This window comes from Camelus bactrianus, chromosome 4 (genome assembly GCF_048773025.1).
Source record: "Camelus bactrianus isolate YW-2024 breed Bactrian camel chromosome 4, ASM4877302v1, whole genome shotgun sequence".
NCBI classification, from domain to species: Eukaryota; Metazoa; Chordata; class Mammalia; order Artiodactyla; family Camelidae; genus Camelus; species Camelus bactrianus.
Window position 1 is genome coordinate 50,254,866 of NC_133542.1, and position 1,153,433 is coordinate 51,408,298.

The 1,153,433-nt window shown below is 39.2% G+C and overlaps 11 protein-coding genes, 4 long non-coding RNA genes, 1 other non-coding gene and 1 pseudogene across 37 annotated transcripts; 7 read left to right on the plus strand and 10 right to left on the minus strand.

The window, feature by feature from the left end:
• Positions 1-9,800: 9,800 nt before the first annotated feature.
• On the minus strand, positions 9,801-24,589 carry LOC141577471 (uncharacterized). Of its 2 annotated transcripts, XR_012506469.1 has the most exons (4): positions 24,461-24,563; positions 24,150-24,352; positions 17,913-17,969; positions 9,801-10,327 (listed from the first exon to the last, which is right to left on the minus strand). It is a non-coding gene; the product is annotated as an uncharacterized LOC141577471 (long non-coding RNA). The 2 variants fall into 2 exon arrangements; XR_012506468.1 differs by having other exon boundaries at positions 24,150-24,589.
• An 8,374-nt stretch (positions 24,590-32,963) lies between these two features.
• MSANTD3 (Myb/SANT DNA binding domain containing 3) lies at positions 32,964-57,313 on the plus strand. 3 transcript variants are annotated; one of them, XM_045515250.2, is made up of 3 exons: positions 32,964-33,102; positions 44,490-44,940; positions 51,903-57,313. In XM_045515250.2, the coding sequence occupies exons 2-3, from the start codon at positions 44,523-44,525 to the stop codon at positions 52,310-52,312; spliced, it is 828 nt and encodes a 275-aa protein (XP_045371206.1). In that variant the 5' UTR covers positions 32,964-33,102; positions 44,490-44,522; the 3' UTR covers positions 52,313-57,313. The 3 variants fall into 3 exon arrangements, with proteins under 3 accessions (XP_045371206.1, XP_074218012.1, XP_010951251.1); XM_074361911.1 differs by lacking the exon at positions 32,964-33,102 and adding an exon at positions 33,323-33,509; XM_010952949.3 differs by lacking the exon at positions 32,964-33,102 and adding an exon at positions 33,555-33,680.
• Positions 57,314-71,134: 13,821 nt separating this feature from the next.
• TMEFF1 (transmembrane protein with EGF like and two follistatin like domains 1) lies at positions 71,135-142,872 on the plus strand. The gene is made up of 10 exons (XM_074361910.1): positions 71,135-71,738; positions 88,841-88,950; positions 96,887-97,016; positions 100,095-100,121; positions 101,076-101,172; positions 115,273-115,421; positions 117,659-117,724; positions 128,981-129,104; positions 138,188-138,346; positions 141,753-142,872. The coding sequence occupies exons 1-10, from the start codon at positions 71,546-71,548 to the stop codon at positions 141,835-141,837; spliced, it is 1,140 nt and encodes a 379-aa protein (XP_074218011.1). The 5' UTR covers positions 71,135-71,545; the 3' UTR covers positions 141,838-142,872.
• On the minus strand, positions 130,688-145,168 carry LOC123616280 (uncharacterized). Of its 2 annotated transcripts, none has more exons than XR_012506467.1 (4): positions 145,078-145,168; positions 138,990-139,271; positions 132,176-132,458; positions 130,688-131,501 (listed from the first exon to the last, which is right to left on the minus strand). It is a non-coding gene; the product is annotated as an uncharacterized LOC123616280 (long non-coding RNA). The 2 variants fall into 2 exon arrangements; XR_006724250.2 differs by having other exon boundaries at positions 130,689-131,501; positions 139,163-139,271; positions 145,078-145,164.
• On the plus strand, positions 142,052-152,954 carry CAVIN4 (caveolae associated protein 4). Its single transcript, XM_010952950.3, has 3 exons — positions 142,052-142,191; positions 143,333-143,788; positions 149,867-152,954. The coding sequence occupies exons 2-3, from the start codon at positions 143,381-143,383 to the stop codon at positions 150,542-150,544; spliced, it is 1,086 nt and encodes a 361-aa protein (XP_010951252.1). The 5' UTR covers positions 142,052-142,191; positions 143,333-143,380; the 3' UTR covers positions 150,545-152,954.
• Positions 152,955-174,508: 21,554 nt separating this feature from the next.
• Positions 174,509-660,508, plus strand: PLPPR1 (phospholipid phosphatase related 1). Of its 7 annotated transcripts, XM_074361920.1 has the most exons (15): positions 174,509-174,598; positions 183,890-184,034; positions 220,411-220,549; positions 368,971-369,057; positions 370,504-370,561; positions 372,216-372,308; positions 425,940-431,392; positions 551,706-551,813; positions 618,512-618,719; positions 618,871-619,059; positions 631,931-632,063; positions 649,173-649,423; positions 652,564-652,740; positions 656,252-656,383; positions 659,385-660,508. In XM_074361920.1, the coding sequence occupies exons 9-15, from the start codon at positions 618,702-618,704 to the stop codon at positions 659,415-659,417; spliced, it is 933 nt and encodes a 310-aa protein (XP_074218021.1). In that variant the 5' UTR covers positions 174,509-174,598; positions 183,890-184,034; positions 220,411-220,549; positions 368,971-369,057; positions 370,504-370,561; positions 372,216-372,308; positions 425,940-431,392; positions 551,706-551,813; positions 618,512-618,701; the 3' UTR covers positions 659,418-660,508. The 7 variants fall into 7 exon arrangements, with proteins under 7 accessions (XP_074218021.1, XP_074218017.1, XP_074218020.1 ...); XM_074361916.1 differs by lacking the exon at positions 618,512-618,719; XM_074361919.1 differs by lacking the exon at positions 425,940-431,392 and having other exon boundaries at positions 618,403-618,719.
• LOC105067403 (large ribosomal subunit protein eL31-like) lies at positions 275,222-275,594 on the minus strand (annotated as a pseudogene).
• LOC141577472 (uncharacterized) lies at positions 560,006-615,975 on the minus strand. Its single transcript, XR_012506470.1, has 3 exons — positions 615,385-615,975; positions 570,437-573,150; positions 560,006-566,452 (listed from the first exon to the last, which is right to left on the minus strand). It is a non-coding gene; the product is annotated as an uncharacterized LOC141577472 (long non-coding RNA).
• Positions 660,509-668,466: 7,958 nt separating the features above from the next.
• Positions 668,467-714,551, minus strand: BAAT (bile acid-CoA:amino acid N-acyltransferase). Of its 5 annotated transcripts, none has more exons than XM_045515253.2 (7): positions 714,394-714,551; positions 705,663-705,939; positions 694,472-694,538; positions 681,492-681,516; positions 674,603-675,102; positions 674,161-674,363; positions 668,467-671,928 (listed from the first exon to the last, which is right to left on the minus strand). In XM_045515253.2, exons 1-7 carry the CDS (start codon positions 714,483-714,485, stop codon positions 671,329-671,331), a joined length of 1,764 nt encoding a protein of 587 aa, XP_045371209.2. In that variant the 5' UTR covers positions 714,486-714,551; the 3' UTR covers positions 668,467-671,328. The 5 variants fall into 5 exon arrangements, with proteins under 5 accessions (XP_045371209.2, XP_045371208.2, XP_074218016.1 ...); XM_045515252.2 differs by having other exon boundaries at positions 694,472-694,541; XM_074361915.1 differs by lacking the exon at positions 714,394-714,551 and adding an exon at positions 699,397-699,488 and having other exon boundaries at positions 694,472-694,541; positions 705,663-705,792.
• A 170-nt stretch (positions 714,552-714,721) lies between these two features.
• ZNF189 (zinc finger protein 189) lies at positions 714,722-725,097 on the plus strand. Of its 3 annotated transcripts, none has more exons than XM_074361912.1 (3): positions 714,722-715,106; positions 715,823-715,949; positions 722,435-725,097. In XM_074361912.1, exons 1-3 carry the CDS (start codon positions 715,074-715,076, stop codon positions 724,153-724,155), a joined length of 1,881 nt encoding a protein of 626 aa, XP_074218013.1. In that variant the 5' UTR covers positions 714,722-715,073; the 3' UTR covers positions 724,156-725,097. The 3 variants fall into 3 exon arrangements, with proteins under 3 accessions (XP_074218013.1, XP_074218015.1, XP_074218014.1); XM_074361914.1 differs by having other exon boundaries at positions 715,868-715,949; XM_074361913.1 differs by having other exon boundaries at positions 714,724-715,106; positions 715,865-715,949.
• Positions 725,098-733,091: 7,994 nt separating this feature from the next.
• Positions 733,092-746,476, minus strand: ALDOB (aldolase, fructose-bisphosphate B). The gene is made up of 9 exons (XM_010952954.3): positions 746,319-746,476; positions 741,842-741,963; positions 740,822-741,033; positions 739,648-739,702; positions 738,529-738,689; positions 737,565-737,648; positions 736,502-736,676; positions 735,890-736,089; positions 733,092-733,619 (listed from the first exon to the last, which is right to left on the minus strand). Exons 2-9 carry the CDS (start codon positions 741,951-741,953, stop codon positions 733,524-733,526), a joined length of 1,095 nt encoding a protein of 364 aa, XP_010951256.1. The 5' UTR covers positions 741,954-741,963; positions 746,319-746,476; the 3' UTR covers positions 733,092-733,523.
• A 27,455-nt stretch (positions 746,477-773,931) lies between these two features.
• On the minus strand, positions 773,932-788,905 carry PGAP4 (post-GPI attachment to proteins GalNAc transferase 4). 4 transcript variants are annotated; one of them, XM_010952955.3, is made up of 2 exons: positions 788,671-788,905; positions 773,932-779,110 (listed from the first exon to the last, which is right to left on the minus strand). In XM_010952955.3, exon 2 carries the CDS (start codon positions 779,031-779,033, stop codon positions 777,822-777,824), a length of 1,212 nt encoding a protein of 403 aa, XP_010951257.1. In that variant the 5' UTR covers positions 779,034-779,110; positions 788,671-788,905; the 3' UTR covers positions 773,932-777,821. The 4 variants fall into 4 exon arrangements, with proteins under 4 accessions (XP_010951257.1, XP_045371212.1, XP_010951258.1 ...); XM_045515256.2 differs by lacking the exon at positions 788,671-788,905 and adding an exon at positions 788,276-788,595; XM_010952956.3 differs by lacking the exon at positions 788,671-788,905 and adding an exon at positions 788,006-788,594.
• On the plus strand, positions 786,526-786,630 carry LOC123616310 (U6 spliceosomal RNA). Its single transcript, XR_006724298.1, has one exon. It is a non-coding gene; the product is annotated as a U6 spliceosomal RNA (small nuclear RNA).
• Positions 788,906-801,386: 12,481 nt separating the features above from the next.
• Positions 801,387-817,025, minus strand: LOC141577473 (uncharacterized). 2 transcript variants are annotated; one of them, XR_012506471.1, is made up of 3 exons: positions 816,665-817,025; positions 805,738-812,397; positions 801,387-802,570 (listed from the first exon to the last, which is right to left on the minus strand). It is a non-coding gene; the product is annotated as an uncharacterized LOC141577473 (long non-coding RNA). The 2 variants fall into 2 exon arrangements; XR_012506472.1 differs by having other exon boundaries at positions 801,387-803,780.
• Positions 817,026-817,131: 106 nt separating this feature from the next.
• On the plus strand, positions 817,132-838,756 carry RNF20 (ring finger protein 20). Its single transcript, XM_010952958.3, has 20 exons — positions 817,132-817,278; positions 818,313-818,467; positions 821,063-821,230; positions 821,351-821,498; positions 821,652-821,834; positions 824,693-824,811; positions 826,864-827,010; positions 827,194-827,271; positions 827,463-827,582; positions 828,674-828,853; positions 829,780-829,915; positions 830,238-830,359; positions 830,481-830,851; positions 832,117-832,234; positions 832,786-832,935; positions 835,036-835,248; positions 836,129-836,254; positions 836,423-836,563; positions 837,312-837,413; positions 837,673-838,756. Exons 2-20 carry the CDS (start codon positions 818,339-818,341, stop codon positions 837,847-837,849), a joined length of 2,928 nt encoding a protein of 975 aa, XP_010951260.1. The 5' UTR covers positions 817,132-817,278; positions 818,313-818,338; the 3' UTR covers positions 837,850-838,756.
• A 3,046-nt stretch (positions 838,757-841,802) lies between these two features.
• GRIN3A (glutamate ionotropic receptor NMDA type subunit 3A) lies at positions 841,803-989,443 on the minus strand. Of its 2 annotated transcripts, none has more exons than XM_074361922.1 (9): positions 987,904-989,443; positions 938,556-939,160; positions 921,904-922,951; positions 889,006-889,151; positions 884,722-884,837; positions 876,627-876,778; positions 853,806-853,970; positions 852,413-852,489; positions 841,803-841,919 (listed from the first exon to the last, which is right to left on the minus strand). In XM_074361922.1, exons 1-9 carry the CDS (start codon positions 988,600-988,602, stop codon positions 841,907-841,909), a joined length of 3,021 nt encoding a protein of 1,006 aa, XP_074218023.1. In that variant the 5' UTR covers positions 988,603-989,443; the 3' UTR covers positions 841,803-841,906. The 2 variants fall into 2 exon arrangements, with proteins under 2 accessions (XP_074218023.1, XP_010951261.2); XM_010952959.3 differs by lacking the exon at positions 841,803-841,919 and adding an exon at positions 843,879-848,158 and having other exon boundaries at positions 987,904-989,440.
• PPP3R2 (protein phosphatase 3 regulatory subunit B, beta) lies at positions 863,604-865,662 on the minus strand. Its single transcript, XM_074361429.1, has one exon. The coding sequence runs from the start codon at positions 864,355-864,357 to the stop codon at positions 863,845-863,847; it is 513 nt and encodes a 170-aa protein (XP_074217530.1). The 5' UTR covers positions 864,358-865,662; the 3' UTR covers positions 863,604-863,844.
• Positions 989,444-1,153,433: the final 163,990 nt, after the last annotated feature.

Sequence of the window (1,153,433 nt, forward strand, 5' to 3'; positions counted from 1 at the left end):
TTATTACTTTAATTTTACCTGAAATTGCCATTGTGCTTCCAAGTAGCTTCTGACAAATTTACTTTTTTTCCCCAATGAACAAACCTACTGTTCTCACACAGAGTATGATTTATTATAGAAGAATCAGATTTTAATATTATCCTTAGGGGTATATATACATAATATATTTTTAAAATAAGATTTTTATATAGTAATTGCAAAGCAGTTTGATTTTACTATTTCTCATCTGTTCATTTTAAAACACTGAAGTGATTTTCAAAAATTTGCCTCCCAAACAATTGATTTCTTTGTGGGAGTTTTTCATAGTTTTTAAGAGTTTGACTATTTCATCAATTTTATTTTCATGGAATTTTAAAAACCATTTTAGAGATATGTTTTCTTTTTTCATCACTAGAGGCCATTCCATCTGCAGGATAGGAAGATATTTTTTAAAAAGCAGAAGAAAATGATTTGTGTTCTTATGCTTTTTTTTTTAACATTTTTTTATTGAGTTATAGTCATTTTACAATGTTGTGTCAAATTCCAGTGTAGAGCACAATTTCTCAGTTAGACATGAACATACTTCTGTAAAGTAACACATGGCAATCTTTTTTCTTTTCTAGGAGAGAAAGGCTCTCTATAAATTTATTTCATTATATTTCAATGGATTCATGAGATGAGCAGCAACTGTGTCGATGTTTTGAAAGGAAACTATGATGCAGAGGTCTTTTGGGGTGTAAATGCTGCTAATCTGTACCATTAACTTGATAAGCTGACTACCGTGCCTGCAGGATCTGACTCTTACCCCTCGAAGGTTTAAAGGTTAGCTTAGGCAGGCTTAGAGTAAGCTTACATTAACCAACCTCAAAGCGGGTAGTGTACAAACGCTGAGTGTCAATGTTTGGATTTGTAATAAAACTTCAGTGGCTACAGAGACCAGAAAACTCAAGGTAATAAGCCTAGCACATTCTCTTCTGACAAGCACACCTCCATGGGAAGAAAGAAAAATTATGACCACAGGGCTGAACAGTGGACACGGAAACAGAACAAAAGGAATAAGTTAACCTGAATGATAGTTAGTAAGAGACTTGATACAACCACTTTCAAAATTGGGTTAGATTTGCAATTGAGAAAGTGATTTCTGAAGTTTTCAAGTAAGTTTTTTCCCCTGAGCACTGTTAAATGAGCAGAGCCAAAATTTTCTTTAGGAATTTTCCTTTTCCTTTGTTTAAAGTGGCCATCAATTCCTCTTCTGATGGGCATATTCTTTCTTTAGCTATAAAAATAAATTCAATTTCTCTTCAGTCTTGCAATCCTAGAAGCCTGTCTTTCTTTTTAAGTGACACATCCCTAAATCAAAACCAATACATACTGTTTCTGTATTTTAACTCTAAAAAAATTAAATTTTATTTCCCTGTTTATAATGTCTATTTGGGCCTCCTCATCACCACCACTTCTCACACACATATAAATCTGCTCCTATCATATGATCATCACCATTAATTCTGCAGTTGTACAAAACCTGAACTGGGAATTAAAAAATTTCTTTTTGAGTACTCAGGCAAAACAAACTGATTTTACTGTGAGATATAAGATATGCTCAGAAATGCTGAGACTTTGTAATAATATCATCTTTATAATTTATGAATCTTAATAGATTTGTAATTTTACTATCACTAAATCTAAATTCCAAATTTTGTTTCTGTTTTCAGTGTGGACCTCAGATAACAGAAAACACAAATTCTCTCATTTGTCTTCATGGAATATAGGAAAGAACAAAGAAAATCTTCAAGCAAAATATATTTTGTTAAGTTAAATAAATAAATACATACAAGCACATTCATACATTTACAAATATATGCACATTTTTATCAGTTACAAACTAAAACCAGAAAAATATTTCAAATTAATGTCTTTCCTTTTCTGCATCACTTATTCTTTTTGCATGAAATATAATTACAGGGACTAATAATTATAAATAAGAAAACTAACTTTTCTTTAATGTTAGTCAAACCAAACCAAACCAAAGCCAAACGCAGAAGCCTGCAAATAAGAAAATAATTTATTTGGGGTCTTAAGAATCGCAATTAGGGAGGCACAGATTCATGTAAAACCAAGAGTGCTCTGGGGAAGAGAAAGGGTCAGGAGCTTATAAAGGCAAAAGCCATGAGGCTGAACTTTGACACAAACAGGGAAATATTTGTCCTTAAGGGATGGCTGTCACTAGTTGTTTTAGGGTAAGGGTCAGATAAACAGATAGGCTGTCATGAGTTATTTTAGGGTAAGGGCTCCATAGGTATCATGGGTTTCTGGCAGATGTTCTGGAGGCCTTTATTCAGACAATACGTGGTCAAAAGGTCAGATTCCATTCAGGCCAAGCATTGCGTAAGTTACACGTCCTCAGTGGCCTCCTGGCTTCATTTTAGAGTGCTCTCTTAGTGATACCAACTCCATTTTTATTTTCCTTCCACATTAGCAAATGGTTCACACACACTTCCTACTTATGCAGAAGTCCGTTTCATTGTAAAGAAGTAAATCGGATGTTTGGAGTTGAGAGATGACCTAAGAGCATCGTCACTCTGCCGTGACGCAACAGCCATTTCTCAGTCTTCCTCCCTTCTTTGGAATCATCTCCATGACCCAGGATGGAAAAATACACCTAAGCGTCTAAAGCTTTGCAAAATAACCAGGATGTTTGTGACAGGCAAAGGGTACAAGTGTCAAATTCATAAGATCATCTATTCAGGGCTATTCTCATTTTTACATAAGAGTGAAGTAATGGGATTACATAAAATACATATGTGTAAAATATGATACAGTATATGCTAACTGTATATTACAGCTCTCTCTCAGTACAAGCTATACCTGGAGAGCCAGTGAGCCATGAGTGAGAGGCAGGCTACCAGTTTAAATTCCCTGCACCATAATTTGAAAGTTGTATGACCTTGGGCAAATGATTTCATATTTGTGTACGAGTTTCCTCATCTATAAAATGTGAGTGAAATTAATACCTATTTTATTGGGTCACTGTGAGGATGAAACAGGTATATACAGACAGAAAGTCAGAGGGAAAATTGGGCATAATCCCTCTTGTAAAAGAGGCAAAACTTTACTCACGTTAGGTTTTCAGCTTGGACTCTACCAAAAAGAGTTGTTAATCTTAACAAGAGAAAACCAGTTTATTAACACCTGCAGGGCACACCACATATCACAGGGGAGAAACCTAAGCAAAAGTAACTGGAAATGGCAGCTTAGAATTCCTGCCTATATAGCATCTTGAACAAAGAACAATAAACTCGCAGAGAAATGACAAGATAAAAGAAACCAGTTTAGGCTTCCAACGTCGGCCAGCTGTGGGAAGGTAGAATGGAGTAAGATTTGTTTGCAGATTGCTCCAGTCTCTGGGCTGATAAAAAAGTCTTCTTTCCTCTTGGTACATGGAGGGTACCTTTCACACGGGAGTTTTAACTCCTACTTTTGAAAGGAAAAGGAGGATCAGAGTGTCTTTTTGTACCTGTTGCTTCTTAAGTGACTTTCATTCAAAATACTCAGCATATTTTGGGGTGACATATTCTGATTTCCTTCACTGTCATACAATATGACAACATCAAATAGTTAGCAAGGAAGTGGAATAACAAGAATTCTCATATTTTGCTGGGAGGTCTATAAAATGGTATGTTCACTTTTGAAAACTGTTCTTCAGTTTTTTATCAAGTTTAATGTATATTTACAATATGACCCAGTAATTCCACTCCTAGGTATTTGCACAAGAGGAATGAAAACTTACGTTTATGGGAAACTTTGTTCAAAAGTACTCATAGCAGCTTTATTCATAACTGGAAACAACCCAAATGTCCATCAACAGAAAAATGAATAAATAAATGGTGATATATTCATACTACTCAGCAATATAAAGGAACAGCTAAAACACACAACATGGATAAATCTCACAGACATTATTTTGATCAAAAGAAGCTAGATACTACATTATAGACTGAGGTTATGATACAATCCCATAACTGGAACAAATCATGTTAACTGTAGTTCATTGTTACATGTATTTAAAATATTATTGTTTTAACAATATCCAAGGCATAGTAACAACCTAAGTGTCCACTGATGGATGAATGGATAAAGAAGTTGTGTGTGTGTGTGTGTGTGTGTATATATATATATATGTATATATATATATACACACAAATATATATAATGGAATATTATTCAGCCACAAAAAGAAGAAATACTACTATTGTGACAACATAGATGGAACTTGAATACATTATGCTAAGTGAAATATGTCAGACAGAGAAAGACAAACACTGTATGATCTCACTTACACGTGGAATCTAAAAAAAAATTAAAACAAAAACAAAAAACCCCAAACTCATAGAAAAAGAGATCTGACTTGTGGTTGTGGTGGGGACTGGGGGGAGGAGGAATTAGAGGAAGGTGGTCAAAAGGTACAAGCTTCTAGTTATAAGATAAATAAGTAGCAGGGATATAATATACAGTATGATGACTATAGCTAACACTGCTGTCTGATATATAGGAAGGTTCTTAAGATGGTAGATCCTAAGAGTTCTCATCATAAGGAGAAATTCTTTTTTCCAGTCTTTTCTTCTTTCTTTTTAGTGTTCAATATGAGAAAATGGATGTTAGCTGAACCTATCCTGGTAGTCATTTCACAATATATGTAAATCAAACCATCATTCTGTATGCCTTAAACTTATGCACTGATGTATGTCAAATTATTTTTCAATAAAACTAGAAGAAATATTTTTTAAGCATTTAGATGTAAGTGCAGACTTCTCACCTGCAGAACTGTGAGATCATAAGTGGATATTATTATAAGCCACTACATGTATGTCTGTGGTATTTTGTAACAGCAGCAATAGAAAAATAACACAGATGTCTTGCTCCTTTTTAGACTGGGCACCAGTCACTGCCAAAGCACTTTTCAAGCAGGATGGTTTGGTAACACTCCATCATCCAGTACTGTGCAATATCCACATTAGATGTTAAGTGCACTTTTCAAAAAACAATGTTTTACTGAAGGATCTTTTGGTGGCTAGGAGCAGAAAGCCAGTCAAGCAACTAAAATTAAAGGGAGTTTTTGGTAAAAATATGAGAGGAAATCTCATGGGCCAGCAGCACAGCTAATGAATCTAGCCATTCTACAAAGGAAGGGGGATCCAACAGTATTTCTCGAAAAGATTTCCCTCCCATCTTCAAGCCAGAGCAGAGTCAGAATAAACATCTGAAGAGATAATTATCAACAAATTAGTTAAAATTAAATGCCTCATTTCCCTGCACACTTGGCACATTCATGGCTCATTTGATAAAGCCCTTTGTAAACCTGATTATATAGGATCTACATAATTTAGGATTTTAAAAAATATCTATGGTGGTGACACTGGTGAGAAAAGGAAGGAGGGGTGCAGAGCAATACTTTGGCTGAAAGTAGAACTCATGAGGCTTTGTGATGAATTGGGTGTAGGGTGAATGAGAAGGAAGAACTACATGATTCTCAGGATTTAGGCTCCTCTGTAAGCTCCAGAAGGACAAATACAGAATCTTTGTTTTCCTTCTCATTGTATCTATAGTATTCATCCCCTAATAGGTTCATAATAAAAATATTTGGTGTTCAATGATAGGAAACCACTATATATTTCTTTAAGCAGGGGAATGACATGATCAGATTTGGGATTCAGCTAGCCAGCATTGATAGCAGTGTAGAGGGTAAACAAGGCTGGGATGGGTGGTGGCAGAGACTGAGAGCTGTCTGTGAAAGTCTAGGCTCCTTTTCTTCCTGAGCACACAACTAGACTACATCCCCCAGCCTCCGCTGGGTTAGGTATGACCGCTTAAGCATGTTCTATAGAATAAGAGATGGAAGTGATGGAAGTGTGTGCGGTACTCCCACACTAGCACCTACAGATGAGACTGAAACTTGTTTTACTTTCTCTTCCCACCAGCTGAAATATGGACATGGTAATCCTGCCTCAATTGGACAAATGAGGAAAATGTCCCAGCAGATGACTGAGACCCAAGATGGAAGGAGTTTGGCTCCCTGAATCTCTAAATGAAGGAGAGTCACCCGCTGACTTGAAAATCTACTCTGGATGGAGATGAGAAATGAACTTACTGTTCTTCAAGCCACTGAATTTTGTGAGTCTTTTTTTCTAGCAACGTAGCCATCCTTATTAATTCAGGGTAGGAGTTACAGAGTTATGCTAAAAACAAGGATATTTTAATAACCCAGGTAAGAGATGATGGATACCTGTGATAGGATTTAAGGGTAGGTGAAAAAAAGATATGGAGCTATTTATAAATATATTCAACATGGCTGCTTTAACTTCAAATTTCTTAAAATGCTGACACTTCTTCAGCACATTACTTGGCTTCCTGCAAGGAGAGTTTTATGCCCACCAGTTAATTAAAACTTACCTTCCAAAAATCATTAGAGACCTAATCACACATATTCAACTTCCTAGCGAGGAAAAAAGAGTAGAAATCCAAATCTAGAGGCATTTGGAAAATATAATACTGAAACAAATGAAAGACATTATTGACAAGGAATAGACCCAACTGTTGAAACAATATAATAAAGGACAAAAGAACACAAATTCTATATAATGATTTGAAGTGGAGGAAGATGTGGAAGGCTCTTCTTTTTTTTGAGGGGGAGATAGCAGACATTTGTTAATATTTGTAAAGATTATTTCCCACCCTCCTTTAGTAGACAATAACTATGGGCTATTTACAATGTCCCCAATTTAAAAACAACCTAAAGTTTCAGCAATAGGGGTTCAGCTAAATCAAGTATAATAAATTTGCATAAGGAAATAGTCTGCAGTCATTTCAAGTTGCACTGTACTTAACACTTATTAAAATGAAAATATTAAGAGTGATATGTTTTTAAAAGGTTAAAACACAGTAAATATAGCATGTTCCTATTAATTTGCATTTTTATGAGTATGTAGAAAACAGTCTGGATGAAATCTTACAAAAATATTAGAGGTGATTCTCTATGCTTGTGAGATTAAAGGTGACTTTCTTTTCCTCACTTTTATTTAGATGAAACTTTCCTATTTTTTCTAAATTAACATGTGTTAATTGAGTAATTAAAATTAAAATTAAAAGATGCTCAACATCACTAATCATTAGAGAAATGCAAATCAAAACCACAATAAGATACCACCCATTAGAATGGCTACTATTAAAAAAAATAGAAAATAACAAATGTTAGTGAGAATATGGAGAAATTGGAACCCCTGTATAGGTGGGAATATAAAATGGTATAGCCACTATGAAAAGCAGTATGGCAAGCCCTAAAAAATTTAAAATAGAATTACCCTATGATTGAGCAATTCTGCCTCTGGGTATATACCCCAAAGAATTGAAAGTATGGTGTCAAAGAGGTATTTCTACACCCATTCTCATAAGAGTATTATACACAACAGCCAAAAGGTAGAAGCAACCCAAAATAGTCATCAATGGATGAATGAACGAATAAAATTAGTTACATACATAGAATGGAATATTCTTCAGCCTTAAAAAGGAAGGAAATTCTGACACATACTACAACATGGATAAACTTCAAGGACATCATTAATGAAAATAACACAGTCACAAAAAGACAAATACTGTATGATTCCACTTGTATGAGGTGCCAAGAGCTGTCAAATTCATTGAGACAGAAAGTAGAATGGTAGTTGCAGGAGGTAGAGGGAGGAGGGAATGAGGAGTTGTTTACTGAGTGTAGAGTTTCAGTTTTGCAAGATGAAGACCATCTGGAGAGACTGGTTGCACAACACTGTGAATGTATTGAACAATACTGAACTGTACACTTTAAAATGATTAGGATGGTAAATCTTATGTATTGTATATTTTACTGAATTTTAAAAATTTAATTGAAAATAAACACAAATGAAGGAGTTCTTTAAAGGAGAGTGAGTATATGAGAAAATGAGTCACAACAACCAGTTCAGGAAACTTTCCCTGACCAAGCCAGTTCTGCTGTGATCACTCTTTTCTGTGCCTTATCTATTTATTGTGTATTTAATCACTTTGATCTTTTGGATGAATACCTGATCTTTTCATGTTTTTGCATGAATTTAGATTACAAACACTTTTCTGATCAGACATTCTTTTCTACTTTCTTCTCTGTAAATAGTGAATGTTTAATTATATTTTAGAACTATGCAGATTTTGGAAATTTAAACTTTCCATTGTGAATTACTAATAACAAAAATGATTAAAAATAAAAACTAAAGGGGAGGGTATAGCTCAGTGGTAGAGTGCATGCCTACATCACAAGGTCCTGGGTTCAACCTCCAGTACCTCCATTAAGGATAAATAAATAAATAAATACCTAATTACCCCAAAATTTAAAATAAATAAATAAATAAAGACTAATGTTTCCATACAAATTAAAAAAAAATTTTTTGTTCTAGTCCTGTGAAAAATTCCATTGGTAATTTGATAGGGATTGCATTAAATCTATAGATTGCCTTGGGTAATACAATCATTTAAATAATATTGATTCTCCTAATCCAAGACATGGTATATCTTTCCATCTCTTTGTGACATCTTCAATTTCCTTCATCAGTGTTTTATTGTTTTCAGAGCACAGGCCTCTTGTCTCTTTAGGTAGGTTTATTCCTGGGTATTTTATTCTTTTTGCTGTGATTGTAAATGGAATTACTCCCTTCATTTCTCTTTATTTGTATGGAAACACAAAAGACCCTGAATTGTCAAACAATCTTCAGAGAGAAGAACAGAGCTAGAGGAATCATACTCCCTGAATCCGGACTACAAAGCTACAGTAATAGTATGTACAAAAACAGACCCATAGATCAATGGAACAGGATAGAAAGCCCAGAAATAAACCCATGAACTTATGGTCAATTAATCTATGATGATGAAGACAAGAAAATACACTTGTGAAAAGACAGTAGCTTCAATAAGTGGTGCTGGGAAAACTGGACAGCTACATGTAAAAGAATGAAATCAGAACATTCTCTAACATCATATACAAAAATGGACTAAAAATGGATTAAAGACCTAAATGTAAGACTGGATACTATAAAACTCTGAGAGGAAAACACAGGCAGAACACTCTGAGATAAATCATAGCGATATTGTTTTGGACCCGTCGCCTAGAGTAATGGAAATAAAAACAAAAATAAACAAATGGGACCTAATTAAACTGAAAAGCTTTTGTACAGCAAAAGAAACCATCAACAACATGAACAGACAACCTACAGGTTGAGTGAAAACATTTTCAAACGATGCTACCAACAAGGGATTAATTTCCAAAAATAGAAATAGCTCATACAACTTAACAGCAAAAAAGTGAACAACCCAATCAAAAAATGCACAGAAAAATGATTATAAATCAATAAAAAATGTTAAAAATAAATAAATAAATAAATAGAATTAAAAAAAAAAATGCACAGAAGACCTAAGCAGGCATTTCTCTGAAGAAGATATACAGGTAGCCAACAAGCACATGAAAAGATGCTAAATATTGTTAATTATTAGAGAAATGCAAACCAAAACCACAATGAGGTATCCCCTCACACCAGTCAGAATGGCCATCATTAAAAAGTCTACAAATTATAAATGCTGGAGAGGGTGTGGAGAAAAAGGAATGCTCCTACACTGTTGGTAGGAATGTCAATTGGTGCAGTCACTATGGAAAACATTCCAGAGATTCCTTAAAAAACTAAAAACAGAGTTACCATACAATCCAGCAATCCCACTCCTGGGCACATATCTGGAGAAAACTCTAATTAGAAAAGATACATGCACCCCAGTGTTCACAGCAGCACTATCTATAATAGCAAAGACATGGAAGCAACCTAAATGTCCATCAACAGATAAATGCATAAAGAAGATGTAATATATATATATACATATATATATATAGACACACACACACATATATATATAGACACACACACATATATATACAATGAAATACTACTCAGCCTTAAAAAAGAATGATATAATGCCATTTGCAGCAACACAGATGGATCTAGAGATTATCATACTAAAGTGAATTAAGTCAGACAGAGAAAGACAAATATCATATGAAATCACTTATATGTGGAATCTTAAAAAAAATGATACAAATGAACTTATTTCCAAAACAGAAATAGACTCACAGACATAGAAAACAAACTTATGGTTACCAAAGGGGAAAGTGGGGGAGGGATAAATTAGAAGTTTGGGATTAACACATACACACTACTATATATAAAATAGATAAACAACAAGGACTTACTGTATAGCACAGGGAATTATATTCAGTACCTTGTAATAACCTAAAATGGAAAAGAATCTGAAAAAGAATATATATATATGAATTACTTTGCTGTACACCTGAAACTAACAATAATTAATAATACTTCAATTTTTTAAATGATTTAAAAATAAAAAGATAAAAACTAGTGGAAGCACCAGCTACAGGTTCTGGATTTTCACATTCCCTAGTCTAAGATATTCTTTTAAGGTCTGCTCAGTTGTTATTCAGGATTACAGTAAATGACACAAAAGATTTAATTCACAAATAAAAATTTAGCTCTTCCTCACACAGTCAACTAGTGTAAATAACAAAATTCCATTAAAATCGATCTGGAGAAAGGGTTTAAATCCCTTGTCTTTTGCCTGCAATTTGCCTGAGGCCTGGTTGAGACAATTGCCTGCTCCTGTTACTCTGTAGTTCCCTTCCCCTCCTTTCTCAATCATCGAAATTTATTCCCTTCAGCTTGGGTCATCCAGGAGGGTTGGAAGTCTCGGTTACAATAGTATGTGTGCTCAATGCTTGCTGAAATTTTTCTTCTTTAAATAAACCAAAAATACCATATTTAATAAGAAAAATTCAATATAATAGAGAGGAGAGAAGAAGAAAGGAAGGCAATTGATATTTGTCAAGACTATACTTTGTGCCAAATTCCATGTGAAAGTATACTTTAATATCATAACATAGTTATTGTTATGCAACTCTTACCGTTAAGAGTACAATGCTTGTTTCCTCATTTGGTGCATGAAATTTTATCTATTTATCCTATGTGTACTAAGGGAAATTAAACTTCAGTTTATTCACAGATTTTGTAATACTTAACTAGCTACTATGCAACTTTACAGATCCTGGTTATAATTAACGCAATCAATATGAAAGACTATTTAGACTATCTCCAGTTGAGGAAAAAGGCACTTGTATTTGTTTTAAAATCAATTATGGTGCATGTAAAAATAAATGATGATTATAGGAGAAATATTTTTAAAATGCATTATAGAACTAGACTTCTTCTGTGACTGTTTCCTGAACTCACAACCCTTCCCAGCAGAATAAACTTATCAATTAACCTTTATTTGAAATGTGTTTAATTATTTCATCACAGAATTCTTGTAGCAAGTATGCTAATGAAGTAGGAATATTGCCTCTCAATGAAATTTATGTGTCAATTAGGTGTTATCTGGGGTAAGCTAATGCAAATGCAACCTATTTTTTGTTACAATTAAATATTCACCGTAATAGAATTTAAAACGTAGCTTGGAAAAAACCTCCTAAATGTAAACTATTTGTGCAATAATTTTCTAGTACCTCCCTCCTCAGACTGATAAAAGCCACATTAGCACATATCTAAGATAGCAGCATTCCAAGTTCTTTCTGGTTTCTCCTAGGAATCACACAGCTTCATTTTTCACTTAGAAATCCCATTAACCCAACCAAATTATAGCACTTTAACATTGCCCCAAGTCCCTTGCACATTGTACAAACATGTTCACAAAATGAACATAATACATCTATGTTAAATCACATGCTTTTCACAAAACGATTGTATGTGGTGTATTTACTAATACCTGATATTAAGGCATTTAGAAAATATTTTTTGATGAATAGATACTGTGCAAATGGCAGTCAAAAACAGTGAGTTACATAAATCAACATTGTAAATAACTTCCAAAGGTAAAAAAGAACTTTTGTCAAAAAGTTTCTTCTTCTAATTGTTATTTCTAGGAGCTTCAATCTCAGGGGGAGGGTTCAGTCCTCTGTGCCAAAGGATGTAAATTGTTTTCCTTCTAACTAAATGGAAACAAAGATATTCTATGTGGTCTGATTTGGAAGACTCAAATATAGTGATGTTTCTTTTGCCCAAATTAAATCTATAAATTTCAAGGCAACTCCACTTAAAATCCCAATTGGATTTTTTAAAAAAATAGAACTTGACAAGATAATTTTAAAGTTCCTTTGATTCACTGGAGCATTGTTTGTTATGGCAAGGGACTGGGAACTACTTAAATGTGCTTTGGAAGGAAACAATAGGATGCTAAGTAGTTATTAAAAAGAATGAGGCAGAACTATAAATATTGACATTGAAAGCTTTCCAAGATCTATTGTTCAATGAAAAAAGCAAAGTGCAGAACAGAACACAATCAGGGCCAAAAAGGAAAGGATTTGTATATGTATCTATGTACATGTACACACACACACAACACACATACATATACACATATGCATATGTGTATATGTACACATATGTGTATACATGTGTGTATTTATATCAGAGTTTAGTACATGATAAAGTGACATTTCAAGTCAGTGAAGGAAAAGATGATTCCGTAAATGATGTTGGGATCACTGGCTATGGATTTGAAAAGTCAAAATTTTATTTATATCCCAACCTAACAACTAAATGTTTAGGAGTGAGGGTATAGCTCAGTGGTAGAGTATGTGCTTAGCATGTACGAGTTCTTCGGTTCAATCCCCAGTAACTCCATTAAAATAAATAAATAAAAAACTAATTACCACCACCCCCCCGAACAAAAGGAGAAAAATTTAAAAGTTACCTGGATTAATTATTATCTTTGGGAGGGAGGGTATAGCTCACTGGTAGAGTGCATGCTTAACATGCTTAAAACTTTAAAAAATAAACCTAATTACCCCCCTCCATTAGAAAATCTTGTTCTTGGCTTTAAGAAATTCACAATTAGCAGAATAAATAAAGTCTTAAGAAATAAATGTTTTTTAAAAATGTTACAAAGAAAATATAAAACAATATTTTCTTGGGCATGTAATGTTTAAGGGAATAACTAAATCTGATATCCATAAGAAAAAGATTGACCATCAGATTTCATAAAAATTTCAGGCTTTGATGTGGTAAAAAGATATAACAGATAAAAAAGATGTAGATTATTTACACACACACACACGCACACACACACACATACACACAGGCACATGCACTTGCACCACACAGAAACCATCCCAAAAAATGATCTTGAAAAAGAAACTTAAATCATCTGAAGCCTATGAAATGTTGTACTTCCCACTAGTAATTAGGAAAATGCCATTTTAAAATAATGTGATGTTTTCGTTATCCATGCAAAGATTTTAAAAATTGATACTATCCTGTATTAATGAGAAGTGAAGAAAAAAAGCACTCAGATATTTTGTTTTAACAAAGTGTAAATTCATGCAGCATTTTTGGGGAGGCAAATTGGACAATGATCATCAAAATTTTAAGTGTCCATAAGTATTAACTCAGAATGCCAAATCTAGAAATTTGTCAACGAAAAATATTCACACATATGCACAAAAATGCATGAACAAGGATGTTTAGTAGGAGCAATGCTTGCAGAAGCAAGACACTGGAAACAACCTAAGTGATTGTCATTAGAAGACTATTAAAGGAACATTAGAGGATATAAATGATTGTGGTTACACAGAATGTATTCCGTATAGAGTAAGTGGTTGTACTTACATTCAATATATTACATTTTATGGAATATTATGAATCCATTAAAAAGAAAAGAATACTATAGCTTTACATATATTAATATGTAAAGGTCTCTAAGGTATACTATTAAGTGAAAAATCAATGTCTGGCACAATGGTATAATGATTCCTTTGTGTTAACTTTTAAAACAAAAGAAAAACCTATGTAGATAGTATATGTTAATAAATATAATTTTTTTCCAGGAAGAATCACATTCTATCATGTTGTTCTTTTCTTTTTTTTGTTTTTAATTTTTGGTTTTTTTTTTTTTTATTGAAGTATAGTTGATTTACAATGTTGTGTTAATTCCTTTTTTTTTTTTAACTGTTTCCATTTTCTAGCCATGAGTGGTTGGTTACTTTTTATTTTAAAAATATCAATAGATGGGCAGTGGGATTATCGGCTCCTCTTTTCTCTGAATTTGACAAAAATTAACAAACATTATTTTTAAATAACATTTAAAAGAAGAAAAAACTTTAAAGTAAAAAATAAAAATGAATCTGACCCTTGCGATGTATTGTTACATGAAGAGAGAAAGTTGTATAGCAAATGTATTGTAAGAGCCACTTTATTAATTAAAAACAAAGAAAACACACACATGGAACTACATATTTGTATAAATATGGATAGCTAGCTATAGATATAGATAAATGTATAGATATTTATACAAATATTGATATATATGTACACCCATAAACCAAGCTGTAAATAGGGATGATTAATGGAGACGGACGTGATACTGGGGGATTAGATGAAGGAGGACCGCATACACTTTGTACTTCTGTATTGTAGTCTTTAAGTTTTTCTTATTCCTTATAATTTTACAGATTCACTAGTGTATATCTAGGACTTTCTCTCTGATCTATTTTTTAATTTATTTTTAGGCAGCTTTATTGAGATATAATTCACGTAACATACATAATTATTCACCCCCTGTTAATTATATATTTGGAATGTCTCAAACTAGCCTGCATGTTTCTCAACTGCTTTTTCATATTTTTAAAGCAATCTTTTTGACTCTGTGGGTTCTTGGGATGAATTGATCTGTAGTATTTCCCAAGTCTTTTTTTTTTTTTTAATACAGTGTTCATTCCAGAATTTATCTTGTTTATTGAGATTTTTATTTCACTATGATTTTCCCTTCCAGTATATTTCATTATTCTGTTCTCTTTCATGAACGTTCTTCCTTCACTCCTTTGGGAATCTTAAACTTTTTTTCTTTTCTCTATCCTCCGTTCCCTCAGGAGTGCATCTTCCATTTGTACTTTGAACTTTAGTTTGCAGATTCATCCTGTGGAATGTTTCTTACTACTGTTTTCCATTGTTTGGTCCCACCCATCCATGTTGTCATCTTGCAGTGTCTTCCCCACGACTGACCAGGGCACCCTGTCAATAGACAGAACCCAACTCCTAGTTTAGCCCACTTGTGATCCTGCCTTAGAAAGAGCAGCCAGTCCAGAACTGATTCCCCACTTCCCTCTGACTGTCTTAGGAGACTTCTGTGGGAAATACAACCTTATAGAAATGCTGCCTTGCAGCTTCCTCCCTCTTGTAGAATGGTGTCCCTGGACGTCTGGGGCGTGTCTGCCACTCCCCTGTCCCTTGCTGCAACGATCAGTAATCTGAATATAGGCTGTAGCTAATTAGGCTTTCACAATATAGTATCGCCTTCTGCAGCACAGAATTGGTTTTTGTTAAATGGGCATCCTGAGGCAGAGTCCTCCAGCTTTTACGTACCTGCATATCTTGGGCCTCACTACTTAGAGACCGCAGTGGAAAGCCTCAGGACTAGTAGGAAAATTAATGGTCTTAACTTCTACAAGCCCATCCCTGCTTATTTGCCCCTCATTTACTCCTCCTTTCCTTCACTTGTATTATTGCGGGAAGTCTGTCCTCAGCTCTCACTAAAACGAAAACTCTGAGAAGGCAGGACTGAAGTCTCATTCATCTTTATACACTGCACATCACACAATCCTTTGGTCAAAGGATATGGTCTTCTTATATTTTTATGGAGATGGGCCTTGCTATTTGCTGGGAACTGTGTTAGAGCTAAGGATTTCATTATGGGCAAGACCCAGTCTCTGCTCGCAAAGCGCTTACAGTCTGATAGAGATTTCTGAAAACCAAGCTAGCAGTTGTAAGAGCTGATGGGTTTAGAAAAGAATGCTGTTGAACATGGTGCAGGGGATCAAATAAAGATTTGTGGGAGCTTCCATTTTGGCAAACACCTGGAGATTCAGGGAGAGCGGCTCATTCAGAGAGCACGGTAGCTCACGGCTCCTCTCCCCATAACTTGCTCTGTGCCCTACCTCTTCCACCTGGCTGTTCCCAAGTTATATCCTTTTTTGTAGTAAACCAGTGATGTAATACTGAAGTGGGAAAACATAATAAAAAAGTAGAAAGAAGGAAATGTCACCGTAAAGGTATCAGTGAATGAAATCAATTTTCATCATATATACTGGGATGAAGAAAATTGATTAAAATAATAAAAGAGAAAATACCTTAGGAAAAAAAAAGAATCAATGTAAAATGAGAACAAAAGGAATTCAAAATAAAGATCTCTTTAAAAAAATATTTGTGGACTCAAAGGACACTGCTCTGAGTGTCATTGCCCTGACATGTTTATATTTGGACCCTGACCTATACCAGCTCAGTAATCCCCCTTCCTCACCTCCCACCCAACCCTGACCCCTCACTCAAGTTTTTGCTCTGTTGTACTCATTCCAGCATCCTGTTAATGCTTGTTCTTTCAACACCTGCAGATGGGGAAACAGGGAATGCACCCCTCTTGCTTACTGAGAGTCTGCATATAGTAGACACTCATGTTTATTTCTTGAATGACTAAATGAAAGGAAGTATTTGGAACTGAAGCTTTATGTCATTCGTTCCACACAGAAACTTGTCCCCACCATTCCACAAGCCCAAAGTAACTCTGTAGTCTCAACCAGACTCTGCCCACTTCCTGACGCTCCCCCATGTTCCCAAGTGTGCTCCAGCACTACTGGGCCTGGAAGCATTTTTAAATCACTTAAATTGTGATGGTTGCACAGCAGTATAAAATTACTAACACTCATCAAACCATACACTTACAATAAATGGATTGCATGGTCTGTAAATTATAGCTCAATAAAGCTTTTAGAAGTTAAAAAGAAGAGCAGATTATGAATAGCTCTGGGAGCCAAGCTGCAGTGTCTGCCACAGAAACACTTGGGGTTTTTTTCCCCATAAATAGAATTATATTTTGTGTATTTTTTGCAAATTTAACTTTTCATGTAATATGTACCAGAAGAGATCTTGTTGTGTAGCACACATATTTTATCAATTTTAAATATACAATTTTTCACATTTTAATGTGAACACCTCTTATAACTGAATTTACATGTGTATTAAAACCTGAGAATGGGTGTCAGTGGCTTGGTAGAAACTCCTAAGAACTCCTAGAAGCTGTAACAGAGGAACACATGGTAAACAAATGCTGATCAAAACTACAATGAGTTTTGTACACCAGTCTGAATGGCCATCGTCAAAAAGTCTACAAATATCAAATGCTGGAGATGGTGTAGAGAAAAAGGAACCCTCCTACACTGTTAGTGGAAGTGTAAATTGGTGCAGCCACTATGGAAAACAGTGGGTTTCCACTGGAAGTCCCTTAAAAAAATAAAAATAGAGTTACCACATGATACAGCAATCCCATTCCTGGGTATGTATTCAGAAAAGATAAAAATTCTAATTCAAAAAGACACATGCACCCCAACGTTCATAGCAGCACTATTTACAATAGCCAAGACATGGAAGCAACCCAAGTGTTTATCAACAGATGAATAGATAAAGAATATGTGGTATGTATATACAATGGAATATTAGTGAGCCAAAAAAAGAGAATACAATAATGCCACTTGCAGCAACATGGATGGAACTAGAGATTATCATACTAAAGTGAAGGAAGTCAAATTATACAACATCACTTATATGTGGAATCTGAAAAAATGAGACAAATGAACTTATTTACAAACCAGAACAAGACTCACATAGAAAATAAACTTATGGTTACCAAAGAGGAAAGAGAGGAAGGGATAAATTAGGAGTATGGGATTAAAAGATACTCACTACTATATACAAAATAGATAAGCAACAAGGACTTACTGTATAGCACAGGGAACTATACCCAGTATCTTGTGATAACATATGATGGAGAAGAATCTGAAAAAGAATATATATATATATATCTGAACACTTTGCTGTACACCTGAAACTAACACAATATTGTAAATCCACCATACTTCAATAACAATAAAGAAATAAAGAAATGCTGTATTACCAGTGTTTTGAGTGGCACACAGAACAGCTTGATGGGGAAAAGCATATCACTGATGACTGAATCAAAAGTATAGCAGAAGCATTAGATGCACAGCGTGAAGTTGTTTTAGGAATTCCACAACCAATTTATTCCGTTGCTATTTTCCCTTTTGTAAGTATAAAAGTATTATATGATCTAGGGTCAAGTAAGTCTAAAAGACCTCTTTCACTAAACATAAAATATAAATTCTCTGTAATAAGAAAGCATTATGTCATGGTTTGATTGACAGCATTTTTTTCCTCATTTTTTCTGTTTTGGTTCGTTTTGTTTTCCAACTTTATTGAGGTATAACTGAAAAATAAAAATTATATATATATTTAAATTATATATTTTTAAACACTATTTATCAACTTTAATGCTCTAGTGACTCCCTCATATGTGCTTTTTGGTGCATATGTGTAAGAATTGCTCTAGAATAGTTATATAGGAGTGGAATTTCTAGATTCAAAGGATTACACATTTAAAATTCTAACTCCTAGGTACTGTTCTCCAAAAAAGTTTATATCAATTTAAATGTGCATTAACAATGTACCGAGGTACCCATTTTGTCACACAACAGGTGTTTTTTGATTAATACACTTTTGTGAATCTGGTCCTGAAAAATGGTATTTCATTGTTCTAGTCTGCTTACCTTTTAACTTTGCTTATGATCTCATGCAGAAGACAATTTTTACATAGTTAATTGTCGTTCTTTTGCATTTGCATAAGGTATTAAGGTTATAAACAAATTTCTTATATTTGCTCTTAGCACTTATACAAATCCTTATTTTTTTTAATTTTTTCTCTCATTTATTTATTTAATGTATTTTTAATTAATTAATTTTGGGGGGTAATTAGGTTTGTTTATTTATTTTAATGGAGGTACTGGGGATTGAACCCATGACCTCACGCATGCTAGGCACACACTCTACCACTGAGCTATAACCTTCCCCCTATAAATCCTTACTGTTAAGCTCTATAATCCATTCAGAATTCATTTTTGTCTTAGTGTATGGTAAGAATTTTCTTTCTTTTCTAAATGGATAGATGGCTGTTTCAATACCATTATGGACTTGTATAGCCTCTCCCATGTGCTTATATTTTTATTTATGCTTGAACTCTATTTTATTCCTTTGTTAAAATTGCCTATTTGTCCACAGTAATGTACATATTAAATTACATATCTTTAACATCTGGTAGAACAAACCGTATAAATTTGTTCTTTGCAAAAGTCTCTGGACTGTTCTTGAGCAGTTCTTCCTTTAGACAAGTATTAGAATCAGCTACTCAAATGCCATGAAAAATGCTATTGGAAATTTGATTAGTATATATTAGTCCCTCCTTTCCTATCTCTCTACACCCTCTCTGCATGATTTTGTCTATTCCCATGGCTTTAAATACTATATGAATTCTAGGAAAGGCAAGTTTAATAGGAGCATAAATGTGAAAGGTAAGCCTAGAACTTTTCTAGGAGACAACATAGGAAAATGCTTCTTCATGACCCTGAGGTAGGCAAATATGCAATTCACTAACTGATGACTTGGACTTCATAAAAATTAAAAATTTCTGCATGTTAAATGACACTTTAAAGAAGTGAAACATTGAGCTACAGACTAGAAGAATATGTTTGCAATAAATATATCAGACAAAGGACGGTTAGCAGGATATTTAAAGAACTTTCACAAATCAATAGTAAAAAGGCAACACAATTTTTCAAGTGGGCAAAAGATTTGAACAGAGTCCCCACAAAAGAAGAGATCTGAATGACCACTAAATTTATGAAAAAGTGCTCAACAAATTGAGATCTTAATGAGATACCACCACACACACACACCAAAATGGCTAAAATTTAAGATTGGTAATTCTAAGTATTGGTGAAGACGTGGGGTAATGTGAGAGAGCATAAAATATAACAGCCACTTTGAAAAACTGCTTGGAAGTCTCCTATAACCTGAAACATGCACCATGATAGAGCAATTTCTGTGATAAAGCATTTCCACTCCTAGGCGTATACCTAAAAGAAATGAGTGCACAGGTCCAAAAAATGACTTGTACAGGAATTTTCATAGCAGCTTTATTTATAATAACCCAAACTGGAAACAACCCAACTGTCTGTCAACAGAGGAACTAATAGAGAAACTATGGTATATTCATACAGTAGAATACTACATAGTAGTATATAGGAATGAACAATTAATATACATGATAACAGTACACACTGTATGATTCTGTTTTTAGGACATTCAAGAACAGACAAAGCCAAGCACTGAAATCAGAATAGTGGCTGTGTTGTGCCCTGGCAGGGGGCCAGGGAGAGGGGTGCATGGCATGGAAAGACAGGAAGGAAACAGGAGGGAATTTTCTGACTGAAAATTTTGTTGACTGAAAGAAAAATGAACAATGCAAGAGCTGTGAGCTAAGTTCCATTTAGGGACTTGCTGAGAACTATAGCCCGGGAGACAGAATTTCAGTAGCTCTGAGAAACTGCTCTGAAAAGGTCGCCGGGGGAGGTTAGTTTACATATGATTTTTGGCTGGGGAATACAGGCGGTATTCTTGGTAACAGATTACTGCTAGTCAAAAAAAAAAAAAAAAAGATACAGTGAGTCAATGATTTTGGTGCTTTTCTGTGTATGGGTAGGTGCAAGAAGTGCATTCCTTAAAATTCTTCCTGAGATACATGTAACAATCTAAGGACCTATCTGTCGAAAGAACAGAGCATCCTGTTATCATTTTAATTTCCTCTGTCTGAAGCACAGAGTACACAATAAATCAACGACTGCAGCAGCTTAATCTAAGAACTGGTTGATGAGCAACATTCTCCATCTTTCTTTGTTTATAGCACATTTCTTTATCTTGATCTAGACAATGGTTGCATAAGTATATATGTTTGTCAAAATTCATTAGGCTTTACACTTAAACCTGTCCATTTTTAATATATAAAGTATACTTCACCGAAGTACTCTTAGGATAAATAGTTGGAGAAACGTGACAATGAACATTTGTGTGATTTCTGAAGAGGGCTACAATATGTGTTAATTGGCTCTAAAAGGTGATAGCATTCATTCTTTACTAAATTTAATTTTACTCTGAGACTTTCTGATTTCCTTTTTACTGTGTTCTATCACTAGTATTTATTTCACTTGATTAGTTCCATTTTCAGAATCAAAATAGAACTGAACCAGAGAGTGAAGAAAAAATTGTACAGGATGTACTATGATAAAGATAGAAATAGACTTAATTACTTAACAAAAAGCCTGTAATAGAATTAACGAAGTTGTGGGTAGTGACAAATACAGGAAAAGAAGTATTTCTCCAGAGGGAAGGAAAGATATCTTAGAGGAAGTCTTTAGAGAGAGAGGGTGAGCTGAGAGCACTAATTAGCTGTATAGGACCTCAGGGAAGTCACTTAATCTCTCTGGGGATGATTCTATTTTACAGATTTTCTTATATGTTACATGATAGGATTGAAGTAACTGAGCTCAGAGCATCATGCTAGTAAAGTACAATATAACAATTAATATTCCTGAGTCATTCAGAAAAGGCTAAATTCTATTCTCTGTATTTCGTTTCATAATGTAGAGAAGTATATAAAATATGCTTTGTAATAATAAATTATTATTGACATACTGAATGCCTACTCTGTGCCACGTATTAGGCACATATGCTAGACAGTATACTTTCATTGTCTTATTTAACTTTCACCTTAATTAATTAATGATTTTTATAATGTGTATAATTTGATCAAGTGAAATGTTTAAAAATAATATATATATATACACTTCATTATAATAACAATGTAGTATTATTGCAGACAACTGGGAAAAAATAGAAAACCATAAAGAAAAAAATAATCCTGTTACTATAAAAGCAACTATTACCATTTTGGGACCTATCAGTTGAGACTTTTATACATACACATTTGTTTGTTTTCTTTGGTTTTATAAAACTGAGATCAACTCAACATATTATTTGTATCCCGTTTTTATTTTTTAAAAATGTGATTTTTCAATAACCAATAGCGTACTATTTTGTAAATAATATAGGTTAGGCTATCCCTTATTGTTGGCCAGAGGAAAAGCTTTGACACCAATAACATAAATTTTAGTTACATGAAAAATTCCCAGGGGCACTGTCTCAATTAGGGTCCCTGGGAAAGGGGGTGGGAATAGATGGCACACTTTAAGAGAATAATTTGAGGAGTGTTTAACACAAAACCTGTTTACAAAAGAGTGGGCAGAGATTAGAGAAACCACAGTAATAATGCAGTCTGTGACCCTACTGCTGAAGGCACCTGTTGGCTTGAAGGGGCTAGAGGAGGAGGGAGAGGGCAGTTACAGGAACCTGGAAACAAAGAAATCTCAGTGGAGAGCCCTGCCTGACAGAAGCTGTACTAAGCACTTGGTTGAGGGAGCAGCCAGTCTTCAGGGAGCCCAAAGGAGGAGACAGGAGGATAAAAGCCAAGACACCCGGCTGGCTTTGAGCTCCTGCCTACGCGCTCCATTCAGATTGTTCTCCCCAATAAGAAGCCATGGGGCCAGGGAGACTTTAGTGTGGTCCAAACAGGTTGGCTGCCTTGGGTACAACGTAGGGTAGAGAAAAGTGAAGAATACATCCGGAGGAGCAAATGGAATTCCAAACACATGCACTTCCTTGCTTTAATCATGCTTATTTGGCAGAATTTATAACGACCTGGTCTGGGAATCGGAGAGGTTTTCTCTTGAGACGTGATATTGAATCTGAGATCTAAAAGATTTGTAGGTGTTTAGAATGTGATGAGTTCAAAGGAGACATTCAGATATGAAAAGGTGCTCAACATCACTAATCATCAGGGAAATGAAAATCAAAACCGCAGTGAGATATCACCTTACACATGTTAGTTTGGTTATAATGAAAAAGACAAGAGAGAACAAATTTTGCAATGGATATGGAAAACAGACACTGTACATTGTTGGTGGGAATATAAACTGGGACAGCCATTATGGAAAACAGTATGGAAGTTCCTCAAAAAATTAAAAATAGAGCTACCATATGATCCAGCAGTCTCCTTTCTTTGGTATCTATCCAAAGGAAATATAATCAGTATCTCAAAGAGATATATGTATACCCATGTTCACTGCAGCTTTATTCACCATAACCAAGATACGGAAACACCTAAATAGCCAAGCTATGGAAACAACATCCATCATTGATGGATGAATGAGTAAAGGAAATGTGGTATATACAGACAGTAAAATATTATTCAGCCATGAAACAGAAGGAAATCTCGTCATTTGTGGCAACATGGATGAACCTGGAGATCGTTATGCTAAATGAATAAACCAGAGAGGGAAAGACAAATATCGTACAGTGCCATTTATATGTGGAACCTTTAAAAAAAAAAGCCAATTTAATAGAAACAGAGAATAGGGTTGTGGTTGCCAGGGGTTGGGGTGAGGGGGAAATGGGGAGATGTAGGCCAAAGAGTACAAACTTTTGGTTATAAGAAGATTAAGTTCTGAGACTAACGTATAGCACGGTGACTATAGTTAATAATATGGTATTGTATACTTGAAAACTCCTGAGACAGTAGATCTTAAGCATTCTCATCACAAAAAGTTAATTATGTGAGGTGGTGGATGTGTTAATTATCTTGATCTTGGTCCTCATTCCACAATATATCAAATCTTCTCATTGTACAATTTAACTATATACAACCATATTTGTCAATTACTCTAAACAGTGGTTCTATCATCACCTAGTTTCTCTGAATCACCTAGTTCCTTCGTGATAATTCTAGGGACCAGTGTGAGGATTAATCGTCTGCTTTCTATAGCCGCATCTCTCGCTATTTGCGCCTCTGTTGAGTACCTGTTTTCCTCATCTTATATCACGGTGGAGCAGTCTAACCCTGCTTGAGTGTAAGCTTCTAGAAAGCAGGACTGACAGGACTCAGAAAGAAGTCCGGATGGGGTAAGTACAAGTGCCTTGGAGAACAGAAGAGAATGGACTGACAAGCCTAGAGACAACCTGGGGGCCACCTCCCGAAGGTAGATGTGAACTTACCTGGGCCCATTTGTCCTCCTACAGTATTAGGAATTCTCTTGTGTGAATGTTGGGTGTGGGGTTCAAGGAACATCTCTCAGGTCTCCCGGTAGCCCCCTCACCAGCTCTCGCACGTTCTCTTCTATCGGTCAAGTGCGGAAGCCCTGGGAGGGCAGTCTTCATGCCATGGGGTTCCCGCACTCAGTGGCCACTAACACACATTTCTGGAATAAATGGATGGGTGGATGAAACACTTGTGCAATGGAAACCTCTTGTAGCTTCTTCCCGGCGAGTATAATCCGTAAAATCTCCGCCCCATTCATTCCACTAACCCTAACTCCGCCCCTAACACGGAGGCTCCAAAACCCGCGCCACTCCGCCGCCAAGTCGGAGGCCCCGCCCACCTCCGGGCGCGGACCCGCTCGGCGCGCTCCCTCCTCACGGGCGCCGCCGCACGCGGGGACACGCGGGGCAGCAGTCAAGTTCCGGGCCACAGTGCGCTTGCGCAGGAGGTGCTACCGGCTAGAGGAGGGGCGGAGCCTGCAGAGCTCAGATAGAGGTGATGAGGAAAATACGGAAAGGATCAGAACGGCACTCAGCTCTGGCTCCCCTGGCCTAGTGGAGGAGGGGCCGTTTAGTGGGTATTTCCAGGGTACTCTGAGAGAACCTGTTGGGGACTGACCTGAGTTTACACTTATACTGATTTTGCTTTTTTTTCAAGTCAGCTTGGTGGTCAAGAGCTGGTTCTTTGCAAGTCCCAGTCTGTTGTGACATTGTGTGCCTTTGTGTGGACTTAGGCAAGTTACCTGCCCAAGCTTCACTGTCTACCTCTATAAAATGGAGCCTCACAGGGTTTCTGTGACGATTACATGTAACAGTGTGTGTAAAATGCCTACTTAGCACAGTACATGGCACGCAGAAAATGCCCAGTAAATGGTAAGTCCATTACTATCATCAATATTAACAGCATAATAATCATCATAATGTGTTTTTGTGTGTGTGTATGCCAGGATCTTTTGTATGAAACTGTTATGCTGGTAATCTTTGGGAAGTATCAGAGAAAATGAGAAGTAACAGGAAATTAAAGACCAGAAAATGCTCTGATTTTAGAAAGGAGAAAAAAGTAGATCTTGAAGAAGGGAGTTGTAATCTTGACCTTTCCTGAGAGCACCAATACAAACCCAGGATGGATCATATCAAAGGTAGTTTGTGAGCCTTTAGAAAAGGAATGGGTACGCACTATGAAGAAGCCTGCACTCTCTGAAAACAAATAAAGCTAGCCAGATTAACTTTTTTGAATGGATAGTAAACTGATAGCCCAGTGGAAAAACTTTTTGTCTTTTCTGGAGTTCAATCATTTGAAAAAAGATCTCAGCCTGAGATGCTGCCCCCATTGTAAGCTCCTTTCTTGTCAGCAATTCTCATTTCTGACATAAATCTTACAAAAATAATTTTTTTAGTTACTTATGTAATATGTGAACACCTTTATGTTGTTAAAAAATCAAATGAAGTTAAAGTCCCCCAACATCCTCTCTCAATTCTACTCCCACCTCTACTTATCAATTTAGTGTGCATTCTGTTCAGATATTTAAAAATCTATCTCTAAACTGACTTGTTGCAGTTAGAACTTTATTCAGCCAACTGAATACCCAACAAAAGAAAGCAGTTCATTAGTCTCATTTGAAAGGAAGTCCAAGGGCAGCTCAGGGCAGCTCAGTGATGTCATCAGGAGCCCAGACTCTTTTTTTGTTTCATCTTTCACAGATTTGTCCTCATGGTCACAAGGTGATTGCTGCTTCTCTAAAAATGTGTCCACATACTAGACAGGAAAGGACAAAAGTCACTGTGTGATGTTTTATATTTTAATTCAAGAAAGGAAGCCTCCCAAAACATCTGCCTATAACTTACTGGCTAGACTCTATTACATGACCCATCCATCAACAGGGGAGTCTAGGAAAGTAACTTACCTTTCAAGTATCTAAAGTATAGAATGGCATAGTAAAAAGAATTGAGAATATCTTTTCGGTAACCAAATTTTCAGTGTCTGCCACAAAAATATAGAGGTTGATTTTGCTTTTTCCATAAATGAACTCACACTATATATTTTTTGCAACTTGCTAGTTTTCCTTAGCAATATGAATTAGAACTTTTGATGGTGGCATATAAGAAACTTCCTTGGTTCCTTTAGCTGCTGCATAATACCCTTGTTTCATTATTCTAAGGCACACTTTTTCATTCACATTTTATTATCTCTAAAATTGGTATGCATCTTACAATTCCTGTTAGCTAGGCAATAATAGGGATGTAGTTGTCATTGCCTGCTGAATATGCTTCAAAACTTGCAGAATGGATGTTAGCAGCCTGGAATATTGATAATTCTGAATCTAAACATGATTCAGAAGGTTCAGACTCTGAGAAGAAAATTTAGATATGCCCTAATCAATTTATTTTATGAATACTTTCATTTTAATGTATGCATGAGGATGATATGGGATTAAAAATCCATGTCTTAAGTCTCATTTGGCTTTTTGAATAATTATAAAATAAAAATTATTAATGATAAGAAAGATTTGTGTCATAGTTTAATTAAGAGCATTTTTCTTTCTCAATGATACTAAAGTAATGATCTCTATAATTGATGACTCCTGAAGCCTATGAAATAGGATGTTCTACACTATGGGTATTCCATAGTTTAATCATTTCCCTATCATGAGATGTTACATTTTTACTTCCTTTTCCAATAATGCTTCAGTAAACACTTTTTCATGCCCTTTTTTCCCGTATGTGCAAATAATATTTCTCTAGATACTTAGAACAGCACATTAAAAAAATTTAATAACTAATGCCTCCCTGAAATCCATAACTTCAGTCTAATATTGAGGAAAACTAAGGGACATCCTATGAAATATGTAACTGATACTCACTCCTTGACAATGTCAAGGTCACAGTGAACTAAAGATAGTACAGTGTTCCCATATACCTCCGTGCTCAGTTTCTTCTATTGTTAACACTTACATTAGCATAGAAACTTTGTCACAATTAATGAACCAACATTGATATGTTATTATTAACTAAAGCTCATACTGTATTAAGACTTCTTTGTTTTTTTATTTTTATAACATTTTTTATTCAGTTATACTCATTTTACAATGTTGTGTAAATTTCTATTTTAAATTTAATTGATTAGCTTTTCTGACATTTTGAGTGCTAGTTTATGATCCATATTTCTAGCAAGTTCTGTTTTCCCAAGTCTAAGTTAGCAGATCTGACATTTGCCATGTGCAGTTTTAGCCATAGTCAATTTTATTTTGTATTATTAATATCAGAAATATTTATTGTGAACTGGACAAAATACTGGCATTTTATACTTAATTCTTAGTTAATTTATAAGAGTAGTGTAAGCAAATCCTTTCAGATGCTCCAGAGGAATAATATTTTCTTGTCGTCTTCCACTGGTCTATTGCTTTTTTAGCTCTGCCTATAGTACTAACTACTCATATTTACTATAGAGTTAAGAGCAAGCTCTTTGTTGGATTAAAATGTCCTTGGGTGACAATATGCCCAGGACTAAAGTGTTCACCAGGTTTAAAATTGTGAAGTCAAATGACTTGGTAAAATAAAACAAATGAAACATAAGCAAACAAAAAGCTGTATCATACAATGCTTTGTCAGTCCTATAAAATACCATAGTTTATTGAAGCATTCCCTATTAATGGACCTTTAGGTTGCTTCCAATGTTTCTTTCCTCCTCCCCCTCCTCCTCCACCTTCTTCCTCTCTCTTTTCTTCCTTCCATCCTTCCTTTCTCTCTCCTTCTCCCCATCTCTCTCCCTTCCTCTCTCTTCTCTCTGTATCTTCCTTTACTTTCCATTATCAAAGCTGCAGCGAACATGCCTCTTTGTAATCACAGGCAAATATTTTTCTAGGAGAGGCACCTGAAAGTGAAATTGCTGAGTTAGAAATTTGACGGTGAAAAGACGAGAGTAGTAGCAACTAATATTTAAGCAACCACTAGGGAGCTAAACCAAACTTCATTTTTCAGACACTAAACCTCTTCCCCAAGGTTTCACAGCCTATTAGTGGCAGAGCAGGTCGAGAAATACAGAACAGTTTCAAGCAGCTTTATGAAAAGTAGTGTCTGCTGACATTTAGAAGGGGTTAGACCTTGTGCAGCTGTGGCAGCCGGTAGAAGTCTGTGCAGGCTGCTGTGGCCTTGAGTCTCATGTTGAGCCTGAAGTTGCTGTAGGTCAGCCAGACTGCAGTTGGGAAGCTGGGTGTGGACGAGATCAAAAACAAACTAGAACCTTCGAGAACAAACGTGGGCTCATAAAGAACCCTGGGACCCTCGCAGACAAACTGGAACCTGCCTCTTGCCCCATCTGACCTCTTAACTGTGACATGAGAGACCCCAAGACAGAACTCTTTAGCTAAGCTGCTTGCTGACCTGAAACTGTGAGATAATACATTTTTGTTGGCTTAAACCTCTCAACTTTGGAGTAATTTGTTACACAGCAATAAGTAACTAGTATACCTAGGTACCAATAGCATGTTCACCAAAACCACCTCCTTGTCAAATTGCTGTGGCAGTTCCAGTGGCCAGAAGCTTGCCAACCCAGCCACTTTAAAGGAGCCGAGATGCATCTCAGGGAAAGGTAGAATGTAGGCATTTGAAGTCCATGAGTTCTGAAATTTTCATGCAGCCTGGATTTCACGCTGGCCCTGTTCCGCCATTGCTTTCTGACCTGGCACTCCTCTAGGTTGCTCTCTCAGCACTAGCTTTTGGTCTTCTAACTGCTCTATCTGTACCCTCTCGTTCAGCACTCCAGGCTCATCGCCTCTCATTCTTTCCCTGGACAACTGGATTGTGTAGGTTGAGGCGGTTTTTGTTTTTCTCAATGCCCATGTCTTACAAAAGTTAAATATTTGGATCTGTCTAGCCATCTGAAGAATAGTTTGCCCTTCTTCAATTTAGGAAAAGGGATGTCCAGATAGAAAATCAACTCTGTGCACTCAGTAAGGTAAGATCCCAGGAGTCATCACTGCCAGTCCCTGAAGCTTCCTAAATCTATCCTCCTGCTTGTCTGGTGTTTGATGTTATATTTAAAAAGAAATGTGCCAAGAGACAGATTGACTAGCAGCCAGAGATTGCCTAACAGTATAGCTGTATCTTAGTGAGGTAACCATAGATTAAGAATTATTGAGTCTTCCATTATGTGATAGTAATAGTTAATACTTATATAGGAACTACTAAAGTGATTTATATGTGTATGTGTGTGTGTGTCAACAATCCTGTCAACAATTCTATGACATAGGTGTTCTCTCTTTAAGATCACTTACCATTTTATAGCAACTAAGATTTTTCAAGAAAGTCTCAATTTCAAAAATCTTGATTCATTATTGTCATTGGCTATCAAAATGCTTCAGAAGTTCTAATATTTCAGACTCTGAACTCTACCTCAGACAGCCTCTACCATTAGAGAGTGGGTTGCAAATACTTTTTATACTATTTATTCTGATACTTGGTTTAGAAAGTATGGTCCTATTAATAAAATGATTTCAGTGCCAGCTTCTGGTGAATACCCCTACTCCTAGTCTCTGCTGTGCTGGGTGGTACTTTTTGTACCAGATGAAACCTCTCTGCCATCCCATAACAGCTGATTGAGTTAAAGCAGACTTCTCATCCAAAAGCAGTCATTTCATAGACTGCCGGCTTGCATCCTTTCTTAAAATAATGAGCTGGGTCAATCACATTTTTGTGTGTGTGTTGGAGGGGTGGTGGTAAATATGAACCAAGAGACATGGAGAAGGTTTCTACCCTAGGCTGGGGGTCCATGATGGCCACGTGCAGATGAGTAAGCAGAGGGAGCAGGCTGGGAGGTAGGGAAGAAGGAGCACATATACAGAGAGACACAAAAGTGTAATGAGACAAGGAGACTGAGAGACAAAGGCAGAGAGGCAGAGACATAGAAAGTCACACTGACCTCAAATGAGAGAGAGAAAAAAATTGGTTCCTAGTGGCTCTTAGGCTCTTGCGAGGCCCTGCTTAACTTGGATTGTTCCTATCTTTCAACTCACCTAAAATTCAATAAACACCTTTCCCTTTAGCAAGTTTGAATGAATCTCTGTTCCTTACCACTAAAAGAGCCTGATGAAAGGAGTCTCTAATGGCCACACTTAATTCGATTTTAGGGAGACTGAATCTGGCCAGTCAAAATGGATGGATAAACTAAGCCCTAGTGTATTAATTTACCAAGAGAATTGTATTTTCTCAGAACTCTGGAGTATTCAGATTGGATGATGACTGCGTTTTCCCTCCCTTAAGAAAACTTCTGTAGGAACCAACTCCTACGTCAAGACTGTTTGGTGAGACTGGATCTGAGCAGAGGGGAGACTATTTTGAGAGTTATTCTCAACAAGCCATCAGAGTACAGTGCCTCACTCATCTCCATCGTAGAGATGGACCTCCTGATCTTGAGGAAGGGACATGTCACACAGATGGGTTCTCTTTTATGGCTTCCTTTTATTAGACTCTATGTAGACTCAACCCTTCTGTTAACTCTTTCTGAAAAGAAGTTATAACAGCTTTATTACTAATAATAAATAGTAACTAACATTTATTGAATATTTTCTATGTAACTTGCACTATCCTAAGTTCTTTACAAATACAATACCTTATTGAATCCTCAAACAACCCTATTAAGTAAGTATTTTATGTGACTTTACAGATAAGACTCAGAAAGGTTAAGAAGCTTGTCCAAGGGCAGGGAACAAGGAGGGAACTAAGTTAGGGAACAAGGAGAGAGCTGGGAGGGCAGTGACCACATCACACTCATCACAAGATACCCTTGTCAATTTAGTTTTGGAGATAGTTTACTCTCTGGATTGGAGGAGGAGACACATGATTGAATATGAGTTTTCTATTTCCTTAGTGGCATTTCTGCCTGCGGCTTATGCCAATCATCATTACTTTAAATAAGTAAGACAACAATGATACTGATACTGATCAGTTATCAAAGTTAAGACTAGAAGCTTTCACCCACCCTGCCAGGTAGCTATCATTATCCCCACCTTAAAAATGAGAAAACTGAGATTTTAGGAGGTTAACTTAGGTCAAAAAGATATAAGCAGTAAAGTCAGGATTCAGACCCTGGTCTGTCTGTTAAATCCAGTGTTTTGCCCAGACTGTACCACCTGTCAGTCATATTTTCAATCTGAAGTGAATTTCTGTTTTCACACCCTAGTAGTTTTCCCTTGACTGTATCCTCATTTAAGAAGGAAATCTTCATGGATGTCTAATGTGGAACTAGGGTAGAAAACTTTAAGTGGAAATGGTGCATTGCCTTGGTTTCCAGTGAGGTGAGTGTCAGAAAGTTTGCCAACAGCAGCTCCTTCGGGATGGTCTTGGTTTCCAGATTCTCTGGAAAATTTCAAAGCTACTTAGATGCCTGACAAGTTGTTGTTAAAATAATGAACAAAGAGCAGTATAAATCTAAGTTAGAATAAAGGTCTTTATTTCTATTGGTACTTCTGAACCCTAGAAGTGTTTGAGGGTTTTTTGTCATCAAAAAGACCTGGCTCAGCCTCTCAGCCTCTGAGCCAGGTGCACCTGTGGGTCATAGAAGCTGGGAGTGTGGCAATAACCTCACATATATTCAAGGAATCAAAAAAATGGAAAATAAGGGGGATGCTATAGCTCAAGTGGTATAGTGCATGCTTAGCATACGCAAGGTCCTGGGTTCAATCCCCAGCACCTCCTCTAAAAACAAAACAAATAAGTAAACCTAATTATCTCCCTCCCAAAACAAAATAAACAAAACAAATGGAAAGTAGTGAGTGTTGGTGAGGTTATGGAGAATTTGGAACCCTCATACATTGCTGGTACGCATATTAAATCATTTGTTTAGCCACTATGGAAAAACTTTTTGGTAGTTCCTCAAAAAGTTAAATGTAGGATTATCATATGACCCAGCAATCCCACTCCTAGGTATATACCCCAAAGAATTGAAAACCGTTACACAGGCAAATACATTTAAAGGCACGTTTGGAGCAGCACTATTGACAGTAATCAAAGGGTGGAAATAACACAAATGTCCATCAGTGGAGACATGTAAAAACACATTGTGGTATACATACAATGGAATATTATTCAGCCATAAAAAGGAATGGAGTACTGATACATGCTATAATCTGATGAACCTGGAAAACATCATGCTAAGTGAAAGAAGCCAGACACGAAAGACTGCATATTGTATGATTCCATTGAAATGAAATGTCCAGAATAGGCAGAGACAGAAAATAAGTTAGTGGTTACTCAGGGTTGGGGAGAGGAGAGAATAGAGAGTGACTGCTTAATGAGTGAGAGATTTCCTTTTGGGGTGATAAAAATGTTTCAGAATTAGGTAGAGATGGTGTGGTTGCTCAACACTGTGAATGTAATAAATGCCACTGGACTGTTCACTTTAAAGTGGTTATTTTTATGTTGTGAGACTTTCACTTTAATTAGGAAAACAAGAAAAAGTTCAACAGCCCTCTCCGCCCTTTTGAACTTGGGATCTTCCCAGTAGATACAGGGCAAAAGAAACACCTAGCCCCCATCCTTGTGGGGACATGATAAAATGTGCCTTGTGCTACAGTTGGATCTTTGTGCATTCACTCATCTGAGCATAAATTCCCACTTACTCAGCCCATGGCCTCTGAACCAGGTCCTGGGCTGCAGAGGGTACAGCCTAGGGGGAGACACATCCCGCAAATTAAAAAACAAAACAAAACAAAACTCCGTGATGAACCCAGCACAAGAGGGTTGGCTACTCAAGTAGCAGGGTGTCTCGAAAGAAAAGGGGCCTTTCTCAGACAGCGGGCTTGGACTGAGCTGATTCGTGTCATTGGCCGCCAAATCCCTTGCGACAAATGCATTCTTTTGTTGTTCATGGAAATGAAACATTTTTTTCAGGGCCTTCAGGAGCTCGTCTGCAAAGGTGGGAAGAGGGAACTCTGAGCACAAGGATATCGGTGCAAGGGAGAGGGGTGGGTAGGAGGGGTACCCCCTGCGCCCCGCCCCGAGACTCAGGGGAGCCAGCGGCCGCGGCTCGGGGAGGTGGGGACTGCGCGGGGCCGCGCTCCCGCCCTCCTCGGCGCCGGCGGACCCGCAGGCGGCGGGCGGCCCGCGAGGGGGCGGCGGCTCCTGGGCTTTGTGGCCGCTGCGCGCGCGGCGGGGCCTGGCCGGCCGGGGGCGCGCCGCCGCCGCCGCCGCCGCCGCCGCCGCCCGGCGCTCGGAGCCCGTGGCCCTCCCGGTGCCCAGCCTGAGAGAGGAGCCGAGGCCGCCCGCGCTCGCTTCTCGCCGGCCCCTCCCCCGATCGCCGCGGCCGCCGCGCCGCCGCTGCAGGTAGGAGGCTCCTCCGCCGGGCTGGCCGCAGCGGGGCGGGGGCGGGTGGGAGGGAGGCGCGGGCCAGGCGAGCGGGGGCCTAGGGGCTAGCAGGGCGGGCTTCCGGCCCAGGCGCTACGACCCCTGCCCCGCAGGCCGGGCAGCCGCCTCCGCGCGCCACGATGGGACTTGGTGAGTGAGGCCGGCCTGCGGCGTACAAAGCTCCAGGGCGCGGACCTCGGGAAGATTCAGCGGCGTACCCAGGGTCGGGGGACTCTGGATCCCCGGGGACAGAGGAGCCGCTTGGGAGGAATCCAGATGGCCCGCAGTGCCGAGGTCTCCCCATCCCAGGGTCCCCACTGTATGCCGAGCACTGTGCTCAGCGCTTTTCCGTACTTGTCTCCTTTAAGACCCCTTGTGCCCAGTCCAAGGGTGTAATGGGAGGGGACCCCCCACTCGGAGGCCGAGGGCCGAGCATCACACTGGTGCCCGCCTGACCTTGGGAAAGCACCTTTACTCTGAGCCCTTGGATGCTGCTTCTGTAAATGGGGGTGAGGTGGCAGGGGCGGGGATGGTGGCGGTGGAGTGCGTGGTGTAATGCCTACCCCCAGGTAGTATTGTGAGAGATACTGTGGGTAAATGATCATAGCTAAATTTTGAGCACTTTCTGTGTACCAGGCCCTGGGTACCAAACAGTTGGCATGAGTTATCTAATTAAATTATCACACTGGCACTGTGATGTAGCTACTGTAAATTGCACGAGTAATCTTTATTTGGGAGTAGGAAATAGTGAAGAATTTAGTCTCCCTATTCTGATTCATGGGATTGGGTGTCTCTTAGGTATGGTAACATTTAAAGCCAGTTAGTAGGATAATATCAGGGCCAGGGGTGTACATTTCAGCATGTCAGATAAGTCAGTTGTGTTACCAAGGAAATTGTTGAATGTTAATTCAAAAGCACAGTTCCTGAGTTAGCACTGAGGACTGCTGTGGGAGTTTGGGGCCAGTGAGAGGCAAGGGGTGGATTGGGAGGAGAAAAGAGGATTCTGAAGTTCTGGAAGAGAGTATGCAGGAAGGGGCCAGTGTCTACCATCTCAGCAGCTTTCTGGACCAGCATTCCATCCTGCTTTTAAGAGATCAGGCATCCAGCCCTTAGAGACCAGGCCTCATGTCTGGGACTGGGAGGGAGGGGGCAGCATCCTGGGGAGAGATCACTGGGTTGTCCTCTTATTCCCAGGCCACCCTAAAAGTATTCAGATGGGTTGAGAGCCAGATGGTGGTGCCTCCTAAAATGCCATGGTCTCTTCTCATGAGTCTTGAAAATTTTTTAATGTTTGAAGAGATTGGTAAGATACTTAAAATACAGACACCTAAATGATGTAATGAAGGATTGTGTTTTGAATACAACTATATTCACTTGGTTAGAGAAGCAGGAAATTATTTTGGGGTTCAGTTTGGGGAGAACTGGAAGGCTTTGGACTCTGAAGAAGGAAAAGAGAGGCGGGAAGGCCCAGGGACTGCACCTTGGGGAAAGACGATAGAAGAGCCGAGGACTCCGTAAGACCCTGTGCAGAACATCAAAACACCCTACTCAGTGTTCCGCTACCCAGGAGGCACCCCTTCCTCTCCCAGTTTGTGATGGTGTCTTACTTGAGTGTAGTAGAAGGTCGGGGCTGCACTCAGGCTGCCTTTCCTTTTGAGTGAACAGGAAAGGCTTCTTGGATAAGGGTTATTTTATTTTATTTTTAAAATTTATTTATTTTTAAAACTTTTTTGGGGGGGTAATTAGGTTTATTTATTTTTTAATTTATTAATGAAGGTCCTGGGGATTGAACCCAGGACCTCGTGCATGCTAAACACAGGCTCCACCACTGAGCTATACCTTCCCCTGGGGGAAGGGTTATTTTAAAACCAGGCCTTGAAGGAGAGGGTGTTTGGGCACATGGTGATGGTGAAAGTAGAGAGCAGTGTGCCTAGTGGAAAAAGCAGTTGCTTTGGAGAGACAGTGGGAGATTCAAATCCTAGCTCTGCCATTTCTCAGCCATGTAATATTTTGTAAGGCTAAAACAATGTTTTTTTCAATGCCTGGTAGGGAACTCAACAAGCACTAGGACCTTTTTTCCTGTCCGTGGTGACATTTGTTTAACACTTGTCTGCTGAGCACCAATCTTATGCTGAGTCATATGCTTCGTGCCGGGGATACGGAGATGAGTCAGAAATTATGTATTTCCCTTAGGAATTTCCCAGTCTAGTAAGGGAGACAGACACAGTGAGCAAATTACAGAAAATATGGGAAGTGCTGCAGTACAGTCATATACAACTGGCAGTGAGCTCACAGAAGAGTATCTCATTCATTTTGGATTCATTCAGGGCCAATCTGCCTCTTTAACAAGATGAGTATGAGGCATTATCATAGAGGTTTTGAACACTACACCACCTCCTAATGTCTACCTTTTTTACCTTTGCCTTGTCTTTGCCCTGATATTCTGTCTCTTTAAGAAATCTAGTTGCAGTGTGTGCAGAGTTTGTTAGCTGCCTCAAACTCATTTAGGAGGACGCTGTTATAAAGAAAATAAATGTAACAGCCTGGGTGTTAGTTGAGGAAGGCTTCCCCAAAATTTCATGAGAATTAGGCCTTGAGAGATGAAGATGAGCCCTTGGCAGACCTTAGGGTAAAGTATTCCAGCCAGAGAAAGCCCCATGTCCTGAGGCATGAGAACACAGCAGGTCCAAGGGCATGAAGGTGAGTTTGGTCTGGCTGGGTTGAAAGATACATGGAAAGGGTGGTTTGGGGTGGGGTGGAGGGGGCACTGTAATCGGAGCAGATCTGGAAAGGCCTTGAATGCCATGTGAGCAATTTGGACTTTATCACTTCAGCAGTGGGGGAGATGTCAGAGTTACACGCAGGACAGTGGCTTCATCACCGTGTTTTAGGAAGATCCTTCTGGGAGTTGTGTGGAAGAGGGGCTGGAAGTCTGGGAGATCACTTGGGAGACTTTGGACCTGACCTCAGACAGAGGCAATGAGCATGGGAGAGAAGGGATATTGAGGTAAAACGTATAGGTTTTGATGACTGGTTACGTGTGATTGAAGAGCACATTGAGGTTTCTGCTTTGAGCCAAGTTAATGTGGCTGAAATCACCAGAAATCAGGAGGTTTGTAGGTGGCGAATAATTTGTTTGCTTTTGGAGATTTCTGAGGTCCCTGTAATGGACAGCTAGATAGAGGTGGCTGGTAGACAATTGGAAATGTGTGTGGTGCAGAGGAGAGGATGGGGCTGGAGAGAGGTTCTCCCTGACACCCCTACTTTCTTTTGAACAAACACCAAGAATCAACTGTGTGCCAAAGATCCAGATAAAATGTAGTTCCAAGCCTTAGGATCTCACGCTCAGCTAGGGGAGACCCTCCAGCATGTGGATAGACTGCAGTACAGAGTAATTCTGGTGGCTGAAGTAAAAGGTAGTTATCTGGGACCCTTGGCCCAGAGATGTTGTTGCTGAAGTGGTGGGAGTAGAGGAGGGAGTGCACACAGATGGAGTGTGAACACCTACAAAAGGGGACTTTCTTTGCTTTTTCTTTTTTACACAGCTGGAACATTGATTATAAGAGTACAGTGGTGTAACATGGGTGCTGATGGGCAGCACGTCTTTGTTCTTTCTTTCACAAGAGGATTTTCTGTATTGTAAAAGCACTTTCTGTGGAGGGTGCTTTAATCATGATTCTAAGGGAATTACAGGGAGACTGGGCTGGGGAAGGGGAGATGGTTTGGGATGGAGCTATGGGGGAGGGGGAGGAAGGGGTCAGGACTTTTAAGAACCTGCCTTTGGTTTCCAGAGGGAACTGTGGGAGTAGGAGGACGGGAGGTGGGAGCTCTTGCCTTAAACACAAGGCTGGTTCTGCTGACAGCCACACTCAGACACAGATGGTAAAAATAAACACTTCCGAGTTACATGGTTGCCTGAAGTGGGTGGTGAAGGCGAAGAGGGAGAACATTAGAGGAAGCAAGTTTAGCGCTAAGTTTAAGGCTGGAAAGCCCTCTTAAGGAAGGGAAGAAGATGGAGAGGGCACAGGTGAGTGGACATCCTGGGCAGACCAGTCTGAACATGTGAGAGCAGGGACTTGGGAAGGTGTGTACAGAACAGTCATGTCTGATTACTCTTACCTCTGGATGAAATGAAATCAGAAGGTATCACAGTTGTAGAGAGGCTCTTAAAAATGTGGCATACAATACAACGTACAAGAAGAAGCCAGGAAATGATTTTTGTTATGATAAATCCTTTATAAAAGGAGAAATTTAAGATAATAGAACATCTAGATATGATTAGTGAAAAATGGAAATGGCGAGCCGGTTAGTTTCAACATATATTCCACAAATATTTATTGAGTGTCTCCTGTGTACTTGGTGCTCTTCGAGGAGCCGGGGCTACAGTAGTGAACGAGAGATCTAATCACCTGCTTTAGACATTCACTTGGAACTACTTAACCTTCTGAGTTAAATCTGGGCATGGGTCTTAAATTGTCTAAATTGCTAAGATCACTTTGTTCTGTTGCAGTGTTCTTTCATTGGCTAGCAGCTCCACTAGCCTCGTAAATAATCAGAAACTGCCATCCATGTGCATTTGGCAGAAAACTGTGGAAATTAGGTTGCAGAAAATCCACTGTAGCAGCAGTGCTAGTATGGACTGCCAGCACTGGATGGGGCTTCAGAGAACACCCGCTTCAGCTTTATAATTTAGAGGAGTCAACAGTCAGGGAGAAAGGGGGACTTGCCTAATGTCACACAACGAGTGTCAGAGTTAAGAGCAGTGCCCTCGGAGTTTTCAGATAGGATAGTGGAGAAGGCTTTAGGGTACCTAGCAAAAGGGCATCTGGCTGGTGAGAGGGTTCCAGCGAGGAGGTGTGCGGGGAGGGGTTGAAAACAAATCCTGAGGCTTGGCTTTTAGGCCCTCCTTGGTGACTAGGACTCCAGGAAGCCCCAGACTTTGCTCTGAGCCTCAGTTTCCTCATCTGGAAAATGAGAGGATTGGACTGAAGTACCTTCCTCATTTTAATATGTTAGGCTCTATGTTGTTTCCAGAAGAGGTTGTTTGGGGGACGCTGAGTCAAAAGACCAGGATAGGAAATTGCCTCTCATCTCTTTAGAGCAAACTGATCACCCATAACCTCTTTGTAAACCCTGGGGTTGGACAGGGGGTACAAGCTCTCTGGTGTCTTTTCATTCCTTATCCTCTTGAAACAGGGCCCCACCCTTACGATCTCATTTGATCTTAATTACTTCCTTAAAGGCCCAGTATCCAAATACAGTCACCCTAGGCGTTAGGGTTGCAACAAATGAATTTTGGGGGGGGGGAGGGTACAAACGTTCAGTCCATAACAGATGGATTTTTAAGGTGGATATTGAATATACTTATTACAGCGCCTTCTGGTGGTTTAGTCAGTGTTATTGTTTTGGAAATTATGCTGATTGCTTCCTATTTGTTCGTTTTTTATATTGGAATCCTGCTCTTTTATTTCATTCTGTCTCTGGGTCTTTGCCTAGCCCAAGAAGAGCTTCCTTTGCATTTGGATTTTGCTATTTTTATTTGACCATTTTTACTTTAATGCAGGTTTTGGCGTACTGATTGTTTTATCACGTATGATACTCATTCTCTGTATGGGAGGCAGTTTTACATCTATATCAAAATACACTCATTCGCTAAATTTTGCCGAGGGCCCACTATAGGAGGGTCTCTGGGCTGCTTGTACTACAGCCACACAGAAGGGTGGGTAGCACTCTGTCTAGTGGAACAGCAGACGGAAAAGATGATCCATACTGAGCAGAGTTGGGGGCCTGGGAGGGGCAGTTTCTAATAAAAGCTGATATAGCAGAGAAGGCTTGTTGTGTTGCCATCTATAACCAATTATGGACATTCCTGAGCAGTTTTAAGCTAGAATGTGTTGTCTAGCCTCGAAGTTTCTATTAATAAGCTTTGCCCAGAGATCTCTTTCTTCAGGAAGTGTTTGTTTACTTAGGACTGTCAATCAAGTGCTCAAGCAGAATGTTAGTGTTCAGTTCCCCTGAGGCGTGGACCGTTTTAAAGCTCCATGTTATTGCTGCAGTTACTTTTCAAATATGCATTCTCCTCAGATCAACAGTGGAAATTATTTCAGAACTCTGGTTAGAGTGAAAGAAGTGCATCTGGGGCAGATGAGGGGATGTGGACTCTAGGTTTGAGACATAGAAGGGGGAGGTGATGGGAGTAGGGAGGGAAGGGGAGGGGAGGGAAAGAGCCCACAAATGGAGACAGAAGCAGGTACAGCTCCTGCTAGGTAACTCTAACCTAGGACTTTGCCCTGCTGATAATTAGATTACTAATTGACATGTAATTTGAGCAGGGGCACTAGGGGCTGTCACTAGGTCTGAAAGAAGAGGGCTGGGCCAAGAGAGAGCAGCATGGGTGTGGAGTCAGACGGGTTTGAATCCTGGTTCTGCTCCTTACTATTTGTGTAACCACAGGCAAGTTACTGAGCCTCACTTTTCTGATCTGGGAAATAGGAATAATAATTGGTTAGTGGAGATAAACAGCCTGCTTCATGAGGCTGTTGGGGATCCATAGGGGACCTTTAGGGTGCACCTTCTCATACCAGAATCCCTTTAGAGCCCTGCAGGATGCAACCACATGGCCAAGGGAGGCCTGCTGTTCTACAAAATTTAGCACAGTAAATTGGTAACTCTGGATTTACTTAGCTAGTGATTAAATAACAATTTAGTTAATAGCCTATTAATGGTTCCCAGGTGTTGGTAATTCTGAGTATTTGCTTTTGAGAGCAGTTGTATAATTTCTTCCGGTACTTTCATAAAGTTTTTTTTTTTTTTTAACAGTGTGAAAAACGATGCTCTTAGGGGCTATTTTTGGGAGAATTAAATGATACAGTGCATATTAAGCAGTTAGAATAGTGTCAAACCCACAGTAAAGGCTCAATAAATGTATCTGCTATTGTCATTATTGCTGTTATTAGAGACTCAGCTGACCACACACTTAAGGTCCTTTGTGAGTTTAGATTCCCCACCATCCCACCACCACCTGCTGGCAGCTAGTGGTACTGCACACATTGTGAGAAAGAATTATTAAATTGCTTGAAACTATGTAGTTTCAATTCCACTAAGTATAACAGGGACTTAGTTCTGTCAGAGTGTGGCTTATTTGCCTGAGAGCTGCAGTGCATATATCACTAAACAATGAAGGGACATTTCTCATCTCCCCAGTTGGCAAAGATTTAAAAAATGTTAACAGCAAAAGTCAATGAAGTGGGAACGTCAATTGGTACACCAACCCTGGAGGACAGATGGTGATGGAACAAAAGTCTTATGTGTTTTTATCTTTTGTGGCAACCATTCCTCTTCTAGGAATTTATCTTGAAGAAATAATCAAGGATAGAAAAAAAGATTTATTTAGGAAGAAAAATATATAATGTAAAATAGCATTACCTGTAATAGAACAAAACAGGGAACAATCCCTTTTCTATTTGTGAATCAGATTCTTAGTCTTCATGACAGTGATTCTGAAAAGGAGTGGGGCATTGGAGAAGGTAAACATCTCTTGGGGGCAGAAGAGTTGAGATGGGCATTATTTCAGAATCTGCTTTGAGGGCTGTGTAGTTTAAGAACATTCAGTATACCTATCGATTCTGTAGTAAAAACTATAGGACATAAAGTTGGACATAGACATCTTGGCAGATAGAGATAATACAGAAAGACATCTTGGCAGATAGAGATAATACAGATAGAGGTAATAAGAAAGATATATTGTAGGGAGTGTGTGTTAATAAATTTGTTTGGGAACATTGATGTATAGGATATAGAAATATTGATGAAGGTGAAAAATTAATTTTTGACCTTTGGGGAAGGAGGGGCCTGGGTTGAATCATCGTAGGAACATTAGAGCATCATGACTAAAGCCCAGGCCTGGGAATTTAGGGGTGCAGGGACTGTCTCCAAAGATAAATCCCCCCTTGTTTAGCTTTGTCCAAGATCTGAGGACCAAACCACCTTTGACTTGTCTGAATCTTTTGATTTCTGATATTGCTGTGTCCATGATGAACGTGAGGCAGGTTATCTTGAATATGGAGACACTGATCACGCTAACCTTAATTCTGGGGAGGAGGTGGTATTTAGTGGGAGACCCTGATCAGGTTCTGCTGCCCTCCTGTAAAGCCCACATTCCATGGCCTCAATTTTAAGGTTCTCTGATCTGGCGAGGACCCTTCCAACCTGAGGTCTAACAGATTTCAGTTATTTACAACTACAGTAACCTCTCCCCAGGAGTAGCTGACTTATAATAGTGTGATTTTAAATCGGTGTGCTGTAAACTTAAAAGCCACAGCCTTTCCCTACTTTTTATTATGGAATTCCTCAAATGTGCACAAGGATCAAGAGAAAAAAATTCAGTGAATCTTTGTATACCCATCATTCTTGTCAATATTCAGATGTCCCATTTTTGGCCAGTAGGACTCTTTTCAAGTTAGTTTCTAATTCTTTTGATACGGGTTGGTCAGTTTCAAATGGACTACATCATCAGTATCTTGATGCTTGCCTGTAATCCTGAAAAAATCAGAGGCTTAGGGAACGTAAGGAGGACTGGGCATGTTGGCCCTTTCCACAAAGGGGACATGCACCATTTGCTTTATTGCTGCATTCTCTGTTGCCTAGCTACATTCTTGCCATAATTTATCTGAGATTAATTTTTGTTGGAAGTTTCCTGGGATTAAAAGGTGTAGGAAAGTGTAGGGTCATAAAATGCACATAGGTTTAGTGGACTAAGACATTTACTAAGCACCTATTGTGTGAAAGATGCTGGTGCAGCACTGGGGAGGATGGCAAGATGACCCAGGGAGTCATGGCTGAGTAATTTGAAGTCACCCAAGGTGAAAGCCCAAGAGATAGTTGTGAAATGATAATCGGAATACCAGACTTTTCAAAGCCTAGAAGCAGAGAGTAGAACAGTGCTTACCAGGGACTGGAGATAGAGGGTGGGGGAAATAGGGAGATGCTGGTCAAAGGGTACAAAGTGCAGTTACGTAGGATGAATAAGTCTAGAGATCCAATCTATGGGAATGATGACTATAGCTGATACTACTGTGTTGAATATTGGAAATAGGATAGAGTAGCTTTTAGGCACTCTCATCACACACATAAAAAGTAACTATGTGAAAGATGATATCTAGTTTGTGGTAATCATTTCACTATATCAAATGAAATTTATGTATGTTAAATATATACAATTTTTATTAAAAATGTAATAAAGTATGTAGACTTTAATAGTGATAAGGGAGAATATGTCATTTCAAATTTTTAAAATAAAATTGATACCTCTTACTATAATGTGAACAGAGATTTTAAAGGACTATGTATAATAAAAATGGCTATTTTTTGGTATGTTTAAAAAAAATGATTAGTAAACTATTAGGACAGTCCAGGTTCTTGACTTCTCAGGTCACCATCTTTGTGATCTTGTGCAATCCATTTCACCTTACTGGCCCATTGTTCCCTCAATTGAAAAGAAGGATAAGGAGGATGTGGTAGTATATGTACACAAAGGAGTATCATTCAGTCACAAAAAAGAAGGCTATCCTGCCATTTGCGACAACATTGATGGACCTTGAGGTATTATGCTAAGTGAAATAAGTCAGACAGAGAAAGACAAATACCATCTGATCTCACTTATATGTGGAATCTTAAAAAAAAATCATTGATATAGAGAACAGGTTGGTGGTTGCCAGAGATGGGGGTTAGAGGGAGGGAATGGGCAAAATGGGTAAAGGTGGTCAAAAGGTACAAACTTCCAGCTATAAAATAAATAAGTCCTGGGGGTGCAATATACAGCATGGTGACTATAGTTAATAGTATTGTATATTGGAAAGTTGCTATGAGAAGAGATCTTAAAAGAAAAAAAATTGTAACTTTGTGGTGATGGATGTTAACTAGACTTACTGTGATGGTCATTTCACTATACATATATTTATATAAAATCATTGTTATATACCTAAAACTATTATAATGTTATATGTCAAGTATATCTCAATTTAAAAAATCCATTGATTAGTAAATGGATATAGACTGTGCTACAACTATAAAATGGAATATCATTCAGCAATGAAAAGGAATGAAGTATTGATACGTGGTACAATGCAGACAGACTGAAATCATTATGCTCAGTGAAAGAAGCAAGTCACAAAAGACCTCATATTGAATTACTCCATTTATATGAAACGTAGGGGGGAAAAAGTGGTGTTGGACTCAAGCTCTAAACATCCAGGCCCTTACACCTCTGAAATTATATAAATTACTTACAAAGAACTGTACACTTGTAAAAGAGGCCCTTAGACCTTAAGGATCACAGACTCCAAACCGTCATTTTAAAGATGAAGAAACTGAGGTTCCTGTAGGACCATGGACCTATCCAAGGTAACAGACAGAGTGATGGAAATGTCAGATCTTTTAGGGGTGATTTCTTGATGATTCTAAAACTTTGATAGTATTTACATTATCTGTTATATTTGACCACACGGTGACTTCTCTTGCCTTCAGCTGTGATAAAACTTTGAGAGAACTGCCTAACATTATGAATTTGGGGAATTGTCAGTTCCCTAGCATTAAGCAGAAATAAATGATCACATTAGAATTCCACATAGATGTTCCAGCTTTTCTTTTTTGGCTGCTCTGTACCAGATAATCATAAAATGGCCAAGATCCACAGCAAAGGACCTACTTGAAAATCTGCTTTTAAGTAAAACCTCATTCTTGGTAAACTTTAAAATTTTTTTCTTTTTTTTTTTCTTTTCCCGTTTGTCTCTGTGTGGTATAATTATGAACGTTTTCTTCAGAATATCATAATTCACCATTCATGGAAAAGAAAGTATTGGATGTCAGAGAACGGAATCAAGACAGGGATTAAGCTTGAGTGATTCGCCGACGTTTTTATTGCTAGAGTTAGTAATGATTGTTTCAAACTTCCTGTTCCAGGCTAGCTAACAGCCAGAAGAAACATAGTGGAAAATGCAAAACAACGAAATTATAAAACCTGCCAAGTACTTCTCAGAATTGGAAAAGAGCATCCTGCTTGCTTTAGTAGAAAAGTACAAGTATGTGCTGGAGTGTAAGAAGAGCGACGCGCGAACTATTGCCCTCAAGCAGCGCACCTGGCAGGCGCTGGCCCACGAATACAACTCTCAGCCCAGCGTGTCCCTGCGGGATTTCAAACAGCTGAAGAAGTGCTGGGAGAACATCAAGGCTCGGACCAAAAAGATTATGGCCCATGAGAGGAGAGAGAAAGTGAAACGGAGTGTCAGCCCGCTGCTGAGCACGCACGTCCTGGGGAAGGAGAAGATCGCCAGCATGCTGCCCGAGCAGCTCTACTTCCTGCAGAGCCCGCCCGAGGAGGAGCCCGAGTACCGCGCGGATGCCGCCGCCCAAGGTATGGGTTCCTGACGCCAGCTCGCACGTTCCCCTGGGGGGCCCGGTGCACGGTGCAGATTTCAAATCCTTAATTTCTAGGGAATTGATAAAAAAGAAACTTTCCTATCAAACTTGCCCTTCCCAACTCAAAACTTCTGACTATACGAGATGCTCAGGTCATGTTGTACATAAAAACAGAAGCTCTTGCTTACCTCCCATGCCGTCTCTCTTAAAGAGGCCTCACTTATCTCTTAATTACCTAAGAACGGAAAATAAGGAGCTCCATTAAAGTAGTTAACGAAGTACCTTAGTTGCTTATCTCAACGTATCTCAGATATATGACAGAGAATTTGTTTGAGGATTTGTATTTATTCCCTCGATCGTATTTTTTTATTAAAAAAAATTATGTGCAAAGTACTGCCGTTAAGGTACTCAAAAGGCCACGTGAAGAAAGTGAACTATTTCAAACTTAAGGGAAGTACAGAGACTAGGGTAGCAAACTTCCATGGAACAGTCACCCAGATTAAAAACCAGCATTCGTCCCATTATAATATTGTGATCTATAGTTTTGGTTTGTGGCACTCCAGGAAACTTGAGAAATTCTGGAAAAAAATCATTTTAGTTTTAATATACTTCCAATGAAAAAAGAAAAATATATCATACATAATTCCTAGGGAAGAGAGAGACTGTCATATAATCAAGGCTGTAATGAAAGTGTGTCATGGCTTTAAAAAGTTGGAATTAAGGGGCTGTAGAAATGTCTCCAGGCAAAGGGAAGATGAGAATGCATACAGATTAACTGCTGATAACTCCTGCCTCTTTTAAGATAGGAATGGCCAGTTTATATAAAGAGTCATTGCAGTTTGTGGAAAATATACCTTGAAAGCAGAGGAGGATTCTTGGGAAGGCCAAAGGGTTGCTCATAAGGTGCTCCAAGTACCCAAGAAGCATTTGCCTAGGAAAATCCAATTTTTGGCTTGCAGGATGAGAAATTCACTTATTAGTGTCCCCAGAGTAAACTGAGCTCTGAGGGACTGGTTAATTAAAAGTTACTAAAAAATTATTTAAAACTAAGAATGTTATCCTTGTAGGGTGGAAAAGATAATAACCAAGCGAACAGAGTACACGTTTTTGATTAGCACATTATTTTCCCCTGTTGGCAGATCATCCTGGGAAGTTAAATTACGATCAATTTTTTTTTTTTTTTTTTTTTTTGCTGATCATTGACCAAAGTTAAGTCCAGGGGGCCAGTTGGGCAACTGTTGCAGTGAATGTCAAGAAATCCATGCATTGTTTCCCAGGGTAGGAACCCTGTGGCTGAGTTTTGATTCTTGGGTTCCCCTGCCAGGGCACCTCCCGGAAGACAGTGTTTATGTGGACACTGCCAGCTCTCTCTCACCTCTCCTCGCTGCTGCTTCTATGGTGGAGGGGCCTGCTGCTAAGTGACAGTGTCCTTGCTTTGGAGGTGTTTATAGCTTCAGCTGATTCCTCTCCATTATGCTGGCCTTGGAGCAATTCAGTGTCTGTGAGGCAGTGAAAGGAGAGGTGCTGGTGGAGGGAGGGAGTGAGGGAGGTGAATCAGCAGGGCTACTTTTCAAATTGCTTATATTCCCTGGGAGATGTTGCCCAGGAAGATGGTGGTGTGGACTGCTTTCAGTTCACTTTGCAAATCTTTGATCTGGATTATTGCGTATTGATTTCTTAGGGTTATTCTAAGAGGACAGTCTTATTCCCCACTTTCAAATTCTAGGGTAGGATCTAGAAAGTCCATTACACAAATTTTTTTCTCTTTCTTTTTAGAGGAGATGATGTAATTCATTTAGTCATAAACAGAATTTATAAATTTCCAGCAAAAAGGGAATAAATATGGATTCTCAGTGTCCTTCCTGTAGGGACGTTTGCTAGACAGTCACTTGTAAAAGAGATTTATTTTAAATTGGATGTTTGTATGTATATGACAGGTGAGACTTCTCTTTTTACTGGTGATTATTAAAGTACAGCCATATGCTGTCTGGTTCCTGTTTCCAGGTCAGATCTGGAGGGAGGTGGAGAACAGGGCTGCTTTGCCAGTTGGGAACTGTGTCCAAAGTAACCTGTTAACTCTAGTAGTTAAATACTGGAACTCTTTCCGTACAGTACAACAGCTTTGAGTTTACCTCACTCATTTTGCATTTCAATTTACTTTTAAGAAAGAAAAAGAAAGCTGGAATTGTTAATCATCCCTTCTGGGTCTTGTTGGGAAAAAGGTTGAAAACCTGCAATAGGGTTATGACTCTCATTCCATTGTGTGTATTTTGATACAGGGACTCGTGTGCGCGTGCATGTGTGTGTGAGTATCGCTAACGCAGTGCTGTCCAATACAGTAGCCACAAATCACATGAGGCTGATAAGTACTTGAAATGTGGGGAGACTGAATTGAGATGTGCTCAAAATATACACACTATATCTTGAAGATTTAGTACCCCCCAAAAGAATGTAAAATATCTTACTAATAATATTTATATTGATTGAATGTTAAAATGATAATACTTTAGATATATTGGATTAAAAATACATTACTAAAATTAATTTCACCTCTTTTTACCTGCAAAGGTGGCTATGAGAAAAATTTTAATTACATTTGTAGCTCATATTATATTTCTATTGGACAGCTCTGTTCTAACACCTTATAGGGTGCCTGGCAGAATTAGGTGCTCAAAGATTTGTTGTAATTAGACAGGAAGGAGCCTAGCAGTATTCCACTAGAGATCTCCCTCCAACTCTTTCTTCTGTGAGGTGGTTTAAACTGTGTCTTCTTGATCACTGTCCCCCACAAATTCTTAGCTTTGTCAATGACTTTCTTGAAATGTACATCTGTATTTGAACACAGTATTCTTAAAATTTAACACTTAGGAATGTATTTGTAAAAATACGGTATTTTCCCCTTATATATATATTAGAACTTATACCCTGTAGACTTAGGATATGTGATAATTTGGCTTTGACACCCATCTTCCATTATCTTTGGGGGAACAGATTGGCAGAACAAACTAAGGGAGCCAACAAAATTTGCTAGGGGTGCTTGGGAGGGTAGGATGACCAAATGTCAAGTCTATTTTAAAAAACTAAGCTTTCAAGTAGCACTCAAATATCTCAAGAGAACTTACATTTAATTTCATGTGCTCTGGTTTCTCTACTATAAAGCTATAATCCACTAATGCAAACACAGGTACTCAAAGCTATATTAAATAATGCAAGCATTTTTTAATAAATTGCATTATTATCACTGTTTAGTCCAATCCTGTTCTTTTGGGGTGGGATCTCCAGTGCAGGGGACTGACATATTTCCAGTCATGGCACACGAGCATCATTAGTCTAGAAAAGCCCTTTTTTGTGTGTTACTTACATGTTTATTCCTTTTTTATCCCCATTCACTAGTTTCATTCTTTTCTCCTGCACTCTGATCATTCTAATGTGCTTGCATAATCTCTCACATGTTCTTGAAAGCATGCATTGGTGTTGTGTGTGCATGTATTTTAAATTTACATAGACTAAAAATAGTACTACAGATACCATTCCTTTTTCTCCTGCCTTTTTTCACTTCGAATGTTTTTAAGATCTGTTCCCATTGCAGTGTGTAAATCTGATTTGTTTCTCTTAGTTGTTGCATAATATTCCATAGTATGCCTCAACCATATCTTATTTATCCATGCCTCCTGGTCAGTCCTGTTTACTTTGTTCCGTTGAGAAGAGCTAGGCTTTGGCATGTATGCAGTTTCCATCCCATCTTTTTCCTGCTATAGGAGGTTTTCCTGCTGAGATTAAACTTAGTCAAATTGCCCCAAGTGGAAGAATACCCCCTTGATTGTGTTTTCTGATCCCAGGAAAGCCTTCAGGCCTTCCTGTCCATTTGGCCCAAGATCGAGTTGGTTTTCTGTTTCGGGTGGTTTTGTTTTACCTGGAAGAGAGATTGCATGGTATGGGTCTGCAGCAGGTGGCTATTCTCAGGATAGTCATTTTCCAATTAAAAGGAGATTCTCCCCATCTCAACACTAGCTTCCATTCATTGGAGCTAATGTTTGTGTGAAGTTAATTAACTACTCCATCGGGTTTCTCTAGTTTTAAGCCCTAGCTTCTGCTAGAGTCTTAAGGGGCCTGGCTTTTTAAATTTAAAATATGTATGTTAGCACACATTTAAACTAAAAAAATTAATAGTTTTAAAGTAGAGTCATTTCTCTGCTCCCAGATGTAAACATACTATCTTCATGTTCACAAATTTGGAGATCAAAATTTGGAATATACATCCATTTTCTTAATAATAGATGGTCTTGTAGTGGATACAACTTGGAGACTGTATTTCAAGATACATAAGTGATCAGCTGAGCAAGCAACATAGTGAGAGGCTGGGTGTTGTAGTGGTTGAGCTTGGACTTTGGAGTCATGCAGACCTGAGTTGGAGTCCTGGTTTTTTCAACTACTTAAATAACTTTGGATATTGTGTTTGGTTTTCTAATAATACCTCCCTCAGAGGGTTGTTGTAAGGATTTAATCAGTATTGCAAAGCACTAGCCTAGTGCCTGGTTAGCTACTCAGAACATGGCAGCTGCTGCCATCATCATCATCATTGTCGGAAGGCCCCTAACACCAAGAACTACTGAAATAAAAATGAGCATTTAGAAATTGGGAGAGATGAGTAGCATTGCTAAGGTGTGAACTTCAAAGACTCAGAGGAGTATCCAGAACTATTATCTGGAATGAAATCAAAGAGAAAGAGGCTAAAGGTACCAAAAAAACATCTAATGTATCCAGTCTTCAAAGAAGACAATTTCAGATCTGAGACTGGAAAGGAAACGGATGAGGTAATCCTCTTTGCATCTGATCACATCTGATGGACGCTATTCTCAGTGCCCAGCCTTTCCCATCCCTTTGTCCCGTGCCTCAGCTCTCCACTCAGAACACGTTCTTTCTGCACAGTTGTGCTGTGTTGAGAGGGATGTGAGCCACTGCAGCCGATTCAGCCCGCACACGTTTCTTACATGCCCAGCAGTGTATTGGGCCCTGGGCTGGGTTCTCCAGGAGGATGAATTAGAGGCAGTCTGTGTCTTCAAAGTGTTCAGAGACCTCAAGGTGAGGTAGTTAAACCGCCAGTTTTAACAAGTTCTGTGCCAGAGGCAGGCTCAGAAGGCAGTGGGAGCCCTGAAGGAAGGACATCTAATTGGGGCTACAGCTGCTGGAGCTGGAAAAGATTCCTAGGGAGACATTTTCATTATCTCTGGATGACACAGAAGTCCTTTTTAACCTTCTCTTTCGAAAGTAAGTTTTTACCTTTTCTTTTATCTTAATTAGGGACTAGTTATGGTTGTTACCTAACCCCTTGGAGTGAAATCATCTAAACAGTAGCCATTGTCCTTTTATTAACGGAGTGTTACAAGTTAGGTTCCCCCAGTAGCCATTAACATTCCCGGCATCCCATCTTCTGGAATAATGGAGCGGACACAATAATGTAATCAACTCTGTTACTAAATTGATATTATTTTTCTCCAAGGAGATGATTCTCATTATTGGAAATGTAAAGCTTCCCAAGGAAGCACTGGAGGCACAGCTAGAAGGCTCCACAGGTTAGTGGAGTTAGTGGTTTCCTTATTGAAACTCCCTAATTGACACTCATATCATTGCCCTATAAAATTACTAGTGCAAACATGGCACCACCAAAGTGACATCCTTTTGTATCCTTTTTTTCCTCTTGTGTTCAAAGCTTCAGCCTATAAATATTTACTAGGCATCCGCTATGTACCAAGCACAATAATTGGTGCCCAAGGATAAAAGAAATGAATAAGGCATGGTCCCAAAATAATACCCGAATGTGTTAAGTGTTGTAACAGAAGAGAAAGGAGAGAGCTGAGGTTTCACGGAGCAAGTGGCATTGATCCTGAAGTACGGGTTAGGTGGGAGACTGGAGTAAGAGTGTGTATTTGAGTGAGGGGGTGGGACAAATAGTGAGCCCAACTTCAGGCTGAAGGAACAGTGAGACAGAATTATGAGAGGGGAAAAGCATGGCCTTTAAAGATTGTGGTAGGATTGAAAGATACACAGGGTATTTTGAAGAGTAAGGCAAGAAAGATAAAGGAAGGTCAGAACCAGATTATGAGGGTTTAGGGTGGACTGAAAATAGAGCCAAGGATAGGAACCCCAAGGGAATATTTAAGTCTGAATCCTGAAAGAAGACCTCAGAAGAAACAATCAGAGAGGAGGCTGTAAAAAACTTGGGAGAGAGCAATAGTTCAGAAGCTAATAGAGAAAGAAATTTCAAGGATTGTCAAGTGCTTGGGAGAAGTTACACAAGAGGGACAATAGAACATGTCTTTGGGATCTGAGTACTGACCCCCCGATGGCAGTGCTAGAGGCAACCGCCAGATGTAGGAGACTGAAGGGAAGTCTGAGGAAGTTAAGCCAAGGAGTGTAGGCTCATCTCTCAAGGAAGAACCTTTGTAAGATGGCTCTCCAGGGGAGGAGTTAAGATCTGTGACCAGGACCCAGAGCAATGGTGCCTTTGTGGAGACTAAGCAGAAGTGTTCATGACTGAATGAGAAACTGACAAAGGGAGATCAGACTGAGGGGGAACTTAAACCCACCGTTGGCCTCGTACGGAGGTCTTTTGCTCCCTGGGAGTTGGGCACATTTCATTTTAGAACTTACATCAACATACCAAGGTCTCTGATCCTTGATAAGCATGGTCTCTGACTATTGTTCCTGTCGTTTGCAGTGCCAGGAATGATCTGATGAATGAAACCCTTTATCATTGCTTCTTAAGGGAAAATTGCTTTTGCTTTATGGGTTTTTAAGAAGTCAGATGATGTAGCAAGGGTTTCTGTAGACGTGCAGACCAGAGCAGATGCTGTGTTAGATCATCCTGTAACGGGGGAGCCTGTCATTTGAAATAGGATTGATTTACTCTCTGCCTGTAAAATCTTTGAACATATGTTTTCTGCTACTGTTTTTCAGAATCATTTGCTGTTTCAAATAGAGAACTGTGCGATGATGAGAAAGAGTTCATACATTTTCCAGTATGTGAGGGGACCTCTCAACCTGAACCCTCGTGTTCAGCTGTCAGAATAACAGCCACTAAAAACTACAGGAGCAAAACCTCTCAGGAAGGTGCTTTAAAAAAGATGCATGAGGAAGAACACCATCAACAAATGTCCATCTTACAGCTGCAGCTGATACAAATGAATGAGGTGCATGTGGCCAAAATCCAGCAGATAGAGCGAGAGTGTGAGATGGCAGAGGAGGAACACAGGATAAAAATGGAAGTTCTCAATAAAAAGAAGATGTATTGGGAAAGAAAACTACAAACTTTTACCAAGGAATGGCCTGTTTCCTCATTTAACCGGCCCTTTCCCAATTCACCCTAAGACTGTGGGGGTGGCTCCCTTGTAATTAACCTGTGTTGGCAAAGAAAGTCTGGAACGCGAACGTGCGATCAGTAACCTGTAACAGCTACAACTAGGAAAATTAGAGCAGTAGTAGTCACTTACTTAAGAATATATTCAGGTAAACAGCTGCACCCTACGTACCCCTGAAGTGGCAAAGAAGCTGTTAGAGTCTCCTGAAAATTATCACTATGAGTGCTATCATTCTGAATGTAACGTCTCTTAATTAGAATTCATACAAGAACCATGTGTGAGTGTTGTTGTTGTATTTTTTAAATCAAATGCAAGTGTGACCATAAAGGAGCGTGGCTGGTTTTTGCGGGTGGTTTTTTTTGGTTTGTTTGTTTGTTTTAATAGACAGAAGACCTTTTCTATCCAAACAAACACCCTCCCATTGACAGTGGCTGTCCTAGGAGGACACATGTTCCTCCAGCGATGATGCTGTTGCTCAGGACTTGCCAGAGGTCTTTCCGGAATCTCCACAAGAGCTGTGGCACACTTTTCATTTTTTCAGTGTCATCTTTTGAGTGTGGATTTCCTGTTTTCAAACAGCCCAACCTATGGAAGGATTTTTTTTTCCTAATGTGGCTCATAAACTGCCTTTTAAGGCTTTCCTTTCCCCAGAGAGGAGTTCCAAATAATGTCTCCAACAGGGATAGCTTTGTTGGAATTAAGGGTGTAACTGCTTTGAGGGAGAAATGTTCATTTAGATTTCTACATTCTGTCCTGCTTGTTTTATTAAAAGATAAGACTTGCAATTTTATAGTCACACACTGTATGTTTTTCAGAGGTGCTGTCTCCCCCACTGTGCTGTAGTTTTCGCCTCCCCACTGTAGAGTCCTCCCAGCTTTGTTCCACTGGGTTAATGGGTGCCCTTGATTTTCATCTTCAGCCACCTCAGGAAAGGCCCTTCCCTCGCCGTGCTCCTGGTGCTAGCTAATAGGAATGCTGCGTAGTTGCATTACACAGTTAGCATTGGCTTTTGCAGAATCCATTACCGGTATATTTGGGACTGTGATTGAGAAATGGATATTTTGCCTGAGTGTGATATAGCTTCTCCTGTAGCCTAATGTTGAAAACAGCCTTGAAAGTTAGGCACAGCAGTAGCTGGAGGAAGCAAAGTGACACTTCAGTGCCAAGGCAGGTCAGCAGTTTCTGAGAATGAAATTTCAAGGCCACGTGGGGGGCGAGGGGGAGTATGTGTGGCAGAGGCTGCATGGGGCGTATAGGACTGGCAGTGAGGGCCTGAATTCTGAGCTTGGCTCTGCCTCAAGTGCTGTGTGACCTTGAAGAACTCCATTTAGTTCTTGGCCCTGGTGTTTCCTGTCTGTAAAACAAGGGAGCTGGTCTAGATAACGTTCAGCATCTGCTGTGACTCCTTGACCGTGATGTGGTCTGCACGGTCTTGAATGGGCACCACTAACATCATCACTGTTCAGAGGGCAAGGGCCAACAGGGAGAAGTTGTTTACTGCGTTGGCTGAGTGTCCCTCCTTTCATAATTTTGGAATTTGGGCCCAGGATACTGTAAGCTTAGTAAATTACGTACATACTCATACATGTACTGCATAAAACGTAAATGGCTATCAATTTATTTTATACATTGATCATATTTGAAATATCTTAGAGGAGCTGGTTATTTAAAGGAACACTGGGAAGACTAGTCTCCTTTCAAAGGAAGGATCCTTTTTGTAAGGATCTGTATTCTTAGTTTTTACCAAATGGACCCTTTAGAGAAGCAGCATCTGGAAAAAGTCCCAAGCTTAACTGATTCATGGGAGACATTAGGGCAGGGACTGGCAGGGCCTCAACACAGGTGTGAACTGAGAAGAGCTTGCCTTTGCTTTGCCTGTTGCTCCATCTGGGAATCTCCTTAATCTTCAGAGTCTGGAGTGGGGCCTGAGACTCTGCATTTTACACAAGCTCCCGGGTTCTGCCAATTCAGCTTGTCTGGTCAACACGGGACCCTGCGAAGTTTTCGCTTTATTCTCCAAAAGGGCCATTGGGTTAGGTATATTTTTGTGCACAGCATTGTGCTGGGTATTATTCCTCTCAGAATTTACCACCTAAGCACACAAATAACAATGTAGAACAACACAAAAAATGCTCACATACATAACGGAACTATAAAAAGCATCGAACTAATTCCTAACTGAACAAATAAAAGCTAATTAAACCAGCAGGCTCAAGTACCGTGTTCTACTGTTAATGGTATTTATGAGTTTATACTGGTTTTCAACCTTGGCTATGCATTAGAAACTGTATCTTATAAATAGTTAGTCTCACTGGGTCCCACTCCCAGGGGATTCTGATTCAGTTTACCTGGGTTGGGGCCTAGTTCTCTATATTTTTCGGAAGCTTTAAAGGGGGATTATAATACACAATTAGGACTGAGAATCATTGATATAGAGTTCACAAATGTGTCTCACTTGGTCCTTACTCCTGTGAGGTCCTGCAGAAGTGAGGAAATGATGCTCAGAGAACTACCTGCACCAGGCTGAAAGCTAGTGAACGGCAAAGCAGAACCTCAGTCCTAGGTCTCTCGACTCGAAAACAAATAGCCCTACCTGCTAGCCCCCCACGCCATCCCTCAAAGCTATATCAAGGATTTGCTGTATCCTGAGAGCCAGATCACATATACAGGATACTTGTAATGCCTCCACTCGTGAACAGGTATATCCCAATTCATTCTAGTTTTGAGCAGTTCCTTGCCTGAGGTGGAAATGCAGTAACTGTTTGTTATAGGTACTGTAGAGGATTGATAGATCAATATTAAGACACAGTTCACCATCCCCCACCCTGCCAAATCATGGACCCAGCCCAGTATGGGAGGTAAGACATGTATGCAGCTGTCATGTGCTTGATCAGTGCACATCTTCTAGTGCATTTGTATCTCAGAGCAGGGAACAAAGAAGCTTGAAGGAAGGCCTCCTGGAGGAGGTGGCATTTGAGCTAAGTCTTTAGAGTTGGTATTTTTGGCTTGGAGATTCAGAAAGGAGAGGAACTTCACTAGACACAAAGTCCTGTTGAAGATTCAGGATGAGACACACAATTGGGAGAACATGGGGAATTTCCAAATTGGGCAGTAACCTGATCAAAATTGTGCTCCAGGAGGAAGATTAGAAGATGGAACTGAGTTTAGAGAAGAATGTGAGTCCAAGAGACAAAGCAGGAGCATTTGGCCCCTGTTAGGATGAGATAATAGGAGGACCTGGAGGAGGCTGTAGTAAAAATGAGGGAGACCCACGTGAAGGGCATTGCAGAGTGGAATCAGGTTTGGCAGCAGATTGCGTTTGTTGGAGGCAGGGGTAAAGTTTTAAAGCTAGATGCCTGAAAGAATGATGCTGCCAACTGAAATAAACAAAGAATGCATTTCTGGTGACATCCTGGGAGAGCCCTAGACACAGACTACTGCAGTTGTCTCCCACCCAGCCTCAAACGCCAGCACACCTCCTCCCTCTGCCTCTTTAGCTATCACCCCTTTCCCTGACTTCTGTCTCTTTAGCTGCCATGCTGCCTCTTCCACCTGTTCAGTGGACACTTTAACCCCTCCCTGCTGAGTCCTCCACCCCACTCATTTGGTGCTGCCTCTGCCATCAGTATCTCCATCACAGCTGGTGATGCGTCAGTCACCATCTCTTATGATAGCTTCACACTTGAAAGATCAAAAAAGATTACAGTTGACCTTTAACAACCAGGGGCTAGGGGTCCCAACCCTCCCCCAGCAGTGGAAAATCTGTGTATAATTTTACAGTCAGCCCTCCGTATCCACATCTGGGGATTCGGCCAACCACAGATGGTATACGGTATGGTACCCTTTTATTGAAAAACATCCAAGTGTAAGTGGATCTGTGCATTCAAACCCGTCTTGTTCAGGGGTCAACTGGGTATCTTTACCTTGAGCTCCAATTATTTTCTAGTTGGCATCCACAAATTTCAGGGTTTCTTTTTGTGTGTGTGTGTGTGTGTGTGTGTGTGTGTGTCCCACGGGTAAAGATGCCTTGGCTAAGAGGTGCTGTTAATTCCCATGTTTGACTATTACAGCCCCTTTACAAATCTGGAACACAGAATCCTACCCTATTAAGCATGAAACGACTAGGAAATATCTTAGAAATTTTTCAAAGAGAATCGTAAAATGCATTGGCCTTTTTTTTTTTTTTTTTTTAAACAAGAAAGAGAAAGGAAGAAGAGAGGTGGCATGGTGGGGCAGTGCATTTCAGTTGTCAACAGCTTCTGCAGTGTCAGGTCAATTACATCAGCACTTGGTTTAGACCTGGGGAAAGGAATGGTTTTGCCTCTTAGGAATGTCAGAAGGACCTGATGATTACATTTGGCAAAGCCATGAAGAGTGGCTCTGTAATGTCATTGCTAAGAATTACCCTTTCAGTAGCATCTCTTGATGTCTGATCTGTTCAGATGGAATGACACTTCTTTTCTGCTGTGGCTTTCCTTTCTGTCGGGCTACTTCCCAGCTGGTCCTCTTATTCTTGTTTACCCTTACTTCTATATCATTCAGGTTTTCTCTTCTGTCTTCCTCCTTCCCAGCCCTGTTTCTCCAACCCTTCCTTCTGCTCCCACAAGAGTTTCCACTCTCCCCTGTTTTAGAGTTGGAGTCATGTGAGAATGTGTGTGAAGGAAATACTTGCCAAAAACCAGCAGAGCCGCCATTTATCAACAAGGTGAAGTGTAGCCGTTAGATGAGCCAAAATATCAACCATCTACTTCCATGTTGCATCTGCTACTTTTGTGTTGGTGGGACTCAGAAGTCATGGGAGAGGTCACCAGTGATTGGTGACTGCAACAGATTCTTTTCCTAATTGTGCTATGTATTATGCCCTTCAACACGACTTACTAATGTCTGCCTCAGTTTCCCCATCTGTGAAAGTGGTGTAATACTTATCTACCTCCCTTGAATGTTGTGAAGATTAGTCTATGTTAGTCAAGCACTTTTGAAATAAAGAGTGATTGATGTAAAGCATTTTAACATTATTGTTGTCATTGTGATATGGATGCCCTCCTGTAGAGATGCTGCCCTGTAGGGGACGTACCTACATATACCATGGTTTAGGAACACCCAATATAGAGGATTTCCATAGCAGATACAAGGGTGTGATTTTTTTGTGAGTGAAAATTTTCAACATGGCATTTCCTTAAACAGCCCTTTGGTTCATTTCGAATGAGATTCAATTATAGAAGAGTGATTTATGGAAGATTTTTAAAGAACATATCTATTGAGCCTCCATTACCTGATATAATAGTTGGGTTTGCAAGCTGATTATTAACCTAACAGTGCAGTTTATCATCATTAGGTGGAAAACTTCAATTTCTATATTATCCAGATGCCCAGATTGTGCGTGAAGGTTCTTTCACTCTTGCCGCTGATTAGAATGGACAGAATGGTGATCCTGCTACTTGTAAGTCAGAGGATCGCAGCTCGTTTCACTTGCAAAATATCCTCATAGCACTGCCAAAGGGGGGCAGGGGGCAGACTCACCATGGATGTCCATCAGAGTTGGGGGGGTTCTCCAGCCATAAACTTGGGCTCCCTTTCTTAACTCCTGCTGACTGCTAAGAGATTTAATTAGGTTCTGGTTTTGAGTTTTCTCTTTTATGGGTTTGTTGGGGAAAAATTCCAAGCCCTGTTATTTAAAAGAATGTGGTTATTTTTAATGAAAAGGACACTTGTTATAGTGGAAATACTGTAAGTAGCAGCAGAAAAAATTTCCAGTTCCTTTTTGTCTCATTATCTGGCTTAGCTTCTAGAGTGACCAAAAAGGAAACTCAGGCTGGTCTTCCACTGGTGAGGTGCATGTGTATCTAGATTTGTATCCTTGAGTGTCAGAGAGTGTCTTTGGATGGGCTGGGACTACACTTTCTGCATTAATGGAGGGTAGTCACTCCAGTCATTCAGCCACTGGGAAATCTGGGGGGCCGCTGGGGCAGATCTGCTCTCATGTGGTCACTCTGAGCCCCAGACTGAGGGGGCAGGAGCTATCCAGGGGAAGCCCTTCTCACTGTAGATGGGAGAAGTAGGAGAGGGCAAGCCCTCCTGTAGAAGCATATATTTTTCAAGTTTCAATGTCAAACCTGCTAATATCTCCTTGGCCAGGGCAAGTCATGTGACTGATCCAGAAGACACAGGGAAGAATAGACGCCTCCGAAGAAGGTGAGGGGAGGATGTGAATATTTTGAGCAATTATCTCATCTACCACAATGTCACAAGTGGGCAGGCAACGAGAGGGATCCCAAGGAGTTGAGACTCTATTATAAACTGAGGAACAGAGACTCTAGAGGGGAATGCATCCCTGTTCCCTCTTCTTGCTCTTTTTTTTTTTTTTGGAGGAGGGAGGCTTTTAAACAGTGATAATAATAGAATATATGTCATAGAGATGTTGGATTAAATGAGTAATAAGTATTTTGTTGTATATATTTAGAATAGAGCCTGGCACAAAAACTGTAAGTTTTAGACTTACTCTTCTCTCTTAAGGTCACATGGCTTCTTAGGGTCCAGAGAGATTTGAACCCAAGTGCCTGGCTCTGGAGCTCATGCTTTTAAAATCAGAATAGATAGCCTTTCTGTTCAGAGCCTGAGTTCAAATCTTTGCTTTGCAAAGAGCATGGGCTCTTGAGTATTAGACCATCATCTGTAAAATACCTACTTTCCAAGATTGCTATAATGATTATATAAGAATACAAATAAGAAAGGGACACATAAACTATAAAATCAACTCCCCCCCCAAATCCCTAAACCTTTCTTCTGATATTCTGTGTTACAAGACAGTCCAAGACTCTCTTCTCCCATCACAAAACTTCATCTTAATCTCTCCTTCCAGCCTCTGCACTCCGTAAACATCCCTAAACACACTCATCATCTCTCGGTTTCAGAGCCAGGCTGTGTGAAATTACTTCTGCTGATCCCTCTACCTGGAGTGCTCTCAGCCTCTCTACAACCTCTTCCCATCACCTATGCTGCCGAAGTGTCACCCATCCTTCAAGGTCCAGTGATATCAGGATGCACTCCTGTAACCTGGACTCTGGTTCCAGCTTTGCTGATAACTCATCACTCTATTTTAATTCAATTTCCTTGTTTATAAAATAAGGGTGTCGAAGGAGAGGAACTCTAAATTCCCTTCCCCATTCTCATTAGTCTAATTCTGAAGTTAAACTATTTTTTTTCAATTTAGTGCATGTAACCCGAGTTTTCAATTTAGCCTTCTCCTTACAAGATAATGTGTACATAAATGGGATTCAAATGATGCATCCAAGTGGATCAGCCCCAAGGTTGAAAGTGCCATTTGTGAAAGTTATTGATATTAGCGTAATGATTGTACTTAAACTGTTTATAAAAGTTTAAATATAAGCAATTCAAGAATTTCTATATAATGGGCACAGAAAGGTTGTTGCTTCCCAAAATGTAATTTTTCTAACAATTTCCCAATAATTGGCTGCTGTTTACTTTTGCTCTTTTAAATTGTCCAATTCTATAGATTATAGAATACTTCTATTTTCCAAATTGCCCTGTTCTAAAAGGCAATAATGTGCCCAGAATATATAGATTTTTGTATATGCTTTTAAAATTCCTATCAGTTGACAATATCTGTTGTAAATATCCAGGGATGCCTGAAAAAACTACTTCAAGTGGAAGGAAGTTAGCATTTATTGAATATATTCTATGAGTCTTAAGCATGTTCATTTATTATTTCATTTTATTCTTAAAATAATCTGGAGGAATAGGTAATGTGATTCATATTTTATAAAGATAATGAAATGAAGCTTGGAGGTTAAGTGACTTGTTCAAAATCACATACCCAAAGTTATGGAGATGGTTGCACAACAATGTGAATGTACTTAATGTCACTGAACGTTACACTTAAAAGTGGCTAAGATGGTAAATTTTATGTTATTTCACCACAATAAAAAGGAAGACTAAAATCACATCCCTCACTTAACTGGATTTAGATCCCAAGTTAGTATGCTTTGATTTGTTTATAACTGGTTATGTTTATCAAGACCTGCTAGGACTGATGAGCCAGAAACAAAGAGAAGCAGAGAGAAGAGCTAAATGAGGTTAAAGATATCAGCAACCGCAAAGGTGGTACCCCGATTCCATCTGACAGCAAGCTGAGAATCAGTGACCAGGGCAAAAAAGAAAGGTCATCACTCAGTCTTGCCATTTAGTGTTTCTCAGGTATTAATTTCCCCACGTGGGCATCTTACTAAAAATGCAGATTCCGACTAGGTAAGTCTGGAGTAGGACCAGATTTTGCATTCCTAACAAGCTTCTAGGTGCTAGTGATGTCACTGGTCCATGGACCAGACATTGAGGAGCAGGGATTCTAGATCACAGTGCTCTCCACAGCAGCTCTCTAGGTGTTTCAGATATCTTGCACCAGAGAATATGTGGTGCTTTTCCACAGCAAATTCTAGGCGCCTACCCAGGCCTATTGAAATCAGAATCTCTGAGGTCAGGACTGGGAATCTATACTTTCAACAAGCTTCCCGATGGCTTGTTAGGTATAATAAAGTTCAAGGACCCCTGCTAACAGGACATCACCATAGCACGATAACAAAAATCACTTGACTTCTGTTCCCATTTCCAGTTTATAAAGTTTTTTCATATCCTGTGTCTCCTGTACCTGTACATCAAAATGATGAAGGTAGTGCCATTAGCCCCACTTTGCTGATGAGGAAACTGACATCTCCAGTGGTTAAGTGCTAGACCCAAAAGGTCTTCCGACTCCCAGAAAGTTTTCTTGCTATTATTTCGTGGCTCTCTCTCCCACTTTACCAAATCTTCACTTACACTCCTACACAAATTAGAAGTTCTTTTATGTCTAAAAAGCTTTGCAGAGCAATTTTCTTGCTATGATGCTTTTAAAGATTTCAATCTAATTTAGCATATTACGAAGCACAGTTTATGCTTATAAGCATAAAGCTATTCAAGGTCATTGCAAAAAAAATGTTTGAAGTAATGCAATAGACTGCACTGAATTTTTAAAAAATCCTTTTTTTTTTATCCTTCACCTAGATTCACCATTGTTAACAGTTTGCTTTTCTCTCTCTTTCAACCACTTGAAAGTTGCAGGCTTTATGACACTTCACCCTAAATTCTTTAGCATGCATGTACTGAGGATAAGAACATTCTCCTACATTACCACAATCCTATTATCACACCAAAGAAAATTAATATTAACTCAGTAATATCATCTACATTCAAACTTCTCCAGGTGTCTTAAGAATGTCTTTTATTTGCTGTTTATTTTCTCAGATCCAATCAAAGTTTATTGGTTATTTGGTTGTTTTGTCTCTTTAGTCTAACTTAATCTAGAACAAACCTCTCTCCTTTGTTGTTTTTCACGACATTAAATTTCTTTTAAAGTCTAGGCCTTGTCAATATGCCTACATTCTGGATTTACTTGGTTTGTGATTAGATTCAGGTTAAACTTCTTTGGCAAGATTATCTTGTAGGTAACGTCATGTATCATTTCAGGAGCCACGTGGTTGAAAGCTGCCCCATCATTGGTGAGACTAAATTTGATGAAGGCAGTATCTGCTAGCTCTCTCCATTTTAAAGTGTTTTCTTTTCACTCATAGTTAATAAGTTATCCGTGGGGTGATACTTTAATACTGTGACGTTTCACCCTATGGTATTAGCATCCATTGATGATCATTATTCAAATCAGTTATTTCATGGGGAATGCAAAATGGTGATTAAATCAGCCTGGACCATTTGCCAGCGTTTATATGGAAAGAAGGTATGCCAGATTAGAGAACATCTGAATTTAGGTCACTTCAAGTCACACTGGCTACTCAGAAAGCCAGGGTCCACCTTGTTCCAACTTTCTTAAGGGGCCATCTCCCTTAGAACTCCTGAGCCAGAGGTGAGCAGAAGGAGGGGTTGTTTTTTCCCCAATGCTGATAAATGCCCACCTGAGAGAAAGGACTCCTGACTTCCTTCTCCTAAGCACCCCTGCTCCAGGGTATCTGTGGTGTCTCTGCCTCTGGTGCTGTCCATCTCTTCTGAGCTCTACTGGGGAAAATCATGTGCTTTCTCTCCCCTAATCATCAATGACCACTTCAAATTTTCCCCACCTTTCTTACATCTGACCTCAAATTTCTGTGTAGTTGGGACTTGGGGCAACAATCTGGTTGAAAGGGAGGGGTCAGGGCACTTGATTTGAGGTGGTATCTGTTGTATATGTTGCATGTCATAGGTCATTTGTTTTTTTAAAGTAACTTTTTACGTAAGATTGAGAGAATGCACCTGCTCACAACAAAGATGGTAATGAAGATTGGGATGGAAGGTCAAAGAGAGAGCTGATGGAGATTATAGTGGAGCTAAAGCCACCTTAAGCCACCTTTTGATGCAGCCCCTCCCCCACCATCTCCACTCCATCCTACCCCCTCTTTCTCTTCAGACAACATTGAAGCTGAGATCCAGGAACTTCCTCAGTATTTCAACAGCATATCTACACCCCTCTGCGTCAGCCTCCATTCCCTGTACCTTCCCTCCTGTAACAAAGAAGAAACCATCTCTCAAAAGTGAGTCCCTCCATCTGTGCTTTGAATTCCATCCCTCCTTGTTTTCTCGAGAATCTTACACTGCTGATTATCCTTTTTCCTGTCTTGTATAGTCAACTCCCCCAGCCCAGGCTCTTTGTCATCATTGTTTAAATATTTTACAGTCTCATCTCAAAAAGTCCATCCTCCACCCAGTCACCTCTAGCTTTGTTTCTCTTCCTGTCTTCACAGCCAAGCTGTCCAAATGTTGTGTCTCCACTTCCTCTTTCCTACTCATGTCTCAGAAGGCTCCAGCCTGGATCCTGCCCCAACCACTTTACCAAACGGCTCTTGCTAAGATCACTGATGACTTCAAGTGACTATATCCATTAGACGTTATTCAGCACTCATCCTCCTTGACCTGTTAGCAGTATTTGACCAGTTGACCATGTCCTCCTTCTTAAAACACTTTTGTTCCTTGGTCACTGTGACCCCATTCTTTCCTGGTTTTCCTCTTAATTTTCTGGCAGTTCTTTCACAGTTCCCTCCATTGGAGTTCCTCAGGGCTTCAGCCTAGGCCCTCTTCTAATTTCACAGTACAGGTGATCCTTGAACAACACTGGGGTTAGGGGGACCAACCCTCCTCACAGTTGACAATCCAAGTATTACTTTACAGTTGACCCTCTGTATTCACAGTTCTGCATCCAGGGATTCAACTAACCTCATATGGTGTATTTCTTTAATACGTATTTACTGAAAAAAACTTAACCTATTTAAAAAAACTTTCTTAAGAGAGTTCAAATGTATGTAAACGTATGTTTACAGTTCAAACGTATGTTGTTCAGGGGTCAACACTTATCTTGCACACTTTCAAGTCATCATATCCACCTCCATGAGTTTAATTTTTCCTCTGATGACTCCCACACTTAGTATCCAGTGTAAATCTCTTACGACCACCAGATTTATAAATCCAACTGCTACTGGATGGCTCAGTACAGATGCTCACTGGCCCCCTCAAACTCAATGTGCCTGCAGCTGAACTCATCATCCTCTCTCCAAACCTGCTTCTTCTCCAGGGATGGCTATTTTAGTAAATGTCCTTGAACCTAGGGATGACCCTGGCTTGATACTTCCTCTCCCTCAGCTCCCATACCTAGTCAGTCCCCAAATTCTGTTAATTTTACCTCCTTAATCTCTCTAATTCACTTACTTGTCCCCATCTTCCCTAGTTCAAGCCAACCCCGTCACTCACCCAGACTGCTGCAGCTCTGTCCTGGTTTTCTTGGGAACATTTTGCCTTTCCAGTCAATCCATTCTGCACACTGCAGCTCAAGTGATTTCTTTCAACAGCATCACTGAGATATAATTAACATACATGTTTCATATATTTAACTAAGTAATCTTTTAAAAACACAAATCTGAGCAGGTTATTCCCTGTTCATAATCTTAGGGTCAAGTCTGAATCCCTATCATGGCTTAAAAGGCCCTGTGTGCTTTGGTCTGTAACTTCATCCTTTGTGTCATTTGCTTCCTTGCTCTCCAGGCTTCAACCACAGCTGTCTTTTCTCTGTTTCTTAAACTTTATCATTCTTTATCATTTTTACATGCTGACTTTCTTCATACTGTTCCCTCTCTACCTGCCTCTAACTCTTCATCAGTCTTCCAGCCATAGCTTAAATATCACTTCTTAGCGAGAGCTTTCCTTGATACTAGGATCCAGCCCTAAGGACATTAGGGGTCCCCATCTGATGCTTTCACACATCCTTTGCAAAACCCTTCATAATTATAACTGCTTAAAGTCTGACTCCCTGTTAGACTGTAGGACAGGGACTGTGTCTATCTGGTCACCTCTGCACCCTCACTGCCTAACACGGTTGCCTGGCACGTAATGGGCAATCTCGAAGTACTGTTGGATGAATGGTGCTACTGTCACCACTCTCCATGCCCTGCCCTGCCCCTGCCCCCATTGTTGTTGAAGCCACCACGATGAGAGCTGCCCAGAGTCTCAGCACTATTGTTCTGCTTTGAGAGAAGCAGCTATAGAACGTGGTCTTGCTCTGTCACCTTTACAACTCCCTTAATTAGGAACCCAGATGAAGTGCCAAGTCTAACTACATTGACCCTGATGCTGAGTGCTGAGGCAATCAGACTATAGGGAATAATTTTCAACTGGTTGCCAAGGGAGAGTAGGTAGAAAACCACTGACTCAATTTAAGCTTACATGTACACATACAGAGGAGTTGCTCTGTACAGTAATGTGTGCATGGATACATGTAAATGTGCTCATACAAACCCAGGGCCCAGCTGTCACACTCAAATACGCATGCATATACAGTCTCATGGAGGCAACCTTATACATACTCATTCCTTCCATGTGTACACAGAGAGGAAAAGGACATATGCTTGGCACTTATGCATATGTACAGAGGCAAGCTGATACACTCATTACATATATACACACAGGCAAATGACATATGCTCAGTACATATGTGTACATACAGAGTCAAGCTGACATACTTAAACATACACAGTGGTGAAATAGAATTATTTAGCTCCATTCAACTCACTCTAATTCCTCTGTGTATTTAACTCCTTGCTTTCTTTCTCTTTCATGATTCTTAGCCCAATGGATACCATTCTCAAGTTCCCAGGCTCTTGCCTGTAACCTCGTGTCTCTCCCCTTTGACCCACCTGGCTGGTTGTTACAACCTTCCCTTCCAGTACCTTAGCTGGCCCTGCCAGTCACCAGACTGCCCTCCTGCAGTCTCTTTTGTAGCTAGCCGGCTCAGATGAGCTCTTTAAAGACTGCCACCTTTAACTCTTAGGGTGACCAGAGGCTTTGGAGTCAGATAGACCTTGCTTTGAGTCCCGGTCCTGCTGCCCACTAGCTGTGTAACGTGGGACAAATAATTAACTTCTCCAAACCTCAGTTTTCTCATCTACAGAATGAGGTTAATAATAGCACCTTCCTCATTGGGTTTTTGAGAGCATTACATTAGATAATACATGTGGAGCTCTTAGCCTGGTATACTAATGCAGTTAATGGCTACTGCCACTCATAATAGCTAACTTTTATTTGCTTATTATGCTACTACTTCTAGCCAATTATTTGTTGAATACTTGCAATGAAATAAGCATTGTTCTCAGCACTTCACCTACAAAACCCATTTTATCCTTACAATAACTCTATGAAGCAAATAAAAATTTTATCTCCATGTTACAGATTATGAAACTGAGGCACAGAGGACTGAAGTAACTTGCCCAAGGTCATTAAGCTAGCAAGTGGCAGAATTAAGATGCAAAACCAGATGGTTTAGTTCCAGAGCTTACACTCTTAATTACTATGCTATACCTCACACTACAATTTATATGTGATTGTCTTTGTCAGAGAAGCTAGTTCTTTGGTACATTCCTTTATGAGTTAAACCCTTGGAGAACTTTCTGAATTGCAGCTGAAAATTTCCATTTGCTGAAAGATGGAAAAGATCTTAATTTTGTATTCAGAGCAATACCGAACAATTGAATGACAAGAAGACCTGCAGGAAAAACCCAGAGATGCCTCCTCAGTCTGTCTACCCACTCACAGGGACTGTTTGGGTGAGAAGCCTTTCAAATTGACAGAATTATAGCGGTGAAGCCTGCTCTCCTCCAGGCAGAGTGAAGCTACCTTGTTGGATTCCCATAGCACTTTTTGTTCAGATATCTGTAACCCTTGCCTCCTTGGCTTTTGCCCATCTACGTAATTGAGGACCATTAAGGCGATGTGGGTAACAATAATGGTGCATTCAACCAGAGTTGTAATTACAAGCAATGTAATCACAATAATCCCTGCATGTAATCACAAGAAGTCCCAACAAAAGGGTTCAGGATGGCTAGTGCACACTCCTTGGTGGCTGTAGTCCTAATGGTGCCAATCTTTGCTCTATCTTATGTCAGGTGATGCTGCTGCAGGATGTGATGAGGCTTTGGAGTCAATGGGGCCAGGTGACTCCAACTTCCTAGCTTCGTGGTTTAGGTAGTTCACTTAATCTCATGAGCCTCAGTTTCTTCATCTACAAAATGGAACCAGTACCTACTAACAGTGTAGGTGGGAAGATTAGTGACAACAAATATGAAGTGCCTGGCAGTATCTGGGATGTAGCAGGTCTTCAGTGAATTATAGTTACCATTGTTATGGCTCAACCCAACAATTATTGTCTTCCAATATTATTATGGGGTCTCCCCTACTAGGCTATAAGTTCTATGAGATGCAGAGACTTCATTTTGTTCACTGCAGTTTCTCAGCATGTAGATTATCTCTCAGTATACAGATCAGAGTAGGTGCTCAGTAAATGTTTCTCGAATGAAGTTTAAAACAACTTGACCTTGTTCTCTGTCCCCATTATGCAGGCCTGTTGTACTCATCACTGTATTTTCAGGGACTAGGAGTAGACCTTCAGTATAAATCTGCTGAATGAATGAATGAATGACATTATCCACTCTTCCCATTTTTTTAAAAAAGACCCCTCTCTCTAGGAAGTGGGGTCCAATTTCTCAAGATGGGCCAGAGGTCAGTCTCACAATTACACCGGTGCTACACCATAAATCATTCCAGTATTTCTGGACTGAACTCAAGTACTGTGATTCTCTCCTACCAGGGCCAATTTGTCAGTCCCAGAGTGTCTCATTACCACTTATCACGGCTTCATTATGCTGCTAGACCCTCCAGCAGGAGGTCCAGAAAAGCCAGAATTTTGGCTGGGCAGGAAGTGTGAAGTAGGATTTGCCATTTACTACTGTTCCCCCGGCCCACTACCCCCTCCATTTCTATTTAGTGTTTATCACATTGAGTTGTAATGAATAAATTTTTAGATGTCTCCCCCTGCTGCCCTATTCCCATCCCTGCCGACAGCCAGGTGGGACTATCTCTTGCCCCTGAGGCTGCTGTGATGCTTAGCATGCATCCTGATGCTCATAGAGATTTCTTGAAGGAATGCAATGTTTTCCATGAGTGAAGCTTTACTGAGAATAAAACCAATTCAGGCGAAGGTACTACTTCTGGCTTTATTTTTTTTAAACCTGAGCTAGTAAGTCTTTTCTTGTTTAAGCTAATTTGGGTGAGGTTTTTCTGTTACTTGGAACTGAAAACATTCTGATAGAGCGTAACTAATGGTGTTCAAGCATAGGGTCGCTGATAGATTATTAAGAAATATTCATTCCATATTCACTGGCTCTTACCTCCATAAGAATAGACTTCTCTACTTCTTTGTCTTTGGACTCAGCTATGATACTCGCTTTAGCCCCTGGGATGTTAGCAGACATATACAAACAGGGGTGTGAAAAGCGTTTGCACAGGTGGGCAAGTCCCTTGCACCACTGCCACCTCCGTGAAAAGAGTTCCTCCTTGGTAGGTGCTGCTCCTTCAGCTGGGGCCCCAAAGGGAATATTCCTGCAGAAGAACAGAACTCAATCTACACACAGGAGCCACACCCCGCTGAACCGGCAGTTTAGAGCAGAGCCATCCAGCCAAGCCTACAGATAGTCAATCCCCAGACATGTGAGAAATGAATGTTTATTATGGCATGTTGCTGACATTTTGTGGTTGTTTGCTATGGAGCAATAGCTGACTGATAAGGTTAGGCCAGGGGTTTCCAAAACTGGCAATGCATCTGAGTTACTTAGAGAACATGAAAATAAAAATAAGGGATACTTGAATGTCTGGCGTGGTATTCAGAAATTCATTCTTTTAAAACTCTCTGGGTGGTTTTTATGTAGTGAGCCCCACACTCTTATACTATCTGACCTTTTGGGGTCACCAATATTAAAGCATGTAATGGGGGTTCTATTAGATGACCACTAAGATTTTTTATTTTTACTTAAAAAATTTTATTGAGGTATAGCTGATTTACAGTATTAGTTTCAGGTATATAACATAGGGATTCAAAATTTTTATAGATTATACTTTATTTAAAGTTATTCTAAAATGTTGGCTATATTCCCTGTGCTGTACAATATATCCTTGTAGCTTATTTATTTTATACATGGCAGTTTGTACCTCCTAAGATCTTTTTTCCTCTCTGAGATTGGATGACTGAAGCCAGAGAACTCCTGTTTCTGAAGTAGAGTCCTTTTGAATTTGAAAACTTTTGAGAAATCTGTGTCGAATTTTTCTTACCTGGTTTGGAAAAAGATGCAGAAGTGAATTATCTCTGACTTATGGCCATAGAGATTTTGCTTTTTATTTAAGGATAGTCTCCTCTTATTATTTCTGCCTGGCCTATGGTTAGCCATCAGATGAAAATGAAAGGCAAAATACTGGGGTTGGGAGAACCAAAACACAAGGCAGGAAAGAAGCATTGAGGAGGTCAAGCTTAGCTGAGAGGCTGCTGATGGAATGGTCTGAGGAGGAGCTTTCAGCTGTGGCTTGGCAGTCAGGAACCCGAGATCACACCTGATTTGGAAGCCAGCTGAATTTTAGCTGGAACAATTGCCAGGCCACTGCACAGTTTAGAGGTTTGAATCAATCCTTAATAAAATGTTATAAAGGTGCATTTATATAGAAAGCATGATGAAAGGCTAATTTAAAAGGAAATTGCTTTTGAAAGTGATAGAAAACATTTTCATTGAAAAAAATTTGGACAATTCAGAAAATTATAAAGGACAGGGATCTTTTATTCATAAGCCCATCTTCCAGAGATAGTCACTGCTAATGTATTTCTGTATATGCTTCTGGACTTTTTTTCCCTGCAGATGTGTACACACACACCTATTTTAGAAAAATAGGATTTTCTTATACATAATCAGTAGTATCCTTTTATCATGTCAGTAAACACTAATCTAATCATCATTATTAAAGCTGCATACTTCATTGTACAAAGAGGTACCATACTTTAGTTCCCACAGATGGACATTTAGATTATATTTATTCTTATAAAAAGGCTGTGATGAATATCTATATATACATTTTGTGCACCTGTCCAATTATTTCTTTAGGAAAAATTCCAATACATGGAATTGCTAGATTAAAGGATAAATATTTTAAAGGTTTTTGATACATAGTCAAATTGCCCTCCCCAAACATATAAATTTATAGTGCTTAGTTTTGTCATTTCTTTTAACTCTTTGTTAGTCATCAACAAGAAAGAAAATCTTGAGTTTTAATCTGTCTTTTACTATGTGAGTTTAAATCTGTCTTTTACTATTAGTGAGTTTAAATATCTTTTCACATACTTATTGCTTGTATTTTATGTGAATAAGAAAAGTCAGCTTCCCATTTTCCCATTATATCAAGTTTTTCTTCCTGATTTACATTACTTATTTGTATTAAGAATACTATCTCCTATTTACATTGAGGGTATGATCCCTAATGTGGCTTTGCCTGTTGTGGCTTTTCACACGTTTGAAACATTTTATGAGTCAAATTTATCAGTTTTTTTAGTGAGATTTAAAAATTCCATCCGAGGTGAGAGGCAGCATAATAGAATGAAAAAAAAACAAAAACAAAAACAGAGGAATTTCAAACAGTTCAGTCCATAATCTTACCGCCTGTTGCTGGGTCTCACTTGGCACCACATGGTAGAAAGAGCACTGGATTGGGAGTCATATCACTTTACCTCTTCGGGTCCCAACCTCCTCCTCTGTAGAATGGGGATGAGAATGAAAATCCCTTGTTGGGCTGTAAAAAAGAACTGGAGAGAATTCACGTAAAGAGCTGTGTCCAGGTCTTGTATATAGCAAACGGCATCTAAACATTAGCTATTATTAGTGGTAGAGGGCAATATAGAGTTTAAAAAACTATTTTAAATTCAGTTGGCGTTTGTGGGAAGAGAATAGGGAAAAGGGGTGAGGATCGGAGTAATTTAGCCATTTACTCCCATCTCTAAAAACTACAGAGCTGAAGTCAGAACTTGAGATCCAGTTCCGGTCCTGCCCGTCTCCTCGTAGGTGACCTTGGACAAGTCACCTTCACTTCTCCGCGGCTGTTTCTTCACCTAGAAAATAGCTATACAGTAGACCACCTGCCCTTTTTCAGCCCGCTTTTGGGCCAAGGAAACGCTTCAAAAATGCTTACAAAGGGCGGCAAAAATGTCTGTTAGGGTACTGCCTTCGGAGCCTCCTCGGCGCCAGCCAGCCCCCCGAGGCCGGACCGAACGGCTGCCGCGTCCCCCCGCCCCCTGAGCTCCGGCCCCGCGGCAGGAACAATAGCTCCCCTGGAGGCGGCGCCGGCCGCGGGCGGGGGCGGAGCTGCCGGCGCGGGCGCTAGGGGTGTGCGCGGGGCGGGGTCGCAGCCACCCCTCCCGCCCGCGGCTCTGTCACGCGCCCCTCACCGGGCGGGCCGGGGTCTTTGTGACGCGGCGGCGACGGCCGCGGACACAAAGGGAAGGCGAGGAGGCGAGCGAGGGGCTGGGCCTGCCCCCAGCCCGCGACCCCCGCCCGCCGCGCGCGCGCGCGCGCCCGCCCGCCCGCTCGTCCCCCGGCGTCGGTCTTCCCCACGCGGGCTCGCACCTTCGCGCGCACCCGCCCCTCGCACACGGTCCGACCCTGCGACTCCGTCCCGAGCGCGGCGGGCCGGGGCCTGGCGGGCGCTGCGGGTGGGACGGGGATGCTGAGGGGCCGCTCCCGGGCGCAGCGGCGCGGCTGCTAGGAGGCGCCGAGGCAGCGGCGGGGCTCCCGGCGCGCGGCTGGATGCCCCGGGCCTGCGGCTCCCTGCGCTTCCCGCCGTCCAGGGGCGCCAGTCATGGGCGCCGCGGCCGCTGAGGCGCCGCTTCGGCTGCCGGCCGCGCCCCCGCTCGCCTTCTGCTGCTACACTTCGGTGCTTCTGCTCTTCGCCTTCTCGCTGCCTGGGAGCCGCGCGTCCAACCAGCCTCCGGGTGGTGGAGGCGGCGGCGGGGACTGTCCCGGCGGCAAAGGCAAGAGCATCAACTGCTCAGGTAGGACCGGCCAGAGCGCGCCCCTGCAGCCTCAACCTCCCTCCGCTCGGGCGCCGCCTCCCTCCCGGTCCCAGCGACCGGGTTGGAACAGGCCCCGGCGTGGGGGTCCCGGGAGCGGGGCCAAGGGTGGTCGAGGGCGGAGGGTAGGGGGCGAGCGCGCGGTGCTTGAAGACCGGCGTGGGGCCGGGGAGTGGCTGTGCGTGCATCCTTGTGCCAAGTGACTGGGTGCGGGCGGCCGGCGTGTTGGGAGGTGTTGAGGCCCGGCCGGCAACGGGGAGGTAGCCCGCCGGGGCTCCCGGTATGATCGTGGGTGTGCACGCGGGAGCGCGTGTTTGTGTTGTGAAGGCTCAGGGGAGGGAGGGCGGCCCCCGGCAGGGATTTTCTGTTGTATGTGTGACGGTGAGGGACCAGGAGAGTGACCGTGTACTGGGGAGGTTCTTAGGGCACTCGGGTCTCAGAGGGGTCCTGTGGGTAAAGGGAATGGGTGGCCCAGAGGATGCAGATTGACGATGTAGTGACTCTGTGTGTGTGTGTGTGTGTGTGTGTGGAGAGGTGGGCGCGGGGGCTTGGAGTGGCCCCAGGTCTGTGGTTTCGAGCAGGGAAAGTCCTAGGGTTCAGGAAGTGACCGTCTGTTTTTTTGTGTGTGTGTGTTGTTATGAGTGAAGCCTGGGGCTCAGGGATGTTCCGGGGTTATGCATTGAGGAGGAAGGATGGGGATCCTGGAGTGAACCCTGTTTGTGTCGTCTCAGAAGGAGGTTGGCTAGGGAATCATCCTGTGTAGGGTTTGGGTAGTAGAAAGAGGTAATTATGTCTTACGGTGTGTCTCTGTGTAGCAAGGTGTGACACGGGTTAAGGTGGTGTGGAAAGAGACAACCAGTTCCAAGGGAATGATTCTGTGTGTGCGTTTGTATGTTTTGCAGGAGGGCCTGGAGATTGGCAGCAATGGGAGCAAGGGAGTGACCTCTCCCCTCTCCCCAAGGCCGTCCCCCCCCCCCCCAGCTGTTGGAAACAAAGAGCTTGCTGGAGCTCTAATGGTTGAGACTGGGGAGAAGGGTATCCCGCCTGTAAAGTTCCCTCTTCCTTTCACCACGGGTCCCAGAGGAGCCCTGGGGCTAGGAGAGGCTTCCTGGTCTCATTTAGGCGAGGGTAGGTCCTGGTGGAGCTGGCCTAGCAGATGCTAGTGATCATAAGCCATAGCCTTGCTAACTTGCCCTTTTATCAATTCTCATTCTCCAGTTGCTTTCTTTAAACCAAGGTGGGTGGGGAAAGGGGGGACAGGGGGAGGGAGGATGGACATCAGGCCTCTGGGAATCCACTAGTGCGCCTGTCAGACAACCTTTGTAACCAAAGGGCTCTTGAAGGGGCATTGTTTCTGGGGTAGTGAGGAGACAAGAGGGCCTCAGATGCTTACCCTAAATGAAGAAGACCTTTGGCCTACTGTTTAGGTTTGAAGATCTAAAATCTTTTAATAATTTTCATAATGTTTTATGATAGGGGAGGGGTTATGAGTCCAGTAAACAATGGCATGTCCATTAAAACCTTTTCCATCCGTGCAATAACTTTTATTTTATTTTTCTAACGTTAAGTGGAATATGGGATAAGACTTTAATAAATAATCACACTTTAATGGTTAAGAATAAAAACCATTTGTATATTAGAGTGCCTTTTTATAATAAATATTGGTTATCAAATTTGTAAATGATCACACCATGTCAAAATATTTTACTGGCTAATGTGCTTTGGTTATTTGTTCTTGCTGAGCTAATTTGTCCTTAGCAAAATTAAGTGTGTTGATGAATGTTCTTGTGTATGCTTTCTCTTTAGTGCATAGTGTAAGTTTTAAGAAAGGACAGAGAGGGCTGGAAACCCACATGGAGTGGAAAAAAGTAACTAATTTGGGGATTATGTCCCTTGCTAAGCAACTGTGTGATTTGGAGCAAGTTATTTAATTTTTCTTAGTTTCTTTTTTTTTTTTTTTGTATTAAAATAGGGATTTGGATTTAATAATATCTGAGCCTTCTGTCTCAAGGATATATTGATGTTTTTGTATATAACGCCAATAAATTAGGCTCATCAAAGAAAATATTTTCTAATGCCAAGATATACTTGAATAACTCTGGGTCTAAAGCTGAGTTTTAACTAAATGATATTTGTAGATTCTTGTCATAACTGTCTCTAGGATGACGGTCTGCAAATAATTCATATGGAAAATAAATTTTTTAAGGTTGATTAATTAGAGAACCATAGTACTCCAGTCTGGACATACACATCTATTAATACAGCTTGAGGTTGTGTGTAGATTTTTTTTTTTAGTGGCTTTTATTACCCAGGTATTTTCCACAAAAACTTTACTACTTCACATGTTTGTGTTTTAACATCTAAATGCTGGCCTTGACTCCCTGTTGATTTTCAGTTTTGGTTTTGGACCATCTTTTCAGCCTCCTCTGACCTGTTTGGAGCCTGATCCTGTCAGGCTGTGTGAGTTGGGTCACTCACAGCTTTGTGGCCCTTGTAAATGTGAAGAGCAGCTGTGCGGCTTTATTAAATTAATAGAAGTTGCCTAGATCCTAGATAGTGGCAAAGGATGAAACTCTGTGATGTTTTACTGTACACTTCCTTCCAAGTTGGTTGATGTTGATACATTAATCAACCAGATGTTAACCAGCTATGCATCCTCCAAGTTGCGTTTAACAGATTTTTGAGCTTCTGCCGTTCAACATTTTTCCATTTTGTTCACCAGCCTATCATTAAAAGATTCTGTCAGATTGTCTTGTTAGAATCGATATATATAGGTCTGTATCATTCCTTTTTCCATTTTAGTAATCCTATCATAAAGCAAATGTTGTAGAGCCTGCCTTAATCAAGAGCCCATGGTAGCTTTTTCTTTTTATTGTGATCCAAAATTTATTTGCCCATTCTAGAGTTTTTTAGTGGGTATGTGGCAATTTTACATAGATACTCTTCCTGGATTTCCTTTTTCAAAAACTGAGAATGCATTATTTTATTTCTGATCTTCTGGCACCTTGTCAAGATAGCTTAGGTAATCAGCAGTCAGAACTAAAAGTGTTTTCAGTACCATAGAATGTGATTTGTTTGGATCAGAAAGCAAATTCTTTTGAACTAGCTCTCTATTCCATTACCGTCCACTTTCCATGCCACTTACCTTAGATGTTAGCTCCCTCTTTTCCAGATTCTACCTTTCCCCGTTTGAAGATCAGGCCCCTTGGTGAACATTAGTAAAGCAAAGAAGAAGCTCAAAGGGTCTGCATTGTCCTGTCATCACTTGATATTACATCTTCCCTGAGCAGCAGGCCCTTTGTTTCTCTCTTGTTCTAAACAAGCCTATTTTTTTTTAAATGTCCTCTTGCCTCAGCTTTCCACTCATTCTATACTTTATACTTATTGTCTTGTTTTATATTTTTTTATTTGTACTTACTCTTTTTAAAGTCTAACTTATCAGAAAGCTCCATGTTCATCCAAAGAGAAAAAAGTTTGGAAATGATTTATGTGAAGAAAGATGAACTTTGAATCCAGGAGACCACGTGACCTTAAAAGTGACACTTTTTTCTCAATTGTAATGGGAAGATAATGATAATGGTCCTCCTCATTTGAGAAGAACAAATGAGGCTGAACATGTGAGACATTGCTATCTTAGGGAATGGGGTTAAAGAGGTGTAAAAACATTCTGAGAGATCAAGAAGCCACATTGGTGAGAGACATAAGGTGGATTTGAAGTAGGTTTTAAAAAAATCATGGGAATTAAAAGTCAGTCCTATGGATTGTAGTATAGTGGTAAGAGTTGTATAAATGGATGATTTAAGCTTCAGATTAGGAGGAGTGCCTTGTTAGTGGCAATTCAGGATTTTGGGGAATAAAAAGTGGGTTTTTCCTAATTAGTGTAAAATCTTGATCAAGATACTTCTAGATCCTTGGTGTGTAATATAATTTATTTAGTGAACATTGATTGAGTACCTACTTACTATAATCAAATAGGTTAGATATTAAGGGAAATATATGAGAGAACATCCCTGCCTTCAAGGGCCTTATATTCCAACAAAAGTGGTTCATTAGCCTCTTATAAATATATGCAGGAAGTTTCTATTGAATACATCTGGGCTTTCTTCCCCTTCCCCATCTCCCTCAATAATAAACACTTATTGAACCCTGACAGCACTGGAATTTTTTGAAGGTGTACAGTTAAGTGGTGTTTTGTATATTTACAAAGTTGTACAGCCATCACCACTGTCTAATTCCAGAAGGTTTCACCCCAAAAAGAATATCCTATTTCTGTTAACAGTGACTCTGTGATCCTTTCTCCCCTCAGCCCCTGACAACTACTAATCTTCTTTCTGACTCTGTGGATCTGCCTGTTTTGGATGTTTCATATGAATGGAATCATACAGTATGTGGCCTTTTGTGATTGGCTGCTGTCACTTAACATAATGTTTTCAGGGGTCATCCATGTCATCGTGTGTATCAGAACTTTATTCCTTTTAATGGTTGAGTAATATTCCATTGTATGATACATAGCACATTTGGTTTTTCCATCAGTTGATGGACACTTGAGTTGTTTCCACTTTTTGGCTATTATGAATAATGCTCTATAAGCATTCACGTACAAATTTTTGGATGGACATATGTTTTCAGTCCTCTTGTTTAACTCTGCTTAACATTGTGGGGAATTGGCAAACTATTTTCAAAAGCAGCTGGATTTTAGATTTTTCCCAGCAATGTATGAGGGTTCCAGTTTTCCCACATCCTCTCCAACACTAGTAGCTGTCTTTTTGATTATAGTCATACTAGTTGGTGTGAAGTTGTGGATCAGTGTGGTTTTGATTTGCATTTCCCTAATGACTAATGATGTTGAGCACATTTTTATGTGCTTAATGGCCATTTATATATCTTGCTTGGAAGAATGTGTATTCAGGTTTTTTGCTGGACTTGATTTTAACATTCTGCATTAGACATTCCTGTAGTAAATCATACTGTCCAAATCCCACAGCCCACAGATGCTCCAGGTAGGTTAGCTCTGGTTTGTCTGTTTATCATTTGATTTCTCTGCTTACCAAGAGTCTGTTGTGTTTGTTTTTAAAGTTTTTTATACCAGTGGTGCTTGTGAGTGTAAATTAATAAATATTACTCAGATAGATGAAATGTGAATGCAAAGGAAATTGTTTTTATGAATCTCTTTGGAAAGACTTGATAAAGGCAAGAAGCTGAAAGAATTGCCTTTCAATTAGGTGGTGGTCAAGACAGCTGAAACAGATGGAGGAAACCTTATAATCTCTGGAAGGAGTCTCCTCCTAGAAAACTTTGCAAGTATTTTTAAATCTTCTTGTTCTTTAAAAGAGGAAAATGGACATGGTGGATAATGGATTATGAGTGTGGTTTATCCAAGGAAGTGGGGAGCTGCATTTGGCATACCCATACTCAAAGAAAAAGTCTTGGTGCCACGTGGGGGAAACGAATGTACATTTATATATTTGAAGTTAAAAATGGTTAAAAGATGTGTGTGATTTTAAAAATGATTCCTTGCTCTATCTGACTCTTGATTTAGTGATCAGTGAGGGTTTCCACTGTACACGGTGCCCTAAGGAAGATACAGATACAGCATCCAGGGAATGAATAATTCTGATTTATAGGAATCAAAAACAGTTTCTCTGAATAGGTGGCCCTGGAACTGGGCTTTGCAGGCAGAGCGGAATGTCAGCATGAAACACCAGCCACACTTTTGCCTGAGGCCTTTTGCTGTTGATGTTCCCTTTGCCTGGAACCTTCTTGTCCCAGCTGTTTATCCCCTCAGCTCCTTCAGGTCTTTAACATCACTTTCAAAATGATGCTTTAAAATTGCATCCTTTTCCACCTTCCATCCGTTTTGTGCCTCTCCCACCCTAACCTTCCTTTATGCTTTTCTCCTGCTCCAAATCACCTTTTCCTGTGAGATCTATGATACACGTTACTAATTATCTGTCTCTTCTGTGTAGCTCCATGAGGGCAGGGAGTCTTGTCTGTTTTGTTGACTGCTGTATCAGCTGTGCCTAGAACTGTGTCTGGCACAAAATTTGATGCCATCCCATATTCATTTGTGGAGTTAGTGACTGAATGAACATTGATACTGGGAGAGTTGGGAAGGGTGTTTAGTCCAGGTGAGGGAATGGCGTTGGAAAAGGTACAAAGATGGGGCAGTGAGAGGACTACTTGGGGATTCTGGGATGTGGGGATTAAGGCAGGAGATAAGTCACACACCTGCCACAAATTGTGCAGCCATCGCCACAGTCAATTTTGGAATGTAATTGTCCTCCCCACCAAAAACCTCACATTCTTTAGCAGCCACTCCCCAGACCCCAATCCCACAGCCCTAGACAGCCACTGATCTATCTTTTGCTATAGATTTGCCAGTTTTGGACATTCCATATAAATGAAATCATCAAATATGTGGCCTCTTGTTCCTGGCTTTCACTTAGAATGTTTTCAGGGTTCATCCATGTCATAGCATGTATCAGAATTTCATTCCTTTTTATGGCCAAATAATATTCTATTGTATGGATAATACAACATTTTGTTTATCTGTTCATCAGCTGATGGTCATTTGGAACTTATTTCCACTTTTGAACTACTATGAATAATGCTGCTATGAACATTCATGTACAAGTTTTTGTGTGGACGTAGTTTTCCATTTTCTTGGGCATATACCTAAGAGTAGAATTGCTGGGTCACATGGTAAGTTTAACATTTTGAGGAACTGCTGAACTGTTTTCCAAAGTGGCTGCACCATTTCACATTTTCACCAGCAGTGTCTGAGGGTCCTAATTTCTCCACATTCTGGCCAACACTTGTTTTTGTCTTTTTTATTATGACCAACCGTATTTTAAGTTCATATTTGTTAGTCCTCATTTTCCCTGTATAAGTGGTTTCTTTAATGGCTTGCAAATTTTCAATTTTTTAAAAGCTGATTTGGGAGATAATGTCAACCCATTCCTCCCCCCCCCTTCCCTCCTTTTTTCATTTGTTGTTAGAAACATTGTTTTAACAGAACTGTTTTCATTATTCCTACTATTAGTTCCATTTTTAGCTTCTCTCATGGGAGAAATGAAACATTTAGGAGTTGACATACTTCTCATGCACTTTGAAGTTCTATGTTTAAATCTTAAAATTCCCTCAGTATTTGCTTTTAGTTTATTAGATGATTTACTGTTAATCTTTTGTTACTATTTGAATCTATTTCTTTTTTACAAGTGTCATGTATTTTTCATGGCTCAATAGTTTCATCATTTTTTGAAAAGTCATTTCAGATTCTGAAGTTCTTAACATATTCTTCTGCCTTCAAAAACTTCGGCAGGTATTATATTTTCAGCCATGGCTCCATCCCTCTCATTTTTGTGCAAATATTCTGAGTCTTTCTTCTCCATAGTTAAAAAAAGGAAAAAGAAAAAGAAAACCGCACCTTTTTTCTTTGTTATAAAAGCAGTATTTGTTGGATGTAAAAAAATTTGACGAGTAAGGAAAAATGCAAAGAATAAATCTGTGATGATTGCCCTTCTCCTCCACAAGATCTAATGTTAGGGTTGTGCTGAAATTATTTCATTTTATACCAGAAAACTTTGGAACTTTTTTTTTTGATATCAGTGTTTGCTTTGACATTTTCTGATTAATCTGGAGCCACTATTGTTCACAGGTCAGATCTTTTGGGATTAAATTCAGTTTATTTTGCCTTGTCAGCTTTCATCTAATACTGTTTCTTGAGTGAATCTAAGCTGCTGATATTTCTATTTCAATTCAGATGTTGATAGCCTTATTGATATATTTAGATCCTCTACTGTTCACAAATCAGCTCAGTCTTTGTTTAGTATCTTGTGTTCATTTTTCATAGTTTTTTTCCTCTTTAAAGTGGTTTAAGTTATTTTTTAGGTGGTGCGATTGTGTTTACCATCGTTTAGACCGTTAAGTGCTTCCTAATTACCATTTAATTAAACTTAGTTTTTTTTAATTGACTATTTTATAACAATTTGCTGGGGCTTAAGGTTATAGTTATGTAAAAATTTTGGTTTTGGTGGTTTTAACCAAAAAAGAGAAATATCCTTTATAGTTTCCAGTGGTATTTTGTAAAGATTTCATTCAATCCTTACAATCCTGTGAGGGATTATTATACCCATTTTTACCCAGGGAACTGGGATTTCTCAGAGATTTAGTGCTTGGCCAACATCATGTAGTTACTTAACCAAATAATCAAAGCTCAGAATCTGGAACTTTTTCTAAAGCACAAGAGTTTTGTGAAGTCCTTTTAAAATTCTCTTTTAAGATAGTATCCGGTTCTTCAGTGCCAACTTGCAGGTGGTTTTGTAAAATTTTGTCTTTGTGAGTGACTTCCTGGTTTCTGGCTACCACCCATTCTATTTGGTATTGCAGAACTAAGGAACAGTGGATAGAAATAGAACCAAAGAATGTTCTTGTGTTTAGATTTATTTATGGATATTTTACAGTTTTTGATAGAGGAAGTATATTGAATATATTTTCACAATCTTAAAATACTTATTAGGTAAACATGTATACTTTGCAAAATATAAATTGCGTTGTAACTGTGTAGTTTTATAGCTTTTCACTTCACAGATCTTGGTCTCTCCATATCAATATATGTATTCTGCCGCATGCTTTCATGGCTGCATAGTATTTTATCAATAATTTAGTTAATTCACAATAGATGGGCACTTAGGTTGTTGTCCACTTTGCTGTTATTAAAAAAAGCTGATGTTACCAATCTTGTGTATACATTTTTGTGTGTTTTGTCTTCTATCCCTAGCATAATTTCTTAGAAATAGAATAGTGGGGTTAAGGCATAGAGACAATTAAAATTTTAATATATACTGCCACATTATTCCGTGAGAGGTTCTGCCAGTTTATACTCAGAAGAGTGTTCATTTTCCACAGGTTCTCCAGAGCTGGTGTAAATAAAAAAAGAATGAAAAAAGAATAACACTTAATATAGCCCTTATGATGTATCATGCATGACTCTGAGTGCTTTCCCTACCTTTATTTAAACCTTCACCAATGTTATGAGATGGGTACTCTTACTGTCCCTACTGTTATTGTGCCCATTTTACAGATGAGGGAATGGAGGCACAGAATGGTAAATTACTAAGATGTCAACTAGCTGAAAAGTGACAGAGTGAGGATACTGATTCAGGAGGTCTGATTGTAGGATCTGCCTCTTAAAAATAAAATTATAAGGCTTGTTCTCTTTTTTATCTCAAAATTTTAATAACATAATTGTATTTTCTGAGTTTTGAAGTTTTTGATTTTTGAGATATAAGTCACATAACAAAATTCACCATTTTAAAGTATACAATTCAGTGATTTTTAATATACTTAGTATGTCATGCAGCCATCACCACTATTTACTATATAATTACAGAATATTTCCATTGCCCTCAAAAGATTTTCCATACCTATTTACAGTCCTAATACTCCTCTGTCTCTGTCCCTTGGCAACCGTATAGAGACTTCAGTTTATGGATCTATGAGAGGGAAGCACACAGATTTGCCAAGCTAGTCAGAAATAGAAGTAAGGGAGAGAGTATTGAAGTTGGAGATCTTTGGTTAGGACTGGATAGGGCTAGAAAGACCCTGGGTACCATTAGTGCCCAGCTCAGGATCTAGATCTTTCTGATCCTGCAGTAAATTTTCCTCCCCATCACCTTGCCTGAGGCATCCTGGCACAGAGGCGTTTAGAACTGAAGTAGGCAGTAGGGAATGATTGTAGGTGTTGGGGTGGGGGAATGAAACCATCAAAGTGGTATTTAACAAAGAGTGGTTTGGCAGTAGTATGCAGAATGGGATGAAAAACATTGAAGTCAGATAATTCTGTGGCACATGTGAAATTTCTTTTGTTAAATATAGCTTGGAGGACTTTTAGTCGTCTCTGCTGTTAATGCTGTTTAATATTAATGTAAACTGTTTTTGGTTTCATATTATATTGAGCCCTCATCTTTATAGCAGAAGATAACTAATGTAATATGGTTAATTTAGTAAACAAGTTGAAGAGAATTTCATTCCTAATTCATCTCATTTGCCGAGACAGAAGTCAGCATTTATTAGATCTGTTTGATTTTCAGTGATTTGTGTCATTAAAGGTATCTCTCAGATTGGTCTGGGGAAAGGAAGTGAATCTTTGTTGTATACCTACTTATTCTAGACATTGTTACTTTCTAATGCATTATCTTGTCTAATCATTACAATAGGGAAGGTGGTATTATTCTAAAACATGAAGAAGTAGCATGTCATCCTGTCCTGTATTGACCCCCAAACTTGTAATTTGTCCATTGTATGGCAAACTGTCTCTGGGGTTGTTTGAAATCACACTGAATCTTTCCCTCCCTTAAATATAACTGATACAGAAACTTTTTCCAAGAAGAAGATAATCCATGTTCAACTGGTGCAAACATAGTCCCTATTACTATTTTTTGTTTTTTTCCTGGCTGAATTTTCCTATATATGTTTTTTAATCTATTACCACAGTGTATAGCTTTGTCTTCTGCCTTTTAACTTGATATTCATCAGCGTATTTCCATATTTTTGCGTAATAGACACAGCCTTTTAAACAACTGTATAATATTCCATGGCTGTGCCACACCATTTCCTGGTGTGGGATATTTTAAATGTTTGAATATTTTTAATATTTCCACTGTTTTCAGTGTGGAGATTGTGGAACTGTCTTTAGGCAGTTGGATACAGGGTCATGAACAAGCTGGGCTTCTTTGGGGAGTAAAACCATCCAGCAGGGGTCCTGTCAGATTGGATTGGTGTACAGGTTTTCCCAAATTAACATCTAGACAATGAGAATAAACCCACTGAAATTTGCTTAAGAACAAAGTACAGAGTTTGAACATGTCCTAAAGGGGAGTCAGTAAGGAATCAACTAGAGATGAACATTTTCACATGTTAATAAGTACTTAAAGAGTATTTGTCATTAAGTACTCTCTAAGTATTAACGTATAGGACTTTTCCCTAGCGATGCTCTGACGAGTGGAAGTAGTACTGGCAGAAGCAGATGAGACGTCCTTAATAAGGTTAGGGAAGACCAGCTGCAAGGACTTGTGGTGGGAGTGGATGAGAATGCTGAGAGAGAAGAAGTAAAGATGAGATATCACAATGGAATGGCTAAGGGCAAAGTATTTTTATATATAGTAGGAACCCTCGTGTCTCAGTGCCTTAAGATTCTGGTAGTTAATTGGTTAATCAAGAAAGTTTTTTATGTGAGGCATCACAAAATGATTTATAAATGCATGTAGCATTTTATCTTAAAAATATAGAGTATATTTATTAAACAGTATTTTGAAAGAGGACCCCAAATTTTACTTTGAGAAAAGCTGGAGTTTCCCCTTTCTTGAATAAACCGCATTCATAATGCATTGAGTACAGATTCCAGTTTTAATATCTTTAAAAAGGAACTTAAAGACTTGTGGATACAAAAAAAATCTAGATTTTTATCTTGCTTACACCTAAGGCAACAGCTAGTTTTAAAATGCAGCTCGTCTTAAGTCTTTCTGTAGCATTCAATTTTGTTTTCATAGAAAGTTTATTTTCACTCTTACGAAAGGTTGAAACTGCGTAATTACAATAATAAATACAGTTGGCATACACAGGCTGGATAACACATATAACTGACTCTTGAGGCATAAGAGCAGCTCTCCTGGTTGGAGCTAAAATAGTTGTGAATGTTCCAGAGAGTGACCTAGCAGCACTGAGGATTCATCATGCCGTAGGCATTGGTTGGTATGTTTTACAGAGAATAGCACACTTTCGTTAATCTGGAGAGTTAATTAAATTGGGGTTAAATTCTAAGAGTGCCATGGACATGGACCGAGCAGTAGGAGAGGGAACAAAGAGTGACTGAAAGAAATGGTCAGAGAGTTGGGATGGATAATCAAGATGATTAGGTTGGAAGGGGAAGCCAGATGTGTCAGCTGCTGCAGAAAGGTCAAGAAAAGAGTGGGAAGATTAAGATAAAAGGTATGGGATCTTTAGATTAGAGGTCTTACTGACTTTTGATAGAGTTTTGATAGGAAGAGAGGGGAAGCCAGTCTTACTGGAGGTTAAGACATTATTAAAGGAGGGGCACCTATTCTAAGCCAGGACTTGATATTTGATTCATTTTCTTTATAGCAGTTGTGTTAGAGACTTAAACATAAATACTTTGGTTTTATCTTTTATAGTGGATCTTGACTGGGGGTAATTTTGTTTCCCAAGGGATGTTTGGTAGTCTGGAGAGCCATGTATGGTTGTTAGAGCTGGGATGGTCCTACTGGCTTCTAGTGGGACCTGAACATCCCCCTGTGAACAGGATAGCCCCCCCACAACAAAGAACTATCTAGTCCAAAATGTCAGTAGTGTCAAGGCTGAGAAGCCCTCAATTCTACTGTAACATCTCGCAAAGTTTATTCAGTTTTGTCTTCCATAATTATTGGCTAACTGATAAGATCCCCAAATCTACCTTCTGTGTAATGGAATGGTGGTAGGAAAGCCTCATCATATTGGAGGGCTAATGGGTCTTATTTTGAACTGCAGTCTGAACCTAGTAAGTGCTGCCAAAAGGTAGGGATTTGGCCAGTTGAGGTTCATAGTAAGTAGGGTTCCTTCCCCTACTTTGTATTGTTTCCCAGCTCTGATATGTTAATGAAAATTGAGAGAAGTTTTACATTTAGAGAACTGTAGGATGGGCACATTTGTAACCAGAGCAAAATATTTTTATTTTGACCCACTCTTCCAAGTGTTTCTTTGTGTGAAATATTTCTGTTTGAAGAATTGATTTTTGAGGGCCTTCGAAACGGCTCATCCTTTTTGCTGAATTTCCATTTTGGGCTCAGGAAGGCAGGTGTCTAATCATCATCATTGACAGGTCAGAGTGCCCTCTTGATGCCCCGTACTATGCAGAACACTTGAAAAGAAATGACATACAGAAGATGATCCCCAAATAGAATTCCTTCTCTACTGAGTTTGAACTAAGGCATTGGTTCTCGAATTTTTGCGGAGTCAGAGCGCCGGAAAGTCATGATGCTCATGATAAATAATTATACTGTAGCCCCAGATTATTTAAGACTTTGCTTAGAAATATTTATCCTGAATTTGTGTGCAATCATTATGTCAGGATTGTCTATAACTACGAGTATCAGTGACCTGACCAATAATGCCTTAAATGATAAGGGTTTAATTTATGTGTTCATTTCCTGTAACAGTAAGTCTGGAGGGATGAAATCCAGGATAGGTGTGGTGATTCCATAATCCTCTCCATGCTCTTGCTCCTGTCTTTCTGGTCTACCATCTTTAGCTTGCAGCTTTCACCTTCATGCTTGTAGGATGGCTGCTGCAACCTTAGGAGAGAGGTTTACTTTCCAAGCAGGACAAAGAGTGGAAGGAGGAAGGAGGAAGGAGGAACGGATAGTGCTTGTGTATTAACTGTGGTACAGAGTCTGGGAAATAGATTACTTAAATGAGTACCTTGTTTCCCAGAACAAAATCTGGGGGTCCCTTACTAAGTAAGAAGGGGAGAATAGAGCCAAAGTAGGCAATTAGCCATGATTTCCACAGTTACAAAACAATCTCAAGTGTATGTTTGTGAGCTTGTGTTCTCATAAAACACTTTTGGCATTTTTCTATCAATGTTATTTGTTGAACATTGGTTTTGTTGATAGCTAGTAAGGAAGTAATCTCAGATAGTGAGGGTTTAAGTAATAAAAGTGGAAAAAAAAACTCATTTAAAATGAGAAAATTCTTTCCATTGACTTTTTTTTCCCTTTCAAATGAGAAATTAAAAATTCTTGCCTGATTTTAATGAAGGTACACTGTAGTCTAGGACACCAGTTTTCCTAAGGAACGTTGTTTGGAAACCACTGATGATATTTATATGTACTATTAACTTACTTGTATCTCTCCTTTCACTTATATTGTTTTCCTAGACAAGAACATTCTTTTGTCTCTTTTAAAATATTACTCACGTTGTGGGCAATTAAAACAGTATTTTAAAATGCCATTTCTAGATTCTGTGTAATGATCCTTTATTAGTTTTATAATCAAAAAGAGACTAATTTTTCAATGTCAGTGCAAGTCTTGCCGTTTTTGACATTGTACCTTATACTTCAAATCCATTTTTATCTCCTCCTTGAAACTCCTAGAGCAAACATAGCTTATACAACATAATTTCCCCCTTATTATTGACTATATTTATATTGAATTCATCACTGATTGTTCCATATGTTAGCAAGGTCATAAGCTCTTGTGTTTTTTTAAGTGTGTCACAAATTCTTAGCATAGTGTTAGATACATAGTAGATATGTAATTGCTTCCTGGTCAACTACATAATCACATTTAACACATTAACACACATGAAAATAGCATGGATTTGATAGCAAGATGGGCATAAAATAAAACATGACAAATAACCAGTGTGATCAGTATTTCATGACTTTCACCCTTACCTAGGACCTCTCACTCCCCTAGAATACCTCTTCACTGGGTTTATTCTTGGAGTTACACAAGGGTGTTCCACGTAGGCTCACTAAAGTTTTCTGGCCACTGATAACGTGGTGTGTCATTTTCTTCCTGTGATGTTTGTTGCTGCCCCTGAACTTGTGCATTGGTACCTCCCCCTAGAGATCCCCTATCTACATCTCGGAGGTGTACCTCTGAATCTGACATCACTATCTCCAAGGCCTTGTGCTGCTCTGCCCAGTGTGCTGTTGAGGTGTCCCAGCCCCTTTTCTCCCCCTCTGTTATATCTTGTTATGTGGGCATCAAAGCAGAGCTCTTTATATCTGTTGCTTCGGAGTTTTTAGTGAAAGCCATTCTTTAGTTTCTCGTTGTTAGTCCATCTGTCTCTGTCATGATGACCCTTTAGGGCAGTCTGAGTGATACATACCACCCTGTGCCTGGGATCACTCCTCCTGTCCAACCAAGGCTTTGTTTATCGGGCTGAGCTTTTCTGCCTCACTTTAGTATGGATGATTGTTCTCCCAGAATGTTTCTTAGTTCCTCACAGAAATAGATGCCTGAACAACTCTCACAGACATATGAGAATCTTAGTGGCAGGGATGGTTTAGGCTCTAGATGGCAAACCCATTGTACTTTTAGAACACAAGAGGTAAAATATTCCAACTGAAAAGCCAAGATAGCAAGCCTTAACTCATGCATGATCTTGGCCCACAGACAAAACAAAAACTTTACTTATTCTTGTTTGATATGTCTGATTGTGTTGGAACCTAGTGTGAAGTTTAAGGCTACAAAGAAAAGCAGTAAGAGAAATACACTAAATTTTATTTCTCAAATTTTGCAAGCCTTTTATTTCTATGGCCCCTAAAATTGATCAAGCCTGTAGTTGAGCAAAGATTCTATACATTCCTATTCTCTTTTCTAGAGTGATTCTTTATTAATATTTACTTATCTTCCTTGGGCTTCAAGATGTACATTAGACAGTAACTGAAACCCAGACCTTGTGCAAGTTCCTGGTAGGAATGTAGGTAGATAGAAAAAAAGCAAACCCCACACTTAGGATTGAGCCTCAGGAGCTGATGCAGATGGTTAAAGAGGGTAGGGGAGAATGAGCAAAATTTGGGAGATGAGGAAAACCAAGAACATAAAGTGTCCAGAGCCAAGGTCAAAGAAATTGCAAGATGGTCATCTGTGCTGTAAATGGTGTGTGAAACATTGAGAGTGACAAACAGCTGCATTAGTTTCCTGTTGTTTTCATTTCTGCTCATCATTTTTTTAATTTTACACATATGTTTGAACTTTAGAGCAGTCCAATTTTGTGCACCTGGGATCCATTTAAGGAAAAGAAGAAAAAAATTTTGTAACCTATAGTTACATAGACATATGCTTACTTTAGTGCAGGGCTTGATTCAGAGTGATTACTCAAATAATGGCTCTCACTATCAACTACTTGGGCATTTTAGGTACTTGACTGCCAACTCCTCACAGGGTCAGCTGGGAGTAGGAGACCTAGGACACACTGCAGAGCTTTGAGGACAAATGGGGCAGAGGCAAAGAAATGTCAACCAGGACAGATGTCACTAGATATAGAAACAGAACCTCCTTGACTCAGTCCACCGAGCCCTACTGTGAATTCTAGAAGTAAAAAACAACCAGGAATGAAGGATTGCTGAAGAAATGCTCCCTGAGATCTGCTTCTAAGACCTCATCTCGATCTAAAGCTGCCAGGGGCCACATGCTCTTCCCAGAGTCTCTCAGCTACTGAGGGACAGGGTCAGAAGCTAACTTGGGCCTCTCTCCTCCTGAATGCATGTGTTTGCCTCTATGCTATAATGGGTTTTTTTAAACAGTCATTTGTTTATTGTTCATATAAGTGCATTTGTTGTTGTAGCTCTCATCCCCGGTAAGGGGGATATGAAAATCGGCTTTGTAGTGGTTTTCACCATTCCACATGATTGGCAGCTTCACTTAACACTAACCTGAAACAATTTATTGGGTTTCCTAGAGAGAATAATTTGGTAGTTCCAGAACAAGACTGACAGTCTTGGAACAGGCACCGAATGACCACAGAATGCTAGCATTGTTGATAGGCTCTGCTTCCTGTGGTAGTAAAGTCATTTAAAAATTTTAAGTCTAGGGAGATATTAAATCTTTTTCTTTGTATGTGAATGTTCCATACATACCTACTGTATGAAATTCAAATTTATTTTATAATTCTTTTGTAATTAAAACTGTAGAGTGAATAATGATTGTCTGAAGCTTATTCTGGGTACCAAAAGAATCAAGATTCCTTAAAAATAACTTAATCACTAGAAAAATAATCTAGAATATTAAGACAATAGTAAGAAGACTGTCTTAAGCGCTTGGCAGGTAAAATAGGAAAATTCTATAGATTTACCTTTGGGAATTATGTGAAATCCTGAAATTTTGAGTTTTGTTTTGTTTTGCTTTATATGCTTTTAGGCATATTATGCAAGACTCTTTGGGGAATCTTGAACATTTTGTGTCCTGTAGAATTTGTTTTAATATGTTATGTCTTATATTTGTGAATGAAGTATAAGGATTTTATCTCTATATACATTTGTATTAAAATATATATGAAAACAGTTTTTCCTCTTTTGCAGAATTAAATGTGAGAGAATCTGATGTAAGAGTTTGTGATGAATCATCATGTAAATATGGAGGAGTCTGTAAGGAAGATGGAGATGGTTTGAAATGTGCATGTCAGTTTCAGGTAGGGAAACCAAACTTCTTTTAAAAAATTTTACATTTGTCATATTTTGTAATTCTACATTTTTCAAATTAAAAAGCTTTTTAAAACACCTTGAGCCCCGCAAGAAAGTTGGATTCACAGCCCACTGATTCTTTTTCATCTGATGAAGCGCTATTATTTGTACCATCCATGCTGCTTTTCTTGAATTACAAGGACAGACTGGCACTAATAGAATGTGAAAATGCTTTGAAAAAAATTTTAAAGTTCTATTCAAATATAAGATATAATTGTCATTGAAAGGAAATAAGGTACAGGTTGCAGTAGAGTCACTTATTTAAAATATTGGCCTTTTCCCCATTTCCTTCTCTTCCTAGTCTTTCTCTTTCCCTTCCATTACTATTTGCTACTGTCCCATCTTTTTAGGCCAGCGAACACGACCAATTTGGTATCTCAGGGTAGATGGGGGTTAGAGATGGACTGGAGAGGGTCTACCTCAAGTGAAGAGTATGAATATCTTTGCTTTTTAGATGCTGTTTTAGTTATAATTCTTTTATCTAAAAAAGAAGGAAAGTGAAATGTGTTACATTCAATTCTTTTTTGTTTATTTTCTGTGATTGAACTATATAATCTGGCTTCAGAATGTTGTTCACAAAATGGTCCCTGATTCAGGATTTGAGATGAGACAAAGAAGGAACTAGAATTTTTTTTTTTCATAATCTTATTCTAATGTACCCACCATTTTGGATTTTAAAGGGAGGAAAGGGTGCAGAGATCAGGAATAAAAGCACAGGATAGTCAGTATTTCTAGTAACCCTGTAACCTCAGGCATGCTTCTGTATGATCTGAAAAGAGAGGGCATGATTCTCACCCTTTCTTATGATAGTGTAATGAGCATCTGAATCAGAAAAGGAGCTTGCTTATGAAGCCTCTTTGAGAAGTATTAACTGTCATGTTTATTTTTATTAAAAGAAGTAGAAAGTTTAAGCAAAGGAGGGAGGGTTGGGGAGTATACTGTCTACCAGCCAGAAAGGTTCTTCTTGGTCCAAAGGGACTTTACAATCCACTGTTTATTCACAATAGTCACACTTGAAATGGCTTAGCTAACCTTGTGCCCACCTCTCCATGGTTACTGGTGTAATAATAGGCCATTGTTGTGTCTGGCAGCCCTCCAGCTCCCCAGACCCTCTTAAAAGGGATTGTAACTGAAGTGGGCTTCTTTCCTTAAAAGAAGGTGTTGGTGTACATAGTGTATAGCAATGAACTTTTACTTCTTCCTGTTCCTCACAATAGATAATTTTTATTGACCTATTTTTATTGACCTATCTCAGGCTTCACTAATCTTATTCTTCTGTCACTCCATTCTGCCCATCCAGTGAGTTTTTAACTTGAGATGTTTTATTTTTAGAATTTACAGGTTCTACATGTCTCCTGAGATTTCCTGTCTTTTCACTCATTAGAGCCATATTCTCCATGAACATAGATATTACTGCTTCAAAAATCTTTGCCAGGGGGGAGGGGATAGCTCAATTGGTAGAGTGCATGCTTAGCATGCACGAGGTCCCGGGTTCAATCCCCAGTACCTCCACTAAGTAAATTAAATAAATAAATAAACAAACAAACAAACAAACAAACAAACAAACAAACAAACCTAAATACCTCCCCCCTCAAAAAATTTAAAAAAAAAATTAAAAAAAAATCTTTGCCAATTTCAGCATCTGAGACATCTCAGGGACCATCTCTGTTGATTGTGTTTTCTTGTTTTTTCATATTAATTTTGAATGTATACTACACATTATGAATGATATGTTTTCGAGGGTTTGAATTCTGTTATGTCCCTCTTGAGTATTGTCATTTTGAAACAGTTAAAGTGGCTGAACTTAAATTGCAGACTCTCTGTTCTCTGTTGTGAGTAGCAACACAAATATCATTTCTTTTAGCCTTAGCTGGGCTGCTTGGAGCATGTCCCATGACTGGTTGGTTTAGAGGTCTGCCACAGAATCTGGACTCCCTGCTCACTCTCTTCTTTCTCTCTCTCTTTCCATTGGCTTTGGTTGCCCTGAATTCCATCCTCTGGTTCTTTATGCCAGAAAAATTGCAGAATTTTTGTTGGCAATTTAGCCATCTGGTATGGGGAAAGCTGTGGCTGTTCCCTTCCTCCAACTGTCTTATATGTCCTTAGGTTAAATTCCTTGATGTGGAATTGCTGGGCCAGTGGGATGCTCATGTACAGATTGACATTCTCACCAATAGCAATGTATCAGGCTGCTTGTTTCCTTTCAAACTCTTCATAGTGGATTTTGTCAGTCCTTTTAAATTATATAAATCCGAAAGACAAAAAAAAATTTTTATTTGCGTTTGATTACTAGAGAATTTGAAAATGTGCCATAAACTTATTGACTTTTTTTGTGAATTAATTTTTCATATTTTTTGTCCATTTTGGGAAGTGTTTTCTCTTTCCCTTCTGTTGATTTGTAAAGACATATGTATGTATATGTGTATTCTCTGTATATACTACTCATGTTCTTATAATACTGTATGTGTAACATATGTATACATGCTATATATACTATTCATAGTCTTATAATATTGCTTATTGTACTGAGCATTTTATATCCATTAACTGTTCTAAATATTTAATATATATGTTTATATAACTCATGAACTCTCATGAGAACCTAATGTTGTAGGTACTGTTTTGATGTTTTTTAAGAGTGACATATGCTCATAGTAAACAACTTGAACATTATATAAGATATATAACATATTGAAAAAATGTCTGCCTTTCACTTCAGTCTACCAATTCCTCTTTTCAGAGGCAATGTCTGTTACTTCTTGTATTTCCTTCTAGAAATAGTCTGTGTGTTATACGAACACACAGGTATTTTAATTTCTTTTTCAAGTACTAAATCACCTAGTAGTATTTACCTTATAGAGGGTTCCTTTTTAGTTTATATAGATTACAGAAAGAGAATTCTATACTTTAAAGAAGTTATCCTAGTGTCATTTTCATTTTTGTTTAGTTTATATTTTTTGATATGAGGAAGTTTCAAATTTTCATTTCTTATTTATCTTTATGCTTCTGCCTTTCATTCTTTGAAAGTCTTTCCCTGCAACTCTACGATTATAAAACCTTTTTGACCTTTGAACAGGTAGGAAAGTCTTCTCATGATCTGTCTGAATCCCTCGCAGTCTTACCTTGTGGAGAAGCAGGAGAGGAAAATAAAAGTTAGGAGCTGAGATCAGTGGACATTTATCCAATGCTTGCTTTGTGCTAAGTGCTAGGCTAGATGCTGGGGATATAAAGATGTTTAAAGACAAGTTGCTTGCCTTGTAGGAGCAAACTACCTAAGGGCTTACAGCAGGATTTGATCCTGCTGCTGAGCAAACCTTCCTTTGACTACTCTGCCTTCTTATAAGCTTATAAGTCTGTTCAAGTTAGACTTAGGTTTTTTTCAGCTTAAGAACAATGACCTCGTGTGCCCGTTAAACACTTCTCTGCTGGATGCTGTAGCAGTGTCTTTCAATTCATTTAAAAAACTTGCATATGATTCAACATGCTTTCAGTGTTAATGTAAGGTTTCTGGGACATAATGTAACACATTTTAACAGATAACAGGGTTTTAAATTCTAAAATTGTTTTGTTCACCGTGGTAATAGGAGCAATTACATCTTACCACGTATATAAGCAAAGCTACTTTTGTTAATTTTGTACAAAGAAACATGATCAGTATTGCATCTTTCCATTAAAACTTGGTTAATAAAGAGAAGTGCCTATGGCTTTTTTCATGTTTTTGTTCTTCCTCTATGTCCTTCTCTCTGGAGTTCTCTGGACTATGTGTCTTTTTTCCTGAGTTTCTCAGTATCTACTCTTGCTGGGTACCGTACCCTCTTATTAGACCTTTGTATTAGTCAGGGTTCTCCAGAGAAACAGAACCAACCGTATATATGAGAGGGAGAGGGAGAGGAGAGAAAGAGATTTATTATAAGGAATTGATTGGCTCACTCAATCATGGGTGCTGAGAAGGCCCGCAATCTGCAGTCTACAAGCTGGAGGCCCAGGAAGGCTGGTGGTGTGGTTTCAATCTGAGTCTGAAGCCCTGAGAATCAGGGGAGCTGATGATGTAAGTCCTAGTCTGAGTTCGAAGGCCCGAGAGCCAGGAGACCAATGCCCCACTGCATCAGTCAGGCAGAGAGCTAATTCTCCCTTCGTTCACCTTTTTGTTCTGTTCAGGCCCTTAGTCGATTGGATGATCCCACCCACATTGGGGAAGGCATGTATTCAGCCACTGATTTAAATGTTGATCTCATCCAGGAACACCCTCACAGATAAATCCAGAAATAATATTTAATCTAGGCATCCTGAGGCCAGTCAGGTTGACACATAACATTAATCACAGCCTGGTTAATATTATTTTTTATATTCAGTACAGTTCCTGACACACAGTAGGTGCACAGTAAATACTTGATTAAATGTGTGGCTGCAGAGTTTTACAGCCCTGCACCTTTCTAAACTACTTCAAATTACATTCTTCCAGCTAAAGAGAAGGTATAGGGGAGAATTCTTTTCCCCAGCAAGAGGCAGTAGAGAGGAGGTAGACCTTAGGTTAGAGCCGGTGCCTAAATCAGAAGTTGCACATTGTTAAAATTGCCCAAATCCCTTAAGTTTTCCATAGTATAATGAGAGGCTCCTAAGAGAGACCCCTGGAAACAGACTGACCAAGGAACTTCAGGTCTGCTTGTTCTATCTCATGCTCACTCCTAAGTATGTGCTTGTTAGATCGAATTTCAAGGAGATTGCCTGCACTATTTTAAGTCCCTTGCTCACTACCACCAAGTGACATATAGTGAGGTCCTGCTGAGTAACTTGAGTGTGTAGTGGTTAGAGTACATCAGTTGTCAGGAATCGTGGGTCCTCCATTGATTAGCTGTGACCCTGGGCGATGACTTCAGACATAGAAATGGTAATAGCAGTAGCAAAACCAGCTAACATTTGTTGAGAATTTATTTTGGCCAGATATAAATGCTAAAGGTGGGTTTTGTTTATTTTATCGTCATAACAGTTTTACTGGGTGGCTATTATTATAATTATAATTACAGATAGGGCAAATGGCCGTGGTGCCAGCCCATAGTCACACGGATGGTCAACCCAGGATTTGAACTCAACATTCGACTTCAGAGCCCTGTCTCTAAGCACTAAGTCACATGCTTCACAGCGTTTTTATGATATTTAAGTTAGTTTAGTACATTTAAAGTTGTAGCCAGTGTTTACTAGGTAGAAACTCTTCAGTAAATGTTCATTATTACCATAGAGATTGTCAGCCCTATCAGACTTAATGACCTTTTTATAACCAACAATTTGCATTCCATTTCTTTGCTGTTCTTTAAATGAAATTCGTAGGTAATGTAACCTACATAAACACATAATTAAAGAAATCAATATAATGTACAATCGTAATGTAAAGGAGAAATAAAAATAGTTTATAGTAAAATAAGTATTTCAAAGTGTAAATGCTTGGGCAGCTTACACTAGAAGACAGTATAGTAGTAAGATACTTATGTCTACTTATAATGAATATTTGGCTTTAAAAAAACAGCAATTTCATATCAGAAGTACTTGAAAAAAAGTAGGTGCGGTGGATGCTAGAATTTAAAACTGTTAGAAGTTTGAGCCGTCTTACTTGTACATGGTCTTATCATAGTCCTATGTGAATGGCTAAAGGTGCATTCAGAAATAGTACGGTGCATATGTTATGTGGAACTGCCCTTTCCTTTGCAGTACATCTTGCATCCTTGTAGTCCATTTGCTAAATGACAGTAATGTCCTTTTGTCATTGTTGACAATGAAAAATGTTTCCATTAGGGCACCCACCCCTAGGGGGCGATGTTAGCACCTTTGCGAGCACTACGTTAACAAACTTACTAAGCATCTGAGTGAAGAGTTGCCTTGAAAAGTCCGTAGACTTAGCGTTTGACATCTTGGAACGTATGGTCTTTTTTTTTTTTTTTTTTTTTTTTTTGCTAATTATACATAATTATACGTTGTACACAGTAACATCAGCTCCTCCAGTTATCATACAAAGTTCTTGTGTACATTTTCGGGAAAGAGAATAAAGGAATGTGATCCTTAAAAAACGAGGAATATAGGAAGACACCTAAAGTAAAACTTTAATTATTTTTTAAACTTTTTTTTATTGAGTAAAACTTTAATTTTAACTGAAATTGATGTAGGAACCTGCTGATAATGTATAGCAAATCAACTTGCTTATAAAATAAATTAGAAATTGTTTTACCAGTGTTTGACCTGGGGTAGCATGCCATATTTATGGTTCATAAAGTAAGTTGACTACTTTTTTAAAAAGTAGATAAATGATACAAGTATTGTTATTGCAGAATGATTGAGAAATACAGAAAATTATAAACGTGGAAATAAAAAACCATGATGGCAAGTAATGTGAAAAATTTATTGATGTTTTCTTCTAGTATTTACTTTATGAATATTTATTTTTTTCTAAATTGAGAGAGAGATATAATTTATTTTCTGGCTATATTTTTATTTTATATTATCATTATTTTAAAAATCTGCATTCAGTTTCGTGGACTAGATAGTACATTTTAAAATGGCACAAAATTCTCAGAGTTATATATGTGATGTTATTGCCTGCTCTTCACCTAACATTGTATTATCTTTTTCTGTCACACAGTATTCTTAAAAAAGGTAATTCTCAATGACTGCAATATTAATTCCTGGAACAGATATAACATGCTTTAAATAAACATTGCCTTGTGGGATATTTAGGTTGTTTCTACATTTTTGATATGAATACATTTCCATTTGAAATGGCTGTAATAAATTTTGATCTACAATAGTTTCCTTCAGATAGATCCCTGAATGTGATTCTAAATCAAAAACAGCATTGCTTTTATGGGACTTTTGAAATGTATTGTTAAATTATGTTCTCAAAAGATTGAGCCAGTTTAAATTACCACAGCAGGTATATGGGTTTGCTCACCAAATTGAATTTTTTGTTTGTCTAGTGGCCAATTTTATAAACTAAAAATAGCATCTCATTTTAGTGTATAATTCTGCTACTGAAGATCAGCATTTTTAATGTACTGGCCATTTGTAATTTTTCTATAAATTTGTCTTTTGTCCATTTTTTATTAATCTGTACTATATTTTAGTAATCATAACTTGTGTCTTATTAACAGTGTTTTCCCCAGAGTTTAAAACTTTAGTTCTTTATGATATTTTTGACATATAGAAGAAGTTTTAAAGTTTTTAAAACATACCAATTTAGTGTCATTTTTCAAACCTGTATCATCTTTTTTCTTTTCATCTGTCTCATTTCTACTAATTGTTCAAGGCCCATTCACTTTTCACTTTCTCTGAGGAGGCTTCTCTTGAATGCTCCAATTTAATGGGTATTAGATATTATACTTATTGTCTATCCTTTTGATTTAGTGCATGATCTAATATATGTACATTTTTTTTTCCCATTTGGCTCTCTAACAAGATTGTAAGTTCTCTGAGAACAGAGCTCATAGGTCTTCTATAGCATTTACCTTGGGACTTTGTGTACTAGAGGTATTGAATAAATGAATTTTGATAATAAAATGACATTACATAATTAGTACAAACTAATTGGCAAGTAAACTCAGTACAAACATTGGCAAGAATTTCCTCTTATATTATCTCCCTGGATCACAAACAAGTGAAGTAGATAGGGTAGGGATTTTCACTTCCATTTTTGTGGGTAGTTGATAGGTATTTTCATTATGAATATGAGAAAGGGTATGAGAAAGTAACTTAACTCTTCTTTTTTAAAAACCAGATAAAAGAACAAACTCTTTTGTAGTAGAAGTATGTCATAATACTATGGTATTGCACTCATGAATATGAAATAAACTATTAATATTCATGCCTAGTTCTGAGAATTTATTTTTGTTTCTTTTGCAGTGCCATACAAATTACATTCCCGTCTGTGGATCAAATGGGGACACTTATCAAAATGAATGCTTTCTCAGAAGGGCTGCTTGTAAGCACCAGAAAGAGATAACAGTAGTAGCTAGAGGACCATGCTACTCTGGTATGTGTGATACTCTTTTGAAGAAATGTTGGAAGTGGTTCCGCTGTATTTTCTAAAAGGCCGTTTTCAGTCAGAGGTGTATTCCCCAAACTACTGTATGAATTGGTGGTGATTATGTGGGGAGTGGGGAGGTCTTTTTGTTCACCCCCATTTCATGTTGCTTTTTAACTCCAGGTGGTCTTGTACTGACTTCATTACTTCTTAGTGCGTTTTTAATGCCTAATGCCTTTTTTGGTGGAGATGTCATGTATCTTTTGCCTTATGGTTTGAACATTGGACAGAATAAGGTTAGGGATGGGAAATGCTATGGTATCAGTTTTGTTGCTTTTTATCCTGGGAGGTGGGGAAGGGGTGGGGACTCTCCCTAGAAATTCATTAGTGTTACGTGTCTCTTTTTATATCTTCTCTTTTCTGTCCGCAACCCGTATTACCTACCTCCCCCTGGTTATTTGTATTTATTTCCTTCTCTTGTCTTTCCTAAATTGGTAGTGGTTAATCGGGAGGCATTAACATTAGTTTCTTACTCACGTTTGCATTTAGGGGCCGGAATGCAAGCTGAGGTATTGTAATAGAATTATTGTGTGAAGGTTTGCAGTAAAGGTGGAGACTAATGATTACTTCATTTCCTTTCTTTTCCTATATGTTACAGTACTGTATTCGGAATTTTTATTGGGGCTCCATTACATAAGCATGATTGCTTGATTGTCCATGTGGTTGATCTCAAACTGTAGTTTCACTAATAACATATGACCCAGAGCCCCTACTCTGAATTGTGTGGTTGGTCTTTCTGGTGTGGCTGGCCCCACCCTAAGATCTGATGTGGTCAGCACCTCTCCTAAACATCAATTGCCTTCCAGAAGCTGAGGGCAAAGGCCAGACCTCTCTTTGGGCAAGGCCAAATTATTTTCCATACTCTAAATAATTAGGTGCATGGTATCATTATTGCATTCTCAGGCCAGTGGACTGTTGTTTGATATGGTCCTTAAATACTTCTCTAAGTACATTGTGTTTCACAGACTTGATTTGGAAACTAAAAAGAATATGGAGTTATTTACAATCCCAAATTAATTATGCATCATTTATGAGGAGTCTGTGTTTAAGACACCAACTGCTTTGATACGCAGTGAATGTTAAACATTAGGAAGCAGAGTGGTAGGTTGGAAAGAGCACTGCACTAGGGTAAAAAGACCTGACTGTAAAGTAACTCCAGCTCTTATTTACTGTGTGACCTTGGGCAAGTCACTTAACTGCTCTGAGCCCTAATTACATACCTAAATTGTTAAATGGATATCATCTCCTGGGGTTGTTGAGTGAGGACTGAATTAGCTAAGCTATGAGGTGCTGTATTGATCTTGTTATTTGCTGGGTGGAGCCAGTGTTGTTCATGTCATTTGGTCTGGTATTAGTCCTGTACCCTGTGCTGGAAGTAACATTCTCTCTTGCTCATTTGAAAACTCCTTTCTTATGCTTTGAGGTTGAACTTAAGCCTTTTCTCGTGGCACAGTTTGTTCACACTTTGAGCATAGCTCTATGTATATTACATACTGATTTCATTTATCTGACATGTCTGCCTTCAGTCAGATCTCAGGAAGGTACTTTGCCCCGCCTAGGAAGGTAAATCATAATCTCAGGGTTGGGATGGGGGATGGTGTGTGTCCAGTGAAAATATGATCTACAAGAGGAACTCAGCCTCATTATCAGAGTAGTCACAATATTTAATTTATTTCAGAATTTTAAAAGACCCTTAAGGAAAGTGTGAGATATTATACTTAGTAAAATTGGATGTGAGTTGAAAAAGAGGTTGGGAATGAGTATCTCATGCACTGGGACTGTCTTATTTATCAGTTTATTCCTATCACTGACCGTGTTGTCTGGCACATATTATGTATCCAGTCAGTGTATGTGGACTAGAAGGAAAAAGGAGTTTTCCTAAGTTTGGTCATAACAATTTAAAATTGAGTTCCCTTCTTCCTTGTCTTTTTTCCTGCTCTTTTACTCTTTCTTTTCCTCTTACTTAGAGAAGATGTAATTTTTTTTATGGTTGATCAATCAAAATTGAACACAGTTTAAGACTTAGTATAAAATCTTATGAAGATTTGCAGTGGGTGGTGCTACATAAAATACATATTCTTGTGGTTCCTCCTGTTCTACTGTGTTTGGGAATTTATTGTCTGCAGGAGATTGAAGGGAAGGGAACGTTACTGTTTAGGGTGACTCTCATTCTAGAAAACTATTTGAAGAACTGATACGGGTTCTCTAGGAAATCATCCTCCCTACGAGGTGCTGGATAAAGTGTCAAGTTCATCATTTGCCATCTCAGCTTTTTTGCTGCTCCATGCTGTTGATACTACAGTGTTACCCTCTTTTCAACATGCTCTGTGCTAGATGTTGGTTCTTTTAGGATTATAAAATAAATATTCTAAATTAATTACACTTTAGACTGGCTTCTTGCTGGTAACTTTAAGGGGGAGGCTCTTTAATTTCACTAGTAAGTTTCACACCTACACCTTGGTGAGATTCCTTGTTGTTAGGTTTCCTAGAGGAAGTTAATTTCATCAGTAATATGAAAATGTCTAAATCTTGGGGCTTATCATACCTTTTGGCTTTTGGCCTTTAACCACAGATTTCATTAAGAAGGTTTTTGAAGCAAGACCCAAAGCTCTTTTCCTGTTTCTAATAAAAGTAGTTTATTAATTATTCCTCTCAAGCTTTAACAAAATTAAAAATTTCTTCTACCTTTTAAATGAGTTGATTAAAATTATTTCTATTTAGCCATTTACTTTACAATATTTTTATTTTACAATATTTACAATTCTTCTACTCTGTGCAAGGCACCTGGATTTTCCTGAATGGGCTGCAAAGATGTATGAGGCATAGATGATTATGTGTCCAAGGAATTTATATGCAGAGAAAGGTACGAAATAGGTATATAAGAATAAACTTAAATATCAAGAAAAATGAAAAGAGGGCTTCATGAGAATGGATCTCAAGATTTGATTTTGGAGAAGAAATTATACTATTTGATAAGATGAAATTTCAGGAAAAGTGTTCATGTTCATTCTTTGTTTTTCTTCTCAGATAATGGCTCTGGATCTGGAGAGGGAGGTAAGTTCCAAGCACCCTTTAAAAGGTTTGTTTTTCTTTCAGTTTTTTAGGTAGACACCCAAAATAGCAAGTTTGGAAAATTACCAAAGAGGCATGTTAGGTTTGTGTACTTTCCTTATAATGCCTTCTCTCCTGATTGACACCTCCTGAGAAAGGTGTGCTTTCCCAATCAGACTGGAAATCCCTTGAGTAAACCTAGATTGGCCCCAGAACTGATCTCCTTGCCCGGTTTGAGATGATCAGGATAGGATCCACTTTAGTTGAGACCCAGAAATGTAAGGTCCCCTAAATGTGGGGTGTGAGCTGAGTTGGGGGCTGGTAGTGTGTGCTGTGTGTTGTGCTGGATCATAGGCAACCCACACCCTTCTGCATCCTGGGTGTTTTTGGCTGTGCTACATGGCAGAGTAGAAAAGGGCAAGTCCTTTGTAAAGAGAGCCCTTTCCTTTTTAAAATTTAGAGATAATTTTTTTTAAACTCTGGAATTGCCTGTTATGTAGTTATAAAGGTAGGTGTGAAATTGATGTGATGAAAAGGTGGTGGTTAGACTTTGTTGTGTTTGATCACTTATCTGCCAACCAGCATTGCACAGGCTATTTCTGTAGGGTAATCACTGGACTATATTTTGCAAATTTATTGCTCATGTTTTCCCCCCCTCTCTTATTTAATGTTATAGTAATTCTTTTAAAGATTTATCAAGACCTACCATATTATTCCATTGTACATAGACTAAGGGTTTATTCTGGTAGCCGCAGTACTTGTTTTTTCACAGAATATGTTGTACTCGGTGTTGACAGCGTTTTTGGACTCAAGCATCGATAGATTTTTGGAACTGATTGTTTTCAAGAGCTTGGGTACATTTTCCCCAGGGATAGGATAATGGCTGCTGAAAACATGAAGCATATCTGGAAAGGATCCCAACTTGTGGTTGAAATTTTAATTTTTCTTTTTAAACAGAAGAGGAAGGGTCAGGGGTAGAAGTTCACAGAAAACACTCCAAGTGTGGACCTTGCAAATACAAAGCTGAGTGTGATGAAGATGCAGAAAATGTTGGGTGAGTTGATGGAGGGAAAGGGATAAACTTACTGGGAGGTTAATCATCAGCATTATATTATAGAAAGGTGTCATTTAACCTGCTTCTGTGTATTTTGTGTGTGCCTTTTATTTTAATGCTAATCTGTTGGCTTTTAAGTTGGTATAATACTATAGCTATTTAAGTGAGTTTAAGTGTTTTAGAACAAAGCCATTTATAGTTTTTTTGGTTTTATCTCTGCCTTATTTTCATTGATAGTTTTATATATTTTATACCAGATGCTAATTTTACTTATCAGAAATACTCTTACTCGGAATTATCTTACTGTTGTATTTTCAGCTGGTATCAATAATAAACACTTTTTCTTGCATTTTTATACACAAGCTTTTCAGAGCTATCAATGTCTTAAAAAAATCCAAAACTTTCAAAATTTTAAATATAGTAAGTAAATATTACATAGTAAGTAAAAAGTATATTATGGAAGTGTCATCTGCAGAGACTGACATTATATTGTTTTATTTTCTCACTCATATTCAGCCTTCACTAAGTGGGTTTTGTAGCTGGACAGCATTGTCTGTCCAATTTGCAGAGCACTCCGGTTGTTTGGTGGAGTAGTAACAATATAGACATTGTCAACGCATTCGTGTTTGTTTCTTCCTTTCACCAGGTTCCTGTTTATTCCCAGTCTCACCCTTCTTTCATTTCCCTGTGGTGCTTGCCTTCTGCTTAGTTGATTCCAAAAGCTTTAGTGCTGTCTTCAGGGGCTTATGTAGCACAAATGGGTCTTCTTCATTTCCTCCATGTCCCCTTAGTGCATATTTTCAAGCACTTTTTTAAAAATAGAGATTTCCACTTTCTTTCTTACTCATAACATATTTGCCCTATGTATTTTCCAGTCTCATGTTTTATTTAGCCCTTACATGCATATTTGAGCCTTTCACTGAACCATGAGAATATGATTTAATTAACATTAATGCCCAAAGTGAGTTTTACAAATTAGGATCACCATGTTTTCAGAATTTTGGTACAGAATCAGCTTTTTGCCTGGCACTTAGTAAAATTAAGTGTCTGATGATTTGCTTCAAAGTAGGTGAGAATTGGCAAAAGACAAGTTCAGTAAAAAGTGAATTCAGCAGAACCCAAGTTTGCTGTTTCTGCATATTGGTCACTTGGATTGATATGTGTCCATCTAGTTCAAACAGAGTGGTTTGATTTGGAATAACATGTTTCCAGAGTAGATTCTGGTCTGTAGAATGTGAGAGAAATGATAGCAATGTGAACTTGCAGAGAGACCAGGTAGATGTTATTCTGTCTTCTTGCTTTGTACCAATGATATGTTGTGATGAAGTGCGCGCGCGTGTGTGTTTCTGTAGAGATTTAGTTCTTTTCATTGTTTTTTCTTAGGACTGTTCTATCATAGTGTTCAGAGTCAAAACAGCTGTCAATGATTGACCTGGTCTGTTGATCTGTTGTTATTCCTTTGGTAGTACCTCTGTTCAGTCCTATTTTATATATTTCCTTGCTATCATTTTTCATCCCTTATCTGAGGGAGAGAGAGAGAGAGAGATCTTTTTCTTGGAAGTAGAATGGATTCCATCTAGTTTCAGAGGTGGTCCAGTATGACATCTACATGGTAAACTGTACATTTTTCTACGTACACCTCCTCATGATACAATATGTAGCCTGTGCCCAATCAGAGCAACTCTGTTGTATATATTAAATTAATTTTGTGTGTGTCTGTTTGAGAGCTTATAACTGTTCTTGCAGACACAGGCTGTAAGCTTAAGGAATGGGGGCATAATAGACCAGGGAAGGACTTACCAGTAGTAAGGAGCATGCAGGCTGAGGAGCCTCCCAAGAAGCACATAGACCAGGACAGGCAGCCAAGTCCAGGCCAGGACATTGACTCAGTAATAGGAAAACATTAAGGAAGCATTGGCACCTTTACTTGGAAGATAAGTGCATATACACATAGTAATAATACATAGTAAGTAAAAGAAAATGCTATGAAATAATACTTAACCTTTATGAAAAGTAATGTACTCTCATATTTTCTATCCCATTTTCTTAACAAATGCTGGTAGTGGCCCACTAAATTGATTTCATAATCCACTAGTGATTATGAGCTAGTTTGAAAAATATTACTCTGTAATGTAACTATAATAGATATTTTATTTCATATTATATTTCTAGGTATGGGTATTCATTTTTCATTTTAAAATATTTTACCTTTTCTCATTTTGAAATGCCTTTCCTGTCAGAGGAAATGCTATATAACCTACCTGGTTTCCAAAGGGCAGCTAAAATTTTTCTTTTTAAAATATTTCCTTTTTTCTTGCTAATAGTTTTTTAAAAATCTGGCAAATTGGGGGAGGGGATAAATGATACAATGTAAGTTAATTTTCTGCTACTAAGAGAAGTGCTGATTTTTTATTTAGCCATTTAAATGTGTTGCAGAAAAATGTGTTACAGCTCAGTTGGGACAGTAACCTGGATCTGGGCGAGAGACCAAGCAGCACTCGGAGAGTTGGAGAACTCAGGTTTATTACGCCAGCGAGCCCAGAGGAGTTAACACTCCAAGCTCTGGATCCTGTCTGTAGGTTTACACAGGCCTTTATAGGCTGTCAGTTTTACACTTTGCAACATCATATGCAAATAAAGTATAACAGAAGTTGACCAACTAGGAACAAGGTTTGTAGAAAATAGACCAATCAGGAGTGAGAGAAACAACCAATCACGAGTGAGGGGAATGGACCAATCAGGAGTGAGAGAAATATCTAATCAGGAGTGAGCTCCATGCAAATGAAGTACTGCAAATGGGCCAATCAGAAGTTAGGGAAGTGGACCACTCAAAAGTGAAGGAAGTAACCAATCAGAAGTGAGCTCAGGGAACCAATAGAATTTTAGGGGTAAGTAAGCTGTTTCAGAGGCAAAAAGTGAGATAGAGCCTCTGGGCCAGGGAACCAGATGGTGCTGGCAGGAGAGTAGTGGCCCTGCTTGGGGGTCCTGCTGGTCTTTTTATGGGCTTCCAGCCTCAAATGGAAATTTATTTAAATATGTTGTCTTCTTAAACAGTATACAGAACGTATTTTAACATATTCTTAAAGTCGCACATTGTACAGTGTGTTACAGTTTTCAAACATTGTTATATAAATTATTTTTTCAGCTCTTTATGCCTGTCTGTCTGGTGAGTAGGGCAAGTAAGTATAATCCTGATTTTACAGGTGAAGCTGTGTTTAGAAGAGGCTGAGTGGCTTGTGATTAAGCAACAGAACCAGAACACAGGTCTCATGACAAGGGATTTATCCATCGTATTGTGCACACTTGAGTGTAATGCTGTGATGTTCTCAGAGGCCACTGATGTTCTCTGTGGTGGTTATTTCACCCCTACACTTAAATATCCATTCTGCTTTGTGTTTTGGGTTGTTACATCTGTTTTTTAAAAATGTTTTTTCTTCTGTGTTAGGCTCTTAGCTGCTGCTTCTGGGTGCTGCCAGTGTCCCTTGTCAATGAGCCAGACTGTAGATGACTACAATTTATTAATTTGCTTCTCTGCTTCCCTGGAATGGGAAACAATACGCTTGTAGGAACTGTAGCTAATGTAGGAATAAATTCTAAATGTAAAAAGACTAAGTAAGTTCTTCTAAGTGAAGTCCATTAACTTCACATAGTGCATGTATTTTGTCTTGTCTGCTTGGTGGCTATTTTGATTTATTTATGATTTAAATTATTTTTGCTTCTGAGAGGCACATAGGTGAGGATTCTGTATTCCATTGTGACTGTTGTGAAATAGTGGATGGACTTTCTGCTTAAGTGTTACAACTTGGAAACAGTACCTGCTTCACAGTGAATTATATTTATTTTTAGGGGGGAGGTATTTGGTTTATTTATTTTTAGAGGAGGTACTGGGAATTGAACCCAGGAGCTCATGCATGCAGAGCATATGCTGTACCACTGAAGCTATACATCCCCCACCCCCGGAAATTGTATTACTTAAACCATATATTCTTAGCAACCACACCCCCTCTTTAACTAATCAGTATTTCTAATCTGCCCAAGGCTGAGATTATCAGTAAAGATAGCCCTCAGCTTTTGTCCAGACAGTGGGGCCAGATAGTCATAGAACTCCTTCACCCAGCTAGCTAGACCTTTTATATTCTTGACCTAAATCCCTGCCATGAATGGTTTGAGGAGTCTGTAAAATCACCTGGCATAATTTCAATACAAATGAGTTATAAAAATCCTCCAATTATTCATTTGAACTTTGTTTGCCATGTGATTTATGGAAATTGTTCCTGCTCCCCTGCCTCTTTGATGTCAATCTCTTTGGAGATGCTGTTCCCTTTTTCCCCCTGAGTGATATAAGCTCTGAGTTGCTGAGAGAAAGAACCATGTAGGTGTGCAGTATGACAGGCAATGCTGAGAAGCAGTTAATCCACCTGCTGGACATCTTTGTCATCTGTGGTACCATTTTCCATTTGGACACAATTGCTGGCCACTGTTAACAATCTGATAAGCCTCTCCCTAGGAACATGCAAAGAAATCTTTTTCCTTGTTTAAACAGAGTAATGCACTGCATCTGGGTCCTCCATTACGTCCTCCTTTCTGGAAGCTGCATATGCTTTTTAAAAGAATAAGCAATGTACTTTCCTACCATTATCTACTCTTGACCTCTTACTTCCTCCTAATCAGAGATGATGTTAATTTTCATCATTTAACATTGCTTGACTCTGGATATTTAGAATATAACACTTTTAAAATGATTTAAATTTAATAAATTTTTATCATGGCCCCTTAGATTATAATGGAAAAATAATTGTATGCTATCTCTTTTCCTCTGCTAACAGGGAATAAACACTATTAAACATTATTTTATACAAAGTATAACCCAGATGTTAACAATGACAGGCTCCTTTGTCCAGAAATACCTTCCTGTAGTTTTATACAACTGCCAGTTAGTTTCTTTTGAGAGGTTAGACTGTTACCCTTTGATAATTTGCCTCTATTATTCTCTCTGCCTGGGGTCCCATCACCATTTACCAGCTTGTTTAGTTCCTATTCATCCTTCTAGACTTGGATGAAGCATGACTTTAGCGCCTCTTCCCAGCAGCCTCCCTTTCTCTTTCTGCTGTCCCTGTGAGTTAGGTGTCCAACTCTGTGTTCCTCCTGGTACTTGTGAAACAACCTCTGCATAGCACTAACTGTTGGGATCACTAACAGGTTGTGGTTTCCCTGAGTGCAGGGACTTCGTCTTACTAATTTCTATATTGGATGAACTTGCCGTAAGAATGGGTATCTTAGGGTCCCTCTGTAGGTCTTGTTCAACTCTTGGCAGTTCCCACAAGGGCTTACTTACTTAGAGCTGCATACAGGGTCGATGCGAGGATTTAGCATTTGTGAGAAAAGACTAGTATTATTGTAAAGAACTTGCTGTAGGTGAATTGTTGCAGGCTTTGTTAGGCGTTTGTTAAATCTGAATAATATCACATGAATTAGTTTAAACCAGTGTTTTCCTAACTGCCAAATAAAACTTAACCATATGGAGAAGGAATGACACTTTCTGTGTACTGTGAGGAGAAAGGAAGAGACAAGGGGATATATATTTTGCAATAATAATACCTTTCAGATGTACATAGTATTTGATGGTTTCAAAGGGCTTTTTACAAAAGCTTATTTGATTCTGTCACCAGTGTTTGAGGTATTAGCCCTATGATCAAAGACTCAAGAGTTGTGATTTGCTAAAATCATAGAGCTAAATTAGAGAAGTCATTGAATTTATTCATTTATTTATATATGTATGCATTCATGCCTTTGAAATTCACAGTGTCAGAAATTCAGAAGCTTTAAAAGGCTTTACAGGAAAAGGTCTGTTTCCCACCCCTGTTCCACAGCTACACAGTTGTCTGCACCAGAGACAGTCACTGATCTGTTTCTTATTTAATCTCCCAGAGATATTTTTCGCTTGTACAAGCTAGTATGTACACGTATTCTCTTCCTTTCCTTTTTTTAAACTAATGGCAGCATGCTCTAACTTCTGCTCTACTCTTCATTTAAAACTTTTTTTTGTAAAATGTACATTTTGCATACAGATGTGTTTAAAACATACACATGCAATTTAGAGAATACTTCACCTGGGTACCTAACACCTAGGGTACAAAATAGACTATTGCCAAATTAATGGTACCGTGTGTTGACCTAACCGGCAACATTAGCTGAAGGGTTGCAGGAAAAGACCCATAAAACAGTCTTCAGGTCAGAGTCTGGCTTTAGTCTTCCTGGAGAGTTTATAAGATTCCCTTCTGAGGAAGCCAGTAGGCAAGACCATGAGTGAGTCATGGGGAACATCATAGCGGTCACAGCTGAGACGTCTGGCTGGACTCTAGTGTCACCAGGTACGGATGGGTGACTGGCAGAAATGCGGTCAGAGAGTGGACTGCTCTGTGTTCTCTACTTCTAGTCCCACTGTAGCTGACCTCCAGCTCTAAGAAGTATGGCAGTTAGGTGAGTGTGCTTTGGTTTGGGCAGTTGATTTGGAAGGGAGAGTGGGAACTTCATCAAGGCAAGTACAGATAAGAATCGGGACCAAGCTTACCTGGACATCCTGTCCTCTGTCTAATAAGAGGGCGCAGTGGCACTAGGCATCTTGGTAACGGCAGCCAGCAACACATCTGTCCACAGAATGAAACTATTTCAGTATGAGATCATTGCCCTCTTAATAAAGCTGTCATCCTGGGGTCTTCCTTCAGTGTTGTGTCTTTCCCGACAACAATCAGTTCTCCAGTTCTCCTACACCAACTGGGTATTCTCCAATTTAATTCTCCAGTTCTGATATGCTCTACTTGGAGTTAGAATAGACCCCACAAGTTAGAGGTTCAGACCCTCAAATTGTACCCTCTTTAGACACCAGCTGCCAGTGAGGTCTCCTGCAATTTCTGCTCAACAAACTACTAATTTGGAGGTTCCTACGACCTCCCATAAGGTTCTATAATTTGCTAAAATGACTCACAGAATTAAGGAAGGAGCCATGAGTCATCTCATTAGCATAAAGAAGACTTTTATCACTCAAAGATCTAAGGGTTTTAGGAGCTCTGCCAGGAATAGGGGACAAAGATGCTTGTTATACCACAAGCATCAGCCTAGAAATTCCTTTATGTCTCTCTTATACAGGGTACTCTGTTTCTTTGTGTATATATATATATATTTTTTTGCCTTTAACTTCTTGGTTTTACTCTCATTTTAGTGTATCTTTCAGGAGCTTCTTGAGAAAGGGTACAAGATGAGATCGTATGTTTAACATGTTTTTATCCTACACCTAGTATTTGATTTATAACGTGGTGAGTGCATAATTCTAGGTGGGAGATGATTTTCCTTCAGAACTGTAAAAGCATTGCTCTGTTGTCCTCTAGCTTCCAGGTGAAGTCTGAAGCCATTCTGATTCCTGGTCTTTTGTATATGATTTGTTTTCTCTTTCTTGAAGTAAGTAGAATGTTCTTTTGGTCCCCAGTATAATGAAATTTCACAGTGTTACACTCTTTCCTAGAAACTTACTGACTTCTGATTTGAGAAGTTTTCTTCAGTTAGTTCTTTGCTGATTTACTTTCCTCTCTTTTCTGTTTCTGGCACTTCTGTTATTTGGATGTTGGACATTCTAGACTAGTCCTTTAATTTTCTTTTCTCTCCTGTTTTCTATTTTAAAAAATGTTTGCTATGCTTTCTGAGAGATTTCTTGAGCATTATCTTCCAAGTCTTTTTTTGAGTTTGTCATTTCTCCTGTACTTTTTAATTTCTAAGTGCTCATTTTAATTCTCATAGTGCTTCCTTTTTACAACATCTTATTTTTATTTTATGATTGCAGTATCTTTTTCTGCCTGTGCATTACTAGTTGGTAATCTATCTACTATAAGGATGAGATTTTCTTTTACTCACTTTTATTCAATGAGGTATAATCTGTTACTTTATTTTTATGTGGATATATGGCCTTATAAAATGAATTAGGAAGTATTTTTTCTATTCTTTAGATGATTTTGTGTAAGAATAAAATTATCTATTTATTGAGTGATGGAATTAATGTGCTTGCGAATTCTCTTTTTAAAAAAAAACCCCTGGATCTGATGCTATCTTCGAAGGACATTTAAAAAAACTGATTTAATTTCTTTAATGATTATAGTACCATTTAGGTTCTGTTTCTTTTTGGTCAAATTTAATAGTTCGTTTTTTTTTAAGTTACTCATTTCACCTAAGGTTTCAAACTTGCAGACGTAAAATTACAATAAACTTTTATTATCTTTTAAACCATGATTTGTGGTTTTTTTCAGTCCTGATATTGTTTTCTCTCTTTTTCTCTCATCCTGCTTTGCTGATTTGAAAGTCTTTTCAAAGAACCAAGTTTCAGTTTTATTGATGTTCTCTGTTGTAACTTTGTTCTCTGTTTCTGCCGAGATGTATTTATATATCTATATCCATATCCATGTCATCTATATTTTTCCCTTTTTTGTTTTCATTGGATTTATTTCATTGCTCTTTTTCTAATTTCTTAAATGGATGCTTAGTGATTTAATTTTTGGCTATTCTTTTAGGATTTGAGACAAAACTTGAAGGAGGTGGATGTTAGAGTGAAAAGTGTTTGGGGAAGAGGGAAGCCCTGAGTCAAGAGTGGCCCTGGTGTGTTTGAGAGAAAAGCAGGGCCAATTTAATGAAAAGATTTTCATCATATCAATGTGGAGAACAACCACTTACCTCCTTCCATTCGTCTCTTTCCCCGCTGAGATGTCTGTTTTATGTGACAGCTGTGACGAGTAGAGAGAACACCATCCCAGTCGCTTGTTAGGTTTGTGATCTTGGGCTCTTTAACTTCTTTCATGTTCAGCGTCCCTGTTCATAATTTGTCATCAGGATTAAAGACGCAGATGTGACTATACCTGCACAGTAGTTGCTGAGTAAATGGTTGTTAAATGTTTTGAATTTGGCATATTTGCTGAAGCGATTTCTTTCCACTTCTGTGCACTCTCCTGTGTGGGCATCCTGCCCTCTACAAATACCTGTAATCGTTGTAATCAGTAGTATCAGTGGCCTTTAGGGTCTGTTACAGTCCTCCTTTGCTGACTGTTTCACTGAGCTGGACATTCCTTGAGATGGTCGTTTCATTTTCTTTCCTCACGTGCTACTGAAAACAGTTGCTCTCATGTTTTCTGATCTTAAACACAGTGATACCATCCCATTGAGGAGCACTGACTCTCCCTACGCTCAGTGAATGCAGTTCCTACTGAGCTGCAATGCCCTCTGCTGGGTCACTCGTTTCTCCTTATGAGATTGGTGTGGTATCTTGCCTTTGACGCTGGGCCTTTTCTCATTCCTGAAACTGTTCTATGATAACACTCTTATATTAGCCACTATTTCTATTTTACTGCCACCCCAGTTTTGCCCACTTTTATCCCTTAAACCTTGAGTTGGCAAAGTTTTTCTATAAAGGGTCAGATGGTAGATATTTTGCACTTGGAGAGCCACATATGATCTTTGTCACGTATTCTTGTTTTTTCCTCCCACTCCTACCCCTTTAAAAATGTAAAAGCCATTTTTGACTTGTTAGTAAATATTCTTATGAATTTTAAATGTTTTCCTGGTGCCTTAATTTAAATTATGAAATAGAGCATACATTCAAAAGTTTGTGAAAACTTAACACGTTTGGTTTAATGCACAAAAATGAAACAAACTATGACTCCAAGTCAAGAAATTGGGTATTGTCAATGCTTTCAAGCTGCCCACCATGACCCTCCCCAACCACATTTTTCTTTGATCAACCCACTCTACTGCATTTTGTGGAAATCATTCCTTTGCTTTCTTTATAATAGTTTTATCACATGATACATGTCTTAATAATTATTATTTGGCTTTTGATTGATTTTGAGTTTTGTTTAAGTGGAATCACACTGTATGTACCTTCTTTTGCTCAGCATTATGTTTTTGAGATTTATTCATGTTAAGCCACATAGCTCCTTATGGAATTCAGTTGCTTGACACATCCTTTTACAGGCCGTTTTACAACTGATGGACATTTGGATTCTTTCGATCTCGTGAATAATGCTCTGTGAACATTCTTAGCATGTCTTTTGGTGTGCATGTGTAAGAGATTTTCAAGGGCTTTACTCAGTAGTGAAATTATTGGGCATGTGCAAGTCCAGCTTTTCCTGGTAATAATGCCAGTTTTCTAAAGTGGTTATACCAGTAAGTTCTCCCTCTAGCAGAGGATAAGAGTTCCCTTTGCTCCTCATCTTTACCAACACTTGGTATTGTTCTCTTAATTTTTGTCTATTTAGTGAATGTGATGGTGTCTCCTTGTGGTTTATGTTTTCTTGATTATCGAACAGGTTGAACAGCTTTTCACATATATTCTTATCTGCTTCCAAGTCTTTTCAAATTAATTTTTGTGTGTATTCTGGATACTGATTATTTGTTGGTTACATAGGCTGTAGTAATTTTTTGGTTTGTAGATTCTTTTTTATGCTCTTTGTGAGATTTTCTTTATTTCAGTGTTACATTTGTTAGCCTTCTTATATTTGATCTTCTAAGTGTTTTGTAGTTTGCCTTTCACATTTAGGTCTTTAATTCACCAGGAATTAAGGAAATCTTTAAACATACAGAAAATGAGAAGAAACAAAAGAGGGCCCCTCCCCATATACCCATCACTCAGTTTTAGTTAGTGTAAAAAAAAATCCAACTTTGTTTTGTCTTTTCTTCTCTCCACCTTTTTTTAGGGGAAATATTTTGAAGCAAATCCCAGCTTCATGTTTTTTCATCTGTAGATATTTCAGTTTTATTGATATTTTATCTGCTTGATACATGAGTTATAGAGAGACGCATGTTAAAATCTACTATGGTGACTTGGCTGTTTCTCATTGTGGTTTTTATCAATTTTTGCTTTATAAATTTTGAGACTATTTAAAAATATTTAGAATTATTATATCTTGCTGGTGAGTAAAAGTTTTTATTATAAGGAACCTTCTTTCTTTCTCATAATCTATTTTGCCCCGAAGCCTCTTATGTCTGATATATACAGATATGTAGCCGTACTAGGTTTTTTCTATTCCAGGTACAGTGTATCTCTCCCTATCCTTGTATTTTGATAAAATACACATAATAAAATTAAACATTTTAACAATTTTTAAGTGTACTGTTCAGTGGTATTAAATAGTTTCATAATGTTGTGCTACCACCACCACCATCCACCTGCAAAACTCTTTTAATCTTATGAAGCTGAAACTGTACCTATTAAACAGTGACTCCCCACTCCCTCTCCCCCAGGCCCTGTCAACTACCCATGTCATTAACCATAAGGTTAACATGGACCTTACAAGCAGCATATAGCTGGCTTTTGTATTTTATCCAGCCTAACTCTGTTTTTTAACTAGAAAATTTAATTCACTTAAATATATTATAATTACTGATATATTTTGGTTTTTGTTATCTTATTTTGTACTTTTGTCTTGCCTTTCCTTTGCTTCTTCCTTTCTTGCATTCTTTTGGATTTTTTTTTCCTGTGTTAGTTTCAGTGTTATGGATGCTCCTTTTGGTGGTAGTCTTAGGAATTTTAACATGCGTGTTCAACTTATCACAGTCAAAGGTTCATTAATATCTCTGTTTTTCTTAGAACACTGATTTCAGTTCTTCCTGATTTGTATGCTATCATTATAATATTTTAATTTACTGTTTTAAATAAACTTAGCAGCACACAGCATTGTTGTCAGTAGTTTGTTACCGTTACTTACATATTTATACTTTTGTTCTTCTTTTGTGTTTGCATCTCAGATCTTCCTTATACGATCACTTTTTCTACTGCCTTTATAATTTCCTTGACTGACAGCTAGCAGTTGACAAACTCTCTAAATTTTTACTTCTTCCTAATTACTTCTATTTCACACCTGCTCATGAAAGATATTTCTTTTTATATAGAATACTATTTTATCTCAGCACATTGCAGGTATTATTTCACTGTCTTTTGGCTATAAATAAACAGTTCAGCTTCAGTATTGCTTTTGAAGACACCTGTCTTCTTGCTTCTTTGAAGGTAATCTTTCTCTTCTTTCTGGCTGCTTTTAAAATATTTTTTGTTGTTGTTACAAAAATTGCACTGTGATGTATTTTGCTGTCAAGATTCCTTTTTAATAATCCTCTTTAGAAATTATTAGGCTTCTTGCATATTTAGATTGGTATCTTTTTTCAGTCTTAAGATTGAGAAATTTCCCTTGCCTCATTCTTTTAAATCCTTCTGAAACTCCAGTCAGATTTTTATTAAATCTTGTGATTCTGTCTTCCACATCTCTTAATTAATCTTTTTTTTTTTTGTATGTTCTTTCTCTTTGACTCTACTATGGTCTGGGTGATTGTTTCTGACCTGTATTCCAGTTCACGAATTCACCTTTAGTTTATCTAAATCTTCCTGTTAAATTTTTTATTTCTAGTAATACATTCTTTATTTATTAGAAGTTCTCTTTGGTCCTTTTTCACTTGGTTTGCTCTGCCCGTAGTGTTGTATTTCCTTGTCTGTTGTGGGTCTGGGAGTGAGCGAGCGTGTATGTGATTGCTTGTTTTTCTCAGAATTGTATCTTGGGAAATGTTTGAGGTCTAGGATGATCAAGTTGGGCTTCTCCAGAGAGGGTCGCATTTACTTTTGTTAGTTGCCTAGGGCCCCTTCTACTCCTTGACTCTTAAAATAAATTAAGGACTTGAGGTTTTTCTGAACACTCAAGTAGTGTTTTAAGTTGTAATTACCCATGTGAGGGCTGGCTTGTGGTTTTGAATTCTCAGGGGAGATGTTTTTCTTCCCACTCTTCATTGCCATGGCTCAGGACAGATTTTTTTTTTTTTTTCTCCTTTAAACAGTCCCCTTGGAATATGGCAACTCATTTCTACTTTACTCTCATACTTTTTTCCAGGGTCTTCAGACTCCCCACCTTAGGTAGATCAGTATTCTTTGCCTTCTTTTCCCAGAGGCCTGCAAAGCCAGAAAGTTGAGAATTGAATTTATTACCTAATTAGCAAATGCCTTTAAGGTGAAAATCAACTTCAGTAAATGTAATCGACCTTTCTTTATTCCTGTCTTCATTTAACTTTTGTTCTGCATATCCCTTGCTTTCTTGACAACTTACAAATACATTTGAGAATGTTTTAAAATATTTTATCCAGTATTTTTGTTTTTGTTGTTTTCAGTGGGAGGATTAGTACAAGTTCTGAGTCCACCATGTTGTTGGAAATAGGAGAGTCTATGTTTTTTATTTTTATGTTCCCAATTAGATTTTACTTTCCTTGAGAGGAGTGGCCATGTGTTGAACTTCCTTGACCTTCTCTGTAATGCATTCTCAGTGTTCAGTGGACTTCAGTTATCCAGGTGGATGTGCAGCTCGGAAGCACTTTTGAGGGGCTTCTGTCTGGCATGTTTCATATGTATTATGTTTTTAATCTTCCTAATTATTTGGTAAGGTTAGGTATATTATCATCTCTGTTTTACAGATTGTTAAACTCAGACTTGGAGAATATGGACACAAATCTAATTATTAGTTGGGCTAGGATTTAGATTCATGACTTTTGACTCATAGTTCTGTGCGCTTTCTCTATCATGTTGCTTTTTAATTCGTACTGTTGACATTTGACATCTCTTGATTGTTGTCTCCAGATATGAAAATTCTGGAGAAACCAGTGGGTTAATAATATCTGGTTGAAATTATCTCTAAATTCTCACTTGAAAAAGAAATTGTTAGCCAAACATTCACTTTGCTTAAGTTTTTAATCAGTGAGTTAAAGCAGTGTATTGACTTCTGTTACAGAAAGCACACAAAAAAGAAAGAATTGCTTACAGATTACTGTGTATAAGATAAAGAAGCTATAAGGATATATTGTACAGCATAGGGAAGATAGCCATTTTGTAATAACTTTAAGTGGAGTATAGTCTATAAAAATATTGAATCACTATGTTCTAAACCTGCAACTAATAGAATATTGTAAATCAGTTATACTTCAGTTAAAAAAGTTAAAGAGTAAAAACAAGCAAAAATTGCTCTTTTTTGCTGTTGCAGCATTGTGAAATAGTTTTGTTGTGAAATATTGGTAATTTTTGGTTTTTTTCGCCAGGTGTGTATGTAATATAGATTGCAGTGGATACAGTTTTAATCCTGTGTGTGCTTCTGATGGGAGTTCCTATAACAATCCCTGTTTTGTTCGAGAGGCATCTTGTATAAAACAAGAACAAATTGATATAAGGCATCTTGGTCATTGCACAGGTAACATTCATTCTACTTATCTAGAGACCTGTCTTTAGTATCACATGTCTTTAGTCTTATTTGTACATTTTGGTGGTGTTTCAGATATGTAAAATGAGGAATCTTTGATGCTGTACTTTTTCAGTACTATGTATATTTTTTAATTTTTATTTTTTATGGGTATGCAATGTTTATTTTCTTTTCTTATTGAAGTGTAGTCAGTTACAATGTGTCAACTTCTCATATACAGCATAATGTCCCAGTCATGCACATATATATGTATACACACACACACAGTCATCTTCATATTCTTTTCATATATTTTAGAATTTCTTCTGTTACTAATTTAGCTTTTTTTCATTTATTTTCATTATCTCAAGATACAAATGGTGTTTCTTTGTTGTTTATTTAATTACTAAGTTGATCTATAGATATATTTATAGTTCTTAAAGGGTGTCTCAAATTTGTAATGATTATAGTTATTTAAGAATTGGTCAACTTATTTTAATTACAGTAAAACTGTAAGTATTGCCATGTATTTCTTCATCTTTTTTTCTAGAGTATAATAATTTACTTTTCACATTCTCTGTAGTTTATGCCCCTGCATGTAATGTACTGTTAGAGATTTTGGCATGGAGTTAAGGAATGTAAGGAAAAGTTACTACCATCAGCTTAAAATTCTTTTTCCCCTTCTTGCTTTTTGTCATAGTTTAGAAGCCATGATACCAACTAAAAATGAATTTTTGTTTTCTAACTCTAATAGAAATACTGAGTCACTAAAGGAGAGGTTTTCAACCTTTTTTCCTAGTAATACACAATAAGCCTGGATAATGTATCATTTCATAGTCACAAACAAGGGCCAGATACATTTTCATGGACTAGGATTGTGCATCTTTCCTGTTTACTAGGCCTAACCCTATTCCTTCTAATCCCCTCTCCTATTTTTGGACTTACTAAAAGGATGTGTCTTTATCTGAGCTAAGGGAAAAAAGTTGTAAACCAGAGTTTGGTGTTTTATACTGATAACAAGCTATTTGTGAAATATTGAACAACTGATGGCAGTATCTGTGGTCTAAGCTACCATAGGATGCCCAAGAAGCTTGTCAGAAGATTTTTAGGTGGGAGTTGGTGTGTAATGGTAAAAGAAACTGTTTGCTGATAGGGACCTCTTGTAGGTGGACAGTCCACTTAGCTTTGATCTTGAAGAAGTAATGTGGTTTGTTTTCTTTCATGGAGTGGCATTTATAGCCTAATGTTGAAAAGGTAACTTAGAGAAAGAATATCTTTTCTGGGGGGAGGGTATAGCTTAAGTGGTAGAGCGAAGGCTTACCATGCGCAAGGTCCTGGGTTCAATCCCCAGTAATTCCTCTAAAAAGAAAGAAACCTAATTACTCCCTGCCAAAAAAAAAAAAGAATATCTTTTCTGAGGAACTGGTGCGTGGTTGAATGGTACTACCTGGAATGTCAAATTCAGAATAGTGGGTCAAGCTTGAGGATTTTGTTAATTGAAACCATGCCAACTTAGAATCCTTTGGAGTCCTTAAGTTTTATCTTGATTCCCATTTACACTTAACTATACCTTCCCTACCCCTCCATGTGTACTGGGAAGCTGAAGCTTGTGCTTCCCAACAGGTATTTTCTGGTTTATGTACAGTCGTCCCAGTCCTAATACAATTCACCAGTCAGGGGGTCATTGTTATAGTAAATTTTGTCTGTTAACACAATTGAGAGTCCACATTTGTCTTAATCTGGTGTATTTCCAGGGAAACAGTGGTGGGAGAAGGTAAATCTTGAGACCATTGTCTCTTGGAGAAAGGGCTAATCCTTTCTCTTCAGGGTATGTGTTATTCCAGTTTGCTCGGGGAAGGCTTTTTAAGAAGATGATATTTGAGCTGAGTCTGAATGAAATCAGACTGTTCATCATGCAAAGTGCGTATGTATCTGGGGTGCCTTGAGGCCTGAGATAGAAGTGGCAGCATAGATGAAGCAAATGGTGGAAAATGGGAGCAGGATAAGTGGAAAAAGAGTTGGTGAGGACATTTGGAATATTTAGTAGTTTCATGGTGTGAGTTAAACATCATATGTCTCTTTTTTTGTTGTTTTTGAGGGGAGGTAATTAGGTTTTTATTTATTTATTTTAATGGAGGTACTGGGGATTGAATCCAGAACCTCATGCATGCTAAGCACATGCTCTACCATTGAGCTATACCCTCCCCCCCTTATAGGTCTCTTAATATGAAAACTATTTTCTCTTACAGACACAGATGACACTAGTCTGTTGGGAAAGAAAGATGATGGACTGCAGTATCGACCAGATGTGAAAGGTACTGAATCACGGTTTCCCAAACTTTGGTCAAGTACTGAAATATGGTTACTAGCTCACCTTAATAGTTTTATTTCCATTGTAACGACCTTTCCAGCTTTGCTCTCTGTAGCAATATACATTATGCAATTGATTATTAGTAATAATACCAACTGAAATAGTTAATGTGCATCTCAGTTTACAGAGTACTCTCACAAATTTTTTAATTGAAATTTTTATTGAGATAATTGTAATTCAAATGCAATTGTAAGAAATTATACAGAAAGGTCTCTTATATTTGCTCTTAATCCTCTTTACTTCTCTAGCATCTACTGTTAACACTTGCCCCCTGTGCATGTGTCTTTGAACTTTGTTCTCTCTTCTTGGAACTCTTCTTTGCCTAAAACTCATCCTTCCAGTCTCAGCTTAGAAGTCATTTCCTTTTGGGAAGTGTCCCTGGACCCTTAAATCTAGGTTAGGGGTGTGTCTTACATACTCCTCTATCCAGACACTTAACCTACTCGAAGTATAATTGTCTGTCTTACTTACCTGTATTTCCCTCTAGGCTATGAGTTCTGCGAGGACAGGAGATTGTATCCATCACATTCACTTTCGTATTCCTAACACTTAGCAGAATGTCTGGCACATACGTAGGCGATTCACACTTGTCAATAGAGTGGATGTGGCTCAAAGAAGCTGTAGGATTTATCTGTACAAAGACTTACATGTAGTAAATGTCAGGGTGGAGATTAGATTCTAGGTCCCTTACCCTCAAGTCCAGTGCTCTTTTACCTCTCATTTCCATATCTGTTATTTCATTTGATTCTTACAACTATGAGGAGTAAGGACCAGTGGGAACATTGAGGCTCAGTGAGGTTATACCTAGTGAACCAAAGCGGGTCTTAGTCTGGGAGTCCTAGACCAGGGCTTCTGGGTAATTGCTTTTCTGCACATGCATCTTCTGACCGTTCGTTTGGTTATACTAATGGACAGTTTTTCTTAGATGCATGATCTATCATTTATGCCTGATTTCTAAATATGTAAAATGAGAATAACAGTACTGATCACATAGAGTGGCATAAAAATTTAATGAGATAATATAAAAGTATTTAACAGTAGTATCTGAAATACTCATAAGTGCTCAATAAATGATAGTTGTTATTACCATCGAATAATTTATTTCTGTCACTTGAATCATATTAAACTTGAATCAGTTATATCCCATGAGGCCCTGAAATACCAGTTTGCTATGTTGATCCAAAGAGCTGTATTTAAAATAGACAATCTCTGTATTCCCATAGGAGACATAATAGATCGGTGCCAGTTTTAGTCTTTATACTGATAGTACATGACCAGAATAGGAAGGATATTTTTTAGTAGTTTGAAGCTCCTACTTAAGGCAATCTGGGGAATTGCATATACATAAAATATCTGTCTGCTTTTGAAAAAATTACAGGGATAATTTAGTGGCCTTAGCCACTTTTGAGATAACTGAACATTCTTTACACATGAGTAACTCAAGTGAAATTATCATAATCAGTAGATATAACTATTAAGTGTCTATTTTGTACTGGTCATTTTATCAGACACTATTGGTAGAAAGATATCTAAGACATGACATCCATCTTTGAAGGGCTTGTGATACAATGAGAAATGAATATAAACCTACTTCTAACAAAGCAAAAATTGGTTATTGTCATAAATGTAGTGTGGTTAAAAAGTGCATTGAGAACTCATAAAAGAAGAGATTACTGTTTGGTGGGGGTTAGTGAAGACCCGAGGAACTCATGGAAGAGGTGGAATTTGAGCTGAACCTTGAAAGATGGTTAGGATTTTAACAGAGGTCAGAAGGGTATTTAAAGAGCATGGAAGAACATGCAGAGAGGTGTGGATACAAACATTATGATAGAATGTACTGAGAATGGTAAAGAATCCTTTTTTTGGCTGGAGAGTAGGAGGCTTAAGAGGTAGAAGGTAGGTAGCTTGAAAGGTAGCTTGGGGCCAGACTGTGTACTGACCTGATGGCTGTGTTGTCCTAGAGAATTTAAACTTCACTGGTGGGCAGTGGGGAATCATTATATATTTGAAAAAGGCAGGGCCACGAAGTTAACCAGTTGAATGCATGATACCTGGCAGGAATTGTGCTTTTATGTGCATTGGACTGGAGACAGGGAGATCAGTTAAGTAACTCAAAGGGAATAGACTCCTGCTTAGATATGAGGAATAGACAGTTCAAACTCAGATGACTTGGATGATGAATTCTGTTTACAGAACTGAGGATGTTGGGAGGGGAAAGGTGTTTATGGGTAAGGGAAGGGAAGAGATGATGGTGGAGGTGATTAATTTTATTTTCTAGTACTCACCCAGGTCACTTTGCTCAGTCCTCGAATATGGAGGTGATAACTGAAGTCATGAGAATGAGAGAGAGAGATTATAGGGCTGCATTGTCTAGTACCGTAGCCACTGGCCACATGTGGCTATTTAAATTTACATTAACTTAAATGAAATAAAATTAAAAGTTTGTTTCTCAGTAATAACTAGCCCTATTTCAGGTATTCAGTAGCCACATGTGACCTGTGGATACCATGTTGGACAGCACAGATACAGAATGGATCATGAGTTGCAGAAAGTTCCATTGAACAGGACTGTTACTTGCAAAGGAGAGGAGGCCCAACATAAGATGAAGTGGAAAGAAGATCCAGAGGAAGAAACCAGGAAGAGTACAGTAGCACAGCAGTCAAAAGGGAAAGGTTAGCTAGTACTTTAAAATGCTGCACAAAGGTGTTAGAGAATGAGCATTGAATTTGAAGGCAAGGGGATCATTGGTAATCTTGGACCAAGGAGTTTCTATAGTTATGACAATAAAATCCAGATTGTGAAAGTGTTGAGGGTGGGTAATAGCTCAGTGGTAGAGTATGTGCCTGGCATGCACGAGATCCTGGGTTCAATCCCTAGTACGTCCACTAAAAAAAATCAAAGACAAATATATGATATCACTTACATGTGGAAGCTAAAAAAAAAGTGACACAGATAGTGAAAGAGTCAAAAGATGTTCTAATAGTAAGGAACAGTAAGGAACAGAGATCAAAAGGTAACTATTTTTTACATTCACCCCATTTGCTTTTGTCTTTTTGTTCTCACAAGCATTTGTAGGAAGCCCTTAGTAAATTTTCAGGTCCCCAGTACACAAGCAGGACTAGGTAAGTAGGATCTAGGGATGGAGGCTACAAAGTGAAAAGCAGGGACACAGCATCAGCAAGAAAAATTGGAAGATAATGCTCAGAAAGAAGTCTTTTCAGGCTGAGCTCTTGGACAAGAGTGCTCCTGAAATGGAGCATTTGAATGTCCAGCACAGGCGCTGAGTTAGTGCTTCTCTTGGGCTGCTGGAAAATCTGTGGTAAATATTGAAATTGCAATGTTAGGAGCTTTGGTGCAGAGGTCGAAGTTATGAAGGATGTGATGGCTGAGCATGAGGTGTGTGGGAGCTGGGCATGGCACATTTTAAAAGCTTGATTATAGAAAATTTCAAACATACATAAACAGGATATTATAATGAACCCTCATGTATCCAATCACTTTCAACAGTTAACGGCATCCTGTCCTTCTTGTTTTGTCTGTATACCTCTACCCACTGGATTATCGTTATTCTTATTATACAGGTGTTTTTTTGAGGTGTGATTTACACACACTGAAATGCACAAATGTTAGCTGTCAGTCTTGACAAATGGATAGAGCCCATATGCACTACACCTTATCACGATCCAAAACATTTCCATCTATCCTGGAAGTTGCTTTGTGGCAAATGACATTTTAATGTGGCCATTTTTATCCAAAGATATTTTCATACATCCTGAAATCTAACCATAACACTTTTTTATTACCAAGGCATTCCTGCTTCATTCCTGATCTTCACCTTACCCCAGCCCTCACCCCACCTTTGACTTCTTTCTCTCAGTAGTCTCTACTCATGCTGATCAGGGACACCAGAGACCCCGAGATATCAATATTGTTGTTTCCATTACTTGGTGGCTGTTGTGTATATATTTAAATATAGGTTGTTGATAAGCCCTTTTAAAAACGGTCTTGATAAATTTCTCTCTTTAAAAGGTAAGACTGAGCCAGTTGCTAGAACCAGTGAAGAAAGGCTGAGAGTGTGTGTGGTGGAGCGTGATAGAGAGTCATGATGAGGCAGGTTAGAAGGCTGTGTGGGTGGATGGCACAGACCCCTCTGAGAGGAAGGTCGTGGGATGCTGATCTGGAGGTGACAGGTGGTGAGAGCAGCAGGAGAAGGTGGAAGGAAAGGGATGTGTGGGAGTGATGTGATTTTGGTGTATCAGGGAGATGAAAGGAGTACTTCCTAAGGGAATAGCAGAGGAGGTGGATGGGTTTATTCACATTAGAAAAGGTGTTTCATTGGGCAGGATAGAAAGACTAGGAAAGAAAGAGTTTGGGTTGATGAGGAAAAAGGTGGGATTTAGACGTATGGGAGAGCTGAAAGGGAGTTTATACTTAGGTGGATAATTCTCTGATGGGATCTGAGGGAAGGGGTTAGGAAGGATGTGTTAGTGACGAAGCTTGGGGTCAGGGTAGAAGCAAGAAAGAGTATATTGAATTTCTTAACCATAGGGATTTATAGCCCTAGAGTTTTCAGTGCAGTGCTGATGTAGTTGTGGCCTCAGCAGCACTGTCTGTGTGCATGTCTTGGTTGTTAATAGCAACTCCTGATGCTTTATTTGGGTGATACATGGATGGACTAGGACAAACAGCCAGTTTACATGCCTTTGCAGATAAGCCATCTGGAGCTGGGTTTTCTTACAACATCATCGCTTAGAACCATACTCTTCTTTGTATTTGAAAACACTGCCGCTGGTGGCAAATTTGTTTCTGAATGCTACTGTGGGTGGAAGGAGCCACTGGGTGACCAGGCATACTTTTTATATTACGCGCGCGCACACACACACACACACATTGTTCAGAGACTAGCATTTGCAGCTGTTATTCATGGAGCCTGTCACCACTTGCCTGAGGGCATTGTTTAGACAGAACCATTCTGTGCCCAGTTCTTGCTGTGCGAGGTTACATCTCTGCCATGGTTTCTGAAACCGTGCTTTATTACATTTTAAAAGCCTTTTTAATCTTGCCTTTTTGAAGTTATCTAATTTACTTGGCCCAGACAGCAGGTGCTTGGACATTCTGCTTTTGTGCATTCCCTACCCATCTCCCAGGGTAGCTTGGTGAAATAATAGTGTGACAGTTAAGAGCTCGAGCTCCTGAAGTCAGACTTGGTCCACACTGAAAGGCCTATTTCCTCTGAGCCTTAATGATCACATCTATAAAGTGGGGGTAGTAATATCTACTGCCTAGGATTACTTTGAGTATTCAAGGCCGTATCACTGAATTCCTTAGTGAGGTTATTATGGTGATCGTCAATATTTTTGTTTTCTAATTTCATTGTTGGTAGCCTGGCTGTGCTAAAAGTTCTCACCCTGGGTGAGTCTGCCTGTCTACAGCATGTTTAATATGGCTCCTGAGTGACACCAGTAGGCTGTACATCCCACAGTTCTTAATCAAGCGCCCTACTGTATGCCAGGTGCTTTTATGGACTTTATCCTCATCACAAGTGTGTTATCTTCATTTTGCAGCTGGAGAGGCTGAAACTGTGAGAGTTTGTGGCTCATGTAGAATGACAGAGCAACGACCAGAATTCAGACTTTCTGACTCTAAGCCCTGCTGCTCTTTCTTTTGTATCACAGCTGTTCCAGAATTCTGTTCTGCCCTCTTGTTTGCCTGTGTTAATTTCCTCCAGAATATTTAATCTGCTCTCAGCTGTCACCTTGGCAAACCCAAGTCCTCTACCTTTAATCTTTCTCTAAGCGTTCGTTTCATATATTCAACTGCCTGGTGAGGATTTTGTTGGTACTGCCCTTTCCTGAAACTCCAGAAACTACCATAGTGCCTGGAACATGGTAGGTGCTTAATAAATACCTTTTGAGGGTCTGGAGCTCTAAATTTGGACTCAGTTTACCACATTCTCTCTACTGAACCTCCTGTCATTAGGCTCACATTTAGACCCCATTTCTGTTGCAGTTTTTTTTATTGTGGTGAAGTTTATATAACAGCACTTAACCATCTTAACCAACTTTAAAGTGTACAGTTCAGTGGTATTAAATAAATTCAGGATGTTGCACAACAGCCATCACCACCATCCATCCCTAGACCTCTTTTCATCTTAGGAAACTGGAACTATGTCCGGTAAACAGTAACTCCTCACCTTCCCACCCCCTCAGCCCTTGCAACCACCGTTCTTCTTTTTGTTTCTATGACTTTGACTAAGCACCTCATACAAGTAGAAATCATAACAGTGTTTGCCTTTTTGGGACTGGATTATTTCAGTAAACATAATGTCCTCAAGGTTCATCTGTGTTATAGCATATGTCAGAATTTCCTTCCTTTTTAAGGCTGAATATATTACATTGTGCATATATACCAAATTTTGTTTATCCATTCATTCATTGATGGGATACTTGGGTTGCTTCCACGTTTTAGCTGTTATGAATAATGCTACCATGAATATGGGTATATAGCTATCTCTTTGAGACCCTGCTTTCAGTTCTTTGGGGTATATATCCAGAAGTGGAATTGTTGGATCATATGGTAATTCTGTTTTTAATTTTTTGAAGAAACATTGTATTGTTTTGCCGAGTGGCTGTACTGTTATATACACTCTCACCAGCAGGGCACAAGGGTTATAATTTCTCCACATCCTTGTCAGTACTGGTTATTCTCTGGTTTTGGAGTAGTAGTCATCCTGGTGGGTATAAGATGCTATCTTGTAGTTTTGATTTGCATTTCCCCAGTGATTAGTGATGTTGAGCATTTTTTCATGTGTTTATTGACCATTTGTTTATCTTCTTTGAAGGAAAGTTGTTTTACAGAACTCTGTATTAAGAGAATCGTCAGTAAAGAGACCCGTTCCATTGTACTAAGTGCTTGAATGTTAGTAGGTTGGTTGTTGCAAACTGTATAAAGGATGGAACTTGGGAAGTTTGACCTCAAGAAGAGAATTGGTGGGCAGTAGGTTTAGGTGGTGAATAGACACGGGGAAGTCCACTGAAAGGTAAAGAAAGAGAGGTTTCTCTCAACATAAGGAAAATTTGATACTATTGAAATTAGCTGTATTTAATGTTGAGTTCCTTATCTCTGGAAATGTTCAAGTAGAAACAGTTTCTCAGGATTATAACTAAAGAAATTTCCGCATCAGACTGAATGGCCTCCAAGGACCCTTTCAGATGTGAGTTTTTGAGCTCATTTACTTTCCAAAGCATCTTCAAGCTGTATTTATTTTTTCTGTGTCTCTAATATCTTATTCCTGCTGCTGAACCCAAGCTTTTCAGTGCCACAAATTTAGATTATGTCGTAATCTCCTAATTGGTCACCTGGTCGTCCCAGTTCTTCTGCCCCTTTATCTTCTAATTAATTTTTAACAGCTTTTTGAGATATAATTTATATACCATTTAAGTTCACCTGTTTAAAATGTGCAGTTCAGTGTTTTGGGTTTTTTTAAAATATATTTACTGAGTTGTTCAAGCATCACATCATACTCTAATTTTAGATCACTTTCATTACCCTCAAAAGAAACCTCACACTCATTAGCAATCACTCCCCCATTCCCTTCTAACCAGCAGCCCTAGGTAACCTCTCCCAGTTTTTTGTGTAAAATATGGCTTTCATTGTGTTCCTCTCCAAATAGGAGGAGTTCAGTGTCCTTCTTGTCCATGTAATTAAGAAAATGTTCCTAACTTGAGGTTCAAATTTTTCCATCATCTGATTTCAGCTTATTTTTCCAACTTTTGACTTAAACTTTTCCTCAGTCTGAATGGACAGCTCTTGCTAGGTCCATTTACCTCTTGTTCTTGAGAATGCTCTGTGCGTTATACCTGCCTTTTGGTTTCTACCATTCCTCTGTCTAAATCTGTCAGTGCTTTGAGACCTAACTTGAATCTGACCCTTTCTGTGAATCCTTCCCTGGATTATTTTGCCTAAAATGAGTTCTCTTTGAACTTGAATGTCCATAGCATCTAGTATTATAAAACCTTCTTTTATTATATTTTATTTTATTGTAAACCATCCTGTGGGACCCCTTCCCTTGTGTTGTTCAACTTTTTATGTGTGTTTCCCTAAACTGATTATAAGCTTCTAAAGGGCAGGGACTGTGTACGCTTTTTCTTTATACCTTCTTTAGCTCAGCCAAGCATACGGCTGTACACAGAAATAGTAGGTAAGTATAACAGAGTGAATAGTGTTGGCCTTGAGCAGGATGCTGAATTTGGACTCTGTGACAGACACAGACTTCAAAGTCTTCATAGACAGGTCCATGTCTCATATGGCTTTGCTTTGTGTAGAGCTTGAAATCGCATCCTTTAATTCAGCAAATGCTGTTGGTGCCATTTGTCTATTAATGCTGTTTGTCTATTAATTTCTCAAAACCCGGTGTTAATTTAGTTAACTTTCTCTTCTTGCTGTCATGCAGCTGAGTTCTTTTATCACTTTCAGCTCTGCATTATTCTTGAAGTTTCCTGCTGTTTCTAGGACTTCCTTCTGGCAGATTAGTACATTTCCGCAGCCTCTGTAGACCTATATGGCCCTTTTGTTACACACTTTATAGGATTTTATTTTTATAGGTTGGTACATAACCTCAGTCTCTATAGTCATATTATTATATACTTCATAGTGTATCACACCACAAAAATACCATGTTCTGAGAAGCTGCAGGGTGGTAAGTCCTGTGGGAGGCAGTTGGATTCCTCAGGTCACTTAATGGCTAGATCGTGAAGTTAGATTAGCTTTTCTGGTTTGAAACCAGAGCAAGAAAAGTACTATGTTCTAGGTGTCGGGAGTTATACACAAATGAATAATACAAACATCTAGATTCTCAGGGAGCTCACTGTCCTGTAGTAGAGACTGATTTAAAAAACCGAAATCGTTGTGAGATAGTCTCCCGGGTGTTGTCTTCCAGGAGTAGATGCTCAGGTTACAGCAGCCTCACGGAGGGCTGGTTTCTTTTGATACAGCAGAGCTATAGTGTAGGAGCTGGAGGAGACCTTATCAGTCCTTTGAGGGACAGGATATATCTTAATTGTTCTTCTATCCCTGGCACGTAGCAGAGTGCCTGGCATATGGAAGGTGATGAATAAATGGTAAAGAAGTCAGTCAGTCATCTATTCCGTGCTGTCCAGTATGGTAGCTACTAGCCACACGTGGCCGTTGAGTGTTAGAAGTGTGGCTAGTCGGCCTTGAGCTGTGCTGTGAGTGTGCAAAGTGCTCACCAGATGTTGAAGACCTGTTTAAGAAAAAAGAATGTAGAATATCACAATTTGTATATTTACTGTATGTTGAAATATTTATTTGATATATTAGGTTAAATAAAATATATGATTAAAATTAATTTACCTGTTTTATTTTTTAAAAATATGGCAACTAGAAAATAAATTATGTACATGTCTCAAGTTATGCTTCTGTTAGACTTTGCTGATCTGATTCAACTCTTAGAAGAAATGATTTGACTAAGGTTACAAAACAGCAGATATACCCTTAAAATTGAGAATTTACATGCTGGCTTTTTTCTAGTTCAGTTCTCTTTCTAGGCATAAATTAATCTGATGTAAATACATGAAATTTGAGGTAAAGTGGCATAAGTTTGGTCTTGTTAGGGATGATATGATTCTCTGCTGAAGTTACCCTATCTTGAGCTTAATAATCATTAAAAGTTTTTCCTTTTATATGTAAATTTTCATCTCCAGAGAAATCTGCATTTTTAGTTATCAGCTTTTTTACACTTGGCACCTCTATTCACAGCTCTCCTTTGATTTCCCCCTTCGCATATGTGTATGTGTATATATACACGTAGCGTCTTACTTCATTCCTTCTTAATTTGTTTCCATTGACATTCCTCAGGTCATATTAACACCTTTATTTGTATTTTGGGGAGATAAGCCTTTCCTGTTGCATGATGTGCTACCTAGAGAGATGGTTGGTTTAGTGGTCTTGTACATGCATTAATTATCTCACATAGTCCTCTCAAAACTGCAGGAAGTGTAGTCCTCTTCTGATCCTGCCTTTACAGTTGTGAAATCTCAGGCATAAAGAGGGTGGTATGCTCAAGGTCACACGGCTAATAATGCACAGAATCTGTAAGCTGGAACTGTAAGAAACAGTGGGAAGCCTGGAGATTTTTCCTACACGTGAACAGGCCTATAAACATTGGGGAGATCTGGGTCCACAGAGCTGAGGATTAATGTGCTAGGTACATGCCAGAAAAAAAGTGGAAAAAATCCATTCTAGAATGTGTAGGTATGTGAATGAGTATGTGCGTGTATAAATACACAAGAGAAAGTGAGCCATAGGGATAGAGAATGGATGAATGAGTACCATTGATTTTGTAGACTGGGTCCCCCTGCCTTCATCTTCGCTGCCTTTTTCTAGTTTTCCATCCTGATTCTCTTCCCAGTTCTCGTAATGGAATTCCTCACCACCCTTCTATTTTCTTCAGTTCAGCACAGTTCAGTTCAGATCAGTATACTTAAGTCCAAACAGATGTTCATCAACGTTTACAGTGGTTCTCTTTGGGTAGAGGGAACTAAGGTGATTTTAAATTTGTTTTTCATTTGTTCTGTTATTTGAATTTATTTTTATAGTAACTTATACTAAGAAAAACTATATATAAAAGAAACAGCGAAACTATTTTCATTTGGGGAAAAAAGAGAATACACTTGATAGTTTTCATTCCAAAAGAAACCTTTTACCCTAAAACTTCAGAATGCGTACTTGTCCTCTGCCATTCCAGTGTTTTTGGCCTCAGTTTCATAGCCTCAAGGTGAATGGTTCAAGTAAGTTAATTCTCTAAAGCCAGTGCTGTGTACACCATCTCTTTTTCACAGAGGTGAGCTTTCTAGAAATAGCAGTTTTTTTTTAGCAAGATGTTTTGTTTAGTTTTTGGGGTTTTGTTTTTTTTTTTTTTGGCAGATTGTTTTAAACAGCAGTAGCTCACAGTGGTCACATCTTGCAAATATTTTTAAATGCTTTGAATCTAAACATTCTACCTGCTGTGTTTGTGGCATAATGAGACTTTAATTATTATCCAGCCTCCTATCTGAAATAAATTTCCTTTCCACATTACCCAGCAAGGGGTGAATTTATTTGTTGTCTTAGAACCTTTGAAAAGTCCCTATTTTTCAATTTGCTTTTCACTATTTATTGACCTGGTTTATGTTCTTTTAAGATGCTAGTGATCAAAGGGAAGATGTTTATATTGGAAACCACATGCCTTGCCCTGAAAACCTCAATGGTTACTGCATCCATGGAAAATGTGAATTCATTTATTCTACTCAGAAGGCTTCTTGTAGGTAAGTCAGTACCTCCAGGTCAGAGGTGAGAAATTTTTTCCACTGCTTTGTAGATGGCAATGAACTGTGGACTAAATATTACTAAAAAGTAGTTTTTATTTGCTGTTGAGTTAAAAAATAAATTAGCAGCATCGTTTGGAGAAAACTGGCAAGTAATATGCAAAACCAAAAATGTATTAGAGTTTTGAGGTGATGGGCTTAACATTTTTAATATTATGCTGTGTATTTTTTAATATAAAAATATGCCATATTACCAGGACTATTTTGGTTTTTAGGCAATCTGTCCCATGGTGGTTGAGGGACTAAAGAATGTGTTAAGAACCAAGAATGTGTAACTCACATAAAATATGTAGTAAAATAGATTTCTAAAAATAAGAGGATAGGGATGGCGAACCGGGTGTGATATGAGGGATGGGAAATGGAAAGGATGTAAGCCTTCAACTGTGTGATTCCCGAGAGGTTATGTGGCTTGTTCAAGGTCAGCAGCAAGTTAGAAACAGAGCTGAGACAAAGCTAGATCTCAGATTTCCGGATGCTCAACTTCACGATCTTAGTGCTTTTTGCTGTTCCTTGTTTGTACTGATAACACTTCTTTCCACTGCTGCTGGAAGCTCGTCCTCCACCTCAGGTTGGTCTCATTGGCCAGGTTATGTTTCCATGGACAGGGAACTGTCTGCTCACTCCTGCTCCCTGTAGTTGGGCCAGAATTTTTTTTTTCCTTTCTTAGTCAAAACATGAAAACATGGAGAAATATTATAGTTTTATTCTGTCAGCCTAGAAGCCCATGAATCTTTCTCTCTAAGAGGTAAAAGAAAGCTGTTTGAAATCAGATCTTCTGGTCCCTCTATTCCTTCAGCTTCATTCTCCTGACTCTTTTTTTCCCCTCTCCTTTCCTCCTGCTTAAAAAACAAAACATGATAAACTGTTTTAATGGTTATTAATAATTCCTTGTTAAGCTTTCAGCTTTTTCCTGATTGAAAGTTTTCCTTGTCTTTCCAAGAGCTAATGCCAGCCAGCTCCTCCCCCAACCCCCGCCTTTTCCTGAACATTAAAAAAATGCAGCCGTCAAGGGAGAGCAGGCCAGTCTTAAAATAGAACCATACAGTGGATTCCTCACACTTTCTGACAGTGGCATACATAGCTTGATAGAAGTTCAGATTGTGTTGTCTTCTTAGGACAGGGCATCTTTTAAGATGCGTAATAGTGAGGGATGAGAGAGGGTGATACCCTGATAATGAAGTGACATCACATCACTTAATAGTATTTACTTATTGACAGTAGGAAGATCAGTGGTTTAGTAGTTAAAGGCTTTGGAATCAGGTATACCAGATTGGCCAGTTATTTTGGCTGTGCCCTTTGGAAGTTACTTAAAATTTCTAAGCCTCATTTTCCTTATTTCTAAAATAATAATACTAATGGTTCTATCTCTTAAGTGTTGTAAAAATTAAGTGAGATAATATATGCGAAGTGCTTAGCACAATGCCTGGGACACAATATATATTTTAATAAATAGCAATTGATATTATTAAACTATATGCACCATTAGGTTAGGGACCCTGCTTTGCTAACCACTGTCCACTCAGTGTCTAGCATAGGACCTCTCCCATAGCTACTCAGTAAATTTTTGTTCTTTTTTTCATTGACGCATACAATGTTGTGTCAATTTAGTAATTATTTTTTTTAACTTTTTTTTATTGAGTTATAGCCATTTTACAACGTTGTGTCAAATTCCAGTGTAGAGCACAATTTTTCAGTTATACATGAACATATATATATTCATTGTCACATTTTTTTCGCTAGTAATTATTTTTTTGAATGACATGTAGTGATGGCCAACTTTTCCCTCTTTGCCAGACCAGAAATGTTTCTTAAATGCTAAAGAATCTCTTTTCTGCATATTTCTAACTCTAAAAAGCAGCTGATTTTTTGTTTTGTCTAAGCATTTACAGTGTCTACAGAAACCAGGCCATTGCATCACAAGCACTTCCACTATAGGTATATGTCTTTGGGTAGCAGTAAACAGGCAGGGATGAACACCCTTCAGCTTCAATCTTATTATTAGGTTAAAATCTTCTAGCATTATCACACCATTAATGTAGTTTTTTAATTTATTGTCCTTCTTGGCAGTGGGGGTCTCAAATTCAAATATGACAGGCATCCAGCCTTCTAAATAACATACAATCTGGTGGCAGCAACTAATAAGTAATAAACAATTAAAATATAATAAGAGAAATGCTATCATACATAGATATAGATGAGATGATTCAGGACGTCATACAAGGCACTTCAACCTGAACTGGGCCATGGGGGACATTGTGGGAGGAGGGGCAGGTCTTACAGGAACATCTGTGACATCCCAGGATGCTGACCTTCATTTTAAAGGCAGTGAGAAGCCATCTAAGGATTTAAATAAGAAAGACACGATCAGATCTGAAAGCCACCCTGGTGGCTTGGTGGAAAATGGGTTAGAAGAGTGAACGTTCGGAAACTGTATATTAGTGAGGCTTGGGAGCCTGAACTAAGTAAAGGAGCTGTAGTGGAACTGAGATGAGATAAGTAGATGTATTGCAGAGGGAAAATGAGGTGGTTGAACCCATAGGTTTTGTGGACCAGTTGGGTATGAGGATGGGAATGTGGGAGCTAGTGGAGGGTTGTGGGAAGGAAGAGGCAAGAGAGTGTCCCAGGTTTCTGGCTGAGGCACAGATGAGTGGGGAAAGGAAAGGGGAGGAGGCGGGAGGTTTGGGGGATGCGGTGTATTGAGCTCAGTCCTGCTGGTCTCAGGTGCCTGCCGGATACCCGCTTATGGATGTCTAGCACGCTTCTGGGTATCTGCGGTTGTAGAGCTCATGAGACAAGCACGTTGAAGACATATGTTTGGGAATCACTCCATCTCTAGCATATCCTTTCTCATTTCTACCCAGCAGTCCTTCCATCCCACTAGGCCTCCAGTTTATTCATCCTCTCATCCCCCTTTTCAGTGTCCCTCACCCTGCACATCCCCTTCACCTCCTTACCCACCTGAAATTCCATGGACAATCCTTGTAGTCCCTTTCTTGCTTCATCATACTCACCTGACAAAACTAGAATCCTGGTTCATTGCAGCTTCCCGCCTGCTGCATGCCTTCACCTGTCCAGCTGAACAGGCTGTGTTGAAAAGCACACCAACAGGTTAACTGGTCTCTCTGCCCTTTACTCGGTGGGCCCTCCATGCTGCCAGGCAGTCATTCTATACCTGTGGTCCATTCTTCCTCCTCTCCGAGGTGACTGCATTATATCGTCCCCTCCTCTGTTCAGACTGTCAGGAGCTCCTCTCAGCTGATGACCTTGTTTCCAGGGTCACAGGAAATTGAAGTGCTATGAAGAGAACATCCACAGACCTTTTACTACCAATTCCAGCAATTCTCACCCTTTCTCCAAATCATGTATCTTTGTATATGTGTATTTTTATTTCTTTTATATTGAAACAAGATATGTGTCTCATTCTCACTTGTACCAGCTGCTGTCCCATTTCTTTCCTTTTCTTTGTAGAAGAACTGGAAACAGTTCTGCAGTCTGTCTCCAGTCTCTCACTTCCCATCTCTCATGTATCCACCCCAATAAGCTTTTGCCCCCAGCACCTCACTGAGACTGTTCTTGTTGCTCAATCCATTAGTCAGTTCTTAGGCTTAAACTACTTGTGAACAATCAGTAGCCTCTGACCTGTGTGATAGGCATTCTTCACCTGGCTTCAGGGGTTACACTCTCTCAATCTTCTCCTACGTCACTGGCCATTCCTTCAGTCTTCTTGCCTGGATCCTCTTTTGCTTCATGATCTCTCAGGGTCGGCATGCCACCAGGGTCCAGTCCTGGTCCTTTTCCTTAGTGGTTCTGTCCAGCCTTGGGGCTCCACATGACCTATGCTGATGACTCCCAGACCTCCCTCTGCAGCGTGGAACTCTAGGTCCCTCTCCCTCCTTGCCGTTTTCACGTGACACCTCAAGCTCAGCAGGGCCTGAGCTGATGTCCTAAGCTGCCTCCCCTCCCCTAAACCTGTTCCACCTCTAACTTCTGCATCTCTGTTGATGCCAACTCCATCTTTGCATTTGTTCAGACAAAACACCTCTGATAACTCTTTGACCTCTCTCCCTCTCTCATAGTCCATAGTTAGTCAGTTGAGGAATCCTGTTAGCTCTCTTTCAGAATATATCCAGAATTTGATTCTCACCATTCTCACTGCTACTCCCAGTCAAGGCCACCATTTTTTCTCCCTGGCTTTACTGCAGTAGCCTTCCTGATTGTATCCTACAGTCCGTATTCACATAGCAGCCAGAGTGAGACTTTTAACATGGAAGTCAGTTCACGTCCTTCCTGTGCTAAAGCCCTTCCAGCGACTCCTCCATCTGGCTGAGTGCAGGAGCCCAACACAGTGGGACCCCTTCACCTCTCTGTCTTGGTCCCCTGCTTCCCTTTGGCTTCTGCACTGCAGCTACACTTTCTGTTCCTTGAACAGGCCATGCACTTGTGTTTCCACCTCAGGGCCTTTGCACTGACCCTTCCTTTGCCTGTTATGCTCTCCTCCCACTTGTCCACATGGCAAACTCCCTGACCTTCACATCTTTTCTCACATGTCACCCTACTGAAGCCCACCTTGACCACCTTACTTAAAGTTGCAGCCCTCCCTCCTTGACCCACCCTTGGCACTCATAATATCCCTTAATTCCCTCTCTTCTCTTTTTGTAGCACATATCACATTCTAACATAACCATTTAATTTGCTTATTGTGTTTACTGAACCTCCCTCTCTGACTAGAGGGTAAGCAGGCCAGAGATCTTTTTGTTCACTGATGTATTCCAAATGCCCAATGCAGGAATTGGCACATGTCAGTTGCTCAGTAGACGCGCTAAATGGATGAGTGAGTGAATCAGCACATGAGGCCTTGAGAGTGAATGAGATTATTATGGAGGGTGTCGGGGTGAAAGAATTAGACACTAGAGGAGCAAATGCCTAGACCGCCTTTAATCAGTAACAGAAGTAGCGCTAACTGAGAAGTTAATACTCCGGGTATTTGGAGAGTATAACCCAAAAGTCGGGTGTAGAAAATAATGTCCAGGGAGGATTGCCTGAATGATATATGGCCTATACATTCTTTTTGATACTCTGGTTTTTAATCTTTTGGATTAAGCTGTACCATCAGAGAACTGCGTATCTAGGACATTGTTACAGCTCCCTGTGGAACTGTTTCTATTTCACTGAGCTGTGCCTTTTGGCCATTAGCCTCCCATGAAAGAGATGATTTTCAAAATCCTATGAGACTTCATTATATTATTGAATTTATTGCAGCTGTATTGTTGAGGATGATCTCTGTATCAGAAGGTGTGCTGTTTAAATGAGGGCCAGTGAGATACAGTTCCCTTAAACTTAGTAACTGTAGTAACCATGATTCTTTTTTTTGTTTTGACTGGAGTCTAATTGATTTACACTATTATGTAAGTTTCAGTTATATAGCATAATGATTCGGTATTTTTTTTTTATAGATTATGCTCCATTAAAAGTTATTACAAAATAATTCCCTGTGCTGTACAATATACCCTTGTTACTTACCTACTTTATATATAGTAGTCTCTGTCTCTTAATCCCCTACTCCTAATTTGTCCCTCCCTTCTCTCTCCCCACTGGTATCCACTAGTCTATTTTTTGTATCTAAGTCTTTTTTTTTGTTATATTCACTAGTTTTATTTTTTTTAGATTTCACATATAAATAACATACAGTATTTGTCTTTCTCTGACTTACTTCACTAAGCATAATATTCTCTGTGTCCATCCATGTAGCTGCAAATGGCAGAATTTCATTCTTTTTTATGGCTGAGGAATATTCCATTGTATGTGTATATACCACATATTCTCTATACATTTGTCTGTTGGTGGACATCTGGATTGCTTCCATATCTTGGCTATTATAAATAGTGCTGCTGTGAACATTGGGGTGCATGTATCTTTTCAAATTACTGTTTCATTTTTTTCCATATATATATACCCAGAAGTAGGATTGCTGGATCAGATGGTAGTGCTATTTTTGGTTTTTTGAGGAACCTCCATACCATTTTCCATAATGACTGCACCAAATTACATTCCCACCAACAGTGTACAAGGGTTCCCTTTTCTCCACATCATCACCAACGTTTGTTTTTTGTAGACTTTTTGATAACTATTCTGACAGGTGTGAGATGATATCTCATTGTTTGGATTTGCATTTTGCTATAAATAGCGATATTGAGCATCTTTTTATGTGCCTGTTAGCCATCTCTGTGTCTTCTTTGGAAAAATATCTATTCAGGTCTTTTGCCTATTTTTATCTTTTGAATTTTTTTTTTTTTGATACTGAGGTGTATGAGCTGTTTTTTATATTTTGGATGTTAACTTCTTATCGGTCACATCATTTGCAAATATTTTCTCCCATTCAGTAGGCTGTCTTTTCATATTGTCAATAGTTTCCTTTGCTGTATAAAAGCTTTTAAGTTTAACTAGGTCAATCATTTGTTTATTTTTGCTTTTATTTCTTTTACCTTAGGAGACAGATCCAAAAAAATATTGCTGTTTTATGTCAAAGTGTGTTCTGCCTATGTTCTCTTCAAGGAGTTATATGGTTTCAGGTCTTATATTTAGGCTTAATCCATTTCAAGTTTATTTTTGCATATGGTATGAGGAAATGTTCTAATCTCATTCTTTTACGTGTAGCTGTCCAGTAACTGTGATTCTTTTTAAACAACTGGTTCGACTTTATTTTGTGGAGATTGTGTTTTGTATCAGTGATCTTATCTCTTTTCCTTTCCTTCCCTTCCCATTCCCTTTCCTTTTCTTTCTTTCATGCAGTGGTTTTTAGTGTAGTCAGAGAGTTGTGCAGTCACCACAGTCAATGTTACAACATTTCATCACCCCAGGAAGAAACTCTGGCCCCTTTAGGTATTACTCCCAGATCTCTCCATCCTCCTCAGCCTTAGACAACTGCCAGTCTGTTTGATCTCTGCAGATTTATCTATTCTGGACATTTCATTTAAGTGGATTCATGTAATATGTGGTCTTCTGTGTCTGTCTTCTTTCACTTTGCATAATATTTCCAAGGTTTATCCATGTTGTGGCATGTATTGGTATTTTGTTCCTTTTTGTGGCTGAATAATATTTCATTGGATGGGTAATACCACTTTTTTAAATCCACTTAAGTTGATGAGTGTTTGGATTATTTCCACTTTTTGGCTATTATGCATTATGCTGCCCTGAATAATTGTATGCAAGTTTTTGTGTGGACTTTTGTTTTAATTTCACTTAGGTAAATGCCTAGGAGTGGAATTGCTGGGCCAAATGCTAATTCTATGTTTAACTTTTTGAGAAACTAACAGATTGTTTTCAAAAGTGGCTGCATCATTTTGTATTCTGTACAGTATCCTTGCCAACACTTGTTACTATCTGACTCTGATTCTAGCCAAACTAGTGGGTATGAAGTATCTTACTATGGTTTTGATATCAGCGTTTCTATGATGACTAGTGACGTTACTACTTATTCATCATTTATCTTATCATGTTTGGAAAAGTGTCTGCTCATATCTCTTGCTCATTTTGTAATTTTTTTTCTTTTTATTAATGAGTTGTAATAGATTTTTTTTTATATATTCTAGGTACATGTCTCTTATCGGATACATAATTTGCAAAAATTATCTGGGGTTATCCTTTCACTTTCTTGATAGTGTCCTTATGTATGGAAGATTTAATTTTGATTTAGCCCAATTTAACTTTTTTGTTGTTGTTGTTGCTTGTGCTTTTAATGTCATATCAAGAAATCATAGCCTCATTTAAGGTCATGAATGTTTACTTTCTTTATTTTCCCCAAAGTTTTACATTCAGATCTCTGATCCATTTGAGTTAATTTTTGTCTATGTTGTGAGGAAGAGGCCCAACTTCATTTTTTGTATGTGGATGTCCAGTTGTTGAAGAGACTCTTCTTTTCCCATCAGATTGTCTTAGCACCCTTGTCCAAAATCAGTCAATCATAGATGTATGGGTGTATTTCTGGGCTCTCAGTTGTGTTCTGTGATCTGTATATCTACCTTACTATTTTTTTTTTTCTGTCTGCTTAGAATCTTAGAACCCAGTGTGAAACCTTCTGGCAGGTAGCTAGGAACCTCAGAGATGGGATGGGGGGGCTCACATCTCCCCTGGCTGCCCCCTGTTTCCCTGCTTCTAGGTTTCTTTGTTGTTATGTGTACTTTATTAAAAATTATTTTTTGTAATGAAATATGGGACATTAATAAATATTCTCTTCAGATGTTTTATTAATCAGTTCTAACTGAAGGCTGGCTAATTTACACATTTCACTTCTGCCAACTGAAAAATGTGAATTTTCTGTTAAATGTTTACCCCTGTCACATTATTATCATCAGCTGATGTTGTTGCCTTTTTATTTACTTTTAATTGGAATTCAGATAATTTCCAAGATTAGCACCTACTTGACTGCTTGGCTCTGTTTCTGTCATTAATAACTTATTTTCATCTCTCCCTGCATCTTGAATGATTGTGTTTTACACACTGAAAAGTGTCTTGAATGTAATTTGGTGTTACGTTCAGAGAACTGTGAATGTTATATCTGTTCATTCAGTACTCCCATTTCTAAGTATCTAACCCAAGGAATAACGGTAAGTATAGAAAAGCGCACATTCATCATAATATCCACCACACCTAATTCATGATTGTGATGCATGAAAATAACTGGTATGTTTTAGAGTAAAGAACAGATAAGGTAGCTGTATTCTAGCCACTCAGTGGAATATTATGTATCTGTTTTCAAATGGCAGTAATAAAGGCTGCTTGGCAGCTTTGAGATGTGCTATAGTGATGAAAGCGGTGAGGGTGAGAGAAGCACCGTGTAAAATAGACATACCGACAAGGCTGTAAGGAAATACAATAATGGCAATTTTTTTTTTTTTGGATAGTGGGAGAGTGCCTGATTTGCCATTACTTAAGTGTATCATTCTTCTGTATGTTTTAATTTTAAAACCTGGAATTATTGGAATCTGTAATTCTCATAGGAATCCCTTTCTTTTTTCCCTTTTCAGGTGTGAATCTGGTTATACTGGACAGCACTGTGAAAAGACGGACTTTAGTATTCTCTACGTGGTGCCAAGTAGGCAAAAGCTCACTCATGTTCTCATCGCAGCAATTATTGGAGCCGTGCAGATTGCCATTATAGTAGCCATTGTCATGTGCATAACAAGGTGGGTAACGACCTAAGGAACACCAGCTCTCACGTAGAGGTGGGTGGCTGTTAAATCAAGGAACCTTGAAGCACTTAAAATGACAGGACTTCACGTCTGCCAGTCAATCAGGAAGAAATCCTAGGATAGGTTCACTAAGGTTTCCATGTGGGTCTGACCTCTCCCTGTCTTGCTGCTTTAGAATTTGGTCAAGAGCTCATTGCCAGGGTTACTGGTAGATCTGAGCTGCAGGCAGAAGGAGCGTGAGAATTTCGAGGTCTTAGAACTGTGTGGCAGTTCTGGGACATTCAGGGACAATGGTGGCAGCAGAACAGTCTGCCCATACACAGAAGAACTGTGCAGAAACTTAAGTCTTGCAGATTGAGTTTTATGCCCTAAGAATATACTTTATCCATCAGTAAATACAATAAGAAAGAAAGAAATCAGAGGTTAAAGAAAACTACTTTTCTTATATTGTTGTCTTTAACATTACTTCATTTTCAGGAATACAGTAATAAGTTATAAGCTTTAAAATTCTCTATCATAACTAAAACCATCAGAGTATATCATAACTAAACTCAAAATTAAAGGGTACATTTAGAGTGCAGTTGGCCTGAAATGGGCGTTTTCCAGGTTGAGTGGAAATGTGTAAGTCAGAACTGACCTGGACCTAGAGAAGTCAAAGCAGATTAAGTTCACGTTGTCTTTATGCTCTCCAGTCTGATGTCTTTTCTTCTTGCTTGCCTTGACCTACCTCCCTGAAGGTTTAGTTCAGAAGTCCTATGGACATATCTCTGTACTCCTCTGCATTATTCTGGGCAGAGGATTGGAACATACCAAGTGCAGATATTGGCAGGCCATCATGGATTTATGGCTCTTCTCTCTGAGGTCTGGATGGAAGCCAGATCTTCAGTGGTCTCAGCCATCTGGAGTTGAAATGATAAATCTAAAAATGATTGAAAAAATGTTTTCTGAGTAACAGATATTTTTCATAAAATTTAGGTGCTAAAGCCAGTGAGCTTCATTCTATAGAACAGATGATCTGCCCTTAGGCAAGACTGCTGAGTATAAAACTGAGCAGTAGATTAAAGGAGGGACATAATGTTATAAAAAAGTAATGACAGCAGAAAGAGAAGATGGAAAAAAAAATGTAACAGCAGAGCTGCCTGTGGGTGTTTAAGATTGGCTCAGAGGTTACACGATTTGCCTGTGGTCATCCGGCTAGTAAGTGAAAGTGCCTGGGTTTGGATTCGGTGATTCCTGCACCACTCCTCTTTCCACTGAACCATCAAGAGGAGGGCCCATGTTGAGTCATCTTGGGAAGTATACTTGCCAATTGTGACCATTGCCTGGGAGCAAGGTTCAAACTTGATTTTGTAGCAGTTCAGGGTTTTTTGAACAGAGGAGGGGTTTGGTATGATCCGTTTTTCCAGAGCGTTAATCTAAGTATCGTCTGAAAAATTCACTGGAGGAGAGAAAATGAGGTTGGGAGAGATCATTTAGGATGTAATTAGAGCAAAGCAGGAGTGGAGTAAAATTGATTTGGAAGGTGAAAGAAAGAAAGAAGATAATAAGGGGAGATTTTGAGGCCCAGTGATAGTGCTGTGTCTTTAAGATCAAAGGATGTTAGAGTCAGCAGGAAGTTACTCTGAGTTGAACCCCTTCATTCTAGAGAAGTGAGGATACCGGAGTCCTGGGGTGGGAAGTACCTTACCCAGGATCACAGAGATAGTGATGCCCTTTACAAATCTTATCCAGCCTTATGTCTAGCACTCTGCTTCAATTCTCACTGTGCTGTAATCCTCAACTACTACATTAAAATTACCTGGCAGGTAGTTTTCAAGTTAGTACCCTCCAATTTATACCCAAATCCATTTGCTGCCTTCACAGACACGTAGGTATCTCAGTAGGTTTGCTTTTAACTGTATTATAGTGTCTTCGTTGCCCACCGTCTTAATGACTGAAGGGCCATCTCATTGAATTTATCACAGCTCTCTCCCTGAGGCCTCTTTATTGTACTGTTTTCTCCCCTAGAATGTCTTGCTGCCTTAGATTTAGAATATTATAATTATGTACTTGGACTTTGCTCCACTGAATTTTTAAGGAGTGCCTCTCCCACACAGTCCATTATGGGACAGCTGTTCACTTCTTCTCTGGTGGCTGTTGCATGTCAGGAATCTTCCCACTGACCCACTTATCAAGACTGCATGAGTAAACTTGATGTTTGGAATCTTCTTTCATGTTGAACATCATCCTATCCCAACCCTCTTTATTACACAGAAGAGAAAAACGATGGCCCCAGGATGGGAATTAGTCCCCTGTCATGGTGAGTTAGTGACAGTTAAAGAGGGTTGCTTGACCTCTCAACCAGTGTCCCCATTTATGAAATGGAGATGATTCCAGCACTGTCTACCTCAAAATGTTTTTACGAGGATAAGTAAGATAAATTTGTGAAGAGCAGTATGTAAATGGAAGTGTTACCAGCAAAGCTTTTAAGTCAAGAAAAAGTAGTGCTCTTTGAAATTGAATAAAAACCTGGGACTTTAGGAGTACTTACTGTCTCAAGGCTTTCTTCCCATTAGATTATACACTCCTTGCTGGCAGTTAGCCCAACTCTTAATATTTTGCTTATAGGAAAAGGAGGCTGTATAGCTAGTTTCTGGCAGAGTTAGTTAACTCAAAATTAACTGGAATGCATCCCAGTCCCTTTATTCCGCATCACATAGAATATGCTTTTTGTGCCTATGAGAGCTAGCATGTTTGCATGCCAGTGGGCAGGTACAAGAGCAGTTGCGGCCCGGTGAGCTTTATACCACCCTGGAGAAGTGTGTGCGGTACAGTGAGAGCAGAGTGGAGGAATATCCCTGATCACCAGCATGGCAGTTCTGTCCCGGGGTCTAGGGTTTGCCCAAGCAGGGTGTGGAACGACTTCTCTGAGTCATTGTCTAAATCACTAGGCATTTCCTGTGTATTCAGATCTGTGGTTGATAAGCACATTTCTTCCTGATGTCTCCTTCGGCTAAGCTGTCCTCGTCATTTCGGGGTGGTCATCATGCCTAGGGAGAGTACATAGTCCGGGATCCTTTCTGCCGTCACAGTCACAAGTTTACATGTTAGCAGTCACTGTGGCTTGGGAGTTGCCAGACCAGAAGGGTGGGGATCTCTCTCGGGTACATATGCAGCAGGGGAGACCCTGGGAGTGAGTTTTGTTTGTGTTCATACCTGTTAGATATATTGTATATCTAACGCTCTCCCCTCCCAGCTTTGTAGGGAAGAGGGCAGTCTGACATGCTGGTCTGTCATCAGATAGCATCTGTTCACCTGTCATGTGATCACCTGTGTTGTGTGTGAAGTGTGCATTACTTTGGATATATATATATATATATATCTCCTAAACAACATTTTTCTTTTTTTTTTTCCTCAATAGAAAATGCCCTAAAAACAATAGAGGACGACGACAGAAGCAAAACCTAGGTCATTTTACTTCAGATACGTCATCCAGAATGGTTTAAACTGATGATTTTATATGTACACTGACCATGTGATGTACATTTATTATGTCTTTTTTTAAAGAATGGAAATATTTATTTCAGAGGCCTTATTTTTGAACATTTTTGGTGTAGTGCTGTTGGCTCGTATTTAGAATATTCAGCTACAACAGTTTTGGACTGTTTAGTAGTCTTTGTTTTATGTTTTTAAATACAGAAACCGATTTCACAAATTTGTACCACATGGTAATTCTAAGACTTGTTCTTTACCCATGGAATGTAATATTTTTGCAAAGACGGACCACTTCACAAATGGTTATAAAGTCATACCCACTTCTTCCACAATGACCACAGCAAATGACCAAGCATGAACTAAAGGTAAAGATGTTTACAGATTACTTTTCTTACAAAATAAAATCTAGAAGACACTGTGTTTAGACATTTAAATGTTTTTGAGATTTATTAACTGATTTTTTAGACACTGCCTATCGCATGAACTGTAAAGCTGTGTGTGTTAGATGTAAAATATTTATGATGTATGGACTGGAATTTGACCATTTCTCTCTTTGAGGAAAAAAATCCTGAATTAATTAAAAAAAAGTTTCTGGTAGCAATGATGGAACAGATTACTGAAAAGTAGATTTAGTTGTTGTGAAAATAGTCTGTTTAACAAACAGATTGGAATAAAGCCTATTCTGTCATTTAAACTACTTTAATACACACTCATTTTTAAAGAAAATACTTGTTTTAACATAAATAAACCAATTGTATCAGTGTTTGTGAATAAAATGCAAAAATAGTTGTTAATGATTGGTGCTCTTCAAGTGAGCTTAAAAATCATCTAAGACCTCTATCCAAATTTGTCCTGTAGTAATAGCTGTATTAATAGATTGTTGGTGTTTAAAGATCTAAAGTGTGAATAGAATGTATTCAGCTGTTTAACATGTAGTTTAGATATTCAGAAGTATGCATGTAGAATTTAAAAATATGTTCAAAATTAAATATTAATTTTAATATTTGGTTTGGAAAAGCATGTTATAATATAATGTTTTCACTATATGGCCTCTGCTTTGGTGTGTTTATTTACTGCATTCTTTGGTATTGATACATCAGTACATTTAATGTGTGAAACTAATAGAAAAAGCAGGCTTCAGTTCAAAATTCCCATTTGCTTTTACCAATACTGCTTGAAATTGTCCAAAGGCAAAAGCTTCACCCAGCGTTTGGAATTTGCTTTTTTTGTTATTTGGCTTCTTGTCGCAATATTAGTAACATTGGTGGTTTTAGGGAACTTTATTTTAAAAGCTTTCCTCTTCTACCCCCACAGTCTTATTTGAGCCCCTTAGTCAGTCAGTAAGCATGTTTGGAACAGCACCCAGTGCTTTGCAAGGGTTCATATTGCAGAACAGTCACGTCTGGGTATTTGTAGTTACAAATACTTGACCAGTCTCCAGGGGTGGGGTTTCCAACCCTTTAAACAACCCAGTTGCCTGTTATCAAGCTAACTTTTTGCTCTTAGTGCCAGAATTGATTGTGGTAAGACATCTTTCACTGAGAAATAACTAAAATGGAACATAATGGGTCTGCTTCAAATACTGATAAGATCCACCAGAATCGCCTGTCGGGTGTCACAGAAGATGAAGACCAAGACGCCGCTCTTACCATTGTGACTGTGCTGGACAAAGTAGCTGCCATCGTGGACAGTGTGCAGGCAAGCCAAAAGAGGATAGAAGAGAGACACAGGGAGATGGAAAATGCCATAAAGTCCGTCCAGATCGACCTGCTGAAGTTCTCACAGTCACACAGCAACACGGGCTATGTCATTAACAAGTTGTTTGAGAAGACCCGAAAAGTCAGTGCTCACATTAAAGACGTGAAGGCCCGGGTGGAGAAGCAGCAAACTCATGTTAAAAAAGTTGAAGCCAAGCAAGAGGAGATAATGAAGAAAAACAAGTTCCGTGTGGTAATATTCCAGGTAAGCTTGCGCCTCTGTTCAGCTTGATTACTGCAACTTTTGCATCCTTTAACTGCCAATAGGTCTGATCAGCGGTTTCCCGTGTCACGTCATAACTATTTGTGTGTATTCGTGTGGTGGAGTTCCGTGTCGTCAGAAATGTCAGGGTAAAACCGTTTCCATGTTAACTAATGTACTATCAGGTTGGTGTTTAGAGCTTCTCAACCATTTCATGTAATCTGAACTGTGGAGCACAGCAGAATCTATTTCTTGCCTTTGAAACTTAATATTGGTAAGCCTCTTTCAGCACATTAGCCAAGTTAGCATTATGCCCTCTCATAGCCTCGGAGAAGTTCAGAACTAGAAGATATCTAAGAAGCCTCTAGTTTAAAACGCCTCTTTGTTGCATAAAAAAGAAACTGAAGACCAAGAGCCCCACCGTGGGGTTCTTCCCCTTATTATGAAGAACCTGGAAAGCCCTAAACAGTACAGTGTAAACTTTTCAGAATATAATTTGTCCATTGAAATTTTTGCATACTACACTGAGTCACAATAATACGAAAAATGATCTATTTCTTAATGAACAGACAGTTGTTCTTGTTTTTCTTATTGTTACAGTTACACAAATGTAGGAGTCACCTAAGTATTCCTTTTATTTGATTGCAATGTCTTTTTACTTAGTTGATTTAACATGATAGTTTTTGTAGTTTCATTAAGCTGTCCTGTCTCGCTCTACGCTTGACACTCATTTTTTGAAGTAGGAACACATCCATCGCAAATGCCTAGTATCTATAATATATTTAAAACCTCTTACAAATCAAAAGGAAAAAAGTTGAATTTTCCTCTCATGGTAGAACAGTCAGAAAGTCATTATCAGTCAGTTCACAGAAGACAAAATCAATGAGCAAAATTCCACCTTCACCTATTTAAATGTTTGCAGTTATTAACACACGCTCTCAGAGTTTAAGAGTAGGAAATAACAAGCACTTTCATATTTCTGCTGGTTAGGGTATTAATTGGTACATTTCTGGAGGGCAGTTTTGGTAGTATGTGTTAAGAACTTTAAATATTCACAAGCCTTTTGGCCCCAAATTTCATGTCAAAGAATTTGTTGTAAACATAAAATCAGGAATGTGTGCAGGGATGTGCATATATGCAGTGTTATCTCACTGTATTTTTTAAATGGATGGATGTCCATATGCATAGGAGGAAAAAAAAACCTAGAAGAATAAAAACAAAATGAAACAGGAACACAGTTGGATTATGTAGGCAGTATTTGTAAGATAGCCAGGATGTGGGCTGTAACTCACCGGGCCGTTCTTTTCGCGTTAGTCAGGTTTCTGTCGCCCACTATTGACTGTAAGGTTACACTGGGATGGCAGAGTGGTACTTTGTTTTTAAAAGCCTGTTGGTTATTTAGGAGGAGGAATGGGGAGGAGATTTCAAAAATAGACAGGTTGGACTAAGCTATCTGAAGGCCTTTACCATTTCCTGCTCCTTCCAGATCCCTGGAAGTCTTTCTCCGGACTTAAAATTTTGGGGAACAATCAGTCATCTTACTCTCAGAGGCCAACCTCAGTATCAGTGTATGTAATGGGGATCTAGGTTTGGTAGTGGTGAATGCGGTGTCCATCTTTGAATTCACTCTTCCAAGGGCATTAGCAGTAATGGGTATCTCACCCTTTGCTTGCTTGAGGCATGGCAGGAAACGTTCTTGGCATCCAGCATTTCTCCTGAGAACCCTTGTGCGAAGAGTAGACTGGGTACCGATCAATATTTACAAGGCTAGATAAAGCAAAGAAGTCTCTGAAAAGTTCTAATTGACTCTTGTTTGTCTCTTGACATAACTTTCTTTTGAAGTTAATGTTTCTATATTCACCTGTTTATTCCCTGAAACTTGCTATTTTTTCTTTTCTTTGAGCCCCTACAGTTACTTGAATGAATGATGGTATCAAAAAGCAACAGAGAGGCACTAGTTTCTGTCAGCTCTCTTTCCTTGTAAGATATAATGCTATTAAAGAGTCTGTGAAATTAAGTTGTTCAGAGAAAGCCGCATTTTGCTGGTTAGCCATTGCTCTCTTATAATGGGAGAGCTTGTAAAGAAGAGATAAAGGCAAATAACAATGGATTCGATGATTCATTAGATGTTAGAACGCTGCATACAGCATTCACGTGGCTTTTCTTGGCGGTTAAAATTCTTGTAATTCATTCTCATAGCTAATACGTTTAAGTGACTATATTGAGATTGCACCTTCTACTAAAATTAACTTGAAGCTGAGTAATTCAGCTATAGTATACTTTAATTTCCTTTTGGGTGTTTCCTCAAAAAGTTTTCCCTGGATATATCTTTGGTGGCAGTCTTTGTTGGTATTTTATCTCCCACAGTTGTGTACAGCTGAGCTTTCCCCTTATCTGGGACTCTGGCATTGAAAAAGCTATCTGCCTTATCATACAATCACAATTTCTCTTTGAACATGCTCTCACCTTGGTGACCTTCTCATCATGAAAGCTGGGAAGCTTATCGTATCTTCTAACAGTTTTTCTTACTAACCACATGCTGTGGAACCTGTGCTTCCTAAATGAGCTATTTTGGCCATTTCCTAGTAAGTCCCAGACTTCTATGTATTCAAAATTCCCCTACCTGTATTATTTTGATACTCAATAAGGCCACTAGACTCTGACTCATAGTACTCATTTTGTTACAAAAATCATCTTTTTACCTAGACTTCTGCATGAAAAGATAAGTAATAGTTGTATTTGGAAATCAATTATAATTCAGCCCTGTAATCTTCAATTATTATTACAGTGTATTCATCTCCAGTCGTGGTATCTCTGGCTCCTAGGCGCTGCAACAAATAGATTCACGTGACAGGTATTTTCCCTGACTCTACCTCTGTTCTTTAAGCCTGATTTTGTAGAGTTGGTTATGCAGTTGAAGAAGGTATGTGATTCCTGAGTGAAGCTATGTCTGATTTCTTCCCAGCAGGATTGTGAGGGTTTTCCCCACCAAACAGTAATTATTCCTCGGCTGCTTTTCTAATTATACTTACTCAGGCCATATGAATGCGTCAGTGCTGCTGAAGCTACTCCCGCGGCAGGTATCAGGAAAGGAGAGGAATAGTGTTGCTGCTTCTGATTCATCAGAGAGCTAGCAGACATCCACCCTGCTCTCCCCCCACCCCCAATAGCTCCTGGACTCCCCAGTCCTGTAGCCAAAGAATTTAATTGTAAGTAATATCCAAAGAAATAAGGTTCCAGAGATACCTTCTTGACTATCAGGCTGATAGGTTTTAGAATATGTGTAAATGTATTTCTTACATAGTAAATTGTTTTGGTTGAACAGATTGAATCTGGATCTCAAGTAGAAGGACAGTTTCTTTTAGAAATTTTAACTCATGGGTTCAGTTTAAAAATCTCATCATCTTTAAAGTTTTTCCTGTGTAGTTTTAAAAATAATCCCTAAATAGTGAGTTGGGTTCCTTTAGCAGCTGTGTTTCTGGGCTGGTTCTCAAGGTTACCAGTGCCTCCCATATTCCCAAAACCAGTGCCCATTTGACACATTTGACGTGATTGGTCCTTCCCTCTCTTGAAACTTCTTTCCCCTTGGCTTCTGGGGGTGCCACTCTCTCTTGGATTTCCTCCTTCCTCACTGGCTGATATTTCTCCTTTTTCATTCTTTCTCATCTCTTCCTTCTTATCTTCAGGTCCAAAATCCATTTATCTATAACACCAAAGTAGAAAAGTTTCTAAAAATAAGCTTTTTTTTTATAACTCACTTGGTAGGAAGACCTAGCTTGACCTGAGCTCATTTGATGGTTAAACTCCACCTTAAGTAGCATGAGGCTGTTTATACTCTTTATCCCACCTTGGAGTGAATTTTTTTTTTTTTTTTTTTTTTTTTGCCACAAAAAAAGTTTCTCCCCAAGATCTCACTGGGAATGTTATGTAATATATTATTTCCCCCAAATATGAAGTATTCTTTCTGAAATGAACCTTGGCTCCCAGGAGTTTTGAATAATGGAGTGTAGATCCATTCACTCAGTCTCTTTGTGATCTCTTTAATCTGGTCTCATGATTTTTAGTTTCATCTTTATGTTAATGTCTCCTAAGTTTATGTCTCTAGTCCAGACCTCGCACCTGAATTCCAGACTTACATACTCAGCTGCCTACTCCACATCTCTGCGTGGATATTCGGTGGGCATCTCAAAGTCAGTATGTTTGGAACCCGTCCTTCCCCTCCAGTCTCTGCCCCCTGCTCTCTTCCTCATCTCAGTTAATGGCAAATCTGTCCTTCAGCTGCTCAGGCTATGTACTTGAGAATCCATCCTTGACCTGTCTAACACGCCACATCTAAATCTAGCAGCAAATCCTGCTGGCTCCTACCTTCCAAGTGGATCTGGAATCAGATGGCTTAACACCACCTCTGCCAACATCCTGAACTATCTCTCACATGACTGAGCTCAGTGGTCTCTAACTGCTCTCCCTGCTTCTTGTCTTGCTCTCTATAGCCTCGTTTCAAGAGTCATCCTTTTACAACAAGGATCAAATCATGTCACCATCTTCCTGGAAACTTTTTAGAAAGCTTCCTATCACACTCTGAATAAGAGCCACGGTCCTTATCATTGGAGACAGAGCCCTCCATGAACTGGCCCTCCCTTGCCCTCTCTCCTCCTCCTCTTGCCCCTTGATCACTCTGATCCAGCCACACTGCCCTCCTTGCTGTTTCTCCTTTCCTTCCATGTGTATGCATTACCTTTGGGTCTAGGCTTGGATGTCACCTTATTGGTGAGGCCTTTCCGAGCATACTCACCAGTCACTCTGTGTCCCCCTTCCCTGCTTTAGTTTTCACCTTAGCATGTGTCACCATCCAACATAAGTATGAGTAGCTTGTTTGTCTCTCCAAGAGTATAAGTTCTTTTACTGTTTCATTCACAGGAGATTCTTAGTTCCTAGAATACTAAGTGATGCTTGGTAGCTGCTTAGTAACTATTTGTTGAGTGAAGGCATGTGCTTCCTCTTTGTTCCAACGGCCATTTATTACACATACCTACTTAAGTACAAGGCAAACTGGGATAGATGCCGGGCATAAAACATAAGTAGGATCCATCTCTGCTCTCGTGGAACCTACGTAGTGAAGGCCTCAGGGAGACATATAAATGAGTAGAGTTCCAATTCGTTCATTCACGGGATAGATGTTTTAAGGAGAGGCATCTACATGTCATTTTAGTATAAGTTGGAGACAGAATTGGTCTCTTGGGGAGGTTGAGGGATATTTGAATTGACTCTTAGAGAAAGATTTTGTTCACAAAGCTGAAAAGAGGTGACGTATTTAGGGTAGCAGAAATGACTTACACAAAGGCGTGGGGAAGAGTGTGTATGTTTGAGGAACTTAGAGTGGTTGTGTGCTGTGGACTGGAGGAGTGGGAAAGTAGGTGCAGCTCACACAGAAGAGCCCTCTAATCGTACTGAAGAATTAGGACTCTCTCCTTCAAGTATCAGGGAGCTCCCAGATGTTTTAAAGCAGAGAAAGGATGTGATCAGAGCTCTGTTTTAGAAATATTTCTCAGGAAATACTTAGATGATGTTTGTAGGTACAGGTGTCGCACAGCTTCTGGCCTGAGATGATGTGGACCTGAATTAAGATGGTGGAGGCGAGGAGGAAGGAGGAGAAAACAGAGGACTCATTAGTTATTAAGCAGTGTTAGCAGCAGCACTTGGTGACCAGTTGGAAAGGGGATGAGGAGAGGAAATATTTTGGACAGTGATTCTGAGGTGTCTCTCTGGGTGGCAACTGGAGGGTGCTGTGCTGAGAGGTCCAGGAAAGGATGATGGCCGGGCTTTGGTTTTTGGACATAAGTGGCAGGTGCCTGTCTTACATGGAGGTGGAGAAGTATGTGTCATTTAGGAATGTGTCTTCATCTTAGAAGAAGGGGAGAGGTGAAGGTAAAATACGTGTGCATTTACTTACAACTGGATCTGAAGGCTGAGGTTGCTATTAGGAAGTACCAACATGTAAGGAGAGGGCAGAGGAGACTGAAAAGGTGTGGCTGGAAGGGCAGAGGGCCGGTGGCTAACTCGCTCGCTTTCTCTCTCCTGCAGGAGGAGGTTCGGTGTCCGACGTCCCTGTCTGTTGTTAAAGACAGGAGCCTGATGGAGAGTCCAGAGGAGGAGGACGATGTCTTCGACCCCCCAGCTGACCTGTCATCGGACGAAGAATATTCCGTTGAAGAGAGCAGATCTGACAGGCTTAGAAAGTCAGGCAAGGAGCGCATTGATAATATCAGAAAGGCCTTTTCCAAAGAGAACATGCAGAAGACGCGGCAGAATTTTGATAAGAAGGTGAACAGAATTAGGACTAGAATAGTGACCCCCGAGAGGAGAGAGAGGCTCAGGCAGTCGGGGGAGAGGTTAAGGCAGTCAGGGGAGAGGCTGAAGCAGTCAGGGGAAAGGTTTAAGAAATCTATTTCAAATGCAGCGCCCTCCAGGGAAGCGTTTAAGATTCGTAGCCTTCGGAAAACTAAAGAGCCAGCGGCTGAGGGTCCGGAAGAGGTCAGGGAGGTGGGTGTGGACATCGCGGCTGGGAGCGAGGCGCTGGGTCCCCTCGGTGAGCTCTACACCCAGACTCTCAGCAAAGCAGACCGCAGGGAGCCCAGCACCACTGGGCATCCTCCCCAGGTAGGCGGGGAGGTCTCCACCCCCGAGCCTTTAAAAGTTACTTTTAAACCCCAGGTGAGAGTAGAGGATGACGAATCTCTTTTGCTAGATTTAAAGCAGTAATCATAAGGAGGAATTAAGTATATTATAATTGTAAGTCTCCTCGATCACACAGTTTTAGTTGAAATAGTAGAGTCCCTTACACTTAATGTGTCATATAGGGAAATGTAAATGGCATGGCTCTTTGATTACTTAGACTTAAAATCTTAAAGGTAATACAAATATATACATTTCCTTGTGACTGCCTAGGGAATTCGTTTTTTCCCTCACCCAGGGCTTGTGATTCTGTTAGCTTTCTCTCATGTCACTCTCACAGCAGCTGTGGATTTGTCAGTTCCCTTCTCTTGCCACCAGAAAAATAGTTTCCAAGCAAAGGCCAACTAGGTGTTCGGCTGTCGACAACACATGAAGGGCAGATCTATAGCCGTGATTTGCAAGTGAACTCTCGATCCTGGTCCAGATTAATGCTGTGGCCAAGCTCAAAGGGGGATATACAGATGTGTGAATTTATATCATCCCTAGGTTCAAATCGACAGATTTGTTAGTAAGTTAGCAGACGGACCCCTTTTTGATGCTTTTGCATAAAAAGATTGAAGTTCTGCTCCTGAGCATTTAGCTCTGGTCACAGCTTTGCTCACAGGGAGCCCCTGGGCAAGGCATCTGCTCGTGAGCTCGTCAGTAAAGTGGAGAGGGTTTGCCTGCCCTGCCCATCTCAGAGGACTGCTGTGAGGATCGAGGAAACGTTCTGGGGGAACAAGAACCATTTCCAGAGAAAACAAGGCTCATTAGCTCCTTAAAACAGACTCGAAGTGATTACATCTTGTGAAAAAGCCCTGAGCTCCAAGCAGGGAGGGCCTAGGTTGGACAGAAATAAAGTTGGTCTTCAGAAGCCTTTTCACAGAATCAGGAATGAAAAATAAATGTTTGACCGGCATCTTTTTCATCAAAGACTAAAACCAGACCTTGGGTTTGAGTTGGGTCTTAAAACGTTTCCTGGAAAGTTCTTTCCCAATTTTTTCCTGATTCAGATCTGGGGTGGACTAGAGCAACACTGATGTGAGCAGAGTGAAGCCTGCAGCTGTGGCTGTGTCTTCAAGTGGCCTTTCTGAAGTCAGCTCTGGTGCAGTGCTTGGGAATGACCTCGGATGTTTCTGATTTCCAGAGTGAACCCCTCGGGGCCCGTCTGTCCAAAGCAGCGTTCATAGGCGTTCATCATAGTTGCTTTGGGAGGAAGCCAGATTCCACTTGTTTGTTAGCTGTAGATCTAGCCAATCCAGAAGCGGATATTACTGCTACAGAAAGAGAGAAATGGTCATACTGGTTCTGCACTTGGGTGTGTTTAAATCTAGTTTGTAATGTGAAGAAATGATGGAATTGTAGAATTTGAAGTTTGGACAATAGCTTTCAGATCAGTTTTGGATATTCATGTAGTAGTTAAAAATTGTGATACATGTACACACACATACACACTCACACAAATCAGCTTTAAAATATTTAACTCAGTTACCCAGATTTTTGGGTTTGGTAGTTTGATTCAGCATCCTTTCCTCTTCACTCTGCATGAGTAATTAAATCATAAATTGTTAATCTCATTATCTTTTTATATTGAAAACTAAAGTATATACAACTTTGAACAGTACTTTGAAAGGAGTAATTTTTAAAATACTATAGTTTAGAAAGAGCTTGCATGCCTAACCACGTTATTTCCTTAAAGCCATAATAAATTTGAATTTTAAAAAGACATTATCACCAAGTGTAATGTTAGTGTCCTATTTGTAAATTTTTTTGCTGACAGTGAGTACAGACAATATGGCTTGAATTTAATATAGTAACCTTTCTTGTGTTTCTAGGTTAAGGAAAACATAAAGAAGTTATGTGCTTTTTCTTTTTTCTTGCCCTATGCAGAGTAAATATCCATTGAGCTGACACATTTTTCTGCAGATATCACTGTCCAGGAATTTTTGTAACGTCTGTTTGCTTACTGACCCATTATATAACCAGGCCTGTCATATTATGGAACATCCCTCACGTGGGTACTTCTGAGTTTTGAGGTAGAAGGCATTACAACCTGGTCAGCTGTTTGTTACGGTAGACCGTGCAGCCCCAGAAACCACTGAAACAATTTCATGTCCCCGGAGGTTCTCTGTAACTGACACTGCTTTCTCAGTGCTGGGATTTTTGCCCCCTCTTGCTGCTGGGTCTCAGTACTTTCCCCCATATTTAGAGCATTCCTCGGTTCCACATTCATAATTTTTTCTTCTTTCACCTTGTTTTCTTGACATAAAGAATGTTCATTACAGTCTGCAAAATCACACATCCCCATTTAAAGTAAGGGATAGTCTAGTCAACCTTCTCTCTTTTTAAGGTTTCAGACAACACGGAACAGATTTTCTGCTCATTGTACTCTTCTGTGTTTTTGAAATTATACATGTTAGATTTTAACCAGTTTATTCAAATAAAACCATTAGCAAGACTTGTCCCCTTTCCTTTCTGTGAAGCAGAACCATGCACCCAACATCCATGGACACCCAGGGCGTGGAGCCCCCTCTCAAGCTCTGCGGGAAAGACACACGGGAGGAGGGAGGCGCAGCTCTGTCTCCTGCGCTTGATGCATCTGGAGGCTTTCCTCTCAGGGTCTCTGGTGGCCTGGTTCTGGCTCAGAAGTTAGAGAGACAGGCCCGGTATGAAACAGTGATAAGCTGGCATGAAAATCCAGCTTGCTGAGAATGTATCTGTGGTATGTGTGAACTCCCTTGAGCAAGTTTTCATAAATTAAAAATACAACCCCAAATACAGTATTTTCATTTTGACTTTATGCTCTGCCCTCCAGGCACATGTAAGGGTTTGGTGAACTGTTTGAAGTTCATTGTGATTCTATTAGCTGGAGAGCATGGGTCATGTTATATAAAATGTTTCACAGAATCATCATTAACGCTGCAAATCCCATTACATGAAGTGACTGGGCCTGTTGTTTTTCTGAGACATGTTTTCCATAGCTTTTATTGGACCCTACTGAAAAATTATAGATTATAATACCAAAAGAATTGCTCTGATATATCCAAGTCAAGACTACAGGGAATGATCACTGTGGTCTCATCCTCAAATCTGTTGGAATTTGGGGCATGTTAGTACCTGGTCTGTCATCAGAAAATGGAGAAAGCTTAGTGCTACATTGTGTGTGTCATTCTTGTGATCACTTCTGCGCTATGTGATTTCTGAGGACTTATGGCTGTCCTTACCAAGTCAGAATACTTCAGTGTGTTTCATGAGTGGGTAGGAGATCTCGGATAACTACACCTTCCTTGTGAGTCTCTTAGGACATCCAAGGGTCCCTGAGAGGATAGAATGGAGTGGCAGAAAGTCCTCAGGCTTTGGATTTACATTGGGCATCTTCCTAAAATCGGCTGTGCCTGTCAAGGGCTCTCCCAGACCACTCTGTCACCTGATGCCTTTGTTCATGCCGTTTGTTTCCCTTTCACTCTGGGAGACGACTGTCAAGTTCAGTGATGTCCATTTCCTCCTTTTAGCCTTCTGTGGTCACCTCCCACCCCTTAAAAGGGTGTGACTAATTACTCCATAAATATTCAATATACATAGCACCTTTTTATGCCAGATTCCATGTGAGGCTGTGAGGATTCAAAGATGAATAGAACACAGCCTTTGTCCCCACCTCCCCTCCCTTTCCATTTCCTAACCCTTATCTCGGGCTTATCACATTCTAGGAGACAGTCAAGCAAAAATTCAGCAACATGACTGGTGCTGTGTATAGAAATGGAAGATGTTGATATAGAATCTGGATTGTACATCTGTCACAGCACTTAACAGTGTATTTTAGTTCATTTGTGTAACTGTCCTGTAGACTAGACTGTGCTTCTCAGGGACAGGAACTCTGTTCTACTCATCTTTGGGTCCCTAGCACTTGTAGAGCCTCCCAAGTGGTAGCCGTCTTCCAGTTTCGTGAATCCAGAGATGAAAGGCGTGGGCCCTACACTTAAGGAGCTTTTCCTCTGGTGGTAGAGGTAGACCTGTAACCCAACACCATTGCACAATGTGACTGGCGCCTCAGATTTAAGAAAGGATGATGAGAGTGTCGAGGAAGAGCATCTTAACAAGCTGGGGAGGCGGTGTCAGGGAAAGCTAGAGGAAATGGTGCTTCAGTTGACATTTGAAGACCAATCAAGAGTCAGCTAAATAACACAGAAGTCAAGGCAAGATGCAGCTTGAGAGATTCTGTGAAGGTGTTTGGGTTTTCTGTCAAAGGCCATAGAGAGCCATTGCAAGTTGAAGCTGTGGAGTGTCATGATGGGAGGGATGCTCTGCCGACACAGCCGGGGCAGAGAGACCAGTTACTCGGGCTTGTGCGTTTTTCCAGGTGAGAGAGTAGCACCTGACCTCAAGCATTAACAGAGCTCTGAACGGGATAAACTCGGATGTGGGTTGTGTTGGGGAGCAAATGAAAGCCAGGTTTCTGACTTGGGTAAGTGGTCCTGCCCTTCACAGAGAGAGGAAACGTGGTTTCCCATCCGGGGACTCAAGACAGCACTGTGCTGAGGCACCTCTCGCTTCCTGCTCTACAGCCTCGGCTGCTATTCCGAGTAGCCTGAGAACCAAAGTGGGGCCCCGCATCTACTCCAGAGGCTCCCACGCTAGAGGTCGGCCGGGTCTAGCCGTTGTGGCTCTCACCCATGCTTGAGGAGAGCCTGATCTGGAGTGATCTCCTGGTTCTAGCAAGAGCCTTGCCCTCTCCACCAGGACTCAGAAGTCCCTGGGAAGCAGCATTGCCTTTCAAGTCTGAGGCCATCCTGAGAGCTTCTCTCCCATCTATGTTTCTGCCAAGGCCAGATTTCTACCTGCTCATTGTGTGGTCCAAAGAAAAGCTACCCCTGATTCTTAGGATGATTGTTTTTCGGTTGTTTGTTTCTTTTTGTCTAATTGCAGTTGTTTGGCACCTGAGGATTCTAGCCAAAGCTGTGCCTGGCATTGCAGCTGATACTACAGTAAAAGCGGCTGTAACCTGGTACCTTGGTCAAGGCCAACCGTCCAGGGTCATGTAGTTACTCATATTGGCTGCCATGGTTGCAGCAAGAGCCTTGATCTCATTGTGGGTGCTTTGGTTTCAGATCTCATCCCTTGGTGTCTGTCATGTTAGATCTGAGGCATGGTGTCACAAATGTGTTAGGGGCTCAAGATAGGGTTTGATGCACCCCATTTGCCTTCTCCTTCCAGGTTTTGGCCGATGGAAGAGTTCATATAAGGATCGCCAGCACAGTGGATACCAGAGTGTCATCTTAACTGCCTGGGCAGATGTCTAGTAAATCCTGCATCTGGTAAATTCTGTTGGAGAATGTGGCTCAGACCTAAAATGGGAGATAGACCCTCCTGTGTCCCCGTGACCTGCATGCTCTGGTGTGGCGGCAGAGAGAGCGAGGTTTGTGGAGCAGAAGCAGGGTCCACTTTATCAGCTACCAGTGAAGCCCACAGGCCAGCCTCACACACTCAGCCGGGGTGAGCAGGGGCTGGAGGCCCCCCTCTCAGATGGGCAGGTGGTAAGGAGACAGGAGGCAGAGAGGCTGGGGTTCCTGGCCCAGAAAACCCACCAGGCCAGAACGAAGGGTCCAGTGTGAAGCCTGGTTTGTGCTGTTGAGGCCTAATGTGCAGAATTAAACACGGCCCAGTGAAAGTAGCTACTCCCTCTAAGGCCTGTTCTGGACACTGAGTCGAGGTGCGAATCAGAGAGGACCGAGAGGAGGGTTGGCAAGTAGGATGTCGCAGATCCCAGCCTAGCGGAGACGGCTGGAGAAATAACACTTGTCAGATGAGTACAGGTAAGTGAAGCTGTGGGTTTTCACAAGAAAATTCTGGCACTTTGAAAGAAACAAGGGAAAAAGATCTCTGAAGGAAGGAATGGGTAAAGAAGTTGGCTGACTTGTAAATTTAGCAATTCTTCTCAACAATTCTTCTTGGGCTCTCATTTCAAGAACTCTCTCCTGATCAGTCTGTGACTATTACTCCCTCTGTTAGGGCAAGAATTCTGTATCAAATACTGTCTGGTTTTGAGACCTCCCTGATGTAATTCACTTTAAGATAAGAGAAACAGTGAATGTTGCTCTAAGCTTAAATTTAGAGCTACAGTGATTACCACAGCCTGGGGGTTTTGGTCCAGTTTCTTGCTGTGAGTCCATTAAGGTATCACTCCTGGCTGAAGTTTGCTTACAGCACAATATTGTAAGGCAGCCAAGTTACCTCTATAATCTCATGGGCTAATATTCATTAGGCCTTTTATCTGAATAAGCTTTAAATTCTCAAACTGGTAATGTAGATATGTTGTTTTAGGGTAAAACAAAATCCATTGAATGAGTTTGACGCTTTGATTGTATCAGCACCTTTCAAGTGGCCACATCTACTTGGAAAGTTTCCATAAGGAGAAGAAATAAAGTAACAGATTAATGCATGGGATGTGCTTGGCTCTGGTTCAAAGCAACGAGAGGGTTTTAGAGGGAAACATTCATCTACTTGTCAACTGTTAAGAAATAGGACTGAATTTTCTTCAAGAGGAGAGAAAATACCCAATTAAACCATGGGCTGTAGATGCACGAGGAGGATGTCCCAAATACTCTCTACTTGAAACTCGTACGTCTTTCTCACATAAAAAGAAATCACCAGCATTACAGGCACACCTGTGTTGGCGGGTGAACTCACTTAAGATTTGCTAGTTATTCTCCTATATTCTCAAAAAAGAAAAATCATCTTCCAGTGATAATCTACATAAGCATCTCTCACTCTGCCTACCCCCCCCCCCACCCTGCCCCGCCCCGAATGACAGCAGCTGTGAAGGTAGAGGGACTGGAGACAGGCTGAAAAATTGGTTCAGGTTCTTTCAAAATTGTGTGCAGAAAAGGCAACGATTATTACATTTTCCCCACCAAGGGCACACAGTATAGGATTGGGGAGAATGGACATGGAAATCACGAAACTTAATCGAGTCTTCGGGGCAAAAAACCCAAGTCAGCTGCAAATTAAAGATCAAGGCCAGGAACACCTTTAAATAGTGCATGAAGAATAAGGGAAACTGGGTGGTCTCCACTGAACAGTCTTCTGCCTGGGGGCAGGGTAATAACAGAAGTGCCTAGAGATGGATGCATGCATCAAATTTTTGTTGTTCCATAGTTTCTTACAATGTGCAGCCGTAATTACCATATTCATATTCTTTTTGTAAAACCTCTGAAAATACTGTGCATGCCTTCTTGCTGGGATTCTGTGAGTTAAAAGCTAGAGACTTACTGTATTTCTCATCAATAAGATAATGTCTTATCTTGTACATTCCATAATTCAATGCCTCCTTTAAAAAATTTTTTTTGTTTTATTTATTTTTGGGGGGAGGTAATTAGGTTTGTTTGTTTATTTTTAATGGAGGTACTGGGGACTGAACCCAGCACCTCGTAAACACTAAGCACACTACCGCTCAATGCCTTCTTTATAATAGGTTTTTAATAAGTATTTATTGAAGGAAAGCAAATGAATGTTTGAAGTGTGACAACTTTTTGGAATATCTTTGAATTAACGTCATTTATTTATTTGGTATTTATTGAGCACCTCCTATAAGCCTGGTATTTTTCTAGGCTCTGGGTAAAAAGCAGCGAACAGCACAAAAAGTTGCTGCTTTCAGAGGGCTAACGTAATACTCAAGAGAGAGACTAAGAGTAAGTAAAGATGTGTTAGGTGGTGAAAAGTGTTATGAAGGAAAAGCAGTCAGGGTGAGGGGGTGCGGTGGTGTCCAGGAAGGCATCTCTGAGAAGCTGGCCGTAGTCAGCGTCCTGAATCTAATGAGTCACCTGTGCAGGGACTTCTGGGAGAAGCATTTCAGGTGTGTTCAGGGATGGTGTGGCTGAAGTGGGTGAGGATGGAAGAGAGATGAGTAGGGTGTGGTAAGGGGTTCAGTTGTTTACTCTGAGTGAGAGGGAGACATACTGGAGCTCACTGAGTAGAGTGGCATGATCTATTACTATATTTATACTCATTGAAAAATCAAACCACTGTGTTGATACAAAAAGCTAACTGCAGTTCCTATCTTAGTTCATGCTGCAAAGGAAATCATCCAAATTCCAAATATTTTCTGCTTCATGCTCTCTCCTACATAGTTTACACCTTTGCCACATCCTGGAAACCCCGATGCAGTTCAAGGCTGACACCTAGTGGGTATTTTCATAATTGTTTATAAACCTGCAATTTGGAAGGTACCAGCTCTTGATTAAGAATAGAGGGTAAGCTTTAACCTAGAAAATCACAAACAGGACGATAAAACAACTATAGTATTCTTAGGAGAAGATTACGGTAGCTTTGCCTCCTTGTTTTTCTTTGGCTCATATTCAGGTAAGTTTGCATTCCTCTAGCAAGTATTTGTTAAAACTGTTAGGTTTAGCTGCCAGAAGATTGCGGCACCAGCTGATAAGGGGAGAATAAGTCAGGACGGGGTGGAATCAGCAGGAGAAAGTGCTCTGGTTCTAGGGGTGGCCCTCAAAAGGTAGCCTGTGGTTTGTGGTGTGGTACCCAAGGGTGCATGTGTTCCATTCCAGACCTGGCCAGGAGTCAGGTTGACACTATTTACTAAAGGGGTCTGAGCTCACGAGCAGGGCATGATGGGAGGAAGTTCAAGGCAGTGGGGAAATACTGTCAGGTACCGTCAGGTGTTTCCCAAAGCATAAGTGGGGTATTTCATACAGCAGTCAAGAGCTTTAGTATTATAATAGTTAATATAGTTTTATAAGACATCTGGCTTCATGTCTTACTCTGCCGTTTACATACTGACTGCGAAAACTTGGGCGAGCTGCCCTCTATGTATCTCAGTTTCTAAACCATACCCACTTTGTAAAGGTGTTTTATTAAGTCAGGTAATTTACGCAGAGCACTCAACACGCTGGCATTTAGTCAGCAGTCAGAAACAGTTAGGTGTTATTTTTCAGAGGAACCAGGAGTAGCCATTAGAGGTAGAGAAACAGGATATTGTAGTAGTAATAATATCTGCATTAAAAAACTTTTAAAAAAACCCCCAGCACTTAGCATTAGCAGAATTTAGGTTTTAACCATTTTATATAGCTATATGATCCATTTTATCTGCATTGATTGTGGTAGTTGAATATTCTGTTTAACTGAGGTATATCATTCATACTACATAAAGATTAAAATTGTTCAGTGGCTTTCATTCCTTTTAGGGGAAAAGACTGAAATTTTTAGCTCTGAGGGATCTGGGTCCTGCCTGTCCCTTCGTATCATCTCTTACTACTTTCCCCCCTCAGTTTCTGCACTCCAGACATGCTGAGACATGCTGGCCTTCTTTTGGGTCCTCCAACATCTTGTCCCATCTATGTCAGGACCTTTGCATGGGCAGTTTCCTTAGCGGGTCCACATCTCTTTCACTCCCACTCACCCCAACAACCACACACCTAGTAACACCTACTCATCTTTCATATTCCGGCTGGAATGACATTTCTTCAGGGAAGATTTCCCTGCCTCCACCTTGCTCCCTGGTTGGGCAAGCCTCCCTTGTTATAAGATCACATAGAAATCTGCACTTTTAATTTTTCTTAGAACACTTATAGTTTTAAAGTATATATTTGGATGATTATTCACTTCCCAACTAGATTGGAAGCATCTTGAAAGCTGGATGGTGTCTGCTTGACCATCACTCTGTCCCTGCCAACGTGCATTTAGACTCATATATATATATATATATATATATATATATATATATATATATATATATATATATATGAATAATAAAGAGTAGTGTGAAGGAGGAGGGATCTGATTTGAAAATTAAAATACAGAAATAGGTAAAGCACTTGGTGACTAACGAGAGTGTGGGGTGCAGTGGGTACGTGGTGTGATGCCCAGGTTCCCTCCTTAAGACTAGGCACTCGCCCCTCCAGATGCGGGGAGTTTTGATGGCTGATGCCGCTCAGCCTAGGCCCTCTGCAGGAATTGCCCTCAGCAGAGAGAGCCACTTCACCTAAGGTCACACCCCCTCCTGAGAGCAGCCCGTCACATCCAGTGACAGCTTAATTGGGGGGTATGTGGGACAATTCTGAAGGGCCATTCCAGGACCAGGGCTCGCCACAGGATTGGCTTAGGCTACTGTTGTAACTGCATCAACTGTTCAACTCCCTCCCTTCTAGTCTTCCCTCCCTCAGCCCTCATAGGTGCTGTGTCTGAGAGCACCCCAGTACCCCCAAACCACCTGCACACAAATCTCAGAGTCTGATTCCTAGGGAACCCAACCCATAACTGGGTGTGAAGGAGAAGGAGGAGTCTAAGCTGGCTCCTCGATATCTGGCTTGAGCACACAGTGCCATCCACCGAGATGGGGAGCACAAGAAAAGACAGTGTATAGAAGTTGAAACAGGTTTTCTGGAAAGAAAAGTTTTGGAGGTGCTAAGTCTTAAGTTCCTGTGGGATAGCCAAGAGTCCGGAGCTCAGAAGAAAGATCTGGGCTAGAGAGGTATGGACTTGGGAGTCACAGGCACAGCAAAACAACGACAGAAGGAGCTCGCCCATGCAAGCGTGGGAAGTGGAAGAAAAGAGGACCAATGTGACCTGGGAATCGGCAGAGGGAGGCAGGGCGAGGAAGACAAACTCGAGACAGATAAAGAGTGATCAGAGAGGTAGGAAAACGTCTCAGGTGAGTGAGTGTTGTGACTAGCAGAGGGAGTGGCAGAAGGGTTTACAGCAAGTACAGACAGATGTGCTGTAGTTGCTGTAGGGAACACAGCACGGAAATGTCCACTGGATTTAATGACACGGCCACTGAAGACCTTGCTGGGGACGGTTTTAATGGCATGGCTATAAGAAGCCAGATTCCAGTGAAGTAGATGAGGTTGGAAGAATGAAGAAGAGACGGATGTGGTAACTTTTTAGTTTTTAAGAGACAAGGAGAGGTAGATACAACAATGATGAGTCAAAAGACAACAGGATATTTGTGTATACATGATGGGGAGACAGGCTAAAAGAGAAGGTCCAGTTAGAAAAGTATAAAGTGAAGACCACAAGCGTTGACGACTGGTTAGAAGTTCTTGAGAAGGTGAAAGATGACTGTGCAAGATGAATCTCGGGAGAGGCAGAGCCAAACTAGTGAAGCCGGAAGGAAAATGAGTATACATGTAAATGGTAACAACAGCTACAACGTATTTATGCTCTTTAAGCATGAGGAACTTTTAGTACTTTCTTTAATCCTCACAAATCTTTGAGTAGAATAGCACCCCTACCTGTGTCAAACAGGTGATGCGAAGAGGCGGGGCCTCGGCTCTGATAGGCTCCTCCCTCCCCGAAGCCCCTCCCAGTCCAGGCTGGTGAGCACAAGCCTTCGTGAGGGCAGGATGTAGGGGGCGTGCTCTCCAGGACTGGGCGGTTCTAGAAGCCACCCCCAACCTTCTTGAAACAAGTTTCGCTGTGAAGCAGGAAGAAAGAAAGCTGCATTTCTCCAAGGAGGCATACGGGAGCCGGGAAAATGGATGTGAAAAAGCAGTCTGGGTGACGCATGCACGCTGCAGGAGCGACAATGCGAGTCGGCTCCAGTGCGCAGGAGCCAAGGTCTGCTGGGCGTGGCGCTTCTCTCTAGCGCGCTTCAGAATGCCACCTCTGCACGAGACTGGAGCCTGACATGACTCTGCAATTTGGTTTACAGGAGTTCTGTTAATAAAGTAAGTTGGTAGCAATCTAACTGTCTGCCAATGGGGAATTTGTTAATTAAAATAGTGTTATGTATATAGTGGAGTATTTTCCAGCCCAACCATGCAAGCCAGAAATCTAAATTGTGCGTGCAGCGGACACGTACGTGTGTGTGTGTGTGTGTGTGTGTGTGTGTGTGTGTGTATTTTGGTCTCTTTGCAGTCTTCCTTCGAATTATTATTTATGGCTAGTGCTCAAACTGTGAATTCACACCTCTGAGGGTGGGACAAGTGCCGTTTCTTTACCTAGGTCGAATTAGATTATGAACAGGTTGTAGTTATGAGAGAAGGGCGATGATGAGTGAGTTTTCCCTGTGCCAAGTTGGTCTGTGGTAGGGAGCTGGAGTGGTGGTCACTTGGAAAAGAACTCTCTTCAGGGGCCTTTCTCAGAGGCGAGGAGACCTCTGCAGAGGGCCTGTTAGATGCGGAAGTTAAGGCGGGAGAGTGTAGTCAGGCTTACTGAAGGAGAGGCATTGCAGGAGGAGCCTCTGAAAGACCACAAGAAAAAGAAGCATCCACCTGTAGAAGTCACCACTGTTCTCCAGATTTCCCAAGTGGGAGTCAGACAGCAATCCACTGGGACTCCTGAACCATAAGCTCTTTGGGTGATCTTGGGGAGGTCCCCTTGCGAAGCTTGAAGTTAGAGAAGCAGGCCTCTCACAGCCACCGCCTCTGGTTTAAAGATCAGCAGGGCTTCTGAAAAAAATCCTCCATCCATCGCCCTTCCAAACTTTACTCTTAACCTTTTGTATCTTCTTTGTGGGCAAGATGATTGATTCAGAAAGTTTGTAGCCAAGTCCGTCTTTGCAAATCCAGTAGGATGGTCTGTTTCTGGACTGATTCGTGCCTTCAAATATTTTGGTATGTTGATTCACGTCTGCAAAACAGGAAGAGTTTCGGTTTGGTGCTGCAGCATTATCAGAATGAACCTGCAAGAAGCAAGCACAACTTCCGTGGGGAAAAATTTTTTTCCCCACGAAAGTTGTGCTTGCTCAACTCTATCTCAGGAACCAAGGCCACGCGTCGATTTGGTCTTGTCCAAACCCTAGTTCCACCAAACAAGCAGAGCTCAGTTCTCTCAGTTCTAAGTAATTCTTTCTCTTCCTCTGGGCTCCACTGTATTGAGAGATGAAATCAAAGGGGATCCAGCAGAGGGAAAGTCTTCTTTCCCCTCTGACTGTCTCAGGCAGATCTTACAGCTTCTTTAGCTTCTCAGTCAGAAGTCCTCAAGTCACTTTCAGAGCCAAGAGTAATTTTCTTGGAGTAATTAAAATTCCAGTCCAGTGTCATAAGAATCTAACAACTTTCTCTTACCTGTTTGAAAGATTCTCTCCACTTTCCTTTCAGGCCTGGTTAAAAAAATAGCAAACCACGTAGAGGTTTGTTTAAAAATCACTACCCTACTCCTCTCCCCATTCTCAGTCCCACTGCCCAGAAGGAGCCATTATACACTGTGATTTATTTCTGTGTTGAATTAGTAAATTTTAGTTGTTGACAAATTTACTTCAACCCTGGCCTCTCATTTGGTACTCAAGTTCTACTACTTGGTGACATTCCTCTTTTGGGAAAATGTGGGGGTGACTCCTTACAGACAAGCTGTGACACTTTATCCCCTTCACCAGGACCCTGCCCCCTTGATTATCTTGAGACAGTGGGTACACTGAAGATCTGTGTGAAGGACCAGAAAGCCAGACTTGCTGGCTGTTAAAAAAAAAGAAAGACCATTTATTTAAAAGCTTTTTAAAAATAGGAGCGATGGTTTGTCACAAATCACAAGCATTTTTCTCTAGTAACTTTTGAGACCCAAAGGCCCCTCTTGCAAGCCTGGCTGTGGGAGGACTTGCACGGATTGGGTGCCGCTTCGATTGCAGCTGATATGTTTGTTAAGCCTGGCCAGTCTGTCTTTTGGGAGCAATACTGTTCCTGTGCCTTTTGTATATAAAGAATTGCCTCAGGACAGCTGGTGCTGTTGGTCTCTGGTCCTAGGACCCATGTCAGCTGACCCTCCTCGCTCTCTTAGCCAGGCCTTCCGAGGCAGCTCTTCTGCCAGCGCAGTGAGCACAGGGACAGAAACCATGCTGTTTGGTGTCTTTCCTGTAGCCCCTGGGGGTCTTGCATGTGTATTTTGTCCAGCACCTTACTTTCTCTTCTCTCTCCTGGACTATTTAACTGGGCTGTTTGCTCCTTTTCTAGAAGGTTCACCACATAGAAGCCAGTGTGTGCTGGTTATCAATTTATGGCTTCTCAGCTTCAAATCCATTCTGCCTTCCCTGCTGGGTCCTTTAAATGCTTTCCTTTGCCAGCTGGCACGATGCTAAACTTTGTCAGTAGAGGGCACTGGAGAGACACTAGAGGAGGGAAGTTTCCTTTTCTGGTTGGGATGTCCTGCTCTCTGCAGGTTCCTGCTCTGAGCATGGCTTCTCCAGCACCAGGTTCCTGAGCCCAGCTCCTGTGGTGCACTGTGGCCAGCAGCAACCAGTAGCCAGAACCTTCTTGTCCTGCCGCCTTTGGGTGGGTTCATAGCGGAGTGCCTCCAGAGAGTTTCTGCTCTTTGAACACCTTCCCCTGGCAACCTAGAGGGGGTGGTCAGCAGTTTCCAGCACCGCAGCTTCTGTGCTGTCCAGGGAGCCATAGAGGTTCCTTGTCCAAAGAGGTCTGGGTCTCAGCCCTGGAGGGGGAGGCCCTCCTTTGGGGAGTGGCTCCTTCTTGTAGCTGCTACAGCTATATTTTTTAGAATTCTCTTTGTGTTACAGGCCAGTCCCTCATTACTCCAGTCTCCTGTTAAGTAGTTAATAATTATTTTTTTGGTGTGTGTTTTTTAATTGAAGTGTAGTTGGTTTACAATGTTGTCTTAATTTCTGGTGTACAGCATAGTGATTCAGTTATACATATATTCTTGTTAATAGTTCTTGATATTAACTCTCTCTGCTCAAATTACTATGTAGTTTCTGTGTCCTCATTTGACCTTGCCTGATACACAGTAAAATGTAAATCTGATTTTGTCACACCTCCTTGTTTAAAACCATTTTATGGTTTCGCTCTGCTTATAGGATAGAGAAAACCTCATCTGCATGGTTTCTGAGGCCCTGCCTAAGCTGGCCCCTCTCTCCCTCCCTGGCCTTATCTTAGACCAGGGCTCCCCTGGCTTTCCTACTGCTGCAGAGTTTTTACAGATGCTGTTCCCTTTCTCTGAAATCATCTTCCCTCACCTTTTCACCTGGTAAGTCTCACCTCACTTTCAGGCCTCAGTTTAATTGTCTCATCTCCAGGGAGGCTTTCTCTACCTTTCCTGCCTCAGTCCTTTTTATTTACGTTCAGAGCACCTGCACATGGCTCCTTCAGACCATTTTCCATGATTGTAATTTTACATATGCTTGTGCAATTTAAAAAATCTCTTCTCCTCCTCACAGAGTGTAAGCTCCTTGAGGACAGGGATTGTGGGTTTGTTGGCTCCCTGTGTAGCCCCAGGTCTAGCACATGTTGTAGAGTGGCTGCTATGAAGCAGGCCTTCCAGCTTGTCGCCCTTGTCTTGATCCAAGGATTTCCTTTTCCAGACTCCAGTTTGCCACAAGATGGCAGGCTGAGACATTCTGGTACTTGATTTCCTTTGAGAAAGAAGTGGAGTTTCAGGTTAAAAGGCCTTTCTCTGAGCCAGAAGAGGATCCCTTTGAAGTGAGATTGTCTCGTATTAGACAAGATTTATCTGAAAATGTACTCTGCATCTTCACTTCCTCACTGACTCTGAGGAACAATCTGGAATGCTAACAAGCAAGACAAAGGAGAGATGCTTATCTGCTTGCCTGAGGGGCTACTGTACTATCCAGAAAACAGTTCTAGGGAGAACTCAAGAAACCTGAGCTCTGATTCACCTGGAAAAGAGGCATGGGGTGTGGAGTGGCGTGGGGAGGACGCTTTGTTCTGCACTGACTGTGAGTTCTAGAGGAGAGGTCCAGAGCAAGGGGTCAGCAAACTGTGGCCCTAGGGCCAAGTCTGGCTCTCTGCCTGTTTTGGTAAATAAGTTTAATTGGAGCCCAGCCATACCCAGTTGCTGATACATTGTCAGTGTTTTGTACAGCTGTGAATACTATGACAGGGACCAAGAGGTCTGCAAAGCCCAAAATATTTACTATCTGATCCTTTAGGATCAAACTGGCGGACATTTGGTCTAGAGGCATGTAAACTTTTTTAGAAGCCTTAATATCTGTTTAGCATTTAGCTGACTTTTCATAAAAAGTAGTGATTCGACCTTTTTGGGGAAAGACCTGTCTTTCTTTCTAAGAAGCAAACATTCTGGGTGGAAATGATATGGATTCCCTGAGGTTATTTAGTAGGTAGTTGTACCCATGTAAGGCAGAATTATATTTCTTATTTCAAGAGTCACACATTTAAGTGTCCTACCTAGTTTTTAAGTGGAAATATGGGCATACATGATATAAATTCCTTGTAGCTTCTTAGCATGCTTTCCCATAGCAGGATTAGCAAGTCACTGTTAGGCTAATGACTTCATTTTTCAAGATTCCAGCCATAGGTCTTGTAGCTATTTACCTTTCATTCAGTAAATATTCTTGGTATGGTTGGTGTAGCCTATTTATGAGTTTGTAAGTCCTCAGACAATGCTGAGTCCGAATCACATTAATTCATTTTGCACATTTTAGATAGTAAAGTACATTTTTTTACAGATCCAGAGCTGTATTTATTTATGATTTAAATTTAAGAAATTTCAGTATTAAACTTCACTTCTTTGCTATTCTAGAGGTCTTCATGTTGATTTATGCCTCAGTATGCTGATTTCTTCAAGCACTTTTAACAATGAAGTTAGGTGTGTTCTATATTTTATATATAGATCTGTACCCTTGCATGTGTGAGAATATCTTTGTGTTGTTTAAAAACAAAGTAAACATTTTGACAACGTAATTATAGTGTTTAAGGATACGTTAAAAATGGAATCATGATTCTCATACAAATATAAAATAAAATGTATATCAAGATTTTATTTAATTCATTAGTTAATGAGAGAACAGTTAAGACATTACTATTGGTTCAAAGGTAAATTCAAATAACCACACATTATATAGGCAAGTAAGGAAAGCTGTAATGAACCTGCAAATAGATTCCAAAAAGGTCTATTCATGAGCCAATGATTATATTCAGCTAGACACAATTAATTTGCACTTTTATGGGCAAGGATGATTTAAAATTTCCCCCATTTCCTATAACTTACAGAGTTGTGAAATAGCTCAGTGACAGTGAAAGGTTGATGTAACTTGGAAGGGTGTGCTATATGGGGCAGTCAGTAATGTCTTTGGTAACTTTCAATGCCTTTACCGATTTTTCCCTACAATAGTAACATTTAATAGTATTTAGTATGTCTGGTATAGTTATACATACATTTTATACCTGAACTCAATAAATGCTCACAAAATTAACTTTCTTTTACAGATGAGAAAACTGAGGCATTGAGGTTTTAATTTGCTTATGGTAAAATGGAAGCATCAGAAGTGAAAAAAATAACCTGCATACGATTTCAGCTATGTACAATTATATACATATATACATACATACATATATATGTGCACAAAAATACTAGAACAAAGAAATTTGACCTTTATCACTGGCTGATGAGATGTCCATGCTTTGTGTAAAGAGAAAAAGGGGAGGTGTAGAGTAATGTGTATAGAATTGTTTTACTTCTATAAAAACAAACTAATCTGGAGCAACAGGAACTCTCGCTCATTGCTGGTGGAAAAGCAAAGTGGTCCAGCCACTTTGAAAAACAGTTTCTCACAAAACTAAATAACATACTCTCATCATGTGATCCAGCAATTAATTGCTCTCCTTGGTATTGACTCAAACGAATTGAAAAGTTATGTCCACACAGAAACCTGCACACGGATGTTTATGGCAGCTTTATTCATAATTGCCAAAACTTGGAAGCAACCAAGATGTGTTTCAGTAGGTGAATGGATAAATAAACTGATATATACAGACAATGAATATTATTCAGCACTAAAAAGAAATCAGCTATCAAGCCGTGAGAAGACATGAATATTACTAAGTGAAAGAAGCCAATCTGAAAAGGCTGCATACTGTATAATTCTGATTATATGATATTCTATAAGAGGCAAAACCATGGAGACAGTAAAAAGATCAGTGGTTGCCAGGGGTTGCAGGAGAGGGAGGGATGAATAGGTAGCACGGAGGTTTTTAGGGTAGTGAAACTATTGCGCATGACAATGGTGAATACATTTGTCAAACCCATGAATATACAACACTGTTGCATTACAACTGCAATGTAGACTATGGGCTCTGGGTGATAATGATGTGTCAACGTAGGTTCATTGGTTGTAACAAAAGGACCATCCTGGTGGGGATGTTAATTGTGGGGGAGGCTGCATGCGTGGGGCAAAAGGGCTTATGAAAACTCTAATTTCTGCTCACTTTTGTTGGGAACCTAATATATATTATATTATATTATATTATATTATATTATATTATATTATATTATATTATATTATATTATATTATATTATATTATATTATATTATATTATATTTACACCAAATATATATGTACCAAAACAAAACAAAAAGCCAGCATATTAACCAAACAACTAACTAGCAATGAAGCCAAATCCCAGTGTATGTGTTTGTATGCTTGTGTATTTTTGTGACTAGAAGAATGTGGAGAATATTCCCTTGATGATTAACAGTGGTTTCATTAGGGATCAGAGGATGGGGGTGGAATACTAGGTATGGATGATTGTTTTCCTTGTATTCCTTTGTTATTTTTTCTTATTAAATTAGCATGTGGTATTTCTGCCATGTGAAAATCATTAAGAAAAGGATGAAAACAAGTACGATTCTCTTCTGTGGCTCTCTTTAGCAAGCTTTTTGTTTTAAGAAATTTCTTTAGTCAATTTTTTTTTAATTGAAGTATAGTCAGTTTACATCTTTAATCTCTTTTTAAAACTTAACTCTTCTGAGTTTTTGTTGATCTCTCTAAATGTGATTGCAAACTAATTTTTGTTAGATTTTTGCCATAGTTTAGTTCTATAATTTCTATAGTTTACAGTTTTGCCCAAGGGGAAACAACAGTCATGACAAGGTGATCAGTTTCAGCTTCTTCTGGAGATGTTCCTGAGTCTTCATTTCAACTGGATTTTGTGAGATGGTGCTTATGGTTGACCTTAATGACAGCTGTTTCAGGGGACTGGTAGGAGTAGAATGCAGATTGGAATGAGTGGGTAATGACAAACAGAAATAGTTAACTGTATGTGACACTCTCTGGCAAACTTTCTGTGAAGGCGAGAAAAGAGAACAGGGTAGATGGAGCTGGAGTGGAGAGAGAAGGTGACTTGTTGGTTTGTTTGTTTGTTTGATGGCAGAATATGCCTTGGACATTGTTCAAATGCTGACCCAAGGAGTGAGCAGGGAAGAGAGACATGGGAGATAGGGTTGCGGTGAGGGTGAGCTGTAATTTACCACCCATGGGGATGGGATTTAGACACAGATGGGAGCAATTGTTTTTAGACAGGAGAGAGCTCTTTTAATTACAACAGGAGGGGGAGAAAGTGGAGGTAATTCCCATCTGATAGTGTGTTTTTTCTGTGTAGTTGAAGGTGAGATGATCTGCTGGGAGTGAGAAGATTAAGGGGAGATTGGAGGTCTGAAGAGGGTGGGAAAATGTTTCAAAGTCATGATAGCTCAGAGTAGGGAACCATGCTTTTCTCAAGTTTGGTCAGAAGGTCAGGTACCTGCATGAGGAAGGTGGATGGTTGGATGTATCCAGAACTAGAGTTTAGTCAGGGAAGTGTGAGGAACTGGAAGAAATATGGAAACACTCTTTCTTAGAATGTGCATTGCATAGGGTGAGCAGGAAGCCAGGAGTGGGCTGATGGGCTGGGATCAGGGGGAGGGGCCAATGGACCGGAGGTTTGGATGAGGTCAAAGACTAGGAGGTTACGGTCTAAATTAGTGCTGATCTTTCAGGAGATGACAAGGTCACTCTGTGACCATAAAGGAGATTAAGGAAGGAGAGGATTTGAAGAATGTAATTCATAAAGGCTATTCTGTGTTGACAGTACTGCGTATATTTTCCATAACTTATTCTATTTATATCCTCCTAAAAAACCCTGTGTGCTTCCCCACATATTATTAAACAAGTAACATTTAAAAATTGCATAGTTCATAAGTATCCTAAGAGGGAATGACACTAAAGAAGAAATAAAAATTTTATCTTTATCCAGTGGCCAGGCTCAGTTCCCTATTGGATTATGAAGAGAGGGAAAGTACCATGAAGGTGAAATTGACTAGAGAGGCATCTGAATTGTGAGAAAGTCTCACTGGCCATGAGAAAGAGGAGAAATGGTTGTCACACTGGGAGATTTGCGGTTATCTGCATAATGAGTGGTTCCCTAATCTTTTACTTCTCACAGCAAATCTGCCCTCCTAATAAGTTTTTATCTGGCTTAGGGCAGGTTCAAAGTGAGATGGAGGTGTAACAAGTATTTTGGATGGCTTTCATTTACCTTTTGGTGGTCCTTCCCTTCTTGTTACCTACTTGGGAGATGGTTTCTGATCAAATTCCATGACTTCCTGCATCAGGGATGGGCAGGAAGTCCAGGCATCCTCAGAACATCCTGTATGTGTGCTGTGCAATTGGCTACCCGCTGTGGTTCTGGACCGTGTCTCCTGAGAAGTGAGGCTGCGTAATATCCCCTCCTAACTGTGAACACAATCCAGTCTCTTAAATTTCCCAAATCCCAATTAAAGCAGAACTTAGTATTTAATAAAAATGCCCTTTTAAATAAAAAGACTTTGAAATAGCAAAACCAAATTATCTCCCTGTCACTCCTCAGCCACTGCAGTTTGGCTTATGTCTCCTTTGCCTCAATTTTCAAGTTAAGGGAAAAGTATTATTTAATCCCTATGTCCCATCACCCAGCCTCAACAATGATTAATCTTTTGTTAGTAACATTTCATTGATCTTATCCCTTTTCTGGAGTGTTGTAAAGCAAATCCTAGATATGATGTTATTTTACCCATAAATGCTTTAATACATATCTCTAATTGATATATATATAAATTTTTTTCCCCACATACCACCATGGCATTATCACACCTAACAAAATGTCCCCTTATCATCTATTGTACTTTTTTTTTTAATGGAGGTGCTGGGGATTGAACCCAGGACCTTGAGCATGACAAGCATGCACTCTGCCACTGAACTATACCCACACCCCTTCCCATATCATCTAATACGCAGTCCTTATTCACATTTCCCTGCTTGTCTTAAAAATGCCTATTTACAATTGGTTAAATGAGGACCCGACAAGCTCACTTGTTCAGAGATTCCTTCTCTTCTTTTTCCTTCTTTTCCTGTTCCAGCTTCTCCTCCTCCTCCCCCTCTCCTTCCTTGCTTCCTCTTTTGAAATACAACTTTTTAACCATTTCTTTAAAAGTCTCCATACAGGAAAAAGTGAGGAGAGCAGCCACAGCCAAAAGCTAGATGCCTTAAATCCTAAGTTTTCTGGGTTACCGTTAACTTGTGACTCCCCGCCACCTCCATCCTTTCCGGAAATCGTTTTGGGATCCACTGAGGAGGGAAGTCTTTGTACTCATAAGAATACTTACCAAATATATTCTAAAAGTGACTTAAGCAGACTGTGAAAATGGGGGAATAATGACAAAAAGGATGAAGTATACATTTGAATGGTATACAAATACACCTTTTGAAAAATAAGAGAAGTCATAGTAAACAAGATTAAGGTTGCATCAAAGGAAATTCAGACATATATTTGAAAAGAAAAGTAGTCGCAGTGTTCCCATGGCTTATAAATTTTAGAGTGAGAGATTTAGAACTCCTCTGATTGTGGCTGTGCTGATTTTTCTCCTCGCTCTTCCCTATGTGTACAGTCCACTCTGCACACTGATAGCTCAGTATCTGTTAGGCTATAGTTATACTGTGAGAGACACTTCAGGGAGGTTAGCATAGTGTAACTGTTCTCCCACACTGATTCTGACCACCTGCTTCTGCCATTCTACGCTGCAGCCAAAGCAATCTTTGTAAGGTAGATAAGCTAATCACCCTCGTTATTGGTTTCCCGTTGCACTCAGAATAAAACTCACATTTTTTAGCTTGGCTTATAAAGCCTTGGATGGTTCACCTTCTGCCTGTCTTCTTTTCTTTCTTTTGCTTCAGACATAGTGTTCCCTGCTGGAACACAGACTTCCAGAAAATCAGGACAGTATCTTTATTTGTGTACCACTTTCTACCTGGCACACAGAAAAACTCAATATACATTCATTGACTGAATAAATAAATAGCTACCAGAGATATCTCTTATTGAGGCCCATTTCTCTAGCTTAAAAAAAATTAAAGTCCTAAAGTTTCTCTGACTCATTTATATACATCCTCTATTCTTGCTATTCACTGGTAATTATAGTCTATAAGTTTGTCTCGAGCACTGAATTAGTGAATACTGTGTAATTGCTCCTAAGGGAAATACAGGGTTAGGTTCCTGTGAGCCTTTGGTCACAGCATTTTTGTCAACTGATCAATATAGAACCTTGTTTTATGTATTTCTATTTAAAGACACTTTATTTAATATCATTGTTGATTTATTAACGTTGAACTCACAGCCAGCAGCACTATACCTCATGCCTGCACAAAGCTTATGTAACACATGTATTTTCTCCATCAGACATACCAGAGCCTTCTTGCATTTAGGAACACTAGATGGCACCCAGCACTATGTTTGGAGCTCACGGAACGTCCCCAATTAAAAGCACAAAGATGTGAAAAACATGGCACTAAATAAACCATGAAAGGGACATTCGTTTACAGTAGGAGAGCTGAAACAAGAAGGAAGAATGTTGCCTTGTTCAACCTCAGCTGAGAAAGAGAGCATTGGCAACTCAAAACGTTCTCCACTTTTCAAATGTCAGTGAAATGAGACCACAAGAGTATTGATTTTGGGGTTACAAATGAATTTTGGCAAGTAGACAAATTTGCAAATATGAAATCCAAGAATATGTATAACAAAATATATACTATGTAAATACATTTTACATATATTTATATGTAAATAAATATATAAAATGCATACTAACACAGTTGTTACTGTCTTATACATAGTGTTGCACTACTTGACATTATACTGTATGCATGTCAATCAGCATATTCCAAATTGTGTCCCCAGACCAATGTTGTATGTGTGTTTGTTGGGTTATAAGGATTCTTTGGGAAGTCAGTTTGTGGAATGCTGATGTCAAGAAATCCTCTATGTCTGCATTTGAAAAAAGTCAGTGCCTCAGATTCTTATATAGTTATGCTTTGACAGGAACAGGTTAACATGTGCCAAAATAGAGGCTATCGTCAGTCTCCCTTTGACACTTTTATCTTTTGCCTGTCTTTTGTTACTTTGCTTTTCCAAGCTCTCACAGCCCATTACACTGTATCTCATTGGATGGGGCACAATTTGATCTTTTGGACAAACATTGATAAATACGATTGAGCACAGTTAGGGTTGCATGTTTTTCTCATGTTTTCTCATGTATTGCACAGATTTTACATGTAGCTTCCACCCGAAAAGGTGCCATGTAAAAGTTTAGTAAATACCTCAGTGCAGTCGGTGCTTCAGCCTTGTTCATCAAGTTCATCAAATCTTGCATTCCTACTGGCCTTGTTCTGGGCTTTCTCATGCCCCATCTCTCTAGGCATCTAACAGGAGCTTAACTTAACAAGAAACCATGGCTGTCCTCAATTGGAATAATTTCAAAATCTCTCATCAGATGGCTCTTTTGGAAATGTCAACAATTTCTAAACTGTCAATGCAACAATATAAACAATGCTACATACACTGTTAATCATGGAAGTAATTTCTAGTTTCAGTAAAACAGACCCCAGGGAAGTGTGTGGTGACATGTTTTTTACTTGAGATCACTGAAGACTCAACGACAGCTGGTGTCTGTCCACAGCCTGGCATTGACTTGTCTCACTTCCTGAGGCCTAAGCATTATAGATTACATCTGGTAGTTAAAACACTATTTGATAATGAGTGCAGTATCATTTTGAGTACATACATATCTGCCAGTGAATATGTATAATTTTTGCTTTTAGAATTTATATGCTCTCCCTGCGCCTATATTTTTCCTTTTACTTTTGAATTAGGAAAAAGCCCAACCACTCTAGCCAAGAATATCCTCATGGTATGGTTTTTATGTGCTTTGTTTAGTATTCTATAATAATTAAAGAAGCAAAACCTAATAGGTGATGTGCATGGTAATTGTGCTGTTCTGATTTTGTTTTTCTTATATTATGCAGTAAATCCAGACACTATGAAAAACAAACTGCAGATTCAAAAGTTGAGAAGATAATGATAAAGAGAAAACTCCCTGTAAGTACCATAGCATATAACCCAAACTACAACCAGAGACAAAGCCTTGGCCTTAATACTTTTGTCATTAAATGAGCATGAAAGTAGATAAACTTAGGCAAGATTAAAAAGTAAACAACAAACTCTATAAAGAGTTCTTATAAATCAATATGAAAAAATACAATATCCCAGAAGAAAAATGGATCAAAGGAGTGTTGTCAAGAAGAAGGCCCAGGTGCAAACAATTTTGGGGTTCCCAGGAAGGGAAGACTAGATTAAAATTTTTCAGATGGTATTATTTGGAGAAGGTAATTGAGAGGATGTGACCGCTGGTTGGGCCCCAAGCTGGACGTGGGCAATCAGAGTCTCCTCACCCCTCTCCTGTCCTTGGAAGGTCCAGTTCCACCCACCGTTCCCATGTGGGAGCCTTTTCAAGGATGTAGCCTTGGGAAAGTGATGTGTTGCTGAGACCATCTGGACAGTGTACGTGACTGAACCCAAGGCTTCCATATAAACTTTAAGTTTCTGGTAGGCAATGGGGAGATCTACTTGTCTTACAGCCGCCTAAGACAAGTCTCATGAGTGAGTTCCCTTGCTCTTTTTTTAAAAATTCTTATTTTTTATGGAAGTGTAGTCAGTTTACAATGTTAGTTTCATGTGTAGGGCAAACTGAATCAGTTATACACACATATATATATGTGTATACACACACACACACACACACACACACACACACACACACACACTTTTTCAGATTCTTTTTCATTATGGTTCACTACAGGAAGTTGAATATAGTTCCCTGTGCTATACAGTAACACCTTGTTGTTTATCTGTTTTATACATAGTGGTGTGTACCTCCCACTATCAGTCTGGAGTGCTCTGCCTCTTCTGTCTCTGCTTGCCTTCTGAGTACAGGGCCAGTTTGCAAACCAATGTGTATTTGCCTTGGGACCCTTGACCATCAGGACTTCGTAATTTGCCAGTCTTCTTCCCTCTCTCCTGCTCTGGTAAATGATAGGAAAAGGCAGTTTATGAAGGGACTATTACAGATGCCAGTAGATCTAATAGATGTTCATACTTAATAATAAACAAAATGCAAAATAATATGATACTGATCTGCCAAATTTGCCAATCCTGCCAAATTGACAAAAATATAAAAGGATAATGTCCAGAAGGACAGGGGTGTAGGGAAATGTTTTTGGCAGTGCAAGCTGATTGAGCTTTTTCAAAGGACTGTGGGCACTTTGCATCATGAATCTCTTTTTGTCCATCAACTTCACTTGCAGGATTTAAGCCTGAAGAAATTAGGGATATGTACAAAGGTAGATAAACAGGGATTTTCTTGTAGCATTTATAAGAAGGGAAAATAGGTTACTGTACAGTGATAAAACATACTCATTGCTGTCCTTACCAGCATTTCTTAGATCCATGGCATTGTACTAAGTAAATGTAATATCCCACCCCTGGAGTCAGTATTTTAAAAAAATGTAGCATGAAAAAGTTATAATAAGTTATCAAAGAGCACATGGTTAAGAATTAATAAAGGTTAAATGCAACCCCAGTCTTAATCAACTACTATAATAAATGTTCTCTGTCACTGAATAAGTGGCATAAGGAAATATTTATATAATGTATTGCTATATGAAAAAAATCAGGCTATATTCAGTTTCTCTAATGGGTGTGGGACTATGCAGATGTTCTGATATTTTTGCTTAATTACGTCTTTCTAGGAATTAGTCTATTTAATTTATGATTTCAAATGTATTGGCATAGAGTTGTTAATAATAGCTACTTATATTTTAATGTCTCTAGACACTGTAGTTGATGTCCCTTTTTACTTCTTTTTTTGCCTTTTTTTGGTCTTGGCAACGGTTTGTTAATATTATTAGGATTTGCAATGAACCAGCTTTTTGCTTTGTTGATTCTCTCATTTTTTTTTTATTTAATTAATTTCTAATCTTTATTTTTTTCTCTTTGGATTTAATCGATGTCCTTTTTTCTCTTTCTAACTTCTTAAGACAAGTGCTGAAATAATTGAGTTTTAGCCTTTCTCACTTTTTGACATTTTAAAATTATTTATTTCTTTATTGGGGGGGCAGGTAATTAGGCTTATTTATTTACCTATTTTATTTTAATGGAGGTCCTGGGAATTGAAGCCAGAACCTGTGTGTGCTAAGCATGCACTCTGCCACTGAGCTATACCCTCCCCCCTCACCTTTCTCATTTTTAAAATAGGCACATTTGAGACCATAAATGTCCTTTCAAGTGTAGCTCTAGTGCTTCATCTGCAAACATGCATATGGAATTTTTAAAAATTGTCATTTACTTCATTATCTTCTTTAACCCATGAGCTATTGAGAAGGGTGGTGGTTCATTTCCAAACATATGGGGATTTTATAGTTATCTATTTGGTATTAATTATTACTTAATTTCTCTGTGGTTAGTCAGGACATAACCAGTATTACTTAAATCTTTTGAAATTTGTTGAAACTTGGTTTTGGCTCAGATTTTGGACAGTTTGGTAAATGTTCTGTGGTATTTGAAAAGAAGGTATAATTGATCCTAGTGGAGTGCACTGTTCTGTCTGTATCTGTCCATTAGGGTCATGTGTTAATCTTGCTCAGATCTACATTCTTACTGATGGTATATTTGTTTTTTCTATCAGTTACTGAGAAGGATGTGTCAAAGTCTCTAACCATGATGTGGATTTTTCTGTCTCCTCTTTTATTTCTGCCAGTTTTTTGCTGTATATGTTTTTAGAGTAAGTTTGTTAGATTCATACCAATTTAGACTTACTGTATTTTCCCTTTAGATCTGCTCTTTTATCGTCATAAACATCCCTCTTTATGTCTGTGGAGTAATGCTTCCTGCCTTAAAGTCTGCTCTGTCCTGTAGAAGTGACAGCACACCAGTTTTCTATTGGTTAGTCTTTGCGTGGCATATATAATGTTTCCATCCTTTTGCTCTCCACCTCATTTATTTAGGGTGTATCTTTTCTATGTGATCAAGTTGCTTATTTTTAATCTGACAGTCTGACAACCTTTCCTTTAAATTATGTATTTGATCTATTCATGTTCAATGTATTATTGATGTATTTGGGTTTAAACTTATCATCTTAATACTTACTTGTCCTACTAGTTTATACTCTTCTTTCCCCCTCCTTTCTAGCCCTTTTTTTTTGTATTTAATTATATAAAATGTGTTATCAGTATACATAATTTTTCACATGCTTATTTTAATTCAACAGTAGATTTCTGTCTGGTTCTGTCTTATGAAATACGGCATAATATTCCAAAGTACAAATATGCCAGTTTAGCAATTACCTTCTTAAAATTTTTTTGTTTTTGCTTTATTTCTTCAATAAAAATCCTCTTTCACATCTGGTTGTAAAAATATGTGAATATTTTTCTAAGAAAGATGCTTCAAAGAATTACTGGATCATGTGGTATGCGTACTTTGTATTTTGACAGCAATTCCAAATTGCCATTCAGTTTCCCTGTACCAGTCGGTGCCTGTCCCCTCCCCACCCCCAACAGTGTATAGGAGTTTCAATTTCCTAACAAACTCAGCAAGACTTGATATTATCAAACATTTGAAAGCCAGCATTCTGGTACATGAAAAATGGTTTAATCTGATTTCTCTGATTGCTAATAACATAAAAAATCTTATTCAATGTAGTATTACAATTTTTTTCTTTTTTGCCTTCCTTTTGATTAATCAAATACTTATTAAAGTATTGTATATCTTACTACTTTTACTAGTTCTGAATAATGCAAAAAGGATAGAGCAGCCCTTTCCTGCCTTATGTACTACTGATGTCAAGGTTATTAATGACGCATTTTAAGCTCCATATGGTGTTATTATTATTGTTATTATTGTGTAGTCAGTTTGACTTAGGTCTACTGACATACTTCACCCTTTCATTGTTCTACATTTTATTCTGCATCGTGATGCTTCTTTCTGGGATTATTTTCCTTCTCTTGAATTGTATTTCCATGAGTGTATTTGGGCTGATCACAAATCCTCTCAGCTTTTGTATTCAATGCATTTTGCCTTAAACTTTGAAGGATATTTTTGGAGGAGAGAGAGTTCTGTGTTGGGAAGTATTTCCTTTTAGCATTTTGAAGATTTCATTCCAGTATCTTCTTGCTTTTTTTCTTTCCTGTTGAGAAATCAGCTGATGGTTTTAGTGTTCTTTCAAGGGTAATGTATCTCTTTTCCTCTGGGTGACATTAAGGTTTTCTCTTTGTCTTTGTTTTTCAGCAGTTTGACCATGATGAGCTTAGGTGTGGTTTTCTTTTGTGTTTTTCCTTCTTGAAGTTTGTAGTACTTCTTGGTGTTTTGGTCACTTGGGGAAAAGTTTTGGCAGTACTGTGTCTCCAAATATTGCTTCCGCTTTATTCTCCTCTCTTATTCTTGCAACTTTCACCATATCCCATGTGTTTTTTGTGTTCATGTCTGTATTTTTTCCTTTTGATGCTCCATGCTTCAGCCCATGTGGTATCTTCTGATGTTTTACCCTGCTAATTGTCTCTTCACTTATATGTAATTGCCTATTAAGTCCATCTCTTATCAACTTATATTGTTTTATTTTTCAGCTCTAAACTTTTATTTTGATTTATTTTCTGTTTTCCAATTCTTTGCTGAAATTTTCCATAGGACATTAAAATGAGTGTATGTAATAAGATACTAGTAGCAGCATGTATTTTAATTGTTTAATGATATTATTATAACAATAATAAAAGATATATAAACCAGAACATCACACATAATCTCCTCACTAAACTTACCTTTTTTATTTCCCAGTCTGTGCCTTTGTTTCATATACAGATTAAGACAGTGTACATGTTAAGTGAATATTCATAGCATTGAATTTTAATGGTATATTTTGTAAAAAAAAATAACCTCCATATATTTTTTCTAATACCATATTTTAAATTCTGGTCTAACATCTTATTCTTTGCTTAGAATGATAAAGATTGGCAATGTATAGGTTTCTTGTTCTATCCACCAGGTATATATTTACTATGTCAAATAAAACGGTTAAGAAGATTAACATCACCAGAAGACGTATATGGTATCTTTCTACAGATGTTTTCCTTTTCAGATCAGAAGAGGCATTGGAGAATTTTGCTTCAGAATATTACATTTGACTTTGCCTGCCTTTAAAAGCTTACTTTCAACCTGGATAGATTACTCGCGCTCTTTGTTTGAAAGCTATTCATCAAACTCTAGATGTATTTCCCTTCCCAGAACAATTGCCTGTGTGTCATTAATGGTGGCAGTATTGATCTTTAATGATGGTAGACTCTGATGACTTGAAATCTTTTTGATGATATCTCTATTATCACTTATAAACTTTTAAAAAAGACAAATTATTAGTCAGGTTCACATTAATATTGGTAGATTTATAGGCATCTTGATGAAACTCATGGCAATATAAGAGGAAGCTAAATTTTAATTGCAGATTGCCCTTACAAATGGAAGAATTCCAAGATTTTTGGTAGTTAAGTGATTTAAGTAGTTGAAAATAGGAAATAAAAATGGACTTGTTCTCTGAAATAAAAAGTTTTAAACATTAGTGAACTGAAAGAGAGTCTTCTCTGAAAATGGTTCTAATAATTCTTGGTACATTAAAAACATCAGTCATATTATGAAAAAACATAGGAGTTAAACTACGCCAGATATCCACACCCTTGAAAACGTGGTGACTATAAATTATGTAGTGAATCTTATTTTCATAAAAGGCTGCAGAAAGGAACTCATAGAATGCCAGCTTTGAAAACTTACTTAGAGGTCATAGAACCTTAGCCTCTCATTTTCTAGATGAGACTCAAGGTGTTATTCCAGACATCAAGGTGGTGGGCAGTGTCATGGTAACTCCCAGAACAGGGGTTGGCCTAGAGCACATGTTCTATAAATGTTAGTTTCTTTTCCTTTTTGCCTAGAACCCAGAAACCTAGTTTCCCCCTTCTTGGGATCATTATAATTTGTTAGTTGTATTAATTAATCATCTAACCTGTAGTAAAAAGCAACCTCCAGTGACTCTCTCTCTGTCTCTGTCTCTGTCTCTCTCTCTCGCCTTCTGAGATGGCTCACACTCTGTCTATGGAGTGTGTTAAAAAAAAAAAGAAAAAGAAAGGAAAAGAAAAGAAAAAAGCAACCCCCAAATCTCAGTGGCAAATGACAATAAGGATTCCTGTCTTTGTCTCCTTGCATGTACTCTGTGGGTGGGCTGAAGATCTCCCCCTCTAGCTGTAGGTCGCCTGCGGCTGCAGCTGGGGCTGGGGCTCTGTTCCATATGGCTCTTTCCCATGAGCCTTCATTTTGGAACCCAGGCTAATGGAGCATCCCATCTAGGATATGCTGTTCTGCAGTTAGAGACTAAAAAGCAAGAGCAGCCCTCTTCAAGAAGCTCTTACTTGGAGAGAGCGCACTGTCGTATCTGCTGACATTCACTGGCCAGTCAAGTCCATGGCTGCGTCTGACAACATGCAGCAAGATGTGCTCCTTTTGCAGGAGTCATGGTGAACAACGAAGATGTGTAAGTCTTGCAGGGTAGGGAGCAAATAGTTGTCAATAATAATATGAACTATCACACAACTGACAAATCTTTTACTCTGGTACCTTAATTGGGTCTACTATTCTTTCTCAATTCCACATTGGCAGAAATGCAAGATATTGGCTCTTGCTTCATTTTCTGTGGCTCAGTTGAATTCTGGTTTTTTCACAGGGCAGATCACTTTTTGGTTACTCAGGAAGAATGTTTTCAAAGCTGCAACAGAAATCGAGAATCAGTTGATTTTCCTTTGAATCAAATTGTTCTTACTAAACTTGAGGATGTTTATTTTCTAAAAAAAAAAAAAGCTTGATGGAAGGGGGACATGGTGTGCAGGAGACTTGTCTTTTATCTTCTGAAGGAAGACTTGCAAGGCCTTCAACTTAATCCTTAGAGAAAGTTTAAACTTTAGGTGGTTAAGTATTACTGGTGGTAATCATATAAAGATGAAAAGCCATGGAAAGAAAGGGTATGTTTTCCATAAGTTCTTTTAAAAATGTTTTAAAGCTCAATTTAACAATCAGTGGGGTCTTAACCATCCCTCACGAGCCTTCTTTAAAATTTATTTTTAAGAACAGGAAGGCTCTGTATAAAGTCGGGGAAAGGAATGGAGAAGAGAGGGGAATGGGCTGTTTAGAGTTTACTAGATTTCACCTACACTTCAACAATGCATTTGAACTTCACATCAATCCTTTAATGGATAGATGGGTGAAGACAGGAGGGACAGTGAGAGAAAGGGAGAAGGGTCACCTTTCTTCTGCCAGAGAATTAGATGATCTCTCCAGATTCTTAGCATTACAATCTGTTCACCTATCTAGTGAGTGGTAAGTATATTCACTTGCAAATTCTTTCCCAAGAGCAGAAAGAATACAACTTAGAAAGTTATAAAAGGGACTATAAGAAGAAGTCTTCTTGCCAAGGTCCCTCAGGCATCCAGTTCCCTTCCAAGGAGGCAATCTGCGTTGTCTGTTTCTAGAATATTTTAGGCATTTACAAGTAAATACATTTAACTAGATATTTCTGCCTTTTGTGTACAAAATATGTCTATTCTACACTTAGCCTTCACTTAAAATGTTTTAGAGATCATTTCAAACAAATGTATAATGAGTCCCCTCCCCTTACCCTCATACCCTCTTTTTATTTTGTTGTTGTTTTTTTAAGGCAGCTTGGGTCTTAACTTTGTAAAGATATTCCATAAGCTGCAAAGTAGTAGTGCATCTTTTCTTTCTGGAAATGTACATTAAGTCTTCTGAATTCTCAGAATGGTGCCACCCAGAGGACACTTAACAGGGGACCTCGGGGGTCTTACCAGTTTGTAACTTACATGTAATTGTTACTGTGGCTAACTCCTGCTTGTTTCTTCAGGGTGATAAACAGCAAGACCCTCAGGAATGCTCCTCCGGCTTCCTTTGTGAGATCACACACCAGGGAAGGGGGAGGACCTGTACCGCAGCACCAGGGGAGAGTTTCCCTGAGCAGCGGTCCAGGAAGTGGTAGCTCCAAAAAGGAAAGGAGAGCAGGCGAAGGGTGAGCCGGGCTCAGAGGTGAAGAAGGCAGATGCAGGGAGGGTGATGATAGGGCAGGCAGCTAACTAAAGCCAGAGTCCTTCTGCCTCCCTTGTACGCTCACCTTTACCGCATGCGTTATCATTATGAGTGGTCCTTCAGAAGACCACACTGGTAGAAAGAGAATGTGCTGTGATTTTAAATGTAAATTGGAAACGTGCATCTGATCAGAGTGCTGTTGAAAGGAGAATCACATCAAATTATAGGGTATGAAACGGGAAGTCATTTGAGTGAATTGCCTGTTAAATGTCAGCTATGACCTAACGTTTTCCTTCATGTATAAAGGCAGTGCTACCCCTTTGCTGTGGCAGGGCTCTTTGCTCCCTCTCTCTTGCTTTGTCCCCTGTGCCACCAGCTGGGGTGAAGGGTTGGGTGGAAGTCATGAAACACAGTGACCCTGAAGAGTCTTTCCAAGAACTGACCCTGGCCATGGCTTCATTAGTACCTTGTCTGGCGTTGTCCTGAGATTAATCAGCCTCAGGCAATAATCTGATAGTTTAATAATTGTATCATGCTTATTTCCATAATACTCAGGAGTATGGGTTATTATTAAAGAATGTGTACAATGTATAACTGAATAACTTTGCTGTACACTTGAAACTTGTCAATCAATTACATTTCAAAAAAAATTAAAAAAATAATGTATACAATTTTTTCTCTTAATTGTCCTAGGTAGAACTTTTATGGATGGCAAATAGTGGTATAAACAGTTAAAATGAGATTTTCAAGGCTGAATAACATATTCAGTGCAGATGAAAGAATTTTATTATATCCCATTTAGTCTGAGGTTTTGAAAATACCTTTGCTTTAGAAGAGGTTGCATGTGCTAGTAAGCGGGCACGAGCATCCTTGATGCTTGTTTGCACTGATCACCTATCTACTTAATGACTTAAAGGTACCACTCAGGAGCTATAGGTAAATTACCCTTAGCTTCTCATGCTTTCAGCTCAACAGACCTTCTTCTGAACTTGTCTTTTGTGTAACATCCAGGAAATACACATTTTGCTGAGCTGTGTCCTCCAGACCTAATTGCAAATACCATGGCACGTTGTGAAAATCCTGCAGGCACTAGGTGGTGGACTTCAGAGTCTCAGTGAACTTTGGTGTAACTGGACTGGCTTTCTGAGCTTTCATGTCTGCCCCTCCCACAGCCTCTCCAACTTTATTTTCTCGCTCAACTCCCTGCAGCTGGACTCCTGAAAGCCCAGGACTGTTCCAGCCCCCAAGCCGGTTCCACTGAGGGCATGGGAAGCAGTCGCCTCAGCCTCTCTGTTTTGTGAAACTTGGAATGAAAGCTTGCTTCAGACCAGACCTTGGACGTGTCTTCCCTGAGGTGGGTTTCTCCAGCAGGTTATCTACTCTCACCCATATTTTATGCCCAAGTGAATGAGGAACCACAGGATCTCAGTCTGGTATCTCTTTGTTGGCTTTGTGTTGTTACTTTTGCTCCATGCCTGAGTGCTTTGAAATTTGTGTGTGACTGTAATATAGCCAAGTGGGTTGAGCGTTTGGGTGCTGGAGTGCTAGTGATGTAATTCTAAATTCTGGGTCTGCAGTTTACTTGCAGAGTGACCTCGGGAAAGTTATCAGTCTCTCTACAAGGGTCTGCTTTCCTCATCTATAAAATGGCGATAAGAATAGTATCTCCCTTGGGATGTTGAAGATTAAGGGAAATGATTCGTGTCACACGCTCAGCACCCAGTGATAGCTCAGTAAGAGTTAGTTGTTATTATGACTGGGATGTTGATTGTTTTTCCCAAACAGCACAGGTAGGTTTGACTCTAAAGCTCCTTATGGCTAGAGACTATGAGAGGTCCACCTGGCGTGTTAGTTCATGTTTGTTAAATTACCAAATAATGGAAATGTTCTTGTTACACCGTTAGCTTGGAAATTAGAGGCTCCACTAAACATGAGCTCATAATCTAAAAGTACAAAACACACATGGGAGCAATTCACCTGGAGTAAGAATCACCAGAAACAACAATCAGCAGCACTAGGATTTCAAGAATTTGAATGATACAGTTATTATCATTAAGATGCTCTTTTAAAAAAGAGTGGAATAGAGAACATGAGAAAAAATATGTGCTCATAGGATAGTAATTTTTTTACAACCTGCTTTTTCCCCACTTACGGTTTCCTCAGAATCATTTTATCATCTTTAGAGAGCACATGGCCGGAACATGGTCAGCTTATCACTTCAGCATCACATAAACAAGAGAAAGGAGAAACACACTCATATGCTGCCCTTTTATGCATGGTGGCTCCACCCACGAGCAAATATGGTCTGATATGTGTCCTGGAATATGACTTAGAATTACCCCTCTTTGGAGAGACTGGGGTGGGGGCAGGGTTCAGAGCAAGGGTGTGAGGAGGGTTAGGGGAGGTAAGAGAGATGCTGAAAAAAGGCTGTCTTCTCCTAAAACACTGCAACATCAGAGAATGTGCTTGGGGGAAAAATGATTTCATTGGATGGTTTAATTTTAATGAATTTACTCTTGCTGTTTATATTGTAATTATGTTAATTAAAAAACAATTTCAAAGTGCATTTCAGTAATGAAGACCCTGACCTGCTTATGTGATGATTAAAAATGAAATGATCTATAATCCCCATTTGTGGAAGTCCTCAGCAGTGCTTAATTTGAGAACTGAAAATAATGAATGTTTGCCAGCTTGTGGCAACACGAGAAAACGTCATGTGTGAACACTGAGCAGCATTGGCTGCTGTGTGTTCCTTGCCAGCCTGGGGCTTCTGCTCCTCCTCTCCCATGTTGCTGACTTGGTTTTTGATCCCTCAGTAGAGAAAAGGCACTGTGCTGTTGATGTCGCATTTCTAGTCTGCTTGGAGGTTTAGGAATGCTCCCTTATCCCTTAGGAATTCAGAGGTATGCCAGCTTCTTCCTGCTGAGGGCGGTCTGCCCCTCCAGGTGGACAGGATCTAAAAGGCTTAGGCTAGCTCCTGAGTGTGATCCACAGGAAATAGTCCTTTATGTCACAAACCCTGGAGATGGAGGCTGCCCTGAGCTGCTGCCTCACATTTGCTTTTCTATCCAAGTCTCTAGCCAGCTGGCTCTTGCCCGTTTGATTTTTCAGGTAAGAGTCAGTCTATATATCCCCATCTCTGGAGGCCGAACATCAGACTCTCCAAGGGGTCTCCTTAAAGCCCCTCTATTTTGATTTGCAGTGGTGGGGGAAACACCCCTCAGTTTACTACCCTGGCAGCAGGGTCAGATCTCTTGATGCACCAACAGCTTTCTCCAAAATCTCATCTTTGACTTCTGAGCCTTTTATATCCTGGATAGAGCTGAGGGGGTAGGAAACAGATAACTTTTTTAAATTGAACTTTTTATTTTGACATAGTTACAAATGCACACGCAATTGTAAGAAATAATCCAGAGAGAGCCCATGTACCCTTTACCTTGTTTCCCGCAATGGTAAAAGCTTCTAAAACTATAGTATAGTATCACAGAGTTCTGACATGAGCAGAGTCAAGATCCAGTGACGTTCCATCCTGACAAGATCCTCTGGCTGGAAAGCAAAGGCTCTTGGGAGCTTTTTAGTCTGAGCCCATTGGTGTTTCTGGGTTGCTGGCTTCTACAGCCTCTGCTCTGGGATTAATGAGGCAAAAAGAAAAGCCAGGAAACTTACCACCGTGTTACTCCCTAGCTGGTCTGTCATCTTCTCTGCCCCTTTCATCTGTTATATATATATAATACCCAGGGATTTTAGTTGCACTTAGTGGGGAATTTAGGGAAAAGTATGTCACCTCCGTCTTCCCAGAAGTGGAAATCTATGTAACTGTTCCTCCCCACCTCCCCAAACAAACAACTTTTTATTGAGGTATAGTTGATTACAATGTTGTGTTAGTTTCAGGTGTACAGCAAAATGATTTAGTTTTATATATATATATTTCAGTTTCTTTTCCATTATAGGTTATTATAAGATTGAATATAATTCTCTGTGTTATACAGTAGGGCCTTTTTTAAAAAAAATCAATTTTATATATAGTAGTGTGTATCTGTTCATCCCAAATTCCCAATTTATTCCCCCCCCCCCCATTTACCCTTTGGGAACCATAAGTTTGTTTTCTATGTCTGTGAGTCTATTTCTGTTTTGTAAATAAGTTCATTTGTATCATTTTTTTAGATTCCACATATAAGTGATATTATATTCATCTTTCTCTGACTTCACTTAATGTGATAATCTCTAGGTCCATCCATGTTGCTGCAAATGGCATTATTTCATTCTTTCTTATGGCTGAGTAGTATTCCATTGTATTTATATATCACATCTGTATGCCTTCATCTGTCGATGGATATTTAGGTTGCTTCCATGTCTTGGCTATTGTAAATATTGCTGCTGTGAGCATTGGGGTGCATTATCTTTTTGAATTAGCATTTTTCTCTCTTCTGGATATGTGTCAGGGGTGGATTGCTGAATCATATGGTAAGTCTATTTTTAGTTTTTTAAGGAACCTCTATACTGGTTGCATTAAACTACATTCCACCAACAGTGTAGGAGGGTTCCCTTTTCTTCACACCCTCTCCAGCATTTATTATTTGTAGACTTTATCATGATGGCCATTCTGACTGGTGTGAGGTGGTACCTCATTGTAGTTTTGATTTTATGTAACTGTTTTTTGATCACATTTTTTGCAAGTTCTCAGCATAGCTTTGTACTTCACTTGGAATGTGATATTAATTGTCTTGGTGCCTCAACTAAAATTTCCTATTAGCATTTAACTGTATACATGTGAAGAAGAAAGGGTTATAAAATACATTCTCAACAATTATGATTATGAAAAGTACCTGGGTTTTCATTGTTTTAGTAACAGTATGTAAACATGTTCCTAGATGATTCTTTCTTCTGGCTCTAGAGAGAACATTCTGGAAAGGTAGGTCTTGGGAAAATTATTAAAGAAGTGACTAAATTCCACTAAATTGTTGAAAACATGAATATTGTTATTATGCATTCTCTTTCACTTGTTACAACTAACTAGAGAGCTATATATTACTTTTGGTAACGTGGCAGTCAGAGGATAGTATAGATAGTGGTGGTCTGGAGTCAGCTTGTACCGGCTTGTGAGAGGTGATTGTCTTCAGGAATTCTGCAAGGTAATAAACAGCCATTATTAAAAATGAAAATCTAAAATTTCAATAAATTATTTTAAAACAAAGGTAACCAATACTCAAAATTGACCACATCCTAGTTTTTTTTTTTTAACTACATTTTACTATTATCTATGTTCTTGAGATTATTTGCATTTCTTGTATGTGTGGTGGAAATACTGTATAATGGCTTCCTACTGTGGATGTCTTTCCAACTCTGTGTTCAGTGATGTCGCATTGGTAGCTTGAAATCAGCCTTGATGGGAGTATTTACACCACAGAAATTGGAAAATATTACAAATCAAGGTTTTCCCCGGGAAAGCCTGTTGTTAAACATTTTGTAGAATACCACTGAGTATAAGCCATTTTCCCAGATTCTCTTTCCTTGAAGATAACTGTTTTTATTCTCCAAGAACATTCTCCTCTCTCGGGAGCCTTTGAATTTCCAGACATAAATTACTTGCATTTTATATAATGCATTAGCAAGATAAGAGCAAGTATTTCTTCAACCCTCACAATCCACGGTGGGAAACAGATATGTTTCCTGTTATCCTGCCTTTCGAGGAGCCTTGAGGATGGAGCCGATGCTATGTTCAGATTAACTATGTGAGCAGAAGAGTTGGGGGGAGGGGGAGGACAAATGACTTGTTTTTCCAATACAGCTGCTCCAGCTATTGTCTCTAATTACACTCCTGCTGGGCTGATAAGGAAACTGGCTTCTCTCAGCTGTGAGGAGCTGCCACACCACCAAGCCTAATATTTCTTTCTGGGTTTAAGTAATGTCTTGTGTGCTAAGCAACATAGACATGAATTATTTTTTGAGGATCGTGATTGGCTACGTTTCTACTATGCTTAGGCCCGTAATTTTCTTTAAGCTACATCGTGTCCATTTGGAAGTTTACCTATTGCCTTTACTGAGGCAGGCGATTTTAGTGGTTAAAGCGTAGATGCATTTTTTTCAGCTTTTTAACATTCTCCTTATTCATATGTCTTTTTATTCGGCATTTAAACAGTAGGCTGATACCTTCTTGAAGACGTGACTGATACTATCTTGGTGCCTTTCCAGTTTGGCCAGAATTCACCCGGGCTGTTCTGAATATCCCCAGAATGTGAACCCAAAGCAAAGATATATAATGTTGAGACCATGTGCCTTTCAATATTTTCTTTTTTTCTGGTAGGGAAAAAAAGGTAGCAAGATTGCACATTTTGGTCTTTTACCTCTGCTGTCCTTTGTGGTAAATGGCCAAATACCAAAGCAAAAAAGCAATCTAGAAAAGACATGCGTGTGTGACCCCCATGCCAGGGGAGTATGACCTGGAGAAAAGGTACAATGATGCTCTACTTACGAGCTGCAGGGTAGAAATCCTGAAGCAATGTAAGCACCTGGTGATTTCATCTATTAAAGTGTTTTCAATTTAGAATCTACCAAATTGATTAAAAAGCCCTGTTCTCTATTAGAGTACTCGAGAATAACCTATGCACAATTGGGCATGAAGTGATGAAACATTTTATGTGGGGTTTTAAATGGCATTTCATAGGAAATGTCACTGCCTCTGTGTTTCTGTCCAATGAGGATGTCGTTTTAACTGTCTATACTCTTCATGTCAAAGGGCCTTTGCAATATGCTAATCCAGCTGCCTGAGCTCAGCTACAGAGCAGGGGACATCAGGGACAAGAGAGCCCACTGCAGGGCACTCAGGGTGAGAGCCAGGGAGCTCCAGCACCAAACAGCCATGCACAGCAACCCCCAGCATCTGCAGGAGGGAAGCCAAGGCGTATGTGTAAGACTTAAGATATGGTAAAATCAGTCCTCTGAATAAATCCTTAACTGAGGACTCCAGTCTTAATAAGAAGAGCCCTGAAGTAAACATAAGACACGCAGACATCCCAGCAGAGGACAGCTAGGTGGGTGGGAGCCACATATACTAAGGCAATCAGAAGGGGATCCAGAGAGAACCATCTGAGAAAGTCTGGCCAGTTTCTGGCCTTTCTCGTTACTTCAGGCTAGTGTGGTGGTGAAGTGTGTGGGCTCAGGGGTCAGAACACCAGATTTATATTCTGGGTCTGTCATGTAATAACCATTTGACCTTGTGTTTCTCAAACTCAGTTATCTGTAAAATATAATTAATGATAGCACACCTCGTGTCAAGCTCTTAGCAAAGCTTCTGGAGCCTAGTAATTTCTCCCTAAATGTAGCTGCATAAATGCTGATGCAATTATATTAATATTAGTTCCATAGTGATACGAGACCTCTATCAGAATCCACTTAGTATTTTTTATGGCTTTTGTTGTATTAGTATAGTTAGTGAACTGTATCCTGTTCTCATTACAAAATGAGGGTTCAGTGGGTAGGAAATAGCTCAGTGGCAGAGCGCATGCTCAGCATACATGAGGTCCTGGGTTCAATTCCCAGTACCTCTATTAGAAAAATGCAAAATGAGGTTTCAGGAATTCCCCCAAAACCCTTTTGTCCTCTTCATGCTGTTCCTAAGCAGAGAATCCTGAGGGTGCTACTCTACGCTGATACCTAGTTCAGGTGGACCCTACCTGGCTATTGGACTGAGCAGCATGAAAACCAGAGCCAAATAAGCAGCCCCCTTGCAGAATGCAGGCTGAACTGAGTCTGCTTTTGTCTGAATTTGCTACCAGTTAACTTGGTTTATATATTATGTGCCCCTCATGTGTGGTGGGGCCACATGAGGATACAGGTGACAGAGCAAGGCTACTCTCCTCCCCACTCACTCATTAATCATTTGTGGAGTCATGAATTGATTGATTCACTCATTCATTTATTAATTGAACTATGGTGATTGACTGCCTTGAATGCATCTGTCACGGCACCAATCTCATAATCCTTATTTTCAAGGACTTCACATCCAGCAGTGGAGACAGAAAAAGTAAGCAGGAAAATCAAATATACTTGTTGGGAATAACAGTAGTGAAGACATTTTATACTAATGACTAGGTGAGAGTGGCTCATAATTGCAATGACAGGTCTTGGGGAAAAGTTTCACTCATATGACAGATGTTTATTTAATACCTACTATGTGCCAGACAGTTTTTAAAGAACCGGGCACATGGCAATGAAAAAGGTAAGGCCCCTGCTGTCATAACTTCTACATGATCCTGGGGGGAAACAGACTAAACAGTAAAAGAAAAAATATCAGATAGGAATATACACTATGCAAGTAATTAAAATTCAAATTAAAAGAATGGAGGTGTTTGGGGGGGATGATTGGGTGTCTATTTTATATAGGGTAGTCAGGAAAGACTCAGGGAGGAGGTTACATTTGAGATGAGACTTAAAGTCTTAGAAAGAAAATCAGCTGGAAAGTATTTTTCACAGAGGGAAAAGCTGTTAGAAGTGTCCCAATGCAAAATGGAGATTGGCATGTTCAAAAGAAAGGCAGCGTGGCTGTCACATGGCAAGCCAGGTGTGGGACAAGGATGGAGAGTTAGGAAGAGGCAAGAAAGCCAGGAAGGCTCTGAAAGCCAGCAAAAGAGATTGCCTGTCATTCTACATGCAACGAGATGTCACTGATGGTTTTTAGGTAGGGGAGTGACATGGACTAATTTACATTATGAATGCACTTCCTGTTGCTATGTAGAGAATAGATCATTGGAGGTGGTGGCAGTATTCTGTGTGAGAGAGGGTGGTGGCTTGAATTGCAGAGGAAGTGGTAGATGGGGAGATGTAAATGCATTTGGGTGTGTTTTGGAGATTATAAGATTTGATTAGAGGCTGAATGTGTCAAATGAGAATAAAAATGAATGCAAGATAAACTCTTAGGTTTTTGGCATGAGCAACTGATGGTGCAGTTTACTGTGAGGAAAACACCTGGGACAGGAACAGCATGGTTTTTTGGGGGGGGAAGGGCAGAGCAGATGTTGGTGTGGGATGAGGTGGGGAAATTAGGGGTTCCCAGCTGGTGGTGTGGAGTTTGAGATCTCTTAGATGCACAAGAAGGAACATCCTTTGTCTACTCATGGGACTGGCATAGCAACTGGCATGTTCAGTCAGGTCAATAACAATATTTGGATAAGAGAATGAATGAATGAAGTAGATGATGTCCTGCTCTGTTACATCCTCACTGTCATCAGATGCTGCTGCATCACACACAGGGAGCACAGAAAGATACAGACTAGTTCAGCAAGTCACACATTCAGGCAAAAACAGGCTTAGAGAAGCCTGCATTTTGTAAAGGGGCTGCCACTTGTTTTTTTGTTTGTTTGCTTTTTCCCCACAACTAGTAATCTGGATGTACGAATAAGGAATCTAGGGGAGAGGTCAGATTTGCTGAGAAAGAGTTGGTAGTCTTGGAGTACAGATAGTTTTTTAAGCCACAGGATGCCTTTGGGTTCCTTTGGAAGAACATATAGATGGAGAAAAGAATGGGGCCTGGATTAGTGTCCTATTGCGACTACTACACACTTAGTAGCTTAAAATAACACAAACATATTATTTTATGGTTCTGGAGGTCAGAAGTCAAAGCTGGATCTCACTGGGCCAAAATCAAGGTTTTGGCTGAACTCTCTCTGGAGACTCTAGGGCAGAATCCATTCTGTCACTTTTCTAGCTTCTTGATGGAACCTGCTTTCATTGGCTTGTGGCTCCTTCCTCATATTCAGAGGGCATCACTCCAGCTTCTGTTTCCATTGTCACAACTTTTCCTGACTCTCTTGCTTCGTTTTTACCTTTATAAAGATTCTTGTGGTTTGATTGGGCCCATCTGGATAATCCAGGATAATCTCCCCATCTCAAGATCTTTAATCAGATCTGCAAAGTCCCCTTTGTCATCTAAGGTAAAATATTCACATGTTCTGGGGATTAGGATATGAACAACTTTGGAGGCCAGTATATTGCTACTGCCGGGCCCAAGACTGATCGCTGGAGGGCTCCTAGGAGGCTGAACAGAGATTTAGCAAAGAAGAAAAAGAGGAAGATCCCATGAGAAAGGAGGAAAACCAGGAGAATGTGGTGTCACAGTGTCACAGAAGCCAAAGGTAGACCATTTGACCAAAGAGGAAGTATAGTTGTTTTGGTTAGCTCTGAGTTTGGCTGTGAATAATGGAAAATCCTGTTACAGTGATATAGCCAAAGAATGGGTTTATTTTTGTCCTGTAGCAGTAAGTCTAGAAGAGGCCCTCTATGGCTGGAGTACTAGCCCCAGGTGCCTCTGTCGTCCTCCTGTGCTGCGTTTGATGTATGGTTTCCTTTATCACATTTCCAAGATGGTGGCTGCATCTCTAGGCTTTGAGTTTGCCTTTCAGTCAGAAGAGTGGGAAAGCGTAAAGAGCAAAGGTCAAAGGGTAAAAGGTCAGCTAAGTGGGGTTCCTTTTTGAAAAACTTCTTCAGAAGCTCCTTTCAGTCACTTCTGCCTATGTCTCATTGGCCAGGTTACATGGCCATCTCTAGCAGAGTGAGAGGAGTCTGTTGGCCAGGAAGTGGGAAGAGTGAACATCAGGTAGGCAGTTAATGTCTGCTGCTGTCATGTTTGTTAATATAGAACTTTTGTGAAAAAAAAATGCATTAAGTGATCTTTCATTTAAGATCACTTCTCCCAAAGGGATTAGGGCTTTAAAAATAGATTTAACTCCTTTTTAGAGAACTTTGATGGTTGGTGTTCTCTACCCTTCATAGGAACTCTTGTAGCATTTGATTTATACACTTACGAAGCTTTTTCCTTCCATCTTAGAATTTCCTCTCAGAGGTGATTTAATTCCATTTCCTTTTGTTCACTCTTCTGGAGAGACGAAGTAATAGGAGTGAGAATCAATCGTCTGGACCCTTGAAATAGTTTGAAGTAGCAGTCCTCCAGTGAATTAGTGGAAAACAGCACTGAGAGGTAAAACATAGGTGTAATTCTGTCAGAGCTTCTTGGGGACACTGGTGAAATACAAAGTGAGGGAAAGCACACTCTGCTTTTATGGGAAAGAATTGGTTGAGTAAATTTTCATACAAATTGAAGAGGGTGTTATCTATGGTCTTTATTGATGAGGATGGAAATTGGAATACATAAAAATGGAAATGAAATAAATACTTCAAAAGACTGCAGAAAGATGACTTCAAGGCAGGAGCAAATTGTTGGCTGTGTTGAAGTGTCACCCCCAGGAGGAGGGGGAGAAGAGAACAGGGTGCTCCAGCGAAGGCCCTTCTGTGCCTGAATTAATGGAAGTTGCCATGTGTCAGCCTCTTTTGACAGTTGGTGTTTTTCTGGGTTAGTGGGTTTTACCTCCTGTACGTGCTCATTGGCAGGATGAAGGCTAGTATTGAGCAACCGTTATAAAGGAGAAACATTTTTTTTTTCGAGAAACATTTTTAAATGTCATCTTTTGGTGAATTTTCCTAGTATGCCCTAAAAGGTGGAGACAAATATCCTTTGAAATCCATTTTATTTTCTTTTACAGGCTATTCTTGGCCAATCTCTCAGGCTAGAAAATTGCTACTTTCTCCTTCCCTCGCCACCAGGGATCCAAGCTGCAATTTTGGAACTTTAAAAAAATGTTTTCAAATGGTCCCCATAATCCCAGAAATTTCTTCCAGTCAGTATGTGTTACTCCCCCTCATTCCCCAACACACACACGCACGCATGCTGCTGAGTGCTGATTACGTTAATCCTGAATTGAAACTCCATGTTACACACACACACCCACACCCACCCACACACAGAGTTCCCTGTCAGAATGGAGTTGAGTGAACCTCTGCCAGGTAAAATGGCTGTCTCTTGTTAATGAGACTTGCCCACAGTTGATCCTAATTAGAAGGCCAATGAATAACTGATGCTTTGATTTTGGATTGATTTGATAGCAGAAGCGAAAATGCCTGAGTATTTGGAAATGTTAAAGGGCTTTAACCTTTAGTATTCTACGGACTGATTTTCATCACTGATCATATCTTCATGGCCCACAGAAGGTAGTATTTGAGTTGGTGCTGAGGGATTTTTGATACAAAGGAAGGGAAAAAGAGGATTGCAAGCTAAGGCCACAGTGTAAGTAGGGAGGCAAGACTTTGCATTACATACACAGCAAATGGCAGATAGTCTGATGAGGCTAGGGCATGTGGTTTGGGTAATATAATATTGTGATGGGACATGAAATTGGAGATATACTTTAGAATCATGTTTCGGAAGGTGTTGAATGCCAGACTATGGGGTTGAATTTTATTTGTTGGGCAAGAAGATTTGTGAAGAGGGAAATAGTCTGACCCATGCATTAGGAGGATAATTTATAAAATAACAGAAGTAATTTTAGGGTAAGAATCCTCATGTGTGTACAGAGTTCTGATGTTTACATAGCTTTTCCACCTACTTTAAAAAAACATGTGATCTGGTAGAATGAAGTACATGAGGAAAGCCCTTCGTGAGGTTTGGAATTCATGTCATGCAAAGTCTGTTTGAAATCACTGGAACAGACCCGCACTCTTTGAAGGGTTCTATATAGAAAGGGTCTCTACAGGAAAGGCATAAACCTGAGATTATTTCAACTCCTCCAAAAAAACCTTTAAATTTAACATGACAGAAAATCCAAGTAAGTAAAGAATAACTTACAGACACCAAAGGTTATCTCACAACGACAACCATTCTTAAAAATTTGTTGCATTACTTTCCATTCTTTTTGGTACACATATTCATCTGTCCACCCATTCACTCACTTACATAACAAATATTTATAGATTTGATGGTAGATTATATAAATATAAGACAAACATGATTCCTGTTCTTTTGGGGCTTATGGTTTAGTTAGTTTTTTTTTCTTTTACAAAGCTATTATCACATACTCACATCCTGTTTTTTATAATTAAACTTCTAAATGATTGTTACATCATATGCATTTGCTATATACCATTATAGACAAATCATTTGCATCATATTTTACCCTGTGGATACCATGTATTTTCTCCTACTGTTAGACATTTAGATGGCCCTCAGTGTTTTCGCTATTATAAACAACTTTGTTGTAAACAATATGCCTTCTTTTCCTACATTTTAGACTATTTCCTTAGAAGAGACTCCTATAAGAATTGTAGAGCCAAAGGGAATAATTGATAAGGCTTTTGATAATGGTTGTTGCTTAACAAAAAGTGCATAAACTTATTCTCTATTCAGCACTACAAGAATAAGTCCATCTCATAGCAACATCACTGCATTGGTCATTACTATGAAAAAAAATTAATTTGACTTGAGAAAAGGAGGCCAGTGTCCTGAATCTTCTTTAGAAAGGGCTATTAGATGACTCCAGTTGTCAGAAAATGCAAAGGCATATCTTATGCTGCTGTGAACTCCTTGTGACTGAAGGTGTGCCAGTCCAGACTATATAATCCTGTGACTATCAGTCTAGAATCACTTGGACATCTCAATTATTCCTATGGAATTCTGCTTCTCTTCTATGGCAGTGGTCCAAAGTGATCACTAATGAAAATGTGTTATTTTATTGATCATGGGGAGATGGTCATTTGACATGGAAACATGGAATATGTGTGAAAAAAAGGAATTTTAAATAATCCCAATTGAATATAATTAGAAGCAGCAAAGAGACACGTAAGAGTTGGTGAAGGGAAATACCACAAAGAGAAGCAGAAGCACCTTCAAAATCACAAAGGAAGCATACACGAATGCTTGGCAGTTCCAAGAGGCAGAACAGGTCACTGGGGCTTCGGATACAGATATGCCACCAGTATTAATTGCTTTGTTAGAAGAGAAATGGCCTAAAATTATATGAAGGAGGCTGGGCCCTAGAGGTACTAATGGCAGTGGAAATGGTTGCCATGACAACGGCAAGGAAAAGTCAACCAAAGAAATTACTAATACCAATGAGTGTAAATGTGTCTGACATTGAATAATGTGAGCCGATTCCTTGGCAGATTCTAACATTATTCTTGAACCTGAAAAAGAAAATGTTTCAGCATTTATCACGTGCAGGTTTCATTTTATGGATTCCACAGTAAGGGGTAACTAACTTTTTCTGAAGAGGTGGGCTTTGATTTTTAAAATAACTTTTATTATAATAATATCATAGGAATATGAAAGGGTATTTTCAAAAGGAAAAAAATTGCTTATCATCCTCCCTGTCAATACAACAGCTTGCCTTTTCCTTCTCTGCATCCAACTGCATTTTCACATATCTGTATTCTCAGTGTTCTGACAGCTTTGCATTCTGCTTTTATTATTTAACCTCATGTCTAAAGCATTTTCCAGATTTTAAAATCATCTTTGTAATTAAAAGTTAAAATTTCTATGCAGTGATTTATCAACTGCATTGTATCATTTACTTAACCATTTACCTGTTAGAAGGAATTTATTATTCACAAGTTGTGTTACTGGCAATGCAGAGGGAATAGGTAGAGTTCACATTAATATTACTGAAACTCTGGCTCTCGATTTTATGCAGAGTTCAGTTTGTGTTTGGGCCATGGTGCATTACAGAACACAGATATCTGCTAGCCGGAGGGTGGGAGGGGTCAGTAATTCTTGATTATCAGGTAGTGCCAACAATTAATAGGATAAGGAAGAGTGCTTTTCTCATTACGCCACATATTGCTTTATAATGCACATCTGCTCCCATACCCCGGGCTCTGCTGCAATCCTCCAGTGTTTTTCTGAAAGACCATTTCTTACCCCAAATGAATCTGTCAATAATCATTGTGGTAAAAGTGAAAAACCCAGCTAACATGATTGAAACACTTCCTCATAGTCTGTGGTGAGGAAAAGTAACTCTATATCACAGGAGACAATTGTCTCTTGCATTCACAGTAAATCAGGTGTCTTTTTCATCCTGTATTGGAAGGGTTTCTGCTTGGCCTCCTGTACTGTACCATTCATCTTGTTTTGTGTACATAATGGTGCTGTTGTCTCGGAATGACTGTGCCGGTGTTTCAGGTTGTTAGTGGAGCTGTTTCCTTCCAGGAGGATGCCTTCTGAACATAAGTCTATTCTATTGTCAGCCTGCATGATTAGCAAATCAAAGGGCAGCTCCATAAGTCACTATATAGAGATTCATCTTGAACTTGGGAAATTCGGTGCAAGCTTAATGCTCCAATGATGGATTAATAGCAGATTGAAAGTGGAAACAATTGTTATTCAAACAACTGTTTTGATGAACATTCAATTACTGAAGAGTTGTGCTAATTCAAATGAATTAAAGGATGTTGGTTTTGTGTAATTGTCATTAAAAATACATGATGAAGAATTATAAATTAGCATTTTGTGTTCCCATAAGTTATCTGGCTGGAAGGAAGAATAGAACGATTTAAGGAGGTGAAGGAATAAGCAAGGAGTTGGGAGAGAAGGCTAAACACAGGAAAGCCAAGAAAGAAACAGGGTGTGGTAATTAATCCCAATTGCCAGACAACTCACTAAGGAAATTTTTTGGATACTTAGTTATTAGCAAACCACCTGGTGACAGGACAGTTCTGGGCTTTCTTCTATGTCCAGAGTTGCCAGGGGCAGCATTTGAGAATCAGATTAAATTTTTGCCGCTTAGTTTAAGGACACTTTGATGTGAAAGCATTCTTGGTTTATTTTCCTCGAATCAGAAAGGGCCAGTAAGGAAGAGTTTATTTTCTTGTGATGGGTGTATTCCTAATGTCTTTGCAAGGAAGCTAAAATCCCGGGAAAAGGGCATTCCACTTCACACTGCAAGAGGAACAAAAAGAGTGGAAAGGGACCTCAGAGATCTCAGACGAAAGGGTTGGAGGAAGGAGGGGTTAGCACAGTGACATTCAAACTTTGGCCCCAGCTCACGGTAACACATTTTCCATGGTGACCTAGTGTGGGTGTGCATAAGCACATAACAGCAAACTTATTATAAAACAATAATTATACTTACTATGCAAGACTGACATCTTTTCATCAAATGCATCACTACCACTAGTCTACTGATAAGACAACATACATTAGTTCATCTAATTTTGTCCTCACACAACCCCAAGGAGATATTAGGTTACTGTTTTCCAGATGAGGAAACAGGGCTTCCAGAGGTGAAATCACTGGCCATGTTCACATGACAGTTAAGTGGAGGAGCTGAGATACGGGCCTATATCTGCGATCAGAGAGGAGCCATTCTCCACTGTGCTAAATAACCTTTCCCCAGGAAGCCCTGAAAAGTGGTCCTGACTTCCTTAGCAACTAAAGAAAGGAGAGAAAGATGATCAGTTAAAAGAATTGTAATATCCCAAGAACCACTCAGAAACCCAGTTTTCAGAGTCAGTATGGTGGCAGCAGAGTCCTGGGAGTCAAAGCATGGGCTTCAAGGGTCAGACAACCCAGTCTGACTATGGCTGCCCCATCCTGACCAGCTGTTGCACCTTGGGCAAGTTAAAACTCTCTAAACATCACTTTCTTCATTTATAACGTGCTAATGTTAATAGTAGCCTCCTTGTAGGTTGCTGTAAAGATGAAAAGAGGGCACGCATGGAAGTATTTAATGTGGTGTTGAGAATGGACTTGGTGTTCCATGAATGTGAGTTGTTACCCCTTCATTGGCTGAAGAAACCCCTTCATGCAAAGCCAGGCCCCTTCAGCTATAAGTCAGTAACTTTTTTTGGTTTGTTTATGGCAATCCAAATCCTGCTGAGAAGCCAAATGTGTTATTTGAGCCAATTAGGGCTGGATGGAAATTCCTAATAAACAGTTGCTAATCATGTGAAGACCCCTAGGCAGGGACTGAGATGATGGGGACAAAATTGCCTCTAGGTCATTATTTTCATTATAGCTGCTATAATTCTGACTAAAAACAATCATGAGTTCTCTTGCTGATAGCCCCGTTTATATGAACTGGTGGCTTCAGTTCAGTTTCCATTACCTCAGTCTCTCAATCACCAAATTATAGGTCCCCAAATGTGAAACATATTCTAAAATGGATGGAGTAAACTTTGAAAGCTTGGGAGAAACTTAGGATCTCTGCTGTGACAAACTGCTACAAGAATTTGTTCCTGACATTGCTTTTAGAACAGCAGAGGGGTGATGTTCTTTGATTTTGATTGTACTGTAAATACTTTCTCAAACTAGGCACCTGTGCTGAGCAATTTGGACAGACTGCAGAAGTGAAAACAATGTCTTTCTCTCTTGTTGAAGCACCCCCAGTTTTGTCAGCTAGAGACAACCCAGTCCACAAGGTATGGGAATGATCATAAAAAACTGGTAAATAATACTGTCTTTGGTCAAAAAGAAACCAAGCTATTGAGATAACTCTGTACATGAAATTTCAGTTTGTGAGCTAGATCTTATCAGATAATATTCCCATCCCTGTCTCCATCTTAGGTAAGTTGTATAAAGCTTGGCAAAATCTCTCCTCATGATCTTCTCAAATTCTTGAAACAAATTATTTGAGACTTGGGTACTTCACCATTGAGAACCTCTAATGGGCCCACTTTTTGGAATGCACTGGAGGGGAACAAGTGCAAAGCCTTGATCGATATAAACCAATTTGAATCTTGTTACGATCTCATAATTTCCAGAACATTTTCTGTCCCATTTGGATGCTTTTCCTCCAAATCCATACTCTGTGGCATTGACTGGTTCTTAAGATATCAAGAATTGCAATATTGGTGATAATATTGGTTATATTTTTTGAGTGCTTACTATGTGCCAAGCTATGCTAAATATTCTGCATTCAAATTCTCATTTCCTATTCCCTGCAATTCTATAATGTAGGTCCTATTACTATCCCCATTTTACAAATGAGAAAACCAAGGCACAGAGAAGCTACTCATTACCCATGGTCATAACAACCAGCACTGTCTCATGTTGACAAGCTATCAGTGATGCTTTACCTCCTATTTCTCATCCTTGATTGGCCCTTCCTACAGCTTCTGAAAAATAACCACTCATTGCAGTGCTTCCTAGCGACCCAGGAGGTCTTCTAAAGTATATTTCATCTTTGCTTTTTTACTGTCACATGGATATCACTAACAATTGTTTGTGGATGAAAGCCATAGCCTGCATAAGCCATTGGTGCCAGGCCTCCTGTTCCACCAACTGCGGTATTTATTGATATGAGCTTCCACCCCTGCAAAAGCATCTCTGATTCTAAAACCCAGAGGTCACTGAGTCCTACTACAATAGATAGGCCTATGTGCACAGTACTGCCTCAGTGATCTCTGTACCTGCCAGGATCATACCTGGAGTTGCTTCCATCTCCTTTCTTTTAAGACTCAGACAAGGAACTCTGCCTCTGTGAAACCCTCCCTGACTTCTCCAAGGCTTCCCCAGCTGTGGTGGTGGGATGCTCTTTGACAGGCTGTCTGGTATACCTGGATTACAGTGTACTTGGCAGGGGTATCAATAGAAGATGGAGGAAACTGATTGATTAAGGAGGGCCTGGCATACTGTTCTAGGAAGTCAGGATTTTATCTAGAGGGCAAGTGGGAACCACTGGTGGGTTTTTATCAGGGGACTTGACATAAGCATATTTGTATTTAGGAGGGTCATGGAGGGAAGATACGGAAACAGAGACGGAGGCAAGACAGGAGGCAGGGAGATATACTCAGATGCTATTACAGTAAATCAGTAGTTCTCAAATCAGTAGGTGTCAGAGCCTCCCAGAGAGCTTGTTAAAACACAGTCAGCTGGAGCCCACCCCAGAGTGTCTGACAGAGCGGGTCTGGGGTGGGGCCTGAGAACTTGCATTTCCATACAGTTCTCAGGTGATGCTGATGTTACTGGTCTGGGACCCCCACTTTGAGAGCTATGAGAGCTACTGTTGTAGAGAAATAGTGATTATTTCAATCAAGGCTGTGACAAGTTAGGGATGGGGGACACATTTTGGAAGTATTTAAGAGGTTGCACTTGATGGTGTTGATGATGAGGTGGAGGGAAGTGAGGAGGAGGAGGGCCTTGAGCTGGGTGACTGGCGGGCAAGGTGCCATCCATGCACTGGGGCCTCAGGGGAAGCAGAATCCTGACAAGTGCCAACCTCTCAGGATTGATGCTTTTTGTTTTACCTCATTTTGAGGGTTTCTTTTTAAAGATGACTCCATTTTTCCACTTCAGTGGCTTCTACATTTCCAAGTATTATGGGAGTGTTTTAGGAGGCTCTCTCAATAAATTAAGTGGTTTCTGTGGATGGTTTTTTGCTACCAAGAAGGAATGTGCAGGGGAGAGGAATTCCAGGATCATCAATGAACGAGGCTGTCTGTCGGAGGGGATGTGTGGGGGGCTCCATCGCATTCTTTTCACCTTGTCCCCTGCGGTGCTGTGGTTACAGCGGCAGTGGGAAATACTCCACACAGATTCTCCCGGTCAGCAACAGTGATGAGTATTATCACTCAGCAACCACAAAAGTTGTTCACCATTTAAAAAAGTGATTACCAATAATTTACTGTTCAAATATGGTGTAATGGAAATAGTGCTTGAAAATGAACCAGAAGTGGGAATTGTCAGTGGAAATTGGAGTCAGCAGCAGCAGAATTTGCCTGTGTTTGCAACCAAGCAGGAAGCCCCCCGTTCATCTTGGCTTTGAGAGAAGAACATAAATACACTGCCTGGTAAACTCTCAGGCAAAGGATTGGTCAGCAGACGGAGAAGCTCTTTTCACCCAGTCAGTTCCACCGGAGGCACCTCTGTGACTGCGAATGAGAAAGAATGTGCTCATGGAAAGATGCTTGCCGGCCAAGCTGCTCGTAATTCATGCTCCAGCGACACTATGCCTGGAGGAAGAGGAATGAAACATTTATGAAAATAGCTCTTTCCTAGCTGTACGTCATGTTTATCAAAGGCAAGAAGGCAGAAAAGCAGGAATCATCTCCCAGGAAAGGCCATGCTCGTTTTGATTTGTTTGTTTGTGTCTTTAGGACTAGCCTGCCTGTCTGAGGTTTTGAAAGTGAACCCACGGAGTGGTTCATATCCTTGACTACTGTTTCACTGTAACTCAAATCATCCTCCTGAACTACCCACAAGGGCAGAAGAGCGTGAACTTAATCTCTAGAGAGTGGAGGTGTAGCCTTACGTGTCCTCATTGGAAGCGAGAAATTTCTTTGCAATGTCACTTTAAACCTTAAAGAAAAAAGCATGCACATTTTGCATTCTATCCCATGATATCCCCACGTTTGTTGTAACAGTAACAATCGTCTTACGGTCCCATTGGAAGCATAAAATTGAAGACACTCTCCCTGGGTGACACTAAGGTGATTTAACATTCTGTAATTCTTCCTGCCACTCTTTATGCAATTAGAAGCGTTTTCTGAAATTCACGATCATTGGATCCAAGGAGAAGGGCACAGTGGTTCACTACAAGGAGTAGAACCCAACTTTGGTCAGAAAATAATGAGGTCTCTTATGAATAAGAACAGTGATTTAATCAGCCTTGCCCGGTGCTCACACAGTTTTGCTGACATTTTTTTCCTACAAGTAATTTGAACAATGCTCCAGCTTTCTGGAGTTATCAGAGTGTGTGGAGAGACCACTGGGTTGGCAAATGAAGCTCTGTCTTGAACCAGCCTCATGCCCTCAGAAAGCACTTTGCCTTCATTTCCTCACCCATAAAATGAGAAGGTTAGACCCAGTGATCTCTGAAATCAACTCTGGCTACCAAATCCTCGCTTCCAGAAGAGGGAACAGTGTTCACTATCTGTAGGCACTGACTATACAAATCCTTGGTGAAAACAGTTGGGGAAAAAAAGCAGTGTCGAGAGTTCAAATTGAAGCTGTATTTTCTTCCCTCTTGAATGATGTGGCTCAGGTTTGGGGCTTAGATAATATTTATTCTTCAAACATATTTTACTACAAAAGTTTCATTAGTGCCAGGTACTCTTCTAAGTTCTTTACAAATGCTGCCTCATTCAGCGCTCATGTTCTCATGATGGGGTCGGGGCTTTTACAGTGCCCATTTTACAGTTGAGAAAACTGAAGCATGAAGGGGTTCAATCACTTGTCCAAAGTCACAGCTGGTAAGAGCAGGGACAGGTTTTAAAGCCAGGCAGTCTGGCCCCGAGTTCGTGCTCCTCACCGCCAGACTGTGCTATCTCTCTGTGTCATAATAGAGATTATAGTCTTCCCTGTAGCCAGGTTAGGCTGCAAATTGTGCCATGGTATCTATGCTCATGGCATGAAGATGACTAAGATTTGGCCCCTACCTTCTTGGAGTGCACAGTTCAGTGGAGGAGAGAGACACGTGAACAGCCAAGTAGAGTGGGATGCTTGCAGAGGCATCTGTAAAGAGCTGCAGGAGGGGGAGGAGGGGGTGATCTGTCTGGTTAGGGGAAGATGGGGGCAAGGTGACGGACGCAAGGAAGGCTTTGAAGGAAATGTGGACTAAGAATCTTAGGATGCTAACAGATTTATCAGTGAGAGAAGGGAGCATGGGTGTGTCTAGATGGGAATTCCAGCCAGAGGGAACATGTGCACTGAGTATAGTAAGGGTAGCAGGTAAATGGATACAAAGCTTAAGGATTCCCACCCGAGTTGAGCATTTCCTGGAAATGGGAGTTAACACTTCTGTCTTATTTAAACTTTTTTACACTGAGCATGTACTTCTTTTATAAAACCCAAGATAAAGCTATGTTGTTTTAAGGTACAATTGTTCACTTTTAAAAATATCAACTTTTCCCTGTTCTTTTAGAGAAATCAAAGAAACATTATGTACTTGACTTTTTTTAAAAATATGAGCTTTGAAATCAAATCCAAGCCCTGCCGCGCAGTAGCTGTATGTCCCTGACTTTTCTGGGCTTCAGTTTACCTTTCTAGAAATTGGGGATGTTCATAACTACTCTGCTGGCTTGATGGAAAAAAAAAAGGAGACAATGAACATAAAATATGAAATAGCTACCACAGCTTGACACATGGATGCCATCAATAAATATTATTTCCCATCCCCTCACCTTTTAAAAGTTGCCCCACGTGTGTTGGGTCAAATCTTGGATAATTTACTTAAAAGGCTGGTGAGTGCTGAGAGCATAGCTTCATGGCCACAGCTGAACTTGTCCTTGTAGCCACTCAGCTCCTGTGGTATCGAGATGGATGATCAGCAGGAGCTTGAGATGCAGATATCTTGGGTAGATCCTAATTAGCTTTCTCAGCTTGGAATAGCTCGTGGACAAACCCTGACATACAGCCAAGAGCACTTCTCCCAGCACTGGGGAACTCTCCTGAACCTCATGCAAAGCAGTGACAGGAGAACCATCTAACCCGATGCCTGTGCACGCCTCTCAGCTTTCTCCCTGACAGCAACCCAGGGATGCTGTCCTATTGCCTCTTCACAAGGCTGCATTGCAGAAACATGCATTTGATTTCCTATTTGTAATTATCCACCTATTTTTCTTTACAGTTATTTTCCAATATGCTCTTAGGAAAGACTGATAGGGCCCAAGCCATCCTCAGGGGAACTAGTCTATTGCCTCCTCCTGCAGTCCTCTTCCCCATAAGCTCTTCTCCACCCGGCAGCCTGAGTGATCTTTATGAAAGCCTCGCCCTGCTTAAAGCACTCCAGTGGCTTCCCGCACACTAGAAGAAAATCTGAACACTTTACCCTGCCTTATGATGCTCTTCCCAAGTTCCGTTAGCATTGTCATTTGAGAAACTGGAGCAGGACAGTGGCCATTTTTTTTTTAATCCTGTACTATAATAAAATACAGAAGTTATTTTGCTCCCAGAGTAAAGATGTTTTTATGAAATGACAGCTTTCTCTTGAAGAGTCTGTTGTTATGTTGGAGAAGCAGAATGAAGCTCTAGACAGAGACAGAAAAACACATACACACATTTCTTTGACATAAAATTGCTTGCAAGTTCCCGTTAGGGTGGCCTTATAGAAGATCAGCGTTTAGAACATGTCACCACAGTGCAGTTGTGACTGCAGTCAGATGTGTGTTTGTGAAACCAGATGCAGAGGGCTGTATAGGTTGTCCAGAGAACTGCCAGGAACAAAAACCTGCTTTGTATTTTAGCTGATATGTTGTGAATTGTGATCTTTAAGCTGTGAAGCATCCATTGAGTTCTTACTGTATTTGACATAGGGAAATTGATCCTATGGGGCAGTGGAAGGGACTGTGTCCAAAAGATGGAATAGGTACTTTCCTGACAGCATTTATGGTTAAGGAGAGAGAAGATATAGGTGTACCATAAACAGTTTGAGAGCAACTATAGAGAAGGGAGGCTAGACATTTCAGGGCAACTAGCACAGACCTAGTGTGTGTGTGTTGAGGGGTAAAGATAGGTGGGGAGAGATGGCACGCTGCTGGGGAAAGATTCTCACAAGAGGCGAGTTTTGAGCTGGGACTTAAACCCAGTTCAGATGGTTGTAAACGACAAGGAGGTGATCTGAGGCGGAGGTAATGGCTTGAGCAAAGATAGTGAGAAGGATCCTAGGGAGAAAGTATAGGAGAAAACTCAGAAAGACAGAAGCTGGGTGTATGTGTGTGTAGGGGGTGTATGTTGGCAAAGAAAGTTGTGCTTTCACAAACCACTGTCAAATATCTAGATAAGGATGATCATTATGGAAACAAATGAAAGGTACGAGAAGTCTCCTGGTACTTAAAAACAAGCGGATTCCTTTGGGGTTTGAGTATTTTGCAATATAATTCCTGGGAAAGAGGTTCTGAGTTGCTTGCTGAATCATTCATTCCTCGCAGTACATAGTTGGGTGCTCTGTTCCAGGCATCAGGTTAGGTGCTCCATCCTAAAATATCACATAAACACAAACCTGTTTTTGGAACGAGGAATGGTACCAAAGACGAACGAATGCATGCCCACCCTACCGTTGGTAATAATGCAGCCATTCCCAGAATAACATGGTGGCTGTATGAATAAGGAAGAAAGATATATTTTAGAGAGCTTCCCTCCCTCTTTTGGAAGATGGGGACCACACCTGCCAAATCTGGCACCACGTGATCACTGCTCCCCAGCAGACATGCACACGAACAACTGACTTAGCCATGCGGGGTGATTTCAAAACCGACAGCAATTTCTGGTCATTGGATTTCAGCTCTCAGTGCCTGTGGCAACCCTGTGCTAATTCCTTCAATATTTTTAGTAACCTGTAGTTGCAAGTACAAAGCTGTTAATAGCCAGAGTGTAAAGGACAGATTGTATGACCCCTGGAAACAAAATACTGCACTTCAGTTTTTGAAGAATCAAGTCGAACTTTTTTTTAGAGAATATTCTTTCTTAGGCTATGCTTAATTAACCTGTAATATGTCACCAAATGACTTGGAAAAAGTAAAATGCGTTTTTTGGTCCATTGTATTTAGCTCATTAATGAGTGATCCTCATCATTTAATGGTATGAGCTGTTAATTTATAACCCAGATCATTTTCTGCTCCCTCAGCATTCTTTTTTATTAAAATAATATTTTTTTCTAATAAAAATATCTAAGGAACATATTCACACATGAAAAGGAATACTGGACATGGGTACTAGTTATTTTATTTTTCCTCAAATTCCTTAGTTCAAGTGGAAAATTATTTTAAAAAACTCACATAAATAAAGATAATTATACCAGCAACTATGAAAAGAACTAAGTGACACCAAGTCTTCTCTGTCACCTTGAATGACATACTCTGAATGATCTTTCCTTCAGGTTAGAGGAAGTATTTGGCCTCATGACAAAACTCATCCTTCTAATTAACCACAAACTAATGCATGGGGGTATTTTTTTAAACTGTGGCTGAGTGCTTGCAGCAAATTTCCCCCTTTTGATCTCTGGGAGTTCCCAGGTTAGTGTGTCTACAACCCGTGTGGAATAGGCTCAGGTGTAGGAGAGTGTGGGAAGGTCAGTATGCATCATATATTTCCCTGGTGCTCATCGACCCCCTAATTGAGCCTAATGATAGAAAACTGCAATGTTAAAATAGTATTAGGTTAGCTGGCTCTGACATAGCCTTTCCCAACCTTGCATGAAAATGCCTATGAGGATGCAAAGAAAACCCTAAAGCTACATCATACCACCTAAGAAGACTGAAGGGAAAAGCTTAACAGAGGGTAGCTTAAGAAATACTCCCTCATCTTCCCTTTCTGGCACACCCATGCCTTACCTTATGAAACAGACCCTATTTTTTTTTTAACATTTTTTATTGATTTATAATCATTTTACAATGTTGTGTCAAATTCCAGTGTTCAGCACAATTTTTCAATTATTCATGGACATATACACACTCATTGTCACATTTTTTTCTCTGAAACAGACCCTATTTGAAAACAGAAAACAGAAAAAAAGAAAAACACTGCGATTCCTCCTACTCACCATCTTCCCTGTCTTAGGGACCCAGTGTTTGATCTTTTCTTCGTAGTTGATGATTTTTAAGATGGCAAAAATATAAATTTTTTATACATAAGGGTAAACAAAAAACCTTCATTGACACAAAAGTTTACTAGAAAACAACTGAGTCGGAGGAAGGCGGTGGGTGCTGGCAGCAGCACGTGAAAAGAAACCCACACTTAAACACGGACCAACAAAGTTTCTGAATGAAGGGAAAATAAATTCTTATGTATTTAGCCTCCCCCTCTTACCCCCAAAGAAAGGAGGAGAAAAAGAAAATCCAATGATCTCAGGTTTTTCCTTTATCATTAAATATGAGAGGACAATGGAACAACAGGTACAGAATTTTGAGGGAAAGAGGTTATGACCAAAAAATTTTGGGATTAACAGATACACATTACTATATATAGAATAGATAAACAACAAGGATTTCCTGTATAGCACTGGGAACTATGTTCAATTTCTTGTAATAATTTATCATAGAAAAGAATCTGAAAAAAAAGGTATGTATATGTATAACTGAATCACTTTGCTATACACCTGAAACTAACATTGTAAATCAACTACACTTCAATAAAAAACAAAACAAACAAACAAACAAACAAAAACGAAAAAGAGACAATAGGGAAAAAAAGAGATCTTCCATGTGGTGGAGTAAAAAAAAAGCAAAATAAAATTAATGTAGTCAAAGACTCAGAAAATATTCCACTTCTTAACTAATGTTTGAAGGCATATTCTAAACGACACATAGATGAAGCAAAAATAGGGAATTTGCAGTGACAAATTAAACAGAAAACACAACTGGTTGGCAAATCAGATAGTCTGCATAAAACCACAAAGTGCAAGTCTGAGCCCAATTTGTTTTAACATCCGCAAACTAAGAGCACAGACAAACTGTTTTTACAGCAACTCCACATAGGTTTGTGTTCCAAATAAGAGCACTGATTATTCCAGTAACTAGCAGAGTTATACATTCTGGCCAGTTCCTGCCTGGACCACATTTACTTCCATCCTGAAACTCTATGACTAACAACCAGCCTCGAAAACCCTGAAGTTCTCCTTAACCTCGTCTTGGCATTTGGAGACCCTGCTGAGTCTTCCTCAAGGTGGCTCTCTTTTCTGTTCTGAAAGTTTAATACAACCCAGTTTTCCATGATCACTAGGCTTCTCCAGTGTCTTTATGGAGATATGAAAAATCTGGTAATGAGCACTGGAGCATATTAAGCACAGAAAATCAGATGACAAAACTGAATGCAAATGTCAAAACAGTTTTCATGAAAACAAGTATACTTAAGGTAAAAAGAGTAACAGATGAAAAAGAGAAAGACTAGAAAGTTAGATGATTAGAAAAGTGGTTTTTAAAATTATGCTAAATATTTATTTTAAATATGGTGGACTTGAAATACAGTTATTCATTTTGGTTTTTATGGCTAGTGAAATGAAAATTTAAAATGTTTTGAAATGTAAATGTAGCTAATGGAATTACAAGCAGATCAGTGCTTCCAAAACACTCATGAAAATCTAGTAAAGCCACATTCCAGGGATAATAAAGAATAAAAATGGATAAAACTTTCCATCAACAGATGAATATATAAAGAAGATGTGTGTATATATATACACACACACAATGGAATACTATTCAGCCATAAAAACAACATTTGAAATAACATAGATGGACCTGGAGGGTATTATGCTTAGTGAAATACATTAGCTAGAGAAAGACAAAAGCGTATAGTGTCACTTATATGCGGAATCTAAACAAAGAAACAAATGAATATTATAACAAAAAAATCTCCCTACTAGGAAACTAAGGCTCTCAGATTGCATATAAAAATATAATCTAATTATTTGTGTCTGTCTAGAAACTGGTTTATTAAAGTTGAAAGAAGAAAAATAGGCAAAAAATACTTTGCAAATAAAAATAGTTTGTAATATTATCAGATAATTTAAATATTTGATAAAAATGTTACTTTTATTGATAAATAGTATTTTTACAAAAAAAATTTTAACCATCATAATATTTTATGTGTTGGATAGAAATGATTAAAGCAATAGTGAAATTTGATTTTTTTCCCCATTAGATTGGCAAAGATTTAAAAGACACTTAATACTTAGTTTTAATACCCAGTGATATGCCTATGAATAGACAGGAACTCTCAATGTTTATGTGACAGTAGAACTTGGAATCAACTTTTACAAGTTTGTTTGGCAATATCTATAAAGAGCCTGAATCGTTTATATACATGTTGACCCATAAATTCCACCTCTAGCAAGTTCCTTCAAAGCAAATAATTGGAGAACTTAGCAGAGGTGAACATACAGGATATACATTGTGAAGTTATGTATGTGGTAGAAGAATAGGAGCAGCCGTCTCACTCTAACATAGAGGGCTGGTTAAATAAAGTGTAGAACATCCATGTCATGAAATATAATGCAGTCATTGACAACAATGATATAGAATTATCATTGCCTTAGACAAATATTAGGCAATAGAACCAGGACTTAATTTCTTAGAAACTGGACCAGATAAGTGTATGGTTTTTTTTTTGGCATGGAAAGAAATGCACAATATATTATTAAATGAAAATAAGGTTTATGCCATGTAAAATATGTAATTCAGTGGTGTGTGTGTGTGTGTGTGTGTGTGTGTGTGTGTGTGTGTGTATGTGTATACATAGAAAAGAAGACTAGAAAGATAGACACCAAAATGCAGGTTATCTCTGGGTAATGAAAGTAGGGTGGCTTTCACTTTCTTCTGTAAGCTTTATATATTGTATGATTTTTAAAATAATGAGAATCTTTTACTTTAATAATCCACTATATGGATTATTAAATAATAATAATAAATAAAACATAATAATAATCCATAAAACACTATATGACTTTTTCCTTTAAAGAAGCCCTTTCTGAAGGTCATGAAAGGGATACTTGAAAACATGTACAGACATTCCACATTCTTCAATGGGAAGTTATATCAAATGATATCAATTGTTTTCCAAATTTTGAGGAAAACTTTGCAAAAGAGTGATAATTTTAGGAGAGTGTTTCCCAATAACATATTAAAATGTTTTAAAAATCAAAATGTGGAAAAAAAGAGTGCCAGTAAGAGACATATCCGTGACTAGAAGGAAGAGTCCTAAAACAGACTCATGTGATAAAAGTTACATTTAAAGTCAGTGGGAAAAGGATGAATGTATCACAAATCATGCTAGACAGCAGGCTAAATAATTCGGAGAAAAGGTACCTTGTACCACATCAAAATATATTCCACCCACATTAGGGATAAGTGTTTAAGAAGAACTGAAGAAAACAGGATATAGAATAAGTAAATAAACGTGGAAGAACTGAAGTGAGTATAGGAGACGATCTAGCTATCTATCATGTGGAGGTACAAAAATCTAAGTATGTCATCATAGGCAGAAACCATAAAATTTAAGATGGAAAGATTTAGTACATAAAGAGCAAACTGTTCTCTACATCAGAAACACCGTAAATAAAATAAAAGTGATATTGCTTTTGTAATCTCTGTTTTCTAATTTTTCTACAAAGAGAATGGCACTTGGTGGTCTGTAAGAGGACCAAATGTACACATGATGACTGAGAGGCAGACAGAGCATGGAGGTTAAAGGGATTTGGGTGCCATGTCTGTGTACCAACCTCTGTTCCAATCCTAGAATACTTATTGTGTGACATTTAACCTAATCTCTCTTACCTCAGCTTCCTGATTTTTGTAATGATGACAGAACCTACCTTAAAGTTGTATGGATTCAATGTGTAAACAAATATGAGTTGCTCTTTAGAATAATGCCTATTCTATAGAGAGTACTCTAAGTGATAGCTGTTATTCTCTAAGACCTTCCTAGTTCCAACATGCTGCAATCCTGTGGAGGACTGGAGAGTAAACAGGAATTAGGAACAAACTACTCCTTGCCCAGTGGAATAACTGATTTCAAAAGAGGGCAACAGATCCTTAACAAATTGTGCTTTTAGCTCAAGGTACAGGAGAAGCATGTATGTCTAGGCACTGGTCAAATACGGCTAGTTGACAGGGCTAAAATTACATTACTAACTTAGAAGAGGAAACAACAAGAAACAGCATGTCTCCTGTATTATCTGCAGGAGCAAACCAAATGTATAAAATCATAGCACAAGTTGTATGGAGTTGGGAGGGAGTAGGTGAGGAGAAAAGTTCTCTTTGTTTGTTCTAACACATGGACAGTAAATGCGATTCCAATTTCCCCTAATTTTCTTCTCTACATGAAAGCTGAAAGTCTGGTTATACCTGCTACAAATGATGCCTTTTCTCAACTTAGTCTTTGATTTCCTGTTTGACTCTGTGGCAGCGTTGATGAGTGGGTTCATTGTTTCTGCATGGTTGCCCGCATGACACACACCTACCAGAGTGGCGATGCAAATAATAGATATGCTGAGGAGAGGACCAGTAATTGTAAACTCGCACGTACCCACGTGATATCTGCACCAGGGAAGAGAGAAGTAGCAATTAACTGAAATACAGCTGTTTTGAAGTCAATTGGGAAGAAGCATGACCAAAATACATACTGGGTTTAAAGTCTCTGCCTTTTTTCTTTTAAAATTATTGTATTCTTTTCCTAGTACAAAAGCAACATATGGTAATTGTACAGAAAAAAGGAAATGTAGACAAGAAAAGTATCATTATCTATAATCTCAACTCCCAGTCTTGTAGAGGATTAAAGAATGAATGGGAATAGGGAACAATTTGGTGGATATCCCTCAGATACTTGATCTGTTTTGCAAAAATGTAGTTAAATGATATTTGGTGTTTTATATTTCTTTTTCACTTAATATATTGCAAATATGAAGCAACAGAATTATAAAACACTTATGAACCAAATTTTAATAGCCCCATAAAATTCTTTTATAAAATATATTATAAATATCATATTTTATTTTACCTACTTCCTGATTTTGGATATTTAGATTACCTCTGTCCCATGACTATTGTCAAATAGAAACCTTGGGCCATGAGTAAAGTCCTTAGTGTAAATTCTTAGACATTAAATTGCTAGTTCAAAGTTTGTATATATTTCAAGGAACTTGATACTTTGCCAAATTGCTCTGAAGAAAGGTACGATCTATTTATGATTTGCATTTATATAGCAGCTTGTATAAGAATGCCTAATTCTCCTTATCTTTGGCAAGTCTAGGTATTGCAATTATTGTTTATCTTTTCATTCTGATTGGACTAGTCTTGCCCTCACAAAGTAGCAGTGATGAAGACTGACCCACAAAGCTAGAAATATTTACTCTCTGGACTTTTAAAGAAAAAGCTTGCTGACCCTTGAACTGTGCTTTTTGAATTTTAATGTACAGATGACTCACCTGGGGGTCTTGTTAAACTGCAGACTCTAAGTCAATGGGCCTGCAATGGGGCCTGAGATTCTGCTTTCTGCTTCTAGGTGATCCTCAAGTTGCTGGTCTGTGGACCACACATTGGATAGCAAGAGTCTAGAACAGTGCTGCCCAGTAGAAATACAGTGTGAGCCACAAATGAAAATGGTATATATGATTTTATTATTTATTCTTTTTTTTATTGAAGTATAGTCAATTACAGTGTGTCAGTTTCTAGTATGCAGCATAATGTCCCAGTCATGCATATATATACATATATTCATTTTCATTAAAGGTTATTACAAGATATTGAATATAGTTCCCTGTGCTATACAGAAACATTGGTTTTTTGTCTATTTTCATATATAGTGGTTAACATTTGCAAATCTCAAACTCCCAACTTTATCCTTTCCCACCCCGTTTCCCCTGGTAACTGTAGGATTATTTACTATGTCTGGGAGTCTGTTTCTGTTTTGTAGATGAGTTCATTAGTGTCCTCTTTTTTCTTTTTAGATTCCATATATGAGTGATATCATATGATATTTTTTTTTTTGTTTTTGGCTTATTTCACTTAGAATGACGATCTCCAGGTCCATCCATGTTGCTGAAAATGGCGTTATTTTATTCCTTTTAATTGCTGAGTAGTATTCCATTGTGTAAATATACCACAACTTCTTTATCCAGTATGATCTTTATATGATTTAAAATTTTCCAGTAGCCACATTGAAATTTTTTTTAAAAAATACAGTTAATTTTAGTAATCTATTATATGTAACCCAGTGCACCCAAACTATTATCATTGAAACATCTACCTAATGTTCAGAGTATTAATGAGATATTTTCATCCTCTCTCTCTTTTTTTTAAGTCTGAAGTCCAAGTGCTCAATTGCTAGCTGTGACTAGTGGCTACCAAATTGGATAGTGTAGTCTACAGCTCAACTGATGGCTGGAGTGGTGGGAGACTTTGTATTTACTTAAGTATGAGGGCAATAGAGAGATGGGACTAAGGAAAAAGGTGCCAAGTATGACTTAACTCCCTTCAGAATTTTGCTCATGGCTGAGCATGTTAACCTCTTCTTCTTTACTCTGTGCCCTGGGATGCAGGGCAATTCTATAGCTTACTTATAGGTAAATGATGTGTTTAATGGACTGAGTTCGTACACTGTTATTTATAATATTATTATAGAAAAATGAGATATACATTTGAATCTTCAAATACTTCTGTTAAGAAAGAGGATATATTCCAACGAGGCACTGCATTATCAGGATCTTTAAGTTTTTTAATTCTTCTATTGTTGAGCTGAGAAGGGTCCCGAGCAGAGGAATAAGGGCAGTTTCCATGAAATGGGGAGAATTCTAGGGCTGGACCAAGGGGAATTTTAGTTCTGGGTTACCAGTCTATGGAGACACCATGGCAGGAAGAAGCATGCTAGGTGGAGTTTAGAAAACTAAGCCAGAAGATCAAGCACCAGTCAAGGCCAGATTGATGAGTTAGTCGGGCTGGAAGTGGGAGGGAAAATGGAGAATGAAGATTGGGTTGGCAAAAAGGAGAGAGTTGCAATGGGATAGCCAGAGGCAGGATGGGGTACTGATAGGTTGGAGGGGAGTTTGTTTTAATAATCTACTCTGATTATCCTGCTGCCCTATCCCTTTGAATGAGAAGGGAGAATACATAGAAGAGTAGCAGACATAACAATAAGAACGAGGGATGGGAGTCTGTTCCAAAATGTGGATGCCTTGCTTGCTCTGCTTTGGTCACAGAATTGAAGTCAAGGTTTTAAGTGAAAACATAGTTCTTGGTTTGAAGAACCTGCCTACATAACTTTAGGCAGGGATGTGGCTGGTTGGAAAGAGGGAAGAGAATTTGGACAGAGGGAGAATACCTATTATTGAGGGGAACTGGAAGGTATATTTGTTTCTTATTGCTGCTGTAACAAATTACCACCAATGGAGTGGCTTAAAACAACACTCATTTATTATCTGATGGTTCTGGAGGTCAGAATGTGAAATGAATCTTATGGGGCTAAAATCAAAGTGTCAGATGGGCTGGGTTCCTTCTGGATGCTCCAGAGGAGGATCTGTTTTCTTGCCTTTTTCTAGCTGCTAGATGTCAACTGCATTCCTTGGCTTGTGGTGCCTTCCTCTATCTTCTGAGACATCAATGCAACCACTGCTCTTGTCCTCACATCTCCTTCTTCTGACTCTGATCCTCTTGCCTTCTTCTGATAAGCACCCTTTTGATTACATTGAGCCTACATGGGTAATCAAGGATAATTTCCCCATCTCAAGATCTTTGACTTAATCACAACTTAAATCCCTTTAACTGGTTAAGGTAACATAGTCACAGGTTCTGGGTATTAGGTTGTGGACATCTTTGGGAGCCAGTAGTCAGCCTGCCACAAGGCGTCAGCACTGAATCTGTCTCAGTTATTGGTCCTCTGGTCAGTGTTATGGACTTGTGTCTGGGTCTCAAGAAGGGAGCCTACAACAGGGGACTTAAACTCAGAAGCCTACAGGAGTCAGGCAGGTAATGACAACGTGAGTGTGGAGTGTCAGACAACAGGGAGTGGTGAGGACTGAGCATGAACTGGAGACTCTGTGCCTGTCTAAAGAGGGACAAGACGTTAATTCAACTCCAACCACCTCCAGGTACTAGGTGGGCATATAGGTACAATTTTACCAGATTTGAGTTTTTAAGAGAAGCTTGAAAATGAGGATACTATACTATGATGTGCTGGTGTTTAACAACAAAAAAGTGTGTGCCTTTGTATACATATATATACAAATAAATACACATATATAATATGTATTATAAATTTTACTGATATAAAGAATATATAGTAGCATGCAACTATTTACAATAGCCAAGACATGGAAACAGCCTAAATGTCCATCAACAGATGACTGGATAAAGAAGATGTGATATATTTATACAATGGAATACTACTCAGCCATAAAAACCGACAACATAATGCCATTTGCAGCACCATGGATATTCCTGGAGAATGTCATTCTAAGTGAAGTAAGCCGGGAAGAGAAAGAAAAATATTGTATGAGATCGCTCGTATGTGGAATCTAAAAAAAAACAAACAACACATAAATACAAAGCAGAAACAGACTCATAGATGTAGAATACAAACTTGTGGTTGCCAAGAGGGCGGGGGGTGGGAAGGGACAGACTGGGATTTCAAAATGTAGAATAGATAAACAAGATTATACTGTATAGCACAGGGAAATATATACAAGATCTTGTGGTAGCTCACAGCGAAAAAAAAATGTGACAATGAATATATGTATGTTCATATATAACTGAAAAATTGTGCTCTACACTGGAATTTGACACAACATTGTAAAATGACTATAATTCAATAAAAAAAAGTTAAAAAAAAAGAATATATAGTAGCATACAATTTGCAAATACCCATGACATTTAACGTACTATGTGTGACTTGCTATTTCTTCCCAAATCCACCTTCAGTTTTTATAATTTTATTATCAACAGTAGGGTAAAAAATAAGACTATGAATAAAAGCTTGATTATGAATATAATTCTGACACATGTCTTTGTTTCAGTTTTGTCTGGCTTGTTAAAGTACGTGAAGATATCAACTAACAATCCTAAATACACTTGTTCATCAGTGATATGAGTGACTTCTGGATTGGATAATAATTTTCAAATACTGAAAGAACATTTTTTCAATTTTGGTGCTATTCATAATATAAAGACTACAGGCACAACACACTTTAAAGTTTTATCTGCATAATATTAACATTTCCCTCCATTACATTCATAAGTCTAGATAATCAACAAACAATGAACCAAGACTTGGTCTGAAATATTTGCCTATTTCCATGCTGTTAATAATTCATCATGGCTTATTTCAAGCCACCAAGGGATGTTACAGAATGTGGGAAGGGCTGAGCATTCTATTGGGTGGCATTTCCACCCTACAGATGCAACTGATGTAAATAACTTCAAGAGCATAGTAAATTTTAATAATATAATTAAGAAGTGATGACTTTTGAGTATTTTTTCCCTTTAAATTTTTATTTTTAATAGGTTTATTGAGATATAATCTACATACCATAAAATTCACTCTTTACATATTTATGTGTTCATTTAAGTTTAATGAATTTTAGTACATTTTCTGAACTGTACACCCATCACCAAAATCTAATTATTGCCTTTGTTTTCAATATAATTTATTTAGGTATATGTTTATATAGTTTAAATTTTAATAATAGCTGTGTTTAACAAATGCTTACAAAATTGTTGAAAATGTAACATTCAGTTCTAAAAAGCTTTTCTTTGGCCCATCAGTGATTTTCTGTGAAATCTCCTGGTTTTAAAATGTTGGCTCAATGCAAAAAACAAAAACGTGGTGGGTCCAAAGAAACACACCTGTAACGTAGGTTGGCTGACAGGCTGTCATGTTGTGGTCTCTATAACAGAAGCAGTAATGCTAAGTGTTATGCAAGGAAGTTGCTGGGAGCCTGGGCTCACACTGCTTCCCAGGCCTTCTGCCTGTGGGTGACAACAGCACGCGTGTGGGATTCTCCACCTCCAGGATGCAGAACTGGGGACAGTTTGGGTAGCTGCTGTGCGAGAGCCACTGTGCCGGCCTCCACTGGTAACCCCTTCGTGGTGGGAAGTGGAGGAGCTGTGGTGAGGGGTCTCTATCCAGCTTCTCACTGTGAGAGAGGCCTTGAACGAGGCAGAGCAGGGGAGGAGGAAAAACGGAAACTGCCGTGTGGAGGCTGAGACACTTGTGAGGTAGTCTGTTCGGGAATCTTAAAATTATATGGGGAGATTTTTGTGGGGAAGAATCTAGAAGTCCTGAACTCGTTGGTGAGGACGTGTTAAAGTCACATTAGATCCGGAGGGGACCTTATAGAGAGAGACCATGTATTTTACATTCCAAACTGGGACACTTTTGAGAGTAAAAGGGAATGTTATTAATAAGATAGCCAGGACAAAAGATGTAAGTTGGGATTGTCCTAGATGAACCGGGTAGATATGATCAGTCTGCTTATCAAAGATCTAACCCAGCAGTTCTTGGCGAGGATGTGAGACAAGCCATGCGGAAAATTTTCCAAAATAAACATGCGGTTGGGAATAGGGGGAGAGTGAGGTGGAGAGGGCCGTTATTTACCAGAATTCGGTGACAGGGTGTGTAGTTTATAACAGCTCTCCAGGTGGTGTCTTGTCCCCTCGACCCTGAGACCCACACTGAGCATCACAGAGATATGAGGGTCACAAGGTGGCACAGGCAGGACTAGAACCCAGAGGCTAACCCTGCACTTGGCGTTGAGAAGGTGATGGTTGCGCGTTTACTGATGGACTGTCTGATGGAACTCTCCTGTCTTGGTTTCTAGTTCTGTCTGTTCCTGGAGCAAAGCTGCTTCAGTTCGCGCGCGCGTGCGTGTGCGTGTGCGCGTGCGCAGACTCCAGGGGGCGGGGAGGGGGCGGCGCTCCCACGGTCCTCGAGGCGGTTCTCTCCTCAGGCTGCGACCTGCTTGCTTCCCTGTGACTCACCTGTGTAAGTTCCTGAGAAGGACACAAGCCCACCCCGCAGGGCCAGGCGGCCTTTGTTAGAAATTGCTTTGCTCACAGAGACTCTGCTTGTCCTGGCAGCCCCGTGACTGCGAGGTGCTGCGGGGAAAGACGGCGGGGGAGAGCGGGAGGTGGAAGCAAAGGGCGGGAAGCCTGCGTCTTCAGGCCGCAGTCTAACAGCCCACGCGATGCCGGGCCGCCGGCGAGGCAGGCGCCATGTTTCCTGGGTCTAGTCTGTCAGAAAACAATATGGCACAGATGTTGCTGAATTTTTTATGATGCACTTGCCCCAGGAGTCCCTAAATGTTTTATAATTTATGGGGAAGGAAAGCAAGCATCCAGGGCTGCGTGCTCTTAGCAGCAGGTTCGGCATCATTATAATGCCTCAGAGAGGAGACGTTCCTTCTTCCCACAGTCTCACTTTTAAAAGACAATAGCCGTAAAGGTTACAGCTTCAGTGCAATGTGAACATTGCGAACACGGGAAAATAACATCTAACAGGAGGGGATTTCAGGACCGTTATAATGATTCCTTGGCTTGATTTTGGACGCAGTCTTGAAAACTGAGTTTGATGTCTCTTGCTTTCTTGGGTTGAAGGCTTTTGGAATTGACCTACGGAGCAGGAGTGTTTTCTTTATGATGGGAAGGTACAGTTGTTTGTTTATAAGGGACAAATTCACCTCAAGATTTGGTCAGCTCTGAATCCGGAAATTCCTGTTCTTAACCAACCTCTGCATCGTCTAAACAGCAGAGGGCGCCCTACTGACAGCAATCTGAGGGTCTCTCCCCAAAGTGGAGACCAGGTGAACTGAGGTTGTGTATGCCTGTGTCTGCTCTTAATTTACCTCTTCATATATGTTCAGTGAACTCAAAGGGGGCTCCTGCTCCAAAGATCAAGGTCAGAAGTGTAGGGGTGTGGGAGGGAGACAAGATTTAATTAGAGAGTGGGGAGGAATGGCAGTGCAGTGCAGGGTGATGGTGAAGCTCATGGACTTAGGAGACATGAACTTGGATTTAGGTTCTGACACTGCTTCTTACTAACTGTGTCCATGAGCAGTTACGTTTCCTCCCTGCAGTTTCCGCGTTAATAAAGATGGTGATAAATACTAACTTATTTGTAAAGTTCTTGGCACAATGCCTGGCTCATAAGACGTGCTAAATAAATATTAGCTTTAGAAACAAGCAAGCAGGGAAACAAACAAATGTTCTCAGGTTCAGGCTAGGGGAAGGGAGAGACGGAAAATGAGTAGGGAGCCGGCTCACCTATCATATTGGAATAACTCATTTTGGAGCATATTACAGAGACTAAGTTTTTATATATGTTTATTAACTGATTAAAAACAGTCCTTAATAAGGTTTGGATAGCTTTTGCTTATTTCATATTGGCTTTCTGTTTGGGAGGGGCTTATTATCTTTCACATCTAAATGATTTGACAGTGTGAAATTCTAAAATAGAAGTTTGAAATCATTCTCTAAAATAATCCAATGCTTTTCAGGGAGAAGCTTGATACACCTAAGAATAAAACTAGCTTGAAGAGTGATATAAACTGTTCGGAGGTGCTTTCCAGACCTTGTTCCAGATTTGGCGTCTGAAGATGCAAAGGAAATGGCTTTTACCACGCTTCTCTTTGAATGGTAGGAATCTTCTTTGACATAGTTGATAGAATTTCAGAGCCATAAGCTTTTCATGCTTTAAAAAATAACTTACCTGTCCCCTAGGTGAGCAGCACTTGTACAAGCTTCTCAGGTGATCCTCATATGCAGCCAGCATTGTGAACCCTTGATCTACACCAGCTCATTTTACTGATAGGGAAAGTACTTTTTGTTGGTGAGGAAAGTACTTGTCCATTTTCCATGCAGCCTCCAAAATAGGCTTGAAATGGAAATCCAACAAATTGAAAACCTTCAACGACTCTCCCCCCTCCCTTTCTGCCATTTCCCTTCAGTTTTCAGGACAAGGTTCAGGGTCTCCAGCCCAGCTCATAACTCTTCAATATTTGCCTCTTGCTACACATCTCATCTCAATTTTTCTTTCTCCTCCACTTCCCTCCTACGCCCTCTGTCTAGTCCTGCCCAACTGCTTGCAATTCTAGAATGTGTTATGATGGTTCACGGCACCACATTTTAACACATGCTTTTCCTTCCTCCTGCTGGACTGCCTTTATATCTCTCCTCGTTTTCAAAATGCAGCTCAAGCTGAGATTCTCAAGTAAAGGAGCCACAAGGGAGCATTAGCTGTGACTGATGGGTCAGAACCCTGTAGATATTTCTTTTAAAGACTGGGAAAGACTCTTTGAGATTCTTTAATTTCAATCTCAAATACTTTCAGGGCTGGACTAGTAATATCACAAATGTGTGAAGGAGGACCAGATTTGAGCCAAAAACAATAGTTATAGAGCTCTTGCTGCCAAGAGAGCGGATGCCCCATTTAAAGATGGTTAAATTAAACTCTGGGAGAAACAGAGCAGTCAACCCAGGGGTTGCCAGTTCACAACCCTTGAGATCACCTTGTTTGACAGATGAGGAACCTGAGAGCCAGGGAGAGTGCAGGGAACTTGGTAAAATATGGCAGTGTTAAATCACAGGTCATATGAATAGCAGTCCAGTTTTCTTCCCATCACACTATAAAACTTTGGCACATTTCCCTTTTAAGTGAATTTATTCCGGATAATAATAATACTCACTAATATTTGTACAGTGTTATACAATTGGAAAAGAAAGCAGTAACTTCATTTTATAAACTACAGATCAGGAAGGTGCTATAAAAAGATGTCTTTCCTGGGTTAGACTTCTTGCCTGCAGAGGCAGAAGACAATCTTAGGTCTACTTGGAGTGCCCTACTGTGGACAGAGTCTCAGCTCCATGATAATCTAGTCTGAGACCATGTAGAGGGCAGGTGGATTCCTGAAACCCATCTCTCCCAGCTCACAGTTGCTATACAGTGGAATCTTAGCTCTGCTGTCTGATCTATTAATTTCCCTCTCTAGGCTGCTTGGGTTGATTTTATCCCTTAAGAATATCTCAAAAAAAACCAAACAAAAATATCTTCCTCAGGCTTCTTTTCTAGAAGAAAGAAGTTTATTCACCCAGACAAAAGGCTACAACTGAAATGTCAGTTTTCCTCATATGTGGCTGAGTCTGAGGCTGGACATATCCTCTGGCCTGGTAGAGAGCTGAGTTCTGGAAGCTTCCCTGCTTGGAGAAAGATAAGGCTTTATTCTGACGCATGAACACCCTGGGCCCATTTGCCTGCTTCAGGGGTCATTGTCCAACCTAAGATGTGGACAGTACTTGGTTCTGCTGTGGCTCTTCTAAATGGAGCTCTCCTAACTCCTGGTTCCTATACATCTCAAGAGACAACTTAAAAAAAAAAGTTATGTTTGCTTCTTTGCCAAGAGACTCACTGTTGAGGATGGAGGAAGGCTGACACATCATGCCATCAACAGGGATGGGAAAGAGATAGCAGAAATAATAAGCTGTGAAGGGCATGGTGTGTAGGATAAAATCATACTCCTAGTTGATCAAGAGAAAGCACTGGTTTGGAGAGGAGAGGCTGGGAGTTTGGGATGTCCATTGTCTGACAAGATGACTACCCCTTGCCCCTTATGTTAAAAGCATCTCACAATAGATGGGAGATTTCCTTCTTAGCTCCTGGACTCTTGCCATCTCTCTGTCTTGTCCTTATGTTGAGGTGATCCATAGTGGTTTATGAGATGAAGACAACTTCCGGGCCCAGTGTGACTGGATGGCCAAGTGTGTCTTCATTCGTGCTGTAGTCACAGAAGGGATAACTCTCCTTGCAAAGCAGGAAAGTCTGTGTTTAAGGCAAACTTGCCTCAGTAACACTTTCTCACCTTGAAGGTCTTGGTTGAAGAAAGATAAATATTTACATAAAAAGGAAAAGTATAAATTAAAAATAAAAATAAAACAATAGGAACTGAGGAAGAGTGAATGATTTATCACTTAATAAAAGGGAAGGGACAAGCCATAGGTTTACTTAAAATAGCAAGATCTCTAATAATTTTTAAAATGTTTCCTCTCTATACAGCTTTTAAGAAATAATGTTACTTTATTTATATTTGTATATTATTTATACTTTTCTCACTTCTTTTAAATACAAAGCAGATCTTGAGATATATAGAAACCTAAGCCATCTTTAAAGATGAGGAAGTTCACATTTGTAAAGGCCTTTCTATTTTGATTTTATGATTTTCATAATTGTAACTAAACAGATATGTTATATGCCATGCTTACAAGTTTCAGACTTGTATCCCCAACTTGATAAATTTGTAGTTAGACATTATAGTTATATAGTCTACTCCCTGTGTTGCGATGTCTTTATGTATCTAACACTATGGCAGTGACATTTTCTGGATTTACTGCTGGAGATACCTGTCCTCACAGTCCAGTTCTTAGAAAATCCTTAATATTCAAAAGGATGAGTGGGAGGCATCACATTTGTTCTTTGAAAAATTTTAAATAAGAAATGAATCCATTAAACAATATTCAAGGAAAGCCATATTTCTTGGTGGTTTCCAGGTTCGTAAAATTCCCCAAATGTGCAGTTTTTCCTTGGTAATTTAATTTCTGCTGCAGATGTCCATCCAATGTATTTGTGATTTATCATAGATTTTAATTTATAGTGAAAATGCTGGGCCAGATTTGCAGAGTGATAATATTTTTTTCCTAACCTCATTTCAGTTTCAACGAATAATTGGTTTTTCCCATTATTGTTAATTTATCTTTGGATATAAATGCTTTTGGACAATGACTAGTTTCACAAAGTTCTTTTCCAGCTGTCATGTTGCAAACCTAACATACCTGGAACCTTCTTGTACCAATGTAGCTTTATCTTAATGGAACAATTTTTTACTAGTTTTAAGACTTTGAGTCTCTCTATGTTAAGAATGGAGTTACGGAATCAAAGGTTTGAAAAGAATCTTAGAGGCAAATAAAGCATGTAATTTATTTGATTCATATGCGATATCTGTATTATAACTAACCTGAAAGTTGACTGTCTTACCTCACTATGACCTTTTTCTGAGATGAGGAACTTTACTCCTGGTTACAGACACCTCTGGTCAACATTCAGGCCTAATTTTTCCAAAATAGAACTTGTGAGTCCTTGGCAGGTTGCTTACCCTTAGATGAGTCAGAATATTCTCATGTATATCATGAAAATGTAATGCTTGCCCTGCCTACTTTAGAAAAGAGCTGTATAGCCCGTTGGCTGAGAGAAATAAGTTCTATGGTCAGATGGACCAGTGTTTAAGTCTTAGTTCTGCTACTTAGTACAGTGTGATTCTGGGAGTTACTTAACTTTTCTGAGCCTCAGTTTCCTCATCTAGACCATGGGGTTGTTGTTAAGATGAAATTCAGCCATGTATTCGATGTGCTTAGTGCAATACTGGACATAGTGTGAGTTTCTTCAATTAATTGTGGCATATTTTTGCATCTCTAGTATGTATTTGTGAAAATCAAATGAAATATACATGAAGTGGTTTATAAGTGTTAAGGAGCTATTCAGATGTGTTGGCATCATTATTTGAACATTCTGGCATTTTCCCCAGCCTGGACCTTGAGTTTAAAACCTTCCAGAACCTGAATGAAGCAACCACTGAGCTACAGGAAGGCTGAGCCTTGTCCACCTTCTATTTCTGGCCCCAGGTAGCATGTGGCCACTGTAGGGCAGCCACTGTATTCCAGGTCCCGTGCTTTGCCTACTTTATTATTAACCCTCACAATAGTCCTCCCAGGTAGATATGATGATTCACAATCTACAGTATAAAATACATGTAATAACTTGTTTAAGAGTTATCTTAAACAGCTCTTAAGTTGGGGAATTAAAATAAAAACCTAAGTGTGTCTGGTTTTTCACTGTATTGTGTCTCTCGGTAGGAGTGTAACAACAGTCATGAGTCAAACAGACTTCTACCTTGTCCTGGATCTGCCACTCACAGGCCCTGTGTTCCTAGGGAGCTTGGCTTACTACTTGAGCCTAGGTTCCTTCATCTATAAAAGGGCAGTAACTACCGCACAGGAGTGTTGTAAGTATTAAATTAGAAAGCGTATAGTATGTGACAGTAAATAATAGCGGTTCATATTTTGTCTTCTATCTCCCAAGGGGGTGCTGCAGAGCTGCTCCTCCCTCTCCAGGTCAGCAGGGGGCAGTAGAGACCATAAAGGATAGGACCAAACCAGGGCTATAGCCTTAAACGTGACCCAACTGGTATGCACCTACAGCTAAGAATCTCTGAATCAGATCAGGTCCTTAGCGGTCTTTGGTTCCGGCCATTAGAGGGAAAAACCCCGTTGTTATACACAATAGTAGAGAAACCCCACCAAAACAGTTGTAATTCCTAGTGTTTGCGTATGACTCAGAATAGATGGTTTTGTATTATACACGAAGCCATTCACAGTTGGCCTATGTTAGCACTTTCATTAACCTCATGAAGACATTAATATCATTAGGAAAACAGAAGAATACCTCCAACTCCTCCATTAGACCCAATTAGCAGAGCACTGCAGCACAGAGGAGGTCCCTGCCCTGCCTGTCTGTGCTCGTGCCTGCAGCTGCTCTGATCCCTGTTAGATTACCACTGGTCGGAGTCATTAAATCAGCCTCATTTGTAATATGGAGCCATCCTTCCCCAAATAGGTTGCTTTCAAGAAATGAAAATTGGTAAGTGATAATGATAATAAATTAATACAAGATAAACAAATACAAAATAAAGTAAACACAGTACAGATTAGACCAAATGTTGATAGATGGAGTGTGTGTGTGTGGGGTGGGTGGTAGATCCCAGTTGTTTGAAATATTATTTATTCTTCATTTCTTACAACAACCCTATGAGATCCTTATCATTTTTATTTTTCCTCTGGTTTCTATGGCTTATTCCCACTTGCTGTCATGAGCCCCTCCAAAATCCTTTTGTGTTTTTCTGGTAGTTCTCAAAGGTGGCAGTGGTGTGGGTGGCCCACGTGTTCCATGAACAAATATGACAGATCTCAACGTGGAACTTGGAGTTTTATACCCCTTCCATCTGCTCTCATGTCCCCGTACGCTGGAGTGAGCTATTCCCACTGGTCACAGCTCCCTCTTGCTCTGTAACGTGGCTGCTGCAGCTGGTTATTGCTGTGGGGACTCTCCAGCCCTGGAGGTGCCAGACTGTGGTGTTTATGTTTGAGTGTGTGTGTGAAGGTGGTGCCTGTTTTTTTTCTTTTTTTTAAAATCACATTGTAGACATTGTCAACACAGTCCCAAGAGTCCCCTGGATTCTTTATGAAAATAGACATCTTTTGGTCCATCCTTTCAATTTCTCACCCTTCAAGATTGAGCTTAGCTATCTTATTCTCCAGGAAGTCTTCTGCAAATTCCAGGTGGCTGAGTGATCATCCTCTACTCTGGTCCCAAAGCACCTTGCTTATTGCTGTCTCTGTCCACTGTGTCCACCAAAGTCTAGCAGGGCCGACCACACGTAACTCCATCTTCACTTTTGTCCTTCCAGTACCTGGAACAGTGCCTGGTCCATGTTCACAATGTGAACCTAATCTCCTCTTTGGTTTTGCTCCTGGTCCTCTTCCTGCCACCCTCTTAAGCTTCTCTAATCAGCTCTGTCTGTTGCCTCCCTTCTTCGTCATCACACCCTGAGCGCCTCTGTTTACCTAGACTGGATTAGTGGCCTGATTTTCAATGGTCCACCAAGTTTTAAGCCAATACATTCTTTTGATGCTTTGTTAGTTCCTTGGGGTTACTGCAACAAAGCACAAGAAGTTCGGTGGCTTAAACACCAGAAATGTGCTGTCTCACAGTCTGGAGACTGGAAGTCCAAGATCACGATGTCAGTAGGGTTGGTTCCTTCTGAGGGCTCTGAGGGAACACGAGTTCCATGCCTCTCTCCTAGCTTCCAGTGGCCTCACCGTTTCTTAGTTTGTAGGTGGTGTCCTCTCTGTCTTTGCATCGTCCTCCTTCTGCAGATGTCTGTCTCTGGGTCCAAATTTCCCCTTTTTAGAAGGACACCAGTCATACTGTATTAGTTCCCCCTCCCCCAATGATTTCATCTTAACTCAATTATCTGCAACTATTTCCCAATAAGGCCACATTCACAGATTCTGGAGGTTAGGACTTCAGTGTCATTTTGGGAGGCACAGTAATAATAATATACAAATATTATTCACCCATAATAGATTCCTCCTCTGCTAACACCTCAAGGGGAGATAGTGCCACGTGGCTGGCCTGGGTTTGGCCAAAGCGTCCCATAGGAGCTTCTCTTTTCCAGGAGAGAGTTCACGCAGTGTCGAGTAGATGCTAGCTCACTTTCCTTTTCCACCCTCTCAAGGAGAACACAGAGCTCAGATTAGAACCTCTTTCTTGTATTTCACACTTCAGGTGAACTGGGCTGTGCATTGATTTTGAGAAGTGAGAAAAATTGCCCAGGCTAATCAGCTTTGGCACCCAGCTGAACTCAAACTCAGTAATACCCTGGGCGCTTCAGGGCTTCTGTCCTTAAAGCCCATTCATGGGAAGACAATGTATTATTAACTGTAATGTTCTAGCAGCCTCCTGATAATATATTCCAGTGTTTTATTAGTTTGCTACTTCTGAATGAATTGGAAATCCTCTGAATAATCCCACTGAGGCTGAGTAAAATCTTAGAAAGTATCTTAACAGCAGTGAATCCATCAGAATAAGCTTGTTTGGCACAATCCACAAGGATCACCTCTAGAGAGAAAACGAAGGAAGAACAGAAAAAACTGAGTGGAAGAAATGAAACCAGAAGATTTAGTTCATTTCCATTTTAGATTTGAATCCCTGGTTTAATCTTGGCTATTGTTCTTGAAGTTGCCTGCATTGCTTTCCTTTTCAGTTTGATTTTCAGTTTATGCACTGTCTGTGTGGTCTATTGTTTCCAGTTCATTTCCTCTCTGGCCTTTACTCCCTGTAGTGATGGTTATAAGAAAAGTTGCAGCGGAGGTGGGAGCCTCTTCATAGCTGATGCAGAAACATGTACGTTTGAAAGGTGTGACTTTACGCTAGTGGCTCTCGGTCCTGGCTGCATTTCTGCAGGTTCTGCTGCAGTTTGGGTTGCTGGGCATCAGTGCTTTTAAAGGACTGATCGGGTGATTCCAGTGTGTCGAGGACCACTAACTTACACCTTTCTGGTTTGTTTGATTTGAAAGGCAAAAGAGCAAAGTTAGGGGACTATTTGAAGTGTAATGTCTGCCTGAATCCCTTGAGGCCACATCTTCCCCTTCTCCAACCCTTATCCCTAGCTAGGTACATTGAGGCCAAATCCCACCCCATCTCCTGATGATGGCCAAGGTAATGGGAAGCCATGCAACTCCATAACCATTGCTTCCTGCCCACAGCTTTGAGCCCATCTCATAGTCTGATTTCCTATTCACTGGGTTTTCAGTTCCTGGTGACATTGCCTTCTACTTCATGTCCTTTTGTCTGGGTTGGTAAGTTATGTGACCACTTTTAAGCTTTTTTCCTTATCTGGAAAGCAGAAACAATTGGCTTCTTCCCTTGTGTTGTTGTGAAATGAATACAAATATCCTGAAGTTGCAGAAATTGCTTGAAACTGTCATCTTCCATTCCCATCAACATAACCTCTGTGAGCCCGGTTTCCCTGCTATGAAAACGCAGAAACAGTTCAGCTATACATACCCCACTGGTGTTGTCAGTCCAGTCTAGATGTGATCAGTCAACAAAGAATCCAGTTCATTTGTTTCATTAAAATGTTTATCAGGAAGAGAAAGACAAATACCATATGATATCACTTATGTGTGGAATCTAAAAAAAATGACACAAATGAACTTATTTGCAAAACAGAAACAGACTCATAGACATAGAAAACAAACTTATGGTTACATAAGGGGAAAGGGTAGGGAGGGATAAATTAGGAGTTTGGGATTAGCAGATACAAACCATATATAAAATAGGTGAACAACAGGGTCCTACTGTACAGCACAGGGACCTATCCTCAATATCTTGTAATAACCTATAATGAAAGAGAATATGAAAAACAATATATGTATGTATAACTGGATCACTGTGCTGTACACCAGAAACTAACACAACATTGTGAATCAACTATACTTTAGTTAAAAAAAAAGTTTAAATATTGATGTATACTGTGTTTGTTTATATATTGCAGATAAGATTTTCATAAGGAGAATCTTTATTTCATGAGGATTAATGAGATGATGCATGTGACTGTACCACGCACAGTGCCTGGTGTTGAACCAATGCTCAGTGCACATTTGTTTATTCATTTATTAATTCCTGTACCGTTTTTCTAAGTATGGGAAGGTGCAAGAGTCTGGGTTCATTGAAATTATTCCTTTGATGTACACCTTAGCTATCTAGGGACAATATCCTGTTCTTTCCCATCCTAAGTCCCCTCAGGGGGCACCGTTGTGGGTGGCTGCAGTGGCCCTGGGCTTGGCAGCAGCAGCCTGCTTGACTCTGTCCTGAGTTCCCTCAGGCTCACTGAGGTGGGGGTGGTAGTGGCTGATGGCTTGATGGCCGCAGCATCCTTTTTTTGTGGTATGTCAGGCAACAGTTTTCATTTACAGAGTATGTTCTCATCTTTTATTTTCCAAGTAACTGCTTGAGAATACATACATGCTATTAGGAGAACTCCAGAGTTTCTACTGATCTTTATTATTTAAATATATTTTTTCTATTTATCAAGTATTAAAAAGTATTAAAAAGTACCTGCTTCCATCAATGGATGAATAGATAAAAAAGTGGTGTATATATATGATAGAATATTATTCAGCCTTAAAAAGGAAGGACATTCTAGTACATGCTGTAACGTAGATGAACCTTGAAAATGTTATGCTTAATGAAATACACCAGATACAAAAGAACAAATGCTGTGTAAATCTACTTACATGAGGTACCTAGAAGAGACAGAGCGTGGAACAGTGGTTACTAGGGGTTGAGGGGAGGGAGGAATGGAGGTTATCGTATAGTGAGTGCAGAGTTGCAGTTTGGGATGAGGGAGAAGTTGTAGAGATGGATGATTGTGAGGCTGTTTGCGTACTTAATGCCACTGAATTGCATGCTTGAAAATGGTTGACATGGTAAATTTTATGTTATGTATGTTTTACCACAGTACAAAAAAAAAAAAAAAGGAATACCTTGCTGACTATACCCTGTGGGGCAGTGGTGACTCTCTGAAAAAGAAGTTATTTGTAGCATTCACTGATTTCTGTGGTGTAAATGCTTCCCTCATGGCTGATTTCAATCTACTGACATGATGACTTTGAACTTGGAGTTGATAAGAGAGGAGCAGCAGTGGCTCTTCTGAGCCCTCTCCTGCCTGTGGAAAATGAGAAACTCCATGTGCCTTTACTCCTTCCCTTTCTCCCCACTCGCTCTTTCTGTTGTAAATTGTAAATTCACATTCTTAGACAGTTATTTTTACATCGGGCAACATATAGCCTCTAATGATAATTTGACAGATGCATTAATTTTTTGTGTGTGTATGTTAACTATTTAGACTATATTTCACCAACCACTTTCTTTTATAATCTTGATTTTACCTTTCTTGAATTTTTGGTTCCATTTCATCTTTAGTTGTTTATACTCTAGACATTTTTTCATAGAGAGTTCATGCATGTTTTAATTTCACAATATTTAAATGTCTGAAATTTCTTTTTTTGTCTTTGAAGATAACTACTTGGGTAGATACAATAAACTTGTTTCCTTCAAAGCTCAGTTGGTAAAGACTGAGACCAATATTTGCTCTTTGCACATCACTTTTACTTCTGATTGTGTTCTTGTGTGTTTTCCCACTAATCTTTGTGGAGCAGGCTGGCGTTCTCTGAAGCCATTTTAAAGTTAAAAAACCCCTACCCCAGGTTCTCTATAGAGACACCTTAATTCCCACTCCCCACTGCAGGACCCTCGCATGCCTGCATTTCTGCAAGATAAAAACATCTTCCCTTGAACAAAACTCATCGCCCCAGGAAATAGCTTGTCTCCCAATACTCTAGGCGGACAGGCCTCACATACTGCCCTTAATCAAAGTCATAAGTTCTGTTATTCAGAGAAGTCCCTGACAGATCTTACAACCAATCAGGTACCTGTGTGTGAATTGATCATGCATCCCCCTCCTCCTTGTGTTCCCAGCCCCCTCCCCCCAATAAAAGACCCTGCACGCCACCCCTCCCCAATCCCTGCTTTTCCCTTTCAGTGGGTTCTACTGAGTTTTCTTCCACTTACTTCTTTTGTAAATTTGTCCAACACCTGAAAGAAGTTACTGGAATGGTCAACCCTTCCTTTCATCTAGTTCCCTCTGCATAGTAGTTTGAAATATCTCAGTGTTTCTTATGTGAAGATGTCACATGCTTTTTCTATTAAATTTTAAAAAATAATGTAAAGTGGCACTGAGAATGAGATGTGCCCAGATTTCTACCTTATCTGGAAATCTAACATAGAAGATAATAAACTAAATGTTTGGGTTCAGAAGGTGGAAATTCCACGTGTTGAGAGATTGATGCATGTTTCCTGCCAGTGTGGTGTCATCAGTAGGCTAATGTTGCTCCTTCTTTAAGTTGGGCTGTGTGGATCCTGCCTTTGCATCAGTGTAACCATTTAACTTTTTAATTCAGGGCACAAATATGCTCATATCACTTTAATTTTATTAAATTAAAAGGTTATGACTCCAGGATTCTAGTAGTAGGATGTCCAGTGTTTGCCTTGAGGCCTATATCCCCACTTAAAAGTTTACAAGAGCTCTGAAGGTTTACTTTGTCCAAATTGGGGAAAGGATTATCTCTCCTTTTAATACCAGAACTAGATGGAAATGGGAAGCCTGATCATCGCTTCCTGTTAACTCATGGTTCTGCTGGTGAAGCTGGGTCCTCTAGTGCCCCCTGGATGCTGGTGTTTCCCTTTGCAGTATAGTACACATCCAGGTTCCTGTACAGACCACTGTGGTGGCTCACAGGTGGGCTCCAAGTTCACTATTCCCTTAGTCCATACTCAGATGTCCTCCAAACACATTGTGCAAGGATGGCTGGGTCCCCAGGGGCTTCCAGTATCCATATACATTGTGCTATTACCAGGCCTCCTCACTTAAAATTTTAGGCATTTTGAGCCCAGATCACTAACCTAGATTACCTCTTTTCACAGGTAATTTTATTCTAGAGGGCTTGTCTTTCTTTCCTGTGGGCCTTATTCTAGACCACCCTGGTCTGCCCTCATGGGTCTTAATGACTTTGAGTCAGGGAGCAGGATTTGGGGGATCAGACCGTTCTCCCTTGAGGTATGCAATATGCAAATAAGCCCACCTTCTCCCCAGCAACCAGCCCTAGTTGCCAGTGGATATCTTGAGGGATCTGACTTGGTAAAACATGAATGTTTCTATTATACTCTTCTGCCAGAGCAAAGAGTGGGCTCATCCTTCTTAAGAGATATAACTCAAATGGTTCTTTGAAGGACAAGTGTTTAGTTCACAGTGCCACTCTGCCTCTGCCAATATTGAAAAGCAGTGACTTTCAGTGACAGTGCTTCAGTGGCAGTGACCATGAATACAACAGCTAATGCATTCCCTGTTTCTCCTGGTATTCTTCTATAATTCCATTCATTTTGTAAGATAGCAGGACCAATGAGGGTATAGAGAGTCACAGAATTAGAAAAGGGCAACAAGTAAGTGGTAGAGTCAGAATCTAATTCCATCTCCCTGACCTTAAAGCCAGCGTCTCCTCAGAGAGACAACAATCATTATGGGGCATCTGCCATGTAGCAGACACTGTGTTTGGTAGGTGCTGGGGTTTCAAGGATAAGTAAGGCATGGTCCTAGTGAGGGACTTAGACTACAAGAAGGGGTTAAGTGCAACCTTAGGGATACCAACAGGGTGCCATAGGAGCATGTCGGACAGGGCACTGGAAGGATGGTTTCCTGGACAATGAGATGTCTAAGCTGAGTCAGGAAAGGAGAACTGGCTAAGGCAGGTGGAGGGAAAGGAAACAGGCTCCTTTTGGTTAAAGGAATCAGTAAGTGCGGACTGTAGAGCTTTCTGGTGACCAGATACACTTCATGTTTGGGGTAGAGAGCCCCTGCTATAGTAAAGGCTTTCTAAGTGTTTCTATTTCTTTCTTCTTTGAAAAACAGCTTTCTTGAGGTAAAATTGTTGTACCAAAAAACTGTACAGTTTAATGAGTTTGAACATATACATCCACTCTGGAAACCATCAGCACAGCCAAGGTAATAAACATATCCATCACCTCCAAAAGTTTCCTTGTGTCCACACTTCAAATTTTTTTGCAGTAAGAACACTTAATATGTTATCTGCCGTCTTAAGAGATTTTTAAGTGTACAGCACAGTGTTACTGTATTAACTAGAGGCACTCTGTTATATAGCAGAGCTCTAGAACGTACTCATCTTGCATAACTGAAACTTCAACCCATTGAACATCAACTTGCCACCTCCTCCTCCACCCAGCCCCTGGCAACCACCACTCTGCTCCCTACTACTATGAGTTTATTTTAGATATTTCATGTAAGTGCAGTGTTTCTTTATAAGGACATATTTGCACTTAATGGGACTTAATTTGTTATAACTAGCTACCATTTGAATTTAGGGGACAAGCTAATTTTTGTAAAACTAAAACCCAACAGTTCTGAACCCATCGTTGTCTGGTTTTCATTCCCATTCTTTAAGTCCCATATGATCAAAGTTATAGTTATTTTAACATATTTTTGAGCACTGGTCATAAATGAACTAATGCTTGTTGAGTACATGCTCATTAGACTTTTTATATCAATATTTTCATGAGGTGAGTATTGTTATCTTTGTTTATAGTTAGAGAAACCAAGGCTTAGAGAGATTAAATAATGTGCCAGTGTGCCAAAGGTCATATAACTACCAAATATTTTAGCTGGAACATAAACCCAGGCCTGGCTCACTCCCAGGGAATAACCAGAGCTCTCATCATGAAACTGTCAGTTGCTGGAAGTTTGAATTATTGGCATAGAATACAATTAATTAAACATGCATGAAAATAGACTGGGGGACATTAGGCAGGTGTGACCATAAAAACTGCTCTATTTCAGTGGATTTAATTGTCTACCAATATTGGCTCGAATTGGTTGTGAACACACTGATAGAAGGTAATCAAAGAGCTGAATGAACCTGGCAGTTGTAAACGGAAGCACCAGGTCCCCATTGGGCCAGCAGAGAAGTGAATGAGTCCATTGTTTTTAATAGGCCAAATATTTCTCTCTTGTTCCCTAGGAGGCAATTGGAAGAGACATACTGATAGCTCCCCTTGGGGCATTAACCTGAATCAAATTAGTGAAGTGAGGCTTAAGTTGGTCATTTTATTCCCAGTCCACAAAAACAGGAAGTGAATGGTAGTGGGAGCAAAGACTTATTTTCTAGTTCATCAACGATTGCAAATTGAATTAGCATGATATTTTCATTGTAGTAATTACTTTGTGGGCATAGTAATAGAAAAGTATCACTTCAGATAAATTCCCACTTTTCTGCTATGGTTCTTTTAAGTCATATCTTTCAACTGTAATGATGATCTTAATAGCCAACACAGACATGTACCCTTGCTTTGGTTACTGATTCCTCAGCGACATTGTTCCATGATCTACATCCAGTTCGTGTCTTTTGGGTGATGAGCACTGCTGCCCTGTCTGTAGGATTTGGGTAGCCTTTCTAAGAGTGAAGTGTGTACACCCTCATGAACTCAGTCCCAGAGGTTTTGGATGTCTTATGGTCATGACTTAGTTTTCAATACCACATGTGAGGAGTCAAAGAAAAAAAGTCAGTGTATCCCATCTGTTCCTTTACTGTTATTTTCCCAAGATCAAGACAGAGAAGTTGAAATATCATAAATCAGAGCAGAAATTCGTGGGCACTGGAAAGCAGTTTGGAGATACTTCCATTCTAGGGGTTTGGAGATGTTTGACGTGCAGGTAGCAACCATCAGCAAACCTCTAAGGATCCCTGTAAATAGAGGCCTGAGAAGAGAAACAAGACAGGCTTTTAGTGCCTCAGTGCACTGTGCATTTTTCATCATCCTCTAAATTATGAATTTAATGAAGTTACTCAGATACCTATGAAGTCAAATGAGAGTTCAGTGGATTTTCAATTGAATTATCCAGCTTGACTATTGGCATGTACAATATTTAATTTAATTTATTGCTGCTTATATGGTTATGGACACTCAGTATAAATGAAAACAATAAATTTGGTTTCATTTTCAAACAGTAGCCTCACCCGGGAATATGAACCATAAATGGATGTGGCAGCTCTCAAAAGGAAAGAAACTTTTTTTCACTGATATCCTGTCTCAGGTCATAGTAATATTTATGTAACTATTTAGTTGAACAACCATTTATTTTAGAGCCATTATCCTGTTCCTAGTCTTGTGCTAGGTAGTGTCTGAGGTTCCTGCAACGAGTAAGAGACTTCTTCGCTTTCAAAAAAGCTCATAGTTCTTTATTGAAAGATTGAATTATTTATCCTTAGTAAATTGAAATATGTCTTAAACTTGTTAACACAGCTAATGAGTGAAGTTTCTGGGAGTGATAACTTATTTTGTAAATAAAGGATTATTTTTATAAAAAAGAAGTGTTACTATATACATGGATCTTTTAATATGTGAGAGCCTACCTCTAAAGTAGCTGCTTCTTAAAGCAGGTGTTTCAAATAATGAGATGGAGGCGCTTCAGGCTTGCTGAGCCTTCAATCTTCTGGCCGCTTACTATTCCCTGCCTTTACCCCTGCCCTTCTCAGGCTGCTTTCCTTATAGGTTTTCAAACAATTAATTCTCATATTTCTTGATCATTTGCTCAGTATCTCTCTTTCCCTCAGAATTTCTTCTTTTCTCTGATAATACAAATCTTTCATTGGTTTTAATGTTTAGTTCATTTCCTCTTCCTCCTGAAAGCTCTCTCTACCCTTATCCAGAACCCTCTTTTTATTCATTAAATTCTAGGAACTATGTCAGATCAATTAGCACTTGGTCAGTTTCTAGGATTTTAGTAACATTAATGGTAACAAAAACAAGAACAGCTTTTACTAAGTGTTTACTGGGTCCCAATGTTACAACCACCTAATGTGTAGGTATTATTATTATCCGTTTTTTGAGATGAGAACATGAAGCCCACAGTACTTTAGTGGTGTGATCAAATTCAAAGTGGTGAAACTGGGAGTCAAACCCAGACTGACTCCTGAGTCTCAGTTCTTTATCCACTGGCGTTTCTCAGGGTGTAGTCTCCTAATCACGTGCATTAACTAGAATCACCTAAGTGGATGCTGTTAAAGATGCAGATGACCGATCCCACCTCAGATCGACTGTCTTAGAATCCATGGGTCTAGGGGTGGAGCCTGGGAATCTGCATCGTTAACAAGCTTCCTGAGTGATTCTTACAAACCGTACTTTGAGAATCACTGCATACGCTTTGCTGACTTTTCATTTTTGTATTTACCTCTAATCAGACTGTAAACTTCTTGAGATTATGTTGTGTGCTACCTTTGGAATCCCAAGGTCTGGCAGTAAACATTTAGCCACATACTTTGTCCTCATTCAATACTTGCGTTTTTGATGTAGGCATTGAAATTAAATGTATTCATATACCATTTGATATGATAGAACTTCTAATTAAAGCATCTGGTAGTAATTGAAGGCCTCACAGACTTTGGACCCAATCTCATGTATACTTCTCTAGCTTCTGACACCGATTCACTGCATCTTCATTTCCTTTTTCAGTTTACCTGCCTTTGAAATTGAGGAGGTTTTAATAATAAATGAACAGAAATTTGGTGGGAGCCAATAATTGTAATTAGAATATAGAACTTTATTTTATTATTATTATTTTTTAGAACTTTAAAAGTGATAAGACTAACATACCCTTTCATAATTCAAGGCAGTAAGTGAAATTAGCTTATTATTGGAGTGAGATGAAATAGGGGCCAGAAAAGCCCACTTCTAATCCACTGTGACAGAACTTCGTATCAATTCAATTAGATAGATACTGAGGGCCTGGCAGTAGTTGGGTAAGACACTAGAGGTTTCTCAATACTGTATGGTGACAGGTGCTCCCCTTGGTCACACTGTCCTGTCCACTGTCTTATACATCGTCCAGTCTAGCCTCCTTGTTTTAGAGATGAACTATGTCATTTTCCAAGGTCAAGCCAGAATTTTAACCCAGACCTTAATAGCCAAATTCAGTGCCCAACCTGGCCACATTGCCTCCTTTGCAATACATGTTATTGAACATGTGAGTCAAAGTGTAGCTCAGATAAGATCCAAATAAGGCCAGTAACACAAAAAAGAGAAGACTTATTTTGCTCCCCACTTGTTTTGCCAGATAATCTCTTATGTGGCATCAGCTCCTGAAGGATTGTTGAGAGTGTATTAACCATTTAAATCTTATCCAGTTACATTCAGAATTGTGACAATTCAGAACTTTATTTTTAATCTGAATGCCAACTAAATCACTAGGTACTTGTTACCATTAAACCTTAGCAATGGCTAATGTTCAATTAATAATTTAAACCTGTGGAACCTTGTGAATTACTATCCTGCACTTAGGATATGACGTTTAGTGTTGCTAATTCTTATCAAAATCTTGTTTAAGGAATAGTTTTGAGAACAACGACAAACAAAAAATATGCACATTACCTTCCATACTCTATTGAGGATGGAAAATATCTAATATTTATTTAGAGATCTAATGGACTGGGGATAGATTGTCAATAGTTAACATCCACATATGTGTCCTTTGTCTTTCTGGAAGTCATTTGTTAAGGTTTTGCCATGATGTCTCTGTGTGCCACCTGCCTGTAAATAGGTTTTCACATTGACCTGAAAGAAGCAGTGTAAATATAATAAAAATATATAATTAAATAATTTCTTAAGGAAATACTCCAAAAAGCTGCTCTTCTCCTTAGAGACATCTTAGGATGAGTTAGCCAGTGTGAATGCTTTGTTGAAGCCCATCCAAATAAAAGATGAATTTGGCAGCCTCATTCCTTTAATGGCCTCCTGCCCAAAATAAGACTGTCCAGCAAGCAATATTTATTTTAGCCATGCTGCCATTTCGCATCACAAAGTGACCGCGTAGTCTCATATACATTGTCCAAAAGTGCTGACTTTTAAAGACAGTTGATTTTTTAAGTTGCTACTGTTTTATAGCTTTGCATAAAATGCTAATGCCATGGCATTTGTGGAACTATTAAATCATTTTAATGAAAGAGTAACAGTTATACAACTAATTCGTTTGAGTGCATTTCTCTTGCAGAATCCTTTAGTAGTGGATTATAAAGGGAAGGGGTTTTTTTTTTCAGCTTCATAATTTGTTCTCCCGTGGAACCAAATGCCATTATTTTGGTGTGCTTTGTACCCAAGTCTAATGGAGCCAAATCCATCAACAGAATTTGTTGTCCCAAATCTAGGCTCATTTGCCTCATGGCCCCCTACTTAATTTGATACAGCTTTTGCACAAGCCAAGTCTGCTCTTCTTAAGAAATAGGGCTTTCTGTTTCCCTTCTAAGTGTTTAGGGATAAATATATAGTCATATATTTTCACCTACTGAAAATTGAGCTCAATTGCCATAACTCCAAATCAAGGAAAATATTTGGGCTTTAGAAATTGTCTTGTGATCACATCAGAAGATAGCTGGGATTGATTCTCATCCCTGAATGGTCATCCCATTCAGTGTATACTGATATACTAGGGCTGCTGTCAAAGGAGATGTCTGGAAATTCCGGGACACATGAAGCTGTGAGCAGCAGAATTAGACCTGCACTCCCCAGTAGATCATCACTGTCCAAACCTGCATCTTTCTCCTACAGTGGAAATAATTCTTGTTTCTCACTCTCTCTCTCAGTCTTTTCAGACAAAACCCTCATTTATAGATAATTCTTATTTCTTGAACAGAAAGTTTCTTTCAGGCAGTTGCATTCCCTGGTGCCCTCAAATGCTTGGGATATATAGAGAACTGACTTTACTGTCAACATATTTTTTACCCCTTAGGAATATGTGTGTTCTCTTGAAATGTGGGAGCTTGCATCCACTTTGCTTGCCCTGACTTTTGTTTACTTTCCATAGTTCTGATGTTCTTCTGAAGCAACTAATCTCATTATTATTATGCTATGAGTTAAAGGCTTTTGCTACTGAGATGTTCAACAATTCAGTCATATCTTTTTCTTCACCTGAAGCTTTTCTTAAGCAGAGATGTAAAATTTTGCAAAGAGGGATGTGGAAACTACAATGTACTTCCTCAGGATGAACTGATTCTTTTTTTAATCTAATACCTGAAACAACAATGCTTTTCTGCATTTTTATCTAGTTTTGATTAATCACTTTAGGACAGATTTTTTTTTCTGAAATAATGCCCATATAATATCACTCCAAGAATATAACAATGAAATTGATGTCTTTTTGGTTTACTGATTTTCAGTAGTTTTACCATTCACCCAATGTTATTAATTAGATGAAACAGATCTGTTGAAGCTCTCATTGGTAGCTTAGTTTACTGTATCCATTCACAATGAGTTTCTGTTTTTATTTATGTAGGTACTGAGTTGAACATGTACAATTTTAAGAATATTTTTCAGCTAGCTCATCAGAATACAAACTTTGTCTGTTAAAATGTCACATATTGCTTTGGGTTAATGTCATAATCATTTATTATTTTTTATTAGCTATAGTAAAAGTGAAATGAAAATTGCTTTGCCACTTATTCCGATGTATCATTAACTATACATTTAAGCCCTAGAGGTCTGGTACTACTAATACCAACTAACAATTATATGGTAATTGAAAGTTTATAAAACACCTCTACAAATATTTAACCCTCACAATAACCCTGTAAGGTGCAGTTGTAATCTCAGCTCTCCTATTGAGAATACTGAGGTTTCTAAGCAGGTAATCAGCTGGATGTTTTTCTTCTTTCTTTTCCAGCTTTATTGAGGTATAACTGACAAATAAAATTGAATATACTTAAAGTGTACAATGTAATAATTTGATATATGAAATGATGATCACTATCAGATTAATTAACATGATCATTCCTGATCAGTGTATTGTATGTTGCTGAATGACCTGAAAAGTTACATCTGAATTGTTACCAGAATTAAGAATGAATATAAAGGCAATTTGCATGGGATATTTTGGCCACAGGAGGACTAGTGTGTTTTCAGAAAGTTGTCATCCAGGTCTCCTGCATAATATTAGCAGTCATCTTGGTTGCCATGAACTCACATGCACCTTAGGTGGTGACTGTGCCATTGCCAACCCAGCATCAGCCCATGGAGAGGCCAGGATTTAAACAAGATATAAGTTACGCAAGTCCTTCTGAGAGGAAAGCCTTATAGGACTGCAGATTCAAAGAGCAGAAAAGACCCCACAGAACATTATCACTTTCTCATTCTTTCAGGAAGACCTAGAGTGTAGCTGCCTGTCAATGTGGGTATATTTGAGTGCAGAAAAACGAAAAAAGAAAAACTTTTCAGTACTCTTCCCTTAAGCATGATCTGTCCCTCTTACCCTACCTACTTCAAATGTAAGAATCACTCTATTGGGTAATGCCCTTTTGGCTGAAATAATCACTTTCCTAGTCATGATGCATCATTTCATATTAGTGAAATGTAGTCTTCCAGGTTCTGCCTCTTCCTCCTTGCCACCCAGACATTTTCCCTGGGTGATCTTGTGCATTTCCAAGTATCCAAATATTACTAATCTACTGGATTTTAAATTCTATAGCACAACCTCACTCTGATGTTTCAGGTTTTTTGTTTTTTCGTACTTAAATTCAATTCACAATCTTGTCTCTCAAATCTTCTTTTATTTCTTTGTCTTCATTAGTGGCACTCCTGTCTCATCTGTCCTCAGTTGCTTAAGTTGAGAACCTTAGTGTTTCTCTTCTTCCATGTAAAATAGGTTAAGTCAGGTTGATTCTGCCCCACAAAGATTCCTGAAGCTATCTTTTCCTCTCCATCTCCATGGCCACTGCCCTGCTTTGGCTCCTCATCATCTCCTGCATGGATTGTCATAACTGACCTTTGATGTGTCTGGTCTCTGTGCTGTGTTTCTCTCCTTCCTCTCCATCCTTTGCTGGATGGATCTTATCGCTGATTTCACAAAACTGATTATGCTTTTCTGCTTGATTGAAATCTTTGAATGGGTTCCCTTAAAGTCAAGTTCAATCCTTTAGGGGTTATAGTCAAAGACCTTCACAATCTGATTATAGCTTAACAGTTTTACAGTTTAACAATAATATATATATGTATGTGAGTGTGTGTGTGTTCGTGTGTGTATTGCTATTTCCTACCATGTTGCCCAAATACTAATCACACTGAACAACCCGTACTTCAAGTATGATGTATATTTTCAAACCTTGCCTTTGCTCATGCTTTACCCCTGCTTGCAATATCTTTCTTCCTATATGATAAAATTCTATTTATGCTTAGTAACCAACCTCAAATGTTATCTCCTTTGTGAAGCCTCTTTTGACTGTTCCTCCTCAATTCCCTAACCTTCTGTTTCCAGGCAGAACTAATCTCTGCATATTCCCCCTACTCTGCCCCCTGGCTATAGAACGGACTTGGGTTTTGTGTTGAGAATGGATTCGATCATTGCAGCTCTCCCTGTACTGTAAGTGTGCCCTATCCTGAAGGACGGGAATAATCAAGGTTTGTTTCTGAGGCTTGGTCAACGGTCTTCTTATCCTCAGCCCCTCAAATGCTGTCCAGCTACTCCTTGTCTAAATCTATCACATCCCTTTCATTCTCAGACTCCTGTGGTTAAACCAGACCTGGATAAAACTATGCCAAAACTGGGGAGGGAAGTGGCTCAGCCATCCAGGCTCTTCAGGTAAAATTATTCAGTTTTCATGAATTCCTTATTTCTCAGACTTAATATTACTGGTTTTTTGACCCTGTGTTTGACCTGACTTTAAATAGCTGAGCCTGTGCCGTTAGCCACCTGCCTGGTTATTTTCTCCTGTCAATTAACTGCCATCTGAATCCCTAGGTACTAGACTGTTGCCGTCTGTACCTGCCATATCTTTTGGCCATCTGCCAAGCTGTCCAACCTTCTGTGTTTTTGAGGTCATCTGAAATCCTTTACCTTAACTCTCCTTGTTCTGACCAGTGACTTCTAGCTTCCAATCTTGGGAGCCAAACTCATTTGTCACCTGTGAGGGGAGATATACTAAGGCATTTATAATTAGAATATATTCTGGATTTTTTTTTTTGGTTGGAAATAAAAAATTTGACTGAGAAAAAGAGATCCTGGACAGATAATTTTGATAAGGACAAAAATGGGAATGGGAAAAGTCTGGCATTTAAGGATCTCTGTGAACACATCTGGGTGACATACGACAGTAGTAGGGTGTCTAGAGAGGGGTACCACAGGAGAGGTGAGGAGACATCAAAGACAACTCCAGCTCTTTCAGCATTTGGTGTGTAAGCCTGGCCTGAGTCCCAGCTGTATATGTCCTCATTATGCAACACAAAACAAGAATCTCTTGTAGTTGTGGTCAGGATAAATTCACTAGACAATTGATGCAAACTTTTGGAATTGGGACTAGGTTTAATTATTTGAACACATAATAAAAGCTCTGTGTTTCTCTTTGTGCATACTATGACATCTTGCAGGAACTCATAGTCGAAAACTATTATTTACAAAGTAATAATTTCATTGGAATGTTTAATTTCATTGAAAAATTCAAATTTAATTGCATAAATTCATATTATACAATTGATTATTAAAGAGTTGTTTAAGGTGGGACAGTGTCCTTCTTTTGTGTTGGTGGGATTAAGCATTCAAACATTTACAGTGAAATAATGTGACTCGAGTAGATGTGGTTTGGATATACTAGATATTCAGAAATGCTGGGCTGTCAGGGAGGGGATAGGTTCTGTTCACCAGGACACAAGATAGGGGCTGGAGACAGTTGTCCAACAACAGAGGCTTGGCCTGGAGCAAACACCTGGGCTGCTCTAACATGGTAGTCTCAAGTTCATTCTGGAAGGAAAAGGTGGGCATAGCTCCAGGTAATCCAAAATCAGTGCAGAGAATCCACTGCCAAGTGGTCACTGTTTTGGGAAATTCTCTCATATCCATATGGAGAAATTGGAGATAAATTCAGACTCTAGGGGAAGAGGCTTGGAAAGCACTAGAATCCAGGAGGCAGAATGGTGCAGCGGAAGGAACACCACCTTCTTACCAGCAGTGTGAACTTGAGTAAGTATCTTAAGTCCCTAAGCCTCAGTTTTCTTATTTATGAGATGGTGATAGTAGCACCTCATCTGTGGTGCTGCCTTGAGGTGAAAGGAATAATACGAGATAACCTATGAAATATATGAAGAGCTTAACATAGTGCCTTACTCCTACTAGTAGATTCTCTCAGTAAATCATTCACTATCCACACCACCTAGTCATCCTCAAGTCTTTTTATTGAGCCTGGAAATCAAAGTCACCTTCATTTAATAGGACTCTAGCCAAAAATAATGGAAATGTGGGCAGAGCTCCAGTCCTGGAAGCAAGTCTGCCACCATGGAAGGGGTAATAAGTCAGAATGAATGGGATGAAGGTGGGTGGGCTGCAGCTGCCTGAGGCTTTTGTAATGTGCTGGTTTCTGTTTCTGGCTAGCAAAATGAAGGAGTCAGATAATAGCTGATCATTCATATGATTTATGGATGCCATGTATACATAGGAGACGATCTTAATAAAAACAACAATTGTCAAAAATGGCCACATCATTCTTCGGAGTTATGTTTCTGAGCCCTAGAATGAAAAGAACCATCATTTTTTATACTCTAAAATAATATTGTCTCATTCTTTTTGCCAGGAATGAGAAAATAATTTTTTTCTGTTTAATGCTATTATTATTATTATTATTATTATTATTATTATTATTATTAGCACTCTCATATCTCATTTATGAAAGAGGACACTATATAAATCTCTAGTGGCCAGTCTAAACTCAAGGAAGACACTTCAAATCAGGCCAAGCAAAGATGCCTTCCTTTATGACCCTGCCAGGGTGCTTACGTGATATGAGAAGAACAGCCGTGCTGGGGTGATCTCTAGGGGAAGATAACAGGGATGAGCACAGAGATGAATGGGGTACTGCCCTGTGCTGGGGATGCCGTGTCCATGGGGATTACCAGTTGTCAGTGGAAATGTGATTTCAGGTCGTAATGCATTGTTGGTTAGGCTGCCTACTGCTATGAACAAGGCTGATTCCCCCTCGTATAAATTAAAAGTGGGAATTAAGAAATTTAGAATCACTTATTTTTAAAGCAGTGCACATTGGAGATTCTGTTGAACACTTTATTAGAAAGGACGACTCAGGAAACATTAGTGAGGTCTTGAAAGTTTCCATTCACTTATTGAGGCTTAATCAGGTGACTGAAGCATGTAGGGTAAAACAGTAGGTTCCATTTAGTAAATGGCTTGTGGGCCATATGTGGCTTGCTGCTTGTTTTTGTATAACCCAAGAGCTAGGAATGTCTTTTACATTTTTATATGGTTGAAAAAAAATCGGAAAGAAGACTATTTTGTGACATCTGAAAATTACATGAAATGCAGATTTCAGTGTTCATAAATAAAGTTTTATTGCGGCACTGTCACAGTAATTAATTTTCTTGTCTTGTCATCTATGGCTATTTTTGTGCTACGATGTCAAAGCTGAGTAGTTGTAACTAAGACCTTATGGCCTGTAAAGCCTAAAATATTTGCCATCTGGCCTTCTACGGAATGAGTTTGTTGATTCCTGATAAAGATTTCAGTATAGTTAAAATGACATTACAAATTATAACTATTTTACTATCTCCCAGGTATAAAAATATAATACAGATCCTTAGAGTTTTAAGCACATTGGATGACAAGGATTGACAAGTACCTGCACTTATCAGTTGAGAAAATATGAAATGACAGTGTATGACACATAGTCTTTCGATTATTATTATTAAAACAATGAAGTGACTATGACTTTTGAGGCAGATAACATGCTTGTGCTAAATATGAAATTATGGTTTTTGATAATAGGAAAGAGGATAGAAACTGGAACATGATATATATTTTCTTATGCTGTTTATCTGAGTGATGGAATTTGGCTAATATTTCTTCCTTAGAATGTTGATGGGAACTGAGACGACGTGTAATAGCTGTGTTAAATAATGGTGGTGTTCTTAATATTAAGAAATGACCAAGGATCAGTTTCATTTGTTTTGCAAGTAGTGCTTATAATCTCAAACTAAAAGGCAACTAACCCTTTCCCCAAACCTACTGTATCAGTAAGAAATATGTTCTGCTCCAACTGCTGACAGCCAGGCTAACAGAGGCTTAAACAACAGGTGTTCATTAGTTTATTTATTTATCTTTTTGACTCAACTGTATTGTTGGGGACATAAACCTTTTCTGTCTTTCCCCCTTTGTCCTTGGTGTGTTGACTCGAAATGTCATGGTTGCACTATAGCTGTTGCACGCTCAATAGCACCTGTATTCAGGGAAGGAAGTGCTGTGAGATGGCTTGGGATGGGTTTGGGATGGGTCATGGGGAATGTATAAACTTCATCAGAATAACCAGAAGTTCCCAGAAGCAGCTGTCTGATTTCTGTTTATGTTCTAATGGCTAGAATTATGCCATATGGCCACTCCTAGCTTCAAGAATAGGCTGGGACTGTATTTAAAAGTAAGTGAAGGCAGGTGGGTAGAAGAGGAATGACAGGCAGGAACCGCTATCGGGAGTATCTGCTATGCCCACCTATAAGTGTACCAAACACTTTTGGTGAAAAATTGCTCCATTTTCTTGTTTGTTTAAATACACTTTAAAGAGATATAACTATTCTCAAGGGCCAAAGCCAGAAGGGGAAATGACCATAGCAAGATTCAGCGAGCACCTGCTGACTCAGGTACCAGTGATAGCTATTTCAGAGAATTCGTCCGTGTTCGTTTCCAAATTATCCCCAAACACCATGTTTTCTATATTGTACAAGCATAGTTAATAGTTATATTGGAGAGGAAAGAGGCATTGAATCATCTTTGTGACTTCTGCAAAGCAATTAAACATTCTTGTGCAGAAACATTTCACATGAAACTGGGACTGAGTGTGAAAAATGTTCATCTGTTTCTATTTTAACCCTCATTCTACAATAAAAATGTAAATCACAGAATGTTGGAGCAAGTAGGCAGGCCTTCACAGATTGGTTAGTCCAAATCCTCGTTTGTGATTCAAAATGGGCATCCTTTTGCCAGCCCTACGGGAAGGTGTCTGTGTCTTACCCAGGACAATGGGACAGACAGAGATGCCTGCTTTGTTATTGTTGCCTTAATGACTTCCCTGAGGTGACACCTCAGGGATACAGGTTAGTACTTTCCCTTCCCTGGGAACCTTGAAACCTATAGCAGATGGAAACTTCTGAAATGCCAAATATTCTTTCTTCTTTCACTGCTTCTCTGTATCCATTTGAATGGTGAGTGATTTAATTGTACCCAGATGCAAGTCCTACTGCTGCTCTGGAATCACTTTTGAGGGGAGGAAACTTTGTGTTACCACTAATCCAATCCATAGGAAATCATAGATGCTGAAGAAATTGAAGAGATTATCCAGTGCAACCTCTTTATTTTTTGGATGAAAAAACAGAACCTAAGGTTTGAGTCATGTGCTCAGGGTCACACAGATCTTTAGTGCCAAATAAAAATTTGGTTCTGATTTCTAACCTAGTGATCTCATGATACCATGTTACAGCCAAGACTATATTATTTGAGGTTATCCAGAGAAGGAAAGGCAAAATAAAACAAAACAAAATGAAAAGGGGTCTTGAGATCTGAGACCAAGATGAAAATCTATGCTCTTGTATTTGACCTGCCCTTTCAAAAACACCTTTATTGAGGTATTGTTGACATACAATAAGCTGCACATATTTCAAGTGTACAGTTTGGTCAGCTTTGACTTACATACACAAACACACACCCACACCCAGTTGTATACGTATATAATACAATGTGAAATGATAGCCTGAATCAGGATCATGAACATATCCATCACCTTCTAGAGTTTCCTAGTACACCTTTGCAAATCTCTTTCTCTCTTTTAAATTTAATGTGTCTTTTTACTGGCTACTCTTAAACTTCAGCTTTTTCTTTTTCGCAATTTGATTATGAAGTACTTTGATGTAATTTTGTTCACATTTCTTTCATTTGGAGTTCTTTGAGTCGACTGGATCTGTGGGTTGATTCTTTGTTTTGTTTTGTTTTGTTTTTTAAACAAAGTTGGAAAAATTTCAGCCACAAGTTTTTTTTCAAATATTTGTTGTCCTCTTTTTATTCCTCCTCTTTTCAGAGCCCGAAAACACAAATATTAAGACACTTGAATTTGTCCTGCAGTTCATTGATGCTGTGTTATTTTATTCTTTATTCTTTGTTTAATTATTCTTTATTCTTTTTTCTTTATTTTTCTTTTTGGATATTAGTATGTCTTCAAGTTCACTAATCTTTTATTCTGCAATTTCTTTTCTTTCATTAATCCCATCAGTGTATTTTCATTTTGTGCATTATGGTAGTAATCTTTAGAAATTCACTTTGAGTTTTAAAAATATCTTCTGTGTTTCTACTTAACTTTTTGAATTTGTGGATTACAGTTATAACTCTTTCCATGTCTTTGTCTACTAATGCTAACAATTCTGTCAGTTCTGATAGATTTTTCTCCTTACTGTAGATCACAGTTTACTGTTTTTTTAATAGGCATGGTAATCTTTGATTGGATTCCAGAAAATTTGAATTTTATTTTGCAGGATTCTGGGTATGCAGTATGTAATTTGTGGAGGTATCCTGGCTAAAGAATCAATGAAACCGTCAAAACTTAAATATCATTTACATGCAGAATTTAGTTACATGTGCATTCATCAAGTATATGTGCAATTTGCATATGATGATAGGGAGGACGAATTAGTATATTTTTTCAGCTTAGTTGCCATCAAACATAAACTCTAAAATTTACAAAACTATGGATAATTACATTGTCAAAGATGTGGTTTAGAGTTAGCTTTGCATAGGGATATCTTCTGATAGTACAGCTACAGTGACAAAAATATTCTGCAGTAGTTACTCAGATTGTATGAATTTATATATTACATGCATATTTATTTATTTTTCAAGTAAACATGTTGGCATCACACTATACCTATAGTTTTTAAACCTGTTTTAGACACTACCAAGATAGTAGTTATTTACCAATATTATATTGGCATCTTTCTCTGTCATCAGAATATATTGTTGGAGGAGATCATTGAGAAGATGTGACTGCTAATTGACCTTCAAGCTAAATCTGGGCTGATGGAGGCTCCTTACCCTTAGAATGTACATTCTACCCACCATTCCCATAGCCAGAGCTGATTCAAGGACGTAGCCTTGGGAAAATAAGGTGGTGTTGAGACTATCCACTGAACCTAGTTAAGACTTCTATATAAACAGTTAAGATTTTTGTGGTCAGGTATGGAGATTTATTGTCTTGTGGCCATTCAAGATAAGCTTTGTAAGTTTTGCTCATTAGAACTGCCACCTGCCAGTCAGGAATGGTCTTTCTTTGGTCTCTCCTGTTCCTTCAGGTATGGGGGCCAATTTATGAAGCAATATTTGTAAATATTATATAATATTCCACTGTAGGTTTTTTCTTATTTATTTAAGCAGTCTGGTACTCTCAAGCAAGTTGTGCCCTTTCAAATTTTTTTTTTACTCTTTTAAATAGCCTTTTAATGAACATCCTTATACATATGTCTTTATGTTCTTCTCCAGTTTATTATGCTAAACTTCTATAAGCTGGGGAATGAAGCCAAAGAATAGCATACATATTGCCAAATGTGCCTATATGCACTCTTAGACAATGGGAATTACTCAGTTTAGTCTTAACCATGTCATAAGAAAAACTGATAGCTCATAATTGTTGCAATATTTGTGGCCTTCATTAATTAGGAGGTTGCTTGCTTTGCATGTTTATTAAGTATTTGTTTTCACTCTTCTGTGAGATGTCAGATCATATGCTTTGCTCATTTAAAAAACAGAGCCATTGTCCTTTTCATTTTGATTTCTATGAGTTCTTAGATTATCTCCTGATCATTTATATTCAAATATTTTCTAAGTGTGTTATTTTACACTACCTTTCGTATATTGTGGATAATAACCCCTTATCAGATACACAGTTTGCTAAAATTTTATCCCATTCCTTAGGCTGTCTTTTCATTTTGTTGATATTTTCCTTTGCTGTGCAGAAGCTGTTTAGTTTGATGCAGTCTCACTTGTTTGTTTTGGCTTTTGTTGCTTGTGTTTTTTGAGTTAATATCCAAAATGTCACTGCTAAGATTAACTTCAAGGAGCTTTTTCTCTAAGTTTTGTCTAGGAGCTTTATGGTTTCAAATCTTGCACTTAAATCTTCAATTCATTTCAAATACGTTTTTTTTTTTAGTGTTGTAAGATAGAGGCCCAGTTTTATTCTTTTGTGTGTGGGTATCCAGCTTTCCCAACATCATTTATTGAAAAGATTGTCTTTATTGAGTATTCTTGGCTCTCTTGTCTAATAATAGTTGACTGTATATGCATGGGTTTATTTCTGGGTTCCCAATTCTGTTCCATTAGTCTATGTGTTTGTTTTCATTCCATTACCAAATTGTTTTGACTACTGTAGCTTTATAATACAGTTTAAAATCAAGAAATGTAATGTCTACAGATTTGTTCTTCTTTCTCAAAATTACTTTAGCTATTTAGGATCTTTTCAGGTTTCATAAGAATTTTAGGATTGTTTTTCTATTTCTGTGAAAAATGCCATTAGAATTTTGACAGGGATTGCATTGAATCTATAGATATAGATGGCTTTGTGTAGTATGGACATTTTAACAATATTATTTCTTCTAATTAATGAGCATGGAATATCTTGCTATTTTTATGCCTTCTTCAGTTTCTTTCATTTGTGTCTTATAGTTTTCAGTGTAGAGATCTTTCATCTCTCTGGTTAAATTTTTTCCCAAGTAATTTATTGTTTTTGATGCTGTTGTAAATCAGATTTTTTTCTTTTTTTCCCCCCAGATAATTCAGTGCTAGTGTAAAAAACACAACTGATTTTGTATGTTCATTTTGTATAGTGCAACTCTACCAAATTCATTTATTAGTTCTAACAGTGTTTTAGTAGAGTCTTTGGGGTTTTCCATATATAAGATCATATTATCTGTAAACAGAGATAATCATTTTACTTTTTCCTTTCTGATATTCATGTATTTTATTTATTTTTCTTGCCTGATTTCTCTGGCTAGAACTTTCAGTATTATGTTGAATATGAGTGGTGAGAGTGGGCAACCTTGTCTTGTTCCTGATCTTAGAGGAAAAGCTTTCAGCACTGAATATGATATTAACTGTGGACTTGTCATATACCACCTTTATTATGTTGAAGTACACCCTTCTATACCCAATTTGTTGAGAGATTTTTTTTTTAATATCATGAAAGGATGTTGAATTGTGTCAAATGCTCTTTCTACATTTATTGAAATGACCATTTGATTTTTATCTTTCATACTATTAATGTGTTGTAGTACGTTTGTTGATTTGTTTGTGTTGATTTGTCCTTACATCCCAGGGATGAGTCTCACTTGATTATATTGTATGATCTCTTTAATGTGCTGTTAAATTTAGTCTGTTGGTATTTTGTTGAGAATTTACAGCTGTAGTCATCAGGGGCATTGACCTGTAGTTTTTCTTTTCTTGTAGTGTCCCAGAGTAATTCTGGCCTCATAAAATTAATTTGGAAATATTCCTTCCTTTATATTTTTGGAAGAGTTTGAGAAGGATTGGTATCTATTCTTTAAATGTTTGGTAGAATTCAGCAGTGAAATGTTCAACTCCTAGGCTTTAAAAAAATGTTTTTTGTTGGGAGGTTTTTGAGTACTGATTCAGCGCTTTATTCATTATTGATCTGTTCAGATTTTCTATTTCTTCATGATTGAGTCTTTGTATGATTTAGTAGGTTGTATATTTGTAGGATGTTTTCCATTTCTTCTAGGTTGTTCAATTTATTGGTATGTAAGTGTTCATAATAGCGTTTTTGATTTCTTGCATTTTTGTAGTGTCAGATCTGAGCACTGGTTGTTATTAACCCTGTCCCCTTTTCTGTCTCTATCTGATCCCCAGTGGTTGGGCCCAGCACATTTCCCCAGTGATCCTTGCAGGCTAAGACTTGATTGGACCTCCTGGAAAGTGTCCTGCAAAGCTGGGGAAGTGCATGTCCACCATGGGATCTCTTTTAAAATCTGTAGAAAATGTAGGCCTTCAGTGCCAGCCTAGGGGAGGGGCAATGTGTTCAAAGTGAAACCTTTCCTCCTACCCTTCTAATGTGGTCCTTCTTGGTCTCTGTGGTCCAGGGTATATTTCAGCCTTACCCCCAGGATTCTGGGATTTTCACAGTGGTGAACTCTCTATGGATAGTTGATAGCTGGCCTTCTTGTGTCGAGGAACTGAGGTCAAGAACAACCTATGTCACACCATCTTGAGGATGTCATTAACCTGTTTTTCATTATTTTCATCTCTTTATCTGGATTTCATTTTGGGTGTTTTAAAAATATGTATTTTGTAGTCTACTGATTCTCTTTTTAGCAGTGTCTGTTTATTTTATCCCTCTGTTGAGGTTTTAGTTTCATTTATTTTAATATCTATTTCTAGAATTCTATTTGATTCCAGTTCTATATGCTTATTGCTTAATTATCCTTTCTGGGCTCTGTTTCTTTCTCATATTTTCAAGCCTCTCTTTTATTTCCTTAAATTGTATTCAATATGGTTATTTTTATTTTTGGTGCTTGAGAATACCATTTGCAGATCTTTTTTTGGGTCTTGTTACATCTTTCTCACTCATATTGCCTTATTTTCCTTGTGTGTTTAGTAACTTTTCTTTCTACTGTGATCTCTTCATTTTCTTTGGAATTTTATCTCTGGGAAATAGTTGAGCTCTATATTGAAGCTGAGTTCCTCTAGGCAGGATTAACATTGGCTTCTGCCATTTGCTTAGTAGAACTACCAAACTGGGACCAACTTGAATAAAATTCTCTGCTTGAGGATTTTTGCCCTCATAGGTGGTGTGAATTTGGACTTTAAACTCATGTGCAAATTAGCTTGTTGTTAAGTATCAGGGGATTTTTTTTCCACCTCTACCTAGTACTAAAGTAAAAACAGGCAAGATTTTGCCATCCCTTTTTGTGCAGTAAGGCTCGTTTTGCTGAGACTAAGGTGTTCCAGCTTCTATGTAGGTTTTTTTTTTTTGTTTTTTGTTTTTTTTTTTTTACCTTACTCATTTTGAGTAGATCCTAGGAATGACCTTTCCATTGAGATCCTGGCAGGCATCAAAGCAGAAACTTAAGGTCCCTAGGGTTCAGCAGAAACCTTAGGATAAAAGCCATCTTTGGTGTGTGCTTATCTGCGTAAACCTGTTTTCACTGCATGTTTGGGCTTTGTATCTTACTTTCTTACCTGCTTAGTTTTACACTGAATTGAACTTTAAAAATATTTCATAATTTTATCCAACATGTTATTGTTTCAACCCCAAGGGGGCTGTTCATCTACTCATCCACCATAGTGCCATAATGGAAATTCTGGTGATCTTTATTTTCTCTTTAATCTTTTTTTTTCTGTATTTTTGGCATTCGCTTTGATAATAAGAAATTTCAATGGAACTATGAAATGAGATTTTCCAGTGTTTAAATGTTAAATATTTGAAACTCATAGAAATACCTTTATTTATTAACCATGATAATTTTCTTAATATAGATGAACTTCCACCTCCCCTAGGACTCTTGGTAAACTTTCTGCAACATTGACTTATAAAATCATTTATTTTCATGTTGACTTTCCATTTCTTTCTTTTTTAGTATTAAATGATTTTTAATTAAAAAGAGCCACCTATTCTCTACTAGGTCAATCCTTGATAACTTTAGTTTCCTCTGCCACATAGTCATACTTAAAGCTTTAATTCTAGTGATGTTTATTATTTAGCCAGGAGCATTAAAATCATCAGTTCCCTTCAAAAGACCTCATGTAATCAACTGCATTAGTAACCTACTTAATGCAGTCATAGGCTAATTAAATAGGAAAAAGAAAATAAGTACATTATGTTGCTTAAACTATTAGAATCTGTAGAATTTGATGGGAAAACACAATTAAATTATAAAATCTTTGTTATATACTCTACTTCTTCCTCAGTGGGAGAGAATCTGTATTATGGCATTACTATTATGTAAAATACTTAATGATGCCAGTAAGTGTGCAAAGCGCGTTTACAGTATTTGTGTTCATGCCATACTCTGATAGAGAACTATCTGCATTTAAAAACATGTTAAAGGTAGTTTAAGATAGGAGATTAGAAAGATAAAAGCTGATGAGATTGTTTTTCTCAAGAAATTTTTTTTCAGGTCATAGCCAGAGAAGGTATATCTGGTCTAACCCCTCCTCCCCCAAACCATCAGGTTATTTTAAGCTTAGATTACCTCAGTTTTCATAGGAGTGCATCTTTCTTAGGTGGTCAAAAGCATTATTATATCACTAAGCACATTACTGTAAAGTGAAGAGCATTTTAAAGTTTGGGTATCTTACTGCTCTGATATATTGAGTTAGTTTAGCACAAATTTCCAGGTAAGTAAGTAGAAGAGGCTGAAGGAGGGTTTTCTCTACCTGCCTGTGGTTTTCACCCAAAGATTTTCAACATTGGCTTTGGCATTGCCTGAGAAGATGTTTCAAATGTTGCCCTTGACTTGGAGAGCCAGCCAAAATATTTACTTGCATAGTGATACTTTTGTTCTGCATGTAATTTAGTCAAGAGGTGGTGCTCCAGCTGGGTTGGGTGATCCTCCTGTGCTCCCTAGCTTCCTATAGAAAACATAAGTCACAGAATCCTGATTTCTAAGTGTCTCTTCCACTGGGCTACAACGTCCTGTGCCCTGTAAGGTATCATGCACATAATAGGCATACAGTAAGTGCCCATTAGATAACTAACTATATGAATGTTTGGACTTTTTGGGGGGAGTGGGTTTCTTATAGTCATCCTTTTGGCTCTTTCTTGCTTTGTCTCAGAATGACCCCTACAGAAAGCTAAACCTAGAGAAATTCTTTACCATTTTCAGCATGGATTTGCTGGTCAAAAGAGGGTTCCTGTTTCTTCGAACTGGCATTTGACTCTGTATTCACACTCATATTTGGCTTTTGCAACATGTAAAACTAAAGCCACATGCCAGTGCTTCACTTACTTGGTGAAAAAGTAGCTCCGCAGTCATATTATTAAGGCCCTTTACAGCTAGCTTTTATAAGTTTGTTTTATGTGGTGAATCTTGATTCTTGCTTTGACTTTAACTGCCACTTTGATTCTGCATGTTTGTCATGCATGGAACACTGAATATTCCATGTGAGACACAAAGAGTTAAGAATTAGACTCTCCTTATTCATGTTTTAGAACTAATGGACAAGGAGGTGGTTGAAGTTAGAGAGCTAAGAAAGAAAGGTGGGCATGTGCTTGTCATTAACCTGTTATGATTAAAGCACTAGAGAGGGGCCAATACTCTCTCTCCCCACTGTGAACTCCTTTTCCCCAGAGGGGCAGGGCTAGGAATTTCCTAGGTTCTTTGGGTTCCTTTTTTCTCCTATTCAACAAAGATCTATTGAACATATAGCACGTGCTAGGGCTGTGCTTAGGGCTTGGAACTGGTACATTTGCAGTTGTTTTCTCACTGCTGGGGAAGTGCAGGCATTGTTAGCACAGTGTTTGGCACAGAAACTCCATAAATAGTTGTGATAGTTATTATTCAAGTAGCCCCACATTGTGCACAGACCAACAATGTCAGTTATATGGTGATTCCATCTCAGAGGACTGGACCCAGGGTAGCCAGGTTTTAAGAAGAAAATGTGGGAACTCCATTGTATTTGTTTATTTCAAATTATTTATTTTAAAGAGAATCCTTGCACCAGGAAGAGCAACAGCCCGCATTTGCTGAGTCAGTGCAGCAACTTCAGGGGAAGTCCAATAAAATCAGAGGCTCCTTGGGGGCCAGTCCACAGCAGGAAGTTTAGTAAAGAACTTAAGAACAGTATCGTATAGCCCTCCTCATTGTTGCTCGACTATTCAGGGCCCCTCATCCACTTGTTGCAGTCAATACCAGCAAGTTCCCTGGCTCTCTATTTCCCTGCTCCATGATGCCTACCTCTGTAGTAGCCCACACCGTATCCGGGTAGTCCTATATGCTTTAGTATATTTGTTATTATTCGTTTTTCTTTCAGAAGGTGCTCTTACTTAATTCTTTTGGGAGATCTTTTCTTTCCTTTTATATCTTGACTGCAAATTGGAATTCCAAGACCTAATACAGGTTGTAATACTGGTGCCTTAATTTATGAGCTTCTCATCTTAGTTAGGAGCATTCTGATTTTAGATGGCATGACCATTTTAATATGAATATTTTAGTTCTGAGATTCTGCCTTGAAAATCATACCAGTGTGTTAAACTCTTAGGGATGTTTGACACATGCTAATCTTGGTCTGAGTTGATGTGGCAGGAAAGGAGTGGAACAGATTCCAGTCACCACTTTGTCATGTCTCTAGTACCTCCTGTGTAGTGTTCCCCAACATATGACTTTTTGAATTTTCACTGTGAACTTTCAGAAAAATGTGATGTTCTGCTTTTTTTCCTATTTGAAATAAATAGCAGTATTGATTTAGCAGTAGAGAAGAAACTTTATTAATAAAATGACAGCATATTTTTTAGAAGGCTCAAATTAAGGAAAACTCTGTAGGATACACACCAAACATAGTGATGTTCTATCAAAAAACAGTGAATTAAAATTATGATCATATCTTTAGCACATTATCAGAAATGTCACCTGTAGGGATTCCCATGTGTAGTGGTGATATTGTCCAATAAAATATGTCACTTTAATATGTTTTATACTCTTTTAAGTAAAAAATTCTTTAAAATAAAACATGCATGTAATCTCATTTTCCTAAACATTTCCAGACTATCAAATTTACGTGTCACTCTACTTGTCTTTATTTTCAGTATTAAATGCCCTGGTTCAATTTAACTCAATCAACCATTGATAGCACATTTACTATATGTCAGTTATATCTTTCCTCCACTTCTAAGCTCCAGTAAAATGTGCTGTCTGAACCACTTACATAGCAGTAATTGATATATTTTGGGTTTTTCGAGTTTAAATCTTATCTACTCAACTACATTTCAAGGTCAAATTTAGGGAATAGTTTTTATTTCCTTTACAGAGTCTAATACTTGTATACACTGTGGGCAGTCAATAAATATTAGCTGATTGGATTAAATAAGTTAATCTATGTAACAGCACTTAGAACAATTCCTGGGACAAGATCAGCAATGTTTGTGACTGTTAAGTAAAATATGAAATTATAACTTAACTAAATAAAAAATCCCTAAGTTCGGTATATTTTGGGAAGTATAGTTAGGGTCTGACATGGTGTTGGGCACACAGAGTGGACAATAAATTTTTGGTAAATCATTCAATTGATGCTTCATATAAATCTACATAGTGGTAATTTCACTGAGGTTAGATCTGTTTGGAGTCAACCAGACAGGGCAGCAGTCACTTGGTAGAAATATTTGGGCCAAGAAAAAATTTAGTGGGGATTAATCAGAAGGCGATTGGATAAAGGATAATTTATCCTTGGCTCCTTGGCTGAGCACGTGTTGATAAAAATGAGGGATGTTGGAATGAAGCAGAGACGAGGACTGGGTTTCCATCCTGGTTCAGGCAGGTGGGTGGGTGAGTGGAGAATCAAGTGCTAGGAGGTAGTCAGTTCTACCTACCAACATTCAATCTTAGATTCTATCCAGTAGGTGACTCTCAACTGGCATCATGGAGATGGGGGTAAGGAATCTAATGGGATCAGATGCCTGAGAGACCCCCAAATATAGTCTCAGTAGTATAGGTGGAGTCATTCTAGTTGGCATCTGCTGGGGAAGTTCGTCACTTGTGCTCACAACATCCTTTTTTGGAGAGCTCAGTTCTTGATATTTATCATCAGTTAATGTGTCCTGAAGCTTGAATGAATCAATTGATGGACACCACAAATTGAATCAAACTTCCATATTCAGTGCAGTTTGTCACCAGCAAAAACAGAATCTGATCAAAATTTTAATGTGTAACAAAACCCCTTTCCATTTCCTTTGTGTCAGTAGATGTGGATATATTGAGGGCTGATGGGATTTTCTATCACTCACGCACAACACACACACACACACACAGACACATGTGAGTGCATACAAATCCAACAGATTTAATTTTTTTCGAGCTTTTTTTACTAGCGCTTCAGCTGCAGCATGGTTTTCTTTGAAATTGAATGCACTGCTTTTTGTTTTTTGTTTTTTTAATCCAAACTAAATTTAAAATTTCCTTTTATAATTTTAACTGGTTATGTGCCTCATCAGTTTGTGAGAACATATTTGCATGAATATCCTATACTACAAAGTCTTCATACTTCTACTCTGGCTTCCAGTAATAAATATAATCTTCACCAGGTTCTGTGGAAACCCAGATGCTAAATTTTGTACTAAAAAATATGTCCTGTTGTCAAGCCATCTGGCTTTGGAGTTTTGGCTTCTGTGTTTCTCTGTGTAGACTTTTGCTCAGTCTGCTGTAGGTCACCATAAGATTCCCGACTGGCAACTTTTCTTTTACTTCTTTGAATGAGTATAGACACATGCCTTTCCCAGAGTGTGTTGCCATGAGATGGCTGAGACTAGACCACAACATTGCCAAAACTAATGAAGATTCAAAAACAGTGGAATAGAAGTAGTCAACATGGAGTGTAACCTAAAACAGCTTCTAGATAAGAATTCTCTTATTTCCCATAGGCCTGGATCCATGATGTGGGTCCCTGATGGTATCCTCGAGGCTGGTGACACCTTGGAGGCTGGATCCAGTTTCCAGAGAGAAAAGATTTTATCTATGCCTGCCTTCTCAATCCTCATTTTCTGCCCCAGGATCTGTTCCTTCTGAGAACAGTTGGCAACTGAAATACGTACTCCTTTTAAAGAAATCCCGTAGACAAGTAATCTTGACCAGTGCCTCCCACCAGGGTAATTATTCCAAATAATAATAGTTCATTATCAGCACACTTAGGGGTTTTCAGCTTTAAGTAACATGGAATATCAGAGGAAGGTGACAGTATTCCTGTCCAGATTGAGCCGTGCTGAGCTCAGTTTAATTTGCTTTTAAAGTGTTTGGAGGTCATGCCTACTGCCTTTCTGCTGTCTTGGGAATATAATATCCTTATGACTGTGAGCAGTTCTCAGTACACCTGTCTTTTGCTACTCCTCAACCCACCTATTTACATGGTAAAAAACAATGGTATTATTTAAATCCACGTAGGAAAGAAATAGTACTGTAAAAATGAATAGGAAAGAAACCTCCATACTGTTCTCCATAGTGGCTGCATCAATTTACATTCCTACCAACAATGTAGGAGAGTTCCCTTTCCTTCATATCCTCTCAAACATTCCTTAAAAAAACTAAAAACAGAGTTACCATATGATCCAGCAATCCCACTCCTTGGCGTACATCTGGAAAAGACAAAAACTAATTTGAAAAGGTATGTGCATCCTAATGTTCATAGCAGTACTATTTACAATAGCCAAGACAGGGAAACAACCTAAATGTCTGTCGACAGATGACTAGATAAAGAAGTTGTGGTCTATTTATATAATGGAATAGTACTCAATGATAAAAAAGAATTAAAGTAATGCCATTTGCAGCAACGTGGAATGGACCAACATGAAGTGTCAGAGAAAGACAAATATTATATGATATTGCTTATATGTAGAATCTTAAAAATGATACCAATGAACTTATTTACAAAACAGAAAAAGACTCACAGACACAGAAAATACACTTATGGTTTCCAAAGGGGAAAATAGGGGCGAGGGATAAATTTGGAATTTGGAATTAACAGATCCAGTACTACGTATAAAATAAACAACAAGGACCTATTGTATAGCACAGGGAACTATATTCAATATCTTGCAATAACCTATAGTGGAAAAGAATCTGAAAAATAATATATCTGTATATATATATAAAACAAATCACTTTGCTGTGTACCAGAAACTAACACAATGTAAATCAACTATACTTCAATTAAAAAAAAAAAAGAGTAAAGCCTTAGAGACATACTCCTGGCAGAGGCATTTCTACATTGGCATTGGTGATTGTAATCTTCTCAAACTAAATATCTACATTTGTGTTATTTTACCATTTCCCTCAAGGATTATGCGTGAGAATATTTGATTAACCAAAGGCCTCATCTGAGATTATTTTTCCTTAAAAAAGGTAGAAGCAATCACAAAGGTGAATTCACATCTTCTTTAGAGACACCAAAATGACCTGCAGCTGCTTGACTAGCTATTGTGTTTTCCTTCCTCCTTTTTGCTTCTTTCTTCTCTCTTTTTATCCACTTTCCTTTCTGTGCTCTTCCTGTCCGTCCGTGGATTGTGTTAATGGGGATCAAACTAAGGGAACAACTTGCCATAGCAGTTCTCCCCTCTCTCTCTTTTGGATCCTTTTATTATGGGGTATTTCAAACCTACATAATAGAATAGTAAAATGCACCTTGATGTGCCCATCAACCAGCTTAAACAATGATCAGATTTTTGCTCATCTTATTTTATCTATTCTCCCCACATCTTTATTTTTTGGTCACATTTTTAAAGCAAATCTATGACATATTATTTCACCCATAAATACATCAGTATGTTTATAATAGATAAGAACTTTAAAAAACACTATTATACATCAACAAATATTTTATATCATCTGATTAAACAGTACCTGTGAAAAATTTTATATTTGTCTCCAAAGTGCCTTTTTACAGTTGTTTCGTTTGAAATAGGATCCAAACAAAGTTCACATACTGCATTTGTTTGCTGTCCTTCTAAAGTCTCGATCACTAAAAGCCCTCCACCCTGCCACTTTTTCATGCTGTTTATTTCTTAAAGAAATCAGGACATTTTTCCTGTAGAGTTTTTCTTATTTTGAAGAGTCTGATTGCATCCTCGTAGTGTCATTTAACATCATCCTCAATTTTATGTTTCTTGTGAACTGGTAACTTGATCTAGAGGCTCAACTAGATTTAGATTCAATTATTTTGGCAAGAATAATTCACAGGTGGTAACACAGAATTTCTACTTTTTCTACTTTTCATGGTGTTTTAAGGTTGATTACTGGGTTCAGGTGGTTTAAGCTAGATTGTGTGTTATAAAGTTCACCATCAGCCTGTCACTTTATGGTTTTAGCTTCTATTGGTATTTGAGGTCCAGATCCTTTATTCATTAGTATTTACATAAAGGGTGATTTTTCAAATTCTCTTCTTTCTTTTGCATTATTAGCAGGGATTCTTCTGTGAAGAAGAACTTTCCGTCATCATCTCTTTGGCCTATAAAAAAGATTTACCAATCTAGATAGAGCATATAATGCTTTGGCTTTTGGTAGGCTGCCTCTCCCAGAATTGGCTCTGAAGGCCCTTCCCATCTCGATGAGCTTGATGGAACACACCAGCTGCTCCCTCACATCTCACCACTGCTCAGTGGCTTCCCTCTTACCACATATTCTATTCCCTGGCAGTCTCTTTTTATAACCAACTGCTGCCCAGAGGGAATTAAAAAGCCTTCTGACAAAAGAGGCTTTCCTAACTAAAACTATGGAGTGGGATGTCTCAAAACACTCACACCTGTAAAGATTGCCTGCATTCATTTAGTTGCCTGCATGTTCTTGACATGTGTGTTGCAGTCCCCAGCACTGGGTGTTTTGTGAATTTTCAGGGTGTTACTGGAGTAGACAGGCATGACATGAACTTTGCATTGTTGTTTAATACTGTCTGGAAAGCTCCCTGCTCCGTAACACTGGAGTCGAGCCTGTCAGCCTTCTGCTTTGTGATTTCTCTGTGTGGGAGGACTCCTTTAGCTGCGAGCTTATAAAAGTGCCTTGATCTGTAGTTAAAGAGAAAATTTATTGCTCTATTAATGAATAAAGGTGACTCATAAATTCATATTCTGTATTGGTGCAAGTAAAAAGGAGAACAAAGAATTCACAGCTTCAAATTCAGCTGCTAATGCCATAAGTTTGTATATATATATATATATATAATACACACACACACACACACACACACATATATATATATATATATATATATTTCCTTCCAGAATGGAGCAACTAACAAGGAGCTCTCTCACAAGCTAGTTCTTACCCAAATTCTGCAGTACACCGGAAAGCTCCAGTATATTTCATTACAATTCCAGAGATTCTGACATTAAACTCCTTTCTTCAGATTCTTTCTTCAATTGAAGGTAAGTGGAAAGAGTGGTTGCTTTACAGAGACAAAATCCTCTCTTCTCCCACCCAGTTTTTATAGTGTTTGCTCCATGGTCAAATTGAGTGCCACCTCTTTATACTCTAGGACGACTTTTAAAATGTGAGTCCCAGGGTTTTCAGCACATTCATACATTGCTATGTTTGAATTAAATTTAAAAAATTCCGAGCATTCTGAGTTCTTTGTTTTTATATTTTTCTATGAATTTCTTTAGGTTAAAACTTAATTTGAATTGAGAAGGGTTGATGGCTCTGCCATTGCTTGACTAATAATTATATATATTGAAAGCTTCGAGCAAGGTAGATATCTTCTTTCCCAGTTGCCTGTTTCCCAGAGTCCCCCCCATCTGAGACAGTTGGAAAAGGCATGAAAAATGAATGTGACAGGAAGTGGTGTTGGCTCCCTGACATGCTCATATTCTGGAACTGCTTGGGATTTATTGAAGCAGACTTAGTGGTAAGAAGTGCCCAGTGCAGCCAACATATCCAGTGGGCTAAGGCCCTATAAATCTATGAAATAAATAGCTGCCTGGTAGTATTTTTTCACCTGTTTATTAACTGGTAGACGTCTCTTTGTTGCCATGGCAACATGAGTGTGGAGAAAGGAAATAGTTGGCAGGTTGTTATAAAGTAGCAAACTACTTTTACTCCTTCCTATATTTAAAATTTTTTGGTTTTGTGGGTTTATGGCTCTCCTGGCTTCAGTATGTTTTTGAAAAAGGCATTCTTTAAGAATTCTTGATGTTATCTATGGCATGTGAGGAGCTCTACTGGAGGCCCCTGAAGACTGAAGCTGTTACCCTGGAGCAGCTCACACTGAGAGCTGTGAGACCTGACATCTCACAAGACACAGGGGCCTGGGAGGACTATTTACGGATAAAAGAAATTTTCCTTTGAAAGTTGTCCTTTGATTAACAGAAGAGAAATGAATTTTCTGTAGCAGAGCCTTAATACCTAAAATTGGATTTTCCTAAATATGTTAGTATTAGGACTCTAATATGTAATAAAAGTGTTCATGTATCTATTTCAAAGAACTTTCCCATCCTTTTCCAACCTAAGCTTTCCTAATTCCACCATGGTAAAGGTAAGCCTTATCTCTACTTCCCAGGAAGAGATGCTGAGGCAGTATGTGTAGATGAGTAGATACAGAGTTAGAAGCATGATTAGTGTTTTCTGTGTCTTGAACCAAGGCCCATACTGTTAGGATTTTTCTTGTTCCTTTCTTCCCATCCAGGATACACAGAGTATAAATATTCTTTGATGATGCTGAATACATTTTGAATGGTTTACACAGGGTGTAACTTTCAGTTATGTTTCAACTACCAGTCACACTCTAGGTTCTGTTCCCTTTGACTCACTGTGAAAGATTGGATGCACTTGTAACTTCATAGTTTCTTTGTTTTGTTTTGTTTAAATCAAGGTTCAACAATTCAAATGCTTATAGGGCTGAGGCTGTGTAATTGAGTGTAATGGGTTTTGTGTAACACAATAGAGTGGTTGTTGCATGGCTTGTGGCTAATTGGACTGTCTACTTAGTATTCAAATAAAAAAAAAATTAGAGCAAGGCTCAAATAAGACCTTTGTCTGAATTGAATTCAGCCAGCTGTTCCAAGACTGGAATCTCCAGAAAGATTTAAATGCTTGAAAAATGATTTGCTTAATAAAAAAAGTATGACTCAACTATTTACATTACTTTCTTAAACACTGACAATTATATTGAAATTATTGAAAAAATTAAAATACATATTTTTTTTAAATGTTGAGAGAACACAATTGATTATGCACTTTAAAAGTCATACATTTCCGAGGGAAATACATAACATACCCCAATATTGGATATAATAAAGCCAAACTGTGCTTACGTCTTTAAAATTATACTAAGAAAATTACTTGAGAAACTACAGGTTATTTGTTAGGTCTTGAATTTCCAGTTTTCCTAGTTTCACTCCTTCTGTCCTTTCTTTCCTTCGTTTCTTTTTCCCTTCTCTCTCCCTTCTCCTCTGCCTCTTTTTCACTCTCTTTCCTTTTCCTTTTCTTTCCCTTCCCTCCTTTCCCTTCATTCTTTCCTTCTTTCCTCCCTCCCTCCTCCTCCCTACCTGTAGAGAAACTGCTTTTAGTACTATTTTTCACAGACACACGTCAGATGTTCTAAAATGTCTCTCCTGGAGCAAACAGTATCACTTGGAGACCCCAGTAATTGTGCAGTAAGCTTTACGCCGTGGACGGATATCATCCTGGGATATTTCTTTGTTGCTCTTGTGTTGGAGTCCTTATATTTTCTGTTCTATTTTCAAGCTAACTTCCTTATTTTGCTGGAATGCTTTCTCCAGTAACTTCCTGAGAAAAGGCGTATAGAGGTAATATATTTTTGCATATTGTGCTTGAAAATGCATGTATGCTATCATCACACTTAATTGGTAGTTTGGCTAGTATAGAATTTACATTTGGAAATAATTTTCCCTCAGAATTTGGAAGGCAGTGCTTCATTAACATCTAGTTTGCAGTACTGGTTTAGAGAACACATTCTGATTTCTGTGGTTTTGCATGTGACCTATTTTTTGTCTATTCAGTGTTCTAAACTTTTGGAATAGTGTGCCTTGGTGTGGGTCTGTTTCATTTACTGTGTTGAGAACTTGAGTGGGCTCATTCACTATTAGAATATTCTTGTATTATTTATTTGATAATTTCCTCTCCTTAATTTTCTGTTTTTTTTTTTCCCCTGGAAAAATGTCAGGGGCTGTACTTCCTAAAATGATCCTTTTCTTAATTATTCTTTCTTGATACCCATTTCCTACTTTACCCACGCATCCCTCCGACCCCCTACTTTCTGGGATCTTTTCTTGGCTTCATCTTCCAAATCTTCCATTGCATTTTTCACTTGTTATCGTATTTTACAGTTTTTAGAATTCTTTCTAGTTCTCTGCTTGTTCCTTTCCTTGGGTTACATCATCCTGTTTATTCATGGGTGTAATTATTTAACCTCTCTTAATGTATTTCAGGATATTAGTTATAATTTTTCCCAAAGATTTTTCTGGTGCCTTAAATTTTTCTGTTATTTTCATCTTCTTTTTATCTGTTTGTGAACTTCCTTGAGTTAGAGCAGCCTTTCTCAATTTTTTTTTTCCCTCTGAAGGAATCCTTGAAATAATTTTCAAGTCTCAGGGAACTTCTGCGTAAAATTATTACATCTTCAGCCCAAGATATATAACACGATCACTAAGTTTTAGGTATAATAATTCAATAATAATTTCCAATGCTCTTTTGAGTAGAGAATAATATTTTTCTACAGATTTGCTTATTTTGCCCAATATACTAGCTTACTCTTTGCATGTAGTTCCCCTTTCCCATATAAAATGTTGACTCTTATGTAAGTCAGTAATATAGACTGTGGTAACCAAATTTTTTTCTTTAAACATTTTCTACTTGATTTTTAAAACTTTACCAAGTAGCCTAAAGTCTTACTATACATTTCTGCTATATAAAATGCTAATGAGTTATGATATATGGTATAACATGTATGGAAGAGTAGTTTTCCTCCCAGTGTAAACTACAAATGGTTATTTTCCAATTTTGTTTTTGAAACAACCAGGTAGTAAAGCTGAGCTTATCTTTCTTGAAATTAATATCTTTCCCTCTTTTTAAGATAAATTTTAAAATCTCATGAAGCAAACGTAACAAATTCTGTTTAATAATTTGTTTAAGCCAACATGAGATTTGATTTTTCTAAATATAGGCTCAGTAAATTTAAGAGCTTATGAATTGATTTTAATTAGTGGTATTTACAACATGAAAATTTATTGACAATGTTGAACAGTAATGCTATTACAACCATAAACAAAAACCTTATGAATAAAATGCATTATAAGATGCAACTGTATACAAGGCTTTGAAAAAATATTTTCTTACTGCATTAACGACCAGGATTAATTTCAATTTTAGCAATTATAAATTATAAAAATGCATTGGTTTCTCTTTCTCTCTTATGGGGGTATATGGGCATAAAAGAGTTATTATTTTTGAAACTAAAAATAAAGAAGGAAATTTATCTAATTTATTTGAAACCTGTGCTGCTTTCTTCCTGTACAAATATTCAAGTCTGGGTCAAATTTGAGACAAGAACACATGGATTTCATTTTCAACAAAATGAAATGATCTCTTGATAATTGCTAAATAAGAGAAGTTTGCTCAGGCATGTTGAAAGTTGAAAACTACAGCAAAATATTCATTGTCTTTCTGTGAATGACTGGCCTTTTTTTCAATCACCTGTTGCACAGTTGCAGTGAAATGCCTCGAGATTGTAATTCTTTATCCCTGCCTTACTGGAAATGCTCATTGACTTAGGCTTAGACTTCTCCTTTTCTAAATCTTACCTCTTCTTCAAAAATAACCATCTTGGGCCATCAGATATATTTGTTACATAGAATGCTAGTAAAATACAAGATAAAGACAACAATAACTACAAAAAGTATCACAAAAAATGAAAGCGTCGCAATACAGTTTATTTCTAACCTCTACAACCCACGTTTTGCATGTTTAAAATAATAGCAAAATGGCAGGGAGTCAATTGAATCACAGCACACAATGAATGAAAATTTTCCTCTAATTTTTTTATTCAACTAGCAGAACTTATTAGATAAGAAACCCATAATAAAGGTTGGTTGAAGTAATTTGGAAGAAAGAGACTGATGGCATCAGCCTACCATAGTCACCTCCCTGCAGTGTAGCACTCACCAATTATCTACAGCCTTCTCTATTTCAAGTCAAAAACTGAGAATGGGCTTAATGCAATAAACATGATTCTGTAGTGCACTGCTGAAAGATCTGTCACTAAATTGCTAATGGAGCTGCTGGGTCACTGTCCATCATTTTATCACAAGGTATGTGACATTCAAAACTGATGTTTATTATTATTTTTTGAATCATGATCTTTCACAGAGCCCCTGGTGCCACCTTGCAGAGCCCCAGGGTTCCATGTTAGAAGTGTTTTTCTACTCTTTGAGGTCAATTCTACATCAGGTTTCTGTGAAATATTATTGGTTGGAACCTTTATTTTGTTGGAGGTCCCCATATTTCAGTACCTGTGTCTTTTCTTGGGGCTATTCAGGACCCTACAAATTTCTGCCTGGAGATTGGAGTTGATATGCTTGGCATCCAGTGCTCTTGGATCTCACCAGTTGGATGACATATTTAAAAGAATTTATATACGTTATGTGCATGAAGGTAGTTTTGAAAATTTAACTAACAGCAAGAGGGAAAGAAAAGGAGGGCAGAAAATTTAAACACCTAAAGAATGATTAGGTAACTTGTGATCTAGTAGCACAAAGGAAATATTATGGGTTTATTAAAAAATAAAACCAAAAACTCTGTTTTATGTTATAAAGAGTGTAATATAGTGCTTGGTGAAAAAAAATCAGGTATATATTGTATGTTTATACGTTTTACAAATTATGCAAAATGAAAGCATACAGATCAAAACCAGAAAGTTACTATTTTTCTGATCTTAAATGTAACAAAGTAGAAAAAGTTACTATTTTTTGAATTTTAAATGTGCTGTTTGTTTATGAAAGTTATGAAATAAATTGAAGTATACAGAATAAAATAAAAACCAGAATTAATTCTATCACCCCAAAATAACCACTGCCAACACTTTGATATATAGGTCTATATATCTTCTTCTGTTACAGCTTTATTGATGTGTAATTGATATAATAAGCTGTTTACTTTCTTTAGATTTAATCTCAAATAAAACAATTACAATATTTAATTGAGCATATAAAAAAGAACATGTAAAAAAGAATAAAGAAAATCTCTGAGCTCATACAGGGTGATTTTCAGCATTTTTTTTGATTAATTTTTTATCAAAGTATTGTTGATTTACAATGTGTTAATTTCAGGTGTACAGCAAAGTGATTCACTTACATATATCCATATCTCTATCTCTATTTATCTATCTATATACATACACATATATATTCTTTTTCAGAGTCTTTCCATTATAGGTTATTATAGTTCCAATGTCTTAAATTTGATTAAGTTCAATTTTATCAATTTTTTTCTTTCATGAATCATGCTCTTAACACTATATCAAAATTATTTTTACTTAACCCAAAGTTTTTGTTGTTCAAATTTTATGTTAGGTTTTACATTTATGTTTGTTTTGAGTTAATTTTTGTTATGTGTTTGAGTTGTGAATTAAAGTTCATTTTTTTTCTTCAAATATTCTTTTCTGGATTGCCTTTGCATCTTTGTCAAGAATCTACCATTATGTGTGCATTTATTACTGGATTTTTTTTAACCTATTTGTTTATCTTGATGCCTATACCACACTGTCTTGATCACTGTAGCTTTATAAGTCTTGAAGTCAGGTAGTATCAGTCCTCTAAGTTTTTAGATTGAAGTCTAGTTGATTTACAATGTTGTGTTAGTTTCAGGTATTCAGCAACGTGATTCAGTTTATGTATATATAGTTGAATATAGTTCCCTGTGCTATACAGTAGGTCTTTGTTGGTTATTTATTTTATATATAATAGTGTATATATTTATGTTAATCCCAAACTCCTAATTTATCCCTCTCCACCTTTCCCCTTTGGTAACCATGAGTTTGTTTTCTATGTCTGTGAGTCTATTTCTGTTTTGTTAATAAGTTCATTTGTATCATTTTTTTGTTTCCATGTATAAGCGATATCATATGATATTTGTCTTTCTCTGTCTGAATTACTTAACTTAGTATACTAATCTCTAGATCCATCCATTTTGGTGCAAATGGCATTATTTTATTCTTTTTTATGGCAGAGTAGTAGTCCATTATATATATATATATAATGGAATACAAACACACAAACACCATGACTTCTTTATGCATTCATCTGTTGATGGACATTTAGGTTGCTTCTGTGTCTTGGCTATTGTAAATAGTGCTGCTAGGAACATTAGGGTGCATGTATCTTTTTGAATGAGAGTTTTCTCTGGATATATACCCAGGAGTGGGGTTGCTGGATCACATGGTAACTCTATTTTTAGATTTTTAAGGAGCTTCCATGCTGTTCTCTGTGTGGCTGCACCAATTTACATTCCCACCAATTGTGTAGGAAGGTTCCCTTTTCTTCACACCTTCCCCAGCATTTTATTATTTGTAGACTTTTTGATGATGGCCATTCTGACCAGTGTGAGGTGATACCTCATTGTAGTTTTGATTTGTATTTCTCTAATAATTAGCATCTTTTCAAGTGCCTGTTGACCATCCATATGTCTTCTTTGGAGAAATGTCTGTTTAGATCTTCTGCCCATTTTATGATTGAGTTTTTTTTTTTAATTGAGCTGAATGAGCTGTTCATATATTTTGGAAATTAATCCCTTGTTGGTCACATTGTTTGCAAATATTTTCTTCCATCCTGTAGGTTGTCTTTTTGTTTTGTTTATGGTTTCTTCTGCTGTGAAAAAGTTTTTAAGTTTAATGAGGTCCCATTTGTTTATTTTTGCTTTTGTTTCTTTTACTCTAGGAGATAGAGCCAAAAAAATCTTGCTGTGATTTATGTCAAAGAGTGTTCTGCCTTTGTTTCCCTCTGGGAGTTTTAGAGTGTCTGGTTTTACATTTAGGTCTTTAATCCATTTTGTGTTTATTTTTGTATATGATGTTAGAGAATGTTCAAATTTCATTCTTTTACATGTAGCTGTCCAGTTTTCACAGCACCACTTATTGAAGAGACTGTCTTTTCTCCATTTTATATTTTTGTCTTCGTTGTCATAGATTAACTGACCATAAGTGCCTGGGTTTATTTCTGGGCTTTCTGTCCTTTTCCATTGATCTATGTGTTTGTTTCTGTGCTAGTTCCATACTGTTTTGATTACTGTGGCTTTGTAGTATAGTCAAAGTCAGGGAGCCTGATATCTTCAGCTCTGCTCTTCTTTCACAAAATTTATTATTCTGGTTCTGTGAAAAATGCCATTGGTGATTTGATAAGTATTGCATGAATCTGTAGACTGCCTTGGGTAGTATGGTCATTTTAATAATATTGATCCTTCCAATCCAAGAACATGGTGTATCTTTCCATCTGTTTGTGTTATCTTGAGCTTCTTTCATCAGCATCTTATAGTTTTTGGAGCATAGGTCTTTTCCTCCTTAAATAGGTTTATTCCTTGGTATTTTATTCTTTTTGGTGCTATGGTGAATGGGATTGTTTCCTTAATTTCTCTTTCTACTATTTCATTGTTAGTGTATAGAAATGCAACAGATTTCTGTGTATTAGTTTTGTATCCTGCAACTTTACCAAATTCATTGATGAGCTCTAGTAGTTTTCTGGTGGTGTCTTTCTATGTATAGCATCATGTCATCTGCAAACAGTGAACAGTTTTACTTCTTCATTTCCAATTTGAATTCCTTTTATTTTATTTATTTTTTTATGATTGCTGTGGCTAGGAATTCCAAAACTATGTTCAATAAAAGTGGCAAGAGTGGGCATCCTTGTCTTGTTCCTGATCTTAGAGGAAATGCTTTTAACTTTTCACCATTGATTATGACGTTAGCTGTGGGTTTGTCATATATGGCATTTATTATGTTGAGGTATGGTCCCCCTATGCCCACTTTATGGAAGTTTTTTTTTTAATCACAGTGGATGTTGAATTTTATCAGAAGTTTTTTTCTGCATCTATTGAAATGATCATATGTTTTATATTCTTCAGTTTGTTAATGTGGTTTATGTATCATATTGATTGATTTGTGGGTATTGAAAAATTCTTGCATCCTTGGGATAAATCCCACTTGATCATGGTGTATGATCCTTTTAATGTATGTTGGATTCAGTTGGCTAGTATTTTTTGAGGATTTTTGCATCTATATTCTTCAGTGATATTGGCCTGTAATTTTCCTTTTTTGTAGTATCTTTGTCTGGTTTTGGTATCAGGGTAATGGTGACCTCATAGAATGAGTTTGGAAGTGTTCCTTCCCCTGCAGTTTTTTGGAATAGTTTCAGAAGGATAGGTGTTAACTCTTCTCTAAATGTTTGGTAGAATTCACCTGTGAAGCCTTCTAGTCCTGGACTTTTGTTTGTTGGGAGTTTTTAAATTACTGATTTAATTTCAGTACTGGTAATTGGTCTGTTCATATTTTCTATTTCTTCCTTATTCAGTCTGGGGAGTTTGTACCTTTCTAAGAATTTCTCGGACATTTCTTCTAGGTTGTCCATTTACTGACATATAGTTGCTCTTAGTAGTCTCTTATATCTTCTGTATTTCTGTGGTGTTGGTTGTAAATTCTCCTTTTTCATTTCTGATTTTACTAATTTGGGCCCTCTTCCTTTTTTTCTTGATGAGTCTGGATAAAGGTTTATCAATTTTGTTTACCTTTTCAAAGAACCAGCTTTTAGTTTCATTAATCTTTTCTATTTTTTTTAGTCTCTTTTTCATTTATTTCTGCTCTGATCTTTATGGTGTCTTTTCTTCTACTAATTTTGGGTTTTGTTTGTTTTTCTTTCTCTAGTTGCTTTGAGTATAAGGTTAGGTTGTTTATTTGAGATTTTCTTGTTCCTGAGGTAAGCTTGTATCACTGTCAACTTCCCTTTTAGAACTACTTTTGTTGTATCCCATATATTTTGGATTGTCATGTTTTTAGTCCTCTAACTTTGTTCTTATTAAAAAGTTGTTCTGGCTATTCTAGGAAATATGGAAATATGCATTTCCATGTGAATTACATAATTGGCTTTTCAAGTAATACAAAAGAGTCTCCTGTTACTTAGATTTGGATTGCATTAAGTATAGATCAATTTGGGTTGAATTAACATCTTAACAATATTGAGGCTTCTGATCCATAGATGCAGCATATCTGTCTATTTACTTACATCTTTTTAAGCTTCTCTTAGCAATGTTTTGTACTTTTCATTATACAACTGTTGCACATCTTTGATCAGATTTATTTCTAAGTATTTCATATGTATACAAATGCAGTTGGTTTTTTGTGTTTATCTTGATAAATTTACTTAGTAGTATCTCCCTTTTCTTCCCTCCTTCCCTCTTTTTTCTTCCTTTCTCCCCTCTCCCCTCCCTCCCTTCTTCCGTCTTTCTTTTTTTTCTTTCAATGCGTTAGGATTTCCTGTATAGACAGTCATTTTGTCTTTGGATGAAGGCACTTTTACTTTGGTTAGAACCTCTAGTACAATGTTAACATTGTAAGAGCAGACATCCTCACTTTATTCCTGATTTTAGAGGGAAAATAATGACGTTTCCCTTGTGGAATTGACAAAAGTTGCTTACTTCTAAAGATCCATCCTTAAGTCACATTTTAAACAACAGATACATTGTATTTAACAAAAAATTAGCTTTCAAACCAATTTTACTATAACTTATGTGAGTGTATGTTGGAGTTTGTTCCTTTTTAGAATGTAACAGAATACATGTAAATATTTAAGATTAGAAAGGTGTCATAGTAACTACTTTCCAATAATAAACATGTCTTTCCTATTTAAAATTTAAGCAATGTTTGAAGGGGCTAGTAGCAGCATATTAATAAAGTGGTGTTTGTAGTAGCTGAGGAGCAGCTAGTGTTGGATAAGAAGTGCTGGTTCTTAAGAGATTAGCAAACATTTTTGCTTTGTAACATTCGGATTGTCCTGGACATAAGATGGTAAGATTTAAAAAATCTGTAAAGCTGTTCTTTTCTGTGCTACATACTTTAAATGCTGACCATGGTAGCAGAATCTGATTTGAGCCTAAAAAAAACTTAGTTAATCATGAGCCTTGATGGGAAAAGCCTACATCATAAAATTCATCTTTGTCCTTGGGGGTTTTGCTGTCAGACTCAGCAGAGTTCAAACATTTACTGAAGACAAAAACAGTATTTTCTTCATATGCCTTTCTCATCCTTGGTAACCATGGGGTTGTCATCTAACAACTAGAATTGCTTGAGCAGTCCTTGAAAGGGGTTTCAGCCCCAGAGGATATAGAGGCTTTTAAAAACACTCTGTCCAGAGTTCATCGTATTTACATGAAACTTGTTAGTTCCAAAGGATTATTTAGAGTGCTGTCAGAGGTCTCCAAGGAGCTATAAAACACCTCATGTAATACAGTACCTGTACCAGCTAAAATGGCTACAATTCTTAGAAGCTTACCTGTTGGGTCTGAGAATATTCATTGAAGGTGTGACTGTCTTTTATGCCAGAAATGAGTAAAATGAGCTGTGCTTTTTCCTGTGCCCATCCCACCTTACACTTGGCCTTTCAGCTCTTACTCAACCTCCCGCCTCAACCTTTTGGTTGGATGGTCCTACTTTCTATTCTGTTAGCCCTATGTGCTTCCCCCAAGACACATGTACTGACTGTATTGTGATTGCCTCTCAACTTGTGTGAATCTCCCACTACGTTATAAACTTTGACAGGTCCCCTACTGACTTTGGCTTATTCATTGTTATGCCACCAGCAACAGTGCCTGACCCATAGTTGGCACTGATAGACATTTGTTGGATGAATGTATGAATGAATAAATGAACAGAGCAGATCCTGAGTAATTCAATTCCCAAGTAAAAGCAGTAAGACTTAGTTTTTCTTGTTAGTGGATTGAATTATTTTATGAGGGACCAGGGTTTGAAAAGTAAATGGGAGAGAGATAGACAATGATTGCTATACAGATTAGAGGAGCCTACAGTAGAAACTTGTGATGGTCTGGTTGTGAGCTTACTCTTTTGGGACTGGCGTCTGGAGCGTGACTTAGGCATGGTGTCTGTGACCTTGCTGCTCAGATGAAAGTGTGCTCTTATCAAGCAGGTTGATGCATGGATGTGGAACACTATGGTAAAGACTCAATCTGTGATGGAAAGTTGGAATACTTTGACAAAAGGGGAAGGGGATGCTGCTTATTCTCACTTGTCTGTAACCATATGTATTGATCCTCAAAATGTTTCTCACCTTTTCTGAACCCTGCCATTGTAGTTTGTTTTTGGGAAGTTAAAAAATAGATCACTGGTGCTCTTTTGGTCTCTTTATGTTTGTTTCCTGAAATATTTATGTGTCTAGTTTTCTTTTATCCTCATTTTCCTTTGGATTTTCTTAACGTGAATGGGTTCTAGCTGGGGGGGAAATGAATATAACTGGCATATATAAAATTTATCATTTAAAATTATATTTGTTTTTAAAATAGCCATGTTACTGAACTCTCCTTTTAATTCCAATATTTATTTCAGTTGATTGCCTTGGATTTTTTTCAGGTAGATATTTTGTTATGTGCAAGTGAAGATAATATTTCCTTCTCTTTCCTAATATTTATACTTCTTTTTAATTCTAGTGATCTTATTTAGTTACTTAGACCTACCAGAAGATTGTTAAAATATTAGTTGTGATGGTGAGTATTTTTGTCTCATTATTTATATCAATAAAAATGTCCATAGTGTTTTATATTTAAGTATTACATTGCCAATTAATTAGCCTATAGATGTTCCATATCACATGAAGGAATGCCCTTCTATTTCTAGGTCACAGATTTAAAATTTTATCAGTTGCTTTTTAAAAAACATGTATGGAGGCAGTCAGATGGCTTTTCTCCTTTGACCTTTTAATATGATGAATTATAGATTTCCTAATATTGGCCCATAATTGCATTCATTCTTGAGGTAAATCCTACTTTGTCATGGTGTATTATTCTTTTAATATCCTGACAGATTTGAGTTTCTAATGTTTTATTAATGATATATGTATTTATAGTTTTAATTGAGATTGCCTAGGAGACTGTGAATTTGCCTCCCAATTACTACTCCATGGCCAATTCTTGCTTCCACCCCCTGCAGCTCTGAGCTCGGGTAGGGTGGCTTTTTGTGACTTTTTCCTTTAGTTCTGGTCACTTTCTTCTCAGCCAGATTATGTTCTTCTCCTTCCTTTATTTTGTCTTCATCTATTGTTAATGTAGGAGAATTTTCTTGAATCTTCCCCCCTTGTTTCCCTAATTCAGATCGCTCCTCTTCTTCCTTTCTTTTCTATTTTCCTTTGGATTTTATTCATCAGACACTGGAAAAGTGAGGGGTACAAAACACATTTTATTAATCCAAAAGCCCCTGATCTTGTTCCTCAAATCTCAAAGCAATAGGTAAAACAGAATTACATAGTATTTTCATTCAATTCACATTTGAGACTAGCATTTCTGAAAATCCGGTATTAGCTTTCAAAATTTTCTGACGGTAAAATCTCCGCCTCAAGGAGGGGCTGTATCACTGAGCTACTTCTCTAGGGGTCGAGAGAGTCTCAGTGGTTGGCTGAAGAGTGAAGCTGAGGATGTTGGCGTTGCAAATCTTTGGCTCTAAGCTTTGTGCCTTGGGGATTATCTTTAATTGTGAAGTCTTTTGTGTGGGTGCAATAGAACATTGGGTTAACTCTGGCAATTGGAATAAGACACATACTTTTGTTTAAGACAGATAGAGTTCTACCTGCTTTTGTGCTGTGTAGTGTGGAGCCTTGGGAGAAACATTCTAGATCTTGTGTATACTTGTTATTAAGCCCTGAAATATCTGGAATAACAATCCTAAAAACAGAAACAAAACACATTCATAACAGCAGCCAATTGCAAACAGCAAGAGTGTGCAGAGCTTGGTTAAACAATACTTTACCATTGTGTGGTTCACCTTGGGGGTGGCAAACAGAGGATGCCCCACTTGAGGGTCTCTTCTCATCAGGGTCTGTCTCCTTTTTCCTCTTCTTTCTCTGAGCCTTTCCCTGAGGTCTTGCTTTCTTCTGTTGGTGCTCCTTATAGTTAAGATCAGAAATTCTAATGTTAAGTTCCATCCTAGGAAAGGATTGAGGATCTATCTTCCTTGCTCAGGAATTTGAGGTTTTGGGGGACTAGACCATAATTTTAACAAACCAACCTTTCTCTGGTCAAGACTGATTCTTGTTCTCTCCTTTCCTTGTGGTACTATAACTTTATTTGATAATCAACATTTAGTTCTCATCCACATTAACTGTCTGTGGATTTTTGAAAATGGTAATAGGTACATAGGTTACCACTGTATAGAGCTTGTTTGGTGAATCGTCATCTTCGTTACATTTTCTGAACAACTGCACATGGATACGATTTGGAGCATTCCTTATTTCTTTGGCCCAGACGGCTTCATTGAGGTGTCAGTGTGTACATCTGGAGTTCCCATCTCATTCATGGCAAATTTCCAGATTTCTTTGAGTGCACAAGGTACATGCTTCTTGAAACCCACTCCATGGATGTGCTTGTGAATGTTGATAGTGCATTCTCTGGTCACCACCTTGTTGATGGCAGACTGGCCATTCTTCTTTAGCTACCCTTCTTTGCAGGAGCCATTCTGCCAGGCCCAGGTTGGAAAAGCAGGTTCTTTTTCAATAATTCAAATCTGATGTTTAGCCAAAAAAGATTCCATCTCTGCCAGAAGTAAATGTCTGGAGGGATGATGGATACAGAGGCCCTTTCTGTCGCATGTTTCAAGTAATGTGGGCTATTTTGACAGTGATTTTACAGAGCATAGCTAGGCTGACTAAATGGATGTTTCATCCGTTGGTCTTTGAGCCCAGGATGTTGAATTTGTTTTCCCATTTCCAGTGGGTGAGCAGTCTGGACAGGAGTCCCAGGGATATAGTCTCTCCAAGCCTCTGTTTCTGATTGACCCTGGGCAAATACATTAGCTTCTCCCTCTGAAGATGAAAGGTGATTGTGCTGTCTCCTCCCTTCTAGAGCTGTTGGGAAGATGAATGTGAAAGAGACAGTAAGAGCACTGAGCTTCCACGAGAAGGGTGCTATGTAATCACAAGGTGTTATGATCACCACTCCTGTTAGGCGCATTGAGATCATGATGCCTGGAACTAAATCAGTTGCACTTGCCTGTCTTTATCATCAGCTTTAATGCTTCCTGTCTCCTACACAGCCTGTAAGCAAATAAGTAGTATTTTCCAAGTTAGGCTGCCTTCCAGGGAATCAGGGCTGACTGACTCTTGCCTTACACTCCTGAGCCTGTTCTCTTCGGTTGGGTGTATGGTGAAGTAGATTTTTTTCGTGGCCAGATAGCCCCCGTCTCACTGCTGTTGAGCAGGGTGATCTTGGACCTGTTACTTAACCTCTCTAAGGCTGTGTCTTCACCAGTTAAAACTGGTTACTTATAACTATTGTATGGATTAAATGAGATTAATTCTCCAAAACTCCTGGCAAACAGACAGTGCTCACTAAATGTTAGTGTTTTGAAATTTTATTTTCTTTTATCCTCTCCCTTTTTGGCTCTGACATTAACATGACATGTGCATTTCTATCCCAGCATCTTGTTTTTGGTGGCAGTTGATATTTTGGGTGCTTAGAGATATGACATCATTTTTCTGGAAGACTTCATTTTGAACCATGTGTCTTCATTCTCAATGTCCTCAAAGCAGTTTAAACAAACCAAATGTATAAAAAAGTATTTACTTTGTGACATTTATTTTCAATAGCTTGTGAGCCCTGATGTGCTCTTAATAGAAAGCAAAAGCTACAAAAACTGGCCTTGCTTGTGGGAGGTGCTATTTAAAGCCTTAGTGGGCCCGAAATGACAGTTTTGAAATTGGCTGTGGAGTGTGATGATGCCAAGTACTAGCAGACGCCCAGGAAACCTGTCACATGTGCAATGTGTTACCAAAAATCTCAAAAGGCTGCAGTGGTTTTAGAAGAGTTTTTGTCTTAGGAAGCATTTGCCATCTTAATCTCTAGATTTCCCTTTTGCTATGGCTGGAACTTGCTGCAGCAGAGGGGCTGCAGACTGCAAACTAGGGCTCTGTGGAAAGGGAGGGTTCTCCTATGCAGAGATATTTGTGGGGCTTCCAGCTGAGCTTAGCTACATGACAGCTTTATGCCTGAGAATCAATGATTTCATTGAAAAGTGGCTCTTTCTGCGGCAGACAGTTGTTTTACAGTGGTTCAGAAGTCTGCTCTGCTTCTGACGAGCGGGGTGACCTTGTAGGGTTACTTAGCCCAAGAGTCTCAATTTCACTGTCTATAAAATTAGGATAGTGATACACACCTTGTGGTATTTTTATACAGACTTGTAGTACATATAAATCTCCTACATTGGTATTTGACATATAGGAGGAACATTTTTACATTTTAGCTGTTAGTTTAAATAAAACGAATGAAAAATAATCACTGTGGTAGACAGATTAATGACCCTCCAAAGAAGTCCACATCCTAGTCCTTGGAACCTGTGAATATGTCATGGCATAAGGGACTTTGCAAATATGATTAAGGACAGTGAGATGGGGAGGTTATCCTGGATCACTTGGGTGGGTCTCATCTAATCACTTGGGCCCTTAAAGGGAACCTCTTCCTATTGTGGTCAGAGAAAAAGATGTGACAGCAGGTTCATGCTACATCGCTGGATTGGAAGATGAATAAAGGGAGCCATAAGCCACAGCCCTGACTCCTCAAAAGGCAGGCAGATTCTAGAAGCTAGAAAAGGCAATGAGACAGATTCTCACCTAGAGACTGGAAGGAACCAGCTTTCTCAACACCTTACTTCAGCCCAGTGAGACCCATGTCAGACTTCTGACCTATAGAATTATGACAGAATAAGTTCGTGTTGCTTTAAGCCACTAAGTTTGTGTTAATTTCTTATATAGCAACAATGGAAAACTAATACATGATTTTAAAAAGTGTTAAGGATTTATGCAGTTGTAGAAAGGATGAGCCCTAGGATGCTCTGAATTTGGACAAGCTATTAAAGTGTATGTGTTAAATTCTAGTCCCCTTGAGCTTGGTGAGATTATTTGAAATCCTACCAGTTTCTCTTTTGTGCAGATGTGGCTTGCTTCATAAGAATTGAAATGCTTTGTTACACCCTTAAAGATTTGAATTGAGTCTGAAAAGGTCACATTACTTATATTTGAAATTTTGGAATTATCATAACTGCATAAATCCTTTATTTCCTCTCTCAGTAAACAGCAGTAGGGTTCTGCTATACCTTATCATTTGATGGATGAAAGGACTTAGAAGTCAGAGTCAGGAGTCTGAGTCCTACTTTCCTGGAAAAACAAAGTAGGTAATCTCCAAATGAATCTGCAGAATGGGGATGTTAATACCCAGTTTGTCTACACATCGTGTAGGTGAAGGAGATAATGTGAGTAAAGATGCATTGAGAACTGGCCCACTATACAAATTTCAGGTGGAATTATTATTATATTTGTTATTGTTACTATCATATGATAGAATCATGAAGTGTTAGATTAAGAAAGTGCGGTAGAGATCACTGAGTTCACAAACCTTGGAACTTGGGTCAAGAGAGGTTAAATAACTTGAAAATGTTCTCTTGGCTCCCTGGTGTCTAGCCTTTGCCAGGGCCTGGATAATCACAGGGAGTTGGGTCCGGCTGAGAACTTTACCTCATTTGAATGGTACAGACCAGGGTAGGGAGGGTTATAGCTGTAAGAATTGAGAGGCAGAGGAATCCAGCCATAAGAATTTGAAAACAGATTACAATATTATATTAGTTTCAGGAGTTCAGCATAGTGATTCAGTATTTTTATAGATTATACTCCATTAAAGTTATTACAAAATAATAGCTATAATTCCCTGTGCTGTACAATATATCCTTGTTGCCTATCTATTTTATACATAGTAGTTTGTATATCTTAATTCCATACCCCTATCTTGCCCCTCCGCACTTTCCTCTCCCCACTGATAACCATTACTTTGTTTTCTGTATTTGTGAGCCTGTTTCTCTTGCTGTATATGTTCATTTGTTTTATTTTTTAGATTCCACATGTAAGTGATAACATACAGTATTTGTCTTTCTCTGTCTGACTTTTTTCACTAAGCATAATACCCTCCAGGTCCATCTATGTTGTTGGCAATGGCAGAATTTCATTCTTTTTTATGGCTGGGTAATATTCTGTGTGTGTGTGTGTGTGTATCTCTCTCTCTCTCTATCTCACATCTTTACCCATTCATCTGTTGATGGACACTTTTGTTGTTTCCATATCTTACCAATTGTAAATTATGCTGCTATGAACATTGGGGTGCATGTGGCTTTTCAAATTAATGTTTTCATATTTTTTGGTTATATACCCAGAAGTGGAATTGCTGGATCCTGTGGAAGTCCTATTTTTAATCTTTTGAGGACCCTCCATACTGTTTTCCATTATGGCTGCACTGATTTACATTTCTGCCAACAGGTAGAAGGGTTCCCTTTTCTCCACATCCTTGCCAACATTAGTTACTTGTGGACTTTTTGACAGTAGCCATTCTGACAGGTGTGAGGTGATATTTCATTGTTGTTCTCATTTGCAGTTCTCTGATGATTAGTGATATCGAGCATCTTTTCATATGCCTGTTGGCCATCTGTATGTCTTTGGAAAAATGTCTATTTAGGTCTTCTGCCCTTTTTAAAATCGGGCTTTTTTTTTTGATATAATGATAAAAGTGTTCAACATTGTGTATCACTCATTGATGCTTGAAAAACATCTATTTATTTGTTTGCCTATGTAGACTGATGGATTTCAGGATCTTGATAAGAATAAACTTTGTAGTTATAATAGGTGTCCTACAGAGAGAGTAGCTTGCAGGAAGTGATGAGTTCTCTGCTACTGGAGATGTCCACACAGAGCTGATGATCACTTGTCAGGACAATTGTAAACAGAATTCAAGCAACAGCTGGCCATCTGGCTAGAACAGATGACCTTGAAGATCTCTAATCTTGGGATCCTATGAATCCACAGTTTTCACCTTACTGCTCTAAATATGGAAGCACTTATTAATGATCCATATTAAGGCCTCTATCTTTAATAATAGGCGGGCATAAAGTGTCGGGCTAATGGGTCAAACACCCATGTCATGTTTCTTCCCCACCTGCGATTCAATGTGAGTAGCTCCCTCTGGCAAGGTTCCTCCCAGTGGAATCTTTTTAGGTAATTTTTCTGCCTGTGAGACATTTCAGCCCTTTCACTATTTTAGGAACACACTTCTAAATTATACAAGGTTTTGCTGACACAAAGGCCATAACACCTTGCCAAGAGGAATTCTCCATGAATGGAATAAATTAGGAGAGAAAGCTTGTGAAATGTGTGTCAGTGCAGCTGCTCTGACTTCTCCAAATTCAACACAGCTTGAGACTGAGTATTCCTGACACTCAGGGCCAGATGATGCTTTTCGTGTTAGTTATATCAGAAGAGTGCTGATACCACAAATAGCCTGGGCTCAGAAATGCTGGTATGGTTGCCAGCCCTTGTCCACCAGCAAGTCACCTTTACTGGGTACTCATATCACCCACACCTTTCATTTCAACATCATGTTGCTGTTCAGGGTGGCTAAGGAGCACAGTACCCTAACTTGCAGTCATAATTCCACTTTGCTTGAAAACAGTCTCCTAGGCACCTTTTGTAATAAGCCAAATGTAAAAGAACAAGCATGACCAATTGCAACACGTTATAATATCCAAAACCCAAATCTCTCCTAAATGTCCTCAAATGGGAGACTATGTTAAATGCGGTACATCCATCCTATTAAGAATCATGTTGTGGTAGTAGATTTGGAGGTCTGGAAATGTTTATGATACATTACTCAGTAAAAGAATGAGGCTACCAAATAATTGACATTTTTTGTTAAAAATATATATGTATTTTTAAACAGTGTGTTTGATACGGATATAATAATAATAGTTAATATTTCCTGAGTACAAACTATGTCAGGCACTGTCCAAATTGCTTTACATATATTAACTTATTTAATCCTTAACAAAACTCTATGAGATACCATTATTGCCCCCACTTTACAGATGAGGAAACTGAGGCACAGAAAGCTTAGATAACTTGCTGAAGTTTATTAGGCAGAATGGGAATTCAGTCGGGGAAAGATTTTGCTCCAGAGCCTAAGCTGTTAACCACAACTAACTCTACTTCTGCCAACTAAAAAGACAACCTCTGAAAGTTGCATATGTAGATACATTACATATGGATGTTAAGATTATAGGTGATATTTTTCCTTTGAGCATTTATAAAGAGAATAATAATAATACTTGTTGTAAAATAACACTATAAAAAAAAAGAATCCTGAACCATAAGTAGAGCTCTCTAATTAATTTGTTTGTTCAACCAACATTAATTTGGCTAGAAAAGTAAATAAATCATGGTTTTGCTGTGTCAAACAATCCCCATTTGGAATTCAATTCTTAGCTTTAAGCCAGTCAACTCACTGTCCCACAGAGAGGCCAGGAGAGCAGAACCAAAGCTTCTAATTTTCACTCCAGGTTCAGTTCTTAATTGGTCTCAGACTAATATTGACCTAGGCTGTTTATATTTAGCAATTGTATTCCTTTCTTGTGTTGCAGGTCTCAGAATTGCATAATATTTTCTCTAGAGTAGTGTTTCTCAGCTGGGGGTGATTTTGTCCCTTAGCAAACATTTGACAATGGAGATGTTTTTAGTGTGACAGCTGGGGTGGGGGGCTGTTATTGGCATCTGCTGGGGAGTTCAAGGATACTGGGAGTTCAAGGATACCAATAAAAATCTTGCAGTTCACAGGATGGTACCTCCCAACAAAGAATTATATGGCACCAAATGTCAATAGTATGAAGATTAAGAAACCCTGCCCTACAGGGATGTCAGAGGTCATCTGACCCCACTTCTCATCCTGGAGGAACTAAACTGAGTCCCAGCTGCTCTGACTTCACCAAATTCACCTCTCTTCTTTCTGGCAGAACTCAGGAAGATGCATCTCTACACTCACATTCTGAGTCTGTGAAGAGATGTAGGCAATGGGAAGAGCGTGGGCATTTCAATCAGATAGATAAGACAGACCAGACAGACCTGCACTGGGAACCCATCTTGGCCACTTACTAATCTTTGTGGCTGTGGGCCAATAATTTACCCTCTCCAAACTCTAGTTTTCTCTTATAAAACTGGGAATGGCAATATCATCTTCCCAGGGGGTGTTGTGGAGACTTTATGAAATACTGTTTGTAAAATATCTGGCATGATACTATTATATAGTAGGTACTTGATAAATGTTTATTTCCTTTCTGCTTTGTTCAGAGGAGGAGCATCAGTGATCAAGTTAAATAGTCATAGTATAAATTAAACATAAAGAAGGGATCCACTGGGCACAAATTAGGTTCTTAGAAGTTGATATTGTGCAACATCAACTTTTATGTGTCTGGCTGGATGAGGAATTAATGTCCTTGGTTTGCTTGGAAAATTACCAGCTTCATGTTCGACTCATTGCTGGAGGGGCATGGCAGTGGGCCTCGCCTGCTTGTTACTAAGAGCAAATTCAGCACTATTGTAGAAAATTATTTTGGAACATTTGCCTCCTGCTTTCCCTCCTTCTACATTTCTGTTAGCTAACTGGCTTAGGAGGGACTGAACATTGTGATGATAGTAATAAAATAGTCACAATAACAATAGCTAACACTTACATAATATGTTTTCTATATGCCAGGCACTGTTCTCCATACTGTACACATGCTAACTTATCTCATCTTTACTATATGTAGCCATCTGAGGATGACTGTGGCTCACTGAATTGTAGCCCCCAAAGATGTCTGTGTCCTAATCCCTGGAGCCTGTGAATATGCTACCTTATGTGGTGAAAGGGACTTTGCAGAAGTGATTAGATGAAGGACCTGGAGGTGAGATCAACCTGGATTATCTAGGCAGGCCCAACATAATCACATAGGTCCTTAAAAATATAAAACCTTTCCCTGCTGTGGTCAGAGAGAGATTATGCTACTGTCTTTGAAGATGAAGGGAGGGGGAGCCATGAGCCAAGGGAATGCAAGGAGCTTCTGGAAGCTGGAAAAGGCAAGTACATTGATTCTCCTCTAGATCTTCTCTAGAGGATCTAACCCTGCCTACCTCTTGATTTTAGCCAAGTGAGACCCACTGCAGCCTTCTGACCTCCACAATTGTAATATAGTAAATTTATCTTGTTTTGAGCTGTTAAATTTGTAGTGACTTATTACAGCAGCAATAGGAAACTGGTACAGAGGATGACTGTCATTTCATAGATGAGGAGACTAAGATTTGATGAGGGGAAGAAGCTTGCCAGGGTTTGCACAGTACAGCTGGGAGCCCAACCCCACTGATCTCATCCCAGAGTCCGTGCCCCTCACCACTCCACTGGACTGCCTCTGAGAAAGGGAGGCCTGGCAGGGACTGCCCTGCCACCTATGCTGATTTGACAAAAATGGAACTGGGTTAGCTACTGGTAAACAGTGGCTCAAAATGGAAATAAACACTCATATAAGCTCCTAGATCTTCGTCATGCCAAATTTTTAAACTCTGCGGAAAACTTTGAGCCTGCATTAAAAGTTAACCATCCTGACACTTTTGAACTTCAATTCCTATTTGCTTACTTTGCCAATAGGAATTTTTGGTCATTCCTTTAAATTTTATAATCCCTTTATGGTTTACAAAAAAATCAGTATTTACTACTTATTTGATTCTCCTAATAATCCTGTGTAGTAGGTGAAATAGATGGCTCTGAAACTCAGGAAGTTTGTATTGCAGCCAAGGTCGCACAACCAGTAAGGGTCAAAGCAGAAATTCTGGAGTTTTATTCCAAATCTAGAACTATCTCCAATACGTCTTTCTTTTTGATAGTTACACATTTTGTTTACGTTTAAAGCTGTAAATGTACTGTTGCATTTTCGTTTATATTGAGGGCAAGTACCAACTCCTCCTTTTAGAAAATGGTTACTTAGAGAGTCTGATAATGATGCATGAGTGACTTTAAGAGCATATCTATCACTTCCAGTTACAAACCCTATGAAATGAATCTCAACATCGGAGACAAGTAAAATGCGGTTTCTCTCTTGGCTGTTATTTGTCATTTGCCAGTGAGTAATTCATTATCTTCAATTGTTAGTCTGTGGCTGTTGTATAAAGTCACTGTAGTTAGAATAACACTCAAGCTATCTATTACAGCTGGGTTCAAATCAGTTTTGTTTATGTATGACAGGTAAATCCGGAGCATTGAGAAAACAAAATTCTGCATCAGATGTAATTTTTCCTATTTGAGGATCTATCCTATGGATATCAAAACTTCAATGATGGCAGATTTTAGTATTATCACAGCTTGTTCACACTCTGGGAAAGGTCATAGAAACATTGATTGTAAATTAACTTTGTCCCTGAATCAGCTACTTAATTAATATATTAAAAATTTTCTATGTACACCAGGAATTGTGATACGTGTGAGAGAGAATCCAAAAGTGAATTAGACACAGTTCACAGAATTCCAGTGAAATACAGACTCTTAAAACATAAACCTGAAGGCAGTTGGGTCATAAAGGATACATAAGTCTTTTGCAGGTGGAAAGTAGGCTAAGAATAATGGAGGAACAGAACAGGAGCACGAGAAGGCCAAGAATTTTCAGGAACTGCAAATGGAGGCTAAAAAGTACGTGTGTGTGTGTGTGTGTGTGTGTGAGAGAGATATGTTGTGTGGCCACGCTAGGAAGTGTGGGGGTGTTCAAATAGGTAATGTGAGTCACTGAAATGTTTTAAGCAGAAACAGATAAAATCATTAAAAAAATTTAAATGCATTACTTTGGTTGCTATGTGGAGGCCTAGCTGAGGAACAATTATTAATTCATTGCTGTAGTTAAGGTGAGGGAGGCTAAGGGCCTGAACTAAGATCATGGAAGCGAGAATGGAGAGAAAGATGTAGAACTGAGTGACCTCTTAGAAATGAAAGCAGTGGGCATTTGTGGATAATTAAATGGAGACAGTGTTTAAAGAATTATTTTTAATATTGTGTCATTAATTCTTCTGAAAAGATACTCTATATAAATATAGTCTATTTAGTGTCCACATGGTTTAGATTTTTATCTAGTCACTCATTCAACAACCATTTTTTGGGTAGCTTCTTAAAAACAAAACCCAACTGTTTTAAGCATGGCCGGACTATTACATGTATTTTATATATTATCTGGTCTTGACCCTTAAGGAATGTATAGTGTAGTGAAACTTATTTAAGAATCCTGGAAAGATTGTTTTATTTTAAGTCATGTTTCCAAGCTTGGACGATTGGATACTCTCTCCTGGGCCTTTGCAACTTGAGCAAGTGGCATAGAACCAGTGGGTGGTGGTCACTTGTAGGCTGCTCCCTAGAGCCTGTTTTGTCCACAAGTGAACCAGAGTCCTTGCATCTTTACCCCCTGGAGTTCCCTTAGTCCTGGCTATTTCCAAACCTGGATCTCTAGTCTTTTCTTGATTCTATAAGCCCCTAGAAATCCACTGAAATCATTCCTTCTTCCTTATATTTTCTTTGGCTTGCCTTCCTCATGTACTCATATTTTCAATTTTCTTATCTTTGCTTTTTTACCCTCTACATTTGTGGAAAATTTTCAAGTTTATCTTCTTCATCATTGATTCTGTTTTCTGGGGTATTGCTTCTGTTCTTAACTGCCTCCAAATTTGATTTTAATTCCTCTGTTGCACTTTGCTCCTTTCATATCCTTTTCCATTGCAGCCTCATCCCTATTGCTTGTAGTTTCAGACTGTTCTCTTTATATGGCTACCTTTCCCTCTTTCACAGGGAATTTGCCTCCATACAATTAAAATTGCCAAAACATTTTATTCCCATCAAATATTTTGTCACCACAGAGAGAAGATTCCTTGACCATTATTTAATTCCTTAAATCAGTTGCATTATTAGGGAGAAAGTCCAGGGTCCAGCAATGCTGCTTTGAAGATTGTATCACAATGAAACTCAAATTCATTCCTTCCCACTTTCCACAATAATATATATTGGATTCAGAAAAATAACACAAATCAAATCATAGACACCAATGGATCTGCAACGGTCAGTTTGGGATTTTTTTTCCCCCATTGTGTATAGTGTCTACTTCCCTGAGATTCGCAAAGGCCATTTTTCAACAAGTTAGGCTCATCACAGCACATTTTTACCTCTGCCTGGCCATGTTCAGACTTCAATTACATCATAGTGTCTTAAAGGACTGGAAAGGCTTCTTCATACTGTTATTGGCTGAAACTCTTCACTCTCCTGAAGCATCGATTTACTGATGTTCTCAGGTTTTTGCTTTCCAGATCCTACTCCATCCACTGAAGATATTATACCTCACCCAAATCCCACTTTCCTTAACATTTCTATCATTTTCTCCAGAATGGGAAAAACTCTCCTTTGCCTCTTTTGTTAAGCAAAGAATAACTTGCTCTATTTTTTTCTTGTCACTCTTCTATCATTTCAGAGGCTAAGAATAGGCTGACTGCAGAAGATTATATAGACTTGCTCTTTTACATCTGTTTGAAGGAGAGTGAGAAATGGAAGTAGAAAAAGCTTATTATGCAGTATTATTTTATTACTCTCTTCTTATGTGTTTTGCATATCCAACTGCCTATGACACTTCCACTTGGATAGCTCATACAATCCTCACGCTTAGTGTGTGCAGAAGTAGGCTCATCCCACTCAACCCTGAACCCAATCCAAAGCCTGCTCCCTTGGCAGTGGTCCTAAATTCAGGAATACCACCACTATTCACCACCCAGAAACCTAGCAATCATCCTTGATACCACTTTCTCTCTCAAACCTCCCACTACCAGTTCTACTGAGTTTCTGTCTTAAATAAATCTCAAATTCATCACATTTACACGTTTACTGCTACGAACTTAGCTCATGCTAATAGTATCTCCATCCTGGAATACAGCCACCTAAGAGATATCTCCATAAGGATCCTTTTGGCGGCAAAAATAAGAAAGGAAGGAAGGAAGGAAGAAAATAGCTTAACAATAAAGGACTTTTATTGGCTTGCATAATTGGAAAAGCCAGAGTTAGGGTTGGCTTCAGGCAAGACTTGATTGAAAATGTCACAAGGTCTCCAAAATCCTGGTTGCTTTTAATTTTCCCTTTCTACCTTCTACTGTATTATCTTCCTGCTCAAATTGGATCACCCTGTCAAATAAGGGGGCTTCCAGGAGTTCCTAATGCCTCTTTGTTCATGATCTTTGGGAAGAGAAAACATTTCTTTCAGTAGCTCTCATAGAAGGGTTATAAAACTTCTTTCCAGTAGTCTTTAACCAACCCCCTCACCCCCTACATCTCATTTACCCAATTTGGGTCACATATTCTTCCCTGAATCAATCACTGTAGTCAGAGGGATGGATTTTGCTGATCAGAATTTCCTCTAAGAGTTAAGGGGAGATAAATCCCATTCAAACTCCAAGGTGAAGAATGTCATGGGGGAAATAACTTAAAGGAATTTTGGGGACTTGTTAACTGAAGAGGAAAGTAAAGTGAAGGACGTATGACTTGTCCATGACACCACATTCACTTTTGCCTCCCTCTAATCTTTTCACCACAGTGTAAGCAGTGAGGTTTAAAAAAAAAAAAAAGTAATTGTGTTGTGCCATTCCCTTATTTAAGTCCACTCTTTGGCTCCACTTTGCCCCTTGGGAAAAGATAAAAATGATCCTTAACACATCTTACAAGTTCCACCTGGCCCTGCCTTGCCTTCCAGCCTCATCTGTTACCGCTGTCTGCTTGGGGCCACTGTCCACACACACCCCCGGCTTTTGTTCATTGTGTTGGGTTATCTGGCTTTTTCCTGTCTCAGAGCCTTCAGATATGCTATGCCACCTACACTCTTCACCTGGCAACTCCTCTTCACTGGTACTTCTTTGTTATAGTCCTTTCACCATTTAAAATAGATTCTAATGAGATTGTCGACCTAATGTTTGTTTTCCCAACTAGTCCATGAGCACCACGAAGGTAAAAGCAGGCCTTGTACAAGGCTTGTACTGTGTAAAAAGCACTGTGTCCTGGTATCTAGCACAGCTCTTGGACCTTGTTCAACAAAAACACCCACTAGTCCCATTCTAACATCAGTCTCATCTGGTGACAGCAGCTGGTCCCCCACCTGCCTCTCTTTGTTCATTTGTTAGACTGGACAGCATTACTCACCCTGCTCGTCACTTTGAGTAAAACCCTGTACTTTAAAGAGCGTAAGTGTCCTCATATCTAAACTGGGAAAAAGATATTTACCTTTTAGGATGCTATAAAATTAAATTAGCTGAAGTGTGTGTAAACGCTTAGAGCACTTAGTATAGTCTGACAAATTAGTTGCCAACTTAAAATTGGAATATGTATTTGGTGACTTTCCACCAGGTATCTGGCCTAGTATTAACTTCTGGAAAATAGCTGAATGACCCTTGGAAAGTTATTTTGCCATTTATCTTCCTAAACATTTGTTGACCACTCAGGACGTGTGGCATTTCCCCAGGCTATTCAAATGAGAAAGGCTACCTGGAAGACAGAAGAGATCCTCTCCACAGCTGCTGGTCTTACTTGTACTTCATCCCAACTTGACATTAATATACACGTTTTGCCTTGAAATTGTTTTCTATTATTAAAACCTGAGTCTCATTATATACCAATCTACAAGGTCTTTGTAAAGGATTTTAGTTATTTGCTCTTGTTTTCATTTTTCAGGTTGTATTTACACTTGGCTGGACTTATTCTTCAGATGTGCTGTGTTAAAGGCCCTATCATAAAACATAATCATTTTTACATGAATTATAATTTCGAGACTGGCTTTCTTAACCTATTTCTAAATATTCACTAAGGAGACTCATAGGAAGGGAGTGACTAATAGCTGGGCACTTTAGCATTCATTATGTCATTTCATCATTTAAAAGCTTATCTTTTTATTATAAAAACAATTCATGTTCAGTATAGAAAATTTGGAAAACATAGATAAGGAAAAAAAACAAGCATTTGAAATCGTGTCACCCAAAGAGATAACCAGTGTTGAAATTTTGATAGTCTCATTCAGTGCGTGCACACGTGTGCATACACACACATGCATGGACTTTATTTCAGACAATCAAAAGAAAGTCAGAAATATTCATCCAGTGTTTAAATGTTTTCTAGTCAACAATAACTTGTGAACTTGACTCTTTTTGTCAGTTCCTGAAGCTTTACAGTTGATTTTCTTGCCAGGTAGACCTAGTACATACAAATAATATTTTAACCTCACTTTTGCAAATATTTGTCCTGATGGGTTTTTTTCCCTGAGTAATTGCATTGAATTTCCAGAACAGTGACAGTTAATTGTGATATTAGCTTATCATGTTCTTTAATGGAACTGTGTGTAACTGTATGTTATGAGTGTGTGTGTGTGTGTGTGCATGGATATGTGTGCTGTATGTGTGTGTCAGTGTTGATGGTATTACATGAAAGGGGTCCTGAAAATCTGTGATTGGTTGGTAGGGTTCCATAAGTAACCAAGGAGTACAGTTTAAGGGACTGAATAAATTTAGAGCAAATTAGTTCCAGCTTTGGACAGTTAAAAAAAGATTAAAGATGAGAGAAAACTAAAGGCTGATTCACCACTAGCTTTTCTGAGACAGTAGCAGCTGGTAGAAATTCACTTACATGCTGTTTTTGAGGAGAAGAATGAGTGAGTTGGGATATAGAAAGAGAACAAACCACTTAGAATCCATTTTGCTGTCTGGAGCAACAACACTGGAATGCAACCAGAGAATCTGTGCAGTAGCTAAATCAGGTGTGAGGCTGGCAGCACAGCAGGGCTTCTGCACCCAGCAGAAGGTCCAGGAGGGAGGCCTTTGAGGGCCAAACCATGTAATTGGCACAAAGGCTGGAGAAGCATACAGCTTTTAAGAGAAAGCTGGTCTCTGTCACAGCTGTGTAACCAAACACAAGGAAGAAAAGACACATGAAGTTTCTTTGCTACAGCTGCCATTAATTCATAGAACTGTGATGTGAAGCTATGTAGCATGGCATTCATGCTTCAGGTAGAAGAAATCCCAACAACAACCAGATGGGCAGTGAGGGAACATCTAGGCCTTTGCAGACCTCTTATAAGTCCAGCATGAGCAGAAAAAGGAAAACCAATATGGGATTCTTCAAGAAATAGGATGGTAAAACAAAGACCTTAAAAATTCAGAGGAAGCACAAACTTTTTGATAAATATTTGCTGTGGGATTTATTAAGTATTTTGAAGGCATCTGTTTACGTGATTAAATTTGTAGCATGTCATCAAGTCTATGATTTAAGGTGAAAGACAATATAATGAGACAGCCTATTCAGATGCACGAAGAGTTTCTTGAAAGACATGCAGAAATAAGGACCTGGATTAGAGTTTAATTAAATTGAAAACATAATTTCCGATTTAAATTCAAAATGAGGAACATACAAGGCAAAAGAGATTTTAGGAAATTATGTAAAATATGTAGAAGACAATTTTGGAATGCTTTTTTTGGAATATAGAAAAAATATGGAAATGTAAATATGACAGGAAAATGATAAGGATGGAAAACAGAGTGGATACTGAAAATATGAATTAATGCCAGAGAAAGCAGAACAAATGGAAAAAAAAGTTGCTTAATTTTTTTGTGCACTGGAAATCCACCTGAGTTTGCAGGTCAACAGGACTCACTGCCTAAGGTGATAGTCCTGGTAAGATGAATAAATTTCTTGAATAAAGGAAGACTTACTAGTGATGGCCATGCCTCCTGGAGTACCTTTTTTCACTATAGATCAGTAACGTTTGGAAGTGGCTTTGATAGGGCTCAAAGAGTCATATTGTCATACCAAATAGGAAGGTATCAGGCCTTTGCTTGGCATGACTTCTCACTAGTAAGATGGAGTCACCCCAAAAGTGATGGGCAGTGATGTGAGGAAGAATGAATCCCTCAGTGATACTGAGTACAAGGAGTGGAGAATCAAAATACGGAGAGGTGGCTGTGGCTTCTCAACAAAGATGTGATTACCATAAGACAACTGCTAAGCTTTCCCCCAGTTCCAGATCCCTTCCTCAGGTTGCTATGCTAGATTGTGGAACTTTCCTTCATTTTAGGATTTACGAGGAATTTAATGGTGTCCAAGGAAAGGACTCAGGGATTAATTTACTAGATCATCTTAGGGTAAAGAACAGTTCAGGTTGAAGTTATTCTCATTCAGGGATGAAAATGAAGCAAAATAAAATGAAATGGAATTTGACAGAAATTATGAAATGATTCTGAAAGATAAAATAAGAAAAATAAAATAGAAAGGGGCAGAGAAAAATGTACTTTTGAGAACAATTTTCAGCAAGAAACAGAAATGCACCTAGACTGTGCTATATAAGTTAAAACATGAGCTTTTGAGACAAGAGTTAATTGATGAGATATTAGAACAAGGAACTGAGTTAAAAATGGAGCCATCCCAGCAAAGCAAAGAGTGTAAGAAAATGTCCCAAAACACATGTTAAAATGATATTTAAGTACATATTAAAATCACAATGAGATATCACTCACCAGAATGGCTATAATCCAAAAGATTGATAGTATCAATGGAAAATAAGTTCCTTTAAATTTTTTTTGCTCACTGGAAACCATCTGAATTTGCAGGTCAAAAGGAATCACTGTGCCTAAAGTGAAAATTCTGATAAAGTGAGAGAATTAATTACTGGTGGGAATGAAAAGTGGTATAGCCATTCTAGAAAACAATTTCACAGATTTTTAAAAATTTAAACATGTATTTTCTAGATGTCCTTAACAGTTCCACTCCTATTTACCTACTCAAAGAAAGGCTTGCATGCAAATGTTCATAGTGGCATTATTGGTAGCAGTCCAAATGTAGAAACAATCCAAATGTCTGTTAGCTGGTGAATGGATAAACATGATGTAGTGTATATATACAGTGGAATAATATTCCAAAAAGAAACAAGCTACTGATAAATGCCACAGAACCGATGAACCTGAAACATGTTGTGTTCTCCTGTCCCTTGTCCTTAGGATGTATCTGTCTGGCAAAACCCTAACCCTAGGTGAGCCTGACTATCTGCCTTTGCCTTGTCTGCACTCAGCTTTCTGGCCCTTTGAGAAAAAACCCCACAATCTGATCAAGCTGATGGTTACCAACCTCCACTGGTCTGTGCTCACCAGTTTCCTCAGCAGTTCACACTCTTGCCCTCCACAGCTGTTCTGTACTTTCTCCCTTCTCATCAGAACTCTGACATCTCCTTTATCCAATTCTCCTTAAATTTTCAGCAGGTTAAGATACTGCCTACTTCACAGAGAAAGTAGATGTTTCCAAATAAAACTTCTGTGAACTTCCCTTCAATGAACTTATTACCTTGTAATTTTCCTTTTCCTTTTATCTTTCATCTTTCCCACCATTGGAAAAGTCTCTTGTCGTATCTAATTTTCCCACTAGTGTGCTGGGAGTTATAATGAACAGATCTCTGCCTGTATGGAGCTTACATTCTGGTGGAAGGAGAGAGCGTCAATCCTTTGGGAAACCCTTTTCTAAAGGATGATGTAACTTTTTGATTGAATGCCCCCAAAGTATCCAGAACTACTACCTTGGAACTGTTGATCAAATTTACAGCTACTTGTTCAGTGTTGTTCTTTCCTATCACGCTATTAGCTTCATGAAGGCAAAGATTGATTCTTGACCACTACTGTATTTATAGCACTTAGCACAATATTCTATACGTGGTAAAGTCACAGTAAAAATTTATTGAATGACTATCCAAAATAAACGTCAGTGTTGACCATGATTATGTCTAAGTGGTGGAAGTACTGCTGATAATTTCTTCATAATTTAAAAAAAGTTTCTAAATTTCCTTTAGTTTACATTATTAAATTAATATTTTATATTAAAAACAATAAACAAACCATAATTAAAAATCAGTGGATTTGAATCCAAGTGATTTTTGCCTACATAAACTTGGGGGGAATTTCTTTGAATTGTTTTGTGTTTATTCAAACTAAAAAAGTATAAGCTAAATAATCTGTCTAGAATTGAGAAGCAAATTTTTGGTGGGTTGTTAGGTAACAGAATCAGATACAAAAATCCAGTTATCTTTCTACACTTAAATGATAGAAACTTGCATTTAAACTCCCAAAGGGATTGTAAGGTCATGCTAATTGACTTTTTAATAATTTGTTCCTTATTAAATATTTAGCAAGATTCTGAGGAGCAGGACTATGATATCATATGACTTGCTTTCAGATTTTTCTCCATGAAGTCAAAGAGTTCAAGGTGATCCTGTATGACAATGATGCCCCAAAGAGTTGAGTATAAATACATAATGTATGGGACTTGCCATTGAAGACATACAGGAAATGCACTGCAGTGCAATAGTTTTGTGAACTACTAATCTCATTTATAGGTGAAATTGTTTTTAATTTCATTATAAAATTCCATTATTAAGGATCAGCAGGTTCTAAAAGCTATTTATTTATTTGCCTAGTTTGTTTTTGTACAGTATCTAATCTCTGATTTTTCTTTATGACTGTTGACATTGTTGTAAACTGGATCAGTTAATCAGCGGATGGCATAAAATGGAAAATCACTCTTCATGCTGCATTTCATTTTGCAATTATGTAACTCTACAGGCTCTTTTAGGGCAAATAAAAAAGCCAAAGGGATGAAGATTATCAAATACATATTATGAACAAGAAAGAAGTCCTTTAGTATATAGTGCTCTGTGAATTACTCTTTAGATAAGCTGTACTGAGCCCTCTGCTTACACCATCATGGTAACAATGTGTTTTACTATACCGTCTTTGAGACTTCAGTGGTTTTTTTGAATCTTCCTCTGTTATAGAATAGGAGCATAGAATAGACTATCCTTATGAATTATATATATATATATTTTTTACCTATGCACTCACATAGAAATACATTTGTGATATCAGCTTCCCTGAGTTATCACAATGTCATATCTGGGTACATTTGACTCTTTTTATACTGTAGCATCAGGAAAAAGTGTGGAGTCAAAAGATCTGTGCTTTCATCCCCAATCTACCATTTGCCAACCATGACTGGGTACATCAATATGCCCTTCCTTTTAGATCCCAGGGAGGGAATTTGATCAGCATCCAAATGTACAGTAAGCAAAGTCAAGGAAATTAAAAAAAAAAAGTCTGTTGACCAACATGCTGTCGGGGCAGACTGCTTCACATTTGATGATGAAAACAACCACCACTACCACCTCAGCAACATCTGTCACAATGACATGAAGCCAATGGAAGACTTGTGGCAGAGCCAGGGACAGGAGAAAGAACACAGCCTGACTCAGAGGCTGCGGCTAGAAATTATGTGTATCTATAAACTATGAGGCAAAAAATTATGTATATGTATATATATATACATTTTAGAAGACTATTTGTTAGTGAAGAGTTATAGCTGTTTTGGAAGAGAAAGTAATAGCCTAAGGAAAGAATGGACAGAGAAGTAGAAACAGAAGCAATAATAGAGACATAAAAGCAGAAAAGTTTCCTGAAAGGAATTTATAAAAATGAAGAAGAGAATTAAAAAATAGGAGAGAATCACACCTAGGTGTTCACTTACAAAAGTACTCAGGTGAAGTGAAAACTCTCAATGCATGTAATGTTTACCTGCAGAGGAGTAAAACTCTCGCTGGCTCAGAATTCTCCTTAGGAATGACAAATGCTGGAAAACAATGGAGCAATGATTTAAAATTTCTATGAGGAAACTCTTGACATCTCACAAATTTGATACCTGCTTGTTAGATTTCATGTGTAAAGGCAAGAGATTATATGCAAAATCTCTTTATGTGCAAAACATTGAGAAACTTAAAATTATTGGCTGTTTTACTCCAGTAGTCCAAGAATGAGCAAAAACAGGGTATAAAAGAACTTGTGGTTTTTCAAAAGCAGTCAAACATGATTAAATCAAATATTTATAGTAAAATGAGTTTTAAAATTAAATGCAAATTTCAGATTTTTTCTTGAAAAAATATAATCTTATAATTTTATTAACAATAATTTGGACCTAAGAGGTCATGCTGAGGGTATATTTGGTGAAAAGCATTCTATATGTTTTTATGCACGTGCGTGCATGCACACACACACACACATTCTGTTCTTATGTACTCAGTTGAGTGCAGGGATGGTAGGTAGTTGGCCAATTCCATTCATTGTATCTTTAGTTTATAACTGGTATCTTTTCTGGTTGGCCAAAGTGTACATTCTGATTGGCTGTATCATACCAGTTGTTAAATGTCTTGAATATCATCTAGTTTGAATGACTGAATGGATAAATGAGTTATTAGATTTGATCTCTCCTTTTATCCTTACCCTTATATTGTTTGGAATATTTTTTCCCTTGCATTTTAGAATCTTTGAGCAGATGTGTGTTTTATTTACAATCAATAAAATTCTGCCTCTCCTTTCACATCAATCACAATATTAATTTCTGTCTGAGGACATCAATAATGTTGTATTTGTCTTTTTGTTGTTGTTGCAATATCAAGATTTCTTTGTTCTCTATCTACACTCTACATAATAGTGTATAATCATCTGAGACTCTGACCATTATTTCTGAATCTATTCTTAGTTATTGTCTTGTGGACATCACTGGGTACCTTGGATATTACTGTAATTCCTTCCATGTCATGCCTGCTAGGTCTCCTTAGTAAGTGGACTCATGCCTCACTTTAATTTTCTCCCTCTTCCTTTAGAGATACATTGCCTTTTAGGATTAGAAGATTAAGATTAGACATTGTGTTGTCATTTAAAAGGTGACTGTAATGAAAGTGGCACAGTGATTTGGTTTTATAGCTTAATTGAGGTAAAGCTTCAACCAGTGTCCAGATCTCCTGCTCCATTGATTTTAATTAGGTTACTGCATTTTTTGACAAACTTATGCTTCCCTGTACTACTAACATGTGCTACATTTCTAGCCCAAAGGTTATCATTTTTGTGTTTTAGATTGTAGTCTAGAAATCTAAATTTTCTTCTTTGACACCATCTGCATAGCCAGTCTTTCACCTCCTGTAGCCTCCTTTCTCTTGGAAACTCCCAACTGTTAATTGGAAGAAGCAATGACAACACCACCTGTGCCCCCTCAGATTTCTAATCCAGACTCTCCAGTCCTAAAAGACATTTCCTGGAAACTACTTTATCGTCTAATTAATTGATTAATATTTATTGAGCAGCTATTGTGTGCCAGGAACTGTGCAAATTGGTTCTTTCCCAATTGAGTAGTAACTGAACTGATAATGAACCTAAGGGTTATTTCTATTGCAATATGCAAACAAGTGAGTTGCCTTTCTCTCCACTAAGGACATTTCTGTTTTGTTTTCCCTCTAAAATTCTAGAGATTCATTTAAGAGATCTTGGAATAAAATTTCCATTTCATTTTTAAGCTTTTATTTATTCAATTTTTTCATTTTTAGGTAAGCAATATATGCTCATTCAGACACATTTAGAAAATTCAGGTTGAAGAAAAGAAAATGTTTTATATGTACATACATTAAAAAGATCTGAAAGAATGAACTCTTAATGGAACCTTTCTTTGACATGGGACTTGAGGCAAGGAGGAGAGAAGGTTGGATAAAGTATTTTGCTTTGTTCACTTCTGTATGGCTTCCATTTTCATGATCATATATTGTTTTTATAACTAAAGAAAAGATCTAAATGTGGAATATGAAAGAACATCAAGGTCATCTAGAATTGACAGTCTTTTTACTTCAGTGACAGATGGGAACTAAAGGACTAAACTTATACTTACATTTAATTGTTAGAATTTTGTTAGATTCAGAATGTGGCTTGTAATCTATTGGTGATGTCTAGATCTTGCCTTGAGAACACTATTGAGAGACAGTTCTGAAGCATGCTGGTATGGGTTGAGTTGTGTCCCCTGAAAGAAAGTTAGTGTTGGAGCCCTAACTCCCAGACCTCAGTATGTGTGTGCAGAATGTGACCTTATTTGGAGATAGGGTCTTTACAGAGGTAATCAAGTTAAAATGAGGTAATTAAGGTGGATCCTAATCTAGTATGACTGGTGTTCTTATAAAAAGGGGAAAGACGGGCACAGAGACACAAACAGAAGGAAAACACTATGTGAAGATGAAGGCAGAGAGCGGGGTGATAATCTACAAGTCAAGTAACGATAAATATTGCCAGCAAACCACCAGAAGCTAAGAGAGAGGTCAGAAATGGCTCTTTCCCTAGCGCACTCTGAGGGTGCATGCCCCTCCCCCCACCACCCACCTTGGTCTCAGACTTCTATGAGGCAATAAACTTCTGTTCTTTAAAACACTCTGTTTGTAATATTTTGTTATGGCAGCCTTAACAGACTAATACAGCTGAATTGTAAGGCATATTTTGGATGTTCAGTAAGTTGGCTGCTGGTAGAAATCTTACCTTTAAAGTTTAGCAAATTTAATTACCTGATCAGATGTTTGAAACACATAATGCTCAAAAAAGCCATCTTTCTCAGTGCTTGGACATACATATTTAAGAACAGAAATTTCTACATATTGTGAACTGTTTTGGCTACAACAGTAATGAAATGAAATGTCAATTCTTATTTTGATGTTTGTGTTTCTCTATAGTTCAAAGGATCTATTGGTCTCCCAGTCAGTTTACTTAAAGGTTATATTTTCTGGGATTTCAGGTCTCCAGTTCATGAATCCAGGTATTGGGCGGGGGGATCTCTTCTCTGTTTGAAGGCTATCAGTCAAACTGTGATTTGGGGATTTAGAAATCAAGAAAGAGGCAAAAGGAAGTGGAATGGGATGCTAAATTATTCAGGATTTAGTTTAGAAATACAGAGACTACTCTAAGCATTTCAAGCAAGAAGGGGATTTAATACAGGTAAGCAGGTGCTTTCAAAATCATTAGAGGAGCTGGAGTTTTAGAAGATCAAGGAAGGCCATTGCTAGATTCAGATTTACCATCAGCTTTCAGGGAATCAGAAAGTTGCAGGAACCTCACAAATCTGCAGCACCAAGTTAGGAGATTTATGAGGAAGCATGTAGAGGTACTTGGAAAATCCTGCATGTGCAGGGACCCATGTGTACTGTAGCTAGGGAACAGCGGCATGGCTTTCTTTCTCTCCTACCTCCTAATCATGCATTGTGCCTCTCACTGGCATTCTGTAACCCGGAACTTTGTTGTAGGGATTTCGGGAAATCTAGTTCCCAGGCAGTCATCCCCTGAGGAGCAGATGAGACCATAAATGGAGGATTTGGAGGCTAAATTATAAACAATCTATACAAAAGTTGTAAGCAATATTAGACACAGGATCTTTGTTCTGTCTTGATTTCAACTTTGAACCTTCCCTAAATGCAATTTCCATAGTTATCCAAAGATATTATAGTTTAATATTTCTATTATAAATCCAAAGTATGAAGTCTAAAATTGTCATTAAAGCAACATAATTTTTCAAATAAGAAAACAGCTTATTATTTTGTGGGGAAAGCAAGGGCCTTGGTGCATTTTTTAATATGATCAGAGATTCAAACATCAATCAAGATGGTGGGCTTCAGCCAAGTTTAGAGAAATATTTATTGAAGCAACTTTCTCTATACACTAGAGGAAAATAATGTTTACAACTCACTAGCATCCCACTTATTGTTCTGTGCTAGCAGCTCTCCCTAGGAAGAAATTCTCAAGGCTAAACATATGTCATAGCTACAGTTTTCTGATTGCGTCTGCAAAGGTGTCATTGCCATAGTGGAAAAGTCAACATAAAATACGTGAATCAAAAAACCTAGGGGTCCTAGAGCAGAGAAATAAAAGGAGGAAGACAAATAAAAAGAAGGTAAATTATTAACTTTACCTACTTACCTTTCTCTCAGATATATGTAAACCATAAAATGTTACAGCTATTTTGCGTAATTTGTTGATTGACTTGAAGTATAGTTAATTTATAATATTTCATTAGTCTCAGAGGTACAACATAGTGATTCAGTGTTTTTATAGATTACACTCCATTAAAAGTTAATATAAAATATTGGCTATATTCCCTGTGCTGTACAATATATTCTTGTAGTTTAGCTCTTAACCCCCTAACCCTGTCTTACCTCTCCCCACTGGTAACCACTAGTTTGTTCCCTGTATCTGTGAGTCTCTTTCTGCTTTGTTACATTCCTTCATTTGTTTTTTAGATTTCACACATAAGGGATAACAGAGTATTTGTCTTTCTCTGTCTGACTTATTTCACTTAGCATAATACCCTCTACGTCCATCCATGTTGTTGCAAATGGCAGACTATCATTCTTTTTTATGGCTGAATAACATTCCATTATCTATCTGTCTATCTATAACACACCTTCTTTACCCATTCATATGTTGACGAACACTTAGGTTGCTTCCATATCTTGGCAATTATAAATAGTGCTACTAGGAACATTGGGGTACAAATGTCTTTTTGAATTAAAGTTTTCATGTTCTTTGGATATATACCCATTATATGAATCATGTGATAGTTCTATTTTTAGTTTTTTGAGGAACCTTCATACTGTTTTCCATAGTGGCTTTACCAATTTACATTCCCACCAACAGTGTACAAGAGTTCCCCTTTCTCCACATCCTCTCTAACATTTTTTATTTATAGACTTTTTGATGATAGCCATTCTGACAGGTGTGAGGTGATACCTCATTGTTGTTCTGATTTGCATTTCTCTGATGATTAATGATGTTGAGCATCTTTTCATATATCTGTTTGCCATCTGTATATCTTTGGTTTTGTCGGTTTTATTTACTTCTGTATTCTCAGGCTTAGAACAGTACCTGGCATATAAAAATTACTCAATAAATATTTGTTGAAAAAAATTAAAACTCTGTGTTAACATTTTAAAACTACGTAAGTGATTCTGGTTCAGGTGGTTCTAGGAATAGCCAAGTACTGGTTAAAATTACAGAATATTTTAAAATAAATTGAATTATACTATTTGCAGGGACAAATAATGGATCAGAGGAAACATTTCTTATATATTTTGCTTCACAGGTGGCTGTGATTTCTTAAAACATAAAAAGTATTAACCAAAAAAGAAAAGACTGATAAATTCAGTTACATTAAGATAAAGAGCTTTTATTCAACAAAAGACATTATAAATAGGATGAAAAGGTAAGTCACAACCCAGGAAATGTAATTTGTAACACATGTGACTGACTACATGTGTTACAAATTGATAAGATTTTATTTGTCAATAAATAATACCTACAAATTGGTAAGAAGACAGACAAGCTGATATAAAAAGAATGAAAGGCTTAAATGGACATTTCACAAAAGAAATCCAAATGACTGGTAAACATATGATAATGTGCTCAGTTTTATTGATAATTAAGAAATGTAAGTTAAAACCACAGTGATATAACATTACACATTCACTACATTGACAAAATTTAAAAAACAAAAAATCTGTCAATATTAACTGTTGGAGTGGATATGGATCAATGGAAAATTATACCTTGCTGAAGGAAGTAAATATTGGTACAGCCATTTTCAAAATGATTTTTAGCATTATCTTGTAAACTTGAACGTACCCCAACCCCTAGCATTTTCTCTCCTGGGTATATCCTAGAGAAACTCTTGCATATAAGCACCATACACATGCAAGGATGTTAACATGTTATTTACAATAGAAAATTATTGGAAACTGTCCAAATGTCCATCAACATGACAATAGAGAAGTAAAATGGAATGTTGTAGTAGTGAAGATGAACCAATCACAGCTACACTGCTGTAGCATGGTTGAAATCTTAAAAACATAATAGTGAAAAAAGCAGGTCACAAAAGAATCCACATAGCTAAATACCACTTTTTAAAAGTTTATGAACAAGCGAAGCTTAATTTAGTGTTTAAGAATACATATGGAGTTATACTACAAGAAGAGCAAAGGAATGATAGATGCAGATTTCAGGATAGTGGTTAGTTCTGGTAGGGGTGTAGGAAGAGGCAGATGAGGGGATAAGAAAGGGGCATGGGGGTTAATACAGGTATGTTGGGAATGTTCTAGTTCTGAGGCTAGGTAGTAAAGTCCTGAGGCATTTATTGTTATGCTTCCAATTTATGTGTATGTGACTTCCTTTTGTATGTCTCCAGTAGTAGATAATTTGAAAATACAATCATAAGAATTATTTTTAACTAGGGAAACTTCTAGTTTGTAGTTTGTAATTACCAGATTGCAAATTCCTTGAGGGTACCTGTTTGGCACAAACAATGTATCAGTAGTGATTTGATAAATGAAAACTTTTGTAACGTGTGTACACTGATACTTCTAGTGTCCCTGAAAAAAACATAGAAGAGAAAAGATTGATGTCATATGTAGTCCTCTTATCACTTTGTCTTAATGTGCTTAGGATAGCCTTTTTTTTTCCCACAGAATACAGCTAAACCACAGTCCTACTTCATGAGATATATCAAATTAATGGGATCTGAATGAATGTGCTTTTACTAATCTGTATGAAATTGATGCCTATCTGTGTAGAAACTCATCATTTGCTCTAGCATGTATAATTCCTGTCTTGGAAGGGCCTGATGGAGGAATTAGGAGATTCAGTTTATGCTGTGAAAATATTCTTTCTGAGCCCCATTCACCTGTTCTGAATATAAAGTCAAAATTTTACACCATATAAGTATGGTAAGTGGATACTTTGAAAGGGGGAAAGAGGAGAAAGCTGTAGAAAAAAAGACCGTTTTCTAGAGAATAATCTCTCTCACCCTTTTTCCCAAGGAGATTTTTTTTTTGTCAAACAATAGGACTGGGGTAAGTAGCATTGATCTGTGTGCATATAGACTTGAAAGCTGCCCAGCAGACCAAGAAGAGACTGACAAGGAGACACATTCATGCCATACTATGAGGTCAGAAATATTTAACAGTTATCCAAAAGGCACTATTGGTCCTGAGACTGAACTAGTCAGTGGATTTGGCAGTAAAAGCAGAGTGGACAACAAAATCAGAAGGGATCTTGAACAGTGATGTCTTAGGTTTTGTGGCCAGTGGGCCAAAGATGGGCCGTCTTAAAAGTCTGAAGTGTGGGTAATAAGGTCTTACCTTGGGATGATATTGCCAAAGGTATGGTCGCTTGGGGCTTTAAAGAATCATTAGATATTTCTGGTGCTGCTGTGGAGGAGAGGGTAGGAGACAAATGAGGAAGGGGAGCCTTTTCAGCAGCAAGAGGGAGCATGGCACTAAGAGAGTTCACAAGGAGGACCAAGCTCAGGGCGGGATAACAACATGCAACTGTGTAGAGTCCAGTAAAGCCCACAGCCAGGGCTACTGAACTATCAGGGTAGCAAACTTGTATGATGCAAGGAGATTTCCTAAAGGATGTTTTATGATTATCTAAACCTTGGGATGGAGTGTAAGGGGATGGAGTCCTAACAAGTTAAAGATGTTTAGGATTGGATTGAAAGTAAAAAGGTAAAATATTCTATTCCCCAGCAAATGCATCCTTTGTTTTTATTTTCTGGATTTTTCCTTCACTAAGCAATAGAAAACAATTGAACTAATATGAAGGAAGCCCCTGCTTCAGGTGACTCTGTCTTAGGAAGGAATATGGTATTTAGAAAAGGGATCCTAGTCATGTTCTTTGGGTTGATGCTGACATTTAACACCTCTGCCTTGAGTGAGCTCCTGAAGTTGGGAACCTAATGGCAGTTGAGCTTGGTTCAAGAAGGGTCATCATCTAATTAAACTTATAAGCTTTTGCACAGCAAAGGAAATCATAAACAAACTGAAAAGACAGCGTTATGGACTGGGAGAAAATATTTGCAAATGATGCAACTGACAAGGGCTTAATTTCCAGAATATAAAAACAGCTCGTACAACTCAGTATCAAAAAACAAACAACCCAATTGAAAAATGGACAGAAGACCTAAAGACACATTTCTCCATAGACATACAGATGGCCAACAGGCACATGAAAAGATGCTCAATATTGCTAATTATCAGAGAAATGAAAATCCACACTATAATGGGGTATCACCTCACACCAGTTAGAATTGCCATCATTCAAAAGTCCACAAATGATAAATGTTGGAGAGGGTGTGGAGAAAAGGGAACCCTTCTACATTGTTGGTGGGTGCAGTCACTATTGGGAAAACAGTATGGAGGTTCCTTGAAAACTAAAAATAGACTTACCATATGATCCAGCAATACAATCCTTGGGCATATATCTAGAGAAAACTCCACCTGGAAAAGATACATGCACCCCAATGTTCATAGCAGCACTGTATACAATAGCCAAAACATGGAAGCAACCTAAATGTCCACTGACAGAGGAATGGATTAAGAAGTTATCTGGATAAAAAAGAATGACATAATGCCATTTGCTGCAACATAGATGGACCTAGAGATTATCATACTAAGTGAAGAAAGTCAGACAGAGAAAGACAAGTATCATATGATACCACTTATACGTGGAATCTAAAAAAAAAAATGACACAAATGAAGTTATTTACAAAACAAAGAGAATCACAGACATAGAAAACAAACTTATGGTTACTAGGGGGGAAAGAAGGGAAGGAGGGATAAATTGGGAGTTTGGGATTGGCAGATACAGACTACTATGTACAGAATAGATAAACAGGGTCCTACTATATAGCACAGGGAACTATATTCAATGGCTTGTTGCAATCTATAATGAAAAAGAATATGAAAAAGGAAATATAGATATAGATATAGATATAGATATAGATATAACTATGCTGTACACCAGAAACTAATACAGCATTGTAAATCAACTGCTCTTCAATAAAAAGAAGAAGGGTCATCAACGTTGGACGCACTGCAGCTACTCCCATTCCTAGGGAGGACGCTGGACCTGGGGGTGGAGAGCTGTGGGATTAGTGGAGATGGGTCCTCGGAGGCATTATTGCTTTTTTTGACTGGTGTCTTCCAAGGTGTAGGCCTTTGCTTCAAGATCATGGGTGTCTTAGATACTCAGTTGGCTCAAGTGAGTCAATTTAAGAGGTATAATAGAAAATGCTCCCATTCCCTCTGGGTAACTCAGTAACCAGGAGAATGACTCTAAGTCTGAAGGTCTCTCAAACAATCACTGACATGCCCAGATTAGTCTGGGAGCAGAAGACAAAGGTAAGGAAAAAGCACCAGATCTATAAGAAAATCTAAGATTCTAATTGTAAGGTAATAATCTAATCTTATTCAAATTCTTTCTTAAAACAGAAGGGTAATGATTGAAGATTGATTGCCTATGCAGTATAAGATTTTATCTTAAACCCAAGATTTGTAATTGCTAGTACGCAAGTTGTCATGTCAGGAAATTTCAGTATTCCAGTCTTGGGAAGAGTGGTTGTCTCTTCCCAGGGTTAATCTTTTCCACTTCAAGACTGCAATTCTGTGCACAGTTCCCGGGCGTTTGGATACAATGGTAGTTTTGTAATCTTATCCCACTTGGTCACACTGGCCCTACAGTGGACCCGACAAAACACTGAATAGACTTAAGTAAAGTTCTGCTGACTGCACAGTTAAGGAATGATTAATAGCAAAACAGCCAGATCCGCCCAGTGATTGCACCAGAGCTCATCTTCTTAGTTTCTCACATTTTTTATTAAAACGGTAGATGGATTTTTCTGCTTTCACAGCTTCTTCAGTGTAAGTTGGTGCATTTCTTTCCTGGCATCAGCAGCAGCCTGTGGTTGTCAAGTTGAATTCCTGTTACTCTGTGTTTGTGTGAGTGTGTGCACATGCATGTGTGTGCTCATGCATGGGCTATGGTGCTGAAGTTATGGACTTGAGTGCTAGGAAACTCTGGTTTTATTTTTGCTCTCTGCCCTCACAATCCAGATGACTTAGTGAAAACCACAGCCTCTTTGACCTTTTAAATTTTGCAACGACGTTTCTTTTCATTCCTCAAAGGTCTGTGAGAGTGTTTCGTCATTGTTGCTGGGTCAGCCTCGGAGGCACTGTATGATGTAGTGATTAGGGTCACTGGTGCTGGATGCAAACGAATCGGTGAGTGTAGAGAAATTGCTTCTCCATAGTGTTCTCTCACTTGCTTGAATATGGCTGTTGTGAGCTTCAAATGACAACGTGTCTGTACCAGAAAACCAGCATCTTCCAGCAAGATGACAACTTGTCTCTGACAATTATGACTCCTAATGCTCTTTCAGCACAAGATTATACACGTGGTAATACATCTGACATTAATCTCTAATCACTACCTTTCTGGTTCAAGAGAGAATTCAGAAGAGCTCAGTTAAATACTTTAAAGGTAGGGTTTAAAGTATATGTATATGGTTCTGGTCCCTTCTTTTTCTGCCTTCTTCCCCTAAAATTCTTGGGGTCCACAGTGGGCCTCAGTGACTGACATTGGAGGCTTTCACACGAACCCTGCATTTGTTGCGTGAATAGATAAAATTCATTAATATTGCCACTGTATTATCAGTCAGCGATAAAGCCTTGATGACCCATCTTATCTCCAAGACATATTCCAAATGTCCATTTATTCAGTCTTTGTTTTGGACCAATTATGGAGATTTTTATTTAAAAATATTCTCTGCCATTGTAACCAGCCTCTGTTTTCTGGGACACGCCCTCTCAAAAGCCTGCATTGATGTTTTGAGGAATTATGTTCTCCTCAATTTGCCGCAAAATAAGAAAAATGTACATCATAATTTTCTATTATTCCTTTTTCTAAAATGTAGCAAATTTTTTTTGCACTTTGGACAAAGAGGCATTGCTAAGCTTCTTTTTCTTGTAATCATGGAAAGCAGTAAAAACCTGACAGGGAGTAAGTGTGATTTGTTTTCTCAACAGTGGCTGTTATTCAGAGTTACGGACATTTCATCATTATCACTGCATTTGTAATATGGCGCTTAACGGTTGGTGTTCAGTTAACAAAGGAAAATACCAGGTGTGAATAAAGTCAGTAAAAAGAAGATGTTCACTATGGGGAAGCTAATTATCTAACAAAAATGTCTAATAGGATTTCTTGGAGTTCTCAATGCAAGGACCATTTTGAAGTTGATACTGGGAAAAGAGACTACATTATGAGAGACAAAATAAGCAAACGCTTTATCTGATCATTCTTTGATGTTTAGGTTATTTGTATTCTGCCAGATTCTTAAAATGATTTAAGGTATCTTACAAAGATCCATATATGGTAGCAAGATAAAATAAATTGAAAATGAGAATGAAGAATGAAGTGAAGGAAAAGTAAAGATAGGAAATTCAGTGGTGCCTGGAGTTACCTTATTACAAAAAATAAGCTGTGAAATCTTATGCCTTTGCCAGGCAAGGTCCCCAAAATTGCCTTAAGCCTTCCTGTTGGCCAGGGTTAAAGGGAACATGATCTACGGTGCAGTTCACAGTATTAGTAATACAATGAGACATTCCTTCCATGGATATTTATAGAGAAGGCGTTTTGAAATCTAGTTAATGACATTGTCAACAACAAGATAAACACAATTTTAAAAATTATGACAAAACACATATAACATAAAATTTACTATTTTAACTATTTTAAAGTGTAACATTAAGTGGCATTAAATACATTCATATCGTTGTGCAACTCTCACAACTATCTAGTCCAGAATCTTTTGTAAAATGAAAACCCCAGACCCACTGGGTAGTCCTCTGGCAACCACCAATCTCCTGTCTGTCTTAACAACCTTCTTATAGTAAATATGATAAGCACTTTTATAACCCTGTGTATTATAATGCCGCAGATAAAACAGGCAGCATACTGTTTTCATATTTATATTCAAGTCTTTTATAATTTTGACTGTCTAGGAAAATGGACTTGACAGAAGTGCAGGTGGACAGAAGTGCAGGTGGATAGCCTCCCTCACCTCTGAAAACACTAGGAGGAATACCTGGGAGAATTGTTCTACCTAAGTGATTGGGTTGGATGAATTCTATAGAGGGACATTCACCAGGGTACTAAGGGGGTTGGTTAGTTTGGAGAAAAAGAAAGACTTGTATCGAGTTTGTTGAAGAATGGCTTATAGCCAAGAATTACCTAACCATCCTTGCATTTATTACAATCCTGAGGGTCAGCTGAATTCCTACTGTTGGTGAGGCTAAGCTAATGTGAGGGAGAGAGGGAAGCCACATCGGTTGCCCTGAAGGAAAAAGAAGTAAAAATTTGGAAAATGAAATAAGTATGATTCAGCCATTGAGCTAAATTCCAGACGAGCAAGGTTTTGGAGAAGGGAGGTGGGATAGATGGGATTAGTAACCTTTAAAACCATTGTGGGACTCAATGTGTAGGTTTGGTTCTTTAATTTTTGCTTCTAATAATTAGCCAAGAAGAAAGCCTGGTTGATTTTGTCTTGCTCCAGTATTTACTCTGAGTTTTGAATAATAAATACAAGTGGGCATTTGAGAGTAAAGAAGCAGCATGAGCCAAGATATGGAGACACTGCACTTTAGGTTACACAGAATCATCTTTGATTCTTTCTCTCTCTTTTTTTTTTCAGCCACACATCCAGTCATTTGATAAGTTTTGCTTGATTGATATCTTCAGTGTTTTTCTTATACATGATCTCTCTTTTTGTCATGGTGTCATGACTCTAATTCAAGATCTTGGCATCTTTTGCCTGAATGACTACTGTAGCTTTCTATCTGGTCTTCCACTTTTCAAGCTCTTGACCATTTAATTCTTTTTTCAGACTGTTGCTGGAATAAATGTCCTAAAAGACTGTTTAAGCCACTCCACTCATAGCACTTTTCTGTTCATAAGCCTGCAATATAAGGAGTATATGTCATTAAAAACAAACAAAAAGAAGTATATGATAATGATGCAATCAAAATTAGCTGAGAAAGAAGGCTTATTCAAAAAGTTGAGCTTGCCATGGGTTGTTTGCTTAGGGAAAAAAACGCTACTTAAATCCTCATTATATGTCATAGTAAACTGTGGATGTATTAATGAAATAATAAAAGCACTTGAAGAAGGTAAAGGTGAATATTTTTCTGATTGAAGATTAGGTAAGAGACTTTCTAATAGGAGAAAAAAATGATTTGACAACATAAGAATTTAAATTCTCTAGCTCAAAAATATAAATGAAAAGATATGCATGAAATCGGTCAAAATGCATAATGAATATGAGAGACTCCTGCCTTTTTATCCTCTAGTCCCAGCCACACTTACCTTGTGGCAGTTACTAGAAGTAGTCAGACTCCTCCTTTGCACGTGTTGTTCCCTCTGCATGGAATGCTCTTCCTGCACATTCCCACATGACTGGTGCTTCCTCATTCTTTATTTCTTGGGTCAAGTCTTCTTAGAAAGGTCTTCCCTGCTAACCTGCTATAAAGTAGCTAGCCCTCACTATCTTACTCTTTATGGCTTACACACTGTCACATTACTTGTTTTGTGTTCTTCATAGCTGCTATCACTAATGGAAATCATCTTAATTGTTAGTGTTCTAATCTGTCCTCTAGAATGCAAGCCACATGAATGTATGGATCTCATGTCCTGTTCAGTGGCAACTAGACTTCTTTTTGAAACATGATAGGTACTTAGTAAGTGTTTGTTGAATGCACGAGTTAATGCATATATGTGTGTGTGTGTGTGTGTATAAAAAGATTAGAAGGCTACATAAGAAAATACAGTAATGGGATTATTTCTAGGTGGAATTTTGTAGATGACTAAATTTTTCTCTTTTTTAAACTTTTTTGTCTTTCCCAAACTTTCTGAAATGAGTGTGCATTACTTTGTCAGAATTATAACTAAGTAGTATTTAATAGAAGCCGTATTTTATTAAACAATAGCATCTATAGTGTCAGATCATTAATCTCAATTAGTGTTGACAAAAGATGATCAACTATGCAGATTATAAAGAAAAAATTTCCTAGAAACAAGAGTGTCAGCTTGCTTCCTCTTAAAGTATTCACACATTTAACACATCCAGTTAGCATAATGGAATAATGAAGAAATTGAGCCAAAAAGCACCATCCAAATTGGATCTTCTTTTAAGATTCTAAAATAAAACTCTTCAAATAAGGAGAAAAATAATTTTAAAAAATCAAGTTCCACTGCCTAGTTTCAAAAAATGTTTGCCAGGGGTTTAGTCTCCTTAAATCTTCCAGACGTTATAAGGGGCAGTTGAGGAAAAGGCCTGGATATAAAATAGTTTGAAAAATATCACCATGAAACTATCTGCACTGCCATCTGTAGAGACATCATGACTCTGGAAAGGTCTGTCGTATATTAACCTTGTTTAAATGGAGCAGTTCAACATGGGGAAAAAAGCATCAGTCATTTCCCCCCAGAATGCACATTTGTTTTTGAGCATGACTAAGACTTGGTCAGGTTTTTTATATTAAGTGATGATACTTTAAATGACCTCAAATGGTCAAATTGTTAGGAGCAAAAGTGAAACAAGATGAAGCAACCTTGTGTTTCATTTACTCATGAAATCTTTATTCATGATATGAATCAGACACTGTTGAGTATTGGGGATGTGGTGGTGAATAAGACATATGATACTTATCCTCATGGAGCTTACCTTCTAGTGGAGGGAACACAAATAAACAAGCCAAATAGGTGCCAATTGTGATATATTCTGGAGAAGAAATATTTCCATAAATAATAAAAGGGTAAGAAGCAATAGGTAGATAGAGAGAGAGGGAAGACTTCTTCAAGGACATGACATTTAGGCTGAGACCTAAAAGGAAGAGAAGGAGCTAGCTACTTTTAGAGCCAAAAAGGTGTCCATTCCCAATGCAGAAATATCTAGGAAATGTCAGAATCCTGTATGATTAAACAAAATGAGCAGTGGAATCCTGAGATGAAGTTGGAAAAGTAGACAGAGGCCAGGTCACATAGGATACTGTAGTATTTAATTTTAAATACCACAGGAAGCCACTAAAGCATTTTAATCAGGGGGGTGACAGGATTTAACATACGATAGGAAGCCAATAAACTATTTTAATGGGGAAATGGCAGATCCAGTTTTAAATGATCATTCTTGTCACTACAAGGAGATTGAATTTTAAGGGGACAGAAGTAAAAGCAGGAGGCTGAATCAGGAGGCGACTGTAGTCATCCAGAAGAAAGGCTAGGGTTGGACCCTAGGGTTAGCAGTGGAGACAGAGAGAAGTGGTCTGATCCAGGATATAGTATATTCACTTGGAATGCTGTGGGACTGGATGCAGGAATTTAGAAAAAAGTCAGATTGAGTCCCAACTCTGGCTTGACCATCCAGCGGCAAAGCATAGGATGGGGAAATTGGCAGAGGAACAGAGCTTTTTGTGAGAGTGGTGGGGAATTAAGTGTTCTAATTTTGGTACTTTAAAATCGAGATAGCTTAAAAAATATTCAAGTGAAAATACTGATTAAGCAGTGAAGATTCCAATTCAGTTGGTCAAACACCAGCGAGATCTTACTGTATAGCACAGGGGACTATTTTCAATATCTTGTAGTAACCTATAATAAAAAAGAATATGAAAAAGAATATATATATGTATAATTGAATCACTACACTGTACACCAGAAACTAACATAATACTATAACTCAATTCTACTTCAGTTTAACAAAAGTCAAACAAAATATTGCGTTTTCAGTAATATTTTGTCACAGACACTTAACCCTCCACCCATGTTCTCTTGGATCCCTTTACCTTTCTTGAGTACCCTGGCTCTAGCATACTTTCTCTCCCATCAGCCAGCACCTGGATCCATTTGTTGGATGGCTGCCCTAAGGCTGCTGGACCCTGCTTTGTCTGCCTGGATGGAGAGTAGGAAGTGCTTTCAGGGGTCACTTGGGGGAAACCTTAACTAATAATTAAACAGTGTGGGAATATAAATATTCCATCTCCATTTCTTTAAGTTGGGAAATTCGTCCATATGCATCCCCTGGAGGAACTCCTCCAGATCCCCCCCCCAGTAGCCAGAACTCATTGCAGGACTTCTCCTTGATATGGTATCCTTGCTTGGCTTCCTGTGCTTTCTTATCCTGCTTTTCCACTCTTCTATCAGTTTTCCTTGAGAAATTCCCTAATAAAACACTTAACACTTTATCATCATCTCATGGTCTCCCTCTGGGGAACACAACTTAAAACGTGTGTGTGTGTATATATTTTTTTTAACCAAACATCAACCTGGTCTATCATTGTCCAGCTCCATTATGAAATAAAAACCACAGAGCTCAAACACTGTCTTAATCATTTATGACATATTCAAAGTGGTTTTCTTTGCTTTATTTAGTTTCCATTAAATGAAAAAATATATTTAAGTGCATATGAAAAATTGATTATATTCATCACATACCTCAAAAACATTTTCTAATTTTTTCCTAAAATGGAGCAAATTAAGGAAAGCAGAAGTGGAAGAATAACTATAGTATTTTATTTTATTTTATTTATTTTTATTAAAAATTAAAAAAAATTTTTTCTTTATTTACTTTTTTTAAATGGAGGTACGGAGATTGAACCCAGGACCTTGTGCATACTAAGCACGCACTCTACCACTGAGCTGTACCCTCCCCCCATAACTGTAGTATTTTACTAGTAAACATTTCTGCAGTTATGTGTACCTCTAGTTTACTTGGTTGAATTTCACATATTTGTTATTGCTTTAGATTTGGGCTTTGTTTAAACATATAATTCATTTCTTGCATTTCAAGTTATTTAGAAGCTGAGTTCTGACATTTTCTAAGCCATTCTTGATTCTGTTAAAGACAGCAGGTGCCATGCCAACAGGAAAGGCCGCCTTGGCTCTATTGATGATGTCATCGTCACTGTGGTTAGTCTTAAAATCTTGCCATCAACTCTCCTTCTAATCAGTCACTGAGTCCCATTCTTTACATAATGACAACATCTCTGCCATATTTATCTTAATTGTCTCTGCCTACTGGCTCCACCCTATTTCCAGCGAATACCTCTTGGTCAGGCTTTCACAGTAGCCTTCTAATTGATTCTCCTTCATTCAGTCATTTCTCCTTCCCATCTAACCTATACTGGAGGTAGGAAGGGGGCTGAATATTCTTCCTGAAGCTCAGTACCCAGACCTTCACAAACTCTGCATTGACAGCAGAGTCACTTCCCACACCAGTCAAAGCCCTGGATCAACTTATGTATTGGCTGAGGTGTTGGACCAGATGCCCTCTAAGTTTCCTTATGTATTAGTTTCCTATCCCTGCTATAACAAATTACCACAAACGTGGTGACTTAAAACAACATAACTTTGTTTTCCTATAGTTCTGGAGGTGAGAAGTTTAAAATGAGTCTCATTGGGCTAAAATCAAGGTGCTGGCAGGGCAGCGTTCCTTCTGAAGTTTCCAGGGCGGTATCTCTTTTCTTGACTTTTCTAGGTTTTAGAGGCCACTTGCATTCCTTGAACTGTGGCCCATTTCTGTATCTTCAAAGCCAGAATGTCAGACTGAGTCCTCTTGCTACCGTCTCTTTGGTTCTCCTTCTGCTTCCCCCAGGCTGACCCATATGATGACCTCAGATAATCTCTCTTGCCCTTTCCTCCTGGTTAAGTTAATGGGAGGATCCACCAGGAGATGGAAGAGTGAGCTTTGAGTCTTTATTTTTCTGGCTTCCTTCCTGATGATGTCTGTAGGCTGGGTGTCACCCCTCTTCCAAATGCCATACTCTTGTGAGGTGGCCATCTCCATGCACCTTTCCTCTCTGGGTTCTGGTAACCACTCTATTCTCATGTCCCTTCAAGCCTAGGATGCTAACGGTTCCTGGTTTCAACTGAATGTGAACAACGTGTCCTGGGTTTGCTGGGACTTTCTGGGTTTTAGCACTGAAAGTCCGAATCCCGGGGAAACCCTTGGTTCCAGCCACGCTGAGATAGTTGGCCACCCTACTTTTAGCAGGCAGTAAATCCTACCCATACCTTTGAAAATGATTTTTTTCCATTATATTCCTTACTTCTCAGTTTGTGTGTCATGAGTTTCCTGTTGGGACTCTGACAAAGCCATGTTATTTTTTCCTTTTTTTTTTTTTTTTTTTTTTGATAAATCCATGTTTAACATATAACGTATTTAGAATTTATCCTTAACTTATGTACTTTCAAAAGATTACTCTGGCTGTTATATGGACAACCAAATGAAGGCAGTATCGGGGTAGATGTGGGGAGACAGAAGGTTGTCAGTAAAGTGTGGTCAGGGCTAAACTAAGGCAATGGGAGTGAAGAGGGAGAGAAGCAGGGAGAACTGAGAAATACAAGTGAGGCATGTGTAACAGGATATGGCAGTTAATTGGATGTGAGTGAACAGGGATAGAGAAGAGACAAGGATGACATACAGCCTGTTGCTGAGACGCTTGGGTGGCCTGTAGTGCCACTCACTGAGACAAGAAGCCCTAGAGAAGGGTTAACTTTTGGTTGAGAAGACTGTGAGTGTAAAGTTTCACCCTCTGTAGCTTTTATTTTCAAGTTATTAAACAGGCCTCTGTTACAGATTAGGTTCAGTAAAAACCTTATGAATTTGTTAATGTCCTGAGTGTGTATCTGATAGAAAGTGACCATAGTTGTCAGTAGTGCTGTCAAGTTCAGCAAAACCTGGTCTTTTGGGAAACGCTTTCATCACTTTGTGAATTTCTGGAGGTCTGTCTAGCAGATTAGCCTGTACTTTTATGAGGGTAAAAGTGAAAGACCAAGGTTGCACGGGGCCCTCCCTTTGAGATCAGAAGGCTTTAGACAGAATCTTAGAAGGAAGGAAGATTCCGGGAGAGAATGAATCTGACTGCTGTGATGAAATTCGCCCTTCAGCAGTCTGGCTAAGCAGGCAGTGAATAGAAACTTTTGACTTGGTGTGTGACCCACGAGCATATGTAACAAATGACTTTGTGTATCTTGGGAATGTTTACAACACTTGAATATCTGTGTGTGACGTTTAAATATGAGTAACACTTGGGTAAATCTCAGAGTTAGCCGGAGTCAATAAATGCTTTAATCAGTATACCATGGCATTTATAACTAGTATCAGAGTTCCTCCTAAATCGCTAGGTGGTTATGTCCCGTAACACACCACTTCCGTGCTTTTCTTCACGTGCTCCCAGCTGCTGCAGATCCCTTCATCTGGAAGCAATTTCTTTTTACTCTGCGATTTCATAGTATTCAACTTGTATATTCCTTATGGTCTTGCCTTTTGTGATGGGGGCAGTTTGTATGCATGCCATTTCTCCTAGATGATGTAACAACTGTCAGACTCAGAGCCCATGAGATTCCTGATGAGTCTCTGGGAGCCTGTCTCTGGGTGGCTCATCAATTCCCATTGGCTGTAATGAAAGTCCTCTCTGTGGCTGCTAGTGTCTGATCTCCATTGCACAACTGGAAGTCTTGCTTCTCTTGCTCTACTGTTAACCCAGCTACTCCTAATAAGCCTATTGATTGTAAGGAAGGCCATTACACTCTTTCAGCCTTTTTTAGCTCTCTTTGGATGCCTGGAATGTAAGACTTGTACCCTTGAGCCAGCATGGGAAGGTAATCTCCAGGCACCCCACAGTATCTTACCTCCAGTACTTCTTTCTAAGTCTGGTATCCCATGTCCCACAAATGATTTCCAGATAAGGATCTTATGTTCTCTTTTTTCCCATTTTTTAAATTGTGATAAAATACACATAATGTAAAATAGATCATCTTAACCATTTTGAGTGTACAGTGATATTAAATATATTCACATTCAATCTTGACCATTCACCTCCAGAACTCTTTTCATCATGCAAAACTGAAACACTTCACCTGTTAAAGAATAACTACCTATTCCCCCTCTCCCACCAGACTCTGGCAACCACCATTCTACTTTCTGTGTCTATGTATTTGACTACTCTAAATACCTCATATAAATTCAATCATACAGATTTGTCTTCTTACGACTGGCTTATTTCACTTAGCATGATGTCCTCAAAGTTTATCCACATTGTAGCATGTGTTAGAATTTCCTTCCTTTTTAAGGCTAAATAATATTCCATTGTATGTTTATACCACATTTTGTTTATCCATTCATCCATCAGTGGACACGGGTTACTTCTATGTTTCAGCTATTGAGAATAATGCTGCTATGAACATGGTGCATCTTTACAGTTTCTTTTAATTTAGATTTGCTTCTTTTTTATCCATGGCAATTCCTGAGAGGCTGGATTTATTTTATTTTGGTCTCTGTCAATAAGACCCTGAGAAGAGGATTTGTGTGTAAGTGATTGATTGAGGAAGTGCCCCCAGGGGACTTAATAAGGCATCAGGGGAAGTAGAACTGGGATTTTAGGAAGTCCCACAGAAGGTAGCATCAGCTTGATCCCACAGGAGAACTTTGGAATGTAGATTATGCTTTGGGGCTTTTACCCAAAGCAAGAGAGCTGAGTTTCATACTCCTATACTCTTCAATCATCCCATTTGCAGATGTAAACTCCCAGGCACTTCTGGCTTTCTGTGTGGTTGGGCATAGTGGCTCAGGGAATTTCTCCAAATTAACGTTGCAAGTGTGGGCCATTGGAAGCAAAGGCACACCAGAGCTGGCAAAGGGGCACACAGAAAGAGTAGATGGGTCCGGGAGGATTGGGAGAGAGCACCAGCAACGTCCACTTGAGCTTCTTACTGGGAGTTTACATTCCAGCATCCTGGGCCCAAACCATCACTTACAATACCCTTTCCATGCCTTTCCTAGGATGCCCATCGAGAATTCACGAAAATGTGACTCCTAGTTACCTTCTCTGGTATGTCAGCATTTCTGAGAGGGATGCTTCAGTGAACATCACTACGTAAGCTGTCTGAGAGCAGAACTTATATGTTTTCAGTTCTGAGACTCCAACCTCTTGGAGAAGGCTTTGTAAATAACAGTGCACACTGAATTCAAATGAATTTCTGCTTTTCCAGATATAAGATCAATATATTGAATAACACATGAGGGAAACCCCAAACAAAAGCAGAATTAGAACAAAGAAATTAACCCACATGTGATTATTGGATTGAAGGTCAGTTTCATCAGTTATATTTCTTGCTTTGAAACCAAGCATTAAGGAAAACAACTTTCTTGGGGACTGTAGGCACATTCTGCTTCACATCGTGAGATCTCCTTGAGCAAATGATCTAGTTGTACTTGGGACTTTTCTTGGTATCCAAAACTCGGAAACCTCAGATCTCATTTTCTAAAGCACTCCTTAGATGTCCATTATTATCTTTGCAGGCCTCCCAACTCCCACTGAAATTAGGTTTGAAGGTTGTTCACAAAGTTATAAGACTGATTTTCCTCTTACCAGCTGTGAAAGGAAAACGTTTTAGGACAATATGGTAGACAAGGGACATTATAGATGTTATTTTATAAACTCATATATATATAACCTTGATTGTATGAGTACACATTTATACCAGTGCTCAGGTTCCAGGGACTTCCTGTTGCTGGCAATGCTGCATGGAGAGGAAGATATTATTAAAATCCACAAATCCATCTCTCCCACTGTGAACATAACTTTTAATTTGACAGTCGTAAAAGTCATCAACTATAACCATAACCACCACTTTAAAGATAGAGGAAGTGAGGCAGAGAAAGTTAATGGTATTTCACTGAAGTTATGTTAATACAGTGATAGATCCTGCCATTAACTACAACTTACTCATTTTCACTCAAAAATAAATTTCTTTTGTGGGACATGATGATTATTGATTAGGAATATGGTTAACTTTCCTCAAAAATGGATCTCCTTTCTAGCCTCCATTCTTTCTATTTGCCATATAAATTTTAGCTAATTCAAATAAGTTTTGAAACTCAGAGGTGAGATTGCGCCTTATGCTATTGGAGCTTAAGGATCTTTGACTCTTGCAGTTCAGGATATTGAGAGAGAACTGCACTGAGTGAAGTTTAAATCAGATTCAGAGTCAACCATTAAGTGATTTTGATGTGCTTTGATCTCGGCCAGGTGCTTTCTGAAGTATTATTCAACCTAATCCGTACAACACTCTTATGAGAAGAGGTTATTGATCCCAGTTTTACAATTGAAGGTGACAGTTGATCTTGATAACAGATATAGTATATAATCATTCTATCATAGTATCCAACACCATCATTCTCCTAAGTCCCATGATCATCTGAAAGTTTTCATTTAAGAACCACGTAACTGATGTACATTGATACTTTGTCAAAATGGGTAAACGAGGTTTAAAAAAGTGATGACATGATATTAAAAACAGTCCTTAAATATTATGAACATTACAAGCAGTATCTATAGGATTGGGGAGTTTCTAGACATATATTGTGAAGAACAAGGGAAGGTAAGAGGAAGCAGAGATTGTGGGAAAAGATAACAGACTGTGGAAGGGCATCCTAGTTAGCTTGTGCCAATGTAACTGAAGTCACCAGTGGAATGTAGGAACAGTGTAATTGTCATACTAAACAAGCACAGTGCATGGCATATAATAACAAATCAACTCTATTTTAGAGTCCTAGTGTATCCTATGAAGACAGTTCTCTCTTTCTCACCGAGTGAACAACCTAGCAGGACCCATCACTTTTCTAGTTATTCTTTAGTAATAACATAATCCTAAGGTCAGTTGAAGACATAAAACACAGTTCAATAATTAAAATATCTAGTCCACTGTCATACTAAAAACCTCATTCATCAATCTTGGAAGTATTAAAATGTCATACTTCAATCTTGATTTAAAGTTGAGACTTTTCTCCCTCCCCAACTGGGTTATCTTTAAGGGAGAAAAACTGTAGTTGAAGAAGAGAAAAATGATGAGTTTCTTTCTCTCTTTCTCTGTCTAGCACATATACTCCTCTACTATTAGGCTAACCTTAGTTTCTGAGCACTGAGGACTGGACCACAAGGAGAGACATGAGATAAGAGGAGCAGTAAAGTTCTTATTAAATGGCACTGTCCTGGTGATGTAGCATCAGTGTCACATGATATGGGCCTCATGTTGACTCTTACTCTCATGAGCACCTTCGTAGGTTCTTAGGTGACTCATCTTCCCATATTGCAAGGAATTTCTCCCCTGTAATTCCCACGAGGAGGGCAGATGCATGGCTCATACCTTACTTCCTTGATACTAGGCATCTGGCAATAACTGATCTTCTATGAGCCAAATTTCAATAAAGATAACCACATTAAGTATTTTGGGCAGTAATGGGTTTAATATAGGGAATTATTGCTTTAAAATTTGTTGCAAGCACTGAGAGAGAAGATTCCAGGCTGGACATTAGGAATGGCCATCGGAAAAATATAGAACTGACTCACCAGGAGAGCTACCTCTGATATCACTGCAGGAGCTATGGCAGAATTAAGAACCAGCAGCTGCCATTGATCACTGCAAATGTCTTTGGAAACACAGGGAGCTAGAACATGGACATCGTAGCTTTGATTCATGGGTCACCATAACATCAATGCTGCTGCTTCAACCACCTCCACAACTAGTCTTCAATGAGGGAACTGAAGAATGGACACTGTTGCAGAGAAAACTCATAGTCTTTTGACCATGCTCACTAGCTGAACAGCCAAATAAGGTATAGGAAAACACATTCTCCTTTATTCCTGCCTTCCAAATCTCAAACAAGTGTTTCTAATTGTCAGAAAAAAATTTTATATAGAGAAATATAGCTATAAGAGAGTCTGGGAGGTGATTTTAGCTTTCCAATTTTTCTAACATATATGTGTGTGTGTAAATTATTTTTCCACAATTTTATTAGGTATCATTAACAAATAAAATTGTATATATTTATGGTGTACAGTGTGATGTTTTGATATGCATATACATTGTGAAATGACCACAATCAAGCTAATTAACATATCCATCACCTCACATAGTTACCCTTTTTTAATGTAAAGAGAACAGTTTTACCTCCCTCCCTCACTTTCAGTATTTTTGGTATTATATTTTACCTCTTCATGTTTATCCTTTAACTGTTTATTGTAATTATAGCTGCTTTTATAATTCTTTGTCTTTCAATCTTCATGCTACCTTAGTTGTTGATCCTCAGTCCTTACTGTAGTTTGCCTTTCCAAGTAATTTTTCCTTTCCTCTAGATTCTTACTTCTTTTCTGCCTCGCAAAGACCTTTTAACATTTCTTTTAGGGTAGGTTTAGCATGGATGAACTCTTTTAGTTTTTGCTTGTCTGGAAAATTCTTATCTCTCCTTAGATTCTAAATGATAATCTTGCTGAGTTGAGTATCCTAAGATGCAAGGTTTTCCCTTTGGGCACTTTGAATACATTATGCCACTCCCTTCTTGCCTGCAAATTTTCTGCAGAAAAATCAGCTGATAGTTTTGTGAGGATTCCCTTGTATATGACTGTTTTTCTCTTGCTGCCTTTAGAATTCTCTCTTTATCTTTAACTTGTGTAATTTTAATTATATGTCTTGGTGTGAGTCTGTTTAGATTTATCTTACTTGGGAATCCCTGTGTTTCTGTACCTGGATATCTGTTTCCTTCTTCAGATTTGGGAATTTTTTTTGCTGTAATCTTCTCAAATGTATTTTTGATCCCCTTCTCTCCCTCTTCTCTTCTGGGAGTCCTATGATACAAATATTAATATGCTTAATGTTATTCTAGAGAGCTCTTAAACTGTCTTTATTTTTAAAAATTTATTTTTCTTTTTGCTGTTCTGATTAGGTGATTTCTTTGGTGAAGTATCTGTTCAAATCTTTTGGTGGAAGAGCTGAATTTCACATGGATGCAGGTCACATCTTTCCTCAGGGTGTACTTGCACCTCTCACCTTGGTAGGGGGTGAGGCTAGAGATGGAGTGGCTAGATCTAGAACTGGGTGTGAGGCAGGACTTCCCCTCTGTCGCAGTCACCCCCTGTTGGGGGCTGGGTCTGATCCTAAGTTGCTGGAGCAAAAGCCCTGAGCTTCAGGCCTGAGATGGCTCTGTTTCCTTTAGGTGTGTGCTTTCCCCTCTCCCAACACTGGAATCTTGCCCCGGAGATGGAGAGTGCTGAAGCAAGGGGGGCTCACGTGGGCTTGGATTGTGTTGATCATAGATGGAGATCTGAGCTGTCTCCCATAGGAGACAAAGAGTGCTGAAACAAGTGCACATCGACATTCAAAACATGAAATGACCCATATATCATACTACATTTAACGATGAATACAAAATGGATCATAGGCTTAAATGTAAAACCTGAAACTATAAAAACTTCTAGAAGTAAACATAGAAAATCTTTGTGATCTTGGTTAAGCACAGATTTCTTAGCTAGGACACACGAAACACAAAACACAAACGACATAAGCATAAAAGAAAAATACTAATAAATTAGACTTTATAAGAATTAAAAACTGCTCTCTGAAAGATACTATTAAAAAATGAAAATCAGGCCATAGACTGAGAGAAAATATTTGCAAAACAAATACCAGGATTTGTATTCTGAATATACATAAAGAACTTTCAAAACTGAATAGTAAAATGACAAAATTCGGTTTTAAAAATAGGCAAAATATTTGAACAGATACTTCACCAAAGGAAAGTTACTGATGGCTGACTGCAAATAAGCACATTAAAAGATATTTCACATCATTAGTTACTATGGAAATTTATGAGAACACAAACTGAAGCAACAAGATACCACATTTATTAATTAGAATAACAAAAAGGTAAGGAAAGACCCTGCTCCTATACTCCTCCCCCACTGTAACCACAATCTGACAATTCCAAGTATTGATGATTGTATAAGGATGTGGAACACCTGGAATTTTTATATGCTGCTGTGGGGAATGTAAAATAATATAGCCACTTTGTAGAACAGTTTGGCAGCTTCTTATAAAGATAAACACATTCTTAGTGTAGGGCCAGAAATCCCATTCCTGTGTATTTATCCATGAGAAATGGAAACATATGTCCAAACAAAGATATGTATGCAGATACTTATAGCAACCCAAATGCCCATCCGCTGGCGAATGGATGGACAAATTTTGGCACACCAATCAATGGAACACTATTCATTAATAAAAAGGAACAAAATGCCAATACATGCAACAACTTGACATCCTGAAAAAAAACTTTAGAGACACATTATATCAACAGTTGTTAGGCACTGGGGGCCAAGGGAGGGAATTTAATACAAAAGGGCCTGAAGGAACATTTTGATAGAAATAATCTATATCTTAACTATGATGATAGTTACAGAAGTGTTTACATTTGTTAAAATACATAGAACTGTACACCAAAAGTGAATTTTACTGTATGTAAATTTTAAAAAGTGGTGGGAAATAGTAAAACGATTTAAACATAGAATTAAATCTTAGTTGCAAATTTGGTTACAATATCATACTCAGAGTGATAATTATTGTAAAAAAGATATTAAAATAAGTAATATTAATCATTTGAAATGAGGAACTGGATTCAAAATCAGAACTTACGCATTGTGCTTTTAAATTGCTAAATTAGAAGAAATAAAAATAAGTATACCTAAGCTTTCAATTCAAGCAGTTGTAAAGAGAATGATAAAATAAGTCAAAGGAGAGCAAGAGGAAGAAATTAATAAAGATAAAAGCAGATTTTAGTGGATTAAAAAACAGGAACAGGAAGATTTGATTAATAAATCCCAAAAATAGTTATTGAGAAAACTATAAAATAAATTGCTGCCCAACTACTGAAGAAATTAAGTTACTCTAGGAATTAGAATAGGATATAACTGCAGATAAAAAGAAGATACAAAATATAAATAAGATGAAAGTTTTAATGCCACGTTAACTTTTCAATTTAGTTTATTTAAGATAGCATTTATTTTTCCTGATTATTTAGATAATAATTTTCATGGCAGATATATGTGGAAGAAAATACTTAAAATGAAAATCACTTATGATCTTATCAGTAATAACTATCATTAATAATTTGGCATATTATGTTATTATAGGTATAATCTGCTACCTGTCTATCTCCTTACTTATCTATCTATACATAGTAGTTTTTATAAAAATAGAGTAAGTCTCTACATTCTCTATATTTCTATAAGCGGAATTCCTAGATAAAATTAAGTAAAAAATTTTTTAAGAATTTTTATTTTTTTTCTCAAATTGTCTTCTAGAAATAACATAATCCATTATTATTTTGTGAGCAGGGTATAAGTGCCTACTTCCCTACTCAATTGCCAATACTGAGTATTAGATTTTTTTTTCGATCTTTGCAATTTAACATGTGGAAAATGGCATTTAATTTTTAAAATAAATTTTATTCTCTTTAATAACTAAATGTTACATGTTTTTGAAGAAACTGTAGAAAATTCAGGTAAGAGATGAAATTAAGAAAATAAAAGCACCCATAATCCTGTACCTAGAAAAAGTTATGGTGCATGTATATCTATATTCTAAACTTTATTAAAAGGTGAGTATATATATTTGGTTTTTAAATGATTCTCAGATTTCAGTAGCTCTAAGTCCTGCCCCTTATCTGCCTATATATGAAGTGATCTCTCTCCCTAAATGTTTCTAAGAGTCCCCAAGATTACTTATACATGTAAAACAATTATCTCTTAAGACTATATGTTCAGGGATCATTTCTATTGTTCGTAAAACAACTATCTCTCACCTGTTACTTCCCTTCTGGGATTCCCAGGCAGAAGGAAAACATTTTCTTACAGGAAATCAAAACTTCTGATGGGAGCTCTTTGCTTACCTTTTACTACCATATTTGTCCCTAAGCAATACTCAGAAACGTACTGTTGCTCTCCTGCTCTTGGATTATTTATCTCACTGTGTGCCTCTCACCAGACCTCTGACCCCTGACTGCCTGGCCACCTTGGGTTGTTGGCACTGTTGCCACCTCCTCCAACCTGATGTGTCTGGGTGGCCACAGATTGCTGTCTTCGTTGTTGTTCTTCTCCAGCTGTCACTGTCTCTGTAGCTCCACCAAATCTGTTGTCCCCTGATTTTCATTGCTCACGTCTCTTACCAGCCAGGAAGACAGTGCCTTCACCTTCTTTTCTTGTGTTCAGCTCTTTTCAGAGTGGTGTCCCCATGGCAGAGTTGTTTAGATTCCCAGTACACATCTTTTGTTTCTCCCAGAGCCCTTTCCTTTCTAGAGGTTTTGGTTACTCCAGGGTTCGGGAAGTTAGAGGGGAGTGAGGTCAGGTGTGGTTAAGCTCACTCTTCTGACCTTCCTTATTCCCTTGCCCCTCCTAATCCTTAGGACCTGCTGCTATTTCTGGTGCGGTGTGCCAGGTTTCCTCCCTCATGTTGATGTACTCCTTGGGCCCCCACGTTCTTTCTTATGTTGAGTCTGGTGTGGCCTTTCTCAGGGTTTCTCTCCTCACAGGTCCTCTGATTTATGTCTGCATATATGATGCCCATTTGTAGACAAGGTTGCCATTGTTTTCTGTGGGCCCAAAGATGAGCAAAGGACCTCTTTATGGTGTCTAAACATTCCATGAAATTTAAACATCTCTCCAGTATTCTTTTTTTTTAAATTGAAGTATAGTCAGTTTACTAGGTTGTGTCAGTCTCTGGTGTACAGCATAATGTTTCAGTCATATGTATACATAAATATATTTGTTTTCATATTCTTTTTCATTATAGGTTACTACAAGATATTGAATACAGTTCCCTGTGCTATGCAGAGGAAACTTGTTGTTTATCTATTTTATATATATTAGTTACTATCTGCAAATCTTGAATTCCTAGTTTATCCCTTCCCACCCTCTTTTCCTCTGGTAACCATAAGTTTGTTTTCTATGTCTGTGAGTGTGATTATGTTTTGTAAATAAGTTTTTTTTTTTTTTAAGATTCCACTTAAGAGTGATGTCATGTGGTATTTTTCTTTCTCTTTTTGGCTTACTTCACTTAGAATGACAATCTCCAGGTCCATCCTAAATGGCACTATTTCATTCTTTTTATGGCTGAGTAGTATTCCGTTGTATAAATATATCACAACTTCTTTATCCAGTCATTTGTCGATGGACATTTAAGTTGTTTTCATGTCTTGGCTACTGTAAATAGTGATGCTATGAACATTGGAGTGCATGAATCTTTTTGAATTAGAGTTCCCTCTGGATATATGCCCAGGAGCTGGATCATATGGTAAGTCTATTTTTAGTCTTTTGAGGAATCTCCATACTATTTTCCATAATGGCTGCACCAAACTACATTTCCACCAGCAGTGTAGGAGGTTTCCCTTTCCCCCACACCCTGTACAGCATTTATCGTTTATAGTCTTTTTAATGATGGCCATTCTGACTGGTGTGAGGTGATACCGCATTGTAGTTTTGATATGCATTTCTCTGATAATTAGCAATATTGAGCATTTTTTCATGTCCCTATTGGCCATTTGTACATCTTCATTGGAAAATTGCTTGTTTACATCTTCTGCCTATTTTTGGATTGGGTTGTTTGGGGTTTTGTTTGTTTGTTTGTTATTAAGTTGTATGAACTGTTTATATATTCTGGAAATTAAGCCCTTGTCAGTTGCATCATTTGCAAATATTTTCTCATATTCCATAGGTTGTCGTTTTATTTTGCTTATGGTTTCCTTTGCTGTGCAAAAGCTTGTAAATTTATTTAGGTCCCATTTCTTTATTTTTGCTTTTATTTCTATTGCCTGGGTAGACTGCCCTAGGAGAACATTGCTAAGATTTATGTCTATGTTTTCTTCTAGGACATTTTTTGTGTATTGTCTTATATTTAAGTGTGTAAGCCATTTTGAGTTTATTTTTGTGTATGGTGTGAGGGAGTGTTCATTGATTTCCATGCTGCTATTCCGTTTTCCCAACACTACTTGCTGAAGAGACTGTCTTTTCTCTATTGTATAGTCTTGCCTCCTTTGTCAGATTAATTGACTGTAGGTCTATAGGTTTATTTCTGGGCTCTCTATTATTTTCCATTGATCCTTATGTCTGTTTTTGTGCCAATACCACACTGTTTTGATTACTGTAGCTCTGTAGTATCTGAAGTCTAGGAGTATTATTCCTCCTGCTTTGTTCTTTTTCTTCAATATTGCATTGGCAATTCTGCGTCTTTTTTGATTCCATACAGGGTTTGGAAGAATTATTATTGTTTAAATGGCCACACTACCCAAAGCAATCTACAGATTTAATGTGATCCCTATCAAATTGCCCAGGACATTTTTCACAGAACTAGAACAAATAATCTAATATTTTTGACAGTCTTTCCCAACAAGTAGTTTAAGAAATTCTGAGGTCTAGAGAAAGTGTCCCAAGTTGTTCGTGGTATCAAGAGAAATGATGGTGCCTGCTTAAGTTTATATTAGAGATCAACAGATAAAGTAACTGTTTAAAAAATATCCTTTTAGAAGTGGACATATAATTCTTGAGTATGTAATTCGTGTACATTGTAGAGATCAAATGAATGTGCTTATGACTCAGTCACTTAGCCAGACACTGAACTGAACATCAACCACTAGCCATGATGGAGTTGGCCATCACACAGCTATAAATTATTTTTATTCATAGTTATAAGAATAGAACTATTACTAATGCTAAACAGTTATTTAAGACCATGACATAAGGTACACAGAAACTGATATCTATCAAGTTAATAAAGAATATAAAATATTAATAATTCTCAAATTTTCTTCAATATGAATTTCACCAAATCTGCAAGCTGCACCTATTTCATCAAAATTCTTATGTAGCACATCGGGAGATATAAGAATAATTAAAAAACCATTATTTAAATGGAGAATGTCAGAATGACTTTTCATGTGTGGGAGTAAAGACTCTTTAACCACATGTGTTACTATTAGAGGAGTGTGCACAAGCAGACAAATGAAACAAAATATGAAAATACTATTTGTGGTTTTTTGTGTATAAAGTGTAAGAATATCAAACATCTATTATAAAGTAGTTTTTAATCTGTTTTATGCTGTAATACATCATTAAATTTAAATTTTATTTTACTCTTGGTTCCCAAGTATCAAAATAGTACACTTTTTAAATTATACTTTTTCTTACATAATTAATCTACATTAACTAGTATGTATCATTATTAACAGAAAAGAGTCAAAACGTGTTTTTATATATAGTGGGTATATATTACATGTAAGTGTACAATGTGTTGAAGATTCCATTTAAATGGAATTTGTAATACAATATATTTTCAACCTAAAATCATATCATTATAACACACAGTACAAAAACATGGCTGACCCATTAACAAATATCTAAGGGATTGAAGATACTCTGTTCAGTATGGTGGCAACCAGCTGTATGCAGCTATTACAATTTAAATTAATTAAAATAAAATTAAATTAAGAATTTAGTTCCCCATTTACACTAGCCACACCCAAACTGCTCAGTAGTGTGGGTGACTGACTGGTGGGCATCCTATTGGACAGTGCAGTTGTAGAACATAGGATTTGTTAGTTAAGATAGTAGGAAAGGCTGTTTCATGTATTCAAATTATTCTTCCTAATATCTTTTCCATTACCATTTAGAGAGTAGGATTACTGTCTGACCAAGACTAGTCCATTCTGGATGCTAAATACATATAGACGTACTTACTGTATCCCAGTACCAGTAGTAGGAAGAGCAATGCCACCATATATTTTGATACACTTTACATTGTACAAAGTGCTTTTGGGTAAATGCTCTCATTTGAGTTTAAAAACAATTTCAACAAATTGACAGTGATTGTTACTTCCATTTTACAGTTGACAAGTCTGAAATCCAGGGAAGTGAAAGGAGTTTTCTAGATGTTATCAGCAATGATATTAATAGATAATATTTTTGATAATTAATTTTAAATGTTCATTAATAGCTAATGTCTATTGACATTTAATATAATTAGCTGTTAATATTAATAGCTAATATTTCTTGGCACCTCAATGAATTATATAATGTAATTATCAGAAACCTCTGACTAGATTTCTACATTTCTACATTACTTCCACGTTTTCCTATTTTACAGATGAGGAAACTGAGGCTTAGGGGAGTTAGGCATCTTGCTGGATGGATTTTGAACTGGAAGGCTTGCTGGAAGGTTGGACTTTGAACTCAGAAAGTCTGTTATGCTTGTATGTTGGGTTAGGTTCATATTCTGGCTTTTACTCTGCTCTAGCTTTGGCCCTTGAAATCCAAAACTCAACACAGGCCTGCTTGGTAACTTAGTGGTCCCAATTCGACCATCTCATAAGGAAAGAAATTTTAACAACTGGCATACGTGTCAAATAAAGCAACAAAATACATTACACTGAATGTAGCCAACCTTGAGAGGCTGGGTACTTATGGCATCTTGATGGGAAAAACTGAAGCTATTGATCAAAGAAACAAAAGACATGTGCCTCTATAATTATAAGTTTATGCTACAATTGAGCAAACTGACAATATGCTGTCAGCCAAAGACCTAGAAATCACACAATTAAGCCAGTCTCAACTTGGCATTGGTAAGGAATAAGGCTCCAGCTAAAATCAGATGCCTCTGTAGTCATGGGTAAAGACCTCCAGGTGTTTACATCATTGTCAGCCCAACATTTTTGGGTAATTCATGTGACTCTAACTCTGTGACAATGTGAATTAAGTTTTCTGAGTCTCAGGGCTTGGACAGAAATGATGCTATACAGATGGAGGGCTGATGCACAATTTGAAGGAGTGTCATGTTTGTGTCAATGGCTGAAAAAGTTTCTGCAAGCAGTCATAACATGTTGCATATCAATCAGATAAAAAATTGCTGAGTTTCAGCAAAATTCTGCTGGCCATGGAGGGGAAAACCATACTGTTAGAGTTTTTTGTCATCTGTAAGACAAATTCTGGGCTTCTTTCCACTCAGTGTATGTTTGTGTTTGTGTGTGAGATGCATAATGCTATAAGAGAAAGAAATTTCACTAACAGAAGATAAGTCTGTGGGTATGTATGTGTATTGGTTGTATTCTGTCAGTTGAAAAGTCAGAAACTGAGTTCAGGCTGCTTTAAGGAAACACAAATTAGAATCCATTGGCTCATGTAACTGGCATTTTCAAGGAATCAAGCTATATTTAGGCATGGCTAGGTTATGAGGTTAGACTGATGTCATTAAGCAGCTTTCTCTTTCTTCTTCCAAATCTACCTTTCTCTTTTGATTCATTCTCAGGCAGGCTGTCTTCATGTGGCCACAGAGCTGTCCTTCATCACATCACCTTAAATGGTTCTTAGCCTGTATAATCCTAGAAAAAAGAATACGTCTTTACCAGTAGCTCAGAAAAAGTTCCACGAACGGCTCTGATTAGTCTGACTTGGGTCATCTGATCCTCTCTGAACCATCTTTGAACTAAATGAGATGAATGGACACTGAGATTGACCAGGCTCGGTCATGTCCTCACCTCTGAAAAGAGAAGGTAGAGGCCACCGTCCTCAAACCACATAGTCTGAAAGTAGGGGAGAGAGGTTTCCTAAAATGAAAAATGGGCTTCTGATAGCAGCTGAATAAACAGACGATCACTGCTTGTGTGTATGTGTGGTGTGCATGTGTTATATTGTTTAAGACAAAACTCTAGCCAAAGTCTGTCAGTGACATTATGAGATCTGATTCAAATACCATTTACAACATTGTAATAAATCTAATCTTTTGTTAATTTAGAAAGTTTGTGCTTAGCTACAATTTCCAATGTCAGAAATGAGTGACTGATCTTGGGTTGCTGCTAAGAAGTGCTAGAAATGAAATTAAAATATTGTTATGGATTCCCATATACCAACTAATACTAAAGTAAATTGTCATTCATTTTTGCACACTGATAACTTAAAATATAATAGAATAATTGACTTTGGTAATATTAGCTTAAAGCCTAGATGTTCAATAGATTTCAATAGATACTTACTGACTTCTGAATGATTATAAGCAAAATCCTAAGTAGTTTTACTCTATTATCTCATGCTCTTGAAAGAACTTGATTTATTTTGGTAAAAAATTTCAGATGTTTGCCAGTGTGAAATAAAACTAGACCAATGATCACTAGATAATAACTTTGACTTATTTTATTTGACTCCCATGATCTTTCCATTATTGAGCTCATGAGAAGAAAGTTAGATTGTTTTTCCAAATAAGAAAGGAATTCTTGGTGGTAGAATTAGGATTCACTTTAATAATAAAATATGATCAAAGGTAACTGATGGTGATCTGAATGTCTGAGTTTCTTTGAATAAGGAATTATTTTTGCAGCATTCTTCAAAGTAAATCCATAAAATTTCATGCTAATCACACTTATCAAAAGTGTGAATTTTGATACGATTTTAGGAGCTACTATAGCTTTATTCTGTATCATGCTTCTTTCAAATGGCAATCCTAAAGCCTTGAGAGAGTTTTAATATAGGATCTTATTTCAGAAATCAACAGCATCCAGAACTGTGGTTCATTAGAAAAGAAAATTCGTATCGTGCTAAGATTTGGCTTATTGAATTGGAATGAAATAACATTCACTTCCCTTAAATACACATTTTTTATTAAAGAAAATAGTTTCAGAGTGCACAGCCATAGAATTCCATCTTATAAAATTTCTTTGTAATTTTCCCTACTAGAAGATCAAACCGCTATGACCTTCTGCACTCCTTTTTATTTATCGCGTTTGAATGTTTTTCTCCTCAAATTATCCTATGATCTGTGGTGAGATGAAGTTGCTAGAGTGTTAAATTTGGTATCCCAAATCGTAACTGAGCTGATAAAGCAGGGGTATCTTCCAGAAGGTGGGATTATAGTTTTCCTCAGGCAGCATTCCACCGGAGCAACACAGGACTATTTTATTTAGGCACCACCAAAGGCTGTCAACAGTACCCTTTTTACCTTGACCCTAGGCTGTCATCACACATGTATATAGAAAATCTCACCCCCCCCCCCAAGAAGAAACCCTCCCAGTTCCTTACATGGGGAATGCTCTGGAACGACTCCTTGGTTCCAGCCTCTACTCCTTTCTAGCCACTCTGTTTATGAGCTGATTCAACCACTAGCCTTTTGACCTCTTACTTTCAGTTCCACCATCAGCCCTTGGGCCTAACAGTACAACTGACTCTCTAATTCGATCCTTTTCAATGCCTTGTGGCAGGCCACTAAAACTGTCCTTCTTGGTCGACAGCAACCTTTGAAATTTATTAACAATTTTAGGGTATTAACTATTTTCATCTGAAGGCTATTCTAAGGCTAGTCAGAGGCAGAGCGATCAAGGGGCAAAACCTAGAGATACTAAAAACTCAAAATTGAGAGAAGAATCGAGAGCTTATAAGAAATGAAGGGACAATAGAGGGAGAGAAAGTTTACATCACAAAGAGGACTTTACAGTCAGAGAAGTGATAATTCTGTGGAGACTGTGGAGGCATGGACAAAACCTCAAAGGACAGTTCAATTAGCAAGCGGTGCTGAAAGTTGACGTCAGGGATTAGCAGAACAAATGTGATGGGATTCCACTGGAGAGGTGCCACAGCCCATCAGAGCCTGGCTGGGCTTGTTGGAACTAGGACTTCATCTCAGCTATTTTTAAAATTGGCATTGCACCCACATGCAGTGCAGCCCTTTCTGCCCTTACCTCTCAAGAGGGTGCATAGGTGTTCTTTGACATGTAATAATTCAACCAGCAACTAATGCATCCAGTTGTACTGGAAACCAATGAATATTTGTGTTGTTCTCAGAGATATTAGGAGAGCCTTTATCAAATGTTTTGCTTACCTCCAGATAGTCCATACCTAATATTTCCTTAACCTATCCAATCTGTTTACCAGCCAGAATGATTTTTTTTCCCCTGGAGAACTGACATTTGTCCTTGGTGATCACAATGATCAGTTTTATATTATAGTGTTCTTCATTGAATACTGGCATTATATTGCATAGTGAGTCTATCACTTCTTTCATCTTTGTACTTACTGAACTGAAAAAGGGTGAAGGAGAGAACCAGACCTTTTGTTGAACTTGTCTTCTTTTCAGGTGTCGTCAGGTCTTGGGTCTTTAGTCCTCTGGGAACTAGTCTTGCATATCTGAGCTGTCTTAAAGATGGGTATCACTGTAAGGAGTGACTGAAAGAGAGTGAGGATTGCCCTAGCATCAAAGATGCTTTTGCTGAACTATCACATGTAAGCATCATTTCTGGAAAAATGTGGTAATTTATAAATCCTACTAAATTAAAACCTTAATTATTAGTTAATTTTTGTTTTGAGCACTACAAGTTCCACAGCCTCATCTCTCCCATTGTAAGGTAACCAGAAAGTCAGAATTCTTGGCCATGTCATCAACTAAATTAAAATTATTCTTTTGTAGAGACGCTGGGACCATGATTGGTCCTTCAAATGTATTATTAACAATTTTCCACTTCTTAACCATAAGTGGTTACTCATTGAAAGCCAATCAAGACTAATTTTAGGAGAAAACCTCAGATAAGTTGGATATCTGTGTCTTTATGATGGGATTTAAAATGTCAGGGAAAACATATATAAAGAAATGATTGGGGTGGAATTGTTAAAGGGTAATCTGAAGCAATTCTATACCAATTTAAAACAAATGCTTAGCTGGTTTCAAAGTTCAAGGAATCAGAACATTCTAGAAAATACAGTGAAAAGAAACTTATACTCCTTAGGGATACTTTTCTGTTTGTAGGGTGAAATACATATGGAAAATGCAGTATCACATGGAAAAGGTGTGTTTCCTGTTTGTGGGGTACCAGCTTCCCAGAGCACCCCAGCACATGTGTTCTCCCAGCTTGCTGGGGGTATATTGTGCTGGTGGCCCACAGCTGTCCCTCCCCAGGAGCTGCCTTCAGTCAGAGAGAGCTGTCTTTCCTAAGGTTATGCCTTCATCGGGGCAGCCCACATCCAATAAAGGGTCAATGTGGAGTCATGGGGCCTGCTCCTTGCCTCAGCTCCAGACAACTTTAAAGGGCCATCCTTTCTACAGAGTTCCCTGTGGGGTTAGTGAAGGCCTCTGCTACAGTTGCATCTTGCATCACAGTTCAGCTTCTCCTGCTACCCATTCCTCATGGGATTCATGGAATCTCTCTCCAATAAACCTCCCACGTGCAAAGCTTCACTCCAGAATGTATTTCCAGGTAACCAAACCTGTGGTGGTACAAGAAATGGTTTTAGGGAGACAACTCTATAATGTAGTTTGGAGCTGGATGACCTCATAACCCATGATGAATAGAGTACCAGTAACCTCTGGCATGCTTGAATCTTGCCATTGTTAAAATTTTCAGTGGCCGTAAAATGGGTGAGATAATATTGGAAGGGAATGCATTGGCTGGTACAGTATGTCAGGCATTGAGAGTTTTGGGAGAAGTAGTTAATTACAGAAATCATACAACTGGAAGTCTGTTATTGGGTCATATTGACAATCAGAGGGCCTCCTTGGCAGTATATAAAGAGACTCTTTTCTCTTGTATCTGGAGGAGCCGAAAATTCTGAGAATCAGATCTAAGACTTAATTATAACAGTAGCAGAAGTCCAGTGAGATTTGAACTATCTGCTCCTTCAAGTTAGCTAGATCAAAGTCAAGGACCTGATTGGAGTTGTGGGACTATGAGATTTGGAATAAGGACATATGGATTACTGTACTCTGTAAATTTGAAACGTCAGATCCCGCTGCACCTTGTGGGCCTGCATTATTGACCCCTCCTTTCTGTTAATGGTGATAATTAGTCTTGCTTAAAGACAAAGTAGAGGTCTCTGCTTGGCAGGTGATATATATCCCTATAGGACATACCCTCCACTTCCCCTCCTGGCCATCAGACCCATAGTTAGGACCAAATCTCAACACTCAGCTGGGAAGGACAAAAAGGGACCAAGTGCTAAATAAAAAAGGAGCTGCAGGCTCTAGACAAAATATATCAGGGCATCTAGATTAACTTTATTAATTATGACATTCAGCTCCTCTATATCTTGGCTTATTTTTTGTTTGCTTGATCTATAAAAAGCTTTCACTAGTGTCTTTTTTTTAAAAAAAATCAATTTTCAATACATTTCCTACAGATTTTCCTTTAAAAATATTTTGAGGCAGCATTATTTGGCACATAAATTTTTATTATAGTTATATAGTTTTCTCCTTATATCAGCAGCTCAGTAAGGTTGTACCTGACCAGCATAGCTCTTCCTTATTTAGGTTAGCAATGAAATCAGCCTTGTGCTTTTTATTTCAGGTATTGAGTCATGATCTCAGCCTTCAGCAATACTTCCTTCATTGGGTTTTTGTGAAAGTTAAAATGAAAGTAGTAAACACTCAATAAGTATTTGCTATTATTTTATCCATGCTATGTTACTTAATACATAAATGTTTAGCATAGCTTGAATCTTTTTATCAAAATAAAATGGCTATTTTGTCCCTTCAGGGCTTTTAATTTTATTTTAGTCTTACACTAGCATTACAACCCTTCCCTCCTTCCTTCTTTCCTTTCTGAAATAGCCAGAGAAATGTTTTGAGCTTTGCCAATTTGCTTCTGTTTAATCCCTTTGCTTTTGTTATTTTTGCTCAAGAATCTTTGAGTCAGAGTCAATTTAACAATTAATAATTTATTTTAATTGAATATTTTGTTACCATGAGAAAGAATTGCTTATTGTGTTCATGTTTAATTTCAGGTACTTCTAGGGAGTTAATTCAGTTCATATCATTATTAAGAATCTTCTAAATCTTCAAAGCCAGGACCTCAGTATTTTAATTTAGATATTTAAAATAGGAGATGGAAAAGTTGACAGTGGCTGCAGTGGGAAGCATGTGAGGGCTGGTATAGTCTCTATAGTTACATGTCAGAAATATATTCTACAGACCCGGGACCTTATTGACCAGGGTGTTGGGATTACCTATGTTTGGTTTAAGATCAAATGGGAGTACTTTCAAGCTCTTTTTACCTGAAAGCCAAATAGACCACCCATCCCATGGTTTTTGCTGCTCAGCAAGAGGATCCTTTTCTTTGTTACATAATGTTACGTATGAAACCAATTCGAGGTTTGATAATTACTTGGTAAGTATACAGACTGAAATGAGTTAGATGTGCAGGTCAAGACCTATGTAAGTCTATAATCATGGTCTAGTTGAACAGAGACATTTCATCCATGCCTGTATTGATGGCGTATCTTCCAAGATTCTCCCCTCAGTTTTCAGTATTTGAAAAATAACCTCTTCTTTTTTTCTGAGTGACATCAAATGACTTCTGATGTCATTATATGAGCCTTATGTGCCTCAAGTGCCTTATGTGAGCTCCTATTTTATTTCACTGGAGAGAATACTCTTTATTTCATAATATATATTTGATAGCCCTTTTAATAAAAAAGGATAGGCTAGTTCAGGGTTTCTCAACATCAGCATTTGTGACAGTTTGGGTCAGATAAGTCTTTGCTGTTAGGATTGTAGCTCTAACCCCTTTACTGCAGATATGATCTTATCTTTTTCTAGCATCACCTCTAATTTAGGAGAAAAGATGCAAGTAGTGATTGTGTCATACTAAGAAGTGTCAGATATGACAGGAGGCTTCACAGTGTTTTGAACCCTTAAGAAAAGTATAGGGGTCAAAGATATAGTTACCAATCCTTGGTTTTAAGTCTAGATTTGCTGTGTGATCTTGGACAAGTGCTTAGGCTCTTGGTTCTTTCAGTTTATCATCTGTCATATGGTTGATGTCTAAAGTTGCCCCAACAGTGTGAATTATTTGCCATTATGTCCCCAGTATCTCCTATGCTGTCTGACGCATAGTAGGCACTTGATAAAGTTTGTTGAATGAATGTTTTGTGAGTCTAGGATTGTGTTTTCACTAGCATTCAAAATTATAATACATATGTATTTATTCACCACTGTATCCCCAGAACCTACCACAATGAGGGTATAGGTACTTGGTAAATATTTTATTTGATAAAAGCATGAACAAATATCATAGGGTTCTTAGATTAAACAATCACAAACAAGATTATGAATCCCAAAGCTTTACCAGATTGCTTTTACTCAAAACCTCTGTCAGTGAAGGACATTTGCATCAAGATGTACGTGTATTTCCACTCAAGTTGTCATATTATTCCCACACAAGTCATGGTGCTAATAATATGTGTTTGTCCACAAAATGAGCATTGAATTAGAACTTGTCCAGGAAAATCCCACCTCCTGCAACAAGCTATATAATTGCTCAAATAAAATTTTCTTGGTCTTGGGGAGAGCCTCTGTTAGAAGCTAGCCAAAGTTGGTCTCCCTTAAGTCAAGATGACACAGAAAGATAGAATGGGAAGACTCTCAGGCTTTAGCATTAGAAGTACTAAGGTTTCAGTTTCAATTCTTCTGCCTACTAGGGATGTGTGTTTTAGGAAGTTATTGTAGAGTGTGAACCTCAGTTTTTTCATCTGTTAACTAGAGATCAACAGTACTTTCCTCATTGACTTGTCAAGGTAAATGAAAGAAACCGCTCAATAGCATCAATACCTGTTCCTTTCTAAAATAAGCCTACCATTTTACTTTGTACTACATAATGGATATGTTCCAAAAATTGGTGTATGCACACAACCAATTTTCTGTGAATTGTATTTAATTTGTTAAGAAACAGAGAAATTTTCCTTATAAGAGAATCCTGCTGCAACTTATTGAAATGGAAGTAGGATGCCCCTTGTTTGTTTTGCTTGAGATTTCAAGTTTGGGTATATGTAGTTTTACAGCATAAATTCTCAGTATTCTCCATCAGCAAATAATCCTTTTTGATTTGTATTCACTTTCTTTTTTTCTTTTCGGATTCTTTATTTATGTATTTATTTTTATTTATTTTTAAAATTGAATTATAGTTGGCCATAACGTGTTAGTTTCTGGTGTACAGCACTATGTCCCAGTCATGCATATACACACATTTTCATATTTTTTTCATTAAAGTTTATTATAAGGTCCTGGGCATAGTTCCCTGTGTTATACAGAAGAAACTTTTAAAAAATCTATTTTTATGTATAGTGGCTAACATTGTAAATCTCAAACTTCCAAACGTATCCCTTTCTACCCTCTTTCCCTGGTAACCATAAGATGGTTTACTGTCTGTGAGTCTGCTTCTGTTTTGTAGATGAGTTCATAGTGTCCTTTTTTTTTTTTTTAATTCCACATATAAGTGATATCATATGGTATTTTTCTTTCTCTTTCTGGCTTACTTCACTTAGAGTATGCACTTTAGATTGAAATAAATATGGCTTCTTGATCTCCCAATGAATTCTGGTCCCTAGACCTTTTTGTTGTACATATCAAAACAAGTCAGTATATCATAGTGATTAAGATCACTGGAAACAGACTACTTGGGCTCTTGCCCAGCTCTGGTCTTTACCAACTATGTGGCTTTAGGAAACTCTTAACCTTGTACCTCAGTTTCCTAATGCACAAAGTGGAAATAAAAATAATACCTATCTCATGTTGTTATTGTAAGACTTACAGTGTTGGTAGGTGTCTTGTATATAATAAGTGGTAAAAATATTTAGTTAATTAGTTAATCTCGAGAACATATCCTGGAATTATATTCTTGTAGATTGTAATGGTAGAGCTAGCAGATGGCATGCAAAAGCCTGGGTTAATTTTTTCAACCTACTCAGAGAACAGTGTTTACAAAGCAGTTGTTTAAAATGGGGTTCTCCAGAGTGTTTTTGAGATTCTCTGGTATATATTTAATTTATTGCTCTTCCTAAGTGTTTTCAATGCACTTAGATGGCTTCACTGTTGAATTTTTCTCTCATCTGTTGTGGAATTCACTAAAGATAGTATATAACTATAAATAAGCCTACTCATGCAATTGTAACCATGGCAACCACCAGCCTTTAAATGGGGAGAGTGGGGCTCACAAGGCTGGTCTCAACTTCACAACAGCCTAATATGTCCCTTTTCAGATTAGGCAGCTCAGAATTGTGCTTTGCATACAGCACAGCCATTCATTGCTCTCTGTAGTGTCCATGACTTACTTCAATCTAATGCAATCCATTTCTGACTCTTACACATTCTTTGAAAGCACTGTGCTAGGTTCTGGGGGATAAAAAAATGATTTTAGCTAAGTCCCTCCACCAACATATAGTGGCATCTTGCTATATTTCTTACCTTTCTCCCTTGCTAAAACCTCTTCAGTGGCTCCCCGGTGGATATAGAATCTGGCCTTTCCTTTTTAGCTTCGTTTCTCACTCTGCTTCCCATGGTGCCTTAAACTTCAGGCCTTGTTTAAACATTCTGTGTTCTCCAATGCTGATCTCTATCTCTCTCTCTGAAATTTTCTCTCAACTATCTTATTTACTCTTCAGATTTTTACTTTTCCCCCCATCTCAGCTCAAGTGCTTCTCCTTGTGAAATTTTCTGTTACGGTGTGGTCTTAAGATTAATTTACATAGAAGTCAGTCAGTTCTCCCTTATTCGCATGAATGAATCAGTGGAATTAAGCACCTTCCTTACCAGCAAATGAAAAGTAAAAACAAAACAACAAAAAATTCAAAGCCTCATTTATCAAAAAGAATGGAAATGGCAAATGTTAACTTAGGCCGGTCTCACCGTGTAACATGCTCCTGATCTGATATTCTCCATTAAATGAATGTGGCTGATGAGAGCTGTGAGTGCAGGTATTTGTTGCAGGGTGTTGGGTGGGCACTGGTGATAGACACTCAAAAACAAACAGAAAAAGAATTATAGAATTTGACTAATGATAAATGACAGATAAAAAAGGGGTAAGTGAGGTAACTTTAAGGTCCAGGTGACTGTGAGAATAGTGATGCCATTATTATAATTATATTTATTTATAATTACATATTATAATAATGATGTCTCACATTATTGTCTATCATTATCAAGAATAATGATGCTATTATTATATTTATTTATAATTATGTATTGTAATAATGATGTTTCACATTATCAACAGGAAGCAAAGGAAGAATATATTTGGGGGTAGAGTTATATTTGATTTTTGACCCATTGCATTTGATGTATTTTAGAACATACATGTCTAGTACAAGGTTGGAAATTTCTGCTTAGACCTCAGGAGCAAGTCAGAACTAGAGATGTAGATTAGAAAATCATAAAAAATGTAGATGGAAATTTAAAGCAATGACATGAATGAAACAGCTCAAGGAGAGTGTAGACTGAAAGGAAACACCTATGTTCAAGAAGAAGGCTCAGAAGGAATCGAATCAGTAAGAGAGAGACAATTGAAGGGGCAAGGGCTCTCAGGCCAGGTGAGTAGGAGTCTTTTGAGCCAGGTAGGAAGGAGTAGGATTGCATGGGAGTGAGTACAGACACTGTCCCCTCTCCTCTCTGAACGAAGTAGGAGTCAAAGCATCTGTGGAGAGTGAAGGATGTGGGGGCACCTTGATAAAAATAGAGTAGAAATTGAAGTTTTGATGTGGGAAGTGACTTAAGAAAGGGGGAGAATAACTAGGTGGATTAAAGCAGTCAGGACTGGATAATTTATCTCTAAGTGGAGACCACCAATTTATGTGATTTCTTTCATTGGGATTTAATAGCTTTGGAGTAAGAATGAAAACGAGTAAGAGTGAGTTGACTCTCTCTCCTAATACTTCACTTCTCACTTGCTCCATTTCAGCCACTTGACCTCCTTCCTGCTCCTTGAACATATCTGGTATACCAGCTATTCCCACTGCAGGAAAGCTATTTTTTTTAACCTTTTAAAATTTAAAATATAGTTGATTTACAATGTTCCAGGTGTACAGCAAAGTGATTCAGTTTTAGATACACACATATATATATATACACTCTTTTTCAGATTTCATTCCACTATAGGTTATTATAAGTTGTACAGCAAAGTGATTCAGTTTTAGATACACACATATATATATATACACTCTTTTTCAGATTTCATTCCACTATAGGTTGTTATAAGTTATTGAATATAGTTCCCTGTGCTATAAGTAAGTCCTTGTTTTTTATATATTTTATATATAGTAGGTTGTATCTGTTAATCCCAACTTCCTAATTTATCCCTCCCCCCTTTCCCCTTTGGTAACCACAAGTTTGTTTCTATGTCTGTGAGTCTGTTTCTGGTTCATAAATAAATTAATTTGTATCATTTTTTTAAGATTCTACATGTAAATGGTATGACACGACATTTGTCTTTCTCTGTCTGATTTACTTCACTTAGTATGATAACCTCTAGGCCATCCACATTGCTGCAAATGGCATTATTTCATTCTTTTTTATGGTTGAGTAATACTCCATCGTGTGTGTGTGTGTGTGTGTGTGTGTAAATAGTGCTGCTGTGAACATTGGGGTGCATGTATCTTTTCAAATTAGGGTTTTTGTTTTTTCCAGATATGTATGTGCAGAAGTGGGGATTGCTGGATAATATGGTAACTCTCTTCTTAGTTTTTTTTTATAAGGAACCTCCAAACTATTCTCCATAGTGGCTGCACCAATTTACGTTCCCACCAACAGTGTAGGAGGATTCACTTTTCTCCACACCCTCTCCAGCATTTATTATTTGTAGACTTTTTGATAGTGGCCATTCTGACTGGTGTGAGGTGATACCTCGTAGTTTTGATTTGCATTTCTCTGATAATTAGTGATATTGAGCATCTTTTCATGCCTGTTGGCCATCTGGATGTCTTCTTGGGAGAAATGTCTTTTTCAGTCTTCTGCCCATTTTTTGATTGGGTTGTTTGTTTTTTTGATATTGAGCTATATAAGCTGTTTGTATATTTTGGAAGCTAACTACTATTGGTTGCATTGTTTGCAAATATTTTCTCTGATTACATAGGTTGTCTTTTCATTTTGTTTGTGGTTTCCTTTGCTGTGTGAAAGCTTTTAAGTTTAATTAGGTCCTATTTGTTTATTTTTGCTTTTGTTTCCATTGCTCTAAGAGATACATCCCAAAACATATTGCTGCGATTTATGTCAAAGAATGTTCTGCCTATGTTCTCTTCCAGTCATTGTATGGTTTTAGGTCTTATATGTAGGTTTTTTAATCCACTTTGTGCTCATTTTTGTTTATGGTGTGAGAAAATACTCTGCCCCTTGGTGGTTGAGGCTGCTCTGGAGGCTGGTGCAGGCTTCCTGGTGGGAGGGGCCATTGCCTGTCCACTGGTGGGTGGAGCTGGGGCTTGGCTCTCTGGTGGGCTTGGCGGTGTCTAGGGGCAAGTCCAGAGGTGGCTGTGGGGCTCTTTAGTCTTTAGGCAGCCTGTCTGCTGATGGATGGGTCTGTGTCCCTGCCCAGTTCGTTGTTTGTCCTGTGGTATCCAAGCACTGTCAGCTGCAAGCTGCTGAATGGTGCCAGGTTTTGGCGCTAATGAGCCAAGATAACAGCAGCCAGCAGCAGCACATGGCTGAATGTTCACCAGTATGGCTGCCACCAGTGTCTATGTCCCTAGGGTGAGCCTCAGGACCTCCACCTGACCCCCACATCTCCAAGAGACTCTCCAAAACCAGCAGGTAGGTCTGGCCCAGGCTTCTGTCAAATTGCTGCTTTTGCCTTAGGTCCCAGTGTGTGTGAGATTTTGTGTGCCCTTTAAGAGTAAAGTCTCTATTTCCCCCAGTCCTGTGGGGCTCCTGCAGTTAAGTTTGATTGCCCTTCAAAACCAAATGCTCTGGGGATTCATCTTCCTGGTGCCGGGCCCTAGGCTGGGGAGCCTGATATAGGGCTCAGAACTCTCACTTGTATGGGAGAACCTCTGCAAAATAATTTTCCTCCAGTTTGTGGGTTGCCCTCCTGGGGAGTATGGGGTTTGATTATATTGTGAGTCCACCCTTCCTATCTGTCTTGCGTTTCCTTCTTTATGTCATTAGTTGTAGATGATCTTTTCTGGTAGGTTCCAGTCTTTTTCATCAATGGCTGTTCTGCAGATAGTTGTGATTTTGGTGTGCTCATAAGTAGGGGTGAGCTCAGGGTCTTTCTACTCTGCCATCTTGCTAATTGCCAGGAAAGATCTTATTGCATGTAAGTGAACCATTTGGCTTCTTCTTTCCTGTTTTTCCTCTTATTGGGCCTTCTCAATGATGTCTACACTGACCATCCTGTTTAATACTGTAACATCAACTCTCTTCATTTCTGATCTCTCATCCCCCTCACCCTTCTTTTGGCCATAGCATTTACCTCCTAACATATTAAACGATTTACTCATTTATTATGTTTACTATTTAATGTCTATCTCCTTCTGCTAATATTGGGCTTCTTGAGGACAGGGATCTTTGTTCTGTTGTGATGTATCCTAAATCACCAGAACAGTGCCTGGCACATAGTAATAGCTCAACAACTATTTGTTAAATAAAATTAAGTGGAATTAAGAAATGTCAGTCTCAGCAAAGGCACATAGTGGGTGTTAGTTTCTACTGAACCAAAAGCAGAAAACCCATATTAAAAAAAAGGACTCTTCATGATTACTTTTTGGATTTAATTTGTAACAGATTTCTTAGGTTGTAAAGTTAAATTATCCCTTCTCCTTCTTCAGACACCCACTTCTGTATCTCCTTCCATATATAGTTGTAGTTACTTACAACCTACTCTGATAGATCACTCACTCACATCTAGAATAAAATCCTCTCAATATATTTAAATCTTATACAGGCATTTTGCATTTTAAATTTCTGTCTCTCTCATTTATTTATTTAATTAAAAGAGCTGGGTTAGTTCCAGTTGTCTAGAATGTCTCTGAAAGTTGGAGGAGATACAATTTTTGGTGGTGGTCAAAGGAGGAACATGATTGTGACATAACTAAGAGCTGCCTCTTCTACTTGTGGGTGAAATAGCCCTCTTTCCTACCACAGTTCTGTATGGAGTGCTAATCCTTACCCTAGAAAAAGATTCTCAGTTCTGCCCAGTTAATTTTAGATAACAAAGCAACTCAACTCAGTTGCAAGAATCAATGAACTACTTTCATGTTTCATGGAGTTAGTCTATACATTTACCTAAAAAGAGTTTGACACTGTTAGATAATATCATTTGCTTTTCCCCATATTTGAGAATTTTGTGAAAGTGATCAATCAGCTTTATTATTTTTTTGAAGACAGTCTTATTTATTTATTTGTAATGGAAGTACTGGAGATTGAACCCAGGACCTCATGCATACACTCTACCACTGAGCTATACCCCCACCCACACAAAAACAACTTTAGATCAAAGACGATTTCTTACAACTTAAAAAGGGAAGATTAAATCAGATTGAGTGATGGCGACTTTGCTCAATTGAGCACAGTACGCTTTCCTGTTCTCCCGCAGCAGCAGAAGACTGCCTCTTATTCATGAAGCTTCTGGATCAAGGGAGATTTGCTCTCAATCTCTTCTTAACTCTCACACTTAGGCAAGTCCTGCATGTCTTTACCACAGGGACAGTCTCTTTCAACTCTCCTCTCCTGCCCCAAATCTTTTTCATAAATATTCAGTGGAGGTAAGGAAAAAGAGTTTGTGAGTGGGTGCAGATTCTCCTTGTGTCTGGGATTCCCAGGCATTCTAAACTGTCTCACCAGCCTACACCTGTCCCTTAACATTGTATTAAAATCTCACATGTTTTCCTGCCTGTTTCTGTGGTGGCTACCTCCTGTCTCTACTGCTCTGCCAAAGACAAAACAGTTGCGGGATCCATTTCTCCTTGGAGGGTGTTGCCATCATTTTGGATTTTAGTTCAGTAGCTTTGCTTGTGGCCTTAGCTCTCAAAGGGGCTCAAATATTATGCTTTTTATGCTATTTGACTTTTTCTCATTGTTAGGGTGGGAGCTACTTTCTCTACCTAGTTTTTACATCCTAGGTGGAAGATATTTTTCATATCTGGAAGGATTATTTGGTTCTTTCCCCAGTCTCTTTGGTTATTTCTAAATCTCTTGGTTTCCTTCTCACATTTTAAAGCTTTTCTTTTATTTTTTAAACATATCATAGTCATTTTATATTCTGTGCCTAGTAATATACCATTATCTGGAATCTTCACAGATCTAATTCTGCTGTCTATTTCTTTTGATGTCTCTGAGTGATTGCTCTTTGTGTTCTTGTATGTTTTGGGATTTTAGATTGTGAGCTCATGTTCTTTTGAATGTTATCTGTGGGAATTGTTTGAAGCTTGGATTGAAACTGAATACCTTAAGAGAGGATTTGTGTTTACATCTGAATGGAGCATAGCCAATCAGTTTATATTGAATTATTTGAGGTTTTTCAACAGCATTGGTAGCATGAGAAGTAGTTTGTAGTTATGAATTCTTAGGGAGCATATCTTTTTTTCCTTTACCTAGCACCAAAGCCAAGGTGCTTTGATTTCTGCATCATGCCATTTTGGAGGGTAGATTGACTTTTAATTTGCTATTTTACTTACAATACAGCTCTTAGAGGTCCCAGCTTTATTTAGTGTAGAGTGAGGAGGGAATTTGCCTCTCTTAGTAACATCTGTGACTTTTTCTTTGTCTTCCACAACTTAGGTAGCTATCAGAAGAGAAGATTAACATCTGCAAAGAAGTTTAAAAAGGCAGTTTTTTCCCCCTTTGTTTTCCTTTTGCTTCTTCATTGGATTTCTGTGGGTTCCTTACTTTGTACCTGCTCTGCAAATGCAATGATTTAAAAAATTATGTCAGCACTTAATTATGAGGACCATTTGGTTATCTAATATGTCATGAACAGAGAATTTCCCTTAAAATTTCTTTACTGCCATGCACAATTTCAGACAAGAGGAGAAAGAGTTTGTATTTTCAGGTCATGTTGTTTAACTTCAGAAACTAAATACGTGTTTTCAAAGAATAGAGAGTTATTCAAATGGCTACTTACAGGTTTATTTAAGACCAGATAATGTTATTTAGATTGAATCCCAAATTTCATGTTCTTAGAATATCTTTCCTCATAGGCTACTTTGTTACTGATTATAAGTATATGGCTAATTAGCATCCCAGGCTTTTATCATCCAAGCTGGCTGTTTTCAGGAAACATAGGATGATTAAAAAAAGAAAATAGTCTTGGTGTATGCATGTCCCTAAATTCCAATCTCATTGGGATGGTTTATTCTTAAGGTAAAAGAAGATTTGATAGTCTTTCTCCCTCTTCTTTGAACAACTTATCATTCTTCCAGACCTCTGGTTAAACATTTTGATTCTACCAAAAAAGGAAGTCCTATGGAAAATGACTTGAATGACTATTTTCTCAGTTTTCCCAAGGATGGTAAACATTAGTACATCCTACCTGCATAGGAAGTAAGCTAATTCATTATGTACAATGGGTACCTTAAGCTGGCATTATGGCTTAATTCTCTCTTGGAACCTCATATGAGAAGGACTGCTAAACACTTCTCTTCCACATGCCATTTGTTAGGAGACCCTTCAGTTACTCCATTTCCAAAGGAAACAAGAAATCTGGCTTTTTAGAATGGAATGGAAGAAAAGAAATAAGAACTTTTACTCTAATTCATTGTGGTATTCCAATGCCTTTCATACCCCACCTCTAAATGGTAGGGTGATATAAAATATGCAACAGTTCAGTAAAGAGGACTTGATTTCCTCAATAAGCCATGGTTTCATAAATGTCATTTGTTTCCATGGCTCAAGGCAGTTTTCTTGATTGAAAAAAAGAATTGAGTGTAATTTTAAAATGTGCGTTTTCATTCCTACTGTCACCTGTTTCTGTCTTTACTTTGAGTAGGGTAAAATCCTCCTGATACCAAACAAAGGCTAGTGAATCACTTTAGTTCTATTAATACCTTAATTGTCAAATTTATTTTAAATCTCTCAAATTCATGTACTTTGGGATAACAGCTGTGGTATAGAAGTACCATAGAGAATTAACTCTGAATTAAATTATAAATACCCAATAGTATGATCTACTTTGTAGTAGAATGCCATAGAACAAACCACTGGCCAAAATGAATTCTTTAAATTATTTTAATTAGTTCTAAGCCATTTATAAATCTTTATTCTGTTCCCCCAGAGAGCCATTATTCTAAAATTGATCAGATTCTCTTTCACTCTCATACTTAAAAACATTTAAAAGTTCTCTATTGCATGATGAATAAAATAACAGATCCTTATTAGTGAATTCAAAATTCAAAATCTAGCTTTTGGTCTAGATATAGTGCATATCCTTTGAATTAACATCCCATACCTTTGTTCATGTTCCTCTTTCTATCTGGAGTACTCTTTTCTGATTTCCCATATGTTAAACTCTTATTAACCCTTCAACTGTCAACTCAACATCACCTTTACTTTTCGTCAATAATAGAAAAAATGGAGTGGTTCTCAAACTTGGTTGTACATAGGATCACCCAGGTAACTTTAAAAAGGAAGAGAGGGAGGGAGGGAGGAAAGAAGGAAGGAAGGAAGGAAGGCCAATTTCTCAGCTCAAAATCCAGAAATTCTGATTTAGTTGATCAGGAGTGCAGCCTGGGAATCAATATTTTTTAAAAGTGAATCTAACGTATAGTCAAGTAGAACTCTGAAAATGTGATTAAGAGCCCAGATGATGTATCAGACTGTGGGTGAATCTTGATTTGACCACTCTGACTTTGTTGTTTAACTTCTCTATGTCTCAGTTTTCTCATCTATACAATTGTGAAGATAATCATATTTAATTCTTAGGTTGTTGTGAACATTAGCTTAGATAATGCAGGTAAAGAGCTGAGCCTAAAACCTGCCATAATAAATATTAGTTGCTATCAGTAGACAAATTAGTTGTTCCCTTTGGGTTCTAACATTTATTACATTTTCAATAAAAAATTAAGTCAGTTATAATCTTTATCACACTGTGCTATGGTTCTCAAAGGTATTTGCCTATTTCTGCATCCATAGATTGGATCATCCTTCGGAGCAGCCTGGTCCTGGCACTTCCTTCCCCCAGATTCCTATTCCATCAGTTATCTCCTGTTGACCTTATCTCTTGGACAAAACATAGTTGAAGACCTCATTCTGTCTTTGGAGGAAAATTGCAGAAACCTCTTCACTGATCTCCCTTCACCCAAGATCTTTCTGGTCAGTTGTCTCAAGCAACAATTTCTCACTTTTTTCTCTTTGCTGCTAGAGACATTGTAAAAACTGTTGTTATGAAACTTATGATTCTTTATTCACAAGTTCGCCTCTATTTTAGATTATTACCTCTTTGAGGGCAAGGTCTATGTCTTTTTTTGTTTGCACATCTGGCATCTTGCAGTGTCTGGGAACATAGTAGGTGCTCAGTTTGTAGAAAGGGAAAAAGGAAGAAAGACATTTTGAGGGAATCAGTATTTCTGAGCCCACATTAAAAGTATGATTGAAAGCAGTCTCTAAAAAATCTGTTTCAAGAATTTAGATAGAACAGAAGGAAGATATGACTATTGAGAAAAATCTCAGACAACATAAATTTATAAATCATGCTGTAGTTGTCATACACTAAACTGGAGGAGTTTTTGAAGCTTCTGTATTAATACTTTAATAATATAAGTTCTTCAATAAAAATGTCTAATTTTCTACCCATTCCTTCTCCTTCACAGTGCCTTCTATGTCTGCTATTAACCTAAACAACTGTTATGCCATGTCTTAAGATTGGAGCACCATATTTGGGTTAATTTCTTACACACAGACTATTGGACCACAATGTTCCTTGGAAATGACAAATTTGAAGATACGGATAAAGATGTTAAATTCTCTTTGCTAGAGTAGTGATGAAGAATGCTTCTGGGATATAGTAATAATGCTGAAAAGAGATATGACTATATAACAAAGCTAAAAAGAAATTTGAATTTAATCTATGTATTCTTTATGATTAAATGGAAAATTAAAACCAGCTTAATAGTCATGCTATTCAAGTGTTTTGTGGCATTTTAATAGCATATTTCAAATTTTAGTACCAAACTCATTATACAATATTTCGAATATCTACATTTTGCCTTAACCACAAGACCATTAAAATGCACATTGTCCTTCTCCTGTGGGAATTATGTACAACTTCTTATTTGTTAGCCTTGGGGCATGTTTCAAAGTACTTAGTACTGCTATTTATGATCCAAAGGAGACGAAATAAAAATGAACTACAGTCTCTGTTATTTGTAAAATTTAGATGGTGTTATAAGGTATTTTATTTTTCTATATATTTTTTGGTTTTCTTTTAAAAGAGACTGCATTTATCTGTTTCTGTTTGCAGAAGTAATGCAGGCTAATTAACATTTTGAAAGCAAGCAAGAGCAAAACAAAGTAAATAAAAATCTCTTATAACGTCATGACCCAGTGATGATGACGAATGACTTTTTGTTACTTTATATTTTATTTCAGCCTTTTTTCTATGTGAAAGTACATTAATTTAAAGGGAATATCCTAAGGATATTGTTACAAAACTGCAAGTTCAAATATTAAAAATGTCTCTGCAGCTTAATTTTTATGTTTATCAGTTGCTTCAGTGGAAGTTGGAGGAAAAGGGTTAAGATGTGTTATTATAGCACCATCTTATCCAGAAATCTTCCACAACAGTATCTATTTATTTATTTATTGAAGTATAGTCAGTTACAATGTGTCAATTTCTGGTGTACAGCATAATGTCTCAGTCATGCATATATATGCAAATATTCATTTTCATATTCTGTTTTATTAAAGGTTATTACAAGATACTGAATATAGTTCTCTGTGCTATACAAAAGAAATTTCTTTTTTATATATAGCGGCTAACATTTGCAAATCTCAAACTCCCAGATTTATCCCTTCCCACCCCTTTCTCCCATAACCATATATTGTTTCCTATATCTGCGAATCTGTTTGTGTTTTGTAGTTGAGTTCATTAGTGTCCTCTTTTTTCTTTCTTTCTTTCTTATTTATAAGTGATTTCCACATATAAGTGATATCATATTGTATTTTTCTTTCTCCTTCTGGCTTACTACTCAGCAATTAAAAAAAAGAATAAAATATGCAACATGAATGGATCTGGAGATCATCATTCTAAGTGAAGTAAGCCACAACAGTTTTTGAACAAATGAGTTGAGAAAGAGAAGGAACCAGAATCCAGTTGCCACATGAAAGCTAGGAATACAAATGGGGGGTCAGGTTGGCTACTGTGAGAAACGGCAGAATCAGAAGTAGGGAGGAAGGGGAGACACAAAGGCAAAGCTTATAGGCTGGAACAGGCAAGGCCAGAGAAGCTCATCCTAGACAGGTAAGAGAGCTTGAGGGATCTGAAATCTTTTCTTTCATTCTGTCCTGTTTGAAGTTAACTGCAAAAGAGATAGCACAAGAGATAAACTGTCATTCTCTTTTTCTGTATAGACTAAAGTGCAAACATTCTAATCACTCATTTCTCATCTCTATAATGTCTTCATCTCTGAAGGCAAAGTTTCATTATTTTGACCCGCAAGGAAATAAGGGACTTGGGTGTGGGAGGGTCAAACATCCAGTCAGGATTAGGTGGAGGTGTAAGCTCCACTGGGGTAACTGGTGCTCAATGCTCTTGCAGCTCTCTGGCAAAACTGTTGCCTATTTCTTCCTTTGTATTAATATCTCACCTAATTAACTAGAAATCCCATGAGAGAGCTACCATGAGCCCCATTTTACATCCAAGGAAAAGGAGGTTCAGAGAAGTTAAATCATTTGTTCAAGTTAACACACAAATGAAGGAGGCTGGATTTAAATTCAGGTCTATTGACTATGAAGGATGGTGTATGATTTTTAAAAATCTTTGAAATCATTGAGATGAATTCTGGAATAGTAAAATCATGGGAACTATGTAGGCTTTAAGGGTGTGAACAAAATCCCATAATGGGAAGAACTACTTCAAATCATATACGTGGAACTCATTTTCTCTAGATTAATCTGTTTCAACTTCTAAGGCTTTGTATTCTTGGGAGGGAAGTAAACAGCTTTGTCCCCTCACAAAACATCTCTCTGAGTCAGTGAAGTAGACCAGAAAAAGTGCAAGCCTTAGAAACAAATAGACTGAGATCCAAATTTCAACAGCACCATTAATTATTTTTAGGTATTGGGCACATTAATGTTTCTGAGTGCATTTGAATTTTGACATGTGTATTACGGAATAATAATTCCTTTCTCATAAACTTGCTATGCTGATTAAATAAGGTTGTAGGTTATGAAAAGCTGTCTAGAAATATTGGTTGTTTTTAGACAACAGATACTACTATACAGTGAAAAAAAATCATTCTTCCCAAAAATGCCAGATGTTTTCTTGGTTGTGTTTCAAAGAGCACCAAATGTGATTGTATCCTTGGGGTGATTGCTTTATAAGCCAGATGTGAAAAGGAGGCACTTTACCAGAGAGTTTCAGTAGTCATACCAGCCAACTCACATAATTCTAGACCAACTCAAGATACCATGTGGACCTGGCATCCATCTGTTGTTTGAGTAAGTCATCATCTAACTCCTACTTGCAGTTAAACAAAATAGACAAGAGTATCTACCATTGCTTATTCATTGACAATTTGCTCCCTGTATAGTTACAGCATGTCAATTGATTGTCTCTACATCTCAGGCTGGAATAGCTCGAAATGAGTTTCTTTAACCTTGGCCAAATATTGAAACAGTCAGTAGAAAATGCAGGTCTACTTTTACCTAGATACTCAATCAACTTGGTACTGTATCTTCTTGACCTTCACCTGCCCAAAATATTCTTGGCCCATAGAATAAAATTTAAGCTCTTCAAAGGTGTCCATAAAGGTGTTTACAAATTAATCTCTACTATTTATGCCCCAGATTTCCTCCTCTTCCCTCCATGATTTCTACTTGCTAGTCATGGTGGCTTCTCAGAGTCCTCAACTGCCTCCTGCTTTCTCTTTCTTGGTTGTCACACCACCTGCACCAGGTCATCCCTATGCTTTCAAACTTGGATGAGTATCACACCCCAATGTGGAATCTCGATTCTTGATCAGCTGTCAAGGGGCCAGCGAGGGTCAAAGGGGAACCTTGACTGATGGAAAGACTGATAGATACATTTCTTTTCTTTCTCTTGTTTGTAAACTACTCCCAGATGTGACTTATCTGGAGAGGCACTGAGTGAACATGTTTGCTGAATGACATGCGCTGTGTCTTTGCTTATGAAGCAGTAGCTAATGTAAATCATAACATTACTTTGTATCACATCTTCCCTTGTCTCCTTTCCTTTTTTGGGGGGTGGTCACTTTTATGGTCTTGGGCTTGTACCTCCCAAATGAAGCATTAACTCCTTAATTCTTATTTCAGGTTCTACTTGCTAGGCGACCCAGAATAAAACATATTTATTCCTCAATCCGCCACACTCTTCCACACTTGCATGTTCTGTGCATAATCTGCTTAGAATGTTCCTCCACTCTCCATTATTCTTAAAGATCCACTTCCACTGCTGACATCTCTGTGCTCCTAGGGTTCCTGGCAACTCTACAACTGCTAAAGCACATATCATGGTGTTTTGTATATATGTAATGGTGGACCAGTTCCTCTGAACAGTCTGTAATCTTGAGGAAAGGAAGATTGTCTTTTTTTTCCTCTGTATTTCTAGCACTTAGAATAGTGCCTGTTACCTATATGGTGTGTCACCTATAAAGTTGTTTAAGGAATGAATTGGACCAGTTCACTTCCATGCTTTCTTTGGTTTCTCCTGAGCATGATTGTTTAATGCTAAGGTGTTTTAATACCTTAAGGTATTTAACTTAAGGGAAAACCTTAAAGTATTTAACTATTTTTATCTAGTTTCCTCTGAGCAGATGGGTGAAAATGATCAGTGCAACTCTAAATGGTGTTACCCTAAAATCCTTTGTGTTGTGTGCAGTCTTCCGGAATGCCTGACTTATTAGGATTCCATAGCTAATCTAAGGACAAAACATGGCATTGTTAGGACAGTGGCACTCAGATAGGTTTATGGATGGATCTAGAGGATAGAAATTTAGAAAGACTTCAGTGGGATTGGGGAAATATTTTACATTACTAAGGTAAGCATTAAGGGTCTTGAATTATAGAAGGTCGAGAATTGGGTAACACCTGTCATCTTGAATTTCCTTATCTAATATACAGTGTTCTCCAATGATACCTCCTACTTCTCCACCTTTCCCTGTGTTGATATGTAGAACCTATGTAATCTGGGTATTTTCCTGTTGACCCAAAGATGCTGAACTAGAGAGAAGGACCCATAACTAGTAAGCGTCTTTATGAACAGATGCTAAAGACTATGAAATGCCAATAAAGAATGGGAGAATGTGGACACAAATCTCTTAAGACAAAGGATAATGATCCATCCTCCTCTAATATATTCCCTCCATAGTCCCTCTTCCCCTTGCTGTTCCTTTCTGTCTGATCTTCATGTTGGCTTGGAGGGTTTGAATACAAAATTCATGTGAGTCTTTTGCTTTGAGTTAAGCCAGTACAGGGGGGCATTCCTTAAGTCCCCTAGTGTAAGGTATACAGCAGGTATTAAAAAACCCTCCTAAGATTTTCCCAGCCAAATAGTGTTGACCATTTATAGTTTTGTATATGATCCTGTGACCCCAAAGGGGCAGCAATGCAGAGAGAAGTGGATTCTGGTCATTGTTGGGGTAGGGTTGCAGGAGTAGCTCATGATTCAGAGCCAGGAGGGAGATAGATACTAACATTATTAAACCATTCTAGGTTGTCATACATGTAATTTTCCCAGTAGCAATGTCGTAAAGTAGGCATTGTACCTTCTTTTTACGTATGAGGAAACTGAGAACCCAGATGGTTTTAGTAACTTGACTAGTGCTACACAACCAAGAAAATACTGAACACTAAAGGTCACCATTTGCACACCTGCTGGCATCACCCCTTTCAGATGTGGCATAAGGAGGGTTCTCTAGGAAGAAGATAGCTTTGCACTTCAGTTGAATTCGCTCCCTTGTTGCCATTTGTTTCCATGTTTATTGAAATACTCATTATATGTCAAATGATTTTGGTTACAAGGCAACTTCCTGCAAAGGGATCCATTTCTCACATAGCTTGTCTGGGTGGCTAAGACAGTGAAGACTTAACAGTGGTAGCTGAGCCTGGCAATTCAACAGTTAATGCCTGTGGCATTTAAAGCATCCCATGGAGATGAACCACGGAGTGAGAATTTCAGCATATTGGAGTTTGGCAGGCATAGAGTGCAGCAAATGAGCCTCGACATATGAATGCATCCTACTGGATTTGACATCAATTGTAAAGCCTAAAGAATGTCCTAAACCTTCCCAATCTTTTCTCCTGCAGAGATAATATCACATCATTTTGGAAGAGAGCAGATAGTTTATTTTGTGCATTTTTCAAATTTAAGAACTCACACACAAGTTATTATAATTTGAACGGTTCAACAGAAGGTTCAGATGAAAGGTCATGAAAGCTTTTTTCTTCCCCGTTGTCTCTTTTAGTTATTACTGTTGAGAAGCCACTTTAAGAAACTTCTCTTTTTGAGATGAAGACTCAAGCTCCAAGAATCCACCAAAATAAATTATTTCATGCAACAGTTTATTCAGAAAAGAAGCACGTGTGAACATTTCTTAATCTTCCACAAAGCTCTCCTACTCCCATAAAAAAAGGAAGTATTAAAATGAAATAATAAAGAGTTGGAGCCCAACAAATTGTGATTGTTGAGAGAAAAATATAAAAGCAGAGGTTCACTCTTGGTGGTTCCATTTTAGAGCTGTCTTTTTAACGGTACTGTTTTTCATGTTTACTCCCACGTATTCCTGAGAAACCTTTCTCCTCATCTACTGTCTGGCCACCGTATTTTGCTTTCTTTTTAAATTTGACATGACTGGAGTGCATCTACCTTCTCTGAAAGCCCACTTTCACTCATGGGCCCTCACCTGTTTTTAAAGGAATGGTATTATCTTCACCCACAGCAATTCAGGGAGCCACCTGGAAGTCCTCTTCTCTGTCAGACTGCCTCTCCAAGTCGTCACCCTTCTCAAAAGCCTCTGTCCTCTCCCGAGCGTTTGCCTTCCCATTCTCAAAGCCATCCTGCTCTTGCAGGCCATTCTCGCTTCACACATAAATCACTGCCACGGTCTCTTAGTTGACTTCCCTTCATCTGTTCCAACTTTCACTGCTTCTCATGGCTTCTAGTAGATGATCCCAAACTCTAATTTTCATTAACCAAGCCCACCACCTATGGAACTTCCTGATCTCCCATTTCTAGCCAGGCAGTTATATGCAGTTTTCCCAAAGCACGATGATATTCTAGGCACTATTTTAAGCACTTCTCACATACCATCTAATTCAGTTCCTACAAATGTATAATGAACAAGAGTGCTGGCTGGTTGCATTGGACCTTGAACTTGGGCAAGTAATATAATCCATTGTGTGCACTTGGGCAGATAGTTTTAACTGCTCCATGTGTTTGTTTCCTCATCTGTAAAATGAGTTATTGTAAGGGTTTAGTGCAGACACATGTTAACAGTGCCTAGCCCATAAGGCATGCTCAGTAGATGTTGGCTGTTAGTATCATGTCATACAGAAGGAGACACTGAAGCACAGACAGATTAGGCTATTGTCACTGTGCTGTGACTCTTAGAGAAGTTGGACTTTGAACAAAATTTAACTTTAGAATGCACCGAAACATTATATTGTGTGACTTCTCTTCACACCATTTACACCTGTAGTCCCTCCTCCAGGACCATTAGTAGCTGCCCTCCCTCTACACTGAGATACCATGGAAGCCATGGAGAGGGAACAGGTGGCCCTGTTGGTGCTTCTAACCACTTCGTCTTGACTCCTGGCCAGGAAGCTATTATCACCATCTGCTGACCCCTCCTGTACTCTGAACACTTTGAGAGAAAGTGCCTGGTTTACGCAGAAAGTGTAAATCTCTCAGGAATAAGATGCCTGGATTGAGGCCCTCACTGAGGGAAGCAAATCAGTGCATTATGTTCATGTCACAGAAGAGGGTTCTAAAGAGCTGCAACCTGTACTTTAGGATGCCAGAGTTGGCTGAGGGACTTGGTGTCCACCCAGGGATCATCCTCTGGTGGCAGGAGTCCATTTTCAGTGCCTCACTCATGTTTATGGTTTGATGATCTCTGTTATACACCTGCTAGTCAATTCCCAAACGGGAAAACTCTTGGGATTCATAATTATTAATGTAGGTCTAAATGAAGTGGTTTAGATAGAGAAAGATCCCTGGAATGCCGGAGGAAAGAAAAGAAAGGATGAAACTCATATTTTAATATATAAGGATCTCTTCTATACTGGACACTATTCCATACATTGTCATATATTCAAGAAATCATTTTAAAAAATTTTAATAAGCACTTAAAATTATTTATTTATTTACTAAAGTTTAGTTGGTTTTCAGTGTTGTGTTAATCTCTGGTATACAGCATAGTGATTCAGTTATACATATATATATTCCATTTCATATTATTTTTCATTATAGGCTATTATAAGGTATTGAATATAGTCCCCTGGGGTACTTTTAAAAAACTGAAGTACAGTCAGTTTACAATGTTGTGTTAATTTCTGGTGTACAGTATAGTGATTCACTTATGCATATATATATATATTCTTTTTCATATTCTTTGTCATTATAGATTATTACAAGATATTGAATATCATTCCCCTGTGTGATACAGTAGAATTTTGTGGTTTAACAAGCACTTGTTATGTGCCGGTAGGTCCTAGGGCTCTGAGTTTAATTCAGCAGACATGCTCCTTGCCCTCATGGAGCTTACAATCTAGCAGAGGAAAAGATGTCCAGCAAACATTTATATATCCTTTTCCTCAATTCCTGAGATGCAGGAATGTATTTCCATTTATAAATGTGGAAACTGAGGCCCAGAGATGGGATCATCTTGCTTAATATTGCAGGTCCATTAAGTTAAGAAGTGGAGTTTCATACCCAGTTCTTTCTAGACATTAATTTTGATATCCTTCCATTTGCCACAGAATCTCTTCTGCCATTAACTTTATAGTTTGCTTTGTAGCTAGCATTAGGTTAAACAATAAATTTCAGAGGGAAGCTTGTGAAATTTTGACTTACATTGGATTGTTCTTCAGGAAAAAAAGCCAAATCCATTCATTCAGCCTACAAAAAATTCTCAACATCAGATTTTTGAGTATTGACTCTTTTGCTGAAGAACAGGGTATATTAGACATAATTATTTCTGAATAACACAGTAACAATCAAATTTTTTTTGCCTAATCCCTTAAAATATATATATTGATTTCAAATAAAATTAGTTCCAGGTTAAAAAGTGGCTCAAATGGTAGTATTTAATCCTCCTCCTCTAAGCCCCAGCAAACAGATTCCCACTGAAATGCCTGAAAAGATACAATAATAGAGAACATTTTATATCCACCCTGGGAAATAGGAAAGGATGTGTGATAATCAGAATAGGCTTGAGAAAACTTCTTTCCAGCTTGTCTGCATGTCTGCATAGCAAAGATTTATTCCTCAATCCTCTCCTTCCCATCTTTACTGGAATATTACCTTTCCAGTGGGATTTTATATGCAAAATTTCCTAGACCTCTTCCTCTGATGCTACTTTTTTTCTTCCCTGTTTTATTTTTCTCTATAGCTTAGAATAATCACCTGCCATACTATAAATTTAGTTTTATTTTATTGTCTGTCTTCCTGTTGTGTACCACTGGAACATGTCCTCTATGAAGAAGGGGTTTCTTTCTTTCATTTTCCATTGTGATATCCCTCTTGCCTAAGATCCTGATACACAGTAGGCACTCAATCAATATTTCTTAAATGAAAGAATCCTTGTTTACTGATGAGAAAACTGAGGTTAGAGAATACAGTGCTTTCATTCTGCCTCATTTCATGTTCATCGTTATGTTTCTGAGATCTCTGCATGTTGATGTACATAGATCTCATTAATTTTTCTTGGCACAATATTACATAATTTGGATATGTCAGTTCTTATTTTTCTGTTCCCTCACGGACAAGCATTGAAGCTATTTCCAATGCTAATATAACAGCATGGTGCTAGGTGTTGGGTTGGGTGTTTTCAGCTGGCTCAGAAATGCAGAAATCAGCAAAAGCCTAAAGCTAAGGACAAAAGGAACTAGGTCCTCCACATTTGATGTGGTTGAAACTGTCAGCCACAGGTGCCACCTGCCTCTCTGCAGGGCTCTCCTCCAACTGGATATAAGAAGAGGTGGGGGGAGGGGAGTGAGGTGGCCTCTTGGGGGGTACTGTGTTTACAGAGAAGCTCTCTTCTCACATACCTTTGTGTGTGTGTGTGTAGGGGGTTGGGGGCATGTGTCCCTTTCCTGAATCCCAAGGAAGGAATCCACAGGAATCATTTACAAAGTTCTAGGGTGTCCAAATTGTCTGCCTTCCACTGCATTTTGAGCTCAAGAACTTCGCTTCTGAAAGTTGCTGATGCCCTGAGATGTTGGGAAAGGGGCAGGAAAGAGAAGACATCCAAGAGAAGGAAGGCCAGGAGAGCAGCCTGCATCTCCTCTACTTGGTGTGGCAAAACTCTGCTCTTTTTCTGTCTTTTAGGTGATGGGGACGTTTCTTTACAGTCTTATTTAAAGATTTGAGTTGAAATTTGGTACCTTTGCTGTGGTTCTTTCTTCTTTCATCATTGACTTGCAAGTTACTTTGTTTCTTCTTATTTTAGCCGTATTCTAAAGGTCCAACATTTCAAACAAAAGGGCTGATGTAGCCGATTTCATGTGTGGTTGCATAACTCTTCCTGTGAAGACATAATGCCTTTAAAATACAAAAGGAAGAAAATCATGCTGTAATCAGAAGCTCCAATGGGACAGAAATAATTTTTGGTTACATACAACAAAATAGTTCTACCTGAGGGCTTGAATAAATTAGACACCTAAACAGAATAACTTTTAGATACATTAAGAACAGTGTCCAAGCTGCCATTAAAATATCCTGAGTAGGATGTATTTGTATAATTTAAAAATGACACTGTAATATATATCTGAAGTGATTAAAAGCATCAGATCATAATGCAATATCAATACAGTATTTATACATGATTTAGTTAATAGGACAGTTCCCATTAGACCTTATTACATGCCTCCCATACATTGATGGTGCCATTTGTGATTTGATTGTATCTTCTACCTAGGGTCCCTCCATCTAGAATACCTTGTCATCATTATGTTTTCCTCTAGTGCTGGGACAGTTGATGTTTGTGAATGTTTGTTAAAAGACTGATAGTTTTTTATTAAAGTTATAGTGAATGGAAATCATGGATTTAAAGGCTGTGACTATTTACCCTGTGATTTCTCCTCTCTTTTCCCAATCTGCTTATTGCATATTCTGTTTGAATTGGCTTTCATTGCCAAAGTTTTGATTAAGTAAATGCCACAGCTAGAAATTAAATTAGAAGCACTTATCAAATTGCAGCCAAGTGATATCGATCTCTAAATGTAACCTATATATTCACCACAGCATGCAGGGCGTGGGCTTGCTATCTATGAAATGAACTGTAGTAATAAATTGGGTATACTACATTCCTCATCATGCTTTTAGCATCCATTAAGCAATTACTGAAAAGTGGGAGGAGGATGGGCAGAGAAGGAGGATGTGAATGCTGCCGATTTTGAAATGCATAATATTGGCAATGAGGAGAGGGCATTGCACTAAATCCACTTCTTCATAAACATTTCTCTACTGCTCATCATTGGATTGTTGGGTGTCTCTACTTACTGCATGCACTCAGGTTGGTTCTTCTTTGGAGAAATGCTACTATTGGCAGAACTTCCTTCACACTAGGGCTCCTTGTGAGTTTTTGTCCAATCACAGGGCATTACAGGAGCTGCTGCCAATTTTTCTCCACTAGCCTCTTGCCCATCACCTTCAATTAGGAAGAACAGGTGTCCCAAAAGACCGCTGTAACTGCTGAGGGGCACTTGCAGCTGCCAGGTTAGTGCCAAGATTCTGTAAATGAATGGCCAGATTGCTGCCTGGGGGCGTGGGGGTTTAGAATTTCCTGTGCAAGGGCAATTACCTCCAACTCAGAGGTGAGAAAGAAATGTTGAGTCTTTCTCCCTTATGGGGAGGCCTGCACACAGTGAAGCCCCGAATTAATTGGATGTCAGCCCTGAGTTTGCTGTCAGGAGGACTGTGATAACTGGGTCATTCTTATTTCAATCCCAGCTAAGGAAATTGGGGGATTAAAATAAATGTCTGAATATTTCTAGGGCAAACTAGAGTGGTGACTGAGGTTCATGGCTAAAGCTGATCTCTTGGCTAAATCTCATCTTATTCTCACTTCATTCTCTTTATCTCTCCTCCCTCCCCACCCCCACCACACCTGCCCTTTGCTCCTTTACCTACCTGAAATATTGGGTGGTGGTGAAAAGACCTTTGGAAGAAAGATTTGGATCACATCCCTGATATTCTGTTTCTTAGCCAGTGTGACTTTGAACAAATTGCTTTATTTGTTGATCCTCCATTTTCTCATCTGCTAAATGGGTTGTTGTGAGAGTTAAATAATAAATTAAATAATATAAACAGTCTTGCATCTGATACATTGTTGGCACATCATTAAGGACTAATTCCTTTATTTTTCCCAGTATTAGTTCCCCATTTTATTCACACTAGGGCTTCATAATTCTAGCCTAGAAAGCTTTAAAGCTTGTCCTGATGCTCTGAGAACACCTTGAATTGTTAAATAAACCACATCAAGCACTCTTCAACTCCATGCCAAATTAACTCTGTAGCTATTATGTCACTCATTGACTAAACGACTAATTGATTCATTCATTCACTCATGTAAAAATTATCTCATAAGCAACACTGTATTCTGGATGGTGGCCATTCCAGGTGGTGGGAAAGAGGAAGTCTTTTCATAGAGATAAATGAGAGTTAAGTCGGGAAGGTAGAAAAATTTCTCAAAAGAAAAAGAGAGAAATGTGCTATGCATGTATATAGTACTTTATATAAAGCTAACTTTCCATAAAATAACAATAATAAAGTCCTACCCCAAATGATTTGCTTGGTGGTTTTATATTTTCATCTCTTTTGCTTTCTCAAGATGGGTATCTCTCTTCATGTTCTAGGCAGCAGGGTGTTAACAGTGTTGAGGCTATGAGCACAGACATGGAGACTCTAGTCCAGAAATAGACTTGCTGGTTTTTTAATTCAGACTTAGCCACTTACTGGTTACATGAGCATGGGCAAGTGCTTTAGCCTCTCTGTGCCTCAGTTTCCTCATTTATAAAATGGGCATCAAAACAGGTGACACCTATCACCTGGTAAGGTTGTTGTGAGGATTAAATGGGCTAATATCAGTAAAGCATTCTGACCAGTGCTCAGCACACAGCCCACCTCGAGCATTCATAGTTAGCGTAGAGTATTAACAGTTAACCCTAGAGTATTAATAGTTACTCCTAGAGTGTTAATAAGTTAGCAGTGTAAAGTAATGTCTTTAACACACGATTACACTGCATCTTTTCTGTATTCTTGCTAGTCCAGAAGATTTTGTCTAGATTTGCTTTCTTTAATTTGTATTATGAAACAAGAGTATATGGAATACTCTTTTCTTTTTTTAATTGAGTTATAGTCAGTTTACAATGTTGTGTCAATTTCCAGAGTAGAGCACAATTTTTCAGTTATACATGAACATACATATATTCATTGTTGCATTCTTTTTCACTGTGAGCTACCACCAGATCTTGTATATATTTCCCTGTGCTATACAGTATAATCTATTCTACATATGCCTGTCCATATCTACAAATTTCGAACTCTTTTCTAAATTACAGACCTGACCTTAAGATTCCTTCCTATATACCTTCCCTATGCCTCTCTCTAACTCTCCTCTATTAAGAATTGCAGAATAAAGTAAGTCAATAGATAATAAATGTTGGGTATTTTGTGGGCTCTGGTTGGTGGTTCTTGATATATCTAAAAGCTGAAATGATGGAATGAAATTGGCTGGATTATTCCTGTAAGAACTTTACCAGCACTAATGAAATGCAGTGGACCCATTTCCCTCTACAGAACACATCTGGTGTAATTTCCCCTGTGGTCATAAATTTCTGCAGCCACAGACAGCTGAGCAATAAATTCTTTGTTTAATTTCTCATGGCCTCCTGTTGGGAAGGGATTCCTTCACATGATTATATTTGATGTGAAAAAGAAATGACAATTTTCTTATTCTGTTCTAATCATTTTGTTTCTCTATGTTATTTTATAATGCTTAGATTATTTTTTATACACTTAAGCATAATGGGATAATTAAATAGGGCTCTCTAATGGTTTTAATTCTCTCTGTCTTTATAAAACTGTGTTTCTTTTAATAGTATTGAGTTTGAGAAAATGAAGGCATATATTTTATGTGGTTATCTATTTTTATGACTTGTACTTATGATATTAGGTGGCCCTGACCCCTATGGACTTTTACATACTCACTAATTGCATTTTTCAGGTGCAATGTTGCTCAGGCAAGGGAAGGATTTAACTCCTGTATTTTAGACTATTATATGCTGTCCCTGGAAGAGGGTCCACAGCAACAGGTTAGAGCTGATGGAGTTAAATGTTATTTTCCCAGTTCTCTCTTTTCTTTTAATTAAAACTTCCACTCTAATCATTCTTTACCAGTTTTATTTCATTTTAATCATTTGAATCTTAGCAATGTCTTAATTTTCACAACTTCCAAGTTTCATTTAGAATCCTTTACAGTAAGCATTGTAGGGTGGTGCCCCAGTAAATCGATCTCTGGGAGAAATGCCTTGATCTGTAGCTCCTGTCCCCATGATATACGTGTTCCCATCATGGTCGATTTCAGGATGCCGACATGACATCCTGAATTTGAAGTTGGAAAGAGATGTGTATATTTGGTGCTTGGGAGCCAGTGAGGCAGCTCCAGTACACCACTGCCTCTGTAACAGATTTTAACCAACAAAATGAATCAGTATTCCAAAGTTATTCTACATTAGTTGAAAGACATTATATGTACATATGTATAAATGTATGTGTGTATATATATGTATATAGGTGTGCATATACGTGTCTCTGTGTGTGTGTGTATATATATATATATATATATATATATATACACACACAGGATGTATTTTATATTTCTACATATCTAGATCTTTTCTTTTGTAGCCAGAATTTTAGGCATTTTGATTTCCCTGGCAACTGAGTATCCTGTGATTATAAGTGAAGTCCAGGATAACAGCTTTCCTTCAGGATAAAATTTAAATAAGGATATTAGGTATAAAACCTTTTCAGAATTGGAGAGATGCCTTCCTATCAGGTTGCTATTCTAACAAGGCAGGTGTTTGTAGATTAAAAGGAAGAAAACAGAACATTGTTCTGTTAACCTGGTTTTTAGTTTAACTCTATTTAGATGAATAAAGGATCTAATCAAAGAGGCATCTCCCTTTACACTTCCTGAAAACAGACCCAGGTTGCTGTAAATTGTGAAATTTTTTTGGAGGGGGGGATCATTCAAGTACTACTCTCTAGGGAACTTCTCTTAAACTGATTGAAGTTATACCTGGAACGGGCACAGTTTGGGAAGATTTCAATACTTTGATAATTCTGTCTTTATTATCCTAAATGGACCGGAGTTTGGTAAAGAAGTTGTGCTGTGGTTGTGTGTCAGTTCATAATCCCCCAGTGTATAGTGCCCTTGGCCTTCTCTGAAATTTGGTTTACCATGTGTGCAGCCATAGGTGTGATAGTTGGAAGAGATAAACTGGTTTTGCTCCACTGAAGAAATAGACCTGATAAAACATTAAAGCTCACTCTTGTTATCAGTAGGAATTATAATATCAGCAGGGCCAGCTACCTGATTTATGGTGCCCAGTGCAAAATGAAAATGTGGAGCCCCTTATTAAAATTGTTAATAATTTCAAGGCAGTGACAGCAGAGCATTAAGCCAGGTATGAGGCTTTTCCATGTGTGGGGCCCTGAGTGACTGCACTGGTCATATGTCCATGAAACCAGCCCCGGATGTCAGTGTGGGTCCTCTGCATCTTCTTCCCACCATACCACAGGGTCCCTGTGTTGGTGGAGCTGGACAGCTTCAGGAGGGACAAGATGCACCTGGATTATGGGAGGCCTCCATCAACATGGACGAGGAAATTCCCAGCCTTTAAATGAAAACTGGCAGTCAGTATTTCCTTCCAAAAGACAGCCTGGGCAGAGAATTACAATACATAGCAGCAGAATGATCAGTCAGAAGACATACAATTAAAAAAGGAATTGCCACGATGTTAAGTCCAAAGGGTAGAACCTGGGGCTTCCCCAGCCCAAAGGAGTCAGAAACCTTAAATTGAAAAGCTTCAGTGAGATCAATCTGTCTAGTCAAGAACAACAGCAGAAAAAAGCAGGCTCCTTTTCTGTCTCAATTCCTACAAAGACAGCACTGAAACAAAAGACTGTAAAATCTGTGAAACTGCTGCTAAGTGACTTGGTGGAAAACGCTTATTTAACAACATCTGGAGGTTAAAATATGGTTTAGACTCTTTTTTTTTTTTTAAAGTCAATATCTTTTCCTGGCTGATGCAGTACCCAGCTCTATTGGAAATGATTATTCCCATTATAAAAGGATTCTCCAGAGCAGAATTGTGTCTAAAGCCCCACTGTCACTTAGAAATGTAGAGTTGACAGTTCTTATTCTTCTACCTTGAAGTAAGTGACACTTGAGGGCAGCACTGGAAAATGGACGGGCAGGAAATGGTAGCTGGTTGAGCCTGGATATTAGGGGGCATTAGACGGAGGAGGGGCTCTAGTGTGATGAAGCTTGTTCACAGGTGAATAGAGTGCTAAGAAATCATCAGGTCCATAGCAGGTCTTGGTCTGTAGACTTAACAGATAAACTGTTAAAATGTTTAATATGCCTCAGTTTATTTGAGCAAAACTCAACTGGAATCAGGCAGCGCCAAACTAGGAGCCAGGGGAAAAGCTTACACAGAGAAAGTGTGGAAGCAAAGAAAGGAAATTATTTGATTGGTTCTAGCTTAAAGCCTAGTTAGCCGTGTGTGATTGAATGTTCTTAGTGTTTTGATTTTGTAACCTTGAGGTATTTATAGGCTTAGATTTTGGTTTGCTTAGAGAGACCACTGCCACATTTGCGTCATGTCAGTCTAATGGCCTCCCTATTTGATTTAACAGTCTGTGTTTCGCTCACTGTGCACCATAGGGGATGTGGTTGTCTTCCATGGCTTCAGCAAGGTTCTTGAGGCCAAGGATTTGCAAAGGTCTGGCTCTAGCTTGTATCATTTTCCTGAGCTGCAGACTCAGACCTCATCTCCTAGCACGTTCCCAGTCACACTGAACTACCCGTGGGACTGAGAACACACTCCCCTCGCTGTCCCCTTTACCGAGCCTTCCTTTTACCTACAATGCTATGACAAATTGTGGATTTGTTAATTTGTCTCCTTCCCCCAAATGAGAGCTCCTTGAAGGAGCAGGACCAATCAGGTCATGTTCTTGTTACACTTTCAGGTCCTTGGTCTAGTGCCAGAAGCAAAGTGTGTGTGCAAGAATTACAAGTTGGATGAATGAATAAATAAATAATTAGATGGACACTAAAAATTCCAGAGGGACAAATGAAGAAGTGGTTTCCACATGCTGGGCCCTTCCTCTAAGAAACGTTAGGGAGTGGTTAGCAGAGAGGTAGAAAGTATAAGAATTATTTACATGTAGCTTAACTAGTTGGTTGCTACTGAGAACACATTTAGGTAGAGTAAACCTGAAGCTTGTTTCCTCACTGCCTCTCTAAGAGGTGATGGGGAGAATTGTTCCAAGTTCCTATGGCAGCTGTATATCAGTTTAGTTTTTTAGTTAGTGACTCTCTGTTCTGGCCTAGCATTCAGGGTACTCACATCTGGGCCTTCTTATTCATTCACTTTCTTGATCCTTCAAAAGTGTTTCTGTCTGCACCACTTTTGACTATTTTCAGGACATCGCTAGGATGAAGAGGATTGACTGGGTTCCTGCTGTGTGCTCTTTCTGCTCCCAGGGCCAGGACTGGGGCTCTGGGAAGCAGTGCGGTTGGTGATTGGCTGCCTGCTGCTTGCTCTTGTCTCTTCTTCCGTGCTTGACACTGACTTTAGCCACTCAAGTTCCTTTGGGACAGTAGTCAGGTCCTCAGTACTGCGTTTACTCTCTGATGAAATAGCCCTAGAAAATGGGACCACCTGCCTTGACTGTGCAGTTGCCCTGTAAGGTTAGACCAAGAGACCAAGAGGTTGATAAATGAGAAAGTGATGGAGTGAGTTAATTTAAATGACCCAGGAGACCCACAGGGTTAGGGTCACCTCCTATGGTAACTCCTGCTTCTTGATTTCAGCACCTGCATGAGAATCTTGGCAGTGGACATGCAGGTGATTGGACAGGCAAGCATTTCTAATTTTCTTGTGTTCTCCCCACAGTGTTTTAGGAAAAAATATACTTAAAAGGAAATAGATTTGTAAATCCCACAGTCTTCTGAAAGAGGTAGATTATGAAAGTCCTGTATTAGAGACCCACTGCTAGTACCAAGGACTGTTAGGATGAGAAGGAAATTTGAAAAAATCCAATCTCTTGATTTCTTAGATCATCATAACAGTGAGCCCTCCTTGAGAATTTACTGTGTACCAGCATAAGTATCATCTTCTATTATCTCATCTAATCCTCAAAATACCTCTGGGAAGTAAGCCTTCTTATGTTCATTTCAAAGATGAGGAGTAAGATAAATTGCTTGACATTGTATAACCACTGAGCAGTGGAGCCAGAGTTAGGATCTATAAGACCCTTACTTTTACATCTATAATAATATTAGCTGCTCTTTATTTCAGTGTCATGTTATGTTGCAAGGGTTATAGTAGATTTTTCCTACCTTATTTTATGTGGCCCTTTTTTTCATAAAGGAAAGCTGGTTAATGCCATGAGCTGATGCTTGGGTCAATATTCTAAATTAATGTCCATATTTCTTATAACTATTACTAGTTTACCCCAGATCTTGGCATTAGATTGTATGACAGCCTTAATTTGTAGTAGTCTTGTGAATTGTCTTCTTTTAATGTGTTATCATTAATATTTCTATGTAAGATTCAGAGTTATTGGTAAGTAAATGTTAACAAGACACTCTTTTGAATGAGAAAGCTCATCTTCATGTATATTACAATAAGTGCATAATAGATTTTGTCTAATTAGTTGAACATGATGCATAGCAATAAGGCTTTGTGATGTCTTGTGTTTTAAATTCTACTCATAAGTAACATTGTTTTCTATTATGGGATTAAAATACCACCTATGACAAATAACTTTATAAGCCTGCTTTGTATGTGCTAGAAATGTCTACCTTAAAATTATTTTTGAAGCAACCACCTGAACTTTAATCTATCTGCCTATCTTGAGGAATATTGCTGTCAAAAACTCTGACGAAGTACTCCAAAGTGTACATATTCATGACCATTGCTTCATGTCTATCTTCAGCATTCATGATTACATCCAACAGAGAGACAGAAACTCTGGGGGAGAGATCCAGGAAAGCAAAACATAAGCCATGCCAAGTACTTTTCCCATCTTTATCAGATATTAAAAACATCAGCCTGAGAGTGATTGATGTGCAGGAGGATATGATAAAAGTGCAAGGCTTTGAAGGCTGTCCCTGATATACTGAAAATCAGAAAACAAGAAGGCGACTTCAAAATTCATGTGCTTGTTCATCTGAACTTTGGCCCTGGCCACCTTGGGTTAAGATTAACAGTAGAACCACCAAACTTTTCATGGTATAAATAAACATACCTGTGCACTAGAGATCAAATTGATGAGTAGAAAAGTCTGCACACTCAGTTACTTTTAGGAGTGTGCTGGAGCAGCTTTTATGGGTTACTGAGAACCAATTGTGTGAGTCTCTTCCAAACTCTGTGTTCAGTGACATCACAATGGTAGTCTGAAACCAACCATGTTGGGAGCATTTATGTCATAGAAATAGGCAAATGCTGCAGTTAGGGCTTTTCACCTGAGAAAGATAGTTGTTAGACATTTAACAGCACACCACTATTATTAGGGTCCTTTTTATACTTTCTTTCCTGATGATTACATGATTATGTTTAGTTTAATTGTATTAAACCTGCCAGCCTTCATTATAGGGACTGAGTCAGAAAATGATATTAGACTTGAATTTCCATAAATTTGCTTTTACACAAGAGTAGAAACCCATATCCAAGCAATGGTTTTGTATCTTCTTTTTCATAAGGAATTGTTAAGAGAAAAGGGAACCCTCCTACACTGCTGGTGGGAATGCAGTTTGGTGCAGCCACTGTGGAAAACAGTATGGAGATTCCTCAAAAGACTAGGAATAGACTTACCATGTGAGCCAGGAATCCCACTCCTGGGCATATATCCAGGAGGAACCCTACTTCAAAATGACACCTGCACCCCAATGTTCATAGCAGCACTATTTACAATAGCCAAGACATGGAAACAGCCTAAATGTCCATCAACAGATGACTGGATAAAGAAGATGTGGTATATTTATACAATGGAATACTACTCAGCCATAAAAATGACAACATAATGCCATTTGCAGCAAACAGGATGCTCCTGGAGAATGTTATTCTAAGTGAAGTAAGCCAGAAAGAGAAAGAAAAATACCATATGAGATCACTCATATGTGGAATAAAAAAAAAGTGTTAATACAGAACAGAAATAGACTCATAGACATGGAATACAAACTTGTGGTTGCCAAGGGGGCGGAGGGTGGGAAGGGATAGACAGGATTTCAAAATTGTAGAATAGATAAATGAGATTATACTGTATAGCACAGGGAAATATACACAAGATCTTATGGTAGCTCACAGAGGAAAAAAAATGTGACAATGAATATATATATGTTCATGTATAACTGAAAAATTGTGCTCTACACTGGAATTTGACACAACATTGTAAAATGATTATAAATCAATAAAAAATGTTTAAAAAAAAACAAAAAACAAACATAAGGAATTGTTGGTTGTGGCCAACAACTACAAAAAGGCAACAACTATAAGCTAGGTCCTCCTTGATTTTTTTTAAATCAATCTTTCCAAACTAAAAGATGCACTTCTATTTCAGTTTTTTTAAGTTTTAATATCAATTAGACATAGAGTGGACTTAATTTCATATGCCCTTGCGTGTGTTTTATAGATGAGTGTTCCTGTCTTACAGATGAGTGTTCCTGTCTTACGGTCCTGCTTCCATTTCTGCTCCATCACCTAGAGCATGGGGGCAGGTTGTCTCAGAGGAGCACTTTGAGTAGGAAGGAAGCAAGGGTTCCACAGAACTGCTGGTTTTGGCCCTGCTGGCCCCTCCATTTCTCTTGATCACCTCGATACTTCTTTCTTCCTCAGTCTTTCCAGTCCCCTTTCATCATGATATAGTTGATTGTTTATTGTACTTATTAGGTTGCATTTATACCTCTGACATTAATTTAAAAAAAGAAACATTCGATGGGAAAGATGACTATACAGTTATGTCGGTGACCTGGGTGAGAAACAGTTTGTCTTTAAACGGGTATTTTAAAAATACATGTTCAATATTTATTTGAGAAGAGGGAATGCCAGCACCTGTTAAGAATCCTTCGTTGTTTCAACATGAAAACACTATCCCTGTCTGTTCTGCGGGACCAGTTTACATGTAGTTGGCTGTGAAGGGATCTAAGTACATAGAGCTGAGTTAACTGGCACTGTATCTTCAAGTTAATGCAAGTAATTTTTTAATGTTATTTAGAGAAGTATTTCTCAACTTCTCATGTGTATATCTATCACCTGGGAATCTTGTTAAAAGCAAATTCAGCGAATTCTGATTCCGTCAGTCTAAGGCGGGGTGTGAGACTCTGTGTTCCAACAACTTCCCACGTAATGCTGACGTTGCTGGTCCAGGGACCACACTTTTGTGGGGAGTGGGGCATGAAGGGCATGTCACACCCCCTTTATTCTGGCTCAGATGCGGAAGGGTCAGTATTTCTATATGAAAAACAGGGGCAAGGGGAATGAGCTAGTTTTCTCTTTTTTTTTTTTAATTGAAATATAGTCAGTTTATAATGTGTCAATTTCTGGTGTACAGCATGATGTTTCAGTCATACATATACATACATGTATTCCTTGTCATATTCTAGTTTTCTTTTTTTAAACTAGTTTTATTTATTTATTTTGACTTATGAATCTTTGAAACATTTTTGGCAGGAAGTGGGTGAGTGGTTTACTGGCCCCTCCAATTAAAGAAATTCCCTGCTTATTTTAGATACCTTGCCAAAAACAGAAGTTTGTACTCTTAGGAGAGAATTATATGATTCTGTGATTTTAGAATTTACATTTCAAAGTTCCTGCTTAGAACATGAGATAGGAAAGCTCTTATAGACCTGTACTTATGACTGTTTTAAAAATAATAAGATTTTGATCTACTCAGTAGGAATCTTTGTAAAAATAATTCTTTTAAAAGAAATAATAAAGGGCACTGAAACTTAAAAATATGAAACATAAAGCTAATGTGATGATTTCAAGTGAACACCTAGTCACCTAAATGGTGATATTTCTGTAAGAATTGTTTTCATGATAACCATGTAAAGTTACATCATCATGTACTAGGGCATTCTGATTTATGACTATGGGGATATGAAGTTGCCGTGCATCAAGCAGATTCCACCCCACATGAAGCTTTCAAGTCTACAAGTGTAAGCAAACTACAAGCTGCCTCTGATGTGTTCTTGCCAGGCCCATATTAGATGCTCAATAAATATTTGTGGAATGTATTGAATCCAAAGGAAACTCACATGGGTAACTTGCATATCAGCCTGCACAGTGTAAACAATGCCTGCCACAGCATGTGCTTCAGAAATGATTCCTCCCATACTAACCTCTCCATCCCTGGAATATGAGCACTGCTCCTTTGTTGGGTTTTGTGATTTGTTGCCACCTGTGTCCACAGAGGTCCCATCAACCACTTCAGCCAGCATTGAGTTTTTGTCTTCCAGACACCCACAGCACCTAATCCTACTTCATATTTCTGCCATTTGCATTTTGAGAAGATTGCATCTCCAAAAACATTGTGAAATTCTTCAGACACAATGTCATATTATTCTTGTGGATTCCATTGTACTTACCACAGAGCAGGTATTCAATAAAAAAAAATTATTAAATTGATTTCCTGCTTTGATGAGTGAATGCTGATGACTCTTTATTAAATATCTCTGTCACATATTTCAAGCAAGGCTCAACCCTTCCAGACTCAGCCAAACAAAATCTGTAATTGCTGTAAGAAATTTTATTATAACTCAGCCTTTGAAACATCCACAGGATAAGATATCTCTTGATAAAAAAAAAAAAAGTCTTAGATATGTTTCTCCAGGGCTCCACTGGGCATGATTGTCCCCGTGTTTCCCCAGGATACAGTTTTGGATAGCTTTTGTTATAGTCCCATCAGGTACTGCCGGTTGATGTTTTTTCTGTGTTTTCTTAAGGGTCAACTGAGCATGATTTTGGTATAATTATTTCAACCAATCAGTACTCTGAGAAGAGCAACCCAGCTGAATCATGGGAAGACATAAGTAAGTTTTTTATTGTATATATATATATATATATATTTATTTATTTTTCCTAATTGAAGTATACTCAATTTACAATGTGTCAATTTCTGATGTATGGCATAATGCTTCAGTCAAAAGCATATAATAGCTGATATTCCTCAAAGCTTAATCTAAATCACATCCTTTTCTAGGTGCTTCAGTGAAAGAGTTTATTTTATCTTTGCAGCAGCACTATGAGTTAAGTAATATATTACTTCCAGATATAGTGATAGACCAAGGCTTAGAGAATTACAGTCACTTTCCTATTGTCGTGGGGCCAGGAAATGCAGAGCAGCAACTTGGACTCAGGCTGTCTCTCAAACTGTGCTGTCCAATACAATAGCCACTAGCCACCAGTGACTATTTAAATGGGTTGAAATTAAATAAAGTTAAAAATTCAGTTTCTCAGCCACACCAACCGCATTGCAAATGCTCAATAGCCACATTTGACTGATGGCTCCCATATTGGACTAAGCTGATGATAGAACATTTCCATCATTGCAGAAGTTCCATTGGACAGCACTGCTCTAATGCCTGTCCCTGCTGGTGGCCTACTGGCTGTGCTGTTTCTTCAGGACCTTACTACGAAAGGGCCTGGGAGTCAGAGAGGTTAACTTTTGTACAGATTTGTGTGTGTGTGTGTGTGTGTGTGTGTGTGTGTGTGTGTGAATATGAATGAAGAACTGAGTTGCAGGGTGGGTGAGGAAAGGAAGACTTCTGCTTCCCCTGGGACCTAGGTTGGGGGCTTCAACAGGGACTAAGTTCCCCCTGGAATAGCCCATGGAACAGCTGCAGTGGAAGAAGATCTCCTCGTCTCCCCACCAGAGAGTCAGGGAGTTTAGGGAGGCACTTTAAAGTCTAAGAGGCCAGCCTGGAGAGAGGAAGGAAAAGAGAGGAAGTCTGTACATGAGCAGCCAGCAGTAACCATCCGTCCCCATCTGGGCTGTGGCTGGTTTTGGGCCCACCCTCCTGGAGAAGCCAGATTTTACCCAGGCCCCTGGAAAGGCATTGGCGAAGTATGCAAGCCGAGCACATGCCTTGACAGCCTCTGACTGACTGGCTACTAAGGGACCACTGGGGCTTGGATGGCCTGACCACCACATAGCCACTATCTGAATTCCTGACAGACTCTTAGGACTGGTATTCTGATTGCTTTACACATGCTGACTGGCATCTCAGTACAGAATGACCACCTCAGACATCATGACCTCTCCAGATATGCATGAAAATGAAAACAGTGACAACTATGGCTTATACTTAATACACCCCCGGGACTATGTCCAGCTATTTTGAGTAGTAAGCATAAGCTGTGGTTATTATTGTTTATTTATATTGTATTTTATATGTATTCTTTGAATTTTCACAATTCTATGAGGTATGGATGTATGTATCTATTATTACTATTATTATCATTCTTACTATATACAGGAGGAAGCATAGAGGCACAGTGACTTGATAACACAGCTACAAAGTGGCCGCATGGCAGGTGAGCTGGGTCAGCCTGGGCCCTTAGTCCACATTCTTAACCCCTGCACTGAGCTGCTTGTTGGCCCAGCATGGATGCCACTCCACACTGCGATTCTCTGTGTTTCTTCATCTGTATAAACGTTCAGCTGGGTGTTCAGTGTGGCATGGTTTTCATGCGATTACTCCAGCTACAGACAGGCATCCACGGAGCTTGGAGAAACTGCTTATTTTGATTTATAAATACCAACAATGGTGACAAGCATGTAGTAATTGGCAGAATTTTCATCCTTTTTCACATCAGACTTAGAAGTTCTGCTCTTGCCAGTGGTAAATACTTTGTACTTATTTTGAATTTTGGACAGTGCTTTAAATAAGTATTTATAAATGTGTATATTTTTGACTTTGTCTGAGGGATAGGAGTTTGATTTCAAATGTTTATCCCCTCTGATAGCTCTTTTTAGTCACCCACAAATGGGTGCTACTCTCTCAACAGCATAATCAAGTTTAGGAAGAATTATTGGAGAATAATAAAAGTAGTAATTAAAAAAATAAAGGGCATTCATCAATATTCCAATAATTGTTATTAATGCAGGCCTTGTCAGTATTGCTAATATAAAACACAAAAGGCTGATTTTTAGAAAATTGGTACCTATAGTATTAAGAACATAAACACTGGAAAAACTAAAACAAAAACCCAGAATCTGTGCACCAGCCTTCTTTAGATTGGTCGAGGCAGCTGAAGTTAATTCTACTAATAAGTAACACTTGTCAGCAAAGTGTTGAAGACTAAAGATTTTGGAAAATGATTAAAAATTGAAGAATGTCCTCTGACCGTATGGTAGAGGTGTGGCATCAAATTCAATGCCAAACACAAATCTGTCAAGTAGGGGCAATGTTTTACCTCTGAGGTGGTTGGGAAGCTTAGATCAACACCAAGATGCCACATTGGGGGTTTTTGCGTTGTTTCATCAACCTAAGTGGGAGGCTAAAACTAAACTGGGATTTTGTGATTAAATCAGTTTGTTTGTTTTGATGAATTTATAATTACTGAACCCTGTTAGAAAAATGAATTTGTGAAATACACAATTGATCTAATATACAGTTGGGAAAATGGTTTACTCTTATGTCCTACTTAGTTTTTTACTCATATTCTTAACTATTGGTCTACAGCTTCATCATGTTCGTGGTGGCTGCAGGGCTGGGGTGTTAAGTCCCAAGGGAGAGGCCAGGAGGTGTAGAGTTGGGGCAACTGGCTATAGCCTGGAAGTCTGAAGGAGACTGGACTTCTCTTTCTACTCCAGAGGTTTACAACAGCAGACTGATGGATTAAACTGAATTTCCAGACTAACAGAGAACACTTCCCTGTTTGGTCTCCTCCAAAGAACTTGTTTCCTCCTAACCGTTTGTAGTTTTGCATTTGACTGTCCCAAGTTGGAAAATCTAATGAAAAAAATTGGAGAGAAATACATGTTGCATCATTCCTCCATGACTCCGATTCTTAACACTACCTGTTTTCCCCAAAGAAACACTCGGATATTCTAAATGGATAAATGGGTTGAGGTAGGTTTTGGCAATATGTCTTCATGCTTGTATCTCTTCTGGGTTAATGTGTTATGGGAGAAAATATGGCTTCTTTTAACATGTGGCTCAGTGGGGATGTGTTTTAATTTTAGGATCTTTGCATATCTGTCTGAAAATCTCTAATGTTGAAGGCCATTGCTTGGGCTGAAGGTGACTGGAGTGCCAGAACACACCAAAATCTGAAGGTAGCTCATTCACTAATTTATTTATTCATTTAATACACATGTATTAAGTGCTCATTCTGTACCAAACACTGTTATAGGCAAACTATTAAAAGAAGGAGCCTAGTTAAAAGGGCTCTCTATGTAGAAGATGACTTCATTGTCGAGGAATTGTTAGCCTCATGGGCTGTCCACCTCAGTGATCTTCATATCTGGACCCCAGACTTCCTGTCCAGGATTTGACAAGTCCTAGGTGTGATTCATTATCTTTAAGGGTGCTTGAAGACCATGGTTATGAACTACCAGGTTATTTCTTCCTCAAAGTTTTATACATTTCCCCTTGGCTTATCATTATTAAATTTCTTGAACAATGTTTTCAGACAAGACAAAGTACCTTAGAATTTTAACCAAGTCCAACATTAACACTTTATATATATGTTTATTTATTATATGATATATAATACTTATATATAAATATAACATATATTTATACATATAAATATAACTTTAATGACATAGGACAGTATTTAAAATAATCTAACAAACACGTCTAGACCCCTTACTTGTAGCTTTACTGAAAAGTCTCAGATATCCAATTTCAATTAAGGCTGGAGGCTGTCTTGAGAAATAGATCTGAAGGCCCAGATCAGTAGTTTAGGAAGAATATACAGCTTTCTTCACATAATAATAGTAATTAGGAGAGATAACATGTATTGAGTATGTGCTAAGTGCCATATATAAATTATGACCTTGCCAATCTTTCAAGTATGGAGAGGAAAAAAAGAGATATTCTTTAAGGAAAAAAGAAGTCACTCTAGAAACCAGGAAGCTTTGCTTGTTTGTCTTTCTGTGTGTAGATTTGTTTGATGGTTACACATAGATCTATTGGAGCAATGTTGTGTTTGGACAAACACCAGCCAAAATATCTCAAGATACAGAACTAAATACAGCTCTGCTTCTACTGATCAGGAATTGAAAAAAGCTGCATTTCTTTATTCTCAGTCATTTGTTGTTGTTGCTGGTTTTCTTTTTAAACTATGAGAACAAAAGGAGAATCCCAAACAAAGATTATTGGGTTCAGCTATCAAATCCCGAAGAGCTTGTGAAAACAAGAATACCTAGATTCAGCTATAACTGCTAATAAGGAATATAAACCAAGAACTAGTGGGGCTCCCACGAGGACTTCTTGGGGAGTATATCAAGATTTTGTGCATGCTCAAGTCCTTGTGCCTGTAGGCTGAGGATTAGAAATGTCTGTTCAGTGGTATCAGCAAGGTATTCCTTAAGAGTATGCTGCTAATATGAAGGCAGCTGTGAAAAAAAAAATCACATCAAGATGAAAATGCTGATGATTGCTGAAATAAGTAATATGTGTGTAGTGTATCTTATCTTCACAGACAAATCTAAGTGTTTGACTTAAATAATTGCAAGACTTTCTAACTCTTTTGATTTGAGGAAAGGAAAAATTAAGTATCAGGTGATCCTTGTCACAGAGGAGGGATACACACAGCTGGGGTAAAATATAGACACAAAGAACTTTCAGACTTTGGTTTCCAAAAACATAAAATTTTAAGTATCTGTAGAGAACTCTAGGCATAGAAAAAAAAAAATCTGAGAGTTTGAGGGGAGGTATCTTCCTCTGTCTCTCAAACCAGGCTAGAAAATGTTTCCTTAGAAGTGTTGGAGGTGTGGGGGAGTAATGGAGAAGAAATGAAAGGGTGGAGATTTGGAGGATTTGCAGAGTGGTCTTGTATCCCGCTCGCAAGGCATAGTCCTGATGCTGAGCCAATCAGTGGTTCCATCTCCTTGGACACTTGCTTCTGGAATGACAAGTCTCAAGACTCCTGTGAGTAATTTTGGAACAAAGGCTTATTCCCTCCCTTTGGAGAGTGTGATGAACCATTTTTTTGTCAGCATGAGGGAAGCTGCCTTCAACACAAAGCTGACTCACAAATGAGAGAAAAAGCAAGGCAAGTTCAGCAAATGATTGGAGTCCTGATTGACATCAGGAACTGCTGTGTTCAATTGCATGTGAAGTCCACTCTATATTAAAACTTTCCATCTACGTAATATAACACATCTCCTTTATTATTAATTAAACCACCTGAATTAGGTATTCTGTTACTTGGAATCAATGGTATCTAACCTGATAAGACAAATAATATTCTTAATGTACTTTCTGTATGTGTCCAAAGCTTTAGACATAAACTCAATCTCCCCACCACACTGGGAAGTGAACATCATTACCTCCATTTTACAAATCAGGAAGCCAAGACTCAGAATTGTTGCACAAAGTGGCAGAGCAGGGATTTGGATCTGGAACCATCGAGACCCAAAGCCTGGACCCTTTCCTCTTCTGTCATATCATATCCCAATCACAGAGTCCCAGATCACTGGCAGATGTTTCATTAATGTGTGTGATCAGTGTGTTACATGCCTTCTGCTGATTTCTCTCAGGACCTGCTCCCAACAACCAATGTTTCTGAGGTATAGACCACACAAAAGCACTTTTTTTTTTTTTTACTACTGAACTCCCTGATAGGATTCAGAAAATACAAATCAAAGTTATAATAACAGATTAGAATCTATTCTGAAATAGACTCAAGTATTTTAGGAGCAGAATTGAATGCGCTTCTTCTAAAGCCTGCCTGAAATGGCAACATGAAGTAGCAGAAAGCATGGGGGTTTGAAATTATATAGATCTGGGTAAAAATTACAGCTTTGGGACATATGGGTTTACAGGATGGCAGATTAGATGTGATTAATGGATTTGCTATCAAAATCCCATTGAAAATCCAAAAGAAAATGAAAAAAATTGCAAAATTCACAATGGCAATGACAGTTAAAGAAGAGACTATAGTTTAAAATCTGGCCTGCCTTTTCCTCGATGGCATCAGTGAAGGGTGAAGGGTTGAGAAGCACTTTCCTAGCTGATACACCATGTACTCTACCTAAAATAGTCTCTCCAGACGGTATTGAAAAACTCTAATTGATCCCCTCTCTATACACAAACTCCAGGAAAATGAAGGGTCACACAGTCATAAAAACTCAGAGCTATTATACAGTTATGCATAAAATGTCTTCTAAGCCAGACTAAGCCAAATCATCTATTTCCCACTCTGACAGTGTCCCAGTCTGTTAACCCTCTGAATGGTGAGTCCTTTTCTCTAATCCATGTAGTGTGTACAACTCCAAAGGCAACAGTAGTGCAGGAGGGAGAGAAGCCTGGAGAAAACTGCACTGTATGATGAGCTGAGACAAATCTCTTGTGTGGATTTTTTCAGCCAAAGAAATGAAAACAGAGATGTAGAAGAGTAGTGAGTACAAAGGGCTGAGAGAAGCTGCCAGATTGAGAAAGGGAATATTGAGGAACTTCAGCCCAGTGGAACATCACTAGATGAATATCGTGTAGGAATCATACGTGAAGCTGTGGGCTCTGTTTAGACGTGTGGAGGAAAGTGCAGAATCTGAACAGGTAGACCTCAGGGAGTAGTGACAATTCAACAAAGGCATCTCACGACAGTCATTGAACTCCAATTGAAAGATGAGTAAACAGAAAAACAAAACACACAACCCAAGCACAGGAGGCAATTAAAAAAATATTGACAAGGGGAGGATACTCAGTAGATGTGAGTGTGGTGAGATAACATTTTGAGATACTAACCTGTTTTTTTCCCCTGATGCTTCACTCTTCCCTGTGCCTCCCACCCGTACCCTATTCAAGAATCTGGAAGTTCTATGCTCTTTGCTCAGGGAGGAGATGGGATAGGACAGAAAACAGAAGCAAAGGACTGTTACGACTTTGTTTCCAAAAGCATAGGCTCTTAGGTGACTGGAGAAGATTTTAGGCATGACCAAAATGTTAGGGTTAAAGAGATAGAGGTCTACTTTTCCAGCCTGGCTAGAGGAAGGGGGATGGATTATTTCAGGGAGATAGACCCTGTATTCTGCTTTCTGGAGGAAATCTAGGGTTCAGAGAGGAAGTAGATGTGGTGAGTTTTGAGAGAATGGGTCTTGGCCAGTTTGGTAGAGATTTTGATATCCTCACATGATAAGGAAAGATTAGAATACATTTTGTGCCCATAAAATGAAAGGAAATAGGAGAGAGAGCTGTCAGACCAAAGAGGGCAGGCAGAGAGAAGCTCGTGATATTTTAGTGGTGATCTGTGCAGAGTAATGATGGAGAACCAGTAGAGGTAATAGCTACCTCAGGAGAAATCTGCATGGACATAAGATATTGAAGACCAGATTAGGGTCCCATCCCTTTCATTAAATGCCAAGGCACTGGGTTAAGTTACTTACACACAACTCTAAAGCAAGGGGAGGGAATCCCAAATTATCTGAGATTAAGTTTCAGCCATCTTGATGGAATGGGAAATAGACATTAGGTCAAGTTACTAATAGTTATTATAAAGTTGTATTTATTTGCACATCTGGGATGTAAACTGAGATACATATTGACTACATTGGCTATAATTATTATTACTTTCATATCACAGCCTTCACCTGAGTCCATTCTTTGCTCAATAAAGGCAATCTTTCAAAATAAACTAAATAAAAAATTTTATTGATAATATTATGCCACTTGTTGAGGTAACTGGAGATTCCAACATAGGTTATATCTGATACATAAGAAAGACTTCAGACTTAATCTAGAGACTTAGTTCAGGTGGTTCAACAGTTTGGTAAAAGGACCCACGAGTCAGAAAAATGTAAGTGCAAACTTGACTGCATCCATTTCTCCTGTGAGTCAAGTACGTATACCCAGTGGTATAAAATCGGAACTCCTGTTAATGAAATACACTTGCAGGCTAGTTCCCTGACCGTGAGGCTAAACGAGACCAGTAGAAAGCTCATTTATATGAGTGAAAACCACCTCTAAAAGAAGCTAGCTTTTAAGCTGCCTTTAGATCAAAGTGGGTATTTGGAGAGAAGCTGCTTACAGGTCCATAGAACACTTTGATGTTGGTCGTTTTCTCCTTGAGACTGGAGAGAGGGCTCGCCAGCCTCTGAAACCCCATCCGGGCATCTCTATTGTTTAACTTGCAGGTAAAATTTTCAACTAAACTTGTGAGACTAATAATTCAAATGGGGACGTTGACATTTTATTACTGTCTTCCAAAAGTAAAAAGACAGAGGAATCAATTTTCTGCCACTATTTCCAAATTACAGAAATATATATATATATAAAATCTGTCTGATTTTTATTCCACTGTGCTTTTAAAAGCTTTGGAAGAACTGTGTGCTGATCTTTGAAGCTGTCTGTATGAAATATCCTGTTGTATACTCTGGGTAGCTCTTCTGTCCTATTTTTCTTTATAAATCGTCGCTAATATTTCACTTGGAAATGTTTCATTCAGTGGCCTTTTTTTCATTCTGTAGTTCTAAGTGCTTCCTATGTACTAAGCACTGTGTTTTATGCTGACTTTGTGGAAATAACTAAGACAGTCTTTTCCTCCCTCAAGGAGCTCAGAAGTTCATCAGTACAATTCCATGATATAAGGATTTTGATAAGGACTTGGTGTCAGCACACATTGGGTATGGAGTGTCTAAATGGGAAAATCTCAAACCATCAGCATTGGTGAGGCTATGTCGTGGCAGGCAGACCATGGGAAAAGCCAGGCTCAGCTGCCTTCACCATGAGACATCCATTTGTAACTCTGATGTCCTACCAGAGAGTTACTCTCTTCTCCAAAGGTACTACCTTCCTCACCTCTCCCATCCCACCAGGGCTGGTAAAAATGTGTGCAGTATGCCCAGGGGCAGAATTCAGGACTCAGAGGTCCTAGCGTGAGAGAAGAAAGGCAGAGTCCCAGATGGTGCCAGGCAGACAGAGTGAGAGAAATCATTCCCAGAATCAGGGAAGTCACTGGACATGCAACAGAGCAGGAGAAACCACCGAGAAATTACTGGTGTTCTGTTTTTCACTGCTGTTTTTCACTTGCCTCATCAGCAAGACTTGAAAGTCATGTGGATTACCCACTTAAGAGGTTGATGAAGGCATACCACACCTAAGACTCTGGCTCTCCTGACTTCCAGAAAAGGCAAAAAAGCTTTTAGGTAGTCCTACATCCTGCTGGCAACATCAAGATATTTCTGGTGATCATCAGGGGCTGTTATGGGAAAACAAGAGGTAAGGACAAACCTCTTGTGTTTCAGACTAGTGGTACCATGTGGCCACAAGGAGCAGCATCAAATAACCACAAACCACAGAGGCAGAGAACCCTCCCCAGCTGGAGGGCCCAGGGGTCTTCCTTCAGGCTCAGTTAAGTCCCCCAAAGGCAGAGTGAGAACGAGGAGAGAGTCCCTGAGTGGAGGATGTTGTACTTTTCATCAGTCATGACATGTGGCTCTCTGAGTTGGTTGTAAATCGGACTTTCTCAGCCTTGGAACTGTTGACATTTGGGGTCAGATAGTTACTTGTTGTGGACACTGTTCTGTGCGTTAGAGGGCATTGAACATCTCTGACTTTAACCCATGGGATGCGAGTAGCACCCCCGCCCCATACCAGTGTGATAACCAAAATTGTCTCCCAGCAATGCCAAATGTTTTTGGGGTTCTCCAGCTGAGAATCACTAAATAAATATGATAAAATTGGAAAAAGAGAAAAAAGACATTATTTGAACTTAAGCCTTGGAAAACAGTCCAGACCCATTACACCTGGGTTACAAGTAACGCACGGCAGGAGTATTATAGGGGGACACTAACATCCTGTAGGGGGGAAGCCAGGCTGCAGGGGTTACAGAGGGATCAGAAGGAAACTCAGGGGTTTAATGATGAAGCGGCTTTGTCTTGGAAAGGAGGGAGGATTTCAGTCTCCACTTACCTGTCTGAATGCTCCTGAACACCTGAGCATTTGGTGGGTTCACGGCAATGCATACAGCAGGAAAAGCTGGCTGTTGGGACCGTGAACAGCTGTACTTGACTGCAAAGGCTCCTTGGGAACTGTGGGATTCCTGTGGGGTAGAGGACTGTGGAGAGCAGAGGGGCAAAGCAGAAAGAGGCAACTTTGGTAATTCTAGACCCCTGTGGGTTTTTTGGTGGAGTACAGTGGACTATCAACTCTGCTGGAGACATATGTGCTTTTGCAATATAACTAAATGGTTTTTCTCAAATTTCTGCAGCTTTCATTTGCGTATTTATGAAACAGACTACCTGCTAGTTAAACGTGTTGCGGGGTTCTTTTTCTGCCTGGGGGTGATTTTATTCTTAGGGGAAAAGGATGCTATTTCTTTCTGTAAGTCTCAAATATTACATGCATCAGAGAACTCAAGGAAAAAGCTTTTATTCTCTTGAGACAAACACAAATAACTCCAGTTTCTTCTACTTCTTGTTTAAAGCTACCTCATAAAGTGCTATCACAAACATGCTCCAAGGATGAATTGTTTAGTGTGCTATAAAGATTGTGTGCAAATACACACACATATTGCATTTATATGCCACATGTAGTTATACTGTATTCTCTAAGAGCACTTTAGAGGACTCAATATAGATTTTATTCAGTGGAAAATAATAAATACAGAAGAATAAAAAAACCACATGTTATAATATAAATAAATGATGGATATAAAAATTTCAAAATTTTCTACTAAAAGACTGAAATCTAGACATTTGGTAATGAAATACTGATTTCCTACTCGTGCTGTTTTCCATCTTTAAACCAGATGGTAGTTCTCAAAATTCAGGTTATAAAGGCATAGCACAACTTGCATTTTTTCCTTTTTATGTTTAATGGTAAACTTCACATTGGCAGAGAAGGCCTCCTTGTGGTAGAGACATCTCAGTCAGTACACGTGACCTGGTGACCGTATTCCCTTACACAAAGGGATTAGGTCGCCTAGTTCCATCTCCACTTCAAATACCTTTTGTTAGAAGTCTGCCTCCCAAGTGGGCATCATTTTTTTTTTCCCTTCATATTTTCTACATTGTCTTCCTTTTGAAAGTCCTTCATTTGGGAGTTAGGATTCCATCAATAACCCCATGGTGATGGGGGCTGGGTAGGAGAGAGCCAGGAGAGTCTGATGGCTTACGTGACCCAAACCGATCAAACAACTTCAAAACTAAAATGCTGTTTTACACATTCAGAATCAAACTTCACATGGCTACCAAAAATGTGCCGTTAAGTCCAGGCATTGTCTTATTTTCCCTGCTTTATCTCTAGTCCCTAGCAGAGTATCTGGCAGATAGTAGACCTTGGCTACATAGTTCTTGAATAAATAGGTGAGGGATAATTCTGCTGCCTCAAAGAAACAAACAATTTCAAAGAAACAGACATATTCAGGTTAGTCTAGGTGGCTGATTTGTCAATTTTGTTCACATTCCAAAGCAAATAATCCATTGTTTGGCCAAAAAGAAAAACATACTGACACACAGCCAAATGAGAGCAATACACAGGTATTCAAAGCTAATGGACATAATGTAGATGTGTGGATGGTTGGGTAGCAGAATCTCTCACTGTGTTTAGAAGCAGGGCTGATCCGACTGATGTCTAGAATTCAAGGTGCCCAAGGGAGTCAGTCATTCTTCCGGAGGTCAAAAGGATCTTTGTCGTCACAGGTTTAGGAATACGTGGTTATGTTGTAGCCTGGCAAGGCAGAAGATGAAACAGTGAAAAGATTGCTATATGTATGTGTAATGACCAGGGGTTTGACCTCATTTCAGCTGCTAAACTCCTGCTACTATCCCCTCTGCCGTTGGTGCGAACTAAGAGAGAATCTAATATTTCACAATCATAAAACCTCTTACTGGGTACAGAGTCTCCATGTTGAAAGGCATTTTTTTTTTTTTGTAAAGACAAAAACATAACTATCTGAATTGTAACAGGCTTGAGGATGTACATAGTCAGTATAGAATTTACAGCCTGGAGTACCTATCATGGGCATGGTCACAAAAATAAATAAACCCCCCAAATCAATTTTTACATGAGCCAATGATTTAACATCCTTTCAATCATTCTCAAAGCTGTAGGATAAATAATATGAAGGCCTGCTCCTTCAGTGGACTATTTAGTGTCTTTTATTTTAGGAGAAAAATAATAATCTAACCACAACAAAAGTGTAATAACAAAGCATTGTCCAACCTGAGTTGTGAAATACATACCCCAATTATCTACTTCATTTGTCAGTGAACATTTGAAATAGCCTTACAAATGATTGGCAGTATTCCATGATATAGAGAAGCTACTGGCCAGCATTAAATTTGTGGACTAAATTTTGATTCAATAATTAGTTCAAATGCCTGCTTTGAGGTAACCCCGGGGCTCTCAAGTCGGCCAAGACAGATCATGTATAATGTACTTGTTAGAGAGCTAACTTGGGTGTGCAGCTTTGTGGGGAGTCCCTCTGCCTGTCAGGCCCAGCTCAGCGGCCCCTCTGAGTCTGTTTGGAGATTCTTGAAGTCTCTTGTAAACCGTAACTAAAGTGAGGTCAGTGGTGGAACTGAGGCAATATAGCCCATGGCATTGCATCAGAGCCCCTAGGGCTATGAGGAACCTTTGTGACTTGACAAGTTTCAAATGGTAATGAGTGTGGTTATTGAATAGTCTGTCTAGCTTACTCCCACTTTATCCCGGATCTACCACACTGCCTAGCTTATAGTTGCTGTGTGTATTTGTAACATGTATTTGTTGAGTAAATGAATTCAGAGCTAAGCAAGTTGGTAGCAAGGAACAAGCAGAGAAGAAGAAAAACATCATCCTCTGCCCCAGTAAGTTTGTTAAATATTCAATAAATGTAACAAGTTTCTTTTTCACTCCGGAGCATCTCGGATCTTTAGTATGTATTGTGAATCTTCAGGAGAAGAATTTATTTAGCAAAGCAGTTTCCCAACTTTTTTTTTTTTTGAGTGTAAAGCCCTTTGTTCTCAAACTACTGATTAGCCTCTCTCTGTAGTACTTGGACTAATGCATTTATAAATCAGTGTGATGTAATAAGCTAAAAAAAATATGCTTCAACTTCAACTGAATTTTGTTTGCTAGTTTTAGAAATACTGTGTGTGTGTGTGCATGCGCCTGTGCTGGGCCTCCATGACAATAGAGTGCATAAAATTCTCAAAATATGTGAGTGCATCTAGGACACCTATAATCTATTCTGGAGCTCGGAAGTAACATAAATCCTGATCCTTAACCTGTTCAACATTTGCAAAAACAAATTATGTGCTGCTAAAGATTACATAAGCACATGGGGGGTTCTGTTGTGTGCCTGCATCCTAACACTTGGGGAATTTGTTAGTCATTAAAGATTACTGAGCCCTGTTGCCCCTCCAGAGTGTCTGGAGACAGGCATAGGGAGGCCTAGGAATCTGCATTTAAAACTATCCCAAATGATTCTAAAGCAGTTAGGTCAACGGACAACGGTCTGAGTTAACACTCACAAACAACATTACAGTGTATCACTACACAGGTCAAATGTATTGCTTTCCTAATCCAGGGTTCCCCTCTATGGCCAGTTCATACCTTTTAATCACTTCTCTCTCCTCCATCTTTGGAACAGATTGTTGTAGTACCCTAGGATTATGATAGAGATTTGTGTCCTTCCAGGGGAAGAAAAGTCTCACTCAGACTTTTCTTTGAGACTCATTTTTCAAGTTACACTTATTGGTAAGATCTTGTTTCAGCAGGGATTGATCTTATAAATTGAGTTTGAAGCTATAGGAATAATGAGGGGAGGAGGGATGCCATCTAAGCAAGGGAGCCTGGGCACATCTCCTTGAGGTCAGACTCCCTCCCATCTGCCAAACTGACAAATGGGCAGAGTGGCTGGTAGGATGGGGAGGCTTGGTGACTAGTGCCATAGGCTCTGGATTCAAAATGTTTCAGTTCCACTGCTTAATAGCTTTGGGGACTCAGTAAGTTAGGTAACTTCTCTGTGCTTAGTTCTTCTTTTCATTTGTAAGATGAGATAATAGTGTGTATCCCATAGGATTATGTTTGAGACTTAAATGAAATGGTTTCTGTAAAGGACATAGCCCCATACTGGCATACAAGCAATTATTACCTTGAGTGACAGTGGCCTCCAGCTCTTCCATTATAAAATTTGCCATCTTAATTGAATCCAGTGATAGTGGTGATATTGTCATTAAAATTAAAACAACCTACAGGCTGGGAGAAAATATTTGCAAATAATGCGACTGACAAGGGCTTAACTTAACAGAATATACAAACAGCTCATACAAACTCAATTAAAAACAAACAAACAACCCAATCTAAAAATGGCAGAAGACCTAAACAGACATTTCTACAATGAAGACATACAGATATCCAATAGGCACATGAAAAGATGTTCAATATCACAATTATCAGAGAAATGCAAATCAAAACTACAACGAAGTATCACCTCACACCAGTCATAGTGACCATCATCAAAAAGTCCACAAACAATAAGTGCTGGAAAGGGTGTGGAGAAAAGGGAACCCTCCTACATTGTTGGTAGGAATGTGATTTGCTGCTGCCACTATGGAAAATAGTATGAAGGTTCCTTGAAAAAACTAAAAGTAGACTTACCATACAACCCAACAATCCTACTCCCAGGCATGTATCTGGAAGAAGCTCTAATTCAAAAAAATACATGTACCCTAAGGTTCATAGCAGAACTATTTACAAGAACCAAGACATAGAAGCAACCTAAATGTCCACTGACAGATGACTGGATAAAGAAAATGTGGTGTATATATATATGTATATGCACAAGGGAATACTACTCAGCCATAAAAAAGAATGAAATAATGCCATTTGCACCAACATGGATGGACCTAAGGATTATCATACTAAGTGAAGTAAGTCAGAAAGAGAAAGACAAATATCATACAATACCACTTATATGTGGAATCTAAACAAAAATGACAAAAATAAACTTATTTACAAAAGAGAAGGAGACTCACAGACATAGAAGTAAACTTATGGTTTTACCAAAGGGGAAGGATAGGGGGAGGGATAAATTAGCAGTTTGGGATTAGCAGATACAAACTACTATATATAGAATAGATAAACAGCAAGGTCCTACTGTATAGCACAGGGAACTATATTCAATAGCTTGTAATAACCTATTATGAAAAAGAATATATATATATGTGTGTGTGTAATGGAATCATTATGCTGTACACCAGAAAGTAACACAACATTGTAAATCAACTATACGTCAATAAAAAAAATTAAAATAAAACTATATAACCATACATGGAGTACAGCTTTGAAGCTCAGTAAACTTAGGATTGAATATTAACTCTATCCCTCACATTTACAAGATGTATGAACTTGGACAAGTTATTTAACCCACGCGAACCTGTTTCCGTAGCAGTAAATAGGGCTAGAGTACCTAAGAATAAATGATTGCTGTTATCATTGCCATTGACTTTGAGTTACTCAGGCACTTGACAGTTCATTGTCCATGTGAGATCGATTTAAGTGTTACTGAATCTTTCTAAACCTCATTTCATAACACGGAGTTCATTGAGAAAGTTCCCTGACTTTCCCACCAGAAGTGAGAGAATGCTGAGACTCGGAGCCAGCTGGAGTTGCAGGATCCACCCCAGCAGGGAATGAGTGAGGTGTGAAATGGAGAGAAACCAGATTCTAAATCCATGGCAAGGCTGATCTCAGGTAGAAAGAGAAGCTCCAAACTGTCAAGACCGAGGTGGGAGTGTAGAGGGAAAGCAAGGCATTACGGAAGAAACCACAAGAAGGCAAGGCGGACTGAGTGCGTCCCAGAGAGACTGCTTAGAAATTTTCTCCCAGACAACTCTCCAGCGTAGGAGGAGCCTTCCAGGAAACTGCTAGATGCGGCCCTTGGCAGATAAAGAAACTGTTAAGAGAACCATGGCAGTTTGGACAGAACCAAGTGGTATTAAAGTTATCAGTATTCTTACTTTCCGTGTCATACTTTGAGCTTCTTGAGACTAGAATCTGTGTCTCAGCCCATTTTGAATCCCTGATTTGGCTGGAAGTCAGAAGTAGGTGTTTGATAGGAGCTGGTTCAAAGAGATCAAAGGTCAGTCTTGTGTGAATGCATCTCACTTCTCTTCAATGTTTAAGCCACTTTTTAAATATCCAGGGCTCCTTAAGTTTGATTATAGGTTTTGAGAAAGTTTTTCACATTTTAATCAGCCCAATATTCTTTGTAGTAAGAGCTCAAATTTATTTTCTGTATCTAGAATAGTTACTGGGTCAGAATATATTTCCTACTTAGCAATAGTGTGTAAATTGTACAGCAAAGGAAATCAGAGAACATTTTGGAAGCTTCAGTATCTTCCAGAACTTTTTTGTTTTACAAAAGCTTATAAAGATCTATGAAAATAAAAATGGGAAAGGTAATTTTTATTTTTCCAGATAAATTCTGTACTATTAGTTTGATGTGAACTTGAGAAAGTTGAAACTTGGCCCAAATAAGGAAGTACAGTTTTGGACTGCAATGACAACGTTCGAGGATTTCTTGTAAAGTCAACTGGTGTGCCGCAGAGAGACATGTATGTGTGATATCACTGATGGAAAATGAGAAAATGTGTGTTACTTAAAAGGAAAGGAAGTTAGGAGACATTTCTTACAAATCTCATCATTGTCTCTTAGTTTTCAAAGAAAGTAATCATGGGATAATTTAGGAATATTTACATAAAAATTTAAAGAACTGTATTATATTACAATATCCTTTTCAGACATCAACATACTTCACAACCAGCAATTTCCTAATCAAAGATTTCTTTTTCATCCTCTTTGTTGGGAGCAGCGCTTACATGCAGAGGTCTAGCTATTAATAAAACAGACACTCCATGATCGAGTCTGTGATTAGGAGCTGTCTGCTTGATTCCGAAGGTGGGATGCTCTGGGGCCTCTGGGTTGTACCTGAGGATGGAGAGTGTACTCGGCTTTCTGGTTTGTCTTTAGGATAGAAAGAACCCTTACTGTGATAGTTGGCAGAATGGAGATGGTTAAAGTCACTTAATTTTAAGTTCTGTTTTAGGAGGTATCTCATCTTTCTTTTACTCTTTTTGTCTTTAATGTTTTTTAGCTCTTGTCTATTTTATCATCGCTATTATCCTTAAACTCATCAAAAGTAGAACCTGTTGTTTGCTGAATTTCTGGAATAGTTTGCCCTCAACTTTAGTTCTGCTTTTCTTTGCTATTGAATATAGTAATAATTTTTTACAATGACAACTCTTGCTTGTTGCCCGTTTACTGTGTTCCAGGCATGGTGTTAAGTAGCACATACATATTCACCATTACAATCTCCTCTCTCAAAATCATTCTAAAGGCAATTACTAACTACACTGAAACTACAAAAACACATAGCCCTTGTTTCTGGGTCAAGAATTTTACGTTTTTTCAAGGCCTTTTCCCCCTGTGATGACTGCCTTGTAGTGGTGGTTGCTGAGGACACTAGATCCTGCTGCAGGTGGGTCTGCAAGCCCATGGTTGTTCTTCTCGCCTAGAGTTTCCTTCTACTGGTTCTCTCAAGGAACAGGATCTCTTTCTGGAGCTCATTCAGCTTTGGATTCTACTATTTTTTCTCCTTTTAGTATTATTGATATACTTTTATGTTTCTTGTTTAAAGTTCCAGTTGAAGGAAAAAAATCATCATCATCCTTCAGAATATCCAAATTTCTTTATCTCTACGAGGAGGAGGTCATTTTGTCTTTACATAAATATCAGCTTTTCATCTATAGTTATTAGATAAGAATATTAATTGTTCTGGGCAAATACAGGATTATTGGAACTTCCATGAACATGGCTGAATTTACAGTTTGGTGTGAATTCTGTGTCAGGCAGTTAGGTTTTACGCAGTGTTCCCACTGCTGTCGGAGCGTGATTGAGCACAGGGCTCCTCGCTTTCCGCCCCTTTTACTGTAGCACTCCAAGTTCTAGCATTTAATATTTACAGAGGCCTTTAAAGTCACAAAATACCGTATAATAACCAAGACTTGATCAGGAGACTTGCTTTGTGAACGAAAGAGGGAGAGCTGCACCTCCGTGGAGCTCTGCTGTCTCCAGGTCCAGGGGCAGTGAACCCTGTACCAGGAACGGTCATTTGTCCCATTCACCACTTGGGCAGACGGAGCAGGTGACTAGTGACCTCTGTAGAGCTGTCTTCAAACTCTGAGATGCAGGAGTCACAAGTTAGCCTGCAGAGCTCAGCAGCCTTTGGAACATATCATCACTATTAACACAAATGAGTGTGTTTCTCTTCAGTTTTTCTTCAGTGTGACGGCGCTTGCACAGCTGAGCTGCCAAAACACATGAGGTGACTGGCCTTAGGCTGGGATGATCGTGTCTTCTGATCAACTTTAATGATCTTTCTTCTAGTTTTAGACAGACCACCTGAATCCCCTCTCCCAAGATGGATGGACACCTCTGGTTTCATTTCAGTAGGCCATGCTCCAGGACCTAGAAGAGGAAGCTATATATTATTGTGTATATATGCAAACCACTAAATATGTGGTGTATATGTAAATGCATTGAAAAATGTCTGGAATTATATCCAACAAGATCTTAAGAGTGCTAGGGTATATACATATAAAACCACACTCATTATTGCTTTGTGTAATTAAACAATGAAATGCACGCTTTTTTGAATGCTCTGCGAGAGAGCTCCAGTACAGTTAACTAGAGGTTACTCTGAGAAGGATGTAAGTTCTATAAATCCTAAAAAACTTCTTAGCCTTACGCAATCCCAAATGCCCATTTCTACAACCTTTCAACATTCTCCCATGGAAGAGGGCAAGTAAAGGTGATGGGGCTTTGTGCCAAGAATAGGAGGTTTAGATACCATTCTTTGAGAAATAGACCTCGAGATTTTTCACAATCGTAGGTGAAATCTATTGTAATTTAGTCAAAAATTACAACTTTACAAATCTTTTAAAGATACATAGTAAATCGATTGTATCCTCATAATGGAACCAAATAGCTTGGGGACGAAAGTATGGGGACTTCTCATGTATACATTTTCTAATCTTTCAAATTTTGAGTTATGAGACTATATTATCTACTTTTAATTACGATAAAAATGAAAGTATCTTTCCAACATTTTTCCTGCCAATTATTTTACATTCCCCTGCCAAAGAACCAATGTATGATGTGTGGTAGGGTGGGGCCTCTGAAATTGAGAGTGTCAGTGTCAGAACCAAAGTCCCACAACAGTCCTCATTATTTCTACTGAATTTTTGAAAGATGCCCCATACAATTTTATTGAAAAAAATAGAAAAGATTAAATGACTCAATAAAATGAAGGAAATTTGTGAAAGATTGTCCAAGAGTTCTACTAGAAAATAGCCCTGGATCTACATTTTTTTCAGCCAACTGAATTATAGCCAACCTTTGAAATGAGTTATTCCTGTGCTAGTTAAACTATTTTTGTTTATGGAAAATGGTGTTCTTCAGTCCATTTTAAGGGATAACTCTGACATCAAAACCTGATGAAGACAGCATAAAAAAAGAAAAATACCTGCCAATTTTCCCCTTTTTTTTGAACAGCAGAATTTTTTCATAGCTTCATTGTCCTGATCTATGCTTGCCCACTATTGCAAATGAAATTCTGAAGGGTCTATCAGAGACAGTGTGTGTTCCTGTCTAAATTTTTAATAGATGAAACTTTAGATACAGGTAGGAAGGAAGAACAAAGGGGAGGAAAGTAGATTATCAGCTCTAGCCAAAGATTAGACTTCCTTTTACTTTTTTTTTTTTTTTTACTGCTGCTAAAAACTAGATTCCCATGGAAATCTTCCCCATGGTACACACATGCATGCATACACGTGCCATACTTCTCAGTAACACATCTCATGTCAGTTTCCAAAAGGTTCCATTAATCTGGTCCATTGAGTACTATTCTTTCAGGGACCCATTCCCAGTTTCTTATGTGTGGATCCTTTTTGTACATTTTCTCGGGAATTTTGGAATGGCAGCTCTCACTAACATCTTGTCTGGAAGTATCTTTATAGCACTCTAATTATTTAATTAAAATGTACCTGTACATTTTACTAAATCCGAGTCTTAGATTCTGTGTCTGAAACATCCCTCTTACCATAAAATGAGAAAATGAGAGCACGCTTTTTATGTTTTCATAGTGTTTTGTATCGTGAACACAGTCTGATTTTACTTTGAGTGGAATCTCCTTACGGAATTAGAAATAAAGAAAAAACCTGTTTCCTCTAATTCTCCCTCAAGTGCTTTAAGTAATGCTGTTATTCCTTTTATTTGTCTTCCTCTTGCATCCCATGCAGAACAATTAACTGTCCCTGTATAATTATTCTTGCTCCCATATAAAGAATTAGCAATGGTTCCCATGCATTTTTGGAATTATATTTCTTATCTTTTATACCACATTACTCTCTCATAACCAGTTCTAGCTGCAAATCTATTACGAATTATTTTACGGGCAATTTATTCTTTTCTTCCCAAAGTCTAAGTATGATTTTTTTCCCCTATTACCACGACGTGACAAGTGTTTCAATTTATAATTTTCCAGGAATTCCTTTCATGTCCAAAGCATCTGATAGAACACACATGGGATCGTGAGCTTCCATTTGCTTCTGTACATTTTCAATTATAGATAGTGAAGCGCCCAGACCTCCTGAGCTCCCAGAACATATATAATCTCCCATAACTGCCGCAGGTCTCCAGCTGCTTCCATCATTGTGCAAACTGCGGGTCTCAGGTGGATCAGTGTGCGAGATTGTCCACGTGGGATTTTAAACTGTGTTTATTTAGAATTACAGATTGATGCTTGCCACCATCGCCTCTCAAACACATTTAAAAAGAATAATAAAAGCTCAAGCAGCCTGGTTTATTTTCCTGTCCACCCCGACGTAACTATTGGAGAGGAAACATCACAGTGAAGTGAAAATATTACAAACTCGGAATCAACAGAACTGGACTGAATATGGTTTACCACTTATTACGTGCATGACTTCAGACCAGGCACTTGACTTTTCTGAGCCTCAGTAAAATGGAGCTGATAGTAGGAGCTCCCTCAGAGACAGGGCTCATCTGAAGATTGATAGGTAATGAAGAAGCTTATAAATGATAGGTTTTGAAATAGGATGAAGTGTCACAATGCTCTGACTTGTGTTGAAGTTTACAGAATCAAGATCTGTAGGCCCAGGTTTTTAAGACTGGGAGTGAGGACAGCTCTCCTCCTTTTCCCCAGTTCCCACTCCCATTAGTCACTGTCACTGTCCTCTGCCTGCAGTTCCTGGGCTCATGCTCGAGGATGGGTTTCTCCTGAGACAGAAATCACATCAGAGTGCCTAGGGACCCAGGGGCGCGCTCCCTCCAGCACTGCTTTGCTTGGGGCATGTTAACTTTTAAATAGAGGAGTCCAGGGAGCAGTTAGATTTAGAAACGGGAGCTAGGTGAGTTTAAAAGTCAACAGTGAGGACTCAAACCAAGAAAATAAGCCCAAACGGAGAATAAGCCTTTTGAATTAGTAGACCTATTATAGCATTCTTTACAAAAGAATAAAATAATTAGAGGCCACCCAAACATCCAGTAATAGAGGACTAGTTAAGTACACTTAAAAAAATCACTTGGTAAGGTGTTATATAATTTTAATGGTTACATTCATGGATACTTTAGGCAATTCAGAAAATATCTAGGTTATAATGCTTAATAACAAAGCAAATGAAAAACTAAATATATGGTTTGATCTCAGTTATATGAAAAAAAGTGTAAAAAAATACTTCAGATTAAATACATCAACATGTTAATAGCGATTATCTCTGGGTTGTGAGTTTAAGGTGATTTCAATTTCCTGAATAATTTTCTGTAATTTTAAATCTCTAATCATAACCATATTTTGTAAGCAGAAAGGGTAGCTTTTGCCAGAAGACTGGCGTGGGTTTGATGAGGGGCATTATCTTAGAGAGTTGGCCATGGCCCAGGGTCAGCCCTCAGGCTGTCACCTTCCAGTGTTATCAGAAGGTCACTTGCCTAGCCTATAGCTGAGCAAATGAAGGTGGCTGGTCTTGAGAGATGTTTTGTCATGGCTAAGGGGCAAGGCAATAAATCACCCCTGCCCACAGCAGAAATCACCTCTCCAGTGATGGGAAGGCTTGAACTCCTAGGCCTGAACAGTGCTGAATGAAACACCGGCAGCTTCTGGCTCTTGGCATTTCCCTTTTCATGCATTATGCTGACTGTCCTCTTCACATGTAATTCATTAGATTTCTGCTTACCAAATACTATCATCATCCAGGTCTGCTTCCCTGTCTTTACTCCCAAGTCACGTGTGTCTCTTTCAGAGGCTTTCTTCTGTCTCACTTGCATTGTTGATTATCCATTGTGTATGAGTTTTATTTCTAAATTCTTGAAAAATACTTTAATATCATCCTAATGTACTGATGGCATGCATTCATGTCCACATTGGAAAATAACTTTTGGAAAGGTGCAGAGATTGGCTTGTTTATTTACTAAACACTCCGAGGAATGCACCTAGTTATGTCTTTTTAAAGTCATTGTTCTGGGGAGCAATACCGTTATTGCCAAAAATGTTCTTGAGTTTGTCCCTCTAGCTTGATCACCTGCCGAACTGTCCAAATTAAAAAATGATTTTTGGCAGTTTCTAAATTACTAATTGTCCCTCAGAGGACATAGAAGCTGCTCTGAAAAATCTACAGGAGACTCTGGAGGTGAGATCCACAGAGGAGACCTAGGGATCACTCACACTTGGTTGTGAACTGAGTGTCCACTTGGAAGAGTAAGTCAGTTAGGATCCACGAGCCCCAGAATGTCAGCCAAAATATCAGTTGGTATCTTACAGGCACATCTAATTATCACTCAAACCTGACATACCCCCAGCTTCGGAGGGAACTAAAGATCAGTAGGAGTTATCTACTCCTCGCTTGACTTCTAGTGTACAGCAAATGAAATTCTTTTATGGCCTGTGAGAAGGTCTTTATTACCCTCAATCCCATAGTTCTAAGAAACTTAAATTAAGAGGGAGAAGGCTAGGATTTGATGGGTACCATATGATGAGCACCTGCCATATTTAAGACAAGATATAATAAGGTATATGTATTTATCAAACGTATAGTATTTTAATTTTCATAGCAACCATTAAAATATATTAATATCCTTATTTTACAGAAGATGAGCCTAAGGTTCATAGAGATAAATAGTTTGTCACAAATTATTTTTAGAATATAGTTGTTGTACACCAGAAATTGACACATTGTAAACTGACTGTACTTCAACTGAAAAAAAAAAAAGAAAAATGCTTGTGCTGAAATTTGAATCCTGGTTTTTACAGCCCAAGCTTGCTCTGCTGCCCCATAAAGTAGAATTCTCACAAGACTCATATTTACTTTTTGGGAAAGGGCATTATATTTTTCATTTTGGAAATCTGGGAATTAGTGCATCATACAAAGGAAATTTTGTCAGAGTAAAATTGGTCCCCTGATTCTGTGGGGAGCTGCATGCCTGCAGCACCAGAGAGATAGTCGTGTTAATACGGTGACCTTTATGAGATGCTTGAAAAGCAAAGTCATCCCCTTCCCAGTGCAGATTTCTACCTGACGCTTTAAGAAGGGTGCACCAACAACTGTAATAGTAGTTTACATTTCTTGAGGGTTTTCTCTGCACCAGGCCCTGTGCCTGGAACTGCATGTGTGATGATGGTTAAATGTGGGCTTTCCCCAGCCAGAGAGATGCCTTGCCAAGGGGCAGAGTATCAGATGTGTCTCTTGAGGAATGGACTAAAAGGTATTCAATTATGGAAAATAGCACTGTAAATATTATATATATATATATATATATATATATATATATATATATATATGTGTGTGTGTGTGTGTGTGTGTGTGTGTGTATGTATATATATGTATATATACATATATATATATATATATATATGAATTTTTTTCAATGTAAGTATATTTATATATAATTGGGGAGTGGGACATCTGCCTCTCTCAAGACAGTGTTAAGGAATCACTAACAGCTTCTCCAGGAACATTTAACTGCTCTTCTTAGCTAATTATGCTGAGAAATGAATGAGAGCTGTTGGAAAGAGAGTGTAAATTATACAGATTCAGTCCACTTGTAGCAATAAACATAATGGATCTGGTACTAATGTGGGCAAATTGCATGAAAATGTAAATTATTATGAATTAGAAATTGATGCAGGATTAGGCTATGAAGGTAAAGATGTCTTTTTGTTTTTGTGGGTTGTTTTCCTTTTGTGAACTAAGGATAGTGTTTCCCCAAAGCTTCCTGGCTCCCATCCATTCCCTTCTCACATTTGCAACGTTTAGCAGCCGTATCGACACTGGTGTGCACATACATGTGGGCCACGTAAACAGATGACTTTCAGGTAAGTAGTAAATCGTTTCTCACTTTTCTGTCCTTCTAGATTTAACAGTGAAAGAATCTCTTCTAATTTTAAGGGACTTCATTCCCAGAAGGTTTTCTTGTGTTTTCTGGGGCATGATTCTTCTACACAGTCTACAGCATTTTCTGTTCTCTATGGACCTGATGCTGCATTCTCTTTCCTCAGACAAACATCTGTTGATTGTCCTCAGGGTTTGGCTTAACCAGGGAAGCCAAGTTAGCCCCTGGGAGTGTGAAATGAGCGTATTTAGCATATTCACAGTTTTTGTGTCTCACCGTGACTGTATTAGGCCACCCTTTTAGAGTCTGGATTTAAGTAAATCTATGATTCTGGGTAAACCATGCTAGTGAAAAGAGTTCCTATATACACTGTCAAGAAATGGGGCCATGTTGGTTCTAATATTAATAAAGTACAATGATTTTCCAAATTATTTTATAATAACTTAAATGACTTCTATTTTTGTAGTTCCATAGATTGTACAGAATACTTTGTGCACCTGTGGTATCGTTTGACCTTTGCAACCACATGAGTTAGGTATTGTTATACTCACTTTGCTAGTGAGAAAATTTAAACTCGGGGAGGTTATGATTTATTTGTGATCACAGAACCATTAAGAGGCAGAGCCAGAAGCAGAACTTGGATCTTAAGCTCTTCCCTAGAGAGCACACTTAATTCTTTTGCAGAAAGGCTTTAAAGTTGAGTAGGCCTGCTGATTTTGTACAGGGCATTTTGAAGTAGGCAATAAAATAATAAATTAGTAATTATAATATGCATATTACTGAGGAGAGAAAAAAGCTAGTTTGATTGATATTCTGTGAGATTAGCCATTGTTACTTATAGGTTCCTGAGGGAACATCTACCAATAGGCTGTGGGAACAGAAAATAACTAGTTAAAGGGCTTCAAGAAAACATGCAAAGGTTTACTCTTGTAGACTGTTTATTAGAAACTTATAGTTGGCTTCTTTGAATGCAGCTAAACGAGTGGTTGTAGAGGCAATAAATGGGGTGACTTTGACTCCCACCCCATGTCTGTATTCATTGAATACTGTGTGCTGGGTTCTGTGCTGGCTGTTGAGAAGAGAGCCATGAAGAGAACTGATCTCTCTGCTTCTAAATTTCTTTCCCTTTTCCTCAAGTCAGTCCATTCTCCACAAACTCCACAGAGATTCTGAGTGATCCTCCTAAAATGTCATCCTGACCGAGTCCTGCCAGTGTCATCAGGCTGTACCGAGCCAAGGGCTCACATCCATCTTATTTACCATTGTGTCCTCATTGTACTTGTGATCGTCAAGTCTAAGGCCCTTCACGACTTGGCTCCTGCTTCTCTCTTCCAGCCCCATCTCCCTTTCCTCACTTTCACTCTCAGCTCCAGCCCTGCTGAACTGCTATGTGTGGACCAGGGAGGGCACCAAGTTCATCCTTCTGCCTCAGTTCAGCCCTCACCCCTACTACCAGACTTCTCAGAACTGCCCCAGTGCTCTCCTGTTTCCTTCAGCGTGGACCCCATCATAACTTGTACCACGTGGTAATTAGATTGCCTGTTTTACTTGTCTGTATGCCTCCTGAAACAGCACTAGAACATATCAGGCATCTCAATATTTGTAAGAAGACCACCGGGTGTGTGAGGAAGTGAAGCAATACTGTACAGTTTCTCGGAAATTTTGTTTTGTTTTCTCTGTATCTCCAGCATCTGTTACAGTGCCTATCTCATAGTAAGTATCACTGTATATTTTCAAATGAATGCATTAATTTATGAATGAGAGACAACGCTTACACATACATTTACACACACATACATAGGTAGATATATCAGGACAATTATGTGTTACATCAAGACAGTTCAATCCAAGGCCTCTCTCACTTGGTTAGTTGACACTGTCTACGGAGAGCCCACTGAGGAAACATTCTGCGTGATACTGGGTGCTTAGGGAGTTATAATGACCAAGTGTACTCATTCAAGGAGATTGGCTACCACAGCTATATATTTAATAAAAATACATGACTTTCCTTGTAAGTACCCTTAAGTGGCCTCTTTTTGCCCCTAAGATGAAATGCTACCTGTTTAGTGTGGTTTACCATTCCAAACCCTGTGTTCTCTCCCTACTGTTCCTTTCTGGCCTCAGTGGCTTCCATTCCCAGCTTGTCATACCTTCTGTGACAACCATGTGGAATCACTTGCAGTTCTCCAAGCTCACTCTGCTCCACCAGACCCCAAATTTTCAATTCATCTTCCCTCTTTCTGAAGTGCCTCTTTTCAGTTCTCTGCTTAGAGAGCTCTTTCTCATTCTTCAAACCCACATTCAATATATCTTTTCTGTAAACACTGTTGTGGCTATTCCAAGCAGTTTGCACTTTACTTTCCTTGCACCCAGGATAATTTGGACAGACCTCCATAACAGAACCTCCGAAACAGAATAATAATTATTGACACATATGTCTTCATGTCTGGATGATGAGCATCTTGATGTCAAGGAATCTTCTCTATTCATCTTTGAGATACTCAGCCTTCTGCGAACTAATAGGCACACAATAAATGTTTATGTAATAATACACAGCCAGAAGCTGATTTCTTAATTTCACACTGTCTTAGTCAGCTCAGGTGACTATAACTAAATATCATAGACTGGCTTAAACAACAGACATTTATTTCTAACATTTTTGGAGGCTGGGAGGACCAAGATCAAGGTATTGGCAGATTTGGTCCCTGTGAGAACCCTCTTCCTGGCTTGCAGATGGCCATCTTCTTGCTGTATCCTCCCAAGGTGAAGAGAGGAAGCTCTGAAGTATAAGGGCCCTATACCTTTGTCTTCCTTTAAGGGCACTGATGTAGGGGTTCTGTGCTCATGATCTGATCTAAACCTAATAACCTCCCAAAGGCCCCACCTTCTAATGCTACCACATTGGGGGTTAGGGCTCCAACATATAAATTTTGGGAGGAAACAAACATTTGGTTCTTAACATACCATATATATTGTCATATTGTAATTGAATTTATAATATTTCAGTGGATAGGTCTTATTATTTTTTTTAGTTCAAGTTTCAAACACCACATGGAATTCTAATAATTTCCTCAGCAATACATATCATAACAATAATTTACCAGTTTTTGTTATGATATAAACTGGCATGTGCTTGACTTACAGGTTTCAGATTTCTGCAATTTTCCAGTACAAAAAATTTATGTGACCTAGTAAATAAGCTATAAAATTACATACCAGTCCATTTTTTTAAAAATTGAAAGTACAGTATAGTTTCTAAAGGAAGCAGTCCCCAGAAGAGGAGGGTTTCAGCCAGCCTCCATGTTCTTTGTTAAGTTCTAAGATCTTCAGTATGTAGAGCACTATATTATTTTCAGAGTGTTAGCTGAAAATAATTCATAAATATGGTATTTTGCATCAGAATCCTTATTTTTACACTGGTATTTCTGTTATATATCTGCTTCTTTCCTTGATCAGAATCCTACCCTAAAGATGACTAAATGGTACCAAGGAGGCAGAAAATGGGGACATTGAAGGAGCATATATACATTTTTTAACTAAAATTTTCACTGGAAGAGTTGTATGATTAAAATAGAGCACAAGGATAATTGAGCTTAAAACTGAATACAAGAATAATTAGTGCTAGGGTGGATTTGGTTTCCAAAAAATATATAAATTATTTAGTTTAAAATGTTTGAGATAAAAATATTAATTCTAGGGTGTGAATTTAAGAATCCGCTTAATAACAAGAATTGAGCAGCTAAAAGTATAGTTCAAATAAGATGTAAATGCTCTACGTGTGTGTTGAAAATCAAGTAGTTTTGATAATGTTTAATATTCATGCTATAATTAAAATTAATTGGGAAATGTATCACTTTAATAAAATACATTTAATTAATGTGGTTTAATAATTAAGTAGAGTTTAAAGGCAAAATGTAGTAATAATTGCAATTGTGAGTGGGTCTTAGAATATGAAAAGGAATATATTTGGTGGACATAAACCTATATTAATTTTGAGCTGCCTGAACTGTACTAATGTTTTCTCATATACCAACAGCCTCTATTCTAATTTAATACTTTGAAAAAAAAGTTATTGGTCAGCCTTAAACATGTGTGAGACTTCAAATTTAGCAACTTTTGATCATTAGCTTTAAAAAGTTACATATGTCTCATAGTCAAGTGAACAAATAATAGTTCTAGATAAAAAGATCAATGGAACAGAACAGAGAGCCCAGAAATAGACTCACATAAATATGGTCAACTGATCTTTGACAAAGGAGTAAAGGCAGTAACAATGGAGCAAAGATAGTCTTTTCAACAAATGGTGTTAGAATATCTGGACATATACACACAGGCAAAAATGAATCTAAACCAAGACTTTACACCCTTCACAAAAATTAACTCAAAATGGATCATAGACCTAAGTGTAAAATGCAAAACTATAACCTCCCACCTAGAAGATAACATAGGTGAAAACCTAGATGACCTAGGCTCTGGTAATGGCTTTTTAGATATAATACCAAAGGCATAATCCTGAAAGAAAGAATTGATAAATAAGCTAGACTTCATTAAAATTAAAAACGTCTGCTCTGTGAAAGACAGTGTCAAGAGAATGAAAAGATAAGCCACAGACTGGAGAAAATATTTGCAAAATACACACCTGATAAAGGACTGTTGTCCAAAATATAGAAAGAACTCTTAAAACTCCACAATAAGAAAACAGATAACCCAACTGAAAAAACGAGCCAAAGACCGCAACAGACCAAAGAAGATATACAGATGGCAAAGGAGCACATGAAAAGATGCTTCACATTATGTCATCAGAGTAATGCAAATTAAAATGAGATACCTTCTCACACTCAGTAAAATGGACAAAACCTGAAGACAAAAAAAAAAAAGAGAATGGCCAAAATCTCAAGCACTGACCAAATGGTGGTGAAAATGTGGAGCAACGGAAACTTTCATTCATTGCTTTGTGGGAATGGAAAATGGTGCAGCCACTTTGGAAGACAGTTTGGTGGTTTCTTATAAAACTAAACACATTCTTACCATATGATCCAGAAATTGTGCTCCTTGGTTTTTATCCCAAGGAGTTGAAAATTTATGTCCACACAAAAATCTGCACATGGGTGTTTATAGCTACTTTATTCGTAATTGCCAAAACTTGAAAGCAACAAAGATGTTTTTCATTAGGTGAATGGATAAACAGACTGATATATCCAGACAATGGAATATTATTCAGTGCTAAAAAGAAATGCGCTTTCATGCCATGGAGCCGTAAATGCATATTACTAAGTGAAAGAAACCAGTCTGAGAAGGCTACATAATGTATGATTCCAACTATGTGATATGCTGGAAAAGGCAAAACTATGGAGACAGTAAAAGTATTAGCGGTTTCCAGGAGCTGGGGTTTGGGGAGGGATGAATAGGCAGAGCACAGAGGACTTTTAAGGCAGTGAAAATATGCTGTATGATACTATAATGATGGATTCATGTCACTGTACATTTGTTCAAACCCATAGAATGTACGACACCAAGAATAACCCTCAGGTAAACTATGGTGCTTGGGTGGTCATGATGTGTCAATGTTGGTTCATCAGTTGGAGCAAATGTACCATTCTGGTGGGGAATATTGATAGTGGGGGAGGCTGTGCAAGTGTAGAGGAAGATGGTATAATGGAAATCTTCCATGTAATTTTGCTGTGAACCTAAAACTTCTCTAAAAAATAATGTCTTAAAAAACATATCATAATCTTATTCCTATTCACATCCCCATGTTCTGGTTTTCTGCTTCCCATCACCCTCAGTTAATAAATATCCTTACTATGACAATAAAATTATTGCTTTTTCTGAAAATTAAAAGTGGTTTTTCTATAAGATGTTACTCTATACTATAGCACAGCTGAAAATATGTTCCTCAGTTGTCTTGTGGTTAGTTCATATGCATTTTTAATATCAAATTTGCAGTGTAAATAGGTGAGAACATCCTAAAATTTTTGTTCTGTGATTAGATGTTTACCCACATGGATTCTTTTGAAGTCAGAAGAAGAGTGCAGCACAGTCATTGTCAAATCTGAAATGGCATCTCACACAAATCCACTGCTCCTTGTGACACACTGAGCAATAGAGGACCTGATCAATAGCAACATCAGCTCAATAATAATAATAACCATGTTCAGCATGTCAAGATACCATTCTAAGTAGCCTGCGTCTGCTGCCTTCTTTGGTCCTCAGAATGACCTGATAGGGAAGACACTGTTACAGTTCTCTCCCTCTATGTTTTAAAGGTGAGGAAACTGAGGACAGAGAAGTTAAGTAAATGTCCAGAATCACAAAACTACCAAGAGCAGCACTCAGAATTCTAAACTGAGGTCATCTAGAACTGAGTTGGGGCTTAACCTGCACAGTGACCTGCACCTCTGGACTTAGTGCTCGTCACGAGGTGGGTGGGCATCTGTATTGCTAACCAGCTCTGTAGTTCATTCTCATATATACTTTTGAATTGGATAAACTAAGGCTTGAATTCTGACTCTCACATTTACCAGCTGTATAAAATTGGGCAAGCCATTTAATCTCTCTGAGTCTCAATTTTTTTGTCAGTAAATTGGGGGGATGTTTACCTTAGTGTTGTGAGTGAATTAAATGAGTTACCATATGTGAAGCACTGGTATAGAGGACATGTTTAATGAAGAGAAGACGTTCTCATTACTCTGGAGAGTTTATGAAGTCTTCTTATGCTCAAGTCGTACTCTTTAAGAAGCATTCTTTGGAGGGTGTGGTGGGAGGAAATCATTATGTCTATGGCTTTTTGCTTTGGGTCTGCTTTGGAATTTTCTGCTTTCTCATTAATTCAAGAAGAGATACATTTTTAGTCTATGTTGTATTATGACTTCCAGTAAGTACTTTGACATGATTTCAGAAAAACTCTTAAAACAGAAATATATTGCTTAATGTGACACATTGTATAATAGAGAAAATGGCTCTATGCCCATGAGTCCTGGCTCTCTTCTCGTCCCCTTATGAATGAGAAGAAGCAGCTTAGTCTGTGAGCAAGTCCTTGAGCAGAAGAGATGAAACTCAGAAGAATATCATCTCAGGTCAGGCCTCCTGCCTTTTAGAGAAGACTCCAGAGAGCATGGATGAATGTGAGGAGGTAATATATTGGAATATGCCAGTGCTCTTAGAGCCTATATATAACCTTTCCCCGTTCCGCTGAGACACTCATTGCTTTGAGAATGGCTGGATTATTATGAAACAGAAACACTTTAATTTGTGTCTTCCAAATTTGGCTCTTGCAGTCCAATTCAGAGAAACAGTTGTGAAAGATGAAGCTTTTGATGTGCAAGACCTAGGCTGTTTGAGGGGAGACAAGCATTTCAGAAATCCAGAGGCCTGGAAGGAGTGGTACGCAAAGTTAATCCATCCACACTAGAAATGAAGAAGAGATGACTAGTCAGAAGTCCTCACCCTGGGAGGATGCAGGGATGGCAGGGCTGGAGGAAGCCCAGAGACTGAGGAGAGGAGGGAGACTGAGGAGAAGGCCAATGGGCTCCATGCTTGGAGAGTCCTCATGGAGGAGAGGGGCCAACCCAGAGGGACGCCCATCCTCTGCTGGTGTGAGACTTTCCATGACCGAACTATGAGACTGCAGGGCGTGAGCTTCATTGGCAGACTGTCCATCACAGTTGGAGTGATGGCTACTGCTGAGGTGCCATGTTAGCGCCCTTATTATGTCTAGGAGAGCTCCCTACAGACATGGCCTTTGACCCCCTGGCACGAGTGATGCTGTCGGCCTTGACACTTCCATCTGACCCATCTAAAGTCATTTGTATGGCTAATCCTCCACTCTGACAGTATGGGACATGCAACAGCACCCTCTGACCGAAAGAATGGGATACTGCATTTACCACTGGGAGTATTGCCCCCATCCCCCAACATCTGGACCTAAGAAGTGGAACAGAAAAGGCTTTATTTTTCCCCAACTGGGAAAATATTCCAAACATATCATCAGTTTTCTTTTTTCTTAATATATACAAATTTATAGCTGTCACTCCCTGTGAAGAATAAACATGGTGTACATTGTAAGAATGCTGTATGTCCTGTTTTTCACATTAAAGTTGGTCACTTCATTAGTTTATGAGTAAATAGTAGGAAAATGAACAGCAGAGACTGTGTTTAGTAAGAGGCAGCTGACTCTTAAGTGGGAGGGAAAGCAAAGGTAATAAAAGGTGAATTATTGGATTTTCCATTGCAGAAGTCATTTTGAGACAAATGCTGCTCGCAAGGAGAGCATCCTTCCTGTTTAAGCCGTAGCACATTAGTTGGAAAGTTTACTAAACTTGGCTGTACGGCTCTTTCAGCTTCAAAGTACCTTCATAGCTATTATTCCATTTGCTCCTTTTTATATCCTCATGAAGATGGAAGGCAGATATTTGTAAATCCTAGTTTACAAAGACCACAGTATGGTTCTTAGGATGGGGAAATTGAAGAACAAAAGAACTAAGTGATCTTTGAGAAAGCTATTGCCGTGGATCCCTTTTGACATAAAAATGGTGGTGTTTACAGTCATTTGGTAAATGCACATATGAAGAAAATGTAGACTGTTCGGAAATGAATGTTTTCGAAGTCTTCTGGGAATGTTGCTGAATCTGAATTTCTCCAGGAAATCATGTGTTCTATTCCCGTGCAATTTAGGGTCTTTGGAAGGAGAACAGCAGCTTTGATTTTATAATAATACTATTAGTTCCTAATTTTTCTTGAAGAGACTTCAGTTGGAATTTGAAGGGCTCTCTCTGCCCAGGTTGAAGCGAATGTGGTAAATAATTCTTACCTAACACTTCCCAGCAGTAGTTGCTGCTTCAGTTCTTTGTCTTAGAGTATTTTATCTTCACCTTCCTTGGCATGGACACGTAGGACTCAAGTAACTTTATATTTGTCTGATTTGCTAATGCTGTTTACTTGGAAGGATCTTAGTGCCAAAAGGCAATGAAAGCCAGGATTCCTCTGGAGACCTTTATATGCTCTCTGCCGCAAGGGGCTGATGAATGAAGAAGGTAGGACACTTGTCAGGACAGACATCTCTGATTTGGGAATGATGGTTGTATTAGCAGACTCATTCCTCCAATATTAACCCTGATGTTTATCACAGGGTGTAAGTATGATGCTATTGGTAGAAGTGAATGGCAGTCTTAAAACTGGACTGAAAAGGATTTTAATGGATGATGTAGGTTCTGTGACACATGTAAACCTAAGTTAAAAAAAAAAAACAGGTACCCCCAGGGGGATGGTGTAGCTCAGTGGTAGAATGTGTGCTTAGCTTGCATAAGGTCCTAGGTTTCAATCCCCAATACCTCCATTGATAAATAAATACCTAATTACCTCCACCACCACCACCCCCGCCAAATTTTTTTTAAGTTACCCATTGAGTCTCATCAAATACTATGAAATTAGTAGGGAAGGTACTATTATCTCTATGTTATGAATGAAGAAACCGTGGCTTAGGAAGGTAAAATGACTTGCTCACTGCCATATGCCCAACTATGCATACTTCTCCCTGTTGAAGAAAGTATAACACTGGACTCAATGTGAGAATTCTCCAAGAGACAATAGAAGGGTTGGTAATATCTGTTACGTAATTTCATTTCATGATTATGGGTGAGGCAAACTCGAGGATTACTTTAATCGCTGGGGCAATGGGAGTCCACAGTGACCTTTTGGATTATGACTGTAAGTGGGGAGGAACCCCAAACTAAAGGTTGAAGACCAGCGTTATAACCTAACATTAACAGTAATGGCCTGGGTAGGAGACATCAGCTGGTACATATTAACATTAGCACAAACACCTGGAACAGACCCACTGAGTTAGCTGATGTCCAAGAGAAATGGGGCATACTTACTCTGCAATCCATGAGAGCTGAGAGAAAAATTGACTCTACAAGATTTCAGGTAGAGCTAAGCAAAAGGAAGTCCTCAGGTCTCGGGCCCGTTTTTATATCCCTCGCTTTGATGGGCCGCCAAAATGCTTCTTTCGCAAACTCTCCTGAAGTGATTTCTGCAGCATTTGCCGTTATAGTGACTCCTCTTGATTTTAGGAGAAGTTGACAAACACTGGGCCGTGGGCCAAATCTAGCCCACTGCCCACTACTGTAAATGCAGTTTTATTGGAACACAATCACTCCCATTTGTTTACATATTGTCCATGGTTGCTTTTGTACTACAGAGGCAAAGTTGAGTATCTGCAACAGAGACCATATGTACACAAAATAAAAAGATATTTACTCTGGCTCTTTACAGAAAAAGTTTTCTGATCTTTGTCCTGGATGATTAATGGCAAAATGCTTTAATCTTGATGCCAACGCTAATTAGTTAGGAGTGACTGTCTAGACTACTGTGTTGAAAACTGTGGGATTATGTCCCTGGTCAATGAGAAAGAGTGCTGAGCTCGATTAGCAATGTCTGCGGTAGACACAGAAGCCGGGACTGGTGGCACTTGTGCCGAGTGTTTGTCATTCCCTACTGTAGGCTCTCATTTTCCCACACTGCTGTGATACCACCCCAAGCCAAGAGATACCCGCATGCCTTGAGGGCTGTCCTTACAGAATGCAGAGCAGATGACTTCAAATATAAGGCAAACTCAGCACCTTCCCGAATACATTAAGATAACTAGTCATAGATATGACTTGAATGCCATAATTTTGCTCTGTGCTTTATTTATTTATTTTACTTTTTTGGAGAGGAAGGGGAAGGTAATTAGATTTCTTTATTTACTTGCTTATTTTAATGGAGGTAGTGGAGACTGAACCCAGGACCTTGTGCATGCTAAACCCACACTCTACCACTGAACTACACCCTCCCCCCTGCTCTGTGCTTTACAGTGCTGTCTTATTTGTCCCTACAAATCTGAAAGGAAGATATTTGTCTTTATTTTGTGGCTGGGGAAATTAAGATGCAGGGAAGTTGAGTGACTTTTAGTGTTGAATTCAAATATAGTTCAAAAGATTGTAATTCCATATATCTGTTGGGTTGAGTTAAGTTTAAAAGAAATCATAATGTCATTTTCAGCCTTTCCTGCTGCATAAAATTCAACAATTAGAAATTAGAGCTCTATCTCTAAAAGAAATATCCCTGGTATCTAAGAGCCTTAAGCTACAGGGCATTCACACTTTAAAGTGTAATACCTCAGTAAGACCATGTTACCTCTTAAAAAACAACTGTAATTTTGAACATTGTATAAATATAATAGAAAATTGTTTATTGGCGTTTTTTGCTTGTTTGTTTTAGCAAAGAAAGTTAGTGAAGCAGTGTTGAAGCATGAGGTGTTCTTAAGGGAAACCAAAATATTCAGAGATTGAGTGTTCAAAGGATAATGTTTGAGTCAGCTGGAGTCCAGTGGGTAAATATGAGATAAATTATCTCTGGCTAGTGTTTTCATCAATGTTATTTTGACTGCAACTAGCAGAGACTTTTCAGAGCTAATTTATGGGAAGGGGTATTTGTACATTTTCTCATGGAATTTAAGGGCAGAAAAGTATAGCTGGTCTTCGAAGGAACTTGATCTAACTGGAAATTCTCTCACTCGCTCTGTCTCCCTCACCAGCTCCCCCTGCACCCCATCCCTCATCACTGCCTACTTCATTCTTGTGTTTCTCAGTTTCTCTATGTTTGCCCCAAATAAAATAACTGCCCCAAATAAGAGCAGCATCACCCTTCAGACTTTATCATGGATCCAGTGTGGGGAATTACATGCTAGGTCGGGACCTTAATTCTCAAAACGTCACCAGAGATGAAAGGACCAGCGATTTATTTAAAGCAAAGTTTTGAACAGTCCCGAAGAGGGGACAATTTCCATGGAACCCGAGGTGATACTAAAATTATTTTTAATAAATGAGCAATTTTCTGGGGCTCAACATTTTGAAAGTGGGTTCAGTGTCTTGGGGTTGGTGTGGGACTGAGGATGAGTGTGGCAGGGTCCAGCCTTTTCACAGATCTACCTTATCAAGTCCTGTTGGCCCTTCTGATTAGGAGACAGAAATTTCATGTGTAACCAATCCCTAGAGACACTGGGAATGAGGCTCCTTAGGACTAGTTTTCTTTGCTAGACAAAGCTTCAGGACTCAAGAATCTACTTCTAATTATCCTCTCTCTGCTTCACACAGTTCTGGGATTCAAGGGCAACATCATAAATAGCTGTTGTATCAGCCAGCAAGTCAAGTTCCCCAGGGTGAACGATATTTAAAAAAAAAAAAAAAAAAGGAAACAGACTCACCCACGACGTGTTCATTCAGACATTTCTACTTTTTGTTCTAAGCCCATTTCCACAGCTGCCTTCTGGCATCTACTGATTCAACCAGTGATCAGCTATACCATGGTCATTTTCTCTCCTTTTCATTCTCATTCTTTGTACCCTCAACATTTACAATGAAATATTGAGATCTGACAAAGATAATTACAAGTAATATTTATAGGTATTCAAGGAAACGAGACCACATATAAATTTAATTAAGTAAAGAGAGAAATTGAAGAAAAACTTCTATAATTATGGAAAAATTCTAAAAGTTAACATGTAATTACTTCTACAAAAAGTATTTATAGACTATGTAGCTGATGAGTTTCCTAAAATTGTCAAGCAACAAATAATTCCCATCATATATAAACTGTTTCACACATGAAATATTGGAAAAGTATCCAGTTTATTTAATCAATAACAATACCACAAAAACAAAGCAGATTACAATATTAAAAAGTTGTAGATTAAACTTCCTATGATTGCAGAGACAAAAATTCTTAATAAAATACTGGAAAGCTGAATTCAGCAGTATATTTGAAGTCCATCCATAATTAAGTAGGATTCATGTCATAATTTCAAGGGTGATTTAGTATCAGGGAATCTATATAATAATTTGGATAAATATGTTCAATTAGGATACATACATTTGAGATAATATATGTTATAATTTTAATGCAATCCAAAAATGCATTTGATAACACACAGCATCCATTCCTCATAAAACAGTCCCCCAACCTAGGAGTATTTCTTAATACAATAAAGGTTTATATGAAAATGATAATCAAAATTTTACTTTTTATGAAACACTAAAGACCATTTCAGAAACTACATAGCATGCTTGGGTATACAGAGGGGAGCAGAACAGACACCATCCCTGCTCTCATGTCATTTGCAGTCCAGCACTCCAGTAGAGGACATACAAGAAGGAGGAAATTCTACAACTTTCATTTTGCTTCTGTACAGTTTTCATGTGAGAAGTACTATGAACAAAATTATCAGGATGGTAGGATAAAATTAATGGTAGGTTTGTAGGAAGCTACATAGAGAGTTGGTCAGAGAAGTTCTCACTAAAGAAGAGACATTTAAGGTAAGATTGGGAGGATGGGAAAGCAGAGCTAATTACTACTATTCTTTCTATTACTACTACTACTATTATTACTACTAAGGATGGCCATTAACCATAGCCCTTAAACTTACAGCAATAAAATAAGGGAAGAAATTGATATAAAAGGTACAACACTTGAAAGGAAGAGAGAAAATTATTACTTGTAGATAATGTGGTTATATATGCACAGATATAGGAAGAAAGTTACCTGATTATTAGAATTAATAAATATAATTCAGCAAAGTAATTAGATATAAAATAAGATTTTTGAAAAAAATCAGTAGCTTTTCTATATATCAAAAGTAAGCAATTAGAAGATTAATGGGGAGAAAGTTGCCCATTATCAATATTGATACAAATCAGAAAATATTTAGTTATGATTTTTACTCCAAAAAAAAGTTGACATGAAGAAAATTATCAATCTTTACTTGATGATATAAAATAATACTTGAAATAGTGGAGAGTTATACCTGTTCCAAAACAGAAGACAAAGTATCATAAAGGTATCATTTCTTCCCTAATTAATTTATAGGTTGATAGTCATTTTAATTAAATATAGTTGTTTAAAACTTAAAAAATGATTCAAAAATCAAGATTAAAAATATGAGTAAAAAGGGAAGAACTTACTCTACCCACTATTAAAGTGTATTATAAAATTATAGAATTTACAAAATGGTGTTGGGTTTGTGTAAGAAATACCTGGCTTATCAATGGAACAGTGGAGTTAGTCCTGAGAGAAATATCTGTAGATAAAAATGTAATATATTATATGATAAGTATTATAAAACAATGAAGAACATATTATTCAACTAAAGGTATTGAAAACATTTTGATTTTTAACTTCATACTGTACAGATTTAAGTATCTAAAAATAAAACCCCAAACGATTGGATGTTCTTGTGGATAAGTATTGAACTAATATTGAGATATAAAACTACATGTTATGTACAAAAACAGTAGGAAATATTAACTGTATAAAACTTACGGCCTTAAAGTAAATAAGTATAAAATATTCTTGGCAGATTAGGAAGAGATTTTTAGGAAATAATACTGATATATTTTCAAGATCCCTCCATCTGTGAAACCCAGGAAAAGGATAAGACAATAGCAAGCAATAGACAAAATGGGCAAGGAAGATGAACAGACATTCTAAAAGATATTACATTTCCAGAAAAAGCTTATCATTGTTAATAATTCAGGAATACATGTTAAATAATAACATGCTTTTTCACTTATCAGTTAATAAATGCATACTTTTTAAAGGTTTAAACTAAATGCAGTGGCAGATATAATTTTAAAAGTATTCTAATATCCTGTTGTAGAAATGAAAATTAGCATGACCTTTCTGCAAAATAACTTGGTTATATGAATCAAGATTTTTTAAAGGGTTTACCTCTTTTAGTCTAATAATTATACTTCTAGGAAGTGTAGAATACATTAATCAAAGACAGTGACAAAAATTTAGGTACATGAATGCTAGTCATGACACTATTTATAACCAGAAAGGCTTGAAAACAACTAAAATGTGCAACAATAGAGGATTGATTAGATACTATATATAATGACATTTCTCATAAGCTAAATGTATTTTTGAAGGATACTTAATTACATGGATAATGGTCATGTAATTTTAAGTACAAAGGACAATAAAACTGAGTATGCAATATGACAACATTTTGTGAAACATAGGAATGTGTACATAGGAAAAATTTTAAATATTAATTAAACAACAGTTATTTCTGGATAGTAAGATTATGAATATTTCTTTTATGTTATAGTCTTCTGTACTTTCTAATTATTTCAAATCTTTATCACATATTCTTTGATGTCCAGGAAAGTTATCTAGTAACAAATAACATTTAAAATAAGAATGGATAACAATAAAGATTTTGCTACAGTAATCATTTTATTTGTAGGCTCCAGTGAGTATTCCATGTGTACATGATGAAATGTAAGAGGAAATAGAGGAATCAGTTTTTATTGCTAGTTTTCTTAACCATAACACTTCAGCTAATCAAGTTTACAACCACAAATGCTAGTTAAAAACTGGGTAAAGATTTACAAGTCTTTTTCTAATTAAAGACGGTTTCTCACATTTTTTGACAGAATGAGTTTACACTACATTTTCAAAAAGCATATTATAAGTGAATTCATTTTTAAAAATAACAAGACACTTACTCTGAATTTCACAATGTTGTTAGAAGGAATCAATGTAATGCCCTTCAGTTTTGATGCTATCAGTACAACAGAAGTTCTTTCAGGAGTCCCCTTCTTTTTCTGTGTATGCAAATTACCGAAGTCTTGCTCTTAGGTTAGTGATATTTCCTTTGAAAACAGACAGAGCTAATCTTCCACTGCAGTCTGTTCTTCTACTGTTTTAACGAGGAACTGTATTCTCAGGGTTGAGTCATTTCCATTAGCAGTAAGAAGGCATGTTTCCAGTTTTCCTGTAGGAAAAAAAAGAAAGAAAGAAAAATCCCCAGCATACCATGATGCCTAGCATGAAATTCCTTTGAATACAATTGAAAGTGTAAGTCTGAAATTGATTTCTTATTGTATAGCTCTTAGTATTTTTTGTTTGCTTGTGTTTTGTTTTGTTGTTTTTAACCTTAATGTCTTGGTCTAAGCTTTCCCCAAGTTGCTTGCAGATTCGGGGAGTGGACCTAAGGCACCTGAAGCGGAGAAATGTGCTCGTGGTTGATGTCTGACATGTCACTAGGAGGGAGCATGCATTTACCTGTGAAGTTTAAACTATCTCCATCACTCATAGGCTGTTCACAGATTTTCTGTGTCAATTATGGAATGAATGGATAATTAGAGATTAACAGGAATATTTATGATTCAGATTTAACCTTAGCAGAGTAGTTCTCAGCTTTTATTCTGAAATAGTTTTTAAAAATGAGTATAACTGAAAACAGGGCTTAATAATTTACAGATTTTTTCCACATCTTATATCAATTCATTTTCTTACTGAACAAGTGAAGTAGGTAAAGCTGTATCTTTATCATCATTCTCATTTGATGGAAGAAAATAGAGGTTCACAGATAAGTGCATTGCTCAAAGTCATGTAGTTGAAACCTACAGGAAAGGATTCCAATCTAGGTCTTCTGATTCTTTTCACTGTACAGTGTTGTTTATTCATTGAACATCAAAACATCCAAATGAAAATGCACAAGTAGAAAATATACACTGTGGCTTCTGTCATAACTCACTAATACTTCTTGTAAATGAAGAAGAAATCCTTGATTATACAAATTCCTGGATACCACATCACAAATCAGCAATTTTTAAGAAAAAGTTTAATTTATGCCAAGTACTTAAGTTGATGCCAGTTGCATTTTTGTGACTCATTTTGCAAACTATGTCATCCCTTTGAATCTGGAAAGCCTAAGAAGAATATCTATGAAAAGCATTTAACTGCATGAAATCAAGGGAATGTCCCAGTCCCTGGATAACCGCAGGATTCAGTTCTGCAGAACTGTTAACAGGTAGTAGACCTGACCTTTAAATTACTAGAGTGCCAAGACAGGAATACAAATATAAAAACTAAGTTTCAAGACAGTACAAAAAACTAAGATTAATGGGGAATATACTACAAGAATATGAGAGAAATTTCCACCAGGACAGACAAAGTGGGATTGAGAAAGAACCTGTTTGACCTTCACCTCTTAAAACAGACCCAATCCGAAAAGTTAAGAAGAAACTTCGTACTTCTTCCTTGTCTTCTGAACTTTGGAACCAGCGAATAGACCAGTGAGTCAGAAAACTTACCAGTTGTTCCTGATTATAGGTGCTTCTCTGTGAGATGGCTAACATACTCTACTTTTGTATATTTACTCAGAAAAAGTAAAAAGTAAGAGATGTAAGAACTTGAATTGCAGTAAATGCTTTAAAAGGGATCTTAAAGTTCTAAATTTTAAATTCTTTCAGTTCAGAATCACAAAAGAATGAAGCAGTTGGGAGAAGATGTTTCACATTAATAGAGGAAAGATGCACTAGAAGATGGAAGAAACTGCCGGAAAATTTGACTTGGAATGGAAACTCTGCCTCATTGTGCCTTGTAGTTGAGGATAAATCTGATTAGCAGATGTGCTGTTTTATCTGAGAAATAAGGCTAAAATCAACCAGTTTATTATCAAGCCTGGGTAGAAGGTACCTAGTTGGAAGATAGATAAAGAGATAGAAACAAAACTAAATAAATGAGGGCTGTAGTAAATTAATACAAAACAGGGAGAAAAAAATGGTATTCCAAAGGGTCAAGGATAAGTTTGTCTGAGACAATAATTAACTGTAAGATTCAGAAGAATATTTCATAAACCGAACTTCTTCATTAAAAAGCAAGAAAGCATAGTCCTTAAGAGACAGAGTATTATTTTTTTTAAAAAAAAGCTATAAAGAAGCTATAAGCTAGAAAGAAATCATAAGGTCAACACAAATAGAACACGATATAAAGAATGGATAATGTAATAAGGATTTGGAGGCAAGAAAAATGCAGTAACAGCACTAAAAATATGCTCTGGTTATAGTGGACCAAATTGCTTGGATCAGTCTTCTTGCTGAGAACAACTCGAAAAACTAGACAAAATAGAAATAGTATTTGTGTGAAGGCATTAGAGAGCTACTAAAATAGTAGGGATTTTCAGGAAACAAGATCTGGGAAAGAAGCAAACTGCTTTTCTCATCAAGAAATTTGCTGATTCTGAAAGTGTTAGTCTAGAGGTTGAGGAACATCAGTGTTTACGGCAGATTAACAGGACTGGTGGTATGAAAAATGAAGTTCAGAGTCCACCCAAGCCAGGAGGACCTGGTCCACATACTGGGCTTTCAGTAGGGACCATAAAAGGCTACAATCTAGGAGTAAGAATAAATCAGAGAGAGAGAGCAGCCTTCTGAATGGGGATCCACAAACTTTTTTTTCAGGGCCAGATGATATTTTAGACTTTGCAGGCCATCCAGTCTCTATTGTAACTCCTCAGCTCTGCTATTGTAGCCCCAAAGCAGACACAGACAATATGAAAATGAATGGGCATGACTATGTGTTCCAATCACATTGCGTTCACAAACACAAGCAGAGAATTCTGTTCATAACTAGTGCATGGGATTATGGAGTGGATACTGGCCACAAAGCCAGGGTCAAACAAGCAGCCCAGGTTTGACACCTGCTTTCTAAGTGAGAGGGGATGACAAGGAGGGATTCACATAACCTCTGTCGCGGTCTGGGATCACTTCTTGTGTAGTAGGCAGACTGGTGCCCTGGCCAAAGAGGTCCTGGTTCTAATCCCCAGAACCTAGGAATATGTTTTGTTACTGGCAAAGGGGATTAAGGCTGCAGATTGAATTGAGTTGCTCATCAGCTGACCTGAATATAAGGAGAGTACCTCGAATTACCCAGATAGGCCCAGTATAATCATAAGGATCTTTCAACGTGGAAAAGAGAGGCAGGAGAGTCAGTCAGAGTCAAAGAAAGAGATGTGATGATGGAAGCAGAAAATAGAATTATGTGATGTGAGAAAGACTTGATGACCATCCTGGCTTTGAAGGTGGAAGGGAATGCTGGCAGCCTCTAGAACTTGGAAGATGCAAGAAAATGGATCCTCCCGAAAGAAATACAGCCTTGGTTTTCCCCAGTGAGACCCATTTTGGATTTTTGACCTCCAGGTTTATGAAAGAACATTTGTGTTTTATTTAAGCATTAAGTGTGTGACAGTCTGTTATAGTAACAATAGGAAACGAATACACTTCTCACACCTGGGAGTGGGGCAGACAATGCAAATGGGGTGAGAAGAGCCCCGTGTATCAGGAGGAGGAGGAATACAGGGATGGAGCAGAAGGTTGAGACCAGCACTGCTCACGTCCTCTGCAGATGAATTATGCAAACTAACGAGGTGTCAGTTCTCTGAGCTCTTTATTCTAGGAATTTAGATCAGGAGCAATTACCCAGCTCTTTGTAGTCCTTCATAATTTAATGTTTCTTTAAAAAGAGCAAGTCCATAATTAACTCAGTTATTTATTTATCCAGCCCCAGTTATTTCCAGCCTGCTATTTGTTCGATTAGAACACAACTGATGAGATTGTAACTTACAAAATTCACAAATGAATATTGCTTCTGTAAACCGTCTGTATGCATGACCCAATGGGGATAAGTATTATTACATATAAGTTCACAAAGGGGCAATAGTGGCAAGATTTTACCTTTGCAGGCACCAGATGGGAGAAACATGAAGGTTACCTTGTAAAACTACTTCAATTAAAAAAAAGGATATTAACATGGGATGCATCCTCTTTAGCTTTTGATCAAGACATAAAGACAGTAGATAGTATTTTCCAAAGTGAGTGGTTTTATAGAACTAGTCAAACAACTCACACATTCTGAGACTATGGTTATTGAAGACTGGAGAGGATTTTGTGAAAATTTCTTTGTATAGAAGCATACTCTGATACTTCACTCACTCAAAGAGGGTGGGGAGGAGCATGGGAGGAATGTATTTCCCTCACCTGAGGTCTAATGAAGGGGAAGATTCTTTCCTGGATATGGTGGACTGATGTCTGCCCATGCCTAAGAATACCAAAGAGAGATGCTATCTGAAGCTGCTCATGGAAGCAGAATAGAGGCTGGAAAGCAATGCATTTCCCTTCAGCAGTGGGCCAAAGGTACCACAATCCTGAGAAAAGAGATGGATTCATGTCCATAATAAGAATGTTGGCCTGGGGTCATTTAAAAAGACATTTTGTCCAAAAGGGTGTCTGCCAGAGTTCAAGAGAGGTCTCAAAGCTGAGGGTGAACCACTGGGTACAGAAATGGAAGGATGTTTGTGATGGTCCGCTGACGGAGAGCCCCTGCCAGGTCAAGAGAATTGTGGTCAGGAGGACCCAGACGGAAGTCATCAGTAGATCAGAAAAGTACCCCAGAGCTGGAGTCATTCTTGAACATCCACCAGGTCCAAGGAGGTGTTTGTGTTCCCTACACATCACCCCCTGACTGCTTCTCTTGCCTCCCACTGCTTTGAACCCAGAGCGACAGGATAAGGAGAAGTGGCTGCACCTTAAATCTGGAGAGAGAGTCTTTAGAGGACCCTCAGAGAGCCCGATATGGCTAGAGGCTATGACTCCTGGCCGGAAGCAGCATGGAGCAAGAGGCAGAGGACAGAAGGCTAGGCTGGAATTGGAATTATGTATTTGAAGGTCATGGGACATAACTGAATGCATAAGACTGTGCAAAATTCCCCAGGGAAGCTTCTCCCTTCCCTCCAAAATAGGAAGATGGAGAATGAATCTGTGGGAAACACCACCGATCAAATGGTGGTAAGTAGAGTAGGGGTTGTTTTAAATACTAAGAACAGCTCCTCATCGAGCCCTTTTGGTCAAAGGTCTCCATTTATGAGACCTCTTCCTGACATCAGGGCTTCAGTCTGTGATATAAGTGGTTGTGGGTAAAACATCACCTAAGAATGAAATCTGTAAGCTTGATGTCAGCAGTCTGTCGAACTAATGAATGGGGCCGTGTAGTCAGAGATGCAAAAGGGAATAGAGCTACTATGAAATGAACTTAGGGTATTTATTAGACCTTTGAATCACAATCTTATTTGCTCCTATATATGAATAGTAATACTGCCAGTAGTATCTTCTAGAATGCAAGGAAATGATAATAACCTTAGTAGCAATAACTGTGATTTACTGGGCTACACTTTCCAGGCCCTGACTAGGCCTTTTTTGCACCATATTGTTAATCTTCCCTGGAACAAAGAAGGGAGAATGTGTTAGCCAAGGACACGAATTAGGTCACGGCAGAGAATCCTTATTTCCCATGCATAGGATCAGTGAATGGTTTGTTCCAGTCTATTAATTATTGAAGTAGTTATTATCTATGTTTGTCCTTCTTGCTTGAAATGAAAACTGCTGATCTAAGCTTGTCTGCATAACATCTTGTCACAATACAGAGAGTGTGTATGGGATCGTTTTTAGCAGAGAAGAAGGAGGTGGGTTAATGTTACTATGAGCCAGGCAGCATGCCCGTCATTTTCACATACATTATCTCATTTAATTAGGACAACAAATTTGTGAAATAGGTGTAGCTCACCTTTTCTTTGTAAATGAAAAGACTAAGATTCCTAAGTTAATAAGTGGCAGGTCTCAAGATATAAATTCAGTGTCTGTTTCCAGATCCTAGAATGTAGAATTAGGTCCTATATTCTTTCCACGATACCATTTAGAAAATGCTTTGTATGTCAACCATTTAGAAAGTGCTTTGTATGTCGTATCTCATTTTATTTCTCCACATGCCCATGAAGTAGGCAAGGATTACATAATATGATGCTGATTTTACAGACTGAGCATTTTTAGAACTGAGCATCAGAGGCAGCATAGGGAATCCAAGGAGTCAATGAATTTTAACCCAAAGAAAAGTACATGTGATGTGTACTTCTTTGAACTATGATTGCCTTGTTGTAGTAGGCTGAAAAAATGTCCTCTTCCCCCCAAAAAATAAATTTACTTTTTAATCCCTGGAACTTGTGACTACTACCTTACTGGGCGGAAGACTGAATATTACTTTATGTGGCCAATGATATGATTAAGTCAGGGATATTGAGAGCCCAGAGTTTATCCTGGATTACCTGGGTAAGTATTAGATACAGTCATGTGTGTTCTTGTAGAAGAGAGGCAAAGGGAGATTTGAGACAGAATGTCGAAGACACATACACACAGAGAAGGTCACAGACATAGAAAAACTTATGGTTACCAAAGGAGAAAGGTAGGGGAAGAGATAAATTAGGAATATGGGATTAACGGATACAAACTATTATGCATAAAATAGATAAGCAACAAGGATTTACTATATAGCACAGGAAACTATATTCAATATCTTGTAATAACCTATAATGGAAAATAATCTGAAAAAAAATATATATACATAACTGAATCACTTTGCTGTACATCTGAAACTAGCACGATATTATAAATCAACTATACTTCAACTAAAAATGAACCATAGCAAGTTTCAGGGCAGTAATTAAAAGGAAATCCCAATTTCTTTTAATTGCAGGAAAATATATTTCCTACAAAGGAACAGAAATTGGGTTTATATCAGACTTTTTAGATTCCAGAAGCCAATGTTTAATGCCTTTAAAATTCTTAGGAAAAATGATTTTGAACCATGAATTGAAATAGTATGGATAGTTTTATGTCAATAAATTTGCAATTTCAGTGAAAGGAAATTTCACTATAAAAATTCAGCTTACTAATATTGACTCAATAAGAAGTAGAAAGTCTAAACTGGCCGTTTGTCACTTTCTTTAGAAGTAATATTTGTTTTAGAGATGAGTTCTCTAACATCATCCTCTTTGTCTATGCATATAGCAGCTCCATGGAGGGGACTACTGTGAAACCAAGTATGATTCTATATGGTGAAAAATTGAAGGTCTTCTTCTTTACATTTCCTTTCAGATTACATTTAAGAAACTTCCCCATTGTTCTGTTACACCTGTATGTAAAGTGGTTGTTAACCCCATCCTGCCCCATCTCCTGCATGAATACATGCTGATTCCAGTTGGAGTCAGGCAGAGTTATTTTAGTCTCAGCTGGGACAAGAAAGAGGAAACATTCATCCAAATATATACTCAAACTAGGTCATATTCTTCCTGTTTTCTGCAGATTGACATTATGGCAAAGTGATGACTTTTACAACATTGTCACAGAAGATCATAGTGATATTTTGCTTAAAATGAAGTAATTTATCATTCTCTATACTAACACTGTGTATAAAATGTATTTTGCCTACTTTTTTAGACTTTTGTAAGAATATTCCTCATTAAATTCATCAATATAATATTGTTGAAACTGAACAGGCAACTTACACGCCCAACTTAGTAGGGCATAGGTGAGAAAAGTTTACTGAGAAACAGCTAAGTGGGCAGGACTTCATGGGGTATATGTAATCCACATTGGAAGGCACGAGCCAAGCTTTGCACAATAAGTAGAAACCACTGTTTGGCCCTTAATTTTAGTGCTCACCTAATCATTACAATGATAGGAGTAATAGTGATAAATTACAAAATAATAAAATATCAACCAAAGCTTTGTATATCTGAGAAACTGGTAAACTTTCTGTCTTTTCTATGGTATAATCTTTCTTTTCTTTTCTGTCTTTTCTATGGTATAATGTTTTGTTTTTCGGTCAGGCAATCAGGAAACATCCAGGGAAGTGTGAGGCTCAGTTCCAGAAATTTTACTCATCCTTTTGTCTAATATATGTCCTTCCTTCTATCTTTGATGATATTGATGTTCTCTTTTCATTTGTATTTTATTAACTTTTTTTCTCCGTAACTGTCCTTCATTGGAAGATGCCTCAAAATGAATGTATAAATGTGTAACAAAATAATACCATTTTGGCATTACAGGAGAAAATTTATAGTAAGATTCAAGTCATTCCTTTTATTTATCCAGATTCCTCATTATAGACCATTGACCAAAATCTAGGTTATTGTTTTCTAGGTATGTTAATTTACTAGGGCTGCTATAGCAAAGTACCATAACCTGAATAGCTTAGAACAACCAAAATTTATTGTCTCACAGTTTTGAGGCCAGACACCTGAAATCAAGGTGTCAGTACGGCCATACTCCCTGTGAAGGCACTAGGGAAGGATCTGTTCTAGGCTTCTCTCCTGGCTTCTGGTAGTTCCTTGGCTTGTGGCAGCAGGACCCCTGTCTTCACATGGCATTCTCTGTGTGTGTCTCTGTGTGCAGATTTCCCCTTTGTATAAGACTTTGTACTTCAGTTATACTGAATTAGGGGCCCACCCTATTCTAGCATAGCCTTATCTTAATTAATTACACCTACAGTGACCCTACTTCCAAATAAAGTCACATTCTGAGGTACTGGGGTTTAGGATTTCTACATATAAATTTTGGGGGAACACAATTCAACCCATAACAATAGATTTCTACCTATTCTCCAAAAGAAGCCTTCCATTCATACTTTAAATTGGAGCTTGTAGCCTCTAGAATGGAAAGCATAAATTTCAACACTTATCAAAACAGAGATGGGAAGGAATCTGTTATTTCTCACGAAATAATACCCTGTCTTCTCATTGGCAACTCCTATAGTTTTTAGCACAATCATTCGAATGTCTGAAGAGTGGCAGTTAGAAATGAGCAGCACATCAATCATGGCCTTTTGGGCTAGTTTCCTCCCCTTGATGAATACACATGGCTGGTGGCCAGTAAGGAATTGTCTGTTGTTTTCATTTTTTATTTGCAGACATTTACATGTGTTGCCCATTTTATGTATGATCCATACACCAGTCATACGAGCAGACTAGCTTTGAAGACTGACAGGAAATATGAGTAAATGCACGTTGAAATTGACAGGTGGACATGCTGACAAATTCAGAACTGCTCCCACACAGCCTCCATTTATTCAACTGGAGCTGATCAGACCCTGGATACACATCAGACTTCTTTGCAAAATGTCATTAAAAGTGTTTGTTCCTCCATTTTTATGAAGATCTTGCACAGGCAGTGGTGAAGTGAAATATGTCAGCTGTGATAAAAAATGGTGATAACCTAATTTTTCTGCTGAATTTCCCACTGTGGAAAGGACTTCATTATTGGCAAAGAGCACTCTATTGAGAAAGTGCCCTACTACTCCTCACCCCCACCTCAGTGGAAAATTCGAATGAGAGAAGCAGGAGGCAGCAGTGCAACTGAATTTTCCAAACCAGCCCTGTCAAGATAATCCCAGTGACCCTTTCTTCAGTAGCAATGTGCAAACCCATGGAGCCAACCCACTAAAGATGGCATTGTGAGGATCCAACACTCTGAGTCTGTTAGGTGCCAAGCCTATCTTTTTAAATCCTCTAAGCTGTCTTACAAAGGAAGCATTAATTTCATCGCCATTTAACAGATGAGAAAACCAAGCTAGGTGAATTGCAATTATCAAGGAGTCTGTATTTTCTAGCACAATGCTCTCTCCATTTATCTACAGTACTTTATTGAGTTTGCTGCTTATTTTTCTACCTATGTAATGCCATCCAGACCTAATGTGGGGTGCGTGTGTGTGTGTATGCGCGCGTGTGTGTGCGTGCAAAGTGCTTCTAAGCTCTGTGATCTGCATAGTAAAGGCTTCATTCACCCCCTCACTCACCTTCACGAGAGACTGTATCCTGTGGTATTACTTCTCATTTCATATAGGTCCTAATGCACATCATATTTTCTTGGTGACTATAACATAATCCAGCCATCCACATATGCTAGCATGTGCTCTTATGTTCCCTATGACCTCCATTAAAGTTGGAGATCTCTGAAGAGTAACAGAGAAGGTCTGTATTAGAAGATGCACACTGGCTGGCTAAAAGGTGAATCCTACTTGCGGATGTGATTTCTTGCCCAACACAGGGTTTCTTTGTTTGCATCTTCAAAAAAGTTTTATTCAACTTAAAAAAAAAATCAAAGATTCCATGTAGAACCTGATTCGTAGCTTCTCTTGAAAAACAAAGAACTGATAATACCTTGCCCCTTTCCTGCATGACAACCATCAGCTGCCTTCTGTGGAATGGCCCACACTCTGGTCCCTTTCAGACCCTGCCACTTAAGTGTCTGTATCTGCATCTGTACCCAGTATAGATTCTCAGTGATTCCCACTGCTTACCTGACAACCTTTAGCCCATTCCCATTTTACTCAAATCATGACTGCCATCATCAGAGGTGCCGCTAGCGAGGCATGTGTTGAGAACTAATTAGCCAGGACTGCCCGTCTCTGTTCCTAGTGGGTGGTGAGGCTGTGAGTGGCTTTTGTTTGCTAGTGCTTGGTGGTATTGACTGCTCCCACCACCCACAACAAGCAAAACCCTATGCTGCTGGGTGGTCCAGGCAGAATCCAGCTTACCTCTTCCTACAGTGTCTTCGCCCCTCAGCTTCCTCTGAGTGTATGAGAAAGAACTTTGTGGGACTATGGGAATCTTGGGGGGATACCCAGGAAATGTGACTGCTGCTTCAGAACTTGGAGGGCATCTTTTTCACTGGAATAAATGCTCAGGTCCTCTATATTTTTCCACCTGGCTACCAGCCATCTGGTGAATGTCCATCCTTTTCCCCTAACTGAGGAGAATGATATGGAAAAAGTAGGGATTTATCCATTTATCCTGGCAACAATTTCAGGGCTGTATTAGGAGCTAGAGATCTCTCACTTGTATTTTGATTCAGCAAATATTTATCGATCGCCTTCTATGTAGAAAGTACCGTGCTGTGCAGAGTGGCTGCTAACCACACTCCACATTTGTAGAGCACGGATACACACAATCTCGTCTAATTCACATATTAACCCAATGAGGTGGGTCTTTATTGTGCCTGTTTTATAGATGATGGCCCTGAGGCTAGCAAGGAATCTTACTCAGTATCAGTATGAGAAATAAAGAGCACAACCAAGATTTGAGCTCATGGTTTCAGGTTCTATTTTGGCATAGTCTCTAGATTTTGTAATGTTATCTTAGGCCATACCAATTTAGAGAAAGTGGTCTTGTTGGAAAAATAAAAAACCAAACAGTATCCTTCTGACTTCTTTCAGTTAGTAATGGTGTATCAGATGTATAAATGAAAAGATCCTATTCTCTACCACATAGAAACAATCATTTCCCTATTTAATTCCGGGTGCTGGCAAGAAAAAACCATTATACTGGAAGAGGGAGCTCCGATACCACAACTGCTGCTGACATCCACCATCATGGGCACAGATGCTGATCTTGGTGACAAAACCAATAAACAGAGTGAACACTGTGGGTGCCACTGAGGTCCCACTGCCCTCAGTGCTGCTGACACTCATTAATGTAGGCATGAGGTGGCTGCTTGCCATGTGGGGGTACCAGTACCACTAGATGTGCCAAAGCAGGGCTAGTTCCCTGGTGCTCTGGGCACACCCATGATATGCTGCTGTCTGGGGTTTGGGCACAGAGCTGAAGTCATTCAGTTCAGTGAAAGTGGGGATGGGATACTCCAGAGCCCAGAGATCTTTTCCATTAGACCTAGAAACAAGGGGAGGAAAACAGTGGCAAGAGTCCTGCTGCTGCTTCTGTATCCAGACCAGCACAATCCACTTCCGCTCTGAATCAGACACTCCTTTGATGAGCAGAAGAAGACAGTAACATTTTCTCCTGAGATGAGATGCCCCTTCAGAGTCAAGCATTGACTGCCACATTTTATGTCCTAATTCTAGTAGGGAACACAGGTATTCACGTGCCATGTATTTGCTCAAGAAACACAAGCTAAGCACCTAGTATATACTGAATAGAAGACAGAACTCTTATCTTTGGTTTGCTCACAGCTTATAAAGGAAGTCACAAATATGTAGGTGTAATTGCAGTATAGTAGGAGAAGTTCTGGGCCAGAGGGAAACTCAGGATGCTGTGAGAGCACAGAGGAGAAATACTTTACTTCCTCCCTCCTATACCTTGCAGAATTTGGAGAAGCTTTCTGGATGAGGTGGTATCTGAGTTGACACTTGAAGGACAAATTAGTTAGGCAGACATGATGGGGAAAGTTAGAACAGTACATAAGAAGCATTGGTACACTGGAATAGTTGGGAGGAGACAAGGTTTAGTTGTGTTGTTAATGATGAGATTTGGGCTGATACGTATGAAGTCTTTGTCCAGATCAGGAAGGACCTTGAACATCAGGTCAGGGAAAGCCATTGGAGGGTTAAACCTGTGAGTAACAGAGTCAGATTACAGTTTAGATCACTTCTGGGTGCAGAATAGAAGAACCTGGGGCAAGGGATAAACAGGAGAATCCCCCTCTTTCTGGGAAGTGGATGCTTGTGAATTGAACAACTTTGGGAGCTGTGGGGAAGGAGGGCACACCCACCAAGGCAGTCAGATCAGCCTGGCAGTCAGAGGGGTGACAGCTGTTCCTGGCACTTTCCCTGACTACCCCTGTGGTTCAGGAGCCTCTGGGGTGGGAGGCAGCTTCATCCTGCCTTGGTGCTGAGGGACACCTGTCTGACCACACAAAGCTGTGATTGGCACATGTACCCAACAGGCCTGGGAGGAACAAGGAGTTTCCAACACCACTGTCATCTTCTGGAGCTGAGAGATGCTGACAGTAAGAAGAACTCAGACCAGCCTTAGCTGGATACTGACAGCAGTGGCGGTGATAGAGTAGGGCTGGGCCTGAGGCCAAATGAGTTGGCAGGGTCTGCCTGGCCTCTGCCTTACCCCCCTCAGCGCCATCTGTCTAACAGTGGATGTCAGCCTCCAAGAGTGTCAGGCTTTGAATCTGGCAATTCAGAAAAGGGGAAGAGCTCGCGTAAGATATACGCTCATGGGTGGAAGACTGCCTTAAATGTTCGGGGCTAGAAATCAGTCTTGGTGCAACCAGAGATCTCCTTTAAACACTACTTCCACCCTTTGCTTGCCTTCCCTTTTGTTTGTCATTATTACTTAAAGAGATGCCATGATTAATGTATCCATAAAGACATTTTCAGTGGGGCCAGGGAATGAAAATCTAATTTAAAGTGCCTTAAGCAAAACTAAATTATTGCTTAAGTAACTGAAAAGTCTGGTAATACTTTAAGGCATGGCTAGGCTGAGGGATTTAAAAACATGCAAAGGTCTTTCTCCTGGCATTCCTAGGCTTGGAACATTTTAAATGCTTAGTATCCCCGGTAAAAGGAGACATTTTATTCCCTGTCAGCAAAAGTCCTGGATTTTAATCTAATTTTCCTGGTTTGGATCATTTGCTATCTCTGAGATACTGCATGTCTAGGGCAATGGGAGATTCTGATTAAGTAGGTCAGGGTTCTGTGTCCATGCTTGGAAGTGGGAGAGGCTTTTCACCCCCAAATCACATGTATTAGTAGTTGAAGAATGGTGGATTCTTGAAGGAAATATGGATACCATTACTGGTCAAAGAGGGAATACTGCAAGCCAAAATAATGGATAGTAGTTACCTCACTGAATCATTGGCTTACCAAGCAGTGTAGACTAACTGTGACTAGTTCTGATGTAGATTATCTACTGATGATATTGATGATGATGTTAATTATCATTGGTATTTTGTGAAGAGATTTGTATAGTTTGGTATATAGTTCAGTGATCTTCTTGAGTTTTCCCTGTCAGAAGACTGGTGTAGGCACTTTGGTGGGTTAATGTGTCATTTACAAGTTACTGGGGCTCTGGGATGGTCCAAGGACTAGGAGACATACTCCTAAAAAGTTTAATCAAATGATTTTATGTCATAACTCATGTCTACATCAAAGTTAGATGGTTACAATTGTACTGTGCTAGTCCAGTAATACCTTAAGATTATTTTTAGCTAAGTCCTCAAGGCATTTCCTTTATATCTTTCATGGAATTGTTATTTAACAAATACATTTGTAATTTTAAAATGACATAAATACACAGTCAGAATATTAGGTATCATTTCCTCAGAGTTCTATCTGGAATTCTTGACCTCAAATTCTCTGATTACACTGGCACCACACATTTAGTACATATTGGTTAACTTAAAGTAAGAATGAATGAGTGACTTTCTTACCTCGTGTGTTTCCCAGGTGTACACCCAGGATGACATCCCCAGGTATATACCCAGAAGTGGAATTGCTGGATCACATGATAATTGATATTTTTAATTTTTTGAGGACTTGTCATACTATTTTCTGTAGTGGCTGCATCATTTTACATTCCCACCAGTAGTGTACAAGGGTTCCAGTTTCTCCACATCCTTACCAACAGTTGTTATTTTCTGTTTTTTTTTTCTTTTTGATAATATCCATCTTAGTGGGTGTGATGTGATAATTTTAGTGTGTTTTCTTCTCTTCCCATGAAAGTCACACTTTATTATCTATTGCTTCTTATCTTTATAATTGTGGTTTTGATTTGCATTGCCTTAATGATTAGCTCTGTTGAGCACCTTTTCATGTGCATATCGGCATATGAAATATTGGCACATGGGATGTTATTTATCTTCCTTGGAGAAACGTCTATTCACGTTCTTTGCCCATTTTTGAATTGGGTTGTTTTGCTGTTGTCAGACTATAGGAGTTATTTATATGTCCTGAATATTAACCTTTTAACAGATATATGATTATTTATCTGTAAATATTTTCTCCCAGGCCATGGGTTGCCCTTTTATTCTGTTGATAGTATCCTTTGATGTCCAGAAGATTTTAACTGGACTGTAGCACAGTTTATTCACTTTTTCTTTAGTTGCTTGTGCTTTTGGTGTCATACCCAAGAAATCATTGCCAAATCCAGTGTCTTGAAACTTTTCTCCTTTGCTTTTTTCTATGAGTTTTGTAGTTTAAGATCTTATGTTTAGGTCTTTTATTCATTTTGAGTTTACTTTGTGTATAGTGTGAGGTAAAGGTCCAACCTTTACTTGTGGCTGTCCAGTTTTCTCAACGTCATATGTTGAAAAGACTGCCCTTCCCCACTGAGTAGTCTTGGTATCCTTGTCGAAAATCATTTGACCATACGTGTGAGTATATCTGGGCTCACTGTTCTATTCCATTGGTTATATGTTTATCTTTATGCCAGGATCACACTGTTTTGATTACTGTAGCTTTGAAGTGGGTTTTGAAATCAGTAAGAATGGGACCCCCAACTTTGTTCTTTTTCAAGATTGTTTTGGCTATTTGGTATCCCTTGAGATTCCACATGAATTTTAGGATGGATTTTTCTATTTCTGTAAAAACACCACCAGGATTTTGATAGTATTATGGGCTCTGTCAGCCGAAAATTCCCATATTGAAATCATAACGCCCAGTACCTCAGAATGTGACTGTATTTGGAGATTGAAGCTTAAAGAAGTAATTAAGTTAAAATGAGGTCATCAGGGTGGGCCCAAATCCAATATGACTGTGGTCCTTAAAAGAAGAGATTAGGGCACAGACATGGGAAGACCATGTGAAGACCGAAGAGAAGATGGCCATCTACAAACCAAAGATAAAGGCCTCAGAAGAAACCATCCCTGCCAACACCTTGATTTCCAGAACTAGGAGAAAATAAATTTCTGTTATTTAAGCCATCCAGCCTGTGGCCCCAGCAAATGAATACAGACGGGGTTTGCATTGAGTCTGTAGATTGCTCTGGGGGAGTGAAGCTTTTTGATAGGCTGAACTTCGTGACTCTGGGCTGAATGTGTAAAAATGCTCAGCCAGCAGCCAAATTTGTGTAAGTTCAACTTAGTAGAGACGTTGCTCCTTTATTGGGACTTCCATAAGAAGGTATTCTTTCTTATTGGGGTTGAGTTTATCTTTGGAGAGGCAGTTTTTCTAAGGTGCCAGTCATAATTAGAATATATTTACCTGCCCTATTTTCACAGGCAGGCGTATTGTGCTCATGCTATTATTTTTTTTTTTTCCATTTTCTTTTAAAATATTCCTCTCATTAAATTTCTAGGGCGGCACAAGTCAGTTTGAGGCTAAAAATAGTATAGTTACTGTTGCTGCCACTGTTCCCTGTGGAAAACACGGCCAACTGCTTTACAGAAAAGGAAAAAAATAATTTTCAAAGTGTTTTCTTAAGATAGTGTGAAAGCCACGCTGACAAGGATCCCCTAAACTGCCAGTGGACTTAGATTTCCTGCACCAATTTCACGTCTTTTATTATTCTCCTCCCAGCAGAACAGAAAGCAGGACTCTCCAGGTTCCTTCTACCTGACACATTCTTGTGACAGAGGTGAAGGGCAGAAAATGAAGAATTAGACTCAAGGTTGGCAAACTCTAGCTTGTGGGCCAAATCCAGCACACCACCTGTCTTGTAAAAAAAAGAAGAAAGAAAGAAAGAAAGAAAAAATTTGGAACACAGCCATTCTCATTCTTTTATGCACTGTCAGTGATTGCAGAGTTGAGTAGTTTGTGACAGAGATCACATGGCCCTCAAAGCCTAAACTATATACTGTCCGGTTCTTTTCAGAATGAGTTGGTTGATCCTGAGCTAGACTATTAATAAGTAATGATTGAGAGATTTATTTAGACCATTCATTTTACAGATGAGAAAAATGAAGATGCTAGTATTACTGAGAGTGAAGGGTTCCATGTTGGCCGCACAGGACAACTGAAGAAGAGAAACTGATGGGCTCTGGCAGACAAGGCCTTCCTGGATTGGGGCAGGATCAGCAGACAGGAATTGCTAGCAGTGGAATGTCTACAGTGAATGAAGTACAAAGGAGGTAGAGTCATGATTCTAACAATTCCTAATTCCTAATGATGGCACCATGGGTGGAACCAAAGAGTAGGGAAATCAGTAATAGGTGCCTGGGTCCCACTTGTGAGGCCATGGAGAACTAGGTAGAATTCCCAGCAACAAAAGTGCATGGGTCCTGGGGGCTGGGCCATATGAAGAGTAATGACTCAGAATCCAAATCATGGTATATGGGGGAACCCAGGAATCAGAGCTGATGAAGTAGCAACAAGCATTAGGTTCAGCATGGGTGATATGAGTCCATAAATAAGAAAAAAAAATCTTAAAATCAGTCATGGTCCCAGCAAGAACTATAGAGTCCCCTCCAATGAAGATAAACTAAGAGAGTTCCATTGTAGCCTGTGTGATTGACAGAATGTGGCAGAAGTGATGATGTGTTCCTTCTGAGACTAGGTTATAAAGGGCTGCAGCTTCTGCTTGGGATCTTTCCTTCTCCCTCTCTGAGACCATTCTCAAGAAACTCTTACAAGGTGCAGGAATGCAAGAGAAAAGGTAACCATGACACCAATCACCTGGTCCTCCCGTTCTCCTACCCCTGGCTCAGGGGAGCTGTGATCAGAGCTGAGACCTTTTATAGTTTAGTCTCCCTCCTCCCCACCCCCTCCCCATCCTTAGATTCCCTTCCACGGAAACAGAACCAACTTCCTACTGGTCCTTTTCACTCAAGACAGTAATGATAGAAGTGTCGGGGGTGAGATCCTGGAGGTGGTTCTTTTCATTTTTTGAATGATTTCTTTTGAAGAGAAAGAGAGTTCTAAGCACTATTGCCTTAACTATTTCATCCTATTTGGGGGAAAGTTAAATCCATTAGAACATTATTCTGGCTGGATTAGGTTGGCCAGCATGAAGCTATCCTTTGAATAATAATACACTTTGAACCAAAATGCATTCTTTTTCTGAACCAGAAAAATTAAAATGGGCTTGATTTATATGTTTCCAAGGGGATAAAACCTGTGTCTAGAAAGCTATTTTGCCTTTCTCATCCAACTCCCATTTTTAGATAATCACACACAAAACCTTAAAAAATTGTCTTTTGACTTCATCGTCTATGAGGAGTACAAAGTGCCATGTACTTGGGAGCCTTTTTCAAAGTTGACATTTTATCCCCAGAAATTTATTTTTGGCTATGTATTTATTCATTCACTCTTTCAACATTTACTGAACATATACCACTTTGCTTATTTTCATGAGGAATCCGCAAAATAAAAAAGAAATAAACCTCTGCCCTTTTATGGCTCATAACCAACCAAGGTGGGGCCAAGTCATATGTAATAAAGGACTTGATGTGTTAAGAATGGCAATAAGAGTACTTGGAAAGGGTTATGGGGAAAGTGTTGTAATAGTTTTTGATTTTCGTGGAAAAATCTGGACTCTCATAATGGTACATCACTAGTCTAGCCCTTTTAGTCATAGCTGAACATTTTTACTGAACCAAAAAAGACTGCTGTCTATGGCATTTCTATAAGAAGAAAAAATTACAAATCTAGTTGTCTTATTAGGGTGGTATTTGAAAATAACCAATATTATAGTGGGAACACAAGTCAAATGCAAACACTGTTTCATAATTATTAGACAATATTCAGAGCACAGCTTACACACATACTGCATCACCATAGAGTTGTTACATTATTTCATGAATACATCACCTAATGGAATTACTTTCATCTAATTTTCTAAGAACTGAGCTATCACTACAGCATCCATAGTTCTAGAGAGTTTTATGTTCAAACATTGTATCTATTACTGGCTTTTATTTATTTTGAATTTTTTGTATTGATGCTATATTTTGAACTGCTAGTTCTTTTTAAAATAAAATAGCTAGCTCTCCAAGAAAAAAATTCACTCACAGCCAGACAACAATACTGGGTTGTTATTTTATTGATATAGGAGGTGAGGCCATTAGACATGTTTGTTTGTTGGTGAGAGAGGTGCAAAGTTTAGGAGTTGTCCACTGGGTAGGAGGATGAATGCTTAGTCTGGAATCAGAATTTAAGGGGCATTGAAAATACCTGCAGCCTCTGATATTCTTACCATTAATTTCCCTCACAACCATCTGCAGATGTGTGCATATTAATTGGCTTCGGGCATTCTGTTACCTAGGAGGAGTAACACATTAGATAGCTAAAATTAGAAGGAAGGCAAAAAAAAAAAAAAAAAAGAAAGAAAGAAAGGAAATAACAAAGCCTGGTGAGCCAATGTCAATGGGGCATTGTAGCCAGAGACCCAACTGCTTAATCCCTGTAAGGTATAAGTGGCAAAAAGTGCTTGGGGCGTGTTACTGAAAATGCACTTGTGTCTGGACCTGAGTGTGGAGGGGTGAGGTTATTAACCATTCACACTGCCACACAGCTTTAGCACTTGCTTTTCATCTCATGGATGTGAATACATCCGTGCTCAGGGTGATGGGTGACAGGGCAATGTAGGAAGTCAAAAAGAAAATTGGAAGGCAGTTGGCTTTCATTTGTTTTATTTGTTTAAGTTTGGGGGAAAAAAAACTCATCAGCTTTTTAAAGAAAATCATCATAATGAAAATGTTAACCACCAAGTTAATAAAAGTTACAGAGAGCTTGCTATGTGATAAGCACTGCGTTAGGTGTTTTACGTGCGTCATCTCATTTAGTGTCCAAGGTGCTTCCCCCACTCTCCTCGGGTAGTAAAAATCTCTTCCCCAACTGCTACTTTCCCTCTTCTAGCAGCACCAAAGAGATTCCACCTAATTTGCAATTCCAAATTTCTAAATCTCCTTGACCTTGTTGGAGATTTGAGGTGGTCAAGACAGTGTCCCAGGCATCGAGGGGAGTGGCGTTCCTTTCCTCCTCACCCAAGGCAGGGCTCAAAGGAGAGTGTGCTCCCTGGCCAGGCACTGGCCACTTAAACCGTGGCTGGAGGCAGGGCCTCAGTACTGTCTCTAGTGACAGAGCTGCCAAGTTGAGACCTGCACTCACCCAGGCCCCACCTTCCTGTTCCAGGTCCACCCACTTCTTGGATTCAGAACCCGCACTCACCTTGGTCTTAAAGGAGACCAGGGCAGGGAAAATGGCTTTCCTGCCTTGAGGCCCTGCCAATGCCAACACCCTGAAATTCCGGTGAACGCTATTCACCGTTCTGAAGGGAAAGCGGTAATAAGCAGATCTGTCTTGGATGCCTTCCAAGAAGCCTGGTGCCAAGGGGAAGGCCTGAGGAAAAACAGGCATGGAAGTAGGAGCCCCAAATACAGTGAGAGGTTCATTCTGGGGACTTCACTGCTTTTCAGGAGAACCTGATCTCCCTTACCTGGTGGATAGAGACCCAGACTCACTATCCTTTAAGCAAAGAGATGCTGCAATTCTGCTCCTTTCAAGGGACTCCTGAGAGAAGGAACCAGCCACTAACACTCAGGATACTCTCACTTTTTAAAACGTTCCCTTTCTCTTCCTTATTTTCCTTTCTTCTATATCTTTTCTCCTAAACTTTGCTTTTGTTGATGGTATTTAGACACGCTATTTTCTCTCCTTCGGGTGTGCTCTAGGGTTTGATCTAATTGTCCTGCTGTTCTAGTGTCACTTGGCATTATTATTGGGAAGATGAATGGGACGGGGTCAGAGTTCAGCAGTAAGGCATCTGCTCGCCTGCTCTGCGTAGAGGAGGTGCTCAGAGGTGATCTTTAATGAAAGCTTGAAAAAGGTTAGCACAGAGTAGGCTGTCTTCCATCCCTCCAACGCTAGGGTGACCAAAAGGTAGTCCTTTGCTGGAGGGAGCAAAAATGAACAAACAGGAGGTCCTGATATCATTACAGGGAGTTCCCTGCTTGGGATGGCTTTTCTTCTGTAGGGGAGAAAATGGGAAGAAAGACAGTGATCAAACAGGGAGGAAGTTGAATTCGGAAGCTCTTGAATGGATCCTCACCACCGGCCTGTTTTGTTCATAGAACAATCTCACCAAGAAGAGTTTCCACTCTACTCGCAAAGCCTCTCCCCCAGCTCTTCACCGGGCCTCAGGTTACTGCTCCATCGCCACAGCGGGCTCGGGTTCTCTCACTGGGCTGTCTTCAGCTTCACAGTTCTTCCACTTCACCAAGTAGCCAGAATCCCCACTTGCGAAGAATTGCTTCGGCATTCGAGGCAAGGGGGACAATGGCTCTATTGTTCTTTTGGCCTTCTTGAATAGGGCAATGTCTCCTCCATCTAACCCTGACACCAAAGGAGGCTGAGTATGGAGCCTTCCGCACTCACCTTCCTTCCACTTCCGCTTTGTTCTTGGGAGAGGGTTTTTGTGTTTTCCCCGCCCTCGCCCCAGCAAACCTGTTTTGGTACCCGAGTGGACAGCTGCCTTTTCTGCTCTTCACAGAGTAGAAGTTGGGAGGGGGTAAGAAAGAAGCACAGACCAGGAAACTCGTTTTAGTTCAGGTTTGACCTACTGCCTATGGTTCCTCGTGAACTACCGGGGACACGCTCCCGGGGAGACGCACCCGGGTCCCTCGCCGCGCAGAGGCCACACAGCGGTCCACAGGAACCCCGGCGCAAGCACTAAAAATACACGGAGAGCAGAGCCCGGCGTTGCGAGGACTCACAGCTGAAGCTGTCTCCTAGGATGAGTCGGTATCCCGCTACCAGCTTCCCGCACCGCGGGCGCCAGGGAGTCCCCGCGCAAGGAACACCTTTGCAGTTGGGTTTCCCAGCTGCCTTCCCGGAACTCCGCCGGGCCCCTGCGACTCCGGGGGGGGCCGCAGCCTAGCTCGCCTCCCACCCCTAGCTCGCTCTCCTCTCTGCCTGCGCTCGGGAGTAAGCACCCAGGGTCCCCCTCTGAGCATGCGCAGCCCGGAGCCCTCCCCCGCCTCTCCTGCCCCCCCCGCCCCCTCCCTCGCCAGCCTTTTGCTCCTTCCTTTCATTAAACAAACAGGAGATCCTGAAACCTGGACCCTGTGCAAGCGGCCGCGCAAGGAGGAGGCGGACGAGGAGGCAGAGCGCGGAATGGGCGCCGAGGCGGATCGGTGATCCAGCACACCCCCACCCCACGCGCGCGCGCACTCACACTCTCTCTCTCTCTCTCTCACACACACACACACACACACACACACACGCACACACGCTCGTACAAACACACTCGTACACGCCCGCACCGCGCGCTCGCTGGCTGGATCTCCCACGCAGGCAGAATGCAGCAGAGCCCGGGGAGCGTGTCTCCAGCCACTGCCTGAATGCAGCTCGCTCCCAGGAGCCGGATGGCCCAGTAGGGCGCACAGGAGATAGCTCCGAGCAAGAGGTGAGTGGGGCGCCCGCGCTCGCGGGCCGCTCCGGGACGCCCGGGCTGCAGGGGGCAGGTTCGCTGCCGGAAGCGGCGGCGCAGGTGGCCCAAACCCGGCTTGCGGGCATCAAGGTGCAGATGAAGGCGGCGCCGGGGCAATGCAGAGGGAGACGGCGATCCCAGAAAGGGAGGTGTCAGATTGAACCAGCGGAAAACTGCACCCTCCCAGTTCGTAAACTTTCCCCTGTCATTTGGGAAACGTGGAGACAAAGGGGGCGTGGAGGCTCCCTCCGTCCCGTTCCACCCTCCTGGCTGCTTTCCGGGCTACGATGGGAGCCGGCGTGCGGGCGGGGGCGCCCTGCAGGTAGCTGGTGCCAAGTCCTCCCGCCCCGGCGGGGGTTGGGATTTCTCACCCTTAGCTGTAAGCTGTGCCTTTGATTTTCCCTCAGGCGTGGGCAGCTGTCATCCTTTCCGCCTCTCCCACCCCGCATCCTAGGCGCATCGTAGTTGGGGGTGGGTGGGTGTCACCTGGAGAATTGAGGGGTAGCCTTTGGCTTTCTCATTCAGCGCTAGTGCCACAGGCGCCGGGGTGAGCCTCGGGTCAGTGTGAGGATGAATGATGAGTTACTAAAAGGTTTGTCATAATCACCTCCTGGAAACGCTGGGCGCCGTGATCTCTCTTCCCCCGGGAAGGTGCTGTCTTTGCTCGCACAGAGGCAGCAGCACTGGGAGCTGGGTTGGGCTGCTGTGGTGGCTGCAGCCGAGGGAAGCTGGGGCTTTATTTTTGCCCGGGGGTTTTTTGACACAAACACACACATGTGGAATATGTGAAGGATTCTGGGTTATTTTTCTTTGTGGGGATATTGTTTTCCTCTTGGCCTCTTCCGTGGGAGACATTCTCTGCAGCCTGATAATCTAGCTGGTGGACAGGCACCGTTCTGGACATCTCTTCGGTCCCAGGGAAGAGGTCCCGGGAAAAGGATTCCCTAAAATGCCAGTTCCATTGTGGCGGGGTTTCAGAGTGCAGAGAGCCTCTGGCACCTGGGAATTGCCTCAAATCTAAAGGTCCTTTGAATCAGCAGAGACTGGGTCAGCGTGTGAGGAGTCCAGGACTGGGACAAAGGGGACTGGAAGAGGGACAGATGATGGCCATTTAGGGGAGGAGTGACTAGAGGCCAATTGAGACAAGGAGAGGTCGAGTGGGAAGCAAGGTACCCTTGCAGTCTTCACTGAATTCCTGTACCCCTTCTCCTACTTCTCCTGTGATTGGTGGCTTTTATTGATCAGGTGGGTCTCTAATTTGGAGATTTCTGGAATGTCACATCTGGAGTATAAAAGAATTGATTATTCCTGAGCTAACCTTTAGAATAATCACAGATTAGTTCATTAAGTCTAGAAAATGCCATGTATGCAAGTTTCTCTGTCTTGGCATTTTGTTCATACCTGGAAGGTGGGATGGGCAGACAGGTATATTTTGGGGGGTTCTGTACCTCAGGAGCCTTGGATTTGTAAGAGAAGTGTGTGGGGAACCTGGAAGCCAAGCTGATGCTGATAGAAGAAAACGCTAGAAGCTCAGATCCAGTATTTGTGACTGTGGGTTGAAAGAGAGTGTTCTCTTTAAGATGACATGAGGAGGCCATCTCTCTGCTGCTCTGGGGACATTTTTAAATTTTAATTTTTAGCATTTTGTAACTTCTTTGAAGTGGGAGAAAGCATGATATAGTTGAGGTTAATTAAGAAAGTTCACTTATGAGAGAGAACTTGACTCATAAGTCAACATTGTCAAAAGTGAAGTTTTTGAGAAAGAAAAAAAAGAGGGGACTTGGAAAAGGATGCAGATTATTAAAACAGCTTCACTTTTATGATTTTTAAAAAGCATCCAGTAAGATAGACATCTGAAAGGTTTTTTTCTTTTTTCAAACAACTAGTGAAGTAAATACCCTTCCAGAAATATTTTCAAGAAATTGGCATAATGGGGGTTTAAATATAATTGTCAGCATATGTCCCTTTTTATTTCATGGTGAATATTCACATCATTTTCATTGCAAAACTTGGCAAGAAAAGATCAAGATTATTGTTTGCTTTTTACTAGAGCTCTATTTTCCCTCTTTATATTTCCTCTTCTTGCATCTGCAAGTTCAATTAATTGTGATTATATTCAGATTCTATTTTCAAGTATTTATTGACAGCCTATCCCATATTTAGCGTTGGAGTTCATATAAAATGGTACAACATCATTCTGGCCTTCAAAGTGTTTATAATCTAGTTGTGAATAGAAGAATTAACACATGTGAAATGAGAGAGTAAGATAGGTTTGTCCTGTCCTGTAAGCTTGTAACTCACATTCTATATACTCCATCCTCCCTCTAGGCTTCTCTCAAAATTCAGAAAAAACGCATCAGCACTTATTATGTGCTGGAGGCTGGTGAGGAAAAACACACATGCACTTAAGGAAGTAAAACACAGTCCCAGCTTTCAACGATGGGGAAACAGGTATTTAGCTAACAATGCTGCAGTCTGATTAACTGTTATGATTGTAGGGTAAATCAAGTGCGGATAGTTCAGATGTGTAAGTGATTGTTTTTCTTCCCCTGGTGGATTTGACCGGATGGTCTTTGAGATGTTTGTGAAAAATGAAGTCTTTTACCAGGGAAGGAAGGCTAGAAAGGACATTCCAGGCGGAGGAAATGTGTGCACATGCCCTATGTGTTGGGGTAACTGAGTCATCCCATGTGGCTAGAGCACCGGCTGCCAGAGTGTGGACAGTGAGATGACAGCAACTAGGCAACATTAATTAACAACTAATGCCGTGGGGTTAGTGTTTGGATAAAGATATGCCCCAGATGCTATGGAAGCACAAACTGTGTGTTTGGGGTGGGGAGGTGGAGTGACATCCATCTAAAGGAGAGGAAAAAGATCAAGACGGTTTCTTAGGGTGGCTGAGGTGAGCTAAGTCTCAGAATCCATGAAGAGAAGGGCTTTCCAGGCAGAAAAAAATATATATATAAGAGAACCAGAAGTTGTCTTGTGTGGCTGCAGTGAGAGCTGTGGGTTCTTAGCCCTGTGGAGGAGCAAACCATCCGGCTAGAGAGATAAGCAGCAATCAACTGTGAAGGGAAATATACCAAGCAAAAGAGCTTCAGTTTTATCTGAAAGGCCAAGAGAGAGTTTAAAGGTTGGGAGACATGATCAGATTTCCATATGAGAAAGATGGCTGTGATGTGTGGAGGATGGATTGGAGGTGGTGAGACTGGAGGCAGGGAGCTTATAGTGCAAATACAGGTGTGAGATGATGAGGATGGTGGCAGTGAGGGTGGAGAGGAGACAAGTGAGAAAGGAAACCTCACTAATCTAAGAAGGGCCCATGCTGTCTGCTCCCATACCACCCTCTACTTGCCTTGTATTCACTTGTTAAACTCTCTTTCCTGGGTTTGGGGGGCAAGGCAGTCACAGCTGCATTTCCCAGATTCAACACAGGCTTGGTACAGAGTCTGGACTCAACAACTATTTGTGGAACAAATGACTAAATCAGTGAATGAGAACTCCAGTTGTGAAGTGATGACTCCTGCATTCAAGCAGTAGAAGCTAAATCATGGCTTCCATTTCCCCAAAGTGATTGACATTTGGGAGATCAGTGACAAAATGACCCAGGGAGGCTCTATGAAAATTGTCCCATGAAGTGCCAGTAAGAAAGCAGCATTGTGACATCACACCAAAATCCCAATAAGAGATATCAGAATGGATAAAACATGAGATTTTGTTTTCAGGTTGACTGCAGTGGTAAAAGAGAAGGAGTATCAAAGGTAGCACTTTGGGTTTGAACTTTGGTAGCTGGATGGACAGTGGCAGAGGAATGGGGAGGGAGAGTAGCTCGGAAAAGTAAAAGGCTCAATGCTCTTTTGTGGGGAACTAATTTTGGGGTGACACCAGAACATCCTGGAAAATACGGTATAGATTCTAGCATGTCATGATTTCATAGTCAATACTAACCACTGTTTTTATTAAGGAAAAGGCGGGAGAGCAGGAGGCCATAGAGCCAAAGACTAAACCTCAGCACTTAGCAAAATTTAGGGATTAAGGAGAGAAACAGGTACTCGGACGAGATGGAAAAGAACTGACATGAAACAAAAGCCTAAGAGAACCATGAGAAAGGTGGTCAAACTTCACAGAAACAATCCTACCTGCGTGTGGGCCTTGGGAGAGTGCCTCCTTATGGAATCTCCATTAATCTTCACGCCTCCGGCCGTCCCCTTCTCTGTTTGACAGCCACGGCGGCAGAGACAGAGAGATTCCCATAGCTTGTTCAAGATGACCAGGCCACGAAGTGGCAGGATCAGATCTCCAAGCACGTTTTAATCATCCTACAAACTGTTTCCCCTCATCCAAGGTGTAAATTAACAGGATGATTTTAAGTGTGAACAGGTGGAAAAGATTGAAAGCAGGGAACTGAAAAAAGACAATGAGGAGGAGTTCACCAGTGACCATTTAGAAAGCAATTTTCGTACAGCACTTGCTCAGAAGCCATGTTTCAGGGAGTCCAGTGGGGAGTGGGAGGTAGGAAAATCCAGGCAAGGCGTACCTTCCAGTGTTTATGAAGTTGGGTGGGGGGCAGGGTTAGGAGACCTTAGGGAGAAGGTGCAGTGAACCTCAAGTACTGTTTGTATCAAGGGGGAGCAGATGAGGCAAAAGTTGTGGGAGATGATATCAGGAGAGAAGAGATGGAGAAGGAAGGATGCTTCTCTCCAAGACCATGGAAAGATGGACCTGAGGACAGATGGGGGAGTGCTCTTCTCCCCCAGAACTAGATGACAGAGATGCTTACCAAAGCCCAGAATTCAGACCCTTGAGTGTCCTGGAAGCTTAAGGAGCCTCTGAGTGCCACATTCTGAGGATGTCATTTGAGCACGTATGTGACGAACCTTGTTTATGTAGCATGGTGGCTGACAGCAGACTCTGGAGTTTGACAGGTTCTATTTGAATTTGGATTCTGCAACTTCAACTATGTAACCTTGTGCACATAGTTAACTTGTCTGTGTTTCAAATTCCTCCCGCTCTTAAAAATGGAGATAACCATCTTAACCCATCACAGAGAACTGTGGGGGGATTATATGAGTTAATATTTGTAAACCTAGTAAATGGTCAATAAATGATAGGTATTATGTGTGATAGAGTAAGTGCTTAATAAATGGTAGGTATTATCTGTGACAACAGTGAGGTGAAAACGGAAGTTTTGACTCTATGCTCAGAGCTGTAGAGATTGTGTGCCTCAGTATTTGCTTAAAAAATTATTTTGGTTGGTTAATAAAGAGCTGGATTTAATCCTAGCTTCCTAACTGCAGGAATTAAACCAGTTGACAAAAATATGGCAGGAGCAGACTGGCTTCACTGTGGTAAGCCTGGGTGGGGTAGACTTGTGCTGGGTGTGTCCACCTATCACTTTAGCCTAGTTGCCACCTCCTTCTGCCTGTCTGGGGAAGATGAAAGTTTGCTTGACTTCAGGCTGGTCCTCGCATTCTTCAGGCTCACGGGCATCACACAACAACTACTTAGCTGTTTAGCGAATTGTTTTCAGGGAAGTGACTACATGCATTAATTACATTACTGCTTTGGTACCCAGGCATATAAACTCTAAATATCTCAAATGTGAGGTTTGCGTCATTCTTTGGAAATTAAAAGCCCTTCTTCTTCGTAGAAAAGTTTTTACTGTGTTCTAAAATGGAGTCCCCAGTGGATATAGGAGCCCCATCATCCAGGTAGCTGGCAACAGGGCAGTGACTGGAATTTAGGTTTGACCAGAACCGTTTGCATTTGTTTGACTATAATTCTTTGCATCACACTCTGCCAAATACTTTTATTATTGTTCAGTAATCAAAGACTGATCTTTGTTTCATACATCCTATTTAGGTTTCAGCCAGGTTGAACTTACTACAGTTCCCAGGCTGAGATTTTTCTTTTCACCTTTAGGTCTGTGGCCACGCTATTCTCTCTTTCTGAAATTTTCTACTTGCCGTCCTCTGCTTGAAACTCCTTTGGTCCTTTTAGGTCAAAGTCACTTCCTAGGGAAAGTTGTGCTGACCTTTTGGCACTAGGGTTGGCTTCCCTTTCTGTGTATTTCTGTGTTTGTATTTTCAGCACCTAACATAGCGCTTGTCACATAGTAATTGATTGGATTGATTGTAATTCATTTTGGATTGAATGACTGACAGTGAATGAGTCTTGTCCTTTTGAGTCGTTGACAATGCCCTAACAATGCAGCTTCATGTTATAGAAAATCATAGAATTTTCAAGGTCAAAGGTTCACTGGAAATTTTCTGATCAGATTCCCGAGTGAAACAAGATGAGGAGACCAAGAACCAGAGAGTTTCAGTGACTTGTCTGAGGCTATGTTGCTTAGTGTGAGAACTGGGGCCAGAACCTCAGCTCCTGATTTCAGATGCAGAGTCTACCCAGGGCCTAGATCAGGCTGAGCTGAAGGAGGCAGGGTCAGGGCTGGTTCCTGTCTTGTCCTCAAAAATTTGAGATTTTGTTCATCATAGATTTTTTTATATTCATTTTGATTTTTTAAAATATTGTTTATCTTGATTATGGAGTTTGGGGGCACCCCTTCAAATTTTGTGCCTAATGTATGTACCTTTCTGGCCTCACCCTAGACTGGACTCTGCTCCTTCCAGTTCCTAGCCTTCAGCACTGGGTTAAGAATGCAGTTACTGTGGACACATGGGCCCTAATTGAAAATATCAAAGGAAACACCATTGAACATGGTGACACACGCTGTTAATAAACGTTTCATGACCTGGCTGATCTGTTAATTACTAAATGTTATAATCACAGTATAAAAGCAAGGCCAAAAGGAAAAAAATAAAAGTTGAAAGATGCTCTATCTACCTATATCCATCTGTCTATCTCAGGGCTAAGGGACAATGTAGAGATTGTCTTCATTTATAAGTGTTTATATGTGGTTGTTTATATATGTCTATATGTTAGAGTTTTTGGAAGACACAAGGTAGAAAAAGGAGAAAATCATTCTACTTATCAACTTGGCAAATCTGGGCTTATAACACTGCTGGCCTATTTTGAAGATTTGAGGTCAGAAGATTAAAAAAAAAATTGGCTATTTCTGCCCCAAAATAGGAAAGGAAGGAAAAGAAGCATTAATGGAAAAGAGAAAAAGAGATAAAGAGAGGAAATTTTGAGGGAGTATCTGTTAAGTGCCATCCAAATTACTACTATCAAGTCTAGAAGGGGCTTTACATGTATTATTTCATTAATTTCTACAGCCTGCTGGAACAGGTGTTCATATTTCCATTTGACAGCTGAACAAACCAAGTCTCAGAAAGATGAGTTAGTTTACCCAAGCTCTCAAAGCTAGAGCTGGATTCAAACCCAGGTCTGAGTTCAGAGACTGCGTTCATCCCATGTACTTCATCCTTCTGAATCTCCAAGGCTTGGGGTGACAGATCACCCCGTTACCTCCTGCCATCGTTGAAGCTTTAGTGCAGGGCTTTAGCGACTTGTCTGGGTTTGCTGGATGGGAAATCAGCAGTCAGCTCCCCTCCCTGCCGTCATTTCCTCCTTCTGTGGTCCATTTATCTTTTCTCATTCATCAATAACAACAGAAAGCAGAGATGCATTCACACAGGAAATAAATACCTCTCTTTGTGTGAATGTCATACGTTTTTACATGACACGAAAGCACATACTTGATATTACCTCCATTACTTGAGAAAGGGCTTTTTCTGTGGGTATTATGGCATCAAGTGTTCCAGAAATGCTCCCAGACACAGACCAAGGGAAAGGGGATCATAATTACTGAAGCAAATCTGCCACGATGAGGGGTAATGTATTTGCACAGCTGATGGTCAAGGGTTTCTGGGGTGCTTTTTTAAATTGACGTTTCTGATGAGTAGCGTGGAGCAGTGACCCCCACCTCCAACATTTTAAGTCCAGTGAAATCTGCAATCAAATGAATCAAATATAATTAGCAAGAAATAAAATCTGGTTTGAGAGTAATGCTGTTCAGCTCAGAGCTATACAAGCTGAGCTAAAGCTATCATTATTCCCATCTCCCAGTCTTTGCTTGCTGTCGCTTCCAGGCAAACCCACACACTCAAATGCTCTAATAATCAGCCCACAGCCTTCTCTCCTGGGGGTCACAGGAACTGGAAAAAAAAAAAGCAAGACCTTTTCTTTCACACTTGTGTTAACTGGAAAAAACATTATCTCTCTCTGTTTTTCCCCCCTGCAGTGTAAAACAAGGCAATATCTCTAGGTTTGAGAAAATCTTTGGGGTTTAGTTTTTTACATGGGCTGACATGTAACGATTGACACATTTCTTGGCCAGGCTAGTTTGGAACAATTAGGGCATTTTAGCAATCAAAAAACTAAACCAAGTATGTATGTACTACAGGGTTATACAAAATGCAGATGTAATGAAGTGCATGGTGTAGAAAGTAAAAATCAGTCATGTTTCTATCCCAGCCTCTTTCTGGGAAAACCACTGTCAGTTGTTTAACGTATGTTCCTCCATTTTTTTTGTGCATTAACATTATCGTATGTTATTCTTTTCCTATTTCTTTTAAAATGTGGGGCTATGCCTTACACATTATCATTTACTTTTTGTTATAATTTCAAATGAAAGCAATTTCTTTAGATTAGTAAACATTTGGTGAATTTTACTGTTGTATGAATAGGAAGAATGCTGCTGTCCATCCTAAAATAGAGCTTAGCTGATATGTCCTAGAGCCCTTTGGCCATCTGTCCTCATGTATATTTTGTCGATATAATCAATGAACACGTATTTTCTGAGCTCCTTCTTGGAGCCACCTATTATACCATGTGCTTTTCTGGAGCTCAGCATCTATCTAGCAAGAGATAAAAAATTGAGGGGACTTAATTTGAACTTAATGAATAGCAACAGCTATAAATTCTCCTTGCTTCAGGGAATTGCTGGAAGGGATCGTCTATTACAGTTGTTTTCTTTTTCCAGATGAGAAAATTGAGGTCCATCGAGGTTAAGTGACTTGTCCAGGGTCCCACAGCTGGTGGTTGGAGAGGCTGAGATGACAGGCTGGTTTCCAGCCTTTTAAGCCAGCATTGATTCTGTCATACCTGACTACCAAACAACTATCACATCTGGAAGAGAGAGCAAGGAAACTCACTTCACAAACACTAGCTTGGCTAGTGAATCCCTAGCAGATAGAAACTCATGCTTTATGTACATGTCGTTACCCTCAAGCTGCTGCAGATACTGCCTCCCCATCCTCGCATTCCTCCCTGCCTCGCGCTCCTCCCCAGCAGGTCTGAATCCTACTAGAAAGTAAGCATCACAAAATGAGGGATTCTGTATGTTTTGTCCATTTTTATATCCCCAAGACCTAGCTTCATCTTCTCCTCCTCCATGGCCTGATAGTCTCCCATTTTAGTAACACCTTAAAGTTAGGAGGCAATCTGACCATCCTGAGATGCGATGGTGCCCATGTTACCTAGGGAGAGTGGTCTTCTATAGATATGTAAGAAGCGGTTTATTTTTTCAGTTTTGCTTCTTGCTGTCTTGAACTTTAAGGAGTGAGTTCCAAAATAAGGACGTTTTACCTGCCAACTTTAATCAAAGCATGAAACCTTGCTTATATTAACTGATGACTTTTCTCCATGTTGGGAGCATAAATACTCACTACATAGTGGGTTACCAGCTTGGACTATGAAGCCAGATGGAGCTGGGTTCTAGTCCCAGCTCTGCCATTTGCTGAAATTGTGATGTCAAGCCAGTTTAAGTCTCAGATCTCTCATTTGTGAGACAGAGATAATAAAAGTACCCCTCCCCTCAAAAGAGATTTTTATAAGGACTAAATAAATTACCTGCTTTAACATAGAGCTTAGAACATAATAAAGGCTAAGGGAATTGTAGCTATTATTATTCATTATTTATGATACACAAAATGTGTAACTGATAGAGCCCTCAGAACCACTTAGATGTCAAGCTTTACTGGATTGTCACATTTTCTTTCATAACACATTAACCCCCTTTAAAAAAAAAAGACTTAAACCAAGAAACTGAAAATATGACTCATTATGTCAGTAACCCCCAAACTTCATCAGGTCTTTGTTGGAATGTTCAGACCACGAACCACAGAAACCTGAAGAATAGCAAGAGGTGGGAAAATGGAGGGATTTGATCAATACATGTCAGCCCTCTTTCTCTGCATCATTCTATTTTCATGGACATGCTTGGGAATTAATGAAAACATATGCCTTTCTCAAATATGAAGACAACATGATTAATCACTCTTGGTTAAATACGTTCCTTAGTTTCCTTAGTTATACTAGTAGATTATTTGATATAGACATATCTGTATGCTTGCATAGAATCACAGAACGTGAGGTGTGGATGGTGAGAATCCTGGTCACTCACTCAGTGCTGGGGTCTCCCCTTTCACACCATATAATGAGAAGCTATCCAGCCTCTCCTTTTCAGTACCAGAGTCCATTCCTTCCCCTTTTTGGTGACCATAACGGATGTACCCAAGATAGAAACTGATTGGATCTGAGCTATGGTTGGCCAGAATCCTGAGAGCTGGGGCAGAGAGGGCAACCTTGATGCATATCAAACACTCAAACTTACTTTCACCTCAGGACCTTTGCACTTGCTGTTAGCTCAGTCTGGAATGCCTGCTTTGCAAAAACCTACATATCTCTCTTTCCACTTCATACATCTGCTTTCTCCGGCGTCATCAGATAGGCCTTTCCTGGTCGCTCTGTCTAAAATACTCAGCCCGTTCATCTTTAACTCTTTATTCTATTTTATATTTTGTCATTAGTGTTGATCACCACCTTGCTTTATATGTTCACTTTTTCATCTGTTTGTGGTCTGTCTCCTACTTGATGTAAGTATCACAGGATGAGGAATTCTGCATGTTTTGTCCATTTTTGTACCCCCAAGACCTAGAAGAGTGCCTGTCATACTCTATACAGTTAGTGGAAATTTATTGAATAAATGATTTAAAATTTATTGAATACATGAATTAAAATGTAAAGAACATAATGTAATAAATGTAAAACGTAGTGTCTGGAGAGTGGATCTAAGAAACCAGTAGAAATCACCAAGACCAAAAGACAGGAAAGCGAGGAAATATCTAAAAATGTGAGATAATTCCAGAGACCCAGAGTTGGGCAGATCTGGGAATGTATGGTGGGAAGTGAGACCCAAGGTAAGGGTTGGTGGCAGAGGATTGGTCTGAATGAGGCAGAGGATTGCTCTGAATGAGGCAGAGGATTGCTCTGAATGAGGCAGTCATGTCAGTTGCATACACTGGCTCTCAGACATAGGGGGCGCTGTTGGGTGAGGCCCATGCCCTTGAGCTTACTTCTGAATGAGAGAGTCCATTTCACTGCAGACCATTTGAAACATTAAAACATTCTTCCAGATAGAGCTGAATTCTGCCTCTCTTTAGCTACACGGGGCCAGATGGCCAGGTGAAGGGGTACAGCTTATACGGAAGAAGATGAAATTAAATGGGGCCCCAGAAACCCAACTTCATTTTATATAGAGACTCATTTATATAGTGTGCCAACAAAATGAGCAAATTGGACACAGACTATGTACTTATAAGGAAAAAGTTTTGGAAAATGAAAAAACATTTAGCATGTGCACTTTCCTACCTCTCTAAGTGGCCCTCTCTTGAAGAAATGGACATTTGTATAGGACATCTGGCTATCCTGGAATCTTCAAATATGACGTTGGTTACTTCTGGTTACTGGGTTTGGTTCTGGGTGAAATGCTGACAAAGGTACTGTGTGATTTGTTGCATCTGTGTGATCTAGGGCACAGCAGCCAGAGGTAGCTCTGTGGAGCACAGACTTGCCCTGAAATTGTCCCAGAGTTTCTCCCAGAGAAGCTGTAAAAGGTGTGGCAGTGTTGCCTGAACATGTGAGCCCACGTCTTGAGCTCTGTGGATTTCCTTGGAGAACAATTATTGGATTTTTTTTTATAGTTCTTTTGCTTTGAGCAGAAGTTTTCACTCAGATATCAACTACATGGAAGAAACTTACCAAAAGTAATTGAAAGGAAATGTAAAATTCTTGGAAAGTTTAACTAGGTTAAAAGAGAATATGCTACAGTCACTCTTAAAGGATGTCCTTCTATATGAGTCATCAGGACAGGCTGGTCTTGAGGCAAATGATAAAACCTAAACTCCATACCTTTATACCTGGAGAAAATAGAATTGATAGGAAAAGAACTGAAAGGAGAGAAATCTAAACATTCAGAACTGGGTGAATTGATTGCCTGGTGTTAACAAGAAGAGTAAAGTCACTACAGAATAAATCAGAATTGATTATATCACTAGTACCTTCACTAACAGGGCATCTGGCAAAGAAAATTCCCCAGTCTTTCACCAAAAGGTGCATCTTCATCCAAGAGGGGATCTTTCCCCTCTCTTCCTCTCAGATCTCACTTTTGCTGCAAATCTCTGTTCCACTCTCTACCTTTACCTTGAATTCAAAGTTCTTTGCTATTACTGGATCTATAGGGATAATCCATGAGACTAGGGCTTATTTTTCCTCTTGTTCCCCCCAATATCACATAGGGCCACCCCAAGGACACTTTCTGCCAAGGAATTTTTCTGGCCTCTCACACCCTTTAGTAGCAAAGAAAATATCTACCCACTAAGTTTTCCTCATTTTTCTCCACCCCACCTCTATCCTAAAAATAATGGTAAGTTACTTTTAAGGTAAATTCAGCTTTCAAGTAAACTTGCTTCTAAACATCCAGAACCACAGGAAGAAATGAGAACTTCTCTTTTTCTTTAAAAGAATTATTTCTCAATTTGAATTTAGGAAATGGCTATAATTTCAGAGATTATATTTTTGACAAAAGGGAAGTTTTATCAAATTTTAATTCCCTGGGTAATATTTTATGAATCAAGGTGATTAAAATATTGTTAAAATGTGGATTAAAAAGAAAAATTGTTCCACTATTATAGGATATGAAACATAAACTTCACATGAACAATTATTCTGTATGAACTTCTCCTAGGATAGCTTCTCCTCTGACGCTTCCCAGTCTTCTACCCCTTTCCTCCAGAGGCACCTTTCCATGGCATTTGTCTTTGCCTACTGTCTTTCCCATTTTAGACAGCCCTTGCTGCAGTCTTTAATGCATGACTCTCACCCCTTTCCCCAGACAACTCTGCAGCCCATGCCACCCAACTCCTGAGAGAGGACATGAAGATCATTTGGAAATGGTGGAATGTAGTGGAAATTATGAGATTTCAATAAAAAGGTCTGAATTTGCGCTTTGATTACATCACTTACACACTGTGGGACCTGAGAGTTTTCTTCACCTCTCGAGATTTAATTGCTTTATTTGTAAAATGGGGACAAGGGTAACTCATAAAGAATTGTTTTGAGATAATTATGAGGGAGTGAACTGTAAAATTCTGCAAAAGTGTTCATTTATTAGTACATTATTTCTAATTCAGCACCATCGTTTTATAGAAAATGAAGGGAGATGAAGTAACTCTTCGAGGAATGTGGGGCTCAAATTTTTACTACTCACTTGGCAACTGAAAAACAAAGCATGTAGTATGAATCAGATGGAAATGCATGTGCTGACTGAGGATGTAAATCACCCTGAGATCAGACGTGTTTCTCTTTGGTATGACTCAGAAGTTCTATTGTAAACAGAGTACACATTTGGCATTCATACAGGAATCACTTTACCTAGTTTGTCCCAAATTGCTTACCTAAAGCTATTAATTTTATGCTTACTATGTTCCCATTTTAACATGCAGTACCTCTGAGATTATCCAGAGGAGTTGAGATAGTTCTCATCATTGATTTTAAAATAGTAGGTGGATAGAGGGAGGGGCTGCTTGCAGAAAAGGAAAACGGAGGGGACAAAGGAAGGAGGGGTCTGAGCTGATCCAGAAGGAATCAACTATTTCACATGAACCTAAAACAGAAGCAGAAGCTGTGCCAGTTAGAGCTGTGTGGTTTGAAAGCATCAAATTCAATAACTAAATAAAAGTCCTACACCCTTTACCTCTGTTGTAGAAACCAAAGCCATCTTGATGAAGAGCACCAGGAAAATTCAACTGGACGAATAGGCAAGACCTAAAAGACTGAATGAGGTCTTAATGACTGTTTGGCAATAGTTGAAAGTCAACACATTCCTTTTCTTTAATTCTTTGATTGTTAGACATATCTGAGTATGCAGTGAATATTTGTTGAATGGGTGAATAAATGGAAGACTAAGTGAATGACTAAGTGAACCAAAAGAGTCCTGAATGAATGGGATCATCCTGAGCTTCTCAACGTTGGAAGCCAATGTCTAATGGAGCAACTTAGTTGGGCCTGAGTAGGGAGAGGATGAGCCCAAAATATGCTTGGTTAGAGATTCTAAATGATTGCTCTTAAGAATCATATCTTAGCAAGACTGGGTCAGATAAAAGGCTTGCCTTAAAGCTGTGTAGGTGGTAAGCAGTTATGCCACTCGGTGATGTTCTTGTGCTGCCCCCGAGGCACAGTAGCGAATGATGAGGTGAGCCTGGGCTCTGGAGTCCAAAAGATGATTTCAGTTCTGCTTTACTAGCTTTGACATGGGCAAAACATTTAACCTCTCTGACCTTCAATTTCCTCATCTAAAAATGTGATAATAATACCTACCTCATATGATTATTGTAAGGAGTATCTGGGCTATCTGTAAATCTTCTGGCATATTGTTCATTCTCAGTAAGTGTCAGTTGCCTTCTCTTTTCCTTACTCTTGGACAACATATCAGCAACACCTACCAGATACAGACATGTTAAAAATGAACAAAGAATCGTTGCTCTTCCAACACTGGTTTACTCCTACAAAATCCAGCATATATATTCTTAAGCATGTTGGTGTTTATAAATACACCACCTCGAGGGCCTGCTAAACACAAGCTTCACCTTATCAGTTACTCCGCATGGACTTCATACAGGATATTTTCTCCTCTGACATTTTCTCAGTCTTCTGCCCCTTTTCTCCGAGCTCCTTTTCCCTTGTGTTTCCTTCTATCTACTCTCTTGCCCATTGTAGACAGCCCCTGCTGCTGATCCCTAATGGCATGACTCCCACCCCTCCCCAAGACAGCTCTGAGGTCCATACCTCCACCCAGGGCAGCAGAAGAATGACCAAGTTCCATTTTTCTCTTTTCCATCATCTGCCTCCATTCATCAACTCTCTTAATCTTACCAAAGCCAATAACCACACCCCGACTTTTCTTCCCTAATTTTTTCTCAACCGTTAGTTCCCTTAGTTTACCCTTGCTGTCCTTACAAATCCTTGTAGTTATTTTATTTTAATGTATTTATCTTGTTTATGTGTCCCTTTTAGTATATGATCTTCAAAGTGCAACTTGTTGAAACCTAACCTTGTGTGGTCACCCTGGTCTCTGTAGATAACTCACCTTTCCTTCCCAAGAAGAATCATTTATAGTTTTTTGAGTCATGTTTTTACTCTCGAGACTTTCCTCCTCTCATGTATGTACACCTAGTCCTTTTAACAATTTCTAGAGTTTTAGATTGAAGGATTTTGCTCTTTTCTTCTCTGGACTCCTTAAAATAGTCTTCCTTGGTGATCTTGAACTCTCATGTTCCTATTTTGAGGATGCTTCCCACACTCCACATCACAGTTGAGCAGAATAAGTTACAGAGTAGGAGTCCACTTAATGACATCATCCATTCTTTGAGAAGGAAAATCATAGAATGTCAAGTGTGTATCCGAGCCTGGGCCAGTCAAGTTGTCTTTTGACCAGTGTGTGGATACTTGTCTCCCATCAGGCTCAGCCCAGCCATGGAGTCCATTCTGTGGTTTGTATCAGGAACACAGTATTTTTGTTCTTCATCAGCCTAAGCGGTCTCCGTTATACTCTTAGGATGGTATCACTTCAGCTTCTCTCTCCTTTCATTTTTTGCCCCCCATTGTACACTGGAGCCAGCATGAATCTGCTCTCCAGTTTAAACCATGAGATTTCATCACCATTCAGTGCTCAGTATTTGTTCTTTAAAAACTATATGTTTATGATGGTCATGCTGTAGGTTGCTTCTGTCTCCACGTATGTCTGCAGCTGAAGTTTGTTTTGAATACTGTCCTGTCTTGGAGCAGCCCTGCCATTTCTTTTTCTTCTTGTTCCTTTTGATTGCTGTCATGTGTTTCTTTTCCTGAGGCTACTGATTTTGACTAAGATGTGGCTGAGATCTTTAGGAACTGAATCTTTATTGTTGAGGGAGATGTTTTATTTGAGGTGAGCTTGTTATTTTCCTCAAATTGTACCATCTTGGTAGGTAGACACCCAGACTATTTCACAGAAGAGACTCAATTGATGTTTGTTGATTGACTGTGAATCACCCGCCTCTTCATCTTATTTGCCATGCTCAGGAAGCCATTTGGCCCAGTTTCACTCCTCCTTTTTCTGTGTCTTGAGAACTATGTCAAGAGAAATGTGCCAGAGAAACAAGTCCATAAATAGATCATTACTCACAGGGAGAAATGCCAAATAGCCTTGTTCTGTGTCCAAGAAAACACTGGGGCTCCTGAAAAGCAAAGTGAAAAATGACAACTGAACTTACCATTTCATTGGGAAGACAAAGGATGTAGACATGGGATAGCGTGGTCCTTGACCTAGTGAGTGTTTGAGGTGAGATGCACTGGGCCTGCCCTGAGCTAATTGAAAACCACAGGGATTCTAGAGCCCTTGGGGTACAGACTTCTTACTGAGTCTAATGGATTCCTGTAAAGTACCAGAGAAGATCACAGTGCTTTGGGATGCAAGGCTGTCCTGGAGAAATGGGGGTCACGATGAGATAGTGAATGAACCAGATACCTCTTTTCAGGAAAGGATTTATTTTTCTTCAGGTAAAACATGAAGATTGATGTGGTGCTGTCTCACTTCAGAGAGATTCTGAGAAGCATTGATTTTATAATAGGAAACATGCACATCTCCTAATACATTTGCACTGAATGCTCATCCTTCAGTAGCCACAAATCCTCGGAGCCCAGGAAAGATTCTGATTCAGAGCCATTGTCTAAAGAGTGGCTGTCCTGTCCATCAGTACATGGATGATAAAGCCTTGAAAGATGAAAAAAATACTAGCAGTGCATATGGCACTCAGTGGGTTAATAGACATACTATTAAAGAGCACTACAAAAGGATAAGAAATAGACAACAGTAAAATGAGCAAAGAGTACGAAGAAGAAACTCATAAAAGGAAAAATACAAATGGCCAAAAACTTCAGTTTCACTGGTAGATGGAGAAAAGCAAGTAAAAGATACCATATTGAAGCCATCAGACTGTTAAAATTTTAAAACATTGTTTTTATTCAGTGGTGGCAAGTGTGTGTGTGTGTGTGTGTATGTGAAAACAGACTCTACACACTGCTGATGGTTGTGTAAATTATTACAATTTTTAGAACTTAATTAGTAAATATTTTCAGAACTGAAAATATACACATTTTTTTCATTCAGTAATCTGACTTTAGGGAAGATAGCCTAAGGAAATTAGGATGTGCATTTTTAAGGATATAAATATCTATATAATTATTACATATATTATATATAGTTATCTATATAATTATTATATTAAAATATTCAACAATGCAGCATTTGGTAGCTACAATATAGAAAAATACATGAACACTTATTGATAGAGCATTGAATAAATTATGGAATACTAAATAAATAGGGATATCGTGCCACTTTGAAAAATGAGACTTATCCACCATGGAGGTATGTCCTTTATCCTTTGGCAAGTAGAAAAAGAAAATTAATAATAGGAGCTAAAATATATATCTTGTTTACCAGGTCCCAGGTACTGTTCTGAGTTGCATATATTACTTCATTCAAATATCACAGTATCAATTTACAATTGAGAAAATAAAGTGGAGAGTTGAGTTTCTCACACTCAGTCGACCAAAATAAGAGCCTCCTTAGAAGGAATTTTGTGATTCTATGGTTTCCTAATTGATTTGAATCCTTCTCAGTAGTCTTTTTTGGCCAAAGATGTATGTACTGAGAGAATTTGTCTACTCAGAGGCAGAGAGGACTCACAGAGCAGGCTGTATATTAAACATAAAGTCATGAATTTTTAAGTCAGAAAAGCAATGAAAACTAGTATATCTGAGCTCTCCAAGTAAGGCTAGGGTCTGGCTTTTGATTTCCTGATATGTGTGAGGAAGATATCCCAAATGAATAGGTGTTGTGTTTTCTGCTATTTTCATTGTTTCTGGAAGAGCCAGTGTGAAGGCATAGCATTAGGGATGGAGGATATTGTAAGAATACTTTGAAGTATTGTGGAATAGGATAGAAAAAGGATTCCGGAAGACGGAGGATCCCAGAAGATGAAGAGAGAGTATTCAGTGGATCTTGTCTCACTATTGGTAGTGCTAAATTGATAAAAACATAGTATTTATGACTCAAAATTGGCCTAAGTGGATGCTTATTAATGATGGTATTGATTGATCCAAGTCAAACCGAAAGTATTGGAACACATGAATTCTGAAATAGCTGTGTGACCACAACCTCAAGCCGCTCATCTCACTGTCTCTGCACTTCACCTCTCACCTGGACTCCTTAGCCTTCTCTTTGTCAATAGACTGTCTCATTCAAGCTCTGCTGTCTCTAGACTCACTTTGTCTCCTCCCATGACTTCCTTTACTTGGGCCTCTCCTAGTTTTTCCCTTTGTCCCAGTGGGGTCTTAGTTTAAGTTCTAACTTATCTAACTCGATATCTTCACCTAAATGCTGATGGTGATGAACTTCCATTCTCTGCTTTACACAAAGCTCCTAGTACTGTTTCTGTTTTTGCTGTTGTCCTGATTAGGCCATCACCATTTTTGCCTATACTTTTCACTCATATCTTAATTGGCCTCTTATCCCCACTGCCTCCAATTCATTGTAACTACACTGTATGATCTATTTATATAAAATTCATCTCTAATCATACCACTTGATTCCTCAACAATTTTTGGTAGCTCTTCACTCTAGAGCTCAATGTCCTCCAATATTAGGCCCCAGACTATCACCTTCATCTTACCTCCTGCCTGCTCAAGCTGCATGAGACTTCTTGCCTTTCCACAGGCATGCCCTGCATATCCCTTCTTCCATGTCTTGTCCCATGTGCACCTTTCAAAATGTTAACTATCTTTCAGAACCTACTAAAATCTTCCCCCGCCTTCTCAGCTGCTCCTAGTCAGAAATCTCTCTCTCTACTTAATGTTTGTGTTTTATTCTGTTCTTCTATTAGTACTCATTTCATTTTCATTTTTGCTTTATAGCTATTGTGTGCATGTGTTAGTCTTTTCCACTCAGTGTGCCCCTTCTTGAAGATGGGTAAATGTTTGGTTTTTAATTTAGAGATACAGAAAAAGCATGAGTAATACCAACACCCAGATGATGATAACCATGATTAACATTTTGATGTATATCCTTGCAGGCTTTCTTATGCCTACATAAAGTGCCCCCCCCATTTTAAAGAGTAAAATAGCATCACTGTATACAGGTTTTTCATAACCTGTTTCATTGCCTAATGAGAAGTCAGAATTGAATGGGTTGGCTCCAAGTGGTAGTTAAGGAGTTATAGCAGGAACAGACTGCCTGAGTTAAATTCCTGCTTCACTACTTACTAGATAGGCGAACTTGGGCATAATATTTAACCTTCCTTTACTTCAGTTCCCTAATCTGTAAATTATAGATATTAATAATACCTATGGATTTATTCTTATGCCAATGGGAAGGATTAAACAACATAAGTCACATGAAATATTTACCATAGTATATATGACATAATAAGCATGTAATTAATGTTGCTTGCTATTACTATAAAAACTATATCTTGAATATCTCCATGTGACAGTCAATCTAATCTAGACCAGTAGTTCTCAAATGGTGGTGACTTTGCCCCCCCAGGGACGTTTAGCAAAGGGTTGAGACATTTCTGGCCAACACAATGGAGGACAAAGGGTGCTACTAGCATCTAGTGGGTATAGGCTAGAACTTCTACTGAACACCTTGCTGTGCCCAGAACAGCCCTGCACAACCAAGAATGACTTCAGATGTCAATAGTGGCAAGGTGGAAAATCCACGATCTGGGATGTCCAGGGCCTCAGTTAGCACAGTTGGGATGGCTGAGGTGACCAGGTGGTTGGGGCTTCTCTACATTGTGTTTCTTTCTGCAGGAAACAAGCTTGTTCACATGATAGTGGAAGGTTTCCCAGCAGTATGAGAGGGCAAACCCCAATGTGTAAATACTTTTCAATCTCTGTGTGTGTCATCTTTTCTAATGTCCCATTGGCCAAAACAAGTTCTGTGGCCAATACCAGATTAAAGGGGTAGAGAAATAGACTCTATTTTTTGATGGGAGGAGTTGCAACCATCATGGCTTTAAAAAAATAATCTACCACATAGGATGGACACACTTTTAATTGAGACTCATTCTACTCAACTGCCTTCTAGGAAGACTGTACCAATTTACTTATCCAATATTTGTCTGTATTTCATTATCTCATAAATCCTTCTAAGTTGGTGTTAAAAAGATATTAGTGCTTAGAGTCTTTGATCTAAGACTGAATGATCACATTCAGGTGAAAGTAAAAGACAGGATAGAAATAGAACAAAACGGAAACTTTCTATTAATTCATTTTTGGTGCTTCCACTCAAAAGAGCCCAGATTTGTGTATTAGACAGCCTGATGGTATCTCAACTTGGATGTCACATGGTACCTAAACCAGAAGGTGTAAAAGGACTTATTTTCTCCCACACACCTGTTTTCTTACATTCCCATTTCAGTTAATGTCACCATCAGTATCCAATCCCTTGACCCAGGTCTCCTCTTGGAACCGTCCTCACTCACTTCCTTTTTCTGTCAGTCACTTAGCTTTCCATTACTTTACCTCCTAAATGTCTCTCATACTGATTCCATGCTTCCTCATTCCCATCGCCATAGGATTAATTTATACTTGTATTATTCCTTGCTTGGATCATTACAATCTTCTATGTCCACTATCAATTCCCCCACCACACCCCACATACTCTAATGCCTCCAGAATTATCTTTCCAAACTAAAAATCAGATCAAGTAAATTCCATGACAAAAATCCCTTAAATTTTCATGTGCTTTGTGGAATCTCCACATCCTTCAGGAATTAAGGAATAAATGCCTTAGCAGAGCATTCACATCCCTGCTCTAAGAAAAATGATAATACTCTACTCATCTTACAAGATTATTTAGATAAATAATGAGATGCTGTGTGTATGTTGAATTAATGAATGGGTGTATGAATCAATAAATGAATCAATGAATACAAAAGAAGTACTTCTTTCTGGCTGGAGTAAAGGATTTAGAAGTTGTAGGGAAAAGATGCAGCTTGAAGGGTCATGTGGGACCTGATTATAAATGGCCTTGTGTATCAGACCAAGAAGACAGGATTTTATTCTAGAAGAAGCCAGGAGCATATGATTGCCTCTGCTACTTCTAATAATCTCTAGAAAGGGAAATCTCAGACCCTTTTTAAAATGAGCACACATGGGAAAAATATATATATATACTTTTAAAAGTATATGTCAATGCCAAAAATGATTAGTTTGGATGTTCTTGTCCACATTGAAGCACAATTTCTTGATGAAACTTTAAGTCTTCCTAACAGCCTGAATTCTATAACCTGACTTTCACTAAGTCTCCAAATTCACAAGATAATTTCTGGTGCCCCTCTCATGCGTTCATTTCTTTGGACACAATGTTCCTAACGACATTTCTGAAGTGTGTTGATGAACAGAATCCAAAATAGCTTCTGTTTACTGGAGTCGAGGTGTAATATACCTGTGAGGCCTTCCCACCTGTCTTCGGCTGTGCTTTGCGTAGCCCTCTTTTAGACGAGATTTGTTCTTCACAAAGACTCATTGCTTATTATCCAGTGCCCTGTGATCTCTGAGGTTATTGAAAATTGATTTCCTCTAGTGCTTTTCCCTGGTGCCAGCTGCTGAAACCCTTGACCATCGACGAATGGAGAGAATTACAAACGAGCAAATAAATAAATAAATAAATAAATAAATAAATAAATAAATAAATAAAAGGAGCCTTCTTTGTTTCAAGTCTCTGACTCCTGCTATGCTGGCAAGCCTCTTCGTGTGCATTTGCTGTGTCAGCTCAAAGTGAAGCAGACAGAACAGGGATTGAGGAAGGCCATTAGGAGCTGAACCAGCAGGAACCTGCTAAGGAGAGGCCCCGGCCCGCTGTGAGTATGAAGGCAGGAGTGGAGCAGCAGCACTTGTTTCTTTGCTCCTCGGTCACAGCATGGCCATTTCATAAACAAAAAGCTCCATGTAGACTGCTTAACCCGAGCTCATCAGTTCAGTCTAGGATTAGGAGTTCTACTTAGTTGAAACCAATGATTGGATAAAGACGTTATCATTGGAATGGGGTTTTGCACACTCTGAATAAGATCAAGTTCTATTTTCCTTGAAGGCTCTGCATTCTGTACAGAATCATCCGTAACACTAGTTTGCTTTTGAGTTTTTATGCTAACAATGAAAAGATCTAAATTTATTAGTCCTTCCTCTCTGATGCTAATCCAGGAAGCATCCTTTTGATAACCATCTAATAAAGACAGTCCCTGAAACCAAATAATAATAGACTGAAAAGTTCTTATTGCATTCATGACAGGGCTTACCTTTAATTCTCCAGCTGAGACAGTTGTGTTCATCTTTCTCAAAGCAGTTTGGTCAAGTGCTTTGGGTAAATCAAAAGATTAGCTAATTAATTCCTTACAGAATTGGATTAGATGCTCTCATTTCAAATGGCAGCTTTATGCTTACTCATTGTCTTGGCTAGCCTTAAATATTGTTGCTGTCTTCCTGCTCCATTATTTATATAATCACTAGCCCTTGGTCTTCTGCTTCAGGTCATATAAAATCACTTACAGATATTTTCAACATGCACACAGAGGCCCTTTATGTCATAATCCAATTTGATGGGTTTTTTTTTCCCCCCTGCATTACCTCATGTGGGAATTCCTGTTTAAACTTTATTGATCTGTCTGGCTTATTGTGCTGGACTACACAGTTCCACATCACGTGGACTGGATGGAGAGGTGCAATGAACAGACTCAACACATTTTGATTCTTCTCTTGCCAGTAGACACAATTAACTTCCTCTCTTTTGAGCTGTCGGTTTAAAGTCATTGTTTGCTTGGAATACATTTACTAAGAAACAAACACTGTTTGTTTCCATGATGTAAAAGCTAGCTATCTCCTCTACTTATAGTTGGCAACTACTTTTCTCCAGTTATTAACACAAAAGCAGTAATAATAGCAGCTTTGATTTATTGAGTCTTCTTTAAGTATCAGATTCTGGGAGTGCTTTACATACATTATCTCATTAATCCTTCAATATTCCAGGTAAGTATGCATTATTACTATCCACAGTCTTCAGGTGAGAAAAGAGAGGCCCCCAAAAGTTGAGTAACACAGTGAGTACATGTTAAACATTTAGGATTCAAATCCATGGTTTTCTGACTCTCAAAGTTATGTTCTTAATCATTTTATGATATATGCTCCAAAGGTAACCTCTTGCGTCTTTCAATTGTTAAAACATTTTATCTTAAATGTCTTTGAAATCCGTCTTTCTATAGCTTTTATTCATTGGTCTTACTTTGACAATTTTGCTTAGGTGAAGTGGCTTTCAATTCTCTCTCAGGATTATTTTTTACGGGCAGGACATTTCTTATTCCTTCTGGAAGTACATATTGGGCAATTGGCCCCCAGGATTATATGTTGCCATGGAAGTGTTATTCACTCCTTAGAACCATATATAACTTTTATGGAGACTGTTTTTTAAGATCTCTCCTTCATCCTGGTTTTTCAGAAGCACTGTTTTGGGTTATTTCTGACCATAGTTCTTTTTTTCTGGTCACGTGTCTCTATCAGATCTGAACCAGGCTTCGCCCACCGCATCCTCTCTAAGACAAAGGCACCTTCAATTTGCAGCCATTCCCAGGTTGTCTGCAGATTCTGAGGTCATCTTATGGAGTCAGGACCACTTGGTGGAGCCCAAGGGATCCAATTTGATTTGGGAAATCAGGTTCCCTTATTGCCAAGTGGAGCCAAACTCTTACACCTACCCATATGTACCTGAACGTCCCAACTATGCTTAAATTAACATCAAGTCAGAATTTCTGTCCTTGACCCTAAGGACTACCTGAAGTAGATCTGTGGTAGATCTTTATTATACTCAAGTCTCCTTTTGATTTTGAAGCTTTTTAAGGCTGGTAAAATTTTATTTTGACAGATTCCACAGGGCCATTGAAGATGTCTTAATCCAGTCTCTGGCGGGTCATGCAGCTCTGGTTATATGACTCAGTGCCCAGCTGCAGAAGTCACTGACACTGTTGGTGCCTCCTCCTGCTTCTGGGCTCAGTTAATAAGAGAAACATCTTCTGGTAAATGTTACTGAGTCACAGGGCTTTTTGCACTTAGTCTCTTGTGCTCAGATTATCCCACAGAGAAATGTCCAGTTTAATCCCTTCTTCCTTTTCCTCCCTGGTCACTTGTCAGGACATTTCGAAAGAAATTTGAAGGTCCTAGATCTCAAGTTCCCTCTTTGTTTTCCTCCAGGCCGTGAACACCTTTGCCATTGAACTGTGAAAGAAAAGACAGTTACAGGCACTCTTTTAGTTAATTCTTAAAATTACTTTGTGAAATGAGTATTGTTATTATTTCCATATTATTGATGAATAAATTAAGGCTCAAAAATGAATTAACTTGCTCAAAGCCACACAGCTAAGAAACAGCTGAGTCAGAGTTTAAATCCGTATATCCCCAACCTCAAGGTCCATGCTCTGGCCACTTGCTGTTCTGGAATTGGCAGAACTAGAACTCTGGTGTTGTGATTAACTGTAAAATAACCATTATGATTTACCTGCAGGGAAGCTTTTCATTGCATGTAAGGTAGATGGCTTCTCTAATAACTTTGGTGTGTAAGCATTTCATTAATATGCATCTAATGGAAGCATATGATTTTCAGATGGAATCATTTCTCATTTCAACTGCCTTAATTAATTTGAATATCAAAGCATTTGCTTGTTTATACACACTGAAGAATCAGCACTCTAAAAAGAGACAAAAGCAACTCTCTGAAAAGGTTTTGGCATGTTTTTATGAGTAAAAAATAGTTTGTGTGAATCATTCAGGGTTTGTATATTACACACAATAAGCCAAATGAGTGTAACAAGTTAAATTTTTGAATTAAAGATCTGGTAATTCATCAGCCACCTGTCTGCAAAAGACTTTTGAATTCAGTGTGTACTAAATGCTTCCTCTAATCACGTGGAGGGAATATGCAGTATGGCTATACAGAAATGAGATTTAAAATATACAAGAATTTAGATAATCCTTATCACATTATTTTCTCTAAAATGCATTAAAAATAACGTATTGAGTATAAGCTCTCCACTTCATAGCAAGTTGGAAGGACTTTACATATCTCAATTTGTGTTTTCCTCTAAAAGTAGTCATTTTAGAGTTTATATATATTTATTCCAATAATACTGCTATTTCTTAAAACATTTTCAAAACTTCCCGGGGTAAATTTCCCCCAGAGTCAGTTTATTAGGTGTAGGAAAGCAATTTTCATCAATTTATAACCATCCCCTCTTCATTAACAAAAAGTGGTGGTTCTCCTTCCTATAGTTTGTCTGATTTACCAAACCAGGGTCTGAACTGCTTTTGACTATTTCTCAAAACCAAACCCACTGTTTTAGTGTCACCACTGAAGAGTTCCAGAAGACTGTGGAGGAAATCCCTAAAATGTTGAGAATAATTGTGTAACTTCCTAAGGTAGGTAGTAGCCTGACTGGGCCTACACGCCTTTGAGTGGACACATTCAGGTCTCCCCTTTAAAAAAATTAGCAATACTCTGTAGCCTCACATTTGTAACTTTGTGATCTCGTTTTGCCACTCTGATATCCAGATTCTTCAGTGAAACCTGAAGCAAATTTCTAGCCAATGTGAGACGTTCTTTTAGTTCTTCATCCTATTAACTTCCAAGTAAGACATCTTTTTAAAAATAACATTTTAATTAAGATATAACTTGCAACACACGTTACAGTTTTTGGTTTTTTTTTTTTTTTCTTCTTCTGAGGGAGGCTTTCAATAATTGAAGATTTTGGCTGCAGGATATTCTTCTGACACTTGATTAAAAAACAGCTTAGCCAGACATCTTGATTATGGAACCCAAGTTACATTTTGAACAGTTGATGCTTATTATTTTGGATTCCTTTTTTTGGATTTGCAATAATTCACACAAACTGGTAGGAAGTTTCTTTTTATATTCTCTGAAAAAAAAAAGGAGGGATAAAGTGTGTGTGTGGTGTGTTTGTGTGATTGTAGTAGGCATACTAACTTATGTAAAGGAGTGTTTGTTTTCTTGGGTTTTAGAAGAAAGCAACATTCTAAATAAATATACAAAGTAGGTGAATTCTATCGTTAATGTCTTCCTTTTTAAACTTTCAGAAACTCTATTCTACCTCCTGGAGCCCCCAAAATTCCGTGTCTAATTCCCACAGTGCATTATTCTCATCTAACCTTCACAACCACATTAGAGGTTATTGTGCCAGAACGTTTGTAAACAAGTTAATTTCAAAGCAGTAGGTTTGTATTGGTGGTATTTCAGGCACTGGTTAAGATAGAGCAATTGGGGACAGAATCACTGTCCACAAAAACCACAAGTCTAAACACATTGATGACTATGAATGCCAGGGCTCGCTAGAAAGTGGAGGCTCACTTTACACAAAACTTTGGATCATTAAAGGTGAGACTTTTATAGGTAATGAGAACTTCCCCCCAAGGATCCCCTTTTATCCCATTCTCCTGAATCCTCTGGAATGTTTTTGCAGTTAGTAATATTTATTTTCCAGATTTTCACAAAAATACTTGTTATACCTTCTTGCCTGAGGCATCTTTCTACATTGCCCCAGCCCTGCATTAAAACTACCCTCTCTCAGTGGGAGGCTCCCAAGCCCTCTGACCTCCTGTACCTGGATTTCTACCTGGGTTCCCAACACTACTTCAGACCATTGTTGAGTCTTCCTCTTTTAACAACTTATCTTTATTTGAAATCCGCTGTCTCTTCCAGACTCCATCCCTCCTTCGACACTGATATTTTTGACCTCTCCGCGTTGTTGAACGTCATCAGTCAACCTCTTCTTGAAATTCTCTCTTCCCCAGTTCTTTTACTTCTCAGCCTTACATTCAGTCTTTTCAATGCCGCCTCTTTCTCCAGTCTTTAACGGCTGTTGTCACCCCATGCTTTACCCTTTCTTCCGCTACAGTCTCCTCAGAAATGACCTCATCAACATCAACCACCACAGTATAACAGTCCGATTAAACCAATAGATGGTCTCTGAAAGAAAATAATTTAAACATATATATATATATATTTTTCAGATAATAAATGTGTAAATGGGGCTCTCTGATGCCTGGATTTATTTCAGTTTAGCACTCCTCAGGGCTCATATAGCTTTATATTTCTTTAATATTGGTGGCCCTGACTTTTTCTGAATAAGGAGCTTTTTGGTAGACTTTACATTTGAAGTGTAAACCTAAAAAGCAACAAACACTTTGCTAGATTATAAGCATAGTATGTTTTACATATTTTTAGACTCTATTGTTTTGGACTCTGATTTAACCCAGTACATTTGGGGGGACATGTTTAGAAAATCTTTTGACAAATTATAACAGTGCACTGAAAGTATTAACTCACGGCAGATAACTGAAATCATCTGAACTTTATGTTTGGCCAAAGATTCTTCCTCAGAAAAGACTCTGAAGAAAGATCCAGCAGATAACAATTGTAAGATAAAGCAAAGAAATAATAGACCCTATATTATCATATGACATAATGCTTCTTTGCCTGGATAAACTTGTACTCAAACTCTTGGTCCTCTGACTCTGCCCCCTTCCCCTCATTACACACCCTCCTGGCCAACTAAGGTTTTCTGTCTCCTGTGGTATTCCCACTGGGCTTGTGTTGGGAAGTATCATTTACTTTGGATTGTTTATTCATCATTGTGTCCACCAGATTTTTTCAGTCCTCATAGTGATGGTATCTTGATTTGCTCTGGAGTCTTAGGTCATGCTCAGAGTTTGATTTTAGAAGCAACAGCAAATGGTTTGGCTTGCTATGAATCACACTGTCTTTGTGTGGCCTAAGTCAACTGTTTTACATATGTCTCAAGTGGTGAGAAACCCGACATAAATGTCCCCTTAACAGGAAAGGTGATATATGAGTAGATTATGTTTTCTAAAACATATATGGTGTTTATTAAGAGTTCTAGAAAACCTAAAAGCTGCTAGGTTATGTACAAATTATCCTCTTGAACCAGATGATTGTTCCTTTTCATTTAAAAGAAATCCTGATTCTGCTGGTCCAAGCTGAGAGTTACCAGTTTACAGTTCCCTGTCTTTACTTCACGTTGACCCTTCGTAATAACGTAACACAATAGTTTTTTACTCTTTTGCCTTCCAGTCCAATCTCCACAGAGACCAGAGTGATCTTAAAATGTAAATCAAATCATCTCACTTGCATACAATGATGGGTTCTCAGTGCTCGCAGAGTAAAATCAAATTCCTCCCCATTTGCTCCAACCCCTTATGATGAATTCCAGCTGTATCTTGTATTGCTCTTCCTTGTTTCCCTTAAGATAATATCAACTGAGCTAACAGCTGTAGCCTGAGATCTCACAGCTCAATACCAGCAAGGTATATCTACTCGTGTAAATCCAGTGGGTAGAAAGAGGAAGAGAGGACAGTCCTTTGCTCCATGCTGTCATTCAGGGGCTCAGTCTGATTGTTTGATGGCATCTTCACATTTGGTTTTCCACAACACTCTAGGTATTAATGTCCAACTGGCATTCAAGCAGAGAGAGTGAAGGTTTTGTATGGGCCATGTCTAGGTGTGGCAGTCCCACATAAATTCTTTTGACCAGGATTCAGTCACATAATGATACTTGCATGCAAGGGGGTGAGGTTGAGAAATAAAATCTCTCATTGGAAAGCCATGTCCCCCAAACAACTCTACAACCCAGAAGGGGCGTTCTTTGGTGAAACACTAGCTATCTCCTCGATACTCCTCTCACACTTTAAGCTCCAGCCACCCTGACTCTGCTCCTTTGCCCATGTTGTTCCTCTTCTAGGAACATTTCTGCTGCTCTTAACGTGACTGGTTATTTCTTTACTTGTAGATCTTGTCTTCAATGCCACTTCCTCAGAGTGACTTTTCTTAACCACCTGTCAAAAATGCAATTTTCCTAAGCACCTTTCTGGTTTCCTTTATAGCACTTACCATAATTGGTAATCATTTGTTGATTTACTTGTTTTTGTTTGTTTCATGTACTATAGAGTGTAAGCTCCATGAAACTAGGTTTATGTCTGTCTTTTACATCATTGAATTCCTAATGTCATTGTGCCTGACACATAGTATATGCTTAATAAATATATTCTAAATAAAGGCAGAGGCTCTGGGTAATACATAAATCATTATGTATTGAAAAAAACACATTACTTATCATTAATATAAACTGATGTATTTATGATTCTATGGCCAGCTTTAAACACAACACAGTCAATGAATCGTAACTGCCCTACAGTGACACTTTATATCAACCCAACACTTTCTTGGACAATCATAAACTGACTATTCTAGTTAGCTATTGCTACATAATACATTACCTCAAAATTTAGAGAATTGAAATAGCAACAATAATTGCATCATCTCTCACAGATTTTGTGGGTCAGAAATTCAGGAAATATTTGACTAAGTTACCCCGGCTTAGTCTCTCATATGGTTATAGTCAAAGAAGGGTTGAATCTAGAATGACAGTGGGGCCAGGAGCAGATCTAGAGGCTGAAGGTTTCAAGATCAGGTATTTCTGGGAGCAAAGCAGAAGCACGTTGGTTTGTATGACTGAGCTTTGGAAGCGTTGTCACTTCTGCTGGACGGTATTATTTGAAGTGTACAGTTTCAAGCTTAGAGGACGTAGAGCCCATCTCTGCTAATGTCAGAATCTGTGAACATATTTTTAACCTGTCATACTGACCACGAGGGAATGAATCCTTGAACTTTGCAGAGTATTTTAAGGAATTATTATTACCAGGCTTTCTCTTTCATCCCACTTTTTAGACAGGCCACCAAGGAATTCCATGGCATTTAACTTTCTTCCTGCACAGAACTCTTCAAGTGGCCAAGATATGTATGTATTCAGGACTTGCAGTTTGAAGAGTGCTTCCTCTGCACGGCATTGTGTATTTCATATTATGAGCACACGGACATCCAATTGAGTCCTCACTTCTTTTCATACTGTTGGGATTAGGCCGTGTTGATCCTTAACGTTACTTTGCAACATTTGTGGGAAAGAGCTTTTTTCACAATAATTGGTCTTGGATTGCCAGCCTTCATATTCTACATAACACATTCTCTGTTTTCATTAAAAGTTTTTTGTTTTTTTTTAAACAATTAGTCAAATATTCTTTACTCTGGTCAGGATTCCAGAGGAAGGAATTACTGTTCTAGGATCCCGCTTTATAACCATTTCACTAAACTTTATTTTAGGTCTGGCTAAGTGGTCTGTGCTGCATGGTTATATATTCCGGGGTTATAGTTTAAAGTCTCTGTAGCCATCTGTGAAGAGCACTATATCATTAAACCTGTATTTATCAGCCAAAAAAAAAAAAGTTTTAGAAGGTGGATAATTTGGATTAGAAAACACACAAACTGCTGTATTGCTCCAAGCTCCAGAATTTACACTAATCAACATAATACTTTTTTTTTTTACTGTGAGAACTTATTTATAGTTAGAAAAATCGTATTGTTCCAAGTGTAACCTTGATTAAGGGTTCATTGACTTTTAAAAAGTAAACATTTTATTTAAAGGAGAATTGTATACCTACAGAAAAGTTGCACGAATTTTAGAGAGTTCTTGTGTATTTCACACCCAAAGTCCCCTATGGCTAACATTACCTTGGTACTTTTGTCACAAGTGATGAACCAATACTGATACATTATTATTCACTAAAGTCCATACCTGATTTAGATTTCTTTAGTTTTTACCTAATGTCTGTTTTCTGTGCCAGAATTGCACATTACATTTACTTGTCATTTCTCCTTAGACTCTTCTAGACTGTTACAGTTTCCAACACTTTATTTCTGATGAGCTTGACAGTTTTGGGTTGAGAATGGCAAAAATGGATGGGGAAGAGCAAACATTGTTCTCTTGGGAAGTTGAGCATCTCAACTAAGAGAACAGACTTAAGGACAGAATAGCCCTGGGTTTGAATCCTAGCTCTAGCACGTACTAGCTGTATAACTTTGCCCAAGATCTTTAACCTACCTGAGCTGCACTTTCTGTGCTGCTTAAATGAGGAATACTAGTACAAACTTCTTAGGGCTATTGTGAGAATTAACAGGTAAAGCATATAATGTACTTAGCGTAATGCTCAATGCTTAGACAGTACTAAATTGTTATTAAAAGGTGTCTAAAATAGAGGTCATCCCACAAAAGCCTTTTTAAAGTATATTATAGCTGTTAACCTTCTATTATCATGGCAATAATAATTCTATTAATGCCAAACATGTATTGAGCAAATATCATGTACAAGTTGCTATTCTAAGGATTTAATACATATCAACTAAATAAACTGTATTAATAATATTACTAACTCCAGCCAGTTTTTATGGTATTATTGCTAGGGAAACTACTTCTTACATTTTAGATGTGGGAGAGAATAAAGAGAACACTCCCACATGAGGAAAGGAGATTGTACATCAGTATACTGATGGCAGCTGAGGAAAGTGAACAGCACAGACAGGTCTGGGCGTGGGTCTTAAATTGAGGTATCTTGGAGCAGAGTTTTCAACCTTTATTGCAGGGTTTTGACAGACCTGAATTTATGTTAAAAATTTCCCTATCTTCTTTCTGAAGACTTGCTAGCCAGACTTGGTGAGGTGGGGTGCAGCAGAATTTGAGGACTGCCCTTATGCTCAGATATTTAGTATGGGTAACAGTCATCAACAGAGTAGGGAAAATGCTCTCACCTCTCAGAGTGCCCAGGGCTTAGAAAAAATGAAAACCTGGTCTCACTGGCTCCATGATCCCTTCCCCAAATACCAAGAGACAAATGTGCTCATGACTTACTAATTAGGTGGAACCACCTTAATGATTTCATTGCTGTTGCAGCTTCTACCCAGAGGGTGTTTGATTCATGTAAGGCAATCAGAACATAATCCTGTGCTAGCAAATGAGAACAGCCGAGAACATTACTCCTAGTGAGGAGATCCACTTTGCTTACTATCAACAAGGGTGACAGGGGATAGGAAAAAGGATCTGTTTGCCAAAAGACTGCTTAGAATTCCCATCTGTTATTGTGGGCACATGTTTCATAAACTAAAAAGTATTTCCTCCCAGAATAGCTTTGGGAGCTGAGGATAGAGGAGGAAATTAACTACTGGAAAGGGTTCCCCTGATGGCACTTAAGCAGGTCCAGGCTTCCCTAGTGGCTGTTGTTATTTTCCATATGGATGCCCTTTAGGAGGAAAAGCAAGAGGACAAACTGGCATCTTTGTTTTCACAAAAAAACTTGCAGTGCTGCAAAATCTTACATTTAATATCAACAGCAGCCTCAAATAACCAGCACCTGCAAAGTGCTGGGTCTAACCACCTTTTAAGTCCTTTAGTAGTTCAACATATTAGATATAGTGACTTTCATTTTAGAGTTGAAGAAATTGAGGCTGAGGGTGGTAAAGCAACTTGCCCAAGGTCAACAGAGCTGGGATATGAACCCACACCTGTCATTTCTAGAGCTCGTGACCAAAACCACTGTACTAGATACCTGTGTCTAGAGTGCCAAATCTGCATGCATATATATATATATATATATATATATATATATATATATATATATATATATATATATATACACACACACATACATACATATATGCATACATATACATATAAAATAGAATACTACTTAGCCATAAAAAAGAATAAAAATGTCATTTGCAGCAACATGGATGGACCTGGAGATTGTTATAGTAAGCGAGAAGAGAAAGAAAAACACCATATGGTATCACTTACATGTGGAATCTAAAAAAAATGAGACAAATGAACTTACTTACAAAACAGAAACAGAATCACAGACATAGAAAACAAACTTGGGGTGCCAGGGGGAAAGGAGTGTCTAGAGGGATAAATTGGGAGTTCAGGATTTGCAGATACACACTACTATATATAAAACAGATAAACAGCAAGGTCCTACTATCTAGCACAGGGAACTATATTCAATAACTTATAATAGCCTATAATAAAAAAGCATATGAAAATTATATATATATATATATATATGCATAGCTGAATCACTATGCTGTCACCAGAAATTAAGATTTTAAACCAATGATATGTCAATTTAAAAAATTAAAATAATAAAGAAACAAACAAACAAAAGTTCTCCAGGTGGTTCTAATATGATCCAAGGCTGAGAACTGCTGACCTAGACCAGCCCCCCATGACTGGCAGGTCCTGTGGCCCATGGACAGTCAGCATCAGCACCACCTGGGAGTTTGTGAGAAGTGCAGACCACTAGGCTCCATGTCAGGTGATCTGTACGCACAGCTCACCTCACTTCAGTTAATAGTCTTTCCTCTAAGTCTGCACCCCCAGATGCCATTATTTGCTCTATTTTTTTCCGTTAAACTTGTACCAGTCTAACATGCTAAATGATATACTCCCGTTTTGTCTTTATTTCTGCATGTCTCCACACTAGAAGGCAAGCTCAGTGAGTGCCCAGATTTTGTTTGTTGGCCACCAGTGCATCTCCAGAACCAAAAACAGTAGCGGGCACTTCCTATATATTTGTCAAATCAATGAATTAATCAAGTTATGAGGGGCTGAGGACTTCTCTACCTAGAATTTGATTGTGAAAGCCACCTTTTCGGAACCTTAAGTGTAAAGGATAAAATCAGACTTTTATTTGATTTTAGAAAGAGCATCTGGCTGCTGTTTAGCTAATGGCCTTTGAGTTTGGGGAAGTTAAAAGCTAGACTGAAGACAGGAAGGCCAGTTTGGTGACAGTGGCACCCTGCACTAAGTGACAGGGGCTGGAGAAGACCAGGTGCATTCCAGGCCGGCTTAGGAAGTAGCATCAGCAGGGACTAGATAAGGGGGTGAGGGAGAGAGAAAAGTCATCCTAGTCATCCAAACCTAAAACATTTGTGCCTTATGCAGGTAGAGCTTTGAAAACCGTCAGAGTGCTGTGGGAGAACAGATATTTGCAGGGAAAGAGTAAAGCTATTGTGAAGTATTGAACTCTAGACTAATAATCTAGAGGAAAATAGAATTTTACATTTACTAAACAATGATAGATGCTTAACAGCTGGCACTATGCTAAGCCCCAGTGAAGTGACATTCATTAAAAATGTACCTACTGTGTGCCAGGCATGGTTCTGGCTCCAAGGGATATAATGATGAACAAGGCAGATGCGGAATTTATAAAGAGAAACAGATCAAGTGCTGTGGGAGTTAAAGGAAGAGTAAGAGAGAGAGAGAGACCCAAGGAGAGAGAACTTTGATCTGGGAGTTCAGGGAAATGCAACTTTCTGGGAATGGTAGCATTTACACTGAAGCTTAAAGAAAATGTGAAGTTTAGAATCATAGGACAAAGGAATCAAAGGCATGGAAGTAAAAAAAAAAAATCTAAATTGTATGTCAGGAAAAGCAACTTATTTAGATTACTGGGAATTTAGAGACAAGGTTGGGGGATGTAATGAGAGGCTTGTAAACCCAAATGGAGATCCCTGAAAGCCCAATGAAAGATTTTCAACTCCAAGATTCTGAAAGAAATTATCCTGAAACATAATAGGTGTTCAGTGTGTGTCTATTCAGTACATCTATGCATCATTTTTTAATAGAGGTGATTGTTACAAAGTGCTGTTTGGGGAAGATAAACATGATTTCAGTACAGATGGTGGATTATAACAGGGAGAAGTGGGAAACAAGGCTATTTTAGTAGTGTATTAGATAGACTTATCTACTGTTAAATAATCCTTATATTTTAGTGTCAACACCATGAAAGTTTGCATCTGGTTTTTGCAAGAGTTCACTGCAGATGTTCCTGGTTAGGTGACTCATATAGACAGAAGGCTCTCCTCTAAACTGTAACTCAAGCCCCTATCCTTCTTACATGTTGTGGCTTAGCCATCCTCTGGACCTTTGGAGTCTCCTCCATTCAACTTATGAATTGCAAAAGAGAAAGGAAGATAGTCTTGAGGGGGTTCTGTGGGTCATCCGGGAGGAGCAGACACTTCCATTAGCCAGAATGCAATCACATGGCTTCAGCTAACTGTAAGGAAGGCTAGGAAATACAGTCCAGCTCTGTGCCCTGAGAAAAAGTTCTCCACCACAGTAGCAAAGGTGAGAGAGTATCCAGGTTAACTGAGGGAATAGAGAGGAAGATATACGTTGAGTAGATACTGGGAATGTAGAATTAATGCTAACTTACTACTTACTGGGGACAGGTTGGGGATGTGTGGGCAAAGGATATATTTTCCAAATACAATTGCCACCAATAAAAAGATATTTACATCACAGGCCATTGAATTGTATGTTAACATTTCCCCGGATGCTTTCTACTTGAGAAGGAGACAATGTTGCAGCAACTCAGGAGAAGATGCATAGAGAGGTTAAGAAGCTCTTGCATCAGTATGAAAGCTTTTTACTTTCCTATGTTTTATTAAAGAAAATAAGTTCACCATTAATGTGTACTGTTAGTTAAATTTTAGGAAAGCATGCATCCAAATCTCTGAGGTTTAGGCATGCTTATTGGTTTACTAAGGGATAAACAATGCATGAACAAATGGGGGAAACCTTTTGCTTATATGTCTCTACCCTGACAGGTTTTTCTGAGGATTGTAGAGCAAATATAAGTAACATACCCAACATAATGTTTAGCTTCTGGAAATAAAATGTAGTCACTATTATTATGTGGATAAACAAAGACAGTTATGCAGGGGTGGGTCTAGGTCAAGCGAAGTAGGCACCAAGTAACAAATCCTGGCATGCTTGTATAGCATGGTGATACTTTACAAGTCTAATTTTGCTGGGTTATTTCTCAAAGGAACTTCCAATTCAATAGTAGTGCACCAATGCAGGATTCTCAGCTGAAATTGGTTTTGCAGCCGATCTACTGCACAAATTGAGGCAGCTGTGCACAGCATGTGTTTCATTTCAATGACTATATCGTGAAGGGTGTTATGCAAAAGGCCACTAATCAGGGAAAAGACTCTCTTCAATTGGCAGCTTCTCAGGGCCTCATGCAAAGGAAAATTTGCATGTTTCATTAAGAATGAACCAACCTATTGGTTTGCATACAACCTGGGCCATATACATTTTCAGTTTAAAAAAATACTTAGATGTGATAACCAGTCCTATGTCTTCCCTCTCAGTTCATTAGCCTGAATAAATGAAATTCCCTTGGTGGAGAGATTGATTGTAGAACCGTGGGTTTCTTGGGGCTGGTTGTTGCCACATACCCAGATAACCTTAATCAGATTAGCCTTGTCTTTTCCTATGGGCTTTGATGATGGCAATCTACCATATTCTCCAATTAAAATCCTTGTCACACTTGACTTTTGTTTTGCTTAATTTTTACAATGTGTTCAGCTTGAAGAATGAAAGTAGCTTGATCTGTTTCACTCCCTCTGAGTTAAGTTGTTCCTTACATGGATTTCCATGCCCTGGCTCATGTGCGTGCATCTGCAGACAGGGTAGGAAGCAGACTGTGCTCATCTATATGAATCTGATTAATGGAGAAAGAAGATGAGACCCTGAATATTAATATCCCATTATCATGTGATGATATTCCAAACACATACACCATCAAAATCTCAAAATATGAAAGGAAAGGATCCGGGGTCACCTGTATAATTTCAGAGTCAAAGAAATAAAAGCTACAAGAGAGCATGCAAAGTATAATTCCAAGTCTTGCCACAGCAACAGACTATGGCTCTGAGGCTTCAACTCTTTTTTCAGTTGTGAACTCCAACGTGGTGTATTGATGTTATCAGGAAAAGTGAACATGACATCCTCTGTCTTTGTGGATCAGTTAAATGCAAGGCATTAGCTTGATGGTTTGTGAATGCGTGTTTCAGTTTGGGTGATTAGCTATTATAGAAACCAAGTGTGATGTTGGGATGTAGCATTTTTCCTTTTTCCTGGGAAGAATTATTAGAAATGGATCTAATATTTGAGCATGGGATTTGGGATCTCGTTAATCATCTTAACTCCCTAATTCCCCTCTCAGAGAAGAGTGAGGTCCACAGAGATGAAGCAGCCTTCCCAAGATAGCCCAGCTAATTACTGTCTACTTTGCCATATCATATAATAGCCCATTTACAGTAGCAGGTCCACAAATGTTCCTTTCTTTAACTAAACATCAAGGCTCTGTCTATTCTTTTGTTGTTTTTAATTTTACTTTTTATTGAAGTGTAGTTGATTTACAATGTTAGTTTCAGGTGTACAGCAAAGCGATCCAGTTATACATACATATTTTATTCTTAAAGAAAATTTTTTCTCTGAGATCATACAAACCATGTAAAAACAGGTTTCCTTTCTCTGAATATGACTTTATGCTTCTGTTCTCTTTTATTGCTCTACTGGTCCTTCATTAAGTACCTGCTGAATATCATCATGTGGTAGGTATTCTGTGATGTTTAGCAGGACAGCAAGAGAAGAGTGAGTATGTTTGTATATTGAGTGAGGCCATGTATTGGATAATTATCAAGTAATTACCCAGAAAAAAGTCTACATAATAGAAATGCATTTGTTACAATGACTACGAGGGTGGAGGATTAGGGATACAAGTTTATGAAGTGCCATTAAAAACCCCTGGCAGTGATCTGGTTCTGAAGTGCAGTGTTTTACTTTTCTTCCCAACCGAAAGAAATGAATTTGAATTTGAAGCAAACATTAAACGTCTCGTGAAGATAAACTTTCATGGCCAACATTGTGAGAAGCCACTCAAATGATATAAAAATTAAGATTTTTCTAAGAGCTGGGGAACAGACAGTTGTTAAATAATCCAGTGTCTAAGAGAAGCAATGTTTTATGTTTTTGTTTGGTTTGAAAACTGAATTACTCAAATGGCTCTAACAACATTAATAAAGAATCTTGCAAATCAGCATTTCCCTTTAAAGACTTGCAGTTTTGGTGATTTGTCAAGGGTCCTGTGCCTGGGATAATAGATGTAGCTTCACATCATAATAAATTTTAGTTCTGCTTCATGTTAAAATATGTTTCGTTTGCTTACAATACCATTCCTCTTTTTATAAAATAGCTTAATTTTCTTTATTAGGATAAGGCTAATATTACTATATCCCCACTTAGCAGAACTGACATTCCACCAGCTTTGTACTAAATTATACCTCCTAGTCTAATTTTCTAATTTCAAATGATGTGAAGAACAAATTTACTAATTACAGATGACATGGGGAACAAAAGTTTCTTGGATGAGAGTAATGGAAGGATACCAACTGGTGTAGAGTTGTTAGGTATCTATCTGGCTAGTGATGAAAGTCTTCTTGTGACTAGAAAACTCAAACCACAGATCTGGTCTCCTCCATAGATTTATGGGTTCATCAAAAAATTATTTATCATTGGCCTCCAAGTGCTACAGATAAGCCAGAAATCCAGAAGAAGTTCCTGCCCACATGGAACTTACTCTGTGTAGAGGAGACAGGTAATGAGCAAATAATTATCACATACCTTCAGGTAGAGATAAGCACCCATGACAAGACAGTGTAACAGGACAATAGTGTAGATGGAGAGTGGTGGATAGTTCTTTTAGCTTGGGTGGTTAAGAAGGCCGTTCTAAGAAGATGAAGATCAAGGGGAGATCGAATTTAGTCAGAGGGAACATTTAGTGCAAAGACCTTGACCTGAAACAGGCATGAGGTGTTAAGGGTCAGGAAAGTCAGAGAGCCTGGAGTATAATGTGCAAGGAGAGTGTTACGAGACGGAGCTAGAGATTTGACAGGGAGCTGAGCAGGCACAGCGCTAGTTCTCCAAGTGCGGTCCTCAGACCGGCAGTATCAGCATCGCCAGGAACTCTGTGAGTAATGCAGATGCTCTGGCCCCATCCCAGACCTACTGAGTCAGAGTCTTGGGGGGTGGAGCCAGGCAATCTGAGTTTTAACGAGACCCTCCTGGTGATGCATCCTCAAACTCATGACGCACTGATCTAGAGCCTGTTTGCCAGGATAAGGAATTTGTGTTTTATTCTCCACTGGAGAGTTTGAAGCAGAAGAGGAAAATAATGGGATTTAGGCTTTGAGAAGCCAATGCTGGCCTTTGTGAGAAGAACGGACAGATTGGTACTTACTCTTTTATGTATCTATCCTGACTAAAAATTGTAGCTCTGCGGGAAAGAACAATTAGCAGACTCATGCCGAGCTCTGTTTACTTTTATTGTGAAGGATAATTGTGTTCAGTCTCATGCCTGTATTCCAGATGTCGGGTACCTGAAAATGCAAAGAGTAATTCCCTACTGTGAGACGTCAGATAACTGAAATTCAAACACAGTCGTGGAAATGCAAACCTATTATCAATTGTCTTTGGGTTCTAATGTCTTAACATTAGAACAGTTGAAACAAACAGTTGGCTTTTGCAATGAAATATAATTAGGACAGTTATAAAAGAGTATGTTTGTTGTCTATTTTATTCTGGATACCAGCCCAGATTTGGTAGGGAGTGTGTGTGTACGTGTGTGTGTGTGTGTGTGTGTGTGTGTGTGTGTGTGTGTGTGTGTGTGTGTAAAACATGCTTCCTAGAGTGGGAACTTAACCTTTATACCATAAAATCCTTCTGGATCTTTATGGAGTCTTCAAGAGATGATCCAAGACTGTTCTAGAACAGATCTCAGTCATCACTTACATCTGTGATTTTTCCTTTGCTTCTTAGCTACTTCCCTTTCTTCCTCGGATATGCTTAATAAAGTCATATGAAGGTGTGTTAGTTGTGCCACAACTACCACAGGTATACCTGTACCACTTCCTATTACTGGAGCTCTTGCCTTTTGTAATATGCTCTGGCTCTGTGCCAGCTTCCCAGTCAGGCTAGTAGTCAGGCTGCTCCCTTAATGGGACAAATCCCACACACCCTGTGGTGCCATAATCAGACAGACTAAGCCCCAAGAAGTGCTACCTCTGCTCCAAATCTCACAACCATTATGAGAGAAAGCCACTCACTCCATTCCTGCTTATGCTCCCTCTTATGCTGGCCACTTCTACCTCCCCAAAGGCATGAACTTTCTGTAATCTGGAGTATATTTCCTCTTGGCGTTTTCCTTCTCATTAGGGAAGTTTTCCATCTTACATTCTTGTAGAAATCCCTCCTGGAGACTTCTGACCAACCCCAGTCTGGTCTGGTGACTCTCCAGGCAGGTGGAACACATTTATCTTGCCATCACTCTGCACTGTCATCCTGAAAATTCTCTTCTCTGCTTTCCTGTAAGGGGTCCTGTTTCCTGAATTTCATGGTTTCCCCTCTAACTTCTTTGTTTTGGTGGAGCATATCCCGCACTTCCCAAGAGAGGTAACTTTTTTTTTTAGAATCTTCATGTTTGAAATTATCTCTCTTTTATCCTCACCCTAAGTAATGATAGTTGGACATATAAAGATCTCCAGATTAAAAATCATTTTTTCCTTAGCACTCTGTAGGTATGCACCATGGTCTTCTCATTTCCAGTGGCATTCAGATTCTTCGTTCAGATTCTTCGTTCTTTGTATGAGAACTTTTTTCTCTCTGGGAGTCTTGAGCATCTTTTCTTTCCCCTAGAATTCTGGAATTTCACTGTGAAATGCCTTGGTGTGGGTGTATTTTCCTCCATTTTGCCGAAACATTATGCCAGTCAGAACTTTAAATCTGAGGTTCATATCTTTCATGTGTAATGAATTTTCTTGAATTATTTCACTGTGATTTCTTCTCCATTTTCTCTGTTCTAGCTGGTGGTTTGATTTTATTTCAGTGTGAAGCTATTTCGAAGCTGTGGGCACTAGAAGAGGCTTGTTGAGTCTGGTCTTCACTGTAGGGTAATTGGATGGACTCGTTTCTTTGGGAATTTCCAATGTCAATCTTTAGAATTTTCTTTTTAGTTACAATCCCCAGGTAAAACTCTTCCAATCTTCTGCCTGGTTGCCAGCCTCTGGGAGCTGAGTAGATGTGAAAAAGGGCTGAGGTCTAAACATTGAGTATGTAAATACTCTGTCATTCCACTGTTTTCAGTATGGGGCCCAACCCTCAACTGGGCCTGATGTCTTCCAGTTTAGAGACCCCCAGTTCTATATCCCAGGAATAAAGCCCCAGGATTCTGCCAGGATGGAAGAAGAAGAATTGGGAAAGATTTTGGGAAGCCAACTGCTTAAACATTCTTTTAACAAATTTTCCCGTTTTGGGCCTCATCTTCTCTACCCCTTCCAGAAGTACTTGGTACTATTGATTCCTGAGCCCACTGGGAGTTCTGCAATGTGAAGTATACTGTTCTTGCCTTTCTCTGCTGACGATTTAGAATTTTGTTTTTTCCAGTCTACTGAGTCAGTTTCCACCCATTCATCCACTTTCTGTCCCCTAACATTTTGGTTTATTGTCTCCTCTCCCATTTTCCTTGCTGAGTTTATGCATTAAAAAATACTTTACTTAAGATTGTAAGGGGTTTGAGAGGGAGCAGAACTAAATGCATGTGTTTAATTTACCATTTAATATCAGAAGTTCTTTCAAACTTATTTCTTCCCCTCTGGTCTCTGAATTGGGTTGGAAGGAGTGAAGATGGATGAATGATGGCATCTCTTTCCCTACACTTCCCTATTAGAAAGCAGAAATAGATACAGTAAGTTTAGATTAAAAAATTTTTTCCCTCCGTGTTACATATCGCCATGGTTCAATTCTGTTTCTGGTCTGCTTAAGAGAAGATGAGCAGGGATGTATTTAAATTTCAGAAAGAGAAATGGAAATTAGATAATAGCAGAAATCTCCTGACTGTGTCGGATGTTAAAATGGGTTATCAGGGGAATCGGCTGAAGCCTGTGAGTAGCTGGGTTGACAAAGAGCTAGGAGCATAAGTGTGGATCTTGGCTTGGCTGGCGTTCCTTTGTAAGGCACAGCCATTAGTGCAGGAGCAAGCACTCTCTTCTCTTTGTCTGGATTAAGAAATATCTACAATTTTAAGCAAATGCAGTGCTCTTATTGATGCATGTTTTGGTATTGCAGGGTTGTCTCTGAGATCAAGTCACTTACATCCAATTAGTGCCCAGGCATCATTTTTGACAGTGGTGGGCGTAGCTGCTGCCAGATGGACAGTGACTCACTGAGGATGGTGGAGGGAGGAGGGGGCTCTAATGGCTGCTATGAAAACTCCGTACCACTTACAATTGACCGTTAGTAATGTATCTTCCAATTTATTGTTTGAGAAGTGGTAACTGATCAAACCCTCTACTTTTGCAGAGTCCTTAGGTTTACCTGCTCTGCCTCTGATTTTTCTTTTCTGTTATCCTTCATGTTAATTACCACATCATTTCATCGGATAGTTTTGGTAATTTTTTTTCTTTGTTATGTTGAGGGCTGTGGTGTTGTGGTGAGCAGGAAAGCTTTTGTTTTTTCAAAGTGCGGATTACGCTATTTTAGCGTGGTCCGCCCATGCGAAGTTCCCTTTAGGTGTGTGAGTCACTCATTTTGTGAAACCAGTGCTGCAGGGAGAAAGCTCTTCGAACCCTGCCACAGAACTGGATTGGGTTTATGTTTAACTGCAGAGTAAAACTCAAGAATATACAGTTGTCATTTACTACTTTGCATTGGAAGCTTGGCCACTCCTTTCCTTTTCTGGGTTTTGAATTTGGAAGGGCAGTACTCGTAGATAGCTTATTTATTTGGCCAGAATTTTTCTAATCCCACATTTCTAAAGGCAGTGTTTCACAGGAGTAAAGAGTATGGGTTTTGGAGTGAGATAGACTTTGGTCCTGATGTGTATGAGTGACTTTCCCCAAGCTAATCTTTCTAAACCTCAGACTCCTTTTTAGTAAAATGAGATTGATGTAAGTGCTTCTCCAAGGACAGCTGTGAAGATTAAATGAGCAAATATAAGAAAACAGCTACTGTCATTGCTATGATTCTTATTACTATTATTACTATTCAAAGAAAGGCGGAGATTATCAGAAGGCAGACAGGCAGGAAAAGGCATTTGAGAAGTGGCTTGGGAGTGCGCAAAGGCGAGTGAGCTCAGCCTGCTTCTGCAGAATCTATCGGGAGACCTGTAGAAATGTGGTTTCAAGGCAGAAACTGAAAAATAAATCCTGCCTTATGGAATGTCCACTGGTTCTCCCTGGAATTTATTTTATCACACACCAGACATCCTTTTAGGCCCCAGGAAGAAGCTTGGAAGCTTGCTAAAGCATCATTGACTATATCAAAGTCCCATTTACCAGAACCCTTCTTCTTTACCTGTGCCCAGGCAGTGAACTTTAGTACTGGTGAGAGAATCCAAGTACAGCAATAAAAGCCTTAAATATATTGTTTTTAATGAAAATATTTTAGAAGTCCAAATAGTCACTTGAGTAGTTCCACAAAGTAGTAAGTATATGGAAAATTATCAGAACCTTCTAGCTGATACATTTTCAGACTTAGAGTTAAAAAAAAAAATGTGAGAGGGGAAAATAAACAAGATTCAAAGAATCCATGATTCAGAACTGGGTTTCTGGCATTAAAAAAAAATTAAGGTAATGCAAAATTGACGATGAAAAGAATAGCACTTAATAAATGAAGCCTTTTCTTTTTCCTGTGTATCAAATCAAATGCATTTCATAAAGGAGCAGGAACCTCTTAAAATAAATAGGATGAAGCCTCCTTTAAGCATTTACTCCAGGGACTAACAAAAATCAATTGCCTATTCAAGATAGATCTTTAATAAAAGATGGAATCAAAATGGTATTGGAGGCTGCATCCACATTATAAAGAAGTGGCCCCTTAAGACAGCTGATCGCCCATCATGCAGCGTCTTTAGTAGATTTTGTTGTCTATTTCAAAGGAGCTGGTTTGATTGAGGAATGCCACGTTGAATACAAAGGTCTATTCCTTCATCTGTTTACTTATTAATAATCAGATTCATTATCTTAAATTTAACAGAGAGAAAGAAAGAATATTTCCAAGCCTCATAAGGTGGGGATATATATTTATGTGTCCTTCTCAAGAGAACTCCACTTGGCTGATGTCACCTGATTAATCTTTACAGTTTGTCCGTAAGGAGGATGCAGTTTTAATGTCCCCCAATCTGTAAAGCTACTAACTGAGAAACATAGATGATAAACTGTATTTGCCCTGAATAACCAGTATTAAAGTAGTCTCCAAAGTCCCAATAATGAAGCATATTCTAAGCTTTGTACACAAGGGGACTTTGACTCAGCGCTTCCTCTATGGGATGCCTGGAAGATATTTAAACAGGGCAAATCTGTTAGAAATGTTCAGGTAATCCTAGTTCTTGGAGGCAACACAGTCTGTTCTGTGCCTTTGGGACCCAGTAGGGCATATTCTCTTTTCTAAATTTCAGGCTCTGGATGGGTTGGGGATGGCATGGGCGGTAAAAGACATAGTGACAATTCCTGCCTTGGGAGGGAAGGACTAAAACTTTGTTGTACATCTCTCGATCCATGTGGATGGGCGTATTAACAGTGAAAGCAGAATGGCAATACTGATGACAATGAGAACAATGATAATGACTTATTTTATTAAATGCTACCCTGTGCCGGCCCAGAGCCAAATGTTCTACTCGCTTTATTTTCTTTATCAACACAATCGTCTATGAAGTTGGTAGTATTATCATACCAAGTTTACAAGGAAGAAAGTAAAGTATCTGACTTTTGTTAATAAAGGAAAATACGGAAAATCAGCTTCACAGAGGGAGGAGTCTTTTTGTTGTTGTTGTTGTTTTGGTTGAAGTAGAGTTGATTTACAATATTATAATAGTTTCAGGTGTACAGCATAGTGAGTCAGTATTTTCACAGATTATACTCCATTAAAAGTTATTACAACATAATGGTTATAATTCCCTGTGCTGTACAATATATTCTTTCTCCTTATCTATTTTATACATAGTAGTTTGTACCTCTTAATCCCATACCCCTATCGTGCCCCTGCCCTATTTCCTCTCCTCAGTGGTAACCACTAATTTGTTTCCTATATCTGTAAGTCTGTTTCTATTTTGCCATACACATTCATTTATTTTATTTTTTAGATTCCACATATAAATGATGTCATCCAGTATTTGCCTTTATCTGAATTATTTCACTAAGCATAATATTCTCGAGGTCCATCCACATTGCTGCAAATGGCAGAATTTCATTTTTTTGACTGAGTAATATTCCACTGTGTATGTATACATTGTATCTTCTTTACTCATTTGTCTGTTGTTGGACACTTGGGTTGCTTCCATATGTTCCAGTTGTTTTTCAGTGAGAATTGTTCCACGTGTAGATGTATTTTTGATGTGTTCATGAGGGGAGGTGAGCTCCATGTCTTCTTGCTCTATCTTGATTATCTCCCTCAGGACGTCATCTTTTCTAATGCCAAATACGGTGATTCACTTTGCAGTGCTTCATTAACCTCTTTACAATTCAACTTAATTTTTGATTCAGGGATTCCTTTGGGCTACTGTGTTCAGGGATTGGGCTGAAGACTGAGCATAGGGAAGTGAAAATGGTCCAATGCTTGTCCTTAAGAAATTCAGTCCAAGCTGGGCTACAAACTCAAATTCTTTCTGGGGCAGCCATGCAGTATGACTGGGTCCAAGGCCACCTGGTGACTGTATATCCTGCCTGAAGATGTTTCAAACAGTATTAACAAAAAATATTCCTGCCGTATAAGCAGAACCCCTCTCTGGGCTGGATTAGTTCTGACATTACTTGGCAACTCATGGGTTGGTGGTATTCTAATTTCTTGGCCAATATCATGCTTTCTCTGTGATTTTTCATATTAAAATTAAAACATAGGATCTTTACCTCTCTAATATGGAAACTTTGATATGGAGACTTAGGAACAACTGATGGCCATGATCTGCTTTGAAGGATGCCACTGTCGTGGGAACAGAGTAGGCTCACAGAGAGAAGCAGAGACAAGACATAGGGTCATGGAAAGTGCAGATGGCAGTCGTATTCCCATTTCTAAGGTCTGGTGGTGATTTTCCTGTGAATTGTTCAACTCTTTCTTCAAGTTACAGAAAATGAGACTCTAGAATATCCTTCTAAGATATTTCTCTTTTTCTTTTAGTCAGAGCTAGTTTAAGTTGGGTTTCTGACACTTGTAACAAAAAATGAGTTGATTAATTTACAAGGCTGCCTGTGAACCCAGTAAGGGAGATGAGAGATGTAGAAGGTCAAGGATAAGAGGTTGGGATCCATCCAGAGAGCACACAGCTGGATGGGGCCATCTATACTCAAAAGCCTAAACACAGAGGCGTGGGTATTCAAAACCAAATAGTTGGGGTCAAAATTAGAAGCCATGAGGACACTATGGGAATTGGGGGAAAAACTGATTTAAAAAAATTTCAGTTCCTGTTTAGAACTGAAGCCAAAGCCATAATTAATGAACTTTTGCCAGGAAGTTGCTGGAAAATAGATTCTGGTATTTCTCAGTAGGTCAAAGATAGGTCTCTCAAAGATAGGTAAGCTGGGACTCATTTTCAAAAGGAGGAGGTGGTGCTGGAGGCACTGGGGCAGTCTGTAAAGTGGACTCATTTCATTAGGTTGTCCCCAGAACTTCCTCTGGCTTCTCAGAGGTCCTCTTCTCTCATTGGAGGTGGACCAGGATCCTCTACCAGCTTTACCTTAATCAGGATCTGAACTCTAAGGGTATTGCTACCTTCTTGGTATCAGGGAACATATAACACATCCTGAACATATTCTATGAACATTTTTCATGCTTTCTATTGCCAGCTCTGTCTCTTTTTTTCTAAAGGCTTTATTGAGATATACTTCACATGCTAAACAGTTCACCATTTAAAGTACATAGTCCAGTGGCTTTTAGTGTATTTACAGTTGTGCAACCACCACCATAGTATATTGTAGAACATTGTCACCAACCATAAAAAAACTCTGTCCCCATTAGCAGTTACTCCTCATTTTTCTCTCAACGGTCCCACTCTGCAGCTCCAGGAAACCACTAATCTGGTTTCTATCTCTGTAGATTTGCCTTTTCTGGACAGTTAACATAAATGGAATCATATAATATGTGCCTTTTGTGATTGGCTTCTTTCACTTAGTGTAATTTTATCAAGGACCATCTATGTTGTAGATATATAAATAATCCGTGTATTTTTATTACCAAAATAGCTCATTGTTTGGACATACCACATTTCATTTTTCTGTTCATCAGGTGATGGACATTTGAATTGTTTCTACTTCTTAGCTATTATGAATAATGGTGCTATGAACATTCATGTACAACTCTTTGTATAGGTATGTTTTCATTTCTCTTGCATATATACCTAAGAATGGAATTGTTGGGTCATGTGGAAACTTTACATTTAACCTTTTGAGGAAATGCCAAACTGTTTTCCAAAGTAGCCACACCATTTTACATTTCGTATAGCAAAGTATAAAGGTACCAGTTTTGCCATATCCTCACCAACACTTGTTTTATTAATATTTTTTGACATCAGGCATCCTCATGGTTATGAAGATATATTTCATTGTGGTTTTGATTTGTATTTTCCTCATGGCTAATAATGTTGATCATCTTTTCATGTGCTTATTGGTCATTTATATGTCTTCTTTGTAGAGTTATGTATTTGGAGACCTTTGTCCATTTGAAAATTGGGTGGTCTTTTTATTGAGTTCTTTATATATTCTATTATATAAGTCTCTTATCAGTTACATGATTTGCAAGTATTTCTTCCCATTTTGTGGGTTATCTTTTCATTTTCTTTTGAAGACGCCAATTTTTTTTTTCTTTTGCTGCTTGTGCTTTTGGTGTTGTGTCTAAGAAATGCGAATAATGACTTGTTTCAGCATCATTTGTTGAAAACACTGTTCTTTTTCCATTGAATAGTCTTGGCACCCTTGTCAAAAAACAACTGACCATGAGTGTGAGGGGTTATATCTGGACTCTTAATTCTAATCTATTGATCTATATGTCCATCCTTATTCCAGTAACACACTGTCTTGGTTTTTATAACTTTGTTGTAAGATTTGAAATTAGGAAATGTGTGTGCTCTTCAACTTTTTCCTCTTCTTCTTCTTCTTTTTTTTTTTTTTTTTTTTTTTTTGATATTCTGGGCTCCTTACATTTTCATATAAATTTTAGGATCAGCTCATAAGTTTCTGCAAAGAAGTCACCTAGGATTTTGATAGTGATTGCATTGAATCAGTTTGGGGAGTATTGCTGTATTAATATTAATCTTAATACAAGGCTTCAGATCAATAAATATAGGAATATCTTTCCATTTATTTAAATCTTTAATTTCTTTCAAGAATGTTTTTTTAGTTTTCAGTGTGTAAATTTTACATTTCTTTTTTTAACTTTTTTATGAAATATTTTATTCTTTCTGATGCCATTAAAAATCAAATTCTGTCTAATTTTAATTTTGGATAGTTCACTACCAGTGTATAGAAACATAATTTATTTGTACATTGATCTTATACTCTACAACCTTGCTGAATCTGCTGATTAGTTATAATAATATTTTTGTTGATTCTCTAGGATTTTCTATATACAAAATCATGTCATTAGAAAATAGAGATTGTTTTATTTCTTTCTTTCTACTCTCAATACCTTTTACTTCATTTTCTTACCAAATTGTCCTGGCCAGAACCTTCAGTGCAATGTTGACTAAAAGTAGTGACCATGGACTTGTTTATTTTGTTCCTCATCTTAAGGGGAAAACGTTCAGTCAGTCACCATTGAGTATGATGTTAGCTGTGGCTATTTTATAGATGCTTTTCATCAGGTTGAAGAAGTTTGCTTCTATTTCCATTGTATTGAGTATTTTTATTATGAAACAGTGTTAAATTTTTTTGAAAAGCTGATCATGTTTCTTTTGTCTTTTAGGCAGTTAGTATGGTATATCATACTAATTTATCTACTGTTTTTAATGCTGAGTGTTTTAATGTTTCTTGAATACTGGACAACGTGTGCTTTTGTATACTCAGTGTATATCATCACTTAGGTTCCATGGAAGCAGACATTCAGATAGAATTTGGGGTGCAAGACATTTATTAGGGATCAACACCTGTGAAAGAGTTGGGAGAAAGCAAGATTGGGCAGAGGAAGAAGTCAAACTGCCGTATACGTCTAACAAAGTCTTAGCCAATCCTACAGGTAGCTCTGAAACAGATATTTCCCTTCGAGTTCTTCTTCTTCGGTGGGTCAGAATGGCTGGGCCTTTTTGGCCCATCTTGCTCAATAACTGGATATCAGCTTCTCCACAATGGTTATTGCCCCGCCATGGCCAGGTAGCTCTCTGTATCTGAAGGGACCATGAAGGTACTGACATCTTGAGGCTGTTTGCACATCACTTGGGCAATAAATTATCCCTTGAGGGGTGATCTGGGCCATGCATCAGCATGTCAACCACACTTACTCGTAGAAATCTTAGACTCTAACCCTAGATTTGTTGCTGTTTTCAGAGGTTTGAGTTGCAGAGTAGAATGGAAGTGTGTGGATGGCCCTTATATACTTTGGTCAGAGCCATGCTCAGTCGGTCATTAGCCACAAATCCATCGACAACCAGGTCCCCTTCTCAAACTACATAAAAGTCTATACCCATAGTGTTCAGAAGCTTTGATGACTGATCTAAATTTTATCTCATGAGGAAGAAGGCTTACACAAATCAAGAAACATTCAAAATAGATTCTTGTTATTTATGACAGATAAATCTTATAAAATCTAGAAAGTGAAATTTTACTGACACCTTCATTTGAGAAGGGAAATTCTAATTGAAAATTTCCTTTTATGTTTTTTCTGTAAAACAGAAACTTTAATTTTCTGTTTTCTTTTATATATTTTTTTGATTCTGCTAGTCTTTTCTTATCCTTGCCTTCATTTTCCTACTAAAAGTCTCCATATGTGTAACTCAGGAGAGCCAGTAATCATAGAAACTATTAGAAAAAACGAAAAAGAGATTAAAAAGTCACATCTATTTCTGTCAAAAGAGGTGCTGCTTGTAAGTCTAGAATAAATATTTGTTTTACTCTAGGTTTCACTTTTATTTACTCTGGCTTTGTGACTCTAGGTCCCACTTCAGTGGCTTTCCAAAATCCACTTAGACTTGGTTGAATTTACTTGTTCTTTGTTCTCAGAAAATGTGACATAGTGAAGAGGAAGCCACATTTACACTAACGTGGAGTGTCAATACATTTTATGTAAATAATCCTCTAAGGTCTTGCATACTAGATTATCTGAGAAGTAGGGAAAGAGAAATTAACCAATTCAGTCTTCCTAAACATTGATTCTAGTCTATTCTCCAAGTGAGAGGAACTCTTTGGTAGTATTTTCATCAGAATTGTGTAGTTATTATTCTCTGAGGCAAATGGTTCTTCCACAAGTGAAATGATTTGTCAGTCCTTTATTCTGAAATTTGACTCTTGATCACAAGGTCTGATTTATCTCTGTCTCTACGAGGCTAGCATTAGGCAGGGAGAGAGCAGCTTGTGGCATAGTCTTTGTCAACACGGAACCTATGCCTAGGAAGACATGTGCTTGGTTTTTCAAGTAAGCATTAGCAGAGGACCCTTACTGATAAAGTTTGAAATGTGAGCAGAAGCATCTAAATTTTCCCTGCCTTCAATCCTACCATCCCAAGCCCCGTGGAAATTACAAATGGAATTTGGAGATGAAGAGAAACTTCAGTGAATTTGCTGCTGGAATACTGCAGGGGCAGCCAGTTAAAGAAGGTGACTTTGAGGACCAATAAAGAGTTTATTTGTGAGATTTCTGTCTGCTCTCCACTTGTAGGAATCAGATAGACCATATGGTAGGCAAATGAAACGACCAGGAAGAAAGGGTAAAGAGTGAAAGTAACCCAAATATCCACATTTTGTGTTTCATCTTTTTTTTCATATAAAACACAGCATTTTGTTCTGTAACCTGAGCAACTGCTAGTTTTCATAATGATCATATCAGACCATACGAAGTAATCAGCAATATAGTTTTCCATTGTTGAACTCTGTATGAGCAAAAAGTGCTTGGCATTGCTCTCACCCTATAAAATGCTTTAAAGAAATTACAGCAAGGGTTACAATGGGAAATTATTGCCATGATATTTCTGCTGTCACTTAGGTTTATTTATTTATTTATGGAGGTACTGTGGATTGAACCCAGGACCTTGTCCATGCTAAGCATGCGCTCTCCCACTGAGCTATACCCTCCTCCCTTTTGCTGTCACTTATCTTATAGTAATCAAACATTTGTATCCTGCTTAGCCTTGTACTATTCCTTTTCTAGAAATTTCTTTATACTACAATTGTAACTTTTATAGGAAAGTCATAGTAGGAACACAAAAGAGCTTCTCCAATTTTCTGTGCTGGATTACTGATCCCTGAATGTTTGTCCTCAGCTAATGAAACATATATTTTTATACCTTACAATACCTTACAGTGAGTCCAAATGGTGAACATTTAAAACCCACAGGAATCTGCCTTTCCTGGCAAGAGGCATAAATCTTTGATTCCTAATAAACTAATCCTGAAAGACAGGCATGAACATTTATTGACTACTTAGTATTTGCCAGTCGTTGTGCTAATATGCTTTATATCTATCATCTCTTCAATCCTTGACAACATCCAGATGAGAAAGTGCTTATTCCTGTTTTACAGATAATTAAACTGAAGCTTAAAAAGTCAAGGGATTTGCCAAGAACATGTAATAAGTGATGGAGCTGGAACAGATAGGTAGAATGATAGAAATAAAGGATATTACTGTTTATTTTTGTTAACCAAATCATTATTCTTAAGTATATTAGCTTAATTACATATGTTTTAAAAGATATTATTAGTATTTTCATGATTATGTTTACCATGGAATGATCAGAAAAATAGAAAAAATGTTAAGATGAAAATAAAAATCACCACTGTTCTTATAGAGGGGAAAAATAATTTTCCCTTTACCTTTCTAGGTTCTTGGCTGAGACCCTCCCTTAATAAAAGCAGATTAACAGGGGGGGAAAAAAGGAACAGAAGCTTAAGAATTTGTACATCTCCTATATACATGGGAGATACCAGGAAAACGAAGTAACTCCCTGAAATGGCCACCACCTCACATACCATCCTTAGCTAAAGACAAAAGATAATTGTGGGGATGGAGCTGTTAATGGGAGATTACCAGGAACAGCACAGTAACAAGTAAGAGGAGTTTGGTGCTTATGCCGATCTAAGTGATCCAAGTCCTTGCCTTCTCCATTGACCAGAGTTTCTGGAGATTTAATCATCCTTCTCTTGCAGGTACTGAGAGAAAAAAATCCTTACAAGTGGAGATTCCCCTTATAAATGTAAATGTCACCTACAAAAGGGTAACTTCTGCTGTTTTTAGAGCTCTCCCTGTGTCTGCTGTTTCTTAAAACTAATCAGCTCCAAATAATCCTTAGGCCAAAGAAGCATATTTTGGGGTGGAAAATTCTGTTCCCTTTCTCCCTCCTCTAATGCTCACCATTATCATTTATATGTACACAGGCAGTACAAAGTTGGGGTAATAATGGACCTACTATAACCAGCTTTTTCACACAAAAATGTAGTGAACATTTTTTTCATATTATTGGTTTTCTTCTAAAACAGTATTTTAATAGTGTTTAACACATGGTATCATAGTCCAGGTTATGTATCTGTGATTTAGTCAGCCAATTTCTTATGTTTGATTTAAGTGGTTCCTAACATTCCATCATCATGTGTATTACAATGAGTCATCTTGTTAAACAGTCTTTTGTTATTTCATTAGTAAAATTACTAGAAATTGAGTCAAAATTAATATTTTTAAAGTATTTGCTATATATTTCTAAACTTCCCTTGAAGAAGATGGTTTATAAGATGTACTCATTTGCAGTAACAAAGTACCACAAACTGGGTGATTTAGGACAAGACGTATGTATTGTCTCATGGTTCTGAAGACTAGGAGTCCCAAATCAAGGTGTTAGGGCCAGGCTCCCTCTGAAACCTGTACAGGAAGGATCCTCTCTTGACTCTTCTGGCTTCTGGTAACCCCTGACATTCCTTGGTTTGTGGCTGCATAATTTCTATCTTTACATGACATTCTCCCATGTCTCTTCAGAGTGTTCCTTCTGTGTGTGTGTGTGTGTGTGTGTGTGTGTGTGTGTGTGTGTGTGTTAGAATTTCCTCTTTCTATAAGGACACAAGTCATTGGATTATGGTTCACTCTAATGAACTCATCTTAACTTGGTAAAATCTGCAAAGATCCTGTTTCCAAATACGGTCACATTCTGAGGAAATGAGGTTAGGACTTTGACTCACCTTTTTTGGAGGGGACACAATTCAACCCATAACATAAGGTGTATCAATGTATAAGAGCCCTTATTTCCCTGCATCTTCACCAGGACTGGGCAAAATTTAATAAAGAAAAAGAAAGATTTCACATTTGCCAATTTCAAAGATGAAAAAGGGTGGGTGTGGGAGTGTGTGTGCTTGCGCATGCACGCACTCTGCTTTGTTTGATTTCTGTTGTGTATTTCCTTATGGGCTGTTACACTCATCTTCAACCACCCTCAACCCACCACAGTCTGGCTTCCACTCCCTCCCACTCCTCCGTATCTGCTCTTTCTGGAGTACCAGTGGCCTCCCTCCCACTGAATTCAGTGTTCACTCCAGTTTTTATCTTCCTGGACCTCTTCAATAGTAATGCACACTTATGTCCCAGCTTTCCTTCTTGAAACATGTTTTGAATTTGCTTTGCATGGCAATACCTTTCTTGTTTTCTTCCTTTCTTCTCGGCTGCTCCTTCTCAACTTTGATTACTTCTTTTACTTTCCCATCGCCTAAATTCTGGAGCTAAAGAGCATTGCAGTATATTGTACTAGGTCCATTTCTTCTTCTTCCTTTTCCTCCTTTTTTTTTCTTTTTTTTTTTTTTTTTGAAATTTTACTCTTGCTCCCCTGGATGATCACCAGTTCTTGGCAGCCTAAGTTACTATATATGTTAATGACTATAAAGTCTGTATCTCCAATCTAGAACTCTTTTCTGACTCTCCAGACCCATTCATTTATCTGACACTAGTATTGCAGAAATTCCAAAATCAGTGTGTTCAAAAGTGAATCAATATGTCATCACTCTAAGTGAAGTAAGCCAGAAAGAGAAAGAAAAATACCATATGATATTACTCATATCTGGAATCTTTAAAAAAAGACACTAGTGAACTCATCTACAAAACAGAAACAGATTCACATACATACTGAACAAACTTATGGTTACTGTGGGGAAAGGGAATGGGAAGGGATAAATTGGGAGTTCGAGATTTGCAAATATTAACTAGTATATATAAAATAGATAAACAAGTTTCTACTGTATAGCACAGGGAACTATATTTAGTATCTTATAGTAACTTATAATGAAATAAAATATGAAAACAAATATATGTATGTATATCTGAAATATACTGTACACCAGAAATTGACACATTGTCAACTGACTGTACTTCAGTGTTTAAAAAAAAAAAAGTGGATCAGTATATAGCTCCTTCTTCTTCCTGTGTTCCTCATGCAAGCACCATTCCACATATTGTCAAAGAAAAATTACAATTGTTTGAAAGCCCTTCATTTATCAAACCAACAACCATCGGCAGCAATACATGATCAAGTTATTCTGTCTTCTGATGACTCCCTACATGTATTTCTAGCCAGTTATTAGGCACCCTTCTCCCTCGCCCGAGACTCTTGTATAGGGTCCATTCCTTTCAGCAATCATGCTCCTGTTTGTGTTTTGTGGCTCTTGCTTCTTTCCCGGTCTCCTTCCTTCTCCCCCTCTTACCTCCTTCTTCCCATTTCCCTTTCTTCCTGTCTTCCCCCATCGGCTCTCCTCTCATTTTCTACTTTCTTCCTTTTCTTTCTCCTGCTTCTTGTTCCCCTTGTCCCTGTTTCCCTCCTCTCTGCCTCTCCTTTCCTTCTCTTCCCTCCCCTTTCCCTACTTAATAATATAAAAGCAACTAGATGATCTCTAGTTCTCATTTTTCTCATTAAAGATCAGACCTGCCCTGATCATCACAGGGGGCAGGGAAAGACAGCAAATGGGCTGTCACCAGCTGTGAGTCATTTTGAGAAGAGTGACAGTCGTCTTTTCATCCAAACTAGAGATGAAAATGTTGAACAGGGTTGAGCTTTGTACAGAAACCTGGGAATGCTACTAAAGCTTCCCTTCAAGTTAATACTGATCCATTAATCAACACTCTCAGTTATTAATATGCAGTCGCCAAGCCTGTGTGGAAAATGTGAACAATAACATAATCACCAGGGAATCTTGAAAGCTAGATTTAATATTTCAGAGACATCCATTCATTCATTTATTCACTCAACTGAGTGCTCACTTGATATGTAGCCCTGACATTTTAAACTGAGTATTTCGGTCATGGCAGCTGTAATAGAGCTTGGAAATTTCTAAATGTCAAGCTTCTGTCCACTCAGAAGCCAGGTAATTAGTTTCCTGTCTATTTTGATACACCCAGAAAATATCCTATAGCCACTCACCAATTTTGCATTCAATCCTGGGTCCTTCTGCTTTAACTTTAGAATTTCTGTTCGTTGACTCAACTGACATGTAAGTGCATTGCTTTGGCAGCTGCTTCCATCTTCTTGGCTAAATGAACTAGAGATTGTAACTTTCATTAGATCAGCTCTGCTGCTTTAACATCCCAGAAGAAGCAGGCAAGGCTCCAGAAAGCATGAACGACCAGAAATCTGTGAATCATGGGCAGTATTCCTGGATCCTTCACTGAGGAGGTGGCCCTGAACAATCAGATATCAGAGCAGATCATGGTTCCTGGCTGCACGGGGCAGCGTCTCTTAAACACAGTTTTTCTCAAAGTGCGATAGGACATACTTCCTTTCTTCCCAGCCCATTGTTCAAGTGGTCAGCACATTCTGTCATTTCTACCTCCCAACAGTCTCTGAAATTGTCTTCCCTTCTCCAAGCTTCTTGCTACTGCTTTATCCAGATCATCATCCTTTTGTATCCGAATTGCAGCCAGAATATTCTAGCAAGCCCCCTTCTTCCTGCCTTGCCTTCCTCCAGATATTGTTCACACTGTAGCCAGAGTGATGTTTCTAACAGACAGGTCAACTCAAGTCATTCTCTGGCTCAGAACCCTTCACTAGCTCCCTATTGCCTATAGATTTAGGCCTAGTCTATCAAGACATTCCAGGTCATTTGTGATTTGGTTCTAATCTTCCTCTATTGCCTGACCTTTCCCTATTCCCCTGTATGGTTCCTTTGGCTCCTTCTGTTTCCTTGAATATATTACCTTGTTGTGCCTTTGCACTTGCTAGCGTTCTGTCTGAATACCCTACTTTCTCCATCTTCTTGCTGAATACCCAAGAGTCCACTCAAACACATCAGGGACACTCCTGCCTTCCCAAACCCAGGCGGAAATGGACACTCTTCCTTTATGTTTTTATATTTGTTTAAATTCGGTTACTAATAGATTATTTCTTTCTTAAGGTAAGGGGTTGTGATTTTACTTTTGCATATCCCTAACAACTAAAACATAGCAGGTGCACATTATAAAGTTGTTGACTTAATTCACAAATACCATGGTACATGACACTAGAAAACACTCTCATGGTCCTTATTCTGTGTCAGGCTCTGTTCTAAGCACTTTACACGTTTAAGGAGTGAATATGTACAGCCAAGTGGCCTTTTTGGTTAATGGGCACTGCCTTGTGACTTAAATGTCACAGAATTGTGAAACCCACTCTAGCAGCCACTTTGTCACCCATTTGAAACCCATTTCCTTGCTTCTACTTTTTTCAGCTCACAGAACAACATCCCTGAAGGCTTCAGTCTATCTCAGTTGTAAAAACAATTTGCTGTGAAGGCAGGAAGTTTCAAGAAGCCCCTCCTCCCCAGGGAGGGACAGTGTCAAGCCCAAGTGCAGACACAAGTTCCAGTCTGAGCTGCAGCTCGTCTGACCCAGGGTGTGGTGCCTGAACAGTGACCCTGCAGTCTGTGTTGACTGAGCTCTTTGTTCCTTGCTCAGACCGTGAAATTGTCCATCCTGGAACTGTCCACTTGTGCCCAGTTTTCTGAGCTCAATATTCCCTCTTCCTCTATCCTCATGTGCCTCACTTGATAGGACTAATCTTCTGACTTACTCCCTATTCCAAGATTTTATTTCAGTCACACCTGATACAATTCTGACTTCTGTGCATCTGCCACTGTCCCTGGTGGAAGGTTTCCTAATACCGCTAGATGGACACACACTAGCTGATTGTTTGCTTGACTGATGAACTTCTGAGCATTGTTCCCACTACTGCACTGGGGGTCACTGGTCTGGATCTCCCCTGAGACTGATGGGTTTGCCTGTATAAATGGAGTTTGCCTTTCAATCCCAACCTTACCTGCATAGATCATGGTAATTTCACTGGGGGAAAGCATAATTAATTCTTGCCTTTATTTGGCTTACAACACAATTTAAAAAAAAAAAAAAAAAGCTAACTTTCCTTGATCACACACTATGAGCCAAACATAAAACTTTCATGGAAAGCTGCAGGACAGACATCATTATCCCCATTATACAGAGGAGGAAACTATGCCCCTGAAATATTAAGTGACTTTCTCAAGATCACAGACCCATTAAGTGGCTGAACCAAGACACAAATCAGTATGTCTGTCTCCGAATATAAAATAGCTCTTTCTCTGCATAGCGGAGGAAGAAACAATTGGGACAAGCATGGAAGTGTTTCTGGGCCACTGAAGGAGGTTGAGTTCATTATAAGTGCTCAATCAATGCTCCTTGTTTTGGATGTTGACCCATTATCACTGAAAAAGCCTTATTGATTGTGGCCAAGGCAATTATAAAATTATGAAGGAGAACCAATCCAAAGCTTCCCTGACATGAATGACCATGGACAGGCTTAGAGGCACATAACTGTAGGTTGCCAAAGATGACGGAAGATGTGCTTAGAAGTACATCCAAACCCAGTGAAAGGCTTACAGCTACTGGGACAACTTTCCCCAAGTAGATGAGGGTATTTGAGTGTGGAGAACAGATAAAAATTCAGTATAAACAACAGTAATCTTGGGTTACCCAGAGATTACAAAAACTGTGAGGCAACTGGTGGGGCAGCACATTCTGCAGAGGGAGTGACACTCCGATAGCATCAGGAGAGAGGTCTGGTGCCATAGGAGACTGACTTGAGAGGAACCTTTTAAAGAAGAATACCGTCCTCAAGATGGGAAGTGGCTAGAGCAGTAGATGCCCCTGCATCTCTAGCGTGGGTTGCTTGACAGGTAACTTCCATAGGCAGTTTTTGAATAAGTGAGTGTACAACTGAATGGTCTCCTGGACATGTAATTAAGCGCATGTGATCTGAGCAAGCACTTTTAACAGCAGAATGGGTTTGTGAAACATCTGTGTGCTGTAAAACACGTATGAACATGTGTAAGTTCCGAGTGAATATGTGTATTGTCTGAAAAAGGGTGGATGGCATCTAAATAAATACATGAGTGTGGAAGATCAAAGCGGATAGTTTAACATATGTTAGATTTAGGTAAACATCTTAAGCAACACCGTGAGCATATGTGTCATCTCAGTGTGCACATGTACCGTCTGATGAGGATCTGTGATGTTTCAGGTGTGACCTTCTGAACAAGCACATGCATGATCTGAATATCAGTGTATAATGTTTGAACTGTTTACTCTCTAAATGAATATTTTTTTAAAAAAAACTAACGTGTGTGACTTTTCAGTGAACAGGTGTATCATCTGCATCAATGAGGATATGATCTGTGCATGCGGGTAGCACATCCGAATGAGGATGTGTAACGTCTGAGTCAGTGGGTCTCAAACTTGAGTTTGCACCAGAATCACCTGCAGGACTTGTGAAGTACAGATTGCTGGGAACTCTAGCCCAGAGTTTCTGCCTCAGAGAATCTGGGGTTGAGCCCAAGAATATGAGTTCAGGTGATGCTGGTCCGGGAACCATATTTTGAGAACTACTGGTTTAAGTCTGCGTAACACCCATGTGGAGCATTTCAGTGTGCTGATGCACATCTACATGAGGACATGTCAGAGCTCAGTGAATACATGTAACATTTAAGGGACATGTGTATCACCTGAACAAACACAGTGACAGCTCTACAAGCACATGTAACACTGGAATGATGTGTGAGGAATGTAAGTGAACCTCAAGATGTTTGCAAAAACATCTGAATAAATATATGTAAAATATGAGGGCACATGGACTATCTGAATGAGTGTGAGTACCACCTGAGTAGATGTAACATCTAAAAGGTGTGTGTGTGTTTTATTTACATCTGAAGGCACTCATTGTCTATGTGACTAGACAGATGTCTACAAACAATTACCCTACATTATGAGAAATGCAGCAATGAGTGTTCAGGGGACAAAGATGCACAAGAAACAATAACTCCATTAGGAGCAGAAGCTACTAGAAGAGGTTGAAGGTGGAAGATCACCTGTGAAGTGTGTTTTAAAAGCTGATTAGGCCTAGCCTTTACCACCCTGAATGCACCCCTTCTCATCTGATCTCAGAAGCTAAGCAGGGTCAGGCCTGGCTAGTATTTGGATGGGAGACCTTCTGAGCATCCTGGGTGCTGTAGACTTTTAAAAAAAAGAGCTTATTAGGAACTCTCCAGGATGACAGGAAGAAGTTGGTGGGGAAGGTATTTCTGTAAGAGGACACAGCATAGGCAAAAACATAAAACAAAATAGCTTGGTGTCTTTGGGGAACAAGTAGTTTGGGATTTCTAGGATACAATACGAAGTGGGAGCAGGGGCGGAAGCTAGAGTGTTCCCAAGGGACCAGATCATGGAGATCCTTGGGGGCCATGATGTAGAACATGGTATTTTTTTCCTCCCAGTAAGTGATACAGAATTAGTGAATTGGTTTCAGGCAGGGGAATAATGTGATAGAAATATCACTCTGGAGTCTGAATGGAAGACAGATTGGAAATGGAGCAGGAATTCTGCTGCAACATCTATTTTTGACAGACGATGAGGTCTTAAACTATAACAAATGCAGTGGAAATTAAGGGACAAAAAAGGAGCTATTTGGGGAGATAAAAATCCATAGGACTTGTGGACTTGTGCACTGGTGGGTCATGAGTATATGTGGAATGAATGGGAGAGACAGAGAATGTGGCAGAATGGATTGGAAAGGATGATGTACTTGGTATTGGACACTATCAATTTAGGTGTTTCTTGGGCATTCAGAAAGGGATGTTGTATACTTGGGTCTGCAGCTCAGGAGACAGTCCAGGCCAAAGACAGAAATTTAGAAGTGATTTTTTAGTGATAACTACACTCATAGGAGTGGCCAGACTTTGGTGAGAAGAGAAAAGAACAAAGAGGCCAAAGATCGGGAACCCCAGGATCATCAACATTTGAGGGGTGGGCAGGTGAAGAAACTCAAGCCAAAGGAAATTAGGTGGAATGTTAGAATGGCTGGGGGATGCAGAAGCACGAGACCTCATGACACAGTGAGTCCCTTTAAAAGTAGGGGGAAATCCATTTCATTTATATAATTTACACATGATCCTGGATAGAGAATGGGCTGTACAGGAGGGAGTCCTATGTTCCATCCTGGCTTGTGCTAGTAGGTACGTTTGTGGCCTCAGTTCATTCATTTGAATCTCTGGGCCCCACTTTTAAAATATGAAAAATGAGAAGGCAATCTTGACCATGAGAGAACAAGAGCCTGGTAGTTTCTGTTTTGCCTGGGGATGAGAGTTTAAAGACTGTCTGTCCTTGGAACGCTTGTTACGAGGGTTGGCTCTGAAGATGCTTAGTCCTGGGTTAAAATCCTGAGAGCATCATTTATCTTTGACCCTGGATAAATTACTTAATCTCTCCAAGCTTCAATGTCCTATAAAATAAATCTAACAGCAGTAGACTTGTGGGGAGTTATAATAGAGACAAACCACATAAAGTGCTTAGCACAACACCTGATACAGAGTAAGCGTTCAAACAAACTTGCAAACAAAAAACCCATTAACAGCAACAACAAAAGCCTATGAAATTGATGATGATGGAGGAAGTTAAATTAGATCATCTCTAAAGTCTCTTGTAGCTCAACATTCTTTGTGTTTGTTTCTCTTTTTGTCCGTCATCCTGAGATGAGATACTCAGTAGACGTTTATGACCTAAATATTGACTAGGAAGAGGGATTTGGTTTCTGATTTCTAACATATATTACACAGTCAAGAAAAAAATGATTCTGATGGAAAAAAAACTGGCATAAAATGCAAATACACTAAAATAAAATATGGTTCACCAGGCAGTGCCCCTCCCCCTCTCCCCTGGAGGCAGCAGAGGAGCCTGTGCTGCACGGAATCCAAAGAGCATCCTCCGCTAATGACCCGTAATAAATTGTTTCCTCGATCCCTTCACTGGGGCTGGTGAATTTGTTTCTTGAAATATTGCAGTAAAATGAGAAGGAGTTATGGGCTTGGGATTATTCCTCTCCCTTTTTTATCATAGCTGGTCAGAGGGTCTCATTACTTCCTTTATGAGTGTCGCGTGGTTGGCATTTTTTCATAGGTGCAATATCTAGAAAAATGTGAGATGGACAAAAAGTGGGTTATTAATATGGATCCGCGATTAAATTTAGGACCCAGCAATGTGGAAAGATAAAGCCTGTGGCACAGGGAAAGTGAGAAGATGAGAAGATTTCACCTTTGTGGTGACAGTGACTATTCTGGAATGGAAAACCATTCTTATCTCCACTCAAAGGCAGGCTAAGGAGACCTAGTGGGTTAAAGGCTACATCCGGGAAAGGAGTAAGAGTCAGATTTTACCTTCTACTCATCTATCTTTATTTGTGGGGAAAAAAATCCTAGGATTGTATTTTAAGGTCGTATTTGAGCTTCTCATCTCTGTATAAGCCCTCCACCCCAATTCCTCACGCTTTGCCTAGCTTACCTGCTTGAAATACAACCTCATTGCTCTCAAAGCCTGAAAATACTATAGTTATTATAAAAATGTGTTTTGGAACCCACATTTGGAAATTCTTATATGCTAGCTTTTAATAAAGTTTAGAGTTATATTCTGGTAATATATGAGATGGCCTTAAAAGACAGTTTGTCAGAGGTAATTGACCCTTTGTTCTGTGTGTGTGTGTTTAGTTTTTATTATAGCTCACATTTATAGAGCACTTTGAATAGCCCCAGGTGCTTTTCCAAGTTCTTTACCATTTAATCCTCACAGTTAGGACTCCACTCTTAGGACTCCTAGGATACTGTTAGAGCCCACAATTAGGACTATTACTGCCCCCATCTGTAGCTGGAAGAACTGAGGTTAGTGATGCAAAGTAATTCATCCAAAGTCACATAGCTAAATAGCGGTGGAATAGGATTTGAACACAGGTTTGCCTGATTCCAAACCCACTCTTTGAGCCTTTGCACAAGACTTATGTGTACAAAAAAGTATATGCAAGTAAATTAAACCTTAAGAAATGCACGTTCTTTAAAATAATACCATTTGCAGCAACATGGATGGGCCTGGAGATCGTCATACTAAGTGAAGTAAGCCAGAAAGAGAAAGAAAAATACCATATGATACCACTTATATGTGTAATCTAAAAAATGACACAAATGAACTTATTTACAAAACAGAAACAGACTCACAGATGTGGAAAACAAACTTACGGTTACCAGGGGGCAAGGGAGTGGGAAGGGATAAATTTGGGAGTTTGAGATTTGCAAATGTTAACCACTGTATATAAAAACGGATGAAAAACATTTCTTCTGTATAGCACGGAAACTATATTCAATATCTTATAATAACCTTTAATGGAAAAGAATATGAAAACGAATATAGGTTTGTATATGCATGACTGGGACCTTGTGCTGCACACCAGAAAAAAATTGATACATTGTAACTGACTATACTTCAATTTAAAAAAAACAAAAAACTAGAATCTCTCATCTGCTTTAGTGGACACAATTATTTTGCAGTAAAGAAACAGAGACTTAGACTTCCCCAAGGGTGTAGTTGTTGCATTTAAATCAGCATTTGGTTCTCTTCTCTCTTTTGACATTGCTAATCATTTCTTGTGTAGACATGTAACTGTGTCTCTGCCTTATACTTCTGGCCTGGAGCACAGTCGTTGCTACAGAGAAAGTATTCAAATATATTCACTGAATTAATGGTTATTATGAATTTTTAGAAATCCTTCTAGTATGTTCTTCAAGGGGCATATGTAGGAGTTTCCTGCCCAGAGCACTTGGCCCTGATTTATTTTGCATTTCCAGAGAAAGATTAAGAGTAATTTAGTAATCTACAATCCTCCTACCCAGGCATAATCACTGTTAACATTTTTAAGTAATTCTTATTTTCTTAGATGTGATTTTGAATATTTGAGTCCCACTCTCTATTTTAATGAATTTTAATCATAATTAACTAGCCATATATAATATTTGTAACTGCACTTTCAAAGCTGCTTTGTGCTATTGGCACATGCAGATGGCCATTATGTGGCACTGGTGACTCTGCTTTGGGGTGGGACCAGTGGGAAGACTTTATGTTCACTAATTCTCCCAGCAGAGTGTCTCAAACAAATCATCAGTTTGGCTGTTGTTAACGGTGCCAAAGCACTACAGCTCTTGTTATTGTTTTCAGTTATCATCTGTGAAAACAGGAGAATATGAATGTGAGGTGAAGGACATAAACCACAAAACAGTGTTTTAGCTACCGAATTAGTTAGTTGAAGTACAGCAGGGACATGATTTTCCCCAGTCTTCAGAATCCATGTGATGATTCACTGGAATTTTGAATTTGAGGTCCAAATTGAGTAAGTGATTGATCTCATTCATAATTAAAGAAAGACAAATGAAAATAACAGCAAAAAATAATGCAGTGTCTTAACCTTCAGGCTAGCAAGGATTAAAAGGTTGCACAATACTCAGTGCTGCTAAGACATGTAAATTAAAAAAAAACATTTGAAGGCAATATGATGATGTCTAGCAAAATTAAAAGGCATATATCCATTTACTTAACAAATTCTCTCTATACTGAAACATTTATGCAAGTTTGCAAAATACATGTACAAGGATGTTATTTCATTGTTTGTAATAGCAAAAATTAAATGATGGGGATAACCATCAATGGCGGACCATTTTTAATAATCTTGGATGTATCCAGGCAACCAAATCTAATGAAATCATTAAAAGGACTGAGGTATAGATACAGGCACTGATATTGAATACTCTCCAAGATATATTGCTAAGATATAGCATGGGTGCCTTTGTGTAAGGATGCAGATATAGATACAGATATAGATATAGATAGATATAAATTGCATATTTCCTGTGTACGAATATAACATTTCTGAAAGAATAAATTGTTAACACTGGTTCCATCTGAAGAGTGGGCTGGAGGATGGGGTCAGGAGAGAAGGTAAAAGAGATTTTTGCTTTTTGATAGTTTATGTTCATGTGTTACTTCTATAATTAAAAACATTTTAATAACAAGCCTTAAAATTTGTATCCTTTTTGATTTAGCAATACAACTTTAAGGAATTAATCTTATAGAAATAATTATATATGTATGCAAGGCTCTGGTCCTAAAATATTCTTTTGGCATAGTTAATAAACAAAGAATTAGAAGCAAGATAAGTGACCAACCACAGAAAATGGGTTACATGAATTATAGTGTGTTATTATGTTGTGAGAGAATATTTATACTATAGTGTTAGGTGGTCTCCCTTGAAAAACTATGTTCAGTGTAACTCAAATGTCTGGGATGAGCTATCCAAAACACAACTAGTGGTGAAATAATGAGTGACTTTTATTTTCCTTAAAAAAAATCTGTATTTCCTAAGTGCTTTAAAAAAACACAACCCAAGTCATTTTAAGAAAATAAAAATAAAGCCTACGACATTTAGGTATTCCTGCTAAAGGTACATTAATCTTCTCTTAGAACATCTGACTTCATATTTTCATAACCCAATTCTCTTTTCTTGGTTTAATGCTACTTACTACTTGGCTTACACACAGTGGAATTCCTACGTAACTGATGCATTTATAAGACTCATCTATTCAGCAGTCAGTTCCTTTAATAAAAATATTCTGGAGCTTGTGTGGTGAAATATTTGGGGAACGGTATTTTCCTGTTGTACCCCTATCTGTGTACCCTAGACTATATTAAATAATCAATCAATGTGATTCGATATGGTTTGTCAATATTCCGCGGATGCTACTTTGGCATTTTATAAGTAGATTTTATTTATTTTGGTGACATAGAAAAACTATGAAGCACTGTCACTTACTTTGTGAAAATTCAGATAGGAGGTGGTAAAACCTTAATTGCACAATTATAAAAAACATACATTGTAACTTTTTGAGTCTCCTTGACCAAGGAGCAGTGACGGTGCATGAGCTGCTCTCTGCTTGACTGGACTGAATCGTATTATTTTAAGGTACCTGCCAACACAACCCACTACTGAAAATGAGACGTTTAGAAGGGCACCCAAATATTAGAAAATGTTTGTCATAGAAGAACTGAAGAGAAGTTATTCTCTCAAATGCTAGTTCTTTAAAATAATACAACTTGGCTTCAATCCTTGCTTCTCTCTCCTAACTTCATAAGGTGCTTCATTTAAACAAATTGAAGCTCAGAGGATAATTTGCCATTTCTCTGGCCCCATGTATACACTGTATCAGTCTATATTCTGTGATAAGATTATTTCTATTGCAGAATCTCTGGTGTCCATCCCGTCAGTTCTCTGTGAATGATATTTACCTTCTGAGCCATGATTTTTGCACAGAAATATGAGGTGTGGGCCACATGTGTCATGTTAACTGAAATCCAACCTTTTCCACTTATTGTTAGTGTCCACTAAGTCAATTGATAATCACACTCACACGATGCAATTTACAATCCTATTTGAACACCTACTTGCATATTAGCTTAACACCTAGTTAGTTCATCACTCATACCACAAAAGCATCCAAGGTGGTAAAGACAACTTTTCAGATACTGTCATTTCTATTTTATACTATGATGCATATGTATATATGGCTTTGTTTATAATTATACATACAGGCAACAGGTATTCCACACACATAAAATTTAAAAGTGGGTACAGATGGAAATATAAGCCCACCTTCATGAATAACATTTAACTGAAATTGCCCATTTATACATTCCTTATCCATTTAATATTGAGTTCATATTACCATAGGATGCAGTTCTGGAATTTAGCAGTTTGGCTACTATTGTCCTCTAAAAATATCTCAGATGACCAGTTTCAAATGCAAACAGTGTCGTTAGCAGCAATTTAAGTGCTTTAGGACAGAAACTCTCTTCCTGCGTTTAATCATTCTCTCCCTGGCACTCAGAAGCCACGCGACATCACGTGGCTACCCCAAGCAGTGCAGCGCTGAGCTCGACAGTTTCCGTATGGCGCTTCACACTTTGGGGGAAATGTGGGAGTGAGGAGTGCTGAGAGTGCACTTTCTTTCCTTTGAGTTAGGATAGGAAGCGGTGCTGGCAGCTGTCTAACTGCCGAACATCTGAGCAGGTTGAAACTGCATTCTCTCACTATCAAATGCCGGGTGGTTACGCTTGCTTGTTTATGGTTTATGTTGAAATAAACCCAGCAGAAAGAAGTCCATGGCAGTTCTCATGGAATGAAGCCAGTAAACTGACCTTACCATTCCGATGTCTGCCTCCTATATTTGCATATTTGCAGTAATCATGGTGTGGGGTTTGACCAATGGGTCCTTTCCTCCAGTTTTTTTTTTTTTCTTTTACTTTTTGGGGGAGCTGACAAATCCCCAGAGATATGCCTAAGTTTTGGGAGGACAGCTGTGTATGCCTGGAAACCTCCACCTTGACTGCCTTGTTCATTTAGGTGTAGACTTTCAAGTTTAGGAGGTGCTCGAATGATAATCAGAAATGGGAGAGGAAGTGATAAGAATTTTATTCTTTTGCTGAATCCTTAAACATTTTAATGCTACTTACCCTGGAGGATGTTTTCATAGCCTTTAGTTAAGACCCTAAGTATTGGTTCCAATTTACTTAAAACTATGCTAACAAAAGGTAAAGGAACCAGGTCAGTGTTTTTGTGCATTTTTGCCTTCATACTCTGTAAATGATATTTGCTCTTCAGAGAAGCAATAGGAAAGTGATATGAGTAAGAGATCTATGACTGTTATTTATGTTTTTAATTTCCTGCAGGAAATGGATCACTCACTTTCCAATAAGATGAACTAGAAAATGTGTCATCCCCAGATCTTTACAAATCACAATTCAAGCATACCCATGGAACCTCAATTTGCATTCTTAATGGGAATTTTTTTACAGCTTCTTAAATATGCCACTGTTCAGTATGCTTGGGGGGAAATGTTGAGAAAAAAACAGCAAAAATCAGACTCTTTTATGCTGACACCAAAGCTTTTTCTCATGCAAAAGAACAAAAACAAGCACACACACACACACACACACAAATCAAGCAAACCCCTGTACTGTTAATAGACAAATGCAATTTTTTTTCACCAGAAACTTTTTAAAAAATAATTTCATATTTCTACAGAAACTTTGAGCCTTTGTGGTTCTTTTGGATCCACAGCAGAATTGTGAGGTCTCTGCCCAGCAGTCAGTGAAGGCAGATACAGAAGGGTGAGATGCATAGGCCATGGCAGAGAGGAAGGCCTAGGGCTTGGAGGCAGGCCTCTCAGTAGAAGATGGGAGGAAGCACAGACTGAGAAGGAGGGACAGGGAAGGGCGGTGACACGACTGACAGTAGGGGCAGTTTGGGTGGCCCCAAGAGAGATCAGGTTAGGAGTGATGGATGTGTCCTGAAAAGTGGACAGGAGCCTGAAATAGGTACCACTGACCAAATCAGCAAGGCAAACAGCAGCAGCAAGACCCGGAGTTCAAAGTCTAGCCGTGGCTTCCTGTTGCATGCAGGAAAACACCTGAAGTCTTTACCAGGCCCGCAAAGTCCTTTAATATCTGGCTCTTGTTTTCCTGTCCGACCCCACCTCTCTCTCCATTCCCCCCTTGCTTGCCGTGCGCCAGCGAACCTGCCTGTGGTTCTTCCAACATTTAAAGCTTTCTCCTGACTCAGGGTCTCTCCACGTGCTGTTTCCTCTGCCTGGACTCCTATCTCCCTCCCATATTTCCCATCCACTGCTCTTAATCTGGCTGCTCCTACTTCTCCTTCACGTCTCAGCTTCAGTGTCACCTTCTCCAGGCAGGCCTTTCCTGACCTTCCAATTTATAGGAGCGTAACCCCTGCCCAGTTATACTGGGCCACAGTCATCTTTCACCCTCTACCTGTCACCCGTGTGACCTAGATCCCACCATCATCCCCAAAGTACATGGCAGCCAGACACCCAGAAAGATCAACTTAGTTGCCAAAACCATGCACTAGAAAAGGGGTATCAGCCAGGCGCCCAGCAAGGGAGAGGCAGTACACTTGGATTTGCCTGATTTAAGGAGCCCTTCAACCTGAAGACCCAGGAAGTAGACCAAGCTGTGTGTAGAGGGTCACCTGCAGAAGACACGGGTGAGGGATGTAGCTGATGCAGGGTGACCCCACAGAGAGGGAGGCAGGAGTAGGGGGACTGGGCTGCACTTTTCTTTCTCCCCAATCTCCTACTGGTGCTCCCCACTGGAAGCAGGAAGGGAAGGGAGCCAGTGATGTGATCTATATAGATCAGCCCCAAAGGACACAAAAGGGTAAAAAAAGGTGCATGTAGAGGCAGGCAGCAGTGCAACAAGGATTTGAACTTAATCTGGTTCCACGACAGATGCTCTTAGCAATGACACATTTCCTTCTCTGGTCAAGTGCTTAACCAGGGCTGGTCCTGATGTCGTGAAGATCTGAAAGTTCAGCGAGGGGTTACTGTTTTTCCTGCACTCATGGTAGTGGATATTGCTAAACATGTTTCTCTGTAGGGGAGAGTTAAGGACCATTTATTAATTAACTGAGCACTTTTGAGAGGTCTCCCTTTTTATTTTGTTACCTCTTGTAGCTAATTATGTTTCTTGGAATAGTCACAGTCTTGCAGCTGCTGGAGATGACACTCCAGGTAATTTCGGTGTCACACTATGGGACCAGCCAGTGTTCGATTCTGCCACCTTGTCATGTTCTGTCCAGTCCCCACAAGATAGGAAGGACATCATTTAGGGCACTCCTTCTCTTCTCAAAGCAGAGCCTAGTGAGACAAAGTGCCCAGCTCACTACTAGAAGACCTTTTTCTTCTTTCCAAATGGAGCTTCAGGAACATACGGGAAAAGAGGCAGCCTAGACACTTACATATATCTGTGCTCTGAGGGTGATTCACACAGAGGATCAGCAACCCACATTCATTTAACCCATGGGGGAAGTTGTGATAGTTGTGGGAACAGTGACTGATTTTAATTATGCAATTATTTATCAAGTGCTTACCATGAGCCCAACACCTGGGGTTACAGTGACAAACAAAACAGTACCATCATCCTTTCAGAATTTCATTCTTAAAAATACAAATTGCCAGTTGAGATTGAAGGATATGTCTTTTCCCTTTTCCTCCCTTAGGGAATATAAGAGAGGGCAAAGAACAGAGCTTAAAAAAAAATCACAGACATGAGAGACATAAAAAAAGTATTGCATAATAGCCTTTTAAACAACCATTACATAAAACCTGATGGTGAAATATGCAGATGAACCACATGGCATGTGTGCATTATGCTTCCTATCATATAACTTGAATGTACACTTAGCTGCATCCCATCTTAATGAGAGGGATTTCTTGCTTGCTTTATACTCCTAGAATTCCGTCAGGTTTAGCTCGGAGAGATAATAACAGCAACAGTAATAGTCAGTCAGTGCACTCGGGATGATCACTTTGCTGAGTTTCACATCATTCTCACTACTTAACAATGGCTCTTGGAATTTACTCAAGTCCTTCCAGTTTTCCAGAAAATGAAAAAGGAAGCTTCTGTAGAAGCACAAAACTTTGACGATTCTATAGGAATGACCACAAATCCTGATGTGGCTCAGGGGCCAAATGTTAGTATCATCTAGACAACCCAGTAAACAGCTGTGGAGCACTGGCTGTCTGTAAAGCAGGCACCCAGGAGAAGACATGTGGCTAAGCGTGCAGGCTCTGGAATCAGGTGTATCAAAACCTTAGGCAGGTTATTTAATCTCTGAAGTCTCAGTTTCCTTCTCTTCAAATGGAGATAATAAGGACATGTCCTTCAAAAGTTAATTGTGAGGACACAGAATACAAACTTACGGTTACCAAAGGGGAAAAGGGGTTGGGGGAGGGATAAATTAGGAGTATGAGATTAGCAGATACAAACTACTGTATATAAAATAGATAGACAACAAGGTCTTACTGTACAACACAGGGAACCATATTCAATAGCTTGTAATAACCTATAATGAAAAAGAATAGGAAAAATAATATATAAATATATATATATATGTATAACTGAATCACTGTGCTGTACACCAGAAACTAACACAACATTGTAAATCAACTATACTTCAATTTTTAAAAAGTTAGTTGTGAGGATCAAATACCCAGCATGGCACCTGGCACACATGAGCACTCAATAGACATCACCTAATCCTATCAGTATTCTCATTATCACTTTGGTTGTATCGGATTCCTTCTTCTTAAGTAAGTGGAGCCCCAGGATATGGGGGATTTCCTGCCCAAGGGCTGCTTTGTCAGAGGCCATTAATAGGGACAAATTTTATGTCAGCAGTGGTTTCAAGGGGGAAAACATAGAGGAACAATCCAGAGGGCAGCCAATGGACAAAAGAAGATAAGATCAAATGTTCAGAGGAGACGGTGGAGGCTGAGTCCAGAGAAATTACCCAAGACACTGCAGCTGTAACAGTTTTGATTTATTACTAACATCCTAAGACATGGATGGGCAAGAAGCCAAAAAAGGCCAGCAGGACAGGCCCTGGGCAGTAATGTTCAAGAATCTTAAGTGCCACCTCACAGATGGGACCCAGGTGCTGCTTGCTGGGGTTCTGGGGAATCTGGGTATAGTGGGGCTGATACAAGGGAACTAAAGAGAAAGAACATAACTGTCCAAGAGAGAATGTGTCTGCATATCTTAGAGACCAAATTTCTTTTCTTGGAAACAAGGTCTAAAAGAAAGCAGAATTTGCAGATACACAATTGTATTATAAATACAATAGATAAACAACAAGGTCCTACTGCATAGCACAGGGAACTATATCCAGTACCTCATAATGGCCTATAAGGAAAAAGAATATAACAAAGAATATATATATATATATATATATCTGTATGTATGTATGTATATAATTGAATCACTATGCTGTACACAGAAATTAACACAACACTGTAAATCAACTATACTTCAAAAAAAAAAAAGAGAGAGAGAGACAGCTGAGTAAATGAAACAGGAGACGAAGCCAGGTTAAGGAGGAATGAAGCACAAGATCTAGGACTTGTCCCATGAACTGAGAGGGGACACCTGGAACACTCTTTGGGTTCTGGCTACACATAATTTGAGATAAAGATGTGACTTGAGCTGGAGCAGCAGATGTTAGAGCAATGAGCAAGGCTCTAAGACAAGCCTACTCTAGATGTGCTAAGGGATTTCAGTCTGAGCCAATGGACAATGGGGAGCCCTAACATTCCTTTCTTATTTTCTTTGTCTTTTTCAATAAGCAAGTGGCATGATGAGAAGAGATTTCTGTTTAGGAAGGACACAGTCTTATCCCCACTCCCCTAATTGCCCTTTCCTCCTGACTCCCACACAGCTTGGCTCTTACCACATCATGATTTATGTCATAGTTATTTTTTCCCATGTCTGTCTTCCTCCTTCCAGTTGTGAAATTCCTTGAAGGAAGATCTGTGTCTTAGACTTTGATCTCTTCCAAAAAGAAGAGACAAGGACACAGAGATAAAGTGCAGAGTTGGGTGACATCCCTTGAAAAGTTTGTTTCTGGAAACTCCTGAAAGGTGTGGGTGCTCAGGTAGGAAGTTACCACTCTCCTGCAGTAGATCTGGGCTCCTGGGAAAGGGTCAGTGTAATTGGGCATGCAGCACTGGAAGCTCCCTGAGAGTCCTTTCTCTCTGTCCTTTTCATCTCTGTCTTCCCAGCCTTGCCATGTGCTTGGCACATAGCACTCAACATGTGTTTGACAGATGAGGCGCTGGTACCTCTTCTTTGAAGAATGACTTTGGATGGGGCCTTCAGAGTGATGATTTTGCCGTTGGTATAGTATCCTTGGTGGTGTGCTGCTTGGCAAGGTGGCAGCCCCACCTGGTCTCCTGGAAGGTGCTTGGAGCAAAATCAGTTCACATTGCACTGCGCAAAGCTGAAAAGCAAACTCTGGCCATCAGATATGGCCAGTGGAGGGCAGTAGAGGGCCACAGAGCACTGTCCAGCATCTCAAGGGACTTCCCTTTAAAGGCCATTGACCCACCAGGAGATGTCTCTAGACTGGACAAAGGAACTGAGAGTGCAGAGCTGACAGGGAAATGCTCATAAGCAACCAAGAAGAAGAGTCAATAAAATAGCACCTTGGGCGTAAGGTTGGACTGTAGGGGAGCTTTGAGGAGGTGCCCCCTTGAAAACCTTGAAATAAGTTGGGGACTACCAATGGGAAACTGAAAACACTGGCTGAGCATGTGGAGAAGGGAATAGCACCATTACATGATCCCTTTGTGTGCTGCAGAACACGGGAGTCCTTGATGCACTAGATAAGACACACTTCCCAGAGAACCTCAAAGAGAATATCAAGTGATCTTTAGGCTCTTTACATGCCTAGAGAATGCAGTGGCTCTAGAAAAATCCCCTTCCCATCCCCTCCCATGTCTCTCCCATCTAAACCACCCATTTCTGTCTCATGTATTTGTTCTGTAGCTAGCTGAGGAGTGAGGAGGCTAGTCCTACACCTAAGGAAAAACCTAGATTTTCCTTGGCATCTCAACAGCCTCACTAGGGGCCATCTACCTCAGTTTACCACTGTGACTAGAAGAATTTAGGAAACGTTCCTCCCTACTTTCAGCTTGTGCTTTATTGGGTTTCTTCTTACCAGCTAGGAGAGAGCACTGGGTTCTTTCTGATGGCTGATTTAAGTTCCACCTCTTACTAGGACTTACTAGGAGGAAAAAAAAATCTTTGCACATACATACAATAATAATCATCATTCACAAAGTGTGAGAAAGAGATACAGAATGAGATGTATTCACTCTCTCAAAATTTCTCTTTCCTTTTTTTTTTCTTTTACCCTACCCATGTAACAGCCAATGGAACCAATGTCTGTGAATTCCTCTTGTTGGCTTTGATGGTTAGAATTACTGACATGCAGTTTTGTGACTTACTTAAAAGAGAGGTAATGTTTGAATGTTCTATTTTTTTCCAACTTTGTGGGCCAATGTATCTTATCAATGTCTGTGTTTTTAATCATCTTAATTTATTATTTCTCAAAGAAGCATCATAAATATCCTTATTGTCTAGAACTTCATTGCCTGGTAAGGTATCTTCTAAATAACTTATTCATGCCCTTCTTTTCATAGTTAGCAATATGTGCTGTTTAGTTAGCAGTAGGTGCTGTTGAATGAATGGATGGGTGAGTCCCTATTATATGGTAGGTACCGTCCCCTTATTTTATCCTAGGACCATTCCATATTTTAAGCTGAACAAAGAAAATAGTTACGATTGTATTCTTCCCTCCTTCAGTAGTATAAGTGTGGGGTCATCACCCAAAGAAAGGTTTGAGGACCCGTTAGCTTGGCCACCAATCCCACTTGGCTTCAGTGTCTCTGTGCCTTAGAAGAGAACGTGACCCTGTAAGGCCCGTCCTACTCTGTTATTTTCAGGATTTAGTGACTCTTCCATCTCATCAGCACAGTCACATCCTTGACATTGGACATACTGGAATTATTCTTGGTAGCTTAAAGGACTGAATCAGAATCCATCAGTGGGTGGTTATTACAGAGAAACAAATTTGGGCTTAATTTAAATAAGCATCTTCTAACAGTTGAACCTGCCCAAAGACAGGTGAAGCCAATTCACAAGGGGATGAACGGCCATCACTGGGAGTTTAGACAGAGGGTGGAAGGCCACTTGTCATCACCGGTTCTCTCTGATGCTCCAATTTTTTTTTGAAGTATAGTTGATTTACCATGTTGTGTTAGTTTCTGGTGTACATCATAGGGATTCATATATATATATTCTTTTTCATTACAGGTTATTACAAACTATTGAATATAGTTCCCTGTGCTATATAGTAGGACCTTACTGTTTATCTATTTTGTATGTAGTAGTTTGTATCTGCTAATCCCAAATTCCTAATTTATCCCTCCCTGCAGCTTTCCTCTTTGGTAACCATAAATTTGTTTTCTATGTCTGTGAGTCTTTTCCTGTTTTGTAAATAAGTTCATTTGTATCATTTTTTTAGATTCCACTTATAAGTGATATGATCTGTCTTTCTCTGTCTGACTTCACTTAGTATGAGAACTCTAGGTCCATCCACGTTGCTGCAAATGGCATTATTTCACTCTTTTTTTGTGGTGGAGTAGTATTCCATTGTGTATATATACAGCACATCTTCTTCATCCAGTCATCTGTTGCTGGATATTTAGGTTGCTTTCGTGTCTTGGCTATTGTAAAAAGTGCTGCTATCAACACTGGGGGATGTATCTTTTCAAATTTATTTTTAAAGTCTTATAGTATTCAGGACACATAATGATCATGGCGTTTTGGAATGGGTTTCTTACAAGTTCCTATTGATGCCTGAGTCTTAGCCAATGGAATAGTGTAATGCATCTTAGAAACAGAAATCAGCTTCTTTTTAGCTGACAATAAATTTGCATTCAAGTTCCTAGGCACCATGTACTGTATCAAGCACATTTCTTTTAATACTCTCAATAACCCTGCTAGGCAAGGTTTATTCTTTTCATTTCACAGGTAAGGAAACTGAGACTCAGAGGGTTGAAGTCACTTGTCCAGGTTCACATAACAGCAGAGTCCAAATTTGGAGCTGGAAGATCTATCTTTTCAACACACCAGGCTACCTTTAATAAAGAATTGAAAGCTATGCTCACCAAGGCCCTATCCTTCTGGGTACACCATGCATTTTAGTCACAAGTAACAACATTTACAATAGTAATTTATGATCAAGGAGCAGTTTGTAATTTTTTTATAAATGACTGCAAGGTAAACCCAGCTTGGCTTCATTCTCCATTCGCCTCAGAACATGTATACAATCTGCTGCTTCACGTGTTTCATGTCAGCAAGTGGAGGGGATGCGGTGCTCAAGGAAGGTGAAAAATGACTGACTGCCTCAGGTTGACTGGAGTTATGAGGATTTTACAACTGGCTATGTGAGTGTGGGCGGGTGAGAACGATGAATTCTTCCAGGAGGTAGCAGCTTTCACCCTTGCTGTTATACTGGCTGAGTCCAGCTCCTCTATTTTAGATACTGGATATGCACTTGACAAGCTATTTGAGGGCTGATTACAAACATGACCATGACAGTATGGTTAAGTGAGTCCACTAATCTGTGGTTTGAAGAACTAAGAGGCCGCGGCAGCCCCAGGAGCATGGATGTAGCATTTCCTGATGCTCCGGAAATTCTGGAGCAAGTCCAAACACTCGGCCTTTTTGGTATTTATTTCCTTCATATAAAAACAGACGTTGAACTAGCTTAGAATTCATTTGTTTTCCAGGTTAGCTCTTGCCATTTTCTTTGACTGCTGAGAGGGACTTTTCAGAGGTAGCGTCTGAACCATAACAAGGAATCTTGTCTGACAGTCTTCCCTCATCTGTCACTGAAGGCTAATCTCGCCGCCGGACACTGTCATACATCATAAAGATATATACTCTTTCCAGGCATTTTAAAACTTGTTCTTCCCGTAGTTGTACAAACTCTGACATTGTCTATAATTGTTGGTTTCCATACTATAACTAGCAAACATTTAATTGTGCTTTGCTGTGTGCCCAGCACTGTTCTGAGAGCTTTTTATGTTACAGTAACTTTATGATTCTCATTTTACAGACATAGAAACTACATCCAGCTTATTTTTTTCCTTAAGAGACTAGGAAAAAAATAAAAATTGAAATAAAAATCCCTGCTAGCTTTAAAGTGGATATTCAATTTAAAACAAAACAAAACCTGTTTCAAAAATATATATTCTAGAAGTTATAGAACAGTCATATTTACTGTTCACCTTAGTTTCAGTCTCACTGAATAATTTCTGTAGCTAAGAATCAATAGATCTACTTAATTAAATATATTGGAGAGAGTTTGGTATCCCATGAAAAAACAGCCTTTTTGGAAAAAGACCTGGAGTTACTGCCTTTTGCATACTACTTCCATCCCCATCAACCCCTAACTCTTTTTTCAGTACTTACAAGGTTACTCTCAAAGACTGCTGGCTTTTAGGTCTGTCCATAGAAGCTGGATCAGTATTCTTCTGTATCTTTTAACAAAATCGCAAAGTGTCATTTACTATAAATGGCTATGTTGAAGGGCCTCATAATTGCATTATTTCCCTTAGACTTGAATTTAGTTTCCATACCGTAGATTCACTGTATTGAGTTTATGACAAATAACTGGTGTTCCTGAAGCCCCTTCAAGACTTTGTTGTGGATGATTCCCCATAAGCCAAGTCAGTGTGTCTATGTATTTCTAAAACCCTAAATTAGGATTCCATGCTGTAAAATTGAGACCAAACATTATAAATCTGAAAGTCCCCCCAAATTAGGAATGTTGAATAGCTCTACCTTTTAAGTCCACCCCAAGGCTTTTAAAACAATAAGAATTAGACCATCTTCACAGTGAGGCTGCCAAGCTTTGAGATTAGACAGCTTGGGTCTGGTCCTCCCTAGAAAGAGAAGTTCAGGGATTTTTGTGAAGGTCTAGAAAAGAATAGGAACTTTGAGACAGAGGGAAGTTTCTTTGAGAACCTGGGTGCAGTGTCTGGAGATACCTTAAAGGAAAACGTAGGACTTTCATTATTGAAGAACAAGAGGTCTGTGGCCCACATGGTACAACCACCAGGGCATCCAGTTGCAGAGAAATTCCAAGGAAAAAAAACCTCACTGGAATCATGATTCTTCCCAGCCTATCCTTATAGCTTTTTGTTCAAATTCTTAGAGGTTCTTTCCCTAAAAGGATGAATGCTTGCTTTTTGAAGTGAATAGAAATCATTTTTCCTTTGAGATGTAATGATGATCTTACTACTCTTGCCAAATCTTTGGATTATTTGAGTTGGTCTATGGCAGGCAGTTTACTGAGTGCCAAATTCAGTTTCCAATTGCTGCTTTAAAGGCGTGGAAAACCCACACACCCTTCAAAGCAGTGACTGGATATTTTTTGGCCCTCAGCAGAGTGCAAGCCTAACATGAAGGGAGGGTGGCATTTGTTCTGCTGATGTGCCCAAGCTAATCAGTGCTATCTCTCAAAATATGTAGGTAGTTATTCATTTCTTTGCCTTAGTCCATGTAATCTGCATGGTTGACACACTTCTCTGATGAGAACTCTGGAAGGAGATGATTTCATGGTACTTTGTCTTATGGTTTGATGTGGATCATTCCCATGACAACCCTCTGATATGAGGACCCAAGTTAACCCAGTCAATAGAGGATTCTGAAACACTGTCTTTTTCTTCTAACAATACAAATCCTGTGGTTCTAACAATACAAATCCTGTGGTTCTCTCAAGGTTGACACAAAACCTGACCAATTATATTTAATAATGCTATTCTCTTATTTTATATTCCCCTTTAAATCCTCTTAATCATATTTAGATATCTTATCCTATCCTGTCCTATCAGTCCTTCTTATCATGCATTTAATTGCTCGTAGCTAAAGGTATGCAGCTGCACTAATGGTGCTCTTATTGCTTCATTGTCTCCCCACGCAGACTTTGAGCTCCAGGGGGTAGAGTCCCTTGTCCTCTAATTCCTTAATGCCCCCACGCCCTCTTGCACAGTGCAGAACACACTGTAGGGACTCAAGGTATCCTTGTTGAAAATTTAAAAGGCTGACTATGCAAATGTTGACAAAGATATGGAGCAACTGGAACTCTTATTCACTGCTGATAGAATGTCAGATGCTACAACCACTTTAGAAAACAGTTTGGGAGGTTTTTTTTTTTTTAAGTTAAACATACACCTACCATATGACCTCACCATTCCATTCCTATTTATCCAAGGGAAATGAAAACCTACATCCACACAAAGATTTGTACAAAAATATTCATAGCAGCTTTATTTGTAATAACCTCAACCTGGAAACATCCAAAATATCTGTACATTTAAAGGTGAAGGGATAAGCCAATTGTAGTATATCCATATAGTGGGGTACAACTTAGCAATAAAAAGGAACAAACTATTGGTATACACAACATGGATAAATTTGCAGATAATTATACTAAGTGCAAAAAGCCTCACCCCAAAAAAAGGGTACATACTCTTTATATAAAATTCTAGGAAATGCAAACTAATGTTTAGTGACAACATACCATGTGGTGGCCTAGGGAGGGGAGAGCAGAGGTGGGTAGATTATAAGGGTGATGGATGTGCTCATTATCTTGATTTTGGTGATGGTTTAATAGATATATACATATTTTAAAATTCATAAAATTTACATTTTAAATGTGCTTGGTTTACTGTCACTTATATCTCATGAAGCTGAAAAAAAAGCAAAAAAAAAAAAAAAAAAGTACCACGACTACTGAGGCCATTCTACATGCATCATTTTCCCTTCAGTCTTCCACTGCCTCTGTGTTTCCATGGCAAGAAGCAGCTTCCTCTTTGCGACCAGTATGCAAGATGACATGAAACAGATTGGGCATTTAGGTCAGAGAGAGTTGGTTTGATCCAAGATGTGCCTCTTAACAGCCGCCTAACCCTGGACAAATTACTCAGTGTCCTTAGACCTCAGTTTCTTCCTCTTCCAGAAAATGGAACTAATAATATACCAACCCCAGAGGAATGTTATAAAAATTAAATTAGATAAAAGGCCTGGCACTTCATAAATGGTAGCTATTATTTACTATATACTGTTAAGAACCTTTTTTTTTTTTTAACAAGACTGGCACACATTTATTGAGACCTTTTTCAGCTTGATTTAATTTTTGGTGGTTCCTAACCAATTACTGAGAATAAAGCAACTAACAGAGAGCAGACTGTGCTTGAAAATATAAACAATACAAAATCACGTCTGGGCCTATCCACTTAATTCTCCATCATTTGTGCTAAGCTAAATTAGCAGCATATGTGTAAGTGTGTTCAGATGTTCTAAATGGAAAAGAGGCTAAGACGGAGAATGTAATGGGGCAAAGTGGGAATTGATAAACCAGTCAGCATGGAGAGGTACTCGAGAGAGTGTGGGTTTTGGTTTAGACAGTCTGACTTTAAATGTGAGCTCAGCCACTTACTATTTTTATGTGAAGCCCTAGACAGGTTATTAAACTTCCGTGCTCCTCAGTTTCTTCATTTGCACAATATAGATAAACAGTTCACACATCACAAATTTGTTGTGACAAATGATTTATACTAATATTAGAAATAATTTCAAGGATAAAAATATGTGTAATGGTCCCTCTTCCCCTTCTCATTCTGGATGAGGCCAACACTGTGTACTAATGATAAACACATGATTTAACCTGACCTTAATGATATTTTAAAAACAATGCGTATTAAAAGTCTTTGTAAACTCATTCTGGAATAATATGTGTGTGTGTGTGTGTGTGTGTGTGTGTGTGTGTGTGTGTAAATGTAATCACCTAATCTCTTGAATCCTCCCATTAATATTTCTTCTAAGGAGAGAATGTTATCACATTCAAACCTTTTAAGTGCAGGAAGGCAACTAAAGCAGTATTTTTAGTTCAAAGCAGTGAAGGCAGATTCCTAATCCAAGCCTCCAATTCCTGAGGCAAGCCCATGTTCCATGGCCCAGGTGTATCTCCTTGGCGTCATCAGGTTTAAAGGGACCACCTGGAGAGACGCAGCCCTCAGACGCTCTGCTGGGGCGATGGCGGCAGAAAGCAAGCCGGGGGAGCAGGGCTGTGGATTCCTCCCCGGGTGGCAAGCCCTTTGACTGCCTCGGTGAGTGGCCTCTTTCAGACACCGGCATCTGCTCCTGGATATGAAAGGTTTGACATTACTTGCCTTCTCTTTCTTAGCTCACTTTCCACGGAGTCTTAAAAGTTTGAAAAAGGTGCACATTTGAATGTGATTTTGCAAATGGGGAACCGCGTCCTAGAGAAACAAGTAATGAAGAACTTTGCTTTGAAAGCAGTTTTTATCAAAGAGATAAAGACTCTGTACCTGGGCTCAACTTTTGCTTCTGCCTCTTCCTAGCTGTGTGATCTGGGACAAGTTACATAACCTCACTTTGTCTTGGTTTCTCCATGTAGAAAATGGAGAGTGTAATAGTAATAGTACCTACCTCATAGGGTTGTTAGAATGGTATGAGTCAAAGTAGAATGCTCAGAACAGTACCTGGCTTTTAGGAAGGGCTGTATCTGTGTCGGTTATTGTTTTTGAACCATTGCTTATTAAGTTTCATAAGAAAAGATTTGATGTATTGGAATTATATTATTCTGGCTTTCCATACTATTCCTTCTAGACTACCTGCAATGTCTTAAGACACTGCAGCTTTTTAAACAGAATTTTGAAAGCAGAGACAGTTTGGAAACAGGGGGCTGTATACAGAGAACTCCTGAAAGTCTTATGAAGAGATTAGATCAATCAGCACCACTAAATCCCTGAACATGAGTGGGACACAGTCCCTAAAGAATGCACCGGCGAATTCTAGTACTTACGTGGCTTTTTTCCCCCACTCTTTCACCCTCAGTCTCTGGAACTTTTTCATGTCTTGAATGATTAACCAAGGATTATGGTTCGTGTTGTTTCGTGTCTAAGTTTGACCACCAGATAGAGTTAATCATGCTACAAAATCATGTAACCGAACTAATGTTCAGCAGTGATATAAATCCCTTGGGATCAAGCTTCAGTTAGAAAACTTACAGAAAGATAAGCTTGAGTAACAGTCTTAGGAATAACAAAAGTTTTCCTTGATTTTTATCTGTATGGATTCTCTCCACCAATACCCTTTTACTGCAGATGGCACCTATCTCCTTATATAACATATGCTTCTGCAATCTTATACTTTAATACCATTTGTTTTTAATTGTAGTGTTTGCTTGGTAGAACAGATTTAATTACTTTCCTCTGATATTATGTCCATTTTAAAGAACATTTGCTGTAGTAAGTCATATAAGCACTATAACAGATAATATGAGAAAGCAGGATAGTTGACAGGTTGAGTTTGGCCTTTGGTATCAAATGGGACTGAGTTTGAATTCTAGCTTCACCATCTAAAAGCTTTTTGACTCTGGATAAATTACTGAACTTTAAGCTTCAGTTAAAGGAATAATGTTCATATCCACTATATGTGATATTGACATGATTAGTTCTAGACAATCATGATTAAATGATAAAACATATGTAAATGTTTGTATTCGTGCCTGGCATAGAACTAGCAAATAGTAAACACCACTGTTACTCAATGTTTTTAGCTTAAGGAATAGGAAAGTTTGATACTCAAAGAAGGATGACTCTATTTTACGCTTTCAGTTCTCAAGTTTATCCCTGCAGGGAAGTGAAGGAAACTACAGTGAAGTAAAATCACACTGAAGCCTTGTAGTAGTACAATAAGGTGGTTATGAACCCTTACTGGGTTCAAGGGCCAGCTCTCCCCTTTATTGCTCTGGGCAAGCTGCTTAACCTTGCCAGGCCTCATTTTCTCCATCTACAGAACTGGATCAATAATACCACTTACTTTCCTGGGTGGCTGTGAGAGTTACGTGAGATATGGCATTTAGAACTGGTGCACTGATAACATTCAAATATTTGAATTACTAGAATTCAAGAATAATCAAAGAAATCAGAGTGTAAACAAAACTAAAGTCGAGTTTAGGTTTGGAGTTCTAGGAAATGAGCAGTTTTGTTCTACTCTATGAAAATGAGGTTGGTAGCCATTCATAGTTTCTACTTGCATCAAGCTGAATAGACTATATCTCTGTATTAAGACTTCATTGACTGCTGAGTTACCATAAAGAATATAGAAGTTTGAGAATTAAGGAATTCGCTGTATCAGTAAAGAGACAAGCCTAAGTCATAGAAAATCAGTTGAGGACAACATCAGATAATATAGTCAAGTGCTAAGTAATATGTTGTGGTCTGTAAGAAAAGGAAAATTGCCCAGAATGACAGGTATCAGACCAGCTGGGAACAACTTAAGGAGAATATGGTAAACACCTAGGAGTTTGAAAGGGGGGGGTGGGGGTGGATTCAAGTTCTAGTTCGAGACAATAGCAAAAGCAAAGGGAAGGTGGTGGGACTGGGCATGGTGTTGGTGGAGGGGAGAAACATGAATGAAAAACCCTAGAGGGTGTCTGTGAGCAAACATTGAGAGCTAGGTATGACAAACCAGATAACAAGACCTCTAAAGAGTCACATTCATGGCTTAACTCGCACCCCTCCTTCTATAGACAAGGGGACTGAGGTATAAAGACCACTGGTTACGAACTGGAGTCAGCCCTGACTCCTTGGCTGGTGAGCTTGCAACTTCGTTGCTCTGTGGGGTGAGATTACAGAGAGCCTTAAAAGGACTGAAAACTTCCCTAGATGCTCCCCACATGGTCATGATTCTAATTTTGTAGATTAATTGATGCCCTTTTTTCTGTCCATATTTCCTAAAGTGAAAGAAGCAAATATTAATTCACAAGCCACCCAAACAAGGGCTTCATCAGTCCCCACTGGGGAACACCCACCCTAAATAGGTAATTGGATTATTGGAGCACTGGCTTAGAGCCCAGTTCTGATTCCCAGGGCAAAGTGTTTTCCTGTGTATCACAGCACTTGTACTTATTTACTGTAATTTCAAACCCTTCTCTTAAGGATCGCCTTATTGTGATCCCTGCCAGGCTAAATGACTCAAGTTTTTTTTTCCCCCTACAGAGTGTGTTACTTTTTTCTTGCTTTGACCAACCCCCTCAAGATCAATGAAATGTTATCTACCTAAATGGCGCTGCCCGGATTGCTCCCCGAGATCTCTGATCTGGAGTTTATGTTCTGTCCGATTATGTTCCTGAATCATGTAGGTCATTAGATTAGAAAGATGTTTTCCTCCTCCTCTGTGTCACCTCTGGCTTGAAGGTCACAGGTCCTACTGCTGTGGGATTCCTTTCTTGATAAAAGCCGACAGAAACATCCTTGGGCGATCCCTATTTGCCATGGTGTTCTGACGCAGTTGTTTCACCTTTCCATTTTTCAGTTTTCCCCTCCCGCCACTGTGTGCCCTGTAGGTTCTCAGGGAGGCAAAGAGCAGCAGAGGAGTCTACTCCCTCCTATGCATTAATACAGCCATGGTTTATTTCAGATGGCTGTGCTGGGAAGAGGAGACGGGCCAGAAACTCAGCAGAGAAAATACAGAAGTAGAGAGTATGTGCAGGGACTCAGGGAAGTTTCTCTGTTATTTTTTAAATCAGCTTCAGTTCCTCTCCTTCACCTCTGAGTGGGTGTAAATTACTTCAGAGTTCTTTTCCCCACCTTCACCTCCTCCTCCTGTCCCTCTGTTTCTCTTCTCAGCCCTTAGCGGCAGGTGAATCAGAATTAGTGGGGGAATAATTTTCCCATCTTCTTTCACCATTTGTCACCAGCCCACTTCCCTTTAAAGCCTGAGATACAGCTTGCATGTTGCAAAGCACCCAGAGCGCCCTGGAGAAACATCATGTTTGTAGGAACAGCTTATACTGTCAGCATCAGAATTGTGAGAGTAAGTGCAGGTATATTCGTCAGATCAGAGACCTAGCTCACTGGATGTGTTAAAATCTGGGAACAAAAATAGACTTCAGGGTTCTCCTTTGCTGATTGTATTTAATGCCATTCAGCACATGCTTTGCATGGCAATGTTCCTTTTCCTGGGACATTAAGCTGTTTTTATTGCTCTACCGAAGGTTTCCAATTTCTCTGTATTTACTGGTTACTATTGAATCTTTCACTCATAAATCCCTTCTTCCCTATTCAACTTTTCGTCAAGATGTGTGTGTCTTTCTTTATGAATTGCATTTATTCTGTTGTATTTGCTTTTAAGAGTTTTATGTACTTCTATGTATGAAAATGAGTAGCATGGTTATTTTTGTAAGTCATAATTGCATGGTGAGGACTTGAACGTGGTTTCTTAGTGACAGTGCCTGACTGTCCTCACAGCACCTGTTCCTTTAGGCCTTAAGGGCAGTCCGAGGGGTGACATTCTTTGGCAGACTGGATGGCAGATGGGATGGAGGGATGTTCTGCACACTGAGCCTGGGAAATGTATACAAATAAGAAAAGAAGTGACTGGCAGGGAGAGGCACCATGTTGATTTAAACAAGCTATTGGAAGGACTTTCAGGTGAGAAAAGTCAGGGAGAAGAGAGAAGAGCACAGGCTGGAAGGAATGGAAGTTGGAGGGATAAGAAATAAAAATTGGGCAGAAATAGGTGGAAGATGATTAAAGAACAGAGCTGAATCGAGGACACTGCTAGCCGATAGTCTGCCTTGGGGCAAGTTGGAAGAAGGTGTCCATTCCTCTGGGTAGAGGTGGTCCTGGATTTGGGTGCATGGCTTGGTGAGCAGAGAATAGGCTGTACTTGAGCCACTGTTCGCCTCCTTGGTTCAGTGCCCTCTGGCAAGACACAGCCTGCATACTGTACATGGCAACTCTGAGTCTGTTGATCGAGAATATGCTCTATAAAGCAGCAAGCACCTCTAGGGAGAAAACAGTGCTCCAAAATGGTCATATTCTCATATTCCTTTCTGTAATGTAGTAAGATTTACAGAGTTCCTGAACATCCATGTCTGACTTGATCTCTCAATTAACCCTGAGTATGCTGTTATCCCCGCTGTGTAGATGAACAGACAGGTTCAAGGAGATGAAGTTGCTAACAGAGGATATATGACATCAAGTATGTAGCAGAGCCATAATTTAAATCAAACCTGGGGAGCTAAACCTGGAGTATAGCTCAGTAGTAGTGTGTGCTTAGCATGAGTGAGGTCCTGGGTTCAACCCCCAATACTCTGAAGAGAGAAAGAAAGAAAGCAAACCTTCTGATGGTAAATTCTGAACTTTTCCCCTGTATCAGGCTGACCACATTGACAGGCTGTTTGTGGATTATCGTGACCACTCCTCATGCACGTGCAATAATTAAGAGAACTGTCATCTTGTCTGAACCAGTATAGCTAGTGGATTCTTGCCACCAAGGTAACTTGGAGGAATGAATTCCTGTGCCTCAATTTCCTCATATGTTAACTGAGGCCAGTAATAGCTACTCCATAACTCACTAAGTTGTTAATCATCTTAATTATGTTTCTCAATATTAAACACCACAGGACAGGGCTTCTGTCTGTTTTATATATCACTGTGTCTCCAGAGACAAAAACAATGCCTGGCACAAATAGGTGCTCTATGTCTGTTTGTTGAACGAATTAATAGATATGACTGTTTCTGCACACTAGGTGCTGGGCTGGGCTAAATGCTTTGTAAATATTGCTTATTCCTCACCACAGAGCTGCAGGCTGGGTGTGACATTTTACAGATGAGGAAATCATGATCCAGAGAGTGACGTTACCCATGAAAGGTCACCCAGCTCGTGAGAGGCAGAGCTGGGATTCAAACACAGGATTGTCTGATCCTAAGGCTTACGCCCACAGCTACTAGAATTGGGGTGAATAAAATTAGGTGCTGGACCCAGTGTGTAACACAGATGCATGATGAATGAGAATTTCCTCTTTTCTTCCAATTATAAATCCAAAATTCATGACTGTTTCAAAAATTTTTTTTTACTTATATATCTTGGTGGGGAAGGTAATTAAATTTAATATTTATTGTTAACAGTGGTACTGGGGATTGAACTGAGGACCCTGTGCATGCTAAGCACGCACTCTACCACTGAGCTATACCCTTCCCCACCATGACCAGTTTAAAAATGTCTCAAGAGTAAATTAAAAGGTTTTAGCTGGTAACTGGAAGCCAAACTTCTGAAGAGTGACTAGCTAGCTTCTCTCCCTGCATCGTGCTTTCAGTGATGACGATTTCTTGTGGCACCAATTGTTGATTTTTTTTTTTCTCCTTTAAACACATCCCTCATTAGCTCTGGCAGTGCATGTTCTCATGGGTCTCACAGCATGAGAGACACTGATACTGGCTTCTTCCCAAGGATGGAGAGGAGCAGCCCAAAGTGACTAACATCCCATATGGTGGGGAACACAGTTCTCTGTCTTTTTGATGGAGTCATCCCCAAAGGCCTCATGGTAAAGCAATTAATATTGCCACGGATAGGGTTTTTACATCTGTTTGTTGTGAAATCTGTATTTCTTCACCTTTCAGAAACAGGGAAAAATAATATTTATAAGACATTAAATAGTTATAATGAATTCCAATAAAAATAGGTGGCTAGAGTGCCCCCCCCTTTTATATGAAAAGCATATGACTGTGTGCCAGCTATAGAACAGGCACCCAGATGTGGTCACTGTTTATAGTCAGCTCCAGTCCTAACAAACCCCATTCCAGAGGAGCCTGGAAAACACGAACTCTGAAATAAAAATAAATACATAAGTTCGGATTCTAGCTCTGTAGCTTCCTAACTTTGTTGTCCTGGGTGAGGTATGGTCTTCTCTGAGCCCTGGCCTTCCTCTCTCACATGAGGGTGAGGATTCCTGCTTCGTAGGCACTTTGTGAGGGATAAAGGAGGCTGTGGATGGAGCAGACCCAGCAGAGTGCCCAGCGCTAACAGCAGCTCATTGAGGATGGGTCCTGCCCCTTCAGGGCCAAGAGTGCAGTGAGGAGGCAGCCAGAGAAGATGCCAATGGTGATGGCAGAGTGAAGCCCGTGTGCTGTACTCACAGTAGAAGTGACATCGTTATATTCATTTGGTAGGCATGGAAATGCCTAGATTTGTGTAAAATGTGTAAAACACTGATTATATATAATTTGTACCAATTCATAAAACAGCCATTTCAAAGTAAAAGATACAAGTAGGTGTGGGGCCAGAATCAAGGGCTGAGGACCTAGAATCTAGATCCAGATCTGAATCGGCCCCTTTCCCAGCCCTTCACTTCAGCTGCCCCCAACAGTTGAAATAAACATCTACTGTGCATTTGCCACTGAAGAGAATAAACGAGGGGAAATGTGTGAAGCTCTGGTATCTTCAGATGAGAGGGCAAATGTGAGTACAAGAGGAGTTAGAGAGGTATCATTGTCCCCTCCGTTTGTTACCTAAAGGGCTAAGGCTATAAACGTTCTCATACAAATTACTTTTGCTGAATGAGTTTGGCTTTTCCTAGGGAGACAAAAACAAGGTTACTAAGTAGGAAAAAAATAGATTTGGATTATGGGGACTGAAGCTAAGTTTAAGTTTCATTCCTTCAAGGATTCTATCTACCAGAATCTTCACTTAGTACTGCACTTGGGAGAAATGAGTATTTGAAACACCAGGAAGAATGAAACAGCATTTAAACTGTTTAGGGTAGAAATCATTAGGTTTGTAGAATGTTCTTCGTATTTTACATGCATTGGCAAGTGGTTAAAAGGCAGGAGAAGGGTATTTACAGAACAGCCTCTTTCTCCAGGGACTTCCCCCCATTTAAATGGTTCCCCATTCACATCTGTTGTAGGATAAATGGCTCCTTCTAGAGGGTACAGGATGACTACTGTTTAATGACATATGACATAACAGAAGAAGTCAACATCATCAAACCCCTTTGAAACAGGGAGGAAGAACGGGGATAAGGAGAGGGCAGCTGGTTACCCACAGTGGAATTGGGCCAGTGTATTGCAGAGGGGTTGTTTTGGTGGAATGTGTGACAAGATGTACTGAATGCCCACAATTTGACATGGATGTACCCTGGCCAGCCAGCCAGGAAAAGTAACAACACAGTGCTGGGGTGAGAGATTGAAATAAGCAGCACTGACAGGACACAGGCAAACGTGAGAGAGAGGTGGAGAGTGTGCTCCACAGGTGAATGACCTCAAGGTCTGTCAGCAGGTAACAGTCTGTGAGAGGTGTCACAGGGATGGCCCCCGGCAGGAATCCCATGAGAAGATGATCCAAATGTGGAAGTTTCTGTCTAGAAGAAAATTACTCCTGTATCCCTGGGTAAGAATTCTTTGAATAGAAAATAAGCGTTAATTTCGAACTACAAAGGCATAGCGTTCTGTTAGGCATAGGGAGGAGAGATGGGTCTCCTAGGAGAATCTACAGGAATCTCCTCTGAAAGCAGGGAAGATTCTAGTCTGCAAAAGTGATGGCTGTTCTGTCTCATGTTATTTGATCATTAGCTTCTAAACTCTCAGGCACTTTCGGGGCTGATATAGCAAACATGGGCATAACTTACTGAGCATCTATTCTGTGCGTATCACTGGGTGGTAAGCCTTTTGTGTGAATTATTTTATTTAATTCTCATGATTTATGAGGTACGTATTTTCATTGCCAGTTTTCAGATTGGAAAATTGAGGATTAGAGAGATTAAGTACATTGCCAAAAAATTACACTGTAAGTGGCAAATTTTGCTACTCCTGTTAGATGGAATTGAACTCAGATCAAAGCCCAAGTTCTTAACAATCACTAGGTGAATTTTAGCACATAGTGAGCAAGAAGATGCTGGGTTGTATATGGATGAGCATTTTAAAACTTACATTTTTATCGAATGAGGATTAGAGAAGAATCTAACCTTCTTTGTTTGTGATTTCATTACTCTTAGAATGAGACTAACTAAAAATAGTCTACTTAAAGATAATTTTCTGGCAATAGGATGGATGTGGGAAAGCCATGAATAAGAGTGGGAAACTGCATTAAGACACATCTCCTTACCTGGTTCTTGAACTTCTGTCACCAACACCCTTTACTCCTACGTGTTCTGGAATTTCAATTCCTCTACCCACTCCATGGTTCTTGACACCAGATCACCTCCGTTGCTGACTTTCTCTGCTCCTGTTCCTTTGATTTCTAACAGTAGGGGGGTGGGGGGTGGGGACGCAGGCATAACCCTGCTAATTGGCCCCATCACTACATAGTTATTTCCAGCCCCAGTTTGTTTCTCCCCATTGGTTAGCAGTTTTGTTCTTTATCCCACAATGGCTAGTCCAAACTTTTACCACATTTCTCAGTCCAGGTCCACCTGAACACCCCTGTCACTCAATGATCTAAGCTTCTTTCTTCACCAAGGAAATACCTCATTAGAGTTTCTTACATATAAGTAAACTGAGGCACAGAAAGTTTCAGCAACTTGGCCTAAGTCTCACTGCTAATAATGGTAAAGCTGGGATTCAGACGTAATCAGACTGGATATAGACTTTGCCCTATTAACCACTCTGCTATATTGCCTCTCTGGTCATGTATCTTGAATGAGTTGGCTAATGAATGGACGGGTTAAAGACTGGAACTTGGTCAGCCTGCTGCTGATCCATAGTAGCTAGGCCAGCTCTGCCTGCACTTCATTATTTTTTTTTTTAATTGAAGGATAGTCAGCTATATTGTATCAATTTTTGGCATACAGCATAATGTCCCAGTCATGCATATACATACATATATTCATTTTCATATACTTTTTCATTAAATGTTATTACAAGAAATTGAATATAGTTCCCTGTGCTATAGAGAAGAAATTTGTTTTTTTTAATCTATTTTATATATAGTAGTTAATATTTATAAATCTCAAACATCCAGATTTATCCCTTCCTACCCCCCTTTCCCCTGGTAACCATAAGATTGCTTACTACGTCTGAGAGTCTCTGTTTTGTAGATGAGTTCATTGATGTCCTCTTTTTTTTTTTAGATTCCACATATGAATGATATCATATGGTATTTTTCTTTCTCTTTCTGGCTTACTTCACTTAGAACGACAATCTCCAGGTCCAAATGGCATTGTTTTATTCTTTTTTATGAATGAGTAGTATTCCATTGTATAAATGTACCACAGCTTCTTTATCCAGTCATCTGTTGATGAGCTTTTAGGTTGCTTCCATGTCTTGGCTATTGTATATAGTGCTATGAACATTAGAGTGAATGTATCTTTTCGAATTAGAGTTCTCTCTAGATATATGCCCAGAAGTGGGATTGCTGGAGCATATGGTAAGTCTAGTTTTAGTTTTTTGAGGAATCTCCATACTGGTTTCCATAATGGCTGCACCAAACTACATTCCCACCAACAATGTCGGAGGTTTCCCTTTTCTCCATGCCGTCTCTAGCATTTATTGTTTGTGGACTTTTGAATGATGGCCATTTTAACTGGTGTGAGGTGATGCCTCATTGTAGTTTGGATTTGCATTTCTCTGATAATTAGCGATATTGAGCATTTTTCATGTGACTATTGGCCATTTGTATGTCTTCATTGGAGAATTACTTCTTTAGGTCTGCCCATTTTTGGATTGGATTGTTTGTTTTGTTATTAAGTTGTATGAGCTGTTTATATATTCTGGAAATTAAACCTTTATCAGTCCCATTGTTTGTGAATATTTTCTCCCATTCTGTAGGTTGTTGTTTTGTTTTGCTTATTGCTGTTCTTCATTGCTGTGCAAAAGCTTATATGTTTAATTAGGTCCCATTTGTTTATTTTTGCTTTTCTTTCTATTGCCTAGGTAGACTGCCCTAGGAAAACATTGCTAAGATTTATGTCAGAATGTTTTGCCTATGTTTTCTTCTAGAAGGTTTATTGTGTCTTGTCTTATATTTAAGTCTTTAAGCCATTTTGAGTTTATTTTTGTGTATGGTATGAGTGAGTGTTCTAACTTCAGTGATTTACATGCAGCTGTCCAGTTTTCCCAACACCACTTGCTGAAGAAACTTTTTCTCCATTGTATATTGTTGCCTCCTTTGTTGAAGATTAATTGACCATAGGTCTGTGGGTTTATATCTGGACTCTTTATCCTTTGATCTATATGTCTGTTTTTGTGCCAATACCATGCTATTTCTATTACTGTAGCTCTGTAGTATTGTCTGAAGTCTGGGAGGGTATTCCTCTAGCTTCATTCTTTTTCTTCAATACTACTTTGGCAATTCTGGGTCTTTTGTGATTCCATATAAAATTTGGGGTTATTTGTTCTAGTTCTGTGAAAAATGTCATGGGTAATTTGATAGGGATCCCATTAAATCTGTAGATGCCTGCACTTCTGAAGCTGCTGAGAGTTAACTAACTCTGATATTGGGACCCACCAAATAGAGGCCGCCTTAGTAACCCAGCCCATGTCACAAGAGGCAACCTAAGCCAGATGAATGCCTGTCAGGGAAACCTAACATACACCAGTCATAACCCTCCAACTCAGCCTGAGCTGGCTCACCTGACCCTAGAAAATAGGACCTGTGGGCCAAGTAAGGAAATTCCTGACCTCCTAGCCAATCATGCACTGTCCCCATACTGGCTCTTTCAACACTGTGTAAAACTCACACTTGCTGAAAATCCTCTGGGGAAGAATGCTGCAGTGCTTCTGAAGACTGCACTCTCTCATGCATGCAGTTATTTCCTCTTGACTAAAGGACATCAAACTCCTCACTCAATTGTTTTAGTTTTGTCACTGGATACAAGACTTGTACTTAAATGTGGCCTGACTCCACATGCCTTTGGACTTGGTTTTACTGGGTTGGTCCCTCCCCAGGGGCCACAGGAACTTCCTCGGTGACTTAGTTTTATCTTTGCCCCAGCATCCTATGTGGCCAGAATGGCTACTCCCCCAACCCTTCCCCAGCCTCAGATAGCTCTACTGCTATCTTCCCTGTTGCCCTTAAGGACAGTCTCCCAGATAAGAATCCAGGAATAGTGTAGAATCCTTCCCATGCTCTCCTAAAACTTTATCTCCTGACTTTGTCTCCTCTCAATTTTATGGTCGCTTCCTTAATTCCTTCATGTAGCCCATTTCTTGGCATTAAGAATTCAGCAAGGAACAAGACAGACAAGCCCCCTGTCCTCAGTAAGTTCCCACTAGGGAAGGAGACAGATTCTGACCAAGATCTAGATTGTGATACATGAGAAAAATCAAGTATGAGTGGGAAAAGCAAACTTGGGGTGGAGGGCATTGTTGGGTGGCTCGATGGTATTGGAAGCATCTGAGTGGGTTCTCATGGCTTGATGGTGAAACCAGCAAATCCTATTTGGGTGACTCTTTTTTTTTCTCTCTTGTAACTTGCCTGCTTGGGCGATGCATGGAAAAGGTGGATGGATGACTTTTCATTTCATCCTCACCTTTTATGCAGGTTACTGCAAAAGCCCGCTGAGTGGCCCCCTTCCCTCCAGTTCCCACCCATCTCCAACTCTGTACTGATGCCAATATGTTCTCTGTGAACCCAAGTGTGTTATTCTGTTGCTCTGTCTAGCAATCTCTAATGCCCCCCTCTGCCTGTAGTGGTGGTTCTCAAGCCTTTGCTCATCAGAATCACCTGGAGGTTATCCACACTGACTGCGTCTCCTCCCTGGCTCTAACCACCTCACTCCCGCAGTTTCTGATGCCATAGGTCTGGGGGTGAGGTCTGAGAATTTGAATTTCTAACAAGGTTTCAGTTTATGCTGATGGTCTGGAGACCACACTTTGAGAACCACTGACCTTAAGACCCACTTGCTAACCCCTTCATAAACTAAGCCAGACTGTTTCCATCTTCCCTACTCCCCTCTCTCGCTCATTTACATGGTGCTCCCGCCAGACTCCTCACAGCGTTTCCGACAATGCCAAGTGCTTTGTCATCTGTTACCTCTGCTCATGCTGTTTCTCTTGCCTTGGATGCTCTTTCTTTTCTCTCCCTGGTGATGGCCTTATCCTTCAAGTTCCTGCCTAAACACAACCACCTCTGGGAATCCTTCCCTTAATCCCACCATTCGAGTAACATTAATTACTGCTTCCTCTGGGTTCCCAGGACACTTTCTTTATGTCTCTTTATTCCTCATAGCATAATGTGATTCTTTATATGTCTCTTGCTTTGAGGAACCACAGTTTATTCATCTCTGGACCTCCAGTGACCAGCGCAGGCCCTGGCACATAGCAGATGCTCAAGAAAGTTTTGTAGACAAATGACTGGTTAGGTAGATGGATGCTTAGAGTGGTTGGGGAAGGCCCCTCAGAGCAGAGTCTTGAATAAAAGAGTAGGAAGAAGACCGGAGAATGTGTCAATATTAAGCCTTGCTGGACAGGAGCCCAGAGGTGGAAAATGAAGGTTCCCTCAGAAGGCCCCACCATCTAGCCCACCCACCAAGCCAGGCCAATTTAAGAGGAGACATCTGTTGATGATGCAGAAAGAAAAGGGGAGTGTTTGAAAATCCCTGCTTGAACTGCCTGGGAATTAGAGAAACCAGGAAAACCATCACCAGTGACTGTGTAGCTGAATAACCGGGTGGAAACAGTTCTGAAGCCTGAGGCTCTGAAGGAATGAATTCCCTTACTTGCCAGCAGGGGACTGAGGAACATTTAACAAGATAATTTCTCCCTAATGGTCCCCTCCCTGGAGCTAGGACAAAACACGGTGTGAGCTCTGAGCACCCAGTGATGATAGACCCTATCCCAGGGTCAGCAGGCAAGGCCTCTGCCTCCGAGGAACTGCAAATGCTGCCCGAAGCACATGGTGTTAGCACATGGAGGAGACCGGTACTTTATTTGCTAAAACCGGTATTTTGTAATTTTCAAGCCTTGTTTCAGTTCCATGTGGCATTAAGAATTTTAAAAGACTTCTGTTTCTAATTTATGTTTCTTAATGAGAAAGGACTAGGATGTTGTTGTAAGATCATGTTGTTGGGCAGTCATCTCAGCAGCTCTGACAGTGTGGTCACAGCCCAGCCACCTGGTAACTTTAGAACTAAATGCGGGCTGTGTGTGTGGCTGAGAGTGGCTTCCATCCTCATCCCACAGAAGGGGTGCTGTGCTTCGGTTTACCTTTGGGTTGGTTCAATGGCCTCATGTGAACTTTACTCCAAAGTCACTCTGTGGCTCAGAGCAGAATCCTGTCCAGTGCCTAGTGGTCTAGTGTATGTCTTATGTCTGCCTATTTATACTTTGCAAGCAATGTCTTGTATTCATCCACAGTAAGCCCTTTCTGTGGGAATTACCACAGTTTTCTGTCTTTGGGTGGGCTTTAGAAAAATAGTCACTTTCGATCCCTTGAAGACACCCATTTCTTCCTAATACTAAGAGTAAGATATTCAGAACTGCTCTACAAATCGAGAAGGAGATGAGTTTTTGTACCAAGTGCCTTTCTGGCTCCTTCTGAGTCTTTTTAGTCATAACTTCTTGGGAGGAGCAGAATAGTAAAAGCACAAAGACACAGCCACTTGAAAATTAGGGCTAATGAAGAGCAAGATTTAGGAGGAAGAAGAGAGGGTGAATTCCCAGGAAACAGGACAAAGAGAAGAGTTCCAGGGAAGGAGAGGGAGAGTGGAGCACACATAGGGAGAAGACAGAAGATATAGCTTCAGGAATTGGAGGTGACTTTGCAGAAAACCAGCAGCCAATGCAGTAGGTACCTTGGGAAGCGTGGGTCGAGGGGTACCAGGTGCCCATTTGCTGGGTGTGTCAGCATCTCAGGATCTTTGCTGTCCACTTTTACTATCTTGTAAATTCCCCACAAAAGCCCTGTGAGACGTGACTGGGGCTAGCTTAGTGACGTTAAGTCACTTGCCTAATGGTAGTAAGTGGCAGGAATGGAATGAAAACCCAGGTGTATACTGACCCCAAATCTTGTTCGTAAGATAGTGTGATCTGAGGCACCGTTGTTTTCCTGGCTCAGGGCATTCTGCAAACCAGGGTCAAAAATGCAGTCAGATTTGAATGCTCATTCGCCTGAGTGGGTGTTGGGAGAGGGTCTTCCGCATGTGCGTTAGGCTGACAAAAACTCACCTTCCGATCTCCAGGTGACTTTTCCTGGAGTGGACTGATGGAGTCCCAGGTGCCCAGGGTCTCTCCCCTGGTGTAACTGTGAAGGGGTTCGTGTCTTGCATTCTTTCTCCTCAGGGGCGCTCCTACAGTAAATGCCGTGATCTTTTCCCCAGGACAGTATTTCATTGCCTGGGGACCCTGTTCTAGGTTAGAAGAATTTCAGGTGCTCCTGGTTACCTGACTACAAACCCTGCCATGGGCTTATCTGTCTCATGAGTGAAACTATTTACATATACAACTAGAAAACACCCTTAAAGGGTGAAGAAACTGCTGGCAGCTCCCAAGTAACCACTTGAGGTGTGGATTCCACCCCTTTTTTCTCTCCTCTGTCATTTTCATCTTCAGCCCTTTGCGGAACTCGGCTCTCTGCTGCTTCTGCCCTGGATGAATCTCTGACACTGTCTCCTCTCCTACTTCCCCTGTGTCAGGCCAAGCCCTCCCATCTTTTACTAAACCCTCCGTTAGCTTTGTAAATCGCCCCCTGCCTGTGGTCTCTGTATTCATCTCAAAGATTTTCTGCCGGATTAATCTTCTGCAAGCACAGTGTTGGTTTTGCTGTGTTGACTCAGTAGCCCCTCACTGGTCGCAGAATGCAACTCCAGCTTCACTGTCAGGCCTTCATGGCCTTCCGTATTTCCTACAGGGGCTCATCCCACCTTACTTTCTAGGGTCCCCCACCCAACATCCTCAATTTCAGGACACATCCAGAACTTTTCCCATTTCTGTCCCTTTGTTCCCACAGTTCCTCCTGCTGGGAAGTCATTCTCCCTCATCCCCAAATGTCAAAATCTACCTGTAATTCAAAGCCAAATTGAAGTACCAGTTGCTGCAAAAAACAAACAAACAAAAAAAACATTCTGTGAAAGTCCTCCTCCCATCCTTCTGCCTGAACTTATCATCTCCCACCACTGAACTCCCATCACACTGCATTAAACTCTCTTAGGAATCTTGACATCTTAAAATTTATCTTAGAAATACTGAGGTAATAAGTACCTGTGTTATGTACCCTTCTAGGGATTTGTTTTGTAGACTTGACCAGTTGGCATGTGTGTCCTGTGTTTCCTCCATACTCCTGAGATGGGAAGACACTCATCAGAGTTATGGTTAAAAGCAGTACTTACTATAAAATACTGTTGATCATATATCCAGAATTAAGCATGTAGAGTATAGACCCTGGACTCTCAGGGACTCAATGAATATCTGTTGAATAAATGGTTGGATAAAATAAGCAAACTAAAATTTTTTTAGCTCAGCCTTTAAAAAAAAAAAAATTGACCTTACTCATAACCATTACCACTACATACACTTCTGGGACTCATCCACGAGTTCTCCAGAATTCTAGAAGGCCACACAGTCTTCCAGTTATCTGGGGTTCCCACTGTGTCTATTCAGTCTCAGACCCATGGTGAGTCCTTACCTGGCTTGCACTAGTGGCAAAAACAAGAATAGCTTGGTTTTGAAATTCTTAGGTCACGTTTTCTTTTCCTTAGAAATTTTTTGTCCAAGTTATTTTACTATTTTATATTTAACATTGCTAGAAAGAAGTCGGGGGCCAAGATGACTTTTTAAATCTTTGTTTTGCATAGCTGGGTATCTATAGAATTTTTTTTTTTTTATTTTATCTTTGGAGTTCAGTAGCTTCCCTAGTGCTTGATCAGGTTTTCTTAGGAAAGGGTAGGTCTTTTTTATCTACCTTTTCAGTTCTTTAATCCAAGATTGTTTTCTTTTATATCTTTAACTGTTTTTATTCCATTTTTCCCCTGTCCTCTTTTTCAGGAACATCAGTTATAGGGATGTTAGATTTCCTTTGCATTCTAACCTGACACCTTCCTTATAATCATGTTAATATCTTTGTTCTTATCTTATGTCATTTCAAGCCTCTCCACTATATCCCTAGCTCTGTTTCCAGTTATGTTTTTTATTTGTGCTTTTCATGAGGATTTCATTTGTCATGCTCCTACTTTGCATTTCTTTCTTGAGCACTGCCAACTTACTCTTTTTATCTTCTATAATCTCAATAATAATCACCTATTTGAAATCCCGTATCTCTTCCTTGAGCTATTTGTACCACTCTCTAATATTTTTTGTGTCTGCTGAGATTTATTTGTCTAAACACTGTTATTAGGTTCTTTTTCTGTTAAATGGTCTTAAGATCATTTCCTCCTTTTTTCCTGTTGTAGGGTTTTAGTGTTTGTTTTACTTGCTTGCTTTAGTTTCATAGCTTTTATACATTAAGTCTCAGGTTGATGCATTTCTGATTACTTCCTTTGATTTGCACTACTAGTTTCAGAAAATATTTGAGTGGAATGAAAGGCCAGTTATGTTGGAGCATTCTATGATTTTTAGTTAAGCCTTGTCTCAACACTTTCTCACAAAATCTATTATGTTTTGAGTTTATCTTACACTCAGGCACCCAACTTTAAGTATCTCTCATTCAGAAAGCTGGTGTGGTTCTAGGCAGAACCTCTTGTAGAATGTCAGTGTGATGATCTGAGGACTGCTGCCTCCTACCCACCCACCATCCTGTTCTTCTCTGATGGTCTCTATCAACTTGATGGTTACACTGTGGGCCATGGAAAGAGCCACTTAGCTTTGGCTCATCTTCAGATTCCCCTCCTTGCAGATCTGTAATGATTTGACCTGCTTCTTTTATGACCTACCTGTGCCCCCAAATCTCAACAACTTCGACAAAATGACTTTTCAACAGGCCTCAAGGGCTGTGCCTCTTGCTGTTGGTGAAATCCACTTCCTGCTTGAGTGCTGAGGAGGTATATTCATTCTCATACATACAGATTTCACAGTATTGGTCAGCTATGAATTATAGTTGGGGCAGCATTGCCATTTCCAATTAAATGGATTTTTTTTTCCTTAGTAGTTTTTTGGTATCATATTTGAGAGAACAGAGTAAAATGGAAACACTTTTACATCTTTAAGCAAAGGTCCAGATTATGTTTTTAAAGATCAAATCAGATGAGAAGAAAGCCACGTCTGGCTAATGAAGAATATTCTATGAATTAGATAACACCAAAGTAATGGGTGTTTGTTACCCTTATGAGTTGGCTGTGTGATTCTTTGGAACCCTTCTCAGATGAAATAATGGATGGGAAACCACTTTAAAAATATTAGACAATGTTTAGGTATAAGGTGGTAATATTCATTTGAGAACAGAATTTATGCAAATCTAGGTCACCTTAAAATATTTACTGGTTGGAATCCCTGAAGGCCTTTTTATTGATTAGGCTTCAAATATTTGTACTTAACTTTGAAAGGAAACGATGTTCATGTTCTTTAAGCAGGGGAATGTATCAGTTCTTGCAGAAATAAAAGATAAAGACTTGTTGCTTTAAAATATTATTCAATCAGACCAAATAGCACAGCAAAATCCTAATAAGTAATGAGTTAATGGTCAGGTTCTCTGACATTCTGGATGAATGCTGGAGCATGTAGCGGTGAGGCCTCTTGTGTGGCTGTATTATCTCTTACCCTTTTTTTGGTTTACAAAGGGATGGCAATTAGGTAGCTCATATGCTGCAGCTTCCCTCTTGCTAAGTCCCTGACTGGCTGCTAATTTGTCACTGTCCACTTTACACTGAGAATAAACATGGCCTCAGACTCCTTCTCATCACAAACCCTAAAACATCTACTGTGAATTTATTCAAGATATCATGACAGAAGCAGTCTGCTTACCACCCCTGGTCCAACCCACTGCTGGGCTTCTTGACTGGATGATGTTCCCAAAATACTGAGCGGGCAGAAATGTGAAAGTATGCGAAGAAAGTGAAATTTCCTAATTATCCGAAAGCATTCCATATGCTTGTTTTCTATGATGTTTGGAGAGGGTGGCTGAATTTCAGTTCAAACACTTACTGATTTCTACTCTGGGTGCTGTCTGAACTGGGGTAAGGAGATGAGTAAAATGTAGGCCCTGTCTCCAGGAAGTTAGCCAGTTAGCCCAGACATTTAGAAAACACCTCCTCTGGCAGACGCAGTGCCTGGTGCTGGGGTTACAGCAGTGAACCAAACAAACACTGACCTTGCCCTCGTGGAACACAGTCTAGAAGGGAATGTGGGAAATCAAAACATATAATGGTCAATTAACTGTAAGTCCATAAAGTGCTTCAAAGTCGTAGAAGGGCACTACTTTTAGTATCTGCCAGAAGGCTCTGAGTTTGTCCTGGGTGAAGGGGTTTGCCATCTAGGAATAGAAATAGCCACAGAAACAAACAAATAGAATCTGATATGGCTTAAATAACAGAAGAGTTATGTACAAAGAGCAGAAGCAGTGCCAAAGGCCCAATGATGAGTTCTGCTTTGTAGAGTTAGGGAAGCACATATAGAGAATGCCCAGGGAGATTTTAATGAATAGGATGTCAATGGGCAGATACAGAGAGAGAGACTTGCCAGACAGAGGGAATTGCTAGAGCTCAAAGGCAAAGGAGAGCCACTGCCTAGCATTTGCAGAGAACTACAAGGGACTCTGAAAGGCAAGTGATAGCTTTTAAGACAATAAAGATCCTCTGTGACACGTAAAGAAGCTTAAACTTTATTGTTGTATTGATGAGGCGGACACTGACATGGTCCCACTCATTACAGATCATTTGGTGGCAGTATTGGGGATGGGTTGGTGGGTGAAATAAAACCTGGAGATAAGGAACCCAAAAAAGAGGTTATGATACCATATCAGGGAGCTAATGAGGAGTGTTACAATGACAAAATTTGAAATGTCCATGTCCGAATACCTAATCCAACTTACATGTTCTGGTGCCTACTTTACTTGATTTTTCCATGATAATGGAGAAGAAAAGGGAAAACACACTGGAGAAATATTTGGGAGGTAAAAGTCACAGGGCTTGTTAATTGCCAGTCATGATCCCTGAGAGAGAGGATAGGTGATGGGGCCTATGGAGGTTTCACGAAGATGCAGATTGTAGGAGATTTGAGCTAAAAATGGATCAGTTCAGTCTTGGATGTATAAAATCACAGATGCCTGTGACCATTCAGTAAATATGTCCAAAGTGGTGATGGATAAATGGATCTAAGTTCAATAGAGTTGTCAATCCTGAAGATACAGGTTTCAGCATTGTTAGCATATTATAATAGTTAAGAACAGGAGGATAAATGAAATTACCCAGCAAAAGTGTGTATGGTGAAAAGAGAATCTGAGAAGAGAACGCTCAGGAGCATCAACATTTCAATATTTTGCAGAAGAACAGAATCTAAAGCAGGCTGCAAAGGATCAGTCAGAAATTGAAGAGGAGAATCAAGAGACTGAGCTCACAAAAGTCAGGGTTAATGAAATTTAAAGCAGGTGGTTTCCACAATGTAGAGAAATGAAGTAGGGGCCTCAGAGTGTTAGGTTTGGCATTTAGAAGGTCACTGCTGACATTTGGTGAAAAGAGTGTCAATAGAGATGGATAAAGAAGCCAGACTGTAACTGGTGACAGAAAATTATGACACTCTTTTGATGGGATGAAAAAAAAGCAGGGAGGGGAAGTTAGGAAAATAGCTAAAAAGGGATGTGAGAGGGTTTCTTTATAGAGTGAGAGGAGATGGGCTTTTAGGATGAAGCAGAAAGTGATGGAGCAGAGAGCAAGATGGGAGATGATAGGACCAGAGTCCAAGTGACAGACCTGGCCTTCATCTGAGTTTGGATCTCTTGAGAAACTGCAGAGACAAGAGGGCAAAGGCAAGTAGTTTCTGCAGGAAGGACAGGAAACACCAGTAGGGAAGTAGAAAAGCAGGACAGGGAAGGAAGACAGCCGGTAAAGGATAAACTCTCAAGCCAGGTACCACCATGGGGGGCTGGAGCTTAACCCCACGGGAAAGTCTAGGAAACAATGCGAAGTGCATGCTGCAGAGTCTTCTTATCCAAGGGGTGGGGGAAGCTGGGGCTTTTACTCCAACCACCAGCAGACATTGGTTGAGGAGTTGCTGCTTCCAGGAAATTTAATTCCCTGGCCCTTCCAGCCTGCATTGCATGTGGCTAAGTAATGATCTTCTGCTTCAGGTAAAATAGCCCCAGGTAAAGAGATGCTGTAGCTACAGCAGAGTTGAGAGTTGGCCCAGATCAACTGAAACAGTCAGTCTCAAAAGATGTGTGCTGGCACCAACAGCTTCTCCTACAGCTTGGAAGATTGACTCCTCTGCTGATTGAATGGGATTGAGATGGGATGGAGGCATGGGATTGAGTGGATTCTCCATTACCTCTCATGTAATTGGTGTGTATATGCTAAATTTAGTTCATATCTTCCTTACATAGCCTCAATTTTAAGAGTTAAAGTTATGTTTAAATAGGAGTCTATAAGATAAAAGCCTCTTTCCCCCATTTTATGTATATAATTAATATAATCTTGATGTGTGACTATTTTAAATCAGAACAAGTCGGTGTTATTTGATTTCTCATAATTGATCTCGCAGGAACACCTGGAAGTGGAATTTTACTGTGAAAAATCAAGTTTATGTGACTAAGTACATAGAACTCAAAATCATAGGTGGGCTAGGTGTTTAAGGAGTGAGATTAAAGGTGTAAAAACAACTCACAGAATTCATATCCTTAAGATAAATCATGCATCCTTTGGGCTCTTATTATAGAGACAAATGTAGGCATTGCCCTCAGAGTGACTTTTTCTTGGGTTGTCTCCATGTGGAGGGTATGAGTGGTAGTTGAGGCTGTGGTCTGCTGTTTCTTCTGGACTTTCTTCTCTGAGATTTATGTTGAACTGAACCTGATTTTTCCCCTGCATAATGATGCTAATCACTTTATTTTCCCTTTAATGTGTGAATCTGGTTACTTAACAGGAGGAGAAACAACGAAAATGGTGACAGTGATTGAAGTGATTGCCTCTCAAGGGCAGGACATGGGGGTGAAGAAAGGCAAAGTGTGAGGCTGCTAATGGGGTCATCAGCTGGTAGATTTCTTCAGCCTTTTAAGGTCGGCAAATATATTTATTCCTTTGTAGAAACTTCAAAAATATAATGTTTTGTGGAACAAAGAGGCTAAAAGAAACAAATGGGAAAAGGTAGTGAATCAGGACTGGAGTGCAAGAGAACACCATTCAGGGAGGTGACGATGATACAAAAGTACACAAGTACAAAGGAATATCATGCAAAACACATCCACAGAGGAGAAGGCGTGGGTGGAGACCGAGCTGGCTCTGATGAACAAGCATCGTATTTAGCCTTTCCGTCTCACTTTCCATGGACCAAGACCCTGACAGCCAGACCCTTAAGACTGTAAATTAAGAGTCTTCCACAAAGAGGAATTACTATTTTGCTTCCTGGGACATGATGGTACGAGATCAAAATGCAGGGCTTTCTGTGCCAGGAACAATGTGGTGGTGATAGTGTTACCCTTAAGGGATTAGAATCCAGAATGAGGTTGATCAGTGTCCATGAAAAGTCCTGTGAACTTGGGATTCCTAAAGTGCAAGGCTGGGGAAGAACGTGCGCCTTCTCAAGATGGGCAGAACGAGGACAGAGCTGTTCATTCCCCTCAGGGCATCTGTGAGCTGCCTTTCTCTGTAAGGAAAGCAGCGGTGTTGGATCTGAGGACTGGCTTGAGAACTGTTTCTGCTTAGATGCTTCGTAATACTGCGCAGGTTCCTCAGCCTTTCTCCTCCCTGGTTTCTTTCATAGTGAAATAGGATGGTCATCTCCACTTCCCAGCGCGGTTGTGGGGAGCTCGTGAAGACATCTATGCAAAAGGCTGCCGGCTGACGACATGGGGTGCTGATTTGTGCTTTTTGCTGTTTGTTTTGGGGCCATTTAGTACTTTATTACTCTTTGATCAAAATGAACGCTTTCACATGAGAAATTCATTTTATCATGGGATTTAAGTCTTCAAACTTTTGTCCAAAACTGAGGATTATAAATTCCATGACGTAATATGCATAACAAATGTGAGAATTTAAAATAGAGCCTTTAGGGCCTTTAAAACAATAGCTTATTTAACATGGACCAAACTAAGATCAGCAGAGCTCTGGTTTCGCAGAGAGCATAAAATGGGACAAACTCCTGGATAAAAGGCTGATAATCCAATTAGCTATCGGGAGTCCATAAATACTTATGCAAAAATCATAGGACTGGAAAGAATTTCATGTTAAATGCAAATGTGATTTCTTAAAAAAGTCCTTAACTTCCTTGTTCACTCTAACCTCTTATGTGCATTCGAAATGTCATTGAAATACTAAAAAAATTTTAACCACTTTATTGTGACAAGTTGTCTGTAGCTGGATGGTTGACTGGATATAAAAAATTATTCCCCTTCAGCTATTAGAGTTGTCCTTGAAAAAGAATCTCTCTTAATTTCCTTCAAGATCATTTGTGCCTCAGTGAATAGCATTAAACCTCTTTGCTTTTGGTAATGTCATTTCATCAGCATGATTTTTTTTGCCCTTGACCTATGAGAGATACAAGTGGGAGGTTCCTAATTGAGTTGCATTGTCAGTTGAATTTAAGTGTGATTTTTTTTTTTTTAATCATCAGAGCTGCTTATAAAAGGAACAAGCTATAAGTATTTTTGTTCATTGGAGATGTTCAAATACAGGCTCAATACATGGTTGTTAACATTTTAGTTCGGTTAACCCAAGATGTTCTGACCCTAGGAAACCAGAGAGAAGTATTTGAACACTCCTTCAATGAAAGAAGGTACTGGGTTATTGGTCACCTGTCCACAAACTTGCAAATAACAACAACAGTCATGGTAGGAAGTCATTAGGTCTACTTCAGTGTTTCACTGTGTGTCTCCACATACCTTGAAGACCACTTGAATAAATGAGGTGTGTGTCCTTGCACGAAAGCTTACTCGTTTGTGTGACCTTGGACAAGTTATGCAATGTTTCTAAACCTCAGTTTCCTTACCTATAAAATGGGGATATTATCGATAGTGCCTGCTTTATAATATGATTCTGGGAATTCTTAAGGCAATTCTGGACCCTAGCACATGAGGGGTATTCAAAATATGTTACTTATTAAGAGGAGGAGAAAAAAGTGTCTCATAAGGGGATTTTCCCAAACCCCAAGACTACTCATCTTTCTGGAAAGTGACTACCTTACTTCAAACTGTGTAAAATTCCTTTCCTGAAATACTAAGCATAGGATGGGGTCTTAAGACTAGATAACTCATGAGATAGCTTCCTACTCTGAGACTCCTTTATTGAGTATTTGGTTCATAGTATTCACTTAGGGTAACTATTTCAATATTTATTCTCTCCAAATATCAATAGCTTTGTTCTCCTTGGCAAACATTGTGTAGGATGAGGAGCCAGAATGGTGAAGTGGAATTCAGTGGACTTTGGAGACCCATGGACCTCATTTATGTCCTAGCTTCAGTACCTGTTGGCCTGATAACCACCTGAGGCAAGTTACTTAACCTCTCTGAGCCTCACTATCCACAACTGTCAAATGAGGAGAAAAGAACGTCCAGACTATCTGGGATGAAGATGTGAGAGTTAGTCCGTGTTACGTTGTATAGTACTGGGCATCCAGGACACAGTCTTTCTGTTGGCTGCTACTTTCAGCCAGGTGTGTCTGTATGATTAAACACAGCCTGACAGTGTTTTATCCCCACCTCCTAAAAGCAGGGATATCTTCTGCCTTGCCCTTGTCCAAAACCAAATGTTAGGATGTAAGATTTTTGCATTGCACCCAGTGTGTGTTAGCATTAAGGCCTTAAATAAAATGCTTTGGTTAGAAACAGTTTTGGCTCGTCCACAAATCAGTGACACAAGTGCCTGGCTTCCCAAGGGCAAAGCAAATGATTTTGTGACTGGCTTTATTAACTTAGGGGAGAACTTGTGAATTTCGTGCCAGCACCTTATGTATGTGTTTCTACAGCTCTCTCTTCCCCCTTTTTTAAAGCTGTTGAGGCAAGGTCTTAGCATGATGTGCTGAATTCAAGGGGATTGGATTTGTTTGTTCGTTAATTTTAGGGCAGTCTAACTTCAACTTCACAACTGCTTTTGACTTTTGGCTTTTGAGAGCTTCTAATATCTTCAGTGTTTGACCTACCACTTTGCCAGCACTGGCGCATCGCTGAGCTCTACATGCTGTGCTTTTATTTCCCAGGCTGCCCGGATGGGCTTGCTCTGTGTTGTGGAGAATGTGGTTAATTAAGAGCTTCAGGCAGAACCCTCAAGTGCTTTTTAATTTTTCTTGCTGTTTGGTTCACTGCTTCCCTTATCTCATTACTCACGTTTCTCCTCCAGTCTCAAGAATGAGTTTCCTCCTCTCAAAGCCCCACTGGCTGAAATGTAGCCTGCATCCTGCTGCTTGCTTGACTGCCCTGTGGTTTTTCTGTGAGGGGAAAAAAAAAATAGTGAAATTAACTCATATTCAAATCTGAAGCTTTTCTGAAAATAGCTGTGAACAAATTAGGTGTCCTGGGAATTAGCCAAAGCTCAGTAATTAATAATCTTTTTATCTTGGTGAATAAGGAGAATGTTTAATAAGTATTCTTATGTTCTCTGCTAACAGGCCCTTCTCATTAAGCAGAACAGTATAGCCGTGTTCCCCTAATCGGTGGTGTCTGGCACTGAAGGCACCAGTGGAAAAGTGAACTGCAAGTGAGGAGTGTAATGAGCTTTCCCTTCAACAGATGTTCACAGAACACCTGGTGGATGCTCACCACTACACACATCATGTAGTTGCCCTTCATAATCATTAATACAACCATGAAAAATACCAGGGAATAGAAAACACAGCGAGTCACAGGGACTTAATCTAATTTACTTACCTGGTTCCTTGTGACCTGGGTCCAGATCCACACCTGTCAGACTCTAAAGCTGTGCTCAAGAACACTAGGTACAAAGTTACATTTACTCTTGTGCTGCGGGTTGATGCTGTCCCAGGAGAGAAATCCCCATTCTGGTGGCATTCTGGTGGCGTCAGGCTGCTGCGGAATTTGTTAGTGAACCTGTCCAGGTTTCACTCTGTACGTTACAAGCCAGCAAAGTACAGAGAGAAAGGAGGACACTTGGTGAGAGCACTGGAACAAGTGTTCGCTTCATCCCAACGTTTGTTTATAGATAGAGCAGGGCCGGTCAGCAAACCTGTGCCTTTTGGGGGGCTCATTTACATTCTTAACCAGTTCTCGATTGGGCCACAAAATAACATCAAGTCCCTGGAATAATTTTACTATCCTCTAAAGTGTGAAATTTCAGTGAGATGGAGGAAAGAATGAGAAGTCTCCTATGTACAGTCATTGATGGTATCTTGGTTCACAACTTGTGGAAGTTCTTTTAAAATTATGGAAAACTCAGGGATTTCATTAGGGAATCAGAATCCTTGGATGCTTATTGGACTCTGAAAAAGAACCAGTGCATCAGAGAGCACACAGACCATTCGCACAGAAGGCTGATGACCAGGGATAGATTATGCTCTTTGCTTCCTTTATCATTTTTCTGGAGAAGAAACTCGATGTAGTGACTAAGTACATAAACTTCAGGGTCAGATGCCTAGGTTATAAATCTCAGTTCACTTATCACCTACATGATCCTGGGCACTCTGCTTAAATTCTCTGTAACTGTCTTTTCTCCCCAAAATACAATTCATAATTGAATCTACTTCATAGGGTGGTTATGAGTTTTAAGTAAATGCTATGTAAATTATGCTACTGTCTTCATTCCCTTGATCCTGGCTTTCTGATACCTTCATAAATGTTTCCACCAGAAACAGAAAGGTAAAAAGGAAGGAAAACTCATAGTACTTAGTGTTTTGGTTTTTTAAGTAATCCTTCCCTGAACTCTCCTGTGGTCAAAGGGAATTCCTCTCACTGTTTTTTTTCCTGTCTCCTGTGAGACCCCAACAGGGTTCAACAGAGCTAATTAATTACCCTGTCATGAGGGAATAGGGACTTCTTGGCAGTGATTTCTGAGGGTGCCCAAGGATTGAGGACCTAATGACAAAAACAAAACTGCTCTGTTCCAGAAAGTTGATATTAGCATAGGTTTGGTATTTCAACTTATGTGTCTCTGTGTGTGTGTGTGTCACTTACACACACACACACACTCACACTCACACACACTCTCTCTCTCTCTCCTTCTCTTCTGAAAAACAAACAGTTTGGCTCCTGGGCAATTTAGCTTTAAATTGGAAAATTAGCCTTGCTTGGCAGAACAATAGTATCACGATCTCCCTGCCGCTCAGAACAGCTTGTGACATACATCCCTGCAGGCAGGACCATAAAGGGCTGTCTAACATCCTAGAACCACCTGCCCAAAAGGACTTGCCTGTGCAGCTTCTTTAGGATTCTAGTCTGTGAGGCGTATCCTCTCTTCTCCAGCAGTTTCTCAGCCTGGACTTGAACTTTTGCTTCTTTTCTCTCCATTTAATTAGTGACCTCATCTCTTTGATCGTTAGAAACCCACTGTGGCCCTGGAAATGAGAATCCACAGAATTCCAAGGGAAATAGAGGAACCAATGGCTTGGAAGTCTGAAAGGGCACTCTAGTCCCTCTGACCTTGATAACATAACACATCCCTTCTAGGTCACTTCAGAGAGGCCCCAGTTCAAACGGGCACTCCTATTCACCTCTCCTCCCTGTTCATCTCAAAAATTAGGAAGAACACTAGGTTGAAGCCAGCTCCTGCATGGTTCTGATTACATCTCACCTAGATGACAGTGGTCCCTAATAAGTCTTGTTAACTCCAGTGTTCACCCACCACCATCCATCTTAGACTCTGAGCCAAAGGAAGAGGAGAGAATCTAAAATCCTTAGGTTGGATTCAGCAACCTAGCCCCAGTCTTCTATCTCTACCCAATGATATTTTCATCTCTGTGCTGGCCAAACTTGCCCAGCTATAATTCCACACCATAGATGTGATCTGGACTCTTCTGCTCCATTCTTGGCTCATTCCAGTCCTAACGCTTAGAAATATATCAGTCTCTTGGGCCTGTTCATAACTTAACTGTCCTCCCCAGTCCACCTCAGATATCATCCATGGAAACAATTTTTCCTGCCTGTAGATTGTCATCATCTACATTGTTTTAAAAATTGATTCTGCATTTGTCTACATTTGCTTTCTTACCAGGCTGTAAGCTACTGGCTATCAATGACTAACTCAAACTTGTATCACTCAAAGCCTAAGGCTTTGCACCTAGTAGCTACTTAATAAAGCCTTATTGATGGGTGAATGGACAAAATGGCATCTCTTCTTAATGCCTATCTTCAAAATAGTTTAATAAGAGGCATTATAGTACTAGGTACATCAGAGACTTTCTAAAATATGGCTCATTTTAGAATAGACTTTAACATAGTACCAGTTCATCTTAAATCTTATCAATGGGCATTTTCACAGGAACAATGTGAGAACCCACAATAAAATAATTTTTTCTCTTTAATGTAGTCAGTGCTTAACATAGATCATGATGACATCATTATAAATTTTATTAATTGCAAGAGAATATAAATACCTTCAGTCCCCGACTTACTATGGTTGAAATTACAATTTTTTGACTTTACAATAGTGCAAAAGCCATTCAGCAGAACTGTACTTCGAATTTTGATCTTTCCTGGGCTAGCATGTGACGTACTCTGTGATGCTGGGCAGGGTACTGAGCTGCAGCTCCCAGCCTGCTGCGTGATCACAAGGCTGAACAACCAATACACTTACAACCATTTTGTACCCAGACAACCATTCTGTTTTTCACATTCAGTATAATAGTCAATAAATTACCTGAGATATGCCACACTTTATTATAAAATAGGCTCTGTGTTAGATGACTTTGCCCAACTGTAGACTAGTGTAAGTGTTCTGAGCACATTTAAGGTAGGCTGGGCTACACTATGATATTCGGTAGGTTAGGTGAATTAAATACATTTTGACTTAGTATATTTTCAGGTTACCATGGGTTTATCAGGATATAATCCCATCATAAATGAAGGAAGATCTGTACTTAATTCTGTTTAAGAATCACATTCACTGCTTTTCAGTTGAGAGCAATTGCAACATATTCTCTGCCTATTTTCTCCCTGGACTTTAAGCTGAGCACAACATGGCCTTTCCCAGTCTTTAAGCCTTTCTGAAGGGAGGGGTGTGTGTGTGTCTGTCCCAGTCCCTCTGTGTGAATACTTCTGGTTCTTGCTCCGGTGCTTCAGGGTTTCAGTTTAACTGAGCATCAAAACCTCATTTCCTTCCAGCCTTTGATTTTATTGAAAGAAACATTAACTCAGTACTTTATAATTAAGAAAAGCTCTTTGCGCCCTGCTCCTTCTTCCAGCTATGTGTTTTCTTTTTCCTGGTAGAAAATTAGGGATAAACAAGAACAATTTAGAAAGAAATTAGAGCAACACCCTACTGGTCTGGGCACTGTTTTCCTATTAAGCAGTTCTCCTGGTTGTGGCCCATCACATGGTCCAGGGTGCCTCTTTCCGTCAGCCATTTCAGCATTCACATGCTCTCTGCTTTCTTCCAACTGTCTCAGGTCGCCTGCTGATCTTCGTGCTCCTGGTTTTTAGAAGACTAGTCTCTAACAGAGATGGCTTACTTCAAGATAAACTTGGACTCTTTTTTTTTCCAATTAAACTTTTAACTTTAAGGCATATGCCTTTTAAAGCAGCAATCTAAAGCAATTTTTTTTTAAGCCAAAAGGACCGAGAATCTAGTGGAATAATTTCCCTTTCCATTTTTACTTTTTGAATTGTGTTCTGGTTTACATTTTTATTTCTAGGACTTTCAAATGCTTTATTTTTCATTGTTCTTTGGGTCCAAGGTATAGTGGGTCTTAGCTAGTTGGAGTGACCTAAAAAGACCTACATTTGTATCGTATTAGTGAGTTCATGGAAGACCAGGAAAGGACTGACCCAAGACCTAGATTAGGACTGAGACAGGAGTAAGTGTGAAATCAAATGATGGAGCTGGGCAGCTTAGGCAGATTGTTAGTGTCAACATTTACTGTGTACCTACCATGTGCCTGGTACCATGCAAGACACTAAAGTTATAGTGCTGAGCAAGACAGATAAACATGGCCATGGCCACATGGAGCAAAGCTGATGTTCAGTCTAGAAAATGAATAGATATTGAACAACTAGCAATAAATACTGTGAAGGATCATGATAGTGTATAATAGAACTGAACCTGTCGGGGCAATTAAGGAGACTTTCCCATTCAAAATGGCGTTTAACTGCCGATTTGAAGGAGGGGCAGACATTTTCTAGGCAAAGAATGAAAGAGGAAAGAATTCTTTCTCCATGATGTCGTGCATGAGAGCCCAGAGGTGAGAAAGAGCTTGGCGTGTTCCAGAAACTTAGTGAGTAACTGGAGTGCAGAAAGGCTAGGGGTGGTCACGGGGTAGGGACTTTTTGCAAAATGGGACCAGAGAGGCTTAACACAGTCATAAAAGTTATAACAAGCTCAGGGATTAGCCAGGCAGCCTTCTGCCTTAATTGTGAGAGGTCCAGCAGCAGGGATCCTACATGTCAAGTGATACTCTGGTGGCAAGGGACAGTGGCTGTCTTGCAGGCTATGCATTCAGGCTTAGCACTGAAATATGGAGCAGGTGTACTTGTAGGTTTAAAGGACTCACCTGGATAAATGGGGCAGCTGAGTCTTAGTTACTGAGTGAGGCCCAGACAAGAATGCAGGTGTAGAGAGAGACTTAGTTTCCAAGAGAGTGATTCATTAGACTTAAGCAGTAGAAACAGAGCTAATGACTGGCCATACAGACAAAGCCAATGTAGTATGGGAGCCCTGAGGGAACCTGGAATTACGCGTGGGTCTTAAAAGCCATTCAAGAACAATGTGGGGCCCACGCAGCCTCCCAGGGCCCCTGAGTCTTTATTTTGTAAAGATTTGACTGAACTCTAGACTTCCCTGGATTGTGGGTCTCATGCTCTTTGTATCTCTCTTTGCCTTATTCTGGGCTGGCTCAAGGGCTGGACCATGAATCTCGCTGTGAGACACTGTGGAGGGACAAGAAAGGGAGTGTCAGTGCTACCCTCCTATTATGTAGGGTCTTCACATTGTCATTCTTGACAAGCTTTAAAAAGCATCTCTAAAATCGAACAGAGTAAAGCATTTCTCTTGACAGCCTAAGTAGTGCAGCCCTAAATCCCCCACTATCTATCTTGTGATGAAATCTTTTGCACTCATCTACAATCCTATTTGATTTATTCCTATCTTTTAATGTCTTTGTTGCTTTAAAAAAAATACAGTTAGGTTTTCCAGCTTTGGGAAATTAAATGCAAACTGTGATCCTGGTTGGAGATAATGTAGTGAATAGAAATGATCCAGAACAGTGAGGGGTAGCTCAGTGCCACCAAGGAAGTTAATGCCTGTTTCACATGCGTTAATGAGCTGCATTTGGGGATTATGGCTCCCCTCGAGTACTGGCGATCAAAATGACATGGAACTCTCACAACTCATTTTTTGCCTTTTAATGTTCCCTTTTCGACTCCAGTCACCACCCCTACCTCCATTTAAGACTTGGATCACATAGAAATAAGCCCTGTTTCCCCCCTTACTGGACATAATCTCATTTCAATCTTATACCAACCCAATTTTTAAGAAATTGTAGAAGGTTTCACCACACTGAGTGTTGCAGAACTCCTGTCAGAGGTGCCTTTGACATGACCATAGTCACAGATTGTGCAACATATTCTTGGCTTCTGGGGCCCCCTGACACCAGGGAAAAGCACAACACTCAGTGGTCCAGACCCTCAATAAACAGTCAGTATTCCATAACAGATAAATTAAAGGAGAAAAATAATAATACTCTATAAAGAGTACTTCCAGTGCCGCTTGAGGTCCCTGGATGAGGAATGTTTTCATGCTGGAGTTATTAGCTAACCCAAATGCAAGCCTTCTACCTGCTATCTGGTGGCATTTGGGTTGGTGGGAGCAAAAAGTATTCTTGGCCTTGTGTGAGCCCCGGTGACCATCTGTTCTTGTCCTTCCGGATCGTTTTCCTCCAGGCCTTTCCCTCCCAAGCTTCTCAGTCCCCTGCTGAGGACTAGAGGGGACCTTCTGCAGAGCCACCCCGTGCTCTCTGTGCAGCGTTCCCCTCTCTGGTTCTCTGCCTGGTGAACTCCAGGCCTTTGGGCTTCCCCACACTCCCAGTTCTGTCTGCTCAACTCAGGGAGACCACAGGCCATTCTTCGGGCTTCCCCTCTCTGCGCCGTGGCCTGGAGACTCCCTCCCGGCCGGAAGCTCAGGCACTTGTAGGGCTCAGCTGCTTGTTCCCATCGTTCGGGGATCACTGCCTTTCACCACCTCACGTCCAGTGCCTTGAATACCATCATCTTATTCATTTTGTCTGTATTTTTCAGTTGTGCCAGCCATGAAATCCAGTCGTCGTTACTTTCGCTCGGTTGAAAGCAAAATCCCTCCAGGGCTATTTTAAGGTTGTTTAAGTTTGTTTTTGACACTCACTTTTTGAGGCCCCATGCCATATGATGATGAACGCAGAATGAGTAATCTGACAGTAAATATTTATTTTGTGGCAAAATGAAAAAATTTTTATGGCTTTGCTTTTGAAATTGGTTTTCTGAGTCACTGACTTACAATTATCTAAAGTTTCTTAGCAAAGGAATTTTTAGAATTAAGACCTTCACCTACAAATCACTTTCAAATTAATTGTTAATGCTAAATTGAGTAATGAAATTTCAAGAATTTTACATTTTTAGGTATATACTCACATGTATATTCATTTGGTTTTATATAATGTTGGTACCCTTTTTGTTTATTTTTTATATATTTTCATGGGCTGTTAAATAGCTCACAGGCCCTAGGAATTGGACCTATAGTACCTAATGGATAAAACAGCCCTGTTTTCTTTGATTTTTTTTTAACATTTTTTATTGAGTTATAGTCATTTTACAATGTTGTGTCAAATTCCAGTGTAGAGCACAATTTTTCAGTTATACATGAACATACATATATTCATTGTCATATTTTTTTCGCTGTGAGCTACCATAAGATCTTGTATATATTTCCCTGTGCTATACAGTATGATCTTGTTTATCTGTTCTACATTTTGAAATCCCAGTCTGTTCCTTCCCACCCCCTGCCCCCTTGGCAACCACAAGTTTGTATTCTATGTCTATGAATCTGTTTGTTTTGTATGTATGTATGTATGTATGTATGTATGTATGTATGTATGTATGTATTTATTTAGATTCCACATATGAGCGATCTCATGGTATTTTTCTTTCTCTTTCTGGCTTACTTCACTTAGAATGACATTCTCCAGCAGCATCCATGTTGCTGCAAATGGTGTTATGTTGTTGGTTTTTATGGCTGAACAATATTCCATTGTATAAATATACCACATCTTTATCTAGTCATCTGTTGGTGGACATTTAGGCTAAAACAGCCCTGTTTTCTTTTGGGGTTCAAAGTGGTAGTAACTACCGCTTACACTAGTTTTATTATCACCCCAGTAATGATCTCTGAGCTTGAGATGACTTTGTTCCCCCAAATGCCAATAGGGCACCTCAACAATTTCCAGGTTTCCCTCTGTTAGATACCAGGCAGGAACAGGTTAGTCCCCTTGGGCAAAACTGTGGCCTTTCTCCTACGTGAAGCAGGTTCTTCACCAGCTCAAAAATTCTCATGTCCTAGGGCCTCTGCTTGCTTGCTTGCTTGCTTGCTTGCTTTTTTTTTTTTTTTAATAATTAATAGACTTCATTTTTTAGAGCAGTTTCAGGTTTATAACAGAATTGAGCAGAAAATTCAGAGAGTTCATACATAGTCCTCCCCACCCACACACATATACTCCCCTACCCTCAACATCCCTCATCAGTGTGGCATATTTGGTACAGTCGATGAACCAACATGGATACATTATTATCAACCAAAGTCCACAGTTTACATTAGGGCTTACTCCTGATGTTGTACATTCTATGGGTTTCAACAAATGCATAATGACATGTAGCCACTATAGTATCATACAGAATAATCTCATTGCCCTAAAAATCCCTTGTGCTCCATCTATTCATTCCTCCCTCCCTCACTCTCCCCAAACCCCTGGAAACCACGATCTTTTTATTGTTTCTGTAGCTGTGCCTTTTCCAGAATGTCATTTGGTTAGATCATACAGTTTGTAGCCTTTTCAGACTGGCTTCTTTCATTTAGTAATATGTCCTTTAAGTTTCTCCCATGTCTTTCATAGCTTGATAGCTCATTTATTATTTTTTTTAACTGCACATATATTTTTAACTTTACATATATGTACTGTTCATTGTTTCTAACAACGTTTAGAGCTTTAGCTTTTTAAACTTACATAATTATCAAAGGAATAAAGTCAACCACGGAATAAGAATTAATTCAAAAAGCTACATATACCCTGCTATTAACAGCAACATTATTTATAATTGCTAAGACATGGAAGCATCCCAAGTGCACATCAACAGTTGCACAGATAAAGAAGATGCAGCATATATATATGTAATGGAATACAGCTCACTCATAAGAAAGAAATATTTTGCCAATTGTGGCCCTTCATTTACTTTTTTTCACTCAAAAAACCATAATTTTATAACTGGCAAAGACATTTCCATTGCATCAAAAACAACAAAATACCCAGAAATAAACTTAACCAAGGAGGTTACCTATACTCCAAAAACCAAAATGACACAAAGGAATGGAAAGATTTCTTGTGCTCTTGGGTTGGAAGAACCAAGACTATCAAAATGTCCACACTACACAAAGCAATCCACAGATCCAATGCAACCCCTATCAAAATATTCACAACATTCCTCACAGAACTAGAACAAACCCAAAATTTATAAGGCACCACAAAAGACCCTGAACAGCCAAAGCAATCTTTTGTAGGTCTCTTTTTTTTCTCTCTCTCTGTTTTTTTTCTTCTCTCTTCTTATGGTTTGATGACTAGAGAAGGTCTTTAACATTTATTATAAAGCTGGTTTGGTGGTGCTGAAATCGTTTAGCTTTTGTTTATCTGTGGATAAGTCTGAACGAGAGCCTTGCTGGATAGAGTATACTTGGTTGTAAGTTTTCCCCTTTCATCGCTTTAAATATATTGTGCCACTCCCTTCTGGCCTGTAGAGTTTCTGCTGAAAAATCAGCTGATAACCTTATGGGAATTCCCTTGTATGTTATTTGTTGCTTTTCTCTTGCTAATCTTAGTATTTTCTCCTTATCCTTAATTGTTGTCAATTTGATGACCGTGTGCCTTGGTGTGTTCCTCTTTGGGCTGATCCTGTGTGGTACTCTCTGCACTTCCTGGACTTAGGTGACTGTTTCCTTTCCCAGGTTGGGGAAGTTTTTGGTGATTATCTATCAAAAATTTTCTCAGGTCCTTTCTCTCTCAATTCTCTTTCTGTGACCCCTATATTGCGAATATTAGTGTACTTCATGTTGTCCCAGAGTTCTCTTAAACTATCCTCATTTCTTTTTATTCTTTTTTCTTTTTTCTGTTCTGCAGTAGTGATTTCCACTAATCTGTCTTCTAGATCACTGTTCTGTTCTTTTGTCTCATTTAGTCTTTTCTTGCTTCCTTCTAGCGTGTTATTCATTTCAGTAATTTTATTCTTCGACTCTGGGTATTCTTTATATTTTCCAACTCTGCTAAAAACTCTATTCTGTGCATCTATACTCTTCTTGAGTTCTCTGAACATCTTCGCCAACATTACTTTAAACTCTCTCAGATAAATTGCCTATCTCCTCATCACTTATTTCTTCCGGGATTTTATCTTGTGCCTTGGCCTGGGAGATACTCCTTTGCTGTCTCATATTGTCTATCTTTCTATTTTTATTTTTAGGTAGGTTAGATATGTTTCCTGACCTTGGAGAGGTGGCCCTCTGTGGGAGACATCCTATGTGTTCCAGCAGTACACTCTCTCTTGTCACCCAAAGGTCAGGGTCCAGCCATTCCCAGTGTGGCTTGTGTTTGTGGATTCCTTCCCCAGGCTTTGGGATTGTTGTTTTCTTATTTCTAGTATTTGCCCCTGGTGGATGAGGCTGTACTAGAGGCTTATGCAGGTTTCCTGGCAGGAGGAGCTGATGCCTGCCCACTGCTGGGTGAAGCTTGGTCCTGGACCTCTGGTGGGCAGGGCCGTGTCTAGACTAGGACTAGATTTTACTTTCAATCCCTTTAAATTAGTGATTCTCTCCCAGGGCCATGCCCATCCCCTGCTTCTGTCCCCCCTTGAAGGGGAATATATGGAAATGTCTGGAGACACTTTTGGTTGTCACAATATTGGGGGAGAAGAGTTACTACTATGGGCATCTTGTGGGTAGAGGCTGGGGATGTAACTAGATATCCAATGATAATGAGTATCCAATGATACTCAGGTCAGCAAAGAATTGTCCAGCCCATGATATCAACAATGGTTGGGTTGAGAAACACTGTCCTAAGTCAGTGTGGCCTCAGAGTGCAGAATTCTTGGGCTTACTCGGAAAAGTACCATTTTTGGTGGCCCTGTTGTTGCCTGTTTGATTTTTAAATGTTCGTTTTAGTGAACTCAATAAATTTGTATCATCCTAACTTTGAAGGGAACTGCCATGGCATTTTTAGCAAAATTAGCTCAAAATGTTCTTTTTAAAAAGAGCAAGCTCTAGCTTCCCTGAAATCATGGACTCTGGGCTGCTGAGAATGACTACAGGCTGTGACTTTGGCCACTGGAAATACTAGGTTCACACCAAGCCTGGGCAGAGGTCCACTGAATCATGGTGACTCTCAAGGGCATTTTTGTTCTTTGATACCTCATGGACTGGTCAGCTGGAGCCAACACTGCATAACTTAGAAATAAATGAGGTTTATCCCCATCCAGCTCTGACCGTACTCCATCCCCTTCTATCTTCAGTCTCATGAAAACAGATACTTTGTAATCAGCAGTTATTTTTGTGTTTGTACTGAGTTGATTAGGAACGGTTACACTTCTCATGAACAAGAGAGAATTACATGGAAAATCCAATGGAAACACATGAGCTGTCATTGACTCCTTTATTGGACAGGTCTGATTTATAACATACTTATCTGCCTAGAAATGAGGAGTTCCATCTGAGTTAATTACTAGGAAACAGTACTGTCTGTCAATACTCTTTTTTCCCCCCATGCTCCTGTCTGACATGGAAATAGACCAACCTTGTATTTCTTATCCTTGCAGTATTTTGCTTCTAAGTTTGTGCATAAAGAGCTACATGCACATAAACAAATTTTGGTAGCATCTATACTCATCCTTGAATGTTTTCATACATCTGAGCTGGTGGTGTTTTTAGAGTTTCACAAAATGTTAGGCCAACTCCTATCTTTGGAACCTTAGTTCTTGCTTCTCCCTTTAGCTGAAATGCTTCTCTAGTCCTCCTCTGATGGGGGAGCAGCTACCTTTATTTTAATGACTTAAATAGCCATCTCCTCTAAGAAACCTTTCCCTAACTTTCTCCTGACTAGGACTGCCTTATTACTTTTGTGGACTTTAAGTAATTTTGCCTTTGTGGACCCCTTTCTCTATTAAAATTAAAATTTATATTTTACAGTTGAATTGATAAAAAACTGAATTGAATAATACATTAAAATATTTTTCTACCTAACTTAAAAGTTTATTATTTTAAAAGAAATTAAAGAATTTAAATGTTTTTATAGGCCCCTAAAAGTACTGTGGGTCCTAGGCACTGTACCTACTATGCCAAATGGATAAGAGACCTCTGACCTTAACAGTTAGAGCTAGTCATTGGTCCTCCTTACTTATAACTCACTGAAAAGCAAATATACAAAAAGTATAAGTCTTTTCTTGATAGCTGTCAGCCCCTTAAATACAGGGTATTTGACTAATTCATTAGTTCTAAGGGATACCTGGCATGAATTAGGGACTCACAAGGGAACAATTGAATAACGCCATTTGTTCTGGTATTTTGAAACCTTGGGCACCAAGAGACTCAAATTCATGAGAACACAGCAGGGCTGGGCTACACAAGAATCTAGGTCACTGCCATGTGCAGGACTCCTTTAAAAACACTCCTGCTTCTGGAGGATGGAGTAAGATGTACTTTTCACCATTCCTCCCACGAAATCAACCAAAACTCTCAGACATTACATGTAAACAGACAAAGCTCAGAGAAAGGAAAGGTGGACTGGCTGGGGACTTCACATAGGAAACAACACAGTCATTGAGTTCCCAGGATTTTCTTTTTGCCTCGTATCTCAGACTGGATATTGGAGAAGCTGGCCCCCTGGGAATACTGATACATGGACAAAATAGGCCCAAGAAAAGCCTGCCCCTTCTGTAGCCAAGGGGCCAGGAAAAGGGCAGCCAAGCAATATTGAAAACTTTTAGAAGATAACATTTTGACTACAGCCAAAACCACAGAAAAAATTACAGTCCCCTACTCTGTCTCTATCAGCAAAGACCAAGTGGGGACCCTGGACTTGTACCCTTGGCAGGCTGTAAGGAGGCTATCTTAGACTCCTGCTGGTGTATACCAGAGAAGGTCAAGTAGGAAGCCAGGATTTGAGGTTATTTTGTGCAGTAATGAGTGAGCCCCACCCCGGCCCCACAGTATCAGGGGAGAATATAGGGGGAGCCAAAGCTTGCTCTGTGTTCTCCATTTCATTGCTATTTTTTATTAATTGTGTGGAGAAGCCATCTAAAGTGCTAGGTATGTCTGATGCCTTTGCTCTTTCTGGGCCTTAACCTACCTCAAGCCAATTAAAATTTAATTTTCTTTTCAGATAGGTGGTACTGTATTTGGGTAATGCTTACAAGAGGACTCATCTAAGTCATAAGCACTGATAAGTGAATTCTAAATGGTTTAAGTAAGGGTGAAATAAAACAAATACATGGTTGCCAAATCAACTCAGTTTGTGTTCCGCATATGGGTTCCTTTCTAATTGTAAAAAATATTCTTCCTCAGTCCTGAAATTGGTGAAATAATAGATCGACTATGGGTATTTTATAACAGATAATATCCAGTTTAATTGAAAATTTTAAGTTGCTTAAAGTTTAAATAATTTAAGCACTGATTGGTGTGGGCTTCATATTGTACATAATGTTAAATTTGATCAGAGAAAGTTTTAATTGATAAGTGGTAAGTTGGTAGTTATCTCAAAAAGACAGGGAAATGTCTTTTAAAGTTTCATTCTGGAAAAGGTAAGGAAGGACTTAATTAAGGATAGAATGAAGTTAAAAAAACTAATTCATGACCTTTAAGAAAAGTGCAGTTGGCTATTTGCACAGACTAGTAGTCCCTGTGTCACGCATTACAGCACAATCCAGAAGAGCTGGTGGGAAGTCTGACACGGAAACAGAACAAACAAAAAAATAATAACGCTCAAGAGCAGGTACCTGAAACAAGTATTGCTTTGGCTAGAGAATAAAAGGTATAGTGGAAAATTCTTTTTTTATCTGGCTTTGGAAGTTTCATGAAAGCCTTAGTATCTCTATTTTGTTATTGTTATTAAGAAGAACCAAAATTAACTGATCTTCTAATACAAGAATACTTTCAAATATTTTCAAAGTATGACAGAGGTGTTCTAACAAGTATTTAAAATAACCTGCTGTTTCCCAGCCTCTCCATTCTTCTACGTTAAGAGAGTGTATTACGGCATCAATGTTTTGTGTTTGAATCAGTCTCTCTCCCTCTCCCTCTCTCCACACACACACGCACACATGCACACATGCACACACACACACACACACACAGCTGAGGGAATTCAGTAAGAGGCATCAGTGATGTATTAATCCCAAGTAGTTAATAGCCGTGTAGTCAAGGGAGCAAGGACAAAGAGTGGTCAAGGAGGGAAGTCAGGGATCTGTGCCTCAGCACTAAATGTCAGCTCCCACTGGAGAGGCAAGGGCAGAAACAAACAAGTCCTTAGGCTGCAAACCAGGAGATGGGGCACAGATAGAGGATATCCACACAGAATGGACAGTAACAAATGTTTTGTAGCAGAGATTGCATTTTGCAGCGTGAATGCAGTCTGCTGGGTTAAGGCACCGAGCAGCACCGGGCAATTAGAATTATGTTCACTCTAACCTTGTGCACAGAAGCTTCCTACCTGGTCATTTAGGCTTGAAGACTGTTCAGGGCTAGTATATATTATTTCCTTTCCCCTGGAATGCTAATTAGTCTGACTTGATTGTGTTGTAGATCAGTATTTTGCATTGTTTGTACACAACTTGCTTATCTAGAGGGTAGCTGCTATTTTTATGTAAATACCTAAGGGACTGCTAAACATGTGGTTCTTACAGCATGCCACCTATTTCTGTTTCAGCCTGGACGGTTTTATACAGTGCAGCCTTGCTACATGTTGTAAGAAATGGCTGTAGGAAACAACACTCAACGAAGTTATTCCATCATCCCGTGCTTTATATTTGTTGAGGTATGTGTATTTTTTTGCCTTTACAGACAAATTGGAATAATCATAGCAATTTTTATGCTGAGAACTTGGATTATTTTATAAAATAACTTAATATTATGATTGATAATTATATTTTGATAGTACACATGTTAGTAAAGAATTGATAAGTTATGGAATGTTTCTTGAATAGGAAGCCATAGAACAAGAAGGTTCATCTATGGGGTATAAACAATTGTGTTCTATTATATTTCTTTTCAGTGGTAACTTGTATATATTATTAATTATGAATGTAGCATTTTGATGAAGTTGCTTTTTTAAAATGGACATATTTCAAGAATTTGATAAACTAACTGGTTTATGGATGATGTTAGTGGGATATTGAGAACTGTATAGTGTTCAGTTTCTTTTGGTCATAAATTATTTTGTTGAGATGCTCCAAGTTTATACCAGCAAATAGTTTCTCCAGCATCTTTCTGGTTAAACTTCTTGCACTTCTTCCCCACTGTACCTCCCCTTCTATAATGTTTGCTATTGAGGAGACAAAGACATGGAAATTTTAGGAAATGTGGAATCATATCATGGGGGGAAAAAAAGCTACTGTAGGTTAGCTCAAAATAAGGTGTTGATTGTCCAAAGATGATATTATTTCTGCCTTCTCAAAGAGATAGGCAGAAATAATATCTAACGGACTGTTTTTTAACCTGCAAAATGTATTTTAAAATATGACATTGTAAAGAGCTGAAAAGTAAGTATGCTGAGTTTCCTTTCTGGTCCGTACATCCCAAGGATCAGCTGTAGCGTGTTCTTATGTTCTCAGGTGGAGGATCTTTCTGGCTGAGTGTGGAAGGAACATGCATGTTGACCTACTTTATTACTGTGTGAAAACAGACACTTGAGCTAAACCACTACTTGTATTAGCAGAAACGTACTTTCAGTGAATATGTTGTTTCAACACAGCCTGTGAAGCAACACAGCGAGTACTTTTACCTCATGGCTCCTGGAATAACTTTAGCTGTCAGTATATTCAGTTGTATAATTTTGAGCATTCTGATTTTGGGGCAAATAAAAATGTTTGGCTGATCCTTGAATTTCACCTTAAGGATATCCCTTGGTAGTTAAGAAGGACAGATATTACTTGATGATTTATTTTCTGGTGATATTTGTGAACCTTTTGTATTGCAGAATCAGGTGAAAATGGGAGATTAGGTTGGGACAGAGGTTATGATGTAAGTGAAGATACTCATAGGCTCAGGCTATATCTCTGAAAGGGCAAACAAAGAACTCATTTCTCAACATAAATACATATTCTTAATACCCTTAACTTGCTATATAAGGCCAAGAATACGTCCATCCAGACAATAACTGCACATGTTGTGTATTGTGGGTGCTAGTTACTACTGTTCATATTGAAATTGTAAGAAGGAAAAGGAGTCCTTTCTCCCATTGCTCATGGGGGAAAAGGGAGAGGCAATAGCACTATGTTTTTCAATGTTAAAATCCTTTCTTTTGTCAAAAGAAAAAGAAAAAGAAAAATATAAAGTAAACTGGGAGAAATTGTGAATAAGTCATCTGTTATCATCTTTATCCTCCTGGTAGCAAATTTATTTTAAATTTTCTTAAAAATCAAACAGGAACCAAACCTCAAAGCAAGAGGTTTAATTGCTAGAAGCTATGTGGCTAAAGATTCTCATCCCTCTAATATGTGAACGATGAGCTTGACTGATCAAGAAAGCAACAAAAGACATCAGTCAGTCTTTCTGTACCTTAACCTGGCACAAACAGAAGTCTAAAAGTCTGGGAGAGGAAAGATAGTTTATTCTCTTCTTGCTGTATTTGCCATTCTTATTTTGCATGGAAGTTCAAGACACATCAGTGGCTTCTCTCAGAAACAGTCAGGAGAAAGAAAAAGAGGAAGCGAAATAGAATAAAATAGAAACAGAAGGGAGGAGGTAAATCTCAAAGTGGCTCTCACAATTCTCATGTATTTAATTCATCAAATGCTTATTGTTATATGCACCCCCATGTTTGTTTTAGCGTTATTTACAATAGCCAAGATGTAGAAACAACTGAAGTGTCCACTGGTAGGTGGATAAAGAAACCATGGTGTGTATGTGTGTGTGTGTGTTTGTATACCATACACATATATACCATGGAATATTATTTGGCCATAAAAAGAATGAAATATTGCCATTTGCAACACCATGGATGGATCTTGAGGGCATTATGCTATGTGAAACTAGTAAGTCAAAGAAAGACAAACACTGTACGATTGCTCCTATTTGTGGAATCTAAAAGGGGGGGGGGCGGGAAACAAGTTCATAGATACAGAGAAGAGATCTGTGGTTTCCAGAGGTGGGGGTTGGGAAGGGAGAAGAAATGGGAGAAAGGAGTCAAAGGGTGAAAAAAAAATTTTTTTAAAGTCTCTTCTGAAATTTGGCAGCAAAACTTTGAGTAAGATCCAATGGGAACAACAACAAAAAAAGAAATGAAACAAAAAGAAAATACTTATTATTTATCTACATTATTCCAGGCATTATAACAAGGATATCAGAAAACTTGATAAAAAATAATTTGGTTAAAATGTCATTATAATCAATAATAATCAATAATCAATCTTTTCACTATTTATTAATTATGAAAGAATTTAAAGGAAATAATATAATAGCCATCCCTGTACCCACCAGCAAGACCAAATCTTAAAATTTTGCCATATTCATTTCAAATATTTTTTCAAGAAAAAGAAAATATTACAGATATGGCCGAAGTCCTACTGTCCTAGACCCAGAAGTAACTATAGTTGACTCTTGAACATGAGAGTTTGAACTCATGTAGATGAGATTATATGCAGATTTTTTTATAGTAAATACTATAGTACTACACAGTCCATGGTTGGGTGAATCTGGATGTGGAGGAACCACAGATATGGAGGGCTGACTACAAGTTATACGTGGATAAACCCCTATGTTGTTCAAGAGTAAATATATGTGAAGTTAGAGGCTTCATTTCCCCACATGATTCTCATGCATATTTGCATATTTTTCCTACAAGTCTATATATTCGTAAATTATATTTTAGGGAGATTTTACATAAATGATACCATATTGAACTTTCCTTTTGCAGCTTTCCTTCTCATTTAACGTTATATTTCTGAGATTTATCCAACTGGCAATTCATTCTTTTCAGTTGTCACATTTTATCCTTTTGTGTGACTATACCTACTCAGGGGCGGTTTGGTTGATTCTTTTTTGTTTATTTTCTTATGTTTTATACTCTTACAGCTTTTTTTTTCAGAAAATATCCTTATTTCTGTATCTATGTGCATGTGTGCAAGAGCTGCCCGTGGATTGACACTTAGCAGTGGAATTGCTGTGGGATGATTACATTTTCTAGTTGTTTGTTGCTACATTATAGGAACAATATTGATATTTTTATATCAATTTTCTTGGGAAAAACTTCGTTAAACCCTATTGTTAGTTGTATGAGTGTCCATATATTTCTTAGATTTTTTTCAGTTACATTATCTGCAAGTAGTAGCAGACTTTTTCTCTTATGATTGTTATGACTAATTTGTTTTTCTTAGTGCTTTGACTAAGACCTCCAGTGTAATATTGGATAAAGGCAGTGGTACAGGACATCTTTACCTTGTTGCTGACTTTAAAGGGAATACTACAGGTGTTTCAGCATTAAATTATAAATAAGCATGGACTTAAATTTTTTTTCTGGTCTCTGTCTTCTAGGTTAGATTACTTGTTTTAATAGCCCTTTATATTGTAAATTATAGATTATATTTGTATTCTCTTAAAGCTTACTCTTAAATTTTAAATATATAAACTTAAGAAATATTGAGGGTAATCAACAGCTCAGTGCTTCTCTTGATCAGTATTTTTAGTTTGCTTTGAGATCTTAGCTGTTGTTCATGAAATTTGTATCTCCCTTAAATTTTCACTAATTTTTTCAGTCAGGGCTTCCTTGAACTTTCCCACATATTCATCAGTTTGGGTTTTTCTTACCATTCTTCATTTTATTCCTCTCTTCTGAATTTAATTTCCTCATGAAATTTGTCCTTTGGTAGTTCTTTCAGCAAGGATCTAGTGAATCGTAAAAATTCTTGATATTTATCTGAAGTTATTTTTATATTACAGTTAATCTGAAATGGTGATCTACCTAGGCATTGAATTCTAGATTGAATAATCTATTAATTTATTAATTATTAATAATAATTTATTCAATCTAGAACTTTCACAGTGTTAATCCATTTCACTTTCCCTCCCACCCCCATGGCCTTTATTGTTGTGAAAACCCTCTTCTTTGATTACTATTCTTAATAGGTAATCCACTTTTTCTCTCCAGTTGCTTTTACACTTTTCTCTTTCTTTGGTGTTCTGAAATTTCAGTATAACGTATCTAAGTGTGTATTTATACTGGCTAGGACTTGTTCCACATTGTGAATATCAAGTCATGTTTGTACTAATTCTGAAAAACTCTCAGCCGTCACATCTTCAAGTATCCTCCTCCTCCATTTCTCTGTTCTCTTTTGATATGTTGGATCTTCTCATTCGTTTTATATTCCATGTCCCTTAACCCATTTTTAATATCTGGAAGTTCTATGTGCATTTTAAAAACTCTGTTTTTATAATGTTCCTATGCTTTTGCATTTTTAAATACTCTTCCTCTTTCCTGAAATTGCTAGTATTCTAGTGCTCCTGGATGTTGTGTCTGCTGTCTCTGGCTCATGGTGGATTGTTTTCTTATTTATATTTATAATTGCATTTAGCTAATCTTCAGCAGAACTTGATTCTTCTGTAGGATTCATGTGGGCCTTAGGTTTTAAGAGTATCTCTTTGGAAATATTTAGCGTGTGTATTTCTCTTGGGCTTATGCTTCTATATTCATAAGCCAAATTTGAACAATCCCGAAGTATAATTAGTCAAAGTTCACTTTCCTTGTAGTCTTCCTATACCAGCAGGTGGATTTATATCAAACACTCTTTCTCTAATGTGAAGAGCAAGCTTTCAGGAATCCTGGCTTTTACGTAGGAGTCTTAGTTCCAACTCAAGTCCTCAGGATGTCATATCCTCAGGGACATTAAAACCCAAAACTTGTTACTGAGATGACGTGTACCCCTTTCTCCACTCCCATGTAGGTTCACTGTATTATCCAGTTTATTCAGTTTCTGCTCTTATTTTCAGGACCTCTTTTGATTCAGCTCACTGGTGAATTTTTAAAGAAAAAACGCTGATCATTGTTTGTAGATGTTTGCTTTACAGTAGAGTGTTTTCATGCCATCTTTGTTCCAAGAATGCATTCATTCAGTCAACACCCACTTTTTCAGTACGTTTTTTTCTCCCCCAAATCATTGCGTGTTTGCCTTCTTGCATACTTTACATACTAATGAGGTTTCTGTCACTTGTATCTCACCAGATTTTTTGCAGGTCCAGGATTGTTGAGCCATGCTTAAAGTGTGTGTAGGGGTTGGAGGGTGGGTATGAGAGACACACAGTGCCCAAAGTTAGAGCACGATATATATTTTCTTGGTGAGTTTAACTATATCAGCACAGAATTTTGATGAAGGTTGGAGGGTGGTGTTTTATTCATGGCATTTGGTGAGGATGCCAACCAGCCTCTAAAATTCAAACATGCTGACAAAGTAGAAGCCTGCCAAGAACCACCCAAAAGGCTGAAACAGTGGTAGAGAAGCTGTGTGCCCAAGCAGCATGCGGCATAAAAGGTCTCATGGTGGTAACAAGTCAGGAGAGCATTGCTCTGAGTAATGCTTGAATGTCACAAACCAAAAGAGAGGTTAAGATGTCACTGGAGAGAGAGCAAAGTTTGTAGATTAAGTGAGTACATATGGAAGGCAGTGAGCTGAAAGGGGAGAGATTAACTGTGGGAGGACAGTAGAATGGGCTGAGAAGTATGATATGCAATGAGCATACCATTGGTGGTTCCAGAAGTCACACCCTTGAATGTTAGGTATTCAGAAAAACATCTGTTGTACCTCTCAGTATCAGATAATCCTTAAATTGTACCTTTCCATGCTGGCTGCAGCCTCTTAAATGGAAAGCCCGATTTAAGAGAATGATGACTTTAAGAGGCAAAATACAAACTTTTCTATCACTAATGAGAGGGAAACTCAGAATCACTAAAATTCTAATGTGGTCCGCAACAATATTTCTGGCCAGATTTCAGCTCTTCACTGATCTGGTTCTGCTAGAGCAGGTGAAAAACGGCAAGTGCTGTACTGGACGAAAGCTAGGCAAGTCAGAGGGAGCAGGAAAAGCAGTAGAAAGTCAGCAACCTATAAATATGAACATGAGGGCATCCCCTTTCCCATCCTCATTTTCACTCTTTGAAATCAGTAATATGAATTTTTGGTGAGGATAAATGTACTTACAACAAAATAGCTTTAAAAAGTGATCAAAATAATCAAACTTTTCATCCTTAGTCCATTTTCCTCTTTCTTTCCCTCTCCCTTCCCTCGCGCCCCCTCTCCCTTCCCTTGCGCCCCCTCTCCCTTCCCCTCTCAATATATTTCCTCCCATCTCTCTCCTAACTTTCCTTCTCCCTCTCCTTTTCTCTGTTATTCCCACAGACCTCTCATGCCTGAAAAATCTACAAAAGGAGGGTTTCCCTGAGGGAAAATACACTCAAACTGGTGATTGAAGTATTATTTTTTCCCTAAAAATACAACTATGAGCTGATTGAGATCTCCCATGTCCCTACTGTAATTACCAGTGTATTTTTGCAAGATTAACTTAGGGCTGATACATCCCTTTTGACTAATCTTCCCAGATACCAGTGGATTCCTCTCAAGACAATTTCACTGCATTCTCTGTCAAATCATGAAAAACTCCAGCAGTCAGTTCTCTTTCAAATATATTTGCGCTAACAGCAAAACTCTAAATGGAACTTAGCTTCCTCGGCAGACAGTATTAAGTACCAGGACTTTGGACGCAATGAATGTGATTGTTGCTTGATATGTACATATGTGACAATTTTATCATTTGGGTGGTTGCTTGAACTTGCAATTTTTATTGCCTTTTTTTGACAACTCATTTTTCTCAGCTTGAACCTATCAGGTGATTGTTATAAATCCCAGCCTGAAGATAAATAATCCCATGAAGTTCTGCAAGAACTTGATGATTCTGTCTTTCTCTAGCACCAGAATTTAAGGAATTCCATATCATCATTTTTGGACACTGAGTGCAATTTCAGTGCCTCTCTTGTGTGCCTCACATTTTAAAAGTGTTTCTTGGCCTTGCTTTCTGCTCTTTACTTGCAGGTGCTAAGATTTAGCAGCTCTGATTGCCTTGTTTCTGAGACTTAGATTGCATTTATATTTAAGTCACATTGAGAACTTTACCTCATTAAAAAAAACCCAAAAACTCTGCTGGTTCTTGCCAAGGAGAAAGTATCAAAATCTTATCCTCATTTATCCTGCAGTAGAACAAGAAAATAACTTGATGTAAAAGCACTGGGTTTGAGTCCTGGCTCTGCCAGTTACTGCTGCTATAAACCTAGGTACCTTCTTTGGACCTCAGTTGTTTCATCTGTGAAATGGAAATAAAAACAATTTCTTTCTGGGAACTTTTGAGAAATGAGATAATGTACCTGAAAGTGCTTATCAAGCAATAAGTGGTTAATAAATGTTAGCATAAAACTAATTTAAAATAACAGTTTCTACCCATAATATGGAAAACAAAACCAACAAAGATGAAAAATAAAACCAACCAAACACATACACACACACACACACACTTACACACACATATACACAGACAATTAGTGAAGAAACCCTGACAATTAGTGAAGAACTCTGGCAATTTAATCCCCAGATATACAACATTGCTGGGCTTAGGGGATAATGTTTTTAGAATATATTGAGATGTTATCAGATAAGGTTTCAAACAAAGCAATGAAAAATCTGTGGGTCTTTTAAATTGTAATGACCAAAGCACATTATAAAGCACTTTTTCCCATGCATTTTCTTATTTAATCATCATTTTGACTAGCGTTTGCAGTACTGGTACAAAAAGACAATGCCAATACGTAGTATCTGTTTTTCATAGTATCAAAATACCAATGTTGATTTTAAAAATTCAATATGGTCAGATGCTCTTCAAACTGAGTGAGGGCTCCTCTGCTCTTCAGCATTGACTCTTGATCCCAGTTAAAATAAATTCTCATGAGGGGAAAAGAAATTAGGACTAAGAAAATGGGTCTGGCTCTGGAGGATGAACGAGCAAGAGAGGAGCAAATAAGGTTCTGAGGGGAATCAGATGACTGGACTCCAAGAGAACTAGCCCCTTCTTTCTGTGACCCCCTTACCATTCCCTCCTCCTCTTTTCCTCACTGGTCTCCTCTCCCTCATCCTTTCAAAGAAAATAAAAGGCCTGGTCTGACTCTGGGAGAAAATTTAAATCTCTAAGAAGTATAAGAAAAGCTGTGCGCCTCACTGGTAATCTAAAAGTGGTAATAACAACCGTAAGTTACCATGAAAGGGCTTTGAATAGGGCAAGGATGAGGTCAGAATAAGAGCAGCTCTGCTCTTGTCAACATTTTAATGAAATATATAACTCTCTGCACACATCTCAAGATGTAAGTTATTCAGGCTTCAGATTTTTTTAAAATCCCCACATAAACATATTATACCATTAAATACACCATATTTGACATTTGCATGGTGTTCTGTTCTAAAACTGGGGTACTGAAAAACATCAGTAAGATAATATTGACCCTATGCAAGAGGAATTTCTCTTTACTTTTTAAATTTCAAAATGAAGAAACGGAGAAGTTCATTGGCTTACTCAAGGCCACACAGCCAATAGGTGTTACGAAGTTGGAATTTTCACTTAACGTACATTCAGATCTTATGTTCTTTCCACTGCATATATGTAGACACAATCATTGGACTCATAGTCATATTGAAGAAGGGAACTTTCTCCAGTGGAGAACCAACTTAGGGTAAGGAAATCTTTCCAGGGGCCAGAATTCAAACATATAGAAATGTTGAAATGTGAATTTCCCTTTCTACAATATGCCATCCTTTAAGAACTTAGAGTATTATTATGTTTTGATCCAGGTAAATCTCTACTGTCTAGAACTCTTCAGGAAGTAGGGTATTTTCTTTGGAGGTTTAGGTTAGCTGATGATAATCAGAAAATCCTTTGACTTCAATAATTGTTAAGTAACTTTCTTTTAAAAATGTATTTTGGATGAGCTGAAGCATACTCTATATAATAGAAAATATTCAATTACTTAGCTGTATAAAACCTTCAATGTTGATAATATGTGGTTCAGATTTAAAGTAATAATAAAACATCACTGACATAAGTGACCCTCACATGTACTGTTCCTTTATAGGATTCCATTTTCTTCTTTGCCTCTCCAGAAGTAACCACTAAGCTGAATTTGGTGCACATAGTTTTCTCAGATATGAACACTTGTTTAACATGTGTTCATTTTGTGACTCAGTAAGTTAAAAAGGCTAAGCAATTACACCCCTTTTTAGTGTTAAAGTATTTGAACTTGAGTTGTGTTTAATGCCCCTCTACTATTGCTGTAGATATATAGAAAAATCGACCAAGGCGCTATCTGATAAATTGGCATTTTAAAATAATCCTAGCTAAAACTGACCCTAACAATCAGTGTGGATAGAGTTTGCAACAATAACAGACAGTGCCTAGATCTCAGTGGTTAACACACACAGGCTAATTTTTCACACCACAAGTTCTAGGTAGTTGGTGGGAGGGAGCTATGCCCATACCAAACACCCCAGGACCCATCCTGTTGGAAGCACCATCTCAACACTTATTTCCATGATCACTCTGGTAAGGAGAAGCAAACATAGAAATTCACAACACAGACTTTTAATACTTCATATGTAATTGGTAGAGGTCACTTCCACCCACATTTCCTTAGCCCAAGCAACAAAACTGTGGCCATACCCAACTTCAAATAGGGTGCTGGAGTACCTCCTACAAATGTATCTAAGGGGAAGAGGTGCTTTATAGCCTAAAGGACTACCAGATGCCCTTGTGATTTCTCTTTCTCACATCATTGAGATAATAAGATTTACTTAGCCATGTTCTGTTTAATAGTGACATTTGCATGTGTTTGCCGAGTTTTTTGTTTGTTAAATGATACATGTAGTGAATGGATTGATAGGGAGAGTTCTCTGTCACTGGAGGGTTCAAGAAGAGACTGGTTTGCCAAGTGGTAGGCGGTTGAAGAGTAGACTCCATCTAGCACTATACCAGTGACCCTTATTCCCTTATGACTCTGAGTCCTGTCTTTGTGAGACCTTCCCAAGGTGACAGTCTTAGTGAGAACCAGCCACACCCAAGTGCCATTTCCCAGATTCTATCCTAGAGTGCTTTCCTCAATCCACTCACCTACTTTGTGTCCTTTTCCAGACCACCTTATTCCCATGCTGTGTACCACGTGGTAACATCTTCCCTATCAGTTTTTCCGAGAAATGACCTGTCACCTTAAACCAAGCATTCTTTGTAATGTTGAATGGACGCACCAATACTTGGATCCTCACAGACTCTTAGATTCTTCCTCTGTGGGTTCATAAGCCCAGACAATCATACCAAAATGATAGACTCTGGACTGAACTGAATATAACTGAAATGTTATACTTTTCAAGAACTATAAATAATAGCATCTTGTCCTGCTGCAGTATATTATTTTTCACGGGCTTCATTCTTTGCTCTGTGATGCATTTTTCTTTTATAAAGTTCATCCTTTAAATATAATATGCACCAGTCTAAGTTGTCATTGATACATGTGACTGGCCAAGCTCTTTGTATTTCTCTTGAAATTTAATTCCAAGATTACATCAAGTCCAATTTTTAAGCCAATGCAATGTTATGGTCATTTATTCTTTTTTTTTAACTTCTTTATTATGGTATGATTCCTGTACAATAAACTATACATATTTCAGGTGTACAATTTGATGAATCCTGATGTATATATGTATACACCAGCGAAATGACCACCACAATCAAGATAGCTAACATTTCCATCACTCCCCAAAAGGTACAAATTTCAAATTCCCAGATTATCCTTTCCCATACCCTTTACCCCCTGGTAACCATAAGTTGGTTTTCTATGTCTGTGAGTCTGTTTCTGTTTTGTAGGTAAGTTCATTTGTGTCCTTGTTTAAAAAAAAAAAAATTCTACATATAAGCAATATCATATGGTATTTTTCTTTTTCTGACGTACTTCACTTAAAATGACAATCTCCAGGTCCCTCCGTGTTGCTGCAAATGGCATTATTTTATTCTTTTTTATGGCTGAGTAATATTCCATTGCAGATATATATTACATCTTTATCCAGTTATCTGTTGATGGACATTCGGGTTGTTTCCATATCTTGGCTATTGTAAATAGTGCTCCTGTGAACATTGGGGTACATGTGTCTTTTCAAATTATATTTCCCTCTGGATATATGCCCAGGAGTGGCATTGCTGGATCATATGGTACGTCTAGTTTTTTGAGGAATCTCTGTGCTGTTCTCCACAGTGGCTGCACCAATTTACATTCCCACTAACAGTATAAGAGGGTTCCTTTTTTTCTCCATACCCTCTCCAGCATTTATCGTTGGTAGACTTTTTAATGATGGCCATTTTGGCTGGTGTGAGGTGATATCTCATTGTAGTTTTGATTTGCATTTCTCTAACAATTAGTGATTTTGAGCATCTTTTCATGTGCTTGTTGGCCATCTGGATGTCTTCTTTGAAGAAATATCTGTTTAGGTATTCTGCCCATTTTTTATTAGGGTGCCTGTTTTTTTATATTAAGGTGTATGAACTGTATATATTTTGGAAATTATTCCCTTGTTGGTCGCATCATTTGCAAATATTTTCTCCCATTCTGTAGACTGTGTTTTTGTTTTGTTGATGGTATCCTTAGTGTGCAAAAGCTTTTAAGTTTAATTAGATCCCAGTTGTTCATTTTTGCTCTTATTTCCATTATGCTAGGAGCTGGTTCAAAAAAAATACTGCTGTGGTTTATGTCCAAGAGTGTTCTGCCTATGTTTTCCTCTAGGAGTTTTATAGTATCTGGTCTTACATTGAGGTCTTTAATTCATTTTGAGTTTATTTTTGTATATGGTGTTAGACAGTGTTCTAATTTCAGTTTTTTACAGGTAGTCTTGTCCAGTTTTCCCAGCACCACTTATTGAAGAGACTGTCTTTTCTCCATTGTATATTCTTGCCTCCTTTGTTGTAGGTTAATTGCCATAAGTGCATGGGTTAATTTCTGGGCTTTCTATCCTGTTCTATTTATATATGTGTTTTGTGTCAGTACCATACTTTTTTGATTACTGTAGCTGTCTAGTATAGTCTGAAGTCAGGGAGCATGATTTCCCCAGTTCCATTATCCTTTTTCAAGACCATTTTGGCTATTTGGGGTCTATTGTGTTGCCATGCAAATTGTAACTTTTTTTGTTCCACCTCTGTGAAATGTGTCATTAGTAATTTGATAGGGATTGCATTGAATCTGTAGATTGCCTTGGGTATTATGGTTATTTTAACAATATTGACTCTTCCAATCCAAGAACATGGTATATCTTTACATCTGTTTATGTCATGTTCAATTTCTTTCATCAGTATCTTACAGTTTTCAGTATACAGGTCCTTTGCCTCCTTGGGTAGGTTTATTCCTAGGTATTTTATTCTTTTTGGTGTGATGGTAAATGGGATTATTTCTTTAATTTCTTCTTCTTTTTTTTAAACTATTTTGTTGTTAGTGTATAGAAATGCAACTGATTTTTGTATATTAGTTTTGTATCCTCCAATTCTGCCAAATTCATTGATGAGCCCTAGTAGTTTTCTGGTTGCTTCTTTAGGGTTTTCTATGTATAATATCATGTCATTCATGAACAGTGACAGTTTTATATCTTATTTTCTGACTTGGATTCCCTTTATTTCTTTTTCTTCTCTGATTGCTATGGACTTCCAAAACTATGTGGAATGAAAGTGGCAAGAGTAGGCATCCTTGTCTTGTTCCTGAGCTTTCAGCTTTTCCCCATTAATTATGATGTTAGCTGTGGGTTTGTCATATATAGCCTTTATTATGTTGAGGTATGTGCTCCATCTGTGCCCAGTTTCTGGAAAGTTTTTATCATAAATCAATGTTGAATTTTATCAAAAAAATTTTTCTGTATCTGTTGAGATGATCATATGGTTTTTATTCTTCAATTTGTTAATGTGGTGCAACATATTAATTGATTTGTGGATGTTGAAAAATGCTTGCGTCCTTGGGATAAATTCCACTTGATCATGGTGTATGATCATTTTAACATATTGTTGGATTCAGTTTGCTAGTGTTTTTGGAGGATTTTTCCATCTATGTTCATCAGTGATATTGGCCTGTAATTTTCCTTTTCTGTGGTCTTTGTCAACCTAGTGACATACACAAAATTTAATTATTTAATTTGTTTGCCTTGCACATAAATGAGTATATGTTGACAAAACTGAATGAAAAGACTGATCATTCTGACACTCTTCAGGCACAAGATGCAAAATAGCCAATTAATCTTGTTCAGCCAGTTCAGGGGTTTATGTACCTAATCTTGCCATGAAAAAAACAAGCCTGAGTTGTATGAAATCTTTCCTTTTGGACTGATTATTAAAGCTTACATTGGAAGCAATTATAAAAACTCTTGACATATTTCCAAGTGAAATCAGAACCTCGGCTGTTTATTTGATGTGTGTAATGGTACTACTTAGGTATTTTGACTCCTTCCTGCTTTAGAGAATTTCGTGCTGAGTTCTTAATGGCAAATTCTCCTTTTCATTGTGAGAATCTCATTAGTGAACATATTTTTATTGTCTGTATCTCTAGTCTCCTCCCAAAGGACTGTGTCTTCTCTTGTCTTACCTTTGTGGTTACCTACCTAGAGGTCTTACCTTTTGAAGGCTAGGATGGTATCTTTTTCCTCTACATATCTCAAGACCTATTATAGAAGAGTAATTTGTACAGAGTACATATGCTTGTCTTTGGTTGGATTCTTCCAGAACAGACCCTGAAACAAAGATTTGAGTGCAAGTGGTTTGGAAGTACCTGTTAGCGATGGAAAAGAAATGAAGCTAAGACATGGTGCACTGAAGAGTAGGTGCCAATGGTGGAGAACTGGGGCTCAGTGCATAGTAGAGACTTCTGGGAGGCTGTCTAGAACATGCCTCAGGGTTATCTCAGCTAAAGGGTGAGGAAGCTGGAGTATTGTGGTATGGTAGCTGCATCGTTGCTTGAGTTTTACTCCAAGGGGCACTGATTCCTGGGTGCTCTGGCCAGCCCTGCATGCAGCCAGCATACTCCCATACCTCAGAAAGGCTTCAGGCAGAGAATCACTTTGTGAGAAAACAGTGAATGCCAAGGGACTACGGGCAGGGCACTGGCTGCCTCTCCTGTAATGCTCGATACACTCTTACTGTACAGAACTGAATGGAATTTGCCAAGAGCTATAAGAAATGTCAAATGACTCAGACCTGAAATCACTGATTTTTACTTACCTCCTGCAGATGCGTGTTTTCAGCGGTATCAGCTTTGTCAGGGCTAAGTGATTCAGGGGCAGTGCCATCTCTAAAAGCAGCAGGACAGCAGTGTCTGTGCCAACTCCATCATACCACTGGGACGTCTTACACACCAGGCTGCATTACAGATGGAGCAATGAAAGCGCTTTTTATGCTTTTTAACTAAGCAATAGGGGATCTCGGTAGAGACCCTAGGGAAAAAGGACTTCATGGTCCTTTGGAAACAGTATTGGGCCAGGAATGGGGGAATTTAGGTTTTCATCCTCTTTTTATGTGACCCTGTGGACCTGTGGCCTTGCAGAAATTGCACTGAACCTTCTAGGCCTCATTTGCTGACCTGTAAAATGGACAGATTGAACATGGTTTCTTCTAGTTTCAAGTATGATTCTCCTGTGAAATAAGGCAATGGGACTTGTATCTGTTATGTGGATCGAGTAGAAACTGGGAGGAAAAAATACACTTACACATATGTGCAAATTACATATTTCTGTAACATGCGTATCTATTTATTCTGTAGTTATTTTTTCACCAAAAATGAGACACATTGTTCTGGCATTCAGAATATATCCTTTTCTAATGCTTTCTGCCCCTAAAAGCAAATCATTTCTTCTCCCACTTAGAAATGAGAATAGATTTTCTATGTAGGCTCACAACAGGAAAGGGAATTTGAGAATGAGAATTATATCTTTGTTTTTCTTGTGACTGACGTGATTAAGTGGTCTATAGAGATGAATGTCAGTTGAAAATTTATGTGAAAATAACCTAAGGTTGCCTCTCTGTGTAATGCAAGTTGCTCTTAATTTCCCATATGTCTTCATAAACTCAGCAGGATGATACCAGTATAAAAGGATTCCCTATTCCTTAATATTTAAAAAAAATCCAACCTTGCAGTTTTTGTTGTTTTGTTTTTCTGATTTAGCCTATGTATTGGTCTCATATCGTAATAAATGTCAGGTTTCATCCTGTTGGTTCCCAAGAGGCAGAGTCGTGGGTGAGGGGGAGGGGCAATCAGTTCAAACCCATTTGTAGGGCTCACCTACCCCAGATTCCCTCTTTGAGGATTTCATGTTACACTGTGAAAAAGGAAATCAGGTATTTTGAGGTAAAGATGAACATGACGTTGTGATGGAGATGTCAAAGAGAAGGAAGGTTCACGTTCTGTGGGAGCACCGCTGCTACTCATCCCTGACTCTGACCTTCCCACTGGTTCCGTTCAGGGAATGTGCCTGGGCTTGGCTGATGCTCAGCTGAGGATGCAAATGGTATGAGCTCTGGATGGGAGGCCCAGCTGTATTTCATTGATGGGCATTCTGCAGCTGCTGCCCCCATGTATTGAGGAAGCAAAGCCACAGCCCAGCTCTTCTGTTAGCACTTTGCCATTGCGTGTGCCTGTTCATCCCCCTGCAGAGCAGCTCCACTCTAGACTGGGTCTTCAGGGCCCTGGAAGTACAGAATGGGTCATCTCCAAGACTCTCTAGCTTCTCTAGAAGGGTCAGTATTTTCTTATTGGGGCTAATTGGAATGTCTGAGATTCCAACAGACCTTTGAGTCAAATTCAACTTTGGAACTGTTTAGTAGCCAGGAGCATCTAGGTGTAGGATCCTGTGCTCTTCGCAGTTCATTCTAGTCTGGCACAGATCATGAAAGTGGGTGAGGTTCAGGTTTACCAGGGCCTCTGAAAGAGGCTGAGGTCCTGCCTTTGGAGAGGGGGTTTGTGCGTATGTGCCGGGGTGGGAAGAAGTGTGGTAACCAGATCATTCTACAGCTTCTTGTAGATTTTATTTTAATAATGACAATGTAACTTTTAAGGTACTCATGGTTCCCATAATTTTGTTACCAACACAGTGTAATTATTATGATTGTAGTTAGATTCCTGTTGGAAGAAAAATGGAGTCTTTAATGCTTGCAAAATCTTTGTGTCTACAAGGAGGCTTCACAAGTTCATTGTGTGTTTTTGTTTCTTTTTGGAAATCATCTTTCCCTACTCTCAAGGTCTTAGTGCAGTGGCTCTAGAATCAATAGAAGCATTAGAAATGTAGATTCCTGACTCCTCATGTGTTAGATGCAGAGAAGATGGTTGATGAAGAATCTACATTTTAGACAATGACTCCATATGATGCTCAGTGCAGTTAGCTGGTGGATCTAATTTTGAGGAAAATTCTTTTATTATGTAATAAATGCTTTTGAAAAAAAATCTCTTTTCCAAGAAGAGGTCTTGTCAATTCTAGAAATTGGGTGTTTCTAAACAGCAGTAAATCATAGGTGAATAATGCTTTCACATCTACAGGAAAACAGCCAGTGGGTGTGAATGCACACCTGAAGTGTCATTGTTATTGGGGACATATATACGTTTAAGCATTTTGTTTTACATTTTCACCTATTTTTTGATATTTAAATTCCCATTGACATTTCCCTTTGAATGTGATGTAGCCACTTAAAAAAATCTATCGTATCATGGATTAGCCTTTGACCTTAGAAATGCTCAAATATTTTACTTAACATTTATTAAGTACATACTTATTGAAATTTTTCTTGGTGCTGGGCCTTATGTCAGCACTGAACTAATGTCATGTTTGAACTTTCCCATGACTGGTATTTGAGTGTCCTGTACCTCTGGGCTTGTGTAAAATATCCAGGCTCAGACAAACATAAGTCTCTCTTAAGCTTACTCAGTTTTACTCAGTTTAGGAATCAGTCTTTCCTATAATTGTGAGAAAGGCACAGAGGAATGCTACATGTCTCCTTAGAGAGACTCTCAGCTGATGGTTGGAAGAGGGCGACAGCCTCATGGGGGTGGGAGCTGGAGGAGCCCACAAATTCCACCAACACATTTCCTCAGGGATTCGGGCAAATGTGAGAATGCAAGTCGCAGAGACCAAAGGATTTATAGGAGCTAGACTGTGTCTCAAAGGGGAGGTTGAAAAAGATTTCAAAACTACTGACATACGATTATCTGAAAGCCTTTTAACTCAGGACTTTGTCAGTAGAACAGAAGACTCTGTGAATGTCTGAATCCATAGTCTAGGAAGGAAGACAGTGGGTGAGCCTTGGCCACTCACACACAACAAACACATGTGATGTCCGGGCCCAGGCCCAGGGCCTTTTGATGAACTTTCTGGAAGTTTACTTTCTCCTTATCAGTGATTTTCAAGGAAGCATATCTGAGGATGTTTAGTAAAACAAGCGCCTCTTTGAAATACCAACCCAAGACTCTGTTTGCTCCAGTCTCTGCCTGAGCTTTCTCCCAGAGTCTGAGCTGCTTGCGTACCTTTCCTGATCTGTCCTGTTGTGTTACAAACCGGCTGTCCAGGGTTCTCTTGCTCTACAGCACAGGGGCAGAGGTGGGGATGGGAAAAGAGTAGGTTTAAACTTGGATCCTGTGGCCAGCAGGTTATCTTCCTGAAAGGTGTTGGAAATGAACATTGATTCAGCTGCCAGCTACGACACTCAGGTTTTCTTGCTCAATTGCTAAATATATCACTTTCCGTGGGATAATTATATTTTTGCTGCAACTTCCACCAGTACCTGGAGTTCCTCTTTCCTCTGGGAACTCAGAGCTTCTCCAGGAATCCGCTAGGGCAGAAGAGGGTCCCAGCATCACTAGGTACACAGGACCTTGGGGTTTGTCACTCCCTGTCAGTGCACAAAGTGGACCACCAGAGCTACCCCTCCACTGCCTACCCAGGACTTATAGTGAACATAGTAGCCTCTCCCTGTTGGAATCCCTCCAAAAAGGATGTCACCTCTCCTTCTACCCTAGGTAGGGAGTATGAACACACAAAATATACATGTGAGCGAAGTGATTTTCCTCTGTAATTATTTGCATTATCCAGATTATTTGCCAGATTATACTTTTTATAATCCATGTTTTAATTTATTGTCTTTTTTATTTGTCTGCTTTTTTGAAGTTGCTTTTTAATTGTCTCACTCAATAGACTGTAAGTTCCATGCATTACAGATATAAGTTAATATTGATTCAGTAAATTAATAGAAAAATAAGCCCTCAAGAAAAGTCTACCCAACCCCCTGCACTTCCCCTCACTTGTTCCTTTTATAAGAAATGAGGATGAGAAGAAACTAGAAGCATTAGACAACACTGACCTGCAGGATTAGTACAAGGGCTGCTCTCTGTCCTTTAATTGAACCTGGCCTGGAAGAATTAAGCAGAGTTATCTTCAAGTCCTTTTAATTCTTTGGTTCGGTTTGGGTTTGGTTTTGTTTTGTTCTGTTTCCCCCAGTGCTCTGGTTTTCTCCAGCTCTGGTTTGATAGTCTTCATACTCCAAGTAATTGGGCAAAGCACCTTCTTTCTTAGATCCTGCATGCATTTTCAGAATATTGTTTCAGCAGCCAGAGATGGAATGACAGGGGTGAGGAGCAAGTGAGGGTGAGTGTGGGGACCTAAGCTCCTACCCCTTCCGTCATCTTCAGACTGTGTGACACCAGGCCACCCCCTCTCCCCACCAATGGCAAGTATATCACTAATGGACAGTATCTCAGCATATGGGGTGATCAGAGACTTTCTGGTGAAAACATGATCTCCCTGGATTGTCCTTCAGGAACTAGGGAAAGAATTCTGAGCCTATGAGAGAGTTTTAAAACAGGAGTGCTCTTCAAGGGGGGTGGGAGGGACAGAGGACATACCCAGAAGTAGGTAACTAGGAAGTCCTTTCCTGTCCTGTTTTCCTTGAGTCTAAGGAGAGGTTCTAAATGGAAGGCTGGCAGCCTCATCCTACCTGCAAACATATTTTGTTTGAATCACACTGTTTTAACAGTCAGGAAACTTTATGTGAAATTCCAATCTCTGATCCCTCTCAAAAAATTGGGAGAGCTGGTAACATTGGGATCACATTCCACAGTGAAACAATCTCCTGGAGCTGGGAAAGAGCTTCTCGTTTATTTTTTTTAATTGTTAACATTTTGCTACATTTGCTTTATTTCTTTCAGCTGCACTATTTTTATTTTTTAATTGAAATATAGTTGATTTACAATGTTGTGTTTCTGGGGTAAAGCATAGTGATTGTGTATTTATTTTTTTCTTTTTCATTTTAGGCAATTACAAGGTATTGAATATAGTTCCCTGTGCTATACAGGACCTCATTATTTATCTGAGCTTCCCCTTTAAACAGAACGTAGACTATTTGGTTAACCAAATTCCATTACTACCTTATATTCTCTTAATTTCACTTACTTATATTGGTCCCTATTGGCTTTGAGATTTCAACTCTGGTCTGTGGAATAGATTTAGAATGTTTTAAGGGTCAGTATGCATGGGGTAATTCATTGGCAGAATGGAAGTTAAGGGCAGTGATTGCCTCTCTTCACTGGAGGGAACCAAGGGCTCTGAGAAGGTGTGGTTCTTGCTGATGCATCCTTTGGAGACAGACCTCTTGAACCTGAGCATCTGTCAATGGTTGAAAATTTCCTGGTAGTGGTTGTGGTGGGCCCTTTGCCTCCTTGTGAGTTTTCTTTGTCGGCTCACATTTTACCTTTGCGTTTTAGTAACCCTGGTACCTCCTTTGGGCATTACAGCCATTCTTTCGTCTTTATACCTCAACCATCATTTGTTCCAAATGGCTAGGTATCTCTCTACTGGAAAATGTGCTTAGTCTCAGTAAATGTGTGTCTGTTATTAGCTCAGATTAGTTTTGTCAAATCATTGAATATAATATCCTCAGGGTAGAATAAATTAATGTATTTGTAAAGGTAATTCCATTAAGTACTTTTGCCACCGCAGTCAGAAAAAAGGATAAAGAAAATTTCTAAAGCATCCTTTGGAGTGGTTTTCTAAACGACTCGTGCAAGTTCTAATTGGTTGTAAACTATAATTTGGTACCTTTCATATTTACAATGATAGATCTCTCTGGCCACTCTTACCCTCCTTAATAGTTCCCCACTTTGGCCTGGCTAAACAAAGAGAAATATCCAACTTGGGCATGCCATTTTGTCTCTCTGTGTCTTGGCTTCCTCACTCACTCACTATCAATCATTTACTGCACAACCCCATGAAAGCCCCGGAGGAGAAAAGAAGCCAGCCCTCAGAGAGCTCGGAAACTAATAAAGTGAGGAATTAGACTGTGGGGCTCGAGGGGCAGTATCCAATGGGTAGCCTCAGCATTACGCTGGAACTTAGGCAGATGCACAACTCCCACTCCGATGTCCTGAATCAGAAAGGCTAGGGGTGGGCCCATAATCAGTGTGTTAACAAGCCCTCTGGGTGATTCTGACGTACATAAACGTTTGAGAGCCCAAGTGTCCTGTGTTGCAGTCACATAAACCATACGCCAAGTTTCTTCACAGAACTTCTGCAGAAACTAAACAAATACGCTCAGGCATGAGGTCCATGGTATCCAAAGAGGCAAACTCTTTTTCTTCTGTGAGTTTCTCCTGTCTAGTAGAGCTGTGTGTTATATGGATCTTATAGCAGAGATATGTTACAGACAGGACCCAACCTTAAGGTAATTGTGGAGAGAATGAATCACCCGCTTGTCTGTCTCTCTGTTTAGGGTCTTTTCTCAGATCTGGGGGGCACGTTCAGTTCACCAGCACCTCCACAGCCCAGTAGTCTGTGCTTCTCCCTTCAACACAATCTCCTTTCCACTGTCTATTGATCAGAAAGATAGAACCAACAGATTCACGATGAGGGACTTATATTTGGTCCAAACCTTGAAGATGCAGAGGATAAATCAGCAACATATTCTGAGCAGTTGACGGTGGAATTTTCTTGCTAACCAAACGACTTGATTTCCACATCAAATGAATGTGAAGGAATCTGCCCATTCCAGGTTTGTTCATTTTTCAGCTCCTGAGGTGGTCCCTAGAAGGAATTTTAGCAAACATGGATTATTTTACCAGTAAGAAATTTTAAAAAATAGCACATCAGCTATCTTTTGGATCACAGCCTCGCTGATCTAATCATTTGCTCTGTTCTCAAGGTTAACACTGATTCCTGCTGACAGTTTGTTTAGTGACTATTAATCCAGGTTTGAGCTGAGCAATAATGGAGTCTTAGATGTGAAGAATGAGCAGTACTTCCTGGAAGTGTATGAATTAGTTTTATAACCACTTAAGTTTCCTCAACATGTAGAATTACTTTCAGAATTATAAAATCAAATATGTACATTTGCTATGTCCTGACATTTGCTTTATGCTGCAATCATCAACCATGTGTGCTAAGACCACAAACAATGGTTAGTGCTGGAAATATACAATGGCATCGTCATAGGCAAAAATACTGCTGGTTTTAGGGTAGTGGGGTATGAACTGCATGTACCTCACAGAAATTAATGTGACCTGTGTACTTCTTCAGAGCATTGTGGTGTCATCTGGGACAAGATAAGGACTTGTGTGAATCATGACTCAAGTAGTTTGGAGTCCTCTGGATTCTGATTCCAGGGCACTGGGGCTCCCTGGGCCCTGTGGGGTGTGTGGGGGTAGTAACTGGTGGTAAGGAACAGGTAGAGAAGGCACGTCTGGCCACTGTTCCCCACGCCTCTCTCCAGAGACCTCTGTAGGGGGTACTTGGTTTGCCTTCTTTCTTCTTCTTTATGATGGGCTTTGAGTACAAGAGGATTCATAGTCTCCCATCAATTTTCCCCCAAATTTGGCCTTGTATCATATGTATATGGTGAAATTTATACATTGCTGTTGGCAGTTTTGCTTATAAAAATGGAGAAGTGTTGAAAACCTAGAATTTGAAAGAATGTAATTTCCTTCTTTATTCATCTTCACAATTGAAGTTGGGCATCCTTCCACTTTTAATCTTAATTAAATTTAATTTTATATTCATGCTGTAATTATAATTATGGTTTTATGAGCCCCTGGTTAATTTCAAGATTCAGATGTTGCTGTTGAAAGTAATAATGGAAAAGATAGTAGATTTCACAAGGGGTCACCCACTCCAGTCAGAAGTGAAGTTCACTAGCATAGTGAGAAAGAGAAAAGCAGCCCTAACACCCAGGAGTTGGCCTGGTGCTATCAGTGTGGCCTTGGCTTTCTCCTGCTGCACGTAGACAATTTCACAGGACATCAATATCAGACAAGGCCATTCCGTGACAATGATGGATCAAGACAAAAGCACGCCCACTCTGAATTTACTTCTGAACACAGATAAAGCATGAACATCGTCCAAGCCACAAAATACCAAACATCCCCCTCTCCTCAGCTAATAGGAGTGACTGCTATTTCTCTACCAATTACAGCTTTTGTCTGCCGTGCCCTTAGATAGGATTTATTGAGATAATCGTAAAATTATCCCTGCTTTCTGAAAGTACCCAACAGAGATAGAAGCCCACACTTCCTTGGACCCTCCTCAAAGCCCTTGCTAAAGCACTCTTTCTGACATACCCCAAGTTACCCGTGGTGTGCCTTCTCCCTCATGGCAATGAGTAACAAACCCAACTTGCTCAGCCACAGGTGTGTTCCTGGTGGACTTTGGCCAGAGAATATTCTCTAAATTGGTTGATTATTTGGTTATGTCCATGCTGAACAATAAATGTGAATTATAGGTTAGGCCTTCCTCCTTAACCCTGGGCATGGCTTACTGATGCTGCAGCTCTGTCCCTCTCTGACCTCAATTCTTCTGGGAGACTTGTTTTTAATGAATGGGTTCATATGCTGAAAAGATTTTAGTCCTTTGGTTAGAAAGCATCACCTTAGAATCCAAATTGAAAATATGTATTAGTCAAGGTTCTCTGGAGAAACAGAACCAGTTGGATGGATGCATGAGGTAGATAGACATTATTATATTAACATAATATAGCATGTCAGGAACTGTGTTAAGTGCTTTACATAAATTAGCTTGTGTTAATCCTTGACTCAACCCTGTGAGGCAGACATTATTACCCCATTTTACAGATGAGCAAGCTGAAACACAGATTAATTAACTTGCCCAGGATTACACAGCTAAGGTTCAAATTCAAGTTGTCTAAGTCTGTTTTTGCTTTTAACTTTTATATTTTACTCCCCTTAAGATAGCTCCTCCATTTCCTAGAATCTAAACAGTAGTAATTCAAAATGCTCATGATACCTGGAGTAACATGTGTAATGCTAAGAGGGGATAATAGTTATTAAAATATGCATTTTATGTTATAGTTAATGTAATAACCTGCTTCACTCTTCTCAGTTACAATAGTTAATGAATCCAATGATCAAACTCTTGAGAGAGCCATAGTCTATTAGCAGTATATAACTAGAGGTCTCAGATTATATGGGCAAATAATTGTCAAAAGGGTATTATTCCTCTGCGTTATTGAGGGTCATTGTAAAGTACAATTATATAGGAAACTATCTGAGTGAGAGAGACATATCCGTAGAAAAGGAATGAGAGAGAAGTGTAACATGAGGATTGAGTACAAGCATGTCATGGTGGAGTCAGCTGTAACACGTGTTTCCCAGGTAACTCTCTTCCTCATCAATAACAGCTCCTTGGGTGCTTGTACCTAGAGGTGCTATGTGATTTGTCATAGGGTTTTTCCACTTGTCTTTGATCTAATCATTATTCTTAATCTCCTATATTCTCTGTCCATCTTAGTCACAGTGGATTTTATTACTCTTCCTAGTCTACTTGATCATTCCTTTCATGCTAATTTACCATGTCTTCTACAAGTCATCAGAATTTTTATAATGGTTCAGCCATTTTTATAACTCTTCAAACCTTTAAGATCTTTATTAATGTTAGTCAATAAATCAAGAGCTTATTTGAGTATCCAAAATGCATAAAATATTTTGAGTAAGTGCTCAGAAAAAAAGATACAATCCTTACAAATACTTTTAATAAGCAGTATATTCAAAATAAGGCATATGTTTAACATCTATACACAGTAGACATTCTAAGGTTAACATTGAAATAACTTTAAAATGTGCAGAAACATAAAATTTATAAACATATATTACCTTCCTGTCACTTATCAATGTCAGCCTTATTAATGAAAAGTCATAGTTTAGACCCAATTATGGTATGTTTTCCCATCCAATATCTGGAGCAATCATGGGAAATCCTGTGACCTCTTAACCTTGGGGAAAGATTTCGTAGCCTTTTGTATAAAGGAAGTTCCTCATCAGTTCCTACCTAATATCCTTAGGGTTGCAGTTCATTTTCACAGTCCTTCCATTTCTCCTTATTGCCATTCTAAGTCTAATGCTCTGTACCTGGGAAGGGAAACATACTGTGAAGCAGCAAAGGAAGCACTAGTTTAGTCATAAACACCTCAAATGCAAATGTACCATTGTTTTGATAGTATTTAACCTTCTGTGAGTACTGACAGAAAAAAAGTGTGATAATTTGATGAGATGATTTGTTTCACCAGTATTGTATCTCTTACTCTAAATGTCTATGACTGTATATATTCACAGAAGAAATCAGAAATGGGGGTCAGTTTGGAGAGTTGTCTGTCTACAGTTTTGATCTGTGAAGAGAATGTACAGTCCAGTCACTCTTGACTGTTAATGTGAGGCTACCAGAAAAGTCTGTAATGAGATGGATAAGGTGAAAACACAGATCCTGGGAAAGAGGGGTTTAGAGATTGCTATCATGGAAGGACTAAAGATTAGGTCAGAAATATTTTTGTTCAAGTTCATTCAAGAATCAATCATGATATTCTGCAGGGATGCTGGGGAAATTACAGTTTGACCTGCTACAGTGGTATCTTTTACCCTTGAGGGCTTCTGAATAGCTCCTTGTATTTCAAGGAGCTTAAGCACGTCATTGTAATGCTAACAGATCCTGACCTGGCTAGTGCATCGGCACTTTGCGATGTTAGATTAATATTTTGAGAGACTAAATGTATGTATATATGCATATGAATATGTGTGTGTATGTATATATAATATATATATATATACATATACACATACACACACATATACACACACTTACCATGTAATAAAATCAAAAACCAAAATAGAAACAGTAATAACTACTTTAACACAAATCTGTATGTAGCTTAAATTTTTCTCAAGTGTTTCTGACTTTGACTGTTTAACATTTTAAATTCTATCAACATTATTTATTAAAAATTAGTTTAGAAGTCCAAGCCTATACTATATAAACCAAACAAAAACACGCATTGGGAAGAATCTACCAATTATTTTATGGCTTGAAAACTGAAAGAAACCAGGCAAATTCTACTCAAATTATGAGTTTTAGTAAAACTGTTTGAAATCAAAAGTAGTATCCAGAAATAACCATGTAATAATAAGGAGGTCCCATTTTAGAGCAAGAAACTTGTAAAATACGTAGGAATAAGCCTGAGAAACATTTATGACAAAATAAGAAAACTCAAAATCTGCCTGGAAATTTTACTTGGTAAAGATTTACATACAAACTGGAGCTATAATAGGAGGCTGACTGGGGTATAAGTTAATTTGTAGTACTAGTTCAATTCTGGCCAAAATGTGAAAAGAATTTTCTTTCTTCTTGACAGAGGCCATTCTAAATTTTATTTGTAAAAATTGGCATCCAGGAAGACCAATTGATACTTTGAAAAGCAGCAGAATGGGGAAGGTGGCTGGCCTTAAATTGACATTTAATGTACTTACGACACGCTATAAAGCATCAATAAATAAAATACAAAGCTAAAGTAGGGTTTCTCAACCCTGTTGACATTTGGGCCAGATACTTTGTTGTGGGAGCTGTCATGAAATTGTAAGATGGTTAGCAGCACCCCTGGCTTCTACTCCTCAGATGCTAGTAGCAGCTCCTTCTCCAGTTGTGATAACCAAACACATCTCTGGATACTGACAGATGTCCCCTGGGGGCAAAATCATTCCTGCTTGAGAACCACTGAGTTAAAGAACAAAAAGTAGAATCAAATTAATGAAACAGATTGAAAAGCTCAAAAATTGTCCAATTATAAATAAGAAGCTTATGATAAGGTAGGCATCGCTACGCAATAAATAAGGAAAATGTTTATAATTGGAATTGTGACTTATTTTTAAGTTGATAGATTAGCATATAATTAGATATCATTAACTTAATTACATTAAAATCAACATTTTGAATAGAATATAAGAAATCATACCATTAAAAGGAACTAGTAGAAAATAGATTTAACTATGTATCTGATATCTGGGGCAGTGATTATTGAAGGAAACTAAAAATATATGAAAACAAACATCAGTGTTTTGACACAAATGACATAATTTAAAAAAAAAGCAATTATAGACAAGGAAAAACAGTTAAACCCATTATAATAGATTTAGGATTAATATGATACCAGGGGTCAGCACAGGGCTAGATATTAAATGTTTTTGGTTTTGTGGGCAGGTCCAACTTCATGGACATGTGACCCTCACTTGATTTAATGCTCTATCATTGCCATCTTGAAATTCTTAATAACCTTTCTACAAGGGGCTCCATATTTTCATCTTTTTTTACCCTGCAAATCATGTAGCCAGTTCTATTTGCAAGCCACATGTTCTCTGTTGAAGCTACTCAACTCTGCAGTTGTAGCATAAAAGCAGCCATACACAATACATGAATGAATGTGGTTGTGTTTGTATAAAACGTTATTTATAAAAACAGGCAGTGAGCCAGATTTGGCCCATGAGGCATAGTTTACCTTTGTCCATACTATACAGAAAGTTGAGAGAGATTGATTAAAAAAAGAACCATATATAAGTGAATGGCCTACCCCGGTAATTTTCTAAGAAATCCCTATTAACGGAAGATAAGTGTTGAATTAACAGTTACAGTAATGATGAATTTCCATCCTGAGAAACCTGGTAGCCTCAAAAAGCACTCAGAGGCATAAGGCAGAAAACTTTTGGAAATATTGAAGAATTATAAAAAGGCACCTAACCTTTGACTCCGTTGCTCCACTCCTAGGAATTTACCTCAAGAAATAGGTCAAAATTAGAAAATACTACATGCATGAAGATGTTCACTAGAGACTTATTGTTAAAAGATGAAAAACTGAAAACTATATAAATATGCTACAGGGGGGGAAGGTATAGCTCAAGTGGTAGAGCACATACTTAGCATGCGTGAGGTCCTGGGTTCAATCCCCAGTACCTCCTCTAAAAATTAACAAACCAAATTACCTCCCCCTCAAAATTAAAAAAAAATTAATATAATAAATAAATAATAAAAAAATGCTACAAAGTAAGCATGCTCAAGTCAGATATGATCTATTGTTTTTGAAAGAATATACGTACTATCAATATAAATGATCCACTTGGTGCATACGAGACAGCTATTTGGAAAGTGTACTTCGTATTCTGCTGAGTGAAAAGAGCAAACTCAGTCATTGCTGTGTTTGCAGAAATGTAAAAATTATGTATAGATAATGATAAATTCCAGAAGGAACCAACAAAAGAGTGACCAGAACACAATCTTTGAGTCCCAGTTCTGCTAAGCTGGAGTCCTGGCCATGTCCTATTAGGTAGAGCCCCATTTGGCATGACCGTGGGCAAATTACTTAACTTCTCTAAGACTCAACTTCCTTTTCTTCAAAATAGATGTAATTAATATGATACTGTCTATCTCACAAGGATGTTGTAAGATTTAAATGAAAAAAAATCTGTATGGTAAAGCATAGTGCTTTACACATGGGAAGCTTTCAAATGTTAGCTATTATTATTAGCAAAGCATGGGAGATTAGACCAGTTTATTTCATTTTTAGTTCAGTTGTTATGATGTTGTTTGTGCAGTTAAAGAAACTTCTAACAGCTGTCTTTTAAAATGTAGTGATTAAGACTATAGCAATCTCAGCAGGTAGCAAGCTAAAACTATTAAAGTAGGGATAATAAAAAGACTATTTGAAAGATTTCACCACTAGAAAAGGGAAAGGAATTGCTGAAATGTCTTACATAGGTTGCTAAGCAAAGTCACAAAGACAATTAGAATGAGCCCAGGGAAGGGTAGCGAGTGGCAATAATTAAAGCTGCTGCCAGATACACGCACATGCAAACTCACACATCGCCATGTCCTTTAGGGCAGTTGATTAAGTCAGCAGAGGAGCAGGGAAAAGGGTAATTATTAAACCAGTCCTGTCGGGAGTACTCCCCTCCACCCGGCTTCTCCCCCGTGGTGAAAGGGGAAGAGAAGTCACATTCTCACGTTACAGCCAGGAAGCTGCTGCTCATGCTTGGTCCCTGACCTCTCACTATAGATGAATGGAGTTTCCAGACACCATGTATGTAGCTGGATGGTTTGTGCAGGTTGCCAGTTGGGTTACTCTCAGCAACTCTGCCCCAGGTCTGGGGGTTGGCTTGACACTGAATTCACTCCAGCTACTTGGTAACAAGTGAAAATGTGACAAAAGAAGCATTTAACAGAGAAATCTGGACTTACCCTTCAACCTCATGGTGATTATCATTGCCACAAAGGGCCAGGTTATGATTTACAGGACTATCCCACCTTTCTTCTCTCTGTTAACCTGGGAGTATCTGTTAGATTGAACTAGGCAGTGTTCTGTTTCCCCCACCATGCTAGAATTTGCAAACATCCTCAGCATGTGCACACATATATCTAATCTAATCTGTTTAAGGAGTATAAAATGACACGTAACCTAGAGAAGCTCAGTAGCTCGTTCATGAAAGTACGATGCCCTATTCCTCCTGACTCCACGTTCTCAACACTTTAACTGTGCTTCACCTCACAACCTCTACAGATGCAAGGAACAGTCTAGAGCTTTCCCATGCTCCTGCCCTCTGGGACAACACTCATCCTCTTGCTGGAGGGCTGTCATGAGCCCTGCCCAGGCTCTCAGGTTTGCACTCTCCAGTGCTCCATGACCTTTCCATTTCCTCAGCTGGGCCCTCAGCCCCCTCGTTTACTCTGAGGCCTGCCGCCAGTCACGGGTAGAAGGCCCCAGCCTTGGCACAGGGGCAGGAAGTCCCTGCGCTTTCCCTCCTGGTGCTACTGTCTTCTGTGCTCACTCATTGTGCCATTTTTCCTCCTTTTCCCCAGGGTGTTTTAGCAGAAGTAATGCAGTTTCAGGCCCAATTGGAGCATTGCCCTGACATCAGTAGGTATATCTTCTAGGTCTGAATTTCTTTAGCATGGCACTCGTGACACTTTGGACTGGAATATTCTTTGTGACTGGCGGGGGCTGTGCTGTGAATCATGAGATGTTTAGCAGTGTCCCTGGCCTCTGCTTAAGTGCCTGTTGCAGCTCTCCTCTGGTTGTGACAACCAAAAATGTTTCTAGACTTTGCCAGATGTCCACTGGGGGACAAAATTGCTCCTAGCTAAGAACCACTCTTCTAGTTGGTACTTCTATGTGACCTCCTGATCACTTTGTGTAAAAATGCCATTTAAATGAGCACAATGCTTTAAATATCATTATTCATCATCTATAATTTAAAAGGGAGTTGTTAAACCCATTTATCAGGTGAGGAAATTGAGGTTCTATTTGCCAAATGTTACAGTTGAAAAGTAGTCATCTCTAGATTTCAACACAGATCTCCCTAACTGCAGCTCTAATGTTTTTTCTATTACTTGACAGTGTAAACCAGGGTATTAATTTAACTCTATACATCTTAGTTTGGGTCACTATGACAAAAATACCAGACTGTGTGGCTTAAACTAATTTTTCATCATCCTGGATGTTGGAAAGTCCAAGATCAAGGTACTGGCAAATTTGGTGTCTGGTGGGGGCCCACTTCGCGGTTCATAAATAGCTTTTCTTCTCCCTGTGTCCTCACATGGCAGAAGGAAAAAGAGAGCTCTGTGGGGTCTCTTTTATAAGGACATTAATCCCATTCACAAGGGCTCCACTCTGATGACCTAATCACCTCCCAAAGGCCCCACCTCCAAATACTATCACTGGGGTTGGGATTTCAACACATGAATTTGAGAGGGACACAAATCTTCAGTTCCTAACAGTATACATATAGCACATGGAGCAGTAAAGTAGCAAAGAAAATCAAAAAGCTACATCAGTTCAGCTGTTATTACATTATTAAGGTGCCAAATAGTTTTTTAGAATAAATGATATTCTTATAATGCTGCCTTCTAATTAAATGGAAAGTAATTTATCTTTGAGGGTAATTAGATTCACAGGATTTTCCTTTCCCCAAGCATATTGGGTCTCTCAGTAGAAGCTTTACATTGCAGATTTCAAACTGGATTGGTTCACATAACTGAACAGTCCAGATACAGCACTGACTTCAGGTAAGGTTTGATCCAGGGTTTCAAACACTTTCACCAAGGTCTTTTTCCCCCTCTGTCTTTCAGTTGCCTTTCTTAACGCCACTACTGTGGGCCAGCAGCTCAAGGCTCTCCCTTTATGGTACTAATCCAGGCTTAACAGCTTCTTATTACACTATCCAAAAAGAAAGAAATTCTTTGGTGGTAGCTCCACAAAAGAGAGAGTCAACTCCTTTCTCTCTTGAGCCCCAGAAAAATCTTTCATTTGGCTCTCATTGAGTCATATGCCCATCCCTGAACCAATCAGTACAGCCAGAGAGTTGGATGTGTGTGATTTTATTTAGCTAATCAAGGCTCAACTCTGGACTAGTTTTGGGGTTCATCCTCTTCAAATACAGAGCTTAAGTTGAGGACAAGTCGTCTCTCCATGAAAGTAAGGAATATGGCCCCAGAAGATGGGGGAATGGATACTAGGGAGAACCAAACAATACACTTCTACATGATTTCTATTAACCTGCCCTCTGCAGTTGGTAGTGTTTATTATTGAACAACTACCCCCTGCCTCAATCTCTCAGAGCTTTGACCACAGATCTGCTTCCTTTAGCTGGTGTTGTTGGAAATTCCTTCACAAGTGCCCAGGTACTGTCAGGAGACAGTGTGGGGAAGCAACACCCACAGGGTCTTAGCCTAGGTCAGCCCCAGGTCAGGGGCCAGCCCACTGCTTCTTGGCAAGGCCTCCCAGCCTGTCCCTGTCATTTACTCAGAACCTCTCTTGATCACGGGGACTCCAGGGGCAGACTGTCCTCACAGCAAGTAGGATAGCACTTCATTCTTCAAGTGCAAGGGAAAGGGACTTACCATTTTTGAGCACCTGCTGTATAACAAGCAAGTGCCATATGCTAATATCATGTCTTCCTACCATACCCTTTGAGATAGGTATTTTTATCTCACCTAAATATGAGGAAACAAGCTCAGGGAGGTAAAGCAGCTTTGCTAAAGTTATACCCCCTCTAAGAAGCAGAACATGGATTTGAACTGATGTGCCTTTTATTCCAAAGCCTGTACTTTTAGACACCCCAAGGGAATCCCTCGGAACATCAACCAGCAGATATATATTTATTGAAATCTATTGTTTATCAAGAAATAGGCTCAACATTATTTGCATAAGAGTGAGTATCAATTGTCTCCCCTTTTCCCCAGGAATGAATGAACAGAAGAGGGAAAGAGAGAAAACAGGAAAGATCAGATGCTTGTGTAATGAGAAGATCCTTAGCCATCTCAGTGGCACACACAGTGCCTAGAAAATCTGTATCACCGTGTAGTAACAAGAGCATCTGTAGCAATGGTGAAGCAATTTCTTAGGCAGAAGTGCAGGGCACTACTTCAGGCAGTGACGCCGAGTCCCTAGAGAAATTAGCAGCAGCTGGGGCAGCCCTGCAGCAATGTGGGACTCGAAGCAGCACTTGAGAAGGAGGGCAAGCCCGCAGTCTGTATGCCAGTCCCTGAAGTATTTCAGCCCTGCCCCCAGGTTGTGTGCTCTAAGGAATTCCTGCTAGAGAAGGATGGTGCAGCAGTGCACTTGAAACATGAGTTTTGCTAAAATTCAAATTCTGCAGTCAGGAATAGAACAAACAGGAAGAGCATTTGCTCATTCCTGGGTTATCATGAAAAGCCAACGCAGCCGTAATATTTACATGTACTCTTCCCCTGGTAGGGTATTATGTGGATTTCTTTCAGCTCTGGCCAGAATATGGCTTTTAGCTCCACCAAAATGCAACAGACAACCCCCTACTCAATCCATCTCCATATACATTATATCTCCCATCCTTAGCCCATGTAAACCTGTGGCAGGTTGTGAGTTAAACTCATTCCATTGCCCATAATATACAGCAGTATGACACAAAAACAAATAGACACTTTTCTCCCATGATGTATCTCAGAGAACACAAGCAGCTGTGTATGATTTGGCTCGTTCTGCAGATAGCCTAGAGCAGGAGCCCTCGGCTTCTGAGAGAGGGTCTCAAAGATGACAAGGGGTGGGACCCAGGGAAGCCTGTTTCCTCCCTCTACCCCTTCTCCCGGGCACCTCCACTGCACCTGCTTCTAATATTCGAGCTCTGTGTAAGACTGAATCTGCAAACATTGCACTACTAACAAAGATTTAAAAGCCAGTCCTAGAAGGAAGCGCCACGTTTCTGCCTCTGAAATGTCTGAGCTATTCTCAGAATGACAGGTCCTGAAACAATATGGAAGTCAGCAGCTATGGAGGACACCAGCTATTGGTGGCAAACGCCTCCTGAATTTGTATGGGAACATGTTAGCTGGTATACCATAGTGCTGGTCACAACATGCAGAAAATAGAATTTCTAGAACTTTTGTGAAGACATCATATTTTGACCCCCCCCATCATTATTAAATCTTTTTACTAATTCACCTGTAGCCAATAGAAACCTATAATACATTCTAAGTAAAGCACCAGGACCTTAGCCCTTTGGAGTGTCCATCCCAACCAGAAGCACAGGGACAGGAGGCTACAGACAAATTCCCACCTGACCTGCCACCTAACAGTATTAGGAAATGCATTTAAGAAGTAGAGTGGGAAATTTTCACTATATTTTGAGGTAACCTGAGCTTCTCTGGAAAATGATATGACATGACAATTCTAAATTTTACTGGGTATAAAATGGAACAGTTTAGTTTTGTCAATTTAAAGAAATATGAAAATATGTGAAAGACAGATGCATAACATCTAAGTGTATATAACCAAACCAGTCCTTCATCATGGTAGAAGACAGGCAGTCAGGTTTTAGACTGTATTTTTACATTTTTTCAACCACTTACATAACAGGAAGAAACCCTCTCTGAATTCCTCTCCTGTTCCTATTAATGTGTTGGAGCCTGTGGCTCGATATCTGGGTCTAAATCTCCCCCATCTTTTGAGGATGCAATAACAAAGGCTCTCACCTCCCTCGAAGAGCTATTCTGAGACATAATGAAAAGTGGCCGTTGTGCTTTAGCCTCTGACAATTGACAAATGTAAGACACCGGGTTAAGGAGAAAGATTCTGCAAAAAGAATTTTCGCTACAAATCAGGTGGTGGACGTCTTTGCTGTTGTGGATGGTTGCACACTAACACGGGTTAAAAGTGTTCTGCCGGGAAAATAGTGAGGAATCCAGGGCCGTATCCAAAAAGAGACAATCTGCTATTGAATTTGGAGCATTCATTTTCATTCATGGTGGGAAACATAATTAAAAGCTTCCATTTTGATAGATGCCTTTTTCCCCCTTCCTCCTGGAACCCAAAGTTACTGATGACAGGCCTCTGTCATTGAGTCTTTGACTGTTTTACGTTTTCATCAAGAAGGCATCATGATGGCGGTTCTACTTGAGAGAGACGGTGCACTCTCTCCGAGGGCCCGCAGATGGTCTAGGGAGGGCGTTTATAGACACCGTGGGGAAGATCTGTCTGTGTATAAAGGGCTGTGTTAGCATGTGGGGCCTGAATGTGCCTGTTCAAGAATCTGTCTTCTGGAGTCATTTGAGGAATGAATTTTACCAGCCATTCCTCCTTAAGTGAAAAGAATCATTAAGTCAATTCCTTTAGAGCACACAGAGACATCTTTAATGTTTCTTATGGGCCATTTGTGGAGTGAAATATTGTCACTGCTCACACCACAGCTTCCCGAAAATAGAAGGCCTGCAGACAGATTTATCAGGGGCTGTGCCTCACCTCACTGTGCAGGGCCAATTGGCTCAATCTGGTCCCACAGAGCTCACCCAAAGCAAGAGCCAGACCATGGCCACATAAGGAGTCATCCATTGACTCTCAGATTTCCAGAACTTCTCATCCCAATTGCAGAGTTTGCCTATGCAGCCAAACCTAAAGGAGCATGCAGTGAGCAGTCGTCGAGGGGCCCTCAGCAGTCAGTGGGCATGAGATGCTTCTGACCCAACCTGTCACACCTCAGGCTTGCTTATGCGCTCCATTCGCCTTTGGAAGCTTCATACACCTCCACTTAACGTGGCTCCCTCACTGTCCTCTGTACCTGTCTAGCCAGAATATTAGAGACAATGATTATTAAGATGATTTTGTGAAAATGATAGATCCACTCCTGTTACACCAGACCAGGTGCAAATCTTGGGGCTTGGAGGGCCTTTAGGATCAACCCATCAAGATCACTTATTTTTGCAGCTGGGGAAACTGAGGCCCAGAGAGGAAAGTCACTAGTCCAGGGTCACAGAGTAAGTTTAGTGGGAGAAGTAAGGCCCAACCACATGTCTGACTCTCAGTTCAGTGCTCTTTCTCCAGGACCAAGGAATCCATGGCTGCTTTTCATCTCTTATAGTCTCGCTTCTTGCTTCCTGATGGGTCAAAATGTTCGTACTCTTGGCCAGTGTCAGGGTAGCTTTTTCTGAAAGTGCATTTCCCAGGAAACATGTTCCTCATGTTGTAGAACAGTGTACTGAGATGTTCATTACCCTCTCCCTAGCACACACACCTCCTCTCCCATTCCCTTCCAACACCAAGCAAGCAGCCAGGGGCTTCAAGTGCTTTGTTAATCACCAGGGTCTATGCCTGTGAAAAAGAGCTGAAGCTACTTAAACTTACTTTTCTAATCTTTTGTCAAAGCTTATTACTCCTTAAAATGATTATGCTAGGGGGGAGAAAGAGAGAGAAAGAGAGAAAGAGAAAGAGAAATAAGGAAGATATTCTCCAAGTCCAGAAAAGAGGAACAGAATGGATGGGTCTTTCAACTAATGGGGTATTCGTCCTGCTGGGTGGCAGAACTTCTGTGAGTTGGCGAGACCTCACAGGCCATGACCACTTGGAACACCAAAGGAGGCTAGACCTTGGGACAAGGGGCTCAGAGCCCCAGTTAAAGATGCCTAACCGTGGCACAGAAGCAGCAGAACCCTGGAGCTTGAAGGAACTATGTAAGCGGGAAACCCTGTGGGCTTCAGGGCTCCTCAGTGTAGACCATCACCTCAAGGGCCTATCTGATGTATTCAGATCCTATAGGAGAATCCCAGTGGTTCCAACAACTACATTTCCTGTGGCCCAGTGTTATGGTGGCTTTTTTTTTTTAAACACCCTAGTTCATAGTGGAGGGTTTTGCCTGCTATACTGATATTTAAAATTTTATCAAAATGTGGGTATTACATTTGTTCAATGGCTGGAATTCTGGCGACATTATTTTCAATGTGTAAAAAGACTCAGCTTCAAAAGCAGTGATTTGCCCCTGGAAAGGTTTATGGTGTGATAGAGGTTTCGTCTGCTCAGTGAAGCCCATCCTCCCAGACATACCCCTCTCTGGGCTACTGCTATATCTTGTAAATGCATCTCTGATTGCACTTGACTCTCTGTGTTATGATTATCTGTGTAGAGGACTATCGCCCCACTAGATTGCCAGCTCATTAAATTTAGGGTCTGTGCCTTATTCCTTAGTGTGTCCCCAGGAACCAGCACCAATGCAGGCGTGCAGGAGACCATGAGTAAATCTATACTATGTGCAGTCAGAGCCGTGACTTTCCAATAGCCTTTTCCCTCAAGAGTTTCATTGTAAATTATGGATCAGTAGCTCAGGCTACCCATAATTTCATTTAGAGATTTAACAAAAAGGACCCCAAACCTGTACATTCTTCATCTGACCTAATGAAAACAGGAGAGCCCAAAGGTATCCAGAAAGGATGAGGTTTCTAACTTTTCCATTTTGATGCTGCTTTTGCTTTCAACTAGGGTCAGTTCAACAAACTCAAGCAGAGTGCCTTGTATGCTTAGAGCACTTTGCTTGGTGCCTTAAGGAAGCACATGTGTGTTTACACACACTTAGACATCCACACCTCCAGCAAGGAGCGCCCAGCCTGCTGGGGAGTGCAGGCAAAACCAATCTAAGAGGTGAAAAAAATCATATTGCAAATTCCCTTTCCTACATACCCACTGTAGGACCCTCTTCCAGGCCTAACAAAGAAACAAAAAACTAACTTATCTACAAAATAGAAACAGACTCACAGACATAGAAAACAAACTTATGGTTACTGGGGGGAAGCAAGGTAAGGGATAAATTGGGAGTTTGAGATTTGCAGATACTAACTAATATATATAAAATAGATAAACAACAAGTTTATACTTTATTGCACAGGGAACTATATTTAATATCTTGTAACTTATGGTAAAAAAAGAATATGAAAATGAATATATGTATGTTCTTGTATGACTAAAGCATTGTTCTGTATACCAGAAATTGACACGACATTGTAAACTAACTATATTTCAATAAAAATATATATTTATACCAAAAAAGTTAAAAAAAAAGACTGTCCCCAAGAAAGCATAAGTATACAAAACATAATATAAAGAATAAGTATATAAAACAGGGAAGTTAATGGAAAGGATAGAAAATAAGGAAATAGGGTAAATAAAGCCTATTTAATTAATAAATTTAAACACAAAAGAACAAACTGGACAGAGGTTGAAATTGACAGTAAATTCCAGTGAGACTACTGGTGACATGACACATTTCAGGAAATGAGACTATTTAAAAGCAGAACCAATTAAGTTTATCATAAATGCTAGCCAGAAAATAGGGAAGTCATCATCTTAAAGAGAAAATTCAGTGTAGAGGTAGAAGGTGATTGGATAGGGTTGCATCTAAATCTTTGGGAGAGCGAGTTAGCTGGGGAGGAAAAATAGGAAGTTAATGGAAATTTGCAGGGGAGAAATGCAAAATAAGTGAGCTGAAAGAATCAAATGAGGAAAGATCCCTACCCTCAAGTCACTACATTATTTACCTGGGAATCAATATAAAGTATTTTGAGCTACAGTCCCAAGGAGATTCGTATGACCAAAAAGGCCATTTCCATGACCTGCCCTGTCATACTAAGCCAGTTCTTAACTCAGAATGAAGAAAAATGATTAGGTCGGCTTCCAGAAGTTTGTTTTGTTTGTTATGGGGGTCAGAGGTTTGCTGTTGGATCAAAACTACAATGATTCATTGATTCTTAAGCATAATTTTATACTGAAATGAAAATAAAGTCTATCTACAATCAGTCAAAAAAAGTGCACTCTAAGAAACAACTGTTATCTGTATTTATTATTTTCCACTTTGTCAAACTTGCCATTCCCAAGATCTTAGAAACAAAAGCTGGCTCTCCTAAGTATCTTGTAGCCAGCTTGGGCGCTCTGATTAACTCTTTCATGAGAATAAACAGGCTTTCAGTAATTAACATTTATTTTTTTCCATTTATAAAAGCAATGCATATAAAATGCAGAAAAGAAAAAAGAGGAAAACAAATCATCCGTTGTTCAGCCATTCAAAGCATCCCACTGCTAATAATGTAATGTGTGTCCTTCCAGTATTTTCTCTATGCATATTTTATTTCATAGTTGGGATCATACTGTATTTCACATATGGTGTCATTTACTTATCCTAATAATAAAGATCATTTGAAAATACTTTTTAAAAATAAGATACCTAAATATAAAATGGTGTGCATTTGAACGTTTTCATCTGAGTTTCTGCCACAAGATCTGAACAAAATCTTTAACAGGAAGTGAAATTCAGCATCCAATCTGACTGTAAATTTAGAGAACCTATTTGGAGGGTCACAGCCAGCAAAGTCAGCAGATTCTACAGCCTCTCCAATTTCTGTGCTTGGCCAAGTGACTAAAGTGGAGAGGCAATTTGACTATTGCCTTCCGACTTTAATCAATGTTTAATACTGAGCAGCAAAAGTGCACTTCCACTTGTAAGTTCTCATTAAGTTCCTTTAGAATCAGTTAACACTCTGTTTATAAAGATGTGGATATTTTCTCTAATTACTGTAATTTTGGCTACTGCTGTAAAAATCCGTGTGCTGTGTCACACCGTCAGAGATCATTACAGATGCGTATGTACTTCTCCCCTCCCTCCCCGGAAAGGGTCCAGTTATCTCTGGAAATTAAATGCATTCAAAGGTTCAATAAACGAAAGGAAAAGCCAGACATCGCCTGTCTCACTTCAAGCCCTTCCAGAACAAAACCCGGATGTATTCATCAGGGTGATGAAATGTAGTCTGTTTAAAGATTTAGGATACAGATGCCGAGTTCTGTGACTTATATTTCATTACTGTAAAATCCAATTCATCCTGCCGAACAAGAACCGAGATGATTTATGCTCTCAGAAGCGCATTTCCAACTCCTGGTGTTTCCTTTTGTGTGCAGAGAGATCTGTAAGGGTGTATAGTCATGCCCTTCTTCACCCCTTCAGCTGTTCCTCCCCTGGGGTGGAAGTTTCACCACTGGGGAGTTTGGAAAAAGACCCGGGCATGCAAAGCTCAGCCTCTTCCTCCTTCTTTCCCCCGGAGAACCAGCTACCACAGGAAGCATGTTCTAGTCTATTCCTTCTATGTGGGGAAGGACTGTGGTTTCCTAGCTATCTATGCCTCAGTAGGTAAATTCACCTAATTCTGTGGTTCAGTATTAGGAGATCCAGCTAAGCCACAGCCTTTAGAAGTAACAAGGGACTCTCGATCTCCCTGACACCTTCTCTCTCTCTCTCTCAGTTCAAAACATGTGGTGGGCAAAAATGGGTGCTGTTTACCACCAAACACGAAGGCTGGTGATTTAAAACAAAGCAAAGCCAAAACCCCACTCTGTTTTAGAGTAGTGCTGTTTTCCTTCCTGTTCCTGTAGGCAGCAGCAGGAAGAAATACTATAAGGATTATTAAATTGGGCAAAATAAACCCCACTAGAAATGCATGTTCCAGAACTTCCAAGTATGGCCCCCGAGGTCAAGGCAAGTTTGGTAGAGGAATCCTTAGCCTGTGTCTGCCATACACCTAGAAGGCGCTGAACGAAGTTTAAAAATCTGGACGCACATTAAGGGTGAGTGGGAATTAGGCAGCCTTCTCATGCTTCGAAAAGAACTGAATCAAAAAGCTATCAGCGTGTATATGTGTGTTTTGATGTATCCTTCCTTTATGTGGTTCTTAAGATCTCAAATTTTCAGTCCCAGGTTCCAACTTCTAAGATAGAAAGCTCAAAGTATCTTTGAGGATAGAGGGGCCAAAGCTGGGATATCAAAATTGTCTATGAAGTGTATTAATGCTTAAGTAATTATATCTGCCATCTAGTATTTATGTCATGGTAGATGTGGGAAATTTGCATTTATTTTATTGGGGTTTAATAATCTCTCTATCCATGACAAATTGCGGGGCTTGTCTATGTGTCAGAGTGGTGGATTCCAAACCTCAGTTTTTTCCTTTACCCCCAGTTCCTTTCATGTTGTGTGCCTTTGCCTGCACCCACTAAAGGGGAGAGAGAAAAACAGACGAGTGTTTGTTGTATTAGAGAAGTTTTAACACAGAAAGAACTGTTTAATTTCACTCTCATTACAGCTAAATGAGAGCTGTAAGCATTAGTGGTGCTAGCTCACCATGTTGCCAATTCAGCCGTCTTCCCAATTCCTAGGACTTGGAAATGCTGAATCTGCAGCTGCTGCAATGTTTTTTCCCCTCTCTTGCTCAAAAAAAATTTAAGGCCTCTGGCATCTCTCATTTATCTTGGAAAAGCCAAATATGTACATGCTGTGCTTTTATTTCATTAAGTTTCATTTCGAACAGATGACATATCTATGTGGATTTTTCTCAGAAAAATAGTTCCCTATATGCTTTGATTTGTGATCATTTTTAAATACGCAGAATTACCAAGAGCACTTATTCTGAGTCAAGTTCTCCTGCTGATAGAACACCAATGCCCCCTACTGATAAGTTTCCCAAACACTCCCTTTAGAAAATGAGAACAGAAAGCTGTCACTTAGCTCAGACATAGCATTACTGGGCTTGTCAGAAAAGGAAGCATGCTTCTAGGGTCATCTCCATCTGCTTTATTAGCCTCTCATTAGTGTAATTTCCCCTAATAGTCTTTACGAAAGCAGCTAGAAGTTATTTCATGCTTGACTGGCTTTAGTAGAAAAACAATTTTAAAGGTATCAGCAGAGCTTTATACCTGACAGAACGAGGACCAGAATTAACATTTGATTATGGCAATGTAATTCCTCTTACACTGTGTTTATATTTAATGGGGAAGGTCCCTCCAAATACCTTCACATGTGTCCTCCTGTTTCTTCAGTATTTATAGAATTCAGGCATAAGGAACTTTAATACCTAGTGCTCCAGATTTATTGGAATCCCTTCTAATGTCAATCTCCATCAAGTCATTGCTTGGTTTTCCCTAGTGACAGAACATACCACCTATCAAAACCACCCATTGCATCTTGGAACAATTCTGGCAGAAAGTTCATGCAGAAATTTTTTCTCTTCAGCGCCCAAATACTGGGCAGTTTCTACCCTTTGCTTGCGAGAACAACTGATTCTTCTCAGTTCTCCAATATTTGAACAGAAAGACCATGCCCTTCTTCTGATATTCTTCCCTTTCCCAGAAAGAGTAACGTCAACTGTTAGAGGAGAGAGAAATATTTCTATATGTGTGAAATCAAAGGGTCAAAGATTGAGGACAGAATAGCAGTAGGGTGTAAAATTCCTATTTTCATATCATATACTAATTGTTACTTTCTCTCTCTCTCACACACATAACCCCCTCATGGTTACCACAATGCACTTTAAAAATTGTCGTCTTTGAACTTAGTAAAGGAAGCAGGAGGCAAAGTCAGCTTCTACGGTAGTGTGATTGGAATGTTTCCGGGAAGATCCCATCTCAAGGCTACCTTCATAAATGCCTGGAAATTGTTAGACCTCCCCTGCTCCATCCACGTATTCTTAAGCAAGCAGTGTCAGACGAGGGCTTCCAACAAGGTTGAGAAATGAGTGAACCTGGACTGAGATTTTTTTAAGCAGCAGATGTCTCACAAGACCAACTGGATCTTTGTAAGATGTTTATCATTTCCAGTCCCCTTCAGGCAGATGCGTAATCAAGATTCCCGGTGCTCTGTGTGTAACTCACTCATCCCCTCCTAGTTGCAGTCTTCATTTTGCTGTCTAGGTTGCCAGTAATCAAGGGCATTGCTATGTTTTACCTTAATTATAAAACAATGACCTTAATCCAGGGACCAACAGCCACATGTGTGTTGCTGGGCTTGTTCTGCCACTCACTCCTACAGAGCTGCTCTTTGCTCTTACAAATTTACTAAGGTAACGCAAGATGGTTGTGTATGTTGTATTCTCTAGGAAGCAGACACTGAGATGGACGAGGCCTGCAAAAGGTCCACGGGGGAGGAACACCAGTCAAAAGAGATGGGCACAGTACTGGTCAGGAGGCCTCGGCCCCATGGTGCAGACCAGAGAGGGTCTCTGCCAGCCCAGTGTGGGGCTGGAGAGCAAAGGCTGCTCGTTTAAGAAGGCCCCCTGGTGGACAGAAATAGCTAGGCCTTTATACTGCATCTTATTTGGCTACTGACTGGGAACACTCCAAGAACATGGCCCTGGCTACAACTTCTTTGCGCAGTCATTGGCTGAGGCCGGCCCTGAAAAGAGCAAGCCTGCTGCTCAGAATATGAGGTAGACCCTGAAGGTGCTCACAGCCGGAGGCTGCCAGCTAACCACATCACCTGAGGCTGGGCAGCAGGTCCTTTCTTGAAGGGAGAGAGAGGAATGAGTGACCCATCTCCATTGTTGCCACAGTGGTTTATTGTTAGCAAATCCCTCTTAAGTCAGTCAACATGTGAAGTTGTTGACTCAGGTCTGTGTTGCTGTGTAACAGCCACGCTATTTTAATGGTTTGAAACTCCAAATTTAATGGTTAAATTTTTTAATTTGGTGTTCAAATTTGAAAAGGGTCTTGCTTAAGTTTCTCACGTGGTTGCAGTTAGGTGTGGGTAGAGTCTGCAGTTCCCTGCAGGCTCCTTTGGGTTGGGTGTTCAACATGGCTCACTCATCGATGGCAACTGAAGCCAGCTGTCAGCCAGGAGTTCTGCTGGCAAGCAACTCCGTGTGGCCTCTTTATGTGCCTTGGGCTTTCTGAGATGCTTCCACTCCAAACTCATTCTACAGGTCAAGCAAACCACCTTCAAGGGCAGGAGAATTCTATGCCACTTCTTAGTGAGAAAAGCAGTGAAGAATCTGTCATCATGTTTAATCTGCCGTAGATTTGTTTTGTTAGAAAAGGAGTGGCTCGAGGGCGTGGAAATGGGCAAAATGGGAGAAGGGGGTCCATGAGTACAAACTTTCAGCTGTAAAATAACTAAGTCCCGGGGATGGATTGTACAACATGGTGACTGTTAATTAACACTGCATTGCGTGCATATTTGAAAGTTGCTAAGAGAGTAAGTCTTAAGTCCTTATCACAAGAAAAAAAATCTTGTAATTGCGTATAGCGACAGCGGGTAAGTAGACTTACTGTGATTATTTCAGTGTATTCATTATGTTGTACTCCTAAAACTAATATAATGTTCTATGTCAATTATACTGCAATTTATTAAAAAAAAAACAACATGGCTCGCTCTCAGTCACTTACTATTGCCATAGGTACTATCAATTTTCTTTTCATGGTGCCTCACACAAATGTTTCCCATTTCTTCAATCTTTGCCTCTTTGACATAGTCTTAGACTCCTTATTGCTCTTTAATATTTTTTATTTTATAGCTGCCTCGACATAAGTGCTTCCTGACATCCGAGCAAAATAGTCTAAATATGCCCTGACTAGCCCAGAGAAGAGCAGAGCTATCACTCTAAGTTCTAGAACTGTTTATAGAGCCAAATTTGTGGAAGTGACACTGTAGTATTCCTGCACATTGAGTTCATCTATTCCATAAACATGAATTAGGTGTTCGCTGGGTACCAGGAACTATGCCAAGTGCTGGGCCACAAAGAGAAGAAGAACTTAGTCACTTCCTTGAGGAGTGTTTAGTGGTGAAGACTGTCATGCAAAACAAGTAATGACTGCTCAGTGTCATGCACTATAGCAGGAGAACGAGGCTCTGCGGGACTACAGAGCAGAAAGTTTCAGATGCTGCCTGGAGAAAACTAGGGATTATGCCTTAAAGAATTTCATCAGTCAAAGAAATGGAAGAAAGAATGATGGAAGCAAAAGGAAAAGCACATGAATAGGCACAGAGGTATAACAAACGCCAGACAGATGTAGGTAAGCTCACTTCTAGTAGAAATGTACGGTGAGTCTATTGGATACTTGCAGGGAAGTATGAGATCCTACGAGATGGGATCAGAAAGGTAGGGAGAGGACTCAGCTCATCAAGATCTTGGGTGGAAGGCAAAGGAGTTGGGGTTATTACCCTTTAGAAAAGGAAATCAGGGCTTGAGTATCAGAAAAAAGTGCTCTACAGGCAGTGATACTAAGGAAATATAACTGATCAGACTTGGAGTCCGCGTGAAAGTGGAGGAGGAAAAAGGAAGAATCAGGTACAACTCCTCATTTTCTGGCTTGTATGGCGGGGTGGTGTGATTTTCAGAAAAGGAAACCCTGCAAGAAGAGGTTTCAGGAGGTGGAGGGAGGACAGTTACAATTCAGACTGAATATCTTGAGTATAAAATGCCTAAGAAACATCTAGAGGCAGATTTGAGTATGGATTTAGAAGTAAGGGTTTGGAGTTCCAGAGAGGGGTCTGTGAATAATCCAAGTATAGGTGGTAATTGAAGCCATGAGAGAAGTTGAGGAGAAAGTCAAGTCTAGACTCCCAAGAAAGGAGGTTATGCAGGAAATACGGATCTCAGCATATAAGAGGCAGTTGAAACCCTGGTAGTACATGAGATCCCCAGCAACAAACAGTGAGGAGAGAGCACAGAGCCAGTGGTAGAACGAGGTGTGCACTTGAAGAGAGGTGACAAAAGAGACTTGAGACGGAATTCTGAAACCAGGAAAATAGCCACAAAGAAAGGAAGCCAAGGGAAGAGAGAAATTCAAGAATGAAAAAAAAAGTGATGGGGAGTGTCAAATGCCGCAGAGGCATCAATCAAAAAAAAAAAAAAAAAAAAAAAGCCTAGGATTGAAAAGTGCTTAATGAGTTTTTCAATTAGGAGGTCATTGAGGACTTAAATGAGACCAATTTGAAAAGAGTGGAGAGAGCAAATGAAGTTAACCCCTGAGGAGCTTTGCAGTGTAGAAAAGCAAAAAGATTGGGTGGTAGCTGAAGGCACTTATAAAATCAAGGGAGAGTTTTGTTTTCTGTTCTGTTTTGTTTTAAATGTTTAAGATGTGCTCAGAAGCAGTGAAGGTGGAGAGGCTGACTTCTAACTCATTGATGTAAGACTGAGAAAAGCACACACCTAGATTTTTCCGTTAATATTACTACAGATTCATTAATAAACTCATTTTGAGTTCATCCAATATTCAGTATACCACACCTATCATCCAGTTTACATTTCTACCTTGCCCACCAGGTTTCTCAAGGTCAACTTCTGCCAGATTCCTGGATATAGCCTAGGCAGACCACAAAGAGCTCGTTTCCCTCCTATGCCAATCTAGTAACTGCATTAAAGGATGAAATAAGATCAGCCAGGATGACGTGATTCGTGCTTAGTGAACCCATCCTGACTCAGCAATCAATGTTTCCTCTTCTAAGTGCAAAGAAAGTTGCCCTATAACATCCATTCTACAGTCATGCCCAGGATAAGTGCAAAATTCAATCATCATCGTTAGTAATGCTTTTAAGTCTGTATATTTCACTTTTTGAAATTTGGAAATCATGGTTTGCCAATATCTAACCTTCCTGCTTCTCTTTTATTCTCAGTAATTTCTTAAAACTCAATTGGAAGTTTCTCAGTGGCCTGGGTGTGATTTCTGTCATAACACATATTTAAACTGATTTAAAACAACTTTATTCTCTTTGATCACTCACTATATATGAGACCTGCACCATTCTCCCTTTTTAAATCTAAAAATCTTTTCTCTAGATAGGGAAGATAGAAAAATATTAAATAATTCTACTTTCTCAGTATCATCAATATTATGTTATCATTCTGTCTTGTTACATCAAATTTAATTGTAGCATTTTGTTTACCACCATTTACTTTGGATTTTAGACATCTGAACACCCTATAGCAGAGATCCACTGTCTTACGTTGGTCTCGGTTAGCTCTTTCCTTTTACCTTTCATACATCCAGTTGCCAAGTGTGGCCTCATTGTAGGGATCCCCATACAGCCCAAAGATTCTCCTTCCTCCTCCTCTTTCTCACTGGAACTTCATTTGTGAACATTTTAATGATCCAGAACAATTTCTTGTTTAGGTTCTCATGTCTTAGACCCAAGTCTGCTTAATTGCAAGATCTTTTTAATTCTTTTTCCATGAGTTCGTTCTGACCAAACTCAGCCTTTCCTTTATTAGATACACTGAGCTCCTAAGTCACAGGGTAGATTTTTCCTACTTCCACATCAGGCAATTTATGTTTGATTGAATGGTTTTACATGGATTACAGCATACTGATCTGATAGGTTACCTGTGAATAATCCAATGCCTTATTTTATAAGAACATCAAAATTAGCTGCAAATTTGATAAACATTATATCTGAATTGTGGGGCAAATGGAAAATGAAAAATGTGACATAATGAGTGCACAGAATTATATTTCTTAGCCACTAATGTGGCTTGAATTAATCACCATCAAGAGATTATAGCTGATGAAGTAACTGCTTTAGATTATTTTGGATATATGATTGACTAGGATAATTACTTGTGCATATCAAATTCCTATATTTGGAGATAATCTCTTTTCTGTGTTGACATATAATCAAACATACCTTTGATGTGGTGAAAACCTTACTAAAGAAATTACTAAAACCAAGAAGTCATATTCATCAAAAGATGCCATAAAGCAAAAAGATAAATCATACTTGAGAATGTCTATTGGCTACCTATATAACTGATAAAAGATTAGCATCTATAATTTATTAAAAATTACATTAACTAAAATACAACTAAAAAACAGAATATGCAAAAAAGACATACATAGGCTGTGTGTGTATATGTACATACACATATACATGGATACATAAAGGTTCACATATAAATGTGCAAGGAAATGAAAAATTAAAAATTCAGGAAAACGGTGACCTCTTTGGAGGATGCATTAGGTTGGAGCTGCAGTAGGATCCTTAGCCTGAGATTACAGCACATGCAGTTGACCCTTGAACAGTGCAGGGGGTTAGGAGTACCAACTCTCCTCCCAGTCAAAAATCCGTGTATAACTTAGAGTAGGCCCTCCGTATCCACAGTTCCTCTGTACCTGGAGGTCTGCATCTGATCGTGTATTTTTAAGAATTTGGATGTAATTGGATCACATAGTTCAAACCCATGTTGTTCAAGGGTGAACTGTCCACAGGAAGCGTCTATGGCTTCAGGCGATGTGTTCAGGTACTTATGTGTCTAATTTACACTGTATTCTTTTACACATATCAAATACTGAACAATTAAAAAAGAAGAACCCACTGGACTTGAGAGAGCCCTATATTCTTATCCAAGGTCTTTTACTAACTCATTCTGGTATCTCAAACAACTTACTTAGCTTCTCTGAGCCTCAGTTTCCTTACTGGTAAAGAGATTAGATAATCTGCAAAGTGCCTTCCAATTCCAATAGTCTCTAATTCCATGATCCAGAGAAATAACACAGTATGTAAACCAAACTAGAGCTTCCCCAGTTAGCTTTCAATTTATACATGTTGACAGAGGCTGGAAATATGAGGAAAGGGGCAAAGCATATTAACCTGCCAAGTTATTTTAAATAAGTGAAAAATTCAAACAAGGAAAGACTAAATAAATAAGGTTATATTCAATTATTTGAAACTGTACTATCTTACCTCTGGATCAGATAGCTCCTTGTCCACAAGCCTCCTAATCACCCCTCCCATATCCCAATAAAAATTTGCAAAACAATATGAAAACAGTTTGTATAAACACTGAACTCTAGAGGAAAAATGACATTCCAATGACAAAAATCTCAATAAATATCTGAAGATGTGGTAGATTGACTCAGAAGAACGGAAAAGGAACAGGCCAGATTATAAAACCTCTTGCCCATCCAGAAAAATAGCAGCGTCATGTGAAGCAAAAAAAAAGTCTTTGGAAAAACCCCACTGACATTCCTTAATTAAGACAGGAGCAGGCGGTGGCCATTAAAGGGTCAAACTACTTGATTCTCTTTTCACCAAGGCAAACCAGCGTAATAGCAAATGACAATAGCATGTTCATAGTGCTGACGGTGCCAGAGCCTGTTCTAAGCTCTTCATACATAATTAGTTCATTTAATCTTCACATCAGCCCCTGTTTGGTAAATACTATTGTCTGCATTTTATAGATGAATAAACAGGTATAGATTAAGTGACTCCAGGGTCAGCAACAGGCAGAGACAGGAATTAAACCCGAGCTCTTGACTTCCAGAGTCTGGTTCCTTTGGCACTGAACTGTCCTACCCCTACAGCAAAAGAAAGTGGCTGTGTCCGGTGTCTATGGGCACAATAATGATGCATTAAAAACTACTCCAAAATGTAGGTGGTGTGTAACGATGGGTGTTATCTAGCCTGTGAGGCTGTGGGTAGACTGCTTAGGCTGTCCTGGGCGGTTCTGGTCTTGGCTGGGCTCACGTATAGGTCTGAGAGTTGACCAGCTACTGTTGGGGGCTCACACATCTGGGTGCTAGTCATTTGTCACCAGGGGCAACCTGGCTTTCCACCATGTATTTTATGCAGCCCTGCAGCAGGCTCACCCAGGCATGTTCTCCTGGCAAAGGCAGGGGTGCAGGAATAATGGGGACACCCAAGTGCTTTCACACCTCTGCTTATAGTCACATGTGCCCACATCCTGTTGGCCAAAGTCAGTCACTGCTCTTCAGTAAGAGGAACAACACGGGAAAGAGTGTGGGCACAGGGAGAGGAGGGGAATCGGGGCCTTTCATGCCATTCATTTACCACAGTTGCCATGCTGACAGGTGCCCCCCCCCCCCCACCAAGCAGCCTTTGCTCCAGTTGCGTCAGGGCTCTTCCCCGGGGCCACAGGCAGCAGCTCCCTAGAGGAGGGAGGCCCCATTGACATGTCATCAGGAGCCCAGCCTTCAGACAACTGGATTCAGAAATCAGCCTCCAGAGAAGATTCTCCAACAAGAGAGCGAGAACGCAAAGAAGCAACACACAGGCAACTCCAACTCCCTCTCGTTCCTCCCCTCCCAGGCTCCTAGGTGACCTGGCTGGGTGCTATGTCAACCTGTCCTTCACTGCAGCGTCTGGGAAGAGGATTTTTACAGCCATCAAAGGGAGAGGAAGGGGATCTAAAGAGAGATTTATAAGGGAAAGTGTTTTCAGTTTCTAACGGGGTTTAGATTTACTCTGTGGCAATTTACAGAGGATTCCTTGTTGTTAATAGTTGTCATGAGGCTCTGGAGAGAACGTGGGCTGTTGGTGTGGTGTCTGTGGATCAGGACCCATCTGGCCAGTGTATGGATCATTCTACTCTGGTGTCCATCCATTCACTGAACAAGCACTCAGGGAACACCTGCCACGTACCAGTCGGGGAACACCATAGCTGGTCTATGTTCACAATCCCAGGGGACCTCTTAGTCAGCCGCACTGATTTTTCATGGGCTCCCAGGTGGAAGGATGTGTCTTTTAGATCCAGAGTACTCATTGGAATATCTTTAGGAATTAAAGGTGCATGATTGTTGCTATTCTGTCTCCCACATCTCTCAGTCTTTGAGTGACTGTAACCTCCTCTTCAATATCCAGCTAAAAATATTTTTCCTGATTCCCAGAGAATAGAGCTCCTATCCTCCTTATCAGAGAGTCTGTGCCCAGGAAGGGATTAGGCTAAGCCTGGTTAAGTCATACAGAAATAGTAAGTTTTCAGAAGTGACTTTTGGAGACTGTAAGAGGCTGATGATGTGAGGTGTAAGGTGTCAGTTGGTGGGACTCAAACCAGCACCCTGACTGCACACTCTATTATAGCAGTTCTGATGCCAAAGATGTCATGAAAATGTGAAGACACCATTGAAATTATCTTTCATGCACTGGATTCCCTATCCTCTAGTGGCTGTTTCGTGAGGTCCAAAGGTGGAGGCAGCGGTCAAGAATGAAAAGATGCCTTGTGATGAACAACTATTAACTGCTTAAGAATACAGCTAACTTCCTGAACCTTTGCAGCTCAATATGCCTGGCTCAAATTAAATGCTCTAAATGTGTCTTCTAAAGTAATTTCACATCTCATTGAATAAATTTCCATTGACAAGGCATGCTCCGTCGTATGCACCTTAATATAAATGGCAGAGTACTCAGAGTGCTAAATGATACAGATTATGCATTGTGTTCAGAAAGTTTTTAAATGGAACAATGGTTTTCAAAAAGGAACAAAAATCAACCCAAGAGGATAAAAGTGAGAAAAGGAGGCTTAGATGACTTTGCAGAACCTCCAGTCAAGCATGGATATCCAGAGAGTGACAGTTTTTCATAAGAATCAGGAGATTATGAGCTCTGAAAGCCTTTCTCCTATCATGTGTATTAAAGTAATTGTTCCTCTAATTCAAATCCCTAAGCAGCTTAATGCCTGTTCTTATCTTAGTTCAATTTAGAGAGAACATAAGAATAAAAATGCTGTATCTGTTCAGCACCTGCTTCTCTAAATGAAATTGTTGAAGTGAATTGTTTAATTGAGCTTATGTGGTTGACCACACAGCTGGACATTTCTTCCAAAGACAAGGTGAAGAAAGCCTCTCCCAGGCTAAGACTCAAACTGAAAAGTGGTCTAATAGCATCTTCCTAATGAAATTATATTTGGGGACAACTTAAGATTAGAGGTGAAAAAAAAATCTTTCCTCCATGCTCTAAATTTAGTTGAATCCCCACGACTGCATCAGCTTCCATGCCAAACTCTAAGATCCAGCAACACTGTCGGCTGATAGAATTGGGGTCTTACCCGGGGCAAGAGGCAGCCATCTTTACTGAAGCGACCAACTTCCTCCAAAATTAAAGTGAGCCATTGATGAGCAGTTGTCTGGCAACACCCCATGCTAGATTGCCTCTTGGGCCTTTCCTCTGGAGGGGATAGTTTAGAATCAGAATTTTCTTGTCTCAGGAAGGTGGGTGTTTTGAAGGAGCGCAGGAATCATCCAAGCATGGACTGAAAACCTGGTGGTATTCTACCCTATTTCAGGACCCACTTCATGTACGTGAAAAGGTGGCATCCCCTGTGTCATCACAGGTGGCGTAATTCTCATCAGGTGGTAAATGACTACCTGGAGTGCCTTGTGGGAAATTATTTGAAGACCCAGCTGGTTTCCACGGGAAGAGTCTCAAGACTTACCGGTGCTGTCGGTCATGATTACGGCACATTTGGCATGCTTTTGTCATTTCTAGTTCTGTTGACTTCAAACTACCATTTTTACTTGGATTTTCTTCTTTGTTTAAAAAAAGGGGTAGGGGGAAGGAAGCCTGGTTGGGTGTGGGTGATGGGTTTAAGGTCCTCTACATTTTGAACAATGAAGATGTTGGCCCTGTATCTGTGCCATTCTCTGATCACTTATTGGGTGCTTGTTATAAATTGGTCCAGGCGTTTCTGCGCCATAGTCTCTAACATGAGAGTACTGGCCCTTCTGCTCTAGGGACGGAGGAGATGCACCTCCTGAAATCCTAAAGGCCAAGAAAAGGTTTTGAAACTGCCATGTTTCTTATCACCCGCTAGACCCCAGGCACAGCGGCATTTAGGCCTGGTGCTTCCTGGAGATGACTGCTTTCCTTTCCGACCTTTTCCATGCCTGGTACCATCATAGATTTTCAACACATGCTTGTTGAGATAAAGGTAGAATCCACTATGCCTCGAGATGCCTAAAGATACGCTAACTGCCACAACGCAGGAAAACATATTTCACCATAAAAACAGTTTTTAAATGGTCGCATTCCTGATTAGCACCCAAAGGCTTATTTTTTTTAAACTCACAGCACAACACAGAGGAGCTCTCTGTCTCTTCCTCCCTTCTCAGTAAAGCCCCACTAATCTGCCTCAGAGACACTGGGGCTAATTCTGTCCTGCACTTTGTCCCCGTCTACTTCAACCACAATTAGAAGACAAGGACTCCACATCATCTCTCACCCCGTGGTCTCTCATGCCCGGCATCTCCCTGCATCTCTAATTGACTCCATTGCCCACCTTCCTCAAGCCCTACATTGCTGCCATACAAACCCCAAAACTCATAGGTATGTCGTCAGTAAAGTCCCTTATCTTCTTAACCTTCTCTGAACAGTTCCTTCTTCTTCTTACTCTGAACTTGGCCTTAATTATATCGCTTCCTGGCAGCCCTCCCGAGTGGCCAGGTTTTATTTCCCACTCCCCTTGTGCTGCTGGACTTGGAGATGGATAGCTGTTGTTCATGCTCCTCACTGCCTCTTCCAGATTACTGTCCTTCTTTCCTTAAAAGTCACTCAGCTTAGAAACTCATGGCATCAGTCAGTACCATTCATTCCGCCTGCTTGGTGCCTTTATACGAGGTCCTGGACCGCCTCCCCTTATTCTTTGGAGACTATTCTTGACTCACTGTTACATTCTCTCCAGCCCTAGTCTTGTCCTTGTTCAGTATCTTTTGCTCACTCACTAAGAGATCCTGTACTATGATCACTCCCAAATTGTATCTCCAACCCACGTATCTGACAGCCTCCTTGACAATTCTTCTGGATATCTAATGGGCATCTCAAAATTTATGTGTTCACGAAATTCTTGTTTTCCTCAGCCCCCAAGTCTGCTCTTTTTACTGCCTCCCACATGTGGGCAGAAACTTTTATTTTGCTGTTTCCCTGATGTTGGTCATATAATAGCTTATCAATAAAAGTTTAATGAATGAATTCCTTTATCTCTTCACAATAGTAGTTGAAAACTGAACTTACAATGGACAATATTTTACTCCTATTCTACTGTGAGGGGAGAGCTAAATTGGATTTTGTGAGCTTGCTCTGGAAATGCAATAATAGTACTGCGGTATTACTGGCATTCTGAGTACCTGGTAACTGACCTGTAAACAAACCTTTATACCAACTCTAAGTTCTCTGCCAAGGGTCTCTGCTCTCATCTAATACAGATTCCTGTCAATGTCACCCTCTTCAATGACAGGTTTAATAGTGTGAGTTTTCTGTTCAAAACCCTTCAGTTAGTTACTTTTAAGTATATGTCAGTTTCCTCAGGCTATCACACAGAGCTCTCTTCTTTTATTCTGAGATACACCCACAGTGCTAACCCTAAAGGTGAACCTGGTTCCTGAATACCTGTGTCAGTCAGAACATATGGGCTCACATAACTGTAAAGATCCTAGGCACTAACATAGAAAGACGGTCAAGATATGTTAAGAGAAATACAAGCTATGGAACAGCATGCACAGCGTGACTCTACATGTGTTAAAGTCTACCTGTGACTGTGTATGTTCATGTGCCTGTGGAGAAAATAATGTCTAGAAGAATACACTCCACATGTTAATTACAGTGATGTATTTTTCAATGTATACCATTATGTATTATGTTTTATTTTTAAAGAGGTTCACAAACTCAGAGAAAGAGATCAGACTTGTGGCTACCAGAGATGGAAGGTGGAGGGTTTCGGAATTGGAGGAAGGTGATCAAAAGGTGCAAAGTTCCAGTTAAAAATAAGTAATGGGCCACCTGATGACTATAGCTAATACTGCTTTATGATATATAGGAAAGTTGGTAAGAGAATAAAGTCTAAGAGTCCTCATCACAAGGAGAAATTTTTTTCCTTTTTTTCTCCTCTCTTTTTAATGTATCTATATGAGAAGATAGACGTTAGCTGAACCTATCATAGTAATTTCACAATATGTGTAAATCAAACCATCACAATGTGCACCTTAAACTTATATAGTGATGCATGTCTATTATTTCTCAACAAAACCAAAAAAATTTAAAAGTTCAAATTTATGTTTGGCTCGTGGTATCACCCTGCCAATGCAAAGCCGTCATGCATTGTCCAATATGTAGCCTCCAGCCGTGTGTGGCTATTTATAGAGATTAAGATGAAATTTAAAATTCCATTCTTCAGTTGCAGTAGCCACATTTTAAAGGTTTGATAGCCACCCACCACTCGCGGCTACCATATTGAGATTGCAGATATAGAACATTTCCCTCACTGCGAAACATCATTCCCACAATGGGAAACACCTAGTGAGCCAGCTCACCCTCGATGCTCACCTGACTTCTTTCACCAGGATAATTGGCTTTGTTTAAATGCAGCCAGAGTGAAGCAGGTGTGGGCCTGAGCATCTGTGATCTGACATTCACTGGGAGTTTAAGTGAGGTTCAGGTCTGTGTTCATTTATGCAGGATTTTCCTAGTGTGTTTGGGGAAAGCATTGTCCTAGAGGCAACTTACTTGGTGTTTTGAAGGGAAATAAGGAAAATCCCTATCAGTAATTTTTAAAGAAAAATGAGATCATCTAAATCTTTTGCAATGTTGAGATTTACCTATTTTAATTAAAAAAAAATTGGTTGATTTAAAAGAAAGTTCTTCCTTTTCTTCTTTGCCTAATTCCCAAGTAACTTAGCAATGCCTACAGAGAAAGAAGAGTCGTGTTCCTTTCTGGTAGGAAAATTAAAATGGTATCTTAAGTACTTCTGTTTAAAATTATTTGAAAGCAAACATAGGAAGCTCTACCTTGATTCCTTAATTTTATTTTTCAGTTGGAATATTTAATGTTTGTTGTATGTGGCATACAGAAAATTCAGTTAGTTTTATGTGTCCATTCTAATTTAGAGTCATAAAATCATTTTTCAAGTGCCTTTTTTTTTCCTAAGTCTATAATTTAAAAGCTTATGATGAGAAAAGGATTCTTGCTCTAAATAACAGGAACTCTCAATTTTTTAATTTGCGATAACAGTGTGAATCTAATATTTAAATAGCAGTCTATTATATCTCTATCTCTAGTGTCCTTTTAAAACCATGAAACACTAATTCCATGAAAATATATATTTTTAAGAGGAAAACTATAATAACTTTGTTGGACCACAGATCTCCCTCCCTCCAAAGCACCTATTAACATCCTTCATACCAGAGAACACTGTTCAGAACATGCTGGTTTATATTAAAAACTTTGGTTTTAACCAATATACTAACAAGGCATCCCAAAATGTTTCAGGTCAGATATTCTTTGAACAGATGGCAGAGTTACTATGAGGGAAACAAAATAGAGAATCTCATCCATTCACACAACTGCTGTCTTTTAATGCCTATTAGATACCTGTGCTAAGTGGGGGTTACAGATTTGAAGGATGCTTTCCCTTAGGGCCTCCCAGCTTGGTAGAGGGAAACACAGGAAATCAGGGCTGGCCAACTTCCAGGGCAATTTCAGGGGCTTTAATGTTTAATGTCCGTCCACTTCTGGGTTCTTTATGACATCTACACCGAGCGTCCCATACCAAAGTATTCCTAATGATGGAAAACACATTACATGACCCCATCCTCAAATAAAGAAAAGCATAGGATCAAAAATACCGTGAAGTCCCATAAACCGTAATCCTACTACAGGAGGACCTGGAATGACTAGGCATGTTACTTCTGTTGGGCTGAACTCTCATTCTGTCATATTGTCCTTAGATTAAGTGGACTAGATTGTTGAAATTATTAAGTTACCTTTACTTGGAGTATCATATATTAGGGTTTTAATGTAGATGTTAGTATCATGTGGATAGGCCAAAGGAAGTAAGAACAAAGTTCTCTTTTTCCTTCAGACTAGGCACAAGACCTGGGATGATTTGTTAGGATAAATGAGAAAGCCTTTCTTTAGGCAGAAAGTCAGCCAGTCTCCCCAAAGGAAGTCAGCGCTCAGTTAGGAAGCAAAGGCGGCAGGGATGATGACTCCAGCCCCGGGCGCATGTGCTCACTTGTGATACCAGGTTTTGCTCACATGGTCTCTGTGCCTGCTGATTAAGCCCATATCTCTTTTACTGAAAACCTCTTTCAATTATTAATGAAGGAAATTTTAAAGATAGCAAGAAAATTACATTTCCTTTTGAAATTATAGTGTAAGTGTAGTTTCCTCAACTGGCTCTTTAAAAATTGAGAAGGCCTCCTTCTCACAGATGAATGAGATTTTCCTCTCCTATTCCCACTCAAACCTCCCTTGGACCTGCTTATTCACATAAATCTGCTACATGAGTCTTCAGTCCTTTGAGTAGGGCTAACCGTTCTGGATGCTTGGGCAATCCTGTTTCCAAAGATTTTCTTCAGTGTTTTTGACTGGAGTGGACAGCACATGAAAGGCTGTTCTCACCTCTACACCCGTCTCCCCTTCCTCCGCAAGAGGAAAGTGATGCCTCTGGTGTCAGAGTCTAAAGACTGGCATTCAGACAGCCCACTTGCTATTCCTGTAGCTTACCCAGTGGTACTTATTCCTACAAAGAAGTCAGGCACTGGGACAGTCAAACCTGAGAGTGTTTGTCTTGCAATAGAAGCATGAGTGTAGGTTTAAGTGTGTAATTATCAGAGAAGGACAATCAAGGTCTGCATGAACATCTCAAATGATGCCAACTCCCATTTTCTGTGTTTCAGAAAGCCTGAGTAGGAGTCAAATATATGTGTATCTACATTAACCCCATAAGAAATAACCAAAATATCTGGTCTATTTGATTTGGGGTAAAAATCACAAGTTGGTTTGGTTACTCTGTTTGTCTCATGCCAGTCAGAATCTCTGCATTTATACTGAACTTAAGAGTAACTATTTAAAGTTAGACATCAAATTAATTATTCCAGTGTAAATGAATACAATTCGTTAAGTAAACAACAGTTTTCAATTTGGGGGATCATAGGAGGAAAATAGTAATGGAGAACCTTAGTGCTGGGAAGCTCGGGAACTTCCTTAGCAGAGGAAGCCAAGTGGAGGTTCTGCTACAAATGGAGACTCAGCGACAGCCTAACAGCAGCAGTTCTACTGTCCCCTGGAGTAGCCTCTGTGGGGCTGACCTGTCCACAGATCACCACAGAGCTTCTCCCCGTATTTCGGTGCTCTGTGCTATGTAGCAAAGTGCCACAAACACAGCCACTTAAAACCACACAGACATGTTATTATCACAGTTTCAGCGGGTCAGGAGTCTGTGTGTGAGTTAGCAGGGTCCTCTGCTAGGTGTTTTATGGGGTAGAAATCAATGTCAGCTGGGACTGTGATGCTGTCTGAGGCTCAGGGGCCTTCTTCCAGCTTACTAGTGGGTGACAGAATTCAGTTACTTGCAGCTGTAGGATGGGGACCCTCAGCTCCCAGAGTCAGCCCACCACTCTTGGCCATGTGATCCTCTCCACAACATGGTAGTTTGCTTCAAGGCCAGCAGAGAGCATCTCTACTGCTTCAAATCTCTTGACTTTATTTAAACATCTCAACTGATTAGGTGAGGCCCACCCAGAATAATCTCCCTTTTTATTGTCAAAGTTAATAGATTAGGGACCCTAATTACATCATCACAGTTGCTAGGCCTTTGACCTATAATGTAACATAATCAAGGGAATGATGATGTCCCATTATATTCATGTCTTGTCCACAGCCAAAGAGAAAGATTATACCATTCATGAGCACCAGGGGGCAGAAATCTTGGAGACCAGCTTAGAATTCTGCCCACTACAATAAAATGAAGAAAAGAAAGAATGAGGATTGATTTTTTAATTCAATCTCTCATAGGCTTAAAGTCACTGTCCTTTGACATGAAGGAGAATTAGACTGTGGGCCTGAATGTGTTCATAAATTAAAGCAAATCCCAGGAATATAAACATTTATACCTCCTCAGGCTATTTTTGACTGTTTCTCTCTCATATTGTCCTGGTATGTTTTTCTTAATTTAGTCACTTATTACACACATTTGTTTAATATGTGTAATAGTATGTGGAGCTTTATATATTGTATGGTGCTTTACCATCTGTAAAGAGTTTCTCCAAGTCTCATTTAATTCTATTTCTCATGGTGTCTCATACCTAGATTACCATCCAAATCAACCTCAGTTTGTTTTAACAGAGAAGGTAGTAGGACTGTAGAGCTACAGACCCCGGGGCTTATTTGTGAATTGCTTCCATCCACCTCTCTTTCTCACTTTTTAGTAAGTAAAATGCACATCAAAGTCATCCAGGGCTTGCTTTCAAAGACTTCTCTTGACTCTTCATCTCATCACTCTCATTTTTCTCACACACTTAACATCTACTGAGCTGCGAGACCTTCCCTGTCTCCTGTCTGAAGCAACAGCAGCCCCGGTGAATGGCAGGGTCACGGAAGGGCGAGGCCAGTGAGCCTCTGAGGCCAGAGTTCTAGGCCTTCCACTGTACTAAGCCCTGCCATTGCTGCACAGCAAACCTTGCTGCAGGATTTTACCTCTGTCCTCAAGGAATGTTGTCAAATGTCAGAATCATTCTGAAATTTTTCCCTGCTCTCTGATATTAGCTCTGCTTGCCAGTTTCTTGCCACTGTACATTTAACATTCCTTATATGTATTAATCCATGTCTTTGCATTAAAAAATATATATCCCTAATGGCAGAAGATCAAAGAGAACATTTTGTGACCCAATTTAGCTTAACCTAGACCCAATAATATTCCCTTCCTTATTGTAGTTGTGAAGCTTCCTGAAAATATTGTCATACACTCAACATTTCTCCATATTATTCACCAATAAATAACCTACATGATGCTGGAGTATGGAGATGCAAAAAAAAAAAAAAAAAAGACCAGGATGTGGTATCTGCATTTGTTCTTTAAGGAGTGGCCGAAGAGGAAGATGTAGGCAGCCCAGGCTGAGAGGTAGACCTGTGTATTTTCTGCTGCCTGAGGAGCAATGCCTGATGGGGTTCACCGGGTGGGTCTCTACTCAAATGGAGGCTTCTCTCCCTTACCAAAAACATTGGTAGGACAAAGCCCAGTGTGTGAAATACAGAGAAAATTGCTCGATTTACCTGAAATCACTGAAGATTTTGGAATAGAATGACATAATCATAGTCCTGCCTTAGGAGCATAACTTTCAGTAGCAGAATAAGTAATTCTGTAAAGGGGTTGAGATCCCGAAGGCAGCATGAGCAGGGAGGACAAGATTTTGACAGTGTAGACGAGAGAATAGGGAGCCTGAATCAGAACACGGCAGTTGGCATAAGAAAAAGGAGATATATAGGAGAGGTACTACAGTAAGAAAGCCTTGGGAGCCGACATCAGGTCTGGGATGAGGAAGAACAAGAAAGCCGGAGGGAGGAGGAAGTGTTCAAGAAGACGCTGAGATTTCTAGCCTGGGTGATGAGACATTGGCTGGATATACCAGGATTGGGAACTCAAGAGAAGTTGCAGGTTGAGGGGAGGAGAAAGGCTGAACTTCGTTTCAGATTTGTGATATTTGGAGAGTCTGTATAGCACACGGTTGGTGGTCGAGAGCATGTGCAGGGGCAAGAATAGTCATGGAAGAGCCAATGCAATCAATGTAGGAATGGAAGCTGTAGAAAGAGATGAGACCTCCCTAGGAGACAGCATGGAAAGAAAATGAAAGGAGGGGTAAAGAGAGACCCTAGGAGAGCAGTACCATTTACAGGCCAGGCAGAAGAAAGGGAAAAATTAAAGGAGGCAGAATGGCGAGAAGCAGGAGAAAGAAGGATTTTTAAATGCTAAGATAGGAGAATGATGGGGGTGGGGGTATTCAGTCAACCCCTACTCTTTCCCCAGAGCCATGTGAAAAAGCACTGAAGAGGACAAGCACATAGAAATCAAAGAATCAGAGAAAAGAAGGACTGAGCACGTACTAAGTGCTAAGTAGGCATTAGGCTAAGCATTTTACAAATATCATCCGTCCCGTTATGCTAATTACACGTTGTAAAGATAAAGAGTGGTTAAGTGGCACCAGAGTTCAAATCCTGGCTCCACCATTCGCTAGTTCTGTGAGCTTGGTGAAGTGTTCTCTTCTTTAAATGAGGGCAACTCATCATTCTCCCCGGGCAGCTTGTAAGAGGATGCATTTCAAGTTATATAGCTGGTTATGTGGTCAGCCAGTAAGAGTCATATTATCACTTCTTCGGACTTGCTTTTAAAATATCTATCTCCCCCATTGAAAGCCCCAAAAGTGAGTCCAAAAATCATGTCTGTTTTGTTATTTGTTATTCAGTTTTGTTAACAACTGAAAACCCCCAATGTCTGCGTGTAGTAGGCACTCAGTCAATACTCACTGAGTAACTGAACAGTTTCTCATTTTATCTGCATATCCTTGTCTGCGGGTGCCCCTTTGGTTCTCCTTAAAGAAGAGTGGATGGATTCTCATGCAGGCGCTAGTCTGTTGGAAGCTTTTCAGTTTTCACAAGAGGATGGCATTCTTAACCACAGCTTAATTGCCTGTTAATTAAGAGAGACACAGGTCTGAGGGGGAAATGGAGAGTCACTAACCAACAGGCATGAAGTTTTAGTTAAACAAGATGAGTAAGGCCTGTAGTTAATAACATGTGGTACTCTCACACATTTGTTAAGAGGGTAGATCTTATTTTAAGTGTTCTTACCACAATAAAATAATTTTTAAGTCTTTTGGAAAATACAAAAATATAATAGATAATTAAAGGAGGATTGACAAAGGAGGACTAATTGCTTTATATTTTTATTCCTTCATATCTTGAGAGCTAGTATCATTTGCAAATAATAAAACTAAGAATAGTGATATGACCCTTGAAAACTCATATCTGTGGAAATAAGATGCTTATCAAAAAGCATTCTTTTGTAGATGGAAACACTAGCTGATTATTCAGTCCTGGCTACTATAATGACTTTTTTTCTCTTATGTACTTTACTGCATGTGATAGTGTTTGCTTATTCAGAAAAAAAAATTATATTCTACTTAAGTCTTAATAAAATAACAGCTAGCAGTTACTGAGCACCAGCTACATGGTTCTGATGTAGTAAATCATGTAGTTCTCATACAGCTTTCAGGAGAAATTTCCCTTGTGAGGAATGAGTTACCCATTTCACAGGTGAGGAAACTAAGGCATAGACAGGGTAAGCAATTGGTTCCAAAACATTTAGTAGTAATCAGTGGATTTGAGATATGAACTTTGTGTCTTAGTCACTATAGTATAAGGAACTTGCACACTGTGAGACAGATATCTAATAAAATCACGTTTTAGTGAAGGACTTTTTTGCAATCCATAGTAAGATAAACATACTCCATCTGCCTAAATGTTACATACTGAACAAAAGTTTAACATAAAAACACTTGTCCTTACTATGTGTAAAATTCTCTGATATGTTCAATTCTGTTCTGTTCTTTTTCACTAAAAAATTCTAGTTGAATCCCCAAATTGTGTACATGTGTACATTTGTTTCACTAATGGATTGAGACCTGCAGTTTGGAAAGCCACCATAAATAAGGGACATATTAAGATATAACAACATTAAAGGAAACTAATAAGTAACAGGGATGCTATTAAGCACCTACTATGTGTCAAAGTACTGTCATCAATATTTATATATAAATCCTCAATTCTTATTACAACTTAAAACGTAACTTAATCTTTTCTCACAGAAGAAACTGGAATGTGGAAAATTTGAGATATGTCCTACAGAGATTAGCCTGATCAAAGTTCCTTCCACTTTCTACTCTAATAATAACATTTAAGTATTATTAAACAATGAAGTCTGTTAAAAAAAAAAAAAAAAGACACAGGTCTGTATTTCACTAGCAGGATACTTACTCAAAGGTAATATCTAATTCACTGCTACCCAGTAGTTTTTAAAACCTGAGAGAAACTATAATTAAGAAGGAGTGTTGGGGAAAAAAAAGAGTGTTGAAGAATACATAGTCTATCCATTCTCTCAGAAAATACTGTTTTTGAGTCAGATAGTGCTCTAAATACTTACTGCACAGTCCTCATTTAATCCCCATGATGCCCTGAAGAGGCAGGTGCTATAGCATTATTAGCCCCACTTACTAATAAATTCTTGTGCCTCCATTTCTTCAAGTCACACACCTAGTAAGCAGCAGAGCAGGTTTCCAACCCAGGCAGTCTGACCTCCACTCTTACCCTTTCATTGAGCTGTCTCTCAAGTTCAGCCTAGACCAAATCATAATGCCCACCTCCTCCGTTCTATCCGATGTGCGTTTTGCTTTAATGTGACATCATCGGCCTCTGTGAAGAGTAGATATGAGGTCCTGTATAAAGAACAGCACCATCATACTCAGCATCGTCACTGTTTATCATGTCCCTTACGAGGACCCGGGATGAACTCCTGTCCAGTCACTATATCAGAAAGATTCTACTTTAACCACTAGTTGGTTTTTAGCTTTCGTTACTGTGAAATGGGAAACTGAGCAGCATTTCCTTCTTGTGTTGACTATTAGACAACTTACTTCCTTTCTTCTTCGGTTCCAACTGCTCACTGATACTTGCTTACTTTATTTGGTGGAAGTTGATAGAACCTTTTTTGTAACAAAATCAGAATACATAGTCATTATTAATTTTCATATAGCTGAGGAAACTGATACTAGGAGACATTTGAATAAAGTACCCCCGTCTGTAGCTCATAGTTTAGCCTTGGTATCGGTGCTGACATATTTGTAACCTGATTCTCCCAAGGCTGCCTAAGTTTGTGTGGAGAAATACATCCTCATCACAGTCATCATCCTAGGTTCACCCCTGTGAGTTGTGTGACCTGAGACAGTGCCTGTAATCTCTCTGTGCCTGTCTCCTCAGTGTAAAATGGAAATAATAATAAACCTACCACACAGGGCACTTGGGCAGCAGAAGAGTTAATTTATGTAAAGTGCTTAAAACAGTTCTCAGGACATACACCTAGTGCAGGTCATCACCCTTCCTGTCTCTATCTCCTCCTCCTCCTCCAACTCCTTCCTCTTCTCCTTGACTCTTGCCTCTGTTGTTTATGGAGAATTTCTAGCCCCCATTAGAGAGTCACCCTTATTTCTAAGGCTTCCCAGCGATGTCTCACAAGGGCTCACTGTCAGTTTCCTCAAGTGTTTCACCTCCAGCTTCTTCCATCAGTGCCACATGAGGGCTCCACCCCAGCCCCATGTGCAGCTACCGACCCTTGTGCCTAGCACGCTCTTTCTCGATGCTCAGAAGCATGCAGGTCTTTCAAGTGTACCAGCCCCTGGAGTCCTAACACATTGCTTCTGTGCCACAACTGGGCCAGATCTTATCATCTAAACTCTGATGCAGTATTCCTTCTGCTCTGAGTTTCCTGTATCCCTTCTCTACATGGAATTGAACATAGGTCCTTGGGCTTAGTCAAAAACAATATCCTCAACAGACACCATGATGCCCCCCCCATCCTCCTGCCCTCACTGCTCCTTCACACAATAGCCTCTGCCCTTGTTCTCCTCTGTCAACACCCATCCCTGCCAGTTCACTAAACACATGCAACCACATAAGAACCCAAACTTGGGATTGGCGGACACCCTCCTATGGATCATTGTTTCCTGTGTTGATGAGTGATCCCCAATTGGATCACAAATTGCTTAAGGTCAGAGAGTGTGTCTGAGAATTCCCACCTTCATAACACAGTCTGGGACTGAACACAGAGGGGGTTCTCACAAACAGTTGTTGGTTAACTGATTAATTGGCATTGGCCTTGATAGCTCTTGGCCAGACCAGAACAAGAAAGCCCTTTGGGGAGGGAAGTATTCACTGTCTCAGGGAGAGTGACCCAGCATCCCAGTTAGTATAAGACTATCTCTGTTTTCACACTGAAAGTCCCATGCCCCAGGAAACCCCTTGGTCATGGGCACACTGAGAAGCTTGGTCACCTACCACTAGGACTCGTCAGTACGAAACATGCCCTTGACCCTCCAGACCAGGTACCAGTCCTCTCATTCCCACATCATGTGCCTGCCCCTACCCCTGGACACACACACACTCGTATTCACTCGCAGGATCAGCACCATTGTCCGTCCCCTGCTCTCCCAGCTGGCGTCACATCAGATAAATTAATGGTCCGCAATCGCTTCAGACTTCACTGACCGAAGGAGAACGTGCTTGTCATCTCAGCCTCTTCCCTCCGCATTGTGACCTCCCCAGCTGTCACTCAGGGACACTCACTTTTCTCCAGTCAGCAGAGGGCCTGGGTAGAAACGCAGTGCTCTCAACGCTGAGAGGCTAGTTTCCAGATATTGCTGGCTTCTGCCTTCTGAATCTCTGTGGCATAATCAGGAGATAACGCACTTTCACGTGTGGGGTTGTCATTCTTGGGAAGCGACGGCTGAGGAGAATCCCTGGTATGTGAGCCCCTTACACCTTCTTCTCTCCCCACAGCCATAATTGCTCCTTTCACACTGGTGTCATCAACCGTTCTACCAGGACAGCCTCACCATCTGCTCATGTGACACCAACATTATGGCCTCCCTCCATGCATTCCCTAAATGGGGCTGGAGAAGGCAGCAGAGATGGCAAGTGTGCCAGCTGGCACCAGTGACAAACCTAGACAGTGATGAATCGTGGCCCAGGACAGGCAGCAGGAGGGAGGACGCCAATGGCTAATTGTGCACTGTCATCAGTGCTGCGAGGCGGACCTCTCTGCTCGTGGAAGCAGAGTCAACGTGCTGTCTCTGTTCCTACAATGAGTGCTTCAGCTTCTTTTTAATATGTGGTCACAAGAGAATGTTCCACAGAAAAGCAACCAAGAAATCAGGACCTGAACTGTTCTATTTTTGCTTCTGTGCACCTCTAACTGAATTACTGGGGACGCTCCAGGGAGTTTGAGGACAGCTTGAAAATGACAGGAAGGGGTTTCTGACTGCTCAGGGGAGGAGCCAAGGCAAGCTGACTGCTTTTGATGGGTCACTTCTGCACTGGGGGCTGCCCAGGATCCCGTCTACCTCTGCCATCCTGAGTCACCTGCCCTTGACTGACTGACTGATTCATTCATTCAGTTCTCTCTGAACGCTGCTTTCAGGATTAAATTGGCCAAGCAGCAATTCAAGCTTTTTCCTATAGATTTCAAATGTAGGCATACCGACCATGGCTTTTTAGTGTTGTTACTATTGATTTTGACATATATGATGTTAAGACAATTCTTAGGTTTTAAAAGTTTCTTTCCTCGGTTTTGTATTGAGTCCTCTTACATATATATGTATATATGTATGTGTGTACATACATGTTTTTGCTTTCATTTACTTTACTTTCACCTTGCCCTTTTTTTAAGTGGAAGTGGTAGCACAAAAATAAAATATAATATTCTTCCTCAATAGAGGGGGCTAGATGCCATCTTTTGTTTGTTTGTTTTATGCAAAAAGCCATCTATCCTGCCTGTTCTCCAAGCAGATTTCTCCCAAGGGCTGTTGATGCTGAGAGAGAAGAATGTGTTTCCCACCACATAGATGAGATACTCAGAGATCAGATCAGGCCTGTGCAAGAGACAGAGAGAGCCCTAGAGGCAAAGCCCACATACTGTTGGAATCCTAGTGTTCTCGCAGCTCCAAAATACTCAGATCAGCTGGCTAGATTCCTTCCCATTGGGTCAACTCAGCTAACCAGTGAAGCACAAAAGAAACAGAAACATCGTGTCCTTGACTTTATAAACTAGCTGCCAGCAGAATCACCCGTCATTACCCAAGTCTCTTCTCTTTTGCTGAAGAGAAAATAAACAAAATGCTCGAACCAGCAGAGACGGCTGGCATGAGCCTGTAATTTACATGCAGTGCCAATAAACAAGTTCAGGCGCACAGAAACACTCGAGTGTCCAGAGATCACTGGATGGTCAGCACTTGTGACAGGGAGGAGGGGGAGAAAATGCCAAAGAGAATGTCATCCTTGTAGAGCCAGAAACAAATTGTATGTGAGGGATAGTGACTGGGAAGTGTGATTTGGGTCCTACCTGGAGATAAAGAAAGGTGGTGATGGATGAGACCAGAAGGTAGAGACACATTACAGTTGGAGGTACTCGAGCCTTCTGAACCAAAGAGAGAAGACAATGAGTTAAAGAAAATGGAAGGTTTGGGGAGCATTCTTAATCCAAATGACCCTTAAAGGAAGTGATGCTTTCTACTAGAGTGAGGAGGAACTACAGCGATAATATCCCAGAAGTAGACGCTGTGCCTGGTTTCAGAGATTGGGCAGAGGATGAGGCTCTGCTTCAGTGCTGTGGCTAAAGAAGTGGATATGAACATGGATAAAAATGCCAGACAATACCTGCCTGCATTAGAGTTGAGCTACTGTGCCTGCCCCCGTAACTCTCCACACTTCTGTATAGCATGCCTAGTTGATGCCATAACGCAGGTGTTTTTTCTCCTGGGGATCAGAAAATGCAGGTTTCTAGTCCCGGATTTAACACTTGTGGCTACATGACCCTGAGTTAGTCATTCCAAAACTGGAAGAAGAACTTTAGACTTCCAAAATCCTCAAGAGATTAGGGTTTCCCCCTCCCTGCTCCATATGTACTTCCAAATAGAAACTATTTTAAGCCATAAAAGATGTACAAAGATGTCCAGCCAAGTTCTGATTTTTTTTCCCAAAATGGTTACTTTGATACTTTTAAGCAAATCAACATTTAAAAATAGTTTTCTCCATTTTAGCTTTCCTGCTTTATTGATTGTCATTCTAAGCACATGTTTACGTGTCCAATAATCTAGTGGTGGGCAGTTCTTGCTGGACCTGAGTTTTCTCACCTATGAAATAAAGATTTTAGATGGGAAGATCTTCAAAAGCTTTTCCAGTTTCATTGTAACTTCATAACCTCAAAGACCTCTTTTCAATCTACGTTTATCACCATCTTATCTTGCCGTTTTGGTGTTCCCAAATGTGAATGAGAAGAGTAATGTTGGCACTTCCGTATTTCCTCAGCTGCTACTCAGCGAGTATCTGGGACATTTCTGAATCAAATGAGAGGATAATTGTATCCCTTTTTCTTTCCAAACCTTATGATGGATATATGTCTATGATAAGATGTGATCATCAGCAAAGTACATTTTTTTTTTTTACTGGTAGAAAACATTTTGGAATAAAGGCAAACTGTTTTGGGAAAGGATAAAAGTTATGACTGACGTAGGATACCTGCACAATGCTCTCACATATGCCAGTAATTTAGGGTGTGGTTCTGACAATTGCCCTTAAACTTTCTAGGTTTTAACTTTCCTGCTTGTTTGTTCATTCATTTATCATCTACCTGCCTCTAATATTTTATAATAAGGTAAGTCTGTCTCTACTATTTTATAAAATCTCCCATGAACAGATATCACATCTACGTCTTGCCAATTCTTATGCCACTGCCCTTTGACCTTCCACCTGTGTCCTGAACGGCCTTGGTTCCCGTGCATCCTCGGAGAGGAGGGCAGCAGAAGCCGGGTCTCTCTACAAGCCTGGTTGTGGTCTGCCTCTCAGATGGGAGCTGTTCATGACTTGCTGGAAGGTTTACATAACAGATGTTACAAGGCGGACAAGTAAGCACACCCTCCCCGAGCCAGGCACGCACCCGCCTGCCAACACCGATAGGAGGAGAGCTGCCGGGGTGATGGAGGGAGTGGGCCCTGAGGGGCGGGCCCCGCTCTGAAGCCCTGCTAATGTCTCTGTGTGGCCATGCTGTATTTTCAGCTTGTCATCATGGCTGGGACAGTGCTGCTTGCCTACTACTTCGAATGCACTGACACTTTTCAGGTGCATATCCAAGGATTCTTCTGTCAAGACGGAGACTTAATGAAGCCTTACCCGGGGACTGAGGAAGAAAGCTTCATCACCCCTCTGGTGCTCTACTGTGTGCTGGCTGCCACTCCCACTGCTATTGTAAGTAGAGAAATAGATTTTCTTCTTTGTTGTCAGATCTGAAACATGTCCTGTCTGCCTTTTCTCCTCTTTCCTCTCTCCCTGGGCGCTCACCAGCAACCTTATCGGTGTGTCCTGTTTCAGCCAAAACACAGTGATGAGTAGAGCTCTGCATAAAATCTTATTAAAATAGGTGTCTTTTACAGATGGCTTTTGCTTTTTGGTATCTGAATTCAAATATATGTATGAATATATATATATATATATATATATATATATATATATATATATATATATATATATATATATATATATATATATATATATATTAAAATGTGTGTGAATATCATAAATCAATAGGCATGACTGGCTAACACGTTAAGAAACAGTTACTGCGCTCTTGAAAAAATATGCTGTGGATAGTATGTATTCCGAAGTGGTCTTGAGTGTAAAGGCTGGCGTGGATACAAAGACTCAGATCAGAGCCTGTATCTCCTGCCCTTCTGACTGAGCTTCCAGAGAGGCTGGAGATGAGAGAGATCTCTTGACCTGAAGTTTGCTGTGATTCACTGAGTGGCTTTGCTCCCATTACATCACATTCAATTAAGTTGCAACTTTACCCTCATTTCTTTCTTCTCTCATGAATCAAAAAAACAAACAAAAACAAAAACAAAACTTGGCCAGACAGTCCTCTCAGAAGACTGTTTCAAAAGCTTAAAGCTCACAGATCTGTATTGTCTGGTAAAATGATTTAACACTTAGATATTTTCATTTTGATTTCAAAAATGACTTTGTGAGGGTTTTGAAATAAACATTTCTGTGTCTGAACATACTACAAGGTCAGATTATTTGGGATATAATCTCAGTTACCATTTCCCCCCTTTCTCTTCCAAAGCTGCCTCCCTTCAACCCTCCCTCTCCCCTGCCTGCCCCCCTCCCACTCCCCTCTTTGGGGCAGTAATAAAAATACCAATTGGTCTGCTGAGAAATGTACTGATTGATCAGACATTCAGTTCGAGTATTTTTTTTCTATGCAAATGTTTTGCTTGCTTTAAGATGAGAAATGGAATAGAATTTTTAGGCGGAATAATATGGACATAATAAGTCAAGGTACTTTTAGTTCATTTTGATCACTAACTCTAGGCTTGACAAGACCCCCCCTTAAATGATAAGACTATGCGGTAGGAATTAAGGCTGGCAGTGATAAAACATGATCTGTTAGAATGGTTAAAAACAGAAGCTTTGCAATCCAACCTACCAGGGTTTACATCCTGCGTATGTGACTTTGGGCAAGTCACTACTGTTCCGCCCATAAAAATGAGGATGATGTGACTGCCTATTTCGTAGAGTTGTCATGAGACTTAAATAAGATGATTCATACAAATGACTCGGCCAGTGCCTGGCATGTACTGCTCAGTGGTTAGAAGTAGGGAAACAAAGAACCTGGCTGGAAATCCTCACCTGCTTCAGGAACACAGACCAACTTCCTCTCCCTAAAGAGGAGGTGATTCCACTGAGAACCCTGGTGACGCTTCCTCTTTAGAGTGATGGGGGAAGTGCCCTCTCCCAGAGGAAGGCTGATCTTCATATCCTTCTTACCTTTCCCTTTTCCTTTCTCACCAGCCCAGGGAATAAGAGAAGGCATAAAAGGCGCTTATCCATGAACCTCAAAAGGTGACGCACTTCACTCCCCAAATAAAATCTGGAGGCCACGTTGGGTTCTCTCTGGAATGGTTTAATGGTGGCTCTTCCTGGAGGCAGTGGGCTTAGTCTGGAATCAGATCGAGGTGCCTTCCTGTCTCATAAAGATATTTTCTTATGTACTCAGACATGAATCTCTGAGTGATCCTTTGACTTCCTCACATATTGTTCTCTCTTCTTCCCAGTCCCAGTCCTATACTTTTTGTAATTAGTGTTTTGTTTTGTTTTGTTAAAAAAAAAAAAATCTAAGGAAAGCAAGGGAAACAGATCAATAAAAATTATGAAAAATCACTCAATCAGAAAACAGTAGAGTTGATAAGTAAAATGTATAACCCCCTGGTTAGTCTAATATAAGAAAGGCAAAAGTTAAAAAAAAAAAGCTAAGGAAGAAAAGAATATATAAACAAAAATATATAAACCTTTAGAAGTCTATAGTTTTATTTAAATTGTATATTTAATTCTGTGCCAATATGTTTACCTCTCAACTAAATTGATAATACTCTATGAAAAGCCAACTTACTAACAATGCCTTGGAAAGATGTAGAAAAGCTGAATAAATAAATAATAGAATAAATTTTAAACATGTCTAAAATTTATCTCACAAAATAGTACTGGAGACACATAACTTCCTTCAAACTTTCAAAAGATAGAAAATCCATAACTATATAAACTGTTCCAGAGCCTAAAAATAATTCAATGCACGTTATGAAGCAAGGAAAATATGAATTTCAAACACTTAGAAAGGCTACAGACCCACGAATGCACCCTCAATGAGGAATGTTGACACAAGCAGATAGAAAAAGATTGATAGATTTGTCTAACTGAAAAGCATTTCTACCAAAAGAAAAAGTAAATAAAGACTGCAAAAAATGTGCAGCATGAGACTCCCATGCAAATATTCTTAATACTTAAAAAGATGAGCTTCCCAAAATAAAAACGAGGACAAAAAGATAATTAACAAAACAATAACTGACTATATGCATATAAACATTTCTCAACTCATCATTTATCAAAGTCATTTTTAACAGCATTTTCCCCATATAAAAATTGACAGATGTTTTAAAGAAGCATGACCCATGTTGTTAAAGGTATAGATACTTTCAGATGATTCAAGTCAAAATGTAAATTGACATTTTTCTTTCTGAAGAGCAGCTGATCAAAGATGTAGTATGAGTTTTATAAACTTCAGACCCAGTCATTAATTCCATTCCCTGAATTCATGTTAAGGAGATAACCAGAGTTTTACATAAATACAAATATTTCTGTTTAGGGATGTTCATCTCAGGGATAGTTTTAAGAGTGGAAAACTTGGCCCTAGCTAAATATACAACACTAGAGGGTTGTGTAAATCCATTATGGGGCAGTCATGTTTTTGAAACACTTCTAATAGCCATGAAATAAGCTTGTTATTTAACGAAAAGATTTTTAAGAAGGCTAAAAATTGTATATAACACTGCAGGTAAAAGCTTTTCCCCTTCTGTAGGAAAATCTGAACTTCCCTTAATTTTCTAGCTCTGTTTCTCTAGAAAAATATGATATGTATCAGCTATGTTACTAGGCAGAATTAACCTGATTGGTGAACTGCATCGGGGCTCAGAGAACTGTAACTACCTGAGAAGGTGCCACGTGCCGTGACTTTGGAACTTGGCATGTCCGACATGGGAACTTGGAAGCTGTGTCTATAGAGTTGCTGCATCATATATTGACTCCAGTGGGACCTGATGAGTCTTTTAAGCCAGGGTGGCTCCTGCACCCTCCGATCCGTCTGTGGTCTTCTTGCCCTGAGCTGTACTGCTCTGCTGGACCACTGAAGGACAGGTGCTGAGGAGAAGCACCAATGCTGCCCCATTGGCAAGCTGTGGCTCCTCCCAAGTGGACCAGTGCCAAATGAGGCATGTGGGTGTCTGTGGGTCTGAATATTTAATAGACCCTAAGAGATAACGTGTGTGTGCTATGAGTATAATCCCAAATTTATAATTATACATAAAAAGAATAGTAAGAAATAAACTAAAAATTTACAGCTATTATCTCTGAGTGCTAATGGTACAGTTAATTTTTTTCTTCTCTATTATACTTTTACAGATTTTTTTTTCTAAATTCCACATCAATGCAATACTTTAAAATTGAAAGATATAGTTCTAAAACATTGCCTGTTCCTCTGGCATAATTATGAAATGACCAATTTTTAATAAGGTTTAAAAGTAGCAATTCTAGTAAACAAAAACATACATAGCCAAAAAACAAAAATAGAAAAATCAGAACTTTATGAAGAATTTTCTCTTCTTTCTGGGCAAAGAAGATACATCTCTTATTCTGATTTTCAGCAGAAAATCTTCACTGGGCTACAAATTTTGATCATATATCCTCCACCAATTCCTTTTCCCCAAATGACACAAATTGACATGGAAGTCAAATGCTCTGATGGGAAGCCAAGGGGATATGGCCAGTGGACAATGAACTGAGTATTAAGAACCTACAGTTCTAAAGGAAGAACCATTATATTGTTAATAAATATGAATGTGCTGACTGTATTGTATATACACACAAAAAAAGAAAAACTACTTTAAAAAATTACTGAATTAAGTGTCGTACTTACGAAGTTAGAAAAATAAAAGTAGACTAAATTCAAACCACATGTAAAGAATGAAATAAATATGATAAATATTGTAAAATAGAAAATAAGGATTAAAACAGAATCGATGAAAAAAAGAAACTTACAGTTCTACCCTAGTTTTCAAGTATGGAACCCTGATTCACACACACATTCCTTTACCTCTGTGGGTGAAAAATGCAAAGAATGATGATGGCAGGCCTCCAAGATACATGCTGAGGAGTATTCCATAAATGATGGTGGCAAGAACATCTTTTAACTTACTTATACGCTGCAGTCCTTGCCTAATTTATCCTCACCATATTCCAGTGAAACAGAAAAGAGACCTCTCAAAGAACACAGAGAAAGTATGGTTCCATTCCCTTCATTTTTGAGTTGAGAATATTGAGACTTTAGATATTGAGTTAAGAATGTTGTAAGATTACAATTTGCTGAAGGGCACAGCTAGTTCTGTATGTGATTGGACAGGTACCCACCCATTTGGTTCCACTTTTATTTTCCTCCCAAATGAGGGGCATTGCTAGGAACCAGCACTGAGTACAGCTGATGGGTTAATGGCAGAGAGCCGAGTGGCCTTGGAACCCTGCTGGTGGTGTGCCATCCTCCCCCAAGCCCTGAAAATAAGTGAGCAGTGGCAGGACAGAAAGCAGAACTGTCCCAATGCTCAGGAACCCCTCCAGGGAGCAAGGAGCCGTGCTCGTGTCTTCTGCCCCTTCCTGTGGAGGTGTGGCTTATCCAAGAGCGGCCTGTGTTGGGCCACCTGGACATGGATTCCCCAGTGCCTAACTCAGCGCGCCCCCTGCTTCCGAGATGCACCTCTCATTCTCCTCACGCTGCAGGGTCATCCTGTCTCAGGTCTGATCTGTCAAGAGAGGCAGGGAGCCCAGTGATGGCTTTGCCCCTCGTAATTGGATTACCTCTAAGTCACGTTCCCTCCATGGGTTTAGTTTCTCATCTGTAAATAAAAGATGGGATCGGGCTAAGTGACGTCCAAGTGATCTTTCAAGTTCTAATATTCCTTGAGATCCAAAAAAAAGAACCTTCTGATTGGAAGGTTCCAGATGTCAGATTCCCAATGCCCTAGTCTCTCTCTGTTGACTTTCTCTCTAGAGTTCAGTCTTACAGCTCTGTGCCTGGTCAAGTGTTTCACAGAATTGGCCCAGTTTGTGTGTGTTTGGTTTTACTTCTCTTTAAACCCATCTCCTGTTTTCCCTGAAGCAGAAAGAAGGCAAGACTCCCCAGGGGTGACTTGTGGGATACTGACTGATGGGAGTTTTCCAAGAAGGGCAGCTCCACCTGGGCTCGTCCTCGGGGTTGGGTGTGTCCTCTAGCACCCTAACCAGCGCAGAGCCTAGCCCCCTCCACCGCTGCGCACCTCTGCACATGGGCACTAACTGCAGGGACACGCGAGAAAGGCACGAGAGAAAAGACTCCACGTGTGCTTGACCCGTCATTTCCTATTCCTCCTCTTGTGCTTCGCTGTCAGAAAAGATCAGGATCATGTGAGGTGAGGCCACACGGAAGGCTGTAGAGGGACAGGCCGCTGCTGTCCTAGATCTTTAGGAAAAGCTAGAGCTGGGGGGATTTATTGTGTCCGGAACCATTTATCCAAGAGTGACAACCCCAGGCGCCAGGAAATCTGCAGGATGCACTCTGACCAACGTGGAAACCCTAGTAGCAAAGAACCGACTCAGGCCCCCTGAATAAACTCACAGACTCAGAGTCGAAGGCAGAGAGCCTGTTTGGATGAGAGGATTTAACTCGGCAGAGAATCTGATTTACCCTTATGTTATCTGAGCCCCAGCGCCACAGGGCATGAGAAAATGACTGTTAAACCTTTTTCTTGGCCTCACAATAAAGTGATGGGAGTATTTAGTATTGCAGCTGCAGAACATTTGACACCCAGCCCAAGAGAACTGAAACAGTTTGCAGTCTGCGTGCAAGTGTGCACGCACGCGTGTGCAAGATTCATTTAGGGTTTCCTCGGGAAGGACGAGACAAGCGTAATTTGATAGAAGGGCACCATTTGGAGGAAACTATGAATCTTCATTTGGGGGTTTCTGGGCCATAAACTCCCACAATGAATATAAACGCTCTAAGTACTGCGTGGTTCACAAAGCGGGCCCTCGATAAATGCATGTCTCTTGGCTGCCAGACAACGGACGCAGCTGCCGGGGCCAAGGAGACAGTGCGGGACCCTGTACTGCCTCCTACTCTGCCTCTTCCAGGCTCCGAACAATCTCATCTGTTGAAACCCCTTTTAACACTTCATCATTCACATCTTTTTCCCTTTTGTACAGAATCACTTAACTTCCTTTTTTTTTCCTACCATTTTTTGGGTGTATTTTCTTTGTTGCTAATGTATTTAGTCATCATGATTTACATTTTTTTTTTCTGGGAAAGAAAATTAATTATTATGGATTTTTTTTAACTTTAAGGAAAATATCCATTTCCCTATTTACCATCCACGTGTGCTCCAAAGTCCTCTACAGATTGTTTTTAATTTTTTCCCCTGACATCGGCCCACGGAGAGACTTGCTTACCACCTTTGAGATGCCCCTTTTAACGACTGGTGATTAGATGATTGTGTTAGGAGCTATGATAATTTGTTTCTTGAAAAGACTGCTGTTCATCTAAAAATATGTGATCATTTACTTGGTGATTACAATACATTTTACTTTTTATCAAAAGCAGTATTTTAGCTAACTCATTTTAAATTCCCTTTTATCTTGTATCCACTGTCCAGAAAAAAAAAAAAAGGCTTCAGAGACTGTCTGCTTTGAAATGTAGCATACCTTGCGATGCATTTTATAACATGTCAACTTAAGACGGCCTTCTGAATGAGTAGATGCCGCCCCTGGATCAAGACCAGTAAGGAGGCTCCAATCCACAGAAACACTTATTATCTCAGTTGTTGACTGATTTCCAAAATGCCATCATCCCAATGGCCTTGATCCTTATTGAAGCCTTCAGCTTTGAGAGGCACAGGAAGTGTCTAGAGCTGAACTCCCTTATTTACACTTCAGTGTGATAAAGCAGAAGGCAAGAGCTCTTGAACCAAGCACAGCTCAGCAAGTCAGAGGACCAGAACCTCTCTGCAGATCTGGGTTGTCAACGGCACTCAGCAGAAAAGATTAGAGCAGAGCATGAAGACATTAGCAGCCAGGACTTGCAGCTTAGTCTGTACAATTTAAAATCTCCTGGGTCACTTTTAAACAAAATCTACGGCAAGAACCACGCCTGTCTGGGAAATGCTCATGACTAGAGAAGCCCCCAGGGAGCATCTAAAAGTCCCCGGGACTGAAAGCTCTGAAGCTACTTAGACATTAACAGTAGGAAGTGTGCAGAGAACCCGCTCCTCTTCCTCAGAGCATGACACACAAAAACCCAGAGCGGGGCTGCCAGCCTCTGCTGCCCTTTAGGAATGCAGGTGACAGAGTTATCAGGCAGCGTGTTGACTCTGGAGTAGGCTGTGTCCACGTTGCTCTAAGGGAAGATCACTCGGTGAGGGCAAAGCCCCATGGGGTTTTAAAAGTGGATGAAGGCTGAAGGAAGGAGCATGGCAGGAAACTACACTGGCCCTGGGGGAGCTTAACTAGAGGAAGTGAGATTGAAGCCCAACTATGTAATGTCAGTTCCGATCATCAAGGCAAAAATGTTGGAGCTGAAAAAGCAACTTACAGGTCTCTTAGTCCAACAGATGAGAAACTGAGGCCCAGAGAAGTCAAGTCAAGCAAGCTGTCCAAGGTCAAACAGCTGGTTAGAGGCAGAGCAGAGCTTGAGTCACATCATGTTCCTTTACTCCAGGACTAGGGACAATGTTTTTTTTTTTTTTCTAATCAATTTCAACACACATTCTTGCCTAGACCAGAAAGTAAAGGCGACAAACATTCCTTGCACGCCTGCAGATACTTGGACATACATATTTTTAATACGCTGAATAGTTTTCTGAGTTACCCTTCTGTTCAAAATCATGAAAAAGAAAAGCTGAGGCTCAGAAAGGTTCAATTGCTTGCCCAGGGTCACACATCGAGAAGGGAAAGAGCTGGGACTTCCACTGTGTGGCCCACCTTCAAGAAACAGCAGGAACTTTGATATTGCCAAGTACCAGAGCTACAGCTCACCTACGTGTGAGCCCAAAACATGTTCCAGGAATTCTAGGTGCACTTTTTTAATGGCAGTCACCATAATAGGCAGTGGATCCCCCTTACAATATGAAATTATAATACTTCTTCCAGTGACTTTTTTCTGCAGACTGTTTATATTTTGAAATCTAAAGGCTGTCCCCGAAATATCTCACATTCATACCACTTATTTATGACCTACCAGATCTCCTGTAAACAATGGGAAGAAATGAAGTCTGAGAGATAACACACCAAAATGATGTACTATATCCTGGGGTTATTTGTTTATTTGCCATTTGGGTTTCCGTATTTGAACTTTATCAAGATAGAAGAACTATACTCACTACTTAAAGTATATTCACTGTTATCTAAATGTCTTATATCACTTGGGATTGTAGCCGGCCTAGCTGGGGGATGAGAAATGCACCAGTGGAATTCACATGCAGTTCGCTCGCTTTACCAGACCTAGAGTCTGGCCTTGATCATTTCCCACCAGAGGGTATTCTCATTTGCTGTGAGTGATAGGATGTTTGTTAGCCAACAACCTGAAAGGCCATAATAGGCAGGGCAGCCAGGGCTGAACACATGGCGAGTCCCACATGCCCCAGCTGCTCTCTGAACAGAGTCGCAGATAGAGGTAGAGTGTGTGTGGCAAAGATACAGATGGAGGAATCCAGCCATTGCCAAAACCAGAGTCACAAATCTGCCGCAGTGGGTGAAATGGCATCCAATGTGGGCTAGTGGCCTGGCAGAAAAGCAGAGAGACCCCTTCCTTTATCAAGCAGAATCTTCCCTCTTTCTCCCTCTCCAAGCAGAGTCAGCCCTCTCTGAGACTCTAGGACGCAGGGGATGGAGAAAGAGCGCCCTCTTCATGGCCAGGAAATGCAGTGAGATGAACATCCATGAAGCCCATTCACTGAGCTCTGAGAGCTGGGTGGTTTCATCAGCAACCTTTATATGCATCACAGTCTGAACGGAAAACCAGGAATATTGCCCTACCTTTTAATTAGAAAATGACCTTCTTCCTCCCTTTCTTCCTTCTTTATGCAGCGTTCATTATTACTCAATATAGTCAGCGTATTATGTCCATAACTAGATAGACAGGTTAGTATATATCCTTGCTCTGATTTTTTCTTTTATGTTTCATGCCTCAATTGTGACTTGAATATTGTTGCCCAGTAGTAACAATTCTTACACTGCTTATCACCTTTGACATGAGAATCAGGACATTTTACTTAGTCTATTTGAGTCCCATGCCCTTTGGCAGGACAACTTCTGTTTGGTATGCCTTGGAGTGATTTTTGTTTACATTTTTGTGTGTGTACATGTACGTGCACATGTGTATTTTTAACAAGAGTAAATTGTATGTAGATTTTCTTTCACATTATCTTGCTTTTTTCCCCTCTAGTGTGAGCAGTAGAAACCTTCAGTAAATGGAGAACTTCTGAAGTTTGCTTATCTCTGTCTTACAGAGTAAGGATGTTCCGGGCTTCTGAAATGGCTAGGGGCAAGCAATGCTTATTTCTTAGCCTCACCTGTTTGTCACTCTCTGTCCCATTTCCCTGATTTCCTTTTTAATCATATGTCATTTCATGACATTACATGATACGTGTGTCAGTTTGTTTGCTTGTATTCTCCCCATTGTGCTCTGTTCACAGCTATGTCTCCAGTGCTAGACATTTCCAGACAGAACGGGTGCTCCCTCTCCAAAACTGATGAATGCAATATGAGTGACTTTAGTTTAAAAGAGATACTTCACTTTGTATTACTTAATCCTGGGTTTTTATTTATTCTTAAGTAATATACCAAAAACTGCATGCTTTCTGGTCTATGTTGGGAATTTCCTGCAGAGAAATCTTCAGAGAAGATCAGAGGGTTCTATCCACAAGTAAATCCTCTAAAGATTCCATCTCTTATTCATTCAGCAAATATTGATTGAGCCTACTATATACCAGCTCTGGTTCTAGGCACCATACAAGGGCAAAAATCCTTCCCATAAGGACATCATAGTCAAATGAAGAGGGACATACAAACAGTAATTGCAATTAGTTGGGTAGATGTCAGGATAGAGATCTGCATAGTATCTTGTGGGAGCAATGACAAGACAGGGTCTTCCTTTTCCCAAGGGGACCTGGCAAAGGCTTTGGGACGGGTAGTGACATTTTCATTGGGTCTGGAAGGATATATAATAGAAATCATTTTTCCTTCTTCATAGTCTACCTCCTTAAACCTTTATTCCAAAAGACCTTCATTAATCTCATATGCTTACTGCATTGAACACTGAATAACTACCATGTATCTTACACAGGGCTAGGCCTTGGGGATATAACTGAGAAAACAGGCAGGATGTCCCACAACAAAGAACAACAATAGTATGTAATCATTCACGATAAGGATTAGGAAGGAGAAATGCAAGGGAAGAGATTCATGTACAACCAGAATGCCTAAGCTAGTCTGTGGGATCAGAGAAAGCTCCCTCAAGGAAATAATATTTCATGTATCCGAGTGTGCATGAATTTATCCCCATCTGTTCACCAAGATAAAGAGTAATGCAGTTCCATCATTACAATAGGGGCAAACAAAGCCCCTCAGCACCTTATTTTGGCAGAGGTATGTCTGGTAGCAAAGAGGGCAGGCTGAGCTCCTGAATCAATGCAAATATTTTTACATGGCATCAACCCATTAATGCCAAGGGATGCTCTGTACAAAATGCCTGTGATTCTGCACAACCATACCAGACAGCACCTGCCAAGGTGACCATGCCGCCCTTCTATCGGAGCCATCGTTTGCCTGCCTGACCCTGAGCTCTCTGTTCCTGCCAACTTCCCACCGCATTCTGAATCGCCTGTAGTTCTATTTCCACAACACCATTCTATCCTGTACTTTACTATCATGTAGGTTTTTCAGTGTTTAAAGCATATTGCACTTTGTTTTGTTTTCTATGTTGTCAATTTTAAACACAAATTGAATATTTTTATTGAATCATCACTACTAAGCAAAAGTGTAGTGGTTAAGAGAAAGGACTCTGGAACCAGGTTTTCCTGGCTCTAGAGCTGGGATGTGTGATGACCTTGGACAAATTATTTAACCCCTCTCTGTCTCAGGCATCTTACCTGTAACAGTGGGGATAACAGTGTCTATTCGTAGGCCGCCTGCTAGAGCTGCTTCAGACATGGGCTGTGTGTGGCCAAGTCCCCGAGACCCTCAGGTTCCTCACCCATAAAAGGGGAAAACATCTGGGAATGATTCTAGTTTTACCATTCTGTAGATTAATTTCCATCACTCACGTGCTATTCATGATGTTGGCATCTTTATCCATCTAAACAGATATTCCTGTTGGGAACTCTTAAAACATTGACAAAGCTTTTCTAAAGCCATGAACGCATGCATAGCAAAGAAAAACAATTACAAGATCACACTCTTCTGGGGAAACTGTTGAAATTAGGGTTCAGAAAATAAAAATGGCATATGGTGGGGTGGGAAATGTGGCCTTTGGAACCCAATTGTACTGGGTGCCAATCTCGGTGCCTCCACATGCGAGTTCTATGTTCTGGAGGGTAAGTTCCTTGACCTCACTGAACTTCCATTCTTCACCAGTAAAACAAGGATAGTACTACCTACACTCAGGACTTTGTGAGCATGAAAAATACTATGATAAAGTGCCTGACATCCAGTTTTCAATAGAAGATGGTATTCTTATTTTTTTTATTCTTCATTGAAGGTTCTCAAGTCTTCAATCAGGGCAGCATCACGAGTCAGAGTTGGTGATAACTTGCCTCATGCCAGCTCCTTATTTTAAATGCAGATACACTGTGCTGGGTGCTATGAGCATAATGAAGAAACATAAGCCATGGTCCCAGTCATCAAGGCACTTACGATGCACACAAAGGCATCATGATTTAAATGATTGTATATGTTTATTAGTTCAACGAGAGGTGCCAATCACAAAGAAGTGACAATCAAACAGTTGAGAGTAGGAGACGTATAGCTCAGACAGACTTGTTCAGATAAGGATTTGTCACATAATGGCAGTAGTGCCACATAATGAACTAGTGATTTATTGCGATGTGTGCCTATAACGCCCTGCTGGGCACACTGGCTGTGCCAGTCATCCCTCATCATTGCAAAGCACATCACTGAAGTTAAAAAATTCAAAACCAGCATGAGTCAGTCTTGTCATAGATTCTCCTATTCAATTTGTTATTTCAACTTATGTTTTATATGACCTTAAAATTTAATACTATAGCCTGAAATCTGTCTGAAATGATCAATTATTACTTTTTCTAATTCTTTTGAAGAGTTGAATGCAAACTATTAATTAACTCTCCATCTCTCCAACATGGTATCTTTTAAAAGGATGGTGAAGCCTCAGAAGGTTTTGGGTTTTTTTTTAAAGCCACTGGCCTCTTATCAGACAGCTCTCCAACTTGATGTTTCTTAAACATTCCTTCTCCAGATTTTTATTGGTGAGATATCCATGTATTTCATAAAGTCAACCAGAGAATCTTTGATTGCCCAGGAGAAAACAATTCTGACCGGAGAATGCTGTTACCTGAACCCCTTACTCCGAAGGATCGTAAGGTTCATAGGTAAGTACAAGGCGTGCTGAACTGAGCCCTCGCTTGCAGGTGAAATTTACTGGACTTGCTCAAGATGAACACACTTGATAAAATAAGCTAACCTATGGAATCATCACTGTTAAAAGCAAGGGTGGCTTTGGGCATTTTCCAGGAAGTGCAGAAATTGAGCCCAATCCTGGTGCCAAGTTAAATTTTTGAGTGAAGTGATCCTTATTAAATTGTCTTGCAAATTATTTCAACTCTGATTTTTTTTCCTATACAATATGTTTCTGAGATTCCCTTGGGACATTTATTTTAATATTGACTGGATATTGCCATATACCCTTTAGCTGAGTCAGGCAGGGGAGGGCAATCAGGGGACCCCAATAAAATGAACTTAGAAATAATCAGATTTCCTGATGAAACTGTCCTATCCAGTAATTTTGTTATGCAGGGAATGTAAACTATGGGAAATCTTAATCCATTAGGTTCTTGAAAATAATGCCTTTCCGAAGTTGGGAAACAAATACTTTTATTAGTGTTCATGACAAAGAATAGTTAAGGCATATTTTATATCCCTCCTGCTAGGATTTTGATTAAAAACTCCCGAGGAGATATGGATAAGGGTTACAGGTATGGGAATGAGTATGTCTACGGGTGTGGGTGGGAATATAGGTCTTGCAGAGTTCCTACACAGTAAGTACTCAGCAAAAAACTATTACAGTGTCCTAGTGAGAGCCTGCAAATACCTACCCCCAGATCTTCATGGGAGCCAGGATAAAACTCTGAAAGTGTGAGCATGGCTTGTGTAAAAGAAGCCATGGTCCACTTAGAACATATAGCACTGACACCTGAGAAAGTGAAGGCCAGAATACAGCAAGATCTCAACTCCTTTTATCCTTAATCCTTTTCTTCCTATTATAGAAAACGGTTGACCTTCCTCAAGTCATGAGCAAATGACCACATCAAAATCAAGTATGCAGTAACTTCTATAGTTGGCATGGGAATGAGAGAAGTAGCAGAGTGGGAAACCTAAGAAAATCTAAGTTAAAGGAAGCAATCCTTAACATGAAAATAGTCTTCAGCACTTCCTGACCATATTTTCAGAAGGACCTGTGGGAGCCTGCCGTCGGCTCATGGGGTATATACCCTGATGCATATGATATCACCACCGTCTACTTCACTCGTTGCAAACAATGGTTCCTTTCAAAGACATCCAGAGTTTGGTCACTCCCCATCAGAGTGGCTTCAAGGCAAAAAGATGAGAGGAGGGAATATTTATTATACAGGGCATTGGATTAGACGCTTATAATTTCATTTGATCCACTCAGCACCCTGTAAGGTAGGTTACAGTTACAACCGCGCAGATGAAGAATGTGATATAAAATGGGATACAGTAACTGTTCCCAAGGACTGTGAGTGTGTACGTGACAGTAATAATACCTACAGCCAGGGATCTGATGAGCATGAAAAATGCTATGATAAAGTGCCTGACGCCCAGTTTTCAAGAGATGTTGGTAATTATTAACATTTTGCTCCATGGTTTTGCTTTCTCTGGTTTCAGTTACCCACAGTCAACCATGGTCCAAAAATACTAAATGGAAAAGTCCAGAAATAAACAATTCCTAAGTTTTCGGTCATGCTTCTTTCTGAGTAGTGGGATGAAATCTTGAGCCCTCCTGCTCTGTCCCACCCAGGACATCAGTCATCCAGCATATCCCACCCGTTAGTCACTTAGTGGCCATCTGGTTATCAGATCGACTGTCATGATTCTGCAGTTTGTGTCCAAGTAACCCTTATTTTAGTTAATAATGGCCCCAACGTGCAAGAGGAGTGATGCTGGCAATTTGGATCTGCCAAAGAAAGGCAGTAAAGTGCTTTCTTTACGTGAAAAGTTAAAAGTTCTCAACTTAGCAAGGAGAGAAAATAAGTCATATGCTGAGGTTGAACGCTAAGAACGTATCTTCTATCTGTAAAATTGGGAAGAAGGCAAAAGGAATACCTGCTAGTTTTGCTGTCATACCTCAAACTGAAAAAATTACAGCCACAGCATGTGGTAAGTGCTTAGTTAAAATAGAAAAGGCATTAAATTTGTACAATATTTTGAGACAGACCACATTCATATAGTATATTGTTACAGTTTTTCTATTTTGTTATTATTGTTGTTGATCTCTTCTGTGTCTAATTTAAACTTTATCATAGTTATATATGTATAGGAAAAACATAGTATATACAGGGTTCCATACCATCCATGGTTTCAGACATCCACTGGGGTCTTGAAATGTATCCCCTGTGGGTAAGGGGGAACTGCTGTAATTTGTGATCCCTTTGAGAGCAGGGACTACATCTTTGTCACTTGGTATCAACAGCATATCGCAAAGTACCTGGCACATAGTAGGTTTTCAGTTATTTTTTTGGACAAGAGCAAGATAAACTCTGTTAAATCACTGATTTGCCTAAAATTACTTCCATAAATACTGATTCTTAAATATTCATTTACCTTCTATTAAATTAACTTTATTACCTCTATTCAGCTTAGTTCTTGAAAATTAAGGTACACAAATAAGGCAGTTCTAAGAAAGTCAGAGAATTCTGTTCTGACTTTTCATCTAGGAGGGTTGAAGGTAGCGGAGGGATCTATTTATCTTCAAATGGGTAACTTTTTCTTAGTATCTATGAATTAATTTCTTTTTATAGGAGAAAAAAATTACTTAAAATAAAGATCCTTGAAATGGAGGTATTTCCTTTGAAAAAAATTAAAAGTAAAATTAGGTAGTAATCAAAATGTATTAGAAATGTTACTGTAAAGGACTTAACAGTCTGTTTTTCCCTAGCCCAACAGCCACCAAAATACGTACTACGCAATTGGCATTAGGAGGTGTTTGTAAACTTGTAAACTTTTACTTTTGCAGAACTGTCATAAATCTGTTTAATTCGACTTGAAACATCTGTTTCAGCTAACTGTTCTAATTCAGCTGAAACGGCATGACTTCGCTCTTGCAGTTTATGTAATTATTCTAGAACCCATTACAAATAGTATTTCCCAACAAATACAGTCAGCTTTGCATTGCTAAAATGGCCAACGAACTAGCAAAGTATTTTTTTTTTTAAATAATGCTTTATGCTGTGAAGGATGAGAAAAAACTTAGGATTTTAATATACTTCTAGTGAGACTAAGCTGACATACCCTTTCTTCAGAGCAAGTTGACAGTACATTTTAATAACCTTAAAAATAACCATCTTGTAAAACCCCAAATTGCACTTCAAATAGTCTATCCAAAGGAAATGATCAGAAATGTAAATTAATTTTTATGGACTAAAATTATTTTGTCAATATAAATGATCCAATTACATAATTTTTAAAAATAATGCTACTATCATAAGGTACAATCTTGGAAAATAGTTGTTTTAAAGAATTTTTAATGAAAGGCGAAATAGTCATGGTATGTGGAAAAAGTCAGACACTATGAATCTAATTATTTCAGAATAAAAAGGTTGCAGCATCGAATGTGTGTATGTATCTGTGCATGTGTATATGTGTGTGTATTTGTGTGTGTGTATGTATGTGTGTGTGTATGTCGACCCCACAGAAAAGACTAAAGAGATGTAAAAGCTAATTGTCTTCTAAGTTGTAGGTTAACGAGTGAATAATTTTCTTTTTTACTCTTTATTCTGGGATTTCCAAGGTTTTATCATGAATATGTTTAATTTTAAAATCAGAAAGAGAGCTCGACATTTTGGGAAGAATGGCAAAATAGAGGCTACCCAGAAGCAGGGCCAAGTCCTTTAGCCCAGTCCTCAACGCAGAAAGCAGAGCTGAAAGCGGCAGCTTGGCTCCCGAGTTGCCTGTCTTCGCTAGTCTGGGTGGCACAGACGTGAAGGGAGAGCCCCTCACAGCCCACCCCCACAGACCCAAATTAAATTTTAAATGAAAAAAACTGCCAGGATAGAAAAGTCAAAGAGAAAACATTCTAATTAAAACATCTCTTCCTGCAGACAAATGCTAATTGTGTTGACCTCAACAGAGAGGATTGAATTCCACTGATTCGCAAATCCAACAGCAAAATTTTTCCCAGGGTTCTCAGTATAAGAAGGATGCCCAGTCTCCCAGGCTTTAGCTATAAACCCTCATAGTTAACTTCTGTACCCATTTCTAAACTGTTGTATAATTTCTCAAGTTGTGTTACATGACATGGGGAGGGAGGAAAGGAACCGACTGAACTAACAAATTTGACCAACACTTTATGAAGACAAATGCATGTAGTCAAATTAGTAACACGTATTTAGGCTTCTTATACCAGCTCCTTTAGTATGCATTAACTTGAACAATAATACACAGATTAAAATTCTCAAAAGAGACAGGCTTCTGCACTCCCTTTTCAGCAACAAAGACAGCACAAGAAAGTCATTTAAATTATTTTCAATCACAAATATACTTCAGTAAACATTCTTGTAAATATCAATTATTAAATAGTAACTTTTTAATGAAATACTGAAAAGTGATTAATAAAAAGCATTAGAATTCAATGAGGGTGTTTGGTTTGTTTGCCGTATTAAAGGAAAACAAAATTAACTTTCCCTTCCTGAACTACTGCTTTCTTTTGAGTTGAAGGAAAAAACTGATCCAAATATGCCAGGATTAGACTATTAGCACCTAAAACAGCCTGTCGTCCAGAAGCTGCTTATCATGGGCTTTTCACTTGGGATCACATAGTTGCTCCATTATTACTTCTAATGAAAATTTAATTAAATTCCAAGCAAGTCTTAAGCCATTTAGGTCAGGTCTAAGAACTAGGTAGCACTGGACAGAAGAGAAAGTGCCAGTAAACTGTTAATTCATGTAACACTAATTAATTGCCATAAATTAAGTGTGACCTAAATGAAGCATGAATATTTTAAATGCAGCTTCAAAGGTCACCGTATTTTATGGTCTAAAGAATTGATGCCCTGAGACAAGCTTAATGTCAGCCTCTTCGAGAACTCGAAAATCCTTCTCAATTTTGAAAGTCATTTAAATGTACTTTATCTGAAAGGAGATGTCACTTGATTCAATCAGTCCATTTCCACTTGCATTCAGTGTTTGTAATTATAAACTGGGGAAATGATCATCTTTTCAACCTTCAACAAATAATTGGTTGGGCATCTACCTCATGCTAAGCACCGATTAAGGTGTTGAGGACATATTAGTGAACCAAATGGAGATTCATTTGCCCTCATTGAATTTATATTCCAGTGGGGGAAGCTAGGCATTAAACTAAACAAGTAAATCATAGTGTTTGTTAGAAGGCAAGTGTTGGGGGAAATAATGCAGAAAAAAGGAAATAGGGAGTTTGTGGCGGCAGATACACAATTTTAAGTGGGAAGAAAAGAGGCTGCCCTATAGTGAGAACTGTCTAGAGCTGGCGGTGACTTCGTAGCAGACAGTGACCACCCCAGGAAACTGGGCGCCCAGTGAACTAGGCTGGCTCCACATGCTGACCAAGGAAGCTGAACCTGTCTGGGTGGTCTAAAAGTCACTTGCAGTGCCCAGGCACCCGGCTTTAGTTTCGAGTCAAGAGGCTAGGCCTTAAAAGAAAAATGTCAAAAGCAAGGCAGGACACGGGCCTATAAGCAGATGGAGATATTTCTAGAACTCGGCAACAAGAACCAGAGTTGAAGCCTGGGTATATAGACAAGGAGGGGAGAGCCAGGATGGATCTTAGCACAGAAACGGAACCTCAGTTTCGGGATCCCAGGAGCAGCCGAGCCGCCAGACTTTGAGAAAAAGACCTTTGGTCCTTCCCCCCAGGGATCAGGATGGGCTGTGAGTGCAGGGAGAGGAGAGATGCTAAAGCTGGGAGCCTTGGCTGACTTCGGAGGCATAACCAGCGATCATCCTCTGCTCAGGTCTCCAGGAGTGGTGATAAGGCTGCTTTTGGTTGCTCTGCTCAGTGCAGAGAACAAAATCTATTCCCTCTTTGAATGTCATACTCAGTGAACCAGAGCATTACAGACTTGAACAAGATACCCAGCCCAGAATTCTAGAGGTTATTCTCATTATCAAGAGTAAAGTTATTTAGTCATATGAGACTCAAGTGACCATTTCCGAGGGCCCTGCCCAGCACCAGTGCAGAGAGGAAGGACTCAAAAGAGACTGAGCTGTTTTGGACTAACTAAAAGGACTAAATAAAGATTGCTGGTTTCTCTAGCACTCGGCAGATTAGCCAGTGCAAACTCATGGCGCTTTGGTGAATTTACTTGCTGTAAAACAGTTTTTCAACCTCTGTACTACTGACATTTTGGGCCAGATAACTCTTCTCTGTAGGGGAGGAGACTGTCCTCTGCATGTAGGATACACGATGCATAGTTGCATCCCTGGGATCTACCCACCAGAGGCCAGTAGCACCCCCTCCCCCACTGGTGACCATTACAGTGTCTCCAAACTTTGCAAAATGTCCCTTGGCAACAAGGCCACATTCGTTTGACTGCTATAAACGTTTAACAATACAAGTGTATTTTCAAAGATTTTTTAAAAATTTCTAAGAATTGTTTTACTATTCAAGATACTACACATTACAAAATTGAGCACAGCAAGTCAGCGCCGCTGGTGTAGTGGTATCAAGCAAGATTCCCCTCTGAAATTGGGCACAGCAAAATGCAAAAGTACTATCTGAATATCAGAAATGTCCCCTATCAATTGATAAAGGGCAGTTTCAAAGTTTTCTGTGATTAAAAAATTAAATTCTCCATATTGGAAACAAAAAAGTGAAACTATCACTGTTTGCAGATGACATGATACTATACATTGAAAACTCTACAGAAGCAACCAGAAAATTACTACAGCTCAACAGCGAATTTGGTAAAGTTGCAGGATACAAAATTAATATTCAGAAATTAGTTTCATTTCTATATATTAACAACAAAATAGCAGAAAAAGAAATTAAGGAAATAATACCATTTACCATTTCACCAAAAAGTATAAAATACTTAGGAATAAACCTACTCAAAGAGGCAAAAGACCTGTACTCCAAAAACAAGACACTGATGAAGGAAATTGAAGACGACATAAACAAATGGAAAGATATACACTGTTCTTGGATTGGAAGAATCAATATTGAGAAAATGACCATCCTACCCAAGGCAATACACAGATTCAGTGTACTCCCTGTCAAATTACCAATGACATTTTTCACAGAGCTGGAACAAAAAATGTTAAAATTTGTATGGAAATACAAAAAACCCCAAATAGCCAAAACAATCTTGAAAAAGAAGAACAGAGCTGGGGGAATTACATTCCCTGACTTTTGACTATACTACAAAGTTACAGTAATCAAAGCAATGTGGTACTGCCACAAAAACAGACACATACATCAATGCAACAGTATAGAAGTCCAGAAATAAACCCACACACTTATTGTCAATTAACCTACAACAAAGGAGGCAAGAATATACAATGGAGAAAAGACAGTCTATTCAGTAAGTGGTGCTGGGAAAACTGGATAACTACCTGTAAAACACTGAAATTAGAACATTCTCTAATACCATATACAAAAAATAAACTCAATACAGATTAAAGACTTAAATGGAAGACCAGATACTATAAAACTCCTAGAGGAAAACATAGGCAGAACACTCTTGGAGATAAATCACAGCACTATATTTTTGATCCAGCTCCTGGAATAATGGAAATAAAAATAAAAATAAACTAATGGGACCTAATTAAACTTAAAAGCTTTGCACAGCTAAAGATACCATCAACAAAACAAAAAGACAACCTACAGAATGGGAGAAAATATTTGCAAATTATGTGACCAACAAGGGACCAATTTCCAAAATATACAAATAGCTCATACAGCCTAATATCAAAAACACCAAGCAACCCAATCAAAAAATAGGCAGAAAACCTAAATAGACATTTCTCCAAAGACAGACAGACAGATGGCCAATAAGCACATGAAAAGATGCTCAGCATCACTAATTGTTAAAGAAATGCAAATCAAAACTACAATGAGATATCACCTCACACCAGCAAGAATGGCCACCATTAAAAAATCTACCAATGATAAATGTTGGAGAGGATGTGGAGAAAAAGGAACACTCCTATACTGTTGGTAGGAATATAAATTGGTGCACCCACTATGGAGGACAGTATGGAGATCCCTTAAAAAACTAAAAATAGACTTAACCATATGATCCAGCAATCCCACTCTTGGGCATATACCCAGACAAAAATATAATTCAAAAAGACACATACACCCCAATATTCATAGCAGTACTATTTATAATAGCCAAGACATGGAAACAACCCAAATGTCCTTCAACAGATGACTGAATAAAGATGTGGTATGTAGATATACATATGTAATGGAATACTACTCAGCCATAAAAAAGAATGGATAGGCCCGGAGATGGTCATTCCAAGTGAAATAAGCCAGATAGAGAAAGAAAAATGCCATGTGATATCACTTATATGTGGAATCTAAGAAAAGAAAGGACACAAACTACTTATTATTTATAACTTAGGTGATTGAGTTCTTGAATATATGTAAGTACATTTGACTGTCCTTTGTGATTGGATTACTGCATTCTGTTGATTCTTTCTTTGTGGTTGGCTTTATTCCTTCAATAATTATTTAAGTTTAAAAAGCTAAAGTTCTACATTGTTCTTAGAAACAATGAACAGTACAGATATGTAAATTTTAAAACGGTTTTATCTCTCAATGAGTTGCTCTTCCTAGAATAAACTTTGTTTACCCAAGAAAATTAAATTTAAAAAAATTTTAAAAACTAATAATATCTCAAAAAAGTAAAATAAAATTCACAATATATAGAAATATTAAATCATTACATTGTACCCTTGAAACTAATATAACATGTCAGTTATACCTCAACTTTAAAAAAGAAATAAAAAGTAGTGTATGTTTTGGAAACAGTTTAAATTATTACATTAGAACATAGTAAAAGTTATTGGGAAATGCCAACACAGTGCAGCAGGACCACATCAATATGGGTCGGTCACCCACAGGACTGGCAGCTGCCTCCTGAGGGCACTCGAGGCTGGTGGTGGAACTGGGGGTGGATTCAGATCAAGGACTTTGGCCTTAGAAACTTAGGAACACAATCAGAAAGGGCAGAATTTCAAGGCCATTATTTGGAAGCCCTCCAGGCTTTATTTTAACTGGCTGTTTTTAGATCCTTGGAAGGTAAGGAATCTAAAATCTTTCCTCTCCACATTTATGTTGTATCTACGAGTACTTTCTAGACTTCTCTGCACCCGCATCCTCCACTTTATTGTAAAATTATTACTGCCTCAGGCAAACTTTTAGGATCTTTGTCGTTCTGCATTTGGATCCGCACTGCCTGGGGGGACTGAGAGGCAGGTACTGAAACACTAGCAGGAGAGGGAGGAGTCAGACATCTCAGAGACACAGCACTGAGCAGGGATCCTGAGAGAGGAGCAGCAAAGACACTCTTGTTGAGATTAACCATGTTAACAAGGAATCATATAATTCTATGTGTTGGGGGAATACAAATGTCTTTTTGTTCTTTCATTTGTAGAAAGATTGGGAGGGTGGCTTCTAGTAGATTCGCCTTCATCTTCACTGACCATGATGCATAGTGATAATGACGAATACAGTGTATTTTCCAAAACCAGCAGCTCATCATATTGTAAAAGGCGCTTTATTAATACAAAGGATGAATAACACATGGAGTTGAATGTTTGAGGTTGTTAGAATTATAGTGTTCTTATCTCTTTCCTGTTTTAAAAATAATTTTATAATCAACATTTAAAATACTGAGGACATCCACATCCCTCAGCTATAAAAATAATGGTCACTAATACCTATATAGATCCCACAATTTACAAAATACCTTTTACAACTATTGTCTATGATTTGCATAAAAACCCAGTGATTTTGTACTATTTCAAACCTGTTTTACACACACAGTAACTGAGGTTCAGATTAATTGATTTAATTAACATCTATTTTTAGGATTAAAACCATGACATCAAGACGAGTGGACTGCTGTCAGCCTTTGGTGTTTTTGAGCCATCTATAGGAAAAAGAGACCACAAGAGTCTTGTTCTGTGAATCCCCAAAATTAACTATCCAAGGAACTGATACATTCAATTGTCAGAAACTATTTTTAAGCAGAAGATAATATTTGATGTGTGTAGATCAGTCTGCATTGATGGTGTTTGTATTATAGTAGGAAAAAAGTCAGATTCATTGTCAAATAATGAGCAAAAGGCCTCATTCAATGATAACATATCTTAGCTATTCTGTCATAGTCTTGTTGGAAAATTGTTGACTGAGAAATTGAGGGATTCTTGTTCTGTTATAAAGCAAACATTTCATCAGGGAAATGCTCTAAACCCTTGCCTCTCCCTCAGTGCTTCTGGGGGCGGGGGGGGGGGTGCGCGCGCGCACAAGCTTGCTGCCAAGCATACAGAGCTGAAGTGCTTTTTTTCATGGCCTGATGCCTACCTGTATATTTTTTAAATACATGAAAACATAAGCTTAGAGGGTTGTGAATACAAGTTTGAATTTAGAGCCATACTATTCAGTGTCTAATCCCAGCTCATCTACTTACTAGCTGTGTGAACTCAGTCGAGTTAACTGACCTCTCTGTGCCTCAACTTCCTCATCTGTGAAATGTGGGGATCAGAGTGTTTACCTCATAGACTTGTGGGAGGAGGAAGTGAACTAATATTTCAAGATATTTAGAATAATACCTAGTACACAGTAAGCACATGCACTGTCCATCACTGTCACCTCATATTCATGGCAGCCTTAAATTCGTCTCTCCTCAGCTCAGTACTCCTTGCAAGGAAATGGGATGAGCATGGTAACGGCAGATAAAATATCTTCATTAGGAAACTTCCAGTTTCAATAAAACATGTTTAAAGAGAAAACACTTCACCATCTTTTCTTTTTCTTAAGAAATGGTTGTTTCCTGCAGGAATGATCTTCACAGCTGAACTGAGAACACATTTGCAGCAGCTGAGTGACTTTCTCCACTGAGATTTTCCACTAGGGGTCTTAATGTGGCAAAAGAAAAAGCAAAAAAGAACTATATTCATGTCTTTGTATCTTTATTCCGTTTGCAATGGTGATTTGAAGAAAGAGGTGATCTAGAATCTGGTGACTGAATCAGAGTATACTTTGAGGAAACTGAACATAAGAATCCCTTTCAATTGCCAAAAATGGCACTGGTGAACCCATGCCACTTGCCTGTACCTGTTTGTGTGGGATACGATCTTCATCAGTTTTCCCACTCAAGGGCCAGGAACTGATTTGAGGGTGAGTTTCCTTGTTTCTTGAACATCGTAGTGGAAAAACTATCACAGAAGATTCAGAAGGCTGGTTAACCTCTGAAAACGAGATGCTGTTCAAGCATTCTTCATTTCATTTCACACAACAAAGTAGTTCTTCGATTCTTTCATGCATTGTTTTGCTAACATAGACAAAAGAGCCATCGAAATGTTTGAGCCGAGGCTGAGAATGTATGTTGAGGAAGGAGTAAGCTCCCCTCCCGTTTTCAGAGTTACCGCTGCTGACCTAACCCAGCTAACTTGTTTCCATGTCTTTTCTACTATCATTTTAAAAAAAAAATTCTGTGTTAGTTTCTGCACATGAACAATATTTAAGAGCCGTGCTTTCACGTGCCTGTGTGTTAATATTTGAACTAACAACCAGTGCAGCTTTTCAGAATCAGAAATGGGGAGATTTCTCTCAAAGATGCGCATGTCTAAGTAAAACTGCACCCAAGTGCATCGTGACTCCCAGATCTCTCGTGCTTCACAAATGTCCCCAGGAGGAAGTCTTTCTTGTATATGGAGCATGGATCTTCATGCTCCAATTTAAGGTGTTTTCCTCATTCCTGCTGCTTTGCAAATGGAGGATGCTTTGATTTCCAAATTATGATTTACAAGTCTTCTGACTCGTGAGACACTGATAAAGTTCCAGTTTTCCATTCCCTTCTTTATTTGCTAGGCACCTAGCACTAGGCTGGGTTTTGTGAAGTTTATTGAACATGCCCACACCTTACATGCTAAGTGGCTTGATACCACCCCTGTGTTCAGTAGAATCAGGGATGTGAAACACCAGCATGAGCGAGAAAAAGTGGACACGTCGCTAAGCTCTTTTACCCTCTTCCATTTATCTTCTCTGAAGTTTCTTCAGCAGTTGACTCATTGTGGCTCCACAAATATCTGTTAAATGCTCGCTGTGTGCTAAGTTTGCTACGAGGTGCTTGGAATATAGCATTGAACAAAAATAGATGTGTTCTCTGCTCTTAGAGCTTGTGTCCTATGATTCTAACGGGAGAGCTGGGCATAGTGAATCATCACACAAGCGAAAAACCCACTGGGATAAGAGGTTAAAAAAATATATATATAATGGTACCATACCAGTCTAAAAGAGGGGTATTTTTTCAAAGACCCTTTGTTGTATGTGATTTATTTCTCCCTATTCATTCTTAGTGGGGCAAGATCTGTACACACTCAGTGTCCCTCAGCAGACAGAAGTGTGACTCGCTCTTGGCTGGCTCTTCAGAGCTTAAGCTTGAGAGCAGGTTGGCGTGCCCAGCGCTGAGTCCAGTCCCCAGCTAGCAGGCTTTCTACCAGAGCTCCGCAGCTCCAGTGAACCCGACATCCCTTCAGACCCCCACTGCCAGAAGGATGCGGCCCCGCAGAGCTGTGGTGCCCAGCACACACTGCTTAGAGTCTGTTCCTCTTAGAAACAAGACGCCAACACCCCTGCCGCTTCCTGCCTAGTTGTTGTCCGGGAGTGTGTCTCTAAACACATTCAGATGAAGGAGACAGAGACAGTTCCAGGCAAATTCAAGGAGCAGGACTCATGCAGTGGAGCACCAGCATCCCTGTTTTCTGAGCAGTCTAAATCCTGGATCTGAGTCGGGGGCAGACAGGAGGAGAGGAAGGAAATCTCTCCCTAGGTTTCCTCGCATGATCTCTGCCTTCTGAGAAGCCCGAGTTTTCCATGAGGTAAAACTGTGTGTGTAAGACAGACAGACAGACGCATCCCTCACCGATTCTCCATCAGGTTGGCACTATGAGTGTCCAATCTTTTTTCACTGTCATTTTGTATATTTTAGTGGACTGTTGAGAGATGCTCCATTAGAGGCTGTCGGCAAAGTACAATTTTAAACTGGAAAATTGTACATTTATCATTTAATATAGAATAACTGGCGTTCAGTTCAGAGGCTCCACCAAAATTCACAGACTCTGTGGCCAAAAAGAATTGACTCCTTCCTTTGCTCACCCGACCAGCACCTGCTGACCGCTCCTCTGCGGTCTGCGTCTGGGCTTCCTAACAAAGGCCTCCTCCGTGGAAAGCAGCAGAGTCCTCCTCACCTACAAGCACTCCGGTTTACGCATTTCGACCAGCTGTTTGTTTGGGAGGCCTAACTGCATCCTGATGTGAGCCGTATTATCACCTGCCAGTGCCTCAGTTCTCTGTGGCTGATGAGACCTTTGTCATGCACATTTCCTGCTTATGTCACTGCTTCCCCTACTGCATTCTTGGTCCAGTAAAAAGATGGAACCCTGCACTGATTCCATGACAAGAACCAGGTCACAGCGTTTCACCTCCATGTCCTAAATTACCAGTGAGCAAAGATCCTAATCTGTCCAAAGCAGTCCTGTCTGAGATCAGATGAATCCAGGTAAAACACTGAGAAGGGAAACAAAGAAAGGAAGGACTTTTTAATCTTCCTCTTTTCTTCTTCCTTTGACTCGCCTGTTGGGTGTCAGATTCTTTTAGGCCACAAAGAAGAGGCATGCTCAGATTCCCTTAGTTGATCTGTGGGGACCACAGACATTAGAAAAAGATGCCTATCTCTGTCCTAATGCCAGGCTTCTTCTAGCCTCCTGGTCCTCTCAGCATTCTAATGCCCTTACCCCTTAGGCATGTGGGAATTCACAACTGCTTACCCTATTCTATGCAAGAATGTAAGGTCTTGTGAGATGCCCTTTGGCTCAACCAATTTGACCCTCCTTCCACCATTGCTAACACAGGCCCGTGTTGCTCTGGTACCATGCTGGATGTGGAACTTCTCTAAAAGGTGTGCAGGGCTTCTGAGCTACACTTTGGGAGGCACAGGACATACACTTTATAGATTTGTGTCACCTGCCTCCCGGGGCCTGATGCCAGCCTGAGGCTGGGAGCTTGGCAGGCCCCTCCATGCCTTCATCCAGGCTAGGCAGGGCTCTGTCTCTCCCTCGGAAGACATCCTCAGACAAATCTTCTCCATTCTAAGGTTTATTTTAGACCCTCAGTGGTCTCGTCCTCCAGACCATGGTTCTTGGCCTTCCCTTCCAAGTCTTTTCCAGAATTCCAAACAAACAATGCAGTTGTCACAAGCACAGAGCTCCGGCAAGTCAAAATCACTTCACTTTTACACTTCTGTGTCTGCTATAAATCCATTCAGAAATGTGATCAGCTCCCCTAAAGCAAGGAACACCACTGGGAGGAGAGGCATGAGGTAGGGAGAACCAGCTAGGGAGGGTCACAGGAATGAGAAGTGTATCTGTGAACATTTCAAAGAGAATATCTCACTTAAAGACTTGCAGACACCAAGATAGGATAGACTCTTTAAATAAAAACATCTCCTTCAAATCTTACATCGCAGTACAGGGGACCATAAACTGCTCTACCTGACGTTGAGGACAAAAGAAGCTCTTTTTAGCCTCTGAGGCTTGTAGCACACACACAAGGGGCTGAGGATTAAGTAACAGAGGAATGGCTGGAGTTTCTCACAAAAGCCCGGTATGACTGCCGTTGTCTGTGAATCGCTGCTGTAGGTTCCACTGCACTTTGCCGGCATGGCCTGGGCCAGGCAGGTGGATTCCCCAGGCTGCCTTTCTGAAGCTACATCAAATGCCCCAGAATGAAATGTTTGGGAAGCAACTGCTTGTTAAGCTGTCAAGAGAAGCAGACATAATCCAGGGGAGGCAAAGAGAAGAGGGGACAGACAGCAACTTTCAGCGACCATATCCCATGACAGCAAAGTGGAACTTTGCCTGTCCCAGAATCACTGTGACCACGGAGTTGGCACTTCAGACACTGTCCAGGGAGCCTAGGAATCCTGCCTCAGGAAGAGCTAGCTTGTCCTAGTTGGAAGCACTTCTGACAAATAAAATGCCAGAGAGAAACACTGTTACTTTTCCCTTTTCAAACCATAAATTACCCTAGTTTCCTGGAAAAGTATGTCTAGACAGACTTTTTGCCCCTTGAAAAAGCTAGAAGCCTGGCCTTTGAGAATCTTGCTTGAAGATGTTTTAAAAAAAAATTCTATCCAGACTTCCAGAACCTGGGGGTGAAAATTGCCACGAATGATCAGTGAATGCCTACTCTCGGAGGTCAGACCCCGGGAGCATGAGCCCACTGAAGCCATTAAAAGAGCCAGTTCTCATTGTGATAAAGCACATCCTGGCAAAGCCACAAAGAAAATTATAGCTATCAACACAGGACAAAATGAAAACCGGATGAAGTTTTCAGCCAAACTTGTCCTCACTTCTGCTCCAGTGGATTGACTTTGGGGTGCTGACATCAGCACAATTTGCAGATTCAAGACATTGAATATGGAAGTCAAAATTGGATAGGAATTTAATTGAACTATAGCAGATCCTTGACATTTACAAGGGCTAATGCTACCTCTCACGCTTGCCAACTTCTCCCATAATTGAGTTGCATTTGAAAAGTCATCTTCATCTCTTCAAGTGACTTGTACGTACCCTGGCTCTGCACAGCTGCTCTTGATGTGTTAAACAGACAATAAATAGTCCACAGATCATCTATAGATGCGTGTATAGCCTTTGAAACAATTCAGTGCTGCAACTTTCTATAAGGAATTCTGCTTATCCATGTTCAAGCTTGTTGGGGGTAATCCTGTAATACTGTGGAATTTACCAGAGAACAGATAAAATCCAGAAAGTGTAGCCTACCCAAAGGGTACTTGGCCAAATGGCCAAGTCAGCATGGTAGGCAAAATAATGCCTTCCCCACCCCAAAATGTCTATGCCCTAACCCCTGGGAACTGTGGATATGTTCCCTTATGTGACAAAAGGGAACTTACATGTGTGATTAGATTAAGGATCTTGAGATTATTCAGGTGGACCCAATGTACAAAAGGTCCTTATAAAAGGAAAGCAAGAGAGTGAAAGTCAGGGAAGGAAACGTAACGATGGAAGCAGAGCTCACAGGATATGATGCGGGGAGGGGGCAAGTCAAGTAATGAAGGCAGGAAGCTGGGGAAGGCGAGGAGCGAATTCCACTCAGGCACTTCCAGGAAGAGCACAGCTCGGCCAACACTTTGATTTTAGCCCAGTGAAACCTATTTTGGACCTCTGACCTCCAGAACTGTAAGAGGATAAATTTGTATTGTTTCAAGCCACTCAGTTGGTGGTAATTTGTTACGGAAGTTTATAGGAAATGGAAACAATCAACATTAGTGTGTTAACACCCTTCCTCCTCATTTTCTGTTTCCAATGTCAAATGAAACATTCAGTTCAATCAAGGTTTCTGGAGTGATCTTTTTTCTCTCTTTTAGGGACAGCTCCCTAACAACCTCATTCACTCTCATCTGCCATGATAACTCCTCCAAGGAGTGTTTACATTTCCAACAGGACCAGGGAGAAGATATTTTCTATAGAAGGAAAGAGAAGTGATGTTGAGTAACGGCTTAATGCCAGGCACCCTAGTGGGGATTTTGCACATATTTTGTTTCATCTTTCCAACTCCTTTCTGAGGTATCACTCCCCCCAACCACTTGGGGATAAGGGTACCAAGACTCAGGGAAAGTAAATAGCTTACCCTGTGGATGAGCCACCAAAGGTGGGACCGGAGCCCAGCTCTGTATGACTTCAAAATTCAAATTCCTTCCAACATGCTGCTTCTAATTTACTTATACAAAATAATAAAATGCTAACAACAGCCTGACTGTGTCAGTTTGGAAGGAACAGTGATTTGGGAAGCAGGCACCACTCCCTGGAAAGACAAGCGTGAGGGGACAGTTTGACTGGGGAGGACCATTTGATAGACGGTCGTGGACTTCCACCACTGTGACTTCCTCTCAGGGACAAAACCTGTCGATGGTGTACGTCAACATTCCTAATTATTTTAAATCTCCCTATAGGGGTATTTGCTTTTGGGCTTTTTGCTACTGACATCTTTGTAAACGCCGGACAAGTGGTCACGGGGCACCTAACGCCGTACTTCCTGACGGTGTGCAAGCCCAACTACACCAGCGGTGACTGCCGGGCACACCAGCAGTTCATCAGCAGCGGGAACATCTGCACTGGGGACCTGGGAGTGATAGAGAAGGCTCGGAGGTCCTTCCCCTCCAAGCACGCTGCTCTGAGCATTTACTCCGCCTTATACGCCACGGTGAGTACGCACGTCTTGCCGTCTCTCCCAAGTCCAGTTTTGGCTGATGGGTCTCTGCCAGCCTCACCCCCTATTCTTTCATTACAGTCACTTATAGTGATTTTTAAAGTCATATCCCAATGTTTCTCCTTTGTTATATCATGCTATTGCCCACCCCTCCCCCAACATCCCAATGGAAGACTGGCCAGGGGATGTTAACTACGGAAAGACTGTTGCTGATCACTTAGTCAAATCCTCCCATTTCACAGATGCAGAAACTGAGGCCCAGAGAATAGCTAAGAACGCAGTCAGAGCTGAGACCCTGGCTCCTGGCACCGGGTATGGGATCCTATTATTGCCTACAACAGCACTCTTTGCCCAAGTTTTGGTTGATTCCAGAACAGCACACATTTCTCACACTTGTGTACAAGTTTGCAGGCGTGGGCCTCGTGTGAACGGCTGCCGGGCACACAGCAGACCCGAGATAGACACACAGCTCTCCTCTGCTCCTCCGGACATTCTCCTCGATCACTTTAGCAGGACAGACGGGTGACCTTACAAGACCCCCAACACCCGAAAGTTTACTTCTCATTGCTCCCCAGATCACATGGGCTTTGACTGCCCCGACTTGGGTATAATATTCTAAGTGTTTTGCTCTCATGACAGAGAAAGCCCAAAGCATGTCTCACTTCTGAAAATAGACGAAACGATGGTGTCCATCTTTTTTTCCTACACTTTAATTGCATCTGCTTAGAAATGACCTTGTTTCATCTTTGTCTGGCCTCTACTTCCTTAAAACCAAGAGTATAGAAGGAGAGGGATCAGCGCAGAGTTTCCACTGCCAGATACCCTGTGCCTTTACCTGTGGATGAGGGACTATGGGCTGAAAACACCCCTTTCCCTTCAACTTATTTTATATTCAGATTATGATACTCTGGTGATTCTCAATGAAAGATGAGAGAAGGCAGAGGAAAGACCCCTTTCACACTCTGCATTCTTCCCGGAGACTAAGTGTGCCTCGCCCCAGCCCCAGGGAGCACGTTCCCATCCCCCACAGTGGCAGTAACTGCACTGTCTATGGAGTCCACTTCTGATGCAAGATTGTTCCCGCCATCACCCCAAATACATGCACTCAGGGTGGGAAAAGGCGCCTGACTACAGGTCTCATCTGTTTAATAGAGTCTAAGAGAAATTGCTGAATATTCTCTTTAAAACAATGGTTCCTTTTTGTCCCATTTCCCCATCTATAGGATCAATTTGCCAACCATCAGTTTCCCAAAGTCTAATTATTTCTTTTAGATCTACTCTTTAATAAACAGGTGACAGACATGACTTCGGCTACCCCCACATTAAGGAAACATGAACATAAGTAATATAGAAGCCTCAATTTACAAAACAGATCTGTTGTAGCTCAGTGAGGTTTTATTTAGCTTTACCCCCTCCCCCAACTAAAAAAAAAATCGATGCCAGGTCTTTTTTAAACGGTCTTCTCTGGCATTTGTCATAGCCTCCAGTTTTCAAAATATTGGTTTGTCCTAAATGATCTGGAACCTAAGTTATATGAAGCCATATACTCTTGCACCTTTTTCTGTATTTCTAATCAGACTCAAGTCATTGCTGTGTGAAATTGATTTTTACAACCCCGCTATAGAAATAAATCTGTTACTCATAATAAACTACTGTCTCATCAAATAAGATATAAATTTCTTTTAGGAAGAAAGAAGTATAGTTATCTAAGAATAGTTGCTGCTATAGCACATTTTCAAGGATTCAGATATAATCCAATTCAAGCCATGCCCCACAGACAGACTATAATCAGATAAACCCTGACACAAGATCCCAACTGTGTCAACGTTTTCTGAGCCCCTATTATGTGTGAAGTGCTTTCAGAAGTTAGTCAACAAGGATTTCCTAAGGACTAGTTAATACTGTGAAGAGTACTAACTAACCATAGGCCCATGTTCTTAATAGTTTATAAGGAAAGATTTATAAAGGATGCAGGTTTTAAAAAAATAGAAGCATGAAAAACTAAGTATCTGGCATAGATGTTAAGTAGCATTTCCTGCACAGCCTCAGAGTGGTGTAATGACATGCTCTGACTTATGCAACTCTGATCTCACCAGTTTTGGAGAGTATCTGTTACACACAATAAAGAGAATCCCATCTTCGTGTATTCACGCCAGCGTTGAAGGATCATTCTAGGAAGTGAGCAGTTTCCACTGTAATACTTTGAAATGCATCTGTGTGAACTCACAGGTGCTCAGGCCTTACAAACACATGAGAGACTGTCATCTAAGTATTGGCATACTATTTTTCTGGGTTGCAAACTCATTTGTCACATTTGTTAAGAGATGGTGGATCAATAACGCCCTCTAGTGGTTTCTTGTAACCATTACCAAAGCTTATATGAGAGTGTTTACTTGCTTGAAAGAGGCACATCTTCCTGACTCTAAGCCACCAGAGACACACACATTTGGTAACTGAGCCTATGAAATACTCAGGAGTCTTCCCCACATCCTCACAGTGGAATAAGAACAGTCTGCATCTCAGGTATCATCAATTGCGTCATCCTTTATTTACATTAGGTCTTCCCAACCTTTCACATGTTGTGGCCCACACAGAAAAATTTAAAATATCCTAGAGTAAATGAATGGATAGAGCGGATCACGGCTAAACCAAGGCATGTAAGACTCAACTTCTGAGCATAACTGAAACCTATTTGTGTGACACTGGTTTGGAAGTTCTAATTCCGTCAATCAACCAAATCAGCCAACCCTTTTATATTCATTGAAAGTATGAAAAATCAGCTAAGACTATGGGGGACACCAAAAGTGAAATGTTTTGCCAGTGACCCAGCTGACCTTCTCCATAAAGTTCATTCTCATAGATTTGTCATCTGAGACTCTTATCTAACTCCCTGAGTGATTCTTTAATTTGTTGCATAAAAACTGCATATTTTGAACCCGATCATTATGCAGTCACTGGTGTCCTTGTCACTTCTGTTCCCGGGCCCACCAGAGAATGAAGCACCATGACCCATGTACATTTGTTCGTCGTTCTTGCGTTGGTGTTTGCGTGTGCTGGTGTGTGTGCGGGCACGTGGGTACATGCCCCGTGTGCAGAGGCTGCCCGGTCACACGCCGGTCTCTGGCCTGTTTCAGATGTACATTACAAGCACAATCAAGACCAAGAGCAGCCGACTGGCCAAGCCGGTGCTGTGCCTCGGGACCCTCTGCACAGCCTTCCTGACGGGCCTCAACCGGGTCTCTGAGTATCGGAACCACTGCTCCGACGTGATCGCGGGCTTCATCCTGGGCACCGCTGTGGCCCTGTTTCTGGTAGGTCAGCCTCCCTCTTCCTGCTTTGTCCCTCTTGTGCCCTCTGAGAGGCCGCCCGGGATCCCAGCTAGTCAGGTTTCCCAGGCGCCACAGTCTTTGTCCAAGTTCCTCTGGCCCCACCTTTGTGAGTTACAGTCATTCTTCCAGAGTCACGTCCCCTTTCCTTCACAAACACGACTGCCTATTCCCTCTGCAGTCCGGGATAGGGTTGCTCCACTTCCTGCAATCCTGGGCTTGGGGCTGGGGCTGGGCAGACTAGTACCTTCAGCCCATAGTTCTTGAAATATTTGTTCAGGACATACTGGGAGCATAAGCTAACTGCTGCTTAAGGAAGAACAGAGAACAAAGTGCTGGTGGAAGCAGGCAGCTCCTTGTCCAGCATTTCAAGAACCAGCTTTGGCCAGACTTGCATATCCCACCCAGAAGTAGGAAACCCCTCTGCTAACCACACCCAGACTTGTCAGGCCTGTTACCTGAACATGCCTCCTGGGCATCTTACTTCCACTATAGGCAGCTTCTCAACCACGTGTAACACTCTTCCTGGAGAAGGGTTTTGGTTAATTCTTATTAGTTTGTTTTTTTTTTAATCTTTTTTGGGTTTTGTTTGGGTTTGGGGGATTTTTTTGGGGGGTGGGTTTTTTTTTAATAGATTTGAGGTATGATAGGCATACAATATATGGCTCATGAAGTGTATAATTTCATCAACTTGACATACAAATACATCCTTCACTCCTACCCTTTCCTTCCCCTCATTCCTAAGGAACCACTGATCATCTGTCACTCTATATTAGTTTACCTTTTCTAGGATTTAATATAAATGGAATCATACAATATTCCATGTATTCTTTTTCTAGCATCCTTCACCCAGAATAATTTTTGAGATTCATATCCATGTCATAAGCATGTATCAGTAACCCTTTTTCTTGCTGTGTAGTATTCCACTGTGTGGGCACACCATAGAGGTGCAGCTTTTTAAATTATCTTCAAAGATTTAAAATACACCCAGAAGGATTTACAATCAGTAGGCCTGGAGCCTCACGTGTTGTCCATGAAATGAATCTCCAGATAATATTCAGCAAGCTTCCCCTAGGAGACAGAGGCCACCAAAGTCTGGGTGTCCTTCCTCCCAGACTGCCCTTTCTGGTCTAAAGCACCGATTAAGCCTGGCATCACACGTAGATGGATTTTACAGGCCTATGACCTAACTCATCCCTGTCCTGTCCCCCTCCCATGCAGAGACTTTATACGTCTGTCCTCCCCAACATATACAATACACAGATGCCTCTCCCAACCTCTAACTTGAGAGTTTCCCAACTTTTTGACCTGGTAAGAAACACACAGGAAATGCTCGCGTTTACTCAGAACATTAATTGGCAAGCTCTATACTAATTCACAGGTATTTTTAATGGGTGGAGTCATTCACTCTAAAGTGAAAGGCGAGGGAATTAAATGCCAGTCCTCTGGGTGAAGCAGCAGGCAGAGTGGTGCCGAGATGATCCTGAGATATTAATACCTCAGAGGCTGTTTTCCTAAAATCATTTTTTTTTGAAGAGGAAGAGAATGCATGTGACTTGAAGAGAGGCTTTTCAAGAAGATCATTGGGGCACAGAGGAAGGCTTGGGCTCCAAAGAAAAGCCAAGCCCTTTTGCTGTTCCTCAGTCCTGGACCCAGCCCTCCCCCACTAGAGAGAAAACAAAGTGCTGGCTGTCCCAAGCCATTCCACGGGGTCTTTATGGGCTGAAACCTGAAAACTTTGTGTTTGCCAAGGCCCCACATAGAAATTCCGCTTTAACCTTAACCTTGTGTTCTCTGTAACTTGCAGCTGTTCCCTCCCGCTTAGCTCCTGTTTGATCTCGCACTACTGCCATCCCAATTGGCGGCAAATGTCGAAATTTGTTTTCCACCGTTGATCTTTCTGTAAGACCCTGCCTGCTAGTGCGTTGCTCTGGCAGGGGACAGACCACACCGTCTGCCACTGGATCTGCACGTGCAACCTCACATGCACACACACCCGGCTGGGAAATGGGAGGGGGGGATGTTGTAGAAAAGTATGGAAGAGTCCCAAAGCAGAGACCCGCGGGGACACAGAGGAGGAGTCTGGGAACAGCACAGCTGCAGCTCTGCGCATGGTTTTGTGTTTCCCGTGAACGAGATGCAGGTGGGGCTGCGGGGGAGAGAGCTTTAAGTTGAGCAATTACTACCTGACCTACATTTTGTATACATTTTATATTATATATACCACATCGTGTGCTCCCAGGACAACCCTAACAGTATGTTTTTTTCCTGAGGTAACTGGTTTATAATATTATGTAAGTTTCCTGTGTACAACACTATAATTTGACTTCTGGATACAGAATGCTCACTATCCAGAGTCTGGTTTCCATCTGTCACCATACAGTTGACCCCCCTTTACCTATTTTGCCCTCCCCCCAGCCCACTTCCCCTCTGGTAACCAATCTGTGTGTGTGTTCATTTATTTCTTGTTTCTTCGTTTATCTTGCCCTAAGAGTATTCTTAGCCTCATTTTATAGATGAGGAAAGTGAGGTTCAAAGATTAAGTGACTTGCCCAATGGCCTCCCAACCAGTAAGCCATGAACGTGACTTGGGTCTCTCCACCCCAGAGCTCCTGCCCCCTCCACTCTCCCATTTCCTGAGTGGAGGGCGTTGAAGCAGAGCTGGACAGGGAGATGGAGGAAAGCCAGGCAGAGAATATTCACATCAGTGTTCTGAGGCCTTGAGGAGCGACCGGAAGGATTCAAAGGCACTGGGTATAGAAACTAAGATGCAGAACAATGGAGAGAGAATATGGAAGAGACAGAAGAGGGTAGGGACACGGTCAGTTACGAAGGAGCCTCGGTAGGAAATAAAGTGGGTAGTCATTTAAAGGGGAAGGTTTTTAAGGGAAGCAGAAGTGCCACTAATGACTTATTTAATCTCAAGAAATAGTCATAATTTAAGGCTGATCTTAGATAAGTTAGACTAATATTGAATATTTGCTCTACGTCTGGTACTTATTCAGGGGCAAAATACCATTTAGAGGCTCCTGAGTTTAAATCTCTAAACTTGGGCAAGTTATCTAAATTCTCTGTGCCTCCTCACCTAAGTTGATAATACCTCCCTTGTAGATTGTTGAGTGTGTTAAATAAGGGAACACCCTCAAGACAATGCCAGACACACAGCTGCGATGAGGTGGTTTACATTCACTGTGTTAATGGTTCCAAGTCTGCGAGGTAAGTATTATTCCCATTTTACAGGTGATGAAACAGGCTCAATGGGGTGGATTGATTATCACTGGCCATCTAGTGACCAAGCAGATGCTCCCGCAGCAGCTCGAATGTGCTTGGCAGACACACTGGACCACGGCCAAGGTCTTTCCATGGTCCCTGCCCACTGGCTCAAAGGAAAATATCACTATGCATTGATTCTAAGGGAAGGACCTGCCAACCTCAGAGATGGCCAAGCCATGGTCGCTGCAGTCTGACCCCAACCTTCTTTCCCCTCATCCTGCAGGGAATGTGTGTGGTCCATAACTTTAAAGGAACACAAGGATCTCCTTCCAAACCCAAACCCGAGGACCCCCGTGGAGTACCCCTGATGGCTTTCCCAAGGATAGAAAGCCCTCTGGAAACCTTAAGTGCACAGGTATAGTAAAGTGTTTTAGCAAACCAAGCCCAGAGGCTCACGGCCGCTCACCTTGGGAGGTCAGCCACTCCATTCCCCTGCCGGAAACAGGACGTAGCAGAGCCCACCCAGTGCCATCAACATAGGAGGAAACGGCCCCAACAACTTCCCTCAGCTAGTCCTGGATTCGTTCTGTGGCTTGGCCATCGTGACTCCTCAGGAAGTTCTTAGTGGTGTCTGACTTAAACCCCAGCTGCTTCAGGACAACTTGACATCCAATGTAATAGCATATTTGTGAAATTTAGCCCAATCATGTGAGAGGCCAATTTGATTTAGTAACTAGGACATTTGGAAAGAAAAAGGTTGTTACATCCAGTGATAGATGTAGACTGGAAGCACATTTAAAAAAAAAAAAAAGGGTGACTAAGTGTCCTTTTGGATCTATTTTGATGACAATGAAAAACTCAGTGTAACAGTACTTGCTGATCACTTACACCAGGACCTTGCTTCACACCCAAGATGAAAAAAATAATTAGCCACACAGACCTAGTCTCAAGGAACTCACAGATGATCAGGAAAGGTGTATATAAATGAATCATTATAATATTGCATGCCAAATCAGAGGCACAAAGTGCTTTGTGAATACAAAGGAAGAAAAAATTTATTCTAAGACAGGGAAAGCGGTGGAGAAGACTCGCCAACTGGAAGGGGCCCTGAAAGATGTGGTTTCAGGCACTGACTTGCCTGAGACAGTTGGGTGCTTTACGAATGTATTTGTTTTTGAACAAGAACTTACTGAATCAACAAGATAGTTCCCACTTCACAGAGACAGGCGTATGAGGGCGTCATCACCGGCCCAAGGCCACGCAGCAAGTGGGAGAGCTGGGGTGAGCGGCTCTTTAAGCCGACGGGGCAGGGACAACTTGTAACGAAACAGGGTTTTTGTTCTCGTGCCACTTTTTGTAGGTAGCCGAGTCCCACTACAGCGTTTATCTCCTGTAACTGTCTGTTTCCCTTGACACCTCGTTGTGTTGGGCGCTTCCTTATTTTTACAAAGTACGAGAGAAAAGCCAATCCCCTCTCCCTGGAATTATCGTGTACTTATCAGTAAGGTAGAAAATATTTCACTATTTAAAGATTACTAACTGTCAGACACCTGAGAAACTATCCTATCTCACATTTAATGAATTCTAACCTTATGACTGAATCGGAAAAAAAAAAGCAATTTTCATCTTAGGAAAAATATTTAAGGCTCTCCATTAAACCCAGTGCCAAGTATTTAGTTTGCTTTCCCTTCACCTGTATTAAGGTGAGAATTTTGAGTTGGCCTAATTAGAAATAAAATTCTGAAAAATGCATTACTGGTTCACTCATCTGCAGTTAATGCAGGCTGAATGGCAAGTTAGCTCAGTAATGAAGCCTTGGAATGAAACTGTGAAATAGACCCCCCGAGTTTTTCTTCCCTATCGTGTTCTTTTACCCGGTGAGGTCAGAGTGGTTCTGTTTCTGAGATGAAGCAACTAGCGACAAAGGTGAAGTCAAAAGGCAAACTGCAGTGTTTGCCAAGTTCCACAAACATGTCAGGCTGTCCTTGTAAACGCTCGCTGTCCACTGTGCCCTCAACGTCCTGGTCTACGAGCACCCTCTCTCCACTCCGCCCTTCTACCCAACACTGCTTGAGCATCACCTCTGTGTCGAGACTTCTCCAGCCTTCTCTCCTCTCCCTCAGGACCATTCATAGTTGACCATGGGGATTCCACGTACATTGAAAAATGAAGTGCCCAACAGGGTTTCAAAACCTACTGTTGACAATATAGATAAAAGTTTTTTTTTAATATAATTTATTGTTCACTACAGGCAGTAGTTGAACTTCAAGTCTGTGCATGTATCTTTATTTCCATGTGAATCACTTCATCTGGATGAAATCTGAGGCCTTTCCAGAATTCCAAGCTTGGGCCAAAGCACCCTCAGGGCCCCTCATGTGACTGCTTCTCAGAGTTAATGCCCATAGAGTCCCCTGACACCCGCCTCCCCGTCGACACAGATCGTGGAGGATCAGAACCCTATGAACCACGTCTTTTTTATTCTCCACATTCCCTGGGATTCACTAAGTGTCAAATAAATGTTAGATGGATGGACAGATGCAAGCCAGAACCAAAACCCAAATTAGAGGTACAAAATTCTCAGTTTCTAAAATTCATAGTTGAACTCTCAAGAATATAACATAAATCTCGTGTCCTGAAAACAGGAATCAGGAAACCCATAATAATTAGATCTAAAGCCACCATTTCCTAAGGTATTTACCAATCCCATGGACTAGGGGTTTTATGTTCACACCAAAGAGAAGCGCCTTGGGCCCGAAAAAAGGTGGGGTTATATGTAAGTTATGTAAAACAAGAGAGGTGAGGACTCTGTGAACAAGCCCTATCATCAAAGTTGATAGAATCACAAGGGAAGGTGGACAAAGCTGCAGTCATAAATTTTAACACTTCTCAGTAATAAACAAAATAAAGATACAGATGATTAATAAGGCTGATTTAAGCCACATTATATATAATCCTCCTCAAAACATGAAACATTAAAAATAGACCATGTGCAAGACTATAGAGCAGATCAAGAGGTTTTAAGAAGAATCTAGATCACGCAGACCACATTCTCTAGAAGTTCAAAGACACCTTAAACTAAAATGACTCAGAATATATCATGGAAATTTTTCAAATATTAAAACTGTTCAATATTAAAGCCACAACATTTTTTTTTTAAAGATGCGGGATGCAGCTTTGAGATCTTTGAATGTTTCTAATAGAATATAGTTAAGGATAATCTAAGACAGATGATCTTACTGTAGCTGAAAAATTAGGAAGGTTGAATTCAAGAGCTAACAGTTTGAGGGGCCTTGGCAGAGTGTATCAGGGAGAAGCAAGAACCTATGTGAACGTGAGACAAGAAAGGAAGGGATATCCAGGGGAGAGAGTGCACCGGTTAGTCACCCGACTAACGTTTTATCTGCTTATGTCTGCAGAACCACTCTGCCTCCATGACCGAAGTTACCTGAGACGGCTGACGGCTCACAAGCTGTTTTTTTTTTTTTTTTAAATCACCCTCCAATTCGATACTTCAAGACACACAGTTACTTGATGTCAAACTGTGAAGACAAGTATTATGTTTATCTAGTTAGAAGCTAATGTTTTGTACATTTTTTTGTATGAGGAAGTGATGTAGCTTGCCCTGATTTTGGTTTGGTTTTTTTTTTTTTTTTTTTTTTTTTGGTCAGCTTTAATATATTTATGCCAGAATTTTACACAAGTTTTTCTTCTTGTTCAGGTGTGCATTGAAGAACCGCATTTATTCAATGGTTGATGTTGTTTTGTGATATTTGTACACCAGCCTTCTTTCTTCAGTTTTATAGACACAGAAATAAAATTAATATAATAATTCACTTTAATCTTTTATTACCACAGTGGCTGCCTCCTCTGGAATTTTTGAATTTTAATGAAACTTTTGAATTGCAGGGACGGCAGTATTGGTTAATGGTAAATCTCAAAATCAACTGTGTAGAAAGAAATATTGGTTTGAAAAGGAACTTTGTGTTCTGATCTCTTAACATGTGATTGCATTCTAAGTTAATGTACTAATAAAAATCACTTAGGTTACACAAACAATTGGCAGGGAATCCTGGGTGTGTCTTAGATAATGGCCTCTCCCATTTAATTCAAGATCTTTCTGCAGTCAAGTCCTTGGGCTGGCAGGTGACCCTGAAGCCTTCTTTCCAAAAAGGAAAAGCAAAAAAAGAAAAGCCACTACCAGCTTCCCCTGTCAACTCAGTTTTGTATATCATATTGTATGGACTTTATATGAAATGAATATTTTACAGTTTGCACAGTATTATTTTACAGAAAGGGTATGAGCATCTACAACCCGGAGCCCCGAGCAACAGCTTGACTTTGTGGCTTTTAATTGTTCTTGAATTTTACTTGCATCTCATTTTTCTAGCATGGTAATTAACTAACGTGTAACTCCTTTGAGAAAAGGAGCCCCCTTGTCTGTACCTATCAGAATGTTTTCTTGACACTTCCATGTTGGTTCTTCTTAGCTTTTTTTGTACATATTTTTTTTTCTAAAGAAAAAAAGTTATCACAAAATGTATTTTGGCTCATTGTCCTTTGTTTTAAGCTTCATCTGCTGGGCAAAGTTATTTGAAGAGTCACAATGACTTTGACCTCAGTAAATGTTTAGCCTTTTCATTTCCATGGCCACTGAGAAACCCCAATGGATGCATGACTGACATGTCCTTTCATGAGAGAAAAAGAGAAAGAAAAAAAAAAGAGAGAAAGAGAGAAAGAGTGTGTTTAGGCACTGTAAAAGAATTCTTGAAATTAAGACACTCAGAAGCACATTCTGGATGCCTAGCAAGCTCCCTTTGTCTTCAGCCCAATAGGCATTTTTAGGAACCAAAGTTACCACTGCTAAAACGTCCCCTAGTCCCGCATCTCATTCTGGCATCAACTTACTTACACTTACATACGTACGCACTCACACACGTCGTTTGAGTGATGTCTGACTAAATGCTGGGGAAGCGGGCAAGAAAGGAACGTGTTGAAAGCTCTGCTGGTCCCAGATACCAGGCCATGTGCTTTCACATCCACCATCTGGTTGCTCTCAAAACAGTGAGCCCAGAGAAGCTGTGACCATCCCAAGGCACTGCTATACACACCAGGACTAGTATTAGAATCCAGGTCTGCCTGACTCCAAATTCCACTCTTTCCACTCCATCAAGATACCTCCAAGCCAAGCCACATCTTTTCAGAGGGTTTTCCAATGTCATCTAGCTCGTTAGGAGCCTCAGGGGACAGTGTAGGTGACAAAAGCACATCATGAGAACGACGCATTCTGCTTATGAGAGGGAGTAATTTGCAAGCTCAGAGCCTTCCCATCCCATATAATGTTGCCCAAGTTCCGAGTGATCCATTTTCTGTATATATATATTTATGATTCTTTTATAACAGCAATGAGAGCTCAATTTTGTTTCATTGTTTATAAGACATTCTGAAAAACACTGGCAGACTGTACTGATTTTACATTACCTGTGTCTCATCACAATGGGAGATCATCTCCATGTCTGACTGCCAGATGGTATCTCCAGGAATGTGAGTTCACAGAGTGAGTGTTACCCTTCTACTCTTCTCTCTGGTTTGGAGCTGGAAGTACCTATTAGAAGTGTTCTGAGATCTCTGGCCACAGACCCCAATTTCCTGGCCTTGGGGATGGGGTGCAGTTACTGGTACATGAGTCAGTGAATGATGCTCCATGGACCACCACACTGGGCACCTGGAACTAAGCACCATCTCTGGGCTCACACCCCTGACATCACTGAGGGTCTGATTCTTTCCATCAGCACAAGGCAACCCCCGTGTGTTTCCTTATTTAGCCCCAAGTTACTTCACAGGCCTCACGTGGATCTCTTAAGCCTGCCATCTGGGATTCATTTCTCAGGACTAGGGACCCCTCTATATGGGCCTCCTGGCCAAGGACAAAGCCCTCTGTCTAAGTAGGACAAGTGGTCACTATCACAACAAAAGGGCTTATAAAATACGTGGTCATAGCAACCTGTGAGACCATCAGCCCCTCAGGGTGTTTATGACACCTTTCATTTCTCTGATTCCTCACCCAGAACAGGACCTGATGGAGCAAAACAGTTAAAGTTCGTCAAACAGATTGATTCCAGTCTTCCACTTAACTGGCCTGAAAGAAACTATCACTCACTTGGAAATGAAGAGAAGTTTGAATGAAGCCTAAAGGTAGATGAAAAAGAAATGTATTTAGTTACAAAAATAGTAAGGCTGAGGAAACGGCACTCGGCAGTTACCAACATGTGGGTGCCTCTCTTGGTAAGTTCTAGAGATCTGCTTATGAGGCTGACAGACAGAAGGCCGTATGTAGCTGTACTGAATCAGAGAACACCAACGGGCATAATCCCATACGTAGAAGGAGAAGGCGCAGGCAACACGAATGATTTAAAGAGCGGAAAAGCCAGGAGTACCATTTTTGTTTTAAAAAGCCCCTTGATTTCCCTATTATCATCAACTACCAGAACCTCTCAAGGATGTTAAGAAACTTGGAGGAAGACACAAATACCACATTGCCCTAGTCTGTTTTAGGGAACAGGTTACGTTAAGGCTGGTGCACCATTCCTGCCCTGTAGAATTCCAGATGTGTGCTGGAACTAGTCTGTCACTTACTATGATAGGAATTTTGTAATCAACCCCAAATCTCTTGCTTGTATCCGAGTTCTTGATCCAGATGTCCCAGGATCAAGCGATACAATCGTTAAGAATTTAATGAACATCTATTAAGTGTCAAGACTCATGTTAAAAACTGGGAATATGCCACAAAATTGACCTACTTCTTCCCATCAGGGAATTTAGAGTCAAGTGGAAGAAAACGAGAACCACCACAAATCACTTAGTGCTTTGGAGGGAGACCTGATTTAGATGGGGCAAGATAGAGTGCTATATCTTCTTAAAACTGATGTATACATTAGAATGAGTAGGAGGTGACTAGACCAAGTAGTAAAAGAATGAGGCCAAAGGAACAACATGTACAAATGTCCTGGGGCAAGAAAGTGCTTTATATACCTGTAGAACTGAAAGAAAGCCAGAATGGCACCCAACGATGGGTGACCCACTTAAGTGGAAGTTTGGGGCCTCCTACCTTTTGCTGAGTCCCTCGTAGGGGTCCTCAATTTGGTCCAGCTTTCCCCTGTGTTAAGGCAGCTGCCAGCAGAGTGGCCTGTTGTTTCATTCTCTGTTGATCCTTTTTCCTGAGTCTGGTCTCTGCCATTAAAAATTTTGAAGGCAGTTTCAACAAGATGAGACATCAGCATTCCTAAAGCCCCTCCCACCTTTTAGCATTTTCCTCTGTGTATCAGGGGAGCTCTGACCAATGAAAGTCATATTCACCATCTTTAAATTCCCTGGGTCCTCAGGGTCTATATCTGCATATGCCTGTGTGCTCTAACGACCCTTTCTAGAAATTCTGAAGGATCTTCATTTGGTTTCTTTTACCTCCTGTTCTTTATTGAGGCTTCTTTGTGCTGGCACCCTTCTTTACAATCCCGCAAGAATGCGACCTGGATAGGGTTCAAGGTTTGGCCTCTCCCCAGCATTACATCCCAATTAGGATCCACTGTTGGTCCAGCTACACTTGCGGCATCCTGTACCGGGCCGCCAGGGTTTCTGCATGAAGCCCACCTGCCTCCTCTCTGGCTTTATCCAGCACCATCCGACAGTCTTGTGAAATAAGGATATCTAATAAACTCAATCATCTGCCCAGGTTGGGTTGTGGGCTGCAAGAAACTGAAGAAAAAAAGGTTTTCCATTCCCTTTGGGTCATCTCTGTAAACTGGCATATTATTCTTCCAATGAAGTAAATTTGAAGTTGAAAAGGGGGAGTGGACCCAGATCAATACCATTGGCCACCCAAGCTTCAGCATTCAAGTCCCCCAGTGGGCTCTTGCCTGAAGGAATACTGCCCCACCTGAGTTTGGGTAGCTCCCGGCCGGTATGAGAGGGGGAGACCACCTCTATCTCCTATTTCTTGACCCTCAGAGACTGGCGGCGGGTGGGGTTGGGGGAAGGGTTTGGCGACGAGCCTGAGGCTGTGGCTCAGGTGTTGGCTGTGGGGGTGGGGGAGGAGCAGAGCCTGAGACTGAATTAACAGCAAGGCCTCCTTTTTATTAGAATCAAGCGAAACAGGTTTCTTTGCCTTCCCTTCCTGCTGGGCCATAATCTTACATCTTCTTTGCACAGGTTTATTCTGACACAATAACACAAAAGATTGCACAAAAGGTATTTCATCCCATTTTTCTTCTAGTTTATAAAATAAATCTACTTGCAAGATTGGATTGTAATTTAAGGAATCATTTTTAGGCTATTTTGCTCCAGAGTCTAAAAGATCTCCTGGCCATGCAGTGTTACAAAAATAAATTAAAAAATAACACTTGTTTCTTTCTTTTCCATGGACTTATAACTGAAAGGCACCCAGTTTTGGACAATGCAGCCAGGAGGGCTACAAGGGGGAACTGAATTAGCATTTCCCATCTTGAAGGGGCTTTGACTCCTGAAAGCTGTAGCAATGAAATCTCTCTACAGGTCCTTGCTACACGCACCAATAAACTCAATCCCCAACAGCCAGTTCTTAACAATTAAGACAATCAGACATGGAAAGACATGGGCCGACAAGACCAGAACAAACAAGACCCCCAAAGCCCCCAGCCTCTAACCCGGGTACCGAGTGCCTCCACAGTTGTGACCTTTTATATTGCCTGCCCAGATCCCACCATGTGAGCCTCCAACCCACAACTTGGTCAGGATTGCGTTCACTTTAATGAGGTTATGAAGGAGGATTAATAAAATGGCCGCACTTGTGCTAACAGATTGCTTATTCTTATGCTTGCCCTTAAAGTGGTCATCTGACCTGACTGGCTGGTTGCTACTCACAGCTCCAGGCCCACTGTTAAAACTAAAGCTATTGATCTTACTGTTTCTACTTTATTCCAGGAATCAAAAGCTATAATCATGCTTGGTCTCAGAGTTGATCTCCAAGGAGAATGTCACAGGACTATAATCTTACAAAATAGCCTGAATTACCAAGAAGACCACACCTTGAGTGCTTACGAGATAAAGAAATCTAACTGCTAACTGGTCGCCTGGAGGCATCATGACTCCATTCTGTCTTCTGATGAGAAAGTGATTCTGTTAATTGTTATCGATGCTGCATTGTTTGAGCTATGGCTATATAACCACCCCACCCCATCTCCAAGGTGGGTTCACAGTTTTGAAGGCACTAGCCTGCTGTGAGTCCCCTTTGCCCGGCAAAGCAATAAAATTGCCTTTTCTTCTAAGTTCCAAGAACTCCTCTCTGAGTTATTTGGCTTATCAGGGACGGGGGCCAATCTTTCGGCAACAGTTACTCACCCAAAACACATCTTCCAAACCCAATCCCCCAAAACCATTTTTTGTTTGTTTGTTTATTTGCTGCAAAACGAAACTAAGTACCAAAGGTGGGTGACACCTCACCAGGGAAATCCAGGGGACGGTCCCTGGAGCAAACGTACCAGGCAGCTGCTTGGACTTGTGCCCAAGCTCTCAGGACCGGCAAGGGGCCCACGAATCACAGGCACAAGCCGCCCTGGACTTACCTCCTGGCTGGCTCGTCTCGCCCCACGCACAGCCAAACTGCTGGGACACCAACGCTTGCAGCAAAGACTCGGCTTATTCGCAACGCAGCCAAGCAGGAAAGCGGAAGAACCAATCCCAAATCCGACTCGCTGAAGACAAGGGGCTGGGGTAGTTGTGGGCTAACCAATAAGGAGGCAGGGCGGTCTGAGGTGTGGGGAACGTGGGGAAAGGTGATTGGGAAAAGGTGCGATAATCGTGGTTCTGCACAGGTGTAACTGAGCTACAGGCCTCTGTGCGTTCAGAAGGTCACTGAGAGGACACAGGCATGTGCCCCGTTGGAGGGGGACGGTGCTCCCCAGCCTTAATCAGCTCAACTCAAACAAGACACAGCTGAGTCTAAGTTTCTGGACAACAACTCAGGCAAACATCTTAGTGTTTAGGCTCCATGCTGCTTGGAGGACGTGCAAGTCTTAAAACGACCTTGATTACTGAAGGCAAGTGAGATGCATTTGGCTAATCGTTACCCATGGTTTCAGATAGAACCAGGAAAAGCAGAGCAAAGAAATGCAAAGAGAAAAGCATGTAAATACATTTTCAAATATTATCCTTATCATACCATGTATCAACTTAAAAAGCATTTATTAATTGATGGTGGAATCATCACTAATTTGTGTTCAGAACTTGCTATCCTGTACCAATACCCTGTCTTATAATTGAGATGTCTAGAGAACAATTTTGTTACTTAACTCGTTAGTTGCTTGGTGAGCACAGAATTTCAAAAATAAAGTTGAAGAGTATATGTGGCTATTTGAATTGGCCGTGGGAAAAGCCTGTGCATGGTCCAGGTCCCACGGCTAAGATGGATTTTCTGTGGTTGACTCAACTAGATTCCCTCTACGGGTGGGTTTTCTTCTCTGATCTAGTTTTTCTCAGTGGTGGACATTCACCAAATCTTTCTCACTGATGCCAGAACACACCTCTGCTTGGTCTGAATTTTTCTTTCTGTGCATGTAGTGTTATCAATTAAAGTATCTGCAAGGCCCTCTGTCTTTGGACTAGTCTGTCTTTTACTATTATGAGTTGAGCTAACCAAACCAAAAAATCATAGGGACACTTATCACATCCAACCTCAATTATCATGGAAAGCGTAATATAACAGAAGAGAGAAGATTGGATTATTGCCTTCCTAGCTACTGCAACCTGGGTCCATACTGTGGTCGGGTGGGTGAAATAACAGTTACATGAGTTTTGTAAGGAGACTATAAATTCAATCCATTTGTAAATTCATCTATACTTATGTGAGCTTAGGGAAATCAAGCCTGCCAAGGCTTGGTTTACTCACCTGTAAAATGGAAATAATTTAGCAACTACCTGTGCTGCGATGGTTCATTTTAGGTATTGACTGAGCCATAGACAGCCCAGACATTTGGTCAAATATTAATCTGGGTATGTCTGTGAGGGTGATATTGGATGAGATTAACATAGATTCAGCAGACTGAGTGAAATAGATTGTCCTCCCTAATGTGGGAGACCCTCATCCAATCAACGGAAAGCTGAATAGAACAAAAAGGCTGAACTTCCTTTAAAAAGAGGGAACTCCTCCTGCCTGGTTGTTTGTGCTAAGACATCTGTCTTTCCTGCCTTCCATCTCACTCTGAAACATCAACTCTCCTTGGATCTAGAACATGCATGCTTTCGGAATGGAATTCACACTATTAACTCGTGTGGTTCTCAGGTCTTCAGACTCAGACTAAAATTACACCACTAAATTACACACAAAATTACAGCAGCTTGCTGACTGCAGATCTGGGGACTTCTCAGCTTCCATAATCACATGAACCAATTTCCCATAATGAATTTCTTTCTCTCTCTTTATGTCATCATGCTGGTTCTGTTTCTCTGGAGAACTTTGATACAAAGAATGGTTCTAAAGAAACAGAATTTTGAAAATGAGTTTTCTGAATTGGTTCTCGAGTTTCTGGAATTGTCTCTTTAATCTGATTGTATTTAAAGATGCTAATAAATCTATCTCATGTAATCAGGAGAACACTGATAGTCTATGGCATGACCTGGCAATAGAGATGCCTCTTGTAAGAAGCAAGGGGGCTGGGTGACTTTGTATGTGATACTTTTGAACACCTTTGGCAAACTAGTGAACATAATGAGATCGGCTAATTGTTCCTATTGTTACTGGACAAAGTGGGAAAAGGAAATGATGAACTCAAGGAATTTAAATTCCTGGGTTATGTGCCCCATAAATGATCTGAAATCTCCTATGTGTGCTCTGAGGAAGATCCTTGTCTCCTGTAGCCACAAGGCTGTTATTGCTAAAAAAAACAAACAAACAAACAAACAAACAAACAAACAAACCCAGAATCTTATCCTGTGACTGGCTGAATTGCAATGCAAGTTGAACTCAAAGCCTTGTAGGGTGTCTACTGTTAAAAGCTGATGTGAGGATTAAATTAGAAAACTCATCACTAACTTTCAGCAGTTTCTGGCATACAGTAAACACTCAACAAGCCTTTTTGTTTCTGTATTTCTACAAAATAGGTGGCTTATTTTCAGCTCACATCCAACAGGGAAGATGGGCGTGGCTCTGCTCATCATTTCATTTCTTCCCACTATTCTATCATCACAAAGAAAATGTAATGCAATCACTTCTAGCAACCATACATGGTCCTCAAGTTATATGTATTATGTAGGTTTATAAAACTTTAAAATTCTAATAACTGTTTTATGAAATTCAGGTTGGTTACTACTTTTTAATTCATCTTGCTAAATCTTCATTTAAAAAACTAGTTTGGGCCATTTGTCCTTCTACACTGCCCCGAACTCAATGCAAAAAAGGGTGGGCTGCTGTGATAGAAGTGCTCATAATCATGACAGTCTTTAGTAGCAAAAATCAGAAAATCCCAATGTAAATTGGCTTCAACCAATAAGGCAGTTTATTGAATCCAATAACAAGAAATCCAAAGGTTAAGCAAACAAGGGAACAACATAATTAGAGCCCTAGTCCCATTTCTCTGCGGCTCATTTGGCTCAGACCCTGGGTGTGGGTTTTGCGCTCAAACTAGCTCTCTTCCTGTTCTCAATATATCACCCACCTTAAGATGAAACAACATCCTCAGGGGAAATTTCCCCCCAAACTTCCAAAGTGTCTCTTTCAGGCAATCTCCATTCTCCTCAGATGTCTCTGACATCTCCTTGGCCAGACATGCCACGCATTCATGCCCACACTAATCACTGGATTAAGGAAAAGAGACCACCACGATTGGTCGGCACCAATTAGCACTCCCCTGTGGGGGCTGCAGTAAGTCCAGAATTGCTGGAGCACAGGGACATGCTGGGTACGATTATAAAGGAGGAAGGTTAGGCTACCAAGAGTACATGCAGCAGAGGTTTTTAAACCAATGGAACTTTCTACCAGAAGCAATAGAAATCTGTGAAGAGGACATGCAAAGGCTGAGAGAAAAATACCCAGTCATGATTAAAACATAACAATGAAACAGTAGAGTGGCAAGCCTTAGAGATAAAGAAAATCCAGGGACCAAGAGGCTGCCAGGTCCAGCACTATAAATTATTTGTGTATTCAAAGGCACATAAACCTTTATCTTTGAGGTGGACTGTCCAACCACCCTAGAAAGGGAATAAGAGAGGGCGAAAGTTACTGGGATTCACATATACACATAAATAGAAAGATGAGAAGTGGTCTACTTATTTGTTTAAACTAGAGGGCGACACAGAGGAAAAGATGTAGTGCATGCTAACGTTCTTGTCTGTTGGGAAAGAAAGGTAAATATATCAATTATCTCTCTTATTTTTTTAGCTTTTTATTATGAAAAATTGCAAGCACAGATAAAAGTAAACAAATAGACCTCACTATACTGATCATCTAGGTGTAATAATTGTTCACATTTGCCATATTCCTATAGCACTTTGAAATAATTCCCAGATATTGTGATCCTTCACCTCTAAATATGTCAGTATGTGTATCTAAATAGGGACTTTCTATGTAATCACAATACCATTTTGACATCTAACAAAATAATAATTTCTCAGCATCACTTAATATTCAGTCCCTATTCAAATTTCTCTATTTATCCCCCAAATGTGTTTTTTACAGTTACTTTGTTCAAATCAAGCTCACACGTAGCATTTGGTTAATGTCTCTTAAGCCTCTTTTAATTTTTAACTGCCCCCAGCTCACTCCAGTGCAAAAAGAAAGAAAAAAATCCCACAAAGTGAAAAATTCCAAAATTTCTTCGTGCAGTTAACTTGTGAAGAGAGACAAGGTCAGAGACAAGACAATTAACTTGTGAAGAGACCAGGTTAAAGAATGACCGACAATCTGTGACTGTCTCCTTGTAGTGCCGTTTAACTTGTCCTCTAGCCACCACATTAATAAGAAGTTTGATCAAAGGGCTTGATTAGCTTCACATTTAACATTGTTGTTAGAATTTAGTTCTGAGTAGTGCTGGGCAATCCACATTACATCTCATCATGAAACGTGTTATGTCAAGTTGACCATTTTTAGAGATGCTGAGTTTGGTCAGTGCGTGCAGGTGGTGACAATCTGAACTTCGCACTGAGAAGTGAGGTTCCTTATAAGCAGCAAGTTATCTGCAGGATGATACTTTGTACTTTGGTGGAATTACTCTTGGGTTTCAAAGGGGTGGGGGGCAAGTAAAGCGGAAACTATTAGACTTTTACAAAATGAGAACACTGCATATCAAGAAGCCAGAAAAACACAAATATGGCAGAAGGAACAAACTTATTTCAAAGAAACAGAAATTGATGAATTGGCAAAAATTAGATTTTACCAACAAACAACGCAATAGCTGTTCTAGTAAAAGATCAATAAGATAGGCAAATATTTGGCAAGTCTGACTGAGAGGAAAAAGAGAAAGCATGCAAATAAACAACAGGGGACATGTGAAAAATTATAAGAGGAAAATGTGTTCCAGAAGATAGGGGTGAAACCCTGACAAAATATAAGACCCAGTTGGCTCCAAAAGAAATTTTAAAACCCAAGTTAGTCAATATGAGAAAATGACCTGTTAGAATTAGATGAATAAGCAGAATTAGTCCATGAATGAATATTATTCACCACATTAACAAACTGAAAGATAAAAGCATTATAAGAACCATAATGGCTAGTTCTGACATAGAAATCCTACATGCCAGACACTGTACTGACGGCTTTAAATGTAACTCATTTAATTTCAATCAGTGCTACAAAGGCACTTGAGCATTTGCTCTAACTCCTGATTAAAATTATAAAAAGAAATATATGTTTAGGAATAAAAAGAGAAATCACTAGTCTAAAAAAATTTAAAGTATCTATTGGAAACCTATGGCAAGCACTACACTTGGTGATGTATTAGAACTTTTCATATCAAATGTCATAAATTCAACTCAAAATAGTTTAAACAGAAAGTGATTTTATAACTTGGAAGTTCCAGGAAATTTATCTAGATTGGCAATACCTTGATCCAAGATTTCCCTAAATGGGGTACAAAAGGTTATTCAATTTGCAAAGGTATCACAATTTTGAAGTAGCAACTACCCTGGTGCATATAAACTAAGATTCAATTTACAAAAATTCAAAGCACACACAATTTTGTCAGAAATATTTCAGATGCACCCAGTCCTTTGCTTTTGCCTAATTTCCTTCCAGTTAATTCAAGGTGACTGTGAATCTAGAAAAATCAGGAGACCCTCACCCACCCGCACCCCTGCTTTATAACCACTTTTTTTGTCTCCCCGCCTCATCATCACTCTTACTCAGAATTTGCTTCTGCTCTGAACGAGGTGTTGCCTGAGGAACTTCTGGATCTCTCCCCAGGCGTGCACCTGGGCTGCTGAGTGAGCAGCAGGCTCCCCGCCCCAGAGGATGGGGCGGAAGAGGCCATAGCTCGGGTGCACAGATGCAGAGCACAGGGGCCCGTAGGGCGGCTCTAAGAGGTGGCCCGTCTTGGGGTAGAGCAGCATCCTTCCATTGCTTTTCCCGTGGTTCCGCAGCTGGTCAAGGGCCTGCTCAGCGTATTTTTTGCTGTTATAGCATTCATCATCCTCCCCTATGATGAAGAGGATCTGACCCTGCGCCTTTTCAATAGGAAGCACACTCTGCTGATTCAGTTCATCCCGGGGGTCCCCCCTGTAGTGGCGGAGGCGCGCAGCCCCCATGGGGTGGACATCCATGCGCTCTGGAAATGAGGGGATGGATGCTATCACCAGATCCCGGTACCTGAGCGGACATTCAAAGACGGCATTGGACCCGTTGATGCAGACAGTGGCCACCACCTGCTTCAGGAAGCAGGCCATGGCCAGCCCAATCTCTGCACCTTTGCTCATAGAGACCACTCCGATTCCGGGACCTTGAACCTGAAGGACAAAAGGGAACTCATTACAGGCATACTCCGAGAAGGAGCTGTCCTATCAGCCAGTAAGCTAGTGATGGGAAAAGTCAGAAAATATGGGTTGGGAGTCCTTGCACTAGGGAGTCCCAGCTTCTGTGATTGAGAGAGAACACTACCTGCTTACCCTCGCCAAGCTTTATTGCCTTGTGAGGGTGATCATGTTCTCTACCTGGCAGGACTGTTAGGAAGATGAGTAAAAGAAAAGAAAGAAAAACTCTTCATCAAAAGCGAAGTTCTATAAAGGCAAAAAGGGTCTAATGCGCCAGCAACACTCAACACCACAAGAGCAGAGGCAGGTAAGATTTCTGAAGAATCAAATTCTTCTCTCCAGCTAGGAAAAGAGGTCTCCTGGTTTCTTTCAAATATTAGGTAAGTGTAATTCATATTTAAATAGCATTTTATAGCTACAAAGGATTTGCATATTCATTAATCTAAGGGCTACTCCAGCAAGCATTGGGAGGGTAAAGATGAAAGACTTGGATTCTTTGAACAACTGAATTTCAGTACCCAAGCCAGTAGGAAAAGTACTAGTTCCCAGGAGGGAGTCCTTCCCTTTGTGGTTGGCTGAGGGAGCAGAGGGAAGGGAGGAAGTCAGAGATGAATGAGGAAAGGAAGGGCATTCTGGACAAAATGAGCAAATATGTTCAGGTGCACGGATGCAGAGCACAGGGGCCCATAGGGCGGCTGTAAGAGGTGGCCCGTCTTGGGGTAGAGCAGCATCCTTGTAGCGACTTTGTATGTTGACTTCACTCACAATTGTATTCTCGGCACCTTTCTGTCATCAAAATTATTGAAAAAAAACGTTTTAAAATCAGAGCATTCTGAGATCCAACTTTTTGAGATCTACTTCAATAGGTCTGAGGGGGGCCAAGAATCTGATACTTATAAGGTATCCCCAAGGAACTCCAATGTGCATCCCCGTTTGGGAACCATCTCCTGAGGAATGGATCAGGAAGTTAAGGAGGAGGGCTGACTGGAGACAGGAACTCGATGAATGCATGACTGCAGTATCACAGATGAGCAATCATGAGGCAATGAACTACAACAGTGGCAGGGAGGATGACGAAGATGTGCTATATCGAGAAAGATTCAGAAGTAGAACCTAAAACACTTTGGGATGGGTTGAGGGTGTGGAGAAAAGAAGGGAGAAGAACCAGATGGATGAAGGTGACAAGGTGGATTTAATGAGCTTACTATATGCTAGGCCCTCTGCTAAGTGCTTTACATACATTATCTCAGTCCTTCCAACAAGAAAATGGAGATTTAGGAAGTTTAAGTTTCAGTGAAGGCTACGACAGTATCTATTATGGGGCAGAGGTGGGAATTGAATCTCTTCTGCTGAATCTAAACACAAATTTAATTTTGGCAGTTGACCTTTTTTCTCAGACAATGTCACAAATAGTTAAATTTGAAATTTTAAAAATTGACTTGAAAACATTTTATCTGGGATTTAATTCCTTCTAGGCAACCTTTAAAAAGATGCAAATATGCTTAGAAAAATCACACGTGTATTTGATAATGATGATGATAACACTCAAGATGAGGACACCAGTGATGCTCCAACTGGAAACATATCCTATCTCTTCTTACAAGGAGTCAAGGCTCTCCCAAGAGATTATGATACAAACTGGGGAGTCAGGATGACTTAATGGTTTGGAACAAAGACAGAACAAAGTGACAGAAGGGCTCTGTCACTTACTGGCCATGTAGCTTCGACACCTTACTTAACTGAGGTGAGTATACCTTCTCATCTGAAAACTGAGGACATTGTCAAAAGTACTAACTTCACAACGTAATTGTGAGCATTAAATGAGATGGTGCATATAAAGTATTTAGCATAGAGTCAAACAAATAGTCACTTAAGAAATGTTAGGTGATATGATTGTTTTACCATGTTAGGTTGAACTGTAAGAAAGAACCTGATTGTTGAACATTTTGGAACTAGAAAATGAAAAGAATGATAATATATTCACCATTTATTGTCCTCTTTGTGCCAGTAAGCACTAAACTGATCCTAATCAATTTAACAATCCTATAAGGTAGATTATTATCCCCATTTTAACTGTCAACTGTGTTATGCCCAAGTCTAAACACACTGATAAAGTAGGCAGAACAGACACTTGTGATTTTTTTTTTTTTTTTTTTTTTTTTTTTTTGCCATCATGTTACCAGGTAAAATGAAAAGTATTTTAAATACCTTGGGATGAGCTAGTAGCAAGTTGGCACCTTCCTCAAAGTATTCCAGGTCCACTTCCTGCAGCTTTTGAGGCAAGTCTTCATAGGCAAAATATGCTAATGCCAGCACTGCAAAGCCACGGGCAGCCAAAAGACTGGCCCGAAAATCCACTAGACCCCCGGTGCCCCCAAACAAGTCAATGAGTCCCAGGAAAGGGCCTTTCCCTAAGAGCAACAAAAAGAAGAGCATGGAATCAGGAACAGTAACAAGAGGGTCAGGGAGGTAGCCATAGAAGGATGGGCGGAGCAGAAAGAATTCCACTTTCACACCCACAAGAATGTGGCAGGGGGCTTCGAAAACACTGTAGGAAATACTGGCTCTCCAGTAATCGGATGCCTTCGGTTTTTGTTTTCATTTCCACCATCAGCCATATTTTTTCTCTGTCACCAGAGATGACTCTCACCTGGAGGGAGGAAAAGGGCTCCTCGCAATCGGCCTTCGTGGATCTTCACCCGCTGGACCCCAGGGCTGGAGAACCAGCGCTGCACCACTTGGCTGGCCCTGGGCTCGCCCGGGGCTGAATCTTGGAGATAAAGTGAGTCATATAGCTGCAGAGTGACCCAAAAGGGGCTGTTCATCACATCGCGCTTGAGCAGCCTCCTAAAACCCTTATCAGGCTTCAGAGACCAGAAGGGGCCCATTGGATGGACCCCCACGTAGTCACCTCCCAAGGCAGGCGTCTGCTTCAGGTCCAGCTCACCAGCCTCATTAGCCCTGTAGAAGGCTCTGGACTGGAACAGATTCCCCTTCTCATCCTTCAGAGATGCCACGAGGGTCACCATCTGCAAGGGAGGCAGGCCTGTCGCTCGGATGTGCACAGGCTCGTCTGCAAGGGCACTTGCTGGGGTGGCTGTCAGCTGGGACATTGTCAACCGGCAAAGGGACCTGCTGGTATTCCTTGCCCTGCAGGGGAGAGAAGACTCTGAATTGGAACTTAAATTCCCAGGGAGAGGCCCCAACAAGGCTCGTATTAGGTCTGGCCAAGGTAGACTTCTGGGGGCACGTTGCGAAATACACAGAACATTTGGAGGAGGGAAAACAAGGCGAGCAGAGAGGACTCATTATTCTCATTTCACACATGAGGATGTAGGCTAAGTGGCAGGCTCCAAGCAGTGTACATAATTCACAGGAGAACCAGAAAGTCAAGCTAGCTCTGACACTGCAGCCCCCTGTCTTATTACAACACTGTAGGAAATCTTAGTTTTGTTGTTTTAGGTAAGTTGCGCTTCAGTTCTTCTGCTGAGATAATTCCCAGGTGACCTATTTCACAGGTGTTGGCTAGGATTTGAAGGGGTAATGCATGAAGGCTTTATAGGAAGGATCAGTGTTGCTTTTCAACTCCTGTATCTACATAAACAAGAAATATGGCCTTTCTTTCTTTCTTTCGTTCGTTTGTTCATTTCCAATCCCTCCCTATCACCAGCTCTTTTCAGAGTTTCCATTATTTGTTTCCTTTAAGGGAAAATAAAACTTCATGATCTACTTTTGTGGCTTTCCAATAGAGTGATAAATGTCAACTGTAGCTTGTTGTTAAGAGAGTGTAATATACCTTTGATCAGCTATTTCATAATCTGCTCCTTTATGAGCAAAATTTGGGGTATCCTCTTCCTCCTGCCTTCCTTCCTTCCTTCTTCCTTTCCTTTCTCTCCTTTTATACCTCATTCCACAAAGGTATATGGGTAATGGAGACAGAATAAAATAAAATTAAAATAGGATCTGGGAAAATATGAACTAGAATTAGAGACACTGGTCAAAGAAAACCTGGAGCATGAAAAGCAGAACATTTTGTGGGCTGTAAGTTTGGCCCTGAATGAGTGATAGCCAAAGAAAAAAGGCAACCTGTCTGTTCTGCTGTTCTAATTATTCTCATAGAAAAGGTCATTGGAGTCATTGGAGGACAGAGTGGGTCAAGGGAAAATGCATTTTGTGCTTCGTTTACGAAAGTGATTTTCCACAAAGAACACACTCCCTCCAACCTGATCCCCCAACAACAACCAGCATTACTGACCATTTGATGTAAACCCGAACTCAAATCAGCAGAATAGTTTTGAATAAAATGATTGTGAATGTTTTTCCTCAATACTTGAAGAGTTTCTGGTGGAAGATGGTGGCATCAATCCATAAAATTCAGAAACTATATCCAGGTAATCACAGAAAGTCAGCTTTGGGATAGAGTGTGGGAGTTTGAGGAAAGAGGGACAGAACAGAACAGAGAGAAATGTGATTGTTCCTATCCTGAGAAACCCCTGAGGAAAGGAAGAGTTGCTCATTGAGAAGGGCTGGGGTTAAGCAGATGAGCATCGGAGAAAGAGAGATGCAAGAAGATAGGTTTCAGAAGACTTCAGATAGAATTTTGTTTTGGGGTCTCAGCACTTAGCTGACTGTGCTTGCTGTTTTGTCTCCTAATCTTTCTGGACCTCTGGTTAAATGTGTAAATTCATGGATTCTGACTTGTCAGAAATTCCCTGTAATGGTCATTAGTATCCCATGTCTAAATTTTTGCCATTTACACCAAGGTATATGCAAGAGATTGTGCTATAATGAAACTTCCTGTAAGAAGCAGGAGTTCTCCCAAGAGGATGAGATGGGTTTGACATAAACAAACACATGAAACAAACAAACAAACAAACAAACAGTGAGTGAGAGGTCACTTGATAAGTCAATGGTGTGTACTTGTGAATGATGTCTCAGGTTTCCTGATCAAACAAATACTAGGAAGTGGCCATATGATCAGTAACCTTAAAGTTGTTGCCATTGGAATATGGGCTGAAAAAAAAAGTCATCTTGCACAGCTTGACAAGGCAGGTGTGCCCTCAGGAGGATTTGGTAGGCATCCAAGGCAAAGTCGGACAGATAGCTTTCTCAGAAATCGGTTGTAAGTCTAACAGATATCAGACTTAACAAGCCCATGTGTCATCTGTTCCATATATAATACTCCCTGATAGAGTCAAGAAACAGGAAAAGTCCAGGATTAAAATACATACACACATACAGACTCACTTGTGTGTGGACACAAATACACACAAACCCAAAAGACTTTGTGCCTATACACCAGGGATTCTCAGCTCGGGTTCTGAGGAACTCCGAGGTTCTGCCAAATGCCCTAGTTTCCACGAGAGCTTTTAATTGGGAAAAAAAGGAAGAATTTTTGAACTTCAAGTGTCATGTGATGCTAGTGCACACATTGCTGGAGGGTAACTGAGCAGTTCTATCAGTGACTCCTTTACAAGGTGTTCATCCCCATAGGGCAGTATGTGAAAGGACCACGTTCAGTTGGTTGGGTCTATTCTCAGTTTTGGATGCAAGTAGGGGAGGCTGTTGACGGTTAGTGACCTCTATATTGCAAGGAGAGGAAAACAATAGACTGATAATGTTTGCCTCTCCTTCCTGCATTACCTACTCCCACCTCCCCTTATGCTCCATAGAATGAGTTAAAGGAGTGAACAAACTATGGGTATAATATAGAGGGAAATTTACATTCTAATAAATTTTTACACACTGCAGTCAGCTGCACCCTGACACTTTGCTATTATTTATGAATATTGTGAAGTATGGATGCTATAAGAAGAGCATTTTAGTAAGTGGGGTTTTTTTAGAGAATTTTTCTCATTTTGTTATTTATTATGCCACTCTTTTATACTTTAGTAAGAATTTACATTTTACAATTATGTCTGATGGAGGGATAAACTTGAAGATAAATTTTAAATGGAGGAAGAGAATTGAAGGATGAGGGACAAGACTCGGAAGATCAGTGACAGAGAATTGCCATCAAGAGGCCACACACCAAAAATTTCTGTCTTGACAGTGAAGCCCCTTATCACTGGGATTTACGTTAGCTGGTAAGACAAGCGCTGTTCCACGTGCATGGTCTTTAATGAACAACTGAAAAATGAAGCAATGGCTCCAGGAAAATGGACAAGACAAATCAAATGTCACAATTATTTGACAAGTAAAGGGACTGGTTATTTTAAATGGCCTTGGAATTCAATTCTCCCTTCAATTCCCTTTTTTTTTCTCTAGTAACAAACAATTATCAAGCACTTACTAAACACTAGTCACTGGGTAATATGAATTCCCACAGGAAAGCCTTTGCACTTTCCAAGACCCTTTGATGGTCATTATTTCTCATGGCCCTTGCAACAGACCTGTGGGAATAAAAAACTATTATTATCCTTATATTATAAATTAAGAAATTTAGCTCAGCCAGTTAAATGGCTCATCCAAGCTTGCCTGGTTGTTATGGTGAAGCGAGAATTTTAACCAGTGCCATCTGACCCTATGTATAAACCTTACTTATTTCCCCCAAATGAGGGTAGCAATATGAAAGCTCATTCTTTTCCTAGCCTCTCCCTCCTGCTTTTCTATCCTACTTCTTTCTTGACTTTAACTTCATCTTGCCCTTTCCCTGTCCCTAACTCTGAAATTTTCAAATATATACCCTGATGTACACCGTGGCAGGACTAGCGATGAAACAGTAGGATGAAATTTTAGTCCACAAGCCCACATGTGCACGACATGTCTTTTATTTTTTATTTTTCTAGATTCAGGGTAATTTCTCTTTGGAGTCCTTTTTCCTCCAGGTGGCAGAGATGTGATCACAGAATTCAGAGCACCCTGTTTTTTCTGGGAGCTCAAGAAAGTTCCCTGTGACTATGGCAGTGCTCAAAGACTGGGAGTGGGGAGGCTCTGCTCACACGTTATTATACATTCTTCTAAACCTGTTATACAATGGATGCCAGGGGTTCCCAATTCAGATACCTACAGAGGCCAGGAAGGAAATACAGATTTGTAGATAAAGGCTAGAGATGAACGAGGTCTGACTGTCATGAGCCTGAGACTACCTGCCATCTAAAGGCGTTCAAATGTATTCTATTTTTAAAAATACATACACATAAAACCACCCAACAACAATACAAACAAACAAACCCCAAGGTGTGGGCCAAACAAAACACAGTGATTTGTGACTTCTGAAATTCACATCATCCATTAGGCTTCTTGCAACTCAAAGGCCAGGAAAAGGTCTTTGTTTTTCTCTTTCTAGTGTGCCATCCTTTCCCGAGGCAATAAGTATCAACTGACCACCCTCTGGAGGAGGAAGGACCACAGGCAAAATGCAAATACCAAAATATGGGGATGGGAAGTGGGACGTGTGGACTCATCAGTGAGTATTTCCAGTGGTAAAGGCAAGTTAACCCTGCCCCCGGTACCCAAAGCCCTCCAGCCTTCTCCTCGCCACCTCTCACCATGCTTAATCTTTACAGTTTTTTTCCTGCTTTCCCTGTATTCCATCTCTATTGTCATATTCTCAATTGGATTCCAATTTATCCACATATTGCGATAGGGATTAATTTGTTAGTTGATAAGGCTTATTGCCTGCCAGAGCCAGTCTCTCACGTTTTCAGAATAAGTTGTAAGAAGACTTAAAACTAATACTGTCTAACACTGTATTGTCATCATCATCAATAAAGCACCTACTGTGTACAGGGACACCCAGCTGAAGGGAGCTCTTCCTGCACCGGGCTCTCCACCATGCCACTCAGAGCACTTCACATGTTTCTTGAACATTAGAGTCACGTGTGCTGTGTTTCCTTTCTCCTGTTAATCTGTAAATTTCTTGAGGGCAGGATCCTGTCTGATGTGTCTGTCATTTTCACTGTACATGAGCCCTTCACATCCCATGTATTCATTAAATGATTGCGGACTCTCTCCCCATTCCTATGAACTCTTATTCATTTTACGCAATACTTTCTCTCTCTTTATAGGGTTTTCTGCTCCAGTCTAATCTCTACAGTGTTGTCAGACAGATCTTTATAAAGCTGAAAAATAATCAAATTTCTCTACTGCTTTAAATTTATAATGGCTGCCAGCTTCATTTGAAGGTAAATTCTGAATGCTTTGGCCAAGCATTTAAGACCCTTTGCAGAGGAATGGCTCTATCATAGCACCCTGGAGACCTTCCGTGTTTCCACAGACAAAACTTGAACCACCATATGACCTAAATCTGGGTGGAATGCCTTGTGATCCTCCCAGAAACATGACAAGATAAGTTTTCTTCAAAAGAGGCTTTGTGAGATTGTTTTCCCATCTGTCTCTCCCAGTCTGGTGGGAGCCACCATGAGGCGGTTTTCCCACCCACTTCCCTGGTTCTGGAGAGGCACAGGACTTTTCTTCTCATCCCTGCACCCCTTCAGGGCAGAGCTGCAGGCTCTGGGACCCCTGGGCTGCAGTCTGGGTCGGCTCCTCACCCACAGGGTATCTCACAACTGTGAAGATGCCTGGTTCTTTTTGTTTCAGTGCCATCCTTTTGGTGTGTGAGACAAGGACCCAGACACCTGCACCCTTGGCTTCTCTTGCCTTCACTATCTACATAAGCAATAAACTGTCTGAATTTAAAGGGGCTCATTATTTCTTTTCCCGCTGAGTCTGTCAGTCTTGGACGTGGACTTCCCTTTGTGCTTGACGCCCTTGATCATTTAATTCAATCAAAGCCTTTCACCCCAATCTATTTACTAGTCTAACCAACCATCTCATGACAAACTTAGCATATGGTATTGTAAAAATCTGCTTCCTTATCTGTCTGTCCCTTTGTACATGCAGCTAATTAATTTTCAATTCATTAAAAATACAAAAAATCTATAATTTAGCTCCTCAGTCACACGAACCACATTTTAATTGCTCATTAGCCACGTGTAATTGGTGGCTACTGTAGCGGACCATCTGGATATCGAACACTCCCATCATCACAGAATATTCTATTGGATAGCACTGCTCTGATGGGAACAGTTTACCTTGTTCAACACCCTATTCCTCAGTTCCTGGAGTAATGCCAGACACATAGTGATTGCTCGGTAAATGTTTGAGGAATTAAGTGAAAGAATAAATAATAGATGAACAAGGGAAAACACTGAGTGACATATCTCAGAGAGAGTGTGAAGATAGAAGAGAAGCCCAGCTGAATTCGTCTAGGCTATTTCTGAAGATGGGAGACTCCTCAAAAGCCAATGCAATAAAATCCCCAGGCTTCCTCACTTCTTTGCAGCAGAAGGCAGGACTCTGCACACTGCGGACTGTTATTGAAACCAAAGACACAAAGCAGCCAGGGGGAAAGAAACAAGAACTCAGCTGCCTCACACAAGTGTCGTCTCATGGCAGTTGGACAGGGAACCTTTGGCAAAATGGAAGCAACCTGATAGGGTCTGAAAGCTGAAAGCCACGTTGTTGAGCAGGTTTCAGACCTCCAGACTCCCAGGATGAAGGCGGAGATCAAGCCTGCACCACTGGGAGAGCCTTACCTGTTAGAGGAAGGGTGGTCAGGAACTGGCAGGACATCAACACATCAGAAGGCAGGACACAAAGAATAAAAGAGAGCAAAAGGTCACTCGTAGAAGTTCAAATTACTGTTACTAATCAAGAAACAAAAATTCCGTTCCCTTGGGACATTGTTGTTTTCCTTTCTCCATCACAGCACTCCCTCCTCCCAAGCAATAAATCCCAGAGAAAAATTCCTTGTGTCAAGAAACAATCTCTCTGTTAGCTCACATTAGCTGGACCCTGACTTTTGCAGTCAAGTGTGCATTTTGCCTCCCAAATAGTCTCTAAACAATCTTTTGGTTAGGTTGGTGCATCTGAAGTAAATCTGCATTTGAGAAATAAACCGCCCGGCACGGTAATTGTTGGCTCTTCGGAGAACTGTGCTACCCACTGAGGTGAGAGAACACACACAGCAAGATGAAAGCAGCCTTCCCAGGCGCCCTGCTGCTGAAATCAGAAAGCAGAGCTTTTCTACTAGGCCGTGACAGCCCCGACTCACCTTGAATTCAGCCCCAGGAAGCAGACAGGAGCAGGATGGCTTACTGAGCCGGCTAGAAGCACTGGACACTTGCCTGTTGCTTGCTAATTTAGGTCATTCAAAATACTCCAGCCTACTGTTCAAAGTTGAAATTGTCTCCATAGAAACCACCAGCTGCTCCTTTTTTTTTTTTTTTCTCCCAAGTCCCTAGTGGCAGGGCTACCAGCACCTGCTGCCAAAGGGGCTGGGCATTGGCTCAGTCTAGCTGGTGTGCCTTTCAGTCTAGGTGTTTCACAATGGAGTCTTTATTTTATCACACAGGTCCGATTTCTAAGCCTCTTCCCTTGACGCCACCTCTCATCACCTGGCTCTATTCTCCTTTGCTTCAGTTCCTGTCTAGCTCCTCCTTTAAGTCAGTGGTCTCTTAGGCAGCTGCCTTTTTGATAGTTTTTAAGTAGGTGAGTCCCAAATATCCGTCTTCAGAGTGGTGTGGGTTTAAGACTCATCTTAGGATTCTGTTAAATAAAGATTCTGCACCCCTCACCTGGAGATTCTGACTTGATAGGTTTGAAAAAGCTTCTGGGATCTGTACTTTTAACAGCAGATTCTAATACATAGCCTAGTTTGCAAATCACTCTTCCAAGGGACAGCAGAAACCATGCAAAATGCCTCCTCAGGACCACAACGTCTGAAATCTGACCCATTGCTAATCCCATCAGTCAACATCCATTGTCAAAATGTACAAGTGATCCAAGCTACATATTGTAGACTGTGCTTCCAGGTTGTGAACTCTTTGAGGAAGGGTACTGTGTCTTTGATTTTTGCATTGCTTACAGCCAGTGAGGTGTAGCTGGTGTCTGGAATCAGAGAGACAGACTGGAACCCTGACTCCTTTACATCTATCATTGTAATTGACCTCCGGCAAAGTCAAAGTTTACCTTTCCTTGGGCTTCAGCTTTCTAACTTGTACAATGACAGTTGTGTGATAAAATGTATTAAAAGTGAAACATAAGCCTTGGGGAGAAGGGGCTGATGTTGACAGTCATGGGCAGATTGGAATGTCTGGGAGAAGAGGACTGTTTTGACACACAGCTCTCACACTGGATGAGAAGTATGTTGGCAGGATAGCAAGCTCCTAGCTTAATGACTAATTCCCAGGACTAGATCCAAGGAAGGGAGGTAGGCTTGGGAGGAATGCAGCAGAAATACTGTTGTTTTTACTAAGACTCTAAGAGAAGCACAGGAAAGGGGAGAAAGTCACAATGCTTCAATACTCAGGTAATAAAGTGAGATGTATTTTAAACTGGCAGAGTCAAGCTTCTTCAATCTGCTGCCTAGAACAGAAGACACCAGGGAACCTGGCACTCCATGGACCCTTAAAGGATGTAGCAAATTAGGAGTGGAGATGTTGGTGGGAGCACTGGGCAGTAAGATGCCAACCATGCACAGGGGAGGCATTAGCAGTTGTCAATAACAGATGTGAATCATGCAGAAAAGACTGAGGTCCTCTGAGGAAGAAGGAATTCTACCTCCAACTTACCAATGTTGCAGACACAAGACTGCAACATCAATCTGTCCCTGAGACTCCAGCCTGCTGGTCTGCCCTGCAGATTTCCAGCCCCCACAATCATAGGAGCCAAGTCCTTAAAATATCTGACTCTCTGTCTTTGTCTGTCTGTCTGTCTGTCTCTCTCTCTCTCTATCCTCTCTATCTCTATACATAGAAAGAGAGAGAGGGAAAGTATATATACACACACACTCTTAGAGTAAAATTTAACTGACGTAAGACAGATTAATGGGAAAGAAGCATACAAATTTATTTAGTATAAATTTTGTGTGACATAGGAGCCCTAACAAGAATGAAGACCCAAAGAAATGGCAAAAAAAGTACTTGCTTTTTTATTAGGTCAGACAAAGAGAGACAATTGTGGAAAAATAACTACACTACGTGGGGAGCCTAAAGGAAGATTAGAATTTTTTTTAATAAGGTCTATTGAGGGGGAGGGTATAGCTCATGTTTGGCATACATGAGGTCCTGGGTTTGATCCCCAGTACCTCCTCCAAGAATAAATAAACTTAATTACCTCCCCCCAACAACAACAACAACAAAAAAAACACACACAAAAAAACAAAAGAGCAATACAACAAGGTCTATTGGTATAGAATTCTCTCAATCTCAACCTCTTGTCCTTGATGATAAGAAGTTTACTTTCCTCCTGGTATAGGCTTCCATCTGGGAGTTTAATCTCCTACTTTCAGGAAAAAAGGAGGTGTGGTGGGGAATCAGAGGGCCTCTCTTGCATCTGCTATTTTTCTAAGTGCTAATACTTTCTATGTCAAAGAGACCTGTTAGGGGATGACGTGTCCTGGTTTCCTTCAAAAGAGAGGCAAAAATAAGTGATTATGGAATAAAGATTATTCCAATGGGTGGAAGTCCCCAGGTGTACTTAAGGGATTTCACTGAGCTACCACAGAGACACAACACAATCAGTGGAGAAGTGTGACTCCCTTTCAGTGACAGACCCAACAATGTTTCTAATCATCATTAGAACCTAAAAAATGTTTTCCGTAAACAGGAGTAAATGTAGAAATTGAAGTGTTTCTAGCTCTCCTAAGGCAAAAACAGTGTTAGTGTATACAGCAAAATTTATTTCAAATTTCCAAAGAATAGAGTTTAACAGCCTCTTGGGAAAAAAAAAATCTCAACATAATATAACAGAGAAAATTTAGGGCTACATCCCAGGGTTCTGATCCCAGCCCTGCTATTAATTTATTGTAAAACTTTCTCTGAGCCCCTATTACTTAGCTATAAAGTGAGAAGGCTGACAGATCAGTATTTCAAAAATTTCAGTTATTAAGCAGTACCTGCATAAGTTTAAGCCATATCTGTGTACTCTCTGACCTACTGCTTATAAGGCAAAAACAATCTTTCTTAATACCTCCCAAAGTATTCATATTGTCAGTAATTGTTTCATTCTTCCTCTGAAGCTTTATTATATTAAGACTAGACCCTGGGCCTCGTTGTCCTAGGGAAGAAAGTATCCCTGCCTAGAAAAAAGGCCTAGGCCTTGACCAAAGGTGGGACTGGATTATGAGAGACTGCAAACCACAGAGGAAGATTTTGTCCTGCTTCCTGTTTGGAGTTCTGGAAAGCAGAGTAAAACGGGATATTGTGTAAAGTTTAGGCAGAGGGAGATACAAAAATAGCACACACAAGTTTTTTTCCACACTCCTGTTGTGTGAAAGGGTTCTGAAAGTTCCCATATCTACAATGATGGGCATGAAAGGAGCTGAGAGCTGAAGGCTAGCAAACCTCCCCAGGATCATTACGGAAATGTGTGAGCTGACCCTTTAGCAGAGGATATGGGGTGTGAGGATCTACCAGAAACCTGATAAAAGACACAACTCAGAGAATTTTGAAGGACAATGAAAGCCAAGTGTGGCAAACCTAGAGGAAATGAGTGGTTTTGCCACCTGACCCAGAGGGTGAGAGTGAGTTTACTACCCAGCCTTGACCATTCTGAGAAAATAAACCATGTATTATGAGTGCAGATACACAAGAGGTCAACGCCTGGAGACCAGATGAGTTATACTTCCACTAGGATTGAGAAGCTGGCCAAAAAGAGTTATTTGATCCAGGGTTCCTGCCCAATTCTCTTGCCCTGAGAATACACAAGCCCTCCTGAACCCAGATTTGAAGTGGGTAGAGGATGTCTTTGAAGGAAATAAACATTTCTGCTAGTATCTGAACTTCGAACTAATTATTTACCTGAACTTGGGCTATATTAAACAGGAAAAAATTAAGATACATTTAATGAACTGGTTTATGTTTCTTTCCCTGCCACCATTATTGGAAACAGGTGTTTGAAAGGAAGCCTATTCTATTACATAAAATTAAAGAGGAAGAGGGATCAATGGTGAAGTGGGAAGACCCTGAGGTCACCTCCTCCCACAAACAGAACAGAACTACAACGACGCGTAGAACAATTCTCTCCAAAAACAACCTGAAGCCCAGGCAAACAGCTCTTCTACAACCAAGGATATAAAGACAAAACCACACGGAGACTGGTAGAGATGAGAAGTGATCTAGCCAGGACCCACACCACCAGGGAGCAACCCAGAAGAGGAGGCAGATATCACAAGCTTGGAATCCACCCAAAGGAGTGAGGGGTTCATGCCCCACATTGGGGTCTGGTGCTGGGAAGGCAAGCCTCTTGGCTGGTTTTGAAAACCAGTGAGGCTTACCAGATGGCTGTAGGAAACCAAGAATACTTTTAAAGGGCATGCGCACAGACTTGCTTGCTCCCAATCCCAGCACAGAGGTGGCAGATTAAAAAGTGCCGCTGCTCTGGCTGGCCTGCCAAGACAGCCCCAGCCTGCCTCCAGCAGGCTCCAGCTCCAGTCCTTCCAGCTCCAGTCCTGCTCTCTGCCAAGGCAGTGGCCACCATCACACCAAAGGAGATGCTGCAGCTTGCACTGGGCTTTAAATAAAGCTCCTCTGATTTCAGTCTACCTCTGCAAAAGTGGCAGCCACCAGGGCAACTCAGGAGAAGCCCCAGCCCATGCCAGGCTCCAGCTCTGGCCCCCCACCCCCCCAAGCTCCAGCCCACCCCCACCAAGGCAATGGCCTCAGTGTGCCCCAGAAAAAGATCTGGCCCACGCATGCTTCAGATCAGATCAAGTTTTCCCACAAAAGTCACTGGGCACACAGACTACATAGAGATGCTCCCACAAAGGACATACATTCAAGACTCAGATAGGTGACTGTTTCTCCTAATTTCATAGAGACAGAGAAAGCCAAACAAAATGAGAAAACAGAAGGATATATTCCAAACCAAAGAACACAATAAACCCCGGGGGGTGGGGACCCTAATGAAACTTAGATAAGTAATTTACCTGACAAATAATTCAAAGTAATGGTCATAAAAATGTTCACTAAACTCAAAAAAAGAACAGAGGAATACATGAGAACTTCAAAAAAGAACTAGAAAAATGTATAAAGAACCAATCAGAGCAGAAGAATACAATAAATGAAATAAAGTATACACTAAAGGAAATTAACAGCAGATTTAGTGATACAGAAGTGACCTGGAAGACGGAAGAGTGAAAGTCACCCAATCAGAAAAGAAAAAAGAAAAAAAAAGGTTTTTAATGAGGATACTTTATTATTTTTTTCTTTTTTAAAAAATTTCTTTAATGAGGATACTTTAAAAGACCTCTGGGACATCAAGCATCCTAACATTTGCATCATAGGGGTCCCAATAAAAGAAGAAAGAAAGGGTCAGAAAATTTATTTTATGAAAACTTGGCTAAAAACTTTCCCAACTTGAAGAAGGAAACAAATATCCAGGCACAAGAATCACAGAGCATCCCAAACAAGATGAATCCAAAGAGACCCTCACCAAGACATATTACAATTAAAATGACAAAAGTTAATGATAAAGAGTGAATCCTAAAAGCAGCAAGAGAAAAACAGAGAGTCATATATGAGGGAACCTGCATAATGCTATCAGTTGATTTTTCAGAAGAAGCTTTGCAGGGCAGAAGGTAGTGGCATGATATATTTAAAGAGATGAAAGGAAAAAACCTAAAATTAAGGATATTCTAGTTGGCAAGGTTATCATTCAGAATTGAAGGAGAAAGAGAGTTTTCCAGACAAGCGAAAACTAAGAGTTCGTCACCACTAAACCAGCCTTACAAGAAACGTTAAAGGGGCTTCTTTAAGTGAAGAAACAGACCCTAGCAAGAAATAAGAAAATATATAAAGGGAAAATTCTCACTGGTAAAGGTAAATATATAGTAAAGGCAGTGGATCAACCACTTTAAAAATTTAGTACGAAGTTTAAAAGACAAAAATCATAAAGTCAACTCTAACTAGAAAAACCAATTAAGGGATACAACTACCATACAATTCAGCAATCCCACTCCTGGGTATTAGTCCAAAGAAAAGCAAAACTCTAATTCAAAAAGACATATGTACCCAAAAGTTCATAACAGCATTACATACAATATCCAAGATACAGAAGCAACCTAACCTGCCCCATCAACAGATATATACATGTATTTTCTTCTTTATTCATTATGTATATGCACATTTATAAAATGAAATATTTCTCAGCCATAAAAAGAACGATACTTGCTATTTGCAGTAACATGAATAGACCTGGAGGGTATTATGATAAGTGAAATAAGTCAGAGAGAGAAAGACAAGTAGTGCATATTTTCATTTATATGTGGAATCTTTAAAAAACAAACAAACAAATGATCAAATATAACAAAAAAGAAACAAACTCACAGATACAGAGAACAAGCCAGTGGTTACCGGAAGGGAGTGAGGCTGGGGGAGAGGCAAAATGTGTGCCAGCAGACATAGAAAACAAACTTGGGGTTACCAGGGGAAAGGATGGGTGGAAGAATAAATTGGGAGCTTGAGATTTGCAGATACTAACTACTATATATAAAATAGATAAACAGCAAGGTTCTACTGTACAGCACAGGGAACTATATTCAATATCTTGTAGTAACCTATAATGAAAAAGAAGATGAAAAGGCATATACGTATGTATATCTATGACTGAAACATTATGTTGTACACCAGAAATTGACACATTTTAAACTGACTATACTTCAATTTAAAAAATGGAAAAAATAAATAAATAAAAGAAATACGTGTAGGGAATTAAGAGATACAAACTACTATTCATAAGACAAATAAGTTACAGGGATGTAATGTACAGCATAGGGAATATAGTCAATATTTTATAATAACTTTGTATTTTGTGTAATCTATAAAATACTGAATTGGTATTTTGTACACCTGAAACTAATTTAATATTTTCAGTCACCAATACTTCAATTAAAAAAAAGAATATTATGTTTTTATATATCCAAGTTACAATGAGTAAATGTGGAATTTACTTTGTTTAATTTTTAAAATATATTTCCTTTTATCTTAACCTCATCCTAAATAATAACATTAATGAAATCATAGATTGGATAAGACAGTAATTTCTGCTATGCATTATCATTAATGACTAACCATTTAAGTAAGAATGTTTCAGAACCATCTAAAATCATCTTGTGTATCAAAAGTAAAACATAAAATTTTAAAACACTGCACTAGATCATCTAAAATCCTGAAAGCTGACACTTGATAATTTAAGGCAAATAATGCACATCCTCACTGATATCAAGTAGGTTAAAGAATATGACGATCTGAAAGTTATTAAGGTTTCTTTTGTGATGAGATTGAAAGGTTAAAGACCATGATGTATTCAACAAATACTCATTTTCTTTTCCTCCTGGGCTAGACTACATTTCCCAGACTTTCTTGCAACTAGCCAGAGCTGTTATTGAGAACTCTTCTATAGAAGGTGGGCTTTTGTAGTGTACAAGCCTATGCTCTACATATGTGGGACCCGGAGCAAGAGTAAAACTTAAGACCTATATGCACTATTATAAATGTTTAAAATCATAAACCAATAAGTCAGACAAATACTGTATGTTATCACTTATATACAGAATCTAAAAAATAAAACAAACTAGTGAATACAACAAAAAAGAAACAGACTCACAGATCTAGGAAACAAACTAGTGGTTACTAGTGGGGAGAAGGAAGGAAGAAGGGGCAAAATAGGGGGAGAGGATTAAGAGGTAAAAACTACTATGTATTAAAATAAATCAGCTACAAGGATATATTGTATTACCATAGGGAATATAGCAAATACTTTATAATAACTTTAAATAGAGTATAATCTATAAAAATTTTGAATCACTATGTTGTACACATGAAACTAATACAATACTATATATTATATTGAGAGGATTGACTCCAATTTTGAAAGAAGTTGTACTGTGGGTAAGGTAAAATGCTATCAAACAGCGTTGCATGCTACAAAAAAAAAAAATTGTGACAGGAAGAGTCAATGGATGGGGCAAGCTTCATTGTTGTCTTATTCTAAGAAATTTCCAAAAAATAAAAAATAAAGAAATTTCCACCACCAGCAAATAGATTATGACTCATTGAAGGCTCAGATGATGGCTAACATTTTTTAGCAATAAAGTATTTTTCACTAAGTTAAGGACACTTTTTTTAGATATAATGTTATTGCACACTTAATAGACTACAGTTTAGTGTAAACGTAATTTTTACATGCACTGGGAAACCAAAAAATTCATGTGACTTGCTTTATTGTGATATTCACTTTATTGTGGTAGTCAGCATATCTCTGAGGCATGCCTGTTAACAGTGGAATAACACTCAGCCATAAAAAGAATAAAATGCTGCCATTTGTGACAACGCAGATAGGTCTAGAGGGTATTATGCTAAGTGAAATAAGTCATTTGATTTCACTTGTATATGTATTCTAAACTCAAAACAGGAACAGACTTATAGACACAGAAATTAAATGGGTGGTTGCCAGAGAGGAGATGGGTAGGGGTTAGGTGAAATAGGCGAAAGGAATTAAGAGGTACAGATTCCCATTATAAAATAAATAAGAGGGGATGTAATGTACAGCATAGAGTATATAATCAGTAATACTGTAATAATTTTGTATGGTGACAGATGATTACCAAACTTATTATGATGATGATTTGTAATGTATCTAAATATTGAATCACCATGTGATACACCTGAAACTAACATAATAATATCTCTTAACTACACTTCAAAAAAAAACTATACCAAAAAATGGAAATAGTAGAACTAAAAAAATTAAGTCTTTGGGAGAAAAACATAAGATAAGTTTAATAGAAGATGGGAGTTAGAAAAAAAATGGTCCAAAACTTGAGAACTCGTCAGTAGGAATTACCCAACATGAAGGAGAGAAAGGAAAAAAACTGAAAAGAAAATGGGAAAAATATAGTCTTAGGGACTTGTAGGAAAATATCCAAAGAAAAGTCTAAAGTGCATGTGTTTGCATTTCTAGAAGAAGAAAACAGAACAGAGCAGAGAAATTACTTGAAGAAATAATATCTGAAAATCCCCAACGTTGGGGGAAATATCTAAATTTATAGATTCAAGAAATTAACCCCAAGCAAGATAAGTTCAAAGAAAATCACACCTAAGAAGATCATATTCTAACTGCTAAAAACCATAGATAAACAGAAAGTTTTGAAAGCAGTCAGATAAAAATAACACATTACATGTGGATGAACAACACTTTGATAGCTAACATCTAATCAGAAACAGAGGTGACAAAGACATTCTTTAAAAGTAGTGTCAACCCAGAATTCTATATCCAGTGAAAATGTTATTCAAGAATTAAAAAAAAAGAATAAAGACTTTTTTGTAGTGTCAGTGGCCATGACACTGGGAATAGCACAGAAAATTGAGGAAATATTCCAGTATTTGAATCTGATTCATCACTCGTATCACTGACAAACAACATATGTAGTGCTAAAGCTAAAGAAGTTTTAATTTAATGAGTACAGTTTGTAGTAGGGTGAGAAATTATGTAACAGTAGATCACATATCAGATTTAATGACAATGAATTTATTGGAAAATAAATTGAAATAGAGCTCTGTTTGTCAAACGACAGTTGAATTGAAACCATTGGTCAGCTATGGATACAAGAGTGAGAGCCTTCTGTGAGAATCAACTAGCTGTATAAAATGGACATTAAGGACTATTTCATGTTTTAATATTATTTTTAAATTGTGTTCTATAATCCTTTATATCAATAAAATTTATAATACATACTTTTTTTAGTCATGTGTTATATGCATTTACCAGCACATCACTGGAGCTAATCGATAATTTGTTGACATTCTTTTGTGATGTGAACCTCTTTATATCATATTATAAAGTTTTCAATAAGATATCTATTTCTCTTTTTAGAAAAAGAAAGAATAAACAGATGAAAGTAAACTGAAAGTTCTATTGCCAGCAGAACTGTTAAGTGAAGTTCTTCATACAAAAGAAAAATGATACCAAACAGAAACTCAGATATCCAGGAGATAATGGAGAACACTAGAAATAATAAACATATGAGTAAATAGGAAAGACCATTTTTGTCTTTAGTTGTCCTTTAAAATGCATCAGATTCCTTAAAGCAAAAATTAAAATATTGTGTTGTGGGATTTAAGAAAAAATGTTTAGCAGCATCTGCTCAGTATGATTTTATGCCCACACAGTCCCAGCATTGCTGAAAGCCTAGGGGAGGTACATTTTGTTCTTGGCATTCTAACTTTGACCCTTGATCCTAGAAGTCAAATGCAAGCCTCCAGTAAATACAGAGCAGACAATATGGCAAGGATCGCTTGAAATAATAAACAAGTTTCAGTCTCAAAGTATTAGAAAAAATTTGGATCCATTTTTTATGTCATGGCATTTACATACATGTGATTGAAATCTAAATAATGAATACAATTTAGTTAATTTTTTAATAACCAAGCTTGATAATTAGACTTGAGTCAAATTAGGGGATAGAACTCTGAGGTAATAAATGTGTATTTTAACTGCAGAATCTTGGTTTCTTCTGAACAGTACCTCAAGGTTAGTGCCAATCTCTGCAATAGCGAAAAAGGCTTTTTAAGTTTTGGTTGCTTTTAGCTCAAGCTTATACATTAACACATCATCTCTTCTTTATTAATTTGGGATTCAGTGACCATTCCAAGATATCTCAAAGTCAAAAATATTAACTTAAAATTAATGACAAAAACAGCAGTTTTATTGTTCATAACCCTCGTACTCTATATTAGAGCTCTAGGAATTATTTAACTACTAGTTGCAAGTACATACCCTTATACAGCATCGCTCCCATCCCCTCACCCCACTGCCAGCCTTTGGTAACCATCATTCCATTCTGTTTTCTCCAGTTCAGTATTTTGTTTTGTTTTGTGTTTTAGATTCCACATATAAGGGATATTATACAGTATTTGTCTTTCTATCTGACTTACCTCACTTAGCATAATGTCCTCAAGGTCCATCCACGTTGTTGCAAATGGCAGAATTTCCTTTTTAATTAAGGCTGAGTAGTATTCCGTTGTATGTGTGTATATATATATATATATATATATATATATATATATATATATATATATATTTTTTTTTTTTTTTAATTTGCTAATCCATTGAGGGCCACTTAGATTATTTCCGTATCTTGACTATTGTGAACTACAATAAACGTGGAAGTGTATAAAAAATCAGCAACAAAAACAAAACATGCATCATAAGCAGAACATGAACCACGATCCAGTTGCTTTTGCCTAGAAATTTTGCAACAGTCTCCACCTCCTCTTTTCCCCTCTACTCATTAGCCAATTGCACTCCATTTTCTGTCCTCTCTATCCCAATAAAAATAGCTCACCAAGAATTTCCATGTTTTCAAATTTCATGAAAGCTGCATGACAGAAACCCATCTGAAAACAGCTTACACAAGTGTCTGAATTCAAGTCTCCCTCATATCAGACCCTAAGATGAGGATTTGAAGGCAAGTAGTTAATTTGGGAGATGATCCCAGAAACCAAAAACAGGGGAACGGGGAAGTGAGATGGGGTAGGGAAGGAAGCCTGAAAGGGTGCATCATCCAGTCAGCTGCCACTGTGGGTCACTGGCAATGAACCCACTGGGGAACTCCAGGGTCAGTGCAGAACATGTGCCTCAAAGTGATTCCATCGTGAGGACAAGAGAGTTGGGATATTAATTTACCAACTTCTGCCACTTATTGTTTAAGGACTGTTCCTGAGATGGGGTTTAGTGAGGTGTTCATTCTCAGGCATTTTCATCCTGTCGCACCTGCAGGCAGGGGAGGCTCTGGCTAACAGAGGAATCCCTCAGGCAGTGGGCTGTGGCTGGGCAGTGGTATCCTAAAATGGTGTGGTGTGAGGGGACATGAGCAGGTCATCAACAGCGTCTGCTACAAGTTTTCCCCACAAGGTGTTGTAATAACCACACTTCAGGAAACACTGCATGTGATATCACTTTTTAATGGCAAACATGGTTTTATTTCAACTGACACACGTGTAATGTGAATTGAGGAATAAAATAGATCACATAATCCTGATTTCATTGATATGTTGGGTGAGATTAAAACAAGGAGCAAGGTAACCTGCTTGATATATCGTCATGGTTCCCAGGTAAACCACGAATACTTTAAACCTTTGGAAACTAACACTTCTAAAATTGTTGTTTTGAAGTTCAGATGATACACAAAATATAGGTGATGGGAAAAGTAATATAGATTCCTGTATTGAATTTCCATGTGAATTAAATGTTACTTCCAGGAGCTACAATTATTGAGTACACAGAAGATTATTTGTCCTCTACATTCAGGTTATTGCAATGGAAGTGAAATAAATTTATCTCCAGCTGCTGGAGAGAGGCATAAAGATTTTAGAGAAATTCTTAACGAGGTTGTTAAAATTGTCAGTCAGGTTAAAGGCAGGGTGCTGACATTTTTACCTTCTTTTCCTCAGCTTTGTGAGCAGAAGTGAGTAATAGCAAACATTTGCATTTTTGCGTTGAAGCTCATTTGTACCTGCATACGAATTCCTCTGTTCAAGTTGCCGGAAGAACTTCAGTATTAAACTGCTTGCTTTATAATTCTGCTGTGAGAATTAAGAGAGAAAAAATGCAAATCACCTTCCAGTTACATGTAGTAAATGATAGCTAATGCTATTTTGTTGCTCATTCTTTCAACAAACATATAGTAAGAACTGGGGATGCAGCAGTGAACGAGACAGAAATGTGCGCTCCCAGGGCGCTTACATTCTAGTAATGGTAGACAGACAATAAATAATCATCGTAATAAGTAAGTCATATGATACTGTATAAGGTGATAGTCAAGCTGGGTAAAGGGCAGGTGCAAGGAGTGGGACAAGTGGATACAGAATTAATTAGAAGGTCAGAGTATCCTTTCATTAAGAATGTGAGATTTGAGTAAAAAGTTAAGAGAGGTGATGAAATTGTTTATCTCCACAATAGTATACATGATTTGGACTGGATATACAAGTTAATATATCAAGCAGATTGATATGCATATTTGAACAACCTTAATTTTTCCTACAAATCAAATTTATATCAGTCAGTATTCTCCATGCAAGATGACGTGAATATGGCAATTGCTAAACTGGAGCTGTGAACTAACACCTTGATCATGATACAAAGGGTTCTTCTCATCTCTTGAACTACCAGACTATGAACTCATCAGAAGTTCTGAAAACAATTTGACTATTCATTGTGAAGATTCACTTCAAATTCTTGAAAAAAACCAAAGATAATTATAAGAATTTTCCTAACTTTCAGCTTCAGTAGGAATATGGTGGCCATTCAGTTCTAAAGCTTCCCTTCTCCCGAAAACCAGTGTTACAAAGACAATGGAGAACAAAAACAGCAACAGCAAAACTCAACGACCACACTTTCAGTGAACTAGAAGACAGATAAGACTAACAACTTATGAATATTTACTCCCAGGAAAAGACAGCCCCACTGGAAGAAGAATGGCTTTGAGAAGGTCAGTCTCTGGGTGAAGCAAGAAATTTCAAAAATAGAGAGGGGGCCCCTAAGTGACAGAACTCAGAAAGCCATTGTGGTGGACACAGTGATGCTGCACTCAGACCCTCCTATGGGAATAAAGGATTTATAATCCAGCTGCTGGGAGAGATCTTAGCTGTCAGCCTTCTTCAGGGATTACCTCAGCTGAATAAAGCCACCTCACTCAAGGTATGCCCTGCCACAACAGGTACTATCAAAACAACAGAAAATAACAAGTGTTGGTGAGGACATGGCATTGAAACAATTGGGTATTGATGGTAAGAATGTAAAATGATGTAGTCACTGTAGAAGACAGTATGGTGGTTCCTCAAAAAATTAAACATAGAGCTTATGAGCTAGCAGTCCCACTTATATACCCCAAATAACTGAAAATAGAGACTTACACAATTATTTATACACCAACATTCATAGCAGCATCATTCACAATAGCCAAAAGGTGGAATGAACCCAAATGTGCATTGGTGAATGAATAGATAAATTAAATTCCGGCACATATACATACAGTGGAATATTATTCAGTCTTGAAAAGAAAATTCTGACACATGCTACAACATAAATGAACCTTGAAGACATTATGCTAAGCGAAATAAACCAGGCACAAAAGGACATATATTGTATGTTTCCACTTACATGCCTATCAAGAGTAAATTCATAGAAACAAAAGATAGAACAGTGGTTACCAGAGACTGGGGGAATGGGAAATGGGGAGTTATTGTTTAATGGGTTTTGAATTTCAGTTTAGGAAAATTCAATTTAGAAAAAAGTTCTGTAGATAGATGGTGGTGACGGTAGTACAACAATGTGAATGTACTTAATGCCACTATGAAATTCAGCGTATGTTCACCTAAACATGGTTAAAATGATACGTTTTATGTTTTTTCTATTTACCACAATAAAAAAATGCTAGGATGCTCTACAATGCTTTGCTCATATAATTTCAAAAACTAAATAAAATTAATACGGAATTCATTTCTGTTTTAACTCTAGCAACATTAATATGCCAGAATTGGAGTGGGGTTTTTTTGGTTTTATTTTGTTTTGTTTTTTAGATTTTGTCATATAGTTTAATTTTAATCTTAAATTTTTCTAATTTTCCTGATACATAAAATGCCAAAAATATATATAAAGAACTTTAGATTGAAAATATCCACTATAATGTAGACAAGATATAATATACCAAATATCAATAAAAATCCAGGTTGTCTTTAAAAAAATTACCAGAAACAATGTAATATCCAGGATAGAACAACTAGCTTTTAAAGAAGAGATAATTTCTGTCCTAATTAAATTGTTATAGGAAAGATGGAAAACTTTTGAATTCTTTTTATGAAACAAACACAAAATTGATATAATACATGACAAAAAAAAAAAACCCACACACAAAAAATGGTTTGATCTTATTGTTAATTATGAATACATCATAACCAATTGAGTTTTAGCCTACAAATGTAATACTAGAAAAATAATTCTTATCATATTAATAGATGTACAGAGAAAACCATATAATAATTTCTAATGATGCTTAAAAAAAAAACACTTTAAAGAATCCCAAACCTTCTTGGCTTCAAAGAAAAATCCATAAAGTATAAATCAAGGGATATATATTAAGCCAAACACTAACATTCTTCCTAAAGTCCAAAACAAGAAACAAGAAAAATTGTACCTATTATACCCATTATGATAACTGTTATGTAGCATATTGAGTGTATACTAATGTATACAGCACATAACATAACTATTACATAGGCTAAATCACAAGAGGTATTATAATTAAAAGTGAGGTATTCTGACTGGCCAGGTATGGGAAATGGGAAAATGATGAGTGGGAGAGGAGGGAGGCCAATATGTCCACTCATATTGAGTGGAATAGTTTTACTCTAAACAGGAAGTATCAGAAAGCAGATAAAAGGAAAAGTTTAGGCAGATACAACTGAAATGTCATCATGTTACTTCTACTGTTTTAATTCTTTATTGGCTCCCCATCTTACCTACAAAGTGATTCAAAATACTTCTCTACTGGTTAACCTTCACCTTGATTATACACCAATCACTTTCTACTTCCATTCACTTCAATACAGCAGCTCAGGAATATATGGGCTATGAGTTTCTCCTTAGAGAAGATACCTCAAAGTTAACCCTGGACAAAGAAATTTGTTTTGCTCCAGGGTCATCAAACTGTGCCCTGCGAACCAAATCCAGCCTACAACCTGTTTTTTTGCTGCCCATGGACTAAGAATGGTTTTTACATTTGTAAATGCTTAGAAAAAATAGAAAATTATTATTTTGTGACATGTAAAAATTATATGAAATGCAAATGTCAGTGTTCATAAGTAAAGTTTAATTGGATCAGAGACACGATCATTTATTACATCCTATCTAATGGCTGAATTGCACAATAGTGACAGAGACCTTATGTCCTACAAAGAAGAAAATATTTACTTTGCTAGAGAGAGTCTGTCTGCCCCTAATCTAGAAGCACACAATTCACACCATCATATCTACCCTAGATTGAAATTCTGTGAATCTCAGATTGCTCCTCACTCAAGATGCTACACATGTTTAGATGCACAAAAAAATTATTTTATTTTGCTAGCTTTTGTTGAATTATTGATTGTAGGCTGATTCAATAATGTTACCTCCATACCTGCTTCCATATTGTCTTAAAATAATGTATTTTTTTAACCCAGGCTTAGTTTTCCAAAAACAATGAAATAACCATGAGCCATAAGCATATTTTCAAATATGAGAGATCTAAGCATATTTAACTTCAGTTTTAAGAAATCAACACATGTTAGCACCTGATTCTATTCATGACTATTTTACAAACCAGAGGATTCTCTGGTTCATTTTTGGTAATTTTTCTCTGTAGTGAATTGCTATAATTGTAAACAGAAATATTTTAGGGCAGGTAGAGCTCTAAGTTTATTTCTAGAACTATAAACCCCTCAGTTTATGATATTAGATTAAATGGAAACCATTTTCCCCTTTCTAAAGCCAGGGTATAACCATTCTCAGTTTTTCTGCCTTCTCTTGCCATAACTTCCTTCTTACAAGAAGAGATTAAAAGCACCATTCCATGAAAATCAAGTGGAGGTCTGGTAAAGCATCCTATTGTTTCTCTATTTCCCAGGAATATTTGCTCTTCTCAGAGAAGGCTGGTCACAACTGGAATTAGGTATTTTCTGAGAAACATCTGGATCTCTTTCCAGGAATGTTCTTAGCAGCTTCATGTGGGATCACCTGTCCTCCACAGTGTAGGTAGAGGTGGAGACTGGGGATCCTGGAGGCACAGCACAGTTGGCTATAGGAGGCTCTATCAGCTGCCCCACCGCCGGGTAAGACAGCAGGGTCCAGTTGTTCCTCCTCAGACGTTTTATGGCTTGCTCTGCATATACTTTGCTTGACATTCTTATCTTCTTCTCCCACAATGAGGAGAATATGTCCCTGGGCCTTTTCAGTGGGGAGAGGAAGAGTCTCACCAGCTTCAAGTCTAGTTTTCTCAAAAAGGTGCTAGAACTATATGAATCCTAAGGTACTGATGGACAATAATTATGGAGAGAGGGGTAAGGGCTGATTTATCTGACTACGATATACCTGTGGAATATCAAGAATAAAGTTGGGCCCATTGATAAGCATGGTGGCTGTGACTTGTTTTAGGTGAACAGCCATGGAGGGGCCAATCTCTGCCTCTTTGGACATGGAGACTACTCCAATGTCCGGGCCAAGGACTTATAAAAAAATTAATGAACAGAAACCTCAATTAAATATAACTAGGAGACCAGCAGGGGGAGCTCTCACACCCTGCAACAATAGCAGAGCCCAATAGGGCGAAAGACTCCTTTTCTTTTCAGATAAGGACTCAGGCAACGAAAAGCCATGGACTCGTTTACGGTAGCCCTCCCAACTTACTTTTTCCTCCAGAAAATCCTTCTCCTTCCCGTGTGGGGACTTGCACGTGATTTGCCATGATTGCCGACCCCGAACTGCAGTCTCTGCTGATCCTGAATAAATAAATGCTGCTGTTAATAGCAGGGTGCTAAGTATGTTTTTGAATTAATTCTTACTTTGTGGTTGGCTTTATTCCTTTGATAACTATGTAAGGATTTTTTAATTTATTTTTTGATAGACTTTATTTTTTTTAAGATCAGTTTCAGGTTCACAGAATTGAGCAGAAAATACAGAGTTCCCACATAGCTCTCCCCACCCACACATATATATATATACTCCCCTACCCTCAACATTTCTCATCAGTGTGGCATATTTGGTACAATTGATAAACCAACATGGGTACATTATTATCAACCAAAGTCCACAGTTTACATTAGGGTTTACTTTTTTTTTAACTTTTTTTTTTATTGAGTTATAGTCATTTTACAATGTTGTGTCAAATTCCAGTGTAGAGCATAATTTTTCACTTATACATGAACATACATACATTCTTTGTCACATTCTCTTTTGCTGTGAGCCACCACAAGATCCTGTATATATTTCCCTGTGCTACACAGTACAATCTTGTTCATCTATTCTACATTTTGAAATCCCAGTCCCATCCCACCACCCCATTAGGGTTTATTCTTGATGTTGTACATTCTATGGGTTTTGACAAATGCATAATGACATGTAGCCACCACTATAGTATCATACAGAATAATTTCATTGCCCTAAAAATCCCTTGTGCTCCATCTATTCATCCCTCCCTCCCTCCCTCTCCCCAAACCCCTGGAAACCACGATCTTTTTATTGGTTCTGTAGCTGTGCCTTTTCCAGAATGTCATTTGTTTGGGATTGTACAGTTTGTAACCTTTTCAGACTAGCTTCTTTCATTTAGTAGTATGTCTTTTGAAGTTTCTTCTATGTTTTTCATGGCTTGATAGATTTTTTTTTACTGCACATATATTTTTAAATTTACATATATGTACTGTTCATTGTTTCTAAGAATGTTTAGAGCTTTGGCTTTTTAACCTTACATAGTTATCAAAGGAATAAAGCCAACCACAAAATAAGAATTAACTCAAAAAGATACATACAGCCTGCTATTAACAGCAACATTATTTATAATTGCCAAGATATGGAAGCATCCTAAGTGCACATCAACAGTTGAATAGATAATGAAGATGCAGTATATATAATGGAATACAACTCACCCATAAAGAAGGTTATTTTCCCATTTGCGGCCCTTCATTCACTTTTTTTTTTCACTTCAAAAGCCAGAATTTTATAACTGGCAGAGACATTTCCATTACATCAAAAACAATAAAATACCTAGAAATGAACTTAACCAAGGAGGTTACCTATACTCTGAAAACTGAAATGACACAAAGAAATGGAAAGATTTCTTGTGCTCTTGGATTGGAAGAACCAACACTATCAAAATGTCCACACTACCCAAAGCAATCCACAGATCCAACGCAACCCCCGTCAAAATACTCGCAACATTCCTCATAGAACTAGAACAATTCCAAAATTTACAAGGAACCACAAAAGACCCTGAACAGCCAAAGCAAACTTTTGTAGGTGTTTTTTTCTTTTCTTTCTTCTTTTTGTTCTCTTTTCTTATGGTTTGATGACTAGAGAATGTCCTTTAACATTTGCTGTAAAGCTGGTTTGGTGGTGCTGAAATCTTTTAGCTTTTGTTTGTCTGTGAAGTTTTGATTTCTCCATCAAGTCTGAACAAGAGCCTTGCTGGATAGAATATTCTTGGTTCTAAGTTTCCCCCTTGCATCACTTTAAATATATCATCCCTCTCCTTCCGACCTGTAGAGTCTCTGCTGAAAAATCAGCTAATAAACTTATGGGAATTCCCTTGTATGTTATTTGTTGCTTTTCTCTTGCTAGTTTTAATATTTCCTCCTTATCCTTAATTGTTGTCAATTTGATGACCGTGTGCCTCGGTGGGTTGATTCTTTGTGGAACTCTCTGCACTTCCAGGACTTGGGTGACTGTTTCCTTTCCCAAGTTGGGGGGTTTTTCAGTTATTCTCTCTCCTAAAATTTTCTCAGGTCCTTTCTCTCTCTCTTCTCTTTCTGGGGCCCCTATAATGTGAATATTAGAGTGCTTCATGTTGTCCCAGAGTTCTCTTAAACTATTCTCATTCCTTTTATTTTTTCTATTCTGAAGTAGTGATTTCCATCAATCTGTCTTTTAGCTCACTGATCCGTTCTGCCTCATTTAGTCTATTCTTCGTTCCTTTTAGAGTATTGTTCATTTCACTGATTTTATTCTTCAACTGTTTGCATATTCTATTTTCCAACTCTTTGCTAAAAACTTTGCTCTGTGCATCTATACTCCTCTTGAGTTCTCTGAACATCTTTGCCATCATTATTTTAAACTCTTTCTCAGATAAATTACCTATCTCCTCATCACTTATTTCTTCCTCTGGGATTTCATCTTGTGCCTTGGCCTGGGAGATATTCTTTTGCTGCCTCATATTGTCTATCTTTCTATGTGTTTGTGGATTCCTTCCACAGGCTTTGGGATTGTTGTCTTCTTATTTCTAGTATCTGCCCCTGGTGGATGAGGCTGGACTAGAGGCTTATGCAGATTTCCTGGCAGGAGGAGCCAGTGCCTGCCCACTGCTGGGTGAACCTTGGTCCTGGACCTCTGGTGGGTAAGGCTGTATCTAGAGGCTTTGTGGTTTAGGAAGTCTGATGACGGGTGTGGCTGTGTTCCCACCCTGCATGTTGTTTGGCCTGAGGCTTCCCTACAGGCTGTTGGGTGGGGCTAGGTCTTGGTGCTAATGATCCAATCAAGATGTCAGCCTCCAAGAAAGCTCATGTAGATTAACACTCCCGGAATGTCCACCACCAGCTTTTATGTCCCCTGAGTGAGCTGCAGCCGTCCCCCATGTCCCCAGGAGACCCTCCAAAACAGAAACAGACTCACAGACATAGAAAACAAACTTATGGTTACCAGGGTCTGAAGCAGGTGGGAAGGGATAAACTGGGAGTTCAAGATTTGTAAATACTAATATATATAAAATAGATAAACAAGTTTATATTGCACAGGGAATTATATTCAATATCTTGTAGTAACTTATGGTGGAAAAGAATGTGAAAATGAATATATGTATGTTCCTGTATGACTGAAGCATTGTGCTATACACCAGAAATTGACACAACATTGTAAACTGACTATACTTCAATAAAAACATTAAATAAATAAACCTAATTACCTCCCCCCCAAACACACACACACAAACAAATGGCATAGAATCATGAGGAGAAAACCAAGGTTCCTGACCACTCTTTCCTTCTTATAATGCTGGTATATTGACTTAATACCTGAAATGCCACAGCCACATTGTGACCTTAAGAAGGCCAGAAAATTACAGAAATGTCAATTCAGTCTTCACAATCAGGTGCTCAATGGAGAACTAAATCTGGAACCACCTATCTCCAGATATGTTACATGAGAGAATAAAATGCCTTATGTTGATGTTGTTTAAGACAGCCTCGGCAACTTTTCTGGAAACACAGCCAAAACATTCCTAATGGAATCACCATGGGAGGCACACGTGCAAAAACCCAGAAGCAATGCATTTATGGAACCACAGTAGTTGTTCATTCCTTGAGTTTAGAGTGTAAGATGGGAGGTAGCAAAATAAGGCTGGAAAAGAAAAAAGTAACCTGACAGGGGATGGCTTTGAAGAACATGCCAAGCAGCTTCGACTCTTTTCTTAACTACAGAGAAGAATCAGGACAGATTTTAAGGATAGGCATAAGGTAAGGTAGAAGTCTGCAGAAGTCAGATCACAGAAAGTTTTATCTAACTTTCTAGGAAGCCTGACCTTTATCCTATAGTAAACTGGGAGATTGATAAACAAGTGAGTAAAATAACTTGTGTTCTAGAAAACCCAGTCTTATGACTCTGACTTGCAAAAACTGAGGCAGAAAAGCCAAGCTTATTGCAATAGTACAGACAAGAAATGATGGTGCCCTGAGTCGAGTAACACCAGTGGCAATAAAAAGGAAATAACATGTCCATGAGTTGTTTATGTGTAGAATGCATAGCTCTCAGGCATCAATTTGTATGGGAGAGCAAAGGAGAAGGAGTTAAGATCTTTTTTTTTTTTAATGGCACAAAATAAAGCCTTGCTTATTCTTGAGCAATGGCCCCATGCAAGGATAGTTTCAGAGAGTCACATCTCTTCTTAAGCCTTAATTGATCTCCTACATTTTCTTAGGAAAATAAGACATTTTATTAAGTAATGTTCAAGGATTTTTTTCTTACTATTTAGAAAAATATGAAAGAATGTACCACTGACATCTAGCTGACAGAAATGTGAGAAATTCTTAGGATGAAGGAAAAAAAAAATGAAACAAACTGAGTGAATCATATACACTCTCCATTTTCTACCCTGAGTATTAAGAGAAGTAACTTGACTTACTCCATCTTTGGGTTAAAAGAAACTTTCAAGCTCTGAAATTCTATGTCTTAATATAAAAGATACAGAATCTCAGTCATAGCGAGGTGAGATGAGAACTCAAAATGGATTCGGCCGCAGAAGATAAAGTAAAAGCAAGTATAACATAGATGAACAAAAAAAGGTGACTCAGATATGTGCAGGCTTTATCTAATTTATTTCTGGCCTTTAACAGAACACTAACTCTCATTAAAACTTCTGCAGCAAATTTGGGATCAGGGAATTTAGAGGCCTTAGAAGATACTTCAAATCAACAGATGGAGAAATAAGACCTTCAAGGAACTGAGGTATCTGAGATCTATCATCCCACAGAAGAGACAGTGTGAAGCAGGTTTAATGGAAGTATTCTGAGCCCAGGAAAGAAATCTGGTTTCCAGGCGTGGCGTAGTCATTAACTAGCTGTCTATGTGATACTGGAGAACAACAGTAGAAAAGTCATGCGGCACATATAAGGGGAACCAGGCTAAGAAAGTGAAAAGTAGAATCACAGAACCTCATCATTTGTCATCTAAGCCAAGCAGAGGGCTAGCACAATGATAACAAGGCCTATTTGATAATTCAAGGACAATTCCATTACATGCATCAAAAATAGCTATTTTAAAATTCAGTGTATCAGTAGATTGTCAGTAATTGTTGCTCATCTTACTATTGTAATTTTGATCGTATTTTGGTGATCCTTCTATGAAAAAGGATGTAGTACAGAGAATTGATTTTACTTAGATCAATTTTTACTAAGAAAAATTATTAGCAATAAATACAGGCTAATATGCATTAACCTTATTCTAGCAGCAAAGCACATTTTAAAATTTAAAGAAAATATGTGGATTAGAAAGTACTACAGCATTATGTTTAAGGCTTCTCAAGTAACTAAAAGTTCAGACCTTCTCTTCAAAGAAATACAGATGATCTGTCTGGTTAGGTATGGTGATTTAATAATTATTAGAGAAGGTGATAATAATAATTGCTGACATTTATTGAATGTTCAGTGTTTCCAGTTACTCTAATAAGTTGCTGGCTTCTACTATCTCCTTTAATTCTCACAATAACATTATGAAGAACTATCACTATACTATTATTTAATAGATGAATAAACTGAGGATTAGAGGTTCTTAGTAACTTGCCCAAATTCCCACAACCAGACAAGATGGAGCAAGAAATGCAGCCCATTTCTTACTGTACAGCACAGGGAAATATATTCAACATCTTATAGTAGCTTATGGTGAAAAAGAATATGAAAAAGAATATATGTATATTCATGTGACTCAAGCATTGTGCTGTACACCAGAAACTGATACATTGTAAACTGACTATACCTCAATAAAAAAAAAATAAAGACCACATCTGAAATGTAACAGCCTTATATGTTAAACCCAAGTTAATTATGGTGTCTTCCAGAAAAGAGTATTTCCATAAATTATTAATAACCTGGTTCTATTAAAAAAAGAAAAGTTTCAGCAAATGCAAAAAGAGAAAATCCTGCTATTTTTCAATTCATGATATTAAAAAAAGATAATACATTCTTCCACAAAAAAGGTGGGTTTAGAGAACAGTTCTGACAGCATTTCACATGGAAAAGTATCAAATAGTCTGATAAACAGGGAAACAAAATGATTCCAATGTGTTTGTTCCTCTTCTGAACTACTCAGTAACCCCAAGTGATTTTTAAATTGGGAGGCAGATTACTGGCAATAAGTTCATCAAATTTAGATCTATCCTGAACAGGCACATGATAGAAATCAAGAACATCTCTGACCCTGCACATCTGGTGAAGCCTGGAGTTAGGCACTGCATGGCCCAAGTCATCAGCCACACGTGCCAAGAAACTGAACTTCAGATGAACATCTTCCAGGGATATGTCCTGCCAGCTGCAGGGAACAGATGAGCCAAAAACTTCTTTGACATGAGATTCCAAACGACTCTGGAGATCTTCAGGTGGTATGTATGTTTGGCTTCGTAAGGGTGGACACACCAGGATAGGTTCTTTCTTCACCTCTTCTACTGTCTCAGCGACCACTGGCTGTTTCTCTTTTCTGGAATAATCAAAAACAAATATGTGAATCTTTAGTTCACTGCATTAATGAGGTTGACACGTTGAGAAATACCAGACCCAATCTTGCCCATCAATCTAAATTAACAAATAATTGCACACTTACTACTCTTTTGGGCACTGCTGAGAAAACAAAGAATAAGATTAGGTCCCTGCCCTTGGAAGCTTATATCTGAACTGAACTGACACAAAGAGAAAACAAAAACTAATTACAGATTTTACATGCTCTAAGAATTCCAACAATGAATGAAGAAGGTAAATTGTTCTTTCTGGGATTTCCAGTCCTCCCAGATCCAAACCCAATCTCTCAAACCTCATTTCTCACTAATCTCCTATGCACATTCTATGTTCTACCCAAACTAAACTACATTATTTCTCACTTTCCTGGTATCATGTGTTAGCTCAAGTTATATCCTATCTTTCATCTCCACTTACAGAAATCTTACTTATCCTTTAAGTCCTAGGACAACTCTGTTCTCTCTCAAGCTTTACTTGATTTCCTCAATCAACTATAATTATAAATTCCTCTCATCTCCCATTGCACTTTATATTGCTCTCAGAATATACTGAATCCTACTTGAGTTTTAACTTTATTTACATTCTACTTCTCTTACTAGGTCAGGATTTCTCAAACAAACATTATTGACATTTTGGACCAGATAACTGTTTGTAGTGGGGGGCTGTCCTGTTCATTGTTAAGGTGCTTAGCAGCATCCTTGGCCTCTACTGACTAAATGCCGGTAGCATTCCTGTCCTCTAGTCATAATAACCATGACACTTTCAAATATACCCTGGTGGGCAGAACTGTCCCCAGTTAAGAACCACTGCACCCGATTATAAACTTCTAAACAAAGATCTGTTTTGGTTTGGGGGTCATTTAAAACTGCCTGAGTAACTAATCAAGTACATGAACCAATGTGAGGGCATCTGCCTGACACACTATTCCAGTGTTTACTGTTTGTTCATAAACTAACTCCTGCCTTCTGTGGAAGTGGCATCTGATTGGGATTGGTCATCCCTACAGAAATTGGAGGGCACTGTAAATGAACAACGCCTAGCCAAGAAAATGGATTGTAACACTATTCCACTGTGCCTACTCAAAGACTCTTCCAGCCATTTATCCCTATTTCTGCATCCCTTCTATATCAATCACCCTCTATCTACTAGAGTAGTCCCATGTCACACATATGCTGCTAAAACCTGCCATCTTTAAAGAAAATTCCCCCCAGATTCCATGTTCCACTCCAGCTTCCTTTACAACAAAACTTCTCAAAAGCATTGCCTGTACTTACAGCCTCTGCTTCCTCACCTCCCATTTTCTCCTCAAACTACTCCAGTCACATCTCATCATAATGACATGTAATCCATTCTTTTCATCTCAGTAATCTCTTATACAGGCATACCTTATTTTATTGCACTTTGCAGATATTGCATTTTTTAAGCAAATTAAAGGTCTGTGGCAATCCTGCGTCAAGCAAGTCTATCAGCACCATTTTTCCTACAGCATTTGCTCACTTCATGTATTTGTGTCACACTTGGGGGATTCTCACAGTATTGCAGACTTTTTCAATATTATTGTATTTATTATGGTAATCTGTGATCAGTGATCTTTGATTTACTATTGTAATTGTTTTGGGGACGTCATGAACCATGCCCACATAGACAACAAACTTTATCAATAAATGCTGTGTGTGTTCTAACTGCTCCACCAACTGGCTGTTTCCCTGTCTCTCTCCTCAGACCTCCCTATTCCCTGGGATACAACAATATTGAAATTAGGCCAATTAATAACCCTACAACAGCCTATAAGTATTCAAGTGAAAGGAATAGTTGCACATCTTTTACTTTAAATCAAAAGCTAGAAATTATTAAACTGAGTGAGGAAGGCATATTGAAAGTCAGGATAGGCTGAAAGCTAGGCCTCTTGTGCCACAGTTAGCCAAGTTGTGAACGCAAAGCAAAAGCTCTTGGAGATTAAAGGTGTTACTCTAGAGAACACACAAATGATAAACAAAGCGAGACAGCCTTAAGGCTGATATGGAGAAAGTTTTAGTGGTCTGGACAGATGATCAAACCAGCCACAATATTCCCTTAAGCCAAAGTCTAAACCAGAGCAAGGCCCCAAATCTCTTCAGTTCTATGACAGGCTAAGACAGATGAGCAAGCTGCAGAGAAGTGTGAAGCTAGCAGAAGTTGCTTTATGAGGTTTAAAGAAAGAAGCTGTCTCCAGAGCATAAAAGTACAAGGTGTAGTGTAAGTAGAAGATGCACAAAATTACCCAGATCTAGCTAAGATAATGAAGGTGGCTACACCAAACAATAGATTTTCCATGTAGACAACACAACCTTGTATTGGAAGATGCCATCTAGGACTTTCATAGCTAGAGAAGAGAAGTTAATGCTTAACTTAAAAGCTTCAGAGAACAGGCTGACTCTTGTTAGAGGCTAACATAGCTGGTGACTAGAAGCCAATGCTCATTTACCATCTAGGGCCCTTATGAATTACAGTAAATTCAAGGGGAGAGTATAGCTCAGTAGCAGAGCACATGCTTAGCATGCATGAGGTCCTGGATTCAATCCCCAGTACCTCCATTAAAATAAATAAATAAAAACCTAATCTCCCCCTGGCTCCCCCAAAAAGAACTATGCTAAATTCACTTTGACTGTGCTCTATAAATGAAACAAAAAAGCTGGGAAGACAGCACATCCCTTTACAACATGATTTACTGTATATTTAAAGCCTGCTGTTGAGACCTACTGCTCAGAAAAAATATTTCAAAATATTATTGTTCATTGACAATACACCTGGTCTTAATAGCTCTGACAGAGATGTACGAGATTAATGCTGTTTTCATGCCAGCTAACAGAGAATCCATCCTGCAGCCCATGGATCAAGATCAATACAAATATATTAAGAAATACAAGAAAAACAAGGAAAAAACTGCAAAAAAACCTGCAAACATGTGGAGGCTAAACAATATGCTACTAAGTAACCAATGGATCACTGAAGAAATCAAAGAAATTAAAAAATACTTTGAGACAAATGAAAATGAAAACACAACAATCTAAAATCTCTGGAATGCAGTAAAAGCAGTTCTAAGAGGGAAGTTTATAGTGATACAAGCCTACCTTAGGAAACAAGAAAAATCTCAAGTAAACAACCTAAACTTACACCTAAAGCAGCTAGAGACAGAAGAACATACAAAACCCAAAGTTAACAGAAGAAATCATAAAGATTAGAGCAGAAATAAATGAAACAGAGACAAAAAGCAATAGAAAAGATCAATGAAACTAAAAGCTGGTTCTTTGGAAAGATAAACAAAATTGATAAACCTTTAGTCAGACTCATCAAGGAAAAAAGGGAGAGGGCCCAAATTAATAAAATCAGAAATGAAAAAGGAGAGGTTACAAACAACACCATAGAAATACAAGGGATCATAAGAGGCTACTATGAGCAACTATATGCCAACAAAAAAGACAACCTAGAAGAAATGGAAAATTTCCTAAAAAGGTACAATCTGCCAATCTGCCAAGGCTGAACCAGGAAGAAATAGACAATATGAATAGACCGATTACCAGTATTGAAATTGAATCAGTATTAAAAAAAACTCCCAACAAGCAAAAGTCCAGGACCAGATGGCGTCACAGGTGAATTCTACCAAACATTTAGAGAAGCATTAACACCTATCCTTCTGAAACTATTCCAAAAAATCGCACGGGGAGGAACACTTCCAAACTCATTCTATGAGGCCATCATCACCCTGATACCAAAACCAGACAAAGATATCACATAGAAAATTAAAGGCCAATATCACTTATGAATATAGATGCAAAAATCCTCAACGAAATACTAGCAAATCGACCCCAATAATGCATTAAAAGGATCATACACCATGTTCAAGTGGGATTTATCCCAGGGATGCAAGGATTTTTCAATACCTGCAAATCAATCAATGTGATATACCACATTAACAAATTGAAGAATGAAAACCATATGATTATCTCAACAGATGCAGAAAAAGCTTTTGCTAAAATTCAACATCCATTTATGATGAAAACTCTCTAGATAGTGGGCACAGATGGAGCATACCTCAACATACTAAAGATCATATGTGACAAACCCACAGCTAACATATTTAATGGGGAAAAGTTGAAAGCATTTCATCTATGATTAGGAACAAGACAAGGATGTCCACTCTCGCCCGTTTTATTAAACATCGTTTTGGAAGTCCTAGCCAATCAAGAGAAGAAAAAAATAAATAAAAGGAATCCAAATTGGAAATGAAGAAGTAAAACTGTCACTGTTTGCAGATGACATGATACTATACATAGAAAACCCTAAAGAAGCGACCAGAAAACTACTAGAACTCATCAATGAATTTGGTAGAGTTGCAGGATACAAAGTTAATGTACAGAAACCAGTTGCATTTCTATACACTAACAATGAAATAGCAGAAAAAGAAATTAAGGAAACAATACATTTACCATTGCACCAAAAAGGATAAGATACCTAGGAATATACCTACCCAAGGAGTCAAAAGACCTGTACTCCGAAAACTGTAAGACACCAATGAAAGAAACTGAAGACGACATAAACAAATGGAAAGATATACGGTGTCCTTGGGTTGGAAGAATCAATATTGTTAAAATGACCATACTACCCAGGGCAATATACAGATTCAATGCAATCCCTATCAAATTACCAATGACATTTTTCACCAAGCTGGAACAAAAAATGTTAAAATTTGTATAGAAACAAAGAAGACTCCAGACAGCTAAAACAATCTTGAAAAAGAAGGATGGAGATGGGAGAATCACAATCTCTGACTTCAGACTATACTACAAACCTATAGTAATCAAAACAGTATGGTACAGGCACAAAACAGAGACATATAAATCAATGGAACAGGATAGAAAGAAATACACCTATGCACTTATGGTCAATTAATCAATGACAAAGGAGGCAAGAATATACAATGGAGAAAAGTCTCTTCAATAAGTGGTGCTGGGAAAACTGGACAACTACCTGTAAAGACTGAAATTAGAATATTCTCTAACACCATATACAAAAATAAACTCAAAATGGATCAAAGACCTAAATGTAAGACCAGATACTATAAAACTCCTAGAGGAAAACATAGGCAGAACATTCTTGGACAAAAATCTTAGCAATGTATTTTTTGAACCAGCTCCTGTGGTAATGCAAATAAAAGCAAAAATAAACAAATGGGATCTAATTAAACTTAAAAGCTTTTGCACAGCTAAGGAAACCATCAACAAAACAAAAAGACAATTTACAGAATGAGAGGAAATATTTGCAAATTATGTGACCAACAAAGGACTAATTCCCAAAATATACAAATAGCTCATACAGCTTAATATCAAAAAAAGCAACCCAATCAAAAAATGGGCAGGAGCCCTAAATAGACGTCTCTCCAAAGAAGACATCCAGATGGCCAACAAGTACATGAAAAGATCTCAACATCACTAATTGTTATAGAAATGCAAATCAAAATTACAATGAGGTATCACCTCACACCAGTCAGAATAGCCATCACTAAAAAGTCCACTAACAATAAATGCTGGAGAGGGTGTGGAGAAAAGGAAGTCCTCCTACACTGTTGGTAGGAATGTAAATTGGTGCAGCCACTATGGAGGACAGTATGGAGGTTCCTTAAAAAACTAAAACTAGACTGCTGTATGATCCAACAATCCCACTCCTGGGCATATATCCAGAGAAAAATATAATTCAAAAAGACACATTCACCCCAATGTTCTCAGCAGCAGTATTTACAATAGCCAAGATATGGAAACAACCTAAATGTCCATCAACAGATGACCAGATAAAGAAGATGTGGTGTGTATGTGTGAGATATATATATATATATATATAATATTATATATGTATCGGAATACTATTCAACCATAAAAAATAAAATTACTATTTGCATAACATGGATGGACCTAGAGATCGTCATCCTAAGTGAAGCAGAAAGAGAGAGAAATGTATGTATGATATTGCTTATATGTGGAATCTTAAAAAAAGGACACAAATGAATTTATCTGCAAAACAGAAACAGGCTCACAGACATAAAGAACAAACTTATGGTTACCAGGGGTTAAAGGGGGTGGGAAGGGATAAATTGGAAATTCAAAAATTGCACCTCTTGGGGAGTGATGGAAATGTTAGCTATCTTGATGGTGGTGGTGGTTTCATGGGTGTATATGTCTGTCAAAATTCATCAAATTAAAAAAAAAAGAAATACATTTTGTTAAGGTCATAGCTGCCATGGATATTGCTCTGATGGATCTCGGCAAAATCAGTTGAAAATTTCTAGAAAGGATTCACCACTCTAGAGGCCATTAAGAACATTACTGATTCATGGAAAGATGCCAAAATATCAATGTTAACAGGAGTTTGGAAGAAGTTGGTTGTAACTATCATGGATGAATTTTAGGGGTTCAAGACATCAATAGAGGAAGTAACTGCAGATGTAGTAGAAACAGCAAGAGAACCAGAATTAGAAATAGACCCTAAATACGTGACTGAATTGCTGCAGTCTCATGATAAAAACCCAACTTTGAGGAGTTGCTTCTTATGGATGAGCAAAGAAAATAGTTTCTTGAGATGGAATCTACTCCTGCTAAAGATGCTGTGGAGAGTGTTGAAAAGACAACAAAGGATTTACAATGTTACATAAACATAGTTGCTAAAGAAGGGGCAACTGATTGAGGAGTCTCAGGCAGATGAGCAGTCTGCATGATCTTTTGTCTTTGATAAAATGACTGAAGAGGAAAATGATGCTTATGACTTCAGTACAGACAGAACCTTGTCCTTAAAAAAGAAGAAAAAAAAAAAAAAAAAGATGGGACACAGTTTGAGAGGATTGATAGATTCCAATATTGAAAGTTCAAGTTCTACTGTGAGTAAAAAGCTTTCAAACAGAAATGCATGCTACAGAGGAATCATTCATGAAAGCAAGAGTCAATCCATGCAGTAAACTTTGCTGCCTTATTTTAAGAAATTGCCACAGACACCCCAACCCTCAGCAACCACTGCCCTGAAATGTCAGCAGCCATCAATATTGAGGCAAGACCCTCTACCAGCAAAAAGATTACAATTCTCTAAAGATGGTTAGCATTTTTTAGCAAAAAGTATTTTTTAACTAAGACACATTTATTTTTTTTTAGACATGCTATTGCTTTTAACTCAGTACAGTGTAGTGTATGCATAACTTTAAATGCACTGGCAAAACAAAAAATTCGTGTAACATGCTGAATTGAGAGATTCGCCTTATTGCAGTGCTCTGGAAACCAACCACAGTATCTCCAAGGTGCACCTGTACTGCTCTAGTTTTCTTCATAACTGACTACTTTCTGAAATTATATTCTATATTTGTTCATTTTTTTTTCCTCTGCCAAAACATATGCTCTATAAGGACAAAGATCTTGTCTGTCTTATTAAAAACTGTATCCCTCACATCTAGACACGGGACATATAGTAGAGACTCTAAAAATACTTGCTGAATGAGTGAATGAAACTTGTAGGAGATTTGAGAAATACTAATAAATATTAACGAAAAAAGAAGGGAAGCTAATAAATACATGAGCTGATGACAAAAACCCTTTTGGACTGAAGCAGTTTTTGTTTGAAACCTAAGAGGGCATACATTGTTCTCTGAGGTTCGTGCAAGTTTTTATCTCCTAACGCTGAGTCAAATGGATTTACCTTCACAAAATTGCACTGTGGGAATATTAGTAGATGGGGAGTCAGGAAAATCTGCCATTAACTTGTTTTCTGACTCTTAGCAAAATATTTCCTTTCTGTGGGACCTCAGTTTCCTCATTTGTCAGAGTACTAACGCTCTGAAAAGGCACTTTGTTTCCGCTGCTGTATCCTACTTTGAGAAGCTGGGCCCGAATAGGCGTCTAATAACTACATGCCGAGTCAATCAACGCACGAACAAACGAACAAAATGAGGACGCTGCACTTATCCTCGAATCTTGCTTGTGAAGAAATACCCACTAGCAAATGAATTTAGTTCCCCGAGCACTTTCATATTCATATTGAGTTGCTCGTCCCAAACGAGTCATTTGTTTCCTGATACAACACGGCACTCGGTGCCTGTAACACAGGGTCAGTACTGTTTGATTAATAAATTAACGAGTGAAGGGGAAGGGGAAAGAGAGGATATTTCAGTTCTAAGATGAGTAAACTAAGGCCAAGAGAAGTGACTGGAACCTATCACTCGCGGAAACCGGCGCTGCAACTTCAGAACTTAGAACCCTCGGGCACTTTCTCGTCCTTTCCCTTGGTCAGGCGCAGAACCAGGGTCCCGAGTTAACAGCACGACACTCCCTTTTGAATTCGCCCTTTCATCCTTCTCAGTTTCTCGCCTTTCCGTTAGCACAACCCACCGCCTAACCTTCTGCTTTACCTGAACTGAGACCAAAATTCTCTGCGTGGCGCCCCTAAGACTATCCACGTGAGGCCTCTTCTGGTAACGCCGGACAACCTGAGCGCCGCCATCTTCGAGGAGAGCTTCGAGCCAGAGCTTCGGACCAAGAGCTCCGCCCCCAAAGGACGCACCAAGGTCAGCCAATCGCATGTAAGCTTAGTGGCCGATGTTCCTTTTTTCCTGTTAGACTCGCCGGCGGCTCCTCCCTCGCCCTTTGCACGCCGGGAACTGTAGTCCGGTAGCCGTTGTCGACGGAGGCTCGACCCAGGCGCTCTTTCAGAGCATGACGGGAGTTGTAGTTAGGGGGTGTCCCGGGAAGGTTCCGGGTGACGCCTTCTGGTCCGGGGGCGGGCGGTCAAAGCGCTCCTTGACTGAAAGGAGGGGGAACTGGCAACCGGGAGGAGGCTCTAGCAAGGCCTGGAAGGCTGCGCAGTCAGACAGTGGAGGGAATTTGGGGGTGGAGGGTGGCCGAGTAGCGGTTGTGACATGCTACTGGGGTCGTGACCGCTCTGGGACCGAGGCAGGACCTGGCCAGATCCAGCCTGGAGGCCTCGCCTTCATCGGGCCTAATCTTCAGCGATCGGGTAGGCCTTGGCAGAGGCTCCTTTTCGTGCGGTCACCTCAGGTTCCTGCCCTGATTTTCTGTCCGAGACCGAGAGATGGCCTCCCGGAGCCCCCCGCCGGAGCCCAAGGTAAGTCGCCCCTCCGGGTATCCCCGTTCTTTCTCCACTACCGAGCTAGGCCGCGCCACCGCCCCCCCCCCCCCCCCCCCCCGCCTCGGGTCGCGGTCTTTAGAGCCAGAGCGGTGCAAGAAGTATTCCGTGGTGCACTGGGGTGCGATTCGCGATCAAACTGCCCACTGACTCCTTTTTTCAAGAGCAACTTGATAAACCATCTGAAGAAAATTAGTGATGCTCTCAACTACCGTTCTCATTTATGAGTTCTTCTAGGTGAGGCACCTTTTTTGACCCTCCCCTGTGTCTTTTGCACCTGTCGCGATGCTTGGACCCAAGCTAGATGCTTAGCGAACTTTACGAAATTGAATTGAAAAGAGTCTCAAGACAGTGCAAATAGTGAACTGGAACGGGGCAATGAGGTGCAGGAAACTTGGGAAGGCCTTGGGGCAGTTTACTGAAGTTAAAATATTAGGGCATAATTAGTAAACCCAGAAAGCCTTATGCTTAGGCTCTTCTCTACAGAGGGCAAGGACCCAGCTCAGTTGGGCTCTAATTTGAGATGCCTGTCTGAATTCTGTCAGTTCCCAGAATTGGGCCCCATTTGGAACTCTTTAGGTATTTGTGTTCCTCCTAGCCTACCTGGCTCTGATAAGTGACTGCTTCTGCTACTTTTAGTGGTAGAATTGTCCTTGAGACAACAAGAACTGACTACAGAAATCGTACTATTTCAGGGGTTGCTGACATTTGAGGATGTGGCTGTGTTTTTTACCCAGGAGGAGTGGGATTATCTGGAACCAGCTCAGAGAAGCCTGTATAAAGATGTCATGATGGAGAATTATGGAAACCTGGTCTCACTAGGTAAGGATCTGCTGTTTCTGATGAAAATATCTAAGAAACTAAGAAATCAGAACACTTGAACCTGTACCGTACCAAACTACTTTGTTCCAAAGTTCTGATTCAAACCTCTCAGCCATGAATTGGTTCCATGACTCTCATCCCTAGCATGCTTTCAATGACCAAAATATAAGCCTTTCTGGCTTCCTATCTTCATAATCTCATTCCCATATTGCTCTGTACTTTCCCTCCTGGCTCATCCTCCCACTGCTTTCCTCCCACCCCTTTTCACTCTGCCTTCTGGAGCCCCTGTTCCTCTTCACAAAATGTTCCCTACCCCTCCTGGCCTTAACTGAAACCTGGCACTTTCCCAAGGACACCACTGCTCTGGCAGGGGCTGCTTATTCTCCCACATCTTCTTCCTTCACCATCCTTTGTCTCAAGCCTGAACGGGAAAAATGATTGTTCTCCTAGCTTTTCAGAACTGTTCCCAAAGCACTAGTTTCCCACCTTGAAACAAAATTTCTCTCCTTTGAGCCCTCAGCAGTCTCACTACCCACTCAGTCCCTTTTCACTCTCACCTGTCAACTTTTTTTTGGTCCCTAACACGTAGACTTTGTCACATTTCAGAGTCTTCTCTATGTTAACCCACACCATCGAAGATGCAGTCATTACTTAAGCCTCACTGTATCTTGACCATATTTTCTTCAGGGATCCTGCTTTCCATTTTTATTCAACAACTCACATCAATGATCATACCCTCAATTTTGTCATAGCAGGCAAATCTTAAACCCCAATATATTATTCTTTGACTAATGGTCTTATGTTTATTCAGGCCGTAGATGTTTATTGACTGTAACTAAACAGGTGACCAAAACAGACATGATCTCTGCCCATGTGGAACTTACTATAACTTCCTACCTTTCTACCTCTCCTACTCCTATCCTATCAACCTATTTATTCTTAATGTTTCCTATTCCTTGACTTCTTTTTCCCTCCAGGCTCTCAGTACCCCCCTGACTTCACCTCATCTACTCCATGGACCTGTATATAAATTGATCACCATCATGCTCCCCTGCTGCCTTGTCGTTACATTCTACCCATTCTCAAACTTGACATCCTGTGCTGGTTATAAAATCTGTCTTCTTTTCTCCTACCTGAATTGCTAAACACAGCAGGAGAAATTCTTTAACCAAAAGGATTGATGCCCTGTATATATGCACGGCTTCTCTTTCTTCTAGTCTCCACTGGGTTTTTGTATCTCAGCAACTTTTTTAGCTTTGATTTGCTCCTGTCCCTGATCCTTTTAGTGACTATTTCAAAAGCTGAAAAGAGTTTTCTTGGGTCCATCACTCAATGGTGGACATCACCTTCTGTTTCACAGAGAAGAGAGAGGCCACTAAACATGAACTCTCAACTTTTCTGCCACTCATCTGCATATTTAAGTTTGCCTAACTTTTCACATTCTCCAAGAACTCACCCATCATTCTTCTTTTTTTCTCTTATAGCTTTGGTCTCTGTTCTTTCTCCCCTGCTACTTTATTCTGATGATAGATATGTTCATGGCTCTTCCAGTTGAGGCAAGAAGGACGGGAAGACCTCTCATTTGAGCCAGTCTCTGTTGCAGCTCCCTGTAACCTAAAACTACTCGTTCACTTCATGGCCAAGTTTTTGTATCAGTAGTTAATGTTTGTTCTATACTTCTTTACCTCCCATTATCTCTAAGCACCACCTTCTTGCCTCTACCACTTGCCTTCAGTTGTTTAACATTGGTCTATAGTAACCCAACTGTCAAATGCAGTAGACGCTTTCTGGATTGTGCTTAATTCCACCTCTTTATAGATATTTGAAACTCTTTATTGCTTCCTTTCATTGCCTTGCATTCTCAGATTTCCTCTTAGTCTATATACTTTCCATGGCAGACCTTCTTGGTACTCAGGTCATCAGCTACTGCTACACAATGATAAGTCCCAAATCAAATCTTTATCTCCACCTGAGAGAGCTAAGCTGCCTAAGTAAAAACCCTGGTTCCACCACTTGCTAGCCTTGTGATCATGGGTGAATGACTTCACCTTTCTGTGCTGGTTTCTTTTTTTTTTTTTTTATAAAATGGAAGTAATGATAGCACTTCCCTTTTAGGGTTATTGTGAGCATTAATTCAGTTAATATATGTAAAGCTCTTAGGACACTGACCGGCATGTAGTAAGTACAGCATAAATGTCGATTGCTATCTTTATCATCATTGTCATTATCTTTTCTGTTGAGCTTCAACTTCTTAGTCATCTTCTTTAGAAGATCACATAAGTAACCCACATGTGGCAAATCTCAGATAATCCATGAAGATCTCAAGGGCCTCCTCTTCAGAATTCAGCACTCCTTTCTCTGTGCTACCTTGCATACACTTCCATTGTTGAATTTATTACAGTGTATTATAATCATTTTTTATGTTATTTCTCTAAACAGACTGATCTTCATTAGGACAGTAACTATATATTTTTTTCATTTGATTTCTCCAGCACTTAACATAGAGCCAGGCATATATTATATGCTTCTTAAATATTTGTGTGATTGAATGAATATACTTAAGACTCAGTACTTCTTGACAAGATTATTGCATTAGCCTATAAACTAGCCCCTTGCCTCCAGTCCCCCTTTCTTCTAATATAGTCTCTTTATTGCCACCAAAGTGATTTTGTGTTAGTTAACCTCTTGAAACTTCTGGTGATTCCTGATAGTTTAAAGGATAAAAATCTTAATTTCTTGTCCTATATACCAGGACCTCCCTATATAGCCCCTGCCTAACTTTCTAGCCTCATCCATTATTTCCTGCACACCACTTCAGTCTCCAGCCATATCAGCTGCTTTTTGTTTTTTGCTGGGTTTTTTGTTTGTTTTTTCCATTATGCCATGGTGTCTCTGAGTCACTGACAGCTTTAGCCACACATATGGTGTCCTGGTTGATAACACCAGGCAAATGCCCAGCCTTGCCTGTGCCTCATACTGTAAAATGTGAGTACCATATAGACAAAGGCATGACAGTGAGCCCATCTGTGATCTTCTACTTTCAGTCTCTATTTTAGCTGAAATACAGATTTTCGTCAGTTATTTCTCCTGCCTCCTGTATAGACTTACCTCCATCTCCTTGATGAGTGCTCCCTTGAAGAGAGATTACAGTTACTCAGTTATTCCCCTACAGTGTTTCTCCTCCACTTCATCTTGTTGCTTTACTTATTAACACAACTCTTCTAGCTTTGTAAGTTTGCCTCTTCAGTCATACCTACTCTTACCATGCTGATTTTTCTTTAAAAACTCTAATAACTCCATTGATGATACAGCTGACAGCTTGATCTCTCAGTTCTTGATCTTTTGTTTCTTTCAGTTGAAATAGACTTTATCAGTTTTAACTGGCTCAGACTACTTGAGCCAGATTGGACCTTGACAGAACTGGGACTTGCTATACCTACAAGACCTTAAAATCAGTGTTTCTCTTCTTTGGTTATAGTCTCTCTCCAGTTATTTGTCCAACTGCTCATTCACTCAATAAGTAGTTATAAAGCACTGTGCTGGGCCTAGGAATGCAAGTCCTGCTCCATTCTCTCATGCTTTTACCTAGAAAACTAGGAGAAATGCAGTTTGAGTCAACTGACTACTCTAGACAAATTAGCTATGACCACAGACGGGAACATACAATACAAGCATGCAGATACCTCAGAGGGTGATCACAGCTACCAAGCGGGGTCTAATGGCTAGTCATTTCTAGGCTGCTCTGTGTGGAAGCCTAGACTCACTTTATCTTACCTGTCTCTCTGTTTGACCTATTTGTTTTCATGCAAGTGCCTCTCTGTTTTATTTACTTCAGCAATATGTTACATTTTATGTCTGGTAAGGTTAAGTCACTTTAATACTCTCTCTCAGAATATACAGTTGACCCTTGAATGACATAGGTTTGAAATGTGTGAGTCTGCTTATATATGAATTTTTTTCACTAAATAGGAACTACAGTACTGCATGATGTACAGTTGGTTGAATCCACAGGTGCTGCACCACGGATATAGGGGGCTGACTGTAAAGTTATACGTGGATTTTCAACAGGGTGGAGGGTCAGTGCCCCTCATCCTCATGTTGTTCAAGAGTCAACTATACTTAACTAGCTTTCTGCATTTTTCCGTTTGAAATTTAGATTCATTGGGGTTTTTTTAATTGGTGCATAGAATTTTGATTGGAATACAGTGAGGTATATAAGTTGGTTTGGGAAGAAATAAGATTCTTGTAATTGAATCTTTTTAGCAGTTTGGTTGGCCATGTCCTTCAGGAAAAATTTTATGGGTTATTTTTATGGATCTTGCATTTCTTGGGTCTTAGATTTATTCCTAGGTTTTTTGGTTTTTATTTTCATGAAGAGCATATTTTATTTTTATGTAATATTTACTAACTGTTATACTTGGTAGTAAGAACCAGTATTTGTTTTATATATTAGTCCTGTTATCACTATTATATTTCATTTAATTCTTTTAGGAATTTTAGGTAGGCATTCATATCCTCTGCAAATAATGTAATTTTGTCTTATTCTTTTAAGTAAAACTCTGAAATAGTATCCACTGGGTAAACATTATGAAGACAATCCAATGGAAGAGACAGTTTAAAAAGTACAGTGTAATAATAGCTGTAATGCAGTATGGACAAGGGCTGGTGATCAAAAACAGAACACCTAAATCTGCCTAGTGGACTTAGTGAGGGGTTTGTAGGGGAACTGTTACTTTGCATTGAATCTTAAAGAGAAACCAAGAGTTTCCCAAGTAAGCAATGCTGGGGGACATTTAGTAAAAGATATGCAAAGAAATCGCATAAAAGACTGTAACACAAGCAATTTGCCCGCTTAAGTGTGAGAGCCTGGTAGGAGGGTGAGTTGAAGCTTAGAGACCTTATGAAGTGCTGAATATCATAGTGTAGAGAGAATTGATTTGATTTTAGAGATGATGGAGTGCTAGTGAATCTACTGGTGGTGACATGATTAGAATTCCATTTTATGAAAACCTCTCTGGGGATTCAGTGAAATAGATGTGGCCTAAAGACCAGAGCCAAGGATTATTAGATGGTTTTTGCAGTAACCCAGGGAAAACACAGAAAGAAAGCAAATGCTAGAGAGTAGAATCATTGATTTTTGTGATTGATTAATAGTAAGGGGAAGGGAGAAATCTAGGGTGAATTCCTGCTTTGGGATCTAAGGGTAATGGATGGTGATGTCTCTCAAGGGAGGATGATTAGAGGTGGAGACACATGACAGCAGATGATGATGACCACGTTAATTTTGAGCACTTTTGGAAACATCTAAGTAGCAATATATAGAGAGTATGTATATAGTGCAAGATAAGGATGTAAACATGAGTAACAATAACCTTAAACAGTTGACAAAGGAAGTGAAATACATAAGGGAAATGTATTAGAAAAGGCCAAAGAAGTAGGGAGGGAACTAGAATATAATAGCATAGAAACCAAAAGTAATGTCAAGAAATGGGAGTAGTCAACAGTGTCAGATGCTGCTACGTAAAATAAGGAATGGAAGATGTCCATTGTATTTGTTACTTGAAAGTCATTGGTGATTTAATGAGAAGTTTCTCTAAATGCTGGAAACAGAAATCAGATTTTATAGTAGAACTGCTCTTTTTTTTTGTTTCTTCCATTAGCTCTGACCACGTTCCTTTATATTTTTTTTCTGTCTTTCTATATCATAGATTCCATGTCACTTCAACCCCTTTTTCAAAGCCATTTGTCTCTTGGTATAGGAGCTGCTTTACTTAATATTTTCTTTATCATATATTCTTCCCCTGTTTGTACTTTTTACCCATTCCATTTGGTAGGGTCTTCTTGTCTTTACATCTGAATCCTGACTCATAAAATGCCTAGAATGCTTTTGATCACAATAAGTTCTTATTAATGAATTGTTGTTTTCCCTGGTTTTTGTCTTTTATCCTTCTCAGCATTATTTTATGCATTCCTTTCTATCAGTTATTTGGTTTACTCACATTCCAATACTACTACCTCATCCTAAATTTTCCTGAACCTACTATTGTCTTCCCATGTTATCCTTTCTTCCTTGATCGACCAGTTTATCCCACCACTATCTGTTTTATTTCTTTTTTGGCCCATCTTACTTTCCATAGTTCACAGTTGACTTATCAGCCCTTCCTCCCAACTCTGCTTGCTTCTCTTGATGTGTTCTGTGCCTCATAAACACTCTTCATACTCTCTCTCCAAGAAAAAACATTTCATTTCATTATATAACTAATACTAAATAATATTTATATAGATTGTACTCTTTGCCAGGTACTGTTCTAAATGCTTCATGTATATGAACTAATTTAATCATCACAAAGATACTGTGATGTGGTAAACTACATTTTATGGACATACTAACTTAATTTATCTTAATTATCTTGTTTTTTTCTGACAGTTTTTTCTTACTGACAAAGAGCTTAGCTGATGTTTCTGTTTTCCATTTTTTATTCCAGATGTTTTGAACAGAGATAAGGATGAGGAGCCAACTGTGAAACAAGAAATTGAGGAGATTGAGGAAGAAGTGGAACCACAGGGTGTAATAGTTACAAGAATCAAAAGTGAAATTGACCAGGATCCTATGGGTAGAGAAACCTTTGAACTTGTTGGGAGGTTAGATAAACAGAGAGGAATCTTCTTATGGGAAATACCAAGGGAATCCTTGACCCAGGAACAGAGAATGTTCAGAGGAAACACTAATATTATCCGTAAGAGACCAAACTCAGAAGAGAAATGTCATAAATGCGAAGAATGTGGAAAGGGTTTTGTCCGCAAGGCCCATTTCATTCAACATCAAAGGGTCCATACTGGTGAGAAACCTTTTCAATGTAATGAATGTGGGAAAAGTTTTAGTCGCAGTTCATTTGTTATTGAACATCAGAGAATTCACACTGGGGAAAGGCCCTATGAGTGTAATTACTGTGGAAAAACCTTTAGTGTGAGCTCAACTCTTATTAGACATCAGAGAATCCACACTGGAGAGAGACCCTATCAGTGTAATCAGTGTAAACAGAGCTTCAGCCAGAGAAGGAGCCTTGTTAAACATCAAAGAATTCACACAGGTGAGAAACCCCATAAATGTAGTGACTGTGGGAAGGCCTTCAGTTGGAAGTCACACCTGATTGAACATCAGAGAACTCACACTGGTGAGAAACCCTATCACTGTACCAAATGTAAGAAAAGCTTTAGTCGAAATTCATTACTTGTTGAACATCAGAGAATTCACACTGGGGAAAGACCTCATAAATGTGGTGAATGTGGGAAAGCCTTTAGATTAAGCACATACCTTATACAACACCAAAAAATTCACACTGGTGAGAAGCCTTTTCTTTGTATTGAATGTGGAAAAAGCTTCAGTCGGAGCTCATTCCTTATTGAACATCAGAGGATCCATACAGGTGAAAGACCTTATCAGTGCAAAGAGTGTGGGAAAAGCTTCAGTCAGCTTTGCAACCTTACTCGGCATCAGAGAATTCACACAGGAGACAAACCCCATAAATGTGAGGAATGTGGAAAAGCCTTTAGTAGAAGCTCAGGTCTTATTCAGCATCAGAGAATCCACACCAGAGAGAAGACTTACTCATACAACGAAACTAAGGAAAGTTTTGATCCAAATTGCAGTCTTGTTATACAGCAGGAAGTCTACCCTAAGGAAAAATCTTACAAATGTGATGAATGTGGGAAAACTTTTAGTGTCAGTGCTCATCTCGTACAACATCAAAGAATCCACACTGGTGAAAAGCCCTACCTATGTACTGTGTGTGGGAAAAGCTTCAGTCGGAGCTCATTCCTTATTGAACACCAGAGAATCCACACTGGTGAGAGGCCCTATCTATGCAGACAGTGTGGCAAAAGTTTTAGTCAACTTTGTAATCTTATTCGACATCAAGGTGTTCACACAGGTAATAAACCCCATAAATGTGATGAATGTGGGAAGGCCTTTAGTCGGAACTCAGGCCTTATCCAGCATCAGAGAATACACACAGGAGAAAAACCTTATAAGTGTGAGAAGTGCGACAAAAGTTTTAGTCAACAGCGCAGCCTTGTCAACCATCAGAAGATCCACACAGAAGTGAAAAGCCAAGAGACCCATGAATGTGATGCTTGTGGTGAAGCCTTCAATTGCCGCATATCTCTTACTCAGCATCAAAAACTGCACACTACATGGATGCAGTAAATGTAGAGAAATACTTAAGCTCAGTTTGACTTGAGCCAAGCTACCCAAGTGCAGTTTCGGTATGGCTCACCATGAGTCAGATTAGTGATAAAGCAGATTCTCTTCGGCCTCAGGCAAATGGTTTCTATAGATTCTGTGAATAATGGACAACTGCCCAAGGGCAATTGGAAATTTTCATTACTCTTTGTTTTGAAAGAAACAGAGAAAGACTCAATAATTTAAACATCTTTCTTTAACAAATTTTTCAGCAGAAAGGTTAAACCCAGGTTCAGAGCACTTAGTTATAATCAGTAAAGGGAGAAGAACAAAGTTACATTGGTGTAGGGGAGCTGGAAGCAGCTGATGTTAGAAAATTAGAGTAATTATTGAGACCATAATATATAGTGGTTCCTTTTTTTTTTTTTTTTTTTTTGAAACTGGTGTCCAAAGTTCTGTCATTGTTAAGAAAGCCAGTTGTTTGGCATGTGAGCTAAAGGCAGTTTTAATGCCATGTGATTCCCAAATCTATGAAATGAGTGGACCATTAACTTTACATGTAAACATAAAGATTATGTGAGTAATTAACAAACCTAGCGAAGGTGTTACCAAGGAACCTTTGGGAGTGCCTTTTTTTCAAGATGGGCCCAAAAAGGTGGAGGAAGACACTGTTCTTTTTGTGCCCTCCCATCTGTGAAAGATATTTGTGGTCCTAGACAGATAATCTTATTCCTCCACTACTAGTAGCATGTGAAAGTGTAAATATTTTAATTACCACGAGTTGGAAATAAAAAGACCTGGAGTCTATGCTAGGAAGCTGAGATATTTTGATATTGCTTTGGTTTTTTATGGTAACTAGACTTTGCATGCCATTTTAAAATCCTTATTTCTGGTTGTAGCGCTCCCCTTAGGTTATTATAAACCTATTAATTCATCTGTTCTAATCATTAAACCTGTTTTGTTTTTTGCTTTGTGTAAGAGTTCTTTGTTACTCTAGGGTAAAAATCTATGCTGTCCAATATATTACTGCATTTAAAAATTAGAATCAAGGATTTAAAGGAAGTTGCTCTCTCTTGGTCTACCTCTGATTTGTTACTTTTTCTGGGATAGTATAGTTAAGGTTAAGTCCATGTATTTAGTTTCTGAGTATAAAATTCCAGATCACCAGCACTCTTGTAATTCTAACTTCCTAATAGTTTAGGTAAAAGACCTCCCTTTCTCCTACACCCTAGACATTCTAAACATCACCTTCAAACTTTCATCTTCCCATCTCTCAATATGTATGTGTGTGTGCATATGTAAATGTGGATGTTATGGTATGTGTAGAAATAACACGTCTTGTGCACTCCCTTATTCAAATTAAGCACTCATAGTTACCAAATAGCTAACTTCAAAACAGTTTGTGGCCCAATGAAAAGTACAAAAAGTAACTGATAATGCACTCGATTTTTAAATAAAATTACCCTCCTGCCCTAAATTTCCCATTTTACTTACTCTGCACTAGTGGTTTCCAGTCCAAGGTTGCAACTAATAATGAAGTTCTTAGACCTGTTCTCTGTATTTTGAAAAATGCAAAGTGTATGTTTTTGCTACATGCACACTAAAACATTTCTTACGCTTTTTGCTGGAATTGCATTCTTCCATATATGGTTTATCTTGCCGAGCGGAAGCTCTGGCTCTTGTTGACCTCATAATTTGGGGCCATGGTTGTGTGAAATATTCCTCCTAAAAATACCTAATTTTTCACATTCTTGGATGTGAATCTGGAGCAACAGCTCCAAGCTTCAGTAACAGTGAAACAATTCTTGCCTGTATGTACAGTTCATTGCTTATAAAAAGCATAACCAAAAAAGATGATTTTTAAAAAAATTATTAAAGCAAGTCCATTGCAATATTCACTGCTATTTTCCAAGAAAATGATAGAAATAATGCAGAAGGCTCTAGAGAGGGATATGAAGTGCCTAGAAGAGTAGGAAAGGAGAAAGTTAAATCTTTCAAGAGGAGATGATGCTTAAGATGAGACTAAAAGATAAGTACTGGGAGAGAGAAATACTGTCTGACAACAGGGCGTTGTGGGAGGACCTGGTACCTACAGAGTGAGGTCCTGGTTGCTTGGTGTTTGGAATGTGGCAGGAGGGAAGCCTGCCCATAAACAAGAGTTGTCATGCTGAAGAGATGGCTTCATTCTGCCTGAAATTCTGTGGTAAGGTTTTCCATGTATTTTAACTGTGGGGTGTGTGTGTGTGTGTGTACCTTTCCAAATACTACACACACAACACACATCTTGTGATGCCCTCATTTTAACTCGAGGCAATGTGGAAGTGAATAGGAGGGAAAAGATTGGTTCTTGACCTTAGATCTATGGATCTTGTACTCAGAAAACTGCACAAAACAAGGGTTCAAAGACTGAGATATTCTGGCATCTTTAAGGCAATTGGAATGAAAGGAGATGAGCTTGAGAAATAAAGAGTAAGACTTGCTAATTGGATGAGGAAAATGAGGCAGAATAAAGATTCAAGGTGGGTTTGGATGGTTGGTATACCTATTCACTAAGAGGGTGGGGGAGGAGAAAGGTGCACCTGGTCTGGAGTGAGGAGATTAATTACTGAAGCTTTTGAGCATGTAATGTTTGGTTTATCAGTGAGACAGCAGAGATGTCTAGATGTGGGTATGGTGAACAGAGAAGATCTGGGCTAGAAATTAATTTAGGAATTCACCAGTGTTTAGAAATGAATTAAGATTTAAGGAAAGAATAAAGCAAGAAAACAAATCCAGAGATGGAATCCTGAAGCCCACTCTTCTTTAGTGGATGGGCAAGATTCAGAGACCGAGGGAGGAAGGACCAGAAGTATCAAAACCCAGTAGGTAGTGATGACTGTTGTAGGAAAGCAGCCTGGAAGAGTGCTGCGGAGACTTCAAGGAAGGGTTGAAGAGTGTCCTTTAGATTGGATAATTAGAAAGTCATTAACAAGTATAACAGCAGATTCTGAAATTAGGAAGAGCCAGTTTTCAGGGGCTTAAATAGTGTCTGAAAAGTGTAGGTCAGTTCCCAAATACTGCCAGTTCACGGAGAGAAGTTTACTGTTTTACATTCAAATGGTAAAGCAAGGACAACGTAGTATCTTTGTTAAAAAAAAAAAAAAAACTAAATTGGTTAAAGACCTAAATCATATTTATTCTGAAATAATGCCCCCCTTTTAAATAAATAAAGTCCTTTTATAAACTAATAGCAATTTTATGGGATGGTTTGTTGAATGTATGTCTTCAGTTACAAAATAATTGGCAACACTTTCTCAGTTATTCTTACCCACTTAAATTTTACTCATCTGTAAAAAGGAATAAAAAGTAGATTATTTGTGAATATAAAGAGAGATGTAGATTGAGATTAAAGAAAGAAAATAAGTATTTTTCTGTTCTGAACAGATAGCCAGTTGAGGGAGAAGTTGAAGATAAAGGAGAGTAAGTGGAAATTGAGTTATTAGATAAGCAAAAATGAATTCTAGTGCTATTGGAGGAATTTACTTTGGAGGCTTTCTCCCATTTGGGAAAAAAGGAAGGAGGACAGATTTAGTGTCTGGTTGGAGAAAGGGGAAGAAATAGAATGCGCTTAAGGTGATTCAGCTTCAAAAAATTGTCAAATTCATGTTTTGAGAATCCGGGAAGGAAGAGAGGTGGCCACCACGAGGCATAGAGTTGGGAGCATTGTCAGTAGTAAAGGTTTGGAGTAGCAATTAGGGACAATGGAAGAGAGAACCAAACAAAAACTTGGAGAGGGCTTTTGGGGTTTTGTTAAGGGCCCAACTGAAGTAAAAGACTAAACAATAGCATTACTCAAATTCCTTGTGGGAATTAACACATGAAACAATTTTGAAAGAAAGTTAAACTAGATGAAGCAAAATATTAATTAGTAGACATTCTAGGGTTCTCCCAAGAAACAGAACCAATAAACCAATAGAGTAGATGGAGAGAGAGAGAGAGAGCATAGGAATTGGCTCATGTGATTAATAGAGGACAAGAAGTCCCACGATATGCTGTCCTTAAGGTGGAGAACCACGAAGCCAATGGTGTAATTCAGTCTGAGCCCAAAGAGTCCCAAGGACCAGGAGTACTGATACCCAAGGACAGAAGATGGATAACCCACTTGGAGAGAGAGCAAATTTGCCCTCCTTCACCTTTTTGTTTGATTCAAGCCCTCAACAAATTGGATGATGCACACCAGCATTGCTGAAGGTGATCTTTACTCAGTCTGCATATTTAAATGAACATACTTCTCATGTCAGTCCAATGGCTAAGATAAACCTCAGTATCACATGACAATCACTGTGTCCCTGGAACCAAGAAGTACACTCTGACATCTCTGGCTTGTAAATTCCCCCAGGGTAAGACCAGAGCAGGACAAGGGAAAGCTGGAAGTAGCTGCAGAAAGATGACTTAACCTTGTATATCATAAGAGGACAGGGTAGATTTCTCTGACACCTGAGACATTGAGCTACAGCCTAACCTTGGTTGTTGTAAACTGCCAAGTATCAGTGTTTAGAAGATGCTCTACATTTCACTGGGCCACCAAACTCAAACAGCTGAGTCTATGTATGTATGTAAGCCTCTTTTTGAAAATTAGATGTAAAATAATTTTGAATTTTTATGTGTCCCAGTACTTGCCTTTCAAGTTGCAATAAAAGGAGACTTTATTGCAAAGGTGGTAAATAGTTATGCTACATAAGGATAAATTTTGGTTGTTGTTTTCCCCAGTCTAAAGATGTCATGTCCACCCACTGACTTCCACCACCAGGAGGCTAGGACCTATGTCAGATTACTATTATGTACACGTAGCTGGCTCCCAGTTTCCTCCCAATCTTCTGTGTTTTAAAAACTAATTTTCAGCAAGACCCTTTTATTATGTTATTCCCTGATCAAAAATTATTCACAAGTTCCTATTTCTCATTCCTTCAAGGCAAGACTTTTCATAATATTCCCGCCCAATCTCTTTTTCCCCTCCACTGTGCCACTCCACTTGACCTTACCATTTAAATCTAATTTCCCACAGTTTCTTCAAAATATACAGTCTTAGTCAGGACACAGTTAATTCTCTTCACTTCCACTCAAGTGCCTTTGCCATTCATTCTTGAAGAGCCAACTGACGAGGAAGAAATATATTTATTCATGATTTGTGTCTGGCACTATACCTGTGCTAACCTCACAGCAATCCCATTTCACAGATGAGGAAACTGAGGCTTAAGATCCCTAGATCACATAACTAGCCATAAACTGTCTGCAATTCCTCCCACTTCCTTTGATCTCAGAACCTCCCTATGCCACAGTATTTTAGCACATTATTGTGTATATCCCATTTTGTTTCCTAACTGTAGCCTTGTCTTCCTCATCTCAATGGTAAGCATACAAGGACCACATAGTGTCTTTATAGCATGAAGTATACAGTAGATGCTAAAGAATCCTTGTTGACTAATTTTCTTATATGTCTACATATATTGATTCCCAGTACTGAGTGTTAGGCTATTTCAGGAGCCTTAGGACAGACTGTGTTACAGCCAGAAAACCATGTTTATTTGAGTAATGAAAAAAGAGCTGTAACTGGCTGTGGTGAGCTCCGCCATTGCTCCTGTCTCTCAATTCATCCTCTCTAGAAAACACGCTTAGGGAATTGGGAGCATTACATGAGCCCTCTGTGCTCTGTTGAGTATGGATAGTTCATCTATTGCCCTAGAAGTGTGGCAGATACTGTTCTAAAGACAGGTTCACAATTCTTTATCTGAGAGCTTTGAGGGCATGTGTGCTTTAGAAATCAGAATTTTTCATATTTTGGAGAGTAAATATAGCACTTATGCTATGTATTATATAACTCCCTCTACAGGGTCTGAGTCAGTACCTACAATCAGACGCATTAAAACATCTCTGCATCCCATCAAGTGGAATCAAGATGACAGCCTTGAGTCAGGTTGTGCCACCAAATAATTTGCTGCAAACTTGGAAGAAAACTTTTGGTCTTTAGAGCTTTTTGGATTTTAGAATTGTGGACAAAGAATTTTGAACATGCAATTGAAATGTATACTCATTTACTCTCTCAATAATTTGCAGTACTATCCTTTATTTTGAAGATGAAGAAACTGAACCACAAATAGGTTGTATAAGGTGCCCAAGGTCACCTGGCTTGGAAGTGGCAGAGGCAGCATTTGAACCTGGACTGTCTGACTCCAGAATCTGTGCTGTTTAACACCATGAGTTCTGCCTCCCAAGGGGACTTTGCAAATCACACTAGCCTAAGTCTCACCCACTGGTTATGTGACCTGGAACAACTTCCTCAGCACACTGGACACCAGTTTCCTCCACTGCTGCTAAGAATGAAATGTAGATGTCAGCTGGCATCTTTCACCCTAGAACAGCTAGACCAGATGGTCCTGAAGTCCCAGTCCTGCTTTGCTTAAAGCCTACTCCAAGATTTCTTCGAGTTTCTAGAGGCTTATATTCTCATTCTCACTAAAGAGATGTAAATCAGTTTACATTATGAATTGTCTTGGTATTTTTTTTTGTAAAGGAAGATGTGGACTCATATTTGAAACTCAGCCCTTCCTATCAAGAAGACAAATATGTTCAGACTGCTCAATATTTCTCTCCTTCTCAAAAGTCTTTTAGTCACCTCTCCACAATTCCACATTGCCCTAGCTTTCTCCTTACCTTCTCCCTTTCCCCTCCTTTCTTCTCCTTGTTCACTTCCCTGCCCCTTCCTCCCTTCTCTCCCCCTTCCTCTTCAGAGCAAACCCAAATTCTCTTTTTATTCCTCCCAGCATTTAGTAATTTTTTGGTGGCCTGGGATTTTGCTATTTATGCCTTCAAGGTATCATCATCTCCCAGTGAATTATCAAAGTGTTTTATTACACAAAGGCAGTTAGTTCCTTTTCAAAGAGTTCTTTCCCTTTTGCCATCCCATGATGTCCAACCTAAATGCCATCTCCTCCCTTTCTGCACCCAGCCATACTGACAGACTCTCCTCCCTACTTCCCAACCACTGGTCAATGGCATTTGTGTTTCTTGCTTAGCTACTTAAACTTAATTGTCTTATATGCAAATGCCATGGCTACCGTAAAGCTGAATTTTCTCTTAATCACTTTCAATGGCCTAGTACCAGGATTTATTTTTAGTAGGTGTTCAGTACTACTAGAAGAAATCTGACACCACCAACATATTCAATCAGTGATCATACAGTTAATAGGAATTGAAGCCTGTAGCCTCGCAACACTGGTCTTCATATTACTGGGAATGAAGGAAACTACCGGGGTTGAGATCTCAAATACAACTGTAGTGCTTTAGTCAGGAAAGTAAATCAGATGATAGCCAGGGAAAATGCATTATATAAATCCTCACCCCCAGTGAAGTGTAATCCAGCCTTCACCAAAAGACATAAATATCTCAGCCTTGGTAATAAATTTATGCTCAACCCATAAATGAGAATCTAAGAGGGTTTCTTTACAACTTAGGGTCAGTGATGCTGAATAAGCTCTAGAAAAAATTTTCTGGCAGAAGTGGTTTGTCACACCAGGTGTTATCAGCATTTATGACAGTTTAGCACATCAACCACTTGATAAGTGAATGAATGCAGTAAGAAATGCAGAAGAGCTATAGCACTGGTGGCAGAGGTAATGAGCACTGCCTGTTACCCTGTCCTTCCCCTCCTCCCTGGCCATGTGTCCATTACAGGAGAAAGAAGCCTGAATGTATGACCATCAGCAAGTAATTCAATTGCTCTAGGCTTGGTTTTATCAACCATAAAATGAAAGCCTTGGGTTAAATGACCTCTATGGTAGGTTGGAATTGCTTGTAAGACTACATGGTAGTTGTTTTTAGAAAAGTAATACAGGTACATGGAAATAAACACTCAAATGTTGTAGAGGCAAGTAATAAGTAAAAATCTTCCCCGTACCCAGCTCCCAGGTCTTTCTCCTCCGAGGTCCCTTTGAACTAATTGTCTATTCCTCTAAATCATATGCATATGCTTCTATTTCCTAATTTATTTACTCTAAGTAGTATCATTTATCTTTGTACTCTTCACGACAAAGAATTTAGTTTACTACATTCTCCTATCTTTTAATTATAGGTATGACTACTTTAATGATTTATATCCATTTCCTTTATTACTTTAGTAGACTCAAAGCACCATTTCTTTTCTTTTTTCTTTTTTTTTTTTTTGCTAAAGCACTATTTCTTTAAAAAAAAAAAATTAATGGAGGTACTGGAGATTGAACCCAGGACGTCCTGCATGCTAAGCACATGCTCTACCACTGAGCTATTCCCTCTCCCCAAAGCACTATTTCTTAATCCATCAATTTCAAGTACTAACTTTGCACTAAGTAAATTAGTGTTCCCTTTGCTTTCCTTCACTTCTCCCCCTGGAATTTCCCAGCTTTTGTCACTTAAATCATTATTTTTATATTGTCCAAATTTATCATGTTTAAATTCTCTCCTGTAACTATGGTTGTCTTTAACACTCTTTCTATAGGTTAATTCTGAAAATTGGAAGGAAATAAAATATAATTATGTGAATATTATTTACTGCAAAACTAGGTAGTGTACTTGCCTGTGCAGAGGAAGATGCAGTCCTGTGTCACCAAACCTGGGTCACTTGAAGAGGAATGCTCCAAGCATCAAAGTCACATTCTTCTTATATTCCACATTTTGCTCAAAATTATTTTACATTGTAGCTTGCTTCACATTATGAATTGCTTTCATTTCTAAATACCTTCGAACTTGAAATCTAGCTTGGCAGTTCTCAAACTTGGCTGGAGTGTAGCCTGAGCATCTGGGTCTCTTAATTTTGCCAGGTTATTCCAGTGAGTAGCCAAAGTTGAGGATCCTGACCACTAATGCCAGTCATGTCTAGTAGAGTCAGAAGTATTGAAACATACTGAGCCCTTTGAAAGCAAGAGCAGAAAGTAAAACCTGATACAAAATGAAGATTTGTAGAACATTTTATTTCTTTTTTGGTTTCAGCTGTCTCCTTCATAACCTACCACTGCTAAGACTGTTTAATACGATGCACTTCTCTGCACTCAGCTTATGAGGTGTTTCATTGGTTATTTGGATGGGGAACTGATTCTGTTTTAAAGTCTATTCTTTTCTTAGATGGACACTCTGGGGCAGGTGAGCTGGAAATACTGTAAAGAAACTACTGTGTGAAATTTCATCAGATCCTTGATATCCAGACTTACGTTTCAATGACTGATTTTTTTCCTTGTGTCTAAGAATTTAACATGCATTGTGTTTCCAGGATTCCAATCTAATTTTGTCTAATTTCCAGGGTCAGCTGAAAGGCTGTTGTTCCCTTTCGATCCTCCTATCAAGACACCTAGATGTGCGCGAGCCAGGCTGGCTGGCCTCGGGTTCTAGTAGGTGTAGCAGGCTGTGAAGAGAGACTGGGTGGAAGCAGTACCAGAAGAGCCTGTGTGAACATACTGTCCTTTGGCCGCCTGGCAGTTAGCCTAAAAAACAAGTGTGAGAGAGGAGACTGAGTCAGAGCAACCCTGGGCTTTGACTCCCTTTGCTTCCCACTGAAACCAGCTCCACCTCCATGTGGATTTTTCTCCTTAAAATGCTGCTGATACCATCCCTTTCCTTCTATAAAATGTTACTCCCTTTTTTTAAATCTCAGTTTTCTGAGCATTTCTCAGGCAAGCCTGAGGTTTGTGTCAGTTACTGGGAAGGTTTTTTAGTACCAACAATATTGCAACAACAGTGCCAGAAATTAAAGTTGAGAAACTTCTCATTCTTACAGCGATAAGGAAATGGAAATTTCAATCCCAACATGGGGAACCTTGGAATAGCTGTTGAATTAGCCTGCTGGGAAACAGACCAGATGTATGGCTGGGCATCAGGCAGGTGTAGCTGAAGTTTCATTAGCAAAAAACTTTTTTGGAATAAATTTTCCATTTCATACCTGTATTTGTCCATAAGACTATGTAGTTTTTACCTAGTTGTTACTGTAATATCATTTGTTATCATGCAAATTCCAATTAAAGGTGAGTCCAGAATTATGAAACCTATAATCACATTTGAATGCTACTTAGCAGACTCGTGTCTTCAAGTCACAGTTGCTATTTTCTGATCTCTCCAGGACTTATTTCTACATCTACAGTGATTTTCAAAGTTAGGTTTCATGGATCTAAGCACTTGTTAGAAATGGAAATTCTCTAGCTTGACCCCAGACCTCCTCAATCACAAACTCAGTGGCTGGGGTCCAGCCGCCTGCGTTTTAATGTGCCCTTAGGGGATTCGGATACACGCTTAGGCTTGAGAATCACCATTCCAGATGATAAACAGCACCCCTTCTTTCGTGTGGATGGCCCTTCCGACCCCTGCTTTCAAAATCCCTCCATCTTACTAGCTACATCTTCCCACCTCATCAGCCACACACCAGCACAGCCATAGCCATCCTTGTCACGAGGTAAAGCACTACCTCTGAAGTCTCCTATCTCCCTTATGCCCCTGAGATGATTTCTTTAGCTTCTTTAAATCTTTCCTTTCCTTTAGTGCCTCATCACTAAACTGGCTACACCTGATTCCTAGCCCAGCCTCCTCTACCATCAGCAAGCTGAATAAGACTATCACTCAAATTTGGTGCTCTTCCACCTCCCTGTTAAACTTTTACTCTTCAACCCTGTTCTTCCCCATTTAGGTTGATCTGAATCTTCCTGCATGCTTAAGGCGGCTGCTGGGAAAATTTAGGATCTAAGTTAACATCCCACAACCTTACTCTCATTTCAGCTGCACCCTGCTTATGCTTGGCCATAACCTCTGGTCAATTTCCTAGCAGACTACTTCAGTGGCTATTCCAAGTTCCCCACCATAAAGACTGAAATCGCCATTCCCTAACCCCTCTCAACAGATGTCCTCACTTGTCATGAGTGATAAACCACTGCAGACCTGATTCCAAGCTCATTCTGTCTCTTCTTTGCTGTCTCTTCACTCCTAAAACCAACTCTGCCACCTGTATTTAATATTTAGTTTCATGAAGCCCTGTTTCCTCTAAGTCCTTGACCTCTCTCAGTCTTTCATCTCTCCTCTGGCTCCTTCTGCTTTACATTTAAACATGGAAAGCTCTCTCCTATTTGGATAAACTCTAAGTTCCCTGAAGGCAGTGGCTGTGTCTGCTTTGTTCACTGCGGTCCCTGGCTCATAGTAGATGCTCAAAAAAAAAAAAAAAGTTACCCTTTTTTGTTCTCATCTCTCCTGATAACTTTTCTGGGCCTTTTCCTGCCAAACATCTTGAATGAGCACCTTTCCTCTACTGAACCTGTTTTGTTGAAGGTCACTGATAATGCCCCTTAATGCCAATATCAGCCTTTTCTCTGCGTTTACTTTGAATCTTTCCGTAGTGTGTTGTTATTGATCCCTTGACACTTGATTCTGTCTGTTCCCAGAATCCTTGGTTCATCTTAATATGTTATCACTGCTTGTCTTGGTGGCTTCTCTTCTTTATCTTCCCCAAATGAAAGGTGTCCTAGGTTCATTCCTTGGCTCTCTCATCTGTCTCTGTGGAAACTGTCCTTCAATCTGCTGGCATCAACTCTATTCCCAGTGTGGATAATTCAAAACTCTCTCCAGCCTTAGCCTTCCTGCTAAGCTCTAATGCCACATTTTCCAATGCCTGGTAGACAATCTCTGGAGATACCTTCATGGCCTGAAGAAGGCCATGAGAGCCAGGTCCCAGGTATTCACTTGATCAAGTATACAAGAGGTAGTAGCATCTTACCAGAGCCCGCTTCATAAAAGCTTCCTGGGTTGCCTTCTTGTTTGCAGCCTTGCCACCCCAGGCAGCCAGTGCACTGGCCTGAAGGGCCCGTCCGTAAGAGAAACTTAGTTTCCAGGGCTTTGGTAGAGGGCAAAGGTTGATAGCGTTGAGGTTGAGAGTAGCATCCTCTTCACTCATGCCACCAGACAAAAAGCAGATGCCTGGAAGGAGAGAAACCATCCCACTCTGCTAGTCCCAGCTCTGTTCCCTGCTTGGGAAAGCAAGCAAGGAGCCTAAAAGAAACGTAGCATCTCAGTCTTTCCTCTACTTGATTTGCAAAAGGACTGGGTTGGAGAAATTAGTTTGCCCTCGCTGAGGCTAGTTGGGCTAAGGGGAGAAAGGCTTTCATAAATAAGAGGGCAGTCAGATGTTGAGGAAATCAACAGACTGTGTGCATCTGGACAGACTCGGAATAGGTGGTGTCACGGAATGCGAGAAGTACTGGCTGCCCGTGGGACAGCAGAGGTCTGTTTCATGAATAGAAGCAGACTCCTGGACAAGCGCAAATGCTAGTGGCACTCCTTCAAAGAACAAGGATGAAGACCTCAAGTCAGAGAAGAAAGGAAACCTTACCAGGAACAGCTGCAGGAACAGTACGGTGGAGAGCTGTGACAGTGGCCATTGCCACTTGCTCTGGAGTATATTTCTTGGTGCAGGCATGTCCAGCTGTCACCATGTTAGGCTTCAACAGGGTGCCCTCCAAGTAAACATGATGGTCATTTAAGGCCTTGTAGACAGCAGCCAGGACCTGAAGGACAAGAAGTCCAGACAGGTGAAACCCAGAGCCCGCTATAGAGTCACCTGACCTTGGCACTTTTACACCACAGGGATGCAGGATGAAGGAATTTCCATATGTTTCTTGGCCAAGCCTTCCCAACCAGCCCCTAGGCCTAGTCAGAATAATGCACTGCAGACCACAGCCACTGAGCACAGCCAAGCTGGCCTGTCCTTGCTGTCCCTCCCCTAACTGCTCACTGCATGGACCACTGACATGGCTCTGCTTCCTAGAGCCCTTCATACCTTCCTTCTCATCACTCCCTTTGGCCAATGGAGCCTGCCTTGATTTAGTTAGCTGTGAACATTTAAATTGGCCCCTATTCTCCACCCCTGTAGACGCTGAGTGATCATAAAAATGCATTTTAGAGACAGAAGTGTTTTCAGATCTCATTTCAGTCCACCGCATTTTCCAAGTGGAGAACTGAGGTCAGGTTTTATTATGACTCTCTTACTTTCCTACAGATATACTCTGGCTAATTTAGAAAGTCACATGTGAAAAAAAATACTTTCTAATTACAGTTTCTCATAGGAGCCTCATCTTATTTCAGATGTCTTAGTTTATACATAATGGAACTGAGGTCCAGAAAGTTAATGTGACTTGCCTCAGGTCCACAACTGGGAACACGGATTCTCAAGCCCTAGTCTTGGTACTGCAGATCCTGTGTTTTTTCTGCAGTGAGCACACCACTTGCCCCCAAAGAGTAGAAAATTTGATAACTCCTCCTTACCTCCTCAATGCTACATTATGATTCTAACTGAAGAACACTTCCTATATAACAGCTGATATATATGAAGTAACAACTGTTACTTAAAAACAGATTTTTCAAGTGGCGTTAGGATCTTTATATCTGAGACTTACTTTCTCAGTAACATACTGGCAGTGCTCCATGTCATGGTCTCCATCAGGAATTACCTCTGGTTCAACAATGGGTACCAGCCCATTCTAAAAAGGAAAAAGGAGGGGACAGAGTGAAGCTCTGCTCACTGGGATCCTTTCCTTAAGAAGGTATTTAACAGTTGCAACTGGTATAAAATGAAGCCCTTATGGAGAAATACCATACAGGTAACTTAAAGACAATGAAAAGAAATGTAATGGGATGTCTAGTGAGCATTTGTGGCTTAGCTAAAAAAGAACAGTGGGGGGGAAAGTTTTCCTGGGAATGGGGTAAAATAAATGCAAACTTAATTTCTATGTCTTATTCTAGAGACTACTCTAACTACTTCAGAACCTAGCTGTCACCCTTTTAGGACATTCAAGCTTAAATCACTAAGAAAGCTTCCTCTTGCATGGGTTAATTAAAGAATTCAAGCAGTGTTTACAATTCTAATTGGGAATCTCCAGATGCCCACAACTCAGGTAACCCCAACATAGCACCCGCTAAAGCAAATCAGACTTAACTTGGATCCCAGACTCCACATACATTGGAAACTTTAGTATCAGGCGACCATCCTCTAAGAAATTATTTGGATGGGGACTAGATCAGAGCTGTCATCCTTGAGCTGGGGGTTTAAGAGAATCATGTCCTTGAACATGGTGGAGCAAAGACAAGTAAGTGCCTTGGCCTCAAGAGCTATTGCTTTTAAGACTCAGCTCACAGTGCTTTGGTAGAGGGCTGCAGTGAGCGGTGTTTGCCTTTTTTTTGACTCACAGCTGACTTGTGAAACCACATCTTTTCCCTACCACGCCTGGCTACAGCAAAGGTAATGAAAAATGCCACGAGAGAAAAGGAGGGGTCACGTGTGGTTGTACTGAAACTGGAAAGATGGACTCTAAAGAAAGCTCTCGCCTCCTGTTTTTTAAGCCCAAAGGGAAGGAAGAGCACCTGCTGACAGATGCTGGCATAGCGGGCCAGGGTGTTGGCATTTTCCTGGATTGCAAGTTGGGATGGGCAGTGGTTGTCAATCCTCAGCACAGCACGCCATTTCCCAAAGTCAGCACCATCTTTCTTATACTGGGCACAGCGTTGAGAAAGGCCATCCAGCCCTGCAAGTCACGAGAGAGAGAGACTTCTTTGCACCCCTGTCCCTGACCCTGGGGCTGCTGATAAAGTGAAGGAGTTCACCCTTGGCTTAGCTTTCAGTCACAAAGCTTGAGGGACCAAAACATCCAGGCAAAGAAACATTAATTCCAATACTGAGCCAAAAGACCTGGGTTTAACAAATACACTTTTGATTGTATATACTCTATAAGATACTCTATAAGAAGAATAAAGGGAACCAATATTTATTCAGAACTTACTATGTTCCAGGCATGATTCTAGGCATTTTGCACACCTTATCTCATTTAATTATCATAACAACCCTAACAGTTGTTACAGTATTACAACCTAGTAGTCATAACAATATAACCCTCGTAGTTATAGACTCATTTTACAGACTTAGAAACTGAGGCTCTGAGAGGTTAAGTGATTTCTCCAAGTTTGAGGAGCTAAAGAGTGACAGAGCTGGGATTCAGATTCCACTTAGCTAATCCAATGCTGTGGTTTATACTTGTCAACTTGGGCAGTGGTGTGCTATGCAAAACGATCCAAGTCGTACGTGATGGAAGCAGGATTCAGATCCAAGTGTGTCTGATCCCATAGCTTGGGCTCTTTCCTCTCTACTGCTGCTGCTGGATTTTTCTCTAAAATAATATTACCAAGTACAGAGTATCTTCTCTGTGCAAAGCATTGTGGTAAGCATTCATGTACATTGTCTAATTTAATCCCCAGGACTATTCCATGAAGTAGTTATTGTTATCCCATTTTAACTGAGACCCAGAACATTTAAGTGACTAGCCTGAGGGCACACAGTTATTGAGTTGAGGAGCTGAGATTGAAGAACAGGTGTGTGGCTCTAAAACTAGTGTGATATTCGTTTTTGTTTTCCCCTCGGTCACTTCTTGCTTGCCTTCATTTCTGGCATATATTGGCAAGATCCATATCAGTGGGTAATATCCTTACCTTGAGTGCTGGTTTCTTTGTTTGTTCCTGCAAGGGGAGCAACTCCTTGGTCTAACTGTGAATATAAATATTTAACAAGTAATTACCAGGTGTCAGGTGTCCCAGTAAAACACAAGCAGAGCCCCTGGTGCTAACTGGTAGCTCTCATCTTTTATAAACCAAAGAATTAGGAAAGTGTATTAGTCATTGAGGGAACACAATTCAGTCCAAAGCAGAAGGGAAGTTATCTGGAAGGAACAGTGTAAGAGTGTCAACCCTAAGAGGATGGAAACTATGGAAAGCACAGGCCTGGAGCTTTGGAAGTAAGAAGTCATCTGACAGAACCTGGGATGTAGAGGTGCCATAAAAGAGCAGCCTCCTTTAAATTATTCATTCATTTATTGAAGAGACATTTATTAAGCACCTGCACATAACAAGCACTATGCTATTACAGGAGATAAAAGGAAAAAGGATGTAGCCTCTCACATAGCAGAGGCTAAGGTTATGAGCCGTGGAAGGAGACAGTGTGGGCCTGAACTGGCTCCAGTTTTGCCTTGTTGTGGGCAAGTTATACTACGCCTTGTAATTCTGTTTTCTCTCCTCATCTGTAAAAGAGGGATTAATTATGCTGTACAGCAGAAATTCACACATTGTAACTGACTATACTTCAGTAAAAATTAATTAACTAATTAATTAGTTAATTAAAAGAGGGATTATAATTGAGTCTACCTTCAGAGGTTGTGAAGAGGAGTAAATGAGTGCTTGGAGTCCTAAGCACTCAACAAATACTAAGGGTCCCTCTTGAGAAGTTCATGCTGTTTTGGAAGACCTAGTTCCAGCAGTACAATAAGTACTTCAGCAATGATAGCTATCATGAGCTAAATAATAATGACGCGATAGAAACTGTCTTTAAAACTCATTTCATCCTTCTAAGAACCTTATGGGGTAGGTACTATTATTCCCATTTTAGAAATGAAGAAATCGAGAAACAAAGAGACTAAGTACCTTGTAGGAAAGTGGTTGAAAGAAGAGGGTACTGGAAAAGCTCAGAAGAGGACCTGGTTCTCAGGAGGAAGGTGACGATGGAAAGGAGAGAGAACAGCAATCAGATGGTGAGAGTGTCCGCACGTTGGCCCTGCCCGAGCCACTGTGCTGGGAGCGCGGCTGCGGTGAGATGGAGGCGAGATTTATTCACCTTGATTCCCACCACGATCCCTTTTTCCTTGAGGATGTCTCTAAACAGCTTTCCCTGGCTGTCCTTCTGGTAGAGGGTCTCATGGAAGAGGATCACACCCCCGATGCTCTGGTTGACAGAGCTGTCCACGGTGAAGAGGAGTTCTCTGAACTGCCGGCGGTTCTCTTCCGTGTTCTCCACCTTGATCCTCTGCAGGCGGCTTCCCATGGTGCCTACGGCGAGTGGGTGAGGGCAGCATAAGGAGCAAGCCGGGGCTTCCCTGCTGCCCTCCTCCACACCAGCTCAGTGACCCTCACCAGGATGGGCAGCAACACTCTCTTTTCGCCCCAGATCTTCAGAACTCCTACCTCTTTATTTTGTCTCCCCAGGGAAAGACCTTGGTTGCTGTCAAGACTCTGGGGAGGGATGCATGGACTGGGCATTCCAGGGGCAGGGTGGAAGCTGCCATCAGGTCCAAGTGGGTCTGTAAGGCCCTCAGGCCTCTCTAGCTGTCCCCTGGTCCAGCCCTCCATCTCACTGGCTGTACGCACAGTGGAAGGAGTGATGGTGCAGGCTCTTGACTTCTCTGGCTTCTACCATTTTATAGTGGGCCGCAGCCCTGCCACAGCTCACCCTGGTGCCATCCTGAGCTTCTTTCAGCCACAAGCTCTTTCCTGTTCCATGTATGGACACTTCCCTGCTCTCTCTGCCCTTCCTTGGCTGACCTCACACTGACTTCTAACTAGCAGCAGAGGTCTTATCCAGGTTACTGAGTTCCTGACTTTGCTACGGCTTAGATTCAAATGACCTCTGGCAAGTGGCCTTAAAATGAAGGGCTTGAGCCTGTTCCCCTGGTTTTCAGAAACCTGCCTTCTGGAATGGCAAGATTCAAAAGGGCTACGCTTACCGAGTCTTCTGCCCCCACTCCTGTATATATAAACCTTTCATTGCTCTGAGAGGAAAGGGAATGCGATTATAAAGGTGCCTTTGCTAAGTGCAGAATCAAGGGTCTGCTTGTTGTATGATGTTTCTTGCACTCACCTACAGACTCATCTGCAGCCAGGATCCCCTTCCCATTGGCAACAATGCGCTGGGCAGTTTCTGAGAGCTCCTTCTTCTGTTCTGGGGTGAGGGCTGAAAACTGGTAGGCCATGGTGACAGGTCTGGAAAAGAGTGCAGAAGAGTCAGTTGTGAACAGAACTGTGGGTCACTCACATGGATTCATGACCAAGACAGTAGGTGTGCAGAAAAGCCCTGTAGGCTCTCTGACATTTCTGGTCCATTTCCACAACTGGATGAACAAATGAGATCTGTTTTGGGTTTTTTTTTCCCCCTGAGCCTAAGTAGTTCCAATTAGCCATAATGGATGAAGGTGGGATGCCAAATTTCATGGTGATCCTAAATAGAGTGCCTTCCAGAAAGCCTTCAGGATCACTGATACTGAGACTAAACCAGCTAATGAGTGATCCACTCAAATCTGACAAATAGAGGGCATGGCAGTAATTGACTCTGTCTCTCTTCTGTGGACTTCTGGAGCCATCAGGTGGCCTGGATGGCTTGAGGCCAGGACAGTGAGGCTCTCAGCTTCTGTGGTCATCCTCATTTTGCTCTGTTAGACTGCAGTCCCACCAGAGTATTCTCTAGGAGCAAGCCTGAGAGGAGAAACCACCATTTGGCCTTGAATTTAACCTCCCTTCAGCTTTGGGACATAGAGGGTGGGGTGCAAGTCTCCTTTTTCTTATATTCAACCACCTATAAGACCATTTGGGGTAGATGGGAAGATTTTCCCTAAGTGCCTCTGGGCCAGAGGTTCCCGGAAGCTCTAAGGATGCTGACATCAGATATTGATTCCTGCTCCAGTAATTCTCAGGTTCACTGCTTTGGCAAGGAGAGACTCTGGCTCCAAGATCCCCTACCCAAGCAACCTCTTCAGCAGTGGTCATCTGAAAGGGATCATTGATCCTGTTTGGCTGCCACTTTGGGCTAGTCTTGAAAATGCAAGCTCATAGGGCTCTCATCTTAGATGTCAGAAAAAATGCTTTTGCATAGGTTGGATTATCAAAGAAAAAAAAATGGAAGTGAGGATTACCTTGAGCAATTTCCTATTCAACCCTGGTCTCTGCCTTTCCCCAGTCTCCTCTCCCCTCATACACTCATACAAGGGCAGATGTCCTGTGTCTGCTTTCCATTTCCTGGAAGCTAAGGGACACCTCACTTCTCATTAGATCCACTCGACAATGAGGTAACCAGGACAGGTATTATCTTCATTAATTAGTGAACAAGCCAAGACTCAGAAAAGTTAACTGAATTGCCCAAGGTCCCAGCTAGGATGAGGCAGAGCCCTCCACCCAGTTTTACTTCTCATGTCAAACTGATCTTTTCACATTTTCTGCCTCCCTTCTAGGCATTCTAGGTTCAGCACTCTATCCCTTGATACAAGAAGTCAATGGCTACTGAACCAATAATTCATAAGAAGGTATAACTGATGTCACTCTTATTGGGGCTACTCTCACTTTACACTTAACTCCACAGAACAGAACCACAAATGCCATCACTGGGGTACCAGGATAGGCTAGTGGGCAACGATTTCTAGAGAAGATGATTTCCCAAGACCCCTCACATCCCAGCCACCTGAATACAGTGTCTCCCCAGTTTACACATTAGTTCCTAAACTGTAGACAGTGACTGTTAGCTTTGGCTCTGACTTTTAGACCGAAGTGCAAACTTTTTCTTGCAGTTTAGATATTTGCACAAAGGAGTTGACAATTATCAAAAAACAAAGACGTTTTCTTAATGAAACAAAAGGAAAACATAGCCCAATAACAGCAAATGATCATTTATTGCCAAGCACTTTGCTAATTGCTTTACATGCACTATAAAATTTATTCTTCACAATAATCTCAGAAGGCAGCTGGACTTCCCCCAACTGTGTAATAGATGAGAAAATAATATAAGACAGTTTAATTATTTGTCCAAGGACAAACAGCTAATAAGGCAGAAAGTTGGGATAAGGGGCAGGACTCCCTCTTAAAGAAAGAGTGAGCTTGGCGAAAGAAATTGGCCTTTGGATGACTCCAGTGTCCTTGATGACGCCCCCGGAGTGCCTGGTGATGACATCCCAGAGGATCCTCAGGCTGTGGACCATTATCCACATGCCACATTACTACTTCATAAATATCTGAATCATTCACACAGAAGTAGATCAGACAGACCTGGGTTCAAGGACCAGCTCTGCCTCCTCCTCATTGGCCCCACAGGCAAGGTGGTAACTTCCCTGAGTCTAGGTTTACTATGGATTAAATGGCTATAATATTTGCTCTGCTTGTATCATTGCCCAGTGGTCAAATGTGACCTGTGAGCACACTACTCATTGTATTTGCTCAAAATATATTTGTTGAATCGCATGATAAACATTAAGATGGTTTATAAAGCATTATGAAAATGTCAGGCATCGCTAGTTCTCTCCTTTTCAATTTTTAAAACAATAATTGTTCACTACCAAGCTATTTTCTTCAGTCTGTGTGCTGACTCAACCAGAAAAAAACAGAGAAAAGGTCAAATTGAACCAATACTGTTAACGGGAAGTTAAACTTCTACAAAGGGATTAAAGTTCTGCACCACATCAGCACAAATGTTGCTTCTCTGTTAATCATAAAACAGGGGCGCAGGCCAACGTTCACCACCGGAAGACAGGAGGCCAGCTGGGAGACAGTGATGATAGAGAATGATTTCTGTGTCCCTGGGCTTCTGCTTACTGAGGTCTCAAGCCAGCTTTTTAAAAAGTGGAAAATTGTTCACATTACATGATAAAGTAAAAAAAAAAAAAAAAGCAAGTTTCAGAAAGGTATGCAATACATAGTATCACTGTTTTTAAATTAAAAAAAATGGTATACACACATACTGTATTTGGGTCTATATAAGCGGAGAATAACTACACTGGGGTTACTTCCGGGGAATGGAATCGGGTGGGGTGACTCACAAATCACTCTATGGAGTTTTTGTAATGTTTGATTTCTCAGTGAATGAGCTTACATAGGCATCTTTTACTGTACATAATATATTAACAAATAGACAGTAAACACAGAAAAACAGAACTACAAGTGACCTCAGAGATATCTGTACCAACCCTGCTAACTTTAGAGATGGAGAAACTGAGGCCCAGAAGGAATATGTCTGATGCCCCTTCTAAGTTGTGATTGTAAATCACATTCTACTAGCTTACGACTTGGAGTCCTTTTTCCAGTCCTTCTTCAGCAAAACAGCAGATGAAACCCTACAGTATAGTTCTTTCTACCTTCCCCAAAGAGATTCTGTGAAAAGATAATAATTTGTAAATTATCAATATTTAATTCCTGGAGAAATAGAAGGGAGTAGAGAGTCCATTTGCTTCTCCATGTACAAGGCAGGTGGATTTTTCAAGAAGACATGAGGGGCTTATCTACTGAAAGCCTATGACAGTTAGGCAGTGCACACAGCACTTGTACACACAGGTGCAGGAAGATGCCCACAACTTCACTGTATATCCTGATACCACAGTGACAAACGCAGTGAGGTGCTCCAGAACAGCCTGCCCCCTGGTGCTTTTGGACACACGTGGAGCAGCTCAGAAAAAGACCTGAGTGTTGCTCTTTCCTCTAAACTATGCCAAAGGAGCTCCTAGGTTTACAGCAATTACACTCCATTTCCTGCCCCAGCACCTCAGGTCTAGCCTGGGCAGTCCCCAGATGTGCATTAGCTAAAGTAATGGTGGCCACAGAGCCAGAGCCCCTGCTGGACCCACACTGGCTAATGGAACCCCAGGGAACTACTTACAGAGAAGTTTATTTTAAAAGGCAACATATCCTCACAACATGCCTATTCTTCAGCTAGTAGAACAAATGCACCAAAATGCATTAGCAGCTTTTGATTCCTAATATCTTAAGCTGCAGGATCTTCAGAGTAGAAAATGTTATGGAAGGTAGCAAACAAGGGAAGAGTTTGACAATTGGTAATCAAATGACGACTATGCTCTGCAATGCCTGTTCCATTTTCTTGTTTGAGCAGTGGGTGAAGACAAAGGGTAAAATAGGCCAAGAGTTCATTTCTATGACAAAGAAATATCAGCGCTGGTACTAGTCGGTGTGGGCAGAAAATGAAGAAAATGACACAAGGCGATAGATACGTAAATAAATCATCTCACCGGAACAAGCAGTTGTTATGGTGAGAGCAGAAATGAGCAGGAACCTCGAATACTGAGTTGAACCTAACCAAATAGGAACATTCAAGCTGTTTTTCCTAAGCCAAGGACTCAGAAGAGCCCGCATACAGGTACCACCGGTACCAGGCATTGCCACCGCTCAGAGAAGCAGGAGAGGTAGGGAGAGAAAGCCATTTCAGCAGACCATCACGTTTCCAGCCACCATTCAGTTTTTCCTGAAACCAGAAGCACACAAACTTTCCCCTCTCCGTGCTTAGTGCTGTCACTAACCCCTCACTCCCGGGTGCAGTCCCGGTAGGCAAAGGGAGTCCTTTTACTTACAGTGTGAGAGAGCAGAGTCCTCTCAGATATTGGAAGCTGTGGAAGAGACAGCAGCTGCCAAACAGGATGAATCTTCAGGAACACACAGTTTTTATAGACTTCTCATCAAAGCGTTTTTTTCTTTTTAAGTTTTACCCTCCCCTTCCCACCCTGTCCTCCTAGGGAGGTGTTTAACCAGTAACTCTGATTGGCTCGTAAACAGCCAGTCCGTCTAATTATGCTCACACACTCTTCGTACTCAGAGTGTTAAAGCTGTAAGGGATGTCAAGAGACCATGTAGTTCTTAATCCAGACTCTTCACATTACAGGTGTGGAAAAGGAGACACAGAGGATTAGGGGAGTCCCTTCAGTCACACAGCGAGTGAATGACTGGGCTGTGGAGGCCACCAAGGGAAACTGGGAAGCGTGTTAGGTTAGCTCCAGCACCTACTACACACTTAACCTTGGTCAAGCTTCTTTTCACTTCTCTGAGCCTGAATTTCCTCCTCTGTAAAGTGAGATCTGAACCTCACAAGAGCTCTAAATGAGTTTGTAAAGTGCCTGCACACAGTAGGCATTCAAAGATCCTTCCTAGTTCCCCCAGAGGAAGCTGGGCACTGATGGTTTTAATGTCAGAACATAGTGTCTTTTACTCTCTTCTCATTCTCTCCTAACCTGTACATTTTTGTCTTTAAAGTTGGAAAAAACCAGAATAAAACTCAAAGTGATTGATGTAAGCCATCAGCTCATCTAGTTACAGCACTGTCTGGATACAGGTCATTCTAAAAGAGTGTTTTCCCTGAGCATTAAACCAAAATCTAATTCAAGAGAAGGCAAATAAAAATAGTGTATACTTCCTGAGGCAAATAATGAATAAGGCAAATAAAAGTTATGGGGAAATCTAAAAACAATGGGATGACCATGATCACAGGAAAGTATCCATTCTCAGGAATATGAATATGTTCATACTCCTTTGGAATAACTCATAAGAGAAAAACGCTAAAAAACCAAAGTTCTCTATAGTATAGAGTGTAACATTATAATGAGTGAAATGTCAATGAAATAAAAGAAAAGGAAGCAGGGAGTTATGTTATTTAAACAGAGTTTAGGCTCAGACAGCTTCTAAAAGTGAGAGTGTTAAACACTGAATGTGATTATTGAAGGCTTTGTCTAGGGAAGTTTGGCCAAGCCCTGTCCTGAGGATAACCCAGGGCCAGCCCGGGTGAAGTTCCCTCAGCTCTCTTGACTCCACCTGCCTCCCCAAGGCACACTTTCTGGTTTCTTCATCTCCACCTGGTACTCGTTCAAGCACCCAGTGCTTGATTCCTCAGACCAAGATGATCTGATCTGGGGACACGTGAGCTTTCATCAAATCTGATTTTTGTGGAAGGAGAAAAGAGGAACAAGGAAGTTGATAAAAGAATGGAGAGTGGGGTTGGTGACAGATGTTGGGGGTCAGGGCTGGGGTGGTGAGAACTGTGACTGAAACATTCTACCCGCTGAGAGATTCATGGTAGAAATAATTTCACTTATGTTACTAGTACTAATTATTCTTGTTTTAACAATGACAACAGTAACAATAGCTCTTTTAAAAAATTCTGTGACGCATCTGATTCTTCCTATATATTATCTCCACTCTCAGCACCTCTCAGAGGAAATGTTTATTAGCCTCATTTTCTGGATAAGGAAACTCTGGTTCAGAGAGGTTCAGTAACTCACCTAGAGTCACAGAACAGGTACAGGGAGAGCTGTTTCACTCCAAGTCTGTGGTCTAAAGCAGAGCTGCTTATGTTTTGGTAACTTCAGACTGCAGAGATTAGTTCTTTTCCTCTCCCCCTCCCAGCAGTTTATAACCTTGGACGTTAAACCTGCATTAAACAGGAAAACATGACTTGCGTCGGCAGACCTAGGTGGCCCTGATCTTGCTGAGCATCGTTTCACGTGAACAGCAGACTGGCCAGGCACGTCAGAGGAGCATGAGTACCCCCGCCCCCCGAGTGGAGCTGCCTCCTGCTGCTCCTGGGGCATCAGCATTTGGCCACCACCAGGGTTTGATGAGCTTCCTGAAATTCAAAGTTCAGGAAAGCAAGGGTAAGGCTTACTGGACCTTAGAGAAACAGCAACTTCTGAGCAACACAGACTGCTTGCAGGTTTTTGGGGTTTTTTTTAAAGTCTCTCAACTCAGTAAAACGTTGTAAATTGTAAAACTGAGATATCATGATAGGTGGGCTTGGAGGCTGTGAAACATTGTGGAATCTTCCAACCTCTTTAATCCGCAGTTTCACTACCTGTAAAATGGGCTAGTAATGACCCATCAGAAACTGGTTATGAAGATGAATTGAAATAACATTCGACTAGGGATTTAGTACAGAGTACATTTTCATTAAATAGCTGGATCTGAATGCATAATTCTGATTTAGAGGCCTCTGACTGCAGACTCTTCTAAAAGGCAACACTAAGATGGTTCCATTCATGATCACTACTGTCAAAACCTCCAACAACTACCTCACTTATCTGTCTGAGGAAATGTGTGTGTGCAGTTAGGATGCTGCAGAGGCACAGTGAAATGGAAAGAATGGGCTGGAGAATTTCAGAAACACTGAGTGACCAGTATTTACCTGACTGTGGTCAGCAGTGACCACCACCCCCATTTCCCCCTAGTCCCTCATGGTGAGTTGTTTACTGCTTCGTCAGTGTTTTCTCTTGGCCTTTTGCTCAATCGTCCCAAAGTCCAATTTTTCTCTCACTATCTAATCAGGATTGTCAGTTACTTATGTCATTTATGACCCTCAACACAATGTTTCTTTTATTCTTCCTTATCTCTTTGGTGACTCTTCGACCTTTAGAAGAGAAGGCGTTGTGTGCCAGTGGAAAGAGGCCTAGACGAGGCGGCATGAGGTCTGCCTGTGGTCTAGTAGTGCCCCTGACTAGCCACGGGACCGAAGGAAATCACCTTCTCCCAGTCTCCCTTCCCTGACATGTAAGTTGGTCTAGTGATACCACTCCTGTCTAACGCTGCCGTGTTGTTGTGCTGACTAGATGACATCATCTAAAAGAGTGCTTGGAAAATGATAAAGCCTGCAGAATTACAAAGTGTAGTAAGCCATGTTACTTCATGGAAACAGACATTATACTGCTCCTGCAGCATGTAAACACACACACACACTTTTGAGGATCAGAAAACAAGGTTCTGGCCTTAGCTCTACCCTGAGTAGCTGGATGACACGGCCCAAGGGAGGGCATTGCCATTTGTTGAGCTCTTACTTCTCACAGGGCCTTTCCTGGGCACTTCAGGTAGAACACTTCATTTAATCCCCACTACATCCATCAGCAGGGTCGGCATTGTTTTGGAGAGGAGGGAGCTGATCCTGCCTCTGGCTCAAGAGATACTACACCATTAGTAAGCAGCAGGGTAGGACTGACATTGTGATTCTAAAGCCATTCTGGGACCTTGATCTCATCATCTGTACAGTGAAGGAAGGGTCCCGTCTAGCTGGGAGAGTCTACCATCTTTTCCCCCCAAAATTGCGTGTTTCTGGCATACATGTTTGTCCTAAAACAAGGAAATGGTTTTAAAGAATAACACAAAAAACAGTAATTTAAAAAACATAAATAATATAGAAATATTATATAATATAAATTAGACCAAAATTTGTTCTTTGGGGAAGTATTGTTGAAACAGATTATTCATTGACTGGAGATGCTCATAACGCTGGCATGTATCTGGCATGTACGAAAGAAACTGGGTGGTTCTAACCCCCTGCTCCTATTCCCCTGGTCTTTGGGTTTGTTTCATCCCACCTCAGCACTCTTTAGGAATGAAGACTGCTAGGCTGACCGGATCCAGAACTACACTTTCCTAGAAAGCTGGTCAAAAGGCCCAGACACTGAGGGGCAGGCAGCCAACCAGCATGCAGGAGGCAGACAAGTCAACTGCTTAGTGACCACCTCAGTGCCACCTACCCTCCCACAAATGAAGAAAAGGGTCACTCTGCCTCCCACGTAATTAATCCAGTCACCGACAAACTCAACCTTCTGCCTTTCTGAAGGTCCAGCCATATATTTTGTTGGTGAGTCCATAAAATTTAGTCATTAAGAATATGGACTTTGAAGTCAAATAGAACTTGCTTCAAATTCCAGCTCAGAGCTTCCTGGCTGTGTTACTTTAGGCAAGTTCTCTAACTTTATTGAGCCTCAGTTTCCTCAGCAGCAAAAGAAGAATAATAAAACTTAACCTACAACATTGTTGAAGGATTGGACTGAATGATGAACAAAAAGAGTTAAGTATAATGCCTGGCAAAAATTAAGTCCTGGATAAACAGCAGGTAACGTTATCGTCACATCATCATCATTCCTTTCTCCTCTCCACATTCTCCAAACTCCCTTCTCTCTGTCATCAAAGAGGGGTATTTCCAAAATTTTTGCTCCTACAGCACCCAACCTCATCATCTCCTGTGTCCTTCATCCTGAATCCTGTCTCACTCCTACTCTCAAAAGCTTTCTCCATTTAATACTCAGAAAAATTAAGTTGGATACTGAGTCCATCTCAAAAGTTGCATACCTACACCCAAGAAGAGGTACCCTCCCCCTTAGAGGGTAGTGGAGAGCTGTAGAAGAGGAAAGACTTTTTTTACCCATTCGTGAATCAAAAAAGAGTATGACATCCACTGAAGGAGATGGAGAGCGGTTGAAGCAGGTTTGAGAACACTGAAGAAAATGGCAATATTATGTGTGAAAACTGTAAAGGGGTATGAAAGAGAGAAGGTGAATAAAGAGAGAAGGCCATGTACCCAGGCTTCCAGAATTAGAAGCAGACTGAATGGCAGGAAGGGTCACTCTGCCTGGTAGGCAGACAAGCTGACCTCATTAGCACTGCTGTGCTGCACCACTCAAGATGCACGACTGGCTTGCCCCATGCCATGGCATGCCTGTCCTCTGTGGCACAGCTGACTCTTAGGAGTGCTAGGCCCTGCTGGGCTGCCAGATGGAGGTGTAAATAATAGGGTGGAACAAGTTATCTCTGTGGCAGGGAGCCCAGAGAGGTCCTCATCCAATCACTGGCACCCCAGCAGAGCCAAATGATCCTGATCAGGCAGCGGATGCCCTGGCTCCCTTAGAGGAGGAGGAGAGGGGAGTAGTCACCCTCTTTTAATCAGTTTCCTGCCACAGGCATGTCCTCTTCTGTAGCTCATTTTGTTGGTTCTCATTTGGCCATTTGCCAAATGATAACAGGGATCTTTGATAACAGGAAGGAAAGTAAAACTGTCACTTAAAAAACTGGAAAGAAAAAAGGTAGTCACTCACTTAAAATAATTATATCCTAGAATGTCATGATCAGAGGAAACAAAGAGTTACCTCTTGCTAGGTCTCTTGCTCACATGTGCGCAAGTAAACTTGTCAGTCATTTTTCCAGTGTTCTCTCCTCTCTCCCAAACCCCAAAGGCACTGTCTCTGGGATCTTTTCCCTTATACCTTCTCCTATATCCATCCCAGATCTACAAGGTTAGCTGCCTACAGTGGTTCTTCAAAAGTAGGAAAGAGAAGGCAAGATCACAAATAGGTCTCTGTCTGTCTGTCTGTCTGTCTATTTATCTATCTATCTATCTATCTATCTATCTATCTCAGATCTCAGCTCTGCTCTCCTTACCTTTTTAGATCCAGATTTGGCTAAAATCTCCATTCCATAACCTCCAGAAAGCCCAATGCCTTCCCTCAATTGGGAGAATTTCCCAGGGGGGCTCTGTTATTGAGGTCACTCTGGCTCAGAGCTTGTCCTTTTACTGAATCAGTTCAGTTAAGCGGACGGGTCATCCCCCAGCCCCAGTGCACCAGCCCTGCCAAAGCCTTGGTGACCTGGATGGGAAACTCCACTCCTCCATTGGATTTCTACGAAAAAAATAAAAACCAGACAAACCAGTTCACTTGCACAAAGCCTTTTGGTGGTGTTAAAAGATAAACTAAGGAATATTAAAATTTTCAGAATTTATTTTGAGCAATACCAAGTGATTGGAGGCACTCAGTTGAAGACAGCTGGGGGAAAACTTTTATAGAGAAAAGATGGAAGCAAAGTAAGGAAATTGTTGATTGGCTATAGGGGAAAGCCTAGCTGGCTGTTTGTGATGGGTTGTCCCTAGGTTGCAGTTGCTCGTTTGCTTACGTAGGTGTCACGGCATTAGCGCCAGCTCTGTCTCGTGGCCTCCTTGCTAACTTAATTTAATCATAGACATAACTAAAGGTTTGCAGAGAGGAAGGGGAATTACATGGTGGCCATAGAACAATTTAAAATTGAGCATTAGTCATCCCTATTTTTAAGAGTCCTTTCAAACACCCACCAGATGTCAGATGCTGCAGGTCCCCTCCTCTCCTCTCCCATTTCTCCTCATTTCTTCCCTCACAGATTGCCATTGGAGGTCTGAATCGTTTCACCCTACCAGTTGAGGCAGTACCCTACCCCTCAACTCACCTCGAAACCTTCGTATCTCCAAACAGATCAACGTACTCCTATCAGCTATGGCTCTCTGCAGGGCGGTCCACTCTGCTAGTGAAGTGCGCTCTCAAACCCCGGGACTCCGCCAACACGTTCCACCTCCTCTGAAGGGCACTTTGGTTGTTACATCACAGTTGTGGCCTCTCACTTAAGTATGATCCAAGGCTGTGTGGTGAGTTCGAAGTAACACAGTCTCCCTCTCTGACACTGTCAGGGAAGAAAGACCGGGACTGGGGCTGGGGAGACTTTCCTGCTCGGACTCGGAACTTCTGGCTCGGGTGCGGGCCCCAGGACGCACATGGGTGCTGAGCTGGGATGAGGAGTAGTCCTTCCTTGGGCCTGTTTCCCCGCTGCCCTTCTGCTCAGGGACTGTGGGGATGAAACAGAACCAGAAAGCTCCAGAGAAGAATTAACAAAGGACAAGCTCTCCCTCATACCCAGATGATGTAATTTCATTTTCTTGAGCTAGAGGTGACCGGGACAGATGGTGGCCCTGTTAGCTAATCATGCCAGCAAGAAAGGCAAGAGAAGATACAGACAGTTCTGAGCCTTAAGTTATTTTTTTTTATAGACATCCACCTCCTTTAAACTCGGCTGTAAAAATTCGGCCCACACGGGAGTGACCTTTCTCCATGTTTGCGTGTTAAATCCAAGAATAGCGCTGTTTTAAATTAGGTATGTATCAAGGAGATTTTGATCTTGGCCAAAGAGGAAGTGTAGCCAAAGTTAGAATTACATGGCCATTTACATACAGAGTGCACATTTTTGGCATTTTAGGCACCCATTTAAAATTAATAAAACAGTAAGTCAGACAAAGATAAATATCATAAAGATAAATATCACTTTATGTGGAATCTAAAAAAAAAATGATACAAATAGACTGATTTACAAAACACAGACCAACTCACAATCAGAGAAAACAAACTTCTGGTTACCAAAGGGGAAAGTGGGGGAGGAGGAGAGGAGGGATAAATTATTACGAGTTGGGGATTAGCAGATAGAAACTACTATATACAAAACAGATAAACAAAGTCCTACTATATAGCATAGGGAACTATATTCAATATCTTGTAATAACCCATAATGGAAAAGAATCTGAAAAAGAATATATATATATATAGATAGATAGATAGATAGATAGATAGATAGATATAGATATAGATATAGATATAGATATAGATATAGATATAGATATATATCTGAATTACTTTGCTGCAGACTAGAAACTAACACAACATTGTAAATCAACTATAATTCAATAAACAATAAAATGAATAAAACAATTTCTGTATTGGCTTCCACACCTTTGAGTCTCTGCTGAATAAAGACTGGTTTTCTATTCAAGCCCATTCCAACAGATTCCTCAACTTTGACCAAAACCAATGCCAGAGGCCAGGAAGGGCTAAGATTCACACTCAAGACAGACCTCAAATTCCTTTTAGATATGATCGCCAAATGAGTTAGACACACAGTTATTTCTTCACGTATGTGTTCAAAGCATTAATTTGCTAAATATATGCATTCAAATTACACCAGTTTTGTAACTCTGGTTTTGACACTTCTACATTTTTTTTCTATATTTACTGGAAGCTTATGATTATGGAAGTAGCCTGGATCTCTCTTGGCCTCTGAGAGGCTGTGTCACACACCTACCTTGATTGTTTATACACAGAGAGATCTTATTCCACAACAAAGGAGTATAAATTTGGGCTCAAGTCCCCTAATTTTTTTTTTATCAAAAGATCACCTGAAAGAAATGTTAGGAGGGGATTCTTTGAAGAATATGCAGCCCATCCAGACAGCAGAGGTACAGAGAATGGACACATTCCATACCCAGTCCTACACTGTTGCTGCTGGAATTGTTCTGGGTAAAATAGCATTATATGCTTTCAGTGTCATGCCACCTGACTTGCCTCAGGGCCATCAACAAAAACAGGTCTGTGCAACTCATTCTGGCCATTGTCCAATAAATTCCCATCTCAGCCTGTGCTCATTATGTAGTGCTCAGACAAAAATTCTTGTCTAATCTGAGACCTAAGAATATTTAGTTCTTCTCCTGAGTAATCAGTTTAATTTTATCTTATAATGTTGTAAAATTGCTTAGGTGGCCAGGTTTCCATTTCTCACTGCCTGCAGATTCATTCAGAGTCACGTTTTGGATCTACCCACACCAAGTAGTGGACCTTGTGGTTATTTAGTTAATTGTAATTAGTTTGGCTACTTCTTTACAGGTTTATCTTTGGGCTTTTGTTTTTGTTTTTGGTGTTTTAGTGTATTTTGAGTTTTTTTAATTTTGGTTTCTTAATATTTTGGTCATTAATCCAGATGTATTTTATTTTTGTATATGGTATGAGGCAGGAATTTAAATGTATTTTTCCCCAAATAGTAAATTGTGAATCATGCAAGTTCTTAAATTGCAAATAACAGACTCTACTTGTCAAAGTCAGTTTGGGATGCTATAATAAATAGCATAGATTGCATGGCTTAAACAACAACAAATATTGATTTTTCTCACAGTTCTGGAGGCTGGGAAGTCCAAGATCAAGGTAGATTCAGGCAGATCCAGGGTCTGATGAGGACCCACTTCTTGGTTTGCAGATGACTATTTTCTCCTTGCATTCTCACTTGGCAGAGAGCAGAGAGACAAAGCAAGCTCTCCTCTGTCTCTTCTTACAAGGGCACTAATCCCATTCATGAAAGCTCTACCCTTATGACCTAATCACCTCCCAAGGTCGCCACTTCCTAATATCATCACATTGAGGGTTAGGATTTCAACATATGGATTTTGGGTAACTCTGACATCTGAGAGAGCTTAGAAAACTGGCTTTGTAGGCTATGCAGCTAAGAACAAGATAGGCATGGTTAACACATTCAGAAGAAATATCTGACCACACCACAGGAGAGTTCCAGAAAAAAAGAAAAGAAAAGAAAAGAAAGAAAGAGAGAAAGAGAGAAAGAGAGAAAGAGAGAGAAGAGAGAAAGAGAGAAAGAAAGAGAGAAAGAAAGAAAGAAAGAAAGAAAGAAAGAAAGAAAGAAAGAAAGAAAGAAAGAAAGAAAGAAAGAAAGAAAGAAAAGAGAGAAAGAGAGAAAGGAAGAAAAGAAGAAGAAGAAGTAAAAACTAAATAAAAATCAAAATCAAAGAAATTCTAAAAAACTGACTCAGTGGGACACTGGCAACTCTGACATGGCAAATCCAAAAGAGCAAACACTTGATATCACACTTGCCGGACTGGTCTCTCTGAATATTCCCCTACCTGGCTCCCTTCCACATCAGCTGCCAGTGATGGGGGAGGTATAGAATCTAAGTCATATGCCTGATTTATGGATTCTCTTAGGAAGGCAAGACTTACTTACATAGTGAGACATAATTAGAATGTCAAAAGGGTATTCAAAAAATGTTGGTCAGCCATAATGCAGAGTTCCACCACATTAATCAAGTTATCCCAATACTGTTTCTAAAACAATCGAGCATTCTTTTCAAATGCTGCTCACAAAATACTAATACATGAATTGTAGATGCATGCACAGCGTGAATACACACATACAAATGTATTGTGCGTTCTATTTTTCCATCACTGCATTTTTGTTTATCCTTGACCTACTCAACACTATTTTAATTATTATAGCTTTATGATACACTTAAATATCTGAGAGAATATGTCCCTACAATCTTCAAAGAGTTCTTGGCTCTTCTTACCTTTTAATTTTCCAAGCAAACTTTAGACTGGTATCATGCAATTCTCAATTTGGCATTCTGATTGAAATTACACTAAATCTACAAACAAATAAGGAAATAATTGACGTTATTAAAATTTATCATCAAGAAAAATAATATGCCACTCCATTCACACACTAATTTTTATAATTCTCTGAATTCTGTAGTTCTTTTGATAATTGGCCCTGTGCATTTCTTGTTTATCCTAGAAACTTTTATTGTTCCTATGATAAGTGGAACATTTTTTCCATTGTATTTTTAACTTATTAATGTTTAAAAATCTATTTATTATAGAAAAAAAAATCTTTCTTTAGTAACTCACTTTCTTTTTGACATCCATAACTAGTTCTTTGTTTTTAAGTTGATTTTCTTCCACAGAAAAAAATTCTAAGAGAAATGCTATCTTGTACAAACAATGAAAAATTGTTATAGTCCTTTTCAATAGCTTCTTACTTCTACATTGGTTCTGACTTACAGAAAAAGGCTAAAATTTCGTGATAATAGGTGTGCTTCATATTTATCATAGTAACAATATCAGTGTTTTATTAAGTGTAATACTGCTTTTTAGTGAGATATTCGTTCTTCTGTAAAATTATCTATCTTAATTCACAGTTAAAAATAAAAACAACATTGAAGGAGATGCTTTGGCCGGCCAGAAGCCACGGCGCGGGGCGCCTGCAGGAGGGGCCGGATTGTGGGAGCCAACTCTGCCCCAGCAGGGCATGGGAGGCAGGGCCGGGACACGGTCCCTCTGGGGCCGGATAAGGGTCTGTCCCGGCCGGGCGCGGGGTGCCTGGCTGAAGCGGGGACCCTGCCCGGGCCAGATCGCGATCTTGAGCGGGGTGAGGCTGTCCCTGTGCCCGGCGGAGTCGGGGCGCAGCGGCAGTAATGGAGGAGCGAAGAGCGCAAGGCCCACGCATTCGACCAGGAGCGCGCTGACCCTTTGCGCGTCCCCGAAGCCCGCGCTCAGCAGGCCGGACGGCCTCTAGGCGGCGCATGAGGACGCGGAGTTGCATTCAAGAGGCGGCAAGGCCATCAGGACATGAGCAAGCGGAGCTGCCTGATGATTTGGGCTTGGAACCAAATGTATGTGACCTTCCAAGAGCAAGCATTGTTTTCCTGAGCAAATTTCAGACGGCCATGCAGGAAAGAGGAAGAGTAACCATACAAACCACGCGTCTGTACGAAGCCTACTGAGTATAGTTCACGGGTAACTGTAATTGTAGGTTCCCCACAGTCGGTTGAACTAACCTTTCAAGTACAATAAAATGGTGACCATAGCAATATATTAGAGGTAAAAAACAGATGCTGGGACAGATCCCTGGGGGTATATATAAATATAGACGAAGAGATAGATATATATCATCTTCTCACGCTTCCAAAACAAACTGAAGACATGCAAGCACTTCAGAGCAACAGAAGAATAAGGGTGTGTTGATGCAGTCAATTATCTAATAAGACATTAATAAAGGAAATGGAAAAACTATTTGTACAAATAGGATACAGTTTTGAAGTATCTCTGCACATCCGCCCCCTGCCCCTCATCTGACAGAAGGAAATTAAAAATCCTTTCCCGGAAGAAGATAACTCTATTTTAGACCCCAAATTACTTCTAGAAGTAACTTCTCAAATACAGTATCTAGCACACCTTAAAATACAAGCATACAAGTGAATTGAAAAACATAACTTAAAGCAAGAACCTGATGGATAAATTTAATAGGAAATTGGGCATAGATGAAGAGAGAACGAGAATTAATGGTCAGTAGAAATGTTTTCCATGAAGCAGAGAGAGAGAATAAAAATACAGAAGACTGTGTTAGAGCCATAGCAGAATCAGGGAGAAGGTCTACCCCACATATAAACAGATTAGCAGAAGAAGAGAGAAAACAAGGCAAAAGTAATATTTGAAACGAGTGCAGATGAAAAACTTCCAAACTGGTGAAGCGTCGACTCACAAATTTAAGAAACCCAGTGAATTCCAAGCAAGACAAATATTTTTCAAAAAGTACATCCAAATACTATAAGTGAAACTGTAGGACAACAAAGAGAAGAATCTTAAAAGCAACCAGAGAAAATATAACGTTCAAAGGAATCACAGTCAGACTTACAGCTGACCTCTCAGCAGCAACAGAAGAAGCCAGAAGAAAGTGAAATGTTATCAATGTGACAGGAGAAAACAACTGCTATCCCCAGTGAAAATACGCTTTAAGCATGAAGGAGATAAGATGTATTCTACCCAAAAGACGGTAAGAAAGGAGAGAAAGGGAAACAAAAAAAAAAAAAAAAAAAAAGGAAGACGAGACAGTGAAAAATAACATGGTAGAGATAGATACAAAAATCTCAATTGTGATAAATGTAAATAGATTCAGGTCTCTGATGAATCTATCCTTATACTAGGTTTTTTAAAAATCAAGATATGCTGTTTATAAACAACACAGCTAAAATGTAGAGTGAGAAAAGTTCAAAGTGAAAGAATGAAAAAAATTAAGGCAGGCAAATACTAACCAAACTAAACTGACACCACTATATTAAAGTTCAAAGTAGCCTTTAAGGCAAAAAGCGTTAATAGAGAGGCTTACTACATAATAAGAGGATTTATTCACCAGGTACAAGTAATATTTATCTTATACTTAATGCAACTAATAATAGAATCTCAACCTACACTTAAATAAAACAACTATCAGGAGAAACAGATAATTCCAGGATTATGGGGAGATTTTATTTATACCTTTCTTAGTAATTTTTTAAGGATATTAAAGTTTAAACAAGCAGGTTGGCTTTATTCATTTAATAACTATGTAAGTTTAAAAAGCTAAAGCTGTAATCTGTTCTTAGAAACAATGATCAGTACACATATGTAAACTAAAAAATTATGTGCAGTATATTAGATATATGTATTTACATGCAATATAATGTAAATGTGCAGTCAAACCATAATAATTCTACCTAATAAAACTGAAAAAGGAAAAAAAAGTTTAAACAAGCATAAGTAACATGTTTGACCTAATGGAGCTCTGCATTTAATAACTGCAGAACACACATTATTTTTAAGGACATTTAGAACATTTACAAAATTTGACCACATCCCAGGCCATAAAACATGTCTTAGGAAATTCCAGAGGCTTGCTATATTATACAAACCTCAATATGAGTAAATTAGAAATAAATAACAAAAATAATGAAAAAAATCCATGTGTTTGGAAATAAAGAAACTTATTTCTGATTAATTCATAGGCCAAAGAAAAAAATCATAATGGAAATTAGAAAATACTTTGAATTAAGTAATGGAAATAATTTGTATTAAAGATTTTGGGATGCAACTGAAGTAGCACTTTTTTTTTTTTTTTTTTTTTTTGCCTTAAGTGCTTAGAATAGCAGAAAGACTGAAAATTGAGCTAAGCATGCTACTTAGGCTGAAAAACAGAACCTAAAGAAAGGATATGAGTAGAAACAAATGAAATAAGATAAAACTTCGTTCTTTGAAAAGGTGAATGACAAATCCTCTGCTGAGATTGTTTATTCCACCTTCTTTTTGTCTTTATCAATGTTAAGAATTTTTTTTAAAGGATATTAAAAAAGGCAATAAGGGTATCAAGAAACTTGTTGCCCACATATTTGAAAACTTAACTAAAATGGACAATCCCTGGAATCATGTAACTAACAAAACTGACTCTAAAAGAAATAGAATAACCACTAAAGAAGTAGAAACTGAAGGAAAAGGAAAATTCTTGGGCCAGTGTTATAGGCTTGTTTTAACCATGGAACAAATTCTGATTTTACTCAATACTATTCTAGAGTGTAGAAAAAGGGGACCCTCCCCAACTTATTTATAAGACTCATATGAGCCTGAAGCTAAAACCTGACAAGATGGTATGATAGAGAAAAATTACAGCCAATCTCTTTAGTGAACGTAGATGGAAAAATTCTAAACAAAATCTTGACCAACTGAATACAATAACTTGTAAAGTGACCATGACATGGATTCATCTCAGGGGTGCAAACATACTTTACCATGAGAAGATCAAATAATGTAAGTAATTACATGATCAGATTACTGGGCTGGGTGGGGGGGAAGATAATTTTCTCTTAGTGAAAAAGTATTAGAAAAAACACATGATTCAAGACTTTTTATCAACAGAAGGAACTGTCCTTAACCTCATAAAAATATCTATGAAAAACCTGTAGCAAGCATCCTAGTTAATGGCGAAATACTAGAAGCATTTTGTTTAGGATAAGGAATAAGACAAGGATTGCCAATATCACCACTTCTGTTCTTCATTGTCCTAGCCAATGAATTAATGAATTAAGACAAGAAAGAGAATAAGAAGTATAGAATTTAGAAATGAAGAAACAAAATTGTTCATTATCCACAGGTGATTGTCTACCTGTATGGAATAACTACTAGAATTAATCACAGTTTAGCAAGGTTGCAGAATATAAAAATTAGTATACAAAGATCAGTTATCTTTGCAAATACATCACAAAGAGAAAGTGAACCTTTTAAAAAAATAATTTTCAAAAGCATCAAACAACAGTCAGACAGAGAAAGATATCACCTATATCTGGAATCTAAAAAAACCCAACAAACTATTAAATATAACAGAAAAGAAACAGACTCACAGATGTAGAAAAAGAACTAGTGGTTACCATGGGGAGAGGGAAAGGCAAGGGGCAAGATGGAGGTAGAGGATTAAGAGGTATAAACTATCAGGTATAAAATATGCTACAAGGATATACTGTACAACATGGGGATTATAACCAATATTTTATAATAACTATAAATGGAGTATAATCTTTAAAAATTGTGAATTACTATATTGTATACCTGTAACATATAATATTGTACATCAACTATACTTCAATTTAAAAATATGATATTATAAAATAAATACATAAATAAATTTAAAAGTGGTTATAAAAAAGAGCATCAAACAACATAAAATAGAAATAAGCCTAACAATAGGTAAGATCTCTATGGAAAAATTGGAAAACTATTTAAATTTTAACTTTAAAACTTAAATATATTTAAAAATTTAGTTTCCTGGTAACTCTAGTCTCATTTCAAGTGCTTAATAGCCACATGTGGCTAGTGGCAACATTATTGGGCAGTATAGCCTTAGAGCCTTCTGGTTATAGAAAACTAAGAAAGCCTTTTTAGTTTGTGGCAGAGAAGTATGATATCACGATCAATATCATTTCAAGCCCCCGAATTTATTATACATAAGACTATTTAGATTTCTATGAGGGAAGTGGAAAAGGAAATATACATGTTCTGAAATATTACATGTATTTTTCTTAAAAGGATGATAATGAGTATTTAATCACTAAGTATTTAAGATCCCCTTGTATGAATTTTAAAAAGTGGCCTATTTTAAAACATTAGATATTACATGCTTTGGAACTCTTTACATTTAGGTGTAAAATTATATATGTTAACTTAAAGTGCAAACATGTATGTAGTTTTTCTGAAAGTTGTTTTTGGAAACGTGGGCACAGTTTGAAGAAAACTATCTCAAGTACTTATTTTAGAATTTTTCTTCAATGAATACATATATTAAATCTTTTCATCTTTTAAAAAAATTAAAACAAATGTTGACTATCATCAAGGTCTGGCCCCTTAAAAATTTTTTATTATTTATTTATTTTTTTATTGACATATAGTTGATTTATAGTTTTTATTAGTTTCTGGTGTACAGCAAAGTGATTCAGTTATATATATATACATATGTATTCTTTTCCATTATGGTGTATTAGAAGATATTGACTATAGTTCCCTATGCTATACAGTAGGACCTTGTTGTTTTGTCTATTTTATATATAGTAGCTTGTATCTGTTAATCCCACACTTCTAATTTATCCCTCCCCTACCCCCTTTCCCCTTTGGCAATCATAAATTTGTTTTCTGTATCTGTGAGTCTGTTTCTGTTTTGTAAACAGTTTATTTGTATCATATTTTAAATTCCACATACAAGTGATATCATATGGAATTTGTCTTTCTCTGTCTGACTTGCTTCACTTACTATGATAATTTCTAGGTCCATCCATGTTGCTGCAAATGGCATTATTTCATTCTTTTTTATGACTGAGTAGTATTCCATCGTGTGTGTGTGTGTGTGTGTGTGTGTGTGTGTGTGTGTGTGTGTGTGTGTGTGTGTGTGTGTGTGTGTGTGTGTGTCTATACACACCACATTTTCTTTATCCATTTCTTTGTTGATGGACACTTATGTTGCTTCCGTGTCTTGGCTTTTGTAAATAGTGCCACTATGAACACTGGGGTGCATGTGTCTTTTCGAATTAGAGTTTTCTTTGGATATATGCCCAGGAGTGGGATGGCTGAATCATAAATCTATTTTTAGGTTTTTTAAGGAACCTCTATATTGTACTCTATAATGGCTGCACCAATTTACATTCCCACCAACAATGTAGGAGGGCTCCCTTTTCTCCACACCCTTTCCAGCATTTATGTGCATACTATTTAATAATGATGACCATTCTAACCAGTGTGAAGTGATACCTCATTGTAGTTTTGATTTGTATTTCTCTGACAATTAGTGATAGTGAACATCTTTTCATGTGCCTTTTGGCCATCTATGTATCTTTATTGGAGAAATGTCTGTTTAGGTCTCCTGCCTGTTTTTTGACTGGGTTGTTTGTTTTTTGTTATTGGGTTGTATGAGCTGTTTGCGTATAGCTGCTTGGCTAAAGATACTTCCTAGGCAGCCTCGCAGCTAGATGTGGCTGTGTGACTAAGTTCTACCTGATGGGATTTGAGCTTAGTGATGAGGGCTTATGAAAGAATTATGCTTCAGTTCCCCTGGTCTTTCTCCAGCTCTTCTTCACTGGCTAGAAGATGACAAAAGCTGAAGTAAACTGAACACACAAGTGGAAGTCAAGAGAGAAGCAGGTCCAGCCACAATTTGTGGGGTCCAGTGTAAGATGAAAATGTGGGGCTTCTTGTTCAAAAAGGAGGGAAAAATTGCCCTCAAAGGTAGTAAACTTTAAGGTTTTCTCTTCTTTCCATGCTCTTTCTTTTGATTTCTCATGGCAATTTTTGGTTGCCATTTCATGTTGTTCTAAGTAAAGAAACCTTAAAACTTAGATCATTAACATGAATTTTACCATTCATTATATTGTGCAATGACAGTTTATAAATGCAAATATAAGAGCATTTAACTCATGTGCAAAATCACCAAAATTACATGATTTGTGTTTAGTAGTTCATATATGCATATGCATTTCATTCTTATCAGAAGAGTATAAACACTGCACAAAACTAACTCAACTGTTTATGTTTCACTCCTTGATATGCACATATTCTATCAACACTACGTTCAACTTTCTGATGAATAAGGAAAGACTGAAAGGAAAAAAGGACTATAGGTTTCCCTTTCTATGTCATCATTTTCAACGGAAGAGGCTTGTTAGCACAGTGAAGTAATACAAGTAAGAAAGGATGTGATAAGATTCCTTGGTTGTTCATGGTTCCTAGTATGTCATTGTCTTCTTTCTGGATTAGAAGCAAGTTCTGGTTCAAATGGAGAGCTTGGCCACCCAGTACCGTCAGTGCCCTCTCTCAGTCCCTTATTTAGTGATTAACATAACACATAGAACTTGTACTCACTTTGAGTTTCTCTGGACTCCCATGCGTTGTGGGTCCACTGGAACTCTGCCAACACAAATTGCGAATGGAGTGCAGGAATAACACACACATGTACTGTGTGTACCTCTGCTCACATGCAAGTTCCATTGTCCCATTGGACTTTACTTTTAAAACACAAGTTCAGAGATGAAATTATTAGAACTTCAAGAGGACAACAACAGCACATTAAACCAAGCCCTGGGCCCTTCTGAGTGGGGGTGGTGGTGGTGGTCTTTGGGGCTGAACAGGTCAAACATCTATTAAGCCAGCCCTGGACTGCCTACCTGCTGAATGTTGAGTGAGATTGAAACACATTTGTACCCAGTTTAAGCGGTTGCATTTTGGGGTCTCTTTGTTACACTTTGTATCCTGACTAATGCAAACATTTTTAGTTCTCAAAACATCTCTTTCTACAACCTGGGGACTACATGCTACAATGCACACTCTAAATCATACTTTTAATATTTTTGAAACTGAAGTTAATCTTATAAGAAGTGTACTTTTAATGTATTGCTTGTACTTTTTTCCCCCTGAAAAGCTATTAAAAGCTAGACATACGGTGTGTCTTTTATAATTGAGGGCATCTTCAAATCAAAGCAACAGTATATTTATAAAACTCATTTACAGAACTTCAGATTCATAAAATGTTATAGCTAGTAGGCATTAAAAGTCAGATCATCCAGCAGATTTTAAAGACTTTTTTCACTAATTTTTTTCCCTTAAACCTAGCCTTTTTTGAAATATGTCTTTAGAGAAACGGTATACAGACCAACAGGTAAAAGCGCAGCAGTATGATAGGGAACCCAGCACATTCCCCTGTCCTCTCTGCTGACCTACACTCCAAAAGAAGCTTTTAGAGAGCAGTTTGAAACATAATGAAAAGACACCAGCCAGTTCTTTTATCTTTGGTGAGTGCAAACTACCAAGTAAATCTTTTTTTTAAAATAATAATCTCGTTGTGGCAGAACTGACTTGTAATAAGCTGCACATTTGTAAAGTATAGCATTTGATGTTTTGACATAAACATACCCCCATGAAACCATCACTGCAATCAAGATATTGAACATATCCATCACCTCTGAAAGTTTATTTATGTACCTTTATAAACCCTTCCTCCATCTCCAGGCAACACTGATTTGCTTCCTGTCATTTTTAAAAGTTTTACAGAAATGGCATCATACAATATATACTTTCTTTTTGGTCTGGCTTCTTTCACTCAGCATAGTTATTTTGAGATTATCCGGGTTCATCCTTTCATTGCTGAGTAGTATTCCATGACATGGGTATTCCTCACTGTTTATCCATTTGCTGCTGACATTTGAATGGTTTCCAGTTTTTAGCTATTATAAATAAAGCTCTATAAATATTCATGAACAGGTCTTCATGTAGATGTATGTTTTCATTTTTCTTGGGATGAACCCCTGGGAGTGGGATGGCTGGATCTGATCAAATGGTACATGTATATTTAACTTTTGTAGAAACTGCCCACTTGTTTTTCAAAGTGGAAAATTGTACCATTTTATATTCCCAACAGGAGTGTGTGAGAGTCTAGTTGCTCTACATGCTCACCAATGCTTGGCATAGTCAGTTTTTTAAAAATTTAGCCATTGTACTGCGTGTGTGATAGTATCTCATTGTGGTTTAGCTTGTATTTCCCTAATGACTGGTCTTGTTAAGCATCTTTCCTGCACTTATTTGCCATCTTCTGCGGTGGAGTGTCTGTACCACTACTTATAAGTCTTTCAACTGTTTCAGTGTTTTTTCCTTGTAAAGTTTCTGCAGTAATGAGAATGCTTTGAGGCATTTTACACTCTATTTGTTTGTTCTAAAATTTTGTTGACAGAACTATTAGATAAATAGCACTATTAGTTGGAAACAAAGAAGATCTGTATTAACAGAGAAATATCCAAAAAGGCTGATGTGTATGGCATAAACAGACTATTCACATTTATTCAGGGCAGCAGAAGTGAAGATGAGTGGGGGAAATAATGGAATATAATTGGGACACAGTGGGAGAGGTTGCGAGAAAGAAGCTAGTCAGGGGAATGTTGATTTTGCCCCATCCAAACTGTCTCCTTCCACACGTCTATATCATGGCTGACCTTTCATAGTCCTTTTCCCCAGATTGGTTTTTTTTTCCATTATTATGGATGAACTTTTATTTTTTTATAGCACATATGTTAAGGAGATGGGAACCTTATTTTAGTAGCAGAAACTAGCTATAGGCTATTCTTTGCTAAGATTGCCAGGAGTTTTCAGTAGCGGCCACTTGATCAGAAATCCATGCGTAAGCAAAAGAAAGTTTATCTATATGCCAGTGTTAACGTACAGCAAGTTTTGTGTTTAAAGAAATGACTTTATACAAAAGTGCAGTAATAAGCCTAGAGTTTGAACTTGTTTCTCTAGCAAGCTGGTGTAGTAGAGTAACTCTAGACTGGCCCAGATTGGAGTTCTGGAGACAGTCATGGAGTGGAGTGGGTGTGACCAGGGTAAAGGACTGAAGGGCCTGGGCAAAGGCAGAAGCGAAGACAACATTCAAGGTGAAGAAGAGAGAACTAGTCATGTAAGAGAGGAAGAGGAGATGGACAATTTTCAGCCAGCCCTCCTCCCATTTCTGCCTTGGTCTGTAGGTAAGAGGGCATTTCTGCTTCTCCCACACCCTCTGTTGTCTACCTTCTTACTAGCTTCTTTCTGAGGAAGGAAGAATTACTTAAGTGCTCAAAGCACAGGGCAATTACCAAACTACATTTAACTAGAGGAGGGAGACTCAGCTGATGTTCCTTCCTTTGAAATTATGGTAATCCTCTATTGCAGTGCGCTGGGTCGGGGCCTGACCGTTCTCCCTCCCACATATGTGCCTCTGTTCTGTCCCAGATCTTTCCATCACCCCTGAGTGACAGAAACTTCTTTAGGATTCCAGGCCTAAACAGCGTAATTTGGTTTGGCTTAACAAAGATCTCTGCACCGGGAGACAATTGGGTGATTACTTATCAGTTAATAAAAACATATATCATTTGCCATCTGATTATTGCTCTCATGTCCACATTCCTCAATTAGGGATCCCTGAAGAGGTTTGAGCACTAGGATTTCAGCCCCTGAACTGAAACTCTGACATTTCCATAATTAATCCTTAACAAGGTCCCAATCCAAATGAGCCAAAAAAGAGGCAAAAATAGTATCTAAGACAGAAGGACTGCAACTAGGGTCAGGGTGACAGGAGAAGTTCAGAGGGTCAACAGAAAGTGGAAACAGGCTCCCTTTGAGCTTCATCTGTGGGTAGAGAGGAAACCACCATTCGTTCATCCACCACTCATCCATGCATCCATTCATCCATCCACTCATCAACACACTTCTGAGTTCCAGGCACTGGGCTGTGACTTAGTGATACAGCCGTGAACAAGGCAGACACTGTCTGAGGGAGAATTGGGAAAAAATGGGGGGGGGGTAGTATATATGAACTTGTCATGAAAAATAAAAAAGAGAGAGAATGAGTGAGATGGGACAGAATTTCCCCCTGATCTTGGACTCTGTTAAGCTCCTATAGAAAGGGAAATTAGGACTAAACAATGGAGCTTACTCATGAGCAAGTTCTTGGGACTCTGGGCATAAGCAGTACTGACTGGAAGAGCAGATGATGAAACAGGGCACAGAGATGGAGAGGGTTACTATTTCCATTTTTTTCAAAGAACCCAGCACTGACCTATAAAGTAAATATTATTACTATTCACCAAAATCTGTTCTCTTCCCCTTTCATATATATGGAAGACCTCTCTGCACTTTTTGGTCCTCTTGCAGTTGAGTGGGACCATGGCTCTGGCCATTAGCAGTCTGAAGCAGAGAAAAGCTGGTGAATATTCCCGTAAGCCTGCTTAGTTGACTGGCGAGATTTCCTGCTCTGGATCGGGCAGCTACAGGACTGTGAAGTCCTCAGCCTACATTGCTGAGTTGCTACATGGAAAATAGTTGCCTCAAAGGGTTGCCCAGATCTTTATTAGATTTTGTGGCAGTGAGAAATGAACCTTTGTCATGGCAAGTCACTGAGACATTAGCATTTGTTCCTGCTATGCCAAAGTCTAGCCTAGCCTGAAGAACTGAGAGTTCACTAGGCATTAATATTAACCTTAGCACAGGTACTGATGTTCCCAGAATAGTTACCATAAGCAAGAGAGATGCTCTTTAAGAGTTACTTTGCAGGCAATGTGGAGTCAGAATAGGAGAGAAAAAACAAGACAGATGCTGTGTGATGATTGTGGCTAGCAAACTATGAGAGCACATGGATGTAAGTTAGTTTTTTGGAAATTTCCAGAAATATTTGAGACTTTTAGAGGATGGGGCACAGTGTGGCAACAAAGGAAACTATACATTATTTGATATCAACATGACTTCATTTGTATCCGCAGGCTGGTGAGACCTGATGTCTCTAGGTATTAGCTGACTGAGTTGTGAGGCATCTTTTGTTAGGGAGAATTCGCAATTCCAATTCTAGCTGGCAGAGCTGATTGTAGTTCTTATCTTTGTCCTACTCGTTTCTTGAAGAGTAAATTGCCTAACATTGGTCACATTGCTGGAAATTTCATAATCTCCCTAGGATTCATGTGGGACTCACCTCTAAATGTCCAGGGATAATGAATTTTCTTGGTGAATATAATTTGATTTCAATTTCATAGTTTTCTTTTGAAACTGAATAAACAGGAAAATACTTTCTAATGCGGACATATTAAGGTTTGCACGCCAAAGACAGTTTCAGAAATTTACATCATGGTTCATACCGTACATCAAAAATTATTTACCACTTTCCAAAACGGTGAATTAAAAAAAAAAGTGCTCTTCATGTGCCCCAAATCAACAGTTCAGGACAGTTCAGCAATAGGTAGGAAGCAAAATTTTCAGCTGTCAGCTGGTCAATCCCCATATCCGATATGAGTTTGAATATGTGTACTTCCTTGAAACTAGTAACAAGGATCTTACTGTTTCCACAATGTTTCATGTTCAGTTGCTCAGATGTCCTGTCTTATCAGAAAGAAAATGCAGTCTTATGAGCCTGTAGAAGTCTGACAAGATAAGCTTCTCAGCGTGTAGAAGCCTGACAAGATAAGCTTCTCAGAGCCCTTTGATGCTCTAAAGTAATTAATCTTACAGCAGTATCTTTTCAAAAGGCTCCCATGGCCTAACCATGGTAGGCCATTTATTTATCAAGTAAAATAAATCCCAATAAAATAAATCCTCACGTTGCTTCGATTTCTAAATATCATGTAAAGTGGCAAGAGCAGGAAGAACATTAATAATCTTGGTCACTTTCCCCCAGCAAAAGCGGAGTCCGTGTTCACATTTTGCCTCTGAGCTATACACGTACATCTTCTTCCTCACAGCAAAAAGCCTCATCTTGTTTGGATGGTGGGTAGAGGGCCCTTGAGGTCAAGAAAGACAGGCCCCCACCCAAGCCACAAGGGAATAAATTGTGGTTGTGCTTTCTTCATTTCCCTTTGCCTCTAATTGGCCTAAGAGTGGACCTGTGGCCCATATCTGGCGATGAGACAAAAGGAGAGGTCTGTTGGGAGACTTCCCGAAATTGTTCTTCCTAGGAAAAAGCCCACAGAACTTCAAAAGGAGAAAGCATTTTACCCCAGCCCTTTCCTCTTGCTTTGAATGCAGCCCTGTGAGGACTTGATACTGAAGCTGCAGTAGCCGTGAAGTGGCAAAAGATGGCAGAGTGGGACAGAGTCGGTGTCCTTGACAACACTGCACTGCTGAGAAGACTCCAGACTTCTTGCTAGGTGAGAAAATTAAACATCCTAATTGTGTAAGGCCCTGGGAGACTGGATTCTGTTATTTGTAGCTGAATGCCTCCTAATGCTACAACCATCCTATGAACTGAAACCAACCTGCAAAATTTACAACCCACTTTCCCGATGAATGTAAAAAAGCACTCCAAACATCTCTTTTAGAGAAATAGACCGGTAACTGCATTTTTGCCTCTTCATGAGCTGTCCCATCTTTGGCAAATGATTTGAATTTTCATATAGAAATCAAACTTACTGCCAAGTGGTTAGAAAATATTGCCTTGTGAATATGCTTTCTAATTAGTTAAAAATTACATCTGCTAAAAACTCAGGTCTTTCTTTTCTTTGGGGGCTATTCTGCTTAGTTCATTCATATGGGGGAATCCTGGAAGGGAAGGATTAGAGTAGATGAAGTTATGAACAATGGTTATGAATGAAGAAATACTCTAATGTGTGGGACAGAGGCCTGACCCCCTAGCCTTAGAGCCAGACTGACAACTTTGGCCAATACCGTTTCAATGTAAATTCAAATAGTAATAATAATAATAATAATAATAATAATAATAATAATAATAATAATAATAATAATAATAATAATAATAATAATAATAATAATAAATAATAAAATAATAATTTTTTAAAGGTTAGTATCTTCAGGCGTGGGGAATCCATATGGAAACTGATGAGAACAGGCTGTCAGTTAAACTGTCTTCAGTGTTCAAAGAAGGGTGCTTGCTCACAACTTGTGATGAGTGAGGAAGACAGCATATGAGAAGGACAGAAAGTTTCAGAAGATTGGATCTAACTTCCCGTCAGCTGTGAAGAACATGAGCCTTGAGAAGAAAAGACTTCACACAAGAAACCCAAAGGCCACAAGCCTTGGCAAGGGCAGTGACCCAGCAGTAAAGCATCAGTTCTCACCTGAGGGAGTGACGACAAGTGTGACCCTCACGGTCCTCTCTCCATTTGAGGATCAGCAAGCTTTTGTCATCAAGACGAGATGGATAGCAAAACACTTGGGAGTGAGGTTTTCTTGATTTTTTTTTTTGAGAAAGGTGTGTCAAATTGCTGCCAACAAGGTGTAACACCCCTGGGCAAGCAAAGTTCTTTGGAAGTCAGCTTTATTCAGTTTCAGAAAAAGATGTCTCATGAATTTGGATTAGAAAATATGACATTAAGAGGTCTGTTTTTCAGAAATGCAAGGAAAAGAAACCCTTATAGGTTCAGTGCTAATTTTCTTTCTTTCTCTTACATCAGAAGATACATATCTTCTCCCTGCAGCACCTTCTGCAAGAGTCAGCTCACCCTCCTTATCTCCCTCCAGCTGGGACAGGCTAATTCCTCTTCACTCACACCTGTCATTTTTCTTCTGTAAATAAATGTTTGTGTCAAATATTTCCTTTGTTAGTTGGAGACCTCGGTGGACCATGTTGTCCTCAGCAAAAGTGGTTGCAGAAGAAATGAGGAAGTTGGGGTAACTTAGACTCCCAGCACTTTGGGGTAATTTATAGACAGCATCCTGTAACCCTGCCATCCCAGGACTTACCTCACTGTACTAACAGCCCCCTTGGATGCCAAGGTCCTGAAAAGAAGAAAGCATGTCTTATTTACTCATCTTTGTGTCTCCTGCACTCAGCCCACTCCCTGTAACCCTGTAGGCACTCAATAAATGTACACTTATTATGTGAGACACGATACCTGGTGCCTTTTACAAAACAAAAATTATTTGTCCTAAAGGGCTCCTGAGATGCAGTTCAGAATTTTAATGTGTGTCTGCTTTAGTGCAAGGACAAATGAGTGTGACAATAAGGGGTTAATTTGGCTGAAACAGTTCTTTTCTTCCTTTAGTGTTAATTGGTAAATGAAAAATAATGTGATTCTAACTTCTTCAAAGCCTTTTCTGTTTCAGATATGGGAGTGTGTTTCTGCAGATTGGGGTATTTCAGCGAATAGTTCAGCTAGATTGAAAAAGAAAAAAAGATTGAGTCATCTAAGTATTGCTAATATGACTTAGGCATTTATTCAGATGGGGATAAAATGCTAAATTTAGATTTACTTTGCTTGACATAATTCCTTGCAGAAAATACATGAACTATAATTTTGAATGAGACACATACCATTTTTTTTTATAACTTTTAAAATGTGGTTGCTTTTTCTTTTTCTTGTTTAAAAGAGTATTCTACATGTACACTGCAGGAACAAGATTTAATCCTACCTCTCCTTTATCATAAACCTCACTGGAGGGGGAGCCAGAGGGAAGCCAAGCTGCTTTTGCTGAACCCCAGCTCATTATGGATTCTGGATGTATATGTACCGGGGCTGGAAAAAGGATATGGTTGAGAAGGACAAGAGGATTTGCCTAAACATGTTGCTACAAAGAAATCTACACACACTGGTTGATTTGTGTTTCAAAAGTATGGGCTACTGACCTGTACAAGCAACCATGGTATCAGGTCCCCGGGTCAGAGTGGTGCCAGGGTTTACATTTTTCCTGGATAAAAACAAACTGGGGTGGAGTACATTGTCTAACAAGTTGCCAAGGCATGAATTTCGCAGAGGACTCAACTCGCTCACGTTTAAACAAAGCTACAGAACACAAAGGACGCCCAAGTCATGTACCAGAAAAATGATCCTTAAAGAGAGTTTCCTGTCCCTCCCACCCAGCCTCTGGAAAGGTTTACTTCTCTAACCTGGGTTTGTGCTAAGTCATATAACGTTTTGCCAAAGGCCACCCCTATCACCCAGAGCTACACAGTAAGACTAAAACCCTCCCTCCACTTACTGACAGAACTTGAGAAAGGTTCATTGGGAGAAGGTGGTAATCTTTCCTTCATTCTCTTTCCAGCCTCTTGCCTAAAAGTCCTTGAATAAGCTGCGGAGCCACCAGGGGTGGTGTTCACGTCTAGATGGCTCCTGTTGGCAACACCAGGAAGATGCAGCAGTTGAATCCTGAAGGAGGAAACCCAGCCCTCCCATGAGAATAACACACAGGGGACCCCCCCCACCCCCAACACACACACACAACCCCCAACACACACACTGGAAACAAAACCCTAGCAACAAAGAAAAAGTAGCTGTGTGGTGGTGTAAAAAGTTCCTTTTTGCACTTGCCATTCCCTTTGTCTGGAATGCACATAAAAATTTCTTTTTACAGGTGTAAAAATTGTACACTGTAACCAACCCTCACTACCTGGATCTCTCTTTGCTCCTCTCCTAATTTTCTTCCCTAGTCCCATTTCTCTTCTTTCAGTATCCTTTGTTGTAGGTACTTCCACTGTGGATCCCTCTGCTCTTTTTCTCCCCTCCTTCCCTCCCTCCCTTCCTCCCTCCTTCCTTCCTTCTTTCCTTCCCCCCATTACTCCCATCTCTCTCTCTCTCTCTCATTTCCTACTATGTGTCAGGTATTGCTCTAGGTTCTAGGGATAGATTGAATGAAACCTAGAAGACCCCCGATATTGTAGAGCTTATATTCTATAGGTGGGGGTGGGGGGAGAATGGAGGGGGAAAAAACAAAATAGTAAATAGAAGAATTTCAAGGAATAACAAGAGATCTGAAGGAAATCAAACTGGGTAATGTGATAGATGACCTGGGAATTGGGAAAGGGAAATACTGCTTTAGATGGGATGGAAAGTCTGTTGGGGGGGGTAGATTTAATATTTAATTGAGATCTAAATTATAGGAAAGATTCTGTTAAAAGAAAAGCATTCCAGACAGAATGACAGTGCAAAGTCATTCTGCAGTGAGAATCGGTGTAACAAGTCCAAGGAAGTGAAAGAAATCAGGTGTGGTTAGAGCTTGGAGAACAAGGGTGGGAATGGTAAGACATGAGTCAGAGAGGTTTGCAGTGCCAGGTCACATCTGCCCTGCAGGTAATGTAGGGATTTGGATTTTATTCTAAATGCAACAGGAAGCCAGGTCCTAGCAGAGTGATGAATTATTTATCTAGAACACTGACTATCCATTGTTTAGTTCCTTTGTATTCTCCATAGGCTGGTCATATAAAGACTTCATGGCAGTGGAGAAGACATAAAGGATTTATTACATAAGGGAGTTTGGGACACACATATGACAAATGTGAGACCCTCTACATCACTCTACATCTCTGTCCTCTTTTTCCGTCTCTCTGAGTTACTCCATTCCTACATACTTGTGCATACTTACACATACTTACCCGTTTATTGTTTCTTTTTTGATAAATTCATCATTTGCCTTTGGATTTGCATCTGTTTTTACCCCCCAATTGTTAATATAGATGCTTTAAAAAAACACATCTGTGTTTCTGTGTAGGTAGTTAGAAAAAAGATTAAGCAAATCTGTTAAATTTTAAACCAAAACTTCCCAATCACCACAGAGTGATGGATGACTCACAACAATGTTGCAATCCAAGTACTGGAACGACTTAGAAGCCACAGTACATCTCCATTGCAGTTATATTAAGTACTTTAAAATTAAATTTCCAATCACCTTTGATGTAGTCCCAAAGGCTTTCCAAACAAAATCCAACCTAAAAAACCAGTGCCAGTTAATGAGTGTTCTCAGCAAATTCATTGTAGTTGGGATAAAATTATTCAAGTATTCATGTGACTTAAAATTACCCAATTTTATATATGTTACTATAATTCATAGTGCATTATAGTGTATATAAAATCCCACAATAATCAACTCCAATTGGAATGCCTCTACCCAAATTAAATTGCCAATTAAATAAATCCTCCCAAATGAGGAATGTATCCAAGGTAAATTAAATTAATCCTATCATATTCATCCCATTTGTATTCTCCAGTTGCTCTATGATAGTCTCAACGTTTTTTTTTCTCTAAAAAAGAATGCAAAGTTCTAATGTTTCCATTTAAGAAATACAACAAAATCAGTTATGAATTTTTAAGCAAACATCCCATACTTTTGGATGGCTACCTCGAGACTCCAAAATAGTGTTAGTGTGTGTGGGTTCAATACTATTGGCCACATCAGAAAAACCTATCCATTTAAAACAAGGGAGAAGGACAAAAGTCTTCTCAGGATGCCTCAGTGGAACGGGTACATTTATTTGAACTGATACGTCTATGCAAATACACTCAGTCACAATAGGGAGCTTCTTAGGCCTGAAGAATAATAATGAGAAATAATTTAAATTTTGAAAGGTAAGCAGAACTGTTAGAGACCTTCACCCTCTTGGTAACCTATGTCCGTTAATATCAAAAGGGGACTTTAGTTTTCCCCTTGCCCCCTTGTTTGGGATCAAACGAGAGGCTTCAGCTTTGGTGTAAAGCTGTCAGCTGTCCTAATCCAGGACAACATACACAATTTGGACTCTAGGAATGAGGGACAAAGGGGAAGGAGAACTAGAAGTGGATAGGGATAAAAGTGGGTAGGATTTCTGCTTCTGCAGAAAATGTCCAAGGATGGCAGGCTCTAGTTAAGATCAATGAGGGAAGATGTCTTAGTATGTAGGCAGAGAAATTAGACAAGGCAAAGACAATCTTAGCCACCCAGAATGAAGGAATCAGGGGAAGGATGTCTACGTGCAGCAGACAACTGAATTAGAAAGAGCAGAACTGGAAACCAACAATGATTCCAATTTGGGGCTAGGCTAGCTTAGATGTCCTATCATTAGACACATTTTCACAAGGAGATCCAATCATTAACGCAACAAACTCTAAAGCTCTAGGTTGGGGGTGTTTCCATTCTCAAACATGGGGCTGGACCAATTACTGGGAGAGGAGGAATGAAGAGGTGGTATCTGAACATCTCAATGTCATCTAGTAGCTCTGATCAGTTTGGACATTCCTGGGAGCACACATAACAGCTCACTATAACAACACAACACACACTGACACCTGTTTGTTCCCCAAGACCAACATGATAGTGAGTTTTTACCATCTTAGCTTACAGAGACATTATTTAGTCCAGGTGACAATCAGATTTCACAAAAGAGAATTTGACTACATAGATATTTATAAAATGAATATGGTTAGGAAAAAAGTGCTAGGGCTGGAAGTCAGAAAAGAGCTACGTTTCAGCCCTCTCTGCCGCTGTTCAGCGGTATGAACCTGGGAAATCCTTTAACATCTCTGGACCTCAGTTTTTTCATCTATATAGAGTAGTGAACTCCTGTAGATTCCCTCAGTGTTTTCGAGCAGATCCCAAGATGGAAGCTCACTGTGGAAGCTTAAAAACAAATGGAAGACGTGGCACTGAAACAAAGTGGACAACTGCTTCAACTCTAATCATCCATCCTGATAAAGGGACTTGTTGGCCACTAATTTGATAAGTATTATCAAATGACATTTATTTGTAACTTTTGAGAAGAGTAATTTTCAGACACTAGTCTTGGAATAAGCTCAAGAAGAGTCTCAAGTCATTTCCAGTTTGAATGAACAATTCTTATCTGGGGCTTGGTTGGAGGTGGGGCTACCTGAAACTGCACTGCTTATCCTTCTGAAGTCACAGTGAAAAGTAGCCTTTCTTCTAGCAGTGTTTGCTCTGGAACAGCTGCTCTGTAGGTGTCAGCCCTATGCCCTTTAAATAATATCACTATTTTTATCCAAAATACACTTGCATTTTATATGCTTATTACAGGAAAGAAGGAACTAATATTTTCCAAGTGCCCTCTATGAGCCAAGCTAGGTGTTTTACATATATTCTGTCACTTCATCCCCAAGGCAATAAACAGCAAGGTCCCACTGTATAGCACAGGGAATTATATTCAATACCTTGTAATAGCCTAAAATGAAAAAGAATATGAAAAGGAATATACATGTATATATATATATGTATAACTGAATCACTATGCCATACACCAGAAATTAACACAACATTGTAAACCAACTATATACTTCAATAAAAAATTTTTTAAATAAACTACTAAAATAAATCCTCAAGGAAACTTTAAAAGGTAGATATCACTGTCCTCATTTTACAGGTGAAAAAACTGAGACTCAGAGTGCTTGTGACTTGCCCAAGTTCACATCACTAGGACACGACAGAGATCTGAAATAAAAATTCAGGTCTTCTGACTTCACAGTCCATGCTATTTCTTTATAACATCATGCTACATAGACAAAAAAAGAAATGAGGGTGAATGGTTAGCCAGCAAAGTTAGGGAAAAGGATATGCTATTAGTAAAGAGCTCATTCATTCTATATCATTCTCCAATGTCCAATTTTCAAAGAATCAGAATATGATAGAAATCTTCAATATTAAATCACCACTAAACATACAAGCAATCTGATTGATGATCTAGAAGGTGCTTCCAGATCTTGCTGTGCCTTAAAGTTCTCACTAACAAAACTGATTATTAGTGCACCACAGATGTGTGGAAAAGAAAACGCCAGGTAACAGAAGCCAGGTCACCTGCCTCCAAGATTCCAGGCCCTACACAGCTTTTATTACACCAGGTCAAGGAAACAAATACAATCTATCAACATGGTCCTGCCTCTTGAGACATATATTCTAAACATACATCCATTCTCATTCCCAGTGAGAAAGAAGTCACTGCAAAAGAATCTCACCTTTCGCCAAATTCTCCCTTAAAATCCTAAACCAGTCATATCACTGTGCACAAAATTTTTGGCAGTCACAAGCTCTATCACAGAAGCAGAGCGAAAAATAATTGGAGAATATAACTGGTATTTAAATTTCCCTCATTGGGTGGGTTGGACTGCATGAGGCAGTGTGGCTGTGTGGAGGGAGAGAGGTCTGGACCCCCAGTGAACAGTTTGCTCCTGCCAGTGAGTTACCAAAGCCGCAATTCTTGACTTGTATGTTCCTCAGCCATTCCAGTGCCTATATCCCTAGCAACCTTAAACAATGAAATTTCTGCAAGCAACCGTGTCCAAATAAAGAGCGCAATAGTTGAATCTCCAAGAAGTGGCCAATTTCAGAAAGGCACTTCTTGGCAGGCTAGAGCAGACTGGGGTGAAAGTTGTACCGGAGGCTGGAGAAGAGCCCGATGTGTTTCACGAGGTTGGGCTCCACCACATAGGCCCGCTCCCCTTTGGCCCTCAACAGTGAGTACAGTGCCATGTCCTTGCCGAAGCCCTTGTGACAGTACACCTGAGACAGGTAGGTGAGGGTCCGGCGGGCCGCGGGGGCAGGGAAGAGCATGGCCGGGGTGCAACACTGCGAAGCAGGGACCACGCTGTACAGGGAAGGACTCAGCCGCCGCAGCTCCAGGAAATAGTGCCGGCCCACCAGCTCAACCAGACCCATGCTATACAGGGAGAAGAAGAGCATGACGGGCCAGCTAAACCCCGGCCGGCTGGCAAACCGCATGTATACCCAGGTTAGTAAGGGCCCCAGCAGCATGCCGACACCGACCCACTCCAGGATCCGCATGGGCTCCGGGTTGATGTAGTGTTGGAGCCTCTCGGGGTGATAGAGCTTTAGATAAAGGGCATCTCTGAGGTGTGGCTCCGAGAACCGAGCCCGCAGAAGATGCTCCAAGACTGGGAAGATCTGCTCTTCTGGGACGGCGTCGTCTTCCACCATCAGGACGTAGTCTGGGTTGTAGGTCTGCAGGGAGGATTCCAGGCAATAGACATAGTCCTGCTTCTCTTTCTCAAATGAGTTGGTCGAAGGGTCGTCACCGTAGTCATCCTCAGTGCCCTCATAGCGGTTGGCCACAGGGACGTACTTGGACAGCAGCTTGGCATCGAAGTGGCTCACGCTCCGCTCCACGTTGCACAGGAAGAGCTGGTGCCCCTCGCACTGGGGGCCGCACTGCTGAAGTAGCCGGTGGAACTGAGACACCACCTGCAGGACGTAGTGGAAGCCAGGTTGCCTGTCCACAGTGATGATGGTGATGACCAGCCAGGGGCGGGGCGTGGCCTGCCAGACGATGGGCACTGAGCCATTGGCAGAGGGCAGCTCCTCAAAGTAGTGGAGGGCAGCTTCACCCTCTTTCAAGCTTTGCTGCAGGAACTCTTGGCTCATTTGGTTCAGATGCCAGTGGCGCAGGTAGAAGTAGGAGTGCAGGAGCCGGTGACAGGCCAGGGGGGCCAGCAAGCCAAAAGTCACCACCGTTAAGATGAAGAGCTGGACAGCAGTGCTGCCCCAGGAGAGCCGCCTCAGCCTCCGGAGGAGCATGGCAGCTGGAGAGGTTGAAGTGCTCATGAGGTCAACTTCTGGTCAGGTCTGGTCCCAAGAACAAATCATCCTGGATCACAGGCCAAAATCAGTGCAAGTCAAACCTAGAGAGAGAGGAAGTGAAGAATGGTACAGGCTTTAAAAAAAAATCCAGGCATCGAACTCAGCATATATCAAGCCAGAAATTCTAATTCTAGGCTGTGTAGTTACGAGAGACAAGTATTTTCTGCAGTATACGCTTCTCTGGTTATCTGTTAATGATCTCTGGGATTCTTTTATCATTTCTATGACTAATGAAACCTTGGTGCATCCAACCAAGTCCCGGCACCCACAGATGCTTAGTTAATGTGTACAATGTGCCAGAAAAATCACCAGGCAGGCTAGCAAAATCATTATTTCAATTCAGCAGCTACATTGACATGGGTTCTTAAAACGGATGCAAAAAAGCAAGGCTTGAAACAAAGGAAATACACATTTAAAGTAAGTTCCAACGTAAGTGCATCCTAAGTGCTTGCTGACTGACTGTGCATAATAATTTCTGAAAACTCTGTCTTTTCTCTGCGTTTCCCAAACAAGAAAGGACTATCCAGGACTCCCTAAAACATCTTTGTCAAGAACTTCAATTCTTATTTCTCTAACTTCATGCAACTATACTTAAAATTGCATATTAATTTAATCCTAATTGCTCTTCTTTTTTTTTTTTTTAACAGAACTACCATGGGAACCAGTGAGAAAGAAGATCACCCCTCACATGCGAGTGAACTCTAGCGCGCAGACTTTGGGAGGGGAGGAAATATCTGAAGGAAAATCCATGAGCAGCTTTTCAGTGAGAGGGAAAGGAGAGGCAGAGATGAAGATGAAAGAGAAAGCTGCCGCCAGCCTGGTTCAGAAAGGAACGTAGCATGACGTGCTCTCTCAGAGTACAGGCCTGAGGCCAGACATGTGCTGGTGTGATTCTCATCTTGACCACTCACTTGGTGGAAGGTCACTATCCCTCTCCACACCTTGGACTCCTTACCTCTAAAATGGAGTTTTAGTTTATCTATCTCATGGAGTTACTATGAAGATTAAATGTGCTACAGAGCAAAATAATATAGAGTAAAGATGCCATTAAAATATATCCATATGTACAAACTTAAGTAATATTGTAGGAGTATGACAGTCTAAGGATCTGAGGGAAAACAGACTCGCACCCAAAAACAGAATGAAAAGGACAAAGCCAGCATAACACCAGTAAGCTCAATGCAAAACTAAAAGGTGTCTATGGAATAAAAGGTAAAACTCTTAGCTCAGAAGCATAACAAAGCTTGCACATCCTGGGAAGAGAGCTGCCCAGGTACCTGTTGTTGTGGTGCAGGCTGTCTAGTGCCCTCATCTCACGTTCTCCCCTTCTTGGGCACAGAGAAAGACCACATCTCCTAGCTTGCTTTCCTCCAGGTGGGGTTATGTGCCTAGGGACTGCCAGTAAAATGTGAGCCAAGTGACAGGTATGACTTTTGGACCAAAGTGGCTGGGAGTACATGTGTCTTCTCAACGTCCTCTTTCTCCATCTGCTAGTTGAATGGAGGGCCGTGGTGGATCTAGAGGAGGGAGGAGCCACCTGACGGCAGGAGCCTGGGTCCCTGAGTGACTACAGGGAACGGGGGTCCATCCCACTGCTCAGCTCTCAGCACTCGCCCAACTTAGAATAGGCCATGTTGTGAGCAGAACAGAAACCCCTGTATCTAGCCAGGAATGATGAGCCTCCCCTGCCCATGAGAGTTGTGTAGAATACCACACCCCTCTACAGGATGATGACATAGCAATTCAAGAAAGGAAAGTCTCATTTCAGCAACAGAAACAGATTATATTGTGAGATCCCAGAGGTGAGAAAGACTATTCTCACCAGCACTAATAAGAGATCTGGATGGTACTAAAGCAGGAGATAAGCAGGGAGAGGTTTGAATAGCATCCAACTCCAGGTTTGCTGGAGTACTGCATACTGGCTGCGTCACCCCGTTATCTGTTCAAGTCACTGGAGTTCATAAATCGTGTGGTTGTACATCCACATGGTCTCACCAGTTCCACATCACCACTAGTGGAAGCCAAGTGCTGAAACTGGATTGAGTTCACACTCGGCCTTAGTGGGTCTTGGGAATGGAGTCATTCGGGTCGCTTCCTGCTCACGCTGTTTTCTCTGTCCTTGACATTACCCAAGAGAGCTGTGCCTACTCAGAAGGAACAAAATACAGTCAACAAGATAAGGCATGCAGCTCCGAAAATGCCAGGCACATGCTAAGTGCTATGATAACAATGTGGTTATGATGATAATGCAGAGCTCAGTGAGTGGTGTGAAACTGCCATCCACCCTCCTTCAATACCCTCTTCCAGTGAGTCTTTTTGTAAAACAAGGATGTGATACTCTTTAGTCCAGATAAGTCCAGATAATGCTCAGGGAGCACACATGTGTACCTGTGCACACACAGACAATTATGTAAGAATATAAATCTGATCACGTCACTCTCTGCTTAAAACCCTTCTTTATCTTCTCATTGCTCTTTTAATAAACTCTAAATTTCTTATCGTGGTCCAAAGGGCCCTTCATGATCTGGACCCTGCCTTCCTCTGTCATCTTGTTCTACTACCCCCTTTTCTCTGCATCTTCTAGACAAGAAGTTGGCAATATTTTTCTGTAAAGGGCTAGATAGCAAATATTTTAGACTTTATGGACCACATACTGTCTCTGTTGCATATTCCTCTTAGACCACCTCTTTTTTAAAACTCTTTAAAAATGTAAGAATTATTTTTAGTAAAAATGTAAAAACTATTTTTAGTGCTCCAGCCACATCACAACAGGCTGCAGACCAAATCTGGCTTGCAGTCCATAGTTTACCAACCCCTGCTCTAGGCTAGCACTGTCCAGCAAAAATATAATGCAAGCCACATATGTAATTTAAAATTTTCTAGCAGCCATAATAAAAAGTAAAAAGAAACAGATGAAATTAATTTTAATAATATATTTTAATGCAACACATCAAAACTATTACTTCAACATGAAACTAATATAAAAAATTATTAATGAGGCATCTTACATTTTTTCATACTAACTCTTTGAAATCCAGCTCTCATAGGACCAAGCTGTTCCCTCAGGGCTGGCAGACATTGGGCCTGCAGGCAGTCTGAGTTGACCTGAAAGCTGTTTGACTTTGAGGTCTTTGAGCTGTAAACTGTTTAAGTTGTTGGAAAATTATTCTTTTACTCTAGGAAAAAACCTCTGAGAAATGAGATCCCAGTTATTTAAATATTTTGAGGGCACCTCCCCCAACAGGGACTCCAGCCGATTTTATGTTTAACAACCACAGTTGGTTGGTCTTTGATTTTAATTCTAGGGAACTTTCAGGACTTTCTGAATTAATGATTTTCATCCTAGCCTGGGCCTGGCTTTCACTGACAAGCACATGAACTAGCTGACATGCCAGAGAAGCCAGGTCGATAAATTGAATGACTATATTAAATTCCTCACCAAATCTGTGAGGATCTTTGGTACTTTGGCAAAATCTTTGACCGTGGCTTGAAGTTCAGCTTTAGTCCAGGGAAAATAAGAAATTAAGGGGTTAGCCTCTGCATCCTCAGAAGGCTTAATTTTAAAAGGACAGTTTCTGATAAATTCAGAGGAAAAGGGAGTAGGTAGAATTTCAGAGAAAAAAAAAAAGGGAATTTTATATTATCAGGCTTGGGCAATTACTAGGCAACTTCATCGAGCAATTCTTAGGGCTCTTCCAATATTGAGGATACACATGAAAATCTGATACACCTGTTTGTGGTTAGTATGACCAATTTCATATTGTTTTTAAAGAAAACCTAGTCTTCCTTCAGATGTTGATTCACTGGAAAACTTTTAATTTTATTTATTTATTTCTTTTTTGTGGAGGGGAGGAAATTAGGTTTTTATTTACTTTACTTTTAGAGGAGGTACTGGGGATTGAGCCAAGGACCTTGTGCACGCTAAGCACACCCTACTTGAGCCACCTGAGCTATATCCCCCCCGCCCCCAACCTGGCGCCTGGAAAACTTTTACCTCTGTTGATTCATGGGCTGAACCAGGACGTTCCCCTTCTAGTAATGTAGGAGCCCTCCAAATACCTTGGCCAAAAGCGTTGCTCTTGGACTTTCTAAACCTCAGATCCACCTTTTAGAATTCATAAACTCTTACACTTTGAGGTAGTCACAGGACACTCAATGAACTTGCCTCCTGCTTCTTTTGACCCACAACTATTAAAGGGAGAGATACTCCAATACTGCAATGGCCTAATTGTGTCTATTAAAAATATCCATGTGTGGTAGAACAGTCTTTTCACAACACACTCTTGAAAGATGAAGACCTTAAGCATCACTTCTTGCAACCTGGAGATTTCATCTACTGAAAAAGTCACCTCCAGAAAGACTCTCTTCAACCTTGCTGGAAATGCCCTTATCAGGTACTGCTAACAAACACTTGTGCTGCCAAACTCCAAGGAAAAGACTCTTGGATACATGTGACACACCTAAAGAGAGACAAAGCCCTGACTGGACCTAAACATCATCTGGTGACCTGAAAGTAAAGATTTCCCAGAATTGAAGCAGATGACATCTGATGAAACAGCTTTCCCAAGATATCCAGGCCAGGCCTGTTGGAAGTTTGTTGACAAATTCTTGATAATGACACAATGCTTCAGATGATCTCTAACGTCTATGATCTTCAAAACATATGGACTTTAAATGAAAAGTGCCTTAGAGTTCTTCCTCTTACCACTCCTTGTTACTCACATGTGATCTCAGTAGATTTCTAATATATTCCCTCCAACATGAGACACTATACCCAGGGAAGGTCTTTCCTGACACTTAAGAACAAAAAGCCTCTGAAAGTAGAAAATCTGAAACTTAATCAGTGATGTTTTCAGAGAAATACCTTGGTCAAAAGAGGAAATGTTAAAAATTAATAAACAGAAAACTCAAAAATTAAATAGAGTTTGGACACTGGAATGGGGAGCTCTCAGTCCCTGTGATGACAGCAGAGCCCAATAACAACAATAACCAAAGACTCCTTTACTGGCAGGGACGCAGCCAATGAACAGTCATGGAACTTTGTTTACTATATAGCCCTCCCAACTTCCTTTTCCCCTCCATAAAAGCGCTAGTCTTCCCTTGGTGTGTGGGGACTTACACATGGCTGGCCATGGTTGCAGACTCTGAACTGGAATTCTCTGCTGATCCCAAATAAACCCATCTTTGCTGGAGAAATAACTAGCATTCTGTTTGTTTCAGGTAAACACCCCAACCAGAAATAATTTTTTTCCTCAAGTGCTGGGGCGCTTTACATGAACTTTCATCCCAGGACATTCATTAGTCATTTTCTACTTTAGACTATATCTATTTATAGCTGCCACTTATTAAGTTCCTACTACATATCCAACTTCTGTACTAGACTCTTACAAATATTTCATCTGACCAAAAAAGCAACTCTAAAATAGTAATGGAACAAATCTCATTTAAATGAACAAAAAGAAAAAAGAAAAAAAAAAAAGCTACCAAGCTGAAAGCAGGAAATTCAAACACATGAAAAATTTCAAAGCCCATGTCTTTTCCATGATGCCTGCTGCCTTCCATGGTTTATCTTTGGTATCTCTCACAGACCCAGTATAGTATTCTATTCCTGGAAAAGGTTTAATGTTTGTTAAGCATATAAATGACCTCTATGGGCCTCAATTCCTCACCTATAAATTTGGGAGTATCAAAGAGCCTGGTTAGATAATGTGTAGAGATCAACTTACTTGTAAATGCTTGCTGGGCACTGTTCTAAGCATCTCATCTATCCTCATAAGAAACCTATGAGAAGTACTATTATTAAGCCCATTTTATACCTGGAAAAAAAAAATGCTAAGGTACAATTAACTTGCACCCAAGGTTAATAAAGCTTTAAATGGGTGGCAAAACTTGAAATCCAGGCAGACTGGTTCCAGAACTCATGTTCTCAACCAATATGTAATATTGTCTCTGCACAAATTGGGAACCCAAGAAAATCAGCTAAAAAAACCATTAGAAGTGGTAAGAGACTTTCAGAATGCATTTGATAAAAGAATCAATATGCAAAAATTATATATATCATATACACTATATATGTATATGTATGTGTATATATATATTATATATATAAACTGCTTTCATTTAATCAATTACTAAATTAATCAATGGGATAAAAGATCCTACTCAAAACAGGAAAAAAAGAAACTGAAAATGTCTAGAATAAATTTAAGAAATATGTGGAATATACACACATATAAAATTCTACTGAAGGACATTTTTAAAGGCGAAAAAATGGATAAAAAACATTTTCCCACGCGAAAAGCCACACTAATGAAAGAGGAGATAGAGGTCTCTTTCTCCAGAATTAACCTCTATATTTAACATAATGTCAACTCAATTTACAAGAGGGAGTGGGCCAGTTCAACAAATGGGCACTTTCATATAAATTGGTGCAACCTTTGGAGTGGAAGTTGGGACAGTATCTATAAAAATTTTATATGTGCATCCGCTTTGACGTAGAAATTCTACTATTAGGAATCTACCCTGCAAAAATACCAACACATGCTACCAAACATGGACAAGGAATGTTCACAGCAGTTTTGTTTATAAGAAAGAAAGAAAGGGAGAAAGAGGCGGAGAGGAATAGAGGGCAGGGCAAGGCAGGGAGGATAGACAAACTGCAGGGAAAGGAAATGGCCAGCAATAGTGAACAGATGTTTAGATAATTATACAAGGGGATGATATGGAGACATTAAAAAGAAAAAGAAAGTTCTAAATATACTGACATTTAAAAAGTCTTAGCTAGGGGGGAGGGAGCTAAGCTCAGTGCTTTTCTACCATGCATGAGGGTTCAATCCCCAGTGCCACCATTAAATAAATAAATAAATAAATAAACCTGATTACCTCCCCCCACAAAAACAATTTAAAAATAATAATTTGAAAAAAAAATAAAGTCTTAGTTAGATCTCTGCTATGGACTGAATGTTTGTGTTCCTCCCAAATTCATATATTAAAATCCAAATCCCCAGTGTGATGGTATTTCAACATAGGTTCTTTAGGAGATATTTAGGTCATGCTGGTGGAACTCTCATTCTGGGATTAGTGCCCTTATTAGAAGGGGCAGAAGAGAGCTTGCTTCCTCTCTCTCTGCTCTGCGGGTGAAAACACATCAAGAAGGCAGCCATCTGTAAACTAGGAAGAGGGCCCCTTACCAGAACCCAATTATGCTGGCACCCTGATCTCAGACTTCCAGCCTCCAGAACCGTGAGAAATAAATGTTTCTGCTACTTAAGCCACCCCATCTATGGTAATTTGTTATACTGAACAAAGCAGATTGAAAAATTCTCTAAGGGAAAAACACAAACTATGTCCAAACATGATTTTGTTTCTTTTGGTGGAGCAGGGAGAGGCTGGTTAATTTAACCAAAATATCCTAAAGATCATCTGGAATTAGTATTAATAAAAATTGCTAGGAAATCCTCACCTTGCTGGGCCCTATACTAAAACTATAAGGATAAATTGAAGATTAGCATGGATCCTGTGCAAAGATGACATCAATTATATAGTGCTCCATAGTTTTTTATTGTGATGGTGGTTATATTTGTCAGAATTCATTGAAATATATATTCAAATGGTATATTTTATTGCATGTAAACTATACCTCAATAAAACTGATTTTTTTAAAAAGCCAGGAAGATGATACTAGGTAATAAGAGAGATATTAAGCTTGTTATAAAACGTTGGTAATTAATATAACATGGCACTGGCACCAAAATGTACTAATAGATACATGATAAAGTCTACAGATACAAATATATAATAATTCAATATATCATAATAGTAGCAGTCTAAATCAGGCGTAAAAATGGACTTAATAGCTTTGCAGAAACTGGCTAATCATTTAGGAAAAGTAATTAGCTCTCGACTTTACAACTTAAACTAGAATAAATTCCACATTACAATTTGTAAACAAAAGCTTAAAAGTACCTGAAGAAAATACAGGAGAATATTTACATAAACTTGGGTTAAGAAAGGCCTTTCTCAGCAAGATCCTTAAGCAGAAACCATAAAGAAAAAGAATAGATTTGAATGGCCAAAGATGAAAAACTGACAAAAATATTAAGCACATTCGGAGAGATTTTGCAACACAGATAACAGGATTACTACTTTAATGTGTAATGTATAAAGAGTGCTTAAAAATCAGGAACAGAAAGACACTTCAACTGAAAAAGGGGTAAAAGAATTAATAGTCAACAAATGCAAAAGGCCAATACACAGAGAAAAAAAGCTGATTTCCCCTGGGTAATCAGACATTCAAATTAAAACAAGATACTATTTTTGTCCACGCTGTTGGGTTAAATGTGCGCATACAGAGAAATTTTTAAGAAGATATCCAGAGAATTTCAACAATCTTAAAGAAGTTTTAAGTTATCTTTACTTTCTCCTTTATATTTTTGTTTCCTGGATGTTCTGTAATAACTTTATCCTTAAAAAAAATTCTAATTAATAATGTTAGACAAACATGGTTTTCTCTTCTCACCTCCTAAAGCACCTGGTGCAGTGCACTCTAGAAAAAAGCCAATTCCCCTTACAAGGTTTAGCTCCCTATGGGAAATGCGCGCTTTCACGCCGGCACACACACCTGTAGGTTTTTACTAAAGGTCCGCATAGTGAGATCATTATTGGAGAGGCCCTTTTGTCCCCTCACCCTCGGAGAGCAAGGGGCGATCAGAGGATGCCAGGGTCACACTCACCTGGCAAGAGTTCTTGCCTGCGACACTACGGGCGCAGTGCAGCACTGACAACGTTTGCGCCCAGAGGCCAGGGAGAGACGAGCCGAGGTGGTCCTAGCTACCCCTTGTGGAAAGAGAACGACAGCGGAGTACCAGAGACCCGGATCTAGTGTCTGCCATTGACCTTGGGCAGTCCCCGACGCGCTCGGGCCTCAGTTTCCCCACCTGTAGGCGGAAGCTAACGGTCTCGATCGCCGCGTTGGCTCCCTTTGGCTGGTCTGTCCAAGAGCTGGGAGGGACGCCTTCCTCTGCCCGGTTTCCCTTCCTCGATCTCGGGGCTGCGAGGTCACCCGCAGAAACCCAACGCCGCAGCAGCACGCTGGCGCGCCCCGAGGGGCGGACGCGCCGCAGATCGTCGCCGCGAGTGAGCGGCCATTAGGCGGTCTGCCCTGAGGCTGCTCAGCCCCGTCAGGCTGGACAGGAGCGGGGTCTTACTTGGACTGGCACACACCCGGCTCGCGCCTTTCTGTCGGCCTCGCCGCGCCACTCAAGCGGGCGAGTGATAGGGAGGCGCCTTCGCTGCGACATTCAATCACCCCTGCGCGGATGCCAGCCCTGGCCGCACGGGGAACGCCTTTCTGGGGTCCCCGCAGTCGTCCGGCAGGAAGCAGCCAGCGCCACAAGCGGAGCAGCAGCGAAGCCTGCCGGCCCAGAGCGCACCGCTGGGGACGCAGTGCCTCCCAAGACTGCGCCAGCCCCTGCAGCTGCTTTCCGTGTGCCAGCCACGGCAACCCTAATCCTTGTCTCCTAGCTCTGAGGACATCTCTGGGGTGGGCGCTCTAGTCACGATGCCAAAAAAGCTGGACAGATATTGCGCGGCGGAAACCTACCCAGTGAGGGCGGTCATCTCGGTTTCCTGCGCACGCATAAGGCGTCTGCTGGTGTCGCCTAGGCTGTCTTGATCATCTTCTATGGAGGATCCATAGCCGGTCCCTGAGGCCCGTTTCAGCCGGGTTTGGGTGCGCGGGGAAGCCTCACCTCCTCCCACGGCGCAGCTCCTTCGCGAGGTCCCCTAGCTCTGGCAGGCCATGTGACCTGCGAGTTGCCGACCGACCGCAGCCCCAAAGCCAGCTTGGGGGAAAAAGGACGGCAAAAGGCGCCAACTGATGGGCAGAGAGGGGAAAGCAGGCTCAGGGCAAAAGAAATTGAAATGCTGGAAGAATTAGGTCTCTGCACTGTTCACAGCCCCAGCTGGCCATCAAGCGTGTTCTCTGCTGGAGAGATTTGTTTTTGCAATAATAAAAATAATAGCGGACATTACTTCCACCCCCAATCCCCACCGTGCCACGCCTTGTGCCAAGCGCCTTATGAATATTCCTCTCACTTCACTCCTGTACATTAGAGATTATCATATCCATTTGCAAATGACAATAGAATATTTGAGAAAATAATGTGCCAAGTGCAATCCTTACTCCAAAAGTCAAAATGTAAACATTAATTAAAAATCAGAAAGGTCTGCTTTAACGAGATCACCTAGCCAGGTATGGGATTTAGGTCTGTGGCTCTTTCCATTTACCTGTCTGTCAGCTTCTTCCAGGAGTGGCTTTGGTGGTTCACTTGAGTCCCAAGCAATACTGAGACAGGAGGGAAGGGGGCAGGGCAGAGCCATTCAAGGAATGATAGCAATTTAACACCAAAATGGTGAAAGATTCAACTCCCAGATGGCCTTGAGGATTAAGTTGGCTGGAGGTTTGACTTCTAGCAGACCTTGAGCTTCATTACATACTCATTATAACAGCATGATAAATAACATGCCTGTAGGCACCATGACAGTCCCAAGACTAACTGCAAAATGCCAAAGAAGGGCTGTGGCCCAATTCCTGGGAATTCCAGCCTGTTTCCCAGGGCAGTTGGAATGGTCCCACCTGTAGGCGTGTGAAGCTACGGAGCCCATAAAAACTGGCAACACCATCCCTGTCGGCCCTTTTTCACTCCTTCCTCTTCAGAGACAGCCTGCAGTCTGTCTGTGGAATGTGTACCTACTTTTACTTGAACCTGAGCACCCAGTTCCCACACTTCTTTTCTTGCCTTTCTCTTGACTTACACTCTATGCAGTATGTATCTCTCTAAATAAATCTTTTATTCAACTGTGGCTCGCACTTGGATTCTTTCCTGCACGAAGCCAAGGACACACACCTGGTGGGGCACATTCCAGGAGCACAACCGAGGCCTGGAACATGGCCCTCCTCACGCCCCACATCCGTTTTCCTGCACCAATACCACCCCCAACCCTTAATTTTGGCAGACAGATAATATACTCTTCTTACAGATGGAAAAATTGAGGTTTGGCCAAAGGAATGATCTTGTCCAAGTGAAAAGCTGGTCAACTAGTCTACTAGTTAATAGTGGAGTGGTTATTTTCTGGGCCCTGTGCAAAACATAATTTACATTATTTAGTGTACACAAAAATCTTAAAAGGAAGGTACTATTATAATTCCTAGTTAAGAAAACTGAGGCTCAGAGGGATTATGAATTTACATAAGGTTAGAGCTAGCAAGTGGCAGAGTTCAGATTCAAATTTAGGTCTTTTTTTGTCTAGAGATGATTTACTTCTCCAAAATTGCTTTTTTCCCCCCAGCACTTTGCAGCTTCTTGCTCCTTCTATTGCTTCTAGATTTTGCCGGAGATGAGTGTCTAACCTTTATCCAGAAGCTCAGGACATTGTAGCAGCATCTATCCTAGCACTGAGCTCATTTGCCACAGCATCTTCTGAATAATGTGCACAGCACCTAATAATTGAAATCTTTGTTGGACAGTGGTTGCTTTCCTTGTACAGGGCCCAGACTGTGCTGTTACGGATTCTGATACTTTTCCTGAAGATCACCAGACATAATTTCTAGGGGCAGATCAGGGTGTATTTTACTCATAACAAAAGCCAAAGTTTTGGGTTTTTTGTTTTTGTTTTTTTTAGTTTCATCTTCTATTTTTGAAGGGAGGTAATTGGATTTACTTATTTATTTATTTTTAGAGGAGGTACTTGGGATTGAACTCAGGATCTTGTGTATTCTAAGCATGAACTCTACCACTTGAGCTATACCCTCCCCCTCTAAAAGCCAAAGTTCTTACAATCACCAGTGGCCATTGGTTCCTGTTCTGGCTTCCTTTCCAATCACTGTTCCCTTTTGCCTACTACTCTAGCCATACTAGCCCTGCTGGTCCTCCAATGCACCAAACCCACTCTCACCTTAGGGCTATTGTAACTGCTGTTCCCACAGCCTAGAACACTCTTCCTCTAGATTTCCATGTGGCATGCTCACTTGCTGTCCTTGATCATCTCACATATCCCTACTCCCATCCCAGCACTCCCATCCCCTGTACTCCTTCTGTTCTCCACAGTGAATGACAAATGAATGAATATGAACTCCTATTCTACCCTGTAATTCTAACACATTGCACAGACCATCTAGGAGAGAGGGTGGGCAAAGGGAGAAGAGAATGATGAAGGAAATACCTGAAAAGTGGCTGTAATGAGTAATGAAGGGCTTTCATGCATTGAGGATCATTTCTGAGCTTCACTTCTCAGAAATCATTTAGTTAATAGTCCACAGAGGTTAATAAAAGATCCTGTATATAACAAGATGACTTAATGTTTATTGTGAAGCTGCTAAGTATTCACTAAGTATATAACAAATGCTGATTTAAATGATATTTGAAGATGTGATCTGTCATAATTTGTAACTTTTATTTCATTCACATATCATAAATTGAATGATCTAACATCTAGACACTTCTTAAAAGAGCAGTGAGGTCTCAAGCCAACTCAGTCTCCAAATGAGCACTGCAGAATATTTCCCCCCTACACCTCCCCCCAGATAAGTCTTCACTAACTATTCAAGCCTATGTATATAAATCTGTTCCTGCCTTCAGGGCTGCCTTCAAGTCATGCAAACAAGAAGCATGTGTCTTTAGTGAAGGGAATAGAAGCCAACATTATACTTCATGAGGGAGGCACACAGATTTATGCGCATTAATGAAATGCTATCTCTCAGTGAACGAAAGGCCTTCATTAGAAAGCAATTACTTTGTGTCTCGAGTGTTTTTCAGTCTTGCAGAAACCTTTTAAAACACAAATGGTCCTGAGAGAAATAACACTGGAGGCATGAGAAAATGTACATGCTAGTTGAAAACCATCCCTGAGGAAGAGAAGCACAGGACAGAAATGTGGAATGACCCTGGAAACAAGAAGTACGGGGTCAAAAGAAAAGTGAAACCAGCTATATTCCACCTTGACCTTTCCTTTCTTCCCAGGGTTTCCACCACACAGTTTTACTGCCTTTCTTAGCTTCTAATTCTAGGCCAGGGGTTAGAAAACTACCATTCACTGCCTGCTTTTGTGCAGCCCACAAGATAAGAATGGTTTTTACAGTATTAAATGGTTACAAATTAAAAGGAGGAGAATATTTCCAGATGTGAAAATCATATGAAATTCAAATACCAGGGTTATTGACACAGGGTCATTCATTTACATATTGTCTGTGTTTACCATCATGCAACAACAGAAAAGCTGAGTAGTTGTGACAGAGACCTATGACCCACCAAGCCTAAATATTTACTACCAGTCTGGTTTGTGAACACCTGCTTTATAAGGTGGTCTATTCAGTGGTCACAAGAAAAGGCAGTAAAACCAATGAGTGCTTATATGATTTCTTCTTGTGTATGTCAGCATAGTTGGTACTAGAAATTGAGGTCCCTTAGACTCTTACATCTAACCACCTGGGAACCCATCCATCCTCTATTCTTAAAAACAATGTTTGTTGAAGAATTGTTCTCACATAGTGCTACAGATAAGAAAAGATGAGAATTAGATGTGCATCCTGCTCTCAAGGAGTTTGTCATTAGGAATGTTGGGAAGTCTATATAAGGCTGCATAGGCTGAGGGCTGAATCTGGCACAGGAAAGCAGCCTAGAAAGTATTCCCATCTCCTGGACCAAACACAGACCTCCGCCTTTCAGACTTCTTTGATATGATAAGGTTAAATTTTTTTTAGGTTATTGTTATTTTGGAGTTTTAAAAATTACATATCATTAAGCTTAATCCAGTATAGGTTATGAAGAGGATCACACAATTATTTGAAGTTGTTTCACACTCATTTTGTTAAAATCACATGGTAAGCTTCTAATTTCATGTTTGGTTTTATTATTATTATTTCATGTGATTATGTTAGGTAGTTAGATAAGTGGGGGCACCAGGCAGATAGGTGGAGGAGAGCGAAGATGGTCCAGAAGATGGCATTATGCCCGCCTCCAGCATAAAGGGACTTTACTTTTTCTAAAGAGTGCCAGCAAGAACCCAGTTAGAACCCAACAACCACAACTGCGCAGTAGAGAGAAGGACCTAGCCAGACAGGACCCAATGCTCATTATAATATAATTAACATTGCGGTTTAGCCCCCACCCACCATGGGTTTCTCCATGTACACTAAGGGTAAGGACATGGAGGCTAAGCAGTCCGGGGGCAAGAGCTATCAATCAATCAAAAGACCACCTCTAAGCAAGGATATGAGAGAAAGAGGAGACAAAGACCACTGCTTTTCTCCCTTGGATTAGCTTACCCCCCATTCTTGGAGGTGTACTTTTTTTCCCCCTAAATTAATCCTTTAAAATCTTCAGCTACACGATGCTCTCCATCTCCCATTTGTAATATCATCTTTCAGGTATGACAAGAATTGAGGTCTTTTCCTTTGGGTAAAAATTATTGTTATGCATAGATGATAATAATAATAGTAACTACATTCTCTATCATAGGAGTAACAGGGAACCAGTTTTTCAGATTAGAATCCAAAGTTGAACAGCCATCAGGGTCTTTTATGAAAGAAAATAAACTCAGGAGTCCTGGGGTGGGGGAAGGTAAGAGTGGTGGTAATCTAGGAAAGGCTGGGAAAAATTCCTGGAAAGGTAAGTTTCCAGGATTCTGGCTCTCATCTTGTAAGCCCCTTTTTGATTCCATACTAGCTACCCAGGCTTGATTCTCACAGAGATCAGAGAAGACAACCCCAGGAAAGGAAAGAAGCCATTTGCAGCCTCACCCTTCATAAAACTAGAAGACAGTTTAGGGGCTTTTCCTGGGGATGGCTGGGTTTTGCCCTATCTGAATGTAATAGAGAAGATCCTTTGTTTTGTTGGAAGTTTATAGGGACAGCATGACCTGGCCCACGTGGACAGCTGCAAGAACAAAGAATGCCTGCACCAAGAAGTTTACAACCAACCAACCACACCCTCTCCCTTGTTTTATTGTATAAAAGGAGCTTATATTCTGACTAGAGCAGGATGGCTCTCTAAGACATTAGTCCGCCACCCTCTCTGTCTGCCGGCTTTCTGAATAAAGTCGCTATTCCTTGCCCAACACCTCATCTCCTGATTTATTGGCTTGTCATGCAGCGAGTTTGGACTTGGCAACAATTTTGGTGAAGCTAGCCAGGAGCCTTGCTGCTCATGGCCAGGCAGCCTCATTTGGGGAATTTTCAGGGGAGGCCCTAGCAGCTGCCAGGATCACTTGTCCTGAGGATTCTCCCTTCAAGATTCCCCAAAGTGGCACTGGCTACCCCAGCACTGGGCAGTTGGAGTAAGGAATTGACATTTGGGGGCCAGTGGGCTCCATATAGTAGGGTAAGTCACTCTGGTGTGTACAGCCAGGAAATTTATTCCTCTCCATTTGGGGCTTTTTCTCCGGAATAAGCCAATTTGTTCTGTATTTTAAGCAGGGTACCCTGTTGGAGAGAGGAAATAGTTGTTGGATTTTACCCGATTTGTGAACCGGTTCATTTGCTTCAGTTTTGTGTTTAGTCATGTTATACTTTGTTTGTGTTTTTGGTACTGGGGTTTGTTTGTGCCTTTGTGTCTTATTGTTATTAAAATTATAGGTAAGGAAAGTACTCCATTTGTCCCTAAGGAAAGCCCACTGGGGCGTTTCTTAAATAAATGGGGAAAATATAGCTGTGAGCCTATGACTAAGAAAAAGATGGTATTTTACTGTAATACTGTTGAGTAATGTACACTTTAGGCTCTGAGGAACGCTGGCCTGAAAATGGATTGTTAAATCACTATTCTTGTTAGAATTGTTTTGCCAGAGAAAAGGTAAATAGGAAAAAATACCATATATACAAGCCTTTATGAATTCCATAATGAGGAAGGTAATGACTGACAGAGTCTGGGACTCTTAGGCATTTTAAAGACCCCAATAACAATTGCCACCCAAGAGCCTTAGGTACAACTAACAGTGGGGTCTCAACTAGTGGACTTTCTAACTTCTAACTTCTAAACTTCTGTCCCAACACCAATGACTCAACTGCTGTTATGACCTCTGGAATGCAAATTTTGAGAAAGGGAGTAATTTGGAAACAAACAGAAATCTTAAATGTCTTCCATAGAAGTTAGTAAAAAATGTTTAGCTATCTGGACAGGCACCTTTGATTTTTCCATCTGCCAGAAACCCAATTTGAATCCAACCTCTTGTAACTGATGAGTCTTACATTGTTGTACCCGATTCATGGCTAAAGTTTTGAAATGGGAACTATGAGGTCTCTGTGTTTGTGTGTTTATATGTACCCCTATGTGTGTTGTAGATATGTGGCGTTGCCAAAGTTAATTTGTAAAAGAGCTCTATTTAATTGGCTTTAAAAGATTAAATGCATATATAAATACTCAGGATTTAAAAAAAAAAAAAAAAAACTGGCCAGAATGAAAATCAGGTTCATGTGATCTAAACTAAATTTTCATAGTGAATCGATACCTGGTATCTGAAGCTAGCTTAAGCCTATTGGTTTGATTAAGAAAGACATGTCTTTAGATTGATTATTGTTAAACATAAAACTATTATTGTACTTAGGTTTAATAGAAGTCCAATAAGACCTTGTCATATCTGTTACAAATTTGTAAGCAAGAAAAATAATGACTTGATGTAATAATCTTGTAAGTAACTTACATGCAAATAAGAAAGAGCCTATGTGGTCAAATAATCAGACAATCTGTGGACAAATTAATCTTGATTTGGCTATATTTGATAAAAATGAGGGCCACTTTAGAGAGAGAAAGATTATATTTTAGTGGATATTAAATTCTAGTTTTATTAATTGAGGTCTATATTTATTAAGACTCACTTCTGAGGTCATTCCTTGCTGTTATGTTACATTGCTGCAAAGTTTAATTGAATTATTAAAAGGATGCTCTAGGTTTGTTTCTGAAGCTCAGTAACCTATCCTCAGATGAAGATCTGATGCCCCATCAGCTGCAGCCAGGGGATTATAGATACTGGAACAGACATGATTTAAAGAACTATCTTCAGCCTGAATGGAAGGACCCTTTATCAGATACTCTTAACTAGACCATGCACAGTGAAAGCTAAAAGAAATTGACTTTTGGATTAATTTCCAGTCAGAAAGAGCCCCTGCACTGGACTGGCCTATAGAGGACTGCTCACCTTAAAACAAAGCTCAAATGGAGAAGAAGCTACCAGACCAGGATGAGAAGACGACATCTGAGGTAGACAGCTGACCCAAGACACCGGACCAGGCCTGTATACCAGTAACTTTGATAACTGCTCATATCTTAGCTTATGAACAATGCCTGTATAACATTTTCCTTAAAGATAAGGATTGGTACAGAACAGTCTAAGTCAGGTGACCTGGGGATACACTGAGCCGCACCTAATAAAAGTTCTTGGCTTAAATTCTTTTGACCTTACTAATACTGCTAACTATATTATTTGTATTTTGCCTGTTTTACAAAATTGTTGTTTCTTGCATTACCAAATATGTGACTGAGCCTCTGATAAAATAATGACTAGGCAACTTGAAACAGTTTACCAGATATATACTTCTGTATAAGACCAATGATTTTAATAGTGCGATTCTACATTTGGGAAGAAGCAACAAGAGGGAATATTTTCCTGGATCATAACAGGCTAGTAAGACAGGCAGTCCAGAGACATTTTTGCTACTGTTGATAAGGCCTAGTCCCATAATAGCACATTGAGTGGCCTGTCAATAAAATCCTCACCTGACCCAGGAATAGGCCCCTAAATGATGCCCCCATTCAGCAGGAACACGACTCCCATCTCCCTATTTCCATAGAAATGGAATGAGAGAAACTGACAGTGGGGATTTTGAAGGAGGATTAATAAAATGGCTGCACTTAGGCTAACAGATTGCTTATTCTTATGCTTGCCCTTAAAGTGGTCATCTGACCTGACTGACTGGTTGCTACTCACAGTTCCAGGCCCACTGTTAAAACTAAAGCTATTGATCTTACTGTTTCTACTTTATTCCAGGAATCAAAAGCTATAATCATGCTTGGTCTCAGAGTTGATCTCCAGGGAGAATGTCACAGGGCTTTAACCTTACAAAATAGCCTGAATTACCAAGAAGACCACACCTTGGGTGCTTATAAGCTAAAGAGATGGAAGGAGTGACAACTGCTAGCCTCTATAGAACTGGTCACCTGAGGCATCATGACACCATTCTAAGTCTTCTGATGAACTAAATAGCACAAGAATCTAGTGTAATTATGGTACAGTGGAAAAAATTAACATTAATAGATATGTATTGGGAACTGGAACCAAAACTGCAAGTTCAACAAAGTACCAAGGAGTTTTATCAGGATCAAATAGTTGCAAATAAAGAGAAAGAGGGGGAAAAAGAGAGAGAGAGAGAGAGAGAGAGAGAGAGATTATACTACTGACTAAAGATACCCAGGACTGTTCCCTGACCAAGGCTGATCAATTCCATTCCATAATCACCCCCCCCCCATTGCCTCTTTTCAGCAGGAAGTAGCCAGAGCAGTCGTTGCCCCTTCTTCCACAAGACTGTGGAATAGACATTGACAGTAGGGAATTGTAATAGAGAATAACCTTTGTTTTGTTGGAAGTTTACGGGGACACCATGACCTGGCCCACATGGACAGCTGCAAGAACAAAGAATGCCTGCGCCAAGAAGTCTGCAACAGCCAACCGCACCCCCTCTCTTTTTTTTTGTATAAAAGGAGCTTATATTCTGACTAGAGCAGGATGGTTCTCCAAGACATTAGTCGGCCATCCCCTCTGTCTGCCGGCTTTCTGAATAAAGTTGCTATTCCTTGCCCCAACACCTCATCTCCCGATATGTTGGCCTGTCGTGGGGTGAGCAGAATGAGTTTGGACTTGCAACATGAATCCCGAACTATGGTCTAGCCTCTATGTGAAAAGTTGAAAGGAAAGAATGATGATATTTTGAATGGAATTCAGAATGCCAAAGGGTCAAGAATTGAAAAAGCAATTACTTCAGGACCCTGCCTGGCTCTCCCAGGTTCAGCTAAATCCTTCGACCTTTACATTCAGGAGAAAAGGGGAATTGCCCTTGAGGTATTAGCTCAAAAGCTGGGAACCCTTACTGGAGTGATTGCTTATTTCTCTAAACAATTATATCAAAATGCTAAGAGAGAACTTTCTTGCCTGTGGGCAGCAGCAGCTAGTACAACCCTGCTAAAGGAGGTTGAAAGGTTGATGTTTGGTCTTCCAGTCACTACATGAACTCCACACCAGGTGCAGGCTTTAGTAAGTTCTAAGGGAACAGAATGTCTATCTCTTGTAATATCTATTCAAGTTCAAGCTATACTTTTAGACAACCCAGGGACTACCATAAAAACTTGTCACTTGCTAAATCCTGCCACCTTGCTACCCACAGAAATGGGGTCCCTGGAGCATGATCATATAGGAACCATAGACACAATCTATTCCAGTCACCTTGACCTAGTGAAAGGGAGCAGGACCCTGTGGGCTCTCCCTGATAAAAATCCTTTCTGTCCCCCGTTTCTCTTTTGTAGGAAATAGGCTTCATGCAGCCTCCTTGACCTTCCCTGAGTTCCAAAGGGCAGACTCAAACAGTTGCTAATCAGGGAAGGGAGGGATTATAGAAACAAAGGAGGAACAGAAACAATAGTGCAGCCTTGGGGCAGGGTCCTGGTTTCTTCTCAAGGAATATAAATACAATATCTTTAAGTTCTTATGTAGGAACTAAGGCATTCTCCAACCCCTGCCTCGTGTTTAGGGCTGAGCAGAATCTTTGGAGATGGTTTTTTGAGGGGGATGCCAGGTCCACAAAACTATAGGCATTCTGATTAAAAGTAACTTTCCTGTCTGGTTACCAAGGCTATTGCCCTTAGGATCACACCCTTGCCCCTCCCTCAACTAGAAACCAGTTACTGTCATCTACATCTCAAGAGGCAGCTGCAGAGAAGAAATAAGAACTGGTTAGAATGATGGAGTCCAAGAAGGTGGAGGATTTGACTTCTGGTGGATCTTGAGCCTCTTTATATATTCATTTAAATGTATTAGTGTGAAGGAAAAGCCCAGCTGGGCTAACGAGCTAAGTCACAAATCTAAGTGTGATAAGTGTCGGTTTACTGATCCAAGTTCTGCTGGGCTAACTCATAAATCTGAAGTTTAGTGTCAGTTTACTGGGCTAACAAGCTAACTCGTAAATCCAAGCTCAACAAGTGTCAGTAATGTGATCTGTTCCAAGTTGATAAGCTCCAGTGTGCTGATTCCTTGCTTTTTGTTGTTTGAACCTTATTGGCTGATAGCCCCATACTTGTAATTAACCCTATAAAACCTCATGTGCACGTCTTGGAGGTGCTCAGAGCTTCGGAGCAGAAGCCCCTCTGAGCCCGCCGGCGTAATAAATCTGAGTACTCCAACCCTCCGAGTGGTGCTTGTTTCTTGGCTGGCCTGTCATTTCCGTAACATTAGCATGCTAAATGGCACAGCCACCAGCACCCTGACAGTTGGCAATTGCCATGACAACAACCGGAAAAACCCTTACAAGGACTAATTGGCTCCATCACACCAGGAAAGAGGACATGATAGCAGAAGCCTCTCGTAAAAGTCCACGTGGCCTGACCTGAGTTGGAGCTGTCTCCACTGGCCATCTGGGCTGATGGTTTCCTGATCAAGGGCTTCATTTCCCTGCTCAAGCACCTTTCTTTCCTTCTCTCTGCTTGAGCACTCTCCTTCCATTTCCCCTCCTCAGCAATAAAGTGGCTGTTCACTTTGTCCTTCTGCCTCTGTTGCGTGAATTCTTTCATAGCTGGTGGCAAGGACCCACACTTTTGTGGACTTCCTAATTTAGGGGTCCCTCCATATGCTAACACTAGGAAGGGAGCCTCTCCCAAACACCAAAGAGGAATGGTTCACAGAGGGGAGCAGAGAGGGAAAAGGGCCGGCTAGATACGCAGTAACCTCCTGGAGGAGGATTAATAAAATGGCCGCACTTGGGCTAACAGATTGCTTATTCTTATGATTGCCCTTAAAACAGTCAACGGACCTGACTGACTGGTTGCTACTCACAGCTCCAGGCCCATTGTTAAAACTAAAGCTATTGATCTTACTGTTTCTACTTTATTCCAGTAATTGAAAGGAATAATCATGCTTGGTTTCTGAGTCCTTCTCCAAGGAGAAGGTCACAGGACTATAATCTTACAAAATAGCCTGAATTACCAAGAAGACCACACCTTGAGTGCTTACGAGATAAAGAAATCTAACTGCTAACTGGTCGCCTGGAGGCATCATGACTCCATTCTGTCTTCTGATGAGAGAGTGATTCTGTTGATTGTTATCGATGCTGTATTGTTTGAGCTATGGCTATATAACCACCCCATCCCATCTCCAAGGTGGGTTCACAGTTTTGAAGGCACTAGCCTGCTGAGAGTCTCCTTTGCCCGGCAAAGCAATAAAATTGCCTCTTTTCTTCTAAGTTCCAAGACCTTCTCTCTGAGTTATTTGGCTCATCAGGGATGGCGGCCGATCTTTGGGCAACACTCCTAGACCCAAGTCATAGAAGCAAGCTTATCCCCTAAGACTTCAGCCTAAAAGTCAAAGCTGATAGCGGTCACCCAAGACTGAGCGCTCCAGACAGGGAAGATTTTAAAGTTTACACAGACTCTTGGTATGAGTATGCCATCCAGCATGCACATGAGGCTATTTTGAAGGAAAGAATTATGCTTACTGTGGAGAATACGCAGGTGAAACATGGCTTAATCATACTGAATCTCCCAGAGGCAGTGCAGCTTCCAAAAATAAGTAACAGTGATTCGCTGTAGGGGTCATCAAAAAGGGAATTCAGAGGTAATAAAGGGAAACAACAGGCAGATGCAACCGCCAAAAGGGCTGCCCTAGAACCACTAACTTGGCAATTTCTCCTCATACCTAAGAGGTCAGATCCATCCCATTACTCTCCAATCTATACAAAGGAAGAACTGGACAAAGCCCAGAAATGGGACTTCAGTTGAGATCTAGGAGGCCATGGGTGGCTAGTTAATGAACATGGGCAATACTTCTTTCCCCAAACTGCAGCTTGTCAAGCCATCAGGGAGGCTCATCAAGGAACTCACTTCAAGAGGGAAGCCCTGTATAATTGGTTAGCTGCGGTCATGATAACACCTGACATGGAAAGTATAATCAGTCAGATAGTTGAGATATGTCCCACCTGCACAATGAACAACCCCAACACCAGACACCCCCCCCCCCGGGAACCCCAGATAAGGCCCAATCAGACCAGGGGAACATATCCAGAGAATATTGGCAGGTTTATTTCACTGTCATGCCAAGAGTCCTAGGCAATTTCAGAAATCTTTTGTGCTAGTAGACACATTTTCTGGCTGGAAAGGAGCATTCCCTGTTAGAACTGACCTTAGCTGAGATCCTAAATTTTGGGACATGTGACGTCCTTCAAAGTCCAGTGACCCCCACTTCTGGGTCTCAGACGTCTGCCTGTGATCCCTCAATAGATAAAGTACATTCTTTACTGGGGGTGTTTCCCCTAACAAACTAATAGCCCTGGATAATAATCTCATGATAGCTCAGGCTGGCTTGCTTCACCCCACCTAATCAGAGTCAAATGACACAGACCCTAAACCTCTTATCTCATCTACAATCAGACTTGCCCAGGAGCTGATCAGGCACCTTGTGAGCAGACCTCATAAAACACCCCAACAACCAGCCCCCTGGTGCTCATGCAGGCACCCCTCCCCACCCACCGCGTGGCCCGTGGCTGTCTATGGCAACATAACTTTAATAAACTCCTTTATTCCCATACTTAATCTCTGATAAATTCTTTTACCAACCCGTGTGTTACTGGCTCACTGACCAACTGCCCTGTTGTGTCCCACAACGCTAAACCTCCACCCTGCCCTGAAGTTGCAGGGGATCATTCCATGGGTACCTCACACTCAAGTGAAGAGGGTCCCTTAGCCCCAGCCTCCAGAGAGACAACCTGGGGCAACAGATCCCCTTGACTACTTGAGTGAACCCCTCTGACCTGAAGTTTCTCTTTCAAAAAACAAAAGCGTGGCCAGGAATAGGCCACGGCAGGGAGTCTCAACATCAGGGCATGCTTTTGCCAGGCCTAGATACCTTCATTTTTAGGAGAATGTGACATGTGACCATTATTCTGTTGCTAACATTTGGGTCATGTATCTTAAATTTGTCTCCAAAAGGTTACACAAATAGCGGTGGCTCAGGGATAGGAACAGTCAGGGCTGACGCCTGGGGACAACCAAATACATCTAAAAGCGGCTGGGGAGAAGCTCTGCTCCTCTCCCCTGGGGAGGGGGGAGGTTATGACGACGCCTAAACTCAGCAGGAAGTCAGATTTTCCCGCTGAAGTCAAAAGACGGAATTTTCTCCTCAGCGCCCTATAAGAATGAGGAGCGGGACAAAAGGCAGCAGAGAGATTTGGCTCCGGCAAAGCCCACAGACAATTCCTGGAAAACAAAAACAGAATGTGGGTAATTAAGTAAAGTCTAACCTTTTTTTTTTTCCTTTTCCTTTGTGCTTAGTCTAGTTTCACTTGCTCGCAAGGTGCCACATGCAGAGGCCTCACGCCTGGCAGTTCAGACCAGCGTTCCCAGTGCCAAAGGGTTGTGCCAACACCTCAGCTCCCTGCAGAAGCTCTGTGCACGACACCCAGTTCAAGATGGCGGCGGCGTGCCGCGAGCGGAGGCTCCGGGCACTGCGACCTGGAGTGTGAACAACACAGCTGCTGCACCTGTCCCGCGAGAGCTCCGCCCCCTCCCCCCCAGGATCCTATGAAGTAGCCCCGCCCATGGCCTGCATTTGCAGGGAAGAGCCTGCACTCCAGGGCGCAAGCTGGTACCTCCCCATTCTTTTATCAAACAACTGAGGTTTCCTTTGCTTCTGAATGGAACTCGGTCTCATTTAAACGCCACTGTACAGGTGGACACTTGTTTTTTTGTTTGTTTTTTTAAATTTTTTATTGACTTATAATCATTTTACAATGTTGTGTCAAATTCCAGTGTAGAGTACAATTTTTCAGTTATACATGAACATATATACATTCATTGTCACATTTTTTTCCTCTGTGAACTACCATAAGATCTTGTGTATATTTCCCTGTACCATACAGTATAATCTTGTTTATCTATTCTACAATTTTGAAATCCCAGTCTATCCCTTCCCACCCTCTGCCCCCTTGGCAACCACAAGTTTGTATTCTATGTCTATGAGTCTATTTCTGTTTTGTATTTATGCTTTGTTTTTGTTGTTTTTAGTTTTTGTTTTAGATTCTATATATGAGTGATCTCATATGGTATTTTTCTTTCTCTTTCTGGCTTACTTCACTTAGAATGACATTCTCCAGGTGCATCCCTGTTGCTGCAAATGGCATTATGTTGTCAGTTTTTATGGCTGAGTAGTATTCCATTGTATAAATATACCACATCTTCTTTATCCAGTCATCTGTTGATGGGCATTTAGGCTGTTTTCATGTCTTGGCTATTGTAAATAGTGCTGCTATGAACATTGGGGTGCAGGTGTCATCCTGAAGTAGGGTGCCTTCTGGGTATATGCCCAGGAGCGGGATTCCTGGGTCATACGGTAAGTCTATTCCTAGTCTTTTGAGGAATCTCCATACTGTTTTAGGTGGACACTTGTTGAGGCCCGACTGGAAAGGGTCTGTAACAAAATCTCATAAGATGTGAGTCTACTGACAGAAAGATACTGAGTATGTGAAAGTTTAAAAGTGCTTCTACTGACTACTATACATAAAATAGATAAGCAGCAAGGATTTACTGTTTGGCATAGGGAATTATATTTAATATCTTATAATAACCTATATTGGAAAAGAATCTGAAAAATACATATAAGTAACTGAATCACTTTGCCATAAACTTTTAACTAACACAATATTGTATATCAAATACACTTTAATTAAAAAAAAACTTCTACTGAGTGTGGCACATAGACTCTTAAAGGGGGACCCACGGCATTGTCGTCCATTGCTTTGAGTAGGCGGGCCGCAGCAGAGACTACGCATAAATAAAGAGGGAGTTTCCTAGCAGCAGGATTGGTCCTCGATGGTCCCCACATTAGTGGACTGCGAAGCAGTTCCTTCTCATTCACAGACAAAAAAGGTAGGGGAGAAAATAGTTGAAAGGTGGGCTCTTACTAATTCATGTTTTACAGCCTGCAAGACAGATTCAGATACTCCTGGCCAGGTAACTGGATTCAACTCATGTTCCTTTAACAGGGCATATAAATATTGAGCACACAAAGGAAAATTTGGAATCCAGGTTCAGCAGTATCCTGCCAACCCTGGAGACCCTCGTAGTTACCTTCTGGTTTTAGGGAGAGGGAAATGAATGATTCCCAGGATCTTGTTAGGGTCCAGCACTAACCACTGAGGTGTTATTAGATGTCCTAAATATTTAACCTAAGTTTTAACAAATTGGAGGTTTTTTTGTTTGTTTTTTAAAAGAAACTATATGTCCTATTAGCGCTGAGTCAAAAGGAAAAGACTGTCTTGAATTATTGTTCCTTGGAGAAGGAGCAAAGGAGAATATAATCAGCATATTGTAACATGTAGATCCTTGAGGGAAAACTACATTAGCCAAATCCTGCTTAAGTAGTTGGGAGAAATAGGGTGGACTTTCAGCATAGCCTAACAGTCCAGATGTGTTGTCAGCCTTCCCAAGTGAAGGTGGAAAGGTATTGACTTTCTGAGTCAACAGGGATGCTAAAAAAAAAAAGCATTAAATAAATCTCTAACAGTAAAGAAGGCCCTGTCTGTAGGAATGGAATTAAGAATTGTGTGTGGGTTAGATGTAATAGGGTATCATGGAACGAGTTGTGGATAGCTGTGAGGTCTTGAACAAACTTCCATCCCTGCCTATTTGGTTTGTGGACAAGAAGGATTGGAGTGTCACAAGGCTTAGTACATGGAATAATAAGGCCCTTGCAATGTGTGCCTCTACTATGGGATTAAAATCTTCAAGGGCCTCTGCTCTTAGAGGATATTGCTTAATATTAGGTAAGAGTTTGGAGGCACCCATCTGAATTTTAATGGATGGAGCTGAATGAATGAGATCAATGTCATTAAAAGATTGTGACCGTAAATTAGGAGCAACAGATTCTAACAATTTAGTATTGGTTTGATTGTCTGTTATAATGCTAGAATTCGGAATTCCAGTTGTTGTGTAAATGAGTTATCAGAAACGTTCAGTATCTCAAGATTAATTTGGCCCTTATGGGAAAAGGAGATATTGGCCTTAAATTTTTTTAAAAAATTCTCACCCTATCAAATGTATTGGGACAGAGGGTACAAGGAGAAATTGAAGTAATCTTTATAAAGAGGGTCTGTCAAAGGATAAAGAGAGACTTGCATAGTTCCAGAACATGGTTAGAAACCCCCCACGTTAATTTTTTCAGCACTCTGAGAAAGAGGTATTGGCGGGCTCATTGCAGAAATGAGTCCGGTTGTTGCATTTCTCATTAGTTATAGAAACAGAAACATTTTCTTTTCATAATTATAGGAAATTTTAAACCCTTACTTTTTGAAATTGTTACTTTACCAAAACATTATGAGCATTTCATCAAAGACACGCTTTAGTCCTGAGACGTGCCTAGAACTTACCTGAACATGCTTGGTTTCCTTCTTTGCCCACAGGGAGAAGTATCTCCAGTTGCTCATCACTCACAGCATGGAAGTGTTGTCATGGTAACTAACCTCTGGCCATCACCTAATCTTGTGATTCTTCCCATTTCACAAAAGAGAAACAAACAAACAAACAAACAAACAAACAAACAAACAAAAAACCCCAAAGCAGAGACCCTGCTGGGTAAATCCAAAAGTAGATATTTTAATCTATTTTATTAAAGTAAAACTTTGGTTAGCCAGAACTAACATTTTGAATCTATGAATAGTCATTTCACTTTCTCCACTCACCTGACTTTTTGACAGCAGAGCATAGATGGATACCCACAGACATGACTCATTTGGTAATAGCCTCCTATTCAGTCTCAGGCTCTTTGGTCTTTTGGCCTCTAAACAAACCCCCAAAGGGCTACCCAGTGAGTTTTCTAAAAATATAAACCGAATCAGGTTTCTCTCCACTTTAAACACTCCACCTGGTTAAAGTATCATTTGCATGACACTTAAGGCCATTCATAACCTGGCCTCTGCCAATATCCCCTTCCAAGGCAGGATTACCTCTCTGGAAAATGAACTCCCCATGTGGGCATGGAGCTGTCTTCTCACACATGGATTATTTATAATGGATAATTTTGAAATGAGTGAATGAATTAGCAAATGAAGGAACTCTTTAGTAGTAAGTCTGGACATCACCCATGCGTATTGCCCTCTGAGGCAGCCTTGTATCAGATGGGGACTACAGTTGTTTTTTTAATATCTGGAAGCAATAGTTGCTTAAAGAAATACAATACAGTATTTTTGCTACAAGTCTGATTTTATTTTTATTGCCTGATGTTCTTGTAGGTTCAATCTAATTCATTTTAGACCCAGCTTTCACAAGTAATAAATTATTCAAGTTTCTAGGGGGATGTCAAATTGAGCTTTTTTTTTTTTGATTGGCATATATCTTTTAAAATTTCATATTTAAGTATGATATACATATCATATTTTTTAAACCTGAGATTGTTTCATTTTATTATTGCTGTATTTAGTTATGATAATAAGAGGGGATGGCTTTTCTGCTTAGAAAGAATTACCTACAATTACATGGATTGAAAATTAAGTCAATATGTTAATACTGAAATTTTTTAAACCTGTCTTTTTTAAAGCTAGCTTTATTTCATAAGTTTGTTTTTCTATTTATAAATCTAATAGTTATATATGCAAATAAGTAGGTTTAAAAAATTAATTTCAAATTACATTTGTATATTTAAATATTTTAATTGTTTTACATGTTTCCAATACCTGACGGTAAACTCAACACTTTCACAAGCAAAACCTAAGTATTTAAACAACTTTAGAGCATTAAGTACATTTCTGTATAGAATGCCTCCCAAAATCTTGTAACTTTCAATGCAGTTTCCAGATTAAGTCAAATTCTTCTACATCTTTCGACTTAATTATAAGACTAACAACCAGATTTTCTTGAACATTGTAAGCATACTCAGATTTTCCTGAATTAAATGAAAGTATTAATACTATGTGCTTAATTTATTTTCTCTGTACTTAATTATAAACTTTCCCAGGGTTGAAAAGTCACTTACCTAACTAAGAAGGGTTGTTTTACTCTCTCAGGGAGGCTGAAGATACTGGGTCAAAAATTCAGAAATAGGAATCATAAGCATATCAGACGAATATACGTATGTATATGCATGACTGGGACATTGTGCTGTACACCACAAATTGACACACTGTAACTGACTGAACTTCAATTAAAAGAAAAGCAGCATAACAGAGTTTGAGGGACAGGTGAGTCAGAATGCTGCCTTTTTATTGGGGACTCCCATGTCCATATCTCTTAGCAATAATTTTGGTTGCCTAATTTGTGTTGGTTATTAATTCCTCTCACCCCAATTGTATTAAGCCTCTATGCCGCAGTGATTGGAATCTATGTTCCTCTCATATTTTTGTCAAGCTCTTGTCAACAACTTCCCGGTCATTCTAAAAATAGGTTATACTTGGTTGCCGTATTTTCTGTTTTAAAGTTTATTTTACAAATAATTCATGCTCATTGTAAAAAAACTACAGATATGATTAAGTAAAAATCAACACTTCCTAAAAGTATAAATCAAAATCTAAGTCAGATTAAACAATTATTAATATCTTCATGTATTCCCTTCTCTCCATCTCTCTTATTCTGTGTGTCATAAGAGCTCTCCCTTTATGACCTAATCACCTCCCAAAGGCCCCAACTCCTGATGCCTTCACCTTAGGGGCTGGGACTTCAACATATGAATTTTAGGGGCACAAAAACATTCAGACCATAGCACTCCCTTCTCAAATCTTTAACATAATCAAATCCACAAAGTCTATTGACATTTAAGGTAGCACATTTACCGGGCCCAGAGATTAGGATGTAGGTGTCTTTAGGAGACATTATTTAGCCTCCCACAAGCGCCTACTATTTGTCAGGCAATACTGTAAGTTCTGGAGATACAGCAGTAAGTAAAAGAGAAAGCTCTGAGGCTGAAAAGAGTTGGAGCTTAATGAACAGGTGGGGAGAGTGATCACTATGCAAGATCTTATGAGTCATAGACACAAGATTATATTTTATTCCAAGTGTATGGGAAGCCATTGAATGATGTTAAACAGGAGGTAATGATCATCCATTTGCGTTTTTGAAAGATCTCTCTGATTGGTATGAAGTGAGTGGAAGTGATTAGAAGGACCCTCTTCACTATCTGCCCTCTTTGGCTAGCTGAGTGCTTAGGGCCCCACAACATCTAGTGGGTGGATGATGGTGGAGGAAGGAAGCAAATGAGCCTGAAAAGAATGAGTCTTTGAGGCAGGAAGAAAAGCAAAACAATGTGACAGTGACACAGAAGCCAAGAGAAGTTTCTTCAAGGAGGGACTGATCAGTTGTGTCAAAGTGTTAAAGATGAGAACACAAAATGGATTTAGCAACATGCCCGGAGTCTATCATGATGCTTATTACAGCAGTTTCTCAGTACAGTGTTGGGGGCCAAAGCCACACTGGAGGAGGTTGGAGAGTGAATGGAGTAAAGGCAATGTTAGTAAGGGGATGAGTGGCTGCGGAGGTAAGAACAAAATTTTGCAAGATAAATAGCAGCTGGAGAAAGGGGAGAGAGGAGATGGGTTGGCTATGGAGATGGTTCTGCTCTTGTTCCACCCAAGATGCTGAACTAGCCCCACTGCTGGTTCCCTCCATTGAGAGCAATCCTGGAGGAAACGAGACATGGAGGGAACTTGTGGTGGGATAGGAGGCTATTTTTAACTGGTTTTTGTGTGTGGGGTGAGGGCTTTGGATTAGGGGCAGGAGGTAGCCAGGCTCTGGTATAGGGGGATAAAACAGGAAAAGAACTGTGGGGATTGTGTCCTTGCCCTTCCTACTGCTTTGGGGCAAATCTGGCCTGTGCCTATAAGCTTTGATGACTCAGAGTTCTGACACAGGTATCCTCAAGATTATGATCAGGGCAGGGCCAAGGTCTTTATAAGAAGGTGAGGAAATAGATGGGACTGACTCACTTTGGGCAATTACTCTCCAACCTTTCCTCTTCCAAACTCCAGGGCTGGTGAGTAACAATTTTGGAGGTATCTCTCCTAATGCTATTCTCCCTGGGGGGAAAGGTTAAACCCTTGACCTAAGGTTATACTTCTTTGTGTCTATCTTTTAATCTTGTCTTTCCATAAGTACCAATAAACAGCTATTTAAGGTGAGAGCTCTGTAAAAATGTTCCCAATTTAGAAGTTTATTATAATTTAAAGGATCTTTCATCTGGAACTCAAATCAATAAGATACAAGAGAGTGCAAAGGATGCAGCACTCACAAGATATATAAAATTTACTCCCCTACAAAAAGTCTAGAAAGTAAAGGCCTTTGTTGCAAGGCAGATGCAAGGAGGGCTGAGATGACAAAGGGCCCCTTATGGACTAGGACCACTTAACAACAAATTTCCCTGAGAGCTGGCATGGCCAGACAAAGAGATAGATGGCTCAGAATCCCGGTATATTTGACTGGATGCCTGTGTACACTGTAATATGTACCTTCCAGATGGCAGAGACCAGACAGTTTTCTCACTGTTAATCACAAAGAACAGATATCTCAAATTAATGATTTTAGTGCTTCTCTATGTATGGAAAGATGCAAGAACCTGGGATAATTAAATTCTTCCTGAGATATGTATCTTAACTGTCTAGAGACCCATTCCAAAGCACGACTGCAGTAACTGTACCTGAGTTGGTCATCAGTGTTGTCAGCCTTATTCTTCCTCTGAGGTGGAGAAGGGGTGCCAGTAAGGCAAGATTCTAAATATTCACGGGTTCCCAGCTGCAGGCTACTGCTACAAGCCCTCCTTTTAACTGGATTTGGCCACACCTTCTGCCACCAAAAATTCATAACTGAATGTATCCAAATGACTGTGAGTAACATCTTAATACATGTAGTTTGTTAGTCAATGAATATTTAAATTGATATACTATGCCAGCTATATTGATATCAATTCTCCTTTATTGATCTCAGAATAATTTAAAAGATAGGGAATGAAAAGGACTAGAAATAAATAACAATCATGAGCCACACAGTATATGTACAATTAATAATAAATAGTATTTTTCAAACTTAAATAATATACAGATACCTGTCTAAAGGAAAACAAATTTCTCATGGACCACCTAGTGCTTATATAAATTATTTTTATTATAATGTTAGTTAAAAATATATCAACTCAATCTTGATATATATGTCATATGCTTACATAGCTAAAAAATCAAATTACAAATTCAATATAAAGTCAGACAAGATTCACATGAACAATATTTGATGTGATACGATGTGGTTTGCTGAAATTAAGATCCTACTTGCAATGTGAGTATGACGTGATGCAGATTCTTTGGATTTCAAGGATGCATTTCATAAGTCTTGACTGTCCATCGGGGAAGATGCCTGATCTCTGTCCATGTGTACTCTCTTGGGTTTCCTATAAACCCAAAGTGGGGGTGGTGCCTGGAAACCTAACTGCCCCGAATTTGTGCTCAGAGGTATTGAGCTGAACAAGGAAGCACAATTACCCTGGGCTGGGATAATGATTATTGAATTAAACAACACACACACACACACACACACACACACACACACAGATATTTTGGTAAGAACATTTAAGCTCTGCTCTCTTAGGAAATTTTAATTATATAATATTGCTTACTCTTTTTTTTTAAATGAAAATGAGATCGTAGTATTTACACTGTCATGGTGTTTCCTCTTAGCACTATACATTTAGGTATGTTTCCCACTGTGAAGCTGTACCATTTAGTCAGCCCCTCTTGATAGATATCATAGAATAACATATCAAATCCTGCTTGTTTTGATTCCAGGTTCACAAAGTAGACTTCTGATTATCTATAAATGTGGCTTCATGCACAGACCAGCTACAAGGAGAGAAATTAATGACCAGAGAATGAAAATTCTGGTCTTGTTGAAATAATTAACAAATGGGCATTTTGGTTAGAACATTACATATAAGTTTGGATAATGAGTATTTTCTTTAGTCCCTGCTCACCTATGGGGTCCTGAAACTCTAGTCACTTTTCTGTTTGCCCTAGAATGGGAAATAAAGTGGCTTCACTTACATTGTACCACCTGGGGTGGTAGCTTTATGCTCCCCAGCCAGCCTTCCTTAGGGGATGCTTCCTTCTCAAGTTTTAACACTACTTCTATTGTCAGAGCTGATGGGTTTCAGCAAAAGAACCTGGAACATGATCTGGAAAGTCCTAATCAAAGGAAAAGAGACTTGAATTACATCTTAAAAGACAGAGATGATTTAGAGGGGTAACCCACATGGGGTATGGTGATTAATAAATGAGGGTCATATGATACAAGCTAACAGCTGTTAACTTCTGAAAGGCAGTATATAAGGTGATCTTCATGGACTGAAAATATACGTGGAGGGGAAATACACTTAGCTGGAAAAAAATACACGAGGTAGGGAATCTTCAGTATTATCATTCTCTTCTAAATATAATAAGAAAATGTAAAAATATTGAAAAGGAACCAAGAAAACTGTCATTATTTGCAGATGATATGATGGTTCTCCACCCAAAAAAAGGAATCCAAGAGAATAAACAAGATAGTTTTGTAAGACAAGTCAACTGCAATATATATATAGAGCGAGAGAAAGAGCGAGCGAGCGAGCGTGCATGCTGTCTGTATAGCACTTATAACCAATTGGAAAATATACTTTAAAAGTCATTCTCAATAGCAACAAAACCTATGGACTATCTAGGTATAAACTTAATAAGTAACATGAAAGGCTTATGAAAAGAAAACCGTGAAACTTTACTGAAACAAAAAGGAAGACTTGAGAAAATGGAGAAACATGATGTGTTCCTGGCTAGGAAGACTAATGAACATTAGAAAATGTTCATTTCCCCCTAAATTATTCTATAAATGTAATGCACTATATAAACATCTCAATGGCATTTTGTTTGTAAAGTCTATAGATGGTTTTGACTTCCCACTCCCAACATAGGCCCCCATCTCCAAATACCATCACATTGGAGGTCACATATGAGTTGAAGGGGCCACGATGCAGTCCACAGTACTGGGTTATTGGAAGTTTTGGGAAATGGGCTTTTCCATTCTTCTCTCTGCAGGAGTAAAAAGCCATAATTTCAGAGTAAAATACAATAATCTCCATATAAACCGTTATCTGAAAGGATCAAGGGAGTGCTGTGTGCTAGGAGTAGGACCGCTTTTCAGCAAGACTCCACACTTTCTTTTGCAGAAGTGGGAGCCCCAGACCTCTGTGCCTCTTAGCAAGACTCTGTCACAGCTCTAGGACCTCCAGCACTGGTTCTCTCTATTCTTTGCTCATCCAGTGGGTGCTGTGTTGTGTTGTCAACGTCATCCACACCCCACTTTAGAAATGAAGAACTTATTTTCCCCAGATGCTGGGAATGTTGTATGTTGACAGCACTGAGCTGAGTTTCCCTCCAGAGTTTGCCCTTGGCTGAAGAAAGCCACCTCGTTCAAGCCCCAGGCCACTCCGATATCAGCATCCAATGACTGACTGATGTAGGGGTATAAAAGCCTGGCCTCCTTGCCTCAGTTTGGGGCAACTCTGAAAGGCTTTCTTGGTTCTAGAGCTAGCTGTGATACCAAGAGAGGCCTTTGTTGTGACAGCAACACAGTCCAACTTCTTCTGCCTCATCCTGCTTCCTTTACATCCCTTAGGTATTAAACCTCTTGCACACAAATCTCCATCTCAGAGTCTGTCTCCTGAAGATTTCAATAAGGAATAGTCTCTTATTTCTCTCTGGCTTTGCCTATGGCCTTTATGTAGCCTTCCTCCACCTCTCTGGATTCTCTGAAACTCCTTCTAAGTGCCTTCTGGAATTCCACGTCAGTCAGCAAAAATATTTATATGAAGGTTTGAGACAGATAATTTTCTTTCAGTCCCTTGGGTGTTAGAAGAGTTATTTCTAGTTTACCCTTATGGGGAGGGGTCTCCAATAGGCACCCAACCTTGATAGTTCCTGGCTTTGTCTCCCGCCCCCCTTGTCCTTCAAGGCCATGAAAACCTAAGTTCATGCTTGCCCAGTTTGACAAATACTATGCTATTGGAAATGAAAATGCTAAATCTTACCTTTGTAATTACACTCCCCCTACCCCTACCTCAACGCCTAATGCCAGCATTTCAGTCGTACCGTTCTTTCTCCTCCAAGGCCAGGCAGATTGTCAGTTACCCAGTAGTAGCAATATGAAACTGCGGACCTATCCAGTGAGAAGTGAAGCCCTACACAGCAGGGCTTCTGCTTTCCAAAGTCTCATCCTCTAATGAGGGAGTCGTAGCCAGAACAAATACATAAAGAAAGTCTAAACTATAAAACTATTTGTAACCTCAACATAAAATGTCACATAGCATAAAAACATATAAGACCATTTCTCTGACTGTAACAGAGACACAACACAACTTTCTAGGAGAAGTGGGGCTTTTCTGACAATTTGTGACTACATATCAGCTGTTATGCTTCCACAGACCCTGCTGGGACTCCCCATCCTTACTGTCTTAGGATGAGAGGCTTGGCTTTGGCTCCTTGGACTAAGCCATGATCATGGTCCCCAGAAATCACAAAGTAAGAGGCCTGGGCATGGCGTAGCATAGTGGGCCAGGTGATCTGGGGAGGAGGAAGCAGGTGAGGAGAAGGAGAAAGATGTGGCAATGGGGAATGGCTATAAGGTGAGGGAGGCTGAGGAAAAGAGGACGGGGATATTTCTGTAGAACTGTCAGGCAGGGATGGATACAGTCAGTTAGAGCAGTGGTCCTCAAACATACCCAGAGAGGGGGCATAATTACAAAAGTGAGAACTTGCATTTTTAGAGAGATTTCCCCTGGAGATTCTGACTCACTAGGTCTAGAGCAGGGGCCATGGATTCTGTATGTTTCTGTTTAACAAGTGATGTTATTCTAGATAAAATACAACTTGTCTACAAACAAGAATAAATAAAGGACTTCTAGAGTTATGTTTAGCACACAAATTACCCAATCCAGAGTTCATGGAATATCAGAATGCATGAAGATATAATAACAATCTTACAGCAGAACATTCTCAGGGAGCATAGACAAAATGGTTAAAGAAAATCCAGAATATCTTAATTTTGTCCTTTATGAAAGCATTAAGTTCACCCTGAGTAGCTGTTCAGGTTTCTAAGAGCTAAGATAGGACCACAAAATACAGTACTTTGCAACCAAAGCTTTAGAAGAGAACTGGGGGTGAAAGTATATCACCTGCTGCCACCTTGTGGCAGAACTGTGTAGTTAACAAAGATGGGCAGCAAGTCTGAAGACTTGGGTCCTTTGACAAATATTCATTAACTAACTTGGAAAAATCACTTGAAATCTTTATGACTTTGTTTGCTCCTTTTAAAAAAAAGGATTATTACTACGGTACTTAAATTATCATGTTGTTGATACTGGCAATTAGAACTTTCGAACACAAGCGGTATAAAATAGTAAGGATTCATATCTCATGGCAAATGTTTGGCCGCTTAGGAGTAAGGGCCAAACTTACTGTTCCAGGGCTATCCCTTTTTCTCTTGATTAAGATGGTGAACAGGTGGCAGCTGGTAAGAAATGGGGAACATGATCAATGAAAGAGGTCTCGGGCACCCTCCCTTTCATCTATGCCATTTTCCCAATTCTCTAGGGTGAGGCTACCTCTTTGGATCAGGGCAGGCTATTGGGAAGGTGTCAGACGACTGGGGCTTTTGGAAAAGATGGATCTCTCCAGTAGCTGGAGAATCTGGTTATCTCATGGTGAGAATTGAAAGGTTGTATAAAGGTCTGCTTTCTTCTCTAGCACTCTGAAGTGTGGGTGGTGGTAGAGGTGTCCCACTTGAGTTGATCTGGCACCATTTTCCTGTTAAAAAAGAAACGACGGGTCCAAAAATGGAGTCATTTGTGCTAAAAGCAAGACTTAATACCTAACCTTATTGCAGTTAGAACCTTCTCCCCAAGCATTATTCTAGCTGCTTAGTGTGGAATTTTGTTATTTAACATCCCTGAGATAGTTCTCTGTCTTCTTAACATCCCTGTGTTGGTTTCATTATCAAGCTGGGTAGCAAGAAGGCTCCAATGGTTTCAGGCCTCACAAAAGATTCAAAAAACATGTAAACTTCTTTGGTTTTAGTATTCTAAGCAATTCACCCCGATTGTTAAGACTGGGACTTTGGCTTGAGGAATGGGACTATTTATATTAAGACAATCCTTAGAAAAGGAAATGAAATCAGCTTCCCTCAAGACATATAGAATAAAGGGGGCTAAATAGATACAAATAATGATATGAATAAAATCCTGGTTGTGTTCTAAAAGGTGAGAGCGGGGAAATGCATGCTGAGTAGGCAACCAACAATGTTCACTTAGTTTCAGGGATTGACAGCACAATACAACACACAGGTGATAATACTCAAATGAAATTCAGCTAGTCAGGGAAGTGATAATGTATGGTGAGGATCATAGCAAATGGGAATAAAAGAACTACTCAGCCCTAAGCAGTGTGGCCATGCAAGAATACAAGCCTGGTGTTGCTAGATAGTCAGCATTTTCAAGAGAAGTTGATAATCTAGATTCTTATGTAAAATATCTTGTTTTAAATGTTGGCAACTAAGTTTTTGTTTTCAACCACAAAAGGCTGCCAATACTGTCCAAAATAAACAAAGCATATTTGTTGGTCAAATACAGCTTGTGAACCTCAAGTTTACACACTTTGGGCTAAAATAGAGCAAGAGTAGAGCAGCCAAAAAAGGGCGATCAGAGAGTGTCATTACTTCATACAGTGCTTTTCCCTGTTGGTCTCCAAACAATGGTTCTCACGCTTCTGCATCACCTAACAAACTGTGAAGTCCACGTGGAGCCAGTTACTTCTTTCCAGGCTAGGCAGAGTTCTAGTACAAGGAATCATGAATGCTTGTTTTCCCATTGTTTACCTTCTGATATTATTAGGTAGTTTTTCATAGTTCTGCGAAGCTCTTTATTGACATATTAGATTGATTACCTTCTTATTAAAACACAGACATTTAGCTTAACTGAATAGAAAACAGCAGTTTGTTATTAACTTAAAAAAAAATCAACGCTTAATTAGCTTAAAATAGACTAGTGTTGAGATCCGAAACTACTTATTGATTTATGTTTATCTTTTCCTTGGTAAATTTCTTGTTCCAGAGAAGCACAAAAGCAGTAATTGTCAATCTTGTTTGCACATTAGAGTCTCGTGGGGGTGGGGGCGGCTTGGGAAATGTAAGTGTGATGCCCAGGTCCTACCCTAGAGGGATCAAAACTCCCCAAGTGATTCTAATGTGTAGACAGCCCTGTTACACATTTCTCCGTGAGAAAAGCCTACAAGCTCCGAAACCTACCGAAACTCCGATTTTCTCCAGAACTCTTCATTTCAGCACGAAGGGGCTCAGAGTAATATTTTCCAGAGGTGTCTGAAACTCATTAGTTCCTGCCTGGAGACTGACAGGACCATCAGCCAATCCTGTCAGAACGAGTCTCGGTAGAACCAATTGACTAATAGGCAACAGAACAACAGGCACTTTAAATAAACAGCCGCATTATCTCAGTAGAAAAACCAGGTTGCAGTAGCAAAGGCCAATAAGCAAAAAAAAAAAAAAAACAAAACAAAACAGGGGTGCTCCCTCCGGCGTCAGCAAGGCCTGCGCACGCCAAGAGGTCTTAGCCACCGCTCCGCCCTCCACGCGTTGCTAGAGAGACGGCGCTTACTTCCGGGAGCGCGGCTCTCTCGCGGCCCTTCACTTCCGCCCGGCGGTCTTGTGGTTGGCTGGGCCAGGTTGAAGCGACTTCCTTTTTTCTTTCCCTTCTTCCTCTCCGTGGCTCCGCCTCCCGGAAGCTTCTCTGGGTTTTCTGGGTTTTCGCTTGCAGGTCAGGGGTGAAAGGTGGCAGGGCTGCGCGGACCTTGGTGAATAACTGCTGGGAGTTCGGCTCCCGGCCGGCGCAAGTTAGAACTCAGGTGAGATCTCGGCCAACAGAGGGACGGGACTGTGCGGCCATCGGGAGTCTCCACCCTCTCCCGCACCGGGGCCTCCCTCTCCCAGGCCTGCAATTGGCCTCACCAGAGGCTGGGGTCCTAGGCCCCTCTCGAGTCGGATTGAGGCCCTTGTCCTGCTCTTCTCCCCAGGCGAGGTCCCACTCAGGTTGCTGCCGGTAAATAGAGTAGTGTGTAGTCTCGGTGATGGTAGGGCTGCTTCCTAAAGTAGCGAAGTGTTTTAGCAGCCATTCCGCCTCCTTGGGAGGCAGGTAGGGCAGACAAAATATTTGTTCGCTTCCGTTGTGCTTATGGAGAACTCACTCTTTAAAGGCAGCACGCTTTCTGAGAGGTAGAACTGGGATTCACACCCAGCTCTAGCTTCCTTAGGGTTGCACAAAATCACGGGGAGAGCGTTTGAAAATAGGGAAGAAACTGCAGATATAAAAAGGAGAGCTAGCATTTCTGAGTGCATACTTCATGTCAGGCATTGTGCAAAGTTCTTTCCATACTTACTCATTCCTTATAAGGAGCATAGGAAGCATATACTGTTGTCATTTCTCATTTAGGAAATTGAGGATCAGAGATGATGAATGACGTCCAGTATTTATAATTAAGTAGATGTCTCCCAGGTCTCTTTCAGCTCTTTTGATTCTCCCCTTACTATAGAATTGACTTGTGTTCTAATCAAACTGTACTTTTCAGATTTTGGCATTTCATGAAATGGGATTCCTGGAATTTTTCTTGGTTTCTTCACCCTTTGCCCATTGTCTTATTTCTTAGCAGCGACCTATTTAGAAATTTGTAGTTCTGCAAATTCAGCCATGACTTGTACTCCACAATTTACTTTTCTGTTTCCAAGAGGAACTTGAGGATCGTGTTGCTGAGTATGGAATTAATGGAGCAAGGTTAAAGGATTGGCTGGAAAAATTGCTTGTTTTTACATTATAGATGGACTCTCTTTATTGTTGCTCTCCTTGCATATCTTACCTAAGTTTCTGTCTTTTTTTTCTTTCCAGGAAAACAGCTATCATTTTGTGCCAAGATGTCAGGAATTGGAAATAAAAGAGCAGCTGGAGAGCCTGGCACGTCTGTGCCTCCGGAGAAGAAAGCAGCTGTTGAAGATTCAGGGACCACAGTGGAAACAATTAAGCTTGGGGGTGTCTCTTCAACGGTATGTGGAAATAATGCTGTTGGAGCCTGCTTTTCTTCTGTCAGTTGCAACCTGAAAGTAATAATTTGTGGAAGCCTTCTAGAGTGAGGGGAATTGATCTGAAAAGAAGAGGCAAGTAAAACAGCAACAAGTAGGTGAAATGATGTGATGCTTAGCCCTGAAGAAGAAATATATTGACATTTGATCTTTATTTTTAAAGGTATATTTATATTCTTTGAAGAGTCTGGTGCCTGATACAGTATTGATTATAGGTACTTAGCAGTAGAAAGCTATACATTGATTTTTCATGCCAGGTGCCAGGTACCAGGTACCAAGAGGCAGTGTAGCAAAATCATTGAGAGAGATGATGCCTCTTGTTTCCTTGACTGTAAAATGTAATTGTAGTACTTACCTCATTGGGTTGTTAAGAGGATGAAATGAAAGAGCTCCTGTTAAGGGTTAAAACGTTACCTTTAATATGGTAAGTACTCAATATATGTGAGCTATTAAAACTTTTTGTTGGGGTAGATATTGTTAATATAATGGTGAATGAAATAGATATTGTCCTTGCTCTTGTGGAGTTGACAATTTTATTCAACGGTTTTATGCCAAAGGATTATAGTAATGTTAGATGTCCACTAGACATCAGAGGGTCACCATAGTAGGTCAGGAATCTGTATCTAGATCTGGAGGCTATAATTTGGAACTCAGTCATGGGGAGATGGTGTAAATATGCTTTACATTTTTATAGCTTACAAAACTACATCTACTTTTTAAAATTGAGGCTGAGAATCAGAGACAATAATAGGAACATTCAGAGTAAATTGTTGATGAAGTGTCATTTCTGAAGTTGTCTGGGATTCAGCAGCCTTCTATCGCCAGGAGGTGATTTTGTCTTGGCATTGCCTCACACCATGCATCCCATGGACATTTCTTCATTCAGTAAATACAAATATTTGTTGAGAATTCGTTATTTGCCAGACACTATGCTTTACACTAAGAACAGCCCCTGGACTCCAGTTTGTAGGGTGGCACTGACAAGGGAACAGACTGTCATAGTAGAGTGGGGAATGTGCTCTTCTTAGGGATAACCACATGCTCTAAGGGAAGCACAGAACGCACATCCCAGTTTGGACTTTATCCAGAAGGCTGTGAGGAGCCATTGAAAGTTTTTAGGCAGGGGAGTAACACTCTCTGATGTAGGTTTGGAGTGTAGACTGTAGGGGAGCAAGGGTTATAAGCAAGAGTTCAGTTAGCAGAGTTGTTTCCTCCTTCCTTCTCCCTCTGTGCCCTCTCATTCTCCCTCCCTCGGTGGTGGAGCTGGGTATCCACTGAGTCCTGCCACAGTTGATTGAAGGTTGCATTTGAAGGCGGTAACTCCTCCTGTGCACTTTGAGGTTGGTGTAGTGAACCAGCTGAGGTTGTGAAACAAAAAACTTTTAAGAGACTGCAGTGTGTGCTTGAAGTGAGAACACTGGTGATGTGAAAGGAGCTGTCCACCAGGGCTGTGCTGAAGTCCAGAAGACTGACAGGACATGGCATGGGGCTCAAAAAGTGCCACGTGAGACTTGAAGTAATCTTGATGAGAGATCATGGTGGCTTGGTCCACTGTGGAGGCAGCGTTGACAAGATTTGCTCATGGAATGGATGAAGTATATGAGAGAAAGGAGGCAAGATGACTCTGGGATTTTGGAAGTATGGAGTTTTCACTAATTGAGCTAGGGAGGAGTATGAGAGGAGCAGATTTTTGGGAGATGTAGAGGATGAATCATGAGTTTGATATTGGATGTATAAGTTAGAGATATTTATTAGACCTGTGAGTGAATAGATAGTTGGATGCAGTGATCTCAGTCTGGGGAGAGGTCTGGGCTAAAGCTGTGCATTTAGGTACGATTATTTTGTGGACAGTATTTAAATCCATGAGACTAGAGGCTCCCCCTAAGGAATGAGCATAGATAAAGAAGTCTGAGAACAAGGCACTGAGCACCACAACATTTCACATCAGGAGATGAGACAAGACTAACCAACACATTCTAGATGATGACAGAAGTCTAAGATGTGGCTTTTGAAATGTCTGGCTGGAGCTCAGTGAAGGAGATAATCATTGGAGTTAAGGAATTCAAGATGCTGATAGTGTAGATGCTAGAGGACCAGATGGTTTGTCCACGTGTGTACATGTCCCCCTGTATATTGAAGTCACCAGGGGTATTGACAGGGACTGGGATACAGAAGGACTGGGTTGCCAAAGATTTGAATGAATGAAGGTCAGTGCTTAGGAGATAGATGACTGTTGATTGGGGTAGGGGGTGATCTGGCTGGATGGTGGAGCCTGTATTTTCTGTATTTTGTGGAGGTGCACGTGACTAGAACAGTGAGCTGGGTGAGGTCAGGGTTCTAGTATATTTGTGTGTGTCATTCTGTTCTCCCATCATCAGAGATCCTTTCCTTTATTTATCTCTTCTGCTCTTCTTACCCAGTTATTTGTTGTAAGATTTTTAAAAATAAATAGCTGTATTCATAGGAAATAACTAATACACATATTAGCCCTTGTTGAGTTTAACAGCTGATACGTCTAATTTCTTTATGGAGATTAATAAGATTGGTTTCCTGGGGCAGGAGGAGTTAGACATTCGAACACTGCAAACTAAAAATCGCAAACTGGCAGAAATGCTCGATCAACGGCAGGCCATCGAAGATGAACTCCGTGAGCACATTGAGAAACTGGAACGAAGACAGGCCACCGATGATGCCTCACTATTGATCGTTAACCGGTACTGGAGTCAGGTAGCCAGCTTGTTTATTTACTCAGGTTTTTATCCAAGCATTTTAGTTCTCCTTAGCACTCTCTTTATTGCCAAAGTTGTGTCCTTTTGTACTTTAATAACTGTACCTCCCTTCCTCCAGTTTGATGAAAACATCCGTATCATCCTTAAACGTTACGATCTGGAGCAGGGTTTGGGAGACCTACTCACAGAAAGAAAAGCCCTCGTTGTGCCTGAGCCGGAACCAGACTCCGACAGCAATCAGGAGCGGAAGGATGACCGAGAGAGAGGTGAGTGAGTGTGGCGGATCTACCGCTGCGTGCTTTCTGGGTTTTTGAAGTAAAGTTTTTGCTTTGAGGCTCTCCATTTGAGGGAAGAAAATGGATTTTGATATTTCCAGTTTTATAATTTTAGGGGCTTCTTTTTTCCCCCTGTGTCCTCAGGGGAAGGGCAAGAGCCAGCTTTCTCTTTCCTTGCTACTTTGGCCAGCAGTTCCAGTGAAGAGATGGAATCTCAGCTGCAGGAGCGTGTGGAGTCCTCCCGCCGAGCTGTGTCCCAGATTGTGACCGTCTATGATAAACTGCAAGAAAAAGTGGAGCTCTTATCACGGAAGCTAAACAGTGGAGGTGAGGAGCCTGGGAGAGGGGGAAGGAGTAAGAACTCACCTTTGTGTGCTAGTTTGTAGTTTGCAACCTTACACATTAATTTTTATTAAATTTCTTGGAATCCTAATCTCCAACATTACCAGTAATGTCATTACGATAGCATGTTAATATTTTACGAGTGCTTGCTTCACATTCTGAGCCATGTGACAGTCCTATAAGAAGCTGAGAAAAGATTTTAGCAGACCCATTCTGATGCTCTATAACTTTGACACTTTTTAAAAAATAATTTTGACACTTGTGTAAGTGGCAGAATTAATTAAGAATTAGCTCTATGTCTGGATATTTGTGTAGTATTGGCCATTGGTTTATTAGTGATAATAAATGTTTTAAATTTTGTAATTATATATTTAAAATTTTTTCTTTGTTTATTAAATATTGAATTTTGACTGCAGAGAGTCAGTTTTAATACGTTCTTGTTTTTTGTTTTTCTGTTGTCTAATATTTTTGAAAAGAGTTGGCTCAGGTTTTAGAATTGTTAGATCTGTGTTTAAAGAGATAAAACAAAAAATTATATGGATGGAAAAGTATCTATTTGAAATAATTATGTTATTGTGCAGTATTAATGCAGAAACTTACATTTGTAAAGTATTTGTGTAGCTAGGTTGCATCTTCTTAAATGCCCTGATTTCATGTTTTAAATAATAATCATGGTCTAGTTACAATATCTTAAGTTCTCTGATTGTCACTAAGATGTTTAACTTTTCATTTCTAAAAGAACTATGTTGAATATAATGGAGGTTGAACCATTGGTTGGGCAAAGAAGGATTTTCTTACTCTATAATTGTGTTTTTGAAGATACTTGAGCTAAATTATCAACAGAATTAAAAGAAGAGGCATGTTAAGCACTTGTGAAAATTTTGTGGGCAAAGATCTCATTAATGTGTTTGTGTATTTCTGTATTTTATTATTTGGATAACAGATACTTGCTTTAAGATATACAAAGCAGAAATCACATAAAGTAGACTACGAAAAGTCTTCCCATCTCACTATCCAAAGACAGCCATTGTGAACGATATTTTTGTGTCCTCTCAAACTTTTGTGTTCATATATTACATCTACTGGTGTGTTCTCAGCTAAACTCTGTCTCTTGGTACAGTGCCTTGACCCACTCTTCTTTGTTTCTCCAGTGTCCGATACTGCTTAGGGTATCTAGTGGGTGCTTGCATATTGGTGAATGAATGGCTATAAATCTCCCCTGTCACCTAACATAAACTGAGCTGTGTTTTATTTCTTTCTCCCTTGGCTCTACTTGAATAGTTAGAAGGTATTATTAAACACTAGTAATAGGCTACATGAATATACCATATGCATACTATACGCAGATAATAAACCCTATGCAGAGGCTATATCATTGTTAAACTTGATTTTATAAATGAATATCAAGTAAAAGAATTGCTGTATTTAAAAAGAAACTAAAATGAGTAGTGTATTAAACGTACTTTAAAATTATTCTTTTTGATGGCATACATTTTAAGATAGGGTTTAAGTTAAAAAATAAAAAAACACATTAATTACAAGTTACAAACTGGTAAGTTACTGTTTACTTATTTATTTTTGGTAAGTTATTATTTATAATGTAGAAGGCAATTGCCATCGATAAGCTGAACTTTCTAAGAGATAAGGATGTATAAAGTATGAATTGTAACATCAGCTATAACTTTTGGTGGTTCATTTCTTTCCTCATGTTTATTTGGTCCTTGATTCAAAAAAAATTGCATTCATTAGCTTGCTTATTAATTCACTAGATATTTATTGAATCCTTACTCTTATTCTAGGCCTTGTTCTCAATATCTTGGGCTATTAAAAGGACTAAAATTCAGCCTCTAATTCTTAACTGGGGTTATAAATCAGAATCACTTTGAGAGTTTTCGGAGCATACTCTTTTTTGGCCCTGCCCATGGATATTCTTATTTAGTAGGTATAGGATGGATCCTAGGCAAGTATCTAATTTTAAAGTTTCCGCAAGTGATTCTGATGGGCAGCCTTGATCGAAAACCACCATATGAACAACCTGTATAATGTTTCTCAGAGTGATGTTAATTTTACTTCCTGATAACTGTCTCTAAACAGCAGTATATGTACTGAGAGTATCTGGTTTCATTTATTAACATTTGGATTTCAGCTATAGTATTTGTGACTCTAATTTTAAACGTATGAATTTAGTATGGTAAGTTCTATAGGTTGACTGCCTTCTTTGTATATAGTTGTGTACGTTTTGGTTTTTGAGCCTTAAGAGTGCCTCTTGGGTAGTATTCCAGAATATAAGTAATTCTACGTTCTTATCTTTATTCTTCATGGTTTTATAGGTGCTTGTTTGAGCAAGGAAGTTGTTGCTTTCTGCCCTCTCCCCCAACACAGAGATGCTTTAGTAATAGGAATTTGTGATAGCCTTAGAAAATAGGGTTTAATTGCTATTGAATCTGACCCTGATTTGGAGATACCTCTGTGTTATCTACAATTCTAAAATGCAGTTTTTTTGGTGATTGTATCTTATCTGAATAAAACTATAGAACTTCCCTATTTCTTTTCTCAAGGCGTTTTGACTTTATAGAAAGGGAGGAGAGTTAGGTGACCTTGCCTCTGTGCCTACCTCTGCAGAAGTACAAGGTTGGCTCATTTCCTTAGACAAGTCCCCTAAGGACTAAGTTCTCTAAGTAAGTCTGGTACTTAATCTGTCATGTGAAAATAATAAAAACCATCCGACTTCTTGAAGTTTTCAGGTAATTAAAGTGAAATAGCATGTTAACACTTTGGTAGGAGTCACAGTTATAAAATTTGATACTATAGATGCTAAACTAAAGTACAGTTCTTCTCCTCAGATAACCTGACAGTGGAGGAAGCTGTGCAGGAGCTGAATTCCTTCCTCGCACAAGAGAACATGAGGCTACAGGAACTGACAGACCTCCTTCAGGAGAAGCATCGCACCATGTCTCAGGAGGTACTTGACCAGAAAGGAGAGATGGAGGTTTCCAGTGGTCTGTGGCAGACATGACTCAGAATACTGAGTGCTTCAAAGGTCGTCTTCCTCTAGAAAGTCTATTTTCATATTAAAGAGCATGCAGGGCAAGTTAAAAAAACCAGCTCTGAGAAATCAAAGTCCGAGGAAAGGTTAAAGGAAGGGAAGTAACTGAATATTTCCCTTTGACTTGCCTCTGTTTAAATAGACATCTTAGGATCTTAGTCTTTGGGAATTAATACTGTCATGGAGTTTTGCAAAACAACACACCCAATCCCCAAATATTAAACTACTCCAGATATAAAAGACAGTGCACAGTGTTACAGAGGAATGGGTTGGCAGAAGTTTATCTGGGAATGGAGCACTAGGAACTAATTCATTTATGATGACTTACAAACTTGAGGCATGTGGGTTTCCAGTCCAGACTTGGACACAAATAGTGCCATGACCACACCATGTCAAGATTTGGGTGTGTGTTTGTTTACTTATATATTAAATGACTGAGATGAAGTGATGATAAGCTTTATAAGATTGTACTAAAATTTGACCTACCTTAGTTTGGCTACTCAACTCTTAACGCTTCTTAGTAAGTTAATAGTTACCATTTACTTAGTGCCTAGCACTTAAGCACTTTATGAATATTATCTCTCATGGTCAAATCACTCCCATCTAAGGAAACAGAATCAAAGAAACTGGTGATGGGTCTGAGGGCACACAGCCAGAGAGTGATTTGGATGCCCACCTTCTTCTTTATGCACTGTTTTCCTACACTCTAGTGCTGAGGTGCCTGCTGGGCTGGTTGCATGGAAATCTTCTGTGAAGTTTATTAATTCATACAGATTCTCTTGAACCTTCAAAGGGGTTAGGGTATAGCAGTGCATATAAATAAATTGGAGTGTAGTAAAAAAGTATAACTTTCTGTCATATTTAAGGCATAAACTGGGTGCTACCAAGATGAAAAGGTCTTCCTCCACCAGCCCTTTCCCAAATCTTAGCTTTACTAAGCTGGAGAGACGCACTGCTTAGCTCAGCTGGGCTGATGTCTAAGTTGGCTCTCATGGCTGGCTGTGGACGCTACCTGTCAGCTGGGAGCTTACCTTTTATCCAGTCACCTCTGGATAAAAGCCTGCAGTCACCTCTCCAATGTGGCAGTTTCAGGGTAGTTGGACTTCTTACATGGCAGCTGACTTCTTCCAGAGAATGAGTGTTTCAAGAACACCAGGCAGAACCTGCATGGCCTTTCAGACATAGCCTTGAAGTTATGTAGCCTGATTTCCACTGGATCACTACAGTTGACCCAGATTCAAGAGGAGGGGACAGTGACCCCACCTCTTTTGGGAGGACTGTCAAGAGAATTTTGGGGCTACATTTTACAACCAACACAAAGGGTATATATAGATTAATGTGAACATGGAACAGTTTTGTAATCAAAGTATTAAATGGCATTATCTGTGCAGCCTAGGTTTTTATATCTTTATAACGTCCAATTCTAGTTTGCCCTGGACTCAGCTTGAAAAAGAGGATGAAGTTTTCTTTTCGTACTCTTTGGATTATCATTTGTGAGAATGCGGGAAAGGAAAGTTGTGGGTAAAGTTAGCTGTCTTTTCCAAATACATATTTGAATTTTTATCCTCTAAAATATTTGTATGGTAAAATCAAGGATGTTATCTTTTGTCTCTTAAAAAATATTTTCTGATGGGTTTGTGGTCTATATCTAGGGAAATGGTGTTTCTGAGAGGTAGAAAAATTATTGAATCTTAAGTAGTCTTTTCCTTGTGAGAGTTCTTACAGACTTCTACAGTTTTCATGATTATGATTGATCCACAGCTATTAAAAGAATCTGTGATTTCAGTTTTATACTCTTGTGTTGGGAAGAGGGTAAAGTAACTTTTACTTAAATATTTTCCATAATGATACATAAGCAAGGGTTAATTTTTTGGGATTTGGCATGTAAGGCCTTCCTTTTCTAACTTGCTTTTTTTTTTTTTTTTTTTTTTTGCTATATTTTTCTGAACACCTGTCGTTGGGACGTAGTTCTCCAAGTTGCAGAGTAAAGTGGAGACAGCTGAGTCACGGGTGTCTGTCCTGGAGTCCATGATTGATGACCTGCAGTGGGATATCGACAAAATCCGAAAGAGGGAACAGCGGCTCAACCGACACTTAGCAGAAGTCCTGGAACGGGCAAGTGCTGTTTTATTCATAGTTTGGAGACTAGAATCATTTTAAAGAGTCTACTCAGAAAAGGTGGACTTGGGCAGCAGTACCTGGGGACAAAACAGACTCCTTTAAAAGTACTTTGATTATCAGACTAAAATTTTAGGACCTCTCACTGAAGAATCTTTGTCTTCTCCATTTTCTCCATAGGTGAATTCAAAAGGTTACAAAGTATATGGCGCGGGGAGCAGTCTCTATGGCGGCACAATCACCATCAACGCCCGGAAGGTAGAGTCGGCGACCTCGCAGGGACGCCTTTTTGACCTGGTGTCAGGTGTTGTGCTGTGGACTTGGGATTGTGTTCGCCGGTTGCAGCGTGGGGTTTTGCTGGAAGAGTGGATCAGTAAAAATGGAAGCTTAGGAATGGGAATGATTTGAAAATTCTTTATCCTTATTTTGCTATTTCTCCTTTTCTCTAGTTTGAAGAAATGAATGCAGAGCTTGAGGAGAACAAAGAGTTGGCTCAGAACCGGCACTGTGAGCTGGAGAAACTTCGGCAAGACTTTGAGGAGGTCACTACACAAAATGAAAAGTTGAAGGTAGGAGACCCGGCCCTGAGGGGCAGTAAATGAAACTTTTTGCTGATCAATTTACATACATATTGTGAACTATTATAATTTATGAGGGAAAAGAAAAAGTAAGTTTTGTTGATATATCTATTTACTTATATATTTATTTAATATTTGTACCACACCTTGTTCTGAGAAGGATTAAAACAACCTACAAAGATACATTGATGGAATCAAAGTGCTCTAACTTAGGAATTATTGAGAAAAATGAGGAGTAGGGTAAACTAGGGCAAGGATTCAAAATGGATTTTTAAAATGGGGCTTGTGTACAAGATACAAGCAAAAAGCCTGTGCATACAGTAGGTCTGCAGGAGTAGACAGGCCACTCCAGTGTCAGTAATTGCCAGATGTGGGCCACCGAATTTGGCTCTGCAGTTTCTAGCTGCCAAAACAGGGAAAGAAACATGATCAGTGATCCTGTTGGTTTTCATACCTGCGCGTTAGAATTTTCTCTCCTTGATTCTTGAGGGGAAGAAAATGGAGTCTGAAAGTCTTTCCACCCCTCTTTGAACCACAGCCACCAGTCTTTTATAATTTGATTTGCTTCTAGGTAAATATATGAATAAAGATGTTTGAACTGAAAGGAGGAAAAAAACCAAAACCAAAACAACCTGAGTTGAATCAGTTCAAGTGTTTGGGCAATTAAAGTAGACAGTTGCTTAGGAAAAGCATAAGTATTTTTGATACAATATCAAAAATATTTTTCTCTGTGACTGTTAATAAAGAGAACAAGTTGGTGACTTGGGGTCCTCAACTATGTCCTTAAAATAACATCCTGACAAATTTCATAGGGCTCTTCTAGTGTCCTAGGATCTAGGTTGACACATGATATAAAACACGTATCAATTAAAGCAATTCTTGGGTAGAAGAATACAGCTACCAGGTACCATTTCTTGGAGGGTCTAATTTAATTTGGGATAGATTTAATGTAACTAGAATAATAGGCAGATATACACTTCATAAATCTTGTCTCAGTTGCCCAGGACATCAGGGAGTTTAAGATTTTATTTATGGCTGGCATCCTAGATTCTACATCTGACTTTTCTTTGGGCTCTCCTTAGGTGGAGTTGCGGAGTGCTGTGGAGGAAGTGGTCAAGGAGACCCCGGAATACCGCTGCATGCAGTCACAGTTCTCTGTCTTGTACAACGAGAGCCTCCAGTTGAAAGCACACTTGGATGAGGCTCGGACCCTGCTTCATGGCACCAGAGGGACCCACCAGCGCCAAGTTGAGCTCATTGAGGTGACAGCCTAGCTTTGCCTTCTGTGCATAAGCTTTCTCCCTTGTAAATTTTATAATTTTACTCTCTTATGCTCAATCTTTTATTCATTCAGCAAACATTTTATAGAGTAGCCGTAGGTCTTTACTCTGCTAGATAGTGGGCATCCTGCCGTCCAGGATCTTACAGGCTAGTGGGGAGATTGGTATCCCTTAGAATGTAGTGTGGTACAATAGAGGCGTGTGCACAGGATGCAGTAATAAAGGAGACAGAGCATCTGGTTTGGCTGTGGGACTGTCCTTACTCCTCTTGCCAAAGTAAATTATGAATCTTAAGGATAAATACAGGTTTACTGGTAGATAAAAGTAGGAGAAGGGTATTCCAGCAGTGAGAACAGCAGATATAATAACACTTGAGTACGGCCGGAGCCTTACGTGTATGGGGGAGATAGTGTATAGAAGCTGCTTCACTCCTTACCAGCCGTTATGGCGTATGCTGGCATATGTAAGTAATTTTTGTAAGGCAGAAACTTTCATTCATGTGTTGACTGTTGTATTTTACTTAGCCCTGAAGGTTATGTTTATAGTAGTTGGTCCTTTACTATATATTTGTCAAATGAATTTAATTTAATATATCTAACTTTACATATTTTTATATGCTGTTTTATTATTTAGTTCTCCAACTAAATTATAACTTTCTCAGAATTAGGGACCATTTCCTTTATTTCTTTAGTATCCTGCCATTTCCCAGATCAGTGTTTCGTAGCTATATGGTGCTCACTAAGTATTGACTGAATTAGAACTTTTCAGAGTAATCCCTCTTTTCTTGGTATTTTCTGTTTTTCTTCTTAGATCCTTATAGATCAAATCTACAAAACATAATAATAGAATATGATGATATTTCCACATTTTGATAAGAATTTTTGATTGTTTTCTTTTTCTGTGTGTAGCGAGATGAGGTTAGCCTCCATAAGAAGCTGCGGACTGAAGTGATCCAGCTAGAAGATACGCTGGCCCAGGTCCGCAAGGAGTATGAAATGCTGAGGATAGAATTTGAGCAGACCCTGGCTGCCAATGAACAAGCAGGTACAGTTGCTCTGGCTCAACCCTGCAGCTGTTGGCTGCACACGCCTTCCTTGAAAGACACGACATGGTCACCAGGATTTGTTAGTACTAACTGGGCTCAGAAGTCCTCAAGACCCTACATCAAATCCTGCCATTCACTTTGGTTCACAGCCTGGGTGTTTGTTTTTTAACTCAGATTGGCCAGTTTTGTTTTCCACTTCTGAGAAGGACTCTTCCTTTGGTGATTCTCCCTATTCTCAGAGGTCCCTGCTCTGTTCTGCACTTTCCCCTCTGTGCCTTTGCCTCTGTCACAGTTCTTCCTAACACTGTTGCTGTATTTAAGGCCCCATAAATCGGGAGATGCGCCATCTCATCAGTAGCCTCCAGAATCACAATCACCAGCTCAAAGGGGAGGTCCTCAGGTATAAGCGGAAACTGAGAGAAGCCCAGTCTGACCTGAACAAGGTAACCAGGAGGAGCAGAATAAGTGTTATGTGCTGTTACATTTGCAAAACTGTTTTGGGGTGAGAACAGCAGTGTGGTCTCCATAGATGTGTGTGTGTCTTTCCTTTGTCTGTCCTCCCAGACACGCCTGCGCAGTGGCAGTGCCCTCCTGCAGTCTCAGTCCAGTACTGAGGACCCGAAGGACGAGCCTGCAGAGCTAAAACAGGACCCCGAGGACTTACCCGCCCAGCCCACCCCTTTGAAGGCATCTCAGGAGGAAGTCAACGAAATGAAGTCCAAACGGGATGAGGAAGAGCGAGAACGAGAAAGGAGGGAAAAAGAGAGGGAGCGAGAAAGAGAGCGGGAGAAGGAAAAGGAGAGAGAACGAGAGAAGCAGAAACTAAAAGAGTCAGAAAAAGAGAGAGATTCTGCTAAGGATAAAGAGAAAGGGAAACATGATGATGGAAGGAAAAAGGAAGCAGAAGTTATCAAACAACTGAAGATTGAACTCAAGTAAGAGCCGTGTTTACAGCCACTGTTTCTGACTCAAAAGCTAAGGTTAGGGCATCGTGCATGAAATGTTTGAATAATGGCTTGTCTTATTTGATAATTGTAATATTTTGAGTGTAACTGAAGGTACAGTTAATGTTGTCTCAGTTCTTGATCAGGTGTACAGCCCAGTGGCGTGCATGGCTGTCATATAGTCTGGCTCAGTGGTCAGGTCTCAGTAAACCCTGTGCTCGTAGCCTTATCCTTCACATTTTCGAATTAAGGGGTGTGATGATTGAAGTAACACTCATGAGAATTACTGGAAATTACCTACAGCTGTTTATTAGGTTTGGGTAGATTGTTGACATAAATTGTATTTTAAATTATAGTAGGTAGGGGTCGGGTAGGGTAAAAAAATTATAGTAGATAGAGTGTGTATCACTCTAACTTGAACAATATTGATCTGTTTGACAGTTAAGTGGTTTGTGTATATATAGGATCATTTTAAGAGATTCCTAGAAGGTTTACTGCTACAGGCATTGAGACAATAAGACAGACCTTTAAGTCAATGAAACACTGTTGTAACCTTACACATCACCCCTTCTCCTCCTGCATAACCAGTAACTTCTCTGGTGGAACCTGTTACTTCTTTCTCCCCATTGGTCATGGTTGAGCCTTTATTCATGTTTGGGTTTGAGGGACCACTGTATTCAAAATGTTTAAACTTCTTTGGCATATAAAAGTATAGTTAAGAAAAGTTAGAAAATTTAGTAAGAGATAAAATTTTAGTCTTTAGCTGATGGTTAACCACTCAGCTGTCAAATCTAGGATTAGCAGTCTGTTAAACTTTGAATTTCCTCCCTTTTTCCCTGTGTGCCTCTTGATCTCTTTAAGGCAAGTTTTTTTTTTTCAAGTGTGGTATCAGAATCATCTGGGTGACTTGTTTAAAACACATTCCTGGACCCCATCCCAGATGTACTTAATCTCAGTTTCTAAGAGTGGAGCCCCAGAACTTTGCCTATTTAAGAAGTGCCAGAAGTGTTTCTTTATAACTTTATGTTGGAGAACTTGGTCTAAAGGGAGAAGTGACTCCTTTATACAACTTTTCTATACTTTCTGAATATATCCAGGTCTCTTGACAGTCTGTGCAAAAGTTTTGTCTTTTAGATGTGTGATACAAAGTGTAAAATAGAACTCTTGTAAAATATTTTGCTCAATTCAGAATTCCCTTGTGCTGACGCCCTTTGTTTTCTCATTACACCATTCCCTCTTAACCACCCTCATCATAGGAAGGCGCAGGAGAGCCAGAAGGAGATGAAACTACTGCTAGACATGTACCGCTCTGCCCCAAAGGAGCAGAGAGACAAAGTTCAGCTCATGGCCGCTGAGAAGAAGTCCAAGGCAGAGGTAATCCAGTCTGGTCAAAATCTTCATTTGTGGGATTTGTATTCACACTTCTTAAGGCTGTAGTTTATCTTTGAAGATAGTGTTTGAAACTCAGCAACATTTTCTTCCCTTTCAAAGACCATCTGTAATAGAGATTTCTCCACTTGGTGGTAAGATACATCAGAATTACTGGGAAAAGGAGTAGCCTTTTCAAACTTTTTGTTTCTCCATTCCCCACATAAATCACTGTTATACTGGTTTTCTTTTTTAGATTACTTTTGGGAACAATGTCTTATTCTTTTGAAATTTGGGGGCCTAGGAAAAAAGAGTGAGAACTACTGTTCTAAAAAAGGTACAGGTGCACTCCTCCAAAATGCTGCTCATGCTGTAATGCTGGAGTGGAGTGATGTTAAAGCAGGGGTATGCTGTGCTGGACAAGTGCATCATTTATCTCCTTTCATAATTCTGTAAAGATTCTTTTGTTATGGGCTCTCCATCTGTGCACAGTATTAATTGAATTTTAAAATTGTATTATAGCTTTTTGTTTTTGTGTGATTCCTTTCTTCCAATAGTTGGAAGATTTAAGGCAAAGACTCAAGGATCTAGAGGATAAAGAGAAAAAAGAGAACAAGAAAATGGCTGATGAGGATGCCTTGAGGAAGATCCGGGCAGTAGAGGAGCAGATAGAATACTTGCAGAAGAAGCTGGCCATGGCCAAGCAGGTGGGCATACTTTCTTCTTCATTTGATGAGCTTTTCAAGCAAAAGTAACTTGACAAGTACGTTATTGACAGTGAAATTTGCCTGATTATTCCAGTCTTTTTTCCTGTTGTTAATATTTTTTTCTCCTTTATGTTTGTTTGTTTTTACATTGAAATCTTTCATCCTTTAGTTACTTTGTTTTGTGTATTTGTGAGGATGGAAATTTACTTTTATTTTCAAATGGACAGCCAATTGTTCAGACATTGTTTATGGCAGTATCTATCCTTTCTCTGCTAATCTGGAATCAGGGGATGTAATGAATATGTAATTTTAGAAAAAGATATCAAATTTTATGTACTTTATGATTACAAGTATATGAAATTAGGAAAAATGTGTCCCTTAAATAGCTACAAATTAATAGAACTATAGAGACTTTCTCTCTTCTCTTAATAAAGATGCAGTTTTTTTTATTTTTAAGTCCTAGTGATTTTTATTAACATTCTATAGTAAAGATACCAAAAATGGTTGAACATATATGTTCATTGTGAGGAACACCTTCCCTGTTTCTAAGAAATAGCAAAATGACAAAGAAATGAAGTAATTTTAATGGTGACTTGATCATTAAATACCTTGAAAAGAGGACCTTTATTAGAAGTATATACATTCCGTTCATAAAAAGTGGGGTTTTAGCTTTTCTTAAATCTTTGCTACTTCTCTCTCTTGCACTCACTCCTCTCTTTCTCTTTAATAATTATCAGGAAAATGTACTACTCTCAGCTCTAGTACAAGTGGAAAGACACGCTGTGTTCTTATGTAGGACCACTCACTTATCTTAAAAATGTTAATTCTCCCTAAGTTCATGTGTAAATTTAATGTGATCCTACTAAAAATATTAATTTTTTTTTTGTTTATTTGGTTTATTTTTGTTTGGTACCAGACAAACTGATTTTGAAGTACATTATGGAAAAGTAAACAAAAAATGGCCAGGAAAATTGAAAAAGAAGAGCAGTTGAGGGATGGTAGTTCCTGTCTCTATCAGATGTTGAAACGTAAGGTTTCAGTAGGTAAAATGGCTTGGGACTAACAGGACTGAATGGAAAGTCTAAAAGTAGACCAGAGTACATACGGGTATTTAAAATGTACTAAAGATACAGTTTTAAATCAGTGGGTAAAAGAAAAAGTACTAAATGTGGTGGGGCAAAAATAAACAAAATAATATTGGAAAAAAGTTGGATATATACTTGAACAGTTTCCAACTGGAACATAGAAGGTTAAAGGAATGAGTCCATAAAAGAGCCAGAAGAAACAGGTAAGTTCTTTTATAAATTTGGAGTGGAGAAGAACTTTCTTACTGTTAATAAAAGCCTGAAAAACATGAAAGAAATGGTTCACAATTTTAACTTCTGAAAAAAATCACAAAACTTCTACATGGCAGCAAAGCAAAAGATAAATGACAAACAGGAAAAAAGTATTTCCAACTCTTACCACAAAAGAGCTTATCTTTCTTTAAAAAAAAAAAAACTCCCAAAAAATGATAGGGAAGGAAACTCAACAGCCTAATAGAAGAACAGACAAAAGATAGGAATAGTTCACAGAAAATACAAATGGATCTTAAACATGTGAAAAGATGCTCAAGTCTAACTTATAAGACAATCGTAAATTAAAACTATTTTTAGATACTGTTTCTCAGTTATCAAATTGTTATGAAACTAGATATTTGCTGTACTGTTGGAAAGTCTGTAGATTAAATTGAGTATTGTAATTGTGCAAAAGTATGAAAAAATGTGAGGTTTTATGACAAAAATTCTCTTAACCAACTCCTACTTGATCAGGTTGCTAGATTCTGGTATGTTAAGTTTTTGTCTGCCTTAGCTGACTTCAAGTGCAGATCAGCTAATGAGCCTCAGACCAACAGTCAGTGCCAGTGGCTTCAGATTAAATAAAGCTTCTCCTGTATTCCTAGGGCTAACCTCGAGCTATAACTAAGCTCCTGAAGACTGAATCTCTGTCACTAGGTTAATTTATTTCTGTATAAACAGTGAGAGGGTTTAATCTTCCTGTGCTCATTTCTTTGGAGTTTGAAGATTCTATTAAAAAGGAGGTTCCTCTTTCTTATTTTAGGAGGAAGAAGCTCTCCTCTCTGAGATGGACGTCACAGGTCAGGCCTTTGAGGACATGCAAGAGCAAAATATCCGTTTGATGCAGCAGTTGCGGGAGAAGGATGATGCAAATTTCAAGCTCATGTCAGAACGTATCAAGTCCAATCAGATCCATAAGTTGCTGAAAGAAGAGAAGGAGGAGCTGGCAGACCAGGTTTTGACTCTGAAGACTCAGGTAACTACAATGAGTAAAAGCTTTCCAAAATTCTGTTGATGTAGGTTGCTTTTTATTTGAAGATACAAGTAAAAGAATGATTATTGTGGCTTTTTTTTTTTTTGGTTTTTTTTTTTTGGTAATAGGGAAAAACCTTGAAAACTAAATGTACATGATGAGGGTACAGGTAAATAAATTATACATCCCTACAAAGGAGTACAGTGCAGCTGTTTAAACAAATATGGATCTGCTAATGTGGAAAATTTCTAAAATATTCGTTAAAGGATATGTTCTGTTTATCCCGTTTGTGTTAAAAATGTGTATGTATGTCTTTGTGTGCATGTGCTGTGTATCTTAAAAAAGTTTCTGGAAGGCTTTATGAGAAAAATGGTTACCTGAGTACCTCGGGATGTTGGTATGGGAGTTTGTGAGTGTGCGACGTGACTTATTAGCCTTTAATATTGTTTGATTCTACTTTGTACATGAATTACAAGAAAAAGGCTACTTTAGAAACACTGGCCATTCTGAAAGAGGCCCACTTGTTTGAGCTATAATTTACATGTTCTGGTATGAATTGCTATGGTTCAGGGATTTGTATGGCTGGAGAAGATAAATATCCATAAATATAATTTCCTCCATTTCTGGCAGTTTGGAGAAGAATCTTTTCAGTGGTTCCCCAGAATCTTATTTAAATCATCAGCAATATTTTTCATTTTAAAAGTGAAGCTTTTAATTCTGGTCGTCTTGCATGGATTTTGAAGGGTTCTTGAGTAAAATCAGTAATAGTCTGAGATTTCTAACATATTTTCCTTTTTGCGCCTGTGGATTGACAGAGCCTAGTCAATTTTGTTTTGTTTTCTTCCTTCCTGTTTGTATTAAAATGTGATTTTCTTTTTGAAAGGTTGATGCCCAGTTACAAGTAGTGAGGAAACTGGAAGAGAAGGAGCATCTGTTACAAAGCAACATTGGCACAGGGGAGAAGGAGCTGGGTCTTAGGACTCAAGCCTTAGAGATGAATAAACGCAAGGTATGATTGATTACCCTGTAGTCTGTGGTGACGGTTAGTCTTCAGACAAACAGGTACATAAAACACTGATGAAGTTATGGGTTCACTTTATGCTTGGATTTGGGTTAGTGTTTTGCCTCACTGGAAATAAGTGGTGATGAGATAGTGTTATTCGTAAATCCCTTACAGGCAATGGAGGCAGCCCAGCTTGCAGATGACCTCAAAGCACAGTTGGAGTTGGCTCAGAAGAAGCTACATGATTTTCAGGATGAGATCGTGGAGAACAGTGTCACCAAAGAAAAAGACATGTTCAATTTCAAACGAGCCCAGGTATGATCAATTGTTTTTTCTTTACATTTTTTGCCCTTCAGGTGCTTCTGAGCTCTGACGTGACCTGTGCTATAAGAGTCATTGGTCTGTCCTATGTCATTTCCTACTCAACCGTAAATTCCTTGAATGAAGAGATGGAATCTGTTTTCTTCACTGCCGTGTCCCTAAAGCCTGTCATGGTGCCTAGCACCTAATGGGCACAAAGTAAATACTTAATAAATGAACGAATTAGTAAATTTGTAAAGAAGTAGCAGCATAAAAACACTAGAGGATTTGAAAGTTCTATAATTTTTCTGCTTTTTTAAAAATTTAAAAATTTTTCTGCTTTTTGCATGCCAACTGTTTCTTTCAATACCTTCCTATCCTTATCTATAATTCTGTAAATTTTAATCCAATCTGTCTTTAGCTTAAAACTAATTACTTTAAAATAAAGTGGCCTATCAAGTTTTCATCTTTTTTCTTTTTTTTTTTTTAAAGTCAATTCCTCTAGACTCTTAGACTATACTTTTACTGAACTGAATTGACGGTAGTTAGATGCCGCTCAGGTTTGGTGATACGATTATGGTTGCTCATTCTGAAACCAATACCTGCTATTTGCAATTCTCTGCATTCCTAAAAGATAATTGGACAGGAAAGGACAGAAAGTTGCTTTTTTCTACAACTGAAAGTTGGGGTTGGAGCAATGAATTTTTCTCAAAAATGCCAGGTCTAGGGGAGAGTGCCTAATGCGTATGCTCTCCCACCACAGGAGGACATCTCTAGACTTCGAAGGAAGCTGGAGACCACAAAGAAACCAGACAATGTACCCAAATGTGATGAGATTCTGATGGAGGAGATTAAGGATTACAAGGTTAGAAAAGTTGCCTCTCTGATCTGTGTGTGTGTTTTTTTGTTTAAGCCTAAAGTGACCTGCTAACAGATTAGGAGAATAAACACTGAACTTCTTTACATGAAGGTAACCGGAGAATGGTTTATTTGGGGAGGATACGGGGGGAAATGGTGCTATTGTTTTAGTGCTTAGAGGGTTTTCTTGTTGTTTGCTTATATACAGGAGCCATTTGGGTCTAAACCTTTATGGTTGCGCTGACTCTGATTTCTTTTTGTTCTAGGCACGCCTCACCTGTCCGTGTTGCAACATGCGTAAAAAGGACGCTGTACTTACCAAGTGTTTTCATGTTTTCTGCTTTGAGTGTGTGAAGACCCGCTATGACACTCGCCAGCGCAAATGTCCCAAGTGTAACGCTGCTTTTGGTGCCAATGATTTCCATCGCATCTATATCGGTTGATCCAAGCCAGGAGAAGAGGGGCTGGCTAGACAGGCACTTAGTCATTAACCACCAAACCTCTACCTCTTCTCTCCTTGACTGTCACCTACAGGGCAGTTTGTCAACTCCCTTTCCTTCACAGACTTTATATCCAAGTTCTCTAATACCTAGATGACTTCAGGGGAAGGACTGGCAGTGCAAGTCTTGGGTTTTAGAATGAATTAGAAACAGTTTTTTATTTGTCTTCCCTGCCAGCTTTGTTCATTTCCTGCTTCTAGACTTTTTAGCATCTTCAGGCTCACCATATAATCTTGGACTGTCCATTCTTCCTGAAGAAGTCAGACTGGTATTTTTGACACGGAACAAAGAAGAGTAGAGACGCTTGGCTCTTTGCCAGGGGTGGTGATCTTTTAGAAATAAGCTACCTACGGGCACAAACAGTACCTGACTGGGGTGGTAAACTTTTTGTAAACTTGGATTATAAAATGGTATCATTGTGCTATTTTTTTCTGGATGGTTTGAAGCCTTAATGAAATTTATGTCCAGGATGATTCAATCCATTTCCTACTCACTAGCAGAGTAACTTGTTAAGGTCAGCTGGCTTTCTTGTTAAAAGTTATTTAAGTTTTGAATGTTCTGCCATTGATGTCTTTCAATTTCTTGAGGTCAGAATAATTTCGAATACTATAGCCCATTTTATCTTATAATGAAATCAAGATTGAAGAGGATGGGGCACAGGACTGAGATGGGGAAGAGATCTTCTGGGTACTCGGGGAACTCGATAGAGGGAGGCCTTGGTGAGCTATGAATTAATCTCATCCACCTCTCCACAGGGGTTGTTGTGAATCCTGTTTTCCAGAGGATTCTCTGTAATGTTTCTGTAGGGCTTTCTATGCCACAAGCTTCAATTAAAGCAGGATTCATTTGGCTTTTGTGTTCATGTTTTTCTTTGGAAATTTTCTATTTGTCATTATTACTTGTTTTTATACCTGCTGTTTTAGAATTGAATTCTCTCGTACAGAAATAATCTACTTAGATTAAGAGGCTAGTTGTGTTTAAAGTATTTATTTCTCTGATTAATTGACGCACTTTTCTCCCAGTTGTTTTACGGAGTCTGTTCTGGGGAGACATTACGCCTAAAAGATGATGGTTTTTTGACTGTTTAGTTCTCTTTCATAGTTTGCTCTGGGGGTAACAGATTGTGATTTGTCTTCCAGGGAGTGTCAGGCCACCTGGCACTTTAGTTTGAGAGTTCTTGAATTTAAGTTGCATAGTAACCAGCAAACCGGAGGTCTTCTATATCTCTGGTGAGGAGTTATATGAAATGGATCCCTTCTTGATCACTGCCTGTCCTAGAAGACGGGGATAAGAGCAAATTCCGTGTCCTTTCGTGGTTACCGCCTGTAATCAGCAGGACTTGCCGTGAATTCCACAGAGTCATGTGATAACGGGCTAAGAAGTGAGTCTAACTGGGGAATCTCACATTGTCATCAGAGGTCATGAGTCCCTCGATCCCTGCACCCCCTACCCAACACACACACACCGAGCCATGAGGGGGTCTGGCCTGCTCCTGGACACACAGTGCATTTGCACACACTGATAGGACGCTTTCCTTTTGCTGTTCTCTTCTTAAAGGGTAAGTGTGAGCATAAGTTTGTTGGTTGGAGGGCAAACAGACTACTTGGGCAGCCGGTGGTTTAGGTTTGGATATTAACTGTTTATGACGCTTGGCTAGGAAAGCCAGCCTCCCAGCATCAGGGGACCATGGAGCCTATGGTATGTTGTAGAAAAAACCACTAACTATTCCCATGGGAAGCTGGATTTAGGGGAAGTTCCTCTAGCTGGAAAGAGAAGGGAGCCCCCAGTGCGAACCAGCTTGAGATCCAGGCAACACAGGAGGCGCTCTTAAAGTCCTTTTCAGATAAGGACCAAAACCAGTGGTGATTTGGGGGCATTCCAGTTTCTCATTACAGAAGAGGTCAATGAATGGGCTTCAAGGATACCCGCAAATTGTATACCCAATTTTGTTTATTTTGTGTATACGTCATTCATAGCTTTTTTCCAGAACATTAAAGGGTCCCTAAAGGATCAAAGTTTCTTCAAGGAATTTTGAAACTTAACAAGTCCCCAGAAAGTTGAGAATCACTGCTCTAGATCCATAAGAAAATTTTTAAAAGAGAATTTTTCTAAAGTAATGCCTATGAATGCCAATTTTAAAGATAATTGTGGGAGTACTAAGGTCTCTCTCTGTTTTTAAACATTTCAGGTCTTGTAGCATCTTGGTCTCTTATTCTTTTTCCTTTAGTTGTTACCTTGGAAATTGTCTTGGCAATTTGGAACAAAAGCAGGGTTGAGGTGCTCGAAGGCATATGTCTTAACTGCATGGCTTGGCTCTTACCTTCTTACCTACAAGGATCACTGTCAAAGGTGTTCAGCTGTTTCTGCTAGCAATTGCATTCTTTGCATGAATTTCCACTGCAATTCCTTGGCTTTTTCTTATTCTCTGTCCAGATCACAGGCATCCTTGTTCTTCAAGGGTAGGGGCTATGTGCCCATAGTATTATGGGCCTGCCACTTGAGTGGTCAGTGTGATTGGGGATTCGTGGGAAGATTCTGAACAACAAGTGAGTGATCACCCACTTTCTTTTAGACCTAGTCAGGTGGTGATGCTCAGAAGGGAGCCATATGCTGCTCTCATCTGTTTCTATAGTCATTTGTGGTGTGAAATGTCTTTAAATTTTGGTCCTTAATGTTTTTCTTGAGGTCTGTCAGTTGACTGAGAAACCCAAGTACCAGGGGGTCTGGAGAGTTTTGACTAGTTCTAATCACAGAGCCTACCTGACTGACATAAGACAGCTGCACAGAGAGTAAGTAGAAAATTGGTGGGCTGTGTATATGTTGGATTGGGTTTACACAATAGAAACCCCTGGCATTGAAGTAACTTACAATTTTCTTAGATCTGCAATTATCCCACCACAAAGATACACTGAGATATACCTTCTGGGGATTTCTGCCCAAGTTTGGTCTCCTTCCAACACTAGATATTAAGGTCCTACTTAGGGCACACTTTGCAATGACTAAAACTGGGACATGGAAAGGACAGTGTTTTAACAGTCGAATCCCTAGTATCCAGCAGACGGCCTGGCACACAGTATTCAGTAAAGGTTTCCATGATTAAGTTAATTAATTCAGCTGCGTACTCTGCTGACACACCTACGGAAGTCTATTTTATTGGATCAGTGTGTGAATTCAAACATTCCTTTTTTTTAACACTCTGAATGGGAACAACCTTTCCTCATATGTTGAAATAACTCTTCAAATTTAGATTATCCTAAAATGTATGCACGTAAGTTTCTTTTGTGGTGATAGCAAAAGGAATTATAATGAATTCTGAAACTAATACCTCTATTCAAGGCAACCCATGATAGCTTGGGCTTCTCTTACTGTAGATTTAGCCTTTTTTTCCTGAGGGAAATTATAGATAAAATTGGAACCATAGTGTATTCACATTAAAATAATGATATGCTCTGAGGATTTCAGGTTACTGAAATCTACAGAGTGGAATGAATTGAGAGCTAGGATATGAAGCTGAAAAGGGACCTCAAACCATGTCCTTATCTTAGAAATGAGGAAAGGCCCCAGAGTCACTCAGTGTAGTAGCAGAATCAAAATGTGAGAATCAGACTCCACTGTTCTTTCTTTCACCCTAAGTGGAAACCTGGATGATAGAGTGCTTGTCATCAAGGAGATAATAAATGAAAACACTTTGTGTCTTTTTGAAGTCTTCCTGAAGACGTATCCTTGATAGTTCTAATTTGACTAGGATCCCTTTGCCAAGCCCTAGATTAGGACTGTGGTTTATTCCCCTGTTCATTGAGAGTTCCCACAGCACTTTGTTCTAGAGCAGAATTGAACCAAAAGGATTTTAGATTTCCCCTTGCTCACCCAACCTGTTTATGCATTTGTGGAGTGCTTCCTGTGAGTCCATGCACTCACCGTGCTAAACAGACTTCTTATGTAGTCAGACTTGGATGAGTGTGGCCCTGCCACGTAGCAAGTTACTTCAGCTCTCTCTGTTTCAGTTTCTTTGTCTGTAAGATAATAACTACATTATAGGATTGTATTGAGGATGAAGTGAATCAATATATACAAAACATTCAGCACAGTGCCTGGCATCTAAGTAAATGCTCAAAATAGCAACTTTTATTATTTGCAAATAAAGAAGTTGAGAAGTCAATTTTTCTTTCTTCTCCTACATTTTCTTTCTATTTCTAGGAAAAACAAGACTGACATTCTCTTTGGAATCTAGGTCATGTGTGTTTATGTCTGTCTGTCTGTCTGTCTGTCTATAAGTCCATGTGTCCTGGTTAAATGACGTTATGGCCAAGTCATTCCAGGAAGTCAAACAGTTAACTTCATTTGCTCACTGCCTACAAACAAATTGCATGTAAATAATAGCCTAGTGGTGAGGAGTGTGGTCTTTTCACATCTCCCTTTTCAGCTTAAAACCCTTTAATGGTTCCTATGGTCTTTGGGATACAAATCCAATTTAGCACAGTGATCTTGCCTCTGCTTTTCTCTTTCTGGTCCTTACGTCGCTTGCTACCCACCTTGTGCTTTATGTTTCTGTCATGTTGAACTATTTGATGTTCCTAAGTTCCTTGATTGCCATAGTCTCCCAACTCTGGAACTTTGCACGTGCTGTTTCTTTTATGTGGGATGCCTATTACCCTCCACTCAGTTTCTCCACTGCACACACACACACACACACACACACACACAGTGTCTTCTTTATTCCTACAGCACTGATGTGCTTTTCTTTATCAGAGTACATGTCACATTGTTTTGCCAGTTTGTCTCCCCACTAGACTGAGCTCTGTGAGATCAGAATCTGCTTTGTATCTTTCTGTCTTCGTCAGCCAGCCCAATGCCCAGGGCACAATAAACATCCAAAAAATGAATTACTGAATGATGCAAAACAACTTGGATAAGTCGGCCTTTGAACTAGGTTACAGTAGGTTTATATTTTTATAAGGTTTGATTTGGGTATATGCCAAAAGACTGTCACGTGAAGAACACACTCAGCTAGCAGCTTCATGACGGCAAGTTTGCAAGCAGCTAAGTGCAAACTGCCTGAGACTGCGGGACTGCTGTGTGATTTGCAGCTGTGTTTGTACCAGTTCTTGGTTGGGCTACAGAACAAAAAGAGATGCCTGAAACACTCTTTCTGTGAGACTTGAGGGCTACACTGTTGAGTTCAGTGGACCAAGGCTGGGGCAGTCACCACATCAACTTTCTGTGGAGCGGGGGGCCAGGCTGAGCACAGGCCGTAGGCAACATGGCAGTTGGACTAGAGGGGTGTTGGAGGAAGGAGAGGGAGTTGTAAGGCAGTAATCAGTATCTTGACAATAGAGGTGGTGGTTCTGGAATTGTGTGCCTGCATGTGAATCTCTGCTACTATTCTTATTAGCTGTGTGACTGTGAGCAACTCACACAGACCCCGACCCTCAGTCTTTCCAAGTATAAACTAGAGGACTAGTTTATCTACTCTAGATGAGGTCTAGACTACCTATTTCATGGGGTTTTAATGAAGATTAAATGAGATCATTATTTATAAAATAGGGGTTCAATAAATGTCAGCTATTACGGTATTATCAGTTTACAGGGTGTGAAAAGGACAAATCATGAGAGGGTCCCTGAGGTTAGAGACTGTATCCATCTTATTCACAAGTGTATCTCCAGCCCTTGGTACAAATACAAGTTGTTTAGCAAATGTTTGTTGAATTGCTAAATGAGGGTGGCCAGGGCAGAGCTTTTCAGAAACCTCTTAATATTGTGGCTTTTTCTAGAATGCCTCTCACAGACAAAGCTATTTCATTTCAACTTCATGATGCCAGGGCTCTGAGTTTCTCAGCATATTTTGTACCACTTTGGACTGTACCAAAAAATTAAGCGTAAATCATAGCATCAGCGGGTCTCCTGTTAGGAAGGGGCTGGTACCACATCAACATTTGAATTCCCAAAGACAATGCCAGCAGTACGTCTGGAAGTGAAGTTTCTATCTGAACATTTATTCCACAGTCATAGAAACTGAAGATGGAAAAGACCTGAGGACATCTAGTCCATCCACATGGTTGTACAAGAAAAGTGGCTGGAGCAAAACAGCCTGTTCACTTCATGCTCACAAGACAGCATTTCAGTTCTTCCTGGAGTGGAGCGATCGCAAACACATTGAAATGAAGACACAATGCAAACACTCTTTACAAACCTTAAGAAAATACTTATAGGTACGTTATTTTCAGAAAACAATTAGGAACTAAACTTCAAGAATGAGGGTATCCTAGATTACATGGTCATGGGTGGGTGAAGAAAGGGTAATGATACATTGCAGAGTGAAGTGGTTTCAATGTCTAGAAAGAAATTTCTTGTGAGGACTGTGTGGCTTTTCTGGTTTGCCTATCAAAAGCACGAGTTGGGATAAAGAGAGGCTCTGGAGTCGTTTCTTCCCCTTCAGTCTTTATCCACACCAAGGAAGTGCCCGCTAGCCCCAAGCTCCACGGACCCGGACCTAGCACCAGCACCAGCACCAGCACCGAGAAGGCTCGCCTAGATCACAGAGCTCTGCCTGCTCGGCAGCTGCTCCTCTCACCCCTCCCCGGTTGGCACAGAAGCAGCAGCTCCCGTATAAGTTTTGTGCAACAGCAGGATCCACGCATGACGGAGAGTCACCTCCAGGCACAGTCAAGACCTCAACCCCTGGGTCCCTGTGGCCGCCTCACTTGGCTGTCCCAGTCATTGTTCCGCCTTGTCTTTAATTGTTGGAGGGGCTCCCCTGCTCTTCTACCTTGGGCATCGACTCCCCAAGGCCCTTGATGTTACTGTTTCCATGAACCAAGCAGCCCTGTCTGTTCTAATTCACCCAGTTACTTCACTGTGTGCTTCCTGTGCCAGGAATTCCCCCTTGGAAAGCATGGCTGTGGGGTGTGGCACAGCCAGCTTGTCATGTTCCAGGTTTCCCAGCATCAGAGCTTAGAACAAATGGAGGCTTTCCGGATCTCATAAAATAGGAGCCCACAAGAGGAGGCAAGGTAGAACCCCTCATCTTCTTAACCAGAAAACTACTCTTCACCTAAAGAATTTTCATCTGTGTGTTTTTGAGCCTGAAGGGAGTTGAGAGAACAGAGGTGGGGCAGAACAGGAAGGAGGGTTTTCAGAGGACCCACCATGTCATGAAATCTTTGTACAAAACACAACACACAGTTTCACAAATTGCAAAACACTGTTCAGTTACTACTGATAAAAATAACCATTGCTACTTAACATGAAGACTGCTTCATTTCACCACAAGCAGTTACACTTTGTTTTTCCTTCATCCAGAACATGGAGGCATTTCAAGCAATGCTGACGGCAATAAGCCTGCTTTCAGCCCTGCTGCTTGTTGCCACATCCTGGCCGCAATTTTGGCCAAATAGTTCCTTGGAAGATACTTGAGGAGCCATGCACTGGTCACCTGCTTTGTGGATAGGCAGTGTGGTCTGGCATGTTATCACCACTGCACAGAATGCCTCAGTAGAGAAGCTTAAGGTAAACCCGATATACAAAAATTCAAACTTACAAAACAGATACAGTAAGGGATAATTAATTGCATTACAAAAGGATTCTTTACAAAAGAATTCACCTCTGGGTTCCTTTAAATAGCCAGCTTCTCAAGTACAGTCAGAATATAAGCTGAGTTATAAAAATGTCCACGTACAACGGTAGGAGCATGGCTGTGACATGATCTGAGGTACACCTGGATGTCAGCCTTCCGGGCTGTGCAGGAGTTAGGGGTACAGACCGTGACGGCAGATTCTCTAGAGCATCCTTAGCTGTTGCAGACAGGTGGGGATGGCTAACAGGCATAATCTTCTAAAGGCCGTTGCAAACCTGCTTCTGGGTTTGGGGTGAGAACATGGGAGGATGGGCATTTCAAAGCAGAGTTGTCCTTTCTGTTTCCATGGCTCACTGTTCTCTCATTGTTGAACTGTTCATCTGTGAGGTTGATGGAGTCTAACTTTAGAACCCTCCCACCTCCCTCATCAGTATTTCTGCACAGACATCCACCCCCCGAGGTTTTCTCAGACAATTAACTAATTGCTAAAGTGTTATCAAATTGCAGCTTAAAGTGTTATCTTTCCCTGGGGGACTGGCAGCTCTTGGTGGAAATGCAGGGATTGCATCCAAAAGTAGGGGAAGAAATTTTGTGGTTGAGGCGGCTTCCCAATGATCTGCAGCTGTTACAGAGCACAGTGCTTGGTACAGCGCTGAGAACTCACTGCAGGCCTTCAGTTGACTGGGGAGGAGCAAAGGTGATACTGAGAAGATAAAGCAAGGAACTGCTAAACAAGGAAGTCTAGTCTTAAATGGTGCCCTGGGGTGGGAGTGGCTGCATGGATGGTGAATCAGGTGTGTGCTGAAGTTTGAGAAACTCTCAAGAAGGATCTTCTCACTTCTCCCCAGGCCTGGGACAGCCAAACTTCTAAAACAGTGTTCCTTGAAGGGTCATTTTTGGACCACATGTCAGTCACCTGCGGGTGTTGGTAACAGGAGGTTTCCAAACCCACATCCAAATTCCCAACTTCCCCCCAACCCCTGCCCCATCCTCTGGGGAAGAGCCCTGGCAGTCAGTGTTGTAATGAGTTCCTAGACAATGTCTGTCTACACTAACACTGGGAACTGAAGTTCTGTCGTTCCCATACTCCCTTCCTTTTCTGCATGCCCAAGCCTTGCACACTGGCAAAGGGATGCTTACACAGAGGGGAAACAGGTTATTCATATCAGTCTCTTGGGAGCATTAGATGGGGCCAATCAGAGGGACCAAAGCCTATTCACAGCTTCTCACAGATGGAGGTGAGGCTGGGGAGACTGACTTGGCAGTTACCCATATAGATATGAAGAGCACAGGGCACGTTCCTGAATGTTGAAGCTTGTAATGTCCACAGGCTTGAGGTTCACTTCTGGAAACCCTGCAGCTAAGACATAGGTGACTGCTGATCTGAAAACAGCCTACTATATCGTTTGCAGAACATTTTCCCTTAACCCACAGTGCCAGCTCACATGTCCTGCTGCACAGGCAATAAGCAGGGATATTCCAGTTCCATCCTAAGGCCACATCCTTGCTTGGCTTTTCTTTCTCTTTCCTTTGTAAAAGGCACACACTATAGCGGAGATGCTTAGTTAGATTAGGATTATCCAATCCTTTCCTTAGCCAAATCGCTTTTCTGGCCCAGAGCTTTTGGTACACGTTTTTAATGCCTCTCTGCCCGTCCTCTTCCTGCCCACCACATCCCTGTCTCCTTGCACAGTAAACATGTTGCTACTAAATGTTAGTCAGGATGGTGCTGAAGATCCAGGACCCTTTTAAAACCATGGCTCTTGCCTGACTCAATCAGTCCTTGGCCCGCTGTGATACAAATGAATTCAGTTAATTTTTTTAAGTACCCTCCTCCCTGTCCTAAGTTTCTCTAGCTCTTCCGTGGCTCCCCATTCAGAATGTAAGGACAAATCTGGACTGGGGAGCTGTGGCAAAAGCCACAACCCTGGATAATCCTGCTCTATCCCGAGATTAAAACCAACAACCCAGTAAGACACAGGGATGAGTAACAATTTTATCTCCTGCTGCTGACAGAGCAGCGAAAGGGCTAAAAACCAGAACTATTAGTGTGGCACCTGGTGAAATGGTTAACGGGAGCTGGGTTGTCTGGTTCTTCACAGATCCCTCACACGGCGTTTGCTCCTGACTAAGACTCCTGCTCCGAAAAAGACTCCTACTCTGGAGACCGAGGACTAAGCTTGAGAAGAAGACCAGCCACTGCTTTTTAGGCTTGACTTCTAAGAGGACCTTGACCTCAGCTTGCGCACACCTTGGTTAGTAGTTACAAAAGAGCATACAAAGTGTCTCAAGGGCGCAGAGGAAGGCCAGGAACTGAGAACGGGGAGCAGCATGGCCAGCTAGGGCTCACAAGTCCAATTTGTCCTTTGATACTCTTCCAGCTCCGTTTTCCTGCTCACGGCCAGCTGCAGCTCCTGCCGGATCACCTGAATCTGCTTCTCCAGCTCTGAGAGCTCCTGCATCACTGAGTTCCGAGCCCCACTTAGGGAGTCCGCTCTTCCGTTGGTGGTCAGTGAGGCAGGGAGCTCTCTTCTCCTGGGCGGGAGAGGGATGTCCTGGTGTGTCCGGAGGCCCAGCTGGTTTTGTCTTCCATCATCAGTGAAGATGTATTTCCGTCGGTTGTCATGACTCAGATTGGAAGTGTTCCACACTGAGAGCTGACGGGGTCCCATGTTGGACCTAGGAAACCAAGAGACACTTTAGATTGAACTTCTACTCTGCAGCTCTCAAAGTGCCATTCCCCATCTGTTAGCCACTTCCTGTGTGACTAATATGGAGCTGAGTACACAGATAGAGATGGAGTCACAGACCGTGGACAGACTGCCTGCTGGTGTCAGGGGGACAGAAGGAGCCAATGCAATTCTTTTCAACTGAAGTTCAAGGTCTCATCAAGTCTCATGCTGCCCTGAAACTGGAATGGGTGTATCACCTGGAGGGCTGATGGTTCAGGCTGTGGCACATTCTTTCATGAAGAACCTTAGATGCTTTTCTATATTCTTGCCAGTGAGGCACAGAGAGCCTCAGAGAGCCATGCTGCCTTGAAACAGTCTATGACTATAAAGATGGTGCTTTGGTAGAAGTGAGATTCTGTTTCTTCATCTGTTGGACGCTAAGCACGTGCCTGCTGATATTCTGACCTGACTCATCCTTAGTCCCACAGGACCACCCTGATGTTTACTAGCTGAGTCTGAGGAGGATAAAAGCATGCAAGCTGTAGGATTCAGCAAAAAGTTTCCCTTTATAAGGTTGACTGTGGGTTGAGAATGACAGCTGAGGTCTGAAGCTTAAAAACAAACAAAACAAACCACATCAATAAAAAAGCCTCAAGTTCTCACTGAATAATGGGTCAAATAGAAATAGATTCGAAATCTTTTTTTCAGCTCACGTTGAATCACCTAACGCCATCATAGTGATGGCTGTGGACCAAAAGAGCTGCTGCTGGCCAGGCCCAGGAGGAGGGGTGCTGGTTTCTGAAATACACGTTGACAGTCAGATGCAATGAGAAGAGTAACTTGCTACAAGAGCAGGTTAGAGCCCCAAGCAGCATAGCTGTTGATTTCTTCCGGCCTCGTTGAAGAAGAAGGAGGAAGAGAAGGATTACGACCACTTCTGCCATCTACCACAGGGCAAAAGAAAACAAACACTGAATATAGTCCTTGTGTCTTTGTTCCCCACCATGTAACTGAATCAAGACTTTATTTCTGGACTCTCACTTGACAGGAGGAGAAGGGGAGGACCCACAGAGGGAGGGGAAAAGGGAGAGAAAGTGTTGATTCAGTCACATGGATAAGAACACAAATACAAGGACTTGATGGGGTGATTCTGTTTCATCGTGCCCTGTGGTAGATTGCAAATGGGGTCATAATCTTTGTTCGTCCTTTCATCCATGCCTCTCTGAACTGTGACTTCGCAGCCCATCCTTATCAAGGTGGGGGGGGGGACGTCTTCTTTCCCTTCCTCTTGAATTTGGTCCGGTCTCATGACTTCATCTGGCCAAGAGAGAGTGGCAGAAGTGGCCGGTGGTCCTGAGCCTCGCACATTTCCACTGCCTGCCTCAGAACCATGTTGCTGCAGTGTGATCCAGTCTGGACTGGTCTGCTGGGTGCTAATCGACCATTGGAGAGAGTCCTCAGTCTTCCCAGTTGACCACCTGAGGTCATCCTAGACCAGCCAGCCCTCAGCTGCCCTCCCCTTCCCCACAAGCTGGCTGCAGATATATAACCAAATGTGGCCACCATCAGCCAAGTTTGGCCCAGATCAGTAGACTGCACAGCTGACCCACAGATTCATAAGCAACTCACTGTTGTTTAATGAGCCCAGCTCCACTGGCTTTATGCTGGCTTAGAGGTGCCATTACAGTTTCCTTCTAGCCTCACAACTCCCTTTAATTTTTCCTTCAAATCTTTTCTTACTGAGTTTGAGTAATTTCAAAACATTCTTGTTTGTGGTGTGTGTTATATGATTTACAGTTTTTGTGTATCTTGGGGTGAGAGTAAAGAGAAAAGGGGAGTGTATTGGAAACCCAGTGGAGTGAAGGACAGACCAAAGTTTACATGAAATCACATGTTGAATAAACCAAGAACAATATATAGTCTTTTGCCACATCCACTTTTCCCCTCTGTTTTAAATAAAAAAAGGGCAACATCTACTTTCACATCATAGATAAAATTCCTCCAGGCCTTTCCTCAAACCCATATGTTAGTAATTCATTTATCTGTTGTTTTATTCATTCATTAAATATGGAGCACACAGGAGAGATGTCAAGTCATAGCAGACACATTCACACAGATACTCTTCCAATAAAGAGGGAGAGTTTTCAAGCCAACAGACCTAACTCTAAGATCATGGAATAATTCACAGTGGAGAAAACCTGGAAGGCAGACATTAACACATTTTCCTGGAATGTCCAAGCAACCACAGAAATCAGGTAGGCAGAAATAGCCAATCTGGTTTTCTCTAGAGCTTTGTACCTACATCTGGGAATATAATAAGAAGAATAAGCAAAAGCTGAATTCCACGATACACTCTGGGTGCTAGCATCACAAGTCCTCTGATAATTGGCACACGGCTCTGAGCCACCTACTCATGCAAGAGGACAGATGCCCAAGGTCAGATATGGTGTCTATTGGAAGAGATACACATCTTGTGTTGTTGGCCTCTACAGTGTTTCCGTTGTGTTTTGTACCAAGCTTTCTTCAGCCTTAGATGGTAAGGAGGCCAATGAATGAACTGTATTTAACACTAAAAAGCTCCCAGAGAGCAATTATGTGACATTGAGGTTCAGTCCTCCACTAGACCCCTCAGAAAGATGTGCAGCTGTGGGATCTCCAACACTCATGGCATTTGAAGGGTTACAGGTGGGTTTTGGGTTGCAGGGAGGTGGCCTGGGAAATATGAGCCCAATAAGGCAGGAGAGCATGTTGCCTTAGCTCCTTTTCAAAATACAGGGCTCCAGAAGGGAATCTGCCAAGAGAAGTGGAGAAGTTGAGGGGAAGACAGTTTTGGTTGTGAATTTAGGTGAGAGCTGTGAATGGGAGTCACATCACAGTCAGACATGGGATTGCTCGGCTTCCTGTTTCGATTATGGCTGGAAAACGAATGTTTTGTTATCATGAGATGGTGTCTTGGCTGCGATGTCTTCTGTGTTCCTCTCTAGTTAAAAATGTATGTTAAAAATTATTACAGAAAAAATACAAGTAACACAACAGAGAACAGCTGCGACCTGACTAGTCTGCAGCTTGTGCTGGCAGGGCTGCAGTGACACAGGAACCCCACAGCCTGAGAGGCGGAGAGGCGGGTGTGCTTACTGCCGACTGGAAAGAGTGGCCTTCAGAGGTAATGGAAACGATTCTGAAAAGCTCAATGCAAACTGCAGAGAAGGGGACTGCAGCAGACCCCTGAGGAGGTACAAACAAGGAAAAAGAATCCTGTTTTCCACCCCCTTTCCCTTTTCCTCTATGGTGAATGAGAAGTGTGAGGGTCAGATTTCAAAATTACCCAGAAAGCCGAGCTCTGAGCTGAGGCTCCGCCACAGATGACAGAGTTAGTTGCTTGGAGGTAATGGTAAAACGAGGCCTCTGGACATATGAGAGAACCAGGAGGCCGCCTCAGGCAGCATGCCACCGAGGCCAGCCAGGAACAGGCCTCAATGCTCCTGACATCTTTGGCCATCATGAATGAGGCAACAGTCTTCCACAGGCTGGACGTGGGGAAGGTGCAAAGTTTCAGTTTTTAAATGTCATCTATGCATTTAATGCTTGTTACTTCCCATTAATGAGACGCTCTTTTCTGGGGAGTTTGCGGTCACAGTGGCAGGAAATGGCTTAAGCAGAACACGCCTGTGGCATATTCCTAGGAGTGCTGGAAAGGAGTGGGGAGTGGAAGCAAGCCAAAAGGGCAATATCGCGTGCAATTAATTGCCTGAGGTACTTATGAATTAAGGCTTCTGTGTATTTTGTACACAATAATAACTAAAATAGCTTTGTTTTGGGGGGCTGTCGATGTATTATCTCATTTAATCCTGACAGCATCTCTAGAAAGCAGGTCCTCTATTTATCTCATTTTCACAGATGAGGAAATTGGGGCACAGGGGGGTTGAGTAAATAACTTGCCCAAGACCACACATGCTGTAAGTGTTGGAGGCAGGGCTTGGATCCAGGTGCTGGACCCTGGAGACCACACCTGCACTTTACCCACAACCGGTATCGCCTCTTCTGCATTTCAGTGCACATCTGTGTACAAATGTGTTTCTTATTTTGTCTGTTTTATTTCTCTCTATTGGAAACCACATATTTTTGCTAACTGTGTTTATGAACAATTTGGTCCTGATTTGATTTTAATTATACATAATTTTTTCTCTTGAGCATGAAGTCTCAGTTACATCTCTAAACTCTTAACAGATACGATTGACACCTTGCACCGGTCTCTTCTTACCTCTTTTCCACATGTTTAGTCTTGAAACGCTGCTGCTTTTCCTCTGCAAATGATGTGTTTAGGGCTCTATGTAACCTCTGGTGGAAAGAACAGATTCACATGTAGAGATCATCAGAAACACACAACCAGGGGACAACGTACACCCTGAAATTTAATCCTGTCGTTACAAACCTCAGCTTCTTTAAACAAATTTCCAGGGATACCAGAAAATAGATCAATGTTCAGTCCCAAATCTCTAGAGAACAAGAATTCTAATTATAAGTAATTATTCTACCTGAAGAAAAAAAAGTAATTTGATAGGAAGCATAGAAGTGCTCTGAGTTGTAAAAAGGTATGTGAAAAAGAAGAGTTATCACATAGAAACTAATGTGTGGCAAAGGGCTTTGTACAAAACTTAAGTCTGACTTCTTAGCAGCCACAACAAAGGAAAGGCATCCTGAGAAAGAAACAACTCATGCTAACATACAACGGAGAGGATCAGTTGTCTGCAGAGTTCTCCGGAGACCAAACACGTTTGAGGATGAAAGTAAGAAGAACAGGGTTCAAATGTAACTGAACCAATGATAGTGACCAGTCTAGAAAAAAAAAGTATTGTGTTAACAAAGCAGAGTCAGCATAACAGATGAATGGGGCAAAGGCGGCAGAACTGGCAGGCAGTCGTGGTGCCCTGCGAAGCAGGAGGGAGCCCATCACCGGAGCTCAGGACGGCTCTCCGGCCCTGCCCCTCACCGTGCTCAGGTGGCACTGCTGCCTTCACTAGAGCCCCTTCATCAGTGAGAAGCCTTCTGAGTATATTTGAGCTCTCCATGCCAGCTGCCTTCAGAGCAAGATGTGCAAATGGATGACCCTGAATGGAGGACTGCCCGACGGTTTCAGTTCTCCCAGGAAGTGAGTGCGTAGGTGTCTGAATTACACGAAGGAACTTCAGTCCTGTGAGTGTGGCCTTAGCACCAGTGAACTTCAAAGGTCTGGGTTGTTGAAAATGCAGAGAGGACTGGGGCTGGTGGGTTTGTCTAAAGGGAAATGGGGACTTCAAACTCACTTAACGGGTTTCAATTTTGGCAAGAAAAGAACCTATAGGAAACAAATCTTTCACACCACCTCTTCAGATTGTCACTAAGCGAAGCCAGGTTAACAGCAGTGCTACTGCTTCCATTGTGAGTAACGGTGGAGGGTTATGTGAAAGGAAGGGGCACTGCAGGGCTGCTTAATTTAAGGGGCAAGAGAATTAATGGGATAGAGGGAACTCCACCTTGTGCATTGATAGAGTCTCCACCACCCTGGTTTTCTTGCTAGCTTGTCATCTGTCAGTCTGACCTGAGGTTCTGGATTCTCCCTTAACTGGGAATTCTGACATTTAAGAATACTGAAGCCAGATGCGTGCGACACTCACCTGGCTGGTGTGGAGCCAGTATTGCAGCCTAGATTTGTTCTTGATGCGTGGGAGCAGCAGCCTGTACACTATGTGCTCACCGATGGTGGTCAAGATGGACAGACCAAATCCGATGCACAGCAGCACAAAGAGTCCAGAGAAGTGTTTGATGCCCATTTGCAAAGTCTGTGCAAAACAGGAGAGGAAAGGATAGGCCATGAATGTGATGCTCCACCTGGCTCCACGCTTGTTCACTCCTGGATACAGATTCTTTTTTGCTGAACCCAAGGTAAACTGGAGACAGTCCCCGCTGCATGCTCTGCAGACTTTACTATCCTACACTGTGAAAGGAATCCAGCCAGGACCAAGGGCGGCTGCAAGGCCCAATTCCTGGGGTGCTACCCACACCCAGACCAACTGTATGATGGTCCCTGGAGTCATGCAGAAGCCCTGAGTCTAGACCACCCTACGGTCTCAAGAGAGACACTGAGAGATGGAGATAGAGATAGAGAGAGACTGAGATCTGAAACAATTCAATGTATTAAAACACTGAATAGTTATCAAGGAAAGAACCTCTCCCAGGGACAGAGAAGGAGTAGGTTTAAGGGGAAAAGATGATGAGTTTAACAGTTTTGACATTTAAGTCATCTAGTTCAACGTCTTTATTTTTCAGATGAGGAAACTGTGACCAGAGGAATGAAAGAAATTGAGCCAGGTCACAAAACTAGGCAGCCATGGAGGAGAAAGAGAAGGGGCCAGCTTACTGATTGTTTAGTTTTTTTGCACTGAGGTGGGTATTATAATTGCAACTTACAGTTGAGGAAGCTGAAGTCCCTGCACTTTTAAGCGACAAAGCTGGTCTATAAGTCAGTGTTTATTTAGCACAAATCCTGGGCTCTTTCTGCTCTACAACGAAACGGCAGCCACAGCAACGACTGCAACCTTATAGCAACTTCAACACACTCAGCAGGCACTTTGCTAAGTGATTTACATGAGTTCTCTACCTACTAGGTATCATTCAGTCATGGACCCTGCTGGCCAGTCAACCCTGCAGGAAGAAAGACACTGGATACCTTGAGGGCCGCTATGTGCCAGGCACTCTTCCAAGTACCACTGGGTGGAGAAGGGAGGGTTATGTCCCTGCCTTCAGTCAGTTCAAGTCTAGAGAGGAAGCAAACTTTTATGCCCCATGATAGTCAAGATCCCACAAGCCAATGCTAAGGAGCCAGGGTGCCATCCCTTTGTTGGAGGCTTCTGGTTATTACTATGATCATTGATAATTATTCGGCACTTAATATGTGGAAGGCACAGTTCTGAGGGCTTTATCAGTGTAGACTTGCTTACTTCCTAATGACCCATGAGGGAGGTACTGTTACTGTCTCCATTTTATAGGTGAGAAAACTTAGCAACAAAGGAGCTAAGTGACTTGTCCCAGGTCACATACTAGTAAAGGTCAGAGCTGGGGCTCACACCCAGGCAGCCTGGCTCCAGAGCCTGCACTCCTAGCTCATCTCAGCCGACCGACCTGAGTGATCTCTCACCCTCTTGAAGGCGTTTTCCCTTCTCTCATTCTCCCCGCCTCTGCTCCCAGGCTTGGAGAAGCAGCCAGTCAGGATGGCTCAGGCGTGGCTAGACCTCTGTATGGCAGGAAGTCAAGTTGAGGGCCACAGTTCAGAGGCAGAGCTTGGAGATTTCAGGCTCTGGGCCATGGAATCTCTTTTCCTCCTTGACATTACTTCAGGCAGTGGCTCTGGAACAAAGATGGGTGCTAGGATCCCAGGAGAAGGAAAGACTGGAGGTGAGCAGGAGCACAGAGCAAGCACCAGGTCTCAGAGAACAGGACACAGGCAGGAACACTAGCACAGCACCTGAGAATGAAGGGGGAGCCAGCCTTAGGGACAAGGAATGCTGGTGTATCAGGCCCTGAGGGCTACTCAGGTACTGGGGCTTTCTCTGGGACATCTCTGTACAAGTGGTGACCAACTGTATAACCCTGATCTCCGGAAAGTATATACAGATGTGTCTGAAAATAGCCCTTGACCTGGCCCTGTTGTAACGTGTACAGGATATGGCTATCTCAGAAGGATTCATTGAGTTACTACTGCTGTGGATGAAGAACAAACTGGGGGGGTTCCTTCTGGACTTTAACACCATCAAACTCTCAGAAAAACACTAAACAGACTGGTGGTGCCAAGATGAAGAAAAGTGTAACTTACAGTGAATCACGTTGCCTTTAAAAGCATGGTGTCCCTCTCTTGTGCTTAACGATATTTAATCTTATTTTCCTTTTATTAGCCCAATAACAAACAGGCTGTATTCAGTTTATTTTATACATTTCTTTCTTTAAACTTCTGTTGTTTACAGCCACGTACTATGAGACTAATAAAATTAGTTGCCTTTTTTAAAAATTGGGCATCTGTGTGCCAGATATCATACATGTGTATTATGATCTTACAATAGTACTATGCGTTAAGTGTTAGTATCCCCATTTCACATTTGAGAAAACTGAGGCTCCTAGAGATTAACTACCCAAGATCATACAAGCTAATAAATGGGGAAGCCAGGCTGTGGATCCAGGAGTGTCTGATGCCAAAGCCTGCACTGCCTTCAAGTGAACACCATTCAGAGGTATCCCTTCCATCTGAACTCTGTCTACTCCCTGTAACAATTTGCAAACATTTTTATTCAAAATTCACCATCTGAATTGAAAATCCATTATAATCTGCCTGTGGGCACCCATGAAATGTTTATGCTGTGTCTGAGACTGACTGATAAGAGGTACCGCTGTGGTTGTAGTTCAGCTGTCCTTCCCCCAGGACAACGCTGCTTAAATGTGCGACGCATTAGATATGAGCATCTGCCCCACATTACCCAGCCAAAACTTTCTGTTTGATAAAGTGAAACTTGCTCAACTTGACATTTATCATTGGTCAGAGGAAGAGGAGGAGGAGAAGCAATGAATATTCAGTGTCAAATCCTTGGAATAAATTTAAATGATGCAGACGATATAATGATTGCAGCTGCAAGTGACATGGGTAGAAACATCACATTCAGAAATGCAGTCACAGCCCAGTCTCAGGTTGTCAAAAGCTATAGAAATGAAAGCAAAGACATGCAAACGAACGTAAGTTTTTGATTTCCTTCATCCCACTGCTTCATGTGCAGCTTTGTTTGACAGTTCACAGCCACACACTTCTGGGATCCCTAGAGCCAAGGAGAGAAGACTGTCCCAGGATTTAGCTCCAGGCGAATCTCAGGTATCTGCGGCTTCACTTAGTCCTTCACAGGCTCACTCTAGCCCACCCCATCTCAGTTAACTCTTCAATCAATAAGCAACCATTCAAAAAATCACCTTGCTTGCTTATTTTGCTAAATGTTATTTATACTTGTATTTCTTTAACATTTTATTTTATTGCTTATTTACATTAATATACATTCACTGCACTCTGGAGGGAAAGCGTACTTTGCATTATGCACACACGAACACCCACTCATGAAGCATTAAAGAACTGGTGTTTTAAATGCTTCATATTATGCAGAAATCATTGGTGGAATGTCATACATTACAATCCATGCATTGTATATTAGACATTAGACACTAATAAGTGTCTGAAAGAGTTTTAGTGCTATTTAGGGAAACTGGCTGAGGTTTCTGGATGAGGTAGGAGTGCTTTATTGTTTTTCTCATATAAGATAATGGAAAGGACTCATACTATCTGGAAACTTACTAGCCAACACATTTCTAGGAACAGACTAGATTCAAGTAAAAGGAGATGACTGTACTATCAAAAGTTTTGGGTGGCTTCTGTCTGAATCATCAGGGCTTCCAGCGATGTGTAGAGGCCAAGACCACCAATTCTGTTGCTGCTTAAACCCTCCTTTGTATCTTGCTCTCATGTGAACCCTTCAAACATCTGACAGCTGGTTGGATAACTGACTAGGTTCTGAAACTTCCAGTGAGAAATGCAGTTAAAATATTTCAGTCATTATTTGCCTTAGATGTTACGGGTTAAATCCTATGATCTAAGCCTCCCTAGCCCCGAGTCCACATCTATGACACAGCAACTACCCAATTTCTCTGGCCCCCTAAAGGGTCTGTACTCATCACTTTCAATTCCTCTTTTGGACCCATTCCAATCAGGCTTTTAATCCCTGGCTTAGGATCTTATCAAAGCCAACAATGCCTCCACATCACCAAATCCAATGGTCAATTTTCAACTTATTCATGTATCAGCTTTGACACCACTGATTATTTCATCCTCTTTGATGTATTTTCTTCGCTGTTCAGGCAGGTGGATAGAAGATGGCGACCTGCACCTGCATGAGGCTCTCGATGTCCCAAGGACCACTTCCAGGGGAGAGGGTTTGCCTGGCTGGAGACAGTGGGGTAAGTAAGACTGCGCAGTGTGATCATTTGGGATTTCTAAAAAAATGATAACAACAATCATGAAAAGGGAGAAAGAAGATGTTCACTCAGAGAATCTAGAACTTTCTCATCATTGAAAACAGACTGAACGATCACATTAAACAAAAGAAATAAAAGAGGAGATGATTTGCAAAATCCAGGGAGACACCGCATGAGCGAAGTTATCAGTGCTCACACAATTGGATAAGAAAATAATCTAGATGGCCAGCGAAATCTGGGTCCGCAGGATGTTCCATCCAGCTTTCCCCATCTGGGGGCTGTGGCACATCTGTCTGCTCTAACCTGCAATCTGCTTACTGGCCTCTCAACACGGCGCTGCCCAGATGCCCTCTTTCTGCTCCTTGTGCTCCCAGACACCCGCCCCTCCAGGTTTGGGCACCCATCTTTTAGCCATGGACCTGGTGCTTAAAGTGCAACATTAGCTCCTCTGTGCAGTTTTATGAAGAGTCTTAATTTATTAATAAAACAATCAGAAAAATATTTCTAAAAATGAAATTTGAGGTGATTATTTTACTTTTTGCTATATAAACAATTACTATATTATCCTTTAACTATATAAACAATTACTTTCAATTCTTCATTTTCTCTTCTGAACTATGACCATATACATATATTATTTTCCAGAGTTATAAATTCTGTTATATGTTAATATAACAATTACGTTTTAAAAAAAAACTTACTATATTCTAAAAATTTATGGGTTTACATAGTCATTTTATTACTTTTAATGGCTTTATATTATCAACTATTATTTTACTGTGATTGACTTGACTACTCTGAAACTGTCAAGTGTTTAATTTTCTTTAACGTTGTTTAATTATATATATAACAAATACTGCTGCGATAAAAAATCTTTTGCGTATAGCATTTAAAAAACAACTTTTGATTCTTTCTTTTAGATATATTGCCATGGTTGGGCTTACCAGGTCAGATGATACAACTGTTTCTTGTGATGTGTGAAATGGTCCTCAAGGGTGTGAAAATCATTGCCAGTGATTTGCAAAAATGCCCCAATGCACAGGACCTTCATAGCCTCGCCACGCGTGTTTTACAACTAATCATTTTTTCCTGTGTTAGGTATTCCAACTTTTATTTATTAATTAGTGTGGTGGACTACTTTTTATATGTTTTTCCTATCTCCCCATGTATGAATTATATATTTATATCCTTTGCCCACTTACGCATTTCAGAAAAGGTGAGGATTTTTACTAAAAAGAGCTACTAACCCCTTTCCTACCACATGTTTTCTCCACTTTTAAGCTTTCCTGTTAGCTCTGTTTTGTTAGATTTTATTATACAGATGTTTGAAATTCTATATGGTGCTATTTGTTTTGATTATTGGACACTCTTCTATTGTTTCAGTTAGAAAATAACAGTTGTTGGGATGTTTTATGACCAGTTGCTTTATTTTTGAAAAATAATGAACACTTCTGTTCACCTTGAGCTTTTTTACCAAAGACTGGAACATACCACTTTCCCTTTATTGAGACTTTTAATTTCAGCCCCATGCTGCAGAGGTACCTTAGCCAATAAAAGGCCACTCCCATCCCGGGGTGGCCAGCCTTCCTTTATGCCCAGTTTGATCTTTACTTAAGATCTTACTATTTTTTAAATTGACAACCTACAGACGCATACACATACACAAAACGTTGTGAGAACAAACATCATGTAAAACTAACAACAATTTATTTGTGGGTCAGAGTTAGCCTAAGAGCTCTCAGACTCTCAGCTCTCCTTTATCCACACAGCTTTTATTGCTGCTAGTGTCCCTCCAGTGTTATGGTTTTTCACTACGAATCAGCTAATAATGCTTTAGAGCTGACACATGGTTTGCTGCTGTTCACACAGTCACCAGGCACTGGGACAGCCACGGCAGCCAGTGCGAAAGGAGAGAGGTCCAGTTCTCATTCATTCTGGTGAATGGATTCCTTCATCATGCTGCCACTTTGTCTTAAAAACCATCCAAGCCTCTCCCTTTTTAAGGCAGGCAAAACAGATAAAGCACAGTAGACAGACTAAAGACCCACTTTAAATCCTAACAGAGAGACTCAATAGCATGTGAAGAATGGAATTTGTAATAAAAAAAAAAATTCCTGAAGGTTTTTCCTTGAGAATTCCTCTAAAGCATGATAGAATTAGAGAATGAACCAACTGAGCTAAGGCCATATTTTTTCCTATGGTTTTTAAAAAAAAAACACCCCAAAACAGTGTCTAGTGCTTTGGGGCGTGCAACATATGGCAGAGAGCAGACACAATCTATTAATACAGGATTCATAACAACATATTGTTATTGATGTCTATAGCCTCAAAGCATATTGGTTGCTGTTGTCAGTTTAATCTAAATACTGTCACTTATTTTTCAAGATGAGATGAAAGTGAAAGATGATCTAAGACTGCCTGGCCTAATGTTTGGTTTACTTTTTGCAATACATAGAACCCAAGAGGTAGGAGCTGCCTGCTCCTTGACAAGCAATTCACCTCTTTTGTAAAAATTGAGGCTTGGTTTGATTACATTAATAATATTATCAGAAAAAAAAACTGAGGCAATTAAATATAAGAACCATAAAAATAGAAAGCAATGCAGTGAGATGGAAAAAGCTCAGTATTTGGGGTCAGAAAGCCTGGTCAAGTCCCTGCTTTGCCACTTACCAGCTGGGATACCTTGGAGAAGATTCTAGATCTCTCTACAGCATTCATCTGTGAAACTGAGGTGATGGCACCCACCTCACAGTGTGGTTATGATGATTATATGATATAGCAAATGTAACAGGACCTGGAATAGCTGTTCAATAAGCCTTAACTGCTACTATCACCCCCAGGAGCTATACAGAACTAGACCTGTTGGCAACTGGCAACCAAAAAGAGAAAAAAGCAAAGCATTCTAACTTGGAAGTGAATGTGATCTTTCTTCCCAAAAATCCATACAGTCAGATCTTTCTGGTTGCTGAAGCTAAAAACAGGCTCATAGTTCAAGGTCACGGCCACAAAGCCTTGGGTAGCTATGTTAGGTAGACTAGTCAAGCAATTAGCTTGTAGATTCCAGCCGTTCCAGAAGCTGAAGTATTTTTCCTATTCCTGTTAAATTTGAATATGCAGTCCAACATGTTTCAAACCCTCTGTCATAATTTTAAGATTTCCTTATTTTAATGCACACATTGCAGAGTATATAAACAATGTCTCTTTGCGAAGCCCTCTTGGCTGCCATTACATATGCTCCCTTTTCTCATGCAAGGTTTCCTCCACAAAGTCAACAGCTTGGGCTAGAGCAAGAGTCTTTTAAATTTTCTCCAGTTGAGAAGTCCGTTGTTCCCTCTGCCAATGAGAGGATGCGGAGGACCTTGACCTTGCTTCTGTTCTGAATTAGGATCACACAAGCAGTCTGTTAACTTGAGAGCAGATGTGGCTAAGAACTAAGTAAGGGTTCAAAAGGAACCAACAGGCCTCCTGTCTCCCTTATATATTCACCTAATGAAACAGAAGGAAGAGGGGAAGGGAAGGACCTTAGTAGAGTGAACATGTTTGCTCTAGAACTTACACGTTTTATCTTTTTGAATCCTCAAGATAACTGCAGGATGGACCCTCATTTTAATAAGGAGAAATGACACAGAGAGGTTAAGTAACTTGCTCATGCTCACACAGATAATATCACAGACTGTGATAAAAACCCAGCTGTAACTGAATCCAAATCCAGGTGTATCTGAATCTCTGAACTGCTACCCTCAAATGGGGTATAACTCTTATTGCTACAGGGTTGGGAGCATTTACATTAATCCATTTTTTTTTAGGACTCCACAGGAAATAAAGGGGCAGGGCTACCTATTCTTTGTGGTTCATAAGTAATTTATCAAATAAAAAGTATGGCAGAGTGCCGTGGTAGATGGGTGCTCTGACTGTAATTAAATTTGTGAATTTACTTGTCCTACTTTTTTTTTGAGGGGGTAGAGACAAGATTAGCTACCAGCCTCTTCAAAATATAAGGATAATAAATCTTGAAACGAATCTTACTTGTCCTGAGAAAAATCACCTGGGTTTTGTCCTTTGGCTAAGTACATGTAGGGAGGGCACGTCTTGTCCTGGTATTCTGAAAGCCTTAAGCACCTTCTCTACTGGGACTGATCCACTGTGAGAAACAGGCCCGGTGGGAAGTGGCAGACGTTGGGACCAGTCCTGTCCCAGCTCCGCTGAGGAAAGCCTGTTCTCTGGGAACTGACAGTAGTAAGTGGGACCTCAAAGAACTGGTAACATCTAGGGTGCAGGCATCAGTGTAATTACTGGTACACTGGCTCTCCAAAACAAACAAAACCAAAACAACTCTGTTTTTGCTCTTTTCCATGATGCACTACTCCCACCACTGCTGATTTCAAGCTATCGACATGACGTCGCTGTATGTGGAGCTGGGGAGGGATGTGCATGCTTTGGCTCTCGCCCAGTGTGAACAGGCTCCAGCATACAGCTTGGCTGCAGGTTTTTTTAGGGTGTGAGGGACTCTGGGATGACTGTTACATTAGGGAAAAGGCTTCCCAGGATGAGAAAGCTCTCAGCTGCCCTGCCAGGTCCAGGTCTGACTTTCAAAACTAAGCTTTGCCAGTGAAGACAGCATCCACCTTTGCTGCAGAGAGGTGCCTGTCCATCTCTGCACCTCTTGAGTACCAGGAGCAACAGCACTTCAGCATCCAGGGGAGACTCCACTGCAGCTAGAATCTTCACCGCCTCTGCCTATTGGAAAGATGATTCTGAATCTGTCCCATTCTGTCCAACTGGAGTGGGGCTGAGTATTGGAGGTGAGAGAACTTTCCTGGAAGTTCTCTGCCCTGTTTGAGTGGAAGCCCCCTTAACGAAATTTAATACTGGAGTGGGCAGCCAATTCTGAAAATGCACCTCCACGGAGACCGAGAGTTAGGTTGGGCATTTAGTCCCGGCTTTGTATTTCTTACAAGAGCCCTGAGTTTCTGTCCTGAACATTTTCTGTTCAGGAGCTGGAGCAATGAAACAGGAGGAGCCTGACAGGATTCCTAACCCCCAAGACATGCTCAGAGATTTCTGGATGCACCAGGGGGATTGGGCTTTGGTTTTAGAAAAGGAAAGATGGGTGTTTGTTGCCTAGAGAGAGGTGATTAAAAGATGCTCAGCCAAGAGAAATATAGTCATCCCTGTTGCTACAATTAGCAGTTAACAACCTGTCAAAAGACACCTGAACACCACAAGTAAATGGAAACAGTTCACCTAACACCTGATTTGAATCGTGCAATTTTTTTCCATATATAAAGATATGAGAAGTAAAGGAAAAGATGTACATTTTCTTATTTTTGAACTTTAAAAGTTCTTAACTCTTTATAGTTTAGTCTCTGAATCAAAACAAAGACAAAGATGTTCATAAAATTCATTTCCGTTTCTTTCCCCCACACTCCCTTCATGTTCTCCCCTAGTCAGGACTCAGGGTGATACCATTACCCTGAATCACTGACAGCGGAAGAATTAATAACTGCCGTAGTCGAGGTTGGTGTTAGAAAATGTTGCTTCACAAGGAGAAATACTTCCCAGCAGGTCAGAGAGACAGCTGCTGGGCCTCTTGAGCTGATCTTTGAAGAGACAGAGAAGAAAGAAAAAGTTGTTGGGTGGAGCTCTTAGGAAAGCTCAAAAAATTGCCGCCAACTTCTTGTGGACTTCCAGGCCTCCGACCACAGCACTGAATTCCTGGAAGGATATTTTGCCGTCGCCGTCCTTGTCCACCGCGATGATGGTTTTGTCCACGAGCTGCTGCAACTGCCAGTCTTCCAGGTTGTCCCCCACCATCATCTTCAGCACCTGGAAGAGCTCCCCGTTGGAAATGTAGCCGTCTTTGTCCATGTCGTAGATGTTGAAAGCAAACCTCAGCTTCTGCTCCTCTTCTCCCCTGACACTGAACTGGGAGGTCCCCAGGATGAACTCCCTGAAGTCCACCTCTCCGTTGCCGTCAGTGTCGAAGATGTCGATCACTCGCTGCACCAACGGGTTCTCCTGCAGCTCGGGCAGGGACATGAACTCCTCCACGCTCAGGGTGCCCGATTTGTCCAAGTCCAGCTTCTTAAACCGCTTGCTCAGCTGTTTAATTTCATCTTGGTCAAAGTGGGAGCACATCTCCACCGGGTAACTGGTCTCATTTCCCATTGCGGAGCCAGCTCACAGGGTAGGAGGAGGGAGCAGGGACGGTGGGCGCGCGCGGGGCTGGAAAAGGGACCGTTGCGCTGCCTGGAGGGGTCGGGGGCCGGGTGGGGAGGGCTCGCGGGACCCCCACGACCTGTCGAGAAAATAGGCGGCTCTGGGAGCCAGGCGGGGCAGTCGGGGGACGAGTGGAGAGATGTGAGAGGAGGGGCGGGAGAGGGGAGCTGAGGGGGGGGGGAGACCGGAAGACAGGGAGGAGAGAGGGGAGCTGGGGAGGTGCTGTAAAGAGGCTAAGCAAGGGGATACCCCCTTTCTTCCTTCTCTCAGCACTTTAACCCTTATCTCTCTTACTATTATTTTATCTTCTCACATCCTCGCTTTTCCTTTTTGTGTTGGAAAGGAAACTCCAAGGGGGCGGGGCCGCAACTGCATTCCTCACCACAGTATCCCCAGCACAGTGTCTGACAGGAGTCTGCGCTTAAGATACGCGGAATCACTGCATGAACTGCACTCAAGGACTCTTGATGCTCATTTGCAGGCCTTGTGCCAGGTAATGGGATTTTCTGTGGTGAACAAGACACAGTCCCTTGCAGATGACTGGATAAAGAAGCCGTGATACACACACACACACACACACACACACACACAATGAGTACTACTCAGCCATAAAAAAGAATAAAATAATGCCATTTGCAGCAATATGGATGGACCTGGAGATTGTCATTCTAAGTGAAGTAAGCCAGAAAGAAAGAAAAATATCATATGATTTCAGTCATATGTGGAATCGAAAAAAAAGACAAATGAACTTATTTACAAAATATAAACAGATTCACAAACATAGAAAACAAACTTATTGTCACCAGGGGGGAAAGGGGTGGGAAAGGATAAATTGGGAGACTGAGATTTGTAGATACTATTATATATAAAACAGATAAACAACGAGGTCCTACTGTATAACACAGGGAACTATGCTCAGTATCTTGTAGTAGCCTATAATGAAAAGGAATATGAAAATGAACATATGTGTTCATACGTATGACTGAAACGTTATGCTGTATACCAGAAATTGACACAACATTGTAAGCTGACTATACTTCAATAAAAAAAAGAACAAAAACAAAACAAAACAAGGCAAAACAAACAAAGACAGTCCGTTGAGAAATCTAGTTTAGTAAGCGGTCTGGCTTTTAGGATGTAGCACTATTTGCTCTGTCTCTTTATCATGTATATTCAAAAGGATCAAGAGTAATATGCTTGATTTTCTTTTGTAGTTCTGGGATGGCGTTTAATATGAGCTTTGGATTATACCGTTTTCAGTCATAATGTTTCTGTTTAACGACTGTGAAATCTTGGACAGAGTTACTTATCTGAGTCATCATCTGCTTATCTGTAAAACAAGGATATGACTGCTAACTTACAGCATCATTTTTAGGATTAAATGAGATAGAATGCATAAAGTATTAGACTCAGTGCCTAGGACATAGGTCCAGATATGGTAGATGTTATTATTATTGCCTAATGGAGGCTTGCCTAGAAAATTCTAATAGACTGTTTGCATATATAGACATTCAGATATACTCAACTATTCATTTGTTTTCTGCACAAATATTTACTGAGCATCTACAGTATGAGAAGCATACAATAGTGACCTAAGGCTGTCTCTGTCCTCATGGACTTTGCCATTTGCAGGGAAGATGCACATTCACTAAACTAACATGCCCCCAAACGTGCAGGTGAACCTGTGTTGAGTGTTATGGATCAGAAGTAACACAACAGGAATCTGATCTAGTCAGAAAGATGAACAAAACCTCTCTTGAGGAAGTGATGATTGAGCTGAAAGAAATTTCAAGGAGAAGCTACTGGATGTTTTGGGCAGGGATGAGAGGTCCAAGAAGAAAGAAGTCCATGTGCAGAGGGACTGGGGCAGAAGGAACATATCAAGTGGGACAAACTTAAGGGTCAGTGTGGACAAAACAGGGAGGTCAAGGGAGAGCGTGGTATTAATTGAAGTGAAGAGCTGGTCTCTCCATGCCTTAGACACTGAAGAAAGGGCAACGTGTATCAATCATTCCTGTAGAGGGCATCATTTATCCAACTCTGTTTTGACATAGGAAGCATTGAGGGCATCCAGAGATAGTCCCTACTCAGAGAGCTTACCGACTGCTGAGTGAACTGAGGCATTAGAGAGTTGTGATTAATTTTAGCATAAGATGGAAAATGAAAGATGTCATCAGGGAAGGAAGGACAAAGAGCTGTAAGAATTCGGAGAACTGAGAAATTGCTGAGAACTTCCTAGAATTCTTGCTGGGAACACATGAAGGAGGACTACCCGCCCTCCTCCAAGAAGTAGTGTCCTATCCTGATGAAGATGAGCAGGACCAGTACTATAATCATAGACGTGGGAAAGGGAGTGGGCGGAGATACCAGCAGCTGGTTTAATGCGGCTGAGGTACAGGAGTAAAAGTATCCGAAGGTGAGCTGAAGAAAACCAGACCAAGGAGAATTCTGAACGTTTGGTTAAGACATTTGGTTTCTAGAGAAAGCCCAGAAGAGTGACCTAATCAGAATGACCTAAAAAGATCAACCTGGCATTGTGAAACATGAACTGAGCAGGGGAAGAGGCTGGCAGTTGGTAGCAGCTAGCAAAGAATGATGACTACGCATGTTTGTCTGGAATATAAGAGTCTGAGCTAGGCGGAGAGTCCCTAGACATTAAAGATGAGGTGTTTTGGTTTGCTGAGCTGCCATAACAAAGTACCACAAACAGGGTGGTGTTTAAACAGAAATTTATCATCTCCCAGTTTTGGAGTCTAGAAATTTGAAATCAGGATGTCGGTAGGGCCATGTTCCCTCTGAAACCTGCAGAGGAATCCTTCCTTGCTTATTCCTAGCTTCTGCTCATTTGCCGGCAACCTTCTATGTTCCTTGGCCTGCCGTTGCATAAATCCACCCTCTACCTTCGTGGTCACGTGGTGTTTCCCTGTGTCTCTGTCTTTGCGTGCTAGTTGTCTTCGTATAGTGACACCAGTCATGTTGGACCCCCTCTACGACAGCATGACTGCATCTCAGCTTAACTAATCCCATCTGAAATGACCCTAATTCCACACCAGGCCCTATTCTAAGGTACCAGGGGGATCAGTTCCTTAGGACTTCAACCTGTTTAGGCCTGAAGTCTCCTTGGACAGAAGGATAGAGGGAGGAGGCAAAGATGAGACTCCAGCACTAGCTTTCCTGGCTGACCAGCCCTGGCTTGGATGTTGTAGGAAATCATCCCTACTGCGTGATGAGATGGGCACCCTGCCAGGGCTCCAGGGCTCCCCCATCCCCGCCCCCGACGATGCTGGCTTCTTATCATGTGCCGCACCAAATCCTATAGACTCATGGGAACAACTGTCTTCAGAGGAAATGTCTGGGCCATTGCTCACATTGTTAGACTTGGTTAACACCATCTGTGAGAAATTAAAAAGATGGCTTTCTGGTATTTTGTGACACTGCACATCATAGCCACTAGATGGCAATGTTTATACGTTTCCACGCTTTGTCTTTTTCCAAGCCAGAATCTTCAGAGCCTGGAGGTACTACTTAGCACTGGGAACAATTAGGAAGGAGTCCCGTTTCATGTGATTTCCCCACAGATTTAAGGGTATGGAAATCTGAAAAAGTGGGAGGAAGACTGTCTCTTACAATAGTCTTAATCATTTTGAGCACTGTTTACACCTTTTAGTTGCACAGCAAATAATGTTCATAAATATTCATGAGTTCACTGAATTCCACCAGGGGAAAAGCAAGGACTATTAACAGTACATGGTCCGGGGTATAACTAATGCCCAAGCATCTCCCGTATATAAAAGAGGAGCCCCTTATTCCAGGAGATCTGTTTATTTGGTCATTAGCAAGGGTGAAGGGGGGCAATTGCTGGAATTAATTTTCACTATCAGAATTTAAAGTTCTGTCATTTATAGTAACCAAAGAGCAACAGAGAAGCAGCCCTAGTTTTGTGACTGATACGGGGTAAGGAGAAAACAAGATTAGAGAACTGCAGGTCTCTAACCTGTCCACCCAGCACCCTGACTTTGAAATATCATTGACCATATTTAAAGAAAATAGTTACTGTTTCTTTAAGTGCAGGCTAATGGTTTCTATAAGCCACTTCCATATTTTCCCACTCAAACCTAGGAGCTGAGTTGGAAAAAAGGAATAACATGATACTGTAAAAGCTGATTAATCCAGCACATTGAAAGATAGAAAATTCCAGAATCATGTATTTTTCAAGTTGTTCCCAAGAAAGCCTTCCATTCTATAACATGTAAGTAATAAATAAAAGGACGTTTATGTTGGAATAATAAGATGCTTCTGCTTCTTTTGGAGATGGGTCCAGGAGTAATTTCTGTAACTTCTTGCATGTGTTTATTATTTACCAAATATTTTTTCTTCTGTGTGCATAGCTCTATACTCTGGGAAGGGGGAAGGAACATTTGTTAAGCCAGGTGTTCTCCATAAACTATCTCAATGAATATATTTTACTGCTTACAAGCACACTCTTATTACCCCCAGTTTGGGGGTGAGGATGTGAAGTTTTAGAAGTTTCACGGCTGGCATAGACACAGCGATGGAACTGGGAGCCAAACCCTGGTTATGTCCACTTCCAGAGCTGAAATTCTGTTTTTCCAGACTGCCTTCCACACAGAGACTAGAAAGGATGTGGTCACCTTCACAGAGGTAACAGGGGGCTACAAGGCAGAACACAGGAACAAAAGCCTATAATTTACTCCCAGGTCTGGGCTGTGGCTGCATAACAAGTGGGCCAGGGAGGGTGGCCACCTCTAATTCTATAATCCCTGAGGAGGGCACCCCTAAAAGTACATGGAGTCCTGTCGGTCCAGCATGGTTGGGTGTGGTGTCTCTGGAGGGTGGGGCCAAACTGCATTGCTTATAATTTCATGCCTCGGTATCTTGCTCATGCTGTGACCGGAGGGCTCTTCCCTCCACAGGGGGTTCCCTCCTCCAGAAACCCTTCTCTGATTCCCTCTGTTCTTCCATGAGTGAACCATGGGCTTGCCCGTGTCACCATTCCACCTTGCATCTTCTCCTGCTGCTGTCCCTGTGAGGCGTGGTCTAGGGGTCCACGATGAGCTGCCTGTGAGCTCTGTATTCATCTCTGCATCGGTTGTACTTGGTGTGGGGCTGGCACACAGGGGCTCAATATATTTTGCTGACGGATAAATGAATGAATGGATGGATGGATGGATGGATGGATGGATGAATCTATTCTGGTAGTGGAGTAGAAGAAGGTGATGCCTTTCTGAGCCTGGCCTCCCTTTCCTCATGCACAGTTCCACTCCACATCATAAAAGGACACACGTACAGCTTTGTGTTTCTTCAGGTTTCCAGAAAGCTCTACCTGGATAGGTTCCACCTGACCTTATGCGTGGCTTAAATATTAAACTTAATTACCTAGGCTATTCCAAGGGAAGCACTCAACTGTCAAGGTGGTTCCTGACTTAACACAGGTTTTCAATTTAAAGCAATCTACAGTCATTAACTCTCCTTGCCTCCCCATAACTTTCATCAGGTTGAATAGCAGACGGGGACATTTTAAATTGAAAAAGGAAGGAACAGGGATGAGAGGGGCAGGAGGCTGTTGAGAGGTGACCTAGTTGTCAAAAGCAGAAAAGACTGCATTAAAACCCACCCGTCCCCCACCCACATACCATTCCATTTGGGTCTTTAAAGATAAACAGAGAAAACTGACAGGCTTCTTGACGTGGCTTGTGTGATCTATTTGGCTTTCAGTGTATGGTTAACTACCTCATTCTTCCTCCTCACAAAAAATTAACAGGGGGAAGGATGGATCTGCCATGAGAAAGCTCCATCTTCTCAGTGAACAAATATCGGTAAGTTTCACACTAGATGTACGTTTCAGTGGTCAGGGGCAGTGGTCAGGGATGGAGAGCCCACACTGGAGGTCAGTCAGTTCACCAGTCTCCTCTGTGTCCCAGGGTCCAGGTCTTAAGATAGTTAGATCAGGATCCCTCTAAATGCACCTGCTTGAGAACCACAGCATTCTCTAAGCCAGGCATGCTGCACAGTTCAGTCTGAAGGGCAGGAAACAGGTTTATCAGAACTTAGTGATTTGCTGAAGGTCACTCGGTTCATGGCAGAGTCAGGACGAATATGATAACAACCATCCTCTCAGCACCGACCACACATCAGACACTAATGCACATTCTCTCTGTTCCTTACACCAAGCCCAATTGTCAAATATCATCCTCTCCATTGTGCAGAGGAGGAAACTTAGAGAGGTTAAGTACCTCGGGTTCGTGCCTTTTACAAGTGCATATTTTGACACCGTGGTTATTTTTACATTTGCACCTCTACAGTGCTAAAGACAAACCATTTAAACTTCAGCTTAAAAAATTTACCTAATAGTGAGCTTCACAAACATCTTCACTCCATCCCTGCCCTGTGGCCCCATCCCTTATTGGATGATGTTCAGGAATGGGGATGCCAAGGATGGATAAGATCAAGAGTGAATTAAAAGTCACGTTGGGGTTAGTAATGGGGTGAGGTTAAGGACTGAGTAAATTCAGGGGCAGGGTGAGGGTCAAGTTGAAGGTGAGGTCATGGATGGATGAAATGGGGCAATTTCCTAATGTGTACTTTCCTTAATAATTAAAAAACACGGAAAAGCATAATGGTTTATTTTTACACTGTTCCCAAATTTACTTCTCCTTTTCCCTACCCCATGTAAGTGAGGTCTCTGGATTCCTGAGATAGCACTCTCTTCACTGCAATGTTAGACCTCTTGCTTAGTGCATATTTGTTTCCCTAAGCCCTCAGTAACAACGCAAGGAGACCCATGGGTTCAGAGGCAGAAAACCTTGCAAGAAATGGATTCAGCTGAGGCTCAGAAAGATTCAGTAATTTTCCTAAGGACATAAAGCTGTCTCCTTACAGTAATGGTAGAACAAGGGTGGTCTGACTCTCGAGACCAAGGTCATTCCAGTGACTTGGTTGTCCTCTCTCCTTCCTGATCAGTGTAGGGCATGATCTCCCTGCAGGATGGACCTCTGCCTGCAGGTGCAGACACTGCACATTCTAGATGGTCAGGCTGCAGGCACTCTTCCTTGGCTGGCCCTATCCCCACATTCACCTTCCATGAGGGGCTGTGCTGGACATTCCTTTGACCTTCCAGGTCCACTCTCCACCTCTCCCCATCCCACTTTGTGCCCTGGGGAGGTCCCCTATGGACCACACTGACAGGCTTCCTTGACCTAAGGCAGTGGCTGAAGATGGGAGGGCGGCAGGAGACTAAGGTCAGGTATTTACTCCTGGGTTTCTCTTAGCCAGGTCACAACCAAAGGCTACGGGTCTTGTTAGAGTGCTGTTTCCTGTGCCTCCTTGGGTTCTAGGGGTGGATCTATCCTTTTTTCCTTTGAGCTAAGGGGTGGTAATTGCTCCCTCACCTTACCTGACCCGGGAGACTGCACTGTTTCTGTTGGTTTCCTTAATCCATACCCCTGCAAATAGTTTCCTGAAAGCTCTCCCCAGACTGTTTGAGTGTGCTATCCATTCCCAGCCCAAACTGCTTCCTCTTCCTTCTTTACTATTCCCAGTTGGCTAACACGTGCACTATTCAACCCATTATTTAAAGGAGACTTTCAAAAAGAGGTACCATCATATATCTTAATAATTCCTTGAAGAATTGGGGGAGTTTGCTAAGCTGTGATCTGCTGCCTTCCTCTTCCTGGCTTGCAAATAACAGATTTCACAAAACTGTTGTCCTGGAACTAGTAAGTGATTGAAAAAAAAATTACAGTTTCTTGCTGAGTCAAAGGAAACTGAAGGAAATTTAAAGCTTGCCATAGGTTTTCCCCACGGAATGTACCAACAATGAGTCTACTGTGGGCAGAGGCACAGTTGTGCTAGGAGGATGGTGAAGAAGCACCTGAGGTCGACGTAAAATTCCTCTCTGAAAGCTGCAGCAGTCTGGTCTGCAGAATTGGACCTGAAATTTCCTAGGTGACTCTGGGGAGCAGATAAAGCCCTAGAACTGAAAAAAAAAATGAGTTTATCCTCCAGAGGGGCTGCAGCCAGACAGCTCTGGGCTTGCCAAGAGATGGGAGGTGAATAGATCAGTGTTCTCACAGAGGACTAAATATTAATGTCCAACTATGAGAAATGGGTAGAAAAAAGCATCTTTCATGTCATGTTACCAGGTGCCTGCATATCATTCATTAGCCAAATGAGTCTTTTTCTTGGAGTGAAAGGGTGTTTAATTACTTTGTGGCAGCATACATAGACTAGGACTGTACCTGGAAATGGGCTTCCTCAAGAGCACCTGTCGGGAGAGGCAGCCTCCAGAGCATACCTGTTTCTTCTGTACTGTGCTCGGCACCCACACCCCCCCCACCCCCAGGGCAGGGAATGAAGGAGGAGGAATATGTTCATTAAACTGCCATTTTATTAACTCCTCACAAGAAGCCACTGAACAGATGAAGAAGCCGAGACTGAGGCGGGTTAGCGATTTTCCCAAGGCAAGTGGATGGGAGAGACAGGCTTCAAATACTGCTTGTCTGATTTCAAATCCAGTCCCAGTTTCTCTACACTAACAGCCCAGCCGTACAAATGTCAAATGTATGACATTTGAGGCAAAAGGGATGGCAAGCAAAGCACTGACAAGCATGCTTCCTTCTTCTGACCTTTCCTGGGAGAAAGCTTAAACAAACAAACAAAAACCACCACCACCGCCACCAAAAAGCATTACTGGAGACTCAGGGATCGAGCGAAGGGAAGTCGGGCAGGTGGAGGGACTTCACGGAGGAGACCAAGCTCAGCCAAGTTTCATTTAGGACTAATTTCATTTAATTACATCGTACCTTTGGGTTCTGTGAGGGTGACGTCCTGCAATTCTGTCTTAGGTTGTTCAAGACAAAAGTGCTAGTCAGCGCACAAGGATGTGCACCACTGTCTAAATGCACACAGGTGAGCATCACTGTAAAGCAGTTTGTTATCGCACAGACCAGACTACGCTGTGGTGCAGACCACCATCCCTGAGAAACAACAGCTCCACATGTGTTCACAACATCCTCCAAGGCCGGGGGTGGCCTCTTATCTCTACACATACAAATGCTATCAAATCTTCCTACATTTTTGTCTCTGAAGTTCCGATTAAGGGTACACCTCTCTTCCATTTTTATTCCCACCTCTCTCATGCTTCCAAATCCAGCCGACCTAGAAAGTGCGTCCGGGATTGTTTTAACAATCATAATGTGATCTTGATATCACCCTCTTATCCAACTGCTTCCAGCTCACTACATGCAGAATTTCCCAAATGCCTCTCCTCTAAATATGGCCCATTAAAAAGCACGCTTGAAAAAAAAATGTGGAGTATTTTGCATGCATCATCTGAGCAGTTTATGGCTTTTGCTGAGTATCTGCTTGTTTTTCAAAATCTGTTCTTTTTTACCCACACTTAATTTGGTTTTGTTTGAAATTCCTGATAAATCCATACAGCCCTGGAACAGTTATGTTGAAACCTCAACATCTTTAAGAATGTAAGTGACCTTGTGGTTATCAAATTTGGTTACCATACCTGACTTCATCTTCATCACAGTCCTACAGAGTAGATGTTATCATGCCCAATTTGCAGGCACTGAGGCTCAGAATGGCCAAGTAACACGTTTTCTATCACATGGGCTGTGGGGTTCAAACAAGAACTGTCTCCAACACAGGGAGAGGAAGTATTAATGCTATATACTATAATAGTATTATTTACTATTTACTGTGCCAGTTTTTTTTTTTTTTGGCTAGGTCTTTCCATAAATAATCTCTTATTTTCAGAACAAAATGATAAGGGAGTTTTTATCATATCCATTCATGGATGAAGAAACTCAGACTTAAGAGCAGTTAAGTCATTCAGTTGTCAATTAGTCGAGCCAGGATGCAAGTGCCAAAATGTACGGCTTCACATTTATCGTGCTGTGTGTTAGATATTTCACACTGGAATAAATTTATTTTTGTTAGTGGTTGTTAGTCTCCAAAGGTATGTTCCCCTCTGCGTACCTAGGTGGAGTTAGTTGAGTCTGAAGAGCCCTGCACCCTCACACTTGCCCTTGGGAGCCAGACGGTCCCTCCAGCTGATGTCTTGGTTTGATGGTCTTCTGAAATGGCACAGCCTACAGGTGTGCTTGTGATGTGGGAGGTGCAAATCGTTCCGTATTGCTGGCTTTGGTGACATGAGTGGGAGGCTGATTTCGTCTTGTGTAATGTCTTACTGTCAACTTTGAATCACTTGGAGATTTTGGCTTGAGTTAACTATGGTCACAACGAATGGTAGGAAATGCCAAACAATTATTGCTTTGCACAATTTAAGCAATTGGGTGGTTTATTTTCTTGGCTGAACTAATTCAGCTCACTAGCGTAAGCCCAATTTTATTTATTTTTTTTTAGGAAAAGCCATGGAAATATCTTCAAATAAAGATAAAAATGCTTGCCTTACAGGGTTGTAGTGAGAACTAATGAGTTAATGTCCATAATACAGTTTTTGTCACATGGTAAGAAACAGCATGCTACCTCCCTAATTCCTCATTTTCCTCTCTGCTTCCTTTAAATCTTGGCTCAGTGACCATCTTCTCAATGAGATATAAGATGAGATTATAAAGGAAGATATGATTCAGATTGCATCAGGGACTAGGGAAAGGTTCTGAAGATGGGAGATTTCAGCTGGGAGTTTCTAATGAGAAGGCATTAACTGGGTAAACGTCAGGGGAAGGATCTGGGAAGGGGAATGCAATAGCATGTGCTCAAGGCAGGAGAGCCACTGGTGTATCTCCATCGGAAATGCCCATTGTCGTGGGGGTGTAAGGAGCCAGGACGAAAGTGACATGAGATGAAGATGAAGAAACAGGCAAGGTCAAGTTCCACAGGGCACTGTAGGCCACGTTCAGCATTTCAGATTGTGCCCTAATTAACACGGGAAGCCATCGCAGGCTTCTAACGTAGGATAGTGATCTGCCATGTGGAAAACAAATTGGAGAAAGGCAGGCATGAAAACAGAGAGACCAGTTAGGGGACTTCTGCAGTGGTCCAAGGTGAGGGATGATGGCTTAGACTAGAGCGGTAACAGTGGAGATGACAATAAGTGGGCATATTTGAGACATGTTTTACAGAAGGAAAAGATCTGGCTTGCTGATGGATGCAGAAGGTGAGATGTGGGAGGCAGTGAGGATCCCTGCCAGTTTCTGGGATGAGTAACTTGATGGACAGAGGTGCCATGACCCAAGATGTGAAGCACAGGAGGAAATGCAGACTTAGGAGAGAAGATCAAGGGTTCAGTTTTGACAAGGCAAATGTGAGATGCCTGTAAGATATTCAAGTGGAGATGTCACATAGAAAGGTAGATGTATGGTTCTGGAGCTCAGAAGACAAGTCTGTGGTGAAATAATACAAACTTGAAAGTTGTTGGCAAATAGAGGCTATTTGAAGCCAATATTGCTGGGTTTAGATTTTTTTTTTTAAATGTCAGGCCGACCTTGTACTGCTTTATTTGGCTTCTCTTTTAAATACTGGAGCCTGTGGTTCTTGTTACACCTTTTAGTCTCCTGTCTTAATCATCTAATTTTCTGGCTCACTTTGCAGGTTTCTTTCTAATTACATCACAAAGGCAGAGAACTGCAGTAGAAAGATGGAGGTTCTGACTATCTGTGTGCCTTGGGCAAATCACTTAGGATCTCTGGATATTAGTTTCCCAACTGTAAAAGAAGGGTTGCTTTCATTGTGAAAAATCTAGGATTTGTAATCTAAGAATTACCAGTTATAAGGTAATATCTATTTCTCTAAACCCACAAAGGACTCATCCCTGGACCTCTGGGAAGTTGGTTTTGATTAGATCTTCAGGATATCCTGCAGCCCACATCATGACCAGCAATTATTTAAACCAAACACTGTTAACGTCAATCTCAGAGACTGCTGTTGTAGTTCAGAACAACATTTCTTCTGCACTTGTGGGTATAGTATATAGGGAAAGAGCAGAAATTCAGACATTTACTCATCAAAAACAGCATCACAGTTAAATCTAAGACAGATTCGTCTTACTGGAGATTCCTATAGAACAGGTATGCTTCAAGTGAAGGTAGGAGTAATCCAAACATCATGGTGAGTCCCAGGAGATGTAAACACCTGGATTACTGACCACAAGACATAGGATAGCATTTCGCCATGTTCTTCAAGGTAAAGCTATACAAAGCATCGACATCACAGCAGTGTTTTCTTACCTCAGTGACAGCGAAACTTCTCTTCCCGCAGGGAACCACCTTGTACCACTTGTCATGCAGCACGTCCATAAACCCATGTGACTTGTATTGACTGATCAGCTCGGATATATTGGAGGTCAGGGGAGAGCTGGGAGGGAGACCAATGCCATATCCTAGAAGAAAATAAAATCTTAGATGAGTTTTTCACCTGACAGTTTTCTGAGATGTTGCCACCACGCTTGTGCGATGTTGCCGTCAGACCTGGTAACAAGGGCATGGTGAGCTTTCATCAGCTTTCCTTCAGAGGACTCAGAAATGTCCAAGGTATGATGACTTTGGATTCGCTGTCTCACTGAGTAAAAGAGATGGGTCTGGAAAGGAGAGGAATGAGCTGTGTATGGTGTACTAGGGGCACACTGTATCCCAAGGCCTTCTGCCCTTCCCTTCAAGATACTTCTCAGAAGCCATCTTTGAGGTCTTTACCAGGGCTAGGATTCCCTATCCACCTCTCCCAGAACCCCTCCTCTGCATCCTAAGTACACAAAATTAGATTAATTATAATCCCTGGTTTATGACATACTCTTGTTATCAGCCATGCATGACCTTCTTGTACTTTTATTTATTTATTTTCTGTTTTATTATCTTTTAGATTGAAGTATACTTTTTTTAAATTGAAGAATTTATTTTTTAATAACAGAATGAGACCATGTGAATGTACAATATTGCATGAGAACTAAAACATCAACAAAACTTGTCAAAAAAAAAAGTGTGATAATACCAAGTGTTGGAGCAAATATAGATCAATACGATCACTTATACACTGCTTGTGGGGAAGCAAATTGATGTACCCATTCTGGAAAACAGTTTATTACTTTGTATAGTTGAAGCTTTATATGCTCAAAGACGAGCAATTCTAAGTACATTCCTAAAGAACTCCTCCACAACCACACCAGGAGATTTGTACAAGAATGTTCTTCGAGGCATTGTTCTTAACAGCAAAAATTGGAAACAACTCAAATGTTCTTTGACAAGAGAATGGGTAAATAAGTTGCGAGGTATTTACACAATTGGGATTTTACACAGTGTGAAATGTATGAAGTAGAACTGCACGCAGTGACATGGATGACGCTTAGTAATACTGAGTGAAAAGAGATCAGTCCCAGAAGATTACAGTGTGAATCCACTGTGTGAATGTAAAAACATTCAAAAACAAAACAGTATAATTTTAGGAATTCCTATGTATGTGCTAAAAGTATGTGAGAAAAAAATCAAGGACATGATAAACCAAATATCTAGGACAATGCTTATTCAAGGTATGCGAGGCAGGGGAAAGGATGAAGGAGGAGGAAGAAGAAGATGTACTTTGTTATCAGTCTGATTAATTGGCTTGGACTCTGTATCCTCACTTGGTGTGGGGCTTTACTTGCCTTCCAAACTGTTAATTCACTGCTGATTTCTTTGATGAACCATGTGAAAGAACTAATTAACTAGTCACATTTGTCTTTAGCTATTGGATAGCATAGTCAAAAAAGGATGTACTGCCCCTGCCCTCAAGGTGACTGAGGAAGAGAAACTGAAAACATAGCTAGTTCCTTTTTTCACATATAAAGACTAAAAGGCTGTCAAAAATCCAAAGATATTTCATGGAAACAAATAGTTGGTATAATGATTCCATCTCACAATTTATATCCAAAGATAACTAGTTGTTGTTTTTGTTTTAATTAAAGATATGCAAATCCTTTTTATAAAAAATGAGGCTTAAGATAACTAATAGAGAGGAAATAAATAATACCAAAAAAATTTTGCATTTTAAAGAGCTGTGTGTTATTTTTTTCCCCTGATAATTTTGTTTGTTCCTTAACAATGGTGAGTCAAGGAAATGATGACAATGTCAAGAGCGTGACTAGAATTTTCCATTCAAAGAGCTATTTTGAGTGCCTGTTTTGTGCCTAGTAGTTCTGGTTTGAAAGGAAAGACTGACAATAAAAGACTTTACACGGGGCAGCCTGTTCTGCTGATGTTACCATTAAACAACACTTTAAAAAGATAATGGGTAAGTATAAGAAAGCAACTGGTTTTCTTTAGAAACTTTTAATATTATGAATGCCATTGACAATTCAGTTGCACAGACATCCATTCAGTAGCTATTTACATGTCAGGCACAATACTAGTCATGTGCATAATAACAGCCACTGACCAACTAACTCACACATTTGTTCATTCACTCAGTCATTCACTCAACAAACATCTACTGAGTCAACAGGCACTGTGTTAAGTGGCTGGGATTTAGTGGTGAGCAAGGGAAATTCGGTCCCTGCTGTCTTGGAGTACAGATGCTCTTAGGGAGATGGATGTTAAACAATGCACCACGTAACAATTATTTCATTACAATTGAGATAAGCACTTGAGGGAGGAGAACTGGGACATATACAAACGCAGCAGGAGGATGTGGAACTATCTGGTGGGTATGTGGTTGATGGTCAGAATAATTAGGCTGGTTTGCTGAATATTATTCCTTTTCTCCCCTCCAGGCAATAATTCTTCAACAATTTCAATTTCTAATGCTTATGGAGGGCTTACTAGACACAGAGTACTGCTTATAGTGAACTTTTTATGTTTATTACCTTACCCCATTTTGTAGATCACTCACTAGTCTAAGATTGTGTACTGGATTGTGGTATACCGTTCAGTTAAATCTCTCTGGGGTTCTAGTAATGAGAACTACAACATACTGAGCCCTACTGTGTGCCAGATACCATTCCACATGTATCTAACCCCTATAAGAACCCGTGCAGAATATGTGTTTTTAGAGACTTAAGGATTGAATAAGTAAATGGCCCAAGGTCACACAGCTCATAGTTGGCAAAGCTAGCAACTGAAATTAGGTCTGGTTGAGTCTAAAACCCATGTTCTTTCCACTTCATCCATTAAAGCATGTGACCAAGGCAAAGGAATACTTGACCGATTCCTCCCCTTCAAACAGGCCCTGTCACTACAGTCATATTGATGCAATCTCCCCAAACCAGGTGATGCAGTAAAAAACCACAATCGCCTAAACTGGTGGTTTGTTTTCAGCAGACACATCATATGCAGACTTTGTTTATAAACATGTTAATAAGTTATGTAAATATAGTGTTAAGCACAGCTCCAACTGGTTATATGATTATACATAGAGGAGGAAATTAACTAGCAAAGACCCTCCCTGACTATATTGTTTCTCTTAAAAATTCTCTTAAAGCCATTAATTCCAGCCATGGTTAGCATAATCATGGCAGAACTGTTTTTGTTTCTCATTTGCTAAGCATTCATTGCACTCCAAAAATATGTGAATGCTGTTCTGTCCCAGACACTCCGCCAAGTGTTGAGGAGGTTACGAAGTTAAATTAGACACTGAGTCTATCTATACAAAGCTCATGGTGGCACGGGGAGGTGAGGCAGACATAAGTAACTACACAGCATAGTAGGATGTTACAGAACTTCACCTGAGAAAAAAAGATAGGTGAGTCATAAACTCAATGAACGTAAGATACAACGACTAGGATGCAAAGAGGAGGGTGAATAAAACTGTGGAGTTCAGAGGAGAGAGAGACTGGTACCAGGTGTGAGGATGAGGAAGGAGTCTTTGATTCTTGATAGTGGTTATTTTGCATAGATGAGACAAAAATACACAAAAAGGTTTAAAAATCTGAAATTAATACTTATGATAAATTTACATATTCTAAAAATAGAATTTTGGCACTATCACAAAAGTATTAAAATTCCCTAAGGGAAAAAGCTATGCTGAAGTTGCAGAGTCATTTATCAAAAATCACTGCATAGGAAATAATAAATATTAAATCACTCCACTCCATCATGTCAAGGTTAATTTGTAATTGACCACTAAAAATAGATTACCATCCTTTTAGATTTTCTGTTTTAATACATATATTAAATATTGATATTTTAATAATTATTGGAATTAATAATTATTAGCTAATTAAAACAAACTATGCATATGGAACAAGGGGAGAAATAGAACAAAAAAGTTATGTGGTAATTAGAAGAGGTATTTGTTAAAAGACATATAATCATTTTTACTCAGAAATACAAAATAGTAAAACTTGAAGGTTTCATTTCTGTCCTCTTTATCAGTTGCTTTTCAAATTTGACTGTGTTCATTGGTCAAAGAATTCTTACTTTTAAATGGCTGATTCAACTTAGCAGCCCAAGTTGCTTTCATTATCATTAGAAGTGTGGCTTTGCAGTAAAGATGAGGTTGACTATTTTGTGGCTGATGGATGAAGCAAAATGAAATCCTTCAACCCTAAAGATGAAGGCTTCAGGCACCCTGGAAATTGGATACAGCTTAATAGCCCAAGAGAACAATTTTCAGAATAGAATCCTGATCTTTTCCCTGTGGATAAATCAGCTTTACTCAGCTAGGAGTGGTGGAAATATATTTTGGCTAGAAAATGTATAGTTAGAAATTCATAGACTACAAGAAGCATCCTGAAATGTGGTTGAAAAACAGATATCTTGAAAATAAGATCTTAGATTGGGTTAAAAAGCCTTCGGGAAGAAAGAGTAATTCAGTCTTGTGATCTGCCCTTGGAATACCATATTTAGTTACTCTGGGGCAATGGTTGAGAACATACTGGAATAGTCCCAATCATAAAAATGACTTTAAAAATGGGTTTCCCTTACCCCCAGCATATCAAAGTGGAGAGAGAAGTGTGTGCTGAGATATATGAAGGCTATCCACCCTGGAATAATTTTTTGGTGAATTGGTCTTAATCTATTAATTCAATATACTGAATAATAATAATTTATTGGGCACTTACTGTGTGCTTGCATATGCTTTACATGTATTACTTTACTTCATCTTCACAACTCTGTCATAGATGTACTACTCATAAACCCATTATGCAGATGAGGAACCTAAAGGTAGTGACTTGCCCAGTGTAGCACAGTTAGTAACAGAAACTCTATTCTAACCCAAGCACTCAGACTCCAGAGTTAGTGCTCCAATCACTGTATTAAATAATAAGTGGAAAGCAAGTTAAAGAACAAACTCAAAAAGGTCACAAATCATGACTGTGCAGTTTCATTACTCTTTCTTCTCATTTAACCTTTACTGTCTGCTAACTCCAGTGCATACATTTGGGATATATAATCATTTATCTCAACATTTTCTTTTTCACCAGAGCATACAATATGTCTTTGTGTCCCTGGTAATATAGTATTTATTATGACCAAGACTTTCCACATGCTCTTGAATTCATGATAGTTTTGGTTTACTGCACTGAGGACTCATGAAAAGGCTTCAAATTCAGTGTGGATTACAGTCTCATTTGCCTCCCCTTTACCGTTTAAGCCGTAAAGAAACGCAGAATGGTGCACTTCGGAGGGATGTTCAGTAGTCACACTGAGTTGGTGTAATGTCAATACTATATAGACTGAATGTACATTCAGCACGAAGGAATCAATGGATTTAGGTTTCCCTCCTAAGTTTCCAAAGTCATTTAAGCACTTAAGAAAGTGCATGCAGGCTTTAAGGGTGCTTTTTGATTATCTACACTAGTGAGTGAATTTTAGTAAGTGAATTAGGTACTTGTTTCAAATGAGTTATATAATAGGCAATACATCATTTATTACATCACTGTTATATGCCTTGCATTGTACTAAACCCTGTCAAAGGATACAGATAGACATGAAATGTTCCTGTAAGCTAAATGAGTAAAAATTGTTCATAAATCACTTTTATGGTATTTTTATGCTTACAGTCTAATTCATTAATAATAAAGTCCACACTTTTGTAAGTTCAAAAATCTAAATGTTGTTAAAGGAAAGCATATAATATTTTTAAAAATTTCATAAAGAGAGAAATATTCCCTAAAAATCTATGAGGTTAATTTTTATTTTTAAGTAGCAGTCAAAATTTTTACTAGTATCTCTATCATGTTTGTAACTTATAAGTATTCTCCTTTTGTGTTTTACCAAGTTCTGTTTTTAGGTTGCAAACTTGTTCATGGAGGCAGTATTAAATTAAATTTTCTGATTTGCACCTCACCCAGAATAAACCAGCAAATTTTTTTTTTCTTTAGAATAGGCCAACAACGATGAGAATGTTCTCTCTGTTCAACTCTGTAGTCTTTCGGCTCTCTTGCAGTGAGAGCGCTTCCATGCGCCACTTTGTATTTATGCCCTTTGAAAACAATGTGGTGTCTGGAGATGTTAGGGACTGCAAGACACTAAGTCTCAGGAGCACAGATGGAAATGTAAACAGGAAACCAGTGGGGAGTTAATTGTGTGGCATCTGGCACTGGGGTCTAGCAGAGGCAAACAAGCCATTTCACCACTGGTTTTTGACAAGCTAGGGTTTGCCTCCTGAAGACAGAGGTGGAAAATAGAGTCCCTCATTCTTTTGCCCACTACAAATGATTTATTGTTAACAGCTGCTAATGGCAAAAGGCACCTCAATTACCCAGTGAATCTAGGACAGAAAAAAAAAAGTAACACCCCTTCCATATCCCCAGATGCCACCAAAAATGAGAATTTTTCCATGGTTACATTAAAATGAGGTTATATAATGAATGCTCTTTGTTTTTCTAGTTTTTCTTTTTCTTTGCTTTTCTTTTTCTGCCTTGGAGTCTCAGACTGCAGTCTTTTATTCATATATATGTATAATTGAAGTGTAGTAAGTTTACAATGTGTCAATTTCTGGTGTACAACATAATAGTTCAGTCATACATGTACATATATATATTTGTTTTCATATTCTTTTTCATTATAGGTTACTACAAGATATTGAATATAGTTCCCTGTGCTGTACAGTATAAACTTGTTGCTTATCTATTTTATATATAGTAGTTAGTATCTGCAAATCTCGAACTCCCAAATTTATCCCTTCCCACCCCCTTCCCCTCTCTGGTAACCATAAGTTTGTTTTCTACGTCAGACTGTAGTCTTAATAGAAGATCACTACCACTAAATCTCTCTCTTCCTGAGTTCTATTCCTGGTTCAGGTGGAGGTCACTTTGCTTGGACCGGAGATTGATTTCTCTTAGGAGAAGGCTCAGAGAAACAGCATCAGTGGCTACGTTCTCAATCATCACAAAAATGAAGACTGAAGTAAAAAATTTGCTGATGTGCTCAGGGAGACAGAGACCAACTGTGGTTGGAAAATTGAAACAAGAATAGTCTTTATATACTAGTTAACATACAGGAAAGTACAGTTTTCTGGAAATAGGACTTGGGCTCCGTCACAGGATTGCTTCAAGTCAAAGTGTTTTCTGACAAGTGAGCATGGCTGTCTTGAGAAGCAGCATGTATTGTCAGAGGAGGGAAGCTGGGAATTGGGAGATGTGAAATTTGCTGATTCAAACTATCAGCTCCATATATCAACTGTTGTCCAGAATGAAAGGAGCTACTGACAAAGCAATCTTTCTTTGGTCCTGAAGTTTGATTGATTGGTTGAACAAGTTGGAAGCAAAAATTTACTGCCAGTGGGGAGAGACGGAAACCTGAGGTCCCAAACAAGGCTTTGCTTAGGACTCTTAGAGGTTACTAAACTACAGAAGTTGATTTTTTTCCCCCACTTATTTTCCAACTAACGGAAAAACATTTATTTAAGGAACATGAAATTTGGATTCTAATTCCAGTATTATCATTTAATTGTGTGATTATGAGAAAGTGATATAATGTCTGTGTGTTTTCTTGTGGATAAAAACAAGTAGATTGGACTAAATCAATTCCAGCTGTCAAACACAATCATTCTAGCTTTAGCATCAGCTTCATTAACAGGATTTTGCCATTAGAAAATACAGATCAAATTAAAACCAGACTCCCCACTTATTACACTGTGTCACCACTCCCAGATACCTAAAGCAACATCATTTGGGTAATAACGATGATGTTTTTGGTTGTTGTTTTTCTAACAATTGGATAAAAATATGTGGAGTAGGTGAACATTAAATACTTAACTTGAGCAACTGAATAGCTAAGTGCTTGTGAGTTGAAAACAAAAACAAGGGAAGAAAAATAACTCTTTGCCTCTGACGCTGGCATTTCTGACTTGCTAAGTTGGTACACTCAGCACATCTCAAGAGAAAGTGAATCAAGAATGACTGATTAATACCTTCTATGGCAAATGGCTTCCCCACGGTGAGAAGTTTGCAGTCAGCATCTACTGACACTTCATAATCCAGGAGGGCTTTGTCCATGATAAAGGCATCTAGTTTCACTGGATCATTCCTATATTTAAGACCAAGAGAAGAAAAGTGAAAAAAATGATCTATTAATAGACTCAAAACACTAAGGTTAACAGCTAGCTTTTGTTTAGGGAGCAGAAACCTGGAGAGTAAGGGCAGCATCGGCTGGGTAGCTGCTGACATCTCACTGACCTGCAGAGAACAGACCAGAAGAAACAGACACTCTTATAAGAGAACGTGACATCTTGCCTGTGGGTTCATCTGCCAGTTTCTTTCACTACTTCTAAATCCAACAACAAAGCCAGAGTGACTGTGAATTGAATGGGAAGGTGAATAGAGAAGGTTCATTTCTCTCACATTAACTAAACGACTTCTTTGTGTAGGCATTGTATTTACTGTTCTCCGTACATTTTACCCCACATAATGACTGTCAGGTGGGTGTTATTATCCCATTTTAACAGAAGAAGAAATTGAGACTCAGAGTCAAAGTAACTTGATCCATGTTACAGAGCCACTTAAGTGTCAGAGCCAGGGTCGGGGTGCCTCATTAATCAGTGTTTGAACATTCTGATTTCTTTCTGTCACCATCACTATCATAGTCTTCCGAGATCAAGCATTATTTCATCTTGAGGAGTACATATTAAGGAAATGCAAATAGGATATCTAGCTCTTCTGGGGAAAAGGGAGTTAAGATCTCTTCAAAGTCCATAGTCTGGTGTTCAATAAATGGAAGGGGAAGCATATATAATAGACATTTGTTGATCTGATTTTTTAATATATCTCCAGAGATCCATGTTTCACTCCCATCAGGCAATAATCATTTAAAGCAGGTGTTTCTGGACTGGATCAGTGAGTCAACTGAGGGATGGGCTCAAGATGCTAACAGACGCCTTGTGCCTCCTTTATGTGTTCTCCCCTTTTTTTGAATATAGGCACAGAGATGGTCCAGAGGAAGGCTGTCAGCATTGGCTGAGCTCCCACTTAGAAAGGGAGGAAGGAAGGAGGAGTTTCAAAGGGACTGTTTAAGGCGTATACAATGACTCCCGCTTTTAACCACCTCAAGTTCTTTTTGGAAAGGTATAGGACATACAATCCATTTAATAAAGGCTTTCTGACCCTCAGGGCTGACCAAACAACTGGGCAAAGGGAACAACTCCTCTTTATTTCATCTGGCTTCACTCATTCCTCTCTTAGAGCCAAAAATGAGGCTGTTGGAATTCAATACAGAGGAGTAGCTTCTAAACTCAGAGAAGAGCATGGCTAGGGCCCATCAAAAGTCTAAAAGAGAAGGAAACCCCTAGACACCTCTAAGATTCATCACTGGGCAGGAAGTAACTCTTTGATGGCTTTGTTGGAGCCACACATGGACACATATTAAGTAGGTCAAATTCCCTTCTTGGTCCCGCTGACTATTGCTTCCTCTTTCTACTCTTCCAGGAAATGAAAAGGCCAATTCAAAAGCATCCCCTTTTCCAGGGGTATAGGATTTAAGTTACAATGAGGCCTATGTTTAACTTCTACCAAAATGAAAAACATCTCCCAGTTCCAAGGCTGTGAGAAGCTTCACAAAGGGCTGGGGATGTGAATTTTTCTCCTAGAAGCTGAGGATAAGGAACCTTAACAGAATCCTGGCAATAAAATAACCGTCAAGCTGCAAGACGTTTCTCCAAAGTTTTACTCTCACAGTAGCAAAATGTACCTTGGAAACTAAATATCAAGTTATCATTTACCAGTACTCTGCAAATATTTGTGGTAGCAAGAACAATAGAACACTGGGGTTCAGTTTTTCTAACTAGTAATTCCTTAGGTCCACCTCAGTGGTATCCTTAAGTGACTACTCATGATTTTGAATTGCAAGTGAAGTTAGCTACGACAGGTCTCTATTGCATAGAAAGGCAAGAAGTGATTAGCTCACAGACTCCCTTGGGGCCCTGAGTCACTGGTGAGGAAGTGGCCAGGTGTGATGCAGGTATAAGGAGCTTCAAGACTAGCTTAATTATCCTCATAGTTGGCAAGGCTTCCAATTGTTTCTCCCATGATAAAATCATGCTGTCTTTTTGAGCATTCATTTAATAACATATACACCACCAGTCATATGTAAACATACTAAAAGAAATTAATATTTTAATAGGGATTCATTATTAGAATACGGTCACCTTAGGAATCAGGGCCCTAAGTGAGCAGGACTCAGCCCAGGGGAGTTTTGATGGGAGAGGGCAGGAACAGGTTTAACACAGAAACCTGTCTTTACAGGTGACTCCAGGGCTGTGCCCTGCAGGTCAAAGCTCTAGGATGGCAGGAGGTAACTTGAGGACTTTGGCTGTTTGGAGTGGTGGCTAAGAGTATAGGCCGTGCCTGGGCCAAAAGTGGAGAAAGACGCCCAGATACAGACAGGAGGGGGCACTAGTGAAAGCTCTATATTCCAATTTCACCTCAATCAGTGAGTCACCCGGTGAGCTTGTTAAAATGCGGATTCTGGGATGGGTGCTGCCTGGAACACGGATGCTGCTGGAAGAACATGGACTGTTCTTTGAACATCAAGGACCTACTTTCCTGTTACAGTTTTTAGACTAGCCTGCAGCAGTGGCTGGATTCTAGAGACCTGGTCCTAGTCTTGACTCTGCCACTTGCTAGCTGTATTTCCCTAGATAATTTGCTTCTTTTCAGACTCAGTATCTTCATCTGTGCCTGCTTTCCTAACGATAACTTCTCTCCAGGCTAGAGTGCGGCCAACTCTGAGCACTGGGGTCTTCTTGGTGAAGCCTCCAGAATAAACAAATAAATACCCTGAGTGGAGTGAAACTGGGGACTGCAGCAGTGGCTTGTCTCACCCTTTCACACAGCCAGAAGGGCCCAGTTTGCCAGCCATTACTATTTAGTGGAGAGCCATCGCTATCTCACTGACATCTTATTCTTTCTCTCAGCCATGAATCTGCCTAAAGGAGAGAATACAGAACAGGAGCTGGGAGGCAAAGGAGCACCAAACTCTGTGTGAGAGAGGGACTCTAATGTTTCAATGTCCTTGCAAAATTAAAAGTGCCATTTCATACTGCTTCAATACCATATATAACTTTGCAGATCTAAGAGCACATGGCTTCCTCTCTAGCTAAGTCCATAAAATTGTTTTAGGAGCTGATTACTAGAGCTCTTGAGAAATACAGAGGCTTTATGTTCCAAAAATTATTTTTTTCTCTTCTTTCTTAAAAAAAATTTGAGGGGAGAGAAGGGTATATAGCTCAGTGGTAGAGCACATGCTTAGCATGCATGAGGTCCTGGGCTCAATCTCCAGTACCTACATTAAAATAAATAAATAAATAAACCTAGTTTACCACCCCCCCCCAACCAAAGAAAAGATTTTTAAAAATAAAATAAAAAATGATAAGAAAAAAATTTTGAGGTGCCAGTTCTGCTGTCCATTGGCGAGGTTATTGTGGTTGAAGATACCAGTTTCCAGTGCTGCACAATTCTAGGGATTGGAGTTTGAATGTATGTCATTGTCCTGAGACCATCAGGGAGGAAGGAGAGGACTGCTCCCTGCATGCTGTGGTGCTTATCAGGAGCCATGCATCCCCTTATCCCAGGCAGACTAGATTGGGCAGATCTGTAAGAGCACCACCCTCCTTTGCATTCAGCTTCACTGAATCACAGGCTCTGCTAATCTGCCATGGCAGTGTGATTGCTCTTGATTGCTTCTCATAAATTCTGATGAGAAGGATGCTGGCATGGGAATCATTGTCTTTTATCTTATTTCTTTTCTACAGGATATCTCTAAGATAAATTCCATTTCCTTGTGGCAAGAGGAGACAGTCCATGGGGTTAGAGACTCACTGTGAAGGAAAGGGTTGCTTTGGGACACTTTATCCTCTGGCCACATTCCCTGAGTGTTTGATCATTTCAGCAGCATTGTTTTCCCAAGTGATATCAAGCCAACATTTACTTCCCCCACCATCTGCTACACTAATGACCCCACTGGCACTTTGATCAAAGCTACTGCCAACTTGGGACTGTGTAGGTAACTAGTAATCTAGGTCACATAATTAAACGCACACTCATTCCATACTGCCTCCTGGATCTCACACAGTGTGAGGTATTACTGAACACATAATGGATATATTTAGCTATCATTTTAAAGAAAAACAACTAACACTACATCAGTAGCTGAGAATTCTCTCCCAGTGAGAACTTTATGGACCCAGGAGGTTGACACTCACTTCAGATATTCCACTCCATCCAGGGTGGCTGGTACATTGTACCTTCTCATATACTCATGCATCTCTGGGAAGCTTTGCCTCACATAATCTTCAGCACTGCTTTCCCGGACAGTTCCAAAGCGGAAGCCTTGGGAGGGATGATGTAGCTAAGAGCAGAAAAAGAAATGTCTTTAATATAAATTATTCTTAGAATTGGTTTCAAAATTTTCTTGTTCCATCGTTCTTTGGAATCTAATAATGATTTGGGAGTTTTCAAACATACACAGCTATAAACACAAATTACTATGTGTCGACATAGGTATATGCTTTTTCATATCAGCTTTCACATAAGTAATTGTTCTAGCTTCAGAAGCAAACAGACAGAAACAAACAGAAAATACAAAAAAAACTTTCTTCTTTATACTGAGAAGCTGTCAGAATTCTTTAGAACTATAAAATGGCATGTAGAATTGGCTTTGTTATTATAAATTGCGTATCAGACAAATCATAAAGGTAAGATAATAAATTAAAGATTTGTGTCCCTCCTTGGTTAGAACTATGCAAAGGCCAAATTAAAATCCTGCATCCTGAGATTAAAATATACGTGACCCAAAATAGTGAACATATCTCTTTTATGCTTATTGATCTTTATGCTGTAGTATATTTTAAGTTTGTTGAGTTTATTTTTGGTGTAGTTATGAAATGATCTCTTTCTTTTAAATAACTCTATTATCCAGTGCTGAGTCATGCTGTATATTTGCTCAAATGGAATGATATGTAAGATAATTAGGAGCAACAGAGAAGGGTAGCAGAAGTAGACCGTGTAATGTCATCGTCCGCCGGGATGCAACACCTCACGGCGGGGAGAGGCAGTGCCCTGGGAGTCCTGCAGAGGCTTTCTGTCACTAAGGATAATAAAGATGCAGCACATGAAACAGTGATATTCAGGGAACTTGTACAGAAGTGTTAATATAGAATCTGACTTATTTCAAATATCAAAATGAATTGGGGTTGGTCTGAATTGTGAAGGTAGTTGAATGCCCTGTAGTCAGCATTATCTTAGGGATTATACTTCTCCACAACTGTAAAATTTCCCATTTTTTTGTTCTGCTTCATGTTAACATATTTGATATCATTGGCTCTAACCTGAAGCCCTGGAGACAGGAATCCATGGGTGGGCTTCATGAAGTTTATAAGCTCCTGAACTTTTCTAGGTGACCTTTTATATAAATGCAAGTTTGTAATTTTCTTCTATAAGGGAGAGAGTGCTGACTTTCATTTTTTAATAATTAGGTTTTCAAGTTGTTCACAACCCCCAAAGGTTAAGAACTCACCGAATATGGTAACCAATAACTTATATTTGAAGATTAATTAGTTTTGACACACACTAAAGTTGTAACAACATGGCAATAGTTAAATAAATTATATGGCACATCCTTATAGAATTTTATCTAATGTATAAATGTTTGCAAAGCATATTTAGTAAAACAAATGCTAGTATAACAAATGGAGAAAAAGCTTTTGTATGGTATGATCAAAATTAAATATGTATATAGTTATTTTATATTCTATGATTCCCCTACATTTATCATATATATAAACATGCACACACACCTTGGAAGAAAATATATCAAGATATTAACAATGATAGTCCTACTGGTGGTGAACTATGGGTGTATTTATTTATTTATTTATAGATTGTCTACAGAAACATGCCTCATGTTTGTAAGTAAAGAAAAACTTTAGTTCACAATCAGAGAAATAAATCACTCAATTTATTCAATATTTATTGGGGACCTATTGTACAACTTTCAGCGTTACTGGGGCCACAAAGGTAAATACCTGCAATCTGCCACACAGGGACTCAGCACCTGGTCTGGGACATTTCTTTGGTACTCCACTGCTGAGTAGGTGATATGGCATACCTTTGTGTCTAATATAATTGTTCCATACACTGAACAAATTCTAATGTTTCACACCAGCATAACCTTAATGAGGCATCAGTAGTAACAATAGCCAACATTTATTGAGTATTACGTGCCAAACACGATGTTTAGGCCTTTACCTGCATTGTCTTGTTTAATCCTCATAACAGCTTCATGAAGAGGTCACTATTATTACTTCCTTTCTAAAGATTAGTCAACTGGAGCTCTGAGAAATGTAGTAACTGGCATAAGATCACAGCAGGGACTGGATTAGAACAAGTCTGATTTTAAAGACCATGCTATTATCGACCACATCACCTTGCATTCCAGCTCATGGCAGCAAATGGAGAGAAGATACTTATTAGAATGAATGCACTAGTCTTTTAAAATATTCTCCTTAAGACTTAGACTCCCTTGCTTGAGCTAGGCAAATTTATCAGCATTCTGTCTGTCCAAACCTATCCATTTTTTAAGACCTAGCTCAAGACTTTCTATATGAAGTCTTTGGTCTTATCTAGCTTCACCCTCCTATTAAAAAAAAAAAACACCAAAAAAAATTTACTGCTTATTTATCTGTGCTGATAGAGTGCCTTATACATACAAAATAGGTAGGCTAGGTACTTTTTCAACCATCTTTCACACTTTCGATACATATCTCCTTTGAACCTCCCAAGAAACTTACAAGGTATTTCTATTATCTTCTTTTTATAGATGAAGAAACTAAAGATTAGGAAGTTTGTCATTTGCCCAATGTTACAGAGCTAGTAAACAGTGGACCTAGGATTTCAGCCCAGGAAGTGTGACAGAAAAGAGTGAGTTTTCAATACCGTGAACACTATGTCATACTGACTCTGTCATACTGACTCTGTCATACTGACTCTGGATCTGGTCATTACAAAAGCAAAACCTGCTAGTTATGTGCCAGGAAGTGAATAAGGGCTTTGCACATTTTGAATTCTCACAATAATCTGGCAAGGCAGATATTATTTTCTTCTTTTACAGGTTGAGATGCTGAGTTTCAGGTAAAGTAACAATAGAATTCTCACAGTTAGCCATTAGCAAGATTCAGGCCATGTTCTTTTCCCTACCATGTTTCATTCACTTGTGTACCACAGTTATGACACTTGGCACCTGGTAGATGCTCTATACATGTGTGTCAAATCTATTAACTTTAATTAATTAATTTTAACTTCTCTTCATCCTTCTACTCTCAGTTCAGCCATCACTTACCTAACTTGCTGTCTATGCCGGATCCTCCTTTCCTCAGCCCTCAGAATACACATTCCTTTCTTTTGTAGAACTTAATCACAGTTGCACTTTTAAAATTTAATTATGTAATAGCTTAATGTCTAGACTTTCAGCTTCTTCACTGGACTGGAAGCTCTATGTAAAACACTTAATTAACTGTTGTATTCCAGTGCCTTTCATCATGTAGTTGCTCAATAATATGCTTGATGAATAACTGAAGATTCTCTGAACCCAGAGGGAGATGAGAGCTTTGTCATCCCACGTAGCACAAAAAAGGGGTTAACAATATAGCTTAAAACTCAAGCTTCTGAAATGAACCCCTCTTTTAAGGTAAAGGAATCTTAGGTTGGTCATTAAAATATTTTTGTCTTATGAAAAGAATCCCTCTCAGAAGCCCATTTTCTCACACGAGGCTGTGGCAATAATTTTATGGCCCATGAACTATTTCCAGACAAACTCTGGGCCTCTTCGATTTGCTGAGTGCATCACTACAGCACTTCTTCCTAAGACACTGGAAGGAGCTGTGGACCAGCCAGCAGATCCAGGCTTGGAATTCCAGTGGAGGACCAGCCCTTTGTGTGTCCTCCTTTCCACACTTTTCTGCTGCCTTTTGCTCCTGGCCTCCCACATCTCTCTAGTATGGCTCTCATGCCTGTGAAGGGAGCAGTTTTGAGGTTTTGAGAATGTAAAGTTCCTTTATTAACATAAATAACCAGATCCCAGGGGAGAAAGCATTTTGTTAGCCTGACAGGGACCCCACTCTAACATGGAGATGTACTACAAACACTGTCACTTCTCCAGTCCCAGCCACTCTTGTTTCTGCCCTCTGCACATTCCCTCTCTTCCCCTCCAGTCCAGTCAGGGTCATCTTCCTAGAGCCCACACGTGTCATGCCACCTGTCAGTGGTTACCCCCTGCCCTTGGGACGAAGTTGTAACTCCTCACATGGCCTCAGCATATCTTGGTCCTGCCCGCTTCTCTCCAGCCTCATCTCCTCACTCTCACCCTGGGCCAGCTTAGCCAGTTCTCTCAGTTCTTCCAGAGACCCCTAGATTAGACCACTTCTAACACCCTCCCATTGTACCCTGCAATTTCACATAGTATTAGAAACACTTGGGATTATTTGTTCAATGTCCACTTTTCCTGCTAGTTTGTAAGTTTCCACGAGGGTAGGGCCCATGCCTGCCTCACTCGTGTAGTCTTGTGTTCTCAACAACTGTTAGCTGCTATTACTAACATCATCATCACTATCCTCATCATGATGCAGCAAACCCAGTGCTTGGTACCCAGTAGATGCTTGATAAGTATGAGTGTAATAAATAATCTTTATTAATACAAAATTCTTAGGTTAGACACACCTACACATTTGATACTTCTCTCACACTTCATGTTGCCTCTCTTTCCCTTTAAGTATTAAATTTTTCTTTAATTCTTATCTTAATTCTTTCAAAACAATATATTCTTTTTTATTTCTGTGTGTGAGATTCTAAATAAAAAAAAAAAAAGAACTGGCTACTCAGTAATCACGGAATAATAGAATCAGAAAAGGGATCTAAGAAACTATTGACGCAACCCGATGGACTAGCATAGTCCGTCCTGTGTGTTCATGTGGTGTGTAATTCAAACAGCCAAGGACGTCAGAAAGCCTGCACCCAGGAGGGGGGATAAACGTATACAAGGAGCTGAAGCAGTTGAGCTGCATTACAAGCATCACCAGGAAGTCCCAGAGAGAAATATTTCTTTCAAGTTTCAGCTAAATATTTCACCGCCTCTTCCAATTCTGTTTATATTTGTGCCAGCCTCTTCAGGCCTTGGGGAAATATGTAAGGTTAAACTACCGATTTGTATGTGAATTGTTCAGTATTAATGGAATACTGAACTCTGCCCAGAGCACCTGCGTAGAGAATAATCAGATAGACACTTCGCAGAAAGCAGAGAAGTGGCTCAAAACAAAACGGGAGCGAACTCAAGAAATAATCAAGCTGCTGTGTCCATGGTAGATGGGATGATTTAGATTCAAAAACAATTTCAATGTTGAATATTTTTATTTGAGATCTACATTATATTTATCTGAGATTGTTACTTAAATATGAATGAAAGGTAATCACTAGACCTGGTATGATGTCCTTTGGAGCTGAGTGGAAAGGGCCATTCTTAACTTGACCAATGGAACAGGGTATACTATGTATTGGGACCATAGCTCAATATTTTATTCACTTAAACCTATGGACTCTATAATATAGGGTGGTCTCATAGTTCAGAGGGGCTTTGAAAGTCATCTACTCAAGTTGTCCAGTGATGCCTGAATCCTTTATAGCAAAGCTAAATATGCTACCTGGAGTTTCTTCAAAATGTGGACTCTGATTCATTAGATCTAGGTTGGAGCTTGAGAGTCTGCATTTCTAACAAGCTCCCAGTTGATACCTTGGTTCACGGACCAGACTTCAAGTAGCAAGACTTTATTTATAGCACTACTATTAAGTGCCTGTTAAGTCTCTGCTTGAATATCTCCAGTGACAAGGAAATCACGCCTCTTGAAGTATATTTTCTGATATAGGAAGGAAGACTTAGTGTCCCACACAACCAATCTATCTATTTGAATATGCAATAATAACGATGATAGTAATAATGATGATGATGATGATGAAATAACATAATATTTTCAAATATTTACTATATGCTAACACACTTAAGTCTAATGAGATTGCTACTTTTATTTTTTTTAGTATTACATATGAAGAATTGAGATTCAGGGAGCACACTGTCTAAGCAGAAATAGATAAATTAAAATTTGAATCTGACTCTGTCAGACTTGAAGCCCTTACTCTTATCTGGCACTACATTCTGTCTTTATAGACTTGTATTATCATCCAATTTTGGGGGATGACTTTAAATAATACGTACCTGTCTGTGCTACAATTTCAAAATCATTTTGGTTATTATAGATGTGGCCATATAATTTATATTGTAAACTAGGACATGTCTTTAAAAGGGGACACTACTGATTGTTAGAGAGACAACGGACACTAAGACTGTCCCCAGCAAACAGGGATACATGTTCACTGAGTTACCACTCACTCTGTGAACATTAGAAAATAGAAAAAATGAGGCTGGAAATAATGTTCCTGAGACTTACCCAATGTTTCTTTAGTGTAAATTACTGAGTAAATTTTTTATCACAGTATTTTTTCCTTGTTATTCCCATTTTCTTCTACATAAGCTAGGTTCTCCATTTTTAAAATTTAAATTTTATTTTTTCATTGAAGTATAGTTGATGTATAATATATATGTTATAGGTGTACAATACAGTGATTCACAATTTTTACTGCCTCTCTTTATTTTCAGTCTGAGGCCCTCTATGTTAGGTCAGCTAATCTCTCTAGTCAGCAACATTCTTTGACATCATGTTTGATTTATATAAGCTGCAGCCCAGGTCTGTCTGACAACCTGAGTCATTGCATCAAATCCCTTGTATAGATGAGGGGTTAGCAAAGTATGCCTCATGGGCTGAAGCCAGCCTGCCACCTGTTTTTGTGAATCAAGTGTCATTGGAACACAGCCATGCCCAAGCATTTATACATCTATGGTTGCTTTTGTACTACAATGGTGGAGTTGCACAGGTGTGAAAGAGACTATATGGATTCGCAAAGCCTGAAATATTTACTATTTGGCTTAAACAGAAAATGCTTGCTGGCCCCTGTTATCAATTATTGTTAGACAATAATTGATCTAACAAGTCTTTTGACTCCAACACTTTAAATTTTCCTCTCTATTCTAAAATTCTAATGGTCAATTAAGAGATGCCAACTCTGGAGGTGAATAAACAGAGGTAGATTTGATAAATCTCAGCAGGCTTCCTGGCACTGCCCCAATTTAGGCTTTAACCTGGTGGCACATCTCATTTGTAGCTTCTGGAGTATCAACCTCCCAACAGGAGGTCTGGACCACAGCCCTTCATTTCTTTCTAGGACCAGTAATAGGAAAGCTCTGGTCACAACATTTCAAAATTGAAGCAGTTTTATGATGTTGCACTAATTCTACATTTAATTTTAACTCCCAGGGGAAGGTGCTATTGGAGCAGCCTCCACAGGCCTAAAGTTATGAGAACTGGCCAGTGACACACCTACTCACTCTAGCTGGGTTATTTCTTCATGTTGTCAAACAAAAATTGGCACTGGCCATCTGCCTCTATGAGGACTGAATCACGTTGGCACTTGCCATCTGCCTCTGCTTGGATTAAATCACGAGCCACTGTAGTCACTGATCTCCAACACTCCCTGCAAGGAGCTCAGGATGGAGATCAGGACAGAGGCACTCTGTGCTCTGGGAAAAACTGGCAGAACAGGCCTTCAGATAGTTAGGAGGGGAGGATTTTATGAGCCCAAATTCCCTGTGTCTCCTCATATCTAGAAAAGCACTAAAATCATTAACAGTGACATCTGCTCCTCGTGACTAGCAGCAAGCCTCTGCCTAAATGTGTGCAGACTGCACGCACCCCGCTTCACTGCAATCATGTATAATACCGAGTTTCCCCCTGCACCTTCAGAGCAGTTCCTCAGCGCTCTCAGATGCTGTCTCCTGGGCTACAGTCCTCATTTTGCCCCAAATAAAACTTAACTCACAACTCTCACGTTGTGTGGTTTTATTTCAGTCGACAGTTTCATCCTCTTCTTTGCCACCCTCCTCCATTCCTCAACCTTTTGTTGCAGATTTTGTGTATCTGCCCTCTCATCAAAGCTGGAGTTAATCATTATTTCTATATTATTTCTTCCATCATTTTAATAACAGTAATAGCTAATCCTTATTGGATGTCTCCTTTAATCCAGACACTGTGCCAATATCTTAAATTCATCACTTCATTTAATCCTCATAGCATCTTTTTCTGGTACATATATTCATTATCTCCATTTCCAAGATGGGTGGGGCGGGAGGGGCTGAATCCTGAATTGGTTAAGCAACTTGCCCAAGGCCACACAACCAGAAAGTGGCAGATCAAGGAACTGGATCCAGAAACCTGAGAACTTGCACTATTAATCTCTAGTTTATACCACCTTCAGGAAAGATTCTTCTTCCTCAAGCTATAGATTAAACAGGCATTCTTCAACCCTTATGGTCAATTTAATTCAAACAACTAGTGCCAGCTTAAAGAAAGAAGACAAAGAGCCCATTCCCTCAGGGTTTTTAAACAAGGTGTTTATCACAGTTATAGCAACAGCATCAAAGCCAGCAACATTTGAACTGTGCTGTTTACAAAATTCATTCACGCATATTATTCCATTCATGAGGCACAAGCAGTCTGATGGTTTCTCTGTTCTATTCATAAAAGGTTAAAAACAAGCCAGAAGGATTGGCCAAGCTCCCTAAAACAAGCACATTCATACTGAATTCCCTGGAGGTCAAATACCTGTGCTCCATACCTAGCAGTCTTGGGAGTGGTAGCGGGAAAACTGAGCCCTCCCTGCTCCTTCCTCTCTGCCAGCATCACCACATCCTCACACACATCTTGCTGCTACACTGGCCATCTTAAATGCTTCTTTCCACTGTACCTGGGTTACAGGTGGGGGCTAGGGACTGAACTTAAAAAGAGATGTTAAAGTTGGAGAGGCTATAAAAATAAGGAGTCCAGGCTGTAGGAAAGGTGAGTTGCTGGAGGAGATGCTAGAGATCATTTTGTCCATTCAGTTATTTTTATAGATAATAATACAGGTAGCTTGCACTTATTAAGAATGCCCAATGTGTCAAGACTGTGCTAAAACCTTAACATGGATTATATACTTTTAAGCCTCATAGCAATCCTATGAGGTATTTATTATCATGTCCAACTTTCACACAGGAAATAAGGTTTGAATTTGAATAACTGGCCCAAGATCGCTCAGCCAATAAGTGTATAGGAAGGTTCTGAACTCAGTTGGACGGCAGATTCTCTGTATGTAAACATTCCGCTGTACTATTCTCCCATCTATACAATAAGGAAGGAGACTGAGTGAGGCTCGTGATGAAAAAGGTAAAGAAGGGACTCATTCTAGGTCACACAGATAATGCAGAAGTGAGCTTGAAAAACCCTAACTCAGGCCCAAATATAATCCTGTTGAATGTATAATGCCCTCTCCAAATGAGTATGGCTGATAAAAATACTTGTCCTTTATAGTATGCTATGTTCAACAACACTTCCCCATATTCTATTTATGAAACCGTAAGTTTTCAGTCTTTACGTCCTTCTCCAAAAAAATAATTTCCTGAATCAAGTTTGCTCAGCAACATCCATGCAATGGCACTGCGGTACTCATTAACTAGAAGGACTCTGGAAGATCTTGGTATCTCTTTGTCTAATGGATAGTCACACAAGGGTAGGGCCCATTATCATGGCCTTTATAGCGTCTAAAGGCTAGACTCTATAGGATTTCTACAGAGGAGTTAAAGCTATTCTGCTACAAATGGTCTATCTATGCCTTTGTTGACTGTTTCTTTCATTCAAATCATTTTGTTTTGCTTCTTCTCTGACCCTGGTCTCAATGCATTACTCTATCTGGAGCAGCCTATTCTTTTCAGTTCACTGAGACTATTCCAATTGTTCAAAATCCCCTTCAGATCCCATTTTATGCTGTGTGATCTTGTGGAGCTAAGTCTATTTCTCTCAACACCACTGGTGTTGCCAAACACAGAGAGAAGCATGGAATAATTACAATCACAATGTTGGTAGTGACAATAATGACGATGTAGCTCCCCATGTGCCAGGCCTTGTTTAAATGCTTAGGACATACTAACTTTTAAAATTCTTAAAACAATCCTATGAGGTTGATTCTACCGTTATGTCCATTTTGTAGAGGAGCATCCTGAGGCACTGAGCAAACTAATTTGTCTAAGCTTATGGAGCCAGTAAATGACAGAGCTGGGTAACCCGTGTGGCTCTTTTATTTATACTCTTGACTACCATAATACATAGTACAAAAGTGTTTGGCTTTACCAGCTATTCCCTTAATTGCTGTGAATTCAGTTCCCTTATACGCAAAATGGCAAACTGAAAGAGCTCAGCCATTGTGTATGCAGCCCAACAGCCAATTGGAGGAGCGAAACAAGTCCCTAAGAACCTCTTAATACTAGTAGCTATCTACTGTGTTGATTACATGCATGGCCCTCCACACTCATCATCTCATTCTGGCCTCCCTATATCCCTATTGACAGCTCTAGTTCATGGCTGGGGAAAATGAAGCTTAGAGACATAATACGACTTTCCCCAGACCCTTCAACCCCTGTGGTTGTTAGACTGACTTATCAATTGACTCTAGAACCCAACTACAGGTAAGATATTGTCTTAATGGGATTTTCAAAAGTAATTATGATCACAATGCAATTACTTTAGAACCATAATCCCTCTAATGATATGATTCCACTGCCAGTGGCAGAACTGAGGTTTGAACCAGGTCAGCTGAAGCCAGAACTGACACCTCAGGGAAAGGATTTCTTTAAGCTCATGGCATCAGTATAACCCTGCCTTTTTGTTTATATAATTGACTTGCTATCCAGCCAAACTTTAGGGTGAAAAATGAACTGTGGACTGTGGAGCTTAGGCTTCTCAGCTGAGTCATTGCCCATCACCAGCAGTCCTGTACCCTGAAGACTGAGCAGGCAGTAAGGTCCTTGCTGAACCTAGACTCAGCAATTCTGGGCTAATTAAATGCAAGTGAATGAAAACAGCTATAAATTTACCTGCAGTCTAGTGATGTAAGCTTTTTGGCACAACTCTACCCAGATCCTCATGGCATAAGAACTTGTTTTAAAGCCAGTTTTTATTTAAATAAAAATAACAGAAGAATTAAATATTAAAGCATGTCCAATTTGGCCTTCGTTTAGAATGGGTTGGATATAAAAGTACAGTTGAAGGTTTAGCCCAAAGGTCAGTAATCCCACAGCATGGACCCCAGGAAAGCAGCCTCTTAGGGAGCTGCTAAAGCAAAACATCAAACAAACAGAAAGACAAACTACTGAATAACAGTAAGAAGAAAAATCCTTTCCTCTTGCCTTAATTTTCTCTTAGGCTAGCCCTTGGTGGTGACTGGGGCTGTATCTAATAATTTTATTTGCCATGGCTGAATAGTCAATCTGTCTTTGCTCTAGACTGCTCAGGGAATCAGTGAGCGAGCCAGTATGATGGAGGGGCCCTCAAAGATTCAAGTATCTATTCTGAATAAATGCACTCAGGAGAAGATGCCTCCCCGGTTCCCTTCCTTCAGGGCAGCCCGCCTGCAGCATTGCTGCCAGCTTTTCCATTTGAGACCATCTCCCAGTTTATGGCTAAGCTCATGTTTGCTTATCTTTCCTTTCTGTTCAGCACATTTGTTCCTATTAAATGAATCACAAGAGCAGCACAACTAAAGTAGCATTTTTGCTTTGTGAGCCAAGCATCAGAGGATAGCAGTCAGCTGAGTTAAAGAGGCATTTTCTTTCTCCTTCTTTTGCAAATTTGAGAATTTTCATGCAGCAGTTAAAAAAAAACATGCAATGATTCATAAAGCCTGCAGTTGAGAAAAATAAGGATCAGCAAAATCAGGCAATCTGATCAAGATTAGACAGCTAAGTGGAACTGTGTCATACACACATTTAAGAGACTGAACTTGTGTGCTGCCTCCAGAACTTGACCTGAATGTAAGCTCTGCTTCCACTGCCCTGAGTAATTCTCAGAAAGAGTAGGAGCATGAAGTGAGGAATTTATAATTCATACGCAGAAGCTGGCTTGGTGCAACCTGGAAAAGCCAATCCAGGAACCTTCTCTAGTGACTAGATAGTAGCAGTAAATGCTGCATAAGTGTTTGATGAATGAATATGCCCAGAGTGTAAAGAAAAAACAAAAGTTAGGGGGCGGGGGGTGGGAAGGGATATATTGGGATTTCAAAATGTAGAACAGATAAACAAGATTATACTGTGTAGCACAGGGAAATATATACAAGATCTTATGGTAGCTCGCAGCGGAAAAAAAATGTGACAATGAATATATGTATGTTCATGTAAAATTGAAACATTGTGCTCTACATTGGAATTTGACACAATATTGTAAAATGACTATAACTCAACAAAAAAAAAGTTAATAAAAAAAGAAAAAGAAAAAACAAAAGTTGACTCAGAATCTAAAAGTTCATGATGTTAATTAATCTACACTGCGCTTAAAAAGACAAGTTACATATATCTCTTCAGTTCGGAAACGTAGTTGTAAGTGGAAGCTATTTGATTGTTTTAAGATCATCTGTTACATTGGTATACATTAAAAATAATAAAATATTTTTAACTAAAAATATTGATTTAAAAATTTGTTCACTTATTAAACTGAATTAACTCTTCCTCTTTTTTTGGTTCATGTTCTGACAGATAAACTTCAGATAAATGGGCTCATTTGCAAATAGAATTATAGAATGTTATTCTTAAGGTGATCTTAGAACTATTTAATTCATAATCGTTAATACGCAGATAAAGAAACTAGAGTTGATCAGGGTTAAATGACTAGCCCAAGCTCAAAGATTTGCTTATGGCGAAGCTGGGATAAGAACCTAGTTTCTTGAACTTTTGAGATTACATGAGTCATACAAATAAAAATAAAGTGTGACTGTGTAGAAATTGAAGGATGAAAAGCGAACAGAAACAACTCTGAATATCTGGGTCAATGATTAAGCTGCTGAAATGGAAAAACTAGTTTCCTTTTATGAAAAATTTTCAAAAATATTCATTTACTTAATGCCACAAATAACACATGAATCTCTTCTCACTGTAAAATGCAAATAGAAGTTTAATGGCATAAAACGTTATGGTATCTTTTCTTCCTTCCTGATTCTACTGCCTCCTCCAGAAGGGGTACTGTAGTGGTCATCATGAGTATTCCTGAGTTTACCTCACTGTCCAAGGGGCTGAATTTGGTATTCTGATGTTATTCTTTGATTACAGCCTGGAAAACGTTCTAGCCTTGTTTGAGACTACTGCTTTGCTTAACGAACATGAGATAGGAGTTTAAGCTTAAATGTGGGGCTAGCTGGTATGCAGGGCACAGAGTGACAGCAATCTCTTAGATTTCCATAGTAACTTTTCTATGTATTTGTCTATTTATTTTCAGCTAAAGACCTTCAAAAACACCTTGCATACATCTCCTCCCAACAACCCTGGGTGTCAGGAGGAAGGGATTGTTGTGTTCTTCATTTACAGAATAGGAAACCAAACTCTAGAGAGATTAACTGGGTACCGTCTAGTGGTTGTATTAATGGCTCCAACTCTTCTCCCCTCTTTGATTATCATCCTTTGCCATGTCACTGTGAGTGCCCTCCCTCTTTGACTCTGATTCTGGGCAGGTGACTTATTTTGGTCACTGGAATGTCAGCAGGTACGATGTAACAAGAGTCTTGGGAAAGTGCTCATACCTTTCTCCTGGTGCTACAGCCCTCTGCTACCATCGTGAGAAAGACATGCCTAGATTAGCCTGATGGAGGATGAGACATGTGGAGGTCACCTCAGCAAACATTAAAGCACCCCAAATCAGCCAACAGCCAGCTGTCCCCCAAATTCGTAAGTGAGTCCATACTAGATCAGCTGAACCTGGCAAACTTAGGAGCTATATAAACGTTTTTTTTTTGTCGTATGCCACTGATGTTTTGCGGTTGCTTGTTATGCAGCATTATTGTAGTAACAAGTAACAGATACAGTAGTAACAACTACAAATGAAGATCCAGAAATTTAACTAAGTCTCTGTCTCCACGCCTAGTGCTCATGTCATCTGGCCCAATGTTGCCTTTTTGCATTTGCACATGCTATTTATTACCTTTGCCTGGAATTTGCATTTCCATTCCTCCTATTCTTTCTTTAAAATACAGATTAGGTACCGGCTCCCTTTGGATGCCTTCTCTAATCTTCCCAAGAAAGAGTTAACTATCCCTGTGGGCGCCACTTCTCCCTTTTACATATTTTTATTATTTCATTAATCACATTATAGTGCAATTAGTTGTTTATTTGAATGTACTTCTGAAGGGAATATAATTTTCTTTGAATTCTTTTAAAAATCATCATAGTGCCTCATTAATATTTTTGGAATAATGTTAATTGATAGAAAGAAGAACATGAAAAAAGAAAAAAACAATTTCTTGCTGAATGATTTCAAGCATATTTTTGATTTGGTTTTGCCTGCCATCTAAATTAGTATTCCTAGGTCAGGTGAAGCCTCAAGAACAATGAATTCATTAATGCATTAAGTTAGCACATATATATCATATATACTGTGTACCAGGAAAGGTTCCCACTCCAATGGAGAAAAATGATCAACAAAAAGTAAACCAGATAATTACACAGTGATACATTAAAGAAAGGAAGAAAAAAATGGTACAATGAGATAGAAAGTCAGGTGAGGCAGTCAGGGACACTGAAAACCTCACTGGGCACTTAATGGTGAACACGCTTCCTTTCCTAGTTTTGCTGCAGGGTTTAATCTTAACTTGGTTATACATCTTCTGAGAACAAAAATTGGGTGTATTGTTCTTTATATCTTACACAGACTCTAAGCACAGAGAACAGCTTGCTGGCTGATTTATTAAATTCATTGTGTGTGTGTGTGTGTGGCGTCTTCCCTTCAGATTTTGAAATTTATGCTATTTGCTTGGAGGGTTATTATAAGCCTATAAATTCTTTAAATAAATTTCATATTCCTTGGTAATACTTCTGGGCTTCTTCTGAGATTTTCCATTTAGGAGTGGTCATAGGCTTTATTTTGAAGATCTATGTCAAAGCATAACTCCTCAGTGCCATGAATGTTGACTGTAATTCTTCCCAGAGAAGTCAAAGATGCAGTCAGTCTTGCTGTTAGAAGTAAGAAAACTAACTAGAGGGGATCCTCAGCCCTTATATTAGATATAATCTGTCCTTCTTCATTCATCTGGTCGTCTGGGATTATGGTCATATACAACTCTGGAAAATTACAGAGCACTGATACTGGCTGACCATTGTGCTCAGAGATTTTATATACATTATTTCATAATTGCATGAAGACAGTGCTATGAGTAGGTATTATTTTCATGTCTACTTCTTAGGTGAGGAATCTGAGGCTTGGAGTTTAACTAACTTGCTCAGGATCACAATGTCCAGTTGTGTGGCAGAGGCAAGATTCAAACACAAGTTTTCTGACTCGAAGCAAGGTTTAGAGAGCTTTCATTGTTTTTGCCCAGCAAATGCTTATCAAGTACCAGGCTCTGTACTGGGTTCTGGAAATACAAAGGTGATCAAAATGACATGAGGGCCGTTCTCATGAACCTCAGAATAAGAGAGGGAGAAGAGAAGATGAAAGAGTGGGTTTGAGGGGTTCTATGTAGTAGTTTGTCTATTTAGAAAAGCAAATTTTCATTGAATTCCCCAGAGAGACAGCAGTTCCCAACATTCTCTTTCCACCAAAGACACTGCCCCTTAGAGATGGAACTGACTGCTAATGGGTTGATTAGGGATCCCAGGCAGTATGCCTTATGCCATGCCCTGTGGCTGTCTGTGGTTTTTTTTTCTTTTTGTGCGTGTGTGTGGTTTTACATGCTTTTCCTGACCTCCTTGGACCAGGAACACCTGGGACTAGTTGGCTTTCCTATTTCCTTTCAAAGCAAACTGGCCGAGTAAACTTGTCTTTTATGAGGCTTGGTTTTCTATCAGCATTTAGTTTTTATGTATTCAAACTTTCCTCTAATATGCATAATTGCTGAAAGAAAAAGCTGTAGAACAGCCATGAATTATGGCTTTTAGGGGAATGAGCATTGCAGTTAATGTTGCAAGACAGCTTCCATTATAATCCTGTTTTCACATCTTTATGATTTTTTTAGGGGGGATGGAGGGGAGGTAGAATTTTTCTTTGAGCTAAAAATTTCCATGGTTTGACTCAGCCCAAGGTGATTTTCAAAAATGAAACATTTGCACAAATGTCTCCATTTATTTTTTGAGTTATTGTATTTGGAAAATGCTGTTCATTTTTTTCTCCAAGTATTAATGCATAAAAGATTCCAAGTATGAATGGCTATTGAAACTTCAGTCATCACATGCCACTTGTCTCAAGAATGACATGTGAGCAAGACTGTAAAAGAATTATAATTCCCCAAAGCTAGATTCTTTATATAACTATATTACAGCATTTAATGCAAAAGTGGTTAAAATATTTCATTATTTTTAGACTTACATTGCAATGCTTGGTTAGCACACAGCTTTTCAGAGTGGAAATAAAAATTTTGGTTACTTTTATTACTTTCGAATTTATGATGAACTCTAAAGTGAGAAAAGACATTTAAAAATAATTTATATACTTATTAAACTATAATAATTATCTAATTCTTTAGCTTAGGTCTGTTTTAAGTGTGTCTCTTGTAAATGACACATTCTTGAGACTTGTGAAAAAGTGAAGCCAACTTTCGGGGAGCAGAATTACTAATAATCATAAAACCAAAACCAATTCTTCCCATATCTGATGATCTCTATTTAGAATTTTGGCACATATGTAAGTGTTTTGCTCAACTGGTTTGTCTCTCTAATTTGTTTTTCCCTTCCACCTATTTTTGATACAGTTTGATATTCAGAAATATAATCTTTCTGTGTCCATTTTTTGTTTAATGTGTATGACTTTAGATAATTTATTTATATTTAACCTACATTAAAAGTCTACTGTCTGTACCTCATCACTGAGAAAATATGTATATTGGAAATACACATATGAATACAAATGAAAATTGTATTACACTGAAAGTTGATACAAATGAAAATTATATTATCACTGAAAATAATACAATTAACTGCTTGAAGTGATACTGAAATACTGCTGAGAAATGACTTACGCGGTCAGAACTCTTTCCAGGCTTTTCCACTTGGTGGCGATCTTTACGTTCTTCTCCCAAATGAATGACCTCTTTATTAGGTATATGTTTCACACTGAATAACCTCTTGGCCTCTTCTAGAATCTTGTACCTATTATTCTATTCAATACAATACTTTATGAGCTTATCGTCCTAATTAGTTACTCGTTGAATATTACCTCGTAGTCTTTAAATCTTATTCTTTTGTGACTGGAGATGAGGCATTTTATACAAAATGGCTTAGTGTTTTCTCATTGCAAATTCTGCTCTGGTACACACACACATGCACATATATACATCTATACACACATATATAATATACATGTATTACAGACCGTACTATATATACACTGTTTCTCATTATATATACATATAATACGCACAACATATTATGACATATATGCACATGTCATAAGTGTATATTTTAATATGTATCATATACATATGAAATATACACATATACAAGATATGTATACACATATATGATATATGTAACATGTATATGCATATTTCTTGTTAATGTCTAGGCTATATTATTTTCTGATTCTTTCCCACTTTTCCTGGTAGCATATCCACACAGCTATTCTCATCATTTTGAGGGAGATTAGAGCTCTGTATGCTCCTTTCAAGGTCTCTTTTTTCCCTCATTCTCATTATCTGCTTAGGAATGAGCTTTCCTCTCCTCCGATCCTTCATAATTCTGATTCAGCATTCAGAGTTCATTCAGCTCTATGTTTACTTCCTCAAGGAGGCCTTCTCTGATTGTGTCCCTCACAACTCCCCAAACTGGTGAGTTTCCTGTTAATACACTGGCACAGCACTCTGATCATCACCGTAACACTTATCTCGTAATTATGGTCATTTGTCTGACTCCCTGGCTAGAATGAAAGTTCTCCAAGGGAAACTTTGGGATCTGACTTGTCTGTAGTTGTAGCCCCAGTCTTCTCTTAGTGGCAGACATAGGATGACTTATTTATATGTATGGAATGGATGATGAATGAATCGCCCACCTGCCATTCTCATTTAAAAAAATAATTTCTACATTTGAAGTCATTAGTCAATATGACTAGGCATTTAATATAGCTTTTCCTATAATTGCTATAGAGAACAGGCTAGTTACGGTACTCAATGGCTGAAAGCATTTCAACAACTTTTGCCCATGGGGAGCTATAATTTCATCTTATGATATCATAAACCACTCAAGGATTTCATGTAGTTACCAGAACCTTGGGCTAAAATTATAACCCTGAAAGCCCTTGCTGCCTATTAGTCATTTGGTACATGACACAAAGCAAAATATATTCTGCATTCTTGGACTTCAGTTTGGCTCTTAGTATATTGGCTGCTTGATTTTTATATTTGACCTGCAAAATATTCAGCTCCCTGAAAGCTTAATCCATCCAAAAACCTAAGGTAATTCACAAGTACGATATGTACATTGAGCAGTAATTAAACGAACATTATTATGAATTTCTTATTTGTTCTGATAATTATTTTTTTCAAATTATATTCTTGAAATGCTGAGCAAGGCTTTGGGAACTGCGAGCATTTCTACCCTTGTATGCTTAAAAAGTTTTTGAACATAGTTTAATATGGGGCCACACATCGTACTGAAAATTGTGATGGATCTTAAATGAGGAAACTTGGGTTCAAGTAGCAGTTTGAACTTTGGCAAAATCACTTAACTCCTCTGAGCTTCAGTCTTCTCTCCTGTTAGGTGTCTCTTCTGCCTCACAAAGACAGAGGAGAGAAGCTGAGGTGCTGGAGTGAAAGCATTTGCGAAGCAACAGAGAGCTTTACAAATCATTTGTGCCATTATTATTTGTCATGGTAGTGAAGCAAAACAGTCATTTTCTAGAAGCATGTAAAAATGAAAAGAAAATCACTGGATCAGGGTAAAAGCTTAAGTTTCCAATATATGATACTTTCTCTTCTTTCAGCACTCAAGTGAAGATAAGAACCCAAGGGCAAGCCGATGCCAGTGGTAGCATTATGTGAGTACAGGGGTATCACCTCTCATTCTTCCAGATGAGCTGGAAACAATGATTTGCCAGGTGACTTACGAGATGTGAAGAGCAGGGTGAGAAATGGGTTAATGATGGTTCAAAGAAGAAGATGATAAGCTGGTTCCTATCTATCCAGAGGACAGAATAAGAGTAAAAAGGCTCACAAAATAAAACAAGGAGGAACTCTTGGCAATGAGAGGACCAGTGGGTTTCTTTTCTGAAACCCTTTTGAAGACGGACTGATGTGCTGTGGGTTGGGCTGGAAGGCGCAGAAGCAGCATGGGTCAGTTTGACAGTGGGGTAGGGAGAAATTCTGAGTGGACCATGAAGAACAAAACTGTAGGGGTCCATTATCCAAGATGTCTACCAGCTGGGCTAAAATTGTAGTTAGCAGGCTTGGGCTCTGAGTCAAAGCATCGCCCTGATGTTGGGAGAGGACCAGAGCTAAGCAGGACCATAATATCAAAGTCACTGGAAACTTAAATTTATTAATAGGGCATGACACCACTCAAAAGGCGGAGGTAGACTTTATTCCTGGAACAGGCCACTGATTCAAGGGTAAAGGGCCAGCAGCAAAGTGACCTGAGCCTGCTCATCTGGGAACTGACCTACAGAGATGCTTCTTCAATCTCTTTAAAAAATTATCTATCTATCTACCTATCTATCTATCTATCATCTATCCAATTTTTTTCCCCTCCCAGTTTTACTGAGATATAATTGACATTCAGCACTTTCTAAGTTTTAGGTGTACAGCATAATGGTTTGACTTACATATATCATGAAATGATAACCAAAATAATTTCAGTGAACATCTATTATCTCATGTAGATACAACAATAAATCGTTCTCAAATTTTACTGTACAAATGGAACACCTAAGGATCTTGTTAAAAATGCAGATTTTGATTTAGTAGGTATGCTGAGATTCTGCATTTCTCATAAGCTCCTGAAGATGCCAAAACTGTTGGTCCTTGGACCACACTTCTGAGGAGAAGCGCTAATAAGTTCTCCCTGAATGACAGTGGGATTAGTTTCTGAGCCTGGTTGGGAGAAAGATAAGAAAGAGGGCTGTGCCCGAGCATGAGGGAGAAGAGGCCTCAGCTGTGAGAAGTAGAGAGAGAGGAAACTGAGTCTTGGCAGGACGCTATGCTGTCTGTCTTCTCCTTTAGTCTGTTTCACACATCTGATGGTTGGTGTCTTCTCCCTAACATTCATCAAACTGTGCAGTGGTACGTATTTTCTCAGCTCTGTGTAAGCAGAATTATCTAGTCTAAATTAACCTATATAAGAAACCAAGAGAAGTCTCCCCCCCTTCAGGGAACATTGGTCTTATCTTGAAGTATACACAGTGTACGTAGGAGTCTTCTGGAGGAGATGTTCTTAATACAAAGAAATGACTGATGGGAGAATTTCAGGACCAGCAGCAGGAAGAAAGATTTGAGATGCCTCTGATATTATTATTTCCAGGAGTGAGCAACACTTTCACATGAGTGCCAATTCAGTAAAACTAAAAATGTTAGTAGAATGTATTTACTATTCTATATACATATTTTGTATAATCTACTATTTTTTTTTACTTTACAATATATATCTAGTTTATTATTTTTTCTTAAAAGCAATATTGTGTACCAATGAAGGAATGTACTCTACTTTAACCAATCTCGTCTTCATGACTAGGAATTATTTCTAGTCTTTCAATAGTATAAAAATAGCTCGATGAGCAGAAACTGATTTAGTCTCTGACCTCTTTGAGCAAAATCTATGTGAGCTGAGTGGTGCTGAAGGTAGAGTCGGGTACCCAATTGAGGGATTTAATAGAGGAAGATTATTTAGCACCAGAGTTCAGACTCAGATACTACAGCTTCATTTGGAACTTTCCCACCACAGGCTAAGAGGAGAAGTTAAGCAGCCATTCCACAGGGAGTGGTGGCAGGGGAGCAGGGCAGCATCTGAGACTGGGATGGTATGACATGGCGGTGGTGGATGGAACACACTCTGCAGACAAATCGCTCCTTCTTTGTAGTTTACGAAGTACCCAGGAGGGCACAGTCTTGCTACATCACTTCCCTGGGTAGGGCAGCAATGCTGCTGATGGTGAGGGTCCCGGCGAGACTTAGTTCTTCCAGGATCTGTGTTTCTCTCACTTCATCATTGCACACTGAATCATATGTTGTGTGTGTACAGATCCAAATATCACAGCTTTAGCAGCTGTCTCTGCCCTTGAATCATCTTTGATGTGAGCAGCTTTCCCAGACTATGTCCAGGGGTGGGGAAAGTGCTGGTTGGAATAAATCAGGTTGGGGAGGACATTCTTACTGCATGGATAAATGAAACACTGATTAGAAATAATTCACAGTCAGATATTGTTGGATATGAATCCTGCCTCTACCATTTATTAGCTATATGGCCTTAGATAAGCTACCTAGTTTCTTTTAATGCTGTTTCCTCATCTGTATGGATGCACTAAAGTTTAAATGAGAAAAGTCTATGTAAAGCAATTAGCAAAGACCCTGGAGCATATCGGGTGTCCAATAAATGTTATAATTATACTATTCATTGATGATTTTTTCAGTTCCTATTCCTGCAATTATATCTATAGATTACAGAGCTAAGTAGTTCATGTATGACCCTTATGACACTGACTGATCATCATTTCAAACATGTAAACCACAGGAGATGCACATATTTATATACCTATCTTCACTTAACATTCTCATTTGCAATAGGATTCACTTCCATTAATTCTATGCCTTCAGATCATGCATGAGAAAAAAACCCCAGTTCAAACAGAACTTAAACAAACATTGATGGGTTCTGTTTTGGTTGGCACTGTTAAAATTTTACTGTCATTTGGCATTTTTTAGGCAGCAGCTTCCTGATAAAATGCTATGGTAAGTGCACTTCCAAGTTTGAAAAATATTAATGGATTCTGACTAAACATCTTTCTAAACTTAAGCTATGAATAATACCATCTATGTATATATAATTATATATATAATATGTGTGTGTGTGTGTATATATATATATATATAGTGCATTTGAATTGTCTGAAGCAGGCTTGTATGCAATTTCATTTGGGAAAACTGAGCCCTAACTGGCTAAATCCCAGGCTGAGTTCTCAATGGAAGTGAACACACAGTTAAGCTTCCTGACTTACCACTGGATACTCCTGTGGTTAAATTACACAAGCTTCTGATCTGATTAAGAACCAAAATGTCAAGCTGAGACTGAATCATAAAAATCCAACACTCACCTTAATCTGCACTGTTAATGGAACTAAAATATGTATTTTAGACATAAAAGGGGTCTCTTTTGGGGGTTGCTGGCAACATCTTCAGACACACATAGATATCTATTGAGTATGAAAATGAGATTCTTCACAGGGAAGACCATCAGACTTAGCAACAAACTTCTATTTATCCAACATCAGGACTTTGTCTTTTGTATCACTGTACCTTGCCCCCTACCAGGGCTCTCCTTCCACTCATTCTCAACAGTTGAGTATGGCATGGTTTCGAATGGTTTGAATGATTGTGAGACCAATCAGAGACTTGTGGCCAAGATGAGTCCAGTAGGATAGAGACAGAGGGTGCGAGCACCTCCTACCTGCAGTTGGAGGGTGTAGCCAGGTGATTTCCACCTAATGTCCAAGAGGGACCTGGAGTAATGGTGCTCCCTAATTACAAATGTGTATGTTAACTTTGTAACTCGTGTTAAATTTGAAAATAATATAAATGTATGCGTGTAAACATACAGTCCATAGACATGTATATAGATAATTTTTTTATAATTACATAAGTGAATATTTATAGATATTCTATGACATATTCAACAATATAGAAAGTTATCTATGTATTAAGACAGTGCTTGCTAAGCAGGTTAATAATGTAAACAAAGTTATAGACCAATTTCCCCCTAATTTAAGGGAAGAGTTTGCAAAAACTTGGCTCATTTTCTGTTTATATTCAAATGAAGGAAGTGATCTTAGACATTCATTAAAGGAAACTCAGCAGGATGTCTAATTGAAAGCATTTTGCTGCAGTTAGTATGAATTATTGTATCTATTTGAAAGTAATAAAGCTGCAGTTATTTAAAAAATTCTATAAAGATGCCATTTCAAAATTATTTTGGAAGTAGGTGAGGAAATAAATAGATCGCATGCTCATTTGTTCAGTTTTCCATTTATCAACCTGAATTAGCAAGAAATTGATGGTTTTCTTAAAGTTCCTTGAATTGAAGAATATTCAGGAAGGGAAGGGAAATACCCATTTTTAAAAACTCCTACTAAGTGTCATGTACTGTGTGTCTCATCCCTACTCAACCACTAAATGTTTCTGACCTAACTCCACAATCTGCTGCCAGCAATCCTGAACTACCTAGGCTGTGGCAGCATTATCTGTCTCATGTTCCCATTCAAGGATCCTACATCTCTGACCCTTGGATCCACTATGGGCATCATGGTCTTAGGTTTTCTTTGCTTTGATGATCCGCTTATATCCATTTCATGGTTCAAACACTCCAGGTCACTCTTGGATATAATTTAAAATTCACTTGGGTACACCTTCCAGTTGCAAGTTAGAAGTGCTCCTGCCCTCTGTCTCTTTCCTACTGGACACATGCTGGTCACCTCTGCTTGGACTCATGGCCAAGTCCATTATTTACCCAACGCTTATCTGAATGAATGGTTGCCATATGCTTAGGCTCTAGGCATACAAGTGCATAAGATAGAGCTGGTCTCCACTCTCAAGGAGTTTATAATTTAGTTGTGGATGAAATCAGAACTTCAGCTAGATAGCTCACATCCATTGTCTCCTGTAATCCTCTTAAAGGACACAGAGGCCATGGTAATTAACCTGCCAAACTTCACAAACATATATCAAACTTAGATCAGTCTAACACCAGGACTTCGCCCTTTGTGTCACTGTATGTTGTGCCTTACTGGGGCTTTCCTTTTATTTGTTCCATAGCGTCTAGTCTGAGAATGGTTTTGAATGGTCATATCAAAAGTGCTGATTTCAAAGTAAACCCTGTAGAATGCTATTCCCTATTCCAGTGATGCTGCCATTTTCATTCATTTATTAATTAAATAACATTTATAAAATGTTTACTGCTCACCCAACACTGTGAAGATCCAGTGATGAGCAAGACACAATGGAACAATTAACAACTCAACAAATAGACAGCATGACAATTTCAGATTGTGTTAAGTCCTGTGAAGGGAATAAACTGGATGGGTATGAAAATACGCCCCCAGAAGCTTCTGTGGAAAGCACAGCGTCTTTAAGATGTAAAGATTTTACAATGGAAAGGCTACTCATTGAGGAACTCACTCTACCTGGACTTGAAAGGCTGCAGACAGCAGGAGGGCATGAGGAGCAAATATTGCTGTTGTGACTATTGTCTCATGTCTGATTTATTTTCATCCTTACTTGGCTTATGATGTACTTTCTCATAACATAAGTAATATAGGAACACTGTAGAAAATATGAAGTGGAAATAATAAGTATTTTCTGTGTTTACACTGCTCAGATACCAGTGCTGTTAAGACTGTGTTGTCTTTCCTTCTAGTCACTTCTGTGTATAGCCTGTACATATGCATACTACAGAACTGGAAATACAGTATATGGTTTTGTACTCCAACTTTTCACTCAACATTTTATTTTGATTTTTTGACACTTTATCTCTACTGGCTGCATTTTTATAGCACATAGGAACACTGTAATGTATTAATAGTGCTATTGGACATTTATATGGTTTTCAAGTTTTTGCTATTTTGAGTAAGACTGCAGTGAATCTTTGCAATAAATTGTTGTCCATATATTAAGTTATTTCCTTTGGACAGATTCCTAGAAGTGGAAGTCAAAGGTGAAAGGGCATGAACCCTTTTAAGGCTCTTGATATAAATGGCCAAATTGATTTATGAACATATTATAATAACTTACCCTCCCAACAGCAGTGTATTCTAGTGCTAGTCTAAATGTGCTTCCACCAAGATTGAGAGCTATCAATAAAAGATTCCTATTTTGATAGGTAAAAATATTATCTCATTACTGTCTCAATTAGCATTTCTTTGATTATAACGAGAAGTTAACATTTTTTAAAATTATTGGTTAATTTTATTTCTTTTTTGAATTGTTAATATTCTTTATTTACTACTTGATTTTAACATTACTTAATGTATACTTTGCTCTCTTCCTGAAAAAATTTAAGGCAGCTTAAAGGTCACATAAAATATAAGATATAAACTAAAACAAAATATGGTGAAGTAGAAGAACAAATAATATGAAGCCAGGAGTGATGTTTAAAATGCATACCACAATGGCAATAAATCTGCTATTAGTGTGCAAGAATTTTGCTTCCAAGCTCTCTAGAAGTTAGCTCAAAAAGAGAATCTTGCTGTTTACTCAGTCTTCATTAACAATGAAAAACAGAGATACAGAGGGGGATAAAGACAGAGAACTAATTGTTCAAGATAAATATAATTAATATTGGTATTAAATTCTGACCAGACTTTTAAACTATTTATTTTATTATTTTGTGCCCCCTAGCTGTCAGATGCTATGCAAATTGCTTTACTTGGATTATTTAAAGTTCCATGACTATTTACTGGGAGGAGGAACTATATTAATGAAATTTACAACAGCGCCTGGCATATGGGAGTGGTCAATGAGTATTAGTTTTTTTCTGTTATTATTACTAATATTAACTATTTCAATATTTAGAGCAATAAATCCCTTGAATCTTCTTTTATATATATATATAACATTTTTCTTAGAAGATTCAGTAACAATCAAACCAACAAAAAAGTCCTTTGGGATTTTTATTGGAATTCTTTTACACATATAAACTAACCAAGAGAAAATTTGACATCTTTTAAATACCTAGGCTTCCAATTTGGTAATATGGCAGTTTCTTTGTTTGCTTGTTTATAATTTATTAAAACAGCTTTATTAAGATATAATTCACATGCCATACAATTCACCCACTTAAAGTGTATGATTGAATAATTTTTAGTATATTCACCAGATATGTGCAACAATCAGCACATTTTAAAAATCTAAACCATCTTTTACGTTTTGTACACTAGAAATTGTTTTCTTTTAATGCAATTCTTAGAAAGGACACTTCTCTGATCTACCATAAATTTCTGTTGCCAGAGTGACTGGGATGTTTTTCCTATTTACGTTTTCTATCCGGAAGTACGTGGAGCCGGTGGTAGGTGCCATTCTTGTCAAACTAGCATTTCTTGTATTTTTCTTCTTTTGAGAAATTTTCTCTCTAGAATGGTAGTAAAACCCCTCTACTTTATTACTTGTCCTATTCTTGGCCCCTTTTTCCTGGCTTTCCAATTTTGTAGCTTGTGATAGAGGGTCATGTTGCACCCTTCTCCCTGTAGTCTGGGGGCTTCTGCACATGCTGCCATGTCCCCTTGAGATGCTAACACCACACCCAACTCCTCTTCGCTCAGCCAGGTTTTCTTTACTTATGGTGGTGGTGGTGGGGCTTCGATTCTCCATTCAGATCAGGTCTCCTGTGAGGCTCTCAGATTCTGTTTTTTTCCTTCACAGCAACTAACTACTGTTTAAGATATTACCTGATTTATGCATTCCCCTGATTAATGTCTTTCTGCCTCACTAAACTCTATGTTGCAAGGACAGTGTTTGTTTTGCTGACAACTAAATTCCCAGCCTCCTAGCATGGGGCCTGGAACAAAAGTTGCTGTTACTGGATGAATTAAAGGAAGAACAAATGAATGGCTTGGTGTAGTTCAGATTTTTTTTTCCTCTCACCTTAAGCTCCATTTTCAGCATCTTGTTTGCCTTGGAGTTCGGGCATCTCTCCCTTCTTCAAGGCCAGCTTTTATTATATGAATTCGTATGTTTTATTGGGCAGCCACATGCTGCTATATGAAGATCAATGAAGGTGGTTTTTCATTATTTTGGGAAATGCTTATCATTTCCTACTAGGGCTATGTGAGTGTCCTTCGCTTTAATATTTCTGGTTAAAGTTTGCTCTTGCCTTCACAACAGGGCTATTTAATTTTTAATATTTACTTGAATGTTCACCAGGACTGACTGTTTTTCTAAAGCAGCACCATCATTTGCCTGTAGGAAAAGTGACACCAGTCTCATATTCCCTCTAAGGAGCTGATGTATACATACATACATACATACATACATACATACATACATACATATATATATATATATATATATATATATATATATATATATATATATATATATATATATATATAAATATATAAAAAATAGAAAAAAACAGGGCCAAAGAGGGCATTTTATATGAGAGGCTGGAAAAGAAGAACTAGAAAGTACATTAAAATCAGCAAATAGCTCATTTTGAAAGCTCATGTATCCTTTCAACTGGGATAATTCAACTCCAGCAGGGGAGGCAGGGCTTTATTTTTCAGTGCACTTTATGATTTATGAAGCAATTTTCTCATCCTCAGTATACCTCAGCATACTGGATGTTAATGGCTAGAATGCCCAGGTCTACTCCTTAGACCATAGACCCAGATGAAAACCTCGCTGGATAAAAATAATACTGCAGTTTTTACCCACCTGTCAATCATCCCAAAAGGCTAGGAGGAGATGGCTTTGGATGATGAGGCAGTGGGCGTTGGCTTCCATCTTTCTACATTACTGTATTTTCTGCATTGCCTATAATGAATTGTGCTAGTTTTATATTGGAAAATTACCCATATAAGTGCTATTAAATATAGTCCTCATAAATTCTTGCTTTCATGGTCTCATGCTTCAAGAGCCCACCCGCTTTTGAAGCATGGAGCTTGCTTTCCAGAAGAGTCGGTGGGAGACTGTGAGAAGCTACATATATTACTTTTAGTGTAAAATAAATTATTCTGGCAAAAAATAGTTCAGTCAAGTGAGGACAGAACCATCCTCTTGAATTTCATTTGCACAGCAGGACAGTCCCTCTCCCTTGGGGTTATCTGTAGGAGCAGCTTACAACAAGATTATTTCTTCCCTCTGACCCCGTCAGAAAAAAAAAATTCCAACCTCCCTTGGCTGCTGTAACATGTAGTGACTTATAAATTGGTCTGTCCTGCACAGCCTTTTACATTTAATTTTATTTCTGATTCAAAGCAGTTGGTTAAAGCCAGTGAATCTCAACTCTGAAATGGTGATAAAATGTTCACACTTAACAGTTTTATTAATTGTGTTAAATGTATAGCCAGCATGCTAAACAATTAAGATCAAGAAGAAAAATGGAGCTATTACAGCCATTGTACGTTATCTGATATCATGGTTACAGATGCTTATGCAGCCAGGACTCAATTTACTGATGGATTGGACTGGATAAAAACAGATTGCAAATCTTACTTTTTTGTCAATAGGTTTTCATCCAAACACATTTCCCACAGGGATATTTTATAAGCGTTGTTTAGACCCCAAGACCAATATTACAGAAAAAAAAACAACCAAGAAACAAAAAAAGCAAAACCAAAAACATATCCAAAATTTTCGAACAGAAGTAAAAACTATTTACACAAAAAATAAGAAAACACTATTATTATAATTTAAAATGTTTTATGTAACAGAAAAGTAGTTGTAAGGAAAGAGCAGACGGAACTCCCAGGAGTCTGTTTTTGAGACTGGGGTTGCCTAGATCATCTAAGAGCAGACGACATCAATTCCTAGGAGCACATTTCTCAATAAAATGCTCCTAGGAAAGCCTGGGAGTTGTCATTCTCAGAGTTTTCAGGCAAACAATTATAACAGGGAGACACAGAGAGATTATCTAGAGAAGGGAAGGAGGCAGGTGCTCCAGAGCGTTAATGTGCAGGCACAGGGAAATTTGCCTGAGGTGAATTAACGGAGCTGTGAGTAGGGAAAACGGGATGAAAATGGCGGCATGGTACACTGGGATCGGTCCTGATATCCAGTAGATGAGGGGGATGAAAAGATGTGAAAAGAAATGAGACAGACCGTGAGTCAGGGGCAGAAGAATCTTCAGAGTGATTAACAGTCTATATAAATCACCTCTCCTTCAGCTTTAGGAGACTTTCACCATACAGCAGAAAAACAAATATTCCAAGAAAACCAAAGAGATCTGTGACTTCTATGTAAATGGTACCTTTTTACTCATCAGAAATAAAATGCTATAAAAATGGAATCATGAAAAATAGTAGGAAAGAAGCAAACCACATAAAGCCAGTTTCATCAGATGTTAAAACACACACACACACACACACACACACACACACACTAATTCTCATGGTTTGGACTGGACACCATTCAGCCTTCATCCTCTCTGATAACCGTGTAAGAAGCTAGATTTGGCAGGTAGGATAATATTAATCCTCATCTCATAAAGTTAAAATTCAACCTACAGAGAGGCAGTCAAGGGTCTGCATGACTTTGCTACAAGGCACCTTTCTCTCTTTACCATCCACCTCATGTCTCCACCAATTTCATACTCCAACACCTTGGGACTTCTTTATGCCTGTTGCTTCTCGTCAAACAGCCATTTTCCTCCCTGTCACCTTCTCCTTTGGGGACCTCATACTCCCCCAGGGCTTTAATACACAGCATCACCACTCTGCCCAGGATTCCCACCCGCTTCAACCTCACTCCTGAGCTTTGGCTCCATTTTTCCAAATGCCTGCTGGATTTCACCTGGATGTCCGACACAGATTTTAAAATGTGAGGTATGAAATTGAACTAATTACCACATTTTCTAGCTTATAAACTGCCTTTTCTGCCTCCTTAAATGATATCATCATCATCTCAGACACTCAGGCCTGCAACTCTGAAGGTGTGACTGTTGCCTCCCACACCCAATTAATTGCCACAATATTTCTTGCATCCTTTCTTCTGTCAGTGACGACAGCTATAACGTCAGCTCTGCCCATTGTCTTTCTCTTCTAGGCATGTTTACACGCTGCTGCCTAAGCAACCCTCCTAAATGGATTCTGCTCCTCTGTACTCTTCCATTGCTCAGAAATGTCCATGGATCTCTACTGTCAAATGTTAATTTCTCTTAGCCTGATGTCAAAGACCCTCTGATATCTCAACAGAACTTAATTTTCAGACTGGGATCTTCTTTTCATGCAGAAAGCTAAAGCTAATGTGAACAGTTCTAGATACCCTGACTGTGTCTTATACTTTCCACCTCCAAGTAGCTCATTCTGTTCCTTTGCTTGGAATGTCCACTCTTCCTCCCTTGATGCACATGTCCAAACTGGAAGTCTTTTTCAAGAATAAGCACACATTTTATCTTATTAATTAAGCTTTCCCTTGAAGGTGATTGCTTTTTCCTTGAACTTCGTTGTATTTTATTTCTAAACTTTGGCATGCTTATAACTTTCTAAGTTGCTTCCCCTTGTGTTTTTTATCTTTTCTCCCCAACTTGACTTATTGCCGTCCCAATTTCTCCACATAACTTAGTGTAAAAAAGGGATACAGTCATGCAAAGGATTGAGCATTGATAGGAGAGAAAAGAGCTCATGTGAGTGACTGTAATATACTTCAGAGTGAATGCTGAGTGACTGAAAGGGTGTGGAAATTGTTTTGATCATACTTCTCTATGCGAAGGTGAAGACCAAATGTCATCTGCGTAATACCATACATCTGGATGAAAACTGAACAGTTCTGTCACCAATGCTATTTGCCAAAAGTCCAGATGTCAGGTATTGCTTAGTCAAATAATCTGGGTGTCTTTATATGAAAAATACCCCATAAATGAGAGACTTATAATGTAGAAACAACATTAAGAAAGATATATGCCTTTTGAGGAATCGTAGTGGAAATTCATTTATTATGTAAAGTGGAAAATGTTTTAGATTTGGGCTTATCCCACTTCATTAAGACCTTACCGGATGTAACACAAAGTTGACATGGTCCAGTTCTTCTCACTTTGTCTTGTGCGCTGGGTTAGATTGATAAAAACTTCACCTTTTTATTCCGGTGGAGTTGGGGATTGAACGATTGTTTCTTTTTGCTTAAAAATTGTTTTATTGCTCTCTATGGTTTTTCTTTCTGCTTTTCTTTTTAATCCCCTAAAATAATCATTGCTTCAGGTTTCTCATGTGTAACATCCATGACTTAATTCTGGCAATCCTTAGTTCTGATTAATGAAACTCTAGTCAGTGTTGTGTTTACTTTTTTATATTCAGTAACGGTCTGGCATCTTCACAACAGGCATATATTAGACTGTTTCTTATACTCGATTGCATTGAACAGTTTCCACATTGAGTTTGTAATATAAGCATCGCATTGGCAAGATTCTTGCAAAACGTTGGCATAAGCCTCTATTAAGATGGTGAACCTTTGGGAGATCTATAGGCCTACTGGGGCAAAGAATAAACCGAGGATGCCAATTCTAGTGCAGAGTGTGAATGCTGAAGCATCACCAAAATCTCTCTTTAGGGTGACACATGTATTTATACTGCAGAGTTTATTTGTGTTCACTAAATTCCAGCTCATAACCTGAAGTCCCAAGTGTGCATTAAGAAGCAATGCAATTCATTGCCTAGTCAGTGAGCCATTGTTTGTTGAGTATTTTTATGAGGTTCATGTCTCTTATTAGGAAATTTCCAGTATATGGGTCAAATTTCTCATGTTCATTTGTTTACAGAACAGACCATATATCCTAATCCAAACCATTTATGAGAATTCTCTAAAGCTGCCATCAGCCGCCTGGGCCACTCCATCATTTAACAAAGACAGTAGTAAATGTCTTATTTCTTGATGCTCTTGGCAATTAATTTTAAATGTTTGATAGAAATGTGTAGTCAACGTTTCAATATGTTGAGATTTGGTGTGAAAAGAGGTATTTGAAAAGGCATGATGAGTGTTTTATGTCTGAAATTCTCAGCCTAGCTCAAACTGTCTTAAACATAGTGTATCCTGGTTATGCCCACTGAATTGCAGCTTTCTCCAGTTTCTCCTAGACGGGTCCAATGCACTGGAATATAATTCTGCTCTAGATCTGCATTCTGCTTCCCACTGAGATTGCAGTACTTCCTTGAGCCCTATTCTAGTTGCCTTAATCCTTGACAACCCTCTGCTCTCTACTCCCACCAGGTTGAACCAAGTCCTCTATACTCCTAGTCACTGGGAGAGGTCTTGTTTCAATCCAGAAAGAACATAGACATGGCTATCCTTACTCAAGTATCACCACTGCTTTAACTGCTTACCTGAACTCTACATGCCTCCTCCCTTCTACCCTTAAAGTCAGATGTTTAGAATATCAAATGCAGCCTAGAATAGATACAATTTTCTTGAATGTTCTTGAACATTGTAATGTGACTGCTGGCACCCTCCTCCAATTCCAAGGTGGCCATCTTTCCTTACTCTATAAGAACACTCTGTTCCTAGCTAATCCTGCCACCTCAGTTAGTTCAGTACTCCTGTCTACATCCATTGAGTTTCTAGCATCTGAATTTGGATGCTTATTATAAAATGTTAGTTATTTCCATTTTATTATTTTTTTAACGGTGAAAAAAGATTCTTTACTATTTAAACTATGAACCTTACTATTTATTTGCATTAATTCCCAAGAGAAGTAATTAATTAGTTTTCAAAATTTACTTTTGGTGAAAATGCTTTGTAAGACTGTTTCCTGATAATCATTCTGCCAGACTGTCAACTAACACAAGGAAAAACTAAGCTAATAGATGTTTCTACCAGAAAGACTTTCTTTAGGACAAACACCCCCTAAAACCGCTCACTCTTTTTGTTTTGTTTCATAAAACTATGGAATATTTAGTTCAATGAGGCAACAGACTTTTAGACCAGTCTCTATGGATGATTCAGAGAATATTCTTGTGTTAGATGAAAGAACATAGACATACGACAGTGTAAGACACAATATATGGAGTTACAACAGGGAAAGCTAGAGTAAAAAGAAGTATTACCTTAGGGTCATGTATTCCAGAAAGCTCTTCATAGATCTTCTCACCTACCATGACAGCAGCCAAGTTCGCTGTGTAGGTAGAAAGGCAAAACATACAGAAAATGGCCCAAAGGTTCATTAGAAACCTTCCAGTCCAGCATTTTGGGGGTTTGATGGCTGCTGTTCTACCAAACAAGAGGGCATAACAGACATTCAAGGCTGAAGAGAAGGAGAAAACTTTACTTCTATTCCGCCCCTTGGGAGTCATACCAAAGGGGCTCTTCCATTCATACAGAGTGAGGAAGATGGCAGTGATGTGCAGAGCCACAAAAATCCCCAGCCACATTGTCCAGTGGAGTGGCCACATGAAGGCTCCAATGGGAGCTGCTGTGTCTCGGGTCCTCACTAAGATGCCCAAGCTGGTGGAGAAGAAAGGACTGGTGAAATCTATCACCTGGCTTCGTGCAGTATTGATGCTGAAGGAAGTGACTGCCATGTGGGCTGACCCACTCAAGAGATCACCCACCAGCCCAGTCCAGTGCCCATTTTTCCAGGCTCCATATTTGCCATCACCAACAATATAGAGATCAAAGTCAAAGTTCATGTCTTCTGCTAGCTTTTCCAGCAGATCAATGCAATAGCCATAGCAGCACTTCTTCAATTTGATGGGCACTGTATCATTACTGCTATGGAGGCTGCTAAAAAGGCTGTCCAATATGGAAGAATCATTAGTCATGGGGTTTAGACAGAGTTGGCCAGCAGGGCACAAGCCTTCATCATCTACCTTCCGCGTGAAGACAAATGGATGTTCGATCAGGGTGACCACTCGCAAGTGTAGCTTACTTGGGTGTTGGAAGTGGGTTTTGTGCCTCTGGGCCTGCTCTGGCCATATTCCATAGTCCATGACAATCTTCCCCCCCTGCCAGCTGCCCAAGCGTGTCCACATTGGCTTTCCCATGGGGTCATGTTGCAGATTCCAGATGAAAAAGTTGTTTTCTGAGCTGATGATAGTGGAACCCTTTACTTTGATGGAACCACTGAGGCCTCTGAAAGTGGTGTTGGCTAGAAACCTGGCAAAGAGGAGCAAAGGCAAAAAGTAAGGAAGAGAGGAGAGGCCCAAGACAGAAAGCAGTGCTCATCTTTGCTTCTCTGTCTTAATAAAAAGAAACTCTCTTTTTAAAAAGGCATTGCCTATAATTACTTTGGGAATTAACAAGCTGGGCTCTTTCTAGGAGAAGAGTCCTATTTCACTGAGCAAATGAGATCTCACCCTCAGGTTCTAACACCTGGGCTAGGTGCTTAATTCTTGGTCTTACTCCAAATCTCTTTATTTCTACTTAAGGGATGTGTTAATTGTTTTCTGTTGTATACAGTTAATTATATATTCTTACAACTTTCCTAAATATGGAAGTTCTCAGCATCTTTTAACATGTCTCACTTCTACTGCTCACTACATTCGATTGCAAATAAATAAGCTCAATAAAGATACTATTTTTAGTGCAAGGAATGAGTTTTAATAAATATGCATATGCTTTTATATTTGCTTAAAAATTGCATTCATAATTCCAGAAAACAGCCAAATTTTGTTATGAGTGTTTCTCTTTTTAGAGTGGAAATAATCAACATATCTGTCCCCATGAGGCCAGTCAAAGTTGCATGTTGGATACCATCCACAGAACACAGAAAAAGATAATAAATAGACTTACAGTTCCCAGGATAGCCTCAGGCTAAACTCCCTCTAAGTCATTAGAGAAAAACAATTGGCACTGGCTCTAAAAAGAGCTTCTGCCAGAAGTCAAAGAAAGGAAAATTACCAACAGAATGATATACTGATGTCTAACCCTGTGAACAAGGGCTCTGTTAGTATACTTTCTGATAAGGGCAGAGCAGGAAAAGGCTTGGTCAGACTCTCTGTCTTTCTTAAATCTGGGAAGATAAGACAATAAGAGATAACATACAAGCTTGTGGCCCCTCTGTACTCTTAATTATGGCCTTAAGTCAGAATAAAAGCCCACATTTTGACATCAGACACACCTGTGTTTGAATACTGATCCAGCCACCTTCTAGCATTGCCCTGGGACACCAATTTATTGAACTCTAAGCTTCAGTTTTGTCATCAGCAAAATGGGGGAAAGAATTACATTTTTATTTTTTAATTACTTCCACTACATGGGTTAGGAACAAGGCATGTGAAGTGTATACCACACTTTTTGTCACAGAACAAATGCTCCAGATATGGTAACTATTACTTAACATCATTCGAAGTTTTTCAATCAAGGCTGTCCCCAGGTCCCTTTCTCTAGTCCTTTAACAGAATTTTTCTAGTTGGAGACGCAAAGTACTACATTATGATAAACTCCTAGAGATAAACTCAAGATATATTTCAAATTAAAAGATATCAAGGCAAAATGGGGATGTAACAGAATATTTTTTTGAGGAATTGGATGACATGTCTAGGTTCTTAGCAAAACACATTCATCCACTGCTTGCCACAAAAATTATTCTGTAATTTACAAATGCAAATACACGTAGTAAGAAGTTATGCTGCCACAGAAGGAACATAGAAAAATCAGAAAGTGCGAAGAATGTACTAATTTTCATTAGAGATATAAATGTAAATCACATTTGAAGATGCTACTATCACTAAATGCAATGAAACTGCTCATTTTGGTAGATTGCATATAATGGTAATTATTCATGTTAGCACTCCCCAGTGGGACTCACCACTTAAAATGAATTCTATTTTGCAACAAGTAATGAAGTCTCAGTTATCTTAGTCTTTAAAACAGTTTTCTGCTTCTTTAGAGAAGTAGGGAGCCACATCATTAAAATATACAGATTAATCAATTGATAATTACATAGATACTATAAAAGAAGGGTGACTATGATTGTGTTTCTGATGAGCAATCTACTTTTAGATTTGTTAAGAAACACGCACGGATATGCTGACATAGCTTAGGGAATAAAACGGTTAGTAGTAAACAGGTTAATTTCATTTGGTCAATTTGGTGATTAGGAAAGTAAAGTTGTAGAAAGAGAAGCTCTTCATTATTTTAAGGATATTTGGTGCTTAATGATTATAGCACCAAATATTCTTTGGATGGACCCTTGAAGGACTATCACTGAGTGAATATATACTTAAATCATCTCAAAAAAGAGGTCTTCAGGAATCCTTCAGAGATTATATAACTCCCTCATTTCAGTAAAAACTATTCTTCGCTATCAAGGTTAAATAACATTCAACATGACCATAACTGAAGGACAACGCTCCATTATCTTTGAGGCATTCATCTGCCGTAGAAAGACAAATCAACCAGGATCTAAACGTCTTGCATTTCCCCAGACCAGAAAATCCAGTGTTTGTTTCACTCTGTGTTTGGTACCAAGAAATTAGATCTCAGTGAATCTGCATTTATGAGAGGTCATTTCTGTTTATTTTCCATTTTATAGAAAGAGTAAATTAAAATAATCTCATCGATAGCTTTAGTTATTATTACCCTCACTATGTACTCTTTGTAAAAGAATGACAATGTGTAGCAAAGTTTAAATACTCAATATTAGTTAAAAGATGAAAAGGTTGAAATCTTGCTTTTGCTTAAATTGATTTGTACCATGTTCCTTTTTATCTTGCCCTGGACTCTTCTTGGGTGAACAAGAAGAAGAAAAAGCAGAAATAATATTTTTCCTTTTTTTAAAAGATTATTATTTTTTCTTATATTTCCTCTTTTTTTTTTTTTTTTTTTTTAATAGAGGTACTGGGGATTGAACCCAGGACCTCATGCACGCTGAGTAGCTAAGCATGTACTCTACCACTGAACTATTACCCTCTCTCCAGGAATAATTCTACTGGCAAGATAAACTGATACAAATACCAGGCCCTGTTCTTAGGACTAGAGCTACAGAGATGAAGAACACACTCATTGTTCTCAAGGAGCTCAAAGTCTAGTGATGGGGAGGAAGAAATGTGAGCAGGCAATTCTAAACCAGTGTAATGAGCATCGTGATGGAGGTAAACCTGAGTGTCACTGGAACAGAAAGCAAGGGCACCTGCACACTCCACCCTAGGGGTGACAAGGAAGGCTTCTTAGAGGAGGATGTGCCACAGCTGAGTCTTGAAGAAGGAATTATAGTTAACCAGGAAGACAAGCTGGACTGATGCTGTCAACCCAGGGAGATGTGTGTGCACAAGCCAGCGACAGAGAGAGCAAGCTGCATGATGATGATCAGTGAGAAAGAAGGCTAGGGATGAGGGTGGGAAATGAATGACAAAAGACCAAGGCCATAATGCAGGTAGTAGAGCCATCGAGAGAATTTTTCTGTGGAGGGGATACGTCATCAGATTGGATTTTAGAAAGATCTTGTTTTCCTGCTAGCTATAGAGTCTGGAAGGAGAAGAGAGCTGAGCACAGTTTCAGATGTGGGGAGTAATGTTCCTTCCTTCCTTTTGCTTCCTTTCTTCCTTTCTCTTTTGCTTGTTTCACAAGGGGCTTAAGGTGGCAAGGGATAAGGTCATAACAGAAGTGCAGAAGATGGTGTAGTCAAAAGATACACAGTTTCAGAAAGAAAAGTGATTTTACGATGGCCAAATTCACACAGTTGCATTTAATTCACAAATTATACTAAGAATGTGTAAAACTCAGCTTGATGGAAGGTCATGTAAGTAAGACCTGGAGTATTTAATTAGCTGGGAATACCAGCTAAGTGCAAGCCCAGCGAGCATCGTGGATATAAAAAAAGAGAAAAGTAATTCTTATATTCTTTTAATAGTAATTTAGAGCCTGGCTCACGGGGACCAATAATACTGATCATTCCTTGCTGATCATATACTGATCCAGCCTAGCTATGAATTCTCAATGAATCTTTCAGTTCAAGAATAGTATGAGGAAAGGTAAGGAGGTAGAAAATTTAACAGGGGGTGGTTAGTATAACAATCTGATTGGAGAGTGGAGTAGAAAAATATGCAGGTTGCAACTGGAGTATAGAGGCTTTGCATGTCCATTTTATGAGACTAGATTTTATTTAATAGGAAAAGGGGAGCCATGAAGATTTCAGAACAGAGTAACGATACAACCAGAAGTCTGCATTGGTAATACTGACCTGGAAAGAGGGAAAATGTGTGCAATAGGAAGAAAGGATGGTAACCAGGAGACCACTTGAAAGACTATTAGAATAACTTTGTCATGGTATGATAAGGGTATGGAACTCTCTCTAAGAGTGAGAATGTGGTTTAGCACTTGTGAGTAGTGAGTGTTTAACAAAGCAGATCAGATATACATCTTTTTTTTTTTTTATCAGTAAACCTCCCAAGATACCACTCTGCTTGAAAGAATGAAGCTCATTAGTTAATCTGCATAGAGGTAATTTATTACTTTAGTAAAAGCTCCCAACTATGTCACTAATTAAGAATATGTGTTGATTTGTATAGGAGCTGAGATAAAATCTGCACTTTTCAAATTACATAAAAAATGTTTTGAGACAGTTCACAAGTATAAGCAAGATCAGTGCTTAATGTACTTAAGTGTCAAGGATAATGTGTCTGACCAGCCATATTTTGCATACGAAACTTGACATACTAATTAAAAGATTTTCTTACTCATGAAAACAAATGGACAAAGATGTTAACAAAACAACACATCATCCAGTCAATCATTTATTCATTCAACAATACTCATGTTTGTGAGGCACAGTTCTAGGTTCTGGGGGACGAACAAAAGAGAAAAAAGTCTTATGTGGCTTCTATTCTATTGAAGGAGACAGAATAACTATGATAAATAGGGAATATTTATCATATGGACTGTTAGTGCTAAATGCAAAGGAGGAAAAATAAAGTGGAGTAGGGAGATAAGATGTGTCAGGGCTGGTGATGGTAGGGTGGAACTACAGATGAGAGAGGGCAGGATAGTCCTCTCTGAGAAGGTAATATCTGAGTAAAGGACTGAAGAAAGGGGAGGAACTAACCAGGAGGATCTCTGGGTAAAGAGCAAGGAGCATGGAGTCCAACGTCCCTGAGCGGCACTGTGTCTGGTATGTTTGAGGAAAAGCTAAGGGAGTGAGGGGCAGGAGAGTTGAAGATGAGATCAGAGAAAGCTTACCAGGAGTGGGGGTTGGGGAAAATAGAATTTTGCAGGTCATTGTAAGGACTTTGTTTCTTCTCTACGTGAGATGTAAAGCCACTGGTAGGTTTTGAGCACAGGAGTGATATGATGTGAGCTACATTTTATCAGGCTCATGACTCTGCTGTATTCGGAAGGCACTAAAGACAGACAAGAGCAGAAGCAGAAAGACCAGTTAGGAGGCTGTTTTCAAACACCCAGACAAAAGCTGCTGATGGTTTAGATTGAGGTGGCAGTAGTGGAGGTGGGAGGAATTAGTTAGATCTTGACACATTTTGAAGTGGAAACCAAGAAGATCAGCTGATGGCTCAGATATGGTTGCTAGGAAAAGGAGGTAAGGATGATACCAAAGTTTTTGTCCTAAGCAGTTGGAAGGATGGCATTGTCATTAATGAAGATAAAGAAAGCTGTAGAACAATCAGGTCGTGAGGTGGATGAGAACTACCAGGACTTCAATTTTGCTAATGTTAAGTTTGAGATAATTTACAAACATGCACATATATTTGTCAAGTAGGTAGTTGGAGACCATATGCAGTTCAGGAAGGAAGTCTGGACTGGAGATAAGATTTGGGAGCCATAACTCTATATATGTTATTTAAGGAGATTAAATGAGATCAATGAGTGAGTAACTGTAGACGAGAAGAAGTCCAAAGAGTAAGTCCAGGGACTTCAACATCTGGAGGTGGTACAGGTAAGGAAGAACTAGCAAAGGAAACTGAGAATTAACCAGAGACCTAGGGGAAAAGCAGGCTGTGTTGTGTTCTAAAAGTGAAGTAAAAATGATGTTTCAAGGAGGGAACAGTGATAAACTGTGTCAAACACTTCCAACAGATCAGATGCAATGAGGACTGAGAATTGACCACTGGTTTTCGAAACACATAGGGTGCTGGTGACTTCATTGAATAATTTCAGTGAAATGTGGAAGCCTAATGCTTCAAGGAAAAATGGTTAGAGAGAAACTGGAGATAACCCTTTGGAAGGTTATGCCGTAAAGAGAAGGAGAAAAATGGAATGGTGGTAGAGAGGGAAAACTAATTAAATATACGTAAGTGGCAGGCTTTTATGCTGATGGGAATGATCCAGTAAACATTAAAAAAATTGCTGATGTAGGAAAGAAGAGAGAACTGCTGGGACAATGCCTTTCTAAGGTGTAAAGCGAGTGATGTTCTTTGCTAAGACAAGGGAGGAGGAAGCACATGAGAGAAGGTAGACAGAATACAGGGCTCAGAGGCCTACAAGTAGGGGAGTGGATGTGCACAAGACAGCTTGTGGAGGCCTCACTGCTTTAACTCATTTAGGGCATTTAAAAAGTAAATTATAGATCTCTGTGTACTCTCCCCTTATAATTCATTTGAGAGAAGTTTTATTGTATTGCTTTCAAAATGGGACTGAAGATACTCTTAAAAGTACAGAAAGCAAAGAACTTTCGTAAGAAATGCATTAGATCAATTCCAACTAAAATGTTTAGCGTTTTGTTTTCCCACTTGTGTTTTCGAGAGTCAATTGTAAAACTATCTGGGCCTGGCACTTTCTAAAAAATGTAATTTCTCAATCACTTTTTCAATCTCTTCTATTAAGCTTTCCATTTCTCTGGGTCCATTTTGGCAAATGATATTTTTCTAGGAATTTGTCACCATACAACTGCATATAACATCATTTGTACTAATTTTAGGACTCTCCTCAGTTGGAGTTTTTTGTTTTGTTAATTTCTTCTTTCTAGCTCTCGTCCTATGTCTATCTCTTCCAGTCTGTTTTAATGAGGAAATATCGGTGTTCCTATATTCTTTAATAATAGAATGTTAACGGCAGTGTTTATCTTAATTTATCAGATTAACTACATATTCATGTAGTATTTTTACTTTTTAAAAACTTGCTCTAAAATTTACTAAAGTTAAATAAAAATCTCCCACTACAAATAATGTTGCCATTGTCTTAAAGATTTTAAGACCTGCTGCCCCCCAGTTTTTCTTCTTATTCAGCATATAAAGTTTTATTAATATTACGTTTTTATACTTATTACAAATTTGTATCTTTTCTTGTTTTGAACTAGTTCTATCATAATCCCATTGTTTCCAGTCTGCATTTTGGAGATGTATGAGTCTACATGGTGTTGTTTAAATGCAGCACATCACCTTCACATGTTTTCTTTCTTCTTGTTGATAAGTCTTACATTTACTTCTACTTTGATCTTTTTTTCACATATCAGCTTGTCTCTTTGTATGTCTACCTCTCTCATTTGTTTTTTATTTCTTTTAAAATTGCCCTCTTATTTTTGCTTTTTTCTCCTATTATAGTTGCCTTCCATTAATCATATCTGTATCTGGGAATATCTGTTTTGCTCTGTAAAGCCTTCAAATTTATTTTTCCCTTTGGGAACTTTCTTTGTATCATTAAAATCTCTGTACCCTCGTTCTCTTATATTTTGAAAAATGAGCTGAATTTCTTTTCCCATGATCATCTCATCATGTTTAATATTTTCCCCCTGAGGAATAAGAGATTTGTTTATCCTCCATAAAGCCCTATAAAATTCTTTAGCCTGTAAGAACTTAATTTTGGTATTTTGCCTTTGTCTGACTAGAACTCTTTGTCTATGTTATTGCTAGTGACATTCTAACTCCCCTCCCACTAGCACCATCTATTTCTTGTCAAGTTTACTTGCTCCTATGTTCTGCATCTAAATATTTATATTTCTTGATCATTTTTAAGTTAGCTGTAGATCTACTGACCATAGCAGGAAAACTAAATAAAGCCCTTTTCGTATGAAACAAAGGAATATTCCTAAAGTTTCCCCTTCTTCTTTTCCTGGGAGGAGAGGAGGTGAGTTGGGAAGAGATACACTAATGTTCAGAAATCCCACCTTTTCTTTACTTGATTCATATCTACAATCATGTGATGAATCTTCCAATCAAAATATCCTCCTAAATTCTATACTTTTGTATTTGTGACACCCTCACATTTACCTATATAGCTTTTTTTCTGCTCTTTATCACTGAAGAGCCCTCAAACTATTCTCTCTTTGGATAGGCTTATGTCTTTTAGAAAACTTACACCCAAACTTACACCCAATTCTGATTTTTCACAACCTCCACAGACCTCCAGTTATTTAAATTATTAGCTATTTATATATTCTATGTTTGTATTTTAATCCATGTATGTGGTTCTCCTTAATTCTTCAAGACTTTAATCTTCCTTATTCTCTAAATTACTCTCATTCTGCATCTCTTTCTTGAGATTTATTTCCCCACCCTCCAGTATCCTCACAGTTTCTGGCCTGTTGGTTAATCTTGTCTCTTTGTATGGCCAGTTATTAGAAGTTCAGCTTTCACTTACTTTGTAGCCTCTTTCGCTGAAGCAGACCTGGTGGTGTCTACCTCTGCCTCCCTTTTATAGTAACGTGAATTTGCCATCTTAGCCACAGGGCTTACGCTTGGTCCAATTCTGTCAGACGACATTGCTTTGATTTGGTTCTCAATACATGGGAGACTCTTCAAATTAAACATTAACTGTAGATGTAGATAATTTCTTAAGCTACCTGTAAAATGGCTCCTTAGCTATCTTCTTGAATCCTCCTTAGTAACCCAATGTATAAGTATTTGGCAGCTGATTAACTGACTTTTTAGATCAAGATGGAGTTAATCAGCTCCAGCTCCAGTAAGATCCTCAAGGGCACGGCTTTTGGCATTCTCCATATTTCGAGCAGTCTCTTCCATAGAGACGCTGTTAGGAATGAACATATCCTCCCTTTTCCCGCTGCTCTGCTTCATAACACGGCAGGCTGTCCAGCTGAAAGAGACTTCAATGTTCATCTAAGTACCTACTGCACTGAGTCATCTTTGGATCTTAGGCACAACGTGGTACCAAGCCAGAGAAACTGCTCAGTGTCGTTTGTGGGGTGAATGCAGTTAAACACATGCCTTCTCAAATCAGACGTGTGTCTCTTCAAGACCACCGCATTACTTTGCCAGAAGAATGGGGCTCAATCAGCCAGGAAGTCAGTGTATTTGCAATTTATAGATTATTTGAAGCATTAAAATTCCAATACATTTTCTCTTGAATAATGAATAGTATCAAAAATAGAAATTAGTTCCTTGGGAAACTCTCTGATGATAACGAATTTAATAGGAATTGGAAATTGCTAAATTTCAATCTTTATAACAGAGGGCCCCACACATTGTCATCATTGATTACATCTTCTTTTAAAACAACTTACAGAGCTCATCTTTTAAAATAGATTTCTATCTGCTAATGGACAACAGCAATTTAATAACATACTAAATGTACATATATACATCATCTAAACCATGAAGGTCTGTTTTGCCAATATCTGCAAAATTTAGTTACTTAAAACTGAAACTGTCCTTCTTGACTTTTTCCCCGAGAGGAGAAAAATACTAATTTATGTGATTGAGTCCTATTTTAATATACATTTTGGGCTATGTTACCCTTGCTGTGTGTGATGGGGTCACTACATCAAGGAATCAGACACGTGAATGTAGTGCTCATTTCTTCCTGCTTTCCTGTGGCACAACTCGCAAGCTGGCTTTTTTTTTTTCTTTGCATGTTTTTCTCCCACATGGTAGTCAGATCTGTTCCATACTCTTAGGCTGATTTCCTTTCCCTTCGTTTTTTGGCATGAACTTTGACTCTTCTCTACAATTATGGCCTGGGCCCATCTCCTGGACTGCTCCTTGTTGCTTCATGTAATACCCCACCCTTAATTCATTCTAGCTCTCCAGATCTGGCTCCAACCCTAGTCCAGGTGCTGATATCCCTTCCCTTAGCACAGCCCTGGCAATGGGATATTACGTAGTATTTAGCAGTCAAGAATCCATCTGAAGGCTTGTAGGGACTGAAGCTTAAAATGGCCTTGAGATAGATCTGGAATTCAGAGTACAGCCTGCAACCTTTGTTTTTTTTTTTTGTACATATTTCCAAATTTTTTATAGTAGATAAATACAAAGTAAAAAAGTCAACAAAGATTACAATCACAATTTCCTCTCAGGCAATTAAAACTTGGAAGCACTCCTAATTTTGGGAAATTCCACAGTTTAAAACCTGCTGGAAGCTAGATTAGGCAAGTTTAAGCTGCATTCATCAAAATAGGGTCTGGAGGGAATACACATTTTTCAGTATTCCTTATTTGAGGCCCTCATGACTTAGAGAAAATTTTAGATTCAGCATGACTTAAGTGACATAGAGGCCAGGGCAAATTCAAAGGATTTAGCTAAATTAGTCCAGTGACAGGGAAACATCTGGAAACCCAGACCTGAAGTGTTAGTCCCTAAGATTCATGACACCAAGGCATATGTTTTCTACAAGTACTGACTCCTTGGTATCCTTTCAGAGAAAGTGACTGTGGGAGTAAACAGCTGAACACATTAGGTCACCCTATAGCGGTGAGTTTTCCTTGGGGATCCAAGGAGCCAGTGTTCACATCATCCAACCCTTGGCTTACATGTTCGGTGCACTTCTTTTGAGTACATATTAAAACATATAGGCTAACTAGTTTGGCTTGGTAGAGGTCTTTAGGACAAGAACACTTGTACATGGGTAATCATGCCTTCTGATTTATATAGCTTTTGGCTGAAAGACCATGAATCACAAAGTAATGGGATACCAATTAGGGAAAGTTTATATTAATTCTGAAAGGACCTGGAACTTGGATTTAGATGGCTTAAATCTTCTTCTATAAAGTACTAACTGAATGACCTAAGGCATATCACTTAACTTTTCAAGGTATAATTAAGGAAATTAAAGTTTCCAGAGATTAAATAACTTTGCCAGGGTCACAATGCCCATAAATTATTGTAAAGGTGAATGGGAATGCCCCAAATTAGAATTCTATCATGCCACCTCAAGTTCTTCTGGAACTCTTTTAGTATCCAGGAATGAAATGGGGACCATCATCAGTTTACCCCTTGAGACTTTTGAATGGGTATTTGTTTTGGTCTTTTTTTTTTTTTCTGAAGCTTCCTAGTGCCTCATAATACCTGGCACATAATAGGTTCTGAATAATATGTGCAAAATCAATAAATAAAGCAACATTTACTGTTAATGAAAAGCCAGTGAATCTGGGTATTGCTCGACCATGTAAGCATGAAGATGAACATAGCCTGGAGGGAAAGAATCTCTAGCACAATGGACTATTCTTTAAGGACAACTGAGGAGGGGGCCTAACAATGCCAGAGGATAATCACGAGTAGAATGGGTGTTGTTCCAGTGATGAATGGTAACCAAAAGCTAGGTCAAAGAAAATGGATAAAAAATACGGATAATTAGAGAAGCTATTTCTTGGTGAAAGAACAAAAGAAGGGGGTTGTAAGTTTCCTGGGAGCAGGGCCCCTGTTTTCTATTCTTTGTGTCTCCAGCATAAGCTAAAGGCTGAGCTTAATATTAATAAGCTTCAACATATTTTTGTGGACGAGTAAATGAATTAAACACTGCCTATGTGATATAGAACTGAGCTGTAGAAAGCTATTCAAATAAGAAAGGCAATATTCCATAGCCTGCCAAGAAGCTAGAATAACTATCAGGACCATGATTAATTAGCCAAAGGGTCAGGGATGTCTTAGGTCAAGTGGAACAAGATGCCTATCAATGTCTAGGCTCTTGGAATTCTGAAAGAAAGGATAACTGACTTTGACCAGACTATGAATAACTCAGGGAGCTCTTTCTCCAGGAACAATAGATTCGTTAGCACCCAGGGCCTTCAGATAAGCATGGGCAAATCCTAATCCTAGGAACAGGAGGCAAGTCCTCAAACTTCTATTAATTTTCACCAGAGTCTGGTGTTTAGGATGAGATAAGGGAATAAATGTGGGCAAGGCTAAAACCAATTTTGAGAAATAAAAACAATTTTTATATCTTAATGGTTTAAAAAATTACTCGCAAGGATTTTATGCTGTATTATTTTATTTGGTTAATTTGTTAAGGATTATGATTTTATAAATATGTCACGGCTAATGTTCCACTATTCAAGTGACATCCAGTATGCATATAAAATGCAAACTTCTAAGCTTGGCATAAAACCCCTGTGTGGCATGCTCTCAGACGAACAACTTTTCCAGAATCACGGCAGAACCTCTTCATGGGCAATGTATGTGCCAACTGTACTAAATTGCTCTTTTGGATCTTGATGAATTTGCATATGCCATTTTCTGTGCCTGTGGATTTCCTTCAAACCGGAAAACTCCTAATCATTTATCAAGACTCAATTCTAGTGTTTCTGCCTCATCATCAGCTCTCCGAGAAGAGTTAGTTATTTCCTCCTCTGTGTATCTGAGCTTATTTTTACTTTTAAGAGCTACATATCCCTTTGTTTTATAACCATTGACTCACTTTTCAACCTCATGCTCTAGGCTGTCAGCTCCAAAAGGACAGGATACAACTTCATTTTGTCTACCTCACCCCAAGTTCAACAAATAGTCACCGACTGCACACAAAACACCCTTGCATGTGTATTTGTGAAGTTATTGTTAAATAATAGATATCATGGCTTCAAGTCATTAACATTTAATAAAACAACTTGCAAATAAACTGTTAAAGATCACTGTATGCACTTGGCCCCCAAGTGGTTTTGTCTACATGTAGTTATGATGGATGTTTGCTCTGGCATGTGGGGACCCAGGAAGAATAAAATCCTTTTTACCTGTAATTATGTCTACGTAGTCTGCCATGAGAGATGATCTTTCTAATCTAAAGGCCTATGTTGAAAAAGCCATGTTTGGGGGGATTTCATTAACATTTTAAAATGTTAACAACTCTGTCAGCCTAAACCGAAAATGACTGTGTGAGAAATGAAAGCTTGCACAACTCAGACACTTGCTATTCATGGCTCATTATCCTCACGACTTGCATTATGCAGTGAGGAAGTAGGGTCAGCCTCACCAAATTTGGGAACAATTAAGAAAATTACTGTATGCAGATGTGACTTATGGACTGAGAATCACGAACTTTCTAAAAGACTATATTCAACAAAATAAATCAGGATGATGAAAAATCCACAGATGTTTTATAGCTTAAGGCAGCTTTTCAGTTATTCATTATAAAGACTCTTTCCAGGGTTTTGCCCACTTCCCTTGACCCTTTCCTGAATACTTTGAAACTTTCTCTTTGACTGTCTTCCTCGGGGAGTTTAAGAAGTCCTAGGCATATTTCCTGAAGCTCTTTGAGTTCATTCTCAAACACATCCAAGGGGATAAAAATATTGTCACTGTGAATTGCTGCCAGGATCCAACCCTCACACTCTTCCTTTACAGCTTTCAGAGTTTGTGGAATAAACATGTGGAAATAACCACAAGGGCAGAGGTTGTCCACTAACCTAATATTCTATGAAAAAAAAAAAAAAAAAAAGGAAAAGAAGGAAACCAGACGGTATCCAGGTAAGTTTAAAAACCCACTGTTTCTAATTTAGAAAAAAATTTATTTATCAACCATCCATTATTATTCTACAGCAACAAATGGTATAGGAAGTAAATATAATATAAAATTTTTTTCTTCTTTCTGTGTTAATTTCAATAAATGTCTATTCAGTAGCTGCTATGTGCTTGGCATTAAATTAGGCTGAATAATAGTGTTTCCACTTAATAGAATTTATATTTTAGTTTGGAAGTCAGATACATAGATAAATAATGATGATGGAATGGACTAGGTACCACCATATAATTTCATGTACAAAGTGCCATGGGATCTCTATAGAAGGAGGCACAAAACTGTAATATGATTTCAGTTTTGAGGAGGCAGAGAGATTAGTTTCATCTTGATAAAATAAATCCCTAAAGTATAAACAACCCAAGAGTCAACAAATATTTCTCCTTGCAGTTTCTAAACATTTTTAGGATCCAAGCAGAATTAATTTTCTTGGGTTCTCCATTTTATATGGGACAGAAAGACAAATAATTTAATATAGTTTCACAAGTGGTTCTTCCTGTCTGCTGTTTAAGATTGTCCCTCCAAAATAATCACTATTTGGAATTGTAACTAAAGACTTTGCTTCGATTTTTGTTATGAAGGAGAATGTTTCTTACCCCAGATAAAATCTTGAGCCTTAATTATGTGCTAGTTCAAAAATAGTAGATTAAATCTGGATAGTAGCTATAAAATAAAACATGCACAGATGAGAAAATTCAAAAACAATATGGGAAAAACGGTAAGTTCAGATGATGATAGAACATCTTATTTTATCATTAATAGATTCCTAGTAAATGAACTTTGAATTATTTTATTTTAGTAAGAACATTCTTTAGGAAGTGTGTAGGCTATGCTTAAACTCTGCCATATATATGGCATTTAGCATGTTGCCTCACCCACAGTAGGTGCTCAATCCATATATGTGAAATTATGGATGTAAAATGCTTGGGACCTTCTGCTTTTTCTCAAATGTTTGTGTCTTTTTAAAGGCAAGACATCATGAGACCTTCCTGTGTTCCTCAACACAGATACCCCTGTTCCAAGGCAACTACCTGAAAATGGGGCCAGGCTATGGCTAAGCCTTTGCCTCTGAAACAGCAATATTTCTCTCTGACCACAGGTGATCCTTTTCAGAAAAAAATTTAGGACTCTTGTAAAAATATCCCTTAAGGACATTCTCCTTTTTCTGGGGATCATGAAAACTATGTCTATAGGATGGATTATAACTTTACTTAAACAGGTTTTTCATTCTAGCTTCTGAACTAGATTGAGGAACTGGAAAAGAAAAGTAGCTAATTAAAATATATATATAGTACCTAATATATATATTACTCTTGTGGAACTCTTAGTTTGTTCTTTCTTTCTTTCTATCTATCTATCTATCTATCTATCTATCTATCTATCTATCTATCCATCTCTACCATCTGTCTATCACAACTCCTCCATGGATAGTAGGATCTACTTTTTATGTAAATGGGCATAGGACATAGGAAACCGAGGCTCAGAGAAGTTAAATCACTTGACCAAGTCATGCCAATAGTAGGTTGCAGAGCAAAAATCCAAGCTCAGAGAGTCTGGCTCAAGGGTCTAAGTCTTTACCCACTACTCCACACCGCGTTAAGCATCATGGCCTCGGAGGAGAGAAAAGTGTCTCCTGCTTGACTAATTTTTTCCTCTGTACACGTGCAGAGATTTGTCCTATTCTGTTGATGTGGGAAAGAGTGGGCAGGGTAGAAACATCTGTTGTGCATCTACTATGAGCTGAGCACAGTGTTAGGTACTTCTCATGGTTTCTTTATTATAATATGTCAAGCTATTCAATATCCCCCTAGTTTAGTAATTAGAAAACTAAGGCTCAGAATTTTTAAGTACTTTGCTGAGAACATACAGCTAGTGTAGGACTAAGCCAGGGTTTAAAAGCAGGACCAAATGTTTTCTCCTTACCATGTGCTTACAAGTCTATAGACCAAATTCCACATGACAGATCATGAAACCCTAGCCTTTTGTAACCAGAACACCTTTCAGAAATATTATTAGAGTTTAAAGCTACTCAGAGTCAAGATTTCTGCAAAAGGGAAATAGATACATAGGGAAATTTTACTTCCTGTCAGAGTCCTATGAATGGGGATGTAACTCAAGCCTCGCATCCTACCTTGATAAATATTGTCCTGAAGTGAGATTTGCAGTTTCCACATCCATGCAGTTCATCGTGCTGGGAATGAGAGCAAGTTCTGGCTGGATCATGGTGGCTGTGGCTACAGCTCTTGCAACCAGTTCCATGGCATCTTGTACGTAGTACTCAAAGATAGACTGTGTTGTTTTTCCATGAGCAATGAGACCTAAGGGCAGACCTTCTGTCCTCAGTTCCTCGACGTTCTGGGAATCCCCCAGCACCCAATGGAGCTCAGGGGACATTGCCCCAAACTGGGTGGTAATTTCAAAAATCTGCCGGATACTTCCCATGTCGCAGCCGAACATCACCATTGTGGGCGTACTGTCCTTAATGCTCTCAAGTTGGACCTGCAGGAAGCTCAAGAGGTCCTCAGTGGAGGAGAGGCTGGCGGTGATGTTGATGATAGAGCCCAGGTGGAACCTGGAATTATTCTGGGTAAGGAGGAGGAAGTCAGTGATGTTCCAGTCTTCCTGGCACAGCAATACGCTAAAATTGTACCAGTTGTTCATGGTCAGGATTGAGACAGTGACATCAGCATCAGGACTTAATGAATTTTCTAAACTCAGTTGGAGGTGAAGGGGATTCTGTATTTAAAGATATGAAAAACAAGAATTAGAAAGTATTGGCCAAAGATCATAACATCGGGTACTATTTGCTTTCTTATGAAGCTTAATCCTTTGCTTTTCCCTGTGATATTCAAATGCCTCTGGGACAAAGTTCCCGTAATTTGGAAAGCAAAGTTTCCTGTCTAATGGAATTGACTCCTTACAACTGATTTCCTTATAATTTTTGCTCAAAGTATCAGAGGGCAGATGGTTCTTGGTGTAAATGTCGGGGGTGACATAATCATACATTTAGTCTTAAATTTTTATCAGGCTTGTCGACTTCCTTACAGACAGTCCCCCTTAGGCATCCCATTTCTAACTATCCCTGTTTTTAACTGATTTGTTAAATTTCCCTCTCAGGTGAAATAACTGAAAGAAATTACTTTCACTTTCCTTTATAGGTAATAGCAGAAAAATCTTAAAACAGTACAGGTACGTGTAGAAGGATGGTGTGGAAAAAGGATGCATCACAGTTTCCCTAATTTCTAGCCCCTGGGTAGGCACTTCTAATATGTGGTGGTATGGTCTGAATGTTCATATTTTCCTAAAATTCATGTGTTGAAATCCTAATCCCCAGTGTGATAGGATGAGGGGTGGGGCCTTTGGGAAGTAATTAGGTCATAAGGGCAGAACCCTCATGAATGAAATTAATGCCCAAGAGACTTAAGAGAGCTCCCTTGCCCGTCCCACCATGCAAGGACATGGTGAGAAGCTGGCAGTCTGCAACCTGGAAGAGGACGCCAACCATGCTGGCATCCTGATCTTAAACTTCCAACCTCCAGTATTGTGAGAAATGAAATTGTGTTATTTACAAGCTACCCAGTCTGGGTTACAGCAGCCTAAATACACTAAGACAGAAGGAATAATCAATAATATATACATCAAAGTTAAAGATATAGTCTAATATTGAAGGTTTGATTGCATTTCTATATCTCCTGAGGTCGGATTCTTGCTGTGAAATGTGAAACGTGTGCTGTTTAAACCTATTTACATAACTTCCATCACAATTTCATCTACTTATAGAACTCACCAACTCAATGAAGGAAGAGTATCTTATTTGAAAAGTCACAGATCGTAGGGGTGAAGTAGAAATAGTCCTCTAATGAATACATTTGCTAATTGTTTTTCTCGAGAGCAAACATTTGACATACTTATCCTTTAACTGACAGCCTGAGAATGGTAGCACAATGCCTGACACATGCCGGTGCACAATAGATGGGGCCATAGTGAACTAAATGTATTCCCATTTGGGAGCTATCAGACTTTTGGATTATTTTTGAGAACTTGCCAAACCTTCAGGTCAATAACATAAGTAAAGAAACAAGGTGGACTTTCTCAGTAAAGATTCAAGCCCTTGTACAAAAGGAAAGGTGTGGCCTTCCCTAATGTGTGTAAGAAGAAATAGGGTTTGAGCTAAACTTTGAATTCTTTGAAGGGTTAAAAGGATTCTGATGTGTGTAGAATAAGGAGTGAGGATCAAAAAGATTTAAGGGAGAAAAACTATATCCAAAGGCAGTAAATAAGAGCAGTCATGGTGGTAGGAGGGAGGGAGATTTAAAATTTGCTCTAAGAATTGGACTTGTATCATTCCAAAAGAAGCTTTTGTACAGGGCTGAAAAGGAGGAAAGCAGAACTTCTGGAGGACCATCTATGGGCAGCATTCCACAGGGAGAGGGGAAATAAGTCCTTCAGGATGTTGACTGGGTGCTAAGGCTAAGGGTTGAGACTGGAAGCCAGTGTTGGTAATGATAGGAAGGGTGATGAGAAAAGCTTTTATTTTTAAAAAAATGTTATATTTTTAACTAAAATTTAGTGAAAAGATCAGCTATGAGAGACAAAGGGAGAAAAGGTGTCAAACCAGGAGACAGTGTCCAGTAGGTAGTTCCTGTGTCCATGCTTCAGATGCCATACAAGGTAAGAGGAATGGACACTTCACTTCCTCCCTTCTACTACTGACGAATGTAAGTTGCTCCAGAGAGTGCTTTCTGCCCTCCTCTTCCTTCCCTTCTTCCTTTGTATTTCCTCCTCTGCTTTAACCCCCTTCCAGAGGCAAAGAGCAATGGAAAGCCAGCTTTACATTTAGCTGGCAGGAACAAAGTATTCCCGACTGTTCTCTTGGCCTCAGCTCCCTGTTTTGTTGCCAGTTTTCTTTCTAAAACGTAAATATGACCATATCATTCTTCTGCACCATAACTGAATCACCCATAGAACAAATCTCAAAATCAATAGTATGGCTTCAGAGGCCATCCTGAGTCTTTAACTTTACCTCCAATACTCTAAACATGCACATAGTGGACAGTTTATTTCTCTTGTATCAGAGTGAGCATTTTCACGCCTACATACATTTGATATGCTGATTTCTCCACTTGGGGATGTATTTGCCTGTATTCATACTCATCGTTCAAAACTCAGCTCTTCTGTGCAGATTTCCAGAAACTAGTTTATGTTCCATTTACTACTGTTTCTGCTGCTGATCTTTTTTTCCTCACAATATTTTACCCTGTTGATTTTCTATAGTGGGGAACTTTTTTTTTTTTTTTTTTTTTGGTTTGGGTTTTTGTTTGATTGCTCCTTTAATGGTTGCTCAAGCAAAATTAATCATCTCATATGTGTCATTTTGTTCATCCCTCTATTACAGCACTCTTCACACCATAATGTAGCTGTTTGGTTAGGTGTTTCTCTTCCACGCTAGACTGGAAGCTTCTTTAGGATAAGGACCGTATCTCAACCAACTCTTCTAGCACAGTTCTTAACATAAGACAGCATTTATCAACTGGAATTTCCTTGTGTTCACCTCAAGTCCTGGGCTATGATCACAGTCTTGTCACCGCCAAGATTGAGAAGACCATTTCTGGCAGAGCTTCAAGACCCAATATTTTGCCCCCAGTTGGAACAAAGGCTCATTCATACATTTCCTACAGAGAGATTCATTGAATCAGTATATGAAGAGCAGGCTCTAATGGAGGCAGGGATGAAAATGTTCTCCTCATGCTAATCAGGGAAGTAAAATTAGCTAATCATACTGAGCATTTAGCACCAGAGAAACAAATACACTTGGTGTGAGAGAGTGACATAGGAGTAAAATGAAGACCCCCGTCCCCATGGATAATGATTAATCCATATAATCACACTCATCCCTACAAACAATTCTACTAAGAAATTCCAGATGTTGAAATTAATCCTATCACAGACTTAAGAAACCTTTAACTAATTATTTATTAATAATTGTTCAGTAACATCTAGTGATACTGTATTTATCTAGCAGCCTCAGCTGCAGCATCTCCTAATTTCTCTCCATAAAGGAAGAGGCACACACACACACACACAGATATGAAAACTTATAACAATAAAATTCAAGCCTAAAGTAAAATCAAAAACTGGAACAAAAACTAAACAAGACCTCCCCAAATCTGTGTCATACATATAGTCTGCTGTTTGCAAAAGAGCAACCCCCAGCCTGAAAGAAGGCATATATATACATATTTTTTAAAAAATAATTTCCACTCTGTTTCTCTCCTAAATCAAAGATCCAATAACATAACAACCCAAGAAACAGGAAGCCTCCCTCTCTCAACCATGCAGATAGAGTGAAACTGCCTCATAAGTACATTCAATGTATTTAAATAAAAATAAACAGGCTCAGTAGTAGGAGGTAGGGGGAGAGAAAATATGAAGTTAATAGTACTGATAATTCTAATTCTTCTAAGTGAGTGTACACTTTATTATGTATGTATTTTCATGTACTGTAATAAATACATTATTGCCCATAGTTGTATACACAAAATTGTACATGCCAAACTACACAGGTAATTTTGAAAATTGAAGTATAGTTGACATACATTATGTTAATTTCAGGTTACAACATAGAGATTTGACACAAATACATTACGAAATAATCACCATGATAAGTCTGGTAACCATCTGTCACCATTCAAAGCTATCACAGTATTATTGACCATCATATTCCTTATGCTGTATACTACTTCCTCATAACTTATTTATTTTATTATTATTATTTGACTTATTTATTTTATAACTGGTAGTTTTCACTTCTTAATCTCTTTCATCTATTTTGTTTGACTTCTACCCCCCTTACATCTGGCAACCACTAGTTTGTTCTCTGTGTCTGTAAGTCTGTTTCTGCTTTGTTTTGTTTGTTCATTTTGTTATTTAGATTCCACATATTAGTGAAATCATATGATATTTCTGTCTGACTTATTTCACTTAGCATAATGCTATCTATATCACATCATGTTGTCACAAATGGCAAGATTTCATTCTTTTTTATGGCTGAGTAATGCTTCATTACATAAATGTATACATATATATCACATCTTCTTTACCCATTCATCTATTGTTAGACACTGAGGTCATTTCTGTATCCTGGCTAATTTAAGGAATTTTCAAATGCAATTTTCCAATACTTTGAATTGAATCTTTATTTCTACCCAAGATGACATGCCACCCTAGTCCATTGATTTTTAGGCTTTTATTTCCATCATAACCTGCTCCAAAATTATTCTAGAAGCTGAAATTCCTAAAAGTACAGGGCAAGTAGCGTGGGTGGGAAATGGCCATGCTGAAATGCACTCATGGAATGAAGTCTCAACAAGTCAAGTGCAGAGCTAGAGGGAGATAGTAGTTGCCAAGATGAGGATGTGGTTGTCAATGTCAGAAAACTACAAAAGTGTCAGAGATTTACCCAGTGGTGTAAGGGAAGGTTGCTTCATCTGCTATGGGTCACAGTGGATTTATAACTAGTAAAATATTAAAATTCCACAAAAACAAAAACCAGGCAAGAATGGCAAGAAAATCTGGAAACAGAAAAATGATAGAGGAGTCTTGCCGTAAGAGATATTAGAACACATCAGAGAATGCAACTTCTATATAACAATAATAGTTAAAACAGGTAAGTACTAACAAAAGGATTAACAGGTAAATAACTAGAACAGATGTTAATGTATATTAAGTACATTGATTTAATATACTATAAATTTAAAATTATAAAAGAATATGGAAGAAACATAGATAAAATTAGGAACTGAGAAAACAGGTTATTTGGGAAAATAGTATCATTTACTTCCTAATTCCAGCATATATTAAAAATAAATTCTAAAACAGTTAAAAGTTAAAAAAAATGCCAAATCATTAAAAGATAGACCAAACAGGTAAATATGTCTCAGTAAATATGTCACAATGATAAAGAGAAATACGGTAAACCAAATATTATAGTATACCTATTTCTAGCATTAAACATCTATCATAAACAAGCAAAAAAAGAAACACAAGAAACAAGATTATTTTCAACAAATCTGATGAATAGTTACTGTTTACAAAACATAAACAACATTTACTAATCAATCAGGAAATAGAATCTTGACTGAGCATTCATTCGACCAAGAAAAATAGTTGTAAGCTCCCACTGTGAGTCATGCTCTCTGCAAGAAGTTTCCTTTTGCTCACCTAATGGGTGAGATATAGACAATACACAGGTAAGTAGACAAACACTTAACGTAACTATAAGTTATGGAAATTACTGTAAATGAAACTAAGAGTGTGGCAAGACTAGGAAAGGGGAAAGAGTGTAGCAGGAAAGTGTAATAATTATGATCAGTAGCAAGGTGAATGCAAGTATTTGCATTGTACAAGCACTCTCTAATTGGGACTTTATTAAAAAAAGGGATGTATATAAAATGGTTAATTTCTGCATATAGGTAAACATATAAAATGATTTGAAAGAACAAACATTTAACCAAGAATGTGGTCTCATTCTGACTATCCATTCTTCTTGAACTTGTCCCAGATAAATGGCTGGAGCCACCACCTGCTTCTATGTTTGATTCCTCACTCTCTTTTGCAGTGTCTGTACTGTTCTTGCTTAAATCCTAAACTGTCCTTGCTTAAATCCTAAACTGTCCTTGCTGTCTTTAGTCAGCTGAGCCTTTCTCTCCTTTTCTGGGGCAATAAGTATCATGGTTAGGGCCTAGTAGTCCTGGCAACCTTATCCTTCTGGCTCCATCATTTATGAGCCATGCGGCCTTCTACAAGTTACTTGGTGTCTCTGAGTCATACATTTCTCATCTCTAAAATGAGGCTACTACTACCTCTTACTGTACAGACTCATTCTGAGAAGTAAATGTGAGAATGTGATAATGCATGGAAAGTGACTGCCACAGGGTGAAGGCCCAGTGAGTGATGATTGCAATTTTCTTCGAGTTAAGTCACTGGGTTGGACATGCTTGGTAAAGTGACTGCAATGCAACTTTTTTCTTTCTCTTTTCTATTTTCACACAATGGTCCCTGCACTAAATAGATATCTTTTACAAATACCAATTACACCAACTCTTCAGCAGGAAAACAGCAACTCTATCTCAGGATGGGAGAGGCCATTTATTTGGAAGACATCATATTCACAGCAGAGCACCCTGCCCCGCGCCCCCTCCAACCCTCCAAACTTCTCTCTTTGGTAAGTGGTTCCAGTGTCACTTTACAAGTTAAGGAATTTTTGGTGCCAACTGCTAGAGATCCCCTATCAGTTTTCATTCTTCCCAAGAGCACAGATTCAGCTGTTCTCAAGATCAGTAAAAGTTTCAAAAACAGGATTGGCTGCAGTAAAGAGCTTGCCAGACACTTTGAGATATTCCCTGACAGAAGAAAAGAGGTAGTGAAACTGGGTTTACTTTAAGCGTGGAGTAAAGATGAAATTCTCTCAGTTCTTTCCTGGGCAAGCAAACCCATTTAGTTTTGCCTTCTCGGCCACAGCTCAGAAAGTGCAAGTGAGCATAATACTTCCACCGCTTTTCACAGAGATGACACTCCCTCCCTTTCCCAAGTCTGCTGATTGCTAAAGGTGTTCAAAGGGCTCAGAACCTCAGAACTGCTTCCGACACTGCTGTCGCTCATCCTCGGCCAAAGAGGCTGCAGGAGGTTTGCCATTTCTCATTACTTCACACCTCATTTGACCTATGTTATATATAAGTATTCTTCTTTCTGAAAATTGAAGCTTATTCCTTTAGAAGCGCAGGCTTTTAAATAAATTAACTGTTGTTACAGTTGCATTAGTGATTCAGGCAAACATAAGGCATAGTCCTTGCCCAGAAATTGTGATCTAATAATAATAATACAAATGAAAAGCTCATACCTAGCAAAGCCCTGAGTGCTTTTCGTATTGTCTTATTTTATCCTCACGATGGCCTCCTGAGATGATTAAAGTGATTAGCCTCCTTTAACAGATGACAAAAATGAGGTGCAGAAAGAGTGAGTAATTTTCCCAATGTGGCACAGCTACTAAGAAACAGAGCCTGGATCCAAAATCGAAGTTTGTAAAACTTGAAAGCCTGTGCTTTTGGCCAGTACTCTGTATTGCGCCTCCCACTTGATAAGAACAAAATGTGCAGCAGAGCCTTAGTTGTAGATTGAATACTTATAGTTCCCATTATTTGCAAGTAGCCCGAAAGGCCCGTGAAATCAAGTCACTTTTAGGATGTGTGAGGGCACGGGTTAGAATGACACGCCCTGTGCGGCTGGCACACAGGAGCCAGTGAGGGGGCCTAGCCTGCTGCCCGGGTTGGATGGAACTTCCCACCCATTTTCTTCACTCACCCTCCCATCTGAAGCAACTCTCATGAAATGATAAGACTTGTGTTTTTTCTCTAACAACAATTTAACAAAGAAAGCTGGTGGTATAATTGGTGATATTAGTTTTACATTTGATAAACAAGAATGTTTGGAAAAAGTTTTACTTGAAGTTTTCATTTTAGGTTCTACTGAATTTCATGGATGAAGCTATATTCTACAGTGGTGCTCAACCGTTAAGTATGGGAGTGTCAACAAACATCTTAGGATATATCCCTCAGGATTTTGAGTGATTTATAAAACAACACATAAGAGAGTAGTAAAATACAATGAATGCTTCAGGAGGCAGGATTATAAATGCATGATGCAGCTGGCATAGTATCGCCAATTTCACTGCAACAGTAGGGGGAAAGCTGGTCTCCCCTCCCGGACAACAGCAGACACTGGTAGACTGGCCCAGTCTTCGGAGGAAGTGTTGTCACACCTAATACTGTCTTCAAAAACAACTGGCTGATTTATTCATCCAACAAAACATGTGTTGAAAGCCTATTATATGTCAGGCTGCGGATACAGAGATGCTTGTCTTCAAGCAGAGGAAAGAGCAGGCACACACATACAGTAGATACTCTTTGAACGAATTCAATCCTTCTTCATCTCAAGCCAGTTTCCAGAAAGGGAAGTCAGGGGCACAGCAGGTCAGCTTGTGGCAATCACTCAAGCTTCCTGCACTGGGCTTTTGATCATGCATTTTTTTTCCCATTTTAGTTCCATCTAATTATTACTACTCAACTCTTTCATCTATATTCCACCCACTTCTGCCTTTTGTTGTAGATGGCTATATTTGCTTCTCTTACCTGACCCTTGGTAATCTTGAAAACCTTGAACTGCCACTCACTCTCTGAGCTCTGTTCTCCCAGACCACTCATGCAAGGTATACCCTGCACAGGTGCAATTCCTAGGGCTTAAAACTGCCACCGGTGTACTTGGGGGAGGGAGGACTTGAAACGATGTGTTAAAAGGATGTGGCTACAGAAGATATGTAGTCATTTGGTGCTCAAGAGAGTAGTCAGCTCAGGCAAAGCGTCCCAGTGCAGGAAAAGGGGAACCTGGGACAGGCAGTCATTGGAAATGTGGGCATTTAACACCAGGGAAGATGAATAGCAGCAACAAGATCTAAACCCTTGGTCTGGGGTTCAGAAGGACACTGCAACTCCCAGGTGAGTCCAGAGGAGAGAACACTAGCTCTGTTTGGAGCAACTCAGATCTTTGTTTGAATTGTGGCCCTGCCGTTTACCAGTTGTGTGTCATAGATTTCGTGAAAATCGGTTAGCCTCATGGAGCTTCATTTCACATTTCTGTGCAAAGAAAATGATACCAGCTACCTTGAAAGGTTTGTGAGGATTGGATAACATAATGTACACAAAGCATCAGCTCACAGAAAATACTAAGAGGTGGCTTGTAATAATAGTGATGATGCTGATGAGATTAGGTACATTATACCAAGAGAACTGACTTATAAGGGCTAGACTGGTGGTGCATTCAGTTTATTTAACAAACAACTGAGAGGAGAACGGAGAAGATGGCGGAGTAAAGGGACGCTCGTGGCTCACCCTCTCCCACAGATACACCAAGACCCACATCTATGGACCCACTCAGCCAACCAGAGCACCTGCGGAACTCCGACAGAACATCGCCCTCTTCAAAAGATAAAGACGCCAAAAATCTGGTAGGAGAAAAGGAAAAAAGAAAGAACAAAAGGCAAAGCAGCGCGGGATGGGTCCCGCGGGGAGGGAGCGGCAAAGGAGGACTGGCGCTCGCTTGCTGGGTCTCCCCTCTCCAACTGAGAGGCCAGCGGGACGGAGGGGGAGCCTCCGAGGCTCGGACCTGTACAGAGCAGCCCTTGACTGACAGAACTAAGCTAAACGGGCACAGAGCGTCCCCCGACACCCAGCCTGAGACGCGGGCTGGCAGCCGTGGGCAGGGCCAGGCTGCACAAGCCGGGCGGAGGACGGGGGTGGCTGCACGGAGGCAGCCCCGGGGGAACGTAAGGGGCTGCGCGCCGTGGCTGTGGGTGCACAGGGCAGAACAACCTGGGCCCTCCATTAAACGGCAAGGTTGAGGTGCTCTTGGGGGAAGGGTGCATACCCTCGTCTCTGAAAACCCGCGGAAACTTTTCGGGGGAAGAGAGGCGGGGCTCAGGCACAGCCGCCATATCCTCCGGCGCTTAGCACCCAGGCGGAGGCGGGGGCGGGGGCGGGGGCGGGGGCGAAACCTGCATCTGCACCGAAGGGCTTAGCAGCCTCAAAGGCCAGACTGAGACTGGCCTGCAGCCTGGGGCAGATAGGATCCTTCCATCCTGGTCCCTCAGAGAACTTGCTCCACAAAGACAAACAAGGAGCTGGGTTCTGGCTCGGAGCAGGGACAAGGCTGTCCTTCGGTCTTCTCAGAGCCCACCTGCGGAGCACCGACCAGGGCGGAGCGCCGACCAGGGCGGAGCGCGCAGCCGCACAGAACAGCGCAGCTACCAGCAGCGCAGGTAGAGCGAGAGCGGACCCCGCCTTTCGGGCAGGAACACAGCCCCTGACCGAGGTGCTGGGAGGGGGCACGACCCGCCCTCCTACCCGGCCAGTCTGCAACATCTGACTGCGGCATCCGGAGGGGCAGTGACCCGCCCGCCCACAGCAGAGGAGCGCTGCACCTCACCCAGTGTTAGGAGGAGGCACGATCTGCTTGCCGACAGGTGCTGGGAGCAGCACAGACGAGGGCGCCAACGGAGGGCCTCTGAAAACAGCAAGCTGAGCTTCCAAAACAGGACGAAGACAGAAAGACTTCACATTAAAAGCACACAGACTCCAGGAGAACACCGACAAACCCCCACCTCTTTTTTTTTTTTAATCTGTTTTTACCTGTTCTATTTTCTATTACTCTCTTAATTTTTACTTCTTAATTCATTTCTATTTCTCTTGGGTTTTGATGTCCTGTTATTGATTAGACACAGGTTTCAAATGCATCTATTCATCTCCCCCCCCCCCTTTAAAGGTTTTAAAAGGACGTCTCAACCTGATTAATACTCTGCTTCAACTCGCTCTTCTATTATTCATTATACACTGTTTTCAAACCCACTTTCTCCCTTCTTTTAAAATTCTTTCTCTCTCTCTCTTATTTTTTTTCTTTTTTTCCTAAGTTCTACTCCTAAATAGGCATTAGATAGATAAAATCCTTGAGGACCAAAAATAGACAACTGATACTCCATAAACCACAGTGCCAGAGAGGTATGAGCAAGATGAAGAAGCAGAGAAACCTTCCGCAATTAAAAGAACAAGAGAAATCCCCTGAAAGAAAGATCAATGAAATAGACATCGATAGCCTACTAGATCAAGATTTCAAAAAAGGAGTGATCAAATTGCTGAAGGAATTAAAAGAGATAGTGTTTAGAGATATAAAATATGTCAAAAATGAAATTGAAGCTGTAAAGAAGAGCCAAGTAGAATGGGTAAACTCATTGACACAGATGAGGAATGATCTAATAGCTGTGCAAAGCCGACTAGATAATGCAGAGGAACGAATTAGTGGTCTAGAAGACAGGGCAATAGAAAGCACCCATTCAGAAGAATTACACGATAAACAAATAAAAAATAATGAAAATAGTATAAGGGACCTATGGGATAATATAAAGCGTCCCAATCTTCGCATAATAGGGGTCCCAGAAGGGGAAGAAAGATCAAAGGGGATTGAAAAGGTTTTTGAAGAAATCATGACTGAAAACTTCCCAAACTTAAAGAAGGAATCAGATATCCAAGTACAGGAAGCTCAGAGGGTCCCAAACAGGAAGAACCCAAATAGACCCACACCAAGACATATCATAATCAAGATGGCCAGAGTCAAGGATAAAGAAATGATTCTAAAGGCGCAAGAGAAAAGCAAAGAGTAAGTTACAAGGGAACCCCCATAAGGCTCTCAGCTGATTTCTCTACACAAACACTACAGGCCAGAAGGGAGTGGCAAGATATATTCAAAGCCGTGAATGAAAAAAAGATGCAGCCTAGGATACTTTATTCAGCAAGGCTATCCTTTAGGATAGAAGGAGAAATAAAGAGTTTCACAGACAAGAAAAAGCTGCAGGAGTTTAGCAACACTAAACCCATGCTAAAAGAAATATTGAAAGGGCTATTCTAAATAGAAAAGCAGCAGGACGCTACAGAAATGAGAAACTCACAACTAGAAAGGTGATAACTCATGAATTACAAATCAAGTAAACACGAAAATTATAAAAGAAGACATACAAATCACTGAGAGTGGGAGAGGGAGGCAGGGAAATATAGAATTTTTTTTCTTTATTTTTAAAAAATTTTTTTAACAGTAGGATGGGTTTGAGATCATGTTACTATCAGTTTAATAAAAACGGTTATAGTAATGGGTTAATAGATTTACAAAAAAGGGCAACCACAAGCCAAAAATTTACAAGGGAGTCACAAAAATTAAATAAAATCCAAGATAATACAAAGGAAAATTACCAAACCACAAAAGGAAGAAGAAAGGAACAAAGAGGATATACCAATTCAACTGCAAAGATAAGTTCAAAATGGCAATAAACACACATCTATCATTAATTACTGTAAATCTTAATGGACTAAATGCTCCAGTCAAAAGACATAGAGTGGCAGACTGGATAATAAAGCAAGAACCTTCAATATGCTGCATACAAGAGACCCACTTTAGGGAGAAGGACACATATAGATTGAGAGTGAAAGGATGGAAAAGGATATTCCATGCAAATGGAAAAGCCAAAAAAGCAGGTGTTGCAGTACTGATTTCAGACAAAATAGACTTTAAAACAAAGGCCATAAAGAAAGATAAGAAGGACATTTTATAATGATTAAAGGAGTGATACAAGATGAGGATATTACACTCGTTAATATATATGCACCCAATATAGGAGCACCTAAGTACATACAAGAATTACTAACAGAGATAAAGGGGGATATTGATGGGAATACAATCATAGTTGGAGATTTTAACACTGCATTAACATCACTAGACAGATCTTTCAGACAGAAAATAAACAAGGCAACAGAGAAATTAAATACTACAATAGAAAAACTAGATTTGGTGGATATTTTCAGAGCATTACACCCCTCAAAAATAGGATATACTTTCTATTCAAGTGCACATGGAACATTTTCCAGGATCGATCATGTACTTGGGCACAAAAGAAACCTCAACAATTTTAAGAAGATAGAAATTATCTCAAGCTTCTTTACTGACCACAATGCCATGAAACTGGAAATCAACAACAGAGAAACAAAGGAGAAAAAAAGGAAAGCATGGAGATTAAACAATATGTTATTGAAAAAACAATGGGTCGATGAGGAAATCAAAGCTGAAATTAAAAAATACCTTGAGACAAATGATAATGAAAGCACAACCACTCAAAACCTATGGGACACAGCAAAGGCAGTGCTAAGAGGGAAGTTTATAGCGATACAGGCCTTCCTCAAAAAAGAAGAACAATCTCAAATAAACAATTTAACCCACCACCTGAATGAATTAGAAAAAGAAGAACAAAAAGCCCCAAAAAGCAGCAGAAGGAAGGAAATAATAAAGATCAGAGGGGAATTAAATACAATAGAGATTAACAAGACCATAGAAAAAATCAACCAAACCAAAAGCTGATTTTTTGAAAAAGTAAATAAAATCAACAAACCTCTGGCCAAACTCACAAAGAAGAAAAAAGAGAGAGCACAAATTAGCAAAATAAGAAAGGAAAATGGAGAAATTACAACAAACAAAATAGAAATACAGAATATCATACGAGAATATTATGAAAAACTATATGGAACCAAACTGGATAACCTAGAGGAGACGGACAAGTTTCTGGAAACATACTGTCCACCAAAACTGAATCAAGAAGAATCTGAACACTTGAACAATCCGATCACTAGAAAGGAAATAGAAATAGCAATTAAAAACCTCCCTACAAATAAAAGTCCAGGACCGGACGGCTTCACCGAGGAATTCTACCAAACATACAAAGAAGAACTCATACCAGTCCTTCTCAAACTCTTCCAGACGATTGAAAAGGAGGGAATACTCCCAAACTCATTCTATGAAGCCACCATCACCCTGATACCAAAACCAGGCAAAGACACTACCAAAAAAGAGAATTATAGGCCAATATCACTGATGAACATAGACGCCAAAATCCTCACCAAAATTTTAGCAAATAGAATCCAACAACACATAAAAAAGATTATACATCATGACCAAGTGGGGTTCATCCCAGGGACACAAGGCTGGTTCAACATACGCAAATCAATCAGCGTAATACATCACATCAACAAGAGAAAGGACAAAAACCACATGATCATCTCAATCGATGCAGAAAAAGCATTTGATAAAATTCAACACCCATTTATGATAAAAACTCTCGCCAAAGTGGGTATAGAGGGAACATATCTCAACATAATAAAAGCTATATATGACAAACCTACAGCCAGCATGGTACTCAACGGTGAAAAACTCAAAAGCTTCCCACTAAAATCTGGGACAAGACAAGGATGCCCACTATCACCACTCCTATTCAACATAGTCCTGGAAGTCCTAGCCACAGCAGTCAGGCAAGAGAAAGAAATAAAAGGGATCCAAATTGGAAAAGAAGAGGTAAAAGTGTCATTATATGCTGATGACATGTTACTATATATAGAAAACCCTAAAAGGTCCACACAAAAGCTACTAGAGCTGATTGAAGAATTCAGCAAGGTAGCAGGTTACAAAATTAACGTTCAAAAATCAGTTGCATTTCTTTACACTAACGATAAATCAACAGAAGAAGAAAGTAAAGAAACAATCCCCTTTAAAATAGCACCCAAAGTAATAAAATATCTGGGAATAAATCTAACCAAGGAGGTGAAAGAATTATACACAGAAAACTATAAACCATTGATGAAGGAAATTAAAGAAGACTTTAAAAAATGGAAAGATATTCCATGCTCTTGGATTGGAAGAATCAATATTGTTAAAATGGTCACACTGCCCAAGGCAATCTACAGATTTAATGCAATCCCTATCCAATTACCCAGGACATATTTCACAGAACTAGAAAAAATCATAATAAAATTCATATGGAACCATCAAAGACCTAGAATTGCCAAAGCATTACTGAAGAGAAAGAAAGAGGCTGGAGGAATAACTCTCCCAGACTTCAGACAATACTATAGAGCTACAGTCATCAAGACAGCATGGTATTGGTACCAAAACAGACATATAGACCAATGGAACAGAATAGAGAGCCCAGAAATGAACCCACAAACTTTTGGTCAACTCATCTTCGACAAAGGAGGCAAGAATATACATTGGAATAAAGACAGTCTCTTCAGCAAATGGTGTTGGGAAAACTGGACAGCAGCATGTAAAACAATGAAGCTAGAACACTCCCTTACACCATATACAAAAATCAACTCAAAATGGATTAAAGACTTAAACATAAGACAAGATACAATAAACCTCCTAGAGGAAAACATAGGCAAAACATTATCTGACATACATTTCAAAAATTTTCTCCTAGAAGAAATAAAAGCAAGAATAAACAAATGGGACCTAATGAAACTTACAAGCTTCTGCACAGCAAAGGAAACCAGAAATAAAACAAGAAGAAAACCTACGGAATGGGAGAAAATTTTTGCAAGTGAAACCGACAAAGGCTTGATCTCCAGAATATATAAGCAGCTCATATGACTCAATAAGAAAAAAATAAACAACCCAATCCAAAAATGGGCAGAAGACCTAAACAAGCAATTCTCCAAGGAAGACATACAAATGATCAAAAAGCACATGAAAAAATGCTCAATATCACTAATTATCAGAGAAATGCAAATCAAAACTACAATGAGGTATCACCTCACACCAGTCAGAATGGCCGTCATTCAAAAATCCACAAATGACAAGTGCTGGAGAGGCTGTGGAGAAAGGGGAACCCTCCTACACTGCTGGTGGGAATGCAGTTTGGTGCAGCCACTATGGAAAACAGTGTGGAGATTCCTCAAAAGACTAGGAATAGACTTACCATATGACCCAGGAATCCCACTCCTGGGCTTGTATCCGGAAGGAAATCTACTTCAGGATGACACCTGCACCCCAATGTTCATAGCAGCACTATTTACAATAGCCAAAACATGGAAACAGCCTAAATGTCCGTCAACAGGTGACTGGATAAAGAAGAGGTGGTATATTTATACAATGGAATACTACTCAGCCATAAAAACCGACAACATAATGCCATTTGCAGCAACATGGATGCTCCTGGAGAATGTCAGTCTAAGTGAAGTAAGCCAGAAAGAGAAAGAAAAATACCATATGAGATCGCTCATATGTGGAATCTAAAAAACAAAAACAAAAAAAAACAAACAAAAACAAAGCATAAATACAGGACAGAAATAGACTCACAGACAGAGAATACAGACTTGTGGTTACCAGGGGGGTGGAGGGTGGGAAGGGATAGACTGGGATTTCAAAATTGTAGAATAGATAAACAAGATTACACTGTATAGCACAGGGAAATATACACAAAATGTTACGATAACTCACAGAGAAAAAAATGTGACAATGAGTGTGTATATGTCCATGAATGACTGAAAAATTGTGCTGAACACTGGAATTTGACACAACATTGTAAAATGATTATAAATCAATAAAAAATGTTAAAAACAAACAAACAAACAAACAAACAACTGAGTATCTGTTTGAGACTACAGTAGTGTAATAAGGCCAACGTTGTCTTTTCTTTTATGGACTTAAAAGTCTAGAGATGACTATCTTCAGCACCAAGACACAAACTGAGGAATAACTGAGACATAATGCAGCAGACCAGTGACAAGAAATGAGGCCCAAAGTTTGAGCCAGCCTGAAAGGAATGGTGATTTGGCTTTTCAGTTTTAGATTCTGAGACAAATATGTTCACACCCTATTCTCCCACATTTTACACAAGCTTCAGACACTGGGGCAAGACGAAGTCTACAAGTGGAAGTCATGGATAGAAGGGAAGGGAGGAGGAGGCTAGAGGAAGGAAGAATCTGACAATTAGGGGGGCTGTTATCACACGCCTGACATGTACTAAGCATTTGGTGAATATTAGCTTTATTATTATTACCACTGGTGTTAGCAAAATTAGCCCCCTTCCTTGGGCTGGCATAACTGATCCTTCTCTCATGACTCCGAGCACTGTCATGTCAGCCTCGGTCGCCCTGCCTGACTACAGGACCCTGATGTGCTCAGGGGCCACGGAGCCAGCTGGATTCCAGGCTGACTGAAGCAAGAAGGGCCGAATGTATGGCAGTGCTGGAGCTCTCGAGCCCCTCTAGAAAGTGTGTTTTCTCTCTTCCCTGCCACATGCCAGGTTACCTACTGTCCCTTTTTGTTTTATCAGTGTGCCTACCTTCACTGACTCCTTGCAGCCTCTTTTAATATACTCTGAGCTAAAACAAGAGTATAACTCTCAGGTCACAATTTGGTCTGAAATAAGAGTAAAATACATCCAGAGCATCTTATAAGGAAAATGGACCTGCTTTAGCAGTACTGAGCAGGCTGTGGACTGAATTTGAGACCAGGACTGTTCTGGGGGAACTTGACTTCCATTCCCTCAACTGTGAAGAAAGAATAGTTAAAAATAAACCAACAACCTCAGGACACGGTGGAGACCGCATGATGATATGCATGTGAAAGTGATTAGTGAAGTAAAAAGCACTATAAAAATAGGAGACATACTGCATTTGCATATCTGTTTCCTGGACGGTAGGGGGTTGGTAGGATCAATAAGCTGAACAGGGGTAAAGGAGGCATTTCTGGAGTAGAATATCCAAGTTAGATGCAATTTCCAAATTCTATGCCAACTTCATCTTCATATTACAGAAGAGAAGATGGTTCGTTACATTTCAAGGGCTTTTGAAATAAAGATGTTGGTTTAAGACTGATTTTAGTTCCTATTACAAAACTCAGGTTTTGGTCAAATTAAGATAATATTTGAATAACCTCCACATTTATATATAATAGCAGGCAGATGATTTACAAGATAATTAAAATTAATTGAAGTATTCAAACTATTGTTAGAGACACTCTCTCTCAGTGACAAACTGTAGCATATTTTCTTATAATGGGAACTATTGAAATGTGCACCAGAGAATTAAACTGTCTAGCATGTAATTTAAATTTTCTACGGAAATTTGATTATTTTATGTCAATGCAGCTTGAAACTATTATTAAGAGATGGCTTATGCCACATGCTAATTTGCTTTATTACACTAAGAATGAAAACTCAGCTAAATGCTGATTATTTCTATTTTAAAATATCCTCTAGAACTGACACCACAGTTGATAAAAAAATTTTTTTCTCAAGTCCATAAGCCATTTTTTAAATGGATACAAGTGCATGTTTTGTATATTTAAATCATTGTTCAACAAATTGGGATGTAACATGGCTTTTGTATATACTGGTTAAGAATTCCAGATTAATTTCATAATATCATAACATTTATAAAATCAATTTAATTGCATAATGGTTTCTTATTTCTCTTGGACATTGTTAAAAATTATATTGATTCACATCATTGCTTGCTGTCTGACATTGACCAGTTTAACACAAGAGACAGTATTCGCATGCCATTGAACAGTATCTCAGTAAATTTCCATTTTAGCACCTTATTTCAAAACTTGTGATCTACTAATTATGATTAAGCTTTGCTGCAATAAATTTTATTTCACATGCATTAATAGGCACACATTAGCATGATTAATTCTTGTACCTTTCAAATTCTGCTTCAAAATAAAAAGGCACTGGAAATACTGAATTTAGTTCTCAAAGTTTCTGGTCACAGAGGCAGTACTTTCTCACAAATTAGTGATCAAACTCTTAAAGGTTCTTTAAGCAGCTCTGGTGACCTCAGGTCCAGAATGATGAGTCCTGAATGAACAGGCTTATGTTTATTCAGGATGGTCTACGTGAGCATTGCCGCTGATTATGAAATGAAAAATGACCTAGTTAGTTAATTTTCAAATTTAAGGTTTGGATTGCATCTGGCCCTGTCGTGAACTCACTTGTCACATCATTGCCCACACCCATTCAAGCCCAGCAATAATCAGATAAGGCAGAGATATTAAGTCTAAATGACCCACCAAAAATCAATTAGTTCACTCATGATTTTATCATTGGCTTGTAATGGACCTTAAAGCTCACTTAACCCGAACTCCTATACAGTTTATGGAATTAAGGGGTGAGGGTGAGTTAAAAGTCTTCCTCTTTCTATTTGGAAAGTTAATAATTTATTTAATTGAGATGGTCTGTCTTCATTACAGTCTTTTGTGAATATGACTAGAATTCAATATTTATGAATATCTACTTGTGTAATTTTATTTCCTGAATTTTAAAGGAAGGATTCAGGTTCAACCCAAACTTGCACACTCTCCTATCTCTCCCTAGTCCTTAAGCCACAAATAACTGCCCTTTATAAGAGAAGCATAAAGAGTGCACTTACTTATGAATTCACTCATTTTTCTTCTCCACTGTTGACAGACCTATACAATCACATCATGTCTTGAAACAAAAACATTAATTACTAACATATCTAGTGCTAAAAAGAATCAAATCAAATAAAGTGAATTTTCTGGGTTTCCATCCAACTTACTATGTGAGCCCTGGAATGATCTCTTTCTTAAATTACTTTTTATTCACTTACATTCATTCTGTTAGCATTATTTAGCCTCTATCGGCATTATGTTCTTTTAAACTCTTGAAGATCACACCAAAGGCTTTTAAGCTTTAAAGTGAGAAGAACCACCAAAGACCATCATTATGTTGTCTAAGTCATTCCAGGGAGCATAGATCCACAAAGAGAGCAAGGACCTTGAGAGGTCTTTATTATTTCCAGAATAAAAGAGAATTGATAACCCGGCCTTTATAACCTAGTCCAGCATCTCCAAGTGCTAAATTCACAGAAGTGCTAAAATCGCAATGTTGATGATTTTCTCTCTCCCTTCTGCCTGTGTTCCAGATGATCCTGGAGACTCCTGATATCCTGTCTCCTGCCTTCCTTTTCAGATTATGCAAGATCCATCAGAGCCGACTGCTACATCTTTGTTTTATAGCCCTCAACCTTGTCTCCTCTGAAGCCCAACAGTGGTGTCATCTTGTCCTGTTTATTCTTGCCTCTCTTTTACCTGGAGCTCCACCATCCTCTGTATACCTGCCACTTTTATTACATGGCATAGTCATTAGTTTACTCATCTCCCTCCTTCCCTGGACTATTTGAGGGCTAGAGATGTTTTTAGTGAAATCCTGAGTAGTGGCATCCAGGAAATAAGAGACTCAGAGAAGAGTTGTTGGTTGAATGGTTATGTGTAGTTTAGATTAAGACAGAGAAGTCTGACCTTTAGCTGAGATGTGTGTCTATTTTTTATGAGTCATTTTTCTTCCTATTTGACTAATACAGTGTCTCTCCAGAGTCAAGAATGACTATTATCTGCTTTCCCATAAAATCTTATCATTCCAGATGACACAAATCTTCTCTGATGTCAATCAGAAAAGTGGCACCTGAATGCCGATCGGACTGACAGAATTGCTCAAGTGCATATGCACCCCAGGCGCTGTTTAGAAATACAAGTGAGTCATGATATGTGCAGATTCCATGTGTGTCAGTCATTTTCTTTACACTGAAGATGGTTGTGGGGAAGTATTTATTGTGCTTTATAAATTATTCATAATTGAATTTGTTTAAATGCACAACACTGATGCATTGAAAATGTGATTCAATATAGAAAAGTATCAGTATTGAGGCAACCTTTCAGTTACTTATCTGTTATCTACCGTGAGGTACCATGACAGAACTGGAGAAATGACTCTGGAATCTCAGTGACCAACCTAGAATGGGATTCTAACAAAGTAAATAAAGAAGACTCTATCAAGGGAAAGAAGAGGGCAAAGGAAGATGACAGAAGTCTTATCAGGATTTTAAAGCTTAAAATAACACACCTATTATTACTATGCATAGCAGAAAGTATCTTAGCATTTTGCATAAGAGACAGTAATTATGCTTCTGTTTACTTGAATTCAGAGACAAGCTGTACATGGCATGGAGGATGGGGAGGGGGGCTTATGGACAACTAAACTACAGTATGAGCTTTCCCCTCTCCTTTGCCACATAGTGTATATGGCGGAATAGTGAAGATGCTTCCTCTTCCACAAGGAAATAAAGTGCAGATCGCTACGAGTTGAAGGAAGGTGGGCCCAGGATTAGTTCCCGAAGTGTCTGGCAACTATCAGGTAAAGAAATGATGGGGAGTTTTTTCTTTCCTCTCTCTCACCTCCCTAATGACCTTGTTCTGGAATTGGCTTCAGCAATTTCTCTGTCTCCCCTGGGATCTCCCATAAGCTTACAAACATCCTCAGTACCATCCCTGTTTCTCCTCCAGCTGTCATTCCAGCTACGACTCCTTCTCTGCAGCACAAGTCTGAAGATGTATCAATGCTTAAAATTTCCGCTTCCTTATTTTCCATTTTTCTCATCCAATCAGGCTTTTCAATTCACCATAACAACTTATATGGACACAGACAACGACCAAATACTGCCGAAGCCAAGGGTTGATTTTTGCTCTCCACGTTACTCACCTCTAAACACCATTCAACACAGCTGTTCACTCCCTCTTGAAACACGCCATTCTCTAGGCTTCTCAGTCTCCTGGGCCTTGTTTTCTTTTTACCTCATCTGTTGATTCTTTTCAGTCTATCATTTTTCTACACTGGATGGCAAGGCTCTGACCCTGCCTCTTGTTTTCTTATCTATGCTCCAGACTACTAAATTTAAGTACCACTTATACGCTTTATTCTTTAGCCTGGAACTTGTACATCTGACTGCATTTGGATTTCTCCTTTCCGATTCCTGTCAGGAATCTGAAACTTAACAAGTCCAAAGAGATTTACTGTGTTCTTTCCTCTTACCCCCTACTCCACCCCTAACCTTGCCAAATCCACTTCCCTTGAAGCCCTCCCCAATTCACCAGGATTGCACCATCATCCATACCAACTGCTCAAGCCAAAAATTAAGAGATCTTCACATCATTTGTTAATCCATCAGTAAGTCTCATTCACTCCAAAATATATCCCGAATTCAGTTGCTTTCATCATCTCACTGCTTCTAGGGCACGCACCTCCATTTGTCATTTGGACGAACGTGACAGCCTCCTCACTCAGTCTCCTTGCCTCTACCACTGCTGGTCCAGCAATCAGCTCTATACACAGCAGGTGAAGTGATCTTTAAAAAAAAAATCTAAATTCATACCACTCCTTTGCTTAAAACACCCACCACAACTAAAGCAAATGTAAGCCCTTTACCCAGAGCCCTAAATATCTGGCTCCACTTACTCTTCCAAGCTCACCCACTCCACCTGTGTGGTCTCAGAGCCATCATGCTCAAACCTTGTATTTGGTGTTCCTTCTTTTTCATGCAAAGTGGGAACACCCTTCCCCAACTTGGCTGATTCTTTCTCAATGTTCAGGCCTCAGCTCCAATTTCTGGGCTTTTTATCTAACGTTAGCAGCTTCCCCACTGCACCATCCACCGTCAAATCCACTATTTTCTTCATAGAACATGATTTTATCTTCTTTAGAGCACTGGTCAATAACAAATTATCTTATTTGTTGATAAGCTTGTTAGGTATTTTCTCACTAAAATGAAAGTTTCGAGAGGGCCCAGATCCTTGAGACTATCTCCTCAGCATCCAGAATAATGTTGAGCGGTGTTTGTTGACTGCCTTATCGACTGACTCCAGATGCTTCTCTATCACATATTAAAATGGACCTTTCTACTCCAACCTGCAAAAGCTCTTTGACTGATAAGACATATCCCAGAATTATCCCCATGGACTTATTCTGTGGTGGCTGTTCTGTAGAAATCTGTCTTCTTTGCTGCCTGTCTCCATCCACACCTGTCTGGTGCTCTTTGCCTCTACCTCTGTCTGCCTTTATCCCTGGCTCTTGATCTCTATCTTGGTGTCCAAATTTCTTTATCTGAACCTTTGCCTCCTTTGTGGCCGGCCCAATCTCTAGCTTTCTCTCTTGTTTAAACACAAGGCAAAGGTCTTGATTTAAAAGGAGCATAATAACAGCAAGTGACTATTTACTGAGCATTAGAAACCATTATCATCCTATTCAAACAGCTTGCTGTTTTGGCTGTTGTCTTAAAAAGATGAGACATTTTAGCTATTGTTTAAAAATCTCATTATGGCACAGCTTTGTACTGGAAAACTGGTTATCTATGGGTCAAATCATGTTTCCTAAAATATCCCCATATAGCATTTCTTGATAGACTAGGGCAAATCCATTCAATATCTTAATGTAATGTTAGCAAGAGGCTCAATTTAATTCCTTGGTGTTTAAAGATGTATTCATTTTCAGAGTAACTCATGTTTCTAGGTAATATATTTTTATTCAGAAAATATTGGTTGAATTTCTATTTTATGCCAGGCATTGTAACATATATTGGGAATGTGATCAAAATAAACAAAACAGACATGTCCTCTGCCCTTATGGAGCTTAGAATCTTGAGGGGGAGGCAGATACTAGTAAAATAATACATTAACAAAATAAAAAACAATAGTAGGTAACACTTACTGGATGAATGTTTAATGTGTGCCAGGCAGTTTTCCAAGTGTCATACAACTATGAACTCATTTAATCCTTACAATTCTATGATGTAGGAACTAACGTGCCCATTTTACAGAGGAAGAAACTAAGGCCACTCAATTGGTAAGAAACCAAGATGGGATTTAGAATCAGTCTCTAGAAGCCATACTTCTTAATCACTATGTTTTCCTGCCTGGTGAGATTTGTTGGAAAAAAATGAAAGGCAAGACTTATTCCAAATAAATTCATAATTATAAGGATAAATTCTATGAACCTGAGGTGAAGACTATAAGGAGACTGCATTCCAGAGTGACCTAGGCTGGGGAATCAGGGAAGATCTTTTTAGGGAAGAAATGGGAAGGATTTAATTAATTTATATTTCATTCCCTCCAGCCCTATTCTGCCCTACCTAGTACTACAAGAACCTTCTTTTCAAAGGAATACAGAAGCTCCTCAATGACAATTTGGTAGTTAATTAATTCTCTGACCTTTCCACTTCCTGCAATGTAATCAATTCTGCTGTTGCTTAACATAGAGCAAAGTCAGAACAAATGAATATGGGTCAGATGCACATTAAAAACTCCCTGGGTGGCCATGGTCTGTCTCAGGATGGAAGTGACACTTTCAATAATAACCCTAACAAGTGAACAATGTTAACTCCGATTCTTTTGTGACCCATTCTGGCCACTTGTAGATAAAGCCATAATTTGGAGAGGAATTATTTAAGAGCATCATAATCAGATTATGCAATTAAAGCGCTGGAAGGATTGACACTATTGCATTTAATTTATGACACATTGTATAGTAAATCATTTCAGGGAAACTATGCCTCTCCTTTTAATGCAGGTCATTAGGAAAACACTCGTCAGTGTCCACGTGACAGAGCACTAGAATGTGCTGCCAGAGGAGGTCATCATAGGTACCTTTTAAGCAACAGCTCATTTAATTCCCACATAAGCCAGGATGCTTCAATTTGTTCCTTGGACACAGATTTCTTCACCCCAGCATATACCTAAAAATGTAGCACACTGCACACAAGGGAGACCAAGTGAAAGAGTGAGAATGAACGTGTTGCCAAATGACCAAGTTTTATAGTCTCTCAAATCCAAGAGGATTGATCTTTTTTTTTTCTCTCTTTTTTACTTGCAGATGAAACTTACAGATATCAGAGAAGAAATCACAGACTTGCAATGAGGTGGTGAGACTAAATCAGCAAATGAGAAGCAAGAAACATCCCAACAGCAATTATTCAACAGCCACTGAAATTTGCAGAAGATGCCAGTATCTCCCAGGAAAGTAAACAATCATGATGTTGAAATGTCAGCTGTGGAAATAGTATGTTAAAAATGCAGTGCAAAATTTCCCAGCAGTATATTATGTCTTATGGAGTGCAGCATTATGCACAATAGTCCATATGTTGCCCCAGGGTTGTAGCTACATCAGCAGAAATCTCTTTACTTCTCTGTCCATGGTAATCATTAATGAACTCCACTGGGGACACACTGTCTTGCTTAATTTATTATCATCAATAATTGTTTATGTCTATTAAGGTTAAATGATGAAATTCAAACCCAACTCCTACATGCACCCCTTTGACTTCTCTTCTTTACGGTTAGTTTATTGTCTGATCCTGAATATCTTTGACACAGTAAAGAAGGGACTCCCTTTTGGTTGCCCTGGTGATGCCTTCTTCATATGTCTTTTAAAATATCCCAGATGGGCAGCTTCTCAGAAATAAGAAATGGATATAGATGGCAGTCATATTACTTTAAGAGTAAACAAATTATTAATATACTTATCTCTCTAGTTTAAGTAAATACTGTTTTTGTTTTGGTTTAGCTTTTTACAGTTGCTCCCTGTATAACAGACATTTCTAACACTGCATAATATGCTTACAGTTATCAGATAATATCAAGGCAATTGTTTTCATTCTTAATTGTAGCAGACAACTCATCCTAAGAATTTGAGATTTGTAGATAGTGAATTCTGTCTCCCTTCTTGGAATGCTAGGGTAATGTTCTACTCTTTTTTACACTTAATGTTCCTGCCCAAGAGGAGTGTGAAAAGGAGAACAAAGTTAGAAGTTGCTCACTATGCTTTTGATAGTTCTTTTGCAAGGCTTTCCCCTTAATGTTAACCAATTGCATCTTGCTGATTATTAAGTGAGGAAAAGATGGAGTCCCTCATTGCAAAAGGATGGAGTGAGGGCAGTGCTTAGAGGTACTGAATGTATAGCAGATTTAGATGGAGAATGAGAACAATCCTACCATTTGGATGAAGAGCCCAAAATGAGTGAGCTGATGAGAGTGAAATATTTTTCATTCTAAAGGTTCCTGAGGCCCTGTCCGTGATTGAGTGCTAAGAGTAGTTGAAAGATCACTAAATGACTAATGCAATCCCATTTGAGGACATGAATAGCTAACAGGATTTTATGATTTTCAGGGATTTAACATTATTTATTATGGGCAGTGGGTTGTCTAGTGGTTGGGAAACCAGCATCGTATGCCTTTTAAATATCTTTTCAAACAAGATAACATGGTTTTTGTGATGGCTTTATAGAGCCAATTAAAGCATATTTTGCTGCTATGGCACTAGGGGACTACGTGATAGCGTTGCTAAGCTAAAGTGGGAGTAGAATGCTCTGTCTGGAAGGAGAAGTGGGGTGCTGTGGCTTAGACCCCAGTGAGCTCAAGGTCATAGATATTAACGTGGCCTGGGAATTATCTATATGGTACCTACCATGACAGAGTTCTATTTATATAATTATAATTAATAACAAATGAGTCATTTTGGTTTAGAAATCCAGAACTTAATTTATCATCTGTTCAAGGCATAAATCTTCAGAAATAATGGGATAATGATTTGTCTTATGCATTTCTATGGCTAGCCTGACATTTTTATACCACATGAGTGAGCATCTAGCTCCAAAATTATAAGGTCTATACTAATGTCTCCCAAATGTTTATTAGAAGTCCTCAAAGTAACTCTGCAGACTCTCACATTAAATTTCACAGTAAATTCCCCAAAACATGAATGTGTCATAGGACATATTTTATGAATCCCATATAATAGTAGAAAGCTCAGGATTAAATTTTTAACTGTTATAAATGTTTTCAAAAAGCTCTGAAAAGGATTTGAAATGATCATAACACATATGCAATTTCAAAATGCTCCAATGACCCTTGGCAATGGACTCACTGCTTTAATAGCACATTCATATTTTCCCTGCCATAACCTGTATTCCAATCCTTTAAATTATTTTTCTCTTTTAAAACTGATTTTTCCTAGGTAGATGGGTTGCTTAAGATTTCCAGAGGTTGGCCATAAGTAAGGAAATTTAATGGTAAATATATTAATATGTATTCAAGGTCAAGTAGTTCTCAAAAATTCAAAAAAGATTGTTCTCAAACAATCTTTTCCAGAAAGAAACAAGAGTCCTTATTTGTCCATGTCAGCATTTTCAGACGATAATAAATAACATTTTAAGATACCAAAGGGGTAATCCATAGGCAGCTTTAAAGGACATACCATTTATTAAAACAGAGTACAACTTTCTGCTTATGGGATCTTTGGTAGCATATCTCTGTTTTTTTGAGGCAGCAGAAGTTCGTGATTAAAGTCTTAGAAAAGGAGTCAAGACCTCTGAATTCTGAAGTTGGTGCCAGAGCAGCTCATACATTCACAATCTAAGCTCTCAGAAGGAGAATCTCAGAATCTGTAGTGATTTAAAAAACAGAGGACTGAACTTAAAATCAGAAAAATTCATTTTAATACTTGCTTGGTAAAACAGTCCACTTGAGGCTCAATTTCTTTGTAACTTCATTTGTAATTTGACAGATGAATGGCATCCTCCTAGAGTTGTAGGGTGTTATGATTATCTTGTAAATTGTAAAAATCCCATCAAATGAGAGTGACTGTTTTTATTATACAGATACAAAAAAAAAAAAAAAGGCTCATGCCCTGTCCCCAAGACCTAGAGGGATTGAAACACTGTACCATAACTTCACACTGTACTTATACTTTCTTTTGAAGAAGTCTGTTGGAGAACATAGGAATGGTATTTTTATAATCTATCAATATGGGAGTGTAAAGGGCCTTTCAAAAAGTATCTTTGGTGGGGTCTGCTTTTAACTTGGACTAGTGTATAACTCCTTTATGCAATAAACTGAAAGGAGCCCCCAAAAAGTGTTGTTTGGATATGCCAAATAAACTTTTTCTATATACAGTCTGTCTTTTTATTTCCTATTTTCTTCTAAGTTGTTTTCAATGGAAATCTTTAATTTTAGAGAAGTCCTGAGTGAATCTCAGTAATTTGGAAGGATGGAAGAAGGAACTATAAAGAGATTCAATTTGAAGTACTGGCAGTATCAGTCCAGTTTTGAAAAACTGGAGAAGTATTTATAGGTAAGTGATAATTGAGAGTCTGGGCAGAGTAGGGGTGGGCGATTGGAAACTAGGGAGTTACGATGATTAAGGATCTAAGTCTCAATGATAAAAAAAAATCTCAAATGACAGATAATAGCGATTTTGTATTAAACCAAATTCTCTGTGTCACAGAAGTCCAACTGTTTTGTTGAACATCAAGCATAAATAGAAATTAAGACAAAAATTCATTTATTCTTGCAAGGAAAATGCCAAAATATGTGCAAATATTAGCAATCATTTGCAGATATCAGTGGATATGTTAAGTCTTGGCAGATGACTGATGTCCCAAGTCTACTCTTAATAGCAATAATTTATTACATCAAAAGAGATTTCTAATAGTCTAGCGATCTGCAGTAGACTGATACTTCCCAATTTCTACTCTGGTCCATAGATCCATATCGTAACTCAGAGATTTCTATTTATGGGAAAATTGTATAATCAGTTTAATCAAGTTGCTTTCCTAATGGAGAAGCTCTAATGATGAGGTACCTGAGGGAGGAATTTTGCCAAACAATTACAGTGACATTATGTGCATAAAGTCAACTGGCAAGCAGGCTTTGTTCCAGGCAATCCTAAAGACAAAGTAGATGGCCAAAGAAAGTAATTCACATTAACACATTTTTTTTTCTAAATTTCATATTGTCTGATACAACTATGTGTTTAGTTCAGATGAACTGGAAAAATGCCCAGCCTCCACAGCTCTCAGCAGTTAGGCACATATGCCTAACATACTAGGCTAAATGTTGTGAAATGGTAATTTTCTTGAGTATAAAACATAATCAAACAGTGTCAAGCGTAGAGACATTAATTACTCACAAACGCATCTCAGAGTCAGAAGAAACCAGAGCATCAAGGGCATCTGTTAGAGGCCTAGGCAGAGCTGTGTAGAGGCTGTGGAGCTGCAAAGAATGAGCATGATTTCTGGCTGTGTCTCTTACTAGTTGAGTGACCGTAAACAAGTAAAGTCCTTAGGTAAGTGACCTTAAGTAAGTAATCCCTAATCTCTTCACCAATAATGTAAGGAGGAAAACTAGTAGCTATGTGAGAAGACTTGGTGAGAATTAAATATGAGAATGCATGATGCCTGGCACGTAGCAACGGTGCACTGAATGCTAGCAATCAATACTATTATTTCTTTTAAACTTTGAGTGACTTAGTGTCAGACATGGCTATTGTCTCTCAGCTCCAAATCCACCCCTCTCTTCTCTGCTTTGGGATGCTGGATCTAGTGAGATACAAATCACACTTCTGCTTTGCCAGGGGGGTCCTGAAAGGATCTGTCAACAGAGGCCACTCGAGAGAGACTGCAGAGCTGGAGGAAGAGAAGGGCATTGATTCTTCCTGTGGGTTTTCTGTCTGCTCACGGTTCCATTAAGCATTGCTTCAGAGGTGCTTCTTCATTCTTTTCAACAGTTCCTTCCCAGGGCAGCAGCTAAAGCCAGTGCAGATTTTCCAACACTTTTAGAACCACTTAATCCTGCAAACTCAGAGATACCAATGCCGACCAGCCAGTTAGAGGTCTGGATCTGAGCCCGGGTGGACCCTCCTTAGAGCTGAGACACCGTCCCAGCTGAACAGCACCCCTTTCTCTAAGATGTCCGAGTTTCAGCTTCACAAGGCTCTTCCTCTAAGCATCTAAGTGTTAATATTTCCAGCCTCCTCCTGTTGTTTCCTCAGCTCCAGGGATAGTAACTGCTTTCAGGATTTGCTATCCTCACACCATAGAGTTCTCTTATTATCTTTCCAGTTAACAGACTGACAACTATGAAACTAGTTAATTTCCTCTCTTCAAATAAGTGGTATGGTTTCTATTTCCTCAGTAGCCCTCAGTGACACACTCAATATCTGACAGTTTATTTAATCATTTGGACAGCTTAGAAAGATCCTGGTTTTGAAAGAGGGGCCTTTTGAACCACACAGAACCACTTCCTTCCTGAATTTCACCAGCTTATCCACTATTGACATGTTTCAAACAAGGTTACTGCTCCAAAGGCACAGAACTAGGTGGAAATTATGAGGTAGACAAGGCAGCCAGGAGGAAATGGCATGAAGGCATGGACAGAAATGAAATGACTGACTGCTTGTTCAAACCAAAACTACAATGATGAATCACCATTCTAGAACTTATCCATAAAATTCCAATAAAATTCAGGAACTGATCTGATGCAATATTCCTCAACTTCTCGGTAAAATATCAAACAAGACATAAAAATATGAAAGCTTACAATTCTAAAATCTTCTCCTAACAATCAACTTATTGCTAGAATGGAAAGATGCTGCCCAAACTGCAAGCTAGTGGAACCAGAAGAAGAAAAATATGAAACTGATATTGTATCTGAAAATAATCATAGCCAATATTTCTCAAATTCTTAATATATATCTAGCATTTCTTACTTTTTAGTAAATTATTTCACTTAATTTTTCTAAAGCTCAAAGAGACATCCTATTATTTCTAGTTTATAAATGAGGAAACTAAGGCATAGAGAGGTTGACTTACCTGGTTGCCTTTAGCTAGTTAATTAAAACTCAAATAATCTGGGTCCTCTGGCTTTTGCCTCCTATAATGATGATCATCTCTTTCCTTCTATCACTTAGCTCAATTAGAAGAGTTGAGGTTCTGGGTTCTGCTTTTTGAGGTAGTCACAGTGACATTTAATCACTTCCCTCCTCTAGTATTTTTATTCTTAAATCTAGATAGAAGAGAAACTGCATGTCCAACAGGAGTGTGTATGGGAGAGGTTTAATTCCCAAAAGAAAAGCACCATAGAAGGCAGTAGGATCAGAAATTACTCCAGCAGACATGCAAAACCAACTGCTGTGGTAGTTTTTTGGTTTTGCTTTTCATGTGCTTCATTGGTTCAGATCAATGATTCTCAACCAAGAGGGCACATCAGAAATACCTTGGAAATTTTTTACATACACTAGCCTACGTCTCCCGAGATTCTGAGCTAAGAGGTCTAGAATGGAGACTAGATGTGTATTTTGAAAGGCTGCCTAGGTTGACGAACTGATTAAGAGCCACTGGTTCGTATCATCAGAAAGCAACTCAGCAGGGGAGAAGCAGATTCCAGCTTAGTTTAGAGTCACATCACATGCTTGAGACTGGTCTAGGCAATGGGCACAGAAATGTCGTCTTTCTTTATTAGGAGGGGATTCAGCTGGAACATACATGAAGTCAAAGGAAGGCAATTAGTAACCTAAGCAGCCTACCTGTCATTAGAGAGAAGGTATAGACTTTTTTCTTGTTCCAGAATAAGAACTCTTCCTCCTACCCAATAAAAAACCAAAACAATATGGGCCCTATAAAAATGCTGTAGAACAGGTAAATGGAAGACATATTTTGAAAATGATTTATTTTAGAAGGCAAAGGAAAATTAGAAAAAAGAAAAAAAGAACTCACAAAACCCTGACATTTAAACAATAAACAGGATAACATGACTTTTATGAAACCTGAGTAATTCACAAGAGGAGAAATGAACAATAGAGATGAACAATAATAGGATGGAATGAAAAAGAACAGTGTTAAATGGAAAGTAACAGGGAGATTAAAAATCCAATAACAGATTTCAAATGTGCTTTGGAAGCATAAAAGGCATGCTAGCTCTTGCAAAGCACTGAATTACTGATAAGGAAGACAAAATTTAGAAAGTCTTTCAAGATACAGAGAACAAAGATCAAGATCTGTAAATAATGAAAAAGGATGGTGAAGGTGATCGTGCATCTCAGTTGGTACTCATACAGTTCCTGTTTTATGCCTTTGTCGTATGTAATTATTAACCGCTCCTCTCTTTTTCACTTTCAAAATTATCTTGGTTTGAATATAAACTATGTGGTCACCTAACTATGGAGGATAAACTTAAGAATTATGGTGTGCCTAACAAAGAAACCATAAGCACAGGATCAGGAAGACTAATCAAAGACATATCTGAAGAAAATTTTCCGTTTTTTAAAAAACTCAGTGCAATGGACCCACTTCATTCTTCACACAATCAACTATAATTAGATATATCTGGCAAAATGTTTTAATAAAACTGTCAAGCATTTAGGAAGAAAGAAAAGGGAAAAAAGTAACCTGCAAAGGGATACAGTAAATACCATGGATTTCTCTGCATTTAATACCACGTTAAATGCTCAAAGACAATAAAGTGATACATAACTGAATTTGCTTGGGAAAGAATTTTTTGCCTTGTCGGTTGTCTTTTATTTGTAAGAAAAATAACAACGACATACTGGGATATACAAGGGTGTAGAAAATATGCCATTCATATACCCCATTTGAAAAAGATTCCTGGAAATACTCCAATTAACTAGTGCTTATTTTCCATTTCCAAGAATCTATGCTAAGGGAATAATCCACAAAGTGGACAGAGTCTATGAACAAAAATCTTTACTGTGGAACATTATATTCCAAAATAACTGTCAATTTTTTGACAAAAACTATAAAAAAACTTAAATGTCAACATCCTAGGCATATCCAAAAGCTTGAGATAATATGCAGTTAATAAAACAGTGGTGACAATGGGTTTCCCATGGCTTGGAAAACACGAACAATATCATATCAAATGAAATAATCTGAAAAGAAATTCTCCCTGTTTAAAGGAAAAGTTTTATATAACATATACTAGAAGGAATAGCTCAGCAAGTTAAGAGTGATTATTTCTCGAAAGTGAGAGTAAGAAGCTTTTTTCCCTAAGCTTTCATATTTTTCTGGTTTTATAATTAGGAAAAGGTAAACAAAAGAGAGAAATCTGATTTGTCTGAAGTCTGGTAACATAAAAGAATCATGACATGATGGAAGTGAGCAAAGCAGAATACAAAATTGATTGTACATTTATAATTTTAGAAGTGTATTCGTTCATACCTTAACCAAATATTTGAGTGACTACTATGTACAAAGCATTATAACAGGCCCTTGGACTATAATGGCAAGTAAAACAGAGAATACTAACTGTAGAGAGATAAAAACATGTATACAAGAGGACAGACATTGAAAGGGAATGTATAAATGTGAAATTATTAGTCTTTTAAATTGTATATATATTACCATTGCATTGTTTTTCATATAAAAATGATTATTTTTTAAAAAGCCAATGAATAATGTAGTATAATAAAGTAAATAAATATGTATACATAAATAAGTATATAAGTAAATGTATATGTATGTATATATAAGTGCTTATGTAATATGCATATGTACGTTATGTACTATAATATATATTATGTAAATATATATGTATTGATATAAATACTCAAATAAATATCAGCAAATATGTACATATAATAAAATTAAGTAAAAGCAGCCTTTTAGGCCACTCTGGCCCAGAGCTCTGTCAGCTTTTAATTATCCACAAGAACTCTCCAGACCATTTGCTTAGCAACTTCCTTTGCACGGGATTTATAATCACTGAACCCACAGCAGAGGAAAGAACATCTGTGATGAGATGCAGGTACATTTCTGTATTTTGAAATAACATTTCTTATAAGGGACTTGAATCACTTTGTTATCGCTGTCTTGTTAATTGTCTCATCAGCAAAGTTATCAGTTTCCTTTAAAAAAGACCCACAAAATCAAGGGAGTTTGTCAGATTTTTGCCATAAGCTTACTTTTCTTTAGTGCCTGTTGAATTGTAATAAAAGCAAACAGAGGCTTATGGAAAAGAAAAATAACAGAACTAGGATGTTTTAAAAAAAACTGAGTACCTACTGTAAATTATCCTACTTAATCAGTATTTCCAACACTGTGAGTAGTTATCATCTCATTATCTCTATGTATGAGTAAGATTTCTATGATTCACTTATGGGTATACCTGGAATGGATTCCATTAATTATCTTTTAGTACCTTTTTTCCCGCTTCCTGTTCTCCTGCTTTCAAATGCAGGTGGCAACCTTTCCTTTACAATATAGATACTTTTTCTCGTTTTTCCTAACTGTACCTTAAAGCTGTACTTGTTGTGGTTACAGGCCTATGTCACCCCCCGTTACTTAGCCAGTCAGTGAGGCATTTCTGGATAATACATGCTTACAACCAATGCATTGACATTTCCTAGCCCAGAAGGCAGAACCCTCAAACTCTGGCAGGCCTGCAGATTATATTTTAAAGCACGAGTTTCTTAATCCACTTGATGTGTACGTATGTCAAATTATCACTTTCCATGCTTTAAATGTCTTATGATTTTATTTTTCAATTACACCTCAGTAAAGCTAAAAAAAAAATGAGTTACTTGTCAACATTTAAGGACAATTTTATGTCTAAAAATAACCCCACAGTTTGGCTTCTTTTGAAAATTCAGAATATTTGGCAACATCCCCATGAGTAACAGCTGGTTGGAGGTGTGTGGTGCCTGGCTGCCTCCTTCAGAAAGGTTAGCACTCTTCAGTTACCTACAATTTTTACTACTCCCTACTGTGTTATTTGGAACTGTTTTTCACATTTCCATTACCTTCTTGGCTCCTACACGGCATCTGGGTTGCAGACCTCTGCCCTAGGTCGTTAATTCTCAGACTCTTACTGTGCATATATAGAAATCACCCGGGAGTTTTTTCAAAAAAAGAAAAAAAAAAAGTAGGTATCAGGCCATAGTATATAATTTAGTGGAATTCAGTGAGTTCAAGAATCTACACTTCCAAAAAATTATACCTACTGTGATCTTTGTTTCAGGTGGTACCCAATCAGTTTGAAAATCACACTAGGAGAGACTCTTAGGATAATGTGGTTCCCAAAATATGATACTCAGAATCACCTATGGACACAATCACCAAAGTTGTTTTTTAAACAGATTTCTTTGCTCCAACCCCAGGGGTTCTTATTTGAAAAGTTTGAGAATCTATACTTTGAAGTTATCTGGGTGTTGCTAACAAACAGATGGTCACTGGTCCAGAGGCCGAAATCCTAAGGCATTACATTTAATGACAGAAAAGCAGTGAGTACAGTGGGGAGCTAGGAATAGAACTGGCTAATCTTAGCTGATTAGCAGATTAGCTAATCTAATCTGAACTCTTGTCTGATTCTCTGATATTTTGTTTGACAGGAGATGACAGGATAAAATACAACTACAGGATTTTTCTGTTTCACTAATGATTATTTCCAGTAACTTTACTTTTCATCAACTCTGACTTTCTCTAATTTTACATGTCAAAAATCTTCGGCTATACAATATAGAGACATTGGCTGGGGGATGGGGTGAGCATTTGGGAAAGCAGTGACTCAAAAACCATTTTTCTGTCACTTGTGGTCTCTAGGAAATTGAAAACTGATTTGGGGACAATGAAGGACATACGAAAAGTTCAACAGGGTAGCAGAAAACACTTCCATTTCTTACAAAAGCAATTTCCTCAAGGTCTTACTCCTCCAGTTTGCTCTATAGAACAGAGTAAATCCTAGGTGGTCGTGAGCTCTATCCAGAGAACGAGAACTCTTTCTCATGAAGCAGGGTACTTTCTTTGGTTTATATCACCCTACCTTGACAGATGGTGGGTTTCCCCAGGTGTTACTTAGTTCTGTTACACTGGAAAGGATGGAAATGGACCATTAATTCAGTTTGATCAATAGTTATCGAGCACCTATTATGAGCCACCCACTTTGCCAGGAACTTAGGGTTCAATTTAGTGGAGGAGAAAGACCCATATGTCAACAAATAATTATATGGTTGTGCAACAGATCTAGAAAAGAATGTTCAATGTAGAAATGTCACACAGAAGTGAAAGTGATTAACCACGGTGAGGAGAGGGTGGGCAGCGGACTGCGTGCAGGTGATATTTGAGCAAAGTTTTGAAGGCTGAGTAGGAGTTTCAGGCAGACATAAGGGGGAAGGGCATTCCATGCAGTGAGAACAGCATGTGCCAAGGTTTGAAACTGCATTGTGCATGTAGGTATTGCTAAGCAGAGTGGAAGGGGTGAGGGTTAGTATCTAGAAGAAATGAGAGAGTTAAGCCAGGCTCAGATGATGAAAGGTCTTTAACGCTACACGAAAGCTGCTTAGAATTCATCCTATAGGTTAGAGCTTGGCAGAGTGTAGGTGGCTCCTGAGAGGATTTTAGGTTGCTCATGGGTTTGACATTAAAAAAACTCTGAATTGCATGGTGAGAAAGTTAATCTCTTTTCAATTAAACATTTAATCCTCTGTTAACTCAAGGAGAAAGCCTCAGTTTGGTGTTAGTATGTCTTTAACACTTCTCTAACACCTGGAAATTTTCTCTTTTAAAAAAAGCCTCAGGCAATTCTCCTTGGCTAGAATTGTTTTGATTTCATTGTGTACTTATTTTCACTGTTAACTTCTATTTATGGCAGGGGGTATAGGTTTTTCATCAACATTAACAATGAAAACATTTTAAAAATAAATTTAAGTCAAACAGTAAGTTAATTTTAAAAATTAACAGCAATAGGTGATGCAGAGATACAGCAAAAATTAAGAGGGCAGTACATGAATGCCTAAAGTTTGGGAAACAATGCTGTTGTTTTAGGAAGTAGGGGAAGGGTTTAAGCAGGCTGGTGAACAACATCTCTTCTGACAGCAGCTTGGAGAATATAAAGAAGGGGCCAAGGATGGAGGCAGTGGTAGTTAATGAGGAGGTCGATGAAGTGCGCCGGCAGAGGTATGGCCAACAATAAGCCTGTTGCTTTATTCCGGATCTCTCCTAGGGTTGTTTCATGCGAAAGGGATCCTGGCCTGGGCTGCGGCTAACTCTTGATGAAGATACAAAGATCTTTTAGTGGCTGCTGCCCCGCAAGTGTTAAAGGCAGACTTGGAATGAAGGTCAGAATGAGATGTAATTCTTTTCCAGTATTCCAACCTAGGATGGAGTATTATTTAGAAACTCATGCAATCTCAAAACTCTTAACTAATGTGAATAGTTAGCTCTAGCTTCTGTGAATATAAGCAGGCAATCTGAGCTTTAATACTTGATCTCCAGAGTGTTTTCTCATTCTAATCTGTGTCCTGGCTGTGGGTCTCCTAACCTGTCAGCTCCTCAAGCTCCCTCTGTCCCCCTCGGGTCTAAGACAGCTGACTGCGGGGGTTGTCTTGCTCAGTCCCTGTGTGGGAAGTGGGAAACCCTGCTCTGTCTTCCTCCCTCTCCAGCTACTGGAGTTACAGAACCCATACTCTGGATTCGATGCAGGGTGCTAGAACCTGGGTGGGCTGTTTCTACGTCTAAATGAGCGCCCAGGAGGACATGTCCTGGCTTTCTCAAACTAGAACTAGGAGTGTTTTCCCGAAGAAAAAGATGTTCTAATAGAAATACTTCTCATCTGTTTTTAAAATTTGAATGTGCACAGTGTTTTTAGGTACATTAACTCACTGAAACCCCTTTCGGTCCTTTAAAATAGCATGCTGGGCACTCAATAAATACCTGTTTAAGGAGTGACTATTGATGATTTATAATGGGAGACATTGAGGCTCAGAGAGGTCTCCTAGGCCATACAGGTGATTCTGGAGCTATAACGTGCAGACAGGTCTTCTGGTTTTCCTCCTTTCTCCACATCTCCATATCCCCTTGACCTCAAACAAAAAGCCTGTTACAGATAATATTTAGTGACTACAGAACTATGAAGATCAGACTTCTGTTGAATTATGAATCAAACAGGCTTTTGTGGCCTGACCCGAGATCTTAACAGCCACAGATAACATTGTTTCAATGGAAAAATCAATTCTGAATTGGAGATTAATTCATCTGCAAATTACGACAACTTGGTATATAACTGTCTTTCTATATAGGTATATAATAGAGAAATGCCTTTTAATATAATAATTTACATTTATTGATTTAAAAAAAATTAAACACACACTTCAATTCCTAGAGATCTTCTGCTTCCTGGGCACCTGTATCTCGACATAATGTTACGAATTGGAAGGAATTATCTGCACGTCTTGGTGGAAGGCCTTGAGGAGCAGGCTCAGTAAGACTGGTGATAGTGTTTCTCTGGCTTTAGGGGAGGAATGTCAGAATCTTGAGGAGGGGATGGAATGCTTTTTTGAACTATACTCAAAAAACCTACAGAATCTGATATAGTCTCTTTTAAGGGTGGTGGACCCTGCTCCAATTTTGTGAATTATTCATGTAGTAATTGTTAAGGTGTGGGTTTCACCCCTCAGGAGCGCTGGAGAGTGGAAAAAGTGATAATATTGCTATAGTAAAGTGTCTTTTGAGCAGTGGGGTGGCATTGGACTCAGTGTATTATACCCTATAAGTGTTTGTTGAATGAATGAAAGAATGAATAAATGAATGAAAGCTGCTTTGCTTTAAGAAGATTTGTCTAGCAGCAGTGTGCAGAATGGAGGAAAGTAACTAGAGATCTTCAGGGCTATTCAAGAATATTGGTGGGAGGAGTTACTGTCTTGTGAAAATAAGAAGAAAGGATAAGGATATGCAAAGCACACTGAGGGAGGCAACAGAACTTGATGAAGACAATGGAGAAGTCAAAGACGTTATGAGAAATCTTGTTATAGGTGGGAGGAGACACCACCTTAGGATGTCTCTAAATATTTTGAGTTTAAGATGAGAATGAGAGAATACAATTGGAGATTCCAGTTAGAAATTCCTGGTGTTGCCACATGCAAAGAGACAGATTCAGGAGTCTAAACCTTGGGAAATGCCCGTATGTAGGAATGTACTAGATCTGGTTATTGCCTCACTATTTACATTTCCTTCTTTGAAACTGTGTGAACTTATTAGTAAATAGTGCTATGGACAGTAGTAAGGATAATCCATTTATTCAACAAATATTTATTGCTTTACTCATTCCTACCTGACGGCCTTTGCACCTTTGTTTTCTTTGCTTCTAATGGTTTCCCCTCAGACATGTGCAAGGCTTACTCCTTACCTCAGTCTCTGCTCAAATGTCACCTCCTCAGACGGGCCTTACTGACTAACCATAGTCATTTCTAACCCTTTACCCTGATTTATTTTTCTCCCTTGCACTTAAAAACCTTTACTTAATAATACCACATTATATATTTGCTCACATGTCTTATTGTCTGCCTCTCCCATGAGAATGTTAAGTTCTTTGAGAGCAGGGGCTTTGTTCTTTTATTTCCTGCTGTACTAAGGTTTATTTTGAGCACTTAACTTGAGAATCTGGCCATTGCTGTTTGGAATAAGGGAGAACAGACAACTTGGGATGGAGGGGAAACCAATCTATGTCAGTTAAGCCAATCAGATGTCTGCAGAATATGGGCCACAAGACTGAAGGAACAGTCAGAAGATTTGATTTGAGTTATAAAGTCATGCAGAGTTCAGGCTAAGTCCTGTCGTAAATCAGAACCACATTCATGCAGAAGTTGTGGCAGGGCGGAGGAAGAAGCTACCATCCAGAGCGGAGGATGGAGCAGATGTGCAATGAGACCCAAGAGGAAGGGAAGAAGAGGAGCTGCCCAAACACTTCCCAGTCGGGCTGCCCAGCTGCACCTCAAGCAGTTCCACTCCTTGTCACTTTCCATAGTTTTTCAGCACAAAAGCCTTGTCTTTGAGCTCCATGGAGTGAATTTTTTGTTCCTTACAACTGCAAGCCCTTAGACAGCAATAGAACTGACAACAGAACTTGTGAGAAGATGGAAAATGGTGTACATCTGTGCTGTTAAATACAGGAGCCACTACCCACATGTGGCCACTGAGTATTTGAAATAGGATTAGAGTGTCTGAGAAACTGACTTTCAAACTTTATATTTTAATTTTAATTAATTTAAACTTAAGTGTTCATATAGGGCTAGTAGGTATCAGCACAGCACTATGGTTATTACTACAAATACAAGAAACATAATCAGTAGAAGACAATGAAAGGGCCAAAAAGAAAAAAGAAAACCATGATGGTGTCCCAGTACTCAGAGAGTGTCCCACAGCACAAGAATGTTACGGAGGGTGAGTCAGGTAAAGTCCCATCGGTAGCGGTGTTATTTATCTTTTCACGGGAAAAACCTGGTAACAACAGGGGTTGGTTAAACAGACCATGAAACAATCCATTCAAAGGCAAACTATCTAGTCATTAAAAACAATGGAAAAAAATGTTAGTGGTATGGGAAGGTACTTAAAATATGTTAAACAATGTCATAAAATACCATGATCCCAATTTTATAACACACACTAATGTCTAGATCTCTGGGTTGTGGGTTTACAGGTGATTTTTATTTTATTCTTTGGCATTTTATTAACTTTCAGAATTATCCACAAAGAACATAATTTTTTATAATCAGAAATAAAGGAATAAATGATATGCTTAACACAATAAAATGGCTACATCTTTTCAAACTGCATCATAAACCAAAGCGATAGTAAATGCAGCTACTAAAGTAATTAACCATCCTACATCTCTAAAGTTAGTCATTCACATTTTCCTCCCAACCCCTCGAGATATGCACTTTGAGATACCTTACTTTAAGGTTTAGAACTGCAATTACAGTGGCAGAATAGTAGAAATTATTGTATCTTCTTTGAAGGCAGAAAATTTTTTCTTAAATGGATTAACCTAGCTCTCCAGTGGTCAAAAGACCAGGAAATGGACTAAAAGCTCCTTTTCCTGCCCTGAGAGGTTGGAATCTTGGGATGCTTTAACTATAGCTATGCTTTAGCTACCACTAGATGGCGCTCTGTGCCTGCAACCAGGTGAAGGCGCATTGGATTAATTCAGGCTTGGGTTTAGCATTCATTTTCAGGTACTACACTGAAGCATTGCCTTATGCGAATAACACGCTGTGTGATGTGACTCAAATTAACTCCTTGTATAGCATCAAAACAGTAACAGCCCTCTATCTGAACCTATTAAATTCACAAAATATAAAAGCAAATCCTTTGTTTAATGGAGTCCCTGTTTACCTCAGGTTTGGAATGAGCCAGACTGTGTAATTCTATTAGATAAAGACATATTGAGCATCTAACTTCATTTATGGAAACAAAAATGTTCTATTTTTAAACCGGAGAGCATTAACCCAATTTTTGTTTGGTTGTCTAGATGAGGCTTTCAATACAAAGAACACCAATAGATCGTATGCAGGTATGCAGCCATCAAAGCGCATGGTACTGAAAGTTCAGCTAATGACCATCCCTGACTGAGAAGAGAGAAGTGACAACCCATGTCTGAGTCATTCTTAAGAATTCTACTGAAAGATCCAGACGGAGCCATTGTCTGGGACCATACAGACTTAGCACTTGCAGAGTGATGAAAATACAAAGCTAGACTGCAGATACAAAGGAAAATACCACCTTTTAATACAGAAATACCATCAACTCAGAATGTTCAAGCTTCAACAGCCACATCAAGTCTGAGTTTTCAGAAAATAAAAAAAAAAAGATGAATTCCTTTCTTCTGTTCTTTGAAGCCAACGTCCAGTTGGAATGACAAAGAAGGCTTTCTTTACTTGTACCCAAGCATTTCTAAAAATTTTAAACCAAACCATTATCCTCGAGACAATAAAATACATCAAAACATTACTCAAGGTTGTCTGAGGACACCCATGGAGTAGTGGTGCATGTGCATTACTTTTATAATCAGAAAAGTGGTACACATTTTCAAAGTCCCTGAAAGTCGTATGCATCAATTTAATCAAATACAGAGTTTGCCTCATGAGTATCCTTTTTTTATATAATCCTAAGTATATAATAGTGCTCTTGTACCTAAATTTTGAGCTAATAAATGCCACAAGTCAGTTCCATTAGTCTGGATAAAGCCTACATAAAAAAAGGGCAACTTTCGACACTTCAATCATGTCAATTTAGACTGCCCTTTCTTACAGCCCTTTTCTCCCCTTCTCCCCCAAGACGCCTAAACCATCAACTGGGTCATGGTTCTATTGTTCCTGAAGTTTAATGCCTGGGAGACTCCTATGAGAAATTAGAGTAGCCGATAAGGCAAAAACTGTGAATTCCTCACTAATAGTGACAAATAGAAACAGAACACTGTTTTTTTCACCTCTGAAATAACTGCTCCAAAGATCCAGTCATTCAGAACCCATACAGAAAAGCAACCTGTTGAAACTGGACCTCAAAGTTCACTTCATTACTGAACAAATTTACATACACCTAACCTGAAGGTACATCCAGCAGAGGTGTGTACACCTTAGTGGGGTTTCAAAACAGCACATTTCTTTTCTTTTTTTTTTTTTTTCTTCTTAGGGTTGGTCCACTGGAACCAGACCTCTTAACTCCGAATATCATGCGCATATTGAAAACACATATAGACGTACTCTGGAGAGCAAGCTAGAATATTATTTTAGTTTTTTATTAAGGTATGTCAACACTATATGCTAAAAGAATGACTATTATAATAAGAATATGTAGTACTCTAGGGCTGTGCTTGGAGCTTTGCATTCATTATATCATTCTCACTGTAACTTTATGAGACGGTTGTATTTTGTGGATCACAAATTGAGGCAGGGAGACATCAGGCATGTTTCTCAAGGTAAGCTGTCCAGAAAGTTGTATAACTAAGATTCAAACATAGGTCTGTGCTTCTCAAAAACCTATTCTCTTCACTCCTACCTTGTATTTCTTCCATCTATATGTTACTGTCTCATTTGCAAAATAAAGGTAATACTAGTTGTCCTGCTCACTTCACAGAGTAACTGTGAGGATAAAATGGAACGTATAAATGGGAAAGGATAAATCTAAACATACCCTACAATTAATTTGTTCCTGAAATCTGTATTTTCATATTGAAGTATTGAGAGCATTGTTGAGGAAATGTGAGGGTAACTTGTCTTTTTTAACTCTTGTTATTTTTAATTGTGTAGATAATACTACTTATTTTTAGAAAAATAGAAGCACGGATAGGGGAAAATGCGGATTTCATCACTCGGTCGCAATCACATTTAACATTTTTATAAATAAATCTCTAGACTTCATGTTTTACAGATGGCCACACTTTACATACATTTCATCCATTTTCTTATCTCTCTGTGTCAACAAGAATATTTTCATTTTGAGTGGGTACTATTATTCCCTCGTGAAGATATATTATGATCATTTAACTCAGTTTCCATTATTGAATATTTAGTGTGAAATATGCTTTTACCCACCTAACCCGGAGGCAGATCGCTCTCTCCTTTATCTTTTTTTTGCAATAATTCAAAAGCAGTGATGGATCAAGTCTGTTCTTGGATTGCAGGCTGACAAATACACTAAATTCAGAAGGAGTTATTAGTTTTTTTTCCTCTTGGTGATTTCTTACTTCCTACAATGCATAGCTCTTTTAGTACTTTGTCTGTTGTCTATATATTTTTATTTACTTCACAGGACTGTTAGAAGGATGCTATGAGCGTATTTGTGAAGAGCACTTGAAAAGCATAAATTCTGCAAAAATACACATGACTGAGTTTTTCTTGAATCTGTATCTCAAATGAATAACAATGAGGCATAATTCAGCCTCACTAAAAGAGAAGTCATTCTGCTTAATTCTTTACCCCTTGAGCCCTTGAAGGCTCATCTCCAAAGCAGACCATCCCTGGCCCACCAGATACTCATTTTTGGTGTCAGGGTTTACTCCAGCTGACGCAATACCAGCCCAGGTCAGTATGATCAACTTGCTCCCTCAATGCAGGAGATCAAACAGTCTCTCCTGCAAGTGTCTGAATCTTACACATTCAGGAGATATGAAAATCTTTCTGAGGTGTTAGGTTAGAGGAAGCTGGGGGCAGACAGCTGGCTTGCTTCTTCCTTAACTTTCCCCCTTTGCTCTTTCTCCCACCATTGCATACAGGTAAGATCTGAGAAAGAAATGAGTGTCTTAAAGATTTCCATTAGTTTGTTATTCGTGCATTCACTCAGAAAGCAATGTGGCAGATGCTGAGATCTGCTTTCTTCCTTTTCGCCTCGTTTCATAGCTTCTGCATCCCATTTCTGGTGCTGTACTATTTCCCTACTCCTCTGTGTATGTGAGTGGGAGCAGCTAGAGCAGGCAGGAGAAAAGACAATGAGGGTCTCATCTCTACATTCAGTGGTGCAACTAAAGTGTACAGGACCTTGCTATGAGAGCCCCACATAGTTGCCTAGGGCAATGATCCTCAAAAGTAGCTGCTTCACAAACTGTTATCTGTCCAAGAAGATAAGGAGCTCATGCCAGTATGAACCAACACACTGCTTTCTTCATGAGAAAGTGTCCTTAGTGGTATGGTAGGTGGCGTTGGGATACAGAGGTTACACTGTATGGCTGTGGTCTCATGAGTGATCTACTGTAAGTTTGCCTTTCGGAGAAACTTAGGATCAACGTGAGAAACCAACCTTTCTGAAAAACCCTTTTATCAAAGCTTCTATGGCAATACTTAACACTCTAGAAACTGCACTGATGATATGCATTGGTAAAAATTTGCCATTGGTATAGAAACAATACCTATGACATATCTTCTAGCCCTAGGCAAGGGTGCAACCTACTTAGGAACATAGTTCTTTTTTTAGGCGGGGGCTGGGAGAGGAGGCTAACATTACTCCCATTTTTTGTTTTGTTTTGTTGTTTTTTTTTTCCTTTTAAGAGAAAGAAAATGAGGGCGTGGGTAGAGTAAGGTGGAAGACGAAGACATGTTACACTGTGAATCCTATTTGATTAGTAACCACTAATGGAGAATTAGTGGTGAATTAGGGCTTGGATGATTCTTAGATCAAAACCAACACATCTCTACTAATTACTTGGCTAATACCATAAATTTTTCCAAAGTACTTCACTTCCTTATTTGATTCACAACACAACTCTGTCAGATTGGTAAACCTTCTTTGGACTAACAAGCAACAGGTGCTCAGAGACAGAGGCACTTCCCTAAGATTCTATGGCCAGTAAGAGGCAGAGGTAGACCGAGACTTTTGAGTACTATTTAAATACACCTTCCATTATATTGTGCTTTTTTAACCAACGTGATTGGAGTTTGACTAGAGGTATTCAGGAAATAAAATCGAATGGCACAAAATCCAAGGTGCTTTCTGCAACACCAGAAGATAAAACATTAAAGAATTAGACACTGATTTGGTCTTCAGTTGAGTCAATCATAAGTTAACTCCAAGATGTAAGATCCAAGAAGATCAAGACCCAGGGTTCTCTATAACTGTCCTATGGCAGGCACAAAGAAAAGGGGGTGAGAGAGATTAATTGCCCAATGAATGGTGTCTGCTAATCTCTTCTGCTTTATTTATCTAGAAAAAATAAGTATAAAAAAACCTTCCCAGATTAAAAATAAAAACTTCCAAATTAATCTCAGGTCTCTTTTCTTCAAGAGGAACCTGTGAAAAATCACTGCTAAGGAAAGTTTTGCATCACTTGACATTTAATTTGAAATCATTTATCTTCAAGGCAGCAACAATTAGGTGCTACTATCAGCCATTCATCATGAATTGCGGAAGAATACATTTCCCCCAGAGAGAGAGCAGTGCCTTGCATGGAGCAAGTCAAGGAAAACCAACACAGTTGAGAGCAGATGTTTTTAAAAAAATCCAAGTCCTTTACTTGTCCCCTCATGAGGCACCTTAGTTATGATGTGATATCATTGTTTTGTCCCCTGGACCATACCAAAGAGGCACCGTTCTAGCCAAATTCTAATAAACAGAATCTAGTATTTAGTCCTGTATTATAAAAATGAACCATCTAAAACACTTACATTTCCATGGGGATAAACATGCATTATTCAGTTAGCATATATGGCTCACGAGACAGGCAAGTTGTGGATGGTACATTCAACAAGAGATGAAAATAGTAGTGCAGTCGCTTTTTAATTGCCTGGGTTTTAATCTAAGCCAATTATATTACTCCATTAACTCTGCCTAGTGGAAACAATATGCATTACCATGAGATACACAGCTTAGAAAGAAATGTGTATTTGTCACTACTTCAGCAGGTAAACTTTGAGGCGCTAACTTTAGAGAAACTATACAAAAGCCCTAGAAGAAAAAGTAGTATGAGGAGAGAAGAGAAAGAAAGAATTGTAGGAATTTAATGTAACTTGAATGTAAATGTTACTGGATCAGGTTCAGCATCATTATTTGAAGATTGTGGGCACAGAACTATGACGTGATCATTTTAGTGAAGTGAGTTGGCCTCAAGTGGAGGTTTGGGCGTGATAAAGTCAGAATTTTTTGGATGGAAGTATGTTTTGACCCTACCCTATTGTATTATTCTGATGTATTAATCTTTTGTTATGTAGTGATAATACACATATGGTTTCCAAAAGTGGGTAGCTAACTATCTTACTTTTAATGAATTTCCTGCTTGAAAGAAGATAGTTCCTTCCAAGCTGATGAACCTATGTATGTGTTTATGTTTCAAATAAATAGTATATTGAAATAAAACTACTATGCTTTTATTAGGGGCTTGACCATTTCAATGATACCTCTTTCCATCCAGGAGTTGTGGCAAGATGCTATCAAAACCATTATTTATTAATTAGATGTTTCATATGAAAGAAGTCAGTAGCCCAAAAGAAAGTGGGAAAGAAACAAACTGTTGCTGCTACTGCTCTAAAAGCAATTTTGATTTGTCTGAATAAAAGACGTGATTTTATTGTACTTGGTTGTGTGGACAAGTCCACTGTCTTCTACAATCCTTTATTCAGGCACTGGCAAAAATCAACAAATTAGATCACTGGGCAGTAGACTTCAATGAAGACAGTGGTTAAATCATGTCAATTTTAGTTAAGGTGTAAATTGAGTTTGTCACTCTTTTTTTATTTACAAAGTTTTCAAAAAAATCACATCATTGTATTAGAGAAAGGTCCACTTTTCAGGAGAAGCCGGGGGAAGATTAGTTATTTTTGCTGAAAGCAGATTATGGTCACCTCTATCTAAAATTACAGGGACTTGTCATTGAGCTGGACACTGTTAATAAAGAACATTACAGAATGACATTTAAATGATATACTAAAAAGAAGACAGGTTAGATATGTTTGAATTTAAAATACAAAGATAAATAAAAGAAGATGTATCTCAGATCTGAGTTAATATAATAATCTCTCCCTTTCCCAATGTGTGTCATGGAAGTAACAATGACAACAGTGATTAAAAATACATTTCTGAAGGGGGAAGGGTATAGTTCAGTGGTAGAGTGCACGCCTAGCCTGCCACATTCTGGGTTCAATCCCTAGCACCACCATTAAAAATAAATAAATAAACCTAATTACCTCCACCCTCAAAAATTAAAAAAAAAAAAACCCATACATTTCTGACTTGAAATATAAAAGTAAATGTGTTTGACAGAGTACTTATTTTATTGTCAGCTTGCAAGGGTTGTCCCTGGAGGACTTTTTGCCCCAGTGGTCCTAAAGCTCTGAAGTCTACTGATTCTAGAAGCTACTTCATGGTTTCTTTGGTCCCCTGGTTGTAATGTGCTGTATACCACATAAATTTATCATGGAACAATTTCATTTCTAACTAAGGAACACCTATTTGGGGGAAATTCTTGATACTTAAGACTTTTGCCAAACAATCTACAAATTGGAAAGGAGTGTGGACACTGTGAACACTATTGGCATATATGAAGTGTTAGGTAATAAAGAAGCAGTGATGAGAAGCAAGTGATGCTGACTCTTGCATTTTGTTAGATCTGATTCTGCATATATATTAATAATGATGCACCCTATGGATGCAATTTCAGGTTTATAACACTCTGGCCATTGGCAGCATTGTGCACCTGTGTTTTCCATGCCTTCCCATCTGCTACCTACAGTCATTCAGATTCAGGAGATGGAAATATTTTAGATAAAAGTTAATTAGCCTGCACTCTGCAGATCAAATCTCTACAGTTCAGCATTAAATAAGAATCTTCTGGGCAACTGTTGAAAGCAGCCCGAGCACATCCTTCCTAAGATGAAAAATGTAAAATTCATTTTTCTAGAAAAAGAAATCTTTAATACTCTCTTCACATTTTATGCCTAGATTTGATCAAACTTTTCACATGCATTTTCTCTTGTTTAATTTTTATCTCTGCATATATATCAAAAGTGGAAGAGAAATTAGAAATGTTGTTTCCATCTAAAAGGATAGAATGAGTGAAAATGATACAGAGTTAGAAATTCTCCAGTGTCTGGCTGGACTCTTTTACTAGCACACCGACCAATGTTGATCAACCCCTAGAACTTTCCTTAATTTCTCAATCTTTAAAATAGGACCAATACCTACCAATTACCTATTTGTTTCACAAATACTTTGGGTAAGGTTTAATGAAATTTCATATTTTGATGAAAGTAATGCACAAAAATGCAGCAAACTCCTGTGGCTAAAAGGACCCCGCCCTTTCCTTAAATATTTCTCATCATTATTGTCAGCAGTTAAGTTCACATATAGCTCCTTTTTTTGAAACTATATATATTTTTAACCTTTAGGAAACTAACTCATTAGGGTCTTCTTTCTTTATTCCTAAATAATTGGTGCAGAAATGGGCTGAACACAACTCAATATAGCCAGTCTCTGAACCCACATCACACAGAAAGAAGCTAGGCACAAAGAAACAATCTCAAATAAGTCCTCCTATCCATTTTTACGATACCAGATAATATTTATAATGCATTCCAATACTCTAGACTAATTAACCACCCTACCTATTGCTTCTGAACTAACTGCAGGTTTCCTGTTTATTCAAAGGAATTCAGAGGCAGGTGTTTTCTTTACACCATCGCCTAAATCTCAGAGACACCTTCTAAAGAAGTCAGAGAGGGCGGGTGCTCTTTCTGACACGCGCTCTCAGAGTTCCTCCAGGGAGTGAGAGACTAGCAGTCTGGGATCTTCTATCCCCACCCCCGCGCTAGTCAGAACCTCGTTCGCGCTATACGCCCCTGCACTTCAAACTACTTCAGTCGGGCGTCCGCTAGATTTCTCCCAGCAGGTCAAAATGCGAAGATTTTTTCTCTTACTCTCCCCCACTTCCTTCCTTCCGTTACCACTATCTCTCATTTTATTCCGTTCGCGCTTTAAAATGTTTATTTTACTTCCGCTGAGATTCTTCTACCTATCACCTACGGACAGGATCCGATCCTTAAAACAGTATCAAAGTTGTAAAGCCCCACGTCCCTCAGGTTTTCACCCGTTCTCTTCCTCTCCCCCCGCTACCATCCTGGCCCCCAGAGGCGCCCGTCTCCACTCCACGCGCCAGACGCCTCTCACCTGACTCTCCCGCGGAAACTCGTGGCGCACGATGCTGATAACTGGAATGTGCAGGACATAGCTGACCAAGTCGAGCTCCATCATCTCGCCCAGGCTCTGAGGGAAGGCGAGCAGCGCCGATACCCCTTGCACCACCACGGTGTGGCACACGCTCTGCAGAAAGGAGAAAGGGTCACTGCTCCACGGCGAGCTAGGGGAGGAGAAGGGCAAGAGCGGCAGATCGCCCAGGCCCGCCTCGATGGCCATCACTACTTCCAAAGACAGGTTGTAGGGCAGCAGCCCTTCCACGCGGTTCAGGTTGTCCACGGCGAAGAGGAGGGCGTCCCTAGGCCAAAGGGTCTCGGCCCTAGCGCCCTCCCCGGGCTTCCGGGGGCCCGGGGGCCGCCGGCCATGCAGGGCGCTCCCCAACCAGCGTGCGCCCGGCGAGGGCTCTGGGGGCCGCCAAGTCCCTGGCTCGGGTTCATCTCGCTGAGCGCCTGTCGGGCTGCCATCCGGAGTGCGGCTAGCCGCGCGGGGGCCAGTGGTCCAGGGCTGCAAGTGCACCGCGCCTACCCTCACCGCGTGCCCGATGCGCTTGAGGATCTGACAGGGCTGCGGGTGCGAGGAGGAGCCGGGCACCCCGGCCAGCACCAGTGCGCAGGGCGGCGGCAGCAGCAGACAGACCCTGCTCAGCAGCCACCACAAACTCAGTCTCCTCATTACTGAGACCCGCAGGGAGAAAGCGCGCCCCCTCCTGCGCCGGGTTCGCTCCCCTTCAGCGGCCGCCTAAGGTCTCCGCCCCCAAGTCCCACGCGCAGCTCACTCCGCGCGGCGAAGCGGTCCCAGGAGCTGGAGCCGACTCTGGGCCATTCAAGTTGGAGCCTAGTGCGCCCTCGGCAGTCTTGGATCCCTCCCCCACGTCCCTCTGCCTCGCATTCTCAGCCCACCCGGTCCCTGCGCGGAGCGGGGCGGGCGACGCCGGTCACCCGCGGCTTGGGCGCCTGTTCCCTGCCCGCTCCATCCGCAGGGCAGCTCGGGCACTGCGTCTGGCCCCGCGGGGAGGCTGGGCTGAGGAGCAGCTAGGATTCCTAGGGAACAACGGTGACCGAGGAGGCAAGGCGCTCACTTGGGTTCTTGTCTCTTCTGTTTCTGCCCAGGCGAGACCCACTTATTTCCTTGGGGTCAGGCAGGAGAAGGCGTTCACGCCCGGGGTGTGGAAAAGCAGCCAAATTCTCCTTGCTTCACCGTCGGCCACCCTCTGGCGGGCTCCCCCAGCGCTGGCTTCATTTTTCTTCTTCCCTCACTACTTCCCCTCTTCCTTTCTTTCGTCTTCTTTCCGCCCAGTCGCCTCCGCCGCTGGTTTCCTCAGAGGAGCGACGCGACTGGCCAGCAAAGGGTGGTTCTGCTCGGAGCGCAAAGTTCTCCCCGCCTCAGCCGGCGCCTCCCTGTTGCTGAGCCCCGGCGCCAGCCTGTCGCTTGGCTGCGCTAAACGCCCACTGATGGTGAGATTCCCGGGCGCCGCTTTCCGCGCCCCTGGCAAGTCCTCGTGCCTCAGAGGCTGGGAGTCGCAGTTTGCGAAATTCTTTGCGAGCCGCGGAGAATTCTGAATTCGGGAGTTTCGCCTGAGGAATCTGAAATCCAGTGGCTCACTGGGATAGGTCCAAAGAGGCTGTTGACTGTAAGGAGCCTCCCTTCAATGTCTTCTTTTAAAGGTTTTTCTAGCTGAAGATACTAGAGCAAGAATCATTTACACATTTAATCTCAGCCTCCTGCTCTCTGGCACGTGGGCCTTTGTTGTATTTTAAGGATCCCTGTTTTGGGTTTCTCAGAATTAAAACAGTGAATTCGAAGCAATTATTTAATCAAGAAATTAAAGCTATACAGAATACTTTGAAAGTATACTTTCAAGCACTGTCAACAGCAGTTTCCAGTTTAGACCGAGAGTCCTCCAGAGTCCTCCAGATTACAGTTTCTAGTAAGTTCTTTCATTTGTGTAGTAATACAGTGGGTTATGATTTGATTTTTTCCCTCCATGATCTGAACCATCTCGAGTTAGAAGGAAGGAGGGGGTTAAGGGTAGGCGTGTGGTTTCCACACATACATATAATAGGTTTATTTTATTTTATGCCACAGTATCTTCTGGAAGGAGAGTAGAGAGATATCCTAGGGGCAGAACAAGTACCGGGATCAGGGGTTCTGAATTTCAATAGCACTTCCAGAGAACCATGACCTTGACAATTTATTTTACCTGAACTTGCTCTGCTGTTTGGATCTGTTCAATTGTTATGCAAATACAGTTAGTTTTTAGCTCTGGAGAGGTGTTTTGATTCATGGGCTGAAGTTTCCATCTTGCTTTAAATCCTTGGCATGAAGAGGCTCTAACTAAATAAAATTCCCAAGAAGCTTGCAAAGTGAATGCTGTTTTCCTCAGCACAGATCTTGAAAGTCATCTCTGCGCTAACATTACCTGCCATTCAAAATAGCTCTTGCTGCCCTGGGGTGCCAGAGAAAAGACTCCCATGAAAGAAAAGTGGAAATCCTAGTAGCGTCTCAACCAGAAGGGAAGGAGTCTTTCTGAGGCCCTAGAGAGAGGCTCCCACGCATGGATGTTGGAACTTTCCTCTCGCTTCTGATGAGTCCGCTGACTGGGGTCTGAATAAGAAAAATACAGAATTTTGTGGTCCTTGCATTGCAGGAAGACAGGGAATTTGCTAAGGACGTGTGTTTGTACATGAGTATGTGTGTATTAAGGAGAAAAACATTCTAGGTTATGACCATACTCTAGAGTGATTATCTTAGCGTTTCGGCATTACATACATGTCAAACCAGGTTCCCAAGAAAATAGTCTGTGATGAAGAACAATTGGATCTAATCTAAGTATTAATGGAATCCTAGCCTTGCTGTGTTACCCTTTCCAGTCAGGCTCCAACAAGGGTCCTACTTTCTGGTGTCCTTGGAGCCAATAGGGCAGACTAAGTTCAGTTTAGAAGCAAAACAAAGTTTTATTCTTTGATCAAAGAATGGAGAGGTGGGAGCTCGAGTTCTAGAGTAGACATCTTACCCACAGGCGGTGGGCGGGGGCTGCTGTGCACGGTCTCTCCAGCGGAGAGAGGTTGTAGTTCTCGTGCCTGGGTCAGGTGCACCTCCGCTGCTGGTGGGGGGAGGGGGCGGGGCAGCGCCTGTGCGCACGCGGCCCGCCGCCGCCATCTTGAACGGAGGCGCCCTGTGCAGGGCTTTCTGCAGGTGGCCGACCTGTGGCGCTGGGCACTGCCGTTTTGCACCAGAACTCCAGTCTGACGTGCCAGGTGCTAAGTCCTCTGCATGGGGCAGCCTATGAGCAAGTGAAACTGGACGAAGCACAAAGGATAAAAGGTTAGACGTTATAGTATTATGGGGGTTCTGTGTTTATTTCCCGGGAGTTGTTAATAGGCTTTGCTGCTCACAGCTGTGTGCTCTTCAGGCGCCTCACGAGTCCATGACTGCATGAGGGAATGGCTGAGCTAGTTGTACGTGGAAGAGAGGTGAGTCCATAATTCTGAGGACTCGCTGGTGATAAAATGATAGCTAAATCTGGCGAACACCGACTTTCTTTACGTTTTCTGCTACTTGGTTCTCTTTTTCTACCTTACTGTCATCTGAGCATCTCTGACATGATTCTTTTCTCTCCTTTCCCCACATCTTCCATTTTTCCCCCTTCTTTTTCATGCTTCAGTGGTTATAATTTTGAAAGTGTTTTTTAGATTCAGTCATCAGTTCATCCACCACTTACTAAACTCCTACTACATGCAGGCAGGTAGGTCTTCCTGGGGATAGATTAATAAACTCTGGTTCAGAGAAGTAGAGGATTTTTTTTTCCCTCACAGTCATATAATTAATGAGTGGACAAAACGCTAATACTGAGTTTATATTCAAGTGGGAGAGACAGACAATAAGACATACAAATAAGTAAATGCAGGGTGTGTTAGTTAATGCTAAGGAGAAACATAAAGTAGCATAGAGGACATATTATGGAGGAGAATGGGTAGTAATTTTAGACAGGGGAGCCAGGGTAAAACCCTCTGAGAAGATAACTTGTGAATAAAGACCAAAGGGAGGTGAGGGAATGATTCAGATGGATACCTAAAGCAAGAATTTCCAAGCAGAGGAAACAGCAAGTGCGAACGCCCTGAGGTGGGAGTGTTACCAGTGTGTTTGAAGAGCAGTGAAGGGTCCAGAGTTTCTGGAGCAACATGATCTAGTGCAAGAGTGATGGCTGGTGGGGTCAGAGAGACAATGAGGAGGTGGCAGATGATATAAGCCAATGAATAACCTTGACTTCTACTTCCAGAGGAATGAGAAGGCATTGGGAGAGGGAGTTAAGCAGAAGAATGTCTTACAGACCTAATGTTTTACCAGGGCTACTCTAACTGCTCTGTTGATAATTAGAGGAAAGGTGGGCAAGAGTGGAAGTCAGGAGACCAGGTATGAGGCTGTTGCAATAATCCATGAGAGATAGCATTGCTGTCAAGTCATAAAACAACTTTATTGTATTAAGTGTTGTTACACCCATTCTACAGAATAGAAAATTGTACCTTAGGAAAGTTGAGTTACTTGCAGAAAATCATCACATAGTGAGTGGCAGTGTGGATTTGAAATTTTAAGTTCATCCTAGCAGCATTGTTGGTAGTAAGAATCAGCCAAGTTTAAAAACTGGCTCATCCAGCGAAAATGAAGCTCTTCTTATGACCAGATTTGAAATGAGAACTCCTAATCTAAGAACCTATATTGGAGAGTCAAATAAACAAAAACAAATGCAAATACTCACAATTTAAAGTGTGCTTTTGTGCACATCTGTGCTTTCTGGTACCAGGAACAGGTAGACTGAAAGTTGAGATGTTCAGGATGTAGCCCAGGAAAGGCTGCAATGAAAGATGCTGTGTGAGTCACGAACTTGGATGCTATTCTCAGCACCATTTCTATGAGTGTGACATTTAACCTCCTGGAGCTCAAGCTTTCTTTGTACTGGGGTTGTTTGATGGCTCTTGGCTGTTGTCTTTTGCGTGGCAGTGTGTGGACTCTTGTGAACCCTTTCCATGGAATGAGGAGGCTTCTTGTAGGGCTGTCAATTCAGCCATATTTTTATAAAGGTTTGGAAAACCATCTCTCTCTTTTTTTTTTTTTTGCATATACCCTGCCATATTTCAAATTTTGCTCATATCTAGCTTTGTTTTTGTAGATGGCAACAATATTAAATGGCATGTTTCTATCTCTAGGTCAGCATTTTATGCAATAGTCACAGTGTAGGTTTTTAAAATCAATAAAAAATGTGCTCTTTTCTAACCAGTAATACCGACAAGCCCAGTTGTGCCCTTGCCCACATTAATTTCTTTTCTCTCTTGCCAGAGACCCCATTGTTACAGAAAGATTTCTGGGTAAAAACAAACAAACCAAAAAGTATGTGGAGTTGGTAGAGAAGCTATAGTAGCAGAATTTGAGGAGAGAATGAATTTAGAAGACCTAGAAAAGATCAAGTCAGTGTACAGGAGCAGACCCTGAGGGCTCTTCTATCTAAAGCCTAATTATTCTTTCCTTGGTCCCCTAATTTAAAAAAAGCTTGTATCTAGTTACCTTGTAACATTCTCCTACATTCTACTACTTAGGCATTAATTTTGGCAATAGTCATCTTCTTTTAAAATTGCAAATAACTCTTATGATTATGGGACTATCCATCACACATTAGTACAAATTATTTTACCCAGATTACTGTAAAACAAATACCCTTTTGGGAATTTTTGGGGGGAGAAAGAATACATTTTGTTTTTAAGGGAGTTTGGGGATATAGAAAAAAACCAGTGCAATCTCACTAAAGGAGTTTTGGGCAAACTGAGGGACTGGTAACAAGAGAAAAGGAATTTTAGAAACTAAGAAAATGGGGTGATGAACAGGAAGCAAAAAGTTAGTCCATCTTGTCTATTTCAAATAGTGCTTAAGCTTTGCCTTTATGCTGGAAATTTACCACATGATCTTTTTTTTGTACCACATGATCACCTACACCCAGGAAACCAGCTATTACTGATCTATAAAGTAGGAACTGCCAATAACTGTTTGTTTTTCAGCTATGAGAAAGTACACTGTGGTGTCCTCAGTCTAGTTGTTGTCAGGGGAGTAAGTTATCAGTTGTGACAAGTGCATGGCCTTTTCAGTATCCACCAGGATTATTAGCTGAGTGTTTGGATTTCCCAGTTCCTGTCTTAAACCACGCACTACCGGGAAATCAAATAGGACTTGGAGAGACCAGTATGGCAATCTCTCTCAATCTCTCTTTCTTTCTTTTTATTCTAATCATTCCAGTTTAGTATTTATACAAATGAGTTATAGAATAAAACTTGGCCCGTCACAGGCTGCGGCATTTTTAAAGGACATTTTCTTGCCCAATTTGTAGCATGAATTTTATATCTGTAGCCAAAAAAATTTGGGAATTTTCTAAAGGCTATTTGCCCTCATAGATTGCATGCCTTACATCTGTAAAAGCATTTTATGTGAGACAACAGTTTTTGTTTCTTTAGAAAGAGACTTTAAGGGAGGTTTTCAGAACATGTACAAGAGTGATTAAATCTTCATTACTCTAGAGCTTATTATCTTGAGTCACTTTTACATGCCAGGCACTTTGTATACATGATCTTCTAATTTTTATGAATACACTGTGTTATCCTTATTTTATAGATGATGAAACTGATGCTTGGTGAGGTGGAGTCATTTGCTAAGGTTTGGGAAGCAAACCCAGGTTTGGTCCTCTGACTCCAGAGTCCATCCTCTTTTCATTTCTACTCCCAGTGTGAGTGGAAGCATAAAGATCAGACCTGGCTGACTCTTTTTTTATTTTTTTTTTTAATAGAGTTTTTTTTTCTATTGGGTTTTAAAAAATATTTATTTATTTTTGAATGGAGATATTGAGTAGGGATCGAACCTAGGACCTTGTGCATGCTAAGCATGCGCTCTACCACTGAGCTATATACCCTCTCACCCATTCCCATCCCAGCTGACTCTTGAACCATTATCTAACTAATGTACAGGGACGAACATAATCACAGAGTTATTTGACTACTTACCACTTCTAAGAGTATATACAGGAAAACACTAGAAGTTTTAATATTTAAGGAGATCTTAGGAAATGGTTTTCTTACTGTTTAATACCACACATAAATAGGCATGGATCATTATAATTTTCTGTTCTCTTATTGGGACACAAAATATCCAGAAGATATCTCTTGTCTATTTCAGTTGTGAAATGACTCCTACCTTGGCTGCAGTTTTAAATGTCATTGGAAATATTATAATTCATTATCCTCCTTAGGATCTCTGTTCGGCAACCGCACTCAGGATATCAAGAAATATCTCAGTATATGAAAATGTAGGTGATTTGGGATGGTGCTTCTGAAATGTTCTTGTTGGGAAAAGTTTAATTCAAGGGGAACCTTTTTTCTCTCTAAGGAGAACATAGCTTTTTCTTTACATACAAGACTTTTATCTTGATCAAAAGACTAAAGCATTTGTGTGGTATAAGCTAGCTCACTCAAAAATGAGTTTGAATATACCTCATATTGTAATGTGTGAGTTCTGGCTAAACAGTTATCCTCCATGCCATTTCCAAGTGCTACACTTGATGCAGGTAGAAAAAAAGTCTCATGACTATGCTGAAGGAGAACCTTTTGGGAATTGAACCTCTCTTTGAAGTGAGGACTAGTCATCTAGAAATTGTTACTGAACGGGGAATGACTTCTTCCTGAATTTGAAATCCCCTCACAAAATGCTGTCTCTTTTTCTTTTGGGGTTCTTTTCCACTGGGTTAAAAAAAAATCAATTTCTCCCCTCCTGCAACAGTACTATCACTGCAGTGTACACCATGGAGAGCAGACTGAGAAAGACTGAGACAATAGCAGCACAGATTATGATCCCATGGAAGTCTCCCAGGAGCCCAATGGGAAGACATTTCGTCCATTAAAAATGCTGGTATAATAAGACTGATGAAGATGAGGCAGGATGAAGATGAAAACTACTGTGTTGTGGAATGGAATGGTACCTCTCTTTTTGAAGAGCTTAATACATTTTTGCAGAATTAAAAAAAAATTCTCTCTAAAGAAGAGGGTAGACATTAATATATATAGTTTTAAATTGATTATAAACAGCAGATGCTTGTAGCAGAGAGTCCATAAATGAGTAGCCCAAGGTTCCACTGCAGAATTAAAATCCCATTTCCTTTATAGCTATAAGAACGGGAGGCAACGCTTAACTACTGTGACCACAGATTGGGGAACTGGTGCAGTGTAGGCTGGTCTTTATCCTCTGATCTTCTCCCAGACAGAGGGACCCCTGTTTGGTTCTAATATTTGATTCCAATAAGGTGAGAGCTGAGCTTTTCTGGTAATGAAAACACGCACAGCCCATTTGTTTCTAATGGCCATATTTCCCTTAATCATCATTCATATTTTTTAACTGGGAGATTTGCAATTTCCTCCAGCCTTAGTATGGCTTCTTCCTGAAGTCCTGCATCTGGTTGGCGGCACAGTCATGTTTCTGTGGAGTTTCGAAAATGGTCTTCAGCAAGAGCAATCTTCCTTTGCTATTGCACCAGCTATTCAATCTTCCTCTTTAAGTCTCCTACTAGCTCCCTGCTGCTTTCTAAATCAAGCTGTGATTTTCCTGGTTTATCAGCCTCTCCATCATGGGGTTTAAATTTGCTATTACAGATTTTTTTTTACTGGCATCTTCTCCAGTGCCAGGATACATCATCTTCACTCCAAAAGTGGGTGGCCTGGCAGCATCCACAGTCAGTGGTGCAGGTATCTGATGTGTATGGGACGAGTAGGGGAGACTGTCGATAGCTTTTTTGCTTTTACATCCACAATTTTCAAGTGACTACAGTGTCTGTAGGTTGCCCATATATTATTTCATTCTGATTCTGTAATGCTAGCAAGTCTTACTTGTCTGCATAGTCGGGGGCTATGGTTTAAAGAAATGAAACTAGCCAATGCAATCTTTGACTCTATTTTTCACAAGATCAGAAAATATAATGATAATGAAATTACATTGAATCCTATGAATATATTAGGAAAGGCTTTAGTAATGTAATCATACATGATATAATGTAAAATATAATAAATATATAATTTAGCAGTAGGTACGAGCTGAATTATCAGTCTCAATTCTCCATTCCCCTCTAGTAGTAATATGACCCCAGGCTAGGTGGAATATATATCCCGAGTCCTTGACTTGGGGCTTGGCTAGCTCATTGCTTTGACCAATGGGATTTTAGTGGACATTATGGAAATAAAGGCTTCAGATGTGCTTGCATAGTTGGACTTGTTTTCTTGAGCTCCTGCTTTTCACCCAGAGAAGAACATTCTTTGGGTAGCTGCTGGTCCACAGACTATGAGAAGTATGTAAAACAGACCTGGCCCCAACTGCAGCTTAGAACCAAGTCCAACTAAATGCAGCCGGGATAAGCAGAATCCCAGTGAGCAACAGTCTGGTGAGTGAGAAATAAATGTCATGTTTTATTTACACTGCTGAGATTTTTTTGCTATCTGTTATGCAGCAAAATGATTGATACACATGTGTCAATCTGTGGGAAAAAATTAGTTAGATGCATCTTGTTCCCTTTTAAGAGAAACATTCCAAAGATAAACCAGAGATTGATGGGTTAAGAAAAAACCCTCAAACATCTTCATAGTCTATCCTGGGGATAGCCCCATTCAGTCCATGCTGTCACATTTACTACTACAACCTCACACAGTGAATTTTCACTCTTGGCATAACCCAACAGTGAAGATATTGAACCGTCATGAAATGGAACATACTCAGCATGTACTTATGAAAAACAATTAAATAAATTCATAAAGTGCCTAGAATAAGTGGTATCAAGGTTAAAATGCACACATCCAGTCACAAAATAATATTAAAATAACAAATGCTTTATTTACACTTTTCAAATAGCAGGAGAGATACATACACTGTCGTAATTTTTTTTTTAATTTTGTCTTTCCCATTCATTTCCTTTATTCATTGCAACTGCTTCCACATTTCTTTCACCCTAAATTGTCCCTAATAATTGTCCCTTCAAACCTTCCCCTGTTTGAAGATTTTCTCAGCCATAGCCTGTTGTCTCCTAGTCTTTCTCTGCTTCTAGTTTTTTTTCTGTTTCTGCACAACAAACCCTGAGGAAACTGAACCCAATACAGCTGTCAGGAGACTAGGGACTTCAAGCCGAAATCTTCTTAAGTGGCCAGAGTTAGGATAAAGGCTGGGAACACTCATAATTTAGTAACTGTTGACACATCACTTGTGGAAATGAAATTGTCTCTGTGTTAAGGACATGATAGATGTTTGGTGTAGAATGCAGACACAAGTGAAAAGGTTCCTGCTTTGAGATCTCACTAGTGTTGGAGAATTCTGTCATTCCAACAAAGCATTAAAAAGATATGAGAGATAAAGCTTGAAATGGAAGATACTTCCTGAATTGCAATTGGGTTCTTTGTAAGGATGTCAAACATAGAGTAATCAACGAAAGAATGTTAGACAACAGAAAATATAATATATGCCAGAAATCTGAAAGCAAGTCTAGTAGGATAAAATAAAGCCCAAATGTACTATTAATATATGTATAATATATGTATATACACAGAAATATATATATTTTATTTGTCATAGTAAACATAGATGTTTCTAAATTTTGTGGTCTCCAAATCAGTGGCATTTTAGTTTGTAAAAATGTCACTATACTTTTCTATAATTAAAATTTAATTTAGCTTTCATATATCCATGTCTATTGATGGTGAAAAATAAAATAGGCCAATTTAAGGAAATTCAGTCTGTTTGGATTTAACACAGTCCCTTAAGGTTCTTTCTCTTGCATTGCCCCTTCTCCCCTTTCCTGGGGTGACTTATGAATTGTCCTGGTGTCAGGTGAGGGGAAGTTAGCTTTGTGGGCACTTCTCTCTCTGTTCTGGCTTCCACTGGCATCTCCTGATGTGAGCTGCATCTTCTGTTGAAGCCTCACGAGACATGCCATCTGTGTCCTCCTTGTTCTAGTTCCAGGATTCTTTGAGCTATTGACGTTTTCAGCCATTCTGCACCTCTCTTAGGCAGCTGTGAGAATTTTCTGACACTTGTCCATACAACACTGGGGAGTGTGGAATATGAGGAGGCTACCCTCAGGCCTCTTCCTAGGAACTCTCCTCAGCTACTGTTCAAATGCTTAAGGGCGTCTCTGTAAGACTTCCAACCTCATGAATTATGCTCCAAGTTGCCAGAGAATAGTTCCTTCTACTGTGGGACCCTCTTAGCCTTTTTGGGGTTCATATAATCCATCTTTTTCCCCCTTGAGGATTTCAATCCTATATTGACTTTTCATTTTTTCATTGGTGGTAATAATAAATCACTACAAATTTAGCTGCTTAAATTAACACGTGTTATCTCACAGTTTCTGTGGGTCAGGCGTCCAGGGCTAGTTTAGATGGGTCTTCTCAGGGTCTCACCAACCTGCAAGCAAGGTTTTGGCCAGGCTGTGTTCTCTTCTGAAAGATCACCTGGAGAAGACTCTACTTTTAAGCTCATTCATGTTGTTGGCAGAATTCACTTCCTAGGCATTGTAAGACTGAGAGTCCTGGCATTTGACTATCAGCTGTTGGCTGCCCTCAGATCCTAGGACCACCAGTAATTCCTAGAAGCCACCTGTAGTTCCTTGCCATGTGGGTTTCTCCAACATGGAAGCTTATTTCGTCAAGCCTTCAAGGAGAGACTCTGCTAAGAGAGAGTCTTATGTGAACATAATCAAGGGAGTGACATGCCATTACCTTTACATAAAACATAACCTGATCATGGGAGTGACATCCTGTTAACTTGCCATATTCTGCTGGTTAGAAACAAGACACAGATCCTGCCTTTACTCAAAGGAAGGTATTCCTGAGGGTGTGGACACAAGGAGCTGGGGATTATGGGGACCACCTTGGGATCTGTTCATCACAAACCCCAGGATTAGGTGGAGAGCTGGGCACCTGCAGGGACTCACTGCAGAAAAGTCGTGGTCAAATCCCCTTTACTTCTCCTTTTCCCATCAGCTGGTAACATTTTAATTTCCTTAACTAACTCTTACATCATCATGTACACTTTTTCAGTCCATCTGGATAAAATGTATGACCTATGCGTTAGTCTCTAGATATTTCAAGTTTTTAGAATTCCAAAACAAAAGGAAAAATTTTCTCTCTCAAGCCTGGCTCTTGAAAAGGTAGGCTTCAAGAATGGTTATCTCTGTTACAAGTTTGCAAAAATCTACTCAGGAGCTGAAAAGCCAAAGTATGACTCTATCTTCTCTGTTCTCCCCTAAATTATACAGTAAACCTGTTTTCTGTGTCTGAGTTTAATGATGAGGTGGATGCAAAATTACAAACAAATTAATTATCAAGAAGGAAAAATATATCAGGTGCTATTTCAAAATGTAATTCTTGTCCCTAGGCATAAAAACAGTGGGAACACTATTATTAAATGACTGCTTCTTGGAAGCTTGCATATCAATACTGAGAAAACTCACCTTTTACTGAATATAATTCAGTTGGAATAAAGAGTTAAGTATATAATTACATAGGAAAATTAAAATATATAAATCAAAATACTTAAGGCTACATTGTTGATGGCTTTGAAGAAATAGGAGTGCCTAAGAAATCAGTGATAGCTGATTATAAAATCAAGCTATCAACATATATGAAGGGCTGCACACATTTTTGATAAAATGATCTGTTTCATTGAAATGAGTAGCAAGAAACAAGAAAAATAAGAAAGGAAGGAAGGAACACTGAAATGTATAAATAGATATTTTGCAGTACAACTGAAACATTGTAGAAACCTGGAAAGCAAAATAAATATGTAACAATAGAGGAATGATTGTTTATGGTGTATACATTCTGTGTTATTTCATTCAGCCGGTAAAAATGATGAACATGAAAATTTTAGCTTTTAGTAAATCACCTAAACCAGAAAAAAAAATTGTGTATGGATTACATATACTTTGCTTACAAGTCTGTATATAAAATCTTCATTTACTTATTGATAGAAGTTAGAGAATATTAGAAATATTAATATAAAATAATGGTTATTTCTTTTAAATTAGGAGTACCTGATTTACACATTTTAAAGTGAAAAATAATATGCAAATTAATGTTATAACTAATCTAGCAAGTGATTACCCAGTTACTTCTCGTATTTGACATATATGTAGGAACCAGAAAATAAGTAAAAACATATTGAAGGAGCCAAAAAAAATTTGAAGTGCTGGTGCTCTGAAGTTCACTCATTTTTTTTTAATAGAAAAACTCTTCCAGCTGTTACTTAGAGCATTCTAACCAGCCTGATTCCTAGATCATAGCAGATTTGAAGAGATAATCAGAAGATAGAGAACAAACCTCCAAAAATTAATGATAATAATAAAATCCATACAATCGCATACTATTTATAAAATGCATTCACATACATTATTTCATTTGATTCATACAAAACCTTTAAGTTACTACTTTTTCATGGTTTCCGTTTTACAGAAGAGGACATTGAAACTTAAGTAATTAAATGTGTTTGCCCAAGATGGTACAATTTAAACATAGATGTTCTAGCTTCAAATTCTTTTCTGGATTCAAAACCTCTTTACCCTCACTGCATCCTCTGTCTTGCAATTGTGAAGCATCTGCCGACTTGCCAATTTAGTGGCTTCCAGATCAGACTTGTTGCCTCCTGGCTTACCAGCTATGTGACAATTCTAAGCCTCAGTTTCTGCATTTATAAAATGGGGAAAACATTTGTAGGGCTGTTGTGATAATTAAATGAGAAGGTGCTTGGCATAGAGTCTAGCTAGTAGTATGGAAAGTTTTGAAGGCCTACAGTAAACATGTACTTCAAGTTAAAATAGAAGTTGAAATAAACTGAATAGATTAATATCTGTTCACTCTGGAATTTGATGTTATTTTAAGGTAACATAGCTTCAATGGCCACATTTATATAGCTGTTGCTTTCTTTTCTTTTAGAGCATCCTTGTCACTCTGAATCATCACGGTTCTCTTAGTTTCCATTCTAATCGTGAAATTAAAAAAGTTAGGAACACTGTGCTTTTTCAAATGCAGGTGCCAGTTTTCATTCTAGAACATCTTAATGTCTGGAAAAACGTAGATTTCTACACGATGCTGCTTTATATAATGGATTTTTAGAAGGAAGACAAGGCCCTGAAAAAATGGACATCAAAAGCTTCCATCATGAGCAAAGACTTCTGTGATCTATAGAAACCCGAGTCAAGTGGTACACCTTTGAAATGAGCTTGAGGTGTCATGTTATTCTTTCTTGTGCAGTCTTTTGCCTTCATGCAGTACTTAATATTTTCTAAAGTCCTTCTGGCCAGATGAATTGGTATTTTCAAGATTATCTTATAAAAGGACTGACCAAGGAAATAGTTTTTTGTTGCTGGTAATTTTTTTATCACACACACAAACACATGCATACATAGACACACTCCACATCCTTGGCATTGACTGTCTTGAATATGCTGTAATGCTTTTCTGTCATGTCTTTGTTTTAATAAGTAAACCTTTGAACCTAGGGAAACAGCCTGATTGTGTGTATGAAAAGATAATGGGATCTACTCTTCTTTGGATGATATACACACACTTAATTCTTTTGTACCTCTCCACACTTGCTTATGGTACCAAAGAGATGTGCATTAACTAGTGGCACATTCAGACTTTCCTACTTCCAGCAGACTCTAGGTACTAGCTGAATTCAACATATTTTACTTGCCTCCTAGCAGCCAGAAAAATAGACTTATCATATACATAGACTGGTGAATGAATAGATGGCAGGGGGTCTGGCCTTCCTTCTCGCCCTCAACCCCTGGTCTGCCAAAATATGAAAATGATTCATAAACACTTTTGAAAAACAAAGCAAAATAATACAACAATGGCAAAGCAAAAATCCTCATCCACAAACAAGACAGAGGAGGAGCACCGGTTGGAAGCTACTGGGATCAGGGCCTACAGATGGCAGTGGTCTCTCCAAAATGCCAGTCCTTGTCATCCCTTTTGTGATGCATTTGGGCTTATGACTGTGGCCAAATAGACTAAGCCACAGCTGGGACCTAATCTTAGCCTGAAATATCCTAATATGTTTCTCTGTGTTATGGCGATAAGCGATAGGGAGCGTTGCTTGTGTTTTTGGAAAATTTATAAAGAGAAAGTTAATCAAAGTGGCATGTAAAGGGGAAAGAATGGGTCAAATACCAATAAGAGGACCTAGCATCTAAGTCTGAAATAAGGCTCAGATTCTGAATGGAGAAACCTTTCTGAACTTCTAACTTGTCACATTGGCACATAACATGCACTCAGTATTAACTATTGTTATTACTGATTGAAAACAAACTCCATATACCATAAAAACTCCAATCAAAACAACTTTGAAAAGTATAAGGCTTTAGTATTTGGCAACCTGTATTACTTAGGCTTTGAGAGCATCTCTGCATTCAGTAGAGTGCAGTAGACAGCAGGTCAGTTTATTCTCCCTTTCAATTAGATTGAATCACCACAAACCTGTACATTTAGATTGCATTAGTTTTTTCCTTTGAAGAATTGCACGTAGTAAATTTTATTCAATATTATGCACTTGTCTTTTATTTTAATTGCCATGACAAGATTTACTAAAGCATTTGCTAGAAATAAGGCTGAAGATTTTCTCTACTACTTGACTTAGTTGTGCTTATATAAAATTCTCTGTGAGCAATTCTTTTAGAAATAATTTATAGCAACAGCTTAGTTTCCCTTTAAGAACTGTGATACTCCCTCTTTTCTAGAAGTGAGAAATATGATGTGATCTAATTACCTCTTTAGCAGGAAGCTCAGTAGTACCACCTTAGAAATTTAGATAAAGCAAGTATATTGACTTTTTTGGCCTTTTTTTATACTAAATTCTTGATTTTGTAATTTGCCCCATATATATTCCACTATTACATTTTATTTTGTCACTTTTTTTTTTTATCTGTTGTCTCAGATCCTTTCTGGAAAATAATAGATCAATATTCAATCATGCAATCAATCAGTTACACCAAGTTTTGTGTATTTTGTTTGAATTGAGAGAAGTGTGCAAATGACACGTATGCATTTAAAAGTAACACGTTATGCATTTATCTAAATTTATTAAACTTAACAGGGGAAATGACCTGAAAACAAATAAAGCAAATAAAGAACTTCTAGGATTCTTAGAACTGAAAGGGCTTCTGAGGTTACCTAGTTACACCTTCAGTCTCTTAACTTCCGCGTTCTCGTTGACATTATTTTCTGAAGATTTGTAAAGCTCAGTGTACAATTCTTCCATTTTAAAATCTTGTAATAAATAAGCATTTGAAAATATACTATTTAAGTTAAGGTACAAATGTTCAATAATGATAAGTGTACATCACAGCATATCAATTTTAACTAAAAGTGAAAATATTTTGATCTCTTTAATTTTTCTCGTAATTTATACATTCAAACCACTTGTTTCTGAATTATTTACGTTCATCTAAATGGGTAGGTAAGAGTTATCTTCTGTATAAAAATAGCACCTAATTTGTGCCTTTGTAAACTTTTCTAAGCTCTGAAAAAAAGAGGAAACAATTTATTTCATTATTATTTAAATTTGGGTCTGAGCTCAAAATGTAGTAAGTTGAAAAAACTTAGAGACTTGGTAAATAGTTAATCCCAAATATAGGGACGTGTATACCCTTAGCTGTAAAGAACAAAGAAAGCGCATTATTGTTTTTAGTTAGTAACCTACAACCCTGTCAAGTTGCAGACAATATGGAAAGATTATTTAGCAGCTGTGGAAAATCTAACTGAGGAACTGGGGACATCTGAATCATAAAAGTAGCTGCCAGTGAAAATAAAACTGCTAGTTATGGTTGATTCTGTGTAGGAATGGGCAGTCATCACAGCTGGGGTTGCTGGACTGAGTTGAGAGAAGACGCTCCCGTTAGTTGCTGTGGTAGAATCCTGCCCTTAGAATCGTCCCATCTTCATCATTCAGGGAGCCTCTCAGAGGTGTTGTTCTAAGAAAACTTGTCATATGTAAACAGTTGTGACATTCCTTTTCCCTGATAACAAAAAGGAGAAAAGCTTCACTTGTTTATTTTGGGCAGACTTAGAAGTACTCCTTCTGCAGGGGAGAGCTTCTGTGCCTGCTTAGAGAAGACATCTTCAGATGTGGGAACCTCCTCTTTGCTGTGGCTGCTATAACATAATACCACAGACGGGGTAGCTTGTAAAAGACAGAAATTTATTTTTCATAGTTCTAGACTGGAAGTCCAGTTTCAGGTGCCAGCATGGTCTTCTGGATTGCAGACTTCTTGTGTCCTCACACAGCAGAAGGAGCTAGGGGGCTCTGTGGGGTCTTTTTTACAAGAGCACTAATCCCATTTATGAGGGGTTCACTTCCCAGAGACCCCTCCTACTGATACAATCATCTTTGGGGCTTAGGGTTTCAACACAGGAATTGGGGGTTGGGGACACATTCAGGTCATAGAAAACCCTTTGCAAAATGTTGCTTGTGCCCCCCAATTTAAATGTATGCTATACCAAAAATAGGCTGAGGGTTTTCCAAATGGAAGACCATGGGCATTTCTTCATGGACAAATGCTGTATTTCCTCCGAGGATTGCAGTCTTGGGATGACAGCTTGTGTTTGCTCTTTTCTTTCTCTGATGTTTGTGCTTTGTTGGTATCACTTCAGTACATCACATGTTCAGTTGGCCAATTAGTGTAAAATTCTTTATTGTCATATGTGGAAGTGTTTGAATATAGATAAAAACACAAAGGCTTTTTATTTTCAAAATAATGTCAATACAAGTTCACTCAAATATTAATATTCCAATCAGATTTGATCAACTGTCATGTGAGACAATATCACTTGCCAGAGTATGACAAGTGGCCCACAAAATTCTTCTGCTAGATTTAAGAGTGGATCATGATGTTTGTATACTCAGGCATTGAAGAATCATGAACATTTCTTTTTCCTTTTTTTTTTTTTCATGATTAATTCCAGTCACCTATACACACTTATTTGCATAGAGAAGCTCAGCTCAGGCAACCCAGAGAATATAAAATTGCAGCCTCACTTGGGTTCCATCAAGGAGTAATCTGAGATGGAGATTTGGTTTTTACAGTAAAATTTAGGGAAGTTGTAAGATTATTACCAACTTTCTGTTAATAACTTGAGTTTTTAAGTTATGAACATGAGAGCTAATATTTGTGCACAAGTCAAATCAAGGTTATGTTGAGAACAACACTCAAATTTAGGCATCAAAATTAAGAAACAAATGTAAGAACATTTTAAATTGGATACAATTTCAGGTGTCCTTGGAAACTCTAATTTTGCATGTTTTTGTGTTTTTATTTATCTCCATTATAGTAGATGAACTGACCTCATACTTTAAAGTGATTTTATATATTTTTGTCATTGACTTTTCAATGAAAAATTTTATGACCGATTCAGTATAGAAACAGAAGGGTAGAGAAGAGTACGTTTCAAGAAAAGTGTTTCGGTAGGAATGTAACAGTCAAGGGAAGGTGATGCCAGACACAAGAGTGGGCCCATCATGGGAGAGACCCACTCTTCATGGTCTGTAAGAACTCTGGGACACAGTTCTCTGTGAGAAACCAAGCACTTGCATAGCCTGTGACTTCAGGTAGCTGTGAGGCTTTGCAGAGTCTTCTCTTAAGGTCTTAGGCCAGGTTCTCCAGAAACAGACTCAGACACAAAGGGCTTAATGTAGCCAGTTTACTGGAGAATGTGCTTGGGAACAGCACCTGTGCGGGGTGAGAGGTTGGATAGAGAGAGAAGGTGATGTAATTGCGACAGAGTCCTCAGTAGACCCAGAGGGAGCCATGGGGCTGGCCTCTTGGAGCTGTCCTAAATTGAGGCATGGAGACAGCCTTTGCTCTCTTCCAACCTTCCCTTCTCAACCAGGCATTGGAAGAGGGCTGCCTCTAGAGGGTGTGAATCTTGGGTGAGTTGCTCCCTTTATTGGCATTTCTCAAAGGGTGTCTTGGTTATGAGTTGTCAGCTAACAATACTCTTGGTAGCTGGGCTAATAAGGTGTCTTTGTTCTGAAGGGCGGTTAGAGTGGCCCGATCACAGCATTCTCTGTTTCCCAGGCCCTGCTGAATGCAGAGCATGCAAAGATTGTATTATTAATGTTACTATTAATGATCAGAGCCAACATTTATTGAGGCCTCTTTATGCTTTGGGCACTGGTGCCTAATGCATTGTGAAGCCGGTCATTTGAAGCATGACCACGCTGTGAGGCTATATAGAGCACTGGTTACAAACACAAGCTTTGGCGTCGAAGTGTTTGGGTAAGACGCCAGCTTGGCTTTCTGCTTCTTAGCTGTGTAACACAGAGCAAGACCCTTAAACTTACAGATGCTATCTCCCAGAGCACCTTGAAATATTAAATGAGGTTAATTGTATAAAGCATTTAGAACAGCACCATCATATATTTTGTACTTAAGAAACCTTAGTTATAATTATGGTTTTCCCATTTTACAGATGAGAAAACCGAGGCTTAGAGAGGTTAGGTAAATGCCAAAGCACATGAACTCAGGAAATTTGACTACTGAATCCATTCTATTACCTTTATTGAACATTTTCTGTAATAAACTGCTAAGCGTATTTGATAGGTAGAGGTCCAGGAAATCTAATAGTTTATGTTTTCCATGCCATATGTATAAGAGGGTCAAACTGCATGAAGGTTAACTCCATAAAATAATAGTGTTCTTCTAATACTGCAACAAGATTCTAACTTTAAAGAGAAAATGATCATATATTTGTTTATTCATTCATTATTCAACAAAAATTTTTTGAGTTGGGCTATTACGTTCTAGCTGTTCTGCTGGACTCTAGGATAAAGTGGTTAGCAGGACTGTCATTGTTCCTCCTCCTGAGGACTTATGATCAAATAAAAATGGTGTACTGAATTTTATTGTACAAGAGAAGTATAAGTTATGTGGATATGAGAGGAAGAGTGAGCTTCAGATTTACTTAATACTTAAGGACTTAGTATAGGTATGGCAAAAACTGCCACTCTCATACTCATAACCTACCTGAATCATTAATGATCACGCTTTCCCCCCTACCCTTGATGTGACCTCACAGCATGTAGTAGAAGCACATTACATGTGCTCAAAAGGAAAATAAAAAAGTGGAATTTTAGTAGTACAGGTGAGCCATTTCATTCAATGGCTGTATGCCCTGGAGGGAGCATGAAATGGGAAACATTACTTTGCTACTCAGACAGTTGGCTTCAGTTTCCATTTATTTTCTATAATACGAACACTTCATCGAGCTGGGCATGATTCTTATGTTAAAGACACTTACTTTTCAAAAACATGGCCTCTAAACATAAACTATTTCATCTGTGCTGAATTGAAGAAACAGCAATCTGTTCCAATCCTGCAGGAAAAATTTCTGGTGTTGAACTTATTGGTCTCCAGTGTAGTATAAAATATGCCCATGTATGGTAGTTGATCTGTGATTATAGGAGTTTTTAGTGGTGGTTTTGATTATATGCAGTTTTTGCCTTATATACAGACTTTAGAACTTAACCCCTGAATAGGATGTGACTCCATATGGTTTTATCCTTAAGTAAATAGATCCTGGAGCCAGGTAAACTTGGGTACAAATCATAGTTCCCACATAACACCTGTGATACTGGGGAATTCAGTTAAATTCTCATGCTTCATCTTACTCCTCTGTAAAATGGGGATAATCCTATAGCCTACGGTTGTTAAAAGGATTAAATGAAAATCTGTGTAAAAACCCTTAGCACAGTGTTTAATTGAGCAATAAGTGGCCTATTAAAAAAATACTTGTGAAATGTAGAACTCTAGAGAATCAGAGTTGGCACAACAGCTAAAAGTTATTTTGTGCTGATACGTGTATTAGGAGCCCATAAAACATGGAAGAAAGTAGTGTATAAAACAGTGATTAAGTTTAATTTTGGAGTTAGTGCTGAGCTTGAAACCCCACTTACTATTCTTGCAAGCTTTGTAACTTTGGGTGAGTTATTTGACTTCTCTAAGCTGTTCATCTGTAAAATGATGCAACCGATAATTCCTAACTCACAGGGTTGTTGTGAGAATTAAATGAAATGATCCATATGAGGCACTTAGCTGAGTTCCTGGCACATAGTATGCACTCAAAGGTGTTAGCTATAATTATGGGAAAATTTCATATACATTTGCCAGTTATTTATTTTACAAATACAAGAAAGGAAGGTCAGTGATTTGTCTAGCTGTTAAGTGGTGACACTTGTCTCAATCATGGATCTTTTGACTCCAAGTTCAGGGCCTTCTCTATATCCTGTTAGCTCTCCCTCCTCACACTCCCCTTCCCCTCATCCTTGCTGCCACACGTTGCCCTACCCTTCAGAACAAAACATGGGTAAGATGCTGTCACATTTTATGCTTCTGATATAATTGTATCAGCACAGACCTGATATGCAAAATTAATCCTACAACTAGATTTAAACTCAGGGAACATCCTGGCAAGGTTTCAATAACGTACAACTCAATTGCTGACAATATTGACTCTCTTTATCTCCAAATGGTTCTGGGTTACAATATTCAGTAACAATGTAAGAAGCATTTTTCTATAGTTGTTTCTTATTTTCCCATTGAAGTACCATCCTTCCCCTCAAAGCCCAGCTCTTTGAATTATATTATCAGGCGAAAAGCAATCGTAATAGAGGATACATAGTAAAAAGTAACATGACTCAGAAGAAGAAATGCAAATGTTCCATAAACATATAAAAAGATTCTCAACCTTACTAATAATCAGGAAAACATTAATAAATACAGTAAAATATTTTCACCTAACACATTGGCAAAATGTTACTCACGATAATTAGAGAGTTGTGGGAAGTCCCATTCAGGCTCTGCTGCTGGTTGTGTACATTGGTATAGCCTTTTTTGGATGGCAATTTGGCAGAATCTCATAAAGACAAGTATGTGTAGTCTTCAAGATAATAATTCTACTTCTAGGTGTCTATCTCAGAGAACTATTCAGATGTGGACATCTGAGTGTGTAGTAAGTATAAGGTTGTATACCACAACATTATTAGTAAAAGCAAAATGCATAAATTGATAATTAGTTAAATAACTTGTGGTACCTGCACTAATAGAATACCATGTATGCAGCAGTTCCAAAAAAGCAGGTAAATATGTATGTGCTGACATTTGAAAAGCTCCAATATATTATTATGCAGAAAAGCAACTTTTAGAAAAACAAAGTCACTAGTTAACCTAAAAGTGAAAGACTCTATTACAAATCTCTATATGATCATGTATGCCATATGCATATAAGCCAAGTACAGTGTGTCTTTTTACAAAGAGCTTGTGTCTTCCATGCTCCTCCTCCCTGTTTATTTGCTTATTTTGGAGAGGACTGCAGAAGAGGGCTATTCTTTGATCATTTTCTATCTACTCAGAAGAGGCTACTCAGTGATCAAGGCAGATTAACATCAAAAGTTTCCTAGAGTTTGTACATCACCTCCAAGGCAAAGTGGACTTAAATGACAGGGAAAGCGACAATCATTTAGCACAATTCATTAGAATTTCCCAGCCTCCAAGCCCCATTGTTCTTAGCTTTATTATTCAGTCACCCAATATTGCAGCCTAGGTTGGCCCTCTAAATGTTGAGTCTGCTTTTTTCCCTTTACGTGGGTAGCTCACCAAGATGCCAAGTAGGCTTAAGCCTTGGGTTTCAGATGTTTCAGTGATGTCTTTGATGGCTCTCAATACTTCTTCTAACGAGCTCATTGGTAGTCTCTCTGATTACCTGTGATTTTGCACTTCTGGCCTCAGGTCAAACCCAGATCCTAAAAAGGGCTGGGCAGGACTTCTAAAAGCTGTTGTGAGGGGCTTCAGCTGCTTGTGACTGAGAGACCTGGGAGGTCCGTATGTAAGAAGCAGCTATTGTACTTGGGTGCCCTGTCCAAGGGCAACGTAGGGATACTGTGAGTTGTGCTTCTCAGTCTCAGGCCAGAAGTTTCCTGGGAAGAAACTATGAATACAGTGAGAATGATGCCAGAGACTGGATGAGGGAAACACAAGACACATGTATGGTAATTAAAAACAGGAACATGGGATAAAGTTGCTAAACTGACCTAATTCTGTAAATGACCCACATGTTTCTCTGATCTGGTGTGGTCATGATGCACTACTTAACTGACATTGCCTACAATCTTTCATTGCTGCTCCATTAAGTTCTCCGCTGTGTGCTCTCCTTCCCCACCACCTCGCCTTTTCTCAGTATGATGGACAGTGTTTGGCTTTGGTGACAGCAGGGTGGTTGTGCTAAAGGCATCTCACTCCCACAGTCCTGTTCTTCAGTTCTGTAGACACTGGAACCTACCTGCCCAGTGCTCCTGGGGATCTAGTATTATGGGAGCAGAAGGACGAGGTGACCCCAACATCATGTTGTCTGTGGTGTGAAAGGAGCAGGAAGAGTGCTGGCTGTAACGGGAGCCAAGCTGCAGCCTTCATAGACTCTACACTTTTCTCATTACACTCAGGAGTATTTTGAAATCTGTCAGACTTAACTGTTAGAAAGAAATAGAAGAGAAGAGTTATTATCTATTCCTGAGCCAGAGTCTTAATGGGATAATGGTACACCCTCCAAAGGCTGGTGTAATGGTGGCTGCAGGGGTCCAAGGATGAAATTCAAGAGAGAAAGGTGGAATTTAAGGAGAATCTAGTTGGAATCTCTTGGTCCTATTTAGAGATTATTTTCCCAGAGGTATATTTTGAGGTTCTAGGTTTAGTTCAGGAGAGGTTTTCAGTTATCTTTGGCAGTAGTTTTTTCCTTGCCATTGAGGGTGTTCAGACAGAAGTAGGACGACTGCTTCTCGGGCTTGCCATGGAGATGATTCAGGAAGCAGATAAAATAGAAACCCTAGACAATACCACAGGAACCTTGCAATCTCAGGATTTAGAATTTTTGAATTCTGGGTGTTAGTCAGACATCATATGAAGTCATGAAATACAGTGTAGTATATTTTGAATATTTGGGAAAAGCAATGCAGTAGATAATCTATCTTTAATTTGGGTGGTGGACCCTAGGCTAATCATTTAACTGACTTAGCTATTACTCCAAAAGCTCGCAAACAAATTCAGTAGAGGCAAGCATTATTCATATTGTATCCTCCTAACTAGTAAAGATCTTATTCTTGTAAAAAAAATGTTTTTAAATCAGCATATGTGGATATCCAATAAAGATATTCTTTGTATTTTTCAAAGCCAGTAATTTGAGAACAAATATGTAGAAAATGTCTTCACATTATTTGTCTGTGATCTTTAAAATAACCAAAAGTGTTTAAAAACAGGGCACTCACAATACTTGTTTTTCCATTTACAGTCATTTAACTCTGTGGGGTTTTTTTTTTTCCCCATTTAGATTTATAAGATTTGGCCCAACATCCAAGTCTCTGGGCGCACACATTAACATGATCTGGAGGCAATAGAGTGCTTAGAAACCATCCTTATTTTTGTTGTTAAAACAGATTTTTAAAGTAATAACAACTCTTGAACTTAAGCTCCACTCTGGCAGAAGCTTGATTAAAAAGAAAGCATCTGCAGTTTGAGAATCAACTTATTACTTGTGCTCTAAGGACAATGAAAAGAAGCACTCAGCATAGCCAACCAACAATCTTCCAGACTTAATGGAATTCAATGAGAGTGAAACAACAGTTATGCAGTGTATCACATTCCTAGAGATTTAAGCGCAATGAACATGCATTGTTCTCACAAAATACAACTCCTTTGATCATTCCCTCTTTGTCCTTATTGTTTCTATCATACATTTACAGGATCATTTTCAAAGACAGTCAGAGGAATAAAAATGATTTTGTAGCCCATACTAGGAGACACCTCGTTTTAGCCTTGATTCAATTGTAATGCGAGTCAAATAATTTGCTCTTTTACATGATTTATGGGCAGCCTTCTTGGTAGAATGTGTAAAGCCTCTAATGTTTTTCACTGTAATGGAATATTTGCAGTCCAGAGACACTGGTAGTAATAATAGTAGTAATCATAATAATAACAGCAGCTAACATTTATTGAGTGCTTACTGTATACCTGTTACTTCCATTTATAGAATACATATGTATGTTTCAGCAAGTGACTCTTTGGGAGTGGTCTCTCTAAGTTAGCAAAGGCTTTCTTCCTGAGAATTCTTCCTCTCAGTTCCAGACTGGACTATATCCATTTCCTGGGTCTGATAGGGCTTATAAAATGTGTACTCTTCTGGTAGGTGACAGGCATTTAGGTTATCTACCGGGAGGCAAGGTAATAACAATTACACATTGTGATTTACATAAGAAATATATATATAGTCTTTGTCCCCTTTTCTGGGACAGAGCTCCTAAAACCCTTGGAATTTCCTAAGTGGTAAGAGCAAAAAGGTACCTTTTGTTATGTTAAGAGGCAACTTTTGGAACCTACCTAAAGATGGGGGCTGGTTGCCAGGAGAAACAGCTGTGTGATTGGAGAGTTAAAACTTTCCATCCCACACCCCTGATCTCCAGGGAGGGGAGAGGGACTGGAGGTTGAATCAATTGCCAATGGCCAGTGATTTAATCAATCAATCTATGTAACGAAGCCTCTACCAAAACTCAAAAGGACTGGGTTCAGAGAGCTTTCAGGTTGGTGGGCATATGGAGATCCAGGGGAGAGTGATGCCCTTTCCCCATACCTTCTCCTATCCTTCTCTTCCATATGGCTGTGCCTGAGTTATATCCTTTTATAATACACCAGTGATCTAATAAGTAAAGTTTTTCTCTGAGTTTTGTGAGTCACTCTAACAAAGTTATCAAACCCATGGAAGGAAGGGATCATGGGAACCTCTAATTTATAGCCACTTATTCAGAAGTACAGGCAACAATCTGGACTTGCAGCTGATGTTTGAAACTCCAAGGAGGGGGTCGTGGGATCCTCTAATCTATAGCTTGTCAGTCAGAAGCACAGTTGATAACCTCGGCTTGTAACTTGCCTCTGAAGTCAGTGTTGGGGTTCAGGGGTAGTCTTGTGGAACTGAACCTTTAACCTGTGGAATCTGTTGCTATCTCTCAGTAGATAGTGTCAGAATTGAGTTGTTGGACACCCAGTTGGTATCCAGAGAATTGCTTTTTGGTGTGAGGAACCCCCACTCCCAAAGTGGAATTGAGTCCCAGAACTTAAAGACACATGGTCATTGCCTTCCATAAATACTTATCTAGGTGGTGTTGGTATCCAGAGAATTGCTTTTTGGTGTGAGGAACCCCCACTCCCAAAGTGGAATTGAGTCCCAGAACTTAAAGACACATGGTCATTGCCTTCCATAAATACTTATCTAGGTGCTGTATACTCAGGAGGACGTACAAAGCTATTGTATGTTTATCACTATTTATAAGTATGGCTTTTTAGTTGCCTGTCATTCTGGTTAAACAGTAAGCCGCTTGAATTTAGAGACCATTCCATGTTGTCTGGTGTTGCACATCAAATTCCTAGCACAGTACCTGGCTAAAAAATATTTTATGAGTTAATGGTCTAGTGGAGGAGGTAGAGATACACACAGATATTATAATAAATGATACAGGAAAAAGAGGTTGAGATAATATTGAAAGTAGAGATTGAAAATGACAAGTAGTATTCTCCTTTAGTATAGCAATATGGTGGAATTCAGTTGTTACATCTTTAATTTTATAATAACAATAATAATATTTTAGGTATAATAATACCTGAACAACAATATAAGACTTTTAACTTTTTTAGGTGATTTCACAACCCAAGAAAAAAATTTTCTCCCATTCTGTAGGTTTGTCTTTTCATTTTATTGTTTCTTTTGCTTTGCAGAGCTTTAGTTTGTAGTCTCACTTATTAATTATAATCACAGTATCATTTTGAAGGCAGTAAAGGTGTCATTGCCCTCATTTTGCAAATGAGGAAATTGAGGTTATAAGGGTTTTAATTAACACTGTGCTTTCTAAGCAACCATGCTATGGGTATAATCTATGCTTAATAGACAACCTCTTGGCAGTCACATTTAAAAAATATTTATTTATTCAGCTTTATTAGACATAATTGACATATAACATTGTGCATGTTTAAGAAATAAAATACATTGATTTGATGCACTTTAATACTGTGCAACGATTACTGTAGTATGGTTAGTTAACACTTCCATCACCTTACTTAATTACTATTTCATTTTTGTGTTGAGAACATTTAAAATTACTCCCTTAGCAACTTTCAAATATATAATATAGTATCATTAACTATAATCACCATGCCATACATCAGATCCCTTGGACTTATTCATCTTGTATCCAGAAGTTTGTACCCCTTTGACCAATGCCTCCTCATTTCTCCCACCCTTCAGCCTGTGGAAACCACCATTCTGCTGTATCTTTCTGTGAGTTTGACTTATTTAGATTTCATATATGAGTGATATCATACAGTATTTGTCTTTCTCTATCTGATTTATTTCACTTAGAATAATGCCCTCAAGGCCTATCTGTATTGTTGCAAATGTCCTTTCTCATGGCTGAATAATATTCCATTGTATGTACTGTGTTTTTTTTTAATCCATTCACCCATTGACGGATGCTTAGGTGTTTCCATATCTTGGCTATTTTAAGTAATGCTGCAATGAACATGGGAGTGCGGATTTTTTTTGAGATAGTGATTTAATTTCCTTTAGATAAACACCCAGAGTGGGATGGCTGAATCATATGTAGTTCTATTTTTAAGTTTTTGAGGGACCTCCATATTATTTTCCATAGTGACTGTATCAATATACATTCCCACCAACAGTGCACAAGAGTTTCCTTTTCTCTACATCCTCACTGACACTTATTATTTTTTATCTTGTTGATGATAGTCATTCTAATAGGTATGAGCTGATATCTCATTGTGGTTTTGATTTGCACTTCCCTGATGACTAGTGATGTTGAGCATTTTCTTTCACATACCTGTTGGAAATTTGCATTTCTTCAATTCCTCTGCCCATTTTTTAATTGGGTTGTTTTTTTACTACTGAATTTTATGAGTTCCTTATATATTTTGGATAGTAACCCCTTATCAGATATATGATTTGCAAATATTTTCTCTCATTCTGTAGATTGCCTTTTAATTTTGTTGATGGTTTCTTTTGCTGTGCAGAGCTTTTAGTTTGATGTAGTCCCACTTACTAATTTTTCTTCTTGTTGCTTGTGCTTTTGGTGTCATATCCAGAGAACTTTTGCCAAGACCAATGTCAAGGAGGTTTTCCCTGTGTTTTCTTATAGAAGGAGTTTTATGGTTAGGTCTTATTCTTAAGCCTTTAATCCATTTCAAATTAATTTATGTGTGTGGTGTAAGACAGGGGTCCAATTTCATTCTTCTATATATGATTGTCCAGTTTTCCCAACACTATTAAAGAGACTATCCTTTTCCCACTGAGTATTCTTGGCTCCCTTGTCACATATTAAAACATGTGACTGCACGTGGGATGGCTTATTTCTGGAGTCTTGATTCTTTTGTATCGGTCTTTGTAAGGCACTCCTCTTATCCGTGGTTTTGTTTTCTGTGGTTTTAGTTTCCTGCAGTCGGCTGTAGTCAGAAATATTAAATGGGAAATTCCAGAAACAAACAATTCATAAATTTTAAATTGCATGTCATTCTGAGTAGCATGAATAAATCTTGTGCTATCCCATTCTATCCCACCTGACATGAATTATTCCTTTGCCCAGTGTATCCTGTCTGTTAGTCACTTAGTAGCCATCTTGGTATCTTATGATAATAAGTATGTATGTTTAGAAAAAAACATAGTATATATAGGGTTTGGTACTACCTGTGGTTTCAGGCAGCCAGTGGTGGGGGGGTGGCTTTGAATGTATGCCTCATGGATGAGGGGAGACTACTGTATTTTTATGCCAGTACCATACAGTTTTAGTTACTATAGCTTTGTAGTATAGTTTGAAATCAGGAAGGAAAGCAATGTTTTTTGATATCAGGCTCTATATCCTTGGAACATAGCTGATGGAATTAAAAGATGACACTGATCCAAGGTCAGTTGGTCTATAAGCTGGTCTGATACCAAAACACAAATTGAGCCTATCAGATTCTAGCTCTGGAGACTACTGAAAGAAAATGGGCAGAGTAATGTGGAGCCAAAGTTATCAGGGACTAGAAGTAACAGACACAGGATAATAGACAGAAGGTGATAGACACAAGACAGGTGGCAAAACTTTTCGAGAAGCTGCAAGACACAGGTAAGGAGAGAGTAGCTGAGTCAGGTAAATGGATAAGCATTTGAGATAATCGACATGAAATCTCTAGAGCTGCAGTGGACTCAAAATGCTTCCAGTTTCTGCTGTTTCTGAGGCCTAGATGTTCAGGTATTCATATGTCACTCCTGTACCATGCAAGAACTTGAATGAACTGCTGTTTTTGTAACCCTAGAGCATAGGAAAATAGTGTTTTACCATGGTGCCACAGTACGATAATCAGCTCAGAGGTATTGCTAGTTCTAGGCTGACCCCAGGCCCAGCAGAACTGGGTACCTCGATGGGAGTCCAGTATGGGACTCCGGCAAGGAGTAAAATGGCAGTGACTCGTTATCCAGCCTGGGATATAAGGTTGGAAATGTGAGCACGGGCACGAGAGCAGAGTGAATATAGCAGAAAAGTCATACCACCAGACAGTGAACCTCTGCTCTGAGGCCTCCGTGTTCTCAGCCGAGAACAATGATGACTTCTAACCTGAGGGCAAGACTGAGATAGTTGCTAGGGTCTACGTGGGTCCAGTTGTAGCTCTCCAGTCTCATCTCAGCCTTCTCTGCCCTGACTCATTTAATTTTCTAGTCACATTGGCCTTTTCCAGTTTATTATATGTTGTTCTTATTTTTTCCCCTGAAGACCTTACTTTTTCCTCATGAGTAATGTCTACTCATTCTTCAGGTTTTAAGTTAAATGTCCCTTCCTCTGAATGCCTTCCTTGACTAACAATCCTAAATGTTCTAAAATAATTCTACACTATCCCTCTACTTATCTCAGGACAGTTTGTAGTTTTTCCTCAGGACCCTTAACAAAATTTATAATTACACATTTACTTGCAGGTTTATATGTTAAGTGTGTGTTCCTCCTACTGACCTGTACTTCAGAAGGGCAGGGCCTATGTTTGCCTTAGTAGCTTCTATATTCCTAACACCTGGCCCAGAATTAGGCTTTAATAACATCTGTTAAATGAATAAGTAAATACATGGGAATTAAAGCAATCTAGGGGTAGGGAGTTGGGCAGTCCATTATTGAACCAAGTATTTGCTTTCCTTCCACACAAGATCATTATGGTTACCTAATGATAATTTTCTTCTTACTACAAAACTGAATTGCATTTTTAGTGATTTTAGTCTCTAAATGCCTTTTTTTTAAAGCATCTAATCAAGGAAATTTCTTTTCTTGGTGTTATGTGACTGACATATATTGAGTGTTCCTATTAATGACAGTCTTAAATAGTTATCTTTTAAATGATGTTTCAAAAAGCTTTCCAAAAGGAAATCACAGAACACACAATGTCATTTATCAGTGATGTCACCCTTTCCTTGAAAAATTCTGCGTTTTAAAATTTCAATTGGAAATCTGGGTATCACAATATTTTGCTTCTTTGAGAATGAGAGTTTAATCCTAATATCCTAGTTTATACTGGCCCTATAGAATTTAGCATGTCAAAAACAATTTTATCTGCTTTTCATATTAGATTCTAAAGCAAATTCACAGTTGGACCTAGCAGAAGGGAAGGCAGGGATGTCAAAGAAACAGATGTTGGCGTTGTAAAAGCAGATGCTCTACACTTAATTTTACATGCTGAAAAAATTCTATTATTAAAATTCAACATCTGTCTTTTTAGAGGAATTACTCACTCTCAACCAGGTTGAAAGTAAGCCCTAGTATTCAGTTACAGGAATTTTGTGACTCAGAATGTTAGACATTTTAAAATCAAGTCAATATACCAGATGAAAACCTCTTCCAATAACAGAAGGCCTTTTCAGTGATGTGTGCAAGTCGTTTCAGACATGAAAAGATTCTTACGTGAATTACATCTAATTTCTGCCCCTTGAATGCTCCATCTCCCCTCAAGAACCTGGCAATGACAGGGATGCTGGGGCAAGACGAAAAGACAGCTTTGGTGTCTGAGGAACTGAAGTCTGAGCCCAGGAGTGTTCCTGGGGAGACTTTTGATCAGTAATCAAGGGAGACCTATCTAAGCCTGGGCTTTGAAATCCTGCATCCTTGATAAGGTCAAAGATACAGAGCTGGCTGCCCTAGGAACCTAATTAAAGCCCTGCCTCTCCAAGAGAAATTAAACATTGGCAGGGAGGAAGGCACCAGCAGCTGTCAGGAAGCCATTCTTCAAGGACAGCCGCACCTTGACAGCACTTCAGAAGTGTTTTCCTCATCTGCTCTGCGAACTCATAAAAATCAGTCCTTTCATTTCTGATTTGACAGCTGGCCCTCAACACCCTAGTGAGTCTGTACTGCTTTTCCCGTATAGGAAAGTACATTCATGCAAAGGCTTTCTCATTTGTGGCAACTCAAAGTCTCAGTGATTGGACAAGGAGGGTATGGATGGCCCACTCATTAGGAAGGAGGTAAAGAGGAAGCATCATATTAATCAAGGAACCTGAGTTTCCAGGGTCATGCATTTCTAAATTAGCTGGTTGGTGTTTCAGTGCATCTTTTCACTTGGCTTTTAAGGGAGAGGGCTGGAGGATCCCTTTAACTCTACAGAAACTGGATGGCAGAAGGACACTAAGGCACTCAACAGGAATGTTTTGTTTTCAGACATTCTGAAGGCTTGGAGGAAAGAGTGTAATGCCTTGTGGGCTTCCATAATACTTCCTAATGTGGGTTCCTGTAAGTCCACTGTGATTCCCATCGGGAAGCTTCAGGAGGAAATTACTTTTCAACTGTGGATTTGGCATCAAGATATTGATGCCTGTAAGAAGGATTAGAGTTTGACAATGACCAGGGAATGAAAAAATCCACAAGGGAGTTTTCTGAGCACAGAAGAGAGAAATAAAAAACTTGTTAGGAAAGGCAGAGAAAAAAATATGTTTCCACTATAGGAAACCATCAAATACATTCTTCACTTCTGGCTGAGACTGAATTTGAATGGTGGGAAGCACAAACTATAAATATGCAAGATTCTAATGTATTTGAAAGAAATCCACTTGGTGATGACAAGAGTGGGGAGACATCCCTCTCAGGACCATTGAGAAGGTCTAATAAGAAATCTTAACTGTTTAGGGTAGTGTCTGCTACATAATGCTGAGGTCAGCATTAAAAGCAACAGACAAGAACAAATATAAAAATATTATTACACAGCCATTTCTTTTAGCACTTGATATTTTCAAGCTCTCCTTTTGACTTGTTTGTGCTGAGTGTTAGGATAAGTTTGCTCTAGCATGCTGGCTTTATGTAGAAATGTCTTATGTCCTCTTTAAAAGTATAACCAATTCCTTCATCCAGCTTCAACTTGAGGAGCCGGAGTAAAATTAAGGCAGAATGACAGTACCAGCATTTTCTCTAGTGTATAAAGAAAAACAACACAGACACCAGAAATGTACACTGTTCTCTGCTACTTCCAAAGGATTGCAGGCTCTGACAATTTGCTCTGATTACCTCTGATGCAGTGGGATGCTGGAGGAAGGAATTCTCAGATCTTCCTGGGTGAATGAGAGAAGCCTTCACAGAGCTGCTATTTCGGCTGAGATCTAAAGGATGGGCAAAAGTTTGCTGAAGGTGTAAAATAGAGAGATGTAGTCCAGCATGGTGTGCTCAGGTACCTATAAATTCTGCTTCTATCTTTGTTCCCTGTAATTCACTTTTTATCCAGCAGCCAAAGTGTTCTTTTTAAAACATAAAAATCTGGTTACATCACTCCCCTGCCTGGTATCCTTTTTTGGCTTCACAATGCCATACCTCTTATTTCTCCTGGTCCTTTCTCCCCCAACCCATGACTCTTCAGACACACTTGGCCTTCTTTCTGTTTCTTGAACCTATCAGCTTCCTTTCTGCTCAGTCTTTACCCTTGTTTCCTCTGCTATAAAGTTCTCCCTCCAGATTTTCAAAAGTTGGCTGCTTATTATTCATGTCTTTCCTGACTACCTTCCCAGTCTAGTAATTCCTATAATATTTTCCTGATTTATTTTATTCATAGTATTTACCCATCTCCCAATTTACTAATTTTGCTACTTATTGTCTCACTAAAGAGAACATAAGCACCAGGAGACTAGGGACATCATCATCTAGCTTCAGTAAATTTCTTGTTGAGACAGAATTGTCACGCATGGTAGGTGCTCCACAAATGCTTATTGAATGGATGAATGAAGAATAAAAGAATGAGTATTTTTGTAAAACTGAGAAATAGTGAGAGTGTCAGGAAATAAAGCTTGAGAGATAGACACCAGGTTATTAAGGCTGTATGCTGTATTAGGGACTTTAAACTTTATTCTGGAAGAGTGTAAAAGGCATTGAATAATTTTGAGAGGGAGAGTAGCATTCAGAAGTCCTATTTAAAATATTATTTGGCTTTTGTGGAAGGATGGATTTATGAAGAAGGCTGGAAGTAAGGAGATGAGGTAGACATATGTTGCAATGCCCTTCAAAGTAATGGTGGTACAGGGAGGAGGCATTGAATGGTGATCGGTTGCCTGAGTGTGAAGTCACACTGCATGGGTTTGAATATGGCTTCCTATTTTTTTCTTCTGTGAAATCTTGGCAAATTACTCATACTCTCTGAACCGTTTATGAAAATGTGCCTTCCAGATATTTGGACTGCAGGGAGCATAACAGCCCCAACTGCTCTGCTCTGAAATCTATCACTGCATTCCCACTGAAGCTACATTTCCCTGGGCTGCTGCTGGCTGGTGACTGAGCATGGTGGCTATACTAAGGCAGGTCCTTTTCCTCTTTACATTGAGGACTCCCTGTCAGCTTTTCAAAACTTTTTTAGAACTGCTCTGTAGTCTAAGTATTTCCTACTCAACCTTTCTTCTTTCCTCCCTCCTTCACAAAGCTTAGACCTGCATCTCAGGCAGATTCCTCCCCCAGTCTCTCCTGGCTTCCATCCACCTTCTCCTCACATGTGTTTTCCCAACAGATTCTTGCTGATCCTGTCTTGATGCCTGTTTCTTGGGGATCTGAATTCATGCACTTTTAATCTTAATTCCTGGCTGTTGTTTTTCTTGTTTGAAAGGCAATTTTAGAGACAATAGACAGAACATAGCGATTGCTCAGATGTTTGTAATTAAGCAGAAGGAAGCGTGTACTCCCAGGTTTTCAATCACTCGATCTTAAGTAACTGAGGCAAAGGTGCTTCCTCCCACAGACAAGGAATACAAGAGAAGAGCTATGTTTGAGGGAAAAGGGAAGAAAAATGGTTTTTTGCTTGAACATATTATCCTGAGATCCCTCTAAGACATCTTGAATAAATGCCTGGTTGGTCATTTGATCTGTGGATCTGTAGCTCAGAGAAAATTTGGGCTGGAGACTGTGAGAGAGGTGTCATCAGTGTATGAGTACAAGCCATGGGAATGGATGAGTACGTGCAGGAAGAGCAAGGGGAGCTGAGGAGAGAGCTGCAGGGAACAGCAGTTTTAGTGTGGAACGGAGGAGGAGTCAGCAAAGGAGAGAGAACAGAGAATAAAGAATTGACTGGAAAGCTACAATTAAATTCAAGAATAGAAATGTATTGTAAATAAGTTAATTTGTGTCATTTTTTAAAGAACAGACTCACAGACATGGAAAACATACAGTTACGCAAAGAAAGTGGGGGGAGGGATAAATTCATGGGAATGTAGTTTGGTGCAGCCATTATGGAAAGCAGTATGGAGATTCCTCAAAACACTAAAAATAGACTTACTGTTTGATCCAGCAATCCCACTCCTGGGCATATATCCAGAGGGAACTCTAATTCAAAAAGATACATGCGCCCCAATATTCATAGCAGCAATATTTACAATAGTTGAGACATGTACATCCAGTTTTGATTAGAGTTGAGTAGAATTATTAAATTTTGGAAAGTTGGTACTTTTCTACATACTACATGAAAAAAATCTGATTCAATTAAATAAATATTTAAAATATTTGTAAAATTAAAATAAATATAACCAAAGCAAAAATGGAAATCAACAAATTTAGAAATATCTAGAAAATTTACATTTAAAAATGTAAGAGATAAGAATTCCTATCTACATTATTCTACAAAACATGAAAATTCAATAAATGAATTGGCAAAAGTTATAATTAAAAAAGAGATACAGCTATAACCAAGCATATGGAAGATTTCTACCTCATTGGTGATGAAACATATGGAAGAGGGTTCGACCTCTTTACTTATCCAGGTATAAAAATTAAAAATGTTTGGAGGTATAATTTTATACCTATAAAAATAACAAAATGAAAAATAGCTTGCCAGCCATTATAGATTACTTTGGTTATTTCATTTCTCATATTTTATCCGTCATTAAATTTATTTACTAATTTAGCAAATATTCACTAGCTGTCTACTGTATGCCAGATACTGCTCTAGGTACTAAGGATAATTGGTGGATAAGATAGATAAGGCTTTCCTTAATATCACTCATTAGAATACCCTCTCCTTTTTCTCTTATTCGTATTGCCTTAAGGGTTTAGTCATTCTTTGTTTCTTGCTTATGGTAGTAATACTCTGAATCTACTGATTCCACCTTTTTTCTATCAGTTCTTTATCTTGCTACCAGAGTGATTTTTTTTTAAATAAATTTTTTGTCAATTTGGTTACACATATCAGAGGTGTGTAACCATATAAAATATGAAGCTTAGAGTTTGATTTTAATTTGTATTTTATTATTACAAATGAAGAAGAGCATCTTTTCTTATGATTATGAGTATTTGTGTTTTCTTTTCTATGAAATGCTTTTCAAGTCTTTCCCCACCTTTTTTTGGCCAATTTAGTTAGCTTTTTCAATAATGATTTGGAGATTATTAAAATCTATACTTACTAATCCTTTGATACTTGTGTGTGTGTGTGTGTGTGTGTGTGTGTGTGTATAACCATCCCACCACGTACATAAATACATGTTCTTAATGGTTTTCTGTGCTTTTTGAGTCTTTTGTGAAATATTTTCCTATTATACCTTCATGAAGATTTTCTCCTATATTGTTCCTAAATATTTATTAGTTTGTTTTTCACCTTTATTTTTAATTATCTAGGAATTGATTTTTAAATACGGGATGTGGTGGATATCTATTTTTATTTTTTCCACATGGATAAGCAATTGTCCTAGCACCATTTATTAAGTAGTTTATCCTTTCCTACTGCTCTATGATACTATCTTTGTGATAAATCAGTTTCTATACACATGTGGGTCTGTTTTGGGGCTCCATATTCCATTGGTCTATTTCACTAGCCCTGATGGAGCATGAAACTGACTTTATATCCATAGCTTTAAAATAAAGTATTGGTAGTCAGTATAGCAAATCCTCCAACCTTGTTTTCTTCTATAGGAATTTTGTGTAATTTTGGGTCTTTGCTCTTTCACATGAATTTTAGAGTCAGCTTGCCAAATTCCATGAGGAAATAAAAAATCCATTTGGATTCTGATTGGAATTGCATTGAATCTATAGATCAAGTTGAGAGAATCGACATCTTTATGATTTTGAATCTTTCTACCAAGAACATGGTTTATCACTCTATTTATTTGTGTTGTATTTAATAGCTTTTAGTAAAGTTTTGTAGTTCTGTCTATAAAGGTCCTGCACATCTTCTGTTAGATTTATTCCTAGGTATCTTATATTTTTGTTGCTGTGATAAATGGTTATATTTTTAAAGCTACATTTTCAAACTGTTACTGATGTCCAGAAATGCAACTGATTTTTGTGTGTTGATTTTAATTCAGCAACATTGTGAAAATCTTTTAGAATTTCTTAAAATCTGTCTGTAGATTCTTTTTAGGTTTTCTACAGAGCCAATTATAGAATTTCCAAATATTACGAATTTGTTTTATTCATTTCTTATCCTTATAACTTTCATTTATTTCTCCTTAAGCCCTGCATTGCAGAATTTCTAATACAGTGCTGCATAGAATTAGTGACAGTAAATATTGTTCTTGATTTTACAGTATAGGGAATGCTTTCAACATTACACCATTATGTTTGATGTTTATGATAGGTTTTTGGTAACTAGTCTTGACCAGGTTAAGGAATATTATTTTAGCTTGTCTTCTGTGTTTTTTAATATCATGAAAGAATAATAAATTTTATCAAAAATGATTTTCTCGTCAACTGAGGTTATCATATGATTTTTCTTCTTTAATCTATTCATGGCACGGTACATTTTTTGATTTCTAATTTAAAACTAACTTGCAGTCCTGAATATGATAAACCAATTTGGTCATGATTTAATCCTTTTAAAGTATGATTGGATTTGGTTTACTAAAGTTTAAAATGATTATTTTCTGTCTATGTTCATGCATGAAATTGATTGTTATTTAATCTTCCAATTCTGTCTTTGTTAGGTTATAATATCCTCATAAGTAAGTTGGGGAATTCCTCTTTCTTTCTATTTTCTGGATGAATTTGTGCAAGATTGGATACTTGTCTTTGAATGTTTGAATTTCTTGAATTTCTATCTGAACTTAATGTTTTATTGATAGTAAGATTTAAGCTGGTTCAATTTCTTTAACAGATGTAGATCTATTGGGATGTTCTATTTCTTCTGAAATCAGTCTTGGTAGCTTATATTTTTGGGGAATTTGTTCATTTCATCTATGTTTTAAAGACAGTTGTTCATAGTATCTGTTTGTTCTCTGCTCCATCTGTGGTTCGTTTCCCTTTTCATTAGTAGAATTTTCACTGTGTTTTCGCCTACATGCTCTCGTTTTGTCTTCATGAATCTTGCTTCTCTCTTTTGTTTATATTTTCAGGAAACCAACATTTTGCTCTGTTGATCTTTTTATTCCATGTTTGGTTATCATTTCTTTATTTTTTGTCCTGACCTTCATTTTTTTCTCTCTGCTTACTTTGGTTTTATTCTGATGATCTTTTTCTAATGTGTTACTGTCCTGCTTAGATCACTAATTTTGAAATTTTTTTCTAATGAAAGCAATTAAGGCTTCATATTTCTATGGAGTACTTAGTTGCATTCAATAAGCTGTATGAAATATGTCATATTTTCATTATTGTTCAGTTACAAATATTTTCAGATTTCCATTATGATTTCTTCTTTGACCTTTGAGTCACTTAAAGGAATGCTTTTAAATTTCTGTAAGATTACATAGCCATATTTTTATAGTTAATTTTTTTAATTTGTTGCATTGGGTTCAGCAAGCATGTTTGATTGATACAGTTCTCTGAATTTTGGTGCCTTAAAGCTGGTATAGACCCGCTGGTGGCTGGGGCTGGGACAGACGGGTGGAGTCCCAAAGGCCCTAGATGTCTCTGTGTTAGTGCCATCACACTGATTGCAAGGCTGAGTCCTGGACACTTGTGGGCAAGGCTGGGTCCTGGGGTGGCTGTGGGGTCTGGGGTTCTTAGGTGGTAGACCTGCTGGTAGGTGGGGCTATGTCTCTGCTTGACTGTATGCTTAGCTTGAGGTGTACTGGTACTGATAGGCTGGTGGGTGGGACTGGGTTCCCGTGCTAATAAGCTAGAGGGAGGATTCCCAAATGATGCTTGCCAGCACCAGTGTCCATGTCATAGAAGGAGTTCCCCCAAATGGCTGTTGCTAGTGTCTGTATCCCCAGGGTCAGACCCAGATGCCTCCTGCCTCTCTGGAGTCTCTCTAAGATCAGCAGATAGGTTTGACCTAGGCTCCTTTCACATTACTGCTTCTGCCCTGGGTCACAGAGTGTGTAAGACATTGTGTGTATTATTGAAGAGTGGCGTCTCTATTTCCCACAGCCCTCTGGGTCTCCCAAAACTAAGCCATGCTGGCCTTCAAAGCCAAACACTTTGGGGACTCTTCTTCCTGGTGCAGGACACCTAGTTGGGGAGCCCAATACGGGGCTTGGATCGCACGCTCCTTAGGGAGAGGATCTAGCAATTGTGATTATTCTCCTATTTGTGGATCACCCACTCAGGGTTTGGGTCTTGACTATACCGCTTCCCCACTCCTACCCAGCTCTTTGTGGTTCCTTCTTTATATCTTTGTTTGTAGAAGATCTTTTCTGCTAGTCTTCTGGTTTTTCTCATCATTAGTTTCTCTGTAGATAGTCGTAGTTCTGGTGTGCCCATGGGAAGAAGTGATCTCAAGGTGTTCCTACTCCACCATCTTGGCTACTCCCCACCACAGAGTCGTTTTAAGGATGGCTTAAGTTGACATAAATTTACCCTCTCATAGTTCTGGAGGCTAGAAGTCTGAAATATAGGCATTGGCAGGTTGATTCCTTCTAGGGGTTCTGAGGGATAGTCTGTTCCATGGCCCTCTCCTGGCTTCTGGTGATTGCCGGCAGTTCTTGGCTTTCCTTAGTCTGGAGGTGCATGGCTCCAGTCTCTGTCTCCATGGCAGTCACCCTCCAGTCCATCCCCTGCCACCCCCTTGAGTGTCTGTGTCTCTGTTTTTTCTTCTTTTTCTCTTCTTATAAAGATACCAGTCATTGATTAGGGCCCACCCTGATCCAGTATGACCTCATCTTAACTAATTACATCTGCAAATACTCCAAATTTCCAACTAAGGTCAGATTTTGAGGTTCTAGGTGGACATGAGTTTTGGGGGGAATACTGTATAACCCAGTAGAAGATATAATGAGGGCCAGAATCATTTAGTTCTCTGTAGGCTATAGTAATGTATTGAGTCTTTACTCTGAGGGAGATGGGAAGTTTATGAAGGTTTTGAACTACAAAGAGACACAATCTGTTTTAAAAGGATTACTCTAGCTGCTGCATTTAAAAGACTGTAGAGGGCAAGGTGGGAAAAGGGGAGGCTAGCTGGGAAGCTATTGCCTCTTATTAAAACTAAAATAATTCAGATGCCAGAAGATCATATTTTTGGATTAGAGTGAGACTAAAGGAATGGAAAATGGTTATATTATGGATGTTTTGAAAGTAGAGCCAACAGGATATTCTGATGGATTGGAAATGGCATGGGAGAAAAAGAGAGGAGTAAAGATTTCTCAAGATTTTTTACTTCAGCCATAGGAAGGAAGGAGTTGGGATTGAGCAGAGATGAGAAAAAGGCTATGGGGTGGGACAAGGTTAGGGGAAATATTGAATGATTCATTTTTGATATACCTTCAGATGCTAAATAGATATGGAAGTGAATATGTCAATTAGGTAACTGATTATATAAGTCTCAGTACAGCAAAGAAGACTTGAAAAAAGACATAAAACTGAGTCATCAATACATAAATGGTATTTAAATCTATGAGATTGGATAGGCTCATCTAAAAAAGTGAGGATAGAAAAGAGAAGAGGCCCAAAGGCTGAATCATAGGCTACTTCAACAAGATCAGAGATCAGAAAGAATACAAGAAGGAACAGTTGGTAAGGGAATATGAAAATCAGGAGAGTGGGGTGTCCTGTTATCCACATGAAGAAAGCATTTCAAGGAGGAGGGAATTATCACCTCTGTAAAGTGTTGGGAGGAATGTAAGGGACACCAAACATACAACATTGAATTTAGCAATGGAGAGGTCGTTAGCGACCTTAATAAAAGCACATTTAGTGGAGTGGTGGGGAGTAGTGGAGTGGTGAGAGAATGCCTGATAGGAAAGCCATGAGAAAACGGGAGAAGAGGAATTGAATGGAATGGAGCACTTGGTCTGAAATTTTGCCTTAGAGCAATGGTTAACAGTCGGAGCAGTTATTCTCCGGGGAAATTTGGTGATCTCTGAAGACATTTTTAATTGTCACAGCTGGTCCAGGGGGTGCTACTTTCAACTAGGTGACAGGGGACAAGAATGCTCCTAAACACCTTACAAAGCACAGGATACCCTGCACTGATGCATCCAGACCATTCTCCATTCTTCCTCACTAAACATCACCTTGAAACTATTGTCAACTGTCTCATGCCCACCTGCTTTATGCTGTGGTTCTCTAACATCCTCTAGGGTTATTACCCTTCATTTTTAGAAAATTTTAATTCTTGGTTCACTCTCACTATTGGAAACAATTCCCATCTGAATTCTTACTGATTTCAATATCCAAGAAAATCCTTCCAACAGTCTTGGCTGCTCCGTTGCTTGAATTTCCTCCCTTCAGTGAGCTTGTTCTCTGGCTCGTCACTTCCACAGTCCTCTCCTCGAAGGTCTTTGTTGTTACTAGTCACTACACGGCCTCCATAAACTGTTTTGAGCAGGCTGCTTTCTGACCACCACCTTCTATCTTCCCAGGCTATTTACTCCACTATTCTGACTCCATTCATGTGGCTCTGTGGGGTTTTAAAATTTATTTTCTACTGTGGTTTTTTGTTTGTTTGTTTGTTTAGTGAAGTATTTTATTTGCTTGTTTATTGAAGTCAGTTACAATGTGTCAATTTCTGGTGTACAGCACACTGTCCCAGTCATGTATATACATACATATATTCATTTCCATATTCTTTTTCATTAACGGTTATTACAAGATATTGAATATAGTTCCCTGTGCTATACAGAAGAAATTTGGTTTTTTAAATCCATTTTTATAAGTAGTGGCTAACATTTGCAAATCTCAAACTTGTTTCCCATCTACTTCGTGTTCTCACTTTTCCCTTTACCTAGCTGAATCATTATAACTGCCCGTTCAATACAACCTTTTCTTCTTTATTTTTATCTCAATTCCTTTTTTTTCCACTTTTCTAAAACCCAGCCTTCTCTGCCTACTACCTTCCTGTACTTCTGAAGCTGAGTTGTCTCACTTAAATTTCATGACCACAAAACCTCAAGAAGAGTAATGTTTCTAGCAACCTTTCTGTCTGTTCGTATTTCATTTATTCTTCTAATTATTCCATACTTTCTCATACCCCCCAATTTCCCCACCAACTTGCACCTTACTCTCAGTTGATTACCTTCCTTTCTATTTCATAGGGAACTAATTCGCAGATTAGAACTTCTTCAAGCTCCCTCTACCACATCTACACACCCACCAACATTTATACTCATACACTTGACTTTCTCCTCTGGTACTAAAACTGAATTTTCTGAACCCCCTAATCTAGGGCCAACCTCTCCATTTGGACACTCGATCCCATTTATCGTTCCTTTCTAGTTGGTTTATAGTTTCTCTTTTTGAGGAGTTATATTTTGTGTCTATTTGTGGATTAAAAAATTATCTTCAGATTTATTGTGCTTATATTGGATTTATGGATGATATCTTTCAGTAATTCTAGAAAAAAATCTATTATCTCTTGATCCATAGAAAATATGGATAATATCCATTATTCAGACAGCCTAGAACTTAGTCTGGATTATTATTAGAATGTCTCCCTTTGTTCTCCATGTCACTTAGTCACTTTAATACTTTTTTCTTTTTCTCTATATACAACATTCTAGGCAAGTTCTTAAAATCTGCCTTGCTGTTCACTAATTCTCTCTTTGCCTGTTTTCTAATCTGCTGCTTAATTCTTCACTGAGTTTTAAATTTCAATTTCTTAAAATTTTTGTTTTAGAGAAGTGCAATGCCCAGCTTCTCACGTATTTTAAAGTTCTAGACGGGGTTTGTATTTTTCTCCTGATTATTCTAGTGACTTTGATGCTTGCTTTTCCTTCATGTGTTCACATTGTCCCTAACTTCGCCAGATTCCTTACTTTCTTATAGGCTTATTCAGTTGTTTAAAACATTTCCACCCCCCTCAACCCTCTTTCAAATTTTAGCAAGCATTTTCACATGTTAGTGTCTGAATGTTTTCAGCATCTCTAGTCTACCCTAGTGACAGAAATGGAAGTCCCATAAATCCTTTCTGATAATTAATTTTTAACCCAAATCCCTCAAATTCAATAATAGAAAAGAAATACTACTGCTGTCAGGCAGGGTTCTCCATGGGCCACATCAAGTCCACTGCCTCTTTTTGTATGGCCTGGGAGCTAAGAATGTTTTTAACATTTTACAAGGGTGAAAGACAAGGAAGAACAGTGTTTTGTGACATGTGAAAGTCACATGAAATTCAAATTTCAGTGTCCATAAGTAAAGTTTTACTGGAGTCTATTTAAACCTATTTGCTTCTGTGTTATCTATAGCTTCTTTAACACTATAGTGTTAGAGTTGAGTTATGACAGGTATAATATGGCCCTGAAAGCCTAGAATATTTACTTTTTGGCCTTTTACAGAAAAATTTTATAGACCTCTGCTGTAAAGCAGCACTTTTCATGTTTATCCAATACAGGGAGTTGAGAGATAAAATTGCTAAGAAAGGGATAGTTCCTTGGCAATTCATGAATGTAGGTGTTTATTTACTCCAAGTTATTTCTTGTTCAAACCCTCTTCAGATTCTCTTTGACAGTTTGGCACTGATGATCAATATTTTCATGATATGAATCACATTGCCTATAATGCTCTACTCTCCTTGATATATGTTACTGAGATTACCTTTGCCATTTGGCAACCAACAGAGCTCTGAAATTTCTAACTATGTTGCTTCTCTCATTTACACTTGCCATTTTTAAAAACAAGAAAATGGCCAAGTTCCATATAGTGTAGGAGTTTTCCATTTACTCTGAAGAAGCATGCTACATGAGGAGGAAATAAAGTCTACAGCTGATACACATTAAAGCAGCTTCCTTTACTTCTGAGAGTTAGAAACATTTTGTCAAATAACTTAAAATAACCTTGTTCCTTTGGCAGAAATTGGACTTCCAGCAGCTGATGGTAAAGCTGTTATCTGGAGGAGGGAATGATCTGTACATTTATTGTAAAACATTCACAATCATCAGCCCTGTTACAAATGTGCCTGAAATCATATTCCATGGTATATTTTTAAATCTTTCACTCAGCCTAGTGAGATTTCTAAGTCAATCAGTGTGGTGAAACTTAGAGAAGTTAAATAACCTCCTTTTTCCCCATACATTTTGACTTTCCATTAAACAATAACAGTAGTAATTTAATAAGCTACTTCTAGTGTAGAGAAGAGACCCAGGAGGGATTTTGAACCATGGATGTTTAATGGGGACCCCACATTCTTCCACACTTAGGATCACATGAGAAAATTTAGCTGGAAGAGGTTCATTTCTGGAATGAGTTGGAGATAATTAAGCAGTGGGCCAAAGAGAGCCCAGGAAGGAGTCAAGGACAGGATCATTTTGCAGGAAGGATAACAACATTGCAGATCCAAGTTAAAAAAGGTAAATAATAGCATTTCAGTAATAAAGAAAAAGAGGGGAGCAGGGTATAGCCCAGTGGTAGAGCATGTGCTTAGCATGTGCAAGGTCCTGGGTTCCATCCCTAATACCTCAATTAAATAAGTAAATTATTACCCCCCTACCCCCCCCCCCCAAAAGAAAAAGATAACCATCTGGCTGTTCACAGAAAGGACTGCAGGTAAAAGCCATATATGTGGTGCTGTTAATAGTGAATATTTTATGTGGGGCCAAGATCCAGTTTTCTGCTTTTGTTTTTTTGAGTCTGGCTAATTTAAATGAGATTTATTCCTATTAGTAAACATACTGTTTTTAAAAATGCCATAACAAAAACTGAATTCTAATGAGATCTCTGGTAAAAGTTAGGACTCTCCTGGCACAACTAGAGAGGGTAGAGAGAGGGCAGGAATCCTGGCAAAATCCCAGTGAGGATTTCCTCTCATTATAATTATCTCTTCCATTTCTTTATTTAAAGTAGTTGGCTTCATCTAGACCAGTGGTTCCTTATTCTGGTTAAGCAGCACACTGGAATCACCTGTGGAACTGGCATATCTATAAGCCAGGGTCTACTTCAGGCCACTTATGTCTGAATTTCTGGGTGGTGGGGAGACCCAAGCAGCACTGACAGTTTTAAAAGCTCCCTAGGATATTCTCATGTGCAGCCAGGATTGAGAACTGCTGACGTGGACAAGAGTTTATCAACCTCAGCACTACTGACATTTTGAGTTAGGTAATTCTTTGTTGTGGGGCTGTGCTGTGCATCATAGATGTCCTCTCCACTAGATGCCAGTAGCACTCTCTTCCCCACTAAGTTGAGGCAACTAAAAAATTTTCTAGGCACTGCCAAATTCCCCTGGGGGGCAAAACTGGTCCCAGTTGAGAACCATTGAGCAAGACCAAATACACGAACCATCAGATAGGTGTTCTGAGATACATTCCAGTTCCTTTAAGGAGGAGAAAATACCTTACATGAAACATCTTAGTAAATTTAGTTACACTGAAAATTAGTACAGCTGCTATGGAAAGCAGCATGGACTTTCCTCAAAAACTTAAAACTAGAACTACCATACAATCCAGCAGTCCCACCCTTCTGGGCATATATGTGAAGGAAATGAAATCAGGATCTTGAAGAGATATCTGCACTCCCATGTGCCCTGCTTGGGAGACACTGTATAACGGGAAGAAAACCTTTTAAGTTAGGAAGTCCTGGATTTGAATTCTAATTACATCAGTTGCTAGATATTTGTTCTTGAGTCAGTTATCCATTTTGAGCTTCTGTTTCCTAATATTTGAGATGAAAACATCATGGCTATTGTGTGTGATAATTAGAAATTGTGCATATAAGATATGCATGATGAATAATCTCTGGCCATAGTTGACATACAGTGAACACTAGATTCCTCTCTTTCTTTTTCCTTTTTAGCAAGCATTGGCTAGTCTAGGTGCATTTTTCTCCTTTAATCCTCACAACAGTTGTGTGAGTTGAACATTATTACTTTATTTTACACTTGAGGAGTCCAAAAGTTAGAGAAATTAAATAACTTGTCCAAAGACAAGTGCTGAGTCACAGAGTCAGACTTTGAACTCAGGCAACCACCTGGATGAGAAAACTGAGAGAGAAAACTATTTACCTATTGGGCCATATCCTTAAGTCTCCTTTAAACAGGCACATGGATACTTTTTATTTGAATATTCTACTATGATCACTATAGGATACCATACAGAGAAAAGTGGAAATAAGTATGGGAATTAAAGACATTTCAAAATTACATCCTTTAATCAGTTACCTGTTTCAAATATTACCAGGGCTGAGTTTTCCTTAGCTTCTTTGTTGATTTATTTTTTGATTATTCAGCAGAAATCCTCTAGATCCACGTTCTTGTAATTTTAGTCTTAAGAAGGATAGAAAGAACACTTCAATTTTCCCCCATCTTTTCTTCCTCTCCACAGAATCTCTTGTTGGTTCTCAAAGGAGAGAATAGGTATGAAGCTATGGCAATCAAGAATAAGATCAATGCCCAGTCAAGTCCCACTTTCTCTTAATTTTTGCAAAAGATAGCATAAGTTTCAGATCAGTGATTGAATTAATCGAAGTCTTGAGAATAAGTCAAGATGTTGTTTATTTAACGAGAGAGCGGTTCCTAAATAGAGAATCATACCTCATTATGATTGTAATTCGTTAATAGGATTCACAAAACAAAGGGCAAGACAGTTAAAGAGTCTCACAAAAATCCCCAAGTAAATCGCAGATGAAACCTTTTGCCAGAAACCACAGAGAAGCAAATTGATGAAAAGAATGAAAAGATAAACAACAAAGTCCCATTGTGTATAGGGGACATAGTCAATATCTTGTAATATCCTATAATGAAAAATAATATAAAAGGAATATATGTATATGTGTGTATATATGTATAAATATATATATAAATATAAATAAAATGGAATCACTATGCTGTAAACCAGAAACTAACACAACATTATAAATTGACTATACTTCAACTAAAAAGAAAAAAAGCTAAAAGATGTCAGGTTTTAACAGACTATTTCTTTATCGTTTTATCAACTATAATCAAGAAAACTGATAAGATGGTACAGTGCCTTTTTTCAGTGATCTGGACAATTCATTTCTTCTCCAGGTCCAACCGTAGTGATTACCCCTGAACCATGTGCTTCCTCAATTTTCTCACTTTTACCAGCAGTTTAAATTTCAGTGTAAACTCAGATATTTGTATTTGATTTCCATAGCTGTTACATTTTGCCTGCACATTTTAGAAATAACCCAAATAAAAAATCCATGGAAATAATCAAATAGATTAAATTAGTGCGAGAAATTAGAATGTATGTGATGATATAATCTCTTCAAAAATGTCTTAGATAACAAACGTAATTTTAATAGATTTTAAGAAGGAAATTTATACATATATGTATTGTTTTAAGAAAATGAACACACAAAAAAATAATTGCAATTACCTTTGCAGAGAACTGAAGGGCTAGATAGAGGTTTTTGGATGAGAGGAACAGAGAAGGAATGCTTAAAATTTTTTAACCTTTCTTTATTGCTCAAGTTTTTAATTCACAAATATGGATTAGTTTTTTTTTTAAGTCAAAAGGACAGTAGAATTCTGGTGACTTTTTTTTTCTTTAAAATTTTCTTCACTAGTAAATAATGAGTATGATATTGATATTATTTCAGGGTTGAGCATGGGCTTTAGAAATCTTACATTTGCATGTGACAAAATCTGTCTGAACTTTAGATAAATTTATGGAATTAATTAAGTTTAATTTTTTGTATGGTACATCTATATGGAAACAGTGGCATATTTTACAATAACTACCATATGAACTATAGAAACATCTAATGAGTTGTTAGGCACAGTAACTGCACACATGGCCCTTGCCCCTTAGTCCTAATCTTGTTTTGTTGTAGTTAACTGACAGCTTCATTAAATCATCCTTATTACCTTTATGTTTTGCACTACTGAACCTGGAACTCATGTTACCCATTGATATGTTAACAGTCTCATCAGAAAATCTGCTTTGCCCTGAGTAGAGTAAACATCACCATTAAATTTGTTATTCGCTCCATGTGTCAGGACTTCAAGCTGAAGAATGTCACACTGAAACCTACACTTATAGGGAATTCCACAGGGAAATGATTCTCTGAAATTAATAGTTGGAAAAACCCATGATAACACTAAGAGGGTTTTATTCAATTCTTTTCCAAGGTTTTTGAAGTCTATGAAGCAGGAATGTTTTCACAGTTGCTTAGCAGTGATTTGGCAGTGATGTATGAAGGTTAAGAGATTGGGCTTTGGGGTTAGACAGACCTTGGCTCTGTTCTCTATTTACCGCTTGGTAGCTGCTTAACCTTGAACAGTTTATTTAACCTCTCTGAACCTCAGATTCTTCAACTATAAAATACAGATAATATTACCTTACTTTATAGTGTTGAACTGAAATTAAGTGGACAATTAATTTAAGGCACTTAGTACTTAATTATTATTGCTATTAATATTTTCATTGCTCCACACTTTCCTCATATTTATGAAAACTTAGTCCATACAATGAGGAAGTTTGCCTAAAAGTATAATCTAAGTAGCTTAAAACTCTGATGTTGGTAGTATAATAGCTAACATTCACTGGATTCGTTCCAAGCACGTTTTTTTCATTATCTTATTAGATTTTTCACCTTAGACTTCTTCTTCTGGCCAAGATGGACTAGCAAAGGTGAGATTTATCCTTCTGCCTGAAATAACTAAATAAACCCAGACATAAGATATTGTACATGAGGAAGAGAGAGATCTTTTACAGATGGGAAACAATTGAGGTGAGCCCTACAATTTCCCCAGCTTACTGACTTGACAGCATCTCCATGCCATGGTACAGGGATGGGGAAGTCCAGGTCCACCCCAGGAGACTTCCCAAGGTGAAAAGGCAAAGGTGAGAGTCTGGTGAGATCAAGGTAACTAGAGTTCACAGGGCAGAGTATCAGAGAGGAGGGAGATGTACAGAGAACTCTGCAGATGTGCAGAGCTTCCCCATTCAGTATTCACCAGAATACTGATTAGCACATGCATATGGAGAAACTGCTGAGGTATGGGGGAAAGAACAACCTGAAAGAATAGAGGGAATGTTAGCTGGCACTCATACAGGGCCAGCAGTAGTACCTGTTTCCACTAGCCAGACCTCATAATTCATGAGGCATTGGAAGCAGCACTCAGAAAGTAGTGAGAAATCACTAACCCTAGACTCAGTGCTGCTGTGGTTCTGCCTGACAAATGTTAAAAGCAAGGCCCAAAATAATCTCAGTTTCCAAGTACATTCTGGAACAAAGTAAGGAATATTTTGACATTTATTGATAAAAATATAACACCAGACAAGATAAAATTAATAAAGTCTGGCATCTAATAAAAAAACTGTGAGGCATATAGCAGGAAAGTATAATCCCTAATAAGGAGAAAAATCACTATCTTAATAATTGACCAAGAGCTGATCCAGAAGTTAGAATTGGCAGATATTGACATTAAAACGGTTATTATAACTGCATTTTTATATGTTCAAAAAGCTAGAGGAAAAATTAAACATGTTAAGTAGAGTCGTGAAAGGTATTTTTACATATCCAATTGAGTGAACTTCTATAGGTGAGATGTCTGAGATGAAAAGTACACTGGGTGGAATTAATGACAGACTGGACATTGCAGATGAAACGAGTAGTGAATTTCAAAACACGGAAGTAGAAAATGTCCAAAATGAAACAGAGGGGAAAAAGGAATAGTAATAATAATAATAGTAGTAGTGGTCATAGTAATAATAATGATTTAAGAGTGCATTAGTGAGCTATGTGACTACTTTAAGTGTGTTGGAGTTCCTGAAAGGGGAGGGACAGAAAAATAATGAAAAATTTCCGATTGTGTAAACCCAAAAATGCAAGAAGCTCAATGTGAAGAAAATGAAAAAAAATTTTAAAGGCTGCCAGGCAACAAAATACATTACACATGAAAGAACACAGATAAGGATTACAGTAGATTTCTCATTGCAAGCAATGCAAGTGAGAAGATAGTGGAGTAACATTTTCAGTATGATGGAAGAAAAAATCCTGCCAACCTAGAATTCTATGCCCATTGCAAATATCTTTCAAGAGTAAAGATGATGAAAAAAAGCCTGTTGTACTACAAGGATATGGTAGAAAGAAAATTATACCATACATAAATGTAGAGCTAAATAAAGGGATATTTTAAACACCCCAGTAGAGAGCAGAAACCTTAGACGATAAAAAGGCAAGATCCAACTATATGTTACTTATATAAAGTGTACTTTAAATACTAAGACAGAAATGGATTAAAAGTAAAAGGGTGGAAAACAAGAAACCTGATAATAGTAATCACAAAAAAGCTGGCTATATTAATGGCTATAATAATGTCAGTCAAAGTAGATTTCAGAGTAAAGAGTTTTACAATGATCCTATGAGGATAATGTACTAGGTTTGACGAGAGAGGGAGAGGGAGGGGGAGAGAGAGAGGGAGATTTTGAGGAATTGGGGATTGGCAATTCCACAATGTACAGAACAGGTTGGCAGGCTAGAGACCCAGGAAGGAATTGGTGTAGTCTTAAATCTGAAGGCAATCTGAAGGCAGAATTCCTTCTTTCTTGGGGGATATGTCTTTTCTCTTAAGGCTTTCAACTGAATGGATGAAATTCACCCCTATTATAAAGGGTCATCTGCTTTATACAAAGTTTGAATGTTAATTACATCTAGAAAAGTGCCTCACAGCAATACCTAGACTGGTGTTTGACCACACAACTGGGTACCATAGCCTAGTTAAGTTGACAGATGAAATTAACCATCACAGATAGGTAGTATTTTTAGCCTCATTTTTGATATGAAATAATCCAAGGCTCAGAAAGATTAGATAACTTGCTCATGGACATATGACTAATAAGCAGCAGAAATGAGATTCAGACTCAAGGAGGCTGCCTCTGGAATCAGTATGTTAAACTGCTAAATGTAAATGTTGCAATATAGAATTATCCCCTCCTCTGATACAGACTCTATTTGACCAAAATCCTCTTTGAAATGATATATAGGCACCTTCACTAAAATCTCTGTTTGTTGCACATTTGAGGGCTAATTGGTATACCTTAGATTAAATTTGTTAAGTGAGATCGTATTATTCTTTTATGAGGCTTATGTATGAGTCTTTGCATAGCCCATGGGTGAGTGAAGCATAAAAGTGAACTCATTGTGATAAAAATATCTTACATCCATTACACATTTATTATGAACAGACACATCTTGCATGTATTATATTATTTAATCTTAGAACATTCATAAATTTGTTATGAATAAATGGTTACATTATTAAGGAAAATTATTCCTTTTGACATTGTATTGAAAGATTTCTTATGTATTTGTTTTATTAATAACTAATAAAAATACTTAAGGTGTACACATGGTGATTTTATATACACACACAGTTAAAGGAATACTATAGTCAAGCTAATTAACATATCTTATTTTTACAGAGTATTTTTTTTGGTGATGAGAGACCCTGAAACCTACTCTCTTAGCCAATGTCTAGTGGTCAGTATAGTGTTATTAACTATAGTCATCATTCTGTAAATTAGATCTCTAGATTACATTAGATCATACTTACCCTACATGACTGTAACTTGTACCCTTTGACCAACATTCCCTATTTCTCCCACCTTTGTGCCACTGGTGAGCATCTTTCTACTCTGCTTCATGTATTTGACTTTTTTGTATTTCTCATATAAGTGAGATGATTCAATTTTTTTCTTTCTGTGTCTGGCTTATTTCACTTAGCACAGTGTCCTCTAGGTTCATGCATTCTGCAAATGGCTGAAACTCCTTTTTTAAGGGCAAATAATTTTCCATGGTGTATATATATGTATATGTATACACACACACACACACACATACATATGTATACAATCTCTCTCACAATTTCTTTATTCATTTGTCTGTTGATGGACTCTTCCTTTGTGTTTTGATTTTCTTTGTATTTATTTGAATAAAGTAAATACTAAAAGATTTTCAAACATGCTTCATAAAAATCTGAATTATGAGACTAATTTTGTTTTTCTTTCAACCACAGCTGCTCAGGTTTTCATATGTGCTATGGAATTTATGGGCTTTAATCAGCATAATGTGTCTTTATATCTTCTATGGCATAGGGCCCCAAATAGCTAAATGGCAAAATTCCTGAGCTAATTTATGCAAAGAAAATGTTTAACAGAGAGTTACACAAGAAGATTAGCGGTGACCTTATTTCTTCTCAATGTGTTACCAATCATGAGCTCAAAGCTAAACTTGAAGATCCTCTTCCTGCCAAAAAGAAGTGGGATAACCCTTGTTCATCACACTGCAGAGCAGAATACTGATTCTGTAGAACACAGGCAGCTAGCCAGAGAATAAGAAAACAGGAAAAGAACCTATTCAGTCATACAAGAGAAAGCAGAAATAATGCCTTTGGAAAAAGTAATTGGTCGCAGACATTTATTAGATGGTACTGGTAAGTTTATAAGAACTCTTATACTTAAAGTTATCAGACACAGAATGAGGCTGAAGATTTTCTGCCATTAGTAAAAGGTATCTGGTGCAAGGAAACAATCATCCCATTACAGACTAGGATGAGTCAGTAATGGGGTAGGACACAAAGATCAGAATCAGCTAAAAGCGAATGAAGGGCCAAAATCCAGTGTAGGCAGAATAGAAAATGCTGTTTTGGCCAAACCAGATGAAGCGCTTTTGTGGGTCATTAGGTGAAACAAGTTAATCCCCTTCATTTATTTAATTATTCACCAAGTATTTTCTGAGCACCTACTCAGTGCCAGCGCCTGGACTAGATGCTGGAGACAATAGAACAAAGCAGATATGGTCCTTCCCTTTTTGGAGATTGCAGTCTAAGGAAAGAGGCAGATTAATAAAATAATCAGCATATGTATGTGAAATCACAACTGTGTAAAGTCCTCCATCCTAGGGCTTTCAGCCATGCTGTCCCCTCTGCTTGGAAACATGTTTCCTTCAGCTGTCTGTTTTATTAATTCATTCATCCTTTTCAAGTGGTTGCTCAAATGTCTTCCAAATGAAGGCTACCCTGATCATCTTATTAATATTATGACTTCTACCTGCCTCCCTTCACTGGCACCCCCAGACCCTTTGCCCTACAACTTTTTCCCTAGAATGTATCATCTGTTAAGATACTGTGTGATTTACTGCTTTACATGTTTCTTGGCATTGTGTCTCCACCACTAGAATATAACCTTTTTGAAGGCAGGGACCTCTGTTGGTTTTAATAGTTGGGTTATATCCCAGGTACCTAGAACAGCACCTGACACATTGGAGGTGTTCAGTATTTGCTAAATGAGTGCATAAATGAGGCTATTAGAGTCTATTAAAACATCTTACGGTGGTCAAAGTGGTTATAAATTACTATACTTAACTCTGTTATGAAATGTATATTACTGTCATTTCACAAATTTCACCCAGGTTTTTCAGTTTTCTCAACTGATTTCTTCAGGAAGTTCCAAGAATTATTGGGGGAAAAAAACCCCCAAAACAAATAAGGCAAGCCCTCTTACTCTGTGTTTCAATTCTGATACTCAGATTGTGCCAATCAGGGGAAAGTGGCTTATCTGCAGAATGCTGTCATTTTGTGATTTATTGTTATCTGATTACTTTTATACATATTTAACATTACATACGTAGACATGTGTGACATGGGTTAGTATGCATTGTGTTCATACTGTATCACCGTACTTCCTTAGCCTCTGATTTCTCAACTCTTTTCTGTTCTGAGTCTTCTAATGCATATAATTTTATTGCAGTGCTCACTTACTTGATCTTTTCCATGACTATTTTAATAAAAATTGTAATTTATTTAGAGAACATTTCCATGCTTTACAGAGAATGTTTGACATCATTTCTGTCCTGGAGAATTTAGGTTACGTGGGCACAACCCCTAGGAGAGATCTTCAGCATATAGTTAAGCATTGATTATCTGAGGATTTAAAAATGAGAGGACACAGAGGATCTTCAAGGAGTTGCTTGGCTCTATTATCCTTGGAATTGAGCTATTAGAGATGGTTCACTGCAGCCTAAATTCTGGGCCAATCATGTGTAAGCAATGTCATAATTTAAGAAGCCTGGTTGAGCTAAAATTTTCTTGTTAATGGTGTGTTTTTTTTCTCAGTCTCTCTAATGGCCTCTTCAGGACTTACCAGAAGTCTCTGTAGAAATCAAATCTCTGCATAACTGGCTATCTTTATTCACAAACCTGGGGTTCATTGACATGCTTTTCATTGGAAACCTGTGTCCTCCATCCTCAAACACTTAATAAGGACGTCTTCTAGTCTTAGATGCAAGTAGAATTATAATTGTTCCAAGAAACTTGTTAATGTTATCTCATCTTGAGGTATGCCAACCAAGTGGTTCAGCATGGTGAGAAAAATGAAACTATGGGTGAAATAAATGAAAGATGAGCCTAGAAAGTTAATAAGGAGCCAGATCAGAAGACAATGTTATTCTGCATTGAGGAGTTTGAACTTCATCCTGAAGGCAGAAGGTTCTATTTAAATGTTTTGTTTTGTTTTTTTAAATCAGAGGAATGGTGAATCAGATTTGCATATTTGAAAGATTACTATAGATGCAGTGTAAAAAGTGAATTGATGGGGTGGCAGGATGAGATGCAGGATAAGCTACATGAGGGATAATAGTGACTTGAATTAGAAAAATGGCAGTGGAAGAGGAAAAAGTACAGAGATGGCCTTGGGGTGGGTGAGCAGAGGAACGGGAGAGGGAGCAAAAGATGAAGCCCATATTTCTGGCTTGAGTATTTAGGTGTCATTCTCAGGACAAGTAGCTCTTTTGGGTAAAAGTTGATGAATTCATATATGAATTAACTGAGTTTAGTTATCTACTGGGCCATCAAAAGTATCATCTGCTTATTACATAGTTAAGTATGTGTCTCTGGAGCTCAGAGCTATTCAGATGGAGGTAAAGATTTGGTATTTAATAGCATATGGATATTACTTGAAGCTGTAGGTGTAGATAAGATTTATCAGGGAGAGGGTGTGGAGTGAAAAGAGAACCAGAACTGTGATTTACTGTTACAAGGATATACAGAGAATAGGATACTGTAAGTGATACTGAGATGGAGTTGAAAGAGAGTAGGAATAAAATCATGTTTATAACCAATGGACCCATTATAGCTTCCATCATCTAAATTGATCTTGAAATTCCCAAGGACAAGAGCAGGGTGGAGAGAAAGATTGTTATTGCCAAGGTCTTTAATGAAGGAGGAGAATGACCAGGTGGAAGTAGATATGGTGACTGATGGTGACTAGGTGGGAAGCCTGTGACTGGATGACTAGATGGCTCATGCCTCATAGTGATAAGAACAAAGAGTTTGGGGTGTGAGAGGATGAGAAACCTTCCTTTGAGAAGTTTGTAGAAAAAGCAAGATTTTGAGAGGTGTTCTATAGACTGAATGTTTGTTTTCCCCCAAATTCATATGTTGAAACCTAATTCCCAATGTGATGGTATTGGGAGGTGATTAGGTCATGAGGGTGAAACCCTTACGAGTGGGATTAGCATCCTCATAAAAGAAACACCAGAGCGCTTTCTCACCTCTTCTGCCATGTGAGACATAGTGAGAAGAAGGATGTCTATAAGCCAGGAAGCAGGTCCTCACAGGACACTGAATCTGCCAACATCAGCCTCCAGAATTGTGAGAAATATGTTTCTGTTGTTTATAAGTGACCCCTTTTATGGTATTCTGTTATAGCAGCTCAAAATGACTAAGACCAATTTAACTTAAGGCAAGAGAGGGATGAAGGAAACAGTTAAAAGACTAGATATAGAGGAATTTTATATATAACTTACGGTTTAGGATTCTAGAGGGCACAGTGGGACAGAGGAGAGCACTAGGTGGTGAGTCAAGGAGAAACAGCATGGATTATTATGGAGTAGTGACATACACCATATGGAGTAGTAAATGATAGCAAAGTAGAAGGCTTTCCTTGGCTGCTGCCTAAAGATAGCTGGGATTTAGCTGTTAGTAAATTTGCTAGATAATCAGGCTTGACTCTACCCTGTATGTGGCTGGAGTTCCTAGTTTCTTAAAGGTCATCTTTGGCAAACAGAATCCTAGTTTTTGATAGATGAGTAGATTGTGAAGCAGAGCAAGTGACCCAAGGTCTGGATGGTTGGCAAGTGCTATGTAGGGGACCCAGTTTTTTGCAGAGTGGCTGAGCCTATTGAGTTTTATGTGCCAACCTCACTCTTATTTTCAGATCACAACTTGAGATCTGAAGGCCTCTTTGTTCCTTGAGTCATAGTTTTGAGCTCCTTTCTAATTGCTTGTATGGAATTATATAACTTCCTGATCATAGTACTGGCCAAAATACACTATTGCCAGTTTGTATAGCTATGTCCCCCATTAAGCCATACTCTTTAAAGGACAAGAAATTTCCTATCTACTGATCTATTTCCAGAAACAAGTATATTGAATGAAATATTTCCTTACACACACACACACACACACACAAACACACACACACACACAGAGTATGTGAGTAGGGCTGATATATCCTGTAGGTTGTGTATCTCTGTTTGAGGAACTGGTCTGTGCCTATGCTCAGGGCAAGTATTTTACATTAAGGTGGAGTTTTTCTGCCCTCAATGTCTAGGGAACTGTGTGGCATAGAGGAGTTGAGTTGCTTGTCATCAGCTGACGTTGATCATGGCCAAAAGAGGGCAGGAGAAAGACCAGAGGTGACTTGACATGGTGCAGAGACTGGGCGTAAGACAACACAAGATCAGGAGGGAGAGTTCTGAATGCCAGGGATAGGGTGGTGCTCTTTACAGAAGCTAGTAGTGGGTAGGTAGGATTAGCAAGGAGAGAGCTGGGAAATCTCTAGGTCTAAAGAGGATATTTAAAAGAAAACTAGAATCTCAAAACCAGGGAATGAAGCAGGAGGCAGTAAGGTATTTGCTCCTTGGTTAGGAGGTAATTTGCAAGAACTGTGTTTTTATCGACAAGAACATCTTTTGAAGACCAAGTCCAGCCTCCACGCTGTTTCTCATGTGACAGATAGAGGGGTTGGGCTGTGAAAGTGTGGCCTGTCAGTCATAGGAAGGAGGGGTGATGGGATGCGGAAGCTTAGCCTTATGAAGGGAAGCCACAGATGGACAAGAGATTCTTCAAGTAGATGCTGGAAGGCTGCCTCTTAGAGGAAGATCAGGGCCCTCTGTTCTGAACGACCCAAAGGGAGAAAAACTGGGACTAAGGAGTGGGAGAACTAGAACTGTCTTCTTCTCTTGCCTCAACTCATGCCACTCTTGCTGGTCTGCCAGGCTAGAGCCACCCTGGCTTCCTTTCAGTTCCACACGATACCAAGAAGTTTCCTGCAGCTTCACTACTGGCATGGTTGGACTTTTGTCATCCCTCAGATCTGGATTTAACTGTCATTGCCGACTGTCCTCTGCTATCCTTATCACTCTTACTTCCTTTTGAACACCTTTCGTTTATGCATTCATTTATTTCTCTCTTATTTGTTATCTTCCTTCCCCTGAGGGGCAGGGATCACATGTGTTTTACTCCCCACTGTATACCCAGCATCTAGTAAAATACTCAACTTGTGGCAAGTGGTTTAATAAGCATTTGCTGGACAAATACACTGAATAAGTTGCCTTTAGAGGGTGGGAGTTGCCCATCATGGAAGGTATTTAATGTGGAATGGACATACTACTGGCCAAGACGTTGTATAAAGGATCCAGGAATCAGATGGATTTTTACATAAAGTGGCATTTGAAATTCCTTTCTGTCATTCGATTCTATTATTCCAAGAAATGAAGAGTGTAAAATTAATGACTCTAAAATGGAGGCAATAATGAGTCCATTGCTCATCAATATGAGAAGGAAAGAAAAATAAATGTGGCTGATTAAAGAGTAATGAAGATCTTGCCAAGCCATTAATAAAAATAGGAAATGTAATTTGTAGGAGATCTGGACCTTAAATAAGTCAGGAGACTGGGGTAGGTTCCTAGGAAAATATTTAGGGACTAATACAAAACAGATCTCCAAATAACCACTTACTCTCTTTGTATCTTTAATAACTAGCACAATATTTGGCACAGAGTAAATGAATAATGAATATTTACTGAATAAATAAATAAGGGAGCTCATAGGAACCACACCACCATACTTTTTCACAAATCTACCCAGCTGTAGAGTCTGCTCATTCCCTTTGCTTGATGTTATTTGTCCATTTACAGCTTAACACCTTCCTACACATGATATTCTTATAACATGTCATTAAAGTGGAGATAAAATAATGCCTCCATGAAGATAGTCATGCTCCTCACTCCTGAGTGTGGATGTAGAACAAAATCATTCCTGAAAACATTTTCAGTTTTTTGAAATTGCCTATGAGTTGGCTGTTACGTTTTCATCAAAACTGACATTTAAATGCAATAATAATATGCTCAATAAGATGGTAGACGTGATGTGAGTAATTAGTTTTTCAAGGTTTTTTTTACCATGCCTTTATCACTGAATAGAAAATATTAACACTGATTAAATATGTATTTATTTTAATATTAGCTATTGTGGTGAATAGACTTTAAGGTGGCCTCCATGACCCACAGCTCTCAGTGTTCATATACTTTTGTAATCCCTGCCCCTTGAGTTTGGGTGGAAGCGATGTCTTGCTTCTAACTAAGAGAATATGGCAAAGGTGATGGGATGTCACTCCTGTGATTGTTACATTGTATAAGATGCCATCTTGCTAGTGTACTTGCTCTAGGGTCTGTTAGCACCAAACTACTTAATAAACAGAACAGTTTCTTTTGAAACAATTATTTCTTTTATGGATGCTATTTTATCACAAGACAGTAAAAGGTGTTGTGAATGAAGACAATTTGGAAACTTCATGTGAAGTGCTTAGATAACAACACTCCACAATGACCCTTTAGCATTTGAATCTCTACTAACATACTTCATAGACAAACAAACAGATCTTTTGGTCATTTGAAGATGATTAGGTTTGCTGTCGACTAGGCGTCTGGGTATACTATTAAAAATGTCACCATTGGCAGCAAAAGTGAAAATAGACAGGTGGGGCTACATCAAGCTTAAAAACTTTTGTGTGTCAAAGGAAACATCAGTAGAGTAAAAAGGCAACCCACAAAATGGGAGAAAATATTTCCAAATTATATATCTGATAAGGGCTTAATAACCAAATTTATAAATAACTGAACTCACAAAAAAAAAGATTAAAAAGTGGGTGAAGCACTTGAATAAACATTTGTCCAAAGATGATATACAAATGGCCTGCAAGCAGCTGAAAGGATGTTCATCATCACTAAATGCAAATCAAAATGACAATGGGATATCGTCTCATATCCATTAGGATGGCTACTTTAAAAAAACCCAGAAGATAACAAATATTGCTGGAACTCTAGAGAAATTGGAATCCTTGTGCACTGTTGCTGGAAGTGTAAAATGGTACAGCTACTATGGAAAACAGTGTGGAGATTCCTCACAAAATTAAAAATAGAAATTGCCATATGACCCAGTGATCCTTCTTCTGGGTATATATTCAAAAGAATGAAAAGCAGGGTCTTGAGGATCTATTTGTGCATGCATGTTAATGGCAGCTCTATTCACAATATCCAAAGGTGGAAAAGACTCAAATGCTCATTAGATGTAAACAAAATGTGGTTTATATGTACAGTGGAATGCTATTCAGCCTTGAAAACGAAGGAAATCATGTCACATATTATAACAATGTAGATGAACTTTGAGGACATTATGTTAAGAGAAATAATCCAGTCACAAAGAGACATATACTGCATAATTTCACTATATGAGTTTCGTAAAGCAGTCAAATTCATAGGAACAGAAAGTAGGATGGTGATTACCAGGGCCTGAAGAGAAAGGGAAGGAGGAGGGCTGTTGTTCAGTGGGTATAGCTTTGCAAGATGAAAAAAATCTTGGAGATCTGTTTACAACAATGTAAACATACTTAACAGTACTGAACTGTACACTCAAAAATGGTTAAAACAGTAAATTTTATGTTATGTGTCTTTATCACAGTAAAGAAGACTTCATTTAGTATATATTCTGAGAGGTTGATTTCAGATTCCAGATTCATGATATGGAACATTTTTATTCATGAAACCTGTGGAATTTGCTTCTTTGCTCAACTGTCATAACTATTGGGAATAATGTGAGGGAAAGGAGTTAAACCAAAATAGACTTGGTAATGTAGCAGTAGCTTTTAAGAATATCCACTGCTCCTTCCATGAATGTCAAACCAAACCCAAATAAATAAAGAAAAGAGAAATAATCTGTATTGTATTTTCCTGTTTGATTTACATTAAGATCAGCATGGTTTTTCAGAACTTCAGGACTTGAGCCAGTGTTTATATTCACGTCAGTATAACCCCTAATTTTAATTCTAATTTAATTAAAAAATGTAGTGTTTTGATAAGCAACCCAAGAATGCATTCATTTTGTAAAAGGTTAAAGCAAGACTTAAGAATGCTGGGTCAAATGTGAAAACCATGCTTTATTTCTATTCCAGTCCCATACCACACTACTCTTCACAGTTAAATATGTATCTTTCTAGACTTTTAGTCTATGCGTTTCATACATGTATATGTACATATATGAATTTATCTTTTAGAGAAAAGTAAGAGGAAACATACTACTCTTATAATTCTGGATGTAATTTTTCACCTAAAACCATTTTTTGAGACTCTTCCATGTCTACGTATACAGAGCTACCTAATTCTTATTAACAGTGGCATTATATTCCATGCATATACTTATATACCATAAGTTATTTCACTACTGCTTTATTGATAGGTTTTCTGGGTGTTTAGTAGACTCTACCTTAGTGCACCAGAGTGGACTAGTTACATATTTTATAGAAACTGGAAACTGGGCTAGAAATTGCTGGTCTGTCTTCCAGATGTAGATTCTGAGAATAGAACTCAGCTTTCACATAAGTGATAAAGTGATCAAAGCTGAAGGCAAAATACAAACTTTCTCTAATGACAAGAATTGAACTTGACTAATTTTACTTGAATCTGACTGACGAGAAAAAAATAAACCTATGAATGAGTAAAGCAGATCAGAAGAAAGGGAACAATACACTGAAGACTCAGAAAAAAGGTGTACTTTTGAAAATTTGTACCATAGGATACAGTTTGGTATTTCCAATATGATGCAAGAATATATGGTCAAGAAAAAAGAGCACAAAGTCATGCATAGAATACAAGTTTAGAGAAAAATAGAGATTGAGGAAATATGAAATAGTCATATGGGATCTAACACCACATGAACAATATGAAAAAAAATCACACAAACAATTGGTGAATAAAACTGAGAAACTACCTGAATGCAGATGAGAAGAAAAAGTTAACAACAATGAGAGTCAATGAGTGGAAAGGAGAGAAAACAAAGGAGAAAAATTATAACCAAAAAATGGAATATGTATGTTATTCAGATAAACATCAATATACCCAAGTTTCATACTTGGAGATAGGATCCAGATAGCTTTTTGGTCACTTTTCAGCCAGTGCCTTACAGAATTCAATAATCACTTGTTGAAAAAAAAGAAGCATAACCAAAACAAATAATTATTTGAAAATTATTAAAGAAAAATGTTCTACAGTAATTTATTAGATAACACTTTGTGTGCCACAGAGAATACATCTTCTTTTTAAAATTCCGTAGAACATCTGTAAAAATTTCCATAAATTAGGCCACAAAAAATATCAATTATTCTCCAGACCAGGAGCTGTAAGGCCATATTCTTTGACCAAAATGTGCTACAATTTGAAATTAGTAAAAGTTTATATATCTCCCATACAAACCCAAACCCATCTACATGAGAAATTTTAAAAAGGGATTCTCCAATAAACATTGGGCCAGAATTAAAATCAAATGATGGCTAAAGACTATGTATAATAAGAATAATTCCAGAGAAATTCTTTAAATGACATAGAAAGCAATAATAATTTAAAGAGTATAGGGCCTGAGGGTAATCAGATAGGTCAGTGGATCCAAATAATGCCTAGGTATAGACTGTAGAATATGTAAACATGTATATCACAGGAAAAGAAATATAACAGGCACCCAATATCATGTTGAGTGGATGAGTCACTAGCTTTTCAAATCAGAGAGATTGTTAAACAAGTGTTTTAACAATTGATAAACTTTTTGGACTTATGATGAAATTAGTTCTTTCTCTCAGATTCCATACCAGAATAAATTCATTATGAATACAGTAAAAAATAAAAAGTGAAACTATAGAAAAATAGAAGAAACTATATTGAATATGTTTCTGATCGTAGGGTGGGAAAGTATTTTTCCACACATAAAGTCAAAGAAAAAGACATATAAGTAAATAATGAGACTTCACTGAAACTATCTGAACAATAAAAAACATGCCTACTAAAGGGCACATGGCAACTGATGTAAGCATCTTGAACATTTTATGAAAGAGTTTAATATCTTTAATATAAAAACAGTGCTAGTAGTCAATATAAGAAATACAAATACCCTAAAAGAGAAATAGGTCAAAAACAGGAGCAAATAATTCACATGCAGGAAACTAGCCCGTGAAATATGGAGGAAAATATTCAACCCCAAGAAATACCAAAATAAAATAAGTAGAAACATGTTACTAGTTTTAAACTTTCAAATTTTATTTCTTTGAAAATTTATAATACCCAGTTTTGGCTAGGGTGCAATTATGACTACTCTGGAGAGAAATTTTGCAGTATGCTAAAGGAGCTTTAAAATCCTTGCACTTTTGTACTGGGTAATTTCTCCTCTAGGAATATATTCTTAGAACATCTAAAGAGATCCACTAAAGGATTTATATACAGAAATCTTTGTTGAAGTGTGATTTATAATATTGAAATATTCAAAACAAACTAACTGTCTGACCAAAAAGATTTGAAAGAAGTACTGTACAATGATTAAAATCATATTTAATAGTAATATTTGATGATGTATATATTTTTTATTGAAGTACAGTTGATTTACAATGTTGTGTTAGTTTCTTGTATACAGCATAGTAATTCAGTTATATGTATGTGTATGTATGTGTGTGTGTGTATATATATATATATGTACATTTTCATTATAGGTTGTTACAAGATATTAAATATAGTTCCCTATGCCATACAGTAGGACCTTGTTGTTTATCTATTTTTATATATGGGAGTTGGTATCTGTGAATCCCAAACTCTTGATAACATATTTAAATTCTTAAGATATAGTTAAGTGGAAAATGTAAAAAAGAGTATTTATAGAATGTCCAATTTTAAATAGCGGTTACCTACTTTTTATATAAAAAAAACTGGAAGTTATTTGAATATTTTTGATCTTTGTAGGAGTCAACTGAGAAATTGTAAATAACTTTCATTTTGCTATATTTTCCAAGTTTAGTAAAATACTATAAACATATTAATTATATATGTAGAAAAAGAGGAAATGGAATTTACTAAGAAAAGCCATGTCTTTGAGATAAAATTTTGAGTTTAAAAATAAAGTCATGAGAGATAATAAGAGTAATTTGTGAAGATGCTAGTGAAAACAGTTTAATATTCCATTTTGGAATGTACTCTGAAAATTCTGCTACAGGCAGGAGAACTTTACCGTAGAATCACATTTGGTGAAGAACTATGAATTGAGAATGTTACGGCCATAATTGCGTAATGGCTTTCCGATATATCATTGTTGTTTGGAGGGCACTACAGTTTGTCAAAATTAATAAACAGAAACTTTAATTAAATAGTCAGAGATCAGAAGAGGGAATTCTCACATCCTAAATGATAGCAGAGCCCAACAGAGAGAAGAAAGACTCCCTCTCCTTGCCAGGCAAGGACTCAGTGAGAGACAGTCACAACCCTGCCCATGAAATGCCATGGACTCTGTTTACTATACCCTTCCCAACTTCCTTTCCCCCTCCATAAAAGAGTTCTCCACTCCATTTTGCTGGGGACTTGCATGTGTCTTGCTATGGTTGTAGACCTTGAATTGCATTTCTTGGCTGATCCCTAATAAAACCATTTGGCTGGAGCAGTAACTGGCAGTCTATTTGTTATAGGTCAACAGGTTCAACTAATCCTCAAAACCTCCCAGTTTGGGATCTTAGAGTCTATCTTAAACAGCCAGAATAGGAAGGAATCTTTTACCGTGTGGTTTGATTATTTTTATTTCACACCTGGGAACACAAGGACATTATATAATCTCCTTACTGAAACAAAGCCAGAAGGCATTTGTAGTCTCTTACTCTCTTCTTTTGTAGTGTGCTGTGTACATATACCTGAAGATGATTCTGCAAACTTATCTAATAGCTTTTACAGTTGAATTTTTTAGATTAGGAGGTAGTTCCCTGTGCTTAGAAAGGAATATTAAATATATTTTTGTCTTACAGTCTATGTGGAAATTGTAAGCGTACAACATACGGCACACCCACTGATTCAGGACCTCTACACAAGATGTGCTGATCTACCTGAGCACGGGTCTTTTGGGGTTCCTAGACACAACTCCAACATATATGTTGGGGGCCTCCCTATACCAACAAGCAATTTTCTGACACGAGCTAGGTGTCCTACAATTTATCTTCTGGGAGATAGCATCAGATCCTATGGGTTAAGGGTCCAGTCCCACAAGACTGCTCCCATCCCCACCACTTCAGATGGCCAGTTGCAAGCCCAGATTGTTAACCATACTTCTGTCTGACTGGCAATAAGTCAGAGGTTCCCATGACCCTCTTGTTGGATTTGAGTAATCTGCTAGGGAGGGTCACGGAATTCAGAGAAATAGTCTACATACTAAATTATTGGTTTATTATAAAAGAAAAAAAAAATCAGGAATAGCCAGGTGGAAGAGATACATGGGACAAGAATGAAGGAAGGGATGCAGTACTATGCCCTCTTGGAGCATGCCATTCTCTCCAAGTCACCACGTGCTTAATGCAGAAGCTCCCCAAACCCTGTCCTTTTGGGTTTTTATGAAGGCTTTGTTACAAAGACAAGATTGAATCATTGGCTACTGGCAATTAATCCAACCTCCAGCAACCCCCCCCCCCCCCCCCCCGCCCCAGTCAGAGGGATAGGACTGAAAGTCCAACCCTCTAATCACTGGATTCGCTTTTGTGGCAAACAGTCCTCATCCTTAGGGGCTTTCCAAAAGTTACTACATTAGCATAATAAAAGACACCTTTACAGCTCTCAACATTCAGGAAATTCCAAGGGTTTTGAAGCACTGCCAGAAAAGGGGAGGAAGACTAACTATGTATTTTTCACTATAAAATCACAGTATCACAATAGGCATTTTTGCGGAGGGGATATTAGATCTTTAATATTGTACTAATTGCAGAAAATGCCCAATTTTTAGCTATAATTTCTCAACTATAAGATTTTAAGTGATGTCCTCATCAATTCTTTCTTTAACCCCTTAGCTCTTTTAATTGGAAATTGAAGGGATCAATTTTCCTGTGTTAAGAACTTTGAAGAGTTCTTGCTGAAGCTACTTTTGATCTAGAATGGTTTCTGTTTCTTTTATCATAATGCAACAGAGCTTCTTAGACTGCGCTAGCTTTTGATTAAATGAGAACAACTTCTAGGTTGATTACTGGAAAATGTTTTGCATCTGATGCAAAAGGTATTGGCTCCATATTCCTTTCTATTATATGCTATTAAACATCACCCTCAACCTTAGAAATACTTGGAATTTTGCTTAAACTATGCATGCATATAAATTACTCTTACTTAAATTATTCACTATGTGTAAATTACGTATGTCTCCAATTGCTAATGTGGTAAACATCTTGTGGTAAATATATCAAATGAAAAAAATAAGAAAACAAACTAATGAAATTCAGAGAATGAAGTGTGCTGATTTCCCAGGTTTGCAGTATTGCTATGTACACTAGGGATCCTGGCTGTAGTATAGGAAAGCCACTTAGGGATACAACACAGTGGTTGATTTATCACATTCCAGGATTTAGTCTTCAGCTTTGCAAGGCCAGAAATTTGGTCTTGTCAGAACTCTGAGATAATTAGACCCTAAGAAATTGCTTCATTTCAATAAAAAGAGAGAGAAGTATAAACGAGAATATCAATTTACTCACTTGTAATGAGAAAATAAAACTGTAGCATGGACTGAATTACTCTTGTTAGCAGATCACCATATTCATTCCCTGTAGGCAGTAGACAAAGGCTACAGCATTTAATCAGAAGGCTTATTTGATGAAAATAGATTTTTTTAATTTTAGGGAGTGCCTCTCCTAAATTAAGGATAGACTAAATTAAGACTATAAGGATAGTCTTACCCTCAGAGATAGATACCTATTGAATGTATTGGCTTAAAATCTCCATCCCCTGAATATGCACTCACTGTATTTTATACCTTGTCTCTCCCTTAGCCAGTTGCTTTCTATAGGCTATACTGTCTACCTTCAATATTCCATATCATATTTTTTATCCTTTTAAAACATTTCTAATGTTACTTCGATGTTCCATACTCTAGCACTATGTATACTTGTACAATCTCCTTTATTCACTGGTCACAATTGTACAAGTTGTTGCCTAAGTAGATGTTTTGAACTAAATCTTTTGAAATGTTTCACTATATGCTTTATATGAACTTGATACAAAAGCATTAATTATGTTTTCTCCATCAAATCAATCTAGGGGTCAAACTAGATTCCCAAAACGGTCATATCTACATTTTTTTGGTTTACTTGTACTTACTATTTGAGTTTTCCGTTCTTACCTTAAGTCTCCTTGTAACTATTTCCTGAAGTCTCTGGAGGGCTTTGCACTTCTAAGCGTCTTTGATGCCCATGAAGGAAGTACTGAACTCCTGGAGATGCCTATCAGGGCGGACACTGCAGTGCCTCTGTCTGATGTTACTGGCACTGGTTCTGAGAATGCAATCTTCCGCTTGCTGCACATGATACCCTTCACCAGAGGCAGGTCTGTGCCCCACTGCTGCAAGAGCTGTGGCTCGTAAGTCACATTGGCACAGAAGCAGAAGCAAAAATAATGGGCTTAAGATACATCATGTTAATGGCCAACACCAAAATAAGAAATTTCTGGGTAAAGACAGATCCTGAGGAAATGGGTCAGCAGGGGTCAAGAAAATACATGATAGCCAAGAGAGTTTGCCTTAGAAAAGAGGAAGATTTTGGAGGTGGATAGGGAGAGAAGATAAGAAAATGCAGACTTGGGTATCATTGTGGGAGGGTGGAGCAGATCTGATGTTAGCTTAGAGGATGCCTGTAAATGAATTAAAAGAAGGTTCCCCTCCTTCCTGGCAGAGGCAGCCCCTCACCAGGGAGCATGACTTAAAGAGCTCAAGGGCTAGATTTTTCTGTTTTCACACTCCCTTGGCCCAGTGCACTTATGCAGGGCACAAATCACACAATTGTTTAAAGAATTCATGACACTTAACAAGAATATTGAAAATGATATAATCGAGGGAAACTGGATGTTTTTAAGAATATGAACTTTCTCAGTGTTGATCACTCAGATATTTACCTTAAAGCAAGAGATTCTTCTTAGTTGTCAGTAAAAGGAAGGGAAGTAGTTTTTAAATACTAAATGTAGATTAGGTTAGTGTTGCTCATCTAGTTTATGTTGTATTAATCTAAGGATTCTCACTCCCACGTGCTTTGTAGATTGAAACTGTGAGGTTAGATCTGGAGTTCACGGTCAGCAGTGTGCACTAGACGTGTGATACAGTGAGGGAGTCCCTGAAGGGAACTTGGTGATGGAAAAATTTTGATATAGATACATGCAAACAATAGAGTCGTAAACCTTGGCAGAAAAACAGCTACTTCACTTTTCCAGCAAACTGATTTTCTGGACTCAAATCAATTTCTAAAACTGCTAGGGCCATTTTTAGCCTTCCCAAACTCCCCACATATCCTCTTGCCCCAACTTTTCTCCAGCTAAATCCTCCTATTTTTCAGATTTGAACCCATATCTCCTTTTCTTCTTTATACTCGGCCTGTCATCCATTTTGCATGTATCTGCTTCTCCAGGACTTGGCTATGAACTGAAAGTGTATCCCTAGCCTTCCCAGTAGTCCTCTCCACTCAACTTATTATCCTGTCATACATGAAGATTGCAACTAGAAATAGCTGATTTTAATACCTTAGCTGCTTGCTGATCATCAGAAAAACACAGAAAATAAAATAGTAACATGTGAAGAAGAGACACCTTTCTGAATTCATAAAAAGTTCCTCTAGGCATATTCCTTTATCCACAGATGGTATCTGGTGGACTAGGTGAGCACCTGATATCTTATTCCTGAGCATTAGACTATTAACAGTACCCTGCTTTCCTGACACCAAGTAGAAGAATTTTTTTAGTAAACTCTCCCGTTAACATCATCATTATCATCATCATCATCAACAAAAATCTAAGGATAGAAGCCATTATTTTTCAGTGTAATCAGACTGATTTTATGGCTGATAAATTGATATCTTATTTTTTCAGACTTGGACAGTAATAGATATCCTTTTCCATGTGTTGATTTATTCTTATTCCTTTCTTTAATTCCTATTCCTGGAACTGGATTTCGGTGGAAGTGACTTGTTTTGCATAGAACAGTTAAAAACAACCTGAGATCCTGGATCTGAAACTCTGGGAAACATCTTTTAAGATCCATGAGCTGAAGTGCTGAGTTTGCAATTTCCTGCTTGATCTCATTTTCTGTCTTCTCAACACATTTTAAAAATAGGATATCATAATGCAGATTTGAGCCCTAAGTTGCTTATTTCTGTTGGACTAAACTGCTTGAATTCTACAGCTTACATTGAAATAAAATATTGAACATTTTTCTGACTCTTGGTCAGACTGTCAATTTCATCCTACTAGGCTTGTACTAATCTATAGCATTCAGTGACAGTACTACTTTTGTTATATAATCTTTAGCAATAAAATATCACTTGGAGAATATTTTAATGTTTCATTATTAATAAGGGTAATTTGTCTTCATACAATTGTGGTTTTATTAAAAAAAATCACAAATAGCACTTGAAGTATAAAATGACCTTTTTCTATTGCTCTCCTCCAAGGAATTAAAACGAATGCTAGGGTGGAGGGTGGGAAGGGATAGACGGGGATTTCAAAATTGTAGAATAGACTACACTGTATAGCACAGGGAAATATACACAAAATGTTATGATAACTCACAGAGAAAAAAATGTGACAATGAGTGTGTATATGTCTATGAATAACTGAAAAATTGTGCTGAACACTGGAATTTGACACAACATTGTAAAATGATTATAAATCAATAAAAAATGTTAAAAAAAAAAAACAAAAACCAAAACAAATGCTAGAAACTTAAAAACTACACCATCATTGTGAATCAAATAGGAGGTGATATTCCCTGGCATTAGATAACTTATGAAAATTAGCATAAAGAATAAATTAAAACATGATGAAAATTAGACAAGATAATAGTAAATTTCACTGTGTGGTTTCCCAAAATCTATAGCGAGGAAGTTCATTGAGTCCCCACGGCAGAAGGGATTTAGTGATTATATACTCTAATCAGCCGCTGTGCTGGAGAGAAAACCACAACAAAAGAGTTTACATGACTTTCCTAAGGCTTTTGGTGGCGTATAGAGATGTAGCACCCTATTAAAAAAAAAAAAAAGAATTCTTACAGAAAATCTTACTTCCTTTAAGCCTTGCCTAATTTTCACATACACAAATATTTGTTATTACAATTTATGAAGAATCTTGAAGGAAAACATCTTAGTGCTATGCTGTTGTCCATGTTATTCCACTGTGAAGCTACTCCTGCTGGTGCATTTCATGGTGGAGAGAGGAGTTGTTTATTGTCAGTCTGCACGTAGGAAAAGATTCTTCTCAGTGGTTTTATTAGTCAGGGTTCTCCAGAGAAACAGAACCGATAGGTACATACAGATGTTTTAAAAAAGACTTTTTATGGGAATTGACTCACATGGTTATTAAGGCCAGGAAGTCCCACGATCTGCCATCTGCACTCTGGAGAACTAGTAAAGCTGGTGGTATAATTCAATCCTCGTGTCCAAAGGCCAAGAAAAGGGAGCTCTGATGTCCAGGAGCAAGAGAAGATGGACATCGAAGGTCAAGAAAAGAGAGAGGATTCTCCTTTTCTCTACCTTTTTGGTTCTATTTGGGCCCTCAGTGGATTGGATGATGCCAGCCCATGCTGGTGAGGGCAGATCTACTTTACTCAGCCTACTGATTCAAATGCTAATCTCTTCCAGAAACCTTCTCATGAACCACACCCAGAAACAATGTCTTATCACTATCTGGAAATCCTTTAGCCCAATCAAGTGGGACACACAAAATTAACTATCAGAGAGGTTATGCTTTTTTATTTTCAGAAACTGACATTGATTGAGTATAAAACTCTGAACTCAAAATTCTAGTGTCTACGTTGTTCTCTTGTTGAAAAATTATCTACCATTGAATCCACCCTTATCTTAAATTTTGTACAGCATTTTGGTTTGCTTGTCACTATCAATCAGTGTTTTCATATCTGCAACAATTCAGACAATGTCATTCTAAGTCAGAAGGAAATAGCATTATCCCCAGGCATTATTGCAATATGTTTCAAAAAGTGTAGATCTATTTATAGGTGATGTGAAACATTTTTCACATTTATAACCACTTAATTGTTGCTTTAATGGCGTAGTTAGCCTTGACTATGAACTGGATCTTTTTGAGAAACTTGTTTATTAGGAAGACAAGTTCCTCTCTTCAAGAATTCTGAGGTGCCAGTATACTTAGACTTGGCTTTGAGTTGCTCCCAACTGAAGATCTAAAACTTAACATTAAAAAAAGAATTTCAGGTATTACTGAAATGTGGAAATTGTTGACCATATATTTAAGCACTATGGAGTCTTTCCAGTTTCTTTCTCTATGGAGAGTCTTGTCAATGGGAACTAAACAACATGCATCATCTGATGTTTTCCTCTAAAACTCAGACTGCTAATAGAGAATTACATGTTCGGAGTTTCCACAGAAAGTTATTACGTTACCTTCTTGTTCCCTTCTTCCATTTCCTCAACGTGACTCAGCATGTGAAAAGGGACAACTTGACTTAACCATAAGCAAAAATATTTGGTAAAACGTCATGTTTCTTTAAACAGTTACCTTTTCCAGGTCTGATAAAGTGACTGAATTAAAAAGCTATAGAGCCACAGGGAACTATATTTAATATTTTGCAATAACCTTTAATGGAAAAGAATCTGGAAAGGAATATATGTATATATATGTATGACTGGGGCATTGTGCTGTACATCAGAAATTGACACATTGTAACTGATGGTACTTTTATTTAAAAAAAAATTTTTTTTTCAAAGCAATAGAAGGTAGAGAATGACATTGACCCAATTATCTCTTAGAGTACAGTAAAGAAAATCTGAATTTGATTTTTTCTAATAGAAAAGTGAGTATCTCATTGAACCCAACATTTGTGATGACTATTACACTGAATAAAAGAATTAGCCCACTAATTAGCTCTTGGCAGTTCACCTCAATTGATTTGCAACTTTGAGGCATAGTAAATAAGTAAAGGAAAAATATTCATATATGTTAGCTGGAATAAAATAAAATAAAAAAATAAAACATAAATGTATTCCTTTTTCCTTTTCTTGTGTAAGCTCAGATGGAAAGCATCTCTTACCTTTTCTCAGTCCCAGATCAGTTTTGATTTCTCCTTTTAATTTTAATTTATCCAATGAAGAACTCTATCAAGCTGACACCATGCTCTTCTAGCTTTATGAATCAAATGATAGACCTACTATCTATATCAGCACTGTGTCAGGAACCGGGACAAATACAAAGACATAGAACATGTAGAACATGGAGTTTCTGTCTGGAAAGGAGGTGGCAGTTTAGTTGTAGGGACAAACAGTGTGCAACCAAAGGTTCAAAAACAATTTGATCACTAAAAACAATAGAGATTAGTGTGAACTAATGGGATTTGCATTTATCCAGTTTACAAAGAGGGTAAGTAAATTAATCTGACCTCCTAACTTTTGTTTTTGAAATACCTAAGGTATCATAGTAATTTGAAATGGTTCTATCTTCCACAGACAATAAATTCAGCTTCTATGAGTGTATATGAATAGACCAGATGTGGTTAGAGGGAAGAACACATTTGGAGTCAAAAGTCCTGAGCTTCTGGCTTATCTAAATGGCTGATTCCTCTTGGGTAAGTTATCTATCCCCTCAAGTCTTGATTTCCTCATATGTAAAATAATGAAAATAATAGCAGAGACTTGTAGTAGGTTGATCTCATTAATGGCCATAATTAATGGCATCCTTGTAACAGCAATTTTCCCTAATATTGTAACATCAGGGTCAATCATGTGACTTGCTTTGGCTAATGGGAGAATAGTAATTGATACAATTTGTGAATTAAAGAAGTGCTTCTGCTCTTTCTCTTGCTCCTCTGTCTTTATCATGAGAACATGCCCAAAACTATGAGGTGAGTCATGTAAAGCAGACTCAAGACATCTCACTTTGTCTAAGGCCCAAGGCATGTGAGAGAACCAACCTAAGGTAATCCAAGTTGTTTAGATGATCTGCAACTGATTGCAGATGCATGAGTGAGCCCCACTGAACTCACATGAACTGTGCAGCCAATCCCATCAACTCACGAGCAAAGATAAATGATTACTATTTTATATCATTGAGGTTTTGTGATGGTTTGTCATGCGGCAGTAACTGATAAAATACTTCGTTGGTACTGTGGAAATTAAAAAAGACAATGCATGTGAGTGAGTTTTGCAAACTGTGAAGTAATATACAAATATGTGTTAAGATTTTGTTTTTAAGATGAGATGGTTTATTGAAGGTGAGTGCACAGAAGAGTGGTGAGATGTAGATTTTAGTTGTTTCTAGTATCCTTCCAAGTGTCCAAGTCATTCTGTCAATTTTTTGTTGTTCAAACTGATGTAAATTTATTGTGGTCACCTATTTATTTGTCCAAATAGCTCAGAAGTTCTTATTACTTATAAATAATTATTTCATTTATACAGTATATATTATTTATACAGGATACAGTAGAGAAAAACCGAATTCTAAACAGTAGGTGTGGAGAAGGTCACCAGATAGTGTTCACTTAAATCATTTAACTACAGAAAATTTTCATTAGCAAGCAGCCAAGATTTTTCTCCTTAGCAAATTATTAATAGTTTGGCTTGACCAAAGTTAGGGGTGAGAAAAATCCAAAAAGAAAATTATGCATTTGGTATTATTTAATGTTAATTTATGGAATATTTTTACACTGCTGACCTTTTAAAAAAACTAGATGCTACAAACATAAATAGAAACTAAATCTACTATTTTTGAGTAGAGTGTTCCATAAAAGCTAATTTTTAAAAATAGGCTCTTGGATTTTGGAGCATATTTTCCCAATATCAGCAGTCATATGTTCTGAGGGTAACCTACTCAAGCCCATTTAACAGTAATAATTTAACAAATATTTATTGGGAAACTTACACAGGGCTGCCTCTCTTCTAGGGGACAGAGATATATTAGTGACTAAAACAGACAACTATTCCTGTTCTCATGGAACTTACATTTTATTAGGGGTCAAAAATAGGCAAGATACACAGGTAAAGGTGTAGGATGGTATCTGTCAATGAGTGCTATGGGGGAGAACAAATCAGAAGGGGGACATGGAGTGTGGCAGGAGGGCTGCAGTTTTAACTTGGGTGCTTTTCACTGCAGTAGCTGAGGAAAAGAACTAGGAGCTGTGAACACAGACAAAAAGAACAGTGCTTTGCTGCTGATAAAGGAATATTTTTGGTGGCGTGGCATTTCTTTTCTTGCTCTGTTCTCCCTTTGTGAGGCCATAGTTTACATTCTGGATTTGTTGAGATAAAATGTAGAGATGAGGACGGAATGAGTGAAGAGGGCACAATGGCCGAGGGAGACATGGAAGAAACATGAGAGGGAAATATAAGGCAATGGTTACTAGTCCCCCTTCCTGAGATGGCTGCTCACACCAGGGTAAATCATCAGACATGGAACTTAGAATTTTCTATTTTATAATGTACTTTTGTGTATCAATGTATTTTTCCCTCTTTCAGATTATGTGTTACTCTGAAAGAGGGAAAATACGGTGGGGTTGGGGGAATATGTGTGTGGTGGGGCAAAAAGTAAAGGTGATGACTAGTGTGCTGGACTAAGAACCTCAAAGTGTCTTGAGAGTGTTATCTCATATGAGGCAACAAAACCCTTTATAGTGTGTGCCTGTTGCCTGTTTACTTACCCTGAAACATAGTCTCTCAAAACAGAAGTTTTATTTTGCTCACGATTTTGTGGATCAAGAATTAGGCGCCACTGGGGCCAGAATATCCACTAACAAGATAGCTCACTCACATGACTGGGAGGTTGGTGCCAACTATTATTTGGAAACTTAGCAGGACTTCAGTCTGGGGCCTCAGTTCTTTATGTGGGCTTCTGCATGGGGTGCCTTGAGCTTCCTCACAGCATGGTGTCTAGTTTTTAAGAGTGAGCATTTCAATACTGTATATTCTCATTTACATGTGAAATCTAGAAAGTTGAACTTGTAGAAGTAGAGAGTAGAATGTTGACTACCAGGACTGGGCTGTGAGGGTAATTGGGAAGATACTGTTAAAGGGTACAAAATAGAAACTAGAGGCTGATTAAGTTGTGGAGCACAGCATTATGATTATAGTCTACAATACTGTTTTATGCATTTCAAAATTGCTAACAGACTAGATCTTAAATGTTCTCACCCCAAAAAAAGAAATGATAATTATATAATGTGATAGAGTGTTAGCTAATGCTAAGGTGGTAAGCGTACTGCAATATATAATATATCAAATTAACACAACCCATATGCCTTAAACTTACATGATGTTATATGTAAATTATATTTCAGAAAAAAGGAGAGAATGTTACAAGAGACAGGTAGTGGATCTTTCAGTTTCATAAGGTCTGGGCTAAGGAAACAGGTACAGTGTCACTTTTGCGGTATTCTGTTTAGTAAAGCAATCACAGAGCACTTACAGAACTAAGTGGGAGAGTCATAGACCCTCATCTCTCCACGGTTAAATTAAAATGTTGAATGAAAAAAATGTGTTATTCCTACTAGATTGTCAGAAATCTTTGAATTTTAAGACTGTTCGGTTTACTGTGTCTAACACAGTGAAAGTTAATTTATTGAGTTGAACAATGATTTTATATTCCTCACTATTGTAGGGGAAGTGTGAAAGATGTTTTCCAAAGACTGAGAGAGAATAAACTATATAGGATCTTTCCTATGTTGATGGTTTCACTCTAAGGAGTCTGTGTTACTTCCCCAAAGCAGTTTTCCTTTCATTGCAGATATGCTTGACTGACCAACTGGACACGAGCTATAAAAAAACCAGAGGGGGAGAAATTGCTTTAGTAGATTCAAAGGCAGGAAAGACTGTTTCCTCCATCGTGAGCCACTAAGCTGCAGGTACTGAGGGCTGCTGCTTGTTGGAGATCCCTGAACAAATCTGATAGCCCATAAAGACAAGACAGGCTTAAGGCCAAGCTATAGGGTAGAACTGTCAGAAGAGTTTTTAAAGTGAGTCTTGCAGTGTTGATTTTAACTCAACGCTGTGCTTAGGTATGGAAAAAAAAACGTTCATCATTATTTCACTGATAAAACTGTGCTTGCTACTCAGCTGGAGCGCAGTCTTCTGATGGTCTTGGAAAACTTACCTTTCATGTTTGTCTGTATTGGTTAAAATCACTTAAAGAACGGTATGCAGAGATTAAAAACTTTTTCTTTTTTAAGAATGAAGGTTGATAAATATGTCTGAAAGCTCATGGCTGCCTGGAGATGGGACTCATTATTCCCTAGACAGTGTGGCAATTCTTTATCTAGAAGGTCAAGCATTTTTCAGAATGGAATGGCTCCCTATCTTTCCAGACAAGATCAAGAAAGCCTTGTTCCTGAGACCTCAAGGGAAATTTACATTTCTAAAACAGTTTTTCTAATTGGATCAGACATTAGGATGATAAGCAAGAAATTAGTCACTTTCTATACACTTTTTTTTTTAAATCAACAAGGCAACTTAGAGAATGGACAAGTTGGCAATTTAGAGGCAACTCAGAGGCCATCCTTTAATGGATGGACCAGTTGGTTCATATCAGAGGTCTGATTTTTTTTTTTTTTGAAAAGTATAATTATGAAAATTGTGACAGTATCTTTGGGACAGCCTCGTTTCAAGACAGAAGTCTTGAAAACTTAACCTTAAGAGAGACTAAAATATTAAAAAAGGGACAAAAAAGAGATGAGTTGACACGTAACTTTAACTGGAGAGATTCCTTCTCTGCCTACTGCCTTCCCTATTGGTTGTGAAGTGCTTATCTCCCAGCTTTGGCTTTGTAATACTGTGGTCAGACTGTGTAAACTACAGTTCCTTTTTGGCCACTGGCTCTTATTAGGCACTATAAAAATGAGGAACTATAGAGAAATTGGAAGGCTAAAGGAGGAAAAGGGGCTTGATTTTTCTTTTTTGTCCCCTGTTCCTGGCAGAGTCATCCTAGTAATGGTACTTCATTTTGAACGTGGCAATTGGTTCCAGGTTCCATTTTCTTTTCCATATTCCCTGTACCAGCATCACTGAATAGTTCCAGATTGCCAACATTAGCTAGCCAGTGTCTTTCTCGTAAGTCTGAGTCCTGGTTCTGCAGGGGTTCCTCTCTGAACTCCTGAGGTACCAGTGCCAGCTGGCAGTGGCCCCTTCTTAGAGATGTACATCCAGTTCTTCAGGACCTTTCTTCTAAGCTTCTACGTTCTTAGTACCTTAGGCAGTAGCTACTTCTTGCAGTTGCCATTTCTGTGATGTCTCTCTGTTTACTTTTTGCCTTTTCCCCCCTTTTCTCCTCTGCATTAATTCTTTATATTAAATCTCTCTTAAAATCACTGATGAATGTGACTGATACATCTGTTTTGCAGGAATATTTAGTGTAGTCCCCAGTGTTACTCTGATTTTGCCGTAGAGGTGCAGAGCCTGAACCTTCCTACCTATTCCACACTGACATTCAACAGTAATTTTAATTCTTAAGTATTGCCATAGTGCAGTTGATAATCAATCAGTAAGCATGCTAAGGAAGGAAAACATGTTGGATTCTGCTGAGGGAGTCATTATTTAACTTGTTCACAACTTCTGGGTCTTACTAAGCCTCCAAGGGCCAGCGTTTCTCTCATCAAATTCAAATCAACTATTTTTTCAGGCCCCAGAAGAGTTGTTGGGAACTGAATATTAAGTAAGCATCAGTATATATAGAATTTTAATTGACTTTTATCAAAGTATATAATTTACATTATCCCGTTTTCTAATTATTTTGGGCAGACATGTTATTTTCCCTGTTAGACTAAGTAGAGACTGTGCCAAACACTACTTTGTGTTCACTCACCATCACCTTATACAATGACACATAAATAACTTAATAGATTCATATGGAATAAATCAATGAAAAAAATTAATGAAACTTTAAAAACATCATTATGTGTCATAAAAATGGTCCACTGAGATCAGTATTATATCTTGGAGAAGAGCATGTTTTTATTCTTTTATGATATTCATCTCAAACGTACCACTTCATCTATAATTCCCAAGATTTACCTATATATACTGTCTTAATAGAATGTGGATATATATTTGGTTAATAATTTGATCATAAATGATTTTCCAAATATAATTGGAAGTCACTATTTTTTAGCTGTCATAGAGGGGTTTGATTTGTGGTAAAATAATTTAGTTCATATTTGCCATTTTAGGGATGTTCAGCTTCTGGGCAAGCTTCTTAGTTGCACTCTTGTATTAATTTGGAGACCTTTTACTCTAAGGCAGTGCTCGTCTCCTACTGTATGAACTGAAGGAGATATGCCCCCTTTCTCTTTTTATCCCTGTAAAATCAGACAATACAGCTAATACATAGGTTTGGCCAACAGGTGTTATCTTGTAGGACTTTGAATCTTGAGCAAATAATAGCACAATACAGTGACTGTTAGAATTGTGTAACCTTCCCCCATTACCTTCTGCATAGCCCTCCAGGACTCAGTTGGTACCTGTCAAGTTTTCATACTTGTTCTTCCAGTCTTCCAGTATCCTTCCAATAAATTTCTTTTTGCTTCAGATTATGTGTCATTTTCTGTTGTTTGAAACCAAATGCAAACGGATGATACAGATAGTGTTGTTAAAGATGTAAGAAAACATCTCTTTTAAAGAAACTCTTTATCCTCACTCACACTGGATTGTTTTAAAGAAGTACAAATACTATAAAGTAGAATTTTGACCCACAAAAAGAACATTTCTGTCTTTAATATCAACCATCTGTGAACAAGTTTCCCACTGGATACAAAGGTTTTTGACAAGTATTGTAAATGTCTTCAAGTGACACACACATTTTTGGATGGAGATTTCAGGGTTTCCTCAGTGAATGTGGTGAGCTGTCCAGATGGTGCCCTGATAGCCACTCAGCAGAGTCCTTTAGCGATAATGATTAACAGCTAATTACATTTAATGCCTTGAAAGGAGTCCAGTAGCATTCATTTGATCAGAAATCCATCCCTGGATAGGTCCAAAAGAGAGAAAAGACTTCCAGCATAGCCATCTGCATGCTCTTTCTCCTCCCTGCTCTTGCCACTAAAGAGGGTTTAGTTATGTCCACGACTCCTTACGGAATACGTATTCTACTTCTGAAAGCTGCTTGAAGAGTGGGCCTTGCTGAATTAAATTCGCTTTTGTCCCATCAAAGGCAAGAGTCAAGTTGGATGAAAATCCTTTGTCTGGATGGAGAGGACAAGAGAGAAAGCTTGGAAAACCTGCACCAGACTTATGGTGGTCCTAGGGGTCAGGACATACAACAATGCCAAAAAGCAAAATTGGGACAAAACGACCTACCCGATTAATTCAAAGAAGTGTAGGTTACTTCTTATACTTATCTCCATAAACACAATTTCTCTTCACATAGTCTGTGCACAGGAAGTTAGCATTGTAATAAAGCTTGATCAATTTATAGACTCTTAGTTTAGATTTCATGACAATTCTACCAGGAACTGGCATAGAACATACATTTTTCTATGTATGTTATTTATTTTCCTATTCAAGTGATAGCCCTGTCATATATAACTAATACCAAGTACTTCCTCATGGGAGACAACTGAACATCACGTAGTAATCTTCCATCTAGTAACTATGTCTTAGTGCCACTGTTTGCCAAGTCCAGAATCGAGACAGCTGAGTCACTGTAGGCAGCAAGTCGCCAAATGGTGAAATGTAATTAAATAATAATTTTCCCCTGTGGAAGTGGCCTCAAAACTCAGTGGAGGGCTTCAAAACCTAAGAAGCCATGTTTGTGTTGTTGAATTCCACACTTTTGGTTGTATAACTGACCCAGGCTGGGCCAACTGGATTTTAATTCCTGAAAATGTGAATTTTAGAAAAGGAAGGAAGAGGACTTTGAGTTCTGAGACTGGGTCACATTAATGGCAATACTCTAGAAGAAAGCCTCTTCTTGCACATTTTGATATGTACAGCATAGCTTTTAAAAAATATATTTTCATAGGTTTTAATATGCAGTGTTTTTATTATCTTTATTGTGTGCATTGTGTAATTTCAATTTTAACTTTTTAATTTAATCCAAGTGTTCAGTCAATTCAGAATAGATTAACACTAACTTCGTGGACATTAGAGTCAGTCAAGGGCAGTGCCCCATTAATGCTCACTCAGAACCGTCTGTAATGGTGCCAGTTGCTGCAAAAGAGATTGGATAGGACCTTGAGTATTTCTGTTCCATTTTATTGGCTAATTCATGTCACAACACCATGCCTAAATTCAGGGGTGTAGGGAAACACAATCCTATTGTGTCCTAGGATAGTAAAAATCAGAAATATCAGAAATATTGAGGAGAAGCACTAGTGTAACACGCCAGTTAGAGGAATTTTTGTTCTTGGTTTTGTTCTTGGTTTGACCAGAGAATGTTGCCTGTACTCTTTCTAAATTTTGGAATTTATTGAACTTTGCTAAAAGGTTGAATATATAATCAGTTTTTGTGAATATTTCATGAACACTTAAAGTACAGTACTTATAGTCAAGGTATAGAATTTTATACATATCAATTACATACACTTTTCGTTTATGATATTTAGTTTTTAAAAATGTATTCTGTCTAGTTGAGCTACCCCACTATTCTATGAGCTGAGCCCCATTATTGTAAATATTTCTGTTGATCTTTGTATCTTCTGTAATTTTTGCTGTATAGATGTTATTTGGTGCATATATTTATAACTGTTACTCCTTCATTATAACTCAAGCATTTAAAAACTCTATTTTCCTAATTTTATATATTTCCTCTGAATTCAACCATATTTGACAATATCATGATTTCTACATCTTTTAAACATGTTCTAATCAAGCATTTTTCTCCATCATTGATAGGTTACTGGTGATCCCCACTTTGCCTACGTTGATGATTCTCTCTTCTTTCAAAGGCTGTTTTCACTTGTCTTCTAGAATGCCACATCATCTAATTTTCCTTATCACTAGTTGCTAATTTTTCTTATCTTTTTTTGTTATTTTCTTCTTATCTCCTGAAACCACTAAATTAGTCAGAGTGTTCCAAAGCTCACTCTGAAACTCTTGGCTTCTCTTTCTGTGTTCACTCTTCTGCTGATGCCATCTAGCCTCGTGGCTTAAATACCATCTATACTGTATCAGTCAGTCTAATCAGGAGACAAATCACACCAGTCATTTCAACCGAAATTGAATACAAATAATTATTAACCAGGAATAAATTTGTTGACTGTATCACCAGTAATTGTCATTCTGAGATACTCTGTAGGGCAGTATTTTCAGCAAGTAGAGTTTTGAAAGGGCTAAGGGTTGAGCACTTTCAGCTGTCACTTCTCAGCATAATTTTTCTTTTTCCTTCATGTGAGCCACATTTCTGCCTGAAAGGAGTAAATATGTCTGAGTATGTAGACTACACCTTCTATACTCTAGGCACTGGTACTAATTCTCTAGCTTCTGTTTTTATTTTCACTTGCTCATGTGCTATTTATTGGTTTTTACTTGCTCATGTGCTATTTATTGGTTTTTACTTGCATTGGAGAGGTAAGAAGGTAAGAACATAGAGATTTGTTTGACCACCGAAAAAGAAATAAGAAAAGCCTTTTAACGTACCTTTCGTTCTGAGCCTCTCAGAGTCATTGTATAAGGCAGAAGAGGTTCTTCTCAAGGCTCATACTAGTTCAATAGAGTCCTCAGGTGGAGTGTGGAATAGAGATCTAGCCAGGAATGATATGGTCCTTTGTCGTGTTTTACTTCCATATCTATGTATTCCTTGGGAATTTGCTTATCAAAAGCAGAAAAGCAGAACTGACCGTCTAGCCAGATGCAAATATCAATTGGTATGAAATTTAACATGACAAAATTTTTTCTAATGTTTTTGTGCAATTAAAAAAGAAGAAAATACATATGACAATAAGAAACAGTGTTAAATTTTGACTATATTTTCTCCTGTCCTGGTTCTTATTGTACTCTTTTTAAAAATTACATAACTGTTGTAATTTTGTCCATTTTTATGAATATTTTTGTTCTCCATGTTACTGAAATATGACTGTTTGCAATTACATACTCATGTAAATATGTTTAATTAAAATAAAATACTGGCCAAAGACATATAATGAATATAATTAATAATATTAGTGCTTTTCTTCTCAAGTGCTTTGTTGTATGTTAATTCATTTTGACGCATCACAATCTCATGAAATATTCTGGGCAGTGCTATTCTCTTGATTTTACAGTGGAGGACACTGAGGCCTAAAAATATTAAATGACTTTTTCAAGGTCACAGTTTAGTTTTTGTTGTTTATCCTGCATTGTTGCAAGGGCTGAGTACTCCATGCTTCCCACTAACAGCTCCCACTTTCTATTCAAGTGGATGCTAAGAACCTTTCACTGGTTAGACTATTTTAATCTCTACAACAACAGAACAGAGTTTGACCTACTGAATTGGCCCTTATGAAAGCTAATGATGAATTAAGCCGCTTGAAAGACTTGAGATGAAAGATTTTCCCAGGTCTTTTATATATTGTAAACATTTAGCAGGCAGGGACCAGAACTTGCCTTTGTATATTGTGAAGTAAGGGGAGGAATTAATAAACACAGATGAATGAATTGCCTGCTGGGCACTCTTAATGTTCAAGAGTGACCAGTAATTGTCACACTTCTGCTCTTACTTCAGTCAGGTACATATTGTACCTTTTGGTCTCTAGTTATCCTCTGTTAGTGATTACATACCTGTGGTCTCAGGGCCACGTGTACCCAACAGGAGGTAGGCAACAACAGGAGCAGAGAAAATCACTCACTGCCTTAGGCACAGAGCTTCTTTACTGATCTACTCATGAATGCCACTGCTTCAGATTCTCTATGCTATTGGATTCTGTACCTGCCTTGACCTTCAGGATTTTGCTGATCTCTTCAGCCTTTCCTAAAACCATGGACTTAACCCTTTCCTGCATTCTGCTGACCTCAGATTTCTGTTTTAAGACCCACTTTGTAGGACTTGTTGGGTTCCTGACCCATTGCCTCTTCTGACCTCAGATTCATATCTGGCTGCTCAGATCTGTTTGGAATTCAAAACTCCTCCTTCTACTTCTATCTGATGATCACTGCCCTCGTCAATGCTTGGACATGATACTTCATGCTTTAATTTAGTTATTCTACAGTTTTCCTAATAGTTTTTCATTGTTCTCTCACTGAGTTGTCTAAGTTAGATACCTGAGAATGAATGTGAAATACACAGTAAAATCTGAAGTGATTGCAACCACAGGAGGTATGATGATGTTCTGAGCAAGAAATACAGAAGAAAATTTTTAGCCTTTTAGGGACTGAACTTTTCCACAGTGAGTTAATGCTATGTTTGAATCAAGAAAATACATCTATTTATCAAAATTTGGAGTGAGTGTTTGAACCCTTTCCCATTGCTCACCCAATGTAGTCACAGGAATGTCCCAAAGAACTTAGCAGAGGCAAAAAGTCAGAGCCGTGCTTCAGCCTTGTGAGGCAGCAAGGGCAACCTTTCTCTAATCAGTTTCCCAAATCTGGCCATGCTTTTGATTTTGAGTCTGTAAATTTTACTAAACTACATTTTCCTAGGCCCTACCTAGAACTTTTTAGGAGAGTATGGTCTGGAAATCTGAATTTTTAACAAATTCTCTAGTGATTCTCATGCAGTGGGTCAGTATTTGAGAACCACTGCTCTTAGAAACTGGGGGTAACAATTATGCAAATCACAATGGAGAGAAACAAAAATCTTAAAAGATACAGTTGACAAAGACTATATTTAACTAAGTTTGAAAAAAGAGCAATTGAGAGGAGACAGAATTCTCTGCAATTATTATTAAGTTCTTGATACAAGAAGTTGAACAGCCTCCAAAATTAATTATTACAGTTTGAAATGTGAAAGGAGGTCGGTGAATCATGGTGAAATCAAAACAGTAGACAGACTATAAGTGACACATTTTCCTTATCAACAGTTAGGTAATGTAATGGTTTCACCAGTTTCCTGCTAAAAATGGATTATGAGTTAATGTTGATCACAATGTTTTGTAGTTTACATTTATTGTGACATCTTTATAGTTCTTTTTGCATTGCATGTGTTTCATCATTCTTAGTTAATATTATTTCCCCGCAAGTGTCTTCTTTTTAAAAATATGAAGTCCTAAAATAAAATATTTCTCAGCTATTTTTATAGATAGGTAAATCATCACTGGGTAGGTATGGAGTGGTAATCCCAGTCAAGAATTTGATGTCCAGAGTATGAGAAGTAGAAAAGAAGCTCCTCTGACAAAATTCTAACTTAGTAAGATTTGCTTCTATCTGAGAATAATCAGGGGTAATATTCAAAATATGTGACAACTGCTATGGCAATACAAATTAATGAGGTAAAAATGCTTTTAAAATTCATTTTATTCTCTAAGTTAAATATGTATGTGCATCAAATCATGCAGCTGCTTGTTTAATGATGTAAGTCATTCATGCAGTTTAATAATTATCAAATCAGTTGTTGATTTGTTTAGAAATGAATAGCTTCATTTATTGTTTACTGACTAAACGTTGTTCTGGTCTGAATCATGATTTGATATTGGGAAGCACATACATTATTTCAGTGACTTATTAGCTAAAAGGATGGAGCATATTCCTGGCACCTGTACTTTTAGCATCTTGGAGGTGATTGGCTGCCCTGCCTGTATGTGTGGAGAGCCTGAGTTTAAAACAGTTATGATATCACAGTGAAAAAAAAATGTGACAATGAATATATATATGTTCATGTGTAACTGAAAAATTGTGCTCTACACTGGAATTTGACACAGCATTGTAAAGTAACTATAACTCAATTAAAAAATGTTAAAAAAAAAACTAACCCCCCCCAAAAACAAGAAAAATCAGTTATGATAATGTTGCCACAGTGCTACGGCTCCTGTCATCTGCTCTGCTACCTTGCCCCTGCGAATGTTGGGCTCCTCCAAGATAGCAGGTGGGCCCAAAACACGCCCGTGATTTCAGCAACTGACACTGTTGCTGATACTTCATTGGCTTAGCAGCCCACTAGGGGTTGCCCAGGTTTGTACCAGCAAGACTCACAGGGTCAGTTTCCTGCCTCTGCTGCTGCTGTACAACGTTTTTAGGTAGAATTGGTCTCAATAACCCATACAAAAAATTTCTGATTTAGTGTTCAGCATGGCTATGCTGGTATAAACTAAAAAGCAGTTGCAGGTGTGTCACCTGTATCAGTTAGGACGAAGTTCTGCAGCATGTAACAGGCAGCTTAAACAAGACCGATGTTTATTTTTCTTTCTTATGTAAGAGAGTCTGGAGATAAGCAGTTCAGGGCTGGTAGGGTAGCTTGATGGTCGTTAGGAATTGGTTCCTTCTCTTCTCTTTTGATGCTCCGGTAGACTTGGCATTCTGCTCATGGTTTAATAGCAGCTGCTCAAGCCCTAGTCATCATGCCCTACTCCAGCCAGCAGGAAGATGGGCAAATGGAGGGAAGAAAGATGTGGTGCCTTCCTTTTAGAAGTCCCATACAACATTTTGCTTTGGATCTCTTTGTCTAGTACTTAACTACACAGTCATACGCAGGAGCAAGGGAAGCTGGAAAATTTAGTCTTCAAGCTGGAATGCTATATTTCCATCCCATAATTAAGATGATAGCTAAAGACTGGATGGCGGAGACAGGTTGTATTCTTCCACACCACCCCTTAATTCATTTCTCTGTTTCCTTAAGGATGGTAGAAAAAGAACAAGGGCACAAAGAAACAGAAAATATAATATGTCCATTCAAGCTGTCATTTAAAGATATTTTGATTTTGGCTTATGAACTGTTGAAGACACTGGTCAGGAACAACTTTCTTCCATCAGTGTACTAAAATATCTGTATCCTCTGGTCTTTACCTTCACAGAAATCCTGGACTTGAATGATGATTCTGTTACTGACTATTTTCATTGTGTGTGGTTTAAAGGGAAGAAAACAGAGATCTGTAGTTTTGAATATTACTGAGTATGTTTGGTGTGCTTGAGAGAAAGAGAGTAGCACTCAGTACATAGTTGTTGAAGATCCACCACTCAGCCACATCCCGTCGTGGAGACTTTACAGGGAGAAACGGCATCCTCCCAAGAACTCTAGTCTGAAGGGAAAAAATAATAAAACCAAATTCACATAAGTGAGCATGCCACACATTTTCAAGAAGCCCCTTTCCTGGTATGTTTTAGTTGTCTCCTATGCACCTTGTGGGTGAGGGAGGAATTCCCATCCTACGGTTATGAGGATGGCCAAACGCATGACACTTGGCACTGGACAGATGAGTTTGATGGTAGTTTATTAGTCATATCTACTTGTGGCCTGGGGGAGGAGGATATTGTATACCGAACAGGGTCACTCAGGGATTGGACCTGGGAACAGAGTGAAAGGCTTTGTAGTAGTAAGAGGGTGAAGTGCTCCCTGGTACCAGTGGGAGGATGTGACTGGCTTGTGTGAATAATTCTGCAGGTTGCTAGGCAACTGAAACCAGCTGCTTAGGCATGAGCAGGAACTGTGCCTGATCTCTTTGATAAGGACAGTTGTTTAGTTAGGGGACCTCCTCTGAGGGAGCAGAGTTGAGAGGGGTTAGACCATTCAAGTTCCTGATTTTACCAGATGTCAAGGCAGTCCATAATTGTGAGTCTTAATTGTAGGCCTTACACCACATGCTACAGATTTTACTTAGCTGGGCGTTTCCTTCTGTTCCTTACTGGAAATCAGTTTAAACAAGGAGACTTGAGTCTTTGTAATTTACTTGTTTGCTCAAGTACAGTGAATATTCAATAGTTGACTAAATTTCTTTTATATTAATATTTATTTCAGAAAAAACCTAATAGTTACAGGATTTATAGTCTTGATACTGTATTCAGGTAAAGAGAAAACACATAGCTATTTTTTTTTCTCTGCAAAGGACATATCAGCAGTGGGACAGCCCTTACCATGACATATGCAGGGACCTTAGTGGCATGGGTCTCTGGCAAAGGAAAAGAAGCTGGACTGGAGTAGGGAAATTGACATAGCTCTATAACTGGCCCATAGTGGCAATGGTCGGATAATATCCAAAAATATCTGAAAAGGTGGTGAACTCACACATAATTTAGGGTTGGCACTTTTATCTTTGGGAGTAAACATCAGTGATAGTTTCCACCATGGATGATTTCCGAACTCAGGCGGGTAGCAGTACCTTGACATTGATTAATTCAGTGGCTCTGGTGAAAGGGAAAAGTCCTACTCTGGGTAGGGTCTGACAGGTGTTTTGTATGACATCAGACAGTGCTTCTTACCCAGTAAGAAATGCTGGCAAAGCTCAACCACTGGGGATTGGATGATTCTAGCAGCTAAGGGACGAAGAAGCTTAATGAGAGTTTTGAGTATCCAGGCTTTATCAGAAACTAATTTGTTTTTTCTTTTAAATAGAGTTAAATGGGGATATGCCTGCCCTGTCATTCAGATTTTCTTGTATATCATCAATGCAAAATATAATTAACAAAATATTTCCTTTAAGAATTTTAGTTTTTAAAAATACCTGCCAATTGTATGAGGGGAAATACCCACTCTTGTTTGGAACACAGAAACATACTAAAATGAGTTAGGCTAATGTTACAACACTAATTGATCACCTACTATACCTTTGGCATTGGACTATGTGTTTAAAAGTCCTAGAAAGAAATATACATGACTCCCCCTTTTCTATGCTTATAAATGACTTCAAACAAAGTAGTATGCCCAGAGTTTAATGAAAGTTGCTGTGTGTGCTTTAGAAGTGAAGGAGCAAAATATTACATTGGTCTGATAAAAGAAAAAAAATTATAGGGGAAATCACAGTTAAACTGAGACTTAAAAGATAGGTAGAAGTGTTCGATTTAAAAAATAGTTTATTTTTATGCAAAAATAAATATGTGCTCAAAATAAAATATTGCCAAAATGTGAAAAGAAAAATAATTTCATCATTTTTGATGACTACTGATAAGACATCTCATGCCCTATGTTGTTTTCCGAACTCTACATATAATTCTCTAACTTGTATTTTCCTAAATTCTTAAAAACTTCTAGAAATATAGAGTCTATAAAATATGTGTACCATAATTTAAATAATTACTCAATTTGAACTTTCTGAATTTATAGGAATAGAATAATCAAAAGTTGAGATTACAAATTGAATGCCATCTTCTAGGACTTTAACTTTTTAAAGCCACTATTAAGGATATGTTTCTCCATATACTTGGCATTATTATTATAATTTTTAATGTTCACTAATTTATAGGTTAAAAGAATATATCATTATTTAAGTTGAATTTATTCAATTGAATATTTTATCCATTTATTTTCCAATCAGTTGAAATTTTTTATGTGAGATGCATTTTTGACATTTTCATTCATTTACCTAATGTCATCTATGCATTTCTTGTAATTTATATTAACTCTTTATTGGATATTAACCTAGTAAAAATATTCTTCTGTTGTGAAATATTTTCCCAATTTATTTTGTAAACATCTTACAGTTGAATATTTTATGTACTTTAATCTGTCTATTTTTTATTAAATAAAGTTTAGAAAAGCTCTCAGGAGAATTTTATTGTACATAGATGTGTCGTAGAAACTACCTTTCAAGAGAAAAGTGGCATCAAAGGTTGTGAATTGGCAAAAGCCTAGTTTAGTTGGAATAAAGATCTGTGTAAATCAGTACTGATGCCTAAATTTGGGGAGGTGGTTGGTGATAGTATTGACAGATATGACTTCCATTTCTGTAAAAAGTGTTTTTGGGTAGCTTGGAAATTTTAACAACATTAAGTTTTCTAATTCCTGAGCATGGACTGTCTTTCCATTTGTGTGTGTCTTGTCTGATTTTTTTCATCAGTGTTTTGTAGTTTTCAGTGTATAAATCTGTCACCTCCTTAGTTAAGTTTATTCCGAAGTATTTCATTCTTTTTAGCACTATTGTAAACGGAATTGTTTTCCAAATTTCCTTTTCAGATAGTTTGTTGTTAGGGTATAGAAACAATGAATTTTGGTGTGTTGATTTTGTATCCTGCAACCTTACTGAATTAATTTATTAGTTCACTTTTTTAAAAAAAATCAAGTCTTCACAGATATCTGTATATAAGATCATGTCATCTGTAAACAGGGATGATTTTAATTCTCTCTTTGCAATATGGATGCTTTTAATTTCTTTCTTTTCTTTTTCTTAAATTTTTGATCTAATTGCTGGGGTTAAACCTTCCAGTGCTGTATTAAATAGAAGTGTTCAGAGTGAGCATCCTTGCATTATTCTTGATTTCAGAGGGAAAGATTTCAGATTTTCACCATGGAGTAAGATGTTAGCTATAGGCAGACATATGGGACCACAAAAGACCATGAATAGCTAAATTAATCCTCAGAAAGAATAAACCTGGAGGCATCACACTTCCTGATTTCAAAATGTGTTGTGAAGCTACAGTAAGCAAAGCAGTATGGTACTAGCATAAGGACAGACATGAAAATCAATAGAACTGAATAGAGCGCCTGGAAATAAGTTCACAAGTGTATGGTCAACTAATTTTTGACAAGAGTGCCAAGAATTCATAATGGGGAAAGAAAAGTCTCTTCAACAAAAATAGTGTTGGGAAAACTGGATATCCACATATAAAAGAATGAAATTAGACCCTTATTTTAACATGATACAGAAAAATCAGCTCAAGTTAGATTAATATAGGACTAAAACATTAGACCTGAAACTGTAACACTCCTAGAAGAAAACATAAGGGGAAAGCTTTGTGGCATTGGTTTTGATATCAAAACCAATTTGGTATGACATCAAAAGCACATACAACAAAAGCAAAAATTAAAAAGTGAGAGTACATCAAACTAAAAGGCTTCTGTACAGCAAAGGAAACAACAGAGTGGAAGGGCAACCCTCACATTGGGAGAAAATATTTACAAGCCATATATTTGATTAGAGGTTAATCTTCAAAGCATATGAGCAATTCCTATAACTCAGTAACAGAAGATCTAATAACCTGATTAAAAAATGGTCTAAGAACTTGAATAGACATTTTTCCACAGAAGACATACAAATGGGCAACAGATACATGAAAAAATGTTCCTCATCACTAATCATCAGGGAAATGTAAGACAGAACCACAATAAGATATCTTCTCATATGTGTCAGGATCACTGCCATCAAGAAACCAAAAGACAAAGTGTTGGTGGGGATGTGGAGAAATTGGAACACTTGGGCATTGTTGGTGGGAATGCAAAATGGCGTGAATACTGTAGAGAATGGTATGAAGGTGCCTCAAAAAGTTAAAAATAGAATGATTATATGATCCAGCAATCCTACTTCTGTGTATACATATAAAAGAATTGAAATCAGAGTCTCAAAGATATATTAGCACACCTATGTTTATTGAAGTACTATTCACAAGACTTAAGATGTAAGACAAATGTATATGTATAGAAAAATGGATACAGACAGTGTGGTATATATATACAATGGAATACTATTCAGCCTTAAAAAGAAGGAAATTCTGCAATATTTGACATCATGAATGGACCTTAGGACATTAGTCTAAGTGAAATAGCCAGACACAGAAAAACAAATACTGCATGATTCCACTTGTGTTAGGTATTTAAAGTAGTCACATTTATAAACTCAAAGGCTGGAATGGTGGTTCTCAGGGGCTATGGGGAGAGGGAAATGGGGAGTTAGTAATCAACATAAAGTTTCAGTCAAGTAGGATAAATAAGCTCTGAAGATCTGACGTACAGTATTGTACATATAGTCAACAATAGTCAACAATAGTGTATTGTACTCTTAAAATTTGTTGCATTCTTACCTCAAGGAAAAATTTTAAAAAATGAGAATGCTCCAAAAAAATAAATAAATAGAGGAAGTGTTATGATTTCTAGCTCAGGAATGAATTTTTTCAATTGAAAATTGAGGGATGACTGAAGGTTTTGAATAGAGGAGTGCTATGATAAAAATGACTTTTTAGATAGCTTAACTTGTTGCTGTGTATTGAATCAGTTGGAAACAGGAATGAGTGAGTGATTGGGGAAACAAGGTGTATTAGTTTCTTACTGCTGCTGTAAAGAATTACCACAAACTTAGTAGCTTAAAACACAAATTTATTATCTTACAGTTCTGGAGGTCAAAAGTCAGAAATGGGTTTCACGGGGCTGAAATTAAGGTGTAGGTCAGCCTATGCTTTCTCTGGAGGCTCTGGGGAGAATCTGTTTCCTTGCCTTTTTCAGCTTCCAGAGGCTACCTGTGGTCCTTAGCTCATGACCCCACCTCTATCTTCAAAGCTAATAGGATAATATTTTCAAATCTTTTTCTGACTATTAATTTCTGCTTTCATCACCACATTTTATTTGACTGTGACCCTTTTTATCACCCTCTTATACGGCCTGTGATTACATTAGACCCAGCATCATGATCCGAGATAATCTTCTCATGTCGAAATACTTAATTTAATCACATCTGTGACGTCCCCTTTTGCCATGTAAACATATTCACAGGTTCCAGAGATTGGGACGTGGACTTCTTTGTGGGGGACCATTATTCTGCCTGTCAAAGATATGATGTAAATTCATATATGAATTAATGAAGACCTGAATTATAGTTGTGGCTGTGTTACTGACACTATTCTGTACCTCCCCCCATAATAAACAGACAAAAAAGTCTATTGTCTCTTCCTTTGCATGATCCCTTGAAGCTATTTATTTCTTAGTTTTCATTGCTACTGAGTCATTCTTCACTTTGCCAATTTTGTGTTTTAGCTAACTGTTCATTTCACCTAACAGTTATTTCCTATAGCTTCTTCTGCTGTCCAGATTTTGCTAATTCACTGTTAAATTGCATTTCATCTTGTGGATAAACAGAGATAAACCATATTTAAGCTGTTTTCTTCCCTGATCTATGAGACTTCTGTTGAGTTTTTATTGTTTAATCACTTTCAGAGAATTAGGCTTTTCCACAAACGTCACAGGTAATTGGACTGAGTTTATCCATTGAAAATAACACAGAAAATTCATCCACATGGTCCATTTTATAAAAAAAAAACTCAGTCAAATAATTTTGCAAGTCATGCATGTATGCACAATCTAAGCTCTGAATCATTTTTGGTTTCTCCCTTTCTCTTTCCTCCCTGCTAGTCAACAAACCATTTCCATTAAAACAAAAGGACAGTTAGCTACCTCTCCTCATTTTAGAAAGGAAAATCTGAAGCTCAGAGAGATGTCATGATGAGGTCATCAAATTATATAACAATATTCAAACTTCAGATTCATTTTTATAACAAGCATCAAACACTGCCTGAAGTCTAAATCACTGAAAATTAAAGTCTCATATATCATTAAGAAACTGCTTCTTTCAAGGCTTTGTGAAGAGAAGAGAATTTATGTTAATCTTTATTTTCTGCTTTCAATAAGTTGTGCTGGTATTTTATAATATAAGGCATAGTATATGAAAACATGGAGAGGAAACAAGATTAAATGTTTTGTTTTCTAGTGAATATACAGTCTAAGATAGGGCTGTTGAAAGCAGTAATTTGACACTATTCTTCTCCCTACTCACCAAAATAAAATGAAGAACCCAATGTTGGCCATTGAAACAGGAAAACGTTTATTTGATTTATCAGAGCAAACATTTCAGGTTAGTTGGATTCTTTGACTTCCCTTATCTGGCCCTGATACCCAGTGGTGCCTGGGTCCATGGGTCAGTCTGGTCCATTCTACAGAGCACAGTCAGATAAAAGATCAGATGAGTCTTTGCTGGCTGGCTGACATGTGGATATTATTCTCCTCACTCATTAAAAAGATTTCACCAGGTCCAGTTTCATGGTCCTACAGATTTGGGAGCTGTCTTGAAACTGCTATTCTGAGGTTGGGGTAGGGTCAAGCCTTTAATCACAAGATACATGAAAAAAAGGTGATAAAGTCAGGTGCTGGGTGAAAATAGGCATATTGGTAAGTTTAGGGTTGGTTGCTTTCTCTTTGAAGAATCAAGAAGGCGACAGACAGCTTAAAGAGGTAGCTGTAAGGCAGCATGCATTCACAGATCTTTTTTGGTGAGTGTCTTCTAGGACATCTGTCTTGTCACAAGGATCATCAGCTGACTAGTGAGAAACTTATAAATAATATATCTAACATCTCTGTACCTTTATCTCTTTAATAACATACTTCCTCATTTTCTCTTAGCTGGAATATAGGTAGTTCCTGGTAACTGGGTTTCATGTACATGGTCCCTGATTTAGGATGTTTTGATTTTCGATTTTTTGACTTTATGATGGTGTGAAAGTGATACACATTCCATAGGGACCATACTTTGGTTCTGAATTTTGATCTTTTCCTGGCTAGCAATGTGTGGTATGATACTCTGCTGTGATGCTGGGCAGGGGAGTGAGCCACAGCTCCCAGTCAGCCACATAATCAGGAGGGTAGACAACCATTCTGTGCCTAGATAACCATTCTGATTTTGACTTTCAGCACAGTATTCAATAAATTACCCAAGATATTCAACACTTTATTATAATACAGGCTTTGTGTTAGATGATTTTGCCCAACTGTAGGTTAATGTAAATGTTCTGGGCACATTTAAGATAGGCTAGGCTAAGCTATGATGTTTGATAGGTTAGGTTATTAAATACATTTTTGACTTAGAGTATTTTCAACTTACAATGGATTTATCAGGATGTAACCTCATTAGAAGTTGAGGAAAATCTGAAGCATAGAATGTAAGTGTCATAACAGACAGAGTTGTGTGTGTGTGTGTTAAACATTACAACATGACTCCTGAATTACTATAGCTCTACTCTTCCCAGAAAAGACAGATTTCACAGTATGTCACCTACTGTGAATGTGCCAAGATTGCAGAGTTCAAAAGTACAAATGTTACAGCCAGAATCATTGGGTTTCTTGGAAATATGCTTGGGAAATCTTTTAAGACTGTAGCTGTCTTAAACTCTGCCCACAAGGCATTTTCACATAGGTAAAAAGATTGCTCATCATTTAGGGGAACAATTGTTCTGATACAGAGTGGCTGCATTTCAGTACTCAATGTGGGAGCAAGAATAAACAGGTAAGGAACTAGCAAATCTTCCAGAGGACAGTGTTTATTGTCACAAATACCTACCCAAGGCTAACTTCACCCTAAATCACTGTAGTAAATGACTGCAGAAAGTCAAAAGGAACAAAACTTACTGAACATTTCGGCACCTGTAACTGATGCAGTATTTTAACCAACTTAAGGGCTTAAAGGTGATGAAGTGTAATTGTGACAACTCTGGTAACTTTGCTAACCCACAGACTCTGTTTGGGTAAATGCAGACCCAGTATATGAAATGAAAATATGTGGCAATTCTACTGTGGCAAATATAATAAGACAATAATAATAAAGTGATAAGCCGTAGTGAGTGGGAAACTGAAGGATCCTTGGAAAAATCCAACTAGTGCTAAGAAGTCACTCTGGGGAGTCAGGAAAATCTAGGAAGGGAAGGAGGAAAGTGACATAGTGATCCCCTAAAGCAATTTAGGTGTGGCCTGAGCCCTCCAGGATATAAGTCTATCACAATCTCTGTATCACTAAGAAGGTGTCTCCAGTACTTGCTTGCAGAACTGGTAATCCATTTGGAATCAAGCTGAGATAAAATTCACAGTCCTTTCTAAGGTTCTGTGTATGTGGAAGAGTTCTAAATTATTGCAAGTTTAAACAAGCAAACAAGTGAAATCAATGTCTTGCCTGCCCATTAAAAAAAAAGAATTAAATCAATGTACTAGTGACTGTTTCTGCCTTATCCTTGTCTATACCCTAAGTATCTAAGAAAGTCACACAGAAAGTATTTTATCAAGAAGCATGGGCAAAGGAATTTGGTGTTTGCAAACTGAAATTGATTAGGAATTCTTACTGTTTGTATGTATTAGGCACACGAACCTCTATCTGGGCAATGTATACACTTCTCTGTTAACAACTTTTTAATATAATTGGTAGTGGTGGTTTGTGTATACATTATATAAAATTATAATTACATTGTTAGGTATAATTATATATTGCGTATAATTGATATAATCGGTAGTTCTGAGTGGAAGGGGCCATGTTTATTAAAAATTATTATCTGAGGAAAGATAAAAGTGTATTTATATAAACATATTGTTTGAATAGCTAAGACAATATTGTTACTATGCTAGCAGAGGTTTGAGATGGAATTTGAAGAATTTAGTACTGGTTGGTCAAGAAACAATGATTTTCTTTGAAGAGCCGAACAATGAAAAACTAATTAATACCAGGTATCTTTTTGTTGTTGCTTTCCATAATATGTTCCTTATATGAGTTATTCTTGGTCACCTTTTATATTATATACTTCTTTCCAAAATTGTAAATCTGAGTTAAATTAGTACAAATACAAGCTGGCTTAAGCAAATGACAGAGGACTATTTGCTTGCTCTCCATTAAATTTGGAATAAATTACAGTATATTAGATAAAATTAGGCCAGAGAACAAGGAACAATTGTATCCTGCCTCAAATCATTGCTTCTCCTCTTCCTGCGGTAGTTCTAAAGACATAAGACGTAATGAACTATCACTTTACATCAAGGAAGTTGTGTCCCAAATCCATGAATGTGAACACCTGGGCTGCAGCATGGACGTTTCAGCTTCCCAGTGATAATACTCCTCCCCAAGCCCACTACCATCTGGCTAGTTGTAAAAAAAAAAAAAAAAGAAAGAAAGAAAGAAAGAAAAAAAAACAGGAGAAAGAAAAAAGTGATAGGGTCTCTTCAGAGAAGGCATACACTAGGGAAAATTACTTTCCCAGCAGTGGAAGAAAGACTGACTTGTGTATGAGATCTTTCAATATACAGTTACTTCTTCCACTAGCAACTAGCAATGGTGGTCTGAGCATTCTCCTTGAATCTGATCAATCAGAATAATAAAATTTTTCTTTCCAATATGTGCAGGCTAGAGCAAAAAGGAGAAAGAATATAAGCGAAGAAATCCTGAGTATGTCCCATCTTTAGAGGCCTCCAGGTTTTTATTAAATGCAAATACAGTCACAAATTCCAATTAGATGTTATTATAGTCACAAAATATGTGCTTTCATAATAGCATGCAAAAATTGGAGTATTTGGCTGACTCTCTGCCAGATCCCTGGAGAAATTTCCAGTTACCTTGGGATCTTAGGAACCTGTGGCACACTGTAAGCCAGACAGGAAAAGCAAGAGAATGATTTCCACTCTCCTCATTGAATGCATCTATCACAAAAATATAAGATCTTAGTCAACCACGTATCAGAGGCAGCTGGAGCCAATTTACAACCAGTAATATCAGTCTTTCCAAGCAGCCTCTTTTTTTTTTAATATTCATGCGGGTTTAAAATTCCTATAATTTAACATTGGTTAAGGGCAAAAAAAGAGTGTAAATGTGACCTGAAGGTGTTAGTGAGAAGGGGTGACCCTGGGTATGTTGCCCTTTATTAGCTCTGGGTTTCCCCCCATTGATTGTGCAGGAACGTGTGTCCATCTAGACATCTGGCTGACGAAGTTCGAGTCCGTGGAGAGACTAGATACATGATTGATTAGTGATAGAACACGGCTAGGGAGACGTGCAGATCAACCAGGGTTTGTAAATTTATATTTGAGATGCAATTTTAAGAACATACAGCTGGATAGTAGGGAAATCATGAATAAGTCCTGCCCCCTCCAATTAAAGGCAGATATTATGTCTGATTTCTAAGATGAGTAACTAGGAAAATAATATATACTAACATGTGATGTATGTACAGATTGTTTGGCATAAAAGAAGAACATTTAAAATGTAGGTGCTAATATAGTGATAATACATCGCAGTACATGGAGGTAAATTTTAAAAGCTGTTGTTTTGTAATTTCAATAATTCAAACCATGAGCACTGTGAAACAAGAGAACAAAGAGGAATTAAGGCAAAGGACTGAGATGAAAACAGAGCCAGACAAGGTAAGTAAATATGAGGATGATACTAAAAACTGCCATATGAGAAGTAAATATGCATTAGATACAATGAAGATAAAAACTGACATCACAGAAAAGCGAATCAGTGATGCGAGACACATATTTGAGAAACTTTTCTGGGATTCAGGGTGAGAGGATTAAGATACGAAGATGATGACAGCTGAGATGAAACATGAAAGATTACAGAAAACCGACATAACAGATAAATGAATGAGATTTCTGAACGAATGGTAAAAAATCAGCAATCAAAGTTGTGACTATAGAAAACTTTCTTAAACTGAAGAAAGCATTGAGTTTGCAAAATAAAGAGTCTCACTGAGAAGCAGGCAGCATTAATGAAATGAAGCCAGTATTTAGGCACTTCCTGCTGAGATACCCGAATTTCAAAGGAGATAAGAAAAAATATCTTAACAGACATCCAGGTAGGAAAAAGTCAGACTATTTGTGTAGGAAAAAAAGTTAAATGGATCTAGGCTATCTCCTTTGCTAGATGGCAATGCTTGAAGCAGTATTTAAAGTAGTGAGGGACACAATGACAATATTATGACTAAAGATCCCACATGCAGACATCTTGCCTTTCTTGTGCAGTGGCAACAAAAAGACACTGTCGGTGCACAACTCGTGAGATGTAGTACACAAGTTCCATCCAGATGATATTACTCAGAGATATTCTCTAACTGACAAGGAGGTGAATCATAATAAAGAACCACTGAGAATGGTGAAGTTATGTAAGAATACCAGCAGTAAACAGTAAAATCAGTTAAATGAATAACAGAGTAATTATAATGATTATAAACATAATCCAAATATAAATTCCAAAACAAATTTTAAAGGGAAAATTAATAATATAAATTATTCAGATGTAATAATAAAAACCTAAGTGTCAAACTCTAGATCAGGCAGTGAATGGGGAAGTTGGTAGAAAAAGCAGCATTAACATTAGAAGGGTATTGGTTTTCATATGCATTTTGGTATCTAACCACTTCGGTGATTATCTTAGCAAGTTCATTTACTTGTGTTTTTACATACACAATCATTTTATCTATAATTGTTTATATTATCTATTCCTTTACAATAGTTTTGTCTCTTATTTCTGCTTTTTGTTTCTGTATGGGTTTTGCAGAAACAAACACAAAAACCTGCTGTTGCCACTGGAAGTTACCAGTTACCAAGACTGGTTTACTCTTTCCTTCCTTGTTCGGTCCAGTCAGTCTTGCAATTATCACTGGCAAGGCTGTTTCTGGCATAAAAGATTCAGAGCAGATTCCGAATGCTTAATTTCCTGGGACTGCCAAGGTATTCAGACGAAGTCGGCTTTAGGCTGCTCTGTGTGGTAAAAGTATTCCCTTTGATTGCCAATTAGTCCTTTGATCTGTATTAACAATGTCAGTCGAGCAAGTGTCAATGTCAATGTCATCTTGGGAATGCAGCTCTTCTTTTGCATGCACACTTGTTGGTAATTTTAGAAGCGTGTAATGGTCACTATTATCCTGGTCTGTGAGTGACACATGCTCCTAATTAGGAACCAGACTGTGCATTTAAAACAGCAGGAAGAAAACTCAGGCTGGTCCAAAGGCAATTTTGCAGTGGAGACAAGTTGTCTTCCCAATTCTAGCCTGTTCTCTCTGATCAGAGGATCTCACAGCCACTGCCCACGGGGGCTTACGTTGTGCTTCTCCATCCATTTAGGCCTCTTCTGTCCAGATATGGCTGTTGCTTTCCTTTGAACCCAGAGTTATGGTCACTAAGTTTTCCCCCTTCATCAATTGTATGATTTCCCCATCTTTCCCTACTTTTTAGGACCTCATGGTTGGGACCACTTAGCTTCCAACTGCAGTGTTGGTCCTGCCCCTAATTCCTAGAACTAAATCTGGTTGGAGACAAGAAGTATTGAAATAGTCCTGCCTCCAAAAGTGTCCCACTTGCTGTTAGTCTGACCCTTCCATGAGACCAGGTTTCCTTAATTGGGGTCCTGCTCTCATGACTGGGGTTGTGTTTTGACAATGTCATATTCCTCAGGTCCTGGAATGCTACCATGCTCTCCCAGGCTTTTCTCAGGACTAGAACCGTGTCCTAAAACCCATTCTGGTTGCTGAAGCCTGACTTTTCTGACACTTACTGATTCCAGGCCTCCCAGATAGCCTTGCCTCCCTGCTTTGCCAGCCTGCTGGGTACTCTGCTGACTCACGTTGAAGCTTTTCGCATAATACACGTGTGGAGTGGAGCTTGATGTTATCACATCCTTTTGTTCTTGAGTATTTTTTCCTTCGTCCTACAGCATGGCTCATAGGTGCAGCTCTTTCGAGTCTCAGCTGAGTGACAGTGTTGCTTAGCAAGGTCTCTCCGCACTGGGCCAGAACCCAAAGTGTCCCCGCACTGTACAGTATCGGCATCTCAGTTCAGTTTTTGACTTCAGAGCCACTCCTTTCTGTTAGTCCTTTCAGAATTTTGCCCCACACATGTGCAGCCCAGCCTCCTCCAATGACTCAGGGGGTTGCCCTATATGTATTTCCTTGTGTAGCTCCCACCTTCCTGGTGTCCTGCTCAGCAAATTCTAGCCACCTCAGCACCCTGCTCTCCGTTCTCTGCCTCTTCATCTCAGTAAGACCACTGCTTTCTGCTTGGGCCTCAACTCCCTGCTTCATGATGGGAAACTGCTCCCTGATAGAAAGCCAGGGCAAAAGTGGGATTCACTCCATGTGCTTTCCTTCTCTCCAGAATTATGCACCTGTTGGTATTCTAATGCCTCAAAACAGTTATGTCATATATTTTGTGCCATTATATGGTTTTTTATTCGGCAGATTCAGTCTGGAACCTGTTACTCTGCCATTGCCGAAGCCATGTACTTTTCTGTGCCTGCAGTGTGTCAGCTGCAGTCACCTCCTCCCAGCAAACATGTCTTCTGTCCTCTCCTGCTCTGGCTCTCACTGCCCTGCAGCTGTCACCCAGTAAATTATCTGGCTCAGAGAATCCAAGATGTTACCAGTTGCATCCCCTGAGAACCCCAATATCCTTACCAAGGACATCTACTCCAGTTGCTCCTAAGATATCCAGTCCTCAGGGGACCAGACCTATTCTGAGTTCCATGCAAATTAAGGAAGGCAGAAAATATATTTGCTCCTTGATTGTGGCCCTGCTCTGTCATGAGTGCCCTCAAAGCAGCTCTCCTTGTCTCTAAGAGTCTCATTTAAGTGGATGAATAAAATTCCAGCCATCCCTCTTGACTAACACTCACATATAAGCATTTTCTTTTATATATTATAAACTCAATATGGTAGATGTCTGACAGATTTTCATTTATTTGGATTAGGTAATTCAGGCCTTCCTAGTAAAGATGAAAATATAATATGTTGCATTCTACCTGAAATAACATAGATTTAGGATTTCTGCCTTTAAGTGGGAAGACTGTGAAAGATACTAATAGATAACTCATTGCATATATAAGAAAGATAGGTCAGAGCAATGTATGTATAGTTTTAATTTCCTGATAGAAATTCATATTTATAGTGATTATTTTAAACTATGTAGGTAAACCTTTCATGTATCATGCTAGTTTGTAAATCAGAAAAAGTCCTTGGGGAGGACATGAAAAGCTAATTAGAACAGTAGAAAATCACTGTTCATTTCTGTAAAGATACCTAAAGTAATTTTTAAAAAGGAAAATTAGAAATTTGACATTCCCAAAGGAATGGACCTAGATAAGGCATCTTAGAGCGGTAGCTTGCTCTGATGAAATGGTAGTTTTTATTCTCTAGTTTTTATCTCTACAACCCACGGAAGTTTTAAGAAGGTGTAGTCTTTGATGTGGCTTTGACCCTGTTTGGGTGCAATGGACCACTCTTATTTACAGCATAATACACATTTCTACATAATAATACATTTCTAGGAGCATCTTTGGAAGAGGCTCCATCTCTCATTCTTATCACGTGATTCAGGGGGGATTACCCCTTCCACTGGCCATTTTGTGTTATGTCTTCTGCCACTTGTAACTGAAAGACTACTAACAGTTGTAAGGCTTAGTTTTGTTCCTCTCGTAATAGATGGTAACAGATAATAACCCCCTCAGAATTTATATTTGGATATAGAGAAAATGTTGGAAAATACTCAATCAACAGGCGTCCGAAAGGTACAGCTAGGCAGGAAAAGCGAAAGTGAGCTTTCTTGTAAGATTCACAATATATCCCTTGGCTCAAAGAAGCATCTATTTTATGTGTATTCTACAGTTTTGTCGTGCACTTATATAAAAGCTCAGAGCCATAAAAGTTAGTTGTTTAATATGTAAGTTTAATTAAAAAATAAGGGATCTGCCTTCATCTTTCTTCACATTCTCGCAGTTCTTATCACTTCGGTCATTCATGCTGCTCTTGCTTTATAATTTAAAACTGCTTATGTCATGTCTCAATTTAAGTATCTTGAGAACAAAGATTTAAGCTTAGCACTTACTGTGTGCCTCAGTGACCCAAACAATTACTAGCTGAATTATATATATGCTTCTTGTTACTGAGATAAAAGAGGTACATATACTCTTATCTTCTCATGTTAAGGTTTTATTAAGATGCTAATAATGGTCTCAGTAGACAATCAGTCCTGTCTTTTAAATACTTTCAGAAAAATGGCTAAAGATCAACCATTTTAAAAACAAAATCATCATTTTTTTTTTTTGGACAGACATTTCTTTACAATTATTTGGCTAACAGTCAGTAATTCTTTATATCAGATCAAGTCATTCCATTACTTGCAAGTGCATTTTGCAACTCAAGTATCTTGACAAGATCATCAGAAAATTTCATTGCTAACATTAGACATTCTTTGTTAAGTTAATTGAATGAGGAACATGAATAAAAGAAGCAAACGAATGAATGGCCCTTACACTGCCAGCCTTCTCCAAAGAGTTCTCTAAGCACTGTCAGATGCTCCTCTTTTGTCAACCCCACTCCAGTCAGACCTCCACCTCCAGCATTTCCGCAAAACCACTCTTGCAGATCTCTGACACATTTATGTTGCCAAATCTAATATGTGCTCTCTGTCCTGGTTTGGCTTGTCCTCTCAGCGTATTTTTCATTGAGGGTCTCTGTGAAACACTCTCCTGTTTGGTGACATCTCTCTTTCCTGGTTTTTCTTCCTCTCCCTTTGTTCTTCTCCTCTAAACTCGTGTCTAAGTGTTTTGAGTTCTTCAGTGTTTGTTAATAGGCCTCTCTTTGTTCTCTCTCAAAGCTTATTTAGTAGTACATCTCACATGTTGCCAGAGATTTAAACACCATCTCATCTGTATGCTGGTGATTTACAATTTATGTCTCTGGGTCCAAACTTAGACGTTCAGTCTTTTTTTTTTTTTTAACATTTTTTTATTGAGTTATAGTCATTTTACAATCTTGTGTCAAATTCTAGCGTACAGCACAATTTTTCAGTTATACATGAACATACATATATTCACCGTCACATTTTTTTCTCTGTGAGCTACCATAAGATCTTGTATATATTTCCCTGTGCTATACAGTATAATCTTGTTTATCTATTCTACATTTTGAAATCCCAGTCTGTCCCTTCCTGTCCCCCGCCCCCTTGGCAACCACAAGTTTGTATTCTATGTCTATGAGTCTGTTTCTGCTTTGTATTTATGTTTTGTTTTGTTTTTTTAGATTCCACTTATGAGCGATCTCATATGGTATTTTTCTTTCTCTTTCTGGCTTACTTCACTTAGAATGACATTCTCCAGGAACATCCAAGTTGCTGCAAATGGCGTTATGTTGTCAGTTTTTATGGCTAAATAGTATTCCATTGTATAAATATACTGCATCTTCTTTATCCAGTCATCTGTTGATGGACATTTAGGCTGTTTCCATGTCTTGGCTATTGTAAATAGTGCTGCTATGAACATTGGGGTGCAGGTGTCATTTTGAAGTAGGTTTCCTTCTGGATATATGCCCAGGAGTGGGATTCCTGGGTCATATGGTAAGTCTATTCCTAGTCTTTTGAGGAATCTCCATACTGTTTTCCACAGTGGCTGTGCCACCCTGCATTCCCACCAGCAGTGTAGAAGGGTTCCCTTTTCTCCACAGTCTCTCCAGCATTTGTCATTTGTGGACTTTTGAATGATGGCCATTCTGGCTAGACGTTCAGTTTTATATAACTAACTGCTCATTTGACATCTTTGTTTGGATGTTTGATGGGCATCGCACATTTAGCATCAGTCTTGTTGTCCCTCTTTCATTCATGGTTTTCCTTATGTCAGTAAATGGTACAGCATTTCTCCTCAGCTGCTTACTCCAGAAACTTGGGGAAAGCCTTCATTCTTCTCCCAATCCCTCTACTTCCAGTCTATTAATAAGTCCTGCATATTTTACTCATAAATTACACCTCCTATCTCACCGCTTTCCACATCCATTACTAGCACTCCAATTTAACCCACATAATACAGTAGTACTTGAAACTACTTCAGTAGTCTTCTGAGTTTCCCTCTCTCTTTACTGATCTTCTTTTCACAATCTGTTCTCCTTTTAGCATCCAGAATGATCTTTTAAAAACAGATTTTGCTACTTGTTTGCTTTAAAATATTTCAATGGATTCCCATTGCATTTTGAATTGAACTCAAACTTCATATATTGGCCTAAAAGGCCTGAAATGAAATGACCTCTGCTTATTTCTAGAATCTCAATTCATATCTTTCACTATGCTCTGATCATACTGTCTTTTACTTTCCCTCCCAATATTTTACTCACTTTAGAATATATGTCCATTTTGTCCTTTCTTAATGGAATGCTCTTTCTCTAGAATTTCATGTGGCTCTTTCCATCTCAGTTTAATTATCACCTCTTAGGGGTGATATGAGGATTAAATATTTTTTCTAAATAGGTTCCTTCTATACCTTACTCTCTATCATAATACTACATCAGATTTTTTTGTTGCATTTTGTATTTAGTAATTTTTATTTACTTATTTATTATTTTTATTTTTATCTCATTACGTTGTAAACCCCCATTAAGTTATATACATATAGAATTATAGTCAGTTTACAATGTTGTGTCAATTTCTGTTGTACAGCACAAAGCTTCAGTCATATAGGAACATACATATATTCAATTCATATGCTTTTTTTACCATATATTTACTACAAGATAATAAATACAGTTCTCTGTGCTATACAGTATAAACTTGTTGTTTATCTATTTTATATATATTAGTATCTGCAGATCTCAAACTCCTAATTTATCCCTTCCCACCCTCTTCCCCACTCTGGTAACCATAAGTTTGTTTTCTATGTCTACAAGTCTTGCCCAGTGCCTAGCACATAGTAAATATTTAAAATATTCTAAAGTATGTACTTAATAAACAGATGATTAGGTGATGTTTTGATTTTCATCTGGAACATCTGTATGCAATATAAGCATCTCATATCTGAACAGAGCATTAAGTAATTCTCTAGTGATCTTCACCAGTGTGTATATCTGATTGAATAGATATTTGACAAGCACTGTCTGATGTGTGAGCAGTAATGTGAAGTTTTATCTCCCTATATAAGCAGCCAAAATGACCAAAATGAAGAAGGCTGGCCAAGTGCGTTGGCTAATAATTAGATAGTGAAAGGTTGTTTAAAAAATACTGAAGCATGATGTGTGAGAGTTGCATTCCTGACCTCAATTTCTCTACTATAAAATAAATATTTAACATGATTTCAGCTACTAGGCTGCTCTATATTTAGAGTTAATAATATCTGTCTTTACTCACCTTCAAGACCACTGGTAGAAATAAATGAAACATGATAGCTCTCTGAGGAAAGGCACTGTGTAACTCTAAGCATGTCCTGGTATAACAGCAAGAGGATGAAAGTTCACCTTCTGCCTGCTCCAATTTAAATGATACCTACCTTTACGGTTTTTAAAAATTTAATTCGCCAGACACATGTTGAGCACCTGCTGTGTATAAGGCAACATATCAGGACTCAAGGAACAGGGCATGGTTGTACCTGAAGATGTTTGCAGTACAGGGAATAAAAACACATGCCAAATAACTATATTTTTTGAAGTATGTAATAAATACTACTGAACATACTAGCAAGTACCACAGAAACACAGAAGATGAGATAGAAATGGGAGTTGAAAAGTTTCCAACTATGTAATTTCCTCTTTCTAATAAAGACAGTAAAGCCATTCATCATATTTTGCTGGACCTAGAATAGCTTGGAACATGGCAAAGCCTTAATAAGTATTTGTTGAAGGGATAATGTGATAAAGGAGTACGTCAGAGTTCCTACCAGACAGAGGAAAACCTTGGTTCCTGGGGAGGCCTCACAGTTTATTACATTTTGCTCTTTGAGTCTTGTTTCCGGGTTTAGCCTTTTCTTTTTTTCAGTTTATAATCCCTATTGAAGAAGATCTATGAAAACTCTTGGCCGCGATGAGCCAAAATCAATGTTGAAAAAGTAACATTTCCCACTGTAAATGTCTGAACCAAAGCTTAAAGGAAAGCATATTCTTACATTGTTTTCCTCTGGACTTTTAGCTCTTACATTCTTTTTTCTTTCCCTACCACTTGATCTACTTTGCTAGTCCTCTTCAATTTTATCTCTGTTCCTCAGTATACTAGATCATGTAAAGATCCAAATGTATTCCTTTTGGTCTCTATTAACCCCTCTTTCACTTTGTGGGTTGGTTTAAGTCATCAGGTAATTCTATACTAAAATTAAATTTTGTCTAGAATGCCAAAAGAAGTTAAAAAGAGAAAAATAACTGACTAGACCTACTGTATAAAGTCTTCATTAAACTATGTCAATGGTTTTAGCAGTTGAACCCCTTAATCCCTGTGATTTCCACAGAAAGGATTTTTAGATAGAAAATCAGTCTATGAAACAGACAGAAATGGCGCCATTCTGGTGGAAAGCAGTGGGAGAGCTGGGATCCCCGAGTCCTTGGCTTCCCTCCCCTGTTGCAGTAGGTAGTCATGTACCTCTACAGAACCCTCCACTTTTCCTCAACAGTTTGAAAACCATTGAATTTTTTCATTAACCAGCTATTCTGATGCTCTGTGGACTTTATCAGTGGGAACCCAGCTTACTGCAGATCTGGTAAAGAGCAGAAAATTTCCTGAAAATTTAATCTTAGAGACAAGCCTCAGAAATGATTTAATTATTTCTGCAAATTGATTCTACTCTTTATTATTTTCCATAAAAGAGAATTTGAAATTTAGATCAAAACACAAGTACTCATTAATTTTTCTCTATAGGTTATGAGAATTATAGAACTTGGAAAATTATCTAACAGTAATGTTTAATGGCTTGTAATTCACTTTTGTTATTGACTATAAACATTGATGTATTAATATTTTTATATTTAGAGGTTGCCATAGTATATTTCTGTTTCTTACTTCCCAGCTGGTTATAATTCATATTCAGCTGCTACGTAGAATGAAATTGTAAGATAAACAAATTTAAAGTTCATAATTAAATACTGAAAATGTTCAAAGTGGCAATGACATAAATCGGCCTAAGATGTAAGTTTTTCTCAAGAGCAAAGCTCATATTTTGCAGTTAGTAATGGAAAGCTGTTGGCTGTGGCTGAGATAGGTGAATATTTACCTGTTTCCTGGCATCAATACTTTATCTCCATTTTTTTAACTTAATAATTTATTTTGAAAGAAGACATTATGATGACCTTATTTTCTTTCTAAGAGTGCTTCCAGAAAAATAAAACCCTGAAAAGAATTTATAATAAACCTTATTTTCTCAAATAGTGAGATTAATTTAAATAATTCTTTTTTATCAACTCTATGCTGAATATGTTACTCATCACTTTTTCAAGGTGACTTTCATTTTTAAAAATCAATATTTCACTCAGTGAAAATATTACGGAATGAGACATGATAATTAGCATAAATAGATTACTTCTGTAATGCCATCCAAAGTACACAAACTCTCCCCGTAATCATCAATCTTTCATTTTAGGGAAAGTGGTTGTTTGACTTAGCTAACAATAAAGCATAATGCCGCCCCCTGCCCAACATATGAAGACATCAATTAATATCTTAGCATCAGCTGGGTATAGGACCCACACTGAGAGCCAGCCAAGACAGAGTTTCCATTCCTGAGGAGTTTATAGAGGACAGAGGAGCAAGAATTATAAGAATTTACTTTGTCTTAATGACAATGCTGAGATGCCCAACTAATTACTGGGCATCTGTGCTCTTTAGCCCAGCCAGGCAGACACAGTTGGGGCAGGTGCTCAGTTTTAGGCAATTCCAGAAAGTATGCTCCAGCTCCCAGACAGGTGGCATCAATCCAAAGCCCAACCTTGACAACCATTCTCGAGATTCAGGCTTGGGTCCTTGCATGCAGCAGCCATGAGAAAGCTGCCTCCGGAAGACAGAAGGTTGTGTTCAGCTAATGGACACTCTGCCAGTGAGGGGGTGGCAGAGCTCGATTTACTGAATGCCTCTTGAAGCAGCCACAGAGTAGAAAAATTCAAATCATTTCAGGCAGCTCACACATTGCGGCTGCTGGGGAGGTATCTGTTGCTATCGCTGTCTGCAAGGAGATGATGCTCAGTTTTCTGCATAAGGTTGAATCATTGTTGGAAACCCAAACAAAATGAGAGAAGCTGTACTTAACTCTTCCTGAAGAAACACTTTAAAAGAAAAATGATATTGCACAGATGTCTTTCTTGTGAGATTATTTATTTATAATAGCAGAAAAATGTAAAATAAAAAAATTCAATGGGGTGTTTAAATGCACTATGATTTATCACTGCAGGGTCCTATTGGGCTGCCAGTACAGTGATAATTATGGAAACTACCTAGTAACAAGGGAAAATGGTCTTGAAGGACATGAAGTGAATAAAGTAGGAAATACATGGATCATGTGTTTTGTTTAAACTGTACTGAAAAATTGGAATGTCAATAGAAGCAGTTAAAAATGAACATAAACAAAGGAGTACTGAATTTGGACTCAGAAAAATCTGAATTTATAATCTGGATTTGTCATTTATGATCTGCACTTGGGTAGACTGGTCAGACATCTTGAACCTCAACGTTGTAAAATGGCCGTAGTGACATTAACCTCACACAGAGGCTGTGAGTGTCCACTGGCATGACGCCTGTCATCTGTACAGTGCAGTTATCAGGGTGGGCTTGCAACCAGGCAGCTTGCTCAAACTCTGGTTTTGCCACGTATTATGTAGGGAACCGTGGACAAGTTAATGAGCTCGTGATGCCTCAGTTTCCCTCCTGCTAAATGGGATGTTTGGTTTAGGGATTAAAAGCATGGATGTAGGAGCCAAATGTTTGGGTTTGAATCGATTACTGATTTTGGCGAGTTCCTTAACTTCTCTGGACCTCAAGCCCCTCACGTGAACTGAGGATAAAATAGTACTGACTTCATAAACTGTTATTAAGATGACGATTTAATTTGTTTAAATGTTTTTGGGACAGTAGCTGGCATGCAATAAGCACTTAATAAATGTTAGTTATTATCATTCAGAAAAAATGGAAAACATTTGAGTTGAAGCTGCTTCTGAATTTGAATAGGAACTGAAAGGGAACCCTGATGAAACAATTAATATGTTACTGCAGTGGGACCACAGGGGGAATTTAGTCCTTGTTTTAGACTTCTTTATTGCTGTTGCAATTTTTGTTTATAGAATAAATCATAATATAAGATGAAGAAAAATGAACAAATCTGCCCTGTATACCATTCCCTGAGGCAAGGGCTACTCAGTGACTGACTGATAAACTAATTGTGTTGTTGTATTAATGGCTGGTAGTGGATTAATATGTTACCCCTCCAAGGTAATATATTTGCATTTTAAATATGCACCTATGCTGAGAGACTGCCTGATGTAGAATTATCAGAACCTTGGTACAGACGAATGTGAGGAAGTTTTTGATTCAAAGGAAACTTCAGGCATTGCTTCAGTCACCATGTCTTGGTGTTTGAGAATCATACAAAGGAGAGCTAAATTCTGGATGGCGCTGAGGCTGCCTACAGCCGTTCTCTGTCTGATCAATGAGGCTGCACAGAGTTGGGGGAAAACAGCAACATCCTTCCCCACATAAAGGAATAACCACTACCTGGACTCACTGGCTTTGCCACTGCAGAAGTCATGACCACTCTGCACCCTAATTCCTTCTCTCTCTTCCATCCCCATTCCAAAGAGAAAAGCCTCTTTCAAAGAGTGACACAAATCAAATTGATCTATCCACAAAACCAATACAAACTACTGCTCTGTGTCTACAAAGTTATGTCACAAATATTTTAATGATCAAAGGATGCTAGTCAATACTCAGTGAACTAATTGTTCAAACTCAGCCTCCCTAAAAGCATCCTGAATCTATTCCATGGTAAATATTTATTGATTACCCATCAAGGACCAGAAAGGGGGCGCTGAATAGAGAACAAATCCAAGTTCTTGCTCACAGTTTTGTTTTTTTTGTTTTTCTGATGGGAGTTATTTCTAGAGTTTTGGAAGGTGGACTTTGCTGTGCCTGCAGTGGGTCAGCTGCAGTCACCTCCTCCCAGCAAACATGCCTTCTGTTCTTTCCTGCTCTGGCTCCCACTTCCCTGCAGCTGTCACCCAGTAAATTATTTGGCTCAGAGAACCCAAGATATTAGCAACTGCCTCCCCTGAGAACCCCAATGTCCTTATTAAGGACATCCACTCCAGTTTTTCCTAAGATATCCAGTCCTCAGGGGACCAGACCTGTCCTTAGTTCCATGCAAGTTGAGGAAGGCAGAAGATATATTTGCTCCTTGATTGTGGCCCTACTCTGTCATGAGTGCCCTCAAAGCAGCTCTTCTTGTCTCTAAGAGTCTCATTTAAGTGGATGAATAAAATTCCAGCCATCCCTCTTGACTCATGAAAACAGGTCTGACATTTGGTCCTTCATCCCTTTAATAATAGCTCTTAAACACAGGTCTAGGAGCCACATGGGGACTTGCTCCTTCCCTTGTCATTCTCCTTTTAGTGCTTCTCCCTGGGGCAAGTTTCTCCAGTTACAAAGCAGAAATGTCCCATACATCTTAGTAAGGAATGACACACTGAATTCTGTTATATCACCTCAAATGTTTTGTTATATCCTTAAGAAAAAAAAAAATGAAGGACTAGAGGTGAGAAAACTGAAGTCAGTACAGCTAGGAGAAGTCCAGCTCTTGGCATTAAGGCTAAAGTAAGTCTAGGTTTGGAATCAAGAGCTACCTCTTTATTTCTCTAGAGCATGTCATCTTCATAGTCCGTGTAAAGTACTGCCCAGTCAATTTCCCGGTGGGCAGAGCCCAACACAGCAGAAAGAGGAACCTGGGTCTTTTGATTTTATAAGACATCAGATTTCTCAGAGAGGAATCACCTCCCTTGAGTGTACTATTATTTCTAATGTCCCAGTCAGATAAGTATACTTGGAACTTATGTCTTTTTCATGGAGAAGAAATTGAAAGCTTTTTGTATCTTCTGATTTTTTTCCTATTGTTTTCTGGGAATCAGTTCACAAGAAGGTGAAAGGATAATGAAGTGTGAATGGATCACAGGGCAAGTAAACTCTCAACTCTGAGACATGACTGAATGCCACAGAAGGAGACTCACCATGTGATTCTTATTTCTCAGCCCACATCTGCCTGGGAGTAAAACAATGTGTACTAATCTTACAATAAAAATGGCACTTCTCAGCATCTTTCTGTAATGGCAGCAACTTCAGCTCCATTCCAAGTCCTCTTTAAGTTCTTAGCAGAGCTGGTGGTGTCACTGAACATGCAACCATGTTATGTGTTGTCTGCTATATCCTTATCTCCTTTTCTGTCTACAGATTCCCAAAGTGGTGACTGCTGGTGAGGATGTTGGGTCCTGATGCCATGCTGAGCCTTTCCATGTCAGTGAAGCATCTATAAGCTTCCTGCCAAGCAAATGAAGTCTGTAGTACACTCCTGTAGACTCTTAACTCTTATGGTCAGTGTTTTAGAGTGTATAGTGATACCAGCTCTTCTATGTTTGTTCTTCCCCTGAAAGTCATGTTTTGGACTACCAAGGCTGGGACAGAAAACAATCTCAGGTACAGACGCTGTCCTGCCCTTAGACTTCTCTCGCCTCCTCATCCAGTCTCCATCATTGGCTGGTTACTCCTGGATCCAATCTGTGTGCCACTGTAACCCTCTCTATTTTGAGGGTAAAGCTTTATGAGGGACACTTGAAGGTCCCTCTTGTATACTGATCTCTTGACTCTAGCCCAGCAATCCTTAGGAATCACTGACTGTCTTCTACACTGGGACTTCTGGAATGACAGTGTTGAAATAATCACATTAGTTTAGTAAGAAACTCTCTAGCTCCATGAACATTCATTCAGCTTGTTTTCCGTGCCCTCTCTCCCCTCTACACTCCAAATTTACTCTGTTAGAAGGGATGTCTCATGCACTTCCTGGAGGGAAACTTCAGCTAATTACATCTTAAGAAGAAGAATGAGTAGTACTTGTTAGATATACTGGTTTGAAGAAAGAGGTTGACTGCTGTACTGAGGGGAAAGGGTAGAGTTCTTTTCTCTAAAATGTAGAAATGTTGATACATTCTTGTGGGGAATAAATATTTATTTATTTATTTTTTTAGCAGGCATGGAGAAATCCGAGATTTCAAATTAAACCTTTTTATATGCCATTCTATCAGGTGTGGAATTCCCTTGAGTAGTTAAAATGGTATTTAACATTTCTTTGGATGAACTTGTTCACCTTTTTTCTAAATATTTTCTCTCAATTATGGTGAATAGATAGATAATCTTGATAGTTCTAGTGAGCTGCATAAATATTTTTAGTTCTAAGCTTTGAAGTAGTTTCATCCATTCTAAGGAAAACGATTCCGGTTAGCACAAGTTCCTAGGAATTTTGCCTTAGGAATAGACTCAACATTTACTGCTTTGTCATTCTCTCAGCATCTTTCTTGTGATGTCCTGAGACTACCATTCTCTGTAATTTATATTATTTACTTCTGCATGGCCTAAATAAATGTAGGATGTGCACATTAAAAAAAAATCCTCATTTACATGAAGGTAGGAACAAAAACAAGAGAGTCCACCATAGTAAAAAATATTCAGTGCTATTTTTTCCCAATTATTCTTTAGTTTAAACAATGCATTCTTTAGGTAGACTGCTTTGTTACTGTGACATTTATGAATTCTGGAATTTCCTTGTGTGATTTACCTTCTGACTGCTCTGTAATTGGTGGAGAATATTAAAGAAATTCTTTTAGATAGAGGGAAAAAAAGAAACCAACAGCAATAGCCAATTATTCTGCTGTTTGAAACCGAGGCAGCCTGAAATCTTTAGAAGCAAAATCATATTCTTTTAAGGAATATTGTAAACTGTTTCTGCTTTCATCTCCTAAGGTATCCATCTACAAGTTTTTCATTTCCTATGACCCTGTTCATTCTGCTTTGCATTTAAGCCTTTGTTCATAGCTGTGGGAAATCAAAGTCTCTCAGGAGAGGAAAGGGAAGATGAATGTGTAATATGTGCAGGGTAGCCACACCACATAGCTCCGCACTGCTGCTAATGAGCCCCACTCTCTTCCAGCTCCCTGTCTTTCTGCTGTGCGACTTCTTTTCATGACATGTTCTTGCTGTCACTTCCTAGACAGTGCGTATTTCTTTTTCTGGACTCGGCTCAGGCATGGGTTCACCAGGCAGCTTTCCCTGGCCTTCCCGGTCCAGCTAGGTGTCCTCCCCTGGGCTCCCCAGCACCCTGTGCTTCCTCCATCACAGCAGATTTCTGGGTGCGTGGTTGCCTCTCTTTCTCTGTCTTCTCCATTTGAGAGGTAACACTCCGATGGCCGGGCTGCGCTTCATCTGTGAGATGCCAGGCCTAGACCAGCGCCTGTCACGCATGATTTGAGTGAATTAAATGAATGTGGGCCAGTCTTGCTCTTGGAAGGGAGGAGGGGACGCCTTGCAGATTGAAGATTACATGTCTGACTTCTGGAACGTTTTACTGTTGTGGTATCTGATCTTAACAGAAAATCCTTTAGCCACTATTTAGAATCTTTCCACAATGTTTAATACATAGGTGCTGGGAGACAGGGGTATTCTGATGTCTTCTTTTCATGTGAAGGCTCGGCATCAGGGAAGTGTTTTATTTAGATGGTTGAGAGTTATGTAGGACTAAAAGCACAGTGCTGTCAGGTGGTGCGCAGGTGGGCTGTGGGCGGGAACGAGGGAGACCTCTGGGGGTCCTGTGTGGTACTGATGTTAAGCTGAGGGGTGGTGGGCCTGTCACAGAGCTTGTGTGGCACAGAAAGGGAGGGACCCTGGAGGGAAGGCCAGCACGGACTGCAGGCTGATTGGGTGGTTGAAGGTGCTGTGAGGCTGCATCCTTCTGTGATTAATAACAGGCCTGACCAAGTTGAAAGAATCCATACCGAGTTATACTTACTAGTAGCTTAAGATGCCAGAAGGCAAGCCACTCTCAGGATAGGAGAGTCGGTGCACATCCCAGGGCAGGCGTGAGGTCAGAGGTCTCGTTTGCCACCTCTCCCACCCTTGGCAGCCTTGTCATTTCACAGTTTCCCCCTGTATATTTGATACCATCTTGGGAAGAAACTGGGAAGTGGAAACGACCTGAGAAAATGAGACACATTTTACTCAGAAAATAGCGACTATTTGTAATATTGACTCAGGCTAAAGTTTAAGTTGGATAAGGTTAAAAGTGTTATTATTAGTTTCCCTAATCTGTTTGGAGTTTTAGATAAACATCAGGTTAGTTTAATAATGACGTATTTCTCCACGTCCAAGCTGAAGCATGAGTTGCTTTAGCAAACTCGTTACACATTTATCCCCAATTTAATCAAAAGTTGGTACAATGATGTCGGACTTCTCTTTGGCCACCCAAGCCTAATGTAGCTCCCTACGGGTAACCTCTGCTCCATGAATGCTGTTTTCACTTTGATAATCTGACACAAGGTAACACAGACTACACATGTAGCAAAGCAATCCACGGCTGCATTATTTTCTTAAGATTTTGTTAATTTGCTTGTAAATGAAATGTTCCGTGTGAGCTTTGTACAGATGCAGTTAAGGATATCCTCCATGTGCACCTCAGAAAGTGAAGGCAAAAGAAATATAGCAGCATTTTTAAAGACCACAAAACTTTTGCTTACATGAAAGAAGTAAAAAAGAGAATGGTGCCAATTATCTCAATTATTCAAGAAAGCTGTTACTTTGGCCAATTTATACACAATTTCCTTTCAAAAAAAAAATGCACATTTGCCTAAACGGGCAACAGCTGTCTTCTTCCCACCTGTGCCCCATTGAAAATTTCATCAATTTATTATGCCAGCATAATTTCCCCAGACAATGCACATTCTGATTTTTTTTTTAACTGAAATTCTCCAGAAATAAAATGGAGAGTGAATGACGGAAGGGAGAATAAATGTGTTTTCAGGTGACCTGAGTTACATTATTCTGCTCATCATGTTCTTCCTCATTTACAAAAGTAAAGTGAAATAGAAAATTGAAGCAATTATCTAAATAATCCAGGCTCTCCGTCTCGGGCTCTCATGTCTCTGCAAACGGGATGGCTGAACGTTCATTTAGGATCCTTTAGGCCTCCTGAATTTCTGTAGGCTCTGTCAGAAACACAGGTTTGGCTTTTCCTGATGCAAAACATCTGATCCAGAAGTACAGGTATCATTCGAAATTCTGGATGAGATGGGGTAAAGAAGTCATGGTTTTAATGTCTCACATGATTCTGGAGCAGTGCTCAGGAATAACTCTGCAGAGCTTCTGTTACGTTTAAGTGGCTCCTGTATTCCAGGATTGTCCAGAGCTCTGGCTGTGCTGATGATATTCTGCAATTCAGGAGCACAGTGAGCCCTCGGTACTGACTGGTGTCCTTATATCATGGACATTGTCTATTGTCTAAATACTATTGTCTCTTTATATCATGCTTTAGAATTTATAAAATGCTTTATCCTGTCACCTAAGCTCTACCTTTCCAGTTCTGTATGTGAGTCAATCTCCCCTTCTGTTAAGTGCCCAAGAACAGTGTCTTCTGCATTTTTAAAGAAATGTTTGACATTCGGGCATATCTTTTGTCTTTGTATCTTCACGCCTTCCCATATCCTGTTTCCCCATCATTAAGTGCCCTGTGAACTATCCCTGGTCTTTCAATACTCATTTCAGGGGTGGTCTTTTCCATGATGTTTTTCTGACATCGCCTTCACCTCCTGCCCACTCTGGGGAAGTGTGACACATTTCTTCCTCTGCACTCCCCTCGAATTCAATAACTCCTATAGCATAAACCTGTCACATTGTGTGTAAATGTGTTACGTTCCTGTACCTCCGCTCTCGATTCTGAATTCTTTCAGGGAGATGATTTCACTCCACTCATCTTTGCATGCCCAGACCTGGCACCAGTGCCTGGCCCATATGAGATTGTGCTCTGAAGGATTTTTTTTTTAAACGAATGAAGTAGAGAGGATAAATCTTAATATTCTTACTTTCACACTAAGATTTGGACATTTGGGAATTTGAAAGATGTCCTCAAGGGCCTAAAGCTGACAAAGGGAGGAGTGGGAGTTTGGATTTTAGTCAGCTGACCTCAAGAGAACGGTTTTTCTACCCGAGGTGTCTGCCCACCAGAAGAAGCCATGTCTTTATTGGTTCTACCTTTCTGAAATCAAAAGAGCCACATGTTTTCACTGATCTATGCTAGCTGTATATTACAGATGGGAAACAGCACACGTAGAGGTTAAGAACATTGACTTTGGAGCTTAGCTGCCTGTGCTAAATTTCAGCCAGCACTGCTGCCAGCTGTCTGGCTTCTCTATGCCTTATATATAAAATGAAGATAATAGTACTCACCTCCGATGATGTTGAAAAGCTAAAGAAGTTAATTATGTTAATCATTAGAACAGTATCCAGCACAGTAAGCTCTCTCTGTGTTTGCTGTTATTTTGTATGTTTATTGTTACTAAAAATGGGGAAATAAAGAATTTCTTGGTAAATGTGAAGTTTGGCTGATGAAATAGTTAAAAATAATAAAAGTATCCTTAGTGGTGAAAAGGTTGAGAATTATTGGATGTACTCCTTGTCCTTCTAGCTGAACTTTAAAGATCATCAAATAAAATCAAATACTTCATGCAGCACACAAACAGAAAATGTCTCCTTTCCAGGGAGGATACTGACGGAGGGGTACAAGTGATTTTCTTGTTGCTAGGAGCAATTTGGCAAAGAAATAATATAAGCAGACATCATTTCGAGTAAATACTCCCTTTACAATAGTCACTGAAAAGCTATTAAACATGCCTCCAGATCAAAATTTACAGCTGAACCGACAGAGAAGATTCATAGCTTTTTGGTTTGGAAGGGGCCTCTTGTGGCTGCACAGGGAATATTTAGAGAACTCTTACTTTGCAGTGCTATGTCTTACTTAAGTGATACTACGCATGCTAAAGATTGTCTTGAAATGCGATGGAAATAAAGCATAAGGGTGATACAATAAAATCCAAATAAACTGCAGTAATATGCTAGTTTCGGGACTCACCAGCACAACTTGGAGTCACACTGGTAAAATAACATGTCTGATTAGGTAATTAAGTCAGGGTCCTCATTTGAGATTGTGGAAATACATAAAGGCAGTGCTAGCATTGAATGACATGAAATGGGGCGTTGCTAAGTCCTGCTGTGTGTTCATGGGATCCCTGTGTGAAAAAATAATAATGAAGCAAATATCCCTGGGGTCAAGAAAGAAATTGAGATTGCCTATTGCTGACAGTTAAGAGGCAGCATGGATGAGGAGAAACAGCATCTGACTAAAGTCAGAAAATCTGGCTCTTGTCCCAGTTCTGTTCTCAGCAACACGATTTTAAGAAGTTAGGTGATCTCTGAATTCTAGTCTGTAAATTGGGGGTTATAACACCTGTCTACTTTGCAGGCTTGTGAGGATCAAATAATACAAGGGATGGGTGGGCACTTTTGAAACTTAAAAGTGTTGAAAAAATTCAGGTTATTCCCATAGATAATTTATAAAGCGAACTCCAAAACCACGTATTTCCCATACACAGAGCATACATTTCTATTTCAAGGAAGATTGAAAATGAGCTGCTTATTTGCATAAAAGGGATGAAGTAAAAGTAATGGAGCTAGGAACAAAATGGTTAGTGTTTAACAAGTGAGCAAAAAACAATTGTGTTTTGTATTTTTCCCTAAAATGTGTCCTGGGAGGCTATATAATTGAAAATTTCTGACTCTCAAATGAGCACAGGGGATAATTTTTGAAGAGGCCTTGCTTAGCATGAGTTCCCGGGATTGCGCTCTTCAGACCCTAAGGGAAAATTGAATGGAGGGCTTAAGATTCCATTAGGAAGCAATTTTCCTCTGGCTGAGTAACTCAGGATAATACCAGCTGTGACAGGAGAAACCTTACCAGCCACCCCGGTGGCACTGTGAGAGGATAGCCCTAGCTGCAGGGCCTGTTTTTCAGACACTGCGCCCCTGACTCAAAGTGGGAACGGGGCCCCCAAACCCACTATCTGGGTTAGACAGCAGTAGTTTTTCATTTCGAAGCAAAAGCTTAAATCCCTAACTCAGATGTTTGACAGACTGCTGTTGGAGGGTGGAATGGGATGAGAGCTGAATGATAGGTCCTATATGTACACTGCAGACTTTTCCTAATTCACAATTTGCCAAAGCAGAATGCATAACTAATTTCACTTTCACAAACCTGGAAACTTTTGGGAAAGACCGTGGGGTAAATATGCAAATTTGTACACTCTCACGCATAAAATGAATGAAACGACCAATGGAAACTAGGGATATTGCCAATTACAAACATTTTAAGACTGCTTGTCAGAAATAACATAGTTTATAACACTTTCAGAGATGACCCCAGGAAACAGAACGCATACTTTTCTGGTGGGTGCTGCTGGGGCCCTGCCCTTCACTGAGTGGGTGCAGCCTTCTCCTGGTCGCTGTGAGTGTTGGCTGATGAGGACTACGGCATCCCCCTTCATCTGAGTCTCCCAGACCTCTGCAGGGGAGCCGGGACCAATGACTAATTGACATGGGGCACAAAAGGCTAGGTTCCTCTCCTAAAATGGAATCAATTCTGAGCTGCAGTTTTTGCTCCAGAGATTCCAAAGGGACCAAGATTAAAGTTAGACTCCAGTTGACAGATCATACCCTGCTTAGCTTCCCTCCTCTGCCCTCTCCTGCTTTACTCGCTCCCTCCTGCGAGCACTAAGTGAAACACATTCGCAGTCCCCTTCTAAGTTTCTGCTTCTAGAGAACCAGATGTTTCAAAGACACCTTATCTGAGTTCACTGCTGTGGAATGCAGGTGGACGAAATTCTGGAAAATTCTACCAGTATCTTCTAATTGGGAAGGTCCAGGCACTGGAAGTATAAAAGGGCTTTGGGAAGGATTTTGGAGTTCTTTCTCCTGATAAAGGTCTGTTACAGTCTGAGACAATAGTGGTGCAGTCAAAACTACATGTTTTTCTCTGAAATAGTTTTCTACTAGCAATGTTCTGACTTGAGAAGGAAACCCACTGTAGTATTTATCTATTACTACAAAACAAATTACCACAGAGTAGTGGCTTAAAACAAAGTACATTGCATGCTCAGGACTAGGAATCTGAGCATGGCACAGCTGGGTCATCTGTGTCCGAGTCTCTCACAAACATCAGTGAGGGTTTTGTCTGAGCCTGGGGTCTCACCTGAGGCTCCACTCAGGAAGGACCCATTCCCAAGCTCATGTGGTTGTTGGTGGTGTCCAGTTCCTTGTGGGCTGTCGGGTTGAGGGCCTCAGCACTTTGCAGACTGTTGGCTGAAGGCCACCCTCAATTACTCACCACGTGAGTCTCTCCAGGTGGCAGTGAACTTCATCAAAGGCAGTGAGGGAGAGCATCAATAGAGAGGGTCTGCTAGCAAGAGAATAGTTACAATCTAATGTGACATAATCACAGGTGTGACATCTCTTCCCTTTTGCTGTAGTCTATCAGAAGCTAGTCATGGACCCTGTCCACAGTCAAGGGGAGGGCATTGCACTGGGGCAAAAGTACCAGGTGGTGGAGACCACTGGGGACCCAGTTGGAGCCTGTTTGCTGCCACATCCACTGAATTAGATCAGGGAGCTCTGGAAATAAGGATGAGTTGTTGGAAGGATAAGGGAGTATCCACTTAGAGAGATTTAACAATTTTAGATCATTAGTGGTAAAGGTATTAGTTAAGGAGAAAACATGTAATTTTATCACATAGAAGGAAATCTGATGGTGCTTTTTTTCCCCCCCGATACATGTTCTTGCCTGAATGGCCAGCTGGAGAGAACCAAGCATCTCCCACATTCGGAAAAGATTTTCTCCAAACCTAGTTGGATTGGCCTCCATGCAGTGGATTTCAAGAAATGTAAAGAAAATGCTTTCAGGGAAAATATACTTTGGCTTCAACTTCCTACAGTGTCAACTTTCTTCCCACATTTTTGAAACCACTGTATGACTGAGGTGACATTAATCTCCTTTATCACCCTCCAGCTTGCTTTCCAGCAGCATACTTTTAAGATGTCAGGGAAAAAAAATCAATAAAGATGAGAGTCAATAGAAAGTCTCCTTCTCTCAACTGATCCATTATCCTAAACCCACTACCCTAATACCTTGGTAACTGATGGGATTAACACATTCTACAACCATAGTGTGAGAAATTTCATGAAAGAGCATATATTTAAAGAGGACTTACCCAGGGAAACAAAATCAAGTTTTAGATACTGTCTACTTTGGATTGATATTAAGGAAAACATGGTGTATGAAATGAATATTATTTTTAATATGAACCATAAGAACGTTTATTAAGGAACTAAAAAAAGTGAATTTAATAAAAATAATGTGATTAAAGCATTCCAAGTAGTAAAGAAGCAAAGTCATCACTGCAAAAAATGGATCATTAAAACATAGTTGAAAAAATTACCTAGAATACCAAAGAAAAGCTATAAGATTTTTATAAAAGTTATAATAAAAAAGGTTAGAGAGTAATAAGACAATGATTCAACATACCTATCATTTGTGCTCCTAGGGAAGGGATCTTAGAGGGGCAGAAACACGTTACCTAAAAGGGGAAATGAACTTATGATTGTTCTGTTATTAAAATTTTAGAAAAGAGTAGAACAGTGTTTTGAAGGAAAATAATTTCTACGTTAGAAAGAGTTTTCCTTGAATGTAAAAACAATAAAAATTATCACCCTCACACCTTTCAGGGGTAGGAAAAAAACTTTTGTAGACACTCTAACAGGGCAAATCAAAATAATACATTTGTAAGTAGATGACTTGATATATAAAAGGACTAACTAGTCATTAGCTTTGAATCTATTTCAGCCAAAAATTATATCTAAGATGTGTGGCCTTACTGATGTATACAAAGATACCTGTACCAGTAGGTTCACATGCTACTATTTTGTTTTATTTTATTATTATTATTTTTTCACATGCTACTGTTATAAGTCATAACAACCTGTTTATCAGTTATATATTCCCCACTATGTCATTATTTGGATTTAACTATATGTTTTATAAGATCAGTTGTATACCATGTATTCTCCTGTTTTCATCTTCATTGTGATGTCCCTGTTCTGACTCACTGGCAGTTTGGTTATAGTCTGTTCTTCAGATACGGTACCTCCCATGTGAGAGTTGATTTTCTGCATTCTTACATCTGTGCAGGTGAATTGTACCTCACCCAGGTGTAAAAGTCCTAGATTGCAGCCCTTGCTTTTAAAGGTCTGTAGGTATTAGTCCACCAAATACTAGCTTCTAGTGTTTTAGATGGTAAGTCCAGTGCCTTTTCTCTTTATTAGAAATTTCTCCTTCCTGCTGGAAGAGAGTAGAGATTTATCTATGGAGACAGGATTTTTTTTTTTTTTTTTTTTTTTTTTTTTAACTAGGATAGCTGTGCCTGGGTGTGTGTTTTTTATGGCCAGTCCTGGAGTTCAGTGATCTTTCTCAACTTGAAGCCTCAAAAATTTCTTAAACTCAAGGAAATAAAATTTTATCTGTTAATTGTTTAATTATTATTTTTTCCATTTATATGTCACGTTTTCTGGAGAGATCATCTGTAGTAGTTTCCAAGGGTTACTGCCATAAATTGCCACAAACTGTGTGGCTTGAAGCAATGGAAATTTATTCTCTAACAGTTCCGGAGACTAGAAATCCAAAATCAAGGTGTCAGCGAGGCCATGCTCCCTCTTTAGTCTCTAGAGAAGAATCTTTCCTTGCCTTTTCCGGCTTCTGACGGTTGCCAGCAGTCCTCGATGTTTTTTGGCCTGTGGCAGCATGACTCCAGTTTGTCTCCTTATTCACGTGGCCTTCTTCCTTGTGTCTCCTCCGTGTTTTCAAATCTCTCACTCCCTACAAGGACACCAGTCCCTGATTCACAGCCCACTTTAATATGGTGTGACCTCGCCTTACCTTGACTGCATCTATAAAGACGTTATTTCTACATAAGGTCACATTCACAGGTATGGGGTTAGGACGTCACCATATCTTTCTGGGGGACACACTTCAACCGCGGTATCATCCAAGTCTCTAACCTCATGATATCTATCTCTTAAGGAGACACTTCTTATATTTTATTTTCAAGGACACATATTTCAACAGCTAACATCACCTCTAATTAATCTATTACATTTTAACATGAAAAATGCTTTTAGTTGATAAAAATACTTTTATTTTGCATTCTAATCAAATCTCTAAGTGCTTTTAATGCTTTTTTTGCTAGAAGCGGCCTGTTCTGGGTGTTCTGCTTGACATACCCCTCTCTGGATGGCTGAAGCTCTATAGATGTGTCTTTTCCTTCATCTGCTCATGTCTCATCTTTTGCGTATGAGGTTGCTGGCCTGTCTTACGTGGGATCTACCTTATATGGAGGCAGAAATTGCAACAGTCTGATGCCCTGATGGCCAGTGATGTTAACAGGTGATGATTGTCAATCTCCCATTTGGGTCCCAAAGGGAAAGCTTATCTGCTGCTCTTGTCTCTTCAGTTGGAATATCCATGGCAGGGGTCTTCCATCTGCCTGCACTTGGGAATTACCTCACGAGGAATTCCTAATTAGGCATTGGTATGCCTAGTCCCCATCCCTGGCTAATTTGCTCTGGATTTCTAGTTCTTGGGCTAGAAGCAACGTGCATTACACTTCATGTAAATATAAGTCCCTGGGCATTTTGTTGAAATGCAGATTCTGGTTCAGGAAGTCTGGAGTAAGACCTGATTCACCATTTCTTACAAATTCCCAGGTACTGCTGCTGCCAAAAGTAGCAAGAGCACTGGTTCTCAAACTTGGCTGTGCATTTGACAAACATCAAAAATACTCACAGTTCTGTCCCATTCCCAGAGATTCTGATTTAATCAATACGGAATGTGGCCTGGGCAGTGGAATTTTTAAAAGCTCTCCAGGTGCTTCCCATTCAGAGAACCAGCATGCTCGAGCTTTTCTAGCATCGTGGCCAAGGTCAACTCAGTTGCTCTGTTTAGTTTCCCTGCAGTTCTTCAAGAATTTCTCTTCCTCTCAGGGATCCTTGGTTGACAGAGGACCAGTATCCGTCCAGGTTGCAGGGTGTTGTGTTCCATGTCCATGGGCTTTTTGCTGCCATCCTTGGCTCACCTCCATCCTGAGGGGAAGAGGCTGTAGGTCTGTTCTCTCCATCTGGACCTCACCAGAGCCCAAGAGCTTATTTATGATCTCCAGGCCTGTTTGACAGCTTCTGCACTCATGAGGCTGAGAGTTGGATTGGACCTGGGCTGGCATGACAGTAGGGATATGTTTAAGGGGTTCTCTTCTCCAAATCCAAATCTTTAATTTTCAAGAGTTCTTTCTTATTCTCTGATTTGTCTTTGCTTTTATAATATAGTGTTTTGTTTTAGAGAAGTGATATATTCTTAAATGTCATTGAGGACTCTGACTCAAAGGTCTTTCTTTGTCATTTTCTTATTTTTCTTACTTTTTCTTAAGGTTATTTTCATTTGTTGCTTGTTTGTTTTTAAATTTTAGTATTTCTCTTGCATGCTGCAGCCTTCCCTCAAATGTCTCACTTGCCCATGTTTAGAATTGGTCAATATTAAGTCTGACTGCATGATCTATTCTGGTATTTAATGTTTATTGATGCCAAGCTTTTTTTTAGGGCAAGAGATGAAAACTGGTTATTGGGTTAGGGCACACCTACATAATAGAATGAGGAAGTGCTTCTCGTATAGCACTCACACCAGCCTTAGCAGCGTTAGTTTTTTCTGGATGGTTGTTTGGTGTTGAGTATAAAGCTCAGGCTACTAGAGGCAAGCAAAGGAGGGGGACCAATAATTTCACAATTTCTGTACATAGACCTTCATCTACCATCCATTTTAAATCCATCTTTTTACTATTCCTTCCTCTTGTCATACTTCCCTTTTACTTATTGTACTTGATGAGTGGACCAACTTCTTCCTTTCCTGAGGCTTATACCACATGGGTTCTAGGCTGTGACTTCCTGTGATATGCCTCATCTACCAGTATTCTTCCACTTACCTCCCACTGTTTATTGCTGGCTCTTCTTTAATTTGTTGTAGATTTATATCTTTTAAACATTCCCTCACTGTCATAAAAGAGTCTGAAGAGGGTGAGGAAGATCTGCCCTCTTGCATCAGAAATGGTACAGCCGTATTTTAATAGATGCACAATATGCTATTTTGGTGATGCACTATGTTTTATTTATTTAATTGTTACTGGACAGTAGGTTCTCGTCATGTCACAGAAAGTATTCACAGATGAGACATGAAGGTCAAGGAAGTAAAGTGAGGATTTATTAAGTGATAGTAAGCTCTCAAGGGGAGAGTGGGCCTACTTAGGTGAGTAGCTGCACTGGGTTTCTTTGGCAAGCTGGTTATATGGGGTCTAAAAATGGGTGGAATATTCATTGGGGAAGGAGGGGTCATATTTCCTGATTTTCGTCCCAGGTCCATCTTCCCAAGGAGAGGAGAGATTTTTGTCCTTATTTAGTCTTGATCGGAAGTGTCATGGCATTGGTACATGATGGGTACTTCTTATCTGCAAGGCTAATTTTATTGTAATGAGGGCGTAATGAGCAAAAGGTTACATTCAGACACTGGAGATTCCTGCCTAACCCACCCTTCTTTGTCTCCAGAGCACTTGTCAGCCCAGAATGTGTGGTTTCCTATTAGTCCTGAGGTTCCTGGTTTTCTTTGTCTGCCCAAGGATCCCTGTTGTTTACAAGATATATCATTTCCTGCCATTAGGCCTGTGGCCCCCTTTCTCTGCTCATATCTAGCTGTCTGCCTCCTCTGACATAATGAGTGTTCTGTAGTTGGAACTGAATTTCCCCCAAATTTGTATTGCTATAAACAATGGCAGAATGAACAACCATAGAATAAGACCTTGGTCCAAACACTTTGTAGATAAAATCCTACAAATAAAATTGTAGGTTAATTTATGTACCTTAAAATAATGTGCTAAATTATGCCCACATCCTCTCAATAAAGATTACTTCAGTTTATGGTGCCCATTCTCCAGTGGTCTCTTCAACAAAGGGTAAAATAATTACATCTTTAATCTTTCTTAGTTGTTAAGGTAAAGATTTTATCTCATTTTCATATTATCTCTTTGAGGAGACTAACTACCATACATAAATAGCATTCCCCTGTGCAAACTACTTACTGTAATTTTATCTTATATCATTTTCATAGCAGTTAACTAACCTGGATTTATTAGTTCCTTCTACTCCTTTTTAAGCTCCATGAGATCAAGGGCATTGTCTTTGCTGCTATACTTCTGAATTTAGGAAACTCTGCATGTTCACGTGGTCTTCCCACTGTGTATTTGTATATTTGTGTTCTAACGACCTCTTAGATTCTAAGACACCAGTCATATTGGATTAGGTCACCAATAACCTCATTTTAATTACTTCTCTAAAGACCCTGTCTCCTAAATTACTGTTCACTGTAAGTATTTTCTTGGTAAAAATATGGGGTAAAGCATATTTTTGAAAGCATTTTTTAGTAGACAGTATAGTCTATTTTAAATTACTCAATTTGAGTAGTTAACGTTTGCTCTAATTTTTATAGCAAAACAACTGGACCTTACAAATGTATATAGTGATGAATACAACCCAAGCAACAGAGGGTTTTATAAAGTAAGGGACCTTCCTTTTATGTCCATAAAAGTGTAGGGAACCTTCTGGTAATTGTTGCATGTATCCCAGATTTTATTCTGATTTTATTGTAAGAGTATCTATGCTTGACTACTTTTTGTCTTTATTTTAAGCTCTTTAACCCCATACTGATCCTAGGACTTCTTTTCCTGTGATTTTAACAGTAGGAAATAGAACTACCAAATCCATACAGATGTTGGAGAACCAGCCTTGCAGACAGCTGGAAGAAACAGGTGTACAGAAATCCAGGGACTATTAACATATCTAATTGAGTAAGTGTTGGTAGTTACAAAAGTAATTAAGAATAAAAGAAGGCCTTGTGAAGCTCCTAACAAAAACATTGCTGGTAATCACTGCCAACTTAAAACTCATTTTGTGAAGCTTTCTGAAAAAAATGGGAGCATTTTATATTGAATATTACCTTTTGTCTTGTAATTTACATAGGTATCTTTAATGAACAGCTCGTTTATAGTTCCACTGAGTCTTTCCTGTGCGTGTTGCAGGCATCTTTGAAACAGCAGTATCAGCAGTTTGGAGTTGGCAGGCTTCCTCTTGAATATTTATAGAAGGATTTTAAAAGTATGCTTACCAATTTTCTTTAAGCTGTGTTTTTTTTTTTTAACTGCCATGTTTTCTCCTCTACTAGAAACATACTTCCTTAAGAATAAGAAAATGAGACGTTTTCCACCGTGGCTTCCTTGTTAGGATTTTCAGATTGAATCCTGTGAATGGTTCCATATAACATTTTATGACTGTTTTTATAATTAGGACAGAAGAGCATGAGTCGTATAAAGAAAACACACAAAGGAAATCATTCAGATAGAAAATAAGTCACTGGTGATACAGCCCCATGGAGAACATGAGCTGCATACATGGTGGGATGATCTCTTACCCGGAGTGTTAGTTTGCTACGGCTTCCATGGAATGCCACCAGCAGCTGGGTGGCTTAAACAACAAAAATTCATTTTCTTACAGTTCTGGAGGCTAGAAGTTTGAGATCAAGATGTTGGCAGTGTTGTTTCTTTTAAGACCTCTCTAGCTTGCAGATGGCTGTCTTTCTTGTGTCCCTACATGGTCTTTCTTCTGTGTATAAACATGTCTCTGTCTTTATTTCCTCTTCTTATGAAGACCTTGTCATATTGGATTAGGCCCACCCTGTGGCCTCATTATAGTTTAATTACCTCTCTAAGGACCCTATCTCCTGACACAGTCACATTCTTTGGTACGAGGGGTTAGGACTGCTACATATGAATTTTGGGGAGACACAATTCGGCCCATAACCAGGCTTTTTAAAACGTGTGATTTGTATGTGTGACTTTAATACCTTTACTGAGGTACAGCTGACACATAGTGACTGCAAGTAAGTAATGTATATAATGTTACAAGTCTTGACATAGCATATAGTCATGAAACTCTTGCCACAAAAATCAAGATGGTAAACTTACTCATCATCCTCAAACGTTTCTTTGTGCCCCTATAGTCTTCCTCTCCCTCTCTTTCCTGCTCTGCTCCCATCCCCAGACAACCAACCATCTATTATATATGTTTGCGTTTCCTAGTATGTTATAAAACGGAAACATGTAGTATATACTTTTTGTCTAGCTTTGTTCACTTATAATTATTTTGATATTTATTCATTGTACTGATTGTACTGTGTATCACTGCATCTGGAGTAGTACCTGGCACATGGCAGGTGCTCTGTTAATTCAATGAATAAATAAAAGTATGAATCAATGAGTTTTAGAAGATTAAGGAGAAGGGACATTGTATGCAATTGAATGACACATAATTATGGTGTTTTCTCTGAAGAATTTTATAGAGGTATGACTACGTGAACCAGGTTTGTAGTTTAGACAATATCTCTGGTGCCATTTGAAGGACGAATTTGTGGCAGGAAAAGCCTAAAAGCAAGGAATCAGTAATGAAAAATTCTTATATATTGGTTCCTATATGTTGGGTTTCCACAGAGTCATTCATGTTAAAATATCCAGAAAAAAAATGTGAACCAGTAAGAAGAATTATGTGTGTGTGTCGGGGTGGGGGTGGGGGGGTAGGGGGGATGGTTAAGAGGGTAAGTGGGAAAACTAGGATAAAGAAAATAATTTCCTAAATCTGTTTGTAAAGTTGCTGAACAACCTTATAAATATGTCATGATTCAGAGGAAAGAAAATGGGTTTCAGAAACAAAGAACTGTGGTCCCAAACGCTAACTCTGTCGTAACCGTTAAGACTTCAAGCAAGTCAAAGATTGCCTGTGTGCCATTTCCTCATGTTTTTAGAATCTTTTGTTGCTTGCATTTTCAAATTTCACAGTGATGGACCTAGATGTGGTTCTTTATTTCCTGTGCCAGGATTTTCATCTTGAAGACTGACATTGAGGAAGTCCTGCCCATTATTTATTTGGTAATTTTTTATTTTCTATGCTCTCAGTAATATGTTCTTGGAAATCTTATTACTTGGGTAGAGGTACTGATACTTTTGGTTTGCTGTGTCTTTATATTCAGTCTTATATTCCTCATTTCTTTTCACTCTTGGTGAGGTTTTTAAAATTTTGTTTCCCCTCTTGATTATTGAAAAAAGTTATTTTGTTAATCTTATTTTATAATTTCCCAAGAGCTTTTTCTGGTTTCTTTTCTTGTTATTTTTCCACAGGGTCCTGTTTATGATTTATGGATATCATATTATCTGAGCTATTTCGTAGAATACTAATTATGTATTTTAAACTTCTTTCTTCTTCCTGATTTATCTCTGTTTACTCTAGGGTCATCCTCTCCCTTTTTGTTTGATTTCACCTTTCTTTTTCATGTCATAATTTTTTTCCCTCAAAAGACTCAGTTGATTCTCAGTTGTCTATTTCTTTTTAATAACAAAATTCTCCCTAAATACTGCATTTAATTTCTTTCAAATGAACTCTGTGTTCATCCCCTTTTCTTGACTGGGGGTAAATGACTGCCTACAGGCTATTATCTGTGACTATCTATGTTATCCTGGTGAGCAGGGATTAAAAATGATAAAATGATAGTTCTGTATGTGGAGTGTCTGTTAATCTACTTTTCAGTCCCATTTCTAACTCCTACTCTACATTGTATTGAGAATTTCAAGATAATCTCTCTCAGGATTTGTTGGTTAAATAAATGGCTTCTTTGCTGCATGCTCTTCACATTTTTGATGCTGCAGCCCTTTCCCTGTGCTTCATTAGTTAATATTCCAATATCTATTTTTCAGACACTTGCTGAAATCTGCATTTCACTAATGATCCTTTTCTTTTCTTTTTAATGTTGTTGTTGTGGGTTTATAACTTTTTAAAAAATTCCTGTTTTAGTCTTCTATTATCATTTTACGATCTTGGCGTCATCTCAGTTTACCATCTTGAAGTTTGTGAAGAGAAACAATACTTCCAACTTAAAATTATTCTGAAGATTAAATGATATGTGAAGTTTCTTAAGTCACATATTAAATTCCAATTTCTCATCGCATAAGAATGTTCCAACAAATGTTCTGCTTGCTAACACCACAGTACAACTTTTTAGCCTAATATTCAATTTTGAACTTTTTTCACAGGAGACCAATATACTTCTTGACTATTCAGAGAATGATTCTACAGGTTATGGATATTTTAGGAGGCTGATTCTGGTTCTGTTTTTCTTCCTGATATATCCTGCCTTCTAGAGAGTACTCTGCTTTCTAGCATTTTTTCCCCTAAAATATGTATTTGCCAAGAGAGATATAAGGTGTGGCTTTTGGGAAAAAAAATAGTTAAATCTTTTACCAAACTTAAGTGCAAGTATTGATAATTCAGCCAGGAAATGTTTACTCAGTTCTCAATGCAGAATGCTAAGAGTCATTGACAATATTATACTGTACACACAGCAGGAGGTTAGAATCTCATTGGGTAGAGAGGGCAGAAACATGGAAGGACCTGGATTCTGTTGACAACGTGAATAAGTTTGCAAGTGTTCTACCGAGAACCCTGATAAGAGCTCAGGGGATCAACACTTTGACCTGTGAGATATGAAGGAGAGGACCACGCTGGGCCCACCCATACGTTTGACCTACAGAACCGTGAGATAATAAATGGATATTGTTCTGAGTTGCTCAAGTTTGTGGTAGTTAGTTGTTCGACTATAAAAAACAATTACAGCAAGATTGGAAGAGGATGGGACAGCAATCAGGCAGACCAAATTATTTGTGCATCTCCTCTGCACTTGTTCACTCACTAAGCAAAGGTGATGTGCTTTGAAAAGTCCTTAGTAATTAAAAAGCAGTAGTTGAGTATTTTATTATATTCTCAACACCCATAAAACCTCACTCTTGTAGTCAATGATTAAGTGCATTAGATCTATGCATAATGGTATGGTAGATTTATTTTTGTCCAAGGTATTTACTGCCTGCCCCTGTGAGGTCATTTTTCTTTGCTCCATTGATACAAGACAAGCCCTTATAACTGTTTTGGACAGTGAAATATAAGCAGAAATGGAACATACCTCTTTTCATCAGAAACTTTAAGAGCCATGGTTCTGCCAGTCCTTCCTTTCATTTTGCCACAGACCTGGATGTGTGGACTGGGCTTCCCCTGTAGCCAGGGTCCTGGAGCATAGGTGCTGTGAAGCAGGACTAAAGCTAACCTGGGATAGCCATGAAAGATGAACAAGGAATCGGTGTTCATTGTTGTAAGCCAATACGAAGTTTGCATCACTTTTTGCCACAGTGTGACTTGCCTAAACTGACTGAGTCAGTTCTTAAAACACCAAGTAGAGACCTGCTATAATAAAAACTGAAAATATGTAATATTAGCTTTAAGGTGAGCAATGATTGGTGAAGAATTTATTATAGGAAGCTAGAAAGATGGAGCCCAAGTTATGCAGTGATGAGATATTTGATATAAAATCTGCTGTAATAGTGTGGAGGGTAGATAAAGTACCAGATGACCTCATGGCTTTAGGTAGAGATGGAAGAAATAGAATATCCATAGTGCTTCCTGGTTATTGTGGCTGAATTTAACAGATCATTAACAGTGATTTTCAAGCCGGATTGTAAAATATTCAACTATGAATAAAAGGCTGATTAAAACTCAAATTTTTGATAAGGACCCAAGCATGTATATGGCTTTCCTATTCTTTGTTTTATTTTGTGTCTATGTGGATATTGATATCAGTATCTATATCAATAGCTATAGCTTTAGCTATGTTTTTTGGTGAGAACTATTAAGATCTCAGCAAATTTCAAGGATATAATACATTACTATTAACTGTAGTCACCCTGCTGTACATTAGATCTCTAGAACTTAACTTATCTTGGATATCTTGTGCTTTGCATCCTTTGACCAGTATCTTCCTATTTTCCCCAGCCCTCATCTACTGGTAACCACTTTTCTACTCTTTGCTTGTAATAGTTCAACTTTGTTTAGATTCCATACATAAGTGAAATTAAGTAGTATTTGTCTTTCTATGCCTAGCTTATTTCTGTGCCTGGCTTTCTATGTCACTTAGCATAATGTCTTCCAGTCTCACTTCTGTTCTTACAAATGACAAGATTTCCCTCTTTTTTAAGGCTGAATGTTACTCCATTCTATGTTGTTACCACATTTTCTTTATCCATTTATCTGTTGATAGACACTTATCAATCATCTATGATTGGTTCCATATCTTAACTATGGCAAATAATGCAGCAACGTACATGGGGGTGCAGATCTCTCTTTAAGAGTAATTTTTGTTTCCAGGATTGCTAGACCATGTGGTAGTTCCATTTTTAATTTTTTGAGGAAACTCCACATTGTTTTTAATAATGGTTATACCAATTTATGTTTTCACCGGCAGTGCGTAAGTGTCCTCTTTTCTTCACATCCGCACCAGCACTTGTTATTTCTTGTCTTTTTGATAATCACCATTCTAACAGGTGTGAGGAAATAACTCATTGTAGTTCTGACTTGCATTTCCCTGATGATTAGTAATGCTGAGCATTTTTTCATATACCTGGTGGCCATCTGTGTATCTTCTTTTCAGAATGTTAATTCATGTCTTTTGCTTATTTAAAAATTGGGTTGTTTTCTGACTGTTGAGTTCTTTGAATTCCTTATATACTTTGTATATTAACCCCTTATCAGATATATGGATTATAGTAGTTTCTCCTAATCTATAGGGTGTCTCTTCACTCTAGAGATTGTTTTTCTTTTTTTGTGCAGAAGATTTTTAGTTTGATGCAACCTCATTTGTTCATTTTTGTTTTTGTTGCCTGTGCTTCTGGTGTCATATTCAAAAACTCATTGTCCAGACCAGTGTCAAGAAGCTTTTCCCCTATGTTTTCTTCTAGCAGTTTTACAGTTTCAGATCTTATGTTTAAATCTATGATCCATTTTGAGTTGATTTTTGTATGTGGTGTCAAATAAGGGTCCAATTTCGTTATTCTGCTGAGCAATAGGTGGCTTTTTCATTGAAAAAGTGTATTTTCTTTTTTTTTTTTTTTATGAGAGCTAATGAAACTGACCTTAGGCATATTTCCTAGTAAAGAATATGAAATGGATGAAATGATCTCTGGGGTATTTAGAACATATGTTGGAAAAGGTAAAATACTATTTCAATACGTCAGGAAGTTGAAAAAATTAAGAGAATGAAGCAGCACCTAGGAAATGAGTGCCTGATTTTTATTACTAGGTAGTACTTTTCATATATTTCTGTGTGAAAGAGATTACTGACCAACTGCAGTTAGCACCTAGGATGGTACTTAACTGAAATCATGGTTCTGTTCTTAATGCTGAAAGAGAATAGTCTCAAAGATCTGAGTGAACTTTTACAAAACATAAATTTCATCTTTTCAAAGGACAAAAAAGAAAGAAAAAACTGTAGTTTTTCTCTCATATAAGAAAGTTGCCCTTATATCAGTGCAATGAACTTAAATTTTGCATAAAATAAGATAAGATGAACCCCATGCATATAGTATTCAGTAGCACTTTGAACAGGCACACAGTTGATGGGTTTTGAGGAACCTCAAAACATACTACATAGCAAATATACATTACATATGTATGTAACTACTCAGAGTCATCCAAATTGTGAGGTTTGAGGACATAGTCCATAGAATGCCCTTGCTTCTGACAGCAACTGCAAGTTTGGAGCATTCCCCAAACCACCCTTAGGTTAGATAACTTTCTAGGAGAACTCAGAATTCAATGAAATCTGTTACATTCACAGTTGAGTTTTATTACAGGAAAAGATACAGATAAAACTCAGCCAAAGAAAAGTGGTACCTATGTGAGGTGATGGTGTGTGTTAACTAACCGTATTGTGGCAATCATTTTGCAATATATATGTACATCAAATTATCACGTTATATCTTTTAAATTTACACAGTGTATGTCAATTATATCTTGATGAAGCTGGGAGGAAAATCAGCTAAGGAAAGAGACCCATAGATAGGGCAGAGTCTGGGAGGGATCCAAATGAAGCTTTTATTGTCCTCTCCATAGAGTTAGAAAGTGTTACCCTCTTGGCCTTGATGTGTGACAATACACAGAAAGTATTGCCAATCAGGGAATCTCACTTGAGCTTTATTCCAGAGTTCTTATTTGAGTATTATGTAGGTATGATTCATTGCTCACATGGTTGAATCAATCTCCATGTTGACTGAAACAGAATGACCCATAGCCCCCACCTTAAATCATAAGGTTATTTTTTTCTGGCATAGCCAGCCCCCACTCTATTGGGTGTGGCTGGCCACACCCTAAAATCCAATGTGGTCAGCTTCCACAACAAAGATAGTCCTATCAGATATGACATAAATTACCTCCCAGAAGCCAAGAGAAAAAGCAAGATTTCTCTTTGGCAAAGCCCAATTCTTTCTTTTTTTTTAATAACTAAATTTGATTTGATTTGATTTGTTTTTTATTGAAGTACCATCAGTTACAATGTGTCAGTTTCTGGTGTATAGCACAATGTCCCAGTCATGCATATACATACATATATTAGTTTTCATATTCTTTTTCATTAAAGGTTATTACAAAATATTGAACATAGTTCCCTGTGCTATACAGCAGAAACTTTTAAAAAATCTATTTTTATATATAGAGGCTAACATTTGCAGATCTCAAACTCCCAAATTTATCCCTTCCCGTTCCCTTTCCCCGGTAACCATAAGATTATTTACTATGTCTGCGAGTCTGATTCTGTTTTGTAGATGAGTTCATAGTGTCCTTTTCTCTCTTTTTTTTAAGACTCCACTTACAAGTGATACCATATGGTATTTTTCTTTCTCTTTCTGGCTTACTTCACTTAGAATGACGATCTCTAGGTCCATCCGTGTTGCTGCAAATGGCATTATTTTATTCATTTTTATGACTGAGTAGTATTGCATTGTATAAATATACCACATCTTCTTTGTCCAGTCATCTGTTGATGGACATTCAGGCTGCTTCCATGTCTTGGCTATTGTAAATAGTGCTGCTGTGAACATTGGGGTGCATGTATCTTTTTGAATTAGAGTTCCCTCCGGATATATACCCAGAAGTGGGATTGGCACAGTCCAGTTCTTTACAATACACTTGACCATAAGAAAATACACTGTATGTTATACTTCAGAGAGTAAGAAAATAACTTGTGCTCCCTAAGTACCTGAGAGAAGGCAGGGAGAAAGGGATGTCGAGGATGAGCTTGCTTTGGCCGAGTTCCAGGACTTGAAATCAATAAACAGGAGCCTGTGCCTTATGGCTAGCAAACAACAGGAAGATACTTTCAGATCCTTTACCCTCAGTGTTCTTTGCATATACTGACAGCCCCCAAGCACAGTCCCCCCAGCTAGATACCTCTGGCTTCTTTTTCCCCACTTGTGATCCAAATGAGCTCTTTTTGGATCTGGAATATGTCATCCAGTGTCTTTTATTCTTCCAAGCTCTTTGTCTCATTCACATTTATAAGTGTGCTTTCTCGCTCATTTATAGATAAAACTTTGAAGAGAACAGATCAAGGACAAACTTGTGGTATTGAATTAAAATTTATTTTAAAACTTTGAGAATATTTGTTCAACCAGTTCTCATTCCATCTTCTTTGTAGAAATAACAGAACAGGAGAGATAATAGTAAAAATGTTTGTATTCCTGGGGACTGTTTCAGGTCTGCTGCAGCCTATTATCAAAGATTCGTAGCCATAGGTATATGACCCTGAACTTTTTCATAATCTTGTTCTTTATGAAAAGACCTTGGGACTACACTCTGGTGTTCCCTTCAGATTTTAGTGGCAGCCAAAGGCATAAATAGGATTCCTGCATGTTATAACTCTGCCTTGGTCTCATTTATTGTTTGTATTAGTGGAATCATAAAAATAGCTTTAAACAGATTCATTAAACCTACTCAGCTCTCTAAAAATCACCTCAATTTGCACTATTTAAAAGCCCTGTAGCTACTTATCAGAGATCACAAAAGTTGAAAGATAACGAATGTATTTGATTTTGCCTAATTTGCTATCATAGCAATAAGGAGTGTTGACAAAAGGAAATTCCCAGTACACCCAAAACAAATCTCTTTAGAATGTTTTCAATTCATTGCATATTCATTGAATAACTTTGTCCTAGAAAAGAATAATTTCCATTTATCACAAGACTACATTAATACATCTATTAGTCCAAGTAGTATTTATCTTGGAGTATCTTGCCTTGATATTTATATCTGAGGATATTTGGAAGGCTTCCATCACATAGAGGTTTGCAGGGCTATCATGGTAATGTGAAATAAAACAGCTTGATTATATAGTTATATAACCATTACACTAACAGAAATGAATGATCATGATAAAATTTAATGTTGAAAGGACTTTAGGCAGTATATTTACTGCTGGTAGCACTGTTAGAAGATTTAGTATTTCTACAAAACCGTTAAATATTATCCAAAATGAGTTAAAAATTGTCTATGTCTTTTGATGAAGAGTTTATCAAAAGGAAAAAAGAAACTCAATTTTAAGTCATTCACTGAATTTCAGGGTTTTTTTTTTAATATTGAAAAATTGGAAACAACCCAAATCTCACTTACAGAGAATAGTTAATTAACTTATAATACATGATTATTATGGGAACATCGGCATTTGAGGCTGTTTGAGGGTAGTTTGCATTGCTTCCAAAATCTGACTGTGTATCATAATCATCAAGGGAGCTTTTCACTTCTCTGTCTGATACACCTTCTTCATAGATAATGCATTTGTCTGGAATTCATGTCATAGAGGTGATAAATGGGATAGGGAATATAAATGGGCCTATTGGCAATATTTGCCCTTGTGGTTTGGTGGGAAACTGCACAGAAATGATAATCATTTGGTTTGTAAAGTTGCTCCCCACACATGAGTACGTAATTATTTTCACATATCCCTGCCATACTACATCAGGATGAAGAGCATCCTTTCACTGAGCTCTGTAGCACAGTGATGCGAGGGCAGCGGGCTCCTCTACAGAGGCAAAGAGTTGGACATCCTGCCTGTCCACTCTACCAGGCTGTTTCCCCCACCCCAAACTAACTGAGTTAGTAGAACTTAGCCTAGAAAATGTGAACATTAAACACTCTTTCTAGGGTTTAAATGTCAAAGAGCTATTAAAGAGCTCATATTTAAGTGTCTTCCTAAACTAAGACCAAGGAAGTAGACCATTTTATTTCAGATTGCCTGTGAGAAGCTATAACTATATGACATAGTAATATATAGCTCTATATGTAGAGCTACAGGCCCCCTCCCTCTTCCCCTTTCTTAATCTCTGTGCTAATGGTGGTGCTACTGCTGATATGGTTTTACCTACTACTATCTGAAGACTAGCTGGTCTTTGATCAGTGGACTTCCTAGTTGGAAGAAAAAGTCTGTCTTCCCCTTATTCTGTGTACACAGATATTTGTGCAAGACAGAGGACTAGCAAGCATCCAGGTCAGAGGTGAATATCCCTGGGTTAGTCCCTAGGCACTGGGTAGATAACTGAATTAAGTGGACCCTTGATGGTAAGATTCTTCAGTCAGGCTTCTTTAATCGCATTTGAATCACCTGCCACTGGAGGGCACTATTAGAATGGTTATGGGAAAAGGTACCTTAGAATGAAACACTAGCCATCAATGGCTACTGGGCAAAAGGTTAGAGTGGGTGAGCGGGTGGCGGGGGTAATACTGAAAGCTAGGGAGCTTGGCACTGAAAGTTTCGAGAAGATTTCCCCCCATGCTTAATAAAATGTGCAGGTCCCCCACAATCCCCTGAACCCCAGGGAAGGTGAGGTTGAACTGCAGGGACTTCAGAGGTGCTGTTGTGTAGTCCACAGAGAAAGTTTGAGAATAACAGCTCCAATTCATCTTTCAAATGATGCTGGAGGCTGGGGTGGTGAGTGAACAGAATTCTGAACTAGGCTGGTCTCAGAAGCTGAGTCACATGACGGGAGTAGGCTGAGAGGTCCATGACAAGGAGGACTGCTGTGAGAGCCAGGCAGGGTGCCCTCCTTACAGTACAAAGGTAGTTCCTGTGGGTGGGCAAAGTACAGGAACGTGAATCAAAGTGAAGGATCTGCAACAATGATCAGGCAAAAGGGAGTGGTAGGAAACAAGAGAATCCTTAAGTTTAGATAAGAGCACTGTTTCACAGCCGTGACTTACAATTAAAACAAGTTTACGTTTGTGGTGAGAAGCAGCTAAATGCAAGAGTGTTTTTTTTTTTTTTTTAAGTTAGAAAAGAAGAAAACTACATGTATATTTTCAAGTTTTAAGCATTTTCTGTTTTGCTAAGAGTTGAGATTTGAATATAGCTTTGGTGCAAATTATGCCTTTGTTTTTGAGGAACCAAAGTAAAATTTTTGTTACGCGAAAGTAAAATGGAGACAGAAGGTTTTTGTGAGGCACTGTGATTTGAAGGAAGTAAACTGCTCTGTGGTATTCCTAGAGACGGTCTATATGATAGTCAGGGTTGTACAGCTGTAGCTGTATCCTTGACAGAATTATGTTTATTTTAAATATGGATCTAGAATGAACTACGCCTCAAAGTTGCTGCTTTATCTTATGAACAGAGATCCTGCTGGCAGGCTGTACAGCAGGTCTAATCTTTACCTTGAATTATAGAAAAGAATGAGACTTGGTTTGGATAAGCTGAAACTGGACTGATTCAGCCTTTACTGATGCTGGATTGTTGGGCTCTAGTGCAGCTCAGGATCACAGGGGTGGCTCTCACATTTCCTTTGAAGGTAATTCATTCGTGTTATCAATCATCCTTGGAAGAGACTGGTCTGGATACAGGAAACAAGAAGTGGGGATAAGGGTGGGGTAGATTGAAGGTAATCTGGCTTCTCTTTATTGTGGAGACCACCTGGGATGATTTGGGGCCATGTGGGACTGTCCAAACCCAAGGATGGATCTAGACCTTTGAGTTCTAATAAGAGACATACCTGTCAGTGGTTATAAGTTACCCTCTGAGGTCTGCGTCTCTTTCATTTCCCTTAAATTTTCAGTAAAATCCATTAAAATTGCAGCCTGTTTTAGCAGTGCTGTTCATGCTTGGGACGAAGCAGCATAAGGGAGAGTAACAGACACTGAAGGGAAATGGTAACCCCAGCCCTTCAGGCAGTGATCTACAGCAGGACCCGGGGTTGAGGCAGTAGGTGAAAATAGGACTTAGCTGTGGAACATTTAATTGCCCTCTAGGGATGGCCCTCTTGGTCATATTTGTGTAACCTGTTAGGAGGGCAGTTAAGCAGGATGAAGACTTTAACTCATTACAACAGAAATAACGGCTTCCATCAATGGCTTCACACTAGAGTTAAAATCCTACTCAAAGCCCACCAGGCCCTCTCCATCATCATCTCAGGTTATTCCTTCTTCTTACGTTTCTGGCAGCCTGGCTTCTTTCTGTTTCTTGATCAAGCCAGTCTCTCTCCAGCTTTGGGGACATGGCCATGTTGTCGCCTCTGTATAGGAGGCTCTTTCACTAGCATTGTTTTCTTTTTCTCATGCTTCAGAGCTCAGCTTTACTGGCAACTCCTTAAATGGGCCACCCTGACAACAGTATTTAAGTGTATTCACTTTTCTCCTTCCCTGCTTTTCTCTCATAGTGATTTATTCATTTCATTCACAGTACTTCAAACTGTAAATATTATATTTGTTTATTAATTATCTATGTATCCCATCAGACTGCGGAATCCATGAAGGTAGGGGCTCAGACAACTTAAATAAGCACCACGTAATAAGGTCCTAACTGTAGTTCTTTGATCACAGTAGGTCCTTGATACAACATTTTGACTAAATAAGTAGTGTACTTAATGAAAACATGACTTCATTTTAGTTGTCAAACTTGCATGGCCAAAGGACAATTAGGTGATGTAATGCTTACCTCTAAAAGTTATCAGTCTTCTATCTCCATACATTTTTTCTGTTTGTACAGATGCCATAACTTTTAAGAGAAACTTGCTTATCCATTTGCCATATGCCTAATGGCATGTAAAGATTAATCCCATCTTTTCAGCACTTCTCAAGCAGTTGCACGGGAGTCTGCTTACTTTACTTTTCTGCTCTGTTATAGCTCCACTTTTGTTTCTTCCTGCTTTTAGTCTGGGACTTCATCAGCCAACTTTGAAGCCACCTGTGACCTCAGCTTTGGTGTTTGCTTCTGGTTTTCTCAACCTCAACTTTTAGTCTTCTCTAAGGCCTCTGGACAATTTCTATTTCTGGCTGTCTCAGGTTTATTACCTTGGCTTAGCTATGGGTCAGGACCTGAACTCCAGTACATCTTGTCTGATCTCTGTTTGATCCCTAAACATATTGATTGCCCAGCTGAGGAAAGCCAGAGTATTTCTTGCTCAGAAGGTATGGTGTCTTCAGCAAGTGGGTATATATATCATAATTATGTCCTAGGTGTCTATAATACAATGACAGCACTGTATTCCTCCTCCCATCGCTTCTTTCTTCCTCTCTCTCTTGGTCATCACTCCATTTATATTAGATCACCCCTGCATTTTTGAACTTGGTTAAAGCACCACACTAGGGGCCGGGGTTTTGACTTTCTGAAATGTCTCAAGGACTGAATAATGGAACATGGACGTGCAGGGAATTTCTCCATGATAAGAACAATGTGAAATGTGAGACAGGAAGGAGCTAGGCAAAATTCCTCTTCTTTCTTCCTTCTGTTGGCTACTCCAAGACTCACTTCCCCTTTGAAGCCCTCTGGGAGAAATCCTGAATATTGAGTGGGTGTTCCTCCTGAATTATCTACTGTGTCTTTTTGTGGGCTATTGTGAAGGGAAAGCATATGTGGTAACACATAGTATTGTATTACACCCCCTTCTTCCTTTCTTCACTTCCCTTTTCTCTTCCCCATGACCCCTGTGCTTCCACTTCCTAGATAAAGTATTGGTGACTTAATCCTTTCTTCATTCAAGTTTAAACTGGGTACTGTGTCCAGAATGGGTCAGTAAAGCAGAAATTCTGGTGAAGAGTAAGTAAGACGAATATACGAAGCTGAATGAAGGAGTAGCAGATTCTAAAGTGTGGCTTCAAGGGAAATGGTCTAGATGAATTAAAATTGAAGTACAGGCTTTTATACACTTCTAGAATGTATTCCAATGGGAATCAGGATAAGAGTATGTGAGTCAGATATGAACTTTTAAAATAGTACGTAAAGTAATATACGTAAATAACATTGTGAGTAATGGAATCTTCCAATAATTTGGATTAATCAACCATTTGAAGCTTTTCTCCCCAATGAAAAGAAACTTCTTTTTTTTTATTATATAGGATTTCTTTTATATAAAGCTGTCATACAAATGATGGCTATCAACAGTTTATGTTAGAGACAGCACTTTTTTTTTTTTGCAGGGTATGAGGGGAGTCTCTAATTATTAATACATATGACTTAAACAGTGCAACTCCAACTTATTAGGGGAAATATTTGCGTCCTTGGGTTTTTCTGCATTAGACAAGAGAAGGATGACAAAAGATCCTTTTATGAAGGCCAAGTTGTATCTTCCAAATAGGTCTCCCATGAATATTAGTAGACATAAGTCTTATTTTTGGTGCAAGCAATGGTTGACCTCCATTATTCTACTCATTGTGCCTGAAACACCTTATCTATAGATGCATAATCAAAATAATTGCCTATCTCTCTAGAGTTCCATGAAAATTAGATAATGTCAGCAAAAGTGCTTTTAGCTGTTATGGTGGTATTATGACCTTTATTCTCCACTTAGAATTAGTCTTAAAATAGTTTCATGATAACCTCTCATTAAAGTTTTTGAGTCTGTTTCAAGCCAGTGATATGGAAGGGCAGTAGCAGTAGACTGTATCAAATAACTAATAGGTAGTGTTTAGAGACAGGAAAAGAGGAAAGAAACTTCAGAAGAAAGTTGTTAAACTTTTGACATAAAAGTTGGCTGGGGTGTGAAAAAAGTTACCTTTCAAATGTACTAGTCCTCCTTCCTTCCTTCTTTGCCTGATCAGTTCCTTGGTGGTGTAAATTCAGAATGGGAGGAAAGGGGAAAAGAACTAGAGGTGCTCTGGGGAAGGAGCTGAGAGATGAATTTTTTCCAGGTAGTTTAGGAGTATTAGAAACAAGAAAGTAGATGAGATGAGTGAAGGAAGTGCTAAGGAGGGGAAACATTTTTTAAAAATGAAATTATTCTCATGTATTTATTTTAATGGGTAAAAAAAAAAACAGCAAAGAATTTGAGTGATTACAAATTATTTTTTGGTTTAGAAACTGTGTATCATGAGTGATTGTAGGTTTTTTTTTTAATTTGAGTCTAATGTTCTTAAAATGAGTTAGAGACCAGGAAGGCAAAGTAAAAATAGGAAAAAGAAAGAGAAGCAGGCACATAAACAGTGAGGAGTATAAACTGTTACTGCTCCAGTAGAAATACATAAAGGTATTTAGGGGGCAGTGGGAAAGGAGTCACCATTTCTGTAGGGAAAGGGACAATTAAAGGGGCTATCACAAGGCCAGTTTTAAAAAGTAAAATACACAAAAGCCTTCTTCTTTCCCCTCATTGTCAAAGAGAAATATTATATAAACCCTTCAATGATCTTAAGTATTGTGATTAAAATATTTTGTTCCACCTGCTCATGAGGGGCTCAGAAAGCAATCCATATGAGGATGAACTGTTATTTAAAAATTTTTTTTTCTTTGAGAAAGCTTAGTTTTTCCAGTATCTCACAGCATCTGCACAGTGTGAAATTACTGTAAAAATGAGTCACTTGATTCTGTTACAGTCATCTGCTGTTGAGACGCAGGGAAGATGATATCCCTCAGTTCATGGGTAGACTCTCCACAGTTTCTGGAGGTGCATGTTAATTATCAGTCTGGAGGCTGGTCTAGAAGAGCCTGGAAATCCACTTGTCAGGATATTGTGGAGGATATACAATATCAGAGAGCAAGCTGGATTAGAGAAACACGGGTGAATTTCCAAGTTACATGTTTATGCTTTTATGAATATTTTTACACCAGTGGTTACTGATTTTAAATTGTAATTGAAACACCTTCTTTCTCATTATAAAAATGCATTTTTCATAATGTCACATAATTTTTAGACAATAAAAGGAAAAGCAAGAAATCATTCATAATCTCTACACCAAGGAGAGCTCCCTTCCTCCCTCCCTTTCTTTGCTATCATGTAAAAGGGGTGTAGTAGTATATTCACAGCAGAATGTCGGGGTTCAGATTCTTGTTCTGCCATTTATTAATCACATGACCAAGGCAAGTTGCTTTGACTTCTCTGTGCCTCAGTCTTTTCATCTATAAAATACAGTGCCTACTGCCTGGCCTTGTTATGAGGCTTAAATAAGTCAACATATGAAAAGCATTTAGAAGAATATCTGGCTCATTACATATGTTATGTAAGTATTGGCTGTTGTTATTAGTGGTTAAGAACACAGGCTACTGAGCCAAACTGCCTGAGTATGAATCCCTGATCTACCTATGATGTGATTTTGAGTAAGTTCAATATATCAGTGCCGTGGCTTCATAATTCCTAAAATAGGGGTTGGAGCAGGAGCTACTTCTTGGATTGTGGGGAAGATTAAATGAGTTGATGTAGATAAGTCACATAAATCAAGTAAGCATCTAATAGATACTAGCTACATTACTCATTTAAATATATTTTGAGTGCAGTATACAAGAAGCCTTGCTACGTGTAAGGAAACAAGAAAGATCAAATCTTTCTTCTCCTGATATTTATAGACCATTGAGTGTCATACTTTCAACAAACAAGTATTATTTAAATGTAGTGAGAAATGTAAATGAGAAGAATGGAGAGCTATTAGAGGAACGGGTGTAGTGATCAGGGAATGTTTCTTTGAATGTGTGGTGATTTGACCTGACTTTGGGTCTGAGTAGCAATTCCTAAGGTGAGAGGAGGTGTGTGTGTGTGTGTGTGTGTGAATAGAAAGGGGTTGGTGTGGCTTACAGAAGGAAGCTGGATTGGGAGACCATTCCAGCAACCTGAGTGGCAAGAATCAGGGCATATAAAAACATTCCCAAAGCCTAGAGAATAGTGGGGGAGAGTAATGTGAGATGGCCCTGCTGATGTAAGCTGAGTCCTTAACAAGGAAGACTTTGAGGGTCATGTTGAGATAGTCAATGTTTTCCTAAATGTAGCAAGAAACTATTGAAGTCTAAGCAGAGGGGTGAGATGACCAATGATTGCATGTTAGTATTAATCACTCTAGTTTTAAGTTTGTGGATATATGTACATATTCACACATGCATTTAAAAAAATTACTATCATTGAGCAAACAGTACTTTTTAACCAGATTTTTAATTTAAAATATAGCCCATTTTCCCATTTTGTTGATTATTCTTAAATAATTATTTTTAATAACTACATTGAATTACACTGTATGGATGAACCATAATTTACTTTAAAAATATTCTTCTTGTGGCCATTAGGCTGATTCTAATTTTTTGATATAAAGAATGCAGTAATGAACATACTCCTCCTCAAATTCATGCGCTCCTTTATGTAGGCATAATGTTTGACCCTAAACATAGAGTATAAATTCTGGATTTTCCTCTGAGAAACTATTTGCTATTAGAATTCTTCCTTTGAGTTCATTGTAACTTGGAGAGTTGGCGAGTGTAAACACACCATATATTATCTATGGGGTGTTAGAAGTTTCAGGGGAGAGGAGATGGGTTTGAGTCTGGGGCAGCCCTATCAGGACTTACCCAACATGCTTTTTTCTGTGCTATTACTTCAAGCTGCTGCACCAGACCTATTATCCACTTTCAATTTTCTGTTGCTCAGGCTCCAGACTAGCCTAATTGTCCAGCCTCCTATTTTGTGCTACCATTACTTCGAAGACAAGACTCTGGTTTTTTGTTTGGCAAAACTGCTACATGTACTCTGTGGTCTTCTGTCACCCTTACTTTCAAATGCTGTTGACCCACAGGAAGAAAATAGAGTCCAGGGGCATTTGCTCTCTCTCTAGAGCATGACATTGGCTTTATATGCATGATACCAGGCAGCATTTCTTCAAAGTTGGTAACATTTAGATGACACTTTTCCCTAATTCCTGTGGTTAACTGTTTTTTTTTTTTTTCCCCATTTCTATTCCTTAGTAAATTTACATGGAGTTTGGAGAGGTAATGCTGGGCTTACATATACATCTTCCTCCCAGCCCCCCACCACTGTAATAATATTTAAATGTTGCTTTTAAGTGGCTATAATTAAAAAATAAAGTCCTTAGTTTTGACCTGAGGTCTTTACTTATGTGCCTATTAGTCAAAAATTAATAGGCTCATCGTTAAATGCAAAAGTGCTGTGTGACTTTTGGCAAACCATCTACCTTTTCTTGTACTCAAATTTCTCATTCATCAGTTGAAAGTTGCAATAACAGGTTCACTAAACTTAAAAGAAGTTGGAAGGCTTGAAGGCTATGTGTCATTAAATATATATTGTATTCTATAAAGCCATCATCTATTCCAGCATCCTTCCTGTTACAAAGAGTCTGATTTTTTTCTTTCGCTTTGAAAATCTAAAATGACCTTGATCCTCAACCCACTTATTTCACCCTCAAACTTGCATTTGAACATTGTGGAAGCCTCTCAGTACAGGGAATAATTCATTGTCCTTGAGGAGCTCAGAGTGAGGGAGGAGGCATCCAGGTACCAAGACCTATTATAATTCAGCATGAAAAATGCCATAGCAGATGAGGAACAAATCATTAAAGGAGATTGTGTTTTCTTGTCACACAAACATGTCCAATACAGATGAGGTAATTGCACCTTGAGATTCTAAATTAAAGGCAATATTTAAACAAAGACTTTAGAGACAGACAGAAAGGTATTTGCATCACTGATGCATGGTTAACTGGCATTGGCAAAGCCAGTTTTAATCCCTCTAAGCCTCAGTTTCCTTTTTTTTTTTTTTTTTTTAAATCAAGGTAGTTAATGTCTACTTAGTAGAGCTCTTGTAAAGGTCATACTTGCATGAAAAGTGTCTGCCAGAGTAGCAGCAGATCTCCAAATAGAGATTTTGGTCCTTGTTTATTTACTTATTCAATAAATATTTGAGTGCCCACTAGGTGTTGGAAATAGATAGGGGAATAAGACACACAATGTCCTCACAGGGCTTAACATTACACAGAAAGAGAATTGGGTAATATACAAATAGGCAAATAAATAATCCAAATAATTACAGGCTGTGATATGAGCCATGAAGTAAATAAAGAAGATTATATGAGAGAAAGTAAAAGGGTGGGCAGGATGGGGCGGGTATCTTTGGATAGGTTAGCCAAGGAAAGTCATTCAGAGTGAGACAGGATGGAAGGGGGCAGGGCACAGCCATTCAAGGAATGACAGCAATTGAACACCAAAATGGTGGAAGATTCAACTCCCAGTTGACCTTCAGGATTAAGATGGCAGAAGGTTTGACTTCTAGTAGACCTTGAGTTTCATTATATGCTCATTGTAACATATTAGTGTGATCAACAACATGCCCACAGGCACCATGACAGTCCCAAGGCTAACCGCAAAAGTTCAAAGAGTGGGCGGTGGCCAGATTCCTGGGAATCCTATCCCCTTCCCCAGGGTAGTTGGAATGGCCCCACCTGTAGGCATGTGAAGCTACCAAGCCCATAAAAACTGGCAACACCTCACCTGGCTGCCCTTTTTCACTCCCTCCCCTTCGGAGACGACCCACACTCTTGTCTATGAAGTGTGTATACACTTTTAGTTTAACCTGAGCACCCAACTCCCACATTTCTTTCCTTGCCTTCCTCTTGCCTTCCATTCTATTCAGTATGTATCTCTCTAAATAAATCTACCTTTACTTAACTGTGGCTTGCACTTGAATTCTTTCCTGCGTGAAGCCAAGGACCCGTACTTGGCAGGACACGTCCAAGGGGCTCAGCCAAGACCTGGGACACCGCCCTCCTCACGCCCCACGTCTGGTTTTCCTGCATCAAGAGGACTTGGCTTTTTTCCCCTTAAAAATTTTTTTTTTCTTTAAAAATTAAAAAAATTTTTCTTAAAAAATTTTTTTTAATTGTTTACTTATTGTATTTGGCTCTGCTTTTTTAATGGCCATTTCTTGCTTCCAACCAGTCACTCTCCGGAATGTTATTTGTGGGGATGCAGTCTGGGTCATGCTAAAGTTCATGTCATGAGGTTTAGCTCAGGGCTGTCATAATATTATGGGGTACAAAGGGGATCCAAATAAGAGAGAATGAAAAATACATTTGAGGAATTTTTCTTGGTAATTCTGCTTGAATAGTACTGAAAGCAGCACAGAGTTCCCCACCCAAAGGAAATAGCAACAACGTGGCAAATCTTTCATGGAAGAATTGATGGCACAAGCGTTTGCTGAATACCTGCTGTGTGCTGGGCATGATGTGGGGAGCACAGAGATGGACAGGGCACTGCCTGGCCTCAGAGGGTATCACAATGCTGTCAGAAAATTAGACTGTAAATGGGGAATTTCAAGGCAACACCTGAGGGCTATACAAACGAGTGAAGTGTTCAGAGTTTAGTTTAAATTAAGCAAATACCTTGACGATCAGATGAAACAATATCTGGTGGGGAAAAAAGGAAGAACATTCCAGGCAGAGAACAGAAAATTCCTTTTATTTGTCCTCTTCCTCCCTCTCCTTTCTCTTGTTCTTCTTTTTCACCTTCCCTATAGAGGGGATCACCATAAATATTTGAGGCCTTTTTGTTCCTGGGCTGTTTTGTTAGTAACAGGCTGAAAGACCAAATGTTTTCAGTTGTTAAAAGTAAATTGAGTACACAAAGTGTTCTTTGGAAGTCCACCATTGAGATAAATTTTTTAAATGAGTTTCTAGATTGATTCTGAGTAAAGATACACTTAGTCTGTAGGGTCTCCCAATCTTTTTTATTACTTACTCTTTGAACCTCATGTTTCATAAGGCATTATTCCCCCCCCCCATTTCCTTCTTAAATCATAAGGAACCTATCTTTCGAGTTGTTATTAATAAAAACTATCAGTACCTATCAGTTTCTGGCTGAATTGGATTCCTAATTAAGGACATTTCAATTGAAGGCAAGATTTCAATTTTTCTCTGTGTCATTGAGGGTAAGCACATAGTTTCATAAGACTTCTGTTATGTAGAAAACAGCTCAGAGACATTTTTAGAGTCTAGGAGTCCTTGAGTTAAGCCCCAGTTCCAGCAAGTTAAGAGTTCTAGGGTTAGGCATCTGCAATTAAAATACTCTTACTTTTGGCTTTTAATCTTTCCTCAAGATGATTCAAGTATATGATTTTGGATAATTCTTTTAAAATACTCTGCCTATCAATTATTTATATAGACATTTAAGTTTGGGTGTAAATGGTCCAGGTTGGTATTTGCCCTACGGCAGGTTCTGTACGACTCCTTCTCACCTACTGATTTAAATTTGTCTTCTCTTTCCACTAGAGTGTAAATCCTTGAGGGCATAGATCATTTTCATTTTTCTTATCACTATGTCCCAAACACACAAAATAGGTAGTTCAATTTTTTATGATTCAAGAAAGTATGTTATTTATCAGCCTCTGGCCCGAGTCCCTTGTGATAAACTTGAGTCTCCACTTGAGGTCGTCTGCCTGGGACACATTCTTTTTAAATTTAATTTTCTGACAAATCCTTTCAAACACCCTAATGCAAAACAGGTCAAATTCTGTGCACTCTGATTCCATTTATCTTGAAATTTTTCATCACTTTCAATTTAGAAGTCTAGCTTTACCTGACCTTCAATGAAACATTTACTATGTGAGCATTTTAATATTTAATATTTTATCTTTTAGTTTTTTTCATTTGTGTTACATTTTATTGGCAATTTATGGGGAAACGAAAAGGTCAAAACAAAGGAACAGCCTGGCTGATAGCAGGAGGCCTAAATAAGTGGCTTCCCTTTCAAAGCAGCTGGTTAGAAAATCCTTTTAACTTCTCCATGTAGATAGACATTCCTCTTGAGTCCAAAGGACTCTCCTGATCAAATGCACTGCACTGTGGGAAAGTCAGACAAACATCTTGTTCTCTAGATTTCTTAAGCGATTTCCACTTTATGGAATTGCTAGTTTAACGCATTCTATCTATTCCATCTGCAGAATTCACTGATGGATGCCCCAGGTATTTAGACAGTAAGCTGTGTGCTCACTACTACTGCAACCACCATTTGGCTTGTTTGCTGATCAGGAAAATGTTGTGTCTGTTCACAAACCTATTTATTCCTGTCGTTTTCTTATTGTAATTCTGTAACATAATTAAATATTGTATTAACTGATTATATACAAATTTACAAGGAAAATTATATATTCTATCAGAATCATACTACTGTGGTAATGGTATCATGGGTGTATGCATATGTCCTAACTCACCAAAATGTATACGTTAAATATGTGTAATTTTTGTATATTATGTATACCTTTATAAAACTTAAAAATGCTTAGAATATTAAAAAAAAATCAAATTAAAAGGTTTGGAAGGATTCAATAAAGTCAGCTCCCTAAAAAATTAGGTGTGGACAACGCAGTTGCAAAATATTGGAAAAAAAATCATACAAATCTAGACAATTTCCAGGACATTTATGAATATCATATGCATCATGAGTGGAATATAGCCTTGCTGGATAATTAACCAGTTAAACCCTAACCTTCTCAGCCAGCCCCTGAGGAGGATCTTAGAGCACCACAAAGTCAGGGCAGTTGGTCACATTCTGACCAGGCCAGTGGCTAGTTATCTATTAAGTTACTTTTTAACTACCAAGAAACAATTGAAGAGAATCTTCTGGGGTTTTTTCTATGTTATCTCTAAAAATACTGAAGTCTATTTGAAATTTGAAGACACTGTCTCTAAGAGGCTATTTGTTTGTCATAGTCAAGTGATGTATGTGTATTTAATCTTGAAATGACATATTTAAAGAAGAAAATGTGCAGCTTGCTTTCATGATAATCGTGGGTATATGAGTTGTAGTGCTGATCCCATGCTGTTTTAGTGGTATGTTATTTAAACAAAAGAGTATATATAGGATACCCTTAAATTGGGAACCTTTTTTGGACTCTTTATTTTTTTAGTTTTTTTGGGGGGGATAATTAGGTTTATTTATTTTTAGAGGACATACTGGGGATTGAACCCAGGACCTTGTGCATGCTAAGCATGTGCTCTACCACTTGAGCTATACCCTCCCCCACTGGAACCTTTTTTAGTACAGTAGTAGTTTTATTCATCAGCCTTTGGCCCTAGATAATAAAAGCACAATATTTTTATAATCAAGTCAGTAATCCTTTCAAGATGAAAGTAGGCCTTCTTGCTGGACAAATATGAAAGCTAAATACCCTTTACTATTAACTGAAATTTTGAAAGCATTGCCAAGGAAATGTAATTGACACTACAAGGTTGCTTGTTTCACAAAATCTTATCTATTAGAAATCTGTTCCTATTTTGGGCTTGCCATAGTACATGATGGGTACATTCATGTTACTTTAACTTGTTTTTATATCTAGAGTCAGGCTTCGTATCTGTACAAACTGGTTCTAGCTCTGACCATTGGATATCGCTGACCTTTCAAATCAGTAAAATACACTGTAGCTTTTCAGCCTCAAATCAGTCTAGGAGCAATAAGTAGTCTAATTAATGAGCCTTGTTAAAATTGAGGTCAAGATAAAAAGAAGTTGACTCTCTAAAAACCACCATAGAGAGGATGAGTTTATTGATCTAGAGACATGGCCATTCTAAGAAGGCGTTCTAAGGTTTTTTTAAGTATGGACCACAGAGGCTGCTTTAGAGCACACAGTGCATCCCTGCCTAATTACTAACCTGCCTATCAGTGGTAGAGGCCTGGCTTCTTTACCCCTTAAGCCCAGGTGGCTCCATATATCAATGAAATATGATTCAGTCCTAAAGAAGGAAACCCTGCCACATGTGACAGCATGGCTGAAGCTAGAAGACGTTATGCTAAGTAAAATAAACCAGGCACAGGACAAATAGTACGTGATATCACTTATCCGAGGAACCTAAAATAGTCAAACTCCTAGAACCATAGAGTAGATGGTGGCTGCCAGGGGCTGGGGGGAGGGGGGACAGGGACGTATTAGTGAAAAGGTACAGAGTTTAAGTTATACAAGAAGTCTTAGACATCTAATGTACAGTGTAGTGCTTACAGTTAACACTACTCTATTGCATAGGTAAACTTTTGCTAAGAAGGTAGCTTTCATGTTGTGTTTTTTAAAACAAACAAAACCAACCAACCAAACAAGCAAAAGTAACTAAGGAACAGGAGGAAAGTTTTGGAGGTGATGTTAATTGCCATGACTGTGGTAATGGTTTCACAGGTGTATGCATATGCCCCAAGTTATCAAATTGTATGCATTAAATATGTCCAGTTTTTAATATATCAATTATACCTCAATATATATATTTAAAAAATTGAATTACGTGCACTGTATGTATTTATTTTTACTAGGTTGAGAAATAGACTACTTCGTTTTTAAGACTATCTTTGGCTTCAAACAGTGATTTATTATGACTTACAATTTTATGGCAAATCTTTAAATATACAAGTATTTTTCTCTAGATTATTTCAATAAATAAATATAACCTATTTGTTTTTATGAATCAGCTCAATTTTGGAATGATAAAATCTGTATTCTAATCTTTGTTTATGGCAAATCTTTAAATATACAAGTATTTTTCTCTAGATTATTTCAATAAATAAATATAACCTATTTGTTTTTATAAATCAGCTCAATTTTGGAATGATAAAATCTGTATTCTAATCTTTGTTCTGCCACAGACTTATTGTGTGATCTTGGAGAAATCATGATCCTTAAGCTTCATTCATTCATTGAAAAAACTTAAGTCATTACCATGCATACCAGATTCTGTTCTAGGCACATCACTTTTTTTTTTCATGTGTACAATGTGGAGACATAATTAGATTTTATTCAAGTTCCCTTTCAGCTTTAAATTGATGAATCTGGGATAAAATTCATACTTTTTCTTCATAAGGATTAAAGAGGCAGCTTGGATTTTCTCTGGAGAGTTGAATTGCAATCAGATATTTGAGAAAAGATGTGAAAGTAATAACTCCCTTAGAATTGCTAAAGGTCCTCTGGTGATTGTAATGGAAAATGAGTCAAATGTCATTTGGAGCTTGAGGGAGAAGTTTAGTGGGGAAGGTGTTCCCGAGGGCTCACTCTCACACAGAACAACAAATTGCTAAGAGTTGTCACAGCAACAAGAGCAGCTGCAGCACTGAGTATTCTAAATACACTGAGTACACAGTACCTGGAGAAGTGGGGCCAGAATGAGTGAAGACACACACACACACACACACACACACACACACACACGCTGGAAGTCTGTGGAGTGGGCAGGCAAGCCCAGTGTGACCCTTCTCTATGGATGATGCTCAAGGCCTCCAGCAGGGACCCCTCCTCAAGTGGAGGTCCTGTTTGTCAGGAACATTAACTTCTCCAGGAACGTTTTCTACGACTTAAGTGACTATTCCTCCAGAGTGGACTGCTATTTAGGAATATGCCATGTGGCCACAGAACCTTCTGCTCCTTATCTGACTGTGAGTCCTGAGCTATCATTATACTTGGAGTCTGTGACATTCCAGAAGGCATTTTTATGAGCACCCTGTTGGGTAGTAATCATTTTGATCCAGGCTAATACTTTGCTCTTCTTTGTCCCTGAGCAACAACCCTAGTGCTGGCCACTAACTCAAGACTTTATAAAGATGGAGAAAAATCATTCCAGAATGGGACGATTTGGCGCCTGATCTCTGTAGATGCTGCCTAGGTGCAGCTTATTAACTATGCAAATTCCTAGGTGGGTACCCACCTCAAACTCAAACTAGCAATAGGAGGATTATAGTCAGGGGAACCTTACATGTGAGATATTTCAAAAGATCTGAATTATCATCTAACCTGAAATCTGAAATATGCAAAAGAGGTAGTTAGGATGAAGGAAGATTATCCCAGGCAGAGGGAATGCCAAGTCCAAAGGCTGAGGCACAAACTTGGATGGTTAAAGAGCAAACAGATGGCCAGTGTGGGTAGAATTAGTGGGTGTGGAAAAGAGTGATACAAGATAAGAGCATGGGAGCCTGGATGAATCTGTTAGCAATGGAGATGGAGTAAAATGGACATATTTGTAACATGGAGGGAAAAGTGACAGATCAATTATAAGGGCAAGGAAAGAAGAGAAATAAAGTCTAGTATCTAGATCATTGGCTTGACCAACTAGGTAGATGATAGTACCACTTAATGAAATGAGGAAAAGTGGAAAGAGAAACAGGGTAAGAGGTTGGGAACCAAAAATTCTCTTTTAGACTATAATTATAAAACTAATCAAATAAATTGGTAGAAGAGAATAGTCTTGAAATAGTTACAATTATGAATAGGAATTTAAGAAATATAATATTTCAGTACTGTGGGGAGAGGATGACTTTAGATGATAGAAAATATTGATATGATTGATTATCCATCAGGAAAAAAAATTAAGCTACAGTCCTGCCTCATGGCACATAAAATTAATTCCAGATGAATTCACAACTTAAAAAATAGAGCTGGGAGAACTACATTTATCTGTACAGAACAAAATGAATCGCAACTCTTAACCTCATGTCATACATAGCAGTTAACTCAAAATGTATGAGAGATCTAACCATAAGACCTTAAACTATTAAATATTTAGAAGAAAACATCATAAAATCCTTGTGTCATTGGGCTAGACAAAGATTTCTCAAACATGAGACAAAAAAGATAAATCAAAAAAATTGATAAAGTATCTTTATCAAAATAACAACCCATGTTCTTTGAAAATCAGTTAAGAAAATGAAAAAGACAGAAATTGCAAGAAATATTTGCAGAACATATTTCTGACAGAGGACTTGCATCCAAAATATATAAAACACCCCAATTTTTTCAAAGGGGGAAAACATTTAAATAGACACTTCACAGATACTCAGTATCACTAGGTATTATGTGAATGCAAATTGAAACCACAATGAGAGACCACTGGACACCAACTGAATGCCTAAAATGAGAAAGCTTGACAATACCAAGTGCTGGACAGAATGTGGAACTGGAAACTGCATTTCTGTTGAGAATGCAAAATGACACAGCCACTTTGAAAGACAGTATGGTGGTATTTTATGAAGTTAAGTACACATTTACTGTTTAACCTAGTGATCTTAAGTCTAGATATTTATTTAAGAGAAATGAAATAGATATGTCCATATAAAGTCTTTTACTCAGAGACTTCTGCACTTTAGTAAATAATAATATTTTACTATATAATAATATTATAATTATGTTATGACAGCATTATGCATAATAACTATTAAAATTAAATAAAAAATGGAGACCAGAACTTGAGAATTCCCTGAGCAGACAAAACCATTTGAGCCATGTAAACAAAACTAAATCTAGCTTATTTTATAAATATAAGTGAAACTTAAGGTTACTTCTTACAAATATTTCTGACAATCATAAAAGAAACTTAAGTCATTTTCCTAAAAATGATATGAGGTAATCACTTTCAACCAATCCCTTGTCATCTGGAAACTCACTCACTGTAAACCACCAATCACTATAAAGGCTAACAACTTCCTCATGTTCATGTTATAAACCATCCTGTGACTTCAGTGCCCCTGAGCTTCATATCAGTCTTCAAACTTGGAAGCTCCCAGCTTGTGAAGTGTTTTTATATACACCATAAACTCTTACTAAATAATATTTATTGATATCGTGGTTTTAATTTTGCTATTTCTGGGTTTTTTACTTAACTTAAAACTAGAATAATTTCAAATATCCATGAACTGATAGATAATAAAGTTGTAGATTATCTACACCATGGAACATTACTCAGCAATAAAAATGAATTAAATATTAGTGTACATGAAAATGTAGATGCAACTCAGTCATACAAGTGATAAAGACAAACACGGAAGACTACATACTCTGTGAGCCCATTAACGCAAAATTCTAGGAAAGGTCAAGCTGTAGCGACAGGAAGCAGACTGTGGTCAAGGGTCAGGAGAGGGCACCAGTTGTGAAGTGGTATGAGAAAACATTTTAGGATGATTGATCTGTTCAAAAGCTTGATTTTGGTGGAGGTTACATGACTATATATAGTTAACAAAAATTCATAAACTTGTGTGCTTAAAATGAGTGGATTTGGTTGTATGTAAGTTATACCTCAATACAGCAAAAGAGTAAATAAAAATAAAACACTAAATACTTATTAGAAGAAAAATTTAAAGACTCTGTAACCTCAGGGTGAGGAAAAGCTTCCTAAACAAAAGAATAAATACATACATATTTACCTAGATAAAAAATTTTTAAAGTATCTTATGGAATGAAGGTGACAGGAAATGTTAAACTGCAAAAGAATATTTGCTACCTATGTGACTGACAAAGAGTAAATGTCCCTAATGAGTGATAAGATCTTACAAATTGTTATACATGAAAAAGACAACACAATAGAAAAGTAGCCAGTGTACACAGGCTAGAGAGAGAAGATGATATCCAAATGGCCAAGACATGTGTGAAAAAAAAAAAAGAAAATCCCTAATCTTACTAGTACTGAGGAAAATGGAAATTAGAGTATGAGACCATTTTCATCCATTAGACTGGAGAAAATTGAAATGAGCAATTACAAGAATGCTAGTAAGATTGTAGGAAAATGGACCATCTCGTAATGCTGCTGATGGCAGTGTGAATCCCTAAAACCTCTGGGGAAATTCATCTAGAAATATATGTTGAAGTTATTATGCACATATTATTTAATCCCGCAATCTCACTTGTGGGTCTCTAGTTTGTAGAAATAATAGCACCAGTACATGAGGATCTGTGTATAGCAGTGTGTTGAAGATTTGCTGAAAGTCGGAGTAAAGAAAAATTGGAAGCTACTTGAGTGGGGAACTGACACATCTATGCTATGGCTTACATATAGATATTTAAAAATAAGGTAAAAAATTATTTATTAACTCTAAGGAATATCCGCGATGTACTGTAAATAAGAAAATCATGTAAGGTAATATGGTTTTATTTTTGTAAAAATTATCACAACCAAAAAGCTCGCACAGGTATGTGTACTGTGTCCGAGCTCGCCTGGTCATGTGAAAGACTTGCAGCACATTGCTAATGTTGGTAACCTCTGAGGGGGCTCAGGTTAGGAAGAGATCATTAATTTTTTCTTTGTACATCTTTGCATATCTTTATCTTTGCAGTTACAGCACCAGATGCAATGAGGAAGTAAGACTTTTGTGAAATCGTAATTTTTAAATAATACAGAAAATTCTAAAAAGATACATAGCATATTCTTCAATTTTAAGAGACTAGATATTGTGAGATGGTTGCCAGTCTGGGTAAAAGGTTTAGAGAAAATCAGAATACTATCACAGTAAATGTACATGTCAATTATAGGGGGCATCCCAACTTCAGAAACATTACAAAGGTGAAGACAAAATTCAGTGGAGTATAACAGAAAAACATTTTTCAGAAAAAAAAAATTAGTTATATCTCTCTTGCCTTACTTCCTTTCTGGTTCCTGAGGAGGGTGGCTCTGTTATTGGCTTTTTTTTTTCTTTTTTTTTGAGGTACCGTCAGTTACAATGTGTCAATTTCTGGTGTACAGACAATGTCCCAGTCATGCATATGCATACATATATTTGGGAAGGTGGCTCTGTTAACAATCATATATGTTTCCTAAATACTTGCATGGTAAAGCGTGCGCGCACGCACACATGCACAAACACACATACACACACACACATAACTAATCTTTATTCTCAGTTTATTGGTCTTTTGCATACTTGAAAACAACTTTACATGATGGGATGGGTGTGGTGATGCAAATTTGGAGGATCAGACACAGATTAATTTCTTTGGCTAAAAGTAATAAAGGAGAGTGCTATCAGCGAGGTTGAAGGAGAGCTGGGTAGGAGGGGAGGTTGGAAATAAAAGATTTGAAAATCAGTGGGGAAGAAAACAGACTTGGGTAGAGATGTCCAGTGAAGGTTACCTACATTGAAGTAAAAATGCTGTTTTTGTCACATACACATCAACGCCCATGTCTTCTATGTAATCTCTAGTAAAGTCTGTTAGCTCTCTGATGTCTCGGGAAATGATTTGCTTTTTAGAAATGAATCTTGCTTCAAGACAGATAGATGTAGGGTGAAATCAGAGACTGGCCATGGGAGACTGTGCACATCTGGATTATAAGAGAATTCAGGAGGAATAGGCTTTGCTGCGAGTTCATTATTTTTTCTTATTTGTGAAATGAGAATTTTGAGAGAAATCACAGATCCTTAGCCTACAAAGTTATGCAAATTTAATGCATAAATAATTATCACATGAAGAAATTATATGCAGAACTTAAGTTGTGGATTAAGGGAGGAGGTGGGAGGAAGGAATTACAAACACTTAAGTACAGTGATCAATCTTGACTTCTAAATTGAATTGCAGAGGCTAAAACTGTAAAGGAGTAACCTAAGGAGTAATCTATTCCCACTGATACCTCTCATTTTATGAGGTAACACCACAGTCATTAAACAAAACAAATCTAAAATCAGTATGGTTACATTTCCTAAGACTCTGGTAGTAACACTGGTCAAAATAATGATGAGCTTGACTATTCCTGTTTATATATTCAATGACATGAAGTGGTCATTAAATTATCGCTTTCAATTTTATTTTTTAAATAACATATTTCAGCTGTTTATTCCTCTGATCATAAAAAGGAAATGAGGAAAATGAGAAAATGTAAAATATACCAGAATGCAAAAAAATGAAAAAGTATTTTTGGTCTATGTTATTTTAGTCTTTTTTTCTATTCATGTGAAAGCATAAAAATATAATTTGTTTTCATTTAAAGTTATAATAAAAATATAAAATACAATTTTTTGTTAAATGAAAACATACTTTTTCTATAGATATTTATGAACTGCTTATTATGGTACCAGAAAAAAAAATCAAGATAAGAAATAAATGTTCTAGATGAGGAGAAACAAAGACCAAAATTGTCAATGTAGGTTGCTCCAACCAAAGGGTAAAATTGTTTATGCCTATTCATTCTCTGTACAACATTTAATAGAAGTTATTGTTTTTGGACACCTAATTATTTCCATTTGCATTTGATATTTTCTTAGACTGTAGATGAGTGTGGGGAATGAATATATTATAATAAGTTTATTATTTTAGAGATGCTATAACTTTAAGTTGACTTTATTTTGCATATTTAACCTTGTGTTATTGCCTTTTAGATTGGGTCTACTGTTATTCAGTAAAATAAAGCAAACAAATGAAATTGCAATTATTCTATCATATTTTTAAAGTTTGCAACGTTTATTTTATTGTGAAAATATATTTACAGATCAACAAATGATTATGAAGCAAACATATGTGCAATTATCACTCAGGTCAAGTAATAGTGTCCTACCAGGCACTGGAGGATTTCAGAACTCCTCCCCATTTGTTTCCCATGCTGTCCAACCCCTTCCTCCATGGATGACCTCTATGTTAACTTTTTTCCAGCTTTGCATGTACACATACCACCCGTATATCTTTTTTTTTTAAAATGGATCCCAGGCCTTTTTATTTTGCACACAAAACCACTGGAGACCTTGCCTTAAACAAGATAAATGCTTTAGAAATTTATGTTAAGGAAGCAATATAGTAGGTATTGTTTCCTGTATATTTAGCTTAATATAATATTCTCCTAGATTCATACATGTTCGAGTATGTGGCTATACATTACATATGTATATGTATCCACATATGTATATGTATTATGTATATATGTATATTTTTGCTACATGTAATTCCATTGTATTCATATACTCCAATTTATTTAACCTTTCTATTATGAACGGACACTTGAGTTTTTTCCCAGGTTTTGTGCAAGACAAAGTATGTAGCTGTGAATATTCTTATGAGCATGCTTTCTGGTCCATACGTACTAGCATTTCTCTAATGCCTAGTAGTAGGATTCATATCTGTGTGTGTGTTTGTGTGTGCATATTTAGTTCTCTGCAATTTTGTCATGTGTAAGTTTGTGTATCTACCAACCAGTCAAGACGGCCATCCCACTCACCCCTCTCCCATCCTCCTACACCTTTCCTCAAAACCTCTACAGTTGACCTTTGAACAACATGGGTTTGAACTGTGTGGGTCCACTTATACATGCATTTTTTTCAATAGTAAATACTACAGTATTGCATGATCCACTGTTCGTTGGATCCATGGATAGGGAACTGTAGATATGGAGGAACCGATCCTCAGCTATGGAGGAATCTCCAGGATATGAGGAACCTGGAAGGCCGACTATAAATTAGATGGTGGATTCCCAACTGTGGGGAGCCCCTAGCCCCTGGATTGCTCAAGGGTTAATTGTAATCTGTACTCTATTTCTATAATTTTGTCATTTCAAGGATGTTATGTATATGAAACACTACAACCTATCACCTTTCGGGACTGGCTTTTTTTCACTCAGCCTAATTCCCTGGAGATTCATCCAAGTTGTTGCCTGATCATTTCTTTTAATGCAGATGTACTCGTAAGTCTGTGGCATTCCCTTCTGAATTTTCTCCTTTGTGACTCATCGTTACATCTTTTGCCAATACTGTCACTGGGAATCAGTGCCAGCTTATATACACCTCCCTCTTTGCCTTGGGGTACAGTGAATGTATTTTTGTACTTTTGCCTAAGTCACAACACTTTGAGATACTGCCACGTGTGTGTGTGTCACTTTCTATTAGTGCCTTGGAAGACTGAGAATCTAATTTGGATTTAGTGAATGCCCTTTAAGGTGAGGTCATTAAAGTATACTTTTGGAATGAAAATTTGGAAATAGCATTAAAAAAATCTCTCAAAATGGGATTAATTAATGTAATTGCTATGTGTTTTTCTATTTCTTCCTCCTCAAAGATTTTAATTCATTAAGCTATAGGTTTCAATTAACTGCCTTGCTTTGAACATAGATGCTATAGTTTTTATTTGCATTTGCTTCTTCAGTTTGCTGTCTTGTTTCTTTAGGATACCTATGAGTAAAACAGAACTAAGGATAAACATTTATTTATTACAATAAAATTCTCTAGTTCCTGAGGTCTTCATGAATGGTAGAAGTATTGTTTTGTATTCACTTTATTTTTTAGCTCATTAAGACATCTCTAATTTGTTTCCCAGTTTCTAGAGTTAGCACAATGCATGACATTACATTACAGTGTGTTGAAAGACTGAATTAAATTCTAGATTTTTTTTTTGGTTTATTGCTTAGCTAGAAGTCGGAGTTGCAAAAATAAAGTGTGCATTGATTGACACAAATGCTACTTCTTGCTATTGACAGGTTAACATTGCAGACCTTCAAAACCAAAGATTAGAGTTTGAAATGGAACATAAAGGAGGTGACAGAAAATCTTCTAAAGCAAACAGAGATAGCAGCTTTTAGAACTTTGAGAGAACAAAAGTGAAAAACTCCTTATTAGCCTCCTGATTTAAAAATCTAATTTCCCTTTTATCATATCTACACACTTACACGTAAACACACCATTAGTCACAGAGTACTCGAAGGTACTTTAGAAAGCTAGGTAGGGACTTGGGGACAGAATTCCTTCAGTGCGTTCTAATGAGCTAACAGCTGTGACACATAGATCATCGACTGCAGGAGCTTGAAGGCACCCTAGGGATCATCTTCTCAACCCCTGTAATTATACAGAGGAGAAAAAATGAGATTGAGAGAAGGTTGTTGACTTATCCAAGGTTACCCTGTTTGGTAGTGGCAGAACCAAGTTCAGATCTCATATGGATTAAGCCGTGTCAGTGCTGATCTCTTTGTCACACATCAAGGAATGTTAACCTGGAAAATGCTTTGCCTACTCAGCCAGCAGATTTGTGTTGGTCACCTGCTCTGCGTCGGGCAATGTGCCGGGCTTTGTGTGCACAGAGGTGAATAAGAGAGGTCTTCACTTACTGTGAAGCTCACTAGTTTCTGGGGAGTTAGACATGTAACAAAATGCATTACTATAGACTGTGTTAAGTGCTACAACAGGGACATGGATAAAATGCTGAGAAATCACTGAGGAGGGATTCGACAAGCAGTTCATTGCAATGCATTTGTCATGTCCCTTCAAGTCACTGAACATTTCTTTCCAGGCAGCTGTGGAGAGAGGGGGTATGTCAGATAACCTACTCTAGACTTGACAGAAATGACCCGACTGTCCAAAGTGTTTCTAGTCCCATTATAGTGCATAAACCTGTGGTTAGTAATTGCTTTTGATTTGATTGTTTAAGAAGCACTGAAAAACAAATTCCTAAAAATAGGCTCTGATATGTATATAGAGATGCAGAACTATTTGGATGTTTGACAAAGGAAAAAATTATAGGGAAAATATATTTCACTTTTATAGGATGGCAAGTGAAGGATTCCCACATGTATCTGGGAGTAGTTTTTCAATTTACCTCTCCAAGATGCAGTGTCCTACATCTTTAATTTGCCTATGATTTTTTTTTTTTCTTGCTAGAGCACAGGTCACGTAAAAGAACTGTGGCCCTGCCCTGTGAGCCTCCTTCCCCCTGGTCTCCTCTTCCTCCTCACTAACAAATGCAGACAGATCAAACCAGATATACTTCTCTTCAGTTTTCTTCATCTGTTCCAAGGTCACATTGCAAAACATTCATTCCTGCACTTCCACTTTCCCTCCTTTCTATTCTCCCATTGCGGACATTTTTGGAGCCCTAGGTCATTTCTTCTGCCCACGTCTGATTTTAGCTACAGCTATGGTGAACAGTTCTAAGCACCTTGACAGCATCCCATCTCAGACATCCTCTGGGCCTCTCTCCAAGGCCTTGGGAGTCTTGCCCAGCTTGTGAGTGGGTACCACGGAATTGCAGGGAAGTTAGTGTCTCCAGGAAAACCTTCAACCAAGTTTAGTGCCTCAGCTCCTTATATTTTAGTGGGAAAATTCCAAGAAGCACTCTGTACAGTACCTCAGGTAGTTCTCGGAACAACTGAACCCCATTTCCCCATAGCAATAAACATTCAATAATGATCCTGCTTTTCATTATTCCCCACTGCTACTCCCTATTGCTCTCTCTTGCTCCCTTACTGCAGGGGATCCCTATGATCACCTCCTAAATAAACTACCTGTACCCCACGTCCTCGTCTCAGACTTTGCTGTAAACCCAAGCTAAGACATTTTAAAATTCCGAACTGTATTTCTAACCATCATCCCTAGCATGGTCAACACATGATCATTATTGCTTTGACAATAGGATAACCTTTGTTCTGGGGCTAAGTTGGTGGCATGTACTCTATATAAAACCATTTAAAATAGTTTCCTGTCCAAAATTTGCTAACCAGTACATTAAAAATAATGGCACTAAATCTGCTCAGTGATGTAGTAAATGGAAAAAGCTAGCAGGGCAAGTAGACCAAGAAACTATATAAGCTGAGCTGAAACACCGCTTTCTGCACTAAAATTTGCTTCTCTGGAGGGCTTATCGGAGAGAGTGAGAACATGCGACATGTTTGCAGTAGGTCCACTGGTGTTATTGCTCCCAACTGTTTGCTTAGAAACTCAGTTTTAGGTGAAAGGCTTACTTTATTATTGTTTCTCCTTCTTTCCCTCTAGTTATAAAGGTAACAAATATTCACTAGAAAACATAGAATGCTGAGAAAACCATAAAGGAGAAAATAATAACCATGCACAATTCCATACCCCACAGTTAACCACCATTAATATTTTACTAAATGCCCTTGCAGTTTTGCAAATGTATATGGAAGAAAATAGTGGAGCTAAGGGAGAGGGAGAGACGGGACAGGCGATATTACTAGTTTCGTGTCCTGTTTTTCTCACTCAGCAGCCTTTTATAATGTCATCAAGAAAATCTTCTTACTAACATCTTTTTAAAGGCTGCAGATTATTCTTCTATTAAATTTTCTGATTTTCCATTATTACAATAACCCTAGGACAAAAATATTTTATAGATAAATATACAAAACTGATACTTCTTTTACAGAGATCCTTGGAAATGTGAGTAAACGAGCATATAGTGATCTTGATGCTTAGTGCCAAATTGCTCCATATGTTTCATGATTTATATTCCTTGCTGGGCTGGCTTCATGAGTATGTTCGGTCTTAAAGGGGTTCATGGTTGGAAGGACCCCGTACTTGGCGTGATGCTCCTTGCTGAAATTCTTCATGAGTTTTAAACAAGAGACCCTCATTTTCATTTTGTACAAATTCTGTAGCTGGCCCTGCTTCCCTGAGAAATCAAGGAAAAGAAAATAAACATCTTGTTAAAGGTGTTTTGTACTGGGAGAGAAGGAGAGGCGTGAGAGCAAGGATTCGAGTAGAAATCTTGTTTTCCAACTTCTTTTTCTTTATTTTCTGTTTCTCACTGGGTATTGTCATGGGCATACAGATGCAGTCAGGTTGTTGTTGTTGTTTGTGTGGTTTGTTTTTGTGTCATACCCACCAGGAGGATTAGACTGTTTTGGCGAAGTCTCCTCAGGAGCTGCAGGCAACATGATCTGATCAGATGCGATGAAGCCTTTTCTTCCCTTGGCTGTTTTTGTTCTTACCCAGGACCACGCCACTGTTTCAAATGGTTGAGTAGGAAATTGCTCCTGTGCCAACGGTTACTTTTAGTTTTGGGAGATGGAAAATAATACCCACGTGCATAAGTATAACTTTGTCTTAAAAGACAATGTTGAGGCTGGCATTTTAGAACAAAAAAGGGACTAAAAAACAATATAGTCAAAAGAGCAGGTCCAGAAGAACAAATTGAGAAATATCTATATATCTGCCTCCATCCATATCTGTGTCTTTTTCTAGTTACTATTTTTTAACACAGCAATAATTTCAGTTTGGTGAATTTTAAACATCTTTAAACATCTTTTTCTGTTTTATTAAGCATACTTTAGGTTATCTTCCTAATTTTACTTTAGCCAGTTATGTATACCCTGATTATTGGCAGTGTTTTTGAATTTTAATAATTTATGTGAAAGTGCAAATGAATTACATTTTTTATAGCCATTCAGCTTGATTGATCATCTTCAATGATTTGCAAATCCTTTTACCATTCTATGACCTACGTGATGGCTACATGACAGACTCTTTTCTTGTTGGCATTTTATAGTTTGTTTTCTCTTGCATATACTGAAGTATTTGTCAAGGCTTTCAATTACAAGTTCTGGAACTCAAATTATAAGCTAAAAATAGGTAACACTGTGGTTTGTGGATGAATGTATCCTCGGCCCTTGTGTGTTTATGGCCATCTAATGTGAGAGGTGTGGTGTGCTGGAGTATGACAACCCCACCAAGGAAGGGCTGCTGGCAGATAAAACGGCATTCCCACTTTGCTGTGCAATCCAAGCCCAGCATTATTTTCTTCCAGGAGTCATACTGAGATTACACATGCTTTTCTTTCTTTCTTTTTTTTTTTTTAACTGTGGATTCAAGTCTTGCAACATAAAAAAATATCAAATAGTGATGATACCCATTCTTGAAGTGGCAATGATTATTTTATATAAAAACTGCTTAGATGTAAATACAAAATTTTAAAAAAAACTTTAAAATATAGCCCAATAAGTAAAGTTGGTCTTGTTTGAAAATTAATTTAAAATTCATGAAATCAAAATAATTTAGAAAAAGGCCATTATTTATCAACTTGACAAAATCCCATTGAAGCACATAAAATTTAAAAAATACTGCTGTTTACTGAAAAAAAAAAAGCTTTTTTAGGATAATTGACACAGAACTGTAGGCAAATCAACCAATTCATTAGAGAACTGCTAATCAAACAAAGAACACATAATTGGCTAAAATAGATTTAAAATTATTTAGAAATTCAAAATGAGAAGGAACCTCCCCAAATTCTGAAAAATGGGAAAATCATTGCAGAACTGTCTCATGTTACTTTAACATTACTATTATATAAAAACCAGTGATGGGGAAAATTTATTTTTAACTGACTTAACATTTTGACCAATTTCATTTTAACCACCCCATTTGCAGTCATTGAACACAAGCGCAAGGCTTAAAACTGGAGAATGGTAGTGATAACGCATATTAACATTTTCTAGAATATTAAAGCTTGACATTCATCTAGTTTAGTTCCCTGTGATTGCTGCATTAGTGGGATGATGCAGTTCTGTATGAAAAAGGTTTTTGTCACCTTGTTTGTAGCTGTTGTAGCTGTGGTTGGCTTGTCTATCCCCTTTTCCTCTTTGTTTTTGTAATTCTTCATAGAATGTTTATGTAGTATATTATTTAGATCATGTTATTTGGAGTGATATCTATGGTTTATTATCCAAATACAGTCATTTCATGGGTGGAAATCTTGAGCCCAGTTTGTACCACTTTGTCCTCAGCTGGTAGATTTTTCATTCTACCCAGTAGTTTTGGTGGGGTTTTCAGAAAGGTTTTAAAATACTATCTCAAAATAAGGTTACCTTTCCCTGTAATTTCAAACAATTGCATTTTATTTCTTTAAATTTCTTAAGCTTTTCCTTTTTTAACAATATTTTCAGAATTCAGGCTTGTGCTTCTGGGAACATGTGGTAGGCATACTTTTCTCTATTTCTCGCACTTAGTACAATGAAAACCTCTAGACATTATACACAAGACAAACATTAAAAGACTCTTAAAGATGGAGGGAAGAAGGCAGACTGCCCAGTGATATCAGAGCCTGAGGAACAAAACAGAGATGAGTTCTCTTGACTTTCTTTTGCTTCATACTGGCAACTCAGAAATGCCAAAGGGTGCAGATAAAAAAAGGGCCCCAAGAAAGCCTGTTCTTCCCAGCCAGAAGACCAGGAAAGTGGTAGCCTAGCAAGAAAGAAAACTTTTACACAGTAACCACTGTACTGTAGCAAGATAACAATTGGGAAACCCCAAATAAAAATGGCTCCATCTCTAGTCATGTTAACAAAGATTGAGTGGGGATATTAGACATCCGCACTTATCAAGTTTATAATAAGGTGCCCCAGCACTTCACCAGCAAAGAAATAGAAAGTCTCAGCAAATAAAAGATACAAAGAAGAACCAAATGGAAATTTTACAATTGAAAATACAAACACCGAAAAGTAAAGTTCAGTGGGTAGGGCTCAAAAGCAGAATGGAGGGGTCAGAGGAGAGAAATCAGTGAAATGGAAGATAGAAAATAGAAATTATCCAATCTGAAAAGTTAAAAATAGACTGAAGAAATTAACAGAGCCTCAGATATGTGTGATCATAACAAAAGATCTAACGTTGTTATCAGAGTCCCACAAGGAGAGAAGAAAGAGGGCAAGACAAAAAAGTACTCCAAAAAATAATGACTGAAAAGTTCCCAAATTTGGTAGGAGATAAAAACCTACAGGATCAATCAGCTACTCTGAGCAAATGACAAATAGGATAAATCTGAAGAAATCCTTGCCAAGACAAAATAATTAAACTCATAAAAACTAAAATGAAGAAAAAATACCAAAAGCAACCAGAGAAAAATAATACCTTAGTTATAGAGAAAAAATGAGAAAGACAATGGCAACTTTGATAATCCAGACTTAAGATGTTGAAGGTCTGGCTTACAGCAGTTGGCCAGAATCTCTGGATGTCCAGGTGTTTATATCTGTATGAAGATTAAAAATTTGGGAGATTGTTTATAATTCTAGATAAGATATTAATGAGATGAAGTAGAATTCTGGAAGTCAGAATGAGAGGAGTGATTCAATTGGATGATCAAAATACTGTTTTGTTTTTGTTTTTGTTTTTTACCTTTTCCTGTGCTTTAGTCATGTGGATGCTTTACCTCAGAGAACCACTGAAAGCAGTGGGCCGGGATAAAAGTAGCTGAACTTTTTGTAATAACAGATTACTTGTATCTGGATTAACCAGTCCTTTCTGATGTGACTTTGTCTCTTTGATGTACGGAGAACAAAATACTGTTAGAAATGCCCCTTGGAGATGGTAGACAATAATGTGACATGCTCATGCATCTTTTTCTCAGAGTAACATTGACATTTGTGTTCTCATCTCTACTGATTCATTTGGTAGCAAGAGTTTCACTAGATTGTAAGTGCCTTGCAGACAGTGACTTCAGCTTGAATTCCTTAGCGTAGTAGACAATGTGTGGGCATAGTTAGTACTCAGTCATTGTTTTTAGAAAGAGTTTTAGAAAGCATGCATACATAAATATCAGAATAAATGAATGGGCTATTTCTATAACTAGATGCACATTTGTCCAAAAGACAAAACAATACCTGCATAAAATATAGTCTTTTTTCGTACTTTAAAAAACTTGAGAAATTGTATGCATATTTTTATTATTTTACTTTTCTAGACAATTCTGCTTTTCTAGACAATTCCTGGCATAATTATCATCAGTGATTACGAATTTAAATAGCTTGGAGAAGCTATTGAAGCAGGTAAAAGTGAAAGGCATTTTGTAATTTGTCAAGCAGTGAGGATTAGCCCCTTATTAAATTTTCAGGGAGAAAAGACTCTATTCCTAATTATATAATTAAAC

Coding starts and splice junctions, on each gene's coding strand:
- MSANTD3 (XM_045515250.2), top strand. CDS start 44,523: ATGCAAAACAACGAAATTATAAAACCTGCCAAGTACTTCTCAGAATTG. Junction 44,941..51,902: donor CGCGGATGCCGCCGCCCAAG/GTATGGGTTCCT, acceptor ACTGTTTTTCAG/AATCATTTGCTGTTTCAAAT.
- TMEFF1 (XM_074361910.1), top strand. CDS start 71,546: ATGGGCGCCGCGGCCGCTGAGGCGCCGCTTCGGCTGCCGGCCGCGCCC. Junction 71,739..88,840: donor CAAGAGCATCAACTGCTCAG/GTAGGACCGGCC, acceptor CCTCTTTTGCAG/AATTAAATGTGAGAGAATCT. Junction 117,725..128,980: donor GTATCGACCAGATGTGAAAG/GTACTGAATCAC, acceptor TGTTCTTTTAAG/ATGCTAGTGATCAAAGGGAA.
- CAVIN4 (XM_010952950.3), top strand. CDS start 143,381: ATGGAACATAATGGGTCTGCTTCAAATACTGATAAGATCCACCAGAAT. Junction 143,789..149,866: donor TCCGTGTGGTAATATTCCAG/GTAAGCTTGCGC, acceptor TCTCTCCTGCAG/GAGGAGGTTCGGTGTCCGAC.
- PLPPR1 (XM_074361916.1), top strand. CDS start 551,751: ATGGCTGTAGGAAACAACACTCAACGAAGTTATTCCATCATCCCGTGC. Junction 619,060..631,930: donor CTGCCACTCCCACTGCTATT/GTAAGTAGAGAA, acceptor TTCCTTCTCCAG/ATTTTTATTGGTGAGATATC. Junction 649,424..652,563: donor ACTCCGCCTTATACGCCACG/GTGAGTACGCAC, acceptor GGCCTGTTTCAG/ATGTACATTACAAGCACAAT.
- BAAT (XM_045515252.2), bottom strand. CDS start 714,485: ATGGCGGCGCTCAGGTTGTCCGGCGTTACCAGAAGAGGCCTCACGTGG. Junction 681,517..694,471: donor ACAGAGGAATTCGTATGCAG/GTACAAATGAGC, acceptor ATGTCCTGCCAG/TTCCTGACCACCCTTCCTCT. Junction 674,364..674,602: donor AGCCCTTTTCCTCCCTCCAG/GTGAGAGTCATC, acceptor TGTTGCTCTTAG/GGAAAGGCCCTTTCCTGGGA.
- ZNF189 (XM_074361912.1), top strand. CDS start 715,074: ATGGCCTCCCGGAGCCCCCCGCCGGAGCCCAAG. Junction 715,107..715,822: donor GCCCCCCGCCGGAGCCCAAG/GTAAGTCGCCCC, acceptor GTACTATTTCAG/GGGTTGCTGACATTTGAGGA. Junction 715,950..722,434: donor TGGAAACCTGGTCTCACTAG/GTAAGGATCTGC, acceptor TTTTTATTCCAG/ATGTTTTGAACAGAGATAAG.
- ALDOB (XM_010952954.3), bottom strand. CDS start 741,953: ATGGCCTACCAGTTTTCAGCCCTCACCCCAGAACAGAAGAAGGAGCTC. Junction 737,649..738,528: donor ATGCCAGCATCTGTCAGCAG/GTGCTCTTCCTT, acceptor TTTCCTTTTTAG/AATGGGCTGGTACCCATTGT. Junction 736,677..737,564: donor GCCAGTATGTTACTGAGAAA/GTAAGTCTCAGA, acceptor CTTGTCCTTCAG/GTCCTGGCTGCTGTCTACAA.
- PGAP4 (XM_010952955.3), bottom strand. CDS start 779,033: ATGAGCACTTCAACCTCTCCAGCTGCCATGCTCCTCCGGAGGCTGAGG.
- RNF20 (XM_010952958.3), top strand. CDS start 818,339: ATGTCAGGAATTGGAAATAAAAGAGCAGCTGGAGAGCCTGGCACGTCT. Junction 821,835..824,692: donor ACGGAAGCTAAACAGTGGAG/GTGAGGAGCCTG, acceptor TCTTCTCCTCAG/ATAACCTGACAGTGGAGGAA. Junction 824,812..826,863: donor ATCGCACCATGTCTCAGGAG/GTACTTGACCAG, acceptor GTTGGGACGTAG/TTCTCCAAGTTGCAGAGTAA.
- PPP3R2 (XM_074361429.1), bottom strand. CDS start 864,357: ATGGGAAATGAGACCAGTTACCCGGTGGAGATGTGCTCCCACTTTGAC.
- GRIN3A (XM_010952959.3), bottom strand. CDS start 988,602: ATGAGGAGACTGAGTTTGTGGTGGCTGCTGAGCAGGGTCTGTCTGCTG. Junction 889,152..921,903: donor CTGGAATACATGACCCTAAG/GTAATACTTCTT, acceptor TTCTGCTCTTAG/CTACATCATCCCTCCCAAGG. Junction 853,971..876,626: donor GAAGTTTCGCTGTCACTGAG/GTAAGAAAACAC, acceptor TGTTTTGCACAG/ACTTTGCAAATGGGCATCAA.